The sequence below is a fragment of the Zootermopsis nevadensis genome, unplaced genomic scaffold (genome assembly GCF_977971745.1).
Source record: "Zootermopsis nevadensis isolate Lab colony 2312 unplaced genomic scaffold, Znev_1.0 Znev_ptg000028l, whole genome shotgun sequence".
Lineage (NCBI taxonomy): Eukaryota > Metazoa > Arthropoda > Insecta > Blattodea > Termopsidae > Zootermopsis > Zootermopsis nevadensis.
This window is the reverse complement of record NW_028259160.1, coordinates 23,971,921-25,014,787: the sequence shown is the minus strand read 5'-3', so window position 1 is coordinate 25,014,787 and position 1,042,867 is coordinate 23,971,921. Positions and strand designations below refer to the sequence as shown.

The 1,042,867-nt window shown below is 40.9% G+C and overlaps 30 protein-coding genes and 2 long non-coding RNA genes across 129 annotated transcripts; 16 read left to right on the top strand and 16 right to left on the bottom strand.

Moving 5' to 3' along the window:
- Window positions 1-27,587: 27,587 nt before the first annotated feature.
- On the bottom strand, window positions 27,588-39,897 carry LOC147872438 (transcription-associated protein 1-like). 8 transcript variants are annotated; one of them, XM_087357533.1, is made up of 10 exons: window positions 39,879-39,896; window positions 38,612-39,041; window positions 37,866-38,015; window positions 37,284-37,381; window positions 36,697-36,784; window positions 36,232-36,452; window positions 35,658-35,866; window positions 34,910-35,123; window positions 32,576-32,714; window positions 27,588-27,904 (listed from the first exon to the last, which is right to left on the bottom strand). In XM_087357533.1, the coding sequence occupies exons 4-6, from the start codon at window positions 37,294-37,296 to the stop codon at window positions 36,284-36,286; spliced, it is 270 nt and encodes an 89-aa protein (XP_087213659.1). In that variant the 5' UTR covers window positions 37,297-37,381; window positions 37,866-38,015; window positions 38,612-39,041; window positions 39,879-39,896; the 3' UTR covers window positions 27,588-27,904; window positions 32,576-32,714; window positions 34,910-35,123; window positions 35,658-35,866; window positions 36,232-36,283. The 8 variants fall into 8 exon arrangements, with proteins under 8 accessions (XP_087213659.1, XP_087213658.1, XP_087213655.1 ...); XM_087357532.1 differs by having other exon boundaries at window positions 35,658-35,869; window positions 39,879-39,894; XM_087357529.1 differs by lacking the exon at window positions 36,697-36,784 and having other exon boundaries at window positions 36,232-36,426; window positions 39,879-39,897.
- A 1,173-nt stretch (window positions 39,898-41,070) lies between these two features.
- LOC110835121 (peroxisomal multifunctional enzyme type 2) lies at window positions 41,071-58,759 on the bottom strand. Of its 12 annotated transcripts, XR_015537499.1 has the most exons (18): window positions 58,116-58,453; window positions 57,848-57,931; window positions 57,188-57,325; window positions 56,808-56,960; window positions 56,186-56,330; window positions 55,607-55,734; window positions 55,262-55,378; window positions 54,668-54,867; window positions 54,222-54,282; window positions 53,985-54,148; window positions 52,548-52,671; window positions 52,197-52,369; window positions 51,620-51,796; window positions 50,732-50,893; window positions 48,139-48,280; window positions 45,846-46,008; window positions 44,397-44,504; window positions 42,385-42,897 (listed from the first exon to the last, which is right to left on the bottom strand). XR_015537499.1 is itself a non-coding variant. In XM_087357519.1 (16 exons), the coding sequence occupies exons 2-16, from the start codon at window positions 57,900-57,902 to the stop codon at window positions 44,497-44,499; spliced, it is 1,947 nt and encodes a 648-aa protein (XP_087213645.1). In that variant the 5' UTR covers window positions 57,903-57,931; window positions 58,116-58,455; the 3' UTR covers window positions 41,071-44,496. The 12 variants fall into 12 exon arrangements, 8 of the variants coding, with proteins under 8 accessions (XP_087213645.1, XP_087213647.1, XP_087213644.1 ...); XR_015537500.1 differs by lacking the exon at window positions 45,846-46,008 and having other exon boundaries at window positions 41,071-42,897; window positions 58,116-58,455; XR_015537498.1 differs by having other exon boundaries at window positions 42,385-44,504.
- LOC147872437 (translocon-associated protein subunit beta-like) lies at window positions 44,504-48,881 on the top strand. The gene is made up of 2 exons (XM_087357523.1): window positions 44,504-46,118; window positions 47,907-48,881. Exons 1-2 carry the CDS (start codon window positions 45,546-45,548, stop codon window positions 47,991-47,993), a joined length of 660 nt encoding a protein of 219 aa, XP_087213649.1. The 5' UTR covers window positions 44,504-45,545; the 3' UTR covers window positions 47,994-48,881.
- Window positions 58,760-70,220: 11,461 nt separating the features above from the next.
- On the bottom strand, window positions 70,221-92,651 carry HisRS (histidine--tRNA ligase). 5 transcript variants are annotated; one of them, XM_022075975.2, is made up of 9 exons: window positions 92,511-92,642; window positions 91,772-92,083; window positions 82,268-82,486; window positions 79,447-79,668; window positions 77,879-78,085; window positions 77,119-77,416; window positions 75,737-76,023; window positions 73,810-74,036; window positions 70,221-70,630 (listed from the first exon to the last, which is right to left on the bottom strand). In XM_022075975.2, exons 1-8 carry the CDS (start codon window positions 92,604-92,606, stop codon window positions 73,818-73,820), a joined length of 1,860 nt encoding a protein of 619 aa, XP_021931667.1. In that variant the 5' UTR covers window positions 92,607-92,642; the 3' UTR covers window positions 70,221-70,630; window positions 73,810-73,817. The 5 variants fall into 5 exon arrangements, with proteins under 5 accessions (XP_021931667.1, XP_021931669.1, XP_021931666.1 ...); XM_022075977.2 differs by lacking the exon at window positions 91,772-92,083 and adding an exon at window positions 84,855-84,943 and having other exon boundaries at window positions 70,221-74,036; window positions 92,511-92,651; XM_022075974.2 differs by having other exon boundaries at window positions 70,221-74,036.
- Window positions 92,652-94,243: 1,592 nt separating this feature from the next.
- OtopLa (proton channel otopetrin-like a) lies at window positions 94,244-184,080 on the bottom strand. Of its 10 annotated transcripts, XM_087357344.1 has the most exons (16): window positions 183,955-184,080; window positions 183,446-183,611; window positions 151,633-151,788; window positions 151,441-151,547; window positions 134,889-135,003; window positions 130,469-130,741; window positions 122,330-122,413; window positions 117,620-117,821; window positions 116,873-117,033; window positions 116,113-116,332; window positions 110,654-110,929; window positions 106,324-106,546; window positions 103,400-103,684; window positions 101,797-101,974; window positions 98,469-98,642; window positions 94,244-97,762 (listed from the first exon to the last, which is right to left on the bottom strand). In XM_087357344.1, exons 3-16 carry the CDS (start codon window positions 151,774-151,776, stop codon window positions 97,628-97,630), a joined length of 2,577 nt encoding a protein of 858 aa, XP_087213470.1. In that variant the 5' UTR covers window positions 151,777-151,788; window positions 183,446-183,611; window positions 183,955-184,080; the 3' UTR covers window positions 94,244-97,627. The 10 variants fall into 10 exon arrangements, with proteins under 10 accessions (XP_087213470.1, XP_087213466.1, XP_087213467.1 ...); XM_087357340.1 differs by lacking the exons at window positions 183,446-183,611; window positions 183,955-184,080 and adding an exon at window positions 172,335-172,488; XM_087357341.1 differs by lacking the exons at window positions 183,446-183,611; window positions 183,955-184,080 and adding an exon at window positions 172,335-172,487 and having other exon boundaries at window positions 116,113-116,314.
- A 1,117-nt stretch (window positions 184,081-185,197) lies between these two features.
- LOC110835601 (proton channel otopetrin-like c) lies at window positions 185,198-203,758 on the bottom strand. 3 transcript variants are annotated; one of them, XM_087356832.1, is made up of 12 exons: window positions 203,323-203,758; window positions 202,154-202,398; window positions 195,446-195,625; window positions 194,797-194,916; window positions 194,603-194,717; window positions 194,196-194,298; window positions 193,675-193,908; window positions 192,727-192,887; window positions 192,466-192,631; window positions 190,397-190,986; window positions 189,302-189,720; window positions 185,198-188,930 (listed from the first exon to the last, which is right to left on the bottom strand). In XM_087356832.1, the coding sequence occupies exons 2-12, from the start codon at window positions 202,378-202,380 to the stop codon at window positions 188,861-188,863; spliced, it is 2,385 nt and encodes a 794-aa protein (XP_087212958.1). In that variant the 5' UTR covers window positions 202,381-202,398; window positions 203,323-203,758; the 3' UTR covers window positions 185,198-188,860. The 3 variants fall into 3 exon arrangements, with proteins under 3 accessions (XP_087212958.1, XP_021931657.1, XP_087212959.1); XM_022075965.2 differs by having other exon boundaries at window positions 190,466-190,986; window positions 203,323-203,749; XM_087356833.1 differs by lacking the exons at window positions 202,154-202,398; window positions 203,323-203,758 and adding an exon at window positions 198,272-198,465.
- A 5,695-nt stretch (window positions 203,759-209,453) lies between these two features.
- Rab3-GEF (Rab3 GDP-GTP exchange factor) lies at window positions 209,454-301,791 on the bottom strand. 17 transcript variants are annotated; one of them, XM_087357615.1, is made up of 36 exons: window positions 301,667-301,791; window positions 288,633-289,410; window positions 287,647-287,809; window positions 284,889-285,150; window positions 283,371-283,528; window positions 283,147-283,288; window positions 282,910-283,068; window positions 281,591-281,722; window positions 280,913-280,983; window positions 280,445-280,571; window positions 273,833-273,865; window positions 269,200-269,382; window positions 266,587-266,703; window positions 265,664-265,822; window positions 264,077-264,284; window positions 261,945-262,046; window positions 261,297-261,607; window positions 259,825-260,031; window positions 258,462-258,695; window positions 257,058-257,132; window positions 255,451-255,651; window positions 253,678-253,972; window positions 251,236-251,501; window positions 250,061-250,219; window positions 248,792-249,134; window positions 247,930-248,084; window positions 241,712-241,879; window positions 238,188-238,332; window positions 237,126-237,255; window positions 233,836-234,052; window positions 233,072-233,344; window positions 232,316-232,495; window positions 221,458-221,530; window positions 220,575-220,621; window positions 216,606-216,715; window positions 209,454-214,904 (listed from the first exon to the last, which is right to left on the bottom strand). In XM_087357615.1, exons 2-35 carry the CDS (start codon window positions 288,928-288,930, stop codon window positions 216,629-216,631), a joined length of 5,880 nt encoding a protein of 1,959 aa, XP_087213741.1. In that variant the 5' UTR covers window positions 288,931-289,410; window positions 301,667-301,791; the 3' UTR covers window positions 209,454-214,904; window positions 216,606-216,628. The 17 variants fall into 17 exon arrangements, with proteins under 17 accessions (XP_087213741.1, XP_087213737.1, XP_087213732.1 ...); XM_087357611.1 differs by lacking the exon at window positions 216,606-216,715 and adding an exon at window positions 300,877-301,017 and having other exon boundaries at window positions 301,667-301,789; XM_087357606.1 differs by lacking the exon at window positions 216,606-216,715.
- A 4,475-nt stretch (window positions 301,792-306,266) lies between these two features.
- LOC110835599 (PHD finger protein 21A) lies at window positions 306,267-329,287 on the bottom strand. 4 transcript variants are annotated; one of them, XR_015537448.1, is made up of 11 exons: window positions 329,085-329,287; window positions 327,386-327,418; window positions 324,671-324,736; window positions 323,302-323,432; window positions 322,818-322,975; window positions 322,553-322,665; window positions 318,956-319,226; window positions 316,887-317,000; window positions 314,240-314,343; window positions 308,993-312,538; window positions 306,267-307,582 (listed from the first exon to the last, which is right to left on the bottom strand). XR_015537448.1 is itself a non-coding variant. In XM_022075960.2 (10 exons), the coding sequence occupies exons 1-10, from the start codon at window positions 329,160-329,162 to the stop codon at window positions 312,416-312,418; spliced, it is 1,191 nt and encodes a 396-aa protein (XP_021931652.1). In that variant the 5' UTR covers window positions 329,163-329,287; the 3' UTR covers window positions 306,267-312,415. The 4 variants fall into 4 exon arrangements, 3 of the variants coding, with proteins under 3 accessions (XP_021931652.1, XP_021931653.1, XP_021931655.1); XM_022075960.2 differs by having other exon boundaries at window positions 306,267-312,538; XM_022075961.2 differs by lacking the exon at window positions 329,085-329,287 and adding an exon at window positions 328,460-328,735 and having other exon boundaries at window positions 306,267-312,538.
- A 14-nt stretch (window positions 329,288-329,301) lies between these two features.
- On the top strand, window positions 329,302-337,377 carry Nup50 (nuclear pore complex protein Nup50). Of its 5 annotated transcripts, none has more exons than XM_022075957.2 (6): window positions 329,302-329,413; window positions 330,738-330,904; window positions 333,023-333,459; window positions 334,155-334,307; window positions 334,539-334,670; window positions 336,228-337,377. In XM_022075957.2, the coding sequence occupies exons 2-6, from the start codon at window positions 330,746-330,748 to the stop codon at window positions 336,529-336,531; spliced, it is 1,185 nt and encodes a 394-aa protein (XP_021931649.1). In that variant the 5' UTR covers window positions 329,302-329,413; window positions 330,738-330,745; the 3' UTR covers window positions 336,532-337,377. The 5 variants fall into 5 exon arrangements, with proteins under 5 accessions (XP_021931649.1, XP_021931648.1, XP_021931647.1 ...); XM_022075956.2 differs by lacking the exon at window positions 329,302-329,413 and adding an exon at window positions 329,515-329,710; XM_022075955.2 differs by lacking the exon at window positions 329,302-329,413 and adding an exon at window positions 329,727-329,874.
- A 6,202-nt stretch (window positions 337,378-343,579) lies between these two features.
- Window positions 343,580-346,260, top strand: LOC110835598 (uncharacterized). Its single transcript, XM_087357388.1, has one exon. It carries the CDS (start codon window positions 343,602-343,604, stop codon window positions 344,799-344,801), a length of 1,200 nt encoding a protein of 399 aa, XP_087213514.1. The 5' UTR covers window positions 343,580-343,601; the 3' UTR covers window positions 344,802-346,260.
- On the top strand, window positions 344,844-386,492 carry Pld (Phospholipase D). 5 transcript variants are annotated; one of them, XM_022075951.2, is made up of 24 exons: window positions 344,844-345,179; window positions 357,180-357,320; window positions 360,005-360,152; window positions 360,233-360,442; window positions 360,923-361,043; window positions 362,138-362,289; window positions 366,113-366,310; window positions 367,871-367,950; window positions 368,797-369,032; window positions 369,260-369,373; window positions 371,193-371,332; window positions 372,331-372,507; window positions 372,714-372,968; window positions 374,264-374,433; window positions 374,519-374,637; window positions 375,149-375,262; window positions 376,616-376,827; window positions 377,041-377,166; window positions 378,001-378,109; window positions 379,902-380,033; window positions 381,642-381,860; window positions 382,388-382,510; window positions 382,593-382,699; window positions 383,930-386,492. In XM_022075951.2, the coding sequence occupies exons 2-23, from the start codon at window positions 357,203-357,205 to the stop codon at window positions 382,692-382,694; spliced, it is 3,375 nt and encodes a 1,124-aa protein (XP_021931643.2). In that variant the 5' UTR covers window positions 344,844-345,179; window positions 357,180-357,202; the 3' UTR covers window positions 382,695-382,699; window positions 383,930-386,492. The 5 variants fall into 5 exon arrangements, with proteins under 5 accessions (XP_021931643.2, XP_021931642.2, XP_087213511.1 ...); XM_022075950.2 differs by having other exon boundaries at window positions 357,180-357,323; XM_087357385.1 differs by lacking the exon at window positions 344,844-345,179 and adding an exon at window positions 354,040-354,121 and having other exon boundaries at window positions 357,180-357,323.
- Window positions 386,493-389,464: 2,972 nt separating this feature from the next.
- On the top strand, window positions 389,465-441,234 carry jing (AE binding protein 2 jing). Its single transcript, XM_087357454.1, has 8 exons — window positions 389,465-389,813; window positions 418,298-419,765; window positions 421,664-421,843; window positions 424,791-424,941; window positions 432,130-432,260; window positions 436,804-436,871; window positions 436,956-437,153; window positions 438,241-441,234. Exons 1-7 carry the CDS (start codon window positions 389,503-389,505, stop codon window positions 437,107-437,109), a joined length of 2,463 nt encoding a protein of 820 aa, XP_087213580.1. The 5' UTR covers window positions 389,465-389,502; the 3' UTR covers window positions 437,110-437,153; window positions 438,241-441,234.
- LOC147872436 (uncharacterized) lies at window positions 439,250-449,346 on the bottom strand. The gene is made up of 2 exons (XR_015537455.1): window positions 449,020-449,346; window positions 439,250-447,003 (listed from the first exon to the last, which is right to left on the bottom strand). It is a non-coding gene; the product is annotated as an uncharacterized LOC147872436 (long non-coding RNA).
- Prosap (SH3 and multiple ankyrin repeat domains prosap) lies at window positions 444,461-539,144 on the top strand. 10 transcript variants are annotated; one of them, XM_087357448.1, is made up of 19 exons: window positions 444,461-444,566; window positions 460,724-460,761; window positions 496,208-496,357; window positions 497,818-497,835; window positions 510,685-510,810; window positions 512,151-512,331; window positions 513,211-513,530; window positions 514,380-514,641; window positions 519,644-519,934; window positions 520,643-520,822; window positions 521,588-521,819; window positions 523,588-523,789; window positions 524,589-524,817; window positions 526,596-526,688; window positions 528,932-529,174; window positions 530,934-531,061; window positions 531,278-531,526; window positions 533,274-533,540; window positions 536,282-539,144. In XM_087357448.1, the coding sequence occupies exons 3-19, from the start codon at window positions 496,208-496,210 to the stop codon at window positions 537,302-537,304; spliced, it is 4,194 nt and encodes a 1,397-aa protein (XP_087213574.1). In that variant the 5' UTR covers window positions 444,461-444,566; window positions 460,724-460,761; the 3' UTR covers window positions 537,305-539,144. The 10 variants fall into 10 exon arrangements, with proteins under 10 accessions (XP_087213574.1, XP_087213577.1, XP_087213569.1 ...); XM_087357451.1 differs by having other exon boundaries at window positions 520,595-520,822; window positions 533,274-533,390; XM_087357443.1 differs by having other exon boundaries at window positions 520,595-520,822.
- Window positions 539,145-541,351: 2,207 nt separating this feature from the next.
- Window positions 541,352-580,699, top strand: Oseg6 (intraflagellar transport protein Oseg6). The gene is made up of 26 exons (XM_022068219.2): window positions 541,352-541,505; window positions 541,638-541,822; window positions 542,636-542,790; window positions 544,196-544,420; window positions 546,032-546,242; window positions 546,473-546,585; window positions 549,263-549,436; window positions 549,673-549,916; window positions 550,872-551,105; window positions 554,315-554,437; window positions 555,129-555,278; window positions 557,194-557,341; window positions 557,772-557,979; window positions 558,821-558,918; window positions 559,528-559,658; window positions 561,118-561,269; window positions 563,271-563,514; window positions 565,298-565,444; window positions 568,829-568,995; window positions 570,458-570,704; window positions 570,781-570,933; window positions 572,984-573,080; window positions 573,679-573,885; window positions 574,295-574,584; window positions 576,635-576,711; window positions 578,446-580,699. The coding sequence occupies exons 2-26, from the start codon at window positions 541,808-541,810 to the stop codon at window positions 578,555-578,557; spliced, it is 4,122 nt and encodes a 1,373-aa protein (XP_021923911.2). The 5' UTR covers window positions 541,352-541,505; window positions 541,638-541,807; the 3' UTR covers window positions 578,558-580,699.
- A 1,163-nt stretch (window positions 580,700-581,862) lies between these two features.
- Window positions 581,863-626,532, top strand: pns (DENN domain containing pinstripe). 6 transcript variants are annotated; one of them, XM_022068215.2, is made up of 23 exons: window positions 581,863-582,143; window positions 589,652-589,761; window positions 591,064-591,234; window positions 595,160-595,432; window positions 596,450-596,721; window positions 597,596-597,774; window positions 598,674-598,816; window positions 601,574-601,958; window positions 603,672-603,883; window positions 605,364-605,600; window positions 605,803-606,034; window positions 606,393-606,566; window positions 607,156-607,252; window positions 611,287-611,322; window positions 612,683-612,863; window positions 613,682-613,810; window positions 613,890-614,011; window positions 614,651-614,796; window positions 614,880-614,998; window positions 616,172-616,377; window positions 617,549-617,731; window positions 619,047-619,224; window positions 621,007-626,532. In XM_022068215.2, the coding sequence occupies exons 2-23, from the start codon at window positions 589,748-589,750 to the stop codon at window positions 621,194-621,196; spliced, it is 3,879 nt and encodes a 1,292-aa protein (XP_021923907.2). In that variant the 5' UTR covers window positions 581,863-582,143; window positions 589,652-589,747; the 3' UTR covers window positions 621,197-626,532. The 6 variants fall into 6 exon arrangements, with proteins under 6 accessions (XP_021923907.2, XP_087213346.1, XP_021923902.2 ...); XM_087357220.1 differs by lacking the exon at window positions 621,007-626,532 and adding an exon at window positions 620,725-620,930 and having other exon boundaries at window positions 595,176-595,432; XM_022068210.2 differs by having other exon boundaries at window positions 581,864-582,143; window positions 595,176-595,432.
- On the bottom strand, window positions 625,763-636,289 carry LOC110831801 (uncharacterized). Of its 3 annotated transcripts, XM_022068207.2 has the most exons (7): window positions 636,051-636,289; window positions 632,034-632,233; window positions 629,312-629,538; window positions 627,242-627,416; window positions 627,064-627,157; window positions 626,737-626,957; window positions 625,763-626,132 (listed from the first exon to the last, which is right to left on the bottom strand). In XM_022068207.2, exons 1-7 carry the CDS (start codon window positions 636,221-636,223, stop codon window positions 625,996-625,998), a joined length of 1,227 nt encoding a protein of 408 aa, XP_021923899.2. In that variant the 5' UTR covers window positions 636,224-636,289; the 3' UTR covers window positions 625,763-625,995. The 3 variants fall into 3 exon arrangements, with proteins under 3 accessions (XP_021923899.2, XP_021923900.2, XP_087213350.1); XM_022068208.2 differs by lacking the exons at window positions 632,034-632,233; window positions 636,051-636,289 and adding an exon at window positions 631,902-631,999; XM_087357224.1 differs by lacking the exons at window positions 632,034-632,233; window positions 636,051-636,289 and adding an exon at window positions 630,946-631,141.
- A 760-nt stretch (window positions 636,290-637,049) lies between these two features.
- Window positions 637,050-653,332, top strand: mip130 (Myb-interacting protein 130). 4 transcript variants are annotated; one of them, XM_087357222.1, is made up of 10 exons: window positions 637,050-637,089; window positions 639,518-639,729; window positions 641,119-641,480; window positions 642,257-642,392; window positions 643,467-643,748; window positions 644,982-645,203; window positions 647,133-647,339; window positions 650,064-650,243; window positions 651,447-651,628; window positions 652,277-653,332. In XM_087357222.1, the coding sequence occupies exons 1-10, from the start codon at window positions 637,050-637,052 to the stop codon at window positions 652,443-652,445; spliced, it is 1,992 nt and encodes a 663-aa protein (XP_087213348.1). In that variant the 3' UTR covers window positions 652,446-653,332. The 4 variants fall into 4 exon arrangements, with proteins under 4 accessions (XP_087213348.1, XP_021923896.2, XP_021923894.2 ...); XM_022068204.2 differs by lacking the exon at window positions 652,277-653,332 and adding an exon at window positions 651,690-652,189 and having other exon boundaries at window positions 651,447-651,594; XM_087357223.1 differs by lacking the exon at window positions 637,050-637,089 and adding an exon at window positions 637,103-637,256.
- A 512-nt stretch (window positions 653,333-653,844) lies between these two features.
- LOC110831802 (tax1-binding protein 3 homolog) lies at window positions 653,845-665,366 on the top strand. The gene is made up of 4 exons (XM_022068209.2): window positions 653,845-654,028; window positions 656,930-657,058; window positions 658,512-658,589; window positions 658,712-665,366. Exons 1-4 carry the CDS (start codon window positions 653,972-653,974, stop codon window positions 658,820-658,822), a joined length of 375 nt encoding a protein of 124 aa, XP_021923901.1. The 5' UTR covers window positions 653,845-653,971; the 3' UTR covers window positions 658,823-665,366.
- A 1,514-nt stretch (window positions 665,367-666,880) lies between these two features.
- ND-13B (NADH dehydrogenase (ubiquinone) subunit ND-13B) lies at window positions 666,881-669,206 on the bottom strand. Of its 2 annotated transcripts, none has more exons than XM_022068223.2 (4): window positions 668,894-669,206; window positions 668,578-668,667; window positions 668,267-668,428; window positions 666,881-667,132 (listed from the first exon to the last, which is right to left on the bottom strand). In XM_022068223.2, exons 2-4 carry the CDS (start codon window positions 668,599-668,601, stop codon window positions 666,959-666,961), a joined length of 360 nt encoding a protein of 119 aa, XP_021923915.2. In that variant the 5' UTR covers window positions 668,602-668,667; window positions 668,894-669,206; the 3' UTR covers window positions 666,881-666,958. The 2 variants fall into 2 exon arrangements, with proteins under 2 accessions (XP_021923915.2, XP_021923914.2); XM_022068222.2 differs by having other exon boundaries at window positions 668,578-668,670; window positions 668,894-669,200.
- Window positions 669,207-669,419: 213 nt separating this feature from the next.
- On the top strand, window positions 669,420-671,887 carry ND-B17 (NADH dehydrogenase (ubiquinone) B17 subunit). Its single transcript, XM_022068220.2, has 3 exons — window positions 669,420-669,748; window positions 670,749-670,850; window positions 671,673-671,887. The coding sequence occupies exons 1-3, from the start codon at window positions 669,503-669,505 to the stop codon at window positions 671,811-671,813; spliced, it is 489 nt and encodes a 162-aa protein (XP_021923912.1). The 5' UTR covers window positions 669,420-669,502; the 3' UTR covers window positions 671,814-671,887.
- Window positions 671,888-673,975: 2,088 nt separating this feature from the next.
- On the top strand, window positions 673,976-723,627 carry Rrp42 (exosome complex component Rrp42). 7 transcript variants are annotated; one of them, XR_015537410.1, is made up of 10 exons: window positions 673,977-674,392; window positions 675,151-675,347; window positions 676,851-677,016; window positions 678,321-678,515; window positions 680,668-680,823; window positions 680,940-681,055; window positions 688,403-689,970; window positions 693,649-693,757; window positions 721,909-722,441; window positions 722,893-723,627. XR_015537410.1 is itself a non-coding variant. In XM_087357168.1 (7 exons), the coding sequence occupies exons 1-6, from the start codon at window positions 674,336-674,338 to the stop codon at window positions 681,042-681,044; spliced, it is 876 nt and encodes a 291-aa protein (XP_087213294.1). In that variant the 5' UTR covers window positions 673,976-674,335; the 3' UTR covers window positions 681,045-681,055; window positions 684,944-685,804. The 7 variants fall into 7 exon arrangements, 3 of the variants coding, with proteins under 3 accessions (XP_087213294.1, XP_087213292.1, XP_087213291.1); XR_015537412.1 differs by lacking the exon at window positions 721,909-722,441; XR_015537411.1 differs by lacking the exons at window positions 693,649-693,757; window positions 721,909-722,441; window positions 722,893-723,627 and adding an exon at window positions 682,137-682,217 and having other exon boundaries at window positions 673,976-674,392; window positions 688,403-689,671.
- Window positions 677,524-707,028, bottom strand: HisT (Histamine transporter). 7 transcript variants are annotated; one of them, XM_022068190.2, is made up of 9 exons: window positions 706,894-707,020; window positions 698,284-698,577; window positions 694,787-695,011; window positions 690,877-691,018; window positions 687,973-688,175; window positions 687,382-687,485; window positions 685,057-685,167; window positions 682,802-683,109; window positions 677,524-678,508 (listed from the first exon to the last, which is right to left on the bottom strand). In XM_022068190.2, the coding sequence occupies exons 1-8, from the start codon at window positions 706,978-706,980 to the stop codon at window positions 682,827-682,829; spliced, it is 1,449 nt and encodes a 482-aa protein (XP_021923882.2). In that variant the 5' UTR covers window positions 706,981-707,020; the 3' UTR covers window positions 677,524-678,508; window positions 682,802-682,826. The 7 variants fall into 7 exon arrangements, with proteins under 7 accessions (XP_021923882.2, XP_087213289.1, XP_087213288.1 ...); XM_087357163.1 differs by having other exon boundaries at window positions 706,890-706,976; XM_087357162.1 differs by having other exon boundaries at window positions 698,284-698,569; window positions 706,894-706,960.
- Window positions 711,358-713,595, bottom strand: LOC110831795 (uncharacterized). The gene is made up of 3 exons (XM_022068200.2): window positions 713,463-713,595; window positions 712,533-712,734; window positions 711,358-711,594 (listed from the first exon to the last, which is right to left on the bottom strand). Exons 1-3 carry the CDS (start codon window positions 713,466-713,468, stop codon window positions 711,494-711,496), a joined length of 309 nt encoding a protein of 102 aa, XP_021923892.1. The 5' UTR covers window positions 713,469-713,595; the 3' UTR covers window positions 711,358-711,493.
- LOC110831794 (uncharacterized) lies at window positions 716,887-718,808 on the bottom strand. Its single transcript, XM_022068199.2, has 3 exons — window positions 718,679-718,808; window positions 717,993-718,191; window positions 716,887-717,362 (listed from the first exon to the last, which is right to left on the bottom strand). The coding sequence occupies exons 1-3, from the start codon at window positions 718,691-718,693 to the stop codon at window positions 717,262-717,264; spliced, it is 315 nt and encodes a 104-aa protein (XP_021923891.1). The 5' UTR covers window positions 718,694-718,808; the 3' UTR covers window positions 716,887-717,261.
- LOC110831793 (uncharacterized) lies at window positions 721,315-725,983 on the bottom strand. The gene is made up of 3 exons (XM_022068198.2): window positions 725,613-725,983; window positions 721,946-722,144; window positions 721,315-721,512 (listed from the first exon to the last, which is right to left on the bottom strand). The coding sequence occupies exons 1-3, from the start codon at window positions 725,625-725,627 to the stop codon at window positions 721,394-721,396; spliced, it is 333 nt and encodes a 110-aa protein (XP_021923890.2). The 5' UTR covers window positions 725,628-725,983; the 3' UTR covers window positions 721,315-721,393.
- A 3,156-nt stretch (window positions 725,984-729,139) lies between these two features.
- On the top strand, window positions 729,140-827,394 carry LOC110831796 (protein takeout; the record flags this gene model as incomplete). The annotated part of the gene is made up of 6 exons (XM_022068201.2): window positions 729,140-729,206; window positions 819,349-819,441; window positions 821,200-821,350; window positions 822,917-823,050; window positions 825,513-825,662; window positions 826,939-827,394. Coding segments are annotated over 6 exons (759 nt in total), but the record flags the coding sequence as incomplete, so codon positions are not given.
- LOC110831790 (glutamate receptor ionotropic, kainate 5) lies at window positions 730,177-742,663 on the bottom strand. Of its 4 annotated transcripts, XM_022068186.2 has the most exons (5): window positions 742,425-742,663; window positions 741,715-741,861; window positions 731,932-740,644; window positions 731,078-731,249; window positions 730,177-730,554 (listed from the first exon to the last, which is right to left on the bottom strand). In XM_022068186.2, exons 2-3 carry the CDS (start codon window positions 741,742-741,744, stop codon window positions 738,722-738,724), a joined length of 1,953 nt encoding a protein of 650 aa, XP_021923878.1. In that variant the 5' UTR covers window positions 741,745-741,861; window positions 742,425-742,663; the 3' UTR covers window positions 730,177-730,554; window positions 731,078-731,249; window positions 731,932-738,721. The 4 variants fall into 4 exon arrangements, with proteins under 4 accessions (XP_021923878.1, XP_021923881.1, XP_021923879.1 ...); XM_022068189.2 differs by lacking the exon at window positions 741,715-741,861; XM_022068187.2 differs by lacking the exon at window positions 741,715-741,861 and having other exon boundaries at window positions 731,932-740,615.
- On the top strand, window positions 734,290-748,860 carry LOC110831797 (uncharacterized). Of its 3 annotated transcripts, none has more exons than XM_087357170.1 (5): window positions 734,290-734,323; window positions 734,935-734,992; window positions 735,506-735,539; window positions 736,297-736,443; window positions 737,558-737,849. In XM_087357170.1, the coding sequence occupies exons 2-5, from the start codon at window positions 734,957-734,959 to the stop codon at window positions 737,719-737,721; spliced, it is 381 nt and encodes a 126-aa protein (XP_087213296.1). In that variant the 5' UTR covers window positions 734,290-734,323; window positions 734,935-734,956; the 3' UTR covers window positions 737,722-737,849. The 3 variants fall into 3 exon arrangements, 2 of the variants coding, with proteins under 2 accessions (XP_087213296.1, XP_087213295.1); XR_015537414.1 differs by lacking the exons at window positions 734,290-734,323; window positions 737,558-737,849 and adding exons at window positions 746,140-746,323; window positions 748,588-748,860 and having other exon boundaries at window positions 734,856-734,992; XM_087357169.1 differs by lacking the exon at window positions 734,290-734,323 and having other exon boundaries at window positions 734,856-734,992.
- Window positions 753,470-756,638, top strand: LOC110831798 (uncharacterized). Its single transcript, XR_002543711.2, has 3 exons — window positions 753,470-753,696; window positions 755,520-755,706; window positions 756,439-756,638. It is a non-coding gene; the product is annotated as an uncharacterized LOC110831798 (long non-coding RNA).
- On the top strand, window positions 785,912-803,708 carry LOC110831792 (protein takeout). The gene is made up of 6 exons (XM_022068196.2): window positions 785,912-786,054; window positions 789,584-789,676; window positions 791,766-791,913; window positions 792,213-792,346; window positions 793,920-794,069; window positions 803,364-803,708. The coding sequence occupies exons 1-6, from the start codon at window positions 785,991-785,993 to the stop codon at window positions 803,522-803,524; spliced, it is 750 nt and encodes a 249-aa protein (XP_021923888.2). The 5' UTR covers window positions 785,912-785,990; the 3' UTR covers window positions 803,525-803,708.
- Window positions 827,395-896,895: 69,501 nt separating the features above from the next.
- Window positions 896,896-1,004,902, bottom strand: LOC110836281 (secretin receptor). Its single transcript, XM_022077344.2, has 12 exons — window positions 1,004,166-1,004,902; window positions 942,703-942,805; window positions 928,993-929,108; window positions 927,602-927,751; window positions 913,786-913,880; window positions 908,899-909,058; window positions 907,337-907,496; window positions 906,282-906,412; window positions 905,382-905,467; window positions 902,565-902,709; window positions 901,295-901,558; window positions 896,896-899,571 (listed from the first exon to the last, which is right to left on the bottom strand). Exons 1-12 carry the CDS (start codon window positions 1,004,166-1,004,168, stop codon window positions 899,467-899,469), a joined length of 1,518 nt encoding a protein of 505 aa, XP_021933036.1. The 5' UTR covers window positions 1,004,169-1,004,902; the 3' UTR covers window positions 896,896-899,466.
- Window positions 1,004,903-1,042,867: the final 37,965 nt, after the last annotated feature.

The following is a 1,042,867-nucleotide window of genomic DNA, read 5'->3' as shown; positions in this document are numbered from 1 at the left end:
AACCTAACCTAACCTAACCTAACCTAACCTACCTAACCTAACCAACCTAACCTAACCTAACCTAACCTAACCTAACCTAACCTAACCTAACCTAACCTAACCTAACCTAACCTAACCTAACCTAACCTAACCTAACCTAACCTAACCTAACCTAACCTAACCTAACCTAACCTAACCTAACCTAACCTAACCTAACCAACCTAACCTAACCTAACCTAACTACCCACTAACCTAACCTAACCTAACCTAACCTAACCTAACCTAACCTAACCTAACCTAACCTAACCTAACCTAACCTAACCTAACCTAACCTAACCTAACCTAACCTAACCTAACCTAACCTAACCTAACCTAACCTAACCTAACCTAACCTAACCTAACCTAACCTAACCTAACCTAACCTAACCTAACCTAACCTAACCTAACCTAACTAACCTAACCTAACCTAACCTAACCTAACCTAACCTAACCTAACCTAACCTAACCTAACCTAACCTAACCTAACCTAACCTAACCTAACCTAACCTAACCTAACCTAACCTAACCTAACTAACCTAACCTAACCTAACCTAACCTAACCTAACCTAACCTAACCTAACCTAACCTAACCTAACCTAACCTAACCTAACCTAACCTAACCTAACCTAACCTAACCTAACCTAACCTAACCTAACCTAACCTAACCTAACCTAACCTAACCTAACCTAACCTAACCTAACCTAACCTAACCTAACCTAACCTAACCTAACCTAACCTAACCTAACCTAACCTAACCTAACCTAACCTAACCTAACCTAACCTAACCTAACCTAACCTAACTAACCTAACCTAACCTAACCTAACCTAACCTAACCTAACCTAACCTAACCTAACCTAACCTAACCTAACCTAACCTAACCTAACCTAACCTAACCTAACCTAACCTAACCTAACCTAACCTAACCTAACCTAACCTAACCTAACCTAACCTAACCTAACCTAACCTAACCTAACCTAACCTAACCTAACCTAACCTAACCTAACCTAACCTAACCTAACCTAACCTAACCTAACCTAACCTAACCTAACCTAACCTAACTAACCTAACCTAACCTAACCTAACCTAACCTAACCTAACCTAACCTAACCTAACCTAACCTAACCTAACCTAACCTAACCTAACCTAACCTAACCTAACCTAACCTAACCTAACCTAACCTAACCTAACCTAACCTAACCTAACCTAACCTAACCTAACCTAACCTAACCTAACCTAACCTAACCTAACCTAACTAACCTAACCTAACCTAACCTAACCTAACCTAACCTAACCTAACCTAACCTAACCTAACCTAACCTAACCTAACCTAACCTAACCTAACCTAACCTAACCTAACCTAACCTAACCTAACCTAACCTAACCTAACCTAACCTAACCTAACCTAACCTAACCTAACCTAACCTAACCTAACCTAACCTAACCTAACCTACTAACCTAACCTAACCTAACCTAACCTAACCTAACCTAACCTAACCTAACCTAACCTAACCTAACCTAACCTAACCTAACCTAACCTAACCTAACCTAACCTAACCTAACCTAACCTAACCTAACCTAACCTAACCTAACCTAACCTAACCTAACCTAACCTAACCTAACCTAACCTAACCTAACCTAACCTAACCTAACCTAACCTAACCACCTAACCTAACCTAACCTAACCTAACCTAACCTAACCTAACCTAACCTAACCTAACCTAACCTAACCTAACCTAACCTAACCTAACCTAACCTAACCTAACCTAACTAACCTAACCTAACCTAACCTAACCTAACCTAACCTAACCTAACCTAACCTAACCTAACCTAACCTAACCTAACCTAACCTAACCTAACCTAACCTAACCTAACCTAACCTAACCTAACCTAACCTAACCTAACCTAACCTAACCTAACCTAACCTAACCTAACCTAACCTAACTAACCTAACCTAACCTAACCTAACCTAACCTAACCTAACCTAACCTAACCTAACCTAACCTAACCTAACCTAACCTAACCTAACCTAACCTAACCTAACCTAACCTAACCTAACCTAACCTAACCTAACCTAACCTAACCTAACCTAACCTACCTAACCTAACCTAACCTAACCTAACCTAACCTAACCTAACCTAACCTAACCTAACCTAACCTAACCTAACCTAACCTAACCTAACCTAACCTAACCTAACCTAACCTAACACTAACACTAACCCTAACCTAACCTAACCTAACCTAACCTAACCTAACCTAACCTAACCTAACCTAACCTAACCCTAACCTAACCTAACCTAACCTAACCTAACCTAACCTAACCTAACCTAACCTAACCTAACCTAACCTAACCTAAACTTCTCAAGACTTGGGACGAGTGACTTCTGAAGACTTGGGAGTCTAGTCCTGACAGGGATGGGACAGGTCAAATTTAGAATGAAAATTTTTTGAAATTTTTCGAAAAATCAAAAAACGCTGCAAACCTTCTGAAATGCGCACAAAACCAAAAATTTTCGGAAAATTCGGAAAAAAATTAAAAGTTGAAAATTTTCAAAAATTCTTAGTTTTGTGCGCTTTTTGGACGATTTGCTACGTTTTTCGATTTTTTTAAATTTTTCGAAAAAATTGAAATTTCTCAAAGGGGTACCCCTTTGAGAATTTTCAAAAATTTTCGAAATTTTAAAAAAATTAAAAACGACTGCAAATGGCGCGAAACGCGAAGAAAACTAAGAATTTTCAAAAAAATTTGAATTCAGCTAAGACAGGTAAGGCACAGCCCTAAACAAGCAGAAGTGACTTCTCAAGACTTGGGACAAGAACTTCTCAAGACTTGGGACAAGAACTTCTCAAGACTTGGGACGAGTGACTTCTCAAGACTTAGGACAAGTGACTTCTCAAGACTTGGGACAAGAACTTCTCAAGACTTGGGACAAGTGACTTCTCAAGACTTGGGACAAGAACTTCACAAGACTTGGACGAGTGACTTCTCAAAACTTGGAACGAGTGACTTCTCAGGACTTGGGACAAGTGACTTCTCAAGACTTGGGACAAGAACTTCTCAAGACTTGGGACAAGGACTTCTCAAGACTTGGGACAAGTGACTTCTCAAGACTTGGGAGTCTAGTCCTGATAAGGATGGGACAGGTCAAATTTAGAAGGAAAAATTTTCAAATTTTTCGAAAAATCAAAAAACGCTGCAAACCTTCTGAAATGCGCACAAAACCAAAAATTTTCGGAAAATTCGGAAAAAATTAAAAGTTGAAGATTTTCAAAAATTCTTAGTTTTGTGCGCTTTTTGGACGATTTGCCACGTTTTTCGATTTTTCAAAATTTTTCGAAATTTTAAAAAAATTGAAAACGACTGCAAATGGCGTGAAACGCCAAGAAAAGTAAGAATTTTAAAAAAAATTTCAATTCAGCTAAGACAGGTGAGGCACAGCCCTAAACAAGCAGACAAGTCTTGGGACAATAACTTCTCAAGACTTGGGACGAGTGACTTCTCAAGACTTGGGACAAGAACTTCTCAACACTTGGGACAAGGACTTCTGAAGACTTGGGACAAGTGACTTCTCAAGACTTGGGAGTCTAGTCCTGATAGGGATGGGACAGGTCAAATTTAGAAGGAAATTTTTTTGAAATTTTTCGAAAAATCAAAAACCGCTGCAAACCTTCTGAAATGCGCACAAAACCAAAAATTTTCGAAAAATTCGGAAAAAAATTAAAAGTTGAAAATTTTCAAAAATTCTTAGTTTTGTGCGCTTTTTGGACGATTTGCCACGTTTTTCGATTTTTCGAAATTTTTCGAAAAATTGAAATTTCTCAAAGGGGTACCCCTTTGAGAATTTTCAAAAATTTTCGAAATTTTAAAAAAATTAAAAACGACTGCAAATGGCGTGAAACGCGAAGAAAACTAAGAATTTTAAAAAAAAATTGAATTCAGCTAAGACAGGTGAGGCACAGCCCTAAACAAGCAGACAAGTCTTGGGACAATAACTTCTCAAGACTTGGGACGAGTGACTTCTCAAGACTTGGGACAAGGACTTCTGAAGACTTGGGACAAGTGACTTCTCAAGACTTGGAGTCTAGTCCTGATAGGGATGGGACAGGTCAAATTTAGAAGGAAAATTTTTTGAATTTTTTCGAAAAATCAAAAAACGCTGCAAACCTTCTGAAATGCGCACAAAACCAAAAATTTTCGGAAAATTCGGAAAAAAATTAAAAGTTGAAAATTTTCAAAAATTCTTAGTTTTGTGCGCTTTTTGGACGATTTGCCACGTTTTTCGATTTTTCGAAATTTTTCGAAAAAATTGAAATTTCTCAAAGGGGTACCCCTTTGAGAATTTTCAAAAATTTTCGAAATTTTAAAAAAATTGAAAACGACTGCAAATGGCGTGAAACGCCAAGAAAAGTAAGAATTTTAAAAAAAATTCAATTCAGCTAAGACAGGTGAGGCACAGCCCTAAACAAGCAGACAAGTCTTGGGACAATAACTTCTCAAGACTTGGGACGAGTGACTTCTCAAGACTTGGGACAAGGACTTCTCAAGACTTGGGACAAGTGACTTCTCAAGACTTGGGAGTCTAGTCCTGATAAGGATGGGACAGGTCAAATTTAGAAGGAAAAATTTTCAAATTTTTCGAAAAATCAAAAAACGCTGCAAACCTTCTGAAATGCGCACAAAACCAAAAATTTTCGGAAAATTCGGAAAAAAATTAAAAGTTGAAAATTTTCAAAAATTCTTAGTTTTGTGCGCTTTTTGGACGATTTGCCACGTTTTTCGATTTTTCGAAATTTTTCTAGAAAAATGAAATTTCTCAAAGGGGTACCCCTTTGAGAATTTTCAAAATTTTTCGAAATTTTAAAAAATTAAAAACGACTGCAAATGGCGTGAAACGCGAAGAAAACTAAGAATTTTCGAAAAAAAATTGAATTCAGCTAAGACAGGTGAGGCACAGCCCTAAACAAGCAGACAAGACTTGGGACAATAACTTCTCAAGACTTGGGACGAGTGACTTCTCAAGACTTGGGACGAGTGACTTCTCAAGACTTGGGACGAGTGACTTCTCAAGACTTGGGACCAGTGACTTCTCAAGACTTGGGACAAGTGACTTCTCAAGACTTGGGACAAGGACTTCTCAAGACTTGGGACAAGTGACTTCTCAAGACTTGGGACAAGTGACTTCTCAAGACTTGGGACAAGAACTTCTCAAGACTTGGGACGAGTGACTTCTCAAGACTTGGAACGAGTGACTTCTCAAGACTTGGGACAAGTGACTTCTCAACACTTGGGACAAGAACTTCTCAAGACTTGGGAGTCTAGTCCTGACAGGGATGGGACAGGTCAAATTTAGAAGGAAAATTTTTTGAAATTTTTCGAAAAATCAAAAAACGCTGCAAACCTTCTGAAATGCGCACAAAACCAAAAATTTTCGGAAAAAATTAAAAGTTGAAAATTTTCAAAAATTCTTAGTTTTGTGCGCTTTTTGGACGATTTCCCACGTTTTTCGATTTTTCGAAATTTTTCGAAAAAATTGAAATTTCTCAAAGGGGTACCCCTTTGAGAATTTTCAAAAATTTTCGAAATTTAAAAAAAATTAAAAACGACTGCAAATGGCGCGAAACGCGAAGAAAACTAAGAATTTTCGAAAAAATTTGAATTCAGCTATGACAGGTGAGGCACAGCCCTAAACAAGCAGACAAGACTTGGGACAATAACTTCTCAAGACTTGGGACGAGTGACTTGTCAAGACTTAGGACAAGTGACTTCTCAAGACTTGGGACAAGAACTTCTCAAGACTTGGGACAAGAACTTCTCAAGACTTGGGACAAGAACTTTGCAAGACTTGGGACGAGTGACTTCTCAAGACTTAGGACAAGTGACTTCTCAAGACTTGGGACAAGAACTTCTCAAGACTTGGGACAAGTGACTTCTCAAGACTTGGGACAAGAACTTCTCAAGACTTGGGACGAGTGACTTCTAAAAACTTGGAACGAGTGACTTCTCAAGAACTGGGACAAGTGACTTCTCAAGACTTGGGACAAGAACTTCTCAAGACTTGGGACAAGAACTTCTCAAGACTTGGGACAAGTGACTTCTCAAGACTTGGGACAAGTGACTTCTCAAGACTTGGGACAAGAACTTCTCAAGACTTGGGACAAGGACTTCTCAAGACTTGGGACAAGTGACTTCTCAAGACTTGGGAGTCTAGTCCTGATAGGGATGGGACAGGTCAAATTTAGAAGGAAAATTTTTTGAATTTTTTCGAAAAATCAAAAAACGCTGCAAACCTTCTGAAATGCGCACAAAACCAAAAATTTTCGGAAAATTCGGAAAAAAATTAAAAGTTGAAAATTTTCAAAAATTCTTAGTTTTGTGCGCTTTTTGGACGATTTGCCACGTTTTTCGATTTTTCGAAATTTTTCGAAAAAATTGAAATTTCTCAAAGGGGTACCCCTTTGAGAATTTTCAAAAATTTTCGAAATTTTAAAAAAATTGAAAACGACTGCAAATGGCGTGAAACGCCAAGAAAAGTAAGAATTTTAAAAAAAAATTCAATTCAGCTAAGACAGGTGAGGCACAGCCCTAAACAAGCAGACAAGTCTTGGGACAATAACTTCTCAAGACTTGGGACGAGTGACTTCTCAAGACTTGGGACAAGGACTTCTCAAGACTTGGGACAAGTGACTTCTCAAGACTTGGGAGTCTAGTCCTGATAAGGATGGGACAGGTCAAATTTAGAAGGAAAAATTTTCAAATTTTTCGAAAAATCAAAAAACGCTGCAAACCTTCTGAAATGCGCACAAAACCAAAAATTTTCGGAAAATTCGGAAAAAAATTAAAAGTTGAAAATTTTCAAAAATTCTTAGTTTTGTGCGCTTTTTGGACGATTTGCCACGTTTTTCGATTTTTCGAAATTTTTCTAGAAAAATGAAATTTCTCAAAGGGGTACCCCTTTGAGAATTTTCAAAATTTTTCGAAATTTTAAAAAATTAAAAACGACTGCAAATGGCGTGAAACGCGAAGAAAACTAAGAATTTTCGAAAAAAAATTGAATTCAGCTAAGACAGGTGAGGCACAGCCCTAAACAAGCAGACAAGACTTGGGACAATAACTTCTCAAGACTTGGGACGAGTGACTTCTCAAGACTTGGGACGAGTGACTTCTCAAGACTTGGGACGAGTGACTTCTCAAGACTTGGGACCAGTGACTTCTCAAGACTTGGGACAAGTGACTTCTCAAGACTTGGGACAAGGACTTCTCAAGACTTGGGACAAGTGACTTCTCAAGACTTGGGACAAGTGACTTCTCAAGACTTGGGACAAGAACTTCTCAAGACTTGGGACGAGTGACTTCTCAAGACTTGGAACGAGTGACTTCTCAAGACTTGGGACAAGTGACTTCTCAACACTTGGGACAAGAACTTCTCAAGACTTGGGAGTCTAGTCCTGACAGGGATGGGACAGGTCAAATTTAGAAGGAAAATTTTTTGAAATTTTTCGAAAAATCAAAAAACGCTGCAAACCTTCTGAAATGCGCACAAAACCAAAAATTTTCGGAAAAAAATTAAAAGTTGAAAATTTTCAAAAATTCTTAGTTTTGTGCGCTTTTTGGACGATTTCCCACGTTTTTCGATTTTTCGAAATTTTTCGAAAAAATTGAAATTTCTCAAAGGGGTACCCCTTTGAGAATTTTCAAAAATTTTCGAAATTTAAAAAAAATTAAAAACGACTGCAAATGGCGCGAAACGCGAAGAAAACTAAGAATTTTCGAAAAAATTTGAATTCAGCTATGACAGGTGAGGCACAGCCCTAAACAAGCAGACAAGACTTGGGACAATAACTTCTCAAGACTTGGGACGAGTGACTTGTCAAGACTTAGGACAAGTGACTTCTCAAGACTTGGGACAAGAACTTCTCAAGACTTGGGACAAGAACTTCTCAAGACTTGGGACAAGAACTTTGCAAGACTTGGGACGAGTGACTTCTCAAGACTTAGGACAAGTGACTTCTCAAGACTTGGGACAAGAACTTCTCAAGACTTGGGACAAGTGACTTCTCAAGACTTGGGACAAGAACTTCTCAAGACTTGGGACGAGTGACTTCTAAAAACTTGGAACGAGTGACTTCTCAAGAACTGGGACAAGTGACTTCTCAAGACTTGGGACAAGAACTTCTCAAGACTTGGGACAAGAACTTCTCAAGACTTGGGACAAGTGACTTCTCAAGACTTGGGACAAGTGACTTCTCAAGACTTGGGACAAGAACTTCTCAAGACTTGGGACAAGGACTTCTCAAGACTTGGGACAAGTGACTTCTCAAGACTTGGGAGTCTAGTCCTGATAAAGATGGAACAGGTCAAATTTAGAACGAGAAATTTTCAAATTTTTGGAAAAATAAAAAAACGCTACAAACCTTCTGAAATGCGCACAAAACCAAAAATTTTCGGAAAATTCGGAAAAAAATTAAAAGTTGAAAATTTTCAAAAATTCTTAGTTTTGTGCGCTATTTGGACGATTTCCCACGTTTTTCGATTTTTCGAAATTTTTCGAAAAAATTGAAATTTCTCAAAGGGGTACCCCTTTGAGAATTTTCAAATTTTTTCGAAATTTTAAAAAAATTAAAAACGACTGCAAATGGCGCGAAACGCGAATAAAACTAAGAATTTTCGAAAAAATTTGAATTCAGCTAAGACAGGTGAGGCACAGCCCTAAACAAGCAGACAAGACTTGGGACAATAACTTCTCAAGACTTGGGACGAGTGACTTGTCAAGACTTGGGACAAGAACTTCTCAAGACTTGGGACAAGAACGTCTCAAGACTTGGGACGAGTGACTTCTCAAGACTTGGGAAAAGAACTTCTCAAGACTTGGGACAAGTGACTTCTCAAGACTTGGGACAAGAACTTCTCAAGACTTGGGACAAGTGACTTCTCAAGACTTGGGACAAGAACTTCTCAAGACTTGGGACAAGAACTTCTCAAGACTTGGGACGAGGGACTTCTCAAGTCTTAGGACAAGTGACTTCTCAAGACTTGGGACAAGAACTTCTCAAGACTTGGGACAAGTGACTTCTCAAGACTTGGGACAAGAACTTCTCAAGACTTGGGACGAGTGACTTCACAAAACTTGGAACGAGTGACTTCTCAAGACTTGGGACAAGAACTTCTCAAGACTTAGGGAAAAGGACTTCTCAAGACTTGGGACAAGTGACTTCTCAAGACTTGGGAGTCTAGTCCTGATAAGGATGGGACAGGTCAAATTTAGAAGGAAAAATTTTCAAATTTTTCGAAAAATCAAAAAACGCTGCAAACCTTCTGAAATGCGCACAAAACCAAAAATTTTCGGAATATTCGGAAAAAAATTAAAAGTTGAAATTTTTCAAAAATTCTTAGTTTTGTGCGCTTTTTGGACGATTTGCTACGTTTTTCGATTTTTTGAAATTTTTCGAAAAAATTGAAATTTCTCAAAGGGGTACCCCTTTGAGAATTTTCAAAAATTTTCGAAATTTTAAAAAAATTAAAAGCGACTGCAAATGGCGCGAAACGCGAAGAAAACTAAGAATTTTCGAAAAAAATTGAATTCAATTAAGACAGGTGAGGCACAGCCCTAAACAAGCAGACAAGACTTGGGACAATAACTTCTCAAGACTTGGGACGAGTGACTTGTCAAGACTTGGGACAAGAACTTCTCAAGACTTGGGACAAGAACTTCTCAAGACTTGGGACAACAACTTCTCAAGACTTGGGACAAGAACTTCTCAAGACTTGGGACAAGAACTTCTCAAGACTTGGGACAAGTGACTTCTCAAGACTTGGGACAAGAACTTCTCAAGACTTGGGACAAGAACTTCTCAAGACTTGGGACAAGTGACTTCTCAAGACTTGGGACAAGAACTTCTCAAGACTTGGGACAAGAACTTCTCAAGACTTGGGACAAGTGACTTCTCAAGACTTGGGACAAGTGACTTCTCAAGACTTGGGACAAGAACTTCTCAAGACTTGGGACAAGAACTTCTCAAGACTTGGGACAAGTGACTTCTCAAGACTTGGGACAAGAACTTCTCAAGACTTGGGACAAGAACTTCTCAAAACTTGGAACGAGTGACTTCTCAAGACCTGGGACAAGTGACTTCTCAAGACTTGGGACAAGAACTTCTCAAGACTTGGGACAAGGACTTCTCAAGACTTGGGACAAGTGACTTCTCAAGACTTGGGAGTCTAGTCCTGATAAAGATGGGACAGGTCAAATTTAGAACGAGAAATTTTCAAATTTTTGGAAAAATAAAAAAACGCTACAAACCTTCTGAAATGCGCACAAAACCAAAAATTTTCGGAAAATTCGGAAAAAATTAAAAGTTGAAAATTTTCAAAAATTCTTAGTTTTGTGCGCTATTTGGACGATTTGCCACGTTTTTCGATTTTTCGAAATTTTTCGAAAAAATTGAAATTTCTCAAAGGGGTACCCCTTTGAGAATTTTCAAATTTTTTCGAAATTTTAAAAAATTAAAAACGACTGCAAATGGCGCGAAACGCGAATAAAACTAAGAATTTTCGAAAAAATTTGAATTCAGCTAAGACAGGTGAGGCACAGCCCTAAACAAGCAGACAAGACTTGGGACAATAACTTCTCAAGACTTGGGACGAGTGACTTGTCAAGACTTGGGACAAGAACTTCTCAAGACTTGGGACAAGAAAGTCTCAAGACTTGGGACGAGTGACTTCTCAAGACTTGGGAAAAGAACTTCTCAAGACTTGGGACAAGTGACTTCTCAAGACTTGGGACAAGAACTTCTCAAGACTTGGGACAAGTGACTTCTCAAGACTTGGGACAAGAACTTCTCAAGACTTGGGACAAGAACTTCTCAAGACTTGGGACGAGGGACTTCTCAAGACTTAGGACAAGTGACTTCTCAAGACTTGGGACAAGAACTTCTCAAGACTTGGGACAAGAACTTCTCAAGACTTGGGACAAGTGACTTCTCAAGACTTGGGACAAGAACTTCTCAAGACTTGGGACAAGAACTTCTCAAGACTTGGGACAAGTGACTTCTCAAGACTTGGGACAAGAACTTCTCAAGACTTGGGACAAGAACTTCTCAAGACTTGGGACAAGTGACTTCTCAAGACTTGGGACAAGTGACTTCTCAAGACTTGGGACAAGAACTTCTCAAGACTTGGGACAAGAACTTCTCAAGACTTGGGACAAGTGACTTCTCAAGACTTGGGACAAGAACTTCTCAAGACTTGGAACAAGAACTTCTCAAAACTTGGAACGAGTGACTTCTCAAGACCTGGGACAAGTGACTTCTCAAGACTTGGGACAAGAACTTCTCAAGACTTGGGACAAGGACTTCTCAAGACTTGGGACAAGTGACTTCTCAAGACTTGGGAGTCTAGTCCTGATAAGGATGGGACAGGTCAAATTTAGAAGGAAAAATTTTCAAATTTTTCGAAAAATCAAAAAACGCTGCAAACCTTCTGAAATGCGCACAAAACCAAAAATTTTCGGAATATTCGGAAAAAAATTAAAAGTTGAAATTTTTCAAAAATTCTTAGTTTTGTGCGCTTTTTGGACGATTTGCTACGTTTTTCGATTTTTTGAAATTTTTCGAAAAAATTGAAATTTCTCAAAGGGGTACCCCTTTGAGAATTTTCAAAAATTTTCGAAATTTTAAAAAAATTAAAACGACTGCAAATGGCGCGAAACGCGAAGAAAACTAAGAATTTTCTAAAAAATTTGAATTCAGCTAAGACAGGTGAGGCACAGCCCTAAACAAGCAGACAAGACTTGGGACAATAACTTCTCAAGACTTGGGACGAGTGACTTGTCAAGACTTGGGACAAGAACTTCTCAAGACTTGGGACAAGAACGTCTCAAGACTTGGGACGAGTGACTTCTCAAGACTTGGGAAAAGAACTTCTCAAGACTTGGGACAAGTGACTTCTCAAGACTTGGGACAAGAACTTCTCAAGACTTGGGACAAGAACTTCTCAAGACTTGGGACAAGAACTTCTCAAGACTTGGGACAAGTGACTTCTCAAGACTTGGGACAAGAACTTCTCAAGACTTGGGACAAGAACTTCTCAAGACTTGGGACAAGTGACTTCTCAAGACTTGGGACAAGTGACTTCTCAAGACTTGGGACAAGAACTTCTCAAGACTTAGGGACAAGGACTTCTCAAGACTTGGGACAAGTGACTTCTCAAGACTTGGGAGTCTAGTCCTGATAAGGATGGGACAGGTCAAATTTAGAAGGAAAAATTTTCAAATTTTTCGAAAAATCAAAAAATGCTGCAAACCTTCTGAAATGCGCACAAAACCAAAAATTTTCGGAATATTCGGAAAAAAATTAAAAGTTGAAATTTTTCAAAAATTCTTAGTTTTGTGCGCTTTTTGGACGATTTGCTACGTTTTTCGATTTTTTGAAATTTTTCGAAAAAAATTGAAATTTCTCAAAGGGGTACCCCTTTGAGAATTTTCAAAAATTTTCGAAATTTTAAAAAAATTAAAAACGACTGCAAATGGCGCGAAACGCGAAGAAAACTAAGAATTTTCGAAAAAATTTGAATTCAGCTAAGACAGGTGAGGCACAGCCCTAAACAAGCAGACAAGACTTGGGACAATAACTTCTCAAGACTTGGGACGAGTGACTTGTCAAAACTTGGGACAAGAACTTCTCAAGACTTGGGACGAGTGACTTGTCAAGACTTAGGACAAGTGACTTCTCAAGACTTGGGACAAGAACTTCTCAAGACTTGGGACGAGTGACTTCTCAAGACTTAGGACAAGTGACTTCTCAAGACTTGGGACAAGAACTTCTCAAGACTTGGGACAAGTGACTTCTCAAGACTTGGACAAGAACTTCTCAAGACTTGGGACGAGTGACTTCTCAAGACTTGGAACGAGTGACTTCTCAAGACCTGGGACAAGTGACTTCTCAAGACTTGGGACAAGAACTTCTCAAGACTTGGGACAAGGACTTCTCAAGACTTGGGACAAGTGACTTCTCAAGACTTGGGAGTCTAGTCCTGATAAGGATGGGACAGGTCAAATTTAGAAGGAAAAATTTTCAAATTTTTCGAAAAATCAAAAAACGCTGCAAACCTTCTGAAATGCGCACAAAACCAAAAATTTTCGGAAAAAAATTAAAAGTTGAAAATTTTCAAAAATTCTTAGTTTTGTGCGCTTTTTGGACGATTTGCCACGTTTTTCGATTTTTCGAAATTTTTCGAAAAAATTGAAATTTCTCAAAGGGGTACCCCTTTGAGAATTTTCAAAAATTTTCGAAATTTTAAAAAAATTAAAAACGACTGCAAATGGCGCGAAACGCGAAGAAAACTAAGAATTTTCGAAAAAATTTGAATTCAGCTATGACAGGTGAGGCACAGCCCTAAACAAGCAGACAAGACTTGGGACAATAACTTCTCAAGACTTGGGACGAGTGACTTGTCAAGACTTAGGACAAGTGACTTCTCAAGACTTGGGACAAGAACTTCTCAAGACTTGGGACAAGAACTTCTCAAGACTTGGGACAAGAACTTTGCAAGACTTGGGACGAGTGACTTCTCAAGACTTAGGACAAGTGACTTCTCAAGACTTGGGACAAGAACTTCTCAAGACTTGGGACAAGTGACTTCTCAAGACTTGGGACAAGAACTTCTCAAGACTTGGGACGAGTGACTTCTCAAGACTTGGAACGAGTGACTTCTCAAGAACTGGGACAAGTGACTTCTCAAGACTTGGGACAAGAACTTCTCAAGACTTGGGACAAGGACTTCTCAAGACTTGGGACAAGTGACTTCTCAAGACTTGGGAGTCTAGTCCTGATAAGGATGGGACAGGTCAAATTTAGAAGGAAAAATTTTCAAATTTTTCGAAAAATCAAAAAACGCTGCAAACCTTCTGAAATGCGCACAAAACCAAAAATTTTCGGAAAATTCGGAAAAAAATTAAAAGTTGAAAATTTTCAAAAATTCTTAGTTTTGTGCGCTTTTTGGACGATTTGCCACGTTTTTCGATTTTTCGAAATTTTTCTAAAAAAATGAAATTTCTCAAAGGGGTACCCCTTTGAGAATTTTCAAAATTTTTCGAAATTTTAAAAAATTAAAAACGACTGCAAATGGCGTGAAACGCGAAGAAAACTAAGAATTTTCGAAAAAAAATTGAATTCAGCTAAGACAGGTGAGGCACAGCCCTAAACAAGCAGACAAGACTTGGGACAATAACTTCTCAAGACTTGGGACGAGTGACTTCTCAAGACTTGGGACGAGTGACTTCTCAAGACTTGGGACGAGTGACTTCTCAAGACTTGGGACCAGTGACTTCTCAAGACTTGGGACAAGTGACTTCTCAAGACTTGGGACAAGGACTTCTCAAGACTTGGGACAAGTGACTTCTCAAGACTTGGGACAAGAACTTCTCAAGACTTGGGACGAGTGACTTCTCAAGACTTGGAACGAGTGACTTCTCAAGACTTGGGACAAGTGACTTCTCAACACTTGGGACAAGAACTTCTCAAGACTTGGGAGTCTAGTCCTGACAGGGATGGGACAGGTCAAATTTAGAAGGAAATTTTTTTGAAATTTTTCGAAAAATCAAAAAACGCTGCAAACCTTCTGAAATGCGCACAAAACCAAAAATTTTCGGAAAAAAATTAAAAGTTGAAAATTTTCAAAAATTCTTAGTTTTGTGCGCTTTTTGGACGATTTCCCACGTTTTTCGATTTTTCGAAATTTTTCGAAAAAATTGAAATTTCTCAAAGGGGTACCCCTTTGAGAATTTTCAAAAATTTTCGAAATTTAAAAAAAATTAAAAACGACTGCAAATGGCGCGAAACGCGAAGAAAACTAAGAATTTTCGAAAAAATTTGAATTCAGCTATGACAGGTGAGGCACAGCCCTAAACAAGCAGACAAGACTTGGGACAATAACTTCTCAAGACTTGGGACGAGTGACTTGTCAAGACTTAGGACAAGTGACTTCTCAAGACTTGGGACAAGAACTTCTCAAGACTTGGGACAAGAACTTCTCAAGACTTGGGACAAGAACTTTGCAAGACTTGGGACGAGTGACTTCTGAAGACTTAGGACAAGTGACTTCTCAAGACTTGGGACAAGAACTTCTCAAGACTTGGGACAAGTGACTTCTCAAGACTTGGGACAAGAACTTCTCAAGACTTGGGACGAGTGACTTCTAAAAACTTGGATCGAGTGACTTCTCAAGAACTGGGACAAGTGACTTCTCAAGACTTGGGACAAGAACTTCTCAAGACTTGGGACAAGAACTTCTCAAGACTTGGGACAAGTGACTTCTCAAGACTTGGGACAAGTGACTTCTCAAGACTTGGGACAAGAACTTCTCAAGACTTGGGACAAGGACTTCTCAAGACTTGGGACAAGTGACTTCTCAAGACTTGGGAGTCTAGTCCTGATAAAGATGGAACAGGTCAAATTTAGAACGAGAAATTTTCAAATTTTTGGAAAAATAAAAAAACGCTACAAACCTTCTGAAATGCGCACAAAACCAAAAATTTTCGGAAAATTCGGAAAAAAATTAAAAGTTGAAAATTTTCAAAAATTCTTAGTTTTGTGCGCTATTTGGACGATTTGCCACGTTTTTCGATTTTTCGAAATTTTTCGAAAAAATTGAAATTTCTCAAAGGGGTACCCCTTTGAGAATTTTCAAATTTTTTCGAAATTTTAAAAAAATTAAAAACGACTGCAAATGGCGCGAAACGCGAATAAAACTAAGAATTTTCGAAAAAATTTGAATTCAGCTAAGACAGGTGAGGCACAGCCCTAAACAAGCAGACAAGACTTGGGACAATAACTTCTCAAGACTTGGGACGAGTGACTTGTCAAGACTTGGGACAAGAACTTCTCAAGACTTGGGACAAGAACGTCTCAAGACTTGGGACGAGTGACTTCTCAAGACTTGGGAAAAGAACTTCTCAAGACTTGGGACAAGTGACTTCTCAAGACTTGGGACAAGAACTTCTCAAGACTTGGGACAAGTGACTTCTCAAGACTTGGGACAAGAACTTCTCAAGACTTGGGACAAGAACTTCTCAAGACTTGGGACAAGTGACTTCTCAAGACTTGGGACAAGAACTTCTCAAGACTTGGGACAAGAACTTCTCAAGACTTGGGACGAGGGACTTCTCAAGACTTAGGACAAGTGACTTCTCAAGACTTGGGACAAGAACTTCTCAAGACTTGGGACAAGTGACTTCTCAAGACTTGGGACAAGAACTTCTCAAGACTTGGGACGAGTGACTTCACAAAACTTGGAACGAGTGACTTCTCAAGACTTGGGACAAGAACTTCTCAAGACTTAGGGAAAAGGACTTCTCAAGACTTGGGACAAGTGACTTCTCAAGACTTGGGAGTCTAGTCCTGATAAGGATGGGACAGGTCAAATTTAGAAGGAAAAATTTTCAAATTTTTCGAAAAATCAAAAAACGCTGCAAACCTTCTGAAATGCGCACAAAACCAAAAATTTTCGGAATATTCGAAAAAAAATTAAAAGTTGAAATTTTTCAAAAATTCTTAGTTTTGTGCGCTTTTTGGACGATTTGCTACGTTTTTCGATTTTTTGAAATTTTTCGAAAAAATTGAAATTTCTCAAAGGGGTACCCCTTTGAGAATTTTCAAAAATTTTCGAAATTTTAAAAAAATTAAAAACGACTGCAAATGGCGCGAAACGCGAAGAAAACTAAGAATTTTCTAAAAAATTTGAATTCAGCTAAGACAGGTGAGGCACAGCCCTAAACAAGCAGACAAGACTTGGGACAATAACTTCTCAAGACTTGGGACGAGTGACTTGTCAAGACTTGGGACAAGAACTTCTCAAGACTTGGGACAAGAACGTCTCAAGACTTGGGACGAGTGACTTCTCAAGACTTGGGAAAAGAACTTCTCAAGACTTGGGACAAGTGACTTCTCAAGACTTGGGACAAGAACTTCTCAAGACTTGGGACAAGAACTTCTCAAGACTTGGGACAAGAACTTCTCAAGACTTGGGACAAGAACTTCTCAAGACTTGGGACAAGTGACTTCTCAAGACTTGGGACAAGAACTTCTCAAGACTTGGGACAAGAACTTCTCAAGACTTGGGACAAGTGACTTCTCAAGACTTGGGACAAGTGACTTCTCAAGACTTGGGACAAGAACTTCTCAAGACTTAGGGACAAGGACTTCTCAAGACTTGGGACAAGTGACTTCTCAAGACTTGGGAGTCTAGTCCTGATAAGGATGGGACAGGTCAAATTTAGAAGGAAAAATTTTCAAATTTTTCGAAAAATCAAAAAATGCTGCAAACCTTCTGAAATGCGCACAAAACCAAAAATTTTCGGAATATTCGGAAAAAATTAAAAGTTGAAATTTTTCAAAAATTCTTAGTTTTGTGCGCTTTTTGGACGATTTGCTACGTTTTTCGATTTTTTGAAATTTTTCGAAAAAATTGAAATTTCTCAAAGGGGTACCCCTTTGAGAATTTTCAAAAATTTTCGAAATTTTAAAAAAATTAAAAACGACTGCAAATGGCGCGAAACGCGAAGAAAACTAAGAATTTTCTAAAAAATTTGAATTCAGCTAAGACAGGTGAGGCACAGCCCTAAACAAGCAGACAAGACTTGGGACAATAACTTCTCAAGACTTGGGACGAGTGACTTGTCAAAACTTGGGACAAGAACTTCTCAAGACTTGGGACGAGTGACTTGTCAAGACTTAGGACAAGTGACTTCTCAAGACTTGGGACAAGAACTTCTCAAGACGTGGGACAAGGACTTCTCAAGACTTGGGACAAGTGACTTCTCAAGACTTGGGAGTCTAGTCCTGATAAGGATGGGACAGGTCAAATTTAGAAGGAAAAATTTTCAAATTTTTCGAAAAATCAAAAAACGCTGCAAACCTTCTGAAATGCGCACAAAACCAAAAATTTTCGGAAAATTCGGAAAAAAATTAAAAGTTGAAAATTTTCAAAAATTCTTAGTTTTGTGCGCTTTTTGGACGATTTGCCACGTTTTTCGATTTTTCGAAATTTTTCGAAAAAATTGAAATTTCTCAAAGGGGTACCCCTTTGAGAATTTTCAAAAATTTTCGAAATTTTAAAAAAATTAAAAACGACTGCAAATGGCGCGAAACGCGAAGAAAACTAAGAATTTTCGAAAAAATTTGAATTCAGCTATGACAGGTGAGGCACAGCCCTAAACAAGCAGACAAGACTTGGGACAATAACTTCTCAAGACTTGGGACGAGTGACTTGTCAAGACTTAGGACAAGTGACTTCTCAAGACTTGGGACAAGAACTTCTCAAGACTTGGGACAAGAACTTTGCAAGACTTGGGACGAGTGACTTCTCAAGACTTAGGACAAGTGACTTCTCAAGACTTGGGACAAGAACTTCTCAAGACTTGGGACAAGTGACTTCTCAAGACTTGGGACAAGAACTTCTCAAGACTTGGGACGAGTGACTTCTCAAGACTTGGAACGAGTGACTTCTCAAGAACTGGGACAAGTGACTTCTCAAGACTTGGGACAAGAACTTCTCAAGACTTGGGACAAGGACTTCTCAAGACTTGGGACAAGTGACTTCTCAAGACTTGGGAGTCTAGTCCTGATAAGGATGGGACAGGTCAAATTTAGAAGGAAAAATTTTCAAATTTTTCGAAAAATCAAAAAACGCTGCAAACCTTCTGAAATGCGCACAAAACCAAAAATTTTCGGAAAATTCGGAAAAAAATTAAAAGTTGAAAATTTTCAAAAATTCTTAGTTTTGTGCGCTTTTTGGACGATTTGCCACGTTTTTCGATTTTTCGAAATTTTTCGAAAAAATTGAAATTTCTCAAAGGGGTACCCCTTTGAGAATTTTCAAAAATTTTCGAAATTTAAAAAAAATTAAAAACGACTGCAAATGGCGCGAAACGCGAAGAAAACTAAGAATTTTCGAAAAAATTTGAATTCAGCTATGACAGGTGAGGCACAGCCCTAAACAAGCAGACAAGACTTGGGACAATAACTTCTCAAGACTTGGGACGAGTGACTTGTCAAGACTTAGAACAAGTGACTTCTCAAGACTTGGGACAAGAACTTCTCAAGACTTGGGACAAGAACTTCTCAAGACTTGGGACAAGAACTTTGCAAGACTTGGGACGAGTGACTTCTCAAGACTTAGGACAAGTGACTTCTCAAGACTTGGGACAAGAACTTCTCAAGACTTGGGACAAGTGACTTCTCAAGACTTGGGACAAGAACTTCTCAAGACTTGGGACAAGAACTTCTCAAGACTTGGGACAAGTGACTTCTCAAGACTTGGGACAAGAACTTCTCAAGACTTGGGACAAGAACTTCTCAAAACTTGGAACGAGTGACTTCTCAAGACCTGGGACAAGTGACTTCTCAAGACTTGGGACAAGAACTTCTCAAGACTTGGGACAAGGACTTCTCAAGACTTGGGACAAGTCTCTTCTCAAGACTTGGGAGTCTAGTCCTGATAAGGATGGGACAGGTCAAATTTAGAAGGAAAAATTTTCAAATTTTTCGAAAAATCAAAAAACGCTGCAAACCTTCTGAAATGCGCACAAAACCAAAAATTTTCGGAATATTCGGAAAAAAATTAAAAGTTGAAATTTTTCAAAAATTCTTAGTTTTGTGCGCTTTTTGGACGATTTGCTACGTTTTTCGATTTTTTGAAATTTTTCGAAAGAATTGAAATTTCTCAAAGGGGTACCCCTTTGAGAATTTTCAAAAATTTTCGAAATTTTAAAAAAATTAAAAACGACTGCAAATGGCGCGAAACGCGAAGAAAACTAAGAATTTTCTAAAAAATTTGAATTCAGCTAAGACAGGTGAGGCACAGCCCTAAACAAGCAGACAAGACTTGGGACAATAACTTCTCAAGACTTGGGACGAGTGACTTGTCAAGACTTGGGACAAGAACTTCTCAAGACTTGGGACAAGAACGTCTCAAGACTTGGGACGAGTGACTTCTCAAGACTTGGGAAAAGAACTTCTCAAGACTTGGGACAAGTGACTTCTCAAGACTTGGGACAAGAACTTCTCAAGACTTGGGACAAGAACTTCTCAAGACTTGGGACAAGAACTTCTCAAGACTTGGGACAAGTGACTTCTCAAGACTTGGGACAAGAACTTCTCAAGACTTGGGACAAGAACTTCTCAAGACTTGGGACAAGTGACTTCTCAAGACTTGGGACAAGTGACTTCTCAAGACTTGGGACAAGAACTTCTCAAGACTTAGGGACAAGGACTTCTCAAGACTTGGGACAAGTGACTTCTCAAGACTTGGGAGTCTAGTCCTGATAAGGATGGGACAGGTCAAATTTAGAAGGAAAAATTTTCAAATTTTTCGAAAAATCAAAAAATGCTGCAAACCTTCTGAAATGCGCACAAAACCAAAAATTTTCGGAAAATTCGGAAAAAAATTAAAAGTTGAAATTTTTCAAAAATTCTTAGTTTTGTGCGCTTTTTGGACGATTTGCTACGTTTTTCGATTTTTTGAAATTTTTCGAAAAAATTGAAATTTCTCAAAGGGGGTACCCCTTTGAGAATTTTCAAAAATTTTCGAAATTTTAAAAAAATTAAAAACGACTGCAAATGGCGCGAAACGCGAAGAAAACTAAGAATTTTCGAAAAAATTTGAATTCAGCTAAGACAGGTGAGGCACAGCCCTAAACAAGCAGACAAGACTTGGGACAATAACTTCTCAAGACTTGGGACGAGTGACTTGTCAAAACTTGGGACAAGAACTTCTCAAGACTTGGGACGAGTGACTTGTCAAGACTTAGGACAAGTGACTTCTCAAGACTTGGGACAAGAACTTCTCAAGACTTGGGACGAGTGACTTCTCAAGACTTAGGACAAGTGACTTCTCAAGACTTGGGACAAGAACTTCTCAAGACTTGGGACAAGTGACTTCTCAAGACTTGGACAAGAACTTCTCAAGACTTGGGACGAGTGACTTCTCAAGACTTGGAACGAGTGACTTCTCAAGACCTGGGACAAGTGACTTCTCAAGACTTGGGACAAGAACTTCTCAAGACTTGGGACAAGGACTTCTCAAGACTTGGGACAAGTGACTTCTCAAGACTTGGGAGTCTAGTCCTGATAAGGATGGGACAGGTCAAATTTAGAAGGAAAAATTTTCAAATTTTTCGAAAAATCAAAAAACGCTGCAAACCTTCTGAAATGCGCACAAAACCAAAAATTTTCGGAAAAAAATTAAAAGTTGAAAATTTTCAAAAATTCTTAGTTTTGTGCGCTTTTTGGACGATTTGCCACGTTTTTCGATTTTTCGAAATTTTTCGAAAAAATTGAAATTTCTCAAAGGGGTACCCCTTTGAGAATTTTCAAAAAATTTCGAAATTTTAAAAAAATTAAAAACGACTGCAAATGGCGCGAAACGCGAAGAAAACTAAGAATTTTCGAAAAAATTTGAATTCAGCTATGACAGGTGAGGCACAGCCCTAAACAAGCAGACAAGACTTGGGACAATAACTTCTCAAGACTTGGGACGAGTGACTTGTCAAGACTTAGGACAAGTGACTTCTCAAGACTTGGGACAAGAACTTCTCAAGACTTGGGACAAGAACTTCTCAAGACTTGGGACAAGAACTTTGCAAGACTTGGGACGAGTGACTTCTCAAGACTTAGGACAAGTGACTTCTCAAGACTTGGGACAAGAACTTCTCAAGACTTGGGACGAGTGACTTCTCAAGACTTGGAACGAGTGACTTCTCAAGAACTGGGACAAGTGACTTCTCAAGACTTGGGACAAGAACTTCTCAAGACTTGGGACAAGGACTTCTCAAGACTTGGGACAAGTGACTTCTCAAGACTTGGGAGTCTAGTCCTGATAAGGATGGGACAGGTCAAATTTAGAAGGAAAAATTTTCAAATTTTTCGAAAAATCAAAAAACGCTGCAAACCTTCTGAAATGCGCACAAAACCAAAAATTTTCGGAAAATTCGGAAAAAAATTAAAAGTTGAAAATTTTCAAAAATTCTTAGTTTTGTGCGCTTTTTGGACGATTTGCCACGTTTTTCGATTTTTCGAAATTTTTCGAAAAAATTGAAATTTCTCAAAGGGGTACCCCTTTGAGAATTTTCAAAAATTTTCGAAATTTAAAAAAAATTAAAAACGACTGCAAATGGCGCGAAACGCGAAGAAAACTAAGAATTTTCGAAAAAATTTGAATTCAGCTATGACAGGTGAGGCACAGCCCTAAACAAGCAGACAAGACTTGGGACAATAACTTCTCAAGACTTGGGACGAGTGACTTGTCAAGACTTAGAACAAGTGACTTCTCAAGACTTGGGACAAGAACTTCTCAAGACTTGGGACAAGAACTTCTCAAGACTTGGGACAAGAACTTTGCAAGACTTGGGACGAGTGACTTCTCAAGACTTAGGACAAGTGACTTCTCAAGACTTGGGACAAGAACTTCTCAAGACTTGGGACAAGTGACTTCTCAAGACTTGGGACAAGAACTTCTCAAGACTTGGGACGAGTGACTTCTAAAAACTTGGAACGAGTGACTTCTCAAGAACTGGGACAAGTGACTTCTCAAGACTTGGGACAAGAACTTCTCAAGACTTGGGACAAGGACTTCTCAAGACTTGGGACAAGTGACTTCTCAAGACTTGGGAGTCTAGTCCTGATAAGGATGGGACAGGTCAAATTTAGAAGGAAAAATTTTCAAATTTTTCGAAAAATCAAAAAACGCTGCAAACCTTCTGAAATGCGCACAAAACCAAAAATTTTCGGAAAATTCGGAAAAAAATTAAAAGTTGAAAATTTTCAAAAATTCTTAGTTTTGTGCGCTTTTTGGACGATTTGCCACGTTTTTAGATTTTTCGAAATTTTTCTAAAAAAATGAAATTTCTCAAAGGGGTACCCCTTTGAGAATTTTCAAAATTTTTCGAAATTTTAAAAAATTAAAAACGACTGCAAATGGCGTGAAACGCGAAGAAAACTAAGAATTTTCGAAAAAAAATTGAATTCAGCTAAGACAGGTGAGGCACAGCCCTAAACAAGCAGACAAGACTTGGGACAATAACTTCTCAAGACTTGGGACGAGTGACTTCTCAAGACTTGGGACGAGTGACTTCTCAAGACTTGGGACGAGTGACTTCTCAAGACTTGGGACCAGTAACTTCTCAAGACTTGGGACAAGTGACTTCTCAAGACTTGGGACAAGGACTTCTCAAGACTTGGGACAAGTGACTTCTCAAGACTTGGGACAAGTGACTTCTCAAGACTTGGGACAAGAACTTCTCAAGACTTGGGACGAGTGACTTCTCAAGACTTGGAACGAGTGACTTCTCAAGACTTGGGACAAGTGACTTCTCAACACTTGGGACAAGAACTTCTCAAGACTTGGGAGTCTAGTCCTGACAGGGATGGGACAGGTCAAATTTAGAAGGAAAATTTTTTGAAATTTTTCGAAAAATCAAAAAACGCTGCAAACCTTCTGAAATGCGCACAAAACCAAAAATTTTCGGAAAAAAATTAAAAGTTGAAAATTTTCAAAAATTCTTAGTTTTGTGCGCTTTTTGGACGATTTCCCACGTTTTTCGATTTTTCGAAATTTTTTGAAAAAATTGAAATTTCTCAAAGGGGTACCCCTTTGAGAATTTTCAAAAATTTTCGAAATTTAAAAAAAATTAAAAACGACTGCAAATGGCGCGAAACGCGAAGAAAACTAAGAATTTTCGAAAAAATTTGAATTCAGCTATGACAGGTGAGGCACAGCCCTAAACAAGCAGACAAGACTTGGGACAATAACTTCTCAAGACTTGGGACGAGTGACTTGTCAAGACTTAGGACAAGTGACTTCTCAAGACTTGGGACAAGAACTTCTCAAGACTTGGGACAAGAACTTCTCAAGACTTGGGACAAGAACTTTGCAAGACTTGGGACGAGTGACTTCTCAAGACTTAGGACAAGTGACTTCTCAAGACTTGGGACAAGAACTTCTCAAGACTTGGGACAAGTGACTTCTCAAGACTTGGGACAAGAACTTCTCAAGACTTGGGACGAGTGACTTCTAAAAACTTGGAACGAGTGACTTCTCAAGAACTGGGACAAGTGACTTCTCAAGACTTGGGACAAGAACTTCTCAAGACTTGGGACAAGGACTTCTCAAGATTTGGGACAAGTGACTTCTCAAGACTTGGGAGTCTAGTCCTGATAAGGATGGGACAGGTCAAATTTAGAAGGAAAAATTTTCAAATTTTTCGAAAAATCAAAAAACGCTGCAAACCTTCTGAAATGCGCACAAAACCAAAAATTTTCGGAAAATTCGGAAAAAAATTAAAAGTTGAAAATTTTCAAAAATTCTTAGTTTTGTGCGCTTTTTGGACGATTTGCCACGTTTTTCGATTTTTCGAAATTTTTCTAAAAAAATGAAATTTCTCAAAGGGGTACCCCTTTGAGAATTTTCAAAAAATTTCGAAATTTTAAAAAATTAAAAACGACTGCAAATGGCGTGAAACGCGAAGAAAACTAAGAATTTTCGAAAAAAAATTGAATTCAGCTAAGACAGGTGAGGCACAGCCCTAAACAAGCAGACAAGACTTGGGACAATAACTTCTCAAGACTTGGGACGAGTGACTTCTCAAGACTTGGGACGAGTGACTTCTCAAGACTTGGGACGAGTGACTTCTCAAGACTTGGGACCAGTGACTTCTCAAGACTTGGGACAAGTGACTTCTCAAGACTTGGGACAAGGACTTCTCAAGACTTGGGACAAGTGACTTCTCAAGACTTGGGACAAGTGACTTCTCAAGACTTGGAACGAGTGACTTCTCAAGACTTGGGACAAGTGACTTCTCAACACTTGGGACAAGAACTTCTCAAGACTTGGGAGTCTAGTCCTGACAGGGATGGGACAGGTCAAATTTAGAAGGAAAATTTTTTGAAATTTTTCGAAAAATCAAAAAACGCTGCAAACCTTCTGAAATGCGCACAAAACCAAAAATTTTCGGAAAAAAATTAAAAGTTGAAAATTTTCAAAAATTCTTAGTTTTGTGCGCTTTTTGGACGATTTCCCACGTTTTTCGATTTTTCGAAATTTTTCGAAAAAATTGAAATTTCTCAAAGGGGTACCCCTTTGAGAATTTTCAAAAATTTTCGAAATTTTAAAAAAATTAAAAACGACTGCAAATGGCGTGAAACGCGAAGAAAACTAAGAATTTTCGAAAAAAATTTGAATTCAGCTAAGACAGGTGAGGCACAGCCCTAAACAAGCAGACAAGACTTGGGACAATAACTTCTCAAGACTTGGGACGAGTGACTTCTCAAGACTTGGGACGAGTGACTTCTCAAGACTTGGGACGAGTGACTTCTCAAGACTTGGGACAAGTGACTTCTCAAGACTTGGGACAAGGACTTCTCAAGACTTGGGACAAGTGACTTCTCAAGACTTGGGACAAGAACTTCTCAAGACTTGGGTGTCTAGTCCTGATAGGGATGGGACAGGTCAAATTTAGAAGGAAAAAATTTCTAATTTTTCGAAAAATCAAAAAACGCTACAAACCTTCTGAAATGCGCACAAAAACAAAAATTTTCGGAAAATTCGGAAAAAAATTAAAAGTTGAAAATTTTCAAAAATTCTTAGTTTTGTGCGCTTTTTGGACGATTTGTCACGTTTTTCGATTTTTCGAAATTTTTCGAAAAAATTGAAATTTCTCAAAGGGGTACCCCTTTGAGAATTTTCAAAAATTTTCGAAATTTAAAAAAATTAAAAACGACTGCAAATGGCGTGAAACGCGAAGAAAACTAAGAATTTTCGAAAAAAATTTAATTCAGCTAAGACAGGTGAGGCACAGCCCTAAACAAGCAGACAAGACTTGGAACAATAACTTCTCAAGAATTGGGACGAGTGACTTCTCAAGACTTGGGACAAGAACTTCTCAAGACTTGGGACGAGTGACTTCTCAAGACTTCGGACAAGAACTTCTCAAGACTTGGGACGAGTGACTTCTCAAGACTTGGGACAAGTGACTTCTCAAGACTTGGGACAAGAACTTCTCAAGACTTGGGACGAGTGACTTCTCAAGACATGGGACGAGTGACTTCTCAAGACTTGGGACGAATGACTTCTCAAGACTTGGGACAAGTGACTTCTCAAGACTTGGGACAAGAACTTCTCAAGACTTGGGACAAGAACTTCTCAACACTTGGGACAAGGACTTCTGAAGACTTGGGACAAGTGACTTCTCAAGACTTGGGACAAATTAAAAGTTGAAAATTTTCAAAAATTCTTAGTTTTGTGCGCTTTTTGGACGATTTGCCACGTTTTTCGATTTTTCGAAATTTTTCGAAAAAATTGAAATTTCTCAAAGGGGTACCCCCTTTGAGAATTTTCAAAATTTTTCGAAATTTTAAAAAAATTAAAAACGACTGCAAATGGCGCGAAACGCGAAGAAAACTAAGAATTTTCGAAAAAATTTGAATTCAGCTAAGACAGGTGAGGCACAGCCCTAAACAAGCAGACAAGACTTGGGACAATAACTTCTCAAGACTTGGGACGAGTGACTTGTCAAGACTTGGGACAAGAACTTCTCAAGACTTGGGACAAGAACTTCTCAATACTTGGGACAAGAACTTCTCAAGACTTGGGACAAGAACTTCTCAAGACTTGGGACAAGAACTTCTCAAGACTTGGGACAAGAACTTCTCAAGACTTGGAAGTGGTAGTGTCTTGTGTGAATCTTGTACGTAATTGCCAAAACAAACCTCTGCCTTGTATTAAAAGTGGTAGTGTCTCGGTTGAATCACGCACGTCATTGCTAAAAGAAACCCCTGCCTTGTCTTGGAAGTGGTAGTGTCTGTGTCATGACCTTGACCTAACAGTGACATCAATGTTACAAGAGAATAATCACTCTGATAACTGATGAAGATGTGAGGGCGAAATAATGTACAACAGTGGTCCCCAACGCGGTGCCCGCGTTGATACGTAAAGAGGTTATACTGAATAATAAAGGCCGTTCAACCATGAACATTATAAAATCAAAGCACAGTTCTCTACGTACCAATGCCCATCTTGACGATTGCGAGCAGCAACATCATCCTACTCTCCCAAATTTGAAAAACTGGCCGCTGAAATGCAGTGCCAAACATCACACTAACTTCCCACTTGAGTAATAATAATTGTACTTATAAAAGTACGTATTTTTGATTGCGTGGTTTCTTGTATCAATAAACGTCGTGTTGTTTTGTGTATTATTTGGTGTCCATATCTTATTTGTCCAGAGAAAAGAAAATTTGGCTTTGTTAATTGGTTGGCGCCCGCCACGATCTCATAAACTCTGAAATGTGCCCTTGGGCAAAAAAAGGTTGGGGACCACTGACGTAAGGCAATACATGCCAAACATTACCATCAGTGCGTTTGGTGTAATCACGCACGTCTGCTGATATCGAAGTTTCAACGTTCCTACGTGCGGACATCCGTATATCCCATGTACACATAAGATAGAGATTAAATACATTTCTTTTGTACATTCATGTATGTCTGATGGTACTCATGTTGATATGGGTTGCCATTATCCACACATTGAAGGCAGATTCAGATTTATTTATGACGGATTTTGCTCGACTGTCTTAACTACCACGCACCGTGGGACATAGCCGCAGAGCTCGACCGTCCATGTACGACGCAGTGCGAAGAATGAATCAATAAGAGAAGGGGGGGAACTCCAAATTAAAATATAAATAAACATCAGCAGCTTACCGTGTCTCGTTTGTGTGCGGTGTGCGGTAGTTGGCTGCCTGAGTCAAAGTCACACGGTGCGTGATATCTGACTGGCTAACTTCTTCGGTGCGTGCTACTTTCCGCGTTGCCTGACAGCACAAGTCCCTCGGCGATACCGACTACATAAGAATAAAATTAAGAATATATATACGCATGTGTATATAAATATGGATATATATTTTTGAGAGAATAAGAAATTTGGGTAGAATCAAAAAAGAGTAAAAACATAATATAATAAGAAATCACATAAATTACGTTGCCGTGGGTTCTGTGTGTGCGCGCGAGTGCGGTGCATGCTACTTGGTCGGTCGAGTTCCGAGTCAATGTCCGGCGGTGCGTCGTAGTCAGCAGGTCCCGTTCTGAGGCAAAGTCAGACGGCGCGCGGTAGTTTTCTGTTTTGCTTGGCACCAAACCCCCAGACAATAAATCAAAAGGAAATGACAAAACTCCAGAATAACGTACTTGCGAATGTCTGCTGGTTAGGTAACTAAGAAATCAATCATATAACCAGCAGACAGTTCATAGTCACCAAGTTTGTGCAAACGTAAGACATGCGAAACAACACTGATAAATGTCAAATCACAATTTATAATAAGATGATAAAATATTTAAAATATCATTTCACGTTCCGCATCGAATGATCGATTTAGAAATTGGAACGTCTCTTACGACATGTTTCGGTTATATTTAACCGTCTTCAGGTATAAATTAGATTGGTAAATTTAAAACTCGAATTACAATCCTTTACAATGTTATGCAGTTTATGGAAGATGTTCTTATCAGAATTACTCTTATATATTAGAACGAAGGTATTGTTTTTTATATGGCGTGGTTCATCTGATGTTCATTATTAGTCTGTAAAGCAATGATTTAAAGAAAACATTAATAAATATGGAGTAATATAGAAAACAAAATGATGGAAGTAAATAAATGATAAAATCAACATAAAATGCATCAGCTTGAGACTGGGAACAAGCTATAGGGGAAAATAAATCCAAAAACGTAACCAGATTAGAAGTGGTGGATTTGGATTTACTAAAACCATGTTGACAAGGGATTCATTTAGAATTAAAATTATAAGAAACATGGTATGTACAATAATTTCAAATATTTTGGAAACATTATTAATTATGGTAGTAGGTCTATAGTTTATAACAGAAACAGTTTTGTCTTCTTCTTTTAAAAATGGAACAATAGCTGCTTGTTTCCACAAAGTGGGAAATTGTTGCTGAGAGAAGCTAAAATTGAAAATAAATTTAAGAATAGTAGCAAGGATTTCAGGACCCTTAATAATAACTTGGTATACCATCTAGTGCAACGCTTTATAGCATTACGAATATGTCTGCGTTTGCGGGTAATATTTTCTTTGCGATATGGGAATGAAATAAAAGTAACGAAATGGATATATGGCTTTTATTTAGCACAACAAATATACAGCCACCTACAGATGCACCCGATGCACCCTAGTCAAACAATATCTATGCCACTGAACTGGTAGCTAGCTAAGAACACAGACAAGCCAAATCAACTCATCCACATGAGAAAGTACCCTGCTTTGGACGCAACCAAACCCAACAAACCTAAGTTACTAAGGACGTATGCTGTTACGGACACAGCCTAGCCCAACCAACCTGAAGCGGATTAGACGAACGAATGAAGACAACTGTGGACGCAGCCTAGCCCAACTAAATAAAGCGTATGCAGTAGTATCCCGTTTCGGACGCAGCCATCTCCCAGTAATCTGTTTCGTACGCGGTTTACGGAAAATAACTCTGCTTCGAGCAAAGCCTTGCCTAACCAACATATGTTCGTAGTGAGGTCGGTGAATGGTGGTGACCTGTCAAGTATGTGTAAGAAGCCTCCTGAGCATAGAGCACAGCCAAACTAAATTATGCCCATAACAGAGCAGATCGCTGCAGAAAAAATCGTGTATATTGAAATTAAACAAAATTTTTGTTTTGAATCGTTTAATTCATTTGCAACTTACATTTATTGAATACAGGGTAGTGGTATGAGAAGTAGGATACATATGGCTTTGAAATTATTTGAATACCTCTTGCAAATGTCAAATCTATACAAGTTTTCCCTTGCGTGGTTGGTTTGTCCAAATTATTCACTAGTTCAAGTTTAAAGAATTTCTGAAGGTACGCACATCAGAGTTCTAAATTTTCGTCACTATTATATTCTAGTTCGAATGTTCGAACGTTTTCACGTCAAAAAGTATGGCCAAACATATCTGGAACTGAGCACGTAACCTGCGACGGACGTACCCTACTCCAACCAATCTATGCAATTGAGCCTGTATCCTGCTTAGAACGCAGCCAACTATCAGAAAATTAAACACGCTAGGATGTAGCTCGCTTGCCTCGCAAAAATTACCGATAGCCTTAACCTGCTTCAGATGCAGCCTTGACCAACATACGACTCCCACGTACTTGATGCAGCCTCGGCTAAAGAACCTATTCACGCTTTGGACGCACACTAAAGTAAACAACCTATGCCAATCAGGTGGTAGCCTGTTTTAGACACAGCATAGCCCAATCACCCAATACACTCGAGAAAGTACCTTGCTGTGGACGTAGCCTAGCCACACCAACCTATGCCTCTAAGAATGTAGCATTTTAGGGAGTTGTCATCAGACCTCACTTTATCATAACTACATATCAACTGTATGATACTACAATTTTAAATTCAGTTTTACTTAATTGCATCTTTCCTTCTGTATCTTTATCAGTTGTATTGTACTATAAATCATCTTGTATCTTCTTAAATAAGTTGCCTGTCTGCTTCCTCGCACAAACAAGAAGCAATGACAATACAAACACATTTACAGATCACTTAATGTTACTGCTACAGTGCGCCGGCCATGCATAATCAACAGAAGGAACCCATCACCAGTATAAGGAAGAATTAGAACTTTGTTAGTCGGTTAATAGACACACAATATCTTTAAGAGTGATCTGTTAATGTGTATGTAAGCATCATCTGTTGCATTTATGGCTTCCCATCTCATGAACATAATGTACTACTTCAACTTTAATAAGTGTTTGCCAGAAATTTTTTAACGCTTAAAGATTAACAATAGTAAAGTGAACAAGTTAAATAAATTTCTTTATTTTTCTTCTGTCTAAATTAAACGTTAAGAATTAATTTAATTCAATTTTTCTGTATTTGAAACAATTTATTATATTTCAAAATTTCATGTGCTCTTAAACATTCTTTTCTGTGCTTCCGTGCACTCCAGTTCTTCTTAAATCACTTTCTTTCAATCATTCTTGTGATAGACTTCCTACCAGCTACGGACGCAGCATAGCAAAGGACACTGCCTAGTACTATCGTAATATCCACGTTACAAATTATCCTCCTCTGGACGAAGCCTGACACAACAAACCTATGCAAGTAAGGCAGTAAGCTGCTATGGACGCGGCCTTCAACACAGTCGATCTCTTCGGACAGAGCCTTGTCAACCCAACCTGTGATTAATTCAGCCACTAGGAATCTATGTACGCAACCCAGACTGACCAATGTTTGCCTGTGGTCTTGTTGCCTTCTACGACCACAGCTGGGCCAAACTAAGCATGTGAAAAGATTTATTGCTACCGCAGCAACCTAGGATTAATAACAAACCTCTACAGTGGTGGCCTATTTCAGACACAAAGTAGGCAAGCAAACATAAACCTAACTGGTACAGCACTGCACATGCAGCATTACCAAACAAACCCATACAACTGACAAGGCACACGGCTACAGACGCAGCCTAAGCTAAGCAAGATATTCACGTCAACCAGTCGCCTGGCATGGACGAAGCATCGCCCAACAAAACTATACATGTCGACCACTAGCCTGATGGCCAGCTACTGACGCACTCTAACCCATACTTCTTAAGCCCTGCAGATGCGGGATAGCCGAACGAAAGTGTGTACCTGAGATCGTAGCCAACTACGGACACGGCGCACCCTCAACAATTCATGCAAGTGAGCCAGCATCCTGCTACCTCTTCACGCAGAGCACGTACCTTGCTGTTTCTATAACCTACAGAACATGATGTATCACCATTTTCTTTTAGCCTGATTCCAACGCAGCTACTCCTACTCCTAGTAAATCCAAGCTATCCTCCAAGAGCTGAAAATCTCGAAGACGCAGCATACGCAAACTACACCGTGACCCTTTTCGGGTGGCCTGATTCAAACGAATCCACAATAAAAACATACATATGCTAGTGAACATTTCGGTAGAGGTGGCGTGACATGTGAGAAAGTAGGTGTGCCTCTTCGCAAGCAGAAAAGACTAAAGGCTGATGGATACATGCCTACGCTTCCGACCTCCTTGTCATAGTAGAGTAGTAGTAAACTATGTCTTATGCAGGAAATGTCTGAGAAGTGTTCGCCAAAAAACAAAATTGACAGCACAATCTTCCACGTGCCTCATGGTGGTGGTCCAGGGGGCAAGTAAACAGAGCGAAATGCACAATGCAACCAATTTGCTTCCATCCATATCTCTGCTTCTTAAAATAAATTAAAAAATAAGTCACTCTCCTTGAGGCTGACACTTGCCGTGGTGAGCCTCGTGGTCAACCAAACTCAAATACTTTACCTACTCAGAGTGTGTCATACTCTACATTTAATGGGGCTACACGCAATCTGCCTACATCTTTGACCATTCTAAACAGCCAACAGAGGGCACATGTCAATGTCTGATTTCAAATCAGAATGAAATTTCAAAATTCCTTTGCGTTCGTCGGACTCCGTTAGAGACAATAATAACTCTACATGATCGAAAAAATCAACTACCTTTGCACGTTGCACCAAGGACTGCACCATACGCCATTCAAAGTAAGCTAATGAACGATACCGCAACACACGCACAAAGAGCCCTTCGCTTCGAGTCCCCTCCAGAACACGCCGCGTCCACTGGTACGTGTCCGATGCACTGGCGTACATGAAACACAAACACAGAATATAAGTCAAACATACCAACCACCGATCGCCAATGCTCAGAAATGACATCGATAAAATGGAAAGAAAACAAACCTTTTAACAGTATCGGCCTTTCTGAAGTTAAAATGGGGAGGTTCTTGGTGTCATTACATCCACCGGCAATCCCATTTTATGTAAACTGGATGTAAATGAACAATGATAAGGAGATATAATTACAATATCAATTTCAAAAGAATCAAACATGAGCAAACATTTACAAAGTTCAAAACAACGACAATGAAGACTCAAACGATATCTCAACCTCTCACAAGAAATAAATAAAACACTCTCTCAAAAAAGAGAAACTCGGCCTCAGTCTCTCACCGAGAGATAGGGCAGCTATCTTACCTATCCTAGAAAGCCCCTTTCTTGACCAAATTAAAATACCAATGCCAAACACATAAAATGAAGGCAGAGCTACCTCCAATGGAAAACATGGTAGAATACTATTATTATTATTATTATTATTATTATTCAGTGTTCTGTCTTACAACAGGTCCATTGCTTTGCCCAAAAAGAACTCTCCAGTTTTCCCTATTCTCAGCTTCTCATTTTAATTCCTGGAACTTCATCTTCTTTCCTTGTTTCAGATCGTCGGTTAGCTGTATCAGTCTTCTTCCCAGTCCTCGCTTTCCTTCAACCTGACCTTCGATGATGTCACTCAGTAACCCATTCCTTCTCGTAATGTCCGAGCCAGTTAGCTTTCCTTCGTGTAATCGCCTGCAGAATGTTTCTTTGCTCGTCGACTCTCCTCAATACTTCTTCGTTGGTAACTCGATCCGTCCACCTGATCTTCTCTATTCTTCTCCAACACCACATTTCAAAACTCTCCAGGTATTTCTGTTCCTTCATCCTGAGTGTCCAGGTCTCTGCTCCATACGTAACACTTCACTAGTTTCTTCTTCATCTCCAATCCCAACTTGTTAGTGAGAAGTATCCTCTTCTTGACGGAAAACTGCCTTGGCCATGGCTATCCTTGCTTTTACTTCCTTGGTGCATAGGGCGTCCGTCGTGATTATGCTTCCCAAGTACTTAAAATTCTCCACATTCTCCAGCCGTTGGTTTCCAACTACAACGTTCTGCTCTCGGTGCCATCCTCATTACCTTTGATTTTTCAATGTTGATTTCCATTCCATACTCTCTACCTGTTACCACTAACTTGTCCATCATGTTCTGTAATTCCTCCTCTTCCTTCGCCAATACTACCAAGTCGTCTGCATACTTTACAGTCATTATGATCTTCCTCCAATTTTGAAGTCTCCACAGCTTCCTTGGCAAGCCATTCCCCGTACAGGTTAAAAATAAGTGGTGATACGCAGCATCCCTGTCTTACACCTCTACCTATCTCAACGCTGTTGGTGTCTCCTGAGTCCAGTCTCACGTTGACTTTCTGCTGCATGTACAGGTTTTCGATTAGTCTTCTATCTCTCCAATCAATTCCAATTCTCTGTAGGATCCTCATTAATTTCTTCCATTTTACTCGATCGAAAGCCTTCTTCCTGTCGATGAAGCAGGCACATACTTCTTCCTTGACATCGAGAACTCTCTCTGAAATTATTCTCATAACTCCGATGGCATCTCTGGTTCCTCTTCCTCTCCTGAATCCAAATTGGTCGTCTCCCATCACTCTTCTTTTCTAGTCTTTTAGTCAGTATGGTAGAATACTAACATCAAATAATTAAAGAAATACATGTCTTTGACGGCCCCTACACCTCATGTAAAGCAAATAAATTCACATTCCATTTTGAGAAGACATTTTTTGTCATGGGTCTATTTTAGGTTAAGACAGTGAAGCAACCTTATTATATTATTAGGTCTGCCAGTACTCCACACCACACCCTAATACTGTCCTTCAAACTGTGAAACTTGTTCCAATGCAGATATCAAAACATCTTGTAAACATAAACAAGATCTTTACCTAAATTGACAGGTATTTCTACTTACAGACCAGTTTCATTACCAATGGCATTCTCTAAAAAATTTTCAAAAAGACATGCAACAACGTGCTATTGAATTTTACACACAAAATCTTAAGTGAACTAAATAATGAAGTGCATGTTGGTGGAATATTTCGCTATCTTGCCAAAGAATTTGATTGTGTGAATCATGAATTAGCACATCTGATAATCATATTTCTCGTATACTTACACAATGCATGTCAAGTTGACACAGAGATAAATCTCTCGCAGACATGAGGTCCTTCGTGATAACAGCCGATTGATTTCCTGTCGTCATATCAGTGAGCCACCATAGTGTTTCTGCACATACTCCACTCTTTTCCTGGCAAGCAGTAGTCATGTCAGGTGACGCATCCTTCAACCTCAGTAAAGTCCCATGGATCAATCAAGCTTCTTCTCTGCAGCTATTACCAGAAAAAAAATGCAATCACATTCAACACATCACCTAATTTAAAGGTTTCATAACCGATCCCCTTGCTCAAAATTAACCAAAAGCACAGAAAATATCCCAGCAGCTCCGGTCACTGTGCACAATACTCACACGTCAACAAAACTAAATTCCTCACCTTGGCAATTACTCACTTATTAATTAGTAAACACATCACATTAAAGGCTCCACAGCACTACACACATCACACATGAAACAAAACCACTCATTAACAAAACCTTATCACAAATAGTCACCACCCTCGTCTACAAGCTATACCTAACCTCCAATTTTGATGTCCTATGAACAATATATTCACTAGAGAATCATGAATGCCTCTAGCATACCACAGATACTGCAATTATGCCAATCTCTCACCGCACATAGGTCTTTCAACATATCAAATCTCACATTTAAGTTCACAACATCTGAAGTACCTAATAAAATTGGACAGACTCATCTCTCTCACACGACAACCACATCAAATACATTCTAATGCTCATGTACTCACACAACGAATGCCTCGTTCAGACTGATATCAGTTTCTTGCGGATACGATGTTCCTTCTTTGTCCCAGCAGGTTTAATCTTCTGACATCAAGTCGGTCCGCCAACTGTTGCCGCACGTACTTCAATGCTTGTCTGGCTGGCAGTACGCAGGTCACGTGACAAACAGCATGGTGCTCAGTAGAATCTGAAGGATCATTCTGTTTCTCGTAATCTGCTACTCCCAGAAAGAGAAAATACAGTCACATTCAAGAAATCAAGACATCACACTCTTCTAAGAGCACACAGTTTTACTTCACCAAGCAGTTAACACTCCTACCTTAGCCAATGAACAAGCACCTTCCATTTTCAGAAGACAAATTCTGTCAAGTTCATTACAAACCCATTCACAAGTTAACTTTAAATACGGGTCACGACAGTGTCACAACCAGCGACCTGACAAATTCTGAACTCCCTCACTCACAGATTCATACTGGAGCCTTTCTTTCCTACCCCCCCCCCCAGCAAATTTAAAGCATTCGCCAAGTGGGCCATTATTCCACACGTCATAATACTGCAACTACAAACTCTACAACTCACACACATCACGTCAGTCCCACGCAACTTCTGTTGCCACTGATTCAGTGGATATTTAACGAACAGTTCGCTTGCCGTCTGTTTGGAGCCGAGGATGTTGATCGCTGTCTCCAAGATACACGGCTCCCTCTCCTCGTGCCCCATTATGACAGCAAGGGAGTCTACAAACACCAGTCGGTCCATGCCCCTCAGGTTCGCCTGTTTTGATGTCATGGAGAAAGGACCTAAATGAAAGATTAAGAAATGGCAAGCCACTACAACACAGCCAACATCTGTAGCACGTCTACTACTAAGGTGAATTCAACCGACAAGGGGCAAGAGGTAGCCGTAGCAATTAGATTTTTTTTCCATATCACCATCAGTTATGCCACTTTATCATACCTTCTGGAAGCAAAGGTGGAAACTTCACCATCAGTAATATAAATTGTTTCAATGTTGAACAATCTAAATTTATAAAACTGAACTCACCAGCTACCTGAGATATCGCCACCATTGTGTAGTGACAAACAAGGAACACACCGTCGTAACTCTTTCATGGCTGCAGCAACAAACACTCCTACCAACATACACAACAGGCCTTACTGGCTTTTCCAGATATGAAGCAGACGCTTTCAACAAGTTCACATACTAAATGTGGTTTTAAGAGAGATTTCAGGTTCTCACAGTGGTCTTTGGGTTCTAACACCACTTGGACTTACAGAAAACCAACACAGATTATGATTTTTAAACATTTAATGGTTCGCTATATCAGCTGCAGTTATCCTTGTGACTAAGCGCAATGCCATGAGGCAGTGGGAGCATGGAGGTACACTCCATGCATTCTCAATTATAGAACAATGTGGAGGTCAGCCTCAAAATGTGGTTCCTTAAACTGGCAAAGAAAAATCACGTTCTTCATTGTTTCTTTGTAGTCTCAATAGAAGAAATAGACAAGTTCTTTATTTCATTAAAACCATTTACTACTTTTCAGGAAAAAAGGTCTTCTTCTTTCAATAATGGCATTGCAATTCAGAAAATAAGTTCATTAAACAATTTACTCAAATGGATGAACTTGCCTGTGACTGCCATCTGGTGAGTGGCTCTGGCTTGCTTGTCCTGCAATCTGCACGCAATCCCATGGACTGCGGAGATCTCCACATGTGGATCATCAGAACTGCAACGGCGAATCACAATGAGTACAGATAATTACACTCACATCCTAATGTTCAGTGTACAAAATGTTGGTCACAACAGTGGCCAATGCAGTAGCTGCTTCCTAAATCAGCAACTGATGTAAAAGGGACAGAGAAAATGGGAAATCTGGGTTTATGATATGAGAAAGAAATACATTACGTGCAGATGCCTCCTGGTACTGGCAGGATACTAAACACAAACTAATTGTGATACAGCCTCTAACAGGCTCACTGTACCAGTAAATAATGAGTTCTGGGTGCTCAGAGAAAGATCTATACCAGTGCCTCATAGACTGCCATGGGACTCGCTTACAATTCTGCGTTGAAAAGCCAGTGATTAACAATCTGTTATGTCATGTTAGTACCATCAGGCTGGAAAAACATCTTTTATTTTGTACACTTTTTTAATATCAAGAATGAGGTTAGTTTTACAATATTCTTCTGCCTCCAACTGCTCTTATATACCTTGGACAGGAGAAAAGCTGCTGCACTGTATTCTCATCTTCATTAAAATTCAGGGATGCCACCAAGAAACAGCAAATTATTTCCCAGCACTGACGACGGTAACGGATCCGTCGTGCTTGACTTCAGAGCAATACATGCTGTCTCCACGACCTGGAAAACACAAGCAACAGTTTCAAGTTATAACGAGTGACAACGCAGGCCAGATTCACTGGTAAGGGAAGTCAAATGTTTTAGTTACAGTAACTTTCAAGTACTGCACTTACTGTAATACTCTAAACACCTTTTCTCCACATCAGGGCGCATGTCATATTTATTTCCAGAACCTTTGGGATTCATGGACACCAACATATCATTGACTAGACTTTTATTTTGTAAGTGGACTTTGACAAATCTCAACAATAAAATAAAAATTAATTACAAGTATATAATTTTTCTATAGTCTATGCTAACCGTAATAAACGTCAAAAAGGAACGTATTATACGCGTATCAAGTCATTTAATGATCTTCCACCAACAATTAAAACTCTAAATGATTTAAAGGTGTTCAAGCCTGCATTTAAATTATTTTTCATAATTGAATTGCAGAATCTGAAGGTTATGTACATTCACATGTGAAACACATCCTTGTAATTGTGTCAAAAGTACTGAAGTTTATATGTATTGTATGAAATGATTTGTTCTCCATCCTTTGGTTTAGTCCTAAGAAGGATCTATGGAATGTAAATAAACTGTACTCTCTAACATACCTGAACAATGCAATTCCTTATCCAAGTCACAAACACTACAGGTGCTTCGTTCTGTCTGGTTCTTCACATCTCCAACTCCAAAAAAGCTGCTTCCCCATCACGCACACAACTGATCTTCTGAAACGCTGATATTCAGACAAATTAGTCCTCCATGTCTTCGTTGATACCAGTAAACACACACTACAGCTACAGTTCACATGAAAGTTGCTACTCAGTACATCCCCTGATCTCAAACTACTCTTTGAGACAGACTAGGCACTCCCACTAAATCTATAACCGTACACCTCCTCGGAAAGCAAGGTAATCGCACGAGGGCCTGAGGTCTTCCTTGTGGCATTGTGAGGCATGCTACGAACACCCCATACTTGGTCACTAGGAATCAAAAGTGGGCAACGGCTATAGTATCCCACATGCTTGCAGGCACTCCTACCTGAAACAATACCAAATACCAAAATAAATATCCGCATTGTGACACCAGTCGTAACTGCTACTACGAATGCACTCTACACCTCATCAATAATCAACTGGCCAACTAAACCAACCCTCCATGCAACCAAAATATTTCACACTTATGTCCTTCACACAAGGGAAAGATGACACACATCAATTCAAATTAACTTCCACGCCCTGGCAATATATATGAGAGTAAATCTGCACTGGACTCAGAATGCATCCTAGCAACCAAAGAAATACAGAGGGGCAGAACGCCCACGCCATTTTATCATAGGCAGGGACGGCAACGTCTGAAAAACAGCGAACTCATCCGACCTCCTTGTCATAGCAGAGTAGTAGTAAACTACGTCTTACGCAGGAAAAGTCTGAGAACTGTTGGACAAAAAACAATCTTCCACGTGCCAAATTCCTGTTGCGATAAGAAGTGAGCCTGCCAAGTGTACTGAACATACTCCACTGATTTCCTGGCAAGCAGTAGGCTGGTCAGGTGACAGACAGCTTTTCCCCGAGTAAAATCCCAAGGATCAATTAAGCTTCTTCTCTCAGCTATTCCCAGAAAGACAAAATGCATTCACTTTTAACTAACACAAATGCAAAAATAAACAGCATTCTGATGACGCAGTTGATTGAACATGTACTTTTGTTCTTGGGGAGGGGGGCACACCACACACACTTCTGAGTATATAAATGTCACTTATCAATGCCGTAAACGCCTCATGGCGTTTATTTATTTGATTCCTCGGGAATCATCGACACATAACCTCAACCGTTAAACGAGAACACCCCATCATTCCGTAACCTGATGACAGCCCACCTAGATCGCTGTTCGCACACATAAACTTACAGCACCTCCAAGACTCCGAAGACTAGACTCACGCTTACCAACACACACTCACTCTCACTCACTCTCTCTCACTCTCTCTCACTCTCTCACTCTCTCTCACTCTCTCTCTCTCTCTCTCTCTCTCTCTCTCTCTCTGTGCGAACTTGACCACAGCGAATTATAGTAGCGAACCCAGTAAACTACGTATTGAGCGGGAACAGAAGGGCAGCCGAATGGCATCGGCAGTTCGAGACCCAGCGGATTCTTACAGTAGTATTAAGTGTAGTATTAAGTTCTAAATATAAAACGAGGGCAGGACTGAACCGATTTCTGATTTCTGCCCTCTAAAAAAATAATTGAGGGTTAACGGGTGGGTGGGGAGCCGAAGATGAGAGAATGAGGGGGTTATGCAAAAATATATTTATGAGGGAGCAGCCAAAGGTGGTCCAAACAGACATCATATCAATCAACAATCTTTAACCAAAATGTGTTCAAAGCACTTGAGTCGAAAGAAAAAATCCAGCCAAATAAATCAACAAATCTGTCATCTACTGGGCATGAGATTTTTGCAAGCAAATCCAAATTCATAACAAACACCACACGCCAAACTTACAAGTTTACAAGTTTTAAAACCTTTATCCTTGCTTAACACACCACAAGCACAGAAAATACCCCGGCAGGTCACAGCACTACATAACAAAAACCAAAATCACTTCACAAATAGTCTCCACCCACGCCTACAAACGATACCTATACCAACTGGAAACAGCAATAATGTCAATCCCAAACTGCATTTACTTCTGTCAACATATCATCTCACACTTACAATCACAACATTTAAAGTGCATCCTATAGGTCAGGTAATTACACACTTCATTCATTGTCCCATCAGGTTTCCTGTTCAGATATCAAGTCAGTCTGCGAACACACTCAACAGCTTACATGACAAGCATGCAGGTTTGATGGTTTGATTTATTTCGCTGGATTGTTTCTTCTTCGACTCATATGCTTTGATGTCTGTATGTTGTTGGTATACCCCCAACTGAGCCCCCTTTTATATATTTGTGCATAACCCCCCTCATTCTATCATATTAGGCGCCCCACCCTCCCGGTAACCCACAATTATTTTTAGAGGGCAGAAATCAGAAATCAGAAATCGTTTGAGTCCTGAGTCCTGCCCTCGTTTTATATTTAGAACTTAATACTACTGTAAGAATTAAGAATTAATACTACTGTAAGAATCCGCTGGGTCTCGAACTGCCGATGTCGTATTCCGCAGGCCAGCACGCTATCCATTCGGCTACCAGGCTCCTACAAGATTACGATTCTGGATCTTCCTGATATATCGATGCCCTGCATTTCCCGCTCAATACGTAGTTTACTGGGTTCGCTACTAGAATTCGCTGTAGTCAAGTTCGCGCAGAGATAGAGAGAGAGAGTTGGTAAAATTTGTTGCGTGAATCTAGTCTTAGGTGCTGTAAGTTTATGTGTGCGAACAGCGATCTAGGTGGGCTGTCATCAGGTTACGGAATGATAGGGTGTTCTCGTTTAACGGTTGAGGTTATGTGTCGATGATTCCCGAGGAATCAAATAAATAAACGCCATGAGGCGTTTACGGCATTGATAAGTGACATTTATATACTCAGAAGTGTGTGTGGTGTGCCCCCCTCCCCAAGAACAAAAGTACATGTTCAATCAACTGCGTCATCAGAATGCTGTTTATTTTTGCATTTGTGTTAGTTAAAAGTGAATGCATTTTGTCTTTCTGGGAATAGCTGAGAGAAGAAGCTTAATTGATCCTTGGGATTTTACTCGGGGAAAAGCTGTCTGTCACCTGACCAGCCTACTGCTTGCCAGGAAATCAGTGCAGTATGTTCAGTACACTTGGCAGGCTCACTTCATATCGCAACAGAAACCTGACCTGCCTACTGCTTGTATCACAATGTTGTTGCACATTAAATCCCTTACCAGCTGTAACATTAACTTCACAAAGTTTACAGAACAGAATTGTTCCATCAGAACTAAAATATTCCTCACCGAAATCTTTAATGAAAGCTCTTAACTTTGCACTTTCAGAACACCACTTTTGGCATCTGAACTAAATGAAGGATTCACTGTAAATGCCCGAGAAATGTAGTTTCAAGTAAGAATTTCATACCCAAAATATGAATTTTATCCTCAAAATATAACCAAAATGATCCTAACCATGAATCACCAGTATTGTTCCCAACAAACTGTGGTCAACCGGTGTCCTTGAAGATCTAAACATGATTTTGTGATTGTAAATAAAATTTTCATGAAGCAGAGTCCTTGAGAAGCTAATAGTAGATCATACAGTAAAGACTGCACCAAACCCTTAATTTAGTATGACTCCTTCTTGTTCCTGTACGAACAAATATCTTTGAACAGAATGAGCAGTTGATTGATCCACTGGTTGCTTAGCCGCCTGACTGTGATTAAGAGATCAAGTGGCTAAAAGGGTGAATGAACTGACTAATTGATTCGTAGGCTATTTAATAATTATATTTCAACCGTACAAATTACTTAATACTAAATGGGATTAGGATTATTGTGAATGGAGGATCCAAGACATGAAATTGTAATCTGAACAAAATTAAACAAACAGCGATGCAAATACATAGTAATTAAATGGCTAATTTGAAGGAAAAAAAACATGCACAAACAATATTGATTATATAACTATCCACTGCTAATACTAAAGTGCCACTACATTCCTTGGGCAACACCAACCACCCACTGGTTTCTTGATTTGAACACTTTCCCAAAAAAACAGCACAATTCATGAAGCTCCTCATTATGTAATTTTCTCTCGCTGCCTGTATGTTTCTCTTAGTTACATGTATTCTGCTCATCACAGACATCAGTGCAAGACACCAAGTTTAACACCCACACAAAACAGCAGGTGAAATAAGTAGCCATTATTATCTGTAATTAAGAACTTTTCCAAAAGCAGGAACTTTGAACAATGAAGCATGAACTGGCCTTCAACCTAATAGAGGAAATAAATGTCTTAAATATACTGTCTCTTAGTATAACGATATTGCACAGTTCAGTATCACCTCACAATTGAATAAATATAGTCATTTCTTTCACTCTGATGTTGGAAACATACATGGCACCTATCACACCGTGCAAAGACGTCCATTCGACACAGCCCACACTGACAGGTTAATATTTCCCACTTATAGGACCACAGTTCCCTTGTTCTGTAGTGTCCTCTGTATCAATGAAACATTATGTCCATGTGACCATGCACTCTTTCTCCTACACAGTAACAATTCTAAGGCCATGTGATATCCCCAATTTCATCATGATCATGTAGTGACTGCTTACCATAATATACTACCAACATAATAAACAACAGGAAGCAGCAATTACCTGGCATGTCACAGCATTAGTGGGGGAGCCTACACAGACAAGACATGCAACATAAATCACATGCGTTGCGCATATGCGCATGCCAATCCAAATGTTCTTGGATCAGCACACAAGAACAAAACACAATTCTAACACACATGAAGAATCACAGCAAGGTGAAAAATCACTAACACACTGTCTGACCGGTATTCTACACTACTGTGAATGAAACAGTGATCCACAGAGCAATAAAATTAATTTAGTGTCCTACAAAACAACTCATTACAAAGATGGTTGCCTGCGACGTTGCACAAACTGATTTTTACATTAAATGGTGCAACAACCTGCAAGACAGCCACCTCCATATTCACTATCATAAGAACCTCAAAACTCAATTCAGTAATGGCAGATGACAAAGTTAAAATGAACAGAAGATCAAGAGAACTGAAATGGTAGATATTCACACCAAATTTCACAAAAACCAGTCAACTGCTGTGTAACTGAATCAGGCTAGATGGACATACACATGCAGCTTACTTAATTAATAAGACTGCTTTATAAGTCATTCAAAAACCACTGGATCAACTGGCATATTCTGATACACTATGATCAGATTCAACTGGAAGATCTGAGGAAACTGACAAAAAAAACCCTCTTCAGTCAGGACAGCAAATCCCCTGCTGAGACTTGTGCATAGGACGTAATTCATTTGAGAAACAGGAGTGCTAACACAACACTGCTATAATTTACTGGTAGAATCACTCCTTCCCAAACGAGGATTTGCACAGAATAGTTTTGTCCATGTACTACACAACAATTCAGATCATTTTTTCCTTACGCATAGGAGATATTTATTTATGGGGGATTTACACTAGTGACAGACTTCCTTCCTGTTGCTATAAAACAAGTTTGTGTCCCAAATTCCCCAAACCCTATTTCCTTCATGTATTCTAAAACACAGGTAACCCACAAATTTAGCATTCTGTACTTGCTATAGTACATTCTTTTCCAACTGAAACACATTTGCTCATCTTACATTCAGTTCACATATGAATAAAATGGGAAGAACCCTGAGAGAAGGCACAGACAGACCACAGAAATCACGTCCACAACATTCACAATAACACTCACCTGCGAGCTTCTTCATACTTAATCTGCTGTCGCAAGAACACCGCATTCTTCAGCAGTTCCTGTATGTTACCAAGGTTATCCTCTGCCCCCTCCATAGACTTCACTGCCCTGGAGAACAATACAACTGCTGAAAAAACTACACAAAGTTCTGGGAAGGTCTTGTGATTCTCACTTTTCTTCCAAATCATATATATATATATATAGATAGATAGACACATGCACACACACCATATTTGGCGACTTTGTGTCAGGACTCAGGATCTTATTCCTTTGCCAGGCAGAAATGTCAAATGAATGAAGGTCTAAAATCACTAAGTTAATTGATTAAATAATAAGCTTTCCTTGTAACATAAAGAAATTACACTTCACATAATTCAAAATGTCAACTAGAAATGAGCAAGATGCTGCTACAAGCCTGTGGAAAAGTATTCACTTGGGAACAAGGTTCCTCTTGAATACTAGTGAACGAACAGAATTTCCTTTAAACCTTACCCAATGGCATACTCCACATCGTAGCAACGTCCCTGCAACTCATGATGCAGTCTGGTAACTTCTACCCTCTTCTCCACCATCGGGGGCAGTGCTTTGCAATGTTACGTATATAAGTTCAACATAAACAACTCAATCCATGTTTGACACGTTTTCAAACCTTTTTTAACTTTCATTTCCAATTCCGGGTCTGATGACAGAGACATCGACATGATTCTCAACACAGTTACGTTATATTACCGATAACAAAGCACATCCATATGTGCCTAATAATTATTCCAAATAATCGCATACGAAGTACAGCCGATTAACAAACTACAGTTCTGAGTTACAAAGCATGTTACAAACTATGGAACTTCTAAACTTCTGTGTTTAACAGTGAAGCCAAAACAGTTTCATTTTAACATTGGCAACGGCTGGAACGGTATATTTTATCGTCATTAACTTTTAAATTGGTGACAATGAAGGGAACCGGAACTAATTTTTAAGTGCGGTCATTGCCAGTAGGAGTCGAATTACATGCTTTGTTGCTTGTGAGTTGGCAACGAGTTGGAAGTTTTGATAAAGAAGTGCCATTCCGTTGGGAAAGATTCGAAGTACTCGTGCGTACAACACGTTGGGGAGTGTATAAATTAATATTTCGTTAAAAGTCTTGAAAGAATGAAATTTATAAGTATTTTTGTTCTCGCAGCCCTAGCTGCTTATGTAGATGGTAATGAGGAAGAAGAAACGGGTGCCAGATTGCTAATTTCGAAACAGATACTGAATAGATATCTGGTTGAAGACATGGACATAGTAGCTGGGATATTTAGATGTCATATTGTTTCAGAAAAATTATCGTCCGGTTGTTTTTGCAGAATAGAAATTTTTACATATCATAGGCCGTTTATGTTACAAGCCAAAGAATATGGAGCATCTCATGATAATATTGTATTTAGTACCCATATAATACCAACATACCTCATAAACTTGTTTGATTATAACACACAACATTCTTTGCAGTACACACTATATAATGTTGGCACAAGTACTGCTCTTGGTGTTAAGCTGAGTGACAGTAGCTTTCACAAAGAGGCCTTCACTTTGGTGGGTGGTCAGCTCAACATCAAGATTGACAGGATCCCTGAAGGGACAAATGTATCTCATGTAGTAGCTGTCAGACCAAGGAAATATGGATACTTCAACTTCACAGCTGCAGAAGTCAACTACAGACCAACAGAGGATGCCTCTGAAGTGAGTTATCACTTGCATGGACCGTGGTCAAAATTTATAGAAATGTTTGTAATTTCCATTGTGCTGGTCCTAAATTATATATTTAGAATGTACAGGAAGCCATTGTAAAATAATGAGCATAAAACACAAATTCTTCAGATTGATAAAATGATTTTCATTTTGAAACATTTAAATATTATGTAAGACTTGAGGTTCTCACAGCGGTGAATATGAAGATTTCTGTCTTCTGGGTTATTGCGCTGTGTAGTCTGGTCGATGTTAACCAACGTTTCAGAGGTCATCCAGTTCACCATGGAGACTGAAAAGGACGGCCATCTCCCATTCCTCGACATAGACATTCACCGGAAACCTGACGGCTCATTAGGCCACAAGGTGTACCGGAAACCAACCCATACCGACCTTTACCTCAACTCCAATTCCCATCACCACCCGTCCAACAAACAGGCCGTGCTCTCGACCCTGGTACACAGGGCTAAAGCCCTTTGCGACCACGACAGCCTACAGAGTGAACTGGATGCACTCACCACCACCTTCAGGAAAAACGGATACAGCAACCGTCAGATTCAGAAAGCTCTCAATCCGCCTGCGAGGCTGCCACCGCCTACTGAAAAACCAGCCTCGGTTGCCTTCCTGCCCTACGTCGGGACGACCTTCAACCGCATAAGCAGGTTGCTGGCCAGGCACGACATCAAGTCTGTTGGTCTTCCGCCAAAGAAAATTCCCAGTTTTCTCCGGCCGGTAAAGGACGACCTAGGACTGAAGACGCCTGGCGTATACAGAGTTCCCTGCGAGTGCGGAAAAGTCTACATCGGCCAGACAGGCCGTTCCGTTGAGGCCAGGATCAAGGAGCACGAACGCCACATCCGGCTCGGGCAGCCCGAGAAATCTGCGGTTGCTGAACACCGCTTCAACTTGGAGCACAAGATACAGCTAGAGGACACTTCTATCCTCTCCTCAAAAACCGGCTACATGGACCGGTTAATCAGGGAAGCCATCGAGATCGAACTTCATCCTGATAACTTTAACAGGGAAGATGGACTTCACCTGAGCCGGTCCTGGAAGCCTCTGATCCACACACTCCGAGGACTCCGAGAACGAGCAAGAGTGCGCCGCCAGAACCAACCAGACCACTAACTCGGCCCCTTTCAGGGCCTTTATCCATACAACTACACTCACCTTTCTCTCTCTACTTTCTCTCCCTCTCCCACCCTCGCCCACGTGCTACCATTGGTCCACTCCCATACCTGCTCCCATTGGCTCGGGGCAGGCTACACCTTTCACTTCCCTGCCTATAAAATCCAACTCCTCACACCCTATTGGCATATTCATCGCCCTGATGACGGAGGCAGTATGACCTCTGAAACGTTGGTTAACATCGACCAGACTACACAGCGCAATAACCCAGAAGACAGAAATCTTCATTTAAATATTACTTGGAAAATCCATCTATGGACACCATACTTGTTTCTGTCTGCTTCTCTGATATTCAAAGCTCATAATTAAAATGAACTGAGGACTGAATATAGCTAACATCAAAGCTAAAATTGAATATTAATCTCCAAACTTCTTACAAGTCTTCCAAGTGGTGTTCCTCAGGTTTCACCATCAAATTTCTGCATACATTTCATTTTTCCAGAACTTCTTGACAAATACATATGCCACAAAGCCTGTAATCATGTAAAATTCCTAAGTTTATCTCTTGTTTTGTTTTTTGGGTTTCTGTTAACATCGTCACACACTGCTCCTGTAGGACGCAACAGAAATGCATAACAAGTCTTTCCGTTTCAGCTGCAAGTGGCCGTGACAAGCGAACCCGGCGAGGGTCTCATCATTGCCTTCCGTGACTATGATAAGAAAACCCTGTCTCTCAAATGAGATACAAACCCAAGATCTGCCAGATATGAAGTAGGAGAGTTAACCGCACAGACAAAACGTTTAACAGATGAAAGTTTTAAGTTAGTCTGTATAAAATTTACTCTCTAACAGTGCTGTAAATCCATGACAACTGTGTGATACATACTCCAGGTGGCAACAGTATTGCCATCTTTGGTGATGTTGTACTGGAACACACCACCGATCTTCTTGGCACGCTCTGGGTTTGCCGCAACCCGCTTTTTCAGCAAGTCAAACACACCATCCGAATCCAGCGCTGATGTGGATGCCTGCACCAACAATGCAACCTCACATTACAGTTTACAAAGCCACCAACATCATACACCATTTCTGCATGTCTCTAGGAACCTGTTAACTCTCTGGTGATAGAAAACGAAGGTCGAACATTGCCAATACCAAACAGTATCACTAGCTGCAGGACCAAGCCACTTTGGCACAGTTCAAACACATCTGTATTTGTCTAAGATCCAGCTTAATATTATCCTCCCCTTAAATTCTCAGTCTTACTTATGTCCAATTTTTTTAACAGGATTCCCACCAAACTATGCATACATTATGTGTTTTCATCTTATGAACAACACATTTAGTCCTTTAGTTCACTATCCTAAGAATCCACTTATTTGATCCTTCAAGATCCCAAATAATATTTGGTTGTTTTCAAACACAATTTAGGTTCTTCACACAAAGAAAGAAACCATATTTTACAACCATACAAAAGTGGAAAAATATGGATATGATGTAATTTGATCTTTAGCATTACTGAGAGTAGTTTCGATGGTTACACACTCTGTAATCAATAATGAGTACTTCCTGAACGTGTTAAATATTTATGAATACTATATTTTTAGCTTAAAAACAAATGCAAAACAATGTTCATATTTTCATTCTATGTCAGGACATGAGATGTGCCTCTGAACTACAAATTCCAGTTTTCACTTCCCTCACCTTGGTGGACCTCATCACAGCAGGCATAGTGACTGACTGATGCAACCAGCATACATCAGAGCTACTCACTTGTGTTTCTTCCATGACCTTGAACACAGCTACTGTACTGTACTGTACTGTACATGTTATCAAGACAACCTTACATGTAGGCTAAAGTGCAAAGTCTTTCCTGCCTCCTTGACAGTGACTCAGCTAGTCAAAAAACTTACTGCTTTTACAAAACAAAGGTTCATTATTCTGTTACACAAAACACACACAAATGGCCATATCATGACTCGGCTCCACCCCCAGCTTCATGCCAAAATTTTTTTCCAAGTCTAAGCCAATTTCTGACCTAATGACATTTTACATAAACAAGTGTAGTGAAACAATGTATTCATGTGACAACTTCTCTTTGTCTCCCACAGTTCACTATTCACAAAGCACTAAGTGAACTGTACAAATCGTGAAGTTTCTTCCTCACTTTGCCCACTGAAGATGCAAATATCCTGAGAAATTGATTTGCAGATATTTACCATAAGCTGGAAATGTAACTAGGAAAGAGAAAACAAAGAAATTCCATAGAGCTTTTGAGTAACCTCTGAAGACCAACTAGGAAATTAAAGAAAATAATTAACCCCTTCAGCCACAGTGAAGGTGCATAATATTCTATCAATCCATTGTTACCTCAAAGAAAACACAACACGTCTCCACGACAACACTAAACTAGTTAATGCTGCTTAGAGAAATAAATTACTGTTTATTCTGAGATCAATATAAAACCCACATTATATATTCTGTGGGCAAAATGCAGAGATAATGACTGTTACAGCAGGTGGTACATACAGTTACAACTCAGCTTTAAAGGGTTAAAATGGATCTTACTGAAGATGTGATACTAGCAATGCTGTAATGTTTGGGATCTTAACAAAAAGGAAACATAACCTTGTCACTGAGAGTAAGAAATTGCTAGGCTGAACAATGCAGGTTATCACAAGATAACAGAATATCAGTTACACTTTATATCGATTATAAACACAACTTGCAATCTGTAGGAACAAACACCACACAGCTCAGGCCTGCCTCATGGACTTATCTTGAACCACTTGAACACAATCCACAACCTAACACCCAGTATTTTAAAGATCCATTTTAATATTACACTCCCATCTATGAGTTGGTCTCTGAAGCCATCTCTTCCCTCAGGTTTTCCACACAAAATTCTGTACTCATTTCATGTCTTGCTCATGCATGCTGTATGCCCTGCCCATCAGAGCTTTCTTATCATTTTACTAAAACTCCAGAATTAAATCTTATATTTGGCTCATTAAACCCACACTAAATTAAACATTCTCCAACACACAATTACAGAATTTACATCAAAATGTACATTTATATTAAGTAAGCTTTACATGCAAACAACACAGCTCAAATACTTCGTCTTGTTTAGTAGCAGTGTACTGCATAATCAAATTGCATTTTTCTGTGAGGAACCTGCAATATGTGTGACCTTTTATTTCCACTGCGTAGACATGAAATTTGACACAAAAATTTCATTGGAAAAGCTGAAAGGAAAACAGTACTTGGGAGATCTACACACACACACAGACATTACTAAAATGCACCTTAGAGAAATATGATGTGAAGAGATAGATAGGACTCAACCAGCTCATGACAGAGCATAAGGGCAGAATTATGTGAACGTGATGAAAGGCCAGCAGCAACGAAATTTCTCACCAGCAGAACAACCATCATCAAAGATGATCTTGGCCCATCAGTCAGCCACAAAAACGTACCTTGTGCTGCGGGACGGATGCCTCGGTGAGATCGACATATGCGCCAGATATCACCACGCTCCCCGTCTCTTTCACCTTGGTCTGAAAGTGGATACGGTTCCCCTGTTGCCACATGTCAGTCTGTAGTGTCTGCCCAGGGATAACCGGCTTGCTGAACCGAGCCTGTAAACCAGTGACAGTCATCATTTTCTTCATACCCTCACACTCTGATGGCCTGTGTAGTGCAACGATCTAAACCATATTAATGGGGATATCAGGTTGCATCTAAGTCCAGTTTCTGACTATCCTTCTCAGGCTAATCAGAGTTCTCCTCAGTCCCTCCAAAGAACTTCCAGCATAGTAACATGAAAATTAATATTACTGCCCCTTTCCAAATTCATACCCATTCATTATCCTCTCATTCTATCTGATGCTATATAACCTCTGAAAATGAAACAGATTCATGAAATAACATCATATTTAACAATCTCTCTGATGGAAAAAAAGTACAAAGAACTTACAAAGCAACAAGATGATAAAATTAAAAAGAAGAGACTGAAATGGTAAAATGTTATGAACAGTCCTCCGGAATTACAACTTAGAAATCTACTATCAAGCCACACCATTGCACCATGCTTCACATGAATATCCCTTAACGTATCCACTGTGAATGGGAGTCACGGTTATGAAGTATTCCAACAGGGATGCGAGAAAATAGGAAAGCATGTGGAAAGAATAAGAAAGTACAATGACTGACATCACCTGAACTGTACATCAGACACGGAAGAGGCAAGTGAAAAATGCTGTGAACACAAACAATCCATAGAACAACAGAAAGAGGGTGCTGGAATGTTATCATGAGAATGTGAAAATAGGAAAGCCCCAAAAAGAGATGTTTCTATTACACACCTTTATGGCTTTGAATTTGGTTGGATCATTATCCGCATACTGCTGTAGGACATGGCGGGCTGAGAAGCCCAGCGAACACAGACCGTGCAGGATGGGCCGATCAAATCCACCAAATGCAGCCACATTCGGGTCAATGTGAAGTGGGTTGCGGTCTCCAGACAGTCGGTAGAGTGCAGCCTGCAGGAAATAATGTTGAAGTGAAGAAACATTGACAATTAATTTGTAGGTGTGTTTATGATCTCTCTGCATACTAAATTCTACAGACTTAGCTGCAGTGTTTCATTAGTCATAATTTTCACACACAGCAATAAGTGCAGATTCAAAGCAGTCAGCATTTTCAGTCTACATCAAATAATCTTAAGGATGCACATTTTACAAAGCTCTATCACCACAAATATGTCAAGATCTTAATTAGATTGTCCTTCTTCTCCATATTTCACACGTTAGTACTACTGACAGAAGAAACTAAAAATACATACACAGAATAAGAAAAGTTACATTCACTCCCCCCCCCCCCCCCTCAAAGAAAAATAACCAAAGAGCCTCACACGTAACACATGCTTCCCTCTATTCTGACCTGATCAAGAGACGTGCGTTGCTCAACAGACAAATCAGGAATCCGCTTTGGTGGTTCTGCTGTTGGCACATCATAGGGTGAAGTACGCTTGTCTGTAACACCCTTCATTCCAACAGCAAATGTTGTCAGCAGGGACTGTGCCACCTTCTCACCACTTTCATCAAATGTCTCCACTGCAATAATGACAACAGACAGCAACTGAATTTGTATCACCTTGAAGACTAGACTTTTAAACCACTTATATTCCCCCTAGCCTAGACAGATCAATGAAAAAGAGACACGTTACAACTGCACGAACCAAGTTGACAGAAGTTACAAATGGAATGATCATACTGCACAATTTTATCTCACCTTCCACCAGCACAACAGTCCCAGATCCCTTGTCCAACATATCCACCACCTTGCAGTGCACCTCAAGAGTCCCTTCACTGTTGATGGGACGCAGAACCTCCAAGTACTGCTCACCATGCAACATCTGGCAACATAGCAGCAACACGATCCTCCTCAGTCAACTCCAATTATGTACTCAATCGTTTCTCATTCCTTTGTGCCTCATCAGCAACCCTAAGGTTCATAATCCAATCAGTCTCTACGTCGAAACCACTGAACTATCTTTAAGTTAGCAGAACTTCTCGAATCCATTTAGTGGAAAGAAAGAAAGAAATACTTTATGATATACCTGCAAAAACAACTGAATACTGTCATTTGTTTACACGACCGAGTGGCATGCCAGTGGGAAGCATCTACACTCTGTGCAGCTCACTGAATCAGTGTGAATTCTATCCTCACTCTCTCTATGGTGCAGGATATTCTTTGAAAAACTGACTGTATACTTGGCTTCTCAAAAATTAGAACACTTTCTTTATAGAAGCCAAAGGGTCATCACTGAGTTCACAAAAGCCTGCCATAAGACTAACCTGAGCCAGCTGCATCCAGTTTGCTCCATAGATTCCTATCTCCCAAAGGTCCATCTTAACGCCATCCCACCTACGCCAATGTCTCACCCACAATCTCCTCCCTTCAGGCCTTCTAACCAATATCTTGTAAACACCCCACCCCTCCACAATGCGTTCCGCATGTCCCGCCCGTCTTATCCTCCTCGATTTAATCGCCCTAACAGTATCAAGCGAGGGGTACAGTCCGTGAAGCTCATAATGCAATTTTCTTCCTGCCTCTTAGGTCGAAATATCCTAAACACTCTGTTCTCAAAGACCCTCAATCTATGTTCCTCCTTCAAAGTGGGAGACCAAGTTTAACACCCATACAGCACAACTTTTGTATCTTTAGTTTTCTTGATGTGAGATGAGAGGACAAAACATTTTGGACTGAATGATAGCAAGCATTCCCCGAGTCCACACCACACTGCTCAATTACAACTTCACTAGCATAGAATACGACCTGAATGATCCTCCGTTGCAATGAACAGAAAAACAACTCACTGCAGTATTATTTTCGCAGAAGCTGGATCTGCTTTCATTCCATGAGGACCAGCAGACTTTTAATTTCTTCCTCACTGCATGTACAGTGAACTAAACAAGTCAAGTGCGATGGAGACTGGCTATTATATTCGTAATAGACAAAGCACAGGCAGTAAAATGTGCCTTGCGTTAAGATATATGGACATGTTCAGCTGCGAAGGCAAGAAATGCACATACAGAGATGAAAACACAGCAAGAAGATTGTGAGGTGGCTCAGGGTTGCATCCGAAGGCAGGCTTCGAAATGACCGATGCTGAACCTTGCGGTTATCCTCAAAAGAGTCTGCTTATCAAGACATAACCTCACTTACCCTGGCAGGATTGAAATCCCTGCCACTGAACACCTCATCAGTAACACTAGACTCCATCACGGCAGACACGCCTTGCAACACGAGGAACGTCGGCAACGCAGAGAAGTCTGCGTGGCCTTCATACAGGAATCTCAGGGCACTTGGGTTGGTCACAGTGCTACCAACTGCAATAAAACAAACACATTACTTGTCTGTCACACTGTCACAAACACACGCACATAAGGGCACATTACTCACCTCCCAGTGCATACAGGATCAGGTCACGAGGAGTGTATTGGAACTTTGTCACAACACTCTTCTGGAAAGGAAATCAGGACCTTAAACCATGTTCACAGAATAAGTGTCACCAAGAAGACAAAAGTTCAAGTCTGCACAAAGATTAGCCACTATCAATACTTGGATGGCAGCACCAGCCATTGCCAAAACTAATGTACACCTCATTTAACAAAATACTGGACCTCCAGTGACGTAAGCCACAACTGAAGTAAAGTAAACCACATACTACAATTATGGCGACGGGCTAAAATCCTGTACACAATAAACAAAATTAATTCTGCTCATTCATACATCTTATACTACACTCCCTCTATACACCTCCACTGGATGGTGCTTAGACACAGGGGTAACTTTAAGAATTACTATCTGAAAGCATATGCAAAAAACTACATCGAGTCATAACTCACGCCATCAGAAGAAAGCCCAGAGTTCGACTTCATCTGCTCAAGAACGGTCATCAGGGTACCAGATGCCTCCTGGATGGACTCCAATTTAACGGCAGCAGACATATCTGTCACCTTGCCCCAGTTCTCACGTACAGCCTCTGGCGTCACCAGCTCATTCATCTGTGCACGCAGCAGGCCGCCCGGTGAACGCACCAGATAACCTGAAGGTTGTCAGACAAGAACGCATCCTGATGGAAAGTTCTGCCGACACTCAGCACGGGAGGTAAACGGTTCTCTGCTTGTCTATCATTACTGCGCTTCATGGCTATTCCAAGCTGTCTCACTGAAATCAGGACCCTTGAAACATGAATCCGGTCATTCTACCGCTGTTGACACATCTACGGAAGTCCACATGCAGATTCTGCGACTTATCTACGATTGTGATTTGCAGTGAAAAAATCATTTCTGCATTTCACTGAAAGAGCAACAACAGACCCAACCTTCATGACCCTAATGAAATGCAGTCCTGTTTTGGACGGCATCACATGACTCAGAACCAGTGGTGTCATTACAGGCATCGAGCATATTCCGAACAGGGGTGCCACTGACACTTACATTTTCCTGCCCAGCCAGCAGCAGACTCGATGATGGAGCCAGTCTCCTCACAGGATTCGTGACACAGCCACGCGACGACTGGCGCAATCAGCTCTGGGCGCAGCTGCGCAAAGAAATCTGTGCAATAAACACGTGACTTATCAGTATCACATTAGTGTTTATAATCATGAGACAATATTAAAAGCTGCTGATAACAGATCTCCAAAACATGAACTATTTATTACAACTGATAATATGACAAAAGGGTGAATATACTTCCAAAATGTACTGTTTGCATCACTTTGATGTTCATTTATTGTAAACAGAAGTGACACACTGTCAGGCTTTAGTATCAGCAGCACCCACCAGGTGGCAGGATGTCTTCAGTAAGCCGGGATGCCGCAGTTGGCACAATCACATTGCAGTGGATGTTGTCCTTCCTGCCCTCTATCGCTAACGTATTGTTCAGACCGACCAGCCCCATCTTGGCAGCACTGCAACCATAAAGAAAACATACATGGACTCCTCCCGAGAAATGCATAAAGCGGCCATCACTCACACCAACTTTCTTATTTGAGAACAACTTTTCAGCCGCACGAATTACACAGTCCTGAAAGGAAGAGCGACGGTGAATGACGAACTGGAGAGGGTGTAGAAGTGACCCTCGCTTATATAACACACTATCCCGGCATCTGTCTTGAGGAACTGAGGGGGAAAACAGTTTCTACCATTTCTGGCAACCAAAGACAAACTTTTATTTTTATAAATAACCAGAATGTTAAATCAATATTTCATAGGCGGGGGGAGGGGTGTATTGTAATTAATACTTTTAAATCCCAAAGATATTCAAAACAGAACAGATTAATGTCCAAGATATCACGCACACATTATACAAATGATCAATCCTATGAAAGATAAATATACTGAAGTGTCACTAACACCGACCTGTAGTTTGCCTGCCCAAAGTTCCCATATAGACCAGAATTGGAGGATGTCACAATGACACGTCCATACTTTTGTTTACGGAAGTGAGGCCACGCGGCTCGAGTTGCCTTGAAAGCACCTGTTAGGTGTACGTCCTGAATTAAGCCTGCAACAGTAACAAATGATCATTAAACCTCAACAGCACTAGTAACTAGACAAAAAAGCATGCAAAACCATCCCTGAACTCAAGAAATCTACCATAGTCCCTTTTCTTTTGGCCTCCTATACAAAATCAACAACAGACAAAACAGCTCGGCATAGCAGACAGTATTTGTCAAGGTTTTCTTCAGCCTCTCTAGGCAAATGCCATGGACAGTATCTTGAAACTGGTCAGAACCACAATGAGAATAGACGCTTGTGAATTTTAACTCTTTCAGAATTAGTCTCTGCAGAAAAATGATATTCCAACTTCACTGAACTATCAGACTTTAAGGTAAAATGGCCCCTGGGACAGCTACATAATATCCAGTCACTGGCACTCTTAGTTTTCTGACTGACTGACTGACTGTAGCAGTCCAAATACACTGAAAGTACCCCACAATCTGATATTATGGCCAAGAATAAGATTTAATCTCAAACATACTCCAGTCTGTGTCACTAATCCTGGAGAATGACTTGTCCCGCAGGATGCCAGCATTGTTCACTACCACATCTACTCGTCCAAACTCTTCCAGAGCCGTCTGTATAATCTTCTCTCCATTCACCACAGAAGCATAGTTGGCTACAGCCTTGCCACCTACCAGAAACAAAACAATCTACGATACAAATGCAATCCCGCGGTGCTGCGACTTCACCGTAAAACAGAAGTTGGAAAGGAAAGGGAATCAGACGGAGGTGGTAGAGGGGGACACAAGGAAGCAGTTTGTAAGAAGGAAGGAGAAAGAGAAGAGGTGAGAGGACAAACAAGAAACTTACATGCAAATGCAGTAGCAGCCAACAAGCATCATAATGCACTAAACCCACCTTTGTGCCGGATCTCTTCTACAACACTGTCTGCTGCACTGCTACTCTTCCCATCGCGATGGCGACCACCACCAAGGTCATTCACCACAACTGATGCTCCACGCTCCGCAAACAGCAGGGCATATGCTTTACCCAGGCCTGAAACATAAAGTCATGGCTGGTCAGAATTATGAGGAACTGGCACACAAGAAATGATAAGTGGGTGAAACGACACACAGAACTGTTCATTACAAGAAGTTGTAAGCAAATGCCATGATTAATACGATTATGAGACAATGGAAACAGACAAATGATAAAAGAGAAGGGTATTAACTCACCTCTGCAGTGCACACATCACATGGCATGTGGAGTCTCATCATACTTTAATATTATCATGACAACTTTTATCCATGGAAATGGACACACACAAACTGGAACAATTAAAACTGGAAACATACTGTTGTAGCAGCCCACACCCTTCAATTTCATATTTTTGTCTTAACAAATGAGGGAAAGAACTATATTTGTTTTGTACAATATAGTCATTAATGAAGCTGAAACCGCGAAGACAAGAACGATAACCTAAAATAATTTCGACAAGAATTAAATATTTCCGAAAGAAAGTCTTGCATACTAGAAAAGCGATCAGGCACAAACATTATTTTCGTGTACGATAATCACCTGCACCAGCTCCTGTAACTACAACCACTCGGCCATCGAATCGCAGATCTGTCATGCTTAATAGGGCCCTACAGAAGTCCGAACCTGAAACAAGACGAAGTTACGTGACCAAACACACGGATAAGGTAGTACAAGTGCAAGTGCAAGATTAACCAGTACTTTGTACCTTGTTTACTTTCGTGTGTATAACTGCGAAGTCATCGTCAAGAAATAATGTAACCGTTAAAATTATAATACAACGCACAAATTGCTAAATCTTACTACGTACGATAAATCCGCCGCTGTCTAGTCGTAGACTCCAAGACACAATCCACTACCACGAGATCATCACAGTTTGTGTGCTTGTTTTTTCAGACCTTCGCATCAGATACGGCCAGTCTGCTGTCTGACATAGCTGCAAAACCTCTGTACAAGAAATATGTACTGTACTTCAAAACAGGTTACGAAAGTGATCGACGCAATTTCGCTAGTCATTCTTTCCCATATCGATATATTTAGATTAATGCAGTGCTACCAATAGTATCAGTAGATCTAGCGAAAATGTTCGAAAGCAACAAATGGCATTTTACCTGTCTGAATGTAGAGTTCCCAAATTGAGATATTTCCTTGCCCTACTTTCACATTTTATACCTTGTATCATAATATCCCATAGAAACTGTACTTACTGCTTTTATCTTTCTTAACTCATGTCGCAGTTTTCCTGCCTATGTTATTAATACAGAAAAGAAACAAGACTAACTCAAAAGCATGAAGTAACAAGGGGAATATGCTTACTGCCTTCATCACCAGAGAGATCGCCTAATAATGGTGTCAATTTATATTACACTACACTGCGCAATATCCCACAACGCTGTCATCTTCACACTCTTTTCCCATGAGCATCTGCTCTACACAAGGAAGTTAAATCAGCAACTAGGATGTGTCTTACTGAAGAACATTAGGAAACAGCATGCAAATTGCAACAATGAAAATTAAATGTGATACTGAACGCTGAATGAAGCTAAAGCAGTGTTAAATGTATTTTTTATAAATTACTATGATATTTTAATGTCCCCAGTCCAAGACTGTGGGATTTCTTGTCAGTGACAACTTCAGATCAATTTATAAGATCTGTCACTAGTAAGATGGGATGTCTTAAAATTCAAGGTCGTGCAGACACATGTTCATGAATTTCTTATCTCATACCATCACACTGACAGTCCCGAGTTTCAGGCACACAAAGTTACAGCATAACAAAAGCATGCGAGTCACAGTAAGAATTGAGGTTCTCACAGTGGCGAGTACGAATATGACTCGTTTTCTGTGTTGTAATGCTACAACCCAGAAGGCAGCCATCTTCATGTGACTCACAATTTATTTAACGATGCTGTCACTAGCTGAGACTATATAATGTCGAGTGAGAGGATGATAGTAAACAGAGAATTGGAAAACATGTGGACAGAAGTGATCATGGCCTAATTTAAGGAACTATCCAAGCATTTTCTGGAGGGACTGAGGAAAACCACAACAAGCCTTCGTCACGATAGCCAGTCTGCAGGCCAAGATCTGAACCCAGGACCTGCCAAACATGTAGCAGGAGTACTAACCATTCAACTATGATGTTTTGTGTGATTCACAAGATACAAACAATTTTATTACACATAATCAACTGGTTACCGTAGTAAACCGACGTTTCGGGAACAAACTCTGTCCCCATCTTCAGGGTTTGTTCCCGAAACGTCGGTTTTACGTGGGCAAGGAACTGAGACAATTGTCTGGATGTCGGATCTCGCGTGGTGGCAGATTTTGAGCAACTTCAATTCTGTCTCCGATAATGACAATGACTTCGTGGATTCAAATTTGTTATCCTAAAATATGAAGCCAGCGAATGTGAACATTTGCCAAGTGAACTCTGAAAACCAGAGATGAGCTAAATGTGGAGCGGAGAATTTCCCGAAGCGATGCCTACCGACGCCAGTTCGCGTTCAGTTTCATCAAAATCCGTTCAGCGCTGTTGAGGGCAGCAACCCGGGGCATTCTCCTCCTGAGCCAGCTTTATCCACACAACCTACTTCCCTCGCCGGCCCGCGGTAAATTCGAGTAAAGATTCCTGTTAGTCCCCGGGTCTGGATTAATCGAGCAGGGCGAGTTATTAAGCGAACGACCAACATTCCGTAATTCTTTGGCAGGCCCAGCCCTCGCACAACGCCGAAGGCCAGATCACAAATAGCGGTCAAGGTCAGGGAACCGTCTCCATGGAAACAACCGACAGTCGGAGAGACCCAGAAAAACGACTGGCGGCATTTCTCAGGAGCTACAAGAAAGGAATTAGCACGTCTCTCGAGCAGCTGACAGTTGCCTACACTTCCACGAAGGATCATCACCGCATTCCCCAGAAGCTGAGGTCTGAACTCCATCCGAATTAAATTCAGACACTGTGTAAGTTCCACGTATTGAGATTAAGCAGATGTAATATGAAAGCGCCCTCACAGCTCGCAACGCCTCCTGTGATAACAGTTTCCTTATGATGTCATCGCCTGTAACGAGATCACGTGTGAGGTCGCACTCATAAAGAGAATGACATCACGCCACCTTCTTCGATATTATACATAAACTTCATGGTCCCAGGGCGCGTGAACTTGATCTTGTCTTGAGACTGAATAAAACTCTTCATATTATTATCTACAAACTGACAACCCTCAGCTATTTCAATCTGCCCGCCAATCCTACTAAATACTACCAACGTCTGAGGAAGCCGATTACCAACTTTACCTCAGGCACTTCCAAGCGTATTACAACTGCACGACGCACCGTCACATTCTCCCGCCCGCAGTTCACAATCTTCTGTTTCCCGTCTCCTCTCTAACAACGAATGTTTCCTACTGTTTTGTATGGGTGTGAAACCCGGTCTTTCACTTCAAGCGAAAACACAGACTCGGGGTGTCTGAGAAGAGAGCGCTGAGGGTAATATCTGGACCCGAGACGGATGAAGTGACAAGAGCGAGGAGGAAACTGCGTTATAAGGAGATAAGAATTTCGTTCAGAATTTGACTAGCCGACCGACCGAGGGCTGAAGATGGACTCTGCTCCACGCAGCTCGTTCTGGTCAGACTTTTACATCGCCAAGGATGCTGCAATCAATAGGCGTTCGGTGTAACCCAGTTATCGGCAACGTAGTCTGAAATCGGTTGTCAGCTTTACTGCGGGGCGTGGTGGCAACTTAACTTTCACAGAATACATTTTTATACGCCAAGGAACGGGGTCCTGCTCGATGCCTGACAGTCACGAAATTTGCAGGACTCGTAAGTTCACTGTCGCTTTCATAAATGCCAGACTTAACCCTCTAAATCCCGAAGCTCGCCTAATTAGACAAAAGTGGTTAGTTGTTTGCGTTTTTATAATACAATATAACGTCTTCTAGACTTAAACACGTCATGCAATGAATGGATTATTACCAGGTTTTTGCGATCTACTTGCCTAGAAACTGCACCAGCGTCTGACATGAGATATTTTCTCAACTCTTCTCTTATCTCGCCTCCTGCTCGAGATAAGGAGTGCGTGTTTGGTGGCGTTGCTTCCACGTCATTACTGAAGTGATAGAAAGTTTTTCCAGATTTTTACTAGGAATCCATCGCGTAACAGGCGACTAATATCAAATCATCACATGTCTCCGGCAAAATGTTTATGTGTGTATAAAACACTCAAAATACTTGGCAAATCAACCCAAATGCATTTTCCGATACCCTTCCGGCACGACAAAGGCGATAATTGAATGTCTGTTCAGTTACGTCATTCTTTGCAATTTCATCAGATACGCGTCGAGACCCGATGCTTCGTCTGAAAGTTAGAAATGGTTCCCGGAAGGCACTCAGGACCCGGAAGATTAAAGTTATTTCCAATAATCACCTTCTTTGCCATATGCACCGACGTCGACCGCAATAAACTTGTAATTAGCGTCCACGATGGCTAAAAGAACGATAGAAAAGAAAGCTTTGCAGTTGAAAGAGATTGGCTCCAACGGCGTTCGGAAAATTCCATTTTATCCAAAATTCGTTTGAAATGCGTTGAAACTCTCGTTGCGTAGGTTCAGGCATGAGTTGAGGTACCAACTTGTTTCTTAGACACCTAAGAACCTCTTTCACGATTGGTGAAATATGACGCGCTGATATACGGTAAGCAAACGATAGTGAAGCGTAACTTTCGCCAGTCGCCATAAATCTGAAGGGAAAAAATTGTCAATCACTCAATAAGTGATATCGTACACAAAGAACACGCACACGAAAATGGGCGTATTTTCTCATTTCAGATGGAGACTGTAGAAAACGCTGGAAGTATATACGGGATTCATACAATCGATTTAAACGCAAAAGAAAAATGTCAACCGGATCAGCTGCACCACCGAAAAATTCTAAGTGGGATTTTTTCAAGAGACTCCAATTCTTAGAACCGGTTTCAACAGAAAGACCTACTGCATCTAATGTTGAGTCAGATTCAGCGGCAAACGCACAGTTTGAGACTCGGACTGAAAACAGCGACGGTTGTCCAGATGAAGCATCGCAGTCCTCTGTACCACAGCCTCCACGACGAAAAAGACGCAACAACAATCATGATGATATTCTTGATAATCACGTGCAACAGTTAAGTGCCAACATTGATACAGAAATTGAAGACGAAATTGCTTCATTTGGAAACCACGTAAAGGCTCCACGTTTGAAAATACAAGCTAACATTTTAAGTCACTATGAAGTGATTCAGATGGATATGCGAGGAGCAACATGGGCTGTCCAACCCAAGTTCATCTGAGGTATCAGCACATTCTCCTATAAGAACTGCCTCGACCCCCGAACCAACCAACATCACAGAATGAAGACAATTGTCATTACATTTGTGACATAATTAGTAATAATACAATATAAGAAACTTAACCGTAACGTGAGCGACAGTTTTTGTTGTTTGTATGTTTTTCCTATTAAACTCAGTGCGTAACCAAACTGCTTTTGATTCAATCTGAAATAACTCCTGAAACTTTCTTCTTCTAATGATAAATGATTCTTTATTAACAGACAGAAAGATCCTTCTTCGCGTCTGGTTTTGAATATTGAACTCGTAGGTTTTCTTTCTTTCTTTCTTTCTTTCTTTCGCAACAAATAACACAGCAACACATCTTCTTCTTCTTCTTCTTCGAGTAACCTTTTTAGAAGCATTTTTATACTCATTTTTCACAGAATATGTGCACGCGTCTCAACAAAACAAACACTTTGCCGCATGTCTCGGTCGTCACCTCAAAAGTGAGTGGCGGGAAGCTGCGATGAGTCCGTCTCTGTCGCGTGCAGCCAAATTGTACCTTAAGAGGACCCCATAAATATAACTGCAGGTGGTACATATAGTTACCACTGTGCTTCAAAGAGTTAAATGCATCTAAAAATATTTCAGACACGACCTGCAGTTTAACATTCCGTGATAAGAGAACTTTTCCATCACAGTGATCGTGTCGACAGCCATAAAATGCAGACGTCCTCTTCAGGAAATTCTGCCACGAGCTCTCGTACCGGATCCTGCCTGAAGCAAGAAATCGCCGCGTGAACCAATTACTTAGGTCAAGGCCAGCGGAAATCAGGCAGAGCCGTGCGTGAGACGACGCAGCTGCGATAATGATAAAACCTCCTCGTGATTATCTTTTTACAATTCAACGGATTACACAGCGTCGAATGAGAGGAACACAATGAATAATGAATTAGAAAGGATGTGGAAGGAAGCGGTCGTGGCCTAATTTATGGTACCATCCCGGAATTTGCCTGAAGGGGCTGAGATAGCCGGGCTCTGAGCCGAGATTTTAACCCGGGACCTCCCGAACACGAAGCAGGCCTTTAACAGAACCCCGAGGATCAACAGAATCCTCCGTCTGTCCTAGTGCCAAGCCACACGGATCCAGTCCACGTACTCGCAACTTATTTCCATAAAACCAACCTCAATGGTATCCCCCATCTCCTTCTTGATCTTGCAAGTTGTCACTTTGCCAGAAACATCCTTGCTGTAAGTGAGATTTCAGCTTCTCACAGCGGCAAGTAATCTAGTAGAAACTGGCCGACGTTTCAGAGGTGCTTATTACCTACCATCATCAGGGCGATGAGTGCCCAATGATGCAGGAAGTAAGCACCTCTGAAACGTCGGTCAGTTTCTACTGTATTATACGGCGCGACATCCCGGAGAATTTTCGTCTTAGTATTGCAACTCTGACACCAGATTCAATCGACCTACGAGTCCAGTCCGTCGAAACCTTTCACTGCATCAGCACAGCTGAGTGCGATGATGAAACCATTAATTCATTTTATGCGCTCGACTACAGACGACCGACGCCAGCACCGGAATATTCCAGAAGATAAATGCGATGTGGCGCAGCCTCGCGAAAAGCTCAATCAACTGCCGCTTTTACGGTGACACTTCCCCGGAAAATGAATTTTCACGGTTCGCCTTTCTGCGGCGGCAACTTCTCCCACTCCATTGCAGTGAGTGTAGCCTAAACACAAGGCTCATTGGACGCCTTCTAAAACGTTTACATGACGCCGGGATCTGATGTTACGACAGAAAAATTAACTATAAAAGTACATATTGAAGACCTTAAATCTTAAACCCAAACGCGAACGAACGTTGAGCTGCTCGAACCATCGGACGTTTCGTAAGCAATGTCACTGACAAAATCAAGAGTTATGAAATACCGAGAACACGAGGACCGCCGTAAATTGTTGCAAAATCGGGCAGTCATAAACGGAAGATCATCGCAAAACAAAACCATTAAGAATGGCGCGAGAAACCAACGGCTGTTTGCCGTCCGGAGGCCACGGGGCGCGGCGGGCGACTCCATGGCAACGCGAGGTCACCTTGAAGAAAGCGAACCGGTTCTGCGGTAACCCAGAAACGACTGTCGACCGAAAGCGACGCGAGTAGAAATGAAAAACGGCTCTGGTTATAATATTTGCATTTTATACACCGGGGCATCCTCTCACAGGCGCATCCGGGTTCGGGGTGCTGACGTTTCGAAAGATTTACAAATTCTTCGGAACACTACTGAAACACAGGAAGTGTATTAAAAAAACACCTGTCATTTATACACTGATTAAATCAAGGATAGAGGCGAGTCGTCGGACGTGTAGAACGCGTGTAATAGGTGAAGTCTGCACTTCCAGGGGCAACAATCACGACTGAAAATTTGCTCATTTCATTCAACGAACGCAGTTGATACAAGAACTCTCTGTGCCGATGTGAATGACACGACCGGCGACTGTCGGCGAGGAAGCGAGGCTCGAAGGAAGGCGCGAAGCATCGTTTCAAGATTAATATTGTAGGCGGGCACGAACGCCTCTGTCAGCCGGGGCAGATTTGCTAGTCACTAATCCACTCGAGTAGTGAGTAATCCATTCAGCCGCGTAGTAAACCAAGAAATCATCATGACAAAATCAGTTCACCCTTTGAAGCCCGAAGTTCGTCTAAACGACATTTAAGAATCCAGTCCGTACCGCGAAGAAAACACAACACTTCGCCAATACAAAGATCGACCGGTTAACGCTGTTTAAGGAAATAATCGCTGTTTGCAGCGAGAATAAAATAATTTGAGCGCAGATGACAGAAAAGAAGATGGTACACGCAGTTACCAATCAGCCAGTCACTGCACAGATCGTGGTTTTCTACAGTTTCTCCCGAAAGGATCTGGTGGGGTGAATGTGGGGCAGTATAAGAGGCGACCGCTTTCCCGCGAGGGCCTCAGTAACAGCAAACAGGCGACACGGCGAGGTGCAACAGTGCAACGGTGCTGAGGTGTGCTACAGCGGACGAGGTCAGTGGGCACTGCGTCCGTCCGTCCAGGAGACTTGCAGTGAATGTCTGTGATGTGTGTCAACGCGTGAGGGAAGTGGTCGTGGCTTATGTTAAGAGTAGCGCGCCTTGGTAGTTCGTGGTTTGAAGACGGTGAGCCATGGGAAAGGCAATGTTGAAGGGTGAAGTGCGTGGCCCTCCGAAAACAGGGACAATTTCGGGCGCAAATTCTCTCCGAGAGTCAGAAATATAAATCAGCCCTGAAGTTCTTTGCACATTGCACCGCATATGTGCCACTGTTGCATAGCAACACCAGCGCGGATTCAGGCGAGTTGACAACAGGATTAACTGCGCTCCGTCCTGGGTGCTTGAGGTAACAACGTCGATGATTACATCGGGATAGTTCAGGCTGAGAACACAGCCCAGGCCAATTTACGTCTCGGTCGTGGATTTTCTCTCACGCGAATGAATGGAAATACACGATTACCTGTAGAAGAGCGTCATGCCTTCTGTACAGACTGGAGCTTCCGAAACGTCTGCACAGATCTCAAAAGACCCTGTACCCTCGTATAAAACACTTTCTGGTACGAAATTCACCCATGCCTCTTCTTCAGATGTTAGGTTATCACGGCGGTAAAACTTTTTGAGTTCTGAGACCAGCGGTTACCGACGTTTCGGCCGAAGTTTCTAGAACTTTCCACACGTTTAGAGTCTGTCAGTCTGTTACGGAAACTGGTGGGCGCGGAACCATCGATTGTCAGAGAAACTCCTGGCCTTTTCTGAAATCGTAAGATTCATTACCGTGATAACAAAAGGACGGCTTGGAAGCGGTCAGCAGCGTTCCTGGGTCCGCCCTCTTCACTGTCGCCGACATTTTGCAACCTGTGGCCCGGAAATGAGAGAGCTGCTCACCTCCAGACTGGACCGGCATGCAAGGCCGTGCCGCGGGTTCAAGTCCCGGCAGGCGTATTACGTCACGCACTGAGTGCGGGCGGAGGGGGAAGGGGCTATAAGGAAATCGCTCGGACAGCCACGTTTCCTTCCCAACATCACAAAGTCACCCCACAAACACGCTCCTTGTGGCCACTTCATTAACTTCATCGTAGGAAACGGATGTCGTATGTTTTGATTCATTTTATACCCGGGAAGGAAAAAATTTGGTGGCTGATAATAACACGCGTCCCCCGTCTTCAGTTGTCATTCGGTGGGCAAAACACTGCCCTTCAGAAATATTCGCTTTATTTTCTACGAAATAGCCAGAAGAACAGACGATACGCGGTTTCTACGCGTCTCTTCTTGTAATCGCGGGTTAGGCTAACCACTCGCTCGCTGCATCTGGGATTGTGGAAACCGGACGGGACAGAGAAAGTGGCTGTGGTGTGGGACTTTCACGGGCTCCTTGTAGGTCAAACCGGCGAATCACCCAGCGCCTACTACCCCACACCCCAGCATCAGTGGTTCGGATCTCGTCATGCCCCACCATTTCAGCGCCGAACGCGAGTTCACGGAAGAACGATCTCTTTCATCCAAATTCCTTTCCGATCCCTTCCGCATCTCCTCGTCTCGCGGAACTTCTATCTTGCATCCTTGAACAGAAATCGCTTTGACGCCCGCAGTGATTACCGGAAACATTTTACACGAGGAATCTGTCTTCGTCCCCAATTTTTGAAGGAACGTTCTCCTCGAATTGCTCGTTTTTTGTCTGCGAGAAAACCTAACCTAGGGCTCAGTGTTTGTGGCGTCTTTCAACGACACGCTCCTGGGTTGCCATAGAAACACACGAGCGCGAGTCCTGGCTGCTGAGTCGCAGGGATTGGCTCGGGCGTGGCCAAGGCCAAAAGCGGTTGCCCAGAGGCGACGTCCGGTAGTCCGAAGGGAAGAACCGATTGGTATTTGCGTTCCAGGTTTTTTTGCCGCTGAAATTTGGGAATTGGAACCTCGGAGCGAGTCACTTTCCAGACGTTTGCTGGAAATCAGACGGGAAGACAAAATATTTTGAACTGAGAAGTAGCAAGCATTTCCCGAATTTAATCTCCTCCTAACTTCCCCGTGAGCATCATTTTGAATCGTTATTGTTTTTCCCAAGTATTTGAACTTTGTCACACTTTCAAAGGACTTATTAGCCTCCTTAATGTCTGTCGCGTACATCGCGGCGTCCGCTACGACGTGGCTGGTCGCACACTGCGTCCCATCCCGGAGAGCGACGTAGCTGGTGGGATATTTCGGGGTTTTGATGGGTTGTCTCAGGGATTCTTAATTAGCTTAGCGAATCGGTAGGCATGGACTCGAGTCTCATTTGGTGTCACGGCCAGTTCATAACCTGCGTGATCGTTGATCTAGAAATGTTGATCCCGCGTCTCGCAGTCCAATCCTTGATGCTTTATGATCCACGGCGCACGCTTGAGATGGCTCCCTCGCCCCTTCCGGGTCTCCCACTGAGGCTTTATTCTCATGGCCTTGTTTCCGTCGGTCTCTCGACTCGCATCTGCTGACATGGGATTGTATCGCTCGCTCTATCCGTGGCTTCAGAGTCCTGTTCTGTCCTGGGTGTGACGCGAGGCTATGACGTCATTTACTAACCCATGCGGCATTACCAGCTGATCGGGGCAATGACCTCCCGCTCGCCGATGTAGTAAGCCATCTTTGTCAAGGTTTACAAAAACATGCCACAGAAATTATGCGACCTTTGTTGCAGAACCGGGCAGTTAACAAACAAATTTTGGAAAAAGAAGGTTACGCCTTTTCATAAGCATAAAATTTTCGAGTTCTTCTCTCTCTGTAGAAGTAAAAGTGCGTAAGAGCTTACATGATTAAGGACTTTCCTGCCTAAGTTACACGTTTATATAAACCAAGAGCACAATACGTCATTTAAATTTATCAAATGAACGCGAGAATTACAGTTGGGAACAGTCACAAAATCTCAAAGTCGTTCTAACGCATGCGCAGATCGGGCCTACATCACGCTGTTGGTCCCCGCGATTGACTGCGATTCTTTCATGTGACTGATGCGTACAGTCATCTCTGCTGTTATGCGATAGTTGCATTCATGTAAGACGCTGACCTATAGAAAATCGCGTAGTAAAAATAACCCTGGTATCTCTGCAGAGATAAAATGAGTCCTTTGAAAGTTTAAAGCTCCAGGAATGAAATTGCATAAGAGCAAACTCCCATATGCAAAAGTTTGCATTTCACAAACAGCTTTTACCGATTCATTGATCTCATTGGAGCAAATTCGCGTTAACGAAACATACGTAATTGCAGAGATGACTGTATTTATAATTTTTATTCAAAATCAGTGATGTAAGAATTACGATTTATTATAAGAATCAGTACGAGATACATTGTAAAACGTTATAAATAATAGTAAAATATATTTTTTTTTTTCACTTTTTGACTTACTGGTTTCAAAATCAGCGTTATTCTGAATCGGCGCAAATCGAGGGTTACCTGTAATTGTCTCACCACCAAACAAGTGTGCAAGTGCTTGGATGATCACTCTTCCAAAACAGCATAAAAACCAAACAAGAAAGGGGCACAGGCCATAGCAATATGAAAGAAAGTATAATTATAAATTACTTTACTTCCTTCACTACCAAAGTCATTATAGATACATAAATATGGCCCCGCGTTTTGAATTCTGGTTGGGTTATCCTTATGGGGAATCTGGTTGTGGATCCTATGTGGGATAATATGGGGATTTTTGGTGGGGAATCCTGCGGGATCGTGGGTAATATTATGTGGTGAATCCAGGAGTGCGGCCTACATTCATAGTGAATCAGTGTGCCAGCCAGCATCATCGAATTAGCATTTGTTTCTTAGTTACGGGCGTTTTGGTAGTGCATTACACCGACCCTCCTGCAATTTCAGAATGGCGTGTGCATCAAATTTTGCCAAAGACTCGCCAAAACGGCTACGGAAACCTATGAAATGCTAAAGCAAGCATTTGGGGAGTCCGCAATGGGTCGTGCACAAACTTTTGTGTGGTATTCACGTTTTAAAAATGGCTGAACCTCTGTCGATGATGACGAGCGTTCTGGACGGCCATCTTCGAGCACAACGCATGAAAATGTTACGAAGATTCGGCAGGCCATTCACGAAGATCGACGTCGTACCATCAACGACTTGTGCAACATTGTTGGGATAGGCTATGGGACCTGTCAGCTGATTCTAAAGGAAGAACTCCACATGCGACGCATCCTGTCTGAGGACCAGAAGCAGAATCGACTTCTCGTTTGTCAGGAGCTCAAAGATCTTGCAAGAACCGACCTCAACTTCCTTTCTAAGGTTTCCTCTTCCCAAAGATGAAAATTCAGCTAAAGGGAAGGAGATTTGAGACGATAGAAGAGATTCAGGCAGAATCGCAGATGGTGCTTGACAGGCTGACAAAGAAAGATTTCCAGGGATGTTTCCAGGCTTGGCAGCGGCGCTGGGATCGTTGTGTTCACTCCCAGGGGAACTACTTCGAGGGTGATGGATGAATTTAATACCTGAGATAAGTGTACAGGTTTTTATAGGCGCAGTCTTGAAACTTTCCGATCGCACCTCGTACCAACACACATTCATAAAACATTAAATACACAATACATATGCATATTTTGCAATTGTTTATTCAGTTCTACTCATTATTCTAGACTATTTTCACATCATATAAATAAATAACTTACAGATGAACAGTGGGGTGTACCCTGATGTAACAATGCCATGTTTTAGAGGTGAAGTACAATCCACCATCTGACAGACTTATCGCTTATAAATGAGGTACAGTGGATTTCTCAACACAGCAATGAAAATCCCTCTACTCAATCCAGTTAGTGGTAGAAGACAATTTTAAAGGGTAGTGACGATGGTGACATACGATCGGGACCACTGAATTCTTTGAGTATGTCCATGTGTTTTCAGGTTGTCCGGTGATTGAGATTAGCTCTTTCTATCGGACCCAACTGAGTAGGCGCCCCTCCTCACTTTTTAACCTGAGGACGGAAGCAGATCCAGCTTCTGAAATGAAGTGTTCTTTTTAAAAACACAGACAATGGACATAATCAAAGAATTTAGTGATCGTGATAGTTGTAGCCATAATTGACCCACTTAATGATTATTAACATATTTAATAAATTCATTGGTTTTATGGAATATGGGGATCCATCACTCTGTTCACAAAAGTACCCGAGTCAACCAAATCGATTCCACACCTTCACGTCCTGCCTCTAGTACCCATTGTTCCTTAATCTAAGCCTAGGTCTCTAAAGAGGTGTCCTTCCTTGATGGTTGCCATGCCCTCTGGCCTTGTATGTGCTACAAGTCCAATCCAGGTCATCCTCCTTGATTTAATCGCCTTACCAGTATTAGATTGATACAAATTTTGAAACTCATGTAATTTTCTATGTCTGTTACCATCTCTAGACTTGGCTGTATGCTTCCAGGCCAAGCTGTGACATCTTGGAATTAATATACAACAAATAAGTCAAAGTAGAAGACACTTGCAGTCTCTCAATACATATTAATTCTTCAGAAATATTTAAATGCCCATCACATATCTGTAACTTAAACGAACTAAATAATTTCAGAATAAGTCAGATCTTTTAGTAAGATAATATGAAGGGGCATCTCCCTGACAATTCAGAACACAACGGCTGTCATCACATACATCTTGAGAGACACATTCAATGATCACAACAGTAACACTTTACCAACACATGGATGGCAACTCTGGTACTAAAGCCAAGGATGAATACTGATAACATAAATGCTGGCCACTGTGCCCTATTTGAGCCACAAAAGTTAAAAAATCCCCTTCTCAAGGCTCCGCATTAATATCACCATCCCATCTGTTGTTTCACAAATACCCAAGCGGTCCCTTGCAAGGAAGCCCGCATGTACACGTCCTATTCTACTGTAAGAAGAGAACAGAGTGAGCATTCATGTACTTTCTAGTCCTTTGCTGTATTCACCTTCCTTGGACAAAAAATATATTTTTCAAGAGCACTTTTCTTAATTTAAAAATATTTTTAATATGGTACTCTGCAGGTGTAAATGAGAACCACAAGCACCTAGAATTGTTTTACATTTCTTAAACCTCATCACTCTGAGAAGTAGAGGAGATGTTAGCACCTTTGGGATTTAATAACAAGAATTTTGCAGACTGTGACAATTCTTCCATCTTTTAGGTACCTGAACATATCTAGAATTATAAATTAACCTTTAATCTCCTATAGCCAGTATTCTGGCCACTGCATATGGACTTCACTGATGTATATGGCCAGAATTTACATATAAATTTAAATACCCACAAAGGGAACTCAGTCTAGACAAGTTGTACGTTGACAATTTAAAAGAGTAGAATTAGGTTAACTTCTGCCTAATAATTACAGTACGTTACAGTATCATAGAAAACTTGTTTTGTTTCTACAACTTTCCCAAATGTTTAATATGGGGGCATAATGAAAAGAAACATCCAGACCTTGCAGGAAATCCGTTGGGCAAAATTGTTAAATTACACGTTGATATATTAAAATATTTATTCAAACACCACAAGCACCTTTCTTCTACAATTTGTACGTAATAGTACCAAACGCATGTCGCAGTCTGGGATCTGACTTGAACTTTGCCTTTTCTTGCATCTGGACATATGAACTGTCGAGTGTCAAGCTGCTTGCTTCTTTATTTGCAAAAGGCTTCCATTGATTTGGGTCAACCTGAACTTGGCTAGTTTTTTTTATGCCATGCTTTATGTAAAGCATTTTATTTATTCAGCAGTTGAGAAGCATTCTACGTGGTAGTGCTTCTCTTATGTGCGTACGCCACTCAAAACCGAGCATACAAAAGAAATGTCATTTTGGACAGCATCAGCACTGTTCAGGCTGTTAAAATTACAGCAGAAGCAGTTTCAATTAGCTCGCGCACTGGCAACTTAATTTATCTGAAACACTGTCACTGTGCCACTGTGTAAAAATACCAACATTTACTTGTGATATTATTAAAGTGGAACAATGAAACTTCGTGTATGTGACGTCAACATTTCCTCCATGCGGGGGTGGAGAAGAATAACCCCACCATACCCCTGTGTGTCACAAGAGGTGACTAAAAGAGGAAACCTTGTGTCTGGGATTCAGCTGGGCCACATATCTCTGGGGGAAATAAATTCAGAGGCTTGGTCCTCCAGGGTGGATGCTGGGCTAACAACCTAATGTAACCTAAAAACACACTAATGAAATCTAAGAAAGTGACAGTCAGACTGACCTCTTTAAAGCAGAATGACAAACAAACAAACAAACAAGCAAGCAAAGGATTTGAAAACTGGATCATGGAATGTACTATCCCTGTACTAACCCAGAGTGATTCAAATGCTGCTTGAGTAATTACATGCAATATTAAATCAGAATTCAGGCAATGTTATATGAACCCCTATTCATATGGAACGGAGGTGCTTCAGGATGTCGGCTGTTTAACACAGCACTTGAAAAGGTAATCAGACATGCAATAATTAATACAAGGAGCAGCATCCTTTATAAACCAGTGCAGATGTTTGCATATGCTGACAACACAGCAAGGAGATGAACTTGCAAATTAACGAAGAGAAAACAAAATACACGCCAGTAACCAAAAAGGACGGCAGGCATGGCCCTTCCCACATAATGGAAAATTTTGAAAACAGAGAACTGGAAAGATAATTAGCCAATGATATAAACGTACTGGGATGACCTCAGTACTCTTTGACAGCATGATACAATTATGGAATAAAATTATGGTGTTGTGTGGGATGCAGGTGTGATCCTGGAAGAAACTCCCTCCAGATCTAGATGATAATGATTTGCAGGGTTAACCTAATGAAGCAATCAGCAAGCCAAAATTCTTGGCATGTTGTGCGCTATGAGAAGTTTTGGAAACATCAATGAAGTTAACACTGAAGAATGGATATACAGTAAAGTGGGTTTCCAGCACATGACAAACAGACAATGCCAACGCTGCCACAAAACAGAACAGATAAGAAGAGTGTGGGGAGAATGAGAGCAGGATTCATACTGTTGTGAGGAGTATAAACGGTTCATATGAACAAGAAATTGTTACAAACCGTTTCTCAGTAGCCACAGTGAAGTAATGCTTTCTACAACAGAAATGATAAAAATCCTAGCGATGGAAGAGAATTATGTAGAAAGAAGAAATACTTCAGTCCTTACATTCATGCTCAGCTGTTTCCACTTGCTTTAGTCAGCAGGTCACGCACGGCCTGCGCCACATTCTCTCTCTGGACCTCAATTTCATGACGAGTCACAACATGACGCAGCTTTACAATTCCTCTTGCCAGTTCTGACTCACCCAAGATGGCTGCCAAAGGAATGCCCATTTCTTCACAGTACTGCAGCTGTGCCAACAACTTGGGGTTGCGTTTGTATGAATGCTCTGCCTGTAACGATCACAAACACAAAAATAAGCATTATGAAGTTTATCAACATTTCAAAGGTACTCTGACCTCTGAAATACTGGTAACCTTCTACCACACTACACGGCGGTAAAACTCTTCATACTCACCGCCGTGAGAACCTAAAATCCTACATAAGGCATTATAATGGCACCTCCAATTCTATTTAAACTTCGTGAAGATAACGAACTCAAACCATGAAAAACACTGAAGCAAATACAACTCCAGATTCAGGAATGGTTGAGAACACTGTGGGAATATTCACTCTTCAGCAACAACACAATCTGTGTCACTCGAGTACTCGTGAATTTAAATTCCATGATCTAGATGCATGTACAGATTTAATTAGAATTTAAACAATCTCGAAGTGCTACGTGTTACAAAACACAGTGCCTTTATTGCATTTTTTATACAAAAACTCAAAATAAAAACTCTATTACTGAGAATGAACCCATTTACCTGCACAGTGTCTTTATATTTTTAATTATTCCAATCTTTTCCATATTTTAATCAAATAGTCTTTAAATTTAACCTCATACCACACATTCACAGTGGTAGAAAATCTTGTAGTCAAATGTACTTGGCTTAGAACTGTAAAGATGGCAGATGGTCCATATCTGGAATGAAACCCTTTAGCAGACAATCACATCACACAAATGAACAATCTTCATCAAAAGTTTATTTTGGCTGCGACTCAGTCTGCTCCATTAGTGTCAGAAGCCAGAGAAACATATTTCATTTGAACGAAAGGCTTGCTTTCTATCGCAGGAAGTAAATTTCATCCCAGTCCCTCTAATGCGACCCAGTTCATCTGAGAATTTGAATCAGCTTGGAATGTGTGAGCTACGCAGTGAGTTCAGGAAATTATTGTTGAAGTCAGTGTTCCTACTGTTATTCATGCAGCCGTGCAGTCAGTCCAAAAATACCTTCATACTGTGTGTCGAGGCAAGAACAGTTTGTATGCGCAACAGCTTAGAGTTCAAGACTCAGGAAACAGACCTGAAGGGAGCTGACCCGACGAACACAGCGAAAATGACCAATGCCCCACACAAAAAATGTGATTAGGATGATAACAAGATTATACCACCCCATCTGCATTCAAAGGGGTGTTCAAGTTGGGGCAACTGAGAGACTGTTCAGACAGGGTTGTCCATCAGTTGACTGGTAATGTACCTGGCAGAAGACAGAATGTGGCACCCCGGAACAGCGTAAAAGGAAAAAGTGAAGTCATATAAAAAGTACAGCCCGACCACAAATCCCCACCCGCCCGACTACCACAGCAGGGTGCTACTCCTAGACCACTGCTGAACAGCGAGCATTCACAGATGGTGGGAGAAACTTTTCCTTGTATTTCTATGGCTGTTTCTGAATGTCAGGCACATTGCTTTAAAATTTCACATCATCTGAGGAGTTGTATACCAAAAGTTTAATGCCTGTATTGTATCTGGACAAAGAGTAATGACTATTTTCATATCCCAGGAACAGTGCATCTATAAATATTACTAACACACGGTCTATTAAGGACATAGCACAAAGTGATACCCTGTATACTGCCCCCATATTCTGCTGTAACATATGGTCAAACTGTGTGGAGTACATAAATATTCTGTTATACAACCATGTTTTGTTACGTTAGATGACACAACATGACAGTTCATTCTTCGGTGTTTGGTTGCTTACGTTACCTTGATGTTGGAGTCCCACAGCTCCTTGCAGAGTTTCATCCTGTCCTCCAGAAGGTTCTTCTGGGCGGACGCCACAAACACCTCAACCTCTGTTGTTCGCACCTTGGTCTTGTTGCTGGCGAGGCGTGCCTCCAGCACCGAGAACACGCGTTCCACGCCAATGCTCACGCCGACACAGGGCACATTCTTGTGCTTTGGGTCAAACATCCCCACCAGGTTGTCATAACGACCACCACCTGCAATGCTGCCAACTCCACTACTCTCCCCATGTTCAGTCTTTGTGTCACCTGGTGAAGAGAACCAATGCTTCACATCGTTAGCAAAGAAGAATATCAATAAAATCTTCTAGGGCAATCAGCCGCGTTAACTGACGTTTCGGGAACAAACTCTGTCCCCATCTTCAGGGTTCTGATGTGACTGGATCCTCGGAAGTCGCCTGTGTAACAGGCGAGAGGATCCAGAGTTTGTTCCCGAAACGTCGGTTTACTACGGTAACCAGTTAACGCAGCTCATTGCCCGAGGAGATTTTATTGATTGTACTCGCCGCAAAAGTTTCAAAAGAAGAATATGTTTGTCACGTGTGAATTAGACAATATTTGCCCAGCTGCTAAAATTAAGATATCATTACAACAGTTCATCCTATGCCACCTTTTAATCTTCAAAACTCCATTTGTATCAAAGACATTAACTTTTTATATGCAGTTACATTTTATTTCTGCTGCTTAAAAGAGCAAAAAAAAAAAAAAAAAAAAAAAAAAAAAAAAAAAAAAAAAAAAAAAAAAAGAAAGAAAGAAAGAAAGAAAGAAAGAAAGAAAGAAAGAAAGAAAGAAAGAAAGAAAGAAAGAAAGAAAGAAAGAAAGAAAGAAAGAAAGAAAGAAAGAGGGGAGCATCTGGATGGTTCGTAATCCATCTTAGATCAATTATATCTGCATTATCAGTGTTATATACTGTTTATTTAAGCCCCTCAGAACAGAACCTGATCAACTAGTTGTTATCGCACTTACGTCAATAAGCATGAGATCTGTATTGGAAAAACATGTTTTGATCTGTATCAGAGCAGCATCAGTGTCCTATATTAATGCACATATCTGTTATAATAGCATTGTACTGGTCTGGTTTTCTTGTATGACCTACTGACATTAACATTACATTTTTATATACACTACAATTTAGTACATTACGCAAAGAAAAGAGTCAATTACTCTGAAAATATTACACGAAGCATACAAATTACAAATTATGTAGGTTTCATTAATGTAATTTTCTCCACTCCTATTTCTTTATTTTTCTCAACATTGCGAATCTTAGAAGGAAAGAACTGATGATATTGAGATTTACACTGGTGAATACTGAAACATTCAGGAGGAACTTAGTACACTCACTGAGTAAGACAGCCTCATAGATGACGCCGGTGTAGTAGTCAAGCCCACGGGCCAAGCTGAGGTCAAAGCTGACCTGATCCTGCAGCCCATAAAGTGTGCAGTATTTGAGGAACAGTCTCAAGGCTTCCAGTCCATCACGAGCGCTCTTGCACTGACCTACGAGCATTTCATCCTGCAACAGCTGTTCTACCAACTCTGTCTTGCCACTCAGACGCACGTATTTGCCGATGCAGTCTGCCACAGCGGGAGACAGACCCTTCTCATTCACCATTTCATTGTGCACCTCCTCCCAAGGAGACTGCAAAGAAAGTAACTGTAAGCACCTGGATAGCATGTGAACTCACATGTCTACCAACTCTGTTCAACATACTGAATAGAACTTATTAGTCACCGAACAATTATGTACATGCAGTTTCTCAATTAATGAGAAATACAAATGGCCTCAGCAGCCATGAAGTGCCTAAATGCAACCACTACTACCACCACTGACACTTTAATTACAGTTTATAAAATAAATGCTACTGAACATTATACTTGAATGGTAGGCAATCATACATACTTCATATTCAGGAAGTCCTGTGCTAAATTCTTAACTCAGAGACTGCATATTAAAATAGGTATTTCTTGCATCCTCCATCACTCCAAGTAATGGGATAACGGCTCAAGATAGCTCACAATAATCCTACTGTCCAACACTCCGCAGCTAACAAGCAAGTCATTACATAAACTAAGAAATGGAAAGACGGAAACTTCAACATACCTTATCCAGCTTATCAACAGAAGAGCATATTGTGCGGAATTTGTCTGGCGGAACACCGCACGCCTCAAACAGCCCATCCAGTAGCTGTCGATGGTTGACCTTGATGAGAAAGTCTCCCAGTTGCAAGGATGTAAGGATTTCACTCACAACACGGACACACTCCACATCTGGGATCATGGGGTCATACTGACCAGCTATGTCAAAGTCCTGCCAACATTGTAAGCTCAGTGATAACACACACCACCTGCTGAATTAACAGTGACTCCAGTTTTAAGATTCCAAACAGATTCTTTGCAATTTTATATCATTCACTAGTCTTATTCATAGGCTGTCCAAAAAGATGTATTCACACATTCAATGAATGAATTAAATAGTCCTACTTCAGGGAACTCTGGGTTCCCCTTGAACCGAGGGGTAGCAACCTGCAATTGTCCCTCTACCAGGGTCACGGTAGATGGCATAGGGCAGCAGCTATGTCATTACTGGGGTGAGGCTATTGAAGAATGACTTCCCTAAAGGCCTGTCACCAGATATTCACAGGCGACAATCACATATTGATTGTACCGTTTGTGATACTGCGATGGAGAAGGCAACGGGAAACCACTCCATTATAATTCCCTAGTGCAATCAAGCATGGCAGAATATTCGGAAAGAGGGGCCCTGGCAGGCCAAGAATCTCCTGGCTTCAGAACCTAAAAACTTGGTCCTCGACGTCCACTGGAGGGCTGTTTCAAGTAGCGGCCAGTAAAGCTCAAATTGCTATGCTGATCGCCAACATCCGGAATGGATAGGCACTTTAAGAAGAAGAAGAAGAAGTGTAGGTGTTCAAAATGACCACTGTTAGCTTCGTGGCACAGATGACAGTGGTGAGCAATTGACTAAGAAGCAGCCACCAAAGTTGGTGCTCAAGACTGTTTAATTTCTTGCCAGAGCTCTCAATGTGTTGCTGGCTTTGTGCTGTACACAGCATCCTTCAAGTAACCCCACAAATAAAGTCAGGTGGGGTTAAATCTGGCAATTGTAGGAGATATTCAACAGATCATCTGCTTCATATCCATAAAATTAGACTGAGAAGGTGTATTCTATATTGGAACACATGCAAGAGTTCTTTGCAAGTTTGAATTATTAACAAAAGATTATGTTATCTTAATTACACAACTTTAGTTTCAAACTGTACAAATCTTGGTCTTACAGTTTTCTTTAAGTACCATAAATCAAAGTCACTTCAGCTCTGCTGTAGCGTACTAGACTTGTATTCATGAATCAAGTCATTTTTCTTCATTCATGAAGTTGCCATGTTGTTACCTTACACTGTACAAAGAATTAATGTATCAAAGTTTTGTATTTTCGAAAAACCAATTTACCATGCATCATTGTATGGCCCTATTACAAAATATTTATATTACATCACTGAAAAAGGAATATTTATATCAACTGCATTACAAATGATTTTTAACTTTTCACACTTAATTTTTTAATAAACAATTTGTCACACGACTGTAACTTTGAATCTGATTGTGTTGCCACCTACTGAGCAAGTTATTTACACTAAAAAGGTCCTCACTTACGCATTGATAGAACTCCCGATATCGTCCCCGCATCATGGCCGGATTGTCGCGCCTGTACACTTTGGCCATATGATACCGCTTGATGTTGCTGATCTTGTTCATGGCAAGATAGCGAGCAAACGGCACTGTGAGATCATATCTCAATGATAGGATCTCTCCACCTTGATCAGCAAGATCATAAATCAACTTGGAGTCCTCGCCATACTTTCCAGTCAGAACTTCCTGCACACACACCAAACCAATTCATGTTTAAATTAAGTCTTCTCAGGCTATGAGCCATGCTCTCCTAGCCCACAAAAACAATCTCAAATCATGTCAGTCATTTCCAATTAAAGACAAAACTCTGCACAATTTATGATCAATTTGTTTCAAAATACATGACCCACACAAAACAACAAATTGAAATACTGGTATGAGAAACACGTGTATGTTACAACCAATAAAATGAAATCTTCCTTGGTAAGATTTCAGGCTCTCATGTGTCTCATAGTTGTCTTCTGGGATGTTGTGCCTTGAGTGCATTCTGGAAGACGCTGACTAATGTTTCAGAGGAGCCCACTGCCTTCATCATGAGGGTGGTAAATAGGAAAGGTGGATAAGATATAGAAGCATGTTGGACAAGGCACAGCCCTGACCAGAATGGGATAAGTGGGGGCCAAATAGGAAATACAGAACAGAATTAAGAAACATCAAAACAGCCATTTATAGCCAAGACAAGCAGAGCACATAAGCCGTAGTGCAGCAGTTTCAAACACAGGACTTGAATGTTACCTTCACAAAATATTTGATCTTCATATATTATTTCTTCTGCTCACATCATCTTATTTCATATGACTGAAATTCTTGTCATCGTATCATCAATGGACTATCACAATTTTCTTGTAAAATAAAAAGTAAAGTGAAGCTGCCACAATACACGCCATGTAGGCACTTGGGGGGGGGGGGGGGGGGAAGACGGTATAGCTCCTACTCATTCTTAACCTCAGCACTAGATGGGGGTGAGTGGTCAGCATCACGCCCAAGCCTTGCTTTACCCTGGGTGAAAGGACCCTGGTACCCACTGGAAAGAAGGCGGGGGGGGGGGGGGGGCACAGAGCTGGTCTGGACGCAGCGGCTAGAGGAAAAATCCTCTGCCCCTGTCGGGGATTAAACCCTGGTGTCCAGTCCATAGTCAGTCACTATACTGACTGAGCTATGCCGGCTCCTTGTGATTTCTTGTGCCCCTTGGAAGTAGAAGTAGCATTGAAATATATATCAACACAGTAACAAATAACATTACACTGTGCACACTGCAAATATTCCACTTCTGAAATCAGAGTATGAAGAGACAAGAATACAACTTGTAATAAAGACAGCTGTCTTCTGAGAGGTAGCTCTGTGTAGTCTGGTTGTTAATGGTTGACTTTCCAAAAAAACTTACTGCCTTTTAATAACTGAATCAACAAGCTCCTCTGAAACTAGAATCAGTCAGTATCTACCACACGTCACAGTGCTACAGCCCAGAAGACAGCCATCTTCATTCTCGCCATGAAAACCTCAAACCTCAACTTCTAATGAGCACAAGAAATATGCGCACCACTTTAATAAATGGCCATAATAACCTTGAATCCATTTAAACATCTCTCATCATTCACTAAAGTGACATTTAGAGGGACTTGACAGCGAATGAGCAAGCAGTGTGTGAAAGCTTCCATGCAAAAATATTAAATGAACCAGTGGTGTCATACTTGTCTGCAATCAATGATATTATACTAAGTCATTGGGTAATTATAATTACCCAATGACATAGTACCCACATCTTTGCCAGGAGTTTCCAAAGTCTGTTCTTCCCTCAGATGAAAGGTAGAGGGCTTGATAGTACTACAAGAGTTGTAAGGCAATGGCATTTAATTACTGAATGCAAAGGCAAGTGAATGTAATTACATATTTTTGTGAATTTCTGTAAAGTCCAAACAACTTAAATAGTTCAGGACAAAAAAAGAAAATCAGAATTATTAACACTACAAAAACAGGTTAACAGAAAACCAATATTAAAATCATGTACCATGTTACTAATGAAGATTAAACTGTTTCTGAAGGATTCTAATGATGGCGCAATATAACCTGGATAATCCCTCAGATGACGGACAAAGTCTGACAACCCAACAATCCAGATCAAGATTAAAATGCTTGCCACATTTTTTTAAAATTCTCCAATATCAGATTCCATCAAGATCAGTTCAACCAGTATCAAGTTGAAGATTTCTGTCTTCTGGGTTGTTGCGCTGTGTAATCTGGTCGATGTTTTCATCGCCCTGATGACGGAGGCAGTATGACCTCTGAAATGTTGGTAAACATCGACCAGACTACACAACGCAACAACCCAGAAGACAGAAATCTTCATACTCACCGCTGTGAAAACCTGAAATCTTACATAGTACCAAGTTGTTTCATGCATATGGACAGCCCTACTAACAGACAGAGTGACAAATAGGTGGAATGATTGTAACAGGTGCTCCATGGGGCTGCATGTGCTTAAAAAAGTAATTTATTCCTTTTATTGGTGGCACATTTAATTCCATTTTTTAGTCCCTAAAATACAAAAACCTGATCGTCAAAAACTCTCTGGCTCCTAAATTATTTAACTAGATCCTAGTTCGAAGAAAAAATTGTCATGCCCTGACCCTCACCCATGACTGCAATAGTAACGCAACAATCTGATGCTTTATGGAAGTCGCACAGATGCACAGATAAACTGCTCAACATTTAGTAGAATTCAGATATGCCATGAGGTTTGTCAAACCCCATCACTTCAATGACATGACAAATGGAATTACGTCACCTTTAGCTCAAAGATGGGTGTGTCAATAGTTTCAGCTCCATGACGCTTGAATACAGAGATGATTTTGTTGAACACATCTGCTCGGATGGCCATCTGGGAAGGTCCATAATCGCGTGTACCCTTTGGAGTCTTAAGGATGAGCTTGTGAGGTCCAGAACCATCTTCCACAGTTCCCAACTGTGCCTTCAGGTTAAGCAGATGACTCACTTCTTCTGTTATCTGAAACATTATAACCATCCAAGGGGCTACAACTACATAAAATAGTTTATGACAGGCCAGAGAAAAAGTAAGTGCGCTGGGGCAGTGATTCTCAGTTTCACAATACAATTCCTCTCATGGCACTTTCATCTCAAATGCCAATCCAAACAAGTTGGAAATGATGTCAAAGTAACAAACTAACTAACTAGATGGCTTAGGGAACCTGAAGGTTCATCAGCAAATTAACCAAGGCCCCGAAAGGTCCATCCTGGGCCAACAAAATCCAATCTCCTTCAACTCCTATCTCCCGTAGATCCCACCTGAGATTATCCTCCCATCTACGTCTAGGTCTCCCCAGCGGTCTCTTCCCCTCAGGCTTCCCAACCAACACCCGGTGCACACCTCTTGTCCCATCCATGCACGCTACATGCCCAGCCCATCTCATTCTTCTCGACTTAATAACCCTGACAAATTGGGGGAGGAGTACAGATTTTTAAGCTCGTCATTATGCAATTTTCTCCATGTCCCATCGTCTTCCCTCTTAGGCCCAAATATCCTCCTCAACACCCGATTCTCAAACACCTGCAATCTGTGTTCCTGCCTCTGAGTGAGAGACCATGTTTCGCACCCATACAAAACAACAGGCAAGATTATTGTTTTGTATACTTTAATTTTCAGGTTCTTAGAAATCAGACGGGAAGACAAAATATTTTGGACTGAGAAGTAGCGAGCATTTCCGGAATTTAGTCTCCTCCTAATTTCCTGATTTGTTATTGTTGTTCCCAAACATTTTAACTCTGTCACACTTCCAAAGGATTTAATAGCCACCCTAATATGATTTTTCCTGCCTGTCTGCTGGTAGCCAAAAAAACAAGGTAGCTTTGAGTTTTCCCACCCAGTCACTTCTAGGCCAGAAATGCATGTAGCCCTTGACATGAAATACCCATCGTTAATTTCAATATTAACCAAAACTGGAATGTTGACAAATTTTAATGAAATTCCACAAATGCCAAATTTCATGAAACTCCATTCATCCATTTCTGAGTTGTTACACACAAACAGATGGATCGACAGATAAATATATGATGGGTGTAATTCTGCAACTTTCAGCTGTGAACATACCTAAAAATGGTTCCTAAAACAGATCCTGTCCAAACACAAATGCTGTGGTCCCTTGCCTATTAAAATTAAAAGTGAACTGACCATAACAAGTCAGCAAAACTAAAAATTCAGATATCCTAACAATAATCAGTCTGCTAGAATCTGTCCGCTGTGGAAACCTGGACCACAGCCAAGTTTCAGTTTTGGTGCAAACACGGACAACAAGACTTTTGAGTGGATTCTGACTGCACCGTACAGCCTGCAAAATGCTATCATCAGCAGTTGAAGGTCTTCCAATGTTTTGGAAAACATCTTCAGGGTGAATACCTGTTGTGAGGTTAGGAAGCCTTTATAAAAATCTGGCAGTGGGAGGTAAACAGCATGACTGGACAATCAGGGTGCTGTTCTATCGGGAAGGAGCAAGCAGTACAGGAAAATAGGTAATAAAAAGGTTTAGCACTCACATATTTAGGAAAAGGCGAAATGAGAAAGTTTCGGTGATCTCATGGTTCACTAGAGAGATGATAAAAAATGTTAACAACCACACGGTCAGGGAAAGAAATGCAGACAAGTTTGTGCAAGTGTGGTCTTGCCTTTTCTCTTTCACTTCTTCATTTTATCCTTTTTATCCTATTTCTTTCTGCCATCACCTTTTTTATCAAACTAAACTTTTAATCACATCTTTTCCTGAACTGCATGGTCACTCACCACTTTTTCATCACTGCTTTTCAAAATCACATAGTTGCTAGAAGTATTTTCCTACACCATGTGGTTAATCCCCACTGGAAACAACTACTCTGCTCATCCAAACATGACATAGCTCTCATTCAACTGCAAGATCATTACAAGGGCTTCCCAACCAAACACCACGGATATTCACACTGACGGCGGCAGCTGTAATGTTTGCTAAAATGGAAAACCCTCAGCGACTGACAAGGCTTGGCCCCAGGAGGTGCATTAGAAGAGGGAGGGCCTTCCAAATTTTATTAAATGTGGTTTAAAAAATATCATTCCTTGTTGTGACCTTTCCTGTATGTATTTTCATACAATCATGTGGTCATTTAACTGAATGATGGACACAAAGTAACTAGAAACCCTCCCTTTGAAACATTAAGTAAAAGCATATCCCGAGCACATGCACATATACAAGTCCTATTACAAACATAGTCTAAACATCAGCAGGTGGTTCCAATTTATAGCACCCAGCATATAAACGGTTGTCATTAAACTATTTCTACGTTCCCCCTATTGTCCACTTCTGCACACACACACACACCTTGCTACTGACCTGTGGTCTGGCAGTGATGGACAGACAGCGCCATACCGGCAAGTGAAAGAGGAAAGGCTTGAGCCGCAATGCACCACCACCCAACATCACTGCAAAGGAGTTATGAAACAGGACCAAATATTTTCTCAGCAACACTGCCTCATTCAGAGAAAAGCACGAAAGAACTGAGTGAGTAATCTACACTACAATGGGGAATTCCTATACATTTCTGTGAGACATATGGAGATGAGACTGTGCATTGCTTTCTCACATTATTTAAAATCGCTTAATTAATGGCAGCGTGTTCAAAGACAGTTGAACAATCGGAGAGAAAAACAGTCATATCTCCAACAAAGCACAACAAATATAGGGGCATTTGGATGCGCATATCACATCAATAACCAATGTGGATCAAGTTCTTCTTTGATAAATTTATAGTTATTCAGCTGATCAAGGAATTCTGTCATTATAAAACCAAACGACTGATCACTACATCACAAAAGCCTGACACTTAACCACATCCTGGGTCAGTTAAATCCAGTTAAGATGTGCAGGATCTTCATCTCTGAGACCCATTTCAACGCTACCCTCCCATCATGCGTGGCTTATCTTGCAAGAATCTGTTAGTGTATTTAAAGATTTTAAATGCATGTTATGTGCCCTAAATTTAAATAAGTGAACAATATTAGGTGAAGAAAACAAATTATGAGATTCACTGTGTATCAGTCCCATCATCATCTATTTAAATCATTATCTGGTGGTAGCAAAAGTGAGGGAGCGGCTTTCAGTAAGTAGACGAACTAAACAAAATTTTGACACAGAAAGATTTGATTTGAAAAAATTAAGTGAGGGAGAGGCAAAGGAACAATATCAAGTTGAAATTTCGAATAGGTTTCAAATTTTAGAGACAAATGAAGATAATGAAAATGTGGACATCAACAGGGAGTGGGAAAATGTCAGAAACTGCATCAGAATTTCAGCCAAAGAGAAACTGGGATACTACAGGAGAAAGCAAAATAAACCGTGGTTTGATGAAGAATGTTCAAAATTAATAGATCGAAGGAAGCAAACAAAATTTCAATGGTTGCAGAACCCAAACAAAACAAATGCGGATAATCTATGTAACGTGAGACGTGAGGCTAGTAGAACCTTTAGGAATAAGAAAAGGGAACACCTGAAGGGCAAAATTATTGAGCTTGAAACAAATAGTAAGAACAAAAATATCAGAGACCTGTACAGAGGCATTAATAACTTTAAGAAAGGATATCAACCTCAGACCAATTTGGTAAAGAATGATAATGGCAATTTGCTTGCAGATCCAATCTAAATTGTGGATAGGTGGAAAAATTTCTTTAGCGAGCTCTTAAATGTTCATGAGACTGGTGATATTAGACAGATTAAAATACATACAGCTGAATTGTTGGTGCCAGAACCTAGCTTAGATGAAGTGGAACTAGCCATTGGGAAGTTGGAAAGTTATAAATCTCCAGGAATTGATCAGATTCCAGGAGAATTAATTAAAGCAGGTGGCAAAGGGTTGCATATGAGGATCCATAAGCTTATTCAGTTAATTTGGGATAAGGAAGAGATGCCACAACAATGGAAGGAATCCATAATTATTCCTATTCATAAGAAGGGGGACAAGACTGAGTGTGGTAATTACCGAGGAATTTCTCTGGTATCAAACTGATACAAAATTCTGTCAAACATTCTTTTGGCAAGATTGACTCCATATTTGAATGAAATTATTGGGGATCATCAGTGTGGGTTCAGACGAAACAGATCAACGATTGATCAGATCTTTTGCATTCGTCAGATACTAGAGAAAAAATGGGAGTTCAGTTGGACCGTACATCAATTATTTACAGATTTCAAAAAAGCCTATGACTCTGTGAATAGAAAAGTGTTATATAATATTCTTATTGAATTTGGTATATCAAAGAAGCTAGTGCGTCTAATAAAAATGTGCTTAAATGAAACCTGTAGCAAAATTCGATTAGGTAAATATTTATCTGAGTAATTTTCCATCAAGAACGGTCTGAAACAAGGAGATGCTTTGTCTCCCTTTCTATTTAACTTTGCGCTAGAATATGCCATCAGGAAAGTCCAGGACAGGCGGAGGGTTTGCAATTGAATGGGACACATCAGCTATTGGCATTTGCTGATGATGTTAATTTATTGGGAGATGACATAAATACAATAAAGAGGAACACAGAAGTTTTACTAGAGGCTAGTAGACAGGTGGGGCTAGAAGTAAATTCAGAAAAACGAAGTACATGTTAGTATCTCGTCATCAGACGACAGGCGGGCAAAATTATCTTAGGGTAGCTAATAAGTCCTTTGAAAGGGTTACAAAGTTCAAATATCTGGGAACAACAATAACAAATAAAAATGACACTCATGAGGAAGTTAGGAGGAGATTAAATTCTGGAAATGCTTGCTACAATCGACTTTTCAAAGAAGATCCTGCGCCACAGAGTGAGTGAGTGAGTAAACATTTAAACCAACAAGAGACATTCTCAACCTGTGAGACATCGTAAAAAGAGGCCACTTGGTACACCAAGAAACGGATGGGAAATAACATTAAAAAAAGAGACAGCTTACATATGATAGGAACAGGAATGAAATGTCTCAGGATGGACCTAAATGGTGGTCTCCTGTGACTTTTCTTCATCAGTTGTTTAATTATCAAGTGCTCAGGGAAGTGCATAGACTACTGCCACTGTGAATGTAATAAAAGAAGTTCCAATGTAGATTACATTGCCTTTCGTGTTATCTTTGTCTGGTCTCACTTAGCTTCACTCTTCTGGTTCAGTGATCAGAAAATTTCTCAGCCATAGAATCTTCAGAAAGTCACACTTTCACAATTTAGAAGTTGTATAAGAATCCAGGTGAAAGTCCATCTGGAAAGGGAGGGCAGTGATCGTAGAAATTCTGATATACACAGTGGTTCCAAGTAAAGTGAAGTGAAGTGTGACCACAAAGCTAATCATCTGACAAAAACAACAAAGAAATTCTGCATGAGTAAAGGAAAAGAAAAACTTTCCTGTACTTAAACACCACATGACAAAGCTATGAGCATTCAGACCTCAGCATTATAAGAAGATGAGTGATTGGTTAAATACTGTGGCCACTTTATCCTCATACAAAAAGAAAATGGTGCCAATTGGTTACTACTCTGGGCACGCTCTCAAAGCAAAACCCAAAACCACTACAGGGATAGTCCAGCCTGTAACCAATCACTTACTGATGAAGTTCATAATCATTTTGAAAATTCAAATATGAGAGCATAATTATCTTCAATATACTTAAACAGTGTCACATCAAGATTCATGATTCTTAGTTTAATTTAAAAACTGTCATACCACCTACAGAGACTACAATGAGAAATTAATGAATATACAAATTACGATGGATGCGAGTTGGTGTGGTTGTAGAATATTATCCCGGCATACGTCTGGCAGAACTGAAGAAAACCACACTTATTTCAGAGCCAAGATCTGAACCCACAATCTCCAAAAATAAGGAGACAAAGGACTAATAACCATTGTAACAAAATGTCAGTAAGATCAACTGAGACAGGCAGAAGCACTGTGAAGAAAAAACAAATCAAACTGCCGTGCTTTAAGCGATAAAGAAAATGCATTAAATGTTCTCCCCGATGTCTAAGCACCATGACACTGAAGAGAAGGCTGTGCCAGTTTTGACACAGACATAATGAAAAGAAATAGTGTTGTCCAGCCCTACTTTACTGACTGGAATGTCCAAACATAATTTATCACTGGCAGTTTTCATGGTCTGAAGTCTTAGAAGGCTATATACACTGCTATGTACCCAATCACTATGTTCCAAGTTTGCTGTAGAAAAAGCATCATTTAACAAATTATCTGCATTTACTGATTCTTACATTACAATATGATGCTGCTATCAACTGAAGAGGTTATACAGAATCAAACAAAATGGGAGTATGATGATAAATGGTGGCGGTAGGTAAGGATCAGGAAGACGGTATAGCCAAAAATGTACAAAGCGTGTCAGAGTAGCCAGTAACCCAGCTGAGATTTGAACTGGGTACCTTACAGATGTAATTCTAGAGCATTTCTACTTTGGGAACTTATTCATTTAGTGCTTGCAATATTTGTTTGTTTTTAATTTTACAATTTTCACCCCCTTCAAGTGGTGATTAATTATGGCTTTATTGAGATGTAGGAACCACGCAGGAAAAATACAGGAAGGAGGAACGGCAGCACCGAGGCTTCAGGATCTGAAGGTTCCCAGACTGAATCTCAGCCAAATGACATATTATCTTCAATCAGTCCTCCAGGCCAACAACATATGGATTTACTTTAAATAGCCCATGCCCACCTTCTTCCAGATTTTTCCAAATTCATGACTACACCATCATTTCACAATACAGTATGGAATTAACAAAAGGTACAATTATATAAACAAAAAAACAAGTGACTCTCTTCAGTTTCGCCCTGCAAGAACTGTGAAATGCCACAAAAAATCTCAGCAGAGCTGGCGGTGGTCAGCGGAATACTTCATGAAACATTCAGAGTACAAACAATTACATATCACACACTTTGTTTCCAGTTTAAATCTGGTGAGTCCAGTCTTATAGTTTCCAATTAGTGCAATCACCGTTAGAATGCAATCTACTATAAACATCAGTCACAGAAGAACATATAGTGGTTTTAAAATATTACTTAAACCATTGCAAAGTCTTTCACAGATGAATGTAGTAAAGTTACACGTACAGTCCAGCAGTAAAACGCAGTGTATAAAAAGCATTTCATGGTGTTAGTAACTGAAAGTATATGGATTGCAAATGAGCAAAAACCCATCTAACAGAAATAAAATCTTTATCACAACAAAAGCATGTCACAGGTCACTATCAATTGTCAGTTCAAATCCAATCTTATAATTTGTCTAAAATCCACGAATCTTCCACATTGCACACAGTTTTGATAGGGAACTCATTCAATCACCAGGTACTTGGAGTACAAATATTTTTAAATTGAAATATGTGACCTCACCTTCAAATGATAAACTATTTGCCTCAAATGTTGTTAAGTAGGTAGACTACGCTGTACATTTAAATAAACAGCATTATCTACAAGACAATTTTGTGTTCATGTTTGCTTATGCTCACAGAGGAGATATTTAAGTGGGCTAGACCTCAGAAGACACTGACATGGCGTGGCTAATATAAAGTTTTCTTGTGAATTGAAAAAATATTCTATTTTACAAGTGCTGCCACTATTAGATGTACTTATAATATCAGTGACGAAAATGTGAAAATAATGGAAATGCTGATATATATTCACCATTACTGTGAGTTGAAAAGAATGGGTAAGAAATATGGGAGAAAGGAGGGACAAAGTTAGCAGCATGAAATACTGGAGGAAAGGAAGAAAGTATAAGGGATTAAGATACAACATAAATCATCCCCCAATGACCTTCAATGAGCTTCATATACTAGTTACTTACTCCGTGGAGCTGAGTCCTTCCTCAGAAGCCGACAGCCACCCAAGAAGTTCCCAACATTTTATGAAACCCCAAGTTCATCACCGTACTCACATGAGCCCACCACTGGTCCCTATCCTCAGCCACTTAAATCTAGTCCACATCAGCCCATCCTATTTCTTTAATACCCATTTTAATATTATCCCCCCACCTACGTCTAGGAGGGGGTCTGCAGTGACTGCGCAGTCTGAGGCGTGGGCCTTGTGCCGCTTGGTCACTGGGACCATAGGGTTCGAATCCCACTGAAGCCATGGATGCTTGCCCGTCTTTTTCTGTGTTAAGCTGTCCTGTGCACGGGTAGAGGCCTTACAGTGGGCCGATCCCTCGTCCAAGGAGTCCTACCAAATGTCTATAGATCGAGCCAATGAAAAGTTGGGACCTGCAGTGCTCAGGCACTTGAAGAACTGTCGTTCCCAGTATCCTACGTCTAGGTCTTCCTAATGGTCTCTTTCCTTCTGATTTGCCCACAAAAACCCTGTTTGCATTCCTCCTTTTCTCTCCCATGCGGGCTACATGCCCTGTCCATCACACCCTCCTTGACTTTATCAGTCTCATTATATTTTGTGATGAGTACAACTTATGAACCTCCTCAATATGCAATTTTATCCATTCTGCTAGTAATTTATACCCCTTAGGTCCAAATATTCTCCTCAGCGCCCTGGTCTCAAACACCCTCAGTCCATGTCCCTCCCTTAGTGTCGGAGACCAAGTCTGACACTCATACAAAACTACAAGCAATATTATTACGTTTCTATACAGCAGACAAGAAGACAAAAGGTTCTGAACTGAATTGTAGCAAGCAGTACTCAAATTTAATCTGCTCTTAATTCCTCTAATTAGTGTATGAGATAAAAGTTGATGTAGTTCTGCATATTTGAGTATGGACCAAAATTACCAAATTTAAACTGGCTTGTCAACTTTCACAGTTTATCAGAAATGATGCATTCCTTCAAGTAATTTCAGAGCTGAAACAAGCAGATGAGTCATAATGCATTCATTTTATGTGATTGATGCAAAGAATAAATCACTTGACATGAAGATGAAAATGAATGCTGTAGCTATTAGACTGATATATTTTTCTTCAATATGAACTGGAAGTCACAGACTCATAGAAGGGATGATGATGTACAGCTTCTTAAAGCTGGTGATTGCTACAACCTATTACCATGTCCAAAGGCCTCACAGAAAACAGATGCACCACTAAAAGCAGTACTGCTATGCCTAAGTGCAAGGAAGCATTTGGCATAAATTAACCTATACCCCCTCCCCTGCAAAAAACTGACAGAAACCAACAAAGTTAATGCACAAACCCAACAGGTCTCGGGGGTTAAGTAAAAACACAACTTTCCTGAGTGTTCTAGACTCAGGAATGAATACTGTTCAGCTGTAGACACACAACTATTTCTCACCTTGCAGCCAATATCAATTCCATGATTATTAGTTGAAAGAAGGCCTACGACTTGCGGTGGCAGATTATTACAAGTTGGTACACCTGTTGGGAATGCCTCCAGCTCTACTGGGGAAAAGCTTTTGATGTGCTGATACCATCGTGTAAGATGAGACATACTAGAAGGCCAACCAACCCCTCTAAGGACATCATACATGGCTTTATCAGCATAGGAAGGTTCATAGCCTCCTATGTAACTAATGTTGGCAAGTAAATTGTCTAGCATTGTAAGATCCTTCACAGAGATGGCATTCGGAATGCTGATTTTAGTTACCTGAGAAAGAAGAAGAAACTCAAAAGTAACAAGAAATTTCCCTGGTCATGTTACTCTGTATATGTACATATATTTCTAGGCGTAGCTCATTCCAGACTCCCTAACCGTTTGCCTTTAACACTGGCCCTTAGCTCTGGCCATATCCAGCCACTGAAGGGATGAAATCACCTGGGAGAACTATATATATATATATATATATATATATATATATATATATATATATATATATATATATATATTGAGTATATATATATATATAGTGCTGGAACGGACTCAAAATCAGTTCCTAGATTTTAACATACATAATTTGTAAATTTATACAAATGTTATAAAAACTGATTAAAGTGAAACGGATGTTCAGCAGCATAAGGTCCAATCGAAATTACATCAGACAATTCATTAAATGCAAAAAATCACCTGTACTCACCTTATCTTTACTTCCTTTGGCTGCTTTCAATTTTCGCACAATATCACTCTGTTGATTAATTTGCGCTTTTAACTTTAACCTATCTTCGTCACACATTTTACCATGCACCTTTCCTGCACATTACAGCTTACAGACTGCCAGGACTGCCAACACTTATGATGGTATAAACTGTTGCCAACTCGGATTAATGTTTCGCGTCAACGATTTCTATGTACTCTGAAGTTAACTTCAAATTCAATATTACTGAGCCCTACATAGCATCAGCCCCTTATATGGGTAAGAGTGTGTAGTGTTCAGTAGTAATTTATAATTAATGATTTGCATTCTTTATGTGTAATGATCACATACCTATGGCAGCTCGAAGTGAAATGATGGATCAAGTCAATTCCTAACTTAAAGTAATGCAACGCAACATAACCTATCTTAACGTGACATTTCTTCTCTTTATTATTCATTTAATTACGATCCTTCCAGCCAATTATTATGCATCTCATGCTAGTGATCTGGTTTCCCAGAATTTCCTTAGTAGATCGGAATTCATGTGATAACGTTTCTTGACAGAAAATTGGTCAAGGCTTTCCATTCTGGTAATTATTAGAATACAGCCCAATATTATAACATTTATTAAGGAATGTTACAAGTCTCAACTCCATACAAAATTCTATACGTTCTTCTGCCTAGTTTAACGCCATACATAGACGAAACTATTGTGGATCACTAGTGTTGATTTCCATTACAGTAACTATCCTAACCTAACTTTATGATATTTACTAATTTTGGAATTTCCTCACAGATTGTACACCGTACTGAGATTTTCCTTTTAACTTTAATTTGGATGCGTATATTTTGTCTTAATATAATGTTGTCTTTGCTTACTGTTTAATGAACTCTATAATATGACATTAAACAGTTTGTGCAGTTGATATTATTAACTCGTAATGATTCTTACTTGTATATGGGTGGTATCCTGTTTGTATCTCGACCACAGGACAGATTACCATGAGTGAGGATTTTCCTTCAGTCACGCCAAGAGAATTATTGGGCAATACCTTAAAATAAGCCATGAGCACTTCCTTCCCAATTCTTCCAAGTTCACTGATGTCACTATGCAGAAAATACACTTTCTTATATGACAGATGAAGCACGATCAAAGATACTATCCACATTTGACAGATTTCTTCGGTACTTTGGGGGAAGCCAGTAAGAAAACCTACATCTTAAACTAGGCGGTTCAATTCCAAATTAATCTCAGACAATCTACTAAGTGTTGGAAACATTTTACAACTACTTGGTGGTGACAGTTTGGATGTATACAATTTTTATCAATATCATGATGTAGCAGGACAACATATCCTCGTTCGGCCAAAACCATACGTTATTTAATGGGATCTACGTATCCTGAATGAATTTAAAAGTTTAAAGAACAGGGACAAAGATGAAAATGTTGATATTCTGCTGAACGGATAATACTCAGCCAAGTCAATGAGAATGTGCTATTTTCCATAAACACCTTCATGCATTTCTCTCATGAAACAACATACAATCTATTCACATTTACCAAATGCAGAAACAGAATTCTGTAGTTTCAACCTAAAAACTTTGTTATCTCTGCAGTCATTTGTTCAGATACTACATAACTTAATGTTCTCGTTCTTTTCCAGTTTATAACGAGTGACCCAGAGGTTGCGTCTGGCCTGTTGGCAGGAAATTCACAAATAAGAATGAGCACAAGGCACATCTAATAATAACTTTATTCTGGCACATGTATATAGTACTTATATGCAGTGAAGTTTTTGTACAAAATCTGTATGAAAGAAACTGGAAGTTTACAGAAAATACATGTCATTTTATAAAAAGTAAAAAACAATGTTAAATTCAGTTCTATTTTGGTGATGATTGGAAACAGAACAAGCTCTAATGTCTGGTTAAACAAGAATGTATGTAATTCCGCACCCATGGGATTTCACAGTGAGGTACATAAGACACACACACCACATTAATGATGAGAAAAATACGAAGTTCTATAGAAGTGGAAGGGGATCCAATCTTATACCACCTGTACTGTTCACATGGTGGCCAATCTTTGCATTATCTCCCCAGTGATGATAAATCTAAAAATAACTTAACACTGTCACAGCAGTAAGATTTAATTATACCAGTTAACTAATTTAAAAAAAAACAGCTGGAAATGGGAGCAACAAAGATTAATCTGACCCACCAAACTAAATAAAATAACTTCAAAGTCTTACATACACAAAGAATCACTTCAATTTTTTTTTTCGTTTGAAAAGAAAAACATAATGCACAAATTGAAACATGATGCGACATAATTAGTTTCGTAGTTCACACAGTGAGAGATAAATGGGGCATACTGTGAGCAATGTGACTACGTTGTGCGCTTCTTCACACCTAGAACTGAGCAGTTAAATTTGGAGATGACCTCATACAGGACCAGCCTATGCCACATTGTACCAGCATCAAAATAAGAGCATACTCTGAGATGGTCACCATTACCCTCCTCCCCAATTCATATGCAACCCCACAGAACTCATAAAATATTTCAGTCGGTTGAAAGTACTAGAAGTGTTTCAGATTTAAAAAATGTCTAGAAGAAATGTGACACTGCTTTAATTTATGGTTTTCCCCTCACATCCGACACCTAGTAGGGAGCAGCCCCCTGTATCCATCACTTAGTGAATGGGAAATCATGTTGCTAATATATGCTAGCGGAGTTTAAGTGTTGTTATGAATCACATTCAATTTTTGAAAAGTAGCAGTAGAGTAATAGCACGGCAGTGAAACTGTTAAATAAACAACAGTAATGTAATAAGTTTTCTTGGTCAATCGTTGAAAATCTTGCCTCAGATATCTAGGAGACAATGTTCTCAAAATGTACACAGAAAATGGACCCACATACAAACATATATATATATATATATATATATAATCATTCTTTATACAACGAACACACTGACTCACAACAAATGGGCTATCAATGTACAATTGGCAACATTCTGTATATTTAAAAATTCTACAGCATATTTCTATGTTTCCATCTTTTTGTACTATAGTTACCAATGTTTAAATAAATTTAAAATCCAACTAAAGAAACTCTTCTTGTATATGTATGAACAAAGTGTTCCACAAAATGATAGAAAACCTTTAACTTTACGGAGTTAATTCATAAGAAGACACCAATACCAAGCGATGAACAGCAGTAACCAATCCTGCTCTGTTGACCCATCAACTTACTCAGCTGTCACTGAGATGGAATTCCAAAACACATGCTTGAGTTACCCATCTTTTCTTAAGACAGCTCTGATTTATCAGTCATAACCACCAAAGAATTTAACTGTAGTCAAAACATGGCATGTAACGCAGTCTATAGACATCAGAATTCCATTTGATCTATGACACAAAGAATTTCATCTTGAGGGAAGGTTAACAAACCTGCATGGCAACAAAAGTAAAAGCGAGATGCAGAGATATTTTACATTGAGGACTTGACAATGATAGTGTAAATGAAGGCGTTAGTTTATCAAATGAAGACAGCGAAGGATGTGACGATACTAGTGGAAATTCCAGTTCAAGTGACAATAGCAGAAATATTTCAGAAATAGTAGATTTAAATGTAAATAATGCTAGTGTATAAGTATTAGGGAGAGTGCTGGTACTAGTTCTTCAAAGATTATCATTTCTAATTTAAATGAATACCAAATTTGCATTTAGTGTTCATAAATACCCTAGATAAAAAAAAACACAAAAAAATACATCATATGAAAATAATGCAATATGCAGAGAGTTATAGTACACATCTGCATTCCAATTTTCATCATTATGTCACCTAATAAGTGTTTGGGCAAATAGACACAACTGCAGCATAAGATTTATTTTTCCACCCTCTTCTTCTTCTTCTGCCTTTTTCTCTCCTAAGTGGAGCATAAGAAACTTCCTCCTTTGGGAGGTTTCTGATCTATTTTTAGACATTTGGTAGGGACTTCTTGGACGAGTGATCAGCCCATCGCAAGGCCTCTACCAGAGACATGAGCGACAAATGGCTGCTGAATTTTGCTTATGAAACATCTCGTTCTCGTAAGGTTCTCTTACGTGCTGTAAATCTGACATGGGACCACTGGCTTTACTTCCCCTCCGAAGGAAGTCATGCTATGGATTTTTATCACCCTTACAAATCCATCAACCTCGACCGGGTTTGAACCCACAAACCTTGGGTCAAGCAGCAAGCATGCTACCACTAGACCAGTGAGGACGACTTCTTCTTCCTAAGATAGAAAAGAAATCTTAGGTCAAACATGCAAAGAAACAATGTTATTTTGTAATATCTTTAACAAATTTAGGGCATAGGAGCATAATTAAGTTTACATTAAGAAACTTAAAATAAATGGAAATTCATAAAAAATGAGAGCTAAAAGCGGCAAGTGGATGGGTTGAAGGTGGACTTTAACTTAGCAAGCTTTGTATCACAACTCATCTCAGAATCTTGCTGACATCCGTCTTAGAGATCTGATTTTGAGGAACACAGCGTAAAATTCTGAAAATCTGTGACTTAATTTGGCAAATTCTCCTGCTGCAATCTCTCTGTAGTTACAGACACAGTCTACACACACCATCACTAATACAGATGGCTACCCACTCTCGCACATCACTCAGAGCTGCCAAAATTAGTAATTATAATAAATATTCTTATTAATATTAAATACTAGTAAAAATGCACTGTCTATGAGTTGCCTCTGTCTCTCAATATATTAGGTACTCTGGGAGCAAAAATGTAATTGTGTCTTTCAACAAGCAATATGTCAGGTAGTCGGAAAAAAGAACACATGAGAATAACTCGGATCTACTGCATTGTGTATCATGATGGAGTGAAGCAGCCTGCATCACTGGACACAACTCTATTCACAGTACCATGGTGCCAGTCCGGCACAGCACACTCAACACATAATTTACCCTTAGAAAGACATCAAAACTTCGTGATCAATTAAACCTATCTTATATAACATTGAACTTAAAGGAAAATGATGATGAAGTTCTGTCTTTCAGTATATGAGATAGTTGTTATGACAAACAAACAAACAACTGAATGATCAGTGATGTCCATGCTACTCCAGGCGGGCCTTGTAGCTGGTCTTCCATATCTCTGCCAGCGTCACAGCTGAGTGGAACCGGTGGAAGATGCAGAGTGGCAATGTGACGCGCTGAACGATCACCCAGGCCAGAAACCCATAGAAATCCAACTGAAATCACAGAGACAACGAGTCAAGGCACAAAATAAAGTCCCTCTTAATCTTTTTTTTATGAAATGCTCCCACAGACAAGGTTCTGGCAACTGAATCACGGCAGTATAAGCATTCCATTTGACTCCTAACATAAGAGGCAGCTACAGTTCAAGCGTTTCATCAGGACAAATGAGAATAAATTTCCAGCTGTGGAGACTTTAAATTAATGTGCATGAGTAGGCTGCATGACATTACTAAAGAGACAAAGCCTTCATTTTCGAGCACACACTCTTTGATTGCTGCAAACTGTTACTTTTAATTTTTCATTTGAGAAATGGTGAAATAAAATAGTCATTTTGGATCCTGTAGACTTAGGTTCAGTATTGAAATTTAAAAAGGGAAGTAAGATTTCAGGTTCTCACAGCAGCAAATATGAAGAAGGCCACCTTCCCGGTTATTGTGCCGTGTAGTCTGGTAGAAGGTTACCAAAATTTCAGAGGTTCTCATTACCTCTATCATCAGTCTGATGATTCATCAACACTTAATAAATATGTTCAGAGATCTGAAGCCCAATCATCACCTGATAATGGAGGCAACAAGCATTTCTGAAACACTAGTAAACTTCTACTTCCAGATTACTTGCTGCAACAACCCTTTATGAAAAAGTGGAATTTACAAGTAAGATCCAGAAGTAGCACAGTTTTAAAATAAATTCCCCACACACCTGGACTGGGTTGGCAATGACCTTCTGCGCCTCAAACGTGTAGATCACCCACATAGTAACATTGCAGATGAGCAAAAAGGTCACCACCTGGCGCCCTGGCTTGCTGCGGTCATGCTCTGGCAGGTGGACGCGGCGACGGCCCACATCAGCAATGAAGAGCAGCTGCAAGACCACCTGCGCAGAACCAATTGAGCATTTATTGCGCACTGCAATATTTTCAGTATTTTTGAGTGTAGACAAATTCAGCTCCCTAGCTTCAAGAACACACAAGGACAACCCTTCTAAACGCATTAATATTTTATCTGAGACGCAGATTCTCACAGTGATAAAGATGTTTATTTTGGTGTTCTGCGTTGTGACACCATGAGGGTCTTGCATGTGGTTTCCAACATTTTCCCCAATCTTCAGGGCAAAGTTGCAGGCAACATATTTCCCAAAAATTATGGCAACCACCCAGAAGACCACAATTAACAATTATATTTCATATTCATTAATACTCCTTGAACAGTTCCAAGATGAAAATGTTGAAAATGATTGTTTGCTTATACTTGTAACAGGTAGAGAAGAATGATTTCTCAGAAATATTATTAATGACTTCTGAACACTTCCAGGTGGAAGCAAATGAACAAACTTTGCTGGTGGCAAAAATCAAACTATAGGAGCCCACAATGAACTGCAATTAGGTGGTTCTTCATAATGTATATCAATACATCATTAAGCTTGCCATGACCTTTAAATAGCTTTGTCATCATACGAATGTACTTTTTAAGCCATATATCTCAAGGTAGTCTAATGAAGTCTCTGCTAAACCTTGACCCATAAGACCAGTCCTAAAATTTTCTTCATAAATATACATAACATCAGTACTAAAGTGCTTCACTGGAAATATATCCATTGTTTCATCAGCTAACAGACTTACCAAGAAACAGTGGGATACACCAGGACTAGAAGCTCATTTTGAAAGTACTGAGTTACAGGCTGCTATATTTTCATTCCTGGATCCATTCTGCACGCAGATCAGTAAAGCTTCTAACACGACAACACAGCAAAGAATGAATATTACCACTATTGACTACCAGTTACTTCAGAACATTCAGAGGCCTCCTGTCTATGTGACCTCACTGATGGCCACAAAGGAGTACAACCTCAATAGCAGGTTTTGTGGTGTTGACATTCTTTTCAGTTTCAATCATTTTAAGTAAATTTACTTCCAATTCAAATTTATGACGTTCTGTAGACCGACTTTTGACATTTATGAAATTTTCAGTTGCATTTCTTACGTTTTGGCACCTCCGGGTACGCACTTGAACTTCAAACCCTTTGTACTAGCACCAGACATGGCCGCAGAATTATTTGTTTGTGCCAACTGTTGCATTTCCACCTTCCCAAGTATTGGCACAATCCATCAATGCTCCGTTTTCCCCTGTACCCTTAATACTTCTCACTATCACCTACTTTTTGCCCCTCGTGTCTGCTTCTGCATGTCATGGTTGTGGCATGCACACACTTACTCAAACTTCAAATGTCATATCACAGCGTTCCAGTTCTCTGCAATGTTAAAGTAAATGTCCAAAGTCTTAACTGATTCACATGGATCACACTCTAAAGTCTGCGCACAATTGCTACACACCGTCATACATCTTTATGTCTTTAGATACCCATATTAGTAAGTTTTTTCCCACTGTTAATTACTGACCCTTGGAAAAACAGTGTCAATATGTGACTGAAAAATAGAATAACTGCCATTTAAAACATAAAATACCTAAAGCCCAACTAAACTCCCTGGTAGAAGAACCCGCAGGTTCAACACAGACAACACCAAAGCCTGCCACTGTCCACAATCCTGAGCCAACTCCATCCATTTGCCTTCCTCACAGCCCACCTCCCTAAGATGCATCTTGATGTTAACCTCCCATCTCCTTCTTGTTTACCAAAAGGATTTCCAACAAAAATTCTGTATGCACCCATTGCCTCCCCCCATGTGTGCTACATGTCCAGCCCATCAGAGCCTCCTAGATGTCACTACCCTCACTATGCTAGGTGACCCTACAATTCACGCAGTTCCTCATTATGTAATATTCTAAATTCCCCACTTATTTCATCCCGTCTAGGTCCAAATATCCTCCAGCGCAGACTGTTTTCAAACACTTGTCATCTACGTTCTTCCTTCAAGGTAAGAGACAGCCATAAAATACAACAGGTAAAATTATTGTTTTACATATCCTGATCTTGTGTTGTGGATAGTAAACGAGATGATAAAAATTTCTGAACTGCATAAAAACAAGCGTTCCCCGAATGAATTCTAACCTTAATTTCATCATGAACCTCATTTCTATTTGTTATAGTTGTTCCCCGATATTTAAATTCTTAAACACTTTCAAATTATGAGTTATGTATTATCATCCCGTATTACGCCCATGTATCTAGTTTCACCTACATTTACTTCTAGGCCTATTTCCTTGCTAGCCTGCAAGAGAGTTTCTGCATTCTTGGTTATGGTACCCACCCCACCCATACCTAAAACCTACTTACTTTAATTGTCGGGTCTCTTATGTGAGGTAGAAAAATCTACTTTTAACAGACCAAGATCATACTTCTGTTTACTAGTTCATTTTGTTATATGACAGAAGTCGCCACATTGCCATACGAACCACAGCGTGTTGTTACTAGAATAATTTGGTAACTATACTGGAAAAAGTATTGTATTTTACAATTACTGTGTCAAACTGCACACGCAGATTGTCAAAGTTTATGGCTATTGAGATTATTAGTAATGAACATTAACAAAAAGTCACACAGTAGGACCAGAAGTGATTGAAATTTAACACAAATCGACTCAAGAACTGGAATTCAATACACATACAGTTTCAACCAATATATAATTTTTGCACCCTCAAAGTTAGGATATTGCAGAAGAGAAATATTACTTATTCTGTGATGTTTAATTGCAGGGCCACTGTTGGCAGCCCTACTAGGGACAGCCCTGGCATGAGGAAGTTTAGCCCCAGTCCCACCAAGTTTTGCCACCGGAGAAATATAAGACATGATTATTTTTAATGATCCATATCCTCAAGAACAACTGCAACCTGCGAGTCTTAATCAGGATCAAATGAAGCGGTAACATTGTTTCTTTGTTACCTTTATCTGTTGGCAACACTGACAATGATTACCAAGTTGTAAGATCTGAGATTTTCACACCAAGTTGTTATGTACATGTCCTGAATCAAATTCAACAAGCCACCCAGCCACTGTTTCATGATGACAGACACACGACAGAACAGTGTGGTTATTACACGTCCTGCGTCATAGTGACAGAGACAGCTCTTACCTGCACAACGGAGAGGAGGCCAGTGATCATTACCAGGAGGTTAGGTTCATGAGTGAACGCAAGGGACCCAGCGATCACGCTGAACACCGCGTACACAAACAAGCCAAATGCCGACACACGCAGCAGGATGTCATTCAGGTCACTCTGCTCCTCTGCACGGAACTTGAGGCTCTGGACCCTGTCAGTTCACAGAAACACAAACACAGGAATCAACCTCTGTATCGTATAACAGAGCCTGCATTCACTGAGCAAGTGAAGAGTTTGCAGTGCGCTGCAAAACGACCAGCACGGCTTACCCTTTTACATTTAGTTCGCAACTATTTGTGTCTTTTATGGAGTTTCTCAAAATTATATGTAAGAAACTTATTAGTCAAAATACAAATTGTATGTTTTTTGGTCCACAAGGTGGTGAGAATGAAAATAGTTGTTTTTAGGTTGAAGCACTGAGAATTTTTGGTAGAAGTTTACCAACATTTCAGAGGTCCAGTTCCTACAAGACTACGTGATGCTACAACCCTGAAGACAGCCATTAAAATACAAATTAACCATCGTGTCCATAAAATTTTAGTTTCACACGATAGTGGAAATGCCAGCATTGTAATGCCATGTGGACTTGTAACCACATGTCAATGTTTTGGAGAAACGTAATGTATCCATCTTCAGGGGCTTCAGCCACAAAGTGTTACAACTAAGAACATCAATACCCATGTCTCTACCACGCATCAGACAATACAGTTAGACATACAAACAATTTAATTATTGTACTTTCAAGGAATAATTAGTGCTGGCGAAGAGTTCAAACTAACAGTTACAAATTTAATCAAAACATGTCTGCATTAATTACTGCGATTACCACTCCAGTATGTGTCGAAGGAGAGAGGCAGAAATTTTTCTTTTTGACTGACAGCCAATTGTACAATAATGCAAGTTATTTAACATCAAAATGCAGACTTTGGAAAGGTTAATATATGCTCATGTTAACTTTTTCTTCCAAGCAGCCAGTTTAACAGACGCTTCATGTTCAGCCCAATTAACCCCGTTGAAATTAATACCTTACAATATTTTGGGACAAAAAGTATAAATCATAACGTTTCTTGTTTTATAATTTAGGTCCTGATACTTAATTGCTTCATTCCCTAAGAGAAAGATAAACCACTTTGCAAACACCAGTATACAAAATAAGTGTCAAATCATTTTAATGCTCTCAAAATATTATAAAGCATATGAACAAACTATGTCTGGTTTCCTCTTTGCCTTAAAATCCCATAAATATTTTGGTTCTTATTTTGCTACCAATACTACATAATATCTGTGAAACGAGATAGTTTGTAAACTATAATCAGAAATTTGGAAAGGGGGGGGCAACAAAATATCACTTTACAAAGGAAAAATAAAGTAATTATTTAGTCATTCTATGAGATGAATGCTGTAATAATTGTTACTCTGCTCTGCAAAGATGGCAATACCATCTCATAATACGCAAAGGAAAACCATCCACAAGGCATTCACTGGACTCCACCTGCCTTGCCATCTCAAATCAGTATCTGAGATGATAGGCCGTCTGTCGCCTCATGATGGCACGTAGCTACAGCTGTTGACTCACCGAATGAAACCCACAATGATGGCCATAATGCTGAGGGCCATGAGGACACAGTGGGACACATCAGCCAAGTAGATGGCGAGCGTCCCGAGCTCAGGGTGGTGTATCAACACGAAGAACAGGATCAAGCAAATCAGGGATCCCACCAAAAGCAGCAACCCAAAGAACAGGCCCTTGCTGGCCCCCACACAGTCCACACGCCCGTGTTGCTGAGCGTGGGCCATGGCCACGGCGCGCCGGGACAACATAACTTCCAGGCGATGCTCCAGATCCTCTTCCGTCAAGTACCTGCAGGTCACCAAATATCAGATGCGGGGTTACAAAATTTAGCAGCGTCTAAATGACAGCAGACCTAGTACTGTCACTGACAGGCCAGACTGTCATGGTATGACACCATCACTTAACCTGATGAATGTCTGTCATCTTCAGACTGGACAACACCTGCTGAACTGGACCAAATGGCCACTTCACACTGACCTGCAACCTGTGTAGCATAATTTCTCAAACTCACAGCTCATGATACGTGTCTCCTTGTACAAATAAACCTATCCCATTAGTCACCATAATACTGAGAAATTTGAAGACTATTTTTTATTTTAAATATTATTTCCCTTTGTTCTCATCAATCTTAATAAGATTATTCTCTGTCTGTCATGATGCTTCTTAATATGTCACCCTTCTACATCATCATCAGTTTCTGACATCGATTGAAAAAAAAAAATTATGACAACCTTTCACATATTACATATCACAGAAGACAGTTTCCTGTACTCCTGCTCTGTACTGCAATGTAGGGAACTGTCTTTATATTTTAAAGCAAATGAAATTCTACCATCTCAGTTTCAACAGATGTTTGAGAAACAACGTCCTCTTTACCTCCAGCAAAGGGAAAATTTAGTAGTTCCTTGCTATGTTTTCTGTACAGTGAAAGCAACGTGGGGCAACAAATGTGGTTCATTATCACAATGACCAATTGAAGTAGTGGCTCTAACAACACTGGTTTATCAGTCGGGCGCATTGTACTTCTCTGACTCACTGCCAATTTGCAACTGTGCCCTTACACTGATCTGAAGTTCAGCTTCATTTAGACTCACAGTACTCATTCTGCAATGTGTCTAGCTGTGAAACAACTCCGTTTTGTATAGAGAAACAGAGTTGCCATAATTCTCAAAAATGTGAAATAACTGAGATTTGAGGTTCTCACGGTGGTGAATATGCAGATGGCTGTCTTCTGAACTGCTCCACCATGTAGTCTGGTAGAAGTTTATTGATGTCTGAAGGCAGCAAGCACCTATGAAACATAAGTAAACTTCTACCGGACTACATGGTGGAGCAGCTCAGAAGACAGCCATCTGCATGTGAAATAATATTTGTCTCTGTTAAATCTTCTTCACCTTTGTTTCTGCTTAACTTACTAAGATGAATCTTTGTTTCTCCAAGAATCTATTATGTCAGTTTTATACAGAGCCATTAGCTACTGGACTCTACCAACAAATAAATAAACCACAAGCAAACATGGCACAAAAGCAAATTTCTTAAATTCGCAATGCAGCGTCGCAGCCGCAGAAGATGTCTGTAAGCTCATACTGTGAATGTACAGTGTATTTGCAATGTCTAGAATAAGTGAGAAAAATTTTCTGTTCCAGCAATTCATGGCACTCAATTTAAAATAACATATTGTGATTGTATTTTTATGCAGATGGGAAGGATGGACACAAAGAAAACAAAACATACAGAAGCCCACTATCTCAATACATTGTAGCAAACCTTCTGAAAAAATCTAAATAAACAAGTCTGGTAGCCAAATGTTGTGAATGGCGCACAAGAGGTGATCATAGTAAATTAATCACACACACAAATATGATACCAAGGTTCCAAACATCACCATTCATCAGTTTTCAATAGATGTTACAGACAGACAGACATGTCAAAATTTTTCAGTGGTTTCTAAATAACATAAGACAAATGTGGCCTTCCTATAACACACAATATTTCTTTTCCGTCATACCAGGTTCTGGATGATAGCATCATGTGGACATTTGCTACACTGTCAACATTTCAAAGGCCATACTGTATCCATCATCAGGGTTGAAGGGAGTAATGTCAAAATGCAGCTATCCCTATACAAACCAGCCTTTCCTCAACATTCACCATTTCATCCCTAACAATACAGGCAGTATGTGTGATGAAATGACGGCAACGCATCCAACTTCACCGGCACCCAAAAAGCAGGTTCAACATCCATATCTTCTGCCAACGATGGCAGAAGATATGGTTTCTTAGCCATTCAGGCACCTGACATGGCTTGTAACCCAAGAGTCTTTCATCAACTTCAGTCGCCGTGAAAGCCTCACTTTATACATACATAATGAATCGCTGTGAAACCTTAAAATTGGTAAGAGTTAATTTACATTAATGGAGAAGTCAACAAACAAAACTGCCTCTACTTGTCACAAGAAAAGCAATTAAGGAGTAAGAAGTTGCACAGCTGATGATTTAGTGCAATGTATGCGACTCTCACGTTATCAGATGCTTCTTCCTCTGATGTCATCAATGGAGAAAGTCACATATGCATCTTAGGACAGAAGCTCATACTCCCGGATAGTTACAAATTTATAACAGAGATGGAATTATCAAAGACAGCCAACGGAATGGGCACCAAGATAATCCGAATTAATTCCAATACGTCCCTGTGTGCAGTTGCCCGAAATCGTGGAGTTACTCACTAGCGTTTCGAACAATTCAAGCGGGATTAAATTAACTTTGGTTTACAACATCGTTCTGATACTAGTGGAGGATTATCCGACAAATACTATCCTGTGAAATAAAGTGCTTTCCAACTGATTCAAGACTTCAAGGACATCTTATTAAGAATTCCTACTCATTACTCTGCTAGCACAGAGATCACACTCAACAGAACGGCTGACCTGGGACTGCGTCCAATGTGTCTCCACATTACGTATATGACAGCTGCCCCGATCAGGCTGTACTCTATGATAAATGGGAAGAGGTATGGGGCAGAGTCCTGTACAATGGAGCCCATAATGTTGACACGACCACATGCAGGAACAGAGTCCATTGTGACATTGCTGGTGAGGGCCTGTGGTAACAGACTGGCTATGTTCTCTGCCTCTGTAGGGCTGCCAGATCCTGCAACAGACATACATTTTTTGAAGTGAACATTTGACATGTCTCCATAAATAGGAAGAATGCAGTTGACTTGGACAATGCCACAGTCAGCCACACAAAAATAGTCATTGACATCTTTTAAACTTCATCTATATAAGATTTAGAAATGTGGCTGACATTCAAAGAAAAGACACCACATTTCCATTAATTACAGAGGTAACTCAGGTATGACGCGTAGGTAAATGAACACCATTCCTTGTGAGAATGAAATTAAGTCTGTGCACTTAATGCACAGTTACTGATATTCAGTTCATATGAAGCAAAAACTTATCACTGCCCTCAGATAAATGAATGTAAACACATTACAGAATTTATCCATCACAAGGCAGAAATGCGAATTTTCAAAAATTATTCAGTTTTGTTTTTTTATACAGAACAGGCACAAATGTGTGTATTTTAAACACCTGGCAGTAAAGGTAACAAAGGGCAATCAATTGCATAAAACATTTTTGTGAAAAGTGGAATTTAAGATAAATTTAGCTAAGAGATAGAAAGTAGTGTTTATGAAGAGAGGGAAACCGAGTAGGAATGGAAAATGGTGGTGGGATGGAGCGGAGATATACGAGGTAGGTAGTGAAGAAAACAAAATACTTATGCAGCGGTACATGGCAGAAAAAGAGAAAATGGGTAATAATCAGGGGGGAAACAAGCTTTAAGTAGTATTAATATATATAGCTAGAGCACCAAACATTGGCTTCAAACTTTTAGAGCACGGGTGGAAATTCGATGATTGAAAGATGGATCGAAAGAGAAAGTGGATATCCACGAGTTATTCTGTAAAATAGTAATGGCTGTGCTAAACATGGCAGCAAATGGAGTACGTGTGAAAGAACTGGTAACAACAAGTACAAAGCAGAGAGTGGCAGAGAGAGTCCTTAGATACTGGCTATGGCTGTGGGAAATGGATGAAATGAGCCTATCGGAAGATGCGTTAAAACAACAAAGTTCGGAGAAAGAGAACAACTGGCTGAATGAAATAAAACATCAATTATAAATACTCAGTATGGGGCATGAGCGGAGAAGTGAATAACAGAAATGTATGCAGAGAAGCAAACAAAATGTGACTGGACGTTGACAGACGAAAGACGGAAGCCAGCACGAGAGAAAACAGGTCACTGGTATTCTACAGTGAAGGACTTTTGAGGTTATACCCAATAAATTTAACACACACCAAATTTGTACTTAATAAATTCTATGAAAATAACATTAGTAATATGCACAATAAGAATTGTAATGGCAGTAGTATTTATTACTGTTGTTATTATTACTGTTGTTGTTGTTGTTGTTGATTTAGCAGTAGTGGTTACAACAACAATCTGTAACATATTTACAATTGGAAGCAGAAAAGAAATCTGACTCAAGCAGGATTTGACGCTATGACCGCCAATGCACAAGTTCAGAACAATAACTTAAATTTTATTAAGATATCCGTCTTCTGGGTTATTGCGCTGTGTAGTCTGGTCAATGTTAACCAACGTTTCAGAGGTCATACTGCCTCCGTCATCAGGGCGATGAATATGCAGTATGACCTCTGAAACGTTGGTTAACATCGACCAGACTACACAGCGCAACAACCCAGAAGACAGATATCTTCATATTCACCGCTGTGAGAACCTCAAATCTTACATTAAATTTTATTGCTGGCGGAATGTCGGAAGCCTGTAAAGGTTGGCTTCCTTGAAAACAGTATTAAGATAATTAGAAAAATATGAATTAGATTTAGCGGAAGTACAAAGCAAACAGAACAAGTCTGGCAATGAAGCAACACACATCTGTACATTCTTCTAAGGAAACGGGAAAGCTATTCATCAATTAGGGACAGGATTCTTCACATGTAAGGGTATCGTATAAGCAGTTTAAGAAGGTACATTTTGTTAGTTATAGGATGCAAAAAATACTAAGAGGTCAGGTTAATATTGTTCTGAATGTGCCTGCACCACCTGAGGATAAATGTGATGATAAAAAGAACAGCTTTATGAGGAACTAGAGTGGGTGTTATAACAATTCCATGAGAACCGCGGTGAAATATTATTAGGAAATTCCAGTGCAAAGGTGGGGATGGGAGATATTTTAAAACCAACAAGTGAGAATAGAATTTACACAGAATTCCACTGATGGAAGGTCAGAATGATCACATCTTTATAGAAAGAAAATGACAATCAAGTATACTGGATGCATGACCTCTCAGAGGGGCTGACAGTTGTACTGACCACTATTTGGTTGTTACAGAACTTATGATGAGATTTTTGGTAAATAAACAAGGAGCACAAAAGCCTGATAAGCAGAAATTTTGTTTCAAAGAGCTATACAATGCATAAATTAAGGAAAAGTATCAGGTCAAAACCTTGAAGAGGTTTGCAGCCTTGAAAACTTGAAGATAATGTGGACATCAACAGGGCTTGAGAAAATATAACAGAGAACATCAAAATTTCAGCATAAACAAAGAATGTTCACAATTATTGACGATAAAAACTCAGGCTAAATACAAACAGCAGTGGCTTCAGAATCCTAGCCAAAAGAATGGATACAACATGGGCAAAGCAAGACACAAATCAAATAGAACTCTGACCAAAGATGAATAAAATCAACGAGCCTCAAACATCAAAAATAAAACTACCAAGAGACGTACACAGAGGAATAAATAACTATAAGAAGGGTCACCTACTTAGAACTAACTTGGTAAAAGATAAGAATAATGATCTGCTTGCAGCTTCTCAGAGTACTTCAAATCAGAGGAGGAAGAATTACTTCTCCCAGATACTTAATATACATGACATTGAAAACCAGTTGCCAAAGCTTTTGGGCAGAGGTGGTTGCCATTAACACTCATCAGAGATGAAACAGGTTACCTGTTCCTTTACCAAACTCTAGAAAAAAATTAGAACATGTTTAAAAATATAAATTAGACATAACATATATGGTAGTGCCACAAGAAGACTCACTGCAGAGCTAATCTTGAAACTAGGAAATGGGATTTGGATGCCATTACAGCCCTGCCTCATCTCTTGCTCTTATCAAGGAATTTTTCCATGTGTACGCAAATTAAAAACTGTGCATATATAAAGCCAAATATCATAACTGGATACAAATGGAAAACTATGGAAACTTGAAATATGTTGGTTTGTGAGGGATTTCCACATATGAACTTCTATTTCTGACACAGGATATTGTTATGCGCTTATGGGAAATACGAAATTTAATACAGGACTTCACTGTAGACAACACAAGTGAATATGAGTCAGTTCTAAAGGGTTCTGCCGATGCTGGATTACATTTAAAATTATTCACAATCTGGAATTTTTCCATTGTCCTTGTTTGAAAGAAAGAAACCATGAGATTTCAGAAACTGACTGTGTTTCCATCTTCAGGCGAGAGGTATGTACTCAGGGACGGAGACTAGCTCTATCTGACGGACCCAACTCAGTAGGTACCTTCCCTCTCACCTGAAGACGGAAACATAGCCAGTTTCTGAAACGTCGTGGTTTCTTTGTTTAAAACAAGGACGATGGAAGAAGTCCAGACAAGTGAATATGGGTTAGACAGGAACACACAACAAATGGGAAACTGATATAACACAGACTCAAATGTTTGGCTTAATGTCCATAATAGTTCTTCTATCAGAATTCTGTACTCAGTGGAGGGAGCCATTAAATTTTTTGTATAGTGCATACAGTATTTAGAATAAACCATTTCTCTTATAGAAATGGTTCTGCAATAGTTCAGACACAGTATTTTCCAAAAGAAAAGGGCATAGCCAGTACTACCTTGTTAACACATAACTAACATTAGATCAAGCCGGCATAAGCAGTTGTAATTATTTAGCAAGCTAAACTCTGATAATCTTAAACCTTAAGACATCATTATTGAAAGAAATATAATCATTTTAATGTACAAAATTAAACAAAAACCGTGCTTTCAGCACATTATTATATTACAGCCAAATGTGTAAAAACACAAAATAAGGCAATTTGACTTTGTACAAGTGCCATCAACAGAAATAACAGCATACAAGACCCAGAGTCTATTTGCAAAGCTCGACAGACTACGCTCGCAGCATGCAGCCCTCACCAATAGAGAATTCCTCGATGCCAAAAAAGGGGGGGGAAGGCACGGGCGCAGTGGTGGTGGCTGCAGTCGTAGTGCTGGTGGGTGTGACTGTAGTGGTAGTCATGGTGGTTGTAGTACTGGGAATGGTGGTTGTGCTGCTGCTTGTGGAGGACAGAGTGCTTTGCAATGCTGCCAATGTGGTAGTCAGAATGCTAGTTGTAAACCGAGCCATCGTTGTGGCAGCAGTGGTCGTGGCCGCAGCAACAGAGGGAGCTGCTGTCAGCATGCGATTGTTCTCTGTGTGGGACAATGCAACAGTTCATCATGCAGAATGGCAAGGACTGGTGGTGTGTCACAAGTTTGACAATCACAAAGGCAGATAAGAATCAGGTATTTTGAGCTTTATGAACTGAGCTTCTTTAAAAGCTTTAAAACATTTTCCCACCTTTAATATTGTTACAAACATCAGTTAACACAATTTAAAAACACAGATGCTATTTGCAGTGTAAATGAAATAAAATTCTCAAATAAACTCTATATGGGTAATGTACCAAGTAATTAAATGTTAAAGCAGATGGTACATCTATTTACCATTGCACTATAAATATGTAAAAATATGATTCCATCTTACAAATAGTAAGCAGCCTTGCAGCATGATCTGAAGCTCTAACGGCAATGAAGTACAATGAATTCCACTTGGGCTAAGAGCCATGTCAGGTGGTTTAATGGAGAAAACACCAATGTTTCAAGAACTATCTTTGTCCTCGTCCTCAGGGTACTGTAGCTGTAGGAGATCCCATCCAAGCACGGATGGACTCTCTTATAAATGCAGTGGTGTCTTCTTCATTAAACCACCTTCCAAGGCTGGTAGCCCAAGAATAATTCATTATAGCCTTCAGGCACATTCATGACTCTGTGGAATACCTTTCAAAATAACTCCATCTGTACGCCTGTACACGTGCAGCAACATGAAACTGTGTGTTGTTTATTTACTTAACTAGTCAATTTTTACACAGTTAAATAATAATTATGATGAGTAAAATGATTCAGCTTGTTGTAAACATCAGGCTCATTTTAAAAACAAATTACTTCAAAATGGGCCAGTGCAGCTCAGTCAATATAGTGATTGGCTACGGACTGGACGACCGGGGTTCGTTCCCCGACAGAGGCAGAGGATTTTTCTCTAGCCTCTGCATCCAGACTGGTTCTGGGGCCCACCCAGCCTCCTATCCAATGGGTACCAGGGTCCTTTCCCGGGGGTAAAGTCCGGCCACGGCGTAATTATGACCACTCAACCCCCCCCCCCCCCAACTATTGCCAAGGTCAAGAATGAGTAGGAGTTACACTCCTCTCCCCCTAGGTGCCTACATGGTGTTTCATGAGACAGCTTTTTACTTTTACATTATTTAAAACAATTAACTTAAATCAGAATGCTAAAACATTCAGAAGTGAAAAACACTCATTAAGTCATAAAATCATAATTATTAAAACTGCAGGTGTTTAGTGAAGATTCTTCTAAAACAGTGAATGAGCAAGTTATCTAAAAGTACGATCGACGCACCCATCTACTTATCCATGAACTGACTTCTTGTCATCACAGAACATTTCACCATGTAAAATTCACTGACTTCTGAAGAACATTTACAGAGACAATCATTGTTCTTCTGATGTCAGCATAGTTGGATAGAGGGTTAGGCATCTTACAAATATTGTGTGCCACAAATGGTGACACCAGATTGCAAGGAATAGAGAATGGTGGCGTGCGCTTATCTCGTGAAACACCACGTAACAAAGGGCAACAATTTCCTTTAAAACAGTTGTCAATGGAGCGGCGACCAAGGATTCACCATGAAAGAGATTTAAAGTCGAACTATTCACATGAAAAGCCACAGGAAAGGGTTATCCTTGTGAATTTTCTGTAGCAGGGACAGACAATCACAATTCTGCTCACTGTGTGGAGACACTGGAGCAGCTGAAAAACCAAATTGCTGGAGTGAGGCCAGAAAAGAAAGAGAAACGTCTTCAGCATAACAACGCTCCATACAGCATCATGGTAAGAATGGGTGGACTGTCTTGCCACATGCCATACAGTATGGATCTTGCACCATCAGACTTTCCTCTGTTCGTCCCAACAAAGAACAGTCTTCACATAGAACCACATCTGTTATGAATATGCTCTTATAGCAGCTGTCAAGAAGCTGACAGCAAGTTTTAAATTAGTGCAGTGGAGGGGAAGGTTTATAGAAAGGGGTGGAAAAATAAAGGTGACATACCTTAAGGTTTCAAGGATCACAATTTTCATTTATGTATCTTTATTCCCAGCCAAGAAGAGAATGGCATTTATTTCAAAACATTACTCAAACATCTTAACCATAGCCGCTCCACCCCATGGGTACAACAGGTGTATCGCACCTGGGTGGTAGCATATGAGGGGTGGCAACTTGCTATGGGGGCACAAAATTTTGAAGCATTGCATTGGAGTGCTGAAAATCGGGGGTGGCACCAGAGGGTACATCTGTCTAAGGGAGCCATGGAGCATTTAAAAGAGATTAAATCCATTGACAATTGAACCTGGTAATATTTTGCTTACTTCTTCCTTCTCTGATACTTGTTTCAAATAGTGTATGCAGTAACAGCTAGCTCCCTGTTTTGACTGAATGTATTTTAAATAAGCCCAATGATGACAATAAGCTGAAACACGTCACGCATAAATTCGCTAGTCAAGTAAATAGACACAAATTGTGTGTAAGATAGACTAATATTCTTACAAATTTTCTGAACTGTGCCACAACACTTTGCTAAGTATAATATTAATCATAGGTAATACCAGTATTCTCAGTTCTAGTCTGAATAATAATAGTGAAAAATTATTGACATCCCAGGGAAGTTTGAACAGCCCCTCCATTAAAGATCTAGAAAGTTTACATTAACTCCCTGTGCTGACAAATTAAATCCTGTCTCATCCCCTGCCCAGAATTTCCTGACTTGTTCATTTTTTGTGTAATTTCAACATCTCTGGGCCCCCTAGCTGCAATGTTCATCTGCTCCATCAAACTATGTAATGCAGTATTCTATCTTCCACTAATTCATAAGTAAATTATTAACTGAAATGAATTCCCTATAACTCATTAATGAAAAATGTATGACAAAAAGGTTTTTTTTTTAAAGTGTTTATCTAGTCAAAAGGTTTTGAGCCTGTGTCAACGATGATTCTCCACACATCTGCACTAATTGGCACTGCAAGTTATGGATAATGCAAGTGGAAACCTTTAACAATTTTCACACATCATCAGACAAACAAAAGGAAGAGGCATGCAACATTTGAAAGGCTATATACACACACTGACATCTAAAGAAGGTACAGATACTGGAAACAGGGAGCATGTACTACACATAAGTAAAAGCATTATGTCCTCTTACAAAGTCATGAAAATAGAAGCGGTAACAAAGGAAGAGAACTTATTATGCCATTTGAGTACTCTTTCCACTCCCATCTACTTGCATGAGACCTTTAACAACTTCACTATCAATGATGGCTGTGAGTGAAGCCAAATCTTAGACGTCACTGAAATATTTGATCTCTTCTCCAGCAGATACCAGCCAACTTCCAAGACTTCTTCACAGTTCACACTACAACTTTCTAGGAACTGAAATATGTATCGATTTTTAATAAAATTTTGTAAAAAAGAAGTTAATTTACGCAGTCCCTAAAGCTTAGACCAGTCCAAATGGACCGATAGCAATGGTGACTATACACCCACAGGTGTAAGGAGCCAGTGACTGTTGATTCTTCTTTTTTAGGAAATATTACTGATGCAGTTTCCAGACTCAGGTAGCAGAAGTACAGTACATACAAGTTTGGACACTGCTATTTTGGGGAGATTTAGTAACGTACAGTGCTGTCAACACATACTTTTAATTCAGAATTAATTTACTATTAATTAATAATAAAACACCAATTTAATGGTTAATATGTGCAGGCTTTTACCATGAAAAGTCTTCTTCTTCCTAACACATTTCCACTTCAATTTGGTTGTCTGACAACCAAGCCTCCACACGTATCTCTGTCTTCCGGTAGCTCTTCCTATGACTTTTCTTCTCTCCGTGCAACATCTTTTCTAACCTGCTGTTCGGATATTAATCTTGGCCTCCCTGTTGGACATTCTTCTCTCCCTCTGATGTTAAAAAACTTCCTTGGATAACCACCTCATTCTATTATTTGTTAGTCTGTCTTCTAAACTGTTTAACTTTAGTTATATTCCCCGCCCCCCCATGTGTTTTGAGTTTTAATTAATTCTTCATGGGCTACCAACTGTGTCAGGTGGGTGACACGTTTCTGTTTTTGCCTTTCAACCACTTGGCATGGCTGGTAGCCTGAGAACAATTCATTATGCTTGGTGGCCATGAATGCTTCAGATCACACATGTTTCGGGTTTTCCTTCTGCACTTCTTCTTATAAAAACATCTTTGCTGCCAGCAATCTACTCATAATATCTGCCATGATCCATGTCCAAGTATCTACTCCATACATTAATTTGGGCATATAGTACCTTTTAAATATGCATATTCTATCTTCTTAGGCATTTCCAAAATACAACCCTCTAACTGGTAAAATTTTTATGAATTTTTTGTTCTGCCTAATTTGTTCTTTAACAATTTCATCTGTCTCTATTTTACTTCCTAAATATCGAAAGCTATCCACTCCCATTATTTCAAGACTACCACATTTCATCTCCTCCATGCCCACCGTCTTCCAGTTTATTTTTGTAACCAGACATTGATCTAAATTGATGTTTAATTCAAAATCTTTATGCACTGTAACAACCCTCTTGAATTTCTTCTCTAAAGGCATTCTGTCACAACCCTTACAGTCTCACACTTTTCTGTCTAACCATTGTCGCTGTTTTAACGCTTTTCGTAAATGTTCTCTATTCGATTAATTCCCTGGGTAAACATGGCAGCAAAGTAAAATATCACACTCCTGGCCAGTACCTAACTGCAATCATCCAGTGAATATCCAATTACTTTGCTCTCTTCACTCAGCTCACAAGATAACGAACACCGAAGCCAGAAAAATGTGGTGCAAAAAGCTCAAAAAGTGAGGAATGCTGAAGTCAAGAGAGGCGAGATGTCAAAAGTTAAGTCAATTCATGGTTATGATTAATTAATTGTAACAGCAATGGCACAATTTATCACTGTTAATAAAATGTCTACACACAAGCAAGTTCACAGTCTTTCCTCCATTTCCAGGATATAAACTTCGTCTTCAAATTATGATACATTTTCAAAACCCCTGCAAGTACAAGCTCCCTATGCCCAAGCACAAATGTAGTTGTGGGGGGCACAGCTCCATGCATCCCATACCTCAGCAGCACAAAATGAAGTACAAGTCGTGAAAAGATATTTGGAATTATATAAACATATTTACAGCCATATGAACTAGTTTCTAACTGGCAATTGATAGCGGAAGGAACGCTCACCGAGGTGCCGGTCTGGCAACAGCGTGGCTGTGGTGGTGGTAGCAGTGGTGCTTATGACTGCTGACAAGTACTTGCGATTCTCATTGTTGGTGATCTCCTTGATGCTTTCCAGCACCAGAGTGCGTATCCACACGCACAGGTTAGTTGCCACAATGTGCATTAAACCGAAGCGTGCCAGTATCTTGAAGCGGTGGATGTTCAACTGCAACACACACGCCCGCTTCCTGCACTGTTAACTGGACTTGTCAAATATTACACCAACTGAACTCAAACTAAAATGCTGTTGCCTTCCTGACTAAACTAGACGCATAAAACAAAAATATGCTCCGCTCACGTGCCTCAGCAAATGAATGTGTCTCACAATGACATTAATATAAGCCAGATAAGAAAAAGACACAAAGTACTACGTAAATCTGTGAAACAACTGCAAATCTATTTGAAATTGTCAAATTAATGAGCAAACTGTTGAATGAACATGTCAAACAATCACACATCAGGTGAACCTAATGTTACCTGGCCATGAAGAAAAAAGAAACGCAATGTTAATTCACCATATCGCACTAACATTCTGTAAGGTAGATACAACGAGCACATTAATGCAGTGCCAGTTTGGCATATCAGATTAATGCCAGTAATGCAACATCAAGCTACCATGTCAGCCTGCCTTATCATTGACATAATTCAACGCAAAAGTTACACCATGGTACGCTAATGCAATGAAATGTAACTGCTAACATGATACACATGTCATGACACTTACCCGTGAGTTCATGAAGATGAAGTACATCTGCATGAATGTGAAGATCATCTGCAGCACAGGGTTGATGCCACGCAATATCTGGTAGCATGGCGACGTGAATGGGATCTCAAAGAACGCCCCACACTCCAGCCCATTGTAGATCATAGTTCCCAGACCGAAAGCTAGAATGTAACTCAAATGCTATTTACACTGACACTGTGTTGTACTTCTGTATGGATGGTTATTAAACCAAAGGGAAATATCCATTGAAACTAGAAGGAAGAGATGTCTGTGACTCACAACCAAGAATTCCATGTAAAATGAAACAGAGAAACAGATTTGTGTTAAAAGGATGAGAAATATAGTTGTATTCAGAGAAAATGTTGGCAAAAGAAACGCAGATCGCCGCCATGTAAACCTCAAATCGTACTTAAAAGAAATGTGGTTACAAGTAATTCACAAAGTGATGACATTTTGCATTTTAAAGATAAGCAGGTTTTCTTGGTGGAGTGACTGCCTTTAGACAGCAAGTTCAAATTACTACTCCATGCGGAATACAAATTTTTATAATCTTCTGAGAAGTAATAACTATTCTAAGCATTATAAAGATTGGAAAATTAATGGGAACTGAACTAAAAGAGAGGAAATTCTGCTTAATCACAACAGGGAACCTATGAAATTGGAGGGCACTACAGTGACTGTCATGGTAGAGTTAGTGGTGAGACCAAGAGGAAATCACAGATGAAATCCTCACATGCACAAACTTACCAATGGCACCAACACGCAGGAAGAAGCTGCCATGGCTGTGAACATTCTGCGATGTTTTTCGTTTCCGGGGCGCGTTCTGAGGGCGGCCAGACTCCAGATCCTGCGAGTCAGAACCAGTTAGCTTTTCCTGAGAGGGGCTGTCCCCACCAGCGCCATCATTGAGGTTCACATCCTTGCTGCTACGCAGGTTTCGCAGAACCCCCTGCACACAGTCACATTCAAGCTAGCATGGCTCATAAAATATTGAATGGATCAGGGGATGGACATACACAATCGCACACGCATAAACGTGCGTGTACGCACACACACAGTACAGTAAAAGACTTTGTCCTATGAACACATACAAAGCCAATGGCAGGTGCTGCTCAAATGAGTGGGCTCTCCCAATGTCATTAAGGGCTCATGATATCCTATCCAGTCATCATCACATTTTCTCCAACAGACATTAAATGTTAACAAAATTTGCAACGCTGATGAATCGATGCTCATAACAGTTCCTTATGTGTGTCAATAAAATAATACGCTCTTCCAAACTTAACCATGTGTATCACTATTTAGCCACAGCCACTTGGTTAAAAAGGTTAAGTTGGCATTCAAATTCTTAGAAGTGAATGTGTCCATTACTCAAGGTACGATGCCTTTGATGATGACCAGAAAACTGTAAGGGTGATACAAAGACATGAGGGAAAACATCTTATGCCCTGATTTAGATTTCAACCCATGGGAGCTTCTTGGAAATGGTGAGTCAGTTGTGGAAATCAATCTGTTTGTGAAAATTTGCATGCCATCACATTCCTCCAATAGTACTACCATGTCTAGTGCCTAGACTTATGAAGTGAAAACACCACTAATGTTGAATGATGAAAGATGTTTGAAAATATGTGTATTTTACTGGTGTAATTGTTTTAGGAAAACATAATTTTATATGATCACAAGAAGTATTATTATGGTATGATTATTGTCATAACTGATGAATATTGTTAATGACAAGAAACTTTTAAGGCGACATTTAAACATATTAATTAGCAGTCCCAATAGTTTTTTAAATCTGTAAGGTTTAATTCTTCAGAATCCTATAATGCACCATGCCAATGCCCTCTCTCTCTCTCTCTCTCACACACACACACACACACACACACACACACAAGTGCATTAATGGAATAGATTTGCGAAAGGTGACTAAAGGCACGAGAACCCATTCTTCCTGTTACAGAGCCACACTGCACGATTCTCTAAAAGTTTGTGGCCATGACTGGTTCAATACAGGAACACAGTTGATATATATACACAATGTTCTGGGAGTTAGTTCTCCCGTCTTTAGGCAATTTATTCTCATGATACACTTTTTGTTCTATTATTAGTGAAAATGGTCAGGATGAAGTCCAGGACCTTTCAAATCCTGGGGTAGTACGCTAAGCAGTAGACCAGAAATTGTTGTAATTATAAGTCTACACGTGTTACACATCCAGTTTTCCCATTCTGTAAGATTTCCTCGTTCACTGGTTTCTGTTTCTAGGGTTTATATGTTTATCCACGTCCGCTTTTAACTTAAAAGGAAGAGACAAACATTGAAATTGAAGCCCTAATTCAGAGAAACCATTACCCTGCATATTGAAAAGTGAAAAATGAATAAGAAACACCTTAAATGGTCTAATCAGCCTCAAACATACAGTGATGTGTTACATATAGGACATGAAGAAACAGTTACGTGTTGTGTAAACGCAGAAAGAATGAACGTATAAACTTGCATTCACAACATAACGTTCCAGTATAATCTTGTTTCTAGCTTTGACTAAGAACTTCTTTTATCAATTTTGGGGGGTGTCCATTTCTTATTAGTGTCAATGTTGAAGTTGCTTCTTCCTCTTTGCAGGTGTCTTCATTTGTGCACATGGGCGTTTCTCTGTTATGTAGGCATTTAACTATTCCCTGTCTGGTGATGAGTGAGTGCTCAGAGGTGTGCTGTAGGTAATGTCTAATGGCAGACAAAATATTCTGAACTGCCTTCCTGATTATTTTCCACTCCCTTGCAAGAAATGTGCAATTGACACTGTTTGCAGAAGTTACAGTAACATCATCTCTTGCTCCAGTGATGCTTGCCAAAATCCATTTCCAGTAGCGTTAATCTGTACTGTGTGCAACAGATAATTAGTATAAGAAATAAGTAACATGTAAAAATTGTTAAATTCCCAACCAATGTCAAAAAAAAAAAACTAGTACCTTTTCTCTGAGACCAGCCAAAGTGCCAGGTGAGATGAAGCCCTTTAACTATAGACTGAGGTTAGGTTAGGTTGTGCTACTTGGTCATTGCTATCAGATATCTTATGGGAATGTGAAAGATGAGTGAAGTCACCCCCAAGACTGAGAAGCCAACATCCAGCCACCTCAGCTATGGCACGACCTTCAACCAGTATTCCTCCATCAGCAATTTTTCATTTTCACATCTAAAGCCTTTTTTTTTATTATATTACAGGGTCTCTTTACCCCTTTGTGTATCATGCACAAAGGCATAATTTATTTATTCTTCAGAAAACAGTTGACCTTACAGCAATAAGCCCAAGGAATTAAACTGTTCACGTTATTTTGAACAACTTTTGTAATAACAAATTCTTCTTATAATCAACAGTTTTGAAGAGAATCTACAGTTTTTGATATGAAAATATCTAGTGGTGATTTCTGACCTTGACTGTCATTTGGAAAAGCTGTCAGGGGAGCAGATTTGTGACCAAGCCAGAAAACATTCTACAGTTCCCAAGAATTCACCCCAAAAACAGATTTCTCTGTACACACATTCTCCAACAGGTCTGTGGCTGGCCCCTAGACTAATACCATAAAGTATCTGTCACTACCAGCTGTGACTTCTGCCTACAACATTAGCCAACAGACTTCAACAATTCTTGTTCATTCAGAGTGGTGATACTGCATTTCAACAAATGGAAACACCTGGTGAAGCTGTACTCAATGATGCCTGAATAACTTCAATTTTGAGTACACATATTTTCCAAATAAGTTCTTTGTAATGTTTTACAATCCCCTATTGTTGATAAAAATCAACAATAGTACAAATATTAGAAAAAAAATTACATTTATTAATTAAAATATGTACCACACAGAAATTTGTCAGCTCTATATTATGGGCACAAAGAGCTGTTTAGAGAAATGTGATAAAGCTTGAATTTAGCTTCATATAAAGTGAGGATTTTATAAGACAGAAGTGGTTAAAAATGAAACTCCCTTGCCACATTTTACTGTGGAACACAAATTACACTGACATGCGTTATGTGGGTATGGAGACTTAAGATGCAAATAATAGATAAAACAGATATAACTTCCATTTTATGCACTTTGTTATGAAGCACGTTCATAATTGTAATTTATCGATGATGACGTGACCATCTCACAAGGTACATACAACCACAACCAATCAAGTGCAACAAACACACACACATGCTTATGTCATTAACCAGCACTTTGTGTAACTCTCCAGTAAAAGTGAATCATTAAATAAACTATAATAAACAAAACAAACTCCATGGTCAGGACCTACCCACTTCAGTTCATACGTAGTTCAGGAAGAGATTTCCTCTAACCTCATCAGCAATGTTGGGAAAACCTAATTCAGTCTAGTTCACATCCAGTTTCTCTAACCTTCATCCCAAATGGTTTTATCTCTTGACATTTTCCATCCCCTGATGATGGAGGCAGCAAGGACCTATGAAACATCAGTAAACGTCTACCAGACTACACGACGCAACAACCCAGAAGACAGCCATCTTCAACCTTAACCATGCAACAAGTCTAACACATATTATTATCAATCTTGACAACACGAGATGAAGAAAAATTATGAAGACCCATCTTATGCAATATTCACCATTCCCCTGTTAATTCATGCTATTAGATAATGCTCTATCCTCCTTGTTTCTCAAATACATTCTGTCGACGTTCTTTCCTTACAGTTAGATGCAACATTCCACACACATACAGAACATGCAAAATCACAGTACCATAAACAGGTCTGGTCACTTTAGGCAATGGGAAAATGGGTAGCTGCCAAAGGCCCTCTGAGTTTAGCCGCCTACACCACGTGAATGAGCTTAAAGTTTCCAAAAGTATTTCTGAATATTTCAAGAACATAAGTGAAGACTTTTCAGATTATGTCACAGTAAGTATCCACTAATTACCCCAGATATTACCGCCATGCAAACGGCCAAACGCGTCAATGTTACCCTCTTAGGTATTAGAAGCACCATCAGCAAATTGTAAAAATCAATATTTTTTAAATTCCTTTCTGTTCTTTTTCCTTTTATCAATACAAATACATTTTGTACTGGCACAAAATTGTCAAGTTTTTATGAGTAGAGGGAGGGGGAGATCACACTTTGCCTCGGGCCCACAACAGCATTAAAGCTATCAAAATATTCTATTCTGCTCATCTCAATAAAACTGAATGAAACTGATTTTTCCTGGCTAAGAATTGTAATAAATTTAGACGTCTCTTGAATTATTACTTTATGGATACAAAATGAAGAGAAAATGTACAAAAGCCATGTCAGGGCTTTCTTGGGACATCAGATAACCTGCAGTTTTAAATTAGCCTTGTTTTAGTTAATACAAAGCAACATGACGTACGTTCTACTGAGCTACTTGCGAGAGAGTTTCACAGAGTGCTGAATATCTTGTGAGTGCCACCACACTAGCAGAACTCACCTTGGCCTGGACAAGGCCCGAGTTTTGTTCCAGCTGCTGTTTCAACTTGAGCAAGTCCTTCATCTTACGAGGATACACCTCCCGCTGCAGTAGTGCCAAATCAAACATAACAGCAAATAAAACAGATTTTGGTGGCCCCTAGAGTCATGCTAGCTCAAGTAATTGGTAACACAACATGCATGTACTTAATTTCATAGAGTCAGGTCACCAGCAACTCCTTATGTGGTTAGAATCCTGCGTGGAAAGGATGAAAATGAATCGCTTATATTCTTGTATCAGACACAAAAGGTCATGAAATGTATCCCAGTGTCAGCAACAAAGAACGTTGCTAAGCCAGAAGTAAACGGACACACAAGATATTCCAGATTCAGAAAAAGAAGGTCACATCTGGTATTCTCAAGTCAGCAGCAAATAGGCATGAAGGTGATCCTAAATCAGAAGTAAAGAGCCACACAAGGTACCAATGAGTTAGCACCAAGAGGTTACGTAAATATTGCTGAGTGAGGAATAGAAGGTCACATCTGATATTCTCAAGTCAGCAGAGAACAGCCACGAAAGATATTCCAGAGCCAGCAATAGAAGGTCACATGAGATATTTGTAAGAAAGCCGTCACTAAGGTCGGAAGTAAAGAGCCATATAAGGTGTCAGTGAGTCAGCAACTGAACTAGCACCAAGAAACAAGTTAAATGAATCATTTCCTGTGAACAGGTTACACAAGAAGTCACTTCTAGCTGACGATCACAATATTTTACGCACGGACCACGCAATTGGGCAATTGAACTAGCATGACTCTGCAAGCCACAGCAACCAAGGAAATGCAACATATCAAACAAGCAGCTTGCAAATAAAGATAAATAATGCAGCACTTATAAGCATGAGTGATACAGCCACACTATGTAACAAAGTGTGCACTTTTACTGCAGGTTTTATAACACATTCACGTTTTCACCCCCAAACCCCTCCCCCCTTAATTACATTTATAAATGAGACATTTTTCTGTTGTTTGGTTTCTGGGTCTTTGATAAAAAGAAACCTTAAAGCCACTGTACCTGGACACAACAGGTTTTTGAGGGTGTGTACAGAATTCACTAAATTAACACAAAATTGGCAGGAAGTGATTGTGTGCGTCCATCAGCATGTTTCTTGGTTACTCTGCATTTTATATCTCAAAAAGGTATATTCATGAAATGTGATATTGTAATCTATTATTATTGTTATTATTATTACTACTACTACTTTTTCCACATCCTACTGTCATCTGACTATCTTGTGGATCCATGGAATGTAATAAAATATGTATGTATGTATGTACACTAAAAATTTAACAATTACAGTTTTCACCATTATCAGTCCTGTCCACCACTTACTTTAAATGAAGCACAAATGCACAATCAATCAATTTTCTCTAATACAGATAAACTTTAGAATGCTTATTCAAAACAGTTTCGCTGTACAGTGTAACATCTGTAATACTTATTACCTTTGTGAGCAGAACAGTTTATAACTCTTGTGAAGTGTAACAGCATTTTGTAATGATGGTTAGCTTTTACGTCTTGCAACAACAGATTTTTATGTGCAGTGAACGAGTATCAAGACCACCCATGGATAAAAAAAATGCAAAAATGCATTTGAAAAATCAGTGTTCAGGACTGTTTCAGATCCCCGTTTGCAAATCCAATCCATAATTTTAGGAAACAATGCATAAACATATTTGTTGAGTTTCAATATTTAGGGCATTAGTATTTCTGGTGAGGAAAAATCAATGACCAAAATAGAGCCAAATGGCAAGGCGAAGTCACGGAGAACAACAACTTACAAATGAACCAGCTGCTCAGGACAGAGTCCTTCTTGAGAACGTAATAGCCACTCGGCTAGTCAGATTCCCCATAGCGTATTGAACCTAATAATGAATCAAATAACTCTTAAAATAATAAACTGCTTGTGTGAATCGGCACTCTTAATCCACTGCCAAGAGTCTGGTTTGAGAATAGGATTTAGGCCACGTAAATCCATGACACAGGAAATTCTGAGTTATTCAGCTGGTCGTGGAATCTCCCCCACCCCACTCAAGTATATTCATTAATAAGTCTCCTAATCCAGTCATTACTGTTGCATTCAGTTTCTGTAAGATCATTTTAATGTTACCTTCCCATCTTTACCTGACTAATGAATAATTTTATTCTTTGAATGTGATATTTTGTACATAAGTGGTTCGTAAACATGTAAATTTTGTCACCATCTTCTTCTAGCCGCAAAGGAGTCAGGCCATTTGTTGATCTGTTCCACAAATTTCTAAATTATTTCTTTAATATAAATTTTAACTTTAGTACAACAGAAAGGTTTTAAGGTTACATCTCATTATTTTCAGGTACAGAGAATCTATGTCAGGGAACATTATAGAATATATCACTAAGTTGTATAATTAAGCATTTCTGATTTCTGTTAGCCTGTACCACCCCACCCCACTTTCCCATCCCCCTTTGCCTGTTCAAACATGCGAGCGTGCAAACTCACACACACACACTCACAAAGGCAATCCTAAAACTATATGCAATTTTCTTCCACCAACCACAGCAGCAAACTAGACGCTAACAGTTGTCAGCATTGAAACGTGCACGTCGATGCATCAGTTACATTTGGCTAACATTCACAGCTCACGGAGTGTGCATCAGTGGACTGAAATGTTCAAGAATGGTTGGACAAGAATAACCAATGCAGAGCTCTCAGAATGGATGTCCACATCAGTCAATGGAGCACAGTCGTGGGTCTCGACAACAGAAGGTCAACATTAAGGAATGCTGCAACACGTTTAAGTATCAGTCGAGGTTCAACGCATATAGTTGTGAATTTTTTGATGCAACGAGGTTTCTGCAAGGTCAGCGCCAAGTTTCTTTTTCTTTGCAAAAGCACAATCACGTAGACACTGGTTCTCACCTTCTACAGTAGTACCACATTACAGGCAAAACTTTTCAATTGCATCACCACCATTATGACTCGGAAAGCGAACATCAGAGTATGCGACGGAAGCACCCGGCAACAGCTTAAGCTTAGTGTTCTCACACTCCAATGTTCCTATCCTTAAAATTATCAAGAAATGGGAACCACGGCGACAAGCGTAAGATACTGTGAGTAGCTGCGCAATGAACTGAAGCCAGCTACTGCAAGAAATGGGGAGGAAGGCTGTCACATGATGTTCCTGCGTTGTGCAATAACGCCCACCTTAATTTTTTCTGCCCACACCAAGGAAACCCCACAGGAGCTGAGATTCGAAGCTCTTGACTGCAAACCACACAGTCCAGATCTTGCACCTTCTATCTGGACCCTTGAAGGAGTCCTTGAGAAGTCATCGATTTGCAAATGATGGAAAAGTGGAGGGAGAGACGTATGCCTACAGTCAACCAATTTTTATGGTATAAGAAACTTGTGGGACCACTAGAATAAGAGTACGCAGAAGCAGGGAGACAATGCAGAAAAGTAATAAATCTGTAAACATTCAGAAGCAATATTATGTTAAGAAAAAGAACAACTGCGTATACTATTTGAATTGCCCTCACGTATAGTATGGAAGCATTCTGAAGAAAAATTAAGGGCATTAGTTCTATCCAAAATGTCTTATCTTCCTTACAGATGTTCTTAGATGTTGACATTTTAAAGTGCCTTGAGATTATTTGTTACATTTTGGTTATTTTATTCAATTTGATTTTTAAAATACTTCATTTTATTTGAATAGGAACTAAGTTTCTTTCATCAGTGCTTCATAAAATGGAAACTAGTAAAAGTCAGCCATAAATTTCATGGCTGGAATGACAAACTGAGAAACTTTCCTGATGAACATTTGTCGGTACTCCCGGTATGAGCTCACTCAAGGTACTGTTTCTGTTCCACCCTTCAATTAAACGCAATCACACTAGAGACATAAGAACTAACCACATCTGTCTTGTAGATTGCAGCTCTGCAGAGAGACATGGAAATTACATGAGTAGTTCCTTCAAAATGCATACTGTTCAGTCCTTAATAATCACCGTAACAGAGACATGCATGCGCAAATGAATATCACACAAACGTAACAACTAAAGCGCCATCTGAACTGTTCAGTTCTACTCTTAACCAATGCAACTGTTCATTAAGACATGGGCATTCAATTCATCCCTCATATGCTTATTTCTTCAAGACTCAATTCCTCATCAAACCCCAATGGAGAGAGTGCCTGCAATTTTCTTTGAAACCACAATCTCTTTGTCAGCATATAGATTCAGGCACGTTCGTTGCATCTGGACTACGCAATTAGTTCCGACAACCCATATTACTGCTTCTTAAAATACTATCAGTACTCATAATCCATCATTACACACCTTCACCAAAAACCAATTATTTCCATACCCAAACATATAAACAACAATTTACCAATGCAGTTCACTCATGCTTCTAAGGCTGCCCCTAATGAAACAAGCACGCGGCAGCACCAAGGGTTCAGTGAGGACGGGCGGGCGGGCGGGCCACAAAAGGGGCCATGCTGTGTGCATGAGCTGTTTCTGCCTTACACATGCCTGTGGGAAGAACCCTCACATGCAACTGGGGATGTACACGTGTGCTATGGGTGTCAGGTGTAACTGCGACTCACATGTACCTTCATAACTAGTAGAACTGAGAGAGGTATTACACCAGAGAGGGTTACATGATCTGGTTACTGCACTACAATAATCGATCGCCTCAAGTTCGTCTCGTTATTAATTCAGAGACAAGACGACAGAAATTCTAACGAAAGCTACGTTAAACCCGTTAACTGAGAGTGGAAAGGAAAGTCAGGATGCTACATCACTTGACTGTGGAGAACTGGAGAGCTGTACCTAAACATGTATTTACTGCAATATAAAATAAAGACACAAATTTCTGGGGTGTGCACACATACTTGAATTGTATAGTGCACTTCTCAACACATTACAATTCCCATGTTTATAACACTGAAATAACTGTACAAGAAGAATAAATTCTGGTCTGTTTGAAGTCGAGTCTTATCACTTACTTGGCAGAAAGAAACGATGTCAAACTTTGTGTTCAATTTAGTCATGCAAGGTCATAAATATTTACCATCATACCTTACAGTTCACTACGTTGATATTTCAATTAAGAGAACAGCAGAATTTTAGTGTAGACGAGCAAATGCATTATATTCACCCAAGATCAGAAATAATGACACGGCAGTGATGATAATTTAAGGAAATAGAAATCGGTATGATGTTCCTGTTGACACTCTCCAACGAGCTGGATTACTGCTTAATTAATTAACTAATTAATTAATTGTTCATTAATTTTTCAGCATGTAATGCTAACTAACACCTGCTGAGCATCATTTTGGTTGACTCCTTCAATACCTGCTTCAAGTGCCAGTTTCACAGTATTATACTGTATTCCTTCAGCAACATTATCAAACCCAGGAAATCATGCATTTTGGCAGCGAAGCCCTCCAACACCGTTCACGGTTTCTTCTAGTCTTTTTGTTCAAGGCCGCAGCAAAACTATCGACAACCTGACCTGATTGATGGTCATCCGATCCCAAGACAACAAATTCATGATGAGCTACGGGAAACAAGTTTTGGAGGCGGCCGTAACACCCTAACACATAGGATGCGGTGCCAGATGAAGTGGTGACTGAAGGCAAGGCAACGCATCTAATATTGATAGTGCAATAAGCATTATGAATTATTACAAATGCTACGTTGTCAAGGCTGTATTTGGAACCATATTATGTAATGAAGGGTGGAAGGTAGTCTGTCATGTCAGCAAACAACGCCATCCTCAACTTCCTACTGGATCACCAATTCAAGGGTAGTGACGGAACATTGCGTCCTTCAGGGGCTCAAGGATTGGCAGTGGCTTCTGATTCACACCACCTTCAATATTACGCCAACCACCAAGAAAAATAAATTGTGAGAAGGTCCATATACTTTAAAGCCTTAAATATGCACTGAAAAAATAAACAGTCCCATCTTATTAACATCAAAAATCTACCTTGATAGAAAAATATGTGAAATATTTCTAGTTCTGAAAGAAGCCAAAATAATTACTGAATGTTAAATCACAACTGAAGCAACATCTTTGCTCTTATGATGGAGGCTGTAAGCTTCTCTGAAACAATGGTAAATATGTACCACCTTGCACAGTGCTACATTCCAGAAGACGGATATCTTCATACACATGGCACCGAGAATCTTAAGACTCATGGACTTCTCACTGTGTTATCACATTGCAAACTTAGGTTGTCTGTTGTCAGATTTGACAGCATTAAATGATCTCAAATGGCAAGCAGACTAAAAATTGAGCATATTCTGTGATCTAATCGTTTCTTAACAGACTCTGCCCCTCATACTGCACGTGAAATGTGTCAAAGTCTAGTCAATTTCATACTCAAAAATGAAGTTCCGTGCCCTACGAATCTACCATCATCAGCACGGAGATTGTGCTAATGTTATCCTTGCATGTAAAACTACCAGATTCCAATTTCTCTCTCAGTACAGCAGCACTAAAGAATTGCCGTTGTGGAAAACATTTTGAGCATTCTGCTGCTATGAAACGGAAGGGCTTCAACACGCTTGAAAGACATGCCGGAGTGGCTCGGAAACTTGCGGACAACTTCCCTAACATAATCATGTGGCAATGAACCAATCATTCTTTGCAGCCAGCCGTGATGGACGCAGCGCAACATTTCAGCATATGAGCCATATGAAAATGTTTTTGACAAAGTTGTTTATGACGTATCTCATGAGAACCGAGTCTGTTGATTAGACATCTCAGTATTAAGCCAAACTCTGTAGGACATATGTTGGGTATCAGATGGACGGCACTCTTTGAAAGAATTATACCCCTGCAACATCATTTTCAGGAGGCATAATAAATGGGTCAGAGATCGTACTCAGCGTACAAGACTTAAAAGAAAATTCAAGTACTGTAGCATAAATTCTGTGCTAGACATGGGCCTTATGTTGGATGCTCTAAGAACCTCAAAATCATTCAGGAACATTACATGATAGACAAATTACATTGTCTCGTTTAATTGAAATGCCACGTGTCACAATCAAAGATACGTAATCCTAGAGAATCACGGACAAGCACAAAATGCAGCTGATAAATTAGAATTTCAAGGACTTATGTTGGAGGACTCGAAAACCAGTCAATCCGACTTTCTCCAAAAGTTAAGCGAGAACAGTAACAAACAGTTTATGCATTGTTTTATCCAATAAAGTGGCCGGAAGAAAGCAACCCACGTTTCATAGGAGAATTACTTTCAACACGTGACTGCAGAAATATTTGTTTTTTGGGGATTTAGTGAAATCATGTTCAGTGCTAATTATTATTTTGTTCAAAATGATCTTTAACCACTGCAAATACATCATTCATAGAAACAGCCAAATGCGAGTGATTCGTTCTCCATATCTGATGTAAACACTACCATTGCAAAGAATGACTGGTTTAATGTTTGTCCTTCAGCGACTTGTCTCAATCTTTAGAACAAGATGAAGATGTTTAACAGGGACGTTGGGAACAAACTGTATGGCTCGTATAACACCCCTAAAGCAAGGTGTGGTTCACATAAAATCACCTGGAACTTCCTGGAGGTACGATAAACACAATAAGAAACCATATTTGGATTAGGTTGGGCTTTATTTTTAGGGTCATTCATCAACATCATTTCAAAAAATCTAATACTGAATAATTCGATATTAATTCTTTTCACGAGCCAAAAAATGACAAGCAAACTGGATCTCTGAGAACAACCAATCAGAAGCAACATTGTCCTTTCACTTACGCATAGCGCTCCCGAGCGGCGTCTTCTCTTAAGGGTCACTAACCAAAGTTCTGTACGCATTCCTCGATCTCCTACCAATATCAACTAAGACTCGCCTTTGCCCAAATCAGTACAGCTAAGTCCCTTGGCCATGCTCTAGTTTACGCACATTTCTAACTGTGCTGCATTGAACACAGATACGGTTCAACAACTCTGGTGTTCACAGAAATGCGTTATTGAGACCGTAATAGGGACAAAGTTTCTATGCAGAATCAGACTTTTTTTTCAGAAGGTAAGCAGCTGTTCCTTAGAGGCAGGCCTGTCCAGTCTGAACCCCGGTGCTGAGAATCCCTACCTGGAACACGTTGCCCTTATTACGAGCCGCCTGACCCTGGGGCTGCTGTTCCTGCTGTTCTTGAGCACCTGCCTTCTTTTCTTTTCCTTTGTCTTTTTCCTTTTCCTTTTCTTTCTCTTTGCTCTTCTTCTTGTCCACCGGAGGAAGTGGGGGTGGGCGCGGAGGAGCAGGGGTAGACTCTGCGGCCGTGCAGCACGCACTCTCTTGTAGCAGGAAGCAGAAGACGTAGAGCAGAAACAGGATGCTGGTCCCATAGAGGTACGTGAAGAAACCCTGCAACACAGATCACTCTCTGCACTCAAAATCCGTGCAATTTCAGTCAGAAGAGACAACATGCGAACGTTAGAATAGATTTATACTTTTTGAACTACACAGATGTGATGATGACGACATGGAATATTTCAATGAATGAAGATGGCAGTCTTCTGGGTTGTAGCGCCGTGTAGTCTGGTAGAATTTTAACAACATATCAGAGGTCCTTGCTGCCTCCATCATCAGGGCTCATTACTCTGATGATGGAACCAGCAATCCACAACGTACAACCCACAAGACAGCCATCTTCCATCAGTGTCCTGTGAAATGTGTTCAAGCCTGCCTCCAGAATCTGAAGCATCCGCTATACTGAAGAGTTTGTTGTGCAGAATAAGGAATGAGAAAAATGACCTTGGTGCACCTCAGAGTTAGTTCTATCTTAGACACATAATTCCTTCTTGTACAAGGTACTTTGTAGATCGATGTTTAAATCTGCCATTTGACAAATTCACAATTTTGAAATGTCTGCGTCACTTGAAGCGAATGTCAGGTTACAGACAACCAATCTTAAAAATATTAAAATGATGGCATAAAACAGACATAGGCATTTTAATGTGATTTGTCTCGCACTATACGCCTCCCTCAGCTGGGGACTCGCCTTCAAGCAAATGACATTGCATTAATTTGGTTCCTTCCACTTCGTGCAATGAAACGACCCAACAGGCAACGAACTGAGCCCAGCGCCTCAGTTATCTAAAATCTGTATCTGTTTCTGCAGCTCCAATTCAGACCTTCTTCCAGTGATTAATATGCTGGAAATGATCAGTTAAAATCAGAGTTATATTTCTGAAGAAAAAAAAACAATATTTTAAGTGAACAGATATTCTTTAAATATTAACAAAAAATAGCTGTGATACTTTCTGCCGCTGATTACACAAACCTTTGACGAATAAAATAATGAGGAAAATAATAATTAAGAAACTTGAATGTAGACATAATTTTAAAGTATCCAGGTCAACATTGATCAGATGTCACAGAAAAAGTGGGCCCGTGCACCAACTATCTGTGGGCTTTAGGACTCAGAACAGAGGAACCGTATGGCATTTTGACTGAGTTTTGAAACCAAAGAAACTTTGTTACGTTAATTACAATGTGTATGGATGGGGTATCTAGTACAGTTCATACGGGTAACCTGTTGGATCCGTTCCCAGTGCACAATGGCAACGTCAAGGAAAGACACCATTTGGGTGTCCTAGGCAGATACGAGGGTGTCATGCAAGTAAGAAGAGTAGGCAAGCGGCACAGAAACTGATGTTTTCTGTAGTCTATAAGAAATGTGCTGTAAAAGCTAGTAAGTGAAGTTTAAACACTGAAGATGAAGACAGTATCCCCAGTGAAAGATGAGAGCAACATGACTTTGTTTCTGACAGCGAAATGTTTGCCGTGCTTCAAGTGACACATGAACAATAAGAGACTTGTCGTAACACGCAATTATATGAACATAAAATATTTCGCTGATCACTTAATCACACTTCGGACCGAGAAGAGGTCGCCGTCAACGTCCATTCCTCTAAAACACTTGCTGTCTTGGGTAAGTTCTTGTAGTTTTGCATTTACAAAGATGTAGTCTAAGGGCGAGTCCGAGTCGTTTTACGTATCTTTTTGTATCGAGAGAAAATATTTGTTATTTGAAAGTTATCGTATGTACAGAAGTCCCTTAAACCTTTACCATTACTGTTTTAAATTTTATGGACTATTTTTCTGTAAGAATTATCACTTTCTTTCCATTAGCAATTTTATTAAGTGGGATTATTAATCACTCTAAAAAATTAAGAGAAATTTGTTGTGTGTTCAAAGAACGTTTTGTGCCAGACTCTGTCATGTTTAAGGGGTAATGTGTTTAAGTCTCGTGCACTCCTCACAATCAAGACTTTCATAAGCACGTGTACTACATTTTTAACACGCACATTTTATAAAAACCAGTAATAAACTTAATATACCACACGTTTCAATAGTTTTTTTTTCTCTGGGAGATTGGGGTGGGGGGCATTCTTCTGACTGCATATAAACCATGCCTGTTGCAGAATTTGAATGATTTAATCAGTAATGTTCGCCATTTTACTGCCGAACAAAATAAATTAGTTTCAGTGAAGGAATGCAACACATTGCTTGGACCAGTCTTGGCATTCTACAGAATAGGAACGTCATAAAATGTGTGTCTAAAGTATATTATTTACTTCATTAGATTTACTTAAAGCAGACAAAAACTGCATGAAAATTCTGACTTTAATATTTTACCTGTGGCACATACTAAATGTTACATTGTTGCTAATGATGTTCAAGCTTAAGTGAGACATGGCAAGTAGATAGATCAGGCGCCTATGGAATCGAAAACGTGTGAAATTAAATGATCGCCACGAATTTTGGAGCAAGTCCAGTTTCTCTGACATCAAAAAAACTTCGGGCAGGCGGGAAAATACGACCTCCCTTTATGCAGAGGGCGGCTGGATTTTGCGACGTGTGAGGAAGGCAATGCCTGTCCGGGCTCTCGCCCAGCATCTGTACCACACAAAATCAATACATTCACCGCTGCTGCGGGCCCGACACAAACGCACTTCGAGCAAACGGGGGGGGGGGGGGGGGGGGGGGGAAGCAGAACGGCATTAACACTGACACGCTACAAACATCGTCACACACAAAAACCAGATACGAGAACATTAGGAACACCGCACATACAGACAGACATTTACGTTACAACACAACAAACACGACGTAAGGAAAAGTCAGATTTGTCGGACGGTGAAATGCGTTCTTCCTGGTATTTAAAAAAAGCACCGCGCCATGAAAACGTCCGAGAAACGGAGGCACTTGTTAGGTTATGTTAGGTTAATGGCCGCCTTCCGCAATGGCCGCTTTACCTGCGCGGAGAGAGCCGCCCCCCCCCCTCCACCACCTTAGAGGGATTAAACTGTGCTTTTAGCTTACGTGACTAACTTGCGGGTAGAAGAAAACAAACGAATGTAACACGTGAACCAAAGCCATTGCGAAACGATGTTTGTCGTGTGGACAATTTACCCCTCCAATTCCTTAGTCCTTTACTGCTAACGGACGGGACACGCAGTTTCGTCCCGACTACCGTAACCACGGGTTGGGGAAGTGGGTGGGGCCCGGCGTCGAAGGGGCCATGAATCGAATCCCAGTCCCGCAGGCTGTTTATAAAAGCAAGCAAATTTCGTTGCATAAGCCACATAGATGAGTCCCCCTTTCCAGACATGCGCAGGCGAGCATCGCCGCTGTCTGAGCAGTTGTGATGAGCCAAGTGTTTGAGACACTGCGAGCAAGTAAAGCTGTCACGCTACACGCCATGTAGGCGCTTGGGGGGAGAGGCGGGTATAGCTCCTACTCATTCTTAACCTCGGCACTAGATGGGGTGAGTGGTCAGCTTTACGACCCGGAGAAAGGACTCCGAAGATACCCATTGGACAGGAGGCTAGGTGGGCCCCAGAGCCGGTCTGGACGCAGAGGCTAGAGGAAAAATTCCCTGCCCCGTCGGGGATCGAACCCCGGTCGACCAGTCCATAGTCAGTCGAAGTGAAGCACACAGTCCCGCTTCGTACTTCACAGTAAGCAGCGGACGGTGGACAAGGGGGGGGCCCCCGTCTTGCAGCGTAGAAGTGCGTTCTGTTTCGAGTCGCAGGACTCTGGATGGTCCACTGAACCGCTAATAACAAGCGCCCGCTCAGCGGAGATCTATTTATATCGAACTCGCATGCATCGCGTGAATATCGACTCGAACCAACCTCAGACGGGGCTTTCGGAAACGTGTGATTGCGGTAATCGGTGTGAGGGCAAAACTGTGTCTGCTTCGAGTTTACTTCGGTAAATTCTTATATTTGTCGTACTTAAGCAGCGAGGATAACACTGTCATGAAACGATTGTGCGTGGCGTTAGAGGCCAGCGGTCGGCCATCCCATCGTCACGTCGCAACTTCTTCGTATTCGGGAGGTCTCGGGTTCAAATCTCGGCCCAGAGATCGGCTATCCTAACTGGGATTTTTAGTGGTTTTACTCAGTCACACCAGAAAGAAAAGCCTAGTACTGCCAGAATAACAGTTCGTATCCCGGTCAGATTAAAGGTACAGAACCCTGTCGCCTTCCCTTACACGTACCTCGTAGTAGTGGAGAGGCAGCTTGTGTGTCACCACCTCGGAGATGACATAAGCGATGCAGATCACCACCAGCAGCTTCGCGTAGATGAAGCTCATGATGATGAACAGCGATGTCCTGGAACACAAACAAGCGGAACTACATCCTTTGCATCCACACAGTCTCGGATGTTTTTTTAAGAGAATGCATCATCGAGGGGGCTCTGGAAATATAACCAGAGAAGTGCAGTATTGCAACATCAACTTGCAAGTCTCAAGATTACAGTCGCGTACTGTTAATGCACGCATTTTATTAAGGCTTTGACCGGGATGTTCTTTTGTTAAATCTCATGTGGTACCGCCTGATTCGACTTCTAATGGTTAAGTGAAGTGTTTTCTTCGCGGTACGGTCTGGATTCGTAAATATTATGAAGACGAGCTTCGGCTTCAAAGGGTTAACCAGCTGATTTTCGTAATGGTGAGGTGAAGTGTTTTCTTCGCGGTACGGACTGAATTCATAAATATTATGAAGACGATCTTCGGCTTCAAAGGGTTAATAATACGTCATCCACGACAGAAAACATACGACATTCTCTACGAGGCGGTCGGCGTGCCACGGCGCCCTGAGGCCTGCACCGTCCAAGTTAACTGAAGACGCAGGGCATCGACGTTGTCAGTGAACGAGCATAGCAACTGTTTCTTCTACGAAAATGTTGAGGCGTCATAAGGTCCCGAGACTTTCCGCCCGAAACGCAGACATACGAAATACGTCCTCATCGTCATCGAACCACGGGCGCCGCCTCGCAGTTGCAATCGGCGTTCGAAGCCTCCGTCCCATTTCACGACAGACGACATCGGCCGTCTTCACAGCTGCTTCAAGTCTTGCCACGAGATCCTCGATAATCCTCAGACAGACCGCGGAAACGTGTTCCTCCTTCTCGTGTCCCCACAGGAAAAGAGGTCATTCAATCAGCCCTCCACGCCCAATCCCCCTTCCTGCACACGTCACGCCTTCCCCGCCGTGCACTGCGTGCTAACAGAATTACTTCAAACGAAAGGCACAACTTAACAAGAGGGAGTTTCCATAGAGCTTTGAAAGGTCGTGACTTCCGTGGGCCCTGTTTGGAGCTCCTGAGGGCCGCGGGATCCATTTTATATTTACGTTAATATTCACGGCAGTTGCTGAAAATGCCTTCTGCTTCGTAGGCCGTAAGCCCTCGTTTTCAAATCGTTGCGTGCAGACGACGCTTAACAAATGCAGAAACAGCGTCTGGCTCTGTACCCAAGAGACAATGGGTTCTACTCTCGGCTACATAACTAAGACTGTTCGTGGTTTTCCTCACATCTCTCAAACGCCCTCTCATTCGTTGAGAAGGCGTCGTCCAGTAGAACGGGACCAGCCTTCAAAGAATGACGTAGGATCACGGAGGTACTCAATGACCGTACATCACGAATGATAACAAATCCCAGCGCACGAGACGCGATCTGAGCCAGTTCCTCGTACACGTCCCGTCCTCGCGTTTTCCAGGAGATTTAACAGCCATCAGCTTTACCGGCCTCCCCCATCCAAGCTGCAGCTCAGGCTCGTAGGTCGCACACAGGGCGAGATGAAATCTGAGAGTGCGTCTTTATGGAGCGTCTTGTTTCATCCTCTCAGGTCCGAATAACATCCTGGGCACTTTCGCGTTTTCACTTCGCAGTCAAACAAATAACCCCCCCCCCCGTCCCCCAAATGCGCTATTTTGCAACAAATGTCCGAGCGTATTTTTGGCAAGGACCTCCGAAACGTCGGTAAACGTCTACCAGACTGCAGGGCGCAACAACCAAGAAGTCGGACATCTTCGAATGAACATGTTTCGCTGCGTTGCGATCACAGACGGAATATTTTCATGGAATGCGAGCCGGTTTTCGAACAAATCAGGCAGCTAGAGAACATCCAAGGGCTCTGACATGAAACCCAGTGGACACGTGATCTGCGTGTGTGTCTTACGACGGAATTGAATCCACGTCCACACGAAGATCATGTGACCTACGCCAGGACAAAATAACATACGACTCCAGACTCCAGTGGAAAATATCTTCATCTCCACAGTCCGTGAGCGCGCATTTCGCATTAAAAGTCCTTCTTCCACTGACGTGGTCTTCGTCAGAGCCTCCTGAGCATAAGAATGGATTACAGACAGACTCTGTCCAGACAGTAGACGTAATCTGTTCTGAAACAGCAATGATCTTGCATGAATTAGGGGCCATAACAAACCTAAACAATTTAATTCTGAGTGGCATTCGAAGGCGACGATCTCTTTATTTCGGATATAACACGCGGTCTATTTAATATTTATCTCAAGGGACCTTTCGGGAAGTACAGTTGGTACCCATTATCAAACGGGAATTACTTTTTGAAGGACTGGGAGATTTCCGCACAGACCAGTTCAGCAAAATCGAATCCAAAGGCTTTGATATGAAATTCCGCCGTCTGGGGGCAATCGCGTATTCCAAAAAAATATTTAAATAATAATAATAATAATAATGGAACTGTCTCCGAGTCACTTAGAAAATATTTGGCCAACATCCCGCGCGAACACGACACCAGGGAACTGCAGAAGACCGCCATTTTAGGATCTTCATACGTCACTCGAAAGACGCTGTCGTAAAATATATATTCATCCCTCATCTAGCGGTTAGAACGCTGGCCTTGTAATCCTGGGGTCTCGGGTTCGATTCCCGGCGGTGCCCGAATTTATAAGTTGTGTTGGGCAAGGCCGTGGTCTAGGCAACACGGAGTTCTCCTCCGTGGCATCCCAACAATTACTCCATTCACACACAGAAGAAGGCAATGGCAAACCACTTCTGGATCATCTGCCAAGAACGTATATGAACAGGTCCCAGTCCGAGAAAAGGATGGAAGGATCCTGTTCATATGGACCTGTCGTCAGACAGAACACTACAAATAAAATAAAAAAAATAATACGTGTAATACGTATTAAAAACAAAATATATTTCGGAAACAACTTCTGCTCTATTTACCTCAGGGGCAAGGTTTGTCTCGGGTACATAGAAATAAATACCCTATAAAATGTTGAATAGATGGAATAATAATAATAATAATAATAATAATAATAGCCGCTGGAAACCCCGAACTACTTTACAAAATCCAGGGAGGTCTGATTCAGTTGGTGCATGACAAAAAGTTCGTAACAGTCGAGGGTCGAGAACCTCCGAAGACCACACTCGCCCTTGGGCCCCCGAATTGCAGATGGCGACAGCTCAACCAAGCGCCACGGAAAGTATCAGAAATCTAAGCAAATGCAATCAATCAATCAATTTCCTTTAAACAATTTGTTTGTTTTCATAAACCACTGACTCAGACTTACACAGGCCTCTGACTATTTCATGAAGCAGAGAGGTTCGAGAGGTTGAGTATCCCTGGATCTTATTGCTTAATTCCGAGTTGAATTTACGTGATCTTTTACGCGATCAGCTACACAGCTGACATGAGACGAGCTGATGCCAGGAGGTTAATGTCTTTTTTTATATATACCGACATTAGGAACTGTACGATGAGGTGTAGCCCTGAAGCTGCTGGTGTCCACTCGGTCCAAACCATCACGCGGTTAAACTGCCCAAAAAACTGATTCTTCGGCACAATCGGAAGGCGTCGAGGCTACGAATCTGCAGTTACGTGATCTGAGCGCTGTTTTTCGATTCACCAGGTCACAAGCAGCGAAGGCGGTGGAGGATAATCGTTGGGGTGGGACATGGAAGCTCATTTAACGACACTGCCTCGGAATTCGACTCAGTAAACTCGAGAAAACCACGAAAGGTCGCCCGATCTACTCCATTAAGCACGCAAGATCCACCGTCTTTCGGAGTTCCTGGCTGTCTCCGAGGCGCCTCGGCCCAGACAGCCTTAAAAATAAAAGTGTCATGGCGGCCTATCAGATTCAAATGAATTAGTACAAATCATCACACGAGGCCGTTCTGGTCGTTGCTTGCCGATAATTTTGCACTTTTAAACGCAGAACTTGCGAAAAAAGTAATTGCGTTAAGGAATTGCAGGGCAAACAGAGTTCGTGCTGCGTTATCTTTCGGGTAAAGGGACTGACCCGATGTTTTTGGGGGGGTGGGGGGCTCCCCCCCCCCTGACCTTGGGCTGTACTCAAAGAAGTGTGAGGACGTGTCTCGGCACTCAGAGACGCACGGAGGAGCGCCCTGGACGGCCACGCTCTGCAGAAGTTATCTCGCAAGGAACGGGTTTCAATCCGACGCACGAAACAGTCGCGTGGGTTTTCGTCCGCCGTTAAACTTCTGTTGTCCTTTACTTTACAAAATTCCGAGGGCCTTCACCCCCCGGAGGGAGTTTGAAACACGTGAGAATCCTCCACTGCTGTTTCACACTGCAGAGATCCTGAAATTCGTCAGAAAATATTTGTGGATCACCTTCGTAATTTGGGGGACGTCAAAATATTACGTCACTTATTCCAATCTCTGTTTCTCCAAGTGTCCGTCATCATCAGGGCAATTACTACGAGCATGTTCGCGGCTTTATCTCAGCACAGGAAGACAACAGAGGAGAGCTCCATCGATCTCTTAGCAATGGGCCCGTTCCGACTGCGAGCAAGACGAGGAAAGTCCATTATATTTTGCGTTCCGAATTGCTTATAATTTTCCCCATAAAGACGCACGATTCGCGGATTCCTCTCGTTTTTATTTCGAGTCAGAAAAACAAAAGACGGCTAGTCGACAATTCATAACAATCGCTGTTTAAAGTACGTGAAAGCAACAGCGACTTACGTCAACTTAAAAGTGAACCTGCCGTTGAAACTCGATTTACCCTTCATGAAACTTTGAAGGCCCATACATCCTCTCTGAAGTCAGTTTCGCTGCGATGTGGAGGGACACTCAGTAAAACCCGACGATGATGATTCGAGGAACGAACAAGGTCGTTTAATTTTGTCCAATTTTGGACAGGAGCGAGGTAACTGGTAACTGGTACAGCATCATTAAACAGGAACACTTACTGAGGGTCACCTCACGGCCGAAACGTCGTTACTTAAACGCGTAATTCAGTCTAATGTGTGCGTGGGAAGAGATAAGTTACGAGCGCTGAGGAAATTGGGATTTTAGCCCGAGAAAGATTAAATTAGCGAGAGGGCACGCCATCTTAGTTAGTTCTTGCACCACAGAGAGAGGTTCAAGACGACGTGGACATGTGATAGAGAATTTTGGCGGGGAAGCTTCTTAAAAGTGTGCGTATTGAAGACGGAAGGATAACATTAAGATGGATGTTAGGCTCTGTGGTGAGGGCGTCGAGTTGCGTGTCTGCACACATCAGAGCCGTCGTCGGCACTGTCTCTGCCCTAACCGAGGAGCATTCCACTTAAAATCGGGTTCTACTCGAGTCAGAATCCTCAGGATTTTTCTGCGAGGATAAGGAACTCGTCAGAGAGAATTCCAGTTCGTACCGAAATCAGGCAACCGGCCACCGCGTGACCTCCTCAGTCCTCCCGGGCAAATTTTAAATCGGCCACAACTGCCTAATAATTTCAATTCGTCTTTCAAATTTCCTCGCCCGCTCAAATCAACGCCTGCTCTTACATTCCTCAACCGACAGTCGCTCAGCCAACACAAACACAAATTCCCTACATCTTACGGAACCCGAAGGTTCATCGCCGCGTTCACAAGAGCCCGCCACTGGTCCCTGTCCATATAACACCCATTTTAATATTATCCTCCCGCCGAAATCTTGGTTCTCCCAGTGATCTCACTCCTTCTGGTTGCCCACCAAACCCCTCCCATGCGGGCTACATGCCCTGTCCATCTCAGGCTGACCCCAGACAGCCGTCACGAAGAAGCTCTCTCCGACGGGGCCGAAGCCTCGACTTGGTTTGTTAAGCGACGCCCTGCCAACTGCAGCGGTCGCTCGTTACCTTTTGAGGGGCCGAGGTCGCACTTTCTTCAGCTCCGTCTCCTTGTTCGTCACGTTGTTCTTCTCGGCCGTGACATCACTTCCGCCGTGAGCCCTGGACACCGGAAGTGTCGCCATGTTGTCCACGGATTCCACCTCCACGGTGGCGACCTTCACGTCGCCCCCGCCCACCATTTCGACCGGCAACTGTTCGCGACTTGCCCCTGGCGCGGTAGGCAGGCCACTCAGCAGCTCCTTCGAGAGGCTGCAGCGCGAGATGAGATGGATGTGCCAGCTGCGCGCTCAGCCAGCCGGTCCGGGGTCCACACGACCCGGCGCACAGCACAGGGGCGAAGTCCTGGCGACCTTGCGAGGTCACGGCGTGTTAAACGCGCACCGATGTCTTCGTTCAAGTCAACAAAATTCCGTCATTTTTAGACACCCGGGAATATTCTGAAGTAAGAGGAACCACACAACGCGGAGCTGTGCCCTTCGCCAAATTCTGGAATGATCAGATCAAGGAATCCGAGACTGGTTGGGCATGCAGCGCGCACGTGGGACACTAGAAATGCCTATAAACATTTGGGTGGGAAGTCTAAAGGGACGAGACGACTTGGAAGATCTAAGAATTAAATTTAGTGATATGGGTTTGGTAGGTGTGGATTGGATTCATCTGGCAAAGGATTGGGAACGGTGCCGGGCTCCTCTGAAGACAGCAATTTCTACCAACGGCTTCACGGACCACGTGCCTAGCTTTAAGCCTGTCCTCCGTCACGTGCGGATGAAATCTCAGAAATCGCTGTCTCTGGGGTTAGGTTAGGTTAGTTTGGCGGCCTCTCCTTGTCGATCCCTGCCCACTGAAACCGAGAGTCCGCAGCCCACAGGAGGAAGGGATGGCCTCTCCCATATTAGGCTAGAAACGTCACGTTCACTGACCGTCTGTCTAGCGCTGCATTAAGACGGATGTTAGGTTAGGATGCAGGGGGCTTGGGATCGCATCCGGTCACCAGCTTCGGGGCAAGCGCTGCAAAAACGTCGGGTCCCGCCATTTGTGTCATCGCTTAGCCAACCAGGCTTTATTTTTATCCAAAACTTTTTGATTTGCACCTTAAAGGATAACGTGGGTTACGGACACTCATTTTTCAGTCGTGTTTCGGTATTATGAAGCGTCTCAATGAGGACGTTTCGGCATCAAATCAGTTGTAACAACTACTAGCACGAATTTTCAAAGTTTGTACAGGTTTGAAGGTGCCTGCCTTCTGGGTTGTAGCGCCGTGTATCTGATGGTGAGTTACTCATCGCCCTGATAATGGAGGCAGCAAGGACATCTGAAACTGGACGGCGCACCAACCCAGCAGAACCTCGAATCCTTTGTTCCCTGCTGTTCTTCCAGATCGCCTTCCACTCAAAAATTTCCTGGTCTTTGCTGTTTCAGATTATTCAGAATCGAAGTGCGAGATTTGTCATTGCCGACTCTGCCACTGGCGTTGGTACTGATTTTAAATATATTTTCGTCAACTCTTTTCTCGCTTATTTCTGCCTTATTTAACGATGCTTCCAACAGCTTAAATTGCCGCATTCCCTGAATTTTAGGACGCCATCGATTGTAAGATGCAGTAATAGGTTTGGGGGATAAAATTCGCTATTTCGATTTTCAGTCGCCATCAAACAAATGCGAGACGAACTCCGATTTCAGGAACTTTAACATGTGGAAAAAGTTCGTCTACCGTTGAGTGACAGAACGACTAATTTGAAGGATGTGGTAAAATTTTAAGACACGCTCCGATATTTGCCTAGAGGGACTAAGGAAAATCACGAAATACCTCTGGAAGGTCGCCCTCCGGGTGAAGATCTCATCCCGGGATCTACAGAGCGCCATTAGGGCCTTGCTGTCTCTCTACATTAAGAAATGTCCTTCTTCCACGACTTGTAGAACTTCGTCCATGAATTCACGACAGCCCACTACTGCACCATATGCTGGCCAGCTGAATCCTGTTCTTACTTTCACAATTGTTTCTCTGACATCCATTTTAATATTATATCTTCATCTTAGTGTAAGTATCCCAGAAGGTCCAACAATTTGTTCCGCGCAAGTGAAGGTATTTTTATAAACAAAGTTTCCTTGTATAGGTTCATATTTCTGCCAACAGAGCAGAGCGAATAAGTAACCTTGGTGTTCCCCGAGACGCCGGGAATACGCGGGCGCCTGCTTCAAGCATTTTTCCGAGACTTAAAAAAAGCGAGCGCCAATATTAAACGGTAAAACTGAAGATAAATAATGCACCAGTTTAAATCTCCGCTGCACAGAAAAAGCTTCAAAATGCGAGCGAAATTTCAAATTGCACTTTTAATTCGTTCGACGACTTGCAAAAAAAAAACAACCACATCTGCGGTGTTAGCTTCTAGGAAAAACCCTCTTCTGAGAAGTATCGCAACCCACAAGTGCGTCTTTAAACATGCATCTATCAAAGAAGGGGTTTCCGTCTGTCTGCAGAAGTCAATCCGCGAAGTAGGTGACTCGTTGACCGACAATTTTCTTAGAGGACGAAACCGATTTTTTTTAGCGCCGTGTACATTCAACGGCGTTCAGAATTAAAACATATTTCATAAACGATCTGTCCCCGTGATGACTGTCAAGCCCTTGGGGCAGTGCCCTTTGCTGTGTGTAATTGGTATCCCCACCCCCGCAGGTCCAACCACAAAATTGTATTCAAACGCGAATAACCGATCGGTGCCTGCAGGCGTGTACACAGCCCTGAAAAGCAAAATTAGTTTTCAAACGACGTCAATCGACCCCCTCCCAAATTATAATTGCGATAAAATTACGTTCCTCGGCATTTCCAATCTTTACGTGCACACGTAATTGTTTAAGAAGCAAGCAAGACTGAGAATACCAGAAGAGTCTGTTCTGAGCACCAAGGAGAGAGTTAAAATGGAAGTGAATGTTTCAACTGGGAAACCGAGAGCTTTTTTTAAAAGGTTTTCAGCTCCAAACATCTTCAAGAGACACAGAATCCAACATTCGCCCGATAAATCGCTCCGACTGCAAACAGGTACAGTCAAAACCTAACCTGCGTGTTCATGTAACCATGGAAGTCGGTGGTTCTCAAGGGCCCTCGAGAGGTGCGTCAGGCGTCGCGGTAACTGGAGCGAACATAAAGACGCTTAAAAAATGTCTGCAGTTGATCAGGAATGACGTGGGGTCCAAATGCGTTGTTACCTAAATTACCTCCGGGGACTTTACTGAGAGTCCGCCAGCCCTTCCGGTACCTCGGGAACAGCAACTTCTCTTCCCGTCACAAAGATGTTTCATGTCAACAGCAGGCAAAGACGCCTCACGCGCTTGAAACAAGGAAAAGTAAATCTATCCCGCTACGCGCCATGTAGGCGCTTGGGGGGAGAGGCGGTATAGCTCCTACTCATTCTTAACCTCGGCACTAGATGGGGTGGGTGGTCAGCGGAAGATACCCATCGGACAGGAGACTGGGTGGGCCCCAGAGCCGGTCTAGACGCAGAGGCAAGAGGAAAATGTCTGAGCCCCCGTCGGATATCGAACCCCTTAGTAAGTAACTACAGTGACTGAGCTACCCGGCTCATATCACACGCTGGCTCCGAAAAAATAAAAGATTTCTGAGATGCCTCTGACATTGCACGCAGAAATTTGTGACTGCAGAGGTCTTGGTAATTTTTTCTTCAGAACTCAGGACTCCTCCAAACGTCTATTAAAATGCTCGATATCGAACCAAGGGCACACGACACTGATGAAGAGGTTTTACTTCGAATTGAGGAATTCGACGCCTCCCAAGTATCGAATCCTCCTCTCCTACGCTTTGCTGTAATTCAAGGACTCTCAGGCATGCAAAACGCAACAGACTGCAGGAGTGCGTCACCAGACGCTCCAGGCAAACGGGACACGCACGCATCCGAGCGTCGAGATGGTCACTGGTTTCTTAGGATAATTGATTACAGTGCAAAGAATGCAAAGGCTATAAAATGAATGAATAATTGCGAGTGAGTGGTTAATAATCCGCCATGGCCCACCTACAGAAGAACACGGCATGGCGGTTGTGACGCGAGAGGGCGACCTGCCCGATGTTTGGTCCTCAAAAAATCTGCACATACTTCGATATACTCAGAATTACACGAAACGTGTGTTAAATACAAATCAGAGATCAGCATCTTAAAGTCGATAATAATGATCGGCAGCTAGATCGATTACTCGACGTCAAGACAAGGGAAGTCCACGGAGACGGATTGGTTGAGGACAGGTGACTGAGTAAAAAGAAGAAACTGCTGACGATACGAGCCCAGTGCTTTTAGCACTCCTGCTTCGTATTCGGGAGGTCCCGCATTCAAATCTCGTCGCGGATAGATGCAGTTGATAGTACCTTAAATTAGGCCACGGCCGCTTCCATTCGACGCTGCATAAAGTACAGAAGAAGACCCGACAACATCGACACTTGGGTCACGAACACCAAGAAACAGACCCCTCTGAGGGCGTCTGCCTTTTTGACTGTTGCGCCGTGTACTCTGGTAGAAGTTTGCCGACGTCTCAGCGGTGCTTGCTGCCTTCATCATCAGGGCGTACAAGTCCAGAAGACAGCCATCTTCATAATCGCCGTGAGAAATTGAAATCCCGGAGGCCTGCTCGGGTCATCCCTGACCAAAGAACTTAATTTCAGACACACCTTTCACGAGATCCAGGTCGTCTCTGTATTGAAAATGCCGGTGTTCGTATGATGATTTCCCGTTGCTAGGTAACCATGTATCGCCACTTCTGCATTCTTGAAACCTACGGAGCGAAGGCCACGTGGACTTCCGTCCTCAGTTCAATTCCCGCTCCGAACCGCGTGCTTTGTGCTTAATCTAAGTTTCGGCGTCGCAGCGCCGAAGCTAACAGGTCGATGGGCCAACGCCATGGCGTCTTCGAACGCGTGTGTAAAACACGTAATTACCGCCAGGTATCGCACGCGACGTCGCGTGTCGAATCTGCAGTCCACGTTTTCAGACCAAACGACCGGAGGGGGGCAATGTCCAGCAATTTAATAATAGGGGAAACAAGGCAAATATGAGCACTGCAGAAAATGGGGCAGGACGTCTGCTATTTGCGGTTTCGGAACACGAAGTTAGGCAAGGAAATCGACTCGTCCATGAAACTCAGTCCCAGGCAGAAATCGCAAAGCCTACTCTTGTATTGCACGGACATCCAGCCCTACGACGTGCCATATTTACGTTCTTCTTTTCTAACCACGTAAGTCTGTGGTGCAGAATACTCTTTGAGAAGCCAATATCAGGCTGTACTAAGTAAAATAAAGTAAGCCAGTACCCGTCTTTAAGGGAACCTGGAGTTCCATTTTGTGGTACAAAACTTGGGCAAATTTCAAAGAAATGTACAAATGTACGCAATTTGAACACAAGACGTAAGCACGACCTCCGTATGCGAAATCATAACCTCACTAAATATCAAGAAGGTGTACGAAGTTATTCAATAATCTTCAACATACAATTAAAAGTTTAAATCGTGATATGAAATTATTCAAGCCTGCATTAAGTGATAACCTCAAAACTCAATCCTACTTTGCATATGATTTTACCTGTGCTAAAAATTATTAAGCTTAATGTATATGTGAAATAAGTTCTATAATTCCATTACTTCATGTTCTAAATTCTTTGGTTTTGCCGGAAGATCCAACTAACTGGATGGCTTACGGAACCCGAAGGTTCATCACCGAATTAACCAAAGCCCTCCACCAGACCCTGTACTGGGCCAACAAAATCCAGTCTCCTTCAACTCCTATCTCCCATAGATCCCGCCTGAGATTGTCCTCCCATCTACGTCTAGGTCTCCCCAGCGGTCTCTTCCCCTCAGGCTTCCCAAATAGTTGACCCAACCAACCAGATGGCTTACGGAACCCGAAGGTTCATCACCGAATTAACCAAAGCCCTCCACCAGACCCTGTACTGGGCCAACAAAATCCAGTCTCCTTCAACTCCTATCTCCCATAGATCCCGCCTGAGATTATCCTCCCATCTACGTCTAGGTCTCTCCAGAGGTCTCTGTTATATTTTGATTCTGTCCTGTAGTTTCTTTGTTTGTCTCGGTGGTGCAGACACACGTCGGATAATAGAGCGAATCGACCAGCCGCCATGTTTTAATAATTTATCTTGTGTGTCGGCTCCCAAGTCAGAACAAAATGGAGGTGAAGCCACGCTCGCCGGACGAGTGTAACGACCCCGAATCGAGAGGAAGGATCGATAGGACGCGGTGACGCGACGTTCAGCTGTTCGTGTAGCTTAGATTCGAAAATGGCGGCCGACCTCAGCAAAGGCGCGGTATAATAAATTAAAAAACACTAACAATAAGAATTACAATGTGAAATTAACACCTAAAAATGTGGCTAAAGAAAGGATCATTAATTAATGAGTCAGTGGTTAAGCACGAACGGGCCTTGAATTAGACGTAAAGTAGTTACTATAATATAATAATAATCCGAAAGAGAAATGAGACTTGCTGTTAATTGATATTACAAGACCAACAGAATGAAACGGAGATCATCTTGAAATACAGCGAAGGTGGAACGTAAATAAGAGAGTAATTCCAGTAATTGTAGGAGCAACTCGAACTGTCTCCAAGTTATTCAAAAAATATTTGGTCAACATCCCGGGTGACCACGACGTCAGGGAACATCAGAAAATCGCCAATCTATGAACATCATCCATCGTTTGAAAGACGCTCCTCTCGCGAAATCTGTTTAATGCGTGTAACACGTATTAAAAACAAAATATATTTCGGAAACAGCTTCTGCTGTATTTACCTCAGGGGCAAGGTTTTTCTGGGGTACATAGAAATAAATACCCTATAAAATGTTGAATAGATGGAATAATAATAATAATAATAATAATAATAAACTTGTGTTGGGCAAGGCCGTGGTCTAGGCAACACGGAGTTTTCCTCCGTGGCATCCCAACAATTACTCCATTCACACACAGAAGAAGGCAATGGCAAACCACTTCTGGATCATCTGCAAAGAACGTATATGAACAGGTCCCAGTCCGAGAAAAGGATGGAAGGATCCTGTTCATATGGACCTGTCGTCAGACAGAACACTAAATAATAATAAGATGAGGTGGTCTAGCGGTTAGAACGCTGGCCTTGTAATCCTGGGGTGTCGGGTTCGATTCCCGGCGGTGCCCGAATTTATAACTTGTGTTGGGCAAGGCCGTGGTCTAGGCAACACGGAGTTTTCCTCCGTGGCATCCCATTCACACACAGAAGAAGGCAATGGCAAACCACTTCTGGATCATCTGCCAAGAACGTATATGAACAGGTCCCAGTCCGAGAAGAGAAAAGGATGGAAGGATCCTGTTCATATGGACCTGTCGTCAGACAGAACACTAAATAATAATAAGATGAGGTGGTCTAGCGGTTAGAACGCTGGCCTTGTAATCCTGGGGTCTCGGGTTCGATTCCCGGCGGTGCCCGAATTTATAACTTGTGTTGGGCAAGGCCGTGGTCTAGGCAACACGGAGTTTTCCTCCGTGGCATCCCATTCACACACAGAAGAAGGCAATGGCAAACCACTTCTGGATCATCTGCCAAGAACGTATATGAACAGGTCCCAGTCCGAGAAGAGAAAAGGATGGAAGGATCCTGTTCATATGGACCTGTCGTCAGACAGAACACTAAATAATAATAAGATGAGGTGGTCTAGCGGTTAGGACGCTGGCCTTGTAATCCTGGGGTCTCGGGTTCGATTCCCGGCGGTGCCCGAATTTATAACTTGTGTTGGGCAAGGCCGTGGTCTAGGCAACACGGAGTTTTCCTCCGTGGCATCCCATTCACACACAGAAGAAGGCAATGGCAAACCACTTCTGGATCATCTGCCAAGAACGTATATGAACAGGTCCCAGTCCGAGAAGAGAAAAGGATGGAAGGATCCTGTTCATATGGACCTGTCGTCAGACGGAACACTAAATAAATAAAATTGATTCTATGAATAAATGCCAGCTACGTGTCTTATGAAATTCAGTTTACGTCTACCAGTAGCTGAATCAGTTTAATTAATAATTCGCTTCAATTGCTTCATTATGAGAAAAAAGGTGAAAACAGAAACGAGCAATCGAATGTCGAGGAAATGCCCTCAACTTCTGCACAGCCCGAGGAATTTGCTCCAAGCTGAAGACCAAAGTCTGCTCTGTCCGGGCGTAGGCCACGTGACAGAGAACTCGACCAAAGTTTGACGTCGCAGAGTTTCACCGGAATTTACGGGGTTCTCAGGCGACCAATCGTTTGTGGTCTGACATGCGCTCGCCATCTTAGCGGTAGAATGAAGGTGGAGGCCCCACGTTCCTCCACGGCGTCACAACTTGGAAGACGCCTATTAAAATTCGTCAGCCTAAACAACGGGGCTGCGTTTCTATCGGAATCTCGGGCGTTGCCTCGGGCGGCGTAATCGCATTATCGCGTTTCGTAAAACGCGAAAGTCGCTTTGAAGTTACACCTCACACGTCACGCGGTGCCGAGGTGCTCCGGCGCGCAGTTTCAGGGCACAAATAACTGTGGCAATCTGACTTTGCTAATCGCGCCAGTGACGTCAGAGTTGTTTCGGGGGAAGTGGCCTTTGTTTGGTGACTGGCGACTGTACGAGTGGCTGATGGCGTCATCACAGAGCGTCGGTCGCAGCAAAGATTGTTGGAAATTTTAAAATTCGTAAATACTTCTGCACAAAATTGTTATAAGTTGTGAAGTTGTATTCATTTAGAAATAGTTTCAACTAACGAGGAATCATTTCGAAGCAATTAAGTAAATCCAAATGTCATTAGATTTTAAATAACGCAGTTGGCAACAGTGAGGCGTAGTTTCAGGCCAGCTGATTGGATTGTTCCACTGTTAACCGCCAGAAATTTGTTTTTGTGTACTTTGTGTTAAAGAGCGAGACACTGACCACATGGAAAAAGGTGGACACGCGCGACCTCCAAGTGACGGTTGTGATAGTGACGAAAACCAGTCCCAATTAATGGAAGGTTGTTCAGAAGTCGAAGCAACTGCGAATTTGGAGTTCCTTCAGTTAGAAGGCACGTCATGTAATTTCAAACCTAAATTTAAATTAAAATGGGATGTCCCATCATTCTTCGATGCAGTCGTGTGCCTGGGAATTACCCACACCCATTGATCTCTGCGTGCAGAAATACGCCGAGTCTTCACATAAAAAACTTTTTTTTTTTTGGATTTGAATCGTAGTGCATCAACAAATTTCTTTAAACCTCCACAATATCAGATTTTGAAAAAATCCGTTCATTCACTCTGAAGTTTCTGCGTGCAAACAGACGGACGGACGGACATAGCAAAGCTGAGAGGTGATTTTTTTAAACTTGTCTAAAAACTAAGACGTGCCAAAGAAAAGTTGCACGTTTTAGCAACAAACCCAAAAAAGATCGAAATTATTACTTTCTTGGATGTGAATGTTGAATGAGACTCGTCCGAAGATTTTAATTCCTTTTAACAGGCACTGGAGACCTGGCTTCAATCCCCGACAGGGGCAGAGGATTTTCCTCCAGCCTCCAATCCAATGGGTACCGGGATCCTTTCCCCCCGGGGGGGGGCGAAGCACAGCCGAGGCATTACGCTGACCACTGATCCCCCATCTAGTGCCGAGGTCAAGAATGAGTATGAGCTATACTCCTCTCCCCCCAAGCGCCTACATGGCGCATAGTGCCAAATTATAGTCGCTACGTCGCAGCCCACACTTCGGATTGTAGCAAAACTACGAAGATTATTCCTCTCTGTCACACTTTTAAATATTTGTAGTTTATTTAACGACGATTTTAAGCAGCTCAGGATATACAGCATCGAATGAGAGGATGACAGTGAACTGGAAAGGATGTGGAAGGTGCCTGGAGGGACTGAGGAAAACCATGAAAAAATTAAGTCTCCAAGCCGAGAACTGAAAAAGGGACCTCCGGAATACAAAGCCTTATCATTTAATATTCTTGATGCCTTTTTTGGTTCAACTAGTTTCCAAATTCGTATTAAAACAACGAAAATTAATTCTCTCTTAACCAAAGGAAATGCGCATACTCAAAATTTTACGAGCTCATCTATCAAATAGATTTTTTTTATCAGGAGGTGACAAATTACGTCAGAAGTCGGACCGATGCCTGCCAATGTTTTTAATTTACAAATGTTATTAACTGCTGTCTTCTCTGTTTTAGCGTCATGAAGACCGGTGGAAATGTACCACTGTTTCAGAGGTCCTTACATCCTCCATCATCAGGGCGATGAAAGATCGGTAAACTTCAAACAGACTACATGGCGCCTCAACACAGAAGACCTCAAATCACACGAGGCCTATGGAAGAACATTATTATTATTATTATTATTATTATTATTTAGTGTTCTGTCTGCCGACAGGTCCATATGAACAGGATCCTTCCATCCTTTTCTCGGACTGGGACCTGTTCATATACGTTCTTGGCAGATGATCCAGAAGTGGTTTGCCATTGCCTTCTTCTGTGTGTGAATGGAGTAATTGTTGGGATGCCACGGAGGAAAACTCCGTGTTGCCTAGACCACGGCCTTGCCCAACACAAGTTATAAATTCGAACCCGAGACCCCCAGGATTACAAGGCCAGCGTTCTAATTAATTAATTAATCACATGCGACGTACTCACTTTGCGTTCTTGGGCAGGAAGGGTTCCTCGTCGTAGTCATCGGAGAGGTGCTGTCTGGTGCAGTGGTGCGTCGGTGAAGTGTGGGAGCCATAACCATCTGGGTTGAGCTGCAGGCAAGAACAGAGTTTGTAAGGAGCCTCGACGGCCAACAAACAGATCGCGAGTTCTTTTATGTAAGAAAAGTTGTAATACCTTGACAACGGTGCCCACTGTGGGGTCGCCGTGAATCTCAAGCACGTCCTTGTCCATTCCTTCCAGTAGCTGCTGTTCCGGGTTCGAACCTTGGCTGCTGAGCAGTCGCTCTTTCATCTCGTGGATATAAGGACAGCGCTGCATCCCGTCCGGCTCCTGTAACACCCACGTTAAAGTCCTCTGACACTCCTCAGTGCAGATCTTGTCTCGGTATTTATTCACAAAAACTGAGGGGAATTATCAGCCAAGACAGCAGAGGCTTTTATTTACGGTATCAGAATTCTTTGTGCTGTGAGGAAGAACGGCTTAAATGCAGTCGTTACGAAAATCTTGTAACGATTAATTACGCGTGAAATGCAGTGACTGTCTGGCTGTTAATTCTGGGCAAAATATATTACACAAGAGCCCACTAACTCCTGTTTTAACAAGAATATGGAGATAAATTTTTGAGTTTTCACAAAAAACAGTTCAACGTACAAAAAAATCTGGCACACGTCACGAAATGTACGTCTAATTAAAATTTATCGCCTCTTGTCTGAAACATTTTCTACGTGGCCTTTCTTTAACGAAGGAAATGGAAAATATTTCTGTGTAAAATCCGTATCGTGGATCAACACTGAAGTTACTCCAGAAGTACAGGGCACATCATCTGGCGAAGACGCTGACAGCAGCCGCTACTGACCGCGATTCGATCTAGGAACGTCCGAACATTGAAGGTTGGTGCTGAGTTCGTGCATTCCGACACATTTTTGAGTGGGGCTGCGACGCCGATGACGTTGTAACACGTGGCGTTCTGTTTCAGGCTAAAAAATCCCGTTTTTTTAAAAAAATAAGCCCCTCTGCTCTATAAGAAGTGTCGCCATTAACGAATTACGAATTACCACGTAAATTTCCCGCATCTGTGACCCGCGCCGTAGCAAAGAAACCCCCAGATTAATTTTAATTTTCTGATATTTTGAAAATCGATGGAACTGCCGTCAAACTTTTATTCTACGGAAAAAACTTCTGTTAGATTCCGCCATTTGGGCGCTGCTCGCCTGCGACTGTGAACTGTCTCAATAAATCTAAAGGGAAGTTGGCAGCACTGCCGTGGGATTCTTGCACGTGGCCGCTTTGTTTGTGGATCGCACGTGCCCGCGCGTAGATCTGACAGCTTGGCGGACCGCGCTTCCGAGATAAACAAACTAACAAACAAACAAAGAGACGAGCAAGTTGTTCTAACCCCGCAGCAGACAATTTCTTTCTCGGGTTCGAGTCGTACGGTCGAGTTCTCCGAAACAGCTGAGGATGAGGAAATGTGCTCACAGTTTCCATTCCAAGTTATTCTGGAAGCCGCCTGGAACAGACTGGCTTAAAATGTCTACGCCCTTACCGAAATACTTTAAGGCGCATTATAGCTTCGTTTCGTCTGTCCGTCTGTCGAGAATTCTCGAACCGCTGAGAGCATTTTAATTCAATTTGATATTTGTCAGTTTTAAAAACATCTTCAGATACACTAAATTCGCTGTTAAAATCGGTCTACTCCCATTTCGTATTCGGGAGGTCCCGGGTTCAGATCTCGGCCCGGAGATCTGCTATCCTGCTTGGGTTTATCGTGGTTTTCCTCAGCCCCTCCATGCAAATTAAGGAAGTGGCTTAGATTAGGCCACGACCGCTTCCTTTCAGATTCACTACGTAGTCTGAGCTACTACGAAAGCGTCGTTAAACAAGCTCTTAATAAATATCTACACGACGACCTAGAGTCGTTTCAGTGAGCGGAAGTGACTGAGTGGGGAATTTCCAGGGGTCTTTGGCACTGTTTTGCGTAACCTAACCTAAGTGCAGAGGTCATCTCGCACATTATTACGACCTTTTAGGTTAAAAGTGTTGTTTATTTCTAGAAGGAAACAAAGGCCTCAGATTATAAATTGCTTAATTTTGAATAAAACGATACACTTCGATGCCATTACCCGATAAAAACTCAACAGGAGAAGAAAATTAACAGAGAATATTGCGATTGTCCAAAGAAAATAGTTTAGACCTTGCAATGGCGAAGGAGGATTCAAGAGTCTGTGAGTTCGATAATTATTAATTAATAACAAGATCGCGAAGTGTGTCCCGTAGTGGACAGTTACCATTTTGGCCGCCAGATCGCAGCACAATGTCTACCTCTCTGCAATTTTTATCACCGCTCGTATTACATTCAAAGTGCGATTCTGAGGTCCTGCAGAGTGGCACAGCCTCCACATCAAATTTCATCGAAATCCGTCGGGTGGTTCTCGAGTTGAATCGACTGGACGGACACGAGCAACCGATAACGCGTTCTCGCTACGCATTTCGTGCAAAGAACGCACAAGAACTGGACAGCGCGACACGAATTATGAGGTTATCGCACGTCGAGTGAGACGAGAAGGTGATTATGCGATGAGCAATGGAAGGGAAACATAAAATTAGCCGTGTCCTACGTCCAGGTATTTTCATGCAATTGTCCCAGAAGTAGACAGGAAAAGGGCAAAGATTGCCACAGTTTAAAAGCGAAAAACGACTCTAATGGATTCTGTCCTCCTGTTTTTCTGCTCTGGATTCCGACTTCAGGAGCCGCCTCGGGGCATCTCCCCCTCGCAAAGTGCTAATAATAACCGACCATGTCACTGCTATAATAAGCCGCTGCTGCCACCTGGCGCTCCGCAGAGAAGATCCTCTCTAACGCAAGCGTCGCCCCGCGTTTCTGTGCTCGGCGAAGTTCGAACCCAGAGTCCGCGAGAACTTTTCCTTGCAATTCCGGGATCTGAATCGAGGCACACGCGAGGGAGGATTAGCGCATTTTGTTGAAATCTGCAAAAAATTATTTTTAAAACAAATGGAACACTCTGGTTATCAGCGACCATCTTGTTCCGACAGACGCACTGAAAAGAGGTCCCACGAAAACTTTAATACTTTATTCCGAGAACAGGCGTTTTGCAAAATTTTTATGGTCATCTGGGAGTTGTTCTGAGGGCGGTTTTCACAAACGCCGTCATCAGACCACGCCCTGAAGCATCTCGCATCTGCAGAATCCACTTCGCTTAAATCCATCTCAACATCTCGCTGCCCTTCGTACTCGGACCTTCATCTGAGTTCAGCGAACAAAATTCTACGCCCTCCCTCGAACGAGAGATGAAGGGCCCTCATCAACCATCTCCGTTTGTTTGCCTCGGAAATGGACGAGGTCGCCCCATGCAGCGGCGGGACCCGCTCCAGTTAAACCGAAAATTGCTCCGGAACAAAGGAACAGCGGGGCGCGTCGTACTGGAGGACAAGCTGCCCCAAAACTCTCTCTCCTCTGTAGTCCGGCATCAAACTTGCAACACAACAGCGAAACGCGAAGTTTAGGCCTTAAGGGGAAAGAACGGGGTTTACGGAACCAAAGAGACAACTGAGATGAATAATTAATTATTAATAGACTCGAAAGATTTAATAGATTTGAGGTTTTCACGGCGGTGAGTTCGAAGATCGCTGTCTTGCGGGTTGTAGCTCCGTGTAGTCTGGCAGAAGTTCCAGAGGTCCTTGCCGCCTCCATCATCAGGGCGCTACAACCCAGAAGACAGCATCAGCGTTGGCGTTTATTAGGATTACGTTGGCACTCCTGAGAGTTGTCAGGGCGATCGAAGGACAAAGAAGGCACGGCGAAGGGGGGTGATGTTCGGGTGCTTCGCCCTCTTCTGTTTGTCCGTAAGCAACATTTCGTTTACAAGAACTTCCGGGTGCCGTGAAAGACACCGACCACTCAGATCGCGCAAGAACTGAATAATCGCTTTGGCAGACCACCAGAAATTGAAGGCCCATTATCATCGTTACTACACGACAGCCTCACGCTCCGGCCACATTTGCAACGAAACACACCGTAGAAAAGAAATGTAAACAAATAAATAAAAGCTGTCCACTACACGCCATGTAGGCGCTTGGGGGGGAGAGGAGGTGTAGCTCCTACTCATCGTTGACCTCGGCAATAAATAACCCTAGAAGCTCGCAAAATGAATTTCGTACGCTTCTGACAGTTAATTACCACCACACCATAAAGACACGCAGACCTCTGGGAGCTGGACCATAGGCGAGAAAACCACGGACTACAGACCGGATGGGGCCTGGGAGTTCTTCGGATGAACTAACTAACTAACTAACCAGATGGCTTACGGAACCCGAAGGTTCATCACCGAATTAACCAAAGCCCTCCACCGGACCCTGTCCTGGGCCAACAAAATCCAGTCTCCTTCAACTCCTATCTCCCATAGATCCCGCCTGAGATTATCCTCCCATCTACGTCTAGGTCTCCCCAGTGGTCTCTTCCCCTCAGGCTTCCCGATGCACACCTCTTGTCCCATCCATGCGCGCTACATGCCCAGCCCATCTCACTCTTCTCGACTTAATCACCCTGACAATACTGGGGGAGGAGTACAGATTTTTAAGCTCGTCATTATGCAGTTTTCCCCATACCAAATTGTCTTCTCTCCTAGGCCCAAATGTCCTCCTCAACACCCGATTCTCAAACACCTGCAATCTACGTTCCTCCCTCTCAGTGAGAGACCATGTTTCGCACCCATACAAGACAGCAGGCAAGATTTTTGTTTTGTACACTTTAATTTTTAGGTTCCTACAAATCAGACAGGAAGAAAATATTTTGGACTGAGAAGTAGCAAGCATTTCCGGAATTTAATCTCCTCCGAACTTCCTCGTGAGTGTCATTTTCATTTGTTATTTCCGCCTATAAACAAAATGACGCGTCATTAAACTTCACTGGCTCGTGCACTCACAGAGAACAGACTCAGTGATTATGAATTAAGCAGCTGACCATTTCACGGATTCGGGTCACGCAAATTGCTCGACGGCATTCAAAGGCTTGTTCGTTTGGTGCTCGTTCGATGAGGCACCCGCGACCTCAAATCAACTTCCATTTCTAGGCCTACGTCAAATACAATTTCATTGAAATTCGATCTACACAAATAAATTGTTAATTTTGAGCGGTTTTTATGTTCGGTACTTATTTCATTTTTTCTCGCGAGGTTCGGTCCCCACTTTGAAAAAACCCAGATTCGGCCCACCGTCAAGCTCCAGTCGGCTCTTCGCTCCGGGCTCAGAGATCCGGTGTCAGAACCGAAACTCCGGTCGTCCAGACCTCAAGCGCCCTCTTCCCTTTCGCATTTGGCTGATCGTACTTCGAGCAGACGCGCGCCCGCGGGCAACACAACGACTGGCAGCCGAAGACCTCGTTCCCACGAAGACTCCTCGGCCGTCACCGCGGATTTACGAAGGAACTGGTTCCGTGCGTTCCCAGCAATCAATGCGGAACGGGAAAGTCGTGTTACATTTCCGATGTCGCTGCACCGACTTGGATCAATTCAGTACCAGAAGTTCACAAGAAAAGGCGTCAGACGAAATTGCCTAATGTCCCACTCCTAACCTCCACTTTAAATAAAATTTCAATTTAGTTAGAATGCCTATTATGTTCACTCAAGTCAAAACGTCTTCCTTTTTTGAAATTTAGTGCGTCACAGATTTTTTATGTTATTATTATTGTAGTTTTAATTAACATTATTATTTCATTTTTCGTAAGAAATTGTTGCTTCATAATCGACCGTGTCTGTGCTGATTTTCTGGACATAAATTTGTACGGTTGCATTTTTAAATAATTGTTGACTTCATGTGTGAGTTGTAATCTTCAAACCGTTCCAACTTCCAACTGTATATTATCTACGGCTGCCAAACTTAAAGCCACAGAAAATGTTCTCACGGTCGCAGAGTTGTTTTGAGTCCTTCAAAATTATACCTAAACGCATTAAATTTAAAAGGCCTTCGCGTCGCTTCAAGCCGGCAAACTCGCGCGTCCTCCATCTTGTTATTGCTGTCTGTGAAACACTTAAGATGGCCTCCAATGGCATTACATTCATAGAAAGTGTCGTAAAAATCGGTAAACTGGTTCTAGCGTCGAAACAGAACACGCACAGCTTTGTAAGCTCGTTAAGTCCACTGCCTTCCCTTGAGAGCGAAAAGTAGGTTAGAGTCGTAACTGATTTAGATGCTAGTTAAGTCTTAAGCAGATGTTTTGTAGCTTTTAGGTACAAGGGAGCCTAAAATTTGCTGGAAACAAAAGCAAATAGAACACCGCAAGAATGTACAGATCAGGGCGTCAAGGAGAATGTTCTGTCTGGAGAAAACCGCGTAACTGAAGGCCTTCACTTATGTTACGAGGGTGGACAATCAGGGCCTAGCAGCTTACGTGGGTGGATTACAGACGCACACAACATCCCAGCAGGAACGTCTGAACGCAAAAGACCGCGTTGGACACCCAGACACAGAGGAGGATAATATAAACTACGGAATCAGCTGCTCCTGGATATGGTCCAGTGGCCAGCTCTTCCAAAACAGTAATTAAGCTATAAAAGGCGGGCAATTTCTTCACTAGCTGAGACACTATCAGTTTCTTAAAGAAGCTTCAGTCCACGGCGTTGTGGAAACACAAGCACGCCTTGTTTCAAGTAAGGCAAGGTCCAAGAGAGAGAAACTCTCTGCAGCGGAGTTAAATTTCCCAAGCGTCCACAGCAAAATTTATAATTCTGACGAGGGGTAATAAATTAAGTGATAAATTGGAGTTTCCGGAGCACGTTTCAAAAGAAAACGCCCTCATAGGTGTTCCTTTATGGTAAAAACGATGAAGCGATCGAAAATAGGGCATGGTGAAGCCTTTGAACCAGTTAACCTAACCTAACCTCACATAACATAACATAACCTAACATAATCTAACCTAACCTAACCTAACCTAACCTCACATAACATAACATAACCTAACATAACCTAACCTAACATAACATAACCTAACCTAACATAACATAACCTAACCTAACCTAACTTCAAGAGTAAATGATTGAGGGAAAGATACCGAAATAAAAAAACAGGATGCAACAGGAGAGAAGTATTAGAGAACGAGGAACTGCTCACACAATTCAATCGAGAAGAAAAAATGCCGCGGCCTTGAAATATTTATATATTATGTGGTAGGAAAATGTAAGATTCCGTTACTGGTTTCGTGTAGCAAATAGTGAACTACATAATAGCCGTGATAGCCATGGTGCAACGACCTTCCCTGAGCAGCTGATAGTAGCTCAGTTGGTCAACAAGATGAAGGTCATCACTGTGGCCTAGATCAGTGGTGTTCAACCTGGGGTACGCGTACCCCCGAGGGTACGCGAAATTTTAAAAAAATCATTTTATGATAAACACTGAATAATCAGCAATGTAATTTATTTAATTTGTTTCAGATGTAGATTATATACTACGTATAACTCGAATTACACACCAACGACTTTGGGGGTACGAAGTTGAAGAGAAATTATATCTGGGGGTACGCGAACCAAAAAGGTCGAATACCATTGGCCTAGATCATGCCTTGTACTGCCACCTCAGTGTGGGTCATACCTTCATAAGAATTATATACCATCAGTTTTAAAATATTCCACGCCTAATGCCTTACGTTATTTAATGATATTGTTTCAACTGCAGAGGTTGTATGATCATGAATTGCGAAAAGCATTAGAAGGCGGTGGCCATGGCCGAATTCAAGCTGCTATTCGTCCTGTTAGACTGAGTAAGACCAAGAAAAATCTCAGTCAAGTACGCAAAATGAACTTCCAAAGGACCTTCCGAATACAAGAGTCAAATTACCAGATTATTTTTTTAAAAAAAGAACGTAAAATAACGAGGTTTGTGCATTCATATCTGCCCGCTCCTCCTTGCAACTTCTAAACCGAGAGATTTTCACGAAATTTGGTATGCACGATGTCACTGAGGGCCAATCCAAAATCAGTCTTTAGTTTCATAAAACCGGAATTAATACGGCGGGCGCACATAATCCACGTTCTTTCGATGATAATTATGGTAATAATAACCTGTAACATATTTACAACTGCAAGCAAAAACTAATTCTTACGCGACTAGGATTCGACAGTATTTTGCATCTGCGCAAGTCTGTCAAAGCGGACCGACTGGTGGATTGCCCCGTTTGATTATAAATTAAAGTTGCCACATCATCAACGCTCTGGAAAGTGGGCTTCGTGAGTTCTGCATGGAAATGCTCGTTAGACGACGACTGGTTCTGTTTGTTGACAGTCACGAGGAGCAAATGCAGTTAATCGACTTCAATCTTTCTCTTCTCGAAGTATTTGATAAAATAACCTAATAAAATTTACAAGTTAAACCGGTAAGAAAGGAAACTTTGGACCGAACTATGTCCTGGCTCCACCGTCCGTTCACACCAGACACATGGAACAATGCAATGTTGGTTAGGTTACATGCATGTCAAGGCTGAAGCTATGAAACTACTTAAAATGTGCAATAGAAATGTGGGGTCGACCAGGATAATTTCAGGTAATACGACATTTCAAGACAAAACGTGACGCTCACAAACACATCCAGTTCGACTCCCACACACACGTTCCTGATCTACTGTATTTCTAAACATCAAATGGTTAGTTTACCCGTTCGGTAATTCCTCTTCAGAGAAACAAAGATTCATGCATATTTTAAGTCCAAAGCCGCATCTTCTGTGCTTCAAATCACATCCACAAATTACCACGTGAGAAACCAAAGAATCAACCGTCAACTGTCAGTCCCAGGCAGAGCTGCTGAAGCGCTCGGCTCCCGGAAACGCTCGATTCAAACCGAAGTTGTCGCGATCAAAATAACTACACCATTGTTGTTAACTGGAAAGCGTTAACTGAACAGTTCTTCTTAGGAACAATCCGACCGTACCTCAAGAACGACAGCTAAGACGCCCACTTGTAGCTACGAGAACTATTACTATGGTTATGACAGAGAGCGCGTATCGGCGACTGCCGTCATTTGATATCGCATCATCAGTGCCATCTAAGGAGAACGGCTAGAACTCTCGCGACACCGGAAACACAAGTTGTGTCGGAAGTCGACGCCAGATGGCTTTAGTAATACAAATCAACCCTCGCTGCGTGCGTTGAACCCCCAACAACATTAAAAATGCACTGTCGCCGGTGCATCCTTACTGCACGGTGCGACGAGGTGTATCGACCGGGTGTCTGGTGCCCCGTCACATTTACCTGGCCATGTCAGCAACAATCAACACTCCCAGCGCACTCGATCGCCACAAGCTCCGCTACTCGACTGAGTTACATTGTCGGTGCGATTAGGTTGGAGGGGAGACTACCCCCTCCCTCCTTTCAGGAGCCAACGCAAAACGCAGTACGCACAGTCTGTGTCTTCGTGAGCCGAACAACCAGACACACGCAGCCAATTCTTAGTCTTTTCGATGAATCTTCGTGCCTGCTTTTGGTACGGCGTGGGCAACGCATTTGAGAGGCCTGGGGAATGGAGACATGGTATCTTAAAATACGTAATGGTTATGCCTTCCATCGTCACAAGACTTCGTAGTTCCTGGTCTGCTATTGCCAGTCAATTACGTTTTTCAGTGTTGGTATTGAAATAGTTTCGCCGTGCAGAAGTTCGATAGTTGCCGACGTTTCAGACGTTTCAGTCTCTTAAAAACACCTTCGCCACTAATGCTGATAATTGGAAACAAGTTTTCTTTTTGAGATGATAAAGTTGCGTCATATTGTGATAAATATATATTTGTTTAAATCTTGTCAGTCTAATCACAATAAAATTCCTATTAAATATTAAAATATTACTATAATTAACATTTAAATATTTAAAATATATTAAACAAAGTTTTCTTTTTGTCTGAAGTAATTAAACATTAATTTATCGTCTACTTGGGATCGTTCAACCCATCTAACTCATCCAGAGACCAATTCGGAATTATCTGACCGCATCTACGAAGCCCAACTTTGAAATACAAGAACAAGTTTTATTTTCTCGTACATTTTGATCGACTGAGAAACGTCCACTCGAAAAACCGAGGTCGTGGTCGTATAAAGATCGATCTTCAGGGTCGATGCGGCTCAGAACAGGGGCCGAGGGCGGGCTTTTGCGAACATGGCAATGAACCTTCGGCTTCTCAATGAGGGCGTCAAAAGACACTTCGTGATTCGCGCAGCCCAACCACGGGTGCGGCGAGTGTCTGAGTAAAACCACCGAACTCAGCCCTGACGCTAGGCCACATTCAACTGTTTGTGGGCAGCGTCGGCAACCCTCGTTTTGTGTCGAGGGTTGCCGACGCTGCGCAAGGGAGAGGCAAAGCTCACCCTACGACCCTGCCACCTGTTACGTTGTCTCCGAAAAAGAACATCGACTTCCTTGTCCTTGGTTTATGAACCTGTTTCCGCTCCAGGGTCCTTTTTGAGCGACGGCTCGGGCAGTGAACGGACCCAGGGACTCTGCCCCAACATGAATGTGGAATATTTTCTCAAGGAATAAAGCGGCCAGAGCTTTAAACTAGACACACATATATAAAGAGGAGCTCAGTATAGTGACTGATCACGTACTCGACGACCGGGGTTCGATCCCCGACGGCGCCAGAGGAATCTTCCTCTAGCCTCTGCATCTAGACCGGTTCTGGGGCCCACCCAGCCTCCTATCCATGGGTATCGTCGGGGTCCTTTCCCGGAGGTAAAGCTGACGCTTAAATGAGGCTTAGACCCACGCATTCGTAAGCTAGAATCGCCCCGACGTCGGGGAAAAACGAATATTTTGAAACACGAAAGATGCGAAATTATCTTAAAAAGTTGCAATCGCACAGCAAACAATTTAAAAATTTCAAGTGAGATTTGAGGTTCTGACGGAGTCAAACATGAAGATTACTCTGAAACGTCGGTGAATTTGTATACCAGGCCGCACGTCGCTACAACCCAGAACTCACTTCCTACAACGTGGTGTTTGTTTGTGGAGGACATTAGCGCTGCAGTGCGATTGACACTTCCTAGAGCATCTGTGATGTGGGTCAGTGCATCGACCCGTGGGAACCAAAGGGAAAAGCTCCGCGTAGATCACGACGCGGATGTGTTCTCTCTGAGGTCCGCGCAATTTTAAATACGCCTGTAAATAAATGAAGGCGTCATTGATTTTATGAAGATTCAGCGTAGATTCAAAATCAACATAAGTCCAAATGACGAAGGAAAGCTAAGTCCACATTAAGTAAACGCGCCGCCACTGACATTAAACCTGTGTTAATTATTCACGAATCACCCATCTCGCATGGTACGTAATCTGCTCGGTATTAATGTAGGCCTCCCTTGCCGGGGGGCTACGCCGCTGATTCGCTGATCTCAACGAGTTACAGAGGCTTCAGGACATAAACAGAGCCACCGAGAGTAACGCCAACTGAAATGTTCCACGGACAAACAGGAATATAACTGAAAGAAGTCACTCACTTCAAGGGAAAGCAGATTTTCCACATCAAATACAGGAAAGCTCTGAACACTGTCACATTCAGCAGGCAGTGGAATACGATGGTTCCTATGTTCCACGTAGATCCCTCGGAAATTAGACATGCAATGCAAATATTTATAATTCATATTCAGATTAAAAATTAAAGGAATATAGATTGTTTCCAAACTTGGGTATCTTCTGGGTTGTGACGCCGTATATTCTGGTAGAAGTTCACTTATCGCCCTGATGAAGGAGGCAGCAAGGACTTCTGAAACGTCGGCGAACTTCCATCAGACTACCCGGCGCTACAACCCAGAAGACAGCGATCTTCGTGAACGCAGTCAGTATCTAATTTCTCCTTGGGATTGTGTCTTAGGTAAGTAGAAAACTTACTAAAAGTAAATGTCTCTCCCAAAACGTCGACTTTTCTCTCACTTACAAATTTTCTGTTATCGTTTGCGTCTGAGGTTGGTAAATTAGTTTTTCTTCTTTTTTTTAAACAGATGACACTTGTCTGAGATCGAAATTGTGTTTAACATTGAAATGAGTTTGCTATTTATCCTCGGGTTGGTAAGAACGTGAAAGTATTTTGTGTCCTTTCGAGTTCCATTCCGCAAAATCTGTCAGCATTGTTTAACGGGATTTTCGGACAAAGTCCCATAAGAATCCTCCATGTGAAAACTCAATTAGCCTTCTCGAGGTGAGTCGCCATTTTACTGTCACATCAACAGTTGCGCTCCTAGTGGTCATAACTGAAGTTACGTAACTTCTCCCAAAATCTACTTTTTCTTTTTAAGTTTGTCCTTCCAATGGCGTAACTTTCATTTATGTAGGCCGTTTAATTTAAATGCATGGATACTTTGAACTACTCAGACCATTTTTTCGCAAGTTTACATTCTTCGTGTAAAACGGATTACAAAATAAAACATTCCGTGAACGTTTCAATGTAATTAATGTTGCGTACAGAACTTTGTTCCGATTCAGTTTAGCAGATTACAACCGCAGACAAATGTTACAAAGCGAGTTCATGGGTTTATTTACGTGAAGCTTGTTTCACTTACTACGGCGAGAAGTTAGTAACGCTCTCTCGCGTGCCGTGTGCGATTTCGATAGCTCGTACAGTGCTGCCAACTATTCCTGCCACGCACATTTCGATTCGATGCTAACAATTGACATCTACGAGCGTTTAAAAGTCCAGATGTTCCTTTGTTTTGTTTTCTGCGAACGAATGAAAGTTCCCCTTGACTGATTGTTGACATCAACATGTGAGCCTCTTGGAATAACCGGTATTTAGCAACAATTGAGCAGTCGAAGTATCTGAAGACGGAGCAACGCTGCAGCCAAGTTGCAAATGTTTCCATTTTCATGTTATGAACCGACACGCGGGCTACTGACCTGGACCTTGTCCTAGGCCAATGGTATTCAACCTTTTTTGTTCGCGTGCCCCCAGATATAATTTCTCTTCAACTTTGTACCCCCAAAGTTGTTGGTGTATAATTCAAGTTATACATAGTATATAATCAACATCTAAAATAAATTAAATAAATTACATTACTGATTATTCAGAGTTTATCATAAAATATTTTTTTAAAATTTCACGTACCCCCTAAGATGTCTTCGCGTACCCCCGGTTGATAACGCAGTAGGAATCTACAAGCACAGGGCAGCCTCCTTACTAACATTAAGTGGGTTAGCCGCGAGAGAAGAAAATCAATTAGCGAATTTGTGTGCTAAAAAGACGTCGGCAACTTGTGGTTCTTGGACCACTGGTACACGAGGCGTCTCTTGCCGGCCGTCGGTAATTTGATCGCGTGCGGTGCATGAAGGCCACACATTCAGGTCGTCTGGAAGCCACGCGACTGACGCCCTCGGCATTTATTGCTAATACGAATCGCCATTTGCGTGCAGACGTCTGAGCGACCTAACCAAATAACAAACAAACAAACAAACAAACTAACCCAACACACGGTCTTCATTCGTAAGTGTGTGGCTTCTAAAGTGATCCAGTGAGCTCTCAATTGAACCCGGTTACTTCACTTTAATATTATCCTTCGACCTACTTTGATGTCTGCGCCGACAGTGTTTCCGCTTAAAACTTCATCGGAGGACAGAAATATTCGTCTTCCGCCTCTTCGTACCAGAATCAAGCTCACGGAACGAGCAGTTTTTGTCCAGACGATGGGCAAAGTCCAGAAGAACTTCGCGTAGAGCAAACTTAATCTGCATCTGACACCTTCATTAAATGCGTAGTCCTCGAGATAATGAAGCCAAGCAGCAGCAGCTTTTCGCTTTGCTGTTATCGCCCACTTGAAACAAAATTTGTTAACTAATGAAAAATCCGTCCTCTCATGTTGCGGTCGCTGTCAGACGCACCTGCCGTAAATCTGTGTTAACGTCTGATACGAAGTGTTAAGGATCAGATAACATTGTGTACAGACAGACACGGGGTGCTCTGGAAAGGTGGAATAATGGCAAGGGTTTGGAAGGTAAGGTTAGGTTAGGTTAGTTTAGGTTAGGTTAGGTTAGGTTAGTTTAGGTTAGGTTAGGTTAGGTTCGGTTAGGTTAGGTTAGTTTAGGTTAGGTTAGGTTAGGTTCGGTTAGATTAGGTTAGTTTAGGTTAGGTTAGGTTAGTTTAGGTTAGGTTAGGTTAGGTTAGGTTAGGTTCGGTTAGGTTAGGTTAGTTTAGGTTAGGTTAGGTTAGGTTCGGTTAGGTTAGTTTAGGTTAGGTTAGGTTCGGTTCGGTTAGGTTAGGTTAGTTTAGGTTAGGTTAGGTTAGGTTCGGTTAGATTAGGTTAGTTTAGGTTAGTTTAGGTTAGGTTAGATTATGTTAGGTTAGGTTAGGTTATGTTAGGTTATGTTAGGTTAGGTTAGATTAGATTAGGTATAGCTTGGCTTGGTTAGATTAGGTTATGTTAGGTTAGGTTATGTTAGGTTAGGTTAGATTAGATTAGATTAGGTATAGCTTGGCTTGGTTAGGTTAGGTTATGTTAGGTTAGGTTATGTTAGGTTAGGTTAGATTAGATTAGGTATAGCTTGGCTTGGTTAGGTTAGGTTAGGTTATGTTATGTTAGGTTAGGTTATGTTATGTTAGGTTAGGTTAGATTAGATTAGGTATAGCTTGACTTGGTTAGGTTAGGTTAGGTTATGTTAGGTTAGGTTAGATTAGATTAGGTATAGCTTGGCTTGGTTAGGTTAGGTTAGGTTATGTTATGTTAGGTTAGGTTATGTTAGGTTAGGTTAGATTAGATTAGATTAGGTATAGCTTGGCTTGGTTAGGTTAGGTTAGGTTATGTTATGTTAGGTTAGGTTATGTTATGTTAGGTTAGGTTAGATTAGATTAGGTATAGCTTGACTTGGTTAGGTTAGGTTATGTTATGTTAGGTTAGGTTAGATTAGATTAGGTATAGCTTGGCTTGGTTAGGTTAGGTTAGGTTATGTTATGTTAGGTTAGGTTATGTTATGTTAGGTTAGATTAGATTAGATTAGGTATAGCTTGGCTTGGTTAGGTTAGGTTAGGTTATGTTAGGTTAGGTTAGATTAGATTAGGTATAGCTTGGCTTGGTTAGGTTAGGTTAGGTTATGTTAGGTTAGGTTAGGTTATGTTATGTTAGGTTAGGTTAGATTAGATTAGGTATAGCTTGGCTTGGTTAGGTTAGGTTAGGTTAGGTTAGGTTATGTTAGGTTAGGTTAGATTAGATTAGGTATAGCTTGGCTTGGTTAGGTTAGGTTAGGTTATGTTATGTTAGGTTAGGTTATGTTATGTTAGGTTAGGTTAGATTAGATTAGGTATAGCTTGACTTGGTTAGGTTAGGTTAGGTTAGGATAGATTATGTTAGGTTATGTTAGGTTAGGTTAGGTTATGTTAGGTTAGGTTATGTTAGGTTAGGTTAGATTAGATTAGATTAGGTATAGCTTGGCTTGGTTAGGTTAGGTTAGGTTATGTTAGGTTAGATTAGATTAGGTATAGCTTGGCTTGGTTAGGTTAGGTTAGGTTATGTTAGGTTAGGTTAGATTAGATTAGGTATAGCTTGACTTGGTTAGGTTAGGTTAGGTTATGTTAGGTTAGGTTAGATTAGATTAGGTATAGCTTGGCTTGGTTAGGTTAGGTTAGGTTATGTTATGTTAGGTTAGGTTATGTTAGGTTAGGTTAGATTAGATTAGATTAGGTATAGCTTGGCTTGGTTAGGTTAGGTTAGGTTATGTTAGGTTAGGTTATGTTAGGTTAGGTTAGATTAGATTAGATTAGGTATAGCTTGGCTTGGTTAGGTTAGGTTAGGTTAGGTTAGATTAGATTAGATTAGGTATAGCTTGGCTTGGTTAGGTTAGGTTATGTTAGGTTAGGTTATGTTAGGTTAGGTTAGATTAGATTAGGTATAGCTTGGCTAGGTTAGGTTAGGTTATGTTATGTTAGGTTAGGTTAGATTAGATTAGGTATAGCTTGACTTGGTTAGGTTAGGTTAGGTTAGGATAGATTATGTTAGGTTATGTTAGGTTAGGTTAGGTTATGTTAGGTTAGGTTATGTTAGGTTAGGTTAGATTAGATTAGATTAGGTATAGCTTGGCTTGGTTAGGTTAGGTTAGGTTATGTTATGTTAGGTTAGGTTAGATTAGATTAGGTATAGCTTGACTTGGTTAGGTTAGGTTAGGTTATGTTATGTTAGGTTATGTTATGTTAGGTTAGGTTAGATTAGATTAGGTATAGCTTGACTTGGTTAGGTTAGGTTAGGTTAGGATAGATTATGTTAGGTTATGTTAGGTTAGGTTAGGTTATGTTAGGTTAGGTTATGTTAGGTTAGGTTAGATTAGATTAGATTAGGTATAGCTTGGCTTGGTTAGGTTAGGTTAGGTTATGTTATGTTAGGTTAGGTTATGTTAGGTTGGGTTAGGTTAGGTTAGGTTAGTTTAGGTTAGGTTAGGTTAGGTTAGGTTATGTTAGGTTGGGTTAGGTTGGGTTAGGTTAGCATCCCCTTGTGGCAGTGACTAGGAAGGAATTCTCTCGTTAGCCGCTGCCACCTCACGCGAAACATGAGCACAAAAATTACTTTGTGCAGTCAATGCAAGCAATGTTTCAGCCATGTTTGCTACGTAACATATTTTGTGTCGTAAGTACACCAGCGTCGTATGACGAAACGCCAAATTCGATGGGAATAAACCTTTTTTGTGAGTGTTGAACACTAATACGATTTATTGCATCATTATTTGCAAACTGCATCGAAAATGCGAAATATTTCATCTCAACTTAAGACACATTCCTGCCAAATGCAGACTCCGCCCCTTGGGACATCAAATGGGTTACGTGGCCTCTAGATGATGCGCGTGCAGCCCAGGGATGGCCAAACTTGCTGAAACACATTGCTCGTATATGAACACACTATTTCATGAACTGTGCAAAATAAATGCATTCTAGAGATTCACGTGACGCTGTTGTGGGTGGCGGGAGATGAAGGGGGGCGGAGCGTGAAGCTAACCACTCGCTTCGTGGCGTTATGACTGAGAGGAGCTCCAACGCCATGTCCCCACAGCGCCGATCGCTTGGAGATTTCATTAAACTGGCTCTGCAGATATCTGAGCTTTCCCGTATCCACGAAGGGATTGGCGAGAACTTGGGCTAAGAAGGGGTTAAATATCTGACTATGAAAATTCTCAGACTCTTGCACTACAACCGGACTGACAGAGACGTGACGTCACCAGAGAGGAGTTTGAATTGTCATCTCGTTTTTGGGACCTGCCCTGAATAAAAGAGTTTGTCGCCTTTTGGGGTCGTACCACATCAACCAAAACGACATTTTCATCAAAATTTCAGGCTGCACTCAAATTCCCTTGGCAGAAAATCTCACGGGGTTCGTAACGCAGACGAAAACAAAATGTCGGCGCCACTAACACGAGGAATTACCCAGTGGAACTGCAGTGCGTTCATTCGCCACTTCGTCCTTGAATTGCATTAACGTCCTTGGTCGAAACAGGACTCAGCTCACTCCAGGCACAAGCGAGACAAGAAGCTCCGTTTGTTGAATAAAAATAATAATTACTGGGAAATTATTTAGAAGTCGTCGATTGAGGATGAAGAAATTGCGCACTGGAACTTCCTTCCGTCCCACCATTAAAAGCATCGGCAGTTCTAAACAAATGAGCCACGTTCGAGCCTCGTTTCGCCACTCATCAAGGATTCTGCTCGCTGTGTGCGGAGTCCAGGTGTTGCACTCCGACCGGAAAATTACCTTAATCGTAGTTGCTTCGGATATTTCATCAAACTTTGCAGCGGTTGGTCACAAATTGTTCCTATCACGCGCATTATTAATGTCAGACTGGAGAAATGCGCCCTCTTACGTGTTCTCTTGGCAGTCCGTCTCAGCTGCAAGCGTTAACACGTCAAAGTACCAGCAGACTAAGACATCAGTAAATTTTATTATTACTGTCATTGTCATCGTCATCATTATCATTAGGGTTCGGATGTTCATGACCTAAATAATAATAAATATGCCCTTAAAATAGCGAAATATGACCCAAAAAAATGCAAAATATGATCTAATTTGTTATGAAAAAATATTCGCTAAATTTTAAAAAAGCGTTTTGTATTTCAATCGTGTTATTTATTTACGTTTGCATGTACATTACTTGATTTCCTATCAATTTTAATCAAAAAACTCTGTCGCTTTAAGTTGTAAATGCCTCGTTTTGGATCAGCATCAGATGTTGAGAATACGCGCTCCTATAAAAATAAGATAAATTTTAAGAGAGAGCCTTTCATGCATTTCAAATTTATTAATTACAAATAAATAAATAAATAAAATTCAAAATATTAAGTACCGTTCTTCATTCTCCTTTCTTGGCAGCGTTACAATCTACAACGATGTTGCATTTTCAAGGTCTCAAATGAAAATCTTCTGAGATTGTCGCACAGTTTGGTCTTGTAACTTGAGACATCACAAACTTTTCTTGGAGTTATCGAAAATTACAGAGATACAGGAGGGGTTTACTGTATCAAGAAGGAATAAGTCAACGACTTTCGCTCAGAAATCCTATTCTCGCCCACAGGACACGTAATTCTTTTCAGAACGTCTTCGTAACAGGCAGGTACACAGTTTTTTTCTTAGTGTTGATTCGTCTGGAATTAACTGAGTCGTATTTTTCTAAAAGAAAAATTTGCACTGCTCATTTTTCACTTTGTTCAGTTGGCAGACGCCATAGGAATTCACTGTGAGTGTCTGAGAAATGTAATTACAAGTAAAAGTTTGTACCCAAAATATAACCGAAATATGCACTTACATGCAAAATAAAAACAGCATAATTGTGATGTGATTAGGATAACGCAGTTAGTGTTTAATTTCGGTTTAGAATGAAAATAGAAGTCCCATTAAAAACATGACATGTCATGAACATCCGAACGCTAATTATCATCATCTTCGACGCTTTGTGAGGCCAGAGACAAACAGCACGAGAGAAATTCCAAGCTCAGAATAAACGTTCCACTGTTTTATATTTCAATTGAATAAAATATAAATTTCGTTCCAATGAAATTCACGAATAATTTCTCACATTCAACTAACGACATTGTCGTTTCGATAAAAAGAAACTTTCAAATTTTTATACTTTATTTTAAAGTTGCAGCTGAAACTCTTTGTCTCAGACTTTCTGTTCGAGTAACAAGGCAAATGTTCCATATCGCACGGGTAATGGCAAACACCAACTGCGCATGCGTGAACCTCGTGTCTGAAGACCGAGGAAGATGTGACGTCACGTCCGACAGCCAAGTCTCTGGGAGCGACACGCGTTAAAACCTTCTGACCGCAAAGGTCCGAGTCCGCTTCTAATTTTTGATAGACAAAATGACACTGGGGCAGCTTCGTCTCAGGGCCAGTCTTCACGAGGACTGGGTGTCTGTCTCGCCCCCCCCCCCTCCAAAAAAACATGAGAATGCATTGCAGCTGACGTGACCAGTCCAATAACGAGAGAATGGTTTACAATTACAGTCTATTATTGCGCCGGCTGCCAACTGCACAGTGTCCTTGAGGAGTAGCTTCGAATCTATTTCATGGTCGGAAAACAATTATTATTTTACGCAAAATTCTTTACAGTCGTCGATCAAGGGGTGAGTCCTCCTCGCCCAGAAATCAGGTGGTGTTGAAATTCAATACTACAAAAAAATCCCCAACAATCGCATCGCAATGCTAACGTCTTTTAATAATAGAATTAATAATATCCCTCCGATTGTTGTGCTCTGGCGGCCGATGTTTAACGAACAATATTTCAGGTACAATTTTTTGTTTTTAAGATGATTTTCCATCTCAAAACCAAATCTCGCGTGACTCAATCTAACAGTGAATTAACCCTTTGAAGCCGAAGATCGTCTGAATATTATTTATGAATTCAGTCCGTACCGCGAAGAAAACACTTCATTTAACCATTAGAAGTCGAATCAGGCGGTAGCACATAAGATTTAACAAAAGAACATCCCGGTCAAAGCCTTAATTTCGTTTTCAAACTGAACGCTGAGCGATATATTCTGACGACAGTGTTTTCTTTTAGATTGCAAAATAATCGACTCCAAAAACCGTCCCTTTCGAAGATAATTTCAGAACAAACAAACAACAACGTCGCTTCGCATTTTATTATGAGACAGTGATTATTAGAAATTACAAATTATAAACGTAAGGCTTCGTGTCCGAATCACGTGGTAACAAAACTTCCCTCTGTACTGAGAACGAAGCAGTGGTACCAACTTGACGATTGCTGTGTGAGTTTGCACGTAAAAGTGATTAGTGTTTCAGTGTTTCAGTGTGTGTCAACAATAATGAGCCGTAAAGAGGGGGAAGTTTCTACACCCCCCCAACCCCCAGAAAACTGAGTTTGTGTAATGACAGATGTTAGTTGGAGATCCATATTAATTACTTCAAAAGGCCAAGAAATCTTTAACGTCTCTACCTTTTTAATCCTGAGACTTTACAACAAGAGCTAACCACTTCAAGGTAACCAACGCCGATGAAATAATTTCCATTGTTACGTCGTATATTTATAATTTCCAGTCGTGAAATCCCTAAATTGGAATTGAACGACAGATGCAATTACTAAACGTGATTCTTGTTTCATAATTCCAATTAGTTGTAAAATGAGGCACTGCCTCACACGTATCACGCAACGGGATGAAGCTTAATGGAACCTAACCTAAAAAAAAAAGAACGTCTGCTCATAAGGCGCTCCTCCCAGTGCTAAAGTCATTTGAGTTTCGCCCTTATTGTTGCGGTGGAGTGAGTCTGTGTCTGTGGAACTTTGCCCCTTACGGGTCCAATGAGTTTCAGGGGCTTAAGATTTGTAAACCTAAACCAAAATGTTCTCTTACAATGTAATGAAGCTTAAAGTTCGTTCGTTCTTCCCCTCACATGAGGAATTGTACGTACCATGTAGATGTGTATCTTCGACATGTATTGGAACAAGACCTCACAAACGTTAAATTAAACGTAAATTCACGAGCTTGGATACGTGAACTTCCAAAACACAGAGAAAATTTTAACCACGAGCCAACAAGTCTGGAATCTTTGCGTGGAATCAAGAACCAGCTTCGGGACAATGCTGAGAATCGCCTTTCATTTGTTCCGTTCCCTTGACCGTTCGGCGCTGCTGTAGCCTTGCGCTCGCTCGCTCGCTCGAAGTGTATCAAGGAGACCGTGAAACGGATGCAGGTCGGACGGACGGACGGAAGTCGCTACAAACTGGTTTCTCGTCCACATTCTTTCACATAAGCCATGCACATTTTACACGATTGAAACATGTTTCCAAATAACGAGGATAATAATAGTCTGTTTCGTTTAACAATACGAATTTCAGTGTGCACTTTTTAAGCGGTGTGACGTCGTGGCCACAAACAATGGATATCATACGAAATTAAGGGGACAGAAGTTTTCGATTGTTAGACAACAGAAGATATTTTGCATTTGTCAGACACCGAGAGGCAACAAGTCTTGTACATTTGAGCATTTTTAATCGTTTTAGGTTAATTAAAATGCGTTTGAACAAGGCCTAAAGCTAAGTCCACACACACGTAAAGGCTGAATTTCGTACTGGGAATGGTCTGAAATACTAAAATGCCATTGTTTTTCATTTTTGATTTTGAATATGCCATTAGAAAAATGCGAGAAAATAAATAAGGATTTGTGGTCTACGCTCAAAATGCGAATTTATTGAGCGAAAGGTAAATATCACAAAGGAACGTAAATAAAGTTATGTTAATTATCACTACAGTTCGGATACATCGGCGAGGACAATGTCAAATCAAAATCGGATTCAGAAAGAAATTAAAAATGGCTACGTCACGAGAAAACTCGTTGCCTTCAGTTCAAAATATTTCGTCTCCCCGTTTATTATCTAAAAAATGTAAATCTTAATACACACACAAAACTACAATTTTACCTGTTGATTTGTATGGGTGTGAAATTTCTGTCTCTCGCATTACGTGAAAAACGCGTCCTGAGGAAAGCAGAAACAGTCGAGAGGCAGTTCGTGACAGAGGGCGAGGCGTCACAAAAAATATTAGGAAAATGAAATCGAGACACGTGGAAGAGGACAGAAGTGTAAAACGTAAAGAGACCACTTGGAAGAGCTAGAAGTAGACGGGACGGGGGACAAAACGAAACCTGCATCTCAAAGAAATAGAGAGGGAGGTTTATAAGAGGCCGTGGGCCGTGAAATTCTCGCTCTTTTAAATATAATTTAGCGTCGGTTCGACAGTCGACGCTTTGGTCACAGCCACGTCACTGACCTTTCGCTGATTACGTCACCGCGTCCATAAACGGAACGGCTTTTCCAAAGAATATTTCTCTGCACGTAGAAAACTCATGTCACTGCCTCGGGCGCAAAATGTCTGCGGGAAACAGCTGACTCACAACCACCGAACATTCCGTCCTTGTCAGTGGCTACCGGGTGGGAAGAAAACATTGATCAGGTCGTCCTACAGTTCGGAACCAATGTTTCTTGCACGGGCAGTACATGCGTCCTTGCAAGCTCAACGATCACTTAGCCTTCTACGGATTTCTAACGCACAGATACGCCCCGACAAAGACACGCCCGCGTCCATCTTGGTTTTGGTTGCCCGGCGAGAATTTTTGATTACTCCTGTCGAGACTGAACTTCGTACAGCAGATTCGAAAACATTTTCTAATCTCAACTTGTATACCGCGTTCCAGCGTTCTTGGCCGCTCAACTTTGTGAATTGGAACCTCGGAGCGAGTCACTTACCAGAAGTTTGTTGAAAGGGACGGTAACAGGCCGCGTACAGTACACTCCAAATAAAATATCACCACGTTACGTAACATAGGAAAGCCGATTTCGCTAGAAAATTAAAACTGCAGAGAGTGTTAGATAATTTTATCTTCTTCACAACTCTTCGGTCCTCTTCCAATTCTTCCACTCCTCACAGACGTTCTGACACATCACTCCGTTATCCTCAATAGCGTCTTCGATCATGCCTTCTCGCTCAAAATTAATTTTTTCTAGTTTTTACACATGCCGACATATATTCTCCCATTCCTCTTGCCCAATTTCTTCGAATCTCTGGCGACGCAGACGCTCGACGTCCTTAATTTTAAACGTCGTGTTCTTGCTTGCAACCCATTGTTTTAAATCTGCCCAAATAAGTTCAATGGGGTTTAAATCGGGAAGTCTCAGCACAGGACGTTCTTCGTCTGCTAAAATGTGATCAGTCACGTGCTTTGCCTTATTTAATTCGATTAAATCGCACAGTCGAGCTTTGAACACGTCACAAAATGGGATTTTACTTCCAATAGCCAAGCTTTCACTTCGTCCTTCTTTGATTAAGACGTCGGTGGTTTGTCTGTCCGAGTGTTTTGATACGAGGCGTTATCATTGACCAGAAAGGAGATTTCAACGAACAGGTGTCATGTTGTTAACACAGCAGTCACAAGACAACGATGTCAGGCTTCCAGACTGACGCACTGACCGACGGAAACTCCTTCCTTCCTTCCTTCATTGAGTGGTCCGCATACTGGGCTCTCCCTGCAAGGTCAGCGGCCATGATCGGTGGATCCAGTTCTACTTTACTTGGTTGCTCGCAACTGTTGGCCACGAGGTAAAAGTTACTAGGCTTGGATAATCGTGCGTCCGAGACAGATGGAAAGACGACTTTAGTAAGTTACTAGACGTTCAGTTTGATTAGCCTGACGTTCGTACAACAGAGCTCTTAATCCCTTGATGAAGTTGAAATTGCCATTGACAAAACTAAGACTTTATAAATCTCCAGGCATCGACTCAATTCCGGCGGATACAAATCCACGCAGGAGATAGGACACGAGCTTAGAGTCTCGATTTGGAACCACAACAGCGGGAAGAATCGATTCTTGTTCCTACCCACAAAACTTCCGAGGTTTCTGTCTTTTGTCAACGTCGTTCAAAATGTTATCGAGTATTCTTCTTGCACGGTTAACGCCATTTGTGAATGAAATTCATCTCCACTGCTCTTTAATCTTTGCTCTAGAACACGTCATCATTAAGGCCAGAGGGAATCTGAAAGGGCTCGAATTGAATGGTCTGCACCGGGCCCTAGCCTATTCTGATGACGTCAGTTTATGGGGGAGAACCAAAAATGCAGAAACTCTCCTCCAGGCGAACAAGGAAATAGGCCGAGAAGTAAATACATGGGCGAAAAACAGTGGAACATAATTATGAATAAAGTTTTTCAAAATTCAAGTATCGGGGAACAACTATAACAAATAGAAATGAGGTTCATGATGAAATTAAGGTTAGAATTCATTCGGGGAACGCTTGTTTTTATGCAATTCAGAAACTGTTATCGTCTCGTTTGCTACCCAAAACACTAAAAGTCAGGATGTATAAAACAATGGTTTTGCCTGTTGTCTTGTATGGCTGTGAAACACGGTCTCTTACATGGCAGGAAGGACGTAGATTACAGGTGTTTAAAAAACAAGGCACTCTGGAGGATATTTGGACCTAGACGGGATGAAATAAGCGGGGAATTTAGAATATTACATAACGAGGAGTTGCGTGAATAGTGAGGATAATGAAATCTAGGAGGCTCTGATGGGTTGGAAACGTAGAACGCAGGAAGGAGATGGGAGGATGTCAATATGGGCCTTAGGGAGGTGGGCTGTGAGAATGGAAAATAGATGGAGTTGGCTCAGGATCGTGTCTGATCGCGGGCTTTGGTGTTTTCGGTGTTGGACTACCAGGGAGTTATTAGTTAGTTAGTTTGTTAGTTACATGTTTCTGTTTTCCCTAAACAACTCACAGTCGCTCAGAATTTTCGCACGAGAATATTACAAAACGTAGACTTTCAGATGTGGACTAGATTAAATTAGCTCGGGACATTGAACATTAGTACGTGCTACGTGAGAGCAAGGACTGTTCGAGGTCCAGATGATGCAATGAGCGAGAGGCGACCGACTTCAGCTGCGGAGGGAGAGGGCGGCGAGGCCATTTTTGTTGGAAAACAATGCACCCTGCAGAAATGCACTGATCAATACTGCAGTAGGCCTGAAAACAAGTGAGCATCGCGTTTCGTAGTCAAATCAAGATGGCGGCAGATTTGAAACAAGAAATCACGGAGTGAGACGATTTGAGAGAAAATCCAGATGATACAGAGGCGTGCTTATGAGATCGTGTCTCTGTATCCCCGCCACTTTCGCGTTTGGAAATAGTTGACCGATTTCCATGAAACTGCAGCGTCAGGCTTTAAAATTTACTGGAAACACTGGGCTAAAAAATGCTCAGAGATTTAAGACCTTGTCCTGACTGTGTCAGTGGCATTCTTTGCAGATTCATAGGAACTTATCAGAAAATAAATTATTGGAATAAATGAAGCTCTGTTGGCGCAATCTTATCTCTGCGATCACGAACTGACAGACAAGTGGTTTTAATGATTGCTGTGTGCAGACATGTGATGATGAGGGACGAGGTGATACTTTGATAACATTTCAGAGATCGAATTAGGCACTGATTAATGAGAGGATCACTGACAAGACTTTTTACTTTCGTGTTTTTGATATTAATGGAGACGGTAGGGACCAAACCTCTGAGACCTCGTGAACACTGGAATAGTGAGCTAGAGGAGGCTGGGTTCAATCCCAGGCCTCGCCACTAACACTAAAAATAAAACACATGAAAGTACAGAGAAATATCTCGGTTTAATGACAGACAAGACGAAACTTGAGCGTGGATCCTGAAACGTGCGCAGAGATTTCGAAATTTCTGTCGTCGAAAGATGGCGGGGAATGTTTCATTCGGTAATGCAGCTTAATTTCTGCAAGTATGGGAACATTCTGAGTGAACTTGCGATGTTTTCGTGTCCATTCTGTGCAAAGATAATAAACGACGAGTGTCATTTAAAAACAGAAATCCCCCCCCCCCACCCCCCAAATGTTACAAACACAATTCAGTGCGACGACCCGCCTTTTAGATTCAGACCAAACTGCGTCTCTCTCGGACGATGTTTTGGGAGACGGAGCGAACAGCCCAACTTCATGACTCATTCTCAACGCAGCGAACCGTGAAATTGGCATCTGACAGAGGCGACGCACTCCACGACTTGCCCTGGTGTTCAGTGCTAACCCACGCACACGATCAATACGCCTTTTGAGGGGGGTGGGGGGGGTTTCCATGGAGACACCTGCCCAGACTGCGTGGTACGTGTCATATTGATTGTGCGTGCAGGTTCCAAGTGACGATCATAGATGGCAGGGAGAGATCAAAATTTTCACATTTTCTGAGCGCCATGTTTTGTCAAATGGAGAGAAATATTAATTTGTTTTTGTATTTCTGACGAATTCCTCCAAAAAATTTACAGAATTACTTGGCGAAAGTTTGTGACTAAGTGGGTGTTCGCTGTCACGAAAATGGCGCACGGAGACGATCTTCCGGGCTGCCTGTTGTATTTTGGTTGTGTGTAAATGCATTTTCCCCACAGAAGCCACTAATGTGAGATTTTCGAAGATGTGGAAAAGAAAAGTCTCTCCTGGTCATGATTTTACGAATTGGCCAGCGTTTTCTAAAATTCCTGTTTCTGACTCCAAAACGAACTCCATAAATATTAGTCGGTTAATGTTCTGGAAAACAATTTTACGCCAAAAAAAAGTTGTCAGTGGAACGACGGTTCCGGAGAATTAGACGTAAATACGTCTTTACGGAAAGGAAGTTTATATATTGGCTTTATTCTAAATATTTCCTTTATACCTCTTTACAATTGAGTAAAGTTTGATTAAGACTTTGCTTATTTAACTTGAATTAGTTACGCTTAAGATGGGTCTTAACAAGCCTCGGTGGTCTAGCGGTTAGAACGCTGGCCTTGTAATCCTGGGGTCTCGGGTGCCCGAATTTATAACTTGTGTTGGGCAAGGCCGTGGTCTAGGCAACACGGAGTTTTCTTCCGTGGCATCCCAACAATTACTCCATTCACACACAGAAGAAGGCAATGGCAAACCACTTCTGGATCATCTGCCAAGAACGTATATGAACAGGTCCCAGTCCGAGAAAAGGATGGAAGGATCCTGTTCATATGGACCTGTCGTCACACAGAACACTAAATAATAAAAAAATAAAAACACGCTTTAAAATTGAGTAAAGTTTGATTAAGACATTGCTTAATCAACTTGAATTAGTTACGCTTAAAATGGGTCTGTGGTAGATGAATGTAATGTAAAGTAATGTAATGTAATGTAATGTAATGTAATGTAATGAAATGCTTCCTAGGTAACAACAATGCCGAGTAAACAGATGACGTTTTCTAGGTAACCAGGTTACACTTTTTCGTTTCAATATAGACGTATTTACGTCAAAAATACATCCCGACAATTAATTAACATCGAGTAAAACAATTTGTCCATGAGTTCATTGTTGCAGACAGTCGTGGTATTGTTGTCCGTCCGTACAAGTGAACTTCAACGTTTTGAAAATGTCATTAGCACAGACGTCGGAGGGGACCATTTGCAGCTCAGTCGCTGTTAATTTCTAGAACTGAGAGCGTGCTCTCTGGGCTAGGAGCTTCAACCTACGGCCCGTGGTGCATCTCCACGTGTCCTCGTTAAGGAATCAGAAAGTAACTTGCAGTTAGGGCAGGCACATCGGGACGAGCGCCTCAAGACCTGCTTAATTCTGAGGTTTCGGTCCGTTAGATTTCGCCGCCATGTTTGAGGGGGGGGGGGAGGGGAGGATTGACTTGTCAGTTCTCCAACAGGTGAAAGTGTTGGGAGTTCGCGTCAGAGCATTTGCTAGCCCGACGTTGTTTCGAAATCTGAGGCAGAGACAGCCACGGAATGAATCAGTTTTCCTTTAATCGGCCTGTCCTTTACGCTTATTTGCCGTCATGTTGGTTCCCTGCTTAAGCGACGGAAGGAAACAACGACATCTGGCAAGCGTGTTTGGAAACAAGTTCTCGCACTTACGAAACGAAACACTTCAAATTTACGTCCAAGAACCGCGATAGTGCACTTAAATTACGTGATGCGAACTGGCATTTAGAAATGAAAACCAAATGGTACACATAGTTACCAGCGCTCTTTAAAGAGTTCGGTTAAAAAACTGAACTTTCTCCGGTCACTAAGCCGTGACGTCATTCGGCTCTACACAAGCAGAAGAACAAAAGAGCAGCGCGAGCGACGCGCGAAGTCACAATCGCCGCTGGAGCGCAGTGCGATCGTTTGATGTTTCTCGCACGCGCGCGGGGGCGGGTACGAGAGGAGGAGGGAAATTCTGCCTGGAATAAGAACCACGGACGACCCTAAGGGAGGGATTTTTCTCCCCCTCGCTTGCTCACGTCTGGGCACTGAGTTCCACAACTGAGGTTCGCGAACGTCATCGGCCAGCGACATCTCTCGAAAACTTCCAAGACCAACAGCAGCCCCTTTCTGATCTGTCTGAGTCGATCGGAGCTTTTGAAATGAAACAGTTTGGTGGAAATTAACCCGTGTCACATTCCTCCTCGTAATTTGCTTCATGAGGAGGGATGAGGCCCCCAGATTTTAACTGCCCGTGCAAATGTGAGTATCTTTGAAGTCCTGAATCGACTTCTCGTACGACTTTCGACCAGGAATCTTCGATTAACTTTCGTGTCTACTTGGAAGCTTCTCGGTTCTCTGAGTTAGCACGAATTTTTGGTAGATCTTACTTCGCAGCACGTGTACACAAGTGAACAGTCGTTCTCAGATGTGTAACAAAACAGACGGAAATCGCGTTCAAGAATCACCGACGCCCACTTTCGCGAATTGGCGTTTGAAAAACGTAACTAAACGTTAATTATCTGAGGTACTGAGGTGCGTGTAGTGTATTTCTGTGCTGAATGTGGCTGTCGTCTGGGTTTGCGATAGACGTCGTTAAGGGGGCGTTACAACCCAGAAGACAGCCATCTCCATGTTCGGTGCCCCAAATCCCTGAATGTTCCTTCTCTCGAAGTGGCTTAGACCACGTCCCCTTCAATTTCAGCCCGTCTTTGTCAGAGTAGTTCCGAAAATGGAGGCCTTACGTGAGCAACGATTCTTCATAACAAATTGTAAATTCGCACATCGCAGTTTCAGAATGACGACGACGACTTGTCTTTCGTAATTATAATTCATAGCATGAACACACACACACACAGAGTTTATTATCATCGACAGTCTTATTCAGTATGGGTTACGCTTCCTACACGCTTACAGCGCAGGCTTTTGTTTTCTATATTTATTTCCACGTGTCCCCTCCCCTCCCCTTCGAGAGGAGAAATCACGTGGTGTGCGTCACGTGCCGCGCATGAGAAAGTTCAGCGGAACAGAAGAGAAGCAAAGTTGAAAGCTGATAGTGTCAAAACACGTCCTGTTCTTGACGGCAGCTTCGAACGTACTGAATGAGCAATCGCTAACAGCCGACAAGGGGTGGTCCCTCAGCTCGGGGGTTAACAACTCCCTTGTATAAAATACTAGTAAGTTACGAAATGTTACTCGGGGGCCTCTGAGCAGAAAATGTTGACGTAGATTTCTTTTTAAAAAGTTTTAATCAGTCCGATTAGTTATCTGGATCAGTTACGTCGAAATCCACACGACGATCCCCAATAAGGAGTTCACCGAGAGAGAAAATCAGGCATATTGTTGGTAACACTGATAGAGCTTTTTATGAAATAATCCAATACAGGCATACCTCGGAGATATTGCGGTTCCGGTTCCACCGCAATAAAGTGAGTCACACGAATTTTTTGGTTATAAAAGTTATGTTTACTGTATACTGTAGTCTATTAAGTCTAAAAAAACAATGCGAAAATTAAAATAATGAGACACAGAAACACGAAGTGAGCACGTGATGTTGGAAAAATGGCGCCGACAGACTTGCTCGACGCAGGGTTGCCACACACCTTAAATTCGTAAAACAAAAACGCAATATCTGCGGAGCGCAATAGAACGAGGTATGCCTCTCGCAATGGAGCGATCGGACACAACGCACTGTAAAAGTACGGCAGCGAAATAAGGATAATGCAATTTCGCGGCGCGCGTGAGTGGTCTTATTGATCCACGAATTTGTAACCCCGGAATGCGAACGGGCAAAATCACCCCAACCGATGGATCACTGACCCCCCCCCCCCCCCCGCCATCGTCTTATAACAGCGCTCCTGCACGAAGTACTCACAGTGGCCGACAGATGACTCTCACGTCCACAATCGAGGGCTTACGAAGAGGTCGCGCCACGACGGAAACGATGTCTGTTATTAACTAGATTCTGGAGAATTCTCTTCGAACACATCCGTACGACGTAACGCTAACCTTACGCGAACTGTAATCGAAATTCGTAAAATAAAAAAAACCTATAAATAGGCGTAAAACATATACATTTAAGGACACACGAGGAAATTTTACGTCGCTGTGTGCATTGTTCATTACCTGCGACAAAATTCAGAACCAATTTAAATCATAAATAAGATCCAATTGGGAAGGAAACGCGGTCCTCCGATGTGGATTACATTCTTTGAAAATTCGATCGTATGTATACACAGCTTGTCAAAGAAAAGCCCGCGTTCTCTATGGAAACAGAAGGTTCGTCACCGTGTTCACAAAAGCACGCCGCCGGACACTATCCCGAGCCAGCTGCATCCACTTCGCTCCATCGATTCCCGCCTCCTCGAGGTCCATCTCAGCGTTTTGCTCTCATCTACGCCGAGGTGCTTCGGTCGTGCCAAAGAATCGGTCCCGGTCCGAGGAGGTTTTAGACCCATCGTAAAAAAAAAAAATACGGTGAAGGGTTGTTAGCCCCACGCCCAAGCCCCAAGCCGGAACTTTGCATCACCGAGGGATGTCATAAGAAGCAAAATTTCATTTCGTCAAGTTGACGGACCCTCGTCATGGCAAGGAGTTTCCATTTTCGTGGTTGAAATCCGATTATTTAGGAGATTTGGGGATTTATTCTAAGAATCACGGGAAAAAAAAATAGCTGAAGTGAAAATCCACTTCTGAGCCGAAGGGCAATTTGCTCACCACCGACTCCAACGTGAGCGAGCATTCTGAAGACAAAGACTACGTGGAATTTTTCCTCCACGTCCTCAGCTGTAAATCAACTCTGCCTGGTAATGATTTAGGGGCAAGGTATTTTTGAAGCACCCTGTAACACGGGTCCCGATGGGAGATTTAACGACTTGGGGGAGGAGAGGAAATTTGGCAACGTCGCTCAGCAGGCAGCATCCCTCGTGCAAGAAGAGATCGGAACCGGAGATTCGGTACAGCTCGAAAATAAATGGCATTTTGTAAAACCGTTTCCAGCTCCGAGCGAATTTACGCTAAGCGCGACGGACAATCTGGATACCGGAATTTACAACCACTAACAACAATAGTAATAATACAATTCACTCACTGAAGTGCGTGACAGACAAATAAGGCTGTAGCTCAGACTACAGGTCGATGGCTTAACTTAAGGTATTATTCTTGCATTTTACTGAACGAACTCAGGAAAATCACGAAAAAACTCAGTCAAGATAGCCGGTCTCCGGGCCGAGATTTGAAGCCGTGACCTTCCAAACACAAAGCAGGAGTGCTAACCACTCGACCACGACGTTCGATCATAATAATAGTAATAATAATCATAGTTATCGTCATTATTATTTAAGCTAAAGGCGCTGTACGAACCATTCGAATGATTTCATGACCTAAGGAAAATGGGCCTTTAAGTAGACTGAACCCACACCCGAATACGTACGACGTAACAGGCCTTTTCATCGGAATATTTAGGATTCGAAGGCTCGTAACCATCTGAAGGCAAAGCTCGTTTAAATAATATTTAAGAATCCAGTCCGTACCGCGAAGAAAACACGACACTTCACCATTGCAAAGACCAACTTGTTAATGGCGTTTACAGAAACTATCCCTGTTTACAGCGAGTATCATTAATCAGAATCACATACAAATTTAGTTATATTTTTAAAATGAACCAACATGAAAGTGGCACGAGAGAATATAATAACTCAATCGAGTTTCATTGGAATCTGCCAGGCACTTCAGTGACTGTAATATAAAGTTTATATAAGGAGAACGGTTACCTGGTATTAAAATATAGTTGAAAACGATGGGCCGGACATGTAGAACACGAAGTTCGAACACCGTTAGTGCTGGCCGGGGCGGAGAGCTGACCGTCGCTCACCATCATCGAGTTACAAAGTTAATAATGCGCACAGCTTCAAGGTCACCACCAAACACGTTGCCTGCCTGCAACGTCACATAACAAAAGCTCAAGACTGCGAAGTCAGTTTCAGTACGAATCGTCCTTTGGGCCTGTATTGCGTTCAGCCAGCCTTGTCTTGAAGCCACGTGCAACCTCACGTGTCACTTCCGGCATCCGCTCGAACAGACAAAAGCCGAACGCTTTCCAGACTATTCGGCTGTTACTACTGGCTGGGCAGCGATTCGGGGGGTCACAGAACTGAGCACGTACGGAGAAAATTATACTTAAACTGACTTCACAAACGTCGAATCATTTTTCAGGATGAACAACAAATTCATTTTACTCTAGAATTTCACATAAAACGAGCAAATAATGTAAAATACTAACCACATCATGCATCCAACGTAACATAAACCAAATCATTATTGCAAACTAAAGCAGATTGCTAGTGGTTGGAGTAACGCTATCGCTCTAATTTCGTCTTGTCTTCTACACAACACAACACAATCGCCTGGCGCTGGAATCAAAATGGTTGCCGTGCGCATGCGCGCTGACGCAGCGAAGTATGAAAATTTACCTGTTCAGACTTAGGCAACATTATGAAACTTACTGTAGTGCGGAATGTACAATTGAAACAGAACGCGCAAGGCCGGAGAAGGAATGCGTTTGTGCTAGGAAGATAATGATTCTGTTCGTTTTGGAAAATCGCGAGGCGACTGCAGCGCTGATGTTGTGGGCCAAGCACGTTATGACCGCGTCCTTTTATTAATTCCAAACTAGTACAGGATACATTTGTCCCTTTTTTAAACGAGCACAAAATAAAGGGCTGAAGATGGGGACAGGAATTTTTTTCTGAGATGTTGGTATCTACCGCGAAAACGCCAGATCTCACAAATAGGAAATTTTACTAAAACACATTTCCACTTCGGTACGGGGCAGCTGTCTGGTTTGCACGTGATACTTAAATGTTAAAATGTTGGTACTCTGTACTCCCATCGCGTGGGTCTACAATTCGAGAAATGAGTCACACAAAACATCGATGTTTTGAACGAATTCCTTGTCAAATCTTTCGAAGCCATTATGTTCGGCCTGAGCACGAAAGATATAAAAATGCAGACGGAAATTCGGCGGGGAAACCTCTTGTCAGGTAACCACTTGGAAGACCGAGAAAACTGTGAGAGTTTAAAATTGGATCTGGCTCAAGATAGCGACTAATGGCGGAATTTGAATTTGGCCTATTAGCCAGTTAATTAACAAATATTAACCTACAAATTTTTAATAATTTGGCCTGTAGCTTACCGCGGTAAGTTTTAATGGCCTTAATGAAGCGTATGTAAACTAATTATCACACACTTCAATTCCCTCTGGGAATACGAAATTCAGGTTTTCAGTATAACCTTTCGGTTTTTACAAAGATTACGCGACGCCGAGTATAAAAACGGCTGTGGCTGATGAATCAGTGTGAGCTCCCCCCCTCCCTTTTCCAATCTAGTCTTGGGGACTGAGGAAAATCACGAATGAGCTTTGCCGCACTGATGTCAGGTCTCCAGGCCAATGCTGGAATTCGGGACTCGGTTCAAGGCCGATGAGAATAACAGCGGGATGAATTGGTAGCACTGGTTAAACTTCGTAAGCGACAAATTGTTTATTCTTCTTATACAGTCAACAGCACAGCGTTCCAAACAATATTCTAGATTATTTCTATAGAGCAAAACAGAACGAACACGCTCCGGTCTGCGCACTACTAGTTGCAACATGCTTAATCGTGCTCTTGTGGCTAAGGAAACAACACGATTAATCGATCCTCCATCTCGAAGAGTTGAGCGATATTCGTGAGTGGTGAAGTGTTGCCAACATGAGCAGCTTCCGGCTTCGAAGTACGACGGTTGGTACGACGAGAAATAAAATAATCGATCGATCGAACTGACTGATTCTGACAAGTTTTTGACGGCGTTGTGAGTGTAAAAACGGACATAAAATTTGCCACAACAGGAAACGTGTGAAAATGTTACATAACAGCTTCACGAAATTCAAAAACCCTCCAAAGTAAAAGTTGAACTCCGCAAGGCGTTGGCACATCTTTTGAGTGGAATTGATTCTTCTGTTTTAATTAAGAGCAAGTTTCGAAAGTCTTTTACAGCTAACTTTCTTAAACGCTGCGGTCTGTACGTTGGCAGAATCCATTTTAGCTTGGTTTCTAGTTGCGTCAGATCCCATGCACATTTTGGTTATTCTTCAAAAATCAAAATTTTCGCTCTCGTTTTTATCAACATTTATCACAAGAACCAAGATCCTACACACCAGCAAGAAACATACAAGAACAGCGCTGTTGGTTCACAACAGGAGGTGCGCAGGCCGGAGCGGGTAACAGAAACATGATCACAACTTTATCAAATAATCCTATAATCTTATAAAGGCCTATATATATACACAAGTCTCATAGAATAAGAGAGCTTCTGCTGTTCAAGAAACCGACGTCATAAAAGGGGGGTGCCAGCAGTGCTGCCAACCACACACAACTAAATATCCCGCAGCAGAACCAGACAACATTTTTTTAATAGCTGCAGTAATTTTGTAAATACTTCACTCCACTAGAAAAATGTTTATAAAAATAATTTTTGATACAAACTACGAAAACTGTGCTGCATGGTACGGATCCTGCAAGATTCCATTTCGGAGCGCACTTCGAAGACTTTTTTTTTTTTGTGTTCTCGAAGTGTTCGTCATATCGATAAATTTTCTCGGCCTCGCGAAAGTAAAGTTATCCCTGAAATTTTCGGCTCTTGACTTCCGAAACTGGCATTCTCATTTCACACACGCCTCCAAGAAAATTATTAGAAGGAATGGACTTTAAAAGAATGCTCAGGAAATTTATCGATATGTCGACAACTCGAGAGTATCGATTGCACCAAAACGGGATCGAGCCACGGAATTGTTTTCGCTCCTTTCGAGAAACAAAAATGCGTAGTAAATTAATGTAAGTAAACAATTGTCCAAATTAACATGCGCGATGACAGTCCTGGCCCCCCCCCCCCCATTCCCTCAGATGGCCAACAAACAATCAATTTTTATGTGCGTATATTATACATCTATTAAATAATAAACTTCCTGCTCTAACGCAATGCTTATATACAAAATATATTACACAGATACACACAAACACTGAGACGCAACGATAAGAAGCACCAACTGTTGCCATGGTAACAGTTGGTGCAGTGTTCTAAGCTAAGTTCGATTGTTTTGTGTAGCCGTTGTCATGGACACCGATAATCGAGTGTACAGAGTGTTCCAGAAACGCAAGCAAGTCGGAAAATGAGAAACGTTGACAGGGTTTTCTGGAGCGCCCTGTACTTACAGCTAACACACATAAAATCACGTATGCTATAAAATAAATTGGTCTCTCGTGTGACAATATTAGAAAAGACATTATAGTATAAGAAATACAGTGTATTAAAAAAGGCTTATTATCAATACGAATGGCTCTCGCCGTGGCCCCTCTCCTAGCGACAGCGGTAGAAATTAGAACTACTGCACATGCGCAGAGCGGGCGCCACGGGCTGCCTCTAAAAACCGGATTACTGGTAAGGAAGTTGTCAGTCTCTAACATTTGAACTGCGGTAGATTTGTTCCCGTCTGGTGACTGCGTCATTTGTACTGCTTGTAACTGGGAAGACGATAAAAGAAAGTTATTGGTGTTGGTTTCTCCGTTTAGAAAGAAAATTTGAGCGCTTCCTTGCTACTATTCATATTATCAGCTACGACACAAAATACTGACGAACAGTTGACTTATATATTCCTGAAAGTACTCAATCTCGATGAGCTGAGTTTTTTTGGTCCAAAAGTGTGGTGCTGCATTGGGGAAGAAGGGGCGATGATTAACTTGTGAATAAATTTCACGAACAACTGTGAGACCTACAGAACAAAGACACGTAACATTTTGCGTGCTCTGGGCTTAAAAAATCTCGCTTCTTTCCGTAACCCCAGCATATTTGGTGATTTGAAAGTGGAGCGTTACTCCCCGCGGTGTTGTAAATGAGAAAGGAGGTAGGCTTTGTTACATTGTTACAAACATTCGCGTGTCTAAACACCGAGTTGAGTTTGTGCTAAAGAACTAGTGTGTTTCATGGGACTCACTGCAGCTGCCATCTGTTGACAGTTATATGTAACCAAAAGTATAAAGACAAAAGAGCGACCAGAAAAATTTGCGTCAAGGTCGCCTACTGGAATCGAACACTGCGCCCCTTCGTCCTCAGCTGACACTCAATACGTGGGTTATATAAAATACACGGGGGTTATGTAAAATACAGAATGTTTCATAAGTTTGTTACAAAACACGCGGAGATGAGATGATTCACCTGCATTTGCACTGAGAAGTGATTGGACGACTGGCAACGGAAGGTTGCAAATTGGATTAAAGTACGCGCATCCCCCAACTAGGGCAAAGACTGTTCACTGAGCCTCGGAAGTGTAAATGGATTTTCTGTTTGGAGAATAAGTCGGCGTGGACGCAGACATTAACATTAACTTGTGGCCTGCACGGAACACATAACCTCACTTTTGCGACGTTTCCTCAATTTTTTTAGTGATGTTTTCGTGGGACCGCAACATTTCAGCTGTCGCCATACGAATTTCTCGTACGGTTGATCAGTTATCGTCCTACATAAAGCTATATAAAGGTTTGCCCCTCGAGGGGTCGTCCCAGACGTCGGCAACAGCACGCGGGCACCTGCCACTCGCCTCGGTGTTCCGGGTGGCAATGTAGAAATTTCAGTGCAAAGGCTAATGCGGGAACGGGGCACAGCCCCCTCGTTTCTTTCTCCGTGTAAGCGCAAACAAACTTACGAAACACCACACGAATTAACACACAAATCCTTCATGCTGTGGATCTGGAAATCCATTAATCCTATCAATGTTATTATTGCGTGTCCTCTGGAAAGGCCTGGTCCAATTTTGTGGCCCGCGTCGCTGCTTCAGAGTACGAAATTGGTAATTAAATCTAAATTGTGTAGTTGATTAACACGTAGTGTCGTAATTAGTACGAATTTTTTAAAAAAAAAAACTTTTTTTTGCAGAGGACTAAAATGCCATTTTCTGGACCGCCTGCCCCACGGCACAGCCAATTAAAGAACAAGACAGAAAAACGAGGAAAAGCCGGCGTCTGACCGGGGTTCGTGTCTCTGACCGAACAAGAAGTTGGATGGAACTCAGACGCCGATTAATGGCGTCCGATGAATCAAATGAAACGCGCGGCGTCTCCGGGCGTCGGCAGTGAACTCCTGGGCCGCCGTCTCCTCTACATGTACGTCGGCTTCATTTTGTACGCGCGCTTCCAGATCTCGCAGAGACAGACGGTCGAGTGAAACCTGCGGACCCAAGGAAGTGCCCAAAATGAGTTCCCCCAGACCCCAAAATATCACTTAATTCTGCGGAATGATTTCAGAGACGAACTCGAAAAGGCGAGCGGAAGTCTCGTCTGTCTTAAGACCGAATTCTCTTTCCGGCCACAGCGAGAATCGAACTCAGATGCCGAAGGTACCGCTCGCTGATTTATTGGTTCGAAACCCCGAAACTTTCTCAGGAACTCAGAACATTAACTGTTCATAACCGCATTCATAAAAGCCCTGGTGACATCTTAACTTCGTGTGGCCGCTGAATTAAAATAATTAATAATCTTAACACGAATTCTGAAATCTTCAAAAACGCAAAATAAGCTCCGAATCCTCGGGTCTCTCACCTGTAGAAGATGGCGAGGGGCATCGACACGTGCGTGATGATGGTCCACGCCCACAGGCCGTAGAAGTGGAGCTGGATGGGGTGGGACTCGGCGCGCGACTTCTCCAGGGTGTTGATGGCCCACATGGCGAGGTTGGTCACCAGCAGGAAGGTCACGAGCTCGCGCCCCGGCTTGCGGCGGATCTGATCCGGCGTGACGCACGAGCGCCGCGACGCGTCCAGCACGAACATCGTCTGACACGTGGTTTGCAGGAGAGAGGCGAGCGCCGTGATCAGCACCAGGACCGTGTTCTTCTCGATCGTGAAGTGGCCGCCGATGATCGTGAAGGTGCTGTAGATGAACAGCCCCGTCTGCGCGCCGATCAACAAGATGTTGTCCAGCTCCAGGTTCCGTCCGCCGTCGTACTTGAGCTGTCGCACCTGCGAACACATCGCGCGAGACGACGCCCGGCGTCAGGAGACGGATAATAGAATTTCTCTGACTGCGATTGTGTTCAGCTTACTCACCAACTGAGCAAGTCCGATCCTCTCTCTTGGAATACTCAGTACTCGTGAGATAACAACAGAATTATTTATTATTTATTTAGTGTTCTGTGTGACGACAGGTCCATATGAACAGGATCCTTCCATCCTTTTCTCGGACTGGGACCTGTTCATATACGTTCTTGGCAGATGATCCAGAAGTGGTTTGCCATTGCCTTCTTCTGTGTGTGAATGGAGTAATTGTTGGGATGCCACGGAGGAAAACTCCGTGTTGCCTAGACCACGGCCTTGCCCAACACAAGTTATAAATTCGAACCCGAGACCCCAGGATTACAAGGCCAGCGTTCTAACCGTTAGACCACCGTGGTTATAACAGAATTATACAACAAAAAATTGTTTTCTGGCTTATCTGTTGCTAGGTAACCCTTTTTATTAAAACGTCGTAGTTTTATTATCTAAAGGAGTTAAATACTGACACCTAAATTACCAATTAAAGTATTAAAATGTATCACGTGACTTTTTCGAGTGCAATAAAAAGCTCGCAAACAGAAACATTTCATGTCCCATTACGCGCCATGTAGGCGTTTGGGGGGAGAGGAGAGCTGCTACTCACTGGTACCCACTGGACCGGAGGCTGGAGGAGGAATCCTCTGCCCCCGTCGGAGATCGAACCCCCAAGTACCTGGAGCATGCCGACGAGGGTGGCGACGGTGGTCATGGCGTAGAGGGTCAGCTCGCAGATGTTGACCTCCATGACGGCCAAGTTCACGAACTCGGGCCGCGAAATGAGCACGAAGAAGAGGATGAGGGAGATGATGGTGAGCACGAGGACGAGGATGCCGACGAAGAGGCCCTTGTGCGCGCGTGCGCAGTCCACCGAGTAGTGGTGGGGGTGGCGCTTGTAGGCCGCTTGAGGGGGCAGGCCCTGGCGCCCCGCGCGCGCCCCCGAGGGCCCCTGAGAGGGCGAAGCGCGACAGATGTTCTTCCACATGACGTAGAGGATGGCGGCGCAGATCAGCGAGTACTCGATGGTGCAGGGGAACAGGAAGGGACTGGCATCCTGCACCAGGGACCCCATGATGTTGGTGCGCCTGCACTCGTAGATGTGATGGGGCCCCTTGAGGCCCCGCTCCACGCGGCTGTGGGAATGCGACGTCGCCACGGCCCCGCCAGAGGCCACAATCGGCACGTGGATCCTCATCGCTGCAAAGAAACAAAGCCAAAAGCCTCGATACGGATGCGTGCTACATGCCCGCCCGCCCACTACGCGTTCGGTACAAAAACTTAACAACGTCTTTCTGGCTGGCGTTAGAGCTCGTAAGGGCTTAAAATTCTGTTAGCATTTCTTGTCTCACGGCTTCTGCCTAGAGTTCCCCGTCTAAACGATTCTAGGTGGCGTTAGTGTTACGAGGCCCGTTCTCTATTTCTCTGAGTTCCGCAATTTGGTGAACACCCGGTACAGGGCACGTGTCAGCGTGTGATCAATACGCCGCAGCAGGTGGAGGGGGACGGGGGGGGGGGTGCGTGGAATTCCAAACAGCGCTCTCGGTCGGTCGGTGCTGAATGAAACGCAGTGAGTGAGACCCGGGTTGCAGTCTCGGCTTCGCACTTTCTTGACGTAAATTAGGAAGAGCTGAAAATTAAGTTCGCTTTTCGACAGTCACTTCGCGCGGTGACCTCTCGATTTCTTGTCATTTTTCAGGTTTTCACGGCGGTGAGTCTGAAAATGGCTAATCTCTCCCTGATGATGGAGGCAGCAAGCACCTCTGAAACGTCGGTAAACTTCTACCAGAAGACAGTCAGCTTGAACAAATATTTATTTTTCAGCCGAAAACCGGCTGTAGGCAGCTGAGACTAGGAGGATAATATTAAAATGTATCTTAGAGAAATAGAGCTGAGAGCGTGGACTGATTCGTGTGCTCCAGAGGCGAGGAATTTATTGACCAGCTGGTCGACTGTCAGCTTCTCAAGCAGAGTTTTGCTCCGTGGAGTTGAAAGACATTGCAGTCGCGTGTGGGGAACAACTGCCTCCGAATGTTCGTCGAAATTTTCTCCAGCAATGACGAGGTCTACGAAAAATTTCGCCTTTATCACGGTTTCTCCCTCAAGGGGGCGCATTTTGTCCAAAAATTTGCCAACCCCTCACACGATTTCCGCGCGGGCCTGTGACTTTCGACCCTCGGTGCAAATCTTTTCAGCGGGGCAGCCGAATGCAAGCGACGAACGGAGTCCGAGGTGTTTCGAAACGTCGGCTCGAACTTCAACGTCTCCGAGTCTATAAAGCGGACTGACGCTGGGAACGAAAATATTTCTTTTTCCTTCGTTCTTAAGGGCGAGGTTCAGTGTCTGTCACTCTGAAGGAAGAACTCGGGCTCTACGTGAGAACACTTGGACCAAAAACCAATTAGAGCCACGAAAATTAATCCCTAGATTTTTCTAAAGAAACAAATCCACGCAAATTATAAGAATTTCAAAGTTTTGCCTGAAAATGGCGCTGGCTTTCCTCCGACTGACTCCCGCGTCCTCCCAGACCTGGAATAAACTCTGAGTGGAACAAGGCGCGATGTTTAACGCAGTACAATAAAGTTTTTCGTAAAATTTCAGGGCGGAGTCTTACAAAGGAACTCTTTTAAGCCCCACGTAACAGATCGGGGAACTACTTTTCGGAAGGCCGTGACTTACGGAGGCGGTGCGAGATTCCCAGGGTGTTGTTCTCCGGGTTGTAGAACGTGAGTATCTCGTGCTTCGTCTCCTGCACCAGGACGTTCAGCCAGACCGAGAGGTTCGTGCCAATCATGTGCATGAGCCCGAAGCGGGCCAGAGCGCGATGTCGCCAAACCTTCATTTGCTGCACAAGACACAAAAATTACCCTCTTACGACTCCGCTAAACTCTCGGCACAGCCAATCAGAGCAAAAATCGTAATGAGATCTGCGGTCGTCACCTCGTTGTTGAGGAATATGAAATACATCTGAATGAAGGTGAACGCCATGCGGGTGGCCGGCGTCAGGGCGAGCAGCACGTTGTGGCACTTGGTGTCTCGCTCCACCTCGAAGTACTGCCCGAACTCGAGGCCCGAGTAGATCATGCTTCCGATGCCAAAGGCTGCAACACGTCGAATATTTCAATCGTCAATACGAAAATCAATGACAAATTACGCGGAAACTGGAGTAAATTCTACGAGATTAAGGCTTTGACCGGGATGTTCTTTTGTTAAATCTCATGTGGTACCGCCTGATTCGACTTCTAATGGTTAAGTGAAGTGTTTTCTTCGCGGTACGGTCTGGATTCGTAAATATTATGAAGACGAGCTTCGGCTTCAAAGGGTTAACCAGCTGATTTTCGTAATGGTGAGGTGAAGTGTTTTCTTCGCGGTACGGACTGAATTCATAAATAATATTCAGACGATCTTCGGCTTCAAAGGGTTAACCAGCTGATTTTCGTAATGGTGAGGTGAAGTGTTTTCTTCGCGGTACGGTCTGGATTCGTAAATATTATGAAGACGAGCTTCGGCTTCAAAGGGTTAACCAGCTGATTTTCGTAATGGTGAGGTGAAGTGTTTTCTTCGCGGTACGGTCTGGATTCGTAAATATTATGAAGACGAGCTTCGGCTTCAAAGGGTTAACCAGCTGATTTTCGTAATGGTGAGGTGTAGTGTTTTCTTCGCGGTACGGACTGAATTCATAAATAATGTTCAGCCGATCTTCGGCTTCAAAGGGTTAATGCGGTTAATTTTTGCGAAGCGGAAGGCCCCAAGACGCCAGATCTAATTTATATAGGATCGTGGCTTTTTAATCAGAAAGGCACGAACTCAAAGAACCTCGCAGAATTTTTGGAAGTTGAAGACGTTCAGGTCAAAATGGCGTCCAGCTGGTAAAGTGATCTCACGCACCGACGGCGCCCATGCGAAGGTAGAAGCTGCCGTAATGCTGCTGTTGGTGGACCAGCTCGTCGCGTGGGTCGCGTTTGCTCTGCGCAGGCGCCCCGGGTTCCCCGCTCCGGTGGTAGTGGCTCTCTGTCGCGGTGGTGCTCAACTCGGTGTCCGTGTGCTGCTGAGGGACCGCGCCGCCACTCTCAGACGACTCCGCGACGCTGTCGCCCGACGAATCCTCTCCTCGCGAGCGTCCTGAGCAGGAGTACCAACACTGAGCCAAGAACCCGTCCGGCGGTCAATTCGGTTCCAAAACCCCGAGTCTGGACTGGGAATCGAATTGACCTTCCACGATTTCAACAAATGACAACGCACATTACAGCAGGCGTTCTTTACCTCCGGCATACGAAGAGCGAGTACGAGTCTCGCAAGTAATAACAACTCGTGATCATCATATTAATTGACAAATATAACAGCTAAATCATTTTTATTCGTACGCCATAAAGAACGCCTGTGTTCTCCAAGAGTTTCTTGGCACTCACTGAAGGAACTGCTGACGGAGAGCGAACCCCGGTCTCGCAGAAGCATGGCGTACATATAGAGCAGAAAGACCATACTTCCAAAGTACAGGTAGAGATAGAAACCCTGGAACACACAAAAGGGTTACTTGGCCCCCTCGGTCGCCCAACTTCAGTTGCACTGACTTCGAATCCTTCAGTGGAACGCCTTAAATGTTTCGGACATTCTCAGTCCCAAAGAAGTTTACGAGGGCGCTGCTTTTGGGACAAGCGTTTTTCACCAGTAATCTCCATAAAATCTCCATATTTCACGCTCTATCACAACCTAGAACCCTCGTCGGCCCCCCAATTTACGACCCAGAACTTAAAATGTCTTGCCGTCAAATTGGCATCACTGGGGCTTGCATCAGGCGGAATATAATTTCACTGACCTCGTAAAAAGAGGGCGGGATGTAGGTGGAGATGACCTCGGCCATGGGGAAGGCAATGCCCATCACCACCAGCAGCTTTCCGTACAGAGCCGACAGAGTTGTGGTGAGAGCGTCCCTGAAACAAGACTCAGCAATAACGAGGGCAACAGACAAACATCTCCTCCAGCTCCTTCGGATGGACCAACGGTACTCACGTGCCCAGCCTCTTCCAGTCGACCTGCAGCTGCTCGATGCGCGAGGGTCTCTTCAGCATCGACAGCGAATGGTGACCGTGGTACAGCACTGGCGCCATCACCTCACTCGGCGGCGGCAGACTGAAGCAACACACACACGCGTCATACACGTTCGTGGTGGTCCAGAATCGATAATCGATTCCTTCATATCGACACAATCACGGCGAGAACATTACAAAAATTTGCTGAACTTCCTACAGAAATGTGTGTATCGTTGACACAGTTAATGCGAGGAAAATTTTACACAAAACTCCTTCAGATGAAGCCACGTAGAGACATTGGTTCAGAGAAAAGCTGTGAAGCTAATTAGGTATACTTTTCAATGTTACGTGCGAGTTTCACGTAAAGTGAGGTTAATGTTGCATCTACACGGGCGACATCTGTTAGTTTGGATGTCGAGAGCGGTCTTCTGGGTTGTGACGTCTTGCCGTCTCGTGGTTACCAACGTTTCGGAAGAACGCCTCCACATCCAGGGTGAACTGCAGCCCCCACGAACGCTGGTATAACCACCCACAAGATCACATACCACGTCACACCGAGAAGGCAGCGATCGACATCTTTTCACGCCCTGAGAACCTCGGACCTTGAACACGACGGAAATGGAACTCACCCGACAGAGGGGGAGTATTTGCCCTGTCGACTCGAGCCGGGTCTCGACGGGTCCTTGGTCCTGGCGCGGCGCGCGGGCGAGGATTGGTGCGACAGGGACTCCGGACTGACGATGACCGCGTTGGGACTGGCGGGCGACGGGAGTTGCAGAGGCTCGCTGCCCGGTACAACGCCCGTCCAGCTGAAACCACACGCACTGTATAGCCACGGCCACAACGCCCAGAATGCACACTGGATACACGGCCTTGTAGCCCTTATGGACATGCTGGTCCCAGGGCTCGAACTAAGCGAGCTCCACGCAGTCTACAGCTTGTCAGTAGACAGAAGTTGAGCGTCGAAGCTTCACGCCCTGGCATCGTTCATTTCCGTACCAGTTCTGATGTGGTGGTCAGGATGTCCTGAGAGCTGACCCCCCCCCCCCCCCCCGGTCCCAAATCATCAAAGTAATTCTATGAGCCGTGCCTGTTTTTTTGTCCAAAGAAGTTTGAGGAGATTTTATCGTAATTTTGACTGAGAAACCTTGCGGAATACGAGAAATTTCGAACGGCCATGAACACCTGTCCCTCGTAATCGAAATGCTAGTCGGTGCTCTCCAAAGAGACAACAGAAAATCACTGTTGGCAAGAGGCAAGAACACGTCGAGGCGTTCTTTGCAGTCCAGAGCCACATCCCGTCACGTATCAGCCGGCGGAAAGAGTCAATCGCTTGACGTTGAGGGGTCAGGCTGGCCGATCACGTGATACGGTTTCAAGTGACCGGCTCCATCTCTGTCTCGACGTACTTCAGCTCGACAGGACCCCCGGGCAGATTTTTTTTGTGCGAAATCTGGTCGAAAACTATCCACGTGGGACACGACCGTTTCGCAATTTGAAGAAACGACCAAACGCTGAACGCACGTAATTTCTCCCGCAGCCATTTCAATGAATCAATGGCGTTTAACTGTCAACGGAAGGCGAAAATCCGTCTAATAGCTTCGCCTGCTGGTCCATCTGTCGCCAAGAGTAACGCCTCGTTAACTTAAAATATATATTAAAAATTACAATATCTAATAGCCTCGTTAACTGCTGAGTAGAATTTTACGAAATTTTGACATCGGAGTCCTCTGCTAAAAATGTACGGACTCGATTCCAATTTTGATAAAAATCGGACATAAGAAAGCGATCGTCAGTGCACGGAAGATTTTTGGCGCGTTGAAAATCCTACGACTCGCGTATTAAATGGCCTCGTCTGTCGTAACGAACGAAACTTCTGCACGTACGTCTGATGTGGGAGAATGCGACGGAAAATTATCGAGACTTATAAATCGTAATTCAGATCTGAAAATCTTTAACTGCCGCTCCACACAAGAACACAGACACTTTTTTTTCAGAGTCTTGAAGACCGAATGTGCAGTACGTGCAAATAATATGACCTTGAAAACAAAAATAATCTTGCCTGTTGTTTTGTGTGGGTGCGAAACATGGTCTCTCACTCAGAGGGAGGAACACAGATTGCAGGTGTTTGAGAATCGGGTGTTGAGGAGGATATTTGGGCCTAAGAGGGAAGACGATGGGGCGTGGAGAAAACTGCATAATGACGAGCTTAAAAATCTGTGCTCCTCCCCCAGTATTGTGAGGGTGATTAAGTCGAGAAGAGTGAGATGGGCGGGACATGTAGCGCGCATGGATGGGACAAGAGGTGTGGAAGCCTGAGGGGAAGAGACCTCTGGGGAGACCTAGACGTAGATGGGAGGATAATCTCAGGCGGGATCTATGGGAGATAGGAGTTGAAGGAGACTGGATTTTGTTGGCCCAGGACAGGGTCCGGTGGAGGGCTTTGGTTGGTTCGGTGATGAACCTTCAGGTTCCCTAAGCCATCTGGTTGGTTAGTTGAAAACTAAAAGCACTGGTATGGATGGGAAATGACATCCCTTGAAAGCAGTTTCCTTCAGCATGACGAAAAATTTCAGGGGGGGGGGGGGGGAAGGTACAAGGGGCAAGCGGGGATGCCCTCCATCTTTGTACCTCGGCTTGCCGGCCTCCAACGTGAATTTGCGACTGGAAACGAAGCTCGGAGATATCTTGCGACTTCGTTCACTGTTTCTGCCGGTACTAGAAACAGCCACAAATTCAGACTTTGTAGTCGCTAGCAAACGTCGACTTTCATTCTGACAGAATGTTCCCACACAATCAATCAGAAAACTGAAATAGACGTGGAGTCATGCCTCGTGAGTGGGGAGGCTGAATTGGTCGCGGACCGCCGTGTTTAGCTGCCAACTAATTGGCGCTCCACTTGCCAATTTCCCTCATCCGACGCACTGCATCACTTAAACGTCTCAGCACTTTTAAACACGCATGCGCACTGTACGCAGTCGAAAAGAAAAAGACAAAAGACAGTCGATGTCACGTTGATTTTTCTGTTAAGTTGGCACGCTTCATCGGACGCAGGGTGCGTTCAGATTCAAACGACCGTCGCTGTCATGTCTGTTCGCTTTATGTGGCGCTAAGTTTCCACACATTCGTTCAAGACAGAAGCCAATAGAAAAAAATGCGATGTTCTTTTAGGTTAAATTGAAAAACACTCCCCATTCCAAAATTCGTCAAGGTAAGTCGATTACACGAACGACATCAAAAGTTCACCGAATCGACGTTTCTGGGCTTTGCCACGCCATCTTTACAACGACGGGTCGACCTAAAAACTCGCGTTCATCTCACTGCCGCATCTTGAAGAGCTCTTTCAATTACATTACAAGTTTCGGTCGCCGTTCTGTGCCCTGGGACCTACGACGACAACAAAACACTGGCTTCAGGCGCTCACAAACATCGACACGAGTTAACTAACGACTAACCTGTCTAGTGACGTCTCCTTGATCAACATGGACCAGGTGGTGAGGTCGATCACGACGTGCCGGCCACTCATTCACACGCACTCTGTCCGAGTCAGGCCACCGGCCGTCCGGCCGACCAATTGGCCACACAATCTTTCAATCAAGCTGCAGCCGTCACGAGACCCACATCCTATCTGGGGGCCCGGGGCTCGAATTCTCCTGTCTCTCCACCAAAACGGTAGAACGCAAGCGCGAACCGCCAATTTATCATCACTGAACACGCCAAACAAGTTAGGAGACGCATGCATTGCTTTTGATTTTCAATTCGTGAACGCTAATTACCGAGGTGGTTCATAAACTCTAACCTTCGGTACGAAAGTCGACAAAATTCGAACGGCTCTCGAGTTATGGTTCGAACCCTGACTCAGTCCTTACCGCGGTAGCTCAGTCAATATAATGACCGGCTGCGGACTCGACGACCGGAGTTCGATCCCCGACGGGGGCACAGGATTTTTCCTCTAGCCTCTGCGTCCAGACCAGCTCTGAGGCCCACCCAGCCTTCTGTCCTCCTCGGCGTCTTTTCTCCGGGGCGTGACGCTGACCACTCACCCCATCTAGTGCCGAGGTTAAGAACGAGTAGGAGCTATACGGCCTCTCCCCCCAAGCGCCTATATGGCGCGTAGCGGGTTTGATTCTCCGTCAGGAGGCTCATGTAGTAATAGATATCGGGGTAAGGCGGCCGGAGCCGGAAGCTGGACATTTTCTCGTGGCGCTGACTTAGAAGCACAGTCGCACAGTATCACTGTCTCGACTGTAGTTGAGACAGCGTCGTTTAACAAGCCACGACATCGACTAGACGCAGAGTCGTGCGTGGAGAGAGGGACAACGAGACTTTTGCCTGTTTATTTACGTAGGTCTCTGTTTGTTTGTTTGTTTGCCTTCGATGGGCAAACAAGTGAGTGGCCGTCAACAACTCTGCAAGCGGCTCTACGTATTCACATTGTTCTTGCACTGGGAACTAAGTCGTCCGGGGAATTCTTCTGATACAATAATTACGTCAGATCAACAAATCGGCGAGCGTCATCACTGCATTTTCTCCAGGACGTGCGCAGAGATATTCTGACGCGCCAGACACAGCATCTGGCAGGAGCCCACAAGGACGCCCGTCACCGCGGTAATTACAGCAATCGCCCGAAAGAAATCTGCGATTTCTTCCCAGTCACAGACCGAAAATTTTCGCGCGTATTTTCTTTCAAGAGAAATGCTGTAAAATTCTTTCCGTCTTGAGAGCGAATTCCCCTGTTTGCAAGCTACAGTTTTTTTGGTAAAAGATCATCGAAAGTGGGACGAAAAATGTATTCGAGGTTACATTAGATCAGGACAAACAAACAAACCCGAGTAGCAAAGTCCTTGTTTTAAAGCTGATAGTCGTTGAGTCGTCCAAGAAACTGGTAGCCTTTTATGGCCGGAAGTCAACGAGCCAGCTGAATCCAGTCCAAAGCCTAACATCCTGTTCCACGAGTGCCTCAAGCCTCGCCCCTCTAATCTTTCTTTGATTTTATCACCTTAATATTACGAAGCTTCTCATTATGCAACGTTCTCCAGCCTCCTAGTGTTTCATCCCTCTTGGGTCCAGATTTTCTCCTCAAACACCCTCAATCTACGTTCCTCCCTTAGTGTCAGAGACCAGGTTTCACACCCATACAAAACTACAAAAAAATATATTTTTTTTGTTTATTATAATGTTTACGTGTTTTTTTGACAGCAGACGAAAACTCTAAAGTTTCTGAACTGAATTGTAGCAAGAATTACCCAAATTTAATCTGTTCTTAATTTCAAATGTCCGAACTCTGCCACATTTTTCAAAAAATCCATCAGCCATTTTTATGTTACAATTTTGCCCTGCGTTCTTGTTGCGAGATATCAACACAACTTGCTTACTTCTAGACCAAGCTCCTTACTAGCGTCAATTAGAGCTTCTCTCTTTTATGGTGTTTATGGTCTCCCCCCATAGATTTCCATCATCAGCACAGACCAGAAGCTGAGGTGTGTCATTCAGTTTCTTGGACGTCCCTAAAGGAGAGTTCAAAAGCAACGGCGATAAAGCAGCTCCTACTTTGGACCACTCTGAATAGAAAAAGTGTGAGAGAAATGTTTACTACGGGTTCCGTTTAAACACATTTTAAATAAGCCTGACCAGTTCAAAGAGAATATTGTTCAGAACTTGCCTTCTAAGCGAGGCCTACGAACAGCTGACAAATACAAGAACATCTGATCAACAGCTGTTACGTAAGACCACTGTCGCATCTTCCCCTCGTGGGGACCAGCGAAAATTGCCCGCCTTTTGCGGAGATAGGAAGTTCATCACCGCGTTCACCAGAGACCGCCACAAAACTCTACCATCTATCAGCAAAAATAATCCAGTTCCTTAAGACCCCTTTTAATATTATCATGTCATCTACGCCTTGGTCTTCCGTATTGCTTTTTCCCCTGCAGCTTTCCAGCAGAACCAAGCATCGCCATTGACTCGATGGTCCCAATGAAACTCTCGGAGGTCGAAGCTCCTCACTCACTTTGCACCAAAAAGCTTCCCTTGGGGCGGAAGAGGTAAATATAGTAAGTTTACCGACGTTTCAGAGGTCCTTGCTGCCTCCATCATCAGGGCGTTACAACCCAGAAGACGGCCGTCCAAAATAAACAAAGTTGCGTTCTCCCAAAAATTCTCAGCTGATGGCAGAAGCTTCATTTCTTCAGGAATAATATTGTAGAAAAAAGAAAGCTGTCACGCTACACGCCATGTAGGCGCTTGGGGGGAGAGGACGTATAGCTCCTACTCGTTCTTAACCTCGGCACTAGATGGGGTGAGTGGTCAGCGTCACGCCCCGGAGAAAGGACGCCGAGGAGGACAGGAGGCTGGGTGGACCCCAGAGCTTAGGGGCTAGGAAGAAAAATCCTCTGGCCCCGTCGTGGGGGTCGAACTCCGAGCATCCGAGTCCGTAGCCAGTCACTACAGTGACTAAGCTAAGCCGATTCAAAAGCAAAATTGACAGAGAAATGAATGATCGTAACAACTTCCGGTACATTTATGGTGTAGGAACTTGGGAAAACCACGCAGTCTCTCTCGTTTCCCTCTGCCTCGGCGCCCGTAGGCGTCAATCAATGTGGCGACGCTTGGAACACACGAACTTCACGCCTTGCGGAGCTCGGCACATTCGATCCAGAGACACGTGGCAACGTCGCGCGGCGAGGGGGGTTGCCAGCGACCTTTAACCCCTACGCACTAGACTTCCGGTTCAGCGGTACGAAGCGTCGATGATTACGACCAGCAACGCGGAAGCACATCGGACCTTGCATCCTCCGTGCAATTAGCGCAGAGAGGCGTCTGGGCTCTTCCAAAACATTAAAAATTATGAGAAAGAGAGACGCATTCACGCAGACACGAAACATCCCTCTGGATCGATTCAGAAGCGGAATGACAGGTGAGGGATCCTTAAACAACCCTGGAAAATCTAACGCTCGGCAACATCAGTAGCTGCATTGTCAACTGAGACACCTAGGCTACGAGTCCGCGGAAAATGTGTTCATCCATTTCACACATCAAAACGCTTCGCGGTCCCAACCCCGACAGACGAGGACACGTTCTCTTGGGCGAGTTATCGGGTCCTTTCGCCAATTTCTTCGTACTCAGCCTCCACGTCGTACCAATCAGGCACCAGAACAGACAACGACGAAGGATTAGCCCAGAAAACCAACTCATTCGGTTATCCTTTAGCCACTGTAAATAAGACGTCTACACGGGGACGACGACGTCGTGTAGATTCGCGAAAAGAAACACGCCGTCTCCATCTTCAGCCCTGAAGAAGGAGACGGCTGTATCCACCCACCTCAAGAACCCAAGAGTACCTCTGAGTTTCCTCGTCGACAGGCAGCAGATCATCGGGACCGATGACGTCGGGCGGGGGCGGCAGCGTGACGTCATCGCCGTCCCCAAGGGGCGGCGCAGCAGCCCCCGAGATTACTTCTTCGATATCAGAGTCGATGCCCTGCGCGAAGTCCATGTAGAAGGAGTCGCGGGAGTCGCTCGATCGGCGTCGCAGCTTCAGGCTCAGGTCGGGCGAGCTGTCCTCCATCGCCCATCACCACGTGTCCTGCGAAAAGAGGACGAAGGGGTAACCAAACAACAGATGTCAGATGGCCTCGCCGAGCACGCGTCAGTGATGATAAAAGCAAATGTCCCCCTGCCGGGAGTCGAATTCTGTCTCCGGGCCCTCGTCCTGTTCCAAAGTTGTCTCTGCGACTCACGAGTCACGTCTAAGTTTGTGCTGGTTGGACTTACAGCACGAGCATTAAGAAGTGGTCGGGGCCTACTTTTCAGGCACTGTACTGCCATGAGTTCGTAAGCCGACGGGTACTTCCGGGTAAGTGCACGGGCAGAGAACGTATATTTTTTGATAATGTCTTGGCAAAAATGAAGGTAAGATAGCAACAATCTCAGGCGTGTGCAACAGTTAGATGGTCGGTCAATACGCTACCTTCATTACCACAACGTTCAACGCCCAATTAACTTGTAGCATGCCTCGATCAGTCGTTACCTCCTTACATAACCTTTTAATTAGATGTTTTATTCCCTGGGTACTAACTTGGTTCATTCTAGAACTTGCACAGCTTTATAAACATTTGATGAACACGCACTCGTTCAACCTAACCTCAAACTAAAGTCGCCTATCGCACAATACACTTTAAAATGTGGGGGGCATGACAACTCCTGCAAAAATACGACTCAGTTTCTGTCACAGCCATTAAATGAAACGAACCTTCGTGGATCACATGTCACATTGTTCCATTGCATTACAGTAAAACCTGTAATCTTCAAACAACAAAAGCTAAGCCACTCTTTCGTAGTTCAGGTTGCATCAGAAAATATAACACAATTGCAGAAAAACTTAAATTACAAGAACAAGAAGTACTTCCGTCTACACCAAGTTCCAATTGAGGGTTTCCATAAAACATTCTGCGTGTATTTTCTAGATTATCTCGCAAGTCCCCCACCAAATCAGGGGAATGCAACTGACCTGAGACACCGACTGGCTAGCTTGACTAGCTGTGCGGCCGCGCAGCTGCTGCCACCATGGTGCACTTCGGCGCGACAACTGACGATCGCCAGCCGCGCGAGGGTTGAGAATTTGGGCAGCCAGGACGTCAGCACACCCTGCTGGCAGCCGCATCAACTAGCATACCACGCCACGCTCCGTCATCTGACTACCACGACGATGATAACGCGGCGTTCTCGATCGTTCGCGTTTCCTTGTCCTATCCGAAATCCACTGAAGGTTCTGTCCTTATTATCAAAAGGCGTTGTCCAGCTGCTGACCCAGTGTAACCTCGCTTACAGTCTCGAACGCAGATGGCGTTTGAAACTGTGGCACCGAGACTTCAAATGCGTTCGTCACTGCCATTACTTGGCCAGCTCAATATGGCGGCCGTGCGCCTTACAGGGAGGGGATCGGAGGACAGCGATGTAATTGGATGGACGAGGGTTCATAAAGTAGGTCTGACTGAGTGCCCAGTGACGGAAATGAACGTTTGGGTTCGGCTACTACAAAATTAACCTGTCAATACAAAAGTAGTTACGTCACTGACAAACGGGCGACTGCAAGTTCGTAATGAGAGACGTTTCGGCATCTCGAAACACAACCTCCCGTGAGAGGTAAATCGCGCCCCCTCCGAGACCTGCGACCCACAGTGTGCGCGCATTACTTAAGTCCGTATAGAAGTTGCTCGAATAATCCTCGGGGATTATTGAGAAGCTGACTGTGAAACCTTATCTATCGTGCGAGGGAACGGGTTCTCAACCCACGACCACCACCGGATCACCCTGTATAACAAAAAAAGTTGAAATAAAAATTAAATTTTTAACTTTCAGTGAATAATCAACAAAACTGAGGAAGTTGATTATTTGAATCTGTTTGCGACAATAATTTAGTAGCGCGTTTAGTAAATTACTGTCAAGTTTGAACATTCTGTATTTTTTATAGCCAGAGGGACACAAGTCGATAAGAAAGGATGAACATGGTCCGAGGTCCCTGATTCAAGGGCCCGAGAGACCTTGGACATGACTGAGGAAAACCACAAATAATTGAAGAAAATTACACACCTTTAGTACGTGACAAACGTACTGAGAGCATCAGGGGCTGAAAGCCCCCCTTTCTGCGGGGCGGCAAGTCGCTTCGAGGTGGGGGTCATCTACATTACGTTGCTAAGCCAGTTCAAGTAACAGCGACATCTCTTGGTTAGGTTAGGTTAGGTTAGTTGAGATTAGGTTATGTTATGTTAGGTTAGGTTAGGTTAGTTGAGGTTATGTTATGTTAGGTTAGGTTAGGTTTGGTTGGGTTAGGTTAGGTTAGGTTAGTTGAGGTTAGGTTATGTTAGGTTAGTTGAGGTTAGGTTATGTTATGTTAGGTTAGGTTAGGTTCTGTATCTACTACTGGTAGAAAAACGCGTTGTGGGATTCAGTTGTTTCATAGCACGCTCCTGGTTGGTTTCCTGTTATGCATTCAATTCAATAATAATTAAAAACAAGAACAGATACTAGCAAACAATGGCAACTGTTAATCTAGTAATCAGATAAAATAGATAAGAACACATTTTAATAAACGTACGATAATATTAAAGTTACACGTAAAGTTTTTACGAGAACGTGCCAAAAGTTATTTTGTCTTATTGTAATTCCTATCCGCAAACGAAGTCAACTCAAAAACATTTAAACTTAAAACTGTCAGAGCACTGCATTTAATATTTCCAGCATAAAAAAGTAATGCTTCCAAATAAAATTTGCAGAGGCCACGGAGGCTGTTCTTCAGAGAATGAATTTCACGCAAAGATGGCTATTGGATCGAGACGGACAGAATTCAATTCGTCCGACAACTTTCCAGTTACTTCGGAGTGTGGAAGTGCTCTCCGAAAACCCTGCTCCCACGCAAAAAATAGACCAAAAAGCCGTGGGCACGCACGCACCGACAGAACGCAGACGTGGGTGTGTTCCGAAGGGGAGGTCACACGTTGAGCCTCAGGTTCCACAGTTTAAATTCCTAGCACCAAAATCTAAACAGAAGGGAAGATTTAGTCACGAAGGGGCCGTGGTTTATGTCAAGAACAAAGCTGACTGCTGAATGATTGTATAAATACAATGTTTTTAGAATAACTTACGAGGGCTAATTCCCTCCCAACAAGCGGTCACTCTCATCAGCTTCAAAGTCCACGGGGTTACAAAATAAACGTCCAGGGAGCAGAGTCCGTCCTGAAAAGCCAACAGTTCACGCGCAAAACAAAGGTTGCGAATTTAAACCGCATGTGATTCAACGCCGACATCTGATCTATTCTGGTCTGTTTCAGTGCACGGAATGAAACTGAACCTCAAAATTAAGACGAAGGATTTGAGGTTTTCACAGCGGCGAGTCTGAGGACTTCCGTCTTCTGGGTTGTTGCGCTGTGTAGTCTGGTCGATGTTTACCGACGTTTCAGAGGTCATACTGCCTCCATCATCAGGGCGATGAGTATGAAGATTTCTGTCTTCTGGGTTGTTGCGCTGTGTAGTCTGGTCGATGTTTACCGACGTTTCAGAGGTCATACTGCCTCCGTCATCAAGGCGATGAGTATGAAGATTTCTGTCTTCTGGGTCGTTGCGCTGTGTAGTCTGGTCGATGTTTACCGACGTTTCAGAGGTCATACTGCCTCCATCATCAGAGTATGAAGATTTCTGTCTTCTGGGTTGTTGCGCCGTGTAGTCTGGTCGATGTTTACCGACGTTTCAGAGGTCATACTGCCTCCATCATCAGAGTATGAAGATTTCTGTCTTCTGGGTTGTTGCGCCGTGTAGTCTGGTCGATGTTTACCGACGTTTCAGAGGTCATACTGCCTCCATCATCAGAGTATGAAGATTTCTGTCTTCTGAGTTGTTGCGCCGTGTAGTGTGGTAGAAGTTTACCGACGTTTCGGAGGTCATACTGCCTCCATCATCAGGGCGATGAAGATTTCTGTCTTCTGAGTTGTTGCGCCGTGTAGTGTGGTAGAAGTTTACCGACGTTTCAGAGGTCATCCTGCCTCCTCCACCCTAGGTTTGGATACTTGATTCCCCATTCTGAAGCAAAGACGCTGTTCGACCTACCATCTCTTCAGCGTCTTCCTTGGATTCCACAACTGCTCTGGGTATACAAAACTTCCAACTCCATGAATTACTCTTACGTGTATAACCACTCCAAGCGTCGTAATTTTTAATGTGACCTCGCCTTGTTACTCATAAGAATGCATGTAAATACCAAATTTGTGCCACCTGAGTCCTGGTTTACGAGCCACTCACAACCTCACCCCGTGGAATCTCCATGACATTCCCGCATTATGAACATCATCCAACCGACGTTCCTAAAATGATTTAAAGGCGACATCTTAAGTAATCTTCATGTACGGACACAAAACCTGGGATTATTAATTTACGACTGGAATTAAAATATCCGAAATAGCTTGGTCTCAAGCTAAATCTCGGTTGGCATTAACAGGTTCCTTTTCGTTAGCACAAAACATTTATTTACCGTAAGACGAGAACAGAAAGTACCAATGAAATCTGTTTTTATTACGACGAACGATTCTGACGAGCATCTCCCCGCTCCCCTAAGATGTGTCGGACGTCGTGCCAGGTGCAAAAGTGGCCGCCATTTGCGTCAGTCAGTTGGAAATCACTGAATTATGGTTTACACCAAAATCACACCGAGACACACGCGATTGAATTTTGAGTTACACAGAAATTTTGGTTTCGTTCACTCCACCAACTTGAAATCACATTGACATTGAATTACTGTGGTGTTCCTGCAAAAACGTTCCTTACCCTTGAAAGTTTTATCCCTTGTGTGTGACGTCTTCTGTCTTTCGAGGTCCCCGTGCTCTGTGGAATTCCAGCCAGCGTGAAGCTCCTACTTCACATTTAACATCTGAAAGACTCACCGCCCCTCGGTACACGGCTCTTCATAACCTCACTTCGTCTACATCGAGGCTTCTTTTCGAAGAATTCATACTGAAATCACTTTTTTGGTACCCTTTTCGATTGTAAGATACTGTGATTTTTCTCGTTAGCTACCCTCTTTTAAATATTTGAACAAACACCGACTATAATATCAATATTATTCGACTGCGTTGAAATTCCACGACTTATATCTTTATAACGACAATCTAAGTCTCTCTCTCTTAAAGATGGTTGTTGCACCGTGTAGTCTGGTAGAAGTTTACTGACATTTCGGAGGTCCTTGCTGCCTCCATCATCAGGGCGATGAGGATGACTCACCACCGTGAAAACCTCAAATCCTATTCTCTCTCACACTTCATACTACGGCCTTTCCTGGAACGAAGAAAAGACACCAGTTCCTCCATTACGCCCTTAATTCAGTACGAACTGAAGACTTGTCTAAGTTTGAGGTTAGAAAAGCAGGAGAAAGAAGACATAGATTAAACCAAGAGTTGGCTATTTATGTATTTGTTTAGATCTGCAGAATAAAACATGTTATTGTAGACACTAAAGAGTACAGATAATAGCTGTATTTCTCCTTACAATCGAGTTTACTGAAATTTCGTTTGTTAGCAATCAATTCTGGTTTGATATAATTTAAGTTTTATAAATTAATATTTTATAAAACTCCAGTTATTAATACCACAACAGTGTTAACATTTTGTTAAATTTAATATGATTCTAATAACGGAAAATGTAATGTTAAGACTGCAGGTATACAGTTCCAAAATTTTTGTTTCATTAAAGTATTATTTTTCTATTCTGTACCCTTATGCCTAGGTAATGTATACATTCATATCAATGTTCTTCAGTATCTTAAAATTCTTGCCTGTCCCACTGGCCAATTCCTAAATCATGTGATGGACCTTTTAAAAAGTTTGAGTCACATGTGACATGCAGATTGCTCACCCCTGGATTAAACCAACTGCGGTCAGTGTCTTAGCCTCAAAACACACACCCTCGTTGCAAAATGGGGCACAGGCTGACTTTATTGAAATCAAACTTGACCATTTCAGCTCCAAATGTTCATGTTGAGGTATAAACCATTCCCATAACATGTTGAGGTTAGGTTGACAGTAACCTCAAAATAAAACAAGACTCGAGCAGATGTTGCAGTAGTTTCCTCCACTGTCACAGATCACAAGAATAAGTTGACTGATCTGCACGACAATGATGGCTGAAGCAGAAAGTAACTGCAGTTTTGAAAACACAGGAGGGAAAGTGGGACTTGCCGATCTCTCTTTAGAACACTGGAGTGATTGTAGCTGCTTTGTTAATTGCAAGATGGAAGAACATTACTGGATCCTTCTGTAATAATTTTTATGCCATCTGGAGGGGGACACTGAAAACTGTCTTGTAAGCTATGCGAAGGGGCCATTGCACATTTAATTAATTCCTAAGTATTTTAAAAGAAGCATGACCATTCATACCATTTATCAGTGTACAGTGATAATGAAATGCAGGTTATGTTACTTAGCTTAAGCCTGTATCATAATTGCTATCCACAAATAAACCCATGGTAGTGATTTAAAATGTATAACTAAAAGCCAGTTTAAATTTTAACAGTTTTTGTTTAATATTTAAGAAAATTATGTGCAAGTGTAATGTATTATTTAAACAATACTGCCATTTTGGTTAATTTAAATTCCATAGATCAATGATGTCGATTTACTGGGTGGAATCATAAATACCATAGGAACTAGTAAGAAAATCTGTCTAGAAGTAAACGCAGAAAAAACCAAGCGCTTCCAGTTCTAGCATTGATTGGTCTTTGAACAACCTACCCCTGTGCCTGCAGCCAACGGTGACGAGCATTCGCTTATTTCAATGCAAGTCACAGCCGACTATGAATACGATGACAGGTTACTACAGAAATGTGTATAAATACGCATGCCTGGATGAGCTGCTAACCTGCGACACCATCAGAGTCTGCGAGACTGTCACTGGAACACGTAATTGAAACTGCACACTACGAATAGAGATGTTAACTTTTAAAATGTGTGTACAGCTGAAAATAAACATAACAAATTTAATAATTCTTTGGATCAACAACATTTTAATACACCGCTTGTACTGGACATATAAACTTTGTACAATTTGTACACTAAGAATTTTATTAGAGAACTGGGCACATTACAACTGTGGCGGGTGTTATCAAATAAGATGCTGTTTGACGCAAATTTTATTAATGATATGTTCACATAAGTATCTGAAATAAAATAACATTCTTCATGTACTGGTGTTTCATTCTTGAAAGAAAATTTGCAACTGGTGTGAGAGCATGTACAACAACAACAACAACACATTATTAAAAAGTTCCAAACTTTGACTGCTAATACACTGTTTTCTCCAGAGTCTTTTATAACATGAAGCACAAATCTCTAACAGAGTTCAGCAAACCATTCCTTAGTAGGATTTCAGGATCTCACAGGAGGCAAGTACGAAGATGGCTGTCTTCCGCCATCTTCAAGCCAATATTTATTTTACAAATATATAACAATAAATTCTGAAATTTTTATTGCCTTTATCTTTGCGAGTTCTGAGGTCTTTATGGCAATTCTGATTGATGTGATAAAAGTGGCATTTCAAAGGACCTGGTACTCTCATCTTCAGGACAGAATCTCAGATCTATGGCATAGATGTTCAGACAAAGTCACCAGCAATGTCTCAGAGACAATGTCTGTTTACAGTTTGGATGATAATAAATAAGTAATTTGAAGTCTGAATTCAGAAAAGTTGTTTAAGGACGCTTTCAAATTAAGTTAAAGAGAACACAAACTGCTCAAATTTTTTTTTTATGTAAATCTTAAAATAGCAAACATAAACACTGCAAGTGAGAGCAGTTAATTTCTTCATTTACTGCATATTCACAGAGCAATACACCAGCTGGTGGGCTCGTCCTCTCACATAAGAAAATCACACGTTACTGCACAATCCAATCATCTGTCCTTCCTTCCTCCATCATCATGGTGATAACTTATCACAAGGATTTCTGAAACGTCAGTAATATTCTACCAGACTACACCGCGCTATAACCCAGAAGACAGCCATCTTTGGACTCAGTGCCATGGAAACCGCAAATACTACTTAGAAATTTAAGTCTGTAGTAGTTGAGCATGATGTGAAATACAAACTCAGTGGATAGAAAGGGACAGAGGTTAGATTGCCATAAACGTTTAACTAAATACCAAACTAAAATATCAGCCAGGCCTTAAATTTTGAGAGCAACTGATCATATGACGACTCCTACGGCATCCACCAGGACACGGCAATTTCATAAACTGATATATCTTAATATTTTTCATAATACGTGGGTTGCAGAAATTCTTGTTTCTAATTAGTAACAATTTCCATGTAAGACAAGAGCTTATTTTATAGCCTGGGATAAAATTGCAGGCAAGTACCAGAACACACATTTTATATTGTGACTCCAACTACTCTTCAAAGATTTATGGCAGCTTCGTGGCCACAGAAGAGTTACAAGTTCATTGGGTCCCAGTTGTAAATGGGCCCACAGCTTTATTATATCCGTGTCCACCGGAAAGCAGAGACCACAAGACTCACTATTCGCACAATTCTAACAGTTGAGCGTATTACAACATTCTGACTTTTAACACTAAATTAAATAATGGGTACATATTAAAGTTATTACTTTTGCTGTTCACAATGTTTCTCTAGCAAACGACACCACCTTCACCTGGAGGCATCGCCATATTCTTCAGAGAGTAATTATAATGTCAGACATTTCAACACGAGTATGTACAAACACTGTGTAAGAAACTAAATGTATGTATTCACATAAATACAGATCACAAACCAAGTAACAGTAATGTAATGAACCATATACAAATGCCTATATATATATATATATACACATCGTCATTCACAATCATCCTATTGCTTGGATATTTTAAGAGTACAGATTTCACACATTTCCAGAGAAATGTACTGATGATACCGCTGTTTTAGCCTTTCCGCCCATACTTCTAATTTTAAATATATTTTGTTCCATTGAATAATCTCAAGAGGACTTGGGAGCAACCTTCAGCCCATATCCCGTGAAGGCCGAGTGTCTATTCGTACAGAAATTAAGTAATAAATAATAATAATTATAATACACTTTCAAGAACAGGAACTGGAGAAGACAGTTTCCGCCATACAAAAATACGCGCAATATCGTAAGACAGTTTTTATCTTGTAAATAAAATAACAGTTGCAATTACGTAAGTATTACTGAAAAAGTTCTGAAGGAAACACAAAAATAAGAAAGAAATGAGGAAATAAAGAATATCAAAACATTTGTTTATGTTTTGTTATGAGAAGAAATACTTAAAATGTAAAAATCTGTTTGTAATTAATGGAACTATACTTAATTACCATCAAACAAAGATGAAGAATACAAAATTAATTTTGAAATTTCTAGCATGTACTCAAAGAATTAATTTTGGAGCTGAACTGCACCTTCATAAGATTTTGGCATCAATTAAATCCTGAGACATGTACTTCCAGTTCTGAAATCCATCCTCTGTTCTTAATGCAACAGTCAGAGGGGCACAGCTGAAATCCTGTGATCCTGAAACAGTGCTTAGTAGCAAAGCCCACGACCGCTGATGAAATGTGACATCGCTCCTAAGCCACTTTCATTTCAATGAACAAAGCATTTGTAATCTTTTTCTGTGCAAATTCCTAAAACAAACAAAAAAATCTGCACTGCAGACATTTTAACAACTGGGATGGCCGTACAACATTGTCTAGAGCTAATCATTTCAAAGCTTTACGAATACTGGCAACGCACGTGTTTCTTATTCTAGCCATCTACAAGGATGATTTCAATTTCAGTATAAAAAGAATGGTCCATCACACATCACGTCCATTCAGAATTGGTAACGATTCCACAAACATTTTCAATTGTCTGATTCAAGTGTTTCCTTCTTACCTCAAAGGTCGCAGCAAGTCCTGATGGCCCATGTAGTACGTTTATTTAATAACGCAGAGGAAATTAGTGGGTGGTCCATCCCAAAATGGTGCCAAAGTTAGAAAAATACACATGCACACTCAACACACTTAATATTCCTGCAGATAATACAGTGCAACAAAAAAAATAAATTCCTTGTGATGAGAATACATTCACATATTTAAAGCAAAAATATCTTCAAAGGATGAAATAACAGCAAATATATACTAAAAGTCTGTGATGAAGATTTTACTTTAATTCAAATGGTCCATTAAAATAACCATTGTGTTCTTTTAAGGACATAAACAAATCTCCCAAAAATGTATTTTCAACAATTTTGTAGTTTTCATGAAACCTGCTATAAACATGCCATCTGAGGTCATCCCAACTTTGTGGTATTTTTATTTCTCGTTGTTAGTAACGCGAAGTTCTAAGGTGGGAGCAACACTAATGCCACTTTGTGTAAAACAGTTCAGCTTTCAGTTTGAAGCAAAAACCGTATCTCGCTGCAGGTAGACGTCCGAAACTTGATATGTTGTATGAAATGGATTTGTATGCTAAAAATTAATAAGACTTGAAATGTCTAGGCTACGTTAGCAAACTTTCATTAGCAGGAATCTTAACTCCATGAAGCAAGCAGCCACTCAGCTGGACAAAAAATTACATCCTTTATGAAACCTACAGAATCATCACAATTGACCTCAGTCCAAACCCTAGTTCTTTAAGATCCATTTGAGTTCTACTTAGATCTCCAAGTGAATCTAAGCTAGTGGAAACTGTGGACTGAAAGAATTAATTCCTTCAATTAATTAATTAATAACTATTATTAACTTACAATTTCTGCTAGGGCTTTTTATATAAGTAGGCATCAAGAGGTCTTATTTATTTTATTTCAATTTTACAATTTCTGGGTTTGGACTGGAATGTAATTTTATGAATGTTGGACTTCCTTTGTCAGAATGTTAAGCTGCTGACTGATAGGAAGTGACATACATGAAGCATGAGGCAGATGGCAACATGATGATGGAGTGGAAATAATGGTGTTAAATAGGCGACGTCAGATAAAAGAGACGACGAATTTTGAAGTTGATGGATATCGAGGACCCACTGCACATTTCTGTCATGTACGTGACATTTGAACAGAATGTGTGACTGATGAAGTCTCCTTTATTTACTTCATGCATGGAAGAGGGATGTTTCTGAAGATCTCATTACTTACAAATAGGATGGAAAGGAAGGTCCACCACTTAACAATTATGCGACAGGCAATCCTGACTAAATTCTCCTGCACATAATCCAACCCAATAAATACGGAATTTTTCAACTTGTACGAAGACCAGGAAGGAGCCAGGGTAGCTCAGTCAGTATAGTGACTTACTACGGACTGGACGACCGGCGATTTTTCCTCTGGCTCTGAGGCCCACCCAGCCCCCTGTCCGATGGCTACGAGGGTTGTTTCTCTGGGGAAAGACACTGACCAGTCACCCCTATCTAGTGTCAAGGTTAAGAACAAGCAGGAACTATACCTTCTCTCCCACCAAGCGCCTACATGGCAGCATTACTTGGTTATGAAGAGCAGGGATGTCAACTGACTCAAACACGTCCCCATAATAAAGAACCACCCTCTTCAATCCAGCCAAGTGAACAAAACTGGAGGAATATACAAACCCTTATATATCATCTGAAGAGGTAGCTGAGAGACGTGATGAACCAACCAATGGATGTATCATGTTTACAGCTTTTTTAACATGGAATTATATACCAATCAAATTCTAGTTTAGCGAAATCTGAATATTCAGTATCATTGATGTCCAGCAGTTCTTAATGTTATCATAAGACACATCATTGTGTTTAAAAAACTTAATTTAATCAAGATATTCCAAGACAGAACACTTAATAATAATAATAATTCCAATTAAAAGTAATCTTTTAATCAAAATTAATATACACGATCCTAAAAGACACTCTCAATGACCAACACAAAGTTGTGTTAATGAGTTGGAGTCATTTAGAGGCAGATTTTATAAGTAACATTAGCACTGAGAGTTCCAGCTTCATTAGGAAGGATAATCGTATGCTCCCCTGCAAACTTCAGGTTATATTCATGACCTCCAGTAACTGGTAGGAAATCAACATGGAGTTTGTATCTTTGTCATTCTGACTTAAGTCTACTGAGTTTTCCCTCAGTCCTTCCAGGCAAATGTTGGGTTATCCCTTCAAAGAAGATCACAATCATTTTCTTGTGCATCCTTCCCAATTTACAATTCATAATTATATTACCATAGAAATGATATAACGCAGATAGTTAAGCAGAACAGTTGACTAAATCCATACAGAATAAACAATAGTCCTCACTGTCAATCGTGGAAGGGGCGTGTCCAATTACGAAACTCGTCATAACACATCTCAGAATTTGTGTGCAAGGATTCAGATGGAGGAAGGTGAACGGAAAGGCGTGAAATGAGCAGAGCTACACCCACAGCAGACAACAAACTGCTCACTACAGTGAAATGCAGAGCCCATTATGTGGGTCAGTGACGCCGTGTAGAAGGGAGCTCGGCTGCGACATGCTGCTGCAGGCGGCGCTGTTCCTGGCCCGCGGCAATGTACGAGAAGACGCACAGCACAGAGTAGCAGATCTGGTCCGACTGAAACGTAATATTAACAAACAATAGTCACTACGCAATACACGGGTATTCTTTACTAAATTGGTTCAATAGTTTGAAAATAACCAACCAACTAAATAACTGACTTGCCAACTAACAAACTAATTAAAACTTAGTGTTGCAAACTGAGTTATTCAGATAATCAAGAGATTCCCTACGGCTAAATCACCAAAATTCACAACAGCGCACCACTGGACCAAAGACTGATCCAGCTGAATACAATTTACATCTTTTGCTAAGATCCATTTCAGCGTTTCCCTGTCTAACTCAGGTGAGATTTCAGGTTCTTATGGCAGTGAGTAGGAAGACGACTGTCTTATGGAATGTTGTGTTGTGTACGCTGGTAGAAGTTTACTGATGCCCTAATTATGGAGGTAGCAGGCACCTCTGAAATGTTGGAAGACAGCCTTCCTTTTTATAGGGTTTCCCATTAGTGCGCATTTCTTACACAAGCCTCAAAGTCGTCAGCTCACTGCATGCAGAACGACAAAATCATGCTTTAGAAGCTGTCTTGCTGCCATTATTACTTACACAAAATCACAACTGTTTCATTCCTATGCTATCAGTTTCTGTTCATAATTTATTCAGTGACATCATTAATTCATTTGTTTTGTCTTATTCGTACATTATTTACAATTATAGATCACATTTTTCTAATTAGTAGCATAAAATCTTCACTCTGTGAATTCACTATATATTTTTTGTATTAATTTGCTCTTACCTAACCTAACTTAACCTAACCTAACCTTACCTAACCTAACATAACCTAACCTAACCTTACCTAACATAACCTTACCTAACCTAACATAACCTAACATAACCTTACCTAACCTTACCTAACCTAACCTAACATAACCTTACCTAACATAACCTAACATAACCTAACCTAACCTAACCTTACCTAACCTAACATAACCTTACCTAACCTAACATAACCTAACCTTCCTCTCACAAAAGAATGTGACATGGGCCCTGTAAGACTGACCAAACTTTGTAGCCAATGAACATGTCAGTGTGAGAGGCAAGACTGTACAACAAAAAAAACAACACGCTACTGTACCATAAGCACGAGCCGAGTCATGAAATCAGCTGTGCAGCGCAGCCACGCCTCAAGCAGCACAGGGGTGTCCAACATGCTCCCAGCGCACACTCAAACCACATCTCAGCAAATTAATATTGTATTTCTACAGTACATAAATAAGTACGCTAAAATGTGTACGTATGTACTCTTTAAGGTCTGTTTAGAGAAGCGGGTGGGAAACTTGGTCTCTTGCTCCAAGGATAAAGGATTTTCAAACCAAACTACCAAGGAGAGAAACTGAACAAAGTAACAGGAGCATGGAGAGAGTCATATAATAAAGTCTACTAAAAAACAGAAGAAAGCGGTAATTGGAAAACAAAACATGCACACACACTTGCAACATGAAACCTCCTGGGAGACTAGAAACAGACGGTAAAATAGGAGTGCAATGGATTGTAGGGACACAGAATTATGAACCTGAGTGAAAAGGCTCATAATAGGGTCTGGTGATTTTGTCGTGGTGGTAACAAAGCTTCAGGTTTCATGAATAAAAGAAATGCCATAAGTGTCACAAATCAGACAGTACTTGTGATAAATACATGTTCTGGACACCCCTGTACAAACAAACACAAAATAAAGGAAAGTAAAAACAAACTACAAACCAAAACAAAACAACAGCATGCATTCAGGCAGGAGACCGCTGCCACAGAACGATCCGCTGCGCGACTCTAACGGAAATGACTCGATGGAGATTGAGATTCAGCCCTTCAGCCTAGACAGACACACATCATCAAGGCAGCCCACTTCCGGTTCCCTGTCACACTCAGTCCAACATTTGAAAATAATTTTCCAGTGCAACATATTTCAAAATTCAAACAACGTGAACTGGTCTTGGCACTTTCATACTTTCAATGACCCACACCTCAAAAGACGTCCTCTGTCAGTTGCTGTCATTCAGAAAACAATGTTCTGCTTGAATGTTGGACCAAGTGTAAAAAAAAATTAATGTTTAAAAATTAAAGTGAAATGTGACCTATGTTTGCCATACATTAAAAAGATGTATCTTAGTCAAATGTTCATAAAATCATGTCAGGCAGAATACCGCCAAAATAAACTGGATGTGTCATGTTAAAGTGAATGGACCTCAATGATTAAACTGCTGAGGGGCTGAGATAGAGAATGAGGGATAACAGATCTATAAGATGATTCATAGCCTGTCCACCTTCAATTCGAAGGGACTGAGGCGGAACATAAAAGCAGATTATTTCTGAATTACAAACCAGACACATTAACACTAAGCTTAAGTGGTTCATCTGCCTATGTCTGCATGCAGAAACCACATAATAAATTTTATTGAAATTTGACAGATGTGTGGAAATCAAAAAATATCCTGAATAAGACAAAAATACTGTAATGTAAATACATATATAATGATTTTTTTTAGAAATGCAGTAAGAGTTTATATTAGAATAAAGAAAGCAGATGAACAGAGAATACCACTACTCCACTATATAGCAAATTGATTGCATGAAACTCTTTCAAATTTCACTGTGTGAAACTGTTGTACCAGACAGATCTATTTAAAACTAAAGATCTGAACCAATGTTAAATTCAAAAGGTTGGCACTTGGCCACAGACTGACAATCCAATCAGGTACTTATTTTCTCTCTCCAAGCAATTTCTTAAAATTAGCCACAGTTATTATTTCCAAATAAACAATTCATAACCACACTATCATTCTCATCTCAAATTAACAGCTTTTACTGGCATTACAAAAAACAATTTGATAAAAACTGCATACATGAACTCTGCTCTAATTACAAAACTGAGGACGCGCAGGGGGGCACTTGCGCAACAAGAAAAAGGACCAAAAATTAAAACTGGATTCTTCAAGAAATGATTTCAATTTCAAATGTTGGAAGGTGCTGGATACTTAGTCAAAAGACAAGAATGCAATGTAAAAGTTCATATTGAACAGAAAATGATAAAGGCATAAAATCTGACCTGCTTCGATTAGAAAGATATAATTCATTTTGACAGTGACACAGCAAAACTGGCCACAGACAGATGAAATGGATGACTGCTGTGGATCATCAACATCATCATCATCATCATTCCTACTAACTCTGGGTAAATACAGAGAATGTAGCAAATGCTAATGCAAAGAGGCTTCACTGGGATCAAGCAAACACGCCGAGACATTGGGTGTTACAAAGAACACACAAATGCACTAAATTGAAATAACCAATTCAAGACAAAAAGAAAAAAGTGCTTTCAGACTCTGAGTAAAGATTTTTCTATTTGACGAAGGATTTAGTATTGGGTCCTGCAGTTCATGTCAAAATCAGAAGATGACACATAACTCAAGTATTAAGTAGTAAGAGTTCATGAAAAGTACGATAAAAATTACACTGTCCACTTTATAAAGCAAAGATGAGTTCATACACAAGAATGTAAAGCTTCTCCAGTTGCTATAAGAGAGATACAAGGTCCGAAATGACTGGACTCACAGCTCGTCTGCCATACACAAACAAAACGGAGTTGATTTTTATTTAACGTAGATGTTATGGGAGAGGGGTGATTCATGCGGCAATTTTGAGTAAAAAAATGTCAACACAACATTCGCTCTATTCCCAGCTGTTGCTTAACTATGGATCTTTTAAGACATGCACACAAAAAGTGCTTACTTGCGTGTACTTTGATAGATGGCAACCCTAGAGACAGTTTCAATTGAAGATGTTACCACTTCTAATTCTTAGGTGGATTTTTATGTCCATTGTCTGTTGGTTCTGATCCACGGCGAGTGTTAAACGTGACACTGCGTTGCGGTATAACTAATCAACACTTCATGGTACAAGACGCAGAATCTTATTTCAGGATGATGGGGTACCTTCACATTCTTGAATCACCATTATGAAAATTTCTACATTGGTCATTGTAGTTTAATAACTTGGCCACTGAAATCTCTGAACCTAACCTTGATTTATTTTTTTATGGGGTTCAATGAAAGCAATGGATCAAATTACACGTGAGAGAAGAAATCCAGCCCCAGATCATGGATGCTGCTACTAACATACAAGGACACCCTAAGATGATTCAACAGGCAGCAAATTCTTTGTTTGGAGCGAGCGAGGCTGGACACTAAAAACTGCGACAGTCATTTTGAACAGTTACAAAATGTATCTAATAAAATGTAGCAATAATTCATCTGATAAATATTCTTATTTATTTTTCGCTGTGTGCACGTTAAAACTGCAACATCTCTGCAATGGTTGGAAACAGAACCAATGTTGTATCCATAAATTTACACCCAGAAAAATCCTCTGGAGTGTAAGGCACACCAGATGGGAACAGAGAATAAACACAAAACCTTTGGTAAACTTAGAGAAGAATTCACTAACACCTACAAAATGTACTGAAAGTTTACCAAGTGGCAACGATCAGTAATAACTTTAAGTGGATTGAAGAAAGAAGGGAAGATATTTCAAGCAACAAAAGAAATGAAACTTTTCCTTTCTTTTATGTCAAGAGCTGATCCAAGTGATTGAAATGATTACTGACCGACTGTTTAGAAGAAATGAACTGATTGGAAAAACTCTGACGTTATATTTTACAGACAATGTGAACACAAAGAAAGATTTATAATAAATAAATATAAAATCTCAGATATAAGTAAAAATTATAACAAAGTAAAATTTCTAACCCTTCAGCAAGGCAGATGGATGATGCCGATCTTTTGGGAAAAACAAGTAATTAGTGATGGAACTTGGATTTTTTGTGCAATCCAGAAAAAACTGCAAAAGTTTCCAACAGAAAATTCCAGAAACTTTGAGACTGAATGAAATGTGAATGTCAAAATAAACTCTCTTCAAAGTACCGTCACTATTACACAACAAATTCACGGTTCATATTGCCCTATTACACCACCGTGCCTTTTAAAACTAGATACTGTTATTGTCATTCTGAACTATGTGATCTAATCATATATAATCACCAGATTCATACTTAAACTTCAAAACACATGACTTACTGAACAATGCATACTAACAGTGCTGATAATTGCACTGAAAATGATGATTATATGTAAATAAATGAATGATGACACCAATAACCAGTTTTAAAATGTACAACGGCGTAATGAAGTGATATGAACTGTGAACTTGTTATATAATAGTGAATACTTCAATACTTTGAAGAAAGTTAATATTAACAGAATCAAAATTAAAGACCAATGCATGCAAAACATCGTGCGCATTTCCACAGAGCAAGATTGTTAAAATAACTTTTGCCAAAAAACAAAGTTTAACATGGGCACCTTCAACAAAATTGCAAGACTGTACGACTTCTTCAAGCTTCTGAAACTAAAATTCTCTTTCAAACATCCAATTTTGAATCATTTCAGGGCACTCACATCAATCTAATGACAGTACAGAATAAAATTGTATCCACGCATGCTAAAGACACTGGAGGCGAGTATAATTTTTCACAGAATCAGTCTGGTTACGCAACTGCCAGACCTTGTATATACAACATGATCACTATTACATTAACGCACAAAATATAAAAATGGCCCGACACTTCTGGATGTCTGTTAAGAAAATCATACCAGAAAAATGCAACGTAAAACTCACCATGGAAGACTTGTACTTGCGCTGTATCATCTGCCTTGTCTTTGGATCTGTGGGACAACAAAGAGCATCATTCATTAGAATGCGTTCTGAGATGCTCTGAGATATATACGTCTCTTTTAAAAAAAGACTATACTACATCTACAAATTCTATGTTTCTCCCTTCTATGAGCTAACTAGTCTGTAAACATGGGTGTTGTTAAGACTATTTTTCTATAATTTCTGGGAATACTTATAACTCATAAATGTTGAAATTTCAATTGACAGATGAAGGGAAGAATTACCCTGTTTTGACACTTTTTAAACATTTGTGCCATGAAGTCTGTTCTTATACAGACACGACTATCTGACAGTCTGTTCCTGCAACAGCTGTAATGACAGCTTTTGAAGCAATTACAAATTTCGTTTAGTAAGATTTGAGGTTCTCACAGTGGTGAGTACAAAGATGACTGTCTTCTGGGTCATTCCTCTGATGATGGAGGCAGCAAGAACCTATGAAACGTTGGTAAACTTCTACCAGACTACGCAGCGCTACAACCCAGAAGAAAACCATCTTCAAATTTAGTTTCCATCTACATCTGAAGACAGAAGATCATTAAAAGTGTACTCAGCCTCCATCAACCGCTGGTATGTAAAACGCAGGAGCACGATTAAGAGAATTATACTGTGGTCCAATGATTGAAGCAGTAAAATGTAAGCTTCCTCTAGATACGTCAGCATATTTAAATGGGTACATTCACCCATCACAACATTTAAACTTAATACAGCCCCAGGCTAGGCCTTCTCAATATGCCCGTTCCTCTGATTCCCATTTGCATCAACAACATGAAGCTCCAGTACAACACCAACAAGCGTTCAAGGCTTCATAAGATTGTTTCTTACTCACTGTATTCCTCCAAGACAAAAATGCCGCCCTTTTGGGTAAAGCACTTCCGAATGTGGTCCAGACGCACAAAGAACTGTGAGAACAGAGAACACATTTTATGCCTGTCAACTCGGAGAGATTTTAGGTTACATTCATGCAGCAAGTGGGTACAACCACAGAATGAAACATCAGCATCATGCAGTGAGAAGTTCACAGCTGCCATTCTATACATTGATACTGCGCGGAAATATTTCGAGAAAAAGTGCCTTTTTTTTTACACAGAATGCTTAAAACTGTCTACCAACCCAAACATTTGGCACAAAAGCTTCAGCATGGAGCTACGGTCTGTAACTTTTGAAGGTGTATAAGGAGAATGGGTTGGATTGCCATGACAAACAGTTTTGTTGTACAATAATTTCCCACAGGGTAACGCTCACATAAATTATCAAAATGTTCAATGTTAACATGGGCACACAGACCAACTGTAAGATAATGGCCTAAAGTGTGGTAAATGTAACTTCTTCATGTGGTTCTAAAGACGGAAATCAAATGGTTAAGGTCTGGTAACAAACACATTTCTTTTCATCATCATCCTTGGCTCTATAGCCCTGTGTGGGCCCTGGCCTCCTTCAAAAACTTTTTCCGTTCTTCCCCATTCACAGACAATCTGTTTGCCAGTCCGCCATGAATGAGTCCATCCGGCAGTTGCTTCACCTGATTTCATTAACGAGTTGCCTTTTACAGGGTGGGGCTGTCAGATTGAGGGTCTTTGAGGGAGATATTAAGACCTGAAAGGGAGATGGAGACAGATCATGGAGAAAACTGCATAATGACGAGCTTCGTGGCTTCTACTCCCCACCTGATATTATTAGGGTGATTAAATCGAGGAGGATGTGGTGGGTGGGACATGCGGCATGCATGGAGGTGGGAGGGGTGTATACAGGGTACTGGTTGGGAGGCCTGAAGGGAGGAGACCACTTGGAACACAAAGGCGTAGGTGAGAGGATAACATTAAGATGGACCTCAGGGAGAGAGGAATTGATGGAGTAAACTGGATGCAGATGGCTCAGGATAGCCTGGTGGAGGGCTGTTGTAAACACAATGATGAACCTCCAGGTTCCATAAAGAAAGTGGGCTATTTTTTGACAAGCCGAGTATACAACAGACTTTTCAAAGAATGTCCTGCATCACAGAGTAAGTGAGTGAGGGGGATTCTTAACAAACAGCAAACACCGGAATCAACACCGTGCGGAAGTTTCCAGTACAACTACCTACTCCTATAGTCTACACTCCAATCCTGGTATCACACGACTTGTTGTTCCCAGCTGCAAATGACAGCTTCAAGATGAGCCTAAGTAGATATACTACAGCAGGATCCTGTATGAGTACCACAAAAAAAACTGGCACTGTTGCTTTCAGAGTTGGTTCAGGAAGATGCAACATTACAAAGAATGATGAGAATGACAATGAAGAAATTTCAAGACAGATATCACTGTTAATTAAAAACGTTTTTAGTTATCTATGTACAAAGGCATGATCATGCAGAAAATGTATCCAACAACTTTAAGAAATGACCTAATGCGGAAAGTGACTGAGTAAATGAGAAATGATTCTTAACTTTCAGGAAAATAGTGAAGTAAAGTTTGTCCCACTGTACGCCATGTAGGCGCTTGGGGGGAGTGGAGGTATGGCTCCTCTCTTCCTTGACCTCGACACTAGATGGGAGGTGAGCGGTCAGCATCACGCCCCGGCCGGCTTTACCCCCGGGAAAGGACCCCGGTACCCATTGTAGAGGAGGCTGGGTTGGCCCCAGAGCCGGTCTGGACGCAGAGGCTAGAGGAAAAAATCCTCTGCCCCCCGTTGGGGATCGAACCCCGGTCGTCCAGCCCGTAGCTAGTCACTATACTGACTGAGCTATCCCGGCTCATTTCAGGAAAATAGTATCAGGGAAAAATTAAGAAGTCTGTGCCAAAATATCAGCAGCAGAGAACAGAACATAAATTTGATAAGAACTTTTAGCAAAACTGTGGGGGAAGAACAGTAAAATGGTGTTGAGATCTGTCTTGCAGTATAACACAGAAACAAAGCGCAGCCTCGAGTGGAAAAATCCAGTCTTTGACAATATGAATGTTGAAGTCTAATGTAATTAATGTACTGGTCTGCCATTTTGAAATTCAGAGTTTATTCCACTACAAACCTCTTCCTACACAACTGTCAACTAAGCATCTGTCTTCTGGTTTAGAAATGTTTCAGGTAGCTTATCTGGCACAACTTCCATATCAAATTCCACCTAAATCTGTCCAGTGGTTCTCAAGTTGAATCTTGCAGACAGTGGATGGACAGGCGTAGATGACCGACCAGCCCTACATGTGTTCATTTCGTACACTTCTTGCAAAAAATGTATAATAAAAGTTTTGGAACATCCACTCACATGATCTGGCCCATGCAACATTTGCATTCTCCCTAAACAAAGATTCTGTTCGGAAAAGTCTCATATTGAATCACTTGACAACATTCCACACAGCGTGATCCCACTACGGACAATGACTTCTTGCAATGTTTCCAGTCACAGCTGCCATATGTATCCATTACATGGCGTAACAACTGACCGAATAACTCATTCCAGCAGCTGACATTAATAGAGCTATTCAGAAAATTCTTTGTTGTTACAGAGTCAAAAAATTCACTACTAACACCACAAAAGTGTTCAACTAGACTGAAAATATATTTCCTTAAAATCCATATTGCAATCACGAATTGCATTTTCCTGTTGTCTTGAAGATCAGTATACGGGCGACAGTAAAGACACATGAATCTTACTTAGAGTTTCAATCAACAGCGTTTAAACATGAGAGTAATTTGCGACAAACTGCACGTATGTGAGTGTGCCAAGATGATTACCTGTCTCACAAGAGACTGCATATCACCAAATACTTGTTTAGATATGCAAGTTATATCTACTAATTTAGCTGTGCTGAGAGTAATGTACAGGAGATAAACGTTTATTTGCAACCGAGGAGAGAAATCAGTCCTGTTCGGCGTGGCTCGCCTTCACGAAGCAAAATCCATGGCCGTCCTTCCATGTCTAGATATGAGACTTGTGAGAGAATACATTAAACTTCTTATATAATGACAGGAAGTGCTCCAAAGTAACTCTCCATTGGGCTACCATGGCCTTACAAGTCTGCTCTCAAAACTACTTACATGTGCAAGAGCACCTCTCCACAAGAGTTACTGACGGTAGCTCTAGACAGTTTTACTTTCATATGTAAAATGCACCTTTGTTTATATATTTGTTTTCCCCCAACATGCGACATCTCCAGTTCAAACTGCTTCATTTAATTACCATAAATATTACTTCAGGAGACTACAAACTACGAATTTATTTAGATTTTCAGTCAGTGTTCAATGCATATATGTCACCTTTCAGGGATTAGCTGCTAAACCCTGAAAACTGATGTTATCTTTGTTATGAATTTTCTCCACTCATTTGTTATACCGACTCCTCTCAGTCCAAATATTTTGTAGAAACTCAATCTTTATTCTTTCCTCAGAGAGAAAACTGATTAACTCTTTGAGTGTGAATAGTTATGACGAGTTTTGTGCCAAAGAGAAGGATGGCATTGAGTGAATGGCTCATCGAACGCAAGAACATGCCACAATAGAAACATTTAGGCTACATATCTAAGACTTGCTTTATCCCCTCACTCAATGCATGTGATATCTTAGTGTAGAGTTTCAACCCTTTGAGGTCCAAATCATTTGGGGTTATTTTTAAAACTCTCATGACTCACTCTAATATTAGACTACAATATTATTGAGCAAATATCAGTCTGACACAGGATCCGTTCTAAAGTCCATTTATTTTTGCATAAGCAATTTAACAAAATCAATTAATTTTGTTTAGAACTCGTTCTGACACTAGACTGGAATGTGAATTTTGGACTGAGCCTGACAGAGGACCTCAAAGAATTAGTTAATCTACACATTGGGACCAATACAAACCCTAAACACTCAGAGTAACACAACTACTGACCACCAAGACATGCGACAGCTACGTGCATATACTGCTAACAGAACAAAGAAGCAAGCAGAATGAGTATTTTGCAACTACAGACTAGTGTGGCATAGGAAACTTGTGAGATGGTCTGTTCTGAAACAAAACTTCCGCACTGTAATGTGGACTGGGAGTGCATGTCATGCTACCAGGTTGTCACATGTGAGAATTCTAAATTTCACAGCAATAAATTCTACGTGGATGAGGACGACTACGGGACTAAGCAGACCAACACAGTGTGGCCACAACACCACTCAGTACCTCAAAATCCTGGCACATCCACCCGATCAATTGGATGCGTGGAAACATAAAAATAAATGTCATTAAATAAGTATCGGAGAGAGAGAAAAACACACTGTAATTGTAATGTGATCACCCATCACCAGATTGCAGTTGTGCTTAGTACGTGTGGTGGTGTCTATTCCTTTCATCTTTGTTTAGTTTTCAAGCTCAACCTAACCTAAAATACAGCAATATGCATCCAAGGACCATCTCAAAAGTTCCTAAGCTTTTAATTTGTTACACAGTAAGAGTTTTGTGTGAAAATATATTTCCTTTTGTTTTGTATTTCCCACTTGCAAGATAAAGAGAGATAAAGAGAGATACGACATTCAAAGAAAGTAAACAAAAAACTGAACGTAAAGTAACAGAAAAAGTTAAACGTTAAAGAGCATGACATGGAGCGGAGTGGAGAGCATTCATGCAGAATGAAAACACCGAATCAAAAGGAAACAAAACATAACCTAGAAATAAAACACTACTACCTTCCCACATGAACTGAGGGAGGTTGCGGGAAAGACAATGTTAAATTAGAAGGGGAAAATTCACCACTGCAATATCTTTTAGTATAAGTCATAGAAGAAAAACAAACCAAAGAATGATCAATAACGATAAACGACGAGTTACGACTAACGGGCAAGGGCATGTCTCTTGTAAAGAAACTTGACCATTACAAATAGTAGTAGGAAAGTTTTGAGAGGTCCTTGCAGTTACAATCATAATAATAAAACACATCCAACATCATCATCATCAGTATCATCAGTACATACGGACAGAAGAGTTGGCGCTGGCTGCTACTTCATGCAGGTCAGATCAAGACAAACTGATTGTAACTTGACTTTGCGGGGAATTCTTTCAGCAGACTTATTGGGTACAAGAACGTTGGCTAATTTTTCCAAACCATTGTTAGGTCCATGTTGTTCTGATGCCACTGTTAGGGCACTGCAGATGCAACATGGCAATAGGAACACAGATTTTATAGGTCTTTACAATGAATGCTGCAACAGTACACAGGAAGTACAATCATCAGGGAGATGACCACAACTGGGTAGAGATCATTACAGATAAAACACACACGCTGGTAACCCCCTTCTCCTAGGGTGACACGCAGGGGTTCAGCAGCCAGCTGTGTACTAATGTGGCAGATGGGGTCTGCAAAATACCCTGGTGAGATGAATTACATACAAAGTCATAAATTATCATGACACTTGCGTGTCTTGGTTCGCAATTCTGTAAGGAATAAATTACACAAATTTGAGTTTTGACATGCAAATACACTCTTTACGTCATTAGTGTTTGCTGCAAAAAAATGAATGTTTGGATAAAGAATTTTTCGGACTAAGTTACAGAGATATCCGTCTTCTGGGTTATTGCGCTGTGTAGTCTGGTCGATGTTAACCAACGCTTCAGAGGTCATACTGCCTCCGTCATCAGGACGGAGGCAGTATGACCTCTGAAACGTTGGTTAACATCGACCAGACTACACAGCGCAATAACCCAGAAGACGGATATCTTCATACTCACCGCTGTAAGAACCTCAAGTCTTACATAAGTTACAGAGCTTATAACAAAATGTACGAAATCCTAAAATTAATGCCAACATTACTATGAAACACAACAGAAGTCTACAGTAAGTATTTTGATTACATTGAAGATATCTACAGTATTTTTATTCATTATGATTTTATGAATAATTGTGAGGAATCAGGAATAAGTGACTACATAAATATCCTTAATAAGCATTTAAATTACGCAATGCACTCGATTCTCCGGTGCATTTGCATTTCATCAGGACAGACCCCACTCTGCTGCACACTCTGTCCACATGCCAACTCTTGTGTCATGACCCTGATCTGCAAGGAAATGTACGTTCATAATGCAAACAGTGCTGTCAATAAGGTAAATGTTAGGCTTGCACTGCAAATGTCAACCAACTGCTGACCTCTACGCCCAAACGCTTCATTTTTCAACAAATAATTCATTTATAAGTTGGCACAACTAATGAAAACAAAATTAACTGCAGAACAGTTTTCTTGTTCACCTCATCTCCAAAATACTTAATTATAAGTAAGATTGTAAATATAAAGGCAGAAAAACCCAACTTTAAGCTCATCTTTCTGTTACACTAATTATCCATTCTCTAAGGTATATCTAATATACGTGACTCCTGGTTTTAAGGAAGACACTTCTACTATAATGTTTCAATTTAAAACCAGCGTTGAATGCAGAATCTTCTGAACACTAAGCTAGTATGTTAATAAGTGGACTCTCAAGGCAGCACTAACCTGGTGTTCAAAAGGTCTAAGTTTAATGTCAACTGTTACTAAAGATTCTAAGCAAAAAATTAATCAGTCAGTATAACAACAAACACACGAAGACAGAAGTACTGCCAATTTCCAAACCTGTGTGTACAACAAATATACCTCAGAAAATGGACAGTGCCCAACAAAATAAATTAACCACTGTCACAAACCTTCATAAAATCTTCTTTCTAATACTTTATTGATCAATCCTCTTCTCAGGCCATAAACTGTGCTGATAACAATATAGAAGCAAGCATCTTAACACATTCACTGCCAAAATCAGAGATTTCCATTCATCAGAGGTAATTTAAAACTGCAAAGCTTTGAAATCTATCTTTAAACTTAAAATTATTTTAGGAAAAATGGGATAAGCCACAAAAATATGTTGCTTTAATAGTCTTTTACATGTCTACACATTACACACAACATTTTTTCTCTCTCCAGTCCCTCTTATTTATCACATTGCTGTTTTATAAATGCGACAATATTTGGCCCACGTGTGTTATGACAGTTTTGTGTTGCTTTCCTATGAGGACACAGCTGATACAAGAAATCGAGCGCTTCCTTCCTGAGTTCCACCGAAGCAAGAAATTACAAGTGCCAACAGTTGACAAAACTGCAGAAATTTGAATGACAGCAATTCTGATACAGACATTATTCCTGAATCAAGTTTATCAGAATCATCATCAGAAGACAATGGACCCATCTGAATGATAAGACAATTCATGTCAGCCAGGAATTTCTGAAAGACTTCATCACCCGACATTTCCCTTCCGCAGCGCAATTTGCAGTCTTGACAACCACGACATGATACGGCACCTCGAGCATTTTATAACCAACAGTCTCATGAAGAAACTTTTCACCAAACTAATTCAAACGCACCAACAAATTAAAGCAGAGCTACCAAAATGAAGCACAAAACACTGGTGTAGTCAACAGCAACAGGGCACAAACTTACAAAAATTAAAGAAATTTCTCATGTTTATTCTCACTGGAATTATATTAAAATTCAAATTAGAGAGGTTCTAATCAACATGAGGCATAATACTCATACCAATATTCTCTCAAACCATTTAATCTCATTCTTAGATACCTTCACTTCAACAACCAATGTAAATACTAACACTGATCACTTTTACAAAATTCTACCAGAAGATGATGTCTCTTTTGATGTTGTCCCATGTAGTCTTTTAGAAATACAGTGACATTTCCGAGGTGCTGACTAACTTCATCATCAGGTTGCCTTGATGATGGAAGCAGAAAGCATCTCTGAAACATCAATCAACTTATATTAAAACTACATGATGCAACATCCCAGAAGTCAGTCACGGACAGAGATGCTACTGCGAGAAACTGAAATCACACAAAATCCAGCCTGTTCTGGACATTCTTGTTGAAAGATTAAAAATGAACTATATTCCTGAAAAATACTTTCTCTTTATGAGGATATGCCACCAATGTTTCCAAGTCTACATTCCAGGAAGAATTACAACGCACGGTACAATGGCTCACAGGGTGCGAATGTGCACTGGGATATACACTTGAAACATGGAAATTTATGATGGGTGAATGACACCTTGGCTGAGACAGTGAGGTTCCTACCAAAGCCCTTTGAAGGGAAAGCCTACCATGTTTATCAGGCCAATCACTACATCAGCTTCCAACTTACAGAAGCCCTCTTGGACAAAAATATCAGTATGTTTAAGAATAATTTAAACTGAGGTGTTCCAAAGGACTTTGATGAAGAGATAACATCACGGGAACTTACGTTTTGAAACACCCAAGATATAAATGTCTTCAACTTCTGATACAAGCAATTGATAAAATACGGGATCAAAACTCTACACAGTACAAACTAGCGAAGCCCTGAGGAAAAGGGCACGTACGTCAACAGCGAAGCCAAATGTGTCACTCATTATACAGGGCACAGATTCTGCTAATCGTTATCTTTCCGATTGTCCCGTAATGTAAAGACAATAAAGTGGCCAAAGAGAGCATTCTTTTACCTTCTGCAGGGTGGTTTTCAGTTATTTCATTACCCACTCCAAACTCTACAGTAGGTCAAAGAAAACATTCCAAAGACTACATAATCGACATCATTTCATCACTAATAAATACGCAGTGATCGAGACACTATTTCATCTTCCTCTGACAAGTCTGATGTCTCACCATGAACAGTCATACCCACACCACCTAAATGGACACGTAACAAGGATCTTGAATGTCAACTGGACGGCGAAAAGAAGAATTATAAGATCATTCACGATTCTTCCATAAAAGGCGACACACAGCAAGCCACTGTATAGTGCGATAACTCAATAAGAATATCAAGATAGAAACAATATTTCCCTATGCTCCGTGCAGAGTTTGGCTGCATCCTAAAAGCTGCTATACACAATACCGCATCCTCAAATTCTACCAAAATATTTTATTTTCTCTCCCAAAATTGGTAAAATATTTTATTTCTTCAGATAAAACAAAAAGCACCCACGGTCTTGGTATTTAACGAGAGGTGAAAAATTTAATACTTGCAGTGAATGTGTTAAAACACCACAATTTATTAAACCATGATGTGGCTCATATCCTCAGACGACTTCTATGACTTACATTCTCAGTTACTTACATATTTTATTACTCAATTCTCAGCCATGAAACTCATCTGTGTTTCTGTTGGTGAAACAATGTAACAGATGAAAAACTTAACTTCCCATAAACAGCGGACAGATCTGTATAACAAAGTATAAACTAATCCTCTGGTGAAAATATTCTTGTCAGTTCCTCGAAGTTCATTACCACAGAATGAGCGAGTGAGAGAGGTCAATCTAATCCACACCCTCAAAACTTATTTCTCCAACAGCCATTATCGTATTTCATAAGTATCTTGTGCGGTCACATTGGAAGATTTCTCTCTCAAAACTGCACAAGCATTTTGCAGTCCTTCAATGTCAAGGACACCTTAATCTCCTGATTTTAATATCTTATCAATATCTACATAAATCCCAGTTCCGAAAAATCCATTTCAATGAAACTTTCGGTCTGCACATCGACACTAGAACAGATTCTGCTGCCGAATTTGATGTCAAGATCCTCATGCATTACCAGCATGCAGGCAGTGACGCTCCCTTTGCCTCTATCATAATGGCCAACCCCCAAAATATTAATCACAAAAACACCGGGTAAAAGTGCAAAGATATAAAACCACATCATCATTCTTGTATCAGTGCAACCACTACAAAGAAAAATCTTTCCATCCTTGCAGCGTCTTCCTACAAGTAGCATTTCTTTGGGTTGATACCATTAAAGTATGGGGGATTCTAATAGGAGTTTACTGTTTCGACACATTCTTTCCACTTCCTTCTACAGTGCTATATTGATTCCTTTTACTTAATCACCCTGATATTACTCTATAGACTAAATCACAAAAAATATACTCTGTGACACAATACAAATAACTGTGAGTATTTTATTTTCCTGCTTTGCATTTGAAAGCCCTATATTTCAAGTCTTGACTACCAAAGTAGCTACAATGGCAAATATTTTTGGTCTCTCCAGGACAATGGTAAGACGGTACCTTCAAATAGCGAGTGCAGCATACAATTAGAAAATCATGTGTATGAATACTGTTCTCCTTCAGATTATAATTGACACTACGTAGTCTGAGCTAACGTAAAAGCATCAATAAATAAATTATAAATAAATAAATTCAGATTATAAATTGGGGACAAAATCGATAACTCCTAAAAACAGGCAGGATAATGAAAGATCCCGTATTCAACAAAACTGCATAAATTTCAAGTGTCAAGACTATCCACCTTCTTCTTACAAATTGCAAGGCAGATATGGCCATATTATATGAATGTAATAAAAAGAAATCACAAAATAAATACGAGTAATGCCTTGAACAGTACAATTTTGCACCTTAAATCATGTGCAGGATAATACAATTTGTTTTTGAATTTTCTTTTATAAAATCAATTGGTTGATTTCAAAATCTTCTCATACTGGCCCCCACCCCCAAAAAGAGAAAAAAATCCCCTTTATCCCCTGAATCAGTTAATACGACTGACAATGACTGAAAGGGGAAAGAAGAGTGCCCTGGAAGAGGCAAATCTGTCGTCAAAATTCAACAAACAAATCACTTTGGAACACTGTTCGAAGTGTTCTTCTGTCCCATCTTCAGCATCAGAGGTCAGCAGTTTTGCACGAGGGGTGACACACACAATGCGCTGCACACCATTACCTTGCTGTTTGCGAAGAGCAGACCAACGCCCTCCATGCAAACCTGGAGCAGACCGCCTTCTCCTGTACGCATGTCCTGAACAGGGAATTCCCCACCCAGTTCCACGCCTGCCAACACGCCGCTCCCACGAGCTGCAGCTCGCTCCATTGCCTCTTTTATGGCGTAGTACAGTTCCTTGCACTGCAAACATGAAGAAAATGTCAGGACCTCTTCCTTTTGCAATAATCACTACTGTGTGAGAGTTGCATACAATTGTACAAAGAGTTTCCTTAGCAACTGACAGTAATGCATGTGCTCGAGAAACGTTTCTTACGGAACACGAAAGCTGGCCACAGCATTGAGCTGAATTATCCCCACGAGTAAGCCTATGTCTCAAGTGGCTTCTCTGATCAAAACAGTAAAAATATGTAGTCTTGTACAAACCGACATATGTTTCGCATGTGTTTACTGCCTCCATCCTCAGTGACCTGATGACAGAGGCAGTAAACACCTCTGAAATGTCAGTCAATTTGATTGAGACTTCATGATGCAACATCTCACACTAGCCACTATAAGAACCTGAAATCTTTCTTTAAGAAAAAGCAACAAACCACAAACTAAAAGAACTGCTATCTGTACATATCTGAAGTCAAAAAGGACGTAAACTTAGAATTATCAAAAAAACAGAAACATTTACAAATTTATTGCCAACCCTGTTGGAGGTGAGGATTAATTTTACATAAAAGCAGCCATAAATCTCATACCACAACAGTTTACCTTCTTTGTGTAGTACTTGTGGAGTTGCGTTTGTCCTCCGTTCCGTCTCCAAAGGCAGAGAACTTTGTTTTTTGGGCTGTATGTCATATTAACAAGACGTTCAAACCACCAACGTTCAACGATAGTTCCATTAACAGAACGTAGCACCAGGCCATCCTCTCGCACTTCTAGGAATAACAAATCTCCTGATGCGTCAACACCGGCATGAACTGTGAAGCTTTGTCTATGCACCTGACGTGAACCCAGGGGTTTCAGGTCAATGTCGTTACCATGCTGTAATGAGTATCACCACGCGCTTAGCTTCGGGTGTAAGAAGTAGGTCACCATGCAATGCACAAAGTAAATGGTATTATAAGCAAGATTAAACTCCTCTTACACAGGAGCCCACAATCAGCTTATATCTTGAGCCAACTTAACCTGCTTATACTATTAACCTTTACCACCAGTGTGCCACGGATTAGACACGGTCCACTTGGCGAAATTCTGCGGGAGCACATAACTAGAACGTTAAAATCCAGAGTAAAAGTTGAGCCAGCGCTCCGTATGTCTGGGGTTCACATCCTCTATTCTTGTGCAAAAGACTAATATCAACATTTGAAAGAACAAAGTCAGTAATATACTCTAATCCCTCTTTTTGGTTATCAAGACAGCATTCCCAATCAAAATTCTGCACGTGTTTCTTGTTTATTCCATCTGACTTCTGAAGGTGACATACCCTAAAAGTAATAAAAGAAGGTATATGAGGCGCGGGGAGGGGTTCTTACCAAATTGTTGATCTGGTCAAGGAGTTCATTCACCTCCTGACTGTACACGAGGCCAATGTGACTTTTACCCAGAAGTCGCCGCACCTTGCGCTTCAGCTCAAACTTGTTCACGTTCACCATCACCATTATCGCCACCAGATTGTACAGCATTGTTGACAGCAGACGGTCCTCGTCGTGTTCAAGACGCTTGCGCTCTGTGTCACTTAGAGAGTTGTACCTGAGGCAGATACAAGATGACATTGCATGCACCTTCTTAAACGTGACAGCAGTTAGAAAAATGCTGAGAAACCCAAAGGGGTATTTTCATTCACATAAAATCAAAATTATAGTACTTATAAATTGGTGTCAAAGAAGCAGTGTCATATATCTCACTGATCTTTGTTCTACCCACGTATTAAAGGATATAAATCACGGCATTTTTCTTCATCATACTGTTTTTCTTGTGTACTAATACTGAGCCAGACTCATGGCAGTGGAAGGTAAAAGAACTGTCCATCAGTCTGAACAAAGTTCAGACAATCTTACAGCTCCAATCACTGCTATATAGTCTGAACTACTGAAACAAGAGTTGCTAAAACTATAAATAAATAAATAAATAAATAAATTCAGCTCCAAGTTCATAAAGTGTGGCTTTTAAAACAGAAGACATGGGTTAAATTAGTAATAACTTCTACTAATTCAAATAATAATAAAATGTATTCAATACAAGATGTTACTGTTATCATCTGAATTGTGCCTGAACATTTTAAATGTATCCTCATGCAAAAATGTAAGTTGCTCACTCCTTATTTAGAGTTAAGTAAGAAAGTGGATTGTTATCTTGGGTGGAATGAACAAGTGTAATTTCTGCCAGGAATCTTCCTTCGTCTCATACGTTGCTTCCTACGATAACTGCACTCTCTTACTGTCAAGGAATTCCACAGATGTTACGTGAATTACTGCTTACTCACGCCAAATGCAGTGCTACTCGAAGCAACATGAAACAGGTTTTACTCAAATACAGAAAGACGAATCACTCTGTGACATTAGAGTATATTTCAAATTGTCTTATAAATATTGAGGGCAGTATCCACTTCATCTATAAGAGAGCTTCCTAATATACAGCATGCTAACCAGTATGAGTGCGACAAGTCTAGACGTGGTTCTTATTTGAGATCATTCTGAAAATGATATAAATCACAAAAATGTAATTATTCACCCATACAAAACTGCCATAGGTTTGATACAAACACATTTTTGTTAGCCTAACCAGTTTCATGGGTATACAAAATTAAACTAGAATGTGTACAGTACTTCTTTCTTGAATTAAATGCTTTCCTGAACATCTTATTTATTATGCCATCACATTCCAATCTTCACTCCAATTTCTATGAATACAGAACATCTAACAAGAACCTAAATATATTACATCAAAATTTACAATGATGGTCCAAAATAATTTTGAAGATTCTGTCTTCTGGGTTGTTGTGTCATGTAGTCTGGTACATGTCCAACGTTTCAGAGGTCCATACTGCCTACAAGGCACAACAACCCAGAAGACAGCAATCTTCAGACTCATCACCATGAAAACCTCAAATCCTACCCAAATAATTTTGTCTGTGCATGGAGAAGAATGTTGGCCAAAATTTGGTATAAGTTCATAAGTATGAAATCACTCAGTAATTACTACATTCAGAGGTCCTTTCTTCCTCCATCATCATGGCAACGAGACAGCAAGGGCCTCTGAAAGATCGGTAAATGTCTACCAGACTATGTGGCGCAACAACCCAGAAGACAGCCATCTCCGGACTTACCGCCATGAAAAGCTCAAAACATACTTTTTTCAGTATAAATTTAAATCTCAAAGAAACCAGGCTCTGGCACCAGTTGCTCAGAAGAATGCATTTCTGTCTGTATAAGATTGTTAACCCGTGCAAATTTCATAGTTGACAGAAGCAGTTTTTCCACCTATTCAAAATATTATGGGAATCTGCAAGGAAATTACCATTCACAGTCAGCTACAAGCTGGTAATCCTTCTTAAAGACCTACATCTGCAAATAAGAACGTAGGATTTATGTTTTCCTTGTTTATTTCAACGTTTGAGCTTACTGATTTCATCTTACCCAATTTCCTTCTCCCCCAAGCTCTACCAGTCTCACATCTTCGTACATTGTTCGGATCGTGTCCATTCACATGGTTTTGATTCTGCAACCACTGCAATTTAGCCAGCTTCTTTTTACATGATATGAGCACTCTTCATCGGCCATTGTTTAAGCTGAATTTTATCGGTACAGATGTTATCATCCATGTTTTCCAGGAGCAGTATCAGACTTCAGATTTTAACGTGATACGAAACTTGAAACTTTCATGCTGTGGCTTCTTGAAATTAGATATTTCCATATTAAACTTTTGTGTTGCACATTTGCTTGTTCACTGTCTCCATAACTTTTATATCCAGCACACAGCGGAAAGTAAGACACGATCTGACAACAATTATGTGTCTTTCATCTATCAGACACAATCAGTCTGACCGTGTTCCTCCCTATCAGGATTAGTTCAAGTACATTTATAAACTTTGCAATGTGAGAATGTTACATTTTCTGGTGTGGTGAAGTTTATTACTTTAATCCCACTATTCTCAGTAATTTAATGTAAATTCTCACTCCCAATTGTCGGCAAATATCTTGCCTTCGTACTTCTGCACCGAAATCTCCGAGCAACATTTTCAGACGTACTCTGGAAGTTCGTCACGCTCTAGGTCCTTATAAAATGTATCCTTTGCATCATCACTCTTATCCTCAACTGAAGTATGAACATTCAGATACAAATATCACATGAAAGAAATTATAACATTAAAAATAAAATTCTATCCCTAAAATACTTTACCGTCTTCACCAGTAATCTCCAAGAATGCAAAAGCCTTCCCCTATGTGATGAAAAGCATTCCCTTTTCCATAAAAAATGTATAATTATCTTCTGGTTCACTGATCTCCTGCACTCCTGCTACATGTAAGTTACACACCCTAATTCCTTCCTATTATTTGTAATGAGCCTGACCTATACACACTCATATATGCTACAAGAACAAAATAGTGCAAGTATGTATTATTGTTACGTCTGACAGTCTACTTTCATAGAAATCAAACTGAACAAAGTTAGCATATAATGAATGGCAAATGAATTCAATATTGATTTTCAGCAGTTGTTGTTTCATGTATATGGGGCATGGAGCACACTTCATTCCACTATTCTTTAAAAGCTCCAATGAAATTTCTGGTATTTTCTGTGAGAAATGCACAATGACACAAACCTCTCCATCATCTCGCCGGGTCCCTGATCCATACCGACCATATCTCGCTCCTGCGATACCGCGTCCAAGAATGCGTCTTCCCAAAACTGCATCTGGTCCCACACGGTTGAACGGTCCTTCCCTATCAGACCTGTCACAACAGTTTGAAATTTAAACCTTCTGGTCTTAAACTTACGCACAATAACTTCCTCTGAGAACAAACTCTCTTTTCACGCATTTCACATACATACGGTATCAACACCAATTAACGTTCACCCTCTATATTTAGGTTGTAAGTATTATACAGCGTTTCGAAGTCATGGCTGAGGAAATTGGTTAGCTTTTCTAATTTATCCTCTAGTTCACACTATTTTCTTACGGGTCATACACAAATTAAATATAAGTGTCTGACCCTAAACAATACGAATGCTGTCCTAACACAGGCTCTAGGGCTTCCATGCAGCACTTAAAAGTACACACTACAACTCTCAGAGCAAATACAAATCACCAGAGCAAAGACGTTTTTGGTGATGCCATGAAAGAATGTCTCCTATACACACCACAAATTGCTGACAGCCAATCAGAATGCTGTTACTGAATGAACAGTTGTTATGTATACTTAAATACTTTGTCACACAATTCTGTCAATAACAGTTCTGGAGCATTACACTACAGATACAGGGCACATTACACAGTTCTAATACACCTTATTCTCATTTCAAAGGAACCTGATTCAAATTCTGATTGAAAACTGGCTACTGGGAGGTGCCTTATTCAAAACCTCATTTCAGCCTGGCTAATAGGAAGTTTCCAATTAAAATACTGGTTGGAAGCTGGTTATATCGACTGACGCTTTCAAAGTTTTCCTCAGGGACAGCTCCGTAACACAGACCATGACCAATTCAACCGTCTTTTTTATCATATTTCATTTAATATAACATAACCTCTGTAAATGACAAATTGTCATAACATAACTGGACAATCAAAAAACAAAATATTATATTTTAATGTTCCTTACCATCCAGGTCCATACATTTTAATAACTGAGGAAAATAAAACTGAGTGTTAATGAAACAAACACACCTTCAAACAGATAAGTCCGGCCAGTGTCAGGACTTGGTGTGGTGGCCGTGTTGATCATGCTGCCACCATGGTAACGGAAGCCAGTGCTGAGAGATGATTTGCTGGACCACACACTAGGTGTCTGCTGCTTTGACTGGCGGGGGAACTGAACAAAACAAAGCATAAACGATCTGCAAATGTGAACAGAGAGCAACGACACACCATCCGGCTTACAGCATGACAAAACCACACAAATACTTGAAACGAGCACTCGATGTCTCACCCATTATTTGACAATAAATTGATTGTGTTTAACATGAGTAGCATTTCACCTTTTCAACGTCAACTCATTGCCCACATGTATAATCTGCTGTAGCGCATATGTGTTTTCAGCTTGTTCGCTTCTGTTCAACACGTTAACCTAAGTTACACTCATGTTAGGCACATCTGACTTTCACTCCAGATTAGTGAACGTCGTGGTCGAGTGATTAGCACTCCTGCTTTGTATTCGGGAGGTCCCAGGTTCAAATCTCAGCCTGGAAACCAGCTTTCCTGACTTAGGTTTTTCATGGTTTTCCTCAGTCCCTCCAGGCAAATGCCAGGATATTATCTTAAATTAGGCCTTCCACATCCTTTCTAATTCATTACTCTCATTAAACACTGCATAGTCTGAACTAGTGAAGAAGCGTCGTTAAATAAACTAATAATAAATAATTTATTCCAGATTCAGAAAACAATTTTTTTTCCCAAAATAGAACTGAGAAATTCCTCCACAGTTATTCATGTAAGACTTCATTTGCCAGGACTTCCGAGTTCTTGACTGTGGAGGAGAAAGGGTCATAACATGCTCACCATCCTCTTATTCATTCTGTCTCAACAAAAGTTAACACCAAGTCATGGCAGTACAGTCACGGAAACCCAGAGTCCAAACCCCTTCCATGCTTTTAGTAGCCCATATGTAAATCATGACAAATTAACTAAATAAGTCCATACAGCAAGACCCTTCTCAAGAAGCTAACAGCCACCGAGACAGACAAAACATTCTGCAACATTTATGCAACCCAAAGGTTCACATGACTTGACAGCTTGACAAAAATCAAAACAAACATAACCTATAAATATCAGGAATATAAAAGGACAAAGGCAAATATTTGTTAGCCCTGTGAGGAGTGACATTTAAAGGGCCTAAACACAATTTTTGGTAATTTCACAAAGAGAGAAAGATATAAACAGAGAAAAACACTAAGAACTTGGCGTAATCAGTCCCAAATAGATGTATGAAGCTTGCAGTCATCAGCAAAGCATAGATTAGCCGAACATGTGCACTCTACAGTGCAAACAGATTAGAAAATGTACAGGTACATTCATACTCCAAGCACTAACCTGATGTTTAAATACTGGTATTATAAGTAATTAAGAAAAAATGGTTACTATGACAGAATGATAGGATAAGGAGGTTCAATTCAATGCCTGATAAGCAACGTGACACATCCTTTGTGTTGGGATAATCGATCAAGTTGCTACAACGTAACTGTGCGTAAAGCAGCTCAATGACTGTCAGGCAGCCACACCCACCAACCAAAACGCAAGATTTTTCCACTACACGATGGTCTGGTCCACCACAGCCTCTGAAAACCATGCAAGGTGCCATGACCCCAGTGCCCAAGTCTTCACCTTGCTGGTCTCTGTACGCGCTTCAACATCTGAGGTAACTGTGCCCTTTGGGAAGAATTCAGACACAGCCAGGAGACGAAACTTGTTACTAACCTAAAATTTTGATTGGCTATCAGTCTGGTTATAAATTCCTTTTGATGAATACAACACAATGGACCTGTACCCAGTTCAAGCACTTACATTGCTGGGCCCATAATGTTATGGACCCCTAAAAGAGGATGTTCTGGTTATGCCACAAATCACCATGGGTGCAAACTTCAGAACATGTATCTCCAGAAATACCTTTTTAAACAAATTCGACCTTGCTGGATATATACATCTCCCATGATGAATTTCAAATCAGTCTCTGCCACCTGCAGAAGAATTTAAAAACTGCTGTACTAGTGACAGAACACCCTATACCGTACACTGACTGACCTCATGGTCATAACTGGGACAGTAAAAGTGTTATCCATAAGCAGATCTCGTACATGTAAGATTCAATGTTTTCACAGCGGTGAGTCTGAAGATTGCCGTCTTCTGGGACGTTGTGTGGTGTAGTCTGATAGATATCCACATGTGGACATCTACCAGACTACATGGCACAGCAATCTTCAGATCTCACACAGTTACAGATCACCAAATTTTGAACTTACTGCCAACTGCAGAATCAACAAATTTCATGGTTAAGAAAGATGCGGACATTATTCCTACAGAGAGTAATAGTTGAAATGCAAGTAGTGATGCACAAATAACACAACAAAGTACACATAAAACTATATAAAACAATGGTACTTTGCACAAATGGAGTAATAGCACATTCCTTCCCGCTGTACACAAATTCTGTGACAAAATTTTATGCAGACATATTAGCAGGTGATATGACCCATAAACCCATAACATTAGATTATTTCCAGTTGTTTATACCACCTGATAACATATATAAAATCATGCATACAAACAAAATTGTTTACGCTGGAAAAGACCCTTAGTGCCAGACATGTTTCGACCTCAAGAAGTCATCATCAGTGGCAAACAAATTAATTCATATTAAATCATACAATTCATAAAACGACGGTTTGTTATAAAGCATAAAAGGTCATACTTTAAGTAACACCGCACGGACGTTGATTGCACAAGAGTATTATCTAAATTGAGTACTTAGCTTTATGTCCGTGGTTGCATCGTCGACAATGCAACCACGGCTCACCGTAGACTAACAGTGGAAATCAGGCCAGTGAACATAAATGGTTTGACTGCAATGAGGGACTAGAATCGAGGTAATACGTAATTCATGTCATTATTAATTATTACAGTGAAAAGCATGGATGGCCACAGGCACCCACATAAATTACTACCCTCTGTGGCGCTTCATGTACTCATAACAGATGACAACACTCACCCTCCACCTCAACACAATAAAATGCGAGCTCTGGTACATGCCTGAACTTACAAATCATCTGCAAATATTCCATCCCAAATTATTCTAATACAAATATGAACTAGACTGAAGCTGTGCTCAATAGGATCCTGTAATGGGCTTTTGTGATCATAGTTGGGCTCGCAGCAAAGAGCTTGTGGACTAGACAAATAAGTACTAACTGCTCAAGGAAAATATTGTACCATGGAATTAGCACACAGTTGGATTACTGATGATTTGAGTCATCTTGTACATTTCCAATGACAGCAGCAGGAGTTTTAATTGTCACTTAACAGAAGCATACTTATGCTGATATTAATGCTCTTGTGCTACACTTTGACATGTATATCGTAAGACTGATATTTGTTCAGAATACTGGATGTATGGGGCACGACTGTAAATCAGTAACTGGATTAATTTCACGTGACTATAGCAAGCATCTCCAAGTTCGTTACTCAGGTGAGTCACTTACGTTGCCTTGTTCTATCTCGCTATCAGACACAGTACTGCGGAATGAGGCCTGGTGCCCGGCCACTCTTTGCCTCGCAAATACAGGATTGGTTATGATGCTGCCTGCATCTGAAGCATTGCAAGATGCGACGCCCTCAGCCGAGCCGTGCAAAGTGCTCTCTGTCCCACCCTATAAGAAACAAAATAAAAAACAGTGGAGGATGCAGCACAACCAAATGTTCCTCTCCGAATCTGGGGCAAATAAGAAGACACTGAGACGTCAGCCTTCAACATGGAAATGTGGCATAAGGGAAGTCACTAGGAGATATCTGGGCCTGGTTTACATTTAAGTAGTGTTATGGGATATCCAAACTTTAAAACTTATATTTTGCCTCAAATGTGATTTGAACTGCAAAACCTACTTTCACATGCTACCCCAAGGACACATAATCTTTCAGCGAGACACAAATTGTTATTATTGACCAAAGAGGACTCCAAGATGTTTCAGCAGTAAGCCTATTTTATAACAACCAAGTAATTGGAAAAAGTACAGCATAAAACATTTGATCATTCAGTCTTGCAAAGTTGGTCTAAAATATATTCCATATACCTGAATATGTAATCAAATATTTTTAAAAAAATAATTTTGGAGGTGGCTAAAATCTGGCTGGACTGAATCACGAAACATTAAAATATAAAAGCTTGCCTTAAAAATGTTTTGAGATCAAAGTTTTTGACTATTTCTCACGGTTCAAAACTAAACTGTAACCGGGACTGGCAATCACATCCAGTGGTTTTCTCACATCCTTCACTGTTGCCAAGATAACAGAAATTAACACAAAATGTTTCCCCATGATGTACAAACTTAATATAAATAAAAAAAAGAAAAAGAAAGAAAAGAATGTCAAGTTCTGTCCCAGCTGACATGGAGCCGATATCAATGCAGTCATCGCAGTAAACATCGTTTTGCTGTGATAGTGGTCATGATTTGTAACAGAACTGTCTGAATGTACACACATTAGGACAAAATTCTCAAATGGGATAACAGTTGCAACATCACCAGAATATTACTGCCTGCTGAAAGTCTGGAGAACTTCCTAGTATAAGAATAGCAAAAAAAATAATTAATTAATGCATGCACCACGATTCCTTAAACATAATGACAAACTTTAGTATTTATCTTATTTCTACATACGCTTGTATAGTGCCAAGTGCATTTTCTATTTCAATTAAGTATTCAAAATCCAATTTTGATTGCTGTCATACCGAAACACGATCACATCAGAGTGCTGATTAACTTTGCCAGTCTTCTTCACACAGTTAAACTCAAACACAGATTTCTCATATTTTTCATGTTCCATTTGTGAAGTATAAACAAAAATCCACAACATTTTACACTCAAATATTATTAATTCAAACAGTGATACCACACTTGCAACAACTTTTCACATACATCAGCTCACTATCATATTGATAAATCCCGAGAAATTTGAAACTGAACTGTAAAACCATATTAATGTCAGTACACTGCGTTCTCTGTGTCACAGTAGATGACAGGAAGATTTCTAAAGTCAAAGTCTGCACTATTTTTAAAAGATACAGACTGAATCATACCAACCTAAGCATCCACATTCACATAGCAGAAAGCTAATAGTACGGTTCCTTGCATCTAGTCATACATAAGCTAAAGGAATACATTGTCTTCAGTCTCGTATCTGATAATTTATTTATCTGTTGAAACCCAAATCTGAGTACTGATTTGTTATTTTACAGTGGCCCTTTGAATCAGATTGTGCTGTGAATTTGGGCGAGTTTAGTTGGATTGCAAATATTATGCCTTTTCACCATCGTACAGACATTTTCTTCAGTGTCAGCTAACATGTCATGAATCCACCTACCAATGATACTGTCCAAAAGAGGGATCTTTCTAACTTCATGTTCAGTTTCACTCCCAAATACTGCTTTTATCAGCTGGTAGGATCAGAACGTCAGACACTGTATGAGGTTTCACTGTTTCAGCTATCAATTTTCCCACTGCATAATTGACCTCTTGAGCTGTGTCTCAAATTGTTGCTATTCTCGTAAAGGCGAAGCGCTGTTTTCCCAGCATTTAAAAGTCTTTCAAAGTAGACCTGAGATTTGCAGGACTCGTCTACATTTTACGAGAAAATGCTGTGGGCCTATGTGATACCACTGCTTCATTTCGTAGTGCAACACCACAATGAAAATTATCTGGGCAAATTTCACATTAAAATGATTTCTAGTTCTTTCGGTCATCAGTGCCTTGCTTGTTGTGAATGAAATTTCTATTTTTCATGGATAAAGATAAATTTTATCTGACCAGTCCTGCTGTGTTGAGGTGTACGGATTACCACCAAACCATGACAGTTAAGACTTTTTTTTAGTTTTCAAAGCATTAGCCAGGCTAACATGGTTAACATAAACACTACGCCCCTGACTCTAACTGAACAAGCGCCACAAAGAATCACTGTGCACTCACAAACTAAATGGCATCTGGAAATAGCAGAACACTTACAAAATAACATATCATCATGAGAATGTATTTCCATTTCTAGCCTCACCCTCTTTGAATGAGCAGTAGCAAAGGTTCTGGATACATGAATTTACGGACGTACCTCAAAAGCAGAACCACAGCTCAAAACAGAGCTGGATATTTTGATATTAGAAATTCTCAGCATTTTATGGAACCAGAATGTTCATTACCATGTTCACAAGAGCCCACCACAAATCCATGTCCTTAACAAGAAGAAACCAATCTACACACTGCAATCCTAAGATCCGCCTTAATATTATCTTCTCATCTATGCTTAGTTCTTCCAAGTGATCTCTTCCCTTCAGGCTTCCCAACTAAAATTTTGTACAAATTTCTCTCGTCTCCCACATGTGCACCACATGTCATGCCATTCAAAAATTGGCTACTTTTTAAGTAATTAAAATAAAAAATAACAATCATAAACATAGCAGGAAATTATGGGCATAAAGAAAGCAATTTCATGAGATTATGCAATTAAATTATAAATAAAAAGCTAATGAAATACCTAGTAGCAAAATGAGAGGTATTACATTTATATAAGTTATGTAAGAACTATTACTAAACTTTTTAAAAATATTTAAGGCAGCGTTAAATGCAAACAACACAATTAAAAAGAATCTACAATCAACACCCCAAAGTATTAATCATGAAACAACAGGAATCAATAGACTCGCGTGTTTGGATTGACAAAACTCACACACAGGTTCAACTGCGCATTCTCTTAGCATATGACACAGAAAACAAAGAAAGAAATCAAAATAACAGAGATGATTCAAATTATGCTCTCATATATTAAATGATAAACATACTCATGGGATAACAGACCAGACAACGGGCAAATTTTACATTTACATAAACTCACAGAACAACAAAAGAACAAAACAGCAATGGAATACTTACAGAGTGGTCAGAATAAAAGGGAATGCACAGTTGCTGAAGTAAGGAGCAGACGGTAATGCAAGAAATCTCGAGTAGAATTACATGTCCTTCAATAACACACAAATCAGACACTACACACCACAGGAAAACAAGAATAACATAAATATGAAGGGCAAAGAGGCTAATCACAACAGACAACTAATGACAAGAGAAAAGGAACCAATTAACAGAAAACTTATAAAAATGCACTACGCTTGCAGACCAAAGGAGAATTGCGCATATATGGAGCGCAAAACTACACAGGAACACAAATCAGACATTAACATGTAAAGAACTCAATCAAACCATGTCAGTTAACCCTTTGAAGTGAAAGCTCATGTAAACAACATATAAATATCCAGTTCTTACCACAGAGAAAAAACAAAGCATCTTCATTGCTAACAATATTTAAGGTAACTATCACTGTTTATTTTTAGAATCATATGAATTCCATAAATAAACTGCATGTAGAATGCAGAGTTACTGAATTGTAAGTAGGTGGTATGTATAGTTACCACTAATTTTTAAAATGGTATAATTAATAGAAAGATTCTAATAATTATAATAGACGGCAATCTGTTAAAAATGTACATATAAATACATGTCACAATGTACCATACAAATGTAACACTGTATCCCATGTACAGAATTTAGTACCAGATTTAAAGAAGATACATGTGACTGAGACAAATCATGATATTCTAAATGTACTTTGTATTATAAACACAAATATGAAATTAATAAACGACATAATGAACCTGTTAAAAAATTGCATAGGGGGATGAATATGGAGTCTGGAGAAATTACATGTTTACAAATATATACATCTGAACGCATTAAACAAACAGAAAACAGATTTAAATACTTAGGATACTTAGGTGACCCATTTTAACAGTGCCTTGAGCATGTGTGGGTCCCAACTTTTTCGTTGGCTCGATCTATAGACATTTTGTAGGACTCCTTGGACGAGGGATCGGCCCGTCGCAAGGCCTCTACCTGTAGACAGGACAGCACAACACAGAAAAACGTCGACAAACATCCAAGGCTTGAGTGGGATTTGAACCCACAGTCCCGGTGACTAAGCGGCACAAGGCCCACAGATTTAAACACACTACTTAATCCAGCCACTAAAAAAGTTATCTAAAATTTCAACAGGAAGGCACAATACTAAAAAATACAGGAGCGAGAGGAAAGTGACATGATGGATAACAGCACAGTAAACTAACTGACAACCATTTTTAAGAATTACAATAAACATTTTATAGTTGTATGATATGGAGCTTTCACAGTGACTAAGTATAATGAATTCTTCTAAGGCCACCAGCCGTGACAGGTGATTGAATGGAGAAAACGACAATGTTTTGAAAACCATCTTTGTCCTCGTACTGAGTACCCTGAGGATGAGGGCAAAGACGGTTGTCGAAATGCTGGTGTTTTCTCCATTCAACCACCTGACATGGCTCGCAGCCCAAGAAGAATTCATTTAACATTTTATAGCATCAACATTCCTAAGGGTTTCAAACTGTTACAATATCTAAATAGGATTCATTTTAATTTGTAAGTACAATTATTTCAGATATACAGGGAGGTTCTTGAGGGAGGTAATGTTATTGTTTCATAACACACAAGATTATTTTGTACACATTAACCAAATGCGATGCACTGTAAGGTGACACTGACAGATACCAAAACAGATTTGTCATGGTGTATTTTGATATCCAATGCCAAGAATAATTTGTCGGTGTATCAAAAGAACATTTACACTAATGTAACATGTAACGTTTAATAGCTTCATCACCGCAATGGAAACCCTGAAGATGAAAAACAGAAATTTCCAAATCATGTAGGTGTGATTATTACAATTTAACTGTCTAAACTCTAACAACCACTGCTTCGGAAATATTCTCATATTGATAAAATACTCTGTCTATGTGACTTCTGACATACACCACAGTTTCCAGACGTCTATTTTCCAACAAGTCATTCAACTGCGTTTCCTTACCCAGCAACTCTGAAGTCTTTAATGAGAATAAAATTAACAAACCTCATCTTATAGTGTCATGCACACAAACACACAAAGCAACAACAAAAGCCAACACAAACTGGAACTACAGCCATTCCCAGACTCACACAACTTCTCTGTAACTGCAACACACAGTCAACCAAAACATTACGTCTCACCATTACACTCAAACTTAATTTAATCAGAACGCTTCACCTGTGACTGACATTCATGACTGCTCTGATAATGTTACCACCTTAAAGCCAGAACTTTGGCTATGCCAACAGAAATTACATCCGCTACGGAGCAATGCTCTGTCCTTGTGTAAATATCACGAATAACGCTACAGGGAGCGATCGGATAAAAGAAAATATTCTGCGAAGGGAGGAAAATAAAATGTTTCTGTGATAAATATATGCACAAAACATGTGACTCAAAGGACAGCAGCTGGAAGTGATGGACCAGAACATTTATAATGTGAAGGTACGAAGGAAAGAGAGGACTGGAACAACTGACATGTGTAGAGAACATAAACTGTGGCCAATCAAATGGAAAAATCGCACACGAAAGAAGCAGGGTCTGGCGAACATAATTTGAAACTACGCGATTCTTCTTCACTCCACCCAAACGCTGGCCACACATTCCTCTACTTCAGGAAAACATCATCTTATGAGGTAGACTTTTCACTTGCTCAAATTTGGTTTCACGCCTGTCTGCTGTGGTTTGGGAATGGCTGCTAAACGAAACAGAACAGACTTGACGTTACCTCAGACTCGACAGATGTGAGTTTTGAAAGCAGCATGTGCCTCTTCTGGTTGAGGAGGTCACGCAGCATATCAGCTGCAGACTGATTGTCTGGCCCTTCCTCTGCCCCAGGTCCTTGGAGTGGATCATGAACCAGCCTCACTGATGGGGGTGAATCTGCAAGGAGCATGAGAATGAATACATCTAATGATGCATGCGATGTACAGAAACCATAGAAAATAGGATAAAAATTGATTGGCTTGCTGTATGCAGTATGCCACAGGAAGTGGACTGGCTTTATATGGAATTCATGGGAAATGGATAAAAAATGGGACTAGGTTTACAGGGCACTGCAGAAAGTTGAACAAAGTCAGGTCAGAGCAAACACAAAACAAACTAAAAATGGAACTAGCTTTATAGGCTGGAGAATATTGACAGATACTGGAAGTGGCTTTCTAACCACATTATTCAATATATTCACAACTAATCTCCAGAAAACAGAATCAAAATTACTCTAATTTTATACAAGTCGCAGAAAGTGGTCAAACCAACCGCGCAAACTTTATAAGAAGCTCACATAAACTAAATTAAAAATGGAACTAGCTTCTTACAGAACCACAGAAAGTGGATGAATGTTGGTTCTGCTTTAAAAATAAGAATAAAAAAATACTAAAATGAAACCAAACTAGCTTATTAAAGGGTCATAGAAAGTAGATGATGGGAATGTTACAGAAAGAGGACAAACAATGAGGCCGGTCTTAAATGGAGCTAACTGAAAATGGTCAAACAGAGAGCAGCAGAATGTAGAAAACCAATGGGGGTGGCTTTATTGTGGCTACAGAGAAAGGACAAAATAATGAAAGCCCATTAGACAGATCACCCACCATAGATGCCGGCTTGAGAAGACTTCCGTGAGGCAGAATCCTGCTGATAGAAATCAAGGTGAGGGAGGGGCGAGCCATCATGTGGGCTGACAGGAGACTTCAGGTTCTCACGGCTCCCATACGGACTGGAAGCCTGAGACATCATGGCTGTGCCTCCTGTTCCAAGGTCCAGCCCATGAGTTTCTGAGAGGTCCTTCGTCCAGTAATGCGTGTGAGCGATCTCCAGCACCTGGAATGCCGATGCCATGCCGCCCAAGCCGAAGTTGGAGTACGTCTGCTCAAGCCCGTATATCACTGCCTGCAGCGTCTTTAGCATTCCCTTCCACACTGCTCGGCTAACACACTGGAAACACGGAGTCATAGGGAGGAGAAATGAGCCACTAATACCTTCCATCCCAAACAGTGATTTCAGGTAGTCACCATGATTCATTACAATGTACGAACTGCTTACTTCGTATTTTCAGTCCATACAGTGACAATCTTCTAACCTTTCTAGCACGCAGACAACTCATATGGGTAAAGGAATTTACTTACGAGATTCGAGTGTCCATAACATAGTATTCTACCTACTCAAACGGTGTTAACCAGGGCTGTACGCAACATAAAGTCTCATGAACTTCAAGTGGTGCACCCTGTTTTCACAGATGTGACTCTGACAAATCACAGCTGTGTAACCACTGTATCAGGTATAGAGCAAATTTCAATACCAATATTTAGATTAAGTTACTATAAATATAAATCTTAAACTCCAGCTTAATATATTCAGTATACTGACAATGCAGCGGAGTCAAATTTAAGCCCATTAACCAGACAATGCGCTGATGAAAGTGAGGGAAGGACTTCATGTTGGGGTCTGGTATTGCCTACGTTTGCAAGACGTGAGAGCCGGGGAATAATGGAAAAACTGCTACTGCATCCGGCAAGTCCTGAACTTGACATATTTAGATTCTTTGTTTCTGAATTCAGTTAAAAACTTTCTACCAAAAGCTTCACTTATAACAGAATGGATTAGAGTAATGAAGGATAATTAAATAAAGAATCATCATATTAATTTGCGATTCCAGCCACCATTTGGAGAAAGTAAAGAAAAATAGGAAAATCATTAATCAGAATGGCGAGTCTCCAAGCCAAAATTCAAATCTGAGACCCAAGCTATAGCCACTGTAAACTGACGTCCGGCCATGACCACGAGAGTCTCAACTAAGGCTCTAGAAGTACATGCACTGCTAGAAACCACCACAAATCTAGAACATCACCAGACGTACTCACCACATCATCAATGTGATCATCGGGGCTGATTTTTCGCTCCAGCGTGCGATTCAGCTTGCTCACTACGAAGTTTCGGTAACTTTCGTCCTCCATGAGCTTCTTGAGACGGCTGAGCTTCAGCCAACCGACGCCCTCTCCTTCAAGCACTTGATTTACAACCTGGCCACCATAACACCGGACTGATTAGTAAGAGAATTAGCTGTTTAATTTCTTCGTGTCTACATAGTTTATTATTCATTCATGTGCATAAATAATTTCAGACTCCAGACAGAAAACATGAATACCTCTGCCACAGTATGAGGTACATTTATGTTTGTAATGCAATGAAATTAATTACTTGAAATCATTTCTTATTCTTGTTTAAGAAAATACTTACATGTTTAATGCTGCTAACTGAAGCAAGACTTGTTTTTAACTGAAGAGAATTCACGTGATTCTAAAGATATATATGACATTCATTTACAAGTCAGTTACTTGCTTATTTAATGTTTCTACAGCTGCATTGGTGTAAAATACTAGGTTGACCATAAATAATGAACTGCAAAGGATGTGCAAGGAAGCATCACAACCTCCTTTAAGACACTAATCCCACTTTTCAGCGATAGTCCGAGGAAAACTATAAAAACTGTCAGGATAGATGATGTCATATTTAAACCTGAGACCTTCCAAAATACGAATCAGAATAGCTAACCACTCGACTACAGCATTCATTAAGAATTACATCATATGAATGCTGCTAAGATTGAGCACAAAGACGTTAAAGTATGGGAACTCAGCCTGTTTCAGACAGATATCCAATGCAAGATTTAAAACAATGAGATTACTTATCACGAAACAATTACTTCTAACTGTCACATTTCAAAATTTACATCACTTATAAATGAACATAAAGAATTTGATATGATATGGTGTGTACTTTGGAACCTTACGTACATGTGCTACGTGAAAGTGCTTACACATGGACATTCTGCATTTTTTCCACAGTTAGGTTTGACAAAAATATAACCGTCTTTAAACTTCAGATATTATTCATGTGACGTACATTACCCAGGCAAATTAATTTTAAATTATGCTTTATCTGGTCTTGAAATAAATTGCATAAAGTGGGCCATCATGAACTGATGGAAATGTGGGAAACTTATTAGAGACAAGACATCAGACAGACTGGCACTCACATCCTTCAGAAAGGCCTGGTTCTCTGAGTTGGTGGAGGATCGCTCAGCACTTTGCATGCGTTGCAGCTCCTCCTGCCTCGACTTGCTGGGGCTGTGACGGATCAGAGATGACTTCTCCACCAGACCTTTCCTGCCTTTGGGGAATGGTCCAAAGTGCTGTGCCTTCTCCTTCGCCTTGGCCGTGCCAGCAGCACTGGCGCTTACTACTGTGGCTGAACTACTGGGGTTTGGACTGACGCTGCGTGGCCTTACAGCGCTCTTGCTGCCTGCATAAGGCAATAGGACAAACATGAGTAGACAGTGCCTTCTCTTCTCACTTGCCAAGTGCATCAGGAATGTCGCAAAAGCAGACTGTAACCAACCAGTCATAAAAAGTGCAGTTACATTATTCCTGAATTACAACAAACTTTGTTAGCCAAGTTTTAACACATTTTCATTTCTCTGTTGTGTGTCTGTCTAAGTGGGCACTACAGACAACTTCTGCTACAAGGTCTAAAATGTCTATTCATTTCAAAGCGAAGGTAAAGAGGTAAGCTCTTCCTTCGGATTTTCCGCTACACCAGACAAAACATCCAGATATTCTCATAAGATTATGTTCTACATTTTTCATATGGAGATGCTCAAAATTATACAGGTTAAAGCCATGACATAAACAAGTTAGGAATTATGAGTTGAGGTTCTCATGGCAGTAAAGTTCTCAGTGCCGATCCTCTGGGAAGATATTCTACCACAGCATTTTTACTCAGGAGACAAACATCAACAACTTAGGGAACGCACACATAGCATTACAATTCTTTCGTATTTGTCAGCATTTTATCTTCGACCTTTGTGAACTGCACAGAAATTCTCTGTGTGGGAAAGGTGCATATTCGTTCTTCCTGGGTGAGAATTCACGCCCGCCTAAATCTGTGTCAAAAATGTATGTTTTCATGCAAAGTGCCCATTATAATTGTCACTGTGTTGACAAATCTTAGTAAAACTCTTAATTATAAAATTTCATGGAAATTCCTTCAGTCATTCTAGAGTCGTCGTGTTTCAACACTTCGGACAGGAAGATTATGGGACATGCCTTGAAAATTATTACAAAACGGTCTAATATCCTTGGTTCCATTTAAAATTAACTGTGTTCTTTATATGGATGGGACATTATCACCAACAGATTCCCATCTACCTTGGTCTCATCTTTACTCTCTTTGGTGTTACGTTTAGCTTCATTATATGATGCTACAGAAATTCATTTTTCAAACTATATTCCAAAACTTTGTATACAGTAGTGTCACACTGATTTTGTGTACACACGCTACATGAGGTGTCAAAAGCATCGTCTTGCTCTCAACACTGAACTACAGCTGGAAAGAAAGGGGCACTACGTCTAGGCTGACATAAGTGTACGAGAATGGTTGAAGGGTTGGATAATGTACCGTGTGCTAACTAACATAAAAAAGTACAAGAAACTTCATTCAAACTCAATTCCTGTGCACCTGCACTGTCCATCATGCCAGTGCAGGTGCGCGGTAAATGCCTTGTCAATACACCTCTTGACCCTCTCACTGTTTATTTGAAATCCACCACTGACGTAAGAATCATCGTTGTCAGGACAGTTACAATTCCATGAATCAGATAAATAATTGCAAATGCCAAAACTTGAGACTGACTGAGACATTTTACAAAGTGGCAGTCCCTCTTGTTGAGGCAGACTGCCTAAAGAGTTCACGTCCTCAGCTAAAATCCCAATTACAAAGATTAATCAGCATTTTCAAATAACCAAAAAAAAGACCCTATCAAGTCTGGGTTTCCATGCTGAGGTCAAGTATGACCTTGAATAATGAGTCCATCTGCAGAGAGATTTAATCAATGGTATGTTCGGCTACATCATTTAAATCTGGTCATTGCTTGTTTTGACATTCTGTCTGGCTTTAACAGATATAGCAGCCCACTGCTGAGAGCTATATACATTTATTTGTTTTTTTTTCTTTTCTTTTCTTTTCTTTTCTTTTATACTCCAGAGAAGTTTCTACATGTTTCTCATTTTATCCCTACACAAATCTTTCTGTTCATTGCTTCTATAAACTCACTGTTTTCACAGTAACAATCTGAAAAATGAAAGGGTGTGTACACAATTAAGGCCCATCATCTCACACTGCATGCAACTGTCATTGGTTACAACTGCTGCAAGAATGTCCGTGTATTATTACATAAAGTGGCAGTATTTATTCTAGTCACTGTAATTATGCCCTTCCCTTGTTACCAGTCACATATGACAAACACAGAGTGTGTGTGTGTGAACAGATAAGTTTGCTCAGATGTGTGGCACAGTAAACTTTAGACATGGTTGGTCAACAGAGCTTCACTGCAACACAACTCTTTATCGTCCACACATTAGACATGACGCAGGCCTCTGTATGAATCAAAATAGTTATAACTACAGCTATTAGAACATACCAAAGTCCCGCTTGCTGAAGATACCACTGAACATGCTCGACGTCTGAGCAGCAATGCCATTCAGCTCGGAGCTCATGTTGGAGAAGAAATCTCTTCCACCTGCCCCCAAGAGGTCGCGTCCTGCCGTTCTGCTAAGGTCTGACTGAACGAGTTCCCGGCTGGCGGCAGGCGTGACTGTCTGGTGGGGAGGATGCGCAGGTTGATGAGAGGGGTGCACCACGTGGTGCTGCTGGTAAGATGGTGACGTTGGTGGTGGGGCTAAACCTGGTGGAGACTCACCAGAATCCCCCACAGCCTGCAAAAATTCAACATTAAATTTGCTCCAAAATGATGTACACTTCTACCACTGCACCGTACAATGACTGACCTCAGTCCAGTTATTTCCTAAAAACCTATTTCTCTAAGATTCATTTCGGTATTTGAGATATGACGTTCCAACAGCAGCAGTAAGGATATTCTAACCTACGTTTTGGAGAAAACTACGGCCTCTATCTTCAGAGTTTAGGATTGAGTCAAAGTGGGGTTGTGAGTTGTTTATATGGAAGGAAGGTGGCTGATGGGAATGGGGCAAAAAGGAAACCATGTGAAGGAAAAGAGTAGGGTTACCACCTACAAGACTAAACAGTATCACAACTCAGATAATAAACAACATTCCAGTATTATCCATACATCAATATCTAGGTCTATCAAGTTTCCTATTTCATCCCATGAAGTATTCCAATCAAAACTGCATATGCATTTCCTACGTCTCCAAATATTTTAATGTTCCATTTGTCTTAATCTTCTTAATGTAATTACTGTAAAAATAATAGATGAGAAGTGTACGATGAGAACTTTTGCTAGCCACAAAATCCACCCTAGGATAATTCTGCCCGCCTGTCTACTGACGAGATGATACTGACATGTACTTACTTTTTTTCTGAATTTACTTCTAGGCCCACCTGTCTACTAGCCTCTAGTAAACCTTCTGCGTTCCTCTTTATTGTATTTATGTCGTCCCCCAATAAATTAACATCATCAGCAAATGCCAATAGCTGATGTGTCCCATTCAATTGCAAACCCTCCGCCTGTCCTGGACTTTCCTGATGGCATATTCTAGCGCAAAGTTAAAGAGAAAGGGAGACAAAGCATCTCCTTGTTTCAGACCGTTCTTGATGGAAAATTACTCAGATAAATATTTACCTAATCAAATTTTGCTACAGGTTTCATTTAAGCACATTTTTATTAGACTCACTAGCTTCTTTGATATACCAAATTCAATAAGAATATTATATAACACTTTTATATTCACAGAGTCATAGGCTTTTTTGAAATCTGTAAATAATTTATGTACGGTCCAACTGAACTCCCATTTTTTCTCTCGTATCCGACGAATGCAAAAGATCTGATCAATCGTTGATCTGTTTCGTCTGAACCCACACTGATGATCCCCAATAATTTCATTCAAATATGGAGTTAATCTTGCCAGAAGAATGTCTGACAGAATCTTGTACGAGGTTGATAGAAGAGAAATTCCTCGGTAATTACCACACTCAGTCTCATCCCCCTTCTTATTAATAGGAATAATTACAGAGTCCTTCCATTGTCGTGGAATCTCTTCCTTATCACAAATTAACTGTATAAGCTTATGAGTCTTCATATGCAAACAGTAATTCCAGGTGGCACTTAGGTAGTTCAGGTATTTAAATATTCCGTTCTTGTACAATAAAGGTTAAATGGAGGACATCAAGATGGCTGTTTAAAGGACACCACAATGTCTTAACATTATTCTACCTTGAGTAGCCCCTTCTTCGTGGCCACCTCCTTCGCACTCTTGGTGAAGTCCCCGAAAGTAGTTTTGCTGACGTACGTCAGGTCCTCAAACGTGTTCTTGCTAACGCCAGCTGCCGTCTTGCTGGCTTCTATGGCTGTCTTGCTGGCTTCATGCATAGACTTGGATGCCTCTTCTGCAGCCTTCTTCGCTTGTATTGTGAGCTGAGAACAAGAGAGAAATATTGGCACCATTTAAACAGACTGCGTTGCAGAACTAAGACAGCAAAGGTGATACGGTCCCAACAAGACAGTATGCAGTTTGAATCATCACAGCAGAAATGCGACTATACACAATAAAGAGAACATATTGTCTTACACTTGTTTAGTTCTCTGACTCTGAGAACTTTCACACCAGTTTCCTGCAAGACTCATGCCTTAAATAGTTATTATGCACTATCTGCACGAGGTACGTAAATGAACGCATAAAGGAGAGATTGTGTCAATCCACTTGCATGCTTCATCTCCAACTACGTAATGGATTTGCATATTATATGGTGATCGGGGTGCATAGAGGAAGTTTCAGATGTGTTTAATAGTAGCATATATGGTAAATTCTGACCTACAACACATAAAGCCCAAATTTAATTTTATTAAATTCATCAGAAACAATTCATCCAACAAATAACTAGTGTGTAACATAAAACAAAAAGCTGATTACAATTTAAAACCATTAAGTAAATATTTTATAATGTGGTTAACATTTACTGAAACAAGGAAAAATAATTTATAACACCATGCAATTTTATGTCTGCAGATTTGTTTCCGTAATAAATGAAGAACAAAGGCCAATCAAACACAAAGATTGCAAGTAACGCACTTGAAAATACATGCATTGCACTACAGTATAGCTTCCCATTCCTGTTAATCACAAGAAAAAGGTTTTACCCTACTTCGTGGCAAACTAAAGTCATGCAACTACTATGCTTCAGCAAGGACATTTCTAACACGTGTAAAGGTTCAACAACAAAAGCAAAATAATTGAGATTTGAAACTGTGTAGGAAGACAGTGGTCTTGAGTGCTAAGCAATGTAGTTCAGTTTCTCAAGTCAAGAGTTGGCGAGCTGGAGCAGAAGTAGCAGAAATATAATCTTTTCCTTGTTTAGGTTCACCTCGTGAGACGTACGTCTCATAAAGAAGCTGTAACAGGCTTTTGGCTAGACGTGTGAAGAAAGGGGAAACGGAGACTGGAGAAATCACGTTACAATCACATATGAATTTGTTAACTGCCACAGAACTGAATTTGTGAGGTATGCAGTCATGCAAAACACTGCTGCTAACATGTCAGCAGCCTTCAATTTGTCACTGAAGAGCTCATTCCACGGGGACAACAGCACACAGGTTTACCATGCAGACAATCTGATCGGAACGGTTGTTAACTGACAGCTAACATACGCTAACATACATGGTACCTTCTGTAGTTTATATCCATGTTCCTAGAAAAATAACGCACACGTGGATTACGAAAGATAATACTATATTTGCTGCCGTTCTTATCGCGGTGTGGAGTTCATAAATCTAATGCATCACAAAAGGACAAGCACTTGAAAGCATGCCACAAGATTATCTACCTGTTCCAAGGGCGCAAAGAGGCGTGCCTCTTCTGTCGTAGCTTCTGTGATTTTCTCCTTTGCCTGGAGTTTCAACTTTGTACAGCAGGAACAGAAGAGAAACATTCAGAACAGTGGAAGAAAGAAGAAACAAGGAGTGGAAGACAGACAAGACAAAACAAAAACATACTCTGAGGGTAGGGCCGGCATTCCAGACACAGACACCTAACAGCATCAGCTATGTTTAACAATTAAAACCTGTTACCATTAACGCATTCATTGCCAGTCACATTGCAGGATGAATGTACAGTCAAGCTTAAAAAATCAGCACATTAAAATATTTTACAGTAAAATTTGTCTCTTAAAATGACAGAGTTTGGTAACTGAGTGAATGGATCTTCATTCTTTAAACATAACAAAAGAAAGGGTACAACTCATGACCTGAATTTATACCATGACTACTACAATATATAATGGTAGCGTTCTGCTGCAATATACAGAATATAAGCCTGATTATGAAGAGATGGTACATTCTAGTGGCTACGGTATATTGACCAAGCTATAAATTGGATGACCAGAAACCAATTTCTGGCAGGGCAGGATTTCTTTCTTCACTGTATCCATGCCAGATCTGGGGCCCACACTACCGCCTATCCACTGGGTACCACGCTCTTTACTCAGCTAGGATGTGAAGCTGAACACTTACATCCATTAGTGCCACGATAATCATGTCTGCATGGTATGATGCTTCCTTAAGCAACAAGGACAAATTATCTTTAACTTTGCCCTCATTAGATTTAATGAGACAATTTCAAAACCATCGTACACACTACGAAACGTAGCCTGGAGAACAGAGAAGAGATTCCCAGTAGTAAATACAGCGTCTAACTTGAATAACCAGTAACACTAAAAATAAGATTTGAGGTTTTCACGACGGTGAGTCTGGAGATGGTCATCTTCTGGGTTGTAGCACAGTGCAGTCTGGTAGAAGTTTACAAACATTTCAAACGAAGTCTGAAATGTTGGTAAACTTTAACCCAGAAGATACCCATCTCCAGTAACACTCTAATTTTCATTCTTCAAACAAACCCATTTAGCAGAATGGCATTTCTTAACCATTGTGGACATATCATATCGGCCACCTTCCTTGAAGGCCTTTTATATTTGTCTCATCAAAATATAACTAAAAATATTTTAGCTAAAGGCATAGAATTTAATAAAATAAACATTTGGTTTCATACTTCATGTGATCCAGTGACCAATTTCTGAGCGATTTATGGTGCACCTTACTATATATCACTTTACATGGTTTGGCGTATGAACGTAAGCCAACAAAAGAGAATAAAAATACTGCAATCCTATACAGTTGGACACTAAAACAAAGTTTACTAAACAGACTAGAAGTCCAGATATGGTAGGACTCACCTTGTCCATCTGAGCTAGTATTCCATCCTGACTGCTCTGCCTTGTCGTCTCCCTCACCAGTTCTTTGGCCGTGCACGCAAACTGCTCAAACAGTGAAGTCTGACTGCCCTGTCGTGTCATGCTCATAACAGAACCACCAGGGCCACCCGCAGTTGACCCACAGCTTGATGTACGGGCCAACACATTGCCCAAACTGGGCTGACGCTGCATCAGACCTGGACTCAGAGGAGGCACCTGTCAGGTCACAGAATTAGGAACTTTCACAAATGTTGAACTACTTGTTACCACAATTTCATGAAATTCTAAGAAGTAGCTAGCCAGCTGCATTTCATACACTCATTAATAGTATAAGACATCTTTGACGAGCTTCTACTTGAGCAGATGGTAATTACTCAGGTGGTAAAAAATTCACTGCCTTTCAAGTGGACTATATTTTGGGCAAATAATTTCCCTACAGTTTATTTTTGTATGTTACTAGCATCTATTCTTAGGTACCTCTGAAGATTTTAAAATCAAAACCTAATTTTCCTTGTCATGCTATACATTTCCAACTCATTTCGTCCTTCTTAATTCAGTGACAAGAATAAGAGCAGGTGAAGCGTAATAACACTGAAGATCTTTAGCGTGTAGGTTTTATTATTGCCACTCCTGGCACCACCCATTCTGCAGATGGGGGCAACGGCAGTCACGCTTGGACCTCAACGTGGTAGCATACCTGGATGAGCTCACAGCCATCCCAGGCTAGACATACCAGCCATTACAGAGCTCTTGAACTGCTGCGGAATAACAGTAAACACGGACGAGTCAGACCTAATTCCAAAATACCAGCTCCAGTATGTGGACCTCCACATCAACACACAAGAAGGAACAATGACTCCCACACCACAAGCCTTGGAGTAACTCTGCACCATTCTGAAGGCTACACCCCCCAAGGGCTCCAATTGGCAATGGCTCAGGCACGATACATGGCCGTAGGCATCTGCTCAGCACAGACGCACCAGTTCCAATAACCTCTTGATCATGGCTAGGCTGGCCATCAGCATATGTAAAGTTATACTGCTCTTGACACCACAATCAAATGCTCCATGCACTGAGCAACACAGCCCTACCCCACATCCAGTGATGCTAGCACGGGGTTTGTAGACTAACTTCCATCACTGCTGCAGTTTACTAATTTCTTTATTTCCTTGTAAGGGAATGCAGTGCGGGAAAGGAGAAAAGCAAAATATTATACTGCACGGGTAACACCACTGGACATCATGGCGAGTGCTTAATGCTGAATGCATCACAATAAAATAACGATTACAGATCTTAAATTGCCCTGAAGGCAGTGACATTACAGTGCAAAGTGCAGCCAACTTACTGGGGTGACTGATCTTGCAAGCCGCGGAGTGGGTTTTGGCGTGGTAGGTCTGTCACGGTCAGATCCTCCTAGCGACGTCTCACTTCCTAAGCTAGGGGTCGGACTGTGGTGAGGGAGGGACGACTGGTTGCTGATCACAGTCTTAGGGGTGGTCGTAGTCGAGTTTGAGTCCGATTCGCCGCCAGGGCTCGTTGCCTCCTCCTTGTCCTTGACAGGAAACGCAACAACAAAGAGCTCAGGGGTGCAAGGCATATTGTAGGTGCGAAGGTATGAAGTAAACCATAATATACCATATGGGACAGCATTATCAAACTATCAGAAGCCATAAAGCTTTCCATTATTTTAACATATTCAAGAAAATTACAGCATTCTGTCTCAATGTCAGTTACAGCTTTCATTGTCTTAGTCAATGAAGTATATTTTCTCCAATTACCACAGAACCTTCACAGGTCAGATTATATGTTATGAGAAATTAAACTGCGTACTTATATTATACTGCGTGCTTTATGACCTCTCGTCAGTCCTTCAAGAGCTTACACCAGAGGCCATTTTCACATTAAAGGTTTGTATGAACATGCGTTAAATTCTGTATACTCACAGAGCTATAGCTATTCAAAGTTGAAGAATGTTTTACACATAATTAAAAGGTGGTTATCAACATTTTGAGAAACATATTTCCTCCATCTCTGGGATGAAGAGTGTCAGGATCAAAATGTGAGACATTTGTACAGAGAGTGCGCACACAAAATGCACGTGACTTCACTCTTGGATCCAAAGGCAGAGGAATGACAACTAAATGCATCTATGCCATTTAAGTTTCCACATCTTTCTCCTGACGCACTACGCTCACAGTTGTTAAAATGGTGTCTCAAGTACAAGAAGCTAAATGTATGCTGTGGTTTCATGAGTCTAAATCTGCAATTAATTTCAGCAGCATTCCAAACAAAGCATTCAGAACCAGCCCATAATGTTGGCCCAACTTTTACAAACTCAGGTTCCGGGTCAAAGTTGAACTGAGACGGACAATTTCAAAATTCAAACAGACAAACTGGATAAAAGTAATGTTAAACACTAAAACAAATAAATATAAAGTGTTTAAGCAACAAAAACCTGAGTGCTATAGACAGTAATTGTAGCAGCAGAGTCTCTCTGCATGTTAAATATTTCCAGAAGTGACAATGATAACAAACACTCTATGTGTATGTAGAATGGAGACCTTGCACAATGTTACAAAGTAATGTCATGAAACATTAATGAAAGTTTATTTAGGAACCACTCTAACCTAAAATATGGACTAAACTGTTCATCAGTAAATTAACTACACACTAAGTTGCTTTGAGTGTGTGTTTGTTATGAATGACACTAGTGGTTTTGCCCCTTTCATTTCACAGAGCATCACAGGTTTTGGGGACACACAACTCCTTCAACTAAAATGAGAGTTAACACCAAAATTATACAAGCATTTTACATACCACTGCCTCTGTCCGCATCAGCAGCGGACTGACATCTGGAATATCCCCTCTCAGTCGAGCTGCAAACTCAAGTTCGGAGTCTCTGTTAAAACTTGGTGAACTCAAGTCACTGTGGCTTGATGAGGTTGAATGCGGGGACTCCGGGTGGCCGGCGGCAGCAGCTCTATCTTCCTCAGCTTCTGTCCCTGGGAACTGCAGCACTGATGGGGGGTGATACACGGAACGGAGGTCAAGTCCACTTGAGAGGATGGTAGGCTGTGAGGAGAGCACCTCTGTGGTGTATTCTTGGTGGGCTGCAGCACTTTGAAAACCTACAAGACAGTCAGAGGAATGATCACAAGGCTTTATTTACTCTGCCAGAAATTACTGTTCTTCACAAAACTAAAAAATGTTATCAAAACCCAAGAACTAAAATCAGAGTCTATTGGAGTCCAGTTACCACACAATTATAGACAACCTAACCTAACATTGCCTGTCTACTGTGATTCAGTGCATGTTTCAGTCCAATACTCGTCTGACTCGGCCAAATTTAAATATTTGTAATGGACCTTAGACTTGGTTCTCTGTTAAAGACTCCAATATTCCAGGACAGTTTTAAAAATCAAAGAAAATAAATAAGACAGCAAAACAAGGCAGTACAAAACTCACTGGGGGACAGGTCTGAAGACACCATCTCAGATACAAAGTCGCTGAGTGATGAATACGATGAGCTGGTGCTCTCAGCTCCTTCTGAGTCAGAGCCGCTCTCATCTGCCGACACAGGCAAATCACAATCATCAGACAATGTCACTTCAGGAAACTAAGAAACTTGTAAAACAAAGATTCAAAAGTACAGTACATTCCACTATTTTGAATGACTAGAACTTGGTCTAATGGCTAGTGTGAAAACATAGGAATCAAAAGATCCTAGGTTTGATCCAAACAGCTGTCACTAAGAAAATTAAAAAAAAATATATATATGCTACTATAGTGGCAACAAAATTACCTGAGGGCAGGAATATAGCCAACTCCTGAAACATCATGTATATCAAGTGTGCCTCAGACACTAGACAATGTTCAACACAGTTAATCATTATCACAAACCTTTAGAGGATAACAGGAATTTACTAATCCTCTGTAACTCCATGATATCAACATCTTCAGCTGACAAAGCAATCAGAAAATGAAAAGTACAGGAAACTAAAATTTGGGCCAATTTTGCAGGATTATATAAATTTACACTGCCAAAGACTTGGCTATAAACAATAAATAAATATTTCATACCTTATTAGTAGAAAAATTCATACTATGGCAAGTTACATTAATTTGTAAAATTTCATCATCAAACTAATGTATACACTCTGCATACTTGTTACATTGTTTTTACCACCTTCCTGAAAACTTACCATTATAAAATGTACATGTTTTCCAGAGGTATAAGAAGATACTAGACTGAATGGCACTAGTATTGTATACTCAACCTGTAAGTTGCCAAAGGCAATGTTGATATTAAAAGGAACAAATTGGTTAGTCACTAACAGCATTCTGTTTATGTCATCAAAACATTTTTTATTACAGTGGATAATATTTAAGACTTTTCCTTCTGGAACTGCAGAGAAGGGATTAGCAATTAATTACTTTAACTCAGGGCCCATAAAAGTCTGCTTCAAAGTAATGATCAGTGAAGATTTTAGCGAGAAAAATGTATTCTCACTGCCTAAACACACAACATTAGGCATACCAAAAAGCACATGAAAGTAAACTAACTCCTAAAGATGTTAACCCATAAGCATGAGGTGCAGTCAGATGCGTACCACACCAAACTGTGGAGTTAACATGCACATGTACCTCCATCTTGCATACAGTCTTTCAACAACATTCAATCTCCATAGCCTTCAAGAAAAGTGACAGGGTTTTTGTTTAGTATGTGTGTCAACCAGATCTATACATTTTTTTTAAGAGTAACCATTTATGAAAAATCTGTTTATTTTAAACGGCATGGACTGTAATGTGAACGCACACAGGCATCTAAATTATCCTTCCTACAAATGCAGTAGGATTTCGTTTCTAGAAATATATAAGGAGAATAATTTAAAAATAAAAGAATTGTGACTATATGTGAAGTTGATGTAATTTTCCATGCCTAAATTTAAATCACCAGTGGAAACTCCTTCCTCAGTCGGTTTGGGTATTTTTTATTTAATTAGTGTTCTGTCTGACGACAGGTCCATATGAACAGGATCCTTCCATCCTTTTCTCGGACTGGGACCTGTTCATATACGTTCTTGGCAGATGATCCAGAAGTGGTTTGCCATTGCCTTCTTCTGTGTGTGAATGGAGTAATTGTTGGGATGCCACGGAGGAAAACTCCGTGTTGCCTAGACCACGGCCTTGCCCAACACAAGTTATAAATTCGGGCACCGCCGGGAATCGAACCCGAGACCCCAGGATTACAAGGCCAGCGTTCTAACCGCTAGACCACAAATATACACACACACACACACACAAAGGTTAGGAGGCACCAATTCTATAGAAAAAATCCTCCTTCAGCAGCTAAGAGTCATGTTAAGACGCACATTGAAACAAACTGTGCCCCATCTAACCTTTTAATCTGCAGTTTAGATATAAAATAAGGGTGTATATACACACATAGTAGGGGCCCCAAATCATCCGTAGTGTCAAAACCCCATTTTATTTCTTGAATACTACACTTATTTATTCTCTCAAACAGAAAGCAAAACCTGATAAAGATCTGAATAATTAGTAATCTTGAATAACGCCGCAGGCCAGCCTGCACTTACCCGTGGGCTGTTCCTGCTGATGCAACGATCGCAGCGCCCCATTCAGAGAGCTTGACTGATCCCATACAACGAAGTGGATTGGCTCCAATGTGTGTGCGTACCACTTGGACTTGTCCCCAATCAGAGTAGGGTCAAACACTCCCGTGTGCACTCGTAGGAAGGCCACGTTGCTTGGTGTCAGAGACCACTCAGCAAGGAATTCTACAGCCTGTGCACACACAAGGAACATTAATTACAAGGTGTAAATAATGCTGGCTTTTCGCTGGGGCTACTACTAGCGAAACCCTCCCTTTCAAGCAATTATATTATTCTTCTATTACTCGCTCATGATGTTTCACCTGCAGAGGGTTTTAAGTACGCAATAAGATGGAATAATTATCATGAATGGTGAGTGGGGAAGGACTTGAAAGGAGACAGTAGTTGCCTGTTGGATAGTCCTGATATTTGCTAGAGAAACTAATAAAAACCTTGTAAGATTTCACGTTCCTATGGCAGCAAGCATGAAGAAGATGGCTGTCTTCTGGGTTGTCACACTGCATAGTATGGTAGAAGTTTACCGACGTTTCGGAGCTACTTGCTGCATCCGAAATGTCGGTACAGTTCTACCACACTAGATGGTACGACAACCCAGAAGACAGTCATCTTTCCAGTAAAATTCTGACCCATGATAGCTGGAAACACAGCTGAGACTTAACCCCTCAGGCCACAATTCCATACACCCACAAAGACAAAGCCAGCATTCCCGTAAAGCAGCGATTCACGCAGTCATATTCCTTTCGCTCCTAGGTGAAGCATAGGGCCTCCATATGAAGTTAAGATGGCTCAAAAATTCTTAATATTTCCTTCATATATTAACAAAGTGCTAAAGTATCAACTGTTTCTATTAAAAAAAATTAAAGAGTTTTAATCTTGGTTTCTCTCCGACATATCGTTCAAGGTCAGCATACATCAATATGGCTGATGTCTCAAGCCAAGTAAATGTTACTGACACAGATCTTTCGAGAATTTTATATTAAATGTCAATAACAAATGAACTGAGCTATTGACTGGACTGTTAAACTACCAACACGCAAATAAAAAACAGAAGAAAGGAAACATTGTATATCTCATGAACGGAAAGATTTATATTTATTTTAATACTTGTTTCCAATTAGCGTTATTGAAATTTTAGATGCTGAATAACTATACACAGTTGACTGACAATGATTAGGAAACTGACCGGCCTAAGGGGTAACGAGCAGACCCCAAAAACATACTCACACCAATACACATGTTTTGTACATGAACAATTTTGATAAATGTGACTATAAAGTACGGAATACCTGTTCTTTAACTTCACATCTTAGCTATTCACAGATTCTAACAATAATGAAAAAAAAAAATTGTGATTACTCAATTCTTGAACTATGTTCATCATCTGTTCTTAAAAAGAACACTACATTTTGGAAGCTGGATCTGCATCCTTCCTCAGGTTAAAAATTGGGGATAGGGACACCTATTCAGTTGGGTCTGAGAAAGAGCACTGCTGCAAAGAGGTTGCATTCAAATTATAGGAGCAGCATGGTGTGCAGACAGCCATTACCTTACCTGAGTTCGAGCAAATCTGTTAAGGAAGTGAGAAGTGCGAGGGCGAGATCGCAGGAAGCTGTTGATCTGAAACGCAACCACAGGGCGAGGGTAGAGGCGAAGCGTGCGTGTGTGTTCTGTGAAGTTTGCCAACAGATTCTGTGAGTTGAAAAAGCGAACCTGAAGTCAAAACAAAAAAAACAAAAAAAATGTCACAATTACCTTGTTACAACATTGGGTGCATCTGTAAGGATATTCAACAATGAAGTTAAAGTTACAATTAGTATCTGAACAACTTTGGGATTATTTTTAGGGGTACTCTATCACTTATGAATCCCTGAACTTCTTGGGGGCACTTCTGTTTGATTATTTTACTTTACTCACATAAATATAGCATGTGAAAGACGATAACCTTAGCAGTCAAACTTCTCTACTTTCACCGCCAATCTGAAGATGTACTGTATTGTTGGATAATAGAGCATTTTCCTTTTGGGTTGTACACTTGGAAGTAAAGTTCCTTGCATTCTTAGCCTCAGCATCCATTTGTTTTTGTTTTATTTATTTATTTATTATTCATTTAATGTCAGCAGCTCAGACTATACAGCATGATATAATAGGATTATTCATAAATAATTGATTTAAAAAGATATGAAGATATGGATGGAAGCAGTTGTGCCCTAACTTTAGGTATTATCCTGGAATTAGCCTGGGAAGGCTATGTTATGACAGCCTAATATTTTTAGAACACATATAATATTCAAAATAAACTTCACTCAAAGCAAGAATTATACTGAAGGGACACAAACCCAAATGAAATTTGCCTGAAAAGTCCTGTTATCACACATCATCAGAATCTGTCCTGTGGTTTGAGCAGGAGAACGCAATGTCAACAGCAGACACAAAACTCTGTCTGTCCTTCCCGCTAGCAGTGGCACTGCACTCACCATTGCGACTCTGGTGGCAACATCTACAGAGTCCACGTCATTGCCATAGATGAAAGGGTTGAAGCCCATTGCAGCGGCACCTGTGGGATGCGGGTGTAGTGCTACGGACTGCTCCAGCTGTAACAGAAAACCTAACCTGACTTCTCGGTCTACATTTATAGAAGACAAGGAGATGGTCCGTGGCGTGACGGCATCAAAAGAGGCAAATCAGGATACACGCATACAGCTGCCTTCAATTAATCACTCTGAAAACAATGAGGTTACACTATTAAGCTTACCATTTCACTAGTTTCTCAGAAGAAGCATGACAGACAATTATATCAATCACACATGATTTGACACGCAGTCACAGCGTGTGGTTGCAGAAAACTGTTTGAAAGCAGCAACATGGAATGATGAGAAGAATAAGGAAAGATAATACAAAAATTAAAATAAAGAAATTAAGTTTTGCATTAAAATTCCTTAGGTTTGTTTATGTAATAATGCTGCTTCAATGGTGTCAGTTACGTAGCATCAAACAGTAGTACAGTATTCAGAACTAAAACTTGCAATTTGTTTTAAAATATTGTCCAGAGAAAAAAATTAACAGCCTCAGGATCCCTGGCATACATGAAAAGGGGACCTCTTACATACATTCAGCAAACTTGCTATCAACAAAAGCTTTGACTGGATTTTGAGGATGTCATGGCAATGAGTATGTCATCCCTTATCAGCAGTGGCAAATGCTGTGATCTGGCTACTGGTGTGCTGCCAGGTTATTGGAACTTGAGGAGCACAAAAGAAATGCTTTCATTTCTTTGTTCGGCCTCAGCTGTATAAATTATGTAGCTCACCTAACACAGCATTTGATAACCTTCATATGTGCCAAGGGAGCAGAAGTTTCACTGCTTGAATACAGGTTCCAGGTTGCAGTGAGAAAGAGTATCACTTCTTTAACCTTGCCAGATGGTGTGGTCGTAATTACATTATACCTCAACCAAGCTGGATGGTGTGTTGCATACAGCACGAGTATCTTTCCTTTATGTGATATTACTGTGATGACAGTACACTAGTCTGGTTGCTTTCAAACATAAATTTTTTGTACTTTGATGTCAGTGCACAATGAGTCTGTCTGAAGCTGACGCAATACAATGAGGAAAATAAATGACAAAAAAGGCGCTGACTGGACACAAGAAATGTCAATTTTTCTAATCGAACACTTTTCCATTGATTTCTGATATTTTCTTTCACATATTGCAAACAAAAGGTCTGAACACAGATTTCGTGCCACTGAAAGAAAATAATTTCAAAGTTACGTACAAAATTAACGTGGCACAGAGTTTCCACTTCCGCTGGAGTCACAAAATATCTGAAGCAACCCAAGGAAACAAAGAGGGGCGAAATCCAACATAGTAAATTATGTAGATAAAAAGTACATAATTTTCTACAAATTAGTGACAACCTAATCAATTATGTCAGCTTGTTTCTCAAGAAATGAAAATATGAATTTCTCATCTTTTCACACTGCAAGAAATTTGACTTACACAAGTTCAAGACTACCCATCCTGAACAGCTTACATGAACACTAGCCAAAGTTTATGATGGTTTCTTCGACTGTGCATTGCTAAAAACCAGAACTGTCCTTCATGGCTCAGAAGACTTCAAAGGAAGATCTTGTTATGATATGCTATAATGGTTTCATAGCAACAGCACAGCAATCACTTTTTAACAAACTCATAACTAACTACTTTAATATCCATGATCGAGGTAGAATGGCTTCAGCTGAACAAGGCTCCTCGGCCTTCAAAAAAGAACCCTTTGCTCTACTCAGGATGGGAAAGACTATGTCATCTCTCTGTTGTCAACAGAGAGAGCCTTAGTTGCAGACTTCAAAAAGCCTTATTTCTGTAACCATGTCACTGAAAAGATCGTGGCAATGGATGGGAGTTCCATTTCAAGTAATCAAAAAATGTCAGACAAGATTTTCAAAATGCGTTTTCCTGTGGATCATTACTGACATATGGTTGTAGTGTTTGTACTTATTGAAAGAATAATACAATTACTAAATAACATAATCGGGACACCACCACCACCATCATTATTAAATACTTGAACATTGGAGGATTTAACAATATTGCATTTCCACATAACCTGACTTCTAGATCAAGGGTTATTACTTCCCTCCCCTTGTATTCCTGGCCTTCATTATTTTTAATTCATTGCTATTTCTATTTTACTTACATTTTATTAAATTTTCCTTATTCTGGTTTTCCGATCTTTACTTCAAATGTTGTATCTCACTTATTACTTCTTCGATAGAGCTCTGCAGACGGCCCTTCGCTTATCATTAGTTCTCCTGCCCTGCCTACCCTCACTCCAATTCTTCCCTCTCCCAATGGTTCAGCCATGGCTTTGCCTTGTCCAGTATCTGTCACAACCTTTCCATGATTCATAACCGTGATTATGGAGGCAGTAAACTTCCAAAACATCACTCAATATCTATCAGGCTACATGGAGCAACATCACAAAGGACAGTCATCTTCAGCAAGCTTTGAAATTAGCAATGCTGAATGCCAGAGTTAAGATTCCTGACAAGTAACTCTGAAGTGCGTAAACTGCAGGAAAGAACCGTACCTGCTGTGAAGCCACGGACTCACGCCGGCTGGTCACAGCAGACGGCGAATGGTATACTGTGCCACGATATTGCATGGATACCGGTGACATGAGACTGTCTCGTCGTACCACCCCCGTTATTGTCTCCACCTGCATGGGCTGGGGGGCTGAACCTGACACTGGTACCGACATGCTGCTCAGAGCCTGTCAGGGGAGACATCACAGTGTACCACCTCTGAACAGTTGGCAATGAGTAGTAACATGCCATCATGATGCACTATGCTACTGATGCGAGTGAGCATTATTTCACATACTACTTTAAGTTATCAATATTCTATAAGAACAGGAATGGGATGTGCCATCACTTGCATCTCACATCATTCCTACTGAATCATGCTCTAGCACTAACAAACTAGAGCCATCTACAGGTAGATATAATGCAAGGAACAAATTATCTATATGGGGTCCCACCACAGAACTTATATCAAAATCTGACATCATATAATAAATATTAGGCCGCATTAACAAAGTCAGAAAGACACTGACACGCAAATATTTCAAATAAATATTCAATGTGCACACGTTCTCAAATGAACGGTGATTCTCAAACTCATGTCATTTTAAATGTCATAACTGTGAGAGGTAACAGCAGAAAAGCTTTATGTGATGCAATTCAACAAACTATGTTCCTTTCAACGCTTTACCATGTGCGTTCTATGTTCTCTCTCATGCAAGTTTCATCTAAGAAGCTGCGAGTCTGGATATAACTTTGGGCTTAACTCTCCAAGTTTCACTACTGCATAATAAAGGCTTTATACAATCTCATTCTTGTATTTTTCAGAAATATTACTCATTTATGAACACTGTTTGATAGACTTTCAAATTTTCCCTTTTCCCTTCCTACAACAATTAACAACCTAACCTAAATGAAGACATTACTATGATTATTTTATTTGATCTAAAACTTCTTGACGATGGTGAAGAGTCAATTGAATAACAATTTTCTTGGATATTATCCATCGTCTAGTAAATATAAAACGTAAAACGACGTTTCGGAGATGGGACTCTATCTCCGTCTTCAGGTTCCGGACCGGAGATAGGGATTAGCTCTATCTAGTGGGCCCAACTGTGTAGGAACCTGAAGACGGAGATAGAGTCCCATCTCCGAAACGTCATTTTACGTTTTATATTTACTAGACGATGGATAATATCCAAGAAAATTTTTATTCAATTGATTATTTTATTGCTGAACAACATTTTTAACTTCTTACCAGATCTTTGGCGTGTGAATGGCATGGCTCATGTGTTATCTGTTGAATGATTACTAAAACCATGTAATAAAGCTAGGACATGATGTCACGAAGTAGGCACATAACCTTGTCGGATAACTGAACATGTTCATGTTCAGAACAAGTGTGGGAAGCAGCACTTCATCTGGAGTACATACTTTCGCCACATCATATATTCTTTCTGCACGGCTATAATGTACATTTACTACAGATACAAATCTTCTGTTGTAGACAGAAACACTGTTCCAAACTTCATCCTTTGACAAGAATTCCATAATTAATTTTACTTGTATTATGATAAGTGTTCACTACAAAACAAAATTTTCAAATAAATATGTAGATATTAATAAGCTCTATGTTTTATGTCATGTCTGTATGTAGATCAGCTCTGAAGAATATTAACAAGCTTCATATAAAGTATAGGTTATGTGATATCAAAATTAAATTCCTTGCATGGCATTTAGTGTACACCACCAATATTAAACTTTGTTGAAATCTACCAATTAGTTTTGGAGATGAAACATGTATAAATGTGATCTCCCTATTACGTATTCACTTTCTGCACTCTGAGCCAAGAACACATGCAAAAGAACTACTGCTTTGCCCATTACTGATCCAGTATTACAAACAGAAAACACAATATTTCCCATCATGCACTCTGCCACCAGAAACTGATGCAGAAGCTGCTGTGATTATGCAGCATTGAACAATAAAGGTATGACGATTATCAACAATAAATTTGGAGCGAAACAATCCTATTTCCACACTAACACAAAACAAGTACAATTCCATTGTCTCAGTCTCCTGTCATCTCAGGCCCAAACATATGCTGTTGTCATGCTTCAAACAGCTACAAAGGCATGTAGGATAAGCAGAACGAAATACAGCATGTCATTAAATACAACTTTCAAATGGTAGAAAGTGATTCCAAAAGAAATTTGCTTGATTACATAGAATAGGTGCACGATACAATCTGAGGCCTGTACAAATGCGACCTACAAGACAAGAGAGAGAGGAGATTGGTCAAAGACTCCAAGATGACAGTTTCATTAAAAAATTGAAAGACGCTGGAGAATTAAAATATTAGTCACAAGGTTTCTGACCAAAAGTAATTGGAACATCTACAAACACACAATACTAGGATCATATCGGACTTCTTCCGTCATTCCACTTACAAAGAACAATAAGTTCATGTTGACACCACATCAGGTCCATTTAGATTTCATTCTGTGTGAAAGGTGTTCCTATTCCCGACAGATTGAAAAATTATATTTTGATTAAAATACCACATTGCACCAATCTGTTCTAAACAACAGATTGTAATGTACTGATTTAACGAGATATGATGTACGCGCCAACACAATGCCGGTGAACTGAGCATATCTACTCATTTCTGTAAGCAATAGACTTCTTGCAAGCTGACAGCTGCAGACAGAACACTTCTACAAAAGTTTCCATCACAAAATTGGATGTTTCAAGGCCACAGGATGTGCAAACTTCCTTTGCTATGAGCTCTGCGTTTCCAGCGCTGCAAGTTGTGATTTGTCTGCACTCCACTCATATATAAGGTGGGCGCATAGTCCTGCTACAACATTGTCATTCTACGAATTTAAATCTGTAATTCATTTTGCAAATGTTCATAATATTTGTTATATTAACCACCATGCATTCACAACACAAAAAGTAAACAGTATTTTACGACAAATTAAAATACTTATAGGGATGTGGTTTTTGAGAACCTGACTCTAAAAGTATATTTCACCGCCAGAATGTACGATGTAACCGTAAACTCACAGTATCATCATCAATAACTTCGTGGATTAGGCCTCCAGTATCCTCCTAAAACTGATCTTTCCACCTCTTCCTTGGCCATCCCACATTTCTTCTTCCCTTTGACCAGTGACAATTTAACTGAAATGGTGTGTGGTACGATTCCTTACGTAATAAGTGGTCATGCTAATTTATTCTATAAGTATCTAATATTTCCATGATATTTTGTACTCCAAGTTCAGAGCGTGTATGATCATCATGTTTTAAGTCTGTTAATGTACAGCCTACAAATGGTCTTAATAACTTCATTTCAGCAGCATCGATCCTTTTCCTTTGAGGGGCTGTCAGTGTCAAATTTTCTGCAATGTACAGCAAAATGGGGACAGCCAGTGTTTTAGAAAATTGTACAAGTGTTTCTTTCCTTACTCTTTTTAGTAGTTCTTTTTACTGTGCCCAGTAGCTGCAGGAATTTGGTCAACCTAATTTCTGGGTCTTTATTTGTAACATAAGAAATATCACATCCTAAGTAGTTAAAACAAATCAATTGTTCTCGTATTTGGTTACTGATTTCTGTTTTAGCTCTGAAATATTCTACTCCTTTGAATGCAAGGACTTAAGTTTTCTTTGTAGATAATCACAGATTATATACATTTGCAATATTATTTAAGCTGAAGACTCGTAGCAGTGTACAATAATTCAAGATGCTGAGAAAAATTATCCACCTATTAAAATAATAATCAAACGTTACAAGAAATGTATTATAAGTACGGTTATATTAATGCAGTGATAAAAATACCTCATGAATGATATCACGAATGAAAATGTTACATCATGATGAAGTGAAACGTCCCGCAAAACATACAACTCAACTGGAGTTGTCTGGACTCTGCTGCTGGTATTGCAACCATGAAACATCTAATTCTGTGGCGGCTACTGTGAGAGCCAACTGATAAACTGACAGCACAACACAAGTCAATAACCTCATAATTTCTTGCATTAACTCTCAGCAATTATGGCCCACCTGAACTAAGTAAACACACTACTATAAACTTAACGTAAGAAGTTAACTATTTCTAAGTGCAAGTCTCAACAGAAGGTAATTTTTCTGAAAGGTTAGAGAAAAAAGGATTGTTGACTGCTCTGTGAAGTCAAGATCAAGATCACTCCTGCTCAGTAAGGAAACAAGATGAGAGATGTGATCCTGACATGGTGCCAACATCAACACGCAAGATTTCTTGAAAATTGAAATATAAACGTGAATAAATGTAGTACGACATTACTGGAACAACAGTGAGAGCCTAGTGCATGTTTCCTGTTGTACGCTGCTTAGTAAGTCAGTCAGTCAGTGGGTCAGGCAGTGAGTCAGTCGTCCAGCCGATCCAGCTGCCGTCTGGTTGGCCTGCCCGCCAGCTGGTTTACACATGTATGGAATTTAATAACTAATTCAACTTCCCATTTCCTTGACAAACTAAAACATTAAATTCATGATCAGAAGCAGATACTGCTTGAGCGGACATGTAGCATACAATAGCGCAAACATGGTTTCAGCATGCTGAGGGTGTCATGCTCAGAGAAGTAATGAGAGAAATATTTACTGCTGTGCCAACCTGGTCCATGAGTTGCATAGCCTTAGTAGAGACAGAGAAGACAGAACGGTACAACAAAGTTACTATCAAGCACCACAGCAACGCTTCCTTATAAAAGAACAGACACTTAACAAGACATGTCATAGTTATCCCAAATATAAGACAGTGTTTCTTCTCTCAATCAGTCCGAAGATCATAAGTTATGAGTTAAGAAAAGGTCCCACTCGTACATTTGAGTGACAGACTACAGTAGTAAATTTTGGATGTTCATAATTAAAAAGTTATGAATATAATCAGAACACTTTTCTAGTAAATTCTGCCAACTAGTGGCTTGTCACAGAACTTTCTTCGTAGAAAAGAGAATGTTGCTCCTCTGTGGTGTAAACAGAAATGCTTGGTAAGATTGAAGTTTACACAGCAGTGAGTCTGAAGACGGCCGTCTTCTGGGTCGTTGCGCCATGTAATCTGGTAGAAGTTTAACGACGTTTCAGAGGTATTTGCTGCCTCCATCATCAGGGCGATGAGCCTGATCGCCCTGATTATGGAGGCAGAGGCAGCAAGGTCCTCTGAAACGTCGGTAAACTTCTACCAGATTACATGGCGCAACGACCCAGAAGACAGCAATCTTCAGAAATGCATAAATTAAAAGTGTGCAAAGCATAAGATGCTCTGCATTCTACTATTTTAAAACGAAGATTATTTATTAAATAGTGTGGATGAAAGAAATAAACAACTCTTGTAACATCTTACCTAGGAATGCATAAAGAATAGTCTATGTAATACTGAGACAGAAAAACAATGATTTCTCAAATGACTAAAGCCTGATCTTTGTATATCAGGCAATGCAGGCCATAAAATTTATGTTTAGGAGAATAAATTCAGATTTCTGAACGGCAACAGAGTAGCATGAAGCATGATAAAGGTGCATTAATCAACAATAGCAAAGCCAATACTGAGGCAAATGGACAAGTCAGAAATGTCTGCAAAAAAGAGTCACTGGTTATGGGCTGAATGACCAAGACAGCGGGCAGCTAGCGGGTACGAGGATGGAACCACATACCACTCACCTACAAGCAACTGTATCTTATTTTAATTGTTTACAGATTATTTAACTGCACTTTTTAAGTAGTTCAGACTATACAGCATCAAAGAGGATTATTATTATTAAGTGTTCTGTCTTACGACAGGTCCATTGCTCTGCCCAAAAAGAGCTCTCCAGTTGTCCCTATTCTCGGCTTCTCGTTTTAATTCCTGGAACGTCATCTTCTTTCCTTGTTTAACATTCTACCACTGAACCACCGATGCTTCCAAAGAGGATAACAATGAATAATGAACTGGAATGGATGTTGAAGGTTCGTGGCCTAATTTAAGGTACTATCCCGGCATTTGCCTGGAGGGACTGAGAAAAACCACAAAAAAACCCAGTCAGGATAGCAAATCTTTGGCCTCAGATTTGAACCCAGAACCTCCCGAATATAAATCAGGAGTGTTAACCACTCAAAGGAAGCTATTTAGACACAGGGACACAACTTTATCTCTACTGTCAACTATCGATTTTAGGGCATTGTTTAGATTTTACAATGCTGTCGTAGATTCTGGTGAATATGACACATGGAAATTAATTTTCTAATTCCTGCCTATTTTGTGGAGTCACATGAAGTTCTGCATCTGTCACATGTAACAAGAGAACCAGTTGTTCCTAATACAGAATCGTGTGACACTACAGTAAGACACCGGTACACTCAGGCTGAACCACCAAGTCAGAGCCCGCGTGCCCACCTACGCAAATATCCATCTACTTACAAAGGATGGATAGCAATACATTAAATGCCTAGACTGAGCAGTCAAAAGTGCTACAAAATAATCCCATGCCACTGAGTTCCACCGCAATGAAGGGTTCAAGTGCAAAGCACTTGTCATGTGAGAAAGAGAAAGCTGGTCATTGTGATAGCAGCGTTTCACAAGGGAGGGACAATGCAAGATTTGAATGTGACCTCCTGAACATGATGCAGGGTTGCTAACCACTACATCATGGCTTGGTATTTAGGGAAAACAAGTTGCCAAAATGACGGATCATTCATCCTGTTAGGAAATACAGAAACTGCTTCCTCATGTGACTTTATAACAAATATGGAACAAGTTGCAACTTCAGCATCAAACTCTCGTGTCCTTTGCCAATCTTACAATCACAATGCAAACAGAAGTTCATGCAGACTGCAGCATGGAAGAGCTTAACAAACTTCTCTCTGTAACCAACTCGCAAATCCACCTTACTCATTTAACCGGCAATGCAGGTTTCATCTGACAGATGGTATTCTGGACAACAGCAGAGACGTCACACTTAAAATGCCTAAATATCAAATTTCAAACAGAATTAAACACAATAAAAATTCTGACCATACTTCCCTTCACGTACTTCAGTTTCAACTGAAACATTACACAAATAATAAATTAAAACAAGATTGGTAAAGTACTCTTTGGAGCACACTGAATTCCAAAGACATTCTTCGCAGTACATCACAAGCACTGACGCCATTAGGGAGACCAAGCGAGTCACAAATGCAACAATGTTATCGTAAGGTTACTGCTGCAATAATTATCCAGCAATGACCTTAGACATTGCAACAGTGTACTCCAGAAATGACATTGGTTCACGCTGTTGCAAGAATGTGTCCTAACAAAGACCTCAGTTCACATTTTTGCAACAAAGAGGGTAAAAGAACATGGATTCCCAGGCCCAGTAGCCAAGACAAGGGGAAGAGGCCCACCTGACAAAGTTTGTGGAGCAATATGTGACACAGGCTCAAACCTAGGTCAGAATGCATTCAGAGGAAATGCCTCGATGATAAAGTTGGAGCGGTGGAGGGCTATTGGGGAGAAGACCTGAGGTTTCTATATGGCTTGCAGACCCCTTAGTTGGCCAAGCCTATGCATGGCAGTACTGTGGGTGGCTGGAAAAGGGTGTTCTGAACTCCGAAGGCTGTAGCACAGCACAGTTCTTAATGAACTAACGGCGTTCTCAACTAGTCGAGAAATTGTCAGTCTTTTACGGAACTCAGAGGTTCGTTAACATGTTCACGAGAACCCATCATTTTTTACTTTCACAGAGAAATAACAACTATCTCATGACCCTACTCAGACAGACTGTAATCCCACATTTTATCATATTATTTTATAAAAATAATTAATATCTTAATTGCGTCATGTTTGTGTTTTATTGATACAATATTTTATTTTCCGTCTATACACAAACTTAAAATAATGTTGTTAAAATTACTTAAAATTATAACATTCTCAGTAGATACTGCATCTTGTTACATTATTTTTTTTTGTTATCGACGACATGTTTCAATGTGTATTACAAACAAAAATTTAAAATTAAACAAATCAAATTAATCAATATACGCAACGCAAGATGTACAACAGTTTTTAAAATATATTAAAATTGATCGACCTGATGATGATGTAATACACATTGAAACATGTCGTCGATAACAAAAAATGTAACAAGATGCAGTATCTACTGAGAATGTTATAATTTTAAGTAATTTTAACAACATTATTTTAAGTTTGTGTATAGACGGAAAATAAAATATTGTAAAAATAATTACTTTACATTTGTAAAATTTTGGAAAAAACAAAACCTATAGCAAAGTCAATATAGGTTAACATTTGTCTGACACATTTCCTATTCAATGTGGTCTAAAACAGAGAGATGTATTATCACCATTCCTTTTCAACTTTGCTTTAGAATATGCAATTGGAAAGGCCAAATAAAACCAAGTGGGGGTGAAACTGAATGTGTCCCATCAGCTTCTGGTGTATGCTGATGAAGTAAATCTACTGGGGGATAACATTAAAACCATAGAGAAAAAACAAAGATGCTCTAACTGACGCTAGTAAGGAGGTTGGTCTAGAAGTAAACTCAGAGAAAACTAATGTCTCAACACCAGAATGCGGGGAAAAATCGTAACATAAAGATAGCTAAAGGATCATTTGAAAATGTCACGAAGTTCAGATATGTGGGAGTGACAGTAACAAATGAAAATTTGATTCATGAGGAAATTACAAGCAGAATGAATTTGGGTAATACTTGCTAGCATTCAGTTCAGAACCTTTTGTCTTCCCATCTGCTGTCTAAAAATGTAAAGATTAAAATGTACAAAACTTAATTTGTTGTAGTTTTGTATGGATATGAAACTTGGTCTCTGACACTAAGGGAGGAACGTAGACTGAGGGCGTTTGAGGAGAATATCTGGACCTAAGAGGGATTAATTACTAGCAGAATGGATAAAGTTGCATATTGAGGACTTTCATAAGTTGTGCTCATCACAAATATAATGAGACTGACCAAGTCAAGGTGTATGAGGTGGGCAGAGCATTTAGCATGCATGGGAGAGAAGATAAATGCATATAGAATTTTGGTGGGCAACTTCTTGAATGGCTGAGTGACTGTTGGCCTCTCAGGAAGGGCTCAGCTCCATGGAGTAAGTAGTAAGTTACTTCACATTAATTCATGTCAAGGCAAATAACTCAGAAACTGGAGCTAATATGTGAAAGAAATACTGCCTCCAAATATTATATAATAAAGCAATGCTTTGGAACAGACGCGTCAGGAGTGACAATTTATATGGAGTGTTCGGGCCAGGAGAGGATTAACAAAAGTGGCATTATTGTCAAACCATGTTCAAAGTTTGTGTGGCAGCCATGCCACTGTGAGATTTTCTGAAACACATTACGAAGATCCCCATAAAACTTTCATAACTATGATTTCATACCAGCACAAAGAGCAATATATAGTTAAGTATTACATGGACACACAAGTTTCCATGCTGCAGCCCATACTGAAATAGTTCGAAATTTATTTCACAATTCATATTATAATTACAGAAAATTAGGTACCACTTAATCAGTTCTTATTTGATAATTTTATCTCCTTTAACATGGACTGTATTTTATAACTCGCTGTTTAGATGCTTATTATATACAGTTTGTGAACAAAAAGTAATAGGGTGGAGTATCCAAGAAAGAGGAATATCTGATGGAAAGAAATCTCTCGTGACACTGGGGCACAGATGGCAGGATAACGCCAAAGTGAACATTGGGGGAAGTAATTTGTGATGATGCAAACTTTATTAAACAGGATAAAAATGGGATCAAAAGGAGGTATCTGCAGCGATGACAAGCTGAACAATTAGCGCCTCTTCAGGGAAGGCAAACTGTAACATGCTATTACCTGATGTAAATCAGCTGAGCCATAATGCTATGTGCAATGAGTAGAATGAGCTATATGTGAAATACATGGAAAAGAAGTGTAATTAAGACCAAAATTTAACATTTTCTTTCACCTGCTAGTAAAATGTGACAGATAAAGAGTTGGGCAGCTGCTAACGAAAAAAGACAAAGAAATGGAACATATTCTCTGAAACTGAATATAGCTATTTGTGGCAACTGCGGCCATTTTTATTAAAAATGAAACCTCACGTCAAAAAAAGCGCCTGACCGATTCTAAATTTCACCAAACATTATTTCTGGAATAAAGACTCTGATAAGTTCATAGGTAAATAGGTTATTTTTTATCATCACTTCGTGTCTACTTTCAATTACAACGTCCATGTTTTACGTCTGCAGTTCACTGCAGCTGATATTTAAGGTCTGTGCTATCTGAAGTCTACCAACATTTCAATGCCTAATGCAGGATCAAACTGGCTTGATATAAATCAGTTTTGTATTCTGGAAATATTTTACTTCTTTCAACAGACCTTGAAATGTATAATAAACAAACAAATTCATAACCTTTAAAATACTAAACATAATCCTATGGACATTCTGTGCATAATGAAGTTGAAGTTCTATATAAAAAGGAAAAAATTAATATTTTGTTATGTTTTCCATGATGGTTTTGAGTTTGTACTTTCATTGCTAGTTATGTCACAAGACATAAACATCAAATAATATTTGAACATAACAAATTCTTCTCCGGATACCAGCCATGTCAGGAGGTTGAAAGTTTAAAAAACCAACATTTCAAGAACCTTCTTCAGCCTTGTTGTCAGGGTACTCGCAATGACAGTCTTTTCATCTTTCAACCACCTGACATGGCTGGCAGTCAGAGAAGAACTTGTTATACTTAGGTTACATATTTGCACAAATTCACTAATTTTTCAATTTCTTCATAGCTGCTGAATGCAGTGAAATACTCAGAGAATACAAATGATGAGTTATTAATTTTCATCCCTAAATGACCAGAAAACTATCTCCACATCAAATAAGGAACATGGAAAATTGTCATTCTGCCATATAAAAATGAGATTTTGAACAGAAAATATGTAAAATCCAAGTACGAAGGAAACATATTTCAAATACTTAGAGAATAAAAAAATATTTTTAAGACACAAAACTGTCCCCAACTGGGAAGAACTGCGGGCTGGCTCCACAGAATAAGAATACAAACCATAAGAACAGGTTAGAGGGGTCATTCAAGGGCTTCCTTCAGATTAGATCTAACGTAAACAGAGATGGGTGAGGTAGGAACTCAAATGGGGCTCATAAAATGTTCAGTCCATGCCTGTACTCCTCGATATTCTCATTCAGTCTATCAAGTCACCATGAAGGACTCACCTGCTTCAGGTGGTTCTTGAGGATTGTGCCCTCAGGCTCTGGAAGGTTTGGGATATCGTCCGCAGGACCAGATGGTGGTGTGATCTTATTTGAATCCAGATCCACAAGCCAGATGTCATCAGGAAGCCTGACAATGACAGGCAAATGAAAATGTGCGACATAACAGGAAAAGACGTTCTAGCCCAAAATTATCATTTACTTAATTGATTGATTGTACGGCCATTTAAAATTGTAAGATATCATGCCATTAAATTTTTCAGCTCAAAGTGCACACTATATAACTTCAAATATTCAATGCAGCTGCTAATTAAAAGTGCCTCTTCTTCCTTAATTCCACACAAATTTGAAGTTCCAATCTTAAGACAGCCTTAGCTATGAAAGCTCTGCTGTGAAATGCACTGCAATACTGATCTTTCATAACCTCAAATTTGAAATCATATGTTTCTCAGACATTACATGTAAACATACCTAAAGTTCTTCTTGTACAGCAGGAAGCTTGCTGGTACGCCTATGACGAATGGTGTGGGTGCCAGCAACAGCTTTAACAAACAAAAAATGGTGTCCTTCTTTTAACTATTCACATATTTCTTTAGATTTCTATTTCATATGGGACATAAGCATCTTGTGACCTACAGTCCTGGAAACTCATCAATCAAGCTCAATGTACCATTTTTTGAAATCATAATGTTTCTTATGCAGCAGTGAATCATACATTGTATATCAACATAATTTCAGAGCATTTTCTTCGGGCATTTGCCAGTATCTGCATGGAGGGACTGAATAAAAAAATAAAAATCCTCAGTCAGTGTCAATCAAGATTTGAACTTGCAGTCTCTCAAATATAAGGCTGGAGTATTAGCCCCTTAGACAGTACCACCATTTTTTTGTAGTTTAAAATTCTGATTTACATTCTTCAATAACTTCTCTCTTATACCACATAGCTGGCAGGAAATCCCCATCTGAACTAACATCACAGCTGCTAAAACAATCTTAAGTGAAGCAACAGAGTGAGAATTTAAACAGTGCATGCGCCTGTCAAAAGTAATGGATGCTGGTCCTGGGGTTAAAAACTACCCTAACGCCGGCCCTTCTTTCCACTGAGTAAATAGTTAGTTCACAGTGCAGCGTCAAATATCACTCAAATACCTGTTCAGCGCAGCTCATGCAGGTTGGCAACAGTGGTATCACAGGAAACATATACTCAAGAGGGTAGATCATGGTGACAAATGCCATCACAGACATGGAAAGTGCATTGTAGTCACGAGACTGCAGCACGAGCTGCAAAAGAACGAAGTGGTGACATCAGAGAGTTCAGACTTAAGGGAATGTAAGGGCACCTAATAACGCAGCACATGCTTCAAGAGACAAGGGCTGAGAAGTTCATAACTTTCACAATGTAATGTTTGTTTACACTTGGCAGTGCATTTTTTTCCACATAAAGCAGCAGTCTTGTCCAAAATAATATGCAATAAATATGGTTTCATTACACGAACATCATAAAATTATATGCTTCAAGGTTACAGGAAAATCATACAGTGATGCATTTTAGTGGAACTGAACACTTTGTGGAAGTTCTCACTTCAATTCTCTGTAACATTTACAATACTATGAATGTAAGTGCTTCATACTCTATCACCTACACTCTGGATATAAAATGTAATTCCAGGTTCAAACTTTACTGTCTCAAAAACCACACCTCAATCAATCTTTTACTTTACTACAAGATTCATTCAGTCAGCTGGTCCATTGGCCAGTCTGCCAGACAGCCAACCAGTGAGCGACTGAGTGTTTTTTTTCCTTCCCCATTAAGTTTTGTCAATGATTGTGAATATTATGAATTATTGTACACAGAGCCTTTCAAGACAATCCTAGATGTTTTTCAGGAGGCTACGAGAAACAGCCTTATTTTTAGTTTATCCGAGGATCTTTTTCAGGTTGGCGAGAATTCCGCAGGTTTTCCAGTTGCCCCAAAAACTCTAGCTGTGCCAAGACATTGCTTTCTTGTTTACACTTGGCCAAAATTAATTCTGTAATAAACTTTTGTTTCTATTTTCTGTTTAGTTTTACAAAACTAACTCTGTGGTAAAGAAACTCCAAGATACAACATCATTAATACCAAAACCCATGACTGGACACAACCCTGAGCATTCCACCCCCCATACTTTGTCATGGCCTATTCCATCTTAATGACACCCTCACATCTCCTATGCCTTCCAAGTCGGTTCCCCACAACTAACTTAACAACTCCACAGTACACAGAATTCAATGAGAAACTGATAATTACCCACCTGGTCAATAAATTCCTTCTTACTATGGAACCATAAAGTTCATTAATATGATCACAAAATTCAAAGACTCAACCACATGCAGAGTCACTTCAATCCAGTTTGCATCTTTCCTCCACTCCTATTTAAAATCTCCATCTCATCAACACCTAGATTCCCCATTCAGCCCCACCAACGTACCTTGTTTTCCAGGAGGATCAGCATCATCACCTTGAGGCACATGTCCACTCCCAGCAGTTCCAGTGGCAGGTGGAGGGGGAAGTCCACCAGAGAGAATCGAGTGTGGTCTGGCAGTGCGAAGATGAGTGAGGGATGGAGAGTGGGAGATAATATTTCAATCTGCAACAATAAAGTGAGGGTTGCATGCATTCCTTTCAACAGTCTCACTGGAGAGCAGAACGCCGAGTGCAGACATACCTCAACTCTTGTTTTCCCTGGGACTGGTACAGGTGCACTGAGTAGCCTCAAAATCCAAGTCTCGATCTCTCGGACATCATGCAGAACAATGGCGGGTGTGCCTTCGTAAGCGCGTCCCGTCAGGACACTCCATACAGTGTCCCTGTGCAGAAAATATTCAGTGATAAACAGCCAACTTCTCAAAATTCACAAAAGAACCAATCACCACAAATCAGACCATTTACCTAGAGACTTGTCTGGAAGCACCCACACGTCGTGGTGATGTGTTCTCATTGCAGGCATCAATGAGTTTCTTCAAAATGAACAGGCACTCACGGAATATTGAGAAGAAGGGGTGGTGTGACAACAGACAGAGAGACGTCAGAGAGTGGTTCCGAACCCGCTGTAACAAGGAGCAGGCAAGTTACCACTACAACGGAGATTGCAATATGAGAAAATGATGATGTGTGTGTGAGTGCAAGAATTCCAGAGCAGGTGGTCATGGCAAAAGTGAACATGTTTCATGATTTGAACTACACATTGCACCTCCTTACATACATAAAAGATCCTAACAAATAATAAAAGAGCTACAAATTTAAACCACAAAAGATTTTATACAGCACTACAGAAGAAAGTGGAAAGAATGATCTCCAAGAAATTCAAAGAATATCAACCCAGGGAAAGATGCTGAGAATACGGTAATGGAAATTTACAATTCTGTAAAATTCTGAAAAATTCATCATAAACTCCTTGATTTCATTACACTAACACACCAAAATACTGTAGTACAGTCATTAGCATTCTTCCAGGAGATGCCAACCAGTGAGCACTTACACAGACTGCTTTTCATGACTTTATAAGTTCCTTCAGGTAATAAGGCGACTAAAAACAGGCTAAATTACATTAAATCAATCCCATACAACGTGAAGATGAAGGTAAGAATCTCGAAATACCTGTGTTTATGAACTAAGATGGAGCTTCAGGTTCTGGCCACTTTCACATGACAGTACTCAGAACAGCTCAAGAACTTTGTCCATCCATTATCACAGCCTGTCATTTCATAGAATGAACCTTCATGTTTCCATTTAGTAGTGGCAGTGGCTCCAGAAAATTAGAAACTTAAAAAAAGTGACAATTCTACAGAATACTAGGCAGTAACGAGCAGGTTGGAACAGCAGTAACTCCATACATTTACAGAAACCCAGTTAAAATTCTGGCCACGTTACCGGCTAATCCAACCAAACTTTATCGTTTTCCTCAGTCTCTCCAAGTGAATAGACAAATAGTACCTTGAAACGGGGAATGACCACATTCTTCCAGATTGTTCTATTCACAGTTCATAACCATTTTCCCACATCATTTTACATCATAAAATCTCTGCACTAGATATAGTAATGTAACAAAGCAAGTGCCCTTTAAATTTAAAAATTTGCTATCTTACAGAAATGGGACAAAGAACTATTGATATGATGTTTAAGAAACACAGGAATGAATGCAAATGCGATCTACAATAATTCCCAATGTCAGGTTGTGTGTAGACTTCAGGCAACATTGTCAGAATGCTGATAGTTGCCCCAAAGGCTGAGCAATTGTGAAATAGCGTCTAATGCTACCTGAATTTAAATCCGAAATAGGACGATCTACCAGACTACAAGCGCAACAAGCCAGAAGACGGAAATCATTGGAATCACTACCGTGAAAGCCTCAAATCCTACTAAAATTGAATGATTCAAGCCGCAATGATGCTCGCTATAACAACTCACCTGTCTTCTTCTACTTGCTCTTGGCGAGGGCGAGTGGGAACCTCCGCTCTCCGAGTCATTGCTCGGGACGGTCACTCCAAGGCGGGGGCCAGATACTGAAGACTGTTGGTGGAGACCATGCGATGTCTCAGAGTCACGCCGGCTTGGCGGACAGTCTCGATCTGAGTCACTGGGAGCCACGTTGCTGCTGCGGTAGTCGCTGATGGTAGGGTCATACCACAAGACACAACTATGAGACGGTCTTTCTGACCTACGATGCACACTAATGCAAGGCCAGTAATAACAGCAATCAGACAATGTCTCCAAGGTATCAGAAGTATGCAGCTTTCATGTCTATAAATGTCATAAATATTTTAAAGAAGATGGTTGTTTTCTGGGGTGTTCCACTGTGTCTGATAGAAGCCAGAGATGCTTGCCACCCCCATCTTTAGGGTAATCATCATCACCGTGATGACAAAACTTCGACAAACTTCTCCTTGACTAAACAGCGCAACAACCCTGAAGACAGCTATCTTTGTACTCACTCCCATCAGAACCCAAAATCTAATAATCAACATTTAATTTTATTACATTTTAAAAATCATCACACCTGCTTCAGATTTCAGAGACGGCAGGTTCAAATCTTGGCAAAGAGACAGAAATTCATAGTTCCCTGAGCACATACATCATCTAATTCTGTATGGCATATTTAATTGACAGAGGCATTGTTAAATAAATTTAAAAAACTTTAGTCCAGTTTCTAATGAACTCTTTTCTTGGATCTTCAGGTTCTGGCAGAGATTTGGCCTGAGACCCTGGGAATACTGATGTGCTGTGATCACATTATTTCAGTATTCGGTGTTCCAAATAAGATCTTGGTCATGATGATGTGTAAGAAAATGTAAAAAAAAGTTACCCAGAGAGATGAATGAAAGAGGAGCTTCATAATTCGTACTTATTTAGCAACATGGGCCAGGCAATGACTCTAGTCGGGGAGACGAGATGAAGTTGAAAATCTCAAGGAAAGGTGCAAGCATTGAGACCACGGCACAGACAGAAGGATGGTAGAGAAACAAATCTGAACTGGATTCAGCACCAAGGTCAAATTTTAAGCTTTTGTAATCAAGACTCCAGAAGAAAAGAATTTTTTAAACAAGCTGAATAATTACCAACTGCTCAAGCAAGACCAAGCACCATGCATTTCATCAGACAGTCAAGTATGTCAATGATTAGATGCTGTTTGGTTAAGTAGTTAGGTCTCTTATTTGTTAGGTGAGTTTGTAAGGTAGTCAGTTACTTACAACTAACCACTTGAACCTCAGAGAATATTTATGTTTCACACTTTCTAATAATCATAAGGCAAACAATTCTCCTCAGGGTTGGTGAGTCTCATTTAACAATCTTATTTCATTAAAATATTTATTAAAAACTTTTGCCGTCAATCACAAATATAATATTGTTAAAAGATTAAAACATCAATTAACGTTCCTATCGAGTACTCGATTACATTGGAACTTACACGACTAGTTTCGGCTATAATTTAGCCATCAACGGGTGTTATGTAGTTTAAACTTATTACATGAAATTACTGATTGTTATTGTTTTTATGATTTATATTCTTCATTTTTCTGATGATGTTCTGGTCCTTTGTATTTTTCTTCGTTGGTTGTATTATCGCAGGTCACTATTAGGTTTCTATTTCTTATTTGTAGTGACTTCAATATTTTGTGTATGACTGTGAAGTAAAGTTTCAATTTTATCAATGATAATTGATGGCTAAATTATAGCCGAAACTAGTCGTGTAAGTTCCAATGTAATCGAGTACTCGATAGGAACGTTAATTGATGTTTTAATCTTTTAACAATATTATATTTGTGATTGACGGCAAAAGTTTTTAATAAATATTTTAATAATATATAATCACAATATGACGCATTTACAATATCTTATAAATCTTATTTCAACTAACCTCACACATTTAAAATTTGTTTTATGTTTCGTGCCATTGGATTTCAAGAACTTCACTCGTTAGACCACCGGAATACAACTTTATTATTTAAACATTAATGTCACTTTTATTTATTTATTCTACTTAGTAGCTGTTTCCTTTGTTTTCTGGACTACTTCGCATGTCCCCACGACATTTACATTCATTTAACTTGGAATAACCTGCATGATTTCACACATGTTGAAAATTACCCTCCACAGCATTCTATTGGTGTTCAAGTATTGGTTTACAGTTTTACCATAATTGGCTTATGTTGACTACAGACGTGGTTTTACAGTTTATGACAGTGAATCACAAAACAATTACCTGTAGACCACCAGAACACAATTTCATTATTCAAATATTAACATTTCAATACTAATGTTCAGGTAATAAAGTTGTATTTCAAAGTCAATGCTTAAATAATATAGTTGTATTCAGATCGTCTAATCTCCCACCCTTTCACAGCACACATAAAATATTTTCCTACCTTTATTTAACTACTCTAAAAATACAAATTAAGAAGCTCCTAATTACATAATTATCATCTTTCTCTTCTGTTCACTTCATCATCTATGGTTCAAGTAACTCCTCAACTCCCTTGGTCTCTATCTATTATAGAGTTAAAATTTCACTACATAAATTAAAAGCATTCCCTGCCTCTACAGTGTGGGCAACATTTCTTCACATCATCTATGAGTGAAACTCATGAATGAACTTGTGGACATTAACTGCTATCATTTTCACCTCAAAACAAAATCACCTATCTTTGTAAAAGAATGGGTCGCTAACCTTGAAAATGCTGAATCGGAGCTCTTCTCCATGCTTTTCCTCCAAGATTCTCTCCGGAAAGTGGATGAGTGCCGGTCCCTACAAGGGCCCCCTAAACCTCCACCTGGAGGGACTCGCTCCAAGGGACGATAAAAATTGACGCAGATCCCATATCGACTTTTCCCTGTGCAAACATGACGGCAACCGAATTTCATGAAAAACAACAGAAATATCACACCACTGGACTTGCTCTAGTTAATGATTTAAGATCCATGGCTTTAACAACACTGCACGTGGTAGTGTACAGAAGGAACGTCTTTATTTTACAAAACTGTAACAATTTATCTGCACTAAAACATGTGATAAAAGAAAGGCAATAAATGTTGAAACAAGCAAAACAGCATAACTTGTACAAGCAGCAGAGGAAAATAAAAGTAAAATGATTATAAAAATAACCAAGATCATTAAGTTCTAGAAAGAAATTTGCCAAAAAATAGAATGAGAGTATCTCGAGTATTACTGCAAGTGTTCATCAGTTGGACCTCTGTAACCAGTTCACTTAACACACAGTTTATTTGTTTTGTTCTCAGGATAAAAACTGATTGTTTCCCTAAACATCAATAAGTAGTTCAACCTCGTAATAAATCTGTGCTTTCTTGATAATATGACAAACATTTACTCATAAAGTATCAATATTATTTAAGCCCGCTTCATACTTTACCATACCAACATTCATAAAATCATACTCTAACCAAATGTCGGAGTAAACCTTACAGTTTTAACTTAAAATAAACTGATTACATCCAGATAAATGTACCATATAAGTAATTCTCTCTCAAATGCTATGAAACACCTGCCAAAGCATGTTGCACACTAATTTTGGACTGAGCCCAGCACCCTCAAAATTAAAAGAAAAATAAATGTACCTAGTCACATAACATAAGTTAAATCAACTTCAAAGTAATGTAGGATTTATTGATCAGGACAACATTTTGCAGGACTCCTACCTGAGTCCTTCTCAGTGAGGGTGAACACAAATGACGTAGCTTCGCGCAATGCAGTGCGTCGTGGTCCAACAGAAACACACCCTTCGGGCTGGCAGAAGTACACCATGTCGAGAGGCAACGGGAAGTCCTTGTGGTCCTCCGTGGGATACCTCCGCAAGAGCTCGGGCGCCTGCACAGACGGAGACGATCCTACTGCCGACCCAGTGCGGGCACGCGCAGTTCCCTGGGGACGAGCTCCCACGATGGCAAGATAGTCCACAAGACGAGGACATAAGAATTTCTTCTGGATGTCACACATTGTTAGAGTTCTATCTTTCAGCTCACAGGAAGAGTCTAATGTTCTCTAGCCCGTGGTACGATTAACATAACAGTCAAAATGAGCACAGCTTGATAGTAGTAAACAAAATGGCAACACTCACATGTCACGCACTACGTTGCAGATAGCGAACAAACGTACAGCCACTGTACCATCACTAACAAATTCTGCCTCTGAAGATAACTAAACTTTTCGCAGAGCACAAACATGACTAAATATCTTACAATATTCACATTTAAAGAAAAGGTAAGAATCATTTATTGCAACATGAATGGCTGTGAAAAACCATTCCCTTTATTCATCCCATGAAAACAGCATAGATGTGGAGGGGTCACCGCACAATGAACATATGATGATAAAGTTTATGAGTCCATCTGATGCTTCTTCCTCCAGTAGGGTTGAGTCTACGAGGAGTCATGGCATTGATGAGATGAGAGCCACAGGAACACGGCTGTTCTCATGCTGCAGAAAAAACACATGACAAGGTCAATCGAGACAGAAATTTGTTACTTCACTACAAAAATCTCTTTTGGGGAAAGCAAATCTCTTCTGTAGTGACACACAATGTGTGTGTGCATGATTTCACCCATGATACTCTAAACAAAATTTAAATTTCTTCTTTAGAAGACATAAGAAACTAATTTCATAGTAAAGGACCTTATCTGAAAATCTGTTAATTATTCAGCTGGTTAAGACACCTTCCGATTACCATGTCAATAAAACCCTGCCATTTATCCTACCCTGAGCCAGTTAAGCACAAGTTACAATTTTAAAAACCTCTTTCTCATATTATCCTCCCACATTTGCCAAATTCTTCATTTGAGGCTTCCAAATTACAATTTTGTAAGCATTCCTTCTTTCCCCAACAAGTTAGCTGGTACAGATTCCACACTTCAAGTTAAAAGAATGTCACACAGCACTGTAAGAATCAGAAAGTGCTGCAGGGAGGCGCTGGGCGGACTGCTGCGGTGGTCATTTCTGGGTCCAGCACTAGGAAATGATGACTGTGAAAGAGGGAAGGTAGATCTCTTCTTGTGAAAAACAGTAAAACAAAGCGAAGTAACAAATACAGAAATACGAGTTACGCAGTAATTCTCTATCTTTCTGTAACATTCAAATGGCGTATATGAACGATGATTATTTGGACAGAAAATGGTTATGGCATAACTTACTATGTCCATGGAAAAAGAGTCCTTCCGGAGAAGTTCCCCGTCTTGCACAAAATCTGAACATTCAATTACGATATTTTGCTTGGACATTGTTACATTGTCTATTGTTTTAAAAAAGCAAACCAATATAAATGTAAAAATTCTAAAATTCAATATATTTTGGAGCTTGGTAGTCTGTGAGGCCTTTTAGATAAAGCTAATCTTCATCAATGTTGTGTGAAGCACAAGATGTCGTCCCCTGCTACGATAAACCATTCCCGTGTATGAAATACTTAACTTGAATTTGAAAACAGTACCTTGTAACTATAAATGGGGAGTGTGCTTACACTAATGGGTCTGTTGTCATGCCAGGAGGACTAAGAGTCACTGCCTCTGGTGGGAGGGACTCACACCAAGCAAATGCACAGAAGCAGTCAAACAAAGGGAGATTGCAGCTACTTGCCTGTGGGGAGGTAAGCACGGAAACAAATGTGACACAAACTGCGGTGGGTCAGACTACAGGATGACTGATGGAATAATTTTTTAAAAGCCCATATCCAAAACAAGATATTTAAATGCCAATCAGACAAAACTTCTGAACAAAAGAAAAGGAAAATGGCAGACGACACAGAGCAATTTCAGTGGTGTATGCAATGGTTTGGTTGCTCCCACAGATGGCCTTGCTCTATACTTGGTACGTCCACTACTTCAGTACTTGAGACTGAGACTGGAGAATGTCGACGTCTTTCTTGATGACCGGTGACAGTATAAGTGAGAAGGTGACACTCAGCTGGCCAAACAAACTCTCTGCAATGGCCATGAATACTTGTATTTCCTGCATACTACATCTAGCTCAGTCTGTAATACAGTAGTGTCATCCCAGCGTTATTTTACAGTCTTCAAACACATGAACCTTCATACTTGCCCTTATTTTAAAGGCTTATGTTAATTCCAACTCCCGTGGTCTGCCAGTTTTTCCTGTGTAACAACTCAGTCACATACAAAACTGTACATATACAATTATTCGTGGTTTTTTTTCCATCTAATCCGAAGATCTTCAATGTCCTTCAGACACTTGACCCCAATCTCAACAACCACCTTTCACCTACTCTCTCTATAAGTGATCAGTATTGATCCAGTTCTCCTCGGATACGTTAGTACTTCTGAATAACTTCAAGACATATCTACGCTCTTCCTAGGTATGTTCATTTTTACATTTTACATTCCATTTTTATTTATTTTTACCTTATTACATTTTGTCTTCTATACTCGTTCTTTCAAGATCAGTAATAATTAAAAATATTTAAATTATTTACGTTACAGGCTACCTATTGAACCACTATCACTTCAAAATATACCCTCACTCCAATGAATTTGGAAGTAAACATCATCAGAAGTTACACAACAGTAATTAAGTTTTAGTTTATAAGATTATAATTTTTAACTTTTAACTTTACACCTGAAGATGGTTCAATGTAACCGAAACATGTAGTAAAAAGTTGTACCAAATATGTAAATGATATTTTAATATCTTATGTATAATTTTATTTATATACAATTGTGATTAGACGGAAAAAAAACACGAATAATTAAATTTTAATTCACAATATGACGCAATTATATCAACTTATGTACATATACAGTTTGCTGGAAAGGATTCAATTTTTGTGGCTTTATTTTGGACAGAAATCTTCAGACCTTACTGTCAGCCTTGAAGACAGTTCTGATATTACGGTGGTTCCCTACATGTATTAACTGTGTGTGTGTGGGGGGGGGGGGGCTGCCCGTGGAGTGAGGCTTCAATGAGTAATGTTCCTCAAACGTAGCGTGGTTTCATTAAAACCTAAGTTTAATTTTAGAAACGACAGGCTGTCACGAGGACCGGCGGTCGATATACTGTTAAACGGCAGGGCGCATGGTATTCCAGGGATAATACGGAGAAGGTGTGTGCCGAATCGTAGGAGGTCTTGAAGGCGCAGCCCCAATGGAGTTGACGTGAGGGCCTCGTATCTCCCACCGAATGTAACATAAAACACAGATGTGTACGTCGGGTGCTTGCGTTGTGTCGCCAGCCTCGCAACTCGACTGCAAAGGAGAAGTTTCCTGAGCGGTGATAGCGCATGCGCGATAGCGGAAAGTGGCGAGGCGAATTCCTGTGTTGTGAACGGGGTCTATTGGACTTCGTGGCGGACCCATGCACGAAGCTGCCATAGTCCATCTGTGAGCGGATTCATGAACGATAAAGTCGGAGCAGAGTCTGCCACGACCGGCCAGAAAAAAGAACTAACTTTTAAAACATTGAGTGACCGTTCGCATTTAGAGCGTAGGCACCTCAACGGAGGTTCCCTCGAGACCTTGCTGTCAAGGATGAGAGCCAGAAATGTACCCGTCGGGACAAATAGCAGGGCGATAACACCCTGAAAGGGGGATGGGTGAGGATGCAAAGCCCTAAAACGTCTTAAATGTATACAACGAGTTATGTCTGGGGGTGAAATGAAAATCCAGGCAGAGGTGCGTACATCGAATCCAGTGCACACACCACAAACTGATCTCCGCCTATCGTCAGAAGTAATTGGCATTCCAATACAGAATATCCACGATGGATGGCCAGGAAAAAACACTTGACTGGTGATCGCTTCAGGCTCCATCAGTGTTTACCTCCAGGAGTCAGACGTATCTGAGGGGTAATCGAATTGATGATCCCAACCCAAACAATGATCCTTATGCCTCAAAAACCTGTTTATTCTACTTCGTAGCTGCCCTTAAGAAATCAAAGACAGAAGCATAGGACTTGACATTTAAATTTATGAAAATCCTGGACACATTTTACCTCTAAAAAGTTATAAAAATCTGTGAAATTCATAAATATTTTGGGGTGAAAAGTAGTGAGGGTGGAATACATGCTTCAGAAATCCAGGACCGTGTAAATTTTTGGACAACAAATTTTTAACGATAAGTTGTACATTATGGAAGAAAATCATTATAGGGAATATTAAGCACAGCTTCTACAACACAACAATAAAAAATACTGTATTACATGGTTCGGAAATATGGCATTTTAAGAAGAAAATAAAAAATGATTTACAATTTTTTGGAGGTAATCTCCAAAAATATCAAGAAGACAAAATCCTAAACAACAAGCAAACATACTCCCACTAATCTACATGCACTTTAATAAGTGCAGTCTCCAACCACTGCAGCTACAGCAACTTAAGGTGGCAAATGTGACGAGACACAGAGGCCATTCAAGTAATTCTGCTAAAACAAACATCAACTTTTGATTGTGGTTATGATAAGCGACAAGAACACTTTCAAATACAACATCAAACTCAATGCGGCACATACGCCACGTCCAGACATTTTCTGAAGAGAAAAATTATCATACGGCATACGCTTCATGTCTGTGTGACTGACGTGCATTATTCACAGATTCATTTGCAAGATCATGAAGAGAGATGCCACCATAACAACGTACCTTCAACCAGTCAATGTGGGGGTTACTTCAACTTCTACGTAGGTTGTAAGCATACTTATGTTTAGGATCGTGAAATACTGAGTTCCGACAACTGCGGAAGGAGAATACTTCTTTCAAGACTACCATCTCAGTAATTTGCAAACAGGGCAGGTTAAGATGGTTGTCTTCTGGCTTCTTTCACTGTGCAGTCTGGTAGAAGTTTACCGACGTTGCAGGGACCTCTGAAATAATAAAGATCTACCAGACTACATGGCGCAACAATCCGGATGACAACCCTCTTCACACTCACTGCCACGAAAACCTCAAATCCTACTTAAGACAGGTTAACAAAGCTATAATTTTACATATGTTGAAAGTTGAATGCTGGTATATTTCACCACTTTTAGGTAATCATGTCTTTACCAGCAATGCATGTGTACGCAAAGACAATTGACTTACATAATTATGAATTTTATGGTCTCTGTACAAGTAGAAGCAGGAATCATTCTTCCTAGATCTTAATTAATAGGCAGTATTTTATAACTGCTACAAGAACACACTTAAAATCATAATTTTACACCAAATTGTAAGCATATTTTGCCACAGTACATAAGCATCTATCACGAATGTTCCAATCTTTAGGTCAAAACACATGCAACCAGGAGATAAGATTTTTGCAACAAATATATTTGTTGTGAAGTGCATTCACAATGGCTCCACTGTGTTCATCCACACACACACAAAAACTCCAACCCCAGTTTATCAGATTTTTACAAAATTTGGTTGTGTGGTCCTTTATGAAAATTTACCACCAATCAACCAAATCTTTTGGTCCACAATCGACACATATAATTCTATTTTACATGATAATAAGCTATACTTTTTGGTACAACAAGATAAATAACAAGAAAAAACTTTTAAAAATTCGTAGCCATTAACACAGTGAAAATCTCGCTCTACGTAAATTTTCTTCAAACGACGTTTTCATTATGATGACTGTAGAACAAAAAAAAATTAAATAAGAATTTCTAAACACATGAATATGAAATGTGTCTTTTTTACACACTGCATACAGACTTTTAAATAGTTTCCCTCTTTTCTGTGTTAAATTTAAAGCATTAAAAACTTTAACATCCATATTTGTTAATAACACTGAGAAAACTGTAATTAATTTAAATTCTGGTCAATTTGAAAGAGTTTATACTGAACTTTTAAAAATGTTCCACTGTATACCAAGAAGACCAAGTAACACACTTGTACTTCACATCAAGGTTTCAGACCTTAGCATGCAGACTGGCTAATTGAACTGACATTTTCTGCAGTTTTCCTTAATACCTCCATTGCATGTCCTTCCCAATTCATTACCCACAGTCCCCTTGCAATTCAACACCCCACATGCTATGGAGCTCATCAACAACCATTAAATAACCAAGACAGAAATCAAACACCAAACAAAAGATCATTTTTAAAACAAATGCCAGTTGTGTGCACAGAAATAAAATATACATAACCTACGAATCTGTGACAAAAAGTCCTATTTTTTTAAAAATCAATCTTTAATGCCTAGTTTATGTCGTTCACTACATCAATTCTTTAAGAATAACGTTCTAGCAGAAATTCAGAATCTCAACTCGCACTGAAACAAACACCAGGAGCCCCACATCAAAATATAGTCTTACCAGCTCCAGAGCTCCACCCCTAACTGGAGAGCCTCCTTTCTCCAGTGCTGACCTCATTCCCCACTCCTTCCAGCCAGCAGATCAATAGCATGCGGCGAGTAGCAGACAAGACAAGTCAGAGGGGTGTGAGGTCGGGCCGGCCGGCCCGCCGGCCAGTCAATACAACATGAAAACGTCACTTCACTTACACGAAAAGGGAAATCCATGAAGGTTCAATCCCTGTGGGTACAACTGAGTGTGCTAACCAATCATTTAACTTTAAAAATCCACATACATGATGAAACTGCACTATATTAATATCTGAAGTCGTCGGAACAAATACCTGAGAGCCTGGCACTCAATCATGTTTCTACGCAGCCCTTTGGCATTAATAAAGATGACAATAATCACCAAAATCACCTGAAAACTGTAAAGACTGATTTCATGAAGCACATTATTGTTTGGAAGTAAGTGGTCATGGCCTATTTTAAGGTACTATCCTGACATCTCCCTTGAGGGACTGGGGAAAACCATAAAAAACTCAGTCGGGCCAAGATTTGAACTTAGGACCTCCCAAATATGAAACATGTTATTGATGTCATCATCACCCTGCCAATTAACATAAGTAATTAATTATCTGGTAACAGAATTTGAATACTCAACATCACCATTAATAATACAGATGCCATCGCACATTTGCCTGAACTGCCAAAAACCAAATCACATTCTCACAATCCACTTCTATGACATCATTTAAGCTCCAATATTCTTCTCAGTCCACCGCTGCATTTCTTCTCCTAAATCTACTTCTATAATCTGGATTACTGAGTCTCTGGACTATTCTCTCATTCTCATAGTCTTTCACTCTATTATCAGAGTGATCTGCAGATTATTTAAACACGCTACTTCAATCGTAGAGGTCATATAGCACCAAATGAGATGGAAACGTAATCAAGACTCGTGAGCGCACAAACACTTGGGGGGGGGGGGGGATGCAGTTTTTGTGCTTGAGAAAACCACAAAAAAGAAAGATGATGTTGCTCAGTCAGGATTTGAACTAGGTCTCTCTCGCACAAACAAACTATGGTGTTACTGCTATCATTTTCCCCTTCTACTCGTAGTGTAACTGTTTCAGTCAGTTTATTTTCAGGCTCAAACAATTCTCACAACCCACAGACTGAAAAACCATCTCATCCGCAATGGATCCATACTTCACCACAATCTTTAAGTGTGTCCCAAAGAGATGTGTACAGTCCACGACTGTAATCTTGAGACTTGCAAGGAATGCAGTAAGTCAGTAGCGTTAAAGGCAGACGCTATCCTTCCTCCTTCACCCCACGTCCTCGCCCCGCAAGTCTCAAGACTACGGTTGTGGACTCTACTCATTATAATATGGACTTGTTAACGCTGCTCACCACCTGTATGGATATGGGGACATGTGGTGTCAACAAGATGGGGCACCCCCACATAATCATCATCGTGATGTCAGGACCTATCTTGACAATGACTTTCCTGAATGATGAACAGGACAAAGAGGATTTGTTGAGTAACCCCATGACTGCCAGATTTAACTCTTGTGGAATTACTTGAAGGATGCAGCAATTCAACTGATTTCAGTTCAGTTGCAATTTAGGTACAGTGAGAGGTACAGCATCCACCAGTAAGAAATTCATCTTTTTCCTATAGTTCATCATGTATTTCTTCATTAACTAATTGCATCCTTTTACTAGGACCCACCACGATTTTGACAAGGAAAGGTTCAAACCCAGGACAACAAAACACTTCTTTGCAATACTAAAGTCTAAGAAGGAGACATAATGAACAAATAAATAAAGGTGAATGTATTGTGAGTACGTAAATTTTGAATATGCCAGTAAGACTACTTCCAATGTACTACCCCTGGAACTAATTAGCACCAAAACAATTAGTAAGCTTTTAGACACACAATAAGATTATCAGAGGACAAATTTAACTTCATAGCTCCCCCCTCTTTTCACATAGGGCACCTTGAAAATTCTAATCTTGACAAACATTCAGCCAACAACTTTTCAGTGAAACTGGGAACGTACCACAACCTGAACTACGCACAGACACACTTTAAGCAACATAAGAGAATCATAATAAGGGAAATTTTGTGTCTATATGCAAATTTATTAAATTCCATAGATCCACACATTAGTCGGATGATGAAATGATGTGGAGTACATCATAATAATACACAAGCACGATTCAAAGAAATGTAAAGATTTCATTATGATTCTAGTATAAATAAGCAACCATCAGCTTTTGTGTTAGATGAAACTTCTCTGCTATGAAGAGGCGAGCTTGTTTGCTTCCTATCAATTACAGATCTAAAGTTGTGCTGATTAACAGAAACCCTTACATTGGACAACTGGTGGCCTCTAACTAAGCAGGATTGAAAGGCATGTCTGCAGAATACTGTTTTAAGAGCTAATTCACGTTGTTCTGACACAGCAAAAAATCATCAAAATGAATATCATGCAACTACAGACCCTCATGATCATTACAAATCCCAGGGAAGTTAGATTTTAATTCACTAACTCCTTGACTCTTAAATTTATATTAGTATGGTAATGCAGAAATCAAAGTAACACCAAAATTCTTCTGGTACGTAAAAGGTTATTGAAAAGATTAAATACTTCATAAGATAGTGTAATTGCGTCATATTGTGAATATTCTAACAATTATTTATTTTAATCCGTCTTATCACAATATTTAAAATTTCTTATAATTAAGATAATAAAATATCATTGATGTTCCATATCGATTGATCGATTTACATTTTGGAACATCTTTTACACAACATGTTTCAGTTTTTATAAAACCATCATCAGGTGTAAAATATTTACGAACTTAAAACTCAAATATGATTCCATTTGGTGATGTTTCATGCCCAAAATTGAAAAACAAATGGCATGAAACATCACCAAATGGAATCATATTTGAGTTTTAAGTTCGTAAATATTTTACACCTGATGATGGTTTTATAAAAACTGAAACATGTTGTGTAAAAGATGTTCCAAAATGTAAATCGATCAATCGATATGGAACATCAATGATATTTTATTATCTTAATTATAAGAAATTTTAAATATTGTGATAAGACGGATTAAAATAAATAATTATTAAATACTTCCTGATTGAGAAGTCACGCAACTCATTCCTGAGACATGTTCTGTTTTTGTCAAAAAATACATTACACTGAAATCATAATCGTAAAAGAAAAGAGCAACGTTATGTAAAGTGCTAGAAATGTCCACTACGAGATTCCAGGTAACCTTGGATGGGCAGACAGGTTTGAGCAAGTTATAACATGACGTGATCTGCATGGGCTCTTGTATGGTCATGACGACTGTAATCCAGTCAACTGTATTGAATTGCAGACATTAATAAATAACTGAAAAGGAATTACGTGACTTTTCGATTATCCTCTGCAATAAAAACAACGAATAAAACTTAACTGTACATGGTAACATAGTTCAAGTTTCATCAAAGTTAGGCAAATGACTCAAAAGTATCATAAATAATTATGGATCTACAAAAATCCAAGCAACTAAAATTTAGAGTAGGTTCTTCCATACCGAATCTGGCCGATATTCGTCGGGTACATTACGAAACGAACCTAAATTAATGGCTGATTTGTTTATTTATAAAATGTGGCGTTTGGAGGTAATGAACGCCAAGAAACAAACGCTGATGTCAAACGAACCGTAAACATTTCGGCGTGGCGAAACACGAATAATTTGCATATAATTCCTGCTCCAGCGTTTCGAAACACTGGACTGACGTCACGCCTTCCGCGATATTGATCCGACTGTGGAAACGGCGAATCACATACGAAGAAATTACAGTAAAAAAAATGTCCGGCCATTACTCACGGTTCGTGTCTGAGCTCCTGGATGCCGTTTTAATCACGAACGTACGTCATACACTTTTCAAATTATCTATTTTTTTTTTCTGTTTTACAACACAAGGAACATTCACCCACACGCCGTGACCGCTATTCACTTAAACCAACCACTGCCAATGTCATCACTGTCTATCAGGCACTGCTCTGGCCGGGCGAAATCTCACACACGCTCCTTAAAACTGTTTTTTTTTTCGCAGTGGTACACACGCACTATTATGATATCCTGCAGGGAATTATCCACTGTCTGCTACTTTACATTATATATTATAGATCAGGAATTTTAATTTGAAATTTAAATAACAGACAACGCTTTGCTATAATGCGTTCTCCGCTTCGCAATTGTTCAGAGAGTAGAGCGACATGACGATCAGTGTTAGAAGCTCGAGGTTTCAATTAACTACAATGATTTATGCCAACAAAGACACCAATGTCTGCCTGGTTTTAAGAAAAAACGCGAATAGATTTCTGCGACATTTCCGAGTCCTCCGAAAACTTTGGTTGGCTGGTTCCTCGTTGACCAGCCGGAAGATCAGCGGACAGGCGCTGATGCGAAGGTGTCAAATAGCAAAGCTGAAGTTCGAATCCGGATGTCTGAATATGTGTCCTTTAAAGCGTGTACTGTTTTCTCGAAAAGATGCCTACTCCAAAGGCCCGCTGGCAGACCGGGACTCCGCTAATAAGTCTTCACGTGGTTGTCGGGAGGATCCTCCACTGTCCTCAGAGCGACCCTAGAGGGGGCGATGAACAAGGAAAGAGCCCAGCAACTAGAGCCTACGGGGATGAGATGATGGCATTAACAAAGACACAGCATCCGATACCCCGACGGCCTAAAACCTCCAGACCTGCCGAATCCACAACCAGGGATGAGGAGACTCGTCAGATATCCCATCTCTGGTGGAGGATCTATGCAAAGAGGAGACCCTACTTAATCAGTCTTCGAGAATGCAATGGGGAGAATTAGATTTCTCCAAATCAACTCAGTTATTCAGGAACAGAGGGGTACAGGGGGCCAAACGAGAGGATCCGTCAACACTGGGGCACACCAAGAACCTGCTTGGTCTTCTGGCGCAGGGTTATGAAGGCGATGAGGATTTGATTCAGCAAGAGGAGAGACAAGAAGGGGCTCACTGACTATGACCACCGCCCACAAAGCAGACATGGGCGATGCCAACGCCCACAATATTTTATGGGGACGCACAGACATCAATCAACCACAGGGAACAAAGCCGAATGAGGTATCTGCCAAGGTCCGACCTCAAGATAGTTAAAGGACCTACCATCGACGTAAGTTTCCTGACAGAGATGAATGATAACAGAAGGGGGTTCATCTGGTGTATAGGAGATGGATCCAAGACAAGTGAAAGCACTGGAGCTAAGGGATGAGGCTGGGGTTTGGGCCTAGAAGTGGCTGCTGTCTGATGAGTGGCATAATGGCGGCAATCAGAATAAGAAGATGGCCAAGCCGTAGTAGTCCAAGGCCCCCCCCAGTCCAAGAACACTTTTCCGTTGGATCCATTGGCAAAGAAACCCCTCCTGGCAGCATTAAAAAAATTAAAGCCAATTTTGGTTATTTTTAAAAATACTAATTAAAATGACAAATTACTATACCACAAGCTCAAATATAAATGTCGTTGAAATGTCTACAAATTAGTACAGAAATACGAAGTATTAAAAAAAATGGGTAACCAGGCCCCTGTGTGGTAGTCCCGACGTCGCCAAGGCCGAAGTTTATCTAACCTGATATACCGGACATCGAGGAGTGTCCAGGCCCAGGTGGAGGGGGGCATAAGTTATGTAGAAAGCCTTGTGGAACCTCGCTGAAAGACGTGAAAGTTGCCCACAAGGTGTTCTCTTCTCTTACATCAGGCGTGAGGATAACTAAAACACTCCCAAGTCGGGAAACGTAATAATGACTAATCAGCAACCCTTAGATTTTACAACAAAAGCTACGGAGTGTATTCGTTCCTCTGGAGACCTCGTACATCCTCGTCGGTCAGAACTTTTGTAAGTATGCTGCACATTCAACGCAGAGCAATTATAATTAATCACTTAAGCTTGCTATCACCTGACGTAGCAATAGAGTGATTAGCACTCCTGCTCTTACTTCGAGACGTCCTGGGTTCAAATCTCTGCGCGGAGACCTGCTAACATTACAGGGATTTCATGCTCTCAGTCTCTTCAGTACATGACGGGACAGTGCGTTAAATCAGTCTACAGCAACTTCCTTACACATTCTTTCCAATTAATTATTTGCTAATCACTCAATTTACCCGAGAATATTTTATTAACCACTCAGTCAATCGACGCTACATAATACGAGCAAGTGATGGCGGGGCCAATGCAATACAAAAATTACAACATTCGTACGCGCTAACAAAAACGTCATTATACCTACGAGCATATCTACAACACCTGTTTAATGGCATACGGGCCTGGCCGGCAGATCTTTCTCATATATACCAAGACAACATGCCCACGTGATAGGTCTGCTACGTATCAAACATAGACATAACAATATAATACTTACATTTATGCTCCGAAAAAAACAACACCACAACCACTACTGTACGAAACTGCACAATTAATAAACAATTACACACACGCACCACACCAACCATACCCCTGTACAAAATACCCAACATCTGATTGGCTGATATCGTAATCACAATTATGACGTCACTGCAAAAGCAGGAAACATTCAATACCAAACAGATATTGGTATCGCAATGTAATTCACTGGAACGAAGCCATATAATACTGCACTGTCATCTACTGTTAAGAGCGATATCTATCTACTACGGTGGCCACAGCTCAGTCGGTAATAGCGTGAACTACTACTCGCTAACAATTTTGTACCCTCATGCTTTCTCACGTTAATGAATAATTATGGGACCCTGAAAGCGATGTTCTGCCAATTTACTTACAAGGGGTTAGTACCAGTATACTGTATTTTACTATAAATACTTTTATTCTGGTGTTACCACCTGAAAAATTTGATACTTTCTGAATCATAACAAACGGCTAAGACAATCATTCAAAAACTAACAAGGGGTAGAACTTACTCAGTCTTTAGAATAAAGGTAATAATTACATTCTAGAATGCACTTCATATATATCCATGTTGAACTTGTCTGTGGTAAATGTGCAACGTTTCTGAAAAATATGTTTGGCACTTGTACCATTCTACACAGCTATCATATTCCATGAGGCATGAATCCTTCTTGAGAAGCTAATAGTCACTCAATTAGCCAAGAAATTGTCTCACCAGACCTTATCCTGAACCACATGAGTCTCAATCTACTTCCGTAATCATCCCAGCCACATCCAAATCACCCCAAGTTTTCACATCTCTTACAGTTTTCTGGCACACATTTTTATGTGAACAACAAATTTAAATTTAGTTAGTACTTGTTTATAATGCAGTTCAAAACTCATTATACCACTTAATTTCACCTTGCAGTTACAATGGCTTCCTGTGAACTATAAGCACATCCTGCCCTGATCACGAGAGAACGGATGATTCATTAAAGAACCCGAGGGTCGTAATGTACTGAATGTTTTGTTTACAATACAACACTACCTACAAAACTATTTGTAAGTTTAGGTGAAATTAATGTAACAAGATAAACAAATAGTTGGTAAGAGCTTACAGAACAGCTTTACAGCTGATGCTAGCTCTTGATAACAAGCATCAAAATTTTCTGGCATCTTTCATGTGACTTTGTAAAGTCTTTCTGATCAATTTTGGCAACAGTCTGTTCAATATTAAATCAATTTCTGCAAGCTTCATAGGTTATTTCTTTAAGAAATTCTCAAAGATGTCTAGCAGGGTCAAGATCTTGAGATCATGGTGGCCAAAGCCCATACTCAACAACGCACTCACCAGAGAACCCTTGTATGTTTTAAAGTTAAATTCACAGTGTGAGCTGTCACCCCCTCATGTTTAAACCAGCAATCCTGGATGCCAAACATTTCCTGTCACAAATACTTCCTGCATCCCAAACTTTTGTTACCAGTCAGTTTATTGTTGTATTCAGTACTTCCTCGTCAGGATACACACTGCTAAATGCTTCACGAACAGCACCAAACAATTGCAATGTGAAATAACATTAAAAATGAACACTCAATTTTCACACTTGCACAGCTTCTCCACAACTGACTTGAACAATACTGTATCAACTAGGATGGATGACTTTTGCTTGAGTGTCAGGGGAAGGATGGGATAGTATATTACATGGGGATGGACCTGCTTCAGATTTCATTTTTGCGCCACAGTATGATTGTTGCTGGGTTTCATTTAAATGGTACAACTGCATGATAGTAGAGGCTCCATAAATGAATAAACAAGCTTTGTTACTCTTTGTAAATCTTTTACATAAGCTACTGACTTCAAGGGTCCTTTAGAAAGTAAATGAGTGGATGCAGGTCCAATGACCATGGACTTCAAGCTTCCGCACTTCCTTGACCAGTTACAGTACAAACGATTACGGAACTCTATTACAGTAAAACCTCTCTAACTTGGACACTTGCGGTTCCATGATAATGCGTCCAACTTACAGAGGTGTCCAGGATAGAGGGAAAGGGGAAAATCATCCTTTCAAATTGTGGTGTAATGACAATGTGGTAATTGTAGAGTATTATGGAGCCCTTCACAAAAAGGAAATTATTGATAAGAAAAATCAAAAGGGTAAATTAAATTTTTACAAATTTTGTTTTCAGTAAATTAAACATGCATGGATAAGCTCAACGGGAAGGGCACCAATACTTTACGTTTATCGACAATGTAATCTATTTAATTACATAATCTAACTACTGTAGGCTTGCTCGAATTAAGAATTAATGACAATAATAATAATGTTTTGAAACCCACTCTCATGGTTGCACATTACACCCCAGCCTCAATGAAATCTTAAATATTCAGAAAGTATTTTTTTTAATTGTACTTATGGCAGTAGCTCAACATATGATGTCACTTATTTCTTGTAAAAAGGTCCGTCACAAAACACTGCTTTTTTGCTTTTATCTTGGAATTTGTCATCCTCTTTCCAATTTTCGCCACAATCCGAATACGGTTTCAACCATTCCTGGTTGATTATGAGCGAAGGCATAGCGTTCCAATTTCTGTTAACTCAGTTGCAAGCACGGTACTGACAAAGTTAAAACTCCAGTGAGGGGTTTAACAAAAGAATAACTATTCACTTTCACTGCACTCCAATGATGTGTTCAATGTCTCACACCCTCAGGTAGAAGGCATTCATCAGTCAGAAATTCAAAACAACAAAATATTAACTGTAAACATTTCCCATAAAAGCATTGAAACTAAGTGCATGCATGCACCTGTCCAACTTACAACAAAAGGGGTGACCAAGTTCCAGGATAATGGAGTGTCCAAGATATAGGGTGTTGTGGACATGTAAATTATAGGATATTCGCCGGTTCCAATTAAAAGTGTCCAATATAGAAGGGGTGTCCAAGATATAGAGTGTTGTGGACATGTAAATTATAGGATATTCGCCGGTTCCAATTAAAAGTGTCCAATATAGAAGGGGTGTCCAAGATATAGGGTGTTGTGGACATGTAAATTATAGGATATTAGCCAGTTCCAATTAAAAGTGTCCAATATAGAGGGGTATCCAACTAGAGGGGTTTTACTGTGCTTGCCTCATTCTTGAGAAGAACATCTCTTAGCAATCTTGGCATTTTTCTCAGAAAGGGAGGTACTCCTCCAACCCAAACACCCTTCATGGACAAATAGCCTAATAATTCATTCTCCAAAATATCACATCACAGAATCACCAAAAATGTTTGAGATTTGAGGTTTTCACAGTGGTTAGTATGATGACAGTCTTCTAGCCTCTGATGCCACCTTAAGTAAAGGTAGCTTTATCAGTGAACAAAATGCATGTAAAAATCTGCTGCTATACAATACGCTGCTTGCAAGGTAGTCTGCGGCCTGAAGAGCTTTCATGATACAGATACATGTTCTCTACATCACATTCAACTAACAAATGTGGAACTCTTGAGAAACTAGTAATGGTTTCTTTAAATGCTCTTCATAATCTAGTGTGTGTGTTGCATTTTACTTATGAATTGGACAAACTGCATGACTGTAGTGCCAGGGAGTAGTAGTAGTAGCAGCATGACTTGGAGTTCTGACGATGATGGATTAAACTTAAAATTATTCACTATCTGGACTGTAACAAAATACTTTCTACGTTCTTAAAGAGTAATATTGTATAAATTATTCTTATTTTTAAGAGTTCAAACATACAATAGGACGCAATCTTTAAAATTAAATATAACCTGCTGACAATTCAGACATTAAAAAAACTGTCAAGCACTTAACTGCAATTAAAATAAGAAGTAGAAACATTTCAGACAATATTTCCATGTTCTGTATTGAAATCTACTATCATACACATTTTTAGGATCCTATCCTAGCTTGGGTCACAATCAGTGACACAGTGCCGAGACCTTAGGTTTTCAAGGTGGTGAAAATGTAGATTGCAATCTCCTGGGCTGTAATCCCACCAGTCCTGTAGCTAGTTACCAACATTTCGAAGAAAAAAATTGCGTCCACTTGGGGTCACTTCTACCTGCCACAGAGTATTGTAAAGACTTTAATATAACCAAAAGACATACTCATGGTTTGTCTTGCTGATGCTAATCTTTTGGATTGTAACACCATATGGATTTGCAGGAAGATACATAACAAAGGAACATACTGCCTCCACATTCAGGGCTTAAGTTTTTCATATATGTCTGGCTTTCATGCATGCCACTTGAGTTACAGTTGTTCCATCATGGAAATAGTTCAGTGGTACCAAAATAGCGTGAATGTTGCCATCGTTGTTTTGTGGCACTGGACACCTGCTGATCCTTCCTCACCATTACTGACGGCAAACACTTCTAAGTTCATGCAATTTTTGTACCATTGGAATATTTAATTTATACAAGCATTTTATTTTGCGTGTTCTTTGCTATCGTCACAGCCCTCCATCAAAATAGTAAATTAGGAACTTCATTACCTTTCAACTTACAATTTGCAACATTAATCTAAAATTATGTCATAATTCATCACATATAAAATCTACATTGTATACATTATTACAAATAAAACATTATGCTGCACTTTTAGTATATTCATTTATTTTTTTAATGTAACAACATTTACCTTAAAGAATTAATAAATTGACCACCTGAACACTTTTAAAAATAACTAAACAATATTAGTAAGACTTGGAGCACAGGTCAGGTCTCAAATATGTTAGTGCTATGGAAAAAAGGTTATAACAATATCAGTCAAAATGAGATATGTGTATAGTGATATCTCCTTCCTTAATAAATCAAGTAATAACTGAGTTACACTATCAAACAATAATACTTTCCACTCAGTGACAAAAATTAAATATTGAACTGAGATAAGTACATTACTGCACAATTTCTGAAGTGGTTTCTTCCTGAACTGAAGCGATGTTTTGTGAATTTTTTTACCGTATGCTACAGTGCCAAGCTTTACCCCCATCCCTTCAATAAACTTGCTTCAGGACCAATAGTAATCAAGGTAAAATCTGTATCACAGAAGCCTTGAAGTCCTGGCAAAACACAAAACTACGCCATTTGCAATCCTTTACATAGCAGTCATGTGCTGTACAATTGCACTGAATACAGAAAAAATTACTGTAATAACTTTACCAAACACAAAACCTTAAGCCACCACATCCAAAATCTTCAATCTTCAGTTTTGGTGCACGAGTTTGTGACTGCGATCAATATAAGAATGAATGACACAACAATGATTTCTAAAATAAAACTTCTTCATCCATCCATTACCTGATGTATAGAAATGTGAAGAGTCTATCTCACACTGGTCATCTCAAAATATAATACTGAGTGAAAACTTTTAATACAAGTTAACTACAACATATTCCACACATCCCCATATAGCTATATATTTGAAGCCCCACTATTAAGCCCATAAGATATGTGGTAAAATTTCGTCTATAAAAATTTTCCACCTATAACATCTTCAAGCATTATAAGTTTCAAATAACATACATACATATTACACTTCCGGATTAACATGTTCTTAAAATATGGATATTGTAAAGATGGTACAATTCTCAAACGGCATATCAAAGTATGTATTTAAATAGAATTCTTCAGTACATTCAGTTCAATAGGTTTGCCATTTTTCAGGAAGACACTGTCCATGTATAGATTACAAGCAATACAACAACTTAAAAGTATCTCAGTCATGTTTGCATATATTCTTTTTTTTTATCTCGTGGCATTTGGATGTGTTCTTTTATATCAGTTGCAGAGTTTCAAATGTTAGCAGTGTTCAGTGTTGCCATCTTAATACATTCACTGCCAGGTGTTTAAATTCAGGCCAGACTTTAAATGCCAGGAATTAAAGCAAATGGACACAGCCCCGCACTGCCTGAAGAAAAAAATTATATTTTGTAAATACTGAAAAAGAATAAAATGAACATTGTACATTTAGTACACTTTAAGAGTGTAGGAACTATTTTCCTCGTATGCTGTTTTTGAGAAAAAACCCTGGATGAAAAGTCTCACCTTTGGTTACAGAGTTTCTTGTTTTTTCATTTCCCCACACAGTCTACAGTTCAGGTTTGGCGAGCTCCATCGTGTGTCAGACATTTACGATGCGCTTGTCACTTGTTCGGGCAGAACACACATCTATTACCATTGAAAAGTGACCTCTTCATTTAGAAAATCATGGCTGATCACAAGTCATCCGATGGAGCTCACAACTGCCTTCTTCTCTGTGTTCTGATATACATGATATGACGCAGATATAAAAATGGTATAAGAATCAATGTCATTTCAAATTTCTGCAATTTCCCCTTCTAATAGAGTTCCAAAATGCAAAGATAGTTAGTGCTTTCGGTAAGATGGATTTTCCTCCAGGTACTCCCCATGTAACAAACTGATGACGCCAGTGGGACAGATGCCCCTAACAGGCATCACAGTGCCCCTCCAAACAGGGGAACCTAAAAAATTGGAAGTCATCGATCAGATCAAGTTCCTCCAGCAACCACTACAGGCCTGCATTCCGCACTGTATAACCAACAGCAAGGTCCTCCAAACAAATACTTGACATGGCGTGTGTTATGAAAAGTTTTGAAAATTTTGAAGAAGTCATTGGAAAATGTCCACAAAGTGATGCGCCTGAACTGGGCTTCCAGCACATAACAGACAGACATTGTAAATGCTGCCATAAAACAAAAGCTATGAAAGGATGGGGAGAATAAGAACGAAGGACAAGGTCAGTCGTGTGCTGACACTCTACTAGACTAAATTGGGCCAGAGAGAGTTCGAATATAGCGACAATACAGCTGCTACAAAAATTTGTAGTCATGAGGTGAAGTCTACGCAGATAATCAGGAGCTTACAGTAAATGTGAATCACATCTGCAGATGAAATTATACTGTTTTATATCCATACTTGCAAATGACCAAATGCGCGTGCACGCACTTTTGCTGATGAATCATTCGAAAATGTGACAAAGATTCAAGTACTTGGGGATGACACTAAAAAAACAGAATGACATTCATGAAGAAATCAAGAGCAGATTAAATTCAGGGAATGCCTGCCATCATTCAGTCCAAAATCTTTTGTCCTTCCTAAAGATTAAAATATACAAAAGTGTAATTTTACCAGTTGTGCTGTATGGGTGCAAAACTCGGTCTCTCACTTTGAGGGAGGAACATAGATTGAGGGTCTTTGAGAAAAGTGTTTTGAGAAAGATACATGGGGCTAAGAGGGCAGGAAACAGATCATGGAGAAAAACTGCATAACGATGAGCTTCACGGCCTGTACTCCTCACCTGAAATTGTTAGAGTGATTAAATCGAGAAGGATGCAGATTTCTGTCTTCTGGGTTGTTGCGCTGTGTAGTCTGGTCGATGTTAACCAACGTTTCAGAGGTCATACTGCCTCCGTCATCAGGGCGATGAATATGTCAATAGGGTGTGTGGGGCTAGGTTTACAGGTGCCGGAATGTGAATGGTGTAGCCTGCCCCGAGCCAATGGGAGCAGGCGTGGGAGTGGACCAATAGGAGCGCGTGGGTGAGTGTGAGAGAAGGAGAGAAAGTAAAGAGAGAAAGGAGGAGTTTGGTTGAATGGACCGGGGCCCTGAAAAGGGCCATGTTAGTGGTCTGGTTGGTTCTGGCGGTGCACTCTTGCTCGCTCTCGGAGTCCTCGAAGAGTGTGAATAAGAGGCTTCCAGGACTGGCTCAGGTGAAGTCCATCTTCCCTGTTGAAGTTATCGGGATGTAATTCGATGTTGATGGCTTCCCTGATTATCCGATCCATGTAGCCGGTTTTTGAGGAGAGGACAGGAGGATGAAGTGGGCGGGACACGCAGCATGAATGGGGGAGGGGGAGTGTTTACATGGTACTGGTTGGGAAGCCTGAGGGGAGACCACTGGGAAGATCTAGGCATAGGCGGGAGGATAACATTAAGATGGACCTTAGGGAGATAGGAATTGATGAACTGAACTGGACATGACCCATAGCTCACTTTGCTATAAAACAAAAGCGCAGTCAGTTATTGCCTCTTCCCACTTCTAAGATGTCTTGCAAAAGGGTTCCAGATTCCTATTCAACAACAAGCAATGTTAGACACAGAATGCTTCTGGAGATTAGGAATGCCAGCGTGGAAGGCTCTCAATCATTACCCTATTGACAGTAAAGATGGATATATACCACTGCGCATACTATATAATTTGGTAATCACACCATGATTACTTCATCAATGGAATAAACGTGTTACTAACCACTGTCCGTGGTGCCATGGAACCAAATGCTGTCTTCAGCAATGTTCATTGATTGCATAAAAATAAAGCTCCAACCTCAGCATTATATGCCGGTAAGTGGTCGTCTTCAATGTCTGGGAAAAATTCCCTGGAAATCATTGTATAGGAGGCGTCTGAACCCCATGATTTACACAGTGGTGAAAAAAAATGCCTTCTGGGTACTGAACCCTGGACATCACGCATGAAACAACCATTTCAATGACAAAATTATCTCAATTTGCAGAAACATTAATATATTCACTGTAGAAACTGGGGATTTTCATAATCAGACACGCTTGAATAGAGCCAAGTCATGGCTTTTAATTATCCGCTCATAAGTGATCAGCAGTGAATGTTGTAACACAAACCGCACATTTACTTTTTATTTTACGCAGTGCCATAACTAGGGATAGAATTGTATACATGTCTGCATAAATAATATAAAATTCTTTTCTTTATCTAACATAACAACACAACACACAACTGATGCCACATTTGAAAAAGCAATAAATACTGATAGAAATCCAGCACAAGCATAAAAGTACATAATTAAATTGGAAGTCTGGGAGGTCTCATCACCGAGACGGATACACTTAAGATAAAATACAGTATTTATGCATATATAAGCCACACTATTTTTTCCAAAACTGTATCCCCTAAAACTAAGGCACTGCATACAGTAGGAATATTTAATTATGACAAGATAATTAACATATTGCCTTCTGAATGGGAAGTGTTGCATCATCATTCTTACACAGAGCACAGTGCAAATAACTCACTAATAAATATACAAAGATTTTTCACAGAAAAATCAACAGATGAAATAATGAGGTAAGAGACTGTGAACGCTGCATTACTGCCAATGTTCTGGAAGCGAAGCGAGCTGTTGCACTTGATGGGAGACTGATGAGATGGAATGAAGGGGTAAGAACTTTTAAACAAACTTAAGCAGCCAGTTAGCGGCAGCGCACGAAATCATCTGCAAGAGAGAACTATGCCTCGCATAAGGAAGTGAAGGGGAGTACGAAAATCATCGATCATACTCCATGTTCAGGAAACACACCCTCAGCCCAAATGAATATGAGCCAGCAGTCCAGTGATTTGTGACATGAACCAATACTATTTTGATGAGTAGCAACAGAACTTGTTGCATGCCATCTCTCTCAGTCTCTTACTCATTTCAACAGCTGCCACACACACAGTTGAGTTTCATTACTTGTAGGAGTGGGAAGGTGGAGCAAATGCTCTGCTGAAAAAAAAAAAAACCTCAGCCCAGCAGTATCGAAGTAATAGCACTGCTAGGGTAACCTGAATTATCAGATAGTACTCACATCAAATCTTCATGATTGTTTTACAAAGCAATGAAAAATTATTATGCTGTTCCTTTCCTCAGGTTGTTTGGTATGTGAATACGCCATCTTCAGTATGTCAATCAATTGCATTAATTTTGGTAACTGTATGACTTAAGAAGTACGAGGCAGCAGAAGAGATATGTGGGTCAGCAAACGGTGGAAGGCATTTTTACCACAAGCAGACGTGGAAGTGGAGTCTGCACCAATAATTCACGTATTTTCCAGGCTTTTAGATTTGTTCACTGCATAGCAGCCTAGTGGTTTGTCACATGAACCAATACCATTCTGATCGAATACCTAATGTAAGTCGGTGAATGCTAGCTTGTTTTCTGCCTCCACCGCACTCGTATTAACGGTCATTACCTGTACATTTGTCAAAGCACTCCACCTTTAGTTCCACTTTTGTGATCAGCATGCAATACATTTTTTTTAATTGGCACTTGAGGGAAAATTAACCTAAAAGCATTAATATGGCTTATAAGTAGGACATTTTTTATTTTTTATTTCCTTCTTAAAATTCAGCACATCTTATACACGCATGTGGCTTACATTTGCATTAATACAATACAAATAATAACAACAACTTGTTGCCAATACCCACCACCATAAAGAAGCAATAAACATATTTGTTATTTAAGACTTACACAAATTTTCAAAAATTTAAAATCATGGTCCAGCATTAAAATTATGGCACCGCCAAACAAATCTTATCAAATTCTCCTTGATCCAATAACAGACAGTAAAATTTCTGCCGGTCCCAACATAAAGCAAGTTTGGGTATTGCGCAACTCCAACTGAATGATTTATCTTACATGAGGACATGAGGCAGACGAACTGAATTCAGCCCAATTAAGGAAAAGTTTTATATGAAACTACTCTATAAAGCACAGGAAAATTAACAATGTTTAATAACTTTTAACAACATCCTCCCCCATACAGTTGGGGGAGGCGGTACGAACGTAGCTCCACAAAGGATATGTTCCAACCCTATAAAAACTGACACGGCACTCTGGTGAGAACCAGACACCAAAGTGCTGTGTACATTACATGAATAAATCTTATGAAAGTAGAAAAGAGTGGCAGTGTTGTGTTACGCTAAGTCTCATGATGGGGGTGGAGGTGAATGGGCAGACTTGATGATGGTCACAAAGTCCTGCAGTCGCTGAATCGACTTTCTGGTCGATTCTTCCGACTGCAGCATCTCCTTCCGGTTTGAAGTTTGAGCCTACAACAAAAGACTTCAGTCAATTAAGGAAAAAGACTGCAGAGTTGTGCTCCAACTTGGAGTATACATGCTACACGGGTGACTTCGCCTTATTAATTTATTGCTGAAAAGCAAGGTGCACTGTAGGAATCAAAGTGCAAAGTCAAGAATCATTTCACCTCGTTTTCATTAAATGCATACTGTGCTGAAAAATACTTCATACTGACTGTACATTTTAATCAAATCCATATTTAATGTGACAATGTAATAAGATAAGGTTCAATATAAGCTTCATGTAAAGTAGGAAGTATAATGGATTAATACAGACAAACATTAACTTCACTTGATAACTTCTAAAGCCGTGTATCAACTGCGCGCGGCTGCCGCGCGAGGCAATGTTCGTTGCTTTGCCTCGCAAAGTCGATACCATGTTGCCACGCGTGGCAGAACGAACACTGCCGCGCTCGAACTTGGCGCGCGTCGAGCCAAATCGGAGCGGTTCTTTGTCCCGCGGCAAAGGGATTTCAGCGTGCTGTGCTCTCTCAGTTGAGACGGTCTTGTGGCGTTCCGTCGTAGCAAAATGGAGAATGAAAAGTGTGTAGCTCTCATACAGATTTATAAATCTAAAGAGGTGTTGTGGAATTCAAAAATTGTTAATTACCATAACAAAAGTAAACTCTTGGCTCGATCAATGAGGTTATGTGTTCGAAATCCGATAATGACGTTCGAGTAAAATTTTTAACTGTATCCTCCACTAATTCAAATGTCATATCTCGCATAAGTCTATTTCCATATTGCATTCGCTGACGATACAATTCCTTAACCCACCAACGTACTTTTCGTTTCGGTTTCTTATTTTCTTCCATAATGTTGAACATCAACATAAAGGCAGCCGTTGCACGTGCTGTATTCATGGTGATCTTGCGAGAACTGACGAACAGTGTCAATCAACAGCCGAACACGGCTGCCGCGCTCGATGCTGGTAACCACGAACACGGTTTTAAACAATAAACGAACGAACGAGTTTGCAGCGCGCGTAGTCGATACACAGCTTAATGCAGCACCTAGATAATATAATTAGTTTCACAGATGAAATGTGTGAATGGATGCAAGTGGCCTCCCCATTCACTTAATGCATTCTGTGCAAATGAGTCCAAAAATTTGACAGCTTGAAGACTGAGATAAAATAACAACAAATGAAATGTTAAGGAATTTATAAATAAAATTAAAAAATGAGAGAACATAAAATCAGTGACAAAGATAAATAAATGCCTCTACAGGCAAATGAAACACATGAAGTGGAAATATCTTAGAAAAAACAGATGTTTTGTTATTTTGAACTTCCATAAGACAAAAACTGGAGTTGCTTCTTCATACTCTTTCTGATGGTTCATGGCTTGCTGCCATTCTCCTTCTTCTTCTTTCAGTCTTGATTCTGAAATAAATATTGCCAGCAAACCGGCACCTGAATCCCACAACAAATCACATACAGTCAACAGAGATTCTGACAAAGGTCTGAATTTCCATTCTTAAGAGTATCAAAGTACAATAAAAATGAAACCTTGTTGATTCTGAACATTTTTCACACACAATCAGATGCACATTACTCCTATTAATAAAACACACACAACGCACCTTGGTAAACAAACACCTGTCAAATTAGGAAATCCTACATCACGTGCAGTGACAGGCAAAATAATACAAAGCAGGCGTAATATTTACCGTGATGGCAGCACTGAGCTCAGCAGCCCTCTTCTCGAGCACGTCCTTCTCAAGTTTGAGCTCAGTGTTTTGTCTCAACAGCCTCTGCTTCTGCGCCTCCCGCTCTGAAGAACAGAAATATAAGATTAAAAAAGGAAACAATTACACGACAGGAAATTAGAAACTTTAATCTTTGCTCCAAACAATATAAATCCTGACATGTACATAAAATAAGGTGTTCAGGGCAGAATGCTTAAAGCCTACTTTATTGTTACACAGATACCCAGTACTACCATCTTCTGTTTCAATATCACATTTAAGTGAACACTAATTTATAACCTAACAGTGCAATTAATTGTTTGGCTCATGCATTAGTGTGGACTCATGTGCAGAGACATAAGAACATCATATAATTTAGTTCTTCCTAATAAAAACAATAACAAAGTATTACTGTTATTATAGAATGGTATGATAAGGTACAGAGTTTGTCCATGTTAAATTTGTTTCACAGAACATAAAAAATTTCCAGTATTACCATGTTTGCAATTCTCTGCACCATACAGAATTTTGAAGGCATTTTTATGATCTATCTCCATTCCAAATTTCACATACCTAGCTCCAATTAGTTATCACCATCACACCTAAAGCTAAATGTAGGTTTTGTGTAGCCGCCATGTTGTTTTACATTCTACAAAAAAAGAAAAGCTTTACAAAAGTTGCATATTTTTTTGAATAGCTATAATACATAACTTCAGGACTCTACAGAACTGACATACATGTCGCTCCCATCCTGTAATCCAGGTCATTATTACAGACTGTAGGACATGGTAGGTATAGGTTTGGGGTACCGCCCCCAGTAGCGTAACACTCGTACCAAATTTCACGACCAGTCAGTCAAAAATTGACAGACGAGACACACAGCATAATGATCTGAGGCTACGATTTTTCCGTATGGAATGAAAAATAGACCAAGAATAGCAAAATGGTACACACAGGATACAAAGTCCTGACACATCCCATAATTTAAGTCTGAACCCATACAAGTCTTTTATTCCTGTGATAAAAAAAATTGAATTTATCCATGGTTTTCCTCAGTTCTGGAAAGATTCTGGGATAGATACTCTCTTTCCTTCCATATTCTTCCTTAAATTCAACATTGCGTAGCCTACACAGTTGAAATGTGGCTTTTGACAGAAGTTAAACAACTGTAAGTATTTCATAATAGTAAACACTTAAATAATAGTTTTGCAGAATGAATGAGAGACTAGTAGCCCTCGGTGGACTAGAGGTTAGCATGCTCATCACTAGACCCAAGGTTTGCAGGCTTAAACCTGGCCAAAGTCTACGGATTTTTTAAGGGTGATAAGATCCGTAGCGCAACTTCCTTCAGAGGGGAAGTAAAGCCGTCGGTCTCATTTCGTAGATTTATGGCATGTAAAAGAACCTTATGAGCATGAACGAGATGTTCCGTAATCAAAATTCAGCAGCCATTTCTCACCCAAGTCTCTGCTGATTCACTGATAGATGGCTCTAGCAGACAAATAAGGATAGAGTAGAAATTGTGCAGAGGCAGTGGGCCGGTCACTCACTACTTATAAATGCACACTTCAAAGACTAGTAAGAACAAGTTGCCTTGAGTAACTGTCCTGGAATGGACCAACAGCCCAATCCTTGAAAGCAGATCAATGAGAGACCAAATGGAAATCCAAGAAATAACAACTTTATTTGGAAGGACGTATCATCATCAATGTTTTGGCAGTGGAGGAAGTTCCTGCCCTTGAACTAGAACTGAAAAGTGGTGCATGGATGAAAACTTTTAATTTAGCTTCAGCAGTAGCCACTTACTTCAGGCACACAAAACAATGTGTTTTCCAGCGGTAATGCAACTACTCCACATGAAAACTGTGTTGTGGGTGAACTGCGTCATCATTTCAGTGAGCGAGTTGGGGGTGGGAGGTTTGATCTTAGACATGCTTTCTGAAAACATTATCCTTGGTCTAACAAACATGAACTGAAGTTGATGAAGGCTGTCTCTTTTCTTCAGTCTCTCATTTCAGAGTTATCAACCCTACGTGCGACCCTTGTACGAAAAATCTGATCAAGTGTACAACACCAAGACTTGAGGAGATGAATGGGGTCTACACTGCAGTCCAAGCCAGAAGAGCATGAGAAGTAGCCCAGTGGATTTGTCGCAAAAAGTAAGACTATTCCAATAAATAAGAGCAGATGCTGACGCAGGCTGCCCCTTCAGTTTCTGCGTTCTCTCTCTTTTTCTCTTTCAATTTAACAGACAACAGCCGCAGCCACTGCACAAGTACTCCACTCAAAACAGCATTTTCAGCACGATGGTTGTCACAAAATTGCTACAATCAATAACTTTTAAACTTAAAAGACAAATTTAAATCTGACTGCCACTTCAGAAAAACTGATATGGCTTACGAATGAGATTTTATTTATCTTTTATGTCCTTAAGTCAGGAGCAGCTAATACATGCATGTGGCTTATATTCGTGTATAAATAGAGTAACACGTATTTTAAACGTACAGAAAAAGGAAGATGCAAAGTGTCAGTCTGATGAAACAAGACCACACAGCATCACCACCTGAGAACAAACAAAGAAGCATTTACTAATCATCACCATGATCATAAAAGCCAGTTTCAGATTCACCTTCAATGTTGCTGACCGAGCTATCACGCTTCATACTGCACTGAGGACATTGGCCATCAACTGCACAGCTAATGTGGTGCTCTGCACTGCAAATGCTGCACACTTGTAACACGCCTGGTACACAGAAAGAGATAAATTAGCAATACAGAGGCATGCAAAATTTCCACCACTACAGATATACAACAAAAAACATGTCTCAAATAAACTCAAAATTCTGTGCCAGTATAAAATTTGCAAACAAACAATGTGCATGCATGCACACGCAGACTTAACGCAAAATTTGTATGACTGTGAACATTCTATCACTGCACATTTCACATCAGGTACCTCAACCAGAACAATTCTGAAGACGACCATCTTCTGGGTTGTTGCGCTGTATAGTCGTGTATAAGTTTAGGACGTTTCAGAGGTGCTTGCTCCTCCATAAACAACCCAGAACATGGTCACTTTCATACGTGCCACTGTAAGAACCAACAATCTCACTCAGTAATCTTGTTCTGTGTTTGACAAGTATCCAGTTCAACTCCCATCCAGGGAACCGGTTATCATGGCTGAGGTTATTACTATCCTCCCAAGTCCTTCCATGCAAAAGCCAGAAACAAGATACAACCACTTGTTCTCCAGTTCTCCGAACACAGGATGTACCACAACTGGTCTGCCATAAACCAGAAAGTGATTTGGGATGTAATTTTGGTAAAAAATGTTAATACAATACCAGTCGAACGCCCAACCACTGTAGAGGTAGGGCAGTTCCAAGTTGGGCACAGGAAAGAATAAACAAGAGGATTAATAAAAAACTCTCTTATTACATTTTATGACATACATCTTATAACCGTTCAAAATGTTTGCCACAGTTTTCAACGCACAGCCTTGCTCATGCCAAACAAGAGTTTACTGCCCACTGAATCATTCAGCTGAAACATCCTCAACTGAATGCCAACCCTGGTGGCAGTTTCAGTTCAGGATGTTAGAACACACAAGACGATCGATCACATTACACAAAAGCAGGCATTGTTCGCACATTTTATAATATCCATAGCTCCACAATGGCTGCATGAACACTCATTATACAAAATTATCTCCCAAATCAACCCTGTGTATGGCAAATAACTTGTGAGACACCCTACATGATCATTCTCTCATCTCACATCACAATATATAACCAGTGCAACTAATATTATTATATTATTATTTAGTGTTCTGTCTGACGACAGGTCCATATGAACAGGATCCTTCCATCCTTTTCTCGGACTGGGACCTGTTCATATACGTTCTTGGCAGATGATCCAGAAGTGGTTTGCCATTGCCTTCTTCTGTGTGTGAATGGAGTAGTTGTTGGGATGCCACGGAGGAAAACTCCGTGTTGCCTAGACCACGGCCTTGCCCAACACAAGTTATAAATTCGGGCACCGCCGGGAATCGAACCCGAGACCCCAGGATTACAAGGACAGCGTTCTAACCGCTAGACCACCGTGTTAATGCAACTAATATAGCACAGATAAATAACTTACAAACCAAGGAACAAACCCAGTTACAATAAACTGTTCATAATAAATTATTATCAAATGGAAGAACAAGGTACAGACTATACACGATGGCTCTCACGACAGAACCTCCGTTTCACTATAGATAATACAAAATAAAAAGTGGAAATCAGGGGAAACTTCCAATGGACTTTTATGAACGAAAATCTAGCAATGGGTTCAAAGAGCAAACTCAGACAAAGAGACATGTTAGTACCACTATATATAAAAAGAGAAGTAAGCTACAACAGGGTTTATTCTGTGACTGCACTAGTAATAAGTGTGAACACTTCATTCAGTTACTTAGCTTTACGTTTACAAGATTATCATTTTACATTACTATGACAATAAATATTCCTCGCAAGAAAATGGATGAACACATGTCCCTCTTCCCAATACTGCTTGCAACAGATCCTTGGGAAGATGACAGGTGTTCAGTTGGTCCAGAAATTAGCCAACCATCTTTCATGGAAGCTAAACGTTCCACACCATGCCCATACGGCTGATACTCATCTCTTGGATCACTTGTTGTGGGGGCAGACTCACCTGGCTTCCTGCAAATGACACACACATCTGTCTGTATCCTCTCTATTGTGAGCGACGCTGGCAATCCAGGAATACGCAGCGAGAGCGATCCCGATGCAGAGGACACAGCAGTCTGCGGCGATGCTGTCTTATGATGGGCGCCCCCACTGCTCTCCTGCGCGGAAGACGACGGAGGCTTCTCTTCACGATGAGACTCCGCTCTCAAACTGCGGGTGAGCTGGCGTGTAAGGGGTGGCACCCCTGCTGTGAGGTAGTTGTTCTTCTTGCGCTTCTAAAATCAGAGTGTGGTAAGAGCAACACATACTGGGCTCCTCAAACTATGATTTAAGGCCTAAACCAATGACACAAAGAACATGTGCAAGATAAGATGCTATTTGTGTAATAACCTTACAATTCTAAAAAAAAATTAAAATTATTTAAATAACCAGTCAACATATAACAACAACAAAACTGCACTGGCCCAGTGTTACAAGAAACCCACATTCTGTTATCATGGCTGCCACAATGCTGGAAGACAAAATTTATTTATGATTTACCATACAACATTCTTAGCAGCTTAGGCTATGCATGATGTTGAATAAATGAATAATAAATTTCAACGGATATGGAGGAAAATGGACATGGCTTAATTTAAGATACTATTCCATTACATGCCAAGAGAGATAGAGAAATCATAAAATTCAGTCAGTATAGTTGGTCTCTAGGCCAAACGGTGAACTCAAAACCACCCAAATTAACCACCTGACAGCATTGTATTGGTGATAAAAACAAAACTTTAATAAAAAAGCTGAATGTTGAAAAAATGTCAATCAATGAAGAGAAATTAAATTTCAAGTCATTGATGACTCATGTGTAAACTGAATGACGCAGTTTCCACTGTGAAACACATAAGTATACAGTGTGATGACAAGTAAAACATAATTCATTATAACATACTGATTGTAACACAAACAAGGCCAAAAAAAAGATCCATAATTATTGTTTTATAATTACTATAAAAGAATAAATACACATAAGTTGGGCCTTAGGGAGATAGGAATCAATGGAGCAAACTTGGGAGTTGGTTTCTGCAGCTGTCAGCAAGCAAGCACATTATGACTTTCTGAAGCTATGGTTCAGTGAGTTAGAAAGTTTCTGCAACTCAAACTCATCCACTTTCCAATATTTCAAATAATAAAGAAACAAATGTGTAAAATAATCTGTCAGCCTGGTCATTTTGAAATTCCAGTATAGGGTAGAATGATTTATCCTCAAAAGTTTATATTTCATTCAAAAATTAGAGTTTAAAAGCTGGACTGATTACTCGACAAATTATCTCAATTTTCTGCACTTCACTGTATTTAAATGCCAATTTAATCTGGCAGCGAAGCTAAACACTCAATTAACAGCCTGTCACTGAACGGCTGATCAAAGTGAATTGTACTGAAATTCAACACCAAAAAATATTTTAATATCGGGTGAATGACTTTTCAGTCATTCCGGATATAACGATCGTGGTGCCACATTCAATCCCCGCCCAGCTTCTTAAAGCCAAGAACATATTAGCTCCAGCTTCACAGTTATCAATTCATGTCAACCTTCCAACATTCAATCTGAATGTCATTACTCAGCCATGTGACACAAATTTAAGAGTGCCCTTGCAGAACTCATTAATGTACAGGTAAACCTCAATTTGCACCGATTCAGAATAAAAAAATATATATTTTACCATTATTTATAACATTTTACAATGTTTCTTGTACTGATTCTTATAATAAATCGTAATTCTAACATCGCTGATTTTGAATAAAAATTATAAATACAGTCACCTTTGCACTCTTTGCTAAGTAGTTGCGAGATAATCTCCTAAAAATCAGCCAACATTGAGCAAGAGTCACGTGAGCATTGGTCACTCTTCACGGTGAGTCATTTGCGTTCAGCCTGATAAGAGAGCAAGGAAAAATGCGCTCAGTTCGCTTCTTGTTGACACATTGAATGTGCTGTTTGTGTTGTTCGACCACTATTCTGCAGTAGCAACTGTTTTATATTTATAAATTGTAGAAGAGCTACCATGTCTGATAAGAGAAGTGAATGTGTTGCTAAAAAGTTGCGTAGGTCTATTGCGTTAGAAGATAAGATGGACGCAATTCATAGAATAGAAGGTGGTGATACCCGTCGTAATGTGTGCAGAAGTATGAAGTTGCCTCCTTCGAAAGTGACTACCATAATGAAAAATTCATATAAAATAAAACAGTCTATGCAACAGGCTACGAGAGTTAAGTGCAACGCAAGCGAGTTATAGCAGAAGTAAACTTTTAGAAAGAATGGAGAAATTACTGTAGCTATGGGTGGATGACATGAATCAAAAAAACATTCCCTTGACTGATATTGCTATCACGGATAAGGCGAAGTCAATTTTTGAGGAACTTAAGTTGTCAATGTTTGGGTGCCGGGAACGCACGTCATCGACTTCCCATTGATTTACATTATAAAAAGAGTTTCAATTTACGCCGGTTAGTCCAGGAACGCATCCCCGGCATAAATCGAGGTTTACCTGTAATATATAACATGTTCACACAACTTCAAATGGTCAGGACTAGGTGGCAGCACCAAGCAGACCAATAAAAATGTGTTTTCATACCTCAGGGAGCAAAGTTGAATGTCACACTGAAAGGAAAAGATCACTTCTCAACTTGGACTAAAGCAAATGTCTGTCTACACAGCAATGGATGATTGTTCGGCTTCAGTCAAATACAGGACCAATAGGTTGACAATGTTTTGGGAAAAGAGACTTTTCTCGGGAGGCAGTAACCAGTCTGTAAATTATTTTTTTGAGGATTCCACCAGAACATGTTTACTTCTCACTAAATCATCGCTTCTTTTACAATTATGTTTAGGATCAATAACACTCCAACTGGGCCAAAAACCAAACTTGTAGTCTTTCTACTCTCTTACAAACAAAGAAATATTGTATTCTTAAATTTGAAGAACAGTAACCTTGCATTCCATTATCATGGGTACAGTTCATCCTCGGGATCGTAATATTGTACTATCGACGTATTTGATTTGTGTTAGCCGTTGCTTTTCAGAATGTGCCCATTATCTCCCTCGCTCCTCCAGTGGTTAAGTAGTTATTGCCATCAAATCAAAAGCCATTTCAAGCAGTCGCCATTCTGTCATCTCACATACTAACCCCCCTCCACAAAACTGCATTTTTCTGTCTGTTACCATACATATTTCAGAACCACGCATTTAAAAGACACTAGTCCTACTCCCACCAAACAGTTCATGTGCCTGCCATGTTATTCCTACAAATTGTAGTGAACGAACATGTACATGATTCGGACGGCCTCCCAAAACATAATGTTTATACAACATTTTGTGAAAATCAGTGAAGTTGTTCAAAATTGAGAATTGGAAACACACAATCAGCGAAATACAAACAAACACATGCACAGACAGAATGATGACCTAATAAGCCCAAACTTATTTTTAAGGTAAGTAGAGTAACAAATCAGGTATGAATATGCAAACGGATCAGCTGTGAACAGTCATCTAACCACTATGCACAAATGTATCAGAAAGAGCTAGTTCTGAGGTACAGACATCCCAACTTACCGACACATCCCACAAACTGCCATATACAAACTGCGTGTGATTAGCGGTGCTGCGCCTCTTCCTTTCCACTCGGCGGTTCTGCAACTCGGACAGAACCTCTCGAGTCACCAAACCTGGAACATGCGAGCAATGAACTGGAAAACAATGAGGGGGCACAAGATTCATTCTCTCTCGCACGCACGCTTACTCCCAATAAAAAGTCTTCAATTTGAATGCAAGAAACCCTCATGTAGTTGCCAACATGATGTTGAGAGGAAACACTTACCAACTGCACTCATGAACTGCAGCTTTGTGGCCAAACTTGGATCTCCCCCCGTGCTATCGCAGCACTTGGGCACAACCTCATCACACACTCTCTGTGAGTCATCCAAGTCTTCAGATGCTGTTGAGGAGCTGGATGACACTGATGAAGAACGCACAGGTCTGCAACGGGACAGTCACATGCAAGCTCAAGGAAACCAGTTATCTCTGCCATGTCTATCCACCTGCCGGCATTCTTAGCCCAATTTTAGTGGCGTGGGAGCAGCAGAGGTGGCAGTGCACCACAGCGCAAAACAACTGTACTTATACATTTTATAAGAAAACAACACTACATGAAAATAACAAACATAGGAAAAGCATCAAAGTTTGATGTCAGGCGAAACAATTTCCAAGTAATGGAAGTGGCAACCGTCTACAGAGCCGATCATTCTACCAAAAACTCACAGAATTCTCTATAAATTCAGACTCACTAAATATAAACCACTCACAAGCAGGAGTTCTTCTCCAGGCTCTTCGCATTGCTACAGATTCCCAAGGACAGGGCCACACTCTTCACATTAAGCGTACTGTTGGTTGAATTAGCTTCCAGCTCCTTCCTCAGCTGCTGAACAAGCCGCTTCTACAACACAAACCAACGCCTAATATTTCAACAGCAATTCGCACATAAAGCTGCATCTATAAACAAGCAACACATTCCTAACCTTATTGCTGGAATTAAATACAGCTTTACGTTATAACCAATACCCCATACGTATTATACAAACTCCAATTGTGTGTGTGGTGGACACAGAAATATTCCATTGCATTGGGAACCAAACCTGGCTGATCTTCCACAGCTCAATCATGTGCCCCCTTACATCTGCTAATTTCCAAACTCTGAAGAGAAAAGTCTGATTAAAATTTAAAAAAGTATATTTGTGTGTTTCTGTATTTGCATGTGTGTGCACACGTGTCAGACTTTCATACATGATACAATTATTATGATGACAGAGACTTCTGCTTACGGAAACTCTAAAGAAAAAAGTTTAAAGACTGAATTCTCACAAAACAGAAAAATCAAAGGAAATTTCCTCAATTTAACAAAACACAAATGTGAAGCCGTCTTCATGCCTAAGCGCCACATCCTCAAGGCATACATGGGAGTGGGTGGAAAGCTCTAAGCAAGAGATTCATTAGATGAAGACAAGCTCCATGTTCTGGATGCTTTACCCCTCGGTGAGTGAACAGTATCCACCGGATGCCATACATAGGCGGGGGAGGGGGGAATAAAATGTATGTTCATCATTAACTTATGCACTAGGAGGTGAGTAAGTCGGATTCATGCTCCAGATGCTTTATCCCTGGGGAAACTATTCCCAAAAACTCCAAAACCTGTTGGACAGGTTGAATGGACTCCACAGCCGGCCTGGATATGGTGGTAAAGACAAAAATCTTGCCCCTGTTGAGAATAAAACCCCAATAGGGAGAGGTCTTGCACACTCACTATCACATGAAAAATTAATGAACCAACTACAAATTCCCTGTCTGTGTAATCTGGTTCATAAATTCACAACTTAATATTCAAAGATGAATTTAACCTTATCATCCCATTAACATCTTCGTAAAATGGTTCTTCCGGTTTGTCTTCAGGTTTGGCACAGCATGCACAATACCTCAATAGTTCCGCAGTCAAAGAAATAACTCACAGGCTGGGATATTGTGATTTAAGGTGACGCACTTGGGTCTTCAATAGCCCAGGATTTCCAGCACATACAGGACAAAGGGTTGGGTGAAATTTGTAAAGTTCCTCCTACCTCTAGGGGTCCAACTTCCACTAGAGAAGAAAGCAGGGTCACGAGCTTTCTAACTCAAACTCACCTGGCTCTCTCCTAGCAGCAAAATGTGCTTCTGCATGCCCAACAGCTGCTTCTTCATCTGGGTGTTCTGAAACACGTAACAAGCCAGGTTCGGACCAGAACAGAGCAATGTAACCCATGTATCAACATTACACATCCACACAACTTGTAAAGTATTAAATATGTATGCATCAAACATAATACAGCAGAACTGCGATTATCCGCACTAATGAAAGGGAGAGGACGCATGAATAATAAAAAACACAAAAAATCCAAAATATTTTGTTTGGTTCATTCACCTAACCTATACTTTTTTACACTACTAATGTGTATTTTGAGGAACAGGTCGTAATGGTCGCTTGCATTTGTCTGAACTGTTCAGACTCCTCACAGCGGTAGGAGTTTTCCTGGCGGCTGCAATGTCACTGTACTGGAACCCTGTCTGACCCACGTAGCCTAGTAAAGTGTCAACACGATGCAGTGCCATGCTGTGGCTGAAACCTTATTCAAGCACATTCCCTCCCCTCCCCTCCTCAACCCTCTTCTTCTCCCTTCAGTTTCACAACAGCACTGACAAAGTCTGTTTGTCCCATGCTGAAAGCCCAGTTCACACACATCACTCAGCAGCCATTCTTTTATTGATGCTTTAAAAACTCATAGAACACACAATGACAAGAATTTCAGGCTCGATTTCATCATCAGAAAAACTTTGCTATCACCAGCTTCCAGATCTGGAAGATCACCGTGACCAAAATATGCCATAGCATCAAACAATACAATTTCTTTTCAGAATCCTATTATGTCATCTTCATCTGCAATAATTCTGAGAAGGTAATGGTTGATTCGTGGATGCAATCGCTCAATCCCTATACCACAATCTTCGGCAATTTTGTTGACGATTCTCAACTTTCTAATTAACCTGAGCTATTGTTTGATTGTCTGTACCACTTTATTATGTATTTGAGCCATCTTACGTAGGATCCACATTTGTTAACTTTCACCTAAAACACAGTACAACAAAATGGAATTTACTCTAAAACACCTAACATTTTAAAAAGACCAAGAAAGCAGTTGTACCATCCCCTCTATCTGCCGCCAAGACCACATCAAAAACCCCATCATATACACACACCAACCGTAAAGCATAAAAAAAAGTATTGTTCAATCACAACTTCCACAGCCCTCACCACCAACAGTACAACACAGGAAGATTTTAAAAGGCTAGCTTCCACATGTCCGCATTTATTTCAAAAGAGTAGTACACAATCGCCTGCACAAGGTAATCGGGAGTTAACTGTATTCACAAATGCCAAATTTAAATGACAATAACATTTGATAAGACAAACTTGGAAATGTTACATGGCAGAAGCAAACAGCGTGGCACTGCAAAACGCAGGCCGCAGCCTACCCACGCACAAAACCTACACTCGGTACGTGAAAGCAGATTGTGTCAGGCAGCAGGACACTACCAAAAATGCCTGCAACTGGGAGAATCAGTGACAGAAACAGTGCACACACTTTGGATGACGTATGGTGACCAAACGATGTCCCAGCCAAAGGTTTTTTTTTATTATTTAGTGTTCTGTCTGACGACAGGTCCATATGAACAGGATCCTTCCATCCTTTTCTCGGACTGGGACCTGTTCATATACGTTCTTGGCAGATGATCCAGAAGTGGTTTGCCATTGCCTTCTTCTGTGTGTGAATGGAGTAATTGTTGGGTTGCCACGGAGGAAAACTCCGTGTTGCCTAGACCATGGCCTTGCCCAACACAACTTATAAATTCGGGCACCGCCGGGAATCGAACCCGAGACCCCAGGATTACAAGGCCAGCGTTCTAACCGCTAGACCACCTCATCTTATTATTATTTAGTGTTCTGTCTGACGACAGGTCCATATGAACAGGATCCTTCCATCCTTTTCTCGGACTGGGACCTGTTCATATACGTTCTTGGCAGATGATCCAGAAGTGGTTTGCCATTGCCTTCTTCTGTGTGTGAATGGAGTAATTGTTGGGTTGCCACGGAGGAAAACTCCATGTTGCCTAGACCACGGCCTTGCCCAACACAAGTTATAAATTCGGGCACCGCCGGGAATTGAACCTGAGACTCCAGGATTACAAGGCCAGCGTTCTAACCGCTAGACCACCGTGGCTTGGTGGTAGATACTAAAAATTAATGTCAAATATTACTGGATACCGCTTTAAATAACAGCACGTCTGGAGACAATGGCAGCACAAAAATGTAATTCCTGTTGATAAGTCTATACCCTCTGTTCCAACACGTGGTCATGCATGAGAATCAAATCACACACTTAAATACAAAAACAACCCTCAATTACAACATTCATAGTTACAGAAAATTTAAACATCAGCATATGTCATTAAATCCACATAAAGCATCTCCACACGTGGAAATTTCAGACCACAGACCTTCTCAAATTAAATATAACATTATTTTTAGCATATATAAGCAATTGTTATATCTCAAAAGCAGTATTTTCTTCCATCCTCAATATTAAATTTTTCCAATTAGGCTGCATATGAATACGGTCTTTATCTTAATCCCGTGGCAACGGCATGCAGTTCAAGTCCATAAGCATTCCCTGTTCCATCCTGATGGCTGCAGGGTTATGCTTGAACACCACACATTTGTTTATCCCACCTTGGGATCTTTTATACTAACTTGAGAAAATGCAAATGCCCCGCTGCAAGGAAATGATGTGTGAGGTCACTTACCGAAGGGTCATCCCTCAATTTCAGCACCACAAACTGCAAAACATGAGAGAATTACTTTTCAACATTGGAATATAATGTTCCAGTTCATACTCAATCAAAAACACAATGTTATACACTAAACATCAATGCATTCTTTGGGATAAGTGGATCTGCAGCTGTCCAGCATCAAGGGATTACTACATTTTTACAAATGTCACTCATTACACAAAACGAGCTCATGACAGTAAGTATTTATAATATCTAAAAATACGTCATCACACCTTGCAGAATTATTGAATAAAATAAAAATTAAAACCTACATTCTTCTCTTTCTAATAAAATAATGTGGTGATGCTGAATGGGGGAATTCTGAATTTTGGTGTGGATATTCTTTAAAAGTGGCCACTAGGTTGAGACAAAATTTCAATAAACACAAAATCAATTCAATTAAAAAAACCAACACTAACAAAAAATATATTCAATTATAAAAATCCACCCTTCTGTAGTTTTATCTGGAAAGTGCCATTTTCAAAACAGTCAAGTACATGATTATAGAAAACGAAATTCTGAAGTCGAAGAACAGTATGGAAGTACAAATTGTCAATACTAATTGGGTCAACCCAATCATCTCATAGTGCACCAGTTACTTCATTTAAAAATTATTGATCGACATAACAACGCTAAAATCTCAGAGAAATGTATTCACATAAAGATTTGGTAACCTAATGAAGTAAAAACCATACTAGTAAAAATTAAACACAATAACAATTCAAGACTCCTACAAATAAGAGTCTTTTAAGGATAAGCAAATGACGCATAAAAGTGACAATACTATTTGTGGATGTCACAACAGTTTTAATACTGTCGTGCATACCAAGGGATTATTACGTGTTATGGGGCGATAGGGTTCAAATTACAGTAAACCATTATCAATGTGAAAAGAGCGAAAACATCAACCAAAATGCATTTGTAATTTTATTTTGCTTAATAAACATATCACGACACAAAATATGTGCGAGATCGTTGTCTACGTGTTTCGGGAGATGATATGACTACAAGCACTTCTTTTACAACTTCAGGGATCATACGACTGACCTTGGCGACCGGCATACTTGTTGGAATTGTTTGGGTTCGACAAAGTTTCTTCTACGAAATCAATACCAATGCAATGCAGAAACTTAAGTCTGGATACTTCAATATCATATGCACCACGCTGACGTAGTTATTCAATCACGACGTTCACGCCTGGCCAAGTTTATGATTTCAAACGAAATGTTCCCTTTTAACAACTATTCTCATTCTGAACACTTCAAAATTATGTTAATAGTGAAAATCATGCAACGATTAACTTTGTTCAAAATACATGTCTCACGTATAAAAATAACATGGAATGTACCCGCAAAACAAAGTTCATATTTGTAACAAATGGATCCTCCCTGTTAGCAAAAAAATATAACATTATTAGAGAATAAACGTCTCGGAGGAAAGATCATGCAAGTATTAATCATATCAGCACCGTATTTACATCTTATATAGCCGTAATATCTTACAAATAACAGCATGTCTGATACGGGATTTCCGAAAAGTTTTGTGATCAATTATCTCAAAGTATCAATAAAAGTAGAACTTGCTCAGGAGTGTTTAGCAAGTGCGCCTGTGCTTATGACTTGAGGAAAAGTGCCGAGAGCGTAACCAAAAATGTTGAAAAGTTTGTACTTGCCTGATGATTTCGGATGGCAGTTTTTAGTTGGTTCTGAATGTTTCTAATGTCTACTTGAAGCGATTTAGACACTTCCATGGCACAATTTTTATTCTTCTCTTATTCACACACGCAATTTGGAATCAACTTTTGGCGGCGATACCGAACAACCTGGCTCGGTGCTTTCTGAAGGTGGCAGTGGTAGTCTCATCTGTGGTGTTGGTTTCAATAGCACAGATTACTGTAGTATGAAAAGTAAAAGCAAATACCAAGCAGGGCTTCATTCTTGCGCTGGCGTAGTTTTCAATTTGTACACATACCGATCTCAGAAGTTTTCAGGCCTGTAAGAGGTAATAACATAATTGACGATTCTAAATAAATTTACATAACAACCTAATGATTACGAATATTTGTCAGTATGATAAAAGAACTACATTTTATAGGATATCAATACACAAGTGCTTAGGCGGTAGTACGTCAGAATAGATTGCTGAAAATGTCGAATAGAAAGTTGGCGGAAACCGAATGAATGGAGAGCAAAGTTGTTATCAAGTGCTTCAAACTGTGATAATATTCTGATTACATATTGACTTAATATATTTATTGATTCAGGGCAAAACATTTACGAATCATATACCGTCTTTAGAGTTGAGTGATGCGTTGCATAATATACTGCGTCTTTAACCTTCCTGATTCTAACCAATAAATATGCAGTTTTAATTTTGTTTTGGTATCTTTTGTACTAAGTGTCTATGGTCATACTATCGCATGTTTCACATCCATGGCTTGTGCTATAAAGGATCTGTGGAATGTAAATAAAGTTTAGTTTTAAAACATGCCACTATTTTTAAGGTGGTACAGATTTTAAGTAACTAGAGCAGAGCGCTCCTTTCGGAGCTCCTCGGGGGGTTGGTCAAGTTTTTAAAACGCAACCAACCCCCCATCATCCTTCGGGGGGGGGGTAGTTTAGTGTCTCATTCAAGTGTTTTAACCCTTGAGTAAGAAACTAAACCCCCACCCCAAATGGGGGTTAAAACACTTGACCACTTGGTCAAGTGTTTGAAACGCCAACAGTTCTTGTTCAGTCAACTTTTTACGTCCAGCCCCACCCTTGCAAATCTTCGTCTTAAAATCGATCATAAAGTCAGTTTTCATAATAGTTTTCGTAATCGTAATATATCGAATGAGTATCAGTTTACATTGTTTCTTTCACTTTTCTTCATTTCTTAAATAGTTTTATGTCGCTGTTCGGAGGCGATGTGCTGCTTCTGGAGCAGTAATAATGCGACTGGCTTGGTAGTTGTTTATTTATTATGTTATTTGTTTACTTGGCATTGTTGTGTTGTTATACCAACACAATAATGCTGAGTAAACAAATATCTGTTGACGTTGATGATGTCATTTCTTGAAGACAATGACTAATCACAAATTTTTATAGTAGACATGTTCGTAGTAATTAGTGGAGAGTAACAATTCAATCTGGTATGATTGCTGAACATAGATCTTCTGTTATTTTGGAGTTTATACAGCAAAGTTTTGTGTGTGCATGCTTACCCATACTGAGTTTAAGCTAATGTACCTTGTTTCTAATTTCAAATATACCAGCACCAACTAAACAGTAATACTTTAGCCATCATTACATACGGTACCATTGTTTATTCCTATATCTTGTAGATTTTACAATGGCAAAACGGATTGCAACGTCAGAGTTAAACCATGAGAATTGGAATGAAGAGGACAAACCGGAAGAAGCAGGGACATTCCGTAAAGCTACACCTGATGTCATACAACATCGTGTAATCAAATCAGCCAAACGGAGATCTGTTGGTACTCCAGAAGATGTGAGTATACCCCCCCGTCCCCCACTAATGTATACATGCAAAACGATGTGTGGATTCCGTCTTTAATGAATGAAAAATGTTTACACCTTTTAATACCAATCCTGTCCCATACAGTTAATTATTTTTCTAGTTACAGTTTACTCATTCCATTGAAATTAATCAGTATGGAACTATTTGGTTCATTGATTGATCTCGAATTTTCTTATGTATGTAGTGTTGTTGGGGTGAATCTGTACTCTGCTGTGCTGACAGGTTTCTTATGATATTTCCTGTTCCTTGAGGCATGTGCCAGGATAGTACTGAAAATTAGGCCATATCACTTCCTTCTATATCCTTTCATTGTTCATTAGTTATCATTATATTTTGAGCTACTGTTAGCATCATTAAATAAACCATTAATCAAGTTTAGAAGTTTATACAGTTGTATTTCAGGGTATTAAATTATATATCTAGTGACTGGCTACAGACTGGGCGACCGGGGTTCGATCTCTGACGGGGGCAGAGGATCTTTCCTCTAGCCTCTGCGTCCAGACCGGTTCTGGGGCCCTTCCAGCCTCCTATCCAATGGTTACCGGGGTCCTTTCCTGGGGGTAAAGCGGGGCCGGGGCGTGATGGTGACCACTCACCCCTGTCTAGTGCTGAGGTCAAGAATGAGTAGGAGCTATACACCTCTCCTCCCAAGCGCCTACATGGCGCATGGCGGGACAACTTTACTTTTTTTACTTTTATGTGTATATATATTTATACATTATACAATTCTGATGAACTGGCATTGCTTTTTCCTGTTTTCCTATAGAGAGAAAGTAGGCTTTTACTACGCTGTTTCTACTTTAAGCGGTTGACCAGATATGGTATAAACATCATGCCACTGGAGCCAGAAGTATGAAAGTTAACAAGCATGGCCATGGTAAACAGTGAGGTTTCTTCCAACAAATGTAATGTAGACTAAATTTTTATCAACAGTCTCTGTAACACATTTACAATTGCAAACAACGAACTGTTGACTTAAGTAGGATTCGGTTCTGTCACCATCAGCGCACAAATCCACCCAGATAAACCATGAGCTGTATTTTTTATTGTTGAATTTTAACTTGTGTTACCTAAATATGATGTTAACAGTACTAGATCTGTAGTTCTGGAAATCTTAGCAATAGAAAAGTAGGCCTCGTGAGTCTGCCCAGAACTCCGTGTTCACTTGTACAATTACGCAGTTTATTAACTACATTGAGCACAGTCCTTTCTGAGAAGTTACAGTTCATTAGTGACTCGAAATTCCTCAACTTTTATAGGACCCTTATGTTCATTGCCATCTTCACAAGAGCCTGCCACTGTGTACCATTGTAAAATTATACTTGTCTTAAAAAAAATATAAGTCTTTACTCCAGTGGCAACATTCCATATGCATGCTGTCACAATTTTATATGACCATTCTAATATATGTGGTCGCCCTCGGTGGACTAGCGGTTAGTTTGCGGGTTCAGACCCGGCCGAGGTCGATGGACTTTTAAGGGTGACAAAAATCCTTAGCACAACTTCCTTCGGAGGGAAAGTAAAGCCGTCGGTCCCATGTCATAGATTTACAGCATGTAATAGAACCTTACGAGCATGAACGAGATGTTTTGTAAGCAGAATTCAGCGGCCATTTCTCAGCCAAGTCTCTCCTGATTCACTCCTAGATGGGTCTAGCAGACAAATCAGGATTGAGTAGAAATTGTGCAGAGGAAGTTGGCTGGCCGCTCACAAATGAACACATCAAAAGACAAAGAAACCTCCCAAATGTGAGGAGGCCAAGACTCGGCTTCGGGCTAAGCCCAATTCCTTAAATGTAGTTAAATGGGAGTGGGGTTGTAGTCATATTCTTGTTGTATCAGTTTGGACGAATGCACTTCATTCATTGTACCTATGAATGCCACTAAATTTGCTACACTAGTGCATGTAACTAAAATTATGCAATATTTGGAGTTGTCGACTGTACTTCTGAGCTGCCCGTGTCAGTCCAGATCCGGCGAGTTATGTGGTCAAGCAAATAAGTCTTGATCTGATCTGTAGGGATGTCACTCAATGACCTGTGTAGCAAGATACTGAATTTTAAAAATTGTTTTTCATTCTCTCCTCCAGAATGGAGCAACAGTAAGCCCATTTGTTGCATTTGGTGGCTTTAAACCAACTTCCACCAATTCTGCTTCAGCCACATCAGCATTCAATTTCTTAAAAAACAGTAACAAACCGAGTGATACGTCAAATGGTTCGGCCAGTAAAGAAGTGAAAACGGGCTCCACGAGTGAGACTTCTGACACTAAGTCTCCACAGTACTACTCAAAGCTGAAGAGTCTGAATCAGTGCGTGTCACATTGGATAAAGTCACACGTCGACAGCAATCCATTCTGTATCCTCACCCCAATATTTAGAGACTATGAGCGTTTCCTGACAGAGATTGATCAGAAGGAGTCCAGTTGGCATCGTGAGGAAAAAGAAGCAGCTTCAGTGCAAAGGGAAGTGAAGTCACTGGAGAAGTCTGCTCTGACAACAGCCACAGGAGGCTCTGTGACTCCGAGGTGTGTATATCGCCATGCCATCGTGGATGTACGTCAGGACTCCACCCCCATGTTAACTTCTGAATCAGTGGATGCAACGTGAGGGAGTTCGTATTCCCCACTAATGTTCATTCCTTGTAGATAGTTCATTAAGTGAATTTATGCTCATTTCATCCATGTGTCCATATTCTATATCTTGGAATGTTCGGAATAGATAAAGGGCACATTTAAATTTGGTTCATATCAGTCCGCTCAATGTAACTTCTATTTTCCTTAAAGCCGAGGTCCAACTTTATCAGCTTTCTCAAGAATAGCTCGTTATACAAAAATTTGGTATGTATAATACATTTTTGTGGACTTTATTGGGATTTTTAGATTTTATTTTAAAAAAAATTCAGTATGGTGAATACTTGAATAAAAATATTTTCTGACCGTGCATTGTGAGACCTGTAGTACAATTACCTTTGCAACAGTACATTTGTGTCCGCCGTAAATGCACTTGAAAAATTGTGTGTTTGTGTATTCTGAAGGAGTGAAAGGGGCAGAAATCCACTGTTGACTGACTGCCCAGTGATTAGATCAGAATACACGAAAGCAGCCAAATCACTGCTGTTGTAAACAGGATCTCCCTTTATACATTTCAAAAGTATTTACGAGTATGTAATACATTTTCTGTTTTGAAGTCATATGTTGCTCTAATAGTCTCATATGTGTAGCAATGCTGCCAAGCCTGCGGATGAAGGTGCTGCCGAGAGCCGAAAGCCAAGTCCATTCTCTACTACGGGTTGTGGGAGCAACAAGACAATTTTCAATTTTGGTTCCGGACCTTCCAGTCGTTCAAACTTGACAGCCGGTTTCACCTTTGGAAGGTACACTGCTGTTGCCAGTAGTGGATATAGTAATGATAAATATTCAATTAGGAAGCTAATAAGTAGTCCTGACAGTAGAATGCTCAAACCTTACGTAGGTATGCTGCTTATTTCCGTGGCTTCAAATCCGATACTGCTTTAATATCCACACAATGAATTTCACAGAATGTCTGATTGCTTGTGCCTTGATCTGAGCTATGCTGAGTAAATATTTAAGTTTCATACTTCCAGTTCTCAACCATTCACATTCCAATTTCTGACGAATCCTGACAAGGATGTCACACATGAAGAAAACGCTGACGATCAACCGCCTAAGGTAGAATTCACGCCTGTAGTGGAGGAGGGTGCCATCTACTCAAAGAGGTACATCTTAGTAATCTCCCATAATTTTGATTCCATGCTTTCTAATCTTATTTCAGTTTTATGTGCCTTTAATGTTGTGCCAATTCCATTTATAATATTAGTATGTGGCGCTATCAGCCAAATTTTTTTGCAGGTATTTTAGTTGTAAATGTGATTTTACTAAGCGAAATTTCAGGTTCTTACAGCGACGGGTTCATAGATGGCTGTCTTCTGGTTTGTCGCACCACATAGTCTGGTGCCTGCCTCTGTCACCGGGATGATAATCACCCTGATGTGGAGGCAGCAAGCACCTCCGAAATGTCGGTAAACGTCTACAAGACTACGTGGCAACAACCCAGAAGACAGCCATATTCAAGACTGCTATGTTCTACAGTGTTAAGCTGAGAAAATGTTTGCGATTGCAGCTTTTAATACAGAACAGATTTAGAATGAAATGAGGTGGTTGCATGGGAAGTGACTGGTGCCTCTCACAGCTCCTCACTTCACAAACCCAACCACTGTTAGGATCATCCCAAGGAAACACTACATGTATCAGTAAGCACAGCTGCAATAGGAACCAGTGGGTGTCTATTGAACAAAAATAAATAAAAACACGAAGGCCGGAGGTCGGTCGCACGCTGTAGGCCCTAATGATGAGTACAACTTGGTTTAGTATTACATGGTTGACCACAATTACAAATAATCGTTATATGGCTAGCAATGGTAGAGTAATAATAATAATAATGATAAAATGCAGAACCAAATATTCTTAAAAATACCGGTACCAAAGGACAGTGGGTGAGGCTTGGTTGCTCAGTTAAAAAGGAAACTCGCTGGAGGCGAGCATACGATCAGACTAGGTCAGAAGATTAATGTTTAGAATTACCATGTGAGACAGAATTTGGACCAACTCATCTCACCTTCCAGGCCGACCCCAAAACCCAACACAACCAAGGGCTCCCAGGGAGCGCTTGAGTGTTGTTGACTCAAGATCCCAAGTGCATATTAACTTTTCTTTGCTTTTTAAGTTACCAGCCTCAAGCCGGGAGGGAAAAGATTTTAACGAGTTGATGTAGGGGGTATGTGGAAAAGAAGTATGCAAGATGGAACCAAAAGGTGACATTGAGTCAGCCAAAATGGAATTGTTGAAGCCGTTAGAATATAGAGTAAATAAACAAACATCATGGTCGAAACGCGTATGGCAGTAGTGTCTATTGTAGTGTTAATAGTTGTTGGTTTGTGTACTCTATATTCTAATATACTACACGGTATGCAAAGTTTTAAGATTAATGAAGCCATTAAACTGATTCTGAATATGTACCATAAGATGATCCTTGATTTTTAGGTGCTAATTTAAAAATAAAACTCATTTTGCATTACATACACCTATGCTCATATTTAGAAAGGAAGTGGTAATTATGTTATGATTTTGTTCTGGAACTTGGAGCATCCATTGACAGTGTTTCCTCTGCATTTTCCCGTCTGCTATAGTACTGCGTCATCAGTGGGCTGTAAGACAAGTTCTTAGATGAGGAAGCAAAGGATGCAGTTATTCTGTAATCCTTGGTTTCTTTTCAGGTGCAAAGTGTTTGTGAAGAAAGAGGCGTCATTTCAAGAGCGTGGTGTAGGGATGCTGCACTTGAAACCAGTTGGGGAGAAGACACAGCTGATTGTTCGGGCTGACACGAGTCTGGGAAATCTGTTGGTCAATACTCTCCTGACAGCTGGGTTGCCTATTCAACGCATGGGTACAAACAATGTGATGCTGGTTTGTGTCCCTATGCCCGACACCAAGCCACCGCCCATACCCATTCTTCTCCGACTGAAGACTAGTGATGATGCGGATGAAGTACATGATAAACTTAAAGAGCACATCAAGTAATCATGCATCCACTTCACATAAATGTGACAACTAGAAACAATAATCTCACGGTTATCGCATTTTGGACAGTTCGGTAAATGCTGTCAGATAAACTCGTGAAGAATGTTTTTCTGGTACATCATCCTTTGTGTGATGACTTTCAAGGTTACGTAGTTGCCATAGACTGAAGATAATTATCACTGTTACACCTCATGTTAATGTTGGTTTCACATTCCCGTGTTTTTAATTTCTCTGCTGATGAGTGGTCCTGACTGCAAGTACAGTTGACTTTCCTTTGGGTACATAAAATTGTTTTAAGGTCCAAACTTTGCTTGCACATTAAAGAGAATGTTAAATACATTTAATGTTTAGACCTTAAGCTAAAGGGATGCCAGCAGTGAGATTGGTGGAGATGAAAGATTTCTGAACACGAGGAAGTAATGTTATAGCAAACTGTGAATGTTGAAGTGATACAATGTGTGTCATCACATTGTACCCATCTGACATCAAATTCCAAGCAACACACGTAACCTTAATCTTGCGCTATGGTGAAATCCCCTACCAGTTGTTGAGGAAGGAAACTATTTTCTACATATTTGCCCATAGTTTCTGTCGTACTTGTTTTCATGTCACACTAAACGTGCATGATCTTTTTTAAAATTTCTTCCAGATGCTCTTTGTCCCATGCAGTGGATATTTCAGGACAAACAGTTTCACCTTTTCAACAGATTTTCATTAGACTTAATGATGTGGGAGCTGGAAGTCCATGTTATACTGTATTTTTTTGACAGACAAAACTGTCACTGTTCTTTAATTCTGTTGCCCTGCCACAATATATTGTCATATTCCATATGTATTCAGATAAAATGTTTGTTTTTATTTCAGATATTTCCCTCTTAATGCATTTGGATTTTATGATACCAAGGTTCCTGTTCCCCGCGACATTTTTTTACCAGGTACCCTCACTCCTCCAACAACACAATAGGACATTCAGTAACTTATGATACAGAATCTTACATTTGTGCTTTTTCTTACATGACAGATTTATCATACGCAATCAAACCAAGCTGAATGAAAAATAGGTACACATTTTACTTTTGGCACACACTTTTCACATGTGAGATTGTTCTTAGGGTCTTTAATACAGCATTAGGAACCATCCGTATATTTTATATGGTTGACTAAATCTCATGTTTTTAGCCTCTGTTGTGAAAAGTTGGGTTTCTATCCTGTGGTCAGAAATGTAAGATTATGTCTGTGACAAGACACTTCCAGGATTTTATTGTTTCATAAAAGTGGACTTTGTGTAACTCTGCTTTGAGCAGTACATAGTTCTTTATGCTGTGATCATGAATCATGCATTACCACATTCGGAGGCTTCATTGAGGCCTTATCAAGTGCTGTTAGGTCCACATGGGTGGTCCACACTCAAGTCAAATCATGCTCTCGTCATGTGCCATGCATTGCTCCATGCGGGTGGGCCTCATTGGGTCTTTCATTAAGTGAAAAAGTACTGCACGTTGTGTCGCTTGGGTGGGCCCCACTGAGATCTTGCTACAATAGTGAAATCGCTTTTTCTCTCTTGACCTTGAAGCTTGCAGCCATTCAACCATTGAGTGATTCTGCAGTTTTTTGCCAAGTAATTCAGAATTAGAGATGAACGATGAAACAAAACGCATGGAACCAATCAAGTTCCTGTGGTTGCAGCCACACCTAGACTGTAAATGCATTGTGGGTAGGATGAACTCTCGTCAAGGTTGTGTTAACAAAAACACCGAACCCATAATTTCTAAGATGCAGGATTTATACTTTGAGTTTCCATGTATAATCACATGGCATATGGGGGCATGGAAGTGAAGCTCCACACTTACATTAGCACTAAATGGGGATGAGTGGTAGCTTCTAGGTGCCTTTATTCCTCTGGTATCTACTGGGTAGGAGAATGTGTGCACCCAGTGCAATGTAAACAGAAAAACCACAAGAACTTCACTGAAACTTGTGTTTCATTTATAATCGGTTAAGTTTACTGACCAAATTGTCACAATCTGTGCTGTAATTTACAGGTGAAAACAAATGGTTGGCATGCCTGTTTCATATTTGGGAGTTGCCAGTATAAATGTCATCTCGGAGACTGGGCCGTCATTGAAGTTTCTTGTATTTTATTTTAACTTTTATCAGCCATGCATCATTTCTTGCACGTAGCCAATCTGGCCAGTCATCAGAACAGCATGCAGTAAAACCATTAAACCCTGGAGTTAAAGTCTGGCCAACAGCCCCGTAGAACAGGTTTATCCCTTATTCCCATATGATAAAGGTTTTATATGCCACAATCACATTCTTCTATTTCCTTCCTAATTTTCCATTAATAATCATCCTGTCATATATAAGTAAGTCATGCGGATTATGCAAGCCACTGGTGTGCACAGACTTGTGAAATATTTGAGACAGCGTTGATCTAAAATTTTGTCGAACAAGACTACATAGCTTTCATTTATTCCCTGCTGGAGTTATTAGATACGGTCCAGTGCACAGTCCGTGCCACTGCAAGAGAAGAATTGTAGTCTCCACTGCACAAGCAAGTCATGTTTTTTTCTTTAGATGTATTTTTTTCTTCATTGTGGAAAACGTTCTGCTGAAATGTCTTGCACGATATTCACATTGGGATACTTGGAATGTCAACACAAAGAACACTGTATAGTAAATAGAAAAACATAAATGCTGCGGTGCAAATTATTACTGAAGTACTGCAGACAAAATGTTTTACTGCATTTGGACAGTGATTGACTGCGAAAAAGGACTGATCTATAACATTAGTGCTATCATCATCATTTGTATCATTATTCTATATAGAAAAAAGTACAAGCAGAACTTTTATTTAAGTATGATTATATTATTAAGAGTACATAACAAACTATGAAACATTTCATGCATAGAACAATTTTTCATATTTATTCTAAAATTTATGACTGTTCTTCATCTCAAACTTCATCACTTTGTAGACGTAGGAACCTCAGTATGAAAGATCCTCATTGAATTTACCAAATTATGACATGCCAGTCACTTTGAAGGCTGAAATATGTCATATCTGCCAAATAAGAAATGTTTGTATATACGTATGTCAATTGCAGTCTTCTCGGATGATATGACGCTTGTGGCTATCAACATTTCAAAGGAACCACCTAAGTTACCTAATTGTTAGCATATTACTATGCAAACCACTACCATTAATAAAAAATACGTAAAGATCTGTCGGTATAATGACGACAGATCACCTGATGATGGGAGTAGAGTCAACTCCTGAAACATTACATAAATCAAATTACCCCAGACAATGGACAGTGTCAGACATGTTATTCTTGTGTGGATGGATAATATTAAAATTGATTGTAGACATAATATGTAAATATGTGATCTGAAATTTTCCTATGGACTACTGTGATTGTAATGAATCTTTGGATTCCATAAAACCAGATGTGCAGATGTCTTACACAATAGCAGTATTTCAGCGTTTATACCTGCTATAAGATCGTGAACACAGCGTTACCTACTAGAGAAGGACCCTTCTCCCTTGTGATGTTACCTCACTTGTGGGTCAACCTTTGAATGTCTCCGACTGTCTCTCTTTCCTGTAGATCCAGCCAGCTTACTGCTGTTTTCCTTGAAATTATATAATCATCCGCTGTTGGTTTGCTGGGCCTAACACAGATTAACGCAGCCCCTTTGGCTATTCTCTCATAGTTCCTGTCAGGCATCCTCAAGTACCTAGGAGTTTCCATTGACAAGTCACCCAGACAGGTAGTGCGCTACTTGAATGTTGGACACAGCATTTGACCTTGGGAGGGAGGGAGAGGAGCTGAAGTGATATAATACAATAAACATAATACTTCACTTATTTGTCACATCCATATTTTTGTTGTTTCAATGATAATTCTCTAACAGTCATTTTAATTCTGATTAATCCTAATTAACTGAAATAAACACAGTTGACACAGAATAATGAATTCACAATTTAAGCTCAGTATACTTGGCCTGTCTCTCTTCCAAGTGGTGGCATACTGCTAAAGTGAACTTCAGAACCTCTTCATGCGCCAGATTATGTTTTGGTGTGATTGTTATTGTTGTAGTGGGGTGAGAGTATGTCTCTATGGAATTGTGGTTGCCAAAAGGGCCATATATGCAGCTGTAAACTTGTATGTGTGTGTATGATTGTATTATAAAGAATGTTTCACAATTGGTCTGCTCTACATCCAGGGGTAATTTTCAATAAAAGTTCTTATACAACTTTGGTCCTATTTCCAGCTATTGTGTAGCTATGGCAGGAGTTTACTGCCTGTCAAATATTTTGGGGCCCTCTTGTACGTATGCAGCAGCGTCCATAAACTGATACACGAGTTCCTCTCTCATGTGCACTTTGTCTCTGTAGGTTATGTTCTTCATGAGGCCCCGTGAAAAGAAAAGAAGTGGGGTTAGGTTTATAGATCTTGGTAGGGGACCACAATTGTCAGTCCAATGATTTTTGTAATGCTGATCCAAGTAAGCTATAACTTCATGGCCAAAATGTGGAGGTGCACCATCAAGCTTAACAAAGAACCTGTGCTTTGTCTCCATAGGCATATCCTCCATGAAAAGTGACAATTTGTCAGGAATGATTCATCTGGCAGTAGAATCTTGTTTGGAAAAGGATAGGCTGTGCACTGAAAACCATGGTGAATATTTTGTACAGTTATAGGTTGTATCTCATATAATGTAGTAATGAATTAACTTAATTAAAACATTTATTTATCTTTCCTGCATGCACTTCTGAATTTACACAGCTCTGTTACAGTTGGACACAGGGTCAATATTTTAAAACTTTTTTTTACTCACAATTACGTTCAAAACCAAGAAGATCTTACCAGTTAGTGAGGGACATTGGAAAATGTGCCTACTGAAAAGGTATTACATGCCCATTAACAGAGTAGACTTGGACATTAGACCAAGCTAGGTATTAACAGATTAATGACAGATTTTTAAGAATTATAGAAGGGACAAACATGTTAGGAATGAAAATCTAAAGGTAAACACCTTGCAAGACAAACTAACATATAGTAGAATGAGATGGTATTCATGCAATTTAAGATTGAATGAGGGGAGAATTCCAAAGAAGGTCTAGAGCATGCAATTGACAGTAAAATGACCAAGATGCAAACTTTGGTAAAGAGGGGAACAATAGGTTAAGGAAGATGACACACACAGGGAAGGAATTGAAGAAGAGGAATGTGGGAAGACAGACAGAGAGGTTTGGTTGTCATACAACCCATGAAAAGTGCAAAATGTCTTAGGATGAAGATGAAGACGTGCATCAACTATATTCACATTATCATGCTCCATTACAGTTTTTATTTACAATTTTTGTAAGGTAAAAATGCAACAGATTAATAGCATGTTAGGAACAAATAACAGATGTCAAGAGCAACAAAATATTGTTATTAAGATAGGAAATGGCTGTTCTGAAAGAGAACAGCAACAATTTACCAAAGCAGTAGCAGAAGCCATCAAGTTAAAATAAAAAAAGATCTTTCTGCTGTTCCCATATTTTGTGAACAATTGTTAAATGTGTTAAAATGCATAATACATACAGTTCTGTTAAAGAAAGATGGAGAGAGACCGGGTGATGTAGGAGGGATTAAACTGCACTAAGCAGTGACACCAGGTGATACCGAGAACTGTTGCTTAACCCTCATAATTCTGTCATTAGTTTCGCTTTCTCATAACATTTTACATATTTCTTTGTAATTTGTTTTAAATATTAAATATAATGGCATTTATCAACCAGTGGTCCACGACTTAATTTGTTCTTATTGGGGTCTCGGGTTCGATTCCCGGCGGTGCCCGAATTTATAACTTGTGTTGGGCAAGGCCGTGGTCTAGGCATCACGGAGTTTTCCTCCGTGGCATCCCAACAATTACTCCATTCACACACAGAAGAAGGCAATGGCAAACCACTTCTGGATCATCTGCCAAGAACGTATATGAACAGGTCCCAGTCCGAGAAAAGGATGGAAGGGTCCTGTTCATATGGACCTGTCGTCAGACAGAACACTAAATAAATAATAATAACATATTTTAGCTGATAAATATTTCTATCATAGCACTGCTGCCTTTCATGTTTCACTTTCTTTTGTGAATGACATTTTATGTTGAACATTGTTTGTTCTTATCTCCTCTTATGCAGTGTGTGTTGGTGCGAGTAGCGAGGAAGATAATTTGGAGGTTTCCGATCAGCTGCTGAAGCCATTAAAAATGAGGAGAAAGAGACATGTCAGAAACCCAACATCTCTACAAGATGGACATGTCTGATACCCTAAACTCGTATTTCCTAATATGTAATTTTAATTTTCATAAGTCCACTGTGGACGACTGTGATAAATTTTTAAATTTTAATGCAACATAAATGCTCTCACTTTTATCTTGTCAACACATGCTAGTAATAATTAAGTTTGTAGAGTATTATTTATACTGTACAGTGTGGGACAAAAAGGAATGCACTGCTGTTTACCTGGTCCATGAATCAGGAAAGGTTGGAAGATCTTGAAACTAGAAACCATGTGCCTTATGGACCATGGCCTTATATTATATTCTCAATATTTCTGACACAAAAGTGCACCACTTAACATCATTAGTCCAATAAAATTCACATTACCGAAACCAAAGGATTAATTTTATTGTCCAGTCATCTCCATTTTGGTTATCTTAAAGTGGGCACTTTTCCGTCACAACCGCCATTATTTAACTGTTGGAAAAAATACTGGGAGAAAAAGAAAAATGCCTTCTACTGACTGTGGATTCTCAGAGCATACCATCACAAAGCATACCTCTGCTGAGGCGTGAACATCCTTGTTCACACTTATTCGGAAATGAAAGTCATTGGCTCCACAATATAATGACATCCAAAGGTCACTCACTCAATTTGTTTCTTGTGACGCAATCTGGACAACCGTGACAGAAAGCTTCCAAATTAATTAAGATGTGGAAAGTGTTTGAAAGAGACAAGGCCACAGAACTGCTTATAAAGGCAAGAAGTCTGCTTTCCAGCAGCATTTGTTTCCACAATGTTGGCAGCCCTCTGTGTTGTGTTACTGAGTCTCGAGGCACAGAGTTATAGCAGTGATCTGAAAACAGTTGACGTTGAGTTGATTCCAGAGGAGCAGAGTACTGCCGATGTGGGGAGGAGCCTTTCCTTGGGACTGGATGACAAGAGACATAACTTCATTGATATACTGGATGACCAGACAGCGGCAGGTTCAGAGTTCTACGCTCCTGTTATTGGCAGCTATGACGAACTGCAGAGGAAGGAGGGTGAGTCCTATAGGCTGGAGGACGTTGGGGACGCAAGAGGTGAGGTGGGCTTTTATGGTGCCTCGAGACAGAAGGGCTCAAGGGCACAGGTGAGTGAGGATGGTTATGCTGCAGACCGTCAGGCAGCCCACGGGGACAAGTTGAACCGTGGTTACTACGACGACAACAGTGGTGCCCGGAGGGCCTATGACGTGGGGCAAGCCTCATATGGGGATCAAATGTTTAACCGCCAGGGGCAGGCCGCAGCTGCGGTCGGTTCCAGAGGAGGCCACCGGAAAGGTCACCACTCCTCAGGTTTCAAGAATTCATACTACAAAGATGAGTCTGGTAACAAATCCCGCTTCTTTGATGATGCTAATGACGAGGGCGGCCACTATCTGTACGACGCCAGGGATGGCGCTTTCAGGAACCAAGGAGCGGACAAGTACCACGGAGGCTACGAGGACGGGGCCTACCAGGACAGCGCCAGAGGGAAGCAGGGCAAGTATGGAGCCGCTGCGGATTATGACGACAGCCGAGGCCACAAGGGACGCTACGCGCAAGACGACTATTACGACGATAAGACTGGGTACAATCAGCAACGTGGAGGGGAAAGTTTCGGGAGGAACAAAGAAGCCGACCGTCAGTACCACAAAGCTGCGGAAGAGTATAGCAGGCCTGCTGTAGTTGGAGGTTATGTGACCCCAACTGGTATTTACAACTACGACAGGCAATTAGATTATTACAACCCCAAAGCCTCTCATACAGCAGCAAGTTATCCAGTGCCATATAACAATTTTTATAAAGATAGAGTAGGACAATCTGCGTCTGTTGGTGATTCCGTATATAATGGCCCTATAAAGGGAAAAGGTTATGCAGAATACGTAGATTCAGGTGCCAGCAATTATTATCCGGGAAACAGGGGTGAAATTAACGGATATGACGAACCGAGTTATTACAGTTCCATTAATTAATACAATTTGTTAACAGTTTGAATAGTAATTATTAACCAATGAAAATATACACACAACGACCAAGCGCGGACATCAAAGTACCATGGATTACTTCCTGTCTTTTCCATGGAAACTAGCACAAACTTGTTTTCTTTTCCAAGAGAGAGCGCTACATTCAGAACAGACAAGTCAGGCAACGCAGTTGCTGTAATCGAGTTAAATGATGTGTTACGTAAGTGATTAGTGCTGCTGTGAACGTTGGAGGGTGATGTAAAGTTGCGTGTTGTTAACGACCTACAACATGTTGCTGCGGTAATTAAATAGTGACATGTTGATAAAAGTGCATTTTATTTCAGTTATATGCAGTGGATCTACTGCATCACAAAGAGCATTTGCAAGGTAAATTTACGATATTTCCCCATTGCTAAAAATGTTAATATTGGGTTCATGCGCCCACTTTAAACGCAACAACGTGAAATGAAAACATAAATTGGGTCATGGTTGTTCATAGCTGGTTGTATCGGTATCATGCGTTAAAGAATAGGGTCATTTTAAGTACGAAAGTTATTTTTACTGGCGCACATTGCATTGTTGGAAAAGTATGAGTTGAATGCATATTTTGCTATCGTTAGAAATGACGTTTTGTTTCGCTTTCGTTATTAATGCATGTTAGAACGACCTTGAGTGAGGCTGCAGGTGATCAACATGACAAAGCGTTGTGCTTACGAAATCTGTTAAAAAGTTTACAGAATGTGTAGTGCAGTAACTGAAAAATAAAACTATTGTGATGGCATTTGCAGAATTGTAGTTGCAATTGAAATGTTTCTTATAACATCCTTGCACGAAGGGCTTACAAATTACGCTGTGTGTTCAAGTTGTGTAAGCTTCAAAATTGACCAACAGTTGCAAAATGAAATGAAAACATATCGAAATATAGTACATGTATTATTGGTTTGTTGTGTGTATGTGAGAGAGATTACAAATTACAACATAATCTAGTTCAGTATCACATTCTTCAATGATCTGTTATCATGCACAATGCCAGAATCCTGCACTAAAGGACTCTGGTAATGAAAAGGAGAAAAAATGTTAGAATAAATGTTATTAGAAAAAAGAGAATGAGTTTTAGTGTTGCAACAATAGATTTGTTGAGTCATGTTCCAGTGTAACAGTAAACTTATTTATATTTAATATATGCATATATATTTAGGGCTTATCTGATTTAGAAGTTGTGTACTAAATTATAAAACCAGATATTTCTTTTAGATTACAGGATGTAATTGTATATACTTTTCTTTAGCGAGAGTTGTGATTTCTTTATAAATTAACAGAAATGTTATTGTTTGTAGCGTGTTGTTGCAGTATGAACTACTCCCAATGTATTTGTAGTCACTTTGTTGTCCCATTCAAGAAGGTTTGATTTTTGTAAGTGACAATGACAGTTTTCCAGTTTGAATTACATTTACATTTGAATAGTCTACTTTGATGAACGCTTAGCCCATACCATTACAATGTGAAGCTACTGCAGGGCAGGGGGATGTCTTCTCGTACTCCAACTCCATTTATTTGATGGTTTTTTTAATACGTTCAGTGTGGAAGACCTAGATTAAATAATGTCAACAACATTGTACGTATTTTCATTCTTATTTTCGTATCAGAATCCCTGCTGTACATACGGGTGTACATTATCATGTCAGGTATTACTTGAATTTATTCAGAGTCGAGGTGGATCGGTGTTGAAGACCAAAGTAAGGACTGACATTTTGATATTGTGCTTGGAGATCAGGCTTGTTGCACGTCTCATGGCCCGTTTTAAATTAGCCTAAAGCATTTATGGGATCATTACTATAAGGGGAAAGTTGAAATACTCACAAAAAGCTGCCTCTCGGTCACTTACTCTCACTGCAAATCGAACAAGACTTGCCCTGGTATTGAACACAGCCTCTGTTAACTACCTCGGAAGTGGTACAACCTCTTTCTAGAGGCTAAGAGGCTTCAATAGCAGATGTTGATGTTTAGAAGACGTGTGAATTTCAACAGGAAATGTTTTGTATGATGAGGGGTTTTTTGTTTGTTTGTTAGAAGCATGATTATATAGTTTACTGATAAACCAGAATGCTGCATGTTCCATCATCTGATTCTGCTTGACTTATTACCAGTTGCACTGATAAACGAGACACAAGTCACAGGTGAATCATTTTCAATGCCTCCTCCATAAGTCGATGTTATTGTTTTTATGGGGAAAAAAAATCTTGTAGCACTTGGCAATGAGTCATGCAGTTTCTGCCTGTAGCTGGAATGTGACAGTTGCTTTCTGGTTTATCAGTAAACTCTATAATAAGTGTCGCTCCACTGTTCGTTCCTCCACTCTTTGAGCCGATAGGTCACCGACTTAGAGAGCGGGGTCCCTAGTGACCTCATCCCGAGTACTAGCGGGCAGGGGCGGACGCCGCTGTGGCCTCGAGGATGGCACTGGTAGGTCCTCGACGGTTACCACGGGACTGGTGATCCTTGACTCCGTAGTCTCGACGGAACGGCCGGTCTACCGAGTGTACGCTCTCGCAGGGAATTCGGCGTACACCAAAAAAATCTTGAGTCGTCCTTCACGTCGGTAAACTTATGAGATTTGACACAGACTGTACGTTGAGAGTGTCAGCACGAAGCTTTCGCAATGCACGTGGCGTTGCGAGCACGACGGCTCCACGTCGACACATTGCACGTACTAAATAATGTCGATTTTTTGTTATTAAGAAGTTTTGTGTTCACGTGGTAGATAATGAATTGGTCCAGACAGTGCGGAACTAAGTTACAGCTCAGTTCCTCGCGATACGAAGGGACTAGAACCGCGTTATAAATGTTTTTGTGGCTTCTTAATTTGGCTTGGCTTAGGACCACCCAAAAGAAAAGTAATCTTCGGGTTGTGTGACGTCATCACCTAGCACACGTAAAGAACGCAAATTTACTTTAATGTAAATCGAAAGATAGTATAATTGCGTCATATTGTGAATCAAATATTCAATTAATTATTCGGTTTTTGTCCGTCTAATCACAATTATATTTAAAAAAATTACAAATAAGATAATTAAAATATCATTTTTATGTCCCACATCGAATAATCGATTTACATTTTGGAACATTTTTTTACAACATGTTTCGGTTTCATCGAACCATCTTCAGGTGTAAAATTATATCAACAAACTTTAAAACTCAATTACAATTTCTGTTGTGTAGCTTTTTGGTGATGTTCATATCTAGATTATTTTCACATATTGGAGCGAAGCCACGAACCATTACTTATAGATGCTAGTACGTAAAGTCCTTACTACATTTGATTGATTTTTGTTATAATATTACCCATTTCTAAAAAGAAAAGAAAGACATGAGCGCTTGTAATTCGACTTAACGTTGTCGTACAATAACGAGGTATCCGCCATTTCGTGTTTCGTGCTTTGGTTAGTGCGAAGTGATAGTAAAACCCACCCTCAGGCTTCACGGCAGCGCTCAACTCTTTTTTATGTTGACGAACCGTGAAGTGGGTTCTAATGGTCTGCTTTGTTTGCTGTGGGCGAGCAGACAAACAAATCTGGAATTCTTATCGCCACTGACGAGTATTTGTAGAGTAAACGTTGCTCTTGAACGAGTAGATGAAAACGTAGTTATTTTTAACAGCGAAACTTTTGTTTTATTTTCCAATTGCGACAAAGAAAGAATTGATCTGCGACTCTTGTCTTTTCGATTGTCTGCGCAGTTCCTCCAAGCGAATGTCAGGCCTGTGCCGAGTAATCTTGGCCGCCATTCACGGTCGCTCCAGATGGACGACATCCGAATGGATGTCGTCCAAAGAGGTACTACATTCACGGTCGCGTCCCTCTGTGAAGTGCGTGGTGTTTGCGATGGACGAAGAATTGGTACTAGCTACGGCCTGTATATTAGAATGAAAAAACCAAAACGAAAGTGGTCAAAGCAATGGCTCTTAAACAGAAGCAACTTAAGTCCTTATGCTCCTTTCTGAAGCAACTTCTAAGGGAATTTTCTTTGTTGGCGGTAGGATCTTTGGTTTTAAATAAAACCACCAATTCTTCCATTGCTAAGCTTCTCTTAGCTTTATCATGAAAGTCTTCATTACTTATCTGCCACAAACATGGCAACTCTCTATATTTCTCAATCACCTCAATAACAAACTCACGACCCGACATTATACAAGTTTGGACTTGACTGGACGAAGGCTCGTGGCAGACTGGCATGAGAATGGACCACGTTTCCGCCACTCATGAACCGATTTGGAGTGGCTCGATCGCCGATTCCCCCAGTCACGATACGATGGAGCGATCGGATGGATTATGGCTCGACAGAATATCCAAACGAGCCCACCACGCCACGCCAATGGACTTCAGTTTCCGCATTCACGGTACAATTTTGGAGCGACACCGCGCCATTTGGACGAATGGAGCGATCGTGAATGGCCACGGTGGTCTAGCGCTTAGAACGCTGGCCTTGTAATCCTGGGGTCTCGGGTGCCCGAATTTATAACTTGTGTTGGGCAAGGCCGTGGTCTAGGCAACACGGAGTTTTCCTCCGTGGCATCCCAACAATTACTCCATTCACACACAGAAGAAGGCAATGGCAAACCACTTCTGGATCATCTGCCAAGAACGTATATGAACAGGTCCCAGTCCGAGAAAAGGATGGAAGGATCCTGTTCATATGGACCTGTCGTCAGACAGAACACTAAATAAATAAATAATCTTACACCTACAGACAGCCTTCTACCAAACTTTGCACTACGACTCCGTGTTTGGTGCGACTTATGTTCGAATCTTGGACGGAAGACCTATTCTGAGAGGATTTTCGTGGTTTTTCTCAGTTCTTCCTTCAGTTTGTAGCGTATTTCTTCAGAAATTTAACCTGAGAAGCACTCTCTCTCTCTCTCAGACGTCGATTCTTGAGCAGTATCTCTTCGCCACGAAGATAATGCAGGAGAACCGGGTTATTATCTTATCTTTATGCCAGGTGTCGAAATTTTCGTCTTACCGGTGTCGTGTGTCAGCAAAAACTGACTCGCTCTGGTTAGGCCAGTTAAAGACTTGCCCCAGTATCGCAATGCCTTTGACTTATCTGCGCCGTCGATGGATTGAGGTCGGTCCGCGCGCTCTCTTGACACGTGGACTAGAAGAGATTGTTCCGGGTGTGCGACCCACAAAAGCCTCCACTGTCCACGTCATCCTTGGGTACCATGACCTGTACTCGGGGGCTGGATTAAGGTCCTTGTAGGCCACAGGCTCCTCCGTTCCGTATGCCCTTTGGTGGGTGTATCGGTTTGTGTGGTTAGTTAGATTGGTAATAAAAAAGTTTGTTTGTCAAACTCTTTGGTGTTTGAAGGCCGCAGGCACAATTCTAGTGTCCGTATTGGACAATACGGACCTCCCTCGCTGTCGCCGTTGCTGTGTGGGCGAGTGGTTTGTCTTATGAAAGGAGCGAAGGTGTCACACAACGGCCCGGCCACTGTTGGGCACGGGACAATCCCGCAAGGAGCCAGCAAGTTCGTTGTTTGGGCAGTGCCCTTTAAGTGGTCTCAGCACGGGGGGGCACTCCCGTCTTCGGGCACATATCATCACCACTCAATTTCTTGGAAGGTGGATTTGGCTTGGCGGACTTCCGTCGTGGGCCTCGAGGTCGCCGGACCCCGAACCTGACGGACTGAAGCAGTTCTCTCTCACGGAGATTGGTTGTTCGACGTGGAAGTTTCGGTGCTGTTGAGGGACTGTTGATGCGGTCGTCCTACGGCAGGTGTAAGCCGGTAACCCAACGCGATGTACGTTACGCGAAGATTTCACAAGGATTTGGTCACGCGTGTTGGGTTATCAGCCTTTTTTTGTGTAATGGAAAAATGATGAATGTGCAGATCTTTTATCAGTTACCAGCTCAATTTAAGATATTTTTATTAAGTTCTTAGCGTGTGCTAATCTATCTGGCCGCTCCTCTGTGCTTACAGAGCAGTATTTTTCTTCTAATTTCACGTCAGAGAGACGAGGAGGGATTCGGACAACACAATTGTCATCCATAAATACGCTAACCACAAATTCGTCACTTTTATCCGCGTTTTCATCTTTCAAAAGACGCACGAGTCCCTTCAAAAATTGGCTGTTGCGTTTGAGAAAGATGGATCTCATTACGCGTAGTTAAACAATTGTGTACTGTTCTTGCTTTCGAGTCATTAGTGCTCTTGTCGGTGCACTAATGACACCGATTTTGTCGTCGTCGTCATTCGACCGTCACCTGTCTCGTTGTGACCGTCCGCATTTGCCGACTGCCCCAAAACTCAAAACAGCAGCTTCTTATTCCTTCGATCAGGATAAGTTTTAAAATTTTAAAAACTTATTCTGTTACAGCCTGTATTATTTTTACCGAACGACCGCTGTAACCAAGGCTGTCGTAAGCTGACGCACTGGAATATTCTCGGAAACGTTGTTGCCTGCCTGGTAGTCCACCCGCACGGCGTCGTAACCCATAACATCGACAGCAGTTCTTTTGAGTTACTTTCTTTAGAGTGATTGCCGATAGCTAAGAGCCTACAACTGGCAGTCACTAATAAAATACAAAATATTAATGAAAATAAAGGGAAACACCAATATCAAAACGCTGCTCATGTATGTTCCAGCAATGCAATTCACGTCAGGTGGCTACAAAGCCCCTTATCATCTAGGTCTTCTTTCGTGTCGTAGAAAAGTCTTCACCTCCTACTGCTGTGTTATATACGAGGTGCGATCGGAAAGTTTCTAGACTGCGCGTATAAAAACCCGTACACTTATCTCAGGTATTAAATTCATCCATCGCCCTCGAAGTAGTTCCCCTGGGAGTGAACACAACGATCCCAGCGCCGCTGCCAAGCCTGGAAGCATCCCTGGAAATCTTTCTTTGTCAGCCTGTCAAGCACCATCTGCGATTCTGCCTGAATCTCTTCTATCGTCTCAAATCTCCTTCCCTTTAGCTGAATTTTCATCTTTGGGGAGAGGAAGAAGTCACACGGAGCTAAGGAGGGTGCGGGATGACGGCCATGGTGTTTGAGGCCAAAAACTGCCGAAATTTGAGGGCGGTGTGCGCTGGCGCGTTGTCATGATGCGTCGCATGTGGAGTTCTTCCTTTAGAATCAGCTGACAGGTCCCATAGCCTATCCAAACAATGTCGCACAAGTCGTTGATGGTACGACGTCGATCTTCGTGAATGGCCTGCCGAATCTTCGTAACATTTTCGGGCGTTGTGCTCGAAGATGGTCGTCCAGAACGCTCGTCATCATCGACAGAGGTTCGGCCATTTTTAAAACGTGAATGCCACACAAACGTTTGTGCACGACCCATTGCGGACTCCCCAAATGCTTGCTTTAGCATTTCATAGGTTTCCGTAGCCGTTTTGGCGAGTCTCTGGCAAAATTTGATGCACACGCCATTCCGAAATCGCAGGAGGGTCGGTGTAATGCACTACCAAAACGCCCGTAACTAAGAAACAAATGCTAATTCGATGATGCCGGCTGGCACACTGATACACTATGAATGTAGGCCGCACCCCCTAGCGGCAGAAGCTCGTACTACATCCGGTTCGCCCTCTATTGACACAGTCTTGAAACTTTCCGATCGCACCTCGTACCTCTAGTCTAGCCTAGCCCATTCCTAGACCGGGACTTTCCGAATACGAAGAAGGAATTCTCGTCCACAATATTCGGTAACAACTGATCTGTCGCTCCACTCCGTAATTTCGTTTTTATTATTAAAGTCTGCATGAGTTTCATTGAAACGGCAGTTCATTCCATGCATTAGTGATCCGTCGAATTGTAACATTCCAGAGGCGAACAATTGTCTGACCTCTAAATTGTTGGGATTGTCTCCACGATCAATTTGTCACTTGACTTTCAAATTGCGTAGCAGTGATCTGACTTCCAGATGTCGGCTCTGATTCGCTGTCCCCTCATTGATCAATTTGTGGACTTCCGTTCCCGTGCCGAGTGTCCGTGCACGAGGCCAGGCTCGTCTAAAATTCCCTCAATCCTGATTTTGTCTGCCAGAGCCATCTAGGAGTGAATCAGGAGAGACTTGGCTGAGAAATGGCCGCTGAATTTTGCTCACGAAACGTCTCGTAAGGTTCTTTTACATGCCGTAAATCTACGACATGGGACAGCTGGGTTTCCTTCCCCCCCTGTGTGTCTATTAGACCAATCAAATTACATTGAATTTTGTTGCTGAAGGCTGCGACTAGAGAGACTCTGTCGCCGCCGTCATCTGGCAAATTTGTTGTTCAATTTATCCGTGAGTCCGTTATTAACCTCTTGCCCTATTAAGCGTTGTCTTCCTACGATGGGCTCTGCATGCCCCGATCTGGGAGTTCGCTACTCGCAGCCATGTCTTGAAGCTTCAAGTGTTGCAATCGACGTTTCACCAAAGGACGTTAATGACACGTTAATGGCGTGTGGATTTGGGGATTCCATTTTCCTATCGACTGCATCAGAACAACGCCTGAGAGCTTTAACTCAAGTTGTCTGATGCAATTTGTCAGGCACTTGTGCTTACCAGAGGCTTTCTGAAGACGCGAGGTGAACCGAGGAGGAGGAGGAGGAGGACAGTCGAGGCCCCTCTATTAAACGCTGACATTGCTCGGATACCGGGACTGAGTTTGCCCGTGCCATTTCAAGGCCGGTGCTTGGGTACAATTGAACGTGGGTGGTGCCCGCTTGGCCTCCCTCAATCATTGAGGCCTTCAGCCAAAACGATCCGTACCCTTCTGGTTTCTGCTGCCAGAAAATCCATCCAACCAAATTTCTCTTTACGAAGGACAAATCGCTTGATGCGACCATCTTCTTACCAGAAGCAACAGCCCCTGGTCAGCATAAACACATGTGCTGGAATAGTTTGTAAAGCCTTGTTTACGAATTTAATCTTGTTTTCATTTTGCCCGCGGGAATGGTTTTAATCCGCGTCGTCCCGAACTTCTGGTCGTTCAGCGCCGCGTAGCGTCGGTGTTTGTAATGGAAGACTGTGGTAGGGGCGTCGAAAATATCGGCACTTGGCCAATAAGTATCATGCTTGCCCCCGGCCGAGTGTGAGGGCCACATTTTTGAAGGACATTCTGTTCAATTTTGTTGTTAAAGAGTGGCAGATTAATTGGATGAATTAAGATTAGATTAGTTGTCAGCATCCAGCCCTAATCTACGGAATTAAGGCGACCTATGCCAGTCATTCCGAAGAGAGAGTGAAGTTCGCCGTCCTTAGCCTTGGAAATGTCGAGATAAGACGATAGGCTTCTGGGAGTCCCGCTGCTAGTTGGTTATCAGTCGAGTGCGACGTTTGCAACCGGTGAGTTCACATTCTTTTTCGTTACCTTGGTCTTCTATTTTCGCTTTCTCAGCAGGTGTCGTCATCCGACGAGTAGGTTCTGCCCTTCGGAAGCAAAAGTCTCGTTGTTTGTCGGCTTGATACCTCTTATCGCACTGAAGTATTCCAGAACGACGTCCATGTTTTCCAGGAGTGCCACGTGAACGCAGTTCAACTTTTAACGGGCGTGGTTGGCATACCGCAAACACACCCAAGTCGTTTTTACTAATTTGTAAGAAATTTTGTGTTGGGTAATCAGTCACGAATGAGAGCTGTACGACCGGGGTTCGTTTCTAGGCAGGAGACAGTGTTTAACTCCGCCACATCGTCTAGACTGGCTCTATGGCGCCTTAATCTTCGAAGAGATTCGATAGTGGTGTTTTTTCTCGATGGTAAAGCAGCCCAAATGGGGTAGACTCCCATTCCCCTGTATGTGTCTTCGTGGTGTGATGCTTCGTAAAGCAATATGAACGGCATCTCCGCCGCCTTGGTTTAGTGTTGTGTTTTTTTCTAAGTATCGCAGGGAAATCCCCCCCCCCCCCATAAAAAGGCAAAATTGTGGAAACTTTCCTTCTTTGGCTCCAGATACACGCGCAACGTTGTGGAACATGGGACGACTTGAACCTGGACATTGCAGATTGCGACAGATGAACGGGGCGAGGCCCCTTCGGAACCTTTTAAACCTGATGTTTTCCGGTTAGGAGAGAACCTCTCGCGGTTGTAAAGGCGTGTACTGCCTCTTGTTCCGGATGGGAATCAGCGGGGCCTCGTGGTCACACAGAAGGCGACGGATTTGTTAAATTTCTGAAAGATTACTGTTCCCCTCAAGAATGACTTGATTAACCTTCGAAGGTAAAACACACACGCAACATTTCCACAAGCTTTGTGCCAGGAACGTGGACAAATTTGGAATTCGCCTGACAGGTCTGCAAGTACTTGGCATCCAAATTCTTTCAAGCCCTGGAAAAGGTCACTGTCGTCTTTTAGACGCCCACTGACTGAAGCCGCTTGCGTATTTTGGAACTTCGACGTCGAAGTACAGGATTATCGAAGAGTGACTTTGCACCTGAAGCAATTGAGATGGTGTCTTCTCGGACCTTCTTAAAATTTCTGCCAGGCTAAACGATAAATATGGTTGCTTATCTTTACGCAGATCCACATTGACGTTACTTTAAGTTAACTTAATTTAAATGGTAGTAATGATTACGCCTTGCACTCAAGACACTCACAGAAGGGAACCCCGTGGATTGCTTTCCGATTCGGCTCCGGGCTCGCGGCATGGCAGTGGACCCTCGTCTGACGTCCTGGCCAAAGTATTAAAAAGTCTCGAACTTTCGCTGTTTCTTTGTAGTACATAATTTGATTTTCCGCGTTCTTCGCAGTCTCGTAAAAAAGAGAGGACTTTAGCTTCTGTTCAGTGCTGAAGAATGTTCCTGCAGTTTGAACGACCTGGCAACGCAGGTGTAGCCAGACCAGAGCATTCACCGCTGCTGGCGATGTATTTATTTGTGTTATCTGTAAGAGCTACAAAAGTTTGTCGGTTTCTCTTGAAGACGCTGATAGGACGCGTCAGTCAGCAAGAACTGCTCTGTCACGTAAGTTGTGCACATCTCGAGGAACTGTGGGTACGGCGAGGCACTCGAACCTTCGCTGAAGAGAAATTCTGAATGTCGAAGCTCTTCGGCGGCTGACGAGTTAAGAGAGTCGTCGCTGTTCTTGGCTTCCAGGTCTCAGTAATTGCCTTGAAGTTAAAGTTTTCTTGTCGTGTGTGTTGCAAAAGAATGGCTTCCCGTTGTGATGAATGCGTTCTAGGGCGGTATCGCACTAGGATGCCAACGGGAGGCCATGGCGCAGCTGCCAGCATCTCGGCCAAACTCAATGCATTAATTTAGTAGTCATATATCGCACCTGGCATCCGTCTGGCAGCGCTTCCAACTTGGCGTCGCTGCCAACCAAGATGCCAAGTTCAAATGCTACTGGCATCGCTGCCAAGGCCAAATCAACATCACATGACAGTCTGGCCAGTCCATTGACGTTCGTGCGTGAATGTGCTTGTGTGTATTTCTGTTTCTTCCAAACATGGACAATTTCGACACCGAAAGATTGATAATTGAAATTCAGTCCCGACTATGGGATTTATCTGCTATTGAATACGCAAACCGGGACTTGAAAAAAAGAAACTGGGTAGAACTTGTGGAAATATTTGGAGGAGGAAATTTATTTACAGTAGAAAAGAAAGAATTAGCTAAGAAGTGTTTCTATGGCTTTATTTGTGGGGCAGCTTTCCAATATGGAAACTTGATTTATAAGTTTTTTTGTTTAGCAATCTATATATCACAAATAACGTGAATTAAGAAGAAACCTGCTTTTATAATGTTTTATTAAATAAATTTGTTCATGTAATATTACATGTGATTTGCAAGAACTGAAATATTTCAAATTCAATAATGGTATGGACGTGCAAAGTGTGTGTATGGAGAATTTTGTTTACTTATTTCTTTGTTACAGAATTGAAATTCACTCCAGGTATGTAGTTTTGATAAAGGTAAATCTCATTTTCTCCTTGCTAATAGCCCTTCATTTCGTGATCTCATAATGTTGATCCATCTGGCAGCTTGTCTGGCGTCTTTTTCTGGCAGCTGGACGCCATGGCATCGCTGTTGGTGTCGCTGCCATGGCATCCTAGTGCGATACCGCCCTTAAGCGCACCTGAAGGTGGCGGGATTGTTCCCGTTGAAGTGGGCGGGAGTTGTGCCCGTTCTTCCGGCGGGTGACCGGCGAATCAGTGCCTTCCATTATGAGTTAATTGTCCACATATCTTTCACAAACTATCCTTTTCATGCGCAAAATTTTAATAGTAATTTTTCATAACTTGAGATTAAAAGTTTCTACTAAGAATGATGTTACACCAGTGATAATCATCAATCTCTTTCGAATACCCCGTGAGCCATGGCTCCCTTAGACAGATGCATGCTTCAAAATTCTGTGCCCGGGTGCGATGCACCCATCGAACCCATGTGATTGTGTTATCTGTCTGCAGGTTGTAGAGGTCACGCCCCAGGGATGGTGGATGTCGAAGGTGAGCCAGCATCCCCTGATTCGGATTATGACGACTTGCCCATCCCTCAGATCGACGTGCTGCATGCGTCCGTGGATGGGGCGGACATTTTGGATGCAGGTGGTGGTGAGTCGTTTGTTCCGTGACTGAAGAAACTGAGAGTTTTTGGCGTCTAAGAACCGGGTGTAGCGATTGTGTGTATTTCTGTTCTAGCCGTGCGCCTGAAACAGTGGAGTAGGCATCAGGTGACGCTCTCTCAGTAGCCTAGTTGCTTTGCCTTGCGTGTAGTGAGTAAAGTACTTTGTGTGAATCGCGCATGTTTTCCCTGTAAATCTGATTTTCTTCTGAGCTGTGTTTGAAATTTCCACTGTGGAAAATGGTGTCCATTTTCCTGTAATGCCATTGCATGTGCGTGCTGTGGGCGGAGTGCACGTATTTGTTGTAATTTTGCACAGGATGAACTGTTATGTTAAAAAGTCCATCTTATAGCCTCATTTTTCTAGGTAATCTGTTTTTGTTTCAAAAAGGAGATCATGTCATATTGCGTTTCTTTCCAAATATTTCGACCTGAACGTACGTTAATTCAAAGCAGCGAATGCATGAGGACATAGAAGAAGACTTGGGTGTAACATTGAAAGCGAATCTTGTTTGGTGGGACATCGAGATCTGCGATAGTTTTCCGGGCAAGTGGAGTTGGTTTTTTATGTCCTATGTATTAAGGCTTATTCCTTGAGACCAGGGTAAAAATTCCGGAAAATTGTCCTGAGTTCGATCTCCGGTGAGGGCGGTTCCTCTAGTTCTGAAACTAAGTACGACAGAAGAAGGGCGCAGAGATAAAAGTTGTTGTTTTTTTATTCGAGGACGAGATAATTGAAACAAAGGCCTCGATACGAGAAAGGTATTGGGTTCGAGCCCCCATGAAGACCGTTTCTGTAGCCTGGAAGCTACAGAATGATCGGAAAGTGGCCCAACCCAAATTAAAATATTTGTTGATTGTTGCAGTTCAGTACAGATTAATAAACTCGCAACATCGCTGTGACTGTACAAGAGCCCACGCAGCTCGCGCCTTGTTCGTCGGTTGTCTTTCAACAATCGCAGTGCGAATGTCTTTTTCTTCTTTCCCCCCCCCCCCCCCTCCTCCAAACGTGCGACGAGTGAGTGTTCATTGTGGGGCACTGCGTGGCATCTCGTTCTTAATTCCCTCGACGGAATGAGTTCTGGGACGCATTTCCCCGATTCACACAGTCTGGTAGAAAGTTTGTCCAAGTTTCAGCGCAATTTATTCATGGAAATGCGAAGAAATTATTTTGTCTGTCGGCAAATGCTTATTTCCATTCAGTTAAGAAACGCGCGTCTCGCCTTCTTTCTGAGAAAACTAACCAAAGCATTTACGTGACCCATTGTTGTGTGTTCTCTCTTCGTTCTCTGGCGTGGGTTGATCAGCGACATTGTTGGGCATTAGTGGGACCTTGAATGCCAGAAGAGCAGAGCGATCTAAGGTTATTTTTACGCGTTTGTGGTTTTGAGTCACATTTGTACAAGAATGGCCTTGACGAACAACAGTCGCCTTGAATAATGTTGGTGCAAGAATGACTTAAGACGTGACACTGTTAGTGCGCCTCTCCAGTCTTCTTTTGTTTTGATCCAAGAACAGTGAATCTGAAGGCTTGACCTTGAACAGTCCGTCGTGGGTATAATAAGAAGGGGTTCTGCTAATGTTACTAAAACTTGGGGTTATGACATGCGTTTTTCTTTCATGAATGTTACTAATAAATACCAGTGATAGGTCAAAAGAATTGAACCAGTATAACTGGATGATGCTGTCCTCCACAGGCACGATATTTTCAGCTTGGAGAGTATGGACAAGACCGACAGCGCAGTGAGCCCAAGGTCGAAATTTCAGATTCGTGCAGGATACTATATTTACATCGCGTAGATCAAACGTAGTACGAGCCAGGGATGTGGATCGTATCGCACTATAAACCGACGCTTCCCTCAAATACGTAGTTTGTTGCAGCTGTTTCGTGTTCAGTAATTTTCGGTGGAAGATCATCATTTAGTTCCGACTTATGTACCTTTGTATTATGATCTAAACTTTTAATCCCGGTTGGAAGAGTAATTAATAATTTTATCCCCGTGCAGTAAGCACCTTTCAGGTAAGTAGTGAGGTTATGTTTATTAATACTTGTTTCTTACTGTTACTTATTACGCTGTCTGCTGGAACTTCGATGTATTTCAAACAGAAACTGTTTTCCTTAATCATATTCTACAATAACTTTGTTACTATCCTTATATTAGAATATTAATTATACCCAATACAAATGTATTTTCGTATCTCATTCACACAGCGTTGACTATGCGTAAAAGTGAAGCTGTCCCACTAAACGCCATGTAGGCGCTTGGGGGGAGAGCAGTATAGCTCCTACTCATTCTTGATCTCGGCACTAGATGGGGTGAGTGGTCAGCGTCACGCCCCGGCCGCGCTTTACCCTCGGGGGGGGGGGACCCCGGGAGCTACCCCAGCTATTGAGGAAGTTATATAATTTGGTTGATAAAACATTATATAATTTTTTTGATTTATTATAGTGTTTATTCTGTGTTTCTTCCCCTCCTTTTAATCTAATTGGCTTAATTTAACAGAATTATTATTACAAGGACGCTGATTTATTCATTAGCAAGTGTGAATTCCCTCTGTTGCTTTCACCAAATTATCGTACCTGAGGAAGACCACACACACAAGACATAAGATTTAACATCATTTTATCCACGCTCTTTCACCATGGCTAACAAAACTTTCTGTTGCGCAGGGATGGCTCTCCCATTCTCGACCATCCACGAGGCACAGCTTGGTTTCAAGGCGCAGAAGAGACGGGTGTTCATCCCAGGACAGGATATTTCTGTTCGGATCACGGACTACGAACGAAGTGTGACCACGCATCTCCTCAACCCCAACCTGTATGTATCTGTCACGTGACGTAGTCCCACGCGCACGCGCACTGAGTAGACGTGGTTTTATTTGTGATGTGCGTTCGCAGGTACACGATAGAGCTGCAGCATGGAAACTTCTCGTGGACTATCAAGAGGCGATACAAACACATTCAGCACTTGCATCAGCAGCTCAAATTGTTCCGAGCGAGTCTCAGTATTCCGTTTCCAACCCGCGCCCACCGCGAACGACGCTCCAGTTTCAAGATGGATCGTCGTGGTTCCAAGTTGAAACGCAAGCACAGGGGAGCTTTGCCAAGGTGTGTGATGTGTGTGCCTGATCATCCGACCGAATGACCAAGCAGATAATTAAACCCCCAACTCTGGTGTAATAAAACCCTACTTAGAGCCAGTTGGATCCAGGCTTGAGATCCACTTTAATATTATCCATCTGTGTCCGTGTGTGCTAAGTCTTATTTTATGTTGAGTTTTGTGTATGAATCTCTATTTTTTCCTGAATCCTGCACAAGTTTTCCTGATTTCGTCGTCTTTTATTTAAACGCGCTAATAATATTAGCGACGCAGCATAGACATTTAGATGCTCAGTAAATCACTTCATCCTTCTTATTTTGCCTCTCCTCGTGCCTGTCTTTCTTCAGAGTGATAGTTGCTACGATTCTGTATCGAATGCATCTGTTTGATAGAATTCATTGACTTGTGCGAATGATTTTGAATGATTCGGGTGCTGTCTGTGTCGACAAGAAGATAGCTGAAACCTAACCTCAGTTGTGTAATTGCAGGTTTCCCAACATGCCCGAGGCTCTGGTGCCGTACGAGAACATTGGGCATCGTATTGAGCAACTGCAGGAGTACCTTCAGAACTTGCTGCAGATCGATTTGTACCGCGACCACCACGAGACCGTGAGTACGAAACGCAGGCAAAATATTTGCGTGATACGCATAACAGCTGATGTTAAGCTTCTCTCATTAGTCGTCGGTGTGAGTCGCGCGTCATTTCCGTTCGTAATGTCGGTCCACAAATTGATTTTAAAACACGAACTCCCGTATCTTAAGAATATAAAGGTTTGACATTTTGATTTCTTCTCTCCCTTCGATTTTGCATTATTTTTGCTCTGAATACTAAATAACATGTTTAAGAAGCGAGTTCTGATCTGATCCTTCCAAATGACTTAATCCGTATGAAGACGATGCTTTCAAGTACATAAAAGGTGATGGAAAAATCTGGTTTTATAATTCGTCAGGAAATGGTGATGGTTTGAAAAATCTTGCAGAAACTTTTTACCATGGAGAAAGTTAATGAAGTAACCAAAACAATTGAAGGTTGCCGTGCAGTCCGGTAGAAGTTTACAGACGTTTTATAGGTCCTTGCTGCCTCCATCTTCAGGGTGATCGAGCGATCGCACTGATGATGGAGGCAGCAAGGAGCTCTGGAACATCACACTACACGGCACAACAACCCAGAAGACAGCCGTCTTCAGACTCATTGTCATGGAAACCTCAAATCCTAACCAGAATGTCGATTGTCGTATGTTCTCTTTTGAACGTCTCGCGACTTTCCTCATGTCTGGCGTGCGTTTGATCTCAGGTCTGCAGTTGTTTTGCAATAACGTGTTTCATCGTCGTCCTACTTCTGTGACATCTGAACGTCGCCTTGTGCCAGTTTGAGGCGTTCAAATGTCGTACTTCTTAAGTCCTCTGTGTGTAATTCTGCCGTATAGACATGCATACTTTTGAGGTGTGATTATCACTGGCGACTGCACGTGAAGGGATCCGATATTGTGTAGTTCTTTGAAAAATATGAAGATGTTGTAAAGTTTCTGAAAAATGACGCAGTTCATGCACTGCGATAATCTATGTGACCGGAAAGTATGATCGTTGTGAGTTTTGAGGTTATGTGGCGACAGCGCGTCTCTTCGTGAAGAAAGAGCTGAGAAAGCCTGTCTGTGCAGATGGCACTAGGAGTAACAGTGTGATGAGTTGCGTCATGTGTGCAGGTGAGCTTCTTAGAGGTGAGTCACCTGTCGTTTGTACAAGAACTTGGCATGAAGGGTAAGGAGGGGCTCGTGCAGAAGAGAACTGGCAGCACGCAACCAGGCAGAGCAGGCTGCAACTTCTGTGGCCTTCTTGACCACTATATCTGCGTCAGGTACGGTTCAATCCCCCACTTGCGTGGATCCTGACCTCCGGCCAGCCTCCGTTTATCCGAGGCTGGCGGTGTGACTCCGCGGCTGTGTCGTTTGCTTCAGGCTGAATGTTTGGGATTCTGGGTTTTACTCCAGCACTGGGTGGTGTTTGCATGAGTCGGTGGATCTGATCCGTAGACTGTTCTGTTTGCATGAGGGTGACGAGAAGTTTGACTTTTACTTTGGATTCCGTAGGTTTTTGTCACCAAATTTGTGTTTGCATGAGACCGAATTTGATTCTTAGGCTGTAGTCTGGTTACGTGAGGTGTGGCTTTGACTACGAGGCTTGCTTATGTTTGCGCTCGTAGGTTGGGTTGTGTTTGTGGGGCTGTGGATTTTACTGCAAGGGTGATTTATGTTTGGGATTTTATAGGTTTGACTCTGACTGGTTTGCATTTGAGGGTGTGATTTTGGCTACACGTCTTTGGCGTGCTGTAGGTTTGACTCCCGGGCCGTGATCGGTTTGTGTGAAGATACGACTTCCGACAACAAGCCTGGGTTCTTTTTGTGTGATTCCGTAGGTTTCACTCTCATGGTTGGTTCTGTTTATCTGAGGCTGTAGGTGTGATGACCACGCTCACATGCTTTTATTATTATTTATTTATTTATTTAATTCTACAGATTTGTGTGCGCATGTACATTTGACTCTCTGCCCGGCTTGTGTTTGTCAGTGTGTGTGTGGGTTTCTGTCCCAGTCTGATTCCTGTTTCAAGCTTAAATTCAACCTAAAAGCTCACCTGAACTTTTGTGACGCTGTAGGTTTGACTCCAAAGCCCCCCGCCCCCCACCTCCCTGTATGAAACTGTGTGCTTGTTTCTGAGACGCTCTTTCGTTTACTTTCTAATTGGCTCGCATTCATTTGGACCAATTTGTGTTTGTGTGAGCCTGCAGATTTATCTCCTTGGTTGGCTTCTTTTCATGTGAGACTGTAGTTCTGACTCTTCCTGTGACTATAGACTGGCCCGCATGCAAAATATTGTGGCTGAATGAAGCAATGAGAAGATTCTGACTTGATCAGGATTCAGTTCCATGACCTCCTGCACATTAGCAGAATATGCTACCTCACAGCGCTCTCGCGTTTTGATGAGAGGCTCTCGGGTTACAAGCCACGTCAGATGACTGAATAAGAATTTAGCTAAATTATTTCCGTTCGAATGTGACGTAATAGTCATTCTGAAGAACGGAAAGAGACGAATTGATGAATATATTAAAGGAAAGACTGAAAACATACTTGAAGTTAGACGTAACAGAGAATGTGACTTTATTTTAGTAGAAATTGCTAATGAAGGAATATTAACTGCATATCGACATAATATTAAGAAGATTTAGTTATAGTAATTAGAAGGAGCGACAAGATTAATTAGAAAAACATTGAATATTCATAAAAATATTAAGGTTAAATTGGGATCAGAATGTGATTTCAAACATAAAGGAAGGGAAATGATTCGTTACTTTTATTTGAAAAATATAGTCTCGAAAGAACAAGATGATTTTGAATTATTTTGGACAAACCAAAAGGCTTTCTTTGTAGCAAGATGTGATGAATTGAAAGAAAAGTATCTGAAATATTAAATTTTATTAGAATAAACATTAAACAAGTATACTCCTTTCAGCGCAAAATCTTATATAGAACTGCCCAAGTGGGTAAAAAAGAAGACGTTTTGCATTAATATGAAAAACGGAGGCGATAAATGTTTCATGAGGTCTATTTTATCAGCGTTTCATTATCTTAAAAGAGATTGAGAAACAGTTACAAAATACCAACAAACTGAAAATGAACCAAATTTTGAAAATATTGATTTTCCAATAAAAATACAGGACATTTCTAATTTTGAGAGTCAAAATAAAATTAATGTTACGTTATTTGGTTATGAAGTGAAAACCTTAAATGAAAAATTATTTTGTAACGTACACCATAACCTATCACAGTTATGTGAAAAGAATATAGATTTATTACATTTCACAATAACCAACTAATTAGATGGCTTAGGGAACCTGAAGGTTCATCACTGAATTAACCAAAACCCTCCAACAGTCCCTGTTCTGGGTCAGAAAAACCCATTTGCCTTCACCCATAGATCCTGCCTGATATTGCGGTGGTCTAGCAGTTAGAACGCTGGCCTTGTAATCCTGGGGGTCTCGGGTTCGATTCCCGGCGGTGCCCGAATTTATAACTTGTGTTGGGCAAGGCCGTGGTCTAGGCAACACGGAGTTTTCCTCCGTGGCATCCCAACAATTACTCCATTCACACACAGAAGAAGGCAATGGCAAACCACTTCTGATCATCTGCCAAGAACGTATATGAACAGGTCCCAGTCCGAGAAAAGGATGGAAGGATCCTGTTCATATGGACCTGTCGTCAGACAGAACACTAAATAAATAAATTATCCTCCCATCTTTGTTTAGGTCTCCCCAGTGGCATCCTTTCCCCAGGCTTCACACACAAAACAAAATATTTTTGATTAACCATGTTTTTATATTATTTTATATTATTCAGTAAAAGTAAAGTAAAGTTTGTCCCACTATACGCCATGTAGGCGCTTGGGGGGAGTGGCGGTATAGCTCCTCTCTTCCTTGACCTCGGCACTAGATGGGGGTGAGTGGTCAGCATCACGCCCCGGCCGGCTTTACCCACTGGATAGGAGGCTGGGTGGGACGCATAGGCTAGAGGAAAAATCCTCTGCCCCCGTCGGGGATCGAACCCCGGTCGTCCAGCCCGTAGCTAGTCACTATACTGACTGAGCTATCCCTGCTCATTATATTATTCAGTAACTCGGATAAATGGAAGTTTTCTGTACTTAAAACAGTGATTTCACGCACGTGGTTTGTAAATATAGAAATTCTGGTTGAGTAAGAAATACGAATACACTTAATTCAAAAGTTAGCAGCTATGAGACATTTATCATCAGCTTTACAGTGCATTTGTGGATTACTGTACTTTGTAACATGTGTAGAAACAAAGTTTGCTGTTCTCTCAACATTCGGTTTCCGATAAATGAATCGAAAGAGAGGAAAGTAATGTTCCGAATGAGCACGCAGTTTTGTGGCAATACTGAAAGGTATGGCTCCAGTTTCTTTTCCAAATAAGGAAATATGTGTGTGTGTATCTTACGTTGAAAACATATGCTCATGTTTTACATATTCTGTAATTTATTACTGCACGTATGCGAAGAGTACTTACAGTAAGACTTGCATTGTATGTGTTTGATGTGTTGTATTTTAAGTAGGATTTGAGGTTTTTACGGCAGTGAGTCTGAAGACGGCCGTCTCCTCGGTCGTTGCGCCACGCAGTCTGTTTGAAGTTTGCCGACGTTTCAGAGGTATTTGCTGCCTCCATCATGAGGGCGATGACGATAGAGGCAGCAAGGACCTCTGAAACCTCGGTAAACTTCTACCAGACTGCGTGGCGCAACAACCGAGGAGACGGCCGTCTTCGTTGTATAGTTTCTTATGTAATGTATAAGCAATGAGAATGCATGTGGAACTGCGTAGTCCAGTGTAGATTGCACTTTTCCAGTCTTGTCTTTTGTACTTGTTACGTGTTGCTGGTTGACTCGCAGGCTGGCTTGCGTTTGTTTTGTGCTGAATGTTTAACTCTCGGGTGGTAGTGTGTGTCTGTAGAGTTGATCCTTATGCCGCCATGTTTTTTTATATGAGACGGTGTCATTAATTGAATTATATGATGTAGAAAATGCAGCCTGCTGCCAGTCTTTCCTCCCCATGCATATTCAAGATTCAGCAGTCAAAACCATCTGTGGTCATGTTTCTGATTGAATCGCTCGACAGGTGTAGCTACCTGTGTAGCGACGTGTGTGGCACTTGGCGACATCGGTGGCTCTTCGTGAAGGACACTTACATGGGATATATCCATCCAAAGGATGGTCTTGTCAAGTGCGTCCTGTTGTTTGACTTGGGGTTTGAGGTGTCATCCAGCGTCTATGCCACAGGACTGAGCCATGGACTGCAGATCGCAACCCTCTCCAGGTACTGAGGAATTCTCTGGTGGATATTCAGTTGCTTGTAAGGGTCGGTTACAGGCAATTTCATGATCTGTGAGTCAGATCATTCACGTTAAATGATGAGGCTTAAACTGATACTTTGTTTGAACTTTAGGTGTTGCATGGTATTTATATTCAGAACGTTACATCTTTCTTATTAATTTTCTTTGTGCAGAACAGAGTCCCTTGGCTGGAGTAAATAAATCGTGTGTAAATGAAGCTGCAGAAGTCAGATACTGGTCCAGAAATAAATATAAATAAAACTAAGATTTTGAACATCACAGAACAGAAATCCAAAGAAAGTTATTAGTAAACATTAGCTAACAAGTCGGATGGAAATGTGTCTGTATTTAACCCTTTAACGATACGCCGAGTGCTGCAGTGTTTGTCTTGGGGGCATGCTGAGTTTAAAAAGTTCTACCTAGATGGAATCAGATGCATAGTTCGGTGTTTCTGCGTCTCCTTTACTTAACGCAAGCAGTCATATTTCAGTACTGACTAATATAATAATTAACAGTGCAGTTAAAGTAATTATGAAGATTTATGAACACACGAGTATATTTGTTTTATGAATGTTTTACTGTATTAAAATTTAAGAGGAATTTGACCTATGATAATTATGACAGATTTACTAAAGTTAAGGCTGTATGCTTCATGAAATGTTCTTCGCCTGTTTAGATTTCAAACTGGAAACCCACCGTGCAGTGCAGTTTAGAGTTTGTGATGTCATATCTTGTACCTCGAACCATGAAAATATCTCGGATAATATAGCCAGTCTGTAGGTGGAGTTTCTGAACCCGAGACCTCGTGATATAAAGCAGACGTACTAACCATTCCATTACCATATTTAGTGATACGTAAATGTTAATCAGAAGCAATCAAGTGGCGAATCTGCAGTTGTATGTTGTGGAATGGCATCGTTCAACCCTAGATCTTTGCTATTTCTCATGTTTCCGTTCTTGAAATAAAAGCCATCACGATAGTGTTTATTCTATATCAGAGTTATTCAGTGTAAACCTTCTTTAGATTCAGAATTAAAAACCATCATTTTGATTTCGTTTACTTCAATATTCTGTGAACATTTTGACGTATTACTTTGAAATTCATGTCTATTAGGTTAATTTTGCGTCTGTAGTTCACAGCTATGCTGATCACAGTGGCCGCACGGTCTGAGGCGTAGGTATCGTGTGCTTAGACACTGTGACCGTGGTTTTGAATCCCACTCAAGGCATGGATGTTGTGTTGTGCTGTCCATTGTACAGGTAGAGGCCTTGCGACGGGCTGATCACTCGTCCGAGGAGTCCTACCGAATGTCTAATAGACCAAGAAACATCCGAAAGGAGGAACCCGTGCTCTGCGAGGAGCAAAAGGGTATAGGAAAAAATAAAGTTCACAGCCGTAGATCTGAAAACATAATACCTCACACAAAATGTCGGACCAGTTTGTGTGCACCAAAGGTAGACTAAGAACCATGAAAAATTATCGTCATGACCACCCCTTCCCTAGCTGAGACCTGTGACTGCTGCTGCAACCCATTGTGTTCCAGGCAAATTGTAATCAAGTGCTGGACCAAACGGAAGAGAAAGGAGTGGATCACGTATCTCAAAGAGGTTGCCAGCAACCAGGGTTAGTGATCTTGACTCTTTCATTTTCATAATGTAATAATACACAGAGAAAGTATGGAGGGAGCGACTCTTGCGCCCTGTAGGAGATGTGAAAATGGCTCCTTTCATAAATGTTACGTGTCTTCAGTACCATTTGGCTTTCCATTGCCTGTCTGACAACATAAAGTTTTAAATATAAGAAAAAATATATATAATTTTACTTTTTCATTTGTAAGGTTGTGATGAAACTTGGTTTTTCACACTCAAGGAAGGACACTGAGGAGAGGCGAGTACGTGGCGCTGAGGTGAAAGTGGAGGCAGCAGGAAGTTTGAGAAAATAACAAAATAATGAGCTTCATAATTTGTACTCTTACGACTAGCGTTGTTAGGGCGATTAAATCAGGGAGGATGAGGTGGCAGGCAAGAGGGAGATGAGAAATGTATACAAATGTCTGGTCTCTTAATCTTAAAGGAAGAGACCACTTCATTTATATATACATTAATTGGAGGATAATGTTAAAGTGGATCTTAAATAAATGGTTTGTGAACTGGATTGAACTGGCTCATGACAGACCTTTTGTGAAATTGGAAGTGATATTCTTGGGTTTGTTAAAGTGGGGGACGGTTTTGACCAGCTGTGCAAGTATCAGCTGTTGAGGAAATTCATCATGGATTTGGTTACTTAATTAATCAGTTATGTTGATTGATTTCACAAACCCTCTTCTGCAATGAAACTGTGATTGGTCCAAGTAGTACGTGTGTACTCTCGCTGAATCTTTGTTGATCCTCTTGGTTTCATGTCGTGAATCTGTTCTTGACTGAATTCAAAGTTCAAGACTGACAGGAAATTAGGGATGTTTTGTTACAGCTCGGGGCTTCATTCAGAAGAATAGATACAATTCATTTGCTCCTGAGCGGGTGTCAGTAGGTGCTAGCTGGTTTGTGGATGGCAGTAGCTACATGTCTGCCATTGCAAATGCACTAGAAGGTGCCAAAGAGGAGATCTTCATTGCGGACTGGTGGCTCAGCCCTGAAATTTATTTGAAGCGGCCATGTGTGGATGGTGACTACTGGCGTCTTGATAAGATTCTGGAGCGGAAGGCGGTGAGTTTATCGTTGATGTGCTGGCAGTCTCTGCGTAACTGAGATCTAGATGGAAGGATAATATTAAAACTGATGATAGGGAAATGGGTTGTGTGCATGTGAAGTGGAATTAATTGGCTCATGATTTGGTTAAACAACAATATTTGTTGGTAACAGAGTTTAATCTTAGGTTCTTTTAACGAGGGAGTCGGCTGTAAGAGTAGGTAGACAGTTTCTGTATGTTGCAGGCAGCGGGTGTGAAGGTGTTTGTGCTGCTGTATAAGGAGGTGGAGGTTGCGCTGGGCATCAACAGCTATTACAGCAAGCAGCGCCTTGTGGCCGCCCACCACAATAACATCAAGGTGAGAACCTATCTCCATATTGTAGGATTTGAGGTTTCCACGGCAGTGAGTCTGAAGATGGCTGTCTTCTGAGTTGTAGCCCCATGTGGTTCGGTAAGTAGTTTGCCAACGTCTCAGAAGTCCTTGCTGCCTTCGTCGTCTGGGCGACGAGTCACTTATCGCAGAAACGACCTCTGAAATGTTGATAAACTTCTACCAGAATACATGGCAGTGCAACCCAGAAGACAACCATCTTTTGTCTCCATAGTTCGTACTTCTCTGTCACCAGTAATAAAGTTTTAAAGGTGGACATGACACTACGGCTATTCATTTCTGGTGATTTATTTTACGGCCCTGAGTTTGTGTGATCATAGACCCTCCAAAAAGCATGCGGTTGTGACCACAAAATCTGTATCGACTAATCTGATGGAACATTTGGCATTAATCATGGTTTTGTTGATCCTTTGTTTTTTAAAGAAGCCATTTCATTTGGGACGATGCTCTTAAATGCTGTTTATATAAGGATTTGAAGGAGATGGCTGTGGCATGTTTCAAAACATAAGCCAATTATTTAGATGGAGAGACTGAGTAAAACCACATTTTCTCAGCACAGCAAGTAACTGAGCCAACTTATCAGTTTTGGTATTGAGATTAATCATAAATAGGTCTTACGTGTTTTATTAACCTTTAAAACTGTTATGCGCACCCCGCTGGTTACGTACGTGGCGTTGTTTGGAAAGGTCTTGCATGAATATTTTTGCATAGAATTTTTTATTTTATGTGCTACTCAGTTGAATTCTGTAAAACTTTAATGTTTGGAAGACTTTGAAGTTGAATGCAGTGCAGTTATTTTGAGAAAATTGCAGCCTGCGGTTGGTGAGGGTATACTCAGGACACTGCAAATGAGAACATTTAAACGCCTCCCAACTTGAAGTGTTATATAAATCTGTTTCTTTACACTGACATGAAAGCGTGGCAGACGATTGAAATTGTGAAATCATAGCTTCAGAAGTTTATTAATTGAGATTTTATACAGATGTGAATCACTTGTTCTTAAGTTCTGCTGGCAACGGAAGATTTGAAAGAAGTAGCGTTATAATTGCTCTGGTTGGCCTTATTGTCATTTCCTCAAGGTTGAACAGTCGAATCGAGTAAGAGTCTTTATACCATGACAATATGAAACATGTTTCTGTTTGGTAAAGTCACTTCAAGAAGACTGGTTTTTGTGTTAATCTGAGTGGGTCCCATAGCCATTCCATGCATCGTAATGAAGGAGAAATACCAAACTTCATGCTAAGAATTCTGTCAATATTACACATCTCAGTAAAAAGATCACACTTCTCTGTTGCCATTTTTGAGTGCCTTGAAGGGATAATTTATTATGCGTGTTTGTACTCGCATGTCACCTGTGTGCATCTTATTACAATGTTTTTCACATGTTGTAATCAAGTTATTTGTTAACTGGCCCAACATTTCCAGTGCTTCAGTTGTGTAATACAATTGGATAAATAAATAAATAATACAACAGTTTATGTTCCTCATAACGATGATTTATGGAATCTGATGCTGAAGTCTAGCAGTTTAAAACATAACCAGTAGATGATTGAATCTGTTGCTTTAATTACATCGCTGATACAGTCCGTAAGACATGCACATGTAATTATTTTGTCTGACAGAAACCCATCTGCATCATGATATGAGAGAGACAGAGATTCATGTTGTGGTCGTGATAGGGTTGAATTAGTTTTAAACTTTGAATTTAAGTTCAGATCAAAAATGCATTGGACTGTTTTCTTCAGAGTGAATTTTGTGTGGTTTCCTTACTCTATTATAACTGCAGGTGCTGCGACACCCTGACCACGCCAAGGTGGGTGTCTTCCTGTGGGCACACCATGAAAAAATTATGGTAGTTGACCAGACATACGCATTTCTGGGTGGCTTGGACCTATGCTATGGGCGATGGGATGACCATGAACACAGGTATGTGTCTTAATTCCTCCAGTTGTGATCTGTTTAACGCTCCTGCCCCTGCCAACATGAGTCGTGATGAGAGCATGTTGGAGATACAGGCACCTTAGAAGAGAATTTCATTGCCATGGTGATATGATGATGATGATGGCTGGTAGACTTTAGGTGGTAATTGCACTCTGAACTATGGTAGATGCTTGATAATTCACCTGTTCACAAAGTTTTGTCTTTATCAGAGATGGAAGGGACATTGATGTGGAAAAATGTGGATTAAGTCTTGCCAGTTATGAAGTAGAGACCTTTTATAACAGAAAGACAGCCCTTTTGTTCATGTCTGAAGGTGGCCTTTGTATTCCATGACATAATTTCTTCCCAACATTGCTTCTAGTTAAAACTTATTTTCTGTTCTCTTCACATTCATTCCTTTGCCCTTAGCTTGCCTTTGTACTCTGGTACTTAAGCACTCTTACCTTCATTTCTAACATTGTAAGTATTAATTATATGGACACTTGTTATCTTTTTCCTTGGTTAGGTTAGGAAAAGCTAACCTAACCTAAATCACTGGATCAGTGATGAACCCAGCTCCTCACTGTTTTACTGAAGGATTGTAATTTTTTTAAATACCAGACACTAAACAAAATGCTTGCGGTTTCAATTTCATTGAGAGTTTATTTATATTTTGTTTTATTCCAAAGAATAATTATTCCTTTATCTTCAAAAATTCTTTTTGTTTCTGTTAATCTTTGGGTCCAATTGAATTTCACTATATGTAGATACAAAGTGACCAGTTTCCATAAAACATGACGTGGACATCTAGCCGTTAGACCTTCGTATTTTAATACATTTTCATCAAGCATATCAGTATGTGATTATGTGCACTGTTTATATCTGTGATTCCTGGGTACTGACCAATTATCTGTTTCTCAATTTCCAATATGCCTTTTTCTTAATCAACGAAGTAGACAAGACAAGAATCACTTGAAGCTGAAGATGCCATGATCTCTCCACAGACTTACAGACTTGGGCAGCATATCACAGACAATGAACTTGTTCCTGCCAGTTCGCAGGAAGCACACATCAAGTCATCCTGTATCCAACTCGAATGTGCCGCACACACTGATGCACCTTGCCACGGCTACCAACACGGTTGTGGGCGTCCTGAGTACTTCACAGATGGCATTAAATAGGTAATGTGTGAAAGCAAAAATCCCTGGAAATTTCGCTTCTCGGTGTAACCTTACTTGTGGTGTAGTTGCATAGTAAAAATTATGTTTTAAGCAGCACTCGTTGGTCAGTTGCCAGCAGATAAAGCAGAATGACTCTCAAATAACCAGGACAGTTATGTCAGCTTCATGACATTTGTCTGTTCCGTAACTCGTTTCATTTGTTTTAGCAAAGGACTCGAGCCATCTGAAAAGCAGTATGATGAAGCAGTGACGCCCCCAGCCAATGAGAAAACAGGCTCATACCATGTTAAGTGCGATACGCCCCCCGCCGAGCGACGTAGCCTGATGGAGAAAGTGCTTGAGAAGACAGAAACTGCCAAGCAGCGCAGCAAGCAGTGGATGCACTGGCTCACCCCTGATATTGAGGAAGATAAGGAGAAGGGCGAGGCGGACAACAACAACTCGGCTGAAGTGCTCTCAAGGTGCCCCATTTATTTTGAAGAAACATTTTGTTTGTGTACTCGAGTCATGGGGTTGTATAATTATGTGTGAACTGCAGAAGTTGTTTAGTGTTGAAAGATATAATAGGATAAGTACAGTGAATTTGAAAGGATGGGGAAGGAAGTGGTGTGGCATGAGAAAAACTTGGCACCAAACAAGTGTTTCCTAAATATGAACTGTGCACATCAACTTGAGATGACCATTTTGTAATGTATCTTGTGGAGATGTAGAGTAATCACGTACTTTGTGGGCGCACCATTCGTGTCTGTCTCGTGGACCTTAATTGGGTTCTGTATAGGGGATCTTCATTAAAAATTATAAAAAGGAATACTCAGTAAATTTCGTGGTATTCAGATTGGAGATGTGATATAATCAACTAAGAAATATGATACTGTGTTACACATTTTCTGTAGCACCCTAATGTTGAGGGACGTATGCCGTTTCTGGTAGATCTGTCTAGTTTATATATATATATAGCAAGGGAAATGTAGTAGAATTTTGTTTATCGACATGGATTGGCTTTGCGGATTAACCTTGAATCCCTAGAACCCATGGGTTATTGACGTAGCTTTCTGTAACTATTTGTCCCGCGCGGTCTGAGGCATGCTTCGGACCGGCGATACGGAATGTGCGCTGGTTCGAGTCTCGGGGGAGAAGAAATTTTCTCATGAGCTTTCGACCGATGTATGGGACCGGTGCCAACCCAGCATCGTGAGGAAATTGGGGAGCTACAATAAGTAGCGTAATCCGACCAGGAAAGACTTTATTAATTGGTGTTGTTATTGACGCAGTATTTAATTTACAATTTGGTGGTAGTATGTTCCTTGGCCTTTTCAATTTAATTTAGATTTATTTGTTGTAGTTTTTCTTCTTATTTCTTTCCCTAAATTTTATTTGGTACATTTCATTTTGAGGTTTTCAGTTACAAAAATGGCGTAGAATGTAAATGCGTGGTTTTGACAATAAAAGAGAAACCACAAATAATATAGAAGCTTCAAGAAGAAAGTTTAAACAAAAATGTAGCAGTGACATGTTAGGGGAAATGGGTCTCCTTGACATTCAGAAAAATTTAAAATAAATAAATTTAAAAATTAATGCTAATAGTTCAGATCTTCCCAGTGGCTTATTAAAGGATAATTACGAAACCATCGACTTACAGTGAAACAGCTATAGAACAGTTTAAAGTATTATTTCACATTAATAATGCGTTTTCGGGATCTCCCCTCCATTGCTGTGGGTAATCGAGAATTCTCTTGTTAACTGGATTGTTTTGCAGTGGTGGCGTAGTCCAGAATGGAAATGTGAGTGATGGCGGCCTGCATGAGAGTGAGTTTAGCGGCGCTTGCAGCCTGAATGAACTGAGTGGCATGGCAAAGTATTGGGTTGGAAAGGACTACACCAACTTCATAGTGAAGGACTTCACCAACTTGGACCTGCCTTACCAAGGTAAGGCACAGTTCAGAAATGCTGAAAATTTTGTTTGTTAATGAGTCATCTTATCAGCTTTGTTATTCTTCGTGTTTCTTGGCAGACCTGGTGGATCGAAACACGACACCGAGAATGCCGTGGCATGACGTAGGGACCATGGTTGTGGGGGCTGCGGCTCTTGATGTGGCACGCCACTTCATACAGCGCTGGAATGCCATAAAGGTTTGTTCCAACAAGAGCACCAGCTTTTTTGGATTTCCTTTTTCATACATAATATGAAATAAATATCATGAGTGATAAAGTTTGGTGCTGTTGTTAATATTCTTAAATCAAACACGTGTTGTGGTGCACGGAATGTACCGAATATGTAGCCTTAATTTAAGTAACATAAAAGGCATTAAAGTTTATATAGGGAAGCCTGTTCAAAACTCACCTGTTAGGATATGAAGACACAGTGAAAGGATGATATGAAAATTAAACTAAAAGATGTAGGTTGTAAGTATGTGGATTTTATTTGAGTGGTCCGGTGGCAGACTTTTGTATTGCGTACGTTACCACAATTTGTTTCTTGGTTGGTGGTCACTCAGTCTGTAGACAACATTTTGTTCATTACAGGGCATTTTTGATGATATGGCACAAAATTCAACTCGACTGTATTTGTTAAGTGTTTTTTCTGCTTTGGTTTTGTGAGTAGAAGTTGCCAGTCCTTTTTCATACCACTGGCTTGTTTCAGCTGGAGAAGGCGAAGCTCAACTTGTCATATCCATACCTGCTGCCCAAGTCTTATGACAGCATTGGCCCGTGCCCACCTATCGCAAATATACCTGTGCATCGCGTCAACTGTCAGGTATGTACGTCGGGGAGAATTCATTGAGCCACAGGCACAGCGAAGATGTTGACGGCAATGACCGATACTCTCTCCATAATTATGTGCTGTTACAGAAAAAGGTTGAGATCACTTGAAGAAATGAAACGCCTTTCAATATCTATGCAGTAACGTACTTAACTCTGTATTGAACATTAAAATATTTATTGATGGTTGCATTTCAATACAATTCAATTGCAATAATAAATACACAACATCGCTGTGACTGTACAAGAGCCCACGCAGGTCACTTCATGTTGTAACCTACTCGTGCCAGTCCATAAATTGTCTTCAAACAGTTGAAGTGCGAGGATATCTTTTTCACAGGTGCAATGAGTGTTGATTGCCTAACGGCGCCTGGCATCTCATTCTTACTTCGCTTGCCAGAATAAGTATAAGGGAACATTTTCTGATTCTGCTGTTCAAAACAAATTTAAAGTATCTCATTTGGGGGTCATCATTTCCATGACACAGAAAGTGTGCAGGGCGGAAATGGTTCTGGTGATCCTCTGATGTTAATTGACGATAGTTTGTACAAGATCTGCCAAACTTCGTTACGCTCTCCATGAAAGTCACTCACAGAACTTTCCGTTCAGAGTGGATTGATCTGTGGAAGTATATATAATGACACGAATATTTTTGAACTTCATCCATAACATGTAGCATGTTGTGCATGCACTGAGAGTACTTACTTTATTTGTCAAAATTTGTGGCCCGCTCAGTCTCAAGATCTGTTGCTGCCAGGCTGGAGGTTTTTCAAGGAGATTGTGTATAAAAATGACCTGTACGTATTTAAAAAATTGAAACAAAATATTGAGCTGTGCATTACAGACGTCACTGCAAAAACATTTCACCAGCTCGCATCAAACATAAGAAAAAAAAAGTGAATGCGATGGACATTTCCAACACTTAATATAGCTTCCTATTTTGAGAAATAGGATGTGTGAGAAATAGTGTGCATGATTTTTCAGTCACTCTGTGTCACTGAATGGAAAGAATTTTGCATAACTCTGTGTTCACTGTATCATCATTTTAAAAATCAATGAGCATTTTTCAATACACTTACCACATCTTGTACAAAATTTTGCTTAAGCATCTTTTCCGTTATACCACCGAATTATGTGCATTTCCTGTGATGTGTTGTGAGAGATGGCTCTACTCCCCATCTTTCATTTATCTGCGTGTTCTGCTCTCTGACTTGTAAGGACTTGCCTTGTAAACAGTTACCCTTCTCCCTAAACAACTCACTGTCCCGTGCTAGATTTTTGCAGCACGTTTCAAACGGCCGTCAGCGACTGTCTGTGCATGAGCACATCTTATTGGTATTTGCTATAGGTCTTGCGCAGTGCTTCAAGCTGGAGCGTTGGATTCCTGGATACAGAGACGTACGAGGAAAGCATCCACGAGGCATACATTGATGCCATCACAAAAGCAAAGCACTATGTGTACATAGAAAACCAGTTCTTCATCAGCCTTGCATCACACAATTCCTCCGTACATAACCACGTCTGCGAGACTCTGTACAACCGCATCGTGCGAGCACACAAGTGAGTCAAACCTAAACCTTGGAATACAGGAATACGCTTCTGCTGTAAATATAAGGACAGTGTTAAATGACGCAGAAAAGTGAGAACTGTGTGTAAATGTGGGACGTTAAAGTTTGGGAACTTCCGCGTGAAAACTTGGAGTGTGTGCTAATTCCCAGCCCGTCTTAGCTGCATTCTTGTGACGGCACATTCTTTTCTGTTATCAATTCGCAGGGAGGGCGCAGTGTTCCGCGTGTATGTGGTGATGCCTCTGTTGCCAGGCTTTGAGGGGGAAGTGGGCAGCCCGTCCGGTACGGCGCTGCACGCGGTCACGCACTGGAACTATGCTTCAATTTGCAGGTAAGTACACTATTGCCTCTGTTAATCGATGAAATACCAAGCCGCCTCTGCCACCAATCAGTCAGTGTATCATGCCGTCAGAATTCCCTTGCCAGGACAACCACTGGCAGCATCAAGCACGACATTGGGATTGTACGTTCGGAATGATGAGATCAGGACAAGAATTTGGAAATAATTTGACAATCAAGATAACTAATGCATTCCTTACTATATAATACTTGTCATTCCATCACAACGCATACATTACAACTAAATGTCGTGATCGAGTGGTTAACACTCCTACTTTGTTTTCGGGAGTTCCTGTGTTCAAATCTCGGCCCAGAGACCAGCTAACCTAACTGGGTTTTTTGTAGTTTTCCTCAGTCCCTTCAGGCAAATGTCAAGATATTGCCTTAAATTAGGCCATGACTGCTTCCATCCACATCCTTTCCAATTCATTATTTTCTGCAACACATGGGGGGGGAGTCAAGGGATACATACAGAATTTTTGTGGGAAATCCTTATGAAAAATGACCACTGGGCAGGCCAAGAAGGAGATGGGAGGATAATATTAATATGGATCGTAAGGAGGTGGGCTGTGGGGATAGTAAATGGATGGAGTTGGTTTAGGATTGTGTTCGGTGGTTGGCTTTGGTGTTGTCGGTGTTGGAACTGCAGGAACTGCTACTATGGAGTTATTTACTTCACCAGAAAACTGTACGCCATCTCTACATTGTAATTTATGTATTGAATGAGATAAGAACAGTGTCTGAGTCACTGTTGCAAATTTATAATTTGAATTTGTGTGGTTAAACCCTTTGGGAAGTGTTTTTAATACTTCATTGCATTGTACAGAGGCAAGGAAGCAATACTCACCAAGCTCAAGGCAGCCGGGGTGGAGGACCCCAGTGAATACATCTCGTTCCATGGGTTACGCACACACTCAATACTCAATGGGGAGCTGGTAAGTCCACAGCATCTGCTGCAGTATTATGTCTAGCTGATGATATAAAATGACTTTCAAGCATACCGCTCCTCTTTATTTAATACTTTTTTCTGTATGAGGTATGAGAATGTATGAATAAAGATTTGTTCAAGTGACCCGACCGCACGTGACATCCCCTGGGAGTTCATACATTGAGCCCAGCTTTTCTGCCATCGTTAGAAGCGCATCTAAAACTTTTTATGTAATACCGTTAGTACTTTCTGCTAAATTTTCTTAACCGTAAGTCACTCTCCTTTGGGTTTCAGTTCCAACAAAAGTCACAGAGCAAGGTCTGTAGAGCATGGTAGTACAGAAATCAGTGCCATTTTGTCTGTGGCCATGAACCACTTGACGTGCGGGGCGATACGAGCGAGCGTATTGTCTTAATGACCCAACCAGTGTCCATTTCTGAGGATGTTTTCCCTATCACATCTGCGTAGTTAGGTTATCTTATTAACGGTTTGGCCTTGGGCGTGAATACGTGATGCACAGCCACAGTGCACTTGTAAAAATTATCAATGTGGTCTTGACATGCGATTGAACTTGTTTCGCCTTCTTTGGGTGTTGTGACTTTGGAATTTCCATTGTAATGACTGCTGTTTTTTTTTTTTAATTGTACCCTTGAACCCAGGTTTTATCATCTTTGGCAAGATATGCGAGTAACCTTCAACCTCGAACTTGTCGTAGATTACGACACATAAATGTGAATTTCCTATTTGTTCATCTGTTAACAACTGAGGAATAAATTTTGACACATATCCTTCATGTGTTTAGTAAAATACTTCGGGAGGTTCCATGAGAAATATTAATTTTGTATGCAAATCAATAACACAGAATTCTTGGTTAGTTAACTCATGAATCCTTCCAACATTTTTATCCACTGTGCTTGTGGAAGGCTATCTATATGCTTGTGTTTCTGATGAAGCATCTTCTCCAAAGGCTTTTCATAACATGTATTTCAGAAGTTGTTTTACCGAGGGCTAGGTGAGAGTTTATGTTAATTCTTTGTTCTCTTGAATTTATATTTTAAAAAATGTTCCAAACTTGTACGTGTCTTCACTAAATGGCTTTACGTGCATTAATGGAACAACATAGAATGTTATGGAAAATCATGCAGTAACATCACATAGATGAAAATGTTCTAATTACAAGGAGCATTCTCATAACTCTTGAATGTTTTGAATTTATTTTTGTGTGTATCTGTGTCTCCTAGCAAATCTCATTCTTTCAGTATGTTCGTATGGCGTCTCCATTCTGATTATGTCGTTTCCAGCTTTTGGGAAATTGTCTAGTTCTCCTATTTATTTTATAGTTAAAAAACATGCAATTTGCTGTGTCCCCCAGAAACCATTTCAGGTGATATAAATGTTTTCTCCTCAGATCATTTGTGTACGCTCGTACTATCCATGCACCGCTGCTATACTACTGTAATGTTTTACTTGAGTTCTAAGCAGAATTCTTATCCCAGTTAGGATATGCTTATGAGCCATAAGGCTACCAAATGTGATGGCTCATTATTTGTTAACAAAATAAAAGTAAATATTGGATTTGTGTTTCTGCCTTATTTCGTGAGAAATTACTACAACACATGGTATATATTTTTTTTAAGATCCATCAGCTTATAAAATGTAAGTTCTAATTGCTGCCTTGTTGGTATCATTGGTGGTGGGGAATATAAAAGCCTTTAATGGTGTCACATTCTTGAGATCATATGAAAGCTGGTCAGCGTAATTCGGAGGGGCGCGTTCTTAAACTTTCTTGTTGTCTGCAGGTAACGGAACTGATTTATGTACACTCCAAGCTGCTCATCGCTGATGACCATCTGGTAATCTGCGGCTCAGCAAATATAAATGATCGCAGTATGCTAGGCAAACGAGACTCTGAAATAGCTGTCATCATCAAGGTTTGTGAGCGCTCCATGTGCTGAGAAGGGGGTCACATACAGACACACTCGGGCAGTTTTTCACATTTACCTTTCATAGGCTGTTCTTCTCGTCTTGAGGTCACTTTCATCTCGGTCACTTGAGCGGCGAACTGCTAATGAGATGTTTTAAAGGTCATTAATGAAGGTCGTGGACACTAGGATTGGGTGGTTTTGGAATTTGGTTTGATGTATTTTATTTTCCACGTCTGTGTTTGTCGTGGCCCTCTCACAATTTTTATTGTTAATCTTAGTATTATCTGCCATTGATGTAACCTGATCTCAGGTGCTTATAACCATGTAGTTGTTCTAACTTATGTTGTCAACCGACCAAAATCTTTTGCCTCTCGGGATAACCTCTCATCAACAGCAACACGCCCTAGCTCCTGCTACGACAAGAAAATTCCCGTTTTAGTTATAAGGCTTTGTTTACCATTTCCAGTAATGCGTTTCGTACGCAGGAATGGTGTTGCTTGCGCTGGACTCCGCCCTTAGTTAGCTTTTTGGTTGGTTGGTTAAACTTATGTTCAGTGGTAGAGATTAGCTCATTCTGACGCCCCACAGAGTAGGTGCCCCCTTCACTGTACCTAAAGATGAGGACAGATTCAGATCTCAAAATGTTGTGTATTTAATGTCAGACAATGGACAAGGTCCAAAAACCCACAAGTTCAGTGAGTCTTAATTTAACAATATCACATAAATCTGTAAGCCTGTAGATTCCATATTTCCAACTGGTTATAATGCTATGACATATTGCCTGTTACTTAAATACAGACATGTGCCTTACACTGGTGTTATCTGTATCCACGTGGCTAACTGACGTCAGCTGACAGTGGCTCGGCTTCATTCCAGATTACGCTACTGTTGCATCTTGAAAGGAAGAAGCAACTCTCTTTCAGTGGTGCACATTCAGTAATGATCTGCTCAGGCTAATTGATGACTAAACGTGTTGTCATTACAGAGTAGGTTCTCGTGATGCACCCCTAATGATTTTATTGTATTATTTTTTTAATTGTCTCTCCCTTTTACTCTTTAATTTGAATAGAAGAGAAGAGAAGAGAAGAGAAGTGAAATATGGAATTATTTTACCCCAGTTGATACTGATTCTGTTAATGTGAACTACACAAGGAAAAAACTGTGGAATCTACAAGTAGACTTCACATTTTTGTACACTCCATTTTATTTAGAAGTAATAATTAATTGTTATTTGATAATATTCTGTAAATGTTTAATGGATAAATACATGTAAAAAGATAGTACCTGTTTGTTTTCTAAGTTACTTTGGACAAACTTTATCTGAAATAACGGGAGAAAGGACGGATAGCTTCTTGGAAGAGGAACGCATTGTTACTGCTGCCATCAAGGGCAACAGATTTTCATCTCTAGTTACCAGTAACTCTGTTGTGTGTGTGATTTTAGCTGCCATCAACTTAGCTGTGTGTTGTCAATTTTTTGGTTGTGTGGCTTCCGATATTTTTTAACCATTTATTTGCCGAGTTTAATTGTCAACTTGTCAGTTGCATAGTTACTGATATTTGCCAATTTGTCATCCGTGTGAGTGCTGTAAGATGTCACTTTCTCTCTGCTCAGGATACTGAGTTTGAGCCCAGTGTTATGGGTGGAGCCCCGTACCAGTGCGGCAGGTTTGCCGGGTCACTGCGGAAACACTTGTTTCGGGAGCACTTGGGTCAGCTGCAGGGCCGCTTCCTACTGGATGACAGCGCAGATGTAAGTGACCCAGTGAGCAGGCATTTCTACCGGGACGTATGGCAACACACTGCTGCGCGCAACACGCAGATATATGAGGAGGTACGGATGGACCGGCACACAGCGTTTATTATTTAACAGCTAACATGTCACATATAAAAGTTGACAAATTTTATTCTTGATAACAATATTTGTTTTATTTCAGTACTTGGGAAATAACATTTTTGTTCTTATCTCATATAAAATGTAAGCCATGTACTCGTTCTCAAGTTAAGCCTTTTTTCATTTCCCTCCTCCAGACGTATGTTTGTGAACGTCGTACAAAACCTATAAAATTCTTTCCTTATCTCAGTTTAAATATCAGTGCACCTTAGTAAAGCTGTTCTGTTCCTCTCCATCAGAAGCTTAGCCATGTTCATAACAGCAAACTCTGTATTGTAAATCTTCCATTGAGTTTCCCTCGCGTCCTCTCAGTGGCTTTGCTTTTCCGAGCATCGTTACTGAGAACTTAGATTTTCCCCGCATTCTAGTAACCAGTTCAATTTTCTCCATATATGCTAGTCTTATCAACCAGTTGCTACAGATCTGCAGATCTGATAGGTAAACTATATATTTTGTGTGTTACGCAGGTGTTCCAGTGCATCCCCTCAGATAGTGTTACCAACTTTCAGTCCTTGAAGCGTTACCAGGAGGAAGCCCCGCTGTGTCATACTGACCCACCCGCAGCTAACAAGAAGCTGGAGGACGTTCGGGTGAGTAGGGTCAGAATTGTGAACTTTATTTGCTATGATGACAGTTGCACCAGTTGATACAGCATTCCGTTCTGTTCTACAGGGCCACTTGGTGGATCTGCCACTGGAATTTCTGAGCAACGAGGTTCTGACTCCTACTCCGACATCTGTTCAGGGCATCATGCCAACAGCTCTATGGACATGATAAAGGTTCAGTTGCATGTCTAACTTTAATGCTGTCATCTCTGTCAATCTCTTCAGGCAAATGTCACAAAATGAGACCGCATCTCCCCACATCAGTTTCATGTCACATGGCGTCTGCATTCATTAAGCGTCATTAGAAACCTACATGAGAGACAGTGACATGTGATAGGCCCAACTTTAAAACTTTAAAGTGGTAGCAATTGAACATGGTCTTTCTTGAATAGTTTTCAACCCTCCTGACCCTTGCCCATGTAAGCAACATTGAAGGCAGGTACTCAGTCTAAATGTGTCTGTATGTAATATATTCTTTCTTCCTGTGATCCTAATTTACCCGTAGGTGTCGAGGTTTGTATTTATTCATTTTATTGATATGTCCGGACAATGGTAGGACTCCTTAGATGAGTGATCGGCCCGATGCAAGGCCTCTACCTATACAGACACAGACAAACATCCATGCCTTGAGTGGGACTCGAACCCACGGTCCCAGCGGCCAGGCGCATGACGTGGTCCGTGCCTCAGACCACGTGGCTACTGCGGCCGGCATATGTAATATATAAATACGTGTAAAAATTTGAACATAAAACATTTAACGTGGATATTTTAGTTATCTCCTACGAACATGAGCATTCTGAAAGTCTGTGGTTCAGGTTTTGTGTGTCTGGCAGATTTTTAAGTACTATTTTTGGACACCTGGGTGAAGGGGCACGATACTGAGTAACGTGTAGGTGGTGATGGGCGGCCGGCAGAGGAGAGTCGAGCTCCGAGTGATGATGGGGTCTGGTATTCTTCACATTCACATCTGACAGATGTGAGAGATGTAAATGCATTCAAACAAATATGCACTGAATCCAACCATTTTTCAGTGTGAAATCTGTAGTTTGTGAGGCTGCCTTGCACTTGACAATTATTTATCTGAACAAGAACATCTCCACCTCGCTATTGTGGGATGCATCGCTGTCACTGTCGTTGGACTTCGTCCTGAAGTGACTGAACATGATCAACATCCCGTTTCCCTAAGATCCGTCTTGGCCTAGGTGTCCCATATCATCTTGTAGCTTTAAATTCCTCACCTGATTTTCTCCATTCCTCGTTGCTTGATCCATTATAAATCCGTATGTTCATCGTGTGCTTTGTTCCGAAAAACCATCATTCACACCTATAGAGAGCAACAGATAAAATGTCATCACAAGTATATTGATAAGCCTCTTATTGTGTTTGTTTGTTTGTTTGTTGCAGGAGACCTTGCTGCAGAAAACTGGTCTGTGGGACCTTCCCCCACGTCAGTCTCGGTGATTTGCCTGGCATCTGCCTGAAAGCGAAGCGTGCTGTTTGAATTTGTGGGTCCGACTGAACTTTGCGTATGATGAGGTTATTGAGGAGAGATTTGGCTGTCTTGCCAGACCAATTCCACTACTGACGTTAGTAGTTGGTGAAGCATTTATGCAGTTGTGCATTGTACAAATATTGTGTGCCATGTGAATGGCTTCTGTGGTTTTAATGGAATGTCTTTCTTAGTTGTATCTTGCCATGAAGTTCCTCAGGACACATGACAGTTTTAAACTTTCTCAGGGTTCGCTTCCCTCGCGTACATCTTCTAAAGTTTGTGCCTTCTTATATAAGTTTTGCACATCTTTTCCTTGAGCAGATCTGCGTGGTCTCCGACATTTTGCAGTTCTTGATTGTTAGTAGTTCAGTTCTAAGGAAAAAATTTTAATGTGTTGGTTTTGAATCTTTTGATATTTAATTTTATGTAAGGTTAGTGCTTTTAAAGTTTGCTCAGCTGTGATGGTTATTTATAACTGTGAACATATTAATAAATTGAAGTGCGTATATTTTCCAAATGACTTCATACGTTATTGGCCTTCACATTTGTTTCTTACAGATACAAATGTATTATTGGAAAGTTTATGAACAGTATAGAAATAACTTTGAATAGTCATGAATTCTGTACGTTGAAATAGCTGATAAGTGCCACTGATATGGCGACAGACGCGCAGTGACAGGTTTACATAATTTAATTAGCCACAGAGCTCTTCCAGGCTCTAGTGCTCTAAGGATGTCTCATCAGGCATCATCAGAGATTTTAATAATCGGGGGGAAACCCCAGACCATAGAACGAAAAGACTGAGGCACTGGGTTCAGTAGCGAAAGTCTTCTGACTACAGGATGTGGGTAAAGTCACTCATGGATTGAACAACACTTTTAAAAAACTGAAAAAGTTAAGTCACAAGTCAGTACAAAAAATCAAAGACGGTAACTTTTACTCGGACTGACAATTGAAGTGACTGTGAATAGATGGGATGACCCATGAATGTAGGACACTTACTCCAGACAACCACAACTTTAATCCAGTTTCTTGCTGCAAAACAACCCTTTCCAATTTGGAGTGGCTTGCCGTATGGCAAGTATATAGATGCGACAACCAGACTCAAATATAAATTCAAGTTTAACTCGGTTTCCCATTCAGTTACGTGTAAACATGAAACAGAGAGAGAGAGAGTACAAATGTTACTGGATTATGGTGAATCTTCTTTTGCTTCTAGTACGATGCAAGACCAGTCAGTGCATGTGGTTTTGTCTCTAGACGTAGGATTGCACCACACCTTCAAAGCACATCTCGGAATGGTCCCTTGGGCGGTGACATTCCAGTTGAATATTGTTGCCTTCCAATTTCATGGTCTGATTCCACATCCTTTGGATTGAACGTCGCTCGGTTGATATTGTCTTCCCAGCCAACTATTCTGGCTACCTTTTGTTAATAAATACTTTGGCAGACTCCTTGAACATTACTGCGCTTCCCACTGCCAGGCAACGAGTACTCTCTTAACGTCTCAGTACTTCCTCCTCTGCTGCCAGATGTGGTTCTTGTCCGTATCGGTACTTCAGTCTTTTGTCTGCTGACCAACAAGTCACGTTCGTTGTCTCCCCCCGTGACCTCCGCTTCCTCGGCGTGGTTGTCACACATGCGTAGTCTATTTTGCGCGTGCCAAGCAATCTCACAGAGTGCATAACACCCAGTAGGTGACCAGTCGCTGTGGAGGGGTACAGCTCTTAGCTTGATGTAATCTCGCCGTGACCGAACGCGAGACCATTGAAAATTTACAGCATAGCAACAAACTATTTTATTTGTAGTTCATTAGATACACAGTAAAAGCCCAATGTGACAAATGGGTATCTGTAATAAGAAATGTTTTTTTTTTTGTTCACAGTTAATATAATTATATTTTTTGTTGTAAGAAGCTTGCTCTTTCAGTATTTTCTGTATAATGCGAGTGTTTTGGTGCTTTCTGCAGCCATGAAAATGTGTTGTGGTCTTTGTTTCTTATTTTCACAAAATAAGTCTGAGGTGTCAGTAAAATGCTGCCGCGTTGTTTTTCTCTCCCCATTCCTCGTGCTGTTGCAACGTGACTTGGTCACTGCTGCTGTTCTCGGTGGGCTGTGTCCCACTGGGAACGCACTACTGTCACTGCTGCTCTCTATCAGATGAGGGGTATCCACGTATTTGATACTTGCCTTCAATTGTCAAGGAGTATTTATGTATAATTCAATTCCCGATGAGACTGAACAGAGATGATTGAATCGGAATATTTTACGCACTTGCACGGTGACTAGGGGGATAAAGCAGCGATTTGTGTACGGGAAATTGCCCCACACCTCTTCTGCTGTGATGAAGACATTAAAGGTGAAGTGGATGATGTACCAATCAAAATCTTTTGTGCAAATTGCAGTTGGTGAAGTGAGTGTGAAATATGTTCTTCACATGCAACAAATCCATTCAATAAATGATATTTATTTTTGATTGTTCATTCAGTTTTTCTCCCTGCATGTGTTATCCTGCACCACCAAATTAATGCTCGGTAGTCGTTCTCCACAGCAGATTGATATTTGATGATGCATTTATTTTCCTCTCCGCTGCTGCCAGCAGCTTGTACGAAAAGGAGCGTCAGAATTACCTAGCATTCTTTTCTTCACATAGCATTTTATTTATTTATTTATTGAGTGTTCTGTCTGACGACAGGTCCATATGAACAGGATCCTTCCATCCTTTTCTCGGACTGGGACCTGTTCATATACGTTCTTGGCAGATGATCCAGAAGTGGTTTGCCATTGCCTTCTTCTATGTGTGAATGGAGTAATTGTTGGGATGCCACGGAGGAAAACTCCGTGTTGCCTAGACCACGGCCTTGCCCAACACAAGTTATAAATTCGGGCACCGCCAGGAATCGAACCCGAGACCCCAGGATTACAAGGCCAGCGTTCTAACCGCTAGACCACCTCATCTTATTATTATTTAGTGTTCTGTCTGACGACAGGTCCATATGAACAGGATCCTTCCATCCTTTTCTCGGACTGGGACCTGTTCATATACGTTCTTGGCAGATGATCCAGAAGTGGTTTGCCATTGCCTTCTTCTGTGTGTGAATGGAGTAATTGTTGGGATGCCACGGAGGAAAACTCCGTGTTGCCTAGACCACGGCCTTGCCCAACACAAGTTATAAATTCGGGCACCGCCAGGAATCGAACCCGAGACCCCAGGATTACAAGGCCAGCGTTCTAACCGCTAGACCACCGTGGCGCTTTACATAATATTCTGATTTAGCAGTTAATGTAACAAAACTCTTAGGTTTGTTTTTATAAAGTCTTAAGATATTTTCTCTCACGAATAAGAAACATAGAGAACGAGGCTCATATCACATGTTATGATCATGGCCTGTAGCATCGTAATGGCCTAGTCATTTATAGCTGCAGTCCATAGTCTTGAAATGTTGTTTTGTCACAACCTCAAGTAGGACGATTACATTACCAGTCTAACCTTTCATTCAAGATACCCAGAACCATTTAAGTTAGTGGTTTCAGAGATGAAGTTTTGGACACGTTTGCCACATTATTACTCCCAGAGGTGTGGAGGACAGTTTACAGTTTTAACCAGAACGTGCATATTTCCTGCGAAAACAATTATTATGCGAAATTTTAGGTTGTCATGGCAGCAGTTGGGAATATGGGGGGGTGTTGCACCGTGTAATCTGGTAGAAGTCTACGTGTGTTTCAGAGGCATAAGCATCTCTTTAATGTTGGTAAACTTTAACCCCACACTACATGGTGCAACAACCCGGAAGACAGCCATCTTCATTTCTTGTCATGTAACATGATGATGTCCTTAATTGGTTCTTACAGTTAAGTGCCACTCCCTTTTAATCAGATATTTATGGATATTTGAAGTCGTGTGCCCTCCTGATCAGTTTGGTGTTTTACAATATGCAGTTGCCCTCATATGAGTGCATGAACGTTGAAACAAAACGGTTGTTAGGTTTGAAACATGCAGTCAAATTTAGGTGACCCAGTTCGGTGCGATTTGTTTGACCTGAGATCTCACTGTGGTACCTGAAACATGTATCTGATGGTAACAATGAAGGTAAAGACAAAATATACTTGAAATATTTGAATTTATACCATTCTTGCTTTATATTCTCAAAGTTCCACCTGTACACTTCAACCCAGAGGCTGGTGTCCCAAGGTTCTGAAGTTTACTCCATCCATCCAGGCAGATTCTGGGATAGTACATTAAGACAACTGATAACTACTTCCACATCATTCATCTTCTTGCTGCCTGCCATAATCAAAAGAGTTCAGAAAACATTCTTAAATAAAGTAACGAGGGCACGTGCAGCATTGTCTGTAATGTGATCCTCTGATCAAGCCCCTTTGTTAAATCCTCCGACCTGTTCACAAAGCAATAGATCTTTCAGCAGGACTGTATGTTTTCAGGGCAGTCACCAGTCTTATTTCATAGTGTGATGGTCAGTGAGAGTATTCTGTGGAATGTGTGTGAAACATTATCAAGTTATGCAAGGTAACAGAAACTACTGTAATAAGGTGCATTCTGTTACCCTTAATGAAATGACAAAGTTGGACTGAGGTAAAGGTGTGCATACAGAAATATGAACCACGATGACGCTCTGATTTGTCAAAACATGTAGTCTTTGCAAGTTATGTAATTTTTATAGTTTGTGGATGATAAAATAATTACTTTACAACACAATGGAATGCTTCTGGAGGTCAGGTTCACTTCCAAATGAAGGACTAAATGTATGGTACAGTTGATACTTGGCTATCAATACTCCCTTCCGTTTTGGAATCCAGAAACTCATTAATATGTCCACAGAAGCCCATCTTTAAACCTGATACTGAGCCTCCTGTATGAAATCTTCCGAGTGGCCTCTCAAATCAGGCTTTAAATATTTGGATAAATGACAGAGTGAAGGTAGTTCTGATCTTTCTTTCGCAAGTTAAGTGTCATTTCGACTTTAAAAAAAACTGCCAGTAGGTTACAGCTCTCAGTGCTGTGGTTGGGTAGGTGCATTATCGTCAGAATGCATAGTCTTCGTAAGCTAACTAGATACAGAAATAATCGGTGAGATCTGAGGTGCCACTGTCTCAGAGGTGTATTCCAAATTGTTATGCGGTTACTAGAAAAAGTAGTCAATGAATGACTTCGTGGAGCCTTTGTCCTTGCGACGTCAGTAATCGAAGACACAGGAGTGTTGGGGTGGTTTACAACCCTTCGAGTACTAAGAGAATATTAGCAACATGTTACAAAAAAGGAAGGTTTTAAATATTTTTATTTTGATTTGAGGTCATTGGGTCAAACATTCATATTTAATATCTTCACGGTATGAAGTTATTACTCCGGCGAGTAAATTATGTAATTGATCACCGGCCAATGAACAGTGAGAGTGAACCACAACAGGGGAAGGGGAGTGTGACGTCAGATCGACGTCACATCAGTGTTGCTGTGCGTACCAAACAAGATGGCAGACGGTGTGTGTGCGGAAGGGACGGCTAATAGTGTTAAGGATTCTGTGGCGAAGCAGACTGTGGATTTGCTCAGTATTTCACGTAAAGATTGTTTAAATTCCAATACATTAAAATCATCGTTTTATATTCACGGTGACAGTGGAGAGTTGTGCTCGAGTTTTCGAATCGATGGCGTGGTGGGACTGGGTGTGCGCGCTTCTGCTATGCTTTGTGGTGCTAGCTCGGAATTTTGTACAAATAATGGAGATAATTGCAGGAAGAAGCGGTGTGCGGACAGATACGACAGTTCCGAAAGCTCAGACAGGTAAGTTTGAGGTTTTTCTTGAGTCAGCAAGTCCAGGTAATAAAAGATCGACCAGCCCCAACACAAAGGAAACGTATGTACTCTGCTATATTTTTTGTACTCGGAGTGTTTTCAGCTGTAGCGGTGAAGTTTGTGTGCTGATATAACAATGATACGCAATGCACGACCCACGAATATCACGGTCAGTGTCGAGCCAGCCGTGGCAGTAGGCCCTTCACCTAAATTCATGGCCGCACCCGCTGTAATTCGGCCAATCGAAAGCGAAAATGCAACTGCTGTTTGTATTTGCATTTGCCTTCCTCTCCCTTTCACATAATACTTTCGTTTTATGTAATAATGAAGAGTACGCCGAGGTGACCTGAAATAATCTCGCAAGATGGTAGTTCAAGGGCATTGAACAGTGTTACCGCTAGTATGCGTGGAGAGCTTTAAATTATAAAGACTTCATCTCGTGTTCAGCGTCGTAACAATAAGAGCGCTTCTTCTAAACATTATTCAACGACGGTACCTGTTTCATGTCATTTATTTGTGATTCTTTTTAACGACGCTATTATTAATCTAGAAATCTAGACTTTGTAACTTCAAATGGTGGGATGATTAATAACTGTGGCGTACTTCAGGTTACTGCTCCATCATTTTCTTGCAGGGAGAGAGGAATACCGCTGAAGACCTCGGTCAGGGTAGTCGGTTTCCGGGTCGAATTCGAACCCGGGACCTCCCGAATATGAAGGAGTGCTGACCAGTCGCCCACGTAGTTGTCAAAGGCTCTGGGATTTAACCACGTTTTCTATTTTGGATTTCGACCTTGGTTGAACAGAAGCATCCCAGAGTGATCGCAGGATACGGATGTATATTTATTTCTTAAGTGGGCCTGCTCTTCGTGTAATTGAAAATAATAAGTAAATTCGAAGATGTGCAGTTGCTGTGTTTATTATACATCAGGTGTTGTTGGAAGAGGTTTCTCTAACCCAAACATTAGTCCACGGAGAGGGTTTTGATGTTTTCGTAGAGTTTCTTTGTGCGTGTGTGTCTAAACTGACGCTGGTTTCCATTAGGATAATGTTTCTGTTGTTAAGAGGTTATTTGTTGCGAGTGATCTTGGTGGTGGTGGTACCGCGTCTACCTCTGGCAAAACAGCGGGACCGGTGTGACTCCTTCGTGAAACGGAAACCAGTCATGTCCAACAAAATTGCACCTGGCAGAGAACAATGCTTTTAGCCTTTGCCCACGATTGATCATTAACAGAACTAAACTCCGAAAGAGGTGATGATCGCTCCGCGTTTTGGTTTTAGGCGAGTCGTGAACGGACGGAGCTCGCCCCGAGGTTTCAGGTTTTTTGGCCGTCGGGTAACAGTTGAAGCCTCTACTGCGATAAGGCTTTTATTATTGCTTCATGCTGCAGTGGTGGGGTCTCGTTCTCTTTAGTGGAGGGGGTGAGAGGACAAAAAGCAGGATCTGCGGGTGCGGTTCGGGTGGCCATTGTGTAGTATTTACGGTTTCCACTGGTTGCCTTTGCTTCAGACCCGGCAGACATCGTACAAATCCCGTTTGCCGAAGACCCATCCTCGGTGTACAAAACTAATATTTTGGTTTTGAAGTGCTCCCAAATGCGGACTGGAGGTAATTACATCACAAGAAACATTATTTTCCCACGTAAATCAGCGACGATGCGAGAGGCTGACTCATTTTTCAGTAGAAACCTGTTGCAGTAGGACGGACAACTAGAGGGACCGGAGGACAAATGATTATTTTTGTTGTACGACTTGAATAAACCCCATCCCGGGGGGGGGGGGGGGTTGGAGATGCTGCTTTGCCTGTTTAAGAGCCTGCTCGGTCCTTCGAATGGATAGAAATGACCAACAGTGAAATATTCGTAAGATTGAGTAAATGCAGAGGACACGAATCCTCTTCTCTGCGACTTCATTTTAGTTTGTTGTTGTATCATACAGCAGTAGAATTCTTGTCCCTGAATTTTTTTTGGGCGTGAGGTTAAGGTCAGGGTCAACACACGCCGACAGCTGGAGTTACTTAACATTTGAATTAATGTATTGTTTGTTAAATATCTTCCTGTAGTGGCCATGTGGGCTTTCGCTAATAAACTAGCCCACAATTTATCTACGTCGTGGCAAAGACTTGGCGTTGTTGTGTGTCTGTACGTGATGTTCGTCCCTCCGCGCGATTCAGGGACAGGTTTTAATGACATTCGGTACGGAAATGCTGTTGCAAGTTAGCATAAACTCGTACCTTTTTTTATAATTAATCAGCAATTAACAATACGAACGTTTTTGAGAATGGATCGATACTAGCGCGACTTAATTTGGTGTCCAGAAACAGAAGTAAAGCTTTAAGAGGCTTTTTGCCGGTCGTACGTTTTATTGTGTACAGTCGCTGTAAAGACGTTGTAACGGAGTACAGTCGCGTACAGAAATGAAGGCATTGGATGAAAGAAAGAAACCTTCCTGTAGTTGGAAAAGAAATTGTTTACAGGTTTTGGGAGGGTCGCACAACAGAACGTTTCAAGGCTTCGGGCATTCACAATGCAAAGACGCAGTCTGGGCCCTGTGTTGAACCTCTCCGATGAACAAAGAATCAAGCGACGTTTCAGCTCGTAAATCGGGTTGCAATTGTCTCAGGTTTCTTTTGTAAATAATGAAAAGTTGATTCATATATAAATCTTATGGCGCTTTGGAGTCGTGGTGTGTTGATTTCAATTCGTCTGTCGATCGATTGGATTTCTTTACACGAACTCTTTTTGTGGTAAAATCTGGGTTTGTAAGATTTTGAGGTTTTTCACAGCGGTGAGTGTGAAGATTTCTGTCTTCTGGGTTCTTGCGCTGTCGATGTTTGCCGACGTTTTTGTAGTTTACTATTCAGAACTCAGCCGTCGTGATGATGGAGGGAGTAAACCTCTGAAACGTCCCACTGCCCTCGTATAATTTGAGGCTTTACTAATATCTCCTCCTTGTTTACGAGTTTTTCAATGTCCTTGTGCACTTTTGCACGTATTTCTAGTGATTCGAAGATCTCTCAGAGCTGTAATGTTATTAAATGCTTGATATTGTGTTTCGATAAGAGAAAAACTTCCTTCTGAGCTTGTCAGAATAAAAACTAACTTTATTTTGAAAACTCTCGAAAGTTTTTTTGAACAATCTTTACTTAAAATAAAGCGATAATTGAATTGCGTCATCGGGAGGTCGAGGTCAGGAGTTGTATCAAAAGGGGATCAGGATGGCGTAGGCGTGTTATATTTTAATTAAAATGAATGCTTTTTAAAAAAACAACAGAATTGCTTTCTGTGGTGATGTAATGACGGTCTGGTTTCATTAGTGTTGCATTACTTATGTAAATTTTTCTACCTTTTTTGGTGCCTGTAACTTGTTTACAATTTGCCTATCTTGTGCCCAGTTTGTATCTTATTTTTGCCATTATCGTGAATTTTCTCAGAAACACACCAAAACACTTGATAAGCCAGCGTCAGTCACTGAGAATGTTTATCTTTCTAGCAACAGAGTCACCTTGAAGTCAGGTGGAATGGTTGTCGTGTTTCTGCGAACTCTGGCTCGGCGTCGTGAGTTTTCTTCTGAAAATGAGTGTTTCTGACAGCAAACAGCTGCTGGTGGTGTTCCAATCCTTTCTGATCTTGCAGTTTCAGCTTTAAAACTCGTGAGCCGACGTTTCGAAACACCCCCGGGGGGGTCATTCTCCTGCCCTTGGCAAGGGAACTCACCAGGAAGTGAACTTTGAAGGTCTCGACGTTGCATCTCTTGATTTTCGTGTTATGACCCTGGAATGACGCTTCGAGAGGTCGCCGATGACGAAGTGAGGCAGGCGGTGCATGACTGACTCCGCCCTCGATCGAAAAGTCTCTTCGTTTTTTCATACGCGCATAAGAAAACTCGTGGATCGCTGGGCTGAGTGTTTCGACTCTCGGCTTTCGGGGATAGAGAAAAACTTTAATTGCGGGTGCTTTACCACGTGACGTAGCACGGAAATTCCGTGAAACTGTTTTAACTTTAAAAATATTCGTTGAAAAACGACACTGAGATTCTCGTTGTTGCAGGGGATTGGCAGGACAGCTTCTTCAGGTTTCTAGAGAGTCTGATTGTTGTCCATGTAACTGCTGTATTTTTACGTGGTTTATGATTTGCAAGTTTGAAATTCCACATCATCATCATTTGCCTTGAAGGTTAGGTTGTGCTTTCTTCAGTCCAATAAATACAAGTGAACAAACTTCCCTTCAATTCGTGGTACTTCTGACCTCGCCATCCTTTCTCGTGCGACTAGTTTGAAATCGGAGGATGGCTGCCTTCTGGGTCGGTGCGCCGACGGCTCGGCGCAGAACCCAGAAGACGGCGGCCATCTTCGATCTCGCCGCCGTGAAAACCTCGAATCCTTCTTAGTTTGAAATACTGCGGTACCTCGCCCTTTTTTAGATTAGTTTTTATTTGTCGGTTTAATTCTTTTATGAAAAATAAAGATTTAATTACCTTTGAATATTTATTTTTCAGTTGACTGCCAACAATAGTTAATGAGTTTTCCCCTCACTTTTCGTATCAACAACGTGTCGGTAGCCAGAATACGTTTAATCAGTAATTTGCTTAAGGTTTGTTTATATATATGACTGCTACCCTAGAAAACATTTAATTATTTTAATTCTTATTCCGTAATCGTGCAGATGAAAGGGTTTTCAAAACGGTGTACAGCGAAAAAATCACTGTCTTCATCAAAATTTGTATTTTTACTCGTGAAACGAATTACCTTGTGACCAGAAAATAAATTCTGCTTTCTTTGTAATGGAGAAAAGAAATGAGACCCACTGAATTGTATTCACTTAAGTTTAGGGTTTAGTTTTAAGCTGCGGAGGAAAAATCTCTAGATCAAGTTTTTCCTGTACCGGTGTGTCGCCACGAGATTTTCTTTTTTTGTAAGACTGTGTACAGGGTGCCGCACGAAATAATACTTAATTAAAAGTCTGCACAAAAGCTTTTAAGTATTCACGTAAAAGAACAAATTAATGGAGGAACAGTTTTTCGTTAAGGAAACCCCGTAGGAGGAAGTGGCAGGGGTTTATCGGGGCTGTTGAGTAGTTGCTTGTGTCCACTACCATGGCAAGCAGGATGTCACGTGGACAGAACAAGAAAGTCTGCAGGAAACAGTACGAGACAGCGCACGTAGCCCCGTGTATGCCGCACGAATGTGTTCTTCGAATGTTTGCCGTCGAGTGAACGCGAATGTAGCCCCTCGTTTCTCGGAAGTTTTGAGGTGGTCGTATCGAGATGTTCTTTATCTTTATATATATACACCATTGAAGCTTTTGTTTTAACTTTGAGTCGGGTGTAACCAGCCTGTACATTCGGACGTCATAGAAAAAAGGCCTTATCTTATCTTTAATAACTGGAATTCGTAACACGCACTCATAGGTTCATAATCGATAGTTTTATTAGACATGTGTTATGTTTTCATCTTATGGGACAATTATTTATATGTGGACACACATTTATGGCTCTGTAACGTTTTGTACCCCCCTTTCTGTGAATCGAAATCTTGTGGAGTTCCGTCTTGCGTATTGAAACAAATCAGGGTGTGCCACGGTTGAAGAAAGTTATTTAAATAATTTTTTAAAAAAATGTTATTCGACAGTTTACAGTGTTTTCATTTTTCTGACTTGAAAGGGCCCCCCCGCCCTCCAACCTCAAAACACAGAACTGGGGGGCATCCTTATATGTACTTCGATTGCCGGTACGTCGGATTTTCGTTTTTGCGATGGATTTTCGAGTTTTCGTGGGACTTCCCGTTACTGGGAAACTCCTACGTCAGAGTAAGTGAACCGTTCCGTTCCGAACAGAATTCAGTCTGAAGATGGCTGTCGTCTGGGTTGTCGCGCCGCGCAACCCAGGAGACAACCTTCTTCAGACTCTCAGATCCGTCCGGGCGACGGGCGTGTCTGTTCACGGCGTTGAAGAAAGAACAGATTTTATTTTTTCAAACATGGAAGGTCTGCACATTTGTGTGCCTATGAATTTTTGCTCGTAGGTAAATGCGATGTGGTTCTCTGCTCGTGGTTGTTACACCTACGTTCATATACAGACAGTGCCAATGGACGACATCCAACGCATGCGCAGTGCTGCACCCTTGGTGTTCGTGCAGCTGTGCGTGGAAGTAAGACGATTCTAGTCGCCCACGATGGTGTCCTATTCTTTGTGACCCTGGAATCCTTTCGTACGCGACACATTTTTTGCTCCGGGAGCCCTGAGTCGATAATGACGTCGTAGTAGCTTATTGGCAATCCGAAATGGTTCTGGTCTGAATGTGTTGTGGATTTTCATCGTTTCAAAGCGTGTATGATCGCACTTTCGATGAAATCGTTTCAAAAGACCAGTTTCCGGGCCGATCGATCGATTGGTCCTCGACATTGCTTTAAGACGGCTAGATCTGCCTCGTGTGCGTACGTTCTGCCGCCGACGTGGCTGGATCGAAGCATCGGCCAGTCCTCTCTTAACCTCTGCTCCATTCCACGTGTGTGTTGGCGTTTGTCCTGCTCTGTGCATTTCTCCTTCTCCAATTCCCAACGTTGTTCTGCCTCGATGTGACGGGAAACCAACAGAAATTGTCGAAGTTCTTAAAACTGCCGCGTTGTGGCGTCCATTTCCTTTGCCTTGTATCGCGTCTGTGTAATGGTGAGGTGAAGTGTTTTCTTTGCGGTACGGACTGTAATTATAAAATAAATTTTGACGACCTTCGGCTTCAGAGGGTTCATGGGGAGACGCGTCTCACACTTCGGGGGGTGCCTCCGAGTCCAACAGCAGAGATTAAACGTGGTATTGAACATTGAGTCACGCGAAATGTCTCACTAACAGCTGATATTTTTGTAGAAAGCCATGTAGAGTAATGTGTGAACGTGAGCTAATTTCGTAGCAGGTTCAATAAATTACACCCTTTTTGTAATTTTCCAGCTCGCAAGTTGATATGAATAAAGCAGGCGGCCGATACCTCTTTGGTGATTCAGCTGAATGGTCGTTGGTTCGAATTCCGGATTTGTTTGGAGGTCGTAGCTTTCCTTCCATTGCCCTGACGGAGTGCTGTAGCCAGATGCGCAACCAAATCTTTTATTCGTCTTAATATCGTCGTCACTGAAGGTGCCCGTATTCTGGCTAGAGAGTCGGCTTCGAATCTCTGCTTTTCTCACCGGGTGTCCTTTTCGTCTTCCGAATTTGTAATTCATAATCTTGTCGTTCGAAGCCATTCGCGTAATATATTATTGCATTTGATATAAATAGTTTAAAAACGCACTCCACGGAGCCGAGTCCTTCCTGAGAAGCCACCAGTCGCTCAGCCAACACAAAAACAAATTCCCTACATCTTACGGAACCCGAAGGTTCATCACCGTGTTCACAAGAGCCCGCCACTGGTCCCTATCCTGAGCCAGATGAATCCAGTCCATTCCACCCCATCCTACTTCTCTTAGATCCATTTTAATATTATCCTCCCACCTACGTCTAGGTCTTCCCAGTGGCTGTTACCTTCTGATTTGCCTACAAAATCTCTGTATTTTCTCCCATGCGGGCTACATGCCCTGCCCATCGCACCCTCCTTAACTTTATCAGTCTAATTATGTTTTGTGATGAGTAAAACTTACGAAGCTCCTCATTATGAAACTTTATCCGTTCTGCTAGTAATTAATCCCTCTTAGCTCCAGATTTTCTCCTCAAACACCCTCGGTCTACATTCCTCCCTTAGTGTCAGAGACCAAGTTTCACACCCATACAAAACTACAGGCAAAATTATATTTTTTTGTTTATGTTAAAGTTTACGCTTTTAGACAGCAGAGACAAAGACGAATGGTTCTGAACTGAACGCTAGCAAGCATTACCGGAATTTAATCGGCTCTTAATTTCCTCGTAAATCAAATTTTGACTTCTTACTGTCGTCCCCTAATATCTGAACTTTGCCACATTTTCAAAAAAAATCCATTAGCTGTCTTTACGTTACGACTTTGCCCTAATAACGAAGAATTAAACAGCATCTTCAGTTCCAGGCAAAATTTCTTGCATTAAGTAACACGTTTAATAACCGGAGTCACGAGGTCTGCTTTTACTCCTAAATATTTGGCGTTGAAAGAGAAAGGTTTCCGCGTGACCCCTAGAAGGAAAGGGAAATCTTGCACTCTCGTCCTCGGAAGAATGTCCCGTCCGTGCTACGGGTAGCTCCTGGCGTGGCGGGTGCTGCCAGCGGGCTTTTGTGAGCACTGTGCTGAACCCGCCCGTCTCTGTAACAGCTGGAGATCATCCGACCCGTTCATTGAAGACCACGTGCCACTGGCTTGTCTGGCAGATTTGCTCGGGCGATTCGGGTCAAGGTCGGTCAGGCTCGCTCTTCGGTTGGGTTTGCGCGATCTTACGATTTGTTTTGTCTTGTCGGTCGACCTTCGTCCCCACAGGCCACTGCAACTTCCAGCAGTCCGGTGCAGATTTCGCGTTGTGCGCCAGAGAGGCAGCGAGATAAGAGAGATTCTCGCTGCATCTTCCCGCCGTGCTCGTGGGAGCGACTTCTTCGTCGCATTGACCCCCTGTTTTTATACGTCGCAGTCTGACCTTCAGTTTGGTTAAGTTCTGGTGACCCCGTGTACAGTTAGGTCACTCGCTCACGTCCTCAAAAGACTTGCAGAATGATTCATCAGTTATCGTGGGTCACACGCTCAAATGTTACGCGCCGTGGCCATGTTGTTTTCCATTGCACTTAAAAGTATCTCGCCTCCAGGTGTTAAGATTAAAAAAAACTGTTTCCGCCGGTGAGAAGCCACAAATTCCGTGTTCCTGGTCTCTCGTATCCGAAGACATTTGAAAGCAAAACAGAATTTGCTTTGCGAACTAATTTCCTGTGTTTTAACGCGGCGTAAATTTAATAACGGCCATGTTCCACTCTTGTTCCCCACCTCAGGAGTTTGCACTACCGCGGTGTTGATGGGAACTCCCAGAAGATGAGAACAGGCGGATCTCCATCTAAAATAGTCCTTTTCCAGGCACCCACAGATCTGGACCAAGCGTTTGCACATTTCGAGTATTCGTCGCCCCAAAGTTTCTTCGGCGCTGCTGAGGGGGACAACTCCAGTCCTGAGTTTATTGTCAGAGGGGAACGTGACGCGGCCCCTGGTTACAAAAGCACGTTTACTGCACACGCACAGCGGATGAAGTTTTTTTCTCTTGCGAATAATCTGCAAAACTGAGCAACAAAATGGCGGCATCCTAAGCGTAATTAAGCCGATGGGTCTGGAACGGGTAATGACGGTTCACTGAAGGTTGCTTGTTCTGGTAAAGTGTCTCTGTCTCTCAGGGTAGAAATGTTTTTGCTGATTTGGGGATGGGTTAGATCGAGCGTCCGCCGTCTTGGCCTTCAGACTGTGAGGTTTTACCTTGGGGTCGTCCTCAAGGGTGTCCGGGTCCACGCTTCTGCTCACCGAAACAGTGAAGACCGGAAACTGGAATTGACCACGTACTGAGGGCGGGGCGGAGTCTCTCTATCTCGCTGCCATCTTTGGTAATAAAGCTTCTGTCGTGAAGTGGCAGGAAGTGTGTGACCCGGGAACTCCCGTGTTCCTATTCTTTGTTTCGGCCCCCTGGCGGGGGTGGACGGGGGCGATGTCACACCGGATTTCTTTGTAGCAGGTCTGCCAACCTCTTCACTCGACTGTCCCAGAAATTTCTCGCCTGGAGTTTGATTAACTCGGTCTGTCGTCGGTCCCTTGACGAATCCATCGATGCGTTTTAATATTATCCGTCCACACACGCCTTCGTCTTACAGGTTACGCGCAGTGTGTGTTGTGCGAGAAACCACGCGAGTTCGTGAACGAAGTCTTTGTCCGGGCCACTCAAATTTGGAAATGTTTTCGAAGCTGAATTGCCCTTGCTTTTGGTGAGGTGAGTCGGGAACACCCTTCACTTCTGCAGAAGCTTGTTTAATGGCGACTGATTGCGTCTGCGTCTTTGCACGATTAACACGAGAAGGTGATTCAGTTCCTGTCGCCCTCTCAATGGCGTCTTGAGAAGTAGAGTTGCCATGTTTGAAACAGTTGCGAATCTGAAATGCGCGGTCTGAGGCGCAGACCTCGTGGTTCGAGTCCCGCTCGAGGCTTCGATGTTTGTCCGCGTCTTCCTGTGTTTGTATACGTAGAGGCCTTGCAGATAGGGCTGATCGCTCATGCAAGGAGTCCTACCATTGTCCGAACAGATCAATAAAATGAATAAATAAACCTCGACACCTACGGATAAAATAGAAAGAAATGGTGCGAGAAGCGAGAGTTTGTTTGAGAGATCTTGTTTGTACTTGGATGTGACATTTTCGTAGTAACATTGACACTAAAAAGTAAACTAATGATCGATTCATCAAACGTTGTCTTTTCTGTGTGTCTGTACGTAAACAAGGGGACTTTTCTTTTTGTCTGAACGAAAAATCACTCAGCAGACACGAATCAGTGACTGAGAAAACCACGGAAACCGCAGTCCTAGTGACACGAAGGCAAGTGGAACTGGCGGTTCGGTGTTGTTCGTAGAGAATTTTAATTTTCGCGGCTTGCAAAGTCGAGTTCGGTGGCTGCCTGATTATTTATTTAGTCTGCAGGAACAGGCGATGTACTTGTTTCGGGGCACCCTGTGATTATGTGTCGGGGTGACGTCATACCTCTCGTCCCGGAACAATGGTCACTTCCATGCGAGTGAACTTGAGCAACTGCGCGGAATTAAAATTCCCTCCACAAAGTGTCCCCGCACTGGATCTCCCTGGGCGTCACGCGACTGACTCTTTTTGTTCCGAGGCATTTAAATTGTGACGCATTTAGATTCGTTGTTGTTTCGTAACTTCAGAAACGCCGAAGACGCCCCCAGGCTCTGGAAACAAGTTGCCAGTTGCGGAGAAACTAGCAGGACGCAACTTGACTGATTTTATCCTGAGTTCGTGGCCTCAGCGATGGTTTTTTTTAAATTTTAAACGTAGAAAATTGTGTGGACATAATTCACAGAATTAATAGGCGACAAAACTTTTGATTTCGCGCTTTCAGTGGTGTTAACGTTGCCCTAAGTAAGAGCAGAGTCCTGCTTTGTCGACTGACTGTCGCTCGGCTTGTAAAGAAATCAGAGACAAAGTCTCGAAATCCTGTATTAATTGATGCTGCGTCGATGGACCATTGGTTGGGACGGAAAATACGGGAGCTACGTGTCTCCTGGTTAACCCTTCGAAGCCGAAGATCGTCTGAATATTATTTATGAATTCAGTCCGTACCGCGAAGAAAACACTACACCTCACCATTACGAAAATCAGCTGGTTAACCCTTTGAAGCCGAAGCTCGTCTTCATAATATTTACGAATCCAGACCGTACCGCGAAGAAAACACTTCACTTAACCATTAGAAGTCGAATCAGGCGGTACCACATAAGATTTAACATCCCGGTCAAAGCCTTAATGAAAGAGTTGGCCTGGACGTAGCTGGTATGGCCGAACGAGAATGGAATCGTTGCTTGGAGCATTAAAATGGTTTGATCAGGATTGATTGACGGACAGAGCGATGCATGTGCTGACCTATTGAAGGCCGAATGACGTGAAGAAAGTTGCCACGAGGTTCTGTCTGGGGGTGCCGTGCGCTCGGCTTTGGTTCGGGGAAGTTGTGAGCGGACCGCGACTGTACCGATCGATCGATCGATCGCGTGATGTGGGCCACGCGGTGGCAACTGTGAATCATGCGTTGCCATGGAAACTGCATCTGCCGCGGAAGTCTGGTGGTACTACCTGGCTCGTAGTCCCCTCTGCGGTAGCCAAGACGGACGGAGCGTATTTGTGAGTGGATGAGGATTCGGAAGGAGCTGTGGATACCCGTTTTTCCCCCCCTTTTCAAAGGTTCTGTTCTGATATTCGCCCGAAACGCCGAGCGGAACGAGTCGATAACCCGACTGCGTGTCGGAATGAAGACAAGTCGAGCGCAACTTTTGTTAATTAGCGAGATTGATCAAGTCCCGGCTTGTGGAGGAGGTAACTCGATCCGTGGTTTGTGTTCGACACAGGCTGCAGGCATTGTCAGAGCCAGGGCGCTGTGTTTCGACTATTCGCTGGCTGTTGGTAGCTGTCTGCGTGTTAGTAGCGGAGTTCGTACTCCGCTCAGAGCATCTTGGCGTGCCTCGAAGATTGCTGAAACCTCGGAGCTTCTAATTTCGCTGTCTCTCTCTCGGGGGCTTTGGAATTTGATTACGTAAATCAGTTCCTTTTTGTTCGTGGCGCTGATGTTAATTTGTTGGGTGGCTGATATAAACTGCGTAATGAATAACGCAAAAAAAACTGTTTTAGTCGCTGAAAAAGTTCGTCCAGCTGTGACGATTGGCTCAGATAACGTTAAATGCAACAAGTGATAGATTTTGTTGCAGATAATAGCCGCACATGCGCAGTTACGACGGGTCGAGCGAGAAGAACAGGTTTGGAAGATTAGCTTACGAGGTGTCTCGCGTTAAAAAATTGATCGTTGGAGCGCATCAAGTCCCTTTTATGGCGACACAGAAAATTATCTGCAACACTTGTATGACATCGGTGACGTTGAAACTGAACTGCATTCTCCAGAAATCAGTTTCAGTTTTGAGAACACTGCAATAATATCCTACAGACGTGTAAATCCGGGCAGTGTGTTTCGATACTCCGCAAAGTTAAGATTTTTGTTCGAACGTACATTTTTTTTTTTTGGAATGCATAACTTCCGTCGTTGATGATGTTGGAACACCGTTGAAATATAAGACTCGCCCTCGGCCGTCTGTGGAGTTTGAGCGAATGAAACTTTTAATAAAATGAGGCAAGTTCGTAATCAACATCGATCGCAAAAATTCACTTACGCGCGTGTCAGATCCTGGAACTGAACTTCCTGTATGACGCCAATGCGTGTACAAAAGTTATTATTCGTAAAAGGAAAAAACAAAAACGCCGACCTGAGTAAGCTCTTCTGGCCTTCATTTATTTGCCCACAGCGCATGCGTGGTTTGCAGTGTTACGATATTCCATATATGACATCTTTCCTGCGGTGAAGCCGATTTACGAATCCAGACCGTACCGCGAAGAAAACACTACACCTCACCATTACGAAAATCAGTTGGTTAACCCTTTGAAGCCGAAGCTCGTCTTCATAATATTTACGAATCCAGACCGTACCGCGAAGAAAACACTTCACCTCACCATTACGAAAATCAGCTGGTTAACCCTTTGAAGCCGAAGCTCGTCTTCATAATATTTACGAATCCAGACCGTACCGCGAAGAAAACACTTCACCACACCATTACGAAAATCAGCTGGTTAACCCTTTGAAGCCGAAGCTCGTCTTCATAATATTTACGAATCCAGACCGTACCGCGAAGAAAACACTACACCTCACCATTACGAAAATTAGCTGGTTAACCCTTTGAAGCCGAAGCTCGTCTTCATAATATTTACGAATCCAGACCGTACCGCGAAGAAAACACTTCACTTAACCATTAGAAGTCGAATCAGGCGGTACCACATAAGATTTAAGAAAAGAACATCCCGGTCGAAGCCTTAAAAGTCTCGCTTTGGATTTGATCCGTTGATGCACGCGGAATGCCTCGTTTACGAGAACGTAATTCCGCGCAGGCTGAGAGAAGATTTCGCTTTGAGGGGCGTCCTTTTATGTGGAGGAGACGACCCGCGTGTGAGAACCCGGAATACCCTGGGAGCCGTACAAAGAATTGGATTACGCCACGCCCCCGTAGGTTTTCCGATGCATTTTACTCGCGCTGAAGTAAGCCGGCTCGCGTTTCCTCGGTCGGAAAACGAGGAGGATTATTTGTTTCCAGGAGGCGGTCGAGTCGCGAAGGTTACGTTGCCGTGGGCTAGCCACGTGTTGACATCGATGACGTACTTCACCGGAACAGTTCGTGTGGTTTCCGTCTCCGTAGTTTTTATTTGAATACGACGTGGGTCTGAAGGTTAACACGACGAAGGAAACCTTACTCTCTCTCTCTTCAACAAGACATTGCGTGGCTGTTTAATGAATGGGTGAATCACGCAAAAAGGTTCTGGCCGTGACGTTCTCCGAGAATTTGTCGGTTTTATACGTAATTCTTCTTAGTGGTCGTCATGTCGCTTACATCCACGTGCAACCATTTCGTAATGCAATTCTCCTGTTGCCTTGTTTCCGTCCTACACAATTTAAACCAGGGACTCAATGCCGTTGTCAGTTTCCTCGTCAGATCGCCAGAATTTCTATCTGTTCTCCAAGGTTTTCTGGGTCTTAAATTCGTGTGAGTGTCGTTTTCCCAGAAGAATTTTCATATGCTGAGGCGAATATCGTTTTGAATTTCCTCTCGCGTTGGGTCTCTGCCGTGTCTTCCGAGTGGCAATGCCCCCTGTCGCCTGTCTTTACGCGAGGCCGTTGCATAATGCATGTCTGGCATCGAAGTCCCTTTCTCTGGAATCCACGTGCAACCACGAACATGTAAAGTTCGAGTCTTGATTCAGTAATGCTGTAAGTATAATTGAATAATATTCTTTTATAAATGAAATATCGAGAGCCTCTGCGGTCTGGGTATGGAACTCTTGAATAATTGTCGTTGTTGGCAAGGGCGTGACTGTTCGATTACCATTCTTAAGGCTTCGACCGGGATGTTCTTTTGTTAAATCTTATGTGGTACCGCCTGATTCGACTTCTAATGGTTAAGTGAAGTGTTTTCTTCGCGGTACGGTCTGGATTCGTAAATATTATGAAGACGAGCTTCGGATTCAAAGGGTTAACCAGCTGATTTTCGTAATGGTGAGGTGTAGTGTTTTCTTCGCGGTACGGACTGGATTCGTAAATATTATGAAGACGATCTTCGGCTTCAAATGGTTAATAGTGGCGTGCTCCATTTTGTAACCGAACTGTGTTTTAGAGCAGACATTTTTGGGTCGTAAGCCGAATGCTGGTTTAATTAATGGTTTTTTTTAGGAACCCGTTTCATTTCTTGAAGCATTCCTTACGTAAGGCCCCCAAAAAGTGTCCCACATTTTGTAAATCGTAGGTTTCAGATGCTTGGCAAACAGCTGTTTATGTTGTTGTTTTTTATTTCGCGTGAGTAAAGTGGAAATGTGTTTCAGTGGAATTGGCATTTGTTTATGCTCGTGGGGAAAATAGAGAAACGAGAATTTATGTTCAGCTGAAGCTTTGAAGCTTTAGTAAAAGGAAGGCGTTTGTGATGCCCCCCCCCCCCCCCGGAGTAGCCACTTCTTTCTAAAGCCTCGTTTAGTGGGCGCCGATTTTTTTAAACGAATCTCCTGCAGTTGAAGACGAAATGCCTGAGGATGCTTCAGGAACGTAAGAGTAGGGAAGGTCGCGTATGAAAAGTAGAAAAACCTTGGAAATGCGACAGATTGGATTTCTCGGAAAGCGTCAGCGATGTTTCCCACTGATTTTGAAGTTGACGGCGAATCGGCGATTTACGCAGGAAGTGACGTAGAGGAATGTGACGTCGCCTTGCCACAGATTTCTACGTAGAGCAGAGGTTCCCAAAACGTTTATACCTTGCGCCCCCTTAAAACATTTCATAAATTTCACGCGCGCCCCGCCCCCCTTCCAAAACAATTGCAAGAAAACAGATTTGACGTAAAATTTAGCTATGAATATACATTTTTTTTTATATAATTTAGTACATATTATTCGATGAATTTATTTTAAAAACTTCATACCTGGGTTAGTGGGATGGACGTGGTTGCTTCTGTGAACATAACTTATCATACCGAGGTTGGAGTTTTGAAATGGCCGCTCCAAGGTCCTTTTCCAGGTTCATCGTAGGTATAATTAGACTTATATTGCCGTTTACTTCGTAAAACCGCCGATACTCTACGAGTCTGAATTCTACAGCACTGTAAGACAACTTAACTGCCTCAACCAAGCAAAGGATGTTAAAAAAGTTTCTCCAAATTTCGTTTAAAAAAAAGTTTTTCATACAAACATCACCCCCCCCCCCCCCCAGGGAGGGCACTTTTGGAAACTCTGACGTAGAGGAACAAGGAAAGATGTCCGGACGCTTCCTAAAACGAAACTGAACATCCAATTGACAAATCCTTTGTGGGCGTGACAGGAGATTATGAACTCTCCCCCTGAAATAAGGGCAAGACAAGTGGTCCAGTTACGACAAGTGGAGGTTTGCGTGTTCAGCCCACGCTCACAGCTTGAGGCGGAGTTCGTACATTGGTATTCAGATATCATGCAAATAATTACGTTCAAAGTAACCTCTTATCTTTCAGACCGAAATTGGTTTCCGGAGGTTCGTACACTTTGAAAATTTCTGGGTTGAGTCCTCATCGCCCTGATGATGGAAGCAGCAAATCCCTTTGAAACGTCGGTAAACTCATAGCAGAGCCAGAAGACGGACATCCTCGGGCTCACCGCCGTGAAAACCTCGAATCCTTCTTAGTTCAGTTTAATTCGCTTTCCGTTCCACGATCTTCAGCAAGTGGAAACAGTTTTCTTGGAACTTGGCTCCGTCATCTGATGAATTAAGTAATAATAATAATAATTGCGGATTTTCCCGAAACTCCAAATATGACGTCTGCTGTGTCTTCGTGGAACGAAGTATATCTTTTCTGCGCCCCCCCCCCTTCTAATTCCACCCCCAGTGCGGGTTTCGTCCCTCGTCTTCGCCAGACCCTCTGACGGAGCGAGTAACTACGCGCATTCTCCGGGCTTCCCCAATAGATTCCCCCCCCCCCGCCCTCCACGCACGATGAACATCTTTTGCATCCAGACGCAAAATGCAAGATTTTGATATGAGATGCGTATTTGCGTTAATTTAATTTTTATTTCAATTTAAATTACTCTAAAAAGATTAAAAAAAAGGGTGCTCGATACTCACGTGGACTCGTTACGTAACACGTTCAGGTGTTGCGGTAAATAATCTTTTACACTTCGTACTTGGCGCGAATCCGCGGGAAATTCGTCTTGGAGAGATTTTGCGAACGTCCCTCATGTTTTACCCAAGGTTTTCTTTCAGGAATGAATATTAGATTCGCAATGCAAGAAACAAGTTCTTCTCTCTTGTCTGCCATCTGTCGGAAAGCGCAGTAACTAAGGGAATCCACAAATCCTTCCTTTACCCTTCTGAGAAATAAAATGAATTGAAATGGGCCACGACAGGTCATGCCGACTGTCGCCACCTTCCCAGGATATTCTTTGAAGAGTCGAATGTCTACTCGGCTTGTCAAAGAATAGCCCGCCACTGGACTCTATCCTATTGATTCCTGTCTCCTCCCATCCTCCTCGATTTAATCACCCTAACAATACAGGCTTTTAGGTCCAAATATCCTACTCAAAGACCCTCAATCTGTGTTCCTCCTAATGGAGACACCAAGTTTCACACCCATGCAGCACAACTGGCAAGACTAAACTTTTGTATTTCGTATGAGACAGGACGACAAGATATTTTTGATGAATGATGACGGGCATTTCATCGTGAATGGCTTTCTGACTTGTCTGTGTCGTCCCCAAGTACTGGAATTCCTGCCCCATTTAACCGTCCACCGTCTCTCGGTTTGCTCAGGGACCACTCACACACGTCGACCTCAATGTCTCCTTCCTCGAGAAACTCCCACCGCACAGCCCTCACTAAAAGAACTACTCAACATGCGCTAGATAGCATGAACAGTTGATACAGGGTGGGCGTACGGGCATCGAAGCAAGGTCCGGCCCTCAAGAGTGTTTCTACGAGGCTCGTCCTTAAAGTAAGTTTCCCTGGGGCCGTTTACAGAAACAAAACACAATTTCATGGAAATATTTATTGCAACAGATACAGCAGGTGTCCAGCTATTTTTCAACATATTCGCCACCGGAATTGAGACATTGGTCATACCGTGGGACCAACTTTTGAATACCTGTGTCGTAGAAGTCTGCCGCCTGGGATTGGAACCACTGTGTGACAACCATCTCCGCCTCTCTGTCATTCTCAAAACGCTGACGCTGACCGGACAGGAATTTCTTGAGGTGTAGGAAAAGATGGAAATCACTGGGAGCGAGGTCCGGGCTGTAGGGTGGATGATTAAACACCTCCCAGCTGAACTCCTGCAGGAGACTTGCTGTCCGTCAAGCCGTGTGCGGCCTAGCATTATCACTGACCGCACTTCACAGTCGGCGGGAGCTGGAATAAGAACCTCCATCTTCAACAGCTGCAACGATGCTACTGTGAGAACGCGGGAGGTGCCGTTAGTGCATGCGCCATGCTACGTCATTGCTCTATCACGTACGCACAGTCGCTTCGCGCAATATAAGGTTTGCTAGCTGTGGGACGAGTGGGAAACTTACTTTGAGGACGCGCCTCGTATTATCACCAAACAGATTTAAATCATCAGTAGAAATCAAATCGATGAATTTGAAGAAATCGGTCGTGGCCTATTTGAAGGTTTGTGAGGGGGGAAAAACCGCAGTCAGTGATTTAGTGGGAGGGGGCGGATCGCGAGGAGATTTGGTTGCGCTGATGGACCTCGGGTTCTGTTTGCAGGCTCTCAGAAAACCGGTTCCGACGAATTATTATTCCTTGTAACTCACGAAACCTGACAGAAGTGGGAATTGGGAAGGACACTCGGGACTTCCCGCCGGAACCACCGGATCTTTCGATTCCGGTTCGTGATCGTGTCACCAGAATACGTCCGGCGGATGGAATTTCAGGCGAATCCCAGTCGGTAGTTTTTATTTAGTCCGTTCGTTCGTTGTGATTGGCTGCACCCAAAAAGATTTGTATCGAGGCCAGTGACGTGTACTTATGAAAAATACTTAATCTTGTCATTTTAATTACAGTTCTAATTGGACGATCTGAGTTCGATTCTCGGTGTGTGCGCGGGTTCTTTTCCACCCGAGCTCTTTGATAGGGTAAATGTACCCGGAGCGTGAAACTGGCCTCGTCGCCACTGCCCTAGCTTATGTAGATTTTATTTATTGGGTTCGGAATAAATCATTTTGCTGGTTAGGGTGTGTAAACTTGGGGGGACGCTCTGTTTCCCTGTTTCGACACAATCGGTGTCATTTTCAGACAATGCAGACAGACGCCAGACAATAATTTCGCATCGGGTAGTACAACACGAGGAATAATGACTGGGTTATCTGTCTCATGTGCTATCAGTTCGCTATCATTTTCCTCCTACTCACGTGTATATTTGTCAGGGTCGTCCAGGCTCTCGGGAGTTACGCCGCGGCCGTTGGACATCCACCATGAATACTTCGGACAGGCGTCTCGACCACATTTCTGAATATTACGACGCGCATTGCCGACGTAGCTCAGTCGGATGCTCGGAGTTCGACCCCCACGACGGGGCCAGAGGATTTTTCTCATAGCCCCTAAGCTCTGGGGCCCACCCAGCCTCCTGGGTGAAGGTTGTCGACAGCGGATCGTAATAGAAATGAAGACGGGATCATTCGCTTTGCTCTGTAAATGCGAGTGAAATTCGCACGAAACGGAAAGTGAAGAATTTTCATGTGGGCGTGGTTTGTGTTTCGCAATGATCAGGAAAAAGTGAACAGCGTATCTCGTCCTCTGCGACGGTGAGTCACGAAACAGATAAGTCGAGCTGATGCCCTGACCTTCGTCTAGTTCCACGTATCAGAGCTCATTGTAATTGTTATTTTTTTAAGAGTCCTGATTCCACAGACAAATGACTTGACGTTAGCGGCGAGAAGACGCTTCTGAGTTCCTCTCCCAGGACAGCAAAAATTGCGTGTTCTTTCCGGCGATACCGGAACAGTCACTGACAGAATTCGAGGCCGTGAATTTTCTGTCGGGCTGATGCTTTTGAATCGCAGATTCAGATGTCCGCGGAGGTGCTGGGATGTTTCTCTACACGAAGTGCAAATTGGGCGGGCGGGCGGTGTCTCCCGGATCGCAGTCCGGGAGGTGTGTCCCACGCGCGATCAGACCGCCAGTCGCAAGTCGCCGTCATCATGAGTCACACTGACGACAAGTAAGTAAGTAAGAAGACTTTTTCAAATTGCGGAGTTTTGTTGAGGGGGCGATGAACATTCGGGATGTTTGTTTTGGTTAGGACGAGCATTTTCTTTTCAAGGCAACCGATTGCTTTTTCGGGTGTCCCTCGGGATGAATTACGGTGTTGGCTGTGAGAGTCCGTGATCTCGTGATGGCTCGAAAAGGGGGGGGGGGAACAAGAAACGCTCACACACATTTTTGTCTGACAAAGGAAATTGGGAGATGAAGTCGAGTAGGTGACATTCGCCCCGACATTTGTTCTTCGTGTTTTTAAAGCGAAAATTTTGTAGTCGTGTGGACTGGGATTTCTGCAGTAATATTTAAATACAGGTTATAAGCCTAAAAAGTAGCCTGATGATTCACGTGGTGGTGATGAAATCTCTTATGGAGCCACTTACCTTTATAAACCATTAGCGGTCCCTTTTAAATACCACTACGGCTGTCCGGTGGTCTATTTAAATGCCACTAAGCTGTATAAGTTCAACTACTGTTAGGAACTGTTCTGATTTTATTTGTAATTTGCGTAAAACCGAAGAAACTTTGCTAAATTTGTTGAAAATATGTTCTGAGAGGATCACAGTTCCTCCTGTTTGAATACTGACCGTGTGAAATATTTTTCAGTGTCGTTGGGTATAGAATAAAGCAGGACCAAGTCGGTATATAAGACTTTGTGCGACGTCTAAACATCTCTTATTTCGTGCAGAAATACGATGTATAAGCATTGGATTTCATATTGTCAGAGCTGATAATTGTTTTCGAAAGATCGAGTTCAGTGAAACAACGCGAATTGTCACTACACACAAAGAATGATTAATAAGAAGACGAATGAATATGCATATATGTGAGTTGTGGATTGCTCAATGCATCAGAATTAATTTAAAAAATATATAAATTCCTACTAGGAAAATATCTTTATCAGATACGAAATAACTTCTATTCTAAGTAAATATAACGTTCCTTCGCTATGTGATGTGTGGAGAAACACTTGGCGTGGAATCCTGGCTGCTTTGGACACGTGTCAGAATAAGAAGAAGGCTTGGATGATGTGTTGACGCTGTTTGCCAGCCTCAGTTTGCGTAAAATACGTGGCCGGAAAGCTTTTATGAAGGAGCCGGAGGTTTTAGTACCGACTCCGAAGCCCTGCCGGAAGGTAGGGATATTATGCTTAGAAATGTTGGTATCTGTCTACAAGCCCACACGTCGTTGACGAACGTGGACGGTTCCAGTATAGTAAGGTCTAGCACGAAGTACAAACGACAATTTTTGCCCTGTGACTAATCGCCATTCGGTGTGTGCATTAACATCGCTCGTGTGGAATCATCGAGCGTTTTTTTTATGGAAGCCTCCGCAGAAATATTCGTTCAGGGAGTGTGCCATTATCTGTCCAGCTGTTCAAGATGTTAGGATTCGGTTCCGAGCCGAAACGTGGCCAATGCAGGCTGTAAGATACGGGGGGGGGGGGGGATGGCCGAGGAACACCGCAAATTATGAAGGTTAGCCAATAGGCTGCGTGCTGGACGACCTGAGTTCGATTCTCAGCAGTGGAGGATTTTTCTGGGGCCCAACTTTCTTTCCAGCCGGTACCCGGGTCATTTCCTCGGTGACACCACCAGCTTTTACTCTGAATAATTCCGCATTTCGCCCACAGAGTGCGTGAGTGTGCGCTCCTTTCCGACGTCAAACTTTACAAAAACTAAGCAACTGAACTTTTGTAACGGAGATCCAGAGACTTTCCTAGAGGCGAGTCTCCAGATGGGTTGGCTGTTCCAAGACCTGGGTCAACATCCCCGTGTGGTGAAATAGGCCGCGGCGCGGGAGAAATGCATGCTCTCTGGTGGCCTTGGCTGCTGTGGGTCCATTGACCGCGAGCGATCAGACACACGACACAGCGAGCGCTCCGCTGGTTACACGGCCAGCAACACGCGAGGCGAACCCAAACATTTAAACGCACTGAACCTCCGTGTCCTGTGCGATGTTTGTTATCTCCGTAGTCCGGGATTCGGCTCTACGACATCAAATATTTGTTTCACCTGAAAGAAAATACAATCTTTTTTATTTACGGTACGGAGAATGTGGATAGGGGACAATGATTAAAGCCTTTTGTGTACAAAGAGTATAAAATCGGCGTCCGGGGTTTCAAATCTGGATGAAGTGATTGAAGAACGGAACTGTGAGATTGATTGTGTCAGCGTGGTACGGGAGAGTCGCTCAAATCTTTGAGCGCGTTTGTTATAAAAAAAACCTGACGTTCTGTTGAGTCTTTCGGTACGAACGCCAAACTTTGCGTAGGAGACGTCAAGAATCTATAAGACCCAAGAAATCTATGCAGATGCGCCGCTCCACGTGCCACTTTCGATGTCGAAGCCAGACATCACCTGAAGATTGGGCGATGTGAGGGCCTCCAGGCTTTAGATGCGTCCGCCCTGGGCACTGTCGTAATTGTCGGTTTCGTAATCAGGCGCGTAGACCCCTCGGCACCACTCGACATGCCCGAACGCGTGTGAAATTGTGTCCGAGTTCTCTGAAGTGTGGAATGTAAGATGACATTCGATATTCTGCATTCGTCAGACACTGGAGATGATATGTAAGCCATTTGTAGAACACGAGAAGAATTTGGCGTTCCCGTGAAACGTGTTTGGTTACTTACAGCGTGTTTAAGTGAAACCTGAAGTCTGCGTGGTCTGATGCAGGGAGATGCTTTATGGCCGTTGCTTTTTAACTTTGCTTTGGGATACGTTGTGGTTAAGTTCTAATAAAATCAGAAGGAATCGTCCGATTTGAGGTTTTCACGGCGGTGAGTCTGAAGATGGCTGTCTTCTGGGTTCTTGGTACAAGTTTAACAGTTTTATCAGGGCGATGATGGAGGTAGCAAGGACCTCTGAAACGTCGGTAAACGTCTACCAACAACCCAGAAGACAGCCCTCTCCAGGCGTCCTACAATTTGTTTACCTATCTTCCTCCATACATGATTGGCGGATTGTGAGTCCTCACCCTCCAGAGAACGTCTGTGATTGGCTGGCCTGTTCAAATTTGAATTATGATCAGTTGGGACATACTCAAACCTGCCTCTGTTTGACTTTGAGTCTCGTCCAGGCCCCCCGAAACTTTTAGTGCAGACAGACATAAAAAGGTCCGAGTAGCCTGACCGCCCTCGAAGCTGCAAACTCGAGTCAGTCGACAGCCACTTGGACGAAGAAACTGACATTAACTTTGCCGAGCTCGGGTTCGAACCGGGTGCTCTGGTTCCAGGACAGAATTGTAGTGCGAAGATCGGCGATGAATCTTTCGGGCGTTTGGCGAAGACTTTTCGTTTCGGAGGTCATTGTTGCCAGCGTTAGTGTCACGACGTGGCCGTGGTAACCGAGTTAATTGTTGGAACACTGTTCATGCATTGTTGCTGAACAGTTACAGTGCAACAATGACCTGCCTGATGTGGGGGGGGGGGGGGACGAATCGGATCGCCGTGTTAAATTCAAAATTTAAGACCAGTTACGAGTTGCGGGGGTATTTATGGCGGGATTGCGTTGGTGCGGGCCCTCATAAAATTTGGTTGTTCAGGTCGAGCAGACAGGTTCAGATTTCAAGTGCAGAGACAACAGCCGATCAGAGTAATTGGCTGTTCTCGAGACGCAGTGAAGGTGGACATCTCCAAGGTAACTTCACTTACACGGCGTCTTGAGTCTCAGAACATCGCTGGACGGACTCGAATTTGTAAGTCCTGCGCCGTAGGCCAGTCCGTGTGGGATTTCTGGTGGACAAAGTGGCACTAGGTCAGGTGTTTTTATTATCGGAGTCCTTCGGCGTTTGAGAAAAAATGTCTATGGTCATTGAATGCCCAAATAATATTATTCTACGTAGATGTTATTTTATTTCACAAAGAAAATGAAGCGTGTAGATATTTCGTGCGTGGTTGGTAAAAGACGTGAAGTTCTAGGGGGCCTCCCCCCCCCCCACTCACAAAATAGCTGGGTAAGTTTTTAAGTAATGTAGCGTGGGGGGGGGGGGGGTGCCTCTGCGAAACACTGGATCAGGTCTGTATGACGTCCAAGAGTTGCTCGCCAGTTGTTCTCTGTATCGATTCCGTGAAAAATCCAGCGATTATGAAATATCGAACTAGCCCGTCAGCTTTCGAGCTCTGCTCGTCGTATTAACTCGGCGCTGCCATCGATAGTTATCGATTTGCACTTCTCCGAACTGCAGCAACCTTAACCTAACTCTGGAGTTCTCACGGTCTTCAGACTTGTGACGCCTTGCGAATTTAGGAGGAATTTTCTGCGCGTGTCTTCAGGGCGGAGCGAGAAGAATGTTATCGATATTTTGAAACGGTGTTACGTTTTCCGGGCCAACTTTTCTTTGCCTTGTTGTGTTTGGAAGTTTTAAATGCCGGACGTAAGAAGTCTTGGTCCCTTTTTGAAATTCGACCCTCGCATCCGAAATTATATTTGCGTAATGAGCCGCGGGGATTGAAGAAGTCAATTGGCGTTTCTTAATACAGGGTGGGGTAGCGTCGACTCGTCATTTTTAAAGCTGTTCTGGTCGACGACAGTTTATAGAAATGCGTTCGTTCTGATTTGAATTGCCTGCCAATCTCAAAATAGAGAACTTCTGAAGTAATTAATGCGTTAGCAAATGCGCTTAATGGAAAATGTTATGAATCTAGTGCGTCAGTGTTTATGGACGACATCTGACGGGCGTAATTCTTAGGAAGTAACTTTGTTATGAAGGCAGGCACTTGTCTTTAAATTCGCATTACTACGAACGAATTTTAATAAACCGTGGTCCACCGGTGCAGCTTTTGAAATCAGTTATGGCACGACATGAATTTTTAAAATTTCATTTTTTATGAAATGCGTGTGTAGTATCGTCCCCCGCCACCCACTTTAAAATTGTAATCGTTTTGACAGATCTCCATGATTCATGCCACGACGGTTCGACTCCCGAAATATTTTGTTACGTAATTTTGAGGCCGCTGGGCGAATCACGTGGATTGCAGTGGACACGTGTATGAGTCAAAAATTCTGTGTTTTAATGCCATATCAATTTGACGTGTTGATTCGCAGTCGAATGTGATGTGACTAGGTAGGATTTGAGGTGTTGATGGAGGCAGCGAGGACCCCCGAAACGTCGGTAAACTTCTTCCGGACTGCACTGAGCAACAACCCAGAAGACAAGCGATTTTCGTGATGTGACGACTTGGAACGCTTCTGTGTCTTAGAGCTGAGGTTCCCAAAGTGTGGGGCACCCCCCCCCCCCTAGAGGGGGTGTCGTTTGTATGAAAAACTTTTTTAACATCCTCTGTTTCGTTGAGACAGTTTAGTTGCTGTATATTCATAGCTACAAGGTACGAGGGTTTGAGAACCTCTGTCATAGGGTGACTCATATTATCCTCTGTTTTTTCGGATTTGAACATTCAAAACTTTCAAGACGATTTTTGATTGATTCAGGCGAGGAAACTTTTCGAAAATTTATTTCCCTGAGCTGGTATATTTACGTCACCGCTTGTCCTTTCGAAAAGCCAGTGGTTGTTGTTGTTGCGCGCACGTGTGGAACTCTTGAATATTTGCCCTGAGGTGTAATGATACTGACAAAGGCAAGTCGGAGGACAGTCGCAGATGGGCTGACCCGGGTCTCCGCGGTGTGACGCCAGCGACTACCTAACCGCGAGACTCTTGCATGAGTCATGACCGACAGTGACGCTGCTGCTTAAGACCGCCGTACCCGGAGGAGGATGGGGGCCCCGCGTCTGTCTTTATAAAGCAAAGCGAAAATACCACAAAGACCGGGCCATAGATGATCGTGCGAACGAGACGGCGATGCTGAAGTTTGCCCTAGTGAAAATATGGGCGGGGAGCGGACTAATTCAGCGGAGTCCGACGACGTCAGGACGAGAGGTCACATTCAAACCTGGGACCCCACGAGTGCGAAGCAGGATTTATGACCATTGCCTCGCCAGACTGTAGACTTCCAAAGTTACGACGCCTTCGCTGTTTCTCAGCGCATTCCGTCTCTGGGTTACTTCTTGGAAGACGGAGATCGGCGTCTGGGATGAAATCCGCTGTGGCAAAGAAAGATTCTCGTCCTGTAGGAGCCACGCCGGAGGACGCGTGCCGGCCTGCGGTTCCCTGCCCTCCGTTGGTCATTGTCTCTTTCAACAACGGTTGTCAGTTGAGGCAGTACGTTCTTTATATATGTCGGGAACTCCATACAACATTACAGGCGTCACAGTGCAGAAGAACGCACCGCCGTCCGTGAGAACCTCGCGGAATACCAAGTTCCTCACAGGGTTCCTGTACTTTTTCGATTTCTGTGTTGGCTACCCCGCAGGAAAAGTTTGTTCGCTGCCGTCAGAGTCGGGGGGGATTTAGTAAAATTGAATTTCCGCGTGATCTGACCCCTAGACCTAGACCTAGACCTAGACTTCGTCTTCCGGTTATGAACGCGCACCATTCAGTCGCGTTCGAGGTTGAGGTTATTGTTTGTTACTGGTGCAGTTGTGTAAGCAGGACGCTCGTGGCGGAATGGATGTTTGTTTGTTTGTTTCCGGACAGGGGTGGCTAAAACGCCTTAGAAGTTCTTGCGATCGCACGCGAAATGTCGGGAGCTCGTACGGGATTTAATGGCGGAATGCGATTGCAGATTTTGAACATTTCATAAAATCGAATCATTCGTCATTAATTCTTTAGTGGTTCGTGTATTTTGGAGGTCCCAGGTTTCAAATCTCCGCCCGGAGACAGGCTAATCCTTCGTCTGGATTGTCCTCAGTCCATCCGGGATAGTGCCTTAAATTGGGGTCATCTCCGTCTCCTTCCTCATCCTTTCCGATTCTTTGTTCGCCGTCCGTGTTGACGCTTTGTCAGACAGAAACCGGAAGACGCTGATTTGCTTACGATGTTCTGGTGTGGTTCGCCATAGAACGCGGCACAGCCAAGAGTTTCAGTTCCTCCTATCCTCTGTTTCTGAACGCGTCCAACGGTGATCTTGTTCACGAAAATGGCCACGACCTCCCCTCACACACACACACACACACACAGAATATCCCGCAATAAGATGTCCATAGCTTAACTACGTGATCTGGGATCATTTTGAGTAGAAAAGTTGTAATTAACACGGGCACGATCCGAAATTAGTGTTTGCCACGCTCTGGTTATGTAATTGTCGCGTATGCAAATTTTGCTTACCTGCAAAACGGAGTTATCTTGATTAGAGCTTTGATTTGAAAAAAAAATTGATCAAGATGCTGTCAGTTTTCTTATACAAAGAGCTCAAAGTTGCGTCGAAAAATCATGGTTGCCATTTCGAGGCACAGATGTGATAGGCAGTTCGGAATTAGTGCCGTGCGTTCCTCAAAACTAAATTGCAAACATTAAAAATGCAATAAAATGATATTTCTGATTTTTTTTTTAATTAGAATTTTTCTACTCAAAATGATCCCAGGATCACGTAGTTAAGCTATGGACATCTTATTTAGGGGCACCCTGTACATGTACCTTCGGACGATAGGATGACCAACGAATAATGATTTGTAAATTATGGGGAAACAAGTGGTCACTTACCTGATTTGATCTGCTGGACGGACTGAGGAAGACTGCGAGAATCCTCCTCAGTCAGGATAGCCGGTTTCCGAGGCCAGGTTTGAACCCTTTTACCTCGCGGATACAAAGGATTGTTGGTCGCTCGGTGCAACCGAGTGCAAGTGAAGGGGAGATAAAATGGCGGGTGTGAACGGAGAAACTAGTCGATGTGCGGTAGTCCGGCCGTGGCTTGAATGTGAGAAGCTCGGAGAACGTTGTTGAGAAGTGGTTTCGGGGTGGAATTAAATGGCGGACAGCTGCAGCCGGACGAAATAGCAGGTATTTGTTGGTGGTGAGTTAAGAATCCGGAAATGTTGCAACATTGCGGACGGGCGCCCTGTTCTCAGAAGCTGGTGGTCGCTCACGATGGCGGAATACGATTTTCCTTTGTGCTGATGCCATGCGCGTCGCAGCTCTGCCCGGTGCGCACGCAGGTTGAAGACCACGGAGTAACTGCAACATATCTGAAGAACATTTTAGTATCTTTGCGGCGAGTGTAATTATATACGGAGATAATTACCGTCATGAAGCAGTTTTGACCGACTCGTGCGCACATTGTTCATCCGGTCTCCCTGACTACGGTCAGGAGACGGAGGGGCTGAGAAAAACTGCGGCAGCCGCCGACATTTGTCTCGCACCTGCTGCTGTGCGCGACCCCTGGCTGCCATAGACCCAATTCCCGAGTTATCCTCCCCGCCCCCCGCCCCACTGGCGTTCAAGGCCTTCGCGCGCCACCTTCGACAGCGGCGATTCGATAACCTCTGTTAGTTCAGTTTGCTGCCGCGTGGTGGCTGCACTTGTTGGGACGGGAATAAATAAAAAGTCGGTCCATGCACCCGGTGATGCCTATGACCTTAAGCAGTTTGTTGACCCCTGAGATCTGTCCTTGACTGCAGGAGAGTGATGATGATGATGTTGTGTTTGGTTGCAGCGGAGTAGCAACGCTGAGCTGTACCGACTGCTCGACGTCGTCTAGTGGGACGAGCGACATCACAGACCCCGGCTCGCCGTACAGCACCGCGTCTACCCATTCCTCGGCGTCCGAGGGCAGCGACGACTGTTCTCCCCGCAAGAATGCCGCTGTCTCGGCGACACTTTCTCTGCCGGCGCCACCATACTGCGGCGTCGTGACGCCTCCGGTGCAGAGCCGCCACTGGGCGACGTCCGCCCCCTCCTGCAAAACTGTCTCTGCCATGGCCCCCAACACACAGCAGCACTGCTGGCCGTGGGGCGGGAAAGAGCGCGACAAAGGGCCGCCGCCCCCGCCACCACCTCTTGCCGTCACTGCCACCCCGCTAACACCGGTCACTGCCAACGTGATTGCCAATCTGCCCCTCAAGTCACTGAAACGTCAGACTGCCATTACAAGCCACAAGACTGCCTCTGCTCCGTTTGCCGCAACCAAGAGACTAAAGGCGGATCATCACAGCAGCAATAATAATAGTGTTACAGTTACTAGTCATTGTGCCACACAGTGTGCGAATAAGGGCAGGTGTTGTTGTAGTGCTGACAGTAAGAGCCACGAGGGGGACGCGCCTCCCCCGACCAAAGTTCCGCAACAGGGGAAGATCACCGAGTACTTCAAGTCGCAGGTGAAGCCGCTGAACGGGATCAAGAAGGAGCTGGCTGTGAAATCTGGTTCTGGTGTGCAGCAGGGGAGAAAGGAACCCAAGTCGTGTGAGACTGCACCGAGCGCCAACAAGTATTTTCCAAGTTTGCTCTCAGGTACAAAGTCCCCTGTAAGAAATGTACCGCTGTCCAAAGCAAGCGACGTCGGAGGTTCTTCTCAGCCGTGGGCGAAATCTTCCATCGATGGCAAGACTTCCAAGGTTTCGCAGAAAGTCGCAGCAGATAAAAAGACTGGAGGGATGGTGGCAGCGGTCGCAGCACGGAAGATGTCTTCGTCCGCCGTGTCAAAGTTCCTGGATACGAAGCGGAATGGCCTGAATATTCCGTCGACCTCGTCGTCGTCTCAGAAGCTGTCCGCGCTGTTGTCACCTAATACTGCCCAGAAGTCGCCATCCCTGAGCCTTGTGGAAAGTGCACAAAAATCTGCGTCGGCGACAACTGCCAGCGCCACTCTGAAGACGGCTCTGTCATCCGAGACGGCGTTCAAGACCGGGAAGGAAGCCGTTCCTAAGCCAAAGACAATCGCGTCTGAGCCGGACTGCGTGGCTTCGTTGTTGTGCGACAAGCCTACTCCAATTTTGTCGGTGCCAACTACCATCAGGTTTCCTGCCATTCCTAGCGACAGCAGCAGCACCAGTAGCGGCAGTAGCGGCGTGGTACCTTCTAAACCCAACAGCTCACAGTTAGAATCGCCCGACACAATCGCCTGCCGCTGGTCAGAGTGTGGGACGCGCTTTGACACTAGTACTGGTCTGTTAGAGCACCTGCAGGTAAGTCCGCTAGATTATCGGCAGATGAGGCGTCTTTCTGAACACGCCAGCAAATTTTGAAGTAGGTTCCATGAAGCTGACGTGTGTGAAGCGCTGGCCACACCCTAGATCTTGAGTCCCATTCTGCTCAGCTTGACCTGTGTGTAAGTCGTGAATCGGACATATTTGAATGACAGGTGTTCTTGTGTGATCCCCACGCGAAAAATAGTCTCTTGTCATTCTTATGTAAAAGATTCTGTGTTTGAGTCTGACCTCAGGTAAATGGTTTCATTTGCAAAAACTTTTGTTTTGTAGAATGTGCTATTGACTCATGAACAATACGGATCACGACGTTGGCTCTTAACCGGGAATTTTCAGGAACTGGAGTGTGTAGTTGACGTGTCCAGAATCTTTGAGCTTCAGCCGTGGATCTCATTTGTCTTGGCGTGGACGTAGCGTTTCATGCGAATTCCACAGAAGCCTCGAGAAGATGATCAAACAATATTTTTTAGTTCTTATTATTGTTTCAGTAAAATTAGGAATTACGATAAGAATACCTGTAACAGTAACTTTTACGATGAAAATAACAACATTAGATAAAGGCCGTTGTTGGAAAATGGAGCAGACGGACACGTGGAAGAACCCGTAAGATGTTTTTCCCCTTGCACTGCAGCATGAGGAGATCCAAAGTGGGGAGCTTATAAACTCGTGATGGAATGTTTCTAAGCAACGATACATTTGTCCTGAATTGTTTGATGCCAGGTCTTGAAAACACTCATGTGGGAGCTAACGTAATTCTAAAGCATGTTTTTGCAAATAATTTTGTTTGAGGTTGTATTTGAACACGGAACCTCTAAAACAGAATGACAAATAAGTCGCTGAAAATTAAAAGAAATACTTGCTTCGCTTACACTTCTAGCCTCGCCATGTGATAACGTGAATGGTAATACTGATGATTACTTTTTGCTCGTTAACAAATAATTACTGGACTGCATGCGGTTTACATACAAATAACAATTAGAAATTCTTTCTTTGAACGTCACAATCTGTATATTTTGGTATCGACGTTCAGTTGCTTGTGGTACGAGTTCCACGTGGACACCTTGAAACATGCGTAGTTAAATAATTTTTCCAAGTGCACAGTTTTAAACAGTGCAACTTAAAATTAAAAAGATGTATTTACAGGCATCAGGATTTAAATATGATGTTCACTTTACTGCCAGTCCCCCGCTATTCCCGCTAGTCTGCTAGGCAATTTGGGCGACCAACTGAAGTTTTACCGTTGCCTCTGTTCTGCTTTTGAAGGACTCAGAAAGTCGTTAACTTTAATTTACATTTTCCTTCAAATTAGGAAAACATATTGGTGTCTTTGTTTAACAGACGTCTGGCCTGAATCTTTGCAGCTAATGGAAGGCGTAGAAAAGCCACGTACAACTACGACGAGGTCACGTACGATTGAAATTATGACGCCAGTTACTTCTTTTTTGGGACTTGGGAAATTTTCAGGCACTTGGTTTATGTTGTAGAGTGTGTACCAGCTGAAATGCCTGCAGGTGAGGCTCAGAACTAACGATACGCCTCCTATTTGCAACATCTGTAGGTGATGTTCATGAAATGATGAGGTTATGCAGCATCTGCCTGATGGAGGCATTTCGCTCCTCGAAATGTTATCTTAGAAGATGTCACCTGACATGCGTAATTTCCCATCTCAAGTGACGAGCATTATTTGGATGGACATTTCTGAGGGACTGAAAGTCTGTAGAGCAAAGGAGTGGGAACTGATTAAGTCAACTTTCATGATATTTTTGTGAAAACATTCTGCTAGCAAATTCTTACTTCAGCTTTCAGTATAACTTGAATTTTAACTCGTCAAATAATTTTGAGTACGAATATTAAAAGTACTTAAACACGTGTTGCAGGCAAAGCACGTGAATCCGCAGGCATCCTGCGAGAATTACGTGTGCCTGTGGGTGGGTTGCAAGGTGTATGCCCGCACGTCTTGTTCCCGTTCGTGGTTGGAGAGACACGTTCTGAGTCACGGTGGGAACAAACCATTTCGTTGCATTGTGGATGGATGTGGCCAACGGTTTAGTTCACAGGTAAGTTTATCAAAGTAAAGTTTGTGGAAGGAGGAACAGAACGGTTTTAAAAGTAATGGGCGTTGAGATGACCCCAGTAAACTGTCATTTCATATAAAACCAAATATTCTCCTGAGTATCTTTTTCTCAGACACCCTCATTCTATATTCTTCCCTCTCTGAGTTGGAGATCTGGCAACAACTCTCTAAAATATCAGTCGCAATTGTAGTTTTTAATGATAACACTTACAGAGTGGTCACAGTTGTTTTGTGGCATGGGGGCGTCTCACTGGAAAAGTGGATGCCTTAATATTACGACACTTAAATTATCATGATTGTAGTGAAGTTTGAGTGTCAGAATGGTTCTTGCATGTCTCGCAGTTCATCTTCTTGCCACCAGATAACAGCATGTAACAGTGCAATCGCAAAATACTGAGCAAATAAACCGAGAGAGTTGCGTTCTCTTCTGCTGCGTGATGGGTTAGGTTGTTTTTAATGTGACTGCTTTGTTGTTGTTGGCGCGCGCGCGCGTGCGCACAAAAAGAAGGCATGAGAGGGATTATTGTAGACATTTTTGATGAAAGTATTTTTTTAAAAATTCAATTTGGCTTCATCAAAATTCAATTTTGCAGTGGAATAATATCTGTATCCAAAATTTGCAACACGGAGTTTTCCTCCGGGGGCTTCCCCGGTTTCTCCGTGGCATCCCAACAATTACTCCATTCACACACAGAAGAAGGCAATGGCAAACCACTTCTGGATCATCTGCCAAGAACGTATATGAACAGGTCCCAGTCCGAGAAAAGGATGGAAGGATCCTGTTCATATGGACCTGTCGTCAGACAGAACACTAAATAATAATAATAATAGTCAAATGCGCCCCACGTCAGAATCTGTCTTTAATTAATTTTCTGTCTTTGTTCATCTTCTTTTCTAGCCTGTGGAAAACCGTAAAACTCAGCGTTCGTGCAGTGTTAGACTAGTTCATGTGCCCATAATATTTTAAGTATTGATTCGCTGATGAACAGCCACAACGGCATCTCCCACCTGTTGCTACCAGACACTTGATGATTCGAGGGTTGTGGGATGTTCGGGATGTAGTTGATGCTCTTTCCATTCTGATTTCAAAACACGAATGTTACCAAGTACAAGGAAAGGGGTCCAGTGATGGAGACTAGGTCCTTCTAAGGGTGGTGGGTGCTACAAGACCCTGTGTGGTTCTGTTGTCCTTTTGTTGACTGGATTACTTTCCACCCTATCTGGTGAGTGGAGTTGAAAGATTAGAAGGTAGTGTTGTCACGTTGTCATTCTGCGATTTGGTGCGGTTTATGGACGGTCTGATTACGCGGGTTCACCGAAAGCTGTGTGCGCCACCCACCAGGGAGGGAGCACTTGAGACAGTCATGTATATGTTGTAGATATGAATGCAGATACAGGGCGTCTTGCTGCAGGGGGAAGGAAGATAGTTTGGGTGAATGCAGGAATGTAGAACGGAAAAGGTGTGAGTTCGAAAACTGGGTAACCGGCTGTGGTTGAGGGAGGAACAGTCGAGTGATTACATCTGTGGAGATTGTCAGCTCTCAAGTATTATGGAGCCACGCGTGCAGTTTTTTTGTTCAGTTTTGCTTGGTCCCGCTGGAATCTACTGGAGACCAAGGACGTTGAAGCCTGGGAAATTTAACGTGATCTACGTAACTAATATCTCTCTTTTTGGCATGACAAGATTATTGGGTGTACAAGGAGACTAAAATGGGTTCATGTACAGTCTTTATGGATTTTAAATTTGCCTGTATTGAAATTTAGTAAATTGGAATTGTCAATGATTTAGGTTCGGACAAATATCAGATGAGAAACTTTGGTTGAAGACATTATCAGAGTAATTAAAGGGTTCTTTTGCTGCAGCTCATTGAAGCTGGTCGTTGTTTATATGAGTTTAGTCTGTTTGCCTGTAATCTTCATGCGCCAATGGCTTACGTACAGCCCATCTGGTTGTGTCAAAGTAACATACTGCTCATCCATTATAACTTGGAGATAAATTTCAGTGACTGGCTGTAGTAATTATCGAGATATATCACTGTTATCAACTTCATACAAAATGTTACCCAAAACCCTTTCAAGGTGAAGGCCATACGTAGATGAAATTATTGAGGTGGGTTTCGATGTAATAGGTGGAACTACTACAAGACTTTGTGTATTCTTTTTTGCTCACGCTGATTGTTCTAAAGCTAAGCTTGATGCGCTGTTACATTAAGTACAGAAATCTGAACAAAAACATTTTGACACATGCATACTTTGGGTTCCTGTGAGTAGTAGAGCTGAATGATTGCATGATGAATGCGCAGTTCAGCACATTCTAACTGCGGTAAATAAGTGATTGTGCTTCTGGTTGAGTAAGTTGGTTATGTGAAATTAATTTTCCTTGCAGCAGTTGTTGAAACAGCCATTTTTATAAACAGGAATCCTTTTGCTTCATTATTATTGATTTCAGGATTAAATTACCTTGGGGGTAACAGCACCGGATAACATCTGACGCGTAATTCAGTAGTCAGAACGTCTTAAAACCATTTATTGACATCTTACGGAATTCTGTCACTGTCTACCAGAGATACGGTGATGCATATGTTCATGTCCACTAAAACTTATAGCGACGTGACTGCCAGTAAATATGTTGTTGCTTGTGAAAACTATTCAACCCAGATCTTTAGATGATTTCTTGTAAGAGGGGAACTTAGGATGGTTTCTAGTCATTCATTCCATTGATGGAAATTGGAAACTTCAATGGTTGCTTACGAAAACTGGGAAGTTCAGATGTTGCATATAGAAATGGTGAATTTTTGGTGCTTTCTCATTATAATTAAAACTTTCTGACCATCTCTTATGAAAATCGAGAATTTAATGAAATTTTAGATCATTGTTTGCGAGACGGTCTGTATGTCGTGATATGTGCAGATTTGTGATATCTGTTGCAGACGACACTGGAACGCCACGTGAATGGCCACTTCAACCAGAGTGAGGCTGGAAATGGGAGTGCCGGCGCACGTCGCAGCGTGGAGAGCGCCTCCAATAAGTTGTTCCGTCGGAACGGCAAGAAGCTCCGATATCGCCGACAGCCCTGGTCAGGTATGGTTGTCTGCTCTGGTTTCCACCATCAGTTGCTTTCCACTCAGTTGCATGTAAAATTGTTGCAGAATTGCACCATAATGGCTTAGTGAATTGTATATTTGTCGGCCATGTTGGGGAGTTCAGTAGCTGTTCCCTAAACCTTGCAGAAAAATAGTAGAAGGGACCTTCATTGTGCATACGGTATTTTCATCAATTTAAGTAGAAGCACCTTTCTGCGATTGAATCTTGCTGGCCCAGGACAGGGATCGGTGGACGGCTTTGGTTAACTTGATGATGGACCTTTGTGTTCCCTAAGCCATTTAGTTGGTTGGTTAGTTAGTTAGAAACACCTCTCAGTTCGTAAAATGTGATCCACACAAACACAATCTGTGGTCAGATACATTCCACTCACACACCTGATACATAAAACCTGTTCAGGCTGCAATTGCAAACAGCATGTGAAATTCAAGGTAACAGTATGTTGTAGTGGCAGCACTGATAAACCTTTGTGGCTCAGAAAAATTTGTATGTAACTTTCACTGTCAGGGGGGGGGGGATTTTCTTCTGGAAACTCATTGTGGACAGGTGTGGCTAAAATTTGCTTGGCAAGTTTCATTGTGTTTCTCCTGTGCCCAATTATATCAAAATCTGTCCACCTACAGATGTGTTGTTTAATACGTAATGTAATTAACGCTAATACACTGATTCAGCATATGTTGATATGACTTGCTTGTAGTGACTTTTAGAAAGTATCTCAGTTGTGTATCAAATCAAACTTAGACTTTGTTGTTCTTAGCGAGATCCGAGTTTATTCGGAGACTGTGATTGCTTGATTCTTGATGCTCTTTCTACTGCATAAGTTATATCATGTTGAATTGTGCAATGACTGCAAATTATGAATTTGAAAGCATGTAGAAAGAATTGGTTCTGGCCTATTTAAGGTTCTCACGTTTGCCCGGAGAGACTCGGTCAGACTACAAAAAGCTCGGTCGAGATACTGGTGTCTGGCCCTAGGTTCAAACACAGGACCTTCCTAATAAAAACAGGAGTAGCTGGCATGTGTGATACAAATTATGAATAATTTTGGGAAACATACGAATATCAAAATTTCTGTTAGACAGTGCAGGTCCGCAATCAGAGTCGGTGTTAGAAGTACATGATTAAATACGTATTCACAATAAAAATTGACTAAAATACCTGTCGTGCTGACCTGCAGCCCCATCTTAAAAAGTACTGTACCTGCCATCACCAAATTGCATGCTTCAAGGCTACAGAAGGACTTTGCCCCACTTACCCTGTCTAAGTTAACAGTACAGTGTTGCTACACTGCTTGAATGATCTCTGTCTCTCCTTCGAATATTAGTATATGACAGTTTAAAATGTGTACAAGCTTTTCAAAGACATTTCTGAACAACATAAACATTTCGGTAATATGTGTACGCATAAGTTGAAGAAAGAAGATACTGTAAGTAAATATTTAATTGTATTTTGTAACGTGGTCCAAGTCATGGCTCAAAAAATCCAAGTGTATATAATATAAGAACATATACTGTATTTTCTCATTAACTAAAAGAGATTAATTGAGATTTTTTTCTTAAAACTTCGAGTACATGCCATGTGATAATACCCACTGAATGTAAATTCGTAGCAGGGAATATTTGTACCCATGCAGTGAGGAATAATTTGAAATTTTAAATACAGGGAAAGATATTTTTATTTATTAAAATAATAAAATGGCATGGGTTGAAGTTAGAAGGCCCACAGAACATTGAACACCTCTGAGCTCTGCTGTTAGTGTTGCAGAGTCATGTGGTTTTTCCATGACCTTGAAACTTGTACTTTAGCGATGTCAGGTATCGGTTACGCAATTTAACGAGCAACAACTGTGGTAGGTAATACAGCGAAACCTGCTTAAGATGATACAGGTTAAGACATTCTCCTATCTTAAAGGTTAAAGTAATTTGATTCTAAAATGTTCCAATTTTATTCTTTCCCATTGAAAAGAATTTATCATCTAAATTTTGCGCAACAAATAAATGCCACTGAACTAATACAGTAGGGCACCGCTTATACAGCGGGTTAGGGACCAGACCCCCCGCCGTAAAGAAAACGATATGAAAGTCAAATGAATATCAGTAGTACACACATTGTGGCTGGTTTGATTTTCAATCCACACAACCAAAATTTTTTCCATGTCGGCAATAAGGCTATCTCTTCTTCTTATGACTTTGGAGTTCATTGGTGTGGCACTTTTAATTTCATTTAACACTTCCTCCTTAGCGTTCACGATGGCACTAACAATTTGGCGAGCTAGGCCTAGCTTACGTCCTATCTCGGGCATAGACATGCCTTGTTCACGAAGTTTAATCATATCTAACTTGGCATTTAAAGTAAGAGGCTTACGACTCCTCTTTTTATCGCTACTACCCTTAGACGCCATTGTAATTACACTGTAGTAACACAAAATTATTACGTAAATATACAGTTTGTAATAACTGGAAAATTGCCAGAAATACAGAGAGACGAGCGCAGAAAAGCTGTAAACAGACTGAATCAGCGACGAGAAAATGGCGCCGGACGCACTTCTCTGACTCGGCTGTTGAGCGCCGAAAAGCGGGGCCCGACTGTACTGTATTTTACCCACGTTATTATTTCTTTATGCAAGAACGTGTGTATTTTATTACTCACATGCATTCACCAATTTCAGATGTGCGGTGATGAGACGATACTCTGGCTTGGCCTCCGTGGTAAACACTTGGCAGACAGGGGTTACAGAGTGCAGCTTCCCCTACTTTTATTACCTTATTTACGTTTCACATTAGTGAAGTGTTCGTTTTAGAGATATTCATCATCACTATCTGCCTTAAAATTGTCTAAAGTAGTTTCTGAAACATTTAGGGCATATTTACTGGTAACTACAACGCAGCAGTCAGAATGTTATGAATCACGTTTCAGTAAGAATTATTGTAAAACGAAGCACACCAGATTTCCATTTTTACAGTACAGGACATTTAAATTTAAAGATTAGGTGCTAAGAAATTTAAACAGTATTTGCTAAAAAGAAATCTGCATAAAACTCGAAGATGACAAGTTACAGTTTGTAAGACTTTGATAATGAATCGTAATCACCGTCACACAGAAAGTAACATGTTGTTGGAAATGTGTTATGACAATGAACGTGTAGAGAAGCGTCATCAGAAGGAAAAGGTTCCTTAAAAGAATGAAGGAGGACATTGGTGAGTTTGCGTTGTAGAGTGGAATGATATAAAACTATCTAGCGTACGTTAATGGGAGCACATGGATTTACCCCTGTATAATGATTTTTAAGCTTCTGATGAGAGCCTTTCAAATTTGGGACAATTATGTGTCCCACTGAAGTCTCTATAGTGACTATCGCCCTAATGATGGCGGCGTCAGGGACCTATGAAACTACTACCAGACTGCACGGTGCAACAAACCAGATGACAGCCATCTTGAAACTACATATATTTGGTTAGAATGCTGTGGTTCCAGAACAAATGAGCATCCATCCCAGTGTAAACTCTGAACACCGTAATGGCAAATGGAAGCATCGTACTCTGACAGTCCGAAAAGAAGCATCCTCTGAGTTTTCTGAGGTGAAATTCATGTTGATTGAATGGCTCCAGAAAGTGTGTACTAAATAATTCTGTTAATGGCCCAGTTCTGAAAAAAGGGCAGAAGAAATTACCTTGAAACTGAATTGTATTTGGACTTGTCCGTAATTAAGTCCTCCTTGTGGGTAAATCACATTAATCAGGATACTTTTAAATATGTAATGTCCCTATAGCACAAAAACTTCACATTTTTATGAGGCTGCCTTGTTTGCTAGGACAAGAACATTTTGTCAAAGAACATGGAAATTCTCCTCTTCACTGACCGGTGTGCGACACATTCAAAAGATGTTTGAAACCTGAAAAGCACGAGAGCGGAGTTTTTCTTGTAAACGTCACCTCTGTGCTTCAAGCTGTGGCCAAGACATTATCGAGCCTGTAAAGCACAGATTTTGTGCAGAACTAGTTTTGAGATTTCTGTAGAGACAGAACTGAACTCCGGTCTGTGCTGCGTACTTGCAGTAACTCAGCCAGGAAACTTGTGGCTTTGAGAAGACCGTGTTCAGTGACACTGCAGTATGGCGATGTGAGATGAGGAAAGCAACAGCGATGTTCTTAAGATTCTACACATCAGGATTATCTTTCAAGAGTTTGATCTGCATGACCAGATGGATGTCAATGGCTGATGGAGAATTTTATGTCCAACTGTTGAAGACTGCAGACAAATCCCAGTTTGCTGTGAAGTAATTCACTGTTTGGAGAATTGCCGTCATTCTCCGAATGCAGCATTAGTGAAAATCCACTTTCTCTGTAATGAATTCATCGTTGCTTTTCATTGAGACGAGTATTTTAAGAAAGTGAACCTCGTTTCAAGTGGGGAAGCAATATAAATTAATTTTAAAACACCTGTCGGCTTGTTTGCCTGCTCTTAACCGTTGTTTGTTCTTTTTACAATGTGACACATTCACTGCCAGCATTTAAATTCAGGATTTAGTTTAAATGCCGGATGTTAAAGCCCATGAATAGGGTTTTGCATTGCCTGAAAATGAAAATAATATTTCATAAAAGAAAATAACGAAAAGTTTACACTACCTTTGGTCGGCTTTGGAAGTGCGGCGTCGTGAATAGCAGCCTTCAGGTCGCAGATTAATTCTGCGTTGAGCAGGAAGAATTCTTGTTTTCCTTCTGATGTTTTTAGCATACATTGCAACTTCATGGAGCATATTTATTACCTTTGGTTGTGGTAATACGAGTTTGTGGCTTTTCGTTTCTACTCGACAACATTTGGTCCTGGCTGGCGAGAGGGCAGACACGTCAAAGGTGCTGACAAAGTGCACTGTTGATCACAACACGTACACACATGACATGGATTTTGCTGACCATTAGCTTTTTTTTTATTACATCATAATACACAAGACAGCAAGTGGCCAAGAGAAGTGTTCTTTTATTTTCTGTGGGGTGCACTTTCATCATCCTCTTCATCTCAACAGAAGGTCAGACGTAACATTCCTGGGCCACGTAACAGACACGATTTGAGATACTAAGTGGTGATGATGTGACACAATTCAGTCTTTCTCTGATGATTCCAACATCTCGCCAAGAACTTCTTCTCATGCTAAGCCAGCACACAGCTTCACGTAATGACCGTTTAAACAACATCTAGGCGATCCTGGTATTAAGTAGTGGTTCGCTAAATTGGAGTTTCTCAGCACTGATTGTATTGAAACAGAGTGCCCTCGCCTTGGCAGTGAATGTGTTTAAAGACGGCTTCACTGTACTAAAAAAAATATTTAATTAAAATACGGTAATAGAAATATGGTGGTTGCGTATGTTTGCATTTTTGTGTGAAAGTATAAATTGTAAGAAATTAAGGAATGATGTCTTGGTACTTATATTGGTCTTAACCCTCCATTGGAATGTTCAACAAGTAAGTACATTACTAAGCAATGTATGACAATTTTGTAACATAATTTTGGGAGACTATAATTAATTAGTTAAACACTTTCAAATTTTTACACAGAATAAGCAAAATAATCTGTAATCTTTCACACCGATTTGCATTTTCTTCAATGACAGTACAAATGACTGTTGTAATCAGAGTCATTACTGGCAATCCAAGTTGTTTCAACAAGGAAATGTGAGTCCCGTACGTACTTGTTAACGTCGCGTAGTATGTTGCGTTTTTCTTCTAAGGAAATTACCTTTGTTTCCTTTTGCATTGCCATTATGCCTTGTCAGACGTGCAAATTGAAATGAAATAACTGTAGCGTATGCAGCAGACTCAGCTAACATATTAAATGACAATAACAGCTGACTTGAAAGAAGTCGCACATCAGAAACTAAAATGACACTTGCAAGATGGCGACTAACTCGCAGAGTAGTCGGTATCGCAAAAGGAAAGTTTGCGCTTCGCAGAGAAATGGTGTAACAGCTGGGAAATTCAAATAAGGTGGCACGTATTTTGTGGGAGCAAAACTATTGAACTGATAAAAATATAATAGGAATGGAGAAAAGATTGTGTAATTACGGAAAAGCACGCACACCAGGAATGTAAATATGAGGTTTTGCGATAATTATATTAAAACAACGGCGATCCGTTCGTCTGCCATAACGTAATAGACGGGACTGATCGAAGAACAGCGCTGATCTGAAATTTGGCAGTGCGTGTTCATGACAGTAGCGCAAACTGCGGCCCTGGCACAGCCAGCAGTGCCCTCTTTTCGTGTTCCTTCTTTGGGTTTTATTGCATCTTGAACAGTTTTCCAAACCATGACTTAACCTCCAGTACTACCAACATTGAGACACTATGCTGAGTCTTGACCTGACCTCACTGTGTGCTTGCTGTTTAGGTTGACTCGCCTTTGCGTCAAGATCAAGATTGTTCTGTGTTCATGCATTTTGCAGTTGAAGTTGGTTACAAGTTACTGGAGCTCGGTCAATGTCCAGGCTGTATCTGTGTTACCCCACAAGCAAATGTGGCTGTAATCTGCCAGATTCTGATAATGTGCGTAGTCTGTTCCCTGCATCCTCATTTGCCTTCAGTGATGTTCTCAAGGCATGTTGATCTCAGAAAATCAAAACATCATAAATGTACGGTGCTTTAGCTTCGAGAGCTTATGCTGAGAGAGAGAAAGGTGTACCTGTGTAGTTGATGCTGGGGGGAACTTGCAGTAAAATTAGACACTCCAAAACCTTGTAACCATCTTAAATGATGACTTCGTGTTACCCTACATAACGGAACAACTTCAGCATATTAAGTTCAGTGTCAAGTGAATGCGAAGAAAGAATGGGAAGAGAGATCTCCCTCAGTTTCCAGATCTTCCAGAATAACACACTGAGATATAAGCTGTACAACTTTATAAATTTAAATGAAAGCTGTATAAATTACGATGGCAACGGGGTGGAGTGTGGCACAGCGCAGAAATATTGTTTTATGTTATTTTGAGAAGCAGATGACGACACTTGTATGTATTGAAAAGAAAATGCTTAATGAGATTGAACAGGTTCTTTAAATTCCTTGTTTTTAACAATTCAAGTTACAATGGACAGCATGCAATATCTGTTTATATTGCCTGAAATTATTACGCCCAGTCTGGTGTAGCCCATTTGTAATGCAGACCTTGGATTGTTTCAGCGCGCATGTTCGACTATTTTGACGCAGGGATCATGGAAGGACTGCAGCATCGCCTGGTGAACATGACCGAAGTGCAGACTCACGGCAACGTTGGATCTGCAGCTGGCAACGCCGTTTCACTTCACAGTAAGGTATGATATCTCCCATACCAGTGTGAGACTCTTGGTGAAGGGGCGTACATTTTGGCATAATTCACGATCACGATACAACGCTTTAAGCATTTGCTGTATCACCGGAAGTACAGGTGTTGGGTTACTAACTTTTATAGCATGGCAGCTTGGTGCTGAACCCTGATACAGGGCTTCGGCAGAGTGGAGAAAGTCGCGGGAGCGTTGGGCCGGCAGGCGGTCCGACCGACGTCGTCTTTCAAGCAGAATGGGTCGAGTTTTGCATAGAAAAGTCCGTGATCTAATATACTTAATTTTGTTGCAGCTATGAAGCTGAGAGTTGGGTTCAGGAATACAAGAATGCACTTGAAAAAACCTGATGCTCATTAGGAAACTATTCAAAATTGGATGATTGGAAAAAAAAAATTAAATATTGAACAAACCGAAATTTGGAAGAAAAAAAACCCTATTCATTCATCTCCAAAATTGTCCCTTCTTTATCTGTGCTTATATAATTTGAACTCTGTCTTAAATTAATAATAATGTTGGCATTTCCTTCAAATTAATAGACGTGCATTCTTGTGCTGCTGAATTTCAGTGTCTCGCCAGACCATTTCTGCAGTCTTTAAGTTAGGATGGTGTGGAGCAACGTGCATGAGTTACGTTCTCTTAAATGACTTCGTTGATCAGAAGCAGGTGACAGTGCAGGTGTTGGTGTTTCATGTACAAAATAAGCACATTTGTGTTTGTTACAAAAAAAATGCAACATTTTGAGTTTTACACAGTTGTAAAAAGTACAGGAATTTCAGTCATAGTAACATTGTCATGTTTTGTCATTGAAAGTGAGTGTACTTGCCGCTGTGTAATCTGAAGCTTTTACGGCGACTAAGTGCGATGAATTTTTCTCCAGCTACCGGCAGTGCCGGGCATTTGAATGTTTTGAGAACCGTGTGCGTCCATGTCCTCAGGGTATTCGGTGTTTTTTTGTCTGTTGGACGACGTGACGCTGTTGGTAGCCCGGGAAGAATCCGTTGCACTTGCCACATGTTAGAATTTTTCCTTGTTCCTCATTACTGAGCTGAGACAGCAGTGCCCGACAATTCCCCTTATCAGCTAAGAACTCGTCATTTGTGAGCAGATTAGTGTTAAGAGGAAGGACTGTATTATGCCCTCACATAAGCACAGCCCAGGAGTTACTGGCATCCTGAAGTGGAGGTACAGGGGACGCTCTCTCCAGGGTACTCTCGCGTGCTCGTCGGAGGGTTTTAGTGCTGAGTTGCCATGCTGTAACAGTCCTGTTTGCCCATCATATTCCCCACTATTGCGATTGTCCCACTCAAGGTCTCAACTTAACTGAAGGAATCTGTCACACAAGTGCCTGTGCCTTTACAGTATTTCTCAACACTGGTTATGCTCATTGCAGGGTTTCCTCTCTGTTGTGTGTGTAATCCCCGTTTGTCGCTCAGCGTGACAGCCTACCTTTGATAATCTGTGTCTCTTACTGTAAATTGGGTTTTGCAATCCACCAAAACTGTGTTTCAAATCTAAAACTTCTTGACAATGGTGAAGATTCAATTGAATAAAAATTTTCTTGGATATTATCCATCGTCTAGAAAATATAAAACGTAAAACTACGTTTCGGAGATGGGACTCTATCTCCGTCTTCAGGTTCCTACACAGTTGGGCCCACGATGGATAATATCCAAGAAACTTTTTATTCAAAGCTGTGTTTCCTCGTATAAACACACTTTACTTGGTTCCTGGTATAATTATATGTAGTAGGGGGCATTTCATTAAAACGCGGCTCTGACTGCTGCAGTATTTGTAAGTTTTGATGATGTCGGTATAACAAGGCAAACGAGTTGTTACTTAGTTTGTCGGTGTTCATCATGTTCGAGCATGAGCAAGGTATAGCTGGACGCATCCATATCTGTTGCGTTTATACTATGGGGTAGGCAAATGTCACTTTCGGACATATTGTTGCTTAACAGCGACCTTCGGTCATATTGGAAGAATGACCTTTGGCACAGCATTGATCTAGGATCACATTAGTGCAACAGTGGCCTGCGTGATGTGGCATGAAGAACGCCTTTTGAATGTTTGTGTACTCCAAGGTGAACATTTTTCCATTCTTCTTATTCTTGGGAAGAACTCGTGTCCACCGCCTTCTTGAAGATGCACATTTCTGTGTTTTCTTATGTGTTACAGCTATTTCTCTTTAACGCCATAGTGGTGTTCGTGGAGAACGCTGTGTAATGGAAAAATTGTTATAGTAGCCGTTGGTTCGATTGGAATTAATAGGTTAGGGGTGAAGAGGTCTGATTTACCGTCGTGAAATTGATTTTCTATAGTAGTTAGTCATATCAATTTGAACTTTTTACTTTTCTGTAAGTTTTCATACCTGCATTTATGATTTTATTCTCAGAAATTCTTTACTTGGATCATGTTCCATCCAGCATGCATTACAGGAGAAGTAACTATACTTCTTTTGTGAGGATGTGCGTTACTAAATGCTTCATGAACAGCAGCATACGGTTCTGATGGAAAGTAATGTTCGAGAATGAACGCCTTTTGCTTTTCACCCGCACAGCTTCTGCGTAGCTGGCATGAGGTGGCGCCTAGCAACCAAGGGGGCCATGACTTGGATAGAGCCTATTACATGAGTCTTGATCTACTCCTGATTTTATTTTTGTACTGTAGTACATGACTGCTGAGAAAACGATACTTTTTAAAATCAACGCGAGCGTCCAAAATCAGCTGCAGTGATATCGAAGCAGTTGAAGAGTTACATACCTAGGCAGAAAAGCTGCAAGAGATGGTGGGGCTGCGGGGAGCGTATTCGGAAAGCCGGCGCAGCACTCGTCCAACTGCGCCCAGTGTGGAGAGCCAGGGAGATCACCAAAACTACCAAACTTCGAATTTTCATAACAGATGTGAAAGCTGTTATTCTGTGGCTGAGAAAACCTGGAAAGGCGCCTCTGATTTCACTAATAGAACCCAAGTCTTCATTAACATGTGCTTGAGAAGAATCTTCCGCATTATTTGGCCAGATGTAATTTCTAACAAAGAACAAATGAAGAACCGGTTGCGTTCCAAATTAAACGCAGGACATGGAGATGGATCGGGTACACGCTACAAAAGATACAAGATGCTATCGAGAAGCAAGCGCAGTACCGGATCAGTGGAAGTGAGGAAGATAAAAAATGAATTGGCAGACAAGTGAGGAGGAAGAGGCGAAGGGAGGGAGGAGACAGCTGAGAGCCTTAACAAGGAACAGAACCCATTCGGGCTGCTTCGTGGAGACTGTGCTCTGGAAAGGACTAACAGAAAAGACTGGCTGTTGACTTGTATTTTAAATTGTAAACTCTGTACGTATGATACGTCACCCACTTTTCCACTCTTTTATTTGTGCATGCTCATTTTCTCAGCATGCATAATGCTAGATTATATTATATTATATTATATTTTATTTTATTTGATGTTCTCATGGTAGTAAAGATGTCAGTTGTTTTTCTGGGTTGTGATGCCGTGTGGACTCGTAGGTAGGGCCAACTGATTCAGAGAACCAGACTGTCTCCAACTCAGGGTGAAAATCTCCGGAGTGTTGGTACCTGCCTAGATGTACGCATGGTGTCACAACCCATAAAAACAACACTGACGTAGGTTAAAAGGAGTGGCCGTTAACAGCCCTCGTGCTGTAACTGATACTTTTTTGTTAAATGATGAGCAGTTTAATTTTCTTCAGTTCCTCCATGTCTTGACACGCATATCAGATGTACGCTGTTTTATTCAGATAGTTTCTTCAGGGATTCATGGCAGTCCCGTACTATCTTTGAGGTGATCGAATAATTTTCAAGTATTTTTTTCGCAGCTTGTCCGTCTAGTAGAATATAGACGTTGCTATTTTCATATCTTGTATTTATATTATTGATTATAATGCCTCTATGGCATTACCTTCTGCCTGGCATACAGCGGTGTATTATTCAGGGCCTGAGCAAAGTCTTTTCGTAGTGCCATGTCCGTACGCCTCTACGCAACTGGTGTCATCCTATGCCAGCTCTCTTTAATGGTATTTTGGATCTGCTGGCTTTCTGTCGGTGAGTTATCGTTCTTTTTATTCTCTTGCTGTGAGTTATGATGTACTGGCTGCTTTTGCGAGTCAGTTCTCATGGCCGTTATGTGCTGAGACAGTAAGAAACTCCTATATGAAGTGATAACCCAACTTGAGCGTTGTTGTGCTCCGGAAGTAGATGCTGCTTTCAGCTAGCAGTATACTAATTCCTCGCTGAAGTCTTGGGAAATAAATAATAAAGTAACCAAGGCAAAATAATGCATGTGTAAGTCCTGTAAATGGAATTAATTAGTTGATGTAAAGGAGACTGCAGGGCAAAACACTTGCACGAGCTCCACATAGACCGTCGTAGTTCATGGCAGTGTTGCAAAGTAAACAGGTGGCAGATGTGTTAAGTTTATCCTTCCCAAGACATTTATCCGTACAAATTTTGTATGCACTTCATGCTGCTCTACATTTAGCCAATCATATCTTATTGTGTATTTCGTGCACCAGGTGATGGCACGACGTGTGCAGCCAGATGGACGGATGCAGGTTTTGGTGCGCTGGTATCCTGAAGACATGTGAGTACAGACATAAGTAGTTGGTACCGTCTGACGCACGCGTCTGACAAGGAACGTGTTAGCCAACTTGCAGTCTGCTTACAGTTTGCCGGATGAGTGGGTGGCAGAGACGGAGGCCCAGAGTAGCCGCAGCGTGCCGATACCGAGCCTTTCTGCCGCTGCCATGACGACGCTCCAAGGCGTCCTGTTTGTGCCTGGGAGGAACAAGCAGCGTCGGAAACCCGCGAAGTCCACGTGATGACCGGACTGTCATTAGCAGGCTTACGTAACAGGAAAACTTGGGTAAGAGAAAAACTATAGCAAATAAACATGTAGGGAATGTAGGTGGGCACACCTGCCAAAAAACCAAGACAAATGTGAAAGGATAATATTAATCTATTCCATCCTAATACTGAGCCTGATTTATGGCACAGTAAAAGGCCAAAGCAGTTGCGGTCTTTTTCAGATGGTCTTAACCCCAATGTTACTCAATTTTTTGATCATTATGTCCGGGATATCCCACTCTATACAATTCACAAATTATTTTATTGTTCAATAGTGAATAAGAGGTTTTCTACTCTTTGCCTAATCCAAAGCCAGAAATGATATAAGCATATAACTTCATTATTCCAATCATTTATGATCTGAAGATTTCTGTCTTCTGGGTTGTTGCGCTGTGTAGTCTGGTAGATGTCCACCAACGTTTCAGAGGTCCATGCTGCCTCCGTCATCAGGGCGATGAATGAAACGTTTTCCATTGGTAATCATGCCAGTGGCTCTGTGTTTCTGCTGTCAGATCTTGTGCCATCTTTTTGGTTTCCTAATACTGTGCAGAAGTGCCATGTTTATTGACAGTACTCTTGCATCTCGTCGTTTCTTCAGAATAGGGAAGTGGTTTGAATTTAATCTTCTCTGACATCTGCAATTCCAGATGATGTCTCTAACAGTCTGGTAAAAATATCGCAGCTCTTCTGATCCCCCCCCCCCTCTCTCTCACCCCGACACACAATTTAATTAAATATTATTATCTTGAGTAAGAGAAACATTCCATCACTTTGTTCGTAATGCGATTACATTTAAGACTATGCCCGCTTGTGCGCAGGTGGAACACCGTATTATACCACATGGAATCATAAGCCAGAATACCGCTGTCAACGTCTTCACTTCAGTGAGAACCACAAATCTCAGGCCAATTTTTGTAGTTTCTCATTGTGCCATATTTAGGACCTGTGGTGTGCGACGGTAATATTTAAGCAAAATTGGTCAGTAAGTGAAGGGCTCAGATTTTATTTCTGGCTTCCCCCCCCCCCACCACCACCGCATCTATAAGGGCTGTGGATTCTACGCAGCCTCACGCAGTTACGTAATCGTCCTTGTGTTCTGTTTGCAGAGTTTCACTCCGGCAAGAGACAAGAGAAGAAGATGCACGTACCAAAGTGGACTGGACAGACATTTCTAAGAAAGACGTGGAATTCAGTATTTCAGTTCCCTCTCCTACTTCTGAAACATGTTTGAGCTAGGCCTAGTTCATAGGACGAGCTGTTGAGTGTTAGTTTGTGTATAGGTCTGGTTAAGCTGAGTAGAATAATATGGCGAAGGAATCTGATTTTCCTCCAAAGCAATCAGCCTAAGACCACACTGCCAAATCGTGTGACCGCGTATGTATATACATATATATATATATAGAGAGAGAGAGTGAGAGAGACTTTTTTTAACATTTCCTTCATTGGCCAGACTGTGTGTGCGTGCGTGCATGTTATAGTTTCTTCCTGAACCGCATGCCTTGCGCACATTTAGCGCGCGCACTTCTTGTACATATGGTATGAGACATTTAAGTTGAAGGAAATGGTATAGCGATTTATAATTTTTTTTTTTTTAACCTCATAATTGATTATTTATGACATGGTGAATATAACAGTGTCAGGTTTTAAGGTGAAAAGAAATATGAGCCAAAAATACTAGACACGTGTAACGATCACTGCCATTCTGAACTGCCGCTGTCTGTGTGTTTGTCATTCAGTTATTCGTGTTTGTTTGTAACGGAACACCAGGCAGACTTAGCATAGTTGGAAGGGAATACTTCTTGTTTTCCCTTCTGTTGTTTATGTTGTCACTTTACTGCACTGTGCCATAATTTATTAACTTTAGTGGATTTGCATAAGAAAATCAAAACAACGGCTCAACTTCCCTGATCTCCGTAATTTAGGACCGAGGAAGGCCCGATTCAGCGCGCTCAACGTATGTTGTTTGTATTTGCCTTTAACTCTAAAACTGGGGAATTGTTCGCGTAGCGTGACGTCAAAACAGAAGAATCGACGGAAGAGTCGTTTGTCGAGACGAGATGCCCTACCTTGGCGTTGCCATCATTCATACTATTGCTTGAGGTTCTTGATGCACAGTTGTTGTTTTTTTTTCATCTCTGAAGTCTGTGGTACCAAAAATAAAGATAGGGAAATTTGTACGGTCTCTGCCTGAAACATTCCTTGATGGGTGGCAACCCTCGATTCTTTTGGTTCACATTTTAGTAATAATTACCAGTAAGAAAAGCATGCAGTGTGTCGGTGTGGCTACACTGCTTCTGCCCTGATCGTGGCATATTCAAAACAGCGTGTTCCCTTCCTGCATTTACTGGTGTATGGGTTGTACATAGCGTCGGTACTGCCACTACAATTAGTACTACTACTGATAACAGCTGTTAACTGCTGTAATGGATGACCAGGTCATTCATTTTACATTTGTTTTTGTTTGTTCACGATCTCTAATGACATGCCACCTCATCTGCATTTCATAAATTGTGTTACTGCTGCCATCTGGAGGTTGCAAGTGGAGTGACTTACTGACTATGAATGAACGGGTGTGTCGCAAAGACGGCGGTGGGCAAACATGTTATAAGGAGCCTGCTTTGAGCTCTCTGTTGAATGATTCGGAAGCAGGAGAGCTTGGCAGGGGACACTGGGACGTTCAGTACGAACTCATGGGAAAATCAGGGATACTTTAAAGTGATTTTAAATTTTAAATTCGATAGTTTTCTAACTACATGCTACTACTGTGAGATATATTTTTTGCCAAGACTGAAAATGCAAGTTCCCCTGCCCCAGTCATAGTATGGACCCGAGCAGCAAGGATGATGACCGCGGTGCAGCCGGACCGCGTCTTTGCTCCGCACCCGTCTCTACTCTCGTGCCTTCGTGATTTACTTGTACATAATGTGTCGTGTAGCGGACATATCCAAACCCACCTGAGCAGACTGTTATTTGACCCGGGCTTTCTGGTATCCGTGCTGTATGTATGTATGTATGTATGTACTTGTATATTTGTATAGAGGAGTATCAACTAATTTATTTATATAAAGAGTAGGACCTAAGACTGTATTTTACTACTTAAGAGAGAAAAGTTGTCAGTATTAGTTGTTTAGAGACGTGCATGTGCTTTGAATGTCGGTAGAGCAGGTCCCTAATCGTTTTACAAGTCGCTCGGATGAAAGCCGGAAAGCCCGGCCGTGAGCGGCCGCGTGCCGTTACGTCGTCAAGTATGGGATTGCCGTGTTTGTGACCCCTTTCCACTCCATTTCTGTCGGTGGTCCACACTGTGCACGCTCTCACAAGAGATGGCACGGCTACACGCGAGAATGTCGGATTTATCCCACTGCCAAATTAATTAGTGGACGGTGTCAAAGGTGGGAGTGGAAAGGGTCCAGTATCGTTCTCTGAGCTTGTCATGTGCATTGAAGGCGGGTTTCTCTGTCTGTGTAAATGTTACCTTTCACAACAGCCGAGTGATGGCGACAAACAGAACGATCTGTTTCGAGATGTTGCGGCACGCTGTGTGGCAGCTCGACATTTGAACAGTCATTGTTTTCAAGGGTGGAGAAAGCACAATTCCACTTATTTTATGCATTTGTGAGAGAAATCCACTGCGTTGTGTTCTATCAAAACATTTCAGAAACTTTTTTACGTTTTTTTTATTTAAGTTTGTAGGTGTGTAGTCAGGATATGTAGTTCTAGTGAAAACAAGGGAAATTTGCTGTAAATGAGTTGTTTATCCTTTTAATTATAAACAAATTTATTTCATTTTTAAAGTAATTTTTTTTGAACTGCTGTAACAAAATCTACCTCAGTTACTTTAAGGTTTGACCACCATGGTTTGTTCCGTTCCCACCTGCACAAGCATGTGCTGCTACCTGCCCACCTGCCTGCCAATTGCTACACTTCGAGGAACAGACTGGAAATGGTGGCATTTCACGATAATATTGTGTATAGATTACTTCATTTTCTTTTTAATATTATTATTTGTGTGTGTGTGTCTGTCAGAGGGTGGGTGCTGTTAAATATCAAGAATGAATGTTCAACTGTTATTTAAAGAAATATAATGCTGTAATGAGGAATGGTGCTCATTTTATCTTCCCGCCGCCGTCTGGCAACGATGCCGTCCGCTACGAGGCGTCGAATTACTGCGGTTACGTTGATGTGACGAAACCGCAGACAGTACGTGATTAAGTGCTAAATAAAACGTTTCAAAATTTTCTCACGCTGAACTGCGTTGTTGCCAACGGTGTCTTCCCCATCTCCTAGGCGCGTCCTCCGACAAAGCCCGCAGGTATGTCACAAAAATTAAATGATAGAAAGCATACCATGGTGCATCAGCCTCGGAAGAAGAAAATGGTGTCGCGTCGATAGTACGCCGTTTTCTTGCGTGGATGAATGATCCAGAATTATTTCTTGAATCCTTTCCAAACTGAAATGAGTGTTTGTGTGTGTATAATACATGCTCTGTCAATTTTGTTTGGTCTCGGTCTAGCACCATGTGGACCTGTAGGTAGATACGAGCACCTTCATCTTCGGGGCTCATCAACATTGACATTCACTGCCATGGGATCCTCAAATAAATATTCTGGGTTCTCAGTGATGATCCATTATGTAATTTTCAGGTGGGTCTGAAATCATCCAGGATGCCCCAGGAGGAAAGGTCATTCTAAGCAAAAAAGTGTGTTTGTACATGTGTCATATGTATATATATATATATATATATCAGTGCCGGGTTGGCGAGAATCCTGATCCACAAATTAGCCACTCGGAGGGAGACACTGAAGTATTGGAGGCGGCTGGCTGCTTCTGGTTCAGTGCCGATGTCTGACTGGCTAGCATTTGAATAATGCCGTAGCCAATCACAAACCACCCTCTGCTTCCAGATAACTGCACCTTGAGTATCCTAGAACTCTGATCTAAAAGTTCATGACGATGGCGAGTTATTTAAATAAAAAGTCCTTCGGATATTTTCCATCGCCTAAAATAATACACAGTTTCAATTTTATTGTGTATTTTATTATTGTAGACGATGGAAAATATCAAGGGACTTTTTATTCAAATATCCTAGAACTGTTCCAGATGGCAGTCATGATGTCTGATTCACCTAAACATTGAAATTAATGCCAGGTAATCAAGGCCATTTATTTGACTGGGGCCACAAATGAGTTCAGTGGAAAAATGAATGAACAGCTTAATGTGCGCTTACTTTGAGATACAGGTAGATGAACACTTTTTTCATAGCCCAATATATCTGCAGAAAGTGCATAATTAGAAGCTTGGTACATCTGTATGTTACCACCTTAACAAGAGAAATTTATCTCCAGTGATTTTTTGCAAGGGCACGTAAACCGTGATGTGGGCTCCTTAGTTCTCTGCCACTGTTGCATCTTGCCCACAAAAGCATTGGAAGGGAAATGGAATCCCCTAGAAGTTACCAATATTATGGCAAAACAAATGTACCCTTAGGCATTATAAACAATCCTGATATAGTGCCATTCCATTTTGTTTGTGGCAGAATATTCACTTGAAATGTACTGTGCTTTAACAAATAGAACCTACTCAGGTAAGAAACCACTTCTCATTACCCAAAAACTAAACAAGCCATTCAAAAACATTACAATAAAAATTATGTTCCTTAAATTTTTACAATGCTTTGTGATGTAAATATATTCATTGCAAATGTAATAATGTAGTTATTTATCTGTGGTTAAAGTTATTTGCAGACTTGAAGAAGTGTGGTCTCTGTATTGAGGTTAATGAAAGATCTTCGTACAGAGAAGAGTTCCGGGCAATCACTTAATATGCATTTTCATTTGGCTGATTATCGATATGTTGTACTGTTTGCACCCACTGAATGAATTTTTCGATATTATTATTATTGTAATCATCAAAATTATTCTTGTTTTAGAATACCTCAGCACTGATGCGATTGTTGGGGGCATTTTATAATGTTGCATTTACGAAATAAACTCGCTTCACTTGTAGACCAGGATTAAGCACTTACACTATCCACTTCTGTGTGTCCTTAATAACGAATTATATCTCACTTTTACGTACAGCTGTCTTTAGAATCATTACCCTACACCGTATTTAATTGCGTCCAATAGTCGACATCAACCTTTCTTACATAACCTCTATGGTTCTGTTGAGAAGCGATGTGCCTGGTCCCCCCTCCTTTCGACATCTCAGGCTGCAATTTGGCGGGGCAGTGGCCAGCAATCCTGCTTGGTATTCGAGGGGTCCCAGGTTCGAATTTCAAATCTGTCCATGATTAATTGAATAAGCAAAGGGCAAAACAAATTATAACAATAATAAGACACAATGAAATATTTTGTGTTTTATATGCTCTTTGGTCCACTAATATCTTATTTCCGTGGCCAACTTGGGTTGCCATGCAGACTGACGTTTCATGATATCCCCATATCAGATTATTGCGTCAAATGAATATAATATATTAACAAAGTATTCGTCACCTTAGATTCTACAAGTTGTATCTAGAATATTCCGTGATTTGCTGAACGTTTCTTGACCATAAGGCTGTATTACGTGCAGTGGCAAGTCTGATGGGACCTGTACTCGATACGTATTTTCGTCAAAATCCATTCAGTGTCATCGTCGTTGTTACCATGTACGTAGTACAAAATACTCAAGGCTACATTTTGGTTCGTCCAGTTATCTTGGTTGGGACCCAGCATCTGGCTGCGACTGTACTGCCGATTCAATGTGCAGCAGACAACGGAAAAAAAAAGTCCATGCAGTTTGATCCCTGCTCTGCGAGGGGTGGACGAACTTTTCAGGAGACGGAAGCTACTTCTGAAGATTGCAAGGTTTTGCAATGTAATCCACGTTATTATGGAATCCTCCATACCTCGAGGGGCCGTAGTGGGCGCATGCGTGAAATTACTATTGTCACACAAATTCTGTATTATGGGACTCTTCACAGGGGGTTCTTGTTACGGTAGTTTTGGTGGGCGGGTCAGACCTTTCGAAAACACATTTCATAATTTCGCTGAAGAGGAAACACTTGAATTACGAAGAAGGGTGGATCAATTATATAAAAACGTATCTTCGAGAAACAGGTTGTGTGGGGGTGCAATTGTGTTGGCAAAGTCTGTCTTTTTGATCAGTAGCGTGACATGCAATAATGAAAGAACAAACCTTTTGTTTTACTAAATACTTTTTATTTAAACAGAGTGATGCGCATGCGCATTCCGCACGGTATCGATTTCGAGGTCAGGACGGGCCCAACTTGCGTTGCAAGTTCCAATGCCCGCTGAGGGGCCGGCGATCTATAGACGTGTGGCCCCGTAGTGCGCATGACAGCAGTGACCGAACAGTCTTGATCTGAGCCGTGAGAGAAGTGGACGTGTGTTTGTGCTTGTCTCTACTAGCTGTCGTTCATCTGTCAGAGGTATGCTCTCGTCACACAGCAATCAATACTGCTCTGCGTTTGAGGTTCGAACCTAGGACACAGGGAGGTCAGCAGTTTTGATGCCGATGGGTCCTCTCGCGAGACCGGTTTATTTGCGAATTGCCACATTCCAGGTGAAGTTACGTGGTTCAGTGCTCAGTGCAAGTGTGCCTTTTTTGCGGACCACAACACCGGTCGAATGGGGGAGAGTGTTGCACTTTGGGGTAAATGTAAATTTGTTCTTCCCACGAAAAGTTTATGGGGCGTGGAAATGAGGCTCCATGTATTCTAGGCCGTGGCGCTAGGTGGCTGTGAGTGATGCGCCATATCCCTGGCCGTAACCAGTCTGACATGTAAATGCCCCGGGCCCGTTGCTAGCGTCAGATGTCCACCATCACACATCTCTGTAACCATCTGTGGACAGATTCTGCTTGTAGCAGTTGATAAAAAAGTCCTGTCATTGTTATATGAGATTCTGGGCAGTCTAGAACAATGTGGCGTGGAAATAGTTTTATGCTTGCGGGTACAAAAGTCATGGCGACGGACGCCTTGTTCGTAATTGTATTTTAAGCACAGTTTTTGCACCCTAAATCATTGGCCGACTGCAATTACCATGGACTGGAGATCACCGTCGGGACGTATTGACGTTAAAGGGGCGACGTGGAGGCATGCAGACTCTCTGTCGTGACATCTGTGAATTAGTTAAGGTTATGTTTTTTGGTGATTGAAATATTTCGCTGTGGCAGCCTGTGTTTTTCTATGTGAGGCGCGCGAAACCTGTCGTGCAGTTTGGTGCGTTACCCGTTTGTGCTGTTGGATTTACGTAGAAGCTGTAGGTCTGGTATCAAAGAATTGAGAAATTTTTATTACATTATCTCAAAGACCGTAATTACTTTTTAAGAAATTACATAACTTAAAAGTGCCATCTTACTGGTGGCTAGTTCAATTATTAGTCTTTCCTTGCGTCTTAGTCACAGATGATAGATAACATGTTTTAGAAAAAAATCACTGATATATATTTTCTTATTATCGTTTCCCCGTTTGAAAAGAGTAATTTTAAATTTGTTTTGGTGGCTAATGCGAAAACCTTTTTGTGTTGGAAATCGATACTAATTGTTTCGATTACTGCGAGTCGTGGGAATGCTTATCGGAACGGAAAAGATTTCAATAAACGCAGAGAAGCAAATCGAAATTCAGGCACTTGTGATCGACTACAATTAATGAAATTAAGTTAATAATTAAATTGAACGTGGAATACGCTTATGCTTTATTTTGGCCGCAGAGCTTTTGATAAAGCCGGCCGCAGTGGCCACGCGGTCTGAGGCACAGGCCTCGTGGTTCGAGTCCCGCTCGAGGCTTGGATGTTTGTCCGCGTCTTCCAGTGTTTGTATACGTAGAGGCCTTGCAGATAGGGCTGATCGCTCATGCAAGGAGTCCTACCATTGTCCGAACAGATCACTAAAATGAATAAATACAAACCTCGACACCTACGGATAAAATAGAAAGAAAGAAAGAAAGCTTTTGATAACTGTTTATTTCATGTTTAACCACGTCCAGCGGGTAATTCGTGGTCTGTTGGTACTCATTTTTGGCATGAATTTTGATGTTTTAAGAAATAAAAATATATGTTTCCGTTCAGTGTGAAAGCTCCACGTATTATTGTTGGTGCTGAATCACACTCCTTCGCTGCGTTATCTCCGGATGAGGAAATTACGTGCAAGAGGTTGATTAATTCGAAATCCGTCATTACTGTCTGTGTGAGAAATGAAGAGGTTTGCTTAATTCAAAGAATTCTGATGCGCACGCAAACCATCCGGTACGTTGAAAATACAAAATGGCGCGCTGATCGTTGCGAAGTGTTCGTCATTTGTTATCGTGGGTGCGTTTGTGCCCCTGTGAGTGCAGTCCAGGAAGGCGAGTGCCAGGCTTCGTGCAGCTTTCTCTCCGCGTTGCGTAAGTCAGATAACGCATCAGTGGCGTATACCGGTCCCGCCAGCGTAATAGTCGCAGGTATGAAAGTGTCTGGCCTGTTTTGGAATCGTAATATCTCTCGAATTTGTTTCGATCCGTAGTAAAACTTTATTCTACGAGGCGTGAGGAGTATTTGTGTTGCTGATGTTGTGACTGTACCAAACACGAGACTTTTGCACGATAGTTATTAATTTATTTTCATGTAACTTATGCGACGAACTGGTTTGCCATTCAAGTTGTGGTTATGTTGGTTCATTTCATAAACATAAGACAGAAACAAAACGAAAAGTTTACTAAATTCCTGAAATTCTGTCGTGTTCTCAAGTGACACAGATGTAAGATCGTGGAGATTTGATGATAAAATGTCTCTGTGTGGATTTTGCTTTCTGAAAGCCAGGAGGCCATGGTTTATTTTATAATTTTCTCTGATGTTTTTAATCTCAGTGGTGGCTCCCACCTCGTTTTTCTGAAAGAAAATGCAAAACAAAAATTGTAAATTATAATACTTTTTTGTATCTTCAGATACAAGTTTTTGGGTTCCAGCCTCAGTGACGTCGTAACTAATAATTTTTTTAGTGAGTTGCCACGTATTTCCTCAAAATTGATACCACATATTTGTGTATAAAAGTGTCCTTAAGAAGGATGAAGGGGGCGGGGGGGGGGGGGGGGGGCAAACCACTTCACAATGAACGGGTGAAGATGTTGAATGTTTATTTACCTCCCTGGCTGGATGTAATGTAATTTTATTCTCGTTGTGTTGGCACCTACGACTCTCGCGGAGAGATTCTCATGGGCTTACTCTCCTCACACCCCCCTCCTGAACCCCCGGGTACAAACTACCAGCTCGGGCGAGGCACTTCTTGGACGTAGCAAACATCGAGTAGGAACCGTCAGCTTACTTATACTTAGACTGCGGTAATATTGGTGTTAATTTATAAAACGGAGGGGGCTGCTTCGAGTAACCTGATTGTGGAGCCGCCACTGGTTAATGCTCTTCGTTCGCCACTAACAAACGAAGCTGAGCCACGCGCCTGTTGTGTTCCCTTCTCCTGGGTGTCCGACGACGTCATGAACAAATAATAAAATTTATGATTTATGTTCCTGAGCTGCAGAAACACGCGGACCAGCCATCTTGGTAACTTTCTTTCCTAGAACTGACAAAGAGCGCGGATTTTATTGGCTATGGGAAGATAAAATCCTAACTAGGCAATGTTCGATTGTTGTGCAGTATTCATATTCAAGTCCATTTTGCATGTTGCAGTTTTTTTCCGCACGTTGGTATTTACAGAGTACTGAGGCAGTCGCAAGGTTTGTAACACTGCGAAAATGAAGATGGGACTTTTTTTCTTTCGCCTTTTCGCTCTCCTTTGTTTCTCTCATACGATAGATCGATAATGTAACACTCGAAACTTTAATCGAGAACAGGCGTCGTTTTAACATCTTTTCACTTTCACGGACGTCTGAATAGTCGATGAATGTTTGAATAGATCGGTCGGACGTTTCATATTTTGTTTTAAGGCGTCACCCAGTCCACTCCAGGTCGTGATGTGTCGGTAGAGAAGCTTCCTGGAACACGGTCGAGATTCGAAGGTGGTTATCTAGCACAGACCCACGAAAGGATAATCATTGTTTTTTGCAAAAGAAAGCCTGTGGTGTACTTATTACCAAAAGAGTAATTTACAGTTTCATTGTTGGTCTGACTGAAGGCCGACTGCAATTTCTCCAAAAGTCCGCAGTTTCAAAGAAAAAATGACGACGGGTTTCAGTTGTGTTTTGTTTGGCGATAGCTTTGTAGAGGTCGCTGTAACCGGTCTCAGTCCGTACCCAGGCCTGCCAAATGTAAGGCCTTTTCCCGCGTTATGTGCGACACTCTGACCATTTCCTCGAATTATACACGACCAAATTCCCTCCACATTTACTGAAATTGAAGTTTGTAGTAACTATTTTTGTACCGCTGTTTAACATTTCCTTCGGTCAATTAAAGTGTAAACGTGTTTCAATTGAATCCACATTTGTGTGTGCTTTTGGGGGAAAATAGAGGAGCTCAAAATCTTGCAATCAGTAAATAAAAGAAAGTGTGCTTTTTAACTTTTGTATAACAACATTCTCTGTTGTTCCTTACAAGGTTCAGGCCCATTAGACCCTGTCAAGTTGCACAAACTGTTTGAATGATCTCCTTCCCCGATCTTCCCAAAATCTCGCCTTCTTCTAGCTGTAATCTGGCATCCGGTGAACATGATTTTTAACTCCGTATAAATTTCTTATGTCGTGCCTTCAGTGTCCCATTAGTTTCATTATCTTTTCCTCAAATTCCGTCTGACCAAAATTTTTGAAAACTTTGGACGTGTTAACGTAATTCCAACATTTCGTTCGAGTGCATGGAACACGCCACATCTAAATATCAATTCTTTACCACGTATTGTTAACAAGCGTCCCACGTGCACAGAATTACCTCCTCCAGACAAACCGGCTGTACGCTTACCTTCGGTTGTCTTCGGCGAAACTCGTGTTGGGTCCGAACGATCCTCGAGACGGACCGGAATCAGACATGCGCAGTGCTGTCTCCTGAGATGATGCATGCAGTTTCGTGACAATTATGGAGTTGCCAGTAAGACAATTGCCGGCAAATATGCACCACTCGATGGAAGTACGCGATGAAACAAATTGAAATGGCACTCCAAGTTTTAACAACGCAAACCCCACAAATTTGAAGCCTCAAGTTCTGAGGAAAATCGGTAATCGAGAGGTTAAATCAACTGTTGAGTTATTCCAATATTCCACGACACTGACACGAGAGACGTTTCGCGCATCCGCCGTCTTTTGTTGAATTATTTGATTTTCCACGGTGACGTACAATGGCGCTAGTGTCGTTGAATGTGGAGGGAATTGAGAAGCTCGACTTTCGACATGAACTTCGGTCAGCTGTGTACCAGCCTTGTTTTTTTTTATCCACGTTGGTTATTTAACGACTGTCTGTCGTTAAATAAAGGTGTCGACAATTAACTTTTGTACGTGAAAAGCGCGAAATGTATCGAGCAGCGGCCTCTGGTCGAAACTGCGGAAATTTTGAGTACGAAGTAGAGAATGGAATTGATCTTTTGTAATTTTCGCAAGACGAGAAGCTTCGATAACGCAAGAAGTTTGTTTGTGATATTGGAGAAGACGCGGATTATTTACGAGGCTGGGAGACACGACTTTGACTGAAGTGGAACCAGTCCGATAACGGGCTTTCGTATTAACGTCGTTGAACGTTCGGGTTCTTATCATAATCACACCGACTCTTTGTGACATGACAGCGTTGTTTTACGAGAATGCAGCCAGTCGTCTCGCTGTGGTGTTTTAACATCGCTGTTTTAATTACCTCCGAAGTGATCGTGAAAAGTGTTCAGTCGGCATTCGATGTGTTTCCGGTTTCTTTATCGAATTTCTGTCACATCAATTAGTAATCATATTTCCTTCTCCACCCAGAAGAAGTTGGTGCCAGGTTCCATGCATGGTTTGGTTCTGCGTCTCGGTTCCATAGTAAGTTGATGATCTCGACTTGTCAGAACAGGCTTTGGTGTAGTATACTTGTCTGCAGATATTAAAATAGGTTGTGTGCACAACCAGTCGTGATATTTCCCTATCTAGAGCTCCACGTGTCATCAAATTCACGCCACATCATCATCATCATCATCAGTAAACACAACCGTTTTATAATAAGCACCGAACGTAAGTCTGACGGTATGTCCGGTCTCCAAACATGAAGGAATATTATTACGTCATCCAACTCCGTTTTACGCATAATTTCCTTCCGGTAATAATATCACGAATTATTTTTGAAAAATCATATTTTCCAGGCGCACATTTAACATTTTGGAAATGAGTTCTTTTGAAATTTTTTACGCGCCTCACGTGTTGTAGATTTGTCTCGCGGCGTGACAGCTGACAACCGATATCTGCTCAACATCATTAAGGCCGCGGTCTCCTTGATTAAATGTTGCGCTGTATCTCCCTTCGATCTGGCTCGAATTTTATCTTTACTTCTGAGCTCCTCTTATCACCGTTTACACTACGTAATCCCGGAGCCTTGAATGTTTCTTGCATTCCGATGTGTCGTGAATCACACAAAGTTTCCTTATCAGAATCAGTTACGATTTAAGTGACGTCGTTCAGCACCAGGAAGGAAACAGATGAATGCTTCTGCGTCTCAGGTGGCCCGTACGTGGTGATCACGTAACTTTACAGTCAGAAATCATTTTTAATCCACTTTCGATTAATATAAGAACCTTTAGAATAAAAGTTGGAGATATCGCACTGATATAATAAATTCTATTTGATGTACTCGTTTCATACACGGCGATTCGTTGTTGAGAAAGCTCCGCGTGGTTACGCAGATCTTGGAAACAAAACTGAGCTCAGTCGACAACTTTCAGAGATAACCTCGTAAACTTGAATCGGTACTGTCGAAGATGAGACACACTTCTCCCATCGTGCGTTCATTTTATACACGTCGTGCCCAGGACACGATACCAACATGGCCGCCCCGAAACTGCAGTAACGACCACGAATTTTAAAATATATTTTTCGTTTAATCTCCGGAAGGATTTTGGGGGTGGAGTGAGTTCGTATCGCTCCAGTGGCCTCTGCTTAATTAACACGAAATCCATTTAGATTTTTCTGAACAAGTCAATAACGCCTAGACACTAGCAGAGTTAGATGGAAAAACTTCCGTGTTCTGCAGGGGTCGAGGCTAATTGTGGAAACACGTGAATTTCGAGTAGCGAAATTCAGATTACAGCTCGTTCATTTTTCAGGCTTTTACCTTGAATTCAGTTTTCATGAGAACAAAACGCAATGCGATGACAACAACAACACAGACATTTGTTCAGCGCTAATTTGTTTTCGTGGCGAACCCTGATAAGAAAAATGCATTTTTAATGAAATGTACCGCTGAAGATGTAGCGTCTTTAGAACGGAATTTTACGTGCTTTAAATCCAGAAAGTGTGGTTGTGTTCGGATGGCTCAGATTCCTCGTCCATTGGCGGATTCTTATGAACACGACAGTGATCTTTGCGGCTTCCGTAAGAGGCGGGAAACATTTACCTTTATCTGTGAAAGTGAGGTCTTGCACCATGGAGTCAGCTGAACGATAAGCCCCGTTTGAGCCTCCCACGTTAATACTTTGAATCTCAGCCTGCGTGCGTTCCAATTCTCTCGGTGAAACCTGCGCTTACTCGTCTGTTGCGCTGTTGGCTCCTACCCCTAAAAGCACAGTTTGCGCTGGACGCAAGACCTTGAACGAACGCAAATAGGGACGGACGGACGGACGGACGGACGTCCTTCTGCCGCATTTCGGTCATTTTCGGGAAAGGGAAACTGAAAATCCTCCTCAGTTCTTCAGAGGAGCTCTCGGAGCAGATGACGGTCGTATTCGTGGAGCTGATTGCGTGACGCTGCACCAAACACAGATGATTTAACGCTCTCCGATGTGGCCAGTTCTAAGGACGGAACGAGGCAACAGATTTGCGCTGGTGACGTAGCCCCTCCTTACAGCGGTGACGACTGAACGGCGGAGACTTCAACGGTGGGGCGAGACTGGTCCTCACTTTCACGCCTACTTCACTGTCCTTGTGTTTGAGTGGGTCGCGAGCCAGCTCACCTTGCGGACAGCTCTGCAGATTTCAGAACTCTCTTTGCATTGTTGATTAGTGAGTTTCAGATCTGACGTTGCGTGTGTTGATTAGCGAGTTCCAGATCTCATTTTTGAGTATGTTGATAAACGAGTCTCAGAACTCACTTTGCATTGTTGATTAGCGAGTTTCAGATCTCAGTCTTGAGTATGTTGATAAACGAGTCTCAGAACTCTCTTTGCATTGTTGATTAGTGAGTTTCAGATCTGACGTTGCGTGTGTTGATTAGCGAGTTCCAGATCTCATTTTTGAGTATGTTGATAAACGAGTCTCAGAACTCACTTTGCATTGTTGATTAGCGAGTTTCATGTCTCATTTTTGAGTATGTTGATAAACGAGTCTCAGAACTCACTTTGCATTGTTGATTAGTGAGTTTCAGATCTCAGTCTTGAGTATGTTGATAAACGAGTCTCAGAACTCACTTTGCATTGTTGATTAGCGAGTTCCAGATCTCATTTTTGAGTATGTTGATAAACGAGTCTCAGAACTCACTTTGCATTGTTGATTAGTGAGTTTCAGATCTCAGTCTTGAGTATGTTGATAAACGAGTCTCAGAACTCACTTTGCATTGTTGATTAGTGAGTTTCAGATCTCAGTCTTGAGTATGTTGATAAACGAGTCTCAGAACTCACTTTGCATTGTTGATTAGCGAGTTCCAGATCTGACGTTGCGTGTGTTGATTAGCGAGTTCCAGATCTCATTTTTGAGTATGTTGATAAACGAGTCTCAGAACTCACTTTGCATTGTTGATTAGCGAGTTTCATGTCTCATTTTTTAGTATGTTGATAAACGAGTCTCAGAACTCACTTTGCATTGTTGATTAGTGAGTTTCAGATCTCATTTTTGCGTATGTTGATAAACGAGTCTCAGAACTCACTTTGCGTGTGTTGAACGGCGAGGCCCAGACCACTCGCTCCGTGCAGTGTGCGGCTAGCCCAGAGTCCAGTTACCGTTAGCAGCCGCTATGTTGTACAGCTTCAGTCTCCTTACGCCACACGCAAGTCGTTTCATGAACTGCTTTAAAACACACGTAGGCCCAGTTATCTCTTTCCGTGTCTTGAGGAATTCGCTCTTACGACTGCACGTTCCCATCCTCGTCTTACGACGATGAAAGTCGACATTGGCGATGATCACAGTGAAACCGATTTTGACGAGAAACGTTTTCGCTTAGCTTTTTCATCATGTCATCCTTGAATCGATTACGGTTCGTGACCTTGGACCGTAATATGTTACCGCCTAATTGCATTATAATTATGATACAGATAACCATGGAGCTGTTCTGTAGAGTGCCTCCTGTCATCAAGGCTAGCTCTTCGCTTCCGGTCCATTCAGAGATGTGCTCTCACAGGCTGCCACGTCGCTAGTTTCTGATGTTTCGGTGCGGACGCCAGATTCGAGAAGTTTGCCTCGTGGATACAGCAACTTCCTGCTGGAAATTTATGCCCGCGACAGTGAGAGCAGTTCCAGGCATAACTGATGAAGCCTGCTTTGGTATTTTACGGATTTCCAGTCGTACAAATCTTGTGTGACGCCATATTTATGTACGCGTGCTCCAAGTTTATACAGAGTGTTCCATAAAAAAATCAATCCTTACTACAGCGATGTTGGTATGCTTTGGTGACGTCGTCATAACAAGAGAAATGAGCTGTTCGTTAGCCTTTGTTTGCTAGGAAGAACTTAGAGGAAAGCTGAAAATGCCCACCATCTTTCCGAAGACGAGCATCAATCCAAAATTGTGTTACCAGTCGGCGTATTGTCGTCTTAATCAGGATACCCATTGCTGCCAACTGCAGCAAACGATTTCTGTCCGCCCATGCGTGTATCTGCGCAGCTGGCGCGAGCAGCGGCCTAGTAACCACGGTGACCTTGGTCTGAGTACCACGGGGGGAGGTCGGGAGAGTACATTTATTGCGCGGGGGTTGGTGGACCTGCTTCTGATTTCGTATTTGCACCTTCGTGCGTGATTGTTCTTGTGTGTAAATGGTACGCCACGTAATTCAGCAAGGGAATTCTTTGCCTCGTGGGTTATCGTGCCGGGTTCATTTCCAGATGCCTTACGATCACATTTGTATTCCTGCGAGGCGACTGTCAAGGCCGCGTTGTCCGTCCGTCCGTCCGTCCGTATGCGGGTAAACAAGAGAACGGCTGAAGGAATGTTCTAGAAATTGTGGTTTTGGGGAGTTTTAGGAAAAACGTCGGGTGGTTTCATTTTTTTAACACGGGTTCTTTCTTCGTGTTACGTTTTTAAGCATTTGATTTTTGCAGTAGTGACGCGTTGTCAGGCAGTACGTGGATGTCGTACGCAGTTACTCCTATCAACGCGCCCTCTCTTTGAGCTATAACGAACTGAGTGCCATGACGTCATGCCAACGCCAAATTTGATGAAGATTTTGTGTCTCCGCCCCTCATGTTTGCAGTATCGAAACGGAAATCCTGAGGAAAACATAGGCAACTTACCAGAATTGTTTCTCTGTGCGCATATTTGCTAATTTGTTTTATTATTGCTTAAGAAATATAAATATATTACAGAATTTTTGGGCTACTTTACAATTGAGATTACGTTACTATAATTTACCTGCTGTTTTGTATGGCTGTGCCGCTGGGTGTCTCCCATCCTGTGAGGAAGGGACCTAGGCGCAGATTGGAGTATAATATTAAAATTATTAACTGAGCGTGCTAATTATTAGCTCTGATCCATCATCATCACTGGGTAGTCTAGCGTCTGTGATGCCATCTGTGTGTTCAGATCTGCACCGTTCCGACCTCGTGGCCTTCGAGGAGGATCAGTCCTCTTCCTTGTTAGAGGTCCGCGCGGTTACCGAGAGGTTGAGAGAGAACTAGTCTCCTCCGCCGACGACGAGTAACGAAGTCCAACCTGCCAAGACAGAGGCAGGGACGAATTCATTTTTGTTTTCCTTTGTGGCAGTGAACCCTTGTCCAACGCGGGGGGGGGGGGGGGGGGGTTTAAAGACCCGGAGTAACAGCTGAGCTGAAAATCCACGTTCTCGCACACGCCGAGTGTGACGAGACTTACCAAGTTGGTGTTGCGGTAGGCCAGTCTTCAGCTTTTTAAATAACTTCGGTGTCTTTCCTTTGCGGACTGCGTACAAGAAAATTTCTCGCTTTGGGGAGATAATTATTAAAATTTATTATCACGCGATTATGCGTTGGAGCTGGGTTTCCTTCACGCAGTTAGGAGTACGAGTCGTAAAATCGCAATGAGAAGGACCTAGGGAGACCCAGGAACGTTTTCCTTGTGATGTTCCACGCTCCTCTTCACCTCTGTCGGGTTTTTCGGTGAGAGGACCGGATGTGCACGCCACTGAGCGAACAGGATGCTGCGATGCCATCACCAAGGCAACCCGTGACATGTGACAATCGCTGAAGTGTGTAACCGCCGTAAGTCACGTTTCAGGGGACGAAGTTCGCTGCCCGGCTCGTTTAAAGACAACCTATCAGACGAAGTGTAAAGTGTCGGTCATACGTGCAATCTGAAGGCCAAATTACACGATTTTTAAAACTCCAAGGAGCGGAGTACCTTTTGAGATGCTAATAGCAGCTCATCTGCTCAATAAAGAAAGTACGTTGCCTGAGTCAGGTGAATGCAGCATACATTTTAATATTATCATCCATTTCTCTTTTGGGCCGTTCCGATATTTGGTCGAGACGGAGTTCCCAAAGCTTTCTCCAGCCTCCCTGCCCTCTCAAAGCCCTGGTCGAGACGGAGTCTCACAGCACAGACAATTGCGTTCTCGCTGCAGAGCAGAGTTTTCTAATGCCTTTGTGTTCTGATTTTCCCTGCATTCCGGTCACGAAAGATGACAGTTTTAGTTTCACGCGGCTGTGAAAATGTGTGTTGTAGTTTTTGACTTGCGAAGCAGAATCCGCGGTGATGATTGTCTGTTCCATTGGCTGGTCCTCCTGTGAGTTCGGTAGCTCATTGAAGTAATTGTTCCAGCTACAGTAACCGTAGCCGAAACGTGCGTTTAGCCTCCGTCACTATCGTGCGGGTAGAAGGAACTGTCGGTGAGAAATTTTGCCCCTCCCAAAAATCCTCTGATCTACTTCCTTGCCTGTTGTAGCCGATGTCGAACGCACAGATTCGTCCCGACTGCCGGAAGATTTTTTTTTTTTTTTTTTTTTTTTTTTTTTGAATTCGCATGCAGATGAACATTCCCGTCCTTTACCAAGTCGTGAGTCGCTTCTTTGCTTAATTTGTGTTTATGTACAATTCTGAACTTTTTAACTTACATGTATTTATCTTCCTGAAATTAAAAATCTCGATGTCAAATGACGCGTCTCTCGTCCGCTAACAAAAGGCTCTCTCACTAGCGTCCGCAACCTCCTCCAGACGATCGGACGTCAGTCATACTTGAAATCCGTCGTTCACCTACGAAGATGTAATCGAAATGATCGTGTCTCTTCCGATCAGGAGAAGTTTGCGTGGGAACATTGAAATCCTGGTAAAAATATGTATTGGTATGTGAAAGATTAATCGCATCTAATTTCATATAAACCGCTGTTGAAATTTCCTATAAAAGCCACCCCTCTCCCGCCCTAAAATTCGAGGGACGTAAAACAGTTGTCGGGTGTCTGAGGCTTTCATGTCGGAGGAATTGCCGATTCCGACTTCCGGTTCACAATCCGGGCGAACACATTCGACAGTTGAATCTGAGGTTTTAGTATTTTAACTTGGGAGAAATGAATTTTCGTGAGGGATATCTGGGAAATTAACCAGATCATTATGCATTACCATCTTTAACCATAGTTGGGACATGCACACGTGCGATCTCCTGCATCCTTTCGACCTCTCGTCTTTAACTGCTGATGTGATTTCCCAAAGTGACGACGCCCTCAACTCCACTAAACCTCGCTTATGCCTCCCTAATTTCCTTGTTTCTGTCTTCAGCGAAGTCCTGACATTCCGACTTCCGAATATTTCACCACAGAAGACAAAATCAAATTTGCTAACTTGTGTTTGGAACTGAATCGGTGATACCGCGGCGGTGAAATCGAGCGTTATCACCAAATTAAATATTTGCCCTTCGATCGCGTGCGACGTCATCCCTCGGTAGGAGTTGCCGTGTGCGCAAAGTCCTTCATGTTCCAGTCCGCGTGCCCTTGCATGAGTGTGGGCTTCGGAGATCAGCACTGAATGGTCCGTCTCCGTCTCTGAGAATTCGGCGTTCTGCGTCGTAAGTCGCGTTTCGCCGCGGAACTGAGCAACTCTGAAAGCGATGGAGTGGCACCTGGCAACATCCGGATGCTAAATGCGTATCTGCGTATTTCGTATGTGCAAATGCGAGAAACCTTTGATAACCCCACAGCAGCCGAGTTCAGTAATCGCTGCATTAGCGTTCGAGTTTACAAAGGCGATGAATCGACCGATCTATTATCGTTCATGGATCATGATTCAGTACAGGTGTCCCGTAGTGGGTAACTTTGTATTTGTGTAATAAATTTCTGTACTTGTCTGACTAGAGCCACGGTGGTCTAGCGGTTAGAACGCTGGCCTTGTAATCCTGGGGTCTCGGGTTCGAATTTATAACTTGTGTTGGGCAAGGCCGTGGTCTAGGCAACACGGAGTTTTCCTCCGTGGCATCCCAACAATTACTCCATTCACACACAGAAGAAGGCAATGGCAAACCACTTCTGGATCATCTGCCAAGAACGTATATGAACAGGTCCCAGTCCGAGAAGAGAAAAGGATGGAAGGATCCTGTTCATATGGACCTGTCGTCAGACAGAACACTAAATAATAATAAGATGAGGTGGTCTAGCGGTTAGAACGCTGGGGGTCTCGGGTTCGATTCCCGGCGGTGCCCGAATTTATAACTTGTGTTGGGCAAGGGCCGTGGTCTAGGCAACACGGAGTTTTCCTCCGTGGCATCCCAACAATTACTCCATTCACACACAGAAGAAGGCAATGGCAAACCACTTCTGGATCATCTGCCAAGAACGTATATGAACAGGTCCCAGTCCGAGAAAAGGATGGAAGGATCCTGTTCATATGGACCTGTCGTCAGACAGAACACTACAAATAAAAAAATAACTTGTCTGACAAAACCGCACATTTCATAATTGGGCGATCTGTGCTGTGAACATTTTGAAAAGAAAAAAAAAACGAAAAATTTCCGAAGAGTGACGAGAATTTGGTTAATTTAATTGTTTTCAAAATGCCGATCACTTGGTACAGCGGCCTATGGCGTGGTTAATGACCGCTCTGACACTGGGTTCATGAGTTCGAGTCTGGTCCGCGCCATCTTGTCGTTGTGTCCGGCTGATCACGTGTCCAAAGTTTCTCAACGGATTCAAAAATTCAGAACAATTCGTTGATTGCAACAGTTCGTGAGGCCCGATTACTGAAACTGATTTCAGAGCTTCGGGTGATGAACAGACACTTTAATTACTAGGCGAATTGTCCACAGATCTACAAATGACGGTTCGACCATGAATCACGTGACTTTAAATGTTCCCCTTTGCTATTAATCACAGGAGCTGGTGTAGAAAAGTGGTTTTTTTTTCATTCTGATAATACGTAATTCGCTTAACATTTTCGAAATGTGAAATTCGGAAGGCGACTTAATTTTGTATCGATCATTAGACAAACTTTGGTCGAATCTTGTTCATTGATATTTTCTGTCCGTCTTCTAACTTGAGATGTACCTTATCAGGTAGAAACAGGTTGCAGGCTCTCCGGGTCAGTGAGTCCATAGGCGTTGCCCTGCTGTGCGTAGCGGGATTTCGGTTCCGTAAAAGGTGCGAAGGACGTGCCAGCCTCGAATTACACCACGTCGTTATTCAGGCGCATTGTTTACAAGTGACGTTAATTAATACGGTCTTTGCAAGCCGAGCGACGACTATTCGCTTTTACGTTAATGTAATTTCGCAATCTTTACGAGAGAAAGTTTGCTGCTGCCGTTAACATATTAAGGAGGTTTAATATAAAATCGGGGCCTCAAAATTCCAGCTTGGCCCGTGTTCAAAACGTAATCGAAAAGTCCGTGACGATGTGTGGCTTTTTGACAAACAGGTCTTAAGAGGGAAAGAAAGGAAAAACAACCTATGTCAAAGAATTTCTTATAATTAATCCTCCTCCTCCTTCTCCTCCTCCTCCTCCTCCTCCTCCTCTTCCTCCTCCTCCTCCTACTACTACTTCGTCTCCTTCTCCTCCTCCTTCGTCTCCTTCTCCTCCTCCTTCGTCTCCTTCTCCTCCTCCTTTGTCTCCTCCTCCTCCTCCTTCGTCTCCTTCTCCTCCTCCTTCGTCTCCTCCTCCTCCTCCTCCTCCTCCTCCTCCTCCTCCTCCTTCGTCTCCTCCTCCTCCTCCTCCTCCTCCTCCTCCTTCGTCTCCTTCTCCTCCTCCTTCGTCTCCTTCTCCTCCTCCTTTGTCTCCTCCTCCTCCTCCTTCGTCTCCTCCTCCTCCTCCTCCTCCTTCTCCTCCTTCGTCTCCTCCTCCTCCTCCTCCTTCTCCTCCATCTTCTTCTTCGTCTTCTGCTTCTCCTCCTCCTCAAACTCCTTCTTCAAGGATATAGACCGCAGGCCTGTTTACGAGTTTCAGTATTCTTTTGTTTCTAATGTAGTAACGCTTTTGGAAGTCTTTTTTCTTTGTATGGCTTGAGGTTTCCACGGCGGTGAGTCTGAAGACGGCCGTCTTCTGGGTTGTGCCGCCTTGTAGTGTGGTAGAAGTTTACCGACGTTTCAGAGGCCCTTGCTGCCTCCATTAATTTGCCAGGCTACACGGCGCAACGACTCAGAAGACAGTCATCTTCTGTTGCAATTCTTAAAATGCGTTAATGCCAGTTCTCTCGTTTGAATCAGAAATGAAAAAAAAAGCCTGAAGGAACACACGCGCGCATGCGCGCGCACTCACCGCCTGCTTTAATAATCCGTAATTCAATTTTATTGGTCGATCTTATTTAATTCGTAGAGTAAACCGAATATTTTCTTTAAACAGCATAAAGTGATTGATATTTGTAATGGTTGTGGGTTGTGTTTTCTTCGCGGTTCGGTCTGAATGTTTATATACTATGAAGACGAGCTTCGGCTTTAAAGAGTTCCACTAAGAACTGCAACTCCGAAGACTCGACTAGCGAAATGTTCTGGCTCCTTCGTGAGCGTAAATTTCATGACTTTCCTTCTGTTTTGTATGGTTGTGAAACTTTTCCTCTCTCACTCCAAGGGACGGACACAGATTGAAGGTGTCTGAGATCAGGGCAGAACCTCGAGTCCTACTAAATCGAGGAGGGTGGGATGGGTGGGAACATAGCACGCATGGGAGCTAGGAGAAAGTTTATTATGAAGATACGAAGGGAAGAAGCCACTTGTAAGACGTAGGCGTTTTGGGGAGGGCAGTTTTGAAATGAACATTGGATGAATCGGGTGGATGAGTTCATCTCAGGATAGGACCAACGGCGGACTTGTGAACACGATAATGAATATCCGGGTTCCATAAATGGCTGAGAATTTGAAGAAGGAGAGGCGAGCGATCTGATTTCTGTGTCTCGTTGTTTCAGATGCGGTCTCGAAGTGGCGCATTGCAGTGACCGTTGAGGTGAGTAGAGGAGTTGGCAGCTCCACCCTCCCTCCTGACGAAGGTCGTGTTTTCAGGGATCAAACTGTGCGTTTCGCCTACGTCACTAGCCTGAGGGTAGAAGGAAATTCAAGCACTTGTAATTAACCGCTGTCTACGATACACGCGTGTCAGTTTTGCGAGAAGCTTTTGGTAATGTCACTTAATGATTGTTCCTCATTTGCTGTCTGGCGAGAGAAATATCTTCCAAGTTAAGTTTACCAAGTCCATTTGATTCTGCAGCGTAAAATAGAGAAATGGAGCGTATTTTCAAGTTTGTGAGTGTGAGGTTATGCACGACAGGCGCTGGAGTAATCACTTCTTATCGAAATTAAAGTACGTCATGCCCTCTTAATGATGCTCTGTAAACATTTGAACTGGTAATGAATAATAAGAAAAACTTGCGAGTCGACCGGGAGTCGATGTTACCATTTGCGCGTAAGACTGTGTCGTTAGCATCGTCTGCTCTCACGGACAATGAGACCTGATGATCCAAAGTTAATTGTGGTCATTCCGCTGTACTGTTTAATATTTTTATCAGAAACTGATGAGATGTCGCTTAACCTATTTATATTATAGAACATATCATAAAACAAATTATCTGTTTTTTAAACTATACGAGAAACTTGAAATTGAGTCTTTAGAAATCATATTTGAATGTCAAACGGAGTTCAGCTCCTGGGCATGCGCACTGAACTCTTGCCCTAACGTTCGAATTCTTGTCCAATTTGAATTTTTTTGTGTAAAAATGTGTTTTATTTATTTGCTTTTTTGGGAGACGTTGATTTTGACGGACATAACCCAAAACTCTTACCGTAATTATGTTTTGACAACACTTGTGTTCGTGATATACCATATTTTACATTCTTAATCACAATGGCTCATTATGTTATCACCATAAAAGCGAAATATAACTAAAATATGTTGTTTATAATCGTCGTAAGCTCGTCCCAACAAGAATTGTACATTTTTCGTCAATGTCTTACTATACATAATTTCAGGATCCTGTATTAGCCTACGCCAGTGTTTTTCTCATCACAAAAGTTTGTGCGTTCCCTATATTAAGTTAAAAAGTTTTAATTTGCACAACGTTCGTACCTAATTTCAACAAATTCAGTCCAGAAGGTTTCGAGTTGAAACATGAGGACGTAGAAATTGAAGGTTTAGGGAAATATCGACGTATAATCGATATATTGCACGCATGAAATAGTTTCTGATATGGAACTGTGCTTAAACCCTCGACAATCAGTTTCTAGTAAAGAAGACTTCAATTAAGGATTTTGAAAATGTGTTAAAGTTTTGAAGTGACAGGAACACGGGATAAATGGATTTCAGAGCCATCGCTCTGTCTGTCCCTTCTGGTCTTGTTAACTTGCGGCTAGAAAGGAGAGTTGAGACGTAAATTGTTCCCAGGACTTTCATGGCGTAGCATTTTTGAAGCCTTCCCATCAGGTTTTCAATGCTCGTGTTCAGGAAACTTCAATATTTTGTTCTGTGACCGAACTTCTGCCCCGGGGACACTCCACGTCCTACGGCCTGGCCCTTCACTTATCAGGCTGTTAACTGCGCGTGGTTCCGCTCTAAGCGCCAAGTGGGTCACGGAACGAAAGTGCAAGTAGATTTGGTGGAAGAAAAGATTATTGGATGGATCAATAAGCCCGTCTCCAGGGCAACAGCAGCCTCCCGCTCACTGGGAGGCTCTCGTCTGCGTTATCAACTGCAGCAGATATTTGACGTCGAAGACGATCAGGGACTGATTATGTGGAGACTTTGGGTTCTCGCGGCTGCGAGTTTGAAGGTGACTGGTTAGGAGTTTACCGACGTCGATGAAGTCTTATCAGACTGCACGGCACGACACCTTCGAGATGTGGCTTTGTACGGTAAATTTTTCTTACGCGTACCGAAGTCTTGTTTTTGAGATCGCATGCTCAAAATTTAATATAACTTCGCGGCATGCGTCCATTTCTTTCAGTTAGATTAAACCTTCGAATCGTAAGTAATATTGAGAAATTGTGCCAGGTCATTCCTTGCTTAATATAACTCTTATAACACTGACGTCCTGCACACCCGGAATAACCGGGGGTCTCCGCGGGGAGAAGGATCATGGAAGATCTAAACGAATTAAATTATCCCGAATTCAGTCCGTACCGCGAAGAAAACACAACACTTCATCATTACGAAGATCAACTGATTAACGCTGTTTAAGGAAATAATCGCTGTTTGCTCTGAGAAACATTAAAACCCGTATGTACAGAACGTCGAGTTGCTGGTACATATAGTTACCACTGGACTGTTTTGATGAGCAGGAAATTTCCTGGACTATGTCGTCGGAATTTTCGTTTCTGCGTCTCATCTCCGCGTTTTCAAGGCTTCTCAGTTGTTTCTTCCATATTTGTTTGTGTTTCTCGCTGTCGTCCTTTTTCAGCAGCGATGCCAGACGAAAGTTACAAATTACGTAATTGTCTTCATTCACAGTATTTTAACTTTCTTACATCACCGCCTCGGCGTCTCGATGGACCAAATTTCACGCTTGAGCTTCGGACTGTCGACTTCTTTTGTTTTGATTCCGACTCGCCGAGCATGCGCAGACTCCACTTGTGTGAATTTTGCTGGGACAGAGGCCGTGCAAGTCCGTGTTCAGTTCTGGGCCGAGGGGATACGCCCACCGCGTTCGAGAGTCCTGGGTGGTCACGTGGACCCACGAAGTGAGGTTTTAACTCCACGTGCCTTAGTCACGGAGGAGATTTTGTCCCTTGCGTTTGCAAAAGTAGGCACGTGGAAGATCGCGGAAGGAAGGAAAGAAGGAAGGAAAGAAGGAAAGAAGGAAGGAAGGAAAGAAAGAAGGAAGGAAAGGAAGAAAGGAAAGAAAGAAAGAAGGAAGAAAGGAAAGAAATAAAGAAGGAAAGAAGGAAGAAAGGAAAGAAAGAAGGAAGGAAGGAAAGAAGGAAGAAAGGAAAGAAAGCAAGAAGGAAGAAAGGAAAGAAAGAAAGAAGGAAGAAAGGAAAGAAAGAAGAAAGGAAAGAAAGCAAGAAGGAAGAAAGGAAAGAAAGAAAGAAGGAAGAAAGGAAAGAAAGAAGGAAGGAAAGAAGGAAGGAAGGAAAGAAGGAAAGAAGGAAGAAAGGAAAGAAATAAAGAAGGAAAGAAGGAAGAAAGGAAAGAAAGAAGGAAGGAAGGAAAGAAGGAAGAAAGGAAAGAAAGCAAGAAGGAAAGAAGGAAGAAAGGAAAGAAAGAAAGAAGGAAGAAAGGAAAGAAAGAAGGAAGGAAAGAAGGAAGGAAGGAAAGAAGGAAAGAAGGAAGAAAGGAAAGAAAGAAAGAAGGAAAGAAGGAAGAAAGGAAAGAAAGAAGGAAGGAAGGAAGGAAAGAAGGAAGGAAGGAAGGAAGGAAGTAGATGAAGGCGGATTGCCGAGAAACTGGTTGTGCGAGCAGCGATGTTTTTCCATCACGTGGTTAAATGCGGAGCAAATGCGAGGCAGACGTAAAATTATTGTCGCAAAGAGACAATTCGCACTTCTAGGAAACCGGACCCGACGTTAAGTGATCAGACCGAATTAGGACGCTTACGTCACCAGATGAATTTAAGAAGGTAAGACTAGATTAAATACGGGAAGCTTTTGATGCCTTACGATCCAGAATCTGTTACATTCAACTTTTCTGGCCAAAAAAAATAAAATATTGAAATACGCAAGACTAAATTTATCTGCTGTTGCATCTAAAGCGAAGGCGACTCTGAAATATCTTAATTTTCGTTCCACTGCTAACAGTTGGCAGCATTGAAAGTTGTGAGCCGACGTTTCGAAACACTGCTCGAGGTGACGTCCGAACGAAAGGCTTGTAGAAGGGGCTGAGGTTCAGAGGCGTCTGTTTGCTCACTGCAGGGGGAGGAAGGTCTCGATGACGCCCATACCAAAGAAACTCTTCATGAACTGATCCATGTAGGAGGGGTCAGAGAAGTTCATTTTTTGATTGCAAAAACGGAAGTTACGGCGAGGGGAGACGATGTGACGAAGATTCACAACTCAAAATGTTTCAGAAGAATAATCGCAGATGCGTTTTGATTGAGTTTGGGCGAGAAAATTGGGTTACAAGCGACAGGAAGGTAACGCGACGCTGGACAATGTCGTAATGAAGACCTTGTCGCTTGCAGGGACCGAGGCTTCACGGCAACCGCGTCATCGCGATCAGATGAAACGCAGGTCCAAATTAGCCAAGCGCTGTTAGCCACCCAGGCAACGGTTAACGCTAGCTCGCTCGTTGGAGCATGCGCATTTAGAGAACGGGCTTCGTGACCTTCCAAGGTCAGATGTCAGTCGAGTTCCTAGGTTTTGGCAGTCGAGGCGCTGTGGTGGCAAGCCCCAGCTCGGGCTGAAGAATGCAGCGCTGTCATGTCTTCATTTGAACGTCGTCGTCGTCGCTTGCAGACGCAGTGTCCGACTGTAAGGGCGCGTACCAGTGTGTGTCTGTCGTCTGTCAGTGCACGTGGATGTCGGCCAATGCTGTTTCGAGGTGGAGAGAGAGGGGGGGGGGTTGTTAAGTTTCTGTGGCACACGTTTCATTTTTAAACGACGTAAACAGAAGATAATATTAAAATTACTGCTATTGTGTCATTCTGACAGAAATACGTGTAACCCGTATGGATTGTCCTTCCGTGGCCCCGTGCTCTGTCTTCGTCTGACTATTCACGTTTCAGTTCATTTGTCTTATAGACAAGTGGGAACTGAGATTGGCTCAGGTGAAGTCAGAAAAATGGGTCCTAGGAGGAAATGATAAATGAATACAGAATTTTGATCGGAAACAAGAGAAAGCCCGATTGCGAACTCCTGGGCGTGGATAATGTCGAAGCAGATCGCAAAGATGCGGATTTATGAAGATGTGGACTGGATTCAAGTCGTTAGTGACAGCATCCATTGGCGGGAAAATTTTGGAGACGTTGATGGTCCTTCAGGCAGGAAAGTGTTCCTTTAATTTCCTCAAACTGATGTTGGATCTGCTTCTGAATTCTGTCGCCACGGGGAGGTAAGTTTGTTGTCGACGTTTCAGAGTATCATTCTTCCCCTCTCATAAAATTTGAGTCAGCCCTAGTGTTAGGAGGCCGAATGGTCGTCTTACACGTCGACAAAATTCTTATTTCCATTTGGTGCGAGCTTCGAAGAATAGGATCAACATCCTTAAAACATCACCTTCGAAGCTTGACGTAACTTTTTCCTTAAACTGGCAACTCTCAGGTCGAGGGGCCCTGGTAACCTGGCGTCAGAGTACGTAAACCTGTGTTCACTTGGTACGTACAGATATGCGAAGTGAAGATGCAGCCTTCCACAGACGGATGTGATTTTAATGACGCTTCATTAACTGCGGAAGTTACGTGACTTGGAATGATATTGGGAGTTGAAGTGAACACTTCTATGAAGATGTCCCTTGCATCTCCGCCCTCCGGTTTGTTCAGTCTTTGTCGTACTCGAAGATGAAGGTGTTCTGATAATTTATAATAATTTTTGACGGCGACTGTACTCCTACGTCATTAATGCAGAGATTTTAACGATTCATACACGAAATTCGAATTAAAGAGGAACATGCCTGGAACAGACCCTCTTCTACGTCGTACGTGTTCATTGCGCGGTCCTTGATTAAGGCCGGAGAAGGAGACGGCTTCTTGAATGTTGTTTGTGTTCGTTCTTGAATCAGAAATCGAAATTACGCGTTGGTTTGCCAGTGCGCTGTCCTCTGACGGCGTGTCCTTGTGTTTAATTAAGTAAGCACCGCGCTTAGAGAAGTGGAAATAGTGAACTTTAACGAAGTTCAGAATGTCAGAAAGGAGCCGACGTTTCGTCAGGTGTCAAAGACGAGTTGCAGAAGAAACGTAAATGTGATGAGAGCAAATTTCGGTTCTGATTTACCGCGGTTCGCGCGAAAGCAGAGACGGTCTTTACGTAACCAAGCGTGTCGCTGTTTTAAACGTAAACTTAGGCGACGGAAGTCGAAATGTGTTGCTCGCTGCGTCCAAACCCACGCTTAAAAGACACTTATCAAAACTCGAGCTTAAGACACAGAATGCTTTGGTGATAATCGCTTGAAGGTTATCGGGAATGCCCCACTTTCGTATTCCACAGTTTCGATAGGAATCGACTATGAGTTGTAATGTCGATTGTGAGAGTCGGTTAACTGAAGTTTGTGTGTGTATCAGCTGACGTCGGTGGTCTTTTATGCCTTGTTTGCGTTTGTGAAATCCATCGCCTGCTCATTCTGCATTAAAAAAGGTATTTGAATCTGATTTGCGTGTGCATGGCTGTTACGCTTATGGGCGGTATTCTGTATTATGTTAAATACTTAAGAACAGATTTTCTGCTGTAGATCATGTTTGTGATTAGTTCGTCATGTTTGTGATGACGTGTGAGTTGAGACATCGTACGTGTGCTCAGAGCTTCGCCGTAAATAGGAACGCAAAACGTCTCGTGACTTTTCTGGACTGTTCGGCCAACAGATTTGACAAAATCTCTTATTCTGTTTGCTGCTGTGAATTCCTCCTTGGTGCTGTAATTGTTATGCTGAGCTCGCAGATGTTTAATTGTGATAGAATATTATCGCTTTAAATCTTATCTCGAATTCTGTACCTCTGTAGCACGTGATATCTGATACCACAATTATCTGTTTACACACCTTTGAACTCATAAAAACTGAACAGCTGAAAATTATGAGAGTCCGAGAATGTCGTTGCGTTGTTTCAGGCTTAAGATTTGGTTAGAGCAGGTTAAGTTGGGTTAGGGTGAGTTATGTCAGGTTAGGACGACGTAGCTTAATTCGTGATATGTTAGGTTATGTTACGTTTCTTTACTTTCGATTACGAAGGTTAGGTTAGGTTAGGTTGGGTTAGGTTAGGTTAGGTTATGTTAGGTTAGGTTATGTTAGGTTAGGTTAGGTTATGTTAGGTTATGTTACGTTTCTTTACTTTCGATTACGAAAGTTAGGTTAGGTTATGTTAGGTTAGGTTATGTTAGGATAGGTTAGGTTAGGTTATGTTAGGATAGGTTAGGTTATGTTAGGTTATGTTAGGTTAGGTTAGGTTATGTTAGGTTAGGTTATGTTATGTTAGGATAGGTTAGGTTATGTTATTATAGGTTAGGTTATATTAGGTTATGTTAGGTTAGGTTATGTTAGGTTACGTTACGTTTCTTTACTTTCGGTTACGAAGGTTAGGTTAGGTAATGTTTTACGTTGAGTTTTCGTGTGATAGGTTAATTTGAGGCGAGAATCGACTGAGACTAATATGTTAAGGTTACAAAATACTGCATTGGGGACTGTCCATCCGGGAGACCTCTGAATGTGCGAGAGGCGAAAAACACACGAGCAACTCCTTTCTAGTGTTCTGTGAGTGCTGTTTCTTGTAGGAATGCTACGTTACGCCATGTCCAGACATTGCAGCCAAGTTAAACTCTGCACAACATAAAATCATGATTTAACCAACATAACCAACGGACGAGGCCTTCCGGACGAAGAGATGATTCTCTTGCTCTGTCGGCAGATTTTATCTGCAGTGAATATCAACTGATTGCGATTATATTTAGTACAGGATTTACCTCAACCTTGAACGAACATTTTTGACGTCTACACTGAGTGCGTTTTAAATCGAACGGTCGTGGCCAACTAGAAAAGGTGATGGAGGAATTGGAGGACGCATTTGGTGGTTTGTGTCTTTACATTAAACTGATTCAGTCTAAATCAGTTTAATGTAAATAATTTACAAAATATGGCGTACGTGTTTATGGTCTGAATTTTATTCAGGGCACTTGACTAGATAGGCTTAAAAAATTTTTTTGTGCCCTGAGCAATGCGGGCCTTGAAACGAAATGAGGTGGAAGATAATGCTCCTCGATCAGTGCAGTGCACAAAACTGTAAAAAAAATACTTTTTTCTGTTTTAAATCCATTTCTGCGCGTTTATAGTCTATTTTTTAATCGATCGATCTTCACGAAACTTGGTATGGACGTTATGCCATTACAAGCTATCCCGATCTCGCACGCCTTCTTCAATTTCCTCCAGTCCTTAATAAAAATATGGCGGATACACGAACTTGCTAGCGTCATGGAATGATAGGTTGGTAACAAATCTAGGAGAAATATCAAACTTTACAGTAGCTGATTTGATTAATGTTAAACAGCAACATGGCGCCGTGCGAGATTATTCATTTAGTTGTAAATTTGGTAACTTTGGATTGGTATTTCGACAGAAAAATCTGCACACATCTGACAGGGGGTCGAGTCCAGGACTCTGGGAATGAGATTTTGGTGCCACGAGGTCCCCCGAGAGAATGGCGGTGCAATTTAGAGGAATAATACGAATGTGACCACGTGATCGATTATTAGCCCGTAAACGCAGAAGCTGTGACAGGCTCTCGTGTTTTTAATGCTCTGTTCTCTCTCGAGTCTTATCTGCACAGTAAACTGAACACGCGGTAATTAACTGCTGATTCAGGAAGGCGTTATCAGCGTTCAGAACGCCAGCTTCAAAGAACTCGGGTACTCCAGTAAGGTCGAGTGATGGCCTTTCTAACAGGAGGCCGTGTTCGTCCCCAAGATACGTTCATCTTCCAGAATTCGAGTTAAGAAAGTCTTAGTGCTTCAGCACTAATTTATTTCTCAGGGTTTGCGAGATAAATGAATACCGGATTCCGCGGAGGAGCTCCGCGAAATTGCGACGTGTTGAGAGCCGCCGGACGCAGGTGGAGAGCGTCGCTACAGTGGGGCCCGTCCTCGCCTCGCCTCGCGCCATTCCGATCAATATCGAAGCTGTTAGTCGAAGAGGGTTCATTGCCTCAACTCGCAAGTGCGCCATTGCATCGAACTTTGAACCGCGTAAGCACAAACCACAACCTGTTTGTTTGAGGTACATTTTGTTACGCGGCGTGGTCTCGGCGGTTTCATCCATGATTGTTAGATTATTAGAGTCAGAACCAGGTACAAACATTTTGTAACCTTTTGTCGTGCTTTTTTCACGTAAATAGATCTTCATCTCTCGTCCATAGATCTTCATCTCTCGTCCATAGATCTTCATCTCTCGTCCATAGATCTTCATCTCTTGTCCATAGATCTTCATCTCTTGTCCATAGATCTTCATCTCTCGTCCATAGATCTTCATCTCTCGTCCATAGATCTTCATCTCTCGTCCATAGATCTTCATCTCTTGTCCATAGATCTTCATCTCTCGTCCATAGATCTTCATCTCTCGTCCATAGATCTTCATCTCTTGTCCATAGATCTTCATCTCTTGTCCATAGATCTTCATCTCTTGTCCATAGATCTTCATCTCTCGTCCATAGATCTTCATCTCTCGTCCATAGATCTTCATCTCTTGTCCATAGATCTTCATCTCTTGTCCATAGATCTTCATCTCTCGTCCACAGATCTTCATCTCTCGTCCATAGATCTTCATCTCTCGTCCATAGATCTTCATCTCTTGTCCATAGATCTTCATCTCTCGTCCACAGATCTTCATCTCTCGTCCATAGATCTTCATCTCTCGTCCATAGATCTTCATCTCTCGTCCATAGATCTTCATCTCTTGTCCATAGATCTTCATCTCTTGTCCATAGATCTTCATCTCTTGTCCATAGATCTTCATCTCTCGTCCACAGATCTTCATCTCTCGTCCATAGATCTTCATCTCTCGTCCATAGATCTTCATCTCTCGTCCATAGATCTTCATCTCTCGTCCATAGATCTTCATCTCTTGTCCATAGATCTTCATCTCTTGTCCATAGATCTTCATCTCTCGTCCACAGATCTTCATCTCTCGTCCATAGATCTTCATCTCTCGTCCATAGATCTTCATCTCTTGTCCATAGATCTTCATCTCTCGTCCATAGATCTTCATCTCTCGTCCATAGATCTTCATCTCTTGTCCATAGATCTTCATCTCTTGTCCATAGATCTTCATCTCTCGTCCACAGATCTTCATCTCTCGTCCATAGATCTTCATCTCTCGTCCATAGATCTTCATCTCTTGTCCATAGATCTTCATCTCTTGTCCATAGATCTTCATCTCTCGTCCACAGATCTTCATCTCTCGTCCATAGATCTTCATCTCTCGTCCATAGATCTTCATCTCTTGTCCATAGATCTTCATCTCTCGTCCACAGATCTTCATCTCTCGTCCATAGATCTTCATCTCTCGTCCACAGATCTTCATCTCTCGTCCATAGATCTTCATCTCTTGTCCATAGATCTTCATCTCTTGTCCATAGATCTTCATCTCTTGTCCATAGATCTTCATCTCTCGTCCACAGATCTTCATCTCTCGTCCATAGATCTTCATCTCTCGTCCATAGATCTTCATCTCTCGTCCATAGATCTTCATCTCTTGTCCATAGATCTTCATCTCTTGTCCATAGATCTTCATCTCTTGTCCATAGATCTTCATCTCTCGTCCATAGATCTTCATCTCTCGTCCATAGATCTTCATCTCTTGTCCATAGATCTTCATCTCTTGTCCATAGATCTTCATCTCTCGTCCACAGATCTTCATCTCTCCTCCATAGATCTTCATCTCTCGTCCATAGATCTTCATCTCTTGTCCATAGATCTTCATCTCTCGTCCACAGATCTTCATCTCTCGTCCATAGATCTTCATCTCTCGTCCATAGATCTTCATCTCTCGTCCATAGATCTTCATCTCTTGTCCATAGATCTTCATCTCTTGTCCATAGATCTTCATCTCTTGTCCATAGATCTTCATCTCTCGTCCACAGATCTTCATCTCTCGTCCATAGATCTTCATCTCTCGTCCATAGATCTTCATCTCTCGTCCATAGATCTTCATCTCTTGTCCATAGATCTTCATCTCTCGTCCACAGATCTTCATCTCTCGTCCATAGATCTTCATCTCTCGTCCATAGATCTTCATCTCTTGTCCATAGATCTTCATCTCTCGTCCACAGATCTTCATCTCTCGTCCATAGATCTTCATCTCTCGTCCATAGATCTTCATCTCTCGTCCATAGATCTTCATCTCTTGTCCATAGATCTTCATCTCTTGTCCATAGATCTTCATCTCTTGTCCATAGATCTTCATCTCTCGTCCACAGATCTTCATCTCTCGTCCATAGATCTTCATCTCTCGTCCATAGATCTTCATCTCTCGTCCATAGATCTTCATCTCTTGTCCATAGATCTTCATCTCTCGTCCATAGATCTTCATCTCTCGTCCATAGATCTTCATCTCTTGTCCATAGATCTTCATCTCTTGTCCATAGATCTTCATCTCTCGTCCACAGATCTTCATCTCTCGTCCATAGATCTTCATCTCTCGTCCATAGATCTTCATCTCTTGTCCATAGATCTTCATCTCTCGTCCACAGATCTTCATCTCTCGTCCATAGATCTTCATCTCTCGTCCATAGATCTTCATCTCTCGTCCATAGATCTTCATCTCTTGTCCATAGATCTTCATCTCTTGTCCATAGATCTTCATCTCTTGTCCATAGATCTTCATCTCTCGTCCACAGATCTTCATCTCTCGTCCATAGATCTTCATCTCTCGTCCATAGATCTTCATCTCTCGTCCATAGATCTTCATCTCTTGTCCATAGATCTTCATCTCTCGTCCATAGATCTTCATCTCTCGTCCATAGATCTTCATCTCTTGTCCATAGATCTTCATCTCTTGTCCATAGATCTTCATCTCTCGTCCACAGATCTTCATCTCTCGTCCATAGATCTTCATCTCTCGTCCATAGATCTTCATCTCTTGTCCATAGATCTTCATCTCTTGTCCATAGATCTTCATCTCTTGTCCATAGATCTTCATCTCTTGTCCATAGATCTTCATCTCTCGTCCATAGATCTTCATCTCTTGTCCATAGATCTTCATCTCTTGTCCATAGATCTTCATCTCTCGTCCATAGATCTTCATCTCTTGTCCATAGATCTTCATCTCTTGTCCATACATCTTCATCTCTCGTCCATAGATCTTCATCTCTTGTCCACAGATCTTCATCTCTTGTCCATAGATCTTCATCTCTCGTCCATAGATCTTCATCTCTTGTCCATAGATCTTCATCTCTTGTCCATAGATCTTCATCTCTCGTCCATAGATCTTTATCTCTCGTCCATAGATCTTTATCTCTCGTCCATAGATCTTCATCTCTTGTCCATAGATCTTCATCTCTCGTCCATAGATCTTTATCTCTCGTCCATAGATCTTCATCTCTTGTCCATAGATCTTCATCTCTCGTCCATAGATCTTCATCTCTTGTCCATAGATCTTCATCTCTTGTCCATACATCTTCATCTCTCGTCCATAGATCTTCATCTCTTGTCCACAGATCTTCATCTCTTGTCCATAGATCTTCATCTCTCGTCCATAGATCTTCATCTCTTGTCCATAGATCTTCATCTCTTGTCCATAGATCTTCATCTCTCGTCCATAGATCTTCATCTCTCGTCCATAGATCTTCATCTCTTGTCCATAGATCTTCATCTCTTGTCCATAGATCTTCATCTCTCGTCCATAGATCTTCATCTCTCGTCCATAGATCTTCATCTCTTGTCCATAGATCTTCATCTCTCGTCCATAGATCTTCATCTCTTGTCCATAGATCTTCATCTCTCGTCCATAGATCTTCATCTCTCGTCCATAGATCTTCATCTCTCGTCCATAGATCTTCATCTCTCGTCCATAGATCTTCATCTCTTGTCCATAGATCTTCATCTCTTGTCCATACATCTTCATCTCTCGTCCATAGATCTTCATCTCTCGTCCATAGATCTTCATCTCTCGTCCATAGATCTTCATCTCTTGTCCATAGATCTTCATCTCTTGTCCATAGATCTTCATCTCTCGTCCATAGATCTTCATCTCTTGTCCATAGATCTTCATCTCTCGTCCATAGATCTTCATCTCTCGTCCATAGATCTTCATCTCTTGTCCATAGATCTTCATCTCTTGTCCATAGATCTTCATCTCTCGTCCACAGATCTTCATCTCTCGTCCATAGATCTTCATCTCTCGTCCATAGATCTTCATCTCTTGTCCATAGATCTTCATCTCTCGTCCACAGATCTTCATCTCTCGTCCATAGATCTTCATCTCTCGTCCATAGATCTTCATCTCTCGTCCATAGATCTTCATCTCTTGTCCATAGATCTTCATCTCTTGTCCATAGATCTTCATCTCTTGTCCATAGATCTTCATCTCTCGTCCACAGATCTTCATCTCTCGTCCATAGATCTTCATCTCTCGTCCATAGATCTTCATCTCTCGTCCATAGATCTTCATCTCTTGTCCATAGATCTTCATCTCTCGTCCATAGATCTTCATCTCTCGTCCATAGATCTTCATCTCTTGTCCATAGATCTTCATCTCTTGTCCATAGATCTTCATCTCTCGTCCACAGATCTTCATCTCTCGTCCATAGATCTTCATCTCTCGTCCATAGATCTTCATCTCTTGTCCATAGATCTTCATCTCTTGTCCATAGATCTTCATCTCTTGTCCATAGATCTTCATCTCTTGTCCATAGATCTTCATCTCTCGTCCATAGATCTTCATCTCTTGTCCATAGATCTTCATCTCTTGTCCATAGATCTTCATCTCTCGTCCATAGATCTTCATCTCTTGTCCATAGATCTTCATCTCTTGTCCATACATCTTCATCTCTCGTCCATAGATCTTCATCTCTTGTCCACAGATCTTCATCTCTTGTCCATAGATCTTCATCTCTCGTCCATAGATCTTCATCTCTTGTCCATAGATCTTCATCTCTTGTCCATAGATCTTCATCTCTCGTCCATAGATCTTTATCTCTCGTCCATAGATCTTTATCTCTCGTCCATAGATCTTCATCTCTCGTCCATAGATCTTCATCTCTCGTCCATAGATCTTTATCTCTCGTCCATAGATCTTCATCTCTCGTCCATAGATCTTCATCTCTCGTCCATAGATCTTCATCTCTTGTCCATAGATCTTCATCTCTCGTCCATACATCTTCATCTCTCGTCCACAGATCTTCATCTCTTGTCCATAGATCTTCATCTCTCGTCCATAGATCTTCATCTCTCGTCCATAGATCTTCATCTCTTGTCCATAGATCTTCATCTCTTGTCCATAGATCTTCATCTCTCGTCCATAGATCTTCATCTCTCGTCCATAGATCTTCATCTCTTGTCCATAGATCTTCATCTCTTGTCCATACATCTTCATCTCTCGTCCATAGATCTTCATCTCTCGTCCATAGATCTTCATCTCTCGTCCATAGATCTTCATCTCTTGTCCATAGATCTTCATCTCTTGTCCATAGATCTTCATCTCTCGTCCATAGATCTTCATCTCTTGTCCATAGATCTTCATCTCTCGTCCATAGATCTTCATCTCTCGTCCATAGATCTTCATCTCTCGTCCATAGATCTTCATCTCTCGTCCATAGATCTTCATCTCTCGTCCATAGATCTTCATCTCTTGTCCATAGATCTTCATCTCTTGTCCATAGATCTTCATCTCTCGTCCATAGATCTTCATCTCTCGTCCATAGATCTTCATCTCTCGTCCATACATCTTCATCTCTCGTCCATAGATCTTCATCTCTCGTCCATAGATCTTCATCTCTCGTCCATAGATCTTCATCTCTTGTCCACAGATCTTCATCTCTTGTCCATAGATCTTCATCTCTCGTCCATAGATCTTCATCTCTTGTCCATAGATCTTCATCTCTTGTCCATAGATCTTCATCTCTCGTCCACAGATCTTCATCTCTCGTCCATAGATCTTCATCTCTCGTCCACAGATCTTCATCTCTCGTCCATAGATCTTTATCTCTCGTCCATAGATCTTTATCTCTCGTCCATAGATCTTCATCTCTTGTCCATAGATCTTCATCTCTCGTCCATAGATCTTTATCTCTCGTCCATAGATCTTCATCTCTTGTCCATAGATCTTCATCTCTCGTCCATAGATCTTCATCTCTTGTCCATAGATCTTCATCTCTTGTCCATACATCTTCATCTCTCGTCCATAGATCTTCATCTCTTGTCCACAGATCTTCATCTCTTGTCCATAGATCTTCATCTCTCGTCCATAGATCTTCATCTCTTGTCCATAGATCTTCATCTCTTGTCCATAGATCTTCATCTCTCGTCCATAGATCTTCATCTCTCGTCCATAGATCTTCATCTCTTGTCCATAGATCTTCATCTCTTGTCCATACATCTTCATCTCTCGTCCATAGATCTTCATCTCTTGTCCACAGATCTTCATCTCTTGTCCATAGATCTTCATCTCTCGTCCATAGATCTTCATCTCTTGTCCATAGATCTTCATCTCTCGTCCATAGATCTTCATCTCTCGTCCATAGATCTTCATCTCTCGTCCATACATCTTCATCTCTCGTCCATAGATCTTCATCTCTCGTCCATAGATCTTCATCTCTCGTCCATAGATCTTCATCTCTTGTCCACAGATCTTCATCTCTTGTCCATAGATCTTCATCTCTCGTCCATAGATCTTCATCTCTTGTCCATAGATCTTCATCTCTTGTCCATAGATCTTCATCTCTCGTCCACAGATCTTCATCTCTCGTCCATAGATCTTCATCTCTCGTCCACAGATCTTCATCTCTCGTCCATAGATCTTTATCTCTCGTCCATAGATCTTTATCTCTCGTCCATAGATCTTCATCTCTTGTCCATAGATCTTCATCTCTCGTCCATAGATCTTTATCTCTCGTCCATAGATCTTCATCTCTTGTCCATAGATCTTCATCTCTCGTCCATAGATCTTCATCTCTTGTCCATAGATCTTCATCTCTTGTCCATACATCTTCATCTCTCGTCCATAGATCTTCATCTCTTGTCCACAGATCTTCATCTCTTGTCCATAGATCTTCATCTCTCGTCCATAGATCTTCATCTCTTGTCCATAGATCTTCATCTCTTGTCCATAGATCTTCATCTCTCGTCCATAGATCTTCATCTCTCGTCCATAGATCTTCATCTCTTGTCCATAGATCTTCATCTCTTGTCCATACATCTTCATCTCTCGTCCATAGATCTTCATCTCTTGTCCACAGATCTTCATCTCTTGTCCATAGATCTTCATCTCTCGTCCATAGATCTTCATCTCTTGTCCATAGATCTTCATCTCTTGTCCATAGATCTTCATCTCTCGTCCATAGATCTTCATCTCTCGTCCATAGATCTTCATCTCTTGTCCATAGATCTTTATCGCCCAGATATCGTCATTGCTTCCGCATTCTTTGTTTGTCCTCCGTGAAACCAGAAGAAGGACGCAATTCGGACAGAGTGAACGACTGGGAACTGAACCCACGCTCCTCGAGATGGACATTGCTCCGTCTTTGCGTTGGTGTTTACGTTCGTGAGTCACAGATACCGACTGAGTCGTGATTTGAAAACTCGCAAGATGGCGGAACTCCTTAAGACATTCCTTCCCGTTGTCATGGCGACCCGGAGACGCGGTCCTTGTGACTGCCGTCCACCGCAGAAGCTCCGGTCACGCGGTTTAATCGATGTTCACGATGCAACTGTTTTTACGTGCGTCGTCTTCGCCGCAGACGGTGCTGAAGATTTCCATAAGCTTCGTTCGTGCCAAGCGGCGAGAATGAATTCCATTCCAGTGTTTGTTCCCTAACCTCGTGCAGTTGCCCAAAAGCCCTTTTCTGGCCTCGAGCCTTAGACTCGTCACCGGCTGAAATTTGTTCGCGCAGGCGAAGAACTTCTCGCGATATCTGCATTCTGGACGCGTCGAGTGCATTGCCACTGTCGGTGTGGGCGTTGCACTGTGCAGTAGGCGTGCCTAAGGCTTATCGCTTGTGTCTTTAAAATTTTGCAATGGAATCTTACTCGTGATAACGGAATTTTGAACTTTGGTTGAAAATCGCCGACCCCTAATGTCGTCTGCCCTGTGATTTTCCTCAGGCCCTCCAGGAAAATGCCGACAGCGTACCTTAAATCGTGACCCGATTGGTTCCTTCCGTATAAGTTTAACTTCAATATTAATCCTTGGAGCTGCTGAGGACGGAGTTAAACAAATGACAAGCAGAGAAATTAATTAAATGCCTTGAACTTTTCTCTCCAGACGCTGCCCCAAATTCGTGGGCGGGGTCACGCGTAGTAAAAGTTAGGGTTTAATCGTTAAAATTTGAGTAGGGAATATTCTTCATTCCTGGGTTTGAACCCGTTCACATAGGGAATCAGTGTAAGAAAGAGTTTTGTCAGTGTTATCCAGTATATTTAATAAATTATTCGTTCAATTATACCAAAGTTTGAGTTTGCTCTGCTGTTTTTTATGGTTGCAAAACTTGGTAATAGGGAACAGGGCGCCGAGAAGAATATTTGGCCCTAAGGGGGATGAAATGTCAGGAGGGTGGAGAAGAATTCGAAGTGGGGAGATCTATAAGATCGAGGCACGTAACACACGGGAAAGATAATACATGAACATTTTGGCCGAATAACCTCGAAGCAAGACTTCGATGCAGTCGGAAGATAATATTAAAATTGGTGCTAAAGGAATACGATGTGAAGTTGTGGATTTGGGATGAGGACCACTGAGTTAACTGTCGTGGTTTGGTTAAAGTCTAGGAATATTTTAAGACTCTCCGTGCGACTATCAGCTTGTTAATAAGGACTCTACTGCATGGTGATACGCCCACGAAGCGTATGGAATTTTAATCCTGTATTCGAGTCTACGACCGCCACGGTGGTCTAGCGGTTAGAACTCTGGCTGGCCTTGTAATCCTGGGGTCTCGGGTTCGAATTTATAACTTGTGTTGGGCAAGGCCGTGGTCTAGGCAACACAAGTTTTCCTCCGTGGCATCCCAACAATTACTCCATTCACACACAGAAGAAGGCAATGGCAAACCACTTCTGGATCATCTGCCAAGAACGTATATGAACAGGTCCCAGTCCGAGAAGAGAAAAGGATGGAAGGATCCTGTTCATATGGACCTGTCGTCAGACAGAACACTAAATAATAATAAGATGAGGTGGTCTAGCGGTTAGAACGCTGGCCTTGTAATCCTGGGGTCTCGGGTTGGATTCCCGGCGGTGGCCGAATTTATAACTTGTGTTGGGCAAGGCCGTGGTCTAGGCAACACGGAGTTTTCCTCCGTGGCATCCCAACAATTACTCCATTCACACACAGAAGAAGGCAATGGCAAACCACTTCTGGATCATCTGCCAAGAACGTATATGAACAGGTCCCAGTCCGAGAAGAGAAAAGGATGGAAGGATCCTGTTCATATGGACCTGTCGTCAGACAGAACACTAATAATAAATAATAATTCGATTCTAGACGTTAAGAATGCGTGGAGTTGGGTTAGGTTAGGTTATTTTTCCCTCCGGGGACCTCGGCGTCTCGCCTCGTCGTCGTCGTCGTCGTCGTAATTGCCCAGCGCTGCTGTTACCAATACATCCCTCAGGTTATCTACTGTTCGCGACTGTAATCTTCATGTCAGTGTCTTCATCAGGAGTGGTCACTGGCAGTTTCGCTGTTGTCAGTGCCAGGATCGAAATTAATGACAGTACGGGCTGTCACATCTGGACGGATGCCGTCTCTTTCCCAATATCGGCTTTCGACTGATTTCTGTGTGTCTACAAAACCCTTCGTCACTGCAGGCTCAGATCTCCTGTGAGGTTTAAATCGCACATACCTGGAGGTGATCGGTTTTGTAGATCTTCTGTGTCCCTAATTCTGGTACTCCTTTATTCTCACTAGATATCTTGATCTCCAGTCTCTATCAGAATGTTGTAAACTTCGTTCCGACGTTGCTAATTTCTTGGCTGAGGAGAGGCTAGGACGAATTAGTGTTTTATAGAAGCGGGATTTGACATTTAAAGGTCGAGCGCTGTATTTGACATGCGCGTTTTCCAAGTCAAAGTTTTTGTATTTTGAATATCAGAACCGCGGAATTTCTTAGAATTTCGGTTTTTTGTAAAGAAATTGCCGCGTTGATCGTTTTCTGTGCTTGTTTCCAATTTCCATTTGCAGATCCGTGTTTCAAGGACTGCAAATTTATGCGTGCATTTTCTGGTTACGTGGTTCGATTGAATAATGAACTTCCTTTGAATCAGCAAATCCTGGCAGTCGTCGTCACTTCCTGAATTTGCATTGTTTCCGGTTTGGAAAATGACCTCGTGTTGGAACTGCACAAATATCTTATTACATTCCATGTGGAAAAAGTCATATTATAAAGTACAATTCATTGACAGTAAAAGGAGTGTGTAATTAATTAATCTTTTTAATTCTAAATTCAATCGCCCCTTCGATCTGTTACGTACGACTGGAGACGTGTATTCCAGCTGTCTGCAGTTTATGTGGAGTCAGAACTGTTATAAGCTTCGGAGACGTCATTAAATGTGGGCACGGGGCATGAACTCTTATCGACGTCGCGGGGAATGGTCTGTGACGCGTACCCAGAAAAAATTTGACCCGGGGCAGCGAGCTCAGTCGGTATCAATCACTGATTGAATACGGACTGGACCACGAGGTTGCACAGGCGCCAGGGGTCACTTTCTCATGCTGAGGTCGAAATTCGTGTACGTTTCACGCCTCCCTCGAACGCCTACGTGGCGTCCCATCATAGAAATGGAGAGAGAGTTTTGGACAGATCAGGCGGCGTCTGAGGTGGAGTGTCGTAAATTGAGACGGGGAGAGAGAGGGGGGGGAGACGCCTCCGACTGGGTGATTGCATCATCGTGGGGATTCCCCAACGGGGATTGAGGGTCACCGGTGCGCTGAATCGCACGTAGGTCTTAGTGTCCTCGGGTTTTGTCCGATTTAAACCAGAACTGAAATGTGCTGAGAATTTTTAGTGACGTCAGACAGGAAAATCCGCCCAGCGGTTATCGAGTTGTTAAATGCACGCGGAGAGTTTTCGCTTCTGCGCAGATCGGACGTCCTCCCGCCACGTGACGTGACGTAATTTTTCTTATAAATTTCTAATATTTTATTTCGTTCGTAATTTATTTTGTAAGTCCGTCCGTCGCGTTCCATGTTTATTATTTTTTTTAAAAAAAGTTTTACCTAGGAGTTTGATGGGTTATGGACTTATGGGGGGGGGGGGGGGGTACGTCCTCTGTTGCTAATTTCGTCTCTGCCCTCGCCTCGCGTCTCTGCCGTAATCTGCCAGGTCATGTTCAGTCGCGTCTTTTGCTTACGTCATGCGAATTCCTCCGGTCGAGTTTCGCGTTTCTCTGGGTTGCATCTGTTTCAAAGGGGTTTAATAGTCGTCGATTTTCTTTTGTCTATGTTCTACTTTCATTATAATTTCCACGTGTTCTGATCCCTGTTTTAATTAAGGCTTTGACCGGGATGTTCTTTTGTTAAATCTTATGTGGTACCGCCTGATTCGACTTCTAATGGTTAAGTGAAGTGTTTTCTTCGCGGTACGGTCTGGATTCGTAAATATTATGAAGACGAGCTTCGGCTTCAAAGGGTTAACCAGCTGATTTTCGTAATGGTGAGGTGAAGTGTTTTCTTCGCGGTACGGTCTGGATTCGTAAATATTATGAAGACGAGCTTCGGCTTCAAAGGGTTAACCAGCTGATTTTCGTAATGGTGAGGTGAAGTGTTTTCTTCGCGGTACGGTCTGGATTCGTAAATATTATGAAGACGAGCTTCGGCTTCAAAGGGTTAACCAGCTGATTTTCGTAATGGTGAGGTGTAGTGTTTTCTTCGCGGTACGGACTGAATTCATAAATAATATTCAGACGATCTTCGGCTTCAAAGGGTTAATATTTCCTTCTGCTATAAATCTGTAATCGTCAGTGCATGATTTCCGCGACACTTGAGCGTCGTCTGTTCTTTCCTGTTCCGTTGTATTAAACATTTCCGGGCGCTTAAATCGTGCATACGTGACGGGCGACCCGAAATGTTTAAAAAAAATTAATAAATTCTAAGTTTTCCGATGCGTGCACTGTTTTATGTTTCAGTTTACGAAATTGGAAATTATTGACTTTTATAAAATAAAAATTTGTGATTCCTCGTTGTCTTCAACCAATTTGTCGTCAAAAAATGACGTCATCAACAATGCCAACAGATATTTGTTTACTCGGCATTGTTGTGGAACACAACAATGCCGTGTAAACAAATATCTGTTGGCATTGTTGAAGTTGACACAACAATGCCGAGTAAACAAATAACGCTTCACAACAAGGAAATCAAGCCAGTCGCATTATCACTGCTCCAGAAGCAGCACGTCGCATTGTTAAAAATTGACTGACAGTCGGCCTAAAACATCAGGAAAGTGAAAGAAGAAGTTATCAAGTATTTGAAGTACCAACTCCAACAAGGTAAAGTGATACTCATTCGATATATTACGATTATGAAAACTATTATGAAAAGTGACTTTATGATCGATTTTGAGACGAAGATTTGTAAGGGTGGGGCTGGACGTAGAAAGTTGACTGACCAAGAACAGATGGCCTCTGAACAGCGACGTAAAGAAGTAAAATATCAGATTACAAGAAGCGCTCCGAAGGGATTAGTAGTCGTTGTCGTCAAAAAATGACATCATCAACAATATAACCTTATATTTGTTTATACACGGGGGTTAGTTTAGTGTCTTACTCAAGATTTTAAAACGCAACCAACTCCCTTCGGGGGGTTGGTCAAGTGTTTAAACCCCCCATTCGGGGGGGTTAGTTTAGTTTCTTACTCAAGGGTAAAAACACTTGAATGAGACACTAAACTAACTCCCCTTCGGGACTAACCAAGGTTGGTTGCGTTTTACAAACTTGACACATCCCCCCTAGGAGCTCCGAAAGGAGCGCCCTGCTCTAGTTGACTAAAATTTACGCGCTGAAGCTTCGAATTAATGAGAGAAGGCTGTTATGGTCTTTTTTAATTGTTATTAGACCTGAGTGTTTTGATTATTTTTCATTTGTGGTTAATCTACTAATGTAGCCCGAGATAATACAGAAACGTTCCACGCCGTTCGTCAGCCATATTGGAGACAAAGTCACGTGGCATCGACTAGACTGGGCCTGTTTCGACAAAACCTTTCCCCACCGATGGACAGGACGCAAGACTTAAGCCCACCAGGCATTTTCTTGTGGATTTGTTTATGGAAAAGCTTTTATGTAATGAATTGTAATTAGCCGCAAAGCTAATCCTCGCTCGTCTTCTTGAAGGTTCATCCTTAGCTCACAAGAGCCCGCCACAGTTGATTACTGTTATTGTTCTCTGGAAATGTCTTCGTAATTTCTAATGATTTGTGCACAAGTCTTGTGCTTCGTGATCATCGTATTGAGTTGTGACCCGTGATTCAATGTCAGTGAACTCTAGAAGGTTGGCCATGTCAGTGACAGAATTTTTCTCTCTCTGTTCATAAAAATGTTTGTTCCTTGGGGTCCGGTTTTCGAGTGGGAGAAGCCTCCCCATTGGCTGTACTCGGTAACTTTCAAATGAAAGTTGAGTAAAAGTATTTCAATAAATTTATTTGAAACGGGCGACAAGTAAACTACTGATTCACGCGGATAAATGGTCATTTTAAATTTAGATTTGTATTTTTATTTATTAGGAGGAGATTAAATTCCGGAAATGCTTGCTACTTCTAAGTTCAAAATATTTTGTCTTCCCGTCTGATTTCTAAGAACCTGAAAATTAAAATATACAAAACAATAATCTTGCCTGTTGTTTTGTATGGGTGTGAAACATGGTCTCTCACTCAGAGGGAGGAACACGGATCGCAGGTGTTTGAGAATCGGGTGTTGAGGAGGAAATTTGGGCCTAGGAGAGAAGACGATGAGGCGTGGAGAAAACTGCATAATGACGAGCTTAAAAATCTGTACTCCTCCCCCAGTATTGTCAGGGTGATTAAGTCGAGAAGAATGAGATGGGCTGGGCATGTAGCACGCATGGATGGGACAAGAGGTGTGCACCGGGTATTGGTCAGGAAGCCTGAGGGGAAGATACCTCTGGGGAGACCTAGACGTAGATGGGAGGATAATCTCAGGCGGGATCTATGGCAGATAGGAGTTGAAGGAGACTGGATTTTGTTGGCCCAGGACAGGGCTTTGGTTAATTCGGTGATGAACCTTCGGGTTTCATAAGCCATCTGATTGGTTGGGTCCACTATTTGGGAAGCCTGAGGGGAAGAGACCGCTGGGGAGACCTAGACGTAGATAGGAGGATGATGTCAGGCGGGATCTGTGGGAGATAGGAGTTGAAGGAGACTGGATTTTGTTGGCCCAGGACAGGGCTTTGGTTAATTCGGTGATGAACCTTCGGGTTCCGTAAGCCATCTGGTTGGTTGGGTCCACTATTTGGGAAGCCTGAGGGGAAGAGACCGCTGGGGAGACATAGACGTAGATGGGAGGATAATCTCAGGCGGGATCCATGGGAGATAGGAGTTGAAGGAGACTGGATTTTGTTGGCCCAGGACAGGGTCCGGTGGAGGGCTTTGGTTAATTCGGTGATGAACCTTCGGGTTCGGTAAGCCATCTGGTTGGTTGGGTCCACTATTTGGGAAGCCTGAGGGGAAGAGACCGCTGGAGAGACGTAGACGTAGATGGGAGGATAATCTCAGGCGGGATCTATGGGAGATAGGAGTTGAAGGAGACTGGATTTTGTTGACCCAGGACAGGGTCCGGTGGAGGGCTTTGGTTAGTTCGGTGATGAACCTTCGAGTTCCGTAAGCCATCTGGTTGGTTGGGTCCACTATTTGGGAAGCCTGAGGGAAAGAGACCGCTGGAGAGACCTAGACGTAGATGGGAGGATAATCTCAGGCGGGATCTATGGGAGATAGGAGTTGAAGGAGACTGGATTTTGTTGGCCCAGGACAGGGTCCGGTGGAGGGCTTTGGTTAGTTCGGTGATGAACCTTCGGGTTCCGTAAGCCATCTGGTTGGTTGGGTCCACTATTTGGGAAACCTGAGGGGAAGAGACCGCTGGGGAGACCTAGACGTAGATGGGAGGATAATCTCAGGCGGGATCTATGGGAGATAGGAGTTGAAGGAGACTGGATTTTGTTGGCCCAGGACAGGGTCCGGTGGAGGGCTTTGGTTGGTTCGGTGATGAACCTTCGGGTTCCGTAAGCCATCTGGTTGGTTGGGTCCACTATTTGGGAAGCCTGAGGGGAAGAGACCTCTGGGGAGACCTAGACGTAGATGGGAGGATAATGTCAGGCGGGATCTATGGGAGATAGGAGTTGAAGGAGACTGGATTTTGTTGGCCCAGGACAGGGTCCGGTGGAGGGCTTTGGTTAATTCGGTGAGCCGTAAGCCATCTCGTTAGTATTTTTTATTTATTCGTGGCCTGATTGTAAAAGTATTTCTATGGTTCAGTTCGAAAGGTACAAACGTACTGTTCGATACTCCCCAACGTGTCTCCGTTTAAGAGTGCGATTAAATATTTTCTTAGGTCGGAACTTCAGCGTACAATTTTGTTTCGCCGAAACGATGAAGCCTCGAAGTGTTCGAGTTATTTACCGAGTGCCAACACGAGCCTCTCTTCGTGTTTACTGACCTTTTGTGTCGTGTCGTGTTCCTGCTCTGTGTTTGAACTGCGTTTTCTCGTGCATTCGTCGGATATGGCGAGGCTTCGAGATGTCTCCGTTTGAATGATGAGAATGTGGGATCAAGATTCTGTTCAGATCTGGATTCAAAAGATAAGCAGAGAGATGAGAATCCAACGTTCTTCTGATTCAAGGCGGAGCTGTTCTGAAGAATACGCGATGATTTTGCAGGTCCCAGCGTTGGCTGGATAGTGATTCAGCATCCAGTGTCAAGGATGATGATTCTTCTCCGATGGAATGCTCCAGACTTTTCGACGTCTTAAAATTTGTTTCTATATCTTGCTGGTAATACCTTCCTCTGCCTTGCCCACCGTCACCCTCGCGTACAGGGAAATCAATACTGGGCTGGTCTCTGGAATCTGAGAGGCTCTTTGACGCTAAATTCGCGATGCGCCGTCCAACGGGAAACGTCGACAATCTCTGACAGATGCTCTTTTATGATACGATGGCTCATACAGGAAATCAGCCCCTCAAGATGCCAGTATTGATCTGACAATTAGACGGCGGTCCTCTTATGGAGAGCAGAACAAGGTCGGAAGTTGTCGGCCGAAGGGTCACCTTGTGACCTGTTCGGCATAACAGAAGGAAATGCCCCCAAATTTTGGCTCCAGGGCTTTCGAAATAAGCAAGAGGATGCTGACATCACAGAAGTTTGCTTTGCAGGCGAGGGAAATTTTAGGCACGAATCGTGGGGCGCTCTAAGAGCCCCAGGTGGTCCACGATTACAGCACACACCTGAGATTTGTCAATAGAAGTGACAGGACGGATAAAAGCTTTGGCGCAGGTCGCGAAAATTCAGTCGGACAGAGTTTTTTGACGTAAATACGTCTGTATTTTCGGGTCAGTGTCATTCGGCAAAAATGTGTTACGAAAAAGTGTAACTCCATTGTTATGTTACCTAGGAAACGTCAATTGTTATTGTTACCTACGAAACGTCAATTGTTATTGTTACCTACGAAACGTCACCTGTTTACACGGCATTATTGTTACCTACGAAACGTCGCCTGTTTACTCGGCATTATTGTTACCTAGGAAACATTTCATTACATTTAATTACATTACATTACATTACTTTACATTACATTACCTTACATTACATTACATTCAGCTACCACAGACCCATCTGAAGCCTTACTAATTCAAGTTAAATAAGCAAAGTCTTAATCAAACTTTACGCAATTGTAAAGCATGTATAAAGGAAATATTTAGAATAAAGCCAATATATAAACTTCCTTTCCGTATAGACGTATTTACGTCAAATTCTCCGGAACCGTGGTTCCACTGACAATTTTTTTTTTTTTCAAAAAGAAGTTACCATAAGTGATTTTCTAATCAAGAAGGAGGGAACATGGGGGTAAAATGATCCACTTTAAATTCACGGAAGAACTTGTCTTTGCAGCTGTAAATCGAACTTTGTTACTAGAAATAGAGCACGAAACAGTGGCCGGTCACACGGATGGGAAGGGCGCGTTCAGAAAACCACAAACAAGGAAGTCTGCGCTGTTACGAGGACTGTGCATTTCTATGTGCTGGCAACTGTTCGACGCTAAAATGACCCTCAAGACGTCATAATGTTATTGCGGGGGGGGGGGGGAAATTGGTTTAACCTGTGTTTATATTTCCCAGTAAACACATTAATAATATTATACAGAATTTTCAAGATGTGGGTCTCATGATGGCGTAAAATGTAAATAGTGTAATATTTCTTTCAGTTGGTAATAATATTTAGCAGAGACAGTTTTAGGAGTTGTTTCAAGTGGCAATGGAAAACTTTACGAACAATGCGTGTAATATTTCATTGTTGTAAGTTGATTAAACGGAGACATTTAAATCTGGTATTCAAAGGCCTTATTGTTGTCTAAGTTACGTTCTGCTGTTATATCCTGTGCGCGTTCTTAACGTCTTGTGATCGTGGAATTGTTTTCGATAGTTGGCATTGTGGAGCTACAGTGTTAATTAGTTTTGGTCTGGTCGATTTATTTGATTTGTGTAAATTCTATCTTCGTAAGTTGATCCAGTATTGTCATGTCATATTCTAGATTAACGATGCGCAATATTTGCCAGGAGATGCAACCTAACCTCACAGATTACTATACTGACAAGTTCGATAGAAGGCGTACGCATCGATCATTTTTATCGATATCTCGAAAGCGCATAAAACAGTTGAATATCAGGTTTCATACGCAGACTACATTCAGCTGGGATACAGGACGCAATGCCTTTTCATATTGTCATGCCCCTCCCAATTCGATCTGGCTTTACCGGGACAAAGTTCGAGGTTCGAACGCCATTTTTGAGAATGTTCAAGATGCCATTGCTGTTGAGTGCACGACCAGTGAAACCTAATCGTCATAGTTAACAGATTAAAAATGTGCAGGTCGAAGTGATTCTTGTGAAAGCTGATAATCGCTGAGATAGTCTAAGAAATTCCAGGATTTTTGTGGAGTCTGAAGGTTATCACCGTTTGCACAACATCCTTAGCCAAATATTGTCACTTCGCTGGACATGCAGAAATGGATCTTCACAGCAGTTCCTTGTTGTTTGATTTGGTCGTCATGTTGACACCATTGGGTACAGAATCTCATGGCTTGTTTTACTTCATGAAACTCGATAAAACTTCTGCAGTGTACACTTTAACGTTTCTGCAGTACGTGAAGGCGTTCGTTTTGTATATCCCAGCCCAACGAAATTTTGTGTAAACAGATAATCAACATGTCAGGCATCTGGTGGAATCTGTTTGCGAGGGTGTGGCGCTGCCACGTGTCGGAAGTAGTAACTAATTGTTTATTCATGTTTCTCGAGGAGGCCATGTCTCGTCCGTCATCGAGATTTGCTCTGTGCTGTGATGACAGTCGGCTTGTTTTGGCTCAGGGGCGAGGTTCCATAGAGGCCGACTGGCAACCTGCGTCTACGCAGGGCACAAAAACAAATCGATGGAGGTCTCCACAACAGGAGAATGTCAACGCGATCCTCGCAGTTGAGGTCGATGGCTACTCGGCGCAGTCTGTTTGTTTATCTGTAAAACCTTGATATTTGTTTAGAGAAGGTGACGACAGACGGGCAAATCGGTTTTACTGCTGGAATCGGTTCAGAATCTGATTACATTGGTGATACGATTTAAAAAAAAACCTTGCCCAGTAATCGGCGTCTATTTATTTACTTTGACGAACATTCTTATGAGCTGCTTATTCATTTTAATATTATCATCCCATCTAAGCTACTGTGTTCCAAGTGGCGTCTTCCCTGCAAGCTTTGATGTCATAATTTCTGTATACTCATGCGTGCTACATGGTCTTCCCATCTCGCCCTCCTTGACCACTGCCGTCTTTACGTTTGGTGACTCAACGTCTTCAGTTCCCCCCCAACTTCGTCCCTGCTGGGCCCATCCCTTGCTAAAATTTCAGTCTTTGTGTTTTTAGATCTGGGCCTGTGACAATCTCTGAACCTCAAAGTAGGAATCATTTTCCCACTCCTGATTTCTTACTGTCGTCTGTCTTATTTTTTATTTATTTATTTATTTAGTGTTCTGTGTGACGACAGGTCCATATGAACAGGATCCTTCCATCCTTTTCTAGGACTGGGACCTGTTCATATACGTTCTTGGCAGATGATCCAGAAGTGGTTTGCCATTGCCTTCTTCTGTGTGTGAATGGAGTAATTGTTGGGATGCCACGGAGGAAAACTCCGTGTTGCCTAGACCACGGCCTTGCCCAACACAAGTTATAAATTCGAACCCGAGACCCCAGGATTACAAGGCCAGCCAGCGTTCTAACCGCTAGACCACCGTGGCGGTTCGTCTGTCTTAAGGGATTTATATTCTAGTAGTGACACAAAACACTTCTGTCTAGATTTCTTCTGATTCCAGCGTATCTCGTCCTCGCTGTATTTGTTCTAACATAAGCAGAGAGTAGAAGCGGACCTCGGTCTGCGTTTGACCTGAACACAGTTCAGGTATCCCGAAGCCTAGTTCGCTGCTCCCCCCATGTCTGGCTGATGCTCAGTGGCTTATCTGTTACCACGAAACCAACTTGGATGATGGCATTAATTTTACGCGCGAAGTCTTCGCAGAAATAAAGTCGGATAAAATGCGTCATGTTCTTGATAACAGGAACATTTATTGATAATTATTTGTCGTCTGGTGAGTGGGCATTCCGTTGCTGTGGCAACTGTTTCTTATTCCAGATGGAATCAAATAAAAAAAAGAACTTCACCGCAGACAGGACGTAAGAATTGCTTCCCGTTTGGACCAGTTGCGTCGTAATTAATCAGCACATGTAATTGTACCCCTCAGACCTTTCAAAACATCCTCTCACAGCGAGAGGTTGGCGATGTCTGTCAGTCGTGGCGTCTTGTAATTCCTCGGAGGTACGCGGTTTCTCAAGAAGTGCCTCCCAGGTCACACGCAACACACTCCACTGTGACAGTGGCCGCTCGGACACTGGGACCGTGGGTTCGAATCCCACTCCGCGGTTTTCTGTGTTGTGCTCTCCTGTGTACAGGTAGATGAGGCCTTGCGATGGGCCGATCACTCATCCAAGGAGTCCTACCGAATGTCTAATAGATGAATCAAAACCTCCATAAAGAGAGGAGAAAAGATCAGACACGAAAATCGGTCCAGAAGTTTAATATTTTCTCCCAAGAACCAGAACATCCAGATGATAAAAATGATCAGACGATCCAGGATTTCATCGGACAACTAAAGCTGTGAGTTTGTTTGCTAATTTACAAGGGAACGACGGAATACGTCCGGGCCCTTCGAGTTATCTTATTTGGGCTGTGTGACGTTTGTATAAGAAGGCGTGAGGCGCGCTTACGTGATTCATGAGGGCAGGTTCGCAATGAAACTGAATTCGGCGTCCTGGGATGACCTCCGAGCTCCCACAGGACATGCGCCATGTTTGTAAATACGATTCCAGTATCACTCAACTTCAGATTGGCCTTCGTCAGATGCTGTTACACCGCTCATTCCCACGTGCAACAGTGACTTCGCAGTTTTACTAATTACCCTCAGCAAACATTTCCGACGTTCCTAATTTTATTTATTTATTTATTTATTCCAGTCTCCGGTATTTTTCTCTTTTCGTTGCTACGTGCATTGGGTGGGCGAGTGTGACCTCGGAGGCAAACGCCTGTCAGTTATGCACCCAGGAACCCACAGCGGACGATCCCCGTTGTCTTTTCCGAGCGTTCAAAAGAAAGGACCTCAGTTACTTCCTGCGGCTGTGAGTTCACTCCAGCTGACAATCCCCCCCCCCATTAATCGCGGTTTTTCGGGAATACGCAACTTCTCCATTCCCGTATTTGCCAAGTTAATTCTAGGCGGGTCGCCCTTCTTAAGATTTGTACAAGTTTCTGATATTCTATCTCGCGTCTTTACGTCCTTTGGCGTGACAGCTTCGAGGAATCTTTAACCCGTAATGACCCACCACGGTTCATTTTCTTGTAGTTCTGATATTCTCCGTAAAAAAAAAAAAAAAGGAACTCATTAAAATATAAATCGGAGGCTGTTTTCTGCCTTCGATGTCGGGCCTGAGGTCAGCGTCCGTGTGAATGAGGCGACGAGGGCATTCTCCACCGATTCTTCCTTCGTCAGAGTGCAACACAGTTCACGGTGTCAGCGTTAATAAATGTACAGTAAAACTTATCTAAGTTGGACACTTGGGGATCCACGAAAATGTGTCCAACTTACTGAGGTGTCCAAGATAGAGGGAGAGAGAAAACTCAGATTGTGGTCTAATGACAATATAATCTATTTACTTACTTTAATTAAGAATTAAAGACAATAGCATCAATAATAATCCCACTCCCACGCATTGCAAATTACACCCCAACCTCAGTAACATTCTCGAAAGTTAATTCCACCAACGCACTCTGAACTCAAATGCAAGCTCAGTCTGTGTCTTCTGCAAAACTGTAGTCCAGTTAAGGGTTCAGCAAAAGAATTGTTAAAAACTTGCAATGCATTCCGATGATGGGTTCAATGTCCGTAAGATAATCCTCCAGAGAGGAGGCCTTCGTCAGTCAGAAATTCAAAATATCAAAATATGTAACTGAAAAAGTTTCCCTGAAAAGCATCGAAGCGAAGTGCACGAACCTGTCCAACTTACAACAAAAGGGGTGACCAAGTTTCAGGATAAAGGGGTGTCCAAGATATAGGGTGTTGTGGACATGTAAAATTATAGGCTGTTCGCCGGTTCCAATTAAAAGTGTCCAATATAGAAGGGGTGTCCAACTTGAGGGGTTTTACTGTATATCGAAAAATGATATGTTGCCTTTAGAGAGCCTCTCGCTGGCCCTCAGACATGTTCAGACACACGAGTGGGGATTCTTGGTATTATGGTGCGCCTGTGATTTGTTTGGCTCCAAGTCATCGCTGAATTTCGGAAGGGATTTGAGATCTTTTGCAGATCTCCAGACTCACCGCTCCCTTTATTCATATTGCGACATTTATTTTGTAGCGGAAATGTGTGAGAATTGTCGCCTTTGGGGGTGCCGATGAATGAATAATTTGAAATTCATAAAACTTTCGTCAAAGACTTCATATTTGCGTTCGAGCGAGTACAGAGCGTGTCATTCGACAGCGCCCACCGCTTCGCTGCTGTCTGATTTTGGGGGATGATGGGAAGTTTCCGTTCGCCATGTTTTCCTGCCATGTCACGTGACCTGTGGGAGCCATCCGGCTGTGAATTCTCACACTGGCAGGGCGCAAGGCTTTGACCGGGATGTTAAATCTTATGTGGTACCGCCTGATTCGACTTCTAATGGTGAGGTGAAGTGTTTTCTTCGCGGTACGGTCTGGATTCGTAAATATTATGAAGACGAGCTTCGGCTTCAAAGGGTTAACCAGCTGATTTTCGTAATGGTGAGGTGTAGTGTTTTCTTCGCGGTACGGACTGAATTCATAAATAATATTCAGACGATCTTCGGCTTCAAAGGGTTAACCAGCTGATTTTCGTAATGGTGAGGTGAAGTGTTTTCTTCGCGGTACGGTCTGGACTCGTAAATATTATGAAGACGAGCTTCGGCTTCAAAGGGTTAACCAGCTGATTTTCGTAATGGTGAGATGTAGTGTTTTCTTCGCGGTACGGACTGAATTCATAAATAATATTCAGACGAGCTTCGGCTTCAAAGGGTTAACCAGCTGATTTTCGTAATGGTGAGGTGAAGTGTTTTCTTCGCGGTACGGTCTGGACTCGTAAATATTATGAAGACGAGCTTCGGCTTCAAAGGGTTAACCAGCTGATTTTCGTAATGGTGAGATGTAGTGTATTCTTCGCGGTACGGACTGAATTCATAAATAATATTCAGACGATCTTCGGCTTCAAAGGGTTAATAGAAATTTGCGGAAGATACAGAGCTTTTGACGGAGGACAGATACGTGGAAAGAAATGATTTTGAATATGCGGCCAACCGTAAGCTTTAGGTCATTTCTGGCTTCGAACTTTCGTGACTAGCAGCGCGTGGTTTCTGCCTCCTTGTTTAGATTTTATTTAAATTCAGACGTCGTTATGGGTCTTGGCCAATCGTACTTTGACATAAACGATGCTTAGGTTGGGTTAGACCTGGGTTCAGTCCTTGGGCCTCCCACGCGAGCTGTAACAAGCTGCTTCCTGCTCGACTCTGCGTCACGCATCCATCACGGAGTGTGTCAACAGCAAGCGAGCTGTTGAAAACAGGCGTACCAACCGAGCTCTTAATTGCACGAAGTAAAGCGACCAACTCATTTCACGCCAGCGTGACGAAGCACGGAGTAGATGCAAGGCCATTTCCAATATTCTGTTGTGTGTCATTGAAATTCTGTTCCTTTAACTCATGGTAACAAGTTTTGCAGGCGTGTTTGGGAACTAGGACTGCAGAGGCCGGCGTTTTTTTTCCCGCAGGGCCAAGCGAATGGCCCGTGTTATAAACGGGACTTATTAGGGGTACAAAGAGTTGTTGAGAACATTTAAACGTGAACAAAATGGACAATAACTTAATAAGATGGCTGCGTTCCGCATTGTAGCGCCTCATAGTCCGAAGATGGCTGTCTTATTCTGGGTGGTCAACTTCTACCAGACCAGAAGGCGTCAGAACCTCAAATCCTAACAACTTATTAGTTTGTAATATTAACTTAGCCACGGTGGTCTAGCGGTTAGAACGCTGGCCTTGTAATCCTGGGGTCTCGGGTTCGATTCCCGGCGGTGCCCGAATTTATAACTTGTGTTGGGCGAGGCCGTAGTCTAGGCAACACGGAGTTTTCCTCCGTGGCATCCCAACAATTACTCCATTCACACACAGAAGAAGGCAATGGCAAACCACTTCTGGATCATCTGCCAAGAACGTATATGAACAGGTCCCAGTCCGAGAAGAGAAAAGGATGGAAGGATCCTGTTCATATGGACCTGTCGTCAGACAGAACACTAAATAAATATAATAAATAAAATAATAATATTCACTTGTAATTAAACTACGTGTTTTTGAAAGACGAGCGATGCAGCGCGCAGGAGATGAATAAGAAATTCATTGCGAGAACTGAGTTGGAAATAGACCCCTAGGAAGATACAGATTTGCGTGGGGAGGGGGGGGGGAGACGACGCTGGTATTCGTGAAATGTTTCGTTAAGCTCCGAGCTGGACACGAGTTGATTCCAGTCACGTGGTGCCAGCTACTCAGCTGTTATGTGCCAGGGGAAAACCACGTCGGTGTGTGTCTGGTAATTTCCAGATGCAGCAAGAACGAACTAGCTCATTTTCTCGAAACTTGGTAGGAAGGTCACACAATGTGTTTCGGCGACCCTGAGGATGGCGGTGGCCTTGCTTGGTGCCCAACCGTCCAGCCCGTCAAATTCAGTCTGAACTGGGACTGCAGAGGAGTGACGGTAAAGACGCTGTGTTATGTCCCGTGTCTGTCTTCCGCCCAGTAGCAACCGTGGAACCACCTGACGACGTTTTTACGAAGGCTTAAACGAAAGTTTCCAGTTTCCTGCCTGCAATATCAGGTCTACCAACATTGCGGCTAGTGTCTTCGACTCTCTGCCACCTCTCGGGCATCATCCTCCACTGTTCCGCCCCCCACGAGGTGTGCGACAGCCCCTGGATCTGAGTTGCAGGTTTCATGTCTGATCCAGCAGTTGGCTGGTCTCGGATTAAAGGTTCTTTTTGACGTAATCGAAGAGGATGTTATGGACAGGACATGTAGCATGCACTGGGCGTTTGGTTGGAAAGCCTGAAGATAAGGGGCCACTGGGAAGACCAAGGCACAGATGGTGTGATGATATTAATGAAGCTTGTGGTTACAGAAAAAGTACAGAGGACTTCTTAACCCTTTGAAGCCGAAGATCGTCTGAATATTATTTATGAATTCAGCCCGTACCGCGAAGAAAACACTACACCTCACCATTACGAAAATTAGCTGGTTAACCCTTTGAAGCCGAAGCTCGTCTTCATAATATTTACGAATCCAGACCGTACCGCGAAGAAAACACTTCACTTAACCATTAGAAGTCGAATCAGGCGGTACCACATAAGATTTAACAAAAGAACATCCCGGTCGAAGCCTTAAGAAACTGATCGCAGAGAATCCTCTGGGCCATGGAGTTCGTCGAGGGGGTGGGAGATACTGGTGAAGGCCGTGGATCAGTGGCGCTTTGGTTTTCGTGGGTGGTCACCAAAACAGTGTCGGAATTCGTGGACAGAACATTATTTTAAGTGAACGAATGGGATACTCATTAATGGACAGATTTATTCAATAATTCAATAATTACAATATGAGATTATGAGAAGAAACCCCTAGACCCAAGAAACATTCGTCATGCCCTGAGTTAATATGTTAAATGTTCTGTACAACGTAAAATAGCAACATGGCTCCGGGGCGAAGTGTTTTACTGTTTGACGGAGATGGCGGCGTGTAACGTTTCTCAGCGAGGTTGGGTCCGAAGTAGCTTAAACGTTTTGTTAGGAAAGAACACGCCATTTCTCGTTGTACGAGCGAATGAAGGCAGAGTCGTTCGGGTTCCGACCTCAAAGACGAATTAGCATTCGCCTTTAGTAATAGGCCCGGTGGTATTTGTGCGGGATCATTGTAATTTAAACGTGGGCGTGGCATTGAAGTGCCAACCTTATTCGGACATTTGTATACTTTGCCGTCTTGATACGAATAAAGTACGTGGATTCCTGCTTCAAGGTCGTGCAGATCCCACGCGAAATTATGAACGAAAACGCGCGGCGTTGGGACGTGATTTTACACATCTCCGTGAACACGCCAGCCTTCTATAGTAATCGATTTGTTGAAGATGACTTGAAACGTCGGGAAACTTATACAAAAAGCAACATCCGAAAAGAAAATTTGTGTAAAAATGTTCTTAGCCCGCGAGAACCTGGAATCGCGCACCAATTATATTTTTTCTGTCGGACGTTTCGGTATACGACTGTCAAAATTGTTTACTGCTATGAAGCCTTTTATTAATAAAATACGTACGCTCAGTTAGTTGTGTGCAGTCAGGATTTTGGGAAATGCGTCCTCATGTCGAGTCACGCGTCTCGTGTTGGCGCTCCTTCACTGATGCTGGAGCCACTGAGTAAAAACACGGCCTTCGGCGCGTTCTTGAGCGGGCCGAACGCATGGGTCTCGAACCAACACCGTCCAGCGCGCGGAGCCAGGGCGACGCCTTGTCTTGATGGTGACTCATAGCACGCATTTCCCCACGGATTCCTCATGGTTGGTAACCCTGTGTAAACCGGACCTCCCGTCGCACTAACTCGTCCGTTCTGCTCGCACGCGAATAACTTTCGTGTGAAATACAAATCGGCAGCTCGCGGCTTTACCTGGTAGCATTTGTGCACATAAAGTCGATGATTTATTTGTAACAGCGTTAAGAAATGTTTCTAGAAGCTTCTCTCCGCCGAACTGTTGGTTAAACCGTCGTATTGTTGCGTTGCAGATGGAGGAGGACCCAGCGCCTGCCCCGGAGGAGGGCTACCTGCTGGTCCGAGTTCACGTACCAGAGCTCAACGTGCAGAAGTGCCTCCAGTTCCCGCGGGACCAGCTCGTCTGGGACGTGAAACAGCAGTGCCTCGCCGCGTTGCCAAAGGTACGCCTAACGGCAACACTGTGACGCCGTGCTCAACCCGCTTTGTCATTGTTGCCTGGCTTTCCTAGTAGGGACGGAGGCAACAGTGAATCGCGCATGCGTAGTCTACAAATAGCGCACGTGTAGTGTCAGAGCGATCAGTGTTTTTTCAAAACAAATTGTCTCGTGGCATCGATTACGCTCTTTCTGGGCTAGGATTCTAAAACGAGTCGTTCAGATATTGTCACGTGACGTGTGGCTGTCTTTGAACCAGTCGGCGCGTCTCAGCTACAGCCACCGTCCACGTGTTGGTGATTTTAAGCATTTTAGTGCCGAGATTTCTGCAATAACTTGTGTGTTGGGCTTTGGAAGTAGAAGAAGCAGGTTCTATCCTCGGAAGAAGCGATGGAGCGCGGGAAATGAACAACGCGACTCGTCAGACGGTTAACAGTGTTGCCAACCGCCGGACTTCGTGCGGCCAAATATTTCCTCTTACAAGTGGGACAGTAGAATTTAAGTTTCGAGGGAAATGTCAGCAATAACTGAGTTGGATGACTCGACAGAAGATGTGCTGCTGGGACCACGTGATTTTTTTACGTGCTCATGGGGAAAATCTTCCGATACGAAGAAACATGGTATGGAAAATCTTCCGATACGAAGAAACGCGGTATGGAAAACTTCCGATATGAAGAAACGCGGTATGGAAAATCTTCCGATACGAAGAAACGCGGTATGGAAAATCTTCCGATACGAAGAAACGCGGTATGGAAAATCTTCCGATACGAAGAAACGCGGTATGGAAAATCTTCCGATACGAAGAAACACGGTATGGAAAATCTTCCGATACGAAGAAACGCGGTATGGAAAATCTTCCGATACGAAGAAACGCGGTATGGAAAATCTTCCGATACGAAGAAACGCGTATTGGAAAATCGATCCTGTCGGTGTAACAGAGACATCCCACCTACAAGCTCATAGAAGACTCTTGTAGTTGATACAGCTCGTTGAAATGAACAAGCCGGAGCATAAAAAATTATGAAGTAATTTTGTATTCTGCTTACAATTAGCCTGCAGCGGCCGACTGCATGTGCATGTGTGTGATCTTGCAAGGCTGCAATTTGTACGTCCGTCTGTCCCCGAGTCAGGAGGCAGCGCCTTCGTTACAGATGCCTAGTCTAGTAGGAGAGCAGAAACAATCGACAGTCTATGTCGCGAAAGAGTGCTGCCAACGCTGCAATACTAACAAGCAGTGTTGACTGCGAAAGTTTTGGTACTCGGAGCCGTGTTCTACGCCTACACGAAACCTTTTGATGGAGGAGGATGATATTAAAATGGTTGTAGATTGGGGCTTTTAACAAGTAGATGGTTCTGACGCCAAGTTTTGTTGGGTTGGCGTTGCAAAAAACATTGGCCGCTCTGTAGCGGGCATTACATATTTGTTTGTGTTCTAATGCTGTGTTTTGTGTTCGCTTTTCCCGTAGGTGGCCACATGGTTCAGGGTAAGCAGCACTATTTATTACTGTGTTGTGTTTTGTTGTGGCGGTCGATTAGACGTCCGGTTATTGGACTGGATCTTTAATCACCGATTAACATTCCTCGATTAGAGATGCATGTCGATGTTGTTCAGACCTTCTTTTCTTTGTACTCGTCGCTACGATCCGGGCGTGTCACATTTTTCTATTCCTGAAACTTTTGTCGAGTTTTAGGTTAGGTTATCTTAGGACCTCAGTAACAAAATATCCGTTTAGGGAGCTTACACGACTGTTTCATTCGGAATTTTGATTTCGAAGAAGGTTTTATAAAATCAGGCACCTTGTTGCACAGGATGTACTTTTAAAAACGCCAGTCCAACAACAGTCTACGCTGCAAATACGAAATCAGAAGCAGGTCCACCAACCCCCGCGCAATAAATGGACTCTCCCGATCTCCCCCCGTGATACTCAGATCAAGGTCACCGTGTTTACTAGGCTGCTGCTCGCGCCAGCTGCGCAGATACACGCATGGGCGGACAGAAATCGTTTGCTGCTGTTGGCAACAATGGGTATCCTGATTAAGACGACAATACGCCGACTGGTAACGCAATTTCTGGAAAGAATAAGTGTTTTTGTCTGCAGGGAGCGCTCGTATCGATTTCAATTGCCACGTCGTTCAGTGCGTGAGGAGGGAGTTCGTGTGTAGTAGCGAGGGTCGCGTTCTGAATGGGAGGTCCTGTATTTGCTACACTTTTGTATAAAACGTCACAGTCGCCGTAATATTCATTCGTGACGCGTGCATTTCTTTAGAAGTTGAGAGGACTAATCAGCTCCAGTGCGCAGTCTGTCTTGAAAGCAAACGGAATACTAATTGCGAAGTTCTTCATTAGGTATGTACCCCCTCCCCCTTTCACTTTCCCGCCGCCGGCACCCTCACTCAAACACAGGGCGGGATTTATAGTCGTGGGGCCCTGGGACAGTTCAAAATGTGGAGGCCCCTGTCAGTAAAAAAAAAAAAATTAGGTTATGTTCCAATTACAAAATATATCGGAGATGAAACTAACCAATTTTTACTAATTTTGAGCCCCTAAACACGAAAATGACGTTCATTTTGAATCATTGGTTCGCATTTCGAAGATATTCATACCGAGCTGTTCCGCTCAATTTTTCGTAATTTTACGTACTTCGGAAACAGCCTGTACAAGGGTGGAGAAGGTTTTATTTCTTTCTACAGGTCTAGTCAACATCCCTAAGGTTCAGTTCTGTTTGGCAAACAAGTGTTTCTCTTAGGATACTTACGTAGTAAACTGCAGAAGCGTCGTTGCGAGTAATTAAATGAGAAATTTGTAACACTGAAATATACAAAATGTCGCTTGGATGTGTCAATAATCCTAACAACTTTTGTTATATCCGTGGAGAAGTGACTTTTAAATTACAAAAACGAAACTCGACCCCCCCATCGTTTATTTTGGTTGCAAATTGGGTGGCACGGACAGGGCACGGGCCCCCCCAAATTTGCTGTCTGAAGTGTTTTTCAAATCCAGGAGAAGCCTTCAGGTGCCCCTTTCACAAATTTCTCCGACTAAGTTAAGCTAAAATCAGAGAAGGAGTTTTCGTAGGTCCCCAAATAAGAAACCTGATTCTTGATGAACATTTTGACGGGGGAACCCTTCAAGTCAGGTGTTAGAAATTTTCTTGGAAACAACAGGGCGCCGGAGTGTAGGGAATCAGTAGACAAATTGTTGAAAACACAGAGTAAAATGGGGTACAGTGTCTCTTAAAATGCATTTCCTCCACTCTCACCTGATAATCTTGGATCGGTTAGTGACGAACGTGGCGAACGATTTCGCCAAAGATATTTCTACTCTTGGAAGGCGTTGTCAGGGGAAATGATAGCTGATTCCTGCTGGTCGGTGGTAAGAGACGCCTCCGAGGTAAAAAACAAAATAATGGCCGAAAGACAACGTCTATAACGTAGACGAAAATTTTTAAACATTTGCGTGTCATTTGGACGAATTTATTGGTACAAAATATCTTCAAAACGCGAACTAACTAAGCTCTTTTATTGTCATTTTCGAATTTAGCGGACGAAAATACGTAAGAAATTATTAGTTTCATTTCCGATATATACAACTCATTAAAATTTGTTGTCTAGTGTTGTTTATAAATAAACAATAATAAAGTATAAATAAGTATCACGTGATCGTCTTCGGCGATGGTTACCAGGACGCCTTTCGCCTTGGATTTTGTGGTGGCCCCGGGGGGCTACCGCCGTGATCACCCCCCCCCCCCACTTAAATCCGGGCCAGCGAGTTTCACGTCCATACAACACAGTAGATAATATTACAGTCATATAAGTAATTTTAATTTTGCCACAGTCCCGTACGATTTAATTTATTAGCTGATTTGGTCTTCCATTCTGGTGAATACACGTGAGTCCACAGCAAATTATGTCATCTACGTCTAATACTAAATCATCTTGCGTCCGTGTTAAGTGAGGTTAGGTTAGGTTAGTTAGGTTAGGTAGGTTAGATTAGGTTAGGTTAGGTTAGGTTGGTTAGGTTAGATTAGGTTAGGTTAGGTTAGGTTAGGTTGGTTAGGTTAGGTTAGGTTAGTTTTTTTGGTTAGGTTAGATTAGGTTAGTTTAGGTTAGGTTAGGTTAGGTAGCTTAGGTTAGGTTAGGATAGTTTAGGTTAGGTTAGGTTATGTTAGGTTAGTTTAGGTTGGGTTAGGTTAGGTTAGGTTAGCACGACATGACCCACTCTCCGTTTGCGGACGGAAAGGTCTCTTGATGTGAATATAATGAATAATGACTCGCGGACGGCCGACAAGTGGCGGTTCTCCAATTTGGCTGTTGGGCGTCGTAAGAAACGAAAAACGAACGTGAAATGTCAGGAGTCCACGTGGTTCACCTCTGTCGAAAACAGTGGCAAGATAAAGTCCGATTTATTGGGTTTTGTACTGAACAGGCAAACCGTTCGTCATTTTTCTGTGGAAACTGAACGTCGAGTACAAAGTACAGAGTACCAAATCGTGATCAATTTTAATCGGGAGAAGTTGAAGTGAATTTATAAATTATGCGGTGTGGGAACACACTGGTCTTGAGATTTAAACATTTTCTAGAGGCAAGATTTGTGGTGAAAGTCTATTGTCTTTGCTAGTTTTATGTAATCTCTGGTGCCCAATTATCCTTTTGAAATGTTCTTCGTTCCTTTCTGAAGTTCCCTGACAAAACTTTCAGTTCACCTAAAACACTCTATAGTCTTAATCCTCAAATTCAGTTAAAAATATGACAACAATGACCTCTTAGTGTTTCAGTAAAAAGTAATCGATCTCTGGGCGGTAAAATTGTCGCTGTGATTATTGTTATGGCAGCACTGCGAAAACAAAGGACAGTTTGTTGGCTGCCTGACGTGGACATCCCGACAGATTCGCAGGCAGCTTTCGAAACTTGGATGATAATGTGGACGTCAGTAGAATCTGCGAAGATACAAACGAGGTTATCAGAATTTTCTGAGTTCGAGAAGCTTAAATTGTGGTTTGTCGAGAATTTTCAAAGCCTTCAGATCCAAGTCAAATGAATGTAGATGATTTGAACAATGCAAGCCATAAAACCAGTAGAATTTGCAGGAACGAGAAAGACAGACAAAAATATCGGATGTCTGTACAGAATCATAAACGACTTTAACAATGACTCTAAGGTTCTCTGCGATGAAAATGGTGATCTGCTTGTAGTTGCTTATTCACGAGATTTTGAATAGACGGAAAGTTCCATTGTCGGCCGTTGAATGCGCGTGCGTAGCTGAGCCATTAGCAACCCGAGGCCAGACCCTTTTGAGGTTAGGTTGGGACGTTATAAGTCAGCAGGCGATGACGATGATGAGATTTCTGCAGAACTGATCCACGCAGGAGGTAAAATATTTGTTAATTCTGTTTGGAACGGGAACGATCGATTATCCTTTTCTCAGTTTTTAACTTTGTATGTATTATTATTGGATATTTTCAGTGTGGATTTCGGTCGGCCATTGACGAAATGTTACGCGTTACAAATATCGGTGCAGTGGGAAAGTAAGCTACACCAGGATTTTGTAGACTTCAGGAAATCTTGTACAATATTCTCGTTGAATGTGGTATAACCATTAAACTAGTCAGGCTAATTAAAAAAAACTAAATTATAGTCCATATCAGTGGACGTCTCTCGAGAATGGGTTCATCATCTTTGCCTTTGGGGAGATCAGAGGAAACAAATCAGGTTTTTATTTGAATTGGGCACATCATTTTCTAGTCTGTGCTGATGATGTTAATTTATTTTGGCGAAATTATAAAAACGATAACGAAACAAAGAAGATATTATTAGACGCAAGCTTCGGAGTTGATCGAAAAGTACAAACAGAGGAAATTAAGAGCAGATTAAATTCGGCTAACCCTTGCCTCGTATTTTTCAGCCTAGAAGCTTAAGGATCAAAATGCAACCCGCTGTTCTTCTTTCAGTCGTGGTTTGGGCCAATGACCCTTCCCGAGGCAGAATTGTTTGGGCAGTCCACCTTTTCTGTGGGCGATCGAGGTCTCATTTTCCGCGGACATCGACAGAGGCGGCGTCTTGATTACACGCTCGTTCCGTAGTTTATGGTTGTCTCAGTTTCTTGTTACATATTAACAGCGCTTAGTTGTTTACTAATGGCTTTACTCGTTTTCCGTGGCCTCGGACATTCCAAAAAAGGCGCTCATAAAATTCGCTGGTTCTCTCTTGACTTGTTTTCGCCTAACCATTTATGTTCGTGACTAAATTTCTGTTGCGTCGGTTAGTCTGATGGTTTATAGACGTTTCAGAGGTGCTTGCTGCCTCCTAATCTCCCTATGAAACGTCGGTAGACTTCTACGAGACTGCTCGGCGCAACGACCAAGACGACATCCTTGAAATCCTAACCTAAAATCTCACAAATTTCCTTCGTACATCCGCTGAATTCATTCTGTTTACCTTTGAATTTATGTAACCATGTGCAGGTATGAAAATCTATTCGCTCGTAACGAATAGCGTCCACATTACATTTATGGACGTATATTTTAACCTTCGGATAGTTGTTTTAAGTTTAAAGCCCGCACTAGAGAGTTTTTTGAGGCCCGGCAGTTCACAGAATATGTCGTCGAAGCTCGGCTTTGACCGCCAGCGCATGCCCGAGTCACACGAGGTGATTAGCAGCGGGCAGCTTCTCTAAAGAAGTTCCGACCGAGAGTGAAGATCGCAAATCAGGCGAGTGGGGCGAAGCCCATGTTAGGCGAGTTGAAAGGAACGTAAAATCGTCGTGTACTTGATCTTGTCATGAGGGCGTGGAGGTAAACCTCGACAGCAGACGGAGGTGAGTGGCCGGTGCCCAGCTGGGTGCACAATCAGACTCGTGCCGGTGGGCAACGCCCCGTATTCACTGTGCCACGTTGTATCGCTACGCTCGCTGCGACCAGTCGGCTTTGAGAGAGCTCGTCAAATTTAATTTCTGTTACCTGGACGTTTAACTTGGCTCTGGGCAAAATATTTACAGGGTTTTGTCGGGGAAATTAAACTCGGAAAACTATGAAAGAGTCGGAATAATAAAAAAAAACTCTTAAAAGAATCTTAACAGCAGTTTATAGTGTGGAAGACATCAGCACGGAACCTTCATGTATAAGTGAGAGAAATAGAAGTTACACATTGGGCCACCAGGTTGCAGCAGTTACACCGACAGTAGTTGGTGAAAAGGCCTGCCCTTTTTTACGATGGGGTGCGACCAGCCTGTCTGTGCTGGACTGACGCCACTAGAGGGTCCATTGTTCATCCCCCAGTTGACACATGAGTGAACGTGGAGCGGTGAAACAAATGGATTCGGAGAAAAAGACTTGTCCCGTCCCAGTACTAACTTTCCTACCATAAATACCACTTGGACTGACCTGGGAACGAACCTGTGCCTCTACAATGAGAAGCCAGCGACTAACCGCCCGAGGTGGCACATCTTAACCTTTCCCCAAGTAATTTAATCGAACTCCATTGGATGTTTTAAGGAGATCGAACATGACGTTGTGCAGAAAGACACACATAACCTCCAATCACGAATGTCTTGCTGGGAGTTTCAATTGCATGGCGCATGCGCGTGTAAACATTGTTGTCACTTTTCATTCGCGACCACTTCGCTCTTGAAATGTTGTTACAGTCCTCGTTAGAATTGTGTATATTACGCCAACATTTTGTTATGTAAATTTCTGTAAGCTTTCTCTGCTAATTGAAATTGTAAGTTTACGAAGATGTAAGACAACTCATTTCAAGGTTAACGTCGCTCTGTTGCCTTGGAAAAACAAAAGAAGAGTATTTTTAGCAAGCAAACAGCCTTTTATTTCGATGTATGTGATTGTTGATGTTGACGTTTGAAGTGTAGCTTAGCTATCAGCCTACTTATCGAGCAGTAGCGCTCGGAATATGTCCAACGTCTATTTAGGCCTCCTAGTTCAGAAAAAATACGTCAGAGGTCTCTAATGTGAACCACGTGACGTGTTTTGTGTAATGGCCGCAGTGCGACTGCATGAGATTTCTTTTCCGTGTAGGCCTGCTGTTAAATGAAACGAGTTCAGCATAACGAGCGCTTAGGTTAAGTTTTAAAGATTTTCAAGAACTTAGCTGGCTTCTAATTATTTTATTCGCGCGCAGTGTAAAGGTGATGTCAGTTACAAGCAGGCTCTCGTAAGACAATTTCCAATTATCGAGACTGCGCTCATAATATTTTTTCTAGGATAGCAAAGATTTTACTGCCCAAAATAAACATGAATTGGATCAACTTTTATTACAACAAACGTCTAGACTTTTTTCTTATTGCTACGTGATAAATATACCATTGTGTTCTGAGAGTAAGGAGTGTTTATTTTTCTGTAATTATATGTAACAAATAGGCCTACGAGTGCTGCACATATATTTAAGATTACCCGTTGGTTTCGACGGGCCGTTCTCTATTTAAACCTTTTAAAACCCAATTGGTAACTATACCACCTGCATTAGCAACTTGTAAGTCTGAATTTTGACCACAGAATGTGTTTATAGGTTTGTTATGGCTGTCGGAATAAATAGCGATTATTTTCCTAAGCAGAATTTACGCGTTGTGTTTTCTTTGAGGTAGGAACTGAACTTGTAAATCTTATATAGACGAGCTTCGGTTTCAAATGGGAGTAATGTTACGTACCAAATTAACAAACTCCATGGGAGAATCGTTCTTATCGAGAAACTTGTAACGTCTTGAGCTTGTCAGGATATTAATAGAAGTCTGTCATCGCGTTAACAAGACCTTGCAGCTGGCAGTAACCTGAGCCAGATAAATCCAATCAAAACCCTCACATCGTCCCTTACCAGTGTCTTGGAAGAACATCTTCAAGGTAGAAGGACTTAAAACAGTGTCGCCGTGTAGACTGATGGACGTATACCGGCATTTCAGAGGTTCTTGCTGCCTCCATCGTCATGGTGATAGGAAGAGCGGACATCGCTGGAACTCCACAACTTTTCTGATTCCACTTGGCTGGAAACTTTCCAAGGTAAAAGAATCGATAGTCCGTTCTCTCGCGGCCCCTACGCCGACTGAACGTCGGGATCAAGACAGATTTTGTTTACCCTCCGACTCCTCCTCGCGAGGCTTCTGCCCCCCCCCCCCTCTCTTTGACGTACCCTTAAGACACCTGTCTCCGTGCCCACTGCGATGCGCTGATGATGGAGGCGGCAAGGTCGGTGGACTTCTACCAGACTACACGGCGCTACAACCCAGAAGACAGTCATCTTGAGACTCATCCACCATCACCTTGAAAACCTCAAATCCTACTCAGTACTTCAGTGGCTTAGGCCAATGGTATTCAACCTTTTTTGTTCGCGTACCCCCAGATATAATTTCTCTTCAACTTTGTACTCCCAAAGTTGTTGGTGTATAATTCAAGTTATACATAGTATATAATCTACATCTAAAATAAATTAAATAAATTACGTTACTGATTATTCAGTGTTTATCATAAAATAATATATATATTTTTTTTAAAATTTCACGTACCCCCGGAGGTACGCGTACCCCAGGTTAAATACCACTGGCTTAGGACACTTTAATATCAGATTTACTAAGGCTGGGTCCGAGGTCCGAGGTCCGAGGTCGTGTGGGGCAGGACTTCCCTGTTCCCGAGGGCCTTTTAATTTCGCGTGTACTCGTAGCAGCTGATTGTCGCAGGCCGTGTGATACGTCAGATGATAGGTCGTCGGCTTGTTACCGCGGTGGCCCGCGAGAGGTTCACGTGCTTGGGAAATGCGATGTTAACAGGTCAGCGCGGATTGAGTTCTTAAGACCAGTTTTTTTGGAACTTCGAAAATTGAACTACCAAAGTATCAAAACTTCGTGGAAGCTGTACGACACGTGACTATCAAGACATTTTTAGGTTGGTCAAACTGGGGTCACTGAGAACGAGAGGACAGGCTTTGTCGCAGATGATCTGCGCCGTACATGTAACGAGGTGTATGGGGAGATATGAAATGCATGCAAAAGTTTGGCTGGGAAGCTTGGAGGGGAGAGACCACTCGGAAGACCTAGGTATATACAGGAGGAAAAATATTAAATTTGTCTCGAGGAATTAGTGTTGGGGAGTGTGGATTTGGATTTATCCGGCTTAGGTTAGGGACCGGTGGCGGGATTTTGTGATCACGGTAACGAACCTTGGGATTCCATTAAAGGAGGGGAATTTCTCGACTAGGTATGCGGTGATACTCAGTTGATGATGGACACCGAGGACCGAAAATTAGTGGACTCGGCGTTGATTGTAAGATTGGCCAGGGAATATGAGTGTTAAATTATCGTCAGTGAATGTTTTCCGATTGAATTTGCTGTAAGGAAGTTCGAAGTTTGTAAGTTGGTATGTACGCTTGTGAAGTTGGTAGTGCGATGTGTAAAGTTCGTCAAGTAGGCAGTGAGATGCAGGAACGCGTGGAATGAGTGACATTGCAAGTGGTTGCTTGGGTTATGAAACACCTCGGACGTAACCTAACCTTCTGTGTGGACTGTCGTGAGGAAATGCTTTGTTCGTATTTGTTATACGTCATTAACATACAGCAGAATGCCATATGAAGTAATGCTATATTTCCTTACATGTTTCACAGATGCTTTCCATGAACTCAGTCAAATATATATATATATATATATTTTTTTTTTTTTTTGTGATATGATGTTTGAGTAGTAGCCGAAATTCTTATAAAATTTAGTCATTTGAACCTGTCAGGTCTGATGCCATAAATTTAACTGTCTGAAAGAACGTCTGTGTGTTTATCTCTCTTATGGTTCAATGGAATCTGATGTTTATCTTGTTTCGTGTTTATTCCCTAAAAGAAACTTTATTTCAGTCTAATATTGACGCACGTTCGATGATCCGAAGTGAAATCAATCAGATGTACGACATAAACGAATGAGAATTGTTGGTTAAGAGACAACATTGGCAACACTGTAGTAGGTTATTTGCAATTTCTGCTTAAAAATGTGACTAGTGTAATTTCAACAGTTGATCTGTACGCCGTGTCACCCCATAATTGTAGAGTCATTGGGACTGATTTTGAAATCTCTTAATTGTACCGAGAGAAATTGATCTTCCTTTCGCCTGCTTTTGCGTTATAACGTCCGCGAGGCGATGTCTCTTGTGTTATGTATAGCTTTTAGAACGTACTTACGCGCGCACAGACTCCTGGGACGAGTTGTACCACGTGAAACACGACTCATGGAATGCTCGCTGCACACGTCACGTGACCCCTGACCTAGTGGCCGGACTTACTCTGGATAAGGGCAACGAAGAACCAGAATTCTGGTGGCCTTGATGACGGATAGTGGAGTTTGATTCCGAATTTTGACGTGGCAATGGAATGGATTACAAATATTTCAGAAAGTGATGTGAAGACATGTCTTGCCACTCAAGGATAATTGATGTCTGATTTTGTAGAGGAGAATGTTGTTAACAGAGGCATAAATTAATTTAAAGGAAACGAATTTTTAATTGTTTTTTGTAAATGATAAAAATAGGTGATTCCCGCAACATTCTGAATAGGCGAAGACATTTTTTTTATCCTGATATTAAACACGCACAGACTGAAACAGAAATGAGGATGAACCATCAGCTCAAAGGTCGTGATTAAATACTGGCAGGATTGATCCAGGAAGAGTTAAATTTTCACGTTTTAAGATCCACTAACTTTCTGATTCTGTTTGGAGTAAGTTTAAATGCAAATGACACGAAACTAAGTAGCCAATCCCGTTCACTAGATTTTTCTGGTGTTCTGTCGCCCGTGATACGCGATTTCCGTCATGTTCGTATCTTACAGCTTCATTTTTTTTTACTGACTTTTGCGTAAAATTTGTGTTGAATATGCAAAAAAGAAAGTTTTATATAACTCTGACCCTTCTTTGTAACAGACGCTTTCAATCACGTAACAAACAATTTTTTATTTATATTTTTAACGTAAGATATTGTAGATGCGTCATATTGTGATTTATAAGTATTAAAAATATATTAAAATTGGCCGTCAATCACAATATAAGATAATTAAAAGATTAAAATATCATTTTACGTTCCTTATCGAGTACTCGATTTACATGTGGAACATTTACGACATGTTTCGGCTATATATAGCCGTCGTCAGGTGTTATATTATAAACTTTTTAACTGAATTACTGATTTTTACTGATATTTAATGATTTAATGATAAGAAAAATGAAAACTAAAAATCATTAAATATCAGTAATTCAGTTAAAAAGTTTATAATATAACACCTGATGACGGCTATATATAGCCGAAACATGTCGTAAATGTTCCATATGTAAATCGAGTACTCGATAAGGAACGTAAAATGATATTTTAATCTTTTAATTATCTTATATTGTGATTGACGGCCAATTTTAATATATTTTTAATTTTTAACGTAATTTTATCCTTGGTTAATATTGTTCATTGCATTACGCAGTATAGTTCTGATCTTACGTTTTAAGTCCATGTTTTATTAATATTGCAAGATTCATTTATTTGGGAGTGACAGTACCAAATGCAAATTACGTTAGATTGAAATCCACTGTCGTGGAGCGAAATAACGCCACACACTCCCTCAGGTGTTACTAAACCTCCTTTGTTTAAGCTCGTGTCGTATCAAAGGAATACCAAAGATTGAGGGCTTAGGAGAATATTTGAATTTAAGATGGCGGAAATTACATAATGATGAAATGCTTTGCTTTGGAAAACCCGAATGGTGCAGAACACTTCGAAGACCTAGGTATAAATGGAAGGACAGTATGAAAATGGATTTGTGTGGATTCAGTTGATCTGTCTTAGGGTTGCGACCAGTGAAAGTTTTGTGTGGGCGCCAGGCTTCCTTAAAAGGCAGGGAATTTCTTGCTGACTATTAGCTTCTGTGAAGGACTCTGCTCCATGGCGTCGCTGTGGTTTCGCATTTGCACTGTGTTGTCGCAACTACGTCATTTCCCTTTCGAGAAGGGAAACACCGCGTGCAGTTTTAGTCTGTGCTGTGGCAGGAGAAGGTGCCGTTGTGATTGGATATTTTGTGTTTTAAAAGTGACAAGGTTCGCGAAATGATTGTGTTGACAGCCGCTGTCACGGAGAGATCTATGTCTATGGTATGTGGTCGGGTTGCGAGAGAAGTACTTCAAGAATCAGATGCAGTTTTTTTTATCTGAGACCGGTCTGGACAGTCGGTTGTAATGCATGCTTTTCCCCCCCCATCCTAATTCCGTAGATGTTTCCAGCTCAAACACAAAGTGGTTTAAGCATGTGATATGTACTCCTGTTATGTAATTTTCCCATTTTCCATAAAAGTAACAATAAATGTCAATAGAAGTTTTGGTAGTTTGTGATTTGGGTAGAAGTTAATGAAATAAGTCTTTTTCTTGCAACAGTATGAAAATATTTTGTTAAGTGTCTTACTGGTTGTACTTTTATTCTCATAAGCATAGAGATCATTTTTGAACACACTCATCCAGAATCTTCTCTGGAAATAAAGATGTCAGGAGAAATGTGTGTGCTGCTTTTTTTTGGGGGGGGGGGGGCACGATATTGATGTCTTGCAAAAATAAAATCAATCAGTCTTGGTTATATTTTTATATGATTGTTTGCAGAAAAATACTTGGTGGAATGTTAAAAGAACATTGAAATTTAAGACTGATGTAAGGTCAGTCTGATGGTAATTCTCTCTCTTGAGCAAGTTTTAGTAAACTCTGCTTCTTTTATGAAACATCTTGGTTGATGTGTCCCCATTTAGGAGGCAGAAATGTGGAGGTTTGTGATGGAAACTTCTTGAAAGTGGCCAATTAGAGGACTAAAACAGAGATGAATACAGTAAAGTACATGGAGTTGATTAGATTGTGGCCTTCTCGTTTGTTGTGCTCTGTAGCCTTGTGGGCGCAACAAAATATTTTTTAAACCACACGACAATGAAGTGTTCACTCACATTGTCACGAAAACCTCAAACACTACATTACGAATAATAAACTCCACACACAGGCCACGTGTTATTAGGGTCATGACATCGTGGATGGGAAGATAAGAATATATTCCAGAATTTTGGTGTGTAAACCTGTGGGAAAGTTACTTGGAAGTCTTAAAATGAAGTGGAATGATATTAAAATGGATGTTAAGGTAATAGGGTCTGGAGTTATGTGTTATATGTTGGTATAGATGGTACTGCTTGATTTTTACATAATTTGCGCACACATTCTCCTGTGAAATTGAACTTTGTTTTCAGCATAATCCAGTCTTCATAATTGAATTTGTGTCATTTGGTGTGAAATCTGACTTAAAAGTCACAGGTCTGGCACTTGGACCACATGTCTGTGCTGCATGTTGCAGGAACTGAAGGAGAGCTTTAACTACGGCCTATTCTGCCCCCCTGTGAACGGTAAAGCTGGCAAATTCCTGGATGAGGAACGCCGCCTCGGAGACTATCCGTTCAGCGGGCCCGTTGGGTACTTGGAGGTAAGTCGTTCGCTGGGGTGGTTTGTGCGTGAAGAGGTGCAGCTTTTGGAATGTAATAATTGCGTTGCTTAATCTGGATGTCTTCTGTTTCCCCGTCAGAGCTGATACTGTAATGAGGATTACTTGAGTTTCTGACAATGACAAAATGAGTTCCAAAAAATTCACAGTGCCTTGAACAGTTGGTTTATGGGATGTGTAGATGCTCTTGTCAACTTCAGTAAGATGAATTAGGATGAATGGGGAAGACTTAGATGTCTTGGTCACAATAGTGGGTGCTCCAGTCTGCGTCTCTCCTGAAAATGAGCGTGGCAGTTTCTTCGCTTGTTTGATGTTAACCGTTAAAGTCTTCCTGACGTTGTCATGACAATTACGGCCTGCACACACAGACAGAAAATTGGATGATTCAAGGCGTGTGCCTAGTGTTGACATGTGCAGACGGAGCGTATTTTGTACTGAACGTGATGATCCCTAGGATAATGCTGATTTATGACAGCGACTCCTGGAGTGAACACGTGGGCAAGGCGACTTTTATTCCTCATTTGCTAGACTCCCAATTATCTTCGAGTGGATTAACTGGGGTTTATCTGGATTTAATGAAAATTAAAAATTGATTTGCATAATCTGTTGTGAAAGCTAGAACGTTTAAAAATAAAGGAAGAAATACAACAGCGACATTGTTTAACGTATTAACATAAATCAGTTGTTTATGACCGTAGAACATTATTCCTGTCCACCGTAAACCTTTTTTTAAGAAAATATTTGGCAAGTACTGTATTAAATTTTAAATATAAGCATTTCTGTTGTCACTAAATCTTTAAAAATGTGAGTCGTGTATGTCTGTAAATAAACCCAAGTATTTTTTTACATTTGCATGTTGTTCTTTAATTTTTGCAGATTATCTGGGTTTCAATTATCCGAGAAAATATATTTCACAGCTTTTCTGGGTAGGATAGTCAAGAGTCTGCTGTGTAATGTTAAGTGTCAAGACAGGCTTCGGTCCAGTGATTCTAAAAATATTGGTTTAACGACAGATTGTGTTGTCATTCCTGAGAGGAACGCTTTCAAGTTGTATGAAAGTTTTTCATGTCCTCGGTACCTTCTGTTTGTTGGCTGCGAAGACGCAAACCACAGTTAAGAATTAGGTGCACCAGATTTTTGTTTCTCAGTGTTTGAGTTTCATAAAGTTGTATGCACTGAAAGGCAAATAGCGTGAAGATGGTGGTATTACTAGTCGTGGGCTTTTACAGTATATTACTGAATGACTGAGGAAAACCATGAAATATGTGTACTTAAGATGTGGACTGAGAACAAGCGAGATGCCCGGTCCAATATTGTTGCAGCTCAAGTACAAGCGGCGTGTTTACAAGATGCTGAACCGAGATGAGAAACAGCTGAAGGCTCTGCACACGCGTGCCAACCTACGCCGTCTGCTTGATTATGTTTCCAATGGCCAGATCGAGAAGATCACGAAGATGTGCTCGAAAGGGCTGGACCCAAACTTTCACTGTCATGAGACAGGGGGTAAGTAGGTTTCTGCTGTCTTTCTGGTAGTCCCCATGCCTAAATTTAATAACAACTTCAGTTTTCAAAGCCGCTCTACGCCCTCGGTCTTTTTCTGACAATCACCGTACAGTGTAATTATGGTGTCAGTGTCTACAGTAATTTTGCAGTGCGTAGTCAAGCAAAATGAAGGGTCTCCATTTAAATTTGGACTGAATTCTGTTCATTCAACTACGTCATTTTCATGTAGCGGCTGACTAATGATAGAAAACATATATAACATAACGTAAGTTTGTATATGAAAGAGTTTTTGTTTTGAAGATTTAATAAAGGGTGTTTTCTGTTGAACCTCGATCCTTGAGTTCGTGGCAAGGTCATGTCAGCGCCTGAATACATAAAATGTAGGAAGGTGCGTGGTGGTGGAGTGTGATTCGGTTTATCGTCGATAAAATGGTGCCATATCAACAACAACAACAACATTTGCATTGGAAAGAAACAAACCACAACCCAATCTCATACATGACTTTCATGTTAATGCTAGTCTGCTGTGCTACCGGTGAATATGGACCTCAAAGTGAGGTTAAAGCATCACCTTCATTTAATTATGAAACTTCGTTCTACTTCATGGAAAATTTATTAATATTGTTAGTTTATGTTTTTTTTCCCCCTTCAAATTAGGCACACATTTTGGCATCTTTGCTCTCTTGAATTATGGCACAAACAATTGTAATTAACGGAAGGTAGAGAAAACCACATGTCGTCAAACGCAGAGAAATTGTGATTGACAGAAATTATGACACTGACATCACTTCCAAAATTTTAAACACTTGATTTTTGTTGCACAGAGTGTAGCGTAGGCATTAGACATAAGACTGGTTCACATTGTGTCATCGTTTGCAGAAACGCCTCTGACCCTGGCCACCAGCATTAAGAAGCCAGGAAAAGTGCTAATAGCACTGGTGAATGGAGGGGCTCTGCTCGACTACCGTACGCGGGATGGGGCTACTGCTATGCATCGTGCCGTAGAACGGAACAACCTGGAAGCTGTCACCACTTTACTGGAGCTTGGAGCATCACCCAACTACAAGGACACGAAGGGGCTGACTCCTCTGTACTTGGCAGTGACATGTCGCACTGACCCCATGCTGTGCGAGGGTTTACTTCACGACAGGGCAGCCATCGGGGCACAGGATCTTCAAGGCTGGCAGGAAGTTCACCAGGTGACACGAGCTTAATGCCTTTCCGCATGTCGGCTATCCTAATAATGTTTGAGCCATCGGACAGATTTCTGTGGATTTTGAAATGGATTTCATGCGATTGCAAATCCTCCCAATGGCACTGTCAGTGTCATGATTCTGAGATATGAGCGACAATATTGTCATGTAGTTTAGGCCTTGAAATTTCAAAGAATATAAAATAATGACAGTGAAATTTATAGAAGCTTTTTAATTCATAAGAGCAAGTGTGAAACTATTGAAACCGCGTAACTAAATCTATGCAGCAAAGTCCTTTTTGGAAAATGAAAGATTGTTGAGCTATTAAAAAAAATTCCACACCTTTCGAAGTTCGTGGGCAGAGTCCTCGGCAAAAGAATCAGATGGTCCAATAGATGCAGTGGATGTGAGATAAAATTGCGGAGTACGGAGAGCGGTCAGACCACGAACTGTGCTTTGTGGCATTATTACATAAAAACAAACCAGAAAGTTACGCATGAATGAAGCAATTGCGTGTACAACATTCCATACAAATTTTTTTTTTTTTGGGGGGGGGGGAAATTTATGGGAGGGGCAGGCAGATCAACCAGAATAATTTGACGTTAACATAACACAACAACATTACAAAGGAATACACTGTGTAATGTTTAAATGGTTCGTATTGAAACGTTATATGAAGGTGTTCAGGTTGTGACGTAGTGATGCTGTTGAAGGCGCTGAACGCTGTATTATCAGGCAGTTTAGTTACTTGGTTCCTTAGCTAATTAACTAGCGAGTAAGTTGTTCCAAAGCAGGGTACATTTTCAGTGGGTTGTGTTTACCACGAGGGATTTCTGAGGTGAGATTTGTGTGCAGGCCTGTCGGAACGGACTGGTGCAGCATCTTGAGCAGCTCTTGTTCTATGGAGCAGACATGAATGCACGCAATGCATCCGGCAATACCCCTCTGCACGTCTGCGCTGTGAACAGCCAAGAGAGCTGCGCGCGTCTGCTTCTGTTTCGGGGTTGTGAGCGCGATGCGCTCAACTATTCCAACCAGACTGCATACCAGGTGGCAGTGATTGCAGGCAACTTGGAGCTTGCCGAGATCATACAGAGCCACCGTCCTGAGGATACCGGTGAGTCGCCTTGTCAAATTCTCTGCATGGTCGTGGTGAGAGCGGGGTAACCCCAGGGGCACGGCACATCTTTACCCCTGGGTCTGTTTCTCACCTTAGTAAGTGCCGTCTCGCTTTACCAGGTTTCATAATTGCAGTTTGTCGATTACGTTGGGGTGGGATACAACCAGTCGCATGCGCATTTTCCGCAGTTTATATTAAATTAATTTCGCATTTTGTGTCCACATTGTAGGATTCATTTTCAGAAGTTGTGATTGTTTGCGTTGTGTAGTTCATATTTGTAGTCGAGGAACGCGTACAGAAGTTTTTAGGGCGATCCTCTTGGAAAGTGGCCGTTTGGAAGACGTAGCTGGGAGGATTATATTGGTGTGAAAGGTGTTCAGTAAGTCAATGCAAGTATGCAAATGTTTGATGCACCAAGGAGCGATGGGTAAATCCTTATAATTACGCATCAGTCGAGACATTTGCCCCTGTGATAAAATGTCTGTGATTGTGTTATATAAGAAATTCCTGTATTTCCCATTATATCGACTTACTGACTGTGGCACTACAGCCCGAAGCCGAGCCTTGGCATTTATGAGTGGTGTGTGACAGTCCCACTGTCTCTGCACAATTTTTACTCAGTCCTGATTTGTCTGCTAGAGCCATCTAGTAGTGAATGAGGAGAGACTTGTCTGCGGATCTTCTGAGGATTGTGTACCAAATTGAACTGCTAGGGATTTTATTTTCAGTGGCATGTCAAACAACAGTATCAGGTTACCCTCGTAGGAGTGAGGACACGAAATAAAGGAAGTCAAGTCGAACAGTTCTCAAACAAAACACTCGCATTGCCCAAGCTTATATATCATTCTGTAGGAGAATGTGAAATAATAAATGCATGGAACAGGAAGTTTAAAATAACAGTGACATGAAGGAGAAAGTAAAGTCAGTTTTTTGTAATAAAAATTTGGTGGAGACCAAAAGAAGGTGATTGCAGAAGCGGAACATTAAATATTTTAATAAAACAGAAGACGCACAAACATTTTTTTTTATAACAATACATATATTTATTTTTCCAGTCTATACACAAAACTTGTTTTAAAATAATGTTGTTAAAATTATTTATAACATTTACAATATAAATTGCATTATGTTATATTTTATGGCGCTTTTCTGTGTCGTATAATATTACATTTATCACAGCGCTTTTGATTTCGACGACATGTTTCGATGTTTACCACATCATCATCAGGCTTATCAATTCATATATTTTTAAAAACTATTGTACATTTTTGTGCATTGCGTTTATTGATTTTTAATTTTCAGTCTTCATCTTGATTTGGAGTATGCATTTTGATGTTCATTATCAGGTTGTATTGTGATGTGTCGGACGTCTGATATCCACAGACGATAAACTGCAACAAACATGACGCAATTAAGATATAATTTTTTTTATATAAGTATAAAGTTTGAAAACTTGAATTTTCAAATATGTTTTAAACTTGAGGAAAATGCAGGCAATGTATGTTGTTTTAGCAGAATGAAGTGAATAGCAGATCCAAAGGCTGATTCTTTGCGACTAAGTAGCGTAGTACTCATTCATGTAAAAAGTTGTCTTGATTAGCATATCGAATAAATTTGTGTAGATAGAAGGATAAATAATAATAATAATAATATTAGTATTATTATTGTTATAACATTCTTGCTGTTGGCAAACACGTAAATAAATTAATTGAATTGAATTTGGAAAGGTTGGGAATATCAACAACGTCCAGCAACACATTTTCTCCAGGTTGAGCAATGTCGACTGTGATGAGTCACTACATGACTCTGCTGACTGTTTCTTATTGGTCCAGTATCAGACAGGGAGACTGAGCGGTGAGAGCTAGCGCGTGTATTAATACAATGAGCATTTGCATTACTCGTCATGTCAGTCCCTGAAAAGTTGGAAAATAATTTTATGCTCTTTCGGCTGGTTGTCTGAAGAAGATTTAATTGGAATTAAAGTTTTAAATCTTATATGCTTATAACATGACCAAAAGCAGATCGTGTTAGCCGCGAACGTTACGTGAACACAGCTCAAAGTGGTCGGTAATGAAATGCATTTGCAACATTGTATCATAAAGACGGTTTTCTGTGTTTATGGTGTGTATAGAATCTCGTCCTCTTTGTCCGCCAATATTATTTGTGAGTAAAATGAGTAATTGAAACCTGGTAAAGTTGTGTTTGTGCTTGCTTGTGTCTTGGGTTGGTTTGGTGGTGATGGTTGTGTAGGCCCACGTAACAGTAGTTGGTGGTTACTAATGGGTTACGGTGCTTGCCTTGCTCTGTCGCTAACTTAGAATCTAGAAATTGGAGGCAACTGCACCAGTTATTAACAGGTATATAATTCGTCTATTGCAGTAGCCTTTGTGTGTGGTGTGCAGTGTTTGTGTACACGCTAGACCATATATCATATACCGAGATATGTGTCTAGGAATCTGTCCTATACAGTGCATTATTTCGGTTTCTTTGAAAGATGTTTTTTTTGTTTGGCCAATGAGTGAATGAGGATTTCCTGCTTTCTGCATAAGTACCTGACCTCTAAGGCAATGTCCTACGTAAGCGATAAGAAGCGAGCAGTGCGAGCTGCATAAGCAGCATGGGGTGTCATATGACATAAGGGAATCGCTTGTTGTGTCCTAGGTGAGAGAAACACACGGCCTTCCTGCGCATGCCCCTTCCCTGTACTGCACAGTCAGAGCTTATCTGCGCATGCGCCTTCCCGGCCAGCGCTGCGATTCGCGCGAAAATATCAAAATATTTGATCTCGGAATCCGGCCGCTTTACTCTCTTGACTGATTCGCTGTAACCTAGGACAGCGCCACACAAACAGCCAGTTTGATATTTCCGCTTCACCCACGCAAATCGCACCGCTCGCATTTAATCGCTCACGTAGGACACCGGGTAAGAAGTCCTAGTGAGATCGAAGTTACTTCTGTTGGACTCAGCTGTCCTCATGACATTCCTCGATTGTCCTTAGTCCCTTTACCAGAGGCTGGGATGTGGCCTTTATGTACCACAACTCCTTCCCTGTTCATTCATGATTGATTATCTATTATTCAGGACAATCTTTGCGGTTCGTGTGGTGGTATGTAATCTTCCAGCTGAAACAGCATTGTTATAAAACCAAAAAATGATTTAGCCGACTGAAATAATGCACTACATAGGACAGTTTTCTTATGTACAGCATAGCTGATGTCGCTATGGTATTAGAATGAAGTATATTCCCATCTCACTGGAAAGTGAGGCTGAACACTTTTTAGTAATACACGAAGATTGCTGTACACGTGATATTTTACTTCCCCAAATGTATAGGATCTTATGTCTATGGTCTAAGTATCTGGACAGCGGGCACGTGTTCAGTATAGAATTTTGACTCGTGTAGGTTTGTGTTAAATTGGTCGGACAGTTCTGTTTGCCGCATAGTTGGCCTTTTCTGAGCTTGCGCAGATCCCTTCGTGACACTCAGGTGTGCCAGTCCCGTAGTTGAGAAATGCTTGCGCAGAACGCGGCACGTTAAGTTTCAGCATCCGGCTGAGGCAACGAACTCTGTACTCCCTTCCAAATAAAATAATAATGCGTTTAGCTTTGGCGTTTGCTGAATGCTGTTTTGTACAATCCTGTGTCGCCCGCCCTTGCCAATTCAGTTTCTGAGCCAGCTTTTCAGGGTTACCGACACGTCCACAAAAATTGTGATTTTCACCAGGATCTCGGAAATGTCCTCCTCCTCGCGTTTGATTATAACTGTCTTATAATGCCAGCTGCGTCCCTTGCAACTCACAAGATTCAAGTCCACATTAAGTTTCTGTTTTGATGTTTAAATTAACTTATTTAATTCAGATGCTCTGTAGTACCTTGAGCATTGTGAAGGTCATTAATTTTTACCAAGGATTAATATCCTGTTGTTTAATGCCCCTTGGTTTTGTTATAGAACCACGAAATTTGGATAAATGTAGTGAAGAGTAAATTTCCCTCTTTCTTGTGTCTTTATGCTGTCAAAAATATGTGGTCAGCCTGTACCAGGTATATTTAAGTTTAATGCAAGATGGTAATTATGAATTTAATATGCAGTGGTCTTTATTTTGAAAATGTGCGCAACAAAATATTATTAATTTCTATAACTGTGGCCTGAACACTTTTTTTTTTATCGACATTATATATTTAAGTATATTTAAATGTGTGCTAATATTTACGTCTTTATATAAGTTGGAAGTCTCTCTTGTAAATGTTTACACATTATTTCATATGAAATGCCATGAGATTGAACGAGGACATCTCGGAGATCTTGCGTGGGACACGGCTCTGACTTGACTTGATGGGGAATGTTTTGCTTGCTCGTAGCAGCTCCTCTGCTTACATAACCTCACAATTGAAACTGAGCCGTACACAGACACAGTGCAGTCCTAGCCTTGGCTTCTGCCCTGATAAATGTGGTTCCTCTGTCAGAGTGACTTGCCGGGATGTTTGAGTAAACGTTCCCTGCGTGACTGTGATAATTACAGGCTGGTTCCATGTGCAGACTTGTTCAGGTTAGGGAGGTAATGAAACAGTTGTCTCCAGATGTTTTGCGGCTTCGAATAGAAATTTTGATGCAGTTCACCCAATAAAATTCGTCATACTGCTTCCACCATTTTGAGCAACGCTAAATACAACTGACTGGCCACTCTTTCATTTACGTTATGATATGTGTGTACACAACTGCACATACAGCATTAACGTGTCTTCAGATTCTGCCGAAACTGGAAATTATCCTCTCATTATTTCTGGTGCTTTGGATCCATTGCCAACAATCGAAGCCAATCGCTGTCCCTGGAAATTGAGTTGATGCACAGCTCTTCACGTCTTAGATGTGCAGGTTGTAGACTGGGGCTTGTGTCTCCCCAATAGTTGTGAGGGTTTTCATGCATGCCCAATCTTTGAAGTAGAAAATAATGATTTTGTTGAGGGGTACTGATGGGGCCGGGCCCACTTGTGTTTGCAGTCCCGTTTCGAGAGCCCCCCAGGTACAACCCTCGCCGTCGGACAGCAGGGGGTGGGGGGGCGCCTCATCATCACCACCACCACCAACACCATCCTCACCATTTCAGCCATCATCAAAACCTTCCACACCTGAACTGTATGCCATCAGACCCCCTCAATTTGGAGATGCCACCTTCCCCATCCCCATCGAACCGTTCGCTGCCGCCCTTCAGCTCGGCCTCGTCGAGTCTGAGTGAGACAAGCAGTGGGTCGACTCAGCGCAGCGTCGAGGACAGTGCAAGCTATGTGACAGGTAGGGGCTGTGACGCAACCATCACCACCAAGGGGATAAACATTGGGCTTAATCCTGTAACACTCTAACAGGTCAGAATTGTTTAATCTGAATTTTAAAATTGTCGAACTCAGTCTGACATTTGACTTTAACGTGATTCTCCAGATGTTGAACTGAGTTTTACGAGGACCTGAGAGAGTTAAACTATACCGAGTAGCAATAAATAAAGTCTGTGTGCATCTGCTGTGGCATTATCTTACATTTTTCGTCCCACAGTTCGCTGAATGGGAGATGTAAAAATGTTTCAGCCCTTTCAATGTCAGCTGGTACATACATGCTGTTAGCCTGTGAGTCGTATAGTATTTATTTTAATGTACATTCTAGAGGCAATTTTGCATGAAAATGCCTTGTATCAAACGCTGTTTCAGTCAGCAAGGTTTACCTTTGGTATCGCTGCCTTTATGCCTTCGGAAGAAGCCACAGTGAAGAAAGGAATAGAGACCGACAAGCAGGTTATTTCCATTATGGCCTCGTTCTGATGCATCATGTAGTATTAAAAGGGTCAATGCGTTTAGATGCTGGTGTCATCTCCTCAGTGTCGCAGTCAAGCTTCTGTAACTTGTATATGAGGAATGATAAGACACGCCCTCTTGAGGCTCTGTGGGACACGTGTGACCGTAGGTGAGGGGGGACATGTGGACTACAGGGGTGGCTTTTTGCTGCCTGCAGACAAGAGTCTCGGGGACACTAGTGACATCATCAGCGACAGCTCTGGCGTCGGTACATCTAACAGTGACACCACAACACAAGGATCTGTCTCGATTCCCAACATGACCGTCGTCTGCCTGGAGAACTACAGTTCTGGGCTACCTGGGCACCTTCTGATAACCCAAGGCGATATTTTGGAAGGTAAGCAGTCGGCATGTGTCACGTTAACAAGGGATACTTCTGGTATTGTTAAAAACTTTTAGTGGACTGGATATACAAAATGCATACAGAATTTAAATGGCAAAACCTCTTGCAAAGTGGTTGTTCAGAAGTTTTGGGGGTCAGATAATATTGGGACAGATCTTGTCTTGGTTTGCTTGTTTGCTCTGGAAATTGTTGTGGTGAAATGCGAGATTACAGACGGGTTGGAGGAGGCTGTGTCATGGCTCTGGTAGTAGAGTGCCAGCTTCTCGTAGGAAGGACCTAGGTTCAGTCTGAGAGCAGCCTGTGTAGAATTTTTGGTGTGAAAAGCGAAGTACTTAGCTTACTTATTCATATATCACCACTTCTGAGATATACGACTGTTGGCATGTTATCTCAATGATGGGGTCTGAGTTCTGACGAACACTTGCCTGGACTCAGACTGAAGAAATGGTATTCTTTGTGGTTAGGTTAGGTTTTACAGTCAACTCAGCTGCAGTAATTGTTGAGACTGTCAGCAGTTTCAATAAATCAAACCAGAACTTCACAGCGAGACTGAATCAGACCTAATTATAATTTTGGTACTTACATTTCTTCCATGCATAGAAGAAATGTCTTTACTGCCATGATTTACTCTTCTGGAATTAGGTTAGTGGCATTTCCTCTGTGCCACATGCGACAGCTAAACTGTTTGTTATTTGAAAGCCAGATTGTGGTTTGTGAAACTGATGCATTCTACCATTCATACATCTTGTGTCTCTGCAGTGACTGGTACAACAGATTGTGGGCTGCTGGAGGGTGTGCTGCATGGGCAGGGCACAGGCTTGTTCCCTGCGCATTGTGTGCGGGAGGTTGTTCCGCCCCAGACACTTCCTCAACCTGTACCGCCTCCGCCGCCGCCTTCCATAATGACAGTCTCGCGAACAACCAGCAGAATTCAGGGGCGCAGAGAATCGATGCACAAGCACTTTGCCACTGCACCACGCCTTAAGAAGCAGTGAGTAATACACCAGAGATGTCTTAACGCTATCGCAAACTAATAATTACAATTTCTGATGTATAAAGTGAAATGTTTTCTGCGTGGCATAGCCAGGACTTCCGCCATGATCGTGAGACCCGCCGATAGTGGTTGCTCCTGCACCCATGGTTACGCCAAGATATATTTTTGATCCAGGCTTGAGTTCAAGCCACAACGTTCACATAATTGTGACAGAGGTCTTGAATTCTACTGGTTTAAATTATAAGAGCTTCTGCTTCTACCTTATGTTAATTAAAAAGTAAATTTCATACGTACCAGTTTAAAAAAAAATTCCCTCACAAATACACTCAGCTGGTATAAATGATTATTTGTATGAGAAGTCAGCAACAGTTTGAATCTTGGGTTTTAATTGAACATTGATGGTAAGTTAACAGTTGATGCTGGAAACTAATTTCAGAGTATTTATCTCACCAGGAATTTTCTCAGTAATTTAAGGATTAAGGCACTCTCATAGAGACCTGAGATCACAAGATTGTAATGGTTCTCTAAACATTTATGACAGCGGTTCATTCAGTATAACAATATTATGCTGGACTGATGCGTCTAACTATTCGGAGTTGGCTCTGCTCCCATCTTCAGTTGATTGGTTGGCAATATGCTGTGGCAGTTGGCATTGAACTTGGGGCGTTCTGAGCAATGGATTCATGTGCTAAACACAAGGCAACGTGGGTGGCCTAATTCCCTAAGTCCTGCATATCAGACGTATCTCAGACAGTGGTAATACCAAAAACATGCCGGCGATTGAGACTGTAACAGAGCAGAGCTCCATCACATGAACGGTTTATTGAATTTTATTCATTTTACTGTGGATGTTCGTCAGACTCCTACTGTGCTGGCCATTTTGTCCATTTCTTGTTACCACGTGGTTTTATCACATCTCGAAATATTAATATTTTGATGATATTTATGTATTTATATATTTATGTTCTCTGTAGCGTATTGTGAGTATCATCTAGACCAATGTTTCCGAACCACGGTTCTGCAAAACATCGTCTGGGTTTCCATGAAAAGTCGTGGAATAAATAAATAAATAAATAAAAATTTTGAAATTATGAAATACCACTAAGTTTCCAGATATCCCTCAAACTATCTTAGGAATTTTTGTCCAGCGATTGGCAGTACTGGAGTAATCTCCATGCATTATTAACTGCCTCTTGGTTGTGGTTAGTTTGTATTTAAGATTTAACATTAAAAACAAAGAAAGAAATTATCTGCTGTCTGCCAACGAAGAACTGAGAGTTTTTTTTTTTTTTGTCAAAAATTCAGCCAAGAATTCAACATTTTAACAAAAAATATAGAAGCCCAAGTGTCACACTGAAAGTAAACCTTTTATTGACTTTGGAAGTGAACCTTATTTTGATTTTCAAGTGAACTTTATTTTGATATTTAAAAAAAAAGTTATATAATAAAAAGACAGGAAAACTGATTCAGTTCTGTTCTTAAAATGTAAGCTGGTCTTACAGATATAGTAGCTCTTTCCAAATAAAGTTTCTTGACAGTAATTTAACAGTAATTGAATTTCACTCTGCTTTATCAACTTTTTCCGGCCATAAGGGTTTTCATAGGTAGGGGTTCCTCGGGGTATGAAAAATTATTTTGGGGAGTTCCTCCACTGAAAGAAGTTGGGAAACTCTGGTCGGGACTAACAAACTCAACATCGCGTCATATCGAAAGTTGTGAATTGCAGCTGTTTAGGAAGTTTATGACTGAAATCTGCGTGTCACAGGTTACCCGCTGAGCCACGCACAGTCATCCTACACCGTGCCCGTAAGGGCTTTGGATTTATCCTGCGGGGGGCTAAAGCCATGTCCCCACTGATGGAGTTGCAACCATCAGAACGCTGTCCTGCCCTGCAGTACCTGGATGATGTGGACCAGGGAGGAGTGGCTGACATGGCTGGACTCCGCAAGGGGGATTACTTACTGGCTGTAAGTTTAAATTTCGGGAAGTCGATCGGTATTTGGCGTATCTTCCGCTATAGCTAATGTAGAAACTCGTCTTGTATCCATCCTGTGTGCACATATTGACTAAAATTCACTGTATGTCCCTGTAAATATTTGGTCTGAGACCCAAACTCGTGTCAAAGATGCCTTATGTGGTATGGAGGTAAAGCTCATGCCATTCTCAGTCTTAGCGCTAGATTGGAGCTAGTAATCTGCTTTTTGCTCCAGTCGCTATCAGCCACAGTGCAAGAGAATTTCATGTTCTGAGCGGGGAGTCCGAGGGAAAAATGGAAGAGGGCAAATAAGACTGATGAAATTAAGTGAAAAATGAGTGTGTGAAATTGTAACTTATCTGCTCTCCAAGACAATGTTGAAAACAAAAAGTATGAAGCAGTCGTAGTTTTGTGTGTGAAACCTAGTTCGTTTCTTTGTTTGAGGAAAGTACTTGAAAAAATTTTGACCTGAGAGCTAGACTTTTACAATGAAGAACTTTGTTAGTTGTGATGGGCTAGAAATGTTTCTCAGTTATGGTGTTTGTATGGAATTTTTCTTTTTTTTTTTTTGGGGGGGGGGGTTGGGGGTCGTGTAAAAATTGTACTGGAAGACCAATGCATGGATGGGAAACTAATATTAAAATGTGCAATGTACAAATTTCATGGATCATTTGAGACTGGATTTGCCAAAAATCAGTAGAAAATGTAGAATTTTGATGAACATGTGAACATTTATCCATAATTTTGTATTTGTGAGTGTGTATCTGATCTCTGTGCCTTTCAATAAACAGATAAATGGAGAAGATGTGTCAGCAGCATCACATGAGCATGTCGTGGACCTGATCCGTTGTTCGGGAGATCTGGTGTCCATGACGGTGGTTTCACTTGGGGCCACTGCCCCTGGGGGTGTACCTTGTTCCAAATCGTCTACTCTTTTGCCAGGAAGTGGCGTGGCAAGTCATCACAGACAGTATGCCACACTGCCTCGTAAGATGAATACTTCAGCCGTTACTACCGTAGGTAAGTGCCATCTGGTCTGAATGCGGAGTCTGGCTAACGTTACAGAAGTTTGTAACATGTCTGTGTACGTAGATCAACAATACCTGGAACTTTCTATACATATCGTATGAAGTAAATGTTAGCACGCATCTATGATTGTCATCACCATCAAAATAAAATACAAGTTTTTTGTTTACCATTATATTATTTTACATTAATAAATTTGAACGTATCATCAGAGTCATATCTTTTTGGAAGATTTATTATGACTCAGAATTTCTGGGTACTGGATTGATGGTGAAAATGTTGGTCTCACGGCTGTAATATTGGTTTTATATAATTATCATCTCTATTATGGTGACTTCAAATTGTAAGCAATTCATACCTCACACCCTATTGGCATATTCATCGCCCTGATGACGGAGGCAGTATGACCTCCGAAACGTTGGTTAACATCGACCAGACTACACAGCGCAACAACCCAGAAGACGGAAATCTTCATACTCTGATGACGGAGGCAGTATGACCTCTGAAACGTCGGTAAACATCGACCAGACTACACAGCGCAACAACCCAGAAGACAGAAATCTTCATACTCTGATGACGGAGGCAGTATGACCTCTGAAACGTCGGTAAACATCGACCATACCACACGGCGCAACAACCCAGAAGACAGAAATCTTCATACTCTGATGACGGAGGCAGTATGACCTCTGAAACGTCGGTAAACATCGACCAGACTACACAGCGCAACAACCCAGAAGACAGAAATCTTCATACTCTGATGACGGAGGCAGTATGACCTCTGAAACGTTGGTTAACATCGACCAGACTACACAGCGCAACAACCCAGAAGACGGAAATCTTCATACTCTGATGACGGAGGCAGTATGACCTCTGAAACGTCGGTAAACATCGACCATACCACACGGCGCAACAACCCAGAAGACAGAAATCTTCATACTCTGATGACGGAGGCAGTATGACCTCTGAAACGTCGGTAAACATCGACCAGACTACACAGCGCAACAACCCAGAAGACAGAAATCTTCATACTCTGATGACGGAGGCAGTATGACCTCTGAAACGTCGGTAAACATCGACCAGACTACACAGCGCAACAACCCAGAAGACGGAAATCTTCATACTCTGATGACGGAGGCAGTATGACCTCTGAAACGTCGGTAAACATCGACCAGACTACACAGCGCAACAACCCAGAAGACGGAAATCTTCATACTCTGATGACGGAGGCAGTATGACCTCTGAAACGTCGGTAAACATCGACCAGACTACACGGCGCAACAACCCAGAAGACAGAAATCTTCATACTCTGATGACGGAGGCAGTATGACCTCTGAAACGTCGGTAAACATCGACCAGACTACACAGCGCAACAACCCAGAAGACAGAAATCTTCATACTCTGATGACGGAGGCAGTATGACCTCTGAAACGTCGGTAAACATCGACCAGACTACACAGCGCAACAACCCAGAAGACAGAAATCTTCATACTCTGATGACGGAGGCAGTATGACCTCTGAAACGTTGGTTAACATCGACCAGACTACACAGCGCAACAACCCAGAAGACGGAAATCTTCAATTCATACAAAGTTTTGTGAAATATGGTTATTGCTTCAGAAAGCTGCATTCGTACATGCACACGCCCGGTGTTTCTACGCAAAAGATGAAAATTAATGTTTCTCCTCTTTACACTGAGTCATTGTAATTTTCTTGTTGAATGAGGATGTAGGAATGATATTGGCAATGGTTTAATGTTGTTGCATTTCTTGAAGGTCGCTCTCCTGCACCACTGCCTCCAAGACGAGACCCCAAGACGACGCTGAGTGTAGGACGAGCGAGGGCGAGATCCATGGTAGCTGGTCTAGGTAAGCTACTCGTCTCTGGATACTTAATCGGCATGAGTCAGTTATGGAACACGCGCATTAGAAATAGAATGGTTTTGATATTGTTTCAAAGTAAAACTTGGTGGGGTAGAAATAATAGTTTGGAAAGAAGACAGATCAGTGCTACAGATGTTGTGTGACGGACTGTGACAAGGAAAAAAGAGATGGTTGTAAATGGTGATATTTTAATTCAGGATTTCAGAATTTGTCACATGTGATGATTCAAACAGTGCTATATCAACTGCGGTGGTCAGTGGTCATAGATGGGATGAGATGATCGCATACAGTAAACTGAAGAAGAAATGATTTTATCCTGAAAGAATGAGCGGAAGCCTTAATGAGATAGCTTTTTTCCCTGGTGGAGTTATGAATCAGGTGCCTCCTGATTTCAAATCTCAAGATGGACGAACTAATGAGCATGGCCTGATTACCTTACATTTGAAATGTTTTTTCTGATTTTGAGCACATTCAGAGTGGTCCTCTGGAGTGAGGCCAGAACATATGGTAAGAAGGAATCTTTGACGTTGCCCTACTTAATCTTTGCGTAAAAATTCAGGAATGTTGTGTGACCACCAGAAAGTCACTAGGATATTTTTATGTGAACTTCATTGCCTTCGACAAATATTAGAGAAAAAGTAGGAGTATAATGGGTCAGTACAGCAGTTATCCGTGTGTGTTTGGAATACAAAAACTTAAGTTAATTAAGATGTGTATGCATGGGGTATCTAGTAGAGCTTGTGTAGGTAACCTTCTGTCGGATGGCTTAAAACTGGGATGCTTTATCCCCATTGCTCTTTAACTTTGCTCTAGAACACGTCATCAGGAAGGTCAGAGGGAATCAAGAATGGCTCGAATTGAATGGTCTGCACCGGGCCCTAGCCTATTCTGATGACGTCAGTTTATGGGGGAGGGTGTGGGTACCAGAACCAAAAATGCAGAAACTCTCCTCCAGGCGAACAAGGAAATAGGCCGAGAAGTAAATACATGGGCGAAAAACAGTGGAACATAATTATGAATAAAGTTTTTTCAAAATTCAAGTATCGGGGAACAACTGTAACATATAGAAATGAGGTTCATGATGAAATTAAGGTTAGAATTCATTTGGAAAACGCTTGTTTTTATGCAATTCAGAAACTGTTATCGTCTCGTTTGCTACCCAAAACACTAAAAGTCAGGATGTATAAAACAATGGTTTTGCCTGTTGTCTTGTATGGCTGTGAAACACGGTCTCTTACATGGAAGGAAGGACGTAGATTACAGGTGTTTAAAAAACAAGGCACTCTGGAGGATATTTGGACCTAGACGGGATGAAATAAGCGGGGAATTTAGAATATTACATAACGAGGAGTTGCGTGAATAGTGAGGATAATGAAATCTAGGAGGCTCTGATGGGTTGGAAATGTAGAACGCAGGAAGGAGATGGGAGGATGTCAATATGGGCCTTAGGGAGGTGGGCTGTGAGGATGGAAAATAGATGGAGTTGGCTCAGGATCGTGTCTGATCGCGGGCTTTGGTGTTTTCGGTGTTGGACTTGTGGGTTCTGCTACCAGAGAGTTAATTAACTTCAGCTGATAACAAGACTAATTGCGTTTCTGAATTAGTTTTTACATCAACATTAAAGGTGTAATTCACAGTTATCTTTAGTGCACTATAATAATTTGCAGAAAAAGAACATTGAAATTACAAATAAAATAAATTAAATGGTTTCATAATGGGAATTACTTTCAGTGTACATTTATACAGAACTCCTTACTGTTATTATCACAGCAGCAAAACAAAAATTTCATTGAATGTGCTATTTCATTGATATATGAGAATTTCTGTTATAGAAAACATAGTTATTTAACAGGGTATTTTCAGAAAGGACTTTCAGTTCTAATTGTATTTATTTACTAAAATATGTGTTAGATGTTGTTGTTGTAGGATTTGGGGTTTTCACAATGGTGAGTACAAAGATGGCTCTCATCTGCTTTGTAGAACCTTGTGTTCTGGTAGAAGTTTACCAGTCTATCATTACAGAAACCATATTGGAACAAATCACATGGTTTTAGATGTGGAACAAACCATATCTGAAACATTGGAACCTTAAAATATGCTACAACCACTTAGTCCCGTATCTCTTCCGAGTCATCGTTTGCAATCACCTTCCCTTGTCTTGCTCATAAGTTGCAAAGTTCACCCACGTTGTGCAGCTCTCAGTACACGGTTTGGACTGGCTGTTGCAGAAGGTGGTGGGGAGAAGGATGATGGCGAAGACCTGGAGCCAGATGGATTGGTGGGCGGATCAGCAGGGACCACTAAGAGCAGTTCGGCTGAATCAATCCACCAGCAACAGGGACAGAGTTCTGTGGGGTGCAGCACGCCAATGCAGCCTCGTACTGCCTCCATACGGTCGCGTCCCACGTCGAGCCGCATCACTGCCGCGGAACTCGAGGAGCTTTTCCAGCGACAGCAGGGCTCAGGCAGTGGTAACTTAGTCATGATGATCATAAATGAACGGTTGATACACGATTCTGGAACAGAGGCAAATACGACTACAGTGTGACGGATAGGATAGATGTTGCCCATGCATGTTGAGACGTTCATAGTTGTGGCACGTAGAAATATTGTTTATCTGCCGTTAGACTAGCAAGCGTGATAGATTCCAGGAAAGAGCACAGTTCGTGGAAGGATTTGAGGTGGGGATTTGGGTCACCTGAAGCTGTCGGCTTACATCCAGTTTTGCCAAAAGTCTGTTTTTTTTATGAATGTCAGTAATGGAAATGGCGCAGATGATATGGACAGCGTATGGTGAACTGTTGTCACAATCAAAGGTACTTCAGTTGGAAAGATAGGAACTTCATTCTCCCTCTGTGGTGGCTTAACGAAATTGTAATTGCTATCAGGAACTTTGAAATGTATTCTTTAAATTAACAATTAATAGCATGCACTAAACAATGAATAAGTTCTCTATCTGTACATTACCTGACAGAAACACTGCATAAAAATTTAAAATTGTTAACGGTTTTTTACTAATATTCAATGTCCGAATTGTGTAGAAATGATGAACGGAAAGAAAGTGCATCACTTCAAGTACTGAAAATTTGGATGTGCATTATATTTGTGAGCATATGAAATTGAGGCACGCACAGTAGTCTTTGTTTTCAAACTCTGTACATGATTTAAACTAAAATAATCTAGAACTTTCCATGCTGTAAAATGTAAATCACAGACTCTTACGTAATCTACAGTAATAAAACATGTGCGCAGAGGGGATACTGCGTGTGAACATTGCACTAACATGTGTTATCTGACATCTGTTAACATCTGACTTATACAGAGTGTCAGGGTGAGCATCCAATTGTTTGTCAGTGTGCTACCCACTATCATTTTTTCTTCTCTGGTGAATGGGCTTGGAAGGGGGTTGACGCCCTCCTGAGGCTCCATATTTAGTGAGGAGCAGTTCCAAGGTCTTCCCAGTATTTACGTCTGTACCTAACAGCCCAACCACTACCCCAGCAATGTCACTCTAACATCAATGCAGGTGATGGAATTGGTTTATATTAGGATAGCAGATCGATCATGTAACAGAAATTGGCCAGCTATAGCCAGGGATGAGGAGGGGAGTGATGGGGCCATGTCCAGCCAAAAAGGAAAGAGTCCTTTTTTGAGCAGCTCAGACAGGAGAGAAGGAAATGGGGGAAGAACTTGTTCCATTTAGGTGACCAGAAGGTGGGTATGAACGATTGACATGGATTGTGACAACCCTGTATGGTTGGCAGTCATTGAGGACAAGTGGGAAGGACAAATGAGTGGTGGTGAGTGAGCCGGACAACGGAGTTGATGCAGATGTTACTGGCGCTGTAAAGGGTTTTGAGCTCTTCCAGGCTGGGCTTATGTGGTAACCATTTCTGTATTGAAGAAGTTGTGTAAGCTGATCTTGATGGCTTCACAAATGACTCTGCCAATGTGTGGGACAGTTAAGCTAAAGCCTTCAATCTGGTGAACTGTAACCAGCTGCTTGAGTATTCTGCCAGCACAAAGTATTCAGATGGTGGAGCTGGAGGTGTCTCTGTTGTTTCTTTGTGCATCATTCTTTCATGCAACCTGCCTTGCCACTGTAGAGTGAGCTTTTCTTTTGTGGTTAATGCCACCCGTAGGAAATTATGTCCTGGGAATCCGTCTCAGGTTTTGTGCGGCAATGTGGAAGAAGGAGCGTTGCTGACAACAAATTTTCTCTGTTTGCAGCTTCATCCGAGGTGATGACTTCACATTTCCAGTCACCCACACAGGGCGGATCATCGCAGCCTTCATCTCCTGCTCATGCACCTCGGGTATACACCAGTGTGGCCGAGATGAAACGCAGTAAAGGCAAGGTGGGTGTAGTATGCAGTAATTTAAAGTGGCAAGATAGTCATTTTGACACCATTTTCTTTCAGTTCTGTCTTTATACAGAAGTAGCCATAAAAATTCTTTCATCACCATCTTTATCATTGAAATCATGTTTTCAAATTAATGGGAATTATGTTTTCATATTCGCCCCATCCATCAATCTCTGCTCGTGTAAAACGAAGCTGCGTGTGTGATTGCAGGCGAGCATGCGAGTTCGCTTCTCTACTGGTGGGGCAGAGTTACATCGGGATTTTCACAGCACCCCGGACCTAGCACAGAACAATATCTTGAGCAATGCAGCGGTTGGCACCATTAATTACCGTGCACCTAAAGGTCACCATAGTCAGGAAGATGTAGCAACACTGCTGCTGAGCGGTGGTGTGGTGACTGGGCGTCCGCCTCTCCCGCCACCTACTCATCCTCCACCGCCACCACCAGTTGGGCAGCTGGTATGTATCATCTCACAGTGAGGCAGGAATCTTATTGTTACTGTTGACCAGTTCAGTTGTTGCCCAACGTAAATTAATCCTGCCCATCAGGTGCTTCCGTACATTTGCCACTTTGCCCTAATAGAGGGCATAGTGCCTTCCCCCACTTGTAAGGTGGTTTCACCGCTATGATGGATATGTTGAACCCCCCAGAACATGCCTGGGACACACCCCTTTCAGCACACTGAACTGGGGACACCCTACATGACCCAACTTAATCCATACTGACATAATTTAATTAAAACCAACCTAGTTTAAGTATCCCCCACCTAACACAACCTAACCTAACCTAATGTAGACAAACATAACCTAAGCTAAGATTGCTGTTAAAAAGTTGAAAGGCAGGCACTGATCAAAATCTAGCAGAATTGATCCTAGCAGGACGTAAAACATATTCTATGATACACAGACTTATTGGTTATTGATTCTGTTTGGAAGAAGTGAGAATTGCCGTAACAGTGGAAGGAATCTGTTAGTGTATATATTTATAAGGATGTTAAAACTTAATGTAATAATTATCAAGGAATATCACTATTATAAACGATGCGCACAGTTTTTTTTGCCAAGGTTAACTTTAAACTAACGAACTAAAAGCATTGCACATTTCTTTCTCTATAGGCATCAGCTGATTTGATATATTTTAGTTGCGTGAAGTTTTATTTATTGTCAGTCATAAGTTTTGCTTTTTTGAAGCTGTAAACACTGACGTTAATTGACGATGATCTGGGTTTCGGTGCCATGCAGACTCAGCAGAGAGCGGTTTATACTGACAAGTCTACACAGCTCCAAAACCCAGAAAACATCATCCTCACTGCCATGAAGACCTCATTCCTCATTGTCTATCTGTGTTGTTAACTGAGAAATTGCGTTGTGGCCACGATGATTCGTATTTATGCCAAAAATTTTGTTGCTCTGTTGTAAATTATTTGATTTATGCCTATCTTCCATTGATCAAGAGTGAAAGGAAGCCTGATTGCATATTTTGCTTGTGGTCACGTTAGTGCCTCGAAAAATGAACGGACCCGTACTTTGAGATTTTGTTACATGAAAATGAATCACTTTTTTACATAAATTATTTCATGAAATCTGACCTTTGAAATATGGGCATTCTTTGTCAGTGACCTTGTGTATGGAATTAAACATGTGGCAAGAATTTATATTTTTATAACAAACTCATCTGGGCTGTAACTTCATAAGAACTGCTGCTGCCATCATCCATCTACTTTGTGGATTCCTCCAAAACAGAAAAAAAAACATCTTACACTTTTTAGACGGTGGAGTCATCTGATCTGTAAGACAGGAACTCCTGCCTTCATCTTTCATTTGAATTCAATTGTCAGAAACGTCTTTCAGTAATATAATCTGAATATCCCTTCACTCTAGAACTGAATTGATCCAGAAAAGCTCTCGTTCTGAATTCTGTGCAGGCGGGTTTCAGTGCATTTCTGGACATGCCTCCTGCTAAGATCCTGTGGGATATATTCTGATCATTTTGAGGCACTACTTTTCTTTACTGTATGCTAGAGTTTACTGTGACTATAGTTTTTTAGATTTCTAGGAAGTAGTCGGAAAACATACACCAGTTTTCCAACCACTTTTATGCATTTCATGTGCATTACCCTCTGCTTGCGATAAGAAGCCAACAAAACATCACATAATGGGGAAGGTGAGGGGTCTAATTCCACGTTAAACTGACGTCTCCTTGCAGGTGAAGGTGGATGTTTCCCGTGGGACATTGAAACCCAACTTGATGGCAACTGCGGAGTATGCCAACATGACAAACAGCGCCAAGGTGGATGCAAACCCCAGCAACACTTCAACACTGGTGAGGAATGTGTCAGGGATAGGAGGAGATGGGGAAGTTATGTCCAGTTTTAAACCTGCCAACAGTGCCAAGCTCTACGCATCTCCTGAGGATGTTAAGTCTGTTGGGTACAGGTCCCGCAGCCTTCCAGCGCACTCAGCACGGCCGCAGGTTTGTCGAGATTTTCACCATGGCCAAACAGATTTTGACAGTTTCACACCAAATGGTATTTCTGGTGAAGTAAACTTCTGTTGTTTGAAGATACTTAACTTATTTCAGGAACTTTTAACAAAATTAAATTCAAATACTATACACATTAGTTGTATTCACAGTTGCCGCTCTGTGCGTCCAGCATGGAGTGTTAAGAAAGTATCAGTAGAGTACGTCAATATTATTAATGATTTGCCTCTCCTTACTGTGAATTACTCTGTTAAATCTAAGAATGATCTGACAGCTTTACTTTACTTACTCTGTTAAACCTGCTTGTGCTGATGTTTGCCGTTGTTGACGTGTGTCACTGCATGCAGTTCTGTGGGCAAGTGGCCAGTGGATTGGAACAAAAATGTTTCTTACCAGACTCTCTCCACTCATCTCTCATTCAGCTATCAAGATAACCTGCTTGTACATTACTATATCCTATTTTCAGTCCATATTGACCAAATAGGACTACGTCTTTCACAGGCCCAAGGTAGGTTTCAGAGCACTTTTCATGTAGTAATTTCTTGTTCATCAGCAACACCAACATGGGAGTCATGCAGACTTCTGTGGTGAGAACATTACGAGTGTCATTTAATGTTGGTCTATGACATTGTGTAGAATGTAAATGCATATGACAACCATTAGGAAATCTCTGGTTACATTTCTGTTTGATTGAAATAGCTAAGAAACTTCTGCAATTAATCGTGGAGGTACATCGTAAACATTCGGGTTTCAAGTGAAAGAATTTTTCATAAGATAGGAATGGAAAAACGTGGCAGTGACAATACGTTAAGGTTATGTTGCTACTGTGGAAGTTTTCCGAGGGACGTTTGAACAGAAACAGATCACAATATTTTTATAAAAATGTTAATTTGTAATTTATGTCGACTTCTGTGAACAGTTTTTGAAAGCTTTTGAAAGAAATTTAGGCATCATAAGACATTTTTATTAAGAATATTTTCACATGTAAAATGTTATGAAAACGAAACTAACCGATCTTGAATAATTTTAGGCTGCTGAACACGAAAATCACATTAAAATTTGTCGATTGACTCCTGTTTTCGAATTACGATTTGGGTCTCATATTAGCGAGTTACTCGTCATTATTATCAGTTATAGTACCACCAGGCTCTTAAAACGTCATTAGAAACAGTGACCCCGCTCTGTATTACGTGATAAGTTGTTGCCGCCTCAAATGCATCTTCAACTCTTGCAGTATTCCTCGAATCCGGCCAGGTATTGGGTGATTTGTTCTCAGTTAACGGTTCTCTGTGAGATTCCTACTTCTTGCGCAGTATTTGTGTCGTGTACGATTAATATGCCCTGTAATTGTGTGAATAGTCCAGATAACTTCTGTCACGTTTGCTTCAAGAAAATGTACGTTAACTCAAGTCATAAAAAAGGCCTACGAATTTTACTTTGGGTGTAAAGTAGGCGACCAGGACAAGAACTGGTCTCCACACGTATGCTGCACTACCTACGGTGCCTCCTAGTCGAAAAGGGGTGACATTGAATAAAAAGTGGACAGTGACGTACTCAAATATACCATCTGCAATTCACCCCGTGTCTCACCTATTCCTGAACCACCCGAAAGTTTATCAGTAGACTCTGATGAAGATGAAGACACTGATGATGTTCATGATGAGCTTATATACATGAAGAAATACAGCAGCCATCTACGCCAAGCTATCCACCATTTTGTACAATTCTCTATCCTTCTGAACCACATAAGATCACAGAAAGTGAGGACCTTGAACTGCCGAAGAATAAGGCAGAGCCTTTGGCCCCGAGGCTACAACAGTGGAATCTTCCAGATCATGACAAGATTTTGTACTTGAAATAAAGACTGTGATAATTTCTATCAAACAGAAGGTGAACTCATTGACTTCTTCTGGAAAACTGGGGTGCAACATGTCATTTAAGATGCCTTTCTTGCACTCACACCTGGATTTCTTCCCGTCAAACTGTGGTGCCGTCAGTGACGAACATGGTGAGCGCTACCATCAAGACATCTCAGCTATGGAGCAAAGATACAAAAGCAAATGGAGTGCCGCCATGTTAGCCGATTATTGTTGGATGGTGAAAAGGGATGCTCTAGTAGCTAAATACAAGCGAAAGGAGCAGTGTTTGACAAATGTATATTCGTAGCTATATCTTACTGCCATATAACTAAAAATTATCTTGTATAAATATGACAAACTAGTTTTTTTTTTCGAAAACAAGAGCCAATCTTCCAATTTGAGCACTATTTCAGTGTTTAGCACCCCAAAATCTATGAAATAAACTTAATTTCATGTCCATAACAAGAAATGACCCAAAATTTGTTGAACAGTGTTTGCCTGTTATTGGCTTTTTGCTGTTGGCAAACACTTAAATAAATGAATTGACTTGAACTTTTGACGACAGAGTTCACATTTTGTTGAACATGATGTTGGTGCAGACTGGTACGAATGTAGATTGACTGATTTGTTTTGTTGTGATGATGTAGGGCATATAAAGAACTGGGAAGTTCGGTGTCTGTTTCATAGTTCAGAGCTATGGTTTAGGCTTTTGTTTACAAGGGCCTAGGTGTGATACACAGCCTGTCATGGTAATTGAACATTTTCTTTCGTACAAGAAAAATGCACATTTATTTTAATTTTTATCAGCTGAATATATTACAGAACTCTGGTGATAGCCACTTTTGAAATATTGCTCGTTGCTTCTGATTTCAGGTGCGCAAATCCCACAGTCTTCGCTCTTCTGCTTCGTCATTCAAGCCTTCTTCTTCACCCCAGCAGCCAGTCTCTCTTGCCAACTCGAACGCTTATTCAACGGCAACCGGTACCAACAGCAATCCGTATGCGCAGCCTTTCCGTGGAGCGGCTCGCAGTCACAGCAGTGTGAGCAGTAGCTCTAACAACCGTGAGAGTCTCAAGCTGAAGAATAAGATGAAGAAGAAGAGTGGCATTACAACCAGCTCATCAGCGGCAAACCTGTCTTCCTTGTCGTCAGGTCCTCCCCCCATCCCAGAGCCAGACTACAGTCTAAGTGAGAGTGATGGTGACGTGGAGAGTGAGGGGGAAGGGGTTGGCAGCGGGACGGTGCAGGCAGTGCCGCGAGGTTTGGTGGTGGCAGTGGCCGAGACAAGCGGAAATAGCAATGCCAGTGGGAGCAGCTCGAGCTCAGGCACGCTGCCTCACAGTTTCAGTGTTGAGGAAATTCAGAAGGTTCGAACACAGCTGAAGAGTTCAAAGTCCTACCCCAATGACTTTTTGGTTCTGAATCCCAACACGGGGGAAGACGGGGACAACTCTTCAAGTGGCGTTAGCTCTGACCAGGACATTCCTGTGGGACCACCCAGTGGCTTTGATGATGGAAGGTCTTCGGAAGGGTATGGTGGCTCAGCCCCTGATGACAAGGGGCAGCAAGGGCCAGACTTGCAGAAACAAGGTTCTGCAATGACTCTTCCTTTGGGCCGGCAGAGGGCGACACTTCCAGGGGGTATCTTGACTAGGAATGCTGTGTCCTTGGCACAGCTTCCTCCCCCTTTGGAGGGGGAGGGAGAAGCAGAAGGAGAGTTAGTAGTGCCTCCTCCTCCAGAGTTCCTTGGAGCTTCAAATAATGGAAGTGGGGGCCCAGAAGAAGTGCTGGCCCCCCCACCGCAGTTTTCTGACAACCGACTGGTGACAAGAGTGCGCATTGTGGGGGCTGTACCAAAGACTCAAGGAGGGGACAGTCGACTCCACAGCCAGTGAGACTACGATCTCTGGATGTCATGTTCTTGCAAAGGCCTAAACTCATATTACAACGAAACTCACATTCCAGCATCACTAACCTTGCGCTGTCAGAAGCAGCAAAATTTGTGAGAATGACATACCAAAAACATGATATAATCTCTCTTTATTTGTTGTCCTTTACTTGTATTAATTATTATCTCTCTTCCGTCATTATGGGCTAGATGTTCATTTTTTGCAGATTTATAGGCAAAGTGAGATTAGTAAAAACTATAATGCTCAAGAGGTCATCACGTAGGAGGACTAGACTTTGCATTCCGGTATTTGACCAGTGTACATATGTAGGGATGGTGATTATGCTTCTGCATCTTCAGGATCGAGCAAGTTAATTTGTGATGCAATGGCAAGGCACGGAACTCCTGCAGCTAATCCAGTACATGTCTTTATTCTCTGCTCATTGACAAAAAGAATTCTATTTTTATGGTAATGACCACTGATTGCCAATTGTGCTATTACACTGTAGTTTGAACTACTTACTCTGCCTACAAATGGATCTTGGTATAGTGAAAGGAATATCATCTTTAAAAATTAAAGTTATAAGATGTGAAACATCGGATATCAGCAGGCTGCATGTTGTAAACCAGTGACGGACTCGGAAACTGCGCCGTTTTCCGCTCCTCCGAGAGATGCGTCAATCATGTCGGATACTTGCACGACTCCTGCCTTCACCATTGTAGGCTTAATGTTAAGCTTTAAGTGCAGCCAACTTTACAAGTGACAAGGATAATTGCTCATAGATTTGCCAGCCATAAATAAGATATTATCAACATTCCTGCCAACACGATTGTAAACTAGGTACTGGATAGATACTAGGTGTAGGTTGTAGACAGTATTTCAGTTTGGCAGCTGTGGGACCTGAGAGGTTGTGCCACCTACACAGTTTGAGAAGGGCAGGATTCAGTGATACCAACAAAGTGGACTTGTACTATCTATCAAGCATTAGCCACAGCTATATGAGAAGTTGTCCATCAAGCATTTCAGTTCTGATCAAGATGGTGCCAAACTCATATGGTATATTTGTGTAATGTGGTAATGGTCAGTATTTGAGGTCGGACTGTTTCCATACCTGCACACTTTCACTTTCTTTTACTCAAAGATTTTTAAGAACATGTTCAGATTGAATGAAAGTTCAGCGTCGTGACACGCAACAGGAACGTGAAAGTAATGGATCACTGTGGAGTTGGGCCTCCATTGAAAGCTGTTTTTAATATCTTGAATAGAAAACTGCAAAAATTTAAATGGAATTCACTACCAGGACTTTCAGTTGAGACTCCTGCTACACATGAATAAATCATCATATGAATGAATCGTGTGTTGAAATCAAATTATCGTTAACAGGCGGACTAAAACTGACTGGAAATGAACGTGCAGTGATCAAGTAGGCCTAACTCCCTGGGTTGCATGTGGTGGCTCATCTCCATTGTTTAAGTAGCGTGTGCTGGCTAAGCGGGTATTGGCACACTGAATTCTGAAGTTCTTTGTTCCTGTTACATCAGTAGTGCCATGTCTGCAACAGCCCTGTTGGTTAGACACCACAGAAAACACTCGCAGGTACAAATTTGATTTTGGAATTCCCACAGTGTGTGCACCTTGGCCTAGCAGCAGCAATAATGTGGGAAGTTTGTACATATTTGTACATTGTATTACTTTAACTGTGTGTTTGTAGATAGTTAGATTGAATGTAAAATATACTGAAAAAGCTCCTTAAAATTGTTTTTGTATAATTTTTGCGTCATCTTTTTAGGTCTACATATCAAAATAAATTATCTCAACAAATTATTATCTTTGCAAACATCGGTTAGCTGGATTGTTTCATTTGTAGTTTAACCCCGTGGCTCCTTCATGAGAGATAGACCATTCTGCTACAACTACCTTGAAAGTCCAGTGACTCGAGAGGTGTGAGGCAGCTTCTTCGCCTCTTAATTTCCCCAAAAGTCAGTCTTACTATTGGAACACAGCGGGTCAAATGCACTGTCAGCTGGCGTGTATGATTATGGACAGCGAGTTGTGGCAAGAGCGACCATAGCCAGTTCAAAATAATTTTCCTGGGTAAGAGTAGGCAAAGATTAAAAACAGGCATCTCATCCTGCTGCTTGGTGACTAACGGATGTTGACTTAAACTTTTACAACTTGAGATTTGAGGTTTTCATGGTATAGTTATTGACTGGTCTTCTGGGTTTTGAGGCCATGTGGTCTCGCACGTGGCTACCAATGTTGCTTGTAAATAATGGTAACCACCTACAAGACCACGTGGCACCCCAACCGAGATGGCCATAACAAGTTTTTGAGTTTTCATGAGAAATAAAGTTTAATTCACTGTTAACTGGCAGTTAGGCAATGCTTCAAGTGATATGAGGCTGTTTCATGAGAGTCTTTATCTGAAAAAGGCGTGCCCTGAAGCAGTATGTGTGCTTTGTGATTACAACTATTGTGACATGATTCATCTTGGTACATTAACAGTACAGATAGCAAATTATTAGTATTAAATTGCTCCTTTTCTTAGATTGTGCTCCATCTATCAGAATATGCCTTAGTGATAATTAAATGAACACCATATTCTAGAGAAGCTTCTTGATGACAAATCAGCAAATCACTCCTTTAACTTAAATTATAATTCAATTATAAAAGACCTTGACTACTATCAAAGATGGTGGATATCTAAAAAACTACAAGGCAATTGAAAAATCACGTAACATAATATTTATTGATGGTTACAATTCAGTGCCGAGGTCAAGAATGAGTGGGACCTATACTACCTCTCCCTCCAAACACCTACATGGCGTATAGTGGGACTTTACAGTGCAGTACCGTTTGACTGGATTAATAAACGCATTATCACTGTGACTTTGTTCCAATTTCCAGGAAAGTCGCTGAGAAAAAACTCATCAAAGTGGATTATCCATTGGAACGGTAAATAAGGTTATAGAGCTTTTAAAACTTCATATCATGTACATGTCTTGCATGAACATGTGGAACCTGATAAGCAAAAACAGCTTCAATACTGCACATGGTTTACACACACTGTTCAAGAGGGCTGTAGACATTTAAGATTAAGTTTTCTATAGTGCCACAGCATGGTTCCGTCTGAGTGGTTATGTTCATAGGCAGGACAGCATAATGTGGAGTGACTGAGAGCTTTTCTTTTCAAACTTATGCTGAAACTATTCACCAGGTTGCATCAAACACAAGAAGAAGAGTGATTGCATACTTCATCGAACACAGTGGAAATTTACAGTTCTTAATGTTACATTTATTGTTTTCTGATTTCATTGTAATTTATTGACGTAAATACGTCTATACGGAAGGGTCATTCGGCTAAAAAGCTTAACGAAGTTGTGTAAGATCCATATCAACAATGTGTAAATATGGACATCTTCGTTACGCTTTTTTGCCGAATGACCCTTCCGTATAGACGTATTTACGTCAAAAAACATTCAGGCTGCCACAAAGCAAATCCTGTGACAGGCAAATGTGTTATGCAAGAATATTTGTAATTCTGATGATGGTGGAGAATTATTTAGATCACCATATTGCTGAACAATGATTAGGAGCTACTGGGAAGTGGTAAATGTTTTATTGATTATATAAAATACAAACTTGGTAAATGTATTAAACAATATACACATCTAAAATCTGCTGAGTCAATATAAAACATGTAAATTAGAGTACAGAGGAAGGAACTCCCACACAATACAAGAATCAATAAAGTCTCAAAGATACTGAAAAGGATGTCAGCAAAGTCAGCAGAAGGAACAATGGTAATTAAAAATTCAGAAGAACAGTAACAGAAAATGACAAACAAAAGCATAAACTGATAAAAGATCAATAAAGTTTGACAGGCCTGACTTCAGTCCACAGAATAAAATGCACTAGAAGATCCCAACTAGCCAACTTAACCAAGTTTACACCAAATTGCCTTCTAGCCTGCTAGCTGCATATACTTTGTGAAACTGGGCTAGTATGTGTATTTTCAATTTCCCATATAGTGGTCATTGATATTTATTCTCAGTTCACCTGAACACAATGGACTAGCACGAATTTAGGTTTTGATATTTTTTCATGGATGCACAAGCAGTGATCCATGCAAAAATATCAAAACCTAAATTCGTGCAAGTACCAATACCAGTAGGTGAAATACCAATTAGCATGACATCAACAAATGGTAACAGTGACTTCTAGTCATAATTTCTCAATCTTTACAGAAGTTTAACGGCTCTTTGACATGCAATGAATGAGTTTCATGGGGAAATTTAACATTTACATTGAAATCTTTTCACTTATCTATTTTTGGTAGCAATGATTGGCATGTCAAACAACATGGAATTCCACATTTTGAAATGTCCGGCGAAGTATCGGTGATATGTTATAGTACAAGTAATACATTTTCATGGTTGTTGTTTCCTGTATATGAACATATCGCATGTAAGACTGCATCACTTTTAAATCTGGACTAGGGGACAGGAAATGTCAAATGAAAAGGTGAGCATAAAATGACGAAAGAGTTTGGAGGTTATAAATTCTTGTAAGATTCGCGTTTGTGTATGGTTTATGTAACGACCCTGTCAGTAACTCATAGAGTATATAGCGTCGAATGATGGTATGGTCGATGAATGATGAATAGGAAATGATATGGAAGGAAGCGGCTGTGGTATAATTTAATGTACTGGTCTGGCACTTTCCTAGAGGGACTGAGGAAAACCACGGTCTGCGAGCCGAGATTGGAACCTGGGAAATTCAGAATATGAAGCAGTAGTGTTTTGAAGGAGATACATAGGGGTAGCATGTAAATAAATCTAATTTCTTGCTAACATCTCAGACCTTTGACCTGTCACCGGATAAGGGTTTTACTTATGAGCATCAAAGAGTAATACTTAACCACCAAAATTAAGTAGTCACTGAATTTATGGAGTCATGTTTGTTCTGTCTATGTTTGTGATGTAATATTGTAGGTGCTTCCATGATTTTTGATATCGCTTATGAATTTTTATCAACATAAATACCATAAGTGCTACATTTAGATTACTTTGACTACTCAGTCATAGCTGCTACTATACATAAAGGTGAAGATATGCTTTTATGGTCTGCTTATTGATCATTTAAGCATGACAGGTTGCCTCTCTTCATTGTATGCTCTTACTCTGGACATGATTTTTATTTAATTTTCATGACTGTTACTTACACACTTTGAGGATTTTGTAATGGACCACGTCGATAGTATGGTAAATCACTGGAGGCTAAATTAAGAATTTTATAGATTTGCATGCCTATAACTGCTCTGTTCTTGCATTGCAGCTTCTATTCAGGTTGGATCAGCCTCATGGGCCGGGTGACACTTTCGTCAGCTGGCAACATGGCAGTGGTGGTTTCTTTGCCACAACAGGGGTTGATCAGTCTGTGTTGATCTATAATCACCATGGCAAGAAGGTGGAGCAGATCCGGCTGCAAGGGTATGGCTGTATGCATTTATCTCAGAGAAGTTTTAACGAGAGGACTGGGAATTTCTCCTTTAATTACACTTTATCCACAACAGCCGTGTCACATGTCTAAATGAAATTGTGGCTGAGAGCATTGGCGGGTGGAACAGTCAGCTCAGGTTAAGAATCCGTGTTGTGATTTGCACAGGGCACTCAAATTCACAGTCTTTTATATCATTGTTTTAGAATAGCTGTTGTATTTTACATTTAAGAAAGCAGTGCCTTGCCAGATATTTCCCTCCTGAGTTTTGCTTGCAGATATCCCGGTTCACACCTCAGTCGTCTCATGCCAATAATAATGAGTTTTAAATTGCAGCAACAAGCATTGCTGTCTCTAGAACCGTGTTATGTTTGAATGCTGGAAATGTAAGCGACATCCTTGCTAGAATACGTTAACCTTTTTGGGTGTTTCTGATGGGGGTATTTGACATGTTTATGTTATCCGGACAAGATAGTTCATGAAGTTACTTGTTCTATCCAAGTAATCTCTGTTAAACTGTGTGGCGAATTTCGTAAAGTAACACATAATTTTTATTATAATGTTATTTGCAGTCTACAATAATTTAAAGTTAATACTTATTAGATACAAGTGTGTAGGTAGTCTCTCTTAAGAGTCTTCAATTGGTACAGGAATAGCCTCTGTCCTTAATTATGACCAGAGATATAAGCATTTTAGTGAATCAGGACAAGGGAAAAATGAAGGGGAACTTAAAATTTTGAAATTTGCTGTATGTCTGTGATTAATGGACACAGTAGGGTAAGATTTCTTATTTGCCGCTTCCTAAGAGGAACCAACAGACTTGCAAAATGTTATCAGAATCAGAGATGGTCATGAAAAGTTTGCCCCTGAATTGTGTTGATTTGACACGGAATGAATAAAGAAGCTGTGCAGATGGTATTCATCCGTTAAAAAAGAGGGGGGGGGGGAAAGAAAGAAAGAAATTATCAAAATACAGCATGAGTGGAGGGTATAAAAATTGGGCTGTAGGTATTTATTTTGTGTATAGAATGTACAAAATAAATATATTTAATCAAACACAAACATGACGCATATAAGATACAAATTATTTCAGTTCATCTTTATAATGGCCACATTTTCATTACGCTTGCAGTTACTAAATGTCTCTCTTTCTGATTATGCAGTGAAAGAATATAAAATTATTGTAATTGTATCTGTTTATTCATTTATTTTCTGAGTTTTGAATACTGACTGCATACACCCTTAAGTTACAGTAAGAACTTTAAGTAATCTGTTTGACAGTACAGATGAAATTAAAACAGAAACCTTCAAGTGTGTATAAAAAAAGAAGTTTCGCTGTTCTAATGTAAGAAAGCACGCTAGCGCTCTAGGCCATCCGGCACGTGGTTATGTTGGCAGGGCGTGCACTGGATTTGGCTGGGATGTTGATGGTGATCTGCTGGCCATCATAACCTCAAATTCACCACACGTCACGTTGTGGGATGCCAACACGGGCAAGAGGAGTCAAGTGGACACGGGGCTGCGGGATGCCATGAGCTGTGTCAGATGGTCAAAAACTGGGTCATTGCTGGCTGTTGGTACTGCGCGGGGCAATCTCACCATCTACAATCACAGCACAGCAAAGTGAGTGTCGCTGTCAATGATCATCTTCTTCATCAACTGATGGCTCTTCTTTGTAGTTATGGAACTGAGACACTCATTACCATTCTCATGAGAGGTGCTTGCCTGAGCCAGTTTGTACGTCAAAATAAGTTTAATTATTCATTTGCATCTACATTTTGGCTTAAGCGTCATTCTGTGCGAAAGAAGTTTTCTGAAACAGTGGTCTATTTACCACCATTGTGGATTTTCTCTATACCCTTCCCCCCAACCTCTTTTAATTTGTGGATTGAAATTTTAAGAGATATCATGCTTGTACTTTTTACAGTGTGTGTACTGCAGTCAGTACAATAATTTAGAGTAAGACAACAAATATTTGTGCTTTTTACTTTACTATGCACTGATTGTGATGGTTTATACAGTCATAAAATAAATTAAGGCTAAAGGAGAGGTTTGATTTTTGATGAAAAATACATTCCCTGTTTTTTATTTTTGTTGTGCTGCGTTACTATCCCCCATCTGCTGTCTAAAACGTAAAGACTGAAATATAGAAGTTAGCGTGAAAGCTTGTTTTTCACATGGAGCAATGAACACACAGGTTGAGGGTGTTTTGAGAACAGGGTGCTTAAGAGGGAGACAGGAGAGAGAGAAGAAATCTGCACGCTGAGGAGCTCTTCACCACATATTATTAGGATGAGCTGGATGGGTCATGTAGCATGGGGGAGGTGACATTTGTGTGTAAGAGTTTGGTTGGAAATCCTGAACGGAAGAGATCGCTTGTAAGACCTAAGCATAGATGGGAGGATAATGTTAAAATTAATCTTAGGAAAAGAAATGTGGTTTGAGCGTGCGGTAGATTTGGTTAATCTGGCTCAGAATTGGGAGTGGTGGCAGGCTGTTGTGAACACGGTAATGAACCTTCCATAAAGGGCTGCAGATTTCTTGACTAGCTGAGCGTACTATCTGCTTCTGACGAAGGACCCTGCTCCATTCAGCCAGTTATTAAATTACTATGGAATGGTAAACAAAACAAATTTACAACGAAGAAGTTATCTGAAACCTTTCATATCTTTGTTGTCACACATGACACAATGATTTTTGTATGAGACACTGCAACTTTAGTAATAATGGCATTTTTGTCAGCTGGTCGTCTTTAACTAAGTTGTAGTTCATGAAGAATGGTTATTGAACAGAGAAATGGACAAGCACGTATTATGCATTAAGAAAAGGTTTTCTGAAACCCGTGTGTCGCAGTTAGGAAGGAATTTGGCGTAATTGCCATAACCATTTTGCAGCGTAATGAGAGAGATAAAGTTGGGGAAATTTGTGAATAACTATTCAACTCAGAAAGTATTTATAGAAACTTCATGTTGAAAGATCTGGTAAAACAAATTATAGATGGATGAATATTATTAAAATGGATTGGAAAAGTGGGTTTATGCAGTAAGGACGGTGTTTAAGGACAAGTTCGGTATTGGTGGCATTTATCACTTGGGTTCAAATTGCAGAGTATTGGCTTTAGGCGTGTGAAGGTTTATTTAAATATTCAGGTCCAATATCAGTTTTAATTGGCTGGCAACCCAAATTTATTTCCAATCCCCGCATGCAGATGTACAGAAAGGTAAGCTGTTCCAGACGAGTGCCTGTACTGGGGAAGCACACCAAGAGGATCAGCAGTGGCGCCTGGAGCACAGAGAACTTGCTAGCTCTGGGTTCTGAAGACAAGACGCTTTCCATCAGCAATGCAGAAGGAGACACCCTCCGAATCATTTCCCTGCGCGCTGAGCCTAGCGACATCCAGTTCTCCAAGATGAAACTGGATGAGCGATTGGATGGAGAGAATACGGCAAGTTTATTGTTGCATATTAGTGAATTCAGCATAAATCATTTTTGTACGACAGTTTATCTGACAATTTCAAGGTAATTGCTTCATGCACAGAAGTTTTTAATGTAGTTTTTTTCTGTCTCCACTTGGGTCCAGATTTTTTCATAACATTTTCGTTCAAGTAATTTTCCTCAGGATATTAGATCATGTCTCACTCTAATACAAATTACATGAAAGTTGTTCTTGTGCAGGTGAGTGTATTAGTGGGGCGTAAGACTCTGTTCCTCTACAATTTGCATGATCCTGAGAACCCAGTGGAATTGGCCTTCCAGCAGCGATATGGATCCGTGGTCACCTACAAATGGTGTGTATGTACTTTGGTTATCAATATAACTTCCCTTTACATGGTATCGTATTCTTATCCGGATTGGTTCCTCATGGCTCTCATCATTTCATATAACAAAACATATCTCTCAGTGTTCATAACTTCAGGCCTTAGTATTAGCAAACATTTTATTGAGGCACCGAGATGTTAATCTAGCAGACAAAACGTAAATGCTACAAAGCAAAATAAAGAAGTCTCATTAGATTCTGATAACGTGGTTGGTCAGATAAAACCCAATATGTGTTCATATCAAATCGCCACCAGCATTTGCTGCAAGAGCGCTTGGTTAGAACGGCGTCTCTCGTAGCCAGCTGCTACTGCATCAGCCACCTCGCATTCCCATGGTATGAGATGTTTTCACCACCTCTGCCTGGTGTGGCCAAGTGGTTAGGAAAGAGTTGGTGGAAAACCTTTTGCACTCATGGGTTTCAAAGAAGACGCAACTTTTGTCTCCCTCTCTCTCCTGACAGCACGAAACTTTGAAGGAAAGGAGAAGTTGAGGAGCAGATGGGAGGGTGATAGCAGGAAGAAGTTCGAAGTGGGGGATCATGTTCATGGCCAGGGTAATAACAATCACAGGTGGTACTCGAGTGTTGTCGTAACCAACGTAACTTGTAGTTTCACAGTCATATTTGTACATATTAAAACTTATTTACCATTTAATAAAATCCTCTCGGGCTATCCGCTATGTCAGACGGTTAAAACTCGCTGACATTTCATGGACCATCTCTATCCCCGGCATCAGGGCATCTGATATTGGCCGTGGAAGCCGGCCATCCAATATCTGTACCTGCCCTGGCCAGCTTCCACAGCCATAGCAAATGTGCTGTTGATGGGGACAGAGATGTTCCCTGAAACAACAGTGAGTTTTTATCCACTTGACATGGCTGATGGCACAAAAGAATTTTATTAGTTTGGTTTGGTGTGAAAGTGTTAGATCATACATTGTTTACCATTTTCAGCAATGTGTTTCATATGCAGGAATGGTGAGCCGCATTTTCCACGATGAACTATCTTTTCAACCTGTCAAAGGGGTGACTTTGAACAGCTTCGAACATAAGAAACTGACGCAGTTAACAACAGACCCTTTTGAATAATAACGTTAAAACTCCTGTCACTCACAACTCGCCTTTGTGACTTAGCAGCTGACTGCTGTTGGAAAGAACACATGTTACAGACAAATTATATGATGTAAGACTAAATGAAATAAAATTAATGCCTCTGATTAATTTAATGAGCATGTAATGGCTGGTTACAACGTGCTTGAAACCGATTGGGTAGCACCCCACTCATTTTTCTTGCCACCCACTGCTTGGTGTATATAAGGCTTTCAAAACCCCTTGTGTACCTTCATGCTGAAGATTGTAACCGCAGTTCACGCTGAAACATTGAAAAACCTTCAAGATTCATCACAGCTTTTCCATGAATAGCTGAAGTTATACATTAAACTCTAGCCATGATAACCTAGGGAGAATAATAGATTGAGTGTGTTCAAAAACAAGGTACTAAAAAGAATATTTTTCTGCAAGAGGGAGAAATAACACGAGGCTCAAGAAAGCTGCATAATGTAAAGCTTCATTTGTATCAGCGTGTCTGTATGCGCACATGCATGTGTTCTTCTGCACAACATGTGGAGTATGGTGGCTCCTAATTAACTTAAGGCCGCCATTCACGATCGCTCCATTCGTCCAAATGGCGCGGTGTCGCTCCAAAATTGTACCGTGAATGCGGAAACTGAAGTCCATTGGCGTGGCGTGGTGGGCTCGTTTGGATATTTTGTCGAGCCATAATCCATCCGATCGCTCCATCGCGTCATCGTATCGTGAATGGGGGAATCGGCGATCGAGCCACTCCAAATCGGTTCGTGAGTGGCGGAAACGTGGTCCATTCTCATGCCAGTCTGCCACGAGCCTTCGTCCAGTCAAGTCCAAACTTGTATAATGTCGGGTCGTGAGTTTGTTATTGAGGTGATTGAGAAATATAGAGAGTTGCCATGTTTGTGGCAGATAAGTAATGAAGACTGTCATGATAAGGCTAAAAGAAGCTTAGCAATGGAAGAATTGGTGGTTTTATTTAAAACCAAAGATCCTACCGCCAACAAAGAAAATTCCCTTAGAAGTTGCTTCAGAAAGGAGCATAAGGACTTAAGTTGCTTCTGTTTAAGAGCCATTGCTTTGACCACTTTCGTTTTGGTTTTTTCCTTTTAATATACAGGCATACTGCCGTAGCTAGTACCAATTCTTCGTCCATCGCAAACACCACACACTTCACAGAGGGACAACAAACCGCGACTGGCGTGAAGCGACCGTGAATGTAGTACCTCTTTGGACGACATCCGTTTGGACGTCATCCATTCGGATGTCATCCATCTGGAGCGATCGTGAATGGCGGCCTTTACTGCTGTGTTCACAGTTCATACTTTATGGTGTAAGTTTACAACTATCACAGTGGGACAGACTCATCTTCGAGCAGCGTCTGTAAAGTTGCATGTCTTAGTCCCCTTAAGATTTTGAGTACTAAAGGGGACCTCAAACAACCTGGTTCGGATTGCCAATACCATTCAGTATTTTAAGCAGGCACGTCAAGTTCCAGTTGGACTGTGATACATATTTCAGTCAATAATTACACTAGAATGAGTGAATGGTTTTCTGTGCAGGTTTGGGGATGGTTACATCTTGCTGGGCTTCAGTGCAGGCTTCTTTGTCGCAATATCCACGCACATGAAGGAGGTGGGGCAAGAGCTGTTTCAGACAAAGAACCACCGCGACTCACTCAATGATATCGCCATCTGCAGTCGACTGGGCAATGTGGCTTCCTGCGGTGATAATCAGTGAGTGTTGATGTACTTTCATCTCAAGTGGTCATGCGTTGCAGTGCAAATATCCACAACATGATTGGTCGGAGACATTCAGTGTGCTTCAGAAATCTCAAGTACAAATTAGGCATGACATAGCTAAGTGTTCTTCTAGTGTAAAAACTCAATTGTATGAAGTAGGAAGTTCATCTGTTATACCTCAGAAGCATGACGTGAGTAAGGGGCATGACTTGGTTTTTATTTTTTTGTAGGGTGAAGATCCACAACATGTCGAACCTGCAGGAGACATCTAGTGTCTTAACTGTGGAGGAAGATGAGGTAGAACGGCTCTCTTGGAGTGAGGACGGACAATTGCTAGGAGTGGTCACGCACAGTGGCTCCATTTATGTGTATCTCTCTCAACTTCCCATGGTTTGGTCAGCCTTTAACACTCATCTTGCCGTGCTCACAAGTCTCACTGAGCTCACTTTGTACAGCCATGAGCAGGACAGCAAGGTAATCACATCCACTGATCTAGACCACAGTGTAAGTCAAGTAGCCATTAGCTGGCAATTTTGCAGAAGTGTTTATATTTGTCTCCACATTTTGATGCCTAGTCTACAGTGAGTAGGTAAGTATATTTCTGGAGGCCCTGACCCCATCTGTCAACATGTTTCAGCTCAACTGCTGGTCATCTTGATAACTTTGCATTCAGTAAGATATGGGGATGGTTGTTAATGTGAGTGAATTGATTTTTTAATAATTTGATGATTCTCTATCCACTGCAGAAATAGTGTTAATGGGATGATTCTTAATTGTCATTACTATTGATGTGCATGTTATTTAATGTTGCTGTATCAACTGCAGTAGTCCTGCAGTTTGAATTTTATGTGAGGTAAGTTGTTAACCTGTCATATTTATTTAAGAATGCTTTCTTCTGTAGCTCACACTGTGTAGCGTCGAATGAGAGGATAATAATAAATAATGTACTGGAAGGGATGTGGAAGGAAGTAGTAATTTAAGGTACTATCCCAGCATTTTCCTGGAATTACTGAGGAAAACCATGAAAAACCTCATTCAGGATAGCTGGTCTCTGGGCCGAGATTTCAACCCAGGACCATCCGAATATGAAACAGGAGCGCTAATAACTTGACCATGGTGTTTGTTAACCTGGTGTAATTATATTTAGATTAGATATATGTATTTATTTATCTGGATGTATTTAAAAAGTCACCATTTCTAACAAGTTTATAAGACATAATTTTACTCCATAACTGCCGTGATGCAGTAAGATGTGAACTTTGCCTGGTAAAACTATTGAAATCTATGGTAAACCTTAGCTATTTGTGTAGCTAAGATTTGAACTGGTTTTGTACACCTACATGTGAAGTTTTAGTGTGTGTGTTCATGTATGAGGCCTGAGAGAAGCCACAAAACTGAAACCATGACAGCCGTTACGACTGAATTGCAGGGCAAGCTGCCAACCCCTCTGCTGAATGTGGATTTGCCTGTGGAGCCCACCTTTGTGTCTCTTGGCCCGTATCACTGCGCGGCAGGCATGAACAATCGTGCCTGGTTCTTTGAGTTGGGGCAGAACAAACCTGCATTGCTTCGAGATCGGGAGTATCTCGGGACAGTTACCAGCCTGAGACTCAACGCGGAGTATGCTTCAGTTCTGTGTGAGGGCAAGATACAGCTGCATATGGTGAGATAATCTCTGCTGGTATGGAATTCAGAGACAAACACTTGAGCAAACCTCACAAGTCAGTGTGACCAAACTTAAAAGTAGCCGGAAAGATAATTGTACTTCTTCGACTGTCCTTGCTGAGGGTTTGCATTTTGTTATGTATGAAAGATAATAGTTTCTATGTGTCTGTAGTTGAGTTTAATCACTGCACAAGTTCAGAAAAATGTGTTTGGAAAAGATTTTATTCTGACACATGATTTACATTCTACAGAAAGTGCAACAGCGGGGTACCAAGCACATTGATGAACTTTTCTGCAGAGCATAGGCTTTCTGACAAATTACAGCTGCACCTTTTGGGATGCATTAATAAGCAAATGTCACATTTTTTGCAGTTTACTGATGACATTGTTTTGAATTCCTTGCGTCAGTATGGTGTGCCGTCTGGTCATAGAACCATCCATCCATTCTTGAGGATGAGAATGGTGTAGCGCATAGCCAGGTAGCTCAGTTAGTACAGTAACCGGGGTTTGATCCCTGACAGGGGCAGAGGATTTTTTCCTTTAGCCTGTGCCTCCAGACTTACTCTGGGGCCTACGTAGCCTCCTATACAATGGGTACTGGGTCAAGCATGGCTGGGGCATGATGCCGACCACTTACCCCTATCTAGTACCGAGGCTAAGAATGAGTTGGAGCTGTACCTTCTCTCTCTCTCCAAGTGCTTACATGGTCTATATTGGGACAGCTTTAGTTTACTTTATTTGACTTTTTACTTAAGTAGTGATTATGCTTTAAAGCAGGAATACCACCAGGCACTTGTTTAATAGTAGGAAATTTGTTTTGTTTTAGTTTCCGATACTACTGCAACATAAATATTTCTCTTCATAAGGTTATTTGCTGATTGGTAATCTTAATAGCATACGAGGTGCGATCGGAAAGTTTAAAGACTGTGTCAATAGCGGGCGAACCGGATGTAGTACGAGCTTCTGCCTTTAAGGGGTGCGGCCTACATTCATAGTGAATCAGTGTGCCAGCCGGCATCATCGAATTAGCATTTGTTTCTTAGTTACGGGCGTTTTGATAGTGCATTACACCGACCCTCCTGCGATTTCAGAATGGCGTGTGCATCAAATTTTGCCAAAGACTCGCCAAAACGGCTACGGAAACCTATGAAATGCTAAAGCAAGCATTTGGGGAGTCCGCAATGGGTCGTGCACAAACTTTTGTGTGGCATTCACGTTTTAAAAATGGCCGAACCTCTGTCGATGATGAAGAGTGTTCTGGACGACCATCTTCGAGCACAACGCCAGAAAATGTTACGAAGATTCGGCAGGCCATTCACGAAGATCGACGTCGTACCATCAACGACTTGTGCGACATTGTTTGGATAGGCTATGGGACCTGTCAGCTGATTCTAAAGGAAGAACTCCACATGCGACGCATCATGACAACGCGCCAGCGCACACCGCCCTCAAAGTTCGGCAGTTTTTGGCCTCAAACACCATGGCCGTTATCCCGCACCCTCCTTATTCGCCGTGTGACTTCTTCCTCTTCCCAAAGATGAAAATTCAGCTAAAGGGAAGGAGATTTGAGACGATAGAAGAGATTCAGGCAGAATCACAGATGGTGCTTGACAGGCTGACAAAGAACGATTTCCAGGGATGCTTCCAGGCTTGGCAGCGGCGCTGGGATCGTTGTGTTCACTCCCAGGGGAACTACTTCGAGGGTGATGGATGAATTTAATACCTGAGATAAGTGTACGGGTTTTTATAGGCGCAGTCTAGAAACTTTCCGATCGCACCTCGTATACCATGAACATTCCTAGTTATAGAACTGAACAAATTCTTCCATTTACAGTTATTCTATGTTGATTCATGTAAGTTGTCAAATATGTCTGTCTGGCATTTCTTGTTTGAAGACTTGAGAGCCATTAATATCCTCTCCGTCCTTTCAGTCAGTTGCTTGCCAGAAAGTAACAAGTTATGGGGGGGGGGGGGGCATCTAACGTCTGTGGACAGGCCAGTACTGGTGGAATTATAATGCTGTGACTTAGTTGCCTGGTCCTCATTAGTAAGAACAGTGAACATGTGAATTTAAGGGTGCCTTATGGCACCTCCTACCTATTATTTAACATTGCTGGTTAAAACATACTGCAGAATGTTTGAGCTTAAAAAGCAAGGCATGCAGATTAAAGCTTACTATCAGCTAAATAGGCCACCAAAAATTTCATCTGACTTTGGTTCAGAATTATAGTTGGAAATGACTGTGGTCTTCTGCAAGATGAAACCAAACCCACAAGTCAGCCTGATGACTCGTCTTGAAGATTGAAACATTGAACAGTGTGCTCAGCCAGGAAAAGAAACTACAAAACTTTAGCGCTCTAGGTGCATACTTAGTATGCCTGCATGTAGACGAGTACAAAGGTAAACTTCTAAATCAGATTTATGTTACAGTGTGGAAAGGAAAACATTTCCAGAAGTGTAAATGCTGTATACCTTTTTTAGAAACAGACATTTTTATAATAGTGGAAAAAAACATAATTTGTTAGCATATAATGTTATCCCCATGGAACCAAGATTAATTGTGACATGGCGTATAAAAATAGCATGGACAATGTTTTTGCATATGTTTTAATTGTAGGTAAGTACCAGAAAATTGTAAGGAACTGGTATTGTGGTATGTGACACATTTTGTCTAAATAAATATTTATGCCATATAAAATTGATACTCCATTTGTTCTAAACCTGAAACTTATTTATTGAAGTAAGACAGTATTTTGTATGTGTATAACCTTTATATTTCAGGCTACATTACGGTTGGCTGTACTGTATTCCCTAATACATAATTTAATATTGTCTTCCTATGTAAGTCACGTTCTTCTAGCTGAGCTGTTGGAACTTTAACTTTGTATGTATTTCATATTTCTCTTCCTCAAGTCAGTCTTGCCACCTGTTGGTCAAACTGCATGGTTTATGAAGTTCCTAATTATGTTCTCAATTTGATTTCCCTCAAAGTAATCACATCTTTATAGAATAAAGGTCGGTTTGTCATTGTATAATTCTTATCATAACATTTACATTTCAGAAACAAGGCGGAAGATTAAAAAATTCACGTGAATGATAACATGCATTTGCTGAGTTGTTTTGCTGAATATTGTTTGGATTTGTACATGTCATTTATGCTTTACAACTTCGCCGATACTTGTGCTTTGACCGGTTGTGACATTTCAGATTGAGACGCCGGATGTGAGCGGCGAGGGCAGGGAAGTCAGGCTGTTCCCTGACCAGCACTCGCACGAAATGAACATCACTGCCCATGCACTCACCACTGACTTCTTGATCTATGCCTCAGATGTGAGTAATTCCAGTCTCTCAGCTCAACCCCAGTTGAGACTTTTATTTATTTTAACTTTGAAAAATGATAGAATTGTGCAACATCCATTTTGAAAGACGTGCTCCAGCTTTGCAGGAAATGACCAGTGTGTATGCCGTGAGATTTGAATTTCAGTTCATGAAAGTAAGGCCAGCAAACAAAATGGAGTAAGAAGATTTTCGTGTTCTGGGTTGTTGCGCTGATGACGGAGGCAGTATGACCTCTGAAACGTTGGTTAACATCGACCAGACTACACAGCGCAACAACCCAGAAGACGAAAATCTTCATACTCACCGCTGTGAGAACCTCAAGTCTTACAAAATGGAGTAACCTTAAGACAGTGGTGTTGTGATCAGCCAGGGTAGCGTAGTCATTATGATGTCTGACTACAGACTGGAAGAACAGGGGCTCAATCCCTGACAGGAGCAAAGGATTTTTCTATTTGCCTTTGCATACAGACCGGCTCTGGGTCCCACCCGGCTTCCTATGCATTGAGTACCAGGGGTCCTTCTCCCCAGGGGTAAATTGTGGGTGAGGCATGGCACTGACCGCTGACCCCTATCTAGTGCCAATATCAAGAATGAGTAGGAGGTGTTCCGATTTAAATGATTTAACATTTCTGACTGTCCCTGTTTGTAGTTTTGTAGTGATACTGATTCTTTTTTTTGACAGATGGGACATATCCACTACTTTTTTCTTGAGGACTGGAAGTTGGTAACAGACTTCCGGCACAGTGTCGGTATCCGTGAACTCTATGCAGACCAGATGGGCAGTCGACTTGTTGTGGTGGATGATAAGAGTGAGGGCTGTGTGTACAATCCGGTGAGTGTGGTTCTGTACCCAAAATGCGCGTTTGATTCCGTTAGGGTCAGGCCACAAGCTCTAAGATTGAACCAGCAGAACCATGAATAGACAGGACCTGCAACCGTAGTGAAGACTGCTTGATGCTACATCAGCTGCCTCTCTTGCAAAATAGATCAGTGTAAAGGAGATTCCAACTTGTAATGCTCGTATTACTATTTTTCAGATTTATGCGCTGTGTTGTTATCAAGAGTCAGTTATCACACACAAAAGTCTACTGTTGCAAAGTTAATCACACTGGATTGTCATAATATTCATTAAATGTTCGCCATTCCAAAAGTTTTTTCACATGAAAGTTATAGATATGAACCAGAGACAAAGTTTGATTGATGCTCATGTGAAACGGAATATATGTGGCTGGTACGGATCAGAATTAAATCTGACAATTTTTAGTGTAAAAAGTCATATCACATACCAACAGCTTTGGTGTGTCTATTTAATATTAGGCAGGTGATACAGAAGTGGTTTGCCATTGCCTTCTTCTGTGTGTGAATGGAGTAATTGTTGGGATGCCACGGAGGAAAACTCCGTGTTGCCTAGACCACGGCCTTGCCCAACACAAGTTATAAATTCGGGCACCGCCGGGAATCGAACCCGAGACCCCAGGATTACAAGGCCAGCGTTCTAACCGCTAGACCACCGTGGCGATCAAAGCTAGTCTGCAAGGACCAAAAATTTGGAACTCATTCAACATGGCCTGATGATTATGAAACACATGAATTTTTCCGTGTCCAAAATTATGCTTTATACATTAGAGCTGGTATAATAAAAGCTTAAGGACTGTGTACATTCAAAAGTACATGGTATGAAATATTAAAAATTTAGTGTAATTCACCAGTAACAAAATTAATTAAAATTCCATTCAGTAGCTTTACAGATGATGGACAAGCCAGTGCGACCTCCTCATTACATGTGCATTTGTACATGTGAAGTAACTGGCAGTCATTGTTGATATTTGCTGAAATCAAAGGTCAAAAGAATTTATTTTCTGTAACAGCTTCTGTAATTAAAAGACTCAGCTTGAAGCAGACTTGTATTATTAATCAAAGATAACTTTAAATGTTCTCTTTCAACTGAAGCTTGGTATTGTGTCTCTGTTTACACATTCTTTGAGTATTCCCCAAAGAAAAAATGATTCATTCACCAAAATGGCCTCAAAGCACTGTGATTACCTCATGAGCTGTATGAGTTAATACTCTTATCTTGTTCGAACCACTGTTCATTCATACACAAACGTTTTGCACAACCTCAGTTTGCTGACAAACTTCTCGATCACTTTTTGATATTACGCTTAATTGACAGTTACTGCCTGATCACGACTGTCAGTATATATATATATATAAACAGTTGTTGCCATGGCTGGAGACAATACGCCAAATATCTTTTGGTAGAGTTTATTTTGTTCAATCCTGTATTTAATTCATCAGAAATTTTGCTGCGTGTTAGAGAATCAGTTCAAGTGCAAGGATTATATTAGTGCCGTGTTACATAAATATTAATGTATTTATTAATTGTCCATCTTTACACAGAAAAAAAAATTAGACAAATAAACAGATGAACAAATTCGTGCACTTGAGCACTTACTTAATGCGTGCTTTTATGTTGATCTTATGGTGACATGTTTCAGACTAAATTTTCCTTCTTTAGACGTGATTGTTGTAGGTTACAGTCTTGTACTTTTCCATTATCAGAACCTTCAGATGTAACAGTCATGCACTGACTTTTGAGATATTTTACAGAATCTTTGTTGGCCTTTTAAAAGATTGGAGTTAAGGAGCAATAGCTCTGTTGTTGTTGTTGTTGTTTTCTTTGTCAGCTCTGTGGTCATGAGGATGTTACTCCCAGATCAGATGACAACCGCAAACTTGTGTTTCAGATAACAGATGAGATGCTGAAGATCCCAGACTTTCCGTCTGGGTGCTGTGCCGTTCTGTGGGACTGCCAGCCAGAGGAACGTGATGTGTTCGTGGCCTTTGACGACACTAAGATCATCACTTATTTGTACAACAAGGATTCTGTTCAAGGTTTGCCCTGTGCAATAAACAGATTAAAGTTTCCAAACCATAGCATGTGAAGGAAAATCTTAAGAGTAAAAAATCCCCCCCCCCCCCAGGTTGGAATCAAGTTTAAATTTTGATACTCAGCATCTACAGCAAAAAATCAGTTTATTAAAAACATTGTACTTATATTTGAAATTCTCAAAGGAATCCTGTTATCTCTATATGTAACACATGTCTGTAAGTTTGACCAACTTTTCCTGTCTCTTTCTACTGTGGTTTTTTGGAACTTCACGTCTACTGCCGTAATCTACTCAACATTCTGCAATCTACTTACTACTTACTTTAAGTGCATTGAGAAGTCCGTGAGGCTGGTAGTTTTAAACGAGATACTAACAATAATTTTTGCTCCCTGTTGTGCTCGTGGCATACCGGCAAATGCTGTTCCTCATTGCAGGCACAAGTGTGATAAATGCAGGCTCAAGCAAGATGCCAACCAGTCAGGTGCCGATGCTTCTGTGCGGAGGGAAAGTAATCCTGGAGACTGCAAGTGGCAGGCTGACGCAGACGACTCTCTCCACACATGAGGTTTCGGGTTCCAATATTCATGACATCCATAAGGGAAGCTTAGAGCTAGCCCTGAGCAAGCAGCTCAAATTGCACAGGTTAGTCGCAGATTATGTGCCTACAGTATCAATGTGCTAGAGTGACTGGTGTTGCTGTGAGACTTGGGGAGGTCTTCAGTGACAGAGGTGAAAAGAGCTTCTGTGTGAGTCCTGTAGTGGTTCAGTGATTGTTATGACGCAGGAGTTTATAAAATAAGGTTCGAGCAATTCATGCGTGAGTTATTTCTTAATATTGAATCTTTGTTGCTCTTCTTGCTGTCATCTTCCTCCTCCTCGTAAGACATTTCCTCCTTTAGTGGTGCTTGTGAAAACGAAGCCTATCCATCGTTCTCTGTCTTCCTGCAACTTCTGCTCTTCATTTCCATCCCATGTTCTTTCTTCCATCTGTGTGATGTATTTCCTATCCTGTTGATCTCATCTTGACCTCAGTTTCCTCTTGAAAATTTTCCTATCGCTTTCATGTTCAAAACTATCTTTGGAATTCTGTCTTCATCCACTCTTAATATTTGTATATACCAACTCATTTTATTATTTGTTACTTTGTCTTCCAAAACGTTTACGTTACGCTCTTTTCTGTGTTTTCATTTCTTATACTGAGTCTTCTTGTTTTTCCTTCTCTACTTAAAAATCATGTCTCTGATGTTAATCTGCTGATGTCTGACTGGTCGATATCTAAATTTGTGCTCTGTACATTACTGTGGCATATTTTATCTTTCTTAGGCATTTCCCAAGTTGTTTGCTATGTTTGAATGACTGTCTGAGGCACAGTGTACTGCTTTACGTAATCTTTGGTCCTCTCATGATGCGTGATTTGCTGCAGTTTGTTATATGGGAATTACTGACTGAGGCACCATGCCCTCCCTCTTTTTTTTTTTTACAGATTTTCCGAAGCGTGGAAGACATGTCAGGTGCTCAACAGGAAGGAGACGTGGGAGCAACTGGCCGAGGTTCTCATGAGAAACCTTGAAATAGAGTTTGGTGAGGATCAGGTTGTATTGGTTGAACCCTTCTCCATGACGAATCTCTGTCCAGTAGGCGGTTTATGCTCCCTGCCATGACAGTTCAGGACTGTGTCATAACTTAGGAAGACGGATGCCTGGTTTTCCTCACAGACATTCAAGGTTAATTTCTCTGTGCAGTCTGTTTGGGATTTCTGCTGGACATAGCAGCAGTGTGACAGGTCTCCACATGCCAGTCATCTTTTTACAAATGCTGTATGACTCAGTTATGTGGATCAGGTCTAACCAAAGTCCCCAACTGAGGATTTTGCAGTGTTATCAGTGTGCAATATTGCAACTAAATGCAGCACTTGGAATATGTTATACTTGATTTCTCACTGGTCTGCAGTAAACTCCAGATGGAAATGTTTTTTTTATTTGTGCACAGCAACACAACAGTGCCGTCTGCTTTTTATAGTGAAAATATTCATGTATGCGTTTATTGTTTGAATGTTGCCAGAAATGCCAGAACTTATTTTCTTGTGGCAATTGCATGTCCTGTACATATAGCAAATTGTGTGTAAATTTTGGCATTAAATCCAATAACTGCGCCGAGTTATTGATCCTTGATTGTTGATCGGTGTTTCAGCTATCCGCGTGTACCGGCACATCGGGAATGTGGGAATGGTGTGGTCCCTGGAGTCCATACAGGACGTTGAGGATCAAAGACTCCTGGCAGGACACATCGCCTTGTTCCTTTGCGACTTTGACACAGCTCAGGTCAGGGGAAGTAAGAATTGATTGTGTTGCAATTAGGCTAGAGATGCAAGACATGCCTTTTTACTTGAATAGTTTATCTACTTTTTAAACAAAAACTTGTTCCTGAATGTTGTGCTGCCTAAATATGTGAACTCTGTTGAGTTAGAATCAGCTTGTTTTATATATGTCAGAACTTTCTGTGTTGCTTTTTTGACAACTTACATTTTTCTGTCCACTTTCAGTTTCTTAAAATGCCACCCGCGTTTATTATGAATCGGTCCATCCCAGTAGAAGGAACTGGAGAATCAAAATAATAGAAAGCAAAGTATGCGAACTATCCAATGGTACAGGTGCTCGTAGTCAGAGAGGGAAATTGCTTGTGTGTTTCGATTAACTCATGACAGTTCTGTGGTGTTTTACATCACTAATGCACTTCTTGCCCTCATTCATTTCAAAATTGATGAACGTGTGTTGAGGGAAATGGAGAGTTTTCTACACCACTAGGCTGTCTTTAAGATTTAGAAAAGAATGTCAAGTGTCAAGGAAATCATACCATAATAACAAGCGATGTGCGATTCTTTGATTTTCATATAAACTTGTGTCTGTTACTTTGAAAGCCTCAACTTGTGTCTCTTCAGACGGATAATATACAATTTGGGGAGTAGGTAGTACATAAAGGTGTAAATTGTCTAGCGGTTAGAACGCTGGCCTTGTAATCCTGGGGTCCCAGGTTCGATTCCCGGCGGTGCCCGAATTTATAACTTGTGTTGGGAAAGGCCGTGGTCTAGGCAACACGGAGTTTTCCTCCGTGGCATCCCAACAATTACTCCATTCACACACAGAAGAAGGCAATGGCAAACCACTTCTGGATCATCTGCCAAGAACGTATATGAACAGGTCCCAGTCCGAGAAGAGAAAAGGATGGAAGGATCCTGTTCATATGGACCTGTCCTCAGACAGAACACTAAATAAATAAAATAACGTGATAGCTGTATATAAAATGTTGATTTTTTAACATTTTATATAAGAAAATTAATTTTGTAGACAGAGGTGCTGCTGGGATGATACCATTAAGTGGGTCTTAGGGAATTAGAATGGGAAGATGTGAACAGGGTTGAGCTGGCTCAAAATAGGGTTCAGTGACAGTGGTGAACCTTCAGGTTCTAATAAAGCAGGAAACTTCTTGGTCACTTGAAAGCAGTCAACTCTTCAGCTAAGATCTTGTATCACAGAATCGCTAGGATAGCTTTTTGAAAAATATACAATTTTTGTTGAGCTAATTTTATATAGAAAATTGTGTTAAAATCATGCAAAATGTATTGGAGACATGTGGTTTTTGCTAGGTGAAAGATTATGACATGGCCTCATGTTTTGCAGAGATGTATTTTTGTGTTAAGTTTTCAAATGTGTCTTTGTCACTGCAGCAAAATGCTTGACTCATGTTCTCGTAGCTTGTGAACTGTGTTACATTTGGTGGCAGGACTGGTACCTCAAGTCAAGTCAGCCCGTAGCAGCGTTGCACATGAGACGAGACCTGCTGCAGTGGGACCAAGCCCTTCAGTTGGCTGGAAAGTTAGCACCTGAGCAGATCCCTTATATCGCTCGTGAGTACGCCCAGCAGCTGGAGTTCACGTGAGTTGAATGTTACACGTGAGATTGGGAAGGGTATGACAGTCACGGCGGTCCAGTTCATAACATGAACATTCCATGTACGTCTGTGAATATGATTTTGCATATAAAGGAGGTTGAAGTGCTGGGAATTAGACTACAAATTTAAGTGAGTTTCCGCGCTGTTCGTGTGACTGTCAGTGTAAGTCAGTACTTAAGAATGATGAATTAAAACAGAAGCCATGGTTTAATGAAGGTTGTTCAGAATTATTAGGTCAAGGGAAGCAGGCAAAATCGTTGTGGTTGCAAAATTTTAGGAAAATGGATAGAGATGATATGAACAATATAAAAACTGAAACAGAAAGAGGGTCTCGTGTAAAAGTCAGAATTAATGAGCTTGAAAAAGAGAAGCCTTAAAAAATATTGGTTGAAGATGGATTTCTTCTGTGTTGTAGCGCTGTGTAGTCTTGTACAAGTTTACCAACATTTTAGGGGTACTTGCTTTCTCCATCATCGCGTTGATGGAGGCAGTAAGTGGCTTCAAAACTTCAATAAAGTTTTACCAGACTACACAGCGCTACAACCCAGAAGATGGCTGCCTTCATACTCGCCACCGTATAAAGCTCAAGTGCCACAAAAGTACTAGTTGTGTGCCAGAATCATAAATCAGTTTAACGGTGCCCACCAACCTAGAACTAGTTCATAACATTAACGAAACGGGTAAGAAACACTTACAATAACGTTGGGAGAGAGTTTTTGTTTGTTGCTTGGGATCAGTGGTTACATTTCGAATCCAGGCAATTACGTACCTGCTACTGTGGGGTGGCTGCGTCGTTGATTTGGAAATGGAAACTGCCATAATAAGGTATGTAATGTAACAGATAAAATTGTAGAAATACTGTAGGACAGTTACAGATCCACCATTTTTTTTTCTGTTTGATAGGGTTTGTGAACTTTTCCATGATGAAAGTGACTTCTGCACATTTTCTTTGCATAATTAACATGCTGAATGCGAACACATTTCAGTTTGAATAAAATCTGTAGACTGACCAGAGGGTAGGTACTTATAATCACAATCATTTGCTGTTGTTAACAAAAAGAGATGTGTACATAAAACAATAAACATTTATAGCCAACTTATATATATTTGTTTTAAAGATTCTGTTTATTTTATTATCTGCATGTTGGTTTTTTTACATATAATTTCTGTATTTGAACTAATGTCAGTGTCTTAATGAGATTTGTTGTTTTCACATTACTGAAGATGTCGTGGTTGGTCTTCCAGGTTGTAAGGTCATGTGGACTTGTAGGCAGATACCAACATTGCCTTGAACATGACGACAGTATGTTTCTCCAGAATGTTGATATCTGTGCAAATCCAGACAATGTCATTGTCTGTATGTTTGCTGGCATTAGCTTCAGTCTCTTAGCCTTTACTTGTGTAACCAGTGAATAATTTAGCCATGACTGCAAGCGTCGCAGTATTAATAAATCCAGTTTACATAATAATTTTCCCAAATAGTTTGAACTACTGACAGCATGCAGGAATGAAACATTGATTGATGGCTTATTACAGCAATGCGACTTTCAAACCAGCTGTGTACAATCCCACAGAGGAGTCTACAAGAGGGTGGAGTAGTTTATAACTTTTGAAATCCCGTCTAGTCATGTGAATGATGAAGGAGAGACCTAACTAAGGTCACCAACACAGAGCTAAACAAGTTTCTGGGCCTTTACATACTACCATGAAATTCTCAGTGTGTTGCATCTGCTGGCAACTTTCATTTCATCTGTGGGACAGACAGACAGAAATACAATCATAGTTTGGTAACAAGTTTCCTGTTAAGTAATACTTCCTCAGAGGCCTAAAAATGAAATGTAATTATTGGGTTCACACAAAAGCTGTGCCTCCCTCCTACCTGCAGTCTGCTGTCAAAGATGCATGCTGTATAGCAAAAGTATAGTGATTCATGCTGAATGGGTGTTTAATGATAGAAAATGGATGATTGTGGTTTCACGTTGCAGAGGAAACTATGCCGAAGCGCTAAGTCACTATGAGCGTGGGTTGCTGGAGGCACCTCCTGCTGCAGATGGACCAGGCAAGAAGCCCCACCCCGACCAGGAGAATCACAATAGTCAGTGTCGAGCTGGTGTGGCGCGCGCTGCCATTCACTGTGGGGATGTTCGCCGTGGCGTGTCCATAGCGGCGGACACGTCTAGCAGTCGCCAGCTGAAGCGGGAGTGTGCTGACATCTTGCAGGGCATGAATGTTAGTATGAGACAGAAATGGAAAATGCAGCAGAGAATTTAAATGTTGTGTTTGTAGATTAGCCATTGACATGAGGTCGTGTAACTTTTTATTCATGAAATGTATAAAACTGAACTTGTGTTTTGAATTACAGTTACTTCCAATTATCTGTATGTGGACTAACTCACTTGCAGATTATCTGTGCATGACTTGTTATTTAAATAAATGCAGACACACGTGAACTTAGCTCCAACATCTTTCTGTGCTCTACTGCCCGGTTCAGGTGGGAGGGAGCAGGTTGCTTTTGGGACGGTCTGCAGAAGCTATGGCCAAACAATATTTTTCTTTGTGTGGGTGTTTTATTCTCGATATTGGTGGTAAAGTTTGTTCCAGTGTTCATGGTGGTAAAGAGAGGTTAAATTACAGGTATGCTCTGTCTTTTTAAAATATTGGTGTCTTACAGTCAATTGATGGCCATGGTGGTCTAGCGGTTAGAACGCTGGCCTTGTAATCCTGGGGTCTCGGGTTCGATTCCTGGCGGTGCCCGAATTTATAACTTGTGTTGGGCAAGGCCGTGGTCTAGGCAACACGGAGTTTTCCTCCGTGGCATCCCAACAATTACTCCATTCACACACAGAAGAAGGCATTGGCAAACCACTTCTGGATCATCTGCCAAGAACGTATATGAACAGGTCCCAATCCGAGAAAAGGATGGAAGGATCCTGTTCATATGGACCTGTCGTCAGACAGAACACTAAATAAAATAAAAATAAACAGTCAATTATACAGTTGTACAGTGTGAAAATCATAAGAAATTTGTGCTGGTAGCAAAACAAGGCTCATGTTAATTAAAATTTTGAGAATGGAGAATTTGCCAAAGAATATGGCATTGGAATTGAGTGAATTCATCCTTGAAATGATGATTCCAGGTTGATCTGATAGAATAAAATTACGGAACAAAGTCGTGACATTTGATTTTATGCACGGCATATCTTGGGCGTCGTTTTCCATGAATCTGGTAATGCTGGTTCAGTCATGGAGGGCACTTTTTCCATGTCCAGAAGATGTTTTGCCAAGTTTGAAAGACAGAGATAACGTTGAAGAATAACCGCAGAGTGTTGAATATGAATTGGGTTTCCAGCACGTGACAGACATTTTCTTTACCGCAAAACAAAAGCATGAAGAACAGGGTGGGGAGGGTAAGAGTGATATTCATTCTTCTGTGAGGAGTCTAACAGTTCACAAATACAAGTGAACATTACAAACTATTTCTCAAAATATACATCAGTTGTGGGAAAATAAAAGAAAAAGTAGAGTAATTTGTGATGTTCTTGCATGCATCAAACAAAATACTTTGGATTATCTGTGTTTTTAGATTGTTAATGCGTCTTCCCCCCATTACGAGCCTAGATAATCTTGAGTTTTTGGGAGTCTTTGTATACTGTGGTATTTTGTAATGTAGTTTGCAGTGCATATAATATGTTGATTCATGCCTGTGTAACTTATTTAAATAATTACATTTCATCTTGAAATTTTTTTCAACAAAATTAATTGCCAGAAGACAATGAGGAATATTCATATTGGCTGCAATGCAGAGCACTTCTGTATTTCCTTTTATGTGGACATTCTCTGTTGAAAATGAAGCTGCTGGATTGAGGTTTATCTGCGATACTTTCAGCTATCTTTATCCATCTTGGTTTTTACAGTCAGCGGCCTGCAGTTTGCGTGGGTTCCACTTGGTTCTTTTACGTTTTCAGCTGTCTGTTTTTCTGTTGATATGAAATTGGTGCATTGTTTGAAGCAGCAGCTCAGTGATGCAGCGATGTTGTACGAGAAGGGATTGTTCTACGACAAAGCTGCGTCAGCTTATATCCGGCTCAAGAACTGGCAGAAAGTGGGGGAGCTACTCCCTAACATTACATCAACCAAGATTCATCTACAGTATGCTAAGGTGAGCCTCTGACATGCCTAAGTGGCATTGGAAGTAGAAATAATCAATAACTTAGAATAAGAAGCAAGAACAGGAAAAATATATTAATGTACATCAGATGTAAAATGCAAAGATTTTGTTTTTGAGTTTGGAACCAAGTATGCATCGTTAAATGAATGGTCATATGTGACCGAAATGGGCGTGCAAAGGAAAAGAACTTAGCTGACAAAGCAGGTGGAAATTTTTAATTGAAATGTAAGTGTTATATATTGTGTTTAAAGGTGGCGACTGACTTGTAACATTTGCCTGTAATGTAACGTGTTACAAATCGAGCATTACACAAGTGAAGACAGCGAACGGAGCCGCTTGATGCGAGCCGCTTACCCTCGCGGGCGCTCCATCGTGTTGTCGGTTTTTTCGCGAATCCCTTTGAGTGTTACATTACAAGTCAGTCAGTCAGTCGAGCGGCGTCGTAACGAGCATTAACGAGTTCTTTAGATAACAGTAGCGTATTAAATGGAACAAAGATAACACAACCTCCACGTCCGACATATTAAATGAAATGAATGGAGCACACACGAGCCGAGCGTTCAAAACGAGCATTCGATATGCCTCACCAGTTGTGGTGTAATGTAACATGCTCGCCGCGAATGTTACATTACAGGCAAATGTTACAAGTCAGTCGGCACCTTAAGAGATGTTCTTCACGACAGTGCATAAGACTGATTATGTGTCTTCAGGTTAATGTCAAGAGTTTTTTCCTAGCGGAGTTGCTGTCTCCCTCCCCCTTTTTTTGGCAACCAAGTTAACAAATATGAAAGGCTCCTGTGTTGGTGACTTACTGTGCGTGAAACCAAAAGGACCGGAATGACAGGGATCAGAGAGAGTTGCAAGGGCATGTGGCCCAAGTAATAATAATAATTTATTTACATTCCATGGATCCATAAGACAGTCAGATGACAATAGGATGTGGAAAAAGTCATAATAATAATAATAATACAATACATATTATAAAATACAATTCATACTATTATATAAATTTCACATAATACAAAACAAAGTATTCACCTAGAGAAATGATACAAATAGATCTACCCATTACACACAAGAAAAATTTATAATTTATTTGTAAACAACATAAATTCATTGACAGAGTAAAAGGAGTGTTTAATTAAGTATCTTTTTAATGCTACCTTAAATTGCTCCTTCTTATTTACAAGACTTGTGAGACTTAAAGGTAGACTATTGAAAATTTTGATTCCTGCTCAATATGCACTCTTCTGAAAGCATGAGAGGGTGGCAACTGGTCTATGAAGCTGATTTCTGTTGGCTAAAATAATTGGGCGGTAATATTTCATGTGCCACCAAGACCAGAGTGAATGCAAAGGGGGAGGGGTGGCAGTGAGTAGGAGCGGCAAATTCATGTCCTTTATGCTTCGGGTAGAGAAATGTCCTTGTCATTACAAGTACGATCAGTGCTAGAGCCCATAATAAGATGTACGGCTGTAGATGACCTTGTAACAATATAAACACACTGAAAAATTTTGTTTCCATAATCTACAAGAACTCCGTTAACATAAAAAAGAAGTACTCATATTTTTATTACGTGACTCATGAGATTAGGTTGTGGTAGTTTTACATTAATATTCAAACTAAATTTGTGATTTTAATTTATGGAAATTTAGGCATTTGTAATAAAACCTACATTTCTCCCTGTTTTAGAGCTGGTGGCTTAGTGTTTATTATAACTAGCCCAGCACATTGCTGATGTCACTAGTACCAATTGCTGTGATCAATAGATCGTTCTATTAGGAAAACCGTATTATTTCAATTTATTTCTAATCTCTCTCTCTCTCTCTCTTGGAAATTTCAAAGAAATTAATGTTACTGCTTCTTGAAAAAGATCATCAAAAAATTAACAGATTTATTTAAAGTTGGGCCATAATACATTTTCATTGTGTCTTTTATGTTGGTGGGGATTTGTGAAATATTCGATTTGACCACAAAAACATGGCAACTGGTAACAGAAAGAAGTTGCGTATGTATCAGTTTGTATAAAATATGTCTCACTTTGTTTCGCTTCATTGTTTTAATATTTTTATCGTGTTCATTTCAGTGACTATGCTAGTGAAAATAATAATTTTGGTCTTTTGAAGTTCTTGTTCAGTGTTTCTATGAGACTGTATACACATCTGAATTCAAAGTGTATGGTGTATGGAGGCTGAGTTGTTTGTTCATAGCAGTTAAATGAAAACTAAATTTGTAATGTTAATATTATGCTTTATCACTTCAGAATAATGATTATTGTGAATAGAGACTGCTTGTTTCGTCACATGTGTCACAGATCTTTTGCAGGCAATAACAATTTTGGGATTTGTTACACACATTGATAACTAAACTAACTAACTAGATGGCTTACCGAACCCGAAGGTTCATCACCGAATTAACCAAAGCCCTCCACCGGACCCTGTCCTGGGCCAACAAAATCCAGTTTCCTTCAACTCCTATCTCCCATAGATCCCGCCTGAGATTATCCTCCCATCTACGTCTATGTCTCCCCAGCGGTCTCTTCCCCTCAGGCTTCCCAAATAGTGGACCCAACCAACCAGATGGCTTACGGAACTCGAAGGTTCATCACCGAACTAACCAAAGCCCTCCACCGGACCCTGTCCTGGGCCAACAAAATCCAGTCTCCTTCAACTCCTATCTCCCATAGATCCCGCCTGAGATTATCCTCCCATCTACGTCTAGGTCTCCCCAGAGGTCTCTTCCCCTCAGGCTTCCCAACCAATACCCGGTGCACACCTCTTGTCCCATCCATGCGTGCTACATGCCCAGCCCATCTCATTCTTCTCGACTTAATCACCCTGACAATATTGGGGGAGGAGTACAGATTTTTAAGCTCGTCATTATGCAGTTTTCTCCACGCCCCATCGTCTTCTCTCCTAGGCCCAAATATCCTCCTCAACACCCGATTCTCAAACACCTGCAATCTGTGTTCCTCCCTCTGAGTGAGAGACCATGTTTCGCACCCATACAAAACAACAGGCAAGATTATACACACATTGATATTTAACGAAAATCATTATCACCATTTTTAAGGAAATTGCCATTTGTGCTTTCCCTGTATGTAAAATGCTATTCGTTGGTGGCTGTACAGAATGTGAACACTTGTAAATACCAAATATGAAGACAACTTACTTAACCATTCTGGTGCTAGACACATGGACAGACATGTAACCAGACAGAATGCCTTCTTCGCAGTCACTTAATATCTGTTTAACAGCGCTTTCTCAGTTAGATAAACATCAGGGGATATGATTTTAAATATTGAATTGGGAAGGATGGACCTGTATTTAAGGCACCGTGGTTACTTCACGTTTTCCTTGCTGTGACACATTTAAGGCAAAGGAGGCAGACGGGAAGTACCAGGAGGCAGCAAACGCTTATAGGATGGCACGTGATCTGGATAGTGTTGTGCGCCTGAACCTGGATCACTTGAACAACCCGGAGGAGGCGGTGCACGTAGTTCTGGAGACAAAGAGCATTGAAGGTGCGAAGATGGTGGCCAGGCAAGTGGAAGAAACCTGTTTTTCTATTTATATAGAATCAGATTCTGTGGCCAGTGAAGATGACGTTCTTTTCGGTTGTGATGCTGAGTAGACTTGTAGGTACATAACATTGTTTCAGAGAAACATATTGTCTCCATGTTTAGCCCTGAAGATGGATACAAGAGTTTCTCTGAAACATTTGTATCTACCCACAGATCTACACTGTGTCACAATCCAGAAGAACAACATTATCAAGACAGTCAGAGATTACAGTCATATTTTTTGAACCTTACATATACAGACATTCTGTTCATTACCAAATAACGTTGGCATCCGAAGTATGTGCGGAACATGAGTGTATCATTGTTATTGCCTTTTGTCCTGTTGTTTGGTGAATTTTATCTTTGTATTGTTAAAGTTGTTAGTAAAGAAGGCTACTGTGGGCTGGACATGAGCCGGGATAGCTCAGTCAGTATAGTGACTAGCTACGGGCTGGACGACCGGGCTTCGATCCCCGACGGGGGCAGAGGATTTTTCCTCTAGCATCTGCGTCCAGACCGGCTCTGGGGCCCACCCAGCCTCCTCTACAATGGGTACCGGGGTCCTTTCCCGGGGGTAAAGCCGGCCGGGGCGTGATGCTGACCACTCACCCCCATCTAGTGCCGGGGTCAAGGAAGAGAGGAGCTATACCTCCACTCCCCCCAAACGCCTACATGGCGTATAGTGGGACAAACTTTACTTTACTGTGGGCTGGACATTTACAGCAGATGGGACAGACAAGCTTTCACGGAGAGTATTCTTATAAAGAGCCCTTAGAAACCTGAAATGGAAGTGGCAAACAGTATTAGAATGGGCCTTACAGTTGACAGACAAAGACATTGTCTATCCTGCAAAACAGAGGATCCCTGTTTCTTCATTTTAAAAGTGTATTGCAGCCAAGAGCAAAAAGTGTATTGTATATATAATGTAAGATTTGAGGTTTTCACAGCGGTGAGTCTGAAGATTGCTGTCTTCTGGGTTGTTGCGCTGTGTAGTCTGGTAGATGTTTACCAACGTTTCAGAGGTCATACTGCCTCCATCATCAGGGCGATTCTTAGTATGAAGATTTCTGTCTTCTGGGTTGTTGCGCTGTGTAGTCTGGTCATGTCAACCAACGTTTCAGAGGTCATGCTGCCTCCATCATCAGGCACTTACTGTATCCTGATCTCACATGTCCACTCATATTGGAGCTATGCAGTCTCCACTGCCATCTTCACCACTACTACAACTATGACTAAAGAAATCTATGTCATGAGCAAATTATTTGGGCAGTGATCTCGTGTCTTGAAAGCAGCCGTTAGCTTCTTTGTTTACGTAGCGTTGCGAGTTGTCCCTCTGGTAATCATGTGACTGAAGCAGCTGTGACATACAGTAACGTAGCGTCATGGGGTACAGAAAGAGGAGATGCAGTGGGGTTGTTGACTTTTCAATTTGTATGCTGCAGGTTTTTCCAGAGGCTCAATGACTACCGTTCTGCCATCCGGTTCCTAGTGATGTCTCAATGTCATGATGAGGCATTCCAGCTTGCAAGGCAGCACCACCAGATGGAGTTGTACGGCGAGATACTGTCAGGCTCGCTAGAGACGGAGGCGAGACCACAAGACTATCGTAGCCTTGCTGTGCACTTCGAAGGAGCACATAACAGCATGTTGGCTGGAAAATACTATTACCATGCAGGAGACTATAGTAAGGTAAGGTCATTCCACTAGTCTTAGTAGTTGATACAGTGTCATTATAGAATAGTTATACAGAAGCCTTCTGTTACAGGCTCTGAAGCTTCTGATGCAAGTAATGAAAGCAAACTCAGAGGATGCAGAACCTATCTCATTGGCCATTGATGTTGTGAGTGTTGCCAATGATAATCATCTGACCAGTCAGCTGATAGAGTTCCTGTTGGGCGAGACAGACGGCATACCAAAAGTGAGTGTATGGGAGGAAATGAGAACAAAATGTACATTCTGGGAAAATTACTGGCGCGATCGCATTCCCCCTCAAATTCATTCCAACAGACAATAAACTACTTAACATAAATTTCTTTCTTTTCATCTGAAATGGATCATTGACATTCTAATTTGCTGTTTTATTTATGAGAGAAGTGAGTCTTGTGCAGTCATCATGCTTTTGTTTGTGTCTCCCACCAATGACTTTATAAGCAACAACAACTGACTTTAATTATAATTATTACACCATTCAAGTTTCCCAGTATATTCCATAATAGTTTTATCAGTTACATGTGAGTTCACTGCAATCTGGATTAATTTTCTATTACGACCGGGGTTCGATCCCCGACGGGGGCAGAGGATTTTTCCTCTAGCCTCTGCGTCCAGACCGGCTCTGGGGCCCACCCAGCCTCCTCTACAATGGGTACCGGGGTACTTTCCCGGGGGTAAAGCGCGGCTGGGGCGTGATGCTGACCACTCACCCCCATCTGTTGCCGAGGTCAAGAATGAGTAGGAGCTATAGCTCCACTCCCCCCCAAGCGCCTACATGGCGTATAGTGGGACAGCTTTACTTGCTTTACTTTACATTTGCAATTAACCCTTTGAAGCGAAGCTCATCTAAATAATATTTAAGAATTCAGTCTGTACTGCAAAGAAAACACAACTCTTCACTATTCCAAAGTTCAGCTTGTTAACATTTTTTAAGGAAATAATCCCTCTTTACCGTGAGAACAATACGAAACCCATAAATACAAAAAAGTAGTGTTATTGATTGTTGAAGCAGGAGGAACATGTAGCTACTGTTGGGCTGTGAAGGTTTATTATTCTTGGTTACTGCGCTTGAAAGAAAAACACTTTATGTAGTTGTTCGCTGTTAATTAACCTTTCTGTCTTTCCAGTTTTGTTAGCCTTTAATTCACATTGGTCCCATAATACATGTAACACACTGCTCACTATGACTTCAATGTCTCACAGTTACTCCTTCGCCATAGATAATCTGCTCACACACTATTCATGCACTGATGTAGAATCACAGATCACTCAGGTGGCACAGACTCTCAATCTACATTGCTCTACTCACAGCAACAACAACAACAACAACTATGTGTGTATGGGAGGTTGCAGTGACTTGTTTGTAGAGAACTCGACAGTCGTTGCAGGACCTACAAGTCATTCCGAGTTCTTTCCGACAGCTTTAGGATTGCCTGGTTGTGTGTGGCTGACGTGGCCAGACTTAATTGATTGTCATCCTCGGGGGGGGATGTGTTGATATCCAGTGCTTGTAGCTCACTGTGAGGGGATGCGGGGCTCGCTCTTTTAATCACAGGATGCTGTCGTCTGGAGACTATTTTTTATGTACCTGTTGTCCTATTACTTTTTTCTTCCTCAGACATTTACACTTTGGGTGTTATCTGATAATCGTGGTTCTCCACCCTTCCTTCTCTTCCCACAACTCATGATCGTCAGTTCCTTTCCTCTGTATGATGTCTTTCCTAACTTGTTCCTCCCATCTTTATCACTCTCTAGGGGGTTTTCCTTTACTTTCATGTTCAAAACCTTCTTTAGTACTTTAGTATTCTCTCATCATTAATTCTCAAACTGTGTACATACCATCTCATTCTGTTGTTTGTTACATTGACTTGCGGTGTTTAACTTTATATTTTTTCATGTGTTTTCATTCTTATTCACTCCTTTTTAGTTTTTTCTCCTGTATGCCTTGAGATCTCATCCCCAGTGCTACAAATCTGTCAGTATCTGTCGTGGCCCATGTCAAAGTTTCTGCTGTGTATGTTTATATTGACAGGATGTAGTAACTTTAAAATGGGTCTGCTTTCCCTTTCTTAGTCATATCCAATTTACAGAGTATGTCCCTCACTAATTGGTAAAAACTTCCTGCATTTTTTATTCTTTCTTTGCCTTCTTCTTTACCACTCTTGTTTCTGTTTTACTTCAGGAACACTTAAAGCTCTCTACCTCTTTTATTTTATGGTTACCACTTCATACGCTGATACAAAATGTTTTTGTTGCAGGATCCCAAGTTCTTGTTTCGATTGTACATGGCACGGCACCAGTACAAGGAAGCTGCCAAGACAGCCATCATTGTTGCCAATGAGGAGCAAATCAATGGTACCAATATTAACCCTTTTAAGATACATGATACGTTCAAGTGTTCCATGTACAGTTTCATGGACAGAAATAAATGTTTTTGCAGCTTTTACAATTAAAATAATCAAATTGTTAATTAAGCGTCTCATGGCTGGAGACTCATCTTTTCATCCTGATTAAAGTACCGGGTCTACAATTTATGCGGCAGCGGTCGTGCTTGCATTGCGTGCTCGGCCGGGTGCACTGTTGGTGTGGGAGAGAGATAGCGTGTTCTTCCCGTGAGTCACAGGCGAATCAGTTTCAGTGCCGCTAGTAACAGGGAACTACGAATATTTCTCGTCACTAATACATGTTATTACATTGATTGTTCTTACCATAAATCACAAAAGATGTTCAAAGTGACTTACTTGTGCTTGCAGGCAACTTCACATCTCATTAACATGTTTCGAAATACTCGACGAAGCAAAGTTAATGATTGTTAAAGCAGGTGGGACATATAGTTACCACCAGGCTTTTAAGAAGTTAAAATGAGTATTAAGGAAATTAGCTTAGAGGATGTTACGTGTATTAACCTAGTTTAGGATGACATCCTATTAAGTATAGGATTGTTGTGTTGCAGGAAACTACCGGAATGCACATGATGTCTTGTTTGGGATGTACCAGGAATTGCGTCATAATTGCATCAAGATTCCAACAGAAATGCGTTCAAATCTGATGCTGCTGCATTCTTACATCCTGGTACGTCTACATGTGAGACGGGGAGAACACCTCAAAGGTGCTCGCATGCTCATTCGTGTCGCAAACAATATCTCCAAGTTTCCGTCCCGTGAGTATGTTCTTATCTCTTTAACACTTTGTTGACAGATATTACTTTTCTAAGATTGTTTCATGAGGAGTGAGTCCCCTCGTGCCAATATCATAACTCTGTGTAATATTAACCATATCTCATTAATTTATGTGTCCTTAGGCTAGGAACTGGGTCCTCTGAAATATTTTATGCTTCCAGGCAAATTCTGGCTATTTTGTCATTTATAATCATCCTGCGTTTCTTCGCTGCATGAACACATGACGTTGATAAAACCAAGAATCTTTCAGTCAGTCACTGTTACATAGACTCGGTTGTTAACAGTGTTCCTGTATGAAGCATTTAACTTCTAGTCTTTGTCATTCCGACAGCCGCATGCTGTATAAGAACAACGCCCGTTATCGTTAATGTTACATTTCTGTCCCCACAGATGTTGTGCCCATCCTGACATCTACAGTGATTGAATGCAGTCGTGCTGGACTGAAGGCACATGCGTTTAGTTATGCCACCATGCTGATGCGACCAGAATATCGCTCACAGGTTGACCCAAAGTACTCCAAGAAGATAGAAGCTGTGGTGCGGAAACCTGGCTCAAAACTGTCAGCGGCAAGTGAGGAGAAGGAGCCCAGCACACCCTGCCCATATTGCGATGGTCCTCTGCCTGAGACAGAGCTGAACTGCGGCCAGTGCAAGAACACCGTCCCATTCTGCGTTGCCACGGTCTGTCTCCACCAGTTGCTATCTAAGTTCCTTTTTCCTTTATTATCTGTTTTTTTACATGAAGCGCATAGCAAGAACATATGATGGGCATTATAGTTATGTCTGTCTGTCTGCCCGTCCATCCAGTCTGTTCAACTTGAGAACCACTGGACACACATGGATGACATTTGATGTGGAGGTTGTGCTAATGTTCACACTTTCTGTGCTTGCTGTATTATTGTGGTGCATTTGCCTGCATTTGTAGATGTTCTTCAAGCTCTAGCATGACTGAAGAAGACCTTATGGGCCTGTTCATGCCTGTCACATTTTTCGTAGCAAGTAGGCAACACATGACCTGGAGCCTTTGTTGGAATACATTTTTGCACAATATTATAACAGTAGAAAATTATAATTGTTAGCTCACAGGCAGTGACCTCCACGTGCCTTATCACAACAGTGACCTTGAATATCATGGTTGCATTTGTAATTCCTTTTGTGTACGTAAACGTGTTTCTGCAAAGTTTTCTTCGTAGTCACTGCTGTGGAAGGTTTGTGAAATCTGTTGGCTCTCAGATACATTTACAACAGATGCTAAAAATGTCCTTAGTGAGATTCAGTACCTGCCGAGACGTGTGTCATTATCTGTCAAACACATTCAAAGTTGATGGCTGTCTTCTGGGTTGTTGCATTGTGTAGCCTGGCATAACGACCCAGGAGACGGCCTGCACCGTGGAAACCTCAAATCTACATTCAAAGATGCAGAAGGTGTCCCAGATAGTGTGGCAGCCATTTGCTGAAGAGTTTTTACAGTGTTAATGGGAGATAAATTAACATGACCTTATAAATGTCCACACGTACAGAAATTCACAGGATTCAAATTGGGAGAGCATGGGACCATGCAGTGGATCCTCCTCTATCTTCCTTTGGTTATGGCAGATGTTGTTCAGGACATCTTGCATGATAAGGCTAAAATGTGTTGGCACACCATCGTCCATGAACTACATTCATTCTCTGACTATTCATGGTACAGCATCTAGTAGACCAGGCAGTTCATTGTCTAAAAAATCTCAGTATCACTGCCTCTAAGCCTATGTGGAAAAACATGCAGGTGTACCAAATAACCCACAACAGTACCTGCACAAACGCTGGCCCTGAACAGCATCCAGTGTCTGGACTGGACTGCGTTGTGAGGATTTTCCTCTGCCTACAGATGATCCTTGTGAAAATTGATAACGTCTCTGATAAAACCTGTCTTATCTGCGAAGAACCCTCACAAAACAAAGTAAGGGTTGGCACTCTGTTGAACAAGCCAGGGCTGTAACTTGAAGAGGAAGCATTTGTGGACCCATGTTGTTTGCTGTGTAGAACTCACCTCCAGATGTTTCTAATGTATTATACTTGCAGTACTATACAACAAATTATGAAATGTTCTCGTAAATCAACATTTCTGACATATTTGCCAAAATGGTGTCAGTGACATCACAGTTGACTGGGGTTAATGAATTTTGTGTGGGAGTGGTGTCTGGCTGAGTGATACATCATCATGCAAGAAATGGGTTTCTGGGAACAGGTTACTTAGGAGAATATTTCGACTTAAAATGGATGAAGTGACAAGAGGCTGGAGAAAATTTGTAATGATGAATTTCATTGATGTACTATTCACCAAACATTATTAGGAAGATCAAATCATGGAGGATGAGGTGGGTGGGGCACGTGGGGAAGATGACAAATTTGAATGCAGAATTTTGGTTGTGAAGCGTGAAAGGAAGAGACAACACAGAAGACCTAGGTATGCCTAGGATAGTAGGATAATATTAAAATGTTTCTTCAGGGTGGGTGGTTTTGGGCTGGATTGACCTGCCTGGGGACAGAGACAGTTGGCATTCTCATTCTTATGTGAACATGAGTTCCATAAAAGGTGGGAAATTTCTTGACTGAGTGACCTTAAGCTTCTCAATTAGGGCTATGTTCCATGGAATTAAGCAGTTAGTTCCACATATAATTCATTTTATGCCCCCTCGAGAACATTGCACCTCCCCTCCCCCATTGATGCCAGTCTCTCGTGTTGCAGGGATGCCATATTGTAAAGGATACTCTCACTGCGTGTCCAAATTGTGACTTCCCAGCAATCATGCCAGAACTACAACAGTGAGTATTTGTAATTATTAAACAACATTTATCTGCTTTCTAGTAGACTAAAGACTAAAATACGCAAAACATTATAGACTGTTTTGTATGTGCGTTCAGTAACATAAGCTTTTTTAAGTTCATGTCATATCATTAAATATTTTGAAGATATCCGTCTTCTGGGTTATTGCGCTGCGTAGTCTGGTTGATGTTAACCAACGTTTCAGAGGTCATACTGCCTCCGTCATCGCCCTGATGACGGAGGCAGTACGACCTCTGAAACGTTGGTTAACATCGACCAGACTACACAGCGCAATAACCCAGAAGACGGATATCTTCATACTCACCGCTGTGAGAACCTCAAGTCTTACATTAAATATTTTATTTCTCTGATTTGAAGAAAATCTTCCACTCCTTTATAAACTAATTTGCATTGATGATGAATACTAACTGGACTTCAGACATCTAAGTTTTACATCAGCCATTATTTTATACAAATAATACATGAGAATGGTCATGTGAAATCAACAGTAAATTATTATTACTAATAGGCCCTACAGGTATCATATTTTATGAGCGTAATACCAGAGACAGTCTTCGCGTACTGTAAAATACATATAAATTACAATGCAGGATGAAATTATTTAGTTGGAAGAATATAAAGTTTATAGGGTGGTTATAAAAACAGTTTCACTCTTACATATTTAGGAGTAATATTGTTACTGTTTGAGAAGAACTTAATAAGCACCACCTTACTAATTAAGTTCTCTTGTGCTGGTCATCTTTCAAGCCCTTCGCGTGGAACTGTAGCACTGTTACCGTGAATGCTGTGCATTAATGAAATACAAGCTATTTGCTGGTATGACTGTGTAGAGCTTTTATAAAAATATTATAATGGAGCACAGTCACATTCAGAAATGAACATATGGAATAAGGTTTATGATGAAGGGAGAAGAAATGAACACCTGCTGTAGTAGGAAATAAAGATAAAGTTTCAGCATGGGCAGAATATGTCGTTCATGTAGCCACTGTGACAACAGAACATCTTTCCTTGCATTGGTCTCGGTTATCTCCAATAAAGTTCCGGTGAGATGTCTTGTTTCTTAGGGGTTGTTGTTATGAATCATATGTAATGTTTAATTTATTTGGAGGAGTTGCTGCGTGGACCTTTAATATCCACTGACACTAAACCTTGATGTCAAATAAGTTCAGAAATGAGGATTTCATTATACATTTCTCTAAAGTCAATTTTGATATTATTCTCTTACCTCTGTCTCAGTCTTCTAACTAGCCACCTACCCACCAAAGTTGTGAACACATTTCTTCTTTCTCTGATCTGCGCTACATGTTCAGCCCACCTCATGCTACTTTATTTCACTACCACAATACCAGAGTATAAAATGCACAGTTCCTAGGTATGTAATTTCTCTCTTCCTTAATTAAATTGTCTACCCTTTGTAGTTTTTTTCAGATACAGTGGATTCTGGTTAATCGGGACACATCGGGACTAGAACACTTTGGCCCAGTTAAGCGGCTGCCCCAATTATGCAAAGTTCCGCGCAAAGAGTTAAAAAGGTTTGTTCTTTAAGATTTGTCCCAAATAAATGGCTGCCCCTATTAGCCGATGACCCAATTGACCAGAATCTACTGTATATGTAATTAAAAGCAGGTAATATTAATATTATTGTTATGCATACACTGTATGTATTCATCTTTATTACGTAGTCATCCATTATTTTCTGTGTGATGCCACAGGATTGTCGAGTCTGGAGAAGCATGTCCCATGTGCTCCAAGACCATCTCCATGGATCAGCTAATGAGAGTTACAGATGCGAAGTCCTACCTTCACCAAGAGGCCGAGGAATAAAGTGGAACACATTTGGAAACATTCACTGTATTTGTTACTACCTCAGTCATAAGAACAAATTTCAAGTTGAAGAGTTTCCAATCACAAACTTAAAAAAGAGGTTGCATGTGAAGCACCTGTAACAGTCATACCACCACACGCAACAACAGCGAGCGACTTTCTTCACAATAATTTCTGGATTTTTACTTAAGTGTTGTGGACTTAAGAGAGGAGCTACAAAATGCAGAATTCATTCTGGTTATGTGATAATGTTACAGTAGTTCCCTACTTCACAATGCTCTGTGTCACAGCAAAATTCTGCGCTCTGTGTGATGATGATGATGTTACATTACATCGCTCTTGCATATCGTGAATGAGACATCAAAGTTATTTTTTCCTCTTGATGATATACTGCTTTTTCTGGAAAGCAGTTACCTCCGTCTTTACCCTTTCCAAATGTTTGTTGCTGTTATGAACTGCAATGATTTTCTCTCATTCTGAAAAACATTGTTTTCTGATTTGTGATTGGTAACCTGCAGCAACAACAGTCCGATAAAATTTTCATTTAATTATGACTGGTGCCTTGTTAGTCTTAAGGTGGCGACTGACTTGTAACATTTGCCTGTAATGTAACGTGTTACAAATCGAGCATTACAGAAGTGAATACAGCGAACGGAGCCGCTCGATGCGAGCCGCTCACGCTCGCGGGCGCTCCATCGTGTTGTCGGTTTTTTCGCGAATCCCTTTGAGTGTTACATTACAAGTCAGTCAGTCAGTCGAGCGGCGTCGTAACGAGCATTCACGAGTTCTTTAGATAAGAGTAGCGTATTAAATGAAACAAAGATAACACAACCTCCACGTCCGACATATTGAATGAAATGAATGGAGCACACATGAGCACAGTCGAGCCGAGCGTTCAAAACGAGCTTTCGATACGCCTCACCAGTTGTGGTGTAATGTAACATGCTCGCCGCGAATGTTACATTACAAGTAAATGTTACAAGTCAGTCACCACCTTTAAGTGAAAATTAAAGTAAAGCTATCCTGCCGCACGCTATGTAGGTGGGGGGGTTAAGAGGATGTGTAGCTCCTACTCGTTCTTAACTTCATCATGAGATAGTGTTAAGTGGTTAATGTCACACCCTGACTGCGCTTTACCCCCAGAAGAGGAGGCTGGGTGGGCCCCAGAGCCAGTGTGGATGCACAGGCTAGTGGAAAAATCCTGTGCCCTTGTTGGGGATCAAACCCTGGTCGTCTAGTCCATGGTCAGTCACTATACTGATTGCGCTACTGCAGCTCTGCCTTGCTAGTCTTATAGTCTTGCAATCTGGATCTTATTTACACTTTTGGATGAGCTGCCCTTAAATAGTGTGGTACTTACATTCATTTCATCTGAGAAAAACAAATGTTTCTAAGAAATATTGTAGCATTTCTGTTTCATTAATGAAGGCCACATTTTACTTCAGTGAATGTGAATCTTGAAGATATCCGTCTTCTGGGTTGTTGCGCTGTGTAGTCTGGTCGATGTTAACCAAAGTTTCAGAGGTCATACTGCCTCCGTCATCAGGGTGATGATGGAGGCAGTATGACCTCTGAAACGTTGGTTAACATCGACCAGACTACACGGCGCAACAACCCACAAGACAGAAATCTTCATACTCATCGCCCTGATGACGGAGGCAGTATGACCTCTGAAACGTTGGTTAACATCGACCAGACTACACAGCGCAACAACCCAAAAGACAGAAATCTTCATACTCTGATGACGGAGGCAGTATGACCTCTGAAACGTTGGTTAACATCGACCAGACTACACAGCGCAATAACCCAGAAGACGGATATCTTCATACTCACTGCTGTCAAGTCTTACAATGTGAATCTTGATCACACAGCGCAAACAGGCACAAAGCCTCCATACTTCCATCTTCAGCATCACATTCTCATTTAGTTTGTGTAGTTTTATGTTGTTCGATATTCAACCACACATCGTCATTGTCACTGCTGTAAATGTTTAGACCAGCTTCACCCAGCACGCTCAAAATTCCAACACCATTTAGACTTTTGCTCTGATGTACTTGCAGCTCTTTTATGCTATGTGGTGCATGCTAATAAAAATACAACATGTAAAGAAAATAATACAGAATACAAAGACCATGATCAGTGTCTGGTGGAGTACTGTCATTTGCAATAAGAGATTTATTGCAGTAAAATGGAATATGCTATGGAACAGTATGTCATAGAAGTAAAGATGTATATATATTCATTGTCTTAAAAGGTAAAAGTTTATGTTCAGATGGAACACTGGTAAAGAAAAAGAATAACTAAAGAATGAGGTATGTAGATGATTTCTGCAATGGCAGAATCAGACAGCTGATTTATAGAAAATATGCTAAAGGGAAGATTTTTTTATTAAATAAACAACATGGAAAAGTGATTAAACCAAGTTAAATAAAAACATGTTTGATTACATTAAATGCACATACATAACTCAAACATTAAAGCTCTTATCATATAAGATTGGGGGGGGGGGGGGACTACATGGTATACAATATTTCTCAAGCATATTATAAAACTTAACCTAATTGTGCAATAAGCAGATCATAACCGTAGTTTTGAGTTTGTCATATAGGTAGAGACCGAAAGGACTTGAGTCTGGTAGGTTATCTATGCATGTAACAGTTTGCCTCTTTACCGTTTATACATTATGTTCTAACATGCCATTTATTTAAAACTAGGGCAGAACGCTCCTTTCGGAGCTTCTCGGAGGGGCTGGTCAAGTTTTTAAAAAGCAACCAACCCCTTCGGGGGGGGGGGGTTGCGTTTTAAAATCTTGTGTAAGAAACTAAACTAAACCCCCCCCGAATGGAGGGTTAAAACACTTGACCAACCCCTCCTTCGGGGGGGGGTTGGTTGCGTTTTAAAATCTTGAGTAAGACACTAAACTCGGCATTGTTGTGGAACACAACAATGCCGAGTTTGTTTATAGTTGACATTGTTGATGACGTAATTTAGTGACGACGACGAAATCACAAATTTTTATAATAAGACAGTGCACATGGTATAAGTTGTGATCAATAGTCATTCATTATATTTCTTTTAGTAGGGGAAAAGTAATGATTTCTATTTGTATTATTTTTAATGTAAACACTGACGTGAACAGTGTCGGCCGTGGTAAAAATTGACGAAAAGTTATATAAAAGTCTCGCTTTTTAGTTGGGTCGATAATTAAATAGAATTATGATGAAGGTTGGAACTACCATTCCTGCTATGCCGACTGAGATATATTGCTTGTTTTGGCTAATATTGGAATATTTATTCAAAAGATGTCGCACTGATCGGTACTTTGTACTGAATCAGCAATGCTCAAATCTGACCTGTCAGTTCGACTGTGGTAGAGAGAAAAGCAGAAGTGGAGTGGAAAGTGCAAAATGGTTTTATGCGGGATTCTTCCTACGCGAAAGAGCAGGATCTGTAATTTAGAGTGAGGTTGACTGTGTTTCTCTTAGAATGAATTCGCAAACCTGTTCCGGAGCAAGTAGATTCGCGGATTACTTTGTAATCTGCGGTTTGGATCTAAGTTCTGGACTAGAACCAGATCGTTTTGCTGGTGAGTTGCATCTGCTAGCTGTGTTTGACCAATTACAGTTCAAAGATCACTCGTACGCAGTAACTAGCTGCATGAAACAAACCACTCTTGAGTGTTAAATATGTACAGAGTTGCTAAATATTTTCCTAGACGTTTGTAGAACCCGAAGGATTTTTTATACTGTGCTCACAATAATAGCCTACCTCTTCTCATCGTATTTCATTGAGATTTCAGCATTTTATTGTTTCCATGTACGCTTACGAATTGTTATATCCCTTAAGGTTTTCCAACAAAAAATTTGTTTTTTTTTCTCATTGCCTGCATGCCCTATTTGATTTTGTCTCCCCAGGAATTAGAGATGCGATGTTATCGGAATAGTCTGTTATACTTGCTACTGTTGTTTATGACAAGTTTAACCATATACAAGTAACTCTTGTGATCCTAAATAAATAGGCCCTCTTTTTATATATATTTATTGCATAAAACATTAACAAGAAATCCAGATTATCGAGTATTAATTAAGTTGTTCTTATTATAATAATAATAGAAAATGAACAATGAAAGTAAAACTCCAGAAAAGTCTGAAATATAACTGTGGTTTCCATAAATTTTATTTCAAAGATTACATAGGATCAACTGGACTAAAATAATTCCGTATTTCACCTGTCTTCCATTAATAGAGATGTAAAATGAAAAGAGCATTTTAAAAGGAAATGGGAGTTAAAAAAGTGCAGTGAAAGTTTCATGAATGCAGTGGCAGTTCACACAAGTGACAGGCAGTGGACATACTGGATGGGTAGAAGACCTGTACTCCAGTGCCAACCTTCTGGTTCAGTTGCCAGACTTAGCAAATGATTTAAAGACATGTGATAAGAGAGTAACACTAATCCTGCTTTCAGATGCTGGTGCCCAGTGGAAGTTTGTTGTGTTACCAATATTTTAGAGGAACATAATGTTTTCATTTTAATGCTGAAACATTGACAACACCACTCCCTTTCCTGTAATGCCAGTACCCAAAAGCAGGATCAACATTAAGTATGAATCACCATGAAAACCTGTGATCAGAAGATAATTGGGATGTTGTGCTGTGTAGTTTGGTAGAAGTTTACCAGTATTTCAGAGGTTCTTGCTGCTGCCTCCATTGTCAGGGTGATGACTAGCTGCACACAAGGAATTTGTTTAGATATGATGCTAACCTCAAGTCACTGGTCTAGTTTCTTTTAAATGTTTTGTGTTTTTTAGAGTACCAGATTATGGACAAAGTCCAAAAGCTCAGTAATCCAGATTATAATACACCATTGACAAAACTCTTCAAAATCAACTCAGTCAGTGTGGAATAGATGGCTGGTATTTGATTTCTGATTTCTCCTCTGGCCTCTTATCCAGACTGACAGCTTTACTTTAAATGATCAAATCTCAGTGTTAAAATTCAGATCAGCTGTCCCATAGAATGGGGGGACAGTATACAATAATCCAACTTTTAATGAAAGTTACAGTCCGTCATTGAGGGTAGGTTGATTTTAAGTAGGACTTGAGGCTTTCGTGGTGGTGAGTCTGAAGATGGCTGTATTCTGGGTTGTTGCATCGTATAACCTGGTAGAAGTTCACCAACATTTAAGATGTCCATGCTACCTCCATCATCATTAATAAATCTCATGAAATGTGGCGCAGTTCAAATATTTTGGAACAAACAGAACTATATTTTTAGATATTATTTTCTAAGGGTGTTAAAATTAGCATCTGACATGAAGAGAACATATAGATTGTGTTTGAAAACAGAGTGCTAAGAAGAATGTTTTGACTTAAGAGAGAGGACGCAACTAGAGGCGAAAATAATTGAAAAATTAGGAACTCCATAATTTACACTGCTGACTAAATATTGGGGTGATCAACCAAGATGGTAGAGGGCAAAAGCACACATGGGAGATGCAAGATTTTATTTGGAAATCATGAAGGGAACATACTGTAAGGTAGACCTAGATGTAAATGGGAAGATAATATTAAAAAATATCATAAAAGAATAGAGTTTGAGTGTGTGGAGTTGATTCATCATGTTCAGGACACTGACCAGTGTTTGGTGTTGTGAATGCAGTAATGGTCCTTCAGGATCTATAAAAAACATGGAATTTCTTGAGTGGCTGAGTGCTTATGAGAATCTGAAGAAGTGTCATACAGGTGTTTATTGATAACATTAAAAAGGTGATATCTTCTTGCTAGAGAACCTATTGAAAGGTAAGTTAATTTAATGAAGAGCAGGAGAGCTGTTGATGTTTATTGTGAGAACAAAATCAGACTCATAATTTCACTCTGTTGATGAGACATACAGGGTAAGTTAAAAGTAACTGCACAACTTTGGAGAACTGTAACCGTGTTACCTGCAGCCAATTGAGTTGCATTCTTCGTTTGTTCGAACCAGAACACACATTGTGCTTTTTCCTCTCCACTATAAATCTCAATTGTGTTTTCCACAATTCACAAGCGCTCTCAGCGGCAATGTGAAGAACTACGACAAACAAATGAAACTTGAGGTTATGCTCTACAGATATCTGCTGATATCAGCACATTTTGGCTGCAGGTAACAAGATTACAGTTCTCCAAAGTTGTGCAGATTCTTTTGACTTCCCCTGTATATGTATGATGCATTGACCTGCTCTGCTGTGTTCAGGATTGTGTATGAAATTGGTCTAGTATTGTTCCCAAATTAAGAGTGTGCAGATACCATTTGGAATGATTGAAAATGGGAAATCCAGGAAGGATGTCTTTTAGCTGATTTCACTACATAATTTCTAGGAAATTACATGTTATTGAAAGCTGTTTGGAGGAAACAGCATGTGAGTTTGTCTTTGTTTCTGCGATCACATCTCTATGAGAAAGTTAGCAAGGCCACGTACAGATTGTTCCAGTCTGTACTTGGGAGAAAGCAGAACTGTCACATTCACACACACACACACTACATGGAACTCTCTCCTGGGATCTTTGGAACAAGCATTCAGACATATCATTCTGCTTAAATTTAAACAAAATTCAATAAAATGTGGGTAGCAGTGGTAGGTGTGATGGTGGATGGGAGGATTACTTTTAATGATGATGGAAATATGGATATAGAGGCACAGAATTTTAGTGGGAAGTCTTTTGGAAGGGGGTCACTTGGAAGACTCACAAGGACATGAAAGTATGACATTGTGGTGTATCTTACGCAAGTAGGTGAAGTGTATGTAGTGCAGTTCAATGTGGATGATCGTAAGCCCATTATTCTGTAACGTAGCAGTTGTCAGAATTCTGTGTATTTGTGAACTCTCTTGAACTGCAAAGTTAATAGATTTAGTGTGAATTATGTTGGCTAAAATTACTAAGATAGCCAGCAAGCACACACGCAGTCTGAAAATGGAACCAGATTGTGTGCCACTGTCAATATCAAAACTTACGCTTTGACCTGATTCTGAGTCAGTTCAGTCCATTTCACAACCTCAGAACATATCTTTCCAAGAACTATTTTAATATTTTTCTGCCTTCTTTGTTTCAACCATTGTTAAAACAGCCTACTTATCTGCGTTCTCCATGTTTTCCTTATGAACATGTACAGCCTATCATAATCTTTTTCATTTAACCACCACAACCATATTATGTGCCCAATATAAATCATGCAAACTTTAGCTGGCCTCTGTACTCAGATTAACAATACAGTAATTTCAGAAGATGTATTATTTGTTGATTTACTCAAAATTAACCAACTACATGGACCAGAATCCTTTGACAATCTAATAGATACTCATCTGGTCGAGAAGTCCCCATCTTATTTGAAACCCAAATGTAAAATAATAAATTTATATTCACATTCATTTCTGTTATAATTTTAGTTACAATGTGGAAGTGAGTAGTGTGTTACATAAGACATTTTACGTCCAGTGACAAAAGAGCTGAAATTATGTCCAAACCGATTTCAAGCAGAGCGTCAGCCGTAATAATTCAGTACTGACATTGATTTCCTCGCTTTGTACTTGAAGGGCTTCTTGTGTAGTAATTAGGGCTGTGTTTTAAATGGAACACTATGAGTTTCGTTGAAATTCACAGGGCCATTAACTTTTACCACTTTAAAAGCGAACATAATTTGTACACAGTCTGATGTGTGATTGCACATTCATAGACAATTACTTCCTGTGGACCTAAAATGTTGTTACCAGTCCATGTATTATTTTATTTAGTTATTCGGTACTTTTATGCATTACAAAATGCTTCATAAACAGCAGCAAACAATTTTGGTGCAAAGTAATGCTTGAGAATGCTCGTGAATACGTCATGTTCTCACCTGTCATGAGCAGTGACCTAGCAACTAAGATGACCTTGACTGTAGTGTGAAATGGGAGTTTGGGAGATTCTGTCATGGGAAGTAGTGGTGGGCCTGCTTCTGATTGCGTTCTTTTACATGATCGTCGTTGTATTTTGAATAGTAAATTCTGTAGAAAATACCCAAAGAATGAGTTGAGGTGATTTGTTATGCAGAAAAGTATAAAAACTTGTGATATCACATTTTTTATTGGAATTGATGTCAGATGATGCCACAGTTGACAAGAATGAAGGTGCCAGGTTTGTTAGTTATTAGGACAGTGCTGTTGGAGCCTTAAAAATACTCTACCTGTTTTAACTGCATTTAGAAAATGTAATTAATTTTTGTGTCACCCATTTTGTATAATTTCCGTGTCTTATATAAGATCCTTTTTATGTAAATAATTTAATTGAAATTCTTGCATGTATCATGCCTAATCCACAATTCTTATTTATATATCAACGTCATTAGCTCTTATCTATTAACGTTCATCCCCTAGTATGTAAAAGCTGCAATCTATTCAAGCTGTGTTATGCTCTCTGGCATTTGATATTTTGTGTATGCTGTGTGTATATGATCATTTCTCATACCCAAATCAGTTGCTTTCTGTCAGTATCTGAAAGCCTTGATATGCCACCCTACCTTTCTTCATGCTAATTGTTTATAATCAAATGGATATCCTTGTAACCTCATACAGTGTCTACATTTCATGCCATTCTGTACAATCATTTTATCTGCTGCTACCTCAAATATGCTATTGAAATTATTTATGCTTGTCTGTTAATTTGCCTAACTGCTTATGTAACCCTCATTCACATTCGTCCTGACCTTCTTTTGCATTTCCTTCCTGTTTGTGACCTTTCACAACCCGTTCAGGCCAATATATTCCTGAACTGCTGTGTCAACTTGACCTTGGTATCGTCTGTAGTTAGTTTCACGTGCTAACTTTGTTCACTTTAAAGGCAGTTTTTGTTTGTTTTTTAACATTTTTGTAATTTTTCCATCTACCATGTATAAAAGTTTGCTTTTGTGCATCTACTTGTTTATTTCTGTTACTGTTATATTTGTTTATAGTTTAGATGCGTCATGTTTGTGTTTTCAATTGATACATATATTTATTCTTCAAGTCTATACACAAACCATTTTAATATTGATGTTAAAAATTAAAATTGATATAAATATTTCGCGCTATTCATCGTTTCCTCAATGTTACAATTTGCGCTATATATTACAACATGTTTCGATGTCTCAGCATCATCTTCAGGTTTTATTTTTAAAACTATTCTATATTTTTTAATGCACGCTTTACAGTAATTGTAGATTGTAGGTTGTAGTTGTGGATGTTCCTTTTATCTTCTGATTGTTTTGCATATTATGTGGCGTATTATGTTATTTGTTCATTATTTCAGGAGTTTGATGTGTCGTGTGTCCTCGGCTGGTCAGGTCTGATCAATTTTAATTTTTAACATCAATATTAAAATGGTTTGTGTATAGACTTGAAGAATAAATATATGTATGAATATGTTATATTTGTGTTGTGCTGATTTCTATTGACCTTTGGCATTTTTTCATCCATTGTTTCTGCCTACACTTATTATTGTGTTCAATTCCCATCTGTACGTGAGTGTTAATTTATTCTATGTAAAAGCATGCTTCTTAATGCTGCCAGTCTGTTATGTGAAGTGATAACACACATTTCCTCAATGTAGGGATACATTCGTCTTTTTTTTTACAAGTAATTTTCTGAAATATTTTTCAAACAGCAGGCCAATACGTGACTCTCATAAAGTATGTATGAATACACAGCAGGCCTGCACTGGATTTAAGGAAAGCACCTACGTGCAGAGAAATGGTTTTATTACAAAGCCTGTTGATATCTGTCATGGCCACTATCTTGTGCTGCTTATCCGATATGCCCATTCTCTAGCAGTCTTATTCATATTCATGCTTTTCGTTTGATGACCTTTGATAGCAGCTTGCTCCCAGTGGTTTGTGTTCGTATGAATTAACTCTGGCTCTGTAATTATAATAAGTATTTTTCTGTCTACACAACTTTTGTTTTCTGCCATTGTCTTATTTTACAACATGTTTCAGTCAGCTATGTCCATTTTCAGGTGGTACGTAAAACGTTAAATTGAACTGTGTGACTTTTTATATGTGTGACATTTGATTAAAATATATAAAGTAAAATTAAAATTATTAAAAAATAGTAACATCCATTCATCAACATCTTACATGCTGAATATTATGTTAATAATAATTGGGATAAACGATGAATGCTGCAAACATATCATTCACTAACTCCTATAGGAATCCTTATAGGACGTCGTTTACATATTGGTAATTTTGCAGCGATGAAATTAATAGTGACTGGTGTTTTGAATGTTTCAAATTTTTTGTTGGTTTAATTTAAATTTATGTCAGTGGTTGTTCTCCTCCTCCTGAGTGCTTATTCTGATTACGAATGGTAAAGACGATCTCTGTTGATGTGAATTAACCAGGAGCTGTAATGAACTTTTGCTCTGTCCCCCCCCCCCCCCCCCCCAATGTTTGTTTTCAAAAATGCATTTATACAAAAACAGGTTTGGACATTGAAATTCAGTTTTAGAAAAGGCATCATAATAGTCGTGATTTCCTGGAGGTCTACCACTTTATTATTTCTGGAAAAGTAAATTATTCCACATATTCCTATTATTGGAAATATTTAAATTCAAATCCAAGAGATATTGGGGTTGAAACTTTTTTGGCTTAGAGAGGATTTGCATGGAATTTTGATGATAGCAATAATGAATAATATTTATGTAAACTGCAAACTTTGTTACAAATAATATTTCTTGGCTTTGGTTTGGGAAGCCCTTAGATTCATATCAGGAACCTTTAAGACTCCAGTGTGCTGTGAGCTTTGTTCATTAATTTTTGTGTTTGATGTCTTGAAGGAAGACGCAGATTGCAAATATTTGAACATTTAATGCAAAGAGAATTCCTTGGATTCAAAAGACTCAAACAAGCTGGGAATAGTAATGTTCCAAAACTCTCGCTTACTTTTATTTGTTGTGATAGAGTGGAAGGTAGCATATTTAATGAGAATGGGAAAATGTATGCAGACTGAGAAGACCAAAATGATTATGGGAGGGTAATATTAATATTTACGCTTTTGTCATACAAAATTTCGATTCAGATTCAGGAAATCCATGTTCTTTTGCAGGCGACAACTTGGAGTCAACACCTCTCGAGCGATCATACAAGTGCCAGGTGCTGGGACACTACCCGGAGTCAGTGCTGTGGAACCCTTTTGACAGGAATGCAGTCGGCATGGTGAGTGTGAAATTGTAGCCAGGGCGCAGTAACTTTGTTTGATTTTCCCTACCTGTACTACTTTGTTACAAAAACACTTGTATTTTTACACTTAGAACACAAGTGATTTTATGCATTGTCTGGCAGATTACGTTACTGCTAACCAAATTTTATCTTTGTGATCTACATTGAAAAGTGCGTAGCACAAATTACATTTCAGCCTCTATCGGTCCTCTGTAATTCTTTTGCACGAAGTTCAAATGGGCATGCATGCACGTGTGTGTGTATGTATTTTTAATTACTATTCATGAGGAAAAATTGTATGTGACATTAAGGACAGATGTTTTTAAGAATTTTAATTTTTAGTTTAAACATTTTTGATGGGGTTACAGTTAATTGAAGAAAGAATAATTTATTCCTCTATGTAGTTTTAGCAGTAGGCGTATGTCTGCAGTAAAAAGTAAAGTTTGTCCCACTATACGCCATGTAGGCGTTTGGGGTGAGTGGAGGTATAGCTCCTCTCTTCCTTGACCTCGGCACTAGATGGGGGTGAGTGGTCAGCATCACGCCCCGGCCGGCTTTTCCCCCGGGAAAGGACCCCGGTACCCATTGTAGAGGAGGCTGGGTGGGCTCCAGAGCCAGTCTGGACGCAGAGGCTAGAGGAGAAATCCTCTGCCCCCGTCGGGGATCGAACCCCGGTCGTCCAGCCCGTAGCTAGTCACTATACTGACTGAGCTAAAATACCATTGACTGATGCAAAATGTTATTTGGAGAAAGTGTATTGAAGCACACCTTTAATGTTGTTTGTCCTATGTAATGTTTATGGCAGTCTTGTCGAGTTAGCTGATAAATTCCACTTTTATTATATCTGTCTGTTGTTTTAAGTGTTTATAATATTGGTTTTTCTGAAACTAATATTGATTTCTATATTTTTGAAGAGGTTTGTGATTTTTCTGGTACATTTTGCTAAATGAGGTAAGCTGCTTAAGACACAGTCCATTGCGTGGTTAAATCAGCAACAGAATATTTGTATACAAATTAGTAGTTGTATCTATTAATTTTGAACACCTGAAGATTACCAATTAAGGTCGAATCATATAGTGATTTCTTAATAAACACTGAAAGTATAATCAGGAATTCTTGTGCAGACAGACTGTCAACCTGAAGGCCCAGTTCCTGTTGTGTAGGAGGCTGGGTGGGCTAAAAGCGAATCAGAACTTGATGGTGCAGAGAAAAGTACGTTTCATTGCTGGGATCCAAACCCCAGATATCCAACATGTAGCTATTATATGGAATTATCTACTGCGATTGCCCTGTCCTCAGCTGTGCCTGCCGCACGGCCTGCAGTTTCGCACGCAGAAGCACTCCCTGGAGCCGCAGTTCCACAGCTTCGTCATCACACGAGAGGATGGGCGCCGCAGCTATGGCTTCAGTCACGTGTTCTACGAGGAAGTGCGCAACCGCAAAATCTGCTCAGCCATGCAGACCCTGCAGGTGGGTTTCTAGATGGTGGAGGTAGGAGTAAATATGGAATTTTTGGATAACAGCCACTGGCAAATTTAAGAAAGGGATAGGAATATGTTTTCAAGATAAAACTTGGTGAACTGGTTCCGAGTATGCGAAGTGAATTGAGCTAGCCAAGAAACATGTTTGGTAGAGCGCTTTGGACATACTGGTTCTGATACTATGCTGTTAGTAGGTATTTAGGTGATTAACCCTTTGAAGTTGAAGCTTGTTAGAATATTTAAAAAAATCAGTTGCTACCAAAAGGAAATAGCATGTCATGTGCCACGGCCAGGGGTGTTGATGCTTTGCAGCTGTCGGGCAGTGTCAAATAAAGTCGAGCAGTAACTTTATATTTGAGTTTAATTTAGGTCGATTGGCCGTGGCTAATATTCTGACGAGCCAAGTGAATGCTGTGTAAGAGTGATAGTTAAAGGCAAAATTTTCACGTGAGTAACGATGATTTATTGACAAGAAGTGAGTTCATACAAGCCATTTATAATGGGGAGACCAGAGAACTGCGAGTTGTAATTTCTAAGTCAAACTTCAGTGGACAGATTCGCACAGAGACGACCCCGCAACTAAGTTTGCGAAAAATTCCCCGTTCCGTATTTTTAGAGAGCTTTTATATGTTCTTTAACGAGGCGTGATCAACGTCACGCTTGTCCCCAAGCTCGGTTGTGTCCCCCTTACATTGTATGGTTTCCATCACAAGTATCTCCTTGACCTATGTTCTGTCATGTGTGTGGGGGTGTTCTTATCATAAATGGGGATGCGGACATGGTACGAGGGTGGGCGGAACTTTTCATTGTCACCAGATGTGGGTCGCGTCCATACTTGGGTGCTTCACACATTGAAAGTTCAAAACAATGAGTAGATGTCTGCTAACATTTGGTGAGAGTGTGTGGTTGGCACTATTTGGTCCATGATCTTCTGAATGCTACAAGCATGTTTCTATCGTGAAGATTAGTTGGTTAATGTTTAAGGAAATAGATGCTGTTAATTCAGAGTTTCAAATTAAACTATTAAAGACTTGAGGTTCTTACAGCGGTGAGTATGAAGATATCCGTCTTCTGGGTTATTGCGCTGTGTAGTCTGGTCGATGTTAACCAACGTTTCAGAGGTCATACTGCCTCCGTCAGTATGACCTCTGAAACGTTGGTTAACATCAACCAGACTACACAGCGCAACAACCCAGAAGACAGAAATCTTCATACTCTGATGACGGAGGCAGTATGACCTCTGAAACGTTGATAAACATCAACCAGACTACACAGCGCAACAACCCAGAAGACAGAAATCTTCATACTCTGATGACGGAGGCAGTATGACCTCTGAAACGTTGGTTAACATCGACCAGACTACACAGCGCAATAACCCAGAAGACAGAAATCTTCATACTCATCGCCCTGATGACGGAGGCAGTATGACCTCTGAAACGTTGGTTAACATCTACCAGACTACACAGCGCAACAACCCAGAAGACAGAAATCTTCATACTCATCGCCCTGATGACGGAGGCAGTATGACCTCTGAAGCGTTGGTTAACATCGACCAGACTACACAGCGCAACAACCCAGAAGACAGAAATCTTTAAACTATTAAACGTTCCAGGAACAAGAACTGGTAATATCTGAAGGGCAAAATTAAGGGCCTTGAGACACACAGTAAGAACAATAATATTATATCTTTGCATAGAGCTATAGATGAATTTAAGAAGGTGCACCAACCTAGAAGTAATTTAGTAAAGGATTTCCACTGTTTTGAATATACTCTACTTCTCTCACCTATTATTAAGTGCACGACATTAGACCAACTGAAATACAGTCAAGGGCTCAGTCTCTAAAGTCTTTCGTGTGAACCCAGATCTTTGCAGGTTGAGATTGTTATTGAACAGTTGAGAATGTGTAAGTCCTCAAGTATTGATAAAATTCAAACAGAATTGATCCAGGCAGGAGGTAAAATATTATGTCCTGATATCCACAAACTTATTATGCTTGGAATATGGATTAATTACCACAGCAGTAGAAAAACATTTGCTCATAGAGAAATATTGGTCACCTGCTGATGAGATATTTTGCTTCAAGGAAGCCCATGATTCATTTTGATTAGAAGTATTGTAAAACATTCTTACTGAATTTGATGTACCCTTGAAACTACTTAGGCTAATTAAAATGTGTTTAAATAAATCTTGTCATAATGTCCAGATAAGCAAACGTGTCTCGCGTATTTCCAGTTAAAAATAGTCTGAAACAAGAAAATACTTTTTTCCTTTGCTTTTAAGATTTTTTATTTAGAATTTGTAGGTCCAAAATTATCAGGAGGAGAAAATGAACTTGAATTGGAACATCAGATCTGTGCTGATAGCGTTAATTTGTTTTACAAAGACATGAAAAACACAAAGAAAAATGCAGGTCTATTAGATACTGCTAAGAAGGCTGGTGTAAAAGCAATAGCATTTTCATGTCTCGTGACCAGACTACAAGGCAGGATCATCGTATAACAGTAGCTAATGAATGTTGAAAATTTGACAAAGTCAAAAGCTTTGGGAACAGCAATAAGAAATTAAATTTCTGTCTGCTCGCTACCATTCAGTCGGAACATTTGTTTATCCGTCTGATATCAAAAGTTTAATATTGAAATGCGCAGAACTTGGTCCCATACATTAAGGAAAAAACAATTTTGAGCACAGGGTGCTGAGGGGGAGTATTTGGACGTAAAAGAGAGAACACTACACCAGACTCAAAATGATCAGATCCATAATTTGTTCTCCTCATCAAATAGTATTAGATGGATGAGATGGGCAAGGCATGTAGCAGACATGGGAGAGACAAGAATAAATGCACGTGATGCTCAAGTGTGAAGACCTAAAAGGAAGAGACTAAAAGGATGAACTACTTGTAGGTGGGAGGATAATACTAAAATGGATCTTAAGAAATTTGGTTTCGAAAGAGTGGATTGGCTTTACCTGACTTCAGGAAAGAGACAGATGGTGGGCTGTTGTGAGCCTTCATAATTCATAAAAGGAAGGAATAGCTAAGTAGCCATGTTATAATTAGTTTCTTCTGAATTGTTTGGGTTAATAAGTAATTATAACCAACATTGTGAGCTTTCTGTTTTTTCTTTACTAATGTCAATCTTCCGCGTTTATTAGTACCTTAATAAAGTGGTCACCAACGTGGTGCCCGCGGGCACCAGTGCTTTTTTTGGGTGTCCGCATTGATACTGAAAGAGGTTATACTGAATAATGAAGGCCGTTCAACCATGAACATTATAAAATCAAAGCACAGATCTCTACTTACTAATGCCCATCTTGACGATTATTTGCGAGCAGCAACAAATTTGAAAAACTGGCCGATGAAATGCAGTGCCAAACAGCACACTAACTTCCCACTTGAGTAATAATAATTGAACTTATAAACGTACATATTTTTGATTGCATGGTTTCTTGTATCATTAAACGTCGTGTTGTTTTGTGCATTATTTGGTGTCCATATCTTATTTTTCCAGAGAAAAGAAAATTTGGTTTTGTTAATTGGTTGGTGCCCGCCACGATCTCATAAACTCTCAAATGTGCCCATAGGCACAAAAAGGTTGGGGACCACTGCCTTAATATATCATCATTAGTATGGCCTTTTAAAAGTAAAGTCTTCTCCATTTAAAAACTGATGTACAGCATGATTCTAAATTCAGTTGTAAACATACATTCAGACTTGAAATATGGTAGTCTGTTAAGTTGATAACTGAGAAGTTTGTTTGACATGGGGCTGGTCAGAGTGAGGGTTCCCATTCCAGCTTCTAACTTGTTAATATATCAATCACATTTGAACATGAGGTGACACTGCTGTTTAATAAAAAAGCAACAGGTCATATTTAGTGACTCCTTGTGTTCTGTGACTGCTCAAGTCCTCTTCAGGCTCTTGTGTATACAGGCGATGCATCTGACAGAGCTGTCAAGCAGTCAAGTTGGTAGTAGGAGTCGGCGAAATCATTCTTCTGGACTGGGACATGACGCGCACAACACACGATCACTTCCACGCCACTTCAAACTGTCAACGCACAAGCAGGGGGCAGCACAGAGCTACTATGATGCAGTTAAGGACACACTCTACGTCTGCAAGAGCATAGCACTGATATGTCAGCTACCATACGTGTATGCTGCTCGCAAATTCTTGGCTGGACTGCACAGGTAAATGCAGTGTTCTGTGCTCTTGAAACAATACTGAAACTCGCTGTTGTGTCCTTTGTAATGACCACATCAACTTGTTGCTCATTGTATTCCATTTGCGTTGCTTCTTGGTTAGCCACAGTGTGGCTGATCTGTGATGTTTGTTCTTTCATCATTAAAGTGTTTTACCTGTCATTGTGGTCTAGCGGTTAGAACGCTGGCCTTGTAATCCTGGGGTCTCGGGTTCGATTCCCGGCGGTGCCCGAATTTATAACTTGTGTTGGGCAAGGCCGTGGTCTAGGCAACACGGAGTTTTCCTCCGTGGCATCCCAACAATTACTCCATTCACACACAGAAGAAGGCAATGGCAAACCACTTCTGGATCATCTGCCAAGAACGTATATGAACAGGTCCCAGTCCGAGAAAAGGATGGAAGGATCCTGTTCATATGGACCTGTCGTCAGACACAACACTAAATAAATAAATACCTGTCATTGACAGCCATTGTATCCCAGTGGATTGTGGACCTGTATTTGTGTTTGAGTGCATAGATGTTGCTACTGATCAATATTACGTTCTATGTTCTGCTGTATGTGGCACAAATATGTGTAATCCTGCTGTGCTCATGACTTTCGGTACAGCCTTCATAATATTCCAACACTGCATTTGCCCCATCCTCAGGTACATGTAGTATTTCAGTTGTAGGGTTTCTCTCTCGACCGTTGCGTCTGTCAATAGAGTTTCTGTTTTTGGGCTGGTTTGATAGTGAGCATGAAAAATTGACTGATAACAAGTAAGCTTAGTCCTTTTGAACCACAAGCGATTGGAAATTCTGTATCCTGAGTTGTTGGGTCCTGTAGTTTGTAAAAATTAATAGGATCACGTGTTCACTCACCCATTTTAGGTACACAATATTTTCACATTAGGCAGTGACAGAGAAACATGAAACTGATCACAGTGGCGGCCATCAAGGATATTTTTATATTTGTTGTACTAAATGGAGTCCCATCCTTGGTAACATAATTGGGGTGTTCATAGGCTGGTATCTGCTCCATGCCCAGGACAACTCAGCATTGAGAGCTATGTACATAACATGCTATATGAAGTACCAACCCCACAGCCCGGACGGAGCGTACACTTTACGTGCCCTGTGGTAGACAGCGTCATCATTCAGCGGCCAGGCTCCATTGAGGAACTGCCGCTATTCGACTTTCCACTGCGAGAATTATTTACCCTTCTCGGGGTGGAGTGCTTTATACAGCTGTTCACCTGTGTTCTTCTAGAGCACCAAGTCCTGTTGTGCTCCTCGGGTAATACTTTGCAACCATTCTTACATTAATTTACAGAATATTTTATTTGTCTAGTACAAAAAGTACATTTTTAATTTTGACACTAGATGGAGTTGAATAGTTGGCTTTATAATCTGGCCCTCTCTACCCTCTAGTACACTTTGCATGAACATGTCTGAATCGTCATCTCTACAAGGTGTCACGGTCAGATATTATGGTCAGAGGAATAGTGGACTTACTACAGGATTGGCAGCTGCATTATAACTCTGGGGATTTTACTTATTTTGGAAACATTTATATCTTTTGTGTTATTCCTGCTGTATGTAATATTCCATCAAAAAGTATTTGAAAGCAAACGCATTGTGAAATTCTGTAGTATAATGTTTTAATCTTAGAAAAATCAGTTTTAACAAAGTTTATGGATTCTTCAATAAAATACAGTAGCATGTTCAGACTATAAATATAATATTTCTGGAAATATTTTACTTCCACTGTGAAGGAATTCTGACTTAGAAGTTTGCCCACGGGTGGTCTATACAAAAGCCTGCCTTTGCACTTTGAACTCTGAAATGTGACTCATTCTTTTCTTGACTGAGCGCGCACATCATCACAAGTGCTCAGTATATTGAGCTTTGAGGCGGCTGACTCCTGCTGGCAGTTTTATACAGATGCACCAATATTCATATCTCGTTTGTCTTTCCAAACAACAGCTGTTACTCTACCTCTTGCCCCGTTATGTGCATCAACATGTTTCAGCTTTAGTGTATTTGTTTCTGTCGCCTCCTTCACAGTTTGTCTGCTACATTTGCACATAAGTTAGTAGCTCTTGTGTGCAAGTAATCAAATACATCTGGCAGAGGGAGAAAAGAGGAGAGATGTTGCATTCTCATTGCAGATTACCATCGTCTGATGCTGGTGGCCGAGTCTGTGACGGCGCTGCTGTTTCCTTTCTCGTGGCAGCACGTGTATGTTCCAATCCTGCCGGCGTCCTTGCAACACTTCTTGGATGCGCCTGTACCATTCATAATGGGCCTGCACAGCTGCAGTGAGTCGCAGCTCAAGTCTGCAAGTGAGGTCAGTGTTTTACGAGTGCGTTACAGTCTGACCTGTATCTGTAGTGAGGTACCGCAATCATATTTTCCAATGAGTGCTGACTCTTCTTCACTGTTCTCTTCAGTCTCTCCAAGTATTACGTGAAAAGGCTGTATATGAGTTCCCAAGAAGAGTACATTGTGTTATTAAAATGTATTTTTTTGAATTTGTGAGCTGGTGCCGTGATGTTTGTTGGTGAACCTGTGAGTTCTACAGCAACAAGGCATTTGCACACATTTGTTATATCAAAGAAGTATTTATCTTGTTTGCTTTTACATAACTTTCCTGAAACATTTATAAGTTTGGTGAATATTAGACAGAATATTTTTAAAAAGTAGTTTTGATCAAGACTGTCGTTGGTTTCCCGAATTTATTGTGGGTGAAACTGTGTGAAAGTCGCGTTTTATGACTGGATTTTAATATAAAAAATTCCAGTATTAACTTTCAAAAAATTTGCTCCACAGTGGAATTTCCTTTTGGAGCTATATGTAATGTGTTCAAATTCAGCATTGTGGACCAAAATTAAGTTTTATGAAGGTTCACTAAGGTGAAGCAGTATTAAAACAATTCATGAGAGCTAGCGGAGCCAAATTTGAGTTCATCTGTGTGCTCTGATAGCAGCAGAGCAAAAACCCCTCTTGAGAAACTGATACTCCTTGCGTCAAGAAATTTTATGCTGTTTATAGAACTCAAGTGTTCATTACCATGTTCGGAAAAGCCCTCCTCTGGTCCCTATCCAGAGCCATTGTATGTTGTCTTTTAAATTTACAGAGGTTTCTTTGTGAAGCATTTTGTTCACTGCGTGATGAATGGGGGAAGAAGGTCATTGGTATTTTGTTATGGAGTGTTTTCATGTAACAGAGAATATTTCGTGTGTTCAGGCCAACCTGTGTTACGTGGACATTGATAGCCAGACCGTCCAGTTACCAGAGGAGCTGCCCAGTTTTCCTCAGCGCGCAGAGTTTGTGAGCGAGTTGGTAGAACTGCTCGCCAAGCACAAAGTCAGCAACGGCCAGGCAGACAGGTGGGTTGTGAGGTGCGGCGTGTGTATGCAGGCTGAGTGAACGTAACTTAACCATTATTAGGGTAATTTATGTCGCCCTCGGTGGACTAGTGGTTAGCGTGCTCGCCACTGGACCCAAGGTTCGCGGGTTCAATCCCGGCCGAGGTCGATGGATTTTTAAGGGTGATAAAATCCGTAGCACAACTTCCTCACTCACTGTCACTCACTGCGCATAAATGCAAGCTTTAAAGCTACAAATAGAATAGGGTAATTTAAACTCGATCTTTCAATGCAAATAACAGAATAATGTTTGGCTTTAGGGTGGCTGATTTCTGCCCAATCCTTCCTACTTCACCAAACACACTCATTTTCTCATCTTTAGAATAACATACAAGCCATTGAGGTGTCATCAGAACTACCCACCCAACCAACCAAAAAAGCTAACTGAGGGCGGAGTCCTGCGCAAGCGCAAGCATCGTCCCTACCTAGGTGACACCATACCTGCGCACAAGGCGTATTGCTGGAAATGGTACACGGTCTTAACTAGAAAAAACGGAAATTACGCTAACGGGGTTTCGTCGTGGAGGGAGCCTCGACCATTACAACTGGGATCCGTTGCTGCTGATGGGAGGTTATCCCGTCAGGCAAGTTGTCCAAAGGAATTTGGTTGGTTGGATCTCTGGGGTTTGAACCCAGAGAGGGAGGGGCCGTTTCGGCTGAAGGCCTCCGCGGCATGGGGGGAAGATCGCTTCAGCTGATGGCCTCCATGATCGGGGGGGGGGGGGCCGTGCCCCTATTAAGTTATACCCTGGCATTCACCTTACAACTGAGGAAAAGCACGGAAAACCTCAGTCAGAACTGTTTTAGTTTAGGAGTTAAAAAAGGCAGTAGTGGAATTTTTAACCTGTTCTGTTGGCAACACATGATGGGCCATTGTGAATCAGAATTAAATTTGCTCTCAGATTCTGTGCCGAAGTTCACTGAACTGCTGGCTGGTTTCCTTTGCCGTGTGGTAGCTCTGCGTTGCTGGATGGGATTTGTTTGAAACTTCTGAATGATAGGACGGACTGGTTGTACATAAACCAGAGAGTAGTTGAATGTACGGTGAGTGCTTATGCTTGTTATTTCTTTGAAGTTTTTTGTGTCATTTTGTGTTTCTGCTGTCACTCTTAAACCAACCTTCAACCAGTGTTGTTGTTTATGCCCCCAGCAGTACAAACAGATAGAACTCCATCTGTGCTGCAGAAATAATTACTTTACCTGTGTCCAGGAAGGGTATGAAGGTTTTGTTTGATCTGCTTTATATTGTCAAACAATTCTGATGCTATACGATTAGTTCTCAGAACCCGAGTGACGCAAACACTCCTGTTAGTCTGCTTGGGTTAGGTAACTTTTCCTCTGTGGACTGACATTCATTCATATGCTTACTCAGAGAGTGTTGAGTAGTGTTATCTGTGCATTGACAAAGAATTCTGAAAGCATAAACAAGAGCTTGGCATATTTTAACAAAGTATCGGAAGCTTGACAACTTACGTGTTTACGCTGTTTTTTTTTCTGTACTGCTGCAGCCATTAAGGCAGCAAACTGATTCCATTGCTACCAGAGGTTACATTATTCTGAAGTTATGGCATGTTAAAACATTTCTGCCATTATAACTCATCTGTTTTTTTGCATATTACAAAGAATAAAAGAGTGGTATTAAAATGTAGGGGGTATGTAAACTGTACTGTCAGGCTGATAATTTAAAAAAAAATCTGATACAGGGGAAAATTAATTAATCCGAAATAGTCTACATTTTATTCCAAATTTGTAGGTTAAAAATTGCATTGAATATACAATTTGTTTTTTTTACAATTTTCTGCACTTAGTGTTAAATGTCAGTTTAATCTGGCTGTGAAGTTGTGCGAGGAAATTTGAATTCCCGTATTTTAAAGGCTAAAGTGACTGATATTTGAGAATTCAAAATTATGAATGTTGGGTGACCTGCAATTGCAGGATATTTAGAAAATATGTTAGGCTGTGGTCACAGTGGCACCGACATCGGTCGATTCGGCCGACGCCCGACGTCGGCCGAACTCGCCCGGTCTTTTCAAACCTGTTGGAAGGCACGTGCGTGGTCTCAGTGCAACCGATCTCGTCGGCCGATTATAGCAGACGTCGGACGGTGATCGGGCGAATTCAAATTAGTTTGTTTTTTTCGGCCGATGTATGATTCATGTGAGAGATATAAAGATGGACTGTGAAAAATTGATAAGTTTTTTGCAGGAAAGAAGAAGTTTGTGTGATCCGCAATGTGGTCAGTATCATAATAGAGATGTAGCTCGGAAGGTGTGGATTGAGATCGCCACTTCTTCATTCTCATATACTCGTAAAATTTGTCCGCTTGTTCAATCAATTGATGAAAGAGTTTGTGATACTCGCCGCGTTCTTCTCGAGATACATAAATATCATTCACATGGAATCTTTTTCTTTTTAATAACAAATATCTTAACACAGAACTCGTCTCAAAAAACAGAAGTGTTGGAACGTCCATTCTGCCGACAAATGACAAACTAGTCGGAGGCACTCTGACCAAGCTGTCGGTCGATGATAATCGGCCGACGTCTGACGACCGATATCGGTGCCACTGTGACCACAGCCTTATTAGGAAGCAATACATAAACATGATAGTATCTTTATAAAATAGGGAAGACAGTGATAACAAGAGATTGTGGTATGTTGTAAAGGCATGATTCCAAACGGTTACAGATAGTTTGCAATGTTAGCCTTTGCCCCCAGGAACGTCAGTGACTGCATATTACTGCCACATGGTAGTAGCAATGTGACAAACCTGATGACCTCCAGCTGCACACTGCCGGGTGGCTTTGGTCCGCGGATGCATCGGAAGCACTCGTGGTCACATAACACAGACTCTGGCGTACCAAGCGGATCTAATGCCGTCTCTCCCCAGTCAGATGCCCTGCAGCGCATTGTTGCCATCGTTCAGTGCACGGGTGTCTCGTTGGATGGCTGTGGGCAAGTAAATGGCGTTGAGTGCGAGCTGCCTGAGCATGAACAGTACATAGAGGATCTGCGATTCAACAACGCAGTGCGGGAAGTGTACCTGAACCGTTTTGTGTATATGTTTTCAGCGTATGAGCATTTTGTCATACAACCAAATCAGGTCAGTGGCATGTAGCGTAAGGAAACAATAGAATACTAGCACTGTGACCTATTGATCTGTTGTGTGTCTCTGTCGGTTATTATCCCATTGGTAACCCTGCATCTCAAATAAGTAGAGACCTTATGATAATCTTTTGGGATTTACAAATGCAAAATATGTGTAGAGGTGTTTCAGTAAAATTCTGAAATTTACAGTATATTTGCTGTATGTGGTATTATTAACTAATCCCAATTTGTATAGGCGTTATTTTGAGTGACATTTACCTGTTGGTAGCCCTGCCACACATTTTAAATGTTTTACTTTTATATGATTTGAAGGTTTTGCGGTGATGTAACTCAATAATTTTTCTCGGGTGATCAGTCGCGTCAGATTGTTAAACGATGAAACCGACGCTTCAGGGACTGTCTCTGTCCACATCGTCAGGGTTCTGATGTGACCGGAGGATGTGGTTGTCTCCCATGTATACCTGCCCAGCCTTTTTTTCCTTTTTTTGTTTAATCGCAGTAGTTTCCCAGATTTACTTTGTAAGGTTCCTTGAATAAGGAGCTTTACGCGCCTCTACGATTATGGACTTCAGTATTAAAACCTTCTTACGTTAGTGGTAACTGCTTTAACACATCTTTGCATGTCACTCTTGGAGTATATAATAGGTTTCATTTGGTTCTGAGAATAAGAGAATTTTTGTGAAGATCATAAATTTACTTACATTTGTAATGGTGTGTCCTTGGAAATAAGAACCGTGTTTATATTATTGTTTGGACGAGTTTTGTTCTTTGTTCTCCAGCATCTTTTGTTATACCATTAGCTACGAGGTGCGATCGGAAAGTTTCTAGACTGCGCCTATAAAAACCCGTACACTTATCTCAGGTATTAAATTCATCCATCACCCTCGAAGTAGTTCCCCTGGGAGTGAACACAATGATCCCAGCGCCGCTGCCAAGCCTGGAAGCATCCCTGGAAATCTTTCTTTGTCAGCCTGTCAAGCACCATCTGCGATTCTGCCTGAATCTCTTCTATCGTCTCAAATCTCCTTCCCTTTAGCTGAATTTTCATCTTTGGGAAGATGAAGAAGTCACACGGCGAATAAGGAGGGTGCGGGATGACGGCCATGGTGTTTGAGGCCAAAAACTGCCGAACTTTGAGGGCGGTGTGCGCTGGCGCGTTGTCATGATGCGTCGCATGTGGAGTTCTTCCTTTAGAATCAGCTGACAGGTCCCATAGCCTATCCCAACAATGTCGCACAAGTCGTTGATGGTACGACGTCGATCTTCGTAACATTTTCGGGCGTTGTGCTCGAAGATGGTCCTCCAGAACGCTCGTCATCATCGACAGAGGTTCGGCCATTTTTAAAACGTGAATGCCACACAAAAGTTTGCGGACTCCCCAAATGCTTGCTTTAGCATTTCATAGGTTTCCGTAGCCGTTTTGGCGAGTCTTTGGCAAAATTTGATGCACACGCCATTCCGAAATCGCAGGAGGGTCGGTGTAATGCACTACCAAAACGCCCGTAACTAAGAAACAAATGCTAATTCGATGATGCCGGCTGGCACACTGATTCACTATGAATGTAGGCCGCACCCCCTAGCGGCAGAAGCTCGTACTACATCCGGTTCGCCCGCTATTGACACAGTCTTGAAACTTTCCGATCGCACTTCGTATAACATTAAGTGAAGATGACTGTCTTCTGGGTTGTAGTGCTATTTTTGCTGACAGGACAAGGAGCAGTGGCTGAAAAACAGAGACTCAATGCAGAACTTTGACAAGGCCACGTTCCTTTCTGATCAGCCTGAGCACCACTTGCCATTTCTGTCGCGCTTCATCGAGAGCCAGATGTTTGCCACGTTGATTGACAACAAGATCATGGCCAACTGGAGCGAGGTGGAGCCCAACTTGCGTGTTTTTGACCGTAGGATACGCCTTCTCAGGTACTGCAAGGCTACTGAATAATTTGGGAGGTTTGTCCTAGCAAAGAACTTAATCTTTACTTCTCTTTCTTCAAAAGTATGTGCATCCTGTGAAGATGAATGTCTTGGGGTATGTGAATAGTTTGATTCTAATTCAGTTTAAATTTGAAAGAAGCATGACAGAATTTCAGTAAGGCTGAACACGGTTTCATAAAATACAATGCCCATTGTCCATATTAGACTTTTATTTGATCCATGTTATATAATTTGGACAGTGACTATACATGTAAGTCCAGGGATAATTTCATGGTTTCAAGTACACCCTGGTCCATATGTTGTACCGAGGATGCAGCGTTTGATGGTAGATAAATGGCAGTTATGTTACTATTTTCTGTTAGTTTTCTTACACGAGGTTGGGATGGAGTGTTATCTACTAACAGTAGTCTAGAATGAACAGATTTTTAAAGAGAACTTGTGAGAGGCGGAATCTGTCTTCTGTTCAATTTATAAAAACCACGAAAGGATGCACAAGAATATGATCGACAGAAGTGCCTTCTGGGGGAGATTTTTCTGAGACAAAAAAGTTTTGACGTATGTAACAAATTTATCTATCTACCATGAAAATATTATGAGTCATCAAAGCAGATCATTGATTAAAATAATTTAATGATAATATTGTTTTGTCCTTCAGACTCTTTTGAGATTTTGACTTCCCCACTACAACTGATTTTAATCTGTTATCCCCAAAGCATTAGAACAGCACAAAATTATAATTCTGTCTTCGCTCACCTTGTATCCCAGAGCATTTGTTTAACGCAGGGATTCTAATATACAAGTAGGCATTGCTCACTGACCTATAAACTCCTGTTTCATCTGAATTGCAGATTTGTGCCAGAACAATTATTTTTTCCAACTTGTCACAAAACATTGCTGCTCCAATGTTGTCAGCACTGAATTGTTCGCCTTGTATTTCTAACTCTCGTACTATGCATCTCTTTAAACTGTTTTAATCAAAATTTTCCAAGAATCTCTAATTTCTTGGAAAAATGTTTTGCACGTATGCACACGTGCGCGCTCGCGCGCACAATTTGGTGATCACGCAATCATAGTTTCTTTTCTTAAAAAAAATGGAAAGAAATGTTTTAACTAATGGTTGTAGATCATAAAGAGGACCATGTTTATGCCATGTGCTAATTATTTGAACTGTTTTTGGGAAATTGATTAAAAAAAAATATTATTTTTGCTTCTTGTAAAGTAGTGACTGCATTGGACTGTTTAGAACAACAATTAAATTTGTCGAACATAATTTTGTTAAGACCCTGAATATGAAATTGCATTACAGAGGTGAAACGTGTGGACAGACAGAACCTTCTATAAATGAGTATGATTTCACTTTTATGCAAAGAATTTGTATTTGTGTAAAAGGATTAAGAAATCCAACAATAACCCAGAGTGCTCTACGATATAAGATTTTGAATGTTATAATAATATTATATTGTAGAAAGCGGTTTGGGGAAGCATTGGTTCGGACTCCGGGGTACGAAACCTGCACTACCATCAGGGACACAGAATTGTTGCTGGAAAAGCGCCTGGTGTCAGTGGATGCTGAGGTGGTAAGCCCCCAGGAAATCCGGCAAGCTTCCGATCCGCTACAGCACTCGGCACCTCCTTCCAAAACACGGCCAGGCATATTCCCTTTGTTGGACCCAGTCATCCTCAACAAAGAGCCTGTTCACAGGTGAGGAGATAATAGACCTTTGTGAATATAGTTCCTCATTTGGGGCAGTGTTTTGTAACTTCTTTGTACTGTGGGGTATTGGTTAAAAGATTCTGTTCTACGTTTATTTCTGATTAAATTTGTTGTCCATGCCATCCTCTATGCTACTGATATTGTCACTGGGTGAGGAGTTGTGAACTTCAGCAGTTGATTGATATTGTAGATCTAGAAAATGTAACACTATGCAGTGGCGCACTCCTCATCGTTATCCCCACCACCGGAGTTCAGAGCGACGTGAAGCAGCAGACGCTCAGAGTGCAAGTGACAATGCAGCAAGGACCGGAAGCACGGAGACCAGCAACGGGGTCGGTTTGCGGCAGCCGAAACTAAGCGGTGGCATGAGCCCTGCGCTGGTGGCTCAGACCAACTGGAGCTTTGTGGAGAAGCTGCTAAAGGTGAGCGGGCCCTCTGCAGTGTGATTTATGTGAACTTTCCACTTCACACTTATCTTTGTCGGCTTGTCTGTTAGCTTTCCACAGATCTGCTACAACAGAATCGAAATTAATGTGCTCGAGGAGTCGCTGTGCTGGTATTATTGAATGGTGGCTGTGGGATAATCCACTTCCTCTTGTTGCTGTAGTGACAATGTAAATTCTTCGCTGAAGACAGCCATCTTCAGACTCGCCACCTTGAAAACCTCAAATCCTACTAAAATGCTTTGCTGCTTACTTTTTTTTGTTACTATTACTTATAATCATCTTTCCCTAAAACATGTTAGACTTTTGTGGCATATGTTATTACCTATGTTGGCAGGACTGCAAAAGCAAGACAAAGCGCATGCTGGTGGAGAAGATGGGAACTGAAGCTGTGGAATTGGGGCATGGTAGCGGAGAGGGTTCGCTGGTAGGAGTGGAAGAAAACACGCTTATCGCAAGCTTGTGTGACCTTCTGGAGCGGATCTGGTCGCATGGACTGCAGAACAAACAGGTTGGTATTTCATTTTACTTCGTTGGCTAACGTTCGCGCCCCTGCCTGCGCAGTAGACTCGGAAATATCTTTGAGGATACTTAAAATTTCTTTGTTTGTATGAGTGAAGTCAGTGACATGGCTACTCTTTGGCAATGAGTTGAAGATGGCTGTCAGACAATTGGTATCATTTCAGGAAGTTACAAATATGTTTCAGCAGTGAACGAGAGGACTTAATCGGTGTTTACTCGAGCTCACAGACGACATTTTCAGCATTTTTGATGAAGTTTCAGTGGAGAGAAGAAGCAGTTTAAAATGTGACATCATGTTGGAAATTTTCAGAAGCAAAAGAGAGCTGTGATTTGGAGAGGAGGCTGTTCAATACTGACAGTCTTGTGAATTTTTTTATTGTTTTCTGAACAGAGTTCACGTTTTCATTGTTTGTGATATAACAAGCATTTCTCCGTTCTTGCTTTTGACAGTATTGAACTTTTAAAACAACATTATCCATCATCTTGAATTTTGTTAAGAGAAATGACAGATCGGAGGGAATAGAAGGATGGGAATATGCCTGGTCCAGTATGGTGACAGACTGTGGTATTGTTTGCAGGGTAAGTCTGCTCTGTGGTCACACCTCACCAATTACCAGGAGCTCAAGGTGTGTGATGACACGTCAAAACCTATCGATCCCAACTTTCTAACGCCAGGTGAGTGATAGTTCTGTCATTATGCCAGTTAAATTGTTACATCTCGTAACAGAACAGACAATACACCGTGACAATCATTATTCAATCTAGTTATAAATATTCAGACATCAAGGGAAAGAATAATTTGCAAGTAAGCATGTGCACATTGAGAAGAAAGGTCAGTAAATCTTAAACCAGGTAGGTTACACCACAACACCAGAAACGCTAACTGTAAGACATGTCAAGCATTGAAGGGCAAAGACTTTATAACGAAAAATAAACATTAATACGAGGCGCGTCCGAAAAGTAAGTTTCCCACTCGTCCCACAGCTAGCAAACCTTATATTGCGCGAAGCGACTGTGCGTACGTGATAGAGCAATGACGTAGCATGGCGCATGCACTAACGGCACTTCCCGCGTTCTCACAGTAGCATCGTTGCAGCTGTTGAAGATGGAGGTTCTTATTCCAGCTCCCGCCGACTGTGAAGTGCGGTCAGTGATAACGCTAGGCCGCACACGGCTCGACGGACAGCAAGTCTCCTGCAGGAGTTCAGCTGGGAGGTGTTTAATCATTCACCCTACAGCCCGGACCTCGCTCCCAGTGATTTCCATCTTTTCCTACACCTCAAGAAATGCCTGTCCGGTCAGCGTCAGCGTTTTGAGAATGACAGAGAGGCGGAGATGGTTGTCACACAGTGGTTCCAATCCCAGGCGGCAGACTTCTACGACACAGGTATTCAAAAGTTGGTCCCACGGTATGACAAATGTCTCAATTCCGGTGGCGAATATGTTGAAAAATAGCTGGACACTTGCTGTATCTGTTGCAATAAATATTCCCATGAAATTGTGTTTTGTTTCTGTAAACGGCCCCAGGGAAACTTACTTTGAGGACGCGCCTCGTACATTTACAGGGTAGGAAATAAGCTTGGAACACACAATTAAACAGAAAATAAAACTGAAGGGCCCAGAACGTACATGAAACCAGAAAGGAAATAGGAACACATTGACAATGAAAAGTTTGTAATAACTAGAAGAACAAAGAACATCTCCACAGAAGATCCAAGAAGATGGATTATATGAAAAGTAATTTTAACTTAAGAATTCCGATTAAATTAAATTTAGAGGGTCATCTTAATTTGTGAACTTAGGATGGCAAACAACTCAACAGAAGCCCCAAATTGCAGTTAAATATTTTGGGCTAAGTAAAAGATTTTGCAGAAACTCTTATTTCACTCTTTTCTTTACATTTTAAATATTTACATTCAATACAGTTGATATGGAATATGAAATATTAGGTCAAATATTAATTATAAAAGAAAAAGTTCAGGCTCAGGCTGAATGCTCGTCAGACCGGGCCAGGTGAAATTAAACAATTTTGGCTTGTGCAGACCTCTACCCCAGGGTCACATTTGAAGAAACAGGGAGGATGAGAACAGCGTTAACTGTTCAGTTGTGTGCCATAAGTGAGCAAATCATCAACGGAAAATTCTGTTACTTTTATTTCGCTTTATTTTCCTGAATGAATAAAAACAGAAAATATTTTATGTCATAACTTCAGGTGATTTTGCTTCTAAAAAGTACCATTTACATAAAATTCTGCCTAACCTACTTGAAGATGGCAGTCTATCACCATAGGATTATATTTTGGTATCCTTTCTTATGTTGATAACTTGTACTAACCTTTCCTAACATTTTAAAATACTGTGTAAGGTGAAGTTGCACCTGAAAATTAAACTACTAAAAGTTGTTTATGTCAACATACGAGGTGCGATCGGAAAGTTTCAAGACTGTGTCAATAGAGGGCGAACCGGATGTAGTACGAGCTTCTGCCGCTAGGGGGTGCGGCCTACATTCATAGTGAATCAGTGTGCCAGCCAGCATCATCGAATTAGCATTTGTTTCTTAGTTACGGGCGTTTTGGTAGTGCATTACACCGACCCTCCTGCGATTTCGGAATGGCGTATGCATCAAATTTTGCCAAAGACTCGCCAAAACGGCTACGGAAACCTATGAAATGCTAAAGCAAGCATTTGGGGAGTTCGCAAACTTTTGTGTGGCATTAACGTTTTAAAAATGGCCGAACCTCTGTCGATGATGACGAGCGTTCTGGAGGACCATCTTCGAGCACAACGCCCGAAAATGTTACGAAGATTCGGCAGGCCATTCACGAAGATCGACGTCGTACCATCAACAACTTGTGCGACATTGTTGGGATAGGCTATGGGACCTGTCAGCTGATTCTAAAGGAAGAACTCCACATGCGACGCATCCTGTCTGAGGACCAGAAGCAGAATCGACTGACTTCTCGTTTGTCAGGAGCTCAAAGATCTTGCCGGATCGCCGGATTTAGCTCCGTGTGACTTCTTCCTCTTCCCAAAGATGAAAATTCAGCTAAAGGGAAGGAGATTTGAGGCGATAGAAGAGATTCAGGCAGAATCACAGATGGTGCTTGACAGGCTGACAAAGAAAGATTTCCAGGGATGTTTCCAGGCTTGGCAGCGGCGCTGGGATCGTTGTGTTCACTCCCAGGGGAACTACTTCGAGGGCGATGGATGAATTTAATACCTGAGATAAGTGTACGGGTTTTTATAGGCGCAGTCTTGAAACTTTCCGATCGCACCTCGTACATTCCCTGGTGAAGGTATTTGTATGTTTACTTATAATTTATTACTTATTTCGGTTTTCGTTCCAATTCACAATATTGTTTCAGAACAATTACATTCAGGAATTGTGGTAACTTGCAGAGCAGTGTGTCCTCCCAGAAAAGTACTTAATCCAAGACTTTATTCGTTAAATTCATATTTTTATGTAATTGAGACATGCAGGTGGGCCCGGGAGTGGGAGGGAGGTATGCTTATTATCGGCTTAAAGCTAAAAAGAGAATGTTCTCATCACTGACAAGTTCAGAATCCCGGGGAAGATGGTTATTAAAAATGAGAAAACCACAACTCATGAGTTGCGTTGCTGAAGAAGTGTCTTTTGTGGATGTTATTCTCAAAATGAGTGGCTTTGGATTGCTACAAGACTTCGTCGTTTCAGGATGATAATTAAAAGTTTGTGTTTGTAGTGGGCAGTGAGTTATAAAACTTACAAGCATTATTTTAGCAGTGAATGGACATAACATAATATTGTTAATTTCTAATGGAATTTGAGGGATAAACATGAATGATTATAATGCTGTGTTAATGCCTGAAAGTTATGAACAGAATAGATGTGGTATTAAGCACTGCTGTTTTGCTTAGATAGAAGATGCTGGTATTCATCATTGTTTGAAATTCATTATTCCATGATCATCTATCAGGTGATGCTGTTTAATCTGAGCTATTGAATGTGTTCATGAAGAACATCCTTAACCTATTTAAACAATGTTTGAAGTACGTGCGTATACAGAGGTGGCGTCTTTGCTGTTACACAGAATTCTAGACTCATATCAGGAAAAAGTCATAGCACCCAATCGCAGATGGGCTTTTGCTGGTCGGTAATTATGAAGTGAGAGAAGCGTGTAATTTTTCAGGAAGACATATTAAATGTAAAGTATTTACCAAATGAAAATAGCGTTCATTCAAGAACTCAGTATACTGCAGTTAAATTTCAAGAACAAATTTTATCATGAAGCTTTTGTTGAACCTAATGCCATGGGACAGAGCCATTCACGAGAAGCGAAGAGGTGATTAGCTAGTTAAGAAATTTCTGCCTCTCCTCTTATGGAAACAATAGTTTTCATTACCACATTCACAAGAGTCCACCCTATCCCCTCCCATTGTCTTTCCATTCAGTCCATTTTAATATTATCCTGCCATCTGTAAATATGTATTCTGAGTATTCTGCTCCATTCAGGTTTCCCGACAAAGATTTTATGTATATTTTTTCATTTCCCCATCTCAAGAAATGTTTTTAGAATGTGTAATAATAGTGTAGTCGTTCCAAAATACGTGTATGGCAATGAGCAGGTATAAATGACAAGTTTGGATGCAATAAATTAGTCTCATATGACATACTTACTAGGGTACTAATGATGTGAGTTTTGTTTGTTTGGCTGCATGTTGACTGGACAGCCCTTGCGTGGTGCGTGCTGCGGAAGAGACTTGACTGTACGTCTGCTCGATTATCTCTACTGCATGTTGTATCTGTTTGGTTGTGTGCCTGTCTGGATGCCTTTTGGCCGTCCTTTTCCAAAGTACAATCCAAGTGAAGGAGTATGTGTACTTAGTTACATCACCGCCTGCTTCTTTTATTTTTTCTTTAATTTTGAGGTTGGCATCGCTGCACTTGCATCCTGTGCCATCACTCTTACGTCTGACGTTGTGTGGTGTTGTTACATGTTCTGTTATGTACCGTGCAGCACGATGTAGATCGTTATTCACAATGTTAGGAGTGAGGGTGTTGTATATCTGGGAGTTTAATTTTATTTGGTGTTGTGACAGCCCCTCGCTCCCCCCATCCATTTTCTAGGCTTGGGGTTCGCAGATTCACTCCTGTCCTCTCTTATGTCTGGCAGCATTGTAGAGCTTGCCGCGTACCTGAGCAATGCGCAGTTTGTGAAGTTGAGGTATGTTAAGTGTAATCTTTGTAGAAATTAATGGAGACTTTTGTATCTTGTTGTAGATTTGTTTCCTATGAATATATCTTGTATTTGATCCACTCTACCGCATTCACTGCTGGGTATTTAAATAAATAACTAAGTTTAAATGCCAGGGATTTGTGAAGCAGTCTGCCAATTTTCACACCCTTATCTGTATAAAATGATTACAGAGGCAGTATTGAATTGAGACATTTGAAATTTTCGGCATACCTTTAGTAAACATTTAGGGTGTTATATTGTGTGTAGCAGCCTTATCGGTGGAGTGGATGACACCAAAAATATAATATTTCATTTATTTACTTCTTAGAATGGCAAGTATTGTGCCGCGGTGATGTACGTAACGGTTAACACTTGAAATTTTATGCAAGTTCTAATAGGTAGATTTTGGCAATGAATGTGCTAATGTGACTGGGTGTCATGTGCTTGTAGAAAATATTTTGTACAGTAACTCCAGCCATAGTGATTTCCATTGTACATAGAAGCAGTGTTTAGTGTGCTCTCAAGGTAAGAAATAAGCTTTAGGAAGGCCTTATCATGTCAGTTCTAGAATTATAAGCTATGGAATAGTGAATTCATGTTGCTGTAAGCTGTCATTTCTAAAATGATATTGTAAGCTGTGGAATAATGCATCTGTGGTTCTGTAGGGTCAGGTATTGATTGATCTTCCCTTGACTAACGTTGAACATATGGTAGGAAGCTTGTTTCATCCTTCATAATGGTGCTAGTGGGTTTATGAACTGACATAAGAAACAAATGTTTGATTAAATATTCTGCATGTCAGTCGATTTAAGATTTGACTTCAGCCATGGCTTGGTCTGGGTTCAAACTACGTTCCGCTTCAATGACGTTCTGTGACTGTTCGTCTTCAGATCTGTCTTCAATGGCACTGGAGACGGATTTCTCAACGTCCAGTCAGCAACATGGACGAGAGACACACAAATTGCCAATGGACAGCAGGCCACAGTGTAGCAACACTGCTCCCTTCACCCCTTCTAACTCGGACCAGCCGAATCTGCATCCCCTGCCTGTATCGTTGACCACTGACATGAGGTAATTTTCTTGATTGTTGGTTTTAGGTCATAGGATTTGCATTGATACTGTGAAAACTTGTGAAAGTGTCTGTGGTGCGGTCGTAGTCATTTGTGTTCGGTGCAATAAAGAACTAAGGTGACTGCGTTATAAAATATATTTACCATTTATTAAGGCGAATTATCATACTGTACTCGCACACGGTAGTGTAACTAGAACTGTCGAATGGAAGGTGGTTTAGTAAGAAATCAGTTTACTCTAACTAGTGTTAATGTATTTGAAAATCTGGAATGTGGGTTTTAATGATAGTTTATGTTTTTAGTGTGATTCACTGCACAGTAGTTTTACAGTGACTGTGAAGTAATGTTGAGACTCATTTTTGTAGTTGGAGAGAATCAAGTTTTAGGAATTTACAGACAGCCAGCACTTTTCACGTGCCCAGTAGTCATTTAACTTAGGACATGGTTTGAAATCTCGGCGCATATTTTATAGAGTAGTATGGCATCCTGCTACGTCAAAGAAGCATTCTGCCACTGTTGAACCTCTCCAGAGTTAAAGTCTGGCTGGCAGAACAATAGCACAATGATTTGTAACTGCTATGTCTTTACTTTCCTAACCAAAGAACTCTATGGACCACTCAGACGTCATTGTATCCAATATCGTAGGTAGAAGTTGTCGAGAAAGGTTGATGGCTGTTTTAAATGTGCTTAATGAAATGCCCTTGACGTTTTTATTTTATGTATCTAAATTCAGATGTGGATAAGCAGCCTTTCACAGAATGATTATTTTAAACATTTGGGCAATGGCAGAGTTAAAATCTCAAATCTCCTGCTTTATAGGAATGTGCAAGCAATGACAGACATCAAGACCCACATTGGTTATGCACGAGCCTGGGTGAGACTGTCACTAGAAAAGAAGCTGCTGTCGAGACATCTGCACACACTGCTCTCGGATTCGGCGTTGCTCAGGTACGGCTTGCCCCTCCACGAGGCAGTGTGGCTGCCCCATGTGCGTCCCCTAGGTTTGATAAGTTTGTTGTGGTTGCAGGAGCCAGTACAAGCGATACGCGTTCCTGCGCTGTGAAGATGAGAAGGAGCAATTTTTATATCACCTGCTAACCCTGAATGCCGTCGAGTACTTCTGTTTCACCAACACATACACAGGCACCAGTGAGTAGGTTCAGTACCGCTAATATCGTAGGTCTCTGAAATCAGTTCCGTTCACATGGCGTTTTCGTAACATCCATTTAAATTTAATGCATCGCCTGCGTCTTCCAAGTAGCCATTTTCCATTAGGCTTCTCCACCAAAATTCTGCATGCATCTCATGTCTCTTCCACCTGAGCTACATAATGACCTTGATTTTGTTATCCTAACAATACCAAATGACTTGTGTAAACCATTGTCACATTTTATTTCTCAAACATCTGTTTCAACGTTATACTCCCACCTCGGGCAGCCTTCTGCTTGGGGGAAAGGGGGGGGGGGGAGAAAGAGAGAGTCAAACTGTGTGTTCACTTTGTTTCCCAGGCATCCTGCATGATTGCCTGTATCAGCCTTTTTTTGGTCTGTTCTCCCTTAGTGCACACAGTTGTGTTTTAGCCATGTACTGTTTCTCTCAAGGACCCATATGTATAGATTATACTGCATTTATATGTATATTTTATTTTCAACCAAATATACAGTTAAATAGGTTTTATGGAATTCTTTTGAAGTATTGTGCATAGGAAATTGGTGTTCTGAGTCAGATAAGCTGTATTGGCAACAACAGACTGCTACAGATTTTAGTAGGTTTGTGTCTGTCTTGCAGTACTACCATACCGTGTCGTGATATTCCCGTCCAGAAAGACAAGTGCTGCCACCACCTCGGCTAACTCCTGGGTTACAATATCGGGCACGCTCGGCGAAACATCCCCAGTGCCTATCCCCCGTGGAGCCCTGGAGTTTGTGTTTCGCGTAAGTGAAGTTTTATGCAATCTTGTTGACGCGGCAGTGAAAGAGAAACTGTACCGTGATGTCTGAAAGCTGTTATGTTACAGCACAAGAATCTTGGTATCCTCACAACTTTGAGGATCGGGCACGATAACTGTGGGCCGTCCCCTAAATGGATGGTGGAGCACGTGGTGGTGCGGAATGAGGTGACAGGACACATGTACAAGTGAGTGGGCACACAGGTCATACTGATATGAATGCGATCTGCCGGCATGATTGTAAATGTTTTCTTCCATTTAGTCTAATTTAAAAACAAGGCCAGTATTCTCAAGGGAATATTCTGTGATGACAGATCGTAACTGCCTCAGGTAAAATTTCTTTGGAAGACGTGTGATGGCAGTGATGCATGTTTGGCTTCTCATCAGTTGATCAATACTGATTTTTCAAATATGTGTCGTACCAAGACACTGATGCTTTGTGCTGCTTCTACTGCTCCTTTTGTTTAAAAAATATATATTTTATAATGACATTGAACAGATCTCAGGAACGCTCACCGAAAATTGAAACAAACTCAGTTCCACCAATGTTTTGACATGGACAGGTAAATGTTTCTGTCTCTGTCTTAGGCTAGTGATTTCCTTCACACAGTTGTTGTTGTTCTTCTTACAGTTGGCTGTAGAGGGAAGAAAGTATGGCATTTTATTGAATAAAAATTTTCTTGGATATTATCCATCGTCTAGTAAATATAAAACGTAAAACGACGTTTCGGAGATGGGACTCTATCTCCGTCTTCAGGTTCCTACACAGTTGGGCCCACTAGATAGAGCTAATTGTCCGGAGATAGGGACCTGAAGACGGAGATAGAGTCCCATCTCCGAAACGTCGTTTTACGTTTTATATTTACTAGACGATGGATAATATCCAAGAAAATTTTTATTCAATTGACTCTTCACCATCGTCAAGAAGTTTTAGATTTGATATGGCATTTTATGTTTATCATATGCCATACATTTTTCAGCTTCGGATTGTAAAAAATATGATTTTGAATACACTGAAACACCGTGTGGCTGGTACAGCTTGAGAATGTAATTTTAAGCTGCACATTTAATTGATTTCTACAAATGTAACATGATAGTTTTTCAAATTCAAATTTTGGCATTTCTTGCAAAGTTGCCCAGTTTATGAACTCTAGTGTATACATGTGTCATTTTGTCATGTCACTGATGTCGTTAAGATCTCTTAATATATACTACATATTTTTGGAGAGCCCAAATTTAAAAAATTCATTTGATCTGACTGTTCTGAGGCTTGAAGCTTGTCCATACACCAAGAGGTCTTGTCTGGTCAGGCCACATGCGAGAATGCGGTCCTAAAGTGTAACAGCTGAGTATGCTGGCAGGTTCCCTTGTGGGCGATGGCTGGGGCGGGGCATTGATGATGACTCAACAGAGCGCCTGCTAGTTGGTGAGCTGGTGCCTTGCAGTGTTGACAGTGAGGAGCTCGTGGAGACGTGTCGCACGCCCCCACCTCGTTGCCACAGCCCCAGTGTGCCTCGCAGATCCCAAGACGCTCGCCCTTCTGTGGCAGAGATCCAACATATGCTGGGTAAGGAAATTACTGGTGTGACTTGAGGCTTTCGCAGCGACCAACTGCAGTAAAGCCACTTAAAATTGGAACTGTACTCCAGCGTTTCACAGACATACTCTGTCTCCGTCATAAGGGAATGATGTGATGATCACATCATTCACTAATGATGGAGATGATGAATGTCTCTTAAATGATGGACTGTGGTTCCATTCTGATGTGGCTTGTCACCCAAGTGGATTTTATTGAAATTACTGGTAAATTGAAACCCTGCTCTTAAGTCATTTTCAAAATTTAGCTTATTGAGCAGGAAAACAAATTTCTTTTGGGACTAGGAGTTAAACAATTCTTTACCTGTTGTTGTTGTTGAAGTTATTGTTATTATGTATTGTGGTTATTATCTGTCATGTAAGATTTCCCACACACCATCCCTTTTCACACTTTGTGCACTTTCTTGTACTCCACAAAAGCTAGATGTGTTCTAAAATTAAGTTCCATTAGTTTCTGCATAATTAGACTGATCAAGTCAAGGAGGATGAGATGGGCAGGACATGTAGCCTGCATGGGAGAGAAGAGGAATGCATACAGAGTTTTGGTGGCCGAACCAGAAGGAAAGAAACCACTGGGAAGACCTAGGCGTAGGTGGGAGAATAATATTAAGATTGATCTTACATAAATAGGATTGGGTGGTATGAATTGAATTCATCTGCCTTAGGATATGGACCATTGGCGGGCTCTTGTGAACATGGTAATGAACCTTAGAGTTCTATAAAATGTTGGAAAGTTCCTGAGTGGTTGAATGACTGTTGGCTTCTCAGGAAGGACTCAGCTTCATGGAGTAAGTAAGTTTCTGTATCTGGTTTATGACAAACACATTGTCGGTTGCAGAAATATCCTTGGCAAAATACACCATGTTCTTCTAACAGCAGTACATCAAATGTCGTTGAAACCTGCCTGTACTAGGGAGACTGTATCTTTGTAGTTTTCATGACATTTTAAGTGCTCCTTTCCTTCACTGCTGATATTAGAGTTCACTGGTAATGGTGACGTCGTTCCATGAAAACACGGCATTTTTAGGTTGTATAACTTTTTCTGATATATCAGTTGTTCTGTTAGGTTGATATTTATTAGTTGATTAGTTTAACTGCAGTGAAATTATGTATTTCCATGCAAACTCACTATATCACTCCAGGTGATGCGGTGAACAGCATCGTCAAGTTATTGTATCATCGCAAACACGAGAAAGAACGTAGCATGCTGACACTGCTCCTGTGCGGGGAGACAGGCCTTGTGTATTGTTTGGAGCAGGCATTCCTCACTGGTTTCAAGTCAACACGCCTGTTTGGACGCAACCTCTACCTCTGGGACTATTTCTGTAAGTGACTGACAACATTTATGAACTGAAGGACACGAAACAATCTCAAAGTGTAATTAGAATATCAGATACATTGCAGTTTGCCAAATATAGAAAGAAAATTTTATTGGAGATTGAGCGCTTCATAGTAATGTGATTTTCTGTAAAGTAATCTAATTTAATTGCAACGTTTCATTAAAAAAGGTTCATGTATGATCTGATTCAGTACAGCATTTAAAGTGATGGGCTTCAAATATACAGAGTTAATAGTTGAAGTGAAATGTAAATACCACAGGAAACTGTTAGGTGATAGTAAGGAAATTGGTCCAGAAATGAAAGGAGAAAAAGGTTTGTATATGCCGTATTTCCTAAATTTTAAGATGTACCTTTTTCACGTTGTAAAATTCCTTAAATTGGGTTGCGTCTTACATTTGATGCTGTCTAAGAACTGATATGACATCTTTTTTCAGAAAACTTATTACTAAATCAAGGATGCATCTTACAGTTTATGGCATCTTAAAATTTAGGAAATAGTTGCTCTTATCTCATCAGTAAAATGCATAACAGAAACACAGTGAGTTGACGACTGTTAAATTCTTTGAAAATGTAGTGAAATTCAAATATGTGCTCCAGTCTTCATCATCGTGTGTCATTTTTAAAAATTCAAATATACAGAACTGTGATCTTACCTGAGGTTTTATTGAGGTATGCAACTTGGTCCCTCACTGTAAAGGAACGATGTACATTAAGAGAGTTTTGACCACAGAGGAAAAGCTGTAGAAGGCTGCAGTGTGAACATCTTCAAAGATTTTTCGTAGGTGATCAGATCACAGAGGATGAGATGGGTGGAACATGCAGCACACATGTGAGAGATGAAAAATGTGTACATGAATGAATGCAACCACTTTGGAGACGTAGACATAAATGGGAACTTTTTGTTAAAATCTGTTTTAAATACGATGTGAGAGTGTTCTCAAAAATATAAGAATTTATTTGTCAGAATTCTAATGTACAGTGAAACTTGTCTCTGTTCGCCATGTGTCATTCCACTAAAATGTGGCCAAACTATGGAAAATTATGTTAATATTTCCATTTTTTGTGTGTTCACAGTGGTGCTTCAGACCTTTCTGAATAGGAAATAGAAATGTTGAGAGACAGGAAGTAAGATAATAAATATGACATGGTGACTTTAATTATAATTTGATCTCTTGCTGTGGGAGTAGAAGAGAGATTGGCTGTATTTAGGAAAGTGTTGGGGGAGATATTTGAACCCAGAATACACAAGTTGCCATTCACCGTAAGGTCTGTCACCCACAGTAGAACTTGTGTTTTTCAGTGCGTGCCAAGGAACATTTTGAAGCTGCTCTCCTAGAGACTGATCCAGACATGACTCGTAACTCCTTGGAAGAGCAGGTGCTGTATTGCTACTGCCATCTGGTTGATCAAATTGAAAGCTCAAGGCGCACGCTTGGCAAGGATGGAAAGTTCCAATTGTTAGTGTGCCTGTGTGCCAGGTGGGTGTTCACATCAGTCGCTCTTCTACTTCTGACTAGGAACTGTTGTACCTTCTTGTAGTATTTACGACACGCCCTCCCCTTCTCCTGACAGAATACAGTGATGCCACTTTGTATTTGCAGTCACATAATCAGCTACTCTTGATCATGAACACAGCTTCTTTTATGAGAGATTACTACACAAAATATGGCCTACACTAAATTCTTGAGGCAAGAGGATGCCGATTCATCTGATTGCTTAAAGAATAAAAAATGGTGGTCATGGGTCCAGTGTTGGTAGCATTGCTGTTACTGCCTGTGCTAGAGTCTCACCATTTTTATTTTAAGGTGCTTAACATATATTGATCGCAATTACTTTTGGTTCTGAAGTACTCAGTAAAAACGTAGACTCACTAATATCAGAGGACTGAGAAACAAAAGTGTTTAATTAATACGTTCTTTTGAAAGATGGCATAAATCCCCATTTATAGTGTCTTAGCGTTACGTGGTAATACAGGATTTGTTGCACCTCAAATTAGATGGTTAATTTTTAGGTTCCAATTTCTGCAGACAAAACCAACAGAGGAGAGGTGTTCAAATTTTTGTTGAGAAAGATCAGCGTTCCAACAAAACTAATATTTCGCGTCACTGTAAGGAACAGGATTTGGGAATTTGTATTTCAACTAGAAACATAAACATGTTACTTAATTATATTATACTTTTACAGGACTCCATCAGTTTATTTTCACCAGTTTCTAAGGGGATTAGATGCTACTTCGAAGTATCTATAATCTAAAACCTGAATTCTTAATCTGTGGTGACATAAATATAAACTATCTTAACGAGAAAAATCAAAAAAAGAACCCTTTATTAACATCACATAACTTGACACATGCTGTAAATTTTTGCAACAAGAATTAAAAATGATTCAAGTGCAGCAGCTGATAATATTTTTGTGGGTAGCGTAAGATTTAGCTCATTTTCTACTTCATGCTGTGATGCCCAGAATCTTATGATTAACGATATTGCTACAACTTATGCCTGTGAAGCAGAGAACAAGAAACGTAAATAATGAAGCAGTCGTGCTGTTTCAACGTCTCCTAAAAGTGAAACGTGGGAATCTGTTTGGGAAGATAGTGATACCAACAATTAGGTTAACTTTTTTATTATTTTTGAAGCTAGTTTTCCAATTAAATGTAAATGTATGGGCTAAATAAAGAATGGCTGGATTATACAAGGGGGGAAAAAGAAATCTTGGTCTGTATGTCTGCAGTAGGAGCAGTATTAAACCAAAAATTAAATCATTGTAAAATCCTGAATAATGTTATAAAGGAGACTAAAAAGCAGTGTTACAGTAGGCTTATAGCAAAATCAGGTAACAAAATATTATTATACCATTATATAATTATGATTGTTACTTCATAATATAATGATGAATTCTTCTACAGCTACCAGCTGTGTCAGGAGGTTGAAAGGTGAAAACACCGATGTTTCAAGAACTGTCTTTGTCCTTGTCCGCAGCGTACCTAGGTCCCGTGTATCCTGAGGATGAGGACGAAGGTGGTTCTCGAAACTGTGTCTTCACCTGTCAACCTCCTGACACAGCTGGTAGCTGTAGAAGAAGTCATTATACTTAATTGTCGTGAAAGCTTTAGATTATACTTAGTAACTTTTTTTGCAGCATTCAAAAGAAGTAAGTATATTAAATTTCTAGTTTCAGTACATTAGATGCTGCACTTTGTTCCGTTGATATTTCCTTGATGCCTGTTAGCATAAGTGATGTTGGTTGATTCTTATTACCAGAGAACACCTGCTGTCGCGGATGCTGAGACCCCTGTCTGCGTGCCGCGTGACGCTGGAGATGTACGAGGAGCAGTCGTTCATCCGCAACCCAGCGCTGCTGACTTTCCTGCAGCAGATCCTTGAATCGCTGGATGAGTTTGACATCGTCCTGGAAAATTCACTCACTCAGGGCATCGGGGGAACCCACTAGATTTTTTATATGTCAGATGCCCTCTGTTCGTGCCATACAAACAATACTCATTATTTGTGTACTTGATCTGACCTTTGAAGGCAGCTTCAAATGCGTGAAGTTGCCTTCGCGGAGGTGGCGTGTGCAGCAGGCCCCTTTTACCTTAGCTAGATGGCAGGTACGCGCAGACCTCAAGCAGAGAATGATATTTCTGAAACTTTATTGACAGGCCTACATTCCTCGCATCAAGGGTTTGTGTTTTGACCTGAGAACAGGGTCTGTTGCACGTACACATTTACTGGAGCACAACTCATATTGATCTGATAGAAATAAGGACGTTAGAAAGTTTGTGAGGGAAAAAACGTGCTTTTTGACTGATATTGGATGTTGAATTTTGTATGATTTTGTGAAGTCTCTCGTCATATTGCAGATTTTAACATTTTTTTGGTCGGGGGCGGTGAATGCTTTTCCTGCCATCTTGCCAGCATTTTATAAAAATTACATACGGACTTCGTGAGACACTTGCTGCTATGTACTTTTATATTCTCTTCAGTTCTCAGTTTGTATATCGTTGTTTTCAGACGAACGCAGTTGGCGCTTATTTCATCAGTAGGATAACTTCTTAGATCTGATTAGAGATATTTTATTGATGAGAATAAATGTTCGCGTGGATATTTTAGAGTAAAACATGACAGTACTGCTACTGTCAATCTTTTCAGTGTTTCAGAACAAGTTTTTATGCATTTAAAAGCAAACTTTCGGCACTTACGCTGTCCCATTTTATCCTAATCTAACCAAGAAAACTATTGCAGCTCCAGTACTTTGCATTCGGCTGTGTCAGGGTTTTTTGCAGATCAAAATGCTTGGTGTAGATTTAAAAATTGGTGAAAAACACTATAGTCATGTCTGAAAATTGATCCATCAAAATATAATTCCATTCTCAAGTTCTTTGCTTCCCAGGTTTTATTTTATTGAGAAATATTTAGATGTGTATGAGTTAAGATCACATTAAAGATCTTGAGCTTCCTTTGAAAGAATGTCCAGACTCTCAACCAAATTTTGTTATTTAGTTTAAAAAAAATTCTGCTTCTTCACTTTCACAAATTCCTGTCCCATAAAAACATTCTGCAAAATTATGGAAATGTGTTTTCTGATTTTTCCACTGTTTCAGACAGTCTTCAGAAATGCAGTTTGTGTGATACGGCCCGATACTGGAATAAGCAAACAACCCCCCCCCCCCCCCCCCACTTTATTTATTAGCTGCCACTGTAGAAGGCTGTAGTAGCGCATTTCAAGCCTTTGCCTCTTGCATTCTGCTCAGAAGTCACCATATATGGCGAGTCTACATATAGGCCTGCTAAGACATCTTCTCTTCCAAAATAATGAAAATCTACTAGGCAGAGTCAGACAGATCGTGGAAGCTGGGAAGGGCTTTAAAATACTTCATGTCTGTTCCACGTAAAACCTGATAAAAAAATCTGGCCGTGTTTGTGAAACTGAAGGGAAGGGTGGTTTTTTTTTGGCATTACCATAAACGTTTTTGCACATTGGGACTAAAGCTGTAGGCGTACAATGGCAGGCGATATGCATGATGTGACAGTACAACGTGGATGTCGCATGTAACAAGAAAACTGTAGGGCACAGGACGACACAAGTTGCACGTGGATATTTGTTTTTGTCACCTCGGCTCTTTTTGGATCTACGTTACGGGAAAATACGCTGTTCGTAATAATGGAAATTGCATGCCTACAAACTCTGGTCCAAAGATTTTAAAACTAAAACTAACAACCTGCAAAATGCCCTAAATTGATCGATGATGAGGATGAAGAACGACATGCATAAAAACCTCTGTGCGTTGAAAGTTACAGCAAAAGTAGGGAATATGTGGTTAGGCGTGATGTGTGTCAACTACATTATTCCCAGAAAACATGTAAATTGACAAAAAAACAGTGGACCCCTGCATAATGAATTTAATTCATTCCATGAAAACCTTTGTTATGTGAATCCAGGAAATACATATTAAGGGCCTACTTCGTTGCAAGGCCATCATAAGTTGGCCTCTTCGACTTTAAAACATAGTTTATAATATTTAAACACTAATTTTTGACAAACTTTATAAGAGCATGGTAAACGATTAAAATTAATGGAATCATGTGAAAAGAATCGATAAATAAAGCATAAAAATGTTACAGTAAAACAATTCTTACTTCAGGGGTTTATGGAGAAGTTAGGGTAGGAGAAAATTAATTTTTGGAAGGAGAATTATCCGTGTGATGATGTAATCAGTTTGTTATGCAGGAAGAATTCGTTGTGTCAGTCAGTTGAGACTTGTGGGAGGCAACTCATTAAGAAAAATAATTTTTATCCAATGATTTTTGTTGTGTGGGGGTTCCACTGTGTTATTATTCTGCTTCATCAGCCTTCATTATTCATAGCTCACGGGCAAACCAACAGCTTTTAGGAGGTGTAACATTTGCAACAGAAGATATTAACAGCATGTCTTGTTCAACCATCTTCAGAGCATTTCACGTGTACTGGCTCGGATTAAATATGTCGAATCACTGACCTACTTTCAATGTTGAGGTTCCTACCACTGTAATACTCGTTGGCTAAACAGTTGTGTATGAGAGTGATTGATTGATTGATTGATTGATTGTGTATGAAATTGAAAGCCAACTCCAAACTGAAACAAGAGGGCAGTGAGATTGCTAAGGCCTGCCAGACGGGAAACTACGAAACTCTGAATAGTAGGGTATTGTATCTCGCTGTGTTATCAGTTTTAAGTGTTTATAGCTGAATTCTTAGTACATGTTTTATATAACCTTTATAGCTCAAATTTATCTCAAATTTAAATATGGTAAACAAAAGAGTAATGAATTTGTACAGACAATCATTATGTTATTAAATCTTCAAAATGCTCTTTGTTGCAATGCCATGTCTTAATAAATTATAAAAGTGTGGCCATTTTAACAAAAGGAGGTGCAGTGAACACTAACGGAGAATTTGAAATTATCTAGGTCACTGCAGGACGACATTCGAAGTTCCCAAAACAGATGTCATTATTATGTCTGTTGCCCTTATAAGGGCCAGTACATTTCCTGTGATGTGTATTTGTAGTTAGGCAAATGGAAATGGGTTTTTCCGTTATGTCATGACATTTTTAAAATATGTATACAGTGCAAAGATATTAATTAATAACTGAATCACCAACTTTAATTATTTACTTTGTTTAATAGCATTCCCCTGAAAGTTTAAAAACTGCTTCGAAATATTTTTAGTTCTCTCGAAGTAACCATTTGTTTTTGGTTATGTGTTTTTAACGTTCTAGCTTGTGCAGAGATCACGTTTTGGCTTGTCCGTGTCTGTCACATTTTCTGTAAGGGTTCTTATTGTTATACATCACTGGGACTTCAGATCACCTAAGATGTAACGGTGGCCTGTGGGGGGTCACACTGACCTCAGGTCACATTGGTGTAATAACAGCTTGCGTTATGTGACACGAAGAACAGCTTTGGAATATCAGTGTGCTCCATAGATAACGTATTTTCAATCTTGGCCCACATAATATTAAAATCACATAGAAGCTTTTGCTTATCTGTCACCCTTTTCATAAAATGCACACCCCCTTTCATTCTTATTTCTTTGGGATATTTATATTAAAACAAAGAGTAAATAATGAAAATGTTATTATTCTGCTTATGTCATTTTATCATAACTGTTCATATGATATTCAAAAGCATGATTTTGAGGTCGTGCAGAACGGCACGACCTTCACATCAAATTTCATCCCAGTCAGTCCAGTAGTTCTGAAGTAGTACCAGCTGGACAGACAGACACGACCAGCCCATAATGTGTTCTCCCTATACACTTTGTGGAAAGAATGCATAATACGAATGGCCACATTAATCAGATATACTCTTTTTATTTATTTATTTATAATAAGAGTTTGAAAAGTAACCATGTCAGTTACTGAGAATTAGCCCTCTTTATCGTCTTCACACAAAACGTTCTCCAACTTTCTTTTCTTAAAATTTACTCCGTATAAACGCTAAGTTATTGGTGATTACGGACAGTGGTAAGCATGGAAATGAATTTCGACTTATCAGCTAGTGCTTGTGTGTTGTGCTCCAGGTTCTGTTGTTTTGTTCCTTATCAAGTTCCATACCAAAGATTTGTGTGAGTGTATGTATATGTTTGTGCATCTGTAACCAAAGTTCTGTTCTACAGACTCAGTTACCTGCTGCTGTTCAGAAATCATAGATGATATTAGACCCTGCCACCAAAGGTTCGGAAGGTTCTCGTGGTGATGGGGATGGAGAAGACCGTCTTCCGGGATGTACTAAGACGTTGGCCAACGGTTCAGAGGAGCTTCCTGCCTGTTTAACCGTGACTTCTTCCACAATCAGGTGATGACACCCTGATTATGGAGGCAGTAAGGTCCCCTGAAATGTCGGCCAGTACTTACCAATTTGCACGGCGCAACGTCCTGGAAGATGGCCGTCTTCACAAATATAATATCTGTTCCTCGGTACAAATTTGGCCTTATGAACCCATGGTCAGGGGGATGTTCAATGTGAATACATAATATACCATTGTAACTTTCAAGTAACAACTGTATTTTTAGTAAATAATACCGTATTTTCAACATTACAATTAATTAAATTTATCAAAATTGTCCAAAAGAAATGTTTTTTTTTTCTCCCTGCAATAAATTTGGGGTATAGAGGCACAAATTTGTCTAACTGGTTGTAGGACGGACATTTAAAGTTCCAGTAACAGATGTGAATATTATCATGTCGTGTTGTAGCTCGCTAGTTGTTTCAGTTGATGTCATTAGGGATGTTCTGGTACCCCACGAAGCGACGTCTCTGTATCCATGCCACGATCAGGCCCACACAGTAGCTGGTGAAGCATAGCAAGATGATGAAGGCCAGGTGTGGCATGTAGTGCTGCAGTCCTGTAAAAGAAAAAAACACTTCTTCCTGAGCAGAATGCTAGGACATCTCTGCTGGTCATCATCACTTTTTTCTTTGGCACTGCATAATCTCTGAAACCACAGTTGTGTGTGTTTTAAAGGTTTCCGTGGAAGCTGCAACATCCAATCTCCATGTTAAAAAAAATTCTTGGGCCTTTTATTTTGGAGAATGCTGGTTGCTAATGAGATCTCCCTCTACAACATTTTCTCAGAGAAATATTTGGATATACCTAAAATATTTATTGTTGTTTGATTTGGGCATGAGGTACCGCTCTCTTCCCGTAAGGGAACAACAGAATTGTTGGTATTTTAAAAAGAGTGTCAGAAAGAGAAAAACATTCACATCTAAGAAACAAGCTAAATAAATGAAAAACGAAGAAAATCATGTATTTAATAATTTATATTCCTTGTAGTGAAGTAAGTTGAAGAAGTTACAGTGTTACGGGTATGTCGAGGTCGAAAGCATTGTTTATGGAACTTCGCTCACTGTAAATGACCACGTGGACAGGCATTTTGGTACATATTTTAATACCAGAAAGTTAGACTGCACTGTAATTTCCCAGACTGTTAAGATAAAGCCTCTTACCTTGTGTGTACAACTTTGTCCGTGGTACCACATTTACCGTGACATCCAGAACGTGTATTTCGCCCACAAAGCACGTGTAGTTACCACTCTCTGCCTGCGTGACATTTGTCACGTTCAGAATGTTGAACTTGTGTACCGCGACATGTGGCTCGTCTTCTGCCGATCCAGACGTGACCACAGCACCATTTTTGAGCCATGTCACCACATCCTTTGGAGTTGCCCTGCATAATCATCACCAGAATCATTATAAGCGTAATCACCACGCATACCATGGTGAGTCATTTGTTTCTTGACCATTCACAAGACAAAGTGTGGGGTTTTACTTACTTTGGACAGACGAGGGTGAGATTTGAGCCTTCAGCCAGTGTATATTGTCTTTTGTAATGCAGCTGCTTGCCCTTAAACCTCTGGCTTTCGGCATCTGGAAGAAATATTAATTGTATTAAGCTCTCTGGAGGCTTCCTCAGTCAGACCTGAGTTGAGTTCGTGTAGTGAAATAACTTGCCTTTTGTGCAATTTCCCATGCATGCTTCAGCGTGTATGAATTCTGGTACCATGCTAGTGACTGCACTGATGTTGGGAAAGACTTTGGCCAACAGCTTAGAGCGACATGATAGCTCATACACATTGTTTATCAGGTGCTGCTTCTCAGCTTCTGGTCCAATATCGTGGACTGAACTCTGAAACAATGACTCTGTTTCAGTATTCATGGCAAGTGTCTCTGACCTCTGCCCATTCGAAGTGTGACAGCATTGTTTCAGTATCAGGGACCTACAACTCACTGCTACATTTAAGTTACTATTACACACATTTCTCTCACTCAGAGGGAGGAACACAGATTGCAGGTGTTTGAGAATCGGGTGTTGAGGAGGATATTTGGGCCTAAGAGGGAAGACGATGGGGCATGGAGAAAACTGCATAATGACGAGCTTAAAAATCTGTACTCCTCCCCCAATATTGTCAGGGTGATTAAGTCGAGAAGAATGAGATGGGCGGGGCATGTAGCGCGCATGGATGGAACAAGAGGTGTGCACCGGGTATTGGTCGGGAAGCCTGAGGAGAAGAGACCTCTGGGGAGACCTAGACGTAGATGGGAGGATAATCTCAGGCGGGATCTATGGGAGATAGGAGTTGAAGGAGACTGGATTTTGTTGACCCAGGACAGGGTCGGGTGGAGGGCTTTGGTTAATTCGGTGATGAACCTTCGGGTTCCGTAAGCTATCTGGTTGGTTGGGTCCACTATTTGGGAAGCCTGAGGGGAAGAGACCGCTGGGTAGACCTAGACGTAGATGGGAGGATAATCTCAGGCGGGATCTATGGGAGATAGGAGTTGAAGGAAACTGGATTTTGTTGGCCCAGGACAGGGTCCGGTGGAGGGCTTTGGTTAATTCGGTGATGAACCTTCGGGTTCCGTAAGCCATCTGGTTGGTTGGGTCCACTATTTGGGAAGCCTGAGGGGAAGAGACCTCTGGGGAGACCTAGACGTAGATGGGAGGATAATCTCAGGCGGGATCTATGGGAGATAGGAGTTGAAGGAGACTGGATTTTGTTGGCCCAGGACAGGGTCCGGTGGAGGGCTTTGGTTAATTCGGTGATGAACCTTCGGGTTCCGTAAGCCATCTGGTTGGTTGGGTCCACTATTTGGGAAGCCTGAGGGGAAGAGACCGCTGGGTAGACCTAGACGTAGATGGGAGGATAATCTCAGGCGGGATCTATGGGAGATAGGAGTTGAAGGAAACTGGATTTTGTTGGCCCAGGACAGGGTCCGGTGGAGGGCTTTGGTTAATTCGGTGATGAACCTTCGGGTTCCGTAAGCCATCTGGTTGGTTGGGTTCACTATTTGGGAAGCCTGAGGGGAAGAGACCTCTGGGGAGACCTAGACGTAGATGGGAGGATAATCTCAGGCGGGATCTATGGGAGATAGGAGTTGAAGGAGACTGGATTTTGTTGACCCAGGACAGGGTCCGGTGGAGGGCTTTGGTTAATTCGGTGATGAACCTTCGGGTTCCGTAAGCCATCTGGTTGGTTGGGTCCACTATTTGGGAAGCCTGAGGGGAAGAGACCTCCGGGGAGACCTAGACGTAGATGGGAGGATAATCTCAGGCGGGATCTATGGGAGATAGGAGTTGAAGGAGACTGGATTTTGTTTGGCCCAGGACAGGGTCCGGTGGAGGGATTTGGTTAGTTCGGTGATGAACCTTCGGGTTCGGTAAGCCATATAGTTAGTTATAAACTGTTGTACTAATAGGTACCATTGTGCTGGATTACCTATCATCACACGTACTTGGAAGATGTCAGAAGTATGTAGAAGTTTGAAAATGTTCGAATTGTATTTCAAGATGGAAAATAAGCAGCATTCAGTACCTCAGATATTGACATTATGATAGAAAATATTCCCTTGTGCCTAAACACCGTATCATGAAGTCGTATATGACATCTGGAGGTAAAGCTTTACATACTCTAGGAATTAATGGAGGTGAATCATTAATTGACTTCATTCCAAAGGAAAGAACCTCTGGTATCATGCCATGAGGAAACTGCAAATAAGATTTGTAAAATTGTATTCTAGTTATACCATCTCCCTGTTTGGCTTGAGCCGACACCTGCCCAGTCGTCTGCGCTCTCCCTGGATCCTATTGCAAGCCACACATGGTCCCCATGCTTCCCACTCTGTAAACACGAAGAACTGCTCTCCAGTATCCAAATGCTGAAGCGAATTGTAGACGGGTAGCAGTCTTGAGTTGCGGTACCGTTGCCAGTCAGCTAGGTTTCCTACGATGAGGTCCACAGTGCTGTTCACCACTGAAAAACAAATGCAAGTAGAAAATTCCCCATTTGGAAGTTCTTAGTCTTCCCAGGTTGTATTTCATACGTAAAAGGTCCCCAAAATAGGTCCATGGTAGGCAAAGAACCAAATTCACCTTCAGTATCTTCGTTATTTTGCATGATTTTTAAACCCTGACAGAGGAACACAAATTGGAAACAAACTCCTAAAAAAAAATAGAGTGCATCTTAGTTCCAGAAGTCACATTTAACAAAGTTTTGGAGAAACAGACCTTTGGAAGCAAAATTTAGTGAATTAATAGGAAATTCACATAATTTTAAAATGTGAAATAATGGAATTATACCATTGAAATACCAAAATTCAAGGTTGCATCAAGTGAGTTACAGAGAAAGTTAATTAATGAAGGAATTTGAAATGAAAAGCACCTGAGTTAAGATTATAATGTGCTGGAATCCTAGATCATATGTAAGAAATGAGAAATACGTGTAGAATTTTTGTGGTAAGACCTTATGGATAGCTGCTACTTTGGAGATTGAGATAGCCTATGATTGGATGTAGTTTCAAAGTTTGTGAGTTATCAGTGATAGTTCCTGTTTTAACATTTGGAACTTCATTCTGAGAACAAGGCAGTGCACGAAGATTCCTCGTGGTTTTCTTTCATTCTCGAAGAAATGCTGTGGCAATGTCTTAAAGTAGGTCACATCTTCTTGTTTCCCAACTCATCATTCACAGTTATCACTACCCAGTGTCACTAAAACCTAGAGACCACTTTGATCTGTGTAATGTATTTTACACAGATCAAAAAGTTGTAATAAGAAAGTGTGTCAATATGGTTTATTGTTTTACATTACTGCATTAGCTGTATAAGATGCACAGTATTGAATTTGATGTGGTAGGACATTTATAAATGATGATTTGGGAGGTAGATTTCATTGCCTGTTTTGTAGGACCTGCCCTGGCATTTGCCCAAATAGACAGTAAAATCATATAAACTGTCAGAGCAGCTCGTTCATCCTGAGTTTTAATCAGATACATATCACTCGGTAATAATGCTTCTGCCAAGAAGTCAGTATGTTGTATCACACAACAGCAGTGCAGATAGACCAGCGAGTCATTTATCAGAATCATGTGATGGTTACTTCTGCCTTGAAAATTTAGGTGATCCAAAAACTTTGGTAACCGCTAAAAACACTACACTGCACCACAACCTAAAATGCCACAATCCTCATTTTCATCACTCTGAAAAACTCGGAATGTCATATGATTGATTGATATAACCTAAAAATCAAAAGAATCTAATATGTGTACTGCAGTTTGTTGAGCTCCATCCAGCCAGATCCAAGTTGTTATGTGAAAACAAACTGAAACTAGTGAGTGTTACACAGAAACACTTAAAACTAACTAAAATGGCCCTTCTCAGAGACCAGCCAAGTGCTGGGCAGTGATGAAGTTCTGATCTCCACCAACAAAGGAATACGTTAAAAGCCGCTTAAATGTTAATGTAAATTCCATTGGAGACTTTAGTAATAACTTGAGAAAACTATTAATCTCCTTAGAGGACAAATGTTTATTTGGGCTGTAACAAGACAGGAAATCTGCGTAGGATTTCATAGAAAAGAAATTCTGGAAATAATGTAGGGAAACCAATCCGTATACAGAAGCCAACAGGAATTTATAGGTTAAAAATGACATACAGTAAAGAATCTTAACTATCATAAATAAGTTTGAGCATTACTTGTCAGAGAAAAACTTATTGTTTTCGACCACTGTCATTCTTGTAGTTCTTGTCATGCAGAGTAATTCATAATAAAAAGTTAACAACTGTGACAGTTTGTACCAAAACAGACAGTTTTGCTGTGCGTTTTGTTTAAAACTTTAGTGATAAAAAACTGAGCTGAAACTGTAATCCCATAATTTTGTAGCTTATGACTAAATAAGGTCCCTGTGGGGACCTGTCCAAAATGGTGTCAAGGTCAGATGCACACATTTTTGAATAATTGCAAAGTAGAAATTAAATTTATAAAATCTCAGAAACTATTGTCACAACAACAAATTAAGAAACGCTAAAAAAGGAAACTTTTCAAAGTGATTCAGTGGTAATTATTATAAAACAGAAAGTTAAATTACATTTTGTGAGTTGCCATCTCGGCAAAAAAATGTACGTATTTAGTAAAATTCTAGTATGCGGTGACACGCAGCAAGTGAGATATTTGTGCCAAAGGAAACCAGTTGGACTATAGCGTATCACCTTAAACTATCCTGACCAAAAAGTAATATACTGTTGTTGGGTTGGCAGATAGAGTTTCTTTGTTGCGTTCTAGGTACTGCCAATATCAATGTCTCTGTATAGGAATTTAACTATTATTTAAAGATTTATTACCATGCATAGCTTAGGGTGCTTCATTAAATGACACAATCCAACATCGGAAGTTTTAACAACCACCACGTGTGTATTATCAGTGGTAGTGAACAAGTAACTTACGCGTGAGTTGCGTAACCTCCGGTGGCTTACCTTCTAACAGGAATCTGAAGTCAAGGCATTGGTATACCCCAGCATCAGCGTCGGTCACCTTGCGCATTATTAGACTGTGGTCTGGCGTGACACGCACTCGAGGATGTTTCGCCGTGTCAAGCTGTACCTCCGCAGGAGCCTTCGTGAGCAGCATGTCCTGCCGGTACCACACTTTTGGCAGCCTATCATCGCTTTCCTTACTGTAGGACAAAATAAACCAGTTGACTCATGAAATATATAGATTTTTACAAATTATTCTATTGATATATGCCCTTTAAATTACAAATGTATGTCGTAAGAATATTAAGCAAAATTTTATAATTTCACCTCTTTTATGTGGTTGTTACCATGGTTTGTCGCTGTGAGAAAATAACATACGTCAAGGAATATTCGAGAATAAAGTGAAGAAGATAATATTTTGGTCCATGAGACAGGAACAAACAGCGGGTAAAATAAAACAACAAATAATGAACATTAACAAAATATTGGAGATAATTAAATGAAGAAAGAAATAATGAGTGAGATGATATGCAAGAAATGAGGAAGTCATACTTAATTTAGGTCCATAACCTAAATAAAGACTACTTAAGAGGCCTGGGTACAGATGAATCTAAAGGGTTCTGAAGATAATACATTATAATTAATATTTCTTCAGTAATACCAGTGGCAACTCTTCTGTTATACCACTTTGGACAATTCCCATCAAAAATATTAGCTGAAATATTATTCTAGCTAAAGTATGTTCACACTGTCATGTGTGTGTATGAATATAATACATAAATGAACATGTTTCTAATTCAGTGTTTCCAGTGTCCCAAAATGCAGAAGAAAAATGTTTTTTTAAAATATACTTTTGCCAAAACAAAGCCAGAAATCAGAACATAAATACAGATAGCCCTCAATTTATGACGGGGGTGCGTTCCTGGACGAACCGGCGTAAATGGAATCGGCGTAAATTGAAACTCTTTTATAATGGAAGTCAATGACATGCGTTCCCAGCACCCAAACACTGACGAGTAAAATAATGGACCTACATTTAAAGCACTGAAATAACGTAAATAAAATAAAGGAAATTTAAAAACAAAATGTTATACACTTACAATCGGCAATTCGTTGGTCCCTGTGATTCTTTCATGTGATTGATGTGTACACTCATCTCTGCTCTAATGCGATAGTTGCATTCATGTAAGACGCCGACCTATCGAAAATCGCGTAGTAAAATTAACCCCGGTACCTCCGTAGAGATTAAATTAGTCCTTTGAAAGTTTAAAGCGCCAGGAATGAAATTGCATGAGAGCAAACTCGCATACGCAAAAGTTTGCACTTCACAAACAGCTTTTATCGATTCATCGATCTCATTGGAGCAAATTCGCGTTAACGAAACATACGTAATTGGAGAGATGACTGTATTTATAATTTTTATTCAAAATCAGCGATGTAAGAATTACGATTTAGTATAAGAATCAGTACGAGAAACATTGTAAAACGTTATAAATAATAGTAAAATATATTTTTTTCACTTTTTGACTTTATGGTTTTAAAAATTGGAGCAAATCGACGGCTACCTGTACATGTTTTACAATATTGATTCTGGTCTTCTGGGTTAAATAGACGTGATTTGATTGCAGAATCTAAACCAACAGATGGCGCTAATATGGAGAGTGTTAAGACGTGAAACTAGAAAAGCTAGTGTAATTTTTAGAAACAAGATAAGGGAATGTTCAAATACAAAATGAATGAGCTTGTGACACAAATATCTATTTTGTATGGGCATGAAAGTCAATCATTTACATCGGGGAAAGAACAAAGGTTGAGGGTCTTTAAGAACGGGTACTGATTTGGATCTAATTTTAAGAAACAACAGAGGCTCTAGAAAAGTACATATGTGAAGGACCGTTATTGCTGGGAAGGTAATATGAAAATGGTTAAAGATATTGTTGTTTTACCACATGAATGATTAAATTTCTTGTCTTTACTTTTAATAATTTGAACACAGCCACATATCAGATCACGCCCTATGAACGGCGTCACTAAACTATCGGAACGCAACACCAAACAAGTAAATCAGAGTTGTCATAGAGCGAAAATTATCAAGGCCTCCCAAAGACCGACAGCAATGGATTAACTGCGCAGGTGCCAAATACCTATACCGCGTTCCAGCGTTTTTGGCCGCTCAACTTTGTGAATTGGAACCTCGGAGCGAGTCGCTTACCAGAAGTTTGTTGAAAGGGACGGTAACAGGCCGCGTACAGTACACTCCAAATAAAATATCACCACGTTACGTAACATAGGAAAGCCGATTTCGCTAGAAAATTAAAACTGCAGAGAGTGTTAGATAATTTCATCTTCTTCACAAATCTTCGGTCCTCTTCCAATTCTTCCACTCCTCACAGACGTTCTGACACATCACTCCGTTATCCTCAATAGCGTCTTCGATCATGCCTTCTCGCTCAAAATAAATTTGTTCTAGTGTCTCCACGTGACGACATACATTTCTCATTCCTCTTGCCCAATTTCTTCGAATCTCTGGCGACGCAGACGCTCGACGTCCTTAATTTTAAACGTCGTGTTCTTGCTTGCAACCCATTGTTTTAAATCTGCCCAAATAAGTTCAATGGGGTTTAAATCGGGAAGTCTCAGCACAGGACGTTCTTCGTCTGCTAAAATGTGATCAGTCACGTGCTTTGACTTATTTAATTTGATTAAATCGCACAGTCGAGCTTTGAACACGTCACAAAATGGGATTTTACTTCCAATAGCCAAGCTTTCACTTCGTCCTTCTTTGATTAAGACGTCGGTGGTTTGTCTGTCCGAGTGTTTTGATACGAGGCGTTATCATTGACCAGAAAGGAGACTGCAACGAACAGGTGTCATGTTGTTAACACAGCAGTCACAAGACAACGATGTCAGGCTTCCACACAGACTGTACTGACTTCATTGAGTGGTCCGCATACTGGGCACTCCCTTCAAGGACAGCGGCCATGATCGGTGGATCCAGTTCTACCACTGCTGCAGCTGATTGCAAAATATTTGTAAATACAGCGTGTTTTGCGACTGTGTATACTGAATTTGTATTATGTCCCACCTGGTTTATCGAGAAGTCTGCATTTGTATTTTTATGTTTCGTGTTCCTCACTGTAAACTGCGTTGACCACTTGAACTTTGTAAGGTTATGTGCTTATTATTAAATATTATTTAAAGTCTGTATATTTTGTTGTTGGTTCACAGCATTGTTAGGTGTACATTTATGTTGCTTAGGGCCAAAATATTTTTAAAATAATGACTTTAAATTATTTATAACTGTTTAAAATTAAATAACTCGATTACAACGTCCTTGGTCCTTCTATCCGAGGAGTTGCAAACCTTCTCATTACCGCTGGCCGCATTAGCTATTCACATCTCTGTCTAGGGCCGCAGAAAGAAATGTCGTGGACAGTGAACGAAACTTTGTTTCTTTAATTTAAAATGAGTACAGCTGGTAGTAAGTTGAAGACTGGTAATAGTTGTATTTCTCCATACAGCTGAGTTCATTGCAAATACGTTGTTTGTTAGCTTTCAAACAGTTTTAATTTCATATCGCTGTTAATTTTATAAACGTCAGTTATTAACATCACATCACTTTTCATAGTTTTCTTACATTTCGTGTGGTATGAATAACAAAACAATGCACCTTTGCGCAGTAACGCGATTTGAACGTCATAGGCTAATGTCTGCATTTACGTTTCTTTAATATTTTTCTGTCATTCCTTGCCCTTACTCATACACACTGCATGTGTGTATTTATATCAGTGTTCCTCAGTAGCACAAGATTTGTTTCCCTTCTTAAAATGACTAGTTTTCAAATCATGTGACGGGCCGTATAGAAATGAAAATGGGGTACTTGCCCTGTACGAATGTAGGCATATGAAAACAAAACATTACACATGTAGGATAAAACTATCGCGCATGAACCAGTGTGGGTGTCAATATTACGAATTATACTTCAGGAGAAAGACAGTTCACATAACCTACACTTACCAGAAATGGCAGTCCAGCTTTACCGTTTGGAGAGGCTTCGCGTCCACTAACTTGTACTTCTCGAATTTCTTCAATCCAACCAAGGGATATCTTTCAAGACAATTTCCTTCTGTCTCAGCAAATACACATTTGCCACAGAAGAAAGCTGTTATTAATAGAAGCATGCAACCCATATTTGGAGTGCGCAACAATGTAGGTTAAGCTTACACGACAGATCCTGCTGGAATAATCACGGAACCAAAGTGGCGAGAAGTAATTTTGATGCCACATTGTTGCGTAACAATCAACTTAGTGCATAGGCGTGGATCAACCAATAAACAAAAGGCACATAGAACACAAAATCTTCAATTAAATATATTATGATAAACAAACAAACATACACAAGCGACAATAAAAGAACAAAGAAAAAGGCGATGTTCTCATCCCCCTGGTAACTGAGGCAGCAAGGACCTCTGGAACATTGGTAAACTTCTACCAGACTACACGGCGCAACAACTCAGATGACAGAAATCATTCTGGATTTCAATCCTGTCGAGGCATGACCTTTCCCAGCAGTTGGTATAACGTTGTATAACTCCAGAAACCACCACCACCACCTCCGGTTGGGTCATTTGAATCGCAGAAGGTTAACGTTGACAAATTCTTCGCCAAATATTAGGTTCCTAGAGCGTAACAGAGATAACCTACAATTATCCTATTTGCATATTTCGCTCACATATCCATAATAAGCTTTCTTTTTGTGAGCAGCGAACACGCAGTGATACCACATGCTGCCCTCAATAAGCAAGTTCAAGTTTGAAGTGGTTTTCACACATTAGTCGCAATTTACACCACAATTTAAATATGTGGAATTAAAACTGCATGCTAATATTGACATTATAAACATTTATAAATTAATCTACAAACATTTATAAATTAAATAGTATAACATATAAATTTATGTTTCTTTTGTATTGCGGAAGTAGATGAGGACATTAACGTTGGCTATCCTGCTTACAGATGCTGAAAGACTACGTCAACATGGCGGATCAACTTGAAAGTTAGTATTTTTCCTTGTGGAAGTTATATGTTTTATTTTCGTACTGTATCTCAGCAGAATTTGCTGATGTGGCCAGGGTTTTATAAAAGAGTTGAATTGCATTCCATTGAATTTGCAGAACATTTTGTATCTTAATAATATTTTAATTTTGAAAGTTTGCCAAGAAGGTAAGCCTTCGCGTATCGAACAGAATATAAACTTAAAAAATTCACAGTTTTTATTTTGTTATGATACGGGGGTGTAAATTTATTTTGCTTCGTTGATTTTGAACTGGATTGTATTAATTATTCAGACTTCGTGCACTAACTTTGTCCATGGGTGGCTATTAATAACAGTAACTCCATGGATCTCAGTTCTTCTTGAGAAGATTAGTCAGCTAGTCAAAATCTGCGCTTTTAATGAATCCGAGTGTTACATCGGTTGTAGTGAATATCTCCATACGTAAACGAAATTATAAAGGATTGTCATTGTGATTTTGATGTATTAGTTACTGATAAGATATTCTGCTTTAGTCACATACTGGGGAGAAAGAGTACAGCTATAAAAAGTGTGAATCCCAATGTAAGGAAGTTTAAGCCAGCACAAAATGAGTATCTCACTCCTGCTCCATAGAAGAATTTACCTCAGCCAAAAATTCTTAACTGTTATAAATACATATAAGCAATGGCGGTGATGCTTTTTTGTATAATTATTTTTGTAGTGATACTGTGGTAAACTGTAAATCACTGTCACACCAATGTAATTTTATATTTGTATTAGAAATGACATGTTCTACATCCTTGGCTTGGGCCTACAAAGGTTGTATGGAATGTAAATAAATTGTTTTCTATTCATGAGCCATTTACACAACATTCTAATCAAATTTGGTGTATCAGTGAAACTAGATAGGGTAGTTAGAATGTGTTTAAATAGAATAGCGTTTGCTGGCTAGTGGAAGAATATTAAATTTCTCAAATAATTCCCTGTGTGAGGTTTTCCTTGTGGTGCCTGCCATTATTCTAATGATTTTATTTTGGATATAAAATACTTTTTTGCTGTCTTATGTTACCCAGAAAATAATTCCCCATGACAAGATCAAATGGAAGTGAGCAAAATAGACTAATTTTGAAGTTTCTCATTTCATGAGTGATGTGACCACCCTCATAGCAAAGCATGCTCAACTTAGTTTAGGAATAATTTATTCAATATGTGCTTCCCAGTTTCACTTCTTGAATTGTTTTATCCTCATACCATATACTCAGATTAGCATAATGCTTGTTGATAGTACAGAATTTCACTAAATCTGTTTTGTCAACAGTTTGTGTAAGTTTATTGTTCAAGCCAGCAAAGACTTGACATCATTCATGCAAATTTGGAAGCAGTCCATTTCTGGATGTGCAGTAATTTTATTAGTGTCATCATCAAGAAGTACTAGTTTGGACTGAGCGTTAATGGTCAGGGGAAGATGATTGTTATATATGAGAAAAAGCTGAGGACCAAGTACCAAACATGGAAGAATTACATGTTTTATAATGCCACAGGGGTCCGCAGTGGCTGCACGGTCACTGGGACCGTGAGTTCGAATCCCACTCAAGCCATGGATGTTTGTCGGCGCCTTTCTGTGTTGTGCTGTCCTGTGCACGGGTAGAGGCCTTGCGACGGGCTGATCCCTCCTACCAAAATGTCTATAGATCGAGCTAACGAAAAGTTGGGACCCACAGTGCTCAGGCACTTGAAGAACGGGTCGTTCCCAGTATCCCAGTATAATGCCACAATTTGAATCTTGTGATTTTATTACTACTTGTTGCCTTCTATTATTAGGGTATGATTTAAACCACTGGCCAGCTTTTTTTAAAATTTGATATGAATGTAGTTTTGACAGTTTTATTCATGATTTACACGACAAAATGCTTTTGCAAAATTACAAGATACTCTACCAATATGCATTTTATTATTAAGAGCACTTAGATTTGATCTGTAAAATTGAAAAGAGCTTTGTCAGTTGAGAGACTTTTTCTGAATCCAAATTGTTTAAAGATGGCTGTCTACTGGGTTGTTGCGCTGTGTAGTCTGGTAGATTTCCACCAACATTTCAGAGGTCACACAACTGCCGCCATTGCCCTGATGACGGAGGCAGTATGACCTCTGAAACGTTGGTTAACATCGACCAGACTCAGAGCGCAACAACCGAGAAGACAGAAATCTTCATATGACATGTTTCTTGACCTGAGATTGAGAAGATGGGACCTTAAATAAATTGCACAACACATCCTTGAGAAAGTATTAAATAAAGCAAGATTTGGTCAATCAATTGGTCAGTCATGTCTATAGCCTTTAGACTTGACCTGGTGCATAAAATAAAGTAGACAGTGAATGTATTCTTTTATATATCAACACAGGTGAAGAATTTCAGTGTTGAATCTTGCTGTTTTTAAAATAACATTGACAGATGAATCAGCGGCAGCATTACTGACGTTCAAGAATGGCGGAGTGAAATATGACAGCATCAAGCAGGAGAATCTAGACAATTCAATGGACTTAGACCATGAGGAGACTCCAATTCTAGGGCCAGCTGCTCTGGGCTTGAAGCGAATTGGGGAGGAGATGCCCCCAAGACCTCCACCCCAGCAGCCTGGTCTCGTGCTGAACAGGCGAGGAATGGTGAGAATAATTTTATCGTAAGAACGGATCCACGGCTGATTGCCACAGGGCACATCAGTGGTAGAAATAACGTGTTGTTGTTGTTGAATTTTGTGGTCACCCTCTTTATGTTGGATTAATTCATGACTTGAAAGAATATCGCGAAACAGTTTCCGATAAGGCAGTGATTTTATGAAGTAGAGTTTTCTGTTTTATAACACGCTAAGAGTGTGGAGATTCCGGCTTTCTCAGGAGTACTTTCTGTGCAATATTGACGACTTTAATACTTCAGAATTTATTTAGGGTTGGTATGGTTGCCTTTGCTTGCATGTCGTGTTTTTATTTCTGCTGTACGGTATTGTAGTAGAACTTTTATGCCTGCGTCTCTTCGGCTTAGTTTCTATGTTCCTGTATTGACTTTGTGACTTTCTTGGTATTGGTTACATTAAAAAGTTGGATCAATTTTCATTTGTAAGTGATCTGCTGGTTTGTATTATTAATATAATCATCACTTATTTATTCCTTCTTTGTTTTTACTATGTTTTGAGTATATATACTGTCTTATCAACATATTATACTGGTGAATTTTGCTTGTATTTGAACGTATTTTTAATTTTCTGTAACGAACCTAGATGTGGTTATAGGTTAGATTCAGTTCAGTATAATTTACTGATACGTGTTTTATTTTTGTTGGATTTAGTGAGCGTAAAGAAAAAATTAATTTTGTGAGAAGTTTAGTAGTAGACGTTGTTGTATTTATGCACACCAAAGAGGCTTATGTGCTTTGCCATTGTACTGTATAGTTGTTGAAAACTAACACCATGGAGTAGAATCCTGAGAAGCTAATAGTTACTTCGCTGGTCAAGAAAATACCAATTTTTTTATACAAGTTAAAAGTTCATTACTGTGTCTATCACGTCCCAGATGAATCCATTCCATGAATCATAAGATATATTTTTACATTTTCCTCTCACCTGTAAGTTATATGCATGAACTTAGTTGTTTAAGTTAGTGCTTTTCTAAGTCTAGATATCGTGCGTGATAAAATTGACGATTCTTATTAAACAGCTTCAGGACCTACAGCTTCCGGTTCATTATCAGGTAGAACTAAACACATGTTTACAGGATGGCATTTATGCGTTGCTGGTTGCACATCATTTAAGTTATGATGTGTGAACTGTCATGAAAATTAGTGATGTATCATCTTTTATTGGTGGTGTATCACTGGAGGACGTAGGTCAGCTTCCAGGTTTAGTGTGAACTGTCAGATGTCACCGGAAGCAGCTCTCAAGAGGTTTATGTGCTGTGTGGTGAGTTATTTAAGGTGCTCTTGGCTATGGAGATGTCAAGAGTGGTTTTTGTTGTGACTCCATGTGATCTTGCAGTGGGTACCAACCTTGTTGTTTCCAGCCCGCTCGTATCCGTAAAAAAAACCGCCTCTTCTTTGATGACGATGTTATCAATACGATGTTGCCACGCTCGTCGCCAAAGCGTGGCCCAAAGGCCTCTCCTACGAAGAAGGCCGCTTCCATGGCTGCATCAGCTGCTAGTAAAGCAGCAGTACAGCATATGAAGAAACATCCGGTGCCAGTACCTCAGAACGAGTTGCAACACTCTGATGTTCATGAAGGAAATGCCAGTAGCTCGGGTGTTCCTGCATCCCCTGACCGACGCGTGGGGCAGAGGATTGGCATGCGACTCCGCAACCTGCTGAAGCTTCCCAAAGCCCACAAGTGGGTTTGCTATGAATGGTTCTACAGCAACATTGACAAGTGAGTGTGGTAATTCCAGTCATGGACGGAGCTTTCGGGAAACAGAGGTATTTTGTGGGGCTTCCCACTTCACATCCCTCATTTTTCAGTACATCACTCATGTGCTACGAGCTAAATGAACTTTTGGGAATTTGGTTCTACAAGGGACAGTGAGAAAGAAGGTAGTGGAACATGTTAAATATCAGTTTTCATTGATCCTACCATAATTTGAATTGATGGGACAGTGAATCCTTGTTAGTTTGAAGTGTTTTGGTAGACACATCACTTATTTCACACACCTTGGACATCCTTCGGTGGAATGTCAATGAATTCCACACTCTTATCCTTGAACTTGACATCGTGGAAGAGGTAATTCCCAGCAATGTTTGTTTGCAAAGAACACACCTCTATTCTGTTCATACTGTCTCCCTCAGGTATAACCATCTGGTTAATGACTGGGTAAGTAGTGGTACTCCCATCTTTGTCTGAGAAAGTGCACAGCTATTTACAGTATCCTCGCATTTACAATCTGCAGTGTATACCACCCACCACACTTCGTTACCTCGGCAGTTCTGAGGTTAATTTGCTGCTAAAACCAACTGTGAGAGGGCAAGTTATTTAGGAATACAAAGTAATGATGAGAGCAGAAAGAAATGGAGTGGTATTTTTTGGTTGAATATAAAGTAGAAATATTTTTTTGTGCTGCGCCATGCGTGAATGTGTGTCCTCCAAACAGGTGCAGTTCGGAAAATATTTGGCTTGATGCTATGAAGAGTGGGTACTATGTAATGTTGCAGACCTCTCTTCGATGGGGACAATGACTTCATGATCTGCCTGAAGGAGTCTTTCCCACACCTGCGAACTCGGAAGTTAACTCGTGTGGAGTGGTGCAAGATCAGACGCATGATGGGCAAGCCACGGCGGTGCTCCCAGGTACAGTTGCTTCTTTTCCCGCATTTCAGCCGTCATGAAAATGCATCTGATAATAAAATAAATCAGTGAAAATATGTGTCAGACTTTACAGACTCCATAGTCACATACATGATTTGTAAAATGTATTGTCTTACAGCGAAATATAACCTCTGATCTTAACGCTGTTTTTGGACACAATTCAGTATTCAGTAGCTTGTGCCTTATGTGGCTTCAGTTGTATCTATTTTATTTTCTGTTCTCACACAATGCTGTAGGCACATGACTGCATTGCCCTTTTGTTTTTAATACGAAACTGAGGATGGTCTTATATTTGCAGGAAAAAAATTATACACAATTTAAAACAATATATTGGAATGTATGATTTGAGGTTTTCACAGTGGTGAGTATGAAGATTTCTGTCTTCTGGGTTGTTGCGCTGTGTAGTATGGTAGATGTTTACCAACGTTTCAGAGGTCATACTGCCTCCGTCGTCAGGGCTATGAATGTGCCAATTGCTAGGTTTATAGGAACTGGACAGTGAACGGAGTAGCCTGCCCGTAGTCAATGGGAGCAGGTGTGGGTGGGGACTAATAGGTGGGCGTGTGTGTGAGAGACGGAGAGGAAAGAAAGAGAGAGGGGTCGAAGATCAGCCCTTGTGAGGGCGTCAGGGATCACACTCTCCACTCAACTCCCAATGTCTCACCAGACGCACTCCCAGTAAGGTGAGGTCACTTTGTATCAAGAGTTATCATATAGCTGGTACACTTAGCATTGTTTTGTTCTTTTGTGTAAGTAGGATTTGAGGTTCTCATAGCGAGTGCCAAAATTGCCAGGGTAGGTCATCACCTTGATGATGGAGGCAGCAAGGACCTCTGAAACACTGGTCAACTTCTACCATAGTACATAGCACTGCAACCCAGAAGACAACCATCTTTATTCATGTATTGTTTTCCATTTATGTTCTCCCCTCTTAGTGAGAGATCATGTTTGTTTGAATACAAACCAATTATAAAACCTTATCACAATCTTAAAGTCCAGTACTTACGGTCACGCTTTATGCCGTGTTTAACGGAAGTCGTGACTCATGTGATGCAGGCATTCTTTGAGGAGGAGCGGCGTGAGCTGGAACGGAAACGAGCAAAGATCCGCCTGCTGCAGCAGCGCAAGACGGCTGATGTGACTAACTGCAAGGACCTTCCCGGAGAGATACCCCTTCAACTCGTAATTGGCACGAAGGTGACCGCTCGTCTCAGGAAACCACAGGATGGTCTGTTTAATGGCAGCATTGATGCTGTTGATACTTCCAACAACACGTACAGGATAACATTTGAACGGGTTGGCCTCGGCACCCACTCTGTGCCTGACTACGAAGTGCTGGTAAGCGTGTTTTATAAATTAATTTGGGTGTGATCTACATGAAAAATGTTTTTTTAAAGGTTGAATTTGCATGGTGATATTAAAGTTATGCTTCAGAAATTAATATGGCATTAACTTTTCATATTTGTACGGGTACATCGTGAAGTTCCTTACAGCAAGATGTTGACTATTTATGACAAAATTAGTATTATTGGACTGATTTATTTAAATTTTGTGTAGATTCAACAGTTGTTTTTAAATTTTTTCGAAGTGTTCATGGGTTTGAGACCAGGAACTTCTGAAGTTTATTTCCATTATACACAGTTTCAGGAAAGGGAATTTTCTTTTACAGATTTGTAGTGTTGGTGTTATTGTATGACATTGAATGGAAAAACAACATTAATTGCTTTTGTGTAGTACCCCGAATGGGGGGGGGGGGGGTTAAAACACTTGACTAACTCCCCCTTTGGGGTTGATAATTCAGTACCATCGCTCTAGGATTTTCATTTTTGAAAGCGTTACAGAATGCTTGCATAACTGACTCACTCACATGATCCATGGAACAGAAGCCAGTAGTCACTTAATCAAGAAATTCCTCTCTTTTATGGAACTTTAAGCTTCTATCGAGTACTACTTCACATTTATTGTTGCTTGAACAAACGTCAGTACTCTCCAGATAACCCTGAATGGAAAATTATGTTGTCACTATACATCCAAGCATTGTACGTTAGCGGACTGACACATCCACTGTGATCCTGACTGTCGTTTATTGGAACATCACACGTGCATGAAATATAAATACATTGATTGCCTAGTGATATTAGTAATATAAAAGGCCAGCAATTCTTTGGGTTCATCTTACTATTCAAATTCAAGAATAGTTGGAATTACTTTGTAAAAATAGTGGATGGCCACAGTTTGTTTTTTGGTAGTGTCGGAGAATTTTCTTTCTCCCATTGAATATGAATTTGCTTTGGAGTCTACCCAAACTCCTGTCAGTGCATGCATGGGGCTCTGTCTGTCCTTGGGGGTTAAAGCAGCAAGGGCATGAAGGTGGCCACTCAGATGTAGTGCAGAGGTTAAGAATGCATGTGCCTATATTTTCATAATGTGCTTAATTAAGCACATTTATGTCTGGTGTAATGCCACCCTAGATTTGGTTAAATATGTTGCCCCTACAATGTGTTGTGATGCTAATTGGTGAGGTTTTTTGACTGCAGGTTTCAGTGATCCAACCTGTGTGTAATGTTTCAGTCCAATGAACCACCGGAAACCATAACCGTGTCAAGCTTTGCTCAGAAGTTTCGGCCACGAAACATGGCCCCTTATATGACTCCGCCTCGCTTCTCTTTGGACCCTTCGTCTCCGAAACTGAACAGTGATCCGTTGCTGGCAGGACCCCCTGTCATCAAATCCAAGAGCATCCCATCAGATGGAACCGTGGGAGGCTTCCCCGTCAAGTTCCTGGACATGGTGGTATGTACTACAGCAACACTCGTGTTGCGTTACTAGACTATCAAGGGGGCAACCTCAATAGGGTTTCTGATAGGAACAGTGACCCTACAACAGCAGATATGCTCACAGATTTCTTACTGTGAGAATCGATGAAATTTGAAAACAGATTTCATTTATATTTAACGGCTTTAAGTGCCTCTGGGTTCAAATCCCAGAGAGCCTTCTGACCAAAATCCTTTTCACAAAGGACAACTTGCCTAGGCAGGATAACCTCCCATCACCAATCACACAAGCCAACCTGGCTCGTCTTCTATCGCAGCTACGTCCGCACTTAGACTCTTTGAAGTTTTTAATGCTGCAGATGTACTGAGGGGATCAGTTCTTACAGACAATATAAGCAGAATTATTTCAGCTGTATACACTGGACTAAATCTAATTGTACTGAACATGGGTACAAATATGCACCTAAGTCTAGGTGGGATGAGGAACCTCCTTTGCTCTAGACGTCACATTCCGTAGTCCATGCCATCTTCAATAGAAAGTTTTTCGTGGTGAAGGAGACTGTCACATGTTTTGTCTCTGTGATGCTTTGCTTGACAAACTGGGGGATGATCGCTGTGGCTTGGCAAACGTTGCAGCATTTGTGTGAGGTGTAGGACCCACTCACTAGTTGTATTTAACTGATGATATTCTTTGTTTGTTTTTTTTAAATTCTAATTAATCACATTAATTTTGCTGAGGAATAGAAATGTGTGATTTTAGTGCATTGCTTTGTGATACGATGTGGCAGGCCGCTCTACACCCTGAGTTTTTATTACTCTTTCATGCACCCCTCTTTTACTAATAATTTTGTAGTCTTAACATTCATTAACCGCCACGGTGGGCTAGCGGTTAGAACGCTGGCCTTGTAATCCTGGGGTCTCGGGTTCGAATTTATAACTTGTGTTGGGCAAGGCCGTGGTCTAGGCAACACGGAGTTTTCCTCCGTGGCATCCCAACAATTACTCCATTCACACACAGAAGAAGGCAATGGCAAACCACTTCTGGATCATCTGCCAAGAACGTATATGAACAGGTCCCAGTCCGAGAAAAGGATGGAAGGATCCTGTTCATATGGACCTGTCGTCAGACAGAACACTAAATAAATAAATAAACATTCATTGTCACTGTCAGACCCCCTTACAGGTAGGCATTATTTTGTTGAAGTGGTTGGCAACATTGTGCATTGTGACAGCATGTTGTCTGCTTGTTAGACCTAGTCAGTAACATGTTTTATTGTTGAGCAACACTTTATCTTAGTCTCACTTTGAACTTATCATGGAAATTTTCATTAAACCTTACTATTTTTGCTAGTTCTTTATCTTTGAAACTGCCATGACTCCGTGACGTTTCCAGATTGGATTTGTAGTAATAGGACTTCATTTTTTACTCAGTATTAGTTTATTTTTATCTAACTGTACTTGTAGCTGGCATTATTCCAGCATTTGTTTACCTTCAGTCAAAATTTGTTGTGGTCAGTGTATGATTTTTACAAATTTGTTTGTTTAGTGACCGTCATTCATGAGTTTTATTAACATGTTTTCTGTAACGGAGAGTTTCACAATTTAAATTGTAAAACAACAGCTCATTTTGTATGCTCGTATAAAATGCATTACACAGATAAGACACATTATTTTCAGACAGAACTTTAATGGGAGAATAAATCTTCTTGCTGTAGATCTGAGAAGCAATGTACTGAAGGAAGCCATCTTATATTTAGTCGTAGAATACTTACTAACACTGCTTGTTATGCATGCCGACATAGCACATGTTTGGCTTGTGTATCAGTTTACGTTACACAATATAATTGTGCAGTTTTGGCAGAATCTAATGTAAAAGAGTTATACCACATTATATTATGAGCCACGGTTGATTGCATTCTTGCCTGACCTTCCTTATTCTATTTGTCAGGTGAGGTTATCCAAGATTCTTAATGCAAAGAAGTCTAAGATCAGAACATTAAAAGAAATGAACACAGAGGCAGAGAAAAGAAAGTCGTTTGGGGCACACATCCCAGAAGACTTCCAGCGACGTTACGCGAGCGTCATCATCGATCTGGAGCATCTGAACCGTGATTTGCAGGATTACTTGACAAATGTCCAAAACTACTGTCAAGAGGTGAGCAGTAATATTTCAATTGTTTCTTCTATATGGTCCATGTTTGCTTATTACTGAAATGGAATAGAGTGTATCATATCCCATGTTTAGCCCACTCTTTTCTCTAAGGGAAAATGGTGTTCTTGAGATCACAGTACTTTATGTGATTATATCTGTGTCCCCCATTCAACTTTTCAGTTGACTGATTTTCATAATACTTGGTGTGTACATTATCATATTTATTTCAGTCAGTAATAATATACAGGGTGAGTCAGAAGAACATGGGGTCGCAGATGTTTCATTTTCGAAATAATAGCCAAAAATAATTTTCAATACTGACGGATTCTTTCGTACACACCAGGGTTTCCTCAAATGATCTGGCATGCATTCTGCACACGTTCCCATAGGTCGTCATTGTTTATGTGTTGCATAAATGGAGGACGTCAAGTGACCGCACAGATAAAAGTCCAATGCAGTCAGGTCCGGTGACCTCGGTGGCCATGCTACTGGGCCACCATGCCCAATCCATCGCTGAGGGTAATGTTCATTGAGTTGATATCTGATGTGACGGGAGAAGTGTGCCTAAACTCTGTCGTGCATAAACCACATTTGTCTTCTTGTATTCAGTGGTACATCTTCAAGGAGACGTGGCAAGCGTCTTCTTAAGAATCACCAATATGAAGGTCCTCTTAGACGAGATGGAAGCATGTGTGGACCAATAACCATTTCGCCAACAATTCCTGCCCAAACGTTAATTGAAAATCTTTGCTGGAATCTGGATTCACATTGATCTAAAGTCAATTCATTGAAACTTATTTTTGGCTATTATTTCGAAAATGAAACATTTGCGACCCCATGTTCATAGGAACATTTTTTCTTATTTTTGATCTTGGAACACACACACGAAGTTTGTAAACATACTTCTGACTCACCCTGTTTGATAGGATGCATGTGTTTTTGAAGTGCGAGTAACACTACTGCCACTTTATACGAGATTCTGATCTTATTTATAGTAATAGGTAGAAAAATGTGCAGCTTTTGTTGAGGTGACACTATGTAGAGTGTTGAACAGCAAAGTGGTGGCTGTTCTAAAATATTCATTTACCCTTCAGTTTGTTAGTGATAACAAATGGACCATTACAACTAGAAACACAGAAGAACATTACACTTCCAAAATTATGCAGAAAAGAAATGTGGCACACGTAAAACTTCATATCCACATGACGGTAGAAAAGCTCTAAAAATATTGTTTACATGACCTTGGTGATTGTTGTTGCGTGCCTCTGCTAGATGCCACTAGTTTTGAAAATGGTTACCACACAACATAGAAGTTGGCATGTTCTGCAGTTAGGAAAGAAAGAGTCTGTAACAGATGTGCAACGTGATTGTGCACACAATTTCACATGGGACCACCCAGCCTCTGCCGCATTCTTCGACATTTGCCACGTGATTTGCGGGGTGTGCACAAAACATTGAGGGTTTTTCTGTCATCTGGCGTAGTTATGAAGTTATAAGTATGGTGTATTTGTTTTCTGTATCTTTTTGAAAGTGTAAAGTTCTGAATTCGTATCCAACAAATTATTGTCGATTGACTCTGTAATTGAGTAATAAGTTGTTGACAAGAAGAAAATATTGCTGCTGATACTAGCACTACAAATAATATAAAATAATGACAGACACTTACTACTACTACAACTGATGGCAAACAAACTTGGCAAAAAAGGGTCAAAGATGAAATTTTGTGTACCTGCCATTTGACATAAATAAACATTTTATAATATATTTACACCAGCCACGGTGGTCTAGCGGTTAGAACGCTGGCCTTGTAATCCTGGGGTCTCGGGTTCGAATTTATAACTTGTGTTGGGCAAGGCCGTGGTCTAGGCAACACGGAGTTTTCCTCCGTGGCATCCCAACAATTACTCCATTCACACACAGAAGAAGGCAATGGCAAACCACTTCTGGATCATCTGCCAAGAACGTATATGAACAGGTCCCAGTCCGAGAAAAGGATGGAAGGATCCTGTTCATATGGACCTGTCGTCAGACAGAACACTAAATAATAATAATAATATATTTACAAATTCCAGGTCATTCTCACTTGAGTACGAGTTGTGACCATCTCTGCGTTGGTCCGGGATGTTAAACCTTATAAGCTTACATTGTGTACTGCATTAATTATGCAAGATTTGTAGGATTAGAAGTCTGTGCAATTTGAAATTAGTCTTTATAAGTTATCCCTAGAACATCTTTCTATCACGTTACTATATTTAAAAATAATTTGTCCTACCGTGGCCAAGTAGAGAATTATGTGGAACAGGATGTACCTATGCAAACAAATGCACACATAATGGTGATTGATAATAAAGGTTTGCAAGGTGCTTCATATATTTTCTAACTAACTAACTAACTAGCTGGCTCAGGGAACCCGAAGGTTCTTCACTGAATTAACCAAAGCCCTCCACCAGTCCGTGTCCTCTGACAACAAATTCCAATCACCTTCAACTCCTACAGTATGTATTTCCGCTTAACAAAAATAAATAATTAAATAAACTTGATATATTTCAATGAACACTGAATCTGTATCTGTAATTTTTACAATAAAATTTGTTGCTACTAGCGGGACTAATATTTTTACACTGTGTTAGTCTCTTCATGCAGTGTTCTTTTATGAAACACAGAAGCGCATCCACGAGAGTAAAACGTTCAGTTTAGACTGTAGACTTGGTTTAACATGGTTTGCAGATTGCTCCGGAGCCTAGTATTGCCGCCATGCTGGCACCGTCTCATCTTCGTGAGAGGAGTCAAGAAGAGGCACGCGAACTCGTGATGAAGCACAATCGGCCGGACGTCCGCCTGCCTGTGCACGGCGAGCGAATGCTGAGCCTCATCACACAGTTGACTGCGCTTATGCTGCAAGTGAGGGTGAGCGAGCGCTGGAGTTCCTCCTTCGCGTTGCTTCCGTTTAGCTTCCTTGTCACATCTCTTGCGTTTAATATTCTGATTGGGGATTTGCCACTGTTCCCAAGTGATAGAAAATATTTCCAGAAATATTATATTTATAGTCTGAACATGCTACTATATTTTATTGAAGATTCCATCAACTTTCTTAAAACTGATTTTTCTAAGATTAAAACATTATACTACAGAATTTCACAATGTGTTTGCTTTCAAATACTTTTTGATGGAATATTACATACAGCAGGAATAATACAAAAGATATAAATGTTTTCAAAATAAGTAAAATCCCCAGAGTTATAATGCAGCTGACAATCCTGTAGTAAGTCCACTATTCCTCTGACCATAATATCTGACCGTGACACCTTGTAGAGACCACGATTCAGACATGTTCACGCAAAGTGTACCAGAGGGTAGAGAGGGCCAGATTATAAAGCCAACTATTCAACTCCATCTAGTGTCAAAATTAAAGCGTTACAGTGGGATCTGCCATATCAGAATGGGAACAGCATTGAGGCACCATGGCTAAACAGCGCCTGTTAAGTCCACTGCCCTTGCTTTCCCTCTTCATTTGTGAGGGACAACTACATTGAGATGAGACTGCAGTACACAGACACACACATATGTCATATGTCATAGCGTTTAGTTCTACACTTCTTGTTAACTGAAGTCATGACTGCATGAATTTTCTTGGAACACAATGTTCTGAAGTTACTGAATTGCAGTCCCGTAAGTTGTTGCCATGTTTACTGCTAGTAGCTTTGTCTTACACGTACAGTCTGGGAGTTTGTAATGCTACCAGTCTAGTGCTTATTCACAATAGCGGTGTAAAACTTTTCATATGCCATTGCCAAACAAATTTAACTAAAAATTGACTTGTAAGACTTGAGGTTCTCACAGCGGTGAGTATGAAGATTTCCGTCTTCTGGGTTGTTGCGCTGTGTAGTCTGGTCGATGTTAACCAACGTTTCAGAGGTCATACTTCCTCCGTCATCAGGGCGCCCTGATGACGGAGGCAGTATGACCTCTGAAACGTTGGTTAATATCGACCAGACTACACAGCGCAACAACCCAGAAGATGGAAATCTTCAAAAATTGACTTGCATGGAATGTCTGGTGGGGCTGCACGAGGATATCAGTCTTAGTTTCCTTTTTATATGTTGATTTCAGAGTTTATCAGATGCAGACCGTAATGCATATGAGGTGAAAGTCCTCCAAAGCTCCATGGAAGAGATCCGTTCTCGTCTGAGTCCGCGGAACCAACAGGTGTTCCAGAATTGTGTGGAGATTCACATGCAGCACATCCAGTTGGGGCTTGGTCAGTGTGGTTCCCTCCACCCCTTCATGATTCAGTAAGCATGGGGTGTGTTTATCACTTCTCTACCCAGTTTTGTGATTCATCCATGTTACCAGGTTTGTCTGTGTGACTTGTCTCGTGCAAGGGCGGCAGCCAGATGATGGGAAGGATGGAAGTGAGGGGGCGGAGGGAGGGTGAAAGATCAGGACCCTCTGCCGTTATCGTGATTCATGAGGAATTTATTTGTACAGTGTTCATCCTCCGTAACTACAAGCAGGCTGGCCACTCACGTCGCCATGTTCCAGTGCATGAGGTGCTGCACCCCATGACTAATGGGAATTTAAAAGGTCAGATGCCTGCAACAAACAGCCTTAGTTTTTTAAATATTTAAAGTGCTGTAATGCATTACTTTGATTAAGGATGTATATTTGTTATTTCTTCTTTGAATTTTATGAAATAGAAAGTATATTAAAAAGCATAAGTCACGCTATGCGTGTGCATTTTAACACTCATTTCTCAGTATAACTACACTGTATATAATTTGTAAATAATCACCTTTTATTTATGTTTTGTCATTTACATATGTTGGTAGTATAAAGGTTGTTCAATAAGTAAATTACAAGGGTGTTTATTGCCTTTACATACATATCCAAAATAGCAAGGAATATTGGAGAAGCCCTCTATTTCTCCATATAATTTTCAGAGTGATCGAGACACTTGTCCTTGCTACACACCATCTGTTCAATTCCCCAGACCTTGGTGTTTGCACCCGCTGGTGGACCTCGGCTCTTATCTTGTCAGATTGGCACATGGAAAGCCGAAGTAGCAGGTGGAACAACAATGTTTGGCTCAACCTCTCCACTCACGCCTGAGCCGTAAGGACTGGGAGTCTGATCATCTCAAATTTTGTGGTGCCGTTCCCTGCCGATTCATCTGCAGTGACTGTCAGCCATGCTCGCCTCAACTTCCACCCTTAATTTTAAACTACGGGTGTACAGGCTGGCGATATCCCCTTTATTTCCATAGTGCAGTTCGATTATGGTATGTCCAGCTTGCAGAGTGTCCATGCCCAAAGCTTCTGACTATCCTTTGTACCATCTTTCTCACATAGAGATGTGCATCTAACGGAACATGGTGTATTTCCCTGCCAATGTGTCTTATATTTAAAGCATACAAATCCAATAACTGGGGGCTTACCCCAAACCTTCCTGGAAACCCAGGACAAATTTAGTTCCTTGCTTACACGTCATAGATGCAGTGTCTCTGCACCCGGTAATCGTGCTATGCTTGGAACATCCTGGTGGCATTGAGGTATTATACATCCAGCAAAACATTCTACGGTTCCTAATCAATGTGTCACATATGCAAGGTGTCCGTGTGAAATAATCCAGGGTTTACCTGGAACATCATAGTGATATAGAGGTTCACTTCCAGCATGACAAGTGGTCACATCAAAATTCCCAGAACCTGATCCCACAACATCCCAACAGCACAACATAATTAACTAAACCTGCCCCCATTTATGTTTGCTTTCCCTTTCAGCATAAGCATTAAGGGGTAATTGACTGCAAGATATAACAACCTAGAAGGCAGTCATCTTCAAGTATTTCTTTGTTTTAAACGATTCCGAATATGAAAAGCATCAGACAAATGTTTACCTTTTTGGATGCCACTATCGGTTTTTTAAACACCCTCTAATCAGCCTGACTAGTTTCGTGGATATATCCAGGACATTTTTAGGTGCCAGTTCTGTGTGAAAATGGACAGAGATTAAATAAGTGATTCTCCTATCTCGTGGCATGAGGTTGAAGGGAAAAACATTTGTCTTTTGGGGTGGGATTGTGAGGGGGGGGGGGTTACGTGAGTAGTCAATTTCCTAAAAACGGCCCTAGTATCAGAAGTAAATTTAAAAATACTTCGGGTGAGAGCCACTTCACCTTATTCAATTTCAAAATGGCTACTGCAATGTTCGTCGTAACGTTGGTTAACGCCAAATATCCCACGCTTTCACCCGAAAGCCAAAGTCATACATTGAACTCAGCCGTGAAATCCTATGGATAAGATCATAACATCGCAATTCTGTTGACAGTAACATGATAACTACAATACGAACTGAATTTCATCCACTGTGAAGTGAATGCAATTTTGATTTGCTATTGTCTTTCCCATATATCTTTGTTTTGCCACAGCTTACTTAAGATAACGATTTCGTACTGCTTTCTCGTGACAAGACAGCGTCGATAGTCGATTACGCCTTTCGATCGTTGTTTTGATATCTCGAAATATCGCTAGTGAGTGAAAGGTGTTCCGTGAGCTGGAAGGTGTGGTAGTTGGAAGGAAGGTGGTTTGCTTGTGCAGTTTGTTTTAAATTAAACAGTAACTCATAACAGGCTATGAGATGTGTGCCAAAATGGCTTTTCAGCACCAAGCTGGGACGGCGATGGAATGCCTTAGCGTAAGTAACAGAAAGTGATTTTGTTATGTAGGTTTGCCTGTATGTTTACACACCCCCTTCTCGTAACCCGACTGGGAGTATTTGTACCATCGGTGTATTGATTACAGTATTGAACTCTGTCCCAAAATTGGGAGTGTACGTATGAGAATAATGATTCGGCTCAACGTCCGTAGCTAATTTCTGGGTTAACAGTGACTCATAGGGCGGGTACTGGTATGAGGTCATCCCGCAGTAGGAAGTAGCCCAAGTAAACACAGTTTCCCATAATTTGGATTTAAGAAATGCTTTTTAGCAGAAAAAGCTTATTGGTAATTGATGTGCCCCTGAGAAGAAAATGTTTGTTAGAGTCAAATATTTTGTAACCTTGTTAAAGCATTTAATTGTGAATTGCTTTCAAAGTCAAATGCTTTTGGAATTCAAAGTAAAACTGGACAGTAACTTCGTTCATACCTTCATGACAGAAAATATAAAGTAGAAATAAAATCCTGAAATAGATAAAATGACTCTTGCTTTTATTCAATCATGTCATATGGAATTATTTTCTGGGGAAACTCTACAGACAGCAAAAAAGGTATTTTACATTTGAAAATCATCAGTATAATGGTAGGCACTAAAAAGAGAGTCTGATGTAGGGAATTGTTTAAGAAGCTTAATATTCTTTCACTCAAGGTAAGCACATATGTAGATGAAATCATTGTGGATTATCAGTGTTGGTTTTGGCATAACAGGTTATCCAGTTATCAGATTTCTTTATCCACCAGATCCTAGAGAAAAATGGGAGTACAATGAGACAGTACATCAGCTATTTATAGATTTCAAGAAAGCCTGTGATTCATTTAAAAGGGAAGTATTATGTAGTATTCTGATTGAGATTGGTTTACCTGTGAAACTAGTTAGGCTTATGAAAATATGTTTAAATGATACCTGTAGTAAAGTCCAGAAAGGTAAACACATGTCTGACATATGTCCTATTCAAAATGGTCTAAAACAAGGAGATGCTTTTTTGCCATTGCTTTACAAATTTGCTTTGCAATACGCCATTACGAAGGTCCAAAAAAACTAGGTGGCATTGAAATTGAATGTGCACACCAGCTTCTGGTATATGCTGATGTAAATCTATGGAGAGTTAACAGAACTACCTTTAAAAAAGAGCTCTAATTGATGCCAGTAAGGAGATTGGTCTAGAAGTAAAAACAAAGAAAATGAGGTTTGTGTTCCCATCGGTGAGCGCACTACAAAGGATCAGATTTGTTACGCAGCAGCCCTGAGGATGAGAGCAGAGATTGCTCTCGAAACGGCAGAAGATACGGTTTATTCATCATTCAGCGACCTGATGCGGCTTGTAACTTGAGAGTCTTTCATCAACTTCAGTCGTCGCGAAAGCTTCAGCTTATACTCACGTGTTTGTTGATGCCTGTGAAGAGTTACGGAAGCAAGCGTAGGCAGTCCGCATGGAGTGATCCTGTACACTTTCATAGGCAGAGCCTTTTGATGGACAGAAACTAGTGATAAGAGAATGACTACTGGGGCATTACAGGAACTTTATACCAGTATTATGTTAGACATTATACAGCTGTCAAAATGATATTCCTCAGACAATTTGGTAATGTTCAGCATCGTATTGGTATAATGAATCAACCATTGTCACTTGTCTTCATGGAATTGTAGAATCTGGCTCATCATTCCTCTGCCCTACCCCATTCACAATTCCTTTTGTATCCCATTCTTCAGTAATTTATGCACATACACATGTAAAACATGCCCATGTGTTTTCTTCTGGGTTGTGATGCTGTTTGGATGTGTAGGCATACTTGTTGCAAGATGTCTGAAGCTTCTTTGATCATCACAAATACAGACAGGTGATGTGTACAGGAGGAGGGGGGAAATCAGTAGCGCATGCAGCGTCTTTCCATGTTCCCTTCCACTCTTGCTGTGGTGTAGCTGAAGTTCACAGATATTTTGCGTCCTGTATAGGTAAGAATGTTATACAAGAACATTCTGCCTCTGGCATTGACATCTTCACTGTCGTGAGAACCTCAAATCTGCCTCCATGTGTTCAGTTGAGACATGTCGAGTCTATCATGATAACCTCTGAATAACATTAATGTAGCATGTTATGTGACTTATTACACCAGTCACACAATCCTGAGCTAAATATCGCCCTGATGACGGAGGTAGCATGACCTCTGAAATGTTGGCGGACATCTACCAGACTACACAGCGCAACAACCCAGAAGACATCCATCTTCAGACTCACCACTGTGAAAACCTAAAATCTTACTGAACTAAAGAATTGGACTAAGTTAATCCTCTGTGACATATTAGTGACAGTAGTGAGGACTTCTTCAGGAGGGGAGACCAGATGAGATATGGACACCCATCCATATTACTAATTTTATTTGCTGAGATTAACCCAATAAGTTTCTTCTGTGCTCAAGCACCACACCCAGAAGTAAGCCAGACTGTGACACAGATGGAGATTCATATTCTGGTCGCTTTACTCCTTTGGAAAGAGCCTCGGGTAACCACTGTGGACAAGCCCATAATCATTTCCCTATATGAGGTGCGCATACAACTAATGGCACTAGATACATTGTGTTCGTAACCACACAAAACATTTCCACTTGCGTCCCTTTCAGACCACTAGTGTAATTTCATATTATTCCTTCTCACAGAGCACTCTTGTCAGCTTCAATGCAATCATTTATCATGATGATATTTATTAATTTTGATTTTTTGTCATCACGTAACCTGAACTGTTTGTGTCAATTTTTTTTTTTTTGTGATGTCAGTATATGTATAATTAAGATTAGGAAAATGAGGATGTATTCGCAGATCCTGCATAAGAGCGAACTTTTGTTGTGATGGAGTGAACTGTAATGCCATGTTCTCTGCTTGCAGATACCCATCACGCTGCACAAGGAACTGGGACTAGATCCGGAGGGGAGAGAGATCCTTAAGTGTGGCTTCAAGATTGGTGGTGGGATAGACCAAGATTACAGGAAGAGTCCTCAGGGATACACTGACAATGTACGTTACATATTGGTCTCGTTGATTAGCAGAGTAACTGGTTTCTGGGTTTTAGTAACCAACTTATTTCTTACAAGATATGTTCGAACTGTAACATTTGTCCAGGGTTTTGAGATTCATTCCTCCTTCCAGATCTTGTAAGGTTAATTGAGGGACGGTAGTTTCCTCCGCCTGTTGTAGTATATGGTTTCAAATTTCTCAAAATAACAATATGGTAACTGCTTGAAACATTCCTCTGTGATGATGACGACAAATTAATCATTATGAGTACCTGGTATAATATTCTCTTTATGTTAGGAACAGTGTTTACAACATTTTGGTTCATTTGCAGACATGTTTTATAAATGTCGAGCAACCAGACTTGTCGATTATGTTAGAGAATTTTCAGCATATTTCCTTGCACCGAGCATCACAGTTGAGTAGTATTCATGAGGTCCCAGGTTAAATTCTCAGCCTGGAGACTATGTATCCTGGCTAAGTTTTTCGTGGTTTCTTTCTTTCTAATTCATTATTCACCATCATTCTCTCATTCAGCACCGTATGGTCTGAGTTACTAAAAGTGTTGTTAAATAGACTGTAATTAATTTCCCTACGCTACTTCATCCCTCTTCTGCCCATTAGGCCCTTTCTTTCCAACCGCGCAGTCAGCGAGATGCAGTGTACTTTGCTAAGAAGGCACTTCTGTTCGTACGGCATGACACACATTGAGATTCCCATTTAACGTTTGTCCAAGGTACAGTGGACTTGAGCTCTGAGGAAAACTGAAATGGAGACAGTTCACACAGATATTAGACGCTTGGGATAAATTAAATGTAACTGAAATCAAGACACATTATATGGGATTTCAATCAGGGGCTTCTGCATCAGATGAAAACAAGTAATTAAAACTGTGTAAGTTTCCTTCCTTCATAGCAATGTCTTATGTCAGTGACAAACATTTGATTAGTTTACTATTCCTTACTTTTTTGCACAGAAATGTTTATGTACATGCACTGGCGAGGGAAGTGTTTCTTATGGCTGCATATTTTTACTTGATTTTTTAAATGTGGTGCATGTGAACATTAGCATGTACATGGTAAGAATTCTGGGGCACCCAGTTTAAATCTCAGATGGGGTATGTAATATCTGACCTTTGGCATTTTGTGATTTTCCACATTCTCCGTAGGCAAATGCCTCGAACTAGGCTAAGGCTAAGTTTGAAAGGTTTTTAATGATGTAACACACTGTGTTTAATTGTTTTATAGGACTTTGCCCAGTATGTAAGTGTTTTTTAAATTAAAACTGATGTATCGGAAGTCGCTTCTAGTTCCGTCTTCAGGTGACCAGTGGGAGGACAAAATGGTATTCTGTTGGGGCCCCTAAGTCGAGCTAGTCGAAGATTGAGACTAGGTAGTAAGGCCATTGCTCTGATTAAGTCCTGCTTCTTCCACTGAAGAGTTACGTGTGTTTGCAGGGCATATATGTAACAGAGGTACATGACGGCAGCCCCGCAGCAAAGTCAGGACTCCGGATGCACGACAAGATTTTACAGGTAAATCACAGCCTCGTTACATGAAGCTGCATTGTGGAATAACCTAAGAATTAAAATGTTTGAATGCTGGGATAAGCCACAATTGCCGTTTCCACTTGTACATGACCGTCTTCATGTTGCAGTGCAATGGTTATGACTTCACAATGGTGACACATAAAAAGGCAGTGGATTACATTAAGAAACACCCTGTGCTGAACCTGCTAGTTGCAAGGAAGGGTGTCACATCCACGTGATGGCGCGTGCTGCAACGTAGATATCATTATGTACCTGCTGCTGTGATGCTGTCATTCTTCTCTTCATAATTTCTTGAGTTTCAGAATGTCTGTTTCTGTAAGGGATCAGCTTCATTGTCACTGCTGACAGAACAGGATGTGAGGTGAACATAGCAGCAAAGAGAAACTTTTTACGTCCTCTCCTGTTGAGGATTTGAGCTCCGGCATCGCATCCTGTAGCCAGTCCCTTATAGCCTACGATAACGTGGCTTATAAAATCTGGCTACAAGAGGCGCATTTTCTCCATCTTTTACCTTTCAACTGTAGTAGTTTAATAAGTTACCCGTTCCGTGTCGCACGTTCATAATTTCATGTGTACGTGGTGTATCTCGGAGCACAACTGGCTTCAATCCACACCTCTGTTATAGTACAGATAGATGATTAGAATAGTAGATTTTAATGTTTTTGGATATTTTAAAGTAAAATTTTAAAGAATATGACAATTAACATTAGTTTTTTCAAAATACATTGTAATGTGGAGCTACAAATATATTTATAGTGTGTAGCAGTGGTGTGCAACCATCAGATTTTCATGAAAGAAACCATGTAAAGGCACAGATTTGTGAAAAAGTAATATGTACCTCTGTCAGAGTGTACGCTGTTCAGGAAAAGACCTGGAACTGAATGACTGGGATTTGATTCCTACTGCCACATGAACTTTTTGGGATGATCGGGTGATTAAAGTGGTGAGAGCGTGAAGCTAGCTGTTGACAGCTACCTCACATTTTTCACTGGTTGATTTGTGAAGTTCACTGTTAAAATTTAATACAATTTTTTTATATTTGATGTTTCAGAAACAAATTCTTGGAAAAAGCAGCGTAAGTTTCAACTGCTGACAACTTAAGCACTTTGTAACAAATACTGGCATTTACAGTGCTGTTGGTCCTAACTGCTGTGTGGTATTTTTGTTTTTATTGCAACTGGTAGACCACAGTCTTGCTTCTGAATTATCTGCACCCCTTTTGGCTTTACTGTAAAATGGATAGATGAGTGTTGATGGATATTTTTGAAGTGTTGCAGGTTCTGATTCAGAAACAAAATTCAAAAGCATCACATTATGTACAAATGAAAGCCATTAGATGGAACTCCTCTCGGTTTATCATGCAGCCATAACAGTGACGACGTGTCATGTTTACGCCCTGTGTCCTGACACCAAGCCAGCTTGGGCGCACGTCGTAGTGTCCGACAGCTGTAACTTACTGGCATTTTTTCAGGTACTCACTGAAATGTGGTTGCCAGGCCATGAAGTGTGCATTTAGAGGACAGAAAGGGTTGAGTTCTTCCCCTTTTCCCTTTTTGAGATTTTGTTTATAATTTGAAAACAAACATTTCTGTGGAGTTCCAGCGGTACATGAAAATTCAGTTATAAGATAAATGTCGTCCCTGTTGTAGGGGGAAGTGGAGGTAAGGCTCCATACATTCCAGATCTTAGCGCAAGATACTCTGGCTTCTGAACCCCTGGGAAAGACTTCTGAGTGCTCATTAAATTTGCCCTATTGTCAGTCTTAGGTATTATTTGAAGAGAAAGAAGGGTCCCTACCTGTGTGAGGCAATTTAAGAACCAGAGGCTGCAGTGCCGCATCACTTGAAGGACTGAGTTTAACTTTTATCCTTATCTCATCAGATCATTGATCAGTGAGAAAGATATTTTTCGTAGTAACAGTATGTTTGCATGTAGTTAAATGTTTCTTACAAGACATTTCCTTGTATCTACAGCCTGCAATCTGTTCTGGCATGTGATTTATAATTCCAGTCATGCTCAAGAATTTTATCATGCCATCATTTCCTGATATCACTTCTTTGTCTTGTATCACAAAATTATTCTCTAATTACATTAAATTATAATGTAAAATTTGGAATGGTAGCGATACCATACTCCAAGTCACTGCAAGGAATCATTTTCCTAAGCCTAAGTGCCTGTTGTTTTGTATGGGTGCGAAACATGGTCTCTCACTCAGAGGGAGGAACACAGATTGCAGGTATTTGAGAATCGGGTGTTGAGGAGGATATTTGGGCCTAAGAGGGAAGACGATGGGGCGTGGAGAAAACTGCATGATGACGAGCTTAAAAATCTGTACTCCTCCCCCAGTATTGTGAGGGTGATTAAGTCGAGAAGAGTGAGATGGGCGGGACATGTAGCGCGCATGGATTGGGACAAGAGGTGTGCACCGGGTACTGGTTGGGAAACCTGAGGGGAACAGACCCCTGGGGAGACCTAGACGTAGATGGGAGGATAATCTCAGGCGGGATCTATGGGAGATAGGAGTTGAAGGAGACTGGATTATGTTGGCCCAGGACAGGGTCCGGTGGAGGGCTTTGGTTAATTCGGGGATGAACCTTCGGGTTCGGTAAGCCATCTAGTTAGTTAGTTAGTCTAAGTGCATCAGGGGATGACACGTAGTCTGGGACGTAGGGAAACTTGTCGCCGAAATCCTGCACCCACACTTTTGGTCCTTGACACCTTGGTTACCCTAGCACAAGAATGTTCAGGCCACAGTTGCATCATGCACACATGTGTTAACTAACAAACTATTCTTTAATATTTACAGAAGAGAAGAATATATGTAAGAAGTTGTTTAATGCTCGCTGGTTCTTACGCCCTATAAATATTACACATGGGCATGCAGTGCTCTGGCCTATAACTGTGCTGACTTTCTTAATTGTGAAGGGGTTCAAAATGCGTTCTCTCCGCGAAAGGTGATGAAAAGTGTAGACATTCTTTAGATTCTACAGTTAACCTACATCACTTTTGGAAATCTCTTTTTAATTATTTCTAGACATATTCTGACATTTCAAGGCTTACCTTTTACTAATATCCAGCAAATTATACTCAGCAGTTGCACTAGTGGCGTCCTACATCCACCCAGTTCGGATGTCAACAGTGGACTGACTTTCCCTCCTACTTGTGTCAAACGGAGACTGTATTTGAAACATTTTGAGCGGACATGCTCTGTGCAAGGAAAATGCAAATTTGCCTTTCCCATGAACCCTAGCACCTACATAACTGAAACGAAACATGCCTGATCAGGTAGGCATAACTCGCGAGCTAGCGTTTTCCTTTCCTCACTGAAAGTGACTTTATTCTGTGTGAAAATAAAATATCGGGTAATCCATGAAAACTGCTTGCTAGCCATGTGCATCTTAACTGCGTCTAGAACATGAGTACTTTGTGGAAAAACATTGTAATACACTGTTACCAAAATTAGCCGAAACACTACAGTGACATTATTTATAGAAATAACTGACTGTGGATCCATCTTGGTCATATATTCAGCTTGTGGCTTGATCATTAGGTTGTGAAATGGAAAATTACTCCCAACTTGCACAGTACTGAATGTTAATAGTCATTCCGCCATGAATGTAGTTTGTACAAGTTGTGCAAAATAGCCTGTTTTATCCACCCATTTGGGTAAAATATTGTGTCTGATTATAGCGCCACGAAGGAAGTGGGAAATTAAGCAAGAAGAATACCATTTATTCCAAATATAATCATAATTAGTTACAGGATGAAATTAAAAAAATGATGGCTTTAGCTTTTTCCCACATCATAACAAATCACAGGCATATCCCTCATCATCGTCTTGCTCACAATCTCTGAGCGTGCCTTGTGATCCCATCCTTTACACTTAATTGAGCCTTCCTCTGATTTTGAATTTAAAAAACAGGCCACTGCAGACAATGCATGCTACACTATCATCGTCATCATCTGGAGATGTTTCCGAGTTATTCTATTTTGCTCTCCCTCAACTTCTCTGTCTGTTTCACGTCTCTGTCATTGGATACGGTCAGTTTTCATTTTGTAGATTTTGTTTCGTGAGAGCTGTCAGTTCGTGGTTATAAAATGGTTTAACAACTCGGCAAACATATTTACTGCATATTTTTCTCCCACTTGTGCTCACTAAATCATTCTCTGTTGAAGTCTCTTACATTCACACAAGTTTGGTCATTAAGGTGTGAAACTTTTCTCTGAACTAAGTACCACCTATTATCAACACAGCCCAATATAAACTTTCTGTTAGCCTGATAGTTAAATATATATTAAATTTCACATTTGGCATAAAATTCCTTATGTACAGTCTAAAGTTGATCCGCAGCTACGAACTTTGCTGAAAAGGAGTACTGAACTATGCCGACTTACAAGTACAATTCATACTTTATAACGTTTCATAAGACGCTTTATCAGTTTTACAGATGTTGGAGGAAAAACTATACATTTTTTACACTTATACATAAAATACCACTATGTATGGTGTAACATTTTTCCACATTCTTAACCTTAAATCTGGAGATTGATTAGCAAGATCTTGAAGGATGGTAACAATTGTATTCTGTGAAGAATAAAATCCACGGGTGTGTCAGTTGTGGGTGGGGCGTGCTTTGGTTCTCGTGGCCGATTGCCGCCGTCATTATCCACGTCAATTGATATTTTGATTGTCAGAACTGCACTTGACTGTTGACTCGGTACATTTGTGACATGTGGCTGCACTAATAACCTTAGTGTTACATTCATGTAATTTTATCTTTTGCAATGATTACTCTGTCATGTGATAAAAGAAGTCTCACTGTTAGACCATGAGGGCACATGGGATCTGCACATTCCTGTATCTAGTGAACACCGTGGATCTTGCCTGAGACAAAGCTGACCACCACCATCTTGTGCAAAGATTGTGAATGTCAGTTGTCTGGAGCTTTGCCTCTTCTCTCCCATACTATACCTGTACTTCGCTGTTGACAGCAGACATATTGAATGTCAGACCTGCAATGGTGACAGTGTTGTATCAGCGAAAGTCCATAAAATACTAATTGGCTACAGTTAATCACTTAATGGAGTTTTATTCTGTATTGATGCACCTAGTAAGACTTAATTTAATTAATTCTCTGTCAGAAACTACAGATTTTATGCAACTGACCCTCAACAGTTTGGAAGCCATAGGTTGACTTGTTAATACAATACCCACAAAATTTATTCATCGTTAGGAGACTTTGCAAAATCAAGATGATAAGATATTAAATTTCTATGTTTGTGCTTTTGAAATTTCACATGAGTAACTGATGTCTAGCCAGTATTAAACTTTGGCCAAGCTGTAGCTGATGTTCCAGTGTGTGTGCATGGCCCTCCTGGCCGTAACACGTTTTGTGTAACCAGCAAAAGCAGTCGTGTCATCTGGTGATCCAGGAGTCCAAGGGACTCGATCTTGTCTCTCCATCAAACGGCCGGATAGCTGCTTATTGTAGGCAGCATGTACATTACTGTCCAAGGACAGTATTTTCCTTCTGTTGGAAGAAATAGGGATTTTTAGCAAGATGCTGTGCCATCGTGCCTACAGTTGATAGGCCATGCTGTGTACTGTATAAAGACAAGATATTGTAGGTGCGTCATATTGTGATTTATTTAAATAGTATTAAAAATATATTAAAATTGGCTGTCAATCACAATATAAGATAATTAAAAGATTAAAATATCATTTTTCGTTCCGTATCGAGTACTCGATTTACATATGGAACATTTACGACATGTTTCGGCTATCATAGAGCCGTCATCAGGTGTTATATTATAAACGTTTTAACTGAATTACTGATTTTTAGTTTTCATTTTTCTTATCATTTTCTCGTCCTTCATATTGTATCTTCATCCGTTGTTGTGTCACAAGTCACTAATATAATTGTATGTCGTAGTGACTTGTGACACAACAACGGATGAAGATACAATATGAAGGACGAGAAAATGATAAGAAAAATGAAAACTAAAAATCAGTAATTCAGTTAAAAAGTTTATAACATAACACCTGATGACGGCTCTATGATAGCCGAAACATGTCGTAAATGTTCCATATGTAAATCGAGTACTCGATACGGAACGAAAAATGATATTTTAATCTTTTAATTATCTTATATTGTGATTGACGGCCAATTTTAATATATTTTTAATACTATTGTATAAAGACAGATGGCAGTGAGTTAAGAAACAAAAAATATGCATTCTTTATGTGATTATTGTGAGTTGCATATGCTACTGATAAGAGTGAATCCCCTCAGTTCTGTATTAATACCGTATTAACATTAGTGTAATTTATTTGTTTTTCAATTTATATGTATGCAGAAAGTCGCCTGCTGATACAATGTACAAAGAGAATACATTCCAGTGTGAGTCTGTTCCCAACCTGTGTGTGTGCTGTGGACTTCTCTAGTGCCAAAAATCATGGGATTATTTAGTGATGCAGTGTTCACTACAGTGTTAAATGGAAAATTGAGATATGACTGTATTATTAGTAAGTAAGGAATTGGAAGGAGGCAGATGTGATGACCTGACAAAAGTAACATCTAAGAATTTTCCTTGAAAGGGCTGGTGGTTTATTGAGTCAGTACTGAGGGCTTATGGAAACATGGCCCTTCGTGCTACATAGGTCCAGTATCTGTATGTATGTCCTCTAATCTGTACTTGTACCTAGTTAAAATTCATAACACAGTGTTCAATGAAATGTAATACAGTATTTGAATTCGGGAATGTTTATTGATTTACGTGAATTTCTAAAACTCCTATTCCTAAAACAGGTCAAACGCAGATGAAAACAGTTGCATGTAACAAGTTTCATACAAATAATTTCTTGCTGAAAAAACCACTATAAAAACCACCTTGGTTAAATCTTCGTCACTTGATGAGATAAGGAGAATGTTTTATTCATCTGGTGATGTTGATATTGGGTACATTTTTTAATTTTATTTTATACGACCCGTTCTTCAGTGCCTGAGCATCTGTGGGTCTCAACTTTTCGTGATCTATAGACAGTCGGTAGGACTCCTTGGAAGAGTGATCGGCCCGTTGCAAGGCCTCTGCCTGTACACAGGACAGCACAACACAGAAAGACACGGACAAACAACCATGCCTTAAGTGGGATTCGAACCCACTGTTCCAGTGACCAAGTGGCACAAAGCCCACGGCCCAGACCATGCGGCCACTGTGACGGCATTGGGTACATCACATCAGCAATTCACATTTACCACACTGCACACACGTGGATTAAGAATTAAATGTGGATGAAAAATGTGCAGAGAAACGAAGAACAGAACGAGATAATATACCACATTTAATCTGGTAAACTCTAGTTGCCAAATATACTTCTGTGACTGAGATCTTGAAATATTTTATTTTGTAAAATATTTGGAAACAGTTTTTATTTTAATCCTGTCCATACTGTGCACAAGATGTCATTTAGAAGCACTATTCCTTCTGATCTGGATTTATCAGGTGTTTATGATCAATATAAGAAGCTCTCCCACTGCCCCACAATAATTAAAGCTGTTTATTGCCTGGGAACAACAATAACAAATAGAAATGAGGTCCATGATGAAATTAAGAGTAGAATACATTTGAGAAACTCTTGTTTTTATTCAATTCAAAAACTGTTATCATCTTGTTTAATATCCAAAATACTGAAGATCAGGATATATAGAACAATAATTTTGCCCCTTGTTTTGTGTGGTTGTGAAACATGGTCTCATACCTTGAAGGAAGAACACAGATTACAAATGTTTGAAAACAAGGCGCTCAGGATGATATTTGGACTTCGGAAGGATGAAATAAGTGGGGAATTTAGAGTATTGCATAATGAGCGTGAATTGTACGGGTGACCTAGTATAGTAGGATGGTGAAATGTAGGAGGCTCCAGTGGATTGGACATGTAGCACTCACGGAGGGGAGGCAAGGGGTGCATACAGAATTTTGGTGGCAAATCCTGGAAAATGACAACTGGGCAGAACAAGAAGGTGGTGGGAGGATAATATAAGGATGGAACTTAGGGAGGTAGGCTGTGAGGATGGAAAATGGAGTTTGGCTCAGGATTGTGTCTGGTGGCAGGCATTGGTGTTGGCGTTGGACCTGAGGGTTCTGCTACCAGGGAGTTAGTTTTGTGCACGTATGGCATGTGATATTCAATATGGAGTTTCTCATTTTGATATAATGTGTTCTTCAGTCTCTCTCTCTCTCGTTTGATGCATGTAGGAATGTGTAAATAGTGAGCAGAGAAAGCAAAACAGTCACAAGCTTTATTACTGCATAATCTGAATATCAACTATACAAAACATATGCTAGAAGAGGGTTCATTTGGTACATGGCCATGTCCATTGGTTAGGTAGAGGCTTTGTTATAAGAGGCTCCCATGGCTTCCAGGTGAGCATCTTGCGGGCAAGCACGAGTTCATTTTCTGCCTGCTGAATCAACTCCTCCGCTTGGCCACATCCAATCTTGCGTTCGAGCTCCTTGACATCACTAGTCTGAAAAATGCAAGTGGGAAGATAAAATACATTTGAAAATATATGCAGATCACAAAAATTCTGGGACATACATCAGAATTTGTCCTTTGACCCGCAACTAAGGAAGCCCCTGGACATTGCACATCCAGTAACTTTGGCATGCAAACTCACATGTAAATTGCTTGTTACTGTCCAGTTTTTTAAAAAAAAATCAACTACATTTAATACAGCCCCAGTATCATATATCACAATTATGTGGCTGTTCTCATTTTTACGCAGATGAAGAGCCAGGGTAGCTCAGTGACCATAGTGTCTGGTTATGGACTGGATGACCAGGGTTTGATCCCTGGCAGGGGTAAAGGATTTTTCTTCTAGACTCTTCATCCAGACCAGCTCTGGTGCCAGCACAGCCTCCTACGCAATGGGTAACGGGGATGATGCTGATCACTCATCTGTATCTAGTGCTGAGGTTAAGAATGAGTAGGAGCTATACCTCCTCCTCCCCCCATACCAACACATACACGATGTATAACAGGACAGCTTTTTTTATTAATGATGAACAGGAAGCTGGTGTCAGCCATTTTGTGGTGCTGTCCCACCATTTTGTTGGAGGGTGTGAAGAAATAGCAAAAGCCTCAATAGAACAGAACAGCCCATAGAGCTTTCATAGGCGCAAGTCAAGGATGTAGAACATATTATAGCACAAACACAATACTTGTTTCTAATACTTATATAAATTACATGGTTATGACAGTAATTTACAGTCAACTACAGTATTATCCCAAAAATAATTACATAAGAAAGGATACACACTATTTATTATTTATAATAGCTGAGATTTGTTGGTTGAGGTAAATTAGTGATATAGGAGATACTCTTTTAGTGTTAGCTTAAACTTCTTTATATAGTGATTCAGACATTTTATAGCTTAATTATAGTAAACTCCTTTTTGATATTTACTGAGTTTAGTGTTTAGCATATGAAGGTTATATCTGTATCAGGATTGGTGTCCTCTGGACCAAAGTGTGAAGCACGCAACTCCCAAATACACAGTAGGAATACTAACAATAATATCATGATATTCAGTATTTCACAGTGACCTACAGAATGTCATTGTTGTCTCCTAAAATTTAAACTTCTCAAAAAGAAACTTACATTTTTCACAATCTCTGCCCGCACCTTGATGATCTCCTCAGTGTAATTTCTGTAAGCTGCACTAGAAGGCATCTTCTGTATAGTCCGCAGTATCTTGCCATAGAGTACACTCAGCAAGTGGTGGGGATTAGCTACCACAGCTAGGCCTGTCAGCCCTGTTGTCTGAAATAGCAACTCCTATCAGGACCCCTGCCTTCCTAACCTTCTAATTCTTCTCGCTACTGCAATTAAATCTACAGCAATGCATCACTTTACTAAAACTATTACCTAGCACATATTTCAAATGGCTTTTTGCAGTATCTGTGTAATACCTGTTTCAGTACTCCTGATGCCATGTCTAATAAGTTGTAAGATGTGAATGCGCTCAAATGAATGATGAAGTGCAGAAACTCGGTGGTATCCTGCTGTAAAAATTAACATTTATATTGCTGTTTTACTGTCATTTTTTTGTTTACTCCTACAGCTTTTAACCAAAACGATATATTTGAAACATTAAAAGTTGTTACAATGTTGAAACAACACTAATAAAAGTCAAACACTGTGTGATATAGTTACAGCTTCATTTAATACCTATCCTACATATATAATATCAACAGTATACTCTTTTGGTTTTTTCAGTATTCCAACCTTTAAATGTCGTCTGCTGTACAGGAAAGCCCTTTTTGCATGTATTGTCGTATAGATCACCAACAAACCGACGGGAAAACTCGTCCAGAAAAGCTTGTGGCATAGACCGCGGAACACAGACTAAATGTCACAGAAATATTGTGGAGAGGGGAAGGCAATAAGAAGGGATCAAGTTATAAATTAAATCTTAAGATAATAAGCTGGAAACTAAAGAAGAGAAACGGCTATTGTGGCTTCACCATGAAAGTGAATGACTGGAACAAAGGCAATAAGAGCATTAGAAAGAACCTGGAACAACCTAGCTCTGGTAGAACTCGTTAAAAAGATAGAAAAATTGTTAGTAAGAAATTGAAAGGTGAATTTGTGGGAACATCGAAGAGACGTTTCCCTCATCGAATCATAACGATGCTAGCACAGGAAGAAATGTCTGTAGTATCGATTTTCAAGTGTAAGTTGTCGCCAATCACTTTATTTTTCTTATAGAGTTGCCACATTTCTGAACGTTGCCTCTTTTTCAATCTGTGGTCCTGTTATCTTTGGCCCTTCGCTTTTATGTAGTTTTGTTTCCCAAGTTCATATATCATCATCAGTTCATTTAATATAGTGAAAATGGCATCTGATACGGGAGGTGTGAAGGCTTTCCCTATTCAGGGCCGTATGGCCCGGGAAAGGGAAAGGTTACTTGGTATGACCGACAGTGAACGAGCCTGGAGACGTAAATGGCTGAAGGACCAAGAATTATCTCCAAACGAACCCAGACATGTCCCGGAATACTATAAGGAACGTTACAACCCTATTCGTAGGGCATACAAAATGCCGTTGGATCTGGCTTTTAAGCAGTTGATACCTGTATTGGTACGTGAAATTTACATGAGCAATGAATACGTAATCAGGAGCCCATAATCTGTACTTTTCACCAAGTATTATATAAGCAGGATGGGCAGGGAATGCATAATGCATTAGGGGAATTGAAATGCATTAAACATTTTGGTTTGAATGCTGAAGGAAAGTAACCACCCCGAGGACCTAAGTGTAGATTGACAAAGCATCCAAAGGAGGGTATGGACTAGTGGTGAGCTCATTGAATTAAATGATGCATCTTTGGGTGTCATAAATGCAGGGAATTTCTTGACTAGGTAGGAGACGGTTGGATTCTCAAAAAGGACTCTGTTCCATGTTATTTTTTGGTTGGTGTATATTCTTTATAGCTCTCTTGTGTATTATTTCATTCATGTGCATAATTATAGAGGTAAGGTGTACTGCAGCTGAAATTTAATTTGTCTTTAAATAAACTCTTTCCTAATTTCCATATCTTTTAACCTTGGTGTTCATTTAATTCTATTGTGTAGCTAGTTACACTGCATCACATAAAAAACAACACTTTTCCTTCAATTTCATGTTTTATGTTATTTATTGATGTTTGTTTTGTAATTCATTTGCTTGTAAGGTTCTGTGAGGTTTATCTATATGTATGTCAGTCTTGTCAGTACAGTTTGTAGGATTTAAGGTTCATGCATGAGCAAGGATGAAAATAAGTCTTCTGGGTTGTTGCACCATGTAGTCTGGCATAAGTTTACATTTGTTTCAGAAGTACTTGCTGCCACTATCATCAGGGTGATGAGCAAAATTTCTTCTGAATTTTTTGTAAACCAAAATTAAGTTTTCTTGTTTATTTTTATCACATATAATTATAGTCTGTTGATTAATTTCAGAGATGAAACACATGGATGGACACAGTATTGTCTTTACATTATGTGTTTATTTGCACATTGTTTACATAAACTTATTAGAAGCAATGATTCCTTGTCTGTAGAATTAGATTTTTGGCATATGAAGAGATGTTTTCTCTTTTTAGGGAGAACGAAGGGCAAACATTTTTCGCTGGTTCACAGGAAAGTTCCTCATGATTGGCTTTGGGATCTGTGCTACTACCTACTACTTTAAGTACAATGCAAATGTAAGTATCAGAACGTACATAATTAAATTTTCATAGAATCGTTCCATTCTACATTGAAATTTGCAGGATAAAGAATGCCGTTGGTCTGTTCTGCTCGATCCCTACCTACCAGTGTTTCATAGGTACTTGCTGTCTCTATCATCAGGGTGATATTGTTTGACATCGGATGGAATAGTTATTGAAACAAATTCGTGTGCTTTAAAATTCATAGATGCACAAGAATAAATCCCATGTTCCCTACTAGAAATATGTTGACACTGATGGACGTCCAGTCCAGATTGGCTGTCCGTTTGTTTTGTGGGAATGTGTCAAATGCCTAGTGCCACAGCAGAACTAATTTCTAACTCAAAATGGGACACAGTTTTATAAAAGTAATCTTACTTCCTAACATTGCCTGAAGGTGTAATACAGTTCTGTTGAGTAGTTTACCAAATACATAAAATATTTTATGTAAAATTACTCCTACATAATCTTTTAAATACCTCTGCAGTGTGCAATCATTAGCGGTTTAAATTCGCACTTGAAGGGTTAATATGTGTACGTGTGGTGTAATACGTCACCAAAGTTTTTCACAAGAATGATTTCAAACATAATATATTAGATTAAATGAAACTAATCCAACCTTATCGGTCATAAAAATTGGATTTGTTGAAATGCGTCCAGGTATGAGAATCAGAAAATAGGTATCACTGAGGATGTATTTAGGCCGAAAATTGCTCACATGAGTCTTTGTATAACGGAAAGAATATTAGATTTCCAGATCAAAAAAGTCCTTTGGCTTAGTCTTTCTGTCAGAACTGAACATGTGGTGGTTGTCGCCAGGACTGGACAAGGAAAGGAGGCTGGCGCGTGATCTCTTCTCGGCAACCAGTTTTACCAGGTGATCCTGATTACCCAAAACTGTCGGAAAGAACAAAACCGGAGGACTACGCGGCTCGAGGCTTCAAGGAGGCACCGATATAAATGTGTATATATGGCTTATAGTTTAAAGTTATTGTTAATATTTTGTAGGCAATAAAGATTTTTGAGTTTCCTCACTCGCCTGTGCTGTGACATTATTGTGGTAAGGAAGTTGCAGTTTGTCTTGTTCTCGGAGAAAAGCTTACAATAATGTCCATTGTCATACACACGTTGGACAATAAAATCTTTATTTTGTATGACACAATTATCTTGTATTTTTAAGATTTTGGGAAACATTTAAATATTTATGGGTAATAGAATATTAGAAATTCACAAGTCATATACATAAGTTATGGTGTTTCAGAAATGTTGGGTCAGGTGCACATCCTGCGTCATGGGAGTCCATTGAATGTAGGTCTGCAAATGATTTCTGAATGAGTTAGGAGCAAATGTGTTCAATAATAGATGAAAGACTCTTGGGTAACAAGCCGCATCAGGTGGCTGAATGGTGGATGAACCATTTCTTCTGCCAACGTTTTGAGAGCCATCTTTGCTCTCATCCTCAGGGCAGCTCTCGAAACGGCGGAAAAAATGGTTCATTCACCATTCAACCACCTGACGCGGCTTGTTACCCAAGAGTCTTTCATCAACTTCGGTCGCTGCGGAAGCTTCGCTTTATACGTGTTAAGTAATAACTTTATGACTGTAATGATAATTAATAGTTACAGCAATTGCTCAAAAGTGATCACAGTTAGCTCAGATGCGTAATTCTACACATCATATCAGTGACAGAAAGACTCGTTTGAGCACTTCCTTTCAGATACCTGTAAGTAAGTACTGCATCCTTTACAGAGCTGTTCCTTGGTCTGCACATCTTGGCCATGGGATAACATATCTTTAGATTTATGTCAGGTGAACAAAGTGGCCATATTTGTGGTCCACCACATCCAATCCACCATTTAAGAAAATTGGTGTTCAAGAAGGCCCAGACATAGCAGATATGTGTGAAGGAGCTCCATTGTGTATTCATAGTTCAGTATTCTCTATTAGCAAGGCAATCAATGCAAATAGAATATACCTGTAAGGTTTTCTTGTCTTCTGAAAGGTTCTAGTAAATAATGCCCAGTTATTCCAGCCTACACATTAATGGAAAAAAGATGTTGGTGATTTGCTACATAATGTGTATGAGGATTGTTCTCAGCCCACAATTGACGGTTATGGTAGTTAAAAATTCCATCTTGTATAAATCAAGTCTTGCTTTCTAACAGTTTGGTGACAAATGTAACATTGAGTTCCTAGCAAAGAAGCTGCTGACAGTACATCGTCCGAATAAGATCGCGCTGCTGTGCATCCCAGCAGGTGATCACTCACTATGCTGCAAAAAATTATTTGAAAAGTCAATTTATTGTATACTCAGCTTGTCAAAGAATTGCCCATTTTCTTTATGGAACACCAAGGTTCACCTTGTTCATAAAAGCCTGCCACCAGACTCTACCCTGAGCTAACTGCATCCAGTTTGCTCCATCCATTCCTATCTTCCTAAGGCCCATCTTAACATTATCCTCCCATCTATGCCTAGGTCTTCCCAGCAGTCTCCTCCTTTCAGGCCTTCTACCCAATACCTTGAAAACACCTCTCCCCTCCATGCATACCGCATGTCCCTCCCACTTCATCCTTGATTTAATGACCCTAACAATATCATGAGTACAGGCAGTGAAACTCATAATTATGCAATTTTCTCCTTGATCCGCCACCCTCCCTTTTTGGTCCAAATATCTTCAACACTCTTCTCAACTGTGCTCAAAATATGTTCATTCCTCAACGTGAGACTCCAAGTTTCGCACCCATAGAGCACAACCGACAAAATTACACTTTTGTATATTTTAACCTTCTTTTCATATTTAATTCTATCACAAAACATACATTTAAAATCTGCAACGTTTTGTATTTTCCCTAAATAACTACATGGGGCAGAGTCCTCGAAAAAAAGCGAATAGTTAATTTTTCCTTCCATATTAAAATTAGTACTGAAGGAAATTTTTTGGGTTTATTTTACATTGGTAACCATAACATATTAAACTCAATGCTCCGTACATTTCAACAAGACGTCACAACCTAATACCATCAGCTCTAAAAATATTACCTGTGGTAACATCTACAAGATTACACGGGCCAAATACGGATGTGAGGTATGTTTTGTGGACTCCATGGTTAACCTCCCATGAATTTTACGTGTTACTTATAATCTTGAAGTTGGAAACAGGCCAGTGGTCTATTTCATTGAAGCAGTTGAAGAGAAATTATCTTATACTGACCCACTCTATGGTGCAGAAAATTCTTTTAAAAGTCGATTGTAAACTCGGCTTGTCAAAGAATAGCCTACTCTCTTTATTTGGAAGCCATAGCTGCATCACCGTGTTTATCTCACTTGGTGGTTATCCGAGTTCCGTATCCTGTGGATTATTAGTGCATGTGGGAAGTGTGCTATTCAAGTTTAGTTTGGGAAGCAGTGGATTGTATATTATTGCGCTGTTTAATATGTGTAACCGCATCTGCTAATGGCCTAGTAAAGTTCTGCAGAACGAATGGCTGAAATTCTTTTGAGTGAAGCTGAAAAAACATTTATTCTTCACGGCGTTGAGGTAAAGAATGAGTGTTATATGTCATGCGAAGAATCGGATAGAATTTATCTACAGAGCGTTCACATGCTCAAGTCAAAGATGTGTAACATGTCATGGCACGAATACAATACTTATTTTTAATACAAATAAATTACGTAGTTATGACAGTATTTTGCAGTCAACTGCAGAATTATTACAAAAATAATCTTTCATGATTCAGACATTTTATAGTTTGGGGGGGGGGAGGGGGGGAGAGATTATTGAATAGCTTAATTGTAGTATAGCAAACTCCTTTGTGATATTTAATGAGGTTAGAGTTTGGCACGTGAAGGCTATATCTGTATTGTGTATATCTGAGTTTGTTTGAAATTTTTCTATTTTGTCCTCTAGAAATGATAAAAATGGGAGCAAGTGTTTTTATTTCTACTTGTTGCTTTCTGTCGCGAAGGTACGATTTAAATCGCTGACCAGTTATATTTAAGATTCCATAAAAATGTAGTTTTGACAGAAAAATTCATTTGAAAAATCAAATGCTTTAGAAAGATCACACGATATTCCATGAACATGCGTTTTATTATTAAGAGTACTTAAGATTTCATCTGTAAAATTGAAAAGGGCCTGATCAATTGAGAGACTTCCTAAATCCAAATTGTTCACTTGCATTGACATTGAGTTTAAAAAGCCACTTATTGTCTCGTACACGACTTTCTCAAATTTAATCTGTAACTTGTGCTGTTATGTATGGCTACCCTCTGTAATGTTTATTTCTTGTCTCGCAGGAAGATTTCCGCTGTGATGGGAGAACGCGCCTTGACTACCGCACAATAGAAGTGGAGACAGATGTCGTGTCTCATGCAAGTGGTTCGGCTCGTCTCAGGCTCGCCAACACAGACATCTTGGTTGGAGTGAAAACTGAAGTTGATGTGCCATACCCAGAAAGGCCTAATGAAGGAAAAATTGAATTCTTTGTGGATTGGTACGTGCAGTTACTGCTCACAGATTGGGAGTTGGCAGGGCAGTTGTGGTGGGGAACGGATGGCTTTCAGCATCCAGCTACCATTTTAGTTTAACACCAGCTTTTGCTGTAGTTACACAGCACAGATTTTTGTTTTGTTATACCCGTGGTTTCTCAGTTGTGGCATGTGTAACAGTGGTGTGGAAAAGAGTGAAACTTCTTTGTTGTTTCTTAGCTGGTGAATGGTATGTGCTTCTTTGCAGTTTGCCAGAATGAGTCTAACCATCCTGACTATTATTATGGTTTTTCTTCATCTCTCCTACGAAACATGGGGTTGGTAACTCCAAATAAACCAGAGTCACATATTCGTTGTGACATTTGGTGCTGTATAATCTCTGTAGTTGACAGATTATTGTTAATTAACAAAGAAATAAATTAAGGTAACACCAAGTGAAATTGTAAAGTATGTATACAAACAAAACTGTATACACTATGAAGGACAATAATGCGAAACGCGTTTCGACCTCAAGAGGTCATCATCGGTAGCAAAACAAATTAAATCATGTAGTACAAATCAGAAAAAGGTTATTGTTTTTTACAGAGCATAAAAGGTATGTACTTTACTTATGTAACACCTCATTGGACGTTGATTGCACAGGAATGGTCGCTTTTATGTCCACTGGTTTGATTGCCGTTGTTGGTCTACGGTGAGCTGTGATTGTGTTGTCTGTGCCTGTGAACTTCAACGATGCGTGGGCGTTACTTTAATTTTTAAGAATGAATGCCATTGTGTTGGGCAAGGCCGTGGTCTAGGCAACACGGAGTTTTCCTCCGGGGGCTTCCCCAGTTTCTCTGTGGCATCCCAACAATTACTCCATTCACACACAGAAGAAGGCAATGGCAAACCACTTCTGGATCATCTGCCAAGAACGTATATGAACAGGTCCCAGTCCGAGAAAAGGATGGAAGGATCCTGTTCATATGGACCTGTCGTCAGACAGAACACTAATTAATTAATTATTAGGGTATATATTGAGCCGGGATAGCTCAGTCAGTGTAGTGACTAGCTACGGGCTGGACGGCTGGGGTTCGATCCCCGACGGGGGCAGAGGATTTTTCCTCTAGCCTCTGTGTCCAGACCGACTCTGGGCCCCACCCAGCCTCCTCTACAATGGGTACTGGGGTCCTTTCCCAGGGGTAAAGCCGGCCGGGGCGTGATGCTGACCACTCACCCCATCTAGTGCCGAGGTCAAGGAAGAGAGGAGCTATACCTCCACTCCCCCCAAGCGCCTGTATGGCACGTAGCGGGATAAACTTTACTTTACGTAGGGTATATATATAAAAACTCTGAAATCAGGGTGGCAAACTATTGCATATGAAATTTACCTTTTTCTGTTTATTGCTAGCAAGACCAAGTTAAATTTCCAACTTCTGTCCAATAAAGTTTACAAGCACGCTACACTGTTTTGAGTCATGCTCTTGTCTCTATATTGTGGGGTAAACTAGCTGTTTATTTCCTTACAGTTCTGCCAATGCAACGCCTGCATTTGAGGGGCGTGGAGGAGAGGAATTGGGAACGGAGATCAGCAGCTCTCTGGCGACGGCATACCAGTCATCCCAGTCCTTTGACTTGAAAGCATTGTGTATTCTTCCAGCGCAGCAATGCTGGAAGTTGTACGTTGATATCCTTGTGAGTTTCTGCATTGTATTGAGAAAAATTATTGTCTGGTATCAGTGTTTGGGTTAAAAGCAGTTTAGAAGAGGTCATATTATCATTCATTCTGGAATTACTGAGACCACAAAGCAAATTAAATTGATGTTGGTCGGTTATCACTGTTCGTTTTTATAATCTGTCTGGCGGTAGCATAGGTACTGGTAGGGCCTCCCTAGCCAGATTGGTCGAGGGGGAGAGGTCAGACTAAGACAGGTACCCTGGTCCTCCAGGTTGGGGGTTGGTCGCAAGGCTAAGAACCTTGCACCGTAAAAAGGAAGATGTTTCGAAACCTCAATCAGAGCCTCGGACAGACGGAAATAACAGAGGACCGAATGGAAGAGGAGAATTGAGGAGGCCATGGACCGAATACGGACCGGAGAGCCATAGAAGAAGAAGAAGAAGACATAAGAATTCCCTTCTGATTTCTGTTCAGTTCTGTGCTTCTGTTCGTATGTGTGAAACCCAAAATAATTGTGCAAAAGCTTCATAAACAACCACTTTTACCATAATTGTTGGCTATTTATTTCTTTATGTGTGTTTCAGCTTCGTGAAGCCGTTGTCAGTAGCTGTACATTACATGTTTTGTTAAATATACATCATGAAAGCTGTACGTCATTATCGGATGACTGAATCGTATAAACATTAAAACTGAGTTTGAGTGTTTGTTATAGCTCCTCATGCTTGTTTGTAGTCACCATATATTATGGGAAATTATTTCTGCGCTTTGCGTTCATTGTGTGTCCATTATATTACTTTCACTCAACATCGTTGCAGAATTCACTTCTCTCTCATTTTGTGGCAGTTCAGGTCTTAGAATATTTCTGTAAGTTGTGTTACTTTAATGTTAAGTGTTATTTTCACTTGTGAAAACTTTTTGTAATGTAAAAACACGGTTTTTCGATGGTAAGTGAGATATCTACAAGGTTAGGTAACTTTTTTTTGTACTTTTGTTAATTTTGAATAGATTTACAGAATTTATAAAGGAATGTTTACTTACAAAATGTATTCTGCTTACAGACTAAAAGAATCAGTTGTTAATTTTTTATGATACATTGTGCATTCAGTATGTATGTTGGATAATTTCATTGTTCTGTTTTCAGTAGTTTGAAATATATACAGCATTGTGCCCATTAAAAAGTAGAGCATATTAGTAATTTCTTGCTTTGTTCGAGTGAGCGTCGAATCTAAACGATGCTACATCCGTCACGTTATTAGGGTCACGGTTGTCTGAAGAATCATCGTTGTGGCTTTTGTTGTAATGGTGATGAAACGTATTGCAGATCCTGGAGTGTGGAGGCAACCTGTTTGATGCAGTTTCGCTTGCCGTGAAGGCTGCCCTCCACAACACTCGCATCCCGAAAGTAAAAGCAGCCACGATGGATGGGGCAACTGTAGACCTTCAACTTTCAGATGACCCATTTGACTGCTTTCGCTTGGATGTGTCTGCTACTCCCTGCCTCGTTACTCTCTGCAAGGTGAATATCACATTGTCAAATTGATTTACGTACGACCTGAAGCTTTCACAATGACTTAAGTATGATGAATTGTTCTTCTATTGGCCGCGTCAAACTGGTAACCTGAGAAGAATTCATTAAATTGATTTCTGTCTTATTGACCTGTTGTCTTGATTGTGTCGTATTTGTGTTGGGGGCTGAAGAATGCAGGGAAATGTTCAGAATAGGGTTTGGTGGTGGGAAAATGTACCGATGGACTTCCAGGCTCCATAACAACAGGAATTTGTTGAACAGATCGGAAGTCCTTGAATGGGAAGGAACGAGGGTGTGCAGGTCGTGTGGTATGAAAGTTCACCTGATGGTCTCAGCTTTGGGGCAATTTTGGCTGTTTCTTCCCTGCTTTTCAGTGGCCTAGGAATTCCCAGTCTTTGGTTTCTTTGGATGTCAGAAGACGTTAGCTGGAGGTATTATAGATTGATAATGTGTGGACATTGCAAAATTTGTGCACGTGATAACTTCATCAATTTCTGGGACAGATGTGATACAGAGAGATCACGGCAGACAGACTAGAGCGTGCCCATGCGTGCCACGATGTGCACATCCCTACCCACACTGGAATTGTTAGTTTGCCGTTGTAACATTCAGTGTAATAGATCCCACAAAACGATGCAATGCGTTTGAACGATTCGTTAGCTGTCTTTATATTCTGGTTCTGTTCTGAATTCTGACGCCGAGGCATTATCATGTACTTCATATTTTCTTCATTTATTTCTAGACCAACGTCGCTTCCAGCTGTTAAGAGTGTTTCTGTGTTCAATTTTACAGTATTTTATAATATCACCCAACAGATTAATACCATCCGCATAGAGCAAAAGCTGAAGTGTCCCATTCAGTTCCAGACCGCCGTAACTTTCTTGGACTTTTCCTGATTGCATATTCTAAGGCAAAATTTAAAAGCAGTGGCAATAGAGAATCTCCCTGTTTCAGGCCATTCTGAATAGGAAATGTATCGGACAAATGTTTACCTACACGAATTTTACTAGAAGTTTCACTTACACACATTTTAATTAGCCTGATGAGCTTTTTAGGTACACCAAATTCAAGCAAAATATTGTAAAGAGCTTCTCTTTTAACTTCTCGAAGTTTATGAATAGCTGATGGACTGTCCCATTGTACTTCCACTTTTTCTCTAGCATCTGGCAAATGTAAAAAATCTGATCAGTTGTGGATCTATTATGACGGAACCCACGTTAATTATCTCCAATAGTCTCATTGGCATATGGAGTTAACCTTGCCAGAAGAATGTTGTTTAAAATTTTGTAGGCAGATGATAAGAGGGAGATTCCTTGATAATTACAATAAAATCTTTTATTGTACATAGTCGCCACGAAAGCTCAAGATCATACATCCTTTATAATTATTAGTCAGTCTTACCACCTTTCTTATGAACTGGTACAATAATAGATTCCTCCCGCTGCTGTGGCATTTCCTTCTTATTCCATATAGAGCAGATAAATTTGCGTATCTCAGAACGCAATGTTTTCATCTCCTGCTGTGATCAGTTCGGGCAGAATCTGATCAGTGCCCGGAGATTTATACTTTTTCAACTCAACAAATATATATATTGTTGGATACATTTTTAAGAAACCTGTGATAAATATCGGAACTTGATCTTAGAAGTGGCAGTTCATGAATTGGAAAATAAAAAGCATAATTTTTTCAGCGACAGAGCAACCAAAAAGGTTTCTGATGATGGTCTCAACTATCACTTGGTTTGTTGGTCTGGAATGGCGGAACACTCCTTTTTCTACTGCTTACAATGTTGTTTGCAGTTTGTTAGGTTTGAAACGGGAGAAATCCAAAGAATTGCTCTGGGTTCTAACTGATTGGAATCTTAACACTGAACTTTACTTTTGGACAACTTGTTCTGACTTTGTTTTTTTAAAAATAATCCTCTAGGTCTGGTAGCTGGTCATTTAAAGGAGACCCCAGTGGGTTTAAAATGTTCCATTGTTTCAGGATTTTATTTTCTTATCGTTGACTTTTGCCTGTTACATATGTAGTTAGTTTCAGATCTTAATTATTTTTTAACTGCGTGCCGTTTGTATATGCGTGTAACGTGAAGGCCAGAATAATTTTATATAATAGAGTCAGGTGATGATAATGTTTACAGATAGGTGATCACTGCGTGGTCGATCCCACAGCAGAGGAGGAGACTTGCAGTAATGCCAGTGTGGTGATTGCTGTAACAGAAAACTCGCTGGTGACATCCGTTTTCAAGACCGGTGTTGGCAGCTTCCACCCGCAGACACTGCTCAACATCCTCAAGGTTTGTGTATTGGGTTAATTGGAGATAAATAAGAAATTTTAATGTTTGTATTTATTAAATCGTGGCTTCGGGGGTTGAGTTACGTGTAGTCGTGGACAGATAATGTGGTTTTGCAGGTGGGACAGGCGATTGGGCTAGATGTGAACAAGGCTCTGAAAGCTGCACTACACGAGGAGGAGCAACAGGGACGTCGCAAGCAGTGTTGTGGCTTCCTGAAGTGAAATCATTTACAGTAAGTGTTTTGTGACACCAGAACTTTGAACCTGCAATATTATTGCCACATGAAAGTCTTATCAGAAAAACAGATAACCATTTTATCAAAAACTTATTGACCGACTCGATGGATCAGAGTCCTTGAGAAGCTAAGAGCATGCTCAGCTAGTCAAGAAATTTCCCAAAGCAAGTCACTATATAAAAAGTAATATGCAAGGTGAAATGTCTACCTCACAGTGTCCGGAAACATTTAATATGTGGAATTTGAAATAAAGCATCTTTGAATCGATAAGCATTTTTTAAAATAGTTACGGTAGCCGCGAGTTGTGCAGAAACTGTTGTAAAGCATCTTTTGGACCTATGTTTTATCAACCATTCAGTGTGGTTCATCGAGTGTGTTCGCTGTCCTTTCAGGCCACATGCTGTAGAATGTCAAAACAGCAGCGTTTTATTTATTTAATATCTTCGTGACTTTTAGAGATTTTCTAATTTGTATTTTGTAGGGAAAGAAGTGATCTTTTGATGCGTTTATGACAAACCCTGTTCCTTGATACTGCTTTGTACTAAATAAGTACCATCTTTAATTATAACGATGATGATGATAGTGGTCTATAATGATAATAGTTTTAATGAATTGAATAGGAGCACTCTGTACTGCTGTCTGTTGCAGAAAATGATTTCATTTCATATAACTGGAGTAGCTCAGTCAGTATAGATACACTATGGACTGGATGACTAGGGTTTGATCCCCGACTGGGGCAGAGGACTTGTCCTGTAGCCCCTGCATCCAGACCGGCTCTCGTGCCCACCCAGCCTCCTATGCAATGGGTACCAGGGTCATTTCCTGGGGGTAAAGCGCGGCCGAGGCACCACATAGCTGCTAGGAGTTGAACCTTGTTAATTTATCGAACGTGCAATGCTGAGGTATACATGAACTTCTAGGCATCATGTCATTTGAATTTGATGCTGTGGCCAGTAACATCTCAGGTATCTTGTTTCTTACACTGAATTTTATACTGCTTCTTCTGATTTTACTGTCATGGGAAGAAGCTCAGTTTGAGGTTTGTTTCATCTGAACTAAACACGTTCGAATTCTGCAGCCGCATCACAGCCCGCTGTTATGTAACCTGGATGACTGGACCAACACTACCTCTCATCAATTTAACATCTTAAGCTTTCAGGTGGGCTCTTGTGAAGTTTACCTATAAAATCGTTGTATGTAAACTTCCTTCCTGTTTTAGCATTCCTGTACCATCCCTGTGCTAGAGAACAATTTTTTTTGTCAGAATGGAAAGGATTAACTGTCAGGATTGTGACATTCGGCAATAAACCATGTTTCATAGCCGTAAAATTTGCATGATGTCTACAGCTGTGTTTTCAGCTGAATTGATGGCTCTTTTTCTTTTGGACGTTCTCTGTCCTGTGTCGACAAGGAACATTTATCCTGACAATTTTATTGTTATTACATAGGGATGGAGCTTTGTCTGAAATGCGTGGGCCTGCTGAAGTAGCGCTTAACACAAGGAACGTATATTTCTTGTGAACTTTAGGAATTTCAGATCATAGCATCCTCTTGAACAGACTGATATGCATTGCACATAATATTTCTCAACCTTAACCTCAGACAGTTTTTTTTCCAATTACTTGAAGCAAATGAAAGTACAATAACTAGCAATGAGACAGGCATACGTACATACACCTTAGGTCGCATCCCATTCTCTGCTCTGTAGCTGATACAGTGTTAAATAACCTATGGTACATTTACCTTTTTGTGTTCTCATGTCATGTCGTCACTGGATGATGGTCACCTGCGGTCCCTGAGCCGCTTGCCGACGCAGGTCTGACTTGATCACCAGAGTCAGAATATTTCCAAGTGCTAGAGCAAAGCACATTGCCCCATTTGCCCACATATGAGTAGTAACTTCCAGCAGCCACGAATATCCGCTTGTGAGCGCAATACCAAATACCTGCGCAGCGGCATTCAGTATCCCAGCAGATGTGCCTTCTGGTTCAGGGTATGTGAGCTCGGCAGCCAGTTCAAAACCGACAGGGAGATAGCCCGTCATAAAGAACCTGGCGAAAATTATATACTTATGAATATTTCAGACAGATTTTAACATTTCATAAAGGAGGCTCTTTACTGGAATGAAGTCACAGAAGAATTATTTTTGGGAACGGATATGATACCTTTTTTCTAAACAGTCCACTGTATACAGAAAGGCTAGTATGAATTATAAATTCATAATTGTATAACTTCATGTTACTAAATATATAATTTGGTCTAATACAGTTTTCCCGTGATATTTGGAAGTAGTTTTAGCTTGTCACCAGGTTTTGAATTTGTAATATACAAATTTCACATGCCTAAATGTTCATATAAATTAGAAAAATAAATACAGATTTTGTGTTTCCTTTACATTGGGGAGAAAAATGTTAACGAAAGCAGGAGTCTTAGCGCACGTTGCTCAACATCAGAATTTGTATGGCTGTTGTTTTGCGAGCCAAACAGTATGAAGGACAAGTTTGCACAGGCACTAAAAAAGATTTTATACAAAAATCCTTGGTGCACATTGTTCTTCCGTCACTGTAGGAAGTTTCGTGTTGTACGAAAATCCATTTGAGTGGCACAGTTTGTAGATCTGAATCGCAAACCATTTAATGTTACTTTGGTGTGCGTTTTCTGAAAACTTTTTTTTAATGACCTTGACCACTACAACATTTTCAGTTGGTTATGTTTAGCATGTGCATCAGTTACATTATCATAATTTTCTGAAGTCTGTCATCATTTTTATCTTATAAGGATAATTTCAGTTAGCAATGAACTTGCGAACTATCAGTATCAAAAATACATCCTCTTCAAGGGGCATAAAGAGCTGTTTTAGTGTGGACCGTATCTTCGATCATTCTCCATCTGTAGAAATATTACGTATAAAAACGTGAACCCCATTCAACTCGAAAGACTTGGCGAGGAAGTGGCCATGGTTTATTTCAGGGTAGCGCCTAATCATTTGCGTGGAGTGACTCAGGAGAACTATGAAAATCCTCAAACAGGTTAGTCTATTTCTCAGTTGAGATTCAAATCGAACACCTCCTGAATACAAGTCGGAGTTGTTACCACGTTTGGCCCAATATTAGAGGGTGCTGTTTCTTACTTTTTATAGCTTACGTGTTCTGCCAGCAGTGAGTATTATATCCCACTGGTGCCTGTTCAGGAGTAACAGAATTCTGTGTTCAGACTTCGTTTCCCTGTGAAGCTGTTCTGATATGTCTACTGTGCGATTAAAATAAGGTTCTTAGAACAAAAGTGGCACAGCACACCTACAAGTCTGTGTAGGTTAGGCCAGTTTTCCTCTGTGGATTACGGATCATTCTTAATAATGAGGAGTGTGTATGCCACTAACCGTTTTATAATATTTTGAAGAATTAAAAAATCTGGGAACAAAATTGAAAAGAGTCATAACCATGCTGCTGGTACTCTAATTTTGAAACTTCTGTGTGGTGAAAACTGTTTCATCCATATTAGCCTACATTTTATTTGAAGATTCTAGATTAATAACTGCAGTGAATAGAGTACATTTTATCTGACAATTATCTGCACTCTAAATCATTTAATTTGGTTGTGTGAGGACATTTAAATTATTTTATCTTAAAGGTTAATCTTCTAGTCAGATGTAACAGGAAATATAGTTCTGAAACAAAAATATTAAATTCAGGGTGTGAATTGTAAATAAATTACCATTTTTAATGTACGGTTCTAAGCCTTTAAAACTCTAAATTGTGTTATGCTGCTAGTGCATTAATACCCCGAGTGGTGAAATGGTTGGAAGTTGTGTTATCTCTTTTAAGTTACATTACCTTTAAACTTTTAATTTACGTGAAGGCATACTTATATGAAACCTTGTTTCAGTTTGGTCATTACTGGTTTTGAGTAACATCTCCATCTCTGTCTCAAAAGCAAATTACAGCCTCAAAGTTCCATTATACTCTGAACTGCGTTGATGCACGCGCATTTGTACTGACCCCAGCAATGTTCCCGTGAAGTAGACGACAGCGATCTTTCCAGTGTCGAGGGTGAACGTGAAAACAACCATCCCCAGTAGCGAGAAGACGTAGAGAGCCAAGGTAGTCTCCCTGCAAGCAATGAGGTTAGGTGTAATGTAATAATAACACCTCACCAGTACACATCTTGTAACTTTCTTTTACCAGAAGCTCGAGTTTCATCACTGCCACTGGATCCAGTTTTGAGCCAGTCGAGTAGAATTCAGATTACTGAAACCTATTTCTACTGACATATTGTTTAATTCTGTCTGCTCAGATTAACCAAATAAAATTAATTCATAGCCTTGAAGCGACTTTATGTTAATGATGCCAGTTGTCAGAACTGGCATTTTGCAGCTGTCTGTGGGTGCCAGTGGGTTAATAACTGACTTGATGGAGCAGAGTCATTCCTTACATGATGATTGTTGCTCAGCTAGTCAGGAAATTACCTGCCTTTTATGAAATTTCACTGTACATTACCACGCTTGATAACGTTGTGTAATATACCTGCAACTGAATCATAGATTTTCTTGACGTATGTAAATAGCTGATGTACTGTCCCATTATATTTAATTTTTCTCCAGTATCCGACAAATACGGAATACCTGTTCAGTTCTTTATTGATTATTCAAGTATCTACACTGATCCTTCTATGTGTAAAGTAAACAGTCAGAGAAGAATGTTGGATAAATATTGTATGTAGTTGATTACAGAATTATTCTTTGATAAATATTAGTTTGTTTTGAATGACCTGAAGCTTCCGCGGTGACTAAGTATAATGAATTCTTCTTGGGTTACCCTGAGGATGTAGATGGTTCTCGAAACATTGGTGTTGTCTCCATTAAACCACCTGACATGGCTCTTAGCCCGAGAGGAATTCATTAAAATCAATTTGTTTTACTGCTGTTCTTATAACCGAGTACAAGCACTGCTCTGAAAGTTCTTTCTTATTCTACGTACGATTAATTATGCTTACGACCGCCTACAGTTAAGAAGCATGCATATATCAAAATGCGATATTCTGTCTCGTGCCTTGATCAGTGCTGCCAAGCCTTGGAAAGAACTAACTTTGGCAGTAAGAGCTTGTCTGTACTCATGTCTGTCTGCCTGACTCCATGTACAGTCAGCTGACAAAAGTAATTCCTCATGCAATTCAAATTAATATGAAAATTTCCAAGCAGATCATTCTCGCTTACCATCTACCATTGTTTATGTTGGTAACTTTTATTTATTTGTTTATGCCTCTGTTCAGGTCTCTAGTAATTTGTTTCATAATGTTTCAAGCTTATTTACTTCTATTGTCCGTGCGTCATGGCATACGCTGGCTTATACACGACTCAGTTGGCAGTGTGTCGTATTAGTACCTGCGAACCTTTAACCTAAGCATTCTAGTCTGGCTAGCAGTCCTGTAGTAAAGGGGTTTAAATCTCCGATCTGTTTATGATTAAGGTTAATTTTGCGTTTCAGGTATTTCTTTCTTTTGTTCCTGAAGGTTCTGATAGTTTAACTTTGTGAATTGTTCAGATTATCTCCATGCATTTTGCATGGACTCCGCAACCAAAACAATTTACAGCGCTTTCTAATTTTGAGAATTGTTCATAAAACCATGGCTTGTGATGCTCTTAATGATAATGAAGTTTTGGTATTTTCCGTAGCTTGTTCCCAGGCCCCGTTAATGTCATCACTATTCACTTTCTCCAAAGTTTTAAACTTATGCCCTGAAGTTCCGTAACTCACACATATTGAATCTCATTAGGGACTTAAATTTAAACTTAGGCTGGAGCTGGGCTCTACACGAGATGAGTGATCGTCTTCGTGCCTCTAGGAGAGTGCGCAGATGAAGATGAGACAAATTTGCAACGCCAGGAATTGAGCCGTTGTTGTAATTGAGTTTATGCCCAGTCTCTTTACTGATGGAGCCACCTCTCATATAAATTATTATTTTAATACTTTAGCTCTTAGACAGGATAATGACAGGTCTCGAACAGAATACTCGCAGAATTCTTTTTCTTCATTTCACTACAAAGCTCGCTTATTGTATTTGTATTCAAGTGTGCTCTTCTGCAGTTGATACAGTATTATCGAATGAGATAACATTTTCCGAGCAGCCAGCGTACAATTTTTATTTAACAGCTTCAAAATATGGAAGATTCAGCCATTGCATATTTTAATCCTTTGTCGTGCTGTTTAAATGTGCTGTATCGAGATGCTACCAGACTAGTTTTTATCCTGTGTTTCAGTAAATTTAAGTCCCTGTGCTGTGGGGGGTTCAGTCTAGAGAAACAGTTTGTGCTTTGCTTTGCTTACTTGAACTTATGAGTCATGTCCAACACAATCCCGGATAGAACCGAGCCCAACATGCCTGCCAGCATCATCACCAAGCCGATGCGGCCAGCATCTTCCTCTCCGTCCTGAAAACAGGCACGCCAACATAGAACAGTAGGATCAGCATCTTGGGATTTCAGATGGGTGTGTTTTTGTTGGTAATGGTATGAAATGTTTTTTCTGTGTTGGCCATTTCCATGTGATGTGTGTTTGTATGTTTTTTTATGCTGACTGATGAGATGTTTATCTTAAGTGGTGTATAAGTCGGACAGGCGGCTCATGTTCCGTTCATGCAGCAGCTCTGTCCACCTTAACCAAATGCTTCTGCAGCGCACTGATGGAAATATCATCTTTGAACAGTGGATTGTTATTGTAGCGTAATCAGTGATTACACAGCGAGTTATTTCTTTAAAAAACACAAGATGGATTTATTTAACACTATTACGATTGATTATTTCCTGGATTAATTAATGTCTGTCACTTCGCAAAGCACAGTTAGGTTAATTTAGCATTTTTGTGAAATGTTACCAGGATTTACACTAGTGAGAAAGTAAAAACTGAACCAGCACTGACCGGGAAGTAGACGAGCAGCACTTGATTCAGCAGAGTCGAGATGGCGTAGAACACGCCGACATTCAAGCCGTATGACATCAAGAGAAAAATGTAATCTTTGTTTGTTATTAGCCGCTTTAAAGAGCTCACGAAGTTGGTGTCGTCATTGGCCCGCTGCTCTACCTGGGCAGGACTTGGAGGCATTGGAGGTTCGGCCTTGAACACTGAAACACGGACACGTTCCGAAGCACTCGACATCGGGCATTGTGCTTAGTCGCTTTACATCGCAGATTATAATGTACCATCTCCAGAACCCTTTTACATACATTTCATTTTAATGTTATCCTCTCATCTTTCTTTACATTTCTTTCAAAGAGATGGTAACGAAACTGTTCCTCATTTCATCTGTCTTGAGGTATTTACATTTTACTTAGAGATGCTTTCCTTTCAGATGAGATTTCGTGTTCACATGACAGCACACGTGAAGACGACCATCTTCTGGGATGTTATGCTGTGTAATCTGGCTGAGGTTTAGTGAGTTTTCAGGGTTACTTGCTGCCTCTATCATCAGGGCTTCACAAATTTCATGTCAACATTTTATATGCTACTGGACGTCACATCAGCTTAAGAATTTTTAATTCCCTCCAGTGCAACAATGTGACGGACAATTAACGTGTTGGGTGGGAGAAAATTAAAGTTGCGAGAATTCACCAAAGTTCCCGTTCCGTGAGCCCCGCTCTCATACTGACCTCGGTTATTCATACAGATGCAGTAATAATGAGAGTGTAGGTGGAGGATTTAGTTTCATTTGTAAATACATTTGTATTTTCATTTTCATTTGTAGATTCTATACATAAACTATTATTATTATTATTAGACTCTTTCTACTAAAATTAGAAATAGAATAATCTTATCATCAGTATCAGAAATGGATCTTACTTCATGCACAATAATTATCAGTATCAATTAGAAGGTTTTTTTGTTAAAATAAACTAATAACTTTTAAAGTTGTAAATAAGTAAGGTCTTTTTTATGATTTAATAGTTACGTGCCTCTGTAGAACTGCGTTGTATTACCACGTAAGTTTATGTGAATGTAAATCTGTAGTGGGAGGGGTTAATAACCCCTTAATACTCTTACAACCTTTTATTCTAATTTCTTGCTCAGACATTTACTCTTATTACTATGATGAATATTTTCAAATAACCACAAACCATCTGGAATCAACCATTTCATATCATCAGGTTTATAATGAAATTTTTACAGTCCTTGCATTTGTTACAGCTTTCTTAATAGTGATGCCTGTTGTAAGTGGGACGACATGAATAGCGAATCTGCCATTAACAAAAGAGTAGCCTATGTTGGACGTTCCATAGATTTAGCAATATTTTCTGTACATTTGGAAAGACATTTATGGCAGATGCAGTTAATCTTGTTTCAACAACAATTGGTATAAAACCAAGGTGTAAAAGTATAAAATTGGAATAGGTTCGTGAGATTTCAGGTTCTCACGACTGAGTAAACTTCGTCCTGATGATGGAGGCAGCAAGCACCTTCGAAATGTTAGTAAAATACTGGACTAGACGGCCCAGCAACATATATAAGACAACCATCTTCAGAATGGAATTGGTGTTCTGCATAATTTCATTGGTACAACATAACCTTACATTTAGCTGTTACGTTCTTGAAAACCGTGAACAGGAAAATCTCTAAGCTCGAAGTTAGGTACACTGTTATTCGCAGTATAATTACAGGGGTATTAGTGAAATGGCATAGACATTAAACCAAAATAAGACGTGGAAGGGAATGGGGAATAAATTTGCCTTCCTCTCGCCTGTTGCACTGCCATAATAGTAGCTATTCAGTGACGCCGGATATCGATCACAAAGAATCGACCAGTCTTGGTCAAAGGAATACATATCGATATAAATATCGAAAACACTAAACGCCATTTGGTGATCTTGTGAGTAGTGAGGATTGTGCCTTTGTAACCCCTACATGAAGCTCAAATGAAAACAGGTATGTTAAAAGATTTAGTTCTATAAAAATATTTATACATAGTATTAGGCCTGTGTTATTAATGTATATTTTACTTGAAACATTCTAGACGTTCTTTAAGCTGTGATGCAAGCGAAGAACGCCTTATGGTCAATTTCTACTCGCCTGTCTTTTAGGTTGAAACATGGTGCAGCTGTGTGTTAGTGGTCGTATGAACTGGCGTCACACACATCGGGAGGTGGTCTTATGTATATGAAATATACATGCGAATGGCTATAACTAGGGAGCGGATTTTAGGTGTTAAAACTTGCGATATAATACAAATAAACATTTTGCACTAAAAAGCAGGGAAAGGACTCGCCAAAAGTCATTAGCATCTCGGAAAGAGAAGTACTGTTGCAGTGAACCACAGAGTAATCTTTAAGTTGTGCGTCACAAGTCTGCGTTGGTTATCATCGAAGATTGTTTTGTTTTGAAAAAAAGTTGGCGTCCACATCACATGATAGCGATGTTGCGTATTTGTAACACGATGTGACACACAACTTTAGAATCACCCAGGCCTCTCTCATTCAATAAACATTAAATCTCGCACGTCACTTAAAAAAAAACTATTCTATACTGCATTGGCTATTGAACCATTGGTTCTTTTTGTAACAGTTGCGCGTTTTGTGTTTTCTTTTCGGTAGGGACTGGTTGTCGTAGCGTCAGGCCAACGTCTGTGGCGACGCACGTAGGGCAAGCGGGCAGTGCCTGGGAACCTTCTAACTATACGATGCTATTCTTTCGCCCCCAGAAATTAAAATCGACTTCAGTGGACTGACTTTTGTAAAAGATCACGAGATTTTTTTTTGAAGAACGCCTTCGGAACCTTATAACATCCTTTAATGTGGTTAACGTACATGAAAAAGCTTGCCTGTCCGTACTTACGTAGCACGATGAGGACCAGTAGCGCTGTGGTGAAGCCCGCCACTGAGTAGTACATGAGGGACAGGTCGTGGGCGATGTCGTCCAGGTTATCGTGGTTCTTGACCATCATCGGCGGAAGCAGGAACCCGATGGCTATCCCCAGCTGTCAACACGAGTTCCTTTATTATCTTGGACGACATGTGGCGAAATGAGAAATCAGTGCAAAGTTCTGGTCACAAAATCTCGGAAGGAATCGATAAATATCGAGACCAACCCATCTCAAGAACGATAACATCAGGAAATGTTTTTAATTAAGTACAAATGCGTCATGAGTGTTCATTTTTTTTAATATTGACGAAAATGTACGAAGCAGTTTTATAATTTGAATAAAAATTTTCCTTGGATATTATCCATCGTCTAGTAAATATAAAACGTAAAACGACGTTTCGGAGATGGGACTCTTGTCTCCGTCTTCAGGTTCCTACACAGTTGGGCCCACTAGATAGAGCTAATCCCTATCTCCGGACTTTTTCCTTGGATATTATCCATCGTCTAGTAAATATAAAACGTAAAACGACGTTTCGGAGATGGGACTCTTGTCTCCGTCTTCAGGTTCCTACACAGTTGGGCCCACTAGATAGAGCTAATCCCTATCTATTATCCATCGTCTAGTAAATATAAAACGTAAAACGACGTTTCGGAGATGGGACTCTTGTCTCCGTCTTCAGGTTCCTACACAGTTGGGCCCACTAGATATAGCTAATCCCTATCTCCGGACCCCAAGTTTTATAATTTGTTTTGTATGACCGTGAAACGTGGTCTCTTACTTTGACGGAAGAATGTCAGTGCAGGCGAAAAGATTTGTTCTGTGCACTTGCGTGGGGACGTTTCTGGGTGCCCGGTAACAGCTGAAGAATTTCTTTTCCTTACGTATTTACCTCGCACGCCCTCAGCCCACCTCCAAACACATCGCACGAGAATGATTTCAATTACAAGAAACAATTTTTATGTCTTCCAACTCACCTTCCGACAGTTTCTCATTTTATCTGCATGGATTAAATTATGGCGAAATGCTGACAAGAGAAATTATAAGCTTTATAATTAAATCTGGGCTTCCTGAAGGCATAAAGGGATCTCCGAGACTCGGGACCTGGGTGCAGAAGAGGCCCTTCGCCCTTGGTTTTAGGAATGATTTAGGCAGTGAATCACCAAATTTGTCATTTCGTGGAATTTGGTGATTATTCATGTCAACGCGTACGGTTGATGCAGAGGTTGCGGTGAGGTTGATGTGATTGAAGCGACAAGAAATGTACACAGAATTGTGGCAGGGAAACCCGTAAGAAGCCAGTCGCTTGGAACGTCGAGAGTTAGAAGTGAGGTTAATATTAAGGTGGATCTGAATTGTTCGGTTCGGGGTTGGGAGTTGGCGGTTCCAGACCCGGAGGGCCAACCACAAAGCGTTCAATTGGAATTTGATCACAATTGGCGGAGGGAACCCTACGCTAGTCACGTGACAGGATATCCCGCGCTCTCCTCTGAAGCAGGAAGTACTCCAATCTGCCCACCGCAATTGCCGTTGAGCTCCTGCCAAGTCAGATTGCGGACGGCCCGGCGTTCTGTGGGCAGTCTTCAGGACCAGGATTCGACTCCTGTCCTGGCCACTGGATGAAGCTGACCGCTCGCCTTCCGAGGTTAAGAATGCGTGGAGCGATACCCCAATTCCCCACACACGCTTTCTTGGCCTGGCGGCAACTTTGTTGGACTTGAAGGTTCAGGTCTTCCGTTCGACTCCGTCTTGTGGCAGTTCAACCTTCATTTCGAAACGCGTAGTCGAACAGCCGATATATCGGCTTCGTGGGCTATTATGATCCAAGATGACAGACGCATGCGCAGAAGAACAATTGTTATTTTGCCCAGAACAGGAGGTCCTTATCTTACCATCTACGTCTTGGTCTTCCAACTGGCCTCCTCCCTTGAAGTTTGTCGAATTTGTTCACGATAAGGTTTTCAGATGCACCTGACATTCGGTGCAAATCACAGGTTTGCACGCTTTGTTTTAAAAGTTGAATGTGGTGTGTCCAATTTCACAGATACCGCCCTCCAGCGACACGTCGTGTGGTCTTACCAGTCGACTGTTGCAGATTCTTGAATATTTATTATTCGTATCGTCCCACTGTGCCGTTTAAATTTAGCGATTGATAAATCTAGAAGAAAGAAGGAGTACGGGTTATTGGCATTAAAATTTTGTGGACTCCAGACCTCAATGGGCGCTGTGGTATTCCTCAGTCACTTTACTGGTACAACCATTATGCCGTCCCTGAAAGTTCTATACTGCACGAAATATTGTGGAACGGTCTGCGTGTCACAAAGAACGCCTGTCCTGTACAAAATCTGTCAGTTCTGTAATGTGACGTTGTCTGGACGCGTTATTAGAGCTGGGGTAGGGGAACTTGTAATTATGAATTATATAGCCTTTTTATGACATGTGATTAGTTAATGGCGATTCATATCGTCCAGATCGTAAAACTGTCTGATTTATTTTAACTCTTACAATAAGCACGTGTTAGGACTCCGAGGCCCACAGACGTCAGTTTGAAGTTTTGCTAGCAAATACAAAGAATCTCTGTAAGTTTCCTGTCCCAAGTTCCAAAACGAGGGCAGATACGAACGGGTGTTCAACCTTCCGTTATCTGAGAGGGTCACGTGACGTCTGTGACCCACGACGTCGGCTGTCTGCAGTTCATGGATGTCCTTGTCCCGACATAAGTCGTGAAATTCGACTTGTCTTTTCAGCACTTCCGTGTGCGAGAGGCTGAGACCCAACCACCATTCTGTCAGGGGGACTCACCTACCGAGGTTTAAAACGCATGGAGCTCTACCCACACGCCCCCCACACATCACTGTAAGCCTCATTTATAGTTTTTATTATTATTAGTGTTCTGTGTGACGACAGGTCCATATGAACAGGATCCTTCCATCCTTTTCTCGGACTGGGACCTGTTCATATACGTTCTTGGCAGATGATCCAGAAGTGGTTTGCCATTGCCTTCTTCTGTGTGTGAATGGAGTAATTGTTGGGATGCCACGGAGGAAAACTCCGTGTTGCCTAGACCGCGGCCTTGCCCAACACAAGTTATAAATTCGGGCACCGCCGGGAATCGAACCCGAGACCCCAATACGCAATATTTAATACCCTGGCGCAGTTTGGATTATAAAAAAATCTAGCTCCGTGTAACACAGTCCATCACGAGAAGATGCTAGTTGCTTAGCTTGTGAAGTATTTACCCGTTTTATGGAATCGGAATGTTCGTTACCGTATTCCCAAAAGCGCACGCTTTGTCTTCATCCTGATTAATTTAAATCGAGACCCCTTCCTTGAAGATCCGTTTTAATACGATCGTAATTTTTATATAGTGCCTTGGTCCTCCACGTGGTCTCGTAGCGGAAGGGCACAGGTGGAGGGGGGGATCTCCTCACTGAATCACTTTGATAAGTTTCTCGCCATCGCCACGTTCTCCTGAGTCCCGTGTTTTGTTATCACATGCTCAGTCTTTGTTCTCGTCTTACGGCGAGAGTTCAAGGTCACACATACAAATTTGGCAAGATTATGGTTCTGTGCGTTTTAATCTTTTTGTTTTCGAGAGGAGACGGTATTTCGGTTGGAAAGTAGCTAGTCAGGGCAGTGACTCCTGCGTCTGATAAGGCGCCAGATACATCCGCGGTTATCTTGGGTCAGGAAGTTGCTGGGAGGAACGTCGAAGCGGTCGAATGCTTGGATGTAAGACGAATTGATGACGGATGTTTGGTTCCAAATTATTTTCATCTCTCCAGGCACAGGCTTGACAATATTCCTAATAAATCCCAAGAGGTCGAAGACATCGTCAGTTGGAAGGGGGTCCTGTATGACGTGACCTTGAGAGTTGGCACTCACCTGGTTCCCGAAGACGCCGATGGAGCACGCCGAAGAGACCTCGTTGGGGCCGAACCAGACGGCTGCCAGGCGCGGGGGGACGCTCAGGATGAACACCTGCGACACGGCGACGAGCGTCTGGCCCACGAACGCCACCGTGAACATGTGAGGCGACGCCGACGCCACCTTGATCCACGACCCGCACGCCGTGCCAAGCGCCCCCAATATGGCGGACACCCGCAGTCCCTGGAAATGAAAGCGTACTCTCACTGTTTCCTCCGAAATGCCCGAAGAATCAAAATCTTCTACCGAGGGCTCCTGTCCAGACAAGGAGGCGCCCCACTGTTTTCTGGGTGCCGAGGCCCACTTCTGGCGCTATTTGGACGACAGTGACGTTACGGATAACTGGCGGGGCGGACTCAACTTAAAGTACCCTCTAAATAGTAAGGGTAATCGCGTAGTACGGAAGACAATGAACGCGTATGAAGCTGTAAGATTCGAGGTTCTCAAGGTAGTGAATACGAAGATGGCTCTCTTCTGGGTTGTAGCGCCGTGTAGTCTGGTAGAAGTTTAGCAGCGGCCTCTGAAACGTCGGTAAACTTCTACCAGATTACACTACGTTTTGAAAATACGTATTTGACAACCTGAACACGCGTTAATGGCAAAGTTATATTTGATTTAAGGTTCTTAAGAGGAAGATGTTCTTGTTGTTGGTCTGCAGGGTATAGGGAGATACCAACGTTTCGGAGAAGCATACTGCCTCCATCTTCAGGGCGTAATGCAGCTCTGAAGATGGAAGCAGTGTGTTCCTATATTTTCTGCCGACTAGTTCACAACTCAGAAGACCAACAGACACAATTTTAAGTGTTTTATTTTCGCGAACTAAACTGAAGACGACATGGACTGAAGGTGGGATGAGGCACACGAACCAAAGGATTTTTAGTTACTCGTCGATGTTTTCGTTAATTCTGATTGCCCTCACGTTCATTCTAATTTCAAAGCTGCGTAAATGTTTCATACAACGGAATACGTGCCTTAAATTTTTTGGAATTGCGCGAAAATATTCGAGGCTACTGTTAGATTCACGCGTGCTTCAGAAATTCATCATCAGTGATTGGTTTATCGTTTCTAGCAATATTTCTTACTGACAACAAATTTTATAAAGGAGTGGTTTGTTAATATTCTTGTTCCCAGACCACGTGCCATGAGCCCTGTCTGTTCATCCTCACATTTCCGCTAAACACTTTCATTTGACAGTCATTAAGGCTTTGACCGTGATGTTCTTTTGTTAAATCTCATGTGGTACCGCCTGATTCGACTTCTAATGGTTAAGTGAAGTGTTTTCTTCGCGGTACGGTCTGGATTCGTAAATAATATTCAGACGAGCTTCGGCTTCAAAGGGTTAACCAGCTGATTTTCGTAATGGTGAGGTGAAGTGTTTTCTTCGCGGTACGGACTGAATTCATAAATAATATTCAGACGATCTTCGGCTTCAAAGGGTTAACAGGCGCTTTGAGAACGAGGAGAGTGGAACTTTCCCACCTGAATCCTTTTTAATGCAATAATGGACTATGACCGCTCTTCTCGCCTGTGGACTGGGGTCACGGGTAGTGAGTGAGAGAGTGGACCTCTTAATCCCATGTCTCGTTCTCTTAGAGGGTAAGTAATTGGCCGGAGTGACTTGGGAAAAGCGTGGAGGCTGACGTGGCGTCGTGTGGGGTGACCGCAAATCACGGTTAACCAGACTCTTCATGTCAGGAAGTTCTCCACTGTTCGAAATATCGAAGGAATTTGCTGCCCTCAGACGAGAGTCCCACGCAGTCATCAGCCCCCCAACTCCTCCGGAAATCGTAAGGAACAAAGCTCGCGAAGAAGGCGTAAGAATTGCCTCCGAGGCTTCCGACACCCTCGCTGTCCTCACGCGGTCGACTTCACTAAACTTTATTCTTCCTGAGCAAGTGACTCGGCGATGTTACCGCCCGATTATGAGGTCCAGCCACAGAAGCTTCAGTTAAACAAGCTTGGAAATTGCATTCCGTAGCGGAGCGCTCATAACATCCACGTGCGTTGTCTGCAACGTTCGTGCAGAAGTGTTAAATCCGCTTAATGCAATGTGGTTGCCTCCTCCACGATCCTAGGCACACGTGGCCGCAGTTGACGCCCGTTCGGAAGTCCTTACATGGGACATGCAGTGGGCGAGAGGTGAATCCTCCGGTAGGAGGCCTCTGCTCTCTCCTCCATTTCCAGGGTAGAAGTGATAACCTACAAGAACTACTTGGCGTCATAACACAGAGGACCACAGCTGTCGCCGCCGAGGAAACTTCAGATGTCCTCTGTTTAATTAATATCTTCCGTCCGTCCTGTTTTTGCAGGCAGATTTCTCGTACGAAAAGCTGAATCAGAAGGGAGACTTTCAGTTTGTTGCTCCGGTTACCTTAACCTGAAAGTGATTCGTGTCTTACCTTCAGCGTAGTAAGGTGCGAGGCACTTTTGATATTTACCCACAAGAGTCAACGTTCTGGACACGATTTAAAGTTACGACACGTAATTCGAGTGTTGTATCGATATTCTCTGATCTCCGCTGTCTGATATCACATCGATAACGGATCCTGACTGCGAAGTTGCTTTGTGAGCAGCTTGGAAGTCCCCGCTAGCCTATTCAGATGAAAGTCTCGAAGACAAGAGCAAGTTTTGGAGAGAGCCCCGAAAAAGTGATCAGATTTTAAGTACAATTTGAAGTTTTCACGTCGATGAGTCCGAAGATGGCTTCATTCTGAACTGTAGCTCCGTGTAGTCTGGTATGAGGAAGTTCACCGACGTCTTAGAGGTCCTTGCAGCCTCCACCATGAGGGCGATAAATCACCGGACCTGACTCCATTGGACTTTTATCTGCGGGGTCACTTGAAGTCCTCCGTTTATGTAACACCCATAAGCAATGATGACGACCTATGGGAACGTGTGCAGTTGATTCGAAGACACCCTGGAGTGTACGAACGAATTCGTGAGTCGTGTGTACGTCGTGCTCGCGCATGTGTGGAGAATGGAGGAACAACCTTTGAGCATCTGTTATAGAGAAACATCCTTGTCCTTACACTTGACAATAAAGGCATAAGTTGAAAATTATTTTTGGCTATTATTTCGAAAATTAAACATTTGCGACCCCAAGGTTATAGGAACATTATTTCTAATTTTTGATCCTGGAACACGCACACGAAGTTTGTAAACATACTTCTGACTCACCCTGTATATATAGATTTCTTCCGCGTGGACTACAGTTTTTTCTGATTTCATCCGACGTTTGGTATTTTAAAAAAATAGGCGTGGTTTCGAAAACTTGGTCTGTCCTCGTCCTCGGGACGAGAGGAACCTACCATTTGAAAGAGCTAACTTCAGTCACTGGCTACCGGCGTCATAAGAACCCTTTAGAATCAACTCGTGGCTCGTCTGCCGTACTTAAGGGAACAAGAGAATTCCAGAAAATGGACGTCACTGCAAATGAAATTTGGCTGTCAAGTTACCATCTTGTCGAGGAACCACGAGGCTGGGAAGATCAGAGGCACGTATGTGATCATGTAGATCATGGAGGTCCAGTTGACAGCGACGCTGTCCACTCCGTAGAACCGCGTCACGATGTTGCTGATGATGGAGTACTGGATCCATTGCATGGCGTTGGACATGGAGTACAGGACGAAGATTAGCAGCATCACCCATCGCCATTTGTACAGCTTGCAGCGGTGAGCCTCCTGCTGGACCTGGAGGCCGTCGGCCAGGTCGTTGGTTCTCATGTCCTGCTCGTAGGGGGGGCTGTTACACTCCCCGAATCAAAGTAGGAACAATCATCATTGTTGTAATAGCACAAAGCTGTCGGGCTGTTACTTTTTTTAATATTATCTTAGATAGACTTCAGACTACTTTACAACCGCCTAGTTAGATCAAAAGTTGAATGTGGTTCTGTGCCACCGCTGACTCCCAACAAACGTGAACGCATTTAAAAGAAGTTCTAATAGATTTTATGTTAATCGTTATCCGTGTAATTGACAATCTAAGACTGAGCACATTACATTGACAGTCGGCGTTATTTTAAAGCGTTATTCACAGGGGTCGTTTATAACGCGTATATTATTATTACGTGCCCTTCGCTTTTCGCATTAGAGTTTCAGGCAAGAAGTTAAGGGACTTCAACATTTTCAACTGTTCGATGCTCCTTCGTTCTTACTGCAATTCGTGTTAAGGCTTAATGTTAGGTTAGGTTAGGTTAGGATAGGTTAGGATATGATAGGTAGGGTTATGTTATGTTAGGTTAGGTAGGGTTATGTTAGGTTAGGTTAGGATAGGTAGGGTTATGTTAGGTTAGGATAGGATAGGATAGGTAGGGTTATGTTATGTTAGTTCTGTTCTGATAAAATTTGTAACACAAACCTTTTGTTTAAATTCGTTGATCTGTAATTATAATTTTTGTTATATTGTTGTGTACTGTGTACTATGATATATTTCTTTATTTACTTCGAGTAAGTATTGGCTTGTTTTTGTTTTAATCTTCTTGTGCTGACTCTGCAGTCGACTCGTGTAGCTGTTATCACCTCAAGATAAGGAATGAAATTATTATCAGAAAGGTTAACTTCTTACGCGGAAACTACACAAGTTCTTATCTGCGTTCGAACTCATTAAAATTCGTCCTCTCGTATTTTTAGTGATAAGTGTATCGTAATTTCTGTTAATCCGTTTATGAGCATGAATAGATTGGAGTTCATGAATAAGTCTTAGGCTTTATTACGTCCAGAATTATGCTCGTGTTCTTACGTCACGTGTGATTTATTGCTGTGTTCACGTGGACGTCCGCGTAATAAACAGCCACAACCACGCCAATAGATTTCTGTATCGTCCAGAAGCGTTCGAAATAAACAGTTGTGTATTAATTTAGAAATTACACATTTCAAATCTTTTGTCTCAGTGTTCATTGCTGTGTGAGCCTATCAAAGGCTAGATCAGTTTCTACGTAGAATATAAAAACACAGGTGGAAAATTACCTTGATTAAAGGCAAGCGATGAACACGCAGACCAGACGTAGATGTGGGCGCATCGGTGGTTTGTTGAAAAATTTCGTAACAACGAAAAACGAATATCTCAGAAGGTGACGTAGACTTCCGAAGTAAAGTTTGTAGGATATTAAAAGAGAATTCTGATGTAACATTCGGCCTTATATTACACTTCACAAAACGAACTCGTTTGAGTCCCGGAACGAACACGATTATGTCCTTCGGAGTGCTTTAAAGTTGCATCAGGATATTGTAGAGTTGTCTACTCCAACCATTTTAACCGGTACGCTACATAAATGTCCCTGATCATGCAGACAATTCTAGAAGGTCGTTTTTGTACTCCAAGAGGAAGTCCTCTGTCGGGGAAATTCTGTGAACTCGTTTCTGGATATATAATTATGATATACAAAGACGCGTGTAGAGTTAAATCCTTATAACTATGATAAGGTCCGCGTGTTCCCCCCCCCCCTCCAAAAAAGAACATAACCTCGTTGCCAATGTCAATTAAAGCTTCTTTCCTGAGTAAAAGACAATACGAGGTGCGATCGGAAAGTTTAAAGACTGTGTCAATAGCGGGCGAACCGGATGTAGTACGAGCTTCTGCCGCTAGGGGGTGCGGCCTACATTCATAGTGAATCAGTGTGCCAGCCGGCATCATCGAATTAGCATTTGTTTCTTAGTTACGGGCGTTTTGGTAGTGCATTACACCGACCCTCCTGCGATTTCGGAATGGCGTGTGCATCAAATTTTGCAAAAGACTCGACAAAGCGGCTACGGAAACCTATGAAATGCTAAAGCAAGCATTTGGGGAGTCCGCAATGGGTCGTGCAAAAAGTTTTGTGTGGCATTCACGTTTTAAAAATGGCCAAACCTCTGTCGATGATGACGAGCGTTCTGGACGACCATCTTCGAGCACAACGCCCGAAAATGTTACGAAGATCGACGTCGTACCATCAACGACTTGTGCGACATTGTTGGGATAGGCTATGGGACCTGTCAGCTGATTCTAAAGGAAGAACTCCACATGCGACGCATCATGACAACGCGCCAGCGCACACCGCCCTCAAAGTTCGGCAGTTTTTGGCCTCAAACACCATGGCCGTCATCCCGCACCCTCCTTATTCGCCGTGTGACTTCTTCCTCTTCCCAAAGATGAAAATTCAGCTAAAGGGAAGGAGATTTGAGACGATAGAAGAGATTCAGGCAGAATCGCAGATGGTGCTTGACAGGCTGACAAAGAAAGATTTCCAGGGATGCTTCCAGGCTTGGCAGCGGCGCTGGGATCGTTGTGTTCACTCCCAGGGGAACTACTTCGAGGGTGATGGATGAATTTAATACCTGAGATAAGTGTACGGGTTTTTATACGCGCAGTCTTGAAACTTTCTGATCGCACCTCGTACGTGGGTGCTTTGTGCTTACTCAGGAATTTGTCTACAACCGATCTGAATGTCTCTCACGCTATCTTCCTCAGTTCCTTCCACGACTTCATCAGAATTACCGTCATTCATAAGTTCTTCGCCTGAGGACCGACGATGATCCATTACTTTATCCTAGTATCTCTGATCTATGCAAACTTGTGTTGAAGATAACGAAAACCTTCTCTACTCCGGTTCATGGCCTCTACAGAAGTTTCTTCGGCCAAAGCATCACGTGACGTGAACGTAGAACTATTTTCCTGGGACCTTCATTGTCGTTCTGCTTGCGACGAGGATGTTCTGTCTCAGAACAGAAATATCACAATATCGTACGTTAAAATCACCAGGAAGCTTGTGCGCATGCCCAAATGCCTTAATCGGTTTATCAGCTTTGTTGCAGTGGGACTCATCACCATCGTTGGGAAACGTTCGAAGCGTTTTTTCAAGGTCACGAGAAACTGAGTTCTTGTATTCTTTAGAAGATTCCATCCTTGTAATCTGGAACCAAGAACGTCTGCTAATTTTGTTTAGAGATTTAAATGTCGTATAAGATGAAGCCACGGTGGTCCAGCGGTTAGAACGCTGGCCTTGTAATCCTGGGGTCTCGGGTTCGATTCCCGGCGGTGCCCGAATTTATAACTTGTGTTGGGCAAGGCCGTGGTCTAGGCAACACGGAGTTTTCCTCCGTGGCACCCCAACAATTACTCCATTCACACACAGAAGAAGGCAATGGCAAACCACTTCTGGATCATCTGCCAAGAACGTATATGAACAGGTCCCAGTCCGAGAAGAGAAAAGGATGGAAGGATCCTGTTCATATGGACCTGTCCTCAGACAGAAAACTAAATAATAACAAAAAAGAGGATGAAGTCTGTTGCGTTGGATCTTTGGCAATGAAATAGTACAAGCTTAGTCGAGGACTGTGGAAGATATTAAATAATCATAATGCCTTTTATCTTATCTCTTCAGATGCTCAGGAAGACGTTAGGTATTTTAGATAGAATTGTACAATGTAAGGAGACTACATTTTAACCCTTTGAAGCCGAAGATCGTCTGAATATTATTTATGAATTCAGTCCGTACCGCGAAGAAAACACTACACCTCACCATTACGAAAATCAGCTGGTTAACCCTTTGAATCCGAAGCTCGTCTTCATAATATTTACGAATCCAGACCGTACCGCGAAGAAAACACTTCACTTAACCATTAGAAGTCGAATCAGGCGGTACCACATAAGATTTAACAAAAGAACATCCCGGTCAAAGCCTTAATATCTCCTCCTCGTCTGAGGCTATGACGTCACACACTATTACCACTCGATTTTTATGAACCTCGGCTGTGGTTTGTGTTGCGACATTTATCTCGCTGATATCCGTAATTGGAGAAGTGACGCTCGGAAGATAAACATGGCGACACGATGCCATGTCACGCCACGTTCGCCGTTCATAATACCGCGGTGTCAACAATTCCAATATGGAAACCGCGCGAAATTCCGAGGTGTGCGTGTTGCACTAACGGTACATTTTGATGCGTCATTTTGGGCGAAAAAGCTAATCGAATATTTTATTTTTATACTTTCTTTAACGAGGCTTTTAGTATCTGAAACTATTTGGCTTCGGATGAGAGTATGATGGTGGATAATGAAGTGGAAAGGATGTGGAAGGAACGGTTGTTCCGTAATTTAAGTTTCAGTCTCGTCATTTGCTTAAAGAGACTGAGGAATACCACGATAAACCTCTGTCAGGATAGCCAGTGTTCGGGCCGAGATTTTAACCAGAGACCTCCGGAATACGACAACTCGACCACGAAGATTGGACGGAATTTTATAGAAAAGTTCAGAACTGAGGGAACCTAAGCCTTGGCAGGCATAATGAGTAAGAAATGCGTACAAAATTTTGGTTAGAATACACGAAAACACCGCATCGTATTTCCATATTCAAGGGCATGTCATGGAAACTTAAACTTTTTCTTTTGACCTAAGAACTGCTTACTTAAGTATAAATTCAATGGTAAATCCGAAATACATTTGGCATAAATTTTAGAGTGAGTTTCGTCGTACGCGTTCTCGCATATCATCTGTTCCAATTCGGTATTACAACCAGCGTCAGTATCCTATCCGCGGCCACAAACGACGTTGCTGTAACAACGTTGAGAACTTTCAAGTCCTTCCTCCTCGAACTATGGAACAGCGTAGATTTCAAAGCACATCAACACTGGAGGTGGTGTTAGCAGTGGCCTCAGCGTAAGAAAAGAGCTGATAAATTTTTCAGTGTCCTGTGCACGTTGATGCATTACGAACTAATAAAATCAAAGCGTGACACATCGTCTTCCTAAATTCCTTCAATCACTCCATTTCTCGTGACCTTGATTGCTTGAAGTGACTTGGCTTTAGCCAGTGACCAGGAGCACCTTTGAACCTGAGGTCTGTTCTGCTTCAGCTGGATTGTTCGTGCGCAGAGAATCTTTGCTCAGTCACTTTTTAAATTTAGTACAAAATTCCCCGATGCTGTTAGAATGCATTCTTACCCATTCATTATCGTTTTATCTGCATCTTCTATGAATGCAAATACATAGAAGCTGTGGTTTCAGTTTTCATTAAATGATTTGGACCCACTGAGCAGAAGGAATCGACTATTGGGCGATGGATCGAATGTACTTTGTTTAAGCCAAGCAGTGAGCTTATATAAAAGTCGGAATTTTGTACTGCATGGATCTGTCGAGTTAACTCTAATGTTCGCCAAGTCATGAAATGTTCCAGATTTCGCGAGTTCTCAAGAAGTTCACTTTCAGAAAGTGCGCAAAGCTGAACCACGGGAAGCTTCTTGGAAAAGAGTTGTGATTTTATGGGTGCTCTGCCCCGAATGTACGAGGATCACTCCAAAAGTAATGCATCATATTTAAAAAAAAAAGAAACTTTCATTCTATCGCGTTGCTGTTCGCAGAGAAACATTCGTCCGGCTTCTGTTATAAGTTAGTTCATCCTTCTCCCGCAAGTGGCGCATGTGTATCATTCGTTCAAACATGGCCGCCGCTGTCCTTGACGTTCGTCAGAAACAACGTGCTATTATCGAGTTGCTGGTGTGTGAGAACGAGACAGTGGGAAACATCCACAAGCGATTGCAGAAGGTGTACGGGGAGGATACTGTCGATCGAAGCAAAGTTAGTCGCAGGGGCGCAAAGAACATCAGGCGAAGGTGGACATGGACACATTCGCGATTTTCCTTACAGCTGCAGGCCACAGTCCAATGTTGAGAGGGCTGACAGACGCATAACTGAAACAATTGTCACTCCGACTGGACATTGCAGGAGCCAGTGTGTGTGTGCGGAATATTGGAACAGTTGGGGGTTTCCGAAGGTCTGTTCGAGGTGGGTCTACGTGGGGGACAGTGTTGCCACACCGTCAGATTATCACCTGTTAGGTAAACTGAAAGGCGGTGTTCGTGGGACAAAGTTCGAGAGGACGATGACTCCCATGTGGCATCTGTGAAAAGGTGGTTCAGAAACACTGATCCTGAGTTTTACCTTGCCCTAGCTCCGAGGTGGCGTAAGGCAGTTGAGAGAGACGGAGACTACGTTGAGAAGGGAACATTTTGAACCTGCCCGCTGTGTGAATAACAGAGTTGTAAAATCAAAATTGATTTTTTTTTAAAAAAAATATGGTGCATTACTTTTGGAGTGACTCTCGTAACAGTACTTTGGATGTCGCAATGGCAGAGAAGATAATATTAAAATTTATGTTACCACAAATTGCTTTGCCATGTTAGTACTGTGGTCCCCGGTTTGCAGGCTGGTTGCATTCGGCACGGTCAGGTAGACATTCAGAGCGGCCTGGTCCTGTGGTTGGCGTCTCAAAAACACAGTTGTGGATGGATGGATGGACGGACCGTTATTATTATTTACAGATCCTTTTGTGAAAGTATCGCTTGTAACTTGCTTGGAGCGCTTCACTTTCCATTATTACCGCTACTATTGAAGTTAAATACTGCTAACAAGAGACGTGGAGGTTGACGGAAGAGGTGCGATGTTTGTCGATGCGCGCGCAGTCTCTTCCCCACTGTCGGGTCGCGAAACCCGTGGCGACAATTGCAACTATTCATGTCTGTTGAGTCGAGAGATACCGCCGGTGTAGATAACCGAACACACGCAATTTTATCTCGCGATAAGGCGTCTGCGAAGGATGCTGATGGCTGTTTACCTGGTCGTTACCAATTTCACAATACCCGGCTACTTGACACTGTTCTGGGCCGGTTAAATCCAATCCACACCATAACATCAGATTTCTTTAAGATCAATTTCCATGTAACTAATTCCAGAGTCGTTCTTGAGAAGATTTTAATTAATCTTCCAGGTTCGCTTTCCTTTCATGCCTCAAAACCAAAATTTTGCACAAATTTTGCATCTCCCCCCCCGTCTCATCCTCCGTGATGTGATCACCCCAATAAAAATTGGCGAAGAACAGAAGTTATGAACCTCCTCAATATGCAGTATTCTCAGGCCAATTATTTCAGCCCTCTGAAGTTTGAATATTCTTCTAAAGACGGCGTTCTCAACACCCACGGTCTGTGTTCTTCTCAACTTACGAGAGTCGACGCTTATAGTCAAAGTTAAATGAACTATAAACTATAAATTTACGTGAGAGACCAAATTCTGTTCTGTCCTTACGGTGTCAGTCGCAGATGGGGAGAGAAAATGTCCCTGACAGCAAGAAATCCTGGAATTCAGACTTCCCTTAATGTTCTCGTGATTTGTTAATGGCATTTCGAGATTTTTAAAATCTACAAAATTTTTCAAAGATTTTAGCTTTAGTCTGGCTACAAGATATTCACGTAGTTTTATTTGTAGCCAAAATTCATTACCAAGATTTTAAAAGTATTCTCACTTCTGTGTTAAGGTTCCCCAAAAGCGTTTTTTACACGAAGTTTATTCCACCAAATGCGCGTTGCTCAATTCTCCTCATGGAGAACTCAGTTAATAAATTTGCATATAAAGAGCCAAATGAGCTTATCACTTGGACTGACTAGGCAAAGGGGATCTTGGACGCCTGACTTTGACAACTCAGTGTTTCTTATGTATTGTGTTACCTACAAACGCGATAACTATTCTTGCTTGCAATGACATAAATTTCCGAGGTTAACATCGCCCAGTGTTTATAAAATTTGGCTGAAAACACCTTCATACATAACACGAACACACGTTATGTGTTTTCCTACCGAATATAACTCGTTCACTCTGACTCCTATCAAGATCAAAGCTTATGTAGAATTTTCGCAAACTACAATTTTCTGCGAATAAATCCTACAATATAATAATGTTTACAGAAGTAACATACATTAGATCATTAATCATCAAAAATATTTCAGAATCTTTGGCCTACATTAAATTATCATTTCCAGATCATTAGGTCACACAGCGCCATGCTGGTATTATCGATTGTAGAGTATCTAAGGGCGAAACTACAGTGATGTTCGTACCAAATTTCGTGAAAATCCATCAGTTTATCCTAATTTTATTGAGGGAATGTTAACACGCGTGGTGTTACAGCAAAGCAGAGTCAGCTGTTTTATTATTGTTTGCGTGTTGACGGAATCTCGCGAGACCCACTCCGTCAAGAAGCTATGATAAATTAAAATAGGCCACTACCAATTCATTCCTTGTCCTTGCCACGTTCTAACTTACTTCATACTCTGTGCAGCAGAGATGATGATGGGTCACTTGTACATGGCACGACCAGCCACGGCTACAGTTCGCTGATAACTGAGTCATGGGTCCGTCTGCTTGTGAGACCCGCGTGGACGAATGGATTGCCTTCCTCATTAGTGCCCCATCACACACACATACACACATTCATTCAGCTTCTCGAAGAATGTTCTGAGTTCAGAGGCTCATCAGTCTATCCTGACCGAAGTTTTTCGTGGTTGAATTCGGCCCCCCCCCCCAGATTCTGCGATATTACGTTAAAAGAGCCACAAAATTCACTTCAGGGCAAAAATCATCTGAGTCAGTGGCTTGCCCGACGTCTAAATTGCCTCCATTAACTTGGGATTATAATGTGACTTAATGCAACTAACTTTTTGTATTAATAAATTAAACAAACAGCGAATTAACACGTTTTGTACAAGAGAGAACGTGTGACTACAGTTAATTAATTAATTAATTAATGCATTTAAATTATAGTTATAAATTAAATAAATAGTAAAGTAGCAAGTTTTTACAAAGGAAAAAATTTATTAAAGGCTAGAAGTTTTATGTGGTTAGGATTGTTTACGTATGATAAATTTCTTTCGAATTTTGTTTCCTAAACGACTAAAGACACTCTATCTGAAAATCTGAAAGCTTTTAACAATTTCAGCTGAGACCATATTAATATTTCTGAAATGCCCACACCTTAAAATAATGGTCAAATATATCGGATTGAGGAATATATTGAATATATTTCTATTCTGAAAGCGAATGCTGATTGTCGCATTCGAGAATAATTTACAAAACGGAAATTCAGTTTGTGTGTAGTAAAGAACACATCAGCTGAGCTGCACCTTGATTTTTTTTAAAAAAATAGCTTCTAACAGTTACTTTCATTATCTGTACCAGTTATCTCGTTTCTGAGTGTAAGTATGTAAGCCCTATTTGGCGATTAGCCGCCTAAATCCACCTCCGTTAAACAAGCGTTAACACAACGCGTGATAACCATCGGTGATGTTTGGCTGCGATCACAGAGTTCTTGAAGTTCTCAGTAGTGACACAAGATGGCAGAGTTCTCTGCTTGCATCTTACAACTAGTGTCACCATTCAGCAGACTTTGGAACTATCTGTAATATTAGTGACGCAAACCTTGAATTGAGAGGAATGACAGTAGAAACGTTTACGAAAACGATAAGTTAAAAGGAGAGAGAGGAATAAGGGATTGAAATGCGAAAGGAATGTGGGCGTTGTTTCAGTTACAGTGAAACAGCAGCCACTGCGCTAAATTGCACTTGACAGCAGTGCCTGGATGATCTTGAGTCCGAATGACAAGGATCTGGAGGTGTTGGTAATTTTATTACCACCTATGTTTCTGTTACTTCAGTCCTGAAGATGGAAGTAGCATATTTCTCCGAAACATTCCTGTCAGCCTACGCGTCCACACGTGGATGCATCCTAAATGACAGATGTCGACATATCCACCGCCTTGAGAACCTCAGAGATCACTGCTTGTCCATTGCGTTGATGCAAAAGCGATCTATAAATCGCTGATTTTTTGACGTAAATACGTCTATAAGGAAGGGTCATTCGGAAAAAAAGGGGAACAAAAAAGTGTAACAATTGTTACCTAGGAAACGTTACCTTACCTTACATTACATTGGGCAAGGCCGTGGTCTAGGCAACACGGAGTTTTCCTCCGTGGCATCCCAACAATTACTCCATTCACACACAGAAGAAGGCAATGGCAAACCACTTCTGGATCATCTGCCAAGAACGTATATGAACAGGTCCCAGTCCGAGAAAAGGATGGAAGGATCCTGTTCATATGGACCTGTCGTCAGACAGAACACTAAATAAATAATAAATAAAAATACCTTACATTACATTACCTTACATTACATTTAATTACATTACATTACATTACTTTACATTACATTCATCTACCACAGACCCATCTTAAGCGTAACTAATTTAAGTTGATTAAGCAAAGTCTTAATCAAACTTATCTCAATCGTAAAGCATTTATAAAGGAAATATTTAGAATGAAGCCAATATATAAACTTCCTTTCCGTATAGACGTATTTACGTCAGATTCTCCGGAACCTTGGTTCCACTGCCAATATTTTTCTTTTCGATCTGATAGGCTGATGAACCTCTCACAAGAGCCGTGAGCCGACCGCAAAAGTGGACTATATCGCAAGCAAAGAAACAAAATTTCGGGTATAAAAAAACTCCTTGAACCAAAACCTGTTTTATTAACAGCGTTATTTTAATGTTCCAGACCCACGCACACAGCAGCTGAGAAATTTTAGGGACCCCGGGGGGGGGGGGAGTCGATTTTCGTGATGTTATTGGCACATACTACCTGTATCAATAACATGAGACGTTAATAGACAAAATAAATTGCTTCTGAAGACGTCGGCGTCCTTGAAATAATCATTCAGTTACGTTTACTTCTTCGGTGAAAATGATAAGAAAGTATTGAGATTACTAGACATTACTAAATAAGAGACTTTACACAATTAGAATTAAATAAAATTAATCAGTGGTGAGAAGAGATAGGGCGGAATATATATGAATATATTAATGTAATTAGTGCCACGGTTATTATAGAATATTATTAGGGGAAGTGACTTTACTATCGTACATGTGGAGGTCCGAGCAGACTTAATTGGCATCTTGCAAGACAATTTAATCGAAGGGCGGACACTGAACACAGAAAAACTCTCTCAGGCACCGAGGAGGAGTTTCAAGACCAACAACATTCCAGAAGGTTAGGTCAGTGTTTGAGACGTCGGTAAACTTGGGCAAGCAACAGATTTTTGCTAGTTTTATATACACCAAAACATTAGCACAGCTGTAATGGACGTTGGAGGAGGGCGACGATTATAGCAAATGGTTGCAAACTTCTTATAGATAGATCCCGGTCTGTTGACGTCAGTTGTCGTAATAGAATTCCGAAAGACAGAGGCGTATTTAAGGTAAAATATAACTTATACAATAAGTCGAGAGAAGGGAACGAAAATGTTAAATTGCCGACAAGACCCAGCGACTTAAAACGCTCTGAAAACGTGAAGGCAAAATGGATGTGGAGTCTGAGTTTGGAATCAACTAATCCTCCCAAATCTTTAATGCAGTCAGTACGTGTTACAGAAGACTGACAAAGTTTATGTTCATAGATAAACGTTTCTTAAGAAGGAAATTTCTCTGGTTTTGCTAACATTGAGTTTCATTAAAAGCGCTGAGCTTTGGGACCATCAGGGTATGAGAACCAAGGCCAGAAGCTCTACTTAGATCAAAATTAATGGCATCGGCTTGAACCTGGGAGCCAACCATAACCACAATGGTTATGGCAGATTTAGGTCTCGTTCAACCATGCTGACGAGGACCTGGTCAGGAATAACAAATTAAAATAATTTTGAAAAGTTTAAAGCACAGAAATGGGTCTGTAGTTTCTGACAGAGGCAGAGTCATCTTGTTTTAAAGACAGGAACCACTGCTTCTTTTTCCCATTCAGTAGGAAAATAACACATTTGAGCGAAAGATTTATGTTGAAGAGCTGGTTATCAGACACGTTGACATTAGACGTCTTACAAACTCACTGGCAGCGAAGGGGCGCCGAACGCAAGAGTGCGTCGTGGCTTATTTTAGGTAATATCCCGGCATTCGCCTGGAGGGACTGAGGAAAACCACAGAAACCTCAGTGTCTCCGGGCCGACCCCTTTCATGTCCTCGCTTCCCCGTCTCTTTTCCACACACTTAACGCTGTTTTACTCATGTTTCTACCCGAAAACTGCCATCGTCAGATCCACTGAACTGTACCGAAGGACATCTTCAATGCAGATTGATTTTGTCAGTAGCAGAAATTGTGGGCTTAAACTTATAAAATCCGTGATAGGATCATCCTGTCTTGAAACTGTGACAGTTCTCAACCAGAGACCACCAGATGTGTACATCTGTTGATGTAGCCATATGCAATTTCTTTCATTTTAATAATTTACACATAATTTCATAATTGGTTTATCAGACATCGCGACGAATGGACTCGAGACTCTCAGCGTCGGTTTTCTAATTTCATTTTCAACGTAATATGGAGAGTTATCTGCGTTGAATCTGGCGTCCCTTCGAGGCGTTCCCGATGTTAGGCGTCGGGGAAACCTGGCGGTGACTTTCTGGCGTCTTGTCATGGCGTCTCGAAGTCTGAATTACGATACCAAATTTCATTTCAAGGTTTAAGCTTCGACACGCGTGTAATATTTCCTCCGGTCACGTGAACAGTAACAACACATTCAATTGAACAAGCACCATGATGAGTGACGTAAGACATTACCCATGACACAGAAAAAATTCTGGTTATCGAAACGTCTGCTTTTATTCCCCGTAAGATATACGTGGTCCGCAACAAATGGGATTAATTTCGATGAGATAAAAATTCAGGTAGGGAAAATACGTACTCGGGCGTCATATTTAGCTAAACAGCTTTTTATTAAGTGCAGTGCAGTGCTGATAATAATACATACAACTGTAAAAAAAATTACTTTATTCTAAAATGTTCTAGAGTTGGGGGCATTCGTTGTCCTTGTTAGGATGCCACGTGTCAGTCCTCGACGCAGTATCTTCTGTACGAACACGTGTATCCATCTTGACACTGGTAATACAGACCTTTCGAAGGGACGTTTAGGCAATGACCGTTTGCACCTAGAAAGAAAAATTGCACCCTTTGTCTTCAATTATACACCACTATAAGCATTTAAATGACGTGACATTCACGGCGTCTGCATACGAATGCAAACTGAACGAACAGATTTTAATCCGATTTATTATTTATAATATTCAATAACATTTTTTAGTCAAAACGAATTTTTTTTTTTGCAATTTCTGAACTACATAAGTTAATTAATGTTATGGATGATTTGCTCTCTTTTTAAATATACATTTTGTACCAACTTCATTGGGCAAAAACCCTTCTTCTGATGATCAAGAATATCTCCATCAAAATTCCCTCCACACGTCAACTTTCCAGGCAAAAGAATTTGTATATACAGGGTGACCATAAAGTCTGGAAACATAGGCGAATATATATAATAAATATTTTATTGATATTACATTACAGTGCGTGATATGTTCAATGAGTTATCCCTGATTATAAATGCGCTGTGCAAAATTAAAATGAACGCGGTGCATTAATGGAGCATATGTTATCCTTACGAATTTAGTAACATTCTGTGAGAAGAAACTGAACAGATTTTAAGTTACGTTGCCCGGAACGAATAATATAAAACACGTATTAAGGAGACCGTGTCCGTCCGCCAACTTGTATAATGTCCAGAAGAATACACGAATTTGGATTCGGTTAAATTTGAGTTTGAGATCGACACCACAGTCTCGAGGCGAATTTGTTATTGTGGTCACATCTGGAAGAAATGTAGACGTCGATCAGAGATAAGATGTTATTATCGTCCTTGATGCCGTTTAGATACGTGGGGAGACAGTTGTTTATCCGAAACGTCGGTCTCTTAATTCTCACCGCCTTGACAACCTCACACTTCGCGTTCTTGTCTTAAACACGACGTGTGTGAACTGAATGGCCCTTGGTTTCTGTTTTGGAGAGAGTTTCCAGGGTGCAAGGGACTTACCGACTATGGTAATACAAGCGTTGCAGCACGCACATAATGACCCGTTCACCTTGAAGATCTGGTCAGCGGCGCAGTCGTCCGCCGTTTTGGGACCCGGGCAAAGGACTTGCCTCGGGTCTGAGCACACGTAGTCACAATAATCTTGGGTTACTTCGGTCGTAGCTCCTGCCAGGCACGCAGTTAACAGAAACAGTAATTTGACCTGAAAGATATAACAGCAGATTTGGATTAATTTCGGAATCTTCTATCGTGGACTCCTGCAAAATACCTAAACGTCGAAATGTTTTATTTGTAGTGTTCTGTCTGACGACAGGTCCATATGAACAGGATCCTTCCATCCTTTTCTCGGACTGGGACCTGTTCATATACGTTCTTGGCAGATGATCCAGAAGTGGTTTGCCATTGCCTTCTTCTGTGTGTGAATGGAGTAATTGTTGGGATGCCACGGAGGAAAACTCCGTGTTGCCTAGACCACGGCCTTGCCCAACACAAGTTATAAATTCGAACCCGAGACCCCAGGATTACAAGGCTAGTGTTCTGACCGCTAGACCACCGTGGCTTAGGTTTAATATAGACTGCGGAAATCTTGAAGTAACGTAGTAGTAACTACAATATCGCCTGTTGATGAGGTCCTCCGCCATGAGATCGAAGTTTTAGAGCTGTCCTCTTTAGTTCGTCAAACCTGAACTTGTCTTTAAGATGCTGACAAAAATTTAAAATATTTTAAATTTCATATTTTCGGAGCGCATAGGCCTACCTGCTCAAATTAGTTTCTTAGTCTCGAGTGCTATTGAGAACTGATCTGTCGTCGCACAAGTGTGCAGCAGCTCACGAAACGCCACTGTCTTATCCGCGATAATGCCGACATTTATTACAATTCTGGAGATCTTCAGAGAACAACGCAAAGAATTGTCAGCGGGCAGTACTTACCGCCATCTTGTTGTGTCCGCTACCTTTGACTGCGCTATTCGGACCTCCTTCAAAGACACAAGCAAGAAACAAAGAAACACAACCTAATATACGCAACTGTAAGTCGTGGACTTGTCTGTGGGTTTTTCCAATTGAACAATTTACACAGTCGCTATCTTTTCAAATTTCACCAATTTTCCTTTAAGGAAACAGCTGATTTGAAGCAAGGTGCAGATAACGTTTTAAGTTCAACCTTGGTTCGTCATGTATTCCAGAGATATGAATTCTTAACTTAAAAATATCCGGTAACAAGTTGTAAGGTTTCTCTGTCCCAAATTCTTTCTGTTGGAACAGTTGAGTACATTAACAATTAATAATTATGCCCGCGATGTTTAATGTTTTTTGTGTTTGTAAAAATTTATATTTGTGTTTAAATTATAACCTCAAATATTATGTCACCGTGTTTACAAATTTTTAAAATATATCCAAAAATTCGGTCGAAACAATTTCAGTTTTGAAGACTTACAGATATTTCCTTTTGTTAATGTACGTTTTATTATAATGTATGTATGCTTTGTCTGTTTACGTAAACATTTGTCTGGTGAATTTCCTAGTCAGAATGGGCTGAAATGGAGATGCTTTATTGTCATTTCTTTTTAATTTTGATTTAGAATATGCTATTAGAAATCCCCAAGAAAATAATAAAGGATTGGAATTGAGTGAGTAAATTCAAATTTTCGTCTCCATTGATGATGGGGATTTATTCGACAAAATTACAAAATGGACCTACTGTAAAGAGAAACTCAGAAAATGTTAGATACTAATAGGCGTTTGTTATAGAAATAAGCAGTGGAAAATCTAAGTAGATCCTGTGTTATCATTCCTTGTCACAGAATGCAGGATAAAGTTATAGTATTAGTTATAAATTAAGATGATAGATAAATACTTCGAACGCGTGGGAAAAATGTCTAATATTTGGGAAAATAAGATCATATTTCCCTAATAATTTAAGAGCAGATTGAATTTGGAGGATGATCGCTGTAATTCAGTTCAGAATATTTCGCTTTCCGTTTTGTTTACTAAAAAACGTGAAATTGAAATGAAACCTAAAATCTATAATTTAACATGTTGTGTTTTTACGAGCGAATGATTGGCCCATCGCACGAATGGAAGAACTCAGAAAAATACCTTTGTTTTAATTTACCACAGTTTTGCATTTCTATCCATTGGTATCAACCGCGGATTTTCGTTTTATGTACTCGCGAATTTTAATTGTGCGCAAGTAAGATGTCTGTGGCTTTAAGATCAATAAATAAGTACTTTCTAGGGGTTGGTACTACAAAATTCTGTCTTCTGGGTTGTTTATCGAAATTTCAGAGGGACTTGTTTGCTTGCTGCCTCCATCAGCAAGCTGATGAATACTCACTGGAATAGGTACATCTGAAACGTCGGTTAGCGTCTACAAGGCTACATGGCGCAACAACCCTTAAGACAGCCATCTTCGTAAGGAACGACATGTGAGGTTAGGTTAGGTTTTGTTGTGTTAGGTTAGGTTAGGTTAGGTTAGGTTAGGTACGGTTAGGTTAGGTTAGGTTAGGTACGGTTAGATTAGGTTAGGTTAGGTACGGTTAGGTAAGGTTAGGTTAGGTTAGGTTAGGTTAGGTTAGGTTATGTTAGGTTATGTTAGGTTATGTTAGGTTATGTTATGTTATGTTATGTTAGGTTAGGTTATGTTAGGTTAGGTTCTACAGAATGTGAAAGTCGAAGAGTGGGCTCTTGTGAACGCGATAATGAACCTTAAGGTCTCTTAAATGTGAGGAATTTTTACTGTCTAACCATTGATTTTTCTTTTGTACAACTTCGCAATATGTTGTCAATGAGAAATTTCTGAATGTGTTTCATGGACTGTCAGATCTGAATGATCATCAATTTAAAAAAATTAAGTTTAAATAAACGCGGTACTTGACAAATTGACAACAGATTGCCCAACGAATATCCCACTGTGTTATACAAATATATGAACACAAAAGACGACTTTATTAACTAACACTGGAAATGTTCAGTCTGAGGCATTCCATATACGAAGTAAATCATTTGAACAGCTAAAGTGGCATCAGTAAAGTTCTTTTTAATATCATATGAAATACCAAGTGAAAATGTAGGTTGATTTGATGTGCTTGCCAGGAAATATTATTGGGTGTAGCATAAATGTGTTCATTTATTACTATTTAAATATATCATTTGAAGCTTTCGCGGCGACGCACCTTAATAAAATTTTCTCGGGTGACCACCCGCATCAGACCCCCGATGATGGGGACAGAGATGGTCTCTGAAACGTCGGTTTCATCGCTTAACCATGCGACGCGCCTGGTCAAACGAGAAAATTTTATGGTGTACTATTTAAATATCGAAACAGGAGGATTAAAATATATTTGTAATACCAACATCTTCCTTTCCTGGAATTTGCTTGTTCATATTTGGGTCTGTGAACGTATATAATGTAGAGGAGCCCACAGGAAGAAGGAAAAAGTTGTGGTTTATGAAAATGTTCTGTGTGGGATTTTCATCATAAGAACGAACAACACATATATTCTCAATAACAATTAATTATAATATATTTTACGTTAAACATCATAATTAGAATCCTGTAAATATAACTTCTTATTAAAACGCAATATTTTATCCTCCGTTACCAATAATTCACTTAACAAATGAAACTACCATATGAATGTTAAAAGTTCTTAATTTTTCATCAGGCCGCTGTGTAATTAACTTCGTAATTAAACAAATTTATGATGCAACTAAAATGAGTAATAATTGGCCCCAACTTTTATTTACATTCCTACAGAAGTAAATTCGTGACTAATATCATTGGAACATATTACTGCAGATGTTATTATAAAAATGAATGTTACTGGGTCTACGGACAATTTTCTCGTATGGTGTCCAGATAACACATTTGTGTTTTCTTTGAGGTAGGGACTGAATTTTAAAATACTACTTAGATTAGCTTCAGGCTTCATGTTTTAGGATTTTATACGTCATCACACTTTCTTCACTCTCGGTGTACTCTTATGAGAACGACGAGCGTCCATTTCCTGGAAACATTCCAAGAAAATGGCTCCTTTCCCTCCAGAAATAAACCTAACCTCACTTCATCCATATAATTTCTTTCTGTCTCCTTATAGAGTCCTTTGCTCAATGTGGAAGCTTCTAAGACTTAAAGTCGCATTCATATTCCCGGAACGAAACCAGTCAGGGCGGGAGGAAGGAAAATGCAGGAAAATTGTATTGAAAACGAAGATAGAATTTAGTTTTTTGGAATGTGTTTAAAAGCGTATGAAACTGGTTATATAAGATTAAGGCAGGACCCAGACACAGTCGGCTTACGTTTGTATAAATTAAGATTTATTTGAGACACACATTTGAATAGCGAGATAAGTAGTTCAGTAATATCATCATTTATTTAAAACAAATTAGCGTGTGGACAGAATGACACACGCCTACATTTTATTGGACGTATGTTATTGAAATTTTGGTGGTGGGGAAAATATGAAACAGTAGCCATAACAGGAATGAATTCCTCGTGAGTTAAGATGTCAACGATGATCAATCTTTGAGACATATTATCAGCAGTTGCAAGTGACCAGAGTGAACTTTAAACTATGTTTAAAATATGATATAATTAGGATTAGAAAACTTATACAAGTCATAATAACTAAATCTGTGCAAAAAGACTTCAAACAGAGAGGTCCATAGTAGTGAAGTTATAGCTTATATAATTCGTCATGTCAAATCGTGTTGATTCCCACTTGTGAACTTACGGAGCTTCACAAATATTAGTTTTATTGTTGCAGACAGAGTTTCGACAACGAACATAAAACCCGTCATCTCGGGTCGCTTGACAGTTACCGCCGATATCTGAAACAAAAAATTATTATCCTCATTACAATTCCAAACGTTCACTTCAGTGCATTGCGCTATTCTTTTGTCAATAACTCGATATCTTTTGCTCAAAGGCTGATTAGTATGAGTCGATTATGTATCGAGGATTGTAAAGAATCGATTGTAGACTATTTGAAGGCTCTAAGTGCTTTTATCGTAAAAATACGTGCAGTAAAGAACTCAAATACGTCGGTCGACAGGTTCTCAACATATAACAGCATAAAAATTTATTTTCCTTAATTATTTTCAGAATCACAAGACTAACTGAAAAGTATATTTCATGGTTTCTCTTCAGTTTTTGTTCCAGAATTTATTTTTCTCCGGCATTTAGCTCGTTACAGTTGGTACTAGCCCCGAAACAAATGAAGGTCTTTACCCAAAGTCCCGTGATTGTTGTCCGATTCTAACCAAACTTTCAATAAGACGACAGACTTTAGAAATATTCTTCAACATCCGTTTGCTTGAGAAATCCATTCACCGGTTCTCGGGTTATCATAACATGGAATAATAATAGACTAATTGTTCACCTTCGATGCGAACTTGTTTTAAAACGTTTTATTCGTTGCTGCCGGAAACAACTGAGTCTCAATTTGCGTCTGCCCTTACCAACGTATATAATGCAGCCGGGACAACATCCACACCAACCACCGTTGGGTTCGTAGACGCTCCCCGGATGTTTCAAGCAGTATTCCCGGGATTTGACGTGGCACGTCGGATTCACACAGCGCTCAGCACACCACTTGCTCGGCGTGGAGTCGCTCGATGTATACGAAACCGCCACCAGAAGTACTAGCATCAGAGCCATCTGGAAAAGAAAAGAAAACTACAGATTTGCAACTCCAGAGCCAGATGTCATAGGTAAATCTTTACACCAATGATTTTATATAGATCTTCGTGAATTTTTACATTACAGTATACCATGTTTTAATGAGATAAATGATTTTTGGCGTTGTGTAAGCTCGTAGGTACATGTTGAGCGTTTCGGAAAAAAAATACCGTATTAATATTTAGGGTTCTCTGATGATAGAGGGAGCAAGCACCTCCGAAACGTCGGTAAATTTCTACCAGACTACACTGTGAAGACAGCCAAGATCAAAGCCATCTGAACTCGGTAGTCTCAACCGTGGACACTAATTTCATGCGTATTTTGTATAATATATATAATATATTTAATAATAATATTATTATATTATAATATATTTGGTTTAGAACTATATACAGAGATCTGTGGCCGCCTAACACCAGGTTTTCACGGCCACAGTCCTTAGACGCGTAATATTCATAACCTATACCTTGAATCCTTCCATCGTGGTTTTTATTCGAGTGTTTGCTTTGCAGTTGAACAAAAGCCTTGTCTTTTTTGAAATACGTCGTCTGTATACGAAGTGTTCTTTTATATACAGAGTTTTCCCCTTATTTAAAGAAGGCTGTTGGGAAATCCCTAAGCATTTTCCTCAATACGAGTCATCGAAGTAAAGTTATCAAAACAGTAAATTTAAAACTGCGATGGGAAATTGGCTTTTGACAGAACAAAGCGTTTGAAAACATTAGGGAAATTCCGCTACGCGCTGCTAGACGTTTATGATTGGTCGCTTTCGGATTATGTGCCGTTATCGACTGAACACGAGGATGGTTGACTAAGGCTCGTTACTTAGCCACGAACGCGATATGGCGGGCCGCCTGCTGGTATTCGCTGTAGGCAGTTCTGAGCTCATAAACATTTTATTCTTGGAAAACGACGGGGTACAGCGAAAAAAGAAAGGAGTATTGCCCCCCCCTCCGCCGGGGGGCACTGCTCCGTATTTTTGCGTTATTGCACATAAAATTTATATTGTAATAATTCTAACAATTATTTATTTTAATCCGTCTTATCACAATATTTAAAATTTCTTATAATTAAGATAATAAAATATCATTGATGTTCCATATCGATTGATCGATTTACATTTTGGAACATCTTTTACACAACATATTTGAGTTTTAAGTTCGTAAATATTTTACACCTGATGATGGTTTTATAAAAACTGAAACATGTTGTGTAAAAGATGTTCCAAAATGTAAATCGATCAATCGATATGGAACATCAATGATATTTTATTATCTTAATTATAAGAAATTTTAAATATTGTGATAAGACGGATTAAAATAAATAATTGTTAGAATTTTCACAATATGACGCAATTACACTATCTTATTGTAATAATTAATTAATTGAGGCATTGAACAATTAATGTTATAAGCTACCTCGGATTTCATAACTTTCTGTTTATTCAGTGAAACGGAGTTTTTGACAAGCTAACATTCATTTAACTAATCAGCGAACTTCACCGCCTTTTACGGAACAATTAAGTTCATATAACCTCGTTAAAAACTTAGCTATTGGACGCTACCCTGAGCCGCGTAATTCCAGTTTGCATCTTCACGTCTCATTGCCTTGCAATTCATTCTATTTCTTACATTCCAACTTATTCCAGAGAGACCTCTCACCTTTTCCCATTCAGGTTTTTCGACTGAAATCTTACCACGTGAGATTTTGAGGTCTCGCGGCGGGAAACATTGAAGAAGCAAGTCTTCCGAGACGTTGCACCTTGTATTCAGGGCCCTGATGAAGGAGGCAGTAAGCGCTTCTGAAACGTCGATCTACTCTTACCAGACTACACCTCGCAATATCTCAGAAGACTCCCATTTTCAAAATTGTAATAGTTTTTCCCAATTTACGTGTACGTTTTTGAATTTCCCGTCTATACACATTTCTATTTTACGAGGCGTGGCATTCTTATCATCCTCCTACATTCTTTCTCTTGAGTTCAGATATTCTCAGTGCCCTGTTCTCAGACACTCTTTAGTTTTTACCTTAGAATGAGAGGCCACGTTTCAGTCTCACGGAGAATGAGATAAATATATATTTTTAATGCGTCCGGAAAACACATCAAAATCTTTGTTATTAAGATTAACGTGATGTCTGGACTTTAAACAATTACCAGGTTGCAAATCATTCGGTATTGTGAAACCATATTTAAAATAATTTTTACATAACTGCGTTTGTTTAAAAATTAAAATGCCTTTATACAATGAATGCATCGAAATTCCTACTTTGTTACGCTAAACAATTTATTAGTTGTTAAAAGTAATTAAATATTGTCTATCCTGTCATTTGTCGTCATTGCTAATTTTTGCAAGCAAGGTTCGATCAGAGATTTCGTCTAACGATTTGATTTAAGATTTTTATGAGTGGGCCCTGCGTTAAGCTTTCATCACAGTTGCATTTATGAACCACAGAATCTGCGGTCCATGGTTTTGAGGAAATCCTGACCTTAGTCCAAAGTCGCCGACTTTTAACTTCACAGGCCTGAGTTCAGTCTCAGGGATGTGCGGTGGATAAATTATCAGGACTGTTTCTGCCCAGTACTTTCTTAATCCCAGTTTTAATTAAATTGAGGCTTCTTAATGATTTCATCATCACCTTTCCAAACAGGAGAAGGTCCTACAGGATTAAGAGATCCTGAAAGGACTTCAGGATCTCCTATCCTTATCAAAAATACTTTTATTTTACGACAGTTTCAGCTTAATCCTCAGTGACTCATAATACACCTCAGAGAGTTATATTATCTGTGTTATTGATGTTTTAATTTATATTTATTGGTGTAATGGATCTCATAAAAATGTTGAGCCAACTTATTTCCTATCTCAGATGAAGTGTGGAACGGTTTAATGACGATGGTTAACACAGCATATCTGATCTTATTCCGATAAATCGATTGTTGTGTTAGAGTAACAATAATCATCCTTCAGCTGTCTGAAACAATCGATTTTGTAGAAGATATAGGATGGTGGGACACATTTTGAGGCACCCGGGATAGTTCGTATTTCTTGAACCCATGCGTAAAATGTGTATCATTTGACTCATGGGCAAATAAAAGTAATTCAATCTGCATCAGTCCCACTTTATTTCAACAAATTTGTGTAAATTAGAAAATGGCGGCATATTTGTTTTTCAGTTCGCGTTGCTAAGCTCCGAACGTCGTGGTTTTCTCGACACAGATTCCCTCCGTAGAACAGCAGAGACCTCTCGCACAGCCCGCAACGTGGGAGTCGAGGATCCTCGTGGAACAAGGGCCTCCCTTTTCTGAAATAAAATAAGTTCAACTCAGTCCAGACAATGAAATTATTATAGACAATTTCTGAATGTGTCTCAACTGTTGGCCTTTTTAGAAAATATACAAAAGAAGTCATTATTATTAATCGTTCACATTGCAATGGGACAAATTTATTGAACAGGAAGGTAACCAATCACGTCGTTTAAATGCCCTTAAATGTGTCTGGGATTTGAGGTTAAAATATCGATTATGGCTCTCTGGGTTGTGACGTCATACATCTTGCAAGAAGTAACAAGGCTACTGAATGCAGTGCACATTACAGATATTATGTTCGCAAAATATCCATTTAAAATTAATTTCAAAAATTTCGGAACGATGTTTCCAAAATTGCCACAAGCTACAGGATTTTTTACGTATGTTACAAGGTTCAGCCTCGAAGCAAACTGATGGCAGAATTCGTACCAACAGATCTGATGACGCATGCACCACAGCACTCGCACACCAGCCCTGGATAAAGGTATTCCTCTGCGCCTGCGCCAACGCAGTCTTCCTGTGAGCTGATTGCGCATGCGTCCAGACACGCCAGCTTACCGCACGGGCGTGACAGACATTGTTGTGCTCCGCTGTGCAACACGGCGTTCACCAACAGCAAGAAGACGGCCTTCGACAATAGAAACACAGAACAGCTCGTCTTAAGAAGCACTTGAAATTATGGATGTTCATTCTCATTGCTGAATTCAGGCGATAATTCCAGCGCCGATGACCGATGTTTCCCGCCAATATTCAAACCACAATGATTTTTCCCAGTCACGAAGCGAGGTTCATGATCTGATTGATACTAAAATCAGATCTGAACCAGATTCGTTCAAAATGACGAAGTTATGTCAGCGTCAGAGTTTGTACGAGTCAACATCGAACAACGAGTATGATTGTTGAGTCGGCAAGGATTTGGAAGGAGGTAATCGCAGGCTGCTTTCCCGGCTTTTATTTCACAGCCAACATAAATTAAATTGCTTCCAAGTCTCACTGATGAATTATCTCAGGCTTAACTCAAAGAGTTATATTATACAGTGTGTTTCTAAATAATAAAATAATTTTAGTAAATTATAGGGGGCTTCAGGACGTCAATGTGAGTAAAGAATATTCTTTACAAATGTGCATAAGTCCGTTACCGTTTCTGTAAAACGTTATAGAGCATAGAAATTCAAAACACGTCATGTTACAAGGACGTTTCAGTCACCACGATACAGGAAGTTGTTCAACGTGTGGGCCGGGACCATGGGTCATCTTCTCAATGGTCCGTGAATCTTATCACCGGAACTTGCTGGTACCCTGAACCTACGAATTTTCCATAGATTTTTATTTTGAATTTTGTGATGACGATTAGATTGTTTTCTCGATGATTTCAGTCTGACTGCAGGGGAGAGGAAGTTGGATCGGCCGTGGTCCCGAGGCTTCTATGCTTGTTGGCCTCCACGGTCGCCTTACTTCAATCCGATTCAATTTTACTTGTGGAGTTCAGTGAAAAATTAGGTTTACACAACACGCGGAGTCTTCAAATTCATCCGAGAATCGCTCCACATTATTCAGAAGCCTTTATTTATATACTGTACGTTGTACTACGACTCATAACGTAGGGAAGTGTGAATTAATGAAGTGTTAGATAATATAAATTACGTCATCAACTGGACGGAAAATCAAAATGATTGTGATCCTATCAACTTATTGCATCTGCAAATTATCAGAACTTATGCAATAAAAAAATCTCAAAATTCTAACCAAAAAACGATATCAGACTATTTTAAGAAACAAAATGAGAAAGATTTGTTCAAAACGTTTTTGGTATTTTCTTTTAGTGTTGGTGTATAATTTTAGTAGCGTAAAAAGTATTCAAAGTGTATAATTATCTTACAAAATATGTGTTATTTTACTGTATAAGAGTGCAGTGTAAAGCAAGTGACCTAATGAAAAATATTTTACGTAAGTACAATACAGTTTATCATAATTATTTTTTTACGGACGCTTATAACAAAAATATTGCTAAATTTACACCTAAATTTTGATATATAAAAAGTCTGTAATAGTATATAAATAGCGTGTACATTGTGTTTGTTTGTAAATAAAAATACAATACAGTAGTATAATATATTTTGATACGGTATTTAAAATGAAAGCCGAATTAATTATTTATTACTTTTCCGTAAAAATCAATCGTCACATAGTTTAATAAGTATGTGTACTCTTAAATGGCGATTGTCTATCAATACTGCACGTTCAGTACTTGTACAGATTTTTCCGATGCACTCCCGTAATAACGCTCAATAATAATAATAATACTCAAGCTCCGCTATCAATTATGGCACATAATTTAGAAACACCCTGTATAAGGCATTATCATGCAAACGAAGGAAATGTACGTAACCACATTGCAATGGTCTTGTCCTTGTACTCCCTCGTCACATATGTTTGTCGGCTCCCAGCCGACAAACATATTCACAGTGCATAAGCAGGTCCATTGAGCGAATTGTTATTCAGAAACTGATTCACATGTAACCCGAAGGTACATTAATGTGTTTGGAACATCCGCCACTGGGCCTTATTCTGAGCTACTTGAATCGACTTCACACACACACGAGAACCATATTTGTATAGAATCCATTTTAGTATTATCCTCCCATAAAAGAGTAAGCCACCCGAGTACTCTCTTCGCTTCATTTTTCCATTAAATTCTGTGTGCAGTTTTTGTTTCTCCCACCTCAATCTCCTCGGTTTGATCGTGTTAATAATTAGAATAATAATTTCTGAAGCGTGCTCTACAGCAGTGGTATTCAACCTTTTTTGTTCGCGTACCCCCAGATATAATTTCTCTCCAACTTTGTACCCCCCAAAGTTGTTGGTGTATAATTCAAGTTATACATAGTATATAATCTACATCTAAAATAAATTAAATAAATTACATTACTGATTATTCAGTGTTATCATAAAATAATATGTATATTTATTTAAATTTCACGTACCCCCTAAGATGTCTTTGCGTACCCCCGGGGGTACGCGTACCCCATGTTGAATACCACTGCTCTACAGATTCTTGTTAAACAAATAAACAAAATTTGTTATAAAGCTCGCTGGTCGGAGTTAAAATCGTGAAAATATGAAGTATTCAGTTGACGTAATAATAGTTAGATATTTATTCCGGTAAATGTGTGATTTGTAGAACCAAGCGAGCTAACCTAGCATTTGCTTTAAAATAAGATAGACAATAATGAACAGTTCTCCTCCTAGGACATTTCGAACTGAAATGCATTTCTCCATTTTAACAATGGCTCACCATGTAACGTGATAAAGTCAGATGTTCTTTTGTCAGTTTTAGTTTCGGAAGTTGCCTTAAGAGAGCAGACATTGCGCATGCGTGTTGAGATTGACACAGCTGTTGAGTTTTGTGAGAGTGCAGGTGTGCAGCCTCGAGTGAGGGCTATTCAGTCTGTCTGAAATGGTTTAATAAAGGAGATGATAGTGCGAGAGAAGTTTTCAACACATTGATTTGTATTCTATATTAAAAAATATATTTTTTAGTCTGCATATCGGAAGGAGTCTGAAACAAACGATAGAACTGGACGGACGTTTCGACTTCAGATGTGATCTGTCTTCGATAAACAGCCCGATAAGCGACCCTTGAGACCGGTTAGAGGAGGTGGATCGGTTGAACTGGCCAGTGTCTTTAATATTTTTATTTTTATTGTAGAGACTTATAGAGAATTCAGTGTTAATGGGAACTGCCATTTTAATACTTGACTCTCCTCTGAGTAAAGGTAATCCAGTTTTTAATTACATAGAAGAATAAACAGTAGCCATAACCTCGTCCTCGTCACACCCTGACCTTCTTAAAATAAAAATTGTTAATCTAGTTTTCAGTCCTCTGCCACAATGTAAAACAGATGTTACAGCTTTTCAAGGCAAGACAACAGTATTAGGAATAATTTCTGGATGTTAAAAGAACAATATGAACATTAGCTTATGCTTGGAAAACATACACATCATCAATTTTGCAGTATTATATACAATTTATTGTTCTGTAAGGTACTCAACTCCACGTGGAAATGGTCGGGAAACTTGATGAACGCCATCTTACCTTTGGAAAATCCATGGTGGAGAGGTTCCTTCTTTCCCCTAATAATGTGTTACGAGTATGCAGTCGTTTCTCTTCTCACGCCGTACGAGTTGTGAAGGTCGTGACCATTATTACGTTTCAGGGAATTCTGAAGGCCGATTAGTTTGCCCCCCTTCGGCTGGCAATGAACTCGCCCGCTGACTTCTCTGCCGCACAAAACAACTTTGTTCATTGTCGTGTTTACCACAGCTTTGGGGGGCCTCACATTACGTGGGATACATTACTAACCTACACGAAAAAAATATTTGTTCGTAACTTGTAAAGTTCACTAATTAATTATTTCGTTTCGAAACAACTTTAAAATTATTGCGGACTGTTTTTCAGATACGTAACTCGTGAAATAAATAATTCACTTCCGGGAAGCAGTGCGGACAGCTGTTAAACGGGCGTTTTGCAGGTGGGCCAACGTACACAAAATTGCACTAGGTTTGCTATTGATGTTAAAGGACGTGTTACCCGTTTGTGTGCAGTTGTTCAACTCTTTCGTGTAGATTTATGTTGACTGCACAGCGGGCCAGCCACGCATCCATCTTGTAGACGAATATTTGGAGTGATGAATTTGATATTTGAAGATTGATTAAACAAAAATAAAATAAAATGTCTCACTAATGACTGATTTTGTAAAAAAAAAAATTGTTGGGTATTTTGGGAAACAGTTTGCAGTGGTCAGCCTAATCCGGTAGCATTTGTAGTCGGTTTTCATTAAGTTGTAATAAATTGTCCACATTTATGACATCCTTGTCAACAACGGAGTGAAAATATGTCCCACGAGTCGGACTCCAAAGCCGTTCATATTCTCTGGGCTCTGTAATTAATGCACTGTTGTTAAATAAAATACGAGTAAGTAATTTTTAAAGCGGTGGACAACCTGTTGACATTGAAGTTGTGTTTTAGAGAGAAAAAGTAAATATTCTCGTGTGTTTATCTTCACATTTTTGTTTGAAGGTCACGTGAAGAGCTTGTTCCCTGCCTACCTTTATAATTCACAGAGCATTAAAGGAAAACAGGTTTTCTCAAGGAAACACGCCCTTCCCTGACTCGCGCTGCGCTGGTCATTATTGTCAGAGCGTCTAAACATGATTGGTTCGCGTTCTTCACCACGATGTACATAACCGGAACAAGTTAAGGGGAAAACCACGTCTGTCGGTCTGTACGTTTCAGTTCGAGAAACGCTAGACGAAATTTTGTAGGCATAATTAATAACTCCATACACGCCAACAACAACATGTGACATAACCGCAATATTGCGTCGAGAATGGAATGGAGTTCCTGTTCAAGTAATTTCTTGCGCAATGTTAAACAAGAACATGGCGGCTGCATAAAAACTAACCAGATGGCTTACTAAACCCGAAGGTTCATCACCGAATTAACCAAAGCCCTCCACCGGACCCTGTCCTGGGCCAACAAAATCCAGTCTCCTTCAACTCCTATCTCCCGTAGATACGGCCTGAGATTATCCTCCCATCTACGTCTAGGTCTCCCCAGCGGTCTCTTCCCCTCAGGCTTCCCAAATAGTGGACCCAACCAACCAGATGGCTTACCGAACCAGAAGGTTCATCACCGAATTAACCAAAGCCCTCCACCGGACCCTGTCCTGGGCCAACAAAATCCAGTCTCCTTCAACTCCTATCTCCCATAGATACGGCCTGAGATTATCCTCCCATCTACGTCTAGGTCTCCCCAGGGGTCTCTTCCCCTCAGGCTTCCCAAATAGTGGACCCAACCAACCAGATGGCTTACCGAACCCGAAGGTTCATCACCGAACTAACCAAAGCCCTCCACCGGACCCTGTCCTGGGCCAACAAAATCCAGTCTCCTTCAACTCCTATCTCCCATAGATACGGCCTGAGATTATCCTCCCATCTACGTCTAGGTCTCCCCAGCGGTCTCTTTCCCTCAGGCTTCCCAAATAGTGGACCCAACCAACCAGATGGCTTACGGAACCCGAAGGTTCATCACCGAACTAACCAAAGCCCTCCACCGGACCCTGTCCTGGGCCAACAAAATCCAGTCTCCTTCAACTCCTATCTCCCGTAGATACGGCCTGAGATTATCCTCCCATCTACGTCTAGGTCTCCCCAGAGGTCTCTTCCCCTCAGGCTTCCCAAATAGTGGACCCAACCAACCAGATGGCTTACCGAACCCGAAGGTTCATCACCGAATTAACCAAAGCCCTCCACCGGTCCCTGTCCTGGGCCAACGAAATCCAGTCTCCTTCAACTCCTATCTCCCATAGATCCCGCCTGAGTAATTGTCTATTGAACTGTAATTCTTCCAAAACTCTAATTAGTTTTTCTTCAAATTTTACCACAAAAATAGGTTACAGTTACACTTTGTGTGTTTTTTTTTACATAAAACGTGTGCAGTGACGACGGGCAGACACGACATCCTCATTGTGCGTTCCTTTTATGTACGTTGTGCAAATAATGCATTCGTGTATTTTGAATTACGACCCAGAAGGAGGCGGCCATCTTCAAAGCAAACAAAATTGGTTAAGTTTAACTCCGACTGTATTAGAAATTCTCTGTAGGCCGGTGAATTTTGAAAATATTGTAAAACTATCGGATTTTTTCTCGTGGGTTTAGACACCGCGTTGTAGTGGAAAATCTTTCCTATCCCCGGTGTTAAAGTGATTAGAACAAACACCTGGTATTTCTTTAAATAACATAAATCAGTTAATCCTTGTAATGATGAAGACTTGTATTTTCTTTGAGGAAGAACCTGAATTCTTAAATACGAATATGGAACTTGTTACAGAATTTTGAAGTTTATTTACGACTGTGTTCGTGTTAATAGCGAAAATTTAGATAGGCCTGTTTTTGCTGATACATGTTGTGGGAATTATTACTCAAATGTTAAACATTATCCGTGTTTATGATTCTTAAATTACTTCCATACACATTACATTAAAATTACTTTCATATACATTAGCATATTTAAATGTGCCGTCTATTATAATACGTACAAAAAACCAAAATTTTGCGATAATCCTGACTTATTTCGTCATGTCCCCTAGTCCTGTTATGCACGGAGTTAGCAATGAACGCAGTCGTAATTTCATTTGTTTTTTCAACTAAGACAACTGGGAGAAGATGGCGCTTGGAATATTAACATGGCGGCGAGAGAATCTAAATGTTTTTGTAAGTACAAATAGTAATTGAAAACGCGTTACACTATAATGTGAGTTCATAATATTAACAGATGCTGTACATTTGTTGTATTAATCTAATATTATTATTAGAGCAGTGACGTAAACATAACCCCGTTTAGCATTTGCTCCTGTAGTGCGGTTAAGGCAGGAGGTAACCTCATTACGTCGAGATAGGTCGCGGGGGTTGGACATGATGTAATGTGTTTATAAATCACTGTGACGTTCTGTTTTTGGAAGAGAAGATGCAGGTTGTTTAAGCTCTTATAACTGTGCGTGTGTGTGTGTAAAGATAAAATATTTTGTGTGTTGAGGCTGTGACATAATGTTATAGTGACGATCGCCATTACTGAGCAAAAACTCTCGCTGCATCTCAACGCATCTCGTGATAGACGCTGGGGGCGTCGGTGAGTAAGATGTTTATCACTCAGTTCAAAATGTATTTTGGGGACAATGTGAATTGTAATGGTCCTCGCAGTGGAAAGTTGAGCTGAATTTTATTGTATTTCCTGAAACCGAATTATTAAGTTGTACATGTCGGAACGTGTAGCTAGGGAAGACGACCCCACTCGTCAGTTTTAGGAAGTAAAATGGGGCAGCGATGCCAGGCCTCTGTGTTCGAGTTTTATTTAATTGTTACTTTCAAATGTCTTTCATACTTTAACTAATTCCGAGCTAAAGATTAAAACATATTTTTAATCGTCTGTTTTCCCACAACCACGCACAGACGTGGAGTTCTTTTGAACACGTTTAAGCTCGCGTTGCCGGGTAATTTACCCCGCCCACGTGATGGCCTTCAAAAACATTGTCCTCTGTTGAATGTCTTCGTCGTCGTACCAGAATCCTTGACAGGACAAGACCTGATATTTTGAGAAAGTGTTTTCGTAACTCTACGATTTGAATATCGAAAACTGGGTGTTTTAATTGTCACGTTAATTGGAGTAATTAATGAGTTAGTCAAATTGGCCACCTGTAGCTTCGTGGCACATTTGGCAGCAGCTGACTGACTCAGGCGAGCCCACCGGAGTCGTTGCTGTGTGTCCAACGTTTTTGGGACACCCTGTATGTGACGATGTGAATTATGTTCTGTTTTGCTGGAACAGAATGCGACTGTTTGTCTTTATTTTGTGGTCATCAGTCTTTGCTTGTGATATTTAATGTTCTCACACCGAAGAGTACAATGACTGTAGTTTCAGAAGAGTTTACCGCCTCCGTCATCAGGGCGATTTTTTAATATTCTGTTTTCTTAGACCAAATTTTAATATGGGTACGGATATAATTTCGGGACCGAGAGGGTGAACAGGGAGTTTCTAGAATTGTTGAGTTGTCGTGGTGTGGATTAGTAAGGTTAACCACTCTGTGCATGAGAGAACTCGAAATTATTAAATCGATTTAATTACATTTCATTGATACTGGAGAGTTTAAAGGATTCTGTCAAAACAATTTCAATTTGTATTTACGTAAGAACACGAATACATTTTCAAAACAATTTCGAATAAAGTTTCTCAAAAAGGGTTTATTTCCGTGACTAGGATAAATATAACAAATAAGTTTATCATCTCCTCAAACGTTCGCTATAGAATTAATTGAAAGTTATCATCAGGATCAAAAGTGACGTCATGATTATCAACTTTATTTTATTTTAAATTCAATCTGGGTGCAACAGAATATCGAGTGTGATGTCCATCGGAACTGACGGAAAACGAACAAATTTCGTAGGAGATGCACTGTCTCATGGCAATGTCACTGGGGGTTCTGAAACAGAGGAGTACATATAATGTTAAAATTCTAGAATAATAACATATTTTTCACTTATTATAATAGTTTAATTCGTTTTTGAAATACCGAATATCTGTCCGCCCTGAATGTCATATGGATCTCTCATATAATGTTTGTCATCACCTTAAATGTTATGTTCGGATTAAAAGGTGTTGAGTCCCTGATTATGTAATTTTCTGTTATTATATTTCCGTGTTTTTCGTGTTTTCGCTTCAGAGTGACATCTATTTTGAGAAACATGTAAACCAACAGAAGACGCGAAGGTTTGTAAAATAATCTCGGTATATTAGCCGACGTTTCAGACACATTATGTCCCTAAACGTCGGCGATTTTAACAATCTCACGTGGTTTACAAACCGAGAAGATGTTATTGATTACACTTTAAAGTCTACAGCGAGCCAAAAGAAATGGATGATGGTGTGATAGACGGTTAAATAATGTTCGATTTGGTGTGGAATGGCCTGTCTGTTAACTCCTAGGTATTTTGCCGTTCACTAACCGAAGGTAACGTTGATACACCGAGGACAGCAGTTGTATTGTGCAGGCAGAAATATCTGACCTTCCAAGCAGTCGGGGAGGACGAGATCGAGGCATGGGTGTGGGAGACACGGAATTATACAATGAGGCAAGATTGCAGAGGTGTACGCGTACACCAGGAACATTGTAACCACCTGAAACAGAAAGAATTTCTCATTATTTTACAACACTTTCACGTGTCATTTAATTATACTTAATTTCGTAATGGATGCTGATATCACGTGAGTGCGAGAGCCATCTATTAAGCGCATACCGAACTAGATTCCTCTCGTAAACACAACACATGGAGGTAGATAGATAACAAGTGTAGTATTCCGTATTACAACGCTTTTTTTTTGACATTCTGTACGTCGACGTTTCCATAGCAGCCCGTCGGTTTTTTAAACGTGATCCACATAATTTTCACATTTTTAATATTATACTTCCAAATGATCTCTTTTAATAAGTTTTTTCCGATTGAAATGTTGTGTTTGTGTTCCCGTGCGTTCAAAAAGGCAACTTCCCAAATTCGAAGTATTTTTGCAGATTTTAATGTTGATATTTTTAAGTAGCTAATGTAGTGACGATTTTGGAAGTAGGTTAGCGAAGTAGCTTTGTCGCTGTCGGTCTTACGCCTTGTAACGCAGTGTGGTAGATATAAAGGTTTCGGAGATACAAAGAGTTTCCTTCTTCAGGGCTAAAGACGTCATATGCCGGAGGTACAACTCGGAACTAGAGATTCTGACCGCCACGAAAACCTCGCGTCTCTTACACTTTATTCAAGTTTGCCTACAGATTAATGATAAAACCTCACGTATGAGAAATTAGTGCACTTACCAACAACAATTTCATGATTCCGCTGTCGAAGAAAGACTTCCGCTTGCTGTACTCTGGCTAAAGGAATGCAGCGATGGACTACGACAATCTTGCTTTAGGTGGAACCATATATATATATATATATACACACATGATATGGAAGGGCCTATGTGCGTGTTTAGGTCGCTATCAATCACGTGACATATCGGTTCACGCCATTGTGAAGTCAGACGTTTTTCTGGAATGTCTACCAACTCGACGCCTGTATAAGATTGTATGCCCATAGGTTGAATTTATGGATATTACCACAAAATAAATACTAATTTTGTTTACGTAAATATTTTTCAGTTCATAAACCCAGCACGTGAAACGAGTTTTAATCTTTGATTTCCTTTAATAAGTTGAATGTTCATAACCGAACTTACAAAATCCTGCGATTTGACACTGTTCTGAGACACTTAGGTCCAATCCATGCCTTCACGATGTTTCATCATGCGCCATTATTAACACTTACTCTGTGGGGCCGAGTCTTTCCTGAGAAGCAAATATTTGTTCATACACTTAAGAAATTGCCAACATTTTATGAGACCCGAAGGTTCATCACCGTGTTCACAAGAGCCCGCCACTGGTCCCTATCCTGAGCCAGATGAATCCAGTCCATTCCACCCCATCCTACTTCTCTTAGATCCATTTTAATATTATCCTCCCACCTACGTCTAGGTCTTCCCAGTGGCTGTTTCCTTCTGGTTTCCCCACCAAAACTCTGTATGCATTCCTACTCTTCTCCCATGCGGCCTACATGCCTTGCCCATCGTACCTCCTTGATTCGTTATATTTCGTGATGAGTAAACTTAACGAAGCTCCTCATTATGAAACTTTATCCGTTCTGCTAGTAATTAATCCCTCTTAGGTCCAGATATTCTCCTCAAACACCCTCGGTCTACGTTCCTCCCTTAGTGTCAGAGACCAAGTTTCACACCCATACAAAACTACAGGCAAAATTATAATTTTTTTGTTTATTATAATGTTTACGTTTTTTTTTTGTACAGCAGACGAAAACACAAAAGGTTCTGAACTGAATTGTAGCAAGAATTACCCAAATACTCTTAATGACTCTTAATTTCGACGTGAATCAAATTTTGGTTTGTTTCTGTCGGTCCAGAAGCTGATGTGTCCCATTCAGCTTCAGTCTCACCTCGTTTATTTGGATCTCCGGCCATTATTAATGCTATTTTTGTTCTATATTTACATCTAGGTCTACCAACTTGTCCTTTCTACATGTTGGTATCACAGTTTATACGACATTGGTGTATCAAATCTCATCAAATTCCGTACAGAGTTTCTGCAATTTGGTTTTACCTGTTAAATGCGTCTCTAGTTTACGAAACGATTTCACTGGAAGTATGTAGTGATTTATCTACGTGATTTTATGCACTGGCGATGAACATATTTCCGAAGGCTTAGTCTTCAACGCTTTAGGTTCATAATGATTTTAAATTTCACGCGCCAAGTTACAATTGTTAATCCTTTGTTGTCAAATAAGAACGATTTTCATGACGCTTTATGTAATTGTTGAAGAGATGGGATTGTTATAATAAAATTGATATCTTGTAGAAAAGAACTCGTTTGAAAAGTTGTCTGCTCGATTGGACGACAGATGTTTTCCTACATTCATGAACTGACGCCTGTTCTAAGTCTGACCGTTTTCCAAAGGAAACCTTTCCCTTCGCTTGGTCGCGGTGAGTGACGTCATGTTAATAAACTGACATCGTGGTGTTAAATCCAAAAGGATAAGTTAGGTTTCTACAATGTAGTGTGAAAAGTAAGGAGATTGCTTGAACGTCTGATACATTTCTTGTTCATCAGAGAAAAACTAGTTTATAGAGTAATGAATACGCCAACTAGACGTTCTAGAAGTTAGGTTAGGTTATGTTAGGTTGGGTTAGGTTAGATTAGGTTAGGTTATGTTATGTTAGGTTATGTTAGGTTATGTTATGTTATGTTATGTTATGTTATGTTATGTTATGTTAGGTTAGGTTAGGTTCGAGGTTAGGTTATGTTATGTTAGGTTAAGTTAGGTTAGGTTAGGTTAGGTTAGGTTAGGTTCGAGGTGATGGTCTGTACGCGAGAACTTGTTCAAATGAAGTACTTTTTATTACTTTCTGAATGTACAATAATGTCCGAACCTTCGAGTTTTGTAGTTTTGAAATGTCCGTCCACTTTTGTACGTAAACTTGTTATCGCTTTGAAGTGGAGTTGTCAGTAAGTTTCGTGCTGAGCTGATATTGAACTGTAAAATACCCGCTGCTAAGGAAAACTCTATAAACTCAGGGTCGTATATAAAAGCCATTGTTTCAAAAGGAGGGAGTCACCAGTCTACGGAAACAGAGGCCATGTTCGAACGAAAGTAATGGTAAGAAACAGCGATATATAACGTTAAAATTTTTGTCTTGGCGTGTCGATGAATCGTCTGTTCTGTAGGTTACATCGGGAAAGCGTTATGCGGATAGAAATAGCACTAACTTTGTTACGTTATCAGTAAAATTACTTCGTTTTTAACGTGAAGTCCTCATCTCGTGGCTTGCAGTACAGTCTGTAGGAAGCTAATTCCAGCAAAAAAGGGGAATCCCCAAGTTCTTCCCGAAACGTCTTTTTGTGTTTTATATAAGAGTGAGTTTTAAGTTTCTGTTTATACGAAATTTGACCACTAAACCTGGGCTTTATTTATTCTCGAAAGGTGGTCATTAGGAAGTTTTAGAACACCGATTAAAAACAATGTGATGAAGGTAACGCGAACACCTATGGCGGAATTATCGATACGGTCTAGCGTCTAGATCACGCAGAATAATATTAAAGATCTAGTTGCCTTATTCTCTGGGTTCTGATACTTTACAAATGTATAATTTCCTCTTGTTTGGTTTTGTTCAGGTTTTGTGGTGAATGGACTCTTGTTTTGTTACGTCATTCAAAAAGAATCTTCTTGCTCTCACTTGCCGTAATTTACGACTCCGTACATATTTACAGCTTCCGTGACGCTGTTTACGAAATGCTGTTTCACCAACTCCTCGGTGCATTAATCTCGGTGAGTTGTACAACGGACTGAAAGCCCTCAGGTGATGTAGCTTAATAATTACCGTACATTTCTCAGAGCTAATGAAGAGAGATTACGAAGTGCCAGAGAGCTCGTAAAAAGTAACACCCGACCCGACACCTGAACTCCCCAATTACTCGTCCCGCCCGTACGTGTGTGTCGGTCTTTTACAATGGCTTATCGAGTGTAGACCTTCCAGGCAAATGCCTGCAAAGTGTCTTCAAAAAGAATACAACCGTTTCCTTCCATGTCCTTTCTGATTCATTATTCGTCCTGTCGTCTGACGCTAAAAATGGATTTAAGGAAAAATATAATGTTTTATTTTTAAAAAAATTATAAAACACTTCACATCACGAAACTAGGAGGTGGTGATCATCAGGAAGTCTCCCATTTCCTGATAAATACAACAGAAAAATGATAATTAAGCCTAAGAGAAACCGAATTGTGATTTAGGACCTTTGATCCTGTCGACAGCTTCGTAAACAAAGTTTGTGTTTCTTTCAGTGCGTGGCGCTGTTGCGTGCGGATTTTCAGAACGGTAAGTACACTTTGGAGCCAAATGCACGCCACGAACGTGATACATTCTAAAACGGCAAAGTTGTCCTTGTTCTTAAGTAAGCGGCAAGTTAAGATGTCACACCCTCAGTCTGTGTTGTTTACGTACGGACGGAGACCAAGTTTCTTACGCCCGTTTAAAAACAACGTAAGATTACAATACCAAATAATTCGTATAAGAAAACGGTTTATTATAAGTTATTCCCGAAAATGTCTTGCTTTCTTTATTTCTTATCTTTCTGTGTTTCCTTCTCTTTTCAAAACTAACCTAACCTAACCTAACATAACCTAACATAACCTAACATAACCTAACATAACCTAACATAACCTAACATAACCTAACATAACCTAACAACCTAACATAACCTAACATAACGTAACATAACCTAACATAACCTAACATAACGTAACATAACCTAACATAACCTAACATAACCTAACATAACATAACATAACATAACATAACATAACATAACAACCCACTTTCTTATCTTCCTCGTTCCATTTCGTTTCTGTCTACACTTTAGCGTTCTTTCCCTCCGTCCTGCTCTTTTTCTGTCTTTTTTGTTCTGTCCTCGTCTCCCGTCCTTCCGTTCGCTTCATTGAGCTGTTCGATTGTTTGAACCGACGACGAAACTCGACATCGCCTCGTCAGTCAATTGAAGATGAAATTTTCTGCAATTGTCGCGTGAGACCGCGAATGTTGGCGACACTGTTCGCTACTGCTGAATTGTTACCAGATTCGTCGAAGGACTTCGCGGACATCCTCGCGGAGCTGAGGCACGACCACCCGATCATCGTGAAGGCCAAGGACGAGAGGGTGGAAGTGCATAGCAAGTTGACCAACCTCGCATCGCTGTTGGAAGAGATCCTCCGCATTCGAAACTGTGAGCATCTGTCGTCGTCAGTCTGTTTAAACATTTTCATTCAACGCGACAATTTAGTTAAGAACCAAGGACAGTGAGGACCTTCATATTTACGATCGATTCCTTTAAATACTGAATGATTAAAATTTTAAAGCAATAAGTTAAATGACGATCTCTGTCTTCTGGGTTGTTGCGGCGTGTAATCTGGTAGAAGTTCACCGACGTTTCGGAGGTCCTTGCTGCCTCCATCATCAAGGCCATGAAACGTCTGTAAATTAGTAAATTACACGGCGTTTGAACTTAAAATCTCAGTCAGGTTATTAGTTGTGGTATGTTTCGTTGATATAAACTCATCTTCAGGTCATTTTGGTGATGTAACACGCCAATTATGTATCTGGAAAAATAACATTTAAGTTGAAATTAAAATTAGCATTAAGTTTAAAACTAAATCGAATGCGGCTGTTTATATGGTGAATAGATCGATAAATTTTTATAAAGTACGTTCAGTGCAACAAGGCTGTTTATTCGGTGTTGACCACGTGATGAAGATGTTGAACCAGTTTTGTAAAACTTTCAGGTGGAGTGCTTGGGGGCATTTCATTCGAGACTATTCGAAAATTAGACGAAGTGGGGCGGGTGTTACATTTTCTCATCCCCAAATATTATTAGGGCCATGATATGAAGGAGGGTGGGATAGGTAAGGCACGCAACACGCATGCGTGAGTTTAGAAATGCACACAAAAAGCTGGCTAAAGACTCTAAGGCGAATTTACCATTTGGTGAAAACAGTTTAATATTAAATCGGTTCTTAGATAAATACAGGGTGTCCCAGAAAGATGTATAAACAAATTCAATGAATGTAATAAATACATTTTAGCAAAGTAAACCATTACATTGGTAGTCAGTAAATTAGGGAATGACCACCGTTGTCATCGTGGCGCAGTTGACAGGCGCCCACCAAAGTTGTAGCTGTGTATACGTATTTTTAGGACACCCTGTATGATATTGAGGTTACTGTGGTAATTTCGTAATGGGCCTTTAAGTCCCGTGACGGTTAAGATATTCCTTGACCGGATGAGCTACTATAAGCGTTTCTAGACGGAATGTGCTCTGTGGAGTACCATTATTGTTGCAGCCGGGCAGGACATCCCGGAAGATGACGAAAAAGTCCGCGACGAACTGACGTCAGCTGCCCAGTCCATCAGACGACTTGATGACTATAACGAGGAACTGATTGCGTATGGAAGGAACCTAAGCTGTTGGTTTGAAAAAGTTGCTGCTGCTTATTACGCCAGCTAGCGACCGCAGTTGCTTATGGCGACTGTCACATGAGGTCTGACACGTGCTTAATATGTGAAACGGTACTTTTGACGTGAGTCCATTGAGACCACCCTGTATAAGCGAATAAAAATATATAAAGAAGCTGATTTGCAAAGTTACAAGAAGGAATCATTTTTGGCAAATTGATTTCGTATTTTACACCCCTGAACTTGTGGCCGATCGGGTTATGACGTTTCTTACCATTACTAGGGAGGTGTCCGGTTCGAATCCCGTTCCCAACCCCGATTACTTTCACCCAAGGTTTCCCTGATCTTAATCAGCCCTCCGTCCATATAAATGTATGAACTAGCGTTGGTGTCAGCGTCTTTTAAATGCCAGATAGACGCCAGCTACCGGCCACGGCGATCGGAGTTTTCCTCTGGTACCTACCCCAAATTCCACCTTGCACTGCATGCCCCTCATGCAGACACGGCTCGTAGCATTTGCTCTCAATATCTGACTTCTTATTATTCTTATGCCTGTACTCTTCACAATTTAACTAAGGCCTGCGTTTTTAAAATTGTTTGGGACCAAAGACGTATTTTGCGATTTCATTAGTGATTCCGCTTGCGATGGATTGACGTCTGGAAGAAAATCCGTACTCGAAGATGTCGACTATATTTTCCTACCTCAGGACATGTCCAGGGGCGAATACAAGAGCGAACCTTCAGGTCTTATATAAAAAAGGGGAGATTTCGGAAAAAGGAAAAACTTAGCGATTATTAACGTTTCACGATGAGTCAGTTACTTAGTTAATTACGCAATTTTTGTTCTTTTTTGCTGACAAGATGGTGGAATCCAGGACAGATTTTAACGCTTTCCAAGATGTGTATATATTTTGACATTAAGCTAGTTGTAGAAGAGGTCTTGAGAAAAGTTAAGCCATGTGAAATATCTGACACGAATAAAAGTTCCTTCACTAATTCGGACCCTACTTACACACCTGAAACAGTTTAATCGAAGGTTATTAAGTTTAAGCTTAAGTCTGCTCACGTGCTTGCGTCCGTTTTAACAACAGCTCGCAGGCTAAGAGCACCAGACTTAAAGACGTCCCCACAAACATGGCGACGAATGCCGATTGCAAATGAGGCACGGACATCGGGACGTATTCGTCGGAATATTCTGGTAATAACTTCAACTTCGTCTTTGAGACGATGTCCTTGTAGAATTTGGCCGGGAACCCGCCCTCCACCAAGCGCCTGATGACGTCATTTATCTGATCCAGGAAGGGGCTACCCTTTTTAAGGACCATTACAATGTGGGAGTGGAGGAAATCGCGACTGGACTCGTGGTAGTCAAATGCGTCACTTCGCTCCCCTGCGTCGTATTCGGCGAACACTTTCCCCGATAACACAACCACACCAGGAGACCTTGAGGCTGCCGCCAGACACTGCTTCGCGCTTCCACAGTTGCGCCATGATCTGAGTTGGTTCAGTAAGTCATCGCTTAAGAAATCCTGTAAGAAGTCGGCCACGAAAACTTCCGAGCCGGATTCTATTACTTCTTCAACAGAGTCGATTTGATGTCGATGGCCAGGGTCCACGAGGTAGGAAGTGACGTAAGTTTGGAACACAGTGTTTATAGCCAGGGCGTACGTCAGCCAGACGCAGAAGATCCCACGGAGGACGTCGGACCGGGGCATTTCATGTACACCCACGCCTAGGACCACAGACCACGCGTTAAACAGGCATTTGGTAAAGTGTTTGTAGCCGTCAGACTCCCTCGCAGTCTGGGTGAGAGCAGCGACGTGAAATAGTACTCCGGCAAACAGCATGGCCACGAAGACGAGTAGCCAGACGTCTGGGGCAAAAACTCTGGAGATACTCAAGAATCGCGGGTACATTTCTGCACGGGGTATAAACCACGTGAACTCCTCGGCGAAGTAGCTGTTTGTGCCATCGACTTTCAGACTGTCCTCCAGAGTGAAGCACCAAGCACCGAGAGCCAAGTCACTTCTACGGTACAACAAGTCGCCGATCGGACCAGTCCACGTCCCGTTTTCTAGCTTGCTGTCTGTGGCGTCTGCCCTGGGCGGAAGCACGACGGAGAAGTTCATTGCCTCAGAAATGTGCCGCAACATGTCAATTTCGACTCCGCCCACAGATGAAATAGTTGCATCGCTTTTGTCCGGATATATAACGAAAGGCGGGAAATGCGAGGTAGAGACTTTGACGGGACACGATCCCAAATTCTTGGGAACGCTCCTCGAGAAGAGATCTTTGTTCAGAGAGAACTCGCGACTATCAGACATCCAAGCGTCTACTGTAATAACACGTTTCAGAGATCCACAGCGGCCTGAAGGCGGGGTAAATGGAAACCACGTGAGTACGTGGAGGTCAGAGAAGGGTTTAGACGGTCTAAGTAAAACTATTGCATTAAGTACTTGTTTGTCCGATAATTCCTTCAGTATGACCTTAATAAGTCCTCGCTGACTGTTCCGGATGTCTTGTCCCGTCATCACGATCACAAACCGGGCTCTGGGATTCCAAGACGGGAGACACGCGAGTTCCTCAATCTGATTCCTCGCATGACGCAAGGCTCTCTCTTCGTCATTGTTCTGGAACAAGACAGCCATCACGTAGCTGCCGTGTTTGTCGCCCCAGTCAAGAGGGTGGCGTCTGTCCCTGCCGTCTGTTGTACGGGACGCAAGGATCGGCCATCGGCCGGAGAGATGAAGTCTCGCCAGGAGGCTGGTCTCAACAACCTCCCAGGTTCCAGCGCCGTGGAGGTCTTCTTTTTCTTCAGCGTGGCTGTTCCAGGAGAACACTAGAGTGTGACCGGCAGGAAAGTATCGACCGCTGACTGTTGTCAAGCAGTCCGCCATGCTTCGGTACTCCACCGGAACTGGGCCGAGTACCGCCGAGTTGCCATTTCTGCTAATGATCAACAAAGTCGCTAAAATCTGCAAGCGAAATTAAGTACAATTTATTAATTACTTCAGAAATTTTCTGCTCGGCAGTCGCTGAACACTTCGAGGACTGCGTCTGAACATCTAAAGGTTTCCATCTATGGCGACGTTCCTCGGCCACCCCGATCGCCTGACCTGTCGGCTTGTGATTCTTTTTTGCGGTGGTGAGAATGTGGATTGTGGTCTTGTGGATCGCGGTTTATGCTACGTGTACGTAGAAAACCAGTTTAAAAAGGTAATATGTTGGTTAACTCTTGGTTCTGACAAGAAACATTCAAGGAGTTTGGGAACTAATATTATAATTCAGTCCTAGCACTGATTGGTCCCTCCCTAAGAAATTTATTTCGGTTTCCGAAAGCTTAAGAATTATGTTAAATTAACGGTTTATTAATTAAACTATGAAATAAAGGTTTTACGTGAAGTATGATTATAATGTTAATCAAGGATTACAAAAATGTAATTCGTATACCGGCTTTAAAATCCATTTGCTAAATCCACTTTTGTCATATTAAATAATATTGTTTAAGCAGTTTATGACACAAACCGCCATTTAACAAGATTTCAAGCCAGTTTTATCCATCTCCCACAATTCTCTTAATGAAAACGTGTTTCCGAACATATGTCTGTCTGTAAACATTATCGAATGTGCGTCTTAGATTTCACAATGCATCAATAAAATACCAGCAGTATTAAGTGGTATAAATTAAGAATCATTAATATTTTAATTAATCACAACTTAGGATACGTGTGTTAAGTCTAAACTATGTTGAATAGCGATGAATAATTATGAAGAAAGCAAATGATTTTAATGAGATCTCAGGTTCTCACGGCTTCTACGAGTATGGACGTGGCTGTCTTCTGGATTGTTGAGCCGTGTGCCGAGTACCCATCGCCCTGATGATGGTGGCAGCAACCACCTCCGAAACGTCGGTAAACAATACTACACGGCGTCACAGCACAGAACAATAACATCGACATCATATCGCCGTTAGAATCTAAAATATTTTTTTAAATTTTTTACAAGTATCTTCTTTTGTAGAAAATATAGTCTGAATTTTTCTTACGAAATGAACAGGCGTTTCCAGTAATCTCATGCTCGTTAAAGTGCCCTTTGCTGAGGTTTGAATTCAAATGTTCCAACTGCTTCGATGGAAAGAAGCCAACATGAACTACGCACCAACTGATTTCATCATTGTCTTGTCGTTGACAGCCTGTCACAAAAACACGATTCAATGTTTTTGTTATAAATGTAGACTTTTCGTTTGTATTTCAAACGACGAACTTCTGTTCATGGTCTTAACGTCGTGTTATGATTGCTTATTTGCTCTGGAATAAAATGTACGTTTGTTGCGATTAAATTCTACCAGGCAATTTATCACAATTTGAAATCGTTCTGACACGTTTTATAAACGTCATGTCAGAAAGTTAACTCACTTTGCTTGTGTTCAAGAACTTTAGCCTAAGAGTTATATTTGTAGAAAAAAATATACTCGGAAATTATAAAACTCCTCTCTACATTTGTCGCAATATTAGCAAACTTAAACACAAATGTAGGAGAAAAGAAATATTGTTAATGCGTAATTTCGTAAACTCTGATGTATCTGTTCGTCATAGCTGATACGTGGTAGAGCACTAGAAAATTTTACACAATATTTTTCTCTTTGAAATTACTCAAAATAAGACTACCTGCGTCTTTATTAGGTAAAATTTACGAAATGGCAGATATATATTAGGGTAAAGATAGGCTTCAGATTGTACGTTATCTTGGAAATACCTGAGTTGGTTTTCAGCGCCTGTCTCCATGGCAACGATCCGAGTCGAACCTTCCGACTGAGTTTTTCGCGAGGCGTACGCAGGATGACGTCAGATGTTTGGATAAGATGACGTCACTCATTCAGATTTAAAAGACTTTCGCGACAGGACAATGTCGTTGCAGCTTCTGAATATAGATTTTTGTTCAGTTCAACCGACACAAAAGTTGTTATGATCGATAAAGCTGGGTAAAAACTGGGCGATGTTTTATCCGAGACAGCACACACGCGCGATGTTCATAGTTCACTTTCAGCCGCCTACCTCGTAATAATCGATTATGCTATTCTCGACTCCTCGAGCCGGCTTCCTGTCCGTAACTACAGTACAGCTGAAACAATTACCCGGACTCTGGTTTCTTGTTGTAACAATTTTTTCATGTGACTGTCCGGATTAAAATATCGGCATTTTTCTCTACGAAACTAAAAGTTTCTAAGTTTATTAAAATTAAATTATTTGGCTATTACGTCAAATCACAATGTATTTAAAATAAGATAATTAAAATAATTAAAATATCATTCTTTGTTCCATATCGAATAATCGATTTACGATTGGAACAGTTATTCGATATGGAAGAAAGAATGATATTTTAATTATTTTAATTATCTTATTTTAAATACATTGTGATTTGACGTAATAGCCAAATAATTTAATTTTAATTCAATAAATCACAATATGACGCAACTACACTATTTTCTAAGTTTATGAAACGTTTCATGCAGATGGTATCCTTTATGCGTGTCGAAGCCATCAGTCTTTATCTTTCTAATGAACGAAGACTGACTAGCCCTCTCTGGATCGATATGTTTGCTCTCGCACGAAGGGGCCAGAAATTCTGATACGCCCTATAGTGACGAGGAAGACAGAGGTGACTTGTTGATTCATTCTCGCAAAGCCACTTACAGTTTCGGACTTCATCCAGTGCGGACGAACACATCTCACTTGACTTCAAAGTAAGTTTAATTCTAAGTCTTTCAATGCAACGTTCGATTAATTTAAACTGTAAGTACCAACTTCTTACCTCGTCTTAATTTAATATTAATGTCGACATATTTGCGTTAAGATTACAGTTTACTTGTTCTTAGTGAGATCCGCCGGATATTGGAGGCTTAGACGTTTCAAACGAGAAACAACTCTCTCAAAAAAAAATTATTTAAATGTGATCGTTGCGTCATTTTGTCAGAGCGTGGGGTTAATGAGTCAGAATGGAATCCTGAGTGTAAGTTGAAACAATTATGTAATATGTACTTGTCTGTGCATAAGAAGATTACGTGTGAGTTATGATTAGGTCTCATTTTAGGTGTGGTGAAATATTTTGTCGATTTAATTATTGAAAGTTAATCTCAAAACAACGTGTACTTTTGTATTCAGGGCTCCCTCTACTGTCAGTTGACTTAGTATGGTTTTAAATTATCATATTGCACGGGATTTTGAAAATAAAATCTTATATAAACGTATCTTATTTGGAGAATAGTCTCTTTTTTGCAGATAAGTTTATTGCAATGGAAATTTATCGTAAAGAATATCAATTACCATTATTATATTTCCACTTTTGTTAATTACGAAGCCTTTGTAATCCGAGAAACTGTTAAACTGCCTTCAGTGTATAAAGGTTTATATCGTTGTTGACTGAAATCTTATGCACACCCCACGAGTCGAAAACCTGTCTGGTAGATAGGAAATGAGGTCAGTATTGTGCATAAGAAATGACACATCCGGTGAGCCAATGGAAAGTCGTTCGAACTGTTCGAGCAGAAGCCCCCTCCTCTCAACCAGGGGTTCGCTGGAGGGGTCTTTGCTGACTAGAGGAACAAAGTCCTGCCAGAAAAGCTAACAGTCGTTGAGCTGATCAAAAGAATCTTTTTAATTACCGTGTTAATAGATAGCCGCGACTGTACCTAATTCTTGAGCCAGTTTAATCCAGTCCAAATCTGTCGCCTCATTTATCCCCGCTCATCTCACCTGCCAAATAGAGACTATTTAAGATTTTCTGACCAGAATGTCGTATTTCTCATCTTGACTACGTCACGATGACCAGACCACCTGAAAACCTTCCTGTTCGTAGTTCTTGAGTTCGTGCTAATGAATTAGGCAAATTCGAGACGCGTTGTGATATTTCGGAACGTGACAATGAAGGCTTAATGGCCAATTTCAAAGATTTGCCTTCGTCGGATGTTTATGACTGTCTATGTAACATATTCGTAGATACGTTTTTGCGTCTGGGATCTTAGATATTGTATCTGTAACTTGAGAACGCGCCATGTTGTGATAAAAACGGGCCCACTTAGCATGTAAACAAAGCACCAGCAGAGTCAAACAGAGCCCTATTAATGTCATGAGTACAGGCATACCTCGGAGATATTGCGGTTCCAGATCACCGCAATAAAGCGAGTCACACGAATTTTTTGGTTTTTCCAGTGCATATAAAAGTTATATTTACGCTATCCTGTAGTCTATTAAGTGTGCAATAGCATTATGTCTAAAAAAACCGGTGCGAGAATTACTGAAATGTGACGCAGACACACGAAGTGAGCACGTGATGTTGGAAAAATGACGCTGACAGACTTGCTCGACGCAGGGTTGCCAACAAACCTTCAATTTGTAAAAAAAAAAAAAAAAAAAAAAAACCCCGCAATATCTGCTAAGCGAAATAAAACGAGGTATGCCTACTCACAAGAGCCGTTGTCATAAACATCCGAAGCGATTTAACTGACCATTAAGAAGAATATACATATTTTTTCAGTTGAAAAAACCCCACTATAATCGAATTAAAATATTATTAGATTTTTAAATGTATTTTTTACAATTTTTGTCAATCTCAGTGGTCTTTAAATTCATTTATTTTATGTTTATACAGATTTATTATAGCAGTTATTAAGCCCGCGGGTGTCAAATTAACAGTTTAAAATTATTTTTCTAGTTTTTCGTTAATTTTCCTCGCTACTGGTTACGTAGGAATTTATTAGGTTTGGAGAAATTTCCCAAGTTCGATTTGAATTTTATGTGAATTGTTACCTTACACCGATAAGAACCGAAATTAAATTCACTGTACGCGTCTCGTACAATCCGACAAAAACTCTCAAGTACATTCGGAGACGAAAACACGACCTTCAATTTTTAATTATTTTCGTGCATTCTGTTTACGTGACTGTAATATGAGATGCGGCGATGTTTGAAATGCTTGTTTGTGCAGAACGTTTCGTAATTACTAACACTTAAAAGCCCACTGGTAAATACATTTCCCACCTAATTCAACTATCAGCAACTATTCATTTTGAATTAATGGGCTTTGCACGAAGTGGTTAGCGAGAACGCATTATGGAATCGCCGTGTGTGTTCAGTGGATTCAACTCGAGAACCACTGGGCGGATTTGGATGGAATTTGATACGGAGGTTGTGCCATTCTACTCGACCTCAGAATCGTACTTTTCGATATCCTACGAGCGGAAAGTCGTGAAATGGAGGCCTAGCAGGACGATATCTGAGTTGTAAATGTTATCCTGATACTCGTGGCATTTCAAGAGAAGAATTAAATTAATAAACTTTGAATAATGTTCCTTAATTTGTGGTCTATTTTACGTGGTGTAAAGTTCTGGAGAGATGGGTCGAACTTCAAAATCCATGGATCACTGCACGTTCGACATTCGTTATCCGTGGATCAGGGTGGTTTACTGTTACAGATGGGTCGTGCCACACTGTTGGTACTCGCGTCTATTTGCCTCGTGCTGGTGGCTCACGGCCAAGAAGTGACCCAATGTGATGATGTGAAGTGTCCGTGGATGGAGGAACAAATTTGCCCTGGGGAATTTATTCCACAAGAACCCAGCATCGGCAGATGTTGTTCGACCTGCGTGGTGACTGTTGGTGAGTAAAGGTCACACTTGGTATTCCCCGAGCATTGAACCCACGGCTCTTATCCCACGGAAATGTTTTATGGAGTTCGATGGTTCACTTCGTTACCATGTTTACGGGACCCCGCAACTGGACAATAACCTGAGCCACCTGAATCCGGCCCAAAATCTGTCAAATTATTCCTTCAAGATACTTGCCCCCCGCCTCCAGCGAACGAGAATTATCAGGCAGGGGAGTCACACCCTTGGACCCTCAAGTCGGCTGATCCACAAGGCATGAGTTCCCATCGCAGTCCCGTGCCCTAGAAAACCCACAATATTAGACGCTAGCGAGGAAATTGGTCTCTAAATGCTCGTTTATTTATCGCAAGACTGGAGAACAAAATCAATATATAAAGAAAATACCTAACCTAACCTAACCTAAAATATCCTAACCTAACCTAACATAACCTAACCTAAAATATCCTAACCTAACCTAACCTAACCTAACATAACCTAACCTAAACTATCCTAACCTAACCTAAAATATCCTAACCTAACCTAACCTTACCAAACCAAACTAAATCAATCCTAACCTAACCTAACATAACCTAACCTAAACTATCCTAACCTAACCTAAAATATCCTAACCTAACCTAACCTAACCTAACATAACCTAACCTAACCTTACCAAACCAAACTAAATCAATCCTAACCTAACCTAATATTTGTAAACGACAGTAACAGACTGAAATTGAATTAATCTTATGAACCCGAAATTGGTCTAAAGTTATTTAAACATCAAGCCCTTTGAAGAAGACAGCGCATCTCCGTTGCAAAAATAAGTTTTCAAAACTGTTTAAGGAAATATTGGCTGTCTGCTCTGACAATCACACACGGAAGTCATAAATCCACTTTGTGGATAAAATGCAGATTTACTGGTTTTTTAATCATGTGAATGTGATACGTGTAACTGAGCAGGTTAAATTTCGGTAATGCTTTGTACCATTCATTTCAAAACCCTTTGTCTTTCTGTGCGCTGTCTAAAAGCGTAAACTTTAACATAAACAAAAATAATTATAATTTTGCCTGTAGTTTTGTATGGGTGTGAAACTTGGTCTCTGACACTAATGGAGGAACGTAGACCGAGGGTGTTTGAGGAGAATATCTGGACCTAAGAGAAATTAATTACTAGCAGAACGGATAAAGTTTCATAATGAGGAGCTTCGTAAGTTTTACTCATCACAAAACATAATTAGACTGATAAAGTTAAGGAGGGTGCGATGGGCAGGGCATGTAGCCCGCATGGGAGAAAATACAGAGATTTTGTAGGCAAACCAGAAGGAAACAGCCACTGGGAAGACCTAGACGTAGGTGGGAGGATAATATTAAAATGGATATAAGACAAATAGGATGAGGTGGTTTGGACTGGATTAATCTGGCTCAGGACAGGGACCAGCGGCAGGATCTTGTGAAAACGGTGATGAATCTTTGTGTTCCGTAAAATGCTGCGAAATTCTTGAGTGGCTGAGCGACTGTTAGCTTCTGAGGAAGGACTCGGCTCCATGGTGTAAGTAAGCGAGGTACGTAAGTTACCGCTGTGCTTTAAAAGGTTAACTAAGAAATTGGGAACAGATTAAATTCAGAGAATCCTTGAAACCATGTACTTCAGAACCGTCTCTTACTAAACCATTTGAAACCAATATACAGTTCCAAACCATATTTCTTCGAATTAAGTTTAATATTACCCTTTAATCTAGCCTAAACCTGCCAAATGGTTTGTTATCTGACAGCATTACTCTCCTTGAACAGTCTAGTACTGACTTTGGTTTATAATTACAATTTGTCTTTCGTTGGTACAGAATTTCGAGGCTGTAATTGAAAGTTTTGAAGATGTAGCTTGCTGGAAATTAAACAGGACTTACGTTTAACAGTTTACATGATGTTTCCTGGCTGCCCCTCACGGTGGTTTCGACTTTAATATCGAGATATTTATCGCTAAATAAACAAATTATTTTACGCAGAGTCAGTTACAATCGATTATCGAAAATCGCATTCGAAGGACCCTCGCTGTGTATTAGAAGCCTAGCGTGGATAATCAGGTATATTACGATTTTTCTAAATTCAGAACAAAGTCTGGAGTAGTTCCTTAAACCACACCTTCTACATCATCCGCCATTAAAAATTTTCCGTCATTCAACGTTATATTTTACATGTAGTTAGGAACACGAGACTCAACAAATCGTTAGACAGTGCATCACTCGATATCAAATTATTAAGGACAGTGTATCTTTCCAGAGGGAGGTCAATCCTGTACGTCAGCACATCCTGGTTTCCAAATCGACTGCAGAAATCCTTACAACTGTCAAGATGGCGTCTGCTCCGAGTGACATCGCGATGTCTATAACAGGGGCAGTAACATCATGATGGATCTAGATTCAGATTGACATAATGCATAGTAAAAGAGTTTCCATCTTCAGAATCTTCAACATTCAACTGATACCAATCTTTGTTGTCCTTACGTATAACCAAACAAATTAAAGTTCATTATTAAATTACATTTAAAGCAAATTGTGTAATTTTCTCTCCTCTAAACGAAACAGCTGTCGCGTGGCTTTGCTACTATCGAGACCATTAAAAATATAGATGAGTCAATACGTAGGAACACTTTTAGCAAGAGTTTTAAATGACTAAAAGTGTTTCTACCGCCACTGTGGTCTAGCGGTTAGAACGCTGGCCTTGTAATCCTGGGGTCTCGGGTTCGATTTCCGGCGGTGCCCGAATTTATAACTTGTGTTGGGCAAGGGCCGTGGTCTAGGCAACACGGAGTTTTCCTCCGTGGCATCCCAACAATTACTCCATTCACACACAGAAGAAGGCAATGGCAAACCACTTCTGGATCATCTGCCAAGAACGTATATGAACAGGTCCCAGTCCGAGAAGAGAAAAGGATGGAAGGATCCTGTTCATATGGACCTGTCGTCAGACAGAACACTAAATAATAATAAGATGAGGTGGTCTAGCGGTTAGAACGCTGGCCTTGTAATCCTGGGGTGTCGGGTTCGATTCCCGGCGGTGCCCGAATTTATAACTTGTGTTGGGCAAGGCCGTGGTCTAGGCAACACGGAGTTTTCCTCCGTGGCATCCCAACAATTACTCCATTCACACACAGAAGAAGGCAATGGCAAACCACTTCTGGATCATCTGCCAAGAACGTATATGAACAGGTCCCAGTCCGAGAAGAGAAAAGGATGGAAGGATCCTGTTCATATGGACCTGTCGTCAGACAGAACACTAAATAATAATAAGATGAGGTGGTCTAGCGGTTAGAACGCTGGCCTTGTAATCCTGGGGTGTCGGGTTCGATTCCCGGCGGTGCCCGAATTTATAACTTGTGTTGGGCAAGGCCGTGGTCTAGGCAACACGGAGTTTTCCTCCGTGGCATCCCAACAATTACTCCATTCACACACAGAAGAAGGCAATGGCAAACCACTTCTGGATCATCTGCCAAGAACGTATATGAACAGGTCCCAGTCCGAGAAGAGAAAAGGATGGAAGGATCCTGTTCATATGGACCTGTCGTCAGACAGAACACTAAATAATAATAAGATGAGGTGGTCTAGCGGTTAGAACGCTGGCCTTGTAATCCTGGGGTGTCGGGTTCGATTCCCGGCGGTGCCCGAATTTATAACTTGTGTTGGGCAAGGCCGTGGTCTAGGCAACACGGAGTTTTCCTCCGTGGCATCCCAACAATTACTCCATTCACACACAGAAGAAGGCAATGGCAAACCACTTCTGGATCATCTGCCAAGAACGTATATGAACAGGTCCCAGTCCGAGAAAAGGATGGAAGGATCCTGTTCATATGGACCTGTCGTCAGACAGAACACTAAATAATAATAAGATGAGGTGGTCTAGCGGTTAGAACGCTGGCCTTGTAATCCTGGGGTCTCGGGTTCGATTTCCGGCGGTGCCCGAATTTATAACTTGTGTTGGGCAAGGCCGTGGTCTAGGCAACACGGAGTTTTCCTCCGTGGCATCCCAACAATTACTCCATTCACACACAGAAGAAGGCAATGGCAAACCACTTCAGGATCATCTGCCAAGAACGTATATGAACAGGTCCCAGTCCGAGAAAAGGATGGAAGGATCCTGTTCATATGGACCTGTCGTCAGACAGAACACTAAATAATAATAAGATGAGGTGGTCTAGCGGTTAGAACGCTGGCCTTGTAATCCTGGGGTCTCGGGTTCGATTTCCGGCGGTGCCCGAATTTATAACTTGTGTTGGGCAAGGCCGTGGTCTAGGCAACACGGAGTTTTCCTCCGTGGCATCCCGACAATTACTCCATTCACACACAGAAGAAGGCAATGGCAAACCACTTCTGGATCATCTGCCAAGAACGTATATGAACAGGTCCCAGTCCGAGAAAAGGATGGAAGGGTCCTGTTCATATGGACCTGTCGTCAGACAGAACACTAAATAATAATATTAAAAGTGTTTCTACAGAACAGTTGAGGAACTGAAGTTTACGCACGATGGAAAGTCCAAATATGGTTATTGTCTTCTGGATTGTAGCAGTATACCAACGTTTTAGAGGTCCCTACTGCCTCCATCACCAGGGCTACAACCCAGAAGACAACCATCTTCAGACTCACCGCCGTGAAACCTAAAATCCACCATGAAAAGTGTTCTTCGGTTGTCCTGGACGAGTTCTTCCATTGGTGAATTCCGCGAAGTTGTGAAATGAAGATGGCTGTCTCCCAGGTTGTTGTCACTCAGGGCGATGACCTGAAGATGGAGGCAGCAAGCACCTATGAAACGTCGATAGGGATATACCAGGTTACGCGGTGCAACAGTCCGGACGAGAGCCATCTTCGTACCCCTCCCTTCCCGTGAAAACTTCATCTGATTTTTTAATTCGTGATTGATGACTTTGGATCCTCTTGTACGTGAAAGCAGGCGATGGACGAACCGGGACCTCCAATATAAATTTCCGATCGAATTATAAGATGACAACATAGAAACCGCGTTTGTTTTGACTCGAAAACCGCAAAACATACGAAAAGTTATGTTGAGCATAAAATGTGTTTTTCATATTTGCATGCAAATTTTGTTCGAAACGTTTTTTCCAGCTGTTGGAGGTCACAGTAACATGTCTGCTCTCCGACAACAAATGTCATTTACGGCCAAACTGACACAAAGAAGGCGAAGTTGATAGTTGAGCTTTCAAAGTTGTATTTGCGGTCACGTCGAAAACATGGCTTTCGTGAACTATCGATTGCAAGTCCGACAAAATGAAAGGTCGATTCCAAAATCGATTTAACTGAGATAAGACATTTTATTTACGAGGTTAGAATCGTCTGAGTGGACGATGTAAATTCGAAACTTTGCGTTTCCCTATAGTAAATATAAATCACGTGATAGATGTGCATGAAATTTGGTATGAGCGCCAAGTCATTTACTTTCAGTTCTGATGAAAGTTGTTTCTCTGCGCACGTTCAACATGAGAACGACACCAGCGCCACATTAATCTTTCGTGATATAAAAATTAAAAAAAAAGTTTTCCGGTTGAGGAATTCTTTGTAGAATTAATGAATTATCGTAGCTGTGAAATTGAACATTCTGTATGAAATTTTATGACGACTAAATGAATGTCGTTAAATGAATATTAGGATTTCGGGTTCTTTCTGGGTTTACCATGTATACATATGTGAAGCGAAGTGGAATTCGCTAGTTTTTTTCACAAGCTTCTGTTATTCTTATCGGGCGTGTTTATAACCGCACGTTCGATGACGTCAATGCAATGAACGGTGAAGTGAGATACTGATTAGCATGCCGCACGTCACGCGGTCTACCTGCAAGAGAGTGGGGGGAGGGGAGAGGAACTAACATTGTTTCCCTCACAACAACTTCGAACTTAATTTCAGTCACAGCCTCACGGAAATTAACATAGACCAATCACTTTTCGCAAAATAATAAGCCAAAGGCAGAAAGGAAGATTAAAAAAAGTTATGCCAAGGTCACGGTTGGCTTTCGTTCGTCTTTTGCAGGCCAGGAAGTCGTGCCTTCATTTTCACATGATGTGTGGAATGTGTGTACGTTTGTATTGTACGTATTAGAACGTGTTCTATAAACTTCAGCTTATGTTTCGTATGAACCAGTAGTATAAGTAAATATATCTGAAGAAATATTCAAACTTTAAGCCTTATTTCATTATAGATAGCCGTAACCAACCAGATGGCTTACGGATCCTGAAGGTTCATCACCGAATTAACCAAAGCCCTCCACCGGACCCTGTCCTGGGCCAACAAAATCCAGTCTCCTTCAACTCCTATCTCCCATAGATCCCGCCTGAGATTATCCTCCCATCTACGTCTAGGTCTCCCCAGTGGTCTCTTCCCCTCAGGCTTCCCAACTAATACCCGGTGCACACCTCTTGTCCCATCCATGCGCGCTACATGCCCAGCCCATCTCATTCTTCTCGACTTAATCACCCTGACAATATTGGGGGAGCAGTACAGATTTTTAAGCTCGTCATTGTGCAGTTTTCTCCACGCCCCATCGTCTTCCCTCTTAGGCCCAAATATCCTCCTCAACACCCGATTCTCAAACACCTGCAACCTGTGTTCCTCCCTCTGAGTGAGAGACCATGTTTCGCACCCACACAAAACAACAGTCCCTTCGCTTTGTGTTGTGAACAAAGTTATTTGTGTCAAAGTGACACACAACAAACATTTAGGTATCACGTGGTTGCGACACGTGTGTCAATATACTATCAGGTACGTGATAAGACGACACGTAAGGAGTGTGTCGGCCCTTCAGGCGCCGTGTCCGTGAGGTTCATGGCTTCCGCTGTCCTTTTCGACGGTCAGCAACAACCTCTGAAACGTCGGTCAATTTCTACACACATCGGAATATCGGAGAAGACAGTCATCTTCTGAAGTAAATGAAACCTGTAAAAACAATTAACATGCAAACATTTGTCTGCTTTCTTCAAGGAGGAACATGTGGGCCGGATTGATTCTGCCGTTATCTGTGACGTACCGGGCGCTGATACATAAGAAAGGAACGTGTATGAATGGCGCTTAAGAAATGTGTGACTATCGATCAGTTTCGAGACTAATCGCTGATTGGAGAGATCGTCAGAAGTTGCTATTAATTAACTCGAGGACAACCGGAGTTACGGCCACACGCTGTAGAGCGCTAGTCGTGTTTCGACGAGGAAACTGCTCTTTGGCTCGAGGCCATTCAGTTCCTCCCGGAATCGAGCGACGTGGATAGCACGCGCTTATTACAATCAAATAAAGCTTTAGATCAGCCCTGAACGAAAGGATTTCGTCTGTGTGGAGAACTACAAACGATCTGCGCGCTGTCTGGACTTTGGTCAGATTGTTAAATTACAGGTAGGCCTTACTTTGACGACTGTCGAATATTTCGGGATGAAAGTGACTTTCTACACATCCCTTGACATTATCACGTGAAGTTGGATAAGATTTGTAAGGTATGCAGCAAGAATCTCACACACAAATTTGTATACAACATTTTAGCCGAAACGTCTGAATGTAAAAGGCAGCTTGGTAGATACGGGCATAGATGGGAAGGTGGTGTTACAATGGATTTAAATATTCTTTCTTTTATTACTCTGTGATAATAATAAAATACCATACAAATTACAAATCTCGTAAGTATGCAATTTCGTACAACCTAATGTTAGTTTCAAGGTCCCAATGTTCTCCCCAGTAATTTGTTCACAGACAACCATAGTTTGTTTGTTTCAGAGTGAAAACCCTTTCTCACGAATTTTTATCAAGAGGTGCGATGTATCTAGAGGTCTGTTATATTACGTTATATTTTAAGGACGTTACGTAAAGCTAAGATGTTCTTAGTTAAATGTCCCTAGAATTTAATATGCTCTCTGTATCTTCGTATGTCGTTTTGATTTTGTTATTGTCGTTCTAAAATGTTTTAACTTTGCCTTGCATTCGAAGGATTAATTAAGTATATTGAAATTGTAACCTAAATTTCATCTCCGTTTTAATAACGAGACGTGAGGACGTGTCAAAATTTATATTTGCCCTTTTGTGAAATGGTTTGTAAAGACATTAAAACCAAGTTTCAACAGAATTTTTGTTTTATGGTTCTAAAATGATAGAGGTTAATCTTACACACTAACCGTTTCACATAATACAGGGTTAGTCTAAATGATGTTGCCGATTTGAAACACATGTTACTCACGTTTAATGAAATTCAGATGGACAAATTTGGTACCGTTGGAAAGAGAAACTCTCCAAGTTTATGTTGGTATACTTCGCGGCCGCGTAGTAACATTGTTCGCCGCCAGAGGCGATATGAAAGAAAATGGCTGCCATCGAAGACAGGGTAGCCTTTTGTGTCGTGGATTTCCACGTTCACCGGTCTGTTCAACGGCATTTCCGAACCAAGTTTGCGGCAGATCAACCCAGTGGGTTTACAATTCATAAATGGTATTTCGAATTTAAGAAAGCGACTGATCTTAGACTAGCCCTGATATAAGACAACTTAAGAAATGTTCGCATTGCGTTAACAGTTCTGGCGCGTTCGATGTTGTCAGTTCGTGGGAGCCCGTCTTCTCCATTAGAACGTAAATTTTGCTTTTGGAAACTTGATAATTGTCTCAGTTTGATGATATCTACGTGTTTACCCAGGGACAAATCTCTCGCGATTAAATATCACTTCATATTCTTAGAAACTCCCGTGGATCTTCATGAAAATTGCCTGTCATTGTCGTCCGAATTTAATAAAAATATCGGTGTAACTGGATTGAAGGGGTCAGCTGAATGGAAAACTGTGGATTCCGAAAGCAAATCTTTATACAACGCTTAACAGAAACGAAGATTCTGATTTACATTGAAGTGATTCGTAACCCTTTGAAGCAGAATTTTGTCTAAATGGTATTTAAAGGATTCAGTCCGTACCGCGAAGAAAACACTTCAAGTCATCATTACAGAGATCAACTGGTTAACGCTGTTTAAGGAAATAATCGCTGTTTATTGTGAGAATCTTACGAAATGCGGAGTTAGTGATTATTTAAAGCACTTGGGACACGAGCTTTACCGTCGAGCTTTAAACAGGTATGAAGTGTACCGATGAGGTCACACTTCAATGGCCTTACTTCCGTGACGGAATATAATTCCGATGCGTGTTTGATTGAATGCGGTCCAATTTCTTCAGCGTTCTGTGTTGGCAGATGGATCGAACTGTGTTTCTCGTGCTGTCTGCGCTCCTTTACGTCATTCTGGCGACAAAGGAGACTGCTCAGACCGACTGCCAGGTGGTCAGATGCGCCGGAGTTGAAGAAGGAATGTGTCCCGGAAAATACACTCCGGCTGACCCCAGTGTCGGCAAATGTTGTTCATCTTGCTTGGTGTTCAAAGGTATTACGCAAGCCTGTGCTTTGGCATCACTGAAATGCTTAATCGTGATTGTATCACCGACATAATTCACTCTAGGATATAAGACGGGAATATGAAAATAGTCCTGAGGGAGCCCACGTCCAAGTTTAGTCGAAAGCGGTGCTGAACCTTCAGGATTTACCGCACCAGCGTTAGTTATTCAAGTTTGCCAACCTTTCTGGGACCCCAGGGAACTTTGAAATATATAACGAGGGCGAAATTTTTTTCTAAGTTATATACAGGGTGATTAAAAACCTGATATTATTAAAACGGAAGATTATTTGGATCAGAAAATGTCAATTAATGATTCGCCACCGGTTCCGAGTTACGACGTTTTACTTCAATTTCACTTTTATTAATCGAGTCTCGGTTTTTTTACATCTAAACAATTTATTTTAACACAACATGTCTTCTTGTTTTATTATTTTCAGTTATAGAAACAAAAGAATTTCCCTTTGCAGTATTTTAAATCTTAGTATGGAAATATGATTTTTTTTTTATTAATTTTCTGTTCGTGTGGTTGGGACTTATCAGCGCATGCGCCGTGATAGTCCCTGTTTCCCCTCATATAACGATACGCCACTGGGATCCAGATGTTGACGCTGATAACTTCAGTGCGACAAGTTTGAATCATCCTGTATCTGACTGAGGCGCTGGACATCACTTGGCGTGGAGAAAGCGCATTCTTTCTCTCACTTTCTTTTTCATTTTCAGAGTTGGGGGAGTCGTGTGTGTCGAATAATTTCGCTATGCAGTTCTTGTGCCAGAGTCCGTACGTCTGCAAGAACGACGTGTGTTCGGAGTGACTTTAACGTGATCGGACACACATTGGCGCCTGTGCGAATGAACTTGCTTGGAGCTGCACACGATTAAAATGTATTTCAGCTTCTAAAATATACGTTTCATTCGCAGAAGCGAGTGTACTTATTCGGAATCTTGGGTTCGCGTCTCTTCGTATGTGCGTGATTTTATTCTGGTAAACGTCTCCTACTTAAGTACGTAGTGCAGATCCCCTTTTGATAAGCTAATAATCGCTCCACCAGTCAATAAATCCCCAATTTGTGTTGGAACCCGATACTTCATTGCCGTGTTCGCAAGAAACCGCTATTTGTGAATCATGTAATCCCAGTCCACACGCTCGCCCTGTTCATTTTAAACCAATTTTAATATTATCTCCCATCGGCGACCCCAGCAGTCACCCGGCTCAAGATATGGGTTTGGTGGCTTTGACTCTGGGGTCCAGGGTTCGAATCCAGATCGAGTCGTGGATGTCTGCAATTGTCTTTCTGTTTCGTGCTGTCATGTGTAGGGGCAGACTCCTTGACCGAAGAGTACTACGAAATGTCGGAAACGGTTCAAAATTCGTATAAGGAGCCCGAGGTTTTTTTTCGAGAAGTGTAGGGCCAAATGGGACTAGAATGCCTAATATTTGATGGAGGGGTAAAAATTATGAAACGCCTTACGAAGATTTCTCCAGCCTCCTCCTTATTTCCGTGCTTTGTATTATCTTCAGGACCCTTTTCTCTATCTTCCTCGTCGTGTTTTTTCCTTTTTTGTACAGGAAACCAAGTTTCACACCCATTCAAACAAGACACGAAATTATTTAAGTAAAATTTGAGGTTTTCGCAGCGGTGAGTATGAAGATTTCTGTCTTCTGGGTTGTTGCGCTGTGTAGTCTGGCGATGTTAACCAACGTTTCAGAGGTCATACTGCCTCCGTCATCAGGGCGGTAAGTATGAAGATTTCTGTCTTCTGGGTTGTTGCGCTGTGTAGTCTGGTCGATGTTAATCAACGTTTCGGAGGTCATACTGCCTCCATCATCAGGGCGATGGGTATGAAGATTTCTGTCTTCTGGGTTGTTACGCTGTGTAGTCTGGTCGATGTTAACCAACGTTTCGGAGGTCATACTGCCTCCATCATCAGGGCGATGAGTATGAAGATTTCTGTCTTCTGGGTTGTTGCGCTGTGTAGTCTGGCGATGTTAACCAACGTTTCAGAGGTCATACTGCCTCCGTCATCAGGGCGGTAAGTATGAAGATTTCTGTCTTCTGGGTTGTTGCACCGTGTAGTCTGGTCGATGTTAACCAACGTTTCGGAGGTCATACTGCCTCCATCATCAGGGCGATGAGTATGAAGATTTCTGTCTTCTGGGTTGTTGCGCCGTGTAGTCTGGTCGATGTTAACCAACGTTTCAGAGGTCATACTGCCTCCATCATCAGGGCGATGAGTATGAAGATTTCTGTCTTCTGGGTTGTTGCGCTGTGTAGTCTGGTCGATGTTAACCAACGTTTCAGAGGTCATACTGCCTCCATCATCAGAGTATGAAGATTTCTGTCTTCTGGGTTGTTGCGCTGTGTAGTCTGGTCGATGTTAACCAACGTTTCAGAGGTCATACTGCCTCCATCATCAGGGCGATGAGTATGAAGATTTCTGTCTTCTGGGTTGTTGCGCCGTGTAGTCTGGTCGATGTTAACCAACGTTTCAGAGGTCATACTGCCTCCATCATCAGAGTATGAAGATTTCTGTCTTCTGGGTTGTTGCGCTGTGTAGTCTGGTCGATGTTAACCAACGTTTCAGAGGTCATACTGCCTCCATCATCAGGGCGATGAGTATGAAGATTTCTGTCTTCTGGGTTGTTGCGCCGTGTAGTCTGGTCGATGTTAACCAACGTTTCAGAGGTCATACTGCCTCCATCATCAGGGCGATGGGTATGAAGATTTCTGTCTTCTGGGTTGTTACGCTGTGTAGTCTGGTCGATGTTAACCAACGTTTCGGAGGTCATACTGCCTCCATCATCAGGGCGATGAGTATGAAGATTTCTGTCTTCTGGGTTGTTGCGCTGTGTAGTCTGGTCGATGTTAACCAACGTTTCAGAGGTCATACTGCCTCCATCATCAGGGCGATGGGTATGAAGATTTCTGTCTTCTGGGTTGTTGCGCTGTGTAGTCTGGTCGATGTTAACCAACGTTTCAGAGGTCATACTGCCTCCATCATCAGGGCGATGAGTATGAAGATTTCTGTCTTCTGGGTTGTTGCGCTGTGTAGTCTGGTCGATGTTAACCAACGTTTCGGAGGTCATACTGCCTCCATCATCAGGGCGATGAGTATGAAGATTTCTGTCTTCTGGGTTGTTGCGCTGTGTAGTCTGGTCGATGTTAACCAACGTTTCAGAGGTCATACTGCCTCCATCATCAGGGCGATGGGTATGAAGATTTCTGTCTTCTGGGTTGTTGCGCCGTGTAGTCTGGTCGATGTTAACCAACGTTTCAGAGGTCATACTGCCTCCGTCATCAGGGCGATGAGTATGAAGAATTCTGTCTTCTGGGTTGTTGCGCTGTGTAGTCACGTAGACGTTTATCAACGTTTCGGAGATCATACTGCCTCCGTCATCAGGGCGATGAGTATGAAGAATTCTGTCTTCTGGGTTGTTGCGCTGTGTAGTCTGGTCGATGTTAACCAACGTTTCAGAGGTCATACTGCCTCCATCATCAGGGCGATGGGTATGAAGAATTCTGTCTTCTGGGTTGTTGCGCTGTGTAGTCTGGTCGATGTTAACCAACGTTTCAGAGGTCATACTGCCTCCATCATCAGGGCGATGAGTATGAAGATTTCTGTCTTCTGGGTTGTTGCGCTGTGTAGTCTGGTCGATGTTAACCAACGTTTCAGAGGTCATACTGCCTCCATCATCAGGGCGATGAGTATGAAGATTTCTGTCTTCTGGGTTGTTGCGCTGTGTAGTCTGGTCGATGTTAACCAACGTTTCAGAGGTCATACTGCCTCCATCATCAGGGCGATGAGTATGAAGATTTCTGTCTTCTGGGTTGTTGCGCTGTGTAGTCTGGTCGATGTTAACCAACGTTTCAGAGGTCATACTGCCTCCATCATCAGGGCGATGAGTATGAAGATTTCTGTCTTCTGGGTTGTTGCGCTGTGTAGTCTGGTCGATGTTAACCAACGTTTCAGAGGTCATACTGCCTCCATCATCAGGGCGATGAGTATGAAGAATTCTGTCTTCTGGGTTGTTGCGCTGTGTAGTCTGGTCGATGTTAACCAACGTTTCAGAGGTCATACTGCCTCCATCATCAGGGCGATGAGTATGAAGATTTCTGTCTTCTGGGTTGTTGCGCTGTGTAGTCTGGTCGATGTTAACCAACGTTTCAGAGGTCATACTGCCTCCATCATCAGGGCGATGAGTATGAAGATTTCTGTCTTCTGGGTTGTTGCGCTGTGTAGTCTGGTCGATGTTAACCAACGTTTCAGAGGTCATACTGCCTCCATCATCAGGGCGATGAGTATGAAGAATTCTGTCTTCTGGGTTGTTGCGCTGTGTAGTCTGGTCGATGTTAACCAACGTTTCAGAGGTCATACTGCCTCCATCATCAGGGCGATGAGTATGAAGATTTCTGTCTTCTGGGTTGTTGCGCTGTGTAGTCTGGTCGATGTTAACCAACGTTTCAGAGGTCATACTGCCTCCATCATCAGGGCGATGAGTATGAAGATTTCTGTCTTCTGGGTTGTTGCGCTGTGTAGTCTGGTCGATGTTAACCAACGTTTCAGAGGTCATACTGCCTCCATCATCAGGGCGATGGGTATGAAGATTTCTGTCTTCTGGGTTGTTGCGCTGTGTAGTCTGGTCGATGTTAACCAACGTTTCAGAGGTCATACTGCCTCCATCATCAGGGCGATGAGTATGAAGATTTCTGTCTTCTGGGTTGTTGCGCTGTGTAGTCTGGTCGATGTTAACCAACGTTTCAGAGGTCATACTGCCTCCATCATCAGGGCGATGAGTATGAAGATTTCTGTCTTCTGGGTTGTTGCGCTGTGTAGTCTGGTCGATGTTAACCAACGTTTCAGAGGTCATACTGCCTCCATCATCAGGGCGATGAGTATGAAGAATTCTGTCTTCTGGGTTGTTGCGCTGTGTAGTCTGGTCGATGTTAACCAACGTTTCAGAGGTCATACTGCCTCCATCATCAGGGCGATGAGTATGAAGATTTCTGTCTTCTGGGTTGTTGCGCTGTGTAGTCTGGTCGATGTTAACCAACGTTTCAGAGGTCATACTGCCTCCATCATCAGGGCGATGAGTATGAAGATTTCTGTCTTCTGGGTTGTTGCGCTGTGTAGTCTGGTCGATGTTAACCAACGTTTCAGAGGTCATACTGCCTCCGTCATCAGGGCGATGAGTATGAAGAATTCTGTCTTCTGGGTTGTTGCGCTGTGTAGTCTGGTCGATGTTAACCAACGTTTCAGAGGTCATACTGCCTCCATCATCAGGGCGATGGGTATGAAGATTTCTGTCTTCTGGGTTGTTGCGCTGTGTAGTCTGGTCGATGTTAACCAACGTTTCAGAGGTCATACTGCCTCCATCATCAGGGCGATGAGTATGAAGATTTCTGTCTTCTGGGTTGTTGCGCTGTGTAGTCTGGTCGATGTTAACCAACGTTTCAGAGGTCATACTGCCTCCATCATCAGGGCGATGGGTATGAAGATTTCTGTCTTCTGGGTTGTTGCGCCGTGTAGTCTGGTCGATGTTAACCAACGTTTCAGAGGTCATACTGCCTCCATCATCAGGGCGATGGGTATGAAGATTTCTGTCTTCTGGGTTGTTGCGCTGTGTAGTCTGGTCGATGTTAACCAACGTTTCAGAGGTCATACTGCCTCCATCATCAGGGCGATGAGTATGAAGATTTCTGTCTTCTGGGTTGTTGCGCTGTGTAGTCTGGTCGATGTTAACCAACGTTTCAGAGGTCATACTGCCTCCATCATCAGGGCGATGAGTATGAAGATTTCTGTCTTCTGGGTTGTTGCGCTGTGTAGTCTGGTCGATGTTAACCAACGTTTCAGAGGTCATACTGCCTCCATCATCAGGGCGATGAGTATGAAGATTTCTGTCTTCTGGGTTGTTGCGCTGTGTAGTCTGGTCGATGTTAACCAACGTTTCAGAGGTCATACTGCCTCCATCATCAGGGCGATGAGTATGAAGATTTCTGTCTTCTGGGTTGTTGCGCTGTGTAGTCTGGTCGATGTTAACCAACGTTTCAGAGGTCATACTGCCTCCATCATCAGGGCGATGAGTATGAAGATTTCTGTCTTCTGGGTTGTTGCGCTGTGTAGTCTGGTCGATGTTAACCAACGTTTCAGAGGTCATACTGCCTCCATCATCAGGGCGATGAGTATGAAGATTTCTGTCTTCTGGGTTGTTGCGCTGTGTAGTCTGGTCGATGTTAACCAACGTTTCAGAGGTCATACTGCCTCCATCATCAGGGCGATGGGTATGAAGATTTCTGTCTTCTGGGTTGTTGCGCTGTGTAGTCTGGTCGATGTTAACCAACGTTTCAGAGGTCATACTGCCTCCATCATCAGGGCGATGAGTATGAAGATTTCTGTCTTCTGGGTTGTTGCGCTGTGTAGTCTGGTCGATGTTAACCAACGTTTCAGAGGTCATACTGCCTCCGTCATCAGGGCGATGAGTATGAAGAATTCTGTCTTCTGGGTTGTTGCGCTGTGTAGTCTGGTCGATGTTAACCAACGTTTCAGAGGTCATACTGCCTCCATCATCAGGGCGATGAGTATGAAGATTTCTGTCTTCTGGGTTGTTGCGCTGTGTAGTCTGGTCGATGTTAACCAACGTTTCAGAGGTCATACTGCCTCCGTCATCAGGGCGATGAGTATGAAGAATTCTGTCTTCTGGGTTGTTGCGCTGTGTAGTCTGGTCGATGTTAACCAACGTTTCAGAGGTCATACTGCCTCCATCATCAGGGCGATGGGTATGAAGATTTCTGTCTTCTGGGTTGTTGCGCTGTGTAGTCTGGTCGATGTTAACCAACGTTTCAGAGGTCATACTGCCTCCATCATCAGGGCGATGGGTATGAAGATTTCTGTCTTCTGGGTTGTTGCGCTGTGTAGTCTGGTCGATGTTAACCAACGTTTCAGAGGTCATACTGCCTCCATCATCAGGGCGATGAGTATGAAGATTTCTGTCTTCTGGGTTGTTGCGCTGTGTAGTCTGGTCGATGTTAACCAACGTTTCAGAGGTCATACTGCCTCCATCATCAGGGCGATGAGTATGAAGATTTCTGTCTTCTGGGTTGTTGCGCTGTGTAGTCTGGTCGATGTTAACCAACGTTTCAGAGGTCATACTGCCTCCGTCATCAGGGCGATGAGTATGAAGAATTCTGTCTTCTGGGTTGTTGCGCTGTGTAGTCTGGTCGATGTTAACCAACGTTTCAGAGGTCATACTGCCTCCATCATCAGGGCGATGGGTATGAAGATTTCTGTCTTCTGGGTTGTTGCGCTGTGTAGTCTGGTCGATGTTAACCAACGTTTCAGAGGTCATACTGCCTCCATCATCAGGGCGATGAGTATGAAGATTTCTGTCTTCTGGGTTGTTGCGCTGTGTAGTCTGGTCGATGTTAACCAACGTTTCAGAGGTCATACTGCCTCCATCATCAGGGCGATGAGTATGAAGATTTCTGTCTTCTGGGTTGTTGCGCTGTGTAGTCTGGTCGATGTTAACCAACGTTTCAGAGGTCATACTGCCTCCGTCATCAGGGCGATGAGTATGAAGAATTCTGTCTTCTGGGTTGTTGCGCTGTGTAGTCTGGTCGATGTTAACCAACGTTTCAGAGGTCATACTGCCTCCATCATCAGGGCGATGGGTATGAAGATTTCTGTCTTCTGGGTTGTTGCGCTGTGTAGTCTGGTCGATGTTAACCAACGTTTCAGAGGTCATACTGCCTCCATCATCAGGGCGATGGGTATGAAGATTTCTGTCTTCTGGGTTGTTGCGCTGTGTAGTCTGGTCGATGTTAACCAACGTTTCGGAGGTCATACTGCCTCCATCATCAGGGCGATGAGTATGAAGATTTCTGTCTTCTGGGTTGTTACGCTGTGTAGTCTGGTCGATGTTAACCAACGTTTCGGAGGTCATACTGCCTCCATCATCAGGGCGATGAGTATGAAGATTTCTGTCTTCTGGGTTGTTGCGCTGTGTAGTCTGGTCGATGTTAACCAACGTTTCAGAGGTCATACTGCCTCCGTCATCAGGGCGATGAGTATGAAGAATTCTGTCTTCTGGGTTGTTGCGCTGTGTAGTCTGGTCGATGTTAACCAACGTTTCAGAGGTCATACTGCCTCCATCATCAGGGCGATGGGTATGAAGATTTCTGTCTTCTGGGTTGTTGCGCTGTGTAGTCTGGTCGATGTTAACCAACGTTTCAGAGGTCATACTGCCTCCATCATCAGGGCGATGAGTATGAAGATTTCTGTCTTCTGGGTTGTTGCGCTGTGTAGTCTGGTCGATGTTAACCAACGTTTCAGAGGTCATACTGCCTCCATCATCAGGGCGATGGGTATGAAGATTTCTGTCTTCTGGGTTGTTGCGCTGTGTAGTCTGGTCGATGTTAACCAACGTTTCAGAGGTCATACTGCCTCCATCATCAGGGCGATGGGTATGAAGATTTCTGTCTTCTGGGTTGTTGCGCTGTGTAGTCTGGTCGATGTTAACCAACGTTTCAGAGGTCATACTGCCTCCATCATCAGGGCGATGAGTATGAAGATTTCTGTCTTCTGGGTTGTTGCGCTGTGTAGTCTGGTCGATGTTAACCAACGTTTCAGAGGTCATACTGCCTCCATCATCAGGGCGATGAGTATGAAGATTTCTGTCTTCTGGGTTGTTGCGCTGTGTAGTCTGGTCGATGTTAACCAACGTTTCAGAGGTCATACTGCCTCCATCATCAGGGCGATGAGTATGAAGATTTCTGTCTTCTGGGTTGTTGCGCTGTGTAGTCTGGTCGATGTTAACCAACGTTTCAGAGGTCATACTGCCTCCATCATCAGGGCGATGAGTATGAAGATTTCTGTCTTCTGGGTTGTTGCGCTGTGTAGTCTGGTCGATGTTAACCAACGTTTCAGAGGTCATACTGCCTCCATCATCAGGGCGATGAGTATGAAGATTTCTGTCTTCTGGGTTGTTGCGCTGTGTAGTCTGGTCGATGTTAACCAACGTTTCAGAGGTCATACTGCCTCCATCATCAGGGCGATGAGTATGAAGATTTCTGTCTTCTGGGTTGTTGCGCTGTGTAGTCTGGTCGATGTTAACCAACGTTTCAGAGGTCATACTGCCTCCATCATCAGGGCGATGGGTATGAAGATTTCTGTCTTCTGGGTTGTTGCGCTGTGTAGTCTGGTCGATGTTAACCAACGTTTCAGAGGTCATACTGCCTCCATCATCAGGGCGATGAGTATGAAGATTTCTGTCTTCTGGGTTGTTGCGCTGTGTAGTCTGGTCGATGTTAACCAACGTTTCAGAGGTCATACTGCCTCCGTCATCAGGGCGATGAGTATGAAGAATTCTGTCTTCTGGGTTGTTGCGCTGTGTAGTCTGGTCGATGTTAACCAACGTTTCAGAGGTCATACTGCCTCCATCATCAGGGCGATGAGTATGAAGATTTCTGTCTTCTGGGTTGTTGCGCTGTGTAGTCTGGTCGATGTTAACCAACGTTTCAGAGGTCATACTGCCTCCGTCATCAGGGCGATGAGTATGAAGAATTCTGTCTTCTGGGTTGTTGCGCTGTGTAGTCTGGTCGATGTTAACCAACGTTTCAGAGGTCATACTGCCTCCATCATCAGGGCGATGGGTATGAAGATTTCTGTCTTCTGGGTTGTTGCGCTGTGTAGTCTGGTCGATGTTAACCAACGTTTCAGAGGTCATACTGCCTCCATCATCAGGGCGATGGGTATGAAGATTTCTGTCTTCTGGGTTGTTGCGCTGTGTAGTCTGGTCGATGTTAACCAACGTTTCAGAGGTCATACTGCCTCCATCATCAGGGCGATGAGTATGAAGATTTCTGTCTTCTGGGTTGTTGCGCTGTGTAGTCTGGTCGATGTTAACCAACGTTTCAGAGGTCATACTGCCTCCATCATCAGGGCGATGAGTATGAAGATTTCTGTCTTCTGGGTTGTTGCGCTGTGTAGTCTGGTCGATGTTAACCAACGTTTCAGAGGTCATACTGCCTCCGTCATCAGGGCGATGAGTATGAAGAATTCTGTCTTCTGGGTTGTTGCGCTGTGTAGTCTGGTCGATGTTAACCAACGTTTCAGAGGTCATACTGCCTCCATCATCAGGGCGATGGGTATGAAGATTTCTGTCTTCTGGGTTGTTGCGCTGTGTAGTCTGGTCGATGTTAACCAACGTTTCAGAGGTCATACTGCCTCCATCATCAGGGCGATGGGTATGAAGATTTCTGTCTTCTGGGTTGTTGCGCTGTGTAGTCTGGTCGATGTTAACCAACGTTTCAGAGGTCATACTGCCTCCATCATCAGGGCGATGAGTATGAAGATTTCTGTCTTCTGGGTTGTTGCGCTGTGTAGTCTGGTCGATGTTAACCAACGTTTCAGAGGTCATACTGCCTCCATCATCAGGGCGATGGGTATGAAGATTTCTGTCTTCTGGGTTGTTACGCTGTGTAGTCTGGTCGATGTTAACCAACGTTTCAGAGGTCATACTGCCTCCATCATCAGGGCGATGGGTATGAAGATTTCTGTCTTCTGGGTTGTTGCGCTGTGTAGTCTGGTCGATGTTAACCAACGTTTCAGAGGTCATACTGCCTCCGTCATCAGGGCGATGAGTATGAAGATTTCTGTCTTCTGGGTTGTTACGCTGTGTAGTCTGGTCGATGTTTACCAACGTTTCAGAGGTCATACTGCCTCCGTCATCAGGGCGATGAGTATATAGATTTCTGTCTTCTGGGTTGTTGCGCTGTGTAGTCTGGTCGATGTTAACCAACGTTTCAGAGGTCATACTGCCTCCGTCATCAGGGCGATGAGTATGAAGAATTCTGTCTTCTGGGTTGTTACGCTGTGTAGTCTGGTCGATGTTAACCAACGTTTCGGAGGTCATACTGCCTCCATCATCAGGGCGATGGGTATGAAGATTTCTGTCTTCTGGGTTGTTACGCTGTGTAGTCTGGTCGATGTTAACCAACGTTTCAGAGGTCATACTGCCTCCGTCATCAGGGCGATGAGTATGAAGAATTCTGTCTTCTGGGTTGTTGCGCTGTGTAGTCTGGTCGATGTTAACCAACGTTTCAGAGGTCATACTGCCTCCGTCGTCAGGGCGATTCTTAGTATGAAGATTTCTGTCTTCTGGGTTGTTACGCTGTGTAGTCTGGTCGATGTTAACCAACGTTTCAGAGGTCATACTGCCTCCGTCGTCAGGGCGATTCTTAGTATGAAGATTTCTGTCTTCTGGGTTGTTACGCTGTGTAGTCTGGTCGATGTTAACCAACGTTTCAGAGGTCATACTGCCTCCATCATCAGGGCGATGGGTATGAAGATTTCTGTCTTCTGGGTTGTTGCGCTGTGTAGTCTGGTCGATGTTAACCAACGTTTCAGAGGTCCTACTGCCTCCGTTATCAGAGTATAAAGATTTCTGTCTTCTGGGTTGTTGCCCTGTGTAGTCTGGTCGATGTTTACCAACGTTTCAGAGGTCATACTGCCTCCGTCGTCAGGGCGATGATGTAGGCGGCAGGCATGTCTGAAACATCGGTGAACAGGAAATTGGTAGCGATTCTACTAGTAATTTAAGACGCATCTAACTTCGGATTTGACTGTTATTCAGAACTGAAGCCTGACGTAAATGTTTTCAGCAAGGAGTGGCCGTAACGGTCGCTCAAGCGCCAAATAGTTTGTCTCCCCGTGCCTTAATCTTGAAACAGTCCAAGAACCTTTTCTTTCACATCCTTTAAAAAATCACAACTCATCCATTCCAGTTTCGATCTGCGTTCTTACGAATACATTATTTTGAGTGGCAAAAACTCGGAATGAGATCACGTTCTTCCCACGTCATAAATCCTTGATTATACCAGCCAATTTCAAGGCCGGAGCAGATGACGTGCTAAACCTAAACTAATTTCCGATGTGTTGAAGTCGCAACAGAAGTTCAGACCTTTTTTGTTACTCGTACGTATAGTCCTGTCATAGTTAACATGTTATTTGTTGTTCGTATAACGTACCTTTTTTGGGAGCTGTGTCATTAAAATTTATCATTTGTTTCGATGATGATAATGACTAATCATCGACCGTTTCGTCGCCAATAAATTCTCCTTTGATCACTGAATTATTCCTGTTTCTTACGTCATAGACAGAAAGTTGGTAAATTTTTGGTTTAAGCTTCGTTTAATGGCGAACTCTGGATGAAAACTCCTCACAGGTTATAACATTTAATAGAAAATCAAAAAGTAATTGTGGACAACAGGAATTCTGGTAGACGTACTGATACGAACTTCAAATTATGCTTTAATATTTTGTTTGTTTACATGTTTGTTTTGAGATTATTCTTTTTAATTTTGAGCGAACGGTTAAAGTAATATACATTTCTTCTAACAGCATTAAGTTCAGACTTTTTATCCCAAAATTCATTAAAATATTCGAACTTATTTCTTATAACTTAAAAAAAGCGTAAATCTTGACATCGAAAGTGTTTTGATCTGTGACTTATGACATTAAAATCCAGATAAGAGCATCTGCTTCGTATTCGGAAGATCCCAGATTCAGATCTGTCATCTTTAATTAAGTTGTCGTGATTCTTCAATGTTGTCGCGTCCTTAACTAGACTGAAAAACGAATGAAACTACACTTGCCGTGACTCTGGGCTGAGCTGTGGCACAGGGCGACAGTCAAAACCTTTGCGTGTGACCTTGGAGTGGCAGACTGTACTTCAGGTGAGAAATTACTGTGGTGTGGTAAGAAAAGTAACTCACATCAAGGAGACTCGTTTAGAGGCAAAATAATTTGGCTATGATATAAGCAACGATGCACTGAAAGATGAACATCAGTTGTTGGACACCGTGTTGGGCATTTCTCGACCCAGACTTAAGTCTATATCGAGATTTAAATTATCCAAGTAATAGCAGCTTCGCATGATTATTGTTATTTATTATTATTATTATTTAGTGTTCTGTCTGACGACAGGTCCATATGAACAGGATCCTTCCATCCTTTTCTCGGACTGGGACCTGTTCATATACGTTCTTGGCAGATGATCCAGAAGTGGTTTGCCATTGCCTTCTTCTGTGTGTGAATGGAGTAATTGTTGGGATGCCACGGAGGAAAACTCCGTGTTGCCTAGACCACGGCCTTGCCCAACACAAGTTATAAATTCGGGCACCGCCGGCAATCGAACCCGAGACCCCAGTATTACAAGGCCAGCGTTCTATTGTATTGTACACAATATTTATTCATATTTTGGGGGTTATTAATATGCATCTCGCATTATACACCTCGACAATATATGCAAGAGAGTGGGAATTTTATAGCTCGGCACGACTAAGCCCTCACGGCCAAGGCAAACGGATGGCTATGAGAAACTTTATTCTCTCTGACCAAAATCGAGAGTGGTTGGTCGACCATCCATCAGCCACTCATCTTATTTGCCGAGCTATTAAACACGACAACGGTGATAGGAATTGTTTTAAAATGGTGAAATACAATCAAATGACGATCTCTGTTCTGAAAAAAGTTGTAATATGTAGACCAGTTGAGCTACTATCAGTTTATGAAGATGGGCTGCTCCGTGGAGTTGGCTGCTTGATAGACGTGTAATAGTTTATTAGATTATTACGTAATTGTTTTGTCCTTGTTTAAAGTCTTGTTGTAATGATCATCAAAATAAACGAGATTACTTTTACAGTGATTTGAAAAATATCGGGCCTTGCCCTGTTTGAAGGTGCTATTATCCATTTTCGATCCTTTAACTATTAAGTCATTTGAGGAAGGTGAACAATTGTATATGCGCACTCTCGTATTTCTTACGAGTTACATATTGTCAAGATGGCATTCCTGACAAGAGAACATGGAAATGAGCGTTCCAATCAAAGATACAAGCTCCATGATTCGTTTATACGAGCGAGGGTCTTTGTGACTGGCGACATCTTTCGTGAGTAGCGTGTACTTTGTTCAAGTAATTCTGCTTCTGCGGATAGATGTCACGATTGCATGTCCGCCTACCGGTGACACATTCAATTTCCCACTAACAAGGCACTAGCAATGCATTATTATAGTAATGTATTAAGAACATAATTTTATCAGAAAAATAATGATACGTAAAGCTACGACGTATTGTTTCCAATCCGTGAAGCTATGTATCATTTCTGTTGTTTGTATTTGGGGTTTTGTATCACGTGATTTCGCTGACGGTCTTGTGATGAGAATCGTGATTTTAAACAGGACAAAAATCTGGAATGTAGTTGCTACAGACACGCGTGCCTATGAGAATGTGACAAGTGAAGTCTTATACGTATTTTAAGTCATGAATCAGGAACATGTTTTCAAGAGGATAAATGGACGAGATCATTCAGAACCTTAGCTCTAAAAATAAAGTAACAGATATGTATTAAAAAGAGCATAGTTAACTAACTTTGTGGACCAGAACCTGACAAGCTGATAGTCGCTAAGCATATCGATAACGTGCCTGTCTTGTGTGAAGACAGAAGGTTCAGTACCGTGAAAGCAAAAGTCTGAGACACATGAATCAAGCGTACATTACTATGATCTACTTCCGTAAGATCAATTTTAATATTATCCTCAATCTACGTAAGTGTCACCCAAACTTCTAAAAGGCCGGAGAAATGCATCGTCACATAACGTTTGAATTTAAACTGCACAGGAATGTAATATTTGTTGATGTGCCTGTAAATTCCACAAGCGTAAATACATACACAGAGTTGGTATGCAAAATCTCTTAAACCTCTACACAGCTCACTTGTCTGAGCAGTGAGTTTAATTCTGCAGAAAAGAATTTGAGAATTTTTCAGATGTAATGCGTCTGGGGGAAAGAGAATAGAAGAGGAGAGTTAAAAAGTATTCCTTCCCCATAGACACTCCATCTGTCACCCCCTCCACAAAGAATAGCCAGGGCTGCTGATGGCACCAATGCCTTAACATCTTGGTCCGGCCAAAATCTAAAGCCAACCAGCATTTTCTTGAGGGGACCGAACACGTGGAAACCACACACAGCGAGAGGGCCATGCTGTGTGGGCGTGACGAAGCATGGACAATACGGAGCACGTGGAGGGAGGGATACGGAGTGTTTTCTGCTGATAGTGTACACTTGGTACGACGAAAACTAAGATCGACGCTATATAGTCTGAGCTACTGAAAAACGTCGTTAAATAAACAATAAATAAATAAATAAAAAAACAGGCGCTTGGAATTTTCGAAGGCCCAAGCCGGAAGTGACGCAAACGAACAGCTGGCGTTATAATTACAGTCGTTCGTTTATCCTTTTGTGATCTTTCTATACGTTTTATCATCTACAGTTGACAGACGTCATTTAAAAACAATGATAACAATGTGTCTGCCTAATTATGAAGAAATACGTAAATAAATGTTAATGACTTATCCGAGTCATCCGAGAGCAAAACGGGTGAAAGCTACTGCTCCTCCGTAGATCAGTCGGTATGGTAGGGGACTGCCGTTGATGGTATGATTACGTTGCAAGTACTAAACCCGATTCCTAAATGTTTGTAATGCACGTGTTGTGTTAAAATTGTGAATTTCTTATATTATTTATCTGTATATGTTTAAAAGGCTCCCGTGTGCTGGAATGGATATCGAAAAATTCAGGAAACCAATGTCTAAATGTTAACCTCAGATCCAAGCTCGAGTACGCCTCGGTCGCTTGGAATTCTATTACTGATGCCAACAAACTGGAACGTGTCCAGCAGAAGTTTGGAGCCCTTTGCTACTATCGTCTCCTCCCCCAAGTGCATTACAGCTACGCTGATGCTTTAGAGTATCTAAGACTCCAGAACCTGCGTAAGAGAAGGCATTGCAGTGATGCACTGTTCCTTGCGCAGGTTTACCGCGGTTTTAAATGCTGTCCTTCCCTTTTGGAAGCTGTCGATCTCCGCATTCCTGCTCGGAATCTGAGAGATTTTTCTATGTTCAGTTTTAGCCCTTTGATCAAAAACAGTGCTCCTGCTAGATGCGCATCAGCTGCTAATGTTGTCTGCAGGGACTTGGACGTATTCGAGACGAAAATTGTCACACTTCTTCACATTCTATAATAGTATAATTAAATTAATTGATTTAAATTATTTTTACAAATATGCTAATAGTTGCAATTTTCTTGTGTACTAACATTCCCTGTACTAATGTATTTTTATATTATGCTTGTTTTAAATTTTATGTTTTTATTGTGTTCGTGTGCTCATATCTGTGCTGTATCTGTAACTGGCCTTCCGGCTGTTGACACAGCACACTAATAATAAAGAATTGAATTATTCCATCTATTCACAATTTTACATGGTATTTACTTCTGTGTACATTAGACAAACCTTGCCTCTGAGGTCCATAGTACATCAGCTATTTCCGAAATACATTTTGTTTTTAATACGTTTTACATGTGTTATATAGTTTTATTGTGAGGGACGATTATATATTTTACGAAAGCGTCTGTCGAATGATGTATGAAGATCCCAAAATGGTAGCTGCTACTATAATTATTGAAAATTACATTTGCTATTATTATTATTGTTATTATTAAAGGTTGATGCAGCATCATTAAATAGAAAAATAATTCGACTGTAATTGTTTTTTTATAATGTGAAGTTTTTTTAATCCCATCGTTTTCAGTGGAAATCTACAAACGCCTGCGTAAATTCGTTTAGGCTATATGCACAACAGCGCTGTCAGAGAAGTTGCCGCATGAACACGGCGACTAAAGATCTGCAGAACGGAAACCAACGTGTCCAATATTTTACATCGCGACATTAGTTCGCCAAAATATAAGTGTGTAAGTTACGTATTAGAAGTGCGCTGTTTAATTATCGGAATTGTTAATTTGTTTATGGAAGATTCGTTTGTGTTTAAAAGTGGCAACGTTTTGACGATTCTAACAGTTCATAAATTTCAGGACGACGGAAAACTTCCAACTGCTTCCAAGTTGCTTTGTCCCCGATCATTCACATTATTACGCACATCCAAACACAGCTGTTTTTGGACAATCCGACACGAAATATAAAGGTTGAACAAACTGCGTGTGAAGCTTAGAGCACGAGAAAGTCTGTCCATCCCTGCAGAGAAATTTAATGAGTGTGGTCACTCACATAATTTGTTCTGAAGAAATAAGATGCATGTGAAAAATTGAACCTCAAATGACCTTTCAAATTTTAAAGGCCTCTATTCGGCAAACCATTGGGATGATATTGTCGTGACCTTGACTTATCCATGACAGCTTGACATGAGCACGGTCACACAGATGCCTACAGTTCGGCAGAAATAAGCGTGAGAAGATTTTAATTTCAAATAACCTTGTTGATTCTAAGGGCCTCTATTTTAAAACTCTAGGTCTGATATCGTCGAGACTTTGACATGACCTTAACCCATCCAGGATCTCATGCGATGACATGCGTATGGTCACTCAGCTACAATTCGGAAGAAATAATTGTGAAAATAACCTTGAAATGACCTTGAAATTTTTAAACTCTGGTTAGAACGCTGGACTTGTAATCCTGGGGTCGGGGGTTCGATTCCCGGCGGTGCCCGAATTTATAACTTGTGTTGGGCAAGGCCGTGGTCTAGGCAACACGGAGTTTTCCTCCGTGGCATCCCAACAATTACTCCATTCACACACAGAAGAAGGCAATGGCAAACCACTTCTGGATCATCTGCCAAGAACGTATATGAACAGGTCCCAGTCCGAGAAAAGAATGGAAGGATCCTGTTCATATGGACCTGTCGTCAGACAGAACACTAAATAATAAATAATAATAATAATAATTATGCGCCAAACCCTTGGACTATTATTGACATCTAGACATGACCTTCACATAACCGTGACCTTAACATGACATGAGTATGGCCTTTCAGAATCCTACAATTCGGGAGAAAAATCTAGACAAATATGACCTTGCAATGACCTTGAATTTCCAACGGCCGCTAGCAGGCATTCCCTTGGGCTGACTTCGGCGTCAAATTGTTATGAATTTGACCTAGCCTAACACAACCTACACGAAATTAACGCAATCCTAACTAAAACTTTATCTAACCCATCGTAACCTAACCTAACCCAACTTAACCTTCCCATTTCGATCTTAGCCCAAACTAACCCAACTTAAATTTGGAATGTTATAGTCGTCCGTGACCTCAACTTCACATGATTATGGTCACTCAGATACCTACTGTTCAGCAGATATATACTTGGCAATAATGAACTTCAAAATGACATTGAAGTCATTTCAATCGAACATACTTCCTCTGTCTTACCAATACAGAACATTCTTCAACAAGCCACGCTTTGTTTCGCAAGATTTTATGATATCCTACGCTCTCCTTAGTTGAAATTTTCATGTTATCCCGTATATTTTCCCAGGCCGTATTGGCGTCTCCTTCCCTATCCTCTGTATTCTCTTCAACATTTTCTAGGAAACTGCAAACCTATTCGAAACGTTTACCTGATACTCTTGCTTAGTTTTCACATCGCTAAGTCTTTTTTATGTTGAATTTCTCAACCAAGTAAATCTACACCGTCTGTTTTCTGACCGAGAGTCTTGCCCAAAATTTGGCTGTCCCTAAATAATGGTCAGTATCACCCACCTCTCCCCTATATGATCTGAAATCAACGATGTTTGATTGTCTCCTCCGATCGATTAGGACGTCATCAACTTGATTGTGGGTCATCCCATCAGGGGAAGTCCAATTGGGCTTGTGGATATCAAGATGAGGGAATAATCAGATTTTTTGGAAATCAGTTTACGTTCCTTATCTGAAAAATACAAACTGGAAAGCGTACAGATCATATAAGAGATGTCGGCTTTCTTTGCTAGAAAGCATCGCGGGCCGTTTTAAATTGTAGTTCTCTTTGGAACTACCGTCTTAACTTCTATTTTCGCTTAAAAGTTTGGTTCAAAATTTGTGTAGCAACAAATTGTTCTTATAATAAATATATAAATAAAGGATACGTAAGAGAGGAACGAGATTTGTCCTTCAGCAAATGACAGTACTCTCAGTTAATCGATATACCCCCTGATGTTTGTATGTAGAATCGATTTTAATCCTGTTCTTAAGAGTTTGCCATCGGATCGAGCCCCGAGACACGTAAGCGGAATTCATACGCACTAAATTTCCCTTAGATCAGTTTTGATATTAGACACCCATCTACATCTCGGCTTCCTAAATGGCCTAAGGCTTTAGAACCAAGAACTGGTACACATTTTCGCACACGCACCTGCGTTCTGCGTGTTCCAAAATTGTTATTCGGCGAAGAAAAGCATTTTTAAAGGTTCTCGTTAATGTGTCCGAGATTCTCTGTCGTCCCATGACGTCATTTGTTTTTCTCAGAAGCTCGTTTTCGGACGCATTGAGCCGGCGTTCTTTCCACGTCGTGGCTCGTAAGTCAAAAATTGAGTCTTATATTTTTTAACCTCGATGTTCTTAGATACGTGTGAAGACAAATGATTCCAAACTTAATGGTAGTAAGCAAAGTACGTGAAGTCGACAACAGTTTTGTCGAACAGTGCGAATTTATTTATCCATTCGCCTGATAAGCTGATAGTTGTCAGTTTCTCAGCGAACATTGACCGTCTTTAGAAATTACTAGTTAATTCCGCACTCAAAATGACCCCTTGTAAGTGCGCACCTCATCCCTCATGGTTCAATATCCTTCGACTCGTCACATTTATAATTTAACAGCTGATTGAATACCATAGGCGACAGTTCTCCGTTGCGGTATACCGAGATTTGTCAGTCTCGTATTAAGATACTCGTTTTGTCGTATTTATTAATTAACGCATAAAATTTTGGCTTTTAATATGAACTGTTACGGATCGCCCTAAACAAAACCGGGCAGCGATAGTTTAACGATTTACTTTGTGGTAGGTCGGAGGTCACAGTCTTGTTTTCTGGATTAACAAACCGTACAGAAGAGAAATGGGCTTTATTAAGTCTGTCTCTCTCTTTTCATGAGGCCCACGCGTGGACGAAGACACTCCATTACCTCACGATGACCAAGGTCAACGGCTATGCCTCGTGGTTGAATCTAAACTAACCACCAAGTCCGGAAGAAAGTTATTTTTAGAGCGAGTGCCAGATTCCTTTGGACCCCAAGTTCAGTCAGGGCCAGTGACCCGGCTTGTGTTCCTGGCTCCAGTCACGTACGCCACAGAGCGCTGTTTTACTACGTACGCTGACGACATCGCGGAGACCTTACGTCGTGACAGAACTGCCACATTTACACCTGACAATTAACTGAGTAAAATGACTGCAGCGTTTTCATTATCATCATTATCTGACTGCGTGATGATTCGGTTCATATTCTTGGCGAAATGTCAAGTCCCTAAGTGTCCGGACGGAAAATATTTCGTTTCAGTGTTTTTAAATATGTCTCCTGCGTTGGTGGGTGTGTTCGGGCTCATCGCTGTGAAAACACGACCCCCATTAATGTGTGTACGTACAAATCGAGGAATCTTTTAGATACTGGAAAATGTAGCTCACAGCCAGGCTAAGAGACCCGACTCAGCAGAACGCTATTTTATTTGTACAGTCTAACTTATACGTTTCTTCAAGCCAACAACAGCTTCTTGCGAACGATACGTAACCTCAATTGAATAAAATTTGTGGATATTATCCATCGTCTAGTAAATATAAAACGTAAAACGACGTTTCGGAGATGGGACTCTGTCTCCGTCTTCAGGTTCCTACACAGTTGGGCCCACTAGATAGAGCTAATCCCTATCTCCGGACTTTTTCCTTGGATATTATCCATCGTCTAGTAAATATAAAACGTAAAACGACGTTTCGGAGATGGGACTCTATCTCCGTCTTCAGGTTCCTACACAGTTGGGCCCACTAGATAGAGCTAATCCCTATCTCCGGACCAATATCCAAGGAAATTTTTATTCCAATGACTCTTCACCATCGTCAAGAAGTTTTAGATTTGAGATACGTAACCTCATTCAGAATGCTGCAGTATAATATGAGGGTTTGCATTCAGAATCATAACGTGGTTTTCATTGGCCACCATTACTACGATAAACACTTACGTCTTCTTTATTATTAGGTTATGTCTTGTTTAATTAAATGTAAATAAGCGGCGATGACTTAATCCCACTTAAATGTAGGTCATTCTAAGTATGTGTTTATTATTCCAGTCTGTACACAAACTTAATTTAAAAATGTTCTTGTTAAAATTATAGCGCTTTTTCATCGTATTACGATGTTACATTTATTCAGCGCTTATTATTAACGACATGTTTCGATGCTATTATTGCATCATCTTCAGGTTTTTATCGTTATTTATATCTTTAAAACTATTATATATTTCAAATGCAACCATTTATTGATTTGTAGATTTTTCAGTCTTCGTAATGTCCTGCATGTCTATAGTCAGATCATAATAGTAAATTAGACGTTAATTTTACAGAAAATGAACAGAGTTATTAATAGTTGTGTTTATCCTTCAGCAATTAAGCGCCTGCCTACTTAAATCTGCTATAACCTTCAGAGAGTCGAAGATCGGACGTATTGACAGACAGAGGACCTAGATACTCATGTCTGAGGAACGTTGGTTGAATGCAGTACCTGAAGGAGTTTTAGAATTGCGGATGAATCGCTGGTCCCGTTTTGGCTAAGTGTAAAGTCAGACTCGATACACGTGGCATAATACGAAGAGAAGTGGGAATCCCCGGGCTTGTGACGTGAGGTGTTCGCCAGTCTGAAATAAGATTACATATTTGAGCTTAAAGCGTTAACTTACATTACCTTGGTTCAGCGGTGCCGACCCGACATGGAAATCCCAAACGTTAAGGAAAAACAAAAACAATTGAGTGTACCATTCTTTTTGTTTCGTGTTATGTCTCCTTGTTTCTGTGCTCACCACGAGAACGAGATTTTCACGTAAGTTCACGTGGACGAAGGAACGTTTTACGAACGGCGTGCCATTTGGGAGAATTAATTGACAATAAAGTTTTGACCATCGGTTGAGGTATATTCATTACTGATACGTATCTAGCAGAAAGAGCCACGGTGGTCTTGTGATCCTGGGGTCTCGGGTTCGATTCCCGGCGGTGCCCGAATTTATAACTTGTGTTGGGCAAGGCCGTGGTCTAGGCAACACGGAGTTTTCCTCCGTGGCATCCCAACAATTACTCCATTCACACACAGAAGAAGGCAATGGCAAACCACTTCTGGATCATCTGCCAAGAACGTATATGAACAGGTCCCAGTCCGAGAAAAGGATGGAAGGATCCTGTTCATATGGACCTGTCGTCAGACAGAACACTAATTAAATAATAAATATCTAGCAGAGAAAAATGTAAATTTTAATCTTTAAAAATGGCGGCCACGATTGACCGAAGTAGGCCATGGCTGACGGTATTTCTCAGTGTAATATATCACCATAATCCGGTCACTGAGAGAATGTTTGTCAGTGCTCTATCGATATGTGTTCTGCGGCGCCGGATAGATAGCAGATACGTTTTCCGAAGTAGAAATTATGTAACACGATCGCAGTGCCGTTGACGGCTTACCTTTCAGGGCAGGACCTCGTGTTTTCGCATCGCGAGGAGCCAGATGAAGAGACTGCCGGACAGCGAGGAATGAAGGGCAAGGGATTGGGAAGTAAAACATTTGAAAGCCGCACATGCGCAAAGCAGCTTCCACAGAGTTAATCTGGAGTTGCCGATGTCGTGTTGTTGGTTGTGTGGGACATCCGAGTAATTAACAGAAAAATAATTTTCTCGAAAAGTCTAATTTTCTCTCACCTCAGACTTCGACAAGAAATAAAACTTTGTGGAGCCAATAACCAGGAACGGGGAAGCTGAATTATATTTTGTGATTTATCTTGTTCCAATGATGAAACATCCATAACTAAAAGATTCTAAACGATTCCTTTGTTTCCATTTGACGAGAATCCTGAAGTATGACGATACAAAGACGATAATAAGACTCCCAGGATCACAGATCTACAGAAATCATCTGATTTATATAGATCCCGATTATATTGAACCACGAACGTTTTCTGCGTCCATTCCAAGAACCCATGGAATTTTGACCTCTATTTCGTGCATTGTAAACCAGGAAAATATATGAAATACTCAAACGTAAGGGAAATCATATAAAACACTTTTAATATTAGATGTTCGAATCCCAGACTCGCCTGATGTAATTTCTCGTCGAACTATCGCAACCACGAGCTCCGATGCCTCACTAAGACGCCCCTACAAATCTCCGAATCTGCTACGATGCTTGGAGAACACGAGGCAAGTGGAATCGCGCGTCTGGAATGGATCTTACGCGAATAATGAGGCTGTGGACCTTGTTCATCTGGATCACTATGCAGACCGGCGATGGGCTCTTTTCCGAAAAGTACTTTAGTAGGTACTGAAGATCTACCAGTGTCTATCAGACTATGTGGTGGCATCCGCTAGTGGTCGCCGTGAGAAGAAAATATCCCGTAACAATAACGAGCCATCAGGTTCCATAAAAAGGGGGGTAATTTTGTGACCACCGTGTTCCGAAAAAATGACGTGCAACGTAGCAAAGTAGAAAGCAGTCGGCGCTTTCCATGGGCGGATAATTTCAGTTTCCTCAGTGATGTAAAGATGGAAGACAAACAAGTGAGTAAGCTCGAACATTACGTGTTAGCCGAGGGTTTCTAAACACAAGATCACTGTTTGCTCAGTGACGATACGCCTGTTTTGTTATTGAGTGAACTTTGTCAATTACGTGTTACGTGGTTTTATTTGAGAAAGCGTGGCTCTAATTTGTGAGTCAAGATGAACATCATAGAACCCCAGTTACTCATCCGTAAATAAGTGGGGAATTTAGAGTATTACATAACGAGGAGCTGAGTGAATTGTACGGGTCACCTAGCACAGTGAGGATAATGAAATCTAGGAGGCTCTGATGGGTTGGACATGTAGCCCGTATGGGGGGGGGTGCATATAGGATTTTGGTAGGAAATCCTTCTGGAGAACCACCACTGAGCAGACCAAGAAGGAGATGGGAGGTTAACATCAAGATGTATCTTAGGGAGGTGGGCTGTGAGGATGGCAAATGGATGGAGTTTGGCTCAGGATCGTGTCAGTGTTGGACCTTCGGTTATAATCGTATTTCAGCGATTGATGATCTACTCGGACCGACATCATTTTGAGTCTGTTTTGAATCTTGTTGCTGTCGGAGCAAATGAACGCTCTGGAACTGCGATTCAGTCTCCTAACTTGGACACGCGTAACGAATCTAAGTTCGTAACATTTACTGCTCTCTGTTTTATCAGTTGTCATTTTCGGTTACACTACTTTGTGTCACACTCTTAGTTTAATATTATATTTACTAGACGATGGATAATATCCAAGAAAAGTTTTATTCAATTGACTCTTAATTTAAGTTTATAATTTTAATTTCTGGCCATCTTCGTCGTCCTCGTCTGAATCCGCCAGCCAAAGGACGAGTTTAATTCTGACCAGAAACCTCTTGTCCTATTTCTGTCGAATTCACATTCCTCGGATCCTATTTAATGACACTCATTCGATGTCTTTTTCGAAATATTTTTAATCTGACAGATAGTCTCGCAGTTCGACAAGAAATCCCCTCGTTAGCTTTACAGACAATGAAATAATACACAGTTGTATTTCATTAAGAGTTTTCGTCCAGAAGTGTCATTCTAAATCGATTTTTGTTTTGTACTCTGTGAACAGATTAAGAATTCGAAACGGCAAACTTCGAATATCCGTCGCGTACGTAAGAGATCAAATTTTATGCTGTTTTCTCTCTCACTTATTCTCTGCAGTTTGATAATTTGTCTTGTACTCTCGAAGAAACAAAAACCTTGTTCAGCCCATTATTTCATGTGAATATTCAATTGTATATATGTTACCGGCAAACCATGAAATCCGGCAATATATAGAATGCCTAAAGTCGGTATGCAAAGTATGAAATTCGGGCATTCTTAGGAATGCCCAGGCATTTTATAAAATGCCTAGAACTTTTAGGCAAAGTATATAACAAAGAAGTTACTATAATACGATTTATACAGTTTTATTTTATCTTTTATATTTGCAATAACTTAATATAAAACAATTCTTTTAATTCTCAAAATTTTTCTTACGTTCAGATTCAGTAGCTTTGGTGTTTTCGCGACTATCTCGCACAACCTCCATCTTGACAGCTTATTCAATCGACTTTAATTAATTTCAATTTACACAACCAAACGATATTAACATTACGATTAATTTCATACTTTGCCTAATGACTTTAGGCGTTCTATACATTGCCGGTAACATATACACTGCTAAGAACATTTAATATGAATCTACGTATCTCAGATTCTAATAAGATTTATTATTAAGTGTTCTGTCTTACGACAGGTCCATTGCTCTGCCTAAAAAGAGCTCTCCAGTTGTCCCTATTCTCGGCTTCTCGTTTTAATTCCTGGAACGTCATCTTTTTTCCTTGTTTAAGGTCGTCGGTTAGCTGTATCAGTCTTCTTCCCAGTCCTCGCTTTCCTTCAACCTGGCCTTCGATGATATCACTCAGTAACCCATTCCTTCTCATAATATGTCCCAGCCAGTTAGCTTTCCTTCGTGTAATCGCCTGCAGAATGCTTCTTTGCTCGTTGACTCTCCTCAATACTTCTTCGTTGGTCACTCGATCCGTCCACCTGATCTTCTCTATTCTTCACCAACACCACATTTCAAAACTCTCCAGGTATTTCTGTTCCTTATTCCTGAGTGTCCAAGTCTCTGCTCCATACGTAACACTTCACTAGTTTCGTCTTCATCTCCAAGCCCAACTTGCTAGTGAGAAGTATCCTCTTCTTGACGAAGGCCATGGCTATCCTTGCTTTTACCTCCTTGGTGCATAGGGCGTCCGTCGTGATTATGCTTCCGATAAGATTTATACGTAATTCTAATGCTTTCAGAGTTTTCAGTCGGATTCGTCGTGATTTAGCGATCCTTGTAGCATAAAGACGTCATATTTCTGAAAGATCCTTTGTCCTCCGGAAGTATTTGCAGAACTGCCTCTGGAGCGAACTACCTCCTTCCCAGTACTCCCTCCAGTTCTTGATGTTGGCACCGAATTTCCAGTTGGGAGACCCAATTGTGTTCGTGTTGTCACGAAAAAGTCGTCGGTAATTTCTGGATTAACTGGGATGCAGGCGAAACGAGATCACGAAATACGAGTTCAAAATGCTTAATGCGTAGTCAGCGCTTCCTGTAGCTCAGCTGTGATGGCAGTAAAAGAAACTGCCTTCTTCAGGTCAGATCCGGACTGTTCCTTTATGACCTAATTATATCAGTTATTAAATTCTACGCTTCATCGCCCAGAATGAAAAGACGTAGAACTGCGTCTGAACCAGGCGAGGGCAATGGATGTGCTAATCCAAGTGACTCATTTCAAAATCCACTTCGTCGAAGCTGACTTAAGCTTACATGTGCAACAAGAATGTGTAATGTGACCGTCCACGTGTCCCATTCGCTCTTCTCGCCTGTGGACTGGGGTCACCGGTAGTGAGTGAGAGAGTGGACCTCTTAATCCCATGTGCCGTTCTCTTAGAGAGTAATTAATTGGCCGGAGTGACTTGGGAAAAGCGTGGAGGCTGACGTGGCGTCGTGTGGGGTGACCGCGAATCACGGTTAACCAGACTCTTCATGTCAGGACGTTCTCCACTGTTCGAAATATCGAAGCAATTTGCTGCCCTCAGACGAGAGTCCCACGCAGTCATCAGCCCCCCAACTCCTCCGGAAATCGTAAGGAACAAAGCTCGCTAAGAACGCGTGAGAATTGTCTGCGAATCTTCCGACATCCTCGCTGTCCTCACGCGGTCGACTTAACTAAACTTTATTCTTCCTGAACAAGTGGCTATGTAATGCTGCCGCCCGATTACAGTAATGACGTTCTTCTGTGAAGTGCTTCCATCTTCAGGGCTAAAGCTGGAGTCAGAATGCTTCTGTCAAACGCTGGTCTCTGCGGGAGATTTGAAACGGCGCCAAAACCCAGTAGAACCTCACTGTCCTGAAGAAGTCAGTTCTCACATGAGTCTGTAGCTTTGTCAACAACATAAAAGTATGATAAAAGTTAAAGATAGTGAAAATCAGAATCAGTGGGCTTCATAACTGTAATGTTCTTTCTATACGTAGAACCGCGGGAGTTGAGAAATTTCCGCTTCTGACGAAATCCGTCAGCTGTAAGTGTCAGCTGACCTGCGATGGGATCACGTTCCACCTTATTCACCATTCATTTGCCTCTCGAACAAAATATCTCACCAACTTGTAATAAATGACAACTGTCTGTCACCTCTCCATGTTGATGAGACTCATCGTCCTGATGATGGACGCAAGGAAAACGTGTGAAACATCGATAAACTTCTATCAGCCCACATCGGCGCAACATCCCACAATACAGTCATCTTGAACTTAATCAAAACCGGATAAAGATTTAACTGTAATTTTTATTTTTAAGACTTTCCAGTTATTTGTAGTTCGTGATCGTAAAATCTGTGTTTTTGGTAGAATTAGTGTGTTTGAATGTTCTGTGGCTGAATTCAAGCCGTGTAATACATTCGAATGCAGACATTATAAACAATATCTTGCGGCTACATTTTCTGTCTGTGAGATCACGATATCTTATTTATTTTTTATTTGTAGTGTTCTGTCTGCCGACAGGTCCATATGAACAGGATCCTTCCATCCTTTTCTCGGACTGGGACCTGTTCATATACGTTCTTGGCAGATGATCCAGAAGTGGTTTGCCATTGCCTTCTTCTGTGTGTGAATGGAGTAATTGTTGGGATGCCACGGAGGAAAACTCCGTGTTGCCTAGACCACGGCCTTGCCCAACACAAGTTATAAATTCGAACCCGAGACCCCAGGATTACAAGGCCAGCGTTCTAACCGCTAGACCACCGTGATATCTTATTAACAGATGATTATAAACTACGAACGAGTATTATAAAGCTGCTTTGGAGACAGGGCATCTGAAGGCATCAGTTGTATAGAAGAGAACGAGTTTTTTAAAAAAAATTAATAACAATTATTCCAGCGTTATTACATAAGTAGATTCATTTTGTTACGTAACCTGTTGGAGAAATATTTCAAATGGTAACAGCGCTTTTCACGGCCGATTCAAACAATTTTTTTGATTTTAACTCCACGTGCGCTGATGGAGATTTTCTGTCCTTCTTCTTTGAGTGAGATCATTCAAACCAGCTCCTCGCTCATTAGCACAATTGGTGTTTGTGTTCGGAACATTTTTAACGTTCCCCAAGAAAGTGTTCCTCGTTAGGGCGTGCTGGATCGTCTGCAGTCTGCATGAGACGGTTGTTTTGAATCATTTTACTCTGTGAATCTTTTTTCAAGAAACATTTATTCGTGAGAAATGAGGAGAAAGTAGTATCCTCAGCTGTTTCAACAAAATTGTTAGAAAATCCAACCGATAAAAAAAATAAATAAAACTGTGACGTCTCATGTGACTGGAGTCTTCTAGTACAGTAGAGAAATAAATACAGAAATCCATAATATCAGAGGAAAAAAAAATATTAAAATCGTAGTTAAAAATTTACCTTGTCTCCATTTTATATAGTCGAAAATTATTATTCGTCACGTAACTAATTTTTTTCCTACCAAAAATCTACTGAATATTCGAACTTTAGATTTTGTTATAACTTTCAGACTCTTGATCTGGGCGTAATACGCAGTTCGTCCAGCGCAACATTAAAATGTTTAAAAAAAAGACCGGTTTTAAAGTGTGTATAATAAAAAAGCATTGACTATCTCGCCCTTCAGAGACGAACACCTGCTAATAGCCGCCATTTCAAGAAATTCGAGGTTATGTAAGGGGCACACATTCCGTTAGTCGCCTGTGACATAACAATTGGTGCCTCCAGCTTACCGAGACCTACGCGCTGATGTAATTTCTTATCTCTTGTGGCACAGAGCTCAGAAAACCATTTTCACTTCGATTTCTGTTGCTTCTGGTTGTAGGCTCTGTGTAGACGGCCGTCATCTGTCATGTAGGACCATGTAGTGAGGTAGACACTGACCGATGTTTCACACGATCTTACTATTGCCATCATCAGTGTCGTACTTTTTTTTTGTAGTGTTCTGTCTGACGACAGGTCCATATGAACAGGATCCTTCCATCCTTTTCTCGGACTGGGACCCGTTCATATACGTTCTTGGCAGATGATCCAGAAGTGGTTTGCCATTGCCTTCTTCTGTGTGTGAATGGAGTAATTGTTGGGATGCCACGGAGGAAAACTCCGTGTTGCCTAGACCACGGCCTTGCCCAACACAAGTTATAAATTCGAACCCGAGACCCCAGGATTACAAGGCCAGCGTTCTAAACGCTAGACCACCTCATCTTATTATTATTTAGTGTTCTGTCTGACGACAGGTCCATATGAACAGGATCCTTCCATCCTTTTCTCGGACTGGGACCTGTTTTCATATAAGTTTTTAGGAAAGTGATACAGAAGTGGTTTGCCATTGCCTTCTTCTGTGTGTGAATGGAGTAATTGTTGGGATGCCACGGAGAAACCGGGGAAGCCCCCGGAGGAAAACTCCGTGATGCCTAGACCACGGCCTTGCCCAACACAAGTTATAAATTTGAGCACCACCAAGAATTGAACCCGGGACCCCAGGCTTACAAGGCTAGTGTTCTGACCGCTAGACCACCGTGGCGTTGTGTCGTACTACACGGTGCTATATCCCAGAATACAGTTATCTTCATACTCGTTCTCATGGGAAATTCAGATGACATTAAAATACTTCGTTTGTCCAATATTTTCGTACTCAATATGGAAACGACCGTGAATAATTGTTACAGATTTCATCAGAAATGGTTTAGGATAAAAGTTAATTAATCTGTTGAGTCTTATCCGAATACCACTAGAGTATGAGCTCACTTGGGAATCGATCCACGGACGTACAATTACATACCCCTTTAATAGCTTATGGTTACGGTGCTGGTTGGGCCCCAAGGACGATCTAGCCACACCAGTTACCTGCCCTGGTACAGGGTTATTCATAATTCCCTGACATATTACATGAATTAGCCAACTCGCCTGTCAGCCTGCGTTCATATCAGAATACCTAATTTGCGAGACGAAAGCCTTAAGTAGAATTGGCTGAGCGTGGGGGGAGGGGGGGGTTTAGGCTCAAGGTCTCTTAACCGCGTAATCGGCCGAGATGTGACGTCACGTTAATAAGCCATATGAAAGAGCACCCGAGAGAGGAGATATCCAGTCGCAGCCAGACTCTGGGTCCAGCATGCTGAAACCAGTCTTTGTAGTGTTATTGCTGGCTGGTGTCGCTAACGCCGGTCTGCCTCTACGTAAGTGAACTGACCGTCATCATCACATTCTTTGCTTTCTGTTGTAACATTCGTTGAAATGTCGAATTGACTTTGTCCGAGGTAAAATGTCTACACGAGTGAGGTTTGAGGTTCTCAAGGCGTCGATTATGAAAAAGGCTTGTGCTCTCGGTTCGCGGCGCCGCGTAGCTTGGTAGATATGTTATCGATGTTTCGGAGGTGCTTGCTGCTACCATCATCAGGGCGTCACGTAAATTTAAACCAACTCAGATGACAGGCATCTTCATGGTCGTCGATGTGAAAACCTCAAATCTCACTATAACAGTGCTTTGTTTTTGACGTAAATACGTCTATATTTTAGGGTCAGTGTCATTCGGCATAAATATAACGAAAAAGTGTAACTTCATTGTCATGTTATCTTGGAAACGTCAATTGTTTACTCGGCATTGTTGTTACCTATAAAACATTTCATTACATTACCTTACATTACATTACTTTACATTACATTACCTTACATTACATTACATTACCTTACATTACATTACCTTACATTACATTACATTACCTTACATTACATTACATTTTATTACATTACATTACCTTACGTTACATTACCTTACATTACATTACATTACCTTACATTACATTACTTTACATTACATTACTTTAAATTACATTACATTACATTACCTTACATTACATTACATTACCTTACATTACATTACATTACATTACCTTACATTACATTACATTTTATTACATTACATTACCTTACGTTACATTACCTTACATTACATTACATTACATTACCTTACGTTACATTACCTTACCTTACATTACAATACATTACATTACTTTACATTACATTTCATTACATTACATTACATTTTATTACATTACATTACATTACCTTACGTTACATTACCTTACATTACATTACATTACATTACCTTACGTTACATTACCTTACCTTACATTACAATACATTACATTACTTTACATTACTTTTCATTACATTACGTTACATTTTATTACATTACGTTACATTACCTTACGTTACATTACCTTACATTACATTACATTACATTACCTTACGTTACATTACCTTACATTACATTATATTACAATACATTACATTACATTCAGCTACCACAGACCCATCTTCAGCGTAACTAATTCAAGTTGAATAAGCAAAGTCTTAATCAAACTTTACTCAATTGTAAAGCATGTATAAAGGAAATATTTAGAATAAAGCCAATATATAAACTTCCTTTCCGTATAGACGTATTTACGTCAAATTCTCCGGAACCGTGGTTCCACTGACAACTTTTTGTCTATAAATATTAAAGGGCATTACTTAAATATTCTACGAACAGGAAATAAAAATTATGCAATTGGTCTATTCGTCACCACGTCTGGACCCTCTGGGGGGGGGGGAAGGGGAGGGGCGACCAGAGTGTGAAAAAGTCTCCGTCCTTGTAGGGATTGTGTAGAGCTGCACGTCCAGTCCTTGTGAGATAATCACGATATGATGCTTAATTAAATACCAAGGCCAACAACATCGCCTCGCGTTGTCGCAGTCTTTTTGTTGTCTAATTTCTTTGAGTGTCAACGAGAATACGAGCTGCAAACTTTTTCTTCATCTTACGCAACGAAACTCGATCGGTTCGGTAATTAAGGTACAGACGAAGATCGCTCTACCGTCATTAGCAAACCTGTTTTGTGTTCGGTAGGTCCCAGGTTGTTTTTTGTTTAATTCGCTTCACGAAAATGCGAGAATAGGACGCCTCCTTCCACGTCCTCTCAAATTCTAAATTACAATTTGAGCTATTAACAGCGTGGAAAGGCGAGAGATTAAGAATTCATAGCAGTCAATTCGTTTCATGCCCTGCGGTGGGATCAACTTTTGATGCATTACGTCGTCAGTGTCCTTATAATACGAGGCTCTTGCGTGCATTTTGCGTGCTTTTCTCGAGTTTGACCCCATCTGGCAGCGAGTTCCTGCGTCATAAGAATTAAGACACGACAAACGCGGACTTCATCTGACATCTGGAATTCACAAAGTTAAATAATACAGAGTTTGGAAACTTCAAGTTTCGACCTGCATTAAAAACCTAATAATACTCTTTTAAAAGAAGAGACTATGTTTTTAATATACAATTGTTTTCACAGTTTTAACCGCGCTGATAGTAATCTACGAATTAAGATGCGTCTATCGACAAGCTGTTGAGATGTTTTAAATCCGCCCAGGAGTTCTCTTGTTCAAACAGAGATCAAATAGTTTCTCCACGTCGTGTCTTAATTCTTATGACGCAGGAACTCGCTGCCAGATGGGGGTCAAACTCGAGAAAAAACACGCAGTGGTCGTTACCAACCATTGCCATAAAAATTCTCTTCTACTTCGAGAAGTACATTGTCGACGCTTTGGGGTACCATGGATGATAGGACGTGATGTACAGCTCACGGTATCGATACCTTGGTCGATAGTCAGACTGCGGTCGTCCGATGACAGCACTCGAAGAGATGGTTCTGGACGTGGTGACCTAGAATCCGTGTCGTATACGCGAGAGAATTCCAGAGACTGGTTTCGAACTCCGCGCTGTCCATTCAGTCCTACAGGATGAAGAACTGTGTCATGGTTCATTTTCGTCTCCAATACTTCGAGTGTCGTTTGCGAGATCCGGGCTCTTTGAAACACGTCTTATTGTCGGACGAAAGCAGTTTTCACACTTGAAGGTCGTCGTAAAAAGTACCAACAGCCACTTGTGTGGGATCACAATTATCCCCATTCAACACGCTACTGGGACTATCAATTTCGCTGGAGCATTAATGTGTGGGTTGGTACAATTGTCAATTGTGTTTGCCGCGTCATACCTACGGCCCTGCCGTCTCAATGGCCCTGCGTATTGTGAGTTCTTAGAGGAAGTTCCACCGGCCATGATTGCATCTTCACAGTGATGCTTTTGGGTCCACGAATCTTAATTTTTCTCACATCCGCGTTATGTTTCGGTAGCAGAGTCGAGCGTCGAACCAGACAGATCCCAAAATCTGTCACGTGAAACGCCCGCTACGCGGTTATTATTGTTGGTCGACTTTTTCTTTTAACAATCGATTAATTTCAACTGGTATTATAGGCTTATGCTAAGATTCAGAGTCGGAGATAAATGTGACTGCGAAACATAAGTACTGATGAGCAGATGGCATCAGACTCTAGAATACAAAAATCTTAAATGAAATTCGCTGTTTCGTGTTTTCAATCCCCGTCTTTGTAAGCCAAACGTAATTGGACGTAGTCTCGAAAAGTTAAACGAGATCAATATTTCACTGTGTATTTTTGGGGGAGGTGAAATATTCATAAGCATGGCATAAGATGTCTTTCTCTCTGCCTGGGCTGGTTTATTCCTCGAAACTAAACGGAGGTAAATATTTAGATCTACGTCCGCGTTGCAACCAAAACTGGTACGGCCAGAAGTGGGAAGAAGCCTGGATGCACCAGTGCGTTCTAAGTACTACCAGGCAACATGCCTGACAGTTGTCTATGATGTTTCAGCCTCCATCATCAAACCCTGCGCGCGCAGCGATCCCAACTTCAACGACTGCGCCTTGCAACATGGGAAGGAGACTCTCCCGTACTTCGTGAAAGGTAAATACCACCGAGAGCCAACACATCCATCTCTTTCATCTTCTACGGGTTAGGCCACCTTCCTTGTTCCGATCCAGAATTATTTCTGAACGAGCGCGTAACTTAGATATTTGTTTGGACGCCCTAGATGGGGGATCTGCAAATCTATGTAAACTGAACGTAAGAACCTGCTCAGTAGCTTCCTTGAACTATGTAAATGTCAAATCATCGTCATCACAAGATTCCGACAATGAACATTTTTCTAAACTATCTTAATTCAGGGTACATCCTTACACCCTAGTTCTGTAAAAGCCACGGAAATGTTCTCCTCTGAACAACACCCACGTCTCCAAAGCGTGGTCTTTGCTTGGAAAACTAAGTATAATGTATGCATCAGATACGTAAAACATTATTGGTTCAGTCAATGACCCTAATAGTTTCTAAAATACGCAAGATGAAGGCTCTCCTGTTTGCCAATACACTGACGCAGCAAAATAAATATAATTTTCATGGTTTTTCAAAGGCATTTTGGTGGACCTCCTCAGAGTGAGTGAGAGAAAAGTTGAAACAAACCTATTTTATTAATAAGCAGTTATGTTTCTTGAAAACAAAAATATTATATCTGTTTCATAACAGGGAATTAAATAATTCATTCGAAACTATTACGTCATTGCGGTCATATGCAATTTACATATTAAAACAGAGTTTGTAACTGAAGATCATGCGTATTAAAGCATTGACATGGAGTGTAGGATTTTATTACGTTGAATGCTAAGAGACGTAAACCATGTCTGTAATTTTAGGACTGCGAGATGAAATGGCACCAGAGCGTTCAATGAAATCTAATCATTGAAATATCCCTGTAAACAATCTTTTTACAATTCTTAGTTCCACCGAGTAATTGGTTGTTGTTCAAAATATTTACAAGCAAATCTATACTCCGCAGTTTCTCATATTCCACTTTACATAATTGTCCAAAGAAAATCATAGGAAGTGTGTGAATTACAAAGTACTTCGTTAAGTGTTTAGTCCGTATGTCGGAATGTTTTCCTTGGGACTTTTTTCCAAGTGACTTTAATCTTCTTCGTTTCACTCATATATTAATCCATATCACAATCTGTAATCTCTCCAGTGGAATCACTATTCTAGAAACTCCCTGAAACAATTCACCTCTGTCGCAGACTTCGTCTCAGAATCTTAGGTTAGGTATAGCTTTGCTTGGTTAGGTTAGGTTAGGTTAGGTTTGGCTTGGTTAGGTTAGGTTAGGGTAGATTAGGTATAGCTTTGCTTGGTTAGGTTAGGTTTAGCTTTGCTTGGTTAGGTTAGGTTAGGTTTGGCTTGGTTAGGTTAGGTTAGGTTAGATTAGGTTTAGCTTTGCTTGGTTAGGTTAGGTTAGGTTTGGCTTGGTTAGGTTAGGTTTAGCTTTGCTTGGTTAGGTTAGGTTAGGTTTGGCTTGGTTAGGTTAGGTTAGGGTAGATTAGGTATAGGTTTGGCTTGGTTAGGTTAGGTTTAGCTTTGCTTGGTTAGGTTAAGTTAGGTTTGGCTTGGTTAGGTTAGGTTAGGGTAGATTAGGTATAGCTTTGCTTGGTTAGGTTAGGTTTGGTTTGGTTAGGTTAGGTTAGGTTAGGTTTGGCTTGGTTAGGTTAGGGTAGATTAGGTATAGCTTTGCTTGGTTAGGTTAGGTTAGGTTAGGTTAGGGTTGGTTTGGTTAGGTTAGGTTAGGGTAGATTAGGTATAGCTTTGCTTGGTTAGGTTAGGTTTAGCTTTGCTTGGTTAGGTTAGGTTAGGTTTGGCTTGGTTAGGTTAGGTTAGATTAGGTTTAGCTTTGCTTGGTTAGGTTAGGTTAGGTTCGGTGTTGGCTTGGTCAGGTTAGGTTAGATTAGGCTTGGCTTGGTTAGGTTAGGTAAGGTTAGGTTAATTATTTAATTTTCTCGCATATTTATGTAGACACATTACTAAGTGCATCACACACGAAATATATTATTTGGGTTCTAAACATTTCTGTGACTGTAAATCAAATTAACTTACTCAGCAATTTTAGTAAATACACTTACTTTATTCATTCATCACGTATAAAATATTTTACCCCAGATACAATGTTATTTTCTAGGAGACAGGAATTATAATATACCGAAGATGGATCCCCTGGAAATCACCGAAATGTCCGTGTCTGATGGACCAAGTCAGTCTGGATTTTCCATCAATTTTCGGGATGTGAAGATGTATGGACTGAAGGACGCGTCGGCAGAAAAAGTAGAGTGAGTTTTTATTCATCACCCGCGATTCTTACGCAAGTAAAGTGGGTTGGGATAGGCGTAGGAGTAACAATTTTATATTTATAAATTGCCAATTGTTCCTGTAGCATTTATTGGACAAAGCCACACTAGTTCACATTATCCTTAAAATGTTGGACGAATCGTAACAAACTATGATCTCTAGCTGTCTAGATTTTGAACAGCCTTCGACTCTGAAGCGAAACCCAAATCTCTGCAAAATATGAGAGACATCGCAAATTATTTAGGTGATTTTCTTCATCGAAACTTCCGTTCCGTTCCAGATACGACTTCGACCAGAAACATGTCTTATACGGCATCAGGGTGCCCGCTCTCACCATCCTAGGAAAGTACGAAATATCGGGACGGATCCTTGTTCTACCGATTACCGGGAAAGGAGACGTCAACATTACGTTATGTAAATAATTTTAAGCATTATCATTATTATTATTATTATTGCTAACAGGGCATTTACTTCTATATACCCCAAGACAAACTTTGCCCTTAAATTACATAATGCAGCAGCTATTTCCGAAATATATTTCGTTTTTAATACGTTTTACATGTGTTATATAGTTTTATTGTGAGGGATGAATATATATTTTACGACAGCGTCTTTCGAATGATGTACGAAGATCCCAAAATGGCGATTTTCTGAAGTTCCTTGATGTCGTGTTCGCTCGGAATGTTGGCCAAATATTGTCTGAGTGACTTGGAGACAGTTCCAGTTGCTCCTATAAATATTGGGATTACTTTCACTTTCCACATTCGCTGTTTTTCAATGAGAAGGTCCTTGCATTTCAATATCTTCTCAGCCTCCTTCTTAATTACGTTCCTGTCAGTCGGTATTGCTATGTCAATTAAGATGCAAGTTTCATTTTTGTTTCGGATTATAATATCTGGTTTGTTATTTGGAATGTTTCTATCTGTTCTGACTTGTTGGTCCCACAAAATAGTTATTTATTATTCTTATTTTTATTATTTTGCAATTTAAGGATATTCGAGGCTCCCGTTCTGATTTGAAAGTCATGTTTTCGTTGCCTTATCATTATCTGCGTACATGTGCAGTAATTAAATTCCATAAATAATTCCCAACCTCTGATGGACCCCACATGTTCACAAGAGCCCACTACTCGACCCTGTATTAATCCTCACGAGTCTTGTTTGAGATCTATTTTAATCTTATATTTTCATATACTCCTGAGTATCTGAATATAAATTTTCTTGCTAAGTTTTCTTACTAAAATTCTGTCAGCATTTATCCTCGACCCTGCATTCTACATGTCCATCCGTCTCGTTGTTTTGTATTTGCTTACGCTAGTACTGTCTCGTGAAGAATGCAAATTATGAATCCCCCCTTTTTGAACAGTATTTTGTAAGATGATATAGTTACGTCATATTGTGATAAATATATATTTGTTTAATCTTGTCAGTCTAATCACAATAAAATTCTATTAAATATTAAAATATTAAAATATTAAAATATTGCTATAATTAACATTTAAATATTTAAATATATTAAAATAATGTTCTCTGTTCTATAATAATAAATTTTATTGTGATTAGACTGACAAGATTAAACAAATAAGTATTTTGAAACTTACCCTGTTATCTGCACCATTTTCTGAAGCAGTCAACCTATGACATTGCTTCAATCTAATACAAAATTTCACTTCTGAAGTTAAGTAAACCTCGCAGTATTAGATTAGAGGGTTTTTAGGGTAATGTTCTTCTGGTACCTTGTGGTACGGTGGTGGAATCCATCGCGAAGCTTAAGTGGAAAACAGTCGGACGAATACATCAAGTATGTTGAAAATAGAATATAGGAACTTTTTAATGACGATAGGAAAGTACGTCATTAGCTGAATGACTCCAATTCCTGTCGTTCATCGTAGAAGGTCCCTTCTTGGAATGGACAGAGGGACAGGAGAGATGTTTGTGAAGCTTTGTTTATGGTCTTGGCTGTACTTCTGACATGCTCTCTTTTGCAGTGGACAACGGACTCACATTCTCGTTCGATTACGTCTTTGAATACAGGGACGGCGAGCGGTACTACATGTCGAAGAACCACAAGGCCGTGGTGGAACCGTCGAAGGCATTCTATCGCTTTACTAACTTGTTCAACGGAGACAAATTGTTGGGTACGACATTAGCACATAGGATATAGAAATATAACTTGTACGGATATGAGGTTACTACGCGGACAGACTTGTCTTTACGAATGTAATGTGACTCCTGGCACCGGTTTTTAATTTTTTGGGGGGGCGGAGGGAGGTGGTGTTCTCTCAAAGAAGAGTCACTGTTTGAGTAATTCTGAGTGTCGACTGGGGACCTCAGCCAACCCGCAAAAGACGTACTTTCCTTTCGTTGCAGGTAATATACTCAGTGACCATAGTAAGTATTTCCATGACAAATAAATTACTATCGAAGACACTTATTAACCCTGTGATAGACTTGTAATGTAAAGCTGTACGTTTAAATGACTTCTTATCAAAGACATTGGTCAGTTTAATTAGTTTCCTCGCCCAACTGTGAAATGTAGACGTGTTTCGGCCAATAGAATTAGGCGCCTCCGGAGTACCGAAGAAAATCGACTTGATATTTTCATTGCGATTCACGAGATGACGTAACAATCCACTGCGATAATCGATATGTATCGCTCGGCGATTTGACAGAAGGCAGGATATATACCAAAGCTGTTGCTCAGTATCGTATATCGCATTTTGACAGAAATTATTTCGATGTGACGCGGTCATGTCGGAATAACAGCAGTATCGTTTTTAAAATTATCGATTGGCGACAATCGATATGTATCGGAAGAAACTTTTGTGGTGTGTTCTATTGCTTCATACCATATAACATCTTGAGTGCATCGCATCTGGTGCAGAAAAATACGGGCATTATGAACTTTGGGCTTCGTGTTGAAAGAAACGCTTTGCAGATGCCAATTGAGGCAAAGCTCCACGTATTCTTAACCTTGGCACTGAATTTAGGTCGGTAATCAGCTTCATAATCCTCATTATTTATTTTATAGAAGGTTAAAAGAGAGCCAGACCTAGTACATACAAAAAAAAACAAAACATTATTTCACAAATTACACAGTTTGTCAATATTAATACCAAACCTTTGTAATTTTCTCTAATTTTGAATGGTTGTCAGGACCCTGGGCAGGCCGGATTTCATAAACTGAGCATTATAACAGAATTTATTTATTCTGAATGTTTTCGTTTTCAAATTCATTGCTCTGATATATCCTGTTCATGCAGGGGGTATTGATTTTAGATGTCAGTAATTTAATCGGTCATTTGCAAAATCACATGGGTCCACATAACTTACTTTTCACAAAAATAATAAAAAATAAATATAATCAACGCGTCATTTATTTTACGCTTGGTTTATTTTTGCCAAAAATCATTGGGAATTTTCTAATTTCTTGACACAGTTGCGGTTCACTAATATCTGTTGCGTCCACAATCATAAACGAAAGGTATCTTTGGACTCGTGTTGTTCTACCAAGTATCCACGTGAAAAAAACGTTGCATGAGGGGTTATTCGTCTTTATCACTGCTGGGGTAACGTATTTAAGTCATGACGGAGACAGTATGACCTCTGAAACGTTGGTTAACATCGACCAGACTACACAGCGCAACAACCCAGAAGACAGAAATCTTCATACTCTGATGATGGAGGCAGTATGACCTCTGAAACGTTGGTTAACATCGACCAGACTACACAGCGCAACAACCCAGAAGACAGAAATCTTCATACTCATCGCCCTGATGATGGAGGCAGTATGACCTCTGAAACGTTGGTTAACATCGACCAGACTACACAGCGCAACAACCCAGAAGACAGAAATCTTCATACTCTGATGATGGAGGCAGTATGACCTCTGAAACGTTGGTTAACATCGACCAGACTACACAGCGCAACAACCCAGAAGACAGAAATCTTCATACTCTGATGATGGAGGCAGTATGACCTCTGAAACGTTGGTTAACATCGACCAGACTACACAGCGCAACAACCCAGAAGACATAAATCTTCATACTCATCGCCCTGATGACGGAGGCAGTATGACCTCTGAAACGTTGGTTAACATCGACCAGACTACACAGCGCAACAACCCAGAAGACATAAATCTTCATACTCATCGCCCTGATGATGGAGGCAGTATGACCTCTGAAACGTTGGTTAACATCGACCAGACTACACAGCGCAACAACCCAGAAGACATAAATCTTCATACTCATCGCCCTGATGACGGAGGCAGTATGACCTCTGAAACGTTGGTTAACATCGACCAGACTACACAGCGCAACAACCCAGAAGACAGAAATCTTCATACTCTGATGATGGAGGCAGTATGACCTCTGAAACGTTGGTTAACATCGACCAGACTACACAGCGCAACAACCCAGAAGACAGAAATCTTCATACTCTGATGATGGAGGCAGTATGACCTCTGAAACGTTGGTTAACATCGACCAGACTACACAGCGCAACAACCCAGAAGACAGAAATCTTCATACTCATCGCCCTGATGATGGAGGCAGTATGACCTCTGAAACGTTGGTTAACATCGACCAGACTACACAGCGCAACAACCCAGAAGACAGAAATCTTCATACTCTGATGATGGAGGCAGTATGACCTCTGAAACGTTGGTTAACATCGACCAGACTACACAGCGCAACAACCCAGAAGACAGAAATCTTCATACTCTGATGATGGAGGCAGTATGACCTCTGAAACGTTGGTTAACATCGACCAGACTACACAGCGCAACAACCCAGAAGACAGAAATCTTCATACTCATCGCCCTGATGATGGAGGCAGTATGACCTCTGAAACGTTGGTTAACATCGACCAGACTACACAGCGCAACAACCCAGAAGACAGAAATCTTCATACTCTGATGATGGAGGCAGTATGACCTCTGAAACGTTGGTTAACATCGACCAGACTACACAGCGCAACAACCCAGAAGACAGAAAGCTTCATACTCTGATGACGGAGGCAGTATGACCTCTGAAACGTTGGTTAACATCGACCAGACTACACAGCGCAACAACCCAGAAGACAGAAAGCTTCATACTCTGATGACGGAGGCAGTATGACCTCTGAAACGTTGGTTAACATCGACCAGACTACACAGCGCAACAACCCAGAAGACAGAAAGCTTCATACTCTGATGACGGAGGCAGTATGACCTCTGAAACGATGGTTAACATCGACCAGACTACACAGCGCAACAACCCAGAAGACAGAAAGCTTCATACTCTGATGACGGAGGCAGTATGACCTCTGAAACGTTGGTTAACATCGACCAGACTACACAGCGCAACAACCCAGAAGACAGAAATCTTCATACTCTGATGATGGAGGCAGTATGACCTCTGAAACGTTGGTTAACATCGACCAGACTACACAGCGCAACAACCCAGAAGACAGAAATCTTCATACTCATCGCCCTGATGATGGAGGCAGTATGACCTCTGAAACGTTGGTTAACATCGACCAGACTACACAGCGCAACAACCCAGAAGACAGAAATCTTCATACTCTGATGATGGAGGCAGTATGACCTCTGAAACGTTGGTTAACATCGACCAGACTACACAGCGCAACAACCCAGAAGACAGAAATCTTCATACTCTGATGATGGAGGCAGTATGACCTCTGAAACGTTGGTTAACATCGACCAGACTACACAGCGCAACAACCCAGAAGACAGAAATCTTCATACTCATCGCCCTGATGATGGAGGCAGTATGACCTCTGAAACGTTGGTTAACATCGACCAGACTACACAGCGCAACAACCCAGAAGACAGAAATCTTCATACTCTGATGATGGAGGCAGTATGACCTCTGAAACGTTGGTTAACATCGACCAGACTACACAGCGCAACAACCCAGAAGACAGAAAGCTTCATACTCTGATGACGGAGGCAGTATGACCTCTGAAACGTTGGTTAACATCGACCAGACTACACAGCGCAACAACCCAGAAGACAGAAAGCTTCATACTCTGATGACGGAGGCAGTATGACCTCTGAAACGTTGGTTAACATCGACCAGACTACACAGCGCAACAACCCAGAAGACAGAAAGCTTCATACTCATCGCCCTGATGACGGAGGCAGTATGACCTCTGAAACGTTGGTTAACATCGACCAGACTACACAGCGCAACAACCCAGAAGACGGAAATTTTCATACTCACCGCCCTGATGATGGAGGCAGTATGACCTCTGAAACGTTGGTAAACATCGACCAGACTACACAGCGCAAAATCCCAGAAGACAGAAATCTTCATACTCATCGCCCTGATGATGGAGGCAGTATGACCTCCGAAACGTTGGTTAACATCGACCAGACTACACAGCGCAACAACCCAGAAGACGGGAATCTTCATACTCATCGCCCTGATGACGGAGGCAGTATGACCTCTGAAACGTTGGTTAACATCGACCAGATTACACAGCGCAACAACCCAGAAGACAGAAAGCTTCATACTCTGATGACGGAGGCAGTATGACCTCTGAAACGTTGGTTAACATCGACCAGACTACACAGCGCAACAACCCAGAAGACAGAAAGCTTCATACTCTGATGACGGAGGCAGTATGACCTCTGAAACGTTGGTTAACATCGACCAGACTACACAGCGCAACAACCCAGAAGACAGAAAGCTTCATACTCTGATGACGGAGGCAGTATGACCTCTGAAACGTTGGTTAACATCGACCAGACTACACAGCGCAACAACCCAGAAGACAGAAATCTTCATACTCACCGCCCTGATGATGGAGGCAGTATGACCTCTGAAACGTTGGTAAACATCGACCAGACTACACAGCGCAACAACCCAGAAGACAGAAAGCTTCATACTCATCGCCCTGATGACGGAGGCAGTATGACCTCTGAAACGTTGGTTAACATCGACCAGACTACACAGCGCAACAACCCAGAAGACGGAAATCTTCATACTCACCGCCCTGATGATGGAGGCAGTATGACCTCTGAAACGTTGGTAAACATCGACCAGACTACACAGCGCAACAACCCAGAAGACAGAAATCTTCATACTCATCGCCCTGATGATGGAGGCAGTATGACCTCCGAAACGTTGGTTAACATCGACCAGACTACACAGCGCAACAACCCAGAAGACGGGAATCTTCATACTCATCGCCCTGATGACGGAGGCAGTATGACCTCTGAAACGTTGGTTAACATCGACCAGACTACACAGCGCAACAACCCAGAAGACAGAAATCTTCATACTCATCGCCCTGATGATGGAGGCAGTATGACCTCTGAAACGTTGGTTAACATCGACCAGACTACACAGCGCAACAACCCAGAAGACAGAAAGCTTCATACTCATCGCCCTGATGACGGAGGCAGTATGACCTCTGAAACGTTGGTTAACATCGACCAGACTACACAGCGCAACAACCCAGAAGACAGAAATCTTCATACTCATCGCCCTGATGATGGAGGCAGTATGACCTCTGAAACGTTGGTAAACATCGACCAGACTACACAGCGCAACAACCCAGAAGACAGAAAGCTTCATACTCATCGCCCTGATGACGGAGGCAGTATGACCTCTGAAACGTTGGTTAACATCGACCAGACTGCACAGCGCAACAACCCAGAAGACGGAAATCTTCATACTCACCGCCCCGATGATGGAGGCAGTATGACCTCTGAAACGTTGGTAAACATCGACCAGACTACACAGCGCAACAACCCAGAAGACAGAAATCTTCATACTCATCGCCCTGATGATGGAGGCAGTATGACCTCCGAAACGTTGGTTAACATCGACCAGACTACACAGCGCAACAACCCAGAAGACGGGAATCTTCATACTCATCGCCCTGATGACGGAGGCAGTATGACCTCTGAAACGTTGGTTAACATCGACCAGACTACACAGCGCAACAACCCAGAAGACAGAAATCTTCATACTCATCGCCCTGATGATGGAGGCAGTATGACCTCCGAAACGTTGGTTAACATCGACCAGACTACACAGCGCAACAACCCAGAAGACAGGAATCTTCATACTCATCGCCCTGATGACGGAGGCAGTATGACCTCTGAAACGTTGGTTAACATCGACCAGACTACACAGCGCAACAACCCAGAAGACAGAAATCTTCATACTCATCGCCGTGATGATGGAGGCAGTATGACCTCCGAAACGTTGGTTAACATCGACCAGACTACACAGCGCAACAACCCAGAAGACAGAAATCTTCATACTCATCGCCCTGATGATGGAGACAGTATGACCTCTGAAACGTTGGTTAACATCGACCAGACTACACGGCGCAACAACCCAGAAGACAGAAATCTTCATAGTCTGATGACGGAGGCAGTATGACCTCTGAAACGTTGGTTAACATCGACCAGACTACACAGCGCAACAACCCAGAAGACAGAAATCTTCATACTCTGATGATGGAGGCAGTATGACCTCTGAAACGTTGGTTAGCATCGACCAGACTACACAGCGCAACAACCCAGAAGACAGAAATCTTCATACTCATCGCCCTGATGATGGAGGCAGTATGACCTCTGAAGCGTTGGTTAACATCGACCAGACTACACAGCGCAACAACCCAGAAGACAGAAAGCTTCATACTCACCGCCCTGATGACGGAGGCAGTATGACCTCTGAAACGTTGGTTAACATCGACCAGACTACACAGCGCAACAACCCAGAAGACAGAAAGCTTCATACTCACCGCCCTGATGACGGAGGCAGTATGACCTCTGAAACGTTGGTTAACATCGACCAGACTACACAGCGCAACAACCCAGAAGACAGAAAGCTTCATACTCACCGCCCTGATGATGGAGGCAGTATGACCTCTGAAACGTTGGTTAACATCGACCAGACTACACAGCGCAACAACCCAGAAGACAGAAATCTTCATACTCATCGCCCTGATGATGGAGGCAGTATGACCTCTGAAACGTTGGTTAACATCGACCAGACTACACAGCGCAACAACCCAGAAGACGGAAATCTTCATACTCACCGCCCTGATGATGGAGGCAGTATGACCTCTGAAACGTTGGTTAACATCGACCAGACTACACAGCGCAACAACCCAGAAGACGGAAATCTTCATACTCACCGCCCTGATGATGGAGGCAGTATGACCTCTGAAACGTTGGTTAACATCGACCAGACTACACAGCGCAACAACCCAGAAGACGGGAATCTTCATACTCACCGCCCTGATGATGGAGGCAGTATGACCTCTGAAACGTTGGTTAACATCGACCAGACTACACAGCGCAACAACCCAGAAGACAGAAATCTTCATACTCATCGCCCTGATGATGGAGGCAGTATGACCTCCGAAACGTTGGTTAACATCGACCAGACTACACAGCGCAACAACCCAGAAGACAGAAAGCTTCATACTCATCGCCCTGATGACGGAGGCAGTATGACCTCTGAAACGTTGGTTGACATCGACCAGACTACACAGCGCAACAACCCAGAAGACAGGAATCTTCATACTCATCGCCCTGATGACGGAGGCAGTATGACCTCTGAAACGTTGGTTAACATCGACCAGACTACACAGCGCAACAACCCAGAAGACAGAAATCTTCATACTCATCGCCCTGATGATGGAGGCAGTATGACCTCCGAAACGTTGGTTAACATCGACCAGACTACACAGCGCAACAACCCAGAAGACAGAAATCTTCATACTCATCGCCCTGATGATGGAGACAGTATGACCTCTGAAACGTTGGTTAACATCGACCAGACTACACGGCGCAACAACCCAGAAGACAGAAATCTTCATAGTCTGATGACGGAGGCAGTATGACCTCTGAAACGTTGGTTAACATCGACCAGACTACACAGCGCAACAACCCAGAAGACAGAAATCTTCATACTCATCACCCTGATGATGGAGGCAGTATGACCTCTGAAACGTTGGTAAACATCGACCAGACTACACAGCGCAACAACCCAGAAGACGGAAATCTTCATACTCACCGCCCTGATGATGGAGGCAGTATGACCTCTGAAACGTTGGTTAACATCGACCAGACTACACAGCGCAACAACCCAGAAGACAGAAATCTTCATACTCATCGCCCTGATGATGGAGGCAGTATGACCTCTGAAACGTTGGTTAACATCGACCAGACTACACAGCGCAACAACCCAGAAGACAGAAAGCTTCATACTCATCGCCCTGATGATGGAGGCAGTATGACCTCTGAAACGTTGGTTAACATCGACCAGACTACTCAGCGCAACAACCCAGAAGACAGGAATCTTCATACTCATCGCCCTGATGACGGAGGCAGTATGACCTCTGAAACGTTGGTTAACATCGACCAGACTACACAGCGCAACAACCCAGAAGACAGGAATCTTCATACTCATCGCCCTGATGACGGAGGCAGTATGACCTCTGAAACGTTGGTTAACATCGACCAGACTACACAGCGCAACAACCCAGAAGACAGAAAGCTTCATACTCTGATGACGGAGGCAGTATGACCTCTGAAACGTTGGTTAACATCGACCAGACTACACAGCGCAACAACCCAGAAGACAGAAATCTTCATACTCATCGCCCTGATGATGGAGGCAGTATGACCTCTGAAACGTTGGTTAACATCGACCAGACTACACAGCGCAACAACCCAGAAGACAGAAAGCTTCATACTCATCGCCCTGATGACGGAGGCAGTATGACCTCTGAAACGTTGGTTAACATCGACCAGACTACACAGCGCAACAACCCAGAAGACAGAAATCTTCATACTCACCGCCCTGATGATGGAGGCAGTATGACCTCTGAAACGTTGGTAAACATCGACCAGACTACACAGCGCAATAACCCAGAAGACGGATATCTTCATACTCACCGCTGTGAGAACCTCAAATCCTACAAATTCAGCAGTTCTCAGCCAACTCTCCTGATTCACTTCTAGACGGCTCTGGCAGTAAAAATCAGGATTGGGTAGAAATTGTGCTGGTCACTCGCTACTCATGAATGCACACTTCAAGACCAAGAAACCTCCTAAAAGGTGGCGGCTAAAAGCCACAACTGGGTTGCAGAGCCGAGATACAAGAAAACCATTGCCAGAATCCTTAATGATCTATATTTAGAGGTAGTCAATATTTGTTCGAATGTGCAGACGTATATAAAATATAGGTCTTCACACCAGGTCTGTTTACTATAGAAAAAAAAATTAAAATAATTGCTATTCAATGTTATATAATGCAGACCAAATAATTTCGAATTGATGTATAATTATTTAGAACACTTTTGATCGCCTCCAGTATGGCTCAGGGCCAAAGGAACAGGTCTTATATAAGAGAAATGTGTCCTCTGCTTAAATGCCCCAGTGAATGACTTTTCTGTTACAGGAACGCAGATGAATGAATTCATGAACGAAAACTGGAGGGAGGTTTACAAGTCGATGTCCCCCTCAATATCTGAGGCTTTCGCCCAGGTCATAGGCATCATCATGAACAGAGTTTCAGCTCTCGTTCCTTTCGACGTCATATATCCTGAGACGATACCTTGAAGGAACACGCCTCTCGCGGCAAAGTTACGAAACCTGCGACGGCCAAGCACGTGAGACTACTTTCAGGCAGATCCCTTACACTGATACAGATGAATTCGTATGATGTTCTGAAATAAACTAAGTCCTACTGAGATAAAAATGACCTAAAAATAATTAAATCTTTTCTCTTTTGCCTTCTTGACAATGTGTTTTCAGTTACTACCATTTCATTGCATGAAATCACGCGTAATTCTAAGACGGATGGTTGATTTCAACAAAACTTTATTAATCGTTCGTAAAATAGTTACGAATTGCAAGAAATGATTCTGCTATCATTGGCGGATTAAGCCAGAAAAAAACCCCACTGGTACTTAGAATTTCGTAAGGTAGTGTATTTGCGTCATATTGTGAATTAAGTTAATATTTTAATATTTTCCGTCAAATCACAATTTTTAATAAGATGATAAAATATATAAAATATGTAAAATATCATTTCACGTTCCGCATCGAATGATCTTTTTACAAATTGGCTAGAAATGGTTAGCGAAATATGTTCACTGTTATACAGGGTGAGTCAGAAGTATGTTTACAAACTTCGTGTGCGTTTTCCAGGATCAAAAATAAGATAAAATGTTCCTATGAACATGTGGTCGCAAATGTTTCATTTTCGAAATAATAGCCAAGAAATAAGTTTAATGTTTTAAAAACACTGTAACTCTTAGAACTAAACTAATAGCTCGTTATAAATTTCAAATAGGCAATAATTCCACACAAGGTTCCTCCATGTGTTTGTCCCTTCCACGTGCCTCCAAGGATTAAGTTCCCCGTTCTGTCCTGGGCTCCCCTGCGTTTTTGACGTAAATACGTCTATATTTTAGGGTCAATGTCATTCGGCAAAAATGTGTTACGAAAAAGTGTAACTTCATTGTTATGTTACCTTGGAAACTTAAATTGTTTACTCGGCATTGTTGTTACCTATAAAACATTTCATTACATTACCTTACCTTACCTTACATTACATTACATTACATTACATTACATTACCTTACATTACATTACATTACCTTACATTACATTACAATACATTTCATTACATTTCATTACATTACATTACATTACATTTAATTACATTTCATTACATTTCATTACATTTCATTACATTTCATTACATTTCATTACATTTCATTACATTACATTTCATTACATTTCATTACATTTAATTACATTACATTACATTACTTTACATTACATTACATTACATTCAGCTACCACAGACCCATCTTAAGCGTAACTAATTCAGGTTAAATAAGCAAAGTCTTAATCAAACTTATCTCGATTTTATAGCATGTATAAAGGAAATATTTAGAATAAAGCCAATATATAAACTTCCTTTCCGTAGAGACGTATTTACGTCAAATTCTCCGGAACCGTGATTCCACTGACAACTTTTTCCTGTAATTTCTAGCGTTGAAAATGCAGCCAAATTATTGCGTAAATAATAACGGTGACATTTACTTTTTGCTTGTCAAAGAAATTGAAAGAACGTCACGACTGCGCATGCTTGACAGTTACACATTCTCCTTCGAATGATACAACCAAAAAAATTTCGTGTTGCGTCTCTATTTTCCTTTGGTATGAATTTCGCGCAGAAATTATGAATAAAACATTTGGACATTATGCAACTGAATGATTTAAAGACCTGTTCCACGAAGGGACCTTGTGAGTTACACAAAAAGACGACAAGTAGTTAAGTTGATAGCGCAGTTCGTCCGTGATCGTTAAAATGATAGGTTAGGTTCGATTTTGAACTCACGCCTTTGCGAAATTAAAACGCATTGGGTTAATATTTCGGTCACTAAATGACACTGAATGTGTGGCTCGAGGTTCAAAAAACATCGTAACTTACACAGAACCGTATTTTACTTTTGTTATGAATGTCATTATTTTGGTTTTCAAACCCTGTTTTCTAAATCTGATGATGAACTAAAATTTGCAGCATTGCTTATCACTGTATGCCAAAGACATGTCATAATGAATTTAAACCAAGTGTACAGTCCGCGAACCTTCTACGTTTCATTCATAGGCCTTGTGCCAGTCCAGGTCCGTGGTTCAATTCCCGAATGGACTGAGCCTTGAGATGAAAGGTAAACCAGGCTTCGGCATGTTGATCTGGCTTATAAGAAAAACGAAGAATGTGTAATTACATGATTTTTGGAACGCCTTACATTACCTAAATTAGACTGAATGCTTAATTTTGGCTTTGTAAAAGACATTGAGTTGAAGGAATGTGGCCCCACATGGCCACTCGCGGGTCACCCTCCTCGGCCTTCTTTCTGTCCCGAGGGAGCCTGGCGTTGAAAAAAGCCAAACATAAACCAACAAACAAAATACTTAAGCCACCCCAGAGTTGGAATGCACGCCTTCCAGATGTGGGGTGAAGACTGCATTACGACCATCGCATCCTTGCGATGGACCAATTGAATTTGAACTCAGATTATAGGCGCGTTCCCGCCCTTGTGGAGGAACGAATCAGATCGCCTCATTTCAGCCAAATTCAATGACAAATTACGTGATGCAGGGGTATTTAAGCGCGATCGTGGTTGCGTGGCGCTCTCTAAAGTTTTGGTCCTTTGGTTGAGAGGGGGTGATTTTATTTTGCTAACACACAAAAGAACAAAGGAACAGCCGAGCCATCCAGCTGCCTCCGTGAATGATGCCTAAGATATTATACGTTCCTGCGTGTATTAAGGAACAATAAAGTGTCGTCGATCAGTTCAACACAGAAAAACTTTGTTATCCATTTGTGCAGAAAACCTGCTCCGCCTTCTAATTCCCGTATATTCCCGGGGAGTCGGAAACTCGTGCTCACCGACAACCCCACACCATCATCAACAAGAAGCTTTTAACGATATGAGAGCCAGGCTGCGACTATACTGATTATTTCTTGTTTCATTGCTGACTTTTGTTATATTTTTCCTAAAATTCTTTACGTAAACGTTAGGTAATAGGAATGGATTTGGAAGGAAGCGGCTAAGGCCTTCTTCTAGGTACTTTACTGGCATTTGCCTGGAAGGGGCTTGAGGGACCCCAAGCCAGTGCAGCTGGTATCATCATTGATATTCAATCCAGGTAGACGACAACCCAATTGAAAATTTCTTCTCGTGATGCCTTGCATTTCTTTTGCAACAATCTGATGTTGGAAAGCAAAAATCAAATGTAACTACTTATAAAAATATTAATATCTACCTCTTTGTTTAACCAGCCATTTAAGCAATACGCAACTCATCTGATAAATACTATACCCAAGTTTATAAAGAATGTATAGCGACATTTTATTTATTGTCTTTGAAATATTTTGTTATTCATAACAAAGAATCGTGGCGCTATATTAGTAATTCGCTACGTCTGTCACCCTATAAAATCTTTCCAGTTGTGCCCGAAGCGGCGTCTGACACAGGTTGACCTTGAGCTAAAACTTTGTTATGCAGATAAGGTTGTCAACGGTAAGATCCAGTTTCCTTCTGTTTCCTTACGTTTGTCTATGACTTAATCTCATGGCCGTGAACATAGATTGTAAATTTATCGAGGGCGTTCACCACCGTCAAAAATATTTCTCACAGACGGAATATTTATGTTCCGAGGGAGAAAAGACTGGTTGACGCAGTAGAAACAATCAGTCTCAGCGTTGTCGGTAGTCTGCATAAGTAAAGCTCCTTACTAGCATCGGTGTATATGATAACGGGTGATTCTTCATCAGGATGAATGTGGAGGATTCCCCACGCGAAGTGTGCGCGTGGATCTTCGAACGCTCTCAATTTCCCTCGACTATCTGTGCAACGAAGTTAACATTGAAGCGGTTATGAAAGTTGCATGTACCAAGAAACTGGCGTAACTGTTTTTGGTGTCTCTGAATAGCGGCGATCCGCTCTGGGTCATTGTCGAATTTGCTTTTGTTCTCAATATTAATAGCCCTGATACTAGCATCAAATTGTGATATCTTCTCCCCAAGGATAAGTCCTTCCATACCTGATTTTCCTTAGTCACTTCACTAGTATTTAAACTAACTTCCTTCAATATTGTCCGTCTACACAAGGATTTCGCGTTTTCTCCCAACTGAAAAATAAAAAATAGAGACACACAACACATTTTAAGCACAAATGGCCATAAATATACTAACAACCAAGCAGAAACGGTGGTCTAGCGGTTAGAACGCTGGCCTTGTAATCCTGGGGTCTCGGGTTCGATTCCCGGCGGTGCCCGAATTTATAACTTGTGTTGGGCAAGGCCGTGGTCTAGGCAACACGGAGTTTTCCTCCGTGGCATCCCAACAATTACTCCATTCACACACAGAAGAAGGCAATGGCAAACCACTTCTGGATCATCTGCCAAGAACGTATATGAACAGGTCCCAGTCCGAGAAAAGGATGGAAGGATCCTGTTCATATGGACCTGTGGCCAGACAGAACACTAAATAATATAATACCGCCGTCTCGAGGAAACTTTAAAAAATAATAATCAAGTATTTAAATTTGACGTGGAATATTATAATAAAAATAAATCGCTGGAATTTGTTAAAATTTAATCAAATGTTACTTTTTGTCATATTTATTATGAAATTATCGTAAAAGTTGTTTCATGACAAGGACTTTAATGGACGACAGCTGTGTTAATTACCCAATGGTGTCATTTATAATGAAACCAGCTTCAGTTACTGATTAATACTTACAATGTTTGATCCGGTGGGACACGACACTTCTGAGAATCATTTCGTCCTGTTTTTATATTAAATTTCTGCCTCCCAGCTCTGTTTCTTCAACACGTGGGGCTGCTTTAATGAGGTGGACACGGGCTATGAAGATCTCTTTTGCGGTAGATCGAGTAACGACCGAGTGTGTAACGAGGAAGGACGGACGGAAGCTCGTCGATTTCTGTGAAAGGAACCTTCTAGAAATTCTGAATGGAAAATACGGCGAGGACACGGAGGGGGAGTTTACTTATGTGAGCCAGCTGGGGAAGAGTGTCATAGACCAGTGGTCTTCAACCGGTGGTCCGCGGACCGGCGCCGGTCCGCGAAAGCTTTCACCATGCTTTCACCCGACTATACTGCTACACGATTTGGGGAATTCCCAATGTTGCGGGGCGAGCGGCGAGCGGGGCGCTGCACGCGGCGAGTATAGACGAAGTGCGCGGCCGCCGAATGAGAGTATTGCGTCAGCTCGCCTCTCGACGACACTGTAACCGTCCAGACATTAGAGTCCTGTGGAGTAACGCTGCAAGGGCGAGCTGGCCGAAATTCTTCAAAAACAAAGGATCGGCTGTGTTAAGTGAGAAAGTAGGGGGAGGACTCACATGTGGTCTTTTTGGGGGAGTGAGCTAGCAGTGGTAGTCGTGAAGGGTGTCGTGGACAGTCGTGGAAATTTTCTTGACTGTATAAGGTTAAGACGTTTATAAGCTAGTGTTTTGAAATAAATACATAATAAAGGTATAATTAGATTAACAGTAAATCATTATCTCTCCGTTACACATCCGATCCCCGTGAAAGACCCTGAGCACCCGAGCTAGCTGGAGCAAACAACTAACCAAGGACGGTTATAACACGTTGCAAGAATTCTTATTTTATGGCGCTCGTGCGTATTGTTTTTTTTAATATTGTGTTGTGGAATTTCGGAAAACAAATTATTTCTTTCGTAAAATTTGAAACCCTACAAGATGGATAAACAGCAGAGGCAAGGACAATATTCAGAAGAAAATTAGTGATGGTGCCGAAAGTATGCCAAGTGCTTCAAGTTTAGAAGAAACAAAGAAAAAGAAATATCCTGATACTTCGGAATGTGCAATACAAACCAAAAAGAGAAAAGGAAACTTTGTTACGCATTACGATAAGGAATATTTAAAGCTTGGTTTTATTGTAGCCCCTGGCAGTGAAATATCGCCACGGCCTTTGTATGTAATATGTTCCGAAGTTCTTTCAAATGACGCCATGAAACCGTCCAAACTGGATCGTCATTTGCATTCGAAGCATAGAGATTTCACTGATAAGCCACAGCCTTGCGTCTTAGATGTCGTACAAGAAATTTTGGGTCCTCAAGCCACTAAAAAAGTAGAGGCTATACCGCTTTCGGACACCACTATTCAGAGGAGAATTGTTGACATGGCCATCGATGTTGAAAAGGGAGTTGTAGAGGGGATAAAGAAATCGAGATGTTTCGCGATCCAACTTGATGAATCAACTGACGTGAGTAACCATGCTGTCCTACTGTGCTTCGTGAGGTACAGTGAAGATGAAGACTTAAGGGAAGAACTTCTTTGTTGCCTTGATTTACCTGGACGGACCACTAGTTCAGAGTATTTTCAAGCACAGGGCTTAGACTGGAGCAAATGTGTTGGTGTGTGTACGGACGGTGCTGCGAGCATGACTGGTCGTCGCTCAGGAGTAGTTGCGAAAATAAAGGAAGTCGCGCACCCAGAAGTTTTGTTCACTCACTCTGTGATCCACCGGCAGCATCTAGCTGCAAAGAAGCTTTCTACTGAACTAAACACTGTGATGAATGACGCTGTGAAGATCATTAACGAAATTCGTAGTCGAGCTACGAACTCCAGGCTGTTCACGACATTGTGTGAGAGTATGGACTCACATCACCAACATCTCCTTCTCCATGCAGAAGTGAGAGTTCTTGCACGCCCGTTCGAACTTAGAGGAAAAAGTAAAGCAGTTTCTGCGAGAGCGAAAATCTGACCTAGTAGAGCCTTTATTTAATGAGGAATGGATGACTAAGCTTACGTATATGCCGGACATATTTAACCTTATGAACGAACTTAATATTTCTCTTCAGGGGTCTTGTACGAATATTTTTACACTAAGAAATAAAATGGATGCGTTCAAAAAGAAGCTGGCTCTTTGGGATAGTCGCGTACAAGAGGAAGACATAGAAATGTTTCCACTTTTGGGAGAATTTTTGAATGCTGCTGTTATCAACCAGAAAGTCATATTCAACATAATAAGCCAACATTTAAGAGCGTTAGCTGAAAACTTTAATAATTATTTCCCTGAAAATGAAGATCCGCGTAAAGGTAACCTCTGGATTAATAATCCCTTTTTGGAAGATATAAAATCATGCGCACTTGATCTTCATGAGAAAGAAAAACTGATCGAGTTGTCTTCTGATGTCACTCTGGTGTCCAGACATAAAATGCAATGATTGCCTCAATTTTGGATATCCCTCGATAAAGAATATCCATCTCTGAGTTATAAAGCTATCAAATTGTTGGTCGTTTTTTCGACTTTGTATTTGTGTGAAAATACTTTTCAGCTATGTCAGTAATAAAAACCAAACAGAGAAATCGAACTGATGTTAATCCAGCGCTTCGTCTCTCAGAAACAAAGCTGCAACCACGTACATCAAATTTGCTTACAAAGAAGCAGCAGAAGATGTCGCACTAACCAACAATTGTAATTTTATAACATTAGATTTAATAAATACAATTCTATCTGCATTGGTTTTCACTTCTGGCTGACGCCGGGCCGCGAGTGTTAAAAGGTTGAAGACCACTGTCATAGACTATGCTCTGTTGTCGCAGGGGTTGGTAGGGGAAGTGGTGGATTTCAGAGTAGGGACGGAAATTCTTAGTAGTCAATTGCCGTTAACCATAATAATTAGACGCAAAGAAGAGGGAGAGGTAGTTAGATACAAATGGAGGTAAAGCTGGAAAGATTACTTCATTGAGGCTTTGAGGGATAATACAGGTCATGGCTCAGGAGGGGGAGGTTAATAAGATGGTAGATAAGTTGTACTTCATGGTGAAGAGAGCGGGGGTCAAAATGGAGTGGACAGGGGTTAAGCGTAGAGGGGGAAGTCATTGGTTCGACGAGGGGTGCAGGGAAAACAAACGACTAGCCAGATGGGCCTTGAGAGAGTTTAAAGCGAGGAGTGGAGGAATGGTTGAATGTATCAAGAGAATGTATGAGGGAACCAAATTTTGTGTGAAGTTTGGAGAAAACGAAGTGACGGACCTGGTGGAGCAAAGTAGAGGTGTTAGGCAAGGGTGCAGTCTGAGCCCCTATCTGTTTAACATTTTTATTGATGATGTTATCGACTATATTCAGGAAGGGAAACGTACATGCGCCTGTGATAGGGGATGAATAAATTCCGGGCTTGGTTTTTGCGGATGATTTAGCATTTGGGTCGTTTACGGTGAAAGGCTTGCAGAAGGGGATCGACGAAGTGGCGAAGTACTGCATGGAATGGAAGTTGGAGAAGACGAAAGTGTTGGTATGCAAGAGGGGAGGGAAATTGAGAAAGGATGAGAGGTGGTTTATGAATGGCGAAATAATAGAAACATTGAAGGAAATATGCTACCTTGGTGTGACCCTGGAAAGCACAGGAGGGTGGGCTAAGCAAAAGGCAAAAGGGAAGCAGGCCTTAGTGGCGATAGACAAGTGCTTAGCCAGAATGCCACATTTTAGAAAATGTATACGAGATGGTATGTGAATCGAGATTGATGTATGGGGCGGAAATATGGGGATTGGAGGAGGGATGGAAAGAAGTTGATGTAATGCACGGGAGATTTTGTAAGAAGGTCCTAGGGATACCAAGGGTCGGAGCAAATGGGGTAGCCGAAGTGGAACTGGGGAGAGACAGCAGGAGGAGCAAGGTTTTAGGGTTGGTCACAAAATTTTGGTTAAGAATTTTGCAAATGGACAGGGAGGATTTAGTAAGGAGGTGCTACGACTAGCAGGTAATGAACTTGAAAATTGGGGGATGGGCTAAGGGGGTAGATAAATTGGGGTTGGGGTATATTTGGCAGGATCCGCAAGGAAGAAGTGTGGGCAGGACGTGGGAAATTTTAAAGGAGAGGTGCAAGGCCATAGAACGACAGAACGTTTTTGCTAAAATTAGAGAAAAGAGATCTTTGGCGTTGTACGGGGAGATGAAATCAGGGTGGGGTAGACAGGGTTACATTGGTTGCTGTTACGAGGGTGGAGAGGGAGGGATGGGCATGGTTCAGAGCGGGTATTTGGAAGCTGAGAGGGATGAGGGGGGGCATGGATAGAAAAATATGCCCTTTATGTGGGGCGACAGAAAGCGAGATTCACATATTATTAAAGTGTACGGAAACCGGGAGGTGGAGGGAACAGCTCCTGAGGAACAAGTGGTTCACCGTTGGTGAAGAGTTGGCCTTCAAGAAAATTTTAAGCACTACGACTGACACGGAGGTCAGGGATGTAGGGAAATTTCTGTACAAAGTAAGATGTAAAAGACAGGTCAAAATTAGGAATTTAGAACTGCCACTGGGGTAGAAGGCACGATAACAATACGAAAGAGTTATGTAAATAGTATTAGGGATTAAGGAATAGTCATGTAGAGTAGCATTAGTGGAAAGTTGTAGTAAGCAGTAGTGCGATTAGTGCTACGTATGTAAGGACTGTGGCCGTGAAAACCTGGTGTTAGGCGGCCACAGATCTCTGTATATAGTTCTGAACCAAATATATTATTATTATTACATTCTTCAACTGTTCTGCTTGCAGAACATAATTTTCCAACACTGCTAGCGTTTTGAAGATGGCTGTTTTCTGGGTCGTAGCGCCTTGTAGTCTGATAGAAGTTTACCGAAGTTTCAGAGGTCCTTGCCGCCTCCATCATGAGGACGTTGAGTGACCCATCGCCCTGATCAGAATTTTACCAAACTACACGTCGCTACGACCCAGAAAACAGCCAACTTCGGACTCACCACCGTGAAAACATAACATCCTTCTGCCAGTGTTGCCTAAAGTTTTAATAAAAACTGCATTTTTATTTCTTTTCTGAACTCTATCATTCAATGGATGGATGCGGTTACAAAGGCATGATCATTTTTATATTTTGTAGAGTTAGGTTTAGGTTGGTAACCCTTCTCAGATTAACTTTTCTCCCTGTAAAGATGTCTACCAAATTTTTTCTCGAACTGTCAGTTTCAAAGCGCAACTTCGACTTTCGGGTGAGAGACGCGTCGAACGCCTGAAGCAGACCAACATTTTGGCAAACACCGCAGTTCCCATTTTAGAAAAGGTGATTTTTGTGGCCTTCGATAGGACAGGAGTCGAGGGGTGCGGTACATATTATGGAGGTACCAATCGATCGGAGAAGACTTGTTTCCAGCTCGTTAATTTTTTCTAAGAGTCACTTATCCTTTCGTCCTTACAAAGCCACATCTTGTATTTTGAGAATGTTGTGCCAGTCCAGGTCCGTAGGTTTCAATTCCCGAACGGACTGAGCCTTGAGATGAAAGGTAAACCAGGCTTCGGCATGTTGATCTGGCTTATAAGAAAAACGAAGAAGGTGTAATTACATGATTTTTGGAACGCCTTACATCACCTAAATTAGACTGAACGCTTAATTTTGGCTTTGTAAAAGACATTGAGTTGAAGGAATGTGGCCCCACATGGCCACTTGCGAGTTTCCCTCCTCGACATTCTTTCTGTCCCGAGGGAGCCTGGCGTTGAAAAAAGCCAAACATAAACCAACAAACAAAATACTTAAGCCACCCCAGAGTTGGAATGCACGCCTTCCAGATGTGGGGTGAAGACTGCATTACGACCATCGCATCCTTGCGATGGACCAATTGAATTTGAACTCAGATTATAGGCGCGTTCCCGCGGTTGTGGAGGAACGAATCAGATCGCAGCTTTTAAGCCAAATTCAATGACAAATTACGTGATGCAGGGGTATTGAAGCGCGATCGTGGTTGCGTGGCGCTTTCTAAAGTTTTGGTCCTTTGGTTGAGAGGGGGTGATTTTATTTTGCTAACACACAAAAGAACAAAGGAACAGCCGAGCCATCCAGCTGCCTCCGTGAATGATGCCTAAGATATTATACGTTCCTGCGTGTATTAAGGAACAATAAAGTGTGACGTGTTGTGGGAAAACAAAAAAGGACGGTTACATTATATAAGTTAATATGACGTGGGTTCCACAAAAAACATGTCGGTTCGGATTCCGTCTTCGATCTAACAAGCGATCTTTATTCTTCAAGGCCTCTTTACTGTGTACGAGTACCTTAGTGAATGTGGGCCGCACTGGGACATAGTGTTTGACCTTCTGAGTGTATGTACTTAATGTTTTACGTCTTGTGTCCCTGTATGAGCCATGAATCTATAGAGTACACTAAACGAAATCACAGGAATTGTTCAAAGTGTCCTCCTCGGTAAACTACGCACTGATCCGCACGCAATATTCGTGACTACGTAGATCATCAGTGGTTCCAGTATAATTTCCGTAAAAATACGACGAACCGGCGTCGAACTTTGTCTCAATAAATTGACCGCAAAGAAGAAATCGGGAGGCGTCCGGCGACCTCGGTGGCCAAATTGGTCGTCAGGCGGGATCTATCCACACGTCGACTGTAACGCCAAAGAACCTTCCTTAAAATACCCATTGTCTTTATCTCCGTAGGTCTTCAACTTCAGACTGGAGCGTGTTCAATGATTTCGACTTAAATTGATCCTACAAATTTTCCAGCAATTTTCTGACACACGCTGAATATATTGGCGAGAGATCGATATAAATTAGAATTAAAAAGTTAATTAAGTTAAACCGGTTTACAACGGGAGAAAATAATTTAGTATGAATATTTACGTTATTTCTGTCAAGCGCGTAATCACCTTAGCGATTTATCTCATTACAGTTTGCACTAATTCAAATGCACGTTCGTTCTTTTAATCCATTTCTGTGTTCCATCCCTACATTAACGTGTTTCCTTGTTTCCGACTCTGGTTTCAATAACAACTTTTTTTTATCAAAACTCATCGAAGCCTTTATTACGTACGACTCGTCACAAAGGACACACCACATTTTTGAAACGTAATGTTTTACACAGTCCCGCGCCCTAGCCACGTAGTCTGAGGCGTCATGCTTCGGACCGGCGATACGGAATGCGCGCTGGTTCGAGTCTCGGGGGAGAAGAAATTTTCTCATGAGAGTTTTGACCGGTGTATGGGACCGGAGCGTAATCCGGTCATGAAAGCTAGCAATGGTTGGGGGTTTGTCGTGCTGACCACACGTCATCCTATATCTGGTTAAGTGATCGTCCACCTCTGCTTAGGCATGTGAACGTGAGGCTTTGGCTCTCAGAGAGCTGTTACGCCACGGATAAATGTTTTACACATGTCGGAGAATAAAAGAGGAAGGACATGGAGCCTACCTTTTCTCATTACACCTTCTGCTTCAGTTTCATGAAGAGGTTCTTTTTCTTCAGTGAAAATATCTGTCATGGAGTCACAGAAATTTGGACTTTTCTGTCTCTGCGTGCTCATGGTTAAGATTGGACCCTGCTGGTAAGGCTCTTTGGTTATTGAAGTGGTTAATGGCAAGGAAGGTCACTTCTGGCCGTTTAGCACTCATATTTGATGCTATTGATTATTTGAGAAAGTCTCAAGTTCTTCATCTTCATCTTCAAAAATTCTCCCGACGAACAAATAAAGGCGAAACTTCGGTTACCGTAAGAAGAGGACCAGAATACAGTTCATGTGATTTCAATGACAACTCATAAGGAAGATGGCTGTCTTCTGGGTTGCTTCAGAGGTCCTTGCTGTCTTCATCACCAGGGCGATTAGAGCCAGACAGCAAGGACCTCTGAAGCAACCCAGAAGACAGCCATCTTCGTACTCACCGCAGTGAGAACCCCTAATCCTACCAAGCAGCTCGTATAAGCTAAGACGACGTATTTTACACGCTAAGTAGAAGGATCGTTCAATTCGAGTGTCACCAAGCCTCAGTAGAGCGATTTTAGAATTCACGTGAAGCTAATAAGCAGAATTTGAAAATGCGTTGTGTCATGTGATACTAGGGCGGGGCCGCCGATGGACCAGATCCTTGTGAAACTTGACTAATCAACAATCCTAAAACTGTAGCAGAAAAAATTGCCCATTAGCGGAAAATGCTTGGTTAATTTGTTACTTGTATATTTATTAATGTGTCTGTACATAGTTAGTACTCTGTGGCAACGCAGTTCATAGTAGAATTACATATTACGTGTCGAATTTATGTAATGAGTGTAATGACGTGTACTGTTTTTTGTGTTAATTACATAACGTGACCTCGATTACATAATGGAGAACGCTCGGTTATGTACGTGTCATACTCAGTGAAACTACAATTTATTTAAAACGTTCATTAGTTTACGAAACAAAAGGCAGGTAACAAATTTGGAGCAAGTGGAAAACGGTTTTCGACGGCACAGATTCTTCTCGATCGCCCATCCATAAGCCGAAAGGACTTCAGATGCTAGACGAATTCCTTCCAGTTTCTTCCGACCTGGGTTCCCTGTCAACTTTGCAATTATCGTAGTTCGAGATACTTTTCGGAGGACCGCCTTCAGCAACTTCTGTCAGATTACTGATGCAACATGTCCGTAAGGATTCGTCAGTCGCAGCTAACCTTTTAGTCAATTCAGGACGTATCTTCGGAAATCGTCGAGACCTGTCATTACCTGACACACATTTTCTTTAAATTCACCAGAGTCCTCCCTTTAAATTAAAATCCCTCTTTCAGGACACGACTGTCGACCGGAAGTCGGAAGTCACTGGACTCGGTCTTCCTCCGCCCCTCACCTATTTCCTGAATGTCCTTCTGATTCAACTTGCATTTCGTAGTTATCCTAGGAGCCTCGAAGTGTCTGTGTCCGCTGGTCACTGAGGCACGTTTCCGCCCTTCGTCACCAGAGCGACAAACTACGAAGCAGTCGGGACACGGGGACAAAGTCTCCGATGAGGGACGGTCCCGACAAAGGCCTCTCCATGGTCAAAACCGAGGAGTTGGTTGGTGGGCAATGCCAAAGAATTGCGTGGGTCGCAGTGCGCACCCTTATCGTCGACAATGAAAAGCGTGTACGAATGAACGGTAGTCGGGACGAATCCGTGCGATCAACTTAAATCGGAAGTGAATGACGAGAGGAGTTTGTTGGGTGAGGGATATTGAAGCAAAGACTGTCAACATTTTGACATCATTTCCGTTGTCAGCAAATGTACAGTAAAACTTATCTAAGTTGGACACTTGGGGATCGACGAAAATGTGTCCAACTTACTGAGGTGCCCAAGATAGAGGGAGAGAGAAAGCTCAGATTGTGGTCTAATGACAATATAATCTATTTACTTACTTTAATTAAGAATTAAAGACAATAGCATCAATAATAATCCCACTCCCACGCATTGCAAATTACACCCCAACCTCAGTAACATTCTCGAAAGTTAATTCCACCAACGCAGTCTGAACTCAAATGCAAGCACATTCTGTGTCTTCTGCAAAACTGTAGTCCAGTTAAGGGTTCAGCAAAAGAATTGTTAAAAACTTGCAATGCATTCCGATGATGGGTTCAATGTCCGTAAGATAATCCTCCAGAGAGGAGGCATTCATCAGTCAGAAATTCAAAATATCGAAATATGCAACTGAAAAAGTTTCCCTGAAAAGCATCGAAGCGAAGTGCACGAACCTGTCCAACTTACAACAAAAGGGGTGACCAAGTTCCAGGATAAAGGGGTGTCCAAGATATAGGGTGTTGTGGACATGTAAAATTATAGGATATTCGCCGGTTCCAATTAAAAGTGTCCAGGATATAAGGGGTTTTATTATATTTGGATTGAGTAGTAAACCCGTTTGCATTCCTACCGCATGCGATATGACGATGGGTTCGGAAGTTTAGCAGCAATAATTCCACGCCATTGGAGAACCGATGTAATGCGCTGGAAAGAGAAGCAGATTAACCTGTTTGAGAGGGGGGGGAGTTATTTAGGCGGGAAGCAAGTTATCGAAGCGACGTTAAAATGAGAATGAAGTAATTGTTTCTACGTCATATATTTGTCGTCTGTCTTGTCACCGCGTCAGTATAAAACGAGAGACGTTGCGGTAATAAGGCGTATTACAGCGATGAGGTGCTTGCTACTTCTTGTCGCAGCTCTGATTTTTCCAACAGGGGCTATAAAAACTTTGCGTGAGTATTTTTACCTGTCTGACAACGAATGTCTTTAATTTGCACGAAATTTCGAGCGCCGATGATCCAGAGGCAGCGTTTGCTGTTAAAACTCTCTTCTTATGGGTGCGTGTATTTAAGGAGTCGACCAGGCTTACGAGGTAGTCGAACGCCGATGCCAACCTAACCTAGCAGAGCATTTGTTTATTTGTGTTTCAGAGAATTTCTTAAGAGCGATCTGAAACAGTTACAGACAGAAAGCTGACAGACAAGAGGTTACATTATTGTTGTTTGTTTTAATAAATCAATTGCACGATTTGTTCAGTTCTGCTTTGCACTTGAAATATAAATGCTTTCGAATATGCGTATGAAGAGGGGAATCATGGGATTGGTTGAAATGGCTCTCTGCTGCTCTCAGTTGCTGTAGCTAGTGGCGACCGAACGGACGTCGTTCTGTCTGAGCTGGATTTGAAGTTTTCACGGCGGTGAGTCCGGAGATCGCGGTCTTCTGGGTTGTTGCGCCGTGTAGTCTGGTCGATGTTTACCAACGTTTCAGAGGTCATACTGCCTCCATCATCAGAGTATGAAGATTTCTGTCTTCTGGGTTGTTGTGCCGTGTAGTCTGGTCGATGTTAACCAACGTTTCAGAGGTCATACTGCCTCCGTCGTCAGAGTATGAAGATTTCTGTCTTCTGGGTTGTAGCGTCGTGTACTCTGGTACAAGTTTACCGGCGCGTCTGAGGACCATAATGAGTCATCGCCCTGATGACGGAGGCAGCAAGGACCTCCGAAACGTTGGTAAACTTCTATGAGACTACACGGCCCTACAACACAGAAGACAGCAATTTTTGTTCTGCGAGTTTATTATGTGCACTGTAATAACAACTGAGGACTCTTATTTTGCAGCTTTGTACATTAAACCATGTGCCCGCTTGGACCCGAAGTTCAATGAGTGCGTCGTCAAACATGGGAATGAGGCCATCCCCCATGTGGCAAAAGGTAAATGTCACAAACGTCTGCGTGAGTTTCATGGGATTATTAAAGTGTGCAACACTTGTCTTCTCCCATTGACAGAGGCACAGGAAATGCATGAAAGATTTTTGGTTGTGAAACCCGAAGACACATAAGAGATCTAGGGATTAAAGTGGATCGTATGTAAAGAGCAAGTAATTCTGCTTGTTTATTCAGCTCAGGATAGGATACAATAGTACGATATTCTGAACAACAAAATGGCCTATTAGATTCCGTAAAAGAGGTTAATTTCTTGAAGAGCTCAGCGAATATCATTTTCTAAAAAAAAAAGGGACTTTCTTCCATAGGACTTGTGAGGCCATGTTGTAAAATGAAAAGGTATGCAGTAACTAGAGACTGAAACAATGACTACAATAACGAAAGTGGAGTTCCATAGAAATAAAAGAACGCCATATTGAAATAACATCTTCATTGTACAATTACCAAGAGTCTTCATTGTTCCATTTTAGTAGTTAATATCAATTCTGCAATTATTAAGCTCGTAACATCAGAAAATTTCCGTCTGTCCGTATAAATCAACCGGTGAACGATATGTTTTAGTTTGCCTTAAAGCCACACAACCGACACCTCCATGAATTTCTTTGCGCGGAAATAAGTTGGTGGGGAATCCTCAGGTTAACCTAACCTTACCTTGGTTGCCAGAGCCACTGTACGTTCTGTGTTTGTATTCATCACCATTGTTAACGCGGTTACCTGGGAATCCCTAGATATTTGTGGCCACTGCATCCTTACGCACGGAGCCTTTCGTGTCAGCGGAACTGTTTTTTTCCAAAATCTCTCATAAAGGTATCGTCGGTCCCGCTTCAAAGATTTGTTTGTTCGCCATGTTGGTATTACCGACTGTACGAGAATGTTTAGGGTAGTCTCCAATAGCACGCCAAATTTAATCCAAATCCGTCTATCGGAACTTAATCATGCTGACAGACAAACAGACCTAACCAACGAAGGTGACACAGCGGCCGAAATCATTTCAAATCAAATTTCACTCGTATACGAGGTCCGGTGTTTCGAACTGAATCATCAGGCGGACAGATACTTACGTATAAGTTCATTTTGTGTACTTTGCTTGTAAAACACTCTTCTCTTGGAAATAATTATTGCTTAAACAAAGAAAATAATGGAATGCTAAGAACATGAAAGCATCCCTGCTCCGTGGTATTTCATGCAAAATTTAACACAGTAGGACGGTTTGTCAAGAGTTCCTTCAGTTTCAAATTAATTACCTACGAATAATTAATTTCTGATACCAGAACAGTTTATCGCAGCGATACTTAATGAAGATTGGGAGTTTGCGGTGATATAAAACCTGCAGTGTTGCCACACTTAAAAATATATACGTCACCATAAAATAAATGCATTACAGGATGTTACAAAAATAATTTTACTTCCCCAGAGACAAAGAAACATGGTTCAGCTCTAATTTATTTAAACTTTTGAAATACAGCGAAATACGAAAGCAAAATATTAAATTTTTAGTTTTCAAAAACACTGTCCGTCACCATCAAAATCCTGATGGTTAGCGGGTCACACTTTGGCAACCAACGGCGTATGAAACAAAATGCGAAATAGCGCTCGTGCGCAGTGTGTACGCCCTATAAGGATAAAGAGGTTATGAAGACAACGCTCGTTGATTATTACAGTTCGGTCACTGTACGTTGGTGAAATTAATGAAGTAAAATCTTAAAATATAATAAAGTTTAGAGGTTGATGACCGTATTTTTTCAGGTGACCAGAAATACAAAATCCCAGTGCTCGACCCACTTGACCTTAAAGAAGTGAAGGTCGTCCAAGATGAACAGAGACCAGTCGGCATCGCTTTAACACTCAGAAACGCTAAGGTTCAAGGCTTGAAGGACACAGTATTGCGGAAGGCAGAGTGAGTAGAACCTGTCTGAAGTACATTCATCCTCGCTGATGGGCACAGGCAAAGCGTAGCAGCAACGCATGCGCAGAGACGCGCGAATAAACCAGATCCATCTGCTCTTAACCCGTCTCATAGTTCTCGCTCAGCGGAGACAGGAAATATTCTTAGCGGTAAAACTACCGCACGTGCGCTCGGTTCCTTCTGAAACAGTGCGTTCTATCAACGCGGCAGAAAAACCGCTCGTGCGCGCAGGTTCTAAAAGTGAATTCGCTCTTTTATGAGTGAAGGTGATGAGGAAAAGATTTTGAACGTGGAAAAGGCTCTGTTTCGCCTAAAACGTATATTTTCGACAAAACAGTTATCCATTAAAGACTTTTTTTTGGCTAGAGGAAGTAACTTTGAAACAGGTGTTTTATGCTTCAAGGAAGGTGATTCAATAGGAAATTGTCTGTTGCAACAAACTTGCAACCTGTTCTGTAACGAAAGACATTATGTAAGCAAGTCAGAGGAACTCTTGTCACCTGGTGTACAAAATGTTCTTTTAATCCATACGAGGTGCGATCGGAAAGTTTCAAGACTGCGCCTATAAAAACCCGTACACTTATCTCAGGTATTAAATTCATCCATCACCCTCGAAGTAGTTCCCCTGGGAGTGAACACAACGATCCCAGCGCCGCTGCCAAGCCTGGAAGCATCCCTGGAAATCTTTCTTTGTCAGCCTGTCAAGCACCATCTGCGATTCTGCCTGAATCTCTTCTATCGTCTCAAATCTCCTTCCCTTTAGCTGAATTTTCATCTTTGGGAAGAGGAAGAAGTCACACGGCGAATAAGGAGGGTGCGGGATGACGGCCATGGTGTTTGAGGCCAAAAACTGCCGAACTTTGAGGGCGGTGTGCGCTGGCGCGTTGTCATGATGCGTCGCATGTGGAGTTCTTCCTTTAGAATCAGCTGACAGGTCCCATAGCCTATCCAAACAATGTCACACAAGTCGTTGATGGTACGACGTCGATCTTCGTAACATTTTCGGGCGTTGTGCTCGAAGATGGTCGTCCAGAACGCTCGTCATCATCGACAGAGGTTCGGCCATTTTTAAAACGTGAATGCCACACAAACGTTTGTGCACGACCCATTGCGGACTCCCCAAATGCTTGCTTTAGCATTTCATAGGTTTCCGTAGCCGTTTTGGCGAGTCTTTGGCAAAATTTGATGCACACGCCGTTCCGAAATCGCAGGAGGGTCGGTGTAATGCACTACCAAAACGCCCGTAACTAAGAAACAAATGCTAATTCGATGATGCCGGCTGGCACACAAATTCACTATGAATGTAGGCCGCACCCCCTAGCGGCAGAAGCTCGTACTACATCCGGTTCGCCCTCTATTGACACAGTCTTGAAACTTTCCGATCGCACCTCGTATCAAACTATGAAAATACTCTTGTCACAGATTTCAACTTCAGAGTCTCTCGTTTAGATCAGGTGCAGTACAGTTAATACTTTGTTCAATGCCTAGATTTTATGGTAGATTTTGGACTTAAATTCATAGAAATTTTTAAATGCATTTTCATCAATATTTTTACAGCATCAATTTTGATAGGCAGCACACTTTCTTTGAGGGGACAGTGCCCCTGGTGCATATCATTGGTCAGTATGAGATGTCAGGTCGCATCCTCGTGCAACCCATCAATGGGATTGGAGACATCACCTTGATTCTTCGTAAGTAACTGCCTGGAACCATATGAAGCTTCAATATGTTCGCAAGTGCCAGCTGCTACTTCATCCAATTTCCAGCCTCACACACTGTTACCTTAAGATGTATTTCAATATCATTCCTCCATCTATGCCTTGGTCTCTCATCTGGCTCAAAGTTTTGCAGCCAAAATCTTGTACATATTTCTCATTATTCTCATTTTTGTTAGATGCATATTTTTATGTGATGTGGACGTTACGATATAGTATGAAGTCAAAATCTGAAATAATTTGTAGCTTCTGAAAACTTAGATAATAACGACAGTATTAGGGAGAATGTCTTAACTTCAGCTAGATTCATTACGAATTAGAGGAACATGAACCATCATTGGATAACAATTTTCAAAATGATTACATAAAATGAAGCAGGCTAAATTGCAGTGGCCACACACTCAAAATGGAAAAAAAAAGGTAATGCAAGCAATTTAAGATGTGAAACTAGTAGAAAGTTATGGAATAAAGAAAGGGAATGTGTGAAAGACAAAATTAATGACCTTGAAACGAGTATAAATAGATCTGTACCGAGACATAAATTAGTATAAGAAGAGTTAGCACCCTACAAATAAATTAAGAAACGTAACAATGTTGATGTGACGAGATTCCTGCAGTAATGGAAGAATTATTCAGATAAGGTTCAGCTTTGAAGGGTTAATTTTAAATGCTTGTACAGAATGTCCTGTGAAATTTGTGCCAAACTTCAGGCTGTTATTGTGAGACATTTTGAGTAAAAATTCTGCATTATCAAGCCTGATTATCAACTGTGACAACGCTGTGAGCCTTCCAGTTTTTCAAGGTACAGTGATTAGTTCTTATCAACCAGGTTCACACCCATGAAGATAAATGGGGAACTGGAGGTAACGTTCCATGCACTAGATGATTTAAAATCATTAGACTCACACTTCGCCTATTCCTTGATACCCACCAGATACAAATCTTCAAAATGTGGTTATGAAGAGAAATATCCCTTCTGGTACCATAAACATAGACATCAACTATACACTTAGCACTTATACGACCCGTTTATCAGCTCGCGCGCGGGCCCCAGAATCTCCTCCATTCCTCTCTGTCCATTGCTCGGGTAGACTACTCCATCTTCCGGATGGAACCGAATGCTGCCCATCTCGCTCGCCGTCTCCGCGCCAACTCTGGTTTGAGCTCGTTCTGCGCGGTGATGAGGCGTCCAAGGTAGATGTTTTCTTTGACGTCCTCGAGCTGGAAGGCGCCGACGGCGACCGGGGCAGTGGCGGCAAATCGATTACGCATCGTCTTGGTCTTCCTGATGTTCATCTTAAGACCGAAGACGTGGCTCTGTCCAGCTCTGCCAGCATCTCGAAGGCTTCACCCGGACTCACGATGATAAGAACAATGTCATAAGCGAAGCGCAGGTCAATCAATGAGGATAACGCTTTCCAGCACCGCCGAGGAGAAGTTCGGGGAGATGGGGTCGCCCTGACGGACGCCCCTCTCCACCGGCACCACGACGTCTCTCTGGTAAGGGATGAGCGTGGTGGAACAGGGGTCGTAGGACGCCTGCAATATGCAGACGTACTCCTCCTCTACTCCTTACTGCCGCAGCGACTCCCAGACGTTCTCGTGCTCGACGCTATCAAATGCCTTCTCGTAGTCGATGAAGGTGAGTACGAGCGGCATCTGGTGTTCACGGCTTGTCTCCAGCAGACGGTGGATGGTGGTGATGTGGTCCATCGTGGAGAACGAGCGGCGAAGTCCCGTCTACTCTACAGGTTGCGCCTCCTGAAGCACGCGCCGCGTAAAGACCTTGTAGATGATGGGGAGGAGGCTGATCGGCCTGTATTGGCGAGGTCCTCGCGATCGCTCTTCTTGAAGAGGAGGATGGTGCGTGAGAAGTGCCAGTCGTCGGGGACCTCTCCGTCTCGGAGATATCGCGAGAAGCGTGAGGCGAGTGCCGTGTAGAGTCGGAAGCCGCAAGACTTGAGGAGCTCCGCTGTGATGTCGTCAGCCCCGGGCGCTTTCTCTCGCCGGAAGCCTTTCACTGCTGACCGCATCTCTGATGAGAGGAATGCCAGTACAGCGCAAGGTGGTGGCGGCGGGCGGGGGGTATGCAGACACGAAGAGCGGAAGAAACTTGAGTAGAAGTCGTACATCTCCTTCTTAATGCGGACTCGCGACGTAATTCGCTCTCCGGTAGATATCTCGAGGTAGGCAATGAAGGAACGGTACTCGGCGAGATCGAATGCCTCCAGCTCTGCCATGACTGAGGCCAGTAGAGGATCCAGGAGACGTGGTGGTGGTCGCCTGCTACATACCTGGTCCATCCTTGCCTTTATCAACCAAGTAACCAGTCACTATATACTGACTTAGCTATTTGATGTGTAATAATTATTTGAGTTTGTATTTGTCTGTGTGCTTATGATATAATAACAATGACGAAAATTAATGTTCATTTGCAGGCAATGTCCACATGACATTTGATGAAGATTGGAAGTTTATTCCAAGAGATGGTGAAAAGTATGTTTTCATAGAGAATGTAACATCTTCAGTGGTACCAGGAAGTGTGAATGTAAACATTACCAATTTGTTTGGTGGTAACAAATTGCTTGGTAAGACTCATAACATTCAAGGCTTTAGTCAGTTACATATTCAAAATATATATTTGAGTAAAAGCACATAATTTTGGTCGACATCTCTATATCCATCGTGCAAGGCATGATTTATTTTTCTAGGTAGTGCGAGGTTTCTTTGAAGTTTCCTCCTTCAACAACATTTCTGAAATAAAGCACAAAATTACATGGTTTTAAGTATCATGCATCATATTTTTGAAGTTCAAGTCCTGGAGGTTTTCACACATTATGGCTTTAAATGATTTTTTTTTCAAATTCTGAACACTAATCTCAACTAGGTATCATCTGAAGATGGCTGTCTTATGGGTTATAGCGATGTGTAGTCTTTTCGAAGTTTACCTACGTTTCAGAGGAACTTGATCTGCCCTGATGATGGAGGCAGTAAGGGCATCTGAAACGTTGTTAAACTTCTACCAGACTACACATCGCTATAACCCATAAGACAGCCATCTTTGGAGTCACCACCATGGAAAGCTCAATTAATCTGTGGTTTAAAATTCCCAGGTGGGACATTTCTTGGTCTAATAAACAGTACCATATTTCACAAATTTTGAAAACGGGAAGATTAAAATTTTACGATAGCTTTAGTGTGTGTTATTGTGGGCAACAGTATTCAGGATACAGAGGATCTCCACATCTATGTAATTTCCTCTCCTGATTATTTATTTATGATTCAATCACTGACCTTGTCAACAAAGAGACTGTAATTTCTTCAGTCACATCACCGTGCCCTCACAGAACCAGTAAACTCCCACAAAGGCAATACTCATCTGTCGAAGGCCATCGAACACATTATTTTAAACTGCCTTGTTACTGATAAACCAAAAAGAATTGCGTAATAAATATAAGAAGGAGAGCCGATAGCAAAGAGAAAAATACCAGGGCTTCGACAATGCCTAGTCATTAAGTGATCATTCTTTACTGGCAATTTAAAGTGTCAGGATTTTATTGAGGCTGTATGGAGAACTGCATGAAAGCTTCTTATGTCAACACTGGAAGTGCTGAAGTTTCTCAACTAATCTGATGTTTGGTCCAATTTGGCGGGGAATGTAAGAACACCCCAAACTTCAATTAAAAATTTATCTCCCATTCGAATTCAATAAAGATGGTTGCGAAATTAGCAGTCACCATTTCATGTAGAATTCTGAGTTGTGCTTCATGTGATATTTATAGAATCTGATTGCCTTAGTTTATGTAGTTAGAAATTAGAGTCTTAACTGGTATAGTTACTTTCATGAACGCATCTATGTTCTAGGTGATCAGATGAACATATTTCTGAACGAGAACTGGAAACAATTGTTCAAGGACCTGTCTCCAGTAATCTTCAAGATCTTCGCGGAAGTTCTCGCATCCTCATTAAACACGATCACTACGGACATACCTTTCGATACCATGTTCCCAGAGAGAATTCCTAAGTGAAACTCTACCGTGGGCAGCGTGTTTGTGTACCAAGAATCGAGATGTTCTCCACCAAAACACTCCCCCCCCTCCCCCTCAATGAGGTCCTGAGGTTTGTAACTGGAGTTACAGTTTCCACGTCGCACGTCCGAAGAACTAATTTTATTTCTGAAGTTGTATCTTCATCAGCCTTAGAATGGTTATGTTTCGGAAGTGTTCTACATCAAGATTCTGCATATATCTATTGAAATATTTATCCTACTTGTAAATACCCCGAGAATAAATAATATGCAGAAATATTTGACTAAAAATACACCTGTTGTTACCAACTTTAAGAGAGCGTTGTCTGCTTAAATATGCTTGAAATCTTACTTTACACATCGGACTGGAAGATAAAAGTCTCATCTTAGGCCACAATTTTATTTTCATAATGTTCAGATTTTTCTAACAATTTTGCATATGGTAACAAGAAACCATATTGCCAATATAACACTTATTTCAACCACAAAAGAAACTTAATCTCAATAACTTTTTCAGAAGAAAACTGTTGAATCATGTCACAAAGTCAGGTGAACAGTGTTACCAATAGCTGCACAAAATATGATTCTAATATTTTATTTGTCAGATGTCATTAATTCAGCATATCTCATGACTACCTTGAGGAAACATTGTACTTTTTAATGTATTTCTGTCATACTCATGTATTTTTCTTAAGACCCCGAGTAAAGCACAACTTGCATACCCACCCAATCGCCCTCATGATAGAGGCAGTAAGGACCATTGAAACGTCGGTGAACTTCTGTCAGACTTCACGGCGTTGCAACCCAGAAGACAGTCATGTTTGGACTTACCGCTGTGAGAACCTCAAATCCTACATACTTAATGTCTGTCAGTTGGTATCACTTAAAAAGCAAATGTCTCAAATTGGATGCAAGTTCCATGTACGCGCCATCTTCGACTTTAGTTCCAAGGGAATTAGCAAGTTACAAGAAAGTAGAGCATGTTTTTGATCAGTTCCCAAGGTACCACACGAAGATTTTGTTAGGAGATTTCAATGTCAATGTAGGCGGGGAAGATATTACAGATATTACAGTTGGGAAGGAGAGTTTACACGAAATCAGTAATGATAATGGAGTTTGAGTAATAAACTTTGCTACATCCAAAAATCTGATTGTCAAGAGTACGATGTTCCCACGTCGTAGCATTTATAAATTCACCGGGCCATCTCCTGTTGGAAAGACATGGACCTTTCGAATTGCCTGTACCCTGGCAAAACTGGCCAAGGCGCGTTAGTCGCAATGCGAAGACACTTGGACTGTAAAACTTGCAGCTTCCGGACGTGGCTTCAATCAGCTGACGTTCAGATGAGCTGATTGTAGAACTACGCCCGTTTGCAAGACTATTCGAGACGTTGATCGCAACCCTCGAACCCTGTAACCACTGGCCCGTGCTTGTCTATGCCTCTCGCCGCCTTATCTGCAGGTCCGTGTCTGCCTCACGTGTTGTATGCCGCTCATGGGCTCACATAGACAAGTCAGAGATCTGTCATACAGAGACCGGTCCGTGCAGAGCCCGAGTCAATCACATACCGCATTCGTCAGGGACACACTTCATCAGAAACAGTTCGAGAGAGACCGGTACTGCAAGCCATCAAGTGGTGGAATTTTTAAAAATTTAAAAATTTTCAAGAATTCAAAAAATGCTGGAAATCGTCAAAAAAGCGCACAAAACCAAAAAAATGAAAAATTTTACCTTCAAAATTTTTGGCAACATTTTCAAAAAAATTGGTTTTGTGCGCTTTTCAGACAATTTCCAGCATTTTTTGGTTTTTCGAAAATTTTGAAAATTTTGAAAATTTTTCAAAGGTCTCCTCAAGAGACGCATGCCTGTCTCGGTGAATGCCACGTCCTGTCCCTGCCGGACTCGGCCTCTATCTCACCCAGTTGCTGCCTGCCTCGGTGTCTGCTCCAACCGGCCTCTGCAGGACACTGGCCTCTGCAGGTCCTTGTCTGCCTCACGTGTTTTCTGCCGCTCCTGGGCTTCTCATAAACGACTTGTCAGTGATCTCTCATATAGAGACCGGTCCGTGCAGAGCCGGAGTCAGGCACAGTCCGCATTCGTCAGAGACACAGTACATCAGAAACAGTCCGAGAGGGACTGGTTCTGCAAGGCATCAGGTGGTGGAATTTTCAAAAATTTTAAAATTTTCAAAAAATCAAAAAATGCTGGAAATCGTCAAAAAAGCGCACAAAACCAAAAAAATGAAAAATTTTACCTTCAAAATTTTTGGCAACATTTTCAAAAAATTTGGTTATGTGCGCTTTTCAGACAATTTCCAGCATTTTTTGGTTTTTCGAAAATTTTGAAATATTTGAAATTTTTTCCAAAGGTCTCCAAAAGAGATGCCTGCCAAACCCGGTGAATGCCTCAAACCGTGTCTGCCGGTCTCGGCCTCTAACCCGCTTGCTGCCTGCCTCGGTGTCTGCACCAACCGGCCTCTGCAGGTCCGTGTCTGCCTCACGTGTTGTAGCCGCTCCTGGGCTCTCATAGACAAGTCAGAGATCTGTCATACAGAGACCGATCCGTGCAGAGCCCGAGTCAGGCACGGTCCGCATTCGTCAAAGACACAGTACATCGGAAACAGCCCTAGAGACACCGGTTCTGCAATGCATTGGGTGGTGGAATTTTGAAAAATTAAGTTAAGACCATGCAAGTCCAGGCAAGGAAAGCCCAAACCAGACAAGGCCAGACAGGGTCAGACAAGGTCTGGCAAAGCGAGGCAAGGCCAGTAAAGGCGAGGTAAGTCCAGGCAATTCCAGGCAAGAACAGGCAAGGCGGCACAAGGCGATACAAAGCGAGGCAGGGCGAGGCAAGTCAATCAAGGCCAGGCAAGAAAAGGAAATATCAGGCATGGCCAATGAAGGCTAGGAAAGGCCAGACAAAGCCAGGCAAAGCGATTCAAGGCAAGGCGAGTCTAGGCAAAGCTAGGCAAGGCCAGGCCATGCGAGGCAAGGCCAGGAAAGTCGAGGTAAGGCGAGGTAAGGCCAGTAAAGGCCAGGCATGGCCAGGCAAGGCGAGGCATGGCCAAAGACGATCAGGCAAGGCCACGCAATTCGAGGCAATGCCAGGGAAGGCCAGGCAAGGAGACACAAGGCGGGGCTAAGCGAGGTAACGCGTGGCAAAGCAAGACAAGCACAGGCAAGGCGAGGTAAGGCCAGGAAAGGAGACAAAAGGCGAGGTAAGGCGAGGTAAGGCCAGGCATTGCCAATGAAGGACAGGCAAAGCCACGCAAGTCGAAGAAAGGCAAGGTAAGTTTACGCAAGGCAAGGAAGTCCAGGCCTTGCTTCGCCATGCATCGCCTTGCCTTGCGTTGCCTCGCCTGGCCACGCCCTGCCTCGCCTTGTATCGCCTCGCCTCGCCTTGCCTCGCCTCGCAAGGGCTCACCAGGCCTCGCCCTGCCTGTCCTTGCATCGCCTTGGCTCGCCCTGCCTCTCATTGCATCGAATTGCTTCGCCTCGCCTCTCCTTGCATCGCCTTGCCTCGTCTAGCCAAGCCTGAATTGGCCTCGCCGTGCCTCACCTTGATTCGCCTTGCTCGGCTTGCCTCGGCTGTCCTCGCCTTGCCACGCCTTGCCTCGCATGACATCACCTGGCCTCGCCTTGCCTCGCATATTCTTTCCTCGCCTGAATTGGCCACGACGTGCCTCACCTTGCCTCGCTTTCCTCGGCTTGCCTCGACTGGAATGGCTTCAACTTGCCTCGCCTTGCGTTGCCTTGCCTGGCATCACCTGGACTCGCCTTGCCTCACCTTGAATCGACTTGCTCTCCTTGAATCGCCATGCCTCGTCATGATTCGCCTCGAATTGCCTGGTCTTGCCTCTCCTGAATTGGCCTCACCTTGCATCGCCGTGCCTAGCCAGGCCACGCCCGGCCTCACCTTTCATCGCCTTGAATCACCTTGCCTCGCTTGGCCTCGCCCTGCCTCACCTGGCATCACTTGGCCTCGCCTTGCCTCGCCGGGACTCGCCTTGTTCTCCTGGCCTCGCGTGGCCTAGCCGTGCCTCGACTTGCATCAATTTGCCTCGCCTTGACTCGTCTTTAATCGCCTCGCCTTGCTTCGCCTGAATTGGCCTCGCTTGCCCTCGCCGTGCCTCACCTTAATTCGCCTTGCACGGCTTGCCTCGGCTGTCTTAGCCTTGCCTCGGCTTGCCAAGCCTTGCCTCGCATGACATCATCTAGCCTCGCCTTGCCTCGCCTTGTTCTCCTTTCATCGCACTGCCTCGCCTTGCATCGCCTTGTCTCGCCTTGCTCACCTGTCATCGCCGTACCTCGCCTTGATTTGCCTCGCCTACTTTCGCCATAACTCGCCGTGCTCTTCTGGCAACGCCTGGCCTCGACTTGAATCGACTTGCTTCGCTTTTCCTCGCTTTGCCTCACCTTTCTTCGTCTTGCATCGATGGCCTCGCCTTGCCTAAACTTGCATCGCCTTGCCTCGCCATGACTCGCCTTTCCTTGCCTGAACTTGTCCAAACTGAATTGGCCTCACCTGGCATCGGCGTACCTCGCCTTGCCTCTCCTAGCCATGCATTGTCATCCCTCGCCTGGAATGGCTTCGTATTACCTCGCCTTGCCTCTACTTGATGCGCATTGGCTCGCTTGACCCAAGTCTTGAGAAGTCACTTGTCACAAGTCTTGAAAAGTCACTTGTCCCAAGCTTTGAGAAGTCACGTCCCAAGCCTTGAGAAGTCACTTGTCCCAAGGCCTGAGAAGACACTTGTCCCAAGTCTTGAGAAGTCACTTGTCCCAAGTCTTAAGAAGTCACTTGTCCCAAGTCTTGAGAAGTCACTTGCACCAAGACTTGAGAAGCCACTTGTCCCAAGTCTTGTGAAGTCACTTGTAACAAGTCTTGAGAAGTTACTCGTCCCAAGCCTTGAGAAGTCACAAGTCCCAAGCCTTGTGAAAGTCACTTGTCAGAAGAATTGAGAAGTCATTTGTCCCAAGCCTTCAGAAGTCACTTGTCCCAAGCATTGAAAAGTCACTTGTCCTACGTCTTGAGAAGTCACTTGTCCCAAGCCTTGAGAAGTCACTTGTCCCAAGCCTTGAGAAGTCACTTGTCCCAAGCATTGAAAAGTCACATGTCCCAAACGTTGAGAAGTTATTCGTCCCAAGCCGTGAGAAGTCCAACGTCCCAAGCCTTGAGAAGTCATTTGTTCCAAGCCTTGAGAAGTCACTTGTCCCAAGCCTTACGAAGTCACTAGTCCCAAGCCTTGAGAAGTCACATGTCCCAAGCCTTGAGAAGTACCAAGTCTTGAAAAGTCACTTGTCCCAAGTCTTGAGAAGTCACTTGTCCCAAGCCTTGAGGAGTCACTTGTCCCAAGCCTTGAGAAGTCACATGTCTCAAGCCTTGAGAAGTCACATGACTCAATTCTTGAGAAGTCAATTGTCCCAAGTCTTGAGAAGTCACTTGTCCCAAGTTTTGAGAAGTCACTTGTCCCAAGACTTGAGAAGACACTTATCCCAAGCCTTGAGAAGTCACTCGTCCCAAGTCTTGAGAAGTTCTTGTCCCAAGTCTTGAGAAGTCACTTGTCCCAAGTCTTGAGAATTCCTTGTTCCACGCCTTGAGAAGTCACTTGTCCCAAGTCTTGAAAAGACACTTGTCCCAAGTCTTGAGAAGTTCTTTTCCCAAGTCTTGAGAAGTCACTTGTCCCAAGTCTTGAGAATTTTCAAAAATTTTCGAAATTTTGAAAAAAATAAAAACGACTACAAATGGCGTGGAACGCGAAGAAAACTAAGAATTTTCGAAATTTTCGAAAAAAATTTGAATTCAGCTAAAACGGGTGAGGCACAGCCCTAAACAAGCGGACAAGACTTGGGACAAGTGACTTCTGAAGACTTGGAACAAGAACTTCTCAAGACGTGGGACGAGTGACTTCTCAAGACTTGGGACGAGTGACTTCTCAAGACTTGGGACAAGAACTTCTCAAGTCTTGGGACAAGAACTTCTCAAGACTTGGGACAAGTGACTTCTCAAGACTTGGGACAAGAACTTCTCAAGACGTGGGACGGGTGACTTCTCAAGACTTGGGACAAGAACTTCTCAAGACTTGGGACAAGGACTTCTCAAGACTTGGGACAAGTGACTTCTCAAGACTTGGGACAAGGACTTCTCAAGACTTGGGACGAGTGACTTCTCAAGACTTGGGAGGAGTGACTTCTCAAGACTTGGGACAAGTGATTTCTCAAGACTTGGGACAAGAACTTCTCAAGACTTGGGACAAGAACTTCTCAAGACTTGGGACGAGTGACTTCTCAAGACTTGGGACGAGTGACTTCTCAAGACATGGGACGTGTGACTTCTCAAAACTTGGGACGAGTGCCTTCTCAAGACTTGGGACAGGTGACCTCTCAAGACTTGGGACAAGAACTTCTCAAGACTTGGGACAAGTGACTTCTCAAGACTTGGGACAAGAACTTCTCAAGACTTGGGACAAGAACTTCTCAAGACTTGGTACAAGAACTTCTCAAGACTTGGGACAAGTGACTTCTCAAGACTTGGGACAAGAACTTCTCAAGACTTGGGAGTCTAGTCCTGATAGGGATGGGACAGGGCGAATTTAGAAGGAAAAATTTTCAAATTTTTCGAAAAATCAAAAAACGCTGCAAACCTTCTGAAATGCGCACAAAACGAAAATTTTTCGCAAAATTCGGAAAAAAATTAAAAGTTGAAAATTTTCAAAAATTCTTAGTTTTGTGCGCTTTGTGGACGATTTTCCACGTTTTTCGATTTTTCTAAATTTTTCGAAAAAATCCCTTTGAGAATTTTCAAAAATTTTCGAAATTTTGAAAAAATTAAAAACGACTGCAAATGGCCTGAAACGCGAAGAAAACTAAGAATTTTTGTAATTTTCGAAAAAAATTTGAATTCAGCTAAAACGGGTGAGGCACAGCCCTAAACAAGCGGACAAGACTTGGGACAAGTGACTTCTGAAGACTTGGGACAAGAACTTCTCAAGACTTGGGACGAGTGACTTCTCAAGACTTGGGACTAGAACTTCTCAAGACTTGGGACAAGTGACTTCTCAAGACTTGGGACAATAACTTCTCAAGACTTTGGACGAGTGACTTCTCAAGACTTGGGACTAGTGACTTCTCAAGACTTGGGACAAGAACTTCTCAAGACTTGGGACAAGAACTTCTCAAGACTTGGGCAAAGTGACTTCTCAAGACTTGGGACAAGAACTTCTCAAGACTTGGGACGGGTGACTTCTCAAGACTTGGGACAAGAACTTCTCAAGACTTGGGACAATGACTTCTCAAGACTTGGGACAAGTGACTTCTCAAGACTTGGGACAAGGACTTCTCAAGACTTGGGACGAGTGACTTCTCAAGTCTTGGGACGAGTGACTTCTCAAGTTTTGGGACAAGTGATTTCTCAAGACTTGGGACAAGAACTTCTTAAGACTTGTGACAAGTGACATCTCAAGACTTGGGTGTCTAGGCCTGAGAGGGATGGGACAGGGCAAATTTAGAAGGAAAAAGTTTCAAATTTTTCGAAAAATCAAAAAACGCTGCAAACTTTGTGAAATGCGCACAAAACCAAACATTTTCGGAAAATTCGGAAAAAAATTAAAAGTTAAAAATTTTCAAAAATTCTTAGTTTTGTGCGCTTTTTGGACGATTTGCCACTTTTTCGATTTTTCGAAATTTTTCGAAAAAATTGAAATTTCTCAATTTCTTCAATTTTTCGAAATTTTAAAAAAATTAAAAAAGACTGCAAATGGCGTGGAACGCGAAGAAAATTAAGAATTTTCGACATTTTCGATAAAAATTTGAATTCAGCTAAGACGGGTGAGGCAAAGCCCTAAACAAGCAGACAAGACTTGGGACGGGTGACTTCTCAAGACTTGGGACAAGGACTTCTCAAGACTTGGGACAAGTGACTTCTCAAGACTTGGGACAAGGACTTCTCAAGACTTGGGACGAGTGACTTCTCAAGACTTGGGACAAGAACTTCTCAAGACTTGGGACGGGTGACTTCTCAAGACTTGGGACGGGTGACTTCTCAAGACTTGGGACAAGTGACTTCTCAAGACTTGGGACAAGAACTTCTCAAGACTTGGGACAAGTGACTCCTCAAGACTTGGGACAAGTACTTCTCAAGACTTGGGACGGTTAACTTCTCAAGACTTGGGACAAGAACTTCTCAAGTCTTGGGACAAGGACTTTACAAGACTTGGGACAAGTGACTTCTCAAGACTTGGGACAAGGACTTCTCAAGACTAGGGACGAGTGACTTCTCAAGACTTGGGACGAGTGACTTCTCAAGACTTGGGACAAGTGATTTCTCAAGACTTGGGACAAGAACTTCTCAAGACTTGGGACAAGAACTTCTCAAGATTTGGGACAAGGACTTCTCAAGACTTGGGACAAGTGACTTCTCTAGAATTGGGACAAGGACTTCTCAAGACTTGAGACGAGTGACTTCTCAGGACTTGGGACGAGTGACTTCTCAAGACTTGGGTCAAGAACTTCTCAAGACTTGGGACAAGGATTTCTCAAGACTTGGGACAAGTGACTTCTCAAGACTTGGGACAAGGACTTCTCAAGACTTGGGACGGGTGACTTCTCAAGACTTGGGACAAGAGCTTCTCAAGTCTTGGGACAAGGACTTCTCAAGACTTGGTACAAGTGATTTCTCAAGACTTGGGACAAGGACTTCTCAAGACTTGGGACGAGTGACTTCTCAAGACTTGGGACGAGTGACTTTTCAAGACTTGGGACGAGTGACTTCTCAAGACTTGGGACAAGTGATTTCTCAAGACTTGGGTCAAGAACTTCTCAAGACTTGGGACAAGGATTTCTCAAGACTTGGGACAAGTGACTTCTCAAGACTTGGGACAAGGACTTCTCAAGACTTGGGACGGGTGACTTCTCAAGACTTGGGACAAGAACTTCTCAAGACTTCGGACAAGGACTTCTCAAGACTTGGTACAAGTGATTTCTCAAGACTTGGGACAAGGACTTCTCAAGACTTGGGACGAGTGACTTTTCAAGACTTGGGACGAGTTTTCGAAATTTTAAAAAAATTAAAAACGACTGCAAATGGCGTGGAATGCAAAGAAATCTAAGAATTTTTGAAATTTTCGAAAAAAAATTGAATTCAGCTAAGACGGGTGAGGCACAGCCATAAACAAGCAGACAAGACTTGGGACAAGTGACTTCTCAAGACTTGGGACAAGAACTTCTCAAGACTTTGGACGAGTGACTTCTCAAGACTTGGGACGAGTGACTTCTCAAGACTTGGGACAAGAACTTCTCAAGACTTGGGACAAGAACTTCTCAAGACTTGGGACAAGTGAATTCTCAAGACTTGGGTCAAGAACTTCTCAAGACTTGGGACAAGGATTTCTCAAGACTTGGGACAAGTGACTTCTCAAGACTTGGGACAAGGATTTCTCAAGACTTGGGACAAGTGACTTCTCAAGACTTGGGACAAGAACTTCTCAAGACTTGGGACAAGGACTTCTCAAGACTTGGTACAAGTGATTTCTCAAGACTTGGGACAAGGACTTCTCAAGACTTTTCAAAATTTTTCGAAATTTTAAAAAAATTAAAAACGACTGCAAATGGCGTGGAACGCAAAGAAATCTAAGAATTTTCGAAATTTTCGAAAAAAAATTGAATTCAGCTAAGACGGGTGAGGCACAGCCCTAAACAAGCGGACAAGAATTGGGACAAATGACTTCTCAAGACTTGGGACAAGAACTTCTCAAGACTTTGGCCGAGTGACTTCTCAAGACTTGGGACAAGAACTTCTCAAGACTTTGGATGAGTGACTTCTCAAGACTTGGGACGAGTGACTTCTCAAGTCTTGGGACGGGTGACTTCTCAAGACTTGGGACAAGTGACTTCTCAAGACTTTGGACAAGAACTTCTCAAGACTAGGGACGAGTGACTTCTCAAGTCTTGGGACGAGTGACTTCTCAAGACTTGGGACAAGAACTTCTCAAGACTTGAAACAAGAACTTCTCAAGACTTGGGACGAGTGACTTCTCAAGACATGGGACGTGTGACTTCTCAAGACTTGGGACGGGTGACGTCTCAAGACTTGGGACGGGTGACTTCTCAAGACTTGGGACAAGAACTTCTCAAGACTTCGGACAAGTGACTTCTCAAGACTTGGGACAAGAACTTCTCAAGACTTGGGACAAGAACTTCTCAAGACTTGAAACAAGAACTTCTCAAGACTTGGGACGAGTGACTTCTCAAGACATGGGACGTGTGACTTCTCAAGACTTGGGACGGGTGACGTCTCAAGACTTGGGACGGGTGACTTCTCAAGACTTGGGACAAGTGATTTCTCAAGACTTGGGACAAGAACTTCTCAAGACTTGGGACAAGAACTTCTCAAGACTTGGGACAAGTGACATCTCAAGACTTGGGTGTCTAGGCCTGAGAGGGATGGGACAGGGCAAATTGAAAAGGAAAAATTTTAAAATTTTTCGAAAAATCAAAAAACGCTGCAAACCTTCTGAAATGCGCACAAAACAAAAAAAATTCGGAAAATTCGGAAAAAAATTAAAAGTTGAAAATTTTCAAAAATTCTTAGTTTTGTGCGCTTTTTGGACGATTTGCTACGTTTTTCGATTTTTCGAAATTTTTGAAAAAAATTGAAATTTCTCAAAGGCTTGAGAATTTTCAAAAATTTTCGAAATTTTAAAAAAATTAAAAACGACTGCAAATGGCGTGGAACGCGAAGAAAACTAAGAATTTTCGACATTTTCGGAAAAAAATTGAATTCTGCTAAGACGGGTGAGGCATAGCCAAAAACAAGCAGACAAGACTTGGGACAAGAACTTCTCAACACTTGGGACAAGTGACTCCTCGAGACTTGGGACAAGAACTTCTCAAGACTTGGGACGGGTAACTTCTCAAGACTTGGGACAAGAACTTCTCAAGACTTGGGACAAGGACTTCTCAAGACTTGGGACAAGTGACTTCTCAAGACTTGGGACAAGGACTTCTCAAGACTTGGGACGAGTGACTTCTCAAGACTTGGGACGAGTGACTTCTCAAGACTTGGGACAAGTGATTTCTCAAGACTTGGGACAAGAACTTCTCAAGACTTGGGAATAGAACTTCTCAAGACTTGGGACAAGGACTTCTCAAGTCTTGGGACAAGTGACTTCTCAAGACTTGGGACAAGGACTTCTCAAGACTTGAGACGAGTGACTTCTCAGGAATTGGGACGAGTGACTTCTCAAGACTTGGGTCAAGAACTTCTCAAGACTTGGGACAAGGATTTCTCAAAACTTGGGACAAGTGACATCTCAAGACTTGGGACAAGGACTTCTCAAGACTTGGGACGGGTGACTTCTCAAGACTTGGGACAAGAACTTCTCAAGACTTCGGACAAGGACTTCTCAAGACTTGGTACAAGTGATTTCTCAAGACTTGGGACAAGGACTTCTCAAGACTTGGGACGAGTGACTTCTCAAGACTTGTTACAAGTGACATCTCAAGACTTGGGTGTCTAGGCCTGAGAGGGATGGGACAGGGCAAATTTAGAAGGAAAAATTTTCAAATTTTTCGAAAAATCAAAAAACGCTGCAAACCTTCTGAAATGCCCACAAAACCAAAAATTTCCAGAAAATTCGGAAAAAAATTAAAAGTTGAAAATTTTCAAAAATTCTTAGTTTTGTGCGCTTTTTGGACGATTTGCCACGTTTTTCGATTTTTCGAAATTTTTCGAAAGAATTGAAATTTCTCAAAGGGGTAACCCTTTGAGAATTTTCAAAAATTTTCGAAATTTTAAAAAAAATAAAAACGACTGCAAATGGCGTGGAACGCAAAGAAATCTAAGAATTTTCGAAATTTTCGAAAAAAAATTGAATTCAGCTAAGACGGGTGAGGCACAGCCCTAAACAAGCGGACAAGAATTGGGACAAATGACTTCTCAAGACTTGGGACAAGAACTTCTCAAGACTTTGGCTGAGTGACTTCTCAAGACTTGGGACAAGAACTTCTCAAGACTTCGGATGAGTGACTTCTCAAGACTTGGGACGAGTGACTTCTCAAGTCTTGGGACGGGTGACTTCTCAAGACTTGGGACAAGTGACTTCTCAAGACTTTGGACAAGAACTTCTCAAGACTAAGGACGAGTGACTTCTCAAGACTTGGGACGAGTGACTTCTCAAGACTTCGGACAAGTGACTTCTCAAGACTTGGGACAAGAACTTCTCAAGACTTGGGACAAGAACTTCTCAAGACTTGGGACAAGTGAATTCTCAAGACTTGGGTCAAGCACTTCTCAAGACTTGGGACAAGGATTTCTCAAGACTTGGGACAAGTGACTTCTCAAGACTTGGGACAAGGACTTCTCAAGACTTGGGACGGGTGACTTCTCAAGACTTGGGACAAGAACTTCTCAAGACTTGTGACAAGGACTTCTCAAGACTTGGTACAAGTGATTTCTCAAGACTTGGGACAAGGACTTTTCAAGACTTGGGACGAGTGACATCTCAAGACTTGGGTGCCTAGGCCTGAGAGGGATGGGAGAGGGCAAATTTAGAAGGAAAAATTTTCAAATTTTTCGAAAAATCAAAAAACGCTGCAAACTTTCTGAAATGCGCACAAAACCAAAAATTTTCAAAAATTCTTAGTTTTGTGCGCTTTTTGGACGATTTGCTACGTTTTTCGATTTTTCGAAATTTTTCGAAAAAATTGAAATTTCTCAAAGGGGTACCCCTTTGAGAATTTTCAAAAATTTTCGAAATTTTAAAAAAATTAAAAATGACTGCAAATGGCGTGGAACGCAAAGAAATCTAAGAATTTTCGAAATTTTCGAAAAAAAATTGAATTCAGCTAAGACGGGTGAGGCACAGCCATAAACAAGCAGACAAGACTTGGGACAAGTGACTTCTCAAGACTTGGGACAAGAACTTCTCAAGACTTTGGACGAGTGACTTCTCAAGACTTGGGACGAGTGACTTCTCAAGACTTGGGACAAGAACTTCTCAAGACTTGGGACAAGAACTTCTCAAGACTTGGGACAAGTGAATTCTCAAGACTTGGGTCAAGCACTTCTCAAGACTTGGGACAAGGATTTCTCAAGACTTGGGACAAGTGACTTCTCAAGACTTGGGACAAGGACTTCTCAAGACTTGGGACGGGTGACTTCTCAAGACTTGGGACAAGAACTTCTCAAGACTTGTGACAAGGACTTCTCAAGACTTGGTACAAGTGATTTCTCAAGACTTGGGACAAGGACTTCTCAAGACTTGGGACGAGTGACTTCTCAAGACTTGGGACGAGTGACTTCTCAAGACTTGGGACGAGTGACTTCTCAAGACTTGGGACAAGTGATTTCTCAAGACTTGGGACAAGAACTTCTAAAGACTTGGGACAAGAACTTCTCAAGACTTGGGACAAGTGACATCTCAAGACTTGGGTGTCAAGGCCTGAGAGGGATGGGACAGGGCAAATTTAGAAGGAAAAATTTTCAAATTTTTCGAAAAATCAAAAAACGCTGCAAACTTTCTGTAATGCGCACAAAACCAAAAATTTTCGGAAAATTCGGAAAAAAATTTAAAGTTGAAAATTTTCAAAAATTCTTAGTTTTGTGCGCTTTTTGGACGATTTGCGACGTTTTTCGATTTTTCGAAATTTTTCGAAAAAATTGAAATTTCTCAAAGGGGTACCCCTTTGAGAATTTTCAAAATTTTTCGAAATTTTAAAAAAATTAAAAACGACTGCAAATGGCGTGGAACGCAAAGAAATCTAAGAATTTTCGAAAAAAAATTGAATTCAGCTAAGACGGGTGAGGCACAGCCCTAAACAAGCGGACAAGAATTGGGACAAATGACTTCTCAAGACTTGGGACAAGAACTTCTCAAGACTTTGGACGAGTGACTTCTCAAGACTTGGGACAAGTGATTTTTCAAGACTTGGGACAAGAACTTCTCAAGACTTGGGACAAGAACTTCTCAAGACTTGGGACAAGTGACTTCTCAAGACTTGGGACAAGAACTTCTCAAGACTTGGGACGGGTGACTTCTCAAGACTTGGGAAAAGAACTTCTCAAGACTTTGGACAAGGACTTCTCAAGACTTGGTACAAGTGACTTCTCAAGACTTGGGACAAGGACTTTTCAAGACTTGGGACGAGTGACTTCTCAAGACTTGGGACGAGTGACTTCTCAAGACTTGGGACACGTGATTTCTCAAGACTTGGGACAAGAACTTCTCAAGACTTGGGACAAGAACTTCTCAAGACTTGGGACAAGTGACATCTCAAGACTTGGGTGCCTAGGCCTGAGAGGGATGGGACAGGGCAAATTTAGAAGGAAAAATTTTCAAATTTTTCGAAAAATCAAAAAACGCTGCAAACCTTCTGAAATGCGCACAAAACCAAAAATTTTCGGAAAATTCGGAAAAAAATTAAAAGTTGGAAATTTTCAAAAATTATTAGTTTTGTGCGCTTTTTGGACGATTTGCTACGTTTTTCGATTTTTCGAAATTTTTCGAAAAAATTGAAATTTCTCAAAGGGGTACCCCTTTGAGAATTTTCAAAAATTTTCGAAATTTTAAAAAAATTAAAAATGACTGCAAATGGCGTGGAACGCAAAGAAATCTAAGAATTTTCGAAATTTTCGAAAAAAAATTGAATTCAGCTAAGACGGGTGAGGCACAGCCATAAACAAGCAGACAAGACTTGGGACAAGTGACTTCTCAAGACTTGGGACAAGAACTTCTCAAGACTTGGGACAAGTGACATCTCAAGACTTGGGTGCCTAGGCCTGAGAGGGATGGGACAGGGCAAATTTAGAAGGAAAAATTTTCAAATTTTTCGAAAAATCAAAAAACGCTGCAAACCTTCTGAAATGCGCACAAAACCAAAAATTTTCGGAAAATTCGGAAAAAAATTAAAAGTTGAAAATTTTTAAAAATTCTTAGTTTTGTGCGCTTTTTGGACGATTTGCTACGTTTTTCGATTTTTCGAAATTTTTCGAAAAAATTGAAATTTCTCAAAGGGGTACCCCTTTGAGAATTTTCAAAAATTTTCGAAATTTTAAAAAAATTAAAAATGACTGCAAATGGCGTGGAACGCAAAGAAATCTAAGAATTTTCGAAATTTTCGAAAAAAAATTGAATTCAGCTAAGACGGGTGAGGCACAGCCATAAACAAGCAGACAAGACTTGGGACAAGTGACTTCTCAAGACTTGGGACAAGAACTTCTCAAGTCTTTGGACGAGTGACTTCTCAAGACTTGGGACGAGTGACTTCTCAAGACTTGGGACAAGAACTTCTCAAGACTTGGGACAAGAACTTCTCAAGACTTGGGACAAGTGAATTCTCAAGACTTGGGTCAAGAACTTCTCAAGACTTGGGACAAGGATTTCTCAAGACTTGGGACAAGTGACTTCTCAAGACTTGGGACAAGGACTTCTCAAGACTTGGGACGGGTGACTTCTCAAGACTTGGGACAAGAACTTCTCAAGACTTGGGACAAGGACTTCTCAAGACTTGGTACAAGTGATTTCTCAAGACTTGGGACAAGGACTTCTCAAGACTTGGGACGAGTGACTTCTCAAGACTTGGGACGAGTGACTTCTTAAGACTTGGGACGAGTGACTTCTCAAGACTTGGGACAAGTGATTTCTCAAGACTTGGGACAAGAACTTCTAAAGACTTGGGACAAGAACTTCTCAAGACTTGGGACAAGTGACATCTCAAGACTTGGGTGTCTAGGCCTGAGAGGGATGGGACAGGGCAAATTTAGAAGGAAAAATTTTCAAATTTTTCGAAAAATCAAAAAACGCTGCAATCTTTCTGAAATGCGCACAAAACCAAAAATTTTCAAAAATTCTTAGTTTTGTGCGCTTTTTGGACGATTTGCTACGTTTTTCGATTTTTCGAAATTTTTCGAAAAAATTGAAATTTCTCAAAGGGGTACCCCTTTGAGAATTTTCAAAAATTTTCGAAATTTTAAAAAAATTAAAAATGACTGCAAATGGCGTGGAACGCAAAGAAATCTAAGAATTTTCGAAATTTTCGAAAAAAAATTGAATTCAGCTAAGACGGGTGAGGCACAGCCATAAACAAGCAGACAAGACTTGGGACAAGTGACTTCTCAAGACTTGGGACAAGAACTTCTCAAGACTTTGGACGAGTGACTTCTCAAGACTTGGGACGAGTGACTTCTCAAGACTTGGGACAAGAACTTCTCAAGACTTGGGACAAGAACTTCTCAAGACTTGGGACAAGTAAATTCTCAAGACTTGGGTCAAGCACTTCTCAAGACTTGGGACAAGGATTTCTCAAGACTTGGGACAAGTGACTTCTCAAGACTTGGGACAAGGACTTCTCAAGACTTGGGACGGGTGACTTCTCAAGACTTGGGACAAGAACTTCTCAAGACTTGTGACAAGGACTTCTCAAGACTTGGTACAAGTGATTTCTCAAGACTTGGGACAAGGACTTCTCAAGACTTGGGACGAGTGACTTCTCAAGTCTTGGGACGAGTGACTTCTCAAGACTTGGGACGAGTGACTTCTCAAGACTTGGGACAAGTGATTTCTCAAGACTTGGGACAAGAACTTCTAAAGACTTGGGACAAGAACTTCTCAAGACTTGGGACAAGTGACATCTCAAGACTTGGGTGTCTAGGCCTGAGAGGGATGGGACAGGGCAAATTTAGAAGGAAAAATTTTCAAATTTTTCGAAAAATCAAAAAACGCTGCAAACTTTCTGTAATGCGCACAAAACCAAAAATTTTCGGAAAATTCGGAAAAAAATTTAAAGTTGAAAATTTTCAAAAATTCTTAGTTTTGTGCGCTTTTTGGACGATTTGCGACGTTTTTCGATTTTTCGAAATTTTTCGGAAAAATTGAAATTTCTCAAAGGGGTACCCCTTTGAGAATTTTCAAAATTTTTCGAAATTTTAAAAAAATTAAAAACGACTGCAAATGGCGTGGAACGCAAAGAAATCTAAGAATTTTCGAAAAAAAATTGAATTCAGCTAAGACGGGTGAGGCACAGCTCTAAACAAGCGGACAAGAATTGGGACAAGTGACTTCTCAAGACTTGGGACAAGAACTTCTCAAGACTTTGGACGAGTGACTTCTCAAGACTTGGGACGAGTGACTTCTCAAGACTTGGGACAAGAACTTCTCAAGACTTGGGACAAGAACTTCTCAAGACTTGGGACAAGTGAATTCTCAAGACTTGGGTCAAGCACTTCTCAAGACTTGGGACAAGGATTTCTCAAGACTTGGGACAAGTGACTTCTCAAGACTTGGGACAAGGACTTCTCAAGACTTGGGACGGGTGACTTCTCAAGACTTGGGACAAGAACTTCTCAAGACTTGTGACAAGGACTTCTCAAGACTTGGTACAAGTGATTTCTCAAGACTTGGGACAAGGACTTCTCAAGACTTGGGACGAGTGACTTCTCAAGACTTGGGACGAGTGACTTCTCAAGACTTGGGACGAGTGACATCTCAAGACTTGGGTGCCTAGGCCTGAGAGGGATGGGACAGGGCAAATTTAGAAGGAAAAATTTTCAAATTTTTCGAAAAATCAAAAAACGCTGCAATCTTTCTGAAATGCGCACAAAACCAAAAATTTTCAAAAATTCTTAGTTTTGTGCGCTTTTTGGACGATTTGCTACGTTTTTCGATTTTTCGAAATTTTTCGAAAAAATTGAAATTTCTCAAAGGGGTACCCCTTTGAGAATTTTCAAAAATTTTCGAAATTTTAAAAAAATTAAAAATGACTGCAAATGGCGTGGAACGCAAAGAAATCTAAGAATTTTCGAAATTTTCGAAAAAAAATTGAATTCAGCTAAGACGGGTGAGGCACAGCCATAAACAAGCAGACAAGACTTGGGACAAGTGACTTCTCAAGACTTGGGACAAGAACTTCTCAAGACTTTGGACGAGTGACTTCTCAAGACTTGGGACGAGTGACTTCTCAAGACTTGGGACAAGAACTTCTCAAGACTTGGGACAAGAACTTCTCAAGACTTGGGACAAGTAAATTCTCAAGACTTGGGTCAAGCACTTCTCAAGACTTGGGACAAGGATTTCTCAAGACTTGGGACAAGTGACTTCTCAAGACTTGGGACAAGGACTTCTCAAGACTTGGGACGGGTGACTTCTCAAGACTTGGGACAAGAACTTCTCAAGACTTGTGACAAGGACTTCTCAAGACTTGGTACAAGTGATTTCTCAAGACTTGGGACAAGGACTTCTCAAGACTTGGGACGAGTGACTTCTCAAGTCTTGGGACGAGTGACTTCTCAAGACTTGGGACGAGTGACTTCTCAAGACTTGGGACAAGTGATTTCTCAAGACTTGGGACAAGAACTTCTAAAGACTTGGGACAAGAACTTCTCAAGACTTGGGACAAGTGACATCTCAAGACTTGGGTGTCTAGGCCTGAGAGGGATGGGACAGGGCAAATTTAGAAGGAAAAATTTTCAAATTTTTCGAAAAATCAAAAAACGCTGCAAACTTTCTGTAATGCGCACAAAACCAAAAATTTTCGGAAAATTCGGAAAAAAATTTAAAGTTGAAAATTTTCAAAAATTCTTAGTTTTGTGCGCTTTTTGGACGATTTGCGACGTTTTTCGATTTTTCGAAATTTTTCGGAAAAATTGAAATTTCTCAAAGGGGTACCCCTTTGAGAATTTTCAAAATTTTTCGAAATTTTAAAAAAATTAAAAACGACTGCAAATGGCGTGGAACGCAAAGAAATCTAAGAATTTTCGAAAAAAATTGAATTCAGCTAAGACGGGTGAGGCACAGCCCTAAACAAGCGGACAAGAATTGGGACAAGTGACTTCTCAAGACTTGGGACAAGAACTTCTCAAGACTTTGGACGAGTGACTTCTCAAGACTTGGGACGAGTGACTTCTCAAGACTTGGGACAAGAACTTCTCAAGACTTGGGACAAGAACTTCTCAAGACTTGGGACAAGTGAATTCTCAAGACTTGGGTCAAGCACTTCTCAAGACTTGGGACAAGGATTTCTCAAGACTTGGGACAAGTGACTTCTCAAGACTTGGGACAAGGACTTCTCAAGACTTGGGACGGGTGACTTCTCAAGACTTGGGACAAGAACTTCTCAAGACTTGTGACAAGGACTTCTCAAGACTTGGTACAAGTGATTTCTCAAGACTTGGGACAAGGACTTCTCAAGACTTGGGACGAGTGACTTCTCAAGACTTGGGACGAGTGACTTCTCAAGACTTGGGACGAGTGACATCTCAAGACTTGGGTGCCTAGGCCTGAGAGGGATGGGACAGGGCAAATTTAGAAGGAAAAATTTTCAAATTTTTCGAAAAATCAAAAAACGCTGCAAACCTTCTGAAATGCGCACAAAACCAAAAATTTTCGGAAAATTCGGAAAAAAATTAAAAGTTGAAATTTTTTAAAAATTCTTAGTTTTGTGCGCTTTTTGGACGATTTGCTACGTTTTTCGATTTTTCGAAATTTTTCGAAAAAATTGAAATTTCTCAAAGGGGTACCCCTTTGAGAATTTTCAAAAATTTTCGAAATTTTAAAAAAATTAAAAATGACTGCAAATGGCGTGGAACGCAAAGAAATCTAAGAATTTTCGAAATTTTCGAAAAAAAATTGAATTCAGCTAAGACGGGTGAGGCACAGCCATAAACAAGCAGACAAGACTTGGGACAAGTGACTTCTCAAGACTTGGGACAAGAACTTCTCAAGACTTGGGACAAGTGACTTCTCAAGACTTGGGACAAGGACTTCTCAAGACTTGGGACGGGTGACTTCTCAAGACTTGGGACAAGAACTTCTCAAGACTTGTGACAAGGACTTCTCAAGACTTGGTACAAGTGATTTCTCAAGACTTGGGACAAGGACTTCTCAAGACTTGGGACGAGTGACTTCTCAAGACTTGGGACGAGTGACTTCTCAAGACTTGGGACGAGTGACTTCTCAAGACTTGGGACAAGTGATTTCTCAAGACTTGGGACAAGAACTTCTAAAGACTTGGGACAAGAACTTCTCAAGACTTGGGACAAGTGACATCTCAAGACTTGGGTGTCTAGGCCTGAGAGGGATGGGACAGGGCAAATTTAGAAGGAAAAATTTTCAAATTTTTCGAAAAATCAAAAAACGCTGCAAACTTTCTGAAATGCGCACAAAACCAAAAATTTTCAAAAATTCTTAGTTTTGTGCGCTTTTTGGACGATTTGCTACGTTTTTCGATTTTTCGAAATTTTTCGAAAAAATTGAAATTTCTCAAAGGGGTACCCCTTTGAGAATTTTCAAAAATTTTCGAAATTTTAAAAAAATTAAAAATGACTGCAAATGGCGTGGAACGCAAAGAAATCTAAGAATTTTCGAAATTTTCGAAAAAAAATTGAATTCAGCTAAGACGGGTGAGGCACAGCCATAAACAAGCAGACAAGACTTGGGACAAGTGACTTCTCAAGACTTGGGACAAGAACTTCTCAAGACTTTGGACGAGTGACTTCTCAAGACTTGGGACGAGTGACTTCTCAAGACTTGGGACAAGAACTTCTCAAGACTTGGGACAAGAACTTCTCAAGACTTGGGACAAGTGAATTCTCAAGACTTGGGTCAAGCACTTCTCAAGACTTGGGACAAGAATTTCTCAAGACTTGGGACAAGTGACTTCTCAAGACTTGGGACAAGGACTTCTCAAGACTTGGGACGGGTGACTTCTCAAGACTTGGGACAAGAACTTCTCAAGACTTGTGACAAGGACTTCTCAAGACTTGGTACAAGTGATTTCTCAAGACTTGGGACAAGGACTTCTCAAGACTTGGGACGAGTGACTTCTCAAGACTTGGGACGAGTGACTTCTCAAGACTTGGGACGAGTGACTTCTCAAGACTTGGGACAAGTGATTTCTCAAGACTTGGGACAAGAACTTCTAAAGACTTGGGACAAGAACTTCTCAAGACTTGGGACAAGTGACATCTCAAGACTTGGGTGTCTAGGCCTGAGAGGGATGGGACAGGGCAAATTTAGAAGGAAAAATTTTCAAATTTTTCGAAAAATCAAAAAACGCTGCAAACTTTCTGTAATGCGCACAAAACCAAAAATTTTCGGAAAATTCGGAAAAAAATTTAAAGTTGAAAATTTTCAAAAATTCTTAGTTTTGTGCGCTTTTTGGACGATTTGCGACGTTTTTCGATTTTTCGAAATTTTTCGAAAAAATTGAAATTTCTCAAAGGGGTACCCCTTTGAGAATTTTCAAAATTTTTCGAAATTTTAAAAAAATTAAAAACGACTGCAAATGGCGTGGAACGCAAAGAAATCTAAGAATTTTCGAAAAAAATTGAATTCAGCTAAGACGGGTGAGGCACAGCCCTAAACAAGCGGACAAGAATTGGGACAAATGACTTCTCAAGACTTGGGACAAGAACTTCTCAAGACTTTGGACGAGTGACTTCTCAAGACTTGGGACAAGTGATTTTTCAAGACTTGGGACAAGAACTTCTCAAGACTTGGGACAAGAACTTCTCAAGACTTGGGACAAGTGACTTCTCAAGACTTGGGACAAGAACTTCTCAAGACTTGGGACGGGTGACTTCTCAAGACTTGGGAAAAGAACTTCTCAAGACTTTGGACAAGGACTTCTCAAGACTTGGTACAAGTGACTTCTCAAGACTTGGGACAAGGACTTTTCAAGACTTGGGACGAGTGACTTCTCAAGACTTGGGACGAGTGACTTCTCAAGACTTGGGACACGTGATTTCTCAAGACTTGGGACAAGAACTTCTCAAGACTTGGAACAAGAACTTCTCAAGACTTGGGACAAGTGACATCTCAAGACTTGGGTGCCTAGGCCTGAGAGGGATGGGACAGGGCAAATTTAGAAGGAAAAATTTTCAAATTTTTCGAAAAATCAAAAAACGCTGCAAACCTTCTGAAATGCGCACAAAACCAAAAATTTTCGGAAAATTCGGAAAAAAATTAAAAGTTGGAAATTTTCAAAAATTATTAGTTTTGTGCGCTTTTTGGACGATTTGCTACGTTTTTCGATTTTTCGAAATTTTTCGAAAAAATTGAAATTTCTCAAAGGGGTACCCCTTTGAGAATTTTCAAAAATTTTCGAAATTTTAAAAAAATTAAAAATGACTGCAAATGGCGTGGAACGCAAAGAAATCTAAGAATTTTCGAAATTTTCGAAAAAAAATTGAATTCAGCTAAGACGGGTGAGGCACAGCCATAAACAAGCAGACAAGACTTGGGACAAGTGACTTCTCAAGACTTGGGACAAGAACTTCTCAAGACTTGGGACAAGTGACATCTCAAGACTTGGGTGCCTAGGCCTGAGAGGGATGGGACAGGGCAAATTTAGAAGGAAAAATTTTCAAATTTTTCGAAAAATCAAAAAACGCTGCAAACCTTCTGAAATGCGCACAAAACCAAAAATTTTCGGAAAATTCGGAAAAAAATTAAAAGTTGAAAATTTTTAAAAATTCTTAGTTTTGTGCGCTTTTTGGACGATTTGCTACGTTTTTCGATTTTTCGAAATTTTTCGAAAAAATTGAAATTGAGAAAATTGAGAATTTTCAAAAATTTTCGAAATTTTAAAAAAATTAAAAATGACTGCAAATGGCGTGGAACGCAAAGAAATCTAAGAATTTTCGAAATTTTCGAAAAAAAATTGAATTCAGCTAAGACGGGTGAGGCACAGCCATAAACAAGCAGACAAGACTTGGGACAAGTGACTTCTCAAGACTTGGGACAAGAACTTCTCAAGTCTTTGGACGAGTGACTTCTCAAGACTTGGGACGAGTGACTTCTCAAGACTTGGGACAAGAACTTCTCAAGACTTGGGACAAGAACTTCTCAAGACTTGGGACAAGGATTTCTCAAGACTTGGGACAAGTGACTTCTCAAGACTTGGGACAAGGACTTCTCAAGACTTGGGACGGGTGACTTCTCAAGACTTGGGACAAGAACTTCTCAAGACTTGGGACAAGGACTTCTCAAGACTTGGTACAAGTGATTTCTCAAGACTTGGGACAAGGACTTCTCAAGACTTGGGACGAGTGACTTCTCAAGACTTGGGACGAGTGACTTCTTAAGACTTGGGACGAGTGACTTCTCAAGACTTGGGACAAGTGATTTCTCAAGACTTGGGACAAGAACTTCTAAAGACTTGGGACAAGAACTTCTCAAGACTTGGGACAAGTGACATCTCAAGACTTGGGTGTCTAGGCCTGAGAGGGATGGGACAGGGCAAATTTAGAAGGAAAAATTTTCAAATTTTTCGAAAAATCAAAAAACGCTGCAATCTTTCTGAAATGCGCACAAAACCAAAAATTTTCAAAAATTCTTAGTTTTGTGCGCTTTTTGGACGATTTGCTACGTTTTTCGATTTTTCGAAATTTTTCGAAAAAATTGAAATTTCTCAAAGGGGTACCCCTTTGAGAATTTTCAAAAATTTTCGAAATTTTAAAAAAATTAAAAATGACTGCAAATGGCGTGGAACGCAAAGAAATCTAAGAATTTTCGAAATTTTCGAAAAAAAATTGAATTCAGCTAAGACGGGTGAGGCACAGCCATAAACAAGCAGACAAGACTTGGGACAAGTGACTTCTCAAGACTTGGGACAAGAACTTCTCAAGACTTTGGACGAGTGACTTCTCAAGACTTGGGACGAGTGACTTCTCAAGACTTGGGACAAGAACTTCTCAAGACTTGGGACAAGAACTTCTCAAGACTTGGGACAAGTGAATTCTCAAGACTTGGGTCAAGCACTTCTCAAGACTTGGGACAAGGATTTCTCAAGACTTGGGACAAGTGACTTCTCAAGACTTGGGACAAGGACTTCTCAAGACTTGGGACGGGTGACTTCTCAAGACTTGGGACAAGAACTTCTCAAGACTTGTGACAAGGACTTCTCAAGACTTGGTACAAGTGATTTCTCAAGACTTGGGACAAGGACTTCTCAAGACTTGGGACGAGTGACTTCTCAAGTCTTGGGACGAGTGACTTCTCAAGACTTGGGACGAGTGACTTCTCAAGACTTGGGACAAGTGATTTCTCAAGACTTGGGACAAGAACTTCTAAAGATTTGGGACAAGAACTTCTCAAGACTTGGGACAAGTGACATCTCAAGACTTGGGTGTCTAGGCCTGAGAGGGATGGGACAGGGCAAATTTAGAAGGAAAAATTTTCAAATTTTTCGAAAAATCAAAAAACGCTGCAATCTTTCTGAAATGCGCACAAAACCAAAAATTTTCAAAAATTCTTAGTTTTGTGCGCTTTTTGGACGATTTGCTACGTTTTTCGATTTTTCGAAATTTTTCGAAAAAATTGAAATTTCTCAAAGGGGTACCCCTTTGAGAATTTTCAAAAATTTTCGAAATTTTAAAAAAATTAAAAATGACTGCAAATGGCGTGGAACGCAAAGAAATCTAAGAATTTTCGAAATTTTCGAAAAAAAATTGAATTCAGCTAAGACGGGTGAGGCACAGCCCTAAACAAGCGGACAAGAATTGGGACAAGTGACTTCTCAAGACTTGGGACAAGAACTTCTCAAGACTTTGGACGAGTGACTTCTCAAGACTTGGGACGAGTGACTTCTCAAGACTTGGGACAAGAACTTCTCAAGACTTGGGACAAGAACTTCTCAAGACTTGGGACAAGTGAATTCTCAAGACTTGGGTCAAGCACTTCTCAAGACTTGGGACAAGGATTTCTCAAGACTTGGGACAAGTGACTTCTCAAGACTTGGGACAAGGACTTCTCAAGACTTGGGACGGGTGACTTCTCAAGACTTGGGACAAGAACTTCTCAAGACTTGTGACAAGGACTTCTCAAGACTTGGTACAAGTGATTTCTCAAGACTTGGGACAAGGACTTCTCAAGACTTGGGACGAGTGACTTCTCAAGACTTGGGACGAGTGACTTCTCAAGACTTGGGACGAGTGACATCTCAAGACTTGGGTGCCTAGGCCTGAGAGGGATGGGACAGGGCAAATTTAGAAGGAAAAATTTTCAAATTTTTCGAAAAATCAAAAAACGCTGCAAACCTTCTGAAATGCGCACAAAACCAAAAATTTTCGGAAAATTCGGAAAAAAATTAAAAGTTGAAATTTTTTAAAAATTCTTAGTTTTGTGCGCTTTTTGGACGATTTGCTACGTTTTTCGATTTTTCGAAATTTTTCGAAAAAATTGAAATTTCTCAAAGGGGTACCCCTTTGAGAATTTTCAAAAATTTTCGAAATTTTAAAAAAATTAAAAATGACTGCAAATGGCGTGGAACGCAAAGAAATCTAAGAATTTTCGAAATTTTCGAAAAAAAATTGAATTCAGCTAAGACGGGTGAGGCACAGCCATAAACAAGCAGACAAGACTTGGGACAAGTGACTTCTCAAGACTTGGGACAAGAACTTCTCAAGACTTGGGACAAGTGACTTCTCAAGACTTGGGACAAGGACTTCTCAAGACTTGGGACGGGTGACTTCTCAAGACTTGGGACAAGAACTTCTCAAGACTTGTGACAAGGACTTCTCAAGACTTGGTACAAGTGATTTCTCAAGACTTGGGACAAGGACTTCTCAAGACTTGGGACGAGTGACTTCTCAAGACTTGGGACGAGTGACTTCTCAAGACTTGGGACGAGTGACTTCTCAAGACTTGGGACAAGTGATTTCTCAAGACTTGGGACAAGAACTTCTAAAGACTTGGGACAAGAACTTCTCAAGACCTGGGACAAGTGACATCTCAAGACTTGGGTGTCTAGGCCTGAGAGGGATGGGACAGGGCAAATTTAGAAGGAAAAATTTTCAAATTTTTCGAAAAATCAAAAAACGCTGCAAACTTTCTGAAATGCGCACAAAACCAAAAATTTTCAAAAATTCTTAGTTTTGTGCGCTTTTTGGACGATTTGCTACGTTTTTCGATTTTTCGAAATTTTTCGAAAAAATTGAAATTTCTCAAAGGGGTACCCCTTTGAGAATTTTCAAAAATTTTCGAAATTTTAAAAAAATTAAAAATGACTGCAAATGGCGTGGAACGCAAAGAAATCTAAGAATTTTCGAAATTTTCGAAAAAAAATTGAATTCAGCTAAGACGGGTGAGGCACAGCCATAAACAAGCAGACAAGACTTGGGACAAGTGACTTCTCAAGACTTGGGACAAGAACTTCTCAAGACTTTGGACGAGTGACTTCTCAAGACTTGGGACGAGTGACTTCTCAAGACTTGGGACAAGAACTTCTCAAGACTTGGGACAAGAACTTCTCAAGACTTGGGACAAGTGAATTCTCAAGACTTGGGTCAAGCACTTCTCAAGACTTGGGACAAGGATTTCTCAAGACTTGGGACAAGTGACTTCTCAAGACTTGGGACAAGGACTTCTCAAGACTTGGGACGGGTGACTTCTCAAGACTTGGGACAAGAACTTCTCAAGACTTGTGACAAGGACTTCTCAAGACTTGGTACAAGTGATTTCTCAAGACTTGGGACAAGGACTTCTCAAGACTTGGGACGAGTGACTTCTCAAGACTTGGGACGAGTGACTTCTCAAGACTTGGGACGAGTGACTTCTCAAGACTTGGGACAAGTGATTTCTCAAGACTTGGGACAAGAACTTCTAAAGACTTGGGACAAGAACTTCTCAAGACTTGGGACAAGTGACATCTCAAGACTTGGGTGTCTAGGCCTGAGAGGGATGGGACAGGGCAAATTTAGAAGGAAAAATTTTCAAATTTTTCGAAAAATCAAAAAACGCTGCAAACTTTCTGTAATGCGCACAAAACCAAAAATTTTCGGAAAATTCGGAAAAAAATTTAAAGTTGAAAATTTTCAAAAATTCTTAGTTTTGTGCGCTTTTTGGACGATTTGCGACGTTTTTCGATTTTTCGAAATTTTTCGAAAAAATTGAAATTTCTCAAAGGGGTACCCCTTTGAGAATTTTCAAAATTTTTCGAAATTTTAAAAAAATTAAAAACGACTGCAAATGGCGTGGAACGCAAAGAAATCTAAGAATTTTCGAAAAAAAATTGAATTCAGCTAAGACGGGTGAGGCACAGCCCTAAACAAGCGGACAAGAATTGGGACAAATGACTTCTCAAGACTTGGGACAAGAACTTCTCAAGACTTTGGACGAGTGACTTCTCAAGACTTGGGACAAGTGATTTTTCAAGACTTGGGACAAGAACTTCTCAAGACTTGGGACAAGAACTTCTCAAGACTTGGGACAAGTGACTTCTCAAGACTTGGGACAAGAACTTCTCAAGACTTGGGACGGGTGACTTCTCAAGACTTGGGAAAAGAACTTCTCAAGACTTTGGACAAGGACTTCTCAAGACTTGGTACAAGTGACTTCTCAAGACTTGGGACAAGGACTTTTCAAGACTTGGGACGAGTGACTTCTCAAGACTTGGGACGAGTGACTTCTCAAGACTTGGGACACGTGATTTCTCAAGACTTGGGACAAGAACTTCTCAAGACTTGGAACAAGAACTTCTCAAGACTTGGGACAAGTGACATCTCAAGACTTGGGTGCCTAGGCCTGAGAGGGATGGGACAGGGCAAATTTAGAAGGAAAAATTTTCAAATTTTTCGAAAAATCAAAAAACGCTGCAAACCTTCTGAAATGCGCACAAAACCAAAAATTTTCGGAAAATTCGGAAAAAAATTAAAAGTTGGAAATTTTCAAAAATTATTAGTTTTGTGCGCTTTTTGGACGATTTGCTACGTTTTTCGATTTTTCGAAATTTTTCGAAAAAATTGAAATTTCTCAAAGGGGTACCCCTTTGAGAATTTTCAAAAATTTTCGAAATTTTAAAAAAATTAAAAATGACTGCAAATGGCGTGGAACGCAAAGAAATCTAAGAATTTTCGAAATTTTCGAAAAAAAATTGAATTCAGCTAAGACGGGTGAGGCACAGCCATAAACAAGCAGACAAGACTTGGGACAAGTGACTTCTCAAGACTTGGGACAAGAACTTCTCAAGACTTGGGACAAGTGACATCTCAAGACTTGGGTGCCTAGGCCTGAGAGGGATGGGACAGGGCAAATTTAGAAGGAAAAATTTTCAAATTTTTCGAAAAATCAAAAAACGCTGCAAACCTTCTGAAATGCGCACAAAACCAAAAATTTTCGGAAAATTCGGAAAAAAATTAAAAGTTGAAAATTTTTAAAAATTCTTAGTTTTGTGCGCTTTTTGGACGATTTGCTACGTTTTTCGATTTTTCGAAATTTTTCGAAAAAATTGAAATTTCTCAAAGGGGTACCCCTTTGAGAATTTTCAAAAATTTTCGAAATTTTAAAAAAATTAAAAATGACTGCAAATGGCGTGGAACGCAAAGAAATCTAAGAATTTTCGAAATTTTCGAAAAAAAATTGAATTCAGCTAAGACGGGTGAGGCACAGCCATAAACAAGCAGACAAGACTTGGGACAAGTGACTTCTCAAGACTTGGGACAAGAACTTCTCAAGTCTTTGGACGAGTGACTTCTCAAGACTTGGGACGAGTGACTTCTCAAGACTTGGGACAAGAACTTCTCAAGACTTGGGACAAGAACTTCTCAAGACTTGGGACAAGTGAATTCTCAAGACTTGGGTCAAGAACTTCTCAAGACTTGGGACAAGGATTTCTCAAGACTTGGGACAAGTGACTTCTCAAGACTTGGGACAAGGACTTCTCAAGACTTGGGACGGGTGACTTCTCAAGACTTGGGACAAGAACTTCTCAAGACTTGGGACAAGGACTTCTCAAGACTTGGTACAAGTGATTTCTCAAGACTTGGGACAAGGACTTCTCAAGACTTGGGACGAGTGACTTCTCAAGACTTGGGACGAGTGACTTCTTAAGACTTGGGACGAGTGACTTCTCAAGACTTGGGACAAGTGATTTCTCAAGACTTGGGACAAGAACTTCTAAAGACTTGGGACAAGAACTTCTCAAGACTTGGGACAAGTGACATCTCAAGACTTGGGTGTCTAGGCCTGAGAGGGATGGGACAGGGCAAATTTAGAAGGAAAAATTTTCAAATTTTTCGAAAAATCAAAAAACGCTGCAATCTTTCTGAAATGCGCACAAAACCAAAAATTTTCAAAAATTCTTAGTTTTGTGCGCTTTTTGGACGATTTGCTACGTTTTTCGATTTTTCGAAATTTTTCGAAAAAATTGAAATTTCTCAAAGGGGTACCCCTTTGAGAATTTTCAAAAATTTTCGAAATTTTAAAAAAATTAAAAATGACTGCAAATGGCGTGGAACGCAAAGAAATCTAAGAATTTTCGAAATTTTCGAAAAAAAATTGAATTCAGCTAAGACGGGTGAGGCACAGCCATAAACAAGCAGACAAGACTTGGGACAAGTGACTTCTCAAGACTTGGGACAAGAACTTCTCAAGACTTTGGACGAGTGACTTCTCAAGACTTGGGACGAGTGACTTCTCAAGACTTGGGACAAGAACTTCTCAAGACTTGGGACAAGAACTTCTCAAGACTTGGGACAAGTGAATTCTCAAGACTTGGGTCAAGCACTTCTCAAGACTTGGGACAAGGATTTCTCAAGACTTGGGACAAGTGACTTCTCAAGACTTGGGACAAGGACTTCTCAAGACTTGGGACAAGGATTTCTCAAGACTTGGGACAAGTGACTTCTCAAGACTTGGGACAAGGACTTCTCAAGACTTGGGACGGGTGACTTCTCAAGACTTGGGACAAGAACTTCTCAAGACTTGTGACAAGGACTTCTCAAGACTTGGTACAAGTGATTTCTCAAGACTTGGGACAAGGACTTCTCAAGACTTGGGACGAGTGACTTCTCAAGTCTTGGGACGAGTGACTTCTCAAGACTTGGGACGAGTGACTTCTCAAGACTTGGGACAAGTGATTTCTCAAGACTTGGGACAAGAACTTCTAAAGACTTGGGACAAGAACTTCTCAAGACTTGGGACAAGTGACATCTCAAGACTTGGGTGTCTAGGCCTGAGAGGGATGGGACAGGGCAAATTTAGAAGGAAAAATTTTCAAATTTTTCGAAAAATCAAAAAACGCTGCAAACTTTCTGTAATGCGCACAAAACCAAAAATTTTCGGAAAATTCGGAAAAAAATTTAAAGTTGAAAATTTTCAAAAATTCTTAGTTTTGTGCGCTTTTTGGACGATTTGCGACGTTTTTCGATTTTTCGAAATTTTTCGGAAAAATTGAAATTTCTCAAAGGGGTACCCCTTTGAGAATTTTCAAAATTTTTCGAAATTTTAAAAAAATTAAAAACGACTGCAAATGGCGTGGAACGCAAAGAAATCTAAGAATTTTCGAAAAAAAATTGAATTCAGCTAAGACGGGTGAGGCACAGCCCTAAACAAGCGGACAAGAATTGGGACAAGTGACTTCTCAAGACTTGGGACAAGAACTTCTCAAGACTTTGGACGAGTGACTTCTCAAGACTTGGGACGAGTGACTTCTCAAGACTTGGGACAAGAACTTCTCAAGACTTGGGACAAGAACTTCTCAAGACTTGGGACAAGTGAATTCTCAAGACTTGGGTCAAGCACTTCTCAAGACTTGGGACAAGGATTTCTCAAGACTTGGGACAAGTGACTTCTCAAGACTTGGGACAAGGACTTCTCAAGACTTGGGACGGGTGACTTCTCAAGACTTGGGACAAGAACTTCTCAAGACTTGTGACAAGGACTTCTCAAGACTTGGTACAAGTGATTTCTCAAGACTTGGGACAAGGACTTCTCAAGACTTGGGACGAGTGACTTCTCAAGACTTGGGACGAGTGACTTCTCAAGACTTGGGACGAGTGACATCTCAAGACTTGGGTGCCTAGGCCTGAGAGGGATGGGACAGGGCAAATTTAGAAGGAAAAATTTTCAAATTTTTCGAAAAATCAAAAAACGCTGCAAACCTTCTGAAATGCGCACAAAACCAAAAATTTTCGGAAAATTCGGAAAAAAATTAAAAGTTGAAAATTTTTAAAAATTCTTAGTTTTGTGCGCTTTTTGGACGATTTGCTACGTTTTTCGATTTTTCGAAATTTTTCGAAAAAATTGAAATTTCTCAAAGGGGTACCCCTTTGAGAATTTTCAAAAATTTTCGAAATTTTAAAAAAATTAAAAATGACTGCAAATGGCGTGGAACGCAAAGAAATCTAAGAATTTTCGAAATTTTCGAAAAAAAATTGAATTCAGCTAAGACGGGTGAGGCACAGCCATAAACAAGCAGACAAGACTTGGGACAAGTGACTTCTCAAGACTTGGGACAAGAACTTCTCAAGACTTGGGACAAGTGACATCTCAAGACTTGGGTGCCTAGGCCTGAGAGGGATGGGACAGGGCAAATTTAGAAGGAAAAATTTTCAAATTTTTCGAAAAATCAAAAAACGCTGCAAACCTTCTGAAATGCGCACAAAACCAAAAATTTTCGGAAAATTCGGAAAAAAATTAAAAGTTGAAAATTTTTAAAAATTCTTAGTTTTGTGCGCTTTTTGGACGATTTGCTACGTTTTTCGATTTTTCGAAATTTTTCGAAAAAATTGAAATTTCTCAAAGGGGTACCCCTTTGAGAATTTTCAAAAATTTTCGAAATTTTAAAAAAATTAAAAATGACTGCAAATGGCGTGGAACGCAAAGAAATCTAAGAATTTTCGAAATTTTCGAAAAAAAATTGAATTCAGCTAAGACGGGTGAGGCACAGCCATAAACAAGCAGACAAGACTTGGGACAAGTGACTTCTCAAGACTTGGGACAAGAACTTCTCAAGTCTTTGGACGAGTGACTTCTCAAGACTTGGGACGAGTGACTTCTCAAGACTTGGGACAAGAACTTCTCAAGACTTGGGACAAGAACTTCTCAAGACTTGGGACAAGTGAATTCTCAAGACTTGGGTCAAGAACTTCTCAAGACTTGGGACAAGGATTTCTCAAGACTTGGGACAAGTGACTTCTCAAGACTTGGGACAAGGACTTCTCAAGACTTGGGACGGGTGACTTCTCAAGACTTGGGACAAGAACTTCTCAAGACTTGGGACAAGGACTTCTCAAGACTTGGTACAAGTGATTTCTCAAGACTTGGGACAAGGACTTCTCAAGACTTGGGACGAGTGACTTCTCAAGACTTGGGACGAGTGACTTCTTAAGACTTGGGACGAGTGACTTCTCAAGACTTGGGACAAGTGATTTCTCAAGACTTGGGACAAGAACTTCTAAAGACTTGGGACAAGAACTTCTCAAGACTTGGGACAAGTGACTTCTCAAGACTTGGGTGTCTAGGCCTGAGAGGGATGGGACAGGGTAAATTTAGAAGGAAAAATTTTCAAATTTTTCGAAAAATCAAAAAACGCTGCAATCTTTCTGAAATGCGCACAAAACCAAAAATTTTCAAAAATTCTTAGTTTTGTGCGCTTTTTGGACGATTTGCTACGTTTTTCGATTTTTCGAAATTTTTCGAAAAAATTGAAATTTCTCAAAGGGGTACCCCTTTGAGAATTTTCAAAATTTTTCGAAATTTTAAAAAAATTAAAAACGACTGCAAATGGCGTGGAACGCAAAGAAATCTAAGAATTTTCGAAAAAAAATTGAATTCAGCTAAGACGGGTGAGGCACAGCCCTAAACAAGCGGACAAGAATTGGGACAAATGACTTCTCAAGACTTGGGACAAGAACTTCTCAAGACTTTGGACGAGTGACTTCTCAAGACTTGGGACAAGTGATTTTTCAAGACTTGGGACAAGAACTTCTCAAGACTTGGGACAAGAACTTCTCAAGACTTGGGACAAGTGACTTCTCAAGACTTGGGACAAGAACTTCTCAAGACTAGGGACGGGTGACTTCTCAAGACTTGGGAAAAGAACTTCTCAAGACTTTGGACAAGGACTTCTCAAGACTTGGTACAAGTGACTTCTCAAGACTTGGGACAAGGACTTTTCAAGACTTGGGACGAGTGACTTCTCAAGACTTGGGACGAGTGACTTCTCAAGACTTGGGACACGTGATTTCTCAAGACTTGGGACAAGAACTTCTCAAGACTTGGGACAAGAACTTCTCAAGACTTGGGACAAGTGACATCTCAAGACTTGGGTGCCTAGGCCTGAGAGGGATGGGACAGGGCAAATTTAGAAGGAAAATTTTTCAAATTTTTCGAAAAATCAAAAAACGCTGCAAACCTTCTGAAATGCGCACAAAACCAAAAATTTTCGGAAAATTCGGAAAAAATTAAAAGTTGGAAATTTTCAACAATTATTAGTTTTGTGCGCTTTTTGGACGATTTGCTACGTTTTTCGATTTTTCGAAATTTTTCGAAAAAATTGAAATTTCTCAAAGGGGTACCCCTTTGAGAATTTTCAAAAATTTTCGAAATTTCAAAAAAAATAAAAACGACTGCAAATGGCGTGGAACGCGAAGAAAACTAAGAATTTTCGACATTTTCGAAAAAAAATTGAATTCAGCTAAGACGGGTGAGGCATAGCCCTAAACAAGCAGACAAGATTTGGGACAAGTGACTTCTCAAGACTTGGGACAAGAACTTCTCAAGACTTTGGACGAGTGACTTCTCAAGACTTGGGACGAGTGACTTCTCAAGACTTGGGACAAGTGATTTCTCAAGACTTGGGACAAGAACTTCTCAAGACTTGGGACAAAAACTTCTCAAGACTTGGGACAAGTGACATCTCAAGACTTGGGTGTCTAGGCCTGAGAGGGATGGGACAGGGCAAATTGAAAAGGAAAAATTTTCAAATTTTTCGAAAAATCAAAAAACGCTGCAAACCTTCTGAAATGCGCACAAAACAAAAAATTTTCGGAAAATTCGGAAAAAAATTAAAAGTCGAAAATTTTCAAAAATTCTTAGTTTTGTGCGCTTTTTGGACGATTTGCTACGTTTTTCGATTTTTCGAAATTTTTCAAAAAAATTGAAATTTCTCATAGGGGTACCCCTTTGAGAATTTTCAAAAATTTTCGAAATTTTAAAAAAATGAAAAACGACTGCAAATGGCGTGGAACGCGAAGAAAACTAAGAATTTTCGACATTTTCGAAAAAAAATTGAATTCAGCTTAGACGGGTGAGGCATAGCCAAAAACAAGCAGACAAGACTTGGGACAAGTGACTTCTCAAGACTTGGGACAAGAACTTCTCAAGACTTGGGACAAGTGACTCCTCAAGTCTTGGGACAAGAACTTCTCAAGACTTGGGACGGGTAACTTCTCAAGACTTGGGACAAGAACTTCTCAAGACTTGGGACAAGGACTTTACAAGACTTGGGACAAGTGACTTCTCAAGACTTGGGACAAGGACTTCTCAAGACTTGGGACAAGTGATTTCTCAAGACTTGGGACAAGAACTTCTCAAGACTTGGGACAAGAACTTCTCAAGATTTGGGACAAGGACTTCTCAAGACTTGGGACAAGTGACTTCTCAAGACTTGGGACAAGGTCTTCTCAAGACTTGAGACGAGTGACTTCTCAGGACTTGGGACGAGTGACTTCTCAAGACTTGGGTCAAGAACTTCTCAAGACTTGGGACAAGGATTTCTCAAGACTTGGTACAAGTGACTTCTCAAGACTTGGGACAAGGACTTCTCAAGGATTGGGACGGGTGACTTCTCAAGACTTGGGACAAGAACTTCTCAAGACTTCGGACAAGGACTTCTCAAGACTTGGTACAAGTGATTTCTCAAGACTTGGGACAAGGACTTCTCAAGACTTGGGACGAGTGACTTCTCAAGGCTTGGGACGAGTGACTTTTCAAGACTTGGGACGAGTGACTTCTCAAGACTTGGGACAAGTGATTTCTCAAGACTTGGGACAAGAACTTCTAAAGACTTGGGACAAGAACTTCTCAAGACTTGGGACAAGTGACATCTCAAGACTTGGGTGTCTAGGCCTGAGAGGGATGGGACAGGGCAAATTTAGAAGGAAAAATTTTCATATTTTTCGAAAAATCAAAAAACGCTGCAAACTTTCTGAAATGCGCACAAAACCAAAAATTTTCGGAAAATTCGGAAAAAAATTTAAAGTTGAAAATTTTCAAAAATTCTTAGTTTTGTGCGCTTTTTGGACGATTTGCTACGTTTTTCGATTTTTCGAAATTTTTCGAAAAAATTGAAATTTCTCAAAGGGGTACCCCTTTGAGAATTTTCAAAAATTTTCGAAATTTTAAAAAAATTAAAAATGACTGCAAATGGCGTGGAACGCAAAGAAATCTAAGAATTTTCGAAATTTTCGAAAAAAAATTGAATTCAGCTAAGACGGGTGAGGCACAGCCATAAACAAGCAGACAAGACTTGGGACAAGTGACTTCTCAAGACTTGGGACAAGAACTTCTCAAGACTTTGGACGAGTGACTTCTCAAGACTTGGGACGAGTGACTTCTCAAGACTTGGGACAAGAACTTCTCAAGACTTGGGACAAGAACTTCTCAAGACTTGGGACAAGTGAATTCTCAAGACTTGGGTCAAGAACTTCTCAAGACTTGGGACAAGGATTTCTCAAGACTTGGGACAAGTGACTTCTCAAGACTTGGGACAAGGACTTCTCAAGACTTGGGACGGGTGACTTCTCAAGACTTGGGACAAGAACTTCTCAAGACTTGGGACAAGGACTTCTCAAGACTTGGTACAAGTGATTTCTCAAGACTTGGGACAAGGACTTCTCAAGACTTGGGACGAGTGACTTCTCAAGACTTGGGACGAGTGACTTCTTAAGACTTGGGACGAGTGACTTCTCAAGACTTGGGACAAGTGATTTCTCAAGACTTGGGACAAGAACTTCTAAAGACTTGGGACAAGAACTTCTCAAGACTTGGGACAAGTGACATCTCAAGACTTGGGTGTCTAGGCCTGAGAGGGATGGGACAGGGCAAATTTAGAAGGAAAAATTTTCAAATTTTTCGAAAAATCAAAAAACGCTGCAAACTTTCTGAAATGCGCACAAAACCAAAAATTTTCGGAAAATTCGGAAAAAAATTAAAAGTTGAAAATTTTCAAAAATTCTTAGTTTTGTGCGCTTTTTGGACGATTTGCTACGTTTTTCGATTTTTCGAAATTTTTCGAAAAAATTGAAATTTCTCAAAGGGGTACCCCTTTGAGAATTTTCAAAAATTTTCGAAATTTTAAAAAAAATAAAAATGACTGCAAATGGCGTGGAACGCAAAGAAATCTAAGAATTTTCGAAATTTTCGAAAAAAAATTGAATTCAGCTAAGACGGGTGAGGCACAGCCATAAACAAGCAGACAAGACTTGGGACAAGTGACTTCTCAAGACTTGGGACAAGAACTTCTCAAGACTTTGGACGAGTGACTTCTCAAGACTTGGGACGAGTGACATCTCAAGACTTGGGACAAGAACTTCTCAAGACTTGGGACAAGAACTTCTCAAGACTTGGGACAAGTGAATTCTCAAGACTTGGGTCAAGCACTTCTCAAGACTTGGGACAAGGATTTCTCAAGACTTGGGACAAGTGACTTCTCAAGACTTGGGACAAGGACTTCTCAAGACTTGGGACGGGTGACTTCTCAAGACTTGGGACAAGAACTTCTCAAGACTTGTGACAAGGACTTCTCAAGACTTGGTACAAGTGATTTCTCAAGACTTGGGACAAGGACTTCTCAAGACTTGGGACGAGTGACTTCTCAAGACTTGGGACGAGTGACTTCTCAAGACTTGGGACGAGTGACTTCTCAAGACTTGGGACAAGTGATTTCTCAAGACTTGGGACAAGAACTTCTAAAGACTTGGGACAAGAACTTATCAAGACTTGGGACAAGTGACATCTCAAGATTTGGGTGTCTAGGCCTGAGAGGGATGGGACAGGGCAAATTTAGAAGGAAAAATTTTCAAATTTTTCGAAAAATCAAAAAACGCTGCAAACTTTCTGTAATGCGCACAAAACCAAAAATTTTCGGAAAATTCGGAAAAAAATTTAAAGTTGAAAATTTTCAAAAATTCTTAGTTTTGTGCGCTTTTTGGACGACTTGCGACGTTTTTCGATTTTTCGAAATTTTTCGAAAAAATTGAAATTTCTCAAAGGGGTACCCCTTTGAGAATTTTCAAAATTTTTCGAAATTTTAAAAAAATTAAAAACGACTGCAAATGGCGTGGAACGCAAAGAAATCTAAGAATTTTCGAAAAAAAATTGAATTCAGCTAAGACGGGTGAGGCACAGCCCTAAACAAGCGGACAAGAATTGGGACAAATGACTTCTCAAGACTTGGGACAAGAACTTCTCAAGACTTTGGACGAGTGACTTCTCAAGACTTGGGACAAGTGATTTTTCAAGACTTGGGACAAGAACTTCTCAAGACTAGGGACAAGAACTTCTCAAGACTTGGGACAAGTGACTTCTCAAGACTTGGGACAAGAACTTCTCAAGACTTGGGACGGGTGACTTCTCAAGACTTGGGAAAAGAACTTCTCAAGACTTTGGACAAGGACTTCTCAAGACTTGGTACAAGTGACTTCTCAAGACTTGGGACAAGGACTTCTCAAGACTTGGGACGAGTGACTTCTCAAGACTTGGGACGAGTGACTTCTCAAGACTTGGGACACGTGATTTCTCAAGACTTGGGACAAGAACTTCTCAAGACTTGGGACAAGAACTTCTCAAGACTTGGGACAAGTGACATCTCAAGACTTGGGTGCCTAGGCCTGAGAGGGATGGGACAGGGCAAATTTAGAAGGAAAAATTTTCAAATTTTTCGAAAAATCAAAGAACGCTGCAAACCTTCTGAAATGCGCACAAAACCAAAAATTTTCGGAAAATTCGGAAAAAAATTAAAAGTTGGAAATTTTCAAAAATTATTAGTTTTGTGCGCTTTTTGGACGATTTGCTACGTTTTTCGATTTTTCGAAATTTTTCGAAAAAATTGAAATTTCTCAAAGGGGTACCCCTTTGAGAATTTTCAAAAATTTTCGAAATTTCAAAAAAAATAAAAACGACTGCAAATGGCGTGGAACGCGAAGAAAACTAAGAATTTTCGACATTTTCGAAAAAAAATTGAATTCAGCTAAGACGGGTGAGGCATAGCCCTAAACAAGCAGACAAGATTTGGGACAAGTGACTTCTCAAGACTTGGGACAAGAACTTCTCAAAACTTTGGACGAGTGACTTCTCAAGACTTGGGACGAGTGACTTCTCAAGACTTGGGACAAGTGATTTCTCAAGACTTGGGACAAGTGATTTCTCAAGACTTGGGACAAGAACTTCTCAAGACTTGGGACAAGTGACATCTCAAGACTTGGGTGTCTAGGCCTGAGAGGGATGGGACAGGGCAAATTGAAAAGGAAAAATTTTCAAATTTTTCGAAAAATCAAAAAACGCTGCAAACCTTCTGAAATGCGCACAAAACAAAAAATTTTCGGAAAATTCGGAAAAAAATTAAAAGTCGAAAATTTTCAAAAATTCTTAGTTTTGTGCGCTTTTTGGACGATTTGCTACGTTTTTCGATTTTTCGAAATTTTTCAAAAAAATTGAAATTTCTCAAAGGGGCACCCCTTTGAGAATTTTCAAAAATTTTCGAAATTTTAAAAAAAATGAAAAACTTCTGCAAATGGCGTGGAACGCGAAGAAAACTAAGAATTTTCGACATTTTCGAAAAAAAATTGAATTCAGCTTAGACTGGTGAGGCATAGGCAAAAACAATCAGACAAGACTTGGGACAAGTGACTTCTCAAGACTTGGGACAAGAACTTCTCAAGACTTGGGACAAGTGACTCCTCAAGACTTGGGACAAGAACTTCTCAAGACTTGGGACGGGTAACTTCTCAAGACTTGGGACAAGAACTTCTCAAGACTTGGGACAAGGACTTTACAAGACTTGGGACAAGTGACTTCTCAAGACTTGGGACAAGGACTTCTCAAGACTTGGGACAAGTGATTTCTCAAGACTTGGGACAAGAACTTCTCAAGACTTGGGACAAGAACTTCTCAAGATTTGGGACAAGGACTTCTCAAGACTTGGGACAAGTGACTTCTCAAGACTTGGGACAAGAACTTCTCAAGACTTGGGACAAGAACTTCTCAAGACTTGGGACAAGTGAATTCTCAAGACTTGGGTCAAGAACTTCTCAAGACTTGGGACAAGGATTTCTCAAGACTTGGGACAAGTGACTTCTCAAGACTTGGGACAAGGACTTCTCAAGACTTGGGACGGGTGACTTCTCAAGACTTGGGACAAGAACTTCTCAAGACTTGGGACAAGGACTTCTCAAGACTTGGTACAAGTGATTTCTCAAGACTTGGGACAAGGACTTCTCAAGACTTGGGACGAGTGACTTCTCAAGTCTTGGGACGAGTGACTTCTTAAGACTTGGGACGAGTGACTTCTCAAGACTTGGGACAAGTGATTTCTCAAGACTTGGGACAAGAACTTCTAAAGACTTGGGACAAGAACTTCTCAAGACTTGGGACAAGTGACATCTCAAGACTTGGGTGTCTAGGCCTGAGAGGGATGGGACAGGGCAAATTTAGAAGGAAAAATTTTCAAATTTTTCGAAAAATCAAAAAACGCTGCAAACTTTCTGAAATGCGCACAAAACCAAAAATTTTCGGAAAATTCGGAAAAAAATTAAAAGTTGAAAATTTTCAAAAATTCTTAGTTTTGTGCGCTTTTTGGACGATTTGCTACGTTTTTCGATTTTTCGAAATTTTTCGAAAAAATTGAAATTTCTCAAAGGGGTACCCCTTTGAGAATTTTCAAAAATTTTCGAAATTTTAAAAAAATTAAAAATGACTGCAAATGGCGTGGAACGCAAAGAAATCTAAGAATTTTCGAAATTTTCGAAAAAAAATTGAATTCAGCTAAGACGGGTGAGGCACAGCCATAAACAAGCAGACAAGACTTGGGACAAGTGACTTCTCAAGACTTGGGACAAGAACTTCTCAAGACTTTGGACGAGTGACTTCTCAAGACTTGGGACGAGTGACTTCTCAAGACTTTGGACAAGAACTTCTCAAGACTTGGGACAAGAACTTCTCAAGACTTGGGACAAGTGACTTCTCAAGACTTGGGTCAAGCACTTCTCAAGACTTGGGACAAGGATTTCTCAAGACTTGGGACAAGTGACTTCTCAAGACTTGGGACAAGGACTTCTCAAGACTTGGGACGGGTGACTTCTCAAGACTTGGGACAAGAACTTCTCAAGACTTGTGACAAGGACTTCTCAAGACTTGGTACAAGCGATTTCTCAAGACTTGGGACAAGGACTTCTCAAGACTTGGGACGAGTGACTTCTCAAGACTTGGGACGAGTGACTTCTCAAGACTTGGGACGAGTGACTTCTCAAGACTTGGGACAAGTGATTTCTCAAGACTTGGGACAAGAACTTCTAAAGACTTGGGACAAGAACTTCTCAAGACTTGGGACAAGTGACATCTCAAGACTTGGGTGTCTAGGCCTGAGAGGGATGGGACAGGGCAAATTTAGAAGGAAAAATTTTCAAATTTTTCGAAAAATCAAAAAACGCTGCAAACTTTCTGTAATGCGCACAAAACCAAAAATTTTCGGAAAATTCGGAAAAAAATTTAAAGTTGAAAATTTTCAAAAATTCTTAGTTTTGTGCGCTTTTTGGACGATTTGCTACGTTTTTCGATTTTTCGAAATTTTTCGAAAAAATTGAAATTTCTCAAAGGGGTACCCCTTTGAGAATTTTCAAAATTTTTCGAAATTTTAAAAAAATTAAAAACGACTGCAAATGGCGTGGAACGTAAAGAAATCTAAGAATTTTCGAAAAAAAATTGAATTCAGCTAAGACGGGTGAGGCACAGCCCTAAACAAGCGGACAAGAATTGGGACAAATGACTTCTCAAGACTTGGGACAAGAACTTCTCAAGACTTTGGACGAGTGATTTCTCAAGACTTGGGACAAGTGATTTTTCAAGACTTGGGACAAGAACTTCTCAAGACTTGGGACAAGAACTTCTCAAGACTTGGGACAAGTGACTTCTCAAGACTTGGGACAAGAACTTCTCAAGACTTGGGACGGGTGACTTCTCAAGACTTGGGAAAAGAACTTCTCAAGACTTTGGACAAGGACTTCTCAAGACTTGGTACAAGTGACTTCTCAAGACTTGGGACAAGGACTTCTCAAGACTTGGGACGAGTGACTTCTCAAGACTTGGGACGAGTGACTTCTCAAGACTTGGGACACGTGATTTCTCAAGACTTGGGACAAGAACTTCTCAAGACTTGGGACAAGAACTTCTCAAGACTTGGGACAAGTGACATCTCAAGACTTGGGTGCCTAGGCCTGAGAGGGATGGGACAGGGCAAATTTAGAAGGAAAAATTTTCAAATTTTTCGAAAAATCAAAAAACGCTGCAAACCTTCTGAAATGCGCACAAAAACAAAAATTTTCGGAAAATTCGGAAAAAAATTAAAAGTTGAAAATTTTTAAAAATTCTTAGTTTTGTGCGCTTTTTGGACGATTTGCTACGTTTTTCGATTTTTCGAAATTTTTCGAAAAAATTGAAATTTCTCAAAGGGGTACCCCTTTGAGAATTTTCAAAAATTTTCGAAATTTTAAAAAAATTAAAAATGACTGCAAATGGCGTAGAACGCAAAGAAATCTAAGAATTTTCGAAATTTTCGAAAAAAAATTGAATTCAGCTAAGACGGGTGAGGCACAGCCATAAACAAGCAGACAAGACTTGGGACAAGTGACTTCTCAAGACTTGGGACAAGAACTTCTCAAGACTTTGGACGAGTGACTTCTCAAGACTTGGGACGAGTGACTTCTCAAGACTTGGGACAAGAACTTCTCAAGACTTGGGACAAGAACTTCTCAAGACTTGGGACAAGTGAATTCTCAAGACTTGGGTCAAGAACTTCTCAAGACTTGGGACAAGGATTTCTCAAGACTTGGGACAAGTGACTTCTCACGACTTGGGACAAGGACTTCTCAAGACTTGGGACGGGTGACTTCTCAAGACTTGGGACAAGAACTTCTCAAGACTTGGGACAAGGACTTCTCAAGACTAGGTACAAGTGATTTCTCAAGACTTGGGACAAGGACTTCTCAAGACTTGGGACGAGTGACTTCTCAAGACTTGGGACGAGTGACTTCTTAAGACTTGGGACGAGTGACTTCTCAAGACTTGGGACAAGTGATTTCTCAAGACTTGGGACAAGAACTTCTAAAGACTTGGGACAAGAACTTCTCAAGACTTGGGACAAGTGACATCTCAAGACTTGGGTGTCTAGGCCTGAGAGGGATGGGACAGGGCAAATTTAGAAGGAAAAATTTTCAAATTTTTCGAAAAATCAAAAAACGCTGCAAACTTTCTGAAATGCGCACAAAACCAAAAATTTTCGGAAAATTCGGAAAAAAATTAAAAGTTGAAAATTTTCAAAAATTCTTAGTTTTGTGCGCTTTTTGGACGATTTGCTACGTTTTTCGATTTTTCGAAATTTTTCGAAAAAATTGAAATTTCTCAAAGGGGTACCCCTTTGAGAATTTTCAAAAATTTTCGAAATTTTAAAAAAAATAAAAACGACTGCAAATGGCGTGGAACGCGAAGAAAACTAAGAATTTTCGACATTTTCGAAAAAAATTGAATTCAGCTTAGACGGGTGAGGCATAGCCAAAAACAAGCAGACAAGACTTGGGACAAGTGACTTCTCAAGACTTGGGACAAGAACTTCTCAAGACTTGGGACAAGTGACTTCTCAAGACTTGGGACAAGTACTTCTCAAGACTTGGGACGGGTAACTTCTCAAGACTTGGGACAAGAACTTCTCAAGACTTGGGACAAGGACTTCACAAGACTTGGGACAAGTGACTTCTCAAGACTTGGGACAAGGACTTCTCAAGACTTGGGACGAGTGACTTCTCAAGACTTGGGACGAGTGACTTCTCAAGACTTGGGACAAGTGATTTCTCAAGACTTGGGACAAGAACTTCTCAAGACTTGGGACAAGAACTTCTCAAGATTTGGGACAAGGACTTCTCAAGACTTGGGACAAGTGACTTCTCAAGACTTGGGACAAGGACTTCTCAAGACTTGAGACGAGTGACTTCTCAGGACTTGGGACGAGTGACTTCTCAAGACTTGGGTCAAGAACTTCTCAAGACTTGGGACAAGGATTTCTCAAGACTTGGGACAAGTGACTTCTCAAGACTTGGGACGAGTGACTTCTCAAGACTTGGGACGGGTGAATTCTCAAGACTTGGGACAAGAACTTCTCAAGTCTTGGGACAAGGACTTCTCAAGACTTGGTACAAGTGATTTCTCAAGACTTGGGACAAGGACTTCTCAAGACTTGGGACGAGTGACTTCTCAAGACTTGGGACGAGTGACTTCTCAAGACTTGGGACAAGTGATTTCTCAAGACTTGAGACAAGAACTTCTCAAGACTTGGGTCAAGTGACATCTCAAGACTTGGGTGCCTAGGCCTGAGAGGGATGGGACAGGGCAAATTTAGAAGGAAAAATTTTCAAATTTTTCGAAAAATCAAAAAACGCTGCAAACCTTCTGAAATGCGCACAAAACCAAAAATTTTCGGAAAATTCAAAAAAAAATTAAAAGTTGAAAATTTTTAAAAATTCTTAGTTTTGTGCGCTTTTTGGACGATTTGCTACGTTTTTCGATTTTTCGAAATTTTTCGAAAAAATTGAAATTTCTCAAAGGGGTACCCCTTTGAGAATTTTCAAAAATTTTCGAAATTTCAAAAAAAATAAAAACGACTGCAAATGGCGTGGAACGCAAAGAAATCTAAGAATTTTCGATATTTTGAAAAAAAATTGAATTCAGCTAAGACGGGTGAGGCACAGCCCTAAACAAGCGGACAAGACTTGGGACAAGTGACTTCTCAAGACTTGGGACAAGAACTTCTCAAGACTTTGGACGAGTGACTTCTCAAGACTTGGGACAAGTGATTTTTCAAGACTTGGGACAAGAACTTCTCAAGACTTGGGCCAAGAACTTCTCAAGACTTGGGACAAGTGACTTCTCAAGACTTGGGACAAGAACTTCTCAAGACTTGGGACGGGTGACTTCTCAAGACTTGGGAAAAGAACTTCTCAAGACTTGGGACAAGGACTTCTCAAGACTTGGTACAAGTGACTTCTCAAGACTTGGGACAAGGACTTCTCAAGACTTGGGACGAGTGACTTCTCAAGACTTGGGACGAGTGACTTCTCAAGACTTGGGACAAGTGATTTCTCAAGACTTGGGACAAAAACTTCTCAAGACTTGGGACAAGAACTTCTCAAGACTTGGGACAAGTGACATCTCAAGACTTGGGTGCCTAGGCCTGAGAGGGATGGGACAGGGCAAATTTAGAAGGAAAAATTTTCAAATTTTTCGAAAAATCAAAAAACGCTGCAAACCTTCTGAAATGCGCACAAAACCAAAAATTTTCGGAAAATTCGGAAAAAAATTAAAAGTTGGAAATTTTCATAATTATTGGTTTTGTGCGCTTTTTGGACGATTTGCTACGTTTTTCGATTTTTCGAAATTTTTCGAAGAAATTGAAATTTCTCAAAGGGGTACCCCTTTGAGAATTTTCAAAAATTTTCGAAATTTAAAAAAAAATAAAAACGACTGCAAATGGCGTGGAACGCGAAGAAAACTAAGAATTTTCGACATTTTCGAAAAAAATTGAATTCAGCTTAGACGGGTGAGGCATAGCCCTAAACAAGCAGACAAGATTAGGGACAAGTGACTTCTCAAGACTTGGGACAAGAACTTCTCAAGACTTTGGTCGAGTGACTTCTCAAGACTTGGGACGAGTGACTTCTCAAGACTTGGGACAAGTGATTTCTCAAGACTTGGGACAAGAACTTCTCAAGACTTGGGACAAGTGACTCCTCAAGACTTGGGACAAGAACTTCTCAAGACTTGGGACGGGTAACTTCTCAAGACTTGGGACAAGAACTTCTCAAGACTTGGGACAAGGACTTTACAAGACTTGGGACAAGTGACTTCTCAAGACTTGGGACAAGGACTTCTCAAGACTTGGGACAAGTGATTTCTCAAGACTTGGGACAAGAACTTCTCAAGACTTGGGACAAGAACTTCTCAAGATTTGGGACAAGGACTTCTCAAGACTTGGGACAAGTGACTTCTCAAGACTTGGGACAAGGTCTTCTCAAGACTTGAGACGAGTGACTTCTCAGGACTTGGGACGAGTGACTTCTCAAGACTTGGGTCAAGAACTTCTCAAGACTTGGGACAAGGATTTCTCAAGACTTGGTACAAGTGACTTCTCAAGACTTGGGACAAGGACTTCTCAAGGATTGGGACGGGTGAATTCTGAAGACTTGGGACAAGAACTTCTCAAGTCTTGGGACAAGGACTTCTCAAGACTTGGTACAAGTGATTTCTCAAGACTTGGGACAAGGACTTCTCAAGACTTGGGACGAGTGACTTCTCAAGACTTGGGACGAGTGACTTCTCAAGACTTGGGACAAGTGACATCTCAAGACTTGGGTGTCTAGGCCTGAGAGGGATGGGACAGGGCAAATTTAGAAGGAAAAATTTTCAAATTTTTCGAAAAATCAAAAAACGCTGCAAACTTTCTGTAATGCGCACAAAACCAAAAATTTTCGGAAAATTCGGAAAAAAATTTAAAGTTGAAAATTTTCAAAAATTCTTAGTTTTGTGCGCTTTTTGGACGATTTGCGACGTTTTTCGATTTTTCGAAATTTTTCGAAAAAATTGAAATTTCTCAAAGGGGTACCCCTTTGAGAATTTTCAAAAATTTTCGAAATTTCAAAAAAAATAAAAACGACTGCAAATGGCGTGGAACGCGAAGAAAACTAAGAATTTTCGACATTTTCGAAAAAAATTGAATTCAGCTTAGACGGGTGAGGCATAGCCAAAAACAAGCAGACAAGACTTGGGACAAGTGACTTCTCAAGACTTGGGACAAGAACTTCTCAAGACTTGGGACAAGTGACTTCTCAAGACTTGGGACAAGTACTTCTCAAGACTTGGGACGGGTAACTTCTCAAGACTTGGGACAAGAACTTCTCAAGACTTGGGACAAGGACTTCACAAGACTTGGGACAAGTGACTTCTCAAGACTTGGGACAAGGACTTCTCAAGACTTGGGACGAGTGACTTCTCAAGACTTGGGACGAGTGACTTCTCAAGACTTGGGACAAGTGACTTCTCAAGACTTGGGACAAGGACTTCTCAAGACTTGAGACGAGTGACTTCTCAAGACTTGGGACGAGTGACTTCTCAAGACTTGGGACAAGAACTTCTCAAGACTTGGGACAAGAACTTCTCAAGATTTGGGACAAGGACTTCTCAAGACTTGGGACAAGTGACTTCTCAAGACTTGGGACAAGGACTTCTCAAGACTTGAGACGAGTGACTTCTCAGGACTTGGGACGAGTGACTTCTCAAGACTTGGGTCAAGAACTTCTCAAGACTTGGGACAAGGATTTATCAAGACTTGGGACAAGTGACTTCTCAAGACTTGGGACGAGTGACTTCTCAAGACTTGGGACGGGTGAATTCTCAAGACTTGGGACAAGAACTTCTCAAGTCTTGGGACAAGGACTTCTCAAGACTTGGTACAAGTGATTTCTCAAGACTTGGGACAAGGACTTCTCAAGACTTGGGACGAGTGACTTCTCAAGACTTGGGACGAGTGACTTCTCAAGACTTGGGACAAGTGATTTCTCAAGACTTGAGACAAGAACTTCTCAAGACTTGGGTCAAGTGACATCTCAAGACTTGGGTGCCTAGGCCTGAGAGGGATGGGACAGGGCAAATTTAGAAGGAAAAATTTTCAAATTTTTCGAAAAATCAAAAAACGCTGCAAACCTTCTGAAATGCGCACAAAACCAAAAATTTTCGGAAAATTCAAAAAAAAATTAAAAGTTGAAAATTTTTAAAAATTCTTAGTTTTGTGCGCTTTTTGGACGATTTGCTACGTTTTTCGATTTTTCGAAATTTTTCGAAAAAATTGAAATTTCTCAAAGGGGTACCCCTTTGAGAATTTTCAAAAATTTTCGAAATTTCAAAAAAAATAAAAACGACTGCAAATGGCGTGGAACGCAAAGAAATCTAAGAATTTTCGATATTTTGAAAAAAAATTGAATTCAGCTAAGACGGGTGAGGCACAGCCCTAAACAAGCGGACAAGACTTGGGACAAGTGACTTCTCAAGACTTGGGACAAGAACTTCTCAAGACTTTGGACGAGTGACTTCTCAAGACTTGGGACAAGTGATTTTTCAAGACTTGGGACAAGAACTTCTCAAGACTTGGGCCAAGAACTTCTCAAGACTTGGGACAAGTGACTTCTCAAGACTTGGGACAAGAACTTCTCAAGACTTGGGACGGGTGACTTCTCAAGACTTGGGAAAAGAACTTCTCAAGACTTGGGACAAGGACTTCTCAAGACTTGGTACAAGTGACTTCTCAAGACTTGGGACAAGGACTTCTCAAGACTTGGGACGAGTGACTTCTCAAGACTTGGGACGAGTGACTTCTCAAGACTTGGGACAAGTGATTTCTCAAGACTTGGGACAAAAACTTCTCAAGACTTGGGACAAGAACTTCTCAAGACTTGGGACAAGTGACATCTCAAGACTTGGGTGCCTAGGCCTGAGAGGGATGGGACAGGGCAAATTTAGAAGGAAAAATTTTCAAATTTTTCGAAAAATCAAAAAACGCTGCAAACCTTCTGAAATGCGCACAAAACCAAAAATTTTCGGAAAATTCGGAAAAAAATTAAAAGTTGGAAATTTTCAAAAATTATTGGTTTTGTGCGCTTTTTGGACGATTTGCTACGTTTTTCGATTTTTCGAAATTTTTCGAAAAAATTGAAATTTCTCAAAGGGGTACCCCTTTGAGAATTTTCAAAAATTTTCGAAATTTCAAAAAAAATAAAAACGACTGCAAATGGCGTGGAACGCGAAGAAAACTAAGAATTTTCGACATTTTCGAAAAAAATTGAATTCAGCTTAGACGGGTGAGGCATAGCCAAAAACAAGCAGACAAGACTTGGGACAAGTGACTTCTCAAGACTTGGGACAAGAACTTCTCAAGACTTTGGACGAGTGACTTCTCAAGACTTGGGACAAGTGATTTTTCAAGACTTGGGAGAAGAACTTCTCAAGACTTGGGCCAAGAACTTCTCAAGACTTGGGACAAGTGACTTCTCAAGACTTGGGACAAGAACTTCTCAAGACTTGGGACGGGTGACTTCTCAAGACTTGGGAAAAGAACTTCTCAAGACTTGGGACAAGGACTTCTCAAGACTTGGTACAAGTGACTTCTCAAGACTTGGGACAAGGACTTCTCAAGAATTGGGACGAGTGACTTCTCAAGACTTGGGACGAGTGACTTCTCAAGACTTGGGACAAGTGATTTCTCAAGACTTGGGACAAAAACTTCTCAAGACTTGGGACAAGAACTTCTCAAGACTTGGGACAAGTGACATCTCAAGACTTGGGTGCCTAGGCCTGAGAGGGATGGGACAGGGCAAATTTAGAAGGAAAAATTTTCAAATTTTTCGAAAAATCAAAAAACGCTGCAAACCTTCTGAAATGCGCACAAAACCAAAAATTTTCGGAAAATTCGGAAAAAAATTAAAAGTTGGAAATTTTCAAAAATTATTGGTTTTGTGCGCTTTTTGGACGATTTGCTACGTTTTTCGATTTTTCGAAATTTTTCGAAAAAATTGAAATTTCTCAAAGGGGTACCCCTTTGAGAATTTTCAAAAATTTTCGAAATTTCAAAAAAAATAAAAACGACTGCAAATGGCGTGGAACGCGAAGAAAACTAAGAATTTTCGACATTTTCGAAAAAAATTGAATTCAGCTTAGACGGGTGAGGCATAGCCAAAAACAAGCAGACAAGACTTGGGACAAGTGACTTCTCAAGACTTGGGACAAGAACTTCTCAAGACTTTGGACGAGTGACTTCTCAAGACTTGGGACAAGTGATTTTTCAAGACTTGGGAGAAGAACTTCTCAAGACTTGGGCCAAGAACTTCTCAAGACTTGGGACAAGTGACTTCTCAAGACTTGGGACAAGAACTTCTCAAGACTTGGGACGGGTGACTTCTCAAGACTTGGGAAAAGAACTTCTCAAGACTTGGGACAAGGACTTCTCAAGACTTGGTACAAGTGACTTCTCAAGACTTGGGACAAGGACTTCTCAAGAATTGGGACGAGTGACTTCTCAAGACTTGGGACGAGTGACTTCTCAAGACTTGGGACAAGTGATTTCTCAAGACTTGGGACAAAAACTTCTCAAGACTTGGGACAAGAACTTCTCAAGACTTGGGACAAGTGACATCTCAAGACTTGGGTGCCTAGGCCTGAGAGGGATGGGACAGGGCAAATTTAGAAGGAAAAATTTTCAAATTTTTCGAAAAATCAAAAAACGCTGCAAACCTTCTGAAATGCGCACAAAACCAAAAATTTTCGGAAAATTCGGAAAAAAATTAAAAGTTGGAAATTTTCAAAAATTATTGGTTTTGTGCGCTTTTTGGACGATTTGCTACGTTTTTCGATTTTTCGAAATTTTTCGAAAAAATTGAAATTTCTCAAAGGGGTACCCCTTTGAGAATTTTCAAAAATTTTCGAAATTTCAAAAAAAATAAAAACGACTGCAAATGGCGTGGAACGCGAAGAAAACTAAGAATTTTCGACATTTTCGAAAAAAATTGAATTCAGCTTAGACGGGTGAGGCATAGCCAAAAACAAGCAGACAAGACTTGGGACAAGTGACTTCTCAAGACTTGGGACAAGAACTTCTCAAGACTTGGGACAAGTGACTTCTCAAGACTTGGGACAAGTACTTCTCAAGACTTGGGACGGGTAACTTCTCAAGACTTGGGACAAGAACTTCTCAAGACTTGGGACAAGGACTTCACAAGACTTGGGACAAGTGACTTCTCAAGACTTGGGACAAGGACTTCTCAAGACTTGGGACGAGTGACTTCTCAAGACTTGGGACGAGTGACTTCTCAAGACTTGGGACAAGTGATTTCTCAAGACTTGGGACAAGAACTTCTCAAGACTTGGGACAAGAACTTCTCAAGATTTGGGACAAGGACTTCTCAAGACTTGGGACAAGTGACTTCTCAAGACTTGGGACAAGGACTTCTCAAGACTTGAGACGAGTGACTTCTCAGGACTTGGGACGAGTGACTTCTCAAGACTTGGGTCAAGAACTTCTCAAGACTTGGGACAAGGATTTCTCAAGACTTGGGACAAGTGACTTCTCAAGACTTGGGACGAGTGACTTCTCAAGACTTGGGACGGGTGAATTCTCAAGACTTGGGACAAGAACTTCTCAAGTCTTGGGACAAGGACTTCTCAAGACTTGGTACAAGTGATTTCTCAAGACTTGGTACAAGGACTTCTCAAGACTTGGGACGAGTGACTTCTCAAGACTTGGGACGAGTGACTTCTCAAGACTTGGAACAAGTGATTTCTCAAGACTTGAGACAAGAACTTCTCAAGACTTGGGTCAAGTGACATCTCAAGACTTGGGTGCCTAGGCCTGAGAGGGATGGGACAGGGCAAATTTAGAAGGAAAAATTTTCAAATTTTTCGAAAAATCAAAAAACGCTGCAAACCTTCTGAAATGCGCACAAAACCAAAAATTTTCGGAAAATTCGGAAAAAAATTAAAAGTTGAAAATTTTTAAAAATTCTTAGTTTTGTGCGCTTTTTGGACGATTTGCTACGTTTTTCGATTTTTCGAAATTTTTCGAAAAAATTGAAATTTCTCAAAGGGGTACCCCTTTGAGAATTTTCAAAAATTTTCGAAATTTTAAAAAAATTAAAAATGACTGCAAATGGCGTGGAACGCAAAGAAATCTAAGAATTTTCGAAATTTTCGAAAAAAAATTGAATTCAGCTAAGACGGGTGAGGCACAGCCATAAACAAGCAGACAAGACTTGGGACAAGTGACTTCTCAAGACTTGGGACAAGAACTTCTCAAGACTTGGGACAAGTGACATCTCAAGACTTGGGTGCCTAGGCCTGAGAGGGATGGGACAGGGCAAATTTAGAAGGAAAAATTTTCAAATTTTTCGAAAAATCAAAAAACGCTGCAAACCTTCTGAAATGCGCACAAAACCAAAAACTTTCGGAAAATTCGGAAAAAAATTAAAAGTTGGAAATTTTCAAAAATTATTGGTTTTGTGCGCTTTTTGGACGATTTGCTACGTTTTTCGATTTTTCGAAATTTTTCGAAAAAATTGAAATTTCTCAAAGGGGTACCCCTTTGAGAATTTTCAAAAATTTTCGAAATTTCAAAAAAAATAAAAACGACTGCAAATGGCGTGGAACGCGAAGAAAACTAAGAATTTTCGACATTTTCGAAAAAAAATTGAATTCAGCTAAGACGGGTGAGGCATAGCTCTAAACAAGCAGACAAGATTAGGGACAAGTGACTTCTCAAGACTTGGGACAAGAACTTCTCAAGACTTTGGTCGAGTGACTTCTCAAGACTTGGGACGAGTGACTTCTCAAGACTTGGGACAAGTGATTTCTCAAGACTTGGGACAAGAACTTCTCAAGACTTGGGACAAGAACTTCTCAAGACTTGGGACAAGTGACATCTCAAGACTTGGGTGTCTAGGCCTGAGAGGGATGGGACAGGGCAAATTGAAAAGGAAAAATTTTCAAATTTTTCGAAAAATCAAAAAACGCTGCAAACCTTCTGAAATGCTCACAAAACAAAAAAATTTCGGAAAATTCGGAAAAAAATAAAAGTCGAAAATTTTCAAAAATTCTTAGTTTTGTGCGCTTTTTGGACGATTTGCTACGTTTTTCGATTTTTCGAAATTTTTCAAAAAAATTGAAATTTCTCAAAGGGGTACCCCTTTGAGAATTTTCAAATATTTTCGAAATTTTAAAAAAAATGAAAAACGACTGCAAATGGCGTGGAACGCGAAGAAAACTAAGAATTTTCGACATTTTCGAAAAAAAATTGAATTCAGCTTAGACGGGTGAGGCATAGCCAAAAACAAGCAGACAAGACTTGGGACAAGTGACTTCTCAAGACTTGGGACAAGAACTTCTCAAGACTTGGGACAAGTGACTCCTCAAGACTTGGGACAAGAACTTCTCAAGACTTGGGACGGGTAACTTCTCAAGACTTGGGACAAGAACTTCTCAAGACTTGGGACAAGGACTTTACAAGACTTGGGACAAGTGACTTCTCAAGACTTGGGACAAGGACTTCTCAAGACTTGGGACAAGTGATTTCTCAAGACTTGGGACAAGAACTTCTCAAGACTTGGGACAAGAACTTCTCAAGATTTCGGACAAGGACTTCTCAAGACTTGGGACAAGTGACTTCTCAAGACTTGGGACAAGGTCTTCTCAAGACTTGAGACGAGTGACTTCTCAGGACTTGGGACGAGTGACTTCTCAAGACTTGGGTCAAGAACTTCTCAAGACTTGGGACAAGGATTTCTCAAGACTTGGTACAAGTGACTTCTCAAGACTTGGGACAAGGACTTCTCAAGGATTGGGACGGGTGAATTCTGAAGACTTGGGACAAGAACTTCTCAAGTCTTGGGACAAGGACTTCTCAAGACTTGGTACAAGTGATTTCTCAAGACTTGGGACAAGGACTTCTCAAGACTTGGGACGAGTGACTTCTCAAGACTTGGGACGAGTGACTTCTCAAGACTTGGGACAAGTGATTTCTCAAGACTTGGGACAAGAACTTCTCAAGACTTGGGACAAGAACTTCTCAAGACTTGGGACAAGTGAATTCTCAAGACTTGGGTCAAGAACTTCTCAAGACTTGGGACAAGGATTTCTCAAGACTTGGGACAAGTGACTTCTCAAGACTTGGGACAAGGATTTCTCAAGACTTGGGACAAGTGACTTCTCAAGACTTGGGACAAGAACTTCTCAAGACTTGGGACAAGGACTTCTCAAGACTTGGTACAAGTGATTTCTTAAGACTTGGGACAAGGACTTCTCAAGACTTGGGACAAGTGACTTCTCAATACTTGGGACGAGTGACTTCTCAAGACTTGGGACGAGTGACTTCTCAAGACTTGGGACAAGTGATTTCTCAAGACTTGGGACAAGAACTTCTAAAGACTTGGGACAAGAACTTCTCAAGACTTGGGACAAGTGACATCTCAAGACTTGGGTGTCTAGGCATGAGAAGGATGGGACAGGGCAAATTTAGAAGGAAAAATTTTCAAATTTTTCGAAAAATCAAAAAACGCTGCAAACTTTCTCAAATGCGCACAAAACCAAAAATTTTTGGAAAATTCGGAAAAAAATTTAAAGTTGAAAATTTTCAAAAATTCTTAGTTTTGTGCGCTTTTTGGACGATTTGCGACGTTTTTCGATTTTTCGAAATTTTTCGAAAAAATTGAAATTTCTCAAAGGGGTACCCCTTTGAGAATTTTCAAAATTTTTCGAAATTTTAAAAAAATTAAAAACGATTGCAAATGGCGTGGAACGCAAAGAAATCTAAGAATTTTCGAAATTTTCGAAAAAAAATTGAATTCAGCTAAGACGGGTGAGGCACAGCCCTAAACAAGCGGACAAGAATTGGGACAAATGACTTCTCAAGACTTGGGACAAGAACTTCTCAAGACTTTGGACGAGTGACTTCTCAAGACTTGGGACAAGTGATTTTTCAAGACTTGGGACAAGAACTTCTCAAGACTTGGGACAAGAACTTCTCAAGACTTGGGACAAGTGACTTCTCAAGACTTGGGACAAGAACTTCTCAAGACTTGGGACGGGTGACTTCTCAAGTCTTGGGAAAAGAACTTCTCAAGACTTGGGACAAGGACTTCTCAAGACTTGGTACAAGTGACTTCTCAAGACTTGGGACAAGGACTTCTCAAGACTTGGGACGAGTGACTTCTCAAGACTTGGGACGAGTGACTTCTCAAGACTTGGGTGCCTAGGCCTGAGAGGGATGGGACAGGGCAAATTTAGAAGGAAAAATTTTCAAATTTTTCGAAAAATCAAAAAACGCTGCAAACCTTCTGAAATGCGCACAAAACAAAAAAATTTCGGAAAATTCGGAAAAAAATTAAAAGTCGAAAATTTTCAAAAATTCTTAGTTTTGTGCGCTTTTTGGACGATTTGCTACGTTTTTCGATTTTTCGAAATTTTTCAAAAAATTTGAAATTTCTCAAAGGGGTACCCCTTTGAGAATTTTCAAATATTTTCGAAATTTTAAAAAAAATGAAAAACGACTGCAAATGGCGTGGAACGCGAAGAAAACTAAGAATTTTCGACATTTTCGAAAAAAAATTGAATTCAGCTTAGACGGGTGAGGCATAGCCAAAAACAAGCAGACAAGACTTGGGACAAGTGACTTCTCAAGACTTGGGACAAGAACTTCTCAAGACTTGGGACAAGTGACTCCTCAAGACTTGGGACAAGAACTTCTCAAGACTTGGGACGGGTAACTTCTCAAGACTTGGGACAAGAACTTCTCAAGACTTGGGACAAGGACTTTACAAGACTTGGGACAAGTGACTTCTCAAGACTTGGGACAAGGACTTCTCAAGACTTGGGACAAGTGATTTCTCAAGACTTGGGACAAGAACTTCTCAAGACTTGGGACAAGAACTTCTCAAGATTTGGGACAAGGACTTCTCAAGACTTGGGACAAGTGACTTCTCAAGACTTGGGACAAGGTCTTCTCAAGACTTGAGACGAGTGACTTCTCAGGACTTGGGACGAGTGACTTCTCAAGCCTTGGGTCAAGAACTTCTCAAGACTTGGGACAAGGATTTCTCAAGACTTGGGACAAGTGACTTCTCAAGACTTGGGACAAGAACTTCTCAAGACTTGGGACAAGGACTTCTCAAGACTTGGTACAAGTGATTTCTCAAGACTTGGGACAAGGACTTCTCAAGACTTGGGACAAGTGACTTCTCAATACTTGGGACGAGTGACTTCTCAAGACTTGGGACGAGTGACTTCTCAAGACTTGGGACAAGTGATTTCTCAAGACTTGGGACAAGAACTTCTAAAGACTTGGGACAAGAACTTCTCAAGACTTGGGACAAGTGACATCTCAAGACTTGGGTGTCTAGGCCTGAGAAGGATGGGACAGGGCAAATTTAGAAGGAAAAATTTTCAAATTTTTCGAAAAATCAAAAAACGCTGCAAACTTTCTCAAATGCGCACAAAACCAAAAATTTTTGGAAAATTCGGAAAAAAATTTAAAGTTGAAAATTTTCAAAAATTCTTAGTTTTGTGCGCTTTTTGGACGATTTGCGACGTTTTTCGATTTTTCGAAATTTTTCGAAAAAATTGAAATTTCTCAAAGGGGTACCCCTTTGAGAATTTTCAAAATTTTTCGAAATTTTAAAAAAATTAAAAACGATTGCAAATGGCGTGGAACGCAAAGAAATCTAAGAATTTTCGAAATTTTCGAAAAAAAATTGAATTCAGCTAAGACGGGTGAGGCACAGCCCTAAACAAGCGGACAAGAATTGGGACAAATGACTTCTCAAGACTTGGGACAAGAACTTCTCAAGACTTTGGACGAGTGACTTCTCAAGACTTGGGACAAGTGATTTTTCAAGACTTGGGACAAGAACTTCTCAAGACTTGGGACAAGAACTTCTCAAGACTTGGGACAAGTGACTTCTCAAGACTTGGGACAAGAACTTCTCAAGACTTGGGACGGGTGACTTCTCAAGTCTTGGGAAAAGAACTTCTCAAGACTTGGGACAAGGACTTCTCAAGACTTGGTACAAGTGACTTCTCAAGACTTGGGACAAGGACTTCTCAAGACTTGGGACGAGTGACTTCTCAAGACTTGGGACGAGTGACTTCTCAAGACTTGGGTGCCTAGGCCTGAGAGGGATGGGACAGGGCAAATTTAGAAGGAAAAATTTTCAAATTTTTCGAAAAATCAAAAAACGCTGCAAACCTTCTGAAATGCGCACAAAACAAAAAAATTTCGGAAAATTCGGAAAAAAATTAAAAGTCGAAAATTTTCAAAAATTCTTAGTTTTGTGCGCTTTTTGGACGATTTGCTACGTTTTTCGATTTTTCGAAATTTTTCAAAAAATTTGAAATTTCTCAAAGGGGTACCCCTTTGAGAATTTTCAAATATTTTCGAAATTTTAAAAAAAATGAAAAACGACTGCAAATGGCGTGGAACGCGAAGAAAACTAAGAATTTTCGACATTTTCGAAAAAAAATTGAATTCAGCTTAGACGGGTGAGGCATAGCCAAAAACAAGCAGACAAGACTTGGGACAAGTGACTTCTCAAGACTTGGGACAAGAACTTCTCAAGACTTGGGACAAGTGACTCCTCAAGACTTGGGACAAGAACTTCTCAAGACTTGGGACGGGTAACTTCTCAAGACTTGGGACAAGAACTTCTCAAGACTTGGGACAAGGACTTTACAAGACTTGGGACAAGTGACTTCTCAAGACTTGGGACAAGGACTTCTCAAGACTTGGGACAAGTGATTTCTCAAGACTTGGGACAAGAACTTCTCAAGACTTGGGACAAGAACTTCTCAAGATTTGGGACAAGGACTTCTCAAAACTTGGGACAAGTGACTTCTCAAGACTTGGGACAAGGTCTTCTCAAGACTTGAGACGAGTGACTTCTCAGGACTTGGGACGAGTGACTTCTCAAGCCTTGGGTCAAGAACTTCTCAAGACTTGGGACAAGGATTTCTCAAGACTTGGGACAATTGACTTCTCAAGACTTGGGACAAGGACTTCTCAAGACTTGGGACGAGTGACTTCTCAAGACTTGGGACAAGAACTTCACAAGACTTGGGACAAGAACTTCTCAAGACTTGGTACAAGTGATTTCTCAAGACTTGGGACAAGGACTTCTCAAGACTTGGGACGAGTGACTTCTCAAGACTTGGGACGAGTGACTTCTCAAGACTTGGGACGAGTGACTTCTCAAGACTTGGGACAAGTGATTTCTCAAGACTTGGGACAAGAACTTCTCAAGACTTGGGACAAGAACTTCTCAAGACTTGGGACAAGTGACTTCTCAAGACTTGGGACAAGAACTTCTCAAGACTTGGGACGGGTGACTTCTCAAGACTTGGGAAAAGAACTTCTCAAGACTTGGGACAAGGACTTCTCAAGACTTGGTACAAGTGACTTCTCAAGACTTGGGACAAGGACTTCTCAAGACTTGGGACGAGTGACTTCTCAAGACTTGGGACGAGTGACTTCTCAAGACTTGGGACAAGTGATTTCTCAAGACTTGGGACAAGAACTTCTCAAGACTTGGGACAAGAACTTCTCAAGACTTGGGACAAGTGACATCTCAAGACTTGGGTGCCTAGGCCTGAGAGGGATGGGACAGGGCAAATTTAGAAGGAAAAATTTTCAAATTTTTCGAAAAATCAAAAAACGCTGCAAACCTTCTGAAATGCGCACAAAACCAAAAATTTTCGGAAAATTCGGAAAAAAATTAAAAGTTGGAAATTTTCAAAAATTATTAGTTTTGTGCGCTTTTTGGACGATTTGCGACGTTTTTCGATTTTTCGAAATTTTTCGAAAAAATTGAAATTTCTCTTTGAGAATTTTCAAAAATTTTCGAAATTTCAAAAAAAATAAAAACGACTGCAAATGGCGTGGAACGCGAAGAAAACTAAGAATTTTCGACATTTTCGAAAAAAAATTGAATTCAGCTTGGACGTGTGAGGAATAGCCAAAAACAAGCAGACAAGACTTGGGACAAGTGACTTCTCAAGACTTGGGATAAGAACTTCTCAAGACTTGGGACAAGTGACTCCTCAAGACTTGGGACAAGTACTTCTCAAGACTTAGGACGGGTAACTTCTCAAGACTTGGGACAAGAACTTCTCAAGACTTGGGACAAGGACTTCACAAGACTTGGGACAAGTGACTTCTCAAGACTTGGGACAAGGACTTCTCAAGACTTGGGACGAGTGACTTCTCAGGACTTGGGACAAGTGATTTCTCAAGACTTGGGACAAGAACTTCTCAAGACTTGGGACAAGAACTTCTCAAGATTTGGGACAAGGACTTCTCAAGACTTGGGACAAGTGACTTCTCAAGACTTGGGACAAGGACTTCTCAAGACTTGAGACGAGTGACTTCTCAGGACTTGGGACGAGTGACTTCTCAAGACTTGGGTCAAGAACTTCTCAAGACTTGGGACAAGGATTTCTCAAAACTTGGGACAAGTGACTTCTCAAGACTTGGGACAAGGACTTCTCAAGACTTGGGACGGGTGAATTCTCAAGACTTGGGACAAGAACTTCTCAAGTCTTGGGACAAGGACTTCTCAAGACTTGGTACAAGTGATTTCTCAAGACTTGGGACAAGGACTTCTCAAGACTTGGGACGAGTGACTTCTCAAGACTTGGGACGAGTGACTTCTCAAGACTTGGGACAAGTGATTTCTCAAGACTTCGGACAAGAACTTCTCAAGACTTGGGACAAGGATTTCTCAAGACTTGGGACAAGTGACTTCTCAAGACTTGGGACAAGGACTTCTCAAGACTTGGGACGGGTGACTTCTCAAGACTTGGGACAAGAACTTCTCAAGACTTGGGACAAGGACTTCTCAAGACTTGGTACAAGTGATTTCTCAAGACTTGGGACAAGGACTTCTCAAGACTTGGGACGAGTGACTTCTCAAGACTTGGGACGAGTGACTTCTCAAGACTTGGGACGAGTGACTTCTCAAGACTTGGGACAAGTGATTTCTCAAGACTTGGGACAAGAACTTCTAAAGACTTGGGACAAGAACTTCTCAAGACTTGGGACAAGTGACATCTCAAGACTTGGGTGTCTAGGCCTGAGAGGGATGGGACAGGGCAAATTTAGAAGGAAAAATTTTCAAATTTTTCGAAAAATCAAAAAACGCTGCAAACTTTCTGAAATGCGCACAAAACCAAAAATTTTCGGAAAATTCGGAAAAAAATTTAAAGTTGAAAATTTTCAAAAATTCTTAGTTTTGTGCGCTTTTTGGACGATTTGCGACGTTTTTCAATTTTTCGAAATTTTTCGAAAAAATTGAAATTTCTTTGAGAATTTTCAAAATTTTTCGAAATTTTAAAAAAATTAAAAACGACTGCAAATGGCGTGGAACGCAAAGAAATCTAAGAATTTTCGAAATTTTCGAAAAAAAATTGAATTCAGCTAAGACGGGTGAGGCACAGCCCTAAACAAACGGACAAGAATTGGGACAAATGACTTCTCAAGACTTGGGACAAGAACTTCTCAAGACTTTGGACGAGTGACTTCTCAAGACTTGGGACAAGTGATTTTTCAAGACTTGGGACAAGAACTTCTCAAGACTTGGGACAAGAACTTCTCAAGACTTGGGACAAGTGACTTCTCAAGACTTGGGACAAGAACTTCTCAAGACTTGGGACGGGTGACTTCTCAAGACTTGGGAAAAGAACTTCTCAAGACTTTGGCCGAGTGACTTCTCAAGACTTGGGACAAGAACTTTTCAAGAGTTTGGATGAGTGACTTCTCAAGACTTGGGACGAGTTACTTCTCAAGTCTTGGGACGGGTGACTTCTCAAGACTTGGGACAAGTGACTTCTCAAGACTTTGGACAAGAACTTCTCAAGACTAGGGACGAGTGACTTCTCAAGACTTGGGACGAGTGACTTCTCAAGACTTCGGACAAGTGACTTCTCAAGACTTGGGACAAGAACTTCTCAAGACTTGGGACAAGAACTTCTCAAGACTTGAAACAAGAACTTCTCAAGACTTGGGACGAGTGACTTCTCAAGTCATGGGACGTGTGACTTCTCAAGACTTGGGACGGGTGACTTCTCAAGACTTGGGACGGGTGACTTCTCAAGACTTGGGACAAGTGATTTCTCAAGACTTGGGACAAGAACTTCTCAAGACTTGGGACAAGAACTTCTCAAGACTTGGGACAAGTGACATCTCAAGACTTGGGTGTCTAGGCCTGAGAGGGATGGGACAGGGCAAATTGAAAAGGACAAATTTTAAAATTTTTCGAAAAATCAAAAAACGCTGCAAATCTTCTGAAATGCGCACAAAACAAAAAATTTCGGAAAATTCGGAAAAAAATTAAATGTTGAAAATTTTCAAAAATTCTTAGTTTTGTGCGCTTTTTGGACGATTTGCTACGTTTTTCGATTTTTCGAAATTTTTCAAAAAAATTGAAATTTCTCAAAGGGGTACCCCTTTGAGAATTTTCAAAAATTTTCGAAATTTTAAAAAAAATGAAGAACGACTGCAAATGGCGTGGAACGCGAAGAAAACTTAGAATTTTCGACATTTTCGAAAAAAAATTGAATTCAGCTTAGACGGGTGAGGCATAGCCAAAAACAAGCAGACAAGACTTGGGACAAGTGACTTCTCAAGACTTGGGACAAGAACATCTCAAGACTTGGGACAAGTGACTCCTCAAGACTTGGGACAAGAACTTCTCAAGACTTGGGACGGGTAACTTCTCAAGACTTGGGACAAGAACTTCTCAAGACTTGGGACAAGGACTTCACAAGACTTGGGACAAGTGACTTCTCAAGACTTGGGACAAGGACTTCTCAAGACTTGGGACGAGTGACTTCTCAAGACTTGGGACGAGTGACTTCTCAAGACTTGGGACAAGAACTTCTCAAGACTTGGGACAAGAACTTCTCAAGATTTGGGACAAGGACTTCTCAAGACTTGGGACAAGTGACTTCTCAAGACATGGGACAAGGACTTCTCAAGACTTGAGACGAGTGACTTCTCAGGACTTGTGACGAGTGACTTCTCAAGACTTGGGTCAAGAACTTCTCAAGACTTGGGACAAGGATTTCTCAAGACTTGGGACAAGTGACTTCTCAAGACTTGGGACAAGGTTTTCTCAAGATCTGGGACGGGTGAATTCTCAAGACTTGGGACAAGAACTTCTCAAGACTTGGGACAAGGACTTCTCAAGACTTGGTACAAGTGATTTCTCAAGACTTGGGACAAGGACTTCTCAAGACTTGGGACGAGTGACTTCTCAAGACTTGGGACGAGTGACTTCAAGTGGCTGCAAACTTTCTGAAATACACAAAAAACCAAAAAATTTAGAAAAATTCGGTAAAAAATTAAAAGATGAAAATTTTCAAAAATTCTTAGTTTTTTGCGCTTTTTGGACGATTTGCCACGTTTTTCGATTTTTCGAAATTTTTCGAAAAAATTGAAATTTCTCAAAGGGGACTTGGGACGAGTGACTTCTCAAGACTTGGGACAAGTGATTTCTCAAGACTTGGGACAAGAACTTCTCAAGACTTGGGACAAGAACTTCTCAAGACTTGGGACAAGTGACATCTCAAGACTTGGGTGTCTAGGCCTGAGAGGGATGGGACAGGGCAAATTTAGAAGGAAAAATTTTCAAATTTTTCGAAAAATCAAAAAACGCTGCAAACTTTCTGAAATACACACAAAACCAAAAAATTTCGAAAAATTCGGAAAAAAATTAAAAGATGAAAATTTTCAAAAATTCTTAGTTTTTTGCGCTTTTTGGACGATTTGCCACGTTTTTCGATTTTTCGAAATTTTTCGAAAAAATTGAAATTTCTCTTTGAGAATTTTTAAAAATTTTCGAAATTTTAAAAAAAATTAAAAACGACTGCAAATGGCGTGGAACGCGAAGAAAACTAAGAATTTTCGACATTTTCGGAAAAAAATTGTATTCAGCTAAGACGGGTGAGGCATAGCCAAAAACAAGCATACAAGACTTGGGACAAGTGACTTCTCAAGACTTGGGACAAGAACTTCTCAACACTTGGGACAAGTGACTCCTCAAGACTTGGGACAAGAACTTCTCAAGACTTGGGACGGGTAACTTCTCAAGACTTGGGACAAGAACTTCTCAAGACTTGGGACAAGGACTTCACAAGACTTGGGACAAGTGACTTCTCAAGACTTGGGACAAGGACTTCTCAAGACTTGGGACGAGTGACTTCTCAAGACTTGGGACGGGTAACTTCTCAAGACTTGGGACAAGAACTTCTCAAGACTTGGGACAAGGACTTCTTAAGACTTGGGACAAGTGACTTCTCAAGACTTGGGACAAGGACTTCTCAAGACTTGGGACGAGTGACTTCTCAAGACTTGGGACGAGTGACTTCTCAAGACTTGGGACAAGTGATTTCTCAAGACTTGGGACAAGAACTTCTCAAGACTTGGGAATAGAACTTCTCAAGACTTGGGACAAGGACTTCTCAAGTCTTGGGACAAGTGACTTCTCAAGACTTGGGACAAGGACTTCTCAAGACTTGAGACGAGTGACTTCTCAGGACTTGGGACGAGTGACTTCTCAAGACTTGGGTCAAGAACTTCTCAAGACTTGGGACAAGGATTTCTCAAGACTTAGGACAAGTGACTTCTCACGACTTGGGACAAGGACTTCTCAAGTCTTGGGACGGGTGACTTCTCAAGACTTGGGACAAGAACTTCTCAAGACTTGGGACAAGGACTTCTCAAGACTTGGTACAAGTGATTTCTCAAGACTTGGGACAAGGACTTCTCAAGACTTGGGACGAGTGACTTCTCAAGACTTGGGACGAGTGACTTCTCAAGACTTGGGACAAGTGATTTCTCAAGACTTGGGACAAGAACTTCTAAAGACTTGGGACAAGAACTTCTCAAGACTTGGGACAAGTGACATCTCAAGACTTGGGTATCTAGGCCTGAGAGGGATGGGACAGGGCAAATTTAGAAGGAAAAATTTTCAAATTTTTTCGAAATTTTATAAAAATTAAAAACGACTGCAAATGGCGTGGAACGCAAAGAAATCTAAGAATTTTCGAAATTTTCGAAAAAAAATTGAATTCAGCTAAGACGGGTGAGGCACAGCCCTAAACAAGCGGACAAGACTTGGGACAAGTGACTTCTCAAGACTTGGGACAAGAACTTCTCAAGACTTTGGCCGAGTGACTTCTCAAGACTTGGGACAAGAACTTCTCAAGACTTTGGATGAGTGACTTCTCAAGACTTGGGACGAGTGACTTCTCAAGTCTTGGGACGGGTGACTTCTCAAGACTTGGGACAAGTGACTTCTCAAGACTTTGGACAAGAACTTCTCAAGACTTGGGACGAGTGACTTCTCAAGACTTGGGACTAGTGACTTCTCAAGACTTCGGACAAGTGACTTCTCAAGACTTGGGACAAGAACTTCTCAAGACTTGGGACAAGAACTTCTCAAGACTTGGGACAAGAACTTCTCAAGACTTGGGACGAGTGACTTCTCAAGACATGGGACGTGTGACTTCTCAAGACTTGGGACGAGTGACTTCTTAAGACTTGGGACAAGTGACCTCTCAAGACTTGGGACAAGAGCTTCTCAAGACTTGGGACAAGCGACTTCTCAAGACTTGGGACAAGAACTTCTCAAGACTTGGGACAAGAACTTCTCAAGACTTGGGACAAGAACTTCTCAAGACTTGGGACAAGTGACTTCTCAAGACTTGGGACAAGGACTTCTCAAGACTTGGGATGAGTGACATCTCAAGACTTGGGAGTCTAGTCCTGATAGGGATGGGACAGGGCGAATTTAGAAGGAAAATTTTTCAAATTTTTCGAAAAATCAAAAAACGCTGCAAACCTTCTGAAATGCGCACAAAACGAAAATTTTTCGCAAAATTCGGAAAAAAATTAAAAGTTGGAAATTTTCAAAAATTCTTAGTTTTGTGCGCTTTTTGGACGATTTGCGACGTTTTTCGATTTTTCGAAATTTTTCGAAAAAATTGAAATTTCTCAAAGGGGTACCCCTTTGAGAATTTTCAAAATTTTTCGAAATTTTAAAAAAATTATAAACGACTGCAAATGGCGTGGAACGCGAAGAAAATTAAGAATTTTCGACATTTTCGAAAAAAATTGAATTCAGCTAAGACGGGTGAGGCATAGCCCTAAACAAGCAGACAAGACTTGGGACAAGTGACTTCTCAAGACTTGGGACAAGAACTTCTCAAGACTTGGGACAAGTGACTTCTCAAGACTTGGGACAAGAACTTCTCAAGACTTGGGACGGGTGACTTCTCAAGACTTGGGACAAGAACTTCTCAAGACTTGAGACAAGGACTTCTCAAGACTTGGGACAAGTGACTTCTCAAGACTGGGGACAAGGACTTCTCAAGACTTGGGACAAGAACTTCTCAAGACTTGGGACAAGTGACTTCTCAAGACTTGGGACAAGGACTTCTCAAGACTTGGGATGAGTGACATCTCAAGACTTGGGAGTCTAGTCCTGATAGGGATGGGACAGGGCGAATTTAGAAGGAAAATTTTTCAAATTTTTCGAAAAATCAAAAAACGCTGCAAACCTTCTGAAATGCGCACAAAACGAAAATTTTTCGCAAAATTCGGAAAAAAATTAAAAGTTGGAAATTTTCAAAAATTCTTAGTTTTGTGCGCTTTTTGGACGATTTGCGACGTTTTTCGATTTTTCGAAATTTTTCGAAAAAATTGAAATTTCTCAAAGGGGTACCCCTTTGAGAATTTTCAAAAATTTTCGAAATTTTAAAAAAATTATAAACGACTGCAAATGGCGTGGAACGCGAAGAAAATTAAGAATTTTCGACATTTTCGAAAAAAATTGAATTCAGCTAAGACGGGTGAGGCATAGCCCTAAACAAGCAGACAAGACTTGGGACAAGTGACTTCTCAAGACTTGGGACAAGAACTTCTCAAGACTTGGGACAAGTGACTTCTCAAGACTTGGGACAAGAACTTCTCAAGACTTGGGACGGGTGACTTCTCAAGACTTGGGACAAGAACTTCTCAAGACTTGAGACAAGGACTTCTCAAGACTTGGGACAAGTGACTTCTCAAGACTGGGGACAAGGACTCCTCAAGACTTGGACGAGTGACTTCTCAAGTCTTGGGACGAGTGACTTCTCAAGACTTGGGACAAGTGACTTCTGAAGACTTGGGACAAGTGATTTCTCAAGACTTGGGACAAGTGACTTCTCAAGACTTGGGTTAAGTTTTTTAAAGGCTTGGGACAAGTGACTTCTCAAGACTTCGGACAAGTGACTTCTCAAGACTTTGGACAAGTGACTTCTCAAGACTTGGGACGAGTGACTTCTCAAGACTTCAGACAAGTGACTTCTCAAGTCTTGGGACTATTGACTTCTCAAGGCTTGGGACAAGTGACTTCTCAAGACTTGGGACAAGTGACTTCTCAAGACTTGGGACAAGTGACTTCTCAAGACTTCGGACAAGTGCCCTCTCAAGGCTTTGGACAAGTGACTTCTCAAGGCTTTTGACAAGTGACTTCTCAAGGCTTGGACGTGACTTCTCAATCTTTTGACGTGATTTCTCAAGACTTGGGACAAGTGACTTCTCAAGACTTGGGATAAGTGACTTCTCAAGTCTTGGGACAAGTGACTTCTCAAGACTTGGGGCATGTGACTTCTCAAGGGTTGGGACAAGTGACTTCCCAACAATTGGGACAAATGACTTCTCAAGGTTTGGGACAAGTGACTTCTCAAGACTTGGGACAATTGACTTCTCAAGATTTGTTACATGTGAATTCTCAAGACTTGGGACAAGTGACTTCTCAAGCCTTGGGACAAGTGACTGTATGGTCATAACGGGAGATCATTGCGGGGAAATTGTTTTCATTCCACGTATTAAACTATACTGTGATTTTCAAAAATCTTCGAAATTTAAATAATTAAAAACGGCTTCAAATGGCATGAAATGCATAGAAAACTAAAAAGTTTCGACATTTTCGAAAAACATTTAATTCGGAATTTTTCAAATTTTTTTGGTTTTGTGCGCTTTTTGGACGATGTCCTACGTTTTTCTATTTTTCTAAAACTTTCGAAAATTTTTATATTTTTTGTCGAGTTTCTCCACAATATTCAGGCCAGGAGCGGTCTTTGCACGACCCGGTCACTGCCGATCCCTTTCTCTGTCGAACGCGGTGTCTATCGGACTCGCTCTCTGCAAGATACTTTCTCTGTATCACCCGACATATGCCAGGCCGTCTGTGCAAAGACCTGCTTCAGCAGAGACCGGGTGAGGTACAGCCCGAAACAAGCAGAGACGTGTGAGACAGAGAGAGAGTGAGGCGAAGACGTGGTGAGTCAGAGAAAATGGGAAGCAGAGATCGGGTGAGGCAGAGACCGAGTCAATCACGTGCAGGCTGATGCACACACCGCTTCAAGCAGAGACCGATGAGGCACAGGACGAGTGACGCAGAGACCTTGTTAACCAGAGACGGAGTCAAGCACAGACCTGGTGAATCACACACCGTGTCCAGCAGATACCGGTTGCCTCACAGACTGGGTACGGCTGAGACTGTGTGAAGCAGACAGTCCGACGGAGTCTTGTCCTGATAGGGCCAGGTCAAATTTAGAAGAAAAAAAATTCAAATTTTTCGAAAAATCAAAAAACGCTGCAAACCTTATGAAATGCGCACAAAACGAAAACTTTTCGGAAAATTCGAAAAAAAGTTGGAAATTTTAAAAATTCTTAGTTTTGTGCGCTTTTTGGACGATTTCCCATGTTTTTTGATTTTTCGAAAATTTTCGAAAAAATTGAAATTTCTAAAAATGGCTGCAAATGGCATGAAACGCGAAGAAATCTAAAAATTTTCGAAATTTTCGACAAAAATTTTGAAGGTAAAATATATCAAATTTTGTTGGTTTTGTGCGCTTTTTGGACAATTTCCAGCATTTTTTAATTTTTTGAAAATTTTGAAATTTTTCAAATATCCACCACCTGATGCCTTGCAGAACCGGTCTCTCTCGGACAGTTTCTGATGTACTGAGTCTCTTACGAATGCGGTCTGTGCCTCACTCGGGCTCTGCACGGACCGGTCTCTGTATGACACGACTCTGACGTGCCGTCTCTGAGAAGCCCAGGTGAGGCAGACGCGGAACTGCATAGATCGAGTCCTGCAGAGGCCGATTGGTGCAGACACCGAGGTAGGAAGCATTGGGGCGTGATAGGGTCCGCGTCCCGCAGAGACGGGTTGAGGCATTCTCAGACTTTGGCAGCATCTTTTGGGGAGAGTTTATAAAAAAATTTGAAAAATTTCAGAATTTTCAAAGAACCAAAAAATGCTAGAAATTGCCTGAAAAGCTGTTCTGTACTGTTTCTGATGTATCTCACTTGTCCCAAGTCTTGAGAAGTCACTTGTCCCAAGTCTTGAGACGTCACTTGTCCCAAGTCTTGAGAAGTCACTTGTCCCAAGTCTTGAGAAGTCACTTGTCCCAAGTCTTGAGGCCAAATCAAGCGAGGCAAGGCCAGGCAAGCCGAGGCATGATCAGGCAAAGCGAGGCAAGGCCACGCAAGGCCATGTAATCCCAGGCAAGTCGAGGCAAAGCGAGGCAAGGCGAGTAAAGGCAAGGAAAGACCAGGCTAGGCCACGCAATTCGAGGAAGGACCACTCAAGTCCAGGCAAGGCCAGTCAAAACCAGGCATGGCTAGGCAAGGCGAGATGAGGCGAGGCAAGGCCAGGCAAGATGAAGCAAGGCGAGGCAAGGTCACGCAAGGCCATGTAAAGCCAGGCAAGTTGAGGGAATGCGAGGCAAGGCGAGTTAAGGCGAGGCCAGGTGAGACCAGGCGAGGCCATGCGAAGACAGACGATGCAAGGCGAGGCATGGCGAGGCAAGGCGAAGCCAGGTGAGGCGAATTAAGGCTAGGCAAGGCCAGGCAAGGCGAGGCCTAGTGAGGCCAGGCGAGGCCATGCCAGGTCAGGCGAGGCAAGGCGAGGGAAGGCGAGGGAAGGTTAGGCATTACCAATGAAGGTCAGGCAAGGACACGCAAGTCTACGAAAGGCCAGGCAGTCCAAGCAAGGCCAGGAAGGCCAGAGAAGTACAGGCAAGGAGACACAAGGCGAGGCGAGGTGAGGTAAGGGGAGACAATACGATTCAAGGTGAAGCAAATCAAGGCAATTACAGACAAAACGAGGAAATGGTAGGCACGGCAAGGCCAGGAACGGCGAGAAAAGTCTAGGGAAAGCCGGGCAAGGCGACGATAGGCGAGGCAAATTTTCAAAATTCCACCACCTGATGCCTTGCGAAACTAGACTCTCTCGGACTGTTTCTGATGTACTGTGTCTCTGACGAATGAGGTCTGTGCCTGACTCGGGCTCTGCACGGACCGGTCTCTGTGTGACTGGGCTCTGAAGTGTCGTCTCTGAGAAGCCCAGGTGCGGCAGATAATACGTAGGCAGATCTTCAGAGACCAGAGTCCTGCAGAGCCCGCTGGTGCAGACGAGGCAGGCAGCAACTGGGTGAGATAGAGGCCGAGTCCGACAGAGACAGGAAGTATCATTCACCGAGACTGGCATGCATCTCTTGTGGAGACCTTTGAAAATATTTTGAAAATTTTCGAAAAACTGCTGGAAATTGTCTGAAAAGCGCACAAAATCGAAAATTTTGATAAAAATTTTGGAGATGAAATTTTCTAATTTTTTTTTGGTTTTGTGCGTTTTTTCGACAATTTCCCGCATTTTTTGATTTTTTTGAAATTTTTCAAAATTCCACCATCTGATGCTTTGCAGAACCAGTCCCTCTCGAACTGTTTCTGATGTACTGTCTCTGAGGAATGCGGACTGTGCCTGACTCCGGCTCTGCACGGACCGGTCTCTATATGAGAGATCACTGACAAGTCGTTTATGAGAAGCCCAGGAGCGGCAGAAAACACGTGAGGCAGACAAGGACCTGCAGAGGCCAGTGTCCTGCAGAGGCCGGTTGGAGCAGACACCGAGGCAGGCAGCAACTGGGTGAGATAGAGGCCGAGTCCGGCAGAGACAGGATGTGGCATTCACCGAGACTGGCATGCATCTCTTGGTGAGTTTAGAAAAAATACTTAAATTTTTTCGAAAAATCAAAAAATGCTGGAAATTGTTTGAAAGGCGAACAAAACAATATTTTTTTGAAAATTTTGAAAAAATGTTGAACGTGAAATTTTTCAATTTTTTTTGTTTTGTGCGCTTTTTGGACAATTTCCAGCATATTTTGATTTTTTGAAATTCTTCAAAATTTCACCCACCTGCCAGAAGCGGTGTCTTCCGGACATGGTTTCTGATGCATCCTATCTCTGTTTCTCCCGGACTCGGTCTCTGCAGTATCCGGTTTGTATGAGGCGGTCTCCACAAAGACCTAGTCCGGCAAAGACCGATTGAGTCAGACTGCGTACGGCAGAGAGCGTATGATGCACAGACCGAGTCATGAAGTGACCGGGTGCGGCAGGACAGACTAGCAGACATGTTCAATTTCTTTAGTTTTGTGCGCTTTTTGTACAATTTCCAGCATTTTTTGATTTTTCGAAAATTTTGAACTTAAAATTTTTTTTTCAGAAATTTCCCTACACGACCCCAACGCAACCGGACTCTGCAGGATGTCATGTCAGGCTTGGTCTCTGCCACACCCGGTCCCTGCCGGACTCAGTCCGTCTCAGCTGGTGTCTTGACGGTTCTGGAGAATTTAAAAAGAAATATTTTTCAAAATTTTCATAAAACCAACAAATGCTGGAAATTGTCCAGAAAGCGCACAAGACTAAAAAAATTTGAAAGATTACAATTTCAAACTTTGAACTTCTGTAGCCTTATAACTTTGTTAATTTCCAATTATAAGTGAGAATCCTTTGTCTTAGAATTACAAATAACTTACTAATGAAATTATTTTTCATATACTTTGAATAAGTAACATACAAAAGAACTTTTGTTTGAATACAGGTCACAGTTTGGAGACTATGTACACACAGGTATAAGTGTGTACTGTGCGCCTTTGATATGTATAAGGAAAACCGTTATTTTCCTATAGTGAGAAAAGATGACATTAACAGAATTTCAAATGTATGAAATATAAAATTGCCAATTCATGATAGCATACGCCCAGTGAATAACTGTGTACATATATATATATATTTATAGTTGCAGTTGCATGATATGGACTGAATGAATATAGGAAAAAGACACATGATCTACTTACAAATAAGATATATTTATATAACACACATTTCTTAAAATTATACTTTTATTCCCGCGATCACAAATATCCAGACAAATGGATTAAACCAGCAAAGTATGGACTTCCATCAAAATTATTACACTTACAGGATAGTACACACATAAAGTAAATTTTGTCCCACTAAACGCCATGTAGGCGCTTGGGGGGAGAGGAGGTATTGCTCCTACTCATTCTTGACCCCGGCACCCAGCGGATAGGAGGCTGGGTGGGCTCTAGAGCCGGTCTGGACGCAGAGTAAAAACCCTCTGCCATCATCAGGGATTGAACCCCAGTCATCCAGCCCATAGCTAGTCACTATACTGACTGAGCTATCCCAGCTCCTACACACATAATATATGCTGACAAAAAAACCAGTGTATGTACATTTCCCTAAGAGACTAAAAAAAAAAATCAGCACAATATAAGTATAACAGATAAATTTATTTACAAAACCTTGTTTCTGATTTATGAATATTAAATTGCGTTTCACAATAAAATTACTAGCAACACTGATATATGTTTGGTTCATACACTATTATGAGATAAACAGGTCTTTCATGCCCACAGAATGGTTTCTATAAACTCACATCTTTGTATTTGAACTTTGTCAAGAGAACGTTAATATTTACAAAAAAAAAAAAAATTGCGAGTTTAATCATCACAGATGTTTGACAATGTAACATGATGACAACAATTCCCATTTTCGGACATGGATTAAATTTTTTTTTAAAAAAAAATATTGTTCTTAAATCATGGAGTGACTTTAATGCATGTTATGTATAACATCTGCAGCTAGAAAGACTTTCCTTAGACTCGTAACCCACAAGATCATACTAAGATTGAAAGGCCCTGTTGTTCCCGCTTTTTAACTCCTTGACTACTGACTTTCTCTTCATTGTCGCAACGATAAATATATTAGATTTCCCCTGACTTGGAGATGAATTCTTAACAGCCTTCGTGAAATCGAGAGCCACAAAAAAAACCTGTTCATGCTTGCAAGTTATAATTATTAAACTGCACCCAACACTTCACACTCCATCATGAAGCTTTTTGAAAAATTCTGCTGGGTTTTTTATTTTTAATTCACTATATCAAGTATCTTTTTCTTTAATGATGAGCACTAAATTTCACACTTAAATATAAGGATACTCAGAAGGATGCGGAAGGGACTGGTTTTAAGGGGCTCACCAAACATTTACAGGACCTCAGAAAAACTACAAAATACTTGTAGGATTTTAGGTTTTCACAGCGGTGAGTATGAAGATTTCCGTCTTCTGGGTTATTGCACTGTGTAGTCTGGTCGATGTTAACCAACGTTTAAGAGGTCATACTGCCTCCATCATCAGAGTATGAAGATTTCTGTCTTCTGGGTTGTTGCGCCGTGTAGTCTGGTAGAAGATTTCCGACGGTTCGGAGGTCATACTACACAGCGCAACAACCCAGAAGACAGAAATCTTTATACTCTGATGATGGAGGCAGTATGACCTCTGAAACGTTGGTAAACTTCTACCAGACTACACAGCGCAACAACCCAGAAGACAGAAATCCTCATACAAAATACTTGTCAGGAAACTGAGAATCAAATCCACATAACATAAACACTGACTAAACAATTCTTACATTTGATCATAGAAGAGCGTTCAATGTTCAATGTTCAATGAAGAATTCAATACCACATTAATGACAGAAACTTGAATTCTTTCCTCTCCAGCCAACACGGCATAACACTCTTTAGCAACATGAACATAAACATTCTTCCATCCTTTAACGAATACATGGAACTATATATATGGCTATTCCAATAGACACATGAGTCCACAAACAAAGAAATAGTCAGAAATTGAAAGCTTAAATTTTTATGATTTGCCCATTCTAAATTTAAGAACGGAATATTATTTTATCTTTACCTGTTTTCATCATATATTTATAAGATAAGAAACATGTGTGCTTGGAACTTTATTTTTCAAATTATGTACACAGTTAATATATGGAAAAAAAATTATATAAGAAAAGACGAACTTTGGACACATTGAAATCTCTCCAGCAGAAAGAGGACTGGAAAATTCAATATTCATATGTGGTAACCTACTTCTTATTGATAATGTGAGTATTTTCAGAAATGTGTGTAATTAACTTTGTAGTTTATTTGATGACACTGTATCAACTTTAGAATTTATTTTGTGCCGACTTAGGATTTTGAACTCGGTACAAGAAAGGACAGTGAGGAAATTACATTCAATGGAAAGAGACTGAGAAATTCAATAAAAAGGTGTGACTGAAATTCTATCCTGGAATGCAACTAAAAAACACTAACCACTTTACTGCATGATCCAACTGGCGACATTAGTTTCAAGTCACATGGAATGGGTTTAGCTAATAAAAGTAAGTAAACTTTGCGCTGCAGACACCTGAAAGGGACACTCTACAAATCTGTGACTAATTCAGTAGCCTGAAATATAACACGAAATATTACTACAAAAGAAACAATTTCACTTGCCAACTGAAGCCATGGCAGTGGAATTCAATCAGTCTGTGCGTTGATTTTTAATGGGTGTTGATGTTTCCCATCTCAATGTGGCACTCAGGCAGCTTACATTCTAATGGTGACCACCTGCTATTGAATCCCAGGGCAGCTGTTGCTTCGGAAGCCTACAAATCAAAACATATTAAACATTTCAGGAACGGAACCATAATTCATATAAAATGAGCATACAGCAGAAATTATAAATTATCAACAAGTAATTTTGAAGGTGAACAGTAGACCTAACCTAAAGGTGTCTGTGCAATTTACTAAGCGCATTCAACTGTACCTGTATTTCAATTTCTTTATTTTCTGTACTAGATCTTATCTGCTGTAAATGTACGAGGGTAAGCCAGAAACTTTCCGAAATGATTTATTTTACAGCTTCCTGTGTTGGCTGCCCTGCTTATTTTGCACATACGTTGAAGCACGAACACACTACTTTAATGTGAAATAGTTCCGACCTTGACCGGCCAGTTGTCGTGTCGTTGTAGTAGAGTTAAGATGGCCGCTGTGCGTTCGCTATGCACCAAAGGAGAGGAGCATGCAGTGATAACATTCCTGCGAGTTTAAGCTGTACCAGGGGGCAAAAATTCATCGCAGACTTTCATCACAATATGGAAACAGTGCTTCATTGCAGCGAAGTGAGTGCGAATGGAATAACCATGTTCACAAACGGTCGCACAAGTGTCACCGATGAAGTACGATCTGGACACCCTTCCACACCCACTACAGAGGAAGACACTGGAGTTAGTGCCATGTTTCTTGATATTTGAATGATGACTATCGATGAAGTGGCGCATCAGTCATACTCATGAAATAATTCAAGACCGTTTCATAAATTTTATGCAAAATGGGTTACAAAACAACTCGTAGAAGAGAAAAAGTGCAACAGGTCGACAATCTGCGAAAGCCAATTGAACCGCTATCGTAATGAAGGTAACGCTTTTTGAGATGCACTGCCCCTGTTTGGGCCATGGAAAGACACTTCGAGAAGCCACCATTTCGCCAGTGAGCAAGAACTGAAAAGTTGTTTCATGTGTGGCTTGTGACAAGCTTGTGGACCACTGTACTAAGTGTGTTGAGAAGGACGCGGACTGTCGAAATGGATATCAGCGAAATTAGTTTTTGATTGGATTTACTTGTCTTAGGATAGGCACCACTGGCAGGCTTTTGTGATCATGGTAATGAACTTTCAGGTTCTATGAAAGGTAGGAGATTTATTGACTAGCTGAGCTTCAAGGACACTGCTCCATGGAGGTTATTTTACTTAGAAAGACTATGTTACATGATCGCTTTAATACCTAGACAAGGGAGAGATGTCATGCATAGAAACATAACTTCTAATTTCAATTACAGGTACAAATGACCATTCATCTTTTGAAACCTCTACTAAAAAAAGGATGAAATCCTACATTTCAGATTTATAGTCTGGTTACAAAATGAAACATTTATGAAATTATGTGTAAATTATTAAAATGAAAGAAATTGCATAGGGCTACATCAACAGATATACACATCTGGTGGTCTCTGGTTGAGAAATGTCACAGTTTCAAGACAGGATGATCCTATCACGGATTTTATAAGTTTAAGCCCACAATTTCTGTTACTGACAAAATCAATACTTTCTTAAGAGAGGAAAATAAGTTCACTGATAGATTCAGAATTACATTCATCTACTTCTCACGCAGGCAACATGACTGATTAACAAGCTTGTACTCAACAGGATTTGAGGTTTTCATGGCGATGAGTACGAAGATGGCTGTCTCCTGAAATGCAGATAAACTTCTACTATAATACATGGCGGAACAGCCCAGAAGACAGCCGTCAAGCTTGAACTTCATCACTTACATTAGGGGCACTGGTGTCACGTGAATTGGGGTTGATGCCTACAAAGGACGTAGAGAGGCGTTTGCCACTCTGACGCAGCTTCCTACCACTGGCGCTGGCAGGACCCATGCTGACGGATGAGCAGTCAGTGGTGGAGTAACAGCGTCCAGGCCGCAGTGGCCTGCAGCAAACACCTCGCAAGTTACCGGAATGTAACCACTGGCGTTTAAGCTCAGCTTGGACCTCACCATTCAGGAAGCAGTACAGGATGGCAACGAAGAAACCCTGGAAAGCACATTAGAACGCTCCTGATAGTACATAAACATCACTATTTCCACTCTCTTGTTATGGCACTATTCGTAACAGTTGAGAGCACTCCTCAGATCTGCATGGATGAGTGTGTCAGGTACCAGAACCACAAGGTAACAACAATTGTCTGACAACGGAACAGACAAACTCGTTACAGAATGGAGCACAGCATAAGATTCTGATATAGTTTGATGTCTACTGAATCATAAGGTAGAGCCTCACAACACAGTAATATTACGAAATCAAGAAATTACATCAAATAACTGTTTATGATGCAAATTAGCAGAAATAAGTGTAGAAGACTCTCATAATTAGGTCACCAGGGGGGGGGGGGCAAGGTTTGAGTTACAACTAACAAGTACAAAACGGAAGTAGCAAGTCATGAGTCTATGCGAGGCGCAAAATTTGTCAGATCTGAGTAGCATCAGTACTGAAGCAGCTGGCAGCCAATCATCTTTGCTGCTATTTGTAAATATTTACTTTATTTCAGTTAGCATAATCTTCTTGTAACTGACAATATTAGTATATTAGTATATGGGCCGGGATAGCTCAGTCAGTATAGTGACTAGCTACGGGCTGGACGACCGGGGTTCGATCCCCGACGGGGGCAGAGGATTTTTCCTCTAGCCTCTGCGTCCAGACCGGCTCTGGGGCCCACCCAGCCTCCTCTGCAATTGGTACCGGGGTCCTTTCCCGGGGGTAAAGCCGGCCGTGGCGTGATGCTGACCACTCACCCCCATCTAGTGCCGAGGTCAAGGAAGAGAGGATCTATACCTCCTCTCACCCCAAACGCCTACATGGCGTATAGTGGGACAAACTTAACTTTAATCTTCTTGTAACTGACAATATTAGTATCTGAACATTAGTCCCCTGCTATCCCATTCCTGTTGTTGAATCTGATATTTGGCTGCACTAAGTCTGTGCAATTTATGGGTCATCAGGATGACCCATATAAAAGTTTGTCATGTGCGTGTGTGCTGACCTGGAACGAAGCAAACAGCTGGTCACAGAACAGCCAGGCTATCTCAACACCTGGATGCACGCCGATACTGTAGCTCATCCCCAGGAACACCGTGTAGTGTACTCCAAACAGAGGGACCAGCACTAGTGTAGACTTTGCCCACCGCCTTCCAGGGGAAAATAAAAATAAAAATCTAAATGCAACATTTTTTTCAATAATCTTTTACAATGTGACTAGTTTTGACCTATTCAGGTCATCTTCTGGGGTACTGCATTGATCGTAAGTTAGAAATTGCACAATACAGGAACTGGTACATAATACAGAGGAAGGAGCATAAGTAACTTTACTAAGAATAACATAAATATGCTATGCCGTGATGTGTATCGCAATTAACCTTCCACAGAAAAGTTGTCCAGTGTCCGTCTACCAAGCAGGCAAGAAATCCACAACCTAGATAAAAATTCCAAGGAGAAAAGGGAAGTGATGTTGATGCTGTAAAGTCAGAAGCCAAAATCAGTGACATTGGAAGAAAATGTTGCAAACTGTTGCTCAAGAATTTGTGTAGTCCTACAAAATCAACTAGGCACACAGGTCAAGGACGTGCTTTGTCAGATGAAGTATTAAGGGGAATTTTAAAAGAACTGATACAGAAACCTGTCAAGTCTCTGTCGCTACAAGCGCCAAATGAAGATGGTCCTCATAGGAGGATTGAGTTTTGCGAGTGGATTCAAATAATTCATTAGGTAATCTGAATTTTGTTGACAACAAAGTTTGGACAGAAGCGGCCACTTTTAAGATAAACACACGCTTCAACTGACACTTAAATGAATGATAAGAATCATCACGTGATGCAACATGAACTGAATGTACCAGGAGTTTTGACCTGGGCTCTTATTTGTCTACACATTACTGCAGCCCAATATATTTTTTGACGGTACTGTTACAGCAGCAGATTTTGTGGATGTTGTGGATCACGATGTTGCCTCTCAAATGACAAAAGATATGCATTTTCAACTCCTGTTATGGCAATAGTTTGGTGCTCCACCACATTATGGATGTGATGTTTGTGTGTTTTGAATGCAACATTTCCTACATGCAATGGTCGAATGGCCACCGAGGTTACCAGACTTCACCCCATGTGATTCTTTAATGTGGGGCATCGTAAATGATGCAGTGTATGCCCAGAAACCAGGAGATGCAGTTAGAAGTGGTTTCAGCATCATAGTGGGCAATAAACATTTCTTCTAGTAATCTGCATTTGTCGGTGATTTCCTAAATGAGATATTTTCTCGACACTTTGTGGTGGTAACTTCCTTTCGATAAAGTAACTTATACCGCAACTTGTCTTTAAAACTAAACAATGATCGTGAGGCTAAAACACATTTAAACAGGTTAAATCCAAAATTTAGCCAGATTGACTGCAGGTTGTGGACTGAACAATAAACTACAAATCATACAGATAAGTACAATTTGAAACATTAATCAAATTTAACAAATAATAAAGGTTTAGCATAAAAATACTAAAATGTTACTCAAAATCCACTCATACACAACAGAATGTTTGTACAATAACCTCTAAAATGATTTCGCTAATTCTAGTGTACTTTTAATAAACACACAGTTCTCTCAGTCAACAGAATCACTTTTGTAAATCCACCTAAAGATCCTTCTTGGATCAAAACACAAAATGGATGAAACCAATAAATGCGTAAAATTAAATCAAAGAAGTTGCGTAAATGGATTTTTGTGTTACTTGAATTAACCTTTAAAGTACCAGGCATTTGAATCCATGTATTCGCTGTTAACCCAATTTAAGTCCCAAAGTTTTTGCAAATATAAAAGGTGCGATCGGAAAGTTTCTAGACTGCGCCTATAAAAACCCGTACACTTATCTCAGGTATTAAATTCATCCATCACCCTCGACGTCGTTCCCCTGGGAGTAAACACAACGATCCCAGCGCCGCTGCCAAGCCTGGAAGCATCCCTGGAAATCTTTCTTTGTCAGCCTGTCAAGCACCATCTGCGATTCTGCCTGAATCTCTTCTATCGTCTCAAATCTCCTTCCCTTTAGCTGAATTTTCATCTTTGGGAAGAGGAAGAAGTCACACGGAGCTTAGAAAGGAAGTTGGGGTCGGTTCTTGCAAGATCTTTGAGCTCCTGACAAACGAGAAGTCAAGTCGATTCTGCTTCTGGTCCTCAGACAGGATGCGTCGCATGTGGAGTTCTTCCTTTAGAATCAGCTGACAGGTCCCATAGCCTATCCCAACAATGTCGCACAAGTCGTTGATGGTACGACGTCGATCTTCGTAACATTTTCGGGCGTTGTGCTCGAAGATGGTCGTCCAGAACGATCGTCATCATCGACAGAGGTTCGGCCGGCCATTTTTAAAACGTGAATGCCACACAAAAGTTTGCGGACTCCCCAAATGCTTGCTTTAGCATTTCATAGGTTTCCGTAGCCGTTTTGGCGAGTCTTTGGCAAAATTTGATGCACACGCCATTCCGAAATCGCAGGAGGGTCGGTGTAATGCACTACCAAAACGCCCGTAACTAAGAAACAAATGCTAATTCAATGATGCCGGCTGGCACACTGATTCACTATGAATGTAGGCCGCACCCCCTAGCGGCAGAAGCTCGTACTACATCCGGTTCGCCGTCTATTGACACAGTCTTGAAACTTTCCGATCGCACCTCGTATCAGGCAAAGTAGAAAAGCTTTTCAGGAATCCATGCAATTTCTGGTGACAGCGACTGAGTAAGTGACGCCGATGGCTTGGCTGTAAAATGCAACATAAGAGGCGCACAGCAAACAGACTCTGGTTTCTTTGCTGATCTCACCTGTACGTTCTGGTTTCATCACACACGGACGCTCTGAGCTTGAGGAGCAGCACGCGGACAATGTTCACGAACAGAATGAAGTTCAGCTGCAATGCAAGAACAACTGTGCTCAAAAGTGCTTCGACACTCAGGCTTAATTATCCCACACTCTCACAGCTTTACAGTTGGGTGTACTGCGGGTTGCAAAGAAAACTTTTAGCACATACAGCATTTGTAAAAGCTCAGAACTGCTGTCATCCTTAATAGCTTTTGATTAAAACAAAACAGACTGAAGTTGGGTACAGACAAGCCTTCTGTGTTTAAGAGTCTCTTCAAGATCTCAGTTATGGACGTGCATCATCCTCCCTCCTGTGGAATAATAAATGGTACAGCGACTGAGTATCATTGGTCACTAAGCTGACAATTCTGCAGCCATTTCTTGATGTTTTTTCCTTGCATCGAGTCAGAACTCTAATTCTGATGTTCCATAATTTCAATGAGTGGTAGTCGTAACATTGTCACATACTACAAATATGAGACTCGGTCAGAAAACTGCAAAATTTTCAAACATAGGGAAAACATACTTTTGTTCATTTCAGCCTACCATCATTTCACCAAAGTTCCACGATCATCACCTTGATGCACGTAATATTTCCCTTCAATCATCACAATATCACAATATTCCAGAGTTGAGGCTTTACACTTGACTTAACATGGACCAATGAAGTCCACAAAAGTTCGCCATCAGAGCACCACTACGATTAACACTTCAAACTTCCATGTTTCTCTCCTCACCACATTATAACCTGAGGAACTTTGTTCTGTAACCATATGTCGATGCACATTCCACTTCAAGGCCTCTTAATTAATTCTCATGAAAAAACACACATTTGCTGTATAAACTACGACAGAAGTACTCACAAGTATGGAAAAGGTCGTGGGCCCTCGGATGAGGAGGAATAGTAGCTTGCTTGTGTTAGTGGTCCAACAAAGCGTGTCCTCCAAGAAGATCCGTCCCACTACCCACGGAAGCACAAACAGAGCTGGAAGCCCTGAAGAAAATTCACGTATTACAGCTCATATAGGGGGAATGTTTTAAAACCAAGATCAGCAATAAGACTAGTGTTTCTACACCCACAAAACTTAATCTACGAGTTTTATAAGATGAAGACGTAGGTTTCAAACAGGAGATTTACAATGACACACTAATGTCGAAATCACTCACATTTGTTTATTAAGTTTTAAATTGCTATTCATCTAAGACAGTCAGCGTATTTCAGTGGTAAATAATTGAAATTAAATTAATTCGGAAATAAGTAATGGTATCGGAAGATAAGATAATTTGGAATTAAAATGTAAAATAAAATATATTCCTGCTTCTTTTAATGGGATACATTTTTACATAAGGCAGACTGAGTCCCTTCATTGATAGTAAGCGTACACAAAGTCACATAATAGGAGAATCTAATGAATAATAAATCGGAAATAGTACAAAAGGAAACAGTCACAGTGTAATTTACGGTATCAAAGTATAATTTGCCTGCAGAAACAGGCTAAATATCCTGAATTTCCCGAATACAAAGTACAAAAACTAAACGCTTAGCGTCGCTCGAGTCAATTTTTAACAGACTGGAACATTTCTGTCTACTAGTCGATATTGGTGTTCCGGGTTTTGGCGCTCGAAGGGTTGATAGCAACGGGATTTTGTAAGAAATTAATGAACGTGTAACTACAATTCAATCCATTAATGTATTATATAGTTCAGGCCACTTAAATTTCAACTTATTTCATGACTTAACATATTTCGGCACAGCAATAAGAATTTAGGACATAATATACAAATTAATTATTACTAAATCTGTCCTTACATCTTTGTCACATCTACAACGTGTGTCAAATGATTGCAAATAACATCTACTTACATTTTAACCGCGAATTTTAACACCTGAAGTGCGGATGCTACAATTAATACTTACCCCAGCCGAGCAGGACGTACAAATTGATGGCGCTGGTGTCGGAGAACAGAGCCAGGAAGATGAGATTATGGAGGTACAGTCCCTCCATAAGGATCCAGGAGTAGTTGGCCATGATGCAATATTGCCATACAGTCGTCACTGTCTTGCACAGCAAATTGTCCTGTAACGTAGCTCAGTGAGTGAGAGCAATTTTGATAGGAACCTCCAACATTATTTCCCAATCAAATTTTGTTATCAATATCTCTTTTCGTGTGGAGGGTAACTGTGTATGTTTAGTAAATAAGCAGCCTTGGACAGCCGAAAGGGGGTGGAGGGTGGAAGGTGGAGGGTGGGGTAACAGCTCTTCACTCTACAGGAGCGTTTCTCAACCTATGGTACGCAAAAATAAGTTATAAAGTCAAGATAATATTAACATAAATAAGTTTTCCCTGAACGCATTTGGTTAGTGGTACATTTAATGTGTTAGACTAAAATTAGTGACACGGGCAGGGGAAAAGATTGAGAACCCCTGGTCTAGAGGATTAGTATGTTACGAAATGTTACACAGGACACGGACTTTGAAAGGATTCCTTGGATAGATCCGAGCAACGGGAAGCGGGCATGAGACTGGAAAATTGGAATGTCAGGTCTTTTGAAAACAGCAGACTGAAAATCAACACTACAGGCTACTTGAAACGGTGCGAAACGTGGATCCTGATAATAAGTGTTGGAGGACCTAAGAGGGATGAGACAGGAGACGGCTAACTGCGCAATGAGGAGCTTAATATTTTTTACTAAAAATATTTTTTTGGATGATAAAATCGAGAAGGACGACGTTGGCAAATCGTGTAGAACGCACTGGAGAGCCTGAGGGGAACTGACCACTCGAAGGTATTGGTGTGCATGAGAGGAAAATATTAAAATGGATCTTAAGAAAATCGTGATGGATGGGTTTATCTGACTGACGATACGGACAGGTGACTACATCTTGTGAGCGCGGTTATGAACGTTTGGGGTTTAATGAAGGGCCAGAAATTTCCTGCTAAAAACATCTGAAACATTTAAAAAGTACGAAAAAGAATATAAAATATCGGAACAGACAACTTTATGTAGGCCCTAGGCCCTACGTATCACAGGCCCTATTTATAGACTATCAGGTGCCATTAGCCACTTTGTGAGATGTAAAATATTACAGGATAAAAGCGAAAGTGATTGTTTAAATGGTAAATATATATAAGTCTGGCGATAACTTTGAAACCTCTGAAGTAATCAGCATCTTCACCGACATTGTATCTGTGAGGAAATTTAACCCAAGAAACTTTCTCCGGAATTATTTCTGACGACACCTAGGAAATTTTGATAAAATTCACATGGGCATTCGTTGCTCTTGTGGAAAATCGTCCACGTCCTACACAAAGGGACTCTAGAACATCTGCCTCTCACGTGAATGTCGAAAATGCCAAGTGGTCCTTTGACCGGTGTTGACTCGCGTATAGCGGAAAGACCGTGCCACGGCACAGCTGCCGAATGCACTTCAATTCCTGAACATTCACAAGGGACCATGTCACAGTTTTCTCACTCACCTGGTCATAGAAATACGACGAGCCGTTCTTTTCTACGACGTCCATACGCAAGCCGACTCCCCCGACGAACAGAACGTCCTTCAGGAGAGCCATGAAGGCGCGCATTATGAAGGACACGAACAGGTGAAGATGCAGCATGTTGCGGGGACAGCGCAGTTTCCTGTGGGCGAGTTCGTCAGTCATCATTCACCGTGCGACGAAGAGTTCGATTTCTTTCTTTGGGAGTTACGGATCAACTGGTTGGGTGAACAAGATGGCGGGACAGAAACACGGGTACACCAGAGATATTGAGCAGTGCGTAGGACGAAATGGAATATCAGATGGACATCTTCCTTGTCACTGAGGGAGACCGCGTGAAAAATTTACCAACAAAATCATTGACGTAAGTATAATTTCTGCTTTAATGTTGTTCGGTGTCTACTGATTAATACATTGCGGCCTCGTAAAATCCCAGGCTAGGAGTAACGCGCGGTCGGGAGCACGTGGTATCGAGAACACACGGTTAATGCGCGTGTAGCGAAGTCGTCAATGTGACCCGGGAAACATTTTGCCTCTTGAATTGTGCTTTCAGTCGTCACTGTCAGTTGCAAGACTGATTTTTCACACTTGTTCAGTTTTCTGGCTTTATTTTTACTCTTTTCCTCTTACATTCACAAATACAAGATGTCCCAAAAAAGATGTAAACATATTTAAAGAATAAAGTAAATACATTTTAATAATCTTAACAAGTGGTCCCCAACGCGGTGCCCGCGGGCGCCATGGCTCCCGGCAAGGCTTTTATTGGGTGCCCGCGTTGATACGGAAAGAGGTTATACTGAATAATGAAGGCCGTTCGACCATGAACATTATAACATCAAAGCACAGATCTCTACTTACTGAGGATCGTTTGCGAGCAGCAACATCATCCCACACTCCCAAATTTGAAAAAATTGGCCGATGAAATGCAGTGCCAAATATCACACTAACTTCCCACTTGAGTAATAATAATTGTACTTATCATTTCTTGTATCATTAAATGTCGTGTTGTTTGGTGTCCATATCTTATCTGTCCAGAGAAAAGAAAATTTGGCTTTGTTAATCGGTTGGCGCCCGCCACGATCTCAAAAACTCTCAAATGTGCCCGTGGGCACAAAAAAGGTCGGGGACCGCTGATCTAAACCATTACATACTTGGTGAATTAGTTAACCTTGTTTAGGTGTGGAAAATGACCACTGAACGAGATTTCGTATAAGATATTTGGAGAGCTTATATGAAAATTAGTCGTCGAATTTAATATTATGTTTAAGTAGAGTGACCCTAACGGGCACTGCGCATAAGAGATCTACATACGATTGGGTTTAGGGGGGTTGGGGGTGTTACCATCAATAGCTTCATTACCTGGCGGGATGCCTGCGTGTAGGATGCTGGAGGAGGGATCCCCATGCATTAGGAGAATCACGTGGGGAGTCCTCCGTGATAACTTCACGGCACACCCAGAGGGGGGTCAGACACCCTACCCGAGGCAATTATACGCAAACTAGTCGCGGAAGTTCCAGAAGTTTATCATATGCATACATGTCCTAATTTGTTATGTTATTTTATGCGGAAAGCGTGGCATAAGGAATCTTTCCAGTGTTTAAAGGCGTTTTTTCCATAACGTGTGAGGGCTACACTTTAAAGAGTTCTTGTATCACCGTTTAATATCAGAAAATGTTATTTCATTCGTCAAAGATCTTTTTTATTGGACATGGGAATATGGCTGACAGCTTTTCCCCGCTGTGAGAAAATTGAGAACTTTTTTTTAGAAAAAATAATTTTAAGCTCAATGTAAAGACTTCCATTATAGGTCTTGCCTCAAAATGAAATGCCAGCAAACAACCTCTGACCTTTAACATGCTGTTATTTCGCGGTTTGCCTTCAATAATTTAAGAGACGTTTGCTCAGTATCGGAAGAACACTTTCCATTAACGATTGCCTACAGGAGGAAACGCTCGTCTCTTGTGAGGAACGCGATAGACCCAATTAACACCTCAGCCTATCTCAGGTCAAACTGAAAAAATATATTCCGCATACAAAGAGCATAACATTGGATATCTGAAGTCCGTAGAGGTGAACACAAAGTTTTAACTTCATACCGAATGGTTCTGGTCCGAATAGCTTTCATGAACACGCACATGAGTTACTAAAATGAAAATCCACTGATATAAATTAAGCGTTTCTGGTCTACTGTTTCATTTGTCTGGCACAGACTTACTGTCGAGAGAGCAGCACATCTTAATCTAGAGGATCTTGGTTTTACGATTATTCAGTACAATAAATAGCCTGAAATCGAGATTTATCCCGAACTATGAGTAGGGGATAAACCTCGACTCTCCCGAAACGTCGTAGAGCGGGTAGCGGGACGGCTTTACTTTTTATTTTAATTAGACAGATAAATGCATGACGAGTAGCGAGAAGGCGTTGTCTCGCTACACGCCATGTGGGCACTTGGGGTGAGAGTCCGTATAGCTCCAACTCATTCTTGACCTCGACACTAGATGGGGTGAGTGGTTAGTGTCATGCCCCACGGTACCCACTGGCCCCGCGCGCAGTGGTCACACAATAGAATTCTAGTCGATTCGAAATCATTATGATTTTGCTATCTGTCGTTCAAAGTGATTTTCAGAGATAATGGTGCAAAAGAGTTTTTGATGGCTCTTACATCCTATTCTGTGACATTTTCAAATTAAGCCCTCGCACTCAGCCTATTTCCTAAGTAATGATAAATATATTATGGGTCACAACATACGTCGATTACAGTGTTTTAATCAAAGGAAATATTCGGAGTGCAATTAAACCTATTTCAACGCTGTTCAGCCGTTCAAGATGTCATTTCAGGAAAACACACAGATGAAGGCCCGGGAACTACGGAGTAGCGAATGATTTTATACAATTTTATGTACACATAGACCTGCAGTTTTTTATATAATAAAGCATGCACAGACAAACGTCACCAACACGGTTTATCATTTGTATCCAGTTTTGTCTGTCAACGTATTTGGTGTATTCATCCGCGGAATAATTGAATAAAATGGCGGAATCCTGGAAAACAGACCCATATCTGCTGCGGTCAGGACTTCAATGGCATCCAAAACCAGCTTTCTAGTTTCCGGATTACAAATTTCAGTGAGTAATTCTTGAGTTTTGTATACTTTTAACTTCTCAACAGCCTCTGGTATTGTCGAAACGAGGTCTTATTATAAAGGAAAAAAATACACGTTTCTGGTAAGGAACTGCTTTGGACTAAAGCCTCTTGAATTTAACGAAGACCGAGCGAAGACATGATAAGAAGAACTTAATTCTGAGAAGGAAAATCATGTGTTCGCAGTGATCAGTGGAAGACAAATTACAAACTGCTAAAGGGCGTAGTTCGTGAACATCAGCAAAATTTAACCTAACCCAATTCAACCCAACAGGGGTAATCAGCGTCACTTCAACATGGCGACCTGCGCACGAATTTTCGAAATAGATCATGGATGGTCGGAAATTGCTGAAATTTTCTATGGATGTCGTGCCACAGGTAAGTAATAGAAATTCATACCCTTTCGTGTCACAACACTTGTGATACATTCACACGAAGGCATCAAAGTCGCGAGGTGGAAGAAACGCTAAATCGGCCACGGTCACCAACATCCGGCTTTATCAGCAAGGAATTATGCACAGGGACGTTTCTTTATATTTTCTACATTGTGTCTATACGTCAACAAGGGACCCCGTTAACAATCTCTGGAAGAAACACGCCGAACTATGTGAGCGGACTTTGGGTTCGAATTACACCAATTCTCCACATTCATACACAAGTGCGACAGGCGTGACCTGCAAGCACGTTACCATAACCTCACTTCAACAATAAGTAAAGAAGTTAACTCTGAACGCTGAGATAGCGAAAGTTCTCCGACTACGAAAAGAAGTTTTGAAGGTAACAAAGAAACAAACAAAGATGTTCCGGTAGCTGTTGTACCACATTAACTTTGTGAGAAAACTCCAAAACTTTCTCTGCGAAGAGTCAAGGACCAGAGCTTAGTAAGAGGAGCTGGCTTCCAAGAGGCTGACTTGTAGTTTCGAAGAGGCTTTACCGTCAGGAACCGACATAAAACTGGTCCCTGTCCTCGGAATATGAAAGCCGTGTTCACTATTCCGACCACGAAGCATTGGGCTGGAACAGCTAACATGACGATATCATACACACCTAAACACCGGGTGTTCCACAAAACTGCATTCCACGAGTAACATAAATCTAATCACACTGGAAACGAACATGACAGCTAGGCCTCAGAATTAAGATCCGTCCATCAAGACACTACCAGACAATATCACATGAACGTAGGAAATTTTCTCATACGCCTGTATATTATTAATTGGTTTTTCATATCAGAATTTTCAATAATAATATAAAATGTCTTTGGATTAATATTAAAGTATTTAATTTTCTTATTTTGCCAAAGTGTAAAGTTTAAATTTATTTAATTTTAGTATTGTTAATATCCAATTTCTCTTTTCGTACGTGCACGTGCCACTCGTTATGCAGTCGAGTTTCTTCTCCACAGAGGCGTGAATTTGAAAGTGGAATAACAATCGTATTTTGACAATTCAGGTCAGAACCAGAATTCTCCGAGACCGTCTCGTACGGCATCTAATTAAACGAGAGCTGATACGGATCTTTAATATGTGTGAAATATGTAGTTGCATCTCGAGGCTACGTGAAACAAAATGTAAATAATATTAAAATGGTAACGTTCAAAGTCTATACAATTTTGTTCCCTGAATAAAATTCCCTTGGGCCACTCAGTGGTCGAGAACTCATGGAAGCATCGGCTCGCTTTTACACTCAGAAAGCTCTCTTTCTACGTCACAAGTAACTGAACTCACTTTATGGAGGCCAGGACGCAGAACGCGATGACCAGCGTGCTGAGCGACACGGCGTACCCCACTTGGGCGATTGTCTTCAGGGCGGGGAAGTACCCCTGAAACACAGCATCCCTTTGTGTGATACAAGTCTGTCTGTAGGTAACAAATTCGGCCACTGCAGAGAGCAAAGTGTTAAGGGGCAGCAGACACATTTCTGGCGAGAATAGAAGAGGTCAAGGTCGTATTGAGGCGCTAAAGAGTTTAAAGCAATCTGAAACAAAAACACAGTTAAAGCAAATATAAACGTTTTCGAAAGAAGGAAAGAGAATTATAGAATTTAATAACAGGATTATCTAAAGATAAATTAATGAAGATTTCTGTCTTCTGGGTTGTTGCGCTGTGTAGTCTGGTCGATGTTAACCAACGTTTCGGAGGTCATACTGCCTCCGTCATCAGGGCGATGAGTATGAAGATTTCTGTCTTCTGGGTTGTTGCGCTGTGTAGTCTGGTCGATGTTAACCAACGTTTCGGAGGTCATACTGCCTCCGTCATCAGGGCGGTGAGTATGAAGATTTCTGTCTTCTGGGTTGTTGCGCTGTGTAGTCTGGTCGATGTTAACCAACGTTTCGGAGGTCATACTGCCTCCGTCATCAGGGCGGTGAGTATGAAGATTTCCGTCTTCTGGGTTGTTGCGCTGTGTAGTCTGGTCGATGTTAACCAACGTTTCGGAGGTCATACTGCCTCCGTCATCAGGGCGGTGAGTATGAAGATTTCCGTCTTCTGGGTTGTTGCGCTGTGTAGTCTGGTCGATGTTAACCAACGTTTCGGAGGTCATACTGCCTCCGTCATCAGGGCGGTGAGTATGAAGATTTCCGTCTTCTGGGTTGTTGCGCTGTGTAGTCTGGTCGATGTTAACCAACGTTTCGGAGGTCATACTGCCTCCGTCATCAGGGCGGTGAGTATGAAGATTTCTGTCTTCTGGGTTGTTGCGCTGTGTAGTCTGGTCGATGTTAACCAACGTTTCAGAGGTCATACTGCCTCCATCATAAGAGCGAGTCATCGGAACAACCCAGAAGACAGAAATCTTCATATTCTCACACTCACCGCTGTGAAAACCTAAAATCTTACATAAATTAACGAGTTCCATGAAAGTCATAGTCCGACAGTAGAATCCCCGCACTCCATTTTGAAAGCTACAAGAGATTTTAAAGTTGAAGTAAAAGTTTTCCTTTCGGAGTGCTTCAAGTACTTTGGGTAACAGACGGAGGAAAACTGGAAATTTCACAAAGTTTTTTTATTGAGAAAGAAATAAATTTGTGAAATGAGGTTAAACTTTTTCAGAAACATTCGTGAGACAAAGATCAAGGACGCTCTTCACATCTCAAGAAACGCGGCGTATACAAGGGAATTTTCTTCGTTCCTCGAAGCCCTGAACTTTCCTTCCAGTTCCACGGTTAGGAGAGTAGTGTCAGCTGACAGCCCTCCTCGTCTTCAACATTATCTGACAACGTAAACTGTATAATGATTATACTACACTACACCAGTACGACGAATTCCATATTAATCATGCACGTAGTTCTAAAGATATTAATATTTATACAAAAAACTGTAAAATTTACCAGTTCAAAGTTGGTACCACTGAAGTCATTGGAACAGATATGGTCTTCAGAAGTGTTTCCCGCCGATTTATTTAAACGACAGCAAAATCAATACAGCCTTTGCAGCTCTCTCTAAGAGATCTCCGTTTCACACGCAAGTCGTTATTAAAGTTTGCGGACGTAACGGATTTTAAACGATTTGAATAAAAATGCAGTACTTGAAGAAGCTGTCCACGCACAAAGTCTAAATTATTTTACTGCAATATTTGGCCACATTGATTCTAATACCGTCTTGCTGTAAAATGGGGCAGGGGAGTATCTGTTGGGAGACCTGTCAAAGCCAGACCTGGTCTAGGTCTGAGGCTACGTCAATCAGCTGAACACATAGTCTCTTATTCGCCCTTTACCTGAAGAACAAAGCAGTTCTAAAGTCCGCAGAAAGATTTTTACGAACCACACGATCGTGAGAAACTTTCAAATTTCAACCATGCGCACATCTGATTTCACATGAATGAGGTTCGAAAAAACTTGAAACACCCTGTATAATAATTGTTCCTCGTATTATCGTACTGACTTCGAGTTTTGGGATCACAGGGTCCTTAAGTTACGAACAGACGACGAGATCAAAAGTTGAACTGCAAGTTTTTACGGATCAGAAATCGAGCTTGTTATCCGCGTGTTCTCGTGACCCAACACAGGGTGTGCCTCAGATAAGGCTGCCACTGCGCCCTCCAGCACAAAGTGTCGTCCTACTGAGCCTTCGAGATATCGGAAGAATGAAAATTCGTAAATTTTTACTTCAACGAGATACGTTTCGAAACACTATGTACTTTCAAGCCAATCATCTTCTTATCTCTCCCGATGCTAAGTTAACTGTGGCGCTGATATGCAATAATTAAATAATCACCCAATAGTGCGTCCATCTAGACGCGCAGTGAACATTTGTCTTGTCCCCTTGGTTCTGGGTGCAGGACGTTCTGGAGCGCCGGGCAATGACATCTTAAAAAGTTATTTATGGACCACCCGGTGTAGTGCAGCTTGGTCGGAGATTTTATACCGCTGGAGACGCGACAAGCGCCCGTCGCGACGGCATAAACCTCATACAGTATTCTTCCACTGTCCGTTCGGGACACAATATAACATTTTAGACCAATATATATTTTTCATTCCCCAAAAGGTTTTGTCGTTTTTCTTAAAATCATTCTTTTCTTCAGATATTTTACTTTCGATACAGTTTGCAAACCGAAGAACATCAGTATTTACAATTCAATTTTTTACCTAAAAGGCTTACTAAAGGAAATACGAACAGATACAGAATGTCTGAGGAAAAAAAAGTTCCTTAATAATAATTAAATAAATAAAGATGGCAAAGTTGCGTCATATTGTGATATAATAAGTATATATTAAATCTTGTCTGTCTAATCACAATAAATTCTTATTAAATATTAAAATATATTTCGATAAAGAACATTATTTAATATTTTAAATATTTTAAATGTTAATTATTGTAATATTTTAATATTTAATAAGAATTTATTGTGATTAGACGGACAAGATTTAATATATAAATAAATAAATTAAAGTAAGGTACCTTAAGGAAAATAAGAAACGAGAAAATTACATGACGAGGATATTAATAGTTACACAAAAGTCAATCAGACAAATGGCGAATACGGGCAATGAGAGACAATTGACTTAAGATACGGTTTTGATAGAATAAAAATATTAAACTACCGTATATCAGAGAAGCTGGCATGAAGCTCTGAAGTGGACTGAACCGGCTCGTGATCCTAGCAGACCTTCGGGTTCGATACCAGTAAAGAATTTTTCGACTTGATAATATTACGTGAAACTGCTACTTTAAATATTTGTTGTATCAGAACAAAATTCTAAAACATTACGTACGTCACATTAACGATGTAATGCGTTATCTTAAGAAATGAAATATGTCGAAGTGCGTGACGAACACTAGTTTAAGAAGGAAAGTCCCCGAAGACGATTTAAGCCAAGTAGCTGAAACGCAAAGGCTAATGAAAAATATTAAATAATTATTGATAATAATACATTTTATTAATCCGTATTTCTGATAATATCTTACGCCGCACATCACGTGGTCTTTCTCTGCCCCCCGTTACGAGATTACTCCGTCTCATTTCCACACACGGGCCGCCCACTACGAAGGTTTCCTGAAGCCTCAGGAAGACCTATTCGGACCACGGGCAGATTTCTCAGAGCGCGCCACAGAACAAAAGTTACTTACTCAAGGTTCATTTAACGACGCTGTCAATCGCTCAGACTAAACAGTATCAAATTATAGAGTGATTAATTAATCGGAAAGGATGTGGAAGGAGTCAATCGTGTCGTGGAATTTAAATCAATATTATGACATTTCTTTATAGGAACTGAAGAAAACCAAACGATATTTGAACCCGGGACATCCCGAATAAGAATCAGCACTGGGCACTCGGCCAACCCGCGTGTGACCCCAGGGTCTGATTGGCGATGTTACTTCCACCCCAGGACTGACCACTATCTCGACCAGAAAGGAGAGAATATCTTGCTACTAGTGTCAAACACTGACCTGGGATTAAGAAAGATTTTTCTGAATTTATACGAAAGCGAAACATGATCAGTGGGAAAGCCAGAAAGAAGGAGGGTAGAAGCATTTATAATGTTGAAAATTAAGTGGACTGATAAATTACGAAATGAGCTGGTCTTAGACAGGATAGGCGAAGGAAAAATCTTACGAGAAGAAGAGATGGGAAGGTGGGACACTTTCTGAGGCACCCAGGATTGGTTAATTTGGTAATGGATGGGAAGAATTGTATGGGGAGACAAAGATTGGAATGTGACGCAGATTTTTAAGAATTTGGAAATGAAGAGATTGGCGCAAGATAGACGAAAACGGAGGACCACATCAAACCAGTCGGAAGACTGATGACAAACAAACAAAAACAATAGTCTCTCAGCTGGTCAATAAATCCCCCCCTCAGTTTTATGGATCTCGGAGGTTCATCACCGCGTTCACAAGAGTCAGCTGCCAGTCCCTTCCCTGAAGTACATTAATTCAGTTCAAAATCTAATACTCTGTTTACTTCAGATTTATTATAATATCATCCCGCCATTTACGCTTAGGTCTCCTCCCCAAAGTGTTGTTTTCCTTTTACGTCTTCGAAATAAAATGTACGCGTTCTTCAACTCTCCCGCGCGTACTACATGTTCCGTCTACATCAGTGTCCTAGAATATTATCTGGTGAGGAGAAAGTTATGAAACACCTTGTTGTTTGTACTTTTCAGCAGTGACGCAATAACCACGGTCAATAAAATGGAAGCGACTTTAAAGGAAAAATTTTATGTCATATTTAAAGATCGAAATTCAAGCCCATCGCAAGACAACCTCCGTATTATCAGGTAGGAACGTCCTTGGACATTGTCCACTATCTGAGTTACGATGCCTTTTGTATGCACGAGAAAACAAACAGTCTGTATTCATTTGAACAACACAACGGGTTACCAGTCAATCAGCTCCCTTTATACGGCGTGATTATGTTAGATAGCCGTATCATTCACGGGCCTCGCACACGGCCCACTGGTTAACGACCGAGCATCTAATCGCATCTCCAATCAAAATTTACAAATGAAAGTGCACACAATCTGTCGGCGTAATGAGGAACTGCTGACTGAATTCGAGACAATTTCCAAATCGACCACCGTCAGTCTAGCAGCCAGAGAACTAGCTTTGTTTTCAAGATAGGAAGACAGGATAATTTGTTAAGCACAAATTATCTTTGTGCGATATTCGAAATAAGAATTGTCCCGGTAAATAAATTGAAAATTTTTAAATATTGTAAATTTTCAAAAATTTGTAAACACCAACAATTTTAAAATTTTCGAAGTTTTCCGAAATTTCAGAATACAGAATTAGAAATATTATGATTCCTACCAAATATATAAAATTCGTATTTGAACATCCATCCCAACCTAAAATTCCTTAACTGGAACTAAGCAAAACTAACCTAACCGCATAAAATTCTATACAGTTTGGCAATATAGTGGCAACCAATCACCTGAAGACGACAGTACTATCAACCCCGAAACACTGTGTATATATCTGCAGCTCAGAAAATCGCGAAAGTCCAAACACTATCATAATGCGCCATATAATTGTCTTCGTTAGTGATTGAAAACATCAGAATCGCAAAGAAGACAGATTTAAAGCATTTGCAGTCGAGAACAAAATCCCTTACACATAAATTTTCATATGCGAATGAATTCGTGATTGATGAACAGGAGTACAGACGTACTCCGCTCTGTGAGTGTCCTTTCAAGATTGATGTCAAAAGAAGGAGCCGAGGCTTCAACTGAGTGAGAGGATTCAATTTCTCATTTCCGCCATGTTCTGATTTTCCTGTCAGTTACGACACTTAATCCATAACGCTGGAGTCGTTGCTGACGCACATATCCACATATCCTGAATAACAACGAGTCTAACTAACCAACCAGATGGCTTACAGAGCCCAAAGGTTCATCACCGAATTAACCAAAGCCCTCCACCGGACCCTGTCCTGGGCCAACAAAATCCAGTCTCCTTCAACTCCTATCTCCCATAGATCCCGCCTGAGATTATCCTCCCATCTACGTCTAGGTCTCCCCAGAGGTCTCTTCCCCTCAGGCTTCGCAAATAGTGGACCCAACCAACCAGATGGCTTACGGAACCCGAAGGTTCATCACCGAATTAACCAAAGCCCTCCACCGGACCCTGTCCTGGGCCAACAAAACCCAGTCTCCTTCAACTCCTATCTCCCACAGATCCCGCCTGAGATTATCCTTCCATCTACATCTAGGTCTCCCCAGAGGTCTCTTCCCCTCAGGCTTCCCAAATAGTGGACCCAACCAACCAGATGGCTTACGGAACCCGAAGGTTCATCACCGAATTAACCAAAGCCCTCTACCGGACCCTGTCCTGGGCCAACAAAATCCAGTCTCCTTCAACTCCTATCTCCCATAGATCCCGCCTGAGATTATCCTTCCATCTACATCTAGGTCTCCCCAGAGGTCTCTTCCCCTCAGGCTTCCCAAATAGTGGACCCAACCAACCAGATGGCTTACGGAACCCGAAGGTTCATCACCGAATTAACCAAAGCCCTCTACCGGACCCTGTCCTGGGCCAACAAAATCCAGTCTCCTTCAACTCCTATCTCCCATAGATCCCGCCTGAGATTATCCTCCCATCTACGTCTAGGTCTCCCCAGAGGTCTCTTCCCCTCAGACTTCCCAACCAATACCCGGTGCACATCTTTTGTCCCATCCATGCGCGCTCAATGCCCAGCCCATCTCATTCTTCTCAACTTAATCACCCTGACTATTGGGGGAGGAGTACAACTTTTTAAATTCGTCATTATGACGAGTCTAGCAAACACATAGGCTATTTTGAAACCAATTTACGTCACTTGGAAAACGTACGCAGGCGTCGATGGGAGGATAATATTAAAAATATCATTTGAAAGCAGTAGAGTACAGAACATCGGGGTCCATAAAAGGAGAGGACATTTTGAATACATCAGTGACTATTAGCTTCTAAAGTTTTACTCTCATTCATGAAGATCTTGGTTATATTAAATTAGTTTAACTTCAGTTTATAGGACTTTGTGTTCTCCTGTCGCAAATAACCAGTAAAATTGATTGACTATAAAACCACTAGACTGCAAAACCAATTTCGATTAACTCATTCTGGCTATTTCATCCTTGAACGTCCGATATCCCCGTGCTGGATATGCTACCAACCGCACAGTTAAAGCTATGCACGTGTTCCGAATACGCTGTTTGAAAGAAGTTTCTTTTTTCTGAAACAAACCATCTGCGACCTTCTTTTTTTAATTAAGCATTATTACAGTGTACCACTAAAAGTGTTCGTGTAACATAATGATATCGCTCAGTGCAGTCCACGTGTGATTTGGTGTAGACAATTAATACTGGGCCGGGTTTTCCTCAGACTCCAGTCTTCCCGTCAAATTCACACACGTGTTATCAGGGAATGGACAATGGACCCATTTGGGGACGGAGCTCCACCGAGACCTAGTCTAATCCCAACAAGACAACAAAATAAAGACAGCAACATTCAAATTAAGAAGTTTATATATATATATATATATATATATATATATATATATATATAAAAGAAATGCAAACATGAAACAGCAGAGGTTTGGCAGAAAACATTTGAGGGTTACAATCCGATTGGGGTTTCATGTTTCGCGAACACTTTCCAATACTAAACCGAATCAAGAAATGATTCACCAAATTCGACATAAAAATAAGAAAATAATAATAATAATAATTTAATGTGCACAAACTGGAACATAAACCACTAATAAACTAATCCCACAGTCCTTGCAGCAACTTCAAAAATTCTGCCACCTCAGTAATATGCATCACTTCAACTTACGTGTAAATAAATTTTAAATCAGCTTGACGTTTTTAAACACAGTTACGCAAAGTTTAAACTCGTCGATACGTGTTAGAGGTCGTGTGAGACGCACCCAGATCGACAAACCTCAAAGTAGTCATACCTCGGCCAACACGAGACAACGATTACAATTACCCCCGCCCCTCTCGAAGGGTTCATCGCAAGTCTCCGCGTCTTACGCGAACCTCAACCAGGAGACGGAGCCACATCATTTAGTTCAGAAAAAAAGGGAACACAAGTTTTTATGATTATAGTCTCGGCGTTTATTGCATATAATTTAGCATTTATGTCTTATTACTTTCGGCCACATAATATAACGACCTGATGATGGCCTACTAAGGTCGAAACATTTAACGGATTTCTGAGGCGTGGGCCTTGTGACGCTTGGTCGCTGGGACCGTGGGTTCGAATCCCACTCAAGATATGGATGTTGTGTTGTGCTGTCCTGTGTACAGGTAGAGGCCTTGCAACGGGCCGATCCCTCATCCAAGGAGTCCTACCGAATGTCTATAGATCAAGCCAGTGCTCAGGCACTTGAAGAATGGGTCGTTCCCAGTATCTCAAGTAATAAACATTGCGATATATTAAGAAACGAGATGTCCATCGTAATCTACGCAATCACGTAATTAAATGCCAACCGAAACCACGACACGATACGACACTAAAGGCGTCCACGCAATGGATTACTCTTATTTTGTGCAAATACGTGGCCCCTCAAGGAAAATCACAAGGAGTTAAGTCAGGAGATCTCGTAGGCCAGACCAAAGGGTCAATTCTGTCAGAACATAAGATCCGATCTGAAAAACAGTTCCTCAAAGAACTCAGATCGTACTTCATAAGTGAGATATTGGGATTTTAAGTCGCCTAGATTAAATCTTTAATTAACAGGAACAAGCCAGCTAAGGGATTCACTGAGGGAGCCCCCTATATGGCGTGTACCGAGACAACTTAATTTTTTAATTAATCTAAATGCATGGCTTGCTGTCTAATTAACTATGATCGTCCTTGTACACTGCCTGGACTATTTACAGTTCTATTTTATCACGGAAGGAAGGTTACGGATGTCAAGGATTCTTGCCAAAGTTTGAAATCAAATCAACTCCACTGACGCACTGATAGATCAGTCTCTTAATTAGCGACCAGAGATCTCTGCTTCTCCAGGGGACCAATCGCATTCTAGTGAAAGTTGGTTTATAATTAGACTGTTAACTGAAACCCTGTCATCAAACCAGATCTACAGCCGGAGATCTGGACCGCACATGCTCTGTTAGATTAATTGACTAACTCCATACAGAAGATTAATTAGCGAGAAGCTAACGGTCACTCAGATAGGCAAGAAATATTAAGCCTTTTATGTAACCTGAAGACACATCATCGGCCCCTGACCTGAGCCAGATGAATCCACTCCATAACCTCCACTCTATTTCCCTAACATATTCGATCTCTTACCTTCACGTTTTGCGACCACGATTTTATGCTAATTAGGCGTGTTGCAATTCTGTCGAAAATTAAATTAATTTTTTTCAGCGTGACGTGCAAATAAACAGTATTTATTAAAACGTAAGGAAACATTTTTGGGGCGTGTTGTACGAACCAGAAACAACGATAAAAGTCTGTGTAAAACAGACATCTTCCGTTGTTTTTCTGCAAAAAATAAAATCCCCTAAAGAGTTATGGTGCATTTCAGAAACACCCTGTATAATTGGTGTAACGCAATATGTACTCCTAAAAGCATTTACAAAAAATATCACAGAGATTTTTCTGCCTCCAATGACCTAATTTTCAGTTTGTAACAACCTTTATAAGCGTTCTGTTAATTTTATTACAAAATTAATTTCACGAGTTAATTCAGTACGATATATGCCTCTAAAAAATAATGTCGTCAACATAGAACTGATGTAACAAAATTAAATTCTTTTAAATTGGTAGTAAAGTACTATTTCATACCGGACGGTAAGGGAGGGATCAGAGGTACAAATATCAAACATTTCGTGTGCGAGTGTTCCATTCCTCTTAAATCCCAATTCACTTTTAATATAATGTAGCACAGAGTGACTCTCCTCTTAATTTCGGATGTATTTTATACATCACATTCCATTCAAGCACACTACAGTCCTGGGGCTAATGTTACGCACACAAAAAAATTAAAACCTTTAATGTTATTTGTATATTTTAAGGTTCCGAGTTTTTTTCAATGTGAAATCAAAATAAACTTCCCTTCCCTTGTTCGTCGATTGTGTGACATTTAATTAATCCGACAATCCTTTTTGAAATGAACTAAAATTCAAATGACAAAGTTCTTCTTCTGAGTTTTGTCTCCGTGTAGACTCATCGACAGATACCAACATTTAGAAGGAACACGGTATCTCCATCTTCAGGGTTAAAGGATATTCAGTGCGCCAAGTCCCTGAAGAACAATTTGATTTTCTTCATCGCCGTGAACACTACAGATCTCAGAAATGTATATAAAAGAAACTGCACTGAATATAATTAATCAACTATTGTTGGCACACGTCACAATCGATTTAAAGTCGATAGTGGGCAACCCACGTGACACTGAACATAAAACAATTCGTCTTTAAACATGACAACAGTCAGCTGCAGTCTGGAGGTCAGTGAAATCGTATAACGTTATATGTTACCGTCAATGTATAGAATGCCTAAAGTTAGTAGGAAAAGTATGAAATTAATCGTAATGTTAATATCGTTTGGTTGTGTAAATTGAAATTAATTAAAGTCGATTGGATAAGCTGTCAAGATGGAGGTTGTGCATGATAGTCGCGAAAACACCAAAGCTACTGAATCTGAACATAAGAAAAATTTTGAGAATTAAAATAATTGTTTTATATTAAGTTTTTGCAAATATAAAAGATAAAATAAAACTGTATAAATCGTATTACGGAAACCTAATTCTTATATAATTTGCCTAAAGAATCAGAGGCATTTTATAAAATTAAATTCTATAGAATACCTATCCGAAGTATAAAATAAACTGTTAATTTCATGCATTGCCTAAAATTTCTGGGCATTTTATAAAATTCCGGGACATTCCATAAAATTCCTGAATTTAATATTTTGCCTACTGACTTTAGACATTCTATATATTGCCGGATTTCATGGCAACATATACACCAAATACATATAACCCAAAAAATCGGTACGTCCGACGTAACTATGATACAATTTTTGCTGTACCAATGGATTCCTCGGCTGTAAGATGTCCTGTAAAGAACGTAAACTGCAATTTATTCCTTCAGAACGAAGTAAAAACAAATCGGCTTTCATTTTGGCTGGATACCAGAACGGCCGACGAAATACGTGCAACGTCCGCACTTCGTCTTCGCAAAAGTGACGCACAATCAGAGGAAAAGCAATAACCTAGAACATTCTCTATCGATCGAATATCCAATAAACACATGACCGAAATCCTACAGCAAAAGGAAACTTTGTACGTCCATACAAATCACGTTCAATGGTCGGGCGGCCAGCAGTCAGAATCCTCACACAAAATACAAGAGCTCATTCATGCACGCGGGGCAACCGGACAATGAATTGCCCAGTGAATTAACGAAGTCACGTAAATGCCGACAAAACGTTTTATTATAAAATGTGTACATCCCAAAAGAAAAAAAAATGTATATTTGGTTATTTGTGTGTACAATTTAATGAAATTAACTTGTCGAAACAGTTACAGATTAAACTATTCAAGTCACGTAAAATTAATAATTTAAATACCGACAAAAAACATAATTTTACGTTCAGCGGTGCTGAAGGTGTCAAAAAATATAACTCAGTGTCGGAGTTGTCGTCACGAATTGTCATCGGCAAAGTTTATTTGCATAACCCACTTACGTAAAATGCATTTAACACATCGCCCTACGCGCCCTCCTGTCACGACCGTGAAATGTTATCTTCAAACCTCTCGCATCGAATGCCCTAACCTCCTTCTTATTCATAAAAAAATTAATGTCTCCCAGATATGGAGCTTTCCTCCATTCTCCGCGTGTCCTCGCCCGTCTCTTTTATGAATCCTTCGCTCTCTACCGCCGAGAAGCACTTACGAATACAGAGAACTCGTCAAACCATCGATAACAAGTCTGAGGACCTGTTACCCGGTGGCTTACGCTCTGGGCCGTCTAATGGGGCGTAATGACTGTCATTTCCATAGAAATTGAGCGGAACCCATAAGGAAATATTAATCTTAGGTTCCTACGACCAGTCGATGTCCGGGTACCTGATGAGGTCACGGAGACCTATAAGATAAACGTGAAACAGTGAACTCCAATGAAAATTTGTTAAAGTAGAGCATCTGGGAAGCATACGGAATGCACACGAAGATTTTGTGAAACCCTGAAGGAGTGTTATCAAGTGGGAGAAGTCTCCGTGTATCATATGAGAGGAGGATAATATTAAAAACACTCTTAAAAGTCTTAAGGATGTGAATTGGATTAATCTGTCTCAGGATACGATCCAGTACGGGCTCTAAGGAAGAAGGTAACAGACATTTTGGCCAGCTAAGCTACTGTTGACTATTCTTTTTCCGACGCGGCGAGATTGTGTGTCTACGAAACTGCGGTCGCTGAGGGACAAACTGTTCATCCTCCCTCCCCCCGATGACATGGAGCAGCGGTGGTAAGACGCTGACGCGGTACGTTCAGTTTGTTACTTGTAATTTTTGTGCGTAAAAAATGTCCATACAGAAAAGTACCAAGAACGTTGATCCATCATTAAATGCATGTATCAATGTATTTTCAGACCTTACCACCAGAATTCAGGGCAAACGCACAGTAAAAGATATTAAAAATCCCTTTAAAAAAGGCCAACTTCGTATATAAATAACAAAGATCATGTTAAATTCTTTCTACCATCCTGGCTAAGACCTCCAGTATTTCCACCTCCTGTGAAAGATATTTCGGGTACACATAATTTCCAGGGGTGTTTTCCATGCCATATTCTACGCCAGCGTAAATGATTTCATAATCGTCCCACCTCAGGACTTAGAGCACCCGTGACGTTTTGGATTCCCTCAGATGGCCCGACGTCCTTAACAAATTTCACGACAGTCCGCCTCGCCATTCCCAGGTTACTCCTCGCGTAAATAGGACATCATCTGGGATCATGAGTGGATGCAGCTGGCTGAGGATAGTAACCAGGCAATCATCTGGCACTATCTGTGTTGTACAATCACGTTCTGCACCAGGAAGTGGGAGATTAATTGGCTAGATTAGTAAGCTAATAACTCACCGATTTACAGTTCCCCACCTGACAGAGATTACGTAATTCGATAGTGAGAGCTCACTTTTTTGAACATCCTATACATCGGACTGCTTCTTGTATTTGATTTGAATCCCTTCGTGAAACTGTTTAGAATATAAACATCATCATAATATTTTGTTTCTTTAATTCTTTTCAAGAAATTTCCTGCAGTATCGAGTCCCTGCGTAACAAAATCTAAATATTAGCCACGCCCTCTCCAACATCTCTCCCGGAAACGCTCTGAAACTAATCACGATTTGAGTTTCCGACGACGGCAAATACGAATATGGCGTGTTCTGCGTTGCAGCAGTGACCACGCGGCGCCAACTATCCAGAAGACATTCACCTTTGACCCTAAAAATTATTTACGTAAGGTACATTTTAATAATATACATCCACTTCCGTTTCATTCTCGAAACTGATCCGTTTCTATGACGACTCAGAACATAAAGTAAATGTAAACTTACGTGTTTTTACGCGCAATTACGAAACATCGCTACAATCGAAGTTTGCTTACCGAAATGAGAGGATTGCTGTCGACTTCGCTGAAGTTCACAGGTACAGTGATGGTCGGGAAGGAGAAGCAGAGACTGTAGTTGGTCCAGGTTGTATTTTTCTCGTCTTTGAACCACTCCCCTCTCGACAGACACAGTTTCGATGCGTTCGCCTGCACAAGAAACAAAACCTTTCAAGAAAGTTGCCAAGAACGAACTAACTCCACGGAGCCGAGTCCTTCCTCAGAAACCATCAGTCGCTCAGCCCACTCAAAAATAATTTCCCAACATTTTACCCAACCCCAAGGTTCATCGCCGTGCTCACAAGAGCCCGCCACTGGTCCCCGTCCTCAGCCACATGAAACAGAGAACCCCTTGGAAATAATGGAATTGTTTATCAAACAAACACTTTAATAAATAATTACGTAATGGCTCAATTATAAAAATTTTGTGGCGATGGTGCGTTGTTGAAGCGACCTGTTTTCTGGACACTGCCCATCGTCCAAAGCTAAATAAAATAAAATACATAAAACCACGACGTTTCGGAGATGAGAGTCCATCTCCGTCTTCAGGTAAAACTTACTCTGTTGGTCCCAATCGATAGAACTAATCCGGATATAGGGATACTGGTGGGGTTGAGACGGGTTAGATGGTCCATGTTGATGAATGGTAGAAAATTCTTGTCGCGTCATTTATTTTGAGCGGTGTCACTTTACTGAGGTTAGGTTAGGTTAGGTTAGGTTAGAATTGGTAATATTAGGTTAGGATTGGTAAGGTTAGGATTGGTTAGGTCAGGATTGGTTAGGTTAGGATTGGTTAGGTTAGGATTGGTTATGTTAGGTAAGAATTGGTAAGATTAGGTTAGGATTGCTTAGGTTAGGATTGGTAAGATTAGGTTAGGATTGTTTAGGTTAGGTTAGCTTAGGATTGGTTAGGTTAGGTTAGGATTGGTTAGGTTAGGTTAGGATTGGTTAGGTTAGGTTAGAATTGGTAAGATTAGGTAAGGATTGCTTAGGTTAGGATTGGTTAGGTTAGGATTGGTTAGGTTAGGATTGGTTAGGTTAGGATTGGTAAGTTTAGGTTAGGATTGGTTAGGTTAGGATTGGTAAGTTTAGGTTAGGATTGGTTAGGTTAGGACTGGTTAGGTTAGGATTGGTTAGGTTATGATTGGTAAGATTAGGTTAGGATTGGTTAGGTTAGGATTGGTTAGGTTAGGATTGGTAAGTTTAGGTTAGGATTGGTAAGTTTAGGTTAGGATTGGTTAGGTTAGGTTCAGGTTCTTTCGGACGTTCGCCCTTTTAATCTGGTCTTCAGATTATTTGATGTCAGTACACGGTCGGATTAGTGGCCGCTGTTGGAATCTAACCCGGTACCTTTTGAATACCAGGACCTTGAGTGAAGGCAGTGGCGTTACCTGGTGATCGAAGCCGGCGAAGTACTCGGCGCACGCCTGCTCGTGGGTCTTCCCGGCTGGAGTAGGCGGCCAGCACATGATCCCGTCCCACACTTGGGGGCAGAGCGGCCCGACCCCTGAAGTCAGAGGACAGGGCACGGTTTCAGCTTTCAGTACACGAGGTTCAGAGAGCGAGAAATTATATCGATTTAGCAATCACAATTCGCGCGGGCATTTGATTTACAACATGGTCCATCATCACTGCCCTTTGTACTCATTTATTGCTACCAAATATGATGCTGGCAAAATTTTAATGAATTCTACATTTGATGCCACGAACCCGTTCTTCCGAGATTCGCCTTTCTCGAGCAACGGGGTACAGTTTGAGTCAGGCTTATGATGAACGATAAGACGCACAACATTGGAATTTTGTCAGCTACATTTATCATAAACGCTCTGTAAGAAATATGAATTAAACATGTTACTTGATTTTGTACAGACCTATGCAATGAAACAAACGTAGGGAATTAACAATCTCATGATTCGTTTACTGTAAGAAAAATTAAGAAAGAAATCAAAATGAAGCAAAGGTTGACTTAATAAATGTATTCTGGTGCCAAAATTCTTCGTGTGGAGAAAAGACATTTCGTATTAATGCAGTCAGTTGTGGTTCACTCCCCAAGAAAAAAACTTCATTCTGCTGAAAGATTTCAATGCAGTTGCATAATACCTTTTTATTTTGCAATAAGTGTTAAAGCAAAACCTGCAAGGGCCAATCAACAAGCTTTCTATTCCTTCTTGATGAAAAGTTGGGGGCGGGGTTTTCAGCGATACAACAAACAAAACACTGCGGTTTGAGGCTCAAGATTCAAGTCCATTTCCCAAGCGGAAAAACTACAAACGCAGCATCGAACCTGGAACTTTATGTTCCTCTTACTTATGAACTTAATGACAACTGTGTAAGATTTGAGTACTCATCGCCCTGATGACGGAGGCAGTATGACCTCTGAAACGTTGGTTAACATCGACCAGACTACACAGCGCAACAACCCAGAAGACAGAAATCTTCATACTCATCGCCCTGATGATGGAGGCAGTATGACCTCCGAAACGTTGGTTAACATCGACCAGACTACACAGCGCAACAACCCAGAAGACAGAAATCTTCATACTCTGATGACGGAGGCAGTATGACCTCTGAAACGTTGGTTAACATCGACCAGACTACACGGCGCAACAACCCAGAAGACAGAAATCTTCATACTCATCGCCCTGATGATGGAGGCAGTATGACCTCCGAAACGTTCGTAAACATCGACCAGACTACACAGCGCAACAACCCAGAAGACAGAAATCTTCATACTCATCGCCCTGATGACGGAGGCAGTATGACCTCCGAAACGTTGGTAAACATCGACCAGACTACACAGCGCAACAACCCAGAAGACAGAAATCTTCATACTCATCGCCCTGATGACGGAGGCAGTATGACCTCTGAAACGTTGGTTAACATCGACCAGACTACACGGCGCAACAACCCAGAAGACAGAAATCTTCATACTCATCGCCCTGATGATGGAGGCAGTATGACCTCCGAAACGTTCGTAAACATCGACCAGACTACACAGCGCAACAACCCAGAAGACAGAAATCTTCATACTCATCGCCCTGATGACGGAGGCAGTATGACCTCCGAAACGTTGGTAAACATCGACCAGACTACACAGCGCAACAACCCAGAAGACAGAAATCTTCATACTCATCGCCCTGATGACGGAGGCAGTATGACCTCTGAAACGTTGGTTAACATCGACCAGACTACACGGCGCAACAACCCAGAAGACAGAAATCTTCAGACTCACCGCCGTCGAAACCTCAAACCTTACACATAAATGACTGCAATCTCCTCTGAAATTACACACGAAAACGAGAGGATAGATTAAAAAACGAACGCCATATTACATTAAGTTCGTTTTTTGGTCCCGTTTATGATTTTGAACGCTACAAAGAGGTTCTCTTTTGCTATTCAAATTATAATATTAAAGTCCTTTATATCTGAAATCACCGATGAAACTGCTGAAGTTATCGAGTTAATGAAAAATTTATATGACATCTTGTTTCAATTTTTTTTTTGTCGTAAAGAATTCATAAAGTGAGTGATTCAAGGGGAACACGCCCTCTACAAAACACGAAGCTCTTCAGCCAATCAAAGTCTTGATCAGACTGCGAACATGAATCTTCAGCGCGGTGTGCAAATATCACGGCCGGGCTGGTTCATATAACAGAACGTTCAGCCGAGTGTATTTTGTAAAGTAATGTGTAATCGTAAGGTTTTATAGTGAACCTCATCACGAGCACTGCGACATTGTAATGTAACAGACTAGGACAGTCTAAACCCCAATTTTACCATCGTATAGACAGGTACAAAATTACTGTAAGCAAACAACTTCGTCATAAGTAATTAACTAAACCACCTAAAGTGTTATAAACGTCAGTGTAATGACACGCATTTCATTAGTGTTCAAAGCCACAACACCAATGAGATACATTAAGTCATAACAAAGAACCGAACATAAACTTCAGTACTTAAAAGAAAAGTGACTGTAATTAAGTCTACATTTTTTTTTGGTATAGTCTGAGCGGTTGCTTATGGAACAAAAGATTCATTCTCTCATTTTGCCATGCGATTGCAAATGGAGACATGAACGGGGAAAAGTTGTGAATCCAGGTGAGATTACTTTGGTGATTTTCATAACCCTGGTGGTGGAAGCGGCAGGTACCCTTACAATACAACACGGCGCAATAACCCAGAAGTCAGCCATCATCAGATATAAACGCACTTTTTTGGGAACAGACCTTATTTTTTTATTTATTTAGTGTTCTGTCTGACGACAGGTCCATATGAACAGGATCCTTCCATCCTTTTCTCTTCTCGGACTGGGACCTGTTCATATACGTTCTTGGCAGATGATCCAGAAGTGGTTTGCCATTGCCTTCTTCTGTGTGTGAATAGAGTAATTGTTGGGATGCCACGGAGGAAAACTCCGTGTTGCCTAGACCACGGCCTTGCCCAACACAAGTTATAAATTCGGGCACCGCCGGCAATCGAACCCGAGACCCCAGGATTACAAGGCCAGCGTTCTAACCGCTAGCCCACCGTGGCGGTGAACAGACCTTAAGGCATATAAATATAGCGATATAAATGTTGTTTTTTTAGTGTAAGGACATTACTCGCAAAGATAAATTACTCTTAAGAGTCTGCATAATGCGAATATAAACTGAACTCATTTGGAGCGAAGACTACGGAGCTAAGTCCCGGGAGGAAATTCGTCAGTGTCAACAGATCTTTATGCCCGATGACTTCAGTCAGACGAATTAAAATGTTATCGCACGTAAGCGATGAGTCAGCACAGGCTTGGAGATAGAAAATGAACGAGCCGGAGGACTTGTCCTAGAAAATGTCTTCCTTTACTGACAAGTTAATTAATTTGTTGCTTTTCTTGACATCAATTATGGCTTTTTGCAACAAGGGAACAACTACACTGTACTTAATTTCATTTACTTATAGTATAAAGAAAGTAATAATTATTAATAATAATAATATGGAGTATTAAAAATATTGATTACGTGGGGTGTGTCCATATAAGACACTGCAATGTTCGGAAATTTCAAATCAAGATTTTTTAATTTACTAAAAACTACTGCCTGTGGTCCTTTCGACTGGAACGCTGTGTAGTATCACTGACGTTTCGGTGAAAGGTTTAATATCCATATTTTGTCTTCGCATTAATTATGGAGTTATTTCCTTTTACAGAAAAGCTTTTTTTAAGCACTGTGGATATGAGACACTTTCTGATTTCTAAGAATCTGAAAATTAAAGTATACAAAACAATAATCTTGCCTGTTGTTTTGTATGGGTGCGAAATATGGTCTCTCACTCAGAGGGAGGAACACAGATTGCAGGTGTTTGAGAATCGGGTGTTGAGGAGGATATTTGGGCCTAAGAGGGAAGACGATGGGGCGTGGAGAAAACTGCACAATGACGAGCTTAAAAATCTGTACTCCTCCCCCAGTGTTGTCAGGGTGATTAAGTCGAGAAGAGTGAGATGGGCGGGACATGTAGCGCGCATGGATGGGACAAGAGGTGTGGAAGCCTGAGGGGAAGAGACCTCTGGGGAGACCTAGACGTAGATGGGAGGATAATCTCAGGCGGGATCTGTGGGAGATAGGAGTTGAAGGAGACTGGATTTTGTTGGCCCAGGACAGGGTCCGGTGGAGGGCTTTGGTTAATTCGGTGATGAACCTTCGGGTTCGGTAAGCCATCTGGTTATTTAGGTCGTGCAGTCTTTTAAATTTTTCAAGTCTACGTGCTATTTACTGAGATAGGTGCGTAATAATATCACTGAATTCCTACATTTTTGGCTGCAGTAAGTACTGCATAGCAAACATAACTAGAAATCCAAATAAATGCACCAAACATACATATATTACATTCCTGTGTAAAGTCGGCTAATACTAACTATATATATATATATATATATATATATATATATATATATACATATATTCACAAAATCGCGCTCCAACATAATAGAAAGTAACACTACGGATTTGTGTCCAGAAGGAGACCAACGAACGTACGTCGTCAGGTTAATTAATTATCTTTATTAAAGTGTTTCCAGTGTTTTCTCAGTCTCCGAAACGAATGTGGAAGGGTGTTACTGTCTCCTTCCAAAACCATACCAGCTCAGAATTTACGAACATCTGCAAACCTCAAGGAGACAAAAGAGAATCTATTAAAAGTGTGAGATTTGACCGCGTGCCTCAAAGGTGGCCTTCCACTTGGGAGAACACAATCCACTAATGCGAACTAATAATTAAACGAAAATTTTCTGAAATTCTTTTCAAACGCAGATTCAAATGGCACGCAGCCAGCAGAGAAGAAACGATGACCGCCTACTAGAAAGCTGCGCTGTGTAGTCTCACAGAAATTCATCGACGTTTCAGAGGTGCTTACACGGCTGAACGTCCCACAAGACGATAACATATTCCCCGCCGTGAAATCGTAATATATAAAAAAAATTCTAGGCAGCGAAATTTAATATCAGAGCGACAATCATAACAGAAGGTCGTTGCAATCGCTACGAAGTGACAGCTTTACACTTTCCAATTCAGAGAATCACGATAAAAAGGCCACAGAGATATAAAAGAATCATCACTGAGGAAATTTTAACACTTGAGCAAAGAATTTCGTATCTTCTTTGAATTTCATATAGCACTGTTCTCGAAATGTTCTACACGAGTGGATTCTCTGGCCTATAGTTCAAGTTGTAGGCTCACAACTCGCTCGAGGCCCTTCGGCCCCGCTGTCTGTTTGACCGCCCTTGGGCCAGCGTGAAGGTCCAGCCCTGAAAAACGAACCGAGGGCAACTCGCATACAGCCCGAGGAAGATACAGTGAAAACATATAGAAAAACGCCTTCCCGACTTAAGGCTGGATATACGTCTAGATACATTTCTAAAAAATAGTTTTCGGACAACGAAGAATCTGTTGATAATACAACGCATATTAAGACTAGTTAAAACTATGGTTTAACTATGTAGTAAAAGAAATTACTTCCAAAACTTTACACCCACTCAGAAACCTCCATTTCAAAGCTACTTAAACTGTGCGGTTTGATTCATATTAATTTAATAAACGAAAAGAAAACGTCAATACATTCGCATTGCACTGTTGTCCTATGGTGAAGATATGTGTGGCATGGTGAGAAATGTTAGCGAGAATCTGTGACTCTTCAATTTTAATTTCGCACATCCTGCCATCTGGGGGGGAGTTAAGGGAAGCATTCAACCGAAGATGCAATTAAGTCCTAATATTAAATTTTTTGTCTTCCAACGGAGGAGAACTTCATTATCTGAGTTGAAAAAAAGCTTAAAAAAGTCTAAAGAGGGAAAATAACTCTCTATTCGTGGTCAGAGGTTTCCCCTTCAGATGCACCCCGCAAAACAGATTCAAAGCTTTTGCGAGGGTCGAAGCCGTGATGTTAAAGCCCGCTGGTTGTTAATCCTTGCACACAAAATACGTAATACGCGCGACTCAAAACATTTCAATTTGCGTGGCGCGGTCCTTAATCAGACGCTAACTATCGGCAAGATGGCGTAGAGATTATTCGACTTTTATGCAACGCGAAAGTTCATGAAAGTTTTCACAAAAACTGGCCACCGATTCATGTCATGAGAAAGATTACATCAGTCCACACACCTCAGACTCTATCATTATGAGACAAATTTTAAAATTACTTTTCTTTCGAAGACTATGTCTTCCAAGTAATTCAGATTTCCTGACTAAATTCTTATTAATATTTCTCACATCTTCTATGAGTTGTACTTGCCCCAGACGTCTCGCCCTCTTTGTTTTGAACACTCGAGTAATATCTGGTGAACAGTGAAAATTATTAACACTCGTCAATACTTTAACCTCACCTAAGATCCAAATGTCCCCAGTAACCTGTTCTCTCAAATCTAAAATTTATCTTGTACGCTTAATTTTAAAAGCGAATCTCAAAACTCATACACAAAAATTATGGTTTATACGCCATATATTCAGATAAAAGACCATTTTACTTTTATGCACTTGTAAAAAAAAACTAATACATTAAAAGCAAAAACAAATAAAGCTGTTATACAGTTTCATTTATGCGTTTGTTTGAACCCACCAACGAAAACACATTTCCCCGCCTTCCCCTCCCTTGTTCACGTCGTTTGTGGATGCACTCGTAAATTATTTATCAGCGCTGATTACATCCAAGCACACAACGAAAACAACTCTAACGTTTAAAACCCACAGGTAAGTATATGTACCGCCTGTTTCAGATATCAATAATTAATCATTTAACTAAGCATTGTATTCACGTGTTTCGTATGATCCTAATAAGAAACGACCAGTTCCTCAAGAGACCATCAACCAGATGGTATTTTTAATGGAGACGAGTCATGATTTCTTACAGGTTTAAATTATTATTTAAATGAGTTTCAGCGGCTCCAAAGAACTGTAACAGAACATGGAATTAATTGCATAATTTTTAAATTTACTTAACTCGAGCCAAATTGGGCAATATATACTCTGAAACGTCGATACTCTTCTTCATAAATGGTGTAACAACCCAGAAGACAGCCATCTTTATGCTAAGCATGTTAAAAATGTACACCAGTCTAAATCTTCAGCATTCGGATAGGAATAAGAGTTGTCGTGTGAACATCATTTTTATAATCATCGGTTTTGAACCCCATCCCACGTAAAGGTAAAATAATAATCTTATTTTTTAACACTTGACTCTTCATAGAAACGTCGGACTATCTTTATCAAAATGTAAAAGTTTCAGACATTTCTTCATGTTGTACGCATGTAACGATACAGGAGAAAGGAAAATGAATTTATGTTTCATTGCGAAGTTAAATTTATGAGCCTGGATGTCGCTGATAACACGACAATTAATGGATTCACTCTGAGCTGTCTTCAGCGTGCCCTGGGAAACCAACACACTTCAACTTCCAACAAACAGACATTAGTTAGAACTATAAGGAATGAACCAAGAACTCCACATTACAGCCTTTATTGCCACACTTAAGTAGTTTCAAAACTAAAAGCATTATCTCTCAAAATCTTCGTACAATGGAAATGGGAGTGATCAATAATATTTTAAAGGACCGAAAATTTTGTTTTCATCAACAAACCTTGGCGTTACAGCGGTCAATGAAAAAGCAAGTCCGCCTGCAGACACTTTTAAAACAAGTTTCGGAAACCTAACCTATAAGTTTAGTTCTGTCATTCAGTAACGATGTGAGGAACGCTTCGCCTCCATCTTCGTGGAAGGTTGAAAAACCTGTAGTCTCAAAGGCGGTTACCCACGTTTCGCAGTCTCCAATTTCAGAGTGACTCATGACGCCGTTTCGGAGGGATATATTGGCTGCTTCGTCAGGGTCAGTTTTGACGCCGTGTGGTTTTTCAGGTAACCACCTACACGACCACAATAGAAGTCCTCGCTGTTTTGAGAACTTCAAATGCAAGATTGTTTATTTATCTCAAGTTAATTCATTCTAAGTACCACTTCAATTAAGAGTCTAAGCGATTATTTTTTTACATAAATCATACGAGTCTCCTACAGACGCTGATTACAGATTACAGCATCTGTGTTATATTACATTACCGTGAACGAATGGCTTCAGTTTTCTTCAAAGATGGTATCTCTAAAACCGTGATTGATGTAGCCTTTGTTTATGCGTAAAATTCTGCGACGGGCTGTGATAAAACTTGGATCTCCTCAGAGACCGATCTCAGCACATTTTCATTGCATCATTCTCGTGTGATTAACCGGAATCCGTTGCAATTAAACCCGGAATGATTTCTTTCGTATCTCCAGACTTAGCCCACTTTTATACTTTTCTCTTCAATTTTTTATTTTCTCGTTATTAATTTGCCTACAACAGACAGAATTTCTCAAATTAGAAGAAAACAACATCAGCTGTGCAGGATCTGAGGTTTTCACAGCGTCGAGCCTCAAGTCTGGGATGATTGAGGCTGCAGGGATCTCTGAAACGTCGATAAACTTCTACCAGACTACATGGCGCTACACCCCAGAAGACATTAGTCTTCATCGTCAGCTGTGTTACGTCGCCACTATTTGACGTGCTTCTAAAAGCTGCCTTATTGAAGAAGCATTTACACAGACAATCCTGCCACCTGGAGTCATTACTGAAAACCTTTTCTGCCGAGTGAATACAAATTGGCCACAGCATCACCAGCGGACACCAAGCGTAAAATTTAATTACATGGAGGACATGGACACGCCATGGAAATTCGGGATCCACAAAACGTGGTGAATCACCTGGCCAGCTGACTGACTATCAGCTTCTGAACAAGGCGCAATCACGCGGATAAAAAAGTGCACGCATGTGGATCTCAGACGAGTGAGATGTCTGTTCGTATCTAATAAGAGTGAGTGGTTCCAAGTTAATTGAAATTCCCAGAGTTCCGTCGTCCCGCAGCCCAGAGCACGCATTCTCGAAATTGCTCGCGGCCCAAAATATTAGTTGAATATTCGTAGAAATATTAGTCTGTCGAGAGTTTTGAAGTCCGTTCAGTGGGAGACACTGCAGCTGAGGTTGAAGCAGCGTGGAACACGCCCCCGGATCGTTTCCCTAAGGCAAGAATTTGCATCCTTAAATATAGTACAGATTCAAAATTCGGGTTACGTAAACCAAGCGGAAATTGGCGACAGAGTTTGAGGAAAATTTCCACTGATTGGCGGCCTTGTAGAAAGTTTGTCGTCCATAAACTTTCCAGGATTACGCAAATACGACACCCCTCCCTCTCCAACGGATTTCGGAGAGCCAAATCTTATAGTCTGGACCATCTATTCAGTCAGGAGAAAATATAAAGTGGTACGTCTCCCTTACGAACGTCTGAAACACCTAATTTCACAAAATTATTAACACAAAATTTATTTTTTTGTGCTAAAATTTTAAGGTGGGATAAAATTATCGCCAATTAACAAAGCCTCGTGAAAATTTCTGTGGTGACGGATCTTCGAGAAATGTCAACTACCGTACTGAAGGAACGTTCTTCTGTAGCCGACAAAAACACAGAGGATTTCACATATTTCAGGAAGTTACATACGTTTGATGTTAAGTATAACAACTCGTATTTTAACTCAACGGGTATAATGACCTAAGCAGTGATATTAATTTACAATAATTATCACAAGTCTTACCACAGGCTTTGAATTACTAATTTGAGGAAAGTAGACGAATCATAAAAAATTCATGTGGCCATTTTACATATCACATGTTGTATTTTAAAATAATAAATGACACTAAAATCACAAGAAAACAATATTATGACGAGCGTTGGAAATACCCACGGTGTTCAGCGATGCATACATTAACATCAGAGGTCTCTCCTGGAGGTTTCCAGGGTTACGATAACGGATGACAAGACTAGTTACTGTCAATTTGACACAGAAGAATCGGCGAAATGCATCTCTACACTCACTCTTGTAATCGATGCTTTTTTTTTCAGTTCCATAAATTACAACTTTATAAATATACATTACTTATCTAAGTTGTATTTTTAAAAAAAGTTTTTCACAATTCAAAATAATACATGAAAACATTGAAAGAAATATAAAAATTGTGAAATAAAAAAACATGAGACATCTAACCTAACCTAACCTTCCGTTGCCTACTTATTGTAAATCCTAACATTTACTAACACCCATTGATAAGACCCCAAAATATGACACGAATAATTATTTTTACGGAATTTTACCAGCAATGTTTGGTAAAACCTAGGGTTTCTGGTAAATCCTAGGTTTCACAGATCTTACTCATCTCTAGAATATTCATTAATTGGTTGACAGATAATATGCAAAGTTAATGATCTTCAATTGAAAGGATAAGTTCGAAATCGAATAGCCTAATTCGTAAATGTGTCTCTAATAACAAATTTGGTGGAGATTTAGAAATAACATTTGTGTAAACAACAGAACAGAATTAAATTAAATTGGATTACGAGTGGGGAAGTAAGGATAGAAGGCTTTCAGTGTACACTTTAGTCCGCGGTTAAACAGCTCGTGATGAGTTAGCGATTTAATTAAGACAGTTCACAGTCGCTAGGGTCGTAAAACATGAGGTCATAAACTGGACACAGTATTGGAAGGTGAGGGTCCTCTCAAGCAGAATATGACAAGGCACTTAAAGTGGGAGCGAGATGCAGAATTGGAACCAGATGTTGTTGGTGTCCCTAAAGACCTTGCCCTCCTGTCGCCACACTAAGGTAGAAAGAGTGTAATCAACTTTCTGAAAGCCGGTTCGAAGTTGCATTCGCAACCAAAATTGCAAAAGAAAGACAGAATCTTTCTTTTTACACAAAGAGGGTTCTCCTATGACAAGCTGAGCTTTACGACGTTGATAGATTCATCTGAAGAGCTGGTGCAGAGGACGCAGGGGAACAGCGTACAAGAAAGACAGCCATCTATCTGTTATTTACACATTGATACAATAAACTGAAGCAGGACGCTGTGGAAGAGAGCAGGAGACGAGAACGCATTCTCGAACATCGCCACAGGAAGATAAGTCGATAACTGCATCCCTTCAGATCCGATCATCCACTTAATGGAATGTGTCGCGTCCAAGAAAACGGACGAGTGACGACCGCGGAAGCAGCCTCAGAGCTCGGGAGCCAACACTTTTACACAACGCGATGTCGAGGTTAAAATTTATCATCCCAGTTATGGCGCCGAAAGTTAAACTTGGTTCCTCGTCGAAGTCTGAAACTTTCTGTTGACGGTGAGATATTTTGTGTAAAATTGTCCCTCCCGGCCATTTTTCATTGTCTAATTTCTAAAACAACAGCGTTTCGGAAGCTCGATTGTCAACGAAACCAATGGCATGTCGCGTCCACCAAAATGCGTCCTGGCAATGTTTCTACGCAATAATATTTATTAAAAGCTATTTATATCATTCTACCCCTTTATTATTTCTGAAAAGTATAATTACAGAGATCTGGGCAGATAAAATGTTCTTTCTCGGATTCAAATATATGGACTCTGGAGTGTTTTATGAAGATACATGTCCACCCAGGTATGGAATGCAGTTAAGATGCGACTTGAATACAGAGATAGTCAGTAAAGAAATTGATTTGTAATACAGTTGCATAAAACTTTTATGAAATGCTGGAAACATGTTTAAAATCCTAAACAGCGAATTAAAAAATTTTCAGGTGGTTAAAATGCAAAATCACCATCGTTTCGAGAACCATCTTCGTCCTCAGGGTACTACAGCACCCTGAGTACGTATCTACAATTCTTACCAGAAACAGTTCCTATTTCAATAACATTCCTGTTTGTACAAAACTGTCATCAGCAAAATGCGCATTAACTGAATCCTAGGTTTGTTTAACCCAAAGGAAAAATTTTGGCTCAGATATCTCTTTGATCCGTTTTACTGCAGTGACATCTGTTAACCTAAAGACGTAGTGACAATATTTTACGCTTGGCAAACCTGGTTCAAATTACCGCCGCCCGCTCAAGAAGCTGGAAAGAGCTACATAACTTATCAAGTTTTGCCGAAACTTAGAGCTTATTTACGTAGCTTACAAAGTTCTAAGTATTCAGTGTAATCCATTCATTCTTCTAAAGAAATCGGCTAAGGAATAAACGCACATCTGAAACTGTTTCCACTGCATTCAAAGCAGCAAACATGATCGATTTTTAACACAATTCAAATCTTGTCGTCTTGCCTAATTTAACGAGTAAGGTCTGTATTTGGTACATTAAAAGTATTTATACATTCAAGACCATTCAAAATTTATTATGTTCTGCCCATAATTAATCGCTGTCAAGTGCCGATACGGTCACGTAATAAGGAATGTTCTTGCGGGGGCAGTGCAGATTCTTTTATGGGGGAACTGGGGGAAATATGACCAAAGTAAAGGCGATGTTTTAAAAAAAATCAGAATTCAACTCAGACAAAAGTATTCAAATACGATGGTCACTTGTTTGAGCCCTCTAGCTACTTCCAGTACCAGTTTGATATATACTGACTTAAATTTAGCTTGTCTACAACGAAAAACAAACGACTTTGTCATCGTATTATCCCTGACTGTGGCTAATATAAACATCGTAACGTCGTAAAACGTTTGACACTTGTTTTCTTAACAAGATATCACACTATGGCGAGCTAATTCGTGAATTTGTATATATAATTTTTATTCCTGAAACACGCGTCACAGACACGCAACTTGAAATTTAAAGCATGTACAGAGAGATGTTAATATATTTGTCCGCGGAAAGACATCGACCAAACGCTGTTCTTAATGTCATTTAGATTTTATGTTTCATATTATTTCCACATTACAAATATTATTTTTCCCCTTTAATTCAAAAATAATTTACCAAATATCAACAGAGATTCAATTAAGAATTCTATTACAGTCATCAAATAAAACGCCTTTACGATAAACCCTATTCATATTACCTTCACAACGGATGATCACATGAACGCTGACATTAACCTCAAAATGTGGTGACCAGCAAAAATTGTTATGTTCTGTAAGTTAATTATGCGATCGAATCAAAAGTAAAGCTCGCATTTAATGATCACGTCTCAATCGACATTTCCAATATAAATAAAATAAATATATAAATCCTTCCATAGCAGCCAACAGAATGAGTCCATTGATTAAAATTCCACTACGTCACAGAAACGATAAAGTGATCATTTATCTACAGTGGTCATATTTACCCACATTCCCCTATGTACTACATTGGGCCCGATAAGAAATCAAAATCATGAAAGATTCATGACTGAACTTCCCTTAGGAGACCGAGAAATTCTACAAAACGACTAATAAGCTCACAGATAACAGGTAAAACCTCACACATCTGCATCACAGAGGTTCGTAACTCATTATAGATCATGAAGAGGGCATAATTTTTGTTACAAGCAGCGGTGAGTCTAAAGACGGCTGTCTTCTGGGTTACATCGCTCTGGTTTAGGAGGCTGCGTGGACCTCTGAAACGTCGGTAAACTCCTAGGACACTGCACGGCGCTACAACCCATCTTGTGCCGTCTACATACATGAACCGACTGAGAAGAATAATGGACTAAGATTTAAACTAAAAGCATGGCTTAACATGCAGTTTCAACTAGAGGTTCATGGTTCATGTCTCACCTGGAGTTGCGGTCAAATTGTTTGATATTCCACTTAAGCACGCTTCCTCTTTGGAATTCAGCCATTTCACTTGTTCCTCCGGACTCAGCACGTGTAGCCTTTCCTGCAAGACAGAGAATGTCACAAACCCTTCAGAAAATCTGTTTCAAAATTGCCTATGGCTTATCGTAATTAACATGACTGCCGAACAATCTTGTGTTCTGAGTAAAACCACAGTCGTCGTCACAAAATTGGATGTTTCAAGGTCATGGAAGGACCTCGCCCCTTCTTCGCGTGGCTCCAAGTCAACGGTACAGCTACGCTACGCTACGCTACGAGTTCTGAGTTGTCTTTAATCGCCTATCTCCACTGTTCTCGTTGAAATGACGTACACTTTTGCTGTGACCTTGAAGTGTGAAATTTGGTGACGGATGAAATAGCACCATAATGAAATTGCGCATAAAAAATATCCTTAAAAATTACATAACAAATATGAAAAGCTTTCTTCTCCTTAAACTAGCATCGAGAATATAGAAAGAGACTTCGGACTCCACAGTAGTAATATTTTAATTAATCACAAGAAGAATTCTGAACTTTGGGTCTGCATATCAATATCTTCTGGCTCCCCACTTCCTTTGTAACACCGCCTGATACCGGATGTGTGAATGCCAAGACACAGATGAATCTGGAATGTTCAAGTACTGATTCAAAAACACAATTTTCAGCAAAGTCAAATGAGACTTTAAGGTTTTATTTCTGTGCAGACTTTAAAAGGTAATTTGTCTCATCTTGTGGTCAATAAATTCGTATATTATTTACATCTGAAGACGTGAAATGGACTTACATGCACCCATAATTTTTAACGCGAGATTTAAGGCTTAAATTCTTGATGATAATAATTCTTCACGTAGACTTGTATCTTCTGTCACCAACAGAAATCATCTGTGGTGTTTCACGTGTTAAAGCAGCACGTCGGAAGAAATGTCATTTAACCCTGAATGGTAACGCGGATGATTCATGAAATATTCCAAGCCAAACTACGAAAGCAGTTTCAAAGGTCATGAAGAATGTATTTAGAACAAATAAGAATCAATTAATTTGGCGCGAAAATACATTCAAAGGCCATTTTGTAAAGAAAAGCCATTATATTTAACGTTAAAGACGTGGACGGAAAATGAAAACATTTCTCTGCACGTTTAATAGACAATGCGAAATGTGAGCCACGAGCACAGGCGAACAATAGGCTGCATTTTCACGTCTCGCTGGGGCTTCAGAGCACATCACAGAGCCCGGGGAAGGGGGGGGTGCTTCTGACAAGTCCGAAAACCGATACAGAGATGTTGGCCAAGTACACAGGAGACAAGAAAATTGGAACGCCCACTCTGCAAACGAGGAAGCAATTAAAACTCTCTCTCCAGAGGAGTTTATAAAGCCTTATATTCCAATTTTACTTACAGAACAACATACAAACTTCAATTGTTTTTTATTGTGAAAATTTTGGTTTCTCGTTGTATATAACGAGAGTGAGGGTGTCTGATGACTGATGTTACGACACGAAGTTCTTGGTCGACCAAGGTTTCGGTCCGGAAGCTGCTTGAACTTCTGAAGACGTAAATGCCACAAGAAGGAACAAGTGACTTTAGAGGAGCTTCGCAAAGTTATCACGGTACTTCGTCTTACTGTCCCTTCCCAGAAAATATTAATTTTTAATTATGTACTCACACTTTAGTACTCGGAAGATTTGTGGTTCAATTCTCAGCTCGAGAACCGGCTGTCCTGACTGAGGACTCTCGTGTCTCTCCTTGGACCTTTCAGGCAAATGCCTTAAACTAGGCCACGACCACTTCCTGTCATGTGATTTCCAGTCAAATGTTCTTCAATCATGTTCTACTATGACGCCCTATAGTCCAATTAAAACTGCAATAATATGACTACTTTAAACTTACATTTTTCAAACTGTCTTCGTAAATATCGTCAGGGTTAAATATGTTCGGATGATCATAAAGAAGTCTGTACTTTGAAAAAAAAAACATACGCTTACCTCTTCCAAAAAAATATCTCATTTCACATGAAAACAATGGAATACAAGTTCAAACTTAATTTCCAACCTCACAGCTTATTAATTAGTTTTGGTGAACTGAATTTATATGCGAACTGTACTCAAAACATTTACTATGGACCACGATCTGACACGAATATTTTCGTATGGAGATTATTTGGGATGAAATCATTCAAAATTGTAAGCTTACTTCTTATTAAATAATTACGTACTGAAATAAGCAATTTTGAACCAAGCGATAAAATGAAGACCACAGCATCCGAAATGCAACTCCTTCTCTTAGCTTCAGGACACAAATGATGAGCCGGCTATCAGGCTTTAAAAGTTAGCGACGTCTTCTGCCTGACGCTGAGGATCAGACAGAAGTAAGGAACTTCAGAATACGGAGTCCTCTCATCATAAACTTTACCTCAAGCACAGATCTCGTGGTTTCAAACAATTACAACTACTAAAGCCATTCTTCGAATATTATAATTAGGATTTAATTAATTAATTAAGACAGATCGAATAAACACACAGTAATACAAGTGAAAGTTTTAGGGTACAGTCAGTCACAAGGAAAATGTCAATTCAGTGTACAGCCATGACGATATGATCTGACATTAATCATAAATATTCGTTGTTTGATATTTTAATGCAGTAAAGTGTTGCAACAAATATGGGTGTTGCCTGGCATCCCGATATCATAACGTTCATGCCACTTTTCGTAAAAATTTGTCGAGTGGCTAATAAATTGAAAGCGAGACAATTTAAGTCTTGCCGACGATGAAGGAAAGCAGGCCCATATCATCGCTTATAATTAAATTTCGAAACGTTTCCTGGCTATTTGAACGTGAAACTGAAGAAGGTTCTTTGGGGGGGGGGGGCACTAGAATATAGGAGCACATAGTCTATAAAGCTTAAGGCGTCGACTGCTAATAAAACTTGTCAATAAAATAAAGATATTTTTTTATTTTTTAAACAAACAAAACGATGCTCTACATTGCCTCTTGAGAGAAGTACAACAGTTGATAAATTTCGACGTTTTACCCGACATTAATGGAAGGGAATTTATATTTATACAACGTATGTGAACAGATATTATATTTAATTTCAATTATACACTTAATTATTCACAATATAAAACGTTTTAACCAAAGCCGGCTTTTTATTTATTAACAGAAATTTTTGTTTTTCTTCGAAATACGTGTGATTATAACATCGTGAAACTCACTGTAAACATAGATTACGCCAGTTTCGTAAACAAGGCGTATTGCAGGCGTGGAGGGAAAGGTCCCCCGGCTACTCAAAATGCATACGTACAAAGCAAGTTGGCCGGATGAGACTTTCAGCAAATGAAAAGAGTCTGATACATCTGTTCACGCTAACGAACCCTGGACCTCCAGCTAGCATCCACGTAGACATCACTTTCATTATTATCAATGCTAGTCCGTGCGTTGTCAATCATATACTTTTGCTCTGAGTTTTCAAAGATCGTCCATTAGAGCAACACACCTTTCTCATGAAACTATAATCAACTTCCGTGGAACAAGAACATCTTCCTGATGATGGAGGCTATAAGGATGTCCGAAACGTTGGTAAAATTCCTCCAGACGACAGAGACAGCAATATTCAAGGACGAATTTCTTTACAGCACTGATTGCGGACGGGAAGTTTGTAACAGAATAAGTGGCCTTTAATTGTAATTATAAATGAAGTAGGTTTATCACGGGGGTTAGTCCGAAGACGTTGGTAAAATTCTACCAGACTGTACGGCGCTACAACCCGGGAGACAGCCATCTTACCTTCTCAATCTGTTCTCTCATGACAAGTCTTGTCTTGAAAGGGAGTTTGTTTGCATTGATACAATTATGTGCTCTGACATTAATTTGTCTGTTGGGCAAAGAAGACGTGACTAATGTTTATTTAAGCAAAACTGCGTATTATGTAAAGATTAGAGTATTATACTCAAAAATGTTTTATGAATCGGGGTTTCATAAGGAAGACTTTTCACGTCTTTACAAGACAGGCACATTCGTGTTATGTGAGTTAATTACAGAGTTGGTACCAGGAAAGCGAATGAAATTTCCTTTCGCGATTTTCCACTCCTGGGACTGTTCCGCGGTGAGTCTATTTATCTTTGTGTGTCTTGACTGCATCGATTTGTAGTTTGCTTTCAACTCCAGCGTCGTGCAACATCTCTCCACAGATAACTTTCACAATTCAACACATTTTACTGTTTACTTCTATCAACCGTGTGGAATACTACCAGATTCCTTTTGAAAATCAATCCAACCTACGTTTGTTATTATCATTGTATTTAAAATAAAAATTACTTGTCTTCACGTTGATGAAGTAGGAAGCAAGGACCTCTGAAACGTCGGTAAACACAGAAGACAGTCATATTTGGACTCGCCAGCGTTAAAACCTCAAATCATAATTTAACATGGATTATTTTGCAAACGGACTTTTATAACATTATTTGAAATTACATTTTCAACACTACAATATTCGGCGGGTTTCAAATTGTATATTTGACTGTTTTATTTTTTATTTTTTTTGGAATGCTAATTTCTGATATATTACACCATTTCTATATAATAATATTACTCTTCTTAAGTACCTAAATAAATTAAATAAACTGAATCTGAGTAAGTGGCAGTGTGGTAACATCGTTGCAAATTATACACCATGAAAAATATGTACACACGTTTTCAGCCACAATACATTCATCACACTCCAAATTTATGTTGATTTATATTTTAAAATAATTGTTTTAATTTCAATGTTACAACTTATACGACAGACGAATCTGAGATCACTTAAAATTAACTCCTTTCAGATCGCACATCACTTTCCTCACTGTGCTCAGAATGGTTCTAAAAGTTGCTCATATATGGAGCCAGTGGTCCACCTGGACTCGACACTTTTCACTCGAAGATCTCGGGGAAAAAAATTCCTTGGGACCGAATCCTTGTCGTTAGTGAACTGACCCAGAACGTCTGCCCCTAGAAGGTCGCCAGGATCCTGAGAGATCCACCCTCTGCTGCTTCCCAGCGGAAGTGGATCCAGGATGACAGAAGGAGATTGAAGGAAGTCAGAAAAATACGGATTACACGTCACTACACCTCGCTAATGGCGCCAGAGACAAAAAGAAGGAAAATAAAATCAACTTTTTTTAGCTCGTGTCATGGCGAAAACTCTTGGTTTCCACGTCTGAAGCTCAGACCCAACCATAAAAATTTAACGTGACAAATAGTAGTGATATATATGGATCTTGTCACTCACTTCTGTTTTTCGTTGACGTCATATCAAATGTCGATATTTAGCCGAATTATGACTGTGAAAGATTTCTTGTCCCATCGCATAGATTTACGAAGGACTTGGACAAAATCTGGACATGCGCCTTCCTCCCTATTTTCAGACAAACGGTCGAAAGCTGCGTCTGAACAGAGCAGTAGTTATTTTTCCACGTTATTTCTCTTCAGAAATCACTCCATGAGCCGAGCCCTTCTTAAGAAGGCAAAAATCATTCAATCAGACAATAGTCGACCCGCAGATTCATTACACAGGTTTTCATCAAATTCTCCGATCCCACTTGTCATTTGTTTTAATATTATCCTTCGGCCTACGCCTGGTTTTTCTCGTTGTCTCTTATATGAAGATTTTCCTGCCAGGAGTTTGAAGAAGACGATACTTCTCACTAGCAAGTTGGGCTTGGAGATGAAGACGAAACTAGTGAAGTGTTACGTATGGAGCAGAGACTTGGACACTCAGGAAGAAGGAACAGAAATACCTGGAGAGTTTCGAAATGTGGTGTTGGAGAAGATAGAGAAGATCAGGTGGACGGATCGAGTGACCAACGAAGAAGTAGTGAGGAGAGTCAATGAGCAAAGAAGCATTCTGCAGGCGATTACACGAAGGAAAGCTAACTGGCTGGGACATATTATGAGAAGGAATGGGTTACTGAGTGATATCATCGAAGGCCAGGTTGAAGGAAAGCGAGGACTGGGAAGAAGATTGATACAGCTAACCGACGATCTTAAACAAGGAAAGATGATGAAGTTTCAGGAGTTAAAACGAGAAGCTGAGAATAGGGAAAACTGGAGAGCTCTTTTTGGGCAGAGCAATGGACCTGTCGTAAGACAGAACACTGAATAATAATAATAATAATAATAATAATAATAATAAGTACGTAACACGCTACGCTCAGTGATCTTCGTTTATTTCATCATCACAGAAATATTAAGTGAAGAGTAAAATTCATTAGGAGGATCGTCATTCTACTCAGCGCCCTCTCCTCAATCTGCGCAATTTTCTGAGGGTGCAAGACCATTTTTATGCCCATACAAAACAACGGACAAAATTAAAGTTACGTGTTTTTACCTTCACGTTTTTTTACACAGCAGATGGGATGATAAGGTTGTGAACCCATGAGAATTATCTCCACAACAGCGACGTATTTATTAAATAATCCTCTCGTCTCTGCTTGCGGGCGTCTCGTCAAAGTAACTCAAACGTCAGTCCGGCTTGAACATGAACGACTTTTGTGCAATTTCCGAGACGATGCATTCTGGACGTTCTGACAAAGAACCGACCACAGTATTCACGGGGGGGGGGGGGGGGGGGGGGGGGGTGGCGGTACTTCGCGCGACCTAAGAAAGCAACAGAGAAAGTAGAAAGCGACTGCTGTTTACACGTCCGTGACTTAGGAGAAAGGAGAAAGTGCTGTGAACTTTTACGGGGAAAATTCACAGGACACAAAGCGGTGAGACTCGTCCTACCGCACTCATTGCCAACAGCCATGTTTGTTGGGGGTACAGGAGCGCGGAACGTGAAGGTAAGCAAGCACTTTCATGGCGCCAGAGCCTCGAAAGCATTCCATTCTCACGTCACCAACACGCATTTGTGAAGTGACACGTGCGCTTATGTCCACGTTGATTTTATACTTCGAGCAGATGACACTTCAAAACAAATAAAAAATTCTCACAAAAGGTTTTTATAACCACTACATTCCCCTTGTTTTACGGCGTCCTATGCCTCTGTCTGTCCTCTGTAACACTTAGCAATCTTATTTGATTTTTCATTTTATGACTTTGTGAAAACCTTTTAATCATAACCCACTGAAGTGACATGACGAGCTCGTAATTCGGAGAGCCGACAGACAAACAGGAAAAAGAAAGAATTTACACAAGCCCCTTCCTTGGCTGAAGTTATCTTGTGAGTTGAAAGTTTGTCGCAATTACGTTTTCAATTACATCCCGAAAACAGACTAGTCTTGAGCAAATCGCCCAGTTGAACCGTTCCTGCGTGCGAAATTAATAGCTGAAATTAGATAAAAATGCGTCATTAACACGTCAAGTGAGATGTAACGAGTAAGTACGTAACTAGTGGTTAAGGGAGGGCCGTGGCATATTTAAGGCTTTGACCGGGATGTTCTTTTGTTAAATCTCATGTGGTACCGCCTGATTCGACTTCTAATGGTTAAGTGAAGTGTTTTCTTCGCGGTACGGTCTGGATTCGTAAATAATATGAAGACGAGCTTCGGCTTCAAAGGGTTAACCAGCTGATTTTCGTAATGGTGAGGTGTAGTGTTTTCTTCGCGGTACGGACTGAATTCATAAATAATATTCAGACGATCTTCGGCTTCAAAGGGTTAAATCTTTTTGGGGATGTGTTCACGTTAACGGGAAGTTTGTCCTGGCTGTCAGTAAAATTCTATCGCTGTGAAAACCTCGAATCCTGCTCAGTTGTTTTGTGTCTATAAATCCCATGATCGCTGATCGACAGCATTTTCGGAGGAACTTCCATAAAAATCCTCTATATTCTCATTGAGTTCCGTTTTTTGGGCTGATTCGTCGGAATTTGACTGCTATGCCAATAGTTGATCGTGCTATATCAATCTGAAGGTAATATACGAGATTAAGTACAAGAATTCCCACCATTGGAGCAATGATATTAACAGAATATACCAAAATGTGGTACATAATGATTATGTTACTATCCATCTTAAAATATCTCTTGGTTTAAACACGCATTATGTTTAGAAATGCCAAGTCACTAAACATAAATTTCTCTTTTACTCACACAAACCAACTCCGTATAAGGAGTTAAAATTACAACGTTCATCCCAAGATGCAGATAGCTCATTCAGAGATTCGTAATATACTAATGTTGTCATCTTCCAGAGTCGCTTAAATTCCTTCTGGAATATAATTTTATGTTACTGAAATTAATTAAGCGTGCACACGATTTGACACGCTTGTGAGACATTAAACAGGCTAACTTAACTCTGCAAAGTTAGTACGCTGAAGGAACAGCCATTAACTTCAGAGACAGCAATTTAATTCTTAACAACCCCTTATACAGCAGCTGCAGATTTAACCAAGAGGACGCAGGATTATTGCCAAGGATTTCCATGCAGAATTTATCACAGATGAAGATCAAGGATTAGCACATCAAAAATACAGGTCTGCATGTCCGAGTTTCCTATCGATAGCAAATTCGACTAATTCGAGTCGTTGGCACCCCTGATTCATAGCCCAATAAGGGAGGTCCGGATATCAAATCTCAAAGGACAGGTTCTTATGAATCACATTATTCATGGTTTACCTCAGTATTTCAAGAATAAATCACAGTAGGCAGAACTTAAAATAGTCCACGACCACTTCCTTTCACAGATATCCAATTTTATATTTACTTATCATTCGATTGTTAGACGCCGTATAATTGGAGTTATATTAAAAATATCATGAGATAAAAAAGTACTAAGCTGAAGCCTGTCTTTTGAAGTGTGATTCGCTTTAACTTGATCTGATATTAGCAGCATCTGTTCTGCATTGCAATGAAGTCCATTTTCGATGTACACATTAATTACTCAAATGTCCCAAGGCGGTCCAGCGGGTAGCCTATTATCCCAAAAACAATGGTCTGGAGATCCGTACGGATCCGACATGAACGCAGTTATGATGTAAATCCAACATTCATGACACTGACTTCATTATTAAAATTCATGGAGTGAAAAAAAAGTAGAATTTATACTGGCAGTATAAACATCTTAAAAAAAAGTAAAAACATGTTTTATACGTACACAGTTAACCGATTTAAAAGATATGAAAGCGATACAAAGCCTAGGGCAATTTGTCGTATGTTCAGCTGCAAACATTAAAATGTAGTCACAAGGTCCATAAATCAAAAGCCCTCTGGTACGGACAGGCGAGCTGTTTGTAATTCCAATGTTAAAGGTAGATTCACGCTGACTACCGAACGAGAGGCTTCAAAGCATCGGATTATAGCAGAGGACAAATTTATGTATAGAAAAGTGATCACATTCAAGAATCGCGTAATAATTACAATAATAATAATAATAATAATAATAATAATAATAATAACATTGAAATACAGCGAATGTGGAAAGTGAAAGTAATCCCAATAATTATAGGAGTAACTGGAACTGTCTCCGAGTCAGAAAATATTTGGCCAACATTCCGGGGCGAACACGACATCAGGGAACTTCAGAAAATCGCCATTTTGGGATCTTCGTACATCATTCGAAAGACGCTGTCGTAAAATATATATTCATCCCTCACAATAAAACTATATAATACATGTAAAACGTATTAAAAACGAAATGTATTTCGGAAATAGCTGCTGTACTATGTACCTCAGAGGCAAGGTTTGTCTCGGGTACACAGAAGTAAATACCCTATAAAGTGGTGAATAGATTGAATAATAAGAATATATTTGGGTAAAGATAATAATACCACCAATAAAATTTGTAGGTTTTGTATATTACTCTTTTATGTTTTAGGTCCATGAATTGTAGAAGAATTGTGAAGTGTAAGCATTTAAAAAAGTTACGTAAGTATGAAACCGTGCAAATGCTGGTAACTTCGTAATTTTTAGAAATTTACTTTTAGAAATCTTTTGAAGATTTTCAAATTTGTGTTATAAAATTTGTAATTTTATGTATTCGGAGTCTGAAAATTTGAAGAAAAAAGAATGATTTATAACAATTTTATATTGTGAATGTTGCATTTGTTTAAGATGTGTTGGGTTAGGTGATGTCTAGAACAGACGAGACTTCACGTTTCCATGGTTACGATGATTAACTTGGTTACTCGACGGATATAGCTTACATTTGTCCGGTCTGCACCAATAAGCAACGCTGTCACATTTACATTGGATTATACAAGTAGCGAGAGACAGCGCACAGGATGAGAGAGGTTAGGTGAAGTTAGGTTAGGTTAGGTTAGGTTGAAATGTAATGTAATTTAACTAAGTCAATTGAGATACTTGTTTACGGTTAATTTGCTATGGCCAGAGATCACTGGTGTGGACAAATGTATGTCAGGGAAAGGCAGATTTAGTACTTCTAAATGCCCGATGAAAAGAACGCATGAGGAAATGACGTGCATTTCGGCTCGAAGACCAATTTCCTGGCTTATTTTCAATTGCAAGAAACAAAATAAAAATGTCACCTATTAATGAGATAAACATACCAACATACGTCATCGGCTCAATTGCATTCTACTTGTAATACTTTTTTTATAATCTGCATGATATATATATATATATATATATATATATATGATATTATGTAAGCGTCGTTAAATATATATTCAGAGGACATTAACATGTTAATTTTCAGTTCAGACACAATGTTCAAACCTACGGATGCATCAACCATATACATTTTGAAACAAAAGTATATGAGGCATGAATTCCTATGAAATCAATTGACGTCCAAAGAACGTACATCAATCCAAATGCGTGTCTTCGTACGTTAACCAAATTTGTTTCAGTGGACAGTTAACTAGACTAAATAAGAAGCCGTAGATCGGAGGATAATATTAAAATGGATCTAAAAAAAATAACATGTGAAGACACACAAGGGAAACGACAGGCGATAGAAAAGCTGGGAGGGAGGGAGGGAGGGAGCCGACTCCAGAGTTTATCCCACTGGAGCGCGGATACAGACCAGCGAAGCAAAGAAATTTCCTGCCGGAATTTGACCACGGAGTAAATGGTTTAAGGCAACGCTAGTACGGCGCGCGTCCGCTTGGATCAGGTGTAAGCAGTGACGCAGGGCGCGAAGAGCTAGGCTCCATTTCTATCAAGCTTTGTGAGCAACATTTAAGCTTACAACAGAGAAGAATTGGTTTGCAAAAACCGAGGGAAAACATCTTTCTGGTACAGATTTTTCGTTTCAGCAAATCTTCGTACACCAGCCACGAAATCGGGAAAGCGTCCTTCCAAATTCCGTGACGCTACGGTCAAGCCGTCAAATTCTGAGGCTTACGCCGCGTACACAGTGAAATAAAGTTCATTCATCTGTCCCTTGTTACGCCCCACGTTCAAATCCCATCACACAAAAATGCTACAACGCGTTTGCAAAATGACTTCTTTTCGTGTTTGACGTCATTCAAATCGCTGACTGCCACGGTCTATGAATGTCATCGCAAAAAGAATTACAACCTGTTTTACGGTTCACAAAAACGCACATCACCTAGTTACCTCTCCGATCGACAAGAACAATTCACTCTGACAAAAACGTTCATTACAAATGATTCATCATCTCCTTTCGCATTCACAAAATGTGTCGGATTGCAGGCATGATGTACCCAAACAATTCCTCCGCTACAAAGGAGTTCTCCGAATGAAATTACCAAAACACCCATAAAAATAATCGACACTGCTCAATTCTTCGACCCTTGTGAATCGAAACACCGATCGAGCCGAAGTTATTTCCGAAAATAACAAATTTCCTGATTTCATCATCCTCCCACCAACATGTCAGGACCTTCCACAAAGACAATAACTCCGTTCGCGTAAGCATAATCAAAATTTGTAAGGTCCTGTTCACCAATTCAAGCCATGCGCTTCATACGCATATTTGCATAGCGCTGAATATTGCATCGAAGAGTCCAGCTGCTTTGGCTTACAAGCCGGCATTACGCCGAGCAAATCCCTACAATTTTCATTTGAACCGGTACACGCGAAATGTCTTCATTTGGTTGCCTCTGATGAACAAAGACCAGAATTATACAGAGCGTTTACATGCATCTCTCTAGCCCGATATAAAATTCGTTCTTTCGCGCGGAAGAGAATATATATATATATATGAGGGCAAATTTTTAACAAAAGTTAAACGCATTTGTCTTAATCGTTTTACTCTAAAATTGCATCAAACATCCTTTCATACTCTTCGAGAAAATGTACACGTACTCCTGTAATTCTACAGGAATATTTTCAACAGATTCCCTCAACAGGTTACCTAACACCATCACGTAATAATCTACAGTTTCTCTCTCCACCAGTCCTACAAATAAATAAAACAAAAGACGCATGAAATGGACTTGAAACAACAAATTCAGCCAAAAGTAGGCGCCAACGAGAGTAGGGTTTGACCTGCAAAAGGCAATCACTTACTCCGTCAGATTGGCTGCCCTGTTCTTCGCTTTGAACTCAAAAGTTTTACCACACGAGCTCCTAGTTCTTTTAAACGTGTGATATTTCAATTTCTCACGGAGGGGTGTCTAAAGGAGACTGTGTTCTCGGTTAATGTGTAGGGTAGTCTTGTTGAAATTGATCGAGATTTCAGAGGTCTTTACTGCTTCCATCATCAGGGCTATCTTAGGTATACAATTCTGAAATTAGGGGCATGTTCACTCGATACGAGTAAGAATTCTGAAAAGATAAAAACTCCAAAAAAAGTTTATTGTTTTATGGTTATTTTGAGTGTGTGTATGTTGGACATTTCTTGAGTGGCTGAGCGACTGTTAGCTTCTCAGGAAGAACTCGGTTCCATGGAGTAAGTAAGTACTCGTCTGGGTGATCGTTTTATGCATTACATGGTTTCTAAGCAACGAGAAGACGGTAGTCGTACATGTTTTTCACAACAAATTCGCTCTTTGTCGACGGGAGGAATGGAGGACCCTGGACAAAAGAATTTTATTTATAAGGTTAAATTATGAATGACTACAAACCTTTGTAAGGAAACTCTTGCTTACAAGAAGAGATTTTCGAGACCACGTTTCAGGTGAAATAGCTCATTTGCATCGGTCTTCGGGTAATTGCGTGCATGCCATCGTTCGTGCAATGGAAATGCAGTAAATAAGGCGTCGTGGAAACTGTAAAACCGTGGAACACGTTGAGGTTAAGACGATAAAAGTGGCTTAAGGTCCATCATTCCAATGAAACTCCCTAATTATAGTCCGTACGTACAAGTGGCTAAGTGGCTTTCATTAGTTCTATTAAATTTTCAGATTCTGATAGAAACTTGGAAATCTGATAAATAAAACTGCAGGTGTAGCTGTGTCTCTGTGAATTTTCTTATACCTCGGAAACCGGTAAACCGATTTAGACCAAACTTTACACAGACACGGAAGAGAATACACGTAAAAAGATCAAAAACTCCGGTAAAGTTACCGAAATGGAGTCCCGGAATCTAAGCACGATAGTAGAATGGCAAGGAATTTGCTGAAACCAAGGTTATGAACCTGAAAAACGTCCTGGGTTGAAGTCTCGATGAAGATGGGGCTGTAGACAATAATAATTGTTTTCTATGGCAAGCAGAGAAACAGGAGGGAAGTTGAGGAAACTAATTTGTCTTCAAAATTGTTTTCGTAAATTACCTAAAATGAAGACTGAACAAAGTACCGACTGTGAAAATAATGTCGACATGGTATTCTAATTTCCAGCTATTTCTTTTAAAAATGCCAGGGGGTCAGATTTCTGCTGTAAGCATGTTCACCAAATTCAATTATATTTTCATATACAAAATGAACAGTTTCTACTCCTTTCCTGCTCAAAACACACATCACCACTTAGTGTGTGCTTCAGCTCCAAACAAACTCCACGTGACCTTCAACCTTTTTTTTATTCTGCGTATGATAAAAATTATAAAAATACCGGTTGACGGAAAAGTCACACGAAATATTCATTCCTGACACACGTTAAATTTGTCAGGAAACAAATTACAACGAAACAATGTTACGTTAAGTGTTGGAAATGCCCACCGCGTTCAGCGATGCATGCATTACCTTCTTCAGCGCCATGTAGTCTGGTAGAAGACCAGTCATCGCCCTGATAAAGGAAGCAGTAAGGACCTCCGAAACCCTGGTAAACTTTTACCACAATTAGATACATATTTATACACGATATGAATGAAGATTTTACAATCTTTCGAGCCACATTTAAACTTCCGAAGGATAATCCATTGAGGACAGAAAGTTTTCTGACTGGCTTTCGCGGACAACGTCACAAAGTTTGACGGATGTCGTCCAAACCATGATCACTTAAAAGCGAAGTTCCACCTGAAAGGTTTGTGTCCTTGGCGCTTACCGTGTCATAAAAATGTTAGAATTTTCTGACACAGAACAAAGGCGAAATGCGTCCCTAAACTCATTCTGTCAACGAGATCATAAACAAAGTTTTTGATCGTCTATATATGACGCCGCCTATTAACACTAGAATGTTTAAAAAAATATATAACACCTGCTTCAAAAATTAATAATTCTGAATTTTGCCCGCTTCGTATAATAATTAGTATAATTCTAAGAATAAACAAGGATTATTCCCTAAACGACAATGACCAACTAAAATGCGCAATGGAAAATTGTTGTAAGGAGCGAGCCTCAGCTACAAACCGACAAGGGACAGAATTCTTTTGAATAAATTAAACATTTTCATTCCTAGAGAAAAAATATGTCATAACAACACCGAATACGCGTAGGCAGGAACGAGTTTCTAGATCGAACTACAAGTTACGAGACATAAAAACACGTACGTTACCAGCTCCTTCCAGTCGGGGGCCACAGAGGCTTCATTCATGTCAGAGCCCTGCGATCGATACCAGAACAAGGTGACGAAAGTTGCAGATCGTGGACCTAATTTTTGTCGCGAAGACGTGCAGACAATGTTTTTGTCTTTCGCGAACTGGAACGAGTCCAAACTTCTCCCATCAACAGAGTCTCATGTACTAAAGAGACGACAGATGACTCCACTACTGTCTCCCCTGCAAAGGACTCGCTGTTGAAGGATTGTAACTACACACATACAAAAGCAGGTTCAGACATTAATTAACCTAGTAAGATGGTCTAAATAAAGGACGTTCCCTGGACATTGCCCATTGTCTGTACCAGACAGGCAGGGACTCTCGAGTAAAGGCGAAGAGGAGAGAACAGATTATGTGCGTACAGTTATGACGTCATTCCTGGGCTCAAGACCACCCTTAAAAGAGGCGGGACTAATTATCTGTACTAATTTGGATTCAGTTTTCCGGGGCAAAACAGTGAAGGTTCTATAACTTTCTGCTCAGGATGTTAGATTTTAATGAACCCTTGTACAGAAGACGTTATCAAGATTTTTTTTCGTCTAATGTTTCACAGCGTGAAGCTCTTTTGTCCAACGGCAAATACCACAAGCAACGCGAAAATTTAAAAAACCAATTATTTTGATTGCTTAATCATAAGTCAAGAAAATCTTAACCCACGATTCACTTGTGACGATTTCCAATTACGTCTTGAGCTCTTCAGACCATACTTTCGTGTTTCATAACCTGATTTATTTTTCTCTTATGTACTTTATTTTCTTAATTTCATTTCCGTTTCTTATTCCAGACTCCACTTAGCTTTACGATCGCATTCCTGCATATTAAAATCGCGTGGTCTGTCCGTCTGCAAGCTCGATAACAGCTAAAGAAAATTTTGATGACATTTCACGTTTCACATTGAAAATTTGGTCCGAATCCGACAAGAATAATGGACACTTTACACGAATATTTGCATGCGTCTGTGTGGTCCGAAGAGACCGGACGGGGGACTCCCCACTGCGGTAATTACCGCACAGAGAATCCCCACCCGAGGAATTCGCTGTTCACTCACAGACGACAACTTCTGTTCATTACAGCAGAATCATCATGATATCTTACATTTTCTAACATTTTATATTTCACTTTTAAGTTTATCTTTTTTTAAATTCGGCAACGTCAATTTCAGGCTAAATGTTATAATACTTTTGTAAAGTGTGCAAAGAGAGAACTTTTTACACATGAAACAAACAATAATAATTCAATTCATTCATTTATAATTTTATTCACAGATTCTGTGTAGGTGATGTTTTTCAGATCAAGTCTGAAATAGATAATCCCCTCTTATTAGTCGTCGTTAAACATTATGCAGTGCAGTTAAATAGCGCTTGCTGTATCTTAGAAACGGATGTGACTATTAATCGAGTTCAGACAATTCTGTAAGAAAGTCTACATTAGTAAACTAAAGACGATATATAATATACAATGATGACAAAAATTAAATAAATAATCTTAATTAAAGCAGCTGGCACCAGCAAAGGATGGAGTAGTTCTGTGCCAACATTCTGAAGAAAAACAGATGACTAGAGATATTTTTTTAGCATACTTTACTACTTTTAAGAGAAAATATAAGTTAATGGAAACACTTGTCTCTGCTCTTTAAACTCTTTAAACTTTGAATTAGATGAGTGACCTTGACGTAAATTTCTATGACAACGGAAGCCACTCCAAACTCGTACTTTTAATTCCATACAGTTGATAATAACAATATGGCGAATGCGCGAACATATGACATAGGACCTACATCTAAAATTATGCATATTAATAGATCACTTATATATATATATATATATATATATATATATAACGTTTAAAGACTTTCTTGCAGAATATAATGAAAAAAAACATGGCGACCGTGCGTTTTATCTTTCAGTTTGACAGCGACAACTAAGGAACCACTGGAGAAGAGAAATTGAATTAAATATGGAGACACGTCATAAACATTTATAAAAAATTAAGCATCAAATATATCTCGCAAGTTAAAAATTGCGTACATGAGAAACTTTGAGTTTACATCTGAAGAAATTAACACAAGAGTCTTTATAATACATAATTAATAATCTGAGCACAGAATAATAGGTCATATATAGTATTACTCGTCTGCAAAACATTTAAAGTTGTGTGACCGCCACAGGGAAAATAAGATCATCTACCCAGAACTCAGAAATATAATGTTACGTATACAAGATGTGTAAGTCTTGATCCCAAAATCTGTGTAACAGCGAATAATTCTTTATGGGTTGTAACGGGAACATTTATTACTCGTATAAACTGCAAAGAAAATGTTATCGGCTTGTTCTGACAGTGAGCACAATAACAAATATATTAGAGTAATTCTCGCTACACTCAAAATAATTTAATAACGGAAAGAAACGTTTTAGACGTAAATTCATATACGACTCACACGTAAGTTAATGTTCTTTTGGGTGCAGAAAAGGTTTTAACTTTAAGCATTTTCGTAGTAGTAGAGTTGGAGTTGTTTAAATAAAATGTTCTTCACGTTGAATTAGAAAATCGTTTAAATGTAGTAGTTCATCTGTTTAAAAGCTAACACAAGCGCCCTGATTCTCATAAAATTAAGCACAACGCGGAGAAATTGCGAAATCTAGGGGAAACTGAAAGGATCTATTATAATCCGAATGGCTGCTACTTGCGACTTACTTCTAGTACATGAAGTAAATTTAATTCCAGTCCTTCCAATTCCACTCATCATTATTTTTATTATTCCATCGATTCACCATTTTACATGGTATTTACTTCTGTGTACGCTGGCCTTGTAATCCTGGGGTCTCGGGTTCGATTCCCGGCGGTGCCCGAATTTATAACTTGTGTTGGGCAAGGCCGTGGTCTAGGCAACACGGAGTTTTCCTCCGTGGCATCCCAACAATTACTCCATTCACACACAGAAGAAGGCAATGGCAAACCACTTCTGGATCATCTGCCAAGAACGTATATGAACAGGTCCCAGTCCGAGAAGAGAAAAGGATGGAAGGATCCTGTTCATATGGACCAGTCGTCAGACAGAACACTAAATAATAAATACATTAGATAAACCTTGTCCCTGAGGTACATAGTACAGCAGCTATTTCAGAAATACATTTTTTTTAAATAACGTGTTACATGTATTATATAATTTTATTGTTAGAGATGATTACATATTTTACGACAGCGTCTTTCGAGTGACGTATGAAGATCCTAAAATGGCGGTCTTCTGCAGTTCCCTGATGTCGTGTTCGCCCGGGATGTTGGCCAAATATTTTCTAAGTGACTTGGAGACAGTTAAAGTTCCTCCTACAATTACTGGAATTATTTCTGCTTTCACTTTCCACATTCGCTGTATTTCTATGAGAAAGTCCTTGTATTTCGAGATCTTCTACGCTTCCTTCTCATTTACATTCCATTATTATTATTATACTTCATACTGTTATTCATACAGCCATGCAGTCAGTCCAAAAATAACTTCCTACTATGTGTTTCGAAGCAGGAACAGTTTGTATGCGCAACAGCTTAGAGTTCAAGACTCAGGAAACAGACCTGAAGGGAGCTGACCCGACGAACACAGCAAAAATGACCAATACCTAACACAAAAAATGTGATTAGGATGATAACAAGTTAACACCACCCCATCTGCATTCGATGGAGTGTCCACGTGGGGAGAACCACAGACAGCGCATCAGATCATTCGTGAGACAGCTGGCAAAAGACAAGGACTCTGATCCACATAGCATTTTCGTGTATTTCTACGCTTCTCAAACAATGGCGGTGCTGCTAACAAATAGATCCAAGCTATGACAGTGTGGAATCTGGCGTCACGTGACGCCAAAATGGAACAGAAATATCTGAGTAGCTCTCGTGCGAAATTTCACTCAAAATTGCGGGAGTTTACCTCGTTTCCGTTGTCCCACTGTAAACTATCTGTTCCAGAGAGAAAACTTGCTCGATTCGAGATAAATTTCGGCAGACATTAGCCAATTTATTCCTCCAGACCGAAGCCTCACGTCGGTTTCACGTGGAAGAGAGTGTAAGCAAAATGGAAGGAAAGTTATGCGAGGCTGTGTATTTGTGTTTTCGAGAGTAAAATTTAAAAAAAAAAAAATGTGGAGTACCGAGGATTGCTGGTAACCTTCGAAGACGCAGAAAATCTAATGTATTCTGATCTAAACGCATCTGTAGCAAAAGTCCCAAAACCCTCGTATTTATTATTATTTGGTGTTCTGTCTGACGACAGGTCCATATGAACAGGATCCTTCCATCCTTTTCTCGGACTGGGACCTGTTCATATACGTTCTTGGCAGATGATCCAGAAGTGGTTTGCCATTGCCTTCTTCTGTGTGTGAATGGAGTAATTGTTGGGATGCCACGGAGGAAAACTCCGTGTTGCCTAGACCACGGCCTTGCCCAACACAAGTCAGATCTTAAACCCTCGTAAAGAGGTTTAAGATCTGTACAGGACTGGCTACAGGCTCGCAGACGTATCGGATGTGTTTGCTGCCCCTATCATCAGGGAGAAAACAACCATCTCCATACTCGTCGCAGTGATAACATGAAATCTCATATATCTCCTTAACGACGTATTAATACAACTTGCAGATGAAACCCTCATTCTGACGCCCGATTCGCGTAGTCTGCACAAAGACACAAAATTTCGATCCCAAAAGAATGCAAGGCGACACGCGAAACACCGCGTTGCTCGAATCTTGGCTGAAGCGAGTTGTGTCAAACATTCCGTGCATTCCACGCAAAATTCCATTACTTCCACTGATCCATACCAATTGGCCACACGTAAACAACAGGCGTGGGTCGCGAAACACTGTAGCGAGCTATCGATTCATGTAACCTTGAAGTCGAAAAAGTCGACTTCATGGGGAAAGCATGGCGCTACGTATGTCCGAGGAATCAGAACCATGCTGAACACGAATATTCAGACTAAAGGAGGCGAAGTGCAAAACACATTTAAAAGATCATAATTTAATCGTGTAGGCAATAACAGTCCTGTCAACACGATTATTTCTGATATATCTTATTAGTAATATCAATAATAATGGATATAACAACAGTACAAGCAAATGAAATATCATTTCCAATTTTTACAAAATGACTATAAGCCGCTGCTACGCGCAGTATGTACCAAAAACACAATTATGTTAGTTCACGTCCTGATTCGGTAAGCGTCTCTGCTTTGATACTAACAAACGAGATTTGGGACAAAAATTTAAACATTTTAATAATATTAAATATTTTTTGTGAACATTACTGCAGTGTAGTCAAGATGATTTCACACATAGTAGCCTGTAATTCCCCTCCCACACAAATTTTATTAATTATGAAGGAAAATATTACATAAACGAGGTTCTACGCTGAGTCACGAACTTACGAAGGCAGATAAGACACTTCTCCCTTGATTAATAAAGCAAATAGAGTCGGTGGGATTTCAGGTTTCTACTGTGGCGACGAGTATGAAGAAGATATTCTTCAGGAATGTCGCGTCACGTGGTCTGGTGAAGTACCCGGACGGTTCAGACGAGCTTCTCTCCTCATTATCAAGGCCATAATTATCACCGAATTGACGATCGGGGCAGCAGATACATCTGAAATGTTGGTAAACGTCTACCAGAATACACGACGTAACCACCCAGAAAACTGCCTTCTTCAAGGCAAGATATGGTCAGATAACTTGTAACCTACCGGAAGAAATATTCGAGGCAGTCAAGACGACAATGTAACGCGGACAACCATGTCTGAAATTCTTGACTAAGGCCTAAAGACATTTGTCGGAACAAATTTCTAGTTAATTCAGTGGCCAAAGTTCACAAAACATTCTAATGAAAAGGTCTAATTTATAATTACACGTAGCTTTGAAACGGAAAGAAAAATACTCTACTTTCAAGTCGATTAAATACTGTTTCACAGGCGAGAACAAAGACAATTAGACTTGAGACTTGCACATTTCAAGCGCATTACACTGAAGTCACTTCACTTCAGATCTTCGCAATTCTGCCATGTTGGAAGTGTTCATGTGTGGGAATTAAGAAACGGAGATAAAGTAGCCAGAATAAACACACCAATATTATATTTGAGAGCCAAGTTGTGATTCTAACAATAAGAAGTCTTAAATTGTCCGTCTACACAAAATTAGATGTATCAGAATGTTCCCCGACAGTTTTATTTAATTTCGAGTTTCAAACACTGGCCCCTTGACTTGAAACACAAACTACATCATTACACGTTCTGATATAACCAGTCATATGTTTTGATTTTATAAAATTCTTAAAATACTAAAATGCGCTCCAAAACTTCGTCTTTATATATAATTCTGTGACGTAATTTTGTTTGTGATTATGCTAATGTAAATATGTCGAACTTCGATTTTCTGTGGAAGGTAGATTTTTCTGGATTTATCTGAGAAGTATTTCTAGGCCAACACTCAGTACGTGCTCAGACACAACGACATGTGACATGGAGACGGACATGACGAGGCCACAAATCCATCTTTCATTATAAAGGAATGTCTCTTAATGCAGGAGAATATAAACAGATAAAAACATGAGCAAATTCTAAATTGATTTATGAATAAGGTGTAGAAACCTAAATATAACACAGTAAGCTTTAAATGTTTTTTTTCAACATTATAATATTTATAATGGCGTGGGATTTCGATTGAAATCAATACGAACTGACTTGTGCCAGGCACCGAGATGTTTCTACAGCTGACGCCCCCTAACGGAAAAGTCGTGTTTAGCTCATCGGATATTGGTCTCTGGGCGACGAATACTTCATCATTATCACTATTAAGAACATGGCCCACTGTTTTCTTCTTAAAGAAATTTAATAATATGATAGAATTGCGTCATATTGTGAAAATATATATTTAATTAATTAATCTTGTCCGTCTAATCACATGGTATTTTAACTATCTTAATTTTAAATTTTAAATTGTGATTAGACGGACAAGATTAATTAATTAAAGAAATTTAATGTTCAAGTGCTCTGATAAATATAAACAAAACATCCAACAAGCATAATGTTCATAACGTGAACCTAAAGTATGTTGAGAGGTAACTTCTAAGACACGTGCCTTACCAAGTAATTTGTTTCATTTTAAATGAGTAGTGAAATCGAAAATGACTGTATTTTGGGTTGTAGAGGTTCATAGGTCCTTGCTGTCTCCATCATCACCCTGATGCCGGAGGCAGTATGAACTCCGAAACGTTGGTTAGCATCGACCAGACTACACAGCGCAACAACCCAGAAGACAGAAATCTTCATACTCATCGCCCTGATGATGGAGGCAGTATGACCTCTGAAACGTTGGTTAGCATCGACCAGACTACACAGCGCAACAACCCAGAAGACAGAAATCTTCATACTCATCGCCCTGATGATGGAGGCAGTATGACCTCCGAAACGTTGGTTAGCATCGACCAGACTACACAGCGCAACAACCCAGAAGACAGAAATCTTCGTACTCATCGCCCTGATGATGGAGGCAGTATGACCTCCGAAACGTTGGTAAACATCGACCAGACTACACAGCGCAACAACCCAGAAGACAGAAATCTTCATACTCATCGCCGTGAAAAGATCCTTAGTAGTGAAACACCCATTAGAAATTCAAAGGAAAAATCCTTCATTTGTCACAGAAATCAACGTATATAGGTTACTCTTTAGCACTCGCTGAGGCTTAATTATTAAATTAAGCTATAAAATAAGCACAAATTACACATGGATAAAACGACAATATAATACGTGTGTTCATACGATGGTCGAGAATTTCTATAACTTTCGCAAATGAAACTCCCGGACAAACACAAAGGCTTTTATGCTAACAACTGCGTTTAAAATTTTTACCTGATTTTCTGACTACCTGAGAGCACTATCAGCTTCTCAAGGACTCTGTTCCATGGCGTTAGGTTATATTCATGTGTAAATGAAAAATATTACTACTGTAGAAGTCAGTCGCGTGTTAGTTATTGTATGCAGACGTTGAGAGGTAAATCATACGAATAGACGCAGAATATATGTACGATTAAAACAGAATTATAATTTTGGGGGATACGACATTCACGTAAAAGTATAATATTAAATGCCAGACAGACAGAACCATCTGTCAGGCGGCAAGCGAATAATCGGCCTCGAGGGCCAATGTATTTTTCATGAAATTGTACATTGGCATCGTCCGACCTCAAAACAGGAGACGAAAATCGATTAGTTGTACCATAGATTTCAGTTTATCGATGGCATCAAACCGAACTAGTTCACGTTAGACCAAAATCCAACTTAAATGTGAATTATTGGTTCTGCGTGAATAGAATACATAACATCTGATTGTTACTTTTAAAATCAAAACAAAGGGGCGGTCTTCGATTCCTGGTTTGTCGGTTTGTAGTTTTCAAACTAATGTTGCAAATTTTGTATAATTTATCCTTGATTGTTTTATCAAGGTACAGGAATTAAGAGTAGCTGTAAAAAAGTTCTATATGAATATTAATAGCCTTATGATTGAACAAAAAAGTCGTCCATATTTTTAATGTGTATGAACAGACAATTGTGTGCGTAGCTGTGAAATTCATTAGCGAGTTCTGTGATGTAATTGATTGAATTTTGCGAATTTTGTTCTGTCATTAAACTCGTTTGTTTGTCTGTGAGTCTTTACAGAAGAGTAGGAAAGAGGATTCAGATCATAACATCGCGTGAACATACTTCATTTACTCTGAAAAAAAAATAACAGAACAGCGTGATCTTAGTTTGGGAGCTAAGTTGAAGAATAAGAATTGTTCGATTTCACCTAAAACAAGAATGAACTAAGTGACATTCGTGAGATTATTTTTGATTCTGGTCAGAGTTCAACGACGTTTCTACCGGACTGCACAGTGTAGTCATCTTCATAATCGCCGAGAACCTTATATCTCGCCACACTGGAGGTTCATTACAAAGCTCGAATGCCAATAAACAATTCTTGACTGACGGCAATGAAGACTCGATTGGTGAACTGCGACATATTGGAGGATATTTTACGTTCTGGTTAAATTGATTTTGAATCCGCAGGTCTGAGAGTTGCGTAGATCAGATAGGAAAAGGTCACTCCCTGAAAGCGTATAAAGTCGATAACAAGACAAATGTCAAAGAAACATATTCTGAGGTCGTCCCTTGGTATCTGCATATGGAAACACAAACACATACCAAATTCAGCTCAGGATGGTTTCAGAAACTGAAGACTTTGTGAATCTTTAGACGACTTTTTTTTCCAACAAGACGAGGCCCCTTGCAATGTATCCTAAAAATTGAAGATATTTTGATCTGACAATAAAGTAACTTGTTTTTAGTGACCGAAAAATTCTCCAGGCATTAAACTTATAAAGAATTTTTGAGAAATTTGCAAGGAAATATTAAGAGAAAAGGATTGTAGAAGGCAAGTGGAAATTATGTGAGCGTTAATAAGGGCACGGTCCTAAAATTCAAAATTTAAATAAACACGTAGAAGCTTGTTGAATCAATGCCTGAAGGATATTTAATTTAAAACTAAAGTAATGACAAATTAACAAATTTGTTAAATATAATAACTGACTAACAGGCAAACGCCTTTACCTTAGTCTCCCATGAAATTTCGATAAATTTCCCATGGGGTCCAGCGAGTCTTTAAGAGAGCGAAATGTCCCCAGGCATTGAAATGTTGAGATCCACTCTTTAAGTCGATAGCATAAAGTTTAGAGGAAAGGGGAATTTTAACAAAACACAGCTGTCAAGATGACTGCGTATCTGATGTTCATGTTTTTTCTTGTTGCTTTCGAATTACAAAATTCCTGGACCCAATTTCAGCTACCACAATCAGCATGGACATCTTTAAATTCACATCCCACGACAAACATTAACCTCAAATATGCACGTATCATCGACGCTCGCAGAATGGAGACGGTAGACCGAAACAGAAGGCCTTTGGCGTGTCTGTCTGTCTATGTACACTCTGTTCAACAACATTCAAGAGCTCAACATTTTCCAAAGTCAGTAGCTTAATTAAGCGACATAATTCCAAACATCTTAAACCTCATTTTGTTTGGTCGTAAATGGATTTTTTTACACTTTTTTACGGATTAAGATTTTTATGACAGATAAATACAGGTTTAAGCAATGACACCAATATTTCTACCCTCATGTCAGTAGAGTTGAAGACGGGCGTTGATTTCAAGGTCAAATATGCCAGTTTCAATCTAGGTACCGGCAAGGTTTATAATGCACACGTTTTTAATGTAAACCTGTATGTTACATTCGTAAAAAAAAGTACTCAACACATATTCAAACATATGTTTCAGAACTTCCGTGTGGAGCTGTAATTGAATATCGAAATCAGCAGACTGTGGTATAATTTCTAATTATTGTCTGACTGCAAACCATACACTGTAAAGTAACTTTCGTTGACAAGGAAAAAGTAATTTGTATTAACAAGTCTCTTAATCACATCACCCCCATTTAAAACGTTTTGACTATGCAAGGAATGAGAGGTAAGGAGGATTCTTTTTTAATTTTCATTAGAATTCTGATTTGAAGTTTCCGGCCATGCGTTGACATTAAACACGATGACATTTGCCATATTTATATTCGTCCAATTAAAACCGGATTATCCTTTAGAAATATTCTGTATGTAAAACGGAGGGATTTACAACCACAAGACCACCGCAAGTTTAAAATTACCTTTTGAAGCCCATCTGAGTTTACAATAAACACCTCTGCATTTTTATATATGTCTCTCATATGATTAGCAGAATAAACATCGGTATTTCCCCCAATGTTAAATAACCACTGTAATGGAGAACGTTGTGTTTTCTTTGCGGTACGTTTTGAATTTTATATATTACGTGCTCATTATACACGATGTTCTTGATCGCATATGGGGGTAACCATGTGTATATTTGCTTGTCCGTGTGTCGGCATGATTCAACTCGAGATAAATTGGACAGATCCGGATTAAATTTTGTAAGGTCGTTATGCAACTTGGGTTCAACACCAATATCGTACTTTTGAATGTTCTGCTATCGGAAATGGAAACATTGCGTAAGAGCGAACTTCTTAGATGGGGGTCGACACTAACGCCACTTGATACAGGGTCATGCAATGTCTTGTCTACGAAATATATAAAATTGTGGTACAGAAATCATTTGTAAAAATGTAAAGCTGTCCCGCTATACCTCCGGGTACCAATTTGACAGGAGGCTAGGTCTGGACGTAGAGGCTAGAGGAAAAAAATCCTCTGACCCCGTTGGGGATCGAACCCCGGCCGTCCGGTTACTATACTGACTGATGTATCCCAGCACACACAGTAATTATCTGTGCACTGTAAAACAACATGGCGGCTACAGAAATAAAAACCAAAAGATGCAAAATGGTTTCGATCTTATAACCAATGTTTAAAAGCCCAGCGTTGTTGCACACAGCTAATTAACATTGTGTTATATTATTACTGGTTTAAGCTACGTAAATGAAGCGTTAAGAATTAGTTATTGTACTGACGGAAATTAAAGTTGTCTGATAAAGTAACTGACGTTAAACTTTATTGACAGTTCAAGAGGCCTTTCGATGTATATCGTAGGCTTATAATGCATTCATGGTTTAATCGGTTTGAAATACAAAATGAGGGCTTTCAATCAGTCTCCGAAAACAACAGATATAGAGAACTTAAAAAGCAAGGATTAAAACGTATCATCACGTAAATAGATTAAATCTGTGGAAAGTAATTCGGTCGTTTGTTTAGTTAATACGATGATACACGAGTCAATGGATAGATCCTGTGTTGAACAGATACGACTTTGTTTTGAAATTGTTACGCTTTGTAAAGGAAGGGACCGATATCTCGTTTGGACAGGCTTCTGCTACAAATGATGAATGCGTTTCTTTCAACAACTGAATATTTCTCCATGACACACGTTCCGGCTCATTTCACGCATAGAATTACATTACTGGGACGCCATCTTGTTCAGCAAGGATTTGCGACGGTGGCAGGACACTCTCAAATAGATTACGCTACCTTATACACAGTTATATTCGTGAAATATTTAATAAATTCAATTAAAACACAATTATTGTTAAAAGGTTAAATCTCTGTTTTTAGATTCATTTCTCGCTTTATCAGACATCAGGCTATCAGAGGCCACCAGATTCTTACACCAATTTTAAAAAGAAAGGAATATTTTCATCCAGATGAAAACAATTCGGTGGTGGATTTTGCTTCAAAGGAAAATTTCCAGCTAGCCCGAGGAACCGACGAACTTCATCCACGTTGTAGCATACCATTCTTCAAGTGTAATGACTAACTCCTATTTAACGGCGCTTAAACTTACAACACACTTTAAAATCCAATGCGTTTTACTTAATGTTATCCTTTCCCTGCTATACCGGACGATCAATCCTGAAATTAATTTCAAGAACTTTTAAATTTATATATATATAAAAAAAGCTATATAATTTATGACATCGTATATGAGGACGATAAACATTGATACATATAAGTTACACCATCATCGTAATTATGGTCATTGGCCATTAATGCAATTAACTTGTTTACCACGTTGGAACGTGTCAGAAAACACAATAACAAGGCTGTGTGTGGCGTTAGGTGTTGTTTGTGCAAGCCGATATATCGGAACCTCGCACTGTTTGTTGATGGAGCTCCATCGGATGTACATAGCAAGCGGCTAGCCCGTGCTGTAAGTACGTGGTCTGGAATTAGACGGATGGAACCAACCGGGAGAGAGACAGAGAGAGTTTATGAAAACTGAGAACAAGCACTATGTGAAATTAGTGTCTGCTCCATCTGCAAGAAAACAGTGGACCTACTCGCAAGTTAATATGAGGCAGACATGACAGGATGGAAGTTTTACATTATTTAGTGTGACGTCACACAAATTATGCTGCCGGAAAGTCCGGTTAAAATACGTGCAAATAAGAAGATAGATATTATTCATGTTTTAAAGTCCAGAAACTGAACAAGGGAGGAAGAAGGTCCATTTTATAATTATACTGAATACGGTGTTTTTATTACATATTAGTTGTAAAACATTCCTTTAAAAAAATGTCTAAACACTGAGGGTTTCGGAGGTTATAAATATTGCAGCCATATTTAAGTAGACATTTCACTTATTCTATGCACGTTAAAACACAAGATTTCATTCAGTAATATTTTGAATATTGAAATCTGAAATGATAAATACCACAATAAATTCTGCTGCTTACAAAATTAATGGAAGCTTTTTTTTTAAATTCTCATACACACAACAGACAACTCTTCGCCAGGCGTCCGTTGACTGTCGTGGTATTCCTCCAGCAGAGACGAGCTTTACAGAAGCCATATTCGAGTGTGTTTAAGCCCCGTCTCCGTGGAACAACTCACTAACCCCATTTTAATATCAATAAATGAAATTTAAAATGTATCCTTATTTGGCTTATTAAACGATCCATGATTCAGAACTCGCAGTTGACTGAAGAACGTTTACAAACTGACAAAAGGACGTTTTCCGAGTCGTAATGCCTTACGCATCTTGAACAATTTCTGTTTTGCAAATTTATCTAATGAGATTCATCATGGACTTACCCTTAACTCGTCTTCACGTTTTTGTGCTCAGAAGCCAATGAAAATTTACAGGCATATAAGAGTATCTCCATTCGACCACTAGCACGTACCGCTGTTTTAAGCTTGTGCCTTCGCATTAGGTCGGGTCGCCGTGGGGGGGGGGGGGGGGCACATAATTACCTTCGATTTAAATGACTGCGTCACGTTAGCAATTACCAAGCCGGGCCTTTATTGCTTCAACTGGGATCGAACAGAAGACGTGAACAAAAGCACGATATTAACTGCTGAATTTAACAACAGCCAGATTTCCAATCCTCGCGATTACCCGATTCTGCCAACAAGAAAGCGAACGGCTATTTCATTCGCCACATTCACCAAGTCATCACATCAGAAATTAAAACTATTCGGAAACACACGCACATGCGATCATCACGCACGTTTTCACGGTAAATGTTAAATAAATCCATAGATTAACGATACTCCTCAGAAAATGATAATCGCTCAGCTACTCAAAAAATTCCCTGTATGGATACCAAAGGTTTATCGTCGTGGTAAGAACATCTAAGCGCTGGGCTCTCTCCTGCATGTTTGGTTAAGACCAATTTTTAATATTATCCTACACTAGATGTCCACGTCTTCCAAGTGGTGCTTTTTACTCAAGTTTTCAGACTAAAATTATCAAAGACCTGAAGTGAAAGGTCGTTTGGAAGACGAAGAATTTTTTATACTCGCTGAGAGGTAAAGGAACCACAAAAGAGAGGGTGAAGACGATGGGGTTGAAGCACCAGACCATGAAGATGCACGGCAGCCAGAGATCCGTACATTAGAGGTCGCGCGAGAAGTGATGTCACCTGCGCAAAGGACTGACTTTGGTCGTGTGAGATGGACTCGTCCGAAGCACGCGCTAGAGGGGTGTCAGCTTCAGTTGGTTCGTAGCTCTAGCTGTGTTTAGTTCGGTGCGTCACCGCAGCTGAGGCCGTGCGACCCCCACTACTACTGAACTCCCCTCTCACGGCTTACACATCGCGCATTTAGGAGCCACCACGACTACTCGCGCGACCTCTACCTTCGCATTAGACCGAGAACAGTGGCCAACTTCACTCTCTACATCGAAAAATAAGCATCCTGCCGTGGTTTCATGTACAAACATGGAACAATTCTTTCCGTCTACATACAGAATTTCCTTGACATGCCAGCATCAATGCATATAGAGATAGTCCTCTCCACTCCAACACGATTTCTTTCTCAATTCCTCTCTTTCATCGTGGCTGTGACACGGCTTGAAGAAACTAGGTCGCCTCCGTGTGTAAGGTTATTTATTTATTTTTTATTTGTAGTGTTCTGTCTGACGACAGGTCCATATGAACAGGATCCTTCCATCCTTTTCTCGGACTGGGACCTGTTCATATACGTTCTTGGCAGATGATCCAGAAGTGGTTTGCCATTGCCTTCTTCTGTGTGTGAATGGAGTAATTGTTGGGATGCCACGGAGGAAAACTCCGTGTTGCCTAGACCACGGCCTTGCCCAACACAAGTTATAAATTCGGGCACCGCCGGGAATCGAACCCGAGACCCCAGGATTACCAGGCAACAAAGTTTAAAGACGTGGACAAATTCCTTGCTTCGCGTGGCTTTGAAATCAAAGTTTCCGGTATTCGAGTGGTCGATATCCAGGCGTTTGACAGCGTGGCCACTGACATCAGCTAAAACGGTTTCCTTTCGAAGCGATTTTAAAAGGTTTAATTACCTTGGTTTAACATCACCACACGCGGCCGTGATACGTTATAGTAAGTTCTGAGATCTGAAAGACAAGTGTTCTGCGCATGCTCGAGTTTGTATTAATCCTCTGGGTTAAATATGAATGAGCAGTGAGGGGCAGAAACGTGTTAATGTCGCTATTAATTGGGGTTAATGAAAGTCGTAACATCGGAGCACAAAGTCCGTTTGCTTAAGAGGAACAATTGTAATGCGAAGAGACACACGATGAAATCCACGTTATCAGCTTAAAGCAAGTGACGCCGAGTATAATCCTTGTGAATCTTTCCAAAATTAAAGCAACTTTCGCTCGTGTTACTTTCGTAGGAGTCAGCCGGTCATCACACCAAGACATCCTTCCCAAATATAAAAACAAAAGCCTTAAATATATTTGATGAATAAAGAAAGACTTCCCTCGTGAAGCCAAACTAGAATTGGCGACAAGTACTTTCTGATTCAACAGGTCCAGAACTTGACAGCAGTTTCAAAAGATAAAATTCACTGCTGCTGAAAAGTTTCCCTGAGATAATAGAAAAAATGTCAAAGAAGATCGTCATTCAACCAAGGAGGATGGCTTTTTTTCGAAAGAGGGTGCCCACGAGATCCTACATCTGCAGCGAACGGGTCAGGATTCAACAGGGCAAAGGACTAAGTGACACTGATGTTGGCTGTAAACTCTTAACGGAGACTGTAAGCTGAGACCTGTCGTCATCTTCAATGCTGATGATCTTACAGCACAATGCGACAGATGTCTTAGTGTGATTCTGGCCTTGGTTCTCATACCCTGATGGTCCCAAAGCTCAGCGCTTTTAATGAAACTCAATGTTAGCAAAACCAGAGAAATTTCCTTCTTAAGAAACGTTTATCTATGAACATAAACTTTGTCAGTCTTCTGTAACACGTACTGACTGCATTAAAGATTTGGGAGAATTCGTTGATTCTAAACTCGGACTCCACATCCATTTTGCCTTCACGTTTTCAGAGCGTTTTAAGTCGCTGGGTCTTGTCGGCAATTTAACATTTTCGTTCCCTTCTCTCGACTTATTGTATAAGTTATATTTTACCTTAAATACGTCTCTGTCTTTCGGAATTCTATTACGACAACTGACGTCAACAGACTGGAACTTGTACCAGACTTTGTCTCGTAATATTTCAACCAACCACAGGAAAGTTTCTTACGCGAGTTCCCGCAATTAAAATTTCTGTGACATATAAATGCAAGTGTTTCTCTTTTAAATAAACTGATATTAGGTTTAGCGCATTTTCAGTATTTGAGTGCTAATCATTTGCAGACTTAGGTCAGGTACAGCGTGAGATTATGACAACCTGAGAGCAGAATATGACAGTCTGGGAAACACTCAGTGGGATCATCATTTGCGTAAACATGGAGACTACGGCAATGTGCGTAATCCATTGTAACATGACCCCAGCACTTCAGATACCAAGGAGCTTAAGTAATAAACTACCACACATTATAATAGTATTCGCCAAAAACACAAGAACTACTATTATTGCTGAGAAATCAAACATCGATCCAGATTTATTTATGAAATTTCATAAAAACCAAAACCTTCTGATACCAACAATACTAGAAATCCATATGTAGTTAGATATTGTTACTACACAGGCCCTCAGTGATTCCTGACAATGAGTCTACAATGCCAATAGTACTTCCCTGTGTTACGTCATAGTATTAGCCTGTAGATTGTTACGTATAATTGAAAATTTTTCGTGTTTAAAAACTTACAGTTATATTGACCGGAAGAATATATAAAGTGGTAATGATATTGCAAGAAAGTGGTGTCTGTAGACAGAAGACATTATTTTACATTAGTATCAAGAGAATCGGCATGACACATTTCTGCGTGAATAATAAAATATAAAATATTAAGGGAAGAGAACTTGAGAGATCTAAGAATAGATGGATCTTAAATAAGCACAGTATTAAGTGTGGATTGGATTAATTTGGGTCTGAATACGATGTAATGGCTGGCTATTGTCGAGATGGTAATGACATTCGTGGTTCCATAAAAGAAAGGAAAATTAACCGAGCTTCTGAAATTCTGTGACGACAGCGTAAACCTAGGTTAAGCTGTGGGCCGCCAGCATTCAGTCACGTGATGTCATCAGTGCTAGAAAAATAAATATGGAAGCGATAATTGAGAGACTTAATTCGCTACGCCACGGGTGAGTAATTTTCATCTCAGTGGGAGTTATTGTACGAACGTACGTAATGCGTTCACTCATAAGCTGACATGTGAAGTATTCTGTGACGATGTAAACTGGAGAAGTTCCTTGCGTTTGTCAGACGGTGCAATATTACGCGTTACAACGCAAAAAACAGTTTATTCTACAAGCTTAAAATTTCGTACATCGACATGACCTGTAACGCTCTGGGTATAAAAATACGCTTTTTTAACTCGAGTTTTTGAAACGGCCTCAACACAGCGAGTCAAAGAAATCTACGAAAATTGTGACAAATTCAGTTTAAACCCGCGTAATGTCTGAATCTCATTTCAATGACAACGTCGCCTGTATTAAGTTTAAAATTATCAATTTTACACTTTGAACGACGTGAATCTAACATAAAGTTTTGTGAAAAACGTAAAGTATTTTTTAATTTAACAGAATATCTGCCAGAATATGTATTCACAAATAAAACACTGGTTTTTCTGAACTGCAGCACACAACAAAAAGCCAGATATACATAAAAGAAGACGATGGACCACATCTTTCAGAACTTGTTTCTCAACGTATGGTACGCGTACCACTGATGGTACGCAAGCCAATGTTGAGTGGTACGCGAACTAAGTCAGAAAACCAGAAGTTAATATTAACATAAATAAGTTTTATCTGAACGAATTTGGTTAGTGGTACATTTAATGTGTTGCATTATAATTAGTGGTACGCCAGCGAAAAAAGTTTGATAACCCCTTCTTTAGAAAATATTCCAGGGGTTGGAAAATCTACAGGCCGATATTCAGATAACCTAAGAGGACGTCTGTGAACAGCTAAGGTTCGTGGGCGAAGAATATTCTAACCTAACCTTACAGAAGTGGGGGTGGGTGGAGGGACTGGAACCGCCTCATCTGGCTTCGGTGAAGAGCTTTTGTGAGCAGTGTAATGACACGTCGCGTCCTATAATTGTCTGTCTGGGCTTTTAACAGCTTCTCAAGAAGGTCTCTGTTCCATGAAGTCAGCTGAAAGCAGAAATTAGCGACAATTTGCGTTCCTAGTATCAGATCTGCCAGTGAAATTACCTGGAAGGCCAACGGTTTCTGTCACTTCAGTCGCTGACCAAAAGCTTTGAGGCGGCAAAGCGTGTCTGCAGAGACGAGGTGCGTCTTTCCGGTTGAAGTTAATGGAACGCACTTTTATTTTCTCTAGAACAGTGATGTGCAACCGGTGTGCCACGGAGGACATATAGATTGGCCACAAAATTTATATCTCGTATTATAATTATATAACCACAATGAGATAAATAAATATTAATCTTGTTTTCTACTCTGCCTCAGTTTTAATTTTCTTTCATTATGATCGGGTAGAATGAGGACGGACAAGATCTGCTAAATGGAATTGGAAAACAACACAACCACTTTGCAGCAAAACATGTTTACCCCCCCCCCCCACCCCTCATTTTACTTTCATTGGCACTATGTATTTTCCTGCGATCTACATGTAAAAATATAAATAAGTATCTTTAAGTTTAAATGTTTACACATAGTTAATAAATTTCGAATCAAACGGTGGGAAATATATTATATTTTAATTTATTTCAAATAAATATATTTAAAATAAATTACATAATAATAAAGACAGATTATTATAAACATGAAATAGAACATTTTTCTGTTGGGGTCGATTTATAAGAAGTTGTCGCGGCCAATCAATGCCATAAACCATGAACTCACCCCCCACCCCTATATAAGCAAAATAGGGTTGTTGTGCCGCCATGACTCTTCGACAATATTTAGTTTGTCGCGAAAGTTTGCGCAGCACTGGTCTAGAAGGACGAGAGGACTATGACTGATATTCTGCATCGCTCCTAATTCTTTTCGTCCTGCCGCACTCCGTTCACCAGATCAACGAAAGGATAAGAAAATGACGTCTGTACAATGCAACAAGATCCGGTCTGATTTACGTTTGTGAAATTAGCTTTACGGCGTATTATTCTGTAGCAAAACGCTAAGATATGTTCGTAAAGCAGCTACTAAAATCTTAAAAAATAATTGGATCAATTAATCTTAAAATGTCACAAAACTTAAGCCTTTCATAAAATGAAGAAATCTCATTTATTCATCCCCACTAATTTAGATATTCTCTTCAATTTATTCACACGAATCACGTTACCTAGTACGATTTAGTAGTGTTTTTCTTCATTTTATAACAATTTCCATAATTTTTTTTTAAATATGTGTCTTGCAACTTATTTAAAATAATAAGGTCCTTACGTTACATGGACTTACTGAGATGTTAGAAAATCCAATCACAAACTAACGTGTATTACAGCAAACAAATTCATAAAAGGAAATAGATTTAATCAAATTAATATTTAAATTTCGTGAATATCAGGATGATCACAAGTTTCAGTATTTTTTTAATTAACAATCTTTCTGTCAAAGTACATTGTGGTGATTAGTAAAGTGTACTATACTATTTTTTTTTAAAAAAATCTTCAATCTTCTTAAATCGAATGTTGTCCCATGTGTTTCAGGAGATAAGAACAAATGTTTAAAAAAAAACAATTGATCATAGCTTAAGTTACATTAGTGTAATTCAGCAAATTGTTAATGAGACAATTCCTCCAACTTAAGGCTATCTCCAGAGATTTTAGTAATGGCGTTGCTATAATCTGCATTAATTCCAGCTTCCAATTGGTTCATCTCCGTGTTTACAACACAATTACCTGATTCTAGCGGCATCAAAACGGATGTCATGTGTACGCACGTTGACACAGCCCAGTACGGAAATTAAGTGTCACGAGTTAGTACAATACGAAGAAGCCCTTGAAATTGTAATTCGAATAACATGAGACTTAATATAATTTAAACAGAGCATCCAAGATTTTAAAACGAATACGTTTAAGCTAAACACAAAACATGAGGAAAAAGTGACTTAATTCGTTTTGAAAAATCAATCTTAAAATTAAAAAAAAAAGGATGTCCCAATGCCCGGTAATCAACACAATCCGTCAATGTTCCATGTCAGTGACACAGTCAACGCGAACTGCTTAGATTTTAATCGATTCAATTTCGGAGACGAAACTTTGTGACGAACGAAGTTGAAGGTTAGGTTAAGACAATGCGGTCGCTGCTAAGTAACAGCGAATGTGCTTACAGATGAGAACTCTAGCTTTCCGCCGGAGAGAGATAAAGATGACTTATCCTTCCCTAAGCAGTCTAAGCAGGCGCCTCCTTAGGATTTATATAATAAGACGAAACTAAAGCCGGTAATCTGCACGTTCAATATTACTGGCACCAAAACGCTCATTAATCAAATGAGCGCATTCTTGGATCGGTTCTGGGATTGCAATAAAACTGACATAATCTAATATAATTTGTGTCACATTTTTACTTATTGCAGGTCTAAGGCACTGATGTACACAAAACATTCCACACATTGTAATATCGACGTGACCCCCCCCCCCCCCCGCCGACCACCACCGAAGAGAGGGGCCCTCTGCGGTCTTAAACTGTAAATTAATTCAGTATTAATACCGAGTTGCTGATATTTTTTTCGAAATGCGCGGGTAATTACTTTTTCTGGGGGAGGGAGGGGTCAGTGTGGGTACATTTGGAAGGAACTACGAAGCTTGAGAGAAAAAATATGGAGTCAATATTATTAAATAACTATAAATTGTTCGCACTAACTGTCCAAAGAGCTGGCGTAGCTTAGCCAGTACAGTGACTGGACGACCGTGGTTCGATCCCCGACGGGGGCAGGGGATTTTTATTCTAGCCCCTAGGTTCTGGGGACCACTCAGCCTCCTATCCAAGAGTACCGGGGTTCTTTCTCCGGGGGTTAAGTGCCGCCAGGGGCGTGACGCTGACAACTCACCCCATCTAGCGCCAAGGTCGAGAATGAGTAGGAGCTTTACGGTCTCTCACCCCAAGTGCCTAGATGGCGTATAGCGGGATAGCGTTTTACTAACTGAACTACATTACATGCAGAAAGACACAATTGAAATGAGTCCATTAATAATTGTTTTATTCGGAATATCGTAAAGAGTAATTGTTGTTTTCAAATTTGTACGTACAGCCATTACCATAGTATATAAATTTAAATTAATAAAAATTTACACTTCGAATATTATCATTATTTTTCGTAAAGTTTTTTATGCATTACATGTCAGGAAATGAAATTAATAATTAATTACAAATTACCTATTAAGAATAAGTTGTTGACATTCCTGACAGCTGGACTAGATTTCTCGCGTCTGGTTTGAAAAAGTTTCCCTTTTAAATCCCGGGACAACTATATATACCACCCGCTTTTACAATCGATAACTGTGCATTTTAACCGGAGAGTATTTGTGGGTTGCTACTACTCTAAAAGCAAACATCAATTACTTCCGTCAACAGCGTTAACCAATTGAGCTTCGCAATAGGGCAGTGTTATGTTTTGTCCGAGGGACGGATTAAAAATGGCGTGGCATCATCTAGAGTTCCAAATGGCGGTCACTGCAGTTGCAAAACAGGAAGGGAAGAGAGACGAAATAGCTTATGGGTGATATGAAGTGAGTGATGGTGTGGCATTTGAAGTTTACTAAAGAAGTGTACGAGGTTGTCGACTGAATTGGTGTCAGCGCAGACAGAAGCCAGCAGCGCGCTCTTGTGGGCAAGGAAGCGAATCTTCTGGGGTGGATTTCTAAACCCGATAAAGCAGCCAGCCACCTTCTTAAGCAAGGACCGTGCCCAGAATGACCGGTTAATCCTTAAGAAACTTAACTCAATTTATCTGACTTAAGATGGAGTCCAGAAGCGGTCTCTTTCAATAAATTAGACATTTCCTGACTAGCTAAGATACTATAAGTTTCTCACAAAGGACTGTGTGCCTTAGAGGTAATTTCTTCTTAATGACGTGACGGTATGGTTCGTCACCAGGACAGTGACGAAGACGTTAATGACACTTCTGTCTCAAGACAGCGTGGAGAATTTCTTAACCAGCTACGCAAACATCAGCTTTTCAGGTCTGCGGAGTTGTACATCCTTTTATGAAAACAGAATGTATGGGAAATACCCGGATGGGGTACCTTCTTAAAATCCACGCGGTACTGAAGGACGCAAATCCAAAATCTTTGTACAATACCGAAACTACAATAGACAGGCTTCGACGGTCCTCCACAAGTAAGGACGCATCGAATTAAAGATGAAAGGCCACACTCACTGGCGGATAGCGTCTCGACTCTCACCAATTCGGAGTTTCGGAGTGTACGAGGTCAGAAATCCGATTCAGGTCTTCCGAATATCACGAAGGAGTGACACAAAGATGGAGTCATATTTCAAGTCAAGATACGTAGCAGTTAGGAATGAGCCCTCGGCCATGCAGGGAGACCGACTTTGCGGGTGGCATATAGGAGCAGAGACAGGGGCAGCGAACGAATAAATCAGATCTACTACGATGGAAAATAAGACAGACATCGAAAAATAGAATTCGTTTCACACAGGACTGTTGGTTCACAGCTAAAATATATTTTACTTCAAAGAACTAATCTTACACACAGACAGACCGATTTCTTTTACACATGGTACATTTAGTAGCAATTAAAAATATATATTCATACATCTTACATCCCCAATTAATTTTTTCATATACTGTGTAAAATAAGATAGATGAATGGATTTTTTAAGTTATTATCGTGTTTCACTTACGAATATAAAATTATTTGCAGTGTGTAACCTCGGTTTTCGGCTGGCAGCCACGTCGGATATTTGGTGTTAACCAACGTTTCAGAAAACATCTCGGTTGCCATTTTAAAGGTGAGTACGAAATCCACCTTTAAAATGGAAACTTCGATTTTGGTTAACACCAAATGTCCGAAGTGTATTTAATCTATAGTTAAATTATGCAATATTTGCACCTTAAAACTAGTGTCCATAATGTCATTTTTACATCAAATAGATTGTTGTTTACTCGATCGGAAATTAATGTATAAATTTAAAGTTTTTATGTGATGCCGTAAATATATTTATATCGCATAGACTATCGTTAAGATTTAACTACTGACTTTTATATTTCCGAAAGTTCACTGCAAACCGAAAAAAGAACTGGCGTCTGATGTTACTAGCAGAGATAAAAACGACGCATGCGCCAATCTGTAGAATCATCTTCCGAGCTGTTTTTATTGTTCGTATAAATTTGTTGCTAAACTTTCCAGCCTGTTCGTCGTGATTCTCGTCACTACACGGACAGACCTTTTATGACGATCGCAAAATCATTTATATTTCCTGCATCAAAATCCGAACGACTTACAGGCCTAAAACATCTAAAATTCTAATTCATTATGCTGCAATATTAATTTTCTGTGGAACGTGCGATAAATTATGCGTTGTGTCAGGAATGTATTTCACTTTCAAAATAAACTAAAAAAAAAAACCACTCGTGCTAAAATTTTAAATTTTAAATTAAAATTCCAATGGCTCGATAGTTATGAAAAATTCTCCAACAACTGAATTAAATCAAAACCTGTTTTAGAATTACTGGATTGTTTTATCTACTGGTAGAGATCAAATACTTTTGGCCACCCAGATCTCCGGACATAAACCAGCAAAATTTATTTTACGATGTCTAATGGAAGAGATAAGCTTCATCACCGTGTTCACAAAAGCCCGCCACCGGACTCTATCCTGAGCCAGCTGCATCCAGTTCGCTCGTATCGATTCCTATCCGCTAAGGTCCATCTTGACGTTATCCTCACACCTACGCCTTCCTAGGTCTTCCCAGCGGTCTCATCCCTTCTCGCATCCCAACTGATGGATTTTAAAAACCACTCCCTTCCCCATGCGCGCTACATGTTCCACCCATCTCATCCTCCTCGATTTAATCACTCTCAACATATCAGGTGAGGAGTACAGGCTGTGAAGTTCATTATGCAATTTTCTCCACGATTCGTCTTCCTCCCTTCTAGGTCCAAATATCTTCCTCAAAGACCCTCGATCTATGTTCCTCCTTCAAATGGAGAAACCAAGTTTCACACCCATACAGTACAACTGGCAAAATTACACTTTTGTATGTTTTAATCTTTAGGAAGGACAAAAGATTTTGGACTGAATGATGGCAGGCATTCCCTGAATTTAATCTGCTCTTGATTTCTTCATGAATGTCATTCTGACTTATCAGTCTCATCCCCTGGTACTTGAATTCTGTCACATTTTCGAATGATTCTTTACTTATCCTGAATTCTGATGCCGAGACACGATCATATTTCGTCTTTTCTGCAATTATTTCTAGACCAACACCCCCACTAAACCTTCAGAGTGTTTCTGCGTTTGCTTTTAAAATACTTATATTATCGGCCGACAGATTAATATCACCAGCACAGACCAAAAGCCGATGAGTCCCATTCAGTTCATAACAGCCCTGACTTTCTTGAACTCCTCTGATGGCATTTTCTAAGGCAAAATTTAAAATCAGCTGGGATAAAGCATCTTCTTGTTTCAAGCCATTCTGAATAGAAAATTTAAGAGACTTTAAACGATAAGACAATTTAAATGTGTACACATTTAGTAATGCCTGTTACTCACAACGCATATTTTATTCAGTTATTGTCTTACTTACTTCGGTAATATCTTGAAGCTCTGACAGTGTCCCTCGTGACCTCCAGGGGTGGGTAAAACCGGTCTAAGCCTCACCTCTTACAGCATTTTTGTTGTGTCCAACGCATTTCGTGCTGTATACCTCAGGAGTATAAATGACGACGTATAAGAAGTTTCAACTTTGCGTATACTTCTCGTTTAATGCTCAATTTCTCTTAAGTGACAGCCATTTACAGGCTGTCCGCTATTCAGAACGTACTCGCTCTCATAAAATCTTTTTTTTTTAACGAGAACAAGTGCAAACATTACAGAGGACCAGTTGTTTACATGTTAACTAATACAAGCGAAACTTTCAGCGTTAAACTCAGACACTACATTCGCTAAAATCATTGCTCGCCTATACATGACCGGAAAACTTTTTAAAAAAAAGTTTCGTGTCCTATTTACCTTAAAAAAAATTCCTTTTTAAATTACCCAGTGGTTTCCGGGTAAATTCCAACGATTCTAAATTCATAATCTATAGATAAGAACTATAAATTAATGTACAGTCTGTGCAATTCTGTAAACAACTTCTATTAATTCATGTTAACATCGCAGTTGAGTAGTCCGCTGTCCTGCTTCGCATTCGGGAGTTCCCGGGTTCAAATCTCGGCCCGGAGACCGACTCCCCTGACTGAGGTACCTTATACTAGGCCACGAGAGCTTCCTTCCAAATCCATTACTCACCGTAATCCTCTCATTCGATGCTAAAGTGTGGATACTGAAATCGTGAAAGGAAGGACCCAGCCATTACAACCCCCAATCACCCTGGGTTTGCAGTTATCGAAGCCCGGTCTTCCGCCACGCAACCAACTTTTACCAACTCGGCTAGCACAGCTCCTGCTCATTAACATTCATCGCGTTAGTAAACACGACCAGAGGTTAAACGTGATTATTGGTAATCGTGTGGAAAATTGTGAAGACAGTAGAAATAAAGCCCGCCATTAGCAACGTTTAATACTGCGTTTGTCTTTCACTGCGCATGCGCCCTAGTTTCTCGATCAGTTGACCCAGATACACCACGTAGTGTCAGGAGTACGTGTCACGGCTTAAGACTTTATTGCGGTTAAGTCTTGCGCAAGAACGGCCCAAATCCACCGAGCGAAGATCTGCTTGAGTTGCTGACAGTCGCGTAGCTGTTCAAGAACTTTGCTGCCATTTAGGGTTTCTTACTGTGCACTTCAGCGTCTCAGGTGATTTCTTCCCTACAGTTCTACCAACTAAATTTCTGCAACATTCTTGATATCCCACACGAGTCATAAATTTCCCTACATCTCATTATCTCTGATCTGTCAAACATGATAATATTTTACGAAGAGAGTATAATATGAATCTCCTCGTTATGTAGGAAATCACTCACTCCCGACTTAATACGACTTAGCCAGGAAATTCCACACTCACGCATTGTAAGTTCTTAGTACGAGAAAACTTAACGCAGATGTCTGGCCGTTGCTTTTTTTATTCAAAAACGCGTTAAATTGAAAGATTTTTCGAAGACACGTGCAATGTGATTAAAAATTAATAACTACCAACTATCTTCTGGGCTGGAATGTCGAAAATCTTACAATTATTTCATTTTTCATAAGATGGTAAAATTGCGTCATATTGTGATATAATAAGTATATATTAAATCTTGTCCGTCTAATCACAATAAATTCTTATTAAATATTAAAATATTACAATAATTAACATTTAAATGAATATTTCGATAAAGAACATCATTTAATATTTTAAATATTTTAAATGTTAATTATTGTAATATTTTAATATTTAATAAGAATTTATTGTGATTAGACGGACAAGATTTAATATATATTCATTTTTCATGTCAAAACACTACAATCCTCACATACAATCCTCAAATATTAACTCACACACAGCATAATAATATTTATAAACCTTGGCTATCATGTTAACTGTGTTCTTTGTTACACATTATGCCTGTTACTCAGCCTCCGGTTGTAGGAGATGATCTCCGGATGTAAAACGTCACTGCGAATATAATGCACAAGCAGTCCTGTACAGCCGACAAGAGGCAGTCCTGCAGATTAGAGCGCGGGTAATAACCTTACAAATCCTCAACACATGTTATATTAAATCTCTCACATGTCTCAGATTTGCATACTCTGACAAGTAATTCAATGTATATTTGGGTTTAATAAAACTTGAGGTGATGAGATGATCATTCACGCACCAAACAAGGGCACGGGAATTTGTGAATATGACTATATAGGCCCTAACAAAAGTGTATGCAGAATTATTTCAGCCAACACTACAATCACATATGTTAATCCAGCAGCGGTTCAAGGATTCTGAACCAAGTACAAACTTTTTGTGTTGCTAAGTAAAATAACGTGAAATACCTCTCCCCCTGAGCGCCTGCATGGCGTACAGCGGGAGATCTCTTCTTATTTTATGGTCAAAAATTTTGCACTGTGTAAAAATATGAACAACAATATTTTCTTCATTCGAAACTAAACTATATAAAATACGAGTTTATGTATTAAAAAGAGGGTTTTAATTTACCTGTTACTGCTTACGACACAAATTAAAAATGATCGTCTAATTAACTGCGTTGGGTTCGTAATTCTCAATATTTGTACTCCGAAGAACTCGTGAAAATGTTTCTGTAGTTTTCTCGTACACGGCGCCATGACACTGCGTGTCTCATTACGGAATGCAATTTTAAAATACTGAGCCAAGAGAACACAGGGTCATCTTTACAAAGACTGAACTTCTCGTCGGAAGAAACGGAATTGTAAAGGTCTTTCAGAGGCTCTCAAGAAAAACAATACTATCAATCTTCAAGAATATCTGACGGTATTTCACGGATTTTAGAGAAATACGATCGGGTGCTATGGACTCGATTCAACTGTCTGAGGATAGGGACCAGTGGCGGGGTCTTTTGAGGACTGTGATGAACCTTCGGGTTACATAAAATGTTGGGAATTTATTTTTGAGTTAGCTAAGCGACTGTTAGCTTATCAGGAATGACTCGGATCCGTGGAGTTAGTTAGTTAGTTAGTTAGTCAGGTGGTGTTTCATGACAAAGATTGTCTTTACCCCCGGGGTACAGACACCCGGTGCCCTTTGCACAGTAGGCCAGGTGGACCCCAGGGCCTGTCTGGAAGCAGGAAGACAAGAAATATATCATTTTCCGGTGCCAGGGACCAGTCCCCGGTCGTCCAATCTGTGTTCAGACACTACATTTAGTGAGCAACCGAAGTCCACTCATAGAAGTATATTTAATACAAATAAAATGGACTGTCCTGGTATAAATCTAAGAGTGGTCAGTAATTAGTTGTCGAAGAATCAGTTCATGGTACGGCAAAGCTGAGCGATTACGTATAACACGTTGCAATTTCTTTTTTTACTAAACTGGTTTAATGTGCGTTGAGCTACAAACGGAAAGTCCCACGTCCTATATAGACTAGACTGTAAATGTTTACAGATAAAATGCAATTTAATTATGACGTCACGGTAACGCCCAAAGGAGCAACCTTAATGACAAGATTATCCTTAATTCTTTAAGCGATTTCGTAGTTGAACCTCGGAAGGAAATAAGACAGTCTCGCTTTGTTGAGTGCAGAGGTTAGAGTCCGGAGGCAGGTCGAGCTAAAGGAATGAAGAGGATCGCCCCTTAGCTCCTTTATCCATTTATTCATATTCGTCTAATTCATTCTAGTACTATCTTAACTTCCTTCGTGCTATTGAGGGAGTGGCTCTGCTTAATCAGTGTCTTTGAGCGTTGACGTCATCTTCAGGAAATGTTTCTCTGATATTGAACTTTCATTTCATCTTCCAAATTCCCTCTTTCCGGTGCACAGTGCTTGAATTTTAAATAATAAAAAAAAATTGTGACACGCATTTCGATTGTGAGCTACAGTTCATTAAATAAGTTAGTTTATTTCTGCGTTTTAGCAATAAATCAACCATTTAATTGAAGTGATAAAACCAGAATTTTAAAATAAAATAACACGATTACCAAATGGACCTGACAGTAACACCGACGCTCACAAACATAACGTTCGTTATATTATCTATAAAATAATTACATTTTAATTAGTTTTTTTATCTCCATATTAAATTCCCATGATATTTTCTCTCTGTTGCATGTTTTCGCATGTCGGCACAGCGGAAAAACAATGTCCCTTTTCTCCTTGTTTTAAGAAATAAGACGGCTTCTTGTCCCAATCCCCTTCCTTCTACAGCAAGAACAAAGAAGTCATTGTAACCTTTCCTTGTAACACAAACTAGATAACGAATCATTAATCGTTGTGTCTAACAGTGACGCCACTGTTTTTAGAACAGGGCTCACCATTCAATCCTGTAGCAAGGCAACCCAACCGGCGGACGGACTCTGAAATTTAAACTTTCAGTAGTAAGATATCTCCCATCGTTAAGAAGTTTCACGCGGCTAATACCAGAGACCGCCACAGGAAACGATCCTAAGGCAGTTCCATCGTTTCAACCCATCTCCTTAATATGCATCTTAATGTTATCCGCCAGCTTAGTCTTGGTTTTCCCTAAGCCGTGAGTGAATGAGGAACGAGACAAACATTCATGGGCTTTGAAAGGAAGGACTCGTAGGCAACTATTAGCGTACGTACAGATTTAATTATTTAATTTGATTGTACAGTCAATATTTTTAATTTCGGAAACTAATTGCAAATATAAACGTATTTAAAATCAATGCACACAACGTACGTTCAGCAACAAATTCGTTATTTTCCGACTAGCTGGATGGTAATAACATCTGTCATTAGTGTCTCTGCATTCATCCGAGAGTCAAGACAAGCCACACACTGGAAAACATCCATGGCCAACTTTGTTACTTAGAGAATGTGAGATTAAAGTCCATAACGTAGCGACGAGACCCCTAGCGAAGTTCTAATCAAGCCCCCAACACGTTTTAGCCTATTTGTGTCTTACGTAAAACGTTATACCTTCGTAAAATAACAATATGGCAATAATGCGAAAGGATCTCGCTTGTTTTCAGTTTTGACACCAGTAAGTGACGGATTATAGAGCTACAAAATGCTAAATTTTATACAAACATTATACATATTCCTACTACCTAAAACATTCTATACATTGAGGCAACCTTTCGAACCTTATAGATTAGCAGAATACTTACAGAATAAGCGCTTCACGGGAAGATTGCCTTATCAGGACGTAACAGTCTTACAGGTAACAAACACAAAGTTTTGTAGACGCCGTCAAAACAACTACGCGATTGTTTATTTCCATTAGAGTAGTAGGATGTCTGCATTACATGCTTCGGTGATACGCCCTCTTCGGGTGCCCAAATACATTAAACGTCATTTTGTCATTTATTAAAATGTATAATTTACATGCGCGCTAGAATACACCACTGGATTTTGTTGGCCCAGGACAGGATCCGGTGGAGGGCTTTGGTTAATTCGGCGATGAACCTTCGGGTTCCGTAAGCCATCTAGTTGGTTGGGTCCACTATTTGGGAAGCCTGAGGGGAAGAGACCACTGGGGAGACCTAGACGTAGATGGGAGGATAATCTCAGGCGGGATCTATGGGAGATAGGAGTCGAAGGAGACTGGATTTTGTTGGCCCAGGACAGGGTCCGGTGGAGGGCTTTGGTTAGTTCGGTGATGAACCTTCGAGTTCCGTAAGCCATCTGGTTGGTTAGATAGTATAATTTACATGATAGTTGGGGTATATGGATCCATAGTTATGAATTATGAACTAAAATTTGGAAGTAGTCATTAATAAAATGAATAAAAGTTTGGGAGTGTTAAGAAGTTAAGAGTAATAAAATCGAGTATGGCGAAGTAAGTCCCAAATTTCCTTCGAGTTATCGCTGAGACTGGGTTTCTCGCAGATTGGTAACGATGAAGAGGTCTTGGGGGCTCGGCTTTACGATTTCGTATTTAACTCTGTTCCGAGGTTTCATCTGGGCATCGAAGAAACAGCCAGGTAAAATACAAATGTAGTGCGAAAGTTTTACTACTGTAATCGATGTCCCTTATTATTATTTAGTGTTCTGTCTGACGACAGGTCCATATGAACAGGATCCTTCCATCTTTTTCTCTTCTCGGACTGGGACCTGTTCATATACGTTCTTGGCAGATGATCCAGAAGTGGTTTGCCATTGCCTTCTTCTGTGTGTGAATGGAGTAATTGTTGGGATGCCACGGAGGAAAACTCCGTGATGCCTAGACCACGGCCTTGCCCAACACAAGTTATAAATTCGGGCACCGCCGGGAATCGAACTTCGTGAGTCCGTAACAGATTTCCAAATGCAAACAATAAAATATTCTGACCCTGACGTATAACCAGAAACCCGAAGTATTTTTTTAACAACACAAATTTTGGAGCCGGAAGTTCCCTGCTTCGTGGTGAAGTATTCCGTTAGGTTTCGGGGCTTTATTTAAATCCAGCGACGTGTTTTTAATCGCATCTCTTCATTCGCAAAACCAAAATTGCGTTTGCTTTCCGAAAATTGGAATACAGCAGTAACCAAAAAAAATTGCAACACCTTCAAAAATTAGTATATTTCGTACGTAAGAGCGTGAAACGTCTGTCACAGCACACTTACTGAGTACTATTGCACCTGTAGAGGACTGACGTATAACAAAGTGTAATTGCAGGCATGTAGCTCTGAACCTTTGTGAATGGGTAATTATTCAGCTTTTGCATATTAATATGAACGGTTCAAGTAGAAAATTTAACCTACTTTTAAAAGATATAAGTGAGGAAATAACAGCGAAATAGTTACGCTTCAAAATATAAAGAAATGCAAAGCCTGCCATAGCCCACTTACGTGAGGTAATTTTACGGATAAATGTTATGATTAAAACAAACTACAAAATATAAAAATAAACAAAATATGACGGATAACCTCTTTAAATAACCCAAAACTGGAACAGTTAAATACTACATTAAATTTAATAATGAATAAAAGAGAAATATAACATATGTGACGTAAACTGAACAACATATGCAAAATGAAAGCATTGAACACTTACTCTTAAGGCCTGCGTATTGCATAATGGCCAAACTATTCACCACAAAAGTTGCACTTAAAATTTACCGCATGGGGGGGGGGGGGAAATGGGGAGCACTTGGCGTAAAATTACATTTCCTAATTCTGCGAAAAAGGAATAAGAAACTTTACATCATAAAGGAAGAATTAGCTAACTAAAATAATACACTAAAGTCATTTTTAGGACACTTTAACTGTTGTATTTCGGGTCATTCTTAATACAGAAATCAGTGAAACCAAAAAAACTGTAATATCACAGCTTCTTATAAGTGTAATCCACAACCTGCGTTAACTTTAAAAGCTTCCAGCACGGTGTAGATCTGCCTATAACATCTCGCGGTTTCAAAATTGGCGTGTGCACAACAGCCCATTTCTCCCCTAATAACAATGACGTAATATAACTCCATCTACAAACTTACTTGTTCTGCTGACGATGTACAGTACAATTACTCAACGTTCTTGAACGTTGCCACGGAGATTGCTATCCCAATACGAATTTTTTAACATATATAAATTGGCAGAATTAATTATCAGTAAAGCCAGATATCGAGTGATGAGTCATACACAGACTAAGTTCATCGATGTAATTACAGAGGGCACTAATGGCGGTGGCTAAATGACACCAAACATGTAATGTATCAGACACCAATTACCAAGAACCGAATGCACAATCCAGTTTAAAATAACTGGTATTATAAAATATACATGCGGTGTAATGTCACGGAAATCAATTCCGTCGACCAATTAAATTGATTATATTTAGTATACACGTGCAAATGTTTTGATCTCATGAAACCAATAGCTCGACATTTAAATTTACATCGAGTATGCCTCACGATTCTGGTCCTGTACCGCCTATCGTAATTTCAGGAATATTTTGCAAAAATATGTTTCGATGTGTATATTCGTGTGTCCATTACATGTACAATGGCTGATACTTGAAGTACATGATATGTGGGCAGACAGACGGACACGCAGTGAACAATTGTCCTCTTTAACATACGTCATTAGGTTGATTAACGCTTTGAAGCCGAAGCTCGTTTAAATAAGACTGGAAAAAATGTAATATACACCAGCACACAGAAGAGTTTCCACACACGTTCTTTGAAAATCCTGAATTCCTAAATGACATAACATCTATACCAAATTTCATCCAAATCCGTCCAGTGGTTCTCGAGTTCAATCATTCGGACAGATAGATGGACGGACAGACAACTATGGTCAGCCCTTCTTGCGTTCATTTCGTACAAATCCTGCAAAAGAATGTATAATGCTATTTAAAAGTACAGTCCGTACCTCCAAGAAAACACAACACTTCACAAAGTTAAAAGGTAAAATATTCATCCCGCGTACTTAAATAATTCATGTAGAAGAAACCTGTTTCAGAGACAACGACGATAAATTCAAAATCAGTATCTTTCCATATTTTACGAATAAATTTTGTACATTTTTTGAAAGGCAGGCGGTTTTGATTTTGTCAATTCTCATTATACGGCGTTTAATTTTGAGGAAAATTGTCTTTAAAATATTATAGTTTTTAAACTCGTGAAGTGTTTCGCTCTCATACAGCGTTTTATAAGCGAGTTACATCGTGTAGGTAACGCATCTCTCTTAGCTGTGATGTCGACGAAAGTTCCCTAATTACGACGACGTTGGATCGTGTCCATCGCCTGAGGAGAATCCGACATACGCGACCAGAAGTTCCTGATGAGTGATTCGGTTGAAGAGACACTCAATTTTGTACAGTGGCGCCCCGCTAATTCTTTGGAGAAACTGTTTTACCAACTTCTACGAATTTGGAGAGCAAATTGTGGGTTGTCACAGTAGTTTTGAGACGAATCCTCATGCTCGTTGAGTCTATAGCAGTAGTATTCAACCTGGGGTACGCGAAGACATCTTAGGGGGTACGTGAAATTTAAAAAAATATATTACTTTATGATAAACACTGAATAATCAGTAATGTAATTTATTTAATTTATTTTAGATGTAGATTATATACTATGTATAACTTGAATTATACACCAATAACTTTGGGGGTACAAAGTTGAAGAGAAATTATATCTGGGGGTACGCGAAGACATCTTAGGGGTACGTGAAATTTAAATAAATATATATTATTTTATGATAAACACTGAATAATCAGTAATGTAATTTATTTAATTTATTTTAAATGTAGATTATATACTATGTATAACTTGAATTATACACCAATAACTTTGGAGGTACAAAGTTGAAGAGAAATTATATCTGGGGGTACGCGAACAAAAAAGGTTGAATACCACTGGTCTAGAGGACACGTTCAATCGCAGACAAATCAAGCGATGTTACGGAAAACTTAGATGAGAAAAAACTGATAAAAATGAGATAAACACGCACTTGTATTAACAAGAGAGAGAGATTTGGATGTCTCTGCCCCACCTCCGAGAAACTAAGCCGCGTTGACGAAACAGTGATGATGAAAACGCCCGGTCGCGAGGTTCACGAAGAAACACCAGTCGCCTTTTTCTCCTTTTTAACGCCACTGGTTCGCAAAGCGATAAGCCCTGTAAATGCTTACTGATCGCTTCATGCATTAAGCCACGTGTGATTCCCTGTAGATGGAACCGATCCATACGTCACACGGCGTTCTAGCAACTTTCAGGGAGACATGAGAGACTCAGAGGAGACGTAAGACGACAATATTTAGAACATTAAATAACGTTCTTGCCTTGGCACATCGCCATATTTTCTTTTGAGAATATGAAGTTGATGTACGTCTCCAGCCGCATTCACCCACCCAGAAAATGGCTCCAATGTAGACAGTGTAGACTCTGCGATTTTCAATGACACATTTTTACTAAAAGACACTTTGGCTAAAATAACTTTTCGCCAACTGAAGCAAACGTAAGCACGTTCATAATAATTTTGAGGCACCACACGCTTTTCAGATGTGTCAAACGCCCAACTAGCAAACCCCCCTCCCCCTTACACTAATTTACGCAACAGAAATAAATATAAATTTACACAAGTTCATATTATGTGCCTTACAGTGGACAATTTCGATAAATGTGTTTTCTTAAGAAGTACAAATTTTTCCAGCCCTTAACCTTAAGCATGTAGACAATCCCTTCAGGATATAAATAAAATACATACATAACGCACTTAATCGAAAAGAAATCCTAGAAATTACCACTCATTTTCATTAAGTTAAATTTACATTCCCATCCAGATAAATAAAATTTTCTTACAAACTTCCTCTGTTTAAATCTAAATTTTTAGGTAAGAAATTTCATCGTTCAAAGTTTTGTATCAACGGTTAGGAAGATAGCTGGCACGGAGGCGAAATATCGTAAGAGCCAGGGCGTTATTACATTATCTTACGATAAGCGAAAGATGAACTCCTCAGATTGCAGAAAAGTACTTTAAGGGCACAGGGGGACGAGGCAAGGGGGGGAAATCGATAGTCTTTGCAGAGGGGGGGGGGAGCGATTGGCGCTTGCCGGGGAAACATTGGAGCCAGAAGTACGAGGTTCCGTCCAAGACGATTTCACCTAGGGTAAGAATAACCCAGATGGACTCGGCTGCAAGACTGCAGATGGATATTCCAGTTTTATAGTAGACTTTGGGCTGAACATGAAGTGTGAGAGCATCGCCGATAGAAAGACTTCAAAAAGTGTAAATGTCGAACCGAGGCGTAAAATGCTACTCCCACCTGAAACCTGTGGATTTGCATTGACAAAATGAAATTCCCCTTACCCCAATATTTCCGAGAAGAAAAATTTCTGTAAGACGCTTAGAATGTAATTTAACCTTGTGAAATCGTGTGCTGTCTAAAAAAAAACGTAAACATTAAAATAAACAAAAAACATTTAATTTTGTATTTAGTTTTCTATGGGTGTGAAACCTGGTCACTGATACTAAGGGAGGAACGTAGACTGAGGGCTTTTGAGAACGGGGTGTTGGGTAAGATATCTGGACCTAAGAGGGATGAATTACTACCAGACTGAAGTAAGTTTTATAATGAAGAGCTTCGTTAGGTTTACTCATTACGAAATATAATTAAACTTATCAAGTCAAGGAAGATGAGATGGGCAGGGACATGTAGCCCGCATGGGAGAAGAAGATTAATGTATTAGGGTTTTGGTGGGCAAACCAGAAGGAAAGAGACCTCCAGGAAGACCTAGACATAGTTGGGAGGATAATATTAAAATTTATCTTCGTGAAACATGAAAATCACTGACTTGTGGGATGTCGCGACGTTTCAGGGGTGCAAACTCGTTATTGGTGATGACGAAAACAGTAGCCACGTCTGAAACTTTGGTCTGTTTCTTTGCGACTACATCCCAGAAGTCAGCCATCTTTATAGAGGCACGCTTATTCAACTGTAATCCCACATCCGTATCGTCTGTACAGGAAAACATCCATATTTATAGCTGTGAACGCAAAATACATCACCCGCGCCCTACGTCTTTCCTGACTAATCCCCCTACGACGTAATTAAAGAAGTCACATGCTAATCCTATCCTCACAGCTGCTCCATTCATCACTGGTGCAAGATTTTGTGTTTTTTGACGTAAATATATTTATCAACAAATCGACAATAATGGTTACCTAAGGAACATCTATGTAATCGGCCGCGGTATTTCGTAAGTGTTTAGTAAGACCCGCGTAAAATTATTTTAACACGTTTTTATGACGAAAAGAATTTCCTTCAGAACAGAAAAGAAGTTTTGATAATGTTTTCGGTAAAGTAGGTTACTTGGCAGTAAGAAACTGTTGAGGTTTATGTCATCATGAACTCACATGTAAGAACTTGAAGAGATTAATGCGAATAACAGAGACGCCTGTTACTGAGAGATTTCTTGAAACGAAAAAAAAAAAAAAAAAAAAAAGACTGATTCTGTTACAGAAAACTATTCAGTGGAATGAGACGTCTATTTTAAATAATAAATTATCAGACATTTTTTAAAATTCCCATTAAGTTACAATACATTTTCCTATTTTATAAATTTGCGGCCTGTGAATCGATCCTGTCTGAAAAAAAAAACCATATTTAAAACCCCTGCTCACAGGAGAACCCCTATCCAGTATTAAGTTAAGTTATCTTTGTAACAGAAACAAATAGTTGTCTTCGAGCTAGGAACTCAATTTTTAAATATTAATTACATGATATTATGGTTTCAAAATTTTAAAGGAGCGCAATTATCCAACCTTCTATAGTGAGTTCATCAAGAATAAACCGTACAGTCGAAAAGCAACACAATCAGTTGATGTGACGTAGAACATCCACTAGCATTAACAAACTCCAGAGCGTAAAACCGAATTTTATTACATTTCATATGGGACAGTTTTACGAAACTCTGTGAAGAAAAGACTTAAATTCCGAATTAGAGCGGACAATTTGAGGGCAATTTTACGAAATAGGACACACTCCTTCTTGGGAGCTTGTATCAGCCACTCCCGCAAAGAAAACTGGTCTCAGTAAATATGACGGATTAAACTCTTGACACATTCCGGTTACAAAGGTTGAAACTCATTCTCCCATTCTTCTGATATTTTTAATTTATTCTTTATATCTGCACAGAACTGCTCAAGTCTTATTTAGCTTTTATACAAAAATGACTTTATCTCCCACAGAATAGAGACCCACTGCAGATCAGATAACTGCACAGCCTAGTTTACCAAAACGTGTCATTACCTAAAAATTTTTAAACTCCCTTCATCCAACGTCGTTAGTTTCCTATCCTGCAGACTTTCATGTTTTATTCATTAATTATATTACGTAATTCACAAATGACTGCCTGCATATTCCGGTCTGTAGGCTACAAGCAACAAGGATGAGTGTTCATCAGAACAATATTAAAGCAGAGTCTCCAGATAATTGTTAATATCACTTTAATAGCACGTAATAACTACGAATAAGCTTCACTGTGAAGGATCATTATCGAGACGCTGATAGTCGCTGAGCCACTATTAAAATTTCCTCTCCTCTTGTCAAAAATAAGGATAGATAATTTTTTCTATGCTCAAAAATCCCGCTACTGATGTCCCATCCTATGCCAGATGAGTCCAATCCCAAACTAAACCTATCTTATTTCAAAACAATCCATTTTTATTCCTCTCAAATAATCTCCAGGTTTTCGGACTACAATTTATGTCCGTCCTCCAGTTCTCAGAAAGACGTACGCGCTGAATCTCTCGTCTTCAATGTGACCATCCCAATTACGGCTGGAGAACAACACAGATTATGAAGCTTCGAACTTCCTAACTGTTCAGTCAAAATATTCTCCTCAACTCGTTATTAACAAACGTCCTCAAGAGATGATAATTAAATTTATCAATATATTATTTTATTTTCTATTTCTAATTTATTAATATTCACTTAGTCTTTATATTATTTACTTTACAGAATGATACAAAAACAACAACAAAACGTTCACCCACACAAAATCATGTTAAGCACGACGTACATACAGAACAACTTCGAATACGATATTAAAAAATTCAATAAACTCTGGAAGAAAACATCATTTGAAATCTGATAAACATCTGACTAAAAGTTGCATTTAAGAAATTATATTTAAGTTTATATAATTTTATACACCTGAAGATGGTTCTTTTAGAACTGAAACATGTCGTGTAAAAAAGTGATGTTCTAATGTAAATCGAATATTTCGATAGAGAATATCATTTAATATATTTTAAATATTTAATGTTAATTATAGTAATATTTTAATATTTAATTTTATTGTGATTAGACTGACAAGATTTAAACAAATAAACAAAAAAAACGTCCTCAAACTATGTCGCCACCAAAATGTTAAAGACGTTTATGTATCAAGGAACAAAAGAAAAGTTTGGTATATTTTAATATTTATTTATATCAGACTGCCTTACACAGGGTCTCATACCAAAATGTATTAATTATTCCGCGTATTTAATCTTCTCATAATTTCTTTGTGCACGTAATTACTGTCATTCGCAAATATTTAAGTTTTAAACATCTTTTAAAGAATCATTAGCTACATTTTTATTGGGGTTCTGTCCTCAATTCTACTGGCATGGCATGAATATTAATTTCCTCTTTGTCAATTTCTAGACCCACGTTTGAAAACATGAACGTCCTATCAGACTATGCACGTTAAGTTATTAGCACGAAGATTCAAGCGTATAATGGGGTATGACGACCTTTAAACCGAAGATATTTCGAAAATATTTATCTTAATATTGTAAACAAAGGTAAATATAACACAATATTAAATAGGATTTCAGATTCGTGGGTTCAGCGTTGTTCCCACAATAAGATCCTATTGAAAATACGACATTTGGGAGTACACGGGACACCGTGTCACATAAGAGACAAATTTTACTTACAATTTAAAAATTTATAGATTAGAGGAAAATGTGTGTGTGTCATTTCACGTAAAAGCTGAACGTTGTGATCCTAAGCAAACCTCAGTGCCTCAAATCAAGTTTTGCTCCGAAGCATGAATACAATAATTCCTATAAATAAATAACAATTAGTTAACTGAACATTAAAAACTTCGCAAGATTAGAACCCAAGCTCTGAAGGCCGCTTACACGTAAACTTAAAATGGTTTGGTCTGGGATCTTCAAATTTGTTGTCAAATCTGGAAATTACTACGCTTTGCTATGTACACTGCAGACTTCGTTAAACATTATATCCCGAGTGAATGGGAGACAGAATATCTTCTAAATGTCGCTCTCACTGCAGAACCTGACATGTCCTCCTGAGCCCACCAGTCAATTTCACGCCTAAAATGATGAATGCCTTCAAGTTTCAGACTCAATACTTTTAACTTTGTAAAAGAGTGAACACATTCATTGAACTTCCTTATTTTGTACAAGCACAGAAGAAAATACCTTTCTACAAAAACATTTACTACGCAAGATGAATTCCATTAAACCTTACTGTAGGAATTATCTAATTAACTGCACAACCGTACGCATTAAACTAATTTTTGAGAAGCTGACAGTCGCTTACCTAATCAATTAACTCTCCCCACTTGCAGTCCTCAAGAGAACCCGCCAATGGTCCTGCCACATACCAGTTTAATCCAATCCGTATCCTCTCAAACCAGTTCCTTTTTAATATTATACTTTGTCAAAATATAGTTCTACAAGAATGAAGAATAGTCAATAGGGCATTAGCAGATTGTGAAATAAGTAAGGAGTTGTTTGTTAATGGCGGCTGAATGTTCTGGAAGGTTAGGTTTAAGTTGAAAAGGAACGCATGCACTAACCGCACTAAAATCGACCTTTTTGCCTGAAAAATAAGAGAGAAATTTGTTTCGCGGTGGGACACTACTTCGTATCCCGCGAACTGGCAGGTACATTTGCCCCCCGACCTAGTTAATGTTAGTATCCATTCATTTTACAAATTTGACGTTTCTTAATTGAGCGAGGGCAAAAAGACAACGAAAACGCTGTTTCGGCAGTCAGCGTAACCTAACCTCACTACTGAAACCAAATTATACAGCGCGAAGCCCCGGGCTCTTGAGCTAATGGGTTCATTAGAGCCCATTTAGAGTTTGTTGCTACGTAAATTAAGTTAGCCATAAATTTTATTTGCCCCTCGAATCATAAAATGCAAGGAAGGCGGTACATGAGGACGGGAGGCAGTGATCGTGTTTTATGTATTTATTTATTTATAATTTATTTAACGACGTTTTTTCAGTACCTCAGACTCTATTGCGTAGAAATAGAGGATGGCAGTGATAGCAAACTGGAAAGGATGCGGATTGGAGCGGTCGTTGCTTATTTTAAGTTACTGAGGAAAATCACGAAAAAGCGATCAGGATGGCCGGCCCCCCCCCGGGCAGAGATTTTAACCCGGGAAATCCCGAATACGAGGCAGGAATGCTAATCACTCGGCCGCGACGTTCGGTCTCTCGTTTTGAAGAATGTAACACTCTGTATTTATCTAAAAGTGTCGGTCGATGTCGTGACTGGGAGGAGATGATGCCAGTGCCGTTCAAAGTTCAAAGCACATTCAAGAGGAAATTAAGTGCACATTTAATTTGATATTGTTCGGTTCTGAACCTTTTTGTCCGCTGTCTAAAAACGTGAAGATTAAAATAAACAAAAAATATTATTTCTGCTGTAGTTTTGTATGGGTGTGAAACTTGGTCTCTGACAATGAGGAAGCAACGTAGACCGAGGGTGTCTGAGGAGAATATCTGAACCTAAGTGACATGAGGACGGAGAAAACTCCAGTCAGAAACGCCATAATTCGTACCGTTCACCAAATATTTTTAGCATGACATAAATTATGTCAGGGAAGGAAAGGGATCACTTGGAAGACCTAGACGTAAATGGAAGGATAATATTTAAATGAATCTGAGGGGAGTAGATTTCGATTCGCCTGCCGATGAAAGGCTCCCGCCTCCAGACAAAACGGCGCGCCATCTACAGGGTGTTTCTGAAATTCACGGCACGATTTAGGGGGATGTCCTGCTCACAAGCACAAAGTAAATGTTAGGTAATTAAAGGGGATATGACCACGCGAAGTTTATAAATTTTACCGTCATGTTATGACGATCTGAAAACAAAAGCACGCATTGCGTGGATCATTTAGCTGCATTAAAATATTATTGCTTCGTTGTTTTGTAACGTGTCTGAAAATAATTATTTTCTTAAAGTCCCAATATTACCTGCAAGGAACTGATAATATACAGCCAACCAAAATGTTCCTTCTAAAAAAAAAGTGCGAGTTCAAATGTACACGCAGATATTAAGACATTTAAAATTATTATTTATTCTACGTTTTTATCTCGAAAGCAACAAGAATTTGATTGTTTTTTAAACCCAACATTTTAATTCTTTTCAGGCTTCTCCATGTTATTTAATTCCGTTTTAAATATTTTGGGTTTATGACAATAATCGATTTATTTTTAGAACGTGAGGGGTTCATGTTTCTTGATTTTCTTCGAGCAATTATGGGATTCCGTATTAAAAAATCTTAGAACCAGTAACGCTGGCCGTAGAACCTCAACTTATCAAATTTTTTTCTTCGAAAAGGAAATGTAAATATGACAGAAAATCCACTTATTCTTCATGAAGTGCAGATATTTCGCTTTTGATTCATCTCTACGCAAATTAATGACGAAACTTGCGTCCTGAAAGTTAAATGAAATCTCCTTCATCTGTTCTCCTGACACTAAAATGGCGTCTGACAGAACGCAGAGCAGCACAGCTGGCGATCGTCTAACTACCACAACATGGCCGATGTTCCTAAAACAGTGGCGCTGACTTCTGTTGACAATCAGTTGGCTCAGAATGAGAAGATTTTGAGTAACAGAATGGATAAGCACCAGACACCTTGGCATGTAGACTCGCCTACGTGACTATTGGTCTCTTCATAGTTTTTCTGCCAATCAAATTTGAGGTTGCCAGTCTTCTCTGTACCCCTACAACCTATAAGAAGCAGAAATTGTAACGGAGAAAAGATTCTATCTGAAACCAGGGAAATACACGACAGCTACGAATTTGCAAGTTAATTTTAAGCGGTTGTTTCATTATCCCTACTAAATGTAATGAGCTATAGAATATTTAATAAAGAAAAAGGATTATTATATAATTTCCCTTCAATTGCTAGCAATCAGCACGTCTCAGGTAAACCAAACAATGCCTTTCCCCAGACCTCCCGAGAAATGCAAAGAAAGTGTAAATGAAAATTGCAGTATCAGAGATAATAAACATTAAACTGTTGAATCCTATGTCAGTCGGCGGGGGGTGGGGGTGAAAGTAGGAACCTCAAAGGAAAATTAAGAAGACACAAAGAGACTGCATGATTAATTTCAAAATGCATCGCAGCACAAAATCAGAGAAAAAAAGAAAATTATTTACGTCATATTTTTTGTTTGTCGATGACTGCAAAGCTCAAATTCTTCTTCAGTTTATTGAATGTTTCTTGACGGTCGTGAAACAGACAAGAATCAGGAAGGAACAGTTCAAGACCTGAACAACTTCGTATTCACAGGTCACCCATAAGAGACAGATTGAATTTCACAACTAGCTGGCGACAGGTCTATGCAAGATGGGCTTATATAAATGTGATGCAAGTTCCATTTTAAAAAAATTTCATCACACTGCTTTTGAAATACTATAATGTTAAAACAGCAATCGGTTTCCCATAAACAATGAAAATCCTAACATTACGTGCGATTTACCTGTAAATTGTACTTACGAATTAGTGTACGTTGCAAATTTGTTATCAAAAGAAAAATAATTATAAATACTGATAAAAAATATTCTCAAAAAAAAGAGGATAATCCTTGAATATCCCATGTCAAACTTCTTAAATTTACAGATAGGACCCTGTACTGTTACAAGATATTTCAGTATGGGAGTGACACGGTTCTATACGCAAAACATAACATTAAGTTACAGGATGGTATAAAGTTGCGTCATATTGTGATATAATAAGTATATATTAAGTCTTGTCCATCTAATCACAATAAATTCTTATTAAATATTAAAATATTACAATAATTAACATTTAAAATATTTAAAATATTAAATGACGAGGATGGTTCTTTTAGGAACTGAAACATGTCGTGAAACATGAAAAATGATGGTCTAATGTAAATCGAATATTTCGATAAAGAACATCATTTAATATTTTAAATATTTTAAATGTTAATCATTGTAATATTTTAATATTTAATAAGAATTTATTGTGATTAGACGGACAAGATTTAATATATACTTATTAAGTTACAGGTAAAATATTGGGTAACTGACCAACAAGCTGGTACGGAATCAAACAAAACACTACCCCTAGCAACGACGCCAAGTTTCGAAGAAAACGGGCAATAACTACACGAACTGTAAAACTCTCAAACTTTCAAAGCCACGAATCTTCAGGTGCGTTGGAATCACAGACCTGTAAAAGACTCCTTTCGTATTCAAAATTAGCTGTAACTTAAAGACAAAGCGTCCGGGGATCCATGTTTAGATCGACTTTTTTTAAGTTCTATTAAAAATATGAAGACCGATTAATCTCCCGATGTTTTTTTGCCAGTTTTCGTTTATATCGATCTATTCTTATTTGCATCTATCGATACTTCACACACCAGTGATTCAATTTCAAAACTCATTCCAGTCGAATTATGAATAATTAATAACCTTTGTTACTAAGGACGCCAGAACCACCACTGGCTAACCACACGCAAACCGCAACTACAAGACCGAACGAAGCCCCCATGAAGCCGATGTTCCGGAAGTCATCAACATCATTAGGAAAACAATTATATTATTTGTGATATATTCGCTTGCGGGGGAGGCGGATGGCTCCAAATCGTTCTTAACCTCGGCTCTAGAAGGCGTCACATCCCGGCCGAGGGGAAAGGATCCCGGTACCCATTTGACAGGAGGTTGGGTGGGCCCCAGAGTCGGTCTGGACGCAGAGGTTAAAGGGAAAATCCTGTGCCTCTCGGGGATCGAACCCCGGCCGTCCAGTCCATAGTCAGTAAGTCACTTTACTGAGCAATCCGGCTCATTAAATATAAAAATAATTCCAGTAATTTCTTTAATGTAGCTATTATTAAAGAGTTTTTTTTTCGATGATAACCTAGAAACATTTTTTCATGAAGGGTTATTTTAATGATTGATTTATTAATTTAGAATACGAAAGAATTCAGAAAAAACATTTTTTACAGACTCTAAAGCACCAACGCCATAAACCTCCAGACTTCATTAAAATATTTAATATTATCATTATTATATCTTCATCTTAACATGGTTTTGTTTTTTAAATATTTGCTATCTGCCCTGTCACTGGATACGTCGAATAAAATTCGTTTCACGAAATACTTATTAGTGTTTATTTATATTAATCCAGCGACAATCCGATTAGTTTGTAACCGAATGTTAATTATTTCCCCACGTACAGAATTAACAATCAGATAACATTAAATTAATCGCTATAAAATAAATAATGTACATCGTTAAGTTAGGATAACGCGAAACATGACATAAAACAGGCCCGACTTTGCTGATTGTGAAAGGAGCTACAGGCTGTGATAAATACGAAGTCTACTGTCTTCTTTAACACTTTAAGACCCAGTGGTAACTATATGTACCACCTGATTTATACAGTTAATAACTTACGTTTTGTATGTATGGGTTTCGTATTGTTTTCAGTGTAAACAGTGATTATTTCTTTGAACAGCGTTAACAAATTGATCTTTGTAATGGTGAAGTGAAGTGTTTTCTTCGCGGTACGGGCTGATTTATTAAATAATATTTAGACGAGCTTCGGCTTCAAAGGGTTAACCAGTTGATCTTTGTAATGGTGAAGTGAAGTGTTTTCTTCGCGGTACGGGCTGATTTATTAAATAATATTTAGACGAGCTTCGGTTTTAAAGGTTTAAACGCTACGTACAGGGTAAACTGTGGTAGCCCGAAATATTTTATCTATCAGAATTTTGCTTTGCGATGTTTTGAACACGACGTCGAAAATACTGATAAATAATCAACTGGGAAAGATGCAGAGAGAAGTTGGAGCGGCCAATCTAATGCACTGTTCTGGAAGATGACTGGAGGGACTGAGGAATCCCAAGAAAGTCAATCCAGATAGCCTGCTTCGAAGCTGAGATTTTAACCCACAATATTTAAAATACATAATAGATAATTTATTATTGTTTCCGTTGAACGTGCCTATCGCATTTTCCTTTTTCCTTGTAGATAAAACAAGTAATCAGCATGTACGTACGACACAAAGACACATGATTTGCCTTACCGCGTACTTTGCACCGAAATTTGTTTTGAAATAAGAGTTGTACATCGTAATAAGACACGTCTTTAAGTCTGAGGGAATGGTTGGCCCTTGAAAGTGGGTCAATCTTTAGCCACCGTCCCTTCAGTGAGTGCGGATGACTACATAGGAACGTTTGCCCACTTTGACGGAATTATAATTACCGTTCTAAACTCGGACACAATCGACGCCTGTAGAATGCGTGTTCTTCTACAGAAATTTTCACGAAATCTGTGTCTCGAATGCAGTGGAGAATAGCGAATGAATTACAGAAATAAAATAAATTAATTTAAACCTTTCAAGCACAGTGGTAAGAACATTTAATACCTGCTTTATCTATAAAATATTCTGCATTTTCATATATAAATTTCGTATTATTCTCATTGTAAACAAGAGCAATTTCATACGATAGTTGAACGTTGCAAAGGAAAAGAGACATTTTTGTTTTTGGATGCACACTGAATTTAGATAACCTTCGATTTAAAGACGTAAAATCATGTGTGCGGGAATCGAACAGAGACTTCTCAAACGGATGTCTCATGATTCACTGCTACATACATTTTTTAGTAAGACGTTCAACAACATCCCGAAACGTCGAACGGTTCAAAATTTAAAAAAAAAGACAACACGAAATACATTTTTTTTATAAAAATACTGGAATAAATATAATTTACTTTTCGTACTCACCATTATCTTGGTTATTTCTTGTAGAACAATTTCGGTTTTGCAGTGCAGGACGATACAAGTGGCTATGTGCTGTACTTCACGATTTGTAACACAACCATTGAACTAAATTCAGTAACTGTTCTAACTAGAAACTTTGCCGAAAGTTTGGTGATTCGAAAAGTACTTCATTCGTGGTTGTTATTTCTAAATCCTCTGCTTTGCGACCGATACAATGTAATCGACTCATTCTTATTTCTCCCACTACGTAAAAATGTCTGTCCCATAACGTTGATATTATTAATGCCCATATTAAATTTTGGCGGATTCTTAATCCACGCCGAACATGAATACCAGTTGTAGATATACTAATTAATTTTAAAAAAAATATCTCTTGAACTGAATATAAATTATTTATTATTCATAATTATCGAAACAATTTTAGATATTCTGAAGAAAAATCATCAACTCTTTGTTTAAGATTTAATATGCCCAAACTTTTAAAAAAATAGCTCAATACTTTCTAATAACTGCGATGTTATCATACCATATTTTCTTCCCAAGAGTAAACTACTTTTAATCATAAAGTTTCGATAAACGGGCGTACAGCGAAGACCGACTGCGAGTGACGCTACCACAAAGCACGTAAACACACGTCCACTCGCTTCGAGCTCCGACGTCCAACTGACGCGAAACTCCCCTCGCTGACTCGCATTCCAGCGCTCAAACCCCCAACTGGCATGCGGGAGTGACCAACAGCTCGTGTTTCATTACGCTGTTCGCCTGATTCGTACGAGTCCGTAACTACATTATACCCAGTTCGACCGAAGGTTACTCCACCCTTAACGAATTCTTGTAATGACAAAAGACGAGAAATTATTCCAGAACGTTGCAGTGCTGAACGAAATGTTTTCGCATCGTCTAACATAAAAGAACGTTTTCCGCCCGGCACTGGGTATAAAAGTGTGTTATTAATACGTGACATTTTACAATTTACTGAAATTCAATTACAATTTCGTGTGTTCGCCGAAGAGAATAGCGGAAAAGTTATTTTCCATTTCCACGAGACCGTTTCCACGTTTTACTGTTTGATTCTCGACCGAAATGACGTTTATAGGGTCATGACCAAAGTACACAACAACCTCATTTAATTTGCAGGTCTCCTAACAGATGGCAGGACTACATATAAGAAACAAAACGCATCACATGTGTTGATCATAACCCCTGAGCTCTGAAATGAGGTTTATGGTATGAAATATGTCCTCTCTTTCAAATCTTAAAGAAACTGGCGGAATTTAATAAAACCCCTTATAAAATTTATGGCATTACAGGACACACCAATATCGGAAGTGGCCTAGAGGAAATACGAAGTTCTGAGGTGGACGTAACACAATCAGTACACATCCCAGAGATCATGTACGCTGACGTTTTCTTAGACAACCGTACACAACTTTTAAAATGGTGTTGTTTTAAATGTCAAAGAACGACACTGTCATGAGAACTGCCATGTGACATTCGGTTTGACAGCGATCTATAATGAAATATTTCAACTGGGAACGTACAGTTTCGCACAAAAATAAAATGACTAGGCTTTTCTTCAAATTCAATACAAAATCTTTCTTATAAGAAATATATTACAAACATCACAAGGGTGCATATCTCGGAAGTGATAGCTAAGATACCTAATTGAATAATAAGTTATTCCCAGAAGGTAAATATACTTCGACATCTATTACAGTAATACCAACGTCATAAGCAGTACTGCCAACTCAACAACAATAACAACAATTTTAAATTTTATCGAATAAATATGCTATTTCTTGAGCGATTAGTGTAGAATGTAAATCCATCAGTAAAATTTCAATTTTTACTCAGTAATACACTTAGGAATGTTTTGTAGGACTTGAAGTCTCTGCCAGAACTCTTAGGTTGTTATTATTACTATTTAAACTTCAATAAAATGAAATGTAATATTTTTCGATGTATTTTTGGAGTCTTATTATGTTTATGTTGGGTGTTTTTCTTAAATCGATATTTCTGTACAGGCCTATTACGAAGAAAACTGAATCTTCCGCATCTCGAGTCCACAAAATATCAAAATGTATAATGCCAATAACTCACGAAGTCCTAGGAACAGCACAATACTGATTTACGACGACAAGGCAGAAAGGCCCACTTTGTCCTGAGTGCCAGGCACTGGTCAGAGGCTTCAACGACGAGATTGTTAAGAGCTAAACTTCGTTAACACTGTAACTGTAATTAAATTAAACAAGCTCAGCAGGACTTCATTAAGATTAATGCAGAAGTTTACACGTACGACAGAGGGGTAACAATATAATAACAGCGAAGCCAGATGACACCCTCCCTAACACAATTTCCGACTCCATAAAAGGCAAAGTTGCCCCCTGTGCTTAATTAAACAACGTGCAATGCCTTTACATTCTCAATAAAAATTTTGTTAGTAATATCACAGAACAAAATACTTATGGTACGTACTACTACCACCGAATATACGCACTGTTATCAGACATTAGTGTTAGAGAATTTAGTCTATTGTCTGCACGGTATTAAACCTGTTAAATATAAATAAATATATAATAATTGTTTTGGATAATCTGACGTAGTGGAGAGCAGGGTTTTTGATATTTTTAGCTTTCTATAACACGTGTTCCGAGTAGGACTAATGCGGAAAGATTTGTAATAATTAACTTGTCACTGTAAACATCACACTCCATCCTCCGGGTGTCAATACTGTACCCGAATAAAATCAGAAACACGAGGCTACAACAAAGTCATAATTCGGCGACTTGTACGATTATTCCTCATTAACTACTGGTTTTAGACTAAGGTTTTTAAATCTGTACTAACGATGCCCCAAAAAACCTATGAATCCGGATTTATGTTCGATAAATCCACAGAAATTAAGTGTATGATGATCATAAAACTTCTGTTGTGTCATTTAACACGCCTCGTCAATAGAAGTAGCCTGCTAATGTTTAATAAAACCTTACTTTCTTTGATGTGATGGAGTGCAATATTAAAAGGCTATATCGTTCCGTTATACATAACGATTTATTAGGTCTTAGACGTTTCGGAGTATCGATGTGTTGAGAGAAACAACGCACCAATAAAAGTGATTTAATTATCAGGTGTTGACGTAGATAATAAAAACAGCAGAACAGACACAGGAGTGTCCAAAGCCTTTAAAAATAAAGGCTGAGACATCGCATTGACGGATTCCGAATTTAATTAAGTTAAATGCTAAAAAAGAAATTAATTTCATGTTGGAAAACTAAATTTATCGTCTTTATCGTGGTCTAGCGGTTAGAACGCTGGCCTTGTAATCCTGGGGTCTCGGGTTCGATTCCCGGTGGTGCCCGAATTTATAACTTGTGTTGGGCAAGGCCGTGGTCTAGGCAACACGGAGTTTTCCTCCGGGGGCTTCCCCAGTTTCTCCGTGGCATCCCATTCACACACAGAAGAAGGCAATGGCAAACCACTTCTGGATCATCTGCCAAGAACGTATATGAACAGGTCCCAGTCCGAGAAGAGGATGGAAGGATCCTGTTCATATGGACCTGTCGTCAGACAGAACACTAAATAATAATAATAAAAACTCTGGGACTTCTATTCAAACAGAATAATGAGGAATATATTTCACACGGATTGTGCTCAAGACTTAATCTAATTATATTAAGGTGGTTTGTTTTCGTAGACATGTAGCACGAATAAAGAATGCAATACGTGCGTATATAATCTCGTAAAACAGCTAAGTGCGGGACACAGGAGGAGATTGAAGGACAAAAATCAGACAGATTAAATGAAACAAGTTTTGAGATTAGGTTAGGTTAGGTTAGGTTAGGTTAGGTTAGGTTAGGTTAGGTTAGGTTAGAATAGGTTAGGTTAGGTTAGGTTAGGTTAGGTTAGGAACATGAAACTAGATCAGTTTTGCAGAAACAAAGAGACTAATATTTATTGTAATCACTATTAAGTATAGAGACGAATAATCTAGTTAACTGATAAACACGAAGTTCATCCCTGTTTTTAGTGAAGATAATATTAAGCCCTTCGACTGCCTGAGGCTGGCAGTTTCAAAATTAGGTTTCGGTGCCATTTTTTGGAATCTTCTGGCGTGCTGAACGTCGTCATTTCTGTAAACCAAGTCACTCCTCGTTGGTTCAGAGATAGAAAATAAATGTAGCGTACCTTCTCCTGATCTGGTAAAGCCGTAAGCGACCATTACCGCCTCTGTGTTTCTCAGACACATTCTACAATTCTCTTGATTCAAAATTGTTTTCCTTGCCCTAATCACATTTTCCTTACCTCCGACTTTCCTGTTCGTATAAGCAAATGATTCTAGGGCGTTTTTGTTGTGGTTTGCTGTACAATCTCATGTCTCGTCAGTTTTGTTTCATCAGCGACTCGTACGATATAATCAATTATTCCAATTTCACTGGACAATAAATTTTAAATTATTCCTCGAATTTTAAATATTTGATGTCCCTTACGAATTTTGACTCACTAGTTCGGGATGTGATAAAAATCTTTCGGATTATAATTTTTGATGTACCTTAGTGCAGTCTTGTGTAAAACTTAATTATAGTTAAGACGAAGTCAATTCCTCTCACAAGGAAAAAGATACTCATTTATTAAAAATTTTGAAATTCTCAGATAATCCAAACCAACTGTATCTCCCCTCAGGTGTACGCTGACCGTGATTTCTTAATTCCGTCCTCACGATGAAATTGCGAGTCTTAATTAGCATTACTACTCATTTCTCTTTCCACTGTGGATACTTTGATGACACTGCGAATGCTCTGGTTAGCTCAAACCTGCAATTCGCTCCTGGGATATGGGACCTTATAAGCTTTTATATAACCTAATATGCTTTAACGCACACAGGGACAATTCTCGGCCCTCTGGTGCAGCCTGGAGATGCAGTTACATCTCATTCAATGTTATTATGCTAATGCGTTAGAGAACTCAGATATTCACACATTACATTCAAGGCAGTCATGCGTATTTTTCATTGTTTTTCCCCTTCATGTTTGTAACTACGCTCCAAGGAACAGCGACTGAGTAAAACCACAAAATTCAATCAGGAATACAAAGCAGAATTTCTCAAAAATCGGCCTCGACGTTTCGGCGCTGATTTAAAGGGACTTTTTTTCTTGTTAATGTTTGTAATGGCAATGAATTCTATTCCTCAGTCCACCCCCACCCCCCCAGCAAACGAGTTTCACCCAGAAATTTTCCATCTGCTTTTAACGAACATTTAAAACTTGCTGGTATTTGAGCGAGCTAAATCTAAATGAAATTATTGATATAAATTTAAATCTAATCCTTTAATCCTTGGCGCTGGTAACTGATTGCGTCATATTATAATCAGTGAAGTCCCTGGTTAGAATTTCCGCTTCGTATTCTGGACGTCCCGCGTTGAAAGCTCGCCCCGAGACAGCTAAACCTAATGTTTTCGGTGCCTTTCCTCAGTACCTCCATATAAATGGCGGGATAGTTCATCAAATTAATTAACGAGGACATCCTTTTCAATTCATTAACATCTTTCTGTTCGACGACATATTCTCTGAGCTAGTTAGCAACGTTCGACAAACCAAGAATAAACAGAAGATGGCTGTTAAAGTTTGCCTACGTTTTAGAGGTCCTTGCTACTTCCATCACCGCCCTGACGATGGAGGCAGCAATGACCTCTGAAACGCTGGTAAACTCCTACCAGACTACAAAGCGTAACAACCCAGAAGACGGAAATCTTCATACTCATCGCCCTCAAGACCTCAAATCCTACAAGAATGTATAAATAATAAAAATGAGATCTGAGATTCTCACGGCGTTGAAAATGTGAATTTTGGCCTTGCGGGCTGTGATGACATTCTTTATAACTTGTTTAAGCCCCTTACTTTCGGAAATACTCTGTGCAAGAATTCTGTCGTAAAACGGACAGTTTTGGGGCACAGACTTTGATCATGTTACTTTGTAGTCACTGACAAGAAAACCATTTACTTAAAACGTCAGTTTCGTGGAACTAAAACTTTTCAAGTTGCGGTTTCCTGCTTTGACGAAACATAAGGAAATTGAGACTTCTCTGACACGCCATTCGTTTGAAGGCCCCCGAATTGCTTAGAAAATAAAATAGTCCTAAGGGAGAAACGCGTGGTGTCAAACTGGCCGAAACTTACATTCTAAGACGCCAGCCAATCAGAGATTTTTCTCTGAGGGATGAGGACTTCTAATTATAAGAACCTGATTGCATGAGGGATTTCAAACCTGAAAGGAAATTTTTAAAAAAGGAAAATTGAGAGCTGTAGTTTACCTAGCTGTCAGAAACCCCAGACAATCGGCTACCAGCAGAACAGACCTGACCCCGCGGGTCAGTACAAATTACCGAGTGAAACTCTCCCGGAACATAGAAAAAAGAACGCTCCTAACACAAATATCTGAAACATGCAACGCATTGAGTAAAACAGTTTCGACTCCTAAACAGGTCAGTTCGAAATAATTTTGGCAGCAGCGAGACGACTGTTATGAACATTCACGTCAGCATCGGAAAGAGTTGTGCGTTCTATGGCGACGTGTGAGAGTCCAAGAACTTCTGATTGGACGCGAAGATCTATTCACTTCGAAGAGAGGTTCAAATGGCAGACCTGGTGAATTACAAACCTCCTTCTCGCACTTAATTACCCAAGACCCCCGACCAACACAACATCAGCAGCCACACGCCACCGCTTCAACCATGAAACCGACCTTGTTCAGCCACTGACCTCAGGGCGGGAAATAAGTACCCAAGAGAAGGGACATTTGCTGAAGTTTGCTTACGATGACACATTTCACGTACGAGTATTACATACAGCAGCCTGTCAGCAAATTCACCCACAGTTCGCCAGAAACATACGTGAGAAAAATCAACTTTAAATGACCTTGAAAATTTAAAGGTCTCTGCTCGGGAAACCATTGGGCAGATATTGCCGTGATCTTGACATAACATTGACCTATCCGTGACCTCTACTTGACAATTTTATACTCATTCAGATACCTACGATTCGGCAGAAATAGGATTCAGAAAAATTTAAAGTCAAATGAACTTTAAAATTTTAAAATCCTCTATTCGGTTAACCATTCGGCATATAGTGTCGTGACCTTGACATGACGACCTACTCATGCACTCAACTTGGCATGGGTGTTTGGTACTCATATACCTACATTTATGCAGAAATAATGACAATAATTTAACTTTCAACGAATTTGAAATATTTAAATGCCTCTTCGGCAAATCATTGGGCTGATATTGTCTTGACCTATTCGTTCCCTAAATTTCTCACGAGAATGGTAACTGAGATGGGTTGAGGATATTTTATACCTGTCACGTTAGTAGTATTGATTGTAGGAGATGAGGGTAATGATCATACCGTTCGCCCACACTAAAGTTTCTGGAGTCTGTATGAACAACCAATAGCAGGCAGAAAATTTGCGATGGACTCATTCTCTGTGCAAGACGTTTTGCCGTCTACTCCACTCCTTCCAAAACTTTCTCCTTCATTACCCAAAACCGCTTATCAGAAAGTCCTTTTTACCCAATGTAAATAAAACACTGACTGCACAGGAAACATATATGACATGTGAAGAGAGATCGGTAAGCGAACAATATGTTTGATGCAATGTCTTTATTTTAAACATCTCTAAACATTTTAGCAGCCATAAAAAAATTGGTAATTATTCACCATGAATATTTCATCACGCAGGTCCCAGCAAATGAGTACAAAGCCACTGCTCCAACTTATTTAGTAGTTCTGCAAAATTTGGAGCAATTGGACACCTCACATCGTATTCAGGGTTCAGCAGACAAGTTTTCGTTTTGTGTTCTTTACGAAGGAAAGAGTGGAAAATTCCACTTCACACATGTAGGTGCTCGGAAACTGCAATGATTTCATCACGGCCTCCCCAGCTACCACAGGATATTCATCGTGAATTGTTAACCAGAAAGACTCCAAATGGTACTTTTTCTCTTCAAATAACATTTTGCACCGACTGCTTGACTTAAGCTCCATCATTTGCTCTGTAAAACCATTAACACTATCGGGGATTTCAGTCAAGTCACATAGAAATGGGTTACCCAAAGAAAACCCACTTTTACACATTTTGGGGTAATTTACTCAGGTTTGGGGAGCACTGATCTACTCTATTCTCAGACGTGGAAACCGTTTTTTAAAATATTACCTTAACAGTCAGCGAACAGTGTGCGCACAATTTAACTCAACAGTATCCAGATTTGAACACGCCTTACGTAATCACAATTTCAGAATTCATTCTGAACAGTAACAAATCAGAGCAAATAACTCGTGAAAACGATAATGAAAATGAAGAGACAACATCTTAATTTAGATTTATTAAAAATAAACCAACGTCATTAAAACTGCAATTACTGAATCAGTGCTTCGCTCTCGCCAGCTAATTGCCTCAATAAAACTAAGTAACTCTAAGGACTGGAAGTAAACAAGCAGAGAGTGTTGTAGTGTCGTAAACGTTAAAGGACATTATGCCTACATCTGCGGTAATAAGAAATTCATGACTGCTTCTTGGAGGAAAAACACTCAAGTCCACTTAAGTGGCAGGAGAGGAAAATTGTTAAGGCATCTCCATCGCTGATCATAGTTCATTATATTTCCTACGCAAGTAGACGTAAAGTCTCTTAATGTGCCAGATTATAAAGCTTATACAAAACATTTCTTGAACCTATTTCAGCGTCATTAAAATGCTGTTACTTAGGCATTGTTAATCTGACATCACCAAACAACCCGTAACTTTAAAACGTCGAGAAATAAGATTTGGGCAGTAACAACACAGACCACGTGCTATGCACGATTATACACGTGGACTTGATATACCATACATTACTAAGAGATTTCCCGCAGCGTTATTGCGGAGAAATTACACGAATGCTTACATTCCTTATCAATCATCACAGCTCAAAATATCTCCATAGACTTGTATTATTTGATGCATATATTTGAATAATAAAAAAAATTCATTCCTGCGGCAAATTTCACTGGGAGTCGAACCGAGGACAAAATTTAGCGGATGTAGTCATTTTTATGCAATCTCCGCGCCGAAATAAACACTGATCATGGCGGTGTTGTTCTAACAAGCTAAACGAACGGCCCTCACCAAGATTCGAACTCAGTTCAATTTATCGGAGTCCTGACTTTTCTAAAATATCTTCCTGGTCTGAAAGAATGATGACAATTTTGGTCGAAATCTGTTAATATGTTCTCGAGTTATAACCGAACACACACGCAATTGCAACCCGTAAGGTCAAGATCAGTTCTAATATCATCCGCCCATCCACATCGTGTGGCTACTCGAAAAGCAAAGCATTTCAAACACGATCGGCAGACTTAGATTGTCTCAAACAGAGAACTTCTGATGTAATTAAGGTCTTATCACCGGCCATGTTACTGCGGTTAATGGAAAGTGTTATGAATCTAGTTCATCAACCTCAGTGGACGACGTCTGACAGGTGTAATTTTAAAAAAATAAATTTTTTACTAAGTTCCTCAGTAATGGCAAATACTTGTATTTCAACTCAGATTACTTTCAATAAATTTTAATAAACTGTGGTCGACTAGTGTAACTTTAAAAACGATAAATGTACGCTGCCCCACCCTGTATAACAGGATTCATTTATATTTTCTGGTTGAATTAAAATATTAAGTGCTACAGACTACGTTATTTTACAGAACGCTTCCAAAAAAAAAATCATTGCCGAATCGTCATCCAAGAACTGATCCAGGTTAAAAGCAGGAGTCAAAAAGCAACCGATTCCCTCACAGAATTCAACATTTTGATTCACAAACATCGATATCGCATATTATAAATTCGACATTTATAGTTAACGTAATTTGATCAGGGTGGTACAAAGCGATTACAAAACAAGCCTAATTGAAGTTCGTGAGCGTCGTCTGAGTTCACTTTGATGTTTCATTTATTGTGCTGAAACGGCTGTGGGACTCAGAGAAAATATTCAAATTGTGACGCGCAACATCGCTGGCATATTATATATATATATATATATATATATATATATATATATATATATATATATGATATATTACAAAAAATCCCATTGAATTTCAACGGGTCTTTATAAGCAGTCAATCACAGCGTTGAAAGAAATGACTTCCCAGCTGCACTGATTAACGCGTTTTTAATCACACAGAGCTCGCTGTATTTTTACGAAAATTACAAATATTCGTATCTTGCAATCAACGTTTATAATGACACAGGAATCTGTAGAATATTTATGATTGGATCAAAATGCAAATGGGCAGAGATTTGCTACGTTGTCCTCCTCTGGCTTTGTGGGGGTTCTGCATACCAATGCTGACAGTTGATAATATCCAAGAAAATTTTCATTCTAATGACTCATCTTCGTCACGAACTTTCAGATTTGATGAAATCTTCGCATTTACCACCAATTAAAAAAAAATAGTAAAGCCACCGTGAAGAGGTCGAAGGGCAAAGCTACGAAGCCGTTTCAACTCCTGCCACGCACGTAACTATTCATTACACAATTCCAATTTCAGAATTCTTCGGCGTTGTCCGAACCAGACAATTCTGCTGACACGTGCGACAAATAAATGAAGACTGTGTACTGAGAGACGAGGGACAGAGAAGTAAGTACATCGTGGATGAACGTAATTAACAAATATGCTACATTTGTCTGTCTCTATTCCCCGAGCCGGGAACATCATTTTATCCCAGTATATGCGCAATGCAACTTCCTGGAAGTCCATCTGGAATGAGCAATTGTGGCCACTAAGAATCTCAATGCATTTCTCCACAACAGCGCGGCCACGTCTGCATGGTATAGGACTTTCCACGTATCTCGACCTCCAGTTAACTCTCTGAAGCCCGAACCGACAAACGACGCAGTCCGGCGCAAGGCGTCGTTTCTTGCCAGATTAAGCCAATAACTGGGGACGTTGTCTTCGCTGAAGACCTAGACGAGTTAGACCAGGGGCTATTGCAACTGGTGGGAAGATCCCTCCATCACGCAAAGTTCTTTGACGAAATAACTTAGGTCGGATCGATGTCAGGGCACTGAGCCCAGAAGCGTTGGCAGTGATTGGCTGATGGCCTCTGCGACTTCGAGGGGATAATTCTGGCCGATATCGGTAGGAGGGACTTACCCCTTTTGAATTATACGCGTCAGGCAAACCGATAAATGTTAGACACTACACCCTTTTGAGGGCAGCAATGACTGAAGCCCGAAGCACCAAAACAATGTGTTTCTTAGTATTTAGAAATTCAGCCCGTACCTTAAAGAAAACACTTTTCCATTACGATGATAAGAGGATTAATGCTGTTGGGGGCGGTGATTGGCTTTTTTCCGAGTATCATAAATACACTCTGCGGACAAAATATACTGTTTTCTGCATGTTCAAGTAAGTGGTACATATAGATACCACTGGACTTCAAACAGTTAATGCAGAGACAGCCAAACGTATGTCCATGATTTCTTAGTGCCCTCCAGTACTTTTACGATTGCAACTAAGAGTGAGGTTAGGTTAATGCTTATATTAAGGCCAAGGCAATTTTAATTTAATATATTAATAGCCTCTTAACAGTATAAATCAGTGTTTCTAAGCGGGCAGATTTTTTCCTCCTTTATCCCAAAAGCAAGTGGTGCACAGTTTCAAGTGAAATATTTTCTTGTATTCCCCCACCCCCCAAAAAAACAAAACTGGTTACCACTGGGTTAATATAAAAGACATCATGGCTAAGATGAGAGTGTCGATGTGGCAACCATGGTCACGGGATAATTGGAGAGTGGTAATCGTTCAAATTTCGTGCTGTCTGTACAAAGCAGATTTATTTGGTACAAGTTCTATCACGTTATGTCGAGTCGACAAGACAGCGTTTCAGTCTGTAGCTAAGATGTGCGAAGCCAAGAATCGAAGTGCATAATAGTCCATCATTTCCTCCTCATTTCCCGTTTCTTACGGACGGAAGCGAACTCTAAAATGTGAAAGCGTCGCGAGACCCTGTTATATACTATCACATGCCACGGCACCCAACGACGTGTTTCTGTTGACGATAAGCCGTGGCTTGCGCTATCAAGCCAGCAGCAGATTCAAGGCATCTGCTCTCACGTGTTTCGAGAGATAAATTGGGACTAAACAGCTAGGCACGCGGAAGAAAATAACATACTCCTTACACCAGAGACTGTATAGATGTTTTACAATTAAAAAACTCTTTTAAATATTTAAAATCAAACAAAAAATATCCTCTCAAAATGCGAGGGCAATCCCGGTTACAACGCTAACCGCTGCTCAGCTGTTCAACTGGTATTCCCTGCACGTGTCGCTTCAAGGTCACGCAACATTTGCATCCTACTTGCGTCCCAATCTAAGCTACGAAGTGTCGTGAAGTGAGCATCGCTTTTGAAAAACCTTCTGATGCTAGATCGAAAGTAGTTTCATTTTGAAGATTTGAAGAAATGTCTAAGACACGTGGAGAAGACACGAAGACAGGATTTTGTCAAAGAGCGTGGCAGAAACTGACAGCGATAAGACAGAACAACATGTGTGAACCAAATACTCTGAAGTTCATGTATAATAATGGGCACAGAGTTCAGCTTCTTTGGTAAAATACAACCTGGGTCACGTCATCAAACAAGGTCCTTCATTTTCATATCCCCAGTGACATCAAGGACAAGTATTTATAGCTACCCCTTATTGTTATATATCTGTTTCACATTAAGGCAAAAAGTAACTAACTCCACGTAGCGAATTCTCGCAAAACTTTAATAACATCTTTCATGCTATTAAAAAGCTTCCCAACTTCAGGAAACGCAAGGATCAGTGCCATGACCATTACAGCCTCCGCCACCGGCCCTTCTGTCCTGAGGCAGATAAATCCCTTCCAAACCCTACCACCACGCTTCATAAATTCATTTTAACATTAATCTCCATCTATACCTAGGTCTGCCAAGTGAGTGTTTCGTTCGCATTTCCTGACAAAAATAGTTTATAAGCAGTGCTTACCCTCCACGCGCCTGCCACGGTGATCTAGCGGTTAGAACGCTGGCCTTGTAATCCTGGGGTCTCGGGTTCGATTCCCGGCGGTGCCCGAATTTATAACTTGTGTTGGGCAAGGCCGTGGTCTAGGCAACACGGAGTTTTCCTCCGTGGCATCCCAACAATTACTCCATTCACACACAGAAGAAGGCAATGGCAAACCACTTCTGGATCATCTGCCAAGAACGTATATGAACAGGTCCCAGTCCGAGAAAAGGATGGAAGGATCCTGTTCATATGGACCTGTCGTCGGACAGAACACTACAAAAAAACCCTCCACGCTTACCCCAACATCCTATATGTATTGATTTTGTCACCATAACAACATTCGTTGAATAGTCTATTTTGAGGAAATGATGCAAAAATAATGTTGGTATTTCACTGACAACTTCAACGTTCCACCGTTCTCCAGAATCGCTACTGCTGTCCTTGGTTTATGACGTGAACTGCTTCAGGTAGCTGTACTTAGTAAGTAAAGCACCGAGCAACATCGCAACTTAATTAATTACAACGCAGAGCGAACATCGCCTGTGGACCAATCAAGTTTCAGTAATGAACTTGGATGTCACATGTCTCTGGTAATTATCAGAGACGTTTCCCCTTCAGGGACCTGAATGTGTCATTTTCGACAAAGTCGAGTACCGAATAGGCCGGAATTTGAACACCGCGTTCAACGGCTCGCGGGGTCGTCGCAAACGTCAGTCCACCAGGTAGATGAGTAACTCTGTAATTTTCTCAAGAGCGAGCTGACTCTGTGTTATGAAATGCATGAACCCGAGAAGGCTTACAGAGAATATTCGCCCTGTTATCTTAAATGATAACAGTTCCAATTAACAGTCTTAAAAAGCACTTGCATCCTTCAGTAGGTCCTGGAAATTTTTCATATTAAGTCACTGGGACTTGAATATCTAATTAATTTGAACACCAAGATAATATTAAAATGCTATTGTCTGTTTGGTTTAATATAGCCAAGCCGACTAAACAGAGCTACGCACCTAACCGGCAATTCTGCAGGCACATTCAAAACCATGTGTTAAACTTTAGGAACTTACCAAATATCAAATAAAAAAAACTTCCCAATGCTCGTTTCCTTATTTCTTTGGAGAATGCGGTTTAAATTTCTACAGGAAGCCAGTGGAAGCATTCGAAACAGATGTTTGCCCCAAACCCCACTTTGATAAAATTGTTATCGTATTTAGATTTTTCCATTGGAACCTAATGGAGATACTAAACTAATGAGAAAAGCTGACTAATGTATTCCCTAGGCTAGAGCAAAGGATTCATTCCGATCTACGAACGAGAGAAAAATCCGCTATTGATTCTGTGATTTCACACAGTGTAGGGAAAGCGTTGTAATCGCAAAAGATCATAAAATACGGGTTTTCGTATACATTCAAAACACGAAGTCTCTATCATAATACGAATTTACCCAAACACATTCACTTACAAACAAGAAAAAAGTAGATAGTTTTAATTCAGTAACGGTTCCGACAATAATTTCATCTTTCAAGGTCACGTATGAGAAAAGTTAATCACTTTTTACGATTCTAATCAAAATTGGAAAGTGTAAACGAAGTTGGTAAAACTGCCCAGCAGCGTTTTTCATGATAATCTGTTCGCACGTTTTCGACCTATCTAGAGCAGATAACCAGCGCGTATATGCAACTTCGTTGAGTTCGCGTCTTATCGTGACTATCGCAGCTCCCAAGTGACGTACCAACTCACTCAGATTTTAAAAATTTCAACACAAACGTTTCCCCTTCAAGTAAATAAATACGATACTAGGAGAGATTTCAGGTTCTCAAGGTGCATTTGAGTCCTGCGGTCGTAGGCAGTGTGTTTTTTTCATACATAAATATGGCGGCCGTGAGGCAGAGTGTGTGTTGATATTCTGCATGTCACGTGCCAGAATGCTATATCGAGCAGGGACACACCGGATATATCTCAGGAGACAAACTTTGTTCTCTGGGAAAATTTCCCTAATGTATTAAATCCACGCCCAGCATACCTCAGAACTACTGACAGGCGTGGAATTCACAGCGTACAAATTCTCTGAAAGCAAACAGCATGGAGTATGTATCGATACACACAACTCCGGTACATCCTACCACAAATGTGTCACTGACAAAATATCGATTCGCAGAAAATAGTTACTCTTTAAACGCTTCTATACACCAAATCTCACTTCATATCACATATTTGGCAGCACCAATATGTTACATTCGTTCACGATCGCCACATACAACACATCATGTCCCCAAATTCTACATACTTCTACATAATTTTGCCGATATCCGGTGACCGGGGCTTAATTCTTACCAGGAATGCGTATGTACAAACCATCTAGGTCTCACAAATCATAAAGATGACCGTCTACTGGGTTGCAGTGCCGCGAGAGAACCACGGTACTTAACACAAATCATCATCTTATTTACGTACGTATCAAAGCTGGTGTTAAATGTCGGATGTCGTTTCTTTGCCAAGGTACAGTACGTACCTCCGGCCATATCCCAGCATCATTATGCGAAGACATGGCACCTGACATCGCATTAGTCTACCGCAGAGCCCTGCATGATAGCAATCTAGCACGGGGGGCTAAATAATATTTAACCGCAAAGAACGCCACTACACTCACCATAGGTTTGGGAGACTCAAACAAGCCACTGACGTAATAAATTTACAGTCTAAGACAGTGATTTGCAACCAGTGTTCCGCGGCACACCGGTGTGCCGTGAAAATTTCATCTCGTATTATAATTATATAACCATAATGAGATAAATAATTGTTAATCTTGTTTTCTACTCTGCCTCAGTTTTAATTTTCTTTCATTATGATCGGGTAGACTGAGGACGGACAAGATCTACTAAATGGAATTGGAAAACAACACAACCACTTTGCAGCAAAACATGTTACCTGCCAATCTCACTGAGCTCAAAGCTCGAATCACCGCCGCAGTTGCAGAAGTGACACCAGATTTGCTGGATCGTGTTTAGCAAGAAATTGATTTCAGGTGGGATGTCTGCAGTATCACCAATGACAATCACATCGAACCAAAATGACTATTTGAGGTAAAACGTGATTTGCTTTGCTATAAAATGACACCTCAACCGATTCTGTAAGCCTTCTGAATAAATTTCTATATACTTTCAAAGTTGTAAAGTCCTTTTTGAATCACCCTGTATTTAAAATAAATGATATAATAATAAAGATAGATTGTCATAAACATGAAATAGAACATTTTTCGGTAGGGGTCGATTTACAAGAAGTTGTCGCAGCCAATCACTGCCATAAACCATCTACCCCCACCCCGATATGCAAAATGGGGTTGTTGTGCCGCCATGACTCTTCGACAATATTTAGTGTGACGCGAGTGCGGAAAGTTTGCGCAACACTGGTCTAAGCCATAGTTCTCCATGGAAGTCTCAACTACGTCATTAAACAAACTACAGGCAATAAAAATGAAATCTCACATCTTCTCAGTGGAGCCAACTGAAGTTAAACGCCTACACAGACATCAATGACCTGTGCCTTCTAATGGTCATTACTGACATCTTCTCGCCCTTAACGTAACCTAACCTAACGACACTGTTACTTTGCAAGTGGGTGAAATCTGAATATATACGACTTCCGATCTGTGTAGACGGACATATAATATTCCTCTTTATATTAAAATCCACACCACAACGTTCAAGTATAATTTTAAACACAAAATCAAATCACTTGTTCCGATCGTGTCGTCTGAATCAATTGAAAATGAAATGACAAAATAAATAATTTCCCATATTTTATATTTATTTGGGACGTACAATCCAGGAAGAGAAGTGAGACCTATTTTAAAATATTCGTCGTGCAAGAAGCAAGCACGTTGGCTGTGTTATTTAAAAATAACACCTAACACAGCCAGTCTCAGTTACGTGCAACAAGCTCTGAAACCTTATTCCGTACGGTAACACACATAACATCCTCACGCGTCATTCGCAATTTGCATTTCTTTTGTTCCATACCTCCTACTTTGAGCACTAGATCGCAGCACCTCAATGTCCACCTCACGACTTTCCTCATCCGCCATCTTGTTATCACCGCTCGTAGGATGTTGAAAATTATGTTGTTGAGGTCCTGCAGAATGGCACAACGTCCACAACAAATTTCATCCAAATCCGTCCAGTGGTTCTCGAGTTGAATCGAGAGGACAGACGGACGGACAGAAAGACACGCTCTCTCTATACACTTTGTGAAAAGAATGCATAACAATTACTGTGACGGATTTTACTTTCTCATAGCCGGGTTTTTGAGAGTAGCTAATCAATCAGATATACGAAGAACAGACAAACACTGACCTCACTTAATCATAGATTAAACCACGATATTTTCTTCTCTTTACTTGGTATTTCTGACGTGTATGGTTACGAAACGGCTGTACCTAACTCCACTGTGGCTTCACGGCCATATTGTAGTGTTCAGTGGATGTTCAATTTCCAAGAAACTTTTCAAGTTCCTTTTGCCAGAGACGATCAGCTGCTGTCTGCAGGGAGAAGCAACATTCACACAGCTCTGCAAGCAAAGCGTCAGCCTACCAGATCACCTTACCTCTTTCCACGTATCTTGATGAAAACATCAGTGGCGGCTCGTCAGAACGATTTAGGTAGACCCACACTTGAAATACAAACACAATACGTGACATTACGTATCATTCACAGAACACGTTTGTAATTCAATGTTTGTTATGTCGCGTAACGTGGACAAGAAGGCTCAGTTGGAGTCTCATCGTTAGACTGTACTATCAGTGAAGAAGTTTTCCCTCCTGGTTGAGGTAAAAGTCTGGGGGTGGAGGGTTGTGGTCAGGCGACGATGGGGGCTCCAACGAAAAAGCTTGAGAGACGGGGATCTCTCCGCCAGAGGGAGATGACTAAATGACTGCAAGAAACAACAACCAGCCACTTAAATAAACACGAATGTGACGTATTTCCAACTAGAAACAAGACATTTGCTATTCTTTATCTTACATTAAGACCCATATTAATATTTACAAATATGTGATATGGTATAATGATATGTTATATTTATAAATATGATATAATAAGAAAAAATGTTGCTAAAATTATGCGTTTCAGCGTGTATTTTAAAACGAATTTAACCTTAACAATAACATCGATTTTAACCCATGATTCTTGCATCTGATGAGATTAAAATGCACTAGAATTTTTCCATTTGTGTCATGTTTTGTTGTAAGTAGTGCTCCGATAGGAAAACAAGGCAAAATCTGCTATTGGAGAACATGAAATCGCTGATTATGTGATGTTTCTGCAGATAGAGAGCGAGGCGTCGAACAACTGAATGCAGCACAATCCATTTTGAGACATGATGGCTGCTCACATGATATAGAAATTCTTCGCCTTTTATGTAACCAATACATTCAGTGATGTTTACAGACCAAGATACTGGTTCCTGTCCTTTCCAGATAAATACAGTCCACATCCTTACATCCTATTTATTTAATAACCATTTACAAAAGAACGTGGAAGGAATCAGGGGAAAGTTTGTCCCTTGAAAATAGGCTTGCCTGTGCCTAAGCCTTTACGAAACATCAAATATTTTGTCAAATAAAAATTATATCAAGAACGGATGTAAACTAATGGCCTCATTCTCAGCTGAATGCAAATAAACGTTTCCAAACATTATAAACATAAGAGTTAGGACATACATTCATAAGAAGTTTGTATGTGACGAGATGTACAACTCGAAAAAGGCATTTCTCTTAGAAAATATCGTAACAGTGATCAGATCCAAACAAAATGGATCCTGAAAGAGATTCATCAAGAGATTGCAGATCGGAATCAGGGCGAAGATTTGCAGGCGCGACCACGAACTGGTCCTTACTGAAAATGGGTCTATACAGATCGGAATCGATTCCAATGTGAGAGGGAATACGAGAAATGGTCCACCGAACCGGTAAATGTAGATTCCGATGTAGTTTGAAGACAAGGCGCTTGCAAAGAAAGAAGTAACGTGTTTCTTATCTTCCGCGATCAACACATATTTCTAATGTCTCACGTGCGTTCTGCACGCTCCGCCCACCCTATTCTAATACGATCGCTCTAGATAAATCCAATGAAGATTAAACATTATGCAGACTCTTATTTTGTAATTTTGTCCACTAGGTTTAAATATTGTCTTTAGCTTCGTTCTCAGACACCATAAATCTGCGTTCTTATCTTCGTGCGTGGACCAGATAATCAGAAGTCTTCTAATCGACTGAAAAAATTGTCAGTGGAACCACGGCTCCGGAGAATTTGACGTAAATACGTCTATACGGAAAAGAAATTTATATATTGGCTTTATTCTAAATATTTCCTTTATACATGCTTTACAATTGAGTAAAGCTTGATTAAGACTTTGCTTATTTAACTTGAATTAGTTACGCTTAAGATGGGTCTGTGGTAGATGAATGTAATGTATTTTAATGTAATTTAATGTAAGGTAAGGTAAGGTAATGTTTTATAGGTAACAACAATGCCGAGTAAACAGATGAAGTTTCCTAGGTAACCATTCTTATCAGATCTTACACATTTTCCTGTCACATTTTCGTAACACTTTTTTGCGGAATGACCCTTAACCTTCCACATAGACGTATTTACGTCAAAAACGCCTTCATACAAGTTCCGCGTCTTAGTTTTGTTTAGAATGTTTTCGTTAATACTGTCTCAGAAACAGACATGCGGATACACATTGAAGTTCTCTCTCAAAACAATCCGAACTTTGCATACCAGAACACTATTTGCGAGAGTGTCATATTTCATGCACGAACAAACATCCTACGCCGCGAATATCACAGAGAAGAGCTCAAAACTAACCATAGAACACCATTAAACGCTCTGTTGATATTATCAGTTTTCGCCGGGGGGGGGGGGGGGGCGATCTCGAGGAGCGGGGTGAAATTGCCGATTCTACTGCAGTAAGAGCACCCCAATGTAACCGCGATGTTGCAAATTAATTTTAATCCTCGAAAGCAGAATGGTATTCACATGTACCAGCTGCTTGAACAATCAACGCCCCCTAATTCTGCAACCAGCTATGTTTTTCGTATGATTCTAAGTGTACACAGCGATAACGTCCTTAAACAGCGTTAACCGGTTGACCTCCGTAATGGTAAAGTGCTGTGTTTTCTTTGCGGTACGGACTCAATTCATAAATATTATTTAGACGAACCTCAGCTGATGCTTTCTACAAACCGGCCACAGAATTTAAATAAATTCCGCCATCCTAAGGATAATATCAAACTGTTTACCGACGATTCTGAGGTCCTTGTTGCCTCCATCACCAGGGCGATGAGTGATCAACGTTAAACTTCTACCACACTACATGGCGCAACAACACAGAAGACGGTCATCATCGGATTCACTGCCTTAAAATAAACTTGGTATTCTTTTTGTTAATACGAAGAATATGTGTTTTATAAAATTTCGTATTAAGCAAAACACTGTTACCCTTCGATTTATAACTCAAAACTACACGAATATTGATCTACTTGTTAAAAAGCGCCTCTGTGACTTACATTTTGCTTGGATTATGCGCAGAATAAATTTTGAATATGTTCCAACTGTTTGTATTATAAAGTCCCTTAAAACTTCTGAAGTTTCTTATACTGGTCTACTTACATGCGCTTTGTATGGAAATGCAATGCATTCAGTGCATCAAGCGACTAAACGCCAGCTGCTGGTGTAACTGTACACAGTCTATGTAAAAAAAAACTGTAATGGAGAACCGTCAAGTTCACAAACGAAGATATGAAGGAGTAAATAAAAAAAACAAATATCAACGTCAATACTTCGATCACGTGGTGTAGTTCAAAATAAAAAATAATGTTTCCAAGAAAGAGTGTAAAACGGTGGTTTCGCTGGAACGAGCAGCGGGAAAGAATTTCGAAGGCACTGAACAAAAAATCAGTAAGTTCTTTTGAACCGAGCACGGGATTTCTTCTGTTATTAGCATATTACAATCTCCCGTCTTGTAACGAAAGTGCATCTGAAGTGTTTGAACGTGTACACTCCGTGCAAGACAAGTTAAGCAATTTAAGTTTTTTTATTTCTTAATAATTGTTAATTAGGTGATGAACCTTCGAGTTCCATAAGCCATCTGGTTGGTTGGGTCCAATATTTGGGAAGTCTGAGGGGAAGAGACCTCTGGGGAGACCTAGACGTAGATGGGAGGATAACATCAGGCGGGATCTACGGGAGATAGAAGTTGAAGGAACTGGATTTTGTTGGCCCAGGACAGGGTCCGGTGGAGGGCTTTGGTTAATTCGGTGATGAACCTTCGGGTTCCGTAAGCCATCTGGTTGGTTGGGTCCACTATTTGGGAAGCCTGGGGGGAAGAGACATCTGGGGAGACCTAGACGTAGATGGGAGGACAATGTCAGGCGGAATCTATGGGAGAGAGGAGTTGAAGGAGACTGAATTTTGTTGGCCCAGGACAGGGTCCGGTGGAGGGCTTTGGTTAATTCTGTGAGGTGACGTATATATCAACTTCATGTCAATGTATGTCCAAGAGTTTGCAGGACAGAGACATTTTAATTTTTCAGGTGTATTCCAAACTCAATTATTCAAAGGCATATATCTCGCCATCTGTAGGAATCAGAGAGAAAAGCCTTATGTCTTTTTCAGGTAACATGTATATCTTCGTCGTGTCAGAGTCATGTCAATGTCCAAGGGTTTGGAGGATACAGACTTTTAATTTTTCGAGGTTATAAGAAAGTCAATTTTTCAAAGACAAATATCTCCCGATCGGTAGGAATCTGAGAGACAAAACTCATGTCAGTATGAAGTCACATATATGTCAACTTCATGTCAGAGTCACGTCAATGTATGTCCAAGGGTTTGCAGGATAGAGACATTTAAATTTTTCAAGGTTATTCGAAAGTCAATTATTTAAAGGCACATATCTCCCGAACTGTAGGAATCAGAGAGAAAAAACCTTATGTCACTTTGAGGTAAAGTGTGTGTCATCGACATGTCACAGTCACGTCAATGTAAGTCCAAGGGTTTGGAAGATATAAACATCTAAATTTTTGAGGGGTTTTCGAAACTATATTTTTCAAAGGCATATATTTTACGATCTGTAGGAATCTGAGTGACAAAACGTATGTCACTTCGAGGTAATGTGTATGTCATCGTCATGTCAGAGTCACGTCAAAGTAATTCCAAGGGTTTGGAGGATAGAGATATTTTAATTTTTCAAGGGGTATTCCAAACTCAATTTTTCACAGGCAAACCTTATGTCATTTTGAGGTAATATGTATGTCATCGTCGTGTCAGAGTCACGTCATGTAAGTCCAAGGGTTTGGAGGATACAGATCTTTTAATTTATCGAGGTTATTCGAAAGTAAATATTTAAAAGGCACATACTCCCGATCTGTAGGCATCTTTGAGATAAAACTCATGTCAGTATGAGGACACATATATGTCAACTTCATGTCAGAGTCACGTCAATGTATATCCAAGGATTTGCAGGATAGAGATATTTTAATTTTTCAGGGGTATTCGGAACTCAATTATTCAAAGTCATATATCTCGTGATCTGTAGAAATTTGAGAGACAAAATTGTGTCACTTTGAGGGAACGCTTATGTCAACTTCATGTCAGAGTCACGTCATTGTATGTCCAAGGGTTTGGAGGATAGAGATATTTTAATTCTTCGAGGTTATTTGAAAGTCAATTATTCAAAGGAAATTATCTCCCGATCTGTAGGAACCTGAGACACAAAACTCATGTCAGTATGAGGTCACATATATGGCAACTTCATGTCTGAGTCTCGTCACTGTATGTCGAAGGCTTTGCAGGATAGAGACATTTTAATTTTTAAGGGTTATTCGATAGTCAATTTTTCAAAGGCATATATCTCGCGATGTGTAGGAATCTGAAAGTCAAAACTCATGTCCCTATGACTTACATGTCAACTTCATATCGGAGTCACGACAATGTACGTAAAAGGGTTTGGACGATAGACACATTTTAATTTTTCTAGGTTATTCGAAAGTCAATATTTCAAAGGCAATCTCCCGATCTGCACGAATCTGATAGGCAAAACTCATGTCACTATGAGGTCACGTATATGTCAAATTCATGTCAGAGTCATGACAATGTACGTTCAAGGGTTTGGAGGATAGAAACATTTAAATTTTTCGAGATTATTCGAAAGTCAATTTTTGAAAAGGCATATATCTCGCGATGTGTAGGAATCTGAAAGACAAAACTCATGTCCCTATGACTTACATGTCAACTTCATATCGGAGTCACGACAATGTACGTAAAAGGGTTTGGACGATAGACACATTTTAATTTTTCTAGGTTATTCGAAAGTCAATATTTCAAAGGCAATCTCCCGATCTGCACGAATCTGATAGGCAAAACTCATGTCACTATGAGGTCACGTATATGTCAACTTCATGTCAGAGTCATGACAATGTACGTTCAAGGGTTTGGAGGATAGAGACATTTAAATTTTTCGAGATTATTCGAAAGTCAATTTTTGAAAAGGCAAATATCTCCCGATCTGTAGGAATCTGAGAGACAGAAATTATGTCACTTTGTGGGAACGTATATCTCAACTTCATGTCAGAGTCACGTCAATGCATGTCCAAGGGTTTGGAGGATGGAGACATTTTAATTTTTCGAGATTATTTGAAAGTCAATTTTTGAGAATTGAAATATCTCCCGATCTTTAGGAATCAGAGAGACAAAACTTATGTCACTTTGAGGGAACGTATATGTCAATTTCATGTCAGAGACACGTCAATGTATGTCCAAGGGTTTGGAGGATATAGACATTTTAATTTTTCGAGATTATTCGAAAGTCAATTTTTGAAAAGGCAAATATCACCTGATCTGTAGGAATCTTATATACAAAACTTATGTAAATTTCAGGGAACGTATATGCCAACTTCATGTCAGAGTCACGTCAGTGTATGTCCAAGGGTTTGGAGGATAGAGACATTTAAATTTTTCGAGATTATTCGAAAGTCAATTTTTGAAAAGGCAAATATCTCGCGATCTGTAGGAATCTGAGAGACAAAACGTATGTCACTTTGAGGGAACGTATATGTCATCGTCATGTCAGAGGCACGTCAATGTATGTCCAAGGGTTTGGAGGATAGAGACATTTTAATTTTTCGAGATTATTCGAAAGTTAATTTATGAAAAGGCAAATATCTCTCGATCTGTAGGAATCTGAGAGACAAAATTTATGTCACTTTGAGGGAACGTATATGTCAACTTCATGTCAGAGTCACGTCAATGTATGTCCAAGGGTTTGGAGGATAGAGACATTTTAATTTTTCGAGATTATTCGAAAGTCAATTTGTGAAAGGCAAATATCTCCCGATCTGTAGGAAGCTGAGAGACAAAACTTATGTCACTTTGAGGGAACGCATATGTCAACTTCATGTCAGAGTTAAGTCAATGTATGTCCAAGGGTTTGGAGGATAGAGACATTTGAATTTTTCGAGATTATTCGAAAGTCAATTTTTAAAAGGCAAATATCTCCCGATCTGTAGGAATCTGAGAGACAAAACTTATGTCACTGTGAGCTAACGTATATGTCAACTTCATGTCAGAGGCTCGTCAATGTATGTCCAAGGGTTTGGAGGATAGAGACATTTAAATTTTTAGAGATTATTCGAAAGTCAATTATTTAAAGGCAAGTATCTCCCGATCTGTAGGAATCTGAGAGACAAAACTTATGCCACTTTGAGGGAACGTATATGTCAACTTCATGTCAGAGTCACGTCAATGTATGTCCAAGGGTTTGGAGGATAGAGACATTTTAATGTTTCGAGATTATTCGAAAGTCAATTTTTGAAAAGGCAAATATCTTCCGATCTGTAGGAATCTGAGAGCAAACCTTATGTCACTTTGAGGGATTGTATATGTTAACTTCCTGTCAGAGTCACGTCAATGGATGTCCAAGGGTTTGGAGGATAGAGACTTTTTAATTTTTCGAGATTATTCGAAAGTCAATTTGTGAAAGGCAAATATCTCCCGATCTGTAGGGAGCTGAGAGACAAAACTTATGTCACTTTGAGGGAACGTATATGTCAACTTCATATCAGAGTCTCGTCTATGTATGTCTAAAGGTTTGGAGGATAGAGACATTTGAATTTTTCGAGATTACTCGAAAGTCAATTATTAAAAAGCAAATATCTCCCGATCTGTAGGCATCTGAGAGACAAACTTTATGTCACTTTGAGGGAACACAAATGTCAACTTCATGCCAGAGTCTCGTCAATGTATGTCCAAGGGTTTGGAGGATAGAGACATCTAAATTTTTCGAGATTATTCGAAAGTCAATTTTTAAAAGGCAAATATCTCCCGATCTGTTGGAATCTGAGAGACAAAACTTATGTCGCTTTGAGGTAACGTATATGTCAACTTCATGTCATAGTCACGTCAATGTATGTCGAAGGGTTTGGAGGATAGAGACATTTAAATTCTTATAGATTATTCGAAAGTCAGTTCTTAAAAGGCAAATATTTCCCGATCTGTAGGAATCTGACAGACAAACCTTATATCACTTTGAGGGAACGTATCTGTCAACTTCCTGTCAGAGTCACGTCAATGTATGTCCAAGGGTTTGGAGGATAGAGACATTTAAATTTTTAGAAATTATTCGAAAGTCAATTTTTAAAAGGCAAATATCTCCCGATCTGTAGGCATCTGAGAGACAAACCTGATGTCACTTTGAGGGAACGCAATATATCAACTTCATGTCAGAGTCTCGTCAATGTATGTCCAAGGGTTTGGAGGATAGAGACATTTAAATTTTTCGAGATTATTCGAAATTCAAGTTATGAAAAGGCAAATATCTCCCGATCTGTAGGAATCTGAGAGACAAAAACTTATGTCACTTTGAGGGAACGTATATGTAAACTTCCTGTCAAGGTCACGTCAATGTATGTCCAAGGGTTTGAAGGATACAGACATTTAAATTTTTATAGATTATTCGAAAGTCAATTTTTAAAAGGCAAATATCTCCCGATCTGTAGGCATCTGAGAGACAAACCTTATGTCACTTTTAGGGAACGCATATATTAACTTCATGTCAGAGTCTCGTCAATGTATGTCCAAGGGGTTGGAGGATAGAGACATGTAAATTTTTAGAGATTATTCGAAAGTGAATTATTTAAAGGCAAATATCTCTCGATCTGTAGGAATCTGAGAGACAAAACTTATGTCACTTTGAGGGAACGTATATGTCAACTTCCTGTCAGAGCTACGTCTATGTATGTCCAAGGGTTTGGAGGATAGAGACATTTTAATTTTTCGAGATTATTCGAAAGTCAATTTTTAAAAGGCATATATCTCCCGATCTGTAGGAATCTGAGAGACAAAACTTATGCCACTTTGAGGGAACGTATATGTCAATTTCATGTCAGAGTCTTGTCAATGTATGTGCAAAGGTTTGGAGGATAGAGACATTTGAATTTTTCGAGATTATTCGAAAGTCAATATTTAAAGGCAAATATCTCCCGATATGTGTGCATCTGAGAGACAAACCTTATGTCACTTTGAGGGATTGTATATGTTAACTTCCTGTCAGAGTTACGTCAATGTATGTCCAAGGGTTTGGAGGATAGAGACATTTGAATTTTTCGAGATTATTCGAAAGTCAATTATTAAAAGGCAAATATCTCCCGATCTGTAGGCATCTGAGAGACAAACCTTATGTCACTTTGAGTGAACGCATATATCAACTTCATGTCAGAGTCTCGTCAATGTATGTCCAAGGGTTTGGAGGATAGAGACATTTAAATTTTTAGAGATTATTTGAAAGTCAATTTGTTAAAGGCAAATATCTCCCGATCTGTAGGAATCTGAGAGACAATACTTATGTCACTTTGAGGGAACGTATATGTCAACTTCCTGTCAGAGTCACGTCAATGTATATCCAAGGGTTTGGAGGATAGAGACATTTAAATCTTTAGAGATTATTCGAAAGTCAATTCTTAAAAGGCAAATATATCCCGATCTGTAGGAATCTGAGAGACAAAACTTATGTCACTTTGGGGGAACGCATATGTCAACTTCATGTCAGAGTCTCGTCAATGTATGTCTAAGAGTTTGGAGGATAGAGACATCTAAATTTTTAGAGATTATTCGAAAGTCAATTTGTGAAAGGCAAATATCTCCCGATCTGTAGGAATCTGAGAGACAAAACTTATGTCACTTTGAGGGAACGTATATGTCAACTTCATGTCAGAATCTCGTCAATGTATGTCCAATGGTTTGGACGATAGAGACATTTAAATTTTTCGAGATTATTCGGAAGTCAATTTTTAAAAGGGAAATATCATCCGATCTGTAGGAATCTGAGAGGCAAACCTTATGTCACTTTGAGGGAACGCATATATCAACTTCATGGCAGAGTCTAGTCAATGTATGTCCAAGGGTTTGAAGGATAGAGACATTTTAATTTTTCGAAAATATTCGAAAGTCAATTTTTAAAAGGCAAATATCTCCCGATCTGTAGGAATCTGAAAGACAAAACTTATGTCACTTTGAGGGAACGTATATGTCAACTTCATGTCATAGTCACGTCAATGTATGTCGAAGGGTTTGGAGGATAGAGACATTTAAATTTTTAGAGATTATTCGAAAGTCAGTTTTTAAAAGGCAAATATTCCCCGATCTGTAGGAATCTGACAGACAAACCTTATATTACTTTGAGGGAACGTATCTGTCAACTTCTTGTCAGAGTCACGTCAATGTATGTCCAAGGGTTTGGAGGATAGAGACATTTTAATTTTTAGAGATTATTCGAAGGTCAATTATTAAAAGGCAAATATCTCCCGATCTGTAGGCATCTGAGAGACAAACCTTTTGTCACTTTGAGAGAATGCATATATCAACTTCATGTCAGAGTCTCGTCAATGTATGTCCAAGGGTTTGGAGGATAGAGACATTTGAATTTTTCGAGATTATTCGAAAATCAATTATTAAAAGTAAAATATCTCCCGATCTGTAGGAATCTGAGAGACAAAACTTATGTCACTTTGATGGAACGTATATGTCAACTTCATGTCAAAGTCACGTCAATGTATGTACAAGGGTTTGGAGGATAGAGACATTTAAATTTTTATAGATTATTCGAAAGTCAATTTTTAAAAGGCAAATATCTCCCGATCTGTAGTCATCTGAGAGACAAACCTTATGTCACTTTGAGGGAACGCATATATCAACTTCATGTCAGAGTCTCGTCAATGTATGTCCAAGGGTTTGGAGGATAGAGACATTTAAATTTTTAGAGATTATTCGAAAGTCAAAAATATAAAGGCAAATATCTCCCGATCTGTTGAAATCTGAGAGACAAAACTTATGTCACTTTGAGGGAACGTATATGTCAACTTCCTGTCAGAGTTACGTCAATGTATGTCCAAGGGTTTGGAGGATAGAGACATTTTAATTTATCGAGGTTATTGGAAAGTCAATTTTTCAAAGGCAAATATCTCCCGATCTGTAGGAATCTGAGACACAAAACTCAGGTCAGTATGAGGTCACATATATGGCAACTTCATGTCAGAGTAACGTCAATGTATGTCCAAGGGATTGCAAGATAGAGAGATTTAAATTCTTCAGGGTTATTCGAAAGTCAAATATTCAAAGGCACATATCTCGCGATGTGTAGGAATATGAGAGACAAAACTCATGACACTATGAGGTCACGTATATGTCAACTTCATGTCGTAGTCACGACAATGTACGTTCAAGGATTTGGAGGATAGAGATATTTTAATTTTTCGAGGTTATTTGAAAGTCAATTATTCAAAGGCAATTATCTCCCGATCTGTAGGAACCTGAGACACAAAACTCATGTCAGTATGAAGTCACATATATGGCAACTTCATGTCTGAGTCTCGTCACTGTATGTCGAAGGCTTTGCAGGATAGAGACATTTTAATTTTTAAATGTTATTCGATAGTCAATTTTTTCTAAGGCATATATCTCGCGATGTGTAGGAATCTGAAAGACAAAACTCATGTCCCTATGACTTACATGTCAACTTCATATCGGAGTCACGACAATGTACGTAAAAGGGTTTGGACGATAGACACATTTTAATTTTTGTAGGTTATTGGAAAGTCAATTTTTCAAAGGCAATCTCCCGATCTGCACGAATCTGATAGGCAAAACTCATGTCACTATGAGGTAACGTATATGTCAACTTCATGTCAGAGTCATGACAATGTACGTTCAAGGGTTTGGAGGATAGAGACATTTTAATTTTTCGAGATTATACGAAAGTCAATTTTTGAAAAGGCAAATATCTCGCGATCTGTAGGAATCTGAGAGACAAAACGTATGTCACTTTGAGGGAACGTATATGTCATCGTCATGTCAGAGGCACGTCAATGTATGTCCAAGGGTTTGGAGGATGGAGACATTTTAATTTTTCGAAATTATTCGAAAGTTAATTTTTGAAAAGGCAAATATCTCCCGATCTGTAGGAATCTGAGAGACAAAATTTATGTCACTTTGAGGAAACGTATATGTCAACTTCATGTCAGAGTCACGTCAAAGTATGTCGAAGGGTTTGGAGGATAGAGATATTTAAATTTTTCTAGATTATTCAAAAGTCAATTTTTGAAAAGGCAAATATCTCCCGATCTGTAGGAATATGAGAGACAAAACTAAAGTCACTTTGGGGGAACGTATATGTCAACTTCATGTCAGAGTCACGTCATTGTATGTCCAAGGGTTTGGAGGATAAGACATTTTAATTTTTCGAGATTTTTCGAAAGTCAATTTGTGAAAGGCAAATATCTCCCGATCTGTAGGAAGCTGAGAGACAAAACTTATGGCACTTTGAGGGAACGCATATGTCAACTTCATGTCAGAGTTAAGTCAATGTATATCAAAGGGTTTGGAGGATAGAGACATTTGAATTTTTCGAGATTATTTGAAAGTCAATTTTTTAAAGGCAAATATCTCCCGATCTGTATTAATCTGAGAGATAAAACTCATGTCACTTTGAGGTAACGTATATGTCAACTTCATGTCAGAGTCTCGTCAATGTATGTCCAAGGGTTTGGAGGATAGAGACATTTAAATTTTTAGAGATTATTCGAAAGTCATTTATTTAAAGGCAAGTATCTCCCGATCTGTAGGAATCTGAGAGACAAAACTTATGTCACTTTGAGGGAACGTATATGTCAACTTCCTGCAGAGTTAAGTCAATGCATGTCCTAGGGTTTGGAGGATAGAGACATTTTAATTTTTCGAGATTATTCGAAACTCAATTTGTGAAAAGGCAAATATCTCCCGATCTGAAGGAATCTGAGAGACAAAACGTATGCCACTTTGAGGGAACGTATATGTCAACTTCATGTCAGAGTCACGTCAATGTATGTCCAAGGGTTTGGAGGATAGAGACATTTTAATTTTTCGAGATTATTCGAAAGTCAATTTTTGAAAAGGCAAATATCTTCCGATCTGTAGGCATCTGAGAGCAAACCTTATGTCACTTTGAGGGATTGTATATGTTAACTTCCTGTCAGAGTCACGTCAATGTATGTCCAAGGGTTTGGAGGATAGAGACTTTTTAATTTTTCGAGATTATTCGAAAGACAATTTGTGAAAGGCAAATATCTCCCGATCTGTAGGGAGCTGAGAGACAAAACCTATGTCACTTTGAGGGAACGTATTTGTCAACTTCCTGTCAGAGTTAAGTCAATGCATGTCCAAGGGTTTGGAGGATAGTGACATTTTAATTTTTCGAGATTATTCGAAAGTCAATTTGTGAAAGGCAAATATATCCCGATCTGTAGGCATCTGAGAGACAAACCTTATGTCACTTTGAGGGATTGTATATGTCAACGTCCTGTCAGAGTCATGTCAATGTATGTCCAAGGGTATGGAGGATAGAGACATTTTAATTTTTCGAAATTATTCGAAAGTCAATTTGTTAAAGGCAAATATCTCCCGATCTGTAGGAAGCTGAGAGACAAACCTTATGTCACTTTGAGGGAACGCATATGTCAACTTCATATCAGAGTTACGTCATTGTATGTCCAAGGGTTTGGAGGATAGAGACATTTAAATTTTTCGAAATTATTCGAAAGTTAATTTTTAAAAGGCAAATATCTCCCGATCTGTAGGAAGCTGAGAGACAAACCTTATGTCACTTTGAGGGAACGTATATGTCAACTTCCTGTCATAGTCACGTCAATGTATGTCCAAGGGTTTGGAGGATAGCAACATTTTAATTTTTCGAGATTATTCGAAAATCAATTTTTAAAAGGCAAATATCTCCCGATCTGTAGGAATCTGTGAGACAAATCTTATGCCACATTGAGGGAACGTATATGTCAAGTTCATGTCATTGTCTCGCCAATGTATGTCCAAGGGTTTGGAGGATAGAGACATTTGAATTTTTCGAGATTATTCGAAAGTCAATTTTTAAAGGCAAATATCTCCCGATCTGTAGGAATCTGAGAGACAAATCTTATGTCACTTTGAGGAAACGTATATGTAAACTTCCTGTCAGAGTCACGTCAATGTATGTCCAAGGGTTTGGAGGATAGAGACATTTAAATTTTTAGAGATTATTCGAAAGTCAATTTTTAAAGGGCAATTATCTCCTGATCTGTAGGAATCTGAGAGACAAAACTTATGTCACTTTGAGGGAACGTATATGTCAACTTCCTGCCAGAGTCACGTCAATGTATGTCCAAGGTTTGGAGGATAGAACATTTAAAATTTTAGAGATTATTCGAAAGTCAATGATTTAAAGGCAAATATCTCACGATCTGTAGGAATCTGAGAGACAAAACTTATGTCACTTTGAGAGAACGTATATGTCAACTTCCTGTCAGAGTTACGTTAATGTATGTCAAAGGGTTTGGAGGATAGAGACATTTCAATTTTTCGAGATTATTCGAAAGTCAATTTTTAAAAGGCAAATATCTCCCGATCTGTAGGCATCTGAAAGACAAACCTTATGTCACTTCGAGGGAACGCAATATATCAACTTCATGTCAGAGTCTCGTCAATGTATGTTCAAGGGTTTGGAGGATAGAGACTTTTTAATTTTTCGAGATTATTCGAAAGTCAATTTTTAAAAGGCAAATATCTTCCGATCTGTAGGAATCTGAGAGACAAAACTTATGTCACTTTGATGGAACGTATATGTCAACTTCATGTCAAAGTCACGTCAATGTATGTACAAGGGTTTGGAGGATAGAGACATTTAAATTTTTCGAGATTATTCGAAAGTCAAGTTCTTAAAAGGCAAATATCTCCCGATCTATAGGAATCTGAGAGACAACAACTTATGTCACTTTGAGGGAACGTATATGTAAACTTCCTGTCAGAGTCACGACAATGTATGTCCAAGGGTTTGGAGGATACAGACATTTAAATTTTTATAGATTATTCGAAAGTCAATTATTAAAAGGCAAATATCTCCCGATCTGTAGGCATCTTAGAGACAAAACTTATGTCACTCTAAGGGAACGCATATATTAACTTCATGTCAGAGTCTCGTCAATGTATGTCCAAGGGGTTGGAGGATAGAGACATTTAAATTTTTAGAGATTATTCGAAAGTCAATTATTTAAAGGCAAATATCGCCCGATCTGTAGGAATCTGAGAGACAAAACTTATGTCACTTTGAGGGAACGTATATGTCAACTTCCTGTCAGAGTTACGTCAAAGTATGTCCAAGGGTTTGGAGGATAAACACATTTTAATTTTTCGAGATTATTCGAAAGTCAATTTTTAAAAGGCATATATCTCCCGATCTGTAGGAATCTGAGAGACAAAACTTATGCCACTTTGAGGGAACGTATATGTCAATTTCATGTCAGAGTCTTGTCAATGTATGTGCAAAGGTTTGGAGGATAGAGACATTTGAATTTTTCGAGATTATTCGAAAGTCAATTATTAAAAGGCAAATATCTCCCGATATGTAGGCATCTGAGAGACAAACCTTATGTCACTTTGAGTGAACGCATATGTCAACTTCTTGTCAGATTCTCGTCAATGTATGTCCAAGGGTTTGGAGGATAGAGACATTTAAATTTTTAGAGATTATTCGAAAGTCAATTTTTAAAAGGCAAATATCTCCCGATATGTGTGCATCTGAGAAACAAACCTTATGTCACTTTGAGGGATTGTATATGTTAACTTCCTGTCAGAGTCACGTCAATGTATGTCCAAGGGTTTTGAGGATAGAGACATTTAAATTTTTAGAGATTATTCGAAAGTCAATTATTTAAAGGCAAATATCTCCCGATCTGTAGGAATCTGAGAGACAAAACTTATGTCACTTTGAGGGAACGTATATGTCAACTTCCTGACAGAGTTACGTCAAAGTATGTAAAAGGGTTTGGAGGATAAACACATTTTAATTTTTCGAGATTATTCGAAAGTCAATTTTTAAAAGGCAAATATCTCCCGATCTGTAGGGAGCTGAGAGACAAAACTTATGTCACTTTGAGGGAATGCATATGTCAACTTCATGACAGCGGTACGTCAATGTATGTCCAAGGGTTTGGAGGATAGAGACATTTGAAGTTTTCGAGATTATTCGAAAGTCAATTATTTAAAGGCAAATATCTCCCGATCTGTAGGCATCTGAGAGACAAACCTTATGTCACTTTGAGTGAACGCATATGTCAACTTCGCGTCAGAGTCTCGTCAATGTATGTCCAAGGGTTTGGAGGATAGAGACATTTAAATTTTTAGAGATTATTCGAAAGTCAATTTGTGAAAGGCAAATATCTCCCGATCTGTAGGAATCTGAGAGACAATACTTATGTCACTTTGAGGGAACGTATATGTCAACTTCCTGTCAGAGTCACGTCAATCTATATCCAAGGGGTTGGAGGATAGAGACATTTAAATTATTAGAGATTATTCGAAAGTCAATTTTTTAAAGGCAAATATCTCCCGATCTGTAGGAATCTGAGAGACAAAACTTATGTCACTTTGGGGTAACGCATATGTCAACTTCATGTCAGAGTCTCGTCAATGTATGTACAAGAGTTTGGAGGATAGAGACATTTAAATTTTTAGAGATTATTCGAAAGTCAATTTGTGAAAGGAATATATCTCCCGATCTGTAGGAATCTGAGACACAAAACTTATGTAACTTTGACGGAACGTATATGTAAACTTCATGTCAGAGTCTCGTCAATGTATGTCCAAGGGTTTGGAGGATAGAGACATTTGAATTATTCGAGATTATTCGAAAGTTAATTTTTAAAAGGCAAATATCACCCGATCTGTAGGCATCTGAGAGACAAACCTGATGTCACTTTGAGGGAACGCAAATGTCAAATTCATGTCGGAGTCTCGTCAATGTATGTCCAAGGGTTTGGAGGATAGATACATTTAAATTTTTAGAGATTATTCGAAAGTCAATTTTTAATGGAAAGTATCTCCCGATCTGTAGGAATCTGAGAGACAAAACTTATGTCACTTTGAGGGAACGTATTTGTGTAATTCCTGTCAGAGGTAAGTCAATGCATGTCCAAGGGTTTGGAGGATAGTGACATTTCAATTTTTCGAGATTTCTCGAAAGTCAATTTTTAAAAGGCAAATATTTCCCGATCTGTAGGCATCTGAGAGACAAACCTTATGTCACTTTGAGGGAACGCATATGTCAACTTCATGTCAGAGTTACGTCAATGTATGTCCAAGGGTATGGAGGATAGAGACATTTTAATTTTTCGAGATTATTCGAAAGTCAATTAGTGAAAGGCAAATATCTCCCGATCTGTAGTAATCTGAGAGACAAAACTTATGTCACTGTGAGGGAACGTATATGTCAACTTCATGTCAGAGTCTCGTCAATGTATGTCCAAAGGTTTGGAGGATAGAGACATTTGAATTTTTCGAGATTAATCGATAATCAATTATTAAATGGCAAATATCTCCCGATCTGTAGGCATCTGAGAGACAAACCATATGTCACTTTGAGGGAACGTAATTGTCAACTTCATGTCATAGTCACGTCAATGTATGTCAAAGGGTTTGTAGGATAGGGACATTTAAATTTTTCGAGATTATTCGAAAGTCAAATTTTAAAAGGCAAATATCTCCCGATCTGTAGGAATCTGAGAGATAAAACCTATGTCACTTTGAGGGAACGTATATGTCAACGACCTGTCAGAGTCACGTCAATGTATGTCCAAGGGTATGGAGGATAGAGACATTTTAATTTTTCGAGATTATTCGAAAGTCAATTAGTGAAAGGCAAATATCTCCCGATATGTAGTAATCTGAGAGACAAACCTTATGTCACTTTGAGGGAACGCATATGTCAACTTCATATCAGAGTTACGTCAATGTATGTCCAAGGGTTTGGAGGATAGAGACATTTGAATTTCTCGAGATTATTCTAAAGTCAAATTTTAAAAGGCAAATATCTCCCGATATGTAGGAATCTGAGAGACAAATCATATGACACTTTGACGGAACGTATATGTAAACTTCATGTCAGAGTCTCGTCAATGTATGTCCAAGGGTTTGGAGGATAGAGACATTTGAATTTTTCGAGATTATTCGAAAGTCAATTTTTAAAAGGGAAATATCTCCCGATCTATAGGCATCTGAGAGACAAACCTTATGTCACTTTGAGGGAACGCATATGTCAACTTCATGTCAGAGTCTCGTCAATATATGTCCAAGGGTTTGGAGGATAGAGAAATTTTAATTTTTCGAGATTATTCGAAAGTCAATTTTTGAAAAGGCAAATATCTCCCGATCTGTATTAATCTGAGAGACAAAACTTATGTCACTTTGAGGGAACGTATATGTCAACTTCATGTCATAGTCACGTCAATGTATGTCAAAGGGTTTGGAGGATAGAGACATTTTAATTTTTCGAGATTATTCGAAAGTCAATTTTTAAAAGGCAAATATCTCCCGATCTGTAGGAATCTGAGAGACAAAACTTATGTCACATTGAGGGAACGTATATGTCAACATCCTGTCAGAGTCACGCCAATGTATGTAAAAGGGTTTGGAGGATAGTCACATTTAAATTTTTCGAGATTATTGGAAAGTCAATTTTTAAAAGGCAAATATCTCCCGATCTGTAGGAATCTGAGAGACAAAACTTATGTCACTTTGAGGGAACGTATATGTTAACTTCATGTCAGAATCTCGTCAATGTATGTCCAAGGGTTTGGACGATAGAGACATTTTAATTTTTCGAGATTATTCGAAAGTCAATTGTTAAAAGGCAAATATCTCCCGATCTGCAGGCATCTGAGCGACGAACCTTATGTCACTTTGAGGGAACGCATATGTCAAGTTCATGTCAGAGTCTCGTCAATGTATGTCCAAGGGTTTGGAGGATAACACAGTTTAATTTTTCGCGATTATTCGAAAATCAATTTTTGAAAAGGCAAATATCTCCCGATCTGTATTAATCTGAGAGACAAAACTTATGTCACTTTGAGGGAACGTATATGTCAACTTAATGTCAGAATCTCGTCAATGTATGTCCAAGGGTTTGGACGATAGAGACATTTTAATTTTTCGAGATTATTCGAAAGTCAATTTTAAAGGCAAATATCTCCCGATCTGTAGGAATCTGAGACACAAAACTTACGTCACTTTGAGGGAACGTATATGTCAACTTCATGTCAGAATCTCGTCAATGTATGTCCAAGGGTTTGGACGATAGAGACATTTTAATTTTTCGAGATTAATCGAAAGTCAATTATTAAAAGGCAAATATCTCTCGATCTGTAGGCATCTGAGTGACAAACCTTATGTCACTTTGAGGGAACGTATATGTCAACTTCATGTCAGAATCTCGTCAATGTATGTCCAAGGGTTTGGACGATAGAGACATTTAAATTTATCGAGATTATTCGAAAGTCAATTTTTAAAAGGCAAATATCTATCGATGTGTAGGCATCTGAGAGACAAACCTTATGTCACTTTGAGCGAACGCATATGTCAACTTCATGTCAGAGTCTCGTCAATGTATGTCCAAGGGTTTGGAGGATAGAGACTTTTAAATTTTTCGAGATTATTCGAAAGTCAATTTTTGAAAAGGCAAATATCTCCCGATCTGTAGGAATCTGAGAGACAAAACGTATGTCACTTTGAGGGAACGCATATGTCATCGTCATGTCAGAGTCACGTCAATGTATGTCCAAGGGTTTGCAGGATAGAGACATTTAAATTTTTCAGGGTTATTCGAAAGTCAATTATTCAAAGGCATATATCTCTCGATATGTAGGAATCTGAGAGACAAAACTTATGTCACTTTGAGGGAACGTATATGTCAACTTCATGTCAGAGTCTCGTCACTGTATGTCCAAGGGTTTGGAGGATAGAGACATTTTAATTTTTCGAGATTATTCGAAAGTCAATTTTTGAAAAGGCAAATATCTCCCGATCTGTATTAATCTGAGAGACAAAACTTATGACACTTTGAGGGAACGTATATGTCAACTTCATGTCATAGTCACGTCAATGTATGTCGAAGGGTTTGGAGGATAGAGACATTTAAATTTTTAGAGATTATTCGAAAGTCAATTTTTGAAAAGGCAAATATCTCCCGATCTGTAGGAATCTGAGAGACAAACCTTATGTCACTTTGAGCGAACGCATATGTCAACTTCATATCAGAGTCTCGGCAATGTATGTCCAAGGGTTTGGAGGATAGAGACTTTTAAATTTTTCGAGATTATTCGAAAGTCAATTTTTGAAAAGGCAAATATCTCCCGATCTGTATTAATCTGAGAGACAAAACTTATGTAACTTTGAGGGAACGTATATGTCAACTTCATGTCATAGTCACGTCAATGTATGTTGAAGGGTTTGGAGCATAGAGACATTTAAATTTTTACAGATTATTCGAAAGTCAATTTTTAAAAATCAAATATCTTCCGATCTGTAGGAATCTGAAAGACAAAACTTATGACACTTTGAGGGAACGTATATGTCAACGTCCTCTCAGAGTCACGTCAATGTATGTCCAAGTGTTTGGAGGATAGAGACATTTAAATTTTTAGAGATTATTCGAAAGTCAATTTTTGAAAATTCAAATATCTCCCGATCTGTAGGAATCTGAGAGACAAAACTTATGTCACTTTGAGGGAACGAATATGTCAACGTCATGTCAGAATCTCGTCAATGTATGTCCAAGTGTTTGGACGATACAGATATTTTAATTTTTCGAGATTATTCGAAAGTCAATTTTTGAAAAGGCAAATATCTCCCGATCTGTATTAATCTGAGAGACAAAACTTATGTAACTTTGAGGGAACGTAAATGTCAACTTCATGTCATAGTCACGTCAATGTATGTCCAAGGGTTTGGAGGATAGAGACATTTAAATTTTTCGAGATTATTCGAAAGTCATGTTTTGAAAAGTCAAATATCTCCCGATCTGTAGGAATCTGAGAGACAAAACGTATGTCACTTTGAGGGAACGCATATGTCAACTTCATGTCAGAGTCTCGTCAATGTATGTCAAAGGGTTTGGAGGATAACACAGTTTAATTTTTCGAGATTATTCGAAAATCAATTTTTTAAAGGCAAATATCTCCCGATCTGTATGCATCTGAAAGACAAAACGTATGTCACTTTGAGGGAACGTATATGTCAACTTCATGTCAGA

Bases quoted from the DNA above. Each gene is read 5' to 3' on its own strand.
- LOC147872438 (XM_087357524.1), bottom strand. From the start codon at position 37,908: ATGAAGATGAGAATACAGTGCAGCAGCTTTTCTCCTGTCCAAG. The intron at 36,427-37,283 runs GCAAGTTCATCC...ACATCAAAACAG, and splicing joins TCACCAGATGGCAGTCACAG to GCGAACCTGAGGGGCATGGA. The intron at 35,870-36,231 runs GTGAGTTGTAGA...TTCTGGGAGTAG, and splicing joins GTGGGACTGACGTGATGTGT to CAGATTACGAGAAACAGAAT.
- LOC147872437 (XM_087357523.1), top strand. From the start codon at position 45,546: ATGAAATTTATAAGTATTTTTGTTCTCGCAGCCCTAGCTGCTTATGTA. The intron at 46,119-47,906 runs GTGAGTTATCAC...TTTCCGTTTCAG, and splicing joins CAACAGAGGATGCCTCTGAA to CTGCAAGTGGCCGTGACAAG.
- LOC110835121 (XM_087357516.1), bottom strand. From the start codon at position 57,902: ATGACAGATCTGCGATTCGATGGCCGAGTGGTTGTAGTTACAGGAGCT. The intron at 57,326-57,847 runs GTGATTATCGTA...TTTATGTTTCAG, and splicing joins AGTTACAGGAGCTGGTGCAG to GCCTGGGTAAAGCATATGCC. The intron at 47,786-48,138 runs GTATGTATCACA...ACATGATTACAG, and splicing joins CAATACTGTTGCCACCTGGA to GCTTTGTGGCATATGTATTT.
- HisRS (XM_022075974.2), bottom strand. From the start codon at position 92,606: ATGTGTGACGAAGATAGGTTAAAGTTAAAAGCGCAAATTAATCAACAG. The intron at 82,487-91,771 runs GTGAGAAATAGT...ATAATGTTTCAG, and splicing joins GAATTGATATTGGCTGCAAG to ATAACAGAAGAAGTGAGTCA. The intron at 79,669-82,267 runs GTGACGTAATTC...GTGTGTGTGCAG, and splicing joins CACCCATCTTTGAGCTAAAG to GAAGTTCTGACTGGAAAGTA.
- OtopLa (XM_087357340.1), bottom strand. From the start codon at position 172,358: ATGTCGAAGATACACATCTACATG. The intron at 135,004-151,440 runs GTGAGTACGTCG...TTTGTGTTCCAG, and splicing joins TTCCTGCCCAAGAACGCAAA to GACATCGCTGTTCATCATCA. The intron at 97,763-98,468 runs GTGTGTGGGGAA...CTGTGATTTCAG, and splicing joins TCATTGCCAACCCAGTCCAG to TTGGATTTCTATGGGTTTCT.
- LOC110835601 (XM_087356832.1), bottom strand. From the start codon at position 202,380: ATGGAGGACAGCTCGCCCGACCTGAGCCTGAAGCTGCGACGCCGATCG. The intron at 194,718-194,796 runs GTGAGTACCGTT...GTCTTGTTTCAG, and splicing joins GACTGGAAGAGGCTGGGCAC to GGACGCTCTCACCACAACTC. The intron at 190,987-192,465 runs GTAAGTCACGGC...GTTTCTTTGCAG, and splicing joins GGGAATCTCGCACCGCCTCC to CGATGAGGATCCACGTGCCG.
- Rab3-GEF (XM_087357606.1), bottom strand. From the start codon at position 288,930: ATGTGTGACATCCAGAAGAAATTCTTATGTCCTCGTCTTGTGGACTAT. The intron at 249,135-250,060 runs GTGAGTACGTCT...CCGTGTTTCCAG, and splicing joins ATGATCACATTGATGATGTG to TGTGTTAGCCGAGCAGTGTG. The intron at 241,880-247,929 runs GTAACGTCAAGT...TGTTTCTTATAG, and splicing joins TCACATCTGTCGAGTCTGAG to GGTGGGACAGAGAGCACTTT.
- LOC110835599 (XM_022075960.2), bottom strand. From the start codon at position 329,162: ATGGAAGTGTCTAAATCGCTTCAAGTAGACATTAGAAACATTCAGAAC. The intron at 322,976-323,301 runs GTGAGTGGTTTA...GTCCCGTTGCAG, and splicing joins CTGGAGAAGAACTCCTGCTT to ACCTGTGCGTTCTTCATCAG. The intron at 322,666-322,817 runs GTAAGTGTTTCC...CGCATGTTCCAG, and splicing joins GCAGTTCATGAGTGCAGTTG to GTTTGGTGACTCGAGAGGTT.
- Nup50 (XM_022075955.2), top strand. From the start codon at position 329,832: ATGTTTCACATCCATGGCTTGTGCTATAAAGGATCTGTGGAAT. The intron at 329,875-330,737 runs GTAAATAAAGTT...TATATCTTGTAG, and splicing joins CTATAAAGGATCTGTGGAAT to ATTTTACAATGGCAAAACGG. The intron at 334,308-334,538 runs GTACACTGCTGT...TCATACTTCCAG, and splicing joins GCCGGTTTCACCTTTGGAAG to TTCTCAACCATTCACATTCC.
- LOC110835598 (XM_087357388.1), top strand. From the start codon at position 343,602: ATGTTGGCAGCCCTCTGTGTTGTGTTACTGAGTCTCGAGGCACAGAGT.
- Pld (XM_022075950.2), top strand. From the start codon at position 357,203: ATGGTGGATGTCGAAGGTGAGCCAGCATCCCCTGATTCGGATTATGAC. The intron at 367,951-368,796 runs GTTAGTGATCTT...GTTTTGTTACAG, and splicing joins AGAGGTTGCCAGCAACCAGG to CTCGGGGCTTCATTCAGAAG. The intron at 382,511-382,592 runs GTGAGTAGGGTC...TCTGTTCTACAG, and splicing joins AGAAGCTGGAGGACGTTCGG to GGCCACTTGGTGGATCTGCC.
- jing (XM_087357454.1), top strand. From the start codon at position 389,503: ATGGCAGACGGTGTGTGTGCGGAAGGGACGGCTAATAGTGTTAAGGAT. The intron at 424,942-432,129 runs GTATGGTTGTCT...GGATTGTTTCAG, and splicing joins TCGCCGACAGCCCTGGTCAG to CGCGCATGTTCGACTATTTT. The intron at 436,872-436,955 runs GTGAGTACAGAC...GTCTGCTTACAG, and splicing joins CGCTGGTATCCTGAAGACAT to TTTGCCGGATGAGTGGGTGG.
- Prosap (XM_087357443.1), top strand. From the start codon at position 496,208: ATGGAGGAGGACCCAGCGCCTGCCCCGGAGGAGGGCTACCTGCTGGTC. The intron at 531,062-531,277 runs GTGGGTGTAGTA...GTGTGATTGCAG, and splicing joins TGAAACGCAGTAAAGGCAAG to GCGAGCATGCGAGTTCGCTT. The intron at 533,541-536,281 runs GTTTGTCGAGAT...TTCTGATTTCAG, and splicing joins CGCACTCAGCACGGCCGCAG to GTGCGCAAATCCCACAGTCT.
- Oseg6 (XM_022068219.2), top strand. The intron at 561,270-563,270 runs GTGAGTTGAATG...TTCACGTTGCAG, and splicing joins GCCCAGCAGCTGGAGTTCAC to AGGAAACTATGCCGAAGCGC. The intron at 570,705-570,780 runs GTAAGGTCATTC...CTTCTGTTACAG, and splicing joins ATGCAGGAGACTATAGTAAG to GCTCTGAAGCTTCTGATGCA.
- pns (XM_022068210.2), top strand. From the start codon at position 582,044: ATGAATTCGCAAACCTGTTCCGGAGCAAGTAGATTCGCGGATTACTTT. The intron at 601,959-603,671 runs GTCAGTGGCATG...TTTTGCTGACAG, and splicing joins TTGTCATACAACCAAATCAG to GACAAGGAGCAGTGGCTGAA. The intron at 617,732-619,046 runs GTAAGTGACTGA...TGTGTTTTTCAG, and splicing joins CTACCTCTGGGACTATTTCT to TGCGTGCCAAGGAACATTTT.
- LOC110831801 (XM_022068207.2), bottom strand. From the start codon at position 636,223: ATGGGTTGCATGCTTCTATTAATAACAGCTTTCTTCTGTGGCAAATGT. The intron at 627,158-627,241 runs GCAAGTTATTTC...TATTTCTTCCAG, and splicing joins CATGGGAAATTGCACAAAAG to ATGCCGAAAGCCAGAGGTTT. The intron at 626,958-627,063 runs GTAAGTAAAACC...ATGATTATGCAG, and splicing joins CTCACCCTCGTCTGTCCAAA to GGCAACTCCAAAGGATGTGG.
- mip130 (XM_087357222.1), top strand. From the start codon at position 637,050: ATGCTGAAAGACTACGTCAACATGGCGGATCAACTTGAAA. The intron at 637,090-639,517 runs GTTAGTATTTTT...TAACATTGACAG, and splicing joins CATGGCGGATCAACTTGAAA to ATGAATCAGCGGCAGCATTA. The intron at 645,204-647,132 runs GTATGTACTACA...TCTATTTGTCAG, and splicing joins TCAAGTTCCTGGACATGGTG to GTGAGGTTATCCAAGATTCT.
- LOC110831802 (XM_022068209.2), top strand. From the start codon at position 653,972: ATGTGTGCCAAAATGGCTTTTCAGCACCAAGCTGGGACGGCGATGGAA. The intron at 654,029-656,929 runs GTAAGTAACAGA...CTCTGCTTGCAG, and splicing joins CGGCGATGGAATGCCTTAGC to ATACCCATCACGCTGCACAA. The intron at 658,590-658,711 runs GTAAATCACAGC...TTCATGTTGCAG, and splicing joins TGCACGACAAGATTTTACAG to TGCAATGGTTATGACTTCAC.
- ND-13B (XM_022068223.2), bottom strand. From the start codon at position 668,601: ATGGCATCAGGAGTACTGAAACAG. The intron at 668,429-668,577 runs GTATTACACAGA...TTGCTATTTCAG, and splicing joins CATCAGGAGTACTGAAACAG to ACAACAGGGCTGACAGGCCT. The intron at 667,133-668,266 runs GTAAGTTTCTTT...TGCATTTTTCAG, and splicing joins GGGCAGAGATTGTGAAAAAT to ACTAGTGATGTCAAGGAGCT.
- ND-B17 (XM_022068220.2), top strand. From the start codon at position 669,503: ATGGCATCTGATACGGGAGGTGTGAAGGCTTTCCCTATTCAGGGCCGT. The intron at 669,749-670,748 runs GTACGTGAAATT...TTCTCTTTTTAG, and splicing joins AGCAGTTGATACCTGTATTG to GGAGAACGAAGGGCAAACAT. The intron at 670,851-671,672 runs GTAAGTATCAGA...GGTTGTCGCCAG, and splicing joins ACTTTAAGTACAATGCAAAT to GACTGGACAAGGAAAGGAGG.
- Rrp42 (XM_087357168.1), top strand. From the start codon at position 674,336: ATGGCTGAAATTCTTTTGAGTGAAGCTGAAAAAACATTTATTCTTCAC. The intron at 674,393-675,150 runs GTAAAGAATGAG...CTTGTCTCGCAG, and splicing joins TTATTCTTCACGGCGTTGAG to GAAGATTTCCGCTGTGATGG. The intron at 675,348-676,850 runs GTACGTGCAGTT...ATTTCCTTACAG, and splicing joins ATTGAATTCTTTGTGGATTG to TTCTGCCAATGCAACGCCTG.
- HisT (XM_022068191.2), bottom strand. From the start codon at position 706,980: ATGACTCAGTTATCAGCGAACTGTAGCCGTGGCTGGTCGTGCCATGTA. The intron at 691,019-694,786 runs GTGAGTGCCAAC...TCGTGTTGACAG, and splicing joins TCGGCGTCTTCGGGAACCAG to CTGGGGATAGCCATCGGGTT. The intron at 683,110-685,056 runs GTCAGTACAAAT...AATTTTCGCCAG, and splicing joins TTCACGGGAACATTGCTGGG to GTTCTTTATGACGGGCTATC.
- LOC110831795 (XM_022068200.2), bottom strand. The intron at 711,595-712,532 runs GTAAGTCCCTTG...TTTTCTTTCTAG, and splicing joins CGCTTGTATTACCATAGTCG to GTGCAAACGGTCATTGCCTA.
- LOC110831794 (XM_022068199.2), bottom strand. The intron at 717,363-717,992 runs GTAAGGGCAGAC...TTTTTGTTTCAG, and splicing joins CGGCTGCATTATATACGTTG to ATATCGGCGGTAACTGTCAA.
- LOC110831793 (XM_022068198.2), bottom strand. The intron at 721,513-721,945 runs GTACGAATTCTG...ATTTTATTTCAG, and splicing joins ATGCGTCATCAGATCTGTTG to AAAAGGGAGGCCCTTGTTCC.
- LOC110831797 (XM_087357170.1), top strand. From the start codon at position 734,957: ATGCTGTTTCACCAACTCCTCGGTGCATTAATCTCG. The intron at 734,993-735,505 runs GTGAGTTGTACA...TGTTTCTTTCAG, and splicing joins TCCTCGGTGCATTAATCTCG to TGCGTGGCGCTGTTGCGTGC. The intron at 735,540-736,296 runs GTAAGTACACTT...AATTGTTACCAG, and splicing joins GCGTGCGGATTTTCAGAACG to ATTCGTCGAAGGACTTCGCG.
- LOC110831790 (XM_022068185.2), bottom strand. From the start codon at position 741,631: ATGATGTCGATGTTATTGTTCTGTGCTGTGACGCCGTGTAGTATTGTT. The intron at 740,645-741,478 runs GTGAGAACCTGA...TTTCGCTTGCAG, and splicing joins CGTCCATACTCGTAGAAGCC to ATTTTAGCGACTTTGTTGAT.
- LOC110831792 (XM_022068196.2), top strand. From the start codon at position 785,991: ATGCTGAAACCAGTCTTTGTAGTGTTATTGCTGGCTGGTGTCGCTAAC. The intron at 791,914-792,212 runs GTGAGTTTTTAT...GTTCCGTTCCAG, and splicing joins GCGTCGGCAGAAAAAGTAGA to ATACGACTTCGACCAGAAAC. The intron at 794,070-803,363 runs GTACGACATTAG...TTTCTGTTACAG, and splicing joins CAACGGAGACAAATTGTTGG to GAACGCAGATGAATGAATTC.
- LOC110836281 (XM_022077344.2), bottom strand. The intron at 927,752-928,992 runs GTAACGCCACTG...TTTCTTGTGCAG, and splicing joins TCGCCGGCTTCGATCACCAG to GCGAACGCATCGAAACTGTG. The intron at 899,572-901,294 runs GTAAGTGATGAA...TTTGATTTGTAG, and splicing joins GTGACACCAGTGCCCCTAAT to GCTTCCGAAGCAACAGCTGC.